This window comes from Vulpes vulpes, chromosome 1 (genome assembly GCF_048418805.1).
Source record: "Vulpes vulpes isolate BD-2025 chromosome 1, VulVul3, whole genome shotgun sequence".
NCBI classification, from domain to species: Eukaryota; Metazoa; Chordata; class Mammalia; order Carnivora; family Canidae; genus Vulpes; species Vulpes vulpes.
Window position 1 is genome coordinate 101262572 of NC_132780.1, and position 1141554 is coordinate 102404125.

Below are 1141554 nucleotides of genomic sequence, written 5' to 3' on the forward strand. Positions count from 1 at the left end.
GTCTAGAAGCACATTTTAAAAGTGATTATCCATTAATTTAGCTTTTATGAGTGTTGAAACTAGAAAAAAATTAAAAACAAGCAAAATTGTTGCTGTAGACAGTTGTTGATTCTTCCCTGACATATGTTTCTCTCCTCTCCCACCACTGATACTCGAATTTCCTGTTGACAAACTCACTTTTTCATACTCAGCTACCAGGTTTGAAAGATTGTCCTGACCTTCAACTCCAGAGAGTGGAGAGAATGAGGTTCTGGAGTGACTTTAACCTATATCAGTGGGTCAAGCTAGTAATGCAAGCAAGGAAATCTTTACTGATGCTTCTAGGAGAGAAAAGGTTTCTTCTTTTTAGGAAGTCATTGGAATCAACTCTCACTACATGGAAAAAAAGTATATGGCCTGGAGTGTTCCTTTGTGATCCCAGGATAAACCTGCATCAAAATAGAATGATCCCAGAGAAAACAGCCAAGAAGTTGAGAAGAAGAGACTGAGCCCTGATTGTATCTCTTGAATCTGTTCTGGTCTTACCTGAAATCAGAGGTTTCCCTGGACTTTTAAGTTTTCTAAGCCAATAAATCTGAGGCTTGTTTTCTGTATCTTGCCACATAAAGGATACTGACTGATTTTTTTGAATGAAGCAACATTTTTATTTCTTAAATTGTTAAGTAAGCTTTTTTTGGTGGTCATTTTTAGGAACTCAGCATAACATATGAATCTTGGTTTATGGAATCTTTTCTGTGTGTGAATTCTGCTTTTGGTGTTTAAAGGTTGACCTTGGATAAATATCTCAATTGAGATGCTATACCAAAATATACAGCCCGAATGGCTTAGAAACAAGAAAAATTTGTTTCTCACATTATTTCTAAAGGCTGGAAATGGAGATCAGGGTACTAGCACAGTCAGGTTCTGATGAAGGTCTTCTTCTAGACTGCAGACTGCTGACCTTTGGTTGTATCCTCAGGTGGTAGAAAGAGAGCAAGTTAGCTCTCTGGCCTCTTCTTATAAAGGCACTGATCACTTTCATGAGAGATCTGCCCTCATGATATGATTAACTTCCAAAGACTCTACCTCTAATAGCTCTAATACTTTTACACTAGGGATTAGATTTCAAGATATGAATTTTGGGGGAACACAAATATTCAGTACATAACAGTAAGTAAATGAATATTTGTGGTTCTCAGTTTCCCCATGTATATCATAGAGGTAATAGTACCTATATCACAGACAGAGTTAAATGAGCTAGTATATGTAAAGCACTAATAGAATTTGGCACATAGCATATTCAATAAATGATAGCTATTATGATTATCATTGCTTTTAATTAATCAGAAAAATTTTATGCCATATATATTGAGAATCTTTGATCCCACTTTTACACAATATAAGCATAAGATATCCCCTCTAAATAATATAAAATGTTAAAATAGATATCAATCCAAATAATATTCAAAAATTTCAACTATAAAAATTCAGTGAGCCACCCAAGGGATTTAATAAAGTTTTCTTGGCTTAATTACTGTATCACAGTATGTTAACAATAAATTGGAAGAAACAATGAACTTTACTGGGTTGCACACATATAAATCTCAATATAAGGAAAAAGTGAATTCCTGAAAGGTTATTAGTGATTCTATATATTGCATTGACTTACATATTAGTAAAAGGTAGGCTAGGGTATATTGAAACAATTTCAAAATATCATGGGATAAAGCAAACGAAAGTTAGATTCTTGAATTTTCAGCTAGTTTTTACTGGCCCACACAACTCTTGAGGTCAATTGTCCTCTATTAGGAGACTCAGCAAATTAGTTTGTTATGATATAATAGCTTGAGAATTTCAATGAAAGTCTAACACAGAGTGAGGAAAAAGAAAAATTGGGGAAATCTTACTTCCACTTTTGTATGTGTTTCATAACCAAGCACATGATCCTACCTAATAGCAATAGAAATTCAGTCTCCTTTATGCCATAGAAAGAAGGGAAACTGAGATAGTTTCAAGTACTAATTAACATTTATAAATTAAAAAGTAAAAATGAAATTATTTATAATCTCTAGTGGAAACATGTTTTATACATTTAAAAAAGTTCATAATTTTAAAATTACAAATTAAACATTATCAATATAAATATGAATAAATATTACTATATGAGCTTAGTTGTCTAAACTGTACTCAATATTGTTTAGACATTTGCTATCATCTTTCCACCCTTAATCTTTTTTGATTAACCATTGCATAATCCCTTTCACAATTATCTAATTTCTTATAAGAGGCTTCCTTCAAAACCTTTGAGCCAAGATATCTGATAAAATTGATTTAATTTTTTTATTAGAACCTCTCTGGGAAGGTATCAGCACTACAGATTAAATCAGTAAATTCTAAGACACAGTAAAAAATGTTTAGCTCATTATCATAACCGAGAAACAAGAACAAGAATTGTTGGATTGGCCTGGAGCAAAAGTGGTCATGCTCAGAACTCCTTGGAATCTAAGTCTTTATAGGAACAAGTACTTGTTCTGTTGGTCTCAAACATACAATTAGCAACAATCACAATCAAGGAGGTTTATTGCTTCTGACCATGGCTCCAACTTCTAATTTGGCCTAGAACAAGTCGATAAGAAGGCTAAAGACTCTTAGCTAGAGGTTTCCATTTCCATTTCATATTCATTATTTACTCAGAATCCCTTTAAAAACATTTATTTGAGTGCCAAAATGATTGAGTCCCAAAATGGGACAAAGTCACTGAAAAGTCTACTAACTTTGATTATAGGCAACAGATTTAAAAATCTACTTATGAATTCACATGTTCAACAACAATGAAATTACACATGTTATTTTATAATAATTGAAACATCTATAATGTCATTTCAGTTCAAAGAATAAAAAGTACACCAGAATAATGTCTTTAATTTTCTTTTTAAGATCCATACTCAAAAATATATATTTTTTTACCCTACGGCTTTCTAGAAGAGACAATTATGACACAATTATTTTCCTTTTTATTTACTTATTTATTTTTTAAATAGAATGAATACATAATCTAAATTTGTCCTCAGACAAATGTAGGACAGAGTCAATGTTTGAATGATGAAATCTTCCTTCATCAATTGACAGTGTGACTCCAAAAAACTAAAGCAGAGACGGGAACATTGACTCTGTATAGTTATTGTTACCTGGCAATGACAGGAAGGTATATAATACAAAGTCACTGAAAAGTCTACTAACTTTGATTATAGGCAACAGATTTAATATATATTTTTATATTTAAAGGAATAAAACACTAGAATTTTTTTCAGAAAGATGGAGGCTTGAATTTGACATGAATGAGCAATCCTCCCTCTGTAACATAAAACAGTAGCCAGAGGAGGAAAGCTAATAAAACAGGAATGCTTTTTTATAATAATAAAAAATTATTGCAAATGACAGAAAATCAACATTTTAAAAGTCTTTAATGAAAATACCAGTGTTAGCAAAACTGGGAAAGAAACAGAATGCTAATCTATTGCTGCTAAAAGAGTGGAATGTTACAACCATTAGAGAAAATTGTCAGCATCTACTAAAACTGAATATGTATCTATCTGTTGATTTGTGAGGCTATACATGATGTGAAGAGGACTTTCAGTCATTCTAGGTCTTTCCTATCAAATCTAAACTCAGTGGCAAAATAAATTTCTCATTCCACAAATGCCTTGTGCCTAAACAGACTGTACTCAGCTGTGTGACCATTCTATAAGCCAATAAATAGTTACCCTGGGGGTCTGGGTAGCTCAGTCAGTTACTTGGCCTGCTTAGGTCATGATCTCAGGGTTGTGAGATCAAGCCCCCATGTGGGGCTGTGCCCTGGGTGTGGAGCCTGCTCAAGATTTTCTCTCTCTCTCTCCTACTTCCCTGCCCCCCACCAAAATAGAGCTACCCCAAATAGAATGTGCTGATAACTATTGTTTTAGTCAAATACCTACCAAAGTTTGGTGTGGGGTTATTTTTTTCCAAATTACTTGGACTCAAAAGTGGAAAAGAGATTTTTCTATCTGTAAAAACAAACAAATGCATTTCTGATTTCTTACCAGAAATAGAGTGGATGCTGTGCATCAGAAGTCAAGATAATTATCAAACAATACAGAGGTTTGGTTTGGTTTGGTTTGGTCTGACCTTGAGGAACTGGAAGAACCATGAATAGCTGCTCCGGTGGGCTGAGTTATTCCCAATTCCAGTGGTGGCTGACGAAAGCTAGCAAGGATGATTGTTGCCTCTGATGGTCACTGTGTTTGAAAGCATGAGCAAGCAAAGAAACCAGTGAGAAAATTAAAAACAAAACAAAACAAAACACAGGAGGAAACAAAAAAGAGCCATCTCACAAGAAGTGGAACTAATGGAAGTGTCAAATGAGATAAATAAAGTAATAGAGTCTGTTAAGGATACCAAGTATAAAACAATTTGCAGAGAAACAAAAACAAAACAAAATGGATTTTTTTTTTCAAAATGGATTTTTGATTTAAATTTTTCAATAAACTAAAAAAAATAGTTATGGTTGGAAGTTAATTTGACCAGAAAGGTCTGCTGAAAGAAATACAAAATATAGAAAGAGTATAAATGATGAAAATCAGTAATGAAAAGATGAGTTATTAAGGGAATAGATAAGAGAATTCTCACCTATATAAAAAGAGTCCTGAATTTTTTTTAAAAAAAAGGATGTTATAGAAGAGAGGCAATATTTAAACAAATCAAGAAATTTTCTTTTATTTAAAGAAAGATTTATGCCTGAAGATTGACAAGACTCCCTAGATCCCAGGTAGGATTTATTAAAAAGGTCATTTACTTAGGTATAACCTAGCGAAAATTTTGAATTCCAACAGTAAATACAAAATCTTATAAGCTTCTAGAAGAACAAGTAACTTTTAAAGGAAAGAGAATCTGACTAAATCTGACTTATTTATAACATTAAAACTTAGCAGTCAATGAAATATAATCTACAGAGACCAAAGCAGTTATACTCAACTTACTATTCACCTGTCAGGGAAAAGGAATGACATTTTCAGATATAATAGGATCCAGAATATATATCACATATGTGTTGTGAAGAAAATAATTATGAAAATACAACAACCAAACAACAATTAAATCAGAACAAAGATATTATAAAAGATGAGGATCATGTTGAGGAAAGAGTGGTAAGTAATGACTTGCAATTTACATAATTGACTCTAAATGGATAATGTTATGATGATTGGGAAATTGTAATTGTGCTGTAAAATAAGGTTTCTTAAAGAAATGAGACAAATTGTGAGGGGAAACCCTAAAACTAAATCGACAAAATCCAGGACCTTGAAGCTATAAAGAATGGAAAAGGAATAAAAGCATTTTAGCTGTCACATCTAGAAAAAGGATATGCGACAGAAACTGTTTGAAGCTACCCAATACCCATTTTACTTCTCTTCCTTAGTAATAGAAATCCAATGTTACTCATGGCATGATGTATCCAAATAAAACCTGAGATTTTCTGCCATGTGTTACAGATAGAAGAGCTCTGTGACCAAGTCCCAAGCAACAGATACATGTGGGGCCCTTGGTATAATGGCTAGAAGGCTGCTGAATGGTGTCTGACTGAACTCAGATGGAGGAAGGCCTAATTTGCCACCTCCCTGGAACATGAATTTAATGGCTATAAGTCCTTGAAACAAAACACTAGAGAGTCAAGTTAAAGATGCACACCCATGAGCACACATGTACGTGTGTGTATAGAAGGAGAAAGAAAATATTAGCAGAAATATGAAAGAGGAACTTATATAAGTTAAGAAAAACTAATGCAGGGGATCCCTGGGTGGCTCAGCGGTTTGGTGCCTGCCTTCGGCCCAGGGCGTGATCCTGGAGTCCTGGGATGGAGTACCGTGTGGGGCTCCCTGCATGGAGCCTGCTTCTCCCTTTGCCTCTGTCTCTGCCTCTCTTTCTCTCTCTCTGTGTCTCCCATGAATAAATAAATAAAATCTTAAAAAAAATAAAGTCAATTTCTATCAAATCATTTGCACACAATATACTTTTTTTAGCAAATCCTAATAATTATTTATATAATTTAAAATATATTATTTATTCAATTGTAATCCAGTGGGAAATTTTCAAAAATCTCATTCAGATGTAATGCATAATAAATTGAATGAACTAACAATTGATATAGCAACACATAGCTGTCAAGGACAAAATGCATACACTGGAATGTATTTGTAAAAGCTTGTCCCTGCAATAAATTCAGATGTACTGTACTTCTTATAAAGTGATCTGAGAAGTGAATCTATCCCGCCCTGCTTTATGGCTCCCTCTCTTTAAGCAATGATTCCTCATTACTATGCCTCCCAAAACTACAGATTTCTGTATCTCTAAAATGAATTGGACAAAAGTCCCTATTTCAGGGGGAGTTATAAAGATTAAATAAGTCATATATATCAAGCACTTAGCATCATATATTATAGCGATGATCTATTTAATAATTCTTTTCTATTTTAATACTTAAGAATAAATTCAGCTCTTTGTATATTTTCTGAGGTTACTAGACATTTGAAATTTCATTAGTCAGTGTAATGATGTGAAAAATATACCCAATTACAACAATGAATAAACATATGTAAACCCATAGATAGATGATTGATGGACAGAAAGAGTTGGGCTTTGTCCAAATGGGCTATGCTATTTCTTATGAGTCTTAGAGATGCTCTATCAAACATAGAAATGGCGTTAGCAACTCAGCATCCATTGATGTAATATAACTCTTTTTCTTACAGTTTATAGGAAATATTTATCTTGTTTTATTGTCCTATTGTAACTTTTTAAGTGAACAACTTTTCATTTTCCTATAGCTTTTTTTATAATGAACTGAAAATAAAACAGGAATAATATAGGAAATTTCTTTACATTTAAATCATTGAGAGCTCAAATGTTTTTTTAAAAAAAGACTTTTATATTCAAATTTATTTTCTAAGGGAATCCCTTTAAATTCAAGAGTATTCTATTAAGTCTGTTGTGTTAGCCTTCTCTTAAGAATACCCCTGAAAGCAAAAATGTTTGAATAATTTTAATAATTGGCATTTATTTCCTTTTAGAAAGCAATGTTAAAAAGACTTATTTCAACTAGAGTTCTCAGGTTTGGGACAATTCAATGCACAGAAAGTGTAACATCTTTGATCTTGAAGGATTCTAAACCCTAAAAGAGTGAATTCAATTTTCAAAAGTTCTTAGCTAATGGTCCTGGGGAGTATTGGGAAGAAATTATATTACTGAAGTTTTATAGCTGGTCAATTTTTAAATAAATATTTTTAGGAACAGTTTTAGATTTATAGAAGAATTGTAAAGATTGTACAGATGGATCTTAAATACCCCACACCCAGTTTTTCCTATTATCAACATCTTCCATTAACATGGTACATTTATTACAATTAAGAAATCAATATTGATAAATAGATATATTATTTATTTATTTTAAAGAAATATTTATTTATTTTAGAGAGAGTGAGGGAGAGAGAACATGAGTGGGAGTAGGGTCAGAGGGAGAGAAACTGAAGCAGATTCTCTACTGAGTATGGAGCCTGACAGAGGGCTCCATCCCAGGACCCTGAGATCATGACCTGAGCCAAAATAGTCAGATGCTTAATCAACTGAGCCACTCAGATACCCCAATAAATAGGGATTTTTTTTAAATAGGGATTTTTTAACCAAAGTCTATATGTTTTCAGATTTCCTTAATTCTTATCTTTTTTTTTTTTTTTTTTTTAATTCCAGGATCCATCCAGGATGCCACACTACATACAGTTAATTGTTTTGTCTCCCCAGGTTCCTCCTAGCTGTGACAGCTCATACTTATTTCTTTAAAAGATTTTATTTATGTATTCATGAGAGACACAGAGAGAGACAGAGACATTGTTAGGTTTTCTTTTTTTTTTTTTTTTATTGTTAGGTTTTCTATTGTTCTTTGTTTTGTGTGAGACTGGGAGAGTTGTAGTCTTCCAGAGCTGAAACCTATGTTCTGCTATGTTCTAGGAATGTAGTTGATATAAATGGAGTAGAAGTTGAGGAAGTAATAAGAGGACCAGATTCTTTGGGAATCAAAAAAGCCTTAGGAGAGCTTTTATCTGGGTCAGGAATAAAGCAACAATTCACATTTCGACTTCACACAAATTTACAGAGAATAATTCTCTTATCAGCGTACTCTGAATAGTGGTCCAAGTAGAGAAGAGCACTCCAAAGACTATCCATGAAAATTGGGAATGGGGATAAAAGTGTTGGTTGGTTGGTTGGTTGGTTGGTTGGTTGGTTTATTAAGTGTCATTTTTTACTATTAAATGTCAAATTTCTCAAATTCGCAGGCAAAACAAGCATAAACTTATAATATTTTAAAAAAGATTTTATTTATTTATTCATGAGAGACAGAGGGAGGCAGAGGGAGAAGCAGACTCCCTGCAGGAGCCTGCTGTGGGACTCAATCCCAGGACCCTGGGGTCATACCTGAGCTGAAGGCAAATGCTCAACTACGAAGCAACCCTGGCTCCCAACTTATGAAATGTTTTGATCTAACTTTCAAAATAGCTTTAAAAAAAAAACATTGAGATATAATTGGCATGTAACATCATATTAGTTTAGGTGCACAGTGTTATGATTTGATATTTTAGAATATTGTGAAATGATCACTAAATAGGTCTCATTAACACCCATCACCACAACACAGTTATAACTTTTTTCTTATGATGAGAACATTTAGAATCTACTCTATTAGCAACTACTGTTTTTTATTTTTGTTTTTAGCCATTACTGCCATTTGACAATTTAAAGCAGATATATCTATTACACTGATAAAGTAAATTAATACAAAATAAAGTTTAAAAGGAAAATCAAATGCCTTTTATGAGGGTCCTTTGTTTTGTTTTAATGTCTTTTCCCTATTTAATTGGCTACTCAGAAACATAAACCAAAAAAGAAGTTAAAGAAAATAATCAGGCTCACAATATTAAGAATATTTTAATTTTTCCCTTATTAACTACACTGAAAAAGTAACGTACACAGACAACTTTTTTTTCCCCAGAAAACTTGTAGTAAGTCCAGCAACTGTTTTTGCACTTCAAAATATTTTTCTAGGGATCCCTGGGTGGTGCAGCGGTTTGGCGCCTGCCTTTGGCCCAGGGCGCGATCCTGGAGACCCGGGATCGAATCCCACATTGGCTCCCGGTGCATGGAGCCTGCTTCTCCCTCTGCCTGTGTCTCTGCCTCTCTCTCTCTCTCTGTGACTATCATAAATAAATTTAAAAAAAAAATTTAAAAAAATATTTTTCTAGGGCAGCCCGCGTGGCTCAACAGCTTAGTGCCACCTTTAGCCCAGGGCCTGATCCTGGAGACCTGGGATGGAGTCCCACATCAGGCTCTCTGCATGGAGCCTACTTCTTCCTCTGCCTGTGTCTGTGCCTCTCTCTCGCCCTTTCTCTCTCTCTCTGTCTCTCATGAATAAATAAATAAATTCTTTAAAAAAATATTTTTCTAGCTAAGTTAACTACACTTTTTGCAACATTTCTGTTTATTTTTTTAGCGATTTGCACGTTACCAATCAACTAGCTCATATGCCATGCCATCTCCTTCCTTTAAGCTTTCCTGGATCTTCCAAATACATAATTAATCACTTGTTTTGTAAACCCCTAAAGAACATTGCTTACACCTATTCTTGGGTGTACGTTGATACTTCAATGTATCATCACAAAGACAATTTAGTCTTTATTCCTTTGCTGAATACTCTCCCTTTGTCCCTGTAGATTCACTGTCTTCCACCCTGAGGTCTGCCCTGAAGACTGCTCCGTCCATGAGGGAAGCGCCCACAGATAAGGAGAGAAGAGAGGTACTATCCCTTCTGGTTTCCTCCATGGGGTGTCGCTTTTAGCTGGCTGTATTCCTTGACCTTAGATCACTGCTCATCTCTAGGTTGTCTCCTTCACAGGACTCTATCCTTCCTTAATTGCTTCTTCTCTTCCTCATTGCAGGGTTACTGGATTACTCACCCTGAGGTTCTCTTATATAAGGCCCACTACTTTCTTTAAAATAGCTTTGCAAAAAAAAAAAATAGCTTTGCAAATTAAACCTCAATGTATCCTAATTTGACTATGTCATCTCTTCTTCCAAGGCAAAATGACTTCAATGTAGTAAATGCTTAATAAATATGAAATCAGTTGTTTTGACTATCATCCTGAGATGAACATATTCCTGAGAATTCCACACATTACCTATAATCTTAACAGAACCACTGATTTAATTTTCATTTAACCTACTTTAGAAATATGGTAAGTTTATTTTGACACTATAGTGCCTCCAAACTGAAAAAATAAGGCAAGCACCTTAAAACATTTAAAAGAGTCACACTTTTAACAACAGATTACACACAATACAAACTATTGAAGGATTATTTTTAATACATTATTTTTAATTACTTAAAATTGAATGTGAGGTGTAATAATTCTAAATAGTACATTAAATGCCAATTATTGTGAAATAAAGTCTATAGAAGTAAGATGAATCAATGCAGGAAAATAGTTTTTATTTTTCATAAAACATTGAAATTCTAAATCCAGAAATCATTACCTGGTATTTTCACTTTAATACATCTTCCTTTTACATTTTCTGCTGATGCTTCTGAAAGACACTTCTGATAATACTAGTCCCTCTAGTGGCATCTGCAGTGAAATTTGTAATATAAGAAAAAAGTCATTTTTCTTAGTGCTTAGAGAATACATTAAGAAATTTAGAAATGGGGATCCCTGGGTGGCGCAGCAGTTTGGCGCCTGCCTTTGGCCCAGGGCGTGATTCTGGAGACCCGGGATCGAATCCCACGTTGGGCTCCCAGTGCATGGAGCCTGCTTCTCCCTCTGCCTGTGTCTCTGCCCCCCTCTCTCTCTCTGTGTGTGACTATCATAAATAAATTTAAAAAATAAAAAAAAAAGAAATTTGGAAATGTATTTATAAAATTGACATTTAGAAGTCAGGGTGCCATTAGTTATTTATTTGTTGCAATGTTCATTAATAATGATATATAATATATGTGCATTCTTTGTATTAATTTTTAAATTGATAAATAAGACAGTCATGTTTTTTCTAACTTCAAAGGGACAGTTTGATATGCAGTGGAAGGGAATGTATTTCTTGAGCAACTAATCTGTGCTAGGCTTTCATTCACTAATTCATCTAATTTGATCATCTAATAGATTTTGTTATTTCTACTTTCAATGTAATACAATAAAATTCAGAAAATAATGGTAGGTGTCTAGTTACTGACAAAACATGGGGTTCAAACATAGGTTTATCTAAAGCTTTTTCTCACTACACCTTCCCTTTAAAATAAAATGGTTTAAAAATGAAGAGAAAGATTGACATGTAACTAAAAAAATTTGACAGCTAATTCTAAACTGACAAGTAGAAGGGCAATACTAAGCTGTGAGAAGGTGAATGGGTCAAAAAGGGGTTTTTAAATCTCTGGAATTCTGATGTAATTACATTGACTCTCTCTGTCACATATATTTCTCTTTAACCAGATCATAATGTCTCACTGAAAAGTAAATTGGTAAATATCTTGTTTCATTTTTAAATGAAAATTTAAATTCTATCACTTAGCTTATTGTATTTATGATGATTATTCCCTCTTTGATTTCTGTTGAAATTATATAAGATACTTCATAGTAAGCAATATCAGTCCATGTCAAGATTGTATACAAAATTTATACAATAGGACATTTCTTACCATAATCTTGATTTTTAGTCTAAGAGGCCAATAGAAAAAAGCATAGTTGCATAGGAGATGGGGAACACCTATTTTGGAACTTTCCCCCAAAATTTTCCCAGAGAAAACGACAAAATATCAAAATGTTGACAATTCTATTTCTATTTTAATTAAGCTGTAATCGCTGAACTGTAATTGTGGTATTATTTCTAATCTGGTTAACATTTTAATATTATGTGTTTATAAAAGCAAATTTAATATTTGCCCATTGCCAGTCATTACCAATATGACCCCAAATTGGCACATTTTTAGGCAATAAAAATAATTCTAGTATTTCCATGTTATTACCTAATTTAATCTATGCTTGTGATGCTAGCTCTTTCTCTATGCTTGGGGTGAAATCTGACAACAGAGTTAGCAACTATGGACAAAAACATTCTCATTTGACTGGAAGAAAGTGACGTAGATTGTCCCTGGAAGTGGCAGATGCTTAAAGCTGACTTTCTCCTTGAGGGTATTTTTCACGGACATAGGGAATATAGAGCATAGAGATCCTGTAGTGCTGGTGATCTCTCCAGAAAGTGTCGTCAATGTGATGTGCATCATCTCTGGCTGTTACCAGGTAATTCCTACCTTCTGCTCTGGACTTTCAGCATTTCTGGACTTCCAGCATTACAAATCCAACGTCTTAGCAGTCATCTCCCAGGCCATCTAGGTGGCCCTTTAATTTCTGTGGGAAATGCTCACCTTTAGCCTGCTCTCCTTGGAAGTGCAGAGATTCTCAAACCCCAGCCTTTTTTTCGGTTGACCCAAACTGCTTCAGCAGGCCTCTCTACCTTTAGATACGAGGCTACTGTTTTCAATAAGACCACAATCAGTCTCTCTATTTGTAAAGCCCACACTTATTTCCTTGAAAGGAAAGGAAAGCATACATTTGACAGAATACAGTGATGACAACCTCCTGTTCCTTACTTTTTCCTCCCTTATATTCCTCAAACTATTTGTGTTAAAAACCACCACTTGTATTGACCAGAAACTGTGTAATCTGGAAAAATAAAGATTATCAGCCTCCAGTTTAAACAAGCCCACACTGGGGGAGAAGGAATACTTTAACTTGAGATGAATTTTGAAGACTTTGAAAATAATTCTAAGCTTATTATTCACTCATATATCTTTTGAGAAGAGTCTGAATGTTTATTCATATTCAATTATTGGATTGTCTTCTTATAACTGAGTTTTTCATATATCCTGGATTCAATTCCTTTGTTCTATATATGACAGTATTTTCTTTCACTTGATGGCTTGCTTACCTTTTCAATCCTTAAGGATGGTTTTCAAAGAACAAAAGTTTTTTTTTTTTTATGATGTCCAATTTATCAGAATTTTTCTCTTTCATGTTGTGTTCATTGTGTCTGCTATACAATTCTTTGTTTTCAAATCTTGTCCCTAGACATAAAATCTTTAGGATGCCAGCCAGAAGCTTTATAAGTTTATTTTTTATTTTCATGCCTGTGACCTATTAAAAATTAAGTTTTGTATGTAAAGTTTAGGACATGGTTTACTTATTTTCATATGAGTATTTGGTTGTTTTTGCACTAATTTTTGAAAAAAAAAAAGTATCTTTTCCATTGAGTTACCTTGGTAACTTTGTCAAAATTCAATTGTTCATATATGTATGGGTCTATTTTTTGATCATTCACCTTATTTCATTAATGTCATTTACACTTATGCCAATATCATACTCTCTTGGCTTAAAGTCACTCTTAGAAATAGACACTATCCCTGCCCATGACTCCAGAGCTTTAGAGCAAAGATTTTGCTCAATGAGAAAGGCAGCCTACATAAACAGAGTTTAAATCTGTCCCCAAAGAAACGGACTTTATTTGGAACATAGTGTGGGGAATTTCAAGCCTAAAGTTGGTCTCAAAAATCAATGTATATTTTGAAAATAAGTAATTATGAGGTGTCTTAGTAGATTCATGAGAGCAACATGGTAAACTGTAGGTAGGCCAGCTAGTTTATCAGAAAAAAAACAGAGAATGAGACATCTAAGAAAATCCTTCCTGATATCAGAACAAACCTCAAAGACTTACTTCTAGAACCACCCTGTCAAAATAACCTATATTTAAATGGATCACATTGTATAATAATGTATGTATGTACCAGGACACTTTTGAAAATAATACATCAATCAGCAACTATTAGTATAGCCAAACAGCTGGGTGTGATAGCAACTGAGGCAGGGAAAGGAACAAAGAGCCCAGCAAAAGCCATTGTCATTTCAGGGTGATAGGGTACATGCCAAGTCTGGGCCTTCTAAGGAGTGACATCAGAAGCTTCATACTAAAGGGAAAATAAACTTCACTATAATAGTCCAGCTAGGGGGATCCCTGGGTGGCGCAGCGGTTTGGCGCCTGCCTTTGGCCCAGGGCACGATCCTGGAGACCCGGAATCGAATCCCACATCAGGCTCCTGGTGCATGGAGCCTGCTTCTCCCTCTGCCTGTGTCTCTGCCTCTCTCTCTCTGTGACTATCATAAAATAAAATAGTCCAGCTAAGTTACTAAAAACAAATCAACAAAGTTCCAAAGTAAGATACTCAGTAGCCAGAGTTGCTACAATATATCAACCATTGATATATAAAATGGTTATATAAAATATATAAAATTTTATATATATATAAAATTTTATATATAATATATATATATATATTATATATATAAAATGTTCATTGTCAACCAAAAATTATGGGCCCAACAAGGAACAGAAAAATATGGCCCCTATACAGGGGGATAAAAACAGGCAACAGAAATCATCTAGGAAAGGGACATGATGTTTGAATTAGAAGATGAGGACTTCAAAGCAGCTATTACAATTGTGTTAAAAAAAAAAACAACTATGCTTAAAGAAGCAAAGGAGGATATGATGGTGCTATCTCATCAATAGAGAATAACAATAAAAATATATAAATTATTTTTTAAAAAGTACTCAATGAAAATTCAGGAGTTGAAAAGTAAAATAATTTAAACAAAAAATTCAGGATGCCTGGGTGGCTCAGTGGTGGAGTGTCTGCTTTTGCTCAGGGAGTGGTCCCAGCTTTTCCCTCTGCCTGTGTCTCTGCCTCTCTCTGTGTCTCCATGAATAGATAAATAAAATCTTTTTAAAAAATCCACTAGGGGAGTGTCTGGATCAGCTGGTGGAGTATGCAGCTCTTGGTGTCATGGGTTTGAGACCCATGTTGGATTTAGAGATTACTTGGAAAAATTCACTGGGAAGATCAACAATAGATTTTAACTGTTTGAAGAAGAATAATCAAACATGCAGATTGACTGATAAAGATGAAGAACAGAGAAAAAAGAATTAAGAAAAATGAAAAAATCCACAGAGAAATGTGGGACCTTATTAAGTACACCACATGAATACTAGGAGAGAGTAGAGAGCAGAAAAAAATGGTCAAAGAAATGACTGACACACCTCAAATCTGATGAAAATCATTAATCGACATACCCAAGATTTTCAACAAATTCTGAGTAGGATAGGTACAAAGAAATCTACACTCAGACAAATCTTAGTAAACATTTTAAAAGACAGAGAAAATCTTGAAAGCAGCAAGAGAAAAATGACTCATTACGTACCAAAGAACTGCAATAAGATTAACAGCTGATTTCTTATCACAAACCCTGGAGATCAGAGATAAGGAATGATACATTTAAAGTGCCCCCCCCCCCAAAAAAAGCCCCTGCCTACCAGCAATCTTATATGCAGCAAAACTATCTTTCAAAAAAATGAAGGCAATATATAGGCATTTCCACAGAAATGAAAACATGGACTATCCATTACTAGCAAACTCTCCTTGCAAGAAATAATAAAGGGAGTTTTTTTGGCTGAAAGAATCATTAGACAGAATTTGAATCCACACACAAAATAGAAAAGCACCTTGAAAAGTAATTAAGTAATTAGAAAAGACAATATTAATGCATAGTTCTTCTTTTTTCTCTAAACTGTTTTAAAAGCGGTTGTTTGAAATAATATGTATTGTTATGTCTATAACACATAAAATGTAATAAATTTGACAATAATAGCAGGCAAGTGTGAGAAAAATTGTATTAGAGTAAGAGGAAGATGCCAGGTTATAATTTGGACCCACAAGAGTATGTGGGAATAATGATGCTGTATTTCACTGTAATTAAATTATGGCAAATATAAAGATTCTAATAAGATTATATGTGGGTCCTAGAGCAACCACTAATAAAATAGCTCAAAAATATTTTTTAAAAAATCATTAAAAGAATAAAAATATTATACTATAAAATATTCATTCCAGGCAAAAGAAGAGCAACAAAGGGATAAAAAAAAGGCATGAGACACGTAGTAAACAAAATATAAATTAGTGGCTGTAAATCCAACTGTATCAATTATAAAATTAAATGTGAGTATATTAAACAATCCAAACAAAACACAGATTGTCATACTGGATAGAAAAGAAAGATCCAACTATATGCTGTTTACCAGAGAGATCCTTTATTTTTCAAATTTTTAAAAAGATTTTATTTATTTACTCATGAGAGATACACAGAAAGAAAGACACAGGCAGAGGGAGAAGCAGGCTCCCCCTGAGCCCAATGTGGCATTCAATCCAGGACCCTGGGTTAATGCCCTGAGCTGAAGGCAGATGCTCAACCACTGAGCCACCCAGGCATCCCCAGAGGGATCCTTTAGATTCAAAGCTACAAACACTTGAAAGTAAAAAGGTATATGCAAACAACTATAACAAAATTGGAGTGTCTATACTAATATCAAACAAAATAAAATTTAAGTTGAAAACTGTTAATATATATAAAAAGGAATATTTCATAATGGTAAAAGTGTCAATCCATTGGGAAGATAAAACAAGAACAAATATATATGCACTAATAACAGAGCCCCAAAATACATGAAGCCAAAAGCAAAACTGACAGATGTGTAGGAAGAAACATACATTTCAACAATAACAGTTAGAGACTTTAGTACACCACTTTCAATAAAAGCCAGAAAAATTATGTAGAAGATCAATAATAACAACTCTATAAACCAATTAGACCTAATAGACATCTAATAACAGCAACAGCAGAATACATAGCTTCTCAAGTTAACATGAAATATTTTCCAGGATAGACAATACACTAGATCATAAAACAAGCCTCAATAAATTTAAAATAATTGAAAACATAAAAAATATGTTCTCTAACCACAGTGAGATTAAATTCAAAACAGTAACAGAAACAATTGGGGAAATTCCAAATATGTGGGAATTAACACACTCCTAAATGTCAAATGCATTAAAGAAAAGAAATCAAAATAGAAATTAGAAGATGCATTGATATGAAGGAAAATGAAGACAACATATCAAAATTTATGGGATGTGGCTAAAATAGTACTTAAAATAAAAATTATAGCTGAAATGCTTGTATTAAAAGACTTTAAAATGTGTTTTACCTCAACATGATGCAAAAGGAATAGCAAACTAAACCTAATGCATCTAGATGAAGGAAATAATAATTTAAGATAAGAGCAGATATTAATATACTAGAAGATAGAAAAATAGTAGATAAAAACAATAAACCCAAAAGTTGGTTCTTTGAAAAGATCACTAAAATTGACAAAGTTTTAAATTTAAAAAAATTGATGAAGTTGTAAATAGACTTACTAAGAGAAAAGGAGAGAAAACTCAAATTACTAAGAACAGGAATAAAAATAGAGGATACTTTAATCAATTTTTACAGAAACAAAAATTATGAAGGATTATATGATCTACTGTATGACAATTTAGATAAATTAAGTAAGCAAATTCCTAGAAAGACTCAAACTGCAGAAAAGGACTCACGAAGAAATAAATTATGTGAATCAACCTAAAATAAGTAAAGATATTGAACGAGTAACTTAAAAAATTTCCCACAAGACAAGCCCAGGCACAGATTGCTTCACTCAAGAATTCTGCCAAAGTTTTAAAGAAGAATTAATAACAGTCCTTCACAAACTCTTCCAGTAAATACAAGTGGGAACACTTCCCAACTCATATACTATGAGACCACTATTTCCCTGAAACCCAAAGCAAACAAAGACAACCCAAGGAAATAAAACTACGAATCAATACCTCTGATGAATATAGATGCAGAATTCCCCAATAAAATATTTGTAAACTAAATCCAACAACATATAAAAAGAATTATACACCATGACTGGTGTGATTTATCCCAGGAATACCAGGTTGATTTAAAAATCTGAAAATCGGTTAGCCCAATCCACTATTTTAGTAGAAGATATAAACCACATGCCATTTTAATAGACTCAAGATGCAAGATCATTTTAGGATTAAAACACTATTGTATAGGGTACCCCTTTCCTTGTGTCAGGGAGAAATCCCAGGATTTCGGCCTAGGATGTCAACTGCCCACAATTTCAGCCTCCACCTATTCTCTTGGCCGGGCACCTTTGGGCGGTGCAAAATCTATACAGAACTAGAAGACTATGACGTCTGTAGTCTGGTTAGAGACCTAAACATGTCGGAAAGATTCAACTGAAGCAAAAGAGGCACGCTTTGCATGGTATACATTCCATGCTGTGTGGAATGCCTAAGGCACTGGCTGAATTGAGATCTCCTTGGAGAATTTTCCATGTCCCAGAGTAGACCTGGAGTAACAGAATGAGTTCCATGCACAAAGGAGTAAAGGAAATGGTTCAGAGAGCCGCCCTTACCTAGAGGACCTTTAGGAAAACAACAGATTGGATTATCTCAAATCATAATGGACAAATGAGAAAACCACGAGATAAAGGGTGCCTCGTCAGAGCTGGCATGAACTGATACTACTGAAAATAGAACCCCTCATCCTAACCCTGAGATTTGACGTCCCTGGCAACTACCAACATTGATAACAAAATCTCTTGACAAGTAAGGGTCACAACCGTGGAGGAAGGTGTGTGGAGATCCCCTAAGTAAAAAATGGGATGCTATTTCTGACAAAATGGAAAGCTGAAATTAAGATTAATTTGAGTTATAAGAAATGATGTATTTCTTGAACTTGAGTTTGTAGACTTGGATGCATATTTGCTAACTTAGAATAACCAATGTCATAAATGCCCTGAAAAGAATTTATGTCATAAGCCAGGCCCTGAAAGAATTCAAAAGCCTCTTGAAAATTACCTTTGCTTAACTTACATTTCTACCTCTCAACAAAGGAATATTTGAGATACTGACATACAGTTGAGTATGATATATCTGAAACTCTTTTATATAGCTCTGTAAAAATTAACAAGATAACACTGGTATTGATTTGAATAAACTTTGAGGGAAAAACTGAATAACTGGATAGGTCTTAACTTTAACGTTTTGAACATTATTGACAATATTTTAACCATCCAGACTTCACAATACATAGGATCATTCTGTTCAACTTTCACTTGATTACCCAGACAGTGGCAAATGCTTACTTCTCTCTATGAAAATTAGAGAACATCATTGCCAGTATTCACTTTCCTAATTCTTTGTAAATCTCTTCCCTAGGGCATACCAGTCTGTTGTTGATGCTTTCACCTCACCTGATCCTAATCTCATCATTCATGAATTATCATTCTTTACAGCCTTATGTCATTCAGTTACCCCTTTTTCAAATGTACCATGAAGACTCCATATTTTCTTCATTCCAGGGACAAATAAGCTAAATCATTATCTTTATGAGTTAAGATTGTCCTAACTTGGTAATATTAATTTAAAAAATCACTGTGGGATCACACGACCTAAAGATTCAAAAGCAAAATGTTGCATTTATGATCCCAGTGGGTTTGTTTTTTCTTCAATTTACCAATAATTAAGCTCCTTATCTGAAATGCAACACAGGGAAAAACAAAACAAAAATATGACCTTTTAAATTTCCACTCATGCTTTTTCATTTTTTTTAAGATTTTATTTATGTATTCATGAGAGACACAGAGACATAAGCAGAGGGAAAAGCAGACTCCTCTCAGGGAGCCTGATGCAGGATTCGATCCCAAGACCCTAGGATCATGACTTGAGCCAAAGGCAGATGCTCAACTGCTGAGCCACCCAGGTGTTCCCCATTCATGCTTTTTCAAGCTGTCTACAATGACCAAGGCTTTAATATTATGAAGTTTTCTATGTGTAAGATCTAATATTTTGTTTACATTCAAACTTGGAGCAACCAGGCACAAAGATAAAGACAAATATACTAATTTCCGTTGTTATTAAAAGTCAATTCTGAAATATTTGGTTTAAATAACAGTATGTATTCTTCTCAAGCCTGAAGAAACTTCCTGACACGTCTGCCTGGTTATATATTCTATACCCATTATCTACAAGAGGGTTGTTTACTCCACTAATGAGCACAGAGAGCCAGCAGATGTCTAGAACCATTTGGCAGCTTCTAAACTTTATATCCATATTCCAAGAATCCATTAGCTGAAAATAATTTTTAGAAACTTAAATGTCAGAATCCTGCCAATGCAACATCCATAGGAAATCTAGAATTGGAGGATCACATTGTTATAAAATATTTCTCCCTGAAAAGCAGCTGAAGAGATTAAGCAACATCTGAAATATTCACATGGCACCGTCAATATCATAGTTAATATCTTTAAATTTTGCCAACATTCTTTAACTTAAAATATTGAATAATTTCACCTGTGCATCAGCTATTTCAGTGACTAGAGGTGGGAGTGACAGAGAGGAAGGGTTGTAGCATATATATCTTTGTAGGCCTTATCATAATTAGGTTTTCTATGGAAGTCACAGTGTGGCAAGCTGTAGCCAATTGATGACATCTATGCTCAATTTTCTGCTCTTGACCCAAACTTATCTTAATCCACTATTTCTTTAAGTGCTTGGGAATGTTTTAAACTATTTGCTAGGAAAATTTCTGTTTCAAGCACTCTTCTGATCCAACTCGATAAAGAAGAAGACAGGCCTCCACTTGAGAGATAATATAGGTTATATGTCAGACTTCTACACTGGTCCGGTAAGATGTGAACTGTGACACCTGAATCTTATTTTAAATCATATTTATAGTCAATTGTGTAAAATATGGCACTCCAATTACTAGTGTTAATTCTTTTTTTTTTTAATTCTTTTGGACTGACTGAAAACTGGTCATTGTCATAAACTCACATGGAATATTCATAATGAAGAAAATGCTCATTAAGGAGCACCTTGTTCTTTGTTTCGTGCTAGGATCTTCATAATACTGTAAGGCCAACACAAAGCTACTTACCTAACTGTATTATCATAGTTATACAGACCTACCTTTCCTAAATTATAACTTAATTATATGGCTTTGGTGTCTTTTATGTGATGAGACAAGAAATATCCATTTGAAGATCAATTCAGTATCTCTTTAGTCTACAAAAACTTATTGAGGGCCTATTGAATGCTTCATACACTGTATAGGGGCTGGGAATAAAAATTCAAACAACTCAAGGTCAGATGCCCCTAAGAAATTTCAGTTTAATTAGACAAATAGATACAGAAATTATTAAAATATGTAAATATACAAGTTGGTGAATGCAGGGATTGTGATATGTCTGTGGTGCTATGGGAGTAGAGAGACAGGTCCCTTAATATGTAACAGAATACAGGTTCAATTATATTACCCAATATCCCATATACATGGGAATCATGTTTATTTCTCCTAGAAGTCAATGAAGAAAACTGAATTTATTTCCACAGAGAAATTTTGTGCTTTATTGTATTATGGGAACTAGATAGCCTGAAATAATTTGTCTTTTCATTCTGACTTCATTGCAGTAACTCATACTAAGTGTCTGATACATTTTTAAAATATCTTGTCCAAATTAGCTTTTGATGTTTACCTCGTAATTACCTTGTATTACATGGTTTTGATTATATAATTTTAAAGCAGCATGGGTAAGTCTTAAAAGGTAATCTATTTTAATCCCCTAAAGTTTCAAAGGGATTAATTTAGGCCTGTAGACTGTGAACCAAGATTACATATCTGGTTACTTGTGGAATTTAGATAGAAACATGATTACCTGAATCCTAGTATCTTGTTTTAGTTATGTCATCTTTCTAGAATGAAATACAAATAGATGGTGATAAATCAGAAAATGAGAAATGGATGAAAGGAGGAGGGAAAGAAACAAAGGAAGGAGGAAAAGAGAAGGTAAGAAATTAGGAAAGGTTTAAAATTTAGTTCTCTTAAATGAGTGAAAACATCAGTGAGGGTGACAGACCATGAGAGACTCCTAACTCTGAGAAATGAACAAGGGGTAGTGGAAGGGGAGGAGGGCGGGGGGTTGGGGTGACTGGGTTATGGGCACTGAGGGGGCCACTTGGCAGGATGAGCACTGGGTGTTTGTTATCTCAAAATTTAGATATAAATTTTCAAAAACGCAATAGTCAAAAATCTCACCATAAAATATCATTCTCTTGGCAATTTTTCTGGGATAACTAAACATAATATTCTCTTGGTAATTTTCCTGGGATAATAAACATAACCCCAAATTCAAATCCATAAAATGAAGCAAAACATTTTTCCTTCTTCAGGATCATTGGTATTTTAAGTTGTAAGCATGAACGAGTCTAATTGGTCAGACTCTTGAGAATCGCTCTTACCGTCTTTGCTATGTTTCCTAAAAGAGATTGGTGTTTTAAGACCCAAACGCTAACAGCGCAGGCCTCCACACTAGCAACCTAACATCCAACTCAGGATGGATTCTTGATTCATGAGGGGAAACAATATATTAATACAATTTTAATTCCTCCCTAAAATATTTATAAACTGAAAAACATATGATTTTGTGTGTTTGTCCCTCTGATTTGTAAAATTAGGAAACTAGCATCATCCATTCACACTTAAATAGGGGCAAACCTGTCATGTATGTCATGATTGTTTGACCAAAATGCTACCTCAATTTTATATCAGTTGGCTAGTGATTGGAAGAAAAATCACATAGCTTGGATACCAAACACTGTGATCATTGAGAATTGTTTCCATTTTCTACTGCAACATAACAAACTGCCAAAGATTAGTGACATGAGATAATTTATCTTTCCACTTATTGAAACAACAATTTTATGGATGGTTATTGTCTATTGTTACCCATGATCTTATGGGTTGACTGGGCTCAGCTGGCAACTTTTCTCTCGGGGTCTCTCATGCAGCTGGGGCTGGAATCTTCTGAGAGACTAGCTGGGGCCAGACAACCAGGATGACTCACCCCCAGGCCGGGCGGTGGGGGCTGCTCTCCGGGAGCTCTGCTGGAGCAACCAGCACACTCTGCAACGGTCTCTCTGGGTGACCAGGGCCTCTTACACAGCCTGGAGGGCCATATTCCAAGAGGCGGAATCCCACGCATTCCAAGAGGCCCAGGTGGGGACCAAAGGGTCTCCACCCCACCAGCCTAGCTTCATGGGGATGGAGAATTAAATTCTACCTTTTGATGTGAGGAAGAATGTGCATATTCCAGGAGGAAGGAATTGATGGCAGCCCTCTTTGGCTATTATGTTCCCAGAGAGGTCTCGCCCAGATGAAGACACCTCCGGTGAGTGCTTGGGATGGGCTACAGGGGACACATGGCACCAAAACATTCTTCAATCAGCAGTTGTAGATCTGTTCAAGTGTGTAAAAAATTTAGGATTCAAATGCACACCTGCCCACACATTTCGCTCTGAAGAATTCAGTAAAATATGAATTTACCCTTTATATTTTAATAATAAATTATAACATGCTGTTTACTTTCTCTTTAAAGTATTACTTTTTTTTAAAATGATGGAAATGAAACCGAAATCAGTTAATCATTAACTTTTTTCTTTGTCATTATATCTTTTTTAACTACCTTGGCATTTTCATTATTGACCACTTATTTTCAATAACAAGAAGATTGTCAAGATAACTATTAGCAGACATAAAACTGTCATTGAGAAAAGATATATTAAGCATATATTCTATACAATGTGGATATTAAAAATAGATTGGTGAACATATGGTTTTTATTTACCATATTCTGCTAAGTTTATCTGGGTGTTTTCTCAGGTACAAAGCTAGAAATAACATGAAGTATAATCATATTGTATATCCCAGAGAGCTTTTGTTACATGAGTATTTTAAGAACAACCTATCATATTTTACAAAGCTGCCCAGCAAACAGTAACATAATAATGCTTCCTTTGCTGCGTTATCTTGAAGATCTGCTGTCCATATTAATATTTTTATCTTTCAAACATTGATGGAAAATCACAATACCTTGTGGTTCACATTATTTGGATCCAAGGGTCTTATCAGTTATTGTTAAGAACAGCATAAGTCTCTGTACAAGAAAATGTTTTTTGGTGAGCAATTCTATTAGAATTCTCTTTCAGAATATTTTCAGCATGCTTCCTGTCTCACACACCTACAAATATTCTCACTTGGACATGCTGATAGTTTCCCTTTTATTAACTATCAGCAAATGTATCTACTCTTAAAATGAAAATTAGCATGGCTATTACTATTAAATTATGAAACTAATTTATGAAATTTTATCTTATTGTTTTATTGGCATATTACCAGGGTTATTGTTTTCCATTAAATGTTTATAACAACAATGATGTCCATCTAAAGATGAATGAATAAGGAAGCTGTGGTCTATGTATACAATGGAATATTACTCAGCCATTAGAAACAACGAATACCCACCATTTGCTTTAACATGGATAGAACTGGAGGGTATTATGCTGAGTGAAGTAAGTCAGTTGGAGAAGGACAAACATTATTTGGTCTCCTTCCTTTGGGGAATATAAAAAATAGTGAAAGGGAATAAAGGGGAAGGAGAGAATGAGTGGGGAATATCAGCGAGGGAGACAGAACATGAGAGACTCCTAACTCTGGGAAACTAACAAGGGGTAGTGGAAGGGGAGGTGGGCAGGGGGTGGGGGTGACCGGGTGATGGGCACTGAGGGGGGCACTTGATGGGATGAGCACTGGGTGTTATGCTATATGTTGGCAAATCGAACTCCAATAAAAATATATACAAAAAAAAAAGAATGCCTAAAAAAAAAAATCAAAGTATTCCCACAAATGCCAAACAACTTACCCCTGAAGTCAGGAATTTTCATTTTGCAAACCATTTGAGTGAATCCCAGAAAGAAGTAACTTTTAGATTGCTTTGGATAGCCTCCTAACGCTTCTGTTGTGGTCAAGTAACCATCTGAGGAATATTGTTCCAGTTCTTCAACAGGATAGTGTCACCCCCATGGACCTGTAACTCAAAAAGCAATGAGTAGGTCATATAACCTCAGTTGCAGCTTCTGGGGCTTATCATGGTCCATTCCATATTTCCTAGATCAACTCTAGTATACAGTGAGGTCTTGAATACATGTAAACCAGTTACCCCTGAAAGAAGTTATTATTTTCCTTCAAGGCATTACCTAACCTGGAAGGAGATGGTGAGGCAAGGATTTCAACAGAAGATCAGCAAGCTCAGAGTGGAAATTCCATTTCTTAAAAAGAAATGACAGGACTTGGAACACATTGGTTGGGAAGTCGGGTGTTCAATACTCTGTATTAATCTGACTGGGTATTTTTGGTTAGGATTGAAGTTTATCTGAGGATGCATATTTTCTGTCCTTGCTAGCAGAAAAGAATAAAAGTGTGTAATTTCACAGAAGTATTATTGTCATACTGTTAACTGGATAGAAATATGGATGGATTTCTGGAAGACTAAGAGGCCAGAAACAAAATAAGCCACACGTAAGTGGTATGTTAAACATATGATTCATGTGCTGCCATCTAAACAAAAATCTACTTTGATTCCCTTCTGTTTCTTTCATTCTTTTTTTCCAGTAGGGAAGGAAATCTTTCCCAGCACTACAAATTTGGACATGTCCCATGAGTATTCTGTTTTAGACAAGGGATGACTGGCTAACCTCGTAATTGTAGACTCCATTCAGAGTAGAGAATATCCATCCAAATACTAATTAAACACTAATTAATTCAAGAGTATGCTTTCTTAAAATATTTTTCTCCTCAAGTCTGCTTTTTTTAAATCCTGAGAGGCTACCGGTTTTTAGGTTGAGTAATATTGTTGATTTTTACTTTCTCTTCATATTCAAGGCTTTCCACATTGGCTATGGTTTGATCTTTGAGGGAAAAGATTTAAAGGGATAGGAAAATTTTTACTTGCATTGGTGATTTCTTTGTTTCTGCCTTAGGCAGGGGTTTAACACTGATTTTTCCCCCTCCATCATGAGCTGTATTGTAAATTTTTAGGATTTTCATATCTGTGGCCATCTTTCTCATGAAGTTCCTTTGAACTGAGAAGGGGCAGCTCTATTCTGTTTGGATCCTTATGACTTAGCATTCTCTATAAACCTAGTGTTGTTTGTCTTCCATTTTTAAAAGACTTTATTATTTTTTTAAGATTTTAATTATTTACTCATGAGAGACATGGAGAGAGTCAGAGACACAGGCAGAAGGAGAAGCAGGCTCCCTGCAGGGGACTCAATCCCAGGACCCTGCGATCACACCCTGAGCCAAAGGCAGACGCTCAACCACTGAGCCACCTAGGTGCCCCCAAGACTTTATGTTTTAAAAGTTTTAGGTTCACAATAAAATTGAAGGGAAGGTTCAGACATTTTCCATATACCTTTCCCCCCACACGTGTATAGTCTCCCCCATGTTATCAACATCCTCTACCAGTGAACCTTTATGGTAATTAGTGAACCTACACTGACATATAATTAACACCCAAAGTTCATATTTTACTCTGTGGTTCGCTCTTGGTGTTGCACATTTTGTGGGTTTGAACAAGTGTACAATGACATGTATCCATTATTACAGTATCAGAAAGAGTATTTTCACTGCTCTAAAAATTCTCTGTGCCCCATCTACATATTCCTTCCCATCCAGTAACCCCTGGTAGCCACTGATCTTGCCACAGTTTTGCCTCTTCCAGAATGTCATGTAGCTGGAATCATACACTATGTAGACTTTTCAGATTGGATCCCATGTCCATATCTGTTTGTGACTTGATGGCTCATTTCTTTTTAGTCTTCAGTAATATTCCATTGTCTGGATATACCAAAATTTATTTATTCATTCATTTACCTAAGGAAATCTTGGTTGCTTCTCAGTTTTGGCACATAAAAATAAAGCTGCTACAAACTGGGTGTAGGTTTTTGTGAGGACATACATTTTCAACTACTCTGAGTAAATATCAAGGAGCAAAATTGCTGGATGATGTCTTAAGAGTTTTCTTAGTTTTGTAAGAAACCACCAAACTATTTCTTCCAAATGTACCATCGCATTGCCACCACCTGTCCTTGTTGTTCCACATCTTTGTCAGTTTTTGGTGTTTTCAATGTTTTGGATTTTGGTGATTCTGACAGGTGTGTAATAGTATCTCATTGTTGTTTTAATTTGCATTTTCTTGATGACATACCTCCTGTATTTTACTGCTGGAGTTCTCTAAGCTTTTACTATCCCTCTGAGACTGAATTCAAAATGACCTGATTGAATATTCATTCTCATATGTCCCATTCATTCCTTGCTCAACAAATTGAGGTTCAGGCTGCTCTCATGATAGCCACCACCCCTATCTTATTTTCACAAATTACTTAGGCTTTCTCAGGCATGGTATATTTTCCAAAATGACCACAAGATCTTCCAGCACACGTGCTCTTCTTCCAATGTTATATTCATATTCCTTCCACTGAGATGTGGGGCCTACATTCTCTGAAGAAGCCGGAACCATGTGGAAAGGTCATATGTAGAAGTTTTGATCAACATTCCCAGCTGAGGTACCAGCCAGCATCAAGTGCCAGATGTGTGAGGAAGATGCCTGAATCACACACAGCCATTGAGTCTCCTGAGCTGAGGCCTTAGACGTTGTGAAACAGAGACTAGCCCTGTTCCCTGCTGTGTCCTATTTGAATTCCTGTCCCACTGAGTTCATGAATGTAATAGAATGATTGTTTTATGCTACTAAGGTACAAGCGATGAAAAAGTAGGACAATAGGAGTGAATTATGCACCAGCTTTCTAAGTCTCCCACATGCAGCAAATACATCATGAGCTGGAAGTGGTCTGATGGATCTCTCTCCACTCATACCACCATTTCATCTTTGCAATAAAACAACAGATATTTTCACAGAAGTTTCTTCATAAGCCCCCTTCTCTAAACCCTAATCTTTTTTCTAGCAGATGGGTTCCAGGGACATGGAGTGGGTTCAAAGTTCCTTTGTAAATGCACATAATAATCTGGCTTTGCTGTATCTTGGTATCTATTCACTGTCAAAATGTCAATTTTAATGTTTATTACACACAGTATAAAGTTTCCATAGAAATTTGAGGCAAAGATGAGAGATGTTCTTCTGTGAGGCTCCTGGGACAGGTTTTATACCATGCCCAAGGATGGCCAACAATAGCAATATATGTCCCAGGACAAACTCAGGGACCCAGCTCTAAAGAAATAGAATTGAATTTCTGGAGAGGAAAAGCGTCCTAAATGTTTTTTGTTTTTTTTTTGTTTTTTGCTTTTGTTTTTTTTTTCCCCCCCTCAGAGTAAAGAGTTAATTATACTGGCATGAGGATGGATTAAAGTCGAAGTAGCCTGACTGCTTCGCCCAAAGTAAATTTTCAGTCAACCCTCCAATACTGAGGAGAGACCTGATTTACAAAGAGATTTGACAGATACCCACACTAGCTAATTTTATTAATTATTCCTTTATTTAGAAATATGAATGAGAGTGAAAATAACTAGATTCTTAAAAAAGTTTTTATTTAAGTTCCAGTAATTTAACATATAGTGTATATTAGTTTCAAAGTGTACAATATAGTGATTCAACACTTCCACGCAACACCTGGTACTCATCACAACAGGTGCCCTCCTTAATCCTCATCACCTATCTAATCCATCTCCCCCCCAAACCCCCCCCCAACCATCAGTTTGCTCTCTGTAGTTAAGATTCTATTTCTTGTTTTGCCTCTCTCTTTTCTTTTCCTTTGTTCCTTTGTTTTGTTTCTTAAATTCAACATATGAAATCATATGGTAATTTGTCTTTTTCTGATTTCTTTTGCTTATCGTACTACTCTCTAGCTCCATCCATGTCATTGCAAATGGCAAGATTTCATTCTTTCTTATGGCTGAGTGATATTCCATTGTGTATATTTACCACATCTTCTTTATCCATTCACCTGTGTTGTTGGACACTTGGGCTGTTTCCATAATTTGGCTATTGGGGACAATGCTGCTATAAACATTGAGGTGCATGTTATCCCTTTGAATTAGTATTTTCATATCCTTTGGGTAAATACCCAGTAGTTCAATTGCTGGATTATAGGGTAGCTCTATTTTTAACTTTTTGAAGAACCTCCAAACTGTTTGTGCAGCTTGCATTCCCACCAACAATGCAGGGTTCCCCTTTCTCCACATCCTCACCAAATCAGGATTTGTTTCTTGTATTGTTGACTTTAGGCATTTTGACAAGTGCGAGGTGATTTCTCTTTCTGAAGATTTTATTTGAGAGAAAGAGTGAGTGAGGAAGCACAAGAGAGAGCACATGAGCAGGGGTAGAAGAGAGGGAAAAGCAGACTCCCCTGTTGAGCAGGGAGCTGGATGTGGGGCTCGATCCCAGGGCCCCAGGATCATGATCGATCCCAACCAAAGGCAGACACTTAACCGACTGAGCCACCCAGGTGCCCCTTATTGTAGTTTTGACTTGCAATTCCCTGATAAGTGATGATGAGTATCTTTTTATGGGTCTGTTGGGCATGTGTATGTCTTCTTTGGAGAAATGTCTATTCATGTCTTCTGCTCATTTTTTAATTGGATTATTTGCTTTTGTCATATTGGGTTTGATAAGTTCTTTATATATTTTGGTATCAACCCTTTATTAGATAAGTCATTTGAAAATATTTTCTCCCAGTCTGTAAGCTGCCTTTTAGTTTTGTTGACTGTTTCCTTTGCTGTGCAGAAGCTTTTTATGTTGATGGAGTCCCAATTGTTTGTTTTTGCTTTTGTTTCCCTTACCTCAAGAGACCTATCTAAAAAGAAGTTGCTACCAACTAGTCTTTTATGGAGAATGAATCTCTACTTCTATACTGTCCTTCTCAAAGAGTAATAAGTTAATTAAACAAACAAAGCTGCTGACCTTGGAAAATGGAGATACTTTAAGATTGTACAATAGTTATTCTTTTTATGAACTGTTCTTGGCGACCAGCATCCATTTTTTTTTTCTTCTTGAAGACCATCTCTCAATTGCTTTCAATTTGCATGATTCTCATAGTGATTAACCTATTCCCTGGTATTAGGAATAGACATGTGACCCAGTTCTGAGCAGTGAGAATTCTGAATTCCTCTGGCAATGTTAATTTGTTAAAATTTGTTCATATGAACAAAGTTGAGCTGGTAATAGCCAAAGAGTGTTCTCCTTTTCTGCTTAAATCAGCTGGAAACAGGTTTCTGTTATTTGAAACCAAAGAGGTCTGATTCATAGATGATTCATCAGTACCAGAGAAAATATTGCTGTATGAAACAAAAAACAAAACTGAACTTTTATTAAACGTTGGTAATCAGATACTTAGAATTTTGAAAATTAAAAATAATATTATTTTTTTAAAGATTTTATTTATTTATTCATGAGAGACGGGGGGGGGGGGGGGCATAGACACAGGCAGAGGGAGAAGCAGGCTCCATGCAGAGAACCCGATGTGGGACTCAATCTCTGGACTCCAGGATCACGCCCTGGGCCGAAGGCAGGCGCCAAACCACTGAGTCACCCAGGGGTCCCTAATTTTTTCAATTAATAGGAAGTACAATCAGTAAGTTCTCCAAAATTTGGCCAACTAGGAAAAGGATTGGAAAACATGAAAGAAAAATTAGTAGACGTAACTAAGCAAACCAGGACGTCCAATATCTATATGACAGCATACTGAAGATAGAAAACACATAAGAGTGTGCCTGAATATAAATAATGAAATAATATTTCCCAAAGACAACATATGTTATTAAAAATAAAATAATAGTTTTTAAAAATAGACTTTATTTTTTAGAGTTTTAAGTTTACAGAAAAATTGTGCAGAAAGTACAGTGTTCCCACCCACTTATCTCCTTCCCCTGGCACACAGTTTCTCCTATTATTAACATCTTGCATTAGTATAATACATCTATTGCAATTGAGCCAATATTGATACATTGCTATTAAATAAAACTCATAGTTCATATTAAAGTTCACCTTTTTGTTGTACAGTTCTATGGGTTTTGACAAATGCATACAGGAGCCATTATTATATTTTTGTATTTTGAAAGTCTCATAAAAGCTGAGGAGGAAGAATAATTAAGAAGAATAATCCAACTCTAAATAGACTATTTTGAATTTAAGCACACCAAATATAAATGGAAGATCTTTAGAGTTTTCAGAAAGACAGAAAAATGGAGGTCAGATTCCTTGAAATGAAAATCGCTAACATCAAATATCTTATTAGCAATTATAGGTGGCAATGGAGCATGATTTCCAAATTCTGCTAAGAAATAATTTTAGATCTAGAATTATACACTCAAAACGTAAGAGAATAATAAACATTTTCTGACATGTTAGAGTATAATAGTTTTTTTAAAAAAACATAGTCTGAGTTTATATCTCATAGGCTCTTTCTAATTTAGCTTACTTCTTTAGAAAGCTAAATTGGTGATGGACTGCAGGAAAAAATATTTTAGGCCAAATGGAAATACTATGATTAAATTTAAATATCAAAACAAAGGATTGAAATATTTTTTAAAAGCCCAACTTAACAATTGTTTTCCTACTCCAGAAAGAGGTCAGTGCTAGATAAATCTTACTGATGATTTAAATAATGATTTAATGAACATGGTTTATTAGCACAACTGACACAGAAAATATGGAAGACTTAATCATAGTTACTAAAAGGAACGTATATGTTTTAATTAAATCTTTGTGTTGTAAAACAATAATAGTAGTGGTAATGATCATCATCATCATCATATTATATTTGACAAGGTTATGGTAGAGAGAGAAATGTGAAGGGATATAGACTGCTCATTTCAAAACCTCAAACTTTGGGAAGCCAAGAGGTACTGTAAATAAAGAAGAATTAAAGCTCAATGAAGAATTAAATAATTTAACAGCATATGGAGACAGAAAAATAGCAAAGAAGTTAGTGTTAATAGCTTAATTCCACATTTTCATAGTGGAGAGTTAGAAGATACTTTTAAAAAAAAATTTATTTATTTGAGACAGAGAAAGAGAGAGAGCACAGAAGAAGGAGAAGCAGACTCCCTACTGAGCAGAGAGCCCAACGTGGGGCTTGATCCCAGGACCCTGGGGTTAGGACCGAAGCAGATGGCAGATGCTTAACTGACTGAGCCACCCAGGCTCCCCGGAAGGTACTTTTTAAAATTTGATAAAAAAATAAAAAGTACTGACATTTTACCTAGAGCTGCACTACCCATTACAGTAGTTACTAAGCTGTGTGTATCCAATAAATTTATTTTTTTAAAAGATTTTATTTATTTATTCATGAGAGACACATACAGAGAGAGGGAGAGAGGCAGAGACAGGCAGAGGGAGAAGGAGGCTCCATGCAGGGAGCCCAACGTGGTACTCGATCCCAGGTCTCCAGGATCACGCCCCGGGCTGAAGGCGGCGCCAAACTGCTGAGCCACCCAGGCTGCCCACCCAATAAGTTTATATTGGTTAAAATTAAATGAAATAAAAATGTATTTCCATATTACATATTTCATGTCTTCAATAGTCAAATATGGCCAGTGGCTACCCTATTTGGGCAATGCAGAAAAGAACATTTTTCTCACTTTGGAAAATTCTATTGGAAAACACTGATCTAGAGTAATGAAATTAAATACTAGAAAACTAAAACAGAAATAGGTGAGTTAATCCCAAGGATTGGGCTTTAGAATGGAAAATTATTAGAGATTTTTAAAATTTTCTGCATAACTGGGAAGTTTAGATTTGTATTTCTATATGGCTATATTACTTTTAAAATAACAAAAGGACTATAATACAAAAATGAATAATCAACACTACAATTCTCACAAAAATGCTTATTAGTTTTTAATAACTTAAATTTCACTTAAAGCCACACAAATAAGTAATAATAGATACAATTTTTCAGGATATACTCAGTTCAGCAAAAAAAAAAAAAAAAAAGTTTGAATTCAAGGAATCGGAGCAAATACTGTGCTACTTATTTCCTGTGTAACTCTGGATAGTTTGTCTTTCAAGCTTCACATTTTCAAATGCATATCATTGGTAGTGCTATTTTTGAATTGTTGCCTGTTGATAAACTAGAACAGCATGGCTCCAATTGCTTCCATTTCACATATCATAAAGAAGATTCTTTTACATTGTTTTTTGTAAGGCAACTAACGTTAAAAATTGAGTTATCAGATTAGTTGTGTGTCTGAAAGGAGGGGTGGTACACAAAGGAAATATTTAAAGACAGGGTAAAAGAAATGGATTCCCTTAAATTATTTTGCATTTTTGCCTAGAATTGACAATTCAGGCAACCATTTACTTATTTCTGTCATTGTAACCTATTAAGACTTTCTTTAGGAAAAGTATTGTACTTCTTTCCCTGCTAGGTAATATTACAAAATAATTTTATTTATTAAAAAGACAGCTCATTTCAACACTTGGAAATTCTGCATCAATATTAAACATGCTAATAATATTAAACGCTTTTCTGAAAATCATGCAACCTACAAAAATCCTATTTGGCTTACAACATTTGCATCATCTATCTCATGTAGCAAGGCCTTCCTTTCCTAGTGATTTTCATACCCTTTTATGTAATCCACATCATAAGACAATTTGTGTATCAATAAATGCTAAATCCTTTAAAATCAAGCAGCCAGTGGAGAGATTGAAATGCAACACAAATTTGAATGAATGACTCAGCTTCAACCATGTCATACATGTTAGAGTTATGTATTTGGGATGTTAGCTTCATACATGTTAGAGTATGTATTTGGGATGGCGAAGGTTAGGACCCTTGAAATATATTAGAACAACAATAGTCATTATATTAGAGTAGTACAATAAAAGTGTTGTTTTTTCTTCTCAATTTCCACATACTCTATTATATTGTTATGCTACTTTAAAAATTTTAAAGGATAAAAAGAAAATATATTCTAAATCTGCAAAAAAGTGTATCAGTCGACTCAAATGTCTTCTCATTTTTGGCATAAGCAGGTAACCGTTTTCGTAATGGCAAGAGGGTAAAATACTCATAGGTACTTTATCCCTGAGGTTTTATTTTTTTTAAAAGCTTCTCAGTCACATATACTACATTTGTGAAATAGTCTTTACACTCACACAGAATATTAGCATTTCATATAATCCTCCTATTTGTTTTCTCTGACTGAAAATTGAGGAATATTTTCAATGAGGATTTGAGTTCCTCATTTTTGGTAGTGTCTAAAGTATATCGAATGTAGATTACTCAGCCCCTGCCTAGTTGATAAACACATGACAAACTCATATCTGGCTTCAGACTTGATAATTCTTTCAGTAAGACAGTTGATGCTGGGCTAAGATAAACACAGTAATATAGACGGTGAATATGTTTTGATGACTCATAAGACATATGACTAATTTATGTAAGATTCAAAGTTAGTTTTTCTAATTTTCATGAAGATAAATGCTGTATTCTAAACTGATTCTTGAATTAACAACTTCATTATGCCTTGTGTCTAGCTTCAGAACATAGACTAAATGATGCATTTTAAATATAAAGATTTGGAGTGATCTGATCTGATTTTCTGGAAGAGGAATGAGGACAGAATTCTAGATAGGATTTGAGAAAAGATAAAATTACTTCTCCAGAAAACATGCAGTTCAAAAGCTAGAAATACTACTCCAAAGCCTTCTTCTATAGCTCAGTTTATGGCTTGAATAGGCTTTTAAAAAATGTAAATTTATTTTTGTCTAATTAGGCTCTTCAGCCATTTCCAGTCACTAACGAGATAGCGTGAACCACCATCCAAATCATTAGGAAGTCCTATCCTTTCTACCTTCAAAGTATATGGGAAATCCATTCACTTCTTCCTCTCTGTCCCATGCTAAGACAAACTGCAATTATCTCACTGCCAAATTACTGCCAAAACCTCCTATTTCTTCTCACCGCTAATGTTCTTGCTGGCATTGCAATTACTTTAAAATGTAATAATTATTGCTCTGCCTCTTATTAGCTTGTAATCTATATGTTTTGGCTTCATAACTTGTAAAATAGGTACATTAAAAGTACCTACCTCATAGGGTTATGAATATTAATGGTCTAGTGTGTATAATGTATTTAGAACAGCACGAAACATATAGGCATTTAGTTCATACTAACCTTAGAATGTAAGCCCTGTGTGAGCAAACCTTTTTGTCCATTTTGTTCATCATTTTAATAATCAGTACCTAGGGGATCCCTGGGTGGCGCAGTGGTTTGGCGCCTGCCTTTGGCCCAGGGCGCGATCCTGGAGACCCGGGATTGAATCCCACATCGGGCTCCCAGTGCATGGAGCCTGCTTCTCCCTCTGCCTGTGTCTCTGCCTCTCTCTCTTTCTCTCTCTGTGACTATCATAAATAAATAAAAATTAAAAAAAATAATAATCAGTACCTAGAGAAAGATACACTTTGTGGAATGCAAAACATAATAGCTGAATATATGTGAATTAGTAGCATTGGGAGACAGGTGTGATTTAAGGGAAGGATTTTAAGAAAAAAAGAAAAATTATCCTGCAAGAGTCAATCAAGTGTAAATGTTGGGTCATGAGAAAGAAGAATGAGGTCACTTGGGAACAGAAAAAATTGGGAAGAAGAATCACTGAAAATACTCCATGACCTGAGCTTAATTTCATAGAATTAGATAAATTTTACATAGATAAATGCAAATGAGTATGTGCATGCTTGTGTATATTTGGGTGAACATGCTAAGATATGAGTAAGGCAGCAGAGCAACAAAAGTCATAGCTTTCAGAGCCAAATTGCTTGGATTCACACCCTTGCTTTACCACTTACTGGCCAGGTGACTATGGGCAAGTTCAGCTTTCCAATTTATAAAATGATCATAATAAAAGCAACAACTTCAGAATGTTGTTTTGAGGATTAATGGAATCCCTATTTATAATTAGGATTTGTAATCATTATCTGAAATTAATATTTGTACTTGGATAGTATCTGGTACATAGTAAATACTATGTAACTACTTTCTATGTAATAGAAAAATTCATACCTTTTATATTTCAAGATTTCTTTAGGAGATAACATTCTTATTGGATTTTTCTTTTTTTAACTTTGAAGCTTATGACAAATTAGTTATAGAAAGACAGCATCAAGTGATAAGCTCTATATGATATAAATGAAACAGTGGTAAACAGATACTCAGGCTTTCCTAAGAATCCTCATATTTTCAAAAATCTACTAACATGAAAATGGGATTCTGCCAATATTTTTACACGCAAACCTAAAATTAAATAGGTGAAAAAAAGACCTAAAACACAAAAACCCACTATGGCATCTAAAGGCAAAAATCTTGCTGTTTCTTGAACAAATCTCTGGGTAAGGTTACTGGTTTTGGAAACTCCACTACTGTTACTGAGTCTCTCGGTCAGGTCACTAATTCTGTGAAACCCTGGCAGTGTAACAGTCACAGTAGGCAGAGCAGGGTTGATGGCAGCTTCTGAGACATTTTTTTTTTTTTTAACAGTAGCATCCAAGATTAGGCACATTGAGCAAGTAATTCTATTCAGAATTGAAATAATTTTAAATAATGTCATGGGTTTCTATCAGGGTGACTATTTTTTTATGTTTTTTTTTTTTAAGATTTATTTATTTATGATAGACATAGAGAGAAAGAGGCAGAGACACAGGAGGAGGGAGAAGCAGGCTCTATGCCAGGAGCCTGACGCGGGACTCGATCCCGGGACTCCAGGATCGCGCCCTGGGCCAAAGGCAGGCGCTAAACCGCTGAGCCACCCAGGGATCCCCAGGGTGACTATTTTTAATGTCTTCTGACCAACTCAATGTAACACAAAAAAAGCACATTGTGTCAGGCTAGCTTCCAAGACAGTATAAACACATGTACCAGCACAGTTATTGTTCAAAGTGTGCTTCATTTTTGTTCATGACAAACATGACTGTGTGTGATAGAATTGCTGTAGGAAGAATAGGGTATTCTTGTAAAAAGGTATACTGTGCGCATTCAATGTTTACATGGTTTTCAAAATCCTTTCTCATTTTTTCCCATCATAAACATGGAAGTATTGAAACAAAACTATATGTAGAGGGAATAAAACTATATTTATATTCATGTGTGTGTGTGTGTGTGTGTGTGTGTGTATATAATATGTGCTACCAAATGTAGCCACTACCACATACGGCTACTTAATTTTAAACTTATTAAGGTCAAGGAAAACTGAAAATTCATTTCCTCAGTCATCCTAGACTACCTTCAAACAAGGAAAACCTATATGTGGATGTGGCTAGCGACTACTGTATTGAATAACACATAATAAATATCACTAATATTGCACTATGTCCTATTTGGCAGCATTAATATAGCATTTGTTCTGGATAACTCACATAAAACCTTCATATTTTATTTGAAAATTGTACATATTCTCAATGAACAAGAAACTTAATTTTTTCCCTTTGGATACAAATACTCAAAAACAAGCATGAATCTGCTTCCAATTTCTTACATATTTTAAACTATGATGTAAAATAAAACAGGAAAAAATAAAGCAAGAATAGTCTTTGACTATATATTAGTAATAATCAAAGTTAACCCGGTGTTTATGCTTCTTCTCATTAATATATAAAATTTTATATTTACTTCTAAAAATAGCAAAGACATTACAATTGAATTCCAAATGCTATGAATATCAATATATTTCTAATACTATGGACTATGAATAGAATTTGACAGTGGGGAAAAAAAAAAGAATTTAACAGTGGGATGCTTGAGGAGTCTCACATGGGCTCATATATTGGGGTTTACTTGCACAAGTCCATTTTCATAACAACTCAGAATGGGCACATCATACATGTAATACAAAGATTAATAAAGATGGTAAATTTGACTAAAAATTTAATTAATTTTTAAATATAGTTATTCACTTTTATTTATTTTTTTGGTAGAGCTATAAAAGAAACATCCTCTGCTTTAAAAACTTCTCGAGGTTCTTGGAAAGGTTGTATATGTGTATCAAAGTTTGGCAAAAATGTGAAGAACCATCCATTGTCAAATCGTTGATATAAGTGTGTTGCATAGAATTTTTAATCATATAATATTATAAGGTGATACTGAAAAATGCTCATAGTCCATGTAAACATTGACAGCCACACTAAAAAAAACACACTATGATTAAAATGATGTGGAACCCCTGACATAAAAGGTAAATATTAGGCACATTAAGGTTTCATTGTTATAGGTCCCTTGGAAACATAATGAGACATCAGTCAAGAATTATTGTTTTACTTTTTAAAAAATCAAATTTAATATATACCAAAAAATACCAAATTTCAAAAATGCAAACATGGTATCTAGCTTCAAACTAAACTGGAATATTAAAGAAACATCTGTATAAAAAGAACTTTACTTACTTAATCCAGTTTGAGATGCATCGATCACTTCTTTTCATAGGACACTTTTAATTTACCCCTAATTTTTAGTTAAGAAAAGATGTTTTGAATTATTTGTATTAAGATTATTAAAATGTTTAGTTGATAATGATTATTAATATGGATAATATTATTAATAAATTTAACATTTAACTATTTGACTACCCAAGAATTTGTATTGCTAAAACTAGCTTTGTCTTTTCCTGAAGCAGGGCCTGAAGTGTCTTAATGTATGTATAATACAAGGCAAAATAGTCCAAGTCTATTTTGGGAGACTAATTTGAATACCTGAATAGAAATTAATAACAGTATTCCTGTGATATCGTTATCTTATTTGTTATGATGTAGATAGGTGTATTTCAATATATAAAGATATTTTAAAGGTAGTTTTACGGCTATCATTAGTTGTCCTCTATTTGATATTACAATATGCTCTTTAATGATAATTCAATAAAAATGAAGTTTTTCATTCAACTGCGCAAGATAAATTGAATTAGTATGTCACGAATTAAACTGAAATGAATTAACTATATGATTTTAAAAATTCTCCACATAATGCTAAAATTTATTTTTGTGAATACCTGATGCCACACAGACCATTAAGTACATCTCATTAAAAAGGCAAGCTAAGTTGAATCTGGCTGACTCGTTTGGCCATTCTGTATAACCTCCAGCATTGTATTTGACAATAGTACAAGTTCTTGCATTAGCTTTCAGAGGGTGAACCAATCCTTGCCAAAAGTTTAAGCAAAAGTAGTAATGGTAGAGATCCATGTCTTGGAGGGTGAGGGTATGATTCCTTTCCTCTTGCTTAACTACAATAATTTGAAACTCCACAATGGGATAATAGAATACTTTGTATTGGAATTATTCATGTCTGTGACATCAATATAATATAAACTTCTGATGGTTAGGAACTGAATCCAATAATCTTTGTACCCTCTCCATAATGCTTATCACAGATACACATGGAAATCTCACTTGATAAATATTGCTAAATTAGAAAAGTACTAGAGGGAAGCTTTTCATTGAATTACAAACACACACACATATATTTAATATGTACATGACATATATATATTTGTACATATATTTTATTATAAAGCACCTTACAACACAAAAATAAGCACAATATTACAACAGAATAAACCATTGTTCATCTAGCCTCAGGTTGATTCTTTTTTTCTGTGACGTTTTTAAGACGGGATATACTAACTATAAAGTAAAATACTCAGCACTGTTTGGGATGTCTTCTTTCAGAAAAATATTAACTACCTCCTAATATCAAAGAAAAAATTCTAAAGTGTTTTCCTTCTGATTGCATATTTTCCTAAAGCAAAGAGCCTCAAATTAACTATATTTGACTTTGGGATTTTTTAAAACTTCATTTTAGTGGTCCACATGGTAAAAAGCTTAAGCGTTTAATGAATATGTACTTTAAAGTTGATGACATGACAGCAGTAATTCTGTTTGCAACATATCTCTAAATTTTATATTAACAAAAAAGACTTAGACAATTATATCTATTCAAAGTACTAAACTAATATTTTAAGACCTGATGTTTTGACATACCTGAGAATCAACACTTTTTATTTATGTTGCTTCTACGTTGACCTTAGAAAATGCAAATTACAGATATAAATGGATTAATTTACTCTTCTACCAGAATAAAATGCCTAAGACTTTCTCAAGCCTTGAAACATGCTGAGTATTAAACATTATAATCCTTATTTTCTCAAAGGGATTAATTGCGGGTTAAGTCTTTTCTTTCATCATTTTTAAAAAGCAAATAGCATTTGTGAATACTATTATTTCTACTATAAATGAAAACTTAGACTAATTTTAGCATTATACATATTTTTAATTGAACTTTGGTTGACATACAATATTATTTTAGTTCTAAGTGCACACTATCGTGATTTGACATTTTATATACATTGCAAAATGTTTGCCACGATAAGTGTAGTTACCATCCATCACCACACAAAGTTACTACCATATTATTGACTTTATTCCCTATGGTGTACTTTTTCCATCCCTGTGATCTATTTATTTTATAACTGGAAGTTTGTACCTCTTAATCCCCTTTACCTCATATATTCTTTATTTAATGAAAATTTAATCATTCTTACCTGAATCCAGACCAGGTATATGTACCATATATCATGAAGAACAGCAGTCTGAGAGAATACAAAAGAATTCTGAATATAGCACTGAAAAATGAGACATGAATGCTTTTCTGAATATGGGTATGATTCAAACAGACAAGTGCAGATAAATCTACATGAATATTGCATCTGGTTCACTGAGTGGCTTATAATTTTGAAACTGTCACATGTCAGCAAATATATCAACACTGCTAGAAAAATCAAAAAGGAAGTACATTACTGTTAAGTGAATTGCTTCTACCTCACATAAGATAACCGTGACTATATTTTAAATAAAAAGTTAGCTTTTAAATACAAATTATTTTTTCTTACATTATCAACTCTTCTCTAAGTGAAGAGAACTGAGCACATAAAGGAGCTCAACAAATATTTGGGGATGAATATCCATATTTACATTGTGAGTGTGTATGTGTGTACATAAATATGTTTATATGTACATATAACGTATAACCATGGTCAACTAGTTATGGTAGTTCTTTTGGAATCTCACTACAAAGGTGATGATAATTATATTTTCATTTATATTCTTTGAGATGAGTTTTTCCCTAAGAGGTCATTATCTTCTAGACATGCAATTGACAAACTAAATACATAAAGCTTATCTTCTTTTAATATTCATAAAAATCTTGAAATTTTTTTTCCTTAAAAATCAAACCCAGAATAGGACTGTCCATTACCTGACCGACCAGGTAAGTAATAGATTATGTCATGCTTCACTATGACTTATTTAAACAAACAGACATTGTGAATTGTCGATGAATTGTAGGCAGGGGTAAAGATTGAAATCCAACTTAAAAATTGAAATCTGACTTTAAAAAAGTTCACAGAAATCTATTCTTTGACGATAAACAATATTGCTCGAACAAAATATCAGTATAATGAACCCTGAACATTTCTAAGATCGTTTAGCCCTAACGACTTATATTATACCGCAGCCTTTTTAATTTTACAGTTTGCAAATCATACGCGGAGCCTGCCGCTGCCCACGTGATCATCAGCCCCAGCTGAGCCTGGTAAAATCAGGAGCTACATGAAATCTTGCCCCTCCAAGTACCAACGCAGAAACTCCACACTCGGTGATCTTCGCAGGAGTGTGATCTGCCTGCATTTAAATTGCGTGGACACCTTTAAAGAGAGGCAGTGCTGGGATTCGCAGGGAGGCCGCGTACAGTCACCAATCGGAAACCTCCCTTAGTTCTCAGGACCCCTTGCATGTCCCGGTTCTCTCCACGCAGCTGCGTTACACAGACGTGGGGCCTCTCGCTGTCCTCTCTCTGCCTCCAGATGATCTGAGGCCAACAATCGAACTTCTACTAGCAGCCACCACGCAGCCACCGCGGCGCGCGGCGCGGCGCACCGAGGATCCTGCAAGCGGCCGGGGCTCGGCTGCTCGCTGCCGGGCTGGGCGGCCTAGTAGGCGCCCCGCGGAGCCCCGCTGAGCCCGGCTGAGCCCCGCGCCCCTGAGCCCCGCGCCCCTCTGAGCCCCCGAGCCCTGCGCCCCTGAGCCCCGCGCCCCTCTGAGCCCCTGAGCCCTGCGCCCCTGAGCCCCGCGCCCCTCTGAGCCCCTGAGCCCTGCGCCCCTGCGCCCCTGAGCCCCGCGCCCCTGAGCCCCTCTGAGCCCCGCGCCCCCGCGCTCCTGAGCCCCGCTGAGCCCCGCGCCCCGCTGAGCCCCGCGCCCCTGAGCCCCGCGCGCCCCGCGCCCGCCCTGTGCAACCCCGCTCCCCGCCGCGCGTCCTGCCGTCTCCGCGGCCACACGCTCCTTCCCAGCCTTCTGGGTGGGGGCGGGCTTTTCAGCCTCACGCGGCGGTGGCACAAAGCGCGAGGATGCTAACGATAATGCCAGCTGATAAACGGTCACGGAACCCGCACACTGGCGATAGGTGTGGTTCGGCGCCGCCCTAAAAATACAACATATTAAAAAAAAATTCCAAAAACCCGCATTAAGTTCGGCGTGAGCGCCTCGCCCCTTCCTGTTTCCCGTAGACGAGGAGCCGTCTCCACCTGCCGGCCGCGGAGGCCTTTCCGTTGTCGACTAACCCCCTCTAGCGCCGAGCCGGCGGCCCGAGCGCAGGGCTCCGCGGGGCTCCGGGCCCCGGGCCTCCGCGCCGCCTCGCCCGCCGGGGCGCCCCCGTGCCGCCCAGGACGCGCCCGCAGCCCCGGGGCCCCCGACCCGCCGGGAGCCAGGCGGGCGGGGGGGCGGCCCGGGGGCAGCGCTCGGCTGGCCGCCGACCTCGGGCTCCCCGCCGGCTGCTCGCAGCGCGCTCCGACGGGGCTGGCGGGGGCCGGGGGGGCTCGGCCGGGGCCGGCGGGGTTTGCGGGGGGTCGCGGGGGTCTGGCGGGGGTTCGCGGGGCCCCCGAAGGCCCGCGCCCTCCCCGCCGAGTCAGCGCCGCGCGGCCGCGCCCCGACCTCGGCAGCCCCGCGCCGGGCAGCCGCCTCTGCAGCCTGCTGGGACCCTCCCGGCTGTCGCTCGCCCTCTCCGGTGTCCTGGGACCCGGAGCAGCGGAGGCGGCACAAAGTTGAGGCGCTCGCCCTCGTGGGCAAGTTCGGGGGACCGCGCCAGAGGGGGGGTGGGCGGCCGCGCCAGGCTCCCGCCCCCGGCGCACGGAGAAGCCCGACCGGCCCGACACGCCGGGCGCCGCCGCGGGGGGCGGGGCGCGGGGCGCTCGGGGCACTGAGTGCGGCCCCGAGATGCCCGCACAGCGGCCGCCCAGGCCGGGGCGCGTCGCGCGAGCGGCGGAGGTGGCGGAGTCCGCGCCGCGAGCCGCCGCCGTCGCCTCCTAGGCGGGGGCCGGGCCGCGGCTGGGGGCTGGCCCGGCGGGCTCGCCGGCTCGGGCCCCAGCGTCCAGGGCAGCGCCTCCCCCGCGGCTCGGCTCGCGCGCCCGCACCGGCCGCCGCACCTGCTCGGCCCGCCCCGCCCCGCGCCCCCGCCCCCGCCCGCGCCCTCCCCCTCCCCCGCGCGCCCCTCCCCCGCGCAGCCCGGGCTCGCTCCTGCGCGCGCGCTCTCCCGGGCCCGAGTGAATAGTCCTCGCGCGAGCGGGACGCGGCGGTGGATGCGATTCCACCCGCTCGCAGCCGCCGGGAGCTCCCTGGCGCCGCGGGCCGCGTCCTCCCCCGGCACCGCTGCGCCGGCTCCCGGGGCAGCCTGGACCTTCGCGCCCTGCCCCCGGGGCCTCGCGCGGGGGGCGCCCCGGGACACCCCCTGCGGGCCGGGCGGCGGCGGCGGCGGCGGACGAGGAGCGGGACCCGCACCCTGCGCACCGCACCTGGCCGCGCTGCTGTCACTTGCCTTCAAGTGGGAGAAGCCGAGAGCCCGGGAGAGTCATGGGGGGCTGCGAAGTCCGGGAATTTCTTTGGCAATTTGGCTTCTTCTTGCCTTTGCTGACAGCTCGGCCGGGCGGCTGCAGCCACGTCTCCAGCAACCAAGGTAAGGGTCGGGCCGGGGCGGCGGGCCGGGGCCGGGGGCGGCGGGGGTTCGGGCCCGCGCGCTGCTCGCCTCCCGCGGGGAACGCGGGCCGGGCGCCGGGAGGGCGGGGGTCCCGTCTCGGGCGCGGGCAGCGGCGACCTCCCGAGGTGCGGCCCCTTCGGCTCCCCGGCGGCTGTCGCGGCGCGGCCCGGGCCCCCCGGGCCCCCCGGGCTCCCCGGGCTCCCCGGGCCCCCCCGAGCTCCCCGGGCCCCCGGGCGGCGGGCCGGTCCTCACCCGCCTTCGGGGCAGCGCGCCGCGCCCGCGCGGGGCCCGGACCGCAGCCCTTGGCGGCGGGGGTTGCTGCGCTCGCAGCCGCGCGCCCTGCCCCGTCCGCGGCCAACGTCCGCCGGTCCCCACTATTCCTGGAGCAGGTCCCCAGGCTTCCGTGGGGTCCCTTTTGGAGATGGCGGGGTGGGGTGGGGCGCGGGGGCGCCCACGGCAGGTGTGCATTTCCAAGTTGGGGGATATCCGATTCATAAAGTCGAGTCACTGACAGATTGTTTTTTTTAGGAAAAAGACTTTGTTTCAGTAGGTAGAGTGAAACTGAAGAGTGTGTGCAAAGTGAAAGTCAGGCTTACCAAATGGAAAGCGCAGGGAATTCTTGAACACTTCCTGTCCTTGTATTCAACAATCTCCGTGAGACCTAGCTCCTTGGATTTCTGCTGGGAAATGCTTAAGGATCTGTAAGAACATCACCTCCTTAGTCCAAATGCCTTGAACTAAGAGGCGAACAATCGTAAAAGTTTTGCAGCATGTACCTGGCCGGATGCTCTCATTGGTGCTGTGATGACCATCAATATGTCACCTGTTATGTCACACTTTTCTAAAGACCTCAAATGTAAAACTCCGGTTAGAGTTACCATTTAACTCTATATAAGGCCTCGAAATAATTTGCAAATATAAAAATGGAGGTTAGATGTCATGAAAGTCTGCATTTGCCTTGTGAGCATGAGAAGGTTAAAGGAGAAGGCAGGTAAAACAACACAGCCTTCTTTTTTGTCACAGGCGTATGATCATTTTATTTTACTTGGAAACATTATTCAGAAGCGATATCCAGTTCGTTTTATACAGCTGGTACTTTTGACATGTTTTCCTAATTATTTCTGTTTTGTTTTGTTCTTTTTTTTTTTTTACCTGCCAGATTGCAAATGCATATGTAAATTTGGAAATCATACATAACTGTCATGCCTTTGAAGATATATCACATAAGTGCCACCTACAGTGCCATACTTGCTTATGGAGGTGTTTACCTTCACACATGTTTCTCATTTGTTTTCAAAGGCTATTGGCATTACATATTGAAGGGGTAGTTACTTAATATACCTCTGTGAAAATAAAAGATTGTAAAAAACGTAAAATTATTTACTTGGACCTTTGTTTGCAGGGAGAGAAAAACAATTTTTAATAACCAGAAAGTCAGACATTTATGTTCTACTGTATCTAGTATTTAGTATGTTAATATACATCTCTTTAGTGGCCACATTCAAAAGAGAGTCATTTCCTAGAAACCTTTAACAGACAGTTATCGCCATGCAACAATTTCCCTAAATCAACAATTTAGTTTTTCATTAAGTATCTATGATACACCAGTTACCATCCAAGACCCTGGGGAAATTAACATAAATAAAACACATATCAGAATCTCCAAATGACTAAAGAGCCATTCTACCAAAATGTGTCATATGTTAAAGTATGACCTTTCACACAGTCATATTGAATTTAAGGGTGTAGAGGAGTTATTTGTTAACCTCTTGCAATAATTTTTGTTTATTGTAATGACTTTCCTATACTTTAAAAAGACATCTTACCTAAAATATCTACCAAATAAATGTAATTTACATGTGTTTTTATCAGTTAGCTTATCTTAATGTTTATGAATGAATATTACTCAGTTTTCCCATCTGTTAAGTAGGATCATTAAAGGTAGACTACAAAAACTCTTAATTTGAATTTTCATCATTATAATATAAACACAGGCCATGCATAAGATTATGCTTGGATAATATAGTACCTAAAGGCTAAGTTGGGTAAAATTTAGAGCTCTTCAACGTAAGATTATAGAGAAAATGTGCTCAGATGTTTTTATCAGACACAAATGATTGCTTATAAAATGCTTTATACAGCCTAAACTCATAGTGATTAGAAATTATACCTTGTGTTACTTTGGGATAAATTTTGACTACTGAAATCATCACACTAATGGTTAACAAAGTGTCAAACTTCAGAACGTTATCCTGACTAACATTTTGGAGATAATTTCTTAATTTGTAGTTTCATAAATGACATGATAGGGTATTACAGTGTGTATACAATATAAAAATAAAATGTAAATTAGATTTGGTATACACATGATAGTAAATATTAGTAATAAGATTCCTATTTAAGGAGATAGCATTTATCTTCCTCATAACTTGTCTTAAGAGGTAATGGGGTTTATATTTTATATTTTAAAGGTGTTATAGAAGGTAAAATTTCATTTTTGTGTGACTTCTTTTCTGATGAAGAGTATTCACAAAGTAAAATTTTAAATGTTGCCCGTCTATTTTTACAAAATTATATAAAATCCTTCATAGTTAAAATGAGTAGAATCACTTTCTTCTCCTTTCTTATTTTCCCATACTTAGGGTGAAATGATGATAATGACAAAAAAAGTGAACTACCTCATTTTTAACATGGTGCTTAACAAGGCACTGAGATAAGTTGACCATAGGAAGCATCTCTTGTCCTTTAACTGGCTCTGAAGCTCTGCACTATAAAGACAAAATAAATCAATTTGACTCTCTCTTCCTATTACCTAAACCTCCTTGAATCGATCAGAAAGTAGAGTTGCTTCCTAGATCACTTCATCTGATTAAGTAAGTGAAAACATGATTTGTGTTCAAATTTCTCTTATTCCATTAATTTTCCCTGTTTAAAACCACAACATTTATGAGGCGTTGTCAATTTTTATTAAAAAATTACAGATTTTACCTTCTCTCTGTATGGGCTTTTATTTCTGTACTGGACATTTAGGTGAATATAAAGCATAATCTTGTTTCATATGTAAGTAACCATGTATATCAATTACAGTGGTTAGTAGCCACCAGGGGTCCATTTATTCAAAGATTACTCTGCTTTAGCAAATAGTACTGTATAGCCTAAAAGAATTAATTTATTTCTCAGGTCATGTTTCCAAAAATAATCAGAAACTAAAATAATTCATTCAAGCCAAATATGGTTTGCATTCAAGAGTCTAGTGAACTCATTTTACTACTAAGATTGTGTGAATTGGTCTTCTATATTTTTCCAGGGAACTCAGGACAAATTAAGTAAATAAGCAAAACAGTAATCTGAATTGTTACTCTCATTGAATTTATTAATTTGAATGAATTGAATGTAAAATCCACTGAGTTGTATGTGAATACAGGTGAGTATACCTGAGCAGAAAAAATATCTGCCTAATAAAGTTCATAGACTAAAATTAATTGTACTTCCATAAGTATTATTCACAAACTAAATATAGTTCTCATAGAAATGGATGAGTTGAAATAATTTCACAAAGTTCGAGTGAACTTTACTGGAAATATTAAAAACTTTGTTAAATGAGAGAAACTGGATGATTTGCAAAGTGGTGTATTTCTAAAAGACCTTTCACCTAGATAACATTTTAGGGATAAACTATTCATAGTTGTAAAGGTAAAAGATATTATAATCACATGCCTTCTCATTAAGTGTCAGTGTAAAAACAACCAACAATATAATTTTATCATAAAATTACAAATTAGAGTAAGTCATTGTGTAACTAGTCATTATGATTAGTACTCAAAGTAGAAAGATAAAATGTCATTGGTATGCACTGATCATGTAAGTGGTGTTTGCTCTGGGTTTAAAACTATTATCTAAAACCTTTTTAATCTGCAAAAATTATAGTGTTCCCTAAGGACCTCTTCTAAGCAAAAGTAATGTGAACAAAGTGGCTTTATTTGGACTTTCTTAAGAGGAAAAATATATATCTAAGGTATAGGACAAAATTAATATTTACATCTTTTAATTTTTAATATTTTCAAATTTTTCTGTATGATTTTGCATTACCTTTCTATTACAAAATTAAACACTAAGAAAAAATTAGAGTAGAAATACTTCTGTTTCTTTATTCATCGTTGCCAGTATAAACTAGGACAGAAAGCATTATAGGTTTCTTGTATTTCCTTCTCCCAACCTCCTTTCCCCATCGCAGGGACACATACCTGAGTACTTCTCACTGCAAACTGCCCTTGTCCCAAATGGTGAAAGAATAGATTGTATTGTACATGGTACATCAACCAGACCCCAGCAGTAATTAGAAGTTTCTTCCTTCTCTTTGACTCCACATTTTCTTGGAAGTATAAATATGGTGGAGATCAGTACATATAGTTAAGTAATCAAAACGAGATGACTTTGCCCAAAGTACAATTATAATGAAACTAAACTTATACATTAAGTTTAATTAAATTATTCATATATCGCTTTCTTTTTTAAAATAAAAAATAATGCATATTTGAAGTGTGCAACATACTTTGACATACTGTGTTTATAGCGTTTTGATCAATTTGTAATTTCATTAGAATGGGAGGTGGCATTTGAACCACATTCTAGGGAGGAGAAAGCTAATCCTTAGAGTCAGAAGAATTGCATTCTGGGTACAGGGAACTGCCTAGGCAGTGATCTTGAAAGGAAATGGGCTTGACACATTTGGAGAACTGTGTGTTCAGTGTGACTGGAGCTTACTGAATACAGAAGAGAGTTACACAATGTAAGGTTTGAAAGATGATTAGGGACCACATCCCACAGAGAAGAAAAGAAGTCATAGTAAGGAGTTGTGTCTTAGAATTATTCTAGGTAAAATGGGAAGCTATTGAGAGATTTTAACCATTTTCATTTTAAGAGCATTAAGGCTAGTGAGTAAAGAGATGGTTGGAAGATGGTAAGAGTAGAGTTAGGAGGCTGTTGTAGTTGTTCAGGAGGGGGGTTATATGGTAGCCTGGCCTAGAGTGGTGGTGGCAGAGATGGAGAAGGAAAGATGGATTTGAGGTATATTTGGGAAGTAGAATTTATGGGACCATCTTATCTTTGCATAAAACTAAATGTAGATGTTCAACATTTATATCACTTTTTCCCCAAGGGTCCCAGACAAATTTTTGATTACTCTCCATAAAAATTACTTTGCTATAAAATTAGTGATAATTGACAGGGGATATGAGGGATGGGGTGAAATACCCATTTTCTACTTTATTCAGCTCAAACTGGGATTTGAAATATAAACTTAATAGCACAGTCTTGCTATTTCAAGTGGTCATACATACGTATTGGCTCAACAAATGCCATTTGTTATTGCATTTCTCACATAACTTTCCATATATAGTTTTTTTTTTTCCCAGAAGGGATAACGGTGCAAGTGAGTGGGGACATCTTCACAAAGCAGTATACTAGTCCAACAGAATCTAGTTTTTAGCTAAAAAGTGCAATATTTAGAAGTTTGGCTTATGTGCCAGTTTTTTTCCATCTCTGTTATAATCAGATAACTGTTACTGAAAACAAAAAATCTAAATGATACTAGATATAAAATGGGTATGTTTTCAGATATTTTCCATTAGTCTTTCTTTCTTTGTATTTGGTAAAATGAAACCAATGTTCAGAAAATTTCTAAGAAACTCAGAAAATGAGATTTTAGGTTATATATTATTCTTAGGGGCAGGGGTGAGGGAAGAAACAGGGTTTCCACTAAACAATAGTAAATTGTGTGTTGTTTAAGAAATTTCCTTGAGTAATTATCTATTACTTTGAGTTTGTCTTTTAATGTTATATGAGTTCCATTATTAAATACGCAGAAGCATAAAAAATCCTAACTCAATAGTCATATATACTTAGTGTATATTTAGAAAATTCATACTCGGGGGAGGCTTCATTTAAACATTTCCAAATATTCTTAAATATACATTCAAAATTACATTTTACTTTAGTGCTGAGAAATGTTCTGAAAATGCTATTTTTATAGTTATTTCCATTTGATAAACATTTTGACTTCTTATGGATTATACAACTTCACTTTTCAATGGTAGATATTCTAAAACTGCACGGAAACATTCACTCTTTAAACAGATATTTATTGAAGGCCTACTATTTGATAGGTAGTACACTTACCATATATAAGGGGTCAAGGAGAAGTTTCTCTCCCAGAAGATATGATCCAATGATCATAGTTTCCAGGCTCTTTCCAGATCTAGCAAGAAAAATCCGTTTTCTTAAAAATAGATACAAAATCAATTAGAAAAACTTTAAAATACATTTGTTATGTGATAATATATAGCAGTACTGGTGATAAGCCCTCATAATATAGAACATCTATGTACCAGCAAAGTAGTATCTAATATTACATTTTATTTCAAAGTTAAATCACTCAACAATCGCATAGTAAGCATCTCAGAAATTAGGTTCTGAGGCTACAACCGTGATTATCCTATAGCCTCTGTTCTTTACTAACTCAGTCTGCTCTGTTGATGTTGCATATCTTTGAATCATCTTTAATTGCTTGATGATTTTTATGGGTTGAAGAATTTTGCAGTACATGAGATTATGAGGGAGAGAGAGAAAAGAGTAAAGAAATACTACCAATCATTTTATGCATTTTACTTGTGAAATTGTTACACAAGAATCTTCCAAGGTTTTATGATGGGTATATATTTAATTATATGAAGAGGAAACATAAATGTGCATCTTAAAAATATCTTCATGGTACAGAAACATATTTCACATATGTAATGGCTTTCCATGGACTGGCATGTAGCGTGAGTTTTTGTTCAAAGGATATTAGACTAGCATATTTTGATGTGTGTAAGGGGAATTAATGATCAAAAACTATAATTTAAAAACAAAACAAAAATCCTATGATTTATGTTGAAGATGCAAGTTTCCAGTTTGAAACAAGCCTACCTTAATTGAACTTTGTAGTGAGAATTGAAGTTAAAGTGTGTATTTTCAGTCTACGTCCAGAAAAATACATTCAGCTACTTTCTTAGGATATTGCTGAGTCCTCCAGCTGTTGGCCTGTTTGATGACCTGTACTTGAATATGAATGAGAAGTCATCGCTCTTCCTCCTATTTCATTTCATAACTTCAAGTGTAAAAGTCATACTTTTTGATCATAGGAGATAGCAGATAACAGCTCCTTAAAAACTGGGTGTCCAGGAGGTGGAAATAATTAATGTTATTTTTCTCTTGTAATGTTAGATATCTTTGTGGATATCTGGAGCTGATAGAAAGTAAGCAAACATGTAAATACATAACTTATTCATGTGTTAATTTACAAGTAACAATAGGATAATTATATTTTCTTTCAGGTTGGCTGTACTGTATTATGATGCTTCTATTTTGTGGTACATGGGCATTGCAATGAAAAACACATTCCTGGAGAGTACATAAAGTGTAATATCTAGAGTAAGGAAAAACATTTGCCCCAGATTAAAAAAAATCAACATATCAAAATTTACCTACCTATGATGATTATTAATAGGTATATCTTAAGCAAGTTAATAAAGGTAAATATTTTGTGTACTAAGAAATGAAAAGACATTATGTTTATGTACTCCAGATAAAAATTATCAAAAACTAATAAACGATTGCCCCTAAATTCGAGTTATATCATAATCTCACCTTAACATTTACTTTAAAAGGCAGAAATTTGTTCCTTATGTTGCTGATAGATGATACTTCAATGTTCCTGAAGATAATAGAAATTAAATGTATAGAGAATTAAAATGTGCAGAGACCGATATATGTTATTCTAAAAATTGACAGTTTACACAACTGAAATTTACTTTTAAATATGCAGTAGCAAAGTAGCTATACAGATACCAAAATGAAAGAAAAATAGAGATCGAAGAGAGAGCTGAATTATGGTACTATTTAAAAATTGAACCTGTTTGCTAAAGGAGTCTCTCATTAGTATCTTGCATAAAATTCTTAGATTCCTTAATCTCTACAAGTTTGGAAGTGTCCAGTGATGAGAATCTTAGGTAAAGCCTAAACCCAACACAGGAAACTTCTTTCCATACTCCCTTTGGATTTAAAGAATAGATAATGTTTAGATAATGTTTATCTTGTGAATGCAAGTGAAAATAATTAGTAGTTGCCATTAAGTGTGACAAGAAATAGTTGAGCAAACTAGTTGCATTTTACAAAATCATAGGAGCATTTTACAAAATCATAGGAGTTTTGTCAGTTTCCAAAATTAAATAAAATCTATACATTGGTCCACTTATTAACAATTAGTATATCTCAACAACAACAAAAAAAACCTGAGAATATAATAGGACAATTTTAGGATACTAGAACATTTAGTGAGGAAAATTCACCCTTACCTTGGCTGTTTTATATGTACTGTTAAGTACATATAAAGAGAGCAGTTAGAAAGAGATCTCAATTTTTATCTGGAAAAGAAACCCAAAATTTCAGAAATATATATTGTTGGTATAATATATTGCTTAATATAGCTCACAATAAGTAAAAATTAACATGTTCCAATTTTATTGCTATATTTATGATACTGTATTAGAGTAAAAGGCACTTATAGTAGGTACAATAACTTACTGTCTTACATTGTTATAGTATAATAACTTCATTTTATAGGTTAGAAACACTGTAGTCCACTCAGGTTATTAAAAACATCAGTTTGGTTCTTTGTTTAAAAAAATTAGATGTGTAAGAATTTTTTAATATTTACTAGTTTTATGAGCAGAAATCTATGTAAATTAGAAATAAAATTTAAGAATTAATTTTGAAGGTTAGTATTCTAAAGTTTCAATATGGATGTGAAGCTAAGTGAAGTTTCTTTTTTTCTTAAAGATGTAACCAAGCCTTAAATCAGTTAAAGTTGTTCGCCTGTTTCTATAATACAGTTCTCAAATACTTTTTCATTGCAATATAGCCATAGTTATCTTTGGGTTTTTTGTTTGTTTTCATTTTTATTACTTAGATATGAACACATCATTTCTTAATCTATATGGTGTGTTTATATATTTTTCCTAGAATTCTCAAACTAGTTCAACAGTAAGTGTACATTCATCTAATTTTTACATGAAATATATTGATACCTACTATGTTTTTTTCACTTTTGGCCCAGGAAACATAAAGGCCACCGCCCAGAAGCTCCAAGAGCCTAAGGTTTAACTAATTAGGCTCTTGATACATCGTGAATAATTAAAATGTTAATTTATATGTCAAAGTAATATGGATTGCTTGTTGCATAGATAAGTTCACATCTGTGAACGATTGTTTACAGAAATGAAAAGATAAAAGTGCTGTTCTTAAGGATCTGTGGAGACCATAATATAAGGAGACACTGAGAATAAATATTCATTCAATATATTGGCCATGACTTTGTGTGACTGCTAGAAGTGAGATAAGAAAGAGCTGCCTCCTGACCCAAAGGGCAGTGTTGTGAAATGGAAGAGATATACCTGACAGTTAAACACCAGCAATATATGATTCCAAAGATAAAATGAAGGGAAAGAACATAAAATTTTACAAACAAATAATCTTGAATTACACATGGGAAATGAAAATGAGCCTCACATTTATCAGGATTCATTGTCATGAACATGTGAAACTAATAAGAGAATTAAAATGAATAGCTCCTTCAGAGACCTCAATTTTTAAGTTACTTTGAATAGTTACTCTGCACTAAAAGATTAAAATTTATTCTGCATATAAATGCAAAGTAAATATTCAAGTGAGTAATGTCTTACATTGAACATAGAACTTTCAAGTAAGCAAACTTTCAAGTAAGCGGTACAACTTGGCTTTTTCATTAAAAGTTTTATCAGGTTTTTTAAGAAATATATTTAATGATGGTGCTTTTACAAAAAAAACACAAAATCTAAATTTTAATAGATTGTGATTTTGTCTACTCAATATTTTGCCTTTAGATGAAGGTGTAATTGGCAATACCCATACCGTTTACATTATATTTAATTTAAAGATTAAAATCTGTAGCTTCTTGCTGTCTCCTACCATGTTAATTTCTTGTTTTATTATAATTCTCTTTCCTGTCTGTCTTAAATGTTTTTTAGCAGTGTTTCATAACTTTGAACTTGCTGGTATTCCTTAATATCTATCTTGAGAAATTAGGTAAATTGCTGTTTGATCGACCCTGTATTTTATATTTGAAAAATGTGTCTGTAGAAACACGCAGAGATAGAAATTGCTGCTGGAACTTGGTATTTTTAAACAGAGAGAAATCAATGGCAGATTATCCGTGATTAGCTGTTGACATTTAGATTTGCACATTTAGAATGTCAAAAGCTCTGAAAACTATCAATTTAGTTCCTAAATTACAATAATGTTCTTATTTTCAAATCTAACATTTTATGGTTCTCATCCTCCCTCCAGTGTAAAGATGTACTTTAAGAAAAACAATTAATTGAAATAATTACAGATCTCTTTACAAACTAGATTTTAATTGATTCATTGAAAAAAATTAGTTATCTGCCCATAAACCTAATGGATTACTTATACCTTTGCATGTATCTGGTTTGTTGTTGTTATTACAAAATGCTGGTACAAGCATTATTTCTGTCTTACGAAAATAAGTATCTTTATAAGGCATATTATCGTTTGTTTAATATATTTCTTCTCCTTTAATCATATGATAACTGGAATATGGTTGCTGCTATGTCAGAAAAATTATTTTAATTCTATATCAGGGTATATATCATTAAATCTTTAAAGTATTTTCTTCCAGAAGACATGACTAACCTAGACTGTTGGAATCTGACTTGCTGCCAGACTCTACTAGATTGATGATATTTATCAAGGCTTAATATCTTAATTGTGAAAGATTACGACTCTATATACACCATGCCACACACACATAATGCTTATAACATGGAATCCCATTCTCCAAATGCACCACTAGCTTGGTGGAAAGTTCTATTCCTGAGATGGTGCCAGAATTTACAAAGATTTTATGATACCTATAAAACTAAGGAAAAAACCCCACAAATTTCTCCATTCACATATAATGTGTCACTAATATATTAATTCCCTAAGTCCAGGATTGCTCTCAACTTCCAATTCAAACATTTTACTTGATTCTATTTCAATGTAAAAATAGAGAGTATTCCATGCGAACTGGCTATTTTTAATTTATCTCTTTCAGCTCTTAAACTGGAATGATTATGATTTTTGCTTTTGTTGTGTCTACGTTCTTTACATACTGTTTACATGTGTGATGTTGACTCCCAAGTATTTCCTGTAAGTCGTCTTTAAATAAGTTTCTTCCTGTTTGGATATCAAGATTGGCTTCAAGCACCCAAACTTCCCCCCTCACCATTCCTTTCCCTCTAAGATTTGCTTCTGAGGAGTCATGCACACATTGATCAGTCTTACATGCACGTGCAAGAATGGCTGGTAGTTACCTAGCTGTAGCTGGAAAAGAGGGTGAGAGGCTGAAGTGGAGGACTGTTAGTTGCATGGGGTGAGGTTGACACAAAAGCAGGTTCGTGTGGCTTTCCTGCAAGTGTGACTTTAGCTGGAATCCACACGTGCATATACCGTCCCCTAACATTGTCTAACTCTGAAAAAATTTCCTTGGGTGGAAAGGGCTGGAAAAAAAGTGAAAGGGGGCTAGGAATTTGAGCAAGAGCTAAGGCTAAATCTTCAGTTAAAAGCAAGGAAATTTCCTTCCCCAGCTCTCATTTCTCAGTGCTTAATATTTTTGAAGGAGTTTACAGTTTTATGGAATTATGTCTATTGATCTTTTTTTCTCAGTTAATTTTCTGAGTTTTCGTGTGTGGAGAATCTTTGCACATCCTATTTAGCTAATTTTTTTAGATATGTTATGGCCTCAGGTTAGTATATCTTGCCTCCAAGGATGCTATGACAACAAACATTTCTTTTGAAGATATGAAATGTTCTAGAAAGCAATTAAGCAGACTATTGAAACATATTCGTACACTTGGATCCATTAATTCTACTTTCATGAATTTAAGTTCTAGGGAAAAGCATAAAGAGGCTAACAGTTTTCTACAAGGGTTTTTGTCTCAGTCTTATTTATAGAACTGAAAAATTGGAATCAGAGTAAATGCCCCCAAATAGAAGAATTTTTATGGAGGCATAACTTCCGTTATCTGGAAAAACTTCTTGAACAAGGGCCTCAGAATCAACAGGTGTCCCAAATTCCTCTGCGTGGGACACTACTGAGGGACATGGGAAAGGTGGTAGGAGAACCAGAGAAGACTTGCAAGAGAAACAGTCTGATGGAGATTCTGGGGTCCGTTTAGAGTAGCCAGGAGGACAGTTTAAAAATGATGGTGATGGCCCTCAATCTGAAGTTTGCATGACTGAGATGTGAACGGATCCCCACCCCCCGCTGCCTTCACCTGTCCAGTTTTATCATGATCTGTTATACTCCAGAAAAGAGAGGATAGAAACTATAAGTAAAAATTCTCTGAAGAGAGCAGGACAGGTGGGTTACCACCCTACCCCCAAAAATAAATTCCGGAGGATAGAAGGTTTAGCTATTGGGCTGAATGGGGTTCCCTGGGGACTTGGCCCTGTCCCTGTGGGTTGTTAAGAACAGCAGCCTGGTCAGGTATTTTCTTCTCATTTAGCCCTAAAAGGAGTCTCTAATCCCTTCAGAGGAGGCAGCACGGATCCATCTAACAGACAGCATCCCCACAGACAATTTATGGAGGGCAAAGAATTTAAGAAAGAAAAGAAACAACACTTCCTGTGTGTTCACTATGTGTGTGGTTTCCCTTATCAGGAAATACAGGTCAAATGTATAAGAAATGGATTTTAGGGAAGTGAAAGGGAAGGTGGTAACTTTAACAGTAGGGAATCTTGTTTTACAGGCTTTCGACCCCTTCGCTTCCCTTCCCCTTTTGTGAATGCACACAGTAGATTGGCCGCCTGTTCTCTGCTCCTGGGAATGGGCCGGGAAGTCAGGGGTTTGGTTGTGGCTTCTAGCCAAGTGAAAATGGGGGGACTGTCTTAGCAAAGCTGAAGGAACAGAACTCTCTATGCCTCCATCCCCTCTTTTTCTGGATGAAAAGCCGTGTATCATTTCCTAATGCTCCTCTAGCTCCATCATGCTGAGCTTTCAAACAAATTTTGCAGTGACATCCACCAATCCTCTTCTCTCCTTGCTGCCTGATACCCGACCAAGAGCTGACTCTACATCCTTCTGATTTTTAGCGACCAGAGGATTAATTGGATCACATGCTATCACTGACAAATGGCTCTCTAGCAAGGGTGTATTTTGAATTACACCATCTCCAGATTTGGAGAAATTGTAAAAAAAAAAAAAAAAAAAAAAGTTATTCATACAAACTGGTTGGGATGACCAGGGTCAGGAGATATATCCCTGTATCATCTCAAGCAAAGCTTCAGATTCAGATTATATTTTTGGCTGTGTTTTGGAGGTTGCAAGCTATTGCAAACAGCCCAACTTTATAATGGTTGTAAAAGAGGGCACCCTGTGGCATGCAGACCACTTTCTCATAGGCTAATAAGTGTCATTTGTTTATCAAGAATACTGTTGCTTAAAAGTTTTACATGTTCCTTTTTTAAAACATTTGATGGAGGGGTGGAATCATTGCTTTCACTTTGGGCAGAATAAATTATGAAGGGAAAAAGGAGCCCACACAGTGCAAAAAGAAAGGAATACAGTTAAATATGGTTATTTCCTTTTACTCCAGGAAGTTTGATTCCTGTCAATAATCTGTGCTCTCACGAACTGTGTGATGCTCCCTTTCCAATAAAGCCCTGATAGAAATAGCTGGATTAGAAGGAGTATGTGTTGTTCAGATGTACTCAAAGAGATTGTGGTCATTTACTTCTCTCTTGTTCTTGGAAACTGTTGATAATTTTTGAGCATGTTGGCAATTAATGTGAATTTCTTCTTAAAACTAAGTATATGGCAATCCATACCAGTGTGGGAGCTACCTTCTAATTTCATGGGGAAATAGAAATAGTGTCTGTTTCCTGTCCCCTTATTCTTTTCAACATGCTGATTTGATTATTGAAATCCTGTATGGATGGGCATCTGGGTGGCTGAGATGGTTGAGCATCTGACTCTTGGTTTGGTTCAGGTCCTGATCCCAGGGTCACAAGATTAAGCTCTGCCTGGGGCTCCATGCTCAGTGGGGAGTCCGCTTGAAGATTTTCTTCCTCTGCCCCTCCCCCTACATGCTCTCTCTAAAATAAATAAATCTTAAAAAAAAAGAGAAATCTTATATTAAATGCTTATGACTATCATATATAGGAAATGGAATATATTTGAAATAAATACACGTTAAGCTTGAGTTACTATATTTTGTGTAAAAGCTCAAAAATAGCTTACTTAGCTATTACTGTAGCTCTTATAACCTGTTAGCAGTTATTTCCACTCTGTCTACATACACACACACTCTGAAACACTATGCTATTTGCTCTATCAACTTTTTTTCCACTTAGCGTGCAATGGTTCACATAACTCCAAGTATCTCATTTTAGTGCTATAATGAAAAGAACTATAAATTTAAAATGCGTGTACATTTTTATCTTTTTGACTGTATTTCAGGTCATATTACATTAAGTACTCCAAATATAACCTGCTTGAGCCTGTAGTTATTAGGAAAATCAGTTCTAATTTAAGTCCAAAATAAATGGATAGCATCTTTGTGCTTAAAGAGGATATTTCTCTGAAAAAAACTCCAACATGTTTTACACTCAGCAGTCTCTCCCACTAATGTACATATAAAAATGTATCTCCAGTTGATGGAGGATTTCACATACTAGGAAAAATAAAGAAAAAGACCAAATGCTTTTCAACTATGTATATTAATTTAATTCTACTGCTTTATCTTTTTTATTCCACCTCTCTAAGGTGAGTAAGCAGCATAAATTACTGCACTTATTTTACTAATGGAATTTATATGGACATTAAATTACTTAGCAAAGCTGATAGACCAAATTAGTAACCACAAAGGAAAAAGAAAGCAGATCTTAAGCCTGTTAGATCAGTGTACTTTCTAAATGGGAAAAATAAAAAATTCAAAGATACTAAATTTAAATATTATTTCTTAATATTAATGTCTTGAAAGTGTTTAAAATCACTGAACCTATATATCTTATGAAATAATGATAATCTGTTTTAAAAGAATAGAAGAATTATTTGGAAAAAAAGTCTGGATGGGGGCCTGGCTGATTCAGTACAGCATGTGACTCTTAATCTCAGGGTCCTGAATTTAAGCCCTACGTTAGACATGGAGCCTACTTAAAAAAAAAGTCCTTGGATTATAGAACCTTTATATATATATATATATATATAAAGCAGTTAATAGTATGCTATATATATATAGCAGTTAATAGTATGACTAAGTGATGTTATTTTTGCTCTCATTTTCTTTATATATTTTATTGCTTTTTGTTTGTTATTTATATTTACTTCTCACCTGTTTGCTTACTAATTTGTCTTGGTATGTGTAGGCTGTCTGTATAAGCAGTCTTGATTAATGAGCAATGATGACAGCTCAAGTACCAAATGAGAAGCTGTATAGTTTAAGTCTTCAGTTCTTCATGCTCCTCCACATGGGTTACTTTTGATTTTCTGTCAAATCAGATCTAGCATAGCAGCTATTGAGTCATAGGATCTGTAAGAGTTGCTGCAGAACTTGTTAAAGTGACAGATTGCTGAGCCCACTACCAAAGAATTGGATTTAGTGTTTGAATTCATTTTTAAGAAGCACTCTACAAAATTCAGATGGAAAGGGTTTGAGAAACCCCAACTTAGAGATTCCCATTTGTATTGGTTCTAGTTCATTGTCTGCAAGCAGTAGGAACTAAAGCTAGCTAAAATAAATAGAAAAGGGGTAAAGATATTGTATAATCCACCGAATCAGAGAATCCTGGATAAGAGACTTTAGAAGAAGTTGGGAACCAAGGTAGCACCTGGAATCTAGGCGTCAGGAATGATTAGCCTCCTTGGGCTGAATTGATTTCAGCCCTTTTCCTCCTATAATTTTATTACTCAACTAAAAACTTATCTCTGCAAGAGTGAGTCTGATTGGCATAGATCATGTCATGAACCAGCATCATTGTAAGAACAGAACCCCTTGATTGACAACCTTAACATGACGCTATCCATTATCCGTTCCACTTCTTTTAGGGACAGCATTTTTAAGAAATTACTTTCCCACATAGTATCCAGTCAGACATGCAGCATATGTCTGATCATTGATCATGTAATGTAATTATCCAAGTAACTTTTTAAAAGAATTTTAGCCCTTACGCTAAAAACTCAAATATGGAGTAAAAATACAAGTTTGTATAATTAGAATCTATAGAGTTTCCAGGTTCAAACCAAGGAAATTAGGCATCATTTTTGCTATTACCCTCCATAGAATATTACTAATTTAGGGGGAATATTTTAATAGAATCATGAAGCCAATCTCCCAAAAGGATAGTATATATTTGCTTTTACCTAAGTACAATTCAGAACATCCCTTGTTATGAAAACTCTCTGCAGTATTGAAGACCAAGAAATGTACAGGTGACCTGAACCAACCTTTGCTTTTCAAGAAATTTGATTTTTTAGTCAATGGCTTGGTGCCTTGTCCAAACTTTCAGTGCATTAAAATATTGTACAATATTTTGATCATCATCATTGGCCTGATCAACATGAGAAAATTTATAACACAAAATATTGATCCAACTTCCACATACAACTATTGTACTTTAAGCTCATTTCTAAACTGTAGAACAAAACAGTTTCTAAGCCTTGTATTTTTAAATAACATTTAAGGAGCTTGGATTTTATTTTTTTTAAGATTTTATTTATTTATTCATGAGAGACACAGAGGGAGAGAGAGAGACAGAGAGGCAGAGACACAGGCAGAAGAAGAAGGCTCCATGCAGGGAGTCTGACGTGGGACTCGATCCTGGGTCTCTAGGATCAGTCCCTGGGCCAAAGGCAGAGCTAAAGCACTGAGCCACCCAGGCTGCGCTGGAGCTTAGATTTTAAAACTGTCAGTGTTTGATTTTAAAACAATTACTTTTCTATAAACCGTTTTCTCAGAAATAGCTGCTCAGTGTTATAAACTGAATTTTTGAGTGCTCCCTCCTTGCTAGGACCATACTGAGTAACATAGTTATGTAATCCTTACAACAATCCATAAAGTAGACATTATCATTAACATCCCCATTTTACAGGTAAGAAAATCAGGACAAAGAAGAGGTTGGGTAACTTAGCAGAGTGTTAATGGGTGTTAGTTACAGAGTGTTAATGGTTCATATGTGTCCCCCTCCCTGCCCTAAATTCATATGTTTAAGTCTTAATCCCTAGAGCCTCAGAATATGACCTTTCTTTTGGAAATAGGATTCTTGCAGACATAAGCAGTTAAAATGAGGTCACACTGGTGTAGGGTGGGCTCCCTAATCCAATGTAACTTTTGTCTTAATAAAAAAGAGAAAATTTGGATATGGACATGTACACAGGGAGAGACTATGTAAAGATGAAGGCAGATATTGGAGTTACACATCTACAAGTCAAGGGACACCACAGGTTACCAGAAAATTACTAGAAGCTGGGAAAGGACCATGAAACAGATGCTTTCTGGAAGCTCTCCCAAGGAACCAACCTTGCTGACTTCTCCATTTCAGAATTCTAGTTTCCAGAACTAAGACAATACATTTCTGTTATTCTAAGCTACCCAGTTTGTGACACTTTGTTCTGGTAGCCCCAGGAAACTAACAGAGTAAAGGATTTGGGTTTAGACACCATGGCTCCATAGTTTACATTCTTCATCAACATACTATATTTTCTTAAGAGAATTGAATACATCATCTCTTAGCAAATAAAAGAGATCGAGACTAAGAAAGCTAGACTAAAAGAACTGGTAGTATTTTTTTGGAGCTTAATGTGCCTCTTTGCAAAGATGTTTGATGACTATCGAGTACTGACTAAAGTGCTATTTTCCTTTAAAACTGATAACAAAAAAGAAACAGAATAACTGACTAACTATGGTTGGAAAAGAACATGATTTGAGAATTTCATTATAAATTATAAATTTATATAAATTAAGCTTATTTAAATACATAGAAAAATATCCCCCTTACTAAATGCCTAGGGAGAGAGAGAAAATCTTCAAGAAGATCTCAGTTGTTGCTCTTTGGCTGATAATTGTTTATATATATCTCAGCTCATGTGGAGTATGACTTTTGCATAAGCCCAGCATGATTACTAGTGAATTAAACAGGAAAAAATGTAGAAGAAAAATATGATTCTTATTCTACAAACCATAATGGAGAATATGCATGGCCTTCTGCCCATAACTTTTTCTAATTAAAACTGACAGCTGTGGAATAAAGGAAAAGTCATGCATAACCTAGGTTTCTTCTGTTCAGAAATAAATGCAATGAAAGGCAAAGTGAGAAAGAAGTAGGAGGTACTTAGAAGGTGCATTGATACCTCAACTCTGAAATAGTAGAAGCAATAATGAAAAGCTCAATATGTCCAAATACTCTGAGTTGCCAAGAATAGAAAGATAAAGGTCTAGAAAACTTGATATTTTATGCCTTCCAATTTTGAGAGATTAAAGATGAGATAAGGTGAGTTTTCTGCTTGTATTTAGTAGAGGAAATGGTAATGTATAGAGCAGAGATAGCCTATTACTCAAATTTGATCAGTGAGGTGCTTGATTTGTATCTCCTTATATTTATTTTTTACTTTGTTCAGAGTTGTACAATCAAATAAGCCTGAGATTGAATCCTAGTCCTATGTTTTATTAAGAATTAGTTTCTTGGGGGATCCCTGGGTGGCGCAGCGGTTTGGCGCCTGCCTTTGGCCAGGGCGTGATCCTGGAGACCCGAGATCGAATCCCACATCAGGCTCCCGGTGCATCGAGCCTGCTTCTCCCTCCGCCTGTGTCTCTGCCTCTCTCTCTCTCTCTCTGTGACTATCATAAATAAATAAAAATTAAAAAAAAAAAAGAATTAGTTTCTTGGGTTGGGGGGCACCCGAGTGGCTGTCAGTTAAGTATCCAACTTGTAATTACTGCTCAGGTCATGATCTCAGAGTTATGAGATTGAGCCTTGTACTGGGCTCCACATTGGGCATGGAGCCTGTTTAAGAATCTCTATCTCTCCCTCTGCCCCTCTTCCCAACAACCTTTTAAAAATATTAGTTTCTTTGAAACTGGCCTAATAATTTGGCCTTGCTTTAATCGTTTATAAAATAGTAAAAAGAACACCTAATCAGTTTTGAGAATTTATAGTTGCCCCTGATTACACAATCACAAATATATAATAGCTAATATAAATCAAGTTATTAGCATGTTTTAAGGACTTGAGGGCATTATTTCATAACATCCCCTCATCTGGATTAGGAAGTAGGCCATTTTGTTTATTCACATTCAACATCTGAAGAAACTGAGAGTTTGAGGAATTTGGTCAGGGTCACAAGCTAATAATCTGGATATTTTGGAATCAAATCTATATCATTACCTTTGAAATAACACACACAAAGTTATTACTAGTGCCCCTATATCAAGATTACTATCAGTAAATTTAGTTCTTTGTGATTTTACTAATAGGAGGAGACAAATAGGTGGAGACAACTTGCTGTGGATTTGGTGATGGAAATATGTGCAGGTTACCAGTTGCTTCAAAGGAAGAGATAGTCACATCTACTTTCAGGCATTAAGAAGAACTTTATATGAGCAGTGAAGCTCAAGCTGAGTATTAAAATATTAGTTGCTGTTCATCAGGTGATTAGTGACTTCAATCATTCCAGACAGTAAGTAACAAGTACAAGAGCATGGAAAACACATATGAGCATTTTGGGGGGGGGGGGCAGTAAACAGGAATAGGTAGATATTATGAAAAAGAATGAGGCAAGAGACAAAGAGAGAAAAATAGGAATCTGGACATGAAGAGCCTTGAATGATGTGCTAAGTGGTTTGTACTTTATCAGAGGTTCTTAAGCCTGATTGTACATCAAAATCATGTTGGGGGATTTTGGAAAAATATCTGAAATGTAATGAATTTTGAACATCTTTCTTCCTGCTCTTGTGAAGACTCATTAAGCATGTAGTAGACTCTTAATAAATATTGGCTGCTTGATCTCAGCAGTTAGCTTTTATTAGCTATTATAGCCACTTCAGAAATATTTTTAGAGTGATGTAAAGAAATTTTTCATTATTAAAAAGTTATATTTTATAGAGATGTTCAAGAAAAAAAAAGAAGATATTAAGTTAATTATGGCCCAGTAGCAGTCAGCATTATATGTTGATATGTGTATTGATGATTTAATGATAAATAGCCAAAGGCTACATTATTTTGTGAGCAACACATTCATGTATTCTTACCCTACTGATACCATGTTAGCATGATATAAGGCACACTGACTGCTTTTTACCATGATCTTAAAGCTGACAAACTAGTTATTTCCCTATTTTAAATTCTAATATAGAATGGGTGGGGTTTTTTAAAATTAATGCTACATGAAGCTTTAGTTTGTCATTAGTGCTTCAATCAGAAAAAAATGAAACTGAAAAATCTAGGAATAAAAAGAAAAACTATTCAGTTTCACATTTAAGGAGATTGTAATAAGTCACTGAGTCCTAACAATATTTAAAAAGCTAAACAGACTGAAAAATGAACTCCTTTTGGATCTATAAGAGAGGGGATGGATACAGAGCAAGTTGCTGCCTCCAAGATAGGAGAAATAGGCTTCTCAGAGCATAGAATCACAAACAGAAACAACCACAGGAACCAGTGCTAGGTACATCATGTCTGGCTATCAGGAAAAAAAATTATGAGGTATACCAAAAGGCAAAAAACACAATTTGAAGAGACATAGCAAACATCAGAAGCAGATATGGTTGGAATTACCAAATCAAGATTTTTTCTTTCAAGTTTTTACTTAAATTCCAGTTAACATACAGTGTGATATTAGTATCAGGAGTAGAATTTAGTGATTCATGACTTACATACAACACACAGTGTTTATCACAAGTGCCCTCCTTAATACCCGTCACCCATTTAACCCATCCCCCCACTCCAACAACCATCAATTTGTTCTCTAAAAACTACATTTTATGGTTTGCCTCTCTTTTTTTCCTCCTCTATGTTCATCAGTTTTGTTTCTTAAATTCAAATCAAGAATTTAAAATAATTATGATTAATATACCTAAAGGTTTTTTTTTCTTAAGATTTTATTTGTTCATGAGAGAGAGAGAGAGGCAGAGACACAGGCAGAGGGAAAAACAGGCTTCATACAGGGAGCCCAATGTGTGACTTGATCCCGGGGCCTCCACATCAGGCCCTGGGCCGAAGGCGGCACTCAAACCACTGAGCCACCTGGGCTTCCCTATACTAAAGTTTTTTTTTTTTTTTTAAGATTTTATTTATTTATTCATGAGAGAGAGAGAGAGAGGCAGAGACACAGGCAGAGGGAGAAGCAGGCTCCATGAAGGGAGCCCGATGTGGGACTCAATCCCGGGTCTCCAGGGTCAGGCTCTGGGCTGAAGGCGGCGCTAAACTGCTGAGTTACCCGGGCTGCCCACGAAAGGGTTTTTAAAAATATTTTATTTATTTATTCACTAAAGAAACACAGAGAGAGGCAGAGACACAGGCAGAGGGAGAAGCAGGCTCCCCATGAATAACCCGATATGGGACTCAATCCCAGGACCCTGGGATCATGACTTGAGCCAAAGGCAGATGCTCAACCACTGAGCCACCCAGGCACCCAATATGCTAGAGCTTCTAATGGATTAATTATACATTGTTTAAGAATAAATAGGCAATATAAGCAGGGAGGTGGAAATTCTAAGAATGATAAAAAAAGATATGCTAGAGAAAAACAATAACAAACACAAACAAGATAAAGAATGCCTTTAAAGGGCTTGTTATTAGACTGGACACAGAAGAAGACATCTCTGAACTAGAGGCTCTATCAATAGAATCCTGAAAAAAAAAAACCAATATCTAAGAACCATGGAACAACTACAAAAGGTGTGACATACACATAATGAGAATGCCATAAAGAGAAGAGAAAAAGGAACAGATGGAATTTCTTGGAGTAATAGTGTATAAGAATTTCCTCCAAATTAATGTCAGATATCAAGCTGTAGATCCAGGAAGCTTGAAGAATACCATGTAGGATAAATGCTAAAATAATAATAACCAAACAACAACAACAATGCTGAGACCTATTACTTTCAAACTATAGAAAACCTAAGAGAAAGAAATAATCTGCAAGAATCCAGAGGCAAAAAAATAACTCACCCTAATGGAGCAAAGGTAAGAGTTATATCTGTCTTTTTCTCAGAATAAATGAGAGCAGGATGAAATATTTAAAGTGTTAAAAGAAAAACACTACCAACTTAAAATTTTGTACCCTGTGAAATTTTCTTTTTTTTTAAATTATTCTTTAAAGGTGAAAGAAAAAGACATCCTTAGACAAAAATTGAGAGAATTTGTTGTCAGTAAACCTGCCTTGCAAGAAATTTTAAAAGAAGTTCTTTAAAGAGAAGAAAAATACTATACATGAGAAACTTGGATTTACGTAAAGTAATGTAAAGCACCAAAGAAGGAATAAGTGAAGGTAAAATAAAAACTTAAAAATTATTAAAATTATAGGGTATTTTACTACAAAGAGATACAGTTTAATTTGAAAGTGGACTTGCATTAGTTGTAGATGTATATTTCAAACGCAAGGGCAACCACTAAGAAAAGTAAAAGAAAAGTAGCTGATAACTAATAAAGGAGAGAAAATGGAATGATACAAACAAGCTTAATTGAAATTACAGTATAAAATGAGTGGGGAAAAAACAGAGAGGGTGACAAAACATGAGAAAATCCTAACTCTGGGAAGTGAACAAGAGGTAGTGGAAGGGGAGGGTGGGCTGGGGCATGGGGTAACTGGGAGATGGGCATTGAAGGGGGCACTTGATGGGATAAGCATTGGGTGTTATACTATATGTTGGCAAATCGAACTCCAGTAAAATATATATATATATATATATATATATATATATAAATCACGATAGAAAAAGAGTAAAGACAAAAATCAGAACAAAGAGCCAGAGCAACAAATAGAAGACAGTAATGAGCATTTGATATTAATCTGACTAAATCAATGATCATCTTGAATATCAGTCATCTAAATGGAGCAGCTAAAAGAGATTGCTGCAGTGGATCAAAAAACAAGAACAACCATATGTCCTCTTCAAGAAAACCACTTTGAATATAAAAAAACAATGGACTAAAAGTAAATGAATGGAGAAAAAGATACCATTCTAACATTAATACAAAAAATATGAATAGCTATGCCAACTTCAGACAGAACGGACTTTACAGAAAAGGAAGTTAGGGATAAAGAAGAGCATTACATTATGATAAGGGGATCAGTTCTCCAAGAAACTGTGTCCAAGAAATCCTGAACAAGTACGTGCCTACCAACAGAGCATCAAACTTCATAAGGCAAAAACTGATGCAACTGCTGGGAGAAATAGGTGAGTGTACTACCATAGCTGGAGTCTTCAGTATACCTCTATCAGGAATGGACAGGTGCAGCGGGCAGAAAGTCAGTAAGGACGTAGCTGAACTCAACAGAACTATCAATCAACTAGATACATGTGACATCAATAGACTGCTTCATCCAACAGCAGCAGAGTACATATTTTCAGCTCCACATGGGACATTCAACAAGATAGACCCAATTCTGGACCATGACATACTTTGAAAAATTTAAAAGAATAGAAATCATACAATTTCTTTTTAGACAATGGTATCAACCTAGAAATTGATAACAGAAATATACCTGGAAAATCCCAAAATACATGCTATAAATAACACACTAAACCTATGCTGAATCATAAAGAAATAGAAATTCTGAACAGAGCAGTTGCTATGAAGGAAACCGAATTCAGTAATCAAAAACCTCCCAACAGAGAAAAGTCCAGGACCAAATGGCTTCACTGGTGAATTCTGCAAATATTTATTAAAGAATAACAGTCTTTCTCAAACTCGTCTGAAAAAAAAATAGGAGGGAATACTTCCAAACTCAATTTATGAGGCCAGTATTACCCTGATGCCAAAACCAGACAAGGACACTATAAGGAAAGAAGTCAATATTTCTGGTGAACATAGATGCAAAAATTCTTTTAAAAAAAGATTTCATTTATTTATTCGTGAGAGACACACACACACACACGCACAGAGAGAGAGAGAGAGAGAGAGAGAGAGAGAGAGAGGCAGAGACGCAGGCAGAGGGAGAAGCAGGCTCCATGCAGGGAGCCCGATGTGGGACTCCATCCATGTCTGCAGGATCAAGCCCTGGGCTGAAGGCAGGCACTAAACTGCTGAGCCACCAGGTTACCCAGATGCAAAAATTCTTAACAAAATATTAGCAAAATAAATTCAGCAGTACATTTAAAAGAACATTCACCATGATCAAGAGGGATTTATTCCAGAGATATAAAGATGGTTCAACATTTAGAATTTAATTAGTATGATGCACATTAACAAAGTAAAGGATAAAAATCAAATTGATCATCTCAATAGATGCAGAAAAAGTACTTGACAAAAAGTCAACATCCATCTGTGATAAAAACTCTGAACAAATTGGGTATAGAGGGAGCATATATCACCATAGCAAATACCATATATGATAAGCCCACAGCTAACATTGTACTCAATGGTGAAAAGTTGATATCTCTGTTCCTTTAAGATCAGAAGCAAAACAAGGATGCCCACTCTCGCCATTGTATTCAAAATAGTAGTGGAAATTCTAGTCAGAGCAGTTAGTCAAGAAAAAAAAAGACATTAAAATCAGAAAAGGAGTAAAATTATCTTAATTTGCAGATTACATGGTATTATATAGAGAACAGTTTAAAGGCCCCACCAAAAATTGTTAGAACTACTAAACAAATACAGTAAAATCATAGGATACAAAACCAATATGCAAAACTCGGATGCATTTTTATTTTATTTTTATTTTTAAGGGAATTTGCTTATTATATGAGAAAGAGAGTGAGAGAGGGCATAAATGGTGGGGAGGGGCAGAGGGAAAGGGAGAAGGAGACTCCTACCAAGTGGGAGTCCAATATGGGGCTTGATCCCAGGACCTTGAGATCATGACCTGAACCAAAAGGTAGACACTTAACCGACTGAGCCAGCCAGGTACCCCCGGATGCATTTTTATACATTGACAACAGGAACTGAAGAAACATTTGTCCAGAGTGGAAGTATAAATGGCTAACAAGTATATATATATTTTCTTTGTATTATTTATATTTGTATTGATTTATTTGGGCAATTGGGTATATAAAATAAGAATTTGGAGGTAGATGGAAAGCCAGAAATCACACGCAAAACTCAGTAATTTTGATTTGAGTGAAATGAGACTGAAAAATATTAAAAGACTGACCTGTCCATGGTCATTTAGCAGTTATTGGCAAAACGAATACTAGAACCTCTACAACACACTGAAACTTCCATATAAGATATAAAATGGATTTTCATTGATTTTCCTAACAAGCGTGATGGGCTAAACCCTGTCATTTCTAAATGGAGATACACAACTTTGGAGATGACAATTATACAAAAAAAATGTTGCCAAGAATTTCGCAGTATTAAGGGGGAAATATGTGTTGGTGATTATCATACTGTTTGTTTTAAAATTTATCTCATTCTGTATTATGGGGGTAGACTCTATAGGAAGAAACTCAATCTAGAGATTGTAATTAAAATAACAAACGTTGTGCTATTTGAGCTGTGCAGCAATTGTCTCTTTTTCCAAAAACAGAATAGTCATATATTCCCTCTCTTAGTCACTAAAGTCGTGCAATCACTTTTCATACTTATGGTTCTGGTGCATGAACAACTTTCAGGAAAAACTCTTCAGGCAATTATATTTAACCCATATTTGGCTAATTTATTGAAATCGTGGGAAAACCTACAAATAGTTTAAGGAAGTAAAAACCCTTTCCCAGGCACCACGCAAACAAATTAGGTCGGGTGGTTGGTATTGGCCTTTTTGTGGTCATGGGCAATTATTTCGATCCCTTGGAGGAACAGTTTTCTCCTTGGTAAAGTTCTGATAATCCTCAAAGTTTCCTTTTACCATGTTATTGTAATGGAATATGGTTTGTCAAAGTGTTTTTAAAAACTGTGAAGTGCTACACAGTTGTGTTATTTCATTAGTGCTTATCAGCAGTGTCGGAGCACCTTTAAGCAGTGCCGGTCAAGTCATTCAATCATTCATCCCATGTTTGCCGAGCAAACACTAATTGAATTCCAGAAACTGTGATTCACATTGGCATTAAAAAGATGAACCATCTTGCCCCCCTTTTAAGTCAAGAAGAAGAATGGTGGGAGAGGAAGGGCAGGTGAGCCAGTTGTGTTCAGGGACCATCACTGAGAGTGTGCCTGGGCATAGCCAGCCTAAGGGCTGCAGCACCTGGCAGTGTGCATGGCCTGCGCTCCCCCGGTGATTGGCTGGTCCTGGGTAATAAATTGACATAGAGCAAAAAGGGGAAAGGACATTTAAGCTTCTGCATGGTTATACACACTAACTTTCCTTCCAATCCTGGGAGGTAGGTACTATTACTGGGCCCTTTTTTATCAATGAGGAAACTGAGGTACAGAGAGAAGTAATTTATCAAAGACCAGTTAGGATGGGAATGTAAAAGGCAAGCGTCTAGATCGGGCGATATAAGATGAGAAGGTCAAGAGGAATTCGTTGATGCTGAGGCTCAAGGGAGTTGTGACTTTTCACATCTGCCGTTGTATGGCAAGTACAAGCAAGAGGCCTTAGATCTTCAGGTTGTATTCTAGAAGCAGATGGAAATAGCGTCTCTCTTAAGAAGCTCAGATTTCTTGAACACAGTATGGAGAAATATTAAACTAGTTATTGTAATTAACTATGGTAACTATTTTCTAGTAGAAAAATGCACAGGGGCAGCCCGGGTGGCTCAGTGGTTTAGCGCTGCCTTCAGCCCAGGGTGTGATCCTGGAGACCCGGGATCGAGTCCTGTGTCGGGCTCCCTGCATGGAGCCTGCTTCTCCCTCTGTCTGTGTCTCTGCCTCTCTCTCTCTCTCTCTCTCTCTCTCTCTCTCTCTGTGTGTGTGTGTGTGTGTGTGTGTGTCATGAATAAATAAATAAAATCTTTAAAAACAAATGCACAGGATTTCCTAAAGGATGAGGAAGGCTGGTGTGACTTACTCTGCATGGAGCAATCAACAGAGACTTTTCACAGGAGATAATGCTTGCGTAGATTGTGTGTGTGTGTGTGTGTGGGGGGGGGTAAGATACATATAGCAAAACTATATTAGCCTTTTTTTGTTGTTCTTTTTTTATATTAACCATTTTTAAGGTCGGTGGTATTAAGCGCATTCACATTATGTGCAACCGTCAAAACACTTATTTCCAGAAATTTTCACCTTAAAAAACTGAAGCTTTGTATCCATAGAAGAGTAACTTCTCATTCCCCATCCCCGTTACCCCTGGCAGCTCCTGAAAACCATCAGTAACACCTCAAATACTGTGTTATTGCCCTGATTATCTGTGGGTTTGAGAACTGTTTTTCATGAGGAGTTTGCAATTAACAGAGGCTCCTTTTTTACTGGTTTTTTTTTTTTTTTCCTATATGGAAGCAGAGAGGGAGCTTAGAATTCAATTTGTCTAGGGAAGTAGTGTGACTTACAAGGTCAGTCATTTCAAGACATTTTCAACAATCTGTCATTTGTAGCATTGAATACAATGTTTATCATAAAATACACACCTAAGTTTATAGTTTTCTGCCAGAAAGTATCTTTCTTTTTCCTTTTTTTAAATCTCCCCTTTCCCCCATACCCCAGCCTTTGGTAGCCATTGTTTTACTTGATTGCTACTATGTGTTCAGTTCCCCTCACACACATGTAAGTGGGATTATGCAGTTATTTGCCTGGTTTACTTCACTTAGCATAATGTCCTCCAAGTTCATCCATGTCATCACAACTGGTGGATCTTCTTTCTTAAAGCTGAGTAATATTCCATTGTTTATATATTCCAGCATTTTTTAAACCAACATCTTCTTTATCCATTTACCCATTGACAGACATTTAAGCTCTTTCCATATCTTGGTCATTGTGAATGATGCTGCAGTGAGCAGGGGGGGTCAACATCTCTTCAAGACAGTGATTTTATTTTCTTGGATTGTATACCCAGAAGGGCAATTACTGGATGATATGGTAAATCTGTTTTTATTTTTTTAAAGATTTTATTTATTTATTGGACAGAGAGGGAGAGCACAAGCAGGGGAAAGGCAGAGGCAAAGGGAGAAGCAGGCTTCCTACTCAGCAGGGAGCGTGATGTGGGGCTCGATCCCAGGACCCCAGGATCATGACCAAAGCCAAAGGTATGGGTTTAACCAACTGAGTCACCCAGTGCCCCTGTTTTTAAATTTTTAACAACACTCTATTCCATTTTCCGTAATGACTATCTCACCAACAGTGTACAGAGGGTATCTTTTCTCCACATCCTTTCCAACACTTATCTTTTGACTTTTTGATTACAGCCATCTTAACAGATATGAGGTGATCTCATTGTGGTTTTGATTTGCATTTTTTCATGATTAGTGATGTTGAGCATCTTTTCTAATGCCTGCTGCCATTTGTCTTTAGAAAAATGCTTTTCAGGTCCTTTGCCTGTTTGTTTGTTTGTTTGTTTTCACTGAATATTTTGGTTTTTCTTTGCTATTGAGTTCTAAGAGTTCCATACGTATTTTGGATATTATCTCCTCATCTATAGTTTGCAGATGTTTTCTTCCATTCCAAAGGTTGCCTTTCATTATGTTGATGGTTTCCTTTGCTGTGCAGAAACTTTAGTTTGATGTAGTCCCACTTGTTTGTTTTTTCTATTGTTTGTGCTTTAGATTTTATATTCCAAAAAGTATTGCCATGACCAACATCAGGAGCTTTCCTTCTGTTTTCTTCTTCTGGTTTTACAGTTTCAGGTGTTATGTTTAAGACTTTAGTCTCTGAGTTGATTTTATTTATAGTTAAGATAGGGGTCCAGTTTTATTCTTTTGCATGTGGGTATCCGGTTTTCCAACACCATTTACTGAAGAGATTATCCTTTCCTATTATGTATTCTTGGCACCTTTGTTGAAAACCAGTTAACTGTGTATGTGTGGGTTTATTTGTAGGGTCTCTATTCTGTTCTATTGATCTATGTGTCTGTTTTTATGTACAGAATCTTGAATGACATTGTTTACGATAAGGGAGAGTCAGCAGAGAAGGGCTTTTCCAAAAGATCAAAGAGGCCATTCCAAGACACAGAGCTAAGGAACTTGGCATTTGTGTGGAAAAGCAACTAATTGGGTACAGTTGACTTGGGGGGGAGGTGCAGGATTGAAGATAGAGGACAAATTCAAAAATGAGGTGATCCTGAACTGTTTCTTAGGTCAGCATGCTTCAATAATATTTCTACTTTTTTTTTTACCCTTTTTATTATGTTATGGTGTCTTTAATACCTATAAATAATAGCTCATTTGATAATTTTTAGTGTAAAATGACTTTGAATAAAGACATTTTATTTTGATTATTATAAAAGTAAAGTTAATTTATAATTAAATAAAAATATAAGAATTTCACTTTTTTTTTAAAAAAACTACAGTATAGTTGGTGTATAATGTTGTTAGTTTCAAGTCTATAACAGTGATTTGATGGTTTTATACTTTATTTTCTCCACAATAAGTGTTGTTATCATGTCACCTATAACATTATTACAATATTGTTAACTCTATTTCATATTTTTGTTTGATAATTAATATATACTTTCAAATTGATTATTTAAGAAATAACTATGACTTTTATATAATTTAAAAGTATATTTTAGTATATCAGTTAAAATGCTTGATATAGTATAAAAATCTCTTAATATTTTGATATTTGAAATTTATCAGATTTTCACTAAAATTCTCAGTGGCTCATTTTCATAACATTCATATCCTAGTTCTTCATGATGAAATAAATAAGAGGTCAAATTGCAGGTTTACATACTTATCTGTAAGTTACACATCTTGTATGTTGAAAGCCTCCCTCAAAAAAATAAATAGTTAATTACATACAATTTTTACCACATTTTATCTTTTTATTGTAACTTTACATCAGTATTTTTCATTGTTCCTGCTTTAGTTGGTTGTCATTTATGGGCAGATATTTAAAATACATGACTGAGAACGAACGATTTCATATAGCAAGTGGAGCCTAAGAGAAAGGCTGATTGTTTGCTTTATCTCTATAAACTACCATTAGTTTGCATTCTGGTGCCTTTCGTTTTAAAGGGGAAAATTTGAATAATTTTATCTATTAACTTTTAAAAAAAGCAACTAGAAAGCCAAAATTAAAAGTTTTCAATTGTATATTTAATATTTAATATTAGAGATGCAAGGAGGGTTTTAGTTAGAAAAATGCCGTAATTGACTAGAAACCATAGTAGATTTTAAGAAATAAGGAGTCTATAATGAAATCGATATTTTAGAATGCTCTTTCTGGAAGTGACTGTAGTGTTGTGGAGACTAGAGCCAGTGGTGTCAGTTAAAAAATAGTTGCAATAAACTAGGTAAGAGGAATCAATGCTTTCTAAGAACTTGTAAGCTTAAGCATTTGATATCTTTCTTGGTCCTAATTGTTGGGTTGGGTTGTATTGTTAATTTTGTAAGCACTTGCTAGGCAGTGGCTGGCATAGCAGTGAAATGATTGACAGGTGTTAGGGGGAGAAGGGTGAAATCATCCAGCTTCTTTTTAAAAATGACTATTCTGGTCCCTAGATGAACAGTGTTTGGAGAAGGCAAGGCTTGATAATGGGGACACCAGTTAGGACACTATTGCTATTATTCAGGGGAAAATGATGGTGATTTGGACTAGAGCAGTAGCAGTGAGAGTTGAGAGTAGATGGATGTGAGAGGATCTTACACCAGCCAGTGAGTCCTCCAGTTCAGAAGTAATGTGTGACTTCACTTACAACTGATTGGCCAGAGCTCATCATGTTGTCAGGGCCCAACCATAAAGAGAAAAACAAATGTTCCTGGAAGTTGAGTCTATATATATTTTGTGAGCAGCAATAATGATTTCCTTAGTCTGTCCTTCTGGTAACTGAATATTTGGCTCATTATGTCCCTTGTCAACCAAACACAGACTCACCTTATGGTGTTTGGAAAATTTATTTTTTCTCTACTTCTAATCTGTTCAGAAATTTTCCTTTCTCCTGACCTATACATCAAGGGAGAGTCCCCAAAGGTGCTGTTATTTTCATCTTTATTAACAAGTGTGTCAGTAGTCCAAACTTTTCTTGCATGAAGTTTAAAATGCCTTTATTATTCTAGACATTGGACCCATTGTTGTGAGCAGTAGTGAAAGCAACATTGTTTTATAGATCTGACTAGAAGTTGAAGATCATGGACTTGGTGGTAGAGGGATGAGTAGGGGACTGAACTGTTTGCTGGCTGCCTGCTGCCTGTGAATGAGATGGTGGTAATGATTTCTCTCCCTAACTTGGACTTCACCCATTCTTGTGGGTGAAGGTATAGTATTGAGGAGAGCAAGAAAAGTAACAATTCAAAAGAAAAGAACCCTGATTACTGGGTAGTGTTTTGAGGTGGGGGAAGTCGTAATTTTTTCAAGTTGAGTCATTAGAATGACTGTTTAGAGGAGAAAGAAGAAAATGTACTTCTTTTGGTGTCCTGTGGCACTCAAGTAAGTCAACAATACTGAATTTTAAAAAAATCGATTTTTATTTCCAAGTTTCAGGGAAAATTGTATGTCATTTGCATAATATTCCTGCTTTTCATTTTCCAGGCATATAGTAGGATGGTATTTCCTAGCCACCTTTGGATTAGACGAGGCCATGTGGCCAGTTCTGTCTAATGAGTTTAGATCAGGAGTGATGTGCGTGTTATACTATGTGCCAGTGTAACATCTCTAGAGGCTCGTTTTCCCTCTTCGATGTCAATGATCATGTTGATGGCTTCTCATTCAACCTTGTGTTCTAACTACCATAAGCAGAGCCTCCCTCCAAGACAGCAGTGGAGCTTATTGAACTTTTGGAGTTTTCTTCCCTACAACATAACCTCTTTTAGCCTATTTTTAAATATACCTAACGATAGTATAATATTGGCATACTTTTTTGATCTTTCTAATATGTGAAAGTTAGCATCACAGGGTTTTTTTTTTAAGATTTTATTTATTTATTCATGAGAGACAGAGAGAGAGGCAGAGACACAGGCAGAGGGAAAAGCAGGCCCCATGCAGGGAGCCTGATGCAGGACTCCATCCCGGGACTCCAGGATCATGCCCTGGGCCGAAGGCAGATGCTCAACTGCTGAACCACCCAGATGCTCCATCATTACAGTTTCATTTGTATTTATGAGGAATATTTAATATCAGATTCTGGCATCAGTGCCATGAGAACACAGAACCTGCTATTGCCACCACCACTGAAATTAATTATATGTTTCCTACCATCACTCACTCCAGGTTAAAAATCTTGGGCTGGAACATTCCACTGAATGCTCTTAGGTCACGGTGGCTGTGATACAGGTGCCACGAAGCCATGTATCTGCCCTCCTTCTGATTCTCTGGGAAGGGGCAAACTCCCATCTAGCCTGAGATTTCCCCCAGAGGAAGTTAAGATTCAGGCAAAGGCACTATTCCAGGTCTGAGAGCACACACATGAAAATGTCATCTCAGGAAATCTGAAAGCATGAAGGAGCCGGAAGTGCTATTGGTGTCATGCAGGAAAATGGGGAGCCTTATCCCAGGCCTCAGCATGAATTAGTGTTTACACCAGCAAGAAGTAAGATGAGTCTGGTAAACCAAGAATAGACGCTAGCTGACCTTTCCTTGGTGTGTTCCATTCTCATAATCTATGTGGAAAGACAAGGGAGAGAGAAGGAAATAAAAGGTGATATAGCTGCTCTCTAGATGATTATATCTGGGAGGTTACACATTCTGTGAAGTGTGGTTCCCCTCCCTCACCTCTAATTGTTTCTTTAGCACTTCATTTTAGCTCTAATCTCATAAATAGTCTCAGATTATTATCTTATTCCTTTAAAACATGTCGTAACTTTCAGCTTTATGCTAACATTCTCTCAGTAATTAATCCACTGCACAGGGTGATGGTATTAAGACCCTTAAGGTTTTATTGCACCTTAATTGGCTTTGCTTTCCCATTTAGAAAATCTTTAATTTTATTCAAGATGTACTTTCTTAATATCTTACTGTTTTTCGATATAACTGGAGAGAATTCCCTAGAAAATAAAATCAGCAGTATCAGTTTGTTCAGGTTGGAGTGTTATGGCGCCAACATTATTTATTTAACATCTTGGTTCGGGGGTGGTTTGGTTTACATATGATAGCCATTTACTCTTGATATATATTTTTGAATGTTTATGTCAGCCAGTTCTCAACTCAATTATCTTTAAAATTTGGTGCAATCATAAAATGTAAAGTGGTCTTCTCTGTTAAAACCCTAAAAAATAGGTAGGAGTGCTTTCATCATAGCAGAATTAATACATAGCTTCTACTAAGCATCTCTGTGGATGTGTAGGGATTTCCTCTGTGTAAGTCAATACACGTTCTCTGTCATTTTCAGCTTGTCATTGTGGAGCTGTGAGCACCTCGGATTGTCATGGATCTTGTATTTTGGTTAATGAGAATATACTGTGGAGAGGTTGAATTAGACAACATATTTTTGACCGAGCTGTTACCCTTACCTATTAACCTGAAAGGGTTTTCTGTTTTGTTTTGTTTTTATTTTAATCTAGCAAGAATAAAGATTCAGTGCTTAGTTTTCAGCTAAAAATGAACACTAATGAAAATACTTGGGGATGGGATAGCTGAGAGCGTGCGTGAAAGCACATGAATGTCTGTGTGATGTGTTGTTTGAAACACATGTTCATTCCAGTAATACTCTTCAGTAATAGATTGGGGATATTTATAGAACTCTTTATTTAGTAAAGTCAGACTTAGTTTGGGTTTGTTAGGAAGAGAAGGATGTTTGTCAATTTGGGGGGTGATTCTATCAGTGAGCAAGTAGAAACGGTAGTAATGAAGTCGCGTTTCAGAAATCATGAACTCCTTTTTCTAGTGAGGGAAATTTGGCTGTGAGTGTTCAGAGGAAAGGGATTGCACTGGAGAGGAACGAAGGATGTGTATGAGTATAACCATCACTCGGATTGACAACTGGCCAAAACAGGCTGTCTTGAGGGTAAACGAAGTCCCACTCTGCACATACCTTGGCATGGCCTTTGTTTATATGACACATTGATAAAAATGTACACTTTCGAATAACAATACTTATTCTTTGTTAAATTTTTTAACAAATCATCTTTAACACTGCAGCAATGATTACTGCATTAGGTTAATCTTGGATATTTGTACGAATCTCTAGGTTTCTCTATTTTCCCTAAGGTCACATTTTGATCTAGTTGATGGAAGCTCTGTGCTTAAGTCCTTACTTGTATCTATAAGCTTGATCCTCAGCTAGTGTTTGTGGTCTGCCCTCAACACCTATAGTGAGACTTACAATGACTGACTCTGTGATTGGACACAAAAATGTATGTCATGCATTATTCCTCTGACCTTCTCAGTTAATTCATATTTAAATTGCGACTAGCCTCTGGATATGTATTACACTCTATAATTATGCTCTGACATTCACTGTTTTTACCTCCTAAAGATATAGGTCTTGCTTTATCTGGTTTATCATATGGAGACATCAAATATGATGAAGCGCTTATGAGAAATCACACACTGAGTAAATGTAGGTATAATGAAAAATATCTGGAAGATTGGGATATTTGGAAAATAATTTTTACTTAAAGGATTAATTTAAAAAATCTGATTCTGAGCGATCCTAAAGTATCTTTATATATGAGGCCATGGTTATTGCTATACAAAAAGCATTTTGTTATTATTGGTTTACTTTTTTTTTAAGAGTTATTAATTTATGTTAGAGAAGGTGTGCATGTGAACGGGAGGCAGGAGGGGTGGAGGAAGAGAGAGAAAAATCCTTACGCAGACTCACACTGAGTGTGGAGCCCCATGTGGGGCTCGTTCCCAGGACTCTGAGATCATGACCTGAGCCAAAATCCAGAGTCAGACACCTAAATGACTGAGCCACCCAGGCACCCCAGTCTGTCTACTTTTTCATGGGCAAGTTTATTGAATATCTGAGTTGTGATTAGCCAGGTCAGAGTTGTAGCACAGGTTTTATCAAAAGATAATAAAATTTTGATGGAATGTATGTCAGATCAACCCATGAGGAATAAATAAAGGTGAGTAATTTCTCTAAGTCACTGTGGGATACGTCTGATAATCCAACAGAACTTGACCTGTGAAAAAGTGAGAGACAAATATAAAATAGTATGTGGAGGGAAGACGTATGGAATGTGAAAGAGATCAAGAGTGGTAGTAAGAAAGGAGGAACACCAGTTAAAATAAAATCAACTGAGTCGATTCTGGTTGACCTTTGATTCATCTGATCTATGTGAGACCAAAAATTAAATGAGATATAAAGCATAGGCTAATTAAGATAAAAGAAATTATATGTATTGTACATTCACTGAAGGTGCATTTGTTTTTTTCTCTACTATCTCCCAAGCACTTAGCACAAAAACTGGTATAAAGGCGAGACAGAAACTTTTGAATAAATGAGTGAAAGTTTTTTAAATGAGGTAAGTCTGACTTTAAGAAAGTAGCTTTTGTGATCAAAAAAGAAAACTAATTTCCACATCTTAGTGGATTTCTCCTTTTTAGATGGTATGATTAAATGGCAACATGTGAAAAATATATTTATCCAAATATAACTAACCTGTAAGAATTCAAGGTGGGGCGTAAAGGCAATTTATTAATTTGGTAAGCAGTTGTGTTAGGATTAGTCTCACGCTGTGTCCAATTCACTTTCATTCAGCAGGGTGGTTCATGTGCTATAATACAAAGACCTAGTATCAGGCTGAAAATGAAAATGAACCCCTCATGTCTGTAATGTTGATGATGCCTCTCTGCCAATGTTGATTTAGATGTTTTGGTGATTGCTCTCTGTGGATTACTAAGATAGTTTTGTCTTATTTCCCTATTTGTTTTGCCTGCTCTAACTTTCTGACCACCATCAATGGATTCTCATAGTGAATTTCTTCTAATCTTTATCCACACTGAAAACTGATTATCTCATTGTTTTATAAGGTTTTATTTGATCTGAGTTAACCAGGAAAGAAACTTAGCACATTTCTATATAACCTTCACAGATCCTAGATTAGGGAATTTGTTGGTGTGAATGGTAAGGTTCTACTGGACACACTGAATTTTGTAGCATCTGTTGTGTTCTGCTGATTCAGAACTGGCTCTACGTTTTGGAGTTCCAGTTCCAACATACGTTGTGAATTACAGGGATAGCTAAACTTGTTAGCTAATTCCAGAGCTACCTACACTTGTGCTATTATGCAAAATACAGAATTGCTTCTCTTAAGAAAAAGCATACTCTTTTAGAACTGAGTGAACATGTCCTTAAATAAATAGGCATGGAAGTATGAATTATAATCCATGACATGATGATCCTTGAACTCTAGGATTATAGTCTTTAAGAAAAGAAATTATATAAGAACTTCTTGCTAAGTTGATTAGGTGGAAAATTATATAAGAAAATGCAATATTTGTATATTTTTGGATATCTTAGAACTGTATTATATCATAGGAACCAAAATATAGTTTTACTCCAAAATATACACAATAAAGTTATTGCAAGCCACTTACAACCTGATTTGATTCGGTAGTTCAGGGGCAAGTGTAGTAGAGTCATGTTTATTCATTTAATACACATTATCAGTTGTTTCTTAGATAGTCACTATATCAACTGCCATTGTTAAGAAGATGGGAAGGGGCACCTGGGTGGCTCAGTCGGTTAAGCATCTGCCTTCAACTCAGGTTATGATCTCAGAGTCCTGGGATCAAGCCCCTCATCAAGCTCCCTGCTCAGTGGAGAGTCTGCTTCTCTGTCTCCCTCTGCCTCCCCAACCCTGCTCATGCTCTCTCTCTCTCTCTCTCTCACTTTCTCAAATAAATAAATAAATAAATAAATCATCCATCCATCCATCCATCCATACATACATACCATACTTTTTTAAAACGATGGGAAATTTAGTTGAGATATGTTTCATAATGTGGTTTTCTTGGTTGTAACAAATAAAGGAAACTTTGGAGTACCATTAGTCACAGGAAATGTAGTTCTTCATTCCCCATGATTATGGAATTAAAAAAAAAAAACATCTTTCAGGTTGGTTTTATGCTTACATGTGTATGGGTGAACATTTTTTTTAAGATTTTTATTTATTTATTCATGAGAGACACAAAGAGGCAGAGACACAGGCAGAGGGAGAAGCAGGCTCCCTGCAGGGAGCTGGATGGGGGAGTAGATCCCAGGACCCCAGGGTCACAACCTGAGCCAACGGCAGATGTTCAACCACTGAGCCACCCAGGCGCCCATGGGTGAACATTCTTATGTGTACATACATATATTTCATTAAATTTGTGTTGCAAGTCAGATTTTACTATTAGTTTTTAATATTCTTAGCTTTTTACCATTGAAATTTTACAAATGTGTATTAAAATTCTAAACAGATGATAATGATCATAGATTGTTTTAAATTATTATTATTATTATTATTATTTTAAAAGATTTTATATATTCATGAGGACACACATAGAGAGGCAGAAACACAGGCAGAGGGAGAAGCAGGCTCCATGCAGGGAGCCTGATGTGGGACTCGATGCTAGGACTCTGGGGCCAATACCCTGAGCCAAAGGCAGACACTCAACTGCTGAGCCAACCAGGCGTCCCTGTTTTAATTTATTTTTCATATTTCTACTTTAATAAAAATGTGGTTGGTCCTAATTTTTTCTAAGAATACCCACAAAAATATATTGAAATAAAGATTTATGAAAATGATTAATGACCACATTAAATTTTATCTGAAAATTCAAGTGACACACTTTACTATGTATATAATACTTACTGGTCTTAAAAAGTGTTTTCCTTTTTTAAAAGATTTTATTTATTTATTCATAAGAGACAGAGAGATAGAGACAGGCAGAGACACAGGCATAGGAAGAAGCAGGCTCCATGCAGGGAGCCTGATGTAGGATTCGATCCGGGGTCTCCAGGATCACACTCTGGGCCAAAGGCAGGCACTAGACCACTGAGCCACCCAGGGTCTGAGCCATCCCGGGTCTCCAGGACAATGCCCTGGGCCAAAGGTGGTGCTAAACCTTTGAGCCACCTGGGCTATCCAATCACTCCAATTTTAAATAAGCACTTACAAGGGAAATAAAATGCAAAGTTGAGTTTACAACTGCCCTCATTGTAGTTCTAATTTTCATTTCCCTGATGATGAGTGATGTTGAGCATCTTTTCATGTCTGTTAGCCATCTGGATGTTTTCTGTGGAAAAATGTCTATTCATGTCTTCTGCCCATTTCTTGATTTTTTTTTTTTTTTGGTTGTTTTGGTTTTGTTTTTGAGTGTTTTGATAAGTTCTTTATAGATTTTGGATACTAACCCTTTATTACAAATGTCATTTGCAAATATCTCCCATTCCATAGTCAGCCTTTAAGTTTTGTTGATTATTTCCTTCTCTGGAAAGAAACGGGTTTTCTGTGAAGCGTTTTATCTTGAAGTCCCAACGGTTCATTTTTGCTTCTATCCTTGTCTCTGGTGATAAATCCAAAAAGTTGCTATGGCCAAGGTCAAAGAGGTTACTGCCTGTATTCTCCTCTGGGATTTTGATGGTTTCTTGTCTCACATTTAGGTCTTTCATGTATTTTGATTTTTTGTGTATGGTGTAAGAAAATGGTCCAGTTTCATTCTTCTGTATGTTGCTGTCCAGTTTTCCCGACACCATTTTTTGAAGAGACTGTAAAAAAAAAAAAAAAAAAAAAAGGCCCTAAAAAGTGTTTCCTTGAGATGGGATAAGTTGGTAATTTTTATAACCTTAAAAAATAAGATGTGTTTTAAGCCAGACTAGACTACATTTGTTATTATTCTTAGATCATCTGAATGGCTTTGTGCCTATGTTTCTTATAAAAATTTCCAAGATTTGTAATCCTATTTAGACACATATGAAAATAGTGGTGTTCAATTTTATTTTATTTTATTTTATTTTTTAAAGACTATTTATTTATTTATTTATTTATTTATTTATTTATTTTTAGGGAGAGATACAGCGCATGCACAAGTGGGAGGAGGGGAGAGGGAGAAGGAGAGAGAGAGAGAATCTCAAGCCAACTCCATGCTGATCATGGAGCCTGACCTGAGCCAAAACCAAGAGTCAGACACCTAACGAAGCCATCCACTCATTCCAGTGACTTTAAATGATATAATTATAATTTTGTTTTTTGGACCAGACAACACACACTAGCTGCTGCTTTTCCCAGAACAATTTGGAAACATGGAAATTTTCTAGCAGAAAATATATGCTTATCAAAAGTTAGATCTGTTTTCTTGAGCAGCCTTCAGAGCTGAAGTAAATAAGACATGAAGTTTAGCTTCCCAGCAGACTTTAATCCAGAAATTACTGGCCAGATATTAATGTCCATTGCCTTCTGACATAAGATTTGTTTATTATCTTGGCCCAGTTGCTTAGATTTGGTGTGAAGTATTATAAAAATCAAAGGGAAATGCTTTAAAATGGCCAGCTTAAGTATTTTATTGTTCATTGGGAATGTGAATGACTCTGAGTAGTTATTCATTTCACACTGTGGAAGATTGGACTCCTTATAAAATCAATTAAAGTTAAATTCAAAGTTTCATGATATTTATTTCCAAAATTTTAAATAAATATAAAGGTAATTATTTTGTTGGTTTTATCTTTGGAAAGACCCACATAAAATAATGTAAACTATTACATCCTGCTGTGTTAATTTTTTAAATAATTGCTTATTAGAGTCATCACATCAGAAAACCAAGAGTGCAGGATCCTTCTAAAATCTGTTTTAAATATCACATTCTCCCTTTCACTTATCTTGCATGGTAGGCTGCTCTGTTTCCCTTTCTTTTAAACTTTCCTATTCTCTTGCCCTTGATAAAACCCCAGAAGCCTTAGTGTGGTGGTTAGGTCCTTGAGCTTTAAAAAAGCAAGACCAGTTGCCATTAAATTCAAATGCTTGTGCCTCTTACTACCTTTACTTTTTGGAGTACATTTATTTCTTTACTTCTTCAGGACTTTGCTTTCTTAGCTGGTAAAATAATAATAGGAACTTAAAAAAAAAGTTTGAAATAAATAGAAAATAAAGTGATACATGTGCAACACACTTAGCCAAACGTTCGGCTCATAGGAGTCATTCAACAAATATCAGCTAAAATCATTATATTACAATACAAGATTTTAAAAGGAGACTCATAAATGCAGCTGAAATTCCAAAGCCAAGAACAATGTATAGCTACCAATACCTATATTTATGAAAGTGAAGGAGTAGACCATCCCTTTTGAATCTCATGGCTAAAAGTTTAAAGAACCTGTTTTTCCAGCATTGGAGTTGGCCAGTTTCAACTATTATAAGTGATTCCATTTGAGGAGATTAGGAGGAACTGCATTTGGAGGTTACAGAGGGGATGCTTTAGTGCAGGGGACGTTAAAGGGACCACCTAAAGGCTAACACATGTTCAGTGTAATGTAAGGGTGAGGATAGGATGGTGGAAGAGACCATGGCCAGATGGCCTGAGACAGGAGAGCAGAGGCAGAGACTGGGCTGCACCAGGTAGGAGCCACATAAACTAGTGGGTACGGGTCAGATGTGTGGACCGTTAAGAAAAGAACTGTTCAGGAACCTTTTAGAAAGGGTGTTGCCCGGTGGTTTCTGGCTAGGAGGATGATACAAGCTAGGAGCTGAGGATGAAGTTGAAAATAATTAAGTGGAAGACACCATGTTTTCATCAGAATTGGAATTTCCTAGCAGGAGAATTTCCATAGAATGGTCATCTAAGGTAGAATCACCTTTGACCATCTTCTAGTCCCAGGGAGCACCAAAGCCAGATCAAGACTGAACTGAACCAGTCATGAAAACCTGTAACGCTTCTCTGCTTCATCACTCGGCATGACCTTGGTGAGTCTGAAATAGCAGCCAGGGAGTGGAGATTATGAAGGGGATCTTTCTCTGTTGCAGGCTTCTGGCATTTAAGCAAAATCAGATTGTTGGAGAAGTGCAGAATGATGTGAATTTTGAATTTGAATATCTTCTTGAACCAAATATTTAAAAATGTTGAAATACAACATATTAGGACTAAAAAGGCATGGCAAAATAATGTCACCTGCCTGAGATTTCACCGGAGGATGGGATCAAACTAGCTCACGGAAATGTGTTTTTTTTTTTCTAAGATTTTATTTTTTTTAGATTAAAAGACTTTTTAAAAAGATTTTATTTATTTCAGAAAGAGTGAGAGTGAGAGGGGCAGGAGGAGAAACAGACCCTCTGCTGAGCAGGGATCTGTACCTGGGGTTCGATCCCAGGACCCCGGGGTCATGACCTGAGCTGAAGGCAGACCCTTAACTGACTGAGCCTCCCAGGCTCCCCCACAGAAATGTTTTTGAAGGATGGGTGGCAGAAAATTAAAATCAAATACACACATACATAAAATAAATATAATGAATAAAAACATAAACTAAAATAAAAATATAAATACAATTCAGGTTTTTTTTTAAGATTTTATTTATTTATTCATGAGAGACAGAGACCCCGGCAGAGGGAGAAGCAGGCTCCTTGTGGGGAGCCTGGTGTGGGACTTGATCTCAGGACCCTGGGATCACACCCTGAACTGAAGGGAGAGGCTCAGCCATGGAGCCACCCACGCATCCCAATTCAGTTCTTTTGATAAAATCATCTCTAAATATAAGTAAGTATGCCCTTTAGCATATGTAGTTACAGGAGATGCATATCTTGCTGCCCTTTGGAAGCATGAATGCTAGTTATGGGATTGTAATTTCATGGTGTAGCAGGAAAAAGAGTATACCTGGTGAGAGATAAAGATTTTTTTTTATTGAAGTATAGTTGGCATAGAGCATATTAGTTTCACCTGTACCACACAATGGTCAGTGTTTACCATACATAGCCAAATGATCCCACCAATCAGTGTAGCTACCATCTGTTACTGTACAAAGTTATTAAAATATTTTTGAGTATATTCCCTGTGCTTTACTTTACATTCCTGTGACCCATTTATTTTATAACTGGAAGTTTATACTTCTTAATCTCCCTCGCTCATTTCACCCTTCCCCCCCCAACCCCTCCTTCCGGTAACCACCAGTTCTCTGTATTTATGAGTCTTGTTTTATTTATTTATTTTGTCTTTAGATTCCACATATAAGTGAAATCCTACAGTGTCTTTCTCTGTCTGACTTATTTCACTTAGGTTACTATCCTATCAAGGTCCCTCCTTATTTACAGAAATGGCAAATGGTTTAAGTAGTAGTATCTAGTGTATATATACTGTATCTTCCTTATCTCTTCATCTATTGATGGACACTTAGGTTGATTTCTTATAGTGGGTGTTGTAAATAATGCTGCAGTGGACATGAGGGTGCATATATCTTTTCAAATTAGTAGTTTGTTTTTTCCATTGGATAAATACCCAGACATGAAATTGCCAGATATTATGACAGGTTTTTAAAATTTTTTGAGGAACCTTCATACTCTTTTCCACAGTGGCTACATCAGTTTACATTCCCAACATAAGTGCATGATGGTTTCGTTTTCTCTACATTCTTACCAGCACTTGTTATTTCTTGTCTTTTTATACTAGCCATCATGACAGGTGGGAATTGATATCTCATTGTGGTTTTGATTTTCATTTCCCTGATGGTTAGTGATGTTGCATATCTTTTCAGGTGTTTGTTGGTCATCTATATGTATTATTTGGAAAAATGTCTACTCAGCCTATTTTTTAATTAACTTGTTTTTGGTGGGTTTGTGTGTGTGTGTGTGTGTGTGTGTGTGTGTGGAGTTTTGTGAGCTCTTATATATTTTTTGTATTAATCCCTTGTCAGGGGATATTAACCCATTATATCATTTGCAAATATCTTCTCTTCAGTAGGTCACCTTTTCATTTTGTTGATGGTTTTCTTCACTACGCAAAAGCTTTTTATTTTGATATTTAATTTGTTGTTTATTTTTGCTTTTATTTCCCTTGCCTGAGGAGACAGAGCTAAAAAAATTTGGGGTTGCCTGGGTGGCTCAGTTGATTAAGCATCTGCCTTTGGCTCAGGTCATGATCCCAGGGTCCTGGGATTGAGCCTTGTATTTGGCTCCTTACTCAAGGGGGAATCTGCTTCTCCCTCTCCTTCTGCCCCCGCCTGCCCCACTTGTGTGTGCACTCTCTCTGTGTATTAAATAAATAAATGAAATCTTTAAAAAAGTTAAAAAGTTTTAAAAAATTGGTAAGACTGATATCCAAGTGTTTCTTGCATTTAAAAAAAAAAGGAATGCTGTGGCTTCAGGTCTCCCATTTAAGTCTTTTTTTTTTTTTTAAGATTTTATTTATTTATTCATGACACAGAGAGAGAGAGAGAGAGAGAGAGAGAGAGAGAGAGAGAGGCACAGAGACACAGCAAGAGGGAGAAGCAGGGGTTCCAGGATCCTGGGTCTCTAGGATCATGCCCTGGGCTGTAGGCCATGCTAAACTGCTGAGCCACCCAGGCTGCCCCCATTTAGGTCTTTAAACATTTTGAGTTTATGTTTGTGCATGTTGTAAGAAAGTGGTGTAGTTTCACTTTTTCACATATAGCTGTTCAGTTTTCTCAATGCAATTTATTGAGGACTTTTCCTCATTGTGTATTCTTTCCCTTGTCAGAGATTAATAGACCATGTAAGTGTGGGATTATCCCAGGGCTTTCTATCCTATTCCTTTTATCTATGTGTCTGTTTTGGGCCAGTACTGTACTTCTTTGATTACTATAGCTTTGTAGTATAGTTCAAAATTAGGGAGCATGATGCTTCCAGCTTTTCTCTTCTTTCTCAAGATTGCTTTGACTATTTGGGGGTCTTCTGTTGTTCCCTACAAATTTTAGAATTCTTTAGTTTTGTGAAAAATGCCATTGGTATTTTGATAGAGATTGCATTCAGTCTGCAGATATTTGTGGGTAGTATGGATATTTTAACAATATTTAACATTTCTTTCCAATCCATGAACATGGTATATCTTTCCATTTATTTGTTTATTCCTCAGTTTCTTCAGTATTTTGTAGTTTTCAGGGTTACAGATCTTTCACCTCTTTGGTTAAGTTTATTTCAAGGTATTTTATTTTTTTTAATCTAATTGTAATTGACATTGCTTTCTTAATTTTTCTTGCTGATAGTTCTTTTTTAGTATATAGAAATGCAGCTGACTTCTATGTGTTTTGTGTTCTGCAAAATTACTGAATTATTTTAATGGTTTGAATGTCTTTTAATGGGGTCTCTATTTTTTTAAATGTTATTTCATCTGAAAATAGGGATAGTTTTAATTCTTCCTTACCAATGTGAGTACCCTTCCTTCCTTCCTTCCTTCCTTTCTTTTTTTTCTTTTTTTTTTTTTTTTTTTTGGTCTGATTGCTGATTCCATCTACTGAATAAAAGTGGTGGGAATGGGCATTCTCGTTTTGTTCCTGATCTTAGCAGTAAAGCCTTCAGCTTTTTATTATTAAATATGTTTTAGTTGTGGGTTTGTCATATATAGCCTTTATTATGTTGAGATATGTTCCCCTCTGTAGCTACTTTGTTGAGAGTTTATGGATATTGAAATTTGTCAAATGTTTTTTCTGCATGTTGTGATGATCATATAATTTTATCCTTCATTGTGTTAATGTGGTACATTATATTGGTTGATTTGCAGATATTGAACCATCATTGTTTCTTGGAATAAATCCCATGTGATCATGGTGTATGATTCATTAAAAGTTCATGGTGTTGAAGTTGGTGTGCTGATATTTTGTTGAGAATTTTTGCATTTATGTTCATCAGAGATACCGGGCTGTAATTTGTTTTTTTTTTTGTGATGTCTTTGTCTGATTTTGGTATGAGAGTAATGCTGGCCTCATAGAATATATTTGGAAGCATTCCTTCATCTTCAATTTTTTTGACATTTTTTGAAGGATATGTGTTAACTCGTCTTTTAATGTCTGGTAGAATTCTCCTGTGAAAATGTTTTGTTTATTGGGAGTCTTTTGATTGCCAATTTAATTATATAACTAGTAATCAATATGTTTAGATTTTCTATTTCTTCCTGGCTTATCTTAGAATATCATATGTTTATAAGAATTTTTCTACTTATTCTAGAGTACCCAATTCATTGGCTTGTAATTATTCATAGTAGCTTCATATCTTTATTTCTGTGATACCAGTTATAACTTCTCTTTCATTTATGATTTTATTCATTTGGGCTCTCTTTTTTTTCCCCTTGAAAAGTCTGGCTCAAGGTTTATCAAGTTTGTTACATCTTTTTAAAGAACCAGTTCTTAGTTTCACTGATCATTTCTATTTTCTCAGTCTCTATTTCAACCATGATCTTTATTATTTCCTTACTTCTACTAACTTTTGGGCTTTTTGTTGTTGTTGCTGTCCTGATTCTTTTAGGTATAAGATTAGAATGTTTGAAATTTAAGGTGGGCCTATATTACTATAAACTTCCTCTCTTAGAACTGCTTTTGCTGCATCTCATCAATTTTAGAACACTGTGCATTTGCCTTAAGGTATTTTTCATTTCCTTTTTTATTTCTTTGTTGACCCACTGGCTGTTTAGTAGCATGTTATTTATCCTCCACATCTTTGTGCTTTTCCTTTTTAAAAATTGATTTCTAGTTTTATATTGTTGTAGTTAGAAAAGATTCTTGTAATTTCAGTCTTCTTACATTTATTGTGAATTGTTTTGTGGCCTAACATGTGATCTATCCTAGAGAATGTTCCAGGTGCACTGGAGAAGAATATGTATTCTATTTTTGGATGGAATATTTTGTATGTATCTGTTAAGTCCACATGGTCTCAAGTCATTTAGGACACTGCTTCTGTATCGATACTCTGTCTGGATGATCTATGATGTTAAGTGGAGTGTTAAAGCCTTTCACTGTTATTGCATTACTGTCAGTTTCTGCTTTTATGTCTGTTAATGTTTATTTGATATATTTAGGTACCCCTGTGTTGGGTACATAGATATTTAAAAAGATATAACTATCTTCTTGTTGGATTGACCCCTTTATGTTATGTAATGTCCTCTTCATCTCTTGTTACAGTCTTTGTTTTAAAACCTGTTTCTTCTGGTATAAATATTGCTACACCAGCTTTCTTTTTGTTTTTATTTGCATGGAACATCTTTTTCTGTCTCTTTACTTTCAGTCTATATGTGTCTTTAGGTTTGAAGTAAGACTCTTGTAGGCAGCATATCAGTGGATCTTCATGTTCCTTTTTTTTTAAATCCATTCATCCAGCCTATATCTTTTGATTGTAGTACTTAGTCTATTTTAATTTAAAGTAATTATTCATAGGTAGACACTTAACTGCCATTTTATTGTTTTCTAGCTGTTTTGTAGTTCTCTGTTCCTTTCTTCTCTTTCTAACTTATGGTTTGATGACTTCTTCAGTGTTACATTTGGCTTTGTTTCTTGTTATATTTTGTGTATATGCTACAGATTTTTGCTTTGTGGTCATCATGAGTTCCTATGTAACACCCTATCTATACATATGTATACATTTTAAGTTGATAGTCACTTAAATTTAAACACACTTTCTAAAAGTACACTTTTACACCATATTTTATATTTTTGACATCATTTTTGATATTTTTTTGGTGTATCCCTTATGTGGTTATTGTAGATATATTTGATTTTATTATTTTTGTACTTCAACTTTAATACTAGCATTTTAAGTAATTGATCCACTACTTTTATTGTATGTTTGATTTTACCAGTAAGATTTATTTTCTTTCATAATTTACTCTGGTTATAGCCATTTATTTATTTATATATTTTATTGAAATATAATTAAAATACAGTGTTATATTATTTTCAGGTGTATAATATGATAATTCAACAGTTTTATATATTGCCAAGTACTCATCAAGATAAATGTACTCTAGATCCTCTTTATTTCATATACACACACATATGCATACATACCACATCTTCTTTGTACATTCATTTATTGCTGGACACTTGGGTTGCTTCCATATTTTGGCTATAGTAACTACTGCAATAAACATAAGGGGGGCATATATCTTTTCAAATGATTGTTTTCATTTTTGGTAGGTAGATACCCAGTAATAGAATTACTGTGTCATAATTCTATTTTGAATTTTTTGAGAAATCTCCATACTATTTTCCACAGTGGCTGCACCGATTTGTATTCCCACCAGCAGTGCATAAGGGCTCCTTTTTCTGCATATCCTTGTCAATGTTTATTATTGTGATTTTAATTTTCACCATTCTTACAGATGTGAGATGATACCTTTTTAAAATATTTTATTTATTTATTCATAAGAGACAGAGAGAGAGAGAGACAGAGACAGAGACATAGGCAGAGGGAAAAGAAGACTTCCTGTGGGGAGCCCAGTTCAGGACTCCATCTGAGGACCTCAGGATCACCACCTGAGCCAAAGGCCGATGCTCAACCACTGAGCCACCCAGATGTCCCAGGTGTGAGATGATATCTTATTATAGTTTGGATTTGCATTTCCCTGATTATGAGTGATGTGGAGCATCTTTTTGTCTGTCTGTTGGCCACTTGTATGTCTTCTTTGGAAAAATGTCTATTCAGGTGCTCTGCCCATTTTTTAGAAAATTTATTTTAGGGACACGTGGGTGGCATCATTTACAAATATCTTCTCCCATTCAGTAGGCTGCCTTTTCATTTTGTTGATGGTTTCCTTCACTTTGCAAAACCTTTTTAATTTTGGTTTAGTCTAGATGCTTAGTTTTGCTTTTATTTCCTTGCCTGAGGAGATAAACCTAGAAAAATGTTTCTACAGCTTATGTCCATGGGATTACTGCCTATGTTTTCTTCTATGAATTTCATGGTTTCAGCTCTCACATTTAGGGCCTTAATTTATTTGGGTTTATTTTTGTGTATGGTCTAAGAAAGTTGTTCTGTTTCATTCTTTTGCATGTAGCTATCCAGTTTTTCCAGCACCATTTATTGAAGAAACTATCTTTTCCCCACTGTATATTCTTGCTTCTTTTGTTGTAGATTAATTGATCATATACACATGGGTTTATTTCTGGGCCTTCTGTTCTGTTCCATTGATCTATGTATCTGTTTTGGGGCCAGTATCATACTGTTTTGATTACTATAGCTTTGTAGTATATTTTGAAATATGCAATTGTGATACCTCTAGCTTTGTTATTCTTTTTAAAGATTATTTTGGCGTTTGTAGTTCTACACAAATTTTAGTAGTATTTGTCCTCATTCTGTAAAAAATGTTGTGATTTTGATATGAATTGCATTAAATTTGTAGATTACTTTTGGCAGTATAGATATTTTATCAGTAATGGTTCTTCCAATCCATAAGCATGGAATATCTTTCTTTTTGTATCATCTTCAATTTTTTCCATCAATGTTTATTGTTTTCAGAGTATGAGTTTCTTACCTCCTTGGTTAAATTTATTCCTAGGTATTTTATTTTGGGCTTTTTAATTTTGGTTTAAAGAAGACACTTTACCATTTCTTATAAGGCTGTTTTAGTGATGATGATGAACTCCTTTAACTTTTGTTTATCTTGCCAGATGGAGAATTTTTGGTTAAAGTTTTTATATTTTTATTTTTTTCTTTTAGCACTTTGAATGTATTGTACCATTCCTTTCTGGCTGCAAAACTTCTGCTAAAAAATCAGCTAGATTGTCTTATGGGGGTTCTCTTATAAGTAACTAGTTGCTGTTTTCTTGTTGATTTTAAGATTCTCTTTAAATTTCACCATTTTAATTGTTATGTGTCTTGGTGTGGACCTCTTTGGGTTCATCTTGTTATGACTTTGTTTCCTTCCCTAAGGTAGGGAAGTTTTCAGCTATTATTTCTTCAAATAAGTTTTCTGCCCCATTTCTCTACTTATTTTTCTTCTGGAATCCTTATAGTGTGAATGTTCCTATGCTTGATGTTACTTCGATTTCCCTTAAACTCTCCTCATTTTAAAAAATTATTTTTCCTTTTTGCTGTTCAGCTTGGGTTATTTTCACTACCCTGTCTTTCAGATCAGGGATCCATTCTCCTTCATCTTCTAAAACATGCTTGATTTCCTCTAGTATATTTTTATTTCAGTTACTGTATTCCTTAGCTCTGATTGTTTTTAAATATTTTCTATGTTTTTGTCGATGTGTCAATGTACTGACTGCATTCATCTATTCTTCTCCCAAGTTTGATGAGCATCGTTATGACTATTGCTGTGAACTCTTTATCAGGTAGATTGCCTATCTCCATTTTATTTAGTTATTTTTCTGAGATTTTTGTCTCATTCTTTCCTTTGGAAGATATTTTTCCAAAGCCTCATTTTGCTGGATTCTGTTTCTGTGTGTGAAGTATGTCAGTTTTATCTCCTAATCCTGAAGAAGTAGCTTTATGTAGAAGGTGTCCTGTGAAACCTAGGAGCACAATCCCCTCTCCTGGTCACCAGAACTAGGTGCTCCCGAGTGTCCCCTATGTGGGCTCTGTGAGCCCTCTTGTTGTGGTTAGACTGCAGCTTCTCTAGGTGCACTAGTGAGTGGAGGCTGGTCTGCCACATTTAGAGTCTCTTTGGAGAGGTGTTGGTCCAGGGTGAGGTGCCTACTGGGTATATCAGGGTAGAATTTGCTGAGTGGGGGTGGTGGTGGTGCTGATTCCAGTCATGGTCATGCTATGGGGGTTTGGCAGGGTGAGAGCCACTTGGGGTAGCACCAGATCCAGACAAAACTGCCTACCAGATAGGTGGTTCAGGACCCAGTTGTAGGGGGAAGGTGCTAGATCTGCATGAGGCTGCCTACTGGGTGTGGTGGGATGGAAATTGCTTTTGTGTTATAGTCCTTGCTGAGGTCATCCATTGGTTATGACAGGGTGGGAGATATTTCGGAGGGGTAGCTGTTGGGTGGGTGTATTAGGAGGGGCTGGTCTGCAGGAGAACAATGAGGAGGGATGAGTAGAGGTGGCAAGATAGATGGAGAGTGTCAGAAATGGCATCTACCAGTGCTGGGCCAGCTAAGGAGAAGGAGAGTAAGAAAAAATAGGGTGTTGCAGCACTTCCATTTCTGGAGAAAGTTCCTATAGATCCTTACTTCTCTGACATATGCCCTAAAATTGGTCAGTCAGTCTCCTTCCTATATGGCCCAGGGCCTTTTCAAACTGCTGCCTCTGTGCTGGGTCTTGGAGTGAGTGAGTTTGTAGGTAGGCCCTTTAAGAATGGAGTTTCAGTTTATCGTAGCCCTCTGCTTCTCCTGGAATTAAGCCTTGCTGATTTTCAGAGCCAGATATGATGAGGTCTTGTCTTCCCTGTGCAGATCCCCAGGGTCGAGTTGCCCAGTGTGAGGCTTAAACTCCTTGCTTCTCAAGGGGCACCTTCAGTTTCTGAGGTGCCTCCCACTTTTGGGTTGCTGTGTGAAGGGTGTGGGTTCTGACTAGATTATATCTTTGCCCTTCCTACTCATTTCAGTGTGGATTTTTTTTATATTTTTAGTTGTGAAAGAGCTGCTCTTCTAGTCTTCAGGTTCATTCTGAGTTTTTCTGTATGCAATTGTATGCAGTTTTAGTGTCTCTGTGGAAAGAAGTTAGCTCAGGATCTTCCTACTCTGATATCTTGATCTTCACCTCAGATATGGATTTTAATCTGGTGATAACACTAAGTACCTGAGTGACCTTTAGTAAGTCTTCTCATATTTCTGAATCTTATATTCCTCATCCATGGTATGAAATTATATATAAATAACATAGACTGACATATGGTAAGTTTTGAATGAGAAGCAAAAAATAGCTGGGCATATTAAGTATATTTAGAGGGAGTAGAGTTCATCATGGCCTTGATCAGTTGGGAGAATTTTTTATGCTAAGGCTATTATTATTTCTTATTTGAACTCTTAATGACAACCTTCTGATAGGTCGTTCTACTTGGTCCTAGAAAAAGGGTGCTGAACATGATGAACATGATGACTTCTTGACCATAGTCAGAAGAGAATTGTTACTCTCTTCTTGGAAATAAATTATTGAATACTTACAATAAATAGTTACATGCTTTTCAGCTATAAAATATGCATTAGTCTAAGGAGACCCATTAAACATGACACTTCCCCATCATTTAGTAAGAGATCAGGAGAGCCTCCAACAAGAACTGCTATGTAAACTGAGACCAAAGGTGAGTAGGTAGTTATCAAGCTCAGATGATATTAGTTTGTGAGAGGGCCCAAAGAATTTGAGGTTTTTGAGAACATGATGTAAATTCATAAGGCCTGGAGTTTGGGTTTGAGGGATAGAATGCTAATAAACAAACAAATTTATATATATATATATATATATATATATATATATATATATATATATATGACGTATATATATATGACATGTTGGTCACTTGGGTGTTGCTCAGAATTTTTGTTGAATTCAGGGAATATTGGAGAAAATATCATCTTAAAGAGGAACATAGTGAAGAAGTACTTTCAAATGGTATTTTGTTTTTTAAATTGACTAAATGTTTTAGCTTAATCCCATTATTTATGATGGTGTGGTGGGAACATTTCCTTATAATGTGTGACATTTTAGAGTTGGCCTGGAACAACTAGGGTATTAATCTTCTAGTAAAACTAGAAATTCCAGTTCTTATTGATATGGATCCAATAGCTATATCAAGAGAATGTTCATCAAAGTTTAATCTTTTGGATAGGAGGAATTCAAAATTGTTTCCTTATCACTCAGTTTCATGAGTTTGGGTCAGTTTACAAAATGTCCTCAGGCACTCTATTTTTAAGAATTTTATGTGGTACAGTATATTTCTTAGTTTTGAAGTATTTGGTTCATTTCCTAAAACATTTCCTAATGCAAATGGTTTACTTTCCTCTGACCTGTTCCACTCCACTCCATATATACTTGAGTCCCTTGCACAGTTCTTGGATTCACTAGGTACTCAATAGATGGTTGATGAAAGTGATGATGAAGAGGTGAATGAATAGGTCTGGTGTTTCTCAGATCAGTAGCTTGCTTATCTGGGATTGAAGTCTGAGGCAAACCTATTCATTTAATAGGTTTCTCTTACAGTTGTTTTATGGAATTTCTTTGAGTATGTCATCTATTTCTCTGTAAATAAGATGACTAGGGATTATTGCTCTTATAATAGAGGGTATTTGAGATAATTGCCACTGCCTCCAGAGTCAGAGTAATCTACTCTGATTATTGTCAGTTTGGCTCCCCTGTTTAAAAAAGAAAGAACCCTTTCCCCGGTAATAATGTGAAATCTTATAGGGGCTTCCATACTTCCTTATGTCCACAGTTTGCTCCTCTAAGACACAAAGGTATGTCATTAAAATTTATAACTATATATTAGACCATATTAAGTATGGAGATTTGTTAATACTCTGTCTTATTTTCTGGGATTTCAATATATCTAGTCTCTAATAAAAATAAATTTACTGGAAGTTTGAATTTACCTGAAAACCCAACCAAATAGGGGCTCTATAAAGTTGTAGTGTCATTCTGGCCACTTCAAGATGAAAGTGTTAAATCACTAGGATTCTTATATTTAACTTCAGAGATGTTGTAACAACACCTGTACCTTTAAAAATGCTTTTTAATGCCATCTGATGTTCCTTTCTTAGCCATTCTTCAATTCCAATGGCCATAATACATCCACTTTTCTTTATCAAGCTCAGAACTACCTCAAGTCACTTTGAGATGTGTGTGTGTGTGTGTGTGTGTGTGTGTGTGTGTGTGTAATCCCTCTTGGTTTCCATTGAAATTTCTTTTGCTTAAGTAATTGAGCATTGAATCAGTATGATTTCATTTCAGTAGTAATTTTTATTCTTTCTCATATGATCAGGTTTTCAGGATTATTGTTATGACTTTGCCAGTGCTTTAACTCTGCTCTAGTAATTTCTTTTCTAACAATCTGATAGAAAAGCACAGAGTTCTTTTATTATTCATTCCTTTTGGACCATTGGATTTATAATCATAGGACTTTAGCTACTCTCTCTCCAATATACTCCAATGTATTTTGTAAAGCTACTGAAAGTATACTGTATTTTTTCTGTGCTCTAAGTTGTCCATTTTTATTGACATTTTGAACCATTTACTAACTGTAGCATAATATTTGTCTAGTTATTCTAAATTTCTTATTTACTTATTCTCATTTTACAATCCATTTCATTATTCATTTTAAAAATAATCAATATTCAGGAAGACTGTGGGGGTTAAAGTATATGGTTTTGGCCTTTAAGGATTTTAGATTATGTGGAAGAACAGTTACACAAAGAAATGCTTATGTTGTAGTAAAATAAAGTAAATTACTGTTTGTGTACAAATTTCAATGGCCCAGAAGAATAGGAGCATCTGCATCTTTTGAGGATGAATTTAGGAAGATTCTATGAGAAATTATATTTAGGCTAAGCCATGAGTGATGACTAGGAGTCTTTTTCCAGGACCGAAAAAGTGAGAGAATTCTAGTAAGAAAGGACTAGCATGGAATGTGGAGAAGTGAGAGGATGAAGTGAGTTTGAGCATTACCAGTATATCAGAGTACTGTGGAGTAGGGATGGGTTACTGCAGAAGAAGTAGAACAGATTGATGAGATCAAGCCAGGAAGTGTCTTGCATGCAGTGAAAAGGATACCTTGAAAGGCAGCAGTTACTTTACCATGTTTTCTTGAACATTATACCAAAGAATGTTAGCATATCTTCAGTGACAAAGAGGTTCTAGCACCAAAAAAGTGGGAGAAATATTGGGTTAGAAATAATTTAGCAATACCTTATTTTAAAAAAAAATTTTTAGCAATACCTTATTTCATGTGTTCTCCAATTTGCTGTTATATACTTCATATCATGAATCTAAAAGGAATATAGAGAATAGTTCCACTCTATAATAATGGCTCTCCTTTTAGACGCTTTCCATGAACCTAAAATCTACATTAGATTCATAGCACTTCTCATAACATAGTTATATATTTATTTTATATTGTGTTTATTTTCTGTTTTTCATATGGGATTATACTACCCTGAAAACATGGGCTTTTTATTTTGATTCACCTTTGTACTCAGAATCTAGTAGAATGTTAATGTATATATTATGGGGAAATAAGTGCACATTTATAGTAAATATTTTGGTAAATTTTCTTTTTTTAAAGATTTTATTTATCTAATTGAAAAAGAGGGAATGAGCAGGGAGGAGGGTCAGAGAGAAAGAGAGAGAGAGAGAGAGAAGCATACTCCCTGCTGAGCAGGGAACCAGACACTGGGCTCGATCCCAGGACTTGGAGATCACGACCTGAGCCAAAGGGAGATGCTTAACCCACCGAACCCCCCAGGGTCCCTTGGGAGAATTTCCTAAGTGATAAGGTGAACCACTGAGGAATTTTGAGCAAAGAATGGAAAAATCAGATTTGTACTCTATTCTCTATTGTTCTCTATTGGTTCTCTATTGTTGTATCAAGTTACCTTCAACTTAGTGGCTTAAAAAGCAAAAATGTATTCTTACCATTTTGTAAGCTAGAAATGGGATGTGGATTTCTTTTTTTTTTTAATTTTTACTTATTTATGATAGTCACACACAGAGAGAGAGAGAGAGAGGCAGAGATACAGGCAGAGGGAGAAGCAGGCTCCATGCACTGGGAGCCCGACGTGGGATTCGATCCCGGGTCTCCAGGATCGCGCCCTGGGCCAAAGGCAGGTGCCAAACCGTTGTGCTACCCAGGGATCCCAGGATGTGGATTTCTTTAGGCTAAAATCAAGGTGTCAGTGGGACTGTGTTCCTTTCTGGATGCTGTAGAGAAGAATCCATTCACTTGCCCTTTCCAGCCCCTGAAGGCTGCTCACATTCCTTGGCTCATGGCTGCTTTCTTCCATCTTTAAGGCAGCAAGTTGTATTTCTCTGTGCCTTTCTTCTGTACTCACAACTCCCTCTGATTTTCTCTTCTACTTTTAAGGACCTTTATTAATTATTACATTGGGCCCACTGGGTAATCTAGGATCGTCTCCCTCTTTTAAGGTCAGATGATTAGCAACCTAATTCCATCTGTGACCTTAATTTCCTTTGCTATGTAACATAGCATAATCACACATTCCTGGGATTAGGACTTGAACACCTTTGGAGAAGGGGGCCATTATTCTGCCTACAACATAGTTTGCAAAATGATAGATGAGACGTGAGGGATGAGTCAAGGATTGGATACAGATTCCTAATTGGTGTCCTTGGGCAGATGCTGGATGCCAGTAACTCAAATGGGGAAATGAGGAGGTGGTATCCATTCATGGGAAAATAAGTCAAATGTGGAGTTAAGTTTGAGTGGTATTAGAAGAGGTAATCAAGAAAATATGGCTACTATGTGACCGGTGAGCTGGCCCTGGATAACAGAGGCTTCTCACCCCGTCCCCTGTCCTTTGAATGTACATTTTTGCCCACTATTCTCACATTAGGAGCTGTCCCATAGACATAGCCTGGAGAGAGGAAGATGTTGAGACCACCTGAATGGTACACGTGCAGGGACCCAGTTAAGGCTTCTACAAACTAACATCTGGCAGGCAGGTGTGGTGGTGCCCTCATCTTGTGGCTGCCTAAGACATACCTTTTAAGCAAGTTCCCTTGTTTATTAAAACCTGCCACCTGCCAATCTGAAGTGTTTTCCTTCTCTTTCTTTGATTTCTTCTTGCTATGTACAGGGGCCAGTTTGTGAACAGGTAAAGGATCTCTGAATTGTTTCTGATGCCTAAAAGAGATTTATGCTGGAGATACTGTTTTTGAATATTGATAACATTGAAATAATAGTTGAAACCCTCAAACTAATGTTTTTTTTTCTTCTTAAAATCATGAAGAAAGAGAAAACATGAAGTAACAGATTCCTGAAGAACATACAATTGTGCATTATTCAGAATGTGGTTGTTATAGAGCATACCATCAAATAATGTCATTGAGGAGTAATTGGTTAAGTTTCTCAGAAACTGTCTACATTGACAGATCAATGGTTTTAAGTTTTTAAACTCTTCTCATTCTTGGTGAATAAGAATAAGGACTGCAGTAAAGAGTGAGCTGAGACCAAAATAATCTGTCCAACCAATTGTGGACTCTATGCCTACAAATTTAGATTCTTTCCAAAATCATGTGGCATGGTCACAAATATTATTTTCTGTCCAGTAATTGGGATTTATTTTATTCACATGTAAGAATCTTTCTTGAGAAAAAAATACATACTACTTTGTAATTAATGTGAGTCTACACATAGAACCATTTTTTTTCCAAAAAATAAAAATTAGTCCTTCCAAAATTTAGCCAGTAATAAATATGCTATAACTATGGAGACTCTGATATGCCTTGTAAATAGTGTTTGAAATAGTGGCTTAAAAAAAACAAAAAATTATTCTTCTCATTTTATAAGTAAGAAATAGGACATAGATCTCTTTAGGCTAATGAAATGCCAAAGTTAGAAGTTGGTAGTATGTATATTTGAAAAACCATTTTTTGGAAGTAGAACACTTCTTATTGTATCTTCAGCACTATTCAAAGTTAAGAGCTTTAAAATGAGTAGGTAAAATTGTTAATTCCTTACATGGAAATAGACCTAGAGGATTGTAAAGAGTGAAACGGGGTTATTCCTTTCCAGTCATTTAGTACTTTCCTAGAAATCTTTTATCTATAATTTAGTCTCTTGAATGTGTTTACCTGAAAGAAGGAGATTCCCTAGGGATTCAAATCATCAGTGAATAAATATTCCTTCTTATTTATACATTAGTCTCCCGTATGTCTGATTAGCAGGAATCAGTTTCCTAAAATATGATCACTCCTCCCTGGAAGGATAAAAATTGAGCTGCTCAGTCATGGCAGGTGAGGATGGAGTTTGTCACCCAAAGAATTTCTCAACATTTTATATTTCTTACCATAATCCATGTCTTGACGCATCAATAAATTAAAATTGACCAATGCCTTATGAAAGCCTGTATCTGCTTTCTTATGCTGAATTGTTCTTGGGAAGCTTGTGTTGGATAAAATAGTCTCCATTTGCCTAAATGTTAAACTTCTATTATCATCTTTATCACATTTATTTTATTGCACAAGATCTTGATGGTAAACACTTTTACAATAGCACTTAATGATTTGCCTTCCCTACGGGATAATGATAATGTCTATTTTGTTGTTGTTGTTGTTTTATTATTTTTTTTCTGCGAACAGTAAAGTGTCCATCTGTCATTCTTTTCTATAATACTGAAGCCATGCTGCTCTTGGCATGGGTCACATTTGTAAATGTTTCATTTATGAACCATTCCTCCTCCTGATTCGTCTGTGGTGCAGAAATATGCCACAAAAGATCAGCTGTCTTACAGTTCATGTGCCTCTAAATCTGGCCTCATATTTGCTCTGTCATTTCCTCAGTACTTTCAGTCAGAAGTTGTCCTACACAATTCTCATAACTTTATCAAATGATTATGTTAAAAGCTGTTTTATGTGTAAATGATATGGCAACTAGTTGTCTTTATATTTTGTCTTCATATTTTTCCTGCCCATTTCTCTCATTACAGACTATTCTCTTCCACAGGCGATATTACTTACTAAAACTACAATTCAATGTAGAGATTCAGGAGCCAACACACATTTCTTAGACAACTGAGGATAATGCAATTATGGTAAAAGGGTTAAAAATTACATTTAAGTTATTCTTTTGCAGCATCTCTCCCAAAATATATATCATTGTCTGAACAGAGTATCAGGTTTTATGACGTGACAATCATGTTTCATAAGCAACTGACTGTTAAATCTGAGTGTTCATGGACAGTTTAGTTAGCTGCTGTAGAGAAGAGTCGTCAATTGGCAATTTGGCTGTTACCTTTTTTAGAGACTAAAGCTAGAGTGTGGATGATATTTCTGGAAGTAACTGGAGAGAGTGGATGGGGAAATCTAAGGGGAAAAAAACTGCTCTTAGCTTTCTCTTAGGAGACTCTTGGAGTCGATCAATTAACAAGAGAAACTCAAAGGGCAAAGTAGAGACAATCATGACCCATGACGCAATATGCAAAATTCTGTTTGTTACTCTTGTTTTAAATGCTAAGTCATGCATGCCCTGGAAGTGTAAAAAGATCAGAGTCTAGGATGCCTGGGTGGCTCAGCAGTTGGGTGCCAGCCTTCGGCTCAGGTCGTGATCCCGGGATCTGGGATTGAGTCCCACATCAGGCTCCCTGTGAGGAGCCTGCTTCTCCCTCTGCCTGTGTCTCTGCCTCTCTCTCTCTCTGTCTCTGTCTCTCATGAATAAATAAATAAATCTTAAAAAAAATCAGAGTCCACTGAGAGCTCCAGATTGGGATGGATAATTAAAATTAGACAATTACTTGGTTAATGGCAGAGCAATTCCCAATAATTGGTAGAATAAGAATTATGACTTGGCTAAGTTTACAAGCACACAATATAATCTATCAGAGGGTCATTTCTTTGCATGTGATAGAAGTCGGAGTTTTAGGAGTTCTTTTTCAAAATAGTTCTATGAGGAATTGCTTATGTGGTTTTAGCTATGCCATGAAAGAGCCCCAATTCACTGTCATCCAAAGGGTGGTGTAATCAATTCAAATCTAAGTTGGATAAATAATGCAGGAAGGGATGGATAAAGGGAAATAAATGAGTATTCATAAGCACATTTGTGTGCTATGTTAGTGAAGATTTTTTTTTTTTATATGATGAGTGTTTTCATTCAGGGCAGTGGATAAGAAGGGATCATGTGAACACCATGCACTGTGACAGGTGGGGATAGAGTTTGGAGTGAAAGGCAGCAATCTAAGGGCACTCTGATGACAGTGTCGGGGCTGGGTGGAGAAGAGAGAAGGACTCCCAAAGTTGTGGGAAATGTTTGTCTTCTAACAATCCATTCTGTGCTTGAAACAAATGCCTACTTTAATTTTATTTTTTCCAAAGACCACTTTGTCCCTTAACCACATCTTAGTGGGATCATGTGTGAGTAGCCTTTGACGTCTTCCCTCATAAAGTAAGCATAGTGGCCGCTTAAATTTTGTCGACTGCCTGCCTTCCCGCTAATCTTGCACTGCTTTTTCAGTAGTTGGTTAAGAATGTTTTTTCCCCAACCTCTCCAAATTTGTTGTCTCCTGTCTTGTTAATTTTCACCATTCTCACTGGTGTGAGGTGGTATCATTTGTGGTTTTGATTTGTATTTCCCTGATGGCAAGTGATGTGGAGCATTTTCTCATGTCCTTGTTGGCCATGTCTATGTCCTCTTTGGTGAAATTTCTGTTCATGTCTTTTGCCCATTTCATGATTGGATTGTTTGTTTCTTTGCTGTTGAGTTTGATAAATTCTTTATGGATCTTAGATATTAGCCCTTTATCTGATGTCATTTGCAAATATCTTCTCCCATTCTATAGCAATGGGTGTTATACTATATGTTGGCAAATCAAACTTCAATAAAAAAAAAAAAGAATGTTTTTTCCCACGGCATGAATTTTTTGCCCATGCTCCCTTCTATTGAATTGTTTGTTCATTCATTTATTCATTCATGCATGCAGGCATGCCTTCATTCATTCATTTTTTTTCAATAAATACACACACACACAGACCCTGCCCTTGAGGAGCTCACACTGTATTGGTAGAACTAACTTTTAAATTAAATATGAATGATTGTATCTTTTTAAAAAATATTTTATTAATTTAGAGAAAGAGAGCATGTAAGCTGGGGGAAAGGGCAAGGGAAAAGTGGGGGAGAATCTCCAGCAGACTCCACGCTGAGCACAGAGCCAATGTGGCTGGATCCCAAGACCTTGAGATCATGACCTGAGCAGAAACCAAGAGTTGGATGCTCAGCTGACGAAACACCCAAGTGTCCCAATTTCTTGATTTCGCTATAATTTCAATGAACAAAAGGAAGGGATTGTCCTTTCAAAGTTGTTTAATATATATGTTTTTAAAAATTTTAATGATATTATTTTTTTTACTTGATATTTTTTTATGGCCGGTGACTAAACTTGGATTAGTAAATGCTTAAATCTAGTAACGTGTACTTCAGTTTCTTTCTTACTCTAAATAAAACACTGTCTCTTCTAACTAATTAAGCAGACATTTCTTATATTTAGGATTATTTTGAAAAGTATTCTTCAGGTAGAAGATTATTATTTCCCTTACTGTTGACTAATGATATATATTTCTAAAATCTATTCATCTTTGGCACTTCTGTAGCAACTGAGATAAATGGGCCAATTACTGACAGTTTTATGGAGATGTTGATATGCTATTGGATGTTTGCCCTTTTGAAACAGCAGTTTAATTCTTCCCAGTCTACTAAATAGCTGCAGCCTTTCTGCACCTTCTGAATAAAGGCATTTTAAGCTTTTTCACTATTTACATGTTTGAATAAACTATGGCATGTGAGCTGACACAAAAATCCTAACAGTGGGAGTGAAAAAAAATGACATCAGTTACTCCTTGAGGCTACACATAGTATCTTGTAAACTTTCTATATCCTGCAATAGCTAATACAGCATCTTAAATATAACAGACTCAATAAATGTTGAAATAATGTCAAAGTGTCTTAAAATCAAGTAACATTTTTGTGACTACCTATGTCCTAACAAAGGAAGTTAAAAATGATTTCTGTTGTGTCCATGTAAGTGTAAAGGAGAATAAAAATAATATTGGAAAGGGGAAAAAAATCCCTTCCATTTTCCAGGAGGGAAAAAAGAAGACTATTTTACTCATATAAGTTTTTTCTTAAATTCTATTAAAACTTATTTTTAATTTTTAGTGCAAAGTCACTACTTTTTCTCCTTAGAGTAATGGTTTCAATAATTTTTTAGACTGTTCTTCCATTATGTAGAAATGGTTTTACCTTGAGATGGCTAATATAATGTAGATAAGATTTTTCAAAAAGTAATCATAATATGTTTTTACCAGAGCTATAAAAACAATATTTAAGTGAATTTCTAACCTTGAATTTTATAATATTCTTAAAAAAAATAGTGTCCAAAACCCTAGGATACAAGTAAGAAATATAAAGAAAAGAAAGCACTAGAAAGGCAAGAAGCATCTCTGATAAGTAATGGGGAGAAGGTTCTATGGTTTTGGCTAATTGGGGTGAGATTCTGTGACAGATGAAAAATCATAACATTTATTAAATGTATGACTACCAAATCTAAAACCAAGGCCAAATAGTCTTTCCTACCTATTTAATCTGTATAATTGAAATAAATGAAAATAATTTAGGTTCTATGCAAAATTACTATTTATGTATAGATCAAAGGGTTGACAATGTCAAAATGAAAGAATTGTATTTGCTCTTACTTAGGAACATGACAAATTTCTTTCCTTTTTTTAAAATCTATACCAATAACTGAACAATTTTATGGAGAAAGCATGACTTATGAGGTGACTCATTGATAAGTCTTACCGACCTTGCTCAGGAGTCTAGGGGTAGACCTGTCATTTGATGACTTTATCATGGATCAGATTCACATCTGGGTCCTCCTTGGGTCTGTCTATGGGGTAAACTTACCCCCTTTAGGTTTAAGACTGAAGCAAATATAGCTGTATCAAGCAGGATAACAATATAGAGATTGTTTTGAGCAAGATAGGAAGATACACAAGTGGGGATGAACACTCCTAGTATATTTTTAATGAACTACTATAATTAATTAGTTATTTTTAAAAATTCAGTTAGCCATTATTAGTTTCAGATGTAGTGTTCAGTAATTTATCAGTTGTGTATAACACCCAGTGCTCATCACATCAGGTGTCCTCCTTAATGCCCAACACCCAGGTACCCCACCCCCCCCACCCTCTTCCCCTCCAGTAACCTTTAGTTTGTTTCCAAAAACCACTGTTTCTCCAATAACTTCCCATTCAGTTTTCCCTCCCTTCCCCTATGATCTTCTATACTGTTTATTATATTCCATATATGAGTGAAACCATATGATAATTGTCTTTCTCTGATTAACTTACTTCACTCAGTATAATACCCTCCAGTTCCATCCATGTTGATGTAAATGCTAAGGATTCGTCCTTTTTGATGCCTGAGTAATATTCTATAGTATATGTATATCATACACACACACGTACACCACATCTTCTTTCTGTGTTCATCTGTCGATGGACATCTTGGATCTTTCCATAGTTTGGCTGTTGTGGACATTGCTGCTATAAAAATTGGGGTGCAGGTGCTCCTTTGGATCACTATCTTCATATCTTTTGGGAAATACCCAGTAGTGCAATTGCTGGGTCATAGGGTAGCTCTATTTTTAACTTCTTGAGGAACTTCCATACTGTTCTCCAGAATGGCTGCACCAGCTCAGCAGCCAAGGTCAGAGAGGTTGCTACCTGTGTTCTCTTCTAGGATTTTGATGTATTCCTGTCTCACATTTAGGTCTTTCATCCATATTGAGTTTATCTTTGTGTATGGTATAAGAAAATGATGCAGTTTCATTCTTTAGCATGTGGCTATCCAATTTTCCCAGTACCATTTGTTGAAGAAACTGTCCTTTTCCCAGTGGATATTCTGTCCGCTTTGTCGAATATTAGTTGACCATAGAGTTGAGGGCCCATTTCTGGGTTCTCTATTCTGTTCCATTGATCTATGTGTCTGCTTTTGTGCCCGTACCACACTGATGACCACAGCTTTGTAGTAAAATTTGAAATCCAGCATTGTGATGCCCCTGGCTCTGGTTTTCTTTTTCAACATTCCTCTGGCTGCTTGGGGTCTTTTCTGGTTCCATACAAACTTTAGGATTATTCGCTCCAGCTCTGTGAAAAACGTTGGTGGTGTTTTGATAGATTGCATTGAATGTGCAGATTGCTCTGGGTAGTATAGACATTATAAAAATATTTATTCTTCCAATCCAGAAGCATGGAATGTTTTTCCATCTCTTTGTGTCTTCCTCAATTTCTTTCAGAAGTGTTCTGTAGTTTTTAGGGTATAGATACTTTACCTCTTTGGTTAGGTTTATTCCTAGGTATCTTATGGTTTTTTTGGTGCAGTTGTAAATGGGATTGACTCCTTAATTTCTCTTTCTTCTGTCTCATTGTTAGTGTATAGAAATGTCACTGATTTCTGGGCATTGATTTTGTATCCTGCCACACTGCCAAATTGCTGTATGAGTTCTAACAATCTTGGGGGGGGGGGGAGTCTTTTGGGTTTTCTATGTACAGTATCATGTCATCTGCAAAGGGGGAGAGCTTGACTTCTTTGCCAATTTGAATTCCTGTTATTTCCTTTTGTTGTCTGATTGCTGAGGCTAGGACCTCTAGTGCTATGTTGAATAGCAGTGGTGAGAGTGCACGTCCCTGTCATGTTCCTGACTTCAGGGGAAAAGCTCTCAGTCTTTCTCCATTGAGGATGATATTCACTGTGGGCTTTTTGTAGATGGCTTTTATGATATCGAGATATGTTCCCTCTATTTCTATACTGTGGAGAGTTTTAATCAGGAAAGAATGCTGTATTTTGTCAAATGTTTTTTCTGCATCTATTGAGAGCATGGTTCTTCTCCTTTCTTTTATTAATGTAATGTATCATGTTGATTGATTTGACAATGTCGAACCACCCTTGTAGCCCCAGAATAAATTCCACATGGTTGTGATGAATAATTCTCTTAATGTACTGTTAAATCCTGTTGGCTAGTATCTTGGTGAGAATTTTGGCATCTATGTTCATCAGGAATATTGGTCTGTAATTCTCCTTTTTGGTGGGGTCTTATCTGGTTTTAGGATCAAGGTCATGCTGGCCTCATACAATGAGTTTGGAAGTTTTCCTTCCATTTCTATTTTTGAAATAGTTTCAGAAGAATAGGTCTTAGCTCTTCTTTATGTATTTCGTAGAATTCCTCTGGGAAGCCATCTGGCCCTGGACTCTTGTTTTTTGGGAGGGTTTTGATTATCGATTCAATTCCTTTGCTAGTTATGGGTCTGTTCAGGTTTTCTCTTTATTCCTGTTTAAGTTCTGATAGTTTATAAGTTTCCAGGAATTCATCCATTTCTTCCAGATTGCCAAATTTGTTGGCATAGAGCTCATTATATTTTCTTAAAATTGTTTGTATTTCCTTGGTGTTGATTTCGATTCCTCCTCTTTCATTCATGCTTTTATTAATTTGGGTCCTTTCTCTTTTCTTTTTGACAAATCTGGCTAGAGGTTTATCAATCTTATTAATTCTTTCAAAGAACCAGCTCCTGGTTTCATTGATCTGTTCTACTGTTCTTCTTCATTGATTTCTGCTCTAATCTTTATTTTTTATCTTCTCCTGCTTGGTTTGGGCTTTATTTGTTCTTCTTTCTCCAGCTCTCTTAGGTATAAATTTAGCTTGTGGATTTGAGACTTTTCTAATTTTTTGAGAAAGGCTTGTATTGCTATGTGCTTCCCTCTAAGGACTGCCTTTGCTGTATTCCAAAGGTTTTGAACAGCTGCCTGTTTTCGTGAATTTTTAAAATTGTTCTTTAATTTCCTAATTGACTAATTCATTCTTTAGTAGGATGCTCTTTAACCTCCAAGTGTTTGAGTTCCTTCCAAATTTCCTCTTATAATTGAGTTCAAGTTTCAAAGCATTTTGGTCTGAATACATGCTGGGAAAAATCCCAGTATTTTGGTATTGGTTGAGACCTGATTTGTGACCCAGTATGTGATCTGTTCTGGTGAATGTGCTGTGCGTATTCCGTTGATTTAGGATGGAATGCTCTGTATATATCTGTGAAGTCTGTCTGGTCCAGTGTGTCATTCAAAGCCCTTGTTTCCTGTTGATCTTCTGCTTAGATGACCTGTACATTGCTGTCAGGGACATGTTGAAGTTTCCTATTATTGTGTTATTATCACTCTGTTTCTTTTTGGTTTATGTGATTGGCTGCTCCCAAGTTAGGAGCATAAATATTTATAATTGTTAGATCTTGTTGGATAGACCTTTAGGTATGATATAGTGTCCCTCTTCATCCCTTACTATAGTCTTTGCTTTAAAATCTAATTTGACTGATATGAGGATTGCTACCCCAGCTTTCTTTTGATGTCCACTAGCATGATAAATGGCTCTGCACCCCTTCACTTTCAATCTGGAGGTGTCTTTGTGTCTAAAATGAGTAGACAGCATATGCATGGGTCTTGCTTTTTACTCAGTCTGATATCTTGTGTCTTTTGATTGGAGCATTTAGCCCATTTACATTTAGAGTAACTTTTTAAATATATGAATTTAGTGCCTGTAAATTGTCTCTGTTTCTTTCTGGTCTGTGTTACTTTTGGACTCTCTATTCTCTCATAGGATCCCCTTTAATATCTCTTGTAGTAGGACTATTTTAGTGGTCACAAATTCTTTTATTTTCTGTTTGTCCTGGAAACTCTTTATCTCTCCTTTCATTCTAAATGACAGCCTTGCTGGATAAAGTATTCTTGGCTGAATGTTCCTCTCATTTAGTACCCTGAATATATCATGCCAGCCCTTTGTGGCCTGCCAGGTCTCTGTGGAGAGGTCTCCTGCCAGCCTAATGTTTCTACCTCTATAGATTAAGAACCTCTTGTCTTGAGCTGCTTTCAGGAATTTCTCTTTATCTCTCAAATTTGCATGCTTCGCTTCACTATTATATATTTGGCTGTTGATCTATTTTTTTTTTTTTTGTTGATCTATTTTTATTGATTTTGAGAAGGGTCCTTTCTTCTTGGTTGAATGCCTGTTTCCTTCTCCAGATTGGGTTAGTTCTCATCTACGATTTGCCCAGATATACCTTTGTCCCTAGCTTTCTTTCTTCTTCCTCAGGGACCCCAATAATTTTAATATTGTTTTGCTTTATAGTATTGCTGATTTCCCCATGCCTCCCCTTATGGTCCATTAGTTGTTCTTCTCTGTTTTCCTCAGCTCCTTGCTTGTCATAAACTTGTCTTCAATGTCACTTACTCTCTCTTCTGCTTCCTTTACCCAGCTGTCAGAGCATCCAGTTTAGACTGCATCTCAATTAAAGCATTTTTAATTTCAACCAGGTTAGATTGTATTTCTGCACTAAGAGATTCTCTAGTGTCTTTTAGACTTTTCTCAAGCCGACTAGTAACTTTATAATGGTTATACTGAATTCCAGTTCTGATATTTTACTTATATCTGTAGCAATTAAATCTGTGGCAGAGAGCATTACTTCTGGTTCTTTCTTTTTGAGAATTCCTCCTTCTAGTCATTTTGCCCAGGGAAGAACGGATGAATGAAGAACAAAATAAAAAATATCAACCACAACTGAAGCAAAATACACACTAGACAAATCAGAAGAGATCAGAAACCAAAAAAGAAAAGAAAAAGGAAAAAAAAATGTTTGAGGGAGAGAATATAACCTCTGTGGACAAAACAGGATGATCCACTTTGTCCTGGTGTATTTTGGTCTGTTTGTTAGAAGATGCTAAATCCCAAAATTGTGAAGAAAGCAAAACTTTATATATATATATATATATATATATATACACACACACACATATATAATAAATTATTTATATTTTATGAATAAATTATATATAATCTAATTTATATATAAATTATAAATACATATGTATAAACATAAATAATAAATCATATATATAATTTATATATATAAATTGAATACAGTGAAAGGAAGGCAAAGATGAAGGATATGTATAAAATGTAAATATAAAAAATGAAAGTTAAAAGGGACTTAAAAACAAAGAATTGAAAAATAAGAAACTAGTTGAAAAAGACAAAAAGAAAAAAAACACGAAAGATAAATCATGAGAAAAAAACTTAAATTCTCTGTATTATTTCCGCCTAGCTCTGGAGTTTTGCAGTCCTGTGTCTTCCATAAATTTGATGGAAGACAAATTTTTCACCTGTTGTTCCAGCTGGTCTTCCAGGGGAGGGGCCAGCTGCACTGACTCTCAGGTGTGTTTACTTGGGTTGAGTGGCACCGCCCCTTTCCTGGGGGTGGGGCTCAGTGTCAGCTGCTTCTGGTTGCTCTCCATTGCTTTTATTTATTTATTTATTTATTTATTTTAATTAATTTTTATTGGTGTTCAATTTACCAACATACAGAAAAACACCCAGTGCTCATCCCGTCAAGTGTCCACCTCAGTGCCCGTCACCCATTCCCCTCCAGCACCCGCCCTCCTCCCCTTCCACCACCCCTAGTTCGTTTCCCCGAGTTAGGAGTCTTTATGTTCTGTCTCCCTTCCTGATATTTCCCAACATTTCTTTTCCCTTCCTTTATATTCCCTTTCACTATTATTCATATTCCCCAAATGAATGAGAACATACACTATTTGTCCTTCTCCGATTGACTTATTTCACTCAGCATAATACCCTCCAGTTCCATCCACGTTGAAGCAAATGGTGGGTATTTGTCGTTTCTAATTGCTGAGTAATATTCCATTGTATACATAAACCACATCTTCTTTATCCATTCATCTTTCGATGGACACCGAGGCTCCTTCCACAGTTTGGCTATTGTGGCCATTGCTGATAGAAACATCGGGGTGCAGGTGTCCCGACGTTTCATTGCATCTGAATCTTTGGGGTAAATCCCCAACAGTGCAATTGCTGGGTCGTAGGGCAGGTCTATTTTTAACTCTTTGAGGAACCTCCACACAGTTTTCCAGAGTGGCTGCACCAGTTCCATTGCTTTTGTTTCCTGAAGGCTTTCTATGTCTCTTTAGAAGAAGAAATGAGGGACGCCTGGGTGGCTTGGAGGTTTGGGGCCTGCCTTCCACCCAGGGCATGATCCTGGAGTCCCAGGATTGAGTCCTGCATTGGGCTCCCTGCGTGGGGCCTGCTTCTCCCTCTGCCTGTGTCTCTGTCTCTGTCTGTCTCTCTCTCTCTCATAAATCAATCAATCAGTCAATCAGCTTTAAAAAAATAGAAGAGGAAATGAAAATGGCCACGTCTGATCTGCAGCCCCGGAGTTGAAAGGTGGTGGTCCCTTCCCTTTAGTAAACCCTCAGGGACCAGTGGCCATCACTTTTGTGTGTGCCAGACTCTGTAGAGTCTGCTATGCTTGCCCCCAGGGATCCTCTCATGGGAAGGTGGAGGGTCATCACATTTCTGCCCTCTGCAGGACCCCCACAGGGGGCCATTTGGTCTGTGCCCTCTGGAGCCACCGCTCCTGGGAGAAGGAGCAGAGTTGCCATTTTTCTGTCCTTTGCAGGCCCTTGCAGGGAGAGCTGCTGCAGAATCCTTCTGCCCTTTGAGGTTGATGGTGAACCGAGCTGAAAGCCCCTCCCAGGCTTGCTGACCATAACTGGTTTCCCCACTCCAGTGCTTGGGATCTCTGCAGGCTTAGGCACCCGGTTCTTTCTGTGACCCTGGGGATCCTGGGATTATACTGTCCCACCTAGGATTCCGCCCTGCTTTACCACCTGAGGATCTTTCCGGCAGGGACGTCTCTCACAGGAACACATTTCTTGAAGTTTCCGATTTTGCACTTTGGGTTTATACCATTTTCCCACAGCTGGCCTGTGAAGGCTCCCTCCCTCCTCCACCATTTATCTTTCAATATATCCCCTCGGATTCACTTCTCCACACCTCCTACCTTGCAAAAAGTGGTCGCTTTTCTATTTATCGAATTCCAGCAATTCTTTTCTTCCACCTTGGGTTGCATTCATAGGTGTTCAGAATGATCTGATGGTTCCCTAACCAAAGTCAAGGGAGTGGATAAAACAGGTTTCCTACTCTTTTGCCATCTTGCCTCCCTCCCTCAACTCTTATTATAAGGTTTTTCAGTGGCAGCTCTTAACTCTAACTTGTCTTCTAAATAGCAAACTAGCTTGAGTTTGTTTTTTTCTCTAAGGTGATAATGAAGGAAAATAATTTGTGGTTGTTATAGGTTATTTTTCCATCACAACTAAAAAAGAGTGATCTGTTTTCCAGAAGGGACAGAGGCAGAAAGGTTTGAACGTGCTCTGAAACAAGTATCATTTTCTAGTGAAGTAGAAAGCTGAAGGGTACGAATTCAAAAGTTCTTGTCTTTTGTTCTCTAAATTTGAGAAAGCTGTTTAGTATCACTGTGTTCATGTTATTTTGTCTTTCAATTAGGATTTTCAAACTCTCGTATGGGTAGAAAAATTAATCATGAACACCACCTATATTAAAAATAGGCAAGCAACCCCAGAATTAAGGAAGGCATGACAAAACAAAATGCTGTAAGTATACCTAATGAACAAATACTGATCTCAGTTTCTAGATAAAAGTAGTTTTGGTATTTTTAAGAAGCAATGATTTTCTTTGGAAAATGTTGGTATTATTTTAAAATACCAGTACACATAGGGGCATATTGGGGGTAAACATAATAATCCTATGTTTATTTAAAGCAATCCGTGTTTGATCTTTTTGGAATTAAATATTGATTCTGACTTTGTGTGTGGGTAGATGCCCATAGTATATAGATCTGGAAGTTGCAGCTGTGATTTTTGTCAATCAAAAATAAGCACCTATGTCAAAACGAGATCAATGTAGTAATGTGAATGTCAGTTTAAAGCAGGATCTAAACAGGATGACATTCAAATAGACTAGTGCTAAATATATCTATATATCTATGTATATTTGCATGTTTATAATTTGAAGTATTTTCTGACTATATTATATCTGATCACAATGTCAGTATTCCCTTTGTTTATTTACTAGTTTGTTTGGAGCTATAGGGGGTGATAGGATGTGTTTCAGTCAGCAGAACATGACTGGCAATAACTGTCAAAAGCCTCTACTACTGTGTTGTTACTAAGTAACTAGGAACTTTACCTTTCTGGGATTTATTTGCAAAATAAAGACTCTAAATTGAATGATTATAAGAAGAAAAGCCTTGCTCTTTTTCACATGAAGTCTCTTGGAGAATATTGGTAAATCTTTGGACTCAATTCACATGCCACTAACTCTAATTTTTACAACAAAATTATCCTGAAAGAATAACTACCTCCTTAGTGGGATGATCAATTTCTTTTCCTTAATTTGTCAGAATAATATACAAATAAAATCGTATCCTTTTTTAATTGTGCAGTTGGAGTAAAGATGATATATTATATACTATAAACTTTAAAACAAATATCTCTTAAGCTTATTAAAAGGGGTGTAGGCAAAGACTTGGTAAATTATTCAAGGGCAAGAAATTAACATTGAGTTTTTTAATCTTAGGTACTAATTAATCTCATTTAATCCAGTAATACCAACCTTGTCTTTATCATTTGATACAGTCTTTTAGAACACAATGAAATTTTCTGATAATTTCCAAAAGGATGAGTAAAGGGAGTACTAAAAATTTAAGAGATATTTTCAAGGAGAAATACAATATGCTGGGAATTTATTTCTAAAAGTTAATAGGAAAATTGTATGTGGTTTAGCAAAAATATTCTATGTATTACATTGCTTATTAAACAAAATAAACATATTTTTAAAACTTTATTTTGATATCACCAACCTACTACTACTTCCATTTATTTTTGATTTATCTAATTTCCTTATTATATGAATAAATATATTTTCATATGTACTTCTTACATAAATAATAAGTATTAATCATTCTGTGTTTAAAAGCTTGCCATTAAATTAAAAAGGAAAAAGTATTGACTTTTTACTGAAGTTTATGTTGATGTAGTGACTTTTTCCTCTTTAAGTTTACAGTATTTTTGCACTCGGCCAGGGTTTAGATAACTCTTGTTCAAAGCCAGCAGGAGGAGCTCTCACCTTGCTGGGTTCAATGCAATTAGTGTGCCTGAAAAACCTGGATTCGTGGGGGTTTTATATATGAAGCAAATAGTAAAATTTAAACATTTATCACATATAATGGTATTAAAAATCCCAAATTCCTTAGTTTTATTTTGATACCAGTTTATCATTCACTTGTCAGGAATGCCAGTTTGAAATTTTACTGTTCTTAGGAAGTTTTAAAAGGTATGTTTACAGTTTAGAGAGGAAAATAAAGCAAGTTTATCAATCTTGTTTCTTGAGGATAATAAGCAATAAAAAATTCTAAGGATCTACACTTTTATAGTTATATACATAGTGTCCTTTTTTGTTTGTTTTGAAGTGAATATACTTCACAGTTTATAAATACTAAATATTGAGAACCAAGCAGCCTAACAGTGTTTCAGAAAAAATATTTGTATCAACCAATTAATTAATTTGCCAATCTATGAAAAATGAATCCCTGCTGGTAAAATTCAATATTAGAGATTTTTGAACACTCAGCTCCAATAAATCCCTTGAATTAAGTGGCATGATTTGTTGTATGTAGTACTGGTAAATTTTCTGTAGAAAGCATTGATGAGAAAACTAGTATAAAAACTTATGAAGATTTTTGATCAGCAAAAGAAATAGTGTTGTTTCTCTGTATCTACAATAATGAGAACAAGGGAGACAAACCAAGAAACAGACTGTTAACTAGAGAGAACAAACTGGTGGGTACCAAAAGGGAGGTGGATGGGGGATGAGTTAAATAGGTGATGGGAATGGAGACGTGCCCTTGTGATGAGTTCCAAGTATTGTGGAAGTGTTGAATCACTATATTATATATCTGAAACTAATATTATTGTGTATGTAAACTAACTGGAATTTAAAGAAAAAATTTAAAACAGGAGAAGAAAAAAAAAACAGCTAAAATGTTTAAAGGTTTTAAATGTTTTACAAAGGGCATTCTAGCATCAGTGTCCTTGGTTGGAATCCAAATCTATTTCTGATCTCAAGGAAAACTACTTAACCTTTCTGAGGCTCAGTTTTCTCTTCTGTAAATTAGGTATTAAGAAAAAGAAACAACTTATAGGACAATGTGGAGATTACTTGAGGAATAAAATATGTAGAAAACTTTTCCTACAGTGACTGTGAATTAGTATAACTATTTTGCCAACCTGCAGGGAAATAATGATGTATTTCAAAAATGTAAATATACTCAATGAGTAACATTGAGCTTTTGAGTACCCAAAGGTACATAGTAGTATTAATACTTCTGAATTCTTTTCAATGGCATATACCAAAAATGCAAATGACTTTCATTTGATAGTGAGATAAGCCAATAGCTTTGAATATTTATTATATTGATATCTTCAGCTTTTTATCTAATATGTGAACTTATTTTTGTCACCCGGAATGAACCCAAATGCCATCAAGTGTTTTTGTATCATCTGTGTGCATGTATGAGAATGAATGTGTGTATATATATATGTGTGTGTGTGTGTGTGTGTGTGTTTTTGCACATAGGAGATATATATATATATATGGATATATATATCTATCTATCCATATAGATATATATATCCATGTGATCCATGTGATGATTATATATACCATCCTTATTGTACTTTCTTCCAGACTTGTTAGAAATGTATGTTAGTAGGGAGTAAATGAAACTATATAGAAACTTTTAAAAAGCTCTAGCCGTTTATGTGTCCTTTTTTCTCTTTAGGTGATGTTAGCAGCCATTGAAAACCATTAGCTAAATCTATTAATTCATTAGGAGTAGAAAATGAGATAGTCTAATTCAGTCATTCCTTCTTCTAAACTATTTTAATAAAAGAAATCTTCCTTCATAACTCTTTATTTATTCGTATTTTGTATAGAAAAAGTAAAATAAATGTTTTACTGTTTCCAAATTATTTACCAGTTTTTAAAATAATGCTTTCCTAGTATTTTGCAAAGTTATCAGTAGGTGTATTTTATCATTATAAATGAAGGGATTTGAACATAATTGAAGTGTTTCACTTCCTTATATCATTAATCTTGTGTATATGATCAGATTATCCATTTTTGGCCAGTGGGAGCCTATGGAAGTTGGTTCTCAAGTCTTTTTGACATGACCCTAGTAGACATTGGTATGTTCCTTTTAATTTTATAAAAAATAAAAATAAATGAACCTTGAATATGATCAAGCTACTAAATAGATTTACTAATTTAAAGAAAATAAAGGGAATGGGGAGTATGTTCCATTATATCTAACAATTAGAAAAACCTAGAATGTGGAACAAAATAACATAGTTTTTCCAGGAAATTTGATTTCAAGTAGTGAGAGAGATAACTGGCTAGTCATTAAGGAATATTTTAAAACAACAATGAGATACCATTGTACAACTCTTGAAATGCCTTAAAAATTTGGTATTTAGACAACACCAAATCCTGCTGAAGATGTGAAGCAACTGGAAAACAATATTCCGATAATGCTATTTTTGGAAAACAGTTGAACAGTTTCTTAAAAACTAGCATTCTCCCTATAATCCAGGAATCCCTATTTACCATGGAGAAGTGAAGGCATAGGGTCATATAAAAAATCTATGCTTGAGGGGGATCCCTGGGTGGTGCAGCGGTTTGGCACCTGCCTTTGGCCCAGGGCCCGATCCCGGAGACTCGGGATTGAATCCCATGTCGGGCTCCCGGTGCATGGAGCCTGCTTCTCCCTCTGCCTATGTCTCTGCCTCTCTCTCTCTCTCTCTGTGTGACTATCATTAAAAAAAAAAATCTATGCTTGAAAGTTTTTACTGGCTTTATTTATAACATCCCGAACTGGAAATTGCTCACATTTCCATCAATGAGGGAATTACAGGTAATAGAATACTTCTCAACAATAAAAAGTAACTGATGATTGATAAATGCAACAACATAGATGAATCTCAGATATGTTATGCTATATGAAAGAACCAAGCTCAAAAGGCTTCATGCTATATAATTTCATTCCTTGGACATTTTGGGAAAGGCAAAAATCATAAGGACAGAAATTAGATTAGTGGTTGCCAGGGGATGGGCTGTAGAAGGAATTCAGCATGAAGGATCACAAGGGGAATTTTGAGGGTGATGGAAATATTCCATAGCTTTATTGTTGCAGTGGTTACCTGGTTGTGGGAGTTTGCCACAATTCATACAAATATACATTCAAAAAGGGTGATTTTTTTTGGTAAATACATCATATCTCAGTAGATCTGACTTTTTAAAAAGTTATTGGGGGAAATTATGTATTAAAAAACAAAGAGTAATGTCAATTCACTGTAATGAATAGCACTTACTTGGAATTTGATTTTTCTGTTCAAATAGGTTGAAACAATAGGGACGTTAAACACTGATTGGATATTTGATGACATTAAGGAATTACTACTTATAGTAATACATTACGATATTGTATTAAAATATCTATATTAAAAGAAGTCTTTATCTTAGATATATATACTGAAATTTTTATGGGTGATATTACTGAAATTTGCTTCAAAGAAACTTTGCAGTGAAATAGAGTGGGTAAAGATGTACAGGTGAAGTAAGGTGGACTATAAGTTGGTTCATTTTACTGTTTTCTGTACATTGTAAAATATGAGAATTTTCCACAGTAAAATTTAAAGAATTACAACTCAGATTTACAAGTGTATATTTATTAAATTGAGTTTAACAGTACTGAAAGAATATTCTACAGTGAGTAATTAGAGTTCATGTCAAATCACACATGATACATGGTTTCATACTTAAAAATTGACATAACCTGTGATTCAAATAAGAAAAACCACAGAATCCGTACAATAGACTCCAGTGTGTCTGGTGTCTCATTACCCTCTGTGGAAATTTTAAAAACTACAAATGGAAAACTTCACTTTCTTAACTATGTGAAGATCTAAAACTCATGATGAAATACCAAAGCCTTGTTTTTTAGAGTATGATCCATGACATACGGCGTTTAGGGGACTTGGAGGTAGTAGTTAAAAATAAAATTAAAAATTAACATTTGAATCATGGGCCCTGCACATTTTACCTACTGGAAACACCACAAAAATCCTCCCCATTTGATCTGATTTAGTTATGGCTCAGCTACTTTATTCTGAAAGTAAACCATTTGTTCCTTATCACATCGGACTGAAGGACCCCTTTGTCCTAGGTCAGCTCACATTGCATCTTCTTTGTGAAATTTTCCCAGACCTCCCTACTAGCTTTAACATTAGTAACTTAATTGCTAGGCTATTATATAATCTTCCATTTAGAAATTCAACAGAATATTTTCTAACCATTTGTTTTTATGTCTGCCTTCTGACCAGATGATGAGTAACTTTTGGTCAGGGAAAAAGACACATGGTTTTTTATTTTCACTTTGGCCTCCCTTAGCTGTCAGTCTACCCTCACATATAATAATAATATAATCTATGCTTTAAAGATAGGTTTATTAAAAATAGGTAGTTTTCATACTTTGCAAATCATATATAAGGCTGTTTAATAACATTAAAAGAAGCTACAGAAGCCTGCGTTAATACAGGTTTTCTTTACTGTAGTCTCAAAAGACTATGTATGAATGTGGTGGGGAAAGCAAAGGTGATGATTTCAATTGTTGGCTCACAAACTGCTCCCCTACTCATGCAGGCCAAGAGAGACTGCAGAAAGAGGCAGACTACTCCAAATTGGTAGGTGGGAGGGCTCATATGCCAGGGAACTTACTTGTCTTGGGCAGCTGCAAGATTTCCATATTCACCCACCAGAATCTTCAAGTTTGCACAGAAGCCTTAACTGGGTTGAGTCATGTGTACTATCCAGGTGGTCTCAACAACGTGTTACCCTTTCAAGGCTCTGTCCTTGGAAGAGCTCCCGCTGTGGGCAGAGTTTACATTCTGAGGATGGGGGAAGGGAGTGAGGAGCCTCCTGTTGCCTGGGTCCAGTTCAAGGGTCAACTGGCAATCATGTCATCTCAATTACTTCTATCAACATTCATCAGTTTTAAAAGCCAGCTATTAAAAACGACTGTTAAGGGGCACCTGAGTGGCTCAGTTAAGTGCCTTTGGCTCAGGTCATGATCTCAGGGTCCTGGAATTGAGCCCTGCATTGGGGTCGCTGCTCAGCAGGGAATCTGCTTCTTCCTCTTCCTCTACCCCTCCCCTCTGCTTGTATGTGTGCATGCTCTCTCTCTCTCTCAAATAAATAAAACCTTTAAAAAAAATGACTGTTAATTCTATTTCTCAATTATCTATTTCATTTAGTATTGTTAAACACAAATTATATATTTTGAAAATAAGCTGTAACTACATCACATATTTAATATTATTTAATAATATATTAATATCTGGTATACACAGTTGTAAAGTAAGTAATTCAACATATTAAAGCTAATGCAATGGATAATAGTAAAGGTAGTTGACATTAATGATTTAAATAACATTTTTGCATCATTTGAGAAATTCATGTAATTTTTTTTTATTCCAGTTGTGTTGCTTGATACAACAACTGTACTGGGAGAGCTAGGATGGAAAACATATCCATTAAATGGGGTAAGTTTAATTATGTTTTTAAAATTTTCATCCTTGCTAGGTTTTTAGGATCTGTTATGAAAAAGGAACAATGCATTTGGGGCTCTAGTTAGTATGAATTTTAGCAATTACCAAAATTCCATAGAAAAGGTTAAAGTACAATTAGAACTTGTAATCAATGAGAATGATGTATAAAAATCTTTGCTTTCTTTTAAATTAGTCATTCTTTCATATAGTGTTCTTCTATATACAAAGCCCCACCCCCCCCACCCCCCCCCACCCCCCCCACCCCCGCCCTGGCCCAGGCTTATTCTAAAGGACAGGAGAAAGTCAGCACAAGACTAAAGAGCCCCAGGAGAAATCCCAAGGTGGAGGGCAAAATGACATTCAAGGGGTGCAGAAGGTGTTGGCTTTAGTTGTTAAGTGGAACCAGGGTTCCCCACTCATCCATCCCACATAGCGCAGATGCCACCCTGTCGGCCTGAGCTCCTCTATAGAAGCTGAGCACAGGGGTCAGCCACCCCTGCCCATGGCTCCCAGGTCCTGCTCCAGCTGCGTTCTGGAACCAGAAGAGCTCGAATGTCAGCAGGCTCCATCGCTGACCTCACGGGAGGGCAGCTGCTGCACCAGGCCCCTTCTAGTATATGTTCTTTAATATAGTGACATATTAGACTGTCTCTTGTATGTTTTCTCATAGAATTTCTGTGTGTAAGTTCAAGAGAGTTTTTTTGTAATATAGGTTCATTATATTTGGTAACCTTAGTGAGTATTTGTCCATAAACAAACTCTAGATTATCAGAAGTGGATTTTACAGATATTAATGATTTGTTTTTATTAGAAAATATGAGTATACTAAAGTAGTATGTGTTTTTTGAACTTGACAAAAAGAAACATTCTGATTAGGTTTTTGTTAGCTGAGAGTATTTGCTTTTGAAAGGCATGTGTAATTTAAGGGTGCATAATTTACAAACACTGATTTTTCAAGTCCTGATATGTTAGCCGTGGTTTTAATTGGTTTTTAATATGGTTTAATGTATTTTGCATCATTCTGACATTGTAATATATTTCTACTTCTTTTTTTAATTTCAAGTTAAAATAAAAGAGTGGTTCGTGAAGTTTACTTAGGTTTTGTCTTATTAAGCAAAATTTTCAGTAATGGAGCTAGTCAACCGTTATTCAAGTATACTTGGGTTAGCTTTTCTTCCTTTTTTAAGAAATTATATTTTTCTCAATCATCAGATTCTTGGTTCATATTTTTACATTGCTTTTTCCATTACATCTGCAAATTTAAATCTAAATGAAGTTGACCAAAAACTATTTTATTTTTTAGAATCATTCAAATATTATTGCTTGAATTTGACCTTTTATATCAATAGTTACTCATTTAACATGTGTTTTCATCTGTAAATTTCTATGAAGAGTTACATCTTCCTGTCTTTTTTCAACAGGCTATTTGTTTCTTTAGATTTGTTTGTTTTATAGACTGATTTTATTTTTTCTGAAATTCTCATTTTATTCTCATAGAGCTCTCATCAAACCATTTCTGAAAATACTTCTTTGAACTGAGATTATACTTGTACATTCATCATCTTATTTTCATTAAACATTAATATTTATTATTTATTGACTGTATTAAGCATGCCAAATTTATTAATTACTTTCAAGAAGAGAATGAAACTTTTTTTTAAAATTCCCTTCCAAGATATATACATGTTTCCTTTCTCAGTATACAAAGTAATTTATAAGAACTTATAAATTTATAACTTGAAACTTTATAAGCACTACTTTTCCAGTGTTTGAAAAAAATGACAAAAACATATTGGTGATTGTATTATCACTGGCCTCCTGTAATCATGGCCAAAGAATCATGTGAGGAACAGAAGGAATTACATCCCTGCCCCAGTGATTGTATTTGTCTTGATCAAACTGAATTTCAAAGCAAACTGGTAAGGAGGAGACACAAGGACTTACAGACTTAGAAATAACCTTACTGTTCTATTTCCCAGTTGGAGAAACCTTGTCTTAAAGAGAGTAAGGAACAAAAAATACCAAGTTATAGGCTGCTAAATAGTGAGTGATGGGATTTAATTCAAACAAAATTATTTCTAGTAAAGCCTGCATCTTTATCTCATCAGTGATAACAGAGAGGGGCATTGGAAACTCCATGAAAGGCCAATTACTTTTGTTTACATTTGCATAATTGATTCAGATTTCTTTTCTCCCTTTGATAAACATAGTACTTGATTGAGATGGATGTATTGGACACCAGCCACGGATTTGCAGGAGGAAAGAGAGAAACGAGAGGAAGGAGAATATGGGGGGGGGGGGCGGGGTGGGGAAGTATGATAGAATAAAGTGGAAAAGGAAGAGATGGTTAATACTTGTCAAGCATTTACCATATGCTAAGCTTTGTTCAAAGCAGTTTACTTGTATGAGTCCTAGAAATCAATAATAATTTTACTTTATTGAAAGATATAGAAATTGAGACTCAGGTACATTAAGTAACCTTTACAAAGTCACAGAGCTAGGAATTAGTGCAGCAAAAATTCAAAGCCAAGCAGAAACTAATCTACACAAATGTGTGTTGTTGTTGTTGTTGTTGTTGTTTTTTCCCTGTAAAATTCTACCATGGAAATATAGAGGCCAGTGACCAATATGTATAAAATACAGAGGGAAGTCACATGAGGATTCAGACATTAAGACGTAAATTGAATACTCAGTTACCTTGGAATGTCAATGTAGGAATGAGCTATATTACTTTTAGATTATCCTCCAATAATAGTGCATACATAGCAAGTGAAAGCAGTAAAAATACTTGAAAATGAGAGCTGATGGACATAGTTTGTAATAGATACAGATTGAAGCTACATGGATTAGATGAAACAAAGTTGAATCCAGGGAAACAATAAAATGGATAGATGACCTATGTAAGTTCTAAAGAAAATGTATAACTTCAATTTCTCTTTTAGTGAAGCAGGTATATTACTGAGGAAAATGAGTTTATTTAATGCTCTTTATAGGTTAAAACAAATAAGGAGATAATCAGTGAGGATGAAAAACTTTGAAAAAGGCTACTGAAAATGGTGAGAATGAAAATCATCTCGACATCAGTATTAAATTATTTAAAATCTATAGAAACTGTTAATTTATAACATTTCTAAAAAGAATATGTATTCAGCACTTTTAAAGAGTACAGAAATTCTGAGAATGATTTTCCCCATTTACAAAAGATGAAGCAGAGATTCATAGTGTTTAAGTAATATGTCCAAATTTACATAGCTACCTAATGAAAAAATTGGTTCCACCTATATCTGAGAAATGCTGCAATGTTCATGAAATCCTTCACATATGCAAAGATAAGGCAAGGCTATGACTGTTTTGGTTTCTTCCACTTAAGCCTTATGCTTTAGAAATATTTTCTATTATACAAACTATACTGTTGTTGATCACAAATATCTCAGAAATTATTCAACACTTTCAATGTACATAATGTTCCTAATAATCAAGTGAAATGGAATTTAATGTCTATATTATATCTGTACTAAACATTTATATTCCTACTACTATTATAAATAACAGTATTTTGATATCTTAGAAATAGCTTTTGGGGGTGCCTGACTGGTACATTCGGTTGTGTCCAACTCTTGATTTCGACTCAAGTTATGATCTCAAGGTTGTGAGATCAAGCCCTGCATCCGACTCCTCAGTCAGCATCGAATCTGCTCAAGACTCTCTCTTCTTTTCTCTTCCGCATACCCACACTGTTTCTCTCTTTCTCTCTTAAATAAATAAATCTTTAAACAATTTATGTTTCAGTTTACAGTATTTAAACTACCATTTATTTCTGTATATTAAAATTGTACTTTTATCCATTTGAAATTGTATGACTTTTTCCAGGTTGTCAGGTTTATTGAGCCATGCTAATATGAATGGCCATTTTTAACTAAAATGGACTTTTCTTTAGAGACTCTACTTCAGTTTTTACAAATATGCCATGGGTAGAAAAGACCATCAGATGATAAATGTGGCAACTTTATGGGGCACCTGGGTGGCTTGGTGGTTGAGTGTCTGCCTTTGGCTCAGGTTGTGATCCCGGGGTCCTGGGATCAAGTCCCACATCGGGCTCCCTGCAGGGAGCCTGCTTATCCCTCTGCCTGTGTCTCTACCTCTTTCTGTGTGTCTCTCATGAATAAATAAATATATTCTTAAAAAAATTGGCACTTTGTGATATCAAGTATACTTGGTATTTCTCTGAATGAAGGATTTTTTAGGAATAACTTTTTAATTGATAATTTTTTATAAATACTTGAACTAAGATATTTTTGAAATTATATACTGTATAAAATATATGATTCGATAAATGACTTCATAGAATTTTTTTTACACCTAAAATAACCAGACCGCCAGTAGTATCATGCTAATATAGTTACAGTAGACATTTAAATGTCTGTGAACAAAACCATTACTGGTTATTTGAGTAGGAGGTAAATACCTCTGGTTAGAGAATGTAGAAAATATATGAGTGAGTAGTCTTGAACAAAGGACTTCTTAAGTTTGTAAGAATGAAAAAAATATATGTATATATTTACTGAAATGCTTGCTTATCAAATCACTTGTACTTTAAAACGTGTAGTGTCTAGAATTCAATCTAAAAGACTTCAATTTTATATTCTTAGTGCCAGGTACCCTGTTAGAGTATTTAATAGCTCCAGAAGCCTCATAGTATAGAAATCATTCTGCACAATCATAAGGCCAGGGAGAGTCTTCAGGTAGTTTTGAGTAATGATTTGTGAAAGAATAACGTGAAGCGGGATTAATTCTGGTCAGGGAAAATTGATGGTAGGATGTGACATTAACTCTTTCCAATCAACTGTGAAGGAATCCCATATGAGCTGGACAAGAGGGTAGAAAGCTTCTGTAAGGCAAAGAGAATAACTTGAGGAAAGACACAGAATTCTTAAATGTGCACACTAAGTTTTGGGAATATTGAGAATAATTTGTATGGTTGGAGATAAGACTGATTATGGGCTAATCATACTGTAGAAGACTTAGAATTTCAGTGTCTTATTTGACTTAGATAATGTATATCTCATTCCCAGTAAATAGAAGTTAAAAGTAAAAACTATCTGGATTCAGTTAAACAAACAAAAATTATTAACACTTTGTTTTGTTTTAGATAATAATGTAGACCCTTGGAAATGAAAGGCACCTTAGAAAATTGTTAAGAAAGGATGTTCAAAATATAGGTAATATTCAAAATATAGGTAATATATCATTGATATATTGAAAATGGAGTGAAATTGAATAATTGCATTTGTATATGTAATGAAGCTTGGTGTTAGAAAAGAATGAGTACATCAAAAATTTTGGTAACCAGTGGTTGTAATTCATAAGACTGTGCTCTCACAGTCTAATGTCAAGAATTTTATGTCTGCATAATTTAAAACTCTTAAGAGCTTTATCCTATAAGTGTCCCTTCTATCCTTGATCTGTCAATGTACTATACTAACATAATAAAATTGTGATGATATAGCAGAGTAGCTAATAGTGCCATGAAATCAATGAAAGAATGCTGCATGAATGAAAATTTTCACATAACACTATGGAAGTTATTAGTGGATAATATTTTTATAAATATGGAGTATAGGCATATGCCCTAGATTTTTCATTTGCTATAAATAACTAATAACTGGTTAATACTGAATCTTACTCCTTTGCAAAGCTTAAAGACCTATTTAATTTTGGAAATTTCCTGGGAAGGAGATAGTCCTTAAGAAGTCATGACAGTTTAATGCTAATGAGAAAAGAAACATGAAAGATACTGCTCATGCAATAACTTTGTACAAAAGAAGAGATTTAAATGAGTTTGTTCTCATAGTCTGAAAAGGTGTTAAAGGAGAATCATATCAATTCTCTTGAAACATTTACTCATGTTTACTGCTTTCCTTTGATATTTTTTATTTATTCCAATTTGGTTTTAGCCAATATATAACATTGTAGATTAAAGAAAATAATACAGTAATGCCACATAGCAGTGGGGTATGTCACAGTGGAGCACCCTAGCTCAATATTAATTCTGACTAATAAAAAGTAACTGCTAGATACCATAAAAATGAAGGACTTCACAAAATAAAAAAGGAATTTCATGATTAAAGACTTACATTGTTTTCTTTGAGCTTTATTACTTATATTTGATACTACTTAAAATTTAATAGGCCATGTGGCTTTTTTAGTTTTGATACAGTAACTGAAAAGATAAATGATTTGGGTAGCCACATACTGATGATTAACTTAGACTTGAATAAAATCTGATAGTTAAAAGATAACATTTCATAATAATAATAACTCCATAATTCCATAAGGTATTATTTGATTTATACTTAATATTACAAATACTTCATGTTGTTGCAAAGAACTTGATTTTTAAGCACTCCCATCAACTCACCTGAAAGATTTTAATTATTTTTTTATTTCTTATAGTGTTTTTATTTTTTTTTATTTTTATTTTTTTCTTATAGTGTTTTTAACAAGAAAATGAAGTTTGCATGTCCCAGATTTTTTGTTCCCCACTCTCCTGTTTTGGCTACTTATATACATAGTAGATCAGATCTTTGTTACGAAGCTATAGAGGACATAGATACAGGCACTCTAGTACTCAAAATAAAATTTCCTTTTCAACAGTGAAGTACATTTTAGCAGAAAGAATTAAGAGAAAACTGAATGCCAGTACGAAAAAAAAAAGTGCTATTGGCTATCAAGCTGCATTTTATATTAATTACGACAATTAGAGATTAGAAAACTTTGTTTTTCAGGTGGCAAATATTGATTTCAAATATAATATATGTGTTTTTTGCATGCTGTGACTTAGATGATCTTCCAGGTTTGAATAATGCAAGATGATGCAAGTTGTTTAACATAGTAAATTGGTATTTGGAAATTTAGCCTATAGCAGTTAGGAGAATAGTGAGATGGGTCATTCATGTCTAAATAAAACTATAAGCGAACATGGTAACTCAGTTGCTAATGATTTTTATAATGAAATAATGATTTTAATAATAAAGAGTCTTATATTACAATTAAACTGTGTGCAAAGGTGCTGTGTTCCATTTAACAGAACTGATCATTTCCTAATATCATTGTTCCAAAGTTGAAAAATCAAAGATAGAATGTTTTAATGACAGAAAATGGAATACCTGCTAATAATTACTACTTTTATTTATAATCTCTATATTTCATATAGTAGGAACCAATTTATCATAGCACCAGACTTAAGTATTGCATTTTGATTCATTTTTTAATAAATTGAAATTATACAACACTTAAATGTATGCATTTGAATTCTGAAAATACAAGTTTCTGTTAAAATTTCTGTTAAAAATGGATTGTCTTAGTTACTGCCTTCAAAATTGGTATCTAACTAGTTTTTCTTCTGAGAAACTTTTCAACATATGTAGAACTTTCCAAATATCCATCATATTAATTACAGTCATATTGTTTCACTTTTGAAAGAAAATGCTCTTCAGTTTTGCAAGTTTTTATTCTCATATCCTCAAATTCAGAGATTTCTTTCTTTTTTTTTTTTTTTTTTTTTTTTTTTTTTTATAGAGAGAGAGCACGTGTGAGCGGTGTGGAGGGACAGAGGGAGCGCAAGAGAATGCTAGAATGCTAAGCATGCTCCACACCCAGTGTGGAGCTGACATGGGACTTGATCTCATGACCCTGAGATTGTGACCTGAGCCAAAACTAAGAGTCAGACACTTAACTGACTGAGGCACACAGGCATCCTGAGAGATTATTTTCTGTTATGCCCAGCCTGCTAATGAGCCCATCAGAAGCATTCCTTATTTTTATTACATTGTACTTGATCTCTTCTATTTCTTTTTGATTCATTTTAGCGTTTCAATTTCCCAACTACATTACCCATCTGTTCTTGCAGGTTGTCTTCTTTATTCAAGCCCTTAGCTTATTAACACTTACTTTTAAAAATTCCTGGTCTGATAATTCTGACATTCCTGCTGTATCTGACTCTGGTTCTAATGCTTCTTCAGTCTCCTCAACCAGTATTTTTATTTTTATCTTTAGGACAGCTGGTAATTTGTTATCGAAAGGTAGACGTGATGTCTGGGTAAAAGAAACTGAAATCAGTAGGCCTTTGTAGTGTAGTAGTAAGGTGTAGGGGGTAGGGGAAGTATTTTCTAATCCTATAATTGGGCTTCTTTCTTTTGCTGAGTCTGTGCCCCTGGACTCTGAACTTCATCAGTGTCTTCTTGCTTTTCTCCACCATTAGGTGGGATAGGATTGCCACAGGGAACTGGGGTTGGATATTTTCCTCTTCCTACATGGAAGGCTGGAGCCTGCTGGAGCTGAGTATTTTTCTTCCATTAACTAGGTTAGGCTCTGATAAAATAGTTTCCCCCAAGGGCGGGCCTTGTTAAGAAGAACTGAATGCTCTGGCTATTTGAAGTGGTTTCTTACATTTTCAACTGTCATAGACATTATATAATTGGCTGAAACATTTCCTTATACAGTTTTGCATATTATAATTTTACTCAGTTTTCCCTACCTTCTGTTTTTATGCAATGAACAATCTGAATTTTTCATTCTTCATAATCAGGAGTGGTTGGCTTTATCTCCCAAATTCATTTAATCTAAAAACAAATTAAGCTTTTATGCCTTTGTTTATCTGACGTTATTGCTATTATTCTTTACAAATCAATAAAGGAAGACTTCAGAGCTTTCCTGTGCTGTGCAGGTTGAGTAGTAGACCATGACACTCCTGGGAGCTCTTAGAAATTTAGTTGCATGATCTTGGCTTCACAGGAGACCCAAGGTAAATTTCTGCTTCAGAACATTCAAATTATTAATGTGATGAGTCTGCAATAAGAACTGTGCTTAAGCATTTTATATACTTTTTAATTTGGGCCTTATAATATCTATGTGAAGTAAATATCATTAGTACCATTTTATACATGAGAAAAACTAGAGAGAAATCATATAATCTGCCTATGTTTGTGGGGATATTGACTGAAGGACCTGGTATTAAAGCCAAGGTCAAAAAAATAAATAAATAAAGCCAAGGTCATCTCGGTCCCAAAGCAAGAATTATTACCCATTCAGTGTGCCTATAACCATAGATTGGTTTTCAACATTGCGATTGACACCCTGGAAGGTTTAAAATAACCTATGAGGTTGTTCAAGTGCAGTCTTCATCTTGTTGCAGTGTTGTTAGAATGACACAGATATTGTATAAAAGGAGACATAGTTATTGAAAAGTGCTGATAAAAAGATTAATTCCTCTTTGAAGACCAAAGGATATCCCAAAGCAAAGTATGGTTAATTATTAAGTATAGTCCTTTAGTTAGTAGATTGTTTTGATATTTTTTCTCTTGGAAAAGAACTAAAGAAATTTTCCTTTAGTGTATTTATTTTGGGTTTATTCCTTCCTGTCTCATATCTTTACACATGTCTGTTATTGACTATAAGCTAACTAGGTGTAAAATACTGGGTAATCTAATCCAAAAATAAACAACCTCACAGAAATGAGTTTATTTATAAATAGAGTAATTAGAGAAATAAATAAGGGAAGTGTTAAGAGTTTGTCATTCTCACATCATGTTCTAAGTAAATTGACCCAGAAACCTACTGAGGGTTATCCATGTAGTTAGTGCTAAGATGCCCTATTTCCTCAACCATATCTTATTGGGACAAAAGTGTCATCAAAAGACATCCAAGTCATTGGTAACCAGCTACTTGTCACTTCGTATGTGTAATTTCCATAAATGACTCTTTAGATCCCTTTTTAGGAATTTAGGAATTTCCTTGCAGGAAGATAGCAATCTGAAACTTCTTCCATAAGGACACACAGAAAAATACACTGAAAAGGATTAGAGCAGAGGGGCTATAATAAATCAATGTCACATATGAGTAGAAGTTCTCAGAGAGTAGAAGATAGCTGCCGTTAAAGGAGAGTTAAAGGGGTAGAAGAGAACATAGCACACACCGAGGAAAAGCCATGAGAAAAAGAGTGGGGTAGTTAGCATTTCTGGAGCTGACCAGGTTTCTGCTAAATCTCCAGAACCAGTTCTGAGATATTCTTCAAATGAATTCCCTTACTTGAGCCATTGAATTGTAAGGGCAGATTGTAGACCTGATGGTGATGATGATGGTGGTGGTGGTTGACGGCAGCAGCAGTGGCAAAAAAAAAAAAAAAAAAGAAGGTAGTGGAACACTGGCACTGTAATAAGATGGGCCTGGAAACATAAAATTCATGGAAGGAAGAATTTCTTTGAAGAGAGCACAGCAGCATGAATCATCCAGAGCTACAGGTCTCCTGTTTTATTAACACATGCATGGATGAATGACCTGCCTTGCACATAGGCAACGTGAGGAAACAGGTGACTGAATACACACACCTGACTACAGTGCATAAATTTTAAAATATTTAATATCTGAGTAACTATAATTTCTTTCTTTTTCTTCCAAGTTTTGATTTAAATTCCAGTTAGTTAATATACAGTGTAGTGTTAGTTTCAGGTGTAGAATTTAGCGATCCATCACTTACAACACCCAGTGCTCATCACAGGTGCCCTCCTTAACACCCATCACCTGTTTAAGCCATCATCTTGCCCACCTCCTCTCCAGCAACCCTCAGTTTGTTCTCTGTAGTTGACAGTCTGTTTCTTGGTTTGCCTCTCTTACCTTCCATGTTCATTTGTTTCTTAAATTCCACATATGAGTGAAATCATACAGTATTTGTCTCTCTCTGACTTATTTCGCTTAGCATAATACTCTCCAGTTCCATCCACATCCTAGCAAGGGGCAGTATTTCATCTTTGTTACAGCTGAGTAATATTCCATTATTTGTCTGTCTATCTATCTATCTATCTATCTATCTATCTATCTATCTATCTATCTATCCATCTATCATCTATCTCACATCTTCCTTTATCCAGTCATTAGCCAGACATTTGGGCTCTTTCCACATTTTGGCTATTGCTGATAATGCTGAGCAGTTGTGATTTGTGGCACTTTTCTCTGTCCTGCCTCAGAATATTCCTTCCTGTATAGCATCCTCTGCAAAATAAATAAATAAATGGATTGCTTCCTCATTTTCCACCAGTTGAAAGAACATGTATTAGATAATGAAGAAATTAGATAATGAAGGAAGAAAAGTAAAAGAAAAGCAGGTAGCAAGGATTTAGGAAATCAGATGTGAAGTATTTTCTGATCTATGAATACCTAATTAGTTTCATATTCTCTGGGCAGCTGAAAAATAAGTATATTTGCAATTCATTTGTTCAGTATATCTGCCTTTTTTTTTCTGTGTGCTCTTGATGGTGTCTTCTCCTAAGTAGAATTCTGAAAGGGATGGGTCTTTTTAAGCCAATTACCCTTGATTTACATAATATAGTCTTTCCTTTATTATCTTTGCTTTTTACATTGTTACTTCTAAAGCTTTAACTCTAGTCTCCTACTTCCAAAAGAAGTTTACAGTTGTTTTTTAATGTGAATTCCCATATTGTATAATCTAAATTCAGTTTCTGGTTTTATCAAAAATTTCTAATAATTTTAACCAGAATCATTCAGGATATTTATAAACCATTTCATTTACAAACAAAAAGTCTACATATAAATCCAAATCAAGCACAAAACACATGCTAAATTCTCTCATGAACTCTGAGGGATTTTTAGTAAAATACTTAACTAGATGAAATATAATAATAGGCCAGATATTCTTATAAATGTAATTGTTTGTATTTTAAGTGATTGACATTTTTAATACAGCCAGTCACCAAATCCTTAAAACTCTTTCAAATCATTATCATTACTGCATCAGTTTGGCTCCTTATCATTTCTTTCCAAACCACCATGGATGTGTTTTAAAATATCCCTTTGCTTTGGGTTTTTCTCTAGCCCCTTCCACCAACCATTCCAACCCATCCTTCATCCTGTGGCCAGAACCAATCTGAAGACTGAATAGGTAATCGTGTGTCTATTTAATTCTTGCTCCCCTTACTTATCATTTACCCCATGGCCTGCAGCTGCTTCTCCATTTTCACCTTCTGATATTTTCTGCCCCTCAACCAGCTTTTTCTAAAGACACTGTTGTAGTTTCTTCTATGTAATTTACTCTCTGTTTCTGGATATAAGATCATGCTGTTGATTTTATCAGGAAAGTTCTCTGGCCAACCATTATTTTCTCTAGCTTTTTCCTGTTGGTCATTGAAAGGAAAAAGGATTTTTCATCTTTTCTGGGGAGACTTATACTGCGGAAAGTTGAATTAGGAAATTCCTTTTTTTTTCTTTTGCAATATCTAGAACTCAGTGCATATCACAGCATTTATTTCACAATATTTAGGTATCTGTTTCCTACCAGATTGTGAACTCTCAAAGGGATTGGGTGTGTCATCTATATCTGAATTAGGAATTAGGCAATACAATGATTGCCATATGACAGATGTTCAATAGAAGTTGGTTGAATAGTTAAGTATATATACAAGTAGCAAATTATTTCAGATAAGATATTGGTTAAAGACTATATTTTGCAACTTTTACTGGAGCTGGAACAGTTTGATACTATCTTTGGGCCAAATCGGCTGTGAAGAAAAGACTAAATGGTTGTGAAAATTGAAATGAGTCCTTATTCAGCATTGGATTGAATGCAGGTAGAAAAGTTTATACAGTTACTCCCATTTTTGTATTTTAGATAGTCCAATCCATTTTCTCATTATCAACTTTTTTTCACTAAAATTAAGGTTGAAAGGTGGGTGGGAAAGATACTTACCTATGAAATAAAAGCAATAAAAGAGCTTATAAGCTATTTAAGCAACTCCAATCAAGACATAATACACTTTCAAAGAATTAATGACTGGTTTAGAACAGTTGATGATCTGAATCACATCTGGGAAGTATTAACCCCAGATGATTATTAATCCTTCACTTTGTTATTAAAGATGAGAATAAAAAATAGAACATATGGATTTTTAATGGTTGATAGATAGACTGCAAATTTTAGAAAATTTATGTTAACCACTCAAGCTTTAAAAAGCATAGGTCAGCATTAAATGTTAAATAGGTTTTTGTAATCTGTATTCCATGCAATTAGTATTTTGAACTAATGTACCATAGTAAGCAAAATAGGTGCTTAAAATGATTTGGTTTTGTTTTATTTTAGCAAAGCAAAATCTGTTGTGCTCATAAATGTAGTACTTAGTCTTTATCTCCCCCATAATTAGGTAGCAATGTATACCAAAATATTTCAGTGTAATTTAAAAAGTCTTTCGAATAAAAACATGAAATTAGGATTTAAAAATATATGCACACACACATTTTTTCCTTTGAATGTTTGTGAATTCTATAGACCACATTTGGAGATGTAAAATTAATCTGTATTGTTAATTTAGATTGCCCAATTTAATAATTTTATTCATTTAATCCAATTATATGCCTTCCTTAAATTCAATGCTTTCTGATGCACATTAGAAGGGATTTCTTCATGGTTGCTGTTGAGAATTGCTCTAAGAAATCCTCACATTTGAGGCCCCTGAAAGGCTCAGTTGGTTAAGCATCTGCCTTCAGCTCAGGTCATGGAGTCCTGAAATCAAACCCCACGTTGGGCTCCCTGCTCAGTAGGGAATCTGCTTCTCTCTTTGCCTCTCCTCCCCCATGCTTTTTTTTTTATCTTATTATTATTGTATATTATTATTATATTAATTGCTTGGATGACCAGCCTTGGTTTGCCTGGAATGTCTTGGTTTATTTTGTTGTCCTAGACTCATTAATTGTACTGTATTCATTTTTAAAAGTGTTCTTGTTTGGATTATAAATTGTATGCCTAATGTTAGGTAATGCCAACTATATTACAAATAAACCCCAAATGTATAATTTAAACATGAAAAATGTTATTCTCAGTGTTGTAGTAGTCTGAGTATTTCCAATTGTCAGGAGTTCCTCCTTTTCTCCATGGAGAGGATAGTCTTCCTTCTTAAAAATTCAGAAGTGGCACATAGTATGTCTCCTCATATTTCAATGGCTGCAACCCATTCACATTATTATAGCCAACCGGGGAAGCAGAAAATGTAAGTTGGCCTGGGAAGAAAAGAAAATGGACTTTAGTTGGATGGAGTAAACTACTGGTTGTAATGTAATACCTATTCTTTTTTCTCTCCCATTAACAGAACCTTTATTTTTGAGCCATCAGTCTGTCCAACTAAAAAACCCCAATGTTTCTAGTGTATTTTGCAGCCCGTTGTGAACCAAAACATTATGTTTCAGCCAATGAGATGTAAGTGGAGGTGTTTTGTGATATTTCTAGGAAGACTGCTTAAAATGAGTTCTGTCAACTTGAGTCAAACCTTTTTGACTGATGTATCCCCCTTTTACTATCTAGAATGCAAATATGATATCTAGAGCTTTATAGCCATCTTGAACTTCAGGGTGAACTTGAGGATGAGATCACATTCCAGGATGATGGAGTTGCATATTATATAACCATTAAAATTATATTCATTTTGTAGACATAAATAACATTGGAATATTGTCTTATATAATACTAAGGGAAATAAGGAACAAAAATTTTCTTTTTTTTTTTTTGGAACAAAAATTTTCTAATCTTATAACTGTGCTAGAACAAAAAAACATGAAAGGAAATAAAAGCACTAGTTAAGGTTTTTCTCTAGGTCATGAGAATATGAGTGGTTTGGTTTTTTGTTCATATTTCCTTTTTTTTTTCAAAATTCTCTACATAGTTATACATTTCTTTTTTAAAAAAATAAAACATTATTAAAAATATATTTATGTTTTAATGTACATTTTATTAATTTGTAATTTAAAAGTATTTAGTGTGACTTGATATTTTCCCAACAATCATAAATGTTAGCAGGAAATGACTTTGTTACCCCTGGAATCCAGAGTTAATATGGAAAATTAATATATATGTAGAAAAATATCTTAAAAATTTACTGTATGCTTCCTGAGATTAGAAAGAGGAAGAATAAGCAGAGTCTGGCTTAATTAGATATTTAAGAGATGTTACCTATAATTAATGTAAAAAATAAAGAACACTGTTGATACAAATGATAGAAATTATGATTCAAAAAATTGTGATTTAGGGAGAAAAGAATTGCCAGTGTTTATTCAACTGAGTCATTAATTTGTCTTTTTATCTGTCTGTCCATTCATTTAGCAGCTATTTATTATAAGCTATGTTCTTGTCTATAAGACTAAAATAGTAAGCAAAGATGCTGTCTTTGTCCTTAAAACCAATGGTGGGAGATAGACATTAATCAAATAATCACAAAGCATGGTAAGTGTAATTTAAAATATGATAAGTATAAATGTTATAAAGGAGAGATGTCACTGGAGTTTATAATAAGAGATCTAGATGATCAGGAAAATCAGAAAAGGGCTTTCCTAAGTGACAGTGGAGGAGAGACGGTAAGTATGCTGGCAGGGGAAAGAAGGAGAGAAAGCACTTCTCAGAAGATGGGAACAGAATTTGCAAGTCACATGAGATTAAGTGAATGGAGATCTTTGTGAGTAGATATCAGAGATAGAGATACAGAGAGAGAGAGGGAAGGAAGGAAACAGGTTAAGTAAAAAGGTTGAAGCAAAAGGTAAGTCAAGTAAGAGAGGGTGAAAGAGGCTATGAACACTATTTACAAATAAGGCCTTGAAGGCCATGGCAAGGCATGTTATCATTATTCTAATCTCAATGTAGATTTATTGGTGTGTAGTAAGCAGACTTATGTTTTGAAAAGATCACTCTTGTTGAATGTAGGCCAAGTAGTTAGAGAGTTTCAACCCAGGGACAGGGACTTAGCAGGCTAGTTTTAGGATAGTAATACTGTACATATGGCTGAGAAGCTATCATGATCGAATGCCATGAAATATCATCCCATGTATGCTGGCTATGATTTGTCTGTCTAGATATAGAAAAAGTTTATATCATTCCAATAATGGTTTCTCCCTTACATAATATTATGAAATTATGGTTTCCAATAGCTTTTAGTATTTGATATCTCTTAGCATCAATCAGTTATAATCCTTTTCCAAAGTTTAGGAATAAAATTTTGAATGGTGAAAAACATAAAAAAATAAACCTTCACAAACATTGTCTACCTTGTTACTAGTTAATCCTCAGGATCTAACATTAGTTTCTAGTACAGAGTGACAGAAAATATTAATTTAAGATAAAACCTAAATAAACTGATTTATTATGTTATAATATGGAGTATATATTAGTATTATTACAGAAAATCAAACTTAATATATTTTCACTTGCAAAGCAGTTAATATTTGATTAGCATTGGGCTTATTTTATTCTGAGGTATTATCTGTCCTAGTGTTTAAGGCCTTATTAGACTGTTTTCATTATTTTAGTGAAAAATCTAAAAAGCAGATTAAACTTTCCTTAGATGAAAACTAAAAATATTGCACTTAAAAGTGTGCTGTTCATAATTCCTTATTTCATTAAAGATCCATTTGTAAAAGAAATGGGGATAAAAATCAATGAATATAATACTGGATACAAGGTCAATATACAAAAAACAATTTTATTTCTGTATACTATCAACAAAAAATAAATATTCTTGAAGTATCATATTAATAACATCAAAAAATGAAAATACTTAGAAATAAATCTAAGAAAATATGTGCAAGAACCCTTTGTTTTAGAAACCACAAATCGTCCCCAGAGAAAATAAAAACTTACAGAAATGGAAAGTATATATGTTCATGGATTGAAAGAATCAGTATTATATATTAATGAATTCTCTCAAAATACCCTATAGATTCAATGAGTTCAATCCAGATAAATACTTCATGTAGTTTTGTTTTTCCCTTTTAAAAAATGAGGTGAAATAGACACAAAATTAACCACCTTAGAGTGAATTATTCAGTGCAACCACCACAACAATATCATGCAACCATCACTTCTATCTAGTTCCAAAACATTTTCCTCACCCCAAAAGGAAGCCCCATATCAATTTAGAAGTTCCTCCCTCTTCTTCCTTTCCTCCAGCACCTGCCAATAAGCAATCTGCTTTTGGCCTCTATGGATTTACCTGTTTTGGATACTCATATAAATGGTATCATACCCTATGTGACCCTTTGTGTCTAGCTTCTTTAACAATGATTCTGAGTTTCCTCATGAGCTTCCTATATGTAGCATGTGCCAGTACTTCATTCCTTGTTATGGCAGAATAATATTTCATTGTACGTGTATACTACAGTTGTTTATTCATTCACCCACTGATGGGCATTTAGGCAGTTTCTACCTTTTAGTTGTTGTTGATAGTTCTCCTGTGCATATGCAAATATGTGAGCATCTGTTTTCAAGTCTGTGGGGTATGTACTTAGCAATGCAGTTGTTAGGTCACATGGTAATTTTATGTCTAACTTTTGGTGGAACTGCCGAACTGTTTCCCACAGTGACTGAATGATTTTTGCATTCCCATCTGTGATGTTACAAGGGTTCTAGTTCCTCCATGTCCTCACCAACACTTATTATTTTGCCATTTAGTGTTCCTTTTTTGTGTAAATATGGTAATTGATAAGCCAATTCTAAATTTTTTTAGAAAATCAAAGATTCGCCAAGGAAATCTGGGTGATAAAAGAAAACATTGAGACGTTTGTAGCACAAAACATCAACACTGATGATAATGTGTAGTAATTAATACAATATTATATTAGTTCAAGTACAGACAAATTGGACTAATAGTACAGACTGGAAAATTTATAAATAGATTCACCATGTATTAGGATACCTGATTAATAATCAGGTTACGTTGCACTAACATGAGTAAAATATTTTTTTCAGTAAATGGTTCTGGGGTTAATGGAATATCTGTATGGGAAAAAAAATATATCTTCACCCTTTACCCTGTGTACTGAAATGGGTTGGAGCTCTAGATGTGAAAGATAAAATTAAAGCTTTCGAAAGAAAATCTTTATGAGCTTTAGTAGCTAGATATTTCCTAAACATGACATCAGATTTGATGAACAAACAAAAATGTAAACTGAATATATTAAGAGCTTTCATTATAGAAAGAAACTATTAAAAATGGGAAGGAGTTGGGATGCCTGGGTGGCTCAGTCGATTAAGCATCCAACACTTGATTTCAGCTCAGGTCGTGATCTCAGGATTGTGAGATCAAGCTTTGTGTTGAGCTCTGTAATCAGCAGGAAGTATGCTTGGGATTCTCTCTCTCCCTCTGTCTCTAGATCCACCCCCTGCATACACTCTCTCTCTTTTTTTCCAAGTGATTAAGTCTTTTTAAAAAATGGGAAAAAGGCAACAACATTTTCTTTTAAACACTTAGGCTTGGGTCAGTTTTTGTTTGTGTGGCTACAGCCAGTAACCTAAAATATATGGTATATCACAGAAGGGGGAGAGTTCATATCCACACACTCCTCTGTCTCAGACCATTGGCCTAAATGTGGCATATCCCTTCTTCTAGTGCATCCATGGTCCTCAGCTACTGGGAGTCAGGTTCGTGGGGAAGCTCATGGAATGATTGCTGAGCATTATGGCTCTGTAACATCCTCTAATTCTCAGAATTTACTTGTAATTTGAGGACTCATGAGGGGTTTTATTAGGGTTTCTAAAATCCTCTTCAAGAAATTCACTATTGTCTTCTCAGGTATTCTATTTTCTTGTCATAGGGCTAATACTAGAACCTTTCGATCTGTTTTCTGTATTTCTTAGCAGATCTTTCATAATTCTAAATTCTTCTCTCTCCTTTTAGGTAAATCAGGATAAGGTTTTAGTAATATATTTAAATGTCTATTCCAATATATTAATCATTTTCCCAGTCTGTTTCATACCCATTAAGATATGTGTGAGTCTGTGCATATTTACAATTGTTTCTTTTTTAATCCTCTCCTTTTATGTCATTTCACTCTGTTTTTGTCTACCCCCATATTTATTTTTATTCTTCTTATAATGAAAGTTATTCCATCCTTTATATCATTGGCATTTAAATATATTAATAGTTCTTTTTAGACTATGCTGTGAATCTGTTTTCATCCATGTTTACTTTGTGTCATCGTGGTTTTATTGGCTCATCCCTAGCATTTTATTTCTTCAGTTTGGTTCCATTTTTTGTTGCCAAACTAGGCCTGCATATTGCTCAGAAACCATGTTTCTTTGTTTTTAGTTTCATTTCCTGTGTTGAAATGGGCACTGAAATAGTATAAAAAGTTAGGCTTCCGGCCATAAGCCTGGCCTCTGTCTTCATCTTAGTGTGAACGATGTTCAGTTCTTGGCCCTACCTGAAGAGTTAAAACCACCAGCCACTAGCACTTGTTTCACACCAAGGTCTCAGCAGCCTCTTGGCATCAGGTCTCCTTCTTGCTTTGCACCGTTCACTTTTTCTTCCAAGGAGTTACTACCTTGTTTTTACCTGGGCTATGTAATTTTGGTTGTCTAGTTTTATATTTTATTTATGATCTCTCCATGTTGAACAGAGATGGGTCATCAAAGCAAGAGATTATGACATCATCTTGACCAGAAATTAACATAACAAAAGTTAAGACTCTTCACTTACCTGTTGAATAAAGGATCTTTTATATACCTGTTAGTGTTTTGTAAGCTTTTCATTTCTCTATTAAGATTGAATAGCTCTTAAGCGCAGTCATCTATTTAAAATTTTAGAACCAAAAAAAAAAAATAAAAATAAAATAAAAATAAATAAATAAATAAATAAAAAATAAATAAATAAAATAAAATAAAATAAAATAAAATAAAATAAAATTTTAGAACCAGCCTTTTTTTCCAAAGGCATTCACAATTGTATTTTTTAAAAACTGTGAAAATTTCTGTCCTTTGTCTTGTTAGTCGTTAGAAAACTAACACAAAATTAAAATAGCTGTTTCCCCCAGTATCATTCATTCATAGCATTTCAAGGAGAAGAAGTCCCATAGAAATAGTTGTTACAGTTTTATTGGAATAACAAGGTAGTATGATTTTTAGAAGTATATTTTACTGTCATTCCCCAAGAAGATTGCTACAAATACCAAAACAAAGTTTTTGTGCAAAAATCAATTCCTTCCAATGCCAATTACCTCTTTTGTTTTATGTGTTTTATACTAAGCTTCAGGTGAATTCTCCCTATGTTTTTCAAGCATTCTTGACACTGAGTAGCGATTTTGGTATGTGTTTGTTAGCAGACCAAATTTCTTTTACGGTGGCTCTTGACCCATTAAGCAGCTCTCTTTTAAACAGATCTTGGAGTAGTCTGGGTGGCTCAGTGGTTTAAGCACCTGCCTTTAGCCCAGGGTGTGATCCTGGAGTTACAGGATCAAGTTCCGTGTTGGGCTCCCTGCATGGAGCCTGTTTCTCCCTCTGCCTGTGTCTCTGCCTCTCTCTCTTTCTCTCTCTGTCTCATGAATAAATAAAATATTAAAAAAAAAGGCAGATCTTGGTAGGTACTAGGACCAGATCACACTGGATAAAGAAAGAGGACAAGCTATTCTTTGCTTCTCGTTCTTCAGGTTTATACCCAGGGAGTAGAGAGGATGTTATTCAACCAGAAGTGCATGTCTCTTTATTCTCAGTCCTCAGTCCTGGACTATCTCTTCTGGCCACAGACTCACTTTCTGTTTAGAGAAGCAGTTTTTACTCAGTGTCTTCAAAATATACCCTTTTGCGCTGCCTTTTCCTTCTATATAAAACTAAATGTATCATTTGCCCCTGAGCAGATGTTAAGAAGCATAATTGTAAATTCTAATATAGCTACATAAATAGAAAGAACAGCAAAGTAAAGGAGGAGGATGCCAATTAAAATTAAACCATAGTTCAGTGACTTCCTTTATGTAAGAATTTTCCCAAATAGGTTCCAAAATTCACAAATCTTTTTGGTGGGGTGCTGACATTGTGAAAGATGTAATAGAAGTCTTTGCAACACATTTTGGCATCTCCTTATATATAATTTGGTAATTTCTCCCTTTGCCCATAGAAGGTATAGAATGGGGAAATGAACTAGTCTTCTTGGTAAACTAGCCAGTGCTTTCCCCTAGTGCTAGGCAGTTCTCAATGCAAAACATTCTTCTTCCAATCCATAATTTTTTAACCTCAAAAACTTAAGGCTTCAAAACCTAAAGTGAATGAAAACTAAAACTATCAACTTTATAAACTTTAACATTGCTTGGGTTTTAAGAAATCAATCTTGTTGTGGTTACTTGTTTGGAAGTAAATATTGATAAAGAAGGAAAACATCTGTTGAATCTAATGGTATGTAACTGATCTTTAACTCTTAACTAGGATAGGGCCTAGAAACAAAGTGCTGGCTTTGCATGTTTTATTGTTTTATATTCATTATGCAAACTGTTTTTAATATTAAAGCAATGAAATGTGCCTACATAATTAATTAATTAATATTTATAATGTGACTTAAATATTTTAAATACTTTGGGAGCCATGCTAAGAATAAGACATAGATTTATCTTGAAATGGGAAAGACATAGCTGATAGAAGAAATCTGCCATTGCATGAACAGTAGAGAATGATAGTTCCCCAACCTCAGTAATACCTTCCTGCCTTCATCTCCTGACCCCTTCTTACCACCTCACTTACCATCTGGGGATTCAGAGTAATCACTCTAAGTTTCTTCTATTGCCAGGATTTCCCCATTAACAGATTATTCAAATAATATGTATGAACAATGAATCTTCGTTTTTACATATAAGAAACATAATTTATTAGACAATTTCAGTACCCGGTTATGACTAGTTAAAAATACAGCCTAATCAGGAATTACTGCTATATATCATAGCATACATTATATCATGTATTAGTTCATTAAGGGTTTCTGTGACAAATTTCCACCAACTGTTGGCTTAAGACAACAGGAACTGGGGGAGCCCTGGTGGCCCAGTGGTTTGGTGCTGCCTTCAGCTTGGGGCGTGATCCTGGAGACCCTGGATCAAGTCCCACATCCTGCTCCCTGCATGGAGCCTGCTTCTCCCTCTTCCTCTCTCTCTCTCTCTCTCTCTCTCTCTCTCTCTCTCTCTATTTCTCTCATGAATAAATAAATAAAATCTTAAAAAAAAAAAAACAAAACAAAACAGGAATTTATTTTATTTTCTCATGGTTCTAGCGACCAGAAGTCTGAAATCAAGGTACTGGCGATGCCACATTCCCTCTGAAGACTCTGCTTGTGTCTTCCAAGTTTCTGGTGTTTGCCAGGTAGTCTTTGGCCTCCCTGTGCTTGTCGCTCCATCTCTGCACTTTTTGCCTCTGTCTTTGCATGGCTGTCTTCCCTCTGTATGTGTCTGTGTCTTCTGACAAGGATGCCGTCATTGGATTTGGGGTCTACTCTAAGACATTATGACCTTGACTTGATTACATCTACAAAATTACATCTCAGTTTCAAAATGAGGTCATATTTACAGGTTCCAGATGGACATAGAGTTCAGTAGGGAAGAGGCACTTTTCAACCCATTACATGTCAGCATATTAATTTACATAGTGGTATAAAGGGTATACTCATGATTTAAAGTAGAGCAGTATGACAAATACAGAGACTGATTCAATATGAAGTCAATACTGTTGTTCAGTGTCTGTCTCTTTCTTTGAGGTTAACATCTGACATCTTGAATAAGCTCATTCTCATTGAGTAGTAGTTGGAATGCTAAAAATATTTGATAGTTATGTGCTGGTAGAGTCCTATGTCTTCTGTCTTTTAGTATTTCTTTATAATAGATATACTTATAAGTAGAGCTACTTATAAGTAGAGCCCTGATGCCATGGAGTATTTCTTTATAAGTAGAGCACTGATGCCATGGAGAATTCTGTTTTTAATAAAATCCAAAGAAACACTGTTAACAGACAAAAAAGGAACAAAGGGATTTGAGAAATTTGCACATTTTTGTGTGTGTAATTTCAGAAATAATCTTAATTCAGAACTTAGATATGGCTTCCAACTATATATATATATATATATATATATATATATATATATATATCTTGAAGAAGTTTCTGGAATGATAGAAATATGTAATCATTTTCTATTAACTTGTAGTGATTTTTATAGGTCCCTCACATTGTCAGACTTTGGTCTGCTCTCTACTATGAATCACTAGCAATTAAAGTAAATTAGCATCCAAATTGTCTTTTTTTTAAAATGAAGTGAGCGGTATTAATAATTACTCTAGGACAATAGTTACAAACAGTGCACTCAGTTCTGCTAGCTATTTACCAACCTACTGATCTATTGGTAATTGGAATAATTGTGTCTCTCACATGCTCAACATAGAAAGAAGTGATGATCAAACATAGCTTCTCTCAGTTATAGTTAATATTTCACAGTCATTGAACTAAGGAGGAAGAAGGTATTAATTTAGCAAGACTGTACAAATTGGTGTTACCTGTTTTGCATAACTCCACCAAGGGGAAAAACTACACGTGTAATTTGAAGGAAAACGTAAAAGCTACTGTGTTTAATTTAAAATTTCACATGTAACATACGACATATTCTTGTATACAGGTCTTTTTTATCCCAGGTGGTTGGATTACTGCAAATGAAACTAAATGGTATTGAATATCATTAGATTATCATTGTAAATATTCTGAAGGAGACTTTTTAAAGCACCTTAGTCTTGGTGATGACTTTTTTAGGAAGAAGGATCAGAATTTTCTTTTTAGGGTCCTCAATTTTAAATAACTTCAAATTCAGTCATGTAAATGCATCTGTTGAGTCTTACCTATAATACAGATATGTAGAAAGATAGATACTTCAGGGATATGCGTTTCAGTGTTTAGTTACTAGAAAAAGCAAAAAAAAAAAAAAAGGAAGAAGGAAGAAGATAGTGAATACAGTGAACATAAGAATATAGGAATTGGGGAAGGAAAGAGATGGAGCTTTTGAGGAATAGAGTATACGGCTGTAATAGCAAGCATGGAAAGAGATGTTTGGTTTTTGGAGTTGTTTATTATCTACAGAATGTTACTAAGAAGCTTTACATGGTGTGCTTTTGCCACAGGAATAGGCTCTGGCATGTGCCAGTGCGATTAAGCATCCTATTCTTCTCTGTCAGTCGTGGCACTTCAAAGACTGATTTCAAAGAATTGCCTGTTATGAGAGGGAGGACATGAGGAAACATTTGAAAGAACAAGTGATTAATGGCATCATTACTGAGTCCTGTAGCTATTATGCAAAACCTACAGTCTTTGTGTGAGCAAAATGGAAAAAACTGGAATATCCTTGGATTTTCACATTCTGAATCTTTGACCCCAAATGCATTAATATAACAGGCTACAGGTTGAAGATAAACTTGGCTGCCTGGCTAAATAGGAAGTGGTGATGAATGTTGACTCCAACTACACATTTGACTGGAAGTAAAAAAAAGAACTAATATTGTTTCTTTTGCATGAATTATGACATTTGTTGGCAAGAGGCAGCATATTAGGGGAGGCTGAAACTCATGGAGAGTGAGAACTTATCAATTCATGAGATTCTCGTCAGCCAAGAGATTCTGAAGCTCTCTGCCATGGATGGACACCATAGGGTAACCCAGCATATTCGTGGGACTTGCAGCAGGCCTAAATATTTGAGTATGCTAATGAAGAAGCAGCACCTATAATTGTTGTCAAAGAAGAAAATATATATCTACAGACTTGTGAGGATAGTTGTGATGTATATGTGATTAAAGGAAAAAAGCTACTAAAGGACTATGTATATAACACAACCTTATTTTTAATCTTAAAAGAGTGCCTAAAAGGGTGCCTTGGTGGTCAGTTGGTTACACATTTGACTTCAGCTCAGGTCATGATCTCTCAGGGTCCTGGGATTGAGTTCTGCATCATGCTCCATACTGGGCTCCCTGCTCTTTTTTTTTTTTTTTTTAAATAAAACTTCGCTATTTTTTATAATAAAGGTAGTGTGATGGTTGTTATGGAAAGGCTAACTGTTGAGGAGATGGATGCCGGGAGAGTGAAAGTCCCCCAGAGCTCAGCTGTGCTGGTAACAAGCACTGTTAGCAGTTTAGGATACGTATACTAGGGTTTTAGTCAACCAGTTATTTATACAGCAAGGGCACGTGTTTGAAGTTGCCTTTGAGCTGTCCCTGTCTGGGGAGCACCTTGCCAGGGTTCTCAAAGCACCTGTCCACCTGGTGGCACCACCTGCTTTTCCCTCTTCCTCTGCCCCTCCTCTGCTCATGCACATAAGCGCTCTCTCTTTCTCTGTCAAATAAGTAAAAAATATTAAAAAAAAAAAACAGCTACAAAAATTATTAGCATCATATATGTATGCACAATATACATACAGTCATAGAAAAATATTTGGCAGGTGACTTCTAATTGGTTATATTGTGGTAATCCTAACCTCACAGATTCAGAATTGGATTGAGAGGACTCTGGGAGAAGATGACTTTTATTTTTTTACTTTATATCCTTTGGTAAAAAAGTAGAATTATACATGATACTTGCATACATTTATTTTTATAATATTTCATTTTTTTTTTAATTTATGATAGTCACACAGAGAGAGCGAGAGAGGCAGAGACACAGGCAGAGGGAGAAGCAGGCTCCATGCACCGGGAGCCCGACGTGGGATTCGATCCCGGGTCTTCAGGATCGCGCCCTGGGCCAAAGGCAGGCGCTAAACCGCTGCGCCACCCAGGGATCCCAATATTTCATTTTTTTTATATCACATTCATTTTTTAAGCTTTTATATGAAGCAGGGAAAATGAGTTTCTAAAAAGGGACTTGGGGTTCGACTTGATTTTCGCTCAGGTCATGATCTCAGAGTCATGAGATGGAGCCCCACATTAGGCTCTGTGCTAGCAGAGTCAGCTTAAGGTTCTCTCCCTCTCCTGCCCTTCCGCTCACTCTTCCATAAATAAATAAATAAATAAATAAATAAATGGAACAATTATTATTAAAATTTTGGTTGTCATAACAGATAAAATAAAATCACATGATTTATAACTAAAACTCACATTGAAGGAACCACAGTAGCCTTCCTGTATTACCAGTGGATGAGAATAGTATCTTGGTCCCTTATGGAAAAAAGCAGAGGCAGATGATATTAGTTTCAGATGTATGATATACTGATTCAATAATTCCATACATCACCCAGTGCTTATCACAGTAAGTGCACCCCTTAGCCCCATCACTTATTTAACCAATTCCTCTGCCCACCTTGCCTCTGGTAACTACCAGTTCTCTGTAGTTAAGGGTCTGTTTCTTGTTTGTCTCTCGCTCTGTCTCTGTTTCCCTTGTGTATTTTGTTTCTTAACTTCCACATATGAGTGAAATTATATGGTGTTTGCCTTTCTTCGATTGACTTATTTCACTTAGCATAATGCTATCTAGCTCCATTTATGTTGTTGCAAATGGCAAGATTTCATTCTTTTTTATGGCTGAATAATATTCCATTGTATGTATATACCACTCTTTATCCAATTTTCAATTGAATGACACTTGGACTGCTTTCATATCTTAACTATTGTAGCTAATGCTGTTATAAACATAGGGGTGCATGTATGCCTTTGAATTCTTGTTTTTATATTCTTTGCATGATTACCCAGTAGTGCAATTGCTAGATTATAGGGTAGTCCTATTTTTAACTTTTTAGGGAAACTCCATATGGTTTTCCATGGTGGCTGCAGCAATTTGCATTCCCACCAAAAGTGCATAAGGGCTCCCCTTTTTCCACATCCTTACCAACACCTGTTGTTTCTTGTGTTGTTGATTTTAGCCGTTCTGACAAGTGTGACATGATAGTGCACTTTAGTTTTTGATTCGTATTTCTATGATGATGATTGATGTTGACCATCTTTCTTTTCATGTGTTTATTGGCTATCTGGATGTCTTCTTTGGAGAAATCTCTGTTCATGTTGTTTGCCCATTTTAAATTGGATTATTTGGTTTTTGGATGTTGAATTATCTAACCCTTTATCTAATATGTCATTTGCAAATATCTTCTTCCATTCCATAGGTTGCATTTAAGTTTTGTTGTTTCCTTCACTGTACAGAAGCTTTTTATTTTTATGCAGTCCCAACAGTTTATTTTTTCTTTGGTTTCTCTTACTTCAGGGGACCTATCTATAAAAAAAGTTGCTATAGCTGATGTCAGAGAAGTTACTACTTGTACTTTCTTCTAAGATTATTATGGTTTCAGGTTTCACATTTAGGTCTTTAATCCATTTTGAATTTATTTTTGTGTATGGTGTAAGAAAGTGGTCCAGTTTCATTCTTTTGCATGTTGCTGCCTAGTTTTCCCAACACCATTTGTTGGAGAGACTCTTTTTCCCATTAGATATCCTTCCTGCTTTGTTAAAGATTAAGTGACTGTATAATTGTGGATTTATTTCTGGGTTTTCTATCCTGTTTTATTGATGTATGTGTCTATTTTTGTCTAACACTATAACACCATACTGTTTTGATTGCTACAACTTTGTAGTATAATTTGAAGTCCAGAGTTGCGATGTCTCCAGCTTTGCTTTTCTGTTTCAAGATTGCTTTAATTATTTGGCATCTTTTGTGGTTCCATACACATTTTAAGATTTAAAAATGCTGTTGGTATTTTGATAGAGATTGCATCAAATGGGTAGATTACTTTAGATGGTATAGGCATTTTAATAATGTTTATTCTTAAATCCAGGGCGTGGGATATCTTTCCATATTTTTGCATCTTCAGGTTCTTTCATCAGTGTTTTATAGTTTTCAGAGTACAAATCTTTCACCCCTTTGGTTAGCTTTATTACTAGGTATCTTATTATTTGGGGCGCAATTTTAAATGGTATTGTTTTGTTAATTTCTCTTTCTGCTGCTTCATTATTGTTGAATAGAAATGCAACAGATTTCTGTATGTTGATTTTGTATCCTGCGACTTTACTGAATTCATTTATCTGTTCTAGCAGTTTTTTATGGAATCTTTGGGTTTTCTATATATAGTATGTCATCTGAAAATAGTGAAAGATTTACTTCTTCTTGCTGATTTGGATGCCTTCTGTTTCTTTAGCTGTCTGATTGCTGTGGCTAGGACTTCCAGTACTGTTTTGAATAGAAGTGATAAGAGTAGACATCCTTGTTTTGTTCCCGATCTTAAAGGATAGCTATGTTTTTCCCCATTAAGGATGATTGATGTTAGCTACAGCTTTTTTCACATATGGCCTTTGTTATGTTGAGCTGGGTTCCCTCTAAACTTACCTTGTTGAAGGTTTTTATCATAAATGGATGTTGTACTTTATCAAATGCTTTTTCTGTGTCTCTTGATATGGCCATATGGTTATTGTACATTCTGTTATTGATGTGATGTATCACATTGATTGATTTGCAAATATTGACCCAACCTTGCAACCCAGAAATAAATCCCACTTCATCTTGGTGAATGATTTTTTAAAATGTATTATTGGATTGGGTCTGCTAGTATTTTGTTGAGGATTTTTACATCTGTGTTCATCAGGGATATTGGCCTGTAGTTTTTTTTTAGTGGTACCTTTACCTGGTTTTGGTATCAAGGTAATGCTGGCCTCGTAGAATGAATCTGAAAGTTTTCCTTCCTTTTCAATTTTTTTGGAATAGTTAGAGAAGAGTTGGTTCCTTAAATGAATCATAAAACTCACCTGTGAAGCCATCTGGTCCTGGATGTTTTTTGGAAATGTTTTGACTACTAATGCAGTTTCTTTGTTGGTGATTTGTCTGTTCAAATTTCCTATTTCTTCCAGTTTCCATTTTGGTAGGTTATTGGTTTCTAGTAACTTATCCATTTCTTCTAGGTCATCCAATTCATTGGCATATACTTTTTCATAATATTCTCTTATGATTGTATTTCTGTAGTGTTGGTTGTTATTTTTGCCCTCTCATTTGTGATTTTATTTATTTGAGTCCTTTCTCTCTATTTTTTATTGATAAATCTGCTAGAAGTTTATAAATACTATTGATTTTTTTAAAGAACCAGCCCCTGGTTTCATTGATCTGTTTTATCGTGTTTTTAGTTTCTATACCATTTATTACTGCTGTAATCTTTATTGTTTCCTTCCTTCTGCTGATTTTAGGGGTTTTTTTTCTTCTTTTTATAGTTCCTTTACATGTAGGTGTCCTGGAAGGTATTTTTTATTTGTTGTACTTACAAGTAAATATGTATGAAGACTTAAAGACATCACTGTTATTTCCTACAGAGAGTGGTATGATTATGCTAATACCACAAAACGTATTGCTTATTTAATATATCAGAGTATTATATTACCAATAGGACAAGATGAGAAAAGATCATGGAAAGGGCTAGAGCAGTGGAAACCTCTTGGCATTGTTTAGCACCTTATAGGATTGCTACATTGGAAGAGTGAACATATTTACCATTAAATTGAACAGATATTTGGCTGGAAATTGTTTTTAAAGCAAAGGGTTAGTCTTGTCTAGTGGGAACAAAAACCTCTCTAATGAATTCCAGCACAGGAATTCCTGTCAGAACTGTCTGAAGCTCCGTGCTGGAAGCACTACAGCGATCTGGACCCTCTGTTTCCTAATGGGCAGGGGCTTGGAGCTCGTGGTCTGGGCAGCAGAACTAACCCCTGTTTCTTTTAATAATAGTTAAGCCATATCATCTAAGGTTTTCAGCTTATTGGAGATGTGAATTTGTTTTATAGATTATAAATATACATATACAGTGTATGTATAAAGCAGAATGCCTGTCCTTCCTGATTATTTTTTGTACCATATTGTAAATTATATTATTTATTCTTTACCAATTTTGGGAATAAAAGGTGTTTTAGTTATTTAATATAATAAACAAAAGCTGTTAAACTTATGTTAAAATTTCCAGTTCAACTTGTAAATCCGTTTTTATTACTGTGCATAAATACATACTAATACTTGATCTAATAAAAAAAAAAAAGAGGGATCCCTGGGTGACTCAGTGGTCTGGTGCCTGCCTGTGGCCCAGGGCATGGTCCTGTAGTCCTGGGATCAAGTCCCACATCGGGCTCCCTGCATGGAGCCTGCTTCTCCCTCTGCCTGTGTCTCTGCCTCTCTCTTTCTATGTCTATCATGAATAAATAAAATCTTTAAAAAAATAGCAAATTGTTTACAAACATGTTAGAAGGACTGCTGGAGTAAAAGGTGCAAGTAAATACACTTAAAGATCAGTTATTGCAGCAAACTACCTCTAGGGCTGGATGGCAAAAAATAATAATTATCCAGAGTCCCATTATGCAGTGCTGCTGTGGCCACTTCTGTTGTTGAAAATACATACTCCTCATCTTTCATCAAGCCAGGAGTCACACATCTACTGATACTGCTGGAATTTTGGAGAGTATGATCTAGCCGAAGCTCCTGGGTTCATCTACAATGTGGCTTCTGTCCACATTTAAGTTGCTGCTGCTGCAGTGCCCGTTGCCAGAACCAGTGGGGTTGTGCTGCTGAGGACTGCTGAACTACCCTTCCTCTGCTACCAGGGCTAGAAGCAGATTTAGAACCAGGAGCAAAAATAGCTTTTCTCCTGCTCTTAATCTCCTACCGTGTCTCTCACTGACAGGATCCAACTGGAAGTTAGGCAGCAACTGATTCTGGGAAATTGCCAGTACTTGTGCTAATTATATTAATTCATTTAACAAATACGTATCGAACATTTGCTGTCAAGTATGTTATAAACACTGGGGACTCAGAAATAAACAAAACAGACAAAACTCCTGCCTCTGTGGTGCTTACATTTAAGCAGAGAGAAAGGAAATAATTGCGTATGTAAGTAAGTATGATGTAAAGTGGTGATTAGTGCCAAGAAGAAATAAAGTCCTAGGAGTGACAGACCAATGGTGAAATGGTACTGGAGTTGAAGATCTCACTGATAATATTTGAGAAAAAACCCTGGAAAAAAAAAAAGGATGGTGAGCCATGTAGATATTAGAAGGAATACTCTTCTTGGGAGATGTATCGTGTAGTGCAGAGCTTTGCAAGTTTGGATAATTCACAAGTATAAAGAAAAACATAGGAGCAGGGCAAGAGTTGTAGGAGTTGAGAACAAAGAGATAGTTTTCCCATCTCCCCTGCATTAATAACAGTTAGCTCATTTGGCTCAGATGTTCTGTGGCATTCTCTTTGAAGGGCTCCATTCAGAAGGTATGGCAAAAATTTGTAGATATTTGTCAGGATTCTAGCACTGGCAATACTTCTAAATTTGATATACAGGATGATGATATTCATGAAGTTCCTGCCAAATAGCTCTCAAAAACTGAAAACCATAATATTTTACTTGTCAAATTAAAATTGTAAGCATACAATAACACTGACAAAAGAGCATTAAAACTAGTGTTCTTGTTCGTGCTAATAGCACTGTGTATATCGGAAAGCAGATGTGTACTACAAACCATAAAACCAGTAACGTTCTTACCTAGTATTACCATTTATGAGAATCTTGACTAGAGAATTCTCAAAGTACATGTGATATGTGCTTGAAGATGTTAATTGCCTAGTTATTTAATATTTCTAAAAGAACAAAGAAAAATGGCTTTAGAATCCAAAGCAGATTAATATTTATGAGAGTACAGATAGTTTCACTAAATCATAGATGTTTTATGGTGACTTGGGTCTATTAAGAACTCCGAGGTCTTAAGATCTTTCCTGTTCTATGAATAATTTTATAGGAATATTTTGTTTTAAAATTCTTTGAAAATTATTTTAAAAAGGATATAGAATGTTTAAAATTCTTAATTACAAGTTTAATGTTCAGAATTATTAGTCTGAGCATAGAGGCCTAAATTCACAAAAATATGGATTTAAAAAAATCATATAAGATATTATCATATCTTTCTGCAGAGAAAATGAAATACAAAATTAAGTTTAAAGTTATTAATGTTATCTAAACTAAACTAAGTATTTTACAGTTCTCTGAACTCTGGATTCTACAATCGTAAATGTACTTGAACTGAAATACCTCATGTGTTTTGTCACTTGTAGAAAAACTTGTAGCTTATAGAAAAGCTTGTAGTATGTAAGAAAGAAGACTATTAATTATTTTCATCAGGTTTTACTCACTATTATAGGAATCACCAAGAGTGGCAGTCTCTATAGATACTACAGAAGTGAAATTGGTTTTAATATACCATATGGATCTTTTAAATATAGTAAATTTTTGGTCTACAAGAGTTATGACTTTTATCATAGATTACTTACACTTTGTAGACTCTCATATTCAAAATGTTTTAATTATAATAATTTTGTAAATGCATAGTTAACCTATGTAGAAATGTGTGTGTTCATACTGACTTAGAGATTAGTAGTAGTTCAAGACTCAAAATTACATCTTGTAAAATCTAAGTACAATAGATATTCTGAGTACAGGTCATACTGAGAAACCATTGAGAAACCCCAGTGAATGACCCCCTCTCCCATATTATTTTTTTCCTTTTTTTTTTTTCAAAAAAGGTAAATTGTCCAGATTCATTTATCAAGTGATTGCTAAGCCTAGCTGCAATAGAGAGGTGGCAGGCAATATAAAACTTCCATTCCCCCTACTCTCTCTCTCTCTCTCTCTCTCTCTCTCTCTTTGTTCTTACTTTTATTTCTGCAGATCCTGCAGTCTCAGATTTCCACTCTGTTCTGACAAACACTGTATGTGAAGTGGGTCAAATATCAGCCATCTTTGGTAAGTTCCACTGAAGCCCAGACATTTGTTTTCCCTGGTTCTGTTTCTTTATTCCTGGACCCCTATTCCTCATGCTCTAACACCTCTAACATGCTCCTTCACACTGCATCAAGACCCTCTTGCCTCACTTGTTTACCCATTGAGGATCTTGAATATTCTGATGACAAGGGCACTCATATAGAAGCTGTTTACACATTCCGACATGCCAAGTGCCCTTGTGCCTTGTCATCTCTCTCTCTCTTTAGAATATCTTTGTATCTTTGTACCTTTGTCTTAACAATTTCTGGTTACTGTTCTTTGTCATCATTTTCTATGCTGCTTTTTGTGGTCTCCAAGACTACATAGCAGCAGCAAAATTCTACAGTCGTTGGCTTAGGACAACCATAGAATTAGGAGGTAAGGAGATTTCAAGATATATTTTCTAGACTAGACTAGAATACAGAAAGGTAGCGCAGAATTTGGATCACTGGAAATAAATAGAGAAACCAGGACATGGGAAAGATGGTGATAAGAGAAAGGACGTATGATTTGTTCAAGGATAAGATTATCAGGTCTAGGTATGCAGGACACTGAGGTGCCAAATAAATGACTCTGGATTCCTGGTAGGAGTGGTAAGCAGAAAAGGAGGAAGGAATTGGGTACTGAGGAAATGGGCTTATAAATATGACTTCTTGCCACTTGTCTTACTCTTGATGAAATATCATGGAAGGTGATAAAAGATCTGTAGAAGGAAAATAGAAATATTAATAAAATTACAAATGATTTATGTGTCTCTGATTTCTATCATGTATCATTCATTAAAATATGTTTAGCACTTTCTTGATAATTTTTCTATAGATACCCTAAATGCAAATATTTCAGGTGTGACCACTTGAATAATCCAAGTTATCTCCTTATTGATATTGCTCGTGCACCTTTTGTGTTCAAGGGACTGTTACAGATGTTATTTATTATATATTTTACTAAAAATATTTCCTTTTATTTCTTTTTATTGTTCTAATTATCTGTTCATTATGAATATGGAATAGTTGCAAATAAGATCTATTAGCTTCTGATGTCTTGAAGCTATTTCTAGACCTTTACCTATTTTTGATAATAAGGGGAAAATATTTTGATATTTTTCTCCTGTTGTTTAACAATTGACTAAGTTTTTAAAAATTTTTGTTTGCATTGATATAGAATATTTTGTTTGCATTGATACTCAATATTGGTATCTTTTATATTCAATAAAATATGTCAGGTTCAAGAGAATATACAGGGATATTTCATATTTTTTACTTTCTGTAATTAATGATTATTTTATTATTAATGTAAGATATCCAAGAGTGCCTCCCTAAAGTCGTATATTTGGTATAATTTAACAAAATAATTTACAGTATATCCTGAGATATATACAACCTTGAGAAAATGTCAAAATTCAGTACCTTTCAAAAAATTTAAGTTACTTTTTTTTAGCTTTGTCTTCTATTGATCTGTATTGCATGTTAATGTATAATTTCATTCCAAAGGCCAATTTACTTAATACTTTTTGATTTCTTCTACAAACACAGGAATAAAATTGAATCACCACAGAATTTTGTAAAATGTTTCAGATACTTCACCAGAGGTTGTCCATATCCGATCACTGATGACAGAGTGTGATAAAATGAAATACTGATTTGTATAGCTTTTTTATAAGACTGAATTTTCTGTTGCATGTTTCTCATTGTATACTGGGACAGCTTATTTTTAGTTCTTAGATGAGGTCAATAGGTAGGGTAAAAGTTCTATTTCTTCATTCTTTTTATTCATATTTTAGCAATTTCATTTCATATTATGAGATAATATGTATTATTAACTGAGTGAGTCAGTGAAATACAATGGAATATAGGGGCAGCTGGGTGGAGGAGTTGGTTGGATATGAGAAGATTGTAGAGAGAGAGAAGGAAGCATTTAAGTAGTTTTTTTAATTTTACAATAAAGAAAACATTTTTTTCTATATTTTTATTGTTGTAAACTGTTGATGACTTAGAAAGCAAAAGCTATTTGAGTTTATTTGGAGGCACTAAAATGAAAGGATCATCTTAATCCAGCCTTAAGGGAATGGCTTTGTTGACATTAATCTACCATGAGCCAGAAATAAAGTTTTCAGAGATTTATAAAGTAATTGAAACACTGGGAAAGATGAAAAACAGGAGCCAAAGGTTTCTTTTGCTTTATATTGATTCAGTTAGTGAGCAGTACAGCCTTCAAGATTTCAGCAATAGATGTAGAAAGAGATAGGCAGACTTTTGATGGCAGATAGGATATTTTTTCATGTTCTTTTAACTGATTATTTTTTGTTCTGTCCTTAAATAGTTTAGAGAGATTTTTCAGGATAAAGCAAAATGCTGTATTAACTTCCTAAAGAATTAGTTTTAAAACTGATATAGGTTAGTGTAGATGAGAATTATTTGGGTATGTCTCTCAGATTATTTTTTTAAAAACCCAACAATTATTTTAAAATCTCTTAGTCTGGCCCACCGGGTTCATAATTTTGAATTAGTTTTAAAAAATAAATACAAATGAAAAGTTCTGGCATAAAGAAAAATATATGAATTTTCACAAATATCTTTACTTGTTTGATATAAATCTTTTCTGCTATCTTCCTCCCATTGATATTTGGGAATGGCTGATAGCCACACGTAGCTAAGTGTACAATATATGTATGTTTGTAATAAAAATAACCATTGATCTGTGGTTTCGCTTACTAAATTTATTTATATTTTACCTTTTTCTAGAAACAGTATGATGCAACTGATTATATAACACCATGCTTTTTATGTAAATGAATTTATAACTTTGAAAATAAATATGGAATAGCTTTTTAATACATTAGAATTTTTTAGATATATTCTCAATATTGCATCTTAAGCTTTCACAGTAACTTTTAGGTTGAGGGTGATTGATATGTAAATGAACGTAATGAAGTTCAAAGACAGTAGATTTTCAGTGAATTGTGTAATTGGAATATCATGGCCTAAAATCTCATTTTTCATCAACAGGAAACTAGATGGGAATTATGAATGTTGATTTTGCTACAGGTTATGCTTGATCTTGAGCGAAGTCTTGTGTGTTTCTGGGCATATATTTCTTCAACTATACGATGTGGGAATGAATCGGTCTAGACATAATCTAAGTTTCCACCCTTCCATCTGGTGTCCATGAATAGCCCATTTAGGCTTATACCCTCCCATAAATAGTTAGCTTGTTAATTACCAAGTATTCCCAACTCAAATCTGTGTAATTCTAAATGCCAGTAAAGTTTTTCTTTTACTGAGCTAAAATCTGTCTTCCTACGTTTTGTATTGTTCGTAAGTGCTCAGTATATTCATAAAAATTGTTGGTGAAAATGGTATGCAGGACTGGACAGGACATTGTATTGGACAGGATATGGTTGCATTTTTTAACAACAACAAAAATTTGTCAATCCATTTTTAATCAGTACCTTTTGTATACATGGCCATTCAATTAGTAGTAATCAAATAATTGTCCTTGTGGTTTTACCAACATTTTTCCATTGTGCACAGAAGGACATCCCAGGAACTTAACAGATATCTTCACAATTCTAATCCATTTTGATGACTGCATTTTCTAAGAAAAAAGGAAGTATAAAAAGAGGGAGGGAGAGAAGAAAAGCAGAAGAGAGGAATGAAAGAATGAATTCATTTACATAGATAAGACTTGCTATTAAAGAATCCATAGAGTTCTTTATATGCAAGAATTTTGCTTTGCAAATGTGATTCCCTCTACATGTTCAGTTTCTCTGTGTATAGGTCATGAACCAATTGCCAATCAATAGTGGAAATAACAGATATACCCTCATGAAATTTATAGGCTAGCAAGAGATAGAGAAAAGTGAACAGGAAATTCTAATGTGTGATAAATGTGAGATAACTGTGAGATAATGTGAGATAAATGTATCAATGTTGATGAAAAATACTGGGTGCTGTGACGTAATAGAGGAAGCACAAACCTTAGTCATACAGGTTAAAAAAAACCTCTTAGGAAAAGTATCATCTAATTGGAAACCTGAAGAGTGGATGGGATTTAATCAGGCAAAAAGTGGAAAGGCAATTTTTTTTTTTTAGAAATAATCAGAAGTCCTTAAACAAGAGAGAGTACAGTGACTTAAAGAAAGGAAACATGGTTGAGTATTCTAGCAGCAGGGTTTTTGAGAGAGGGAAAGGCAGTATAAGATGGAACTAGAGAAAATATAAGAGGAGTTATTTTAAAATTTTTTTATTGAAGTATGATTAACATACCAAGTTTTAATAATTACAGATGTACAACAACTTATCAATTCAATAATTATATACGTCACTCAGTGCTTACCATACAGTCACTATCTATTACCGTAAAACATAACGATATTATTTACTCTATTCCCTATGCTGTACTTTTTATCTGTGTGACTTATTTTATAACTGAAAGTATGTACCCCTTCATCCTCTTCATCTAAATTCTACCCGTCACCCCACATGCTTCCTCTTTGGCAACCAGGAGTTTATGTGTTTAAGAGTCTAGGTTCTTTTGTCTGCTTCTCCTTTTATTTGTTTTGTTTTCTTTAAATTCCACATATAAATGAAATCAGAAGGTAATTTGTCTTTCTCTGTCTGATTTCTCTTAGCATGGTACCTTCTAAGTCCACCCATATTGTCACAAAGGATAAGATCTTATTGTTTTTAATGGCTGAATAATATTCCATTATTATAGATATATATTCACACCACATCTTTGTCCATTCATCTATCTATCCATCTATCTAATGTGGACTTTTTAAAAAAGATTTTATTTATTTATTCATGAGAGACACAGAGGGGAGGAGGTAGAGACACAGGCAGAGGGAGGAGCAGGCTCCACGCAGGGAGCCCAACTTGGGGCTCTATCCCGGGTCTCCAGGATCAGGTCCTGGGCTGAAGGTGGCGCTAAACTGCTGAGCCACCGGGGCTGCCCCTGACGTGGACATTTTTGATGCTTCCACATGTTGGCTGTTGTAAATAACGCTGCAGTAAAAATAGCTGTGCATGTATTAGTGTTTTTGTTTTCAGATTAGTGTTTTTGTTTTCCTTGGGTAAATACCAGTAGTAGAATTACTGGATCATTTGGTATTTCATTCTGCAATTTTTAAATTCAAGTATAATTTATATACAGTGTTATATTAGTTTCAGGTGTATACCATAATATATATTATAATATATTTTTAATATTTTTAATATTTAATGTATTTTTAATTTTTTGAATAACCTCCATATTGTTTCTCACAGTGGCTGCACTAATTTTATTCCTACCGATGGTGCTCAGGGACTTCTTTCTTTTCTGCATCCTCACCAACACTTATTATTTCTTGTCTTTTTGATTCTAACCATTCTGACAAGTATAAGGTGATATATCATTATGGTTTTGATTTGCATTTTTCTGATGATGAGTGATGCCGAGCATTTTTTCATATGTCTGTTGGCCATTTGTATGTCTTTAGAAAAATGCCTGTGCCCATTTTTAATCAGATTACTTAGTATTTTTTGGTGTTGAGTTGTGTAAGTTCTTTATATATTTTGGCTATTAGCCCTTATGGAATGTATCATTTGCAGATATCTTCTTCTATTCAGTAGGTTGCCTTTTTGTTTTGTTGGTGGTCTCCCTCACTGTGCAAAACTTTTTTTTTTTTATTGTGGTCCCAATAGTTTATTTTATTTTTGTTTTCCTAACCTAACCTAAAAAGGTACATCTAGAAAAATATTGCTATGGCTGATGTCAAAGAAATTACTGCCTATTGTCTTCTAGGAATTTTATAGTTTCAGATTTTACATTTAGTTCTTTAATCTATTTTGAATTTATTTTTATGTATGGTGTGAGAATGTGGTCATGCTTCGTTCTTTTGAATGGCTATCCAATTTTTCTAGCAACCTTTATCAGAGAGAATGTTTCCCATTGTATATTCTTACCTCTTTTGTCATAGAGTAATTGGCAATATAAGGATGGGATCATTTCCGGGCTCTCTCTTGTTTCCCTGATCTGTGTGTCTGTTTTTGTGCTTGTACCATAGTGTTTTGAATATTACAGGTTTGTAGTACATCTTGAAATATAGGACTGTGTTTTGAAAGGCCTTGTATATGTTACATTGAAGAATATGGATTTCATTCTAAGGGAATGACACAGTCCAATTTACATACGGAAGGACACTGTGGCTCCATATCCTGCTCTGTTTTACTGTGTATTGCACACTTTAAAACTTTTAGTAGAAGAGAATTTCCTAACTTCCCAACCTGATCATATGCCCCTTGCATATGCTCTTTAACACTTTCTATTTAACCTGTAGAGTGCATGTTATAATTATAAAGGATAATAAATTGTGAGATTAGATGTTCAGTGTCATAATCTCTGAGATAGTAGAGACCAAATTGGTATATTGTTGAATCATCAGCATCTGTCTCAGGACCTTTTATATAGTAGATGTTCAATAAGTATGTTTTAAATGAATAATCCATAGGGATTTAAGTACCATGAATAAGAATAATTTAGTTAAAGAGAACTAAAAATTGAGATGCCTGGGTGGCTCAGTGGTTGAGCGTCTGCCTTCTGCCCAGGGCGTGATCCTGGGGTCCTGGGATTGAGTCCCACATCGGGCTCCCTGCATGGAGCCTGCTTCTCCCTCTGTCTGTGTCTCTGCCTCTCTATGTCTTTCATGAATAAATAAATAAAATATTTTTTAAAAAAAAGAAAGAACTAAAAATCACTGATGATTTTAATCTCTTTTCTTTTTCATTCTTATCTCCCTGATAAGACAAACATTTGTTGGAGAACTCTCTGTGCCATGTATTGTGTAGAAACTTAAGGAAGATAAGTGATATGCTATGTAAATCATAAATATTTTAAAAATTAATGTTTACAATTTAAGCAAGGTGTATTGTAAAGGTACAATAGGCAATATTAAGCAAACAGCTAAAGGTACAGATTTTTTTCTCTTATTACACCTTAAAAAAAAGTTTTATCTTTTATGGATATCTTATATTTCTAAAGCTGCGTGTTAACTTTCAAACGTTTTTAGACCAAAATAGAAAGATGCCTAAGTAGAGGTTCTTTTAAAGTATGATACAGACTTGCTGTTAGTGATCTGTTAACAAAGATAAAACACTAGTCTAAAAGATTAGGAGATATTGATGAATTGGAAATAGCTACCGTTTTACTCTTCTTAAAAATGTACTTATGTATTTTGATCAATAAGAAGTTAAGTGCCTGTTTATTCAGGAAAGTTTAAATTATGTAAAAATAAAAATTAAAGGGGGATCCCTGGGTGGCTCAGTGGTTTAGTGCCTGCCTTTGGCCGAGGGCGTGATCCTGGAGTCCTAGGATCAAGTCCCACATTGGGCTCCCTGCATGGAGCCTGCTTCTCCCTCTGCCTGTGTCTGTGCCTCTCTCTCTCTCTCTCTCTCTCTCTCTCTCTGTGTGTGTGTGTGTGTGTGTCTCTCGTGAATAAATAAATAAAATCTTTTAAAAAATAAAATAAAAAATAGAATGTATTTTAGCTGCAAAAGTATGACTTGAGATACTGTTTGTAATTATGTTTTTCAAAAAGCCACTCTAATGAAAAGCAGCCACAAATGTACTCATAAAAGTACTTAAATTTGAAAGGATTTATGTAGAATTTTGGCTTCCAAAGCAAATATTAAATTGAAAAATTTGTGTCAAAATTAATTTCACCTCTTAAAGTTATCATTTGTGATTTTAAAAGAATAGGAATTCTGGAGAACTTAACTCAAAAAAATTGTATGCAGTTTATGAAGAAACTACTTCATCATTTTTGGCAGAGTTGAATGGCAATATGGCAGTTTAGTAGAAAAAGTCCCAACAAAGGTCATAGATATTAACCAGAAGGAAAAGAAAGTTGAGAGAATCTTGTCTGCTAGGGAAATAAGACTTACATATATTCTAGAATAAAGTTCTCTATTTTTATTCCCCTGCCCATACTCTTTCTAATATTGAAATAGAAAGTAAAAGTATGTTGAAGAATATTATCTGAATTTATTTGTGAGATTCTGAGAAAGTTGTGAGGTTAAAAAAATCAAATTTCTTTTTTTAAAGATTTTATTTATTTATTCATGAGAGACAGAGAGAGAGAGAGACAGACAGACAGAGGGAGAAGCAGGCTCCATGTAGGTAGCCCAATGTGGGACTCGATCCTCGGACTGCAGGATCATGCCTTGGGCGGGAGGCAGGTGCTGAATCTCTGAGCCACCCAGGGATCCCCCAAATCAAATTTCAATGGACTAAAATTACATATACAAATTAATGAAAAACAGTATTAAGAAATAAAACATTTAGACAGATAATTCAATTAAATAATTTTTGTCAAAAATAAATAAATAAATAAATAATTTTTGTCATTAGTATTTAAACATTAAATATGGGTACTATGGATTGAATCTGAAAGTTTATAAAATTATGGGCACATTAAGGCATCAACTTTTAAAATCTAAAGCATTAAAAAAGATCTAAAGCATTGTGAAGAAATAAGATATGTCTTCTTAAAAGGAAAATAAGGGAAATGGAAAGTAAGCCACAGGGCCAGCCTGGGTGGTGCAGCGGTTTAGCGACGCCTTCAGCCCAGGGCGTGACCCTAGAGACCTGGGATCAAGTCCCACGTCAGGCTCCCTGCATGGAGCCTGCTTCTCCCTCTGCCTGTGTCTCTGCCTCTCTCTGTGTGTCTCTCATGAATAAATAAATAAAACCTTAAAAAAAAAAATAAAGTAAGCCACAGTAACTATCAATGGTACTTTAAGGAAAATGTCACATATATTCAAGTACATGTTTCTTTATATTGCTTTAAATTGAGCCTTCTTTTATTTGTGTGTCTTAATTATTTACATTTTAATGGTAATAAGAAAGTTTTTATCCCCTGTAAGTGGCACATAAGCAATTTAGGCAAATACAGCATATCTATACCTGAAGAAAACCATTATTCCCTAATGAAAGCTATGGAGTTACTGATTTAATGCATAGGAATGGTTAAATTGTTATTGTTTTGCCACAATGGGAAGTCATGAGGGGAATAAATTCCCCTACTATGTACCCAGCAGTTTCCATTTATTTTGAAATTGACTCTCATAAGAGTTCTTTCTTTAATTGCTATCTCATTTTATAGATTAGAAAACTAAAGTTTAGGGACACCTGGTTGGCTCAGCGGTTTAGTGTGTGCCTTCAGCTCAGGGCGTGATTTTGGGTCTGGGGATTGAGTCTCACTTCAGGCTTCTCATGAGGAGCCTGCTTCTCCCTCTGCCTTTGTCTCTGCCTCTCTCTGTCTCTCATGAATAAATAAATATAATCTTTAAAAAAAAAGAAACTTTAAACTTTAGTTTATAAAGTATAAGAATATTTTTTACATAATACCAGCATTTTTTCCAGGGAGTCAAGATTTCAATAAAACTATGTCTCATTCTAATCCATGTTCTTCCTTTATACTGCATAAGCCCTCCCACGTGAGGTTGATAATCGTACAACAATTGCAGCAGCAGTAATAATAATATTAGTGATAGCATACACTTACTGGGCTTGCGGTGTTCTGGACATTGTCCCCAGCACATTGTATACATTAATTCCATTTAATTTGCAAAAGAACTCTATGAGGGATGCCTGGGTGGCTCAGTCAGTTGAGCTTCCAACTTCTGATTTCAGCTCAGGTAATGATCTGCACACAGCAGGGAGTCTGCTTGAGAATCTCTCTCTCCCTCTGTCCCCCACCCCCCCACACACTTGTGTACATGTGCACTCTCTCTCTTTCTCTCTCTCTCTGAAATAAATAAATCTTTTTTTTAAAGGATTCTATGTAATATGCCCTGTTTTTTCCTAGTTTTACAGGTGAGAAGAAGGAAATAGGAAATCCAAATTAGGAAATAGGAGAAACCATCATTGTATGGGTATGTGTAGGTTTATGTGATCCTAGAAATGCAGGTAGTGAAATGCAGGCTGAATAAATTAAATTTTATAAGACTTTGTATTTCAATGTAGTTTTAGATATATGTCATTCATTTAATAATTTATGGTTTAAAAATGCTGATGACTGAGTCCTTGCAAAGGTTATAAAGTATTCAAGTCCTGAGGAAAGAGAAGATGCAGAATAGACCTATTCATATATGTGGCTGGGCAAAAGAATGGTGTTGGCATACTTGAATGTTCGGTCCCAGGGTTGCCTGAAAGGCATAATTAAATTTGCTTTTTGATTTAGGAGTTTGAGAACAGAACTTGAGGGAACCAGTCGACTTTGGTTGCCTGTAAACCGATATTGATGTCTGTAGAGGTGAAAGGAATAAAAGCATAATTGATAATTCTCTTAATTTAAGTGCAGAAAGTAGTTGATACAAGTTTTTCTTGTATCATCTTTACCACTTTTGATAATAGTGGCATGGTAGTGTCATTGGCATTACTTGATAGGTTAAGAAGTGTCCTGAGGTACTTACTAAAGTTCTGAGGGGGGGAAATGTATGCAGTAGTCTTGAAAAGACCATAGAAAAAACAATGAGCTCCAACACGGAATGGTTGAAATTAAGTTGGGTCTACTGTGGCAGAATGCATAGAGGACTGTCCGTTTTAGACTTACTACTTCCTGAGGAGACCGTTATTACTATAGGGCTTTGGAATCAGGGGATCAATGAGCTCAAATACTGGGCAATCAGAAGATGTAAGGACAGACCTCCTCCTAAACTGCAAAGATCCAATAACCTAATAAAATTTGGAAAGTGAGAAATCAGTACATTTTATTAACTAACTAATGTAACCTCATACTTAGTAATCTTCAAAAGTGTGGAAGATTTAGTATTTGTGAATATCTACAGTGGCATTACATCTTCAATTTTATAATTCTAGCTAAAGAATGATTTCCAGTGGGAATTTTTATTCTCTCCTATCTCTTATCTTTCAGTTTTTTGCCATAGATGGTGTCATTGTCACATTGCACCCAGTATTTTATAAAGTTATAAAAATAATACTTAGCCTTTTCTATTTTACTCTTTCTAGTCTCTCTCCCTCTCCCTCTCCCCGTCTCTGTCTCCCATTCCTCTTTTTCTTTTCCCTTGGTAGTCATGACCCACTAAATTATTTTGATGGCTTCCTGGTGATTGAGATTTGCAGTGCTTAGAGATTGGAGCACAAAAATGATTATGAGTTATAGATAATTCTATATCTATATCTAAAAATATAAAATAATTTTTTTTTTTAGTTGTTCAAAAAGATTTTTATTTTGTAATCTGTGTCAAACTGTCTCATTCTCAGTGCAGGTGATCCCTCCTCTCCAGGAAACAAGAATGGGAAGAGGGGAGTCTTTCATGAGGTCTCAGCCCCCACAAGGCCCCAGGGAAACCCCACACAGTTCTGAGAATTGATGGGAATCCCAACAAAGACTAGGTTGGGTGAAAGGCGATGACAAGAGGGGTGGTGGGTCACCAGTCAGGAAGCTGGGGGTTGGAAAACCCTGTCCTTAGCCCTGCTTAGCTTTGGGGCTGCCATGTGCATGATGGAGAAGGAGGGGTGAGAAGATTTCCCTCTTATCTTGAAGCACCCCTTGTCCAGGCATGGCTTTGATTCCGCTCAGGGCTCAGGTGAGAGGAGCAGGAAATTGTTGTGCGCTGGCTACTTCATAAGGTGCTGCTGCTGGTGCCCCGGAGTCCAACACCACAGACAAACTAACTTTGCATACATGCTAGAGGTTAAAATAGGTTTGAAGGGAAAAACAACAAATGGTATAGTTGTCCAAATGGATAAGATTAGATTTTAAATATTAAATATTTTTAGTCAAATATCATTAAAACACACGAAAAATATCCTTTTAACTTCTTACTTTAAGATTTCAAAATTTGTGCTATGATAAATTAAATTGCACTATAATGGATAGTTGATATATAAAAGCATTGCCTGATGGGTACAATTTCTTTTTCCATTCAGTGATGGAAAGCAAAATGTAAGACAGCAAAGAGATATAAGTAGGAAATGTATTAAAGATCATGTAGAGTATGGGTTTATACTTTGGGATCTTACTTTATAAGGCTTTTTGAAATTGTGTTTTAATAGTATTTTAAGTAATTCATAGTTGGCTTTCATGTTGTTTTAGTAAAAATACATAGGCATTTCACATTACAAACGTGGATTGAAGTGTGTGTAAAACATAAAGGAAGAGATCACCCTAATTAATTAGATGTCAGATGCTTGGAGTCTATTTATGGAATCCAGAAATAAGTCAGTCAAAACATGTTCTAGAAACTCTTTTATTTTATTTATCTATGTATTAATATATTTATGTATTTATTTATATATTTATTAGAAACTCTTAGAAGAGATTCTGAAACAGTATTTTGTACAAATTCCCATTAAGAAGGCTAATGTTTGAGCTTATAAAGCAAATGACCAGAATCCTACTGTGAGATGTCAGTTCTACCCTTCGGGGAAGCAATGTTTATGACTATAAAACTTTTTTTTTTAAGATTTTATTTATCTATTCGTGAGAGACACAGAGAGAGAGAGGCAGAGATATAGGCAGAGGGAGAAGCAGGCTCCACACAGGGAGCCCGATGTGGGACTCGATCCCGGGTCCCCGGGGTTATGCCCTGGGCTGAAGGCAGGCGCTAAACCGCTGAGCCATCTGGGCTGCCCAGACTATAAGACTTTTAAATTACTTATTTTCCTATCACTGAGACTATGTGGTATTTTATGCAGTGTTGGTCAGGAAAGGTGGAAAGCTAGTTAACTACTTTTAAATCTTAAAAAAAAAATTGAATATTTTATAGAGTTAGATGTAAGTGGTCTTGATTTTATGAAGTGGTGCTTTCAGAAAATAGCATTTTTAGAGATAGTTTCATTCAATTTGTTATACAGTTTTTATTTTATATAGCAAGTCACTTAGTAATATTGATTTTTTTAGATGTTTAGATTCTAGCTTATATGTGAGGGATAACCAAAACCAATTGTAGTGATATGAAAGCATAGTATATTACTTTTGATTCATTATTCTATTTCACATTCTTATTTACTTAAGTTTATGACTAATAAATAAATTTCGATTGAAGGAGAAAATTTTCTTTAGTTATAATACTACATATTGAATTTAATGTGTTCTTGAATTTTTTAAATGAATCAAATACAGAAACACAGAAATATTACTTTAATAACATATCTATGTCATAATTTCTTAATATCAGCTGGGAATTTTTATAGTTAACATAAAACAAAATCTAAGTTATCTCTCTTCATTCTGCTACATTACTCATAAATAAGATATGGGTAACAATAGAATATGGCCATTTTTAATAACTGTATTTGAAAAATGTCTATTCTTTGTAGGGTTTAAAGTTATGTTCTTTTTTTGCATTCATATCAACAGTAAATAATTACATAATCCATTAGAATACTACTGTGCAAACCAGGGGAAATATGAAGTATCGTGAATTTCAAAGTTAGAGAATCTTTTTGGGAATGACAAAAGCTCATAGATTCAGATTTGAGAACAAGGATTAAATTTATACATCTATATGTAAAATACATAATAAAAGAAGATTTAGAAAGAATTCAATTAAAGTTTGTGACAGGATAATAAATTCCATAGAAATTCATAAAAGTATATTAATATTATCTACAAAGGCACGTTATGTTGTCTCTTGCTTTAAAATGATTCATTTAGGCACTTCATTTAATTTAGCCTTAGGGAATTTTTTATATTTATGTCTATTTCAATAAGAGAAACTATCTTTTTTCAGTCTACTGAGGCACAGTTTTTAATTGACTGTATTGACTTTTAGGTATTGGTTACTATTTAAGGTCTCATAGATGTAAAAACCTACGCCTTTGGCCATAGTAGAAATGTCTGTCCATCTCTAATAATACTTTTCTTAATATTTCTTCATTTGACAAATCACTTTGCTGCAAGCTCTTTGTATTAATAAGTACACTGTGGATTTTTTCCCTTTTATTTTCCATTCTGTGTTGTCTTAGTATTGCACTACTTTATAGAAGAAGAAAAGGAGTGCATATAAATCATAGTACACCTCTGTTTCTAAATCTGTAATTTATAAAGATCTCCTATGGTAATTACCCACTTATTTGATTTAAATACTCATTAAAAAATAAATTTTTAACTAGTAGCATATGTAACAGCTAAAACCATAAAGCTTCTAGGAAACAAAAACAACAGGAGAATACATGACCTAGAAGTAGGCAAAGATTTCTTAAAGACTACTCAAAATACGTGCATTACAAATTAAGGAGACAAGGGAAAAGGCAATAGAAGTTGATTTTATCTTTTGCTTCTCATCATAATAAATGGTTGGTGGAAGAAAATAGTAAAAAAAAAATGCCAGGGGCACCTGGGTTGCTCAGTGGGTTGCATAAGCATCTGCCTTTGACTCAGGTCATGATCTCAGGGTCGTGGGATCAGTCCTGCATCGGGCTCTCTACTCAGTGGGAGAGTCTGCTTTTCCCTCTCTCTCTGGCTTTCCTCTCTACTTGTACTCCCTCTCTCTCTCTCTCTCAAATAAATAAATAAAATCTTTAAAACAATTGCCAGAATAGTTTTGTGTAACATAAATCTTTATCAATAAGTGACATGTTTTCCTATGACAAAAGATGTTTAAACTTAAACTTTAAATGAAAAACAAATTAATTGTGGGAAAAGTGATTAAGTGATGGAAAAATGCACAGGATTTAAGTGTGTAATTTTTATCTACCTATCATAAATTTGAAAGGAATCTCATTACACTACAGTATAGACAAAGTAGCAGAAAATAGTATACAAAATGAGAATATGTTTTCATTCATTCATTCATTCATTCATTCATTCATTCAGGTATATTTAGTGAATGTTTATTTAGTGCCAAAGATCTGCTCCTCAGGGGTTTTTAAGTTTCTCTTTATCAATTATGTTATATTTACGAAGACAAACCAACAAACACATTTCCATTTAGGTAAACTATTCTTGTGTTGATATGTAAACATTTCTTTTTTTAATTTAATTTAAATATTCCAGAAACCTTTGAGGAAGACTTCCTACATGGTTTCCTTTATGATTGTGTGTGTCTATAATATATTTTAGTGTTCATATAAATTAAGTATATATATAGATTTAACATATAAAAAATACATATATTTGTGTTTCCGGGAAGACCTAGTTTTTAAAAATAAAAATAGCTCTATAAAATGGCTTCAACTTAAAAGAAATTTCTTGTTCTCTGTAATGGAAACTTTAATAGTTAAAACTTTCATTGTATAATAAAAATAATTTGTTTCGATTCTGAGTCGAATTTTAAGTCCTAATTTATGTGAGCTTTAAAGGAAAGAAGGTTTTACTTAATTCAAGGTTTTATGGATTACAAGAGGGTGTTAACTTTAGTTGTCTTTAGTTGAGAATTTTTTAAGACCGCTCTCTATATGAGAAAAAGAAGTTAATTCTGAGACAGATATCTAACAACACTGTAATTTGTTTAGATTAATTGTGTTTTACTTTAAGGCTAAGGATTAAACATATAGCCTTAGAAAAACATAAAAATATACATAGTTAAAAGCTCACTGGGGACGGTGTTGTATGTGATTGTAATTTTCATTGTGATTAACACTACAATGAGAACATTACTCTGTATAAGTGTTTAAAAGTATGTAATAATTGAAAATCAGTAAGCACTTATTTTTCTTTTCCAGATCATACATAGTTATAAAAATGTATTAATCAATCATTTACATGCTTATTTTTTGTATTATTATGATTTTTTCAAATACATATGTTTTGTTGTGTTTTAAACCTCAAAAATATCCAGAAAAATTAAATATTTTTATAATCATATATATAAAAATACATATATACTTTAAAGATTTTATTTATTTATTCCTGAAAGACACGGGGGCAGAGACAGAGGCAGAGGGAGAAGCTCCCCCCAGAGAGCCCGATGTGGGACTCAATCCCAGGACCCCAAACTGAACCATGGCCTGGGCCTGGGGTTTTCAATGCAGGTCTTTTAAAATATCTTATTTATTTATTTATTTATTTATTTATTTATTTATTCACGAGAGACACAGAGAGAGAGAGAGGCAGAGGGAGAAGCAGGCTCCATGCAGGAAGTCAGATGTGGGACTCGATCCCAGAACCCCGGGGTCACACCCTGAGTCAAAGGCAGATGCTCATCTGCTGAGCCACCCAGGCATCCCTAAAATCATATATTTTTATGTTGATTGTTTTTCTCCTAATGTAAAATATTCATGAATTTAATGAACTGGCACTGGCTAATCTCTCAATGCCTTCATAAAACTCCTTAATTAGAATAACTAAAGAATACTAAGTAAATTAATTTACAGTGATTATTTTGAAACTTATTGAAAAGTCATAACTGTTAGTGCACTGTGTGTATATTTGTGATAACATAGAAGTAAGATTAATGGAGCTTCTGTTGGTCAAGCAAGACTGAAAAATTTAAGGAGGGAAAAGAATAATGAATGAGTTGATTGAAGCATATTAAGTATATTAAAGTCTACCAGTCTACCTTGATGTGAGAGAGAAAACAGAAAAAAAGTCTTATTATTTGCTAACTATTATACCAAATCCTTACTCTGAAAATATGTAGTTAAAGAAAAATATTGGGGTGCCTGGGTGGTTCAGTCAGTTATGCGTCTGCCTTTGGTTTGAGTGTTGGTCCCAGGTACTGGGATCAAGTTCTGAGTTTGGCTACTTCTTCAGTAGGGAGTCTGCGTCTTCCTTTCCTTCTCTCCCGCTTGTTCTCTCTCTCTCTCTCTCTCTCTCTCTCTCAAATAAAACCTTAAAAAAAAAAAGAGTTAAGCGTTTATGCTCATTTCTTGTAACAACTCTATTTCTGGGTAAGCTAATAGTCTCTGTTTATGAGGGACAGCTTTTCATTACAGAAAATGCTTCCAACTAAATAAAGAAGGAATGATCATATTAGAAAAATCACCATTCTTCAAAACTTAATGGAATATTTAATTCAGCACATAATGCAAAGGATATTAAAATCACTACATAAAATATTTGGGGTAGCAAATTGTTCAGATTAAAAAAACAATCATAATTAAATGCAAGGTGTAGACCTGTACTGAGTATGTTGGTAAATTTGAAAATAGAGTATATTTGTAGATAATATTAAAGAAGCAGTGTTAGTTTTATTAAGTACAATAATCATATGATGGTTATGTAGGAAAATATATCTTTAAAAGAGCCTAGCTAAAATATTTATAGTTTAAATGTTATGATGTCAGAAATCTTCAAAAAATTAAAATGATTAAAAATGATATCTGTAATTAAATCTAAGTGATGTACCTCATACTCCTGTATCTTTTGTATTTTGGTGGAAATTTTTCCAAATTAAATATTTTAAAAACTATTATAGAGTGTACATTAATTATGTAGCCTACCTTTTACATTTTCTTACTTTATCAAGTCTATAAAAAGAAAACTTAAAACTTTTTTCCCTACTATTTAACATATTTCACATTACTTAAAATTACATGAATTAGAAATAATGAAAAAAATGATGAATGTTTAATAGGATTAATCTGCTGTATTTAGAACAAAATTAAATTGCCTTAGTACTTCTGCCTGTACTAATGATATATTTAATTATTGAATCTCCAGGTTTCAATAGTTGTGGACTTTCCTTTATTTATCTATTATTAAATTTCTTTAGCTAAAGACATTTACAAAAACTCTAATTTAAATATTTTCATACTTTTAGAAACCACACTTTGCCACAGACAGATATCTAAATAGCAAATAGTATAGCTTCTTAGGATTCCACTAGCTCTAATTTGGTTTTTAAATTCCTCCAATTGAAATCAGTTATGTTATAAAGTAATTTGTAATTCTACAGTTTCATTAGCACCTTGCAAAAAAGAGAAAATAAGAGATATTCAGGATCAAGACACAGATCATTACAGAAGTACAAATGTATTTAGGACATGGAAGTTTTTTGCAAGAGAAGAATTTAGTATGAATTATAGGGATACAGAGTTTCTGACTATAAATTTTGAATTGAAATTGGAGTAAAGTTAAAAATGTGAAACAACTGTCAATTGATGAGTCAGACAAGGAAGGGAGTATGGATATTTGTTTGTAATTTGGGGTATCATAAATAATACCAAGATGACCATCTTGTTATACAAAAGGAAATTATCAGATAACAATTGTCATTTTTTTTTTCTTTTTCTTTTTCTTTGAGAGAGATAGAGACAGCAGGGAGGGACAGAGGGGGAGAGAGAGAGAGAGAGAGAGAGAGAGAGAGAGAGAGAGAGAAAATCCATGCTTAGCATGGAACTTGATGCAGGGCTCAATCTCAGGACCCTGAGATCATGACCTGAGCTAAAATCAAGAGTTGGACACTTAACCGACTAAGCCACCCAGGTGTCCCCAGTTGTCTTTCTTTATAAGAAATGACTTTATTACTGTAGTGTTTTGTGACAGATTTTTATAATAATTATGAAATAGGTTCTTTAATATTTTAATGTAGAGAACAAACAAGTTTAAGATTTTTTACACTAAAAATCATATTACTAATATTTACAAATGTCTGAATGTTATGGCATTTTCCTTTCCCTTTTTCTTTTTTTAAGATTTTATTTATTTATTCATGAGAGACATGAAAGAGAGAGACAGAGACAGAGACACAGGTAGAGGGAGAAGCAGGTCCATGCAGGAAGCCGGATGTGAGACTCGATCTTGGGTCTCCAGGCTCACACCCTGGACTAAAGGTGGCAGTGCTAAACCGCTGAGCCACCCAGGCTGCCCATGCATTTTCCTTTCCTATATATCCCACATACACGTAAACACACTTGCACAAACAAACCTTGTCTGGCAGTTTGGTTTTCTTGGTGAAGCAGAATTTATGTAAGTAACTTTAAAAAGAAAAATATTTTATTTATTTATTCCTGAGAGACACAGAGAGAGGCAGAGACACAGGCAAAGAAAGGGAGAAGCAGGCTCCTCACAGGGAGCCTAATGCAGGACTCGATCCCCAAACCCCAGGATCACGTCCTGAGCCAAAAGCAGAAGTTCAGTTGCTGAGCCACCCAGGTGTTCCCGCAAGTAATTTTTCCAAGGAAACAACTTTTGCAAAATAAAGGTCTAGGGCCAACTGCTTGAATTCTATAAGGGTCAAACAATAATTTAAAATATTTTCCTCAATAAGCCTTAAAAATGCATTTTAGTTTCACCCATATAATCTGCAAAATTGTAAGGTTTTCGATACCAATGACTGCTAGAATTAATCTGTACGAGGGCAGAGAATTGTGTGTTTTGCCCACAACTATACCAAATGCCCCCAAATTACGTGGCATATAATGAGCATGAAATTAATAATTATATTTCCATAGCATCATATGAGTCTGCTTCACCAAAGCTAATAATTTAAAAAAATTGTGTGAAATCATATTTCTTAAAATAATGAAATAATATCCATATCGATATCCAGATATGGATATTCCACATTTGAAAGTGATTCCCATTAATACAGTTAGCTCACCCTTGTCATTTTATAAACTTGTCAATGATACAACCCAGCATTTTATGTGGGTAGTTTTTTTGAAAATTAACATATAGCATTGAGTTTAATTTATAAGCCAATTTAATAGGCTAAAGAAATTTTGATTTGCAATAATTTCCTTGCTAGTTAATCATTGGAATTAATCATTAGTTTTTCTTTTATGTAAATCATCTGATTACAACTTTTACTACCTTTCAAAACTTCTCCATGGTCCTTATGTTTTTAGATGTTTCCCATGTGTATCTTGGAACTTTAGTATTTCATAAAATTTTTATGATCATTAGCTAAATATTTCATTCTAGGAGCAGATTCCATATCTTTATCCTACTCTTCCATATCAAGAAAAAATAATTATCTATAATCAGTTCTGAAAGAAGATTAGCATAATGCCACCAATGATATATTAAAAGTTCATTTATAAAACATACAAAAGGAAAAAAAAACAGGAGCCATCTCATTAACATCATTTGGTCAATTGTAATATTCAAATTTTCAAGAAATACTTTAATATTGTAATATTTTTTAAAGATTTTATTTATTCATGAGAGACACAGAAAGAGAGAAAGAGAGAGCAGGGACGCAGGCAGAGGGAGAAGCAGGCTCCATGCAGGGAGCCCAATGTGGGATTCCATCCGAACTCCAGGACTACGCCTTGAACGGAAGGCAGATGCTTAACCTCTGAGCCACCCAGGCATTCCTAAGGTTGTAATTTTTTTTTAAGATTTTATTTATTCATAGAGATGCAGAGAGAGAGAGAGAGAGAGAGAGAGAGAGAGAGAGAGAGGCAGACACACAGGCAGAGGGAGAAGCAGACTCCATGCAGGGAGCCTGATGTGGGACTCGATCCAGGGTCTCCAGGATCATGCCCTGGGCTGCAGGCGGCACTAAACCGCTGGGCCACCGGGGCTGCCCTAAGGTTGTAATTTTTAATTCAGTGTCCTATACTTTGAGGTAATTCAAATCACTAATCTTTTCTAGAATTTTTTATTGAAGTAGAACTGACATGCAGTATTATATTAGTTTTAGGTGTACAATGTAGTAATATGATATTTTTCATATCACAGAATGATCCCCATGGTAATTCTAGTTACCATCCATCACCATACAAAGTTACTATATTTTTCTTAAATATTTTATTTATTTATACATGAGCTACATAGAGAGGTAGAGACATAGGCAGAGGGAGAAGCAGGATCCATGTGGGGAGCCTGATGTGGGACTCAATCCCAGGATCCTGGGACCATGACCTGAGCCAAAGGCAGACGCAAAACCAGTGAGGCACCCAGGCATCCCTTTTTTTGTGTGTTTTTACTACAATGTTTAATTTTTTTAATTTAAATTCAATTTGCCAACATATAGTATAACACCCGCTTATCCCATCAAGTGCCCTCCTCAGTGCCTGTCACCCAGTCACCCTATCCCCCAGCCCACCTTTCCTTCTGCAACCCTTTGGTCATTTCCCAGAGTTAGGAGCCTCTCATGGTTTGTCTCCCTCTCTAATTTTTCCACTTAGTTCCCCTCCTTTCCCTTATAATCCCTTTCACTATTTCTTATATTCCCTATATGAGTGAGACCATATGATGATTGTCCTTCTCCGGCTGACTTACTTCACTCAAGCATAATACCCTCTAGTTCCATCCACGTTGAAGCAAATGATGAGTATTTGTCCTTTCTGATGGCTGCGGAATATTCCATTGTATACATAGACCACATCTTCTTTATCCATTTATCTGTCAATGGACACTGAGGCTCCATCCACCGTTTGGCTATTGTGGACATTGCAGCTGCGAACTTCGGGGTGCAGGTGTCCCAGCATTTCACTGCATCTGTATCATTGGGGAAAATAACTAGTAGGGCAATTGCTAGGTTGCAGTGCAGCTCTGTTTTTAACTCTTTGAGGAACCTCCACACAGTTTTCCAGAGTGGCTTCACCAGTTCACATTCCCACCAACAGTGCAAGAGGGTTCCCCTTTCTCCACATCCTCTCCAACATTTGTTGTTTCCTGTCTTGTTAATTTTCACCATTCTCACTGGTATGAGGTGGTATCTCATTGCGGTTTTGATCTGTATTTCCCTGAAGGCAAGTGATGCAGAGCATTTTCTCGTGTGCTCGCTGGCCATGTGTATGTCTTCTTTGGTGAATTATCTGTTCATGTCTTCTGCCCCATTTTATGATTGGATTGTTTGTTTCTTTGCTGCTGAGTTTAATAAGTTCTTTATAGATCTTGGATATTAGCCCTTTATCTGATACGTCATTTGCAAATACCTTCTCCCATTCTGTAGGTTGTCTTTTAGTTTGGTTGACTTTCTTTTGCTGTGCAGAAGCTTTTTATCTTGATGAAGTCCCAACAGTTCATTTTTGTTTTTGTTTCCTTTGCTTTCATAGATGGGTCTTGCAAGAAGTTGCTGTGGCCAAGTTGAAACAGGGTGTTGTCTGTGTTCTCCTCTAGAATTTTGACGGATTCATGTCTCACCTTTAGATCTTTCATCCGTTTTGAGTTTATCTTTGTGTATGTTGTAAAGAATGGTCTAGTTTCATTCTTCTGCACCTAGCTGTCCAATTTTCCCAACACCATTTATGGAAGAAACTGTCCTTTTTCCATTGGATAGCCTTTCCTGCCTTGTCGAATATTAGTTGACCATAGAGTTGAGGGTGCATTTCTGGGTTCTCTATTCTGTTCCAGTGATCTATGTGTCTGTTTTTGTGCCAGTACCACACTGTCTTGATGATCACAGCTTTGTAGTACAACCTGAAATCTGGCATTGTGATGCCCCCGGCTCTGGTTTTCTTAATTTTTTTTAAAGATTATTTATTTATTTATTCATAGAGACACACACAGAGAGAGAGGCAGAGCGAGAAGCAGGCTTCATGCAGGGAGCCTGTCGTGGGACTCAATCCAGGGTCTCCAGGATCACGCCCTGGGCTGCAGGCGGTGCTAAACCACTGTGCCACTGGGGCTGCCCCTAGTTTTCTTTTTCAACATTCTCCTGGCTATTCGGGGGTCTTTTCTGATTCCACACAAATGTCAAGATTATTTTGTTCCAACTCTGTGAAGAAAGTCCCTGGTATTTTTATAGGGATTGTATTAAATGTGTAAATGGCCCTGGGTAGCATAGACAGTTTCACAATATCAGTTATTCGAGTCCATGAGTATGGAATGTTTTTCCATCTCTTTGTGTCTTCCTCAATTTCTGTCAGAAGTGTTTTATAGGTTTTACCTTTACCTCTTTGGTTAGGTTTATTCCTAGGTATCTTATGCTTTTGGGTGCAATTGTAAATGGGATTGACTCCTTAATTTCTCTTTCTTCAGTCTCATTGTTAGTGTATAGAAATGCCACTGATTTCTGGGCATTGATTGTGTATCCCGCCACATTGCTGAATTGCTGTATGAGCTCTAGCAATCTTGGGGTCCAGCCTTTTGGGTTTTCTATGTACGGTATCATGTCATATGCGAAGAGGGAGAGTTTGACTTCTTTGCCAATTTGAATATCTTTTATTTCTTTTTGTTGCCTGATTGCTGAGGCTAGGACTTCTCATACTATTTTGAATAGCAGTGGTGAGAGTGTACATCCCTGTCGTGTTTGTGATCTTTGGGGAAAGGCTCCCAGTATTCGCCCATTAAGAATGATGTTTGCTGTAGGCTTTTCATTAATGCTTTTAAGATATTGAGGAATGTTCCCTCTATACATTCTGAATAGCTTTGATCAGGAATGGATGCTGTATTTTGTCAAATGCTTTCTCTGCATGTTGAGAGGATCATGTTGTTCTTTTTCTTATCTTGTTGATGTGATCTCTATCACGTTGATTATTTACGAGTGTTGAACCACCCTTGCATCCCGAGGATAAATCCCATTTGGTTGTGGTAAATCCACACTGTTGGATCCTATTGGCTAGTATCTTGGTGAGAATTTTTGCATCTGTGATCATCAGTGATATTATTCTAGAACTCTCCTTTTGGTTGGGGTCTTTGGTTTTGGGATCAAAGTAATGCTGGCCTCATAAAATGCGTTTGGAAATATTCCATCCCTGTCTATCCTTCAAAACAGTTTTAGTCAAATAGGTATTATTTCTTCTTTAAATGTTTGGTAGAATTCCCCTGGGAAGCCATCTGGCCCTGGACTTTGGTGTCTTGGGAAGTTTTAAATGACTGCTTCAATTTCCTCGCTGGTTATTGGCCTGTTCAAGTTTTCTACAACTTCCTGTAACTTGTGGGTTTCCAGAAATGCGTCAGTTTCTTTTAGATTGCCTAATTTGTTGGCATATGGGTGCTCATAATACATTTTTTAAATCATTTGTATTTCCTTAGTATTGGTTTTGATGTCTCCTCTTTTGTTCGTGATTTTATTAGAGTCTTTTTTCTTTTTAATAAAGCTTGCTATGGGTTTATCAATCTTATTAATTCTGTCAAAGAACCAGCTCCTGGTTTTGTTGATCTGTTCTCTCAGTTCTTCTGGTCTCTATTTTGTTGAGTTCTACTCTAATTTTACTCTCTTCTGCTTGTTTTAGACTTTGCTCTTCTTTCTCCAATTACTTTAGGTGTGAAGTTAGCTTGTGCATTTGAGTTTTTTCCAATTTTTTGAGGGAGGCTTGTAATTGCAATGTATTTCCGTCTTAAGATTGCTTTTGGTGTATCCGAAAGATTTGAACAGTTGTATTTTCATTTTTATTAGTTTCCATGAATCTTTTTAATTCTTCTCAAATTCCCTGGTTGACTCATTTATTCTTTAGTAGGATGCCTTTTAACTTCCCATGTGTTTGGGTTTCTTCCACATTTCTTCTTGTGATTGAGTTCTAGTTTCAAAACATTGTTGTCTGAAAATTGGGGACAATCCCGATCTTTTGGTATCAGTTAAGACTTGATTTGTGACCCAGTGTGTGGTCTATTCTGGAGAAAGTTTCACGTGCACTTGAGAACAATGTGTATTCAGTTGCATTTGGATGGAATGTTCTAAATGTATGTGTGAAATCCATCTGGTCCAATCTATCATTCAAGGCCCTTGTTTCTTTGGTAATGTTGTGCTTAGAAAATCCGTCATTGGGGATCCCTGGGTGGCGCAGTGGTTTGGCACTTGCCTTTGGCCCAGGGCACGATCCTGAAGACCCGGGATCGAATCCCACATCAGGCTCCCGGTGCATGGAGCCTGTTTCTCCCTCTGCCTATGTCTCTGCCTCTCTCTCTGTGACTATCATAAATAAATAAAAATTTGAAAAAAAAAAAAAAAAAGAAAATCCATCATTTGTGGAAAGGGCCATGTTGAAGTCTCCTACAATTAGTGTATTATTATTTAAGTATCCCTTTACTTTGGTTATTAATTGATTTATATACTTGGCAGCTCCCACATTAGGGGAATAAATATTCATGATTGTTAGGTCGTCTTGTTGGATAGATCCTTTAAGTATGATATAGTGTCCCTCTTCATCTCTTACTAGTCTTTGGTATAAAGTCTAATTGATCTGATATGAGGATTGCTTTCTTTTGAGGACCATTTGAATGGTAAACTGTTCTCCACCCCTTCATTTTCAGGTTGGAGGTGTCCTTAGGTCTAAAATGAGTTCTCTTGTAGACAGCAAATAGAGGGGTCTTGCTTTTTTATCCAGTCCGATACCCTGAGTCTTTTGATGGGATCATTTAGCCCATTCACATCCTGGGTATTCAAAGATATGAATTTAGTGTCATCATAATACCTATTCAGTCCCTGTTTTTGTGGATTGTTTCTTTGGGCCCCCTTTCTTTTACAGGGTTCCCTTTAATATTTCTTGCAGAGCTGATTTGTTGGTTACATATTCTTTCAGTTTCTGCCTATCTTGGAAGCTCTTTATATCTCCTATTCTGAATAACAGCCTTGCTGGATAAAGTATTCTTGGCTGCATGTTCTTCTTATTTAGTCTCCTGAATATATCCTGCCAGCCCTTCTGGCCTGCCAGGTCTCTTTGGAGATGTCTGTTAATCTGATATTTTTCCCCATATAAGTTAAGAATCTATTGTCAGGGATCCCTGGGTGGCTCAGCAGTTTAGCGCCTGTCTTTGGGCCACAGCATGATCCTGGAGTCCTGGGATCAAGTCCCACATCAGGTTCATGGAGCCTGCTTCTCCTCTGCCTGTGTCTCGGCCTCTCTCTCTCTCTCTGTCTCTTATTTATCTCTATGAATAGATAAATAAAATCTTAAAAAAAATCTATTGTTGAGCTGCTTTAGGAATTTTCTTTATCTTCGAAATTTGCAAGTTTCACTATAAAATGTCAAGGTATTGAATGGTTCTTATTGATTTTGGGGGGTCCTCTCTATCTCCTGGATCTGAATGCCTATTTCCTTCCACAGATTAGGGAGGTTCTCAGTTACGATTTGTTCAAATACACTTTGTGGTCCCCCCTCTCTCTCAGCCTCTTCTGGAATCCCAATAAAATGCATATTCTTCCTTTTCAAGCTATCATTTCTCTAAGCCTTTCCTTGTGGGTTCTTTTTCTATTTTTTCCCTCAGCTTCCTTCGTTTCCATCAACTTGTCTTCTCTGTCACTCACTCTCTCCTCCACCTCATTAACTTAGCAGTTAGAGCTTCTCAGTTAAAGTATTTTTAATTTTAGCCTGATTAGAACTCAGTTCTGCAGTAAGAGAATCTCTAGAATGCTTTATGCCTTTTTCCAGAGCCACCAGTAATTTTATAATTGTACTTCTGAACTGTATCTCCGACATGGTCTCTAAATCTACACCTAGAAATTCTTCCAGAGAGTGTTACTTCCAGTTCATTCTTTTGTGGTGAATTCTTCCTTCTATTCATTTTTGTCCAGTGCAGAGTTGCTGTATGAGCAAGCTGAGTCAAGAATATCAACAAAACTGAAGTAAAATACACCCTAGATGGTTCCAAAGAAGTCAGAGACCTGAAAATGAAAGGAAAAAAAAATAGAACAAAATAAAAGGACCACTAAAGTGAAAAACAAAATTTAAAACAAAATAGTAAGAATAAAAAAAACAAAAACAAAAAAGCAAAGAAAAAAATGGGGGGTGGTGAGGAAGTGATGGTGGAGAGAAAATATAGTCTCTGCAAGGGGACCTAGAGGATGGATCCTCTTGGTTCTGAGTGTATTTTGTTCTGTATGTTAGAAATAAGATAATCCCAAATTTATATAAACCAGCAATACTTATATAGAGACCCAACATCTAGGCCAAAAACATAAACAAGATAAAAGGAGGGGGCAGAATGGGAAGGAAGAGTGAATATAGTGTCACAGAATGAACCAACACGGTGTTCCTCTTGGTGCTGGATGTATTTTGGTCAATGTGTTGGAAGGTACTAACTTCCACCATTATAAAACAAAATGAGACAGAAAAAAAAAACATAACTCATATATCTACCAAAATTAAATTGAGTATGTTGAAGGGAATCCAAAAATGAAGAATATATTTAAGGCATGTAATTGTAGAACTATGAACGTCGAAAAGGAAAGAGCTTAAAAATGAAGAGTTGGTAAAATATTAATTAAGGCGGGAAAAGAGAAAAAATATTGGAAATTTTTAGCCTGATACAAAAACGAGTTGCAGTGGGGAAAATAAAAAAAAAGAAAAAAACCCCTCTAGTTGTATGTTCTATTTTCACTCAGTCCTGGAGCTTTCCAGCGCTGCTCGGCTCCTAAACTCGCTCTTCCCCATCCTTGCAGCTGGTCTCCTGGGGGCGGGGCCTGCTGCGCTGGTTCCCAGGTGTGAGCACCTGCGGAGATGCCCTGCCCCGCCCCGCCGGGGGGGGGCGCCGTGAGCTGTGGATCCCGCGACACCTTGTTCCCCGAGGCCCTGCCCCTCCCAGGGGCCAGGGGAGACGCCGCGATGGCAGTGCTGGTTCTCCAGCCCTGGGGCCAGCTGCCCCTGAGTAACTACCCGCCACTCCAGGTCCGCACTGGCCTGGGCGCCCCGGGACAGGTGGGGGATCTGGAGGCTTCCCTGCGATCCCAGTTCTGCCGACTTCCCCGCGGAGCCCTCTGCCCTCTGGGAAACTCTGGCGGAGTGTTAAGGTCCCGCTACGTGCGGAGCTGCGCTTTCAGCCTAGGGCTGCGCTTCCGGCCGAGGCTGCACTTCCGGCTTGGGGCTGCGCTTCCGGCCGAGACTCTTCCCCTTCTGCTGGAGCCGGGCGCCTCGCGGGCCGCCCCCACTTCAGTTCCCTCCCACTTTCTCCGCCGTCCTACCCCGTTAGGAGCGGAGGCCCTCCTCTCGGTGGCGTCCCACTGTTCTTACGTCTCAGGTCCAGTTCGTCCGTGCTCAGGATGCTGCGGAAGCCCCGAGGATGAGTTAGCGGCGCGGGGGTAGGGCCCCAGGGTTAGGGCCGCACGCCGCCATCTTGCTCCGCCCAGAGTCGCCGCCCGGTAGGGGCCGCGCCCCCTGCGGTTGGTGCAGCCTCAACGACCGCTCCCTGCAGCTGTTCCTCCGCGCTCCGCGGCCCGTTTCGCTCCTTCCCCTACACTTCCCTCTCTGGGGCTGCTCGCTTATTTCTAGTAGTCTGTTTCCCTTTTGTTTATTAGATTCTACTTCTGAGTGAGCTGGTATGATAGGGTCTCTCTCCCCCACCTCTTTTGCTCGGCCTTACGTCTCTCAAACTGCATTGTCGCCAGCGGCCAGATTTCGTTCCTGTCTGTGGCTGCTAATACCCCGTCGCGTGCACCTGCCCGTCCTCCTCGTCCATTCAGCCCTCAGTGGCTGCGCAGGTTGTTCCTTATCCTGGCGATTGTCAGCAGCGCTGCAGTGAACATAAGTCCTCAAATTAGTATTTTAGCTTTCTTTCGATAAACACCCAGAAGTAGAATTGCAAGGTCATAGGGTAGCTCTATTTTTAATTTTTTGGGGAACCTCCATGCTGTTTTCCACAGTGACTGAGCCAACTTACATCCCCGTGCATGGTGTACAGGGTTTCTTCTCTCCGCATAATTGCCAGCATTGGTATTTTGTGTGGTTTTTTTTTTTGTTTGTGTTTTTTTGTTGTTGTTTTTGATGATAGCTGATTTGACAGGTGTGAGGTGATACCTCATTGCAACTTTGATTTGCGTTTACCTGATGTTAAGTGACGTTGAACATCTTTTCATGTGCCTGTGGCCCATCTGAATGTCTACCTTGGAAAAATACCTGCTCAAGTCCTCTGCCCCTTTTATTTGTGGGCTTCTCTGGTGTTGAATGGTATCAGTTCTTTGTGTATTTTACATATTTTAACGACTTACATAAGTCATTTATATATTTTAATCTCTGATCTGATTGGGTATAAGATTTGCAGCTATCTTCACCCATTCAGGAGATTGCCTTTTCACTTTGTTGATGGTCTCCTTTGCTGTGCAGAGCTTTTTAGTTTGATGAAATAACATTTGGTTATTTTAGCTTTTATTATGCTTGCCAGAGGAGACAGTCCAAAAAAAAAAAAAAATATATATATATATATATATATATATATATATATATATTGCTGAAGCTGATGTCAAAGAACTTGCTGCCTATGTTTTCTTCAGGGAGTTTTATGGTTTCAGATCTTACATGCAAGTCTTTAATCCATTTCGTACATTTTCTAGAATTTAATGTTCTCGTTAATTCAGCAACAAGCTACTCTTCCGACAAGTTCAGTACTTTTGTAACTGTTTATAAAATGATTTATGTATTCATTTTCAGTTTGGATTCCTAGCAAACAAATGATGTCTGTAATTAAAATCTCCCAAGTTCATAATTAAAAAAAGAACCAATCGTTTTTATTTATCCTGCTTGGAATTTGCTGAGCTTCCTGAACCTGTGGGTTTTTCTGTGATGAAACTTACAAAAAATTTTGTAATAATTTTTTTCAGATATTTCTGCCCCAGTCTCTCTGTACTCTCTGTCTGGGACTCCAAAAACATGTATGCAGGGAATCTTCATATTGGCTCTCAGGTTGTTGAGGTTGTATTCCCTTTTCTTCTTTTCAATCTTTCTTTCCTCTGTATACTTTAGTGTGGATTATTTTTATTAACTGGCATTTCACTGATTCTTTTTCTGTTTTTTTCCAGTGTGTTTTTAATCTCAATAAATGGATTTTTAATTTCAGTTATTGTATTATTCAATTCCAGAATTTCTTCTTAGTTTCCTTCTAGTCTATTTATTTCAATGGACAGATTTTTCTCTTGATACTGGGGCTTGTTTTCTTGTTTTTTTTTTCACATATTTAATAAGATTTATTATATATTATATATTTTAGAGGCTCTGGATATTGCAATTTTCTTCTGAAAACTTATGAATTTTCTTCTAGTAGGCAGTTTAAATTACATGAAGATCACCTTGATTTTTAAAGACATGATTTTAGGCTTTGTTAGGGCTATTTCCATCTATTAATGGTTTTGCACTTAGTCTGCTGATAAGGGGAGCTGGAATATTTACAAAGCCTGAATTTGTTGAGACTTAACTGTGAACTTACCTCCCTTGGGCTGGGCAGCTGCTAAAACCTCTACTAAGCTCTTTCAAGGCTTTCAGTTTTTTTCCTCTGGGCTGCTTTTAGCCTTGCATGGAACACAGGCAGTTTGAGTGGTGTCCACGTGCAGTTTTTGGACTCCCCCTTCTTTGACTCTCCACAGTCACACTCCTAGCCCTGATTTCCAGCTGCTCTGGAAGCCGGAAGTCTGTCTTCTTTTTCCTCCATAGCGATTCAATGACTGCAGCCAGCTTTCTACTTGAGCTCTTGCTATCCCCTTCCAGCTGCCCCACCTCCTATCTTAGAGATGGAGGATGCTCCTCTCAGTATCAATGCGGTGTCTAAAATCTGACATAGCCAAGGTAATACTTTTCCTTCAAGGATCTCATCTCCTTTAGTTTCTGCCTGCCTTAAGTCTCTTCCAGTTCTCTCCCTGGAGTTTATTCTTATTTTTAGCACAGGACAATTTATCATAAGCTAGCCTGTCTGTATCAGAGGCTGAAAATAGCCCCTTGTAGTTTTTTTTTTTAAGGTTTTATTTATTTATTTGTGAGAAAGAAAGCCCAGCGGGGAGCAGGGGGAAGTAGGGGTCAAGGGACAGAGCGAGAAGCAGACAGCCTGACATGGGGTTGTATCCCAGGACCCTGAGATCCTGATGTGAGTCGAAGAGAGATACTCAACTGACTGAGCTACCCATGTCCGCCCCCCACGTTGTAGTTTTCTCAAGTCTTTCTAAATAACTCATATCTAGTAGTAACAGTTAAAACAATGGACCTGTCAAATTTTATCTTTTCAGATTTGTTTTATGACTCTCATGAGGCTTACTTTTGAGGTGTCTCCTTTGCCCCACTTGCCATTCTGTCATAGCTTCATGTTATTTTTACCTTCTGCCAATGTATATAGCTATTGATCTATCTATCATCTATCTATCTAATTTCCTCTTTTCTGGACAACTCTGGATATCTTTAATATCATGCTATATAAGCAAATAAAATATAATCTTGGAACATTTTTTTTGCCTTATTTTTAGACCAGAAAATCAGTTCACCGAGAGTATACTGGAGTTATTCTAGGATGGTATATTTAGAGTAGAAGGTTCTAGAGTTCTGGGGATTTTGCTGCACCTTAATCAGTATCCTACTGGGGACAAAAGGTGGGGATGGATTAGTGTCCTTTAATACCTTATACTTGAGGACCTAGCTATGTGTACACATGAAAGCATCAAAACCAGTGTCCTTTAATACCTTATACTTGAGGACCTAGCTATGTGTACACATGAAAGCATCAAAACCAGCAAGCACGTTTATAATCTCTTACCCCTAACCATGACTAAACTTTGAATCTGTTCCTTGAGTTAGATTTGGAAATGTACTGAGGGACTCCCAGTACTTGCAATGGCAACTCAACAGAAAACTTTGTAGTCTTTCTACCCTAAGCCTCTCCCATTGCCACATATTATATTGTTCACTGCAGGCCAGCGTTATCTAAAAATACTTTGGAGAGAAATGTCCCATGACACGTTTCACCAAAAATGGAAACATAGAGTGTACTATTCCCGGTAGGTATTCCTAAGTTAAAATAGCATTTTAAAGACTGAAATATTTTTATTTTTATCTATTTTTTTTAAGATTTTATTATTCATGAGAGACACAGAGAGAGAGAGAGAGAGAGAGAGAGAGAGAGAGAGAAAGGCAGAGGGAGAAGCAGGCTCAGTGCAGGGAGCCTGATGTGGGACTTGATCCTGGGACTCCAGGATCACACCCAGGGCTAAAGGCAGGCGCTAAACTGCTGAGCCACCCAGGGATCCCTGAAATATTTTTAATTATAAAAATACATAATCCAACACAAGCATGTGCATAACATTTAAATTTGATCCTTAGGTTTCCCAAAATTTGTTTCACCAAGGAATTATTATTATCATTTTCTCATTTCTACCCACTGCTGTGCAGAATTATTTTGTGTGTCTTTATTCATTCAGGTTGGTCTCAGTCCCTCCGTGTAACCTGACTAGTTGTCTTCTCTTCACTCTTCATCGCTCTCTAAGCTAACTAGATGCTGACTGGGAACTTTTAAAGCCCTGTATATAATAACCAGATAATTATATTTATTTATCTTGTTATGAAGTTTATAACTAATGGTGTTCATGAACTTGCTACCATTCTTTTGCTTTATTTGCATATTCATTTTAATACTTTGAGGATCCATATACTTAGAAAACTTCACCTTTTTTCCTTTAACCTTGAATCCTATACTCCATTTCTTATAAGGTATTATGTTAAACCTCTTAAACAATTTGATATTTAATAATTTAAAACTTAGCTAATATCAGTGTGTGTGTGTGTGTGTGTGTGTGAGAGAGAGAGAGAGAGAGAGAGAGAGAGAGATGTAATAATCTTCCAAGAAAGAAACAAGAACTTGCCATTTTTCTCCTCTTATAACATTCATGGCTTGTGAACGCTGTATTTCATTACTAAATCATGGAAAATGAAGTCTTTACAATTTCACCTCTAATAATATGCCTAGTTTATCTGTGATACCTTTGAAAAGATTTCTCTTAGGCTGTACTTTTTTTCAGCAGCAAACTTTTCCCTGGTTCATTTTTTTTTTTCTTTCATAGTTCGCTCTTTTCAATTTTGAATTCTGCTTGCTTATGCAAAGTGACAACCTATTGGCCGGAAATTTGGGAAAATTAAATTAATTTTACTATAATTTTAACTTAGACACTTCCATATTTAAGAGGGATATTTAATATTGAATACTTTATGAACACTTGGGAATTCTGATGAACTCATTTTTGTAGATATCTTGGAAGGATTTGCTTATGTTACAGCTGATCTTGAAGAAATGCATCGTTTATTTTGTAGGCTTTTTGTCACAGCAGGGTCTCTGAGCACATTTTCAGTTTCATAGGCTTTGTTGTTCATAATCAGATGTTCTGATTGTATATGATTTTCCTTAAGCTTCTGCAATATCATATTGGTGAATATCTTCAACTCAGAAATTTGTCATTAAATCACAGGTTCCCCCCCACTTAATTGTACTGCTCATTCTAAAATAGTTATTAATAGAGTTTCTCTATCAAAGTCTGAAGTATATTTTCCTGTTTTAATGAGTTTTTATTTCCATAGAGATAAATAAATTTGTACATATTTGAGCCACAAAGAGAGTTGTTTGTGAATAGAGTACCGCCCTTTGACTGACTAGACTATTTTGATTTGTAACTTAAATTTAAGTCACAGAGGTCAGTGTTAATTACTATCAGATTTTTCTGCCTTGAACCTTTGGTTTTCATTTTTGTTTTTAGGGTTTATTCTCAAAGATTAATTCTAATTCTATTCTACTATTTTATTAAAGAAATTACATTAGTATATTTGGGTGTTTTAATCTTAATTATAAATTATTTGTTTTTTAGAATCAATTTTTTAAGCACACCATATTATTTTTTAACTATGGTTTTGAAATAACCAAATATAGATTTCTAGAAAAATACAATAAAATATATCAAACAGGAATATATATTTCTATTGGTTTTGTGTCTCATTAAGGAAATTACATATTGTATAACTATAATTTCACTATGTGTATATATCATAGTCATGGTAATTGGGTATAAGAATATTTGTAAAAATAGTTTATAGTATTTATATTATTTCATAGTACTTTAAGTATTAGTGAAGTTTAGATAAAGTTATAAGAGTGAGCAATTGGGAAGGCAAATGACATTGAAATGAGCATTAACAAATTGAAGACCATGAAACAATCAGATCATTCAAATGTCTTTTTCCTAAAGGACTGTCAATCATAAATATGAAAACATGGGTTAGAAAAAAAAGTCCTTTAAATATATAAAAGCTTTAAATATTATCTTTAGTCTTAGCACTATAAAAGTCTTCTCCAATACTTGTTTTTTTTTTTTTTAATATTCTGGCACCATAAAAATGGTGATATTGTTTGTCCATTTTCAGTTGTACAGAAATTCAAATAATATTGGTTCTCTAATGTCCATCAAGTCTTGTAAAGTTAAATCTAGTAACACTGAGTATTTAGATTCATGGTTACTGTTTTAGCAACCTCTCTTCTTTAAATATTTATTGCTACATTCGTTTTCACTAAACCAAAAGATAATACTCATAAAAATTTTTTTTATGGATTTTAGAAAAAAACTATAATTAAAATCATCAATAGTTTCACTACATGTCAGGTAGTCAATACTGGGGAAGAATTATATCAAAATATATTTCTCATGTTATAACTAATTAGGCTGAGCACTTCAACAAATTAAAGGTGATATATATCTGCCAACATACAATCTTATCTTTCTCATTCACAATTAGAAGTGTAATTAGTGATATTTTTATTTTTGGTAAACACAAATGTATAACTATTTCATATATATGTGACATATATATGCAAAACTATTCTATGAGTACACATGGAAAGAATTCTCACTTATACTCATTAAACAATGCATTTCATTTTTCTGGACTGTATAAGAGCATATTATATTTAAATATTTTTTTTAAATCTAGCATATGAAGATAGCATATCAAAAGACATATTGTCCTAAAGCATCATATTTCATTTTGTATAATGGATACCATCCTAAATAGTTCAGTGTTTCTTAGAAATAATTTTTATGTTTGTGTAGTTCTAAGGCTGCTTCTGATCTGATGCACACAAGCATATTTTTAAATATAGCTTGACTTGAATTAATACAGTGTAATTATATTTTTCTTGAGGATATTGTTAACTTTACATGGAAGGACTCATTAGTGAAAATGAATACGTATGTCATACCATATAACACCTTCACCATGCAAAGTTGCTAAAACAGTATGGAAAAAACCTCCTCAGGAAAATTTGATATAGCTTTCCTATGCTTTTCCAGACCTATTTTCAACACTGCTAAAAGGGGGGAAAATTCAAGAAGGCACTGAAGAGACCACCTCACCAGACCCTGATGTTACTTCTCCTCTGGATGTACATGCTGCAGCTCCATAGGAGCCAGGTTGGAAAAGTTTCTAGGAAAACGACATTTAATAACATCTTTTTAAGTAGAAAGATTTTTTTTTCTTGCTATGGCAATTTGTCTTTTTAGACCCCAGAGTACATGAAAAAGTCTATACTTTTATTTTGAACTTAACATCTATTTCTTAATTGCTGTTTAAAAAAATATATCAGTGACAAACATCTGGCTTCTCAAAAATATTTTTGAAATGTCGTAGTTTTAAAGTATGCAAAATTAGCTAATTAAAAACATCATGGTTCTGTTTTATACATACTCTAAAATATAGCAAGCTGTTATTAATCCATTATACTAGAGTTTGAAGTTAAATTATTATAAAAAGGTATATCAACTTTGTCAAGCATTTCTGTATATACTATATAAATGGCAGTAGGTAGTTTCTATAAGTTCCCTTTTCTGTATCTCAAGCTCTATATTATTGCTCTTGACTCTTACTGAAAGTTTAAGAGTAACTAAATATTCATTAATGTCATTAATGTTGTCCTATACCTGGGAGGACTCCGAAGATACAGGTCAGTGAATTTGCAAAATGACCTTAAAAGGACATTTAAAAAAAAACTAACCTCAAAACCTTAATTTCAGATTTTGCATATTTTGAAATATAATGAATCTCCACTCAGATTATTAAAATGCATTGCAGTAGAGAAGCATGGCAGTAATTCCATGAATACAAGTTGCACATTGTAATTGTAACTGGTATATTTAAAAAAAAAAATAGTTGCTTTGTAGCCTTTTGGCTGAATCAAATGTAGTACTGTTCTTATCAGCTTAATATCTGGTATGTCCCCTATCTGAGGATAAATATATAAATGGATTTTTGGAGCAGGGAGAAGAAATTAGTAGCTTGCTCCATCCACTGTCATCCATCGACCTGGTTATTTCAGTACTTCCGGGAATGATACACCTCTACACCACAGACACACAAACCATAGTCATGACTTTTAAAAGGTTATCACTTAGCAATAGTCAAAATATATGTAAATGAAGAACAAAAAACATCATTTAACTGGGGGACTAAGTTAATTTGTCAATGAAAGATATAAGAAAATCAAGTTATACCGTTGACAGTTTAATTCTGAAATGATAAGTGCACAAAATATAGGAATTATCTTTGCATATGTATAAGAGCTAATGTTATAATAGTATATATTTACATGTCTGCTTAATCCAAGCGTGATACATTTGAAGTTTAAGACATATTTCTATTTGTGTATAATTCTCTCGCCAACTTATTCACAGAAAAATGTACAGTAATCTATACTTGGTTTACAGGCTTTATCATATTTGCCTTGTATTACAAAAATTATTTCAGGAAATTATGTTTTGCTGCTCTTATTCTTCTTTCCCTAGTATTTAGTTGTGAACTCCTTGATAGAAGTGATTGTACCTCAGTATATCATTGCTTCTGTCTCCTATGAGGTCTGATAAATTGATTTTAAAATATTAGTTACATAGGAAATTTATTGATAGAACTAAATGTACAGAGTCAGACATTAAAAAAAAAAATACTTGGGTAGGGTACCTGGGTGACACAGTTGGTTAAGTGTCTGGCTCTTGATTTTGGCTCAGGTCATAATCTCAGGGGTTGTTAGATTGAGCCCCATATTGGGCTCCTCACTGGGCTGGCCATAGAGCCTGCTTAAGATTCTCTCTCCTCTTCCCCTTTCCCTTACTTAAAAAAAAAAATGGCAAAAAAAAAAAAATTCTTGATAGATAAATAGGCATTGGTCCTAACACTGTATTTATTAATTTCAGATGCATTTATAAGTCCATCTGCCTAGTAACTATAAAGCGACTTTGGCATATGTGGCTACTGTCTTTTCTTAATGGCCTAGCATATTGTTAGTTTGGACAGACTAGAATGGTGGTCCAGGTAGCATTTTTTCAAAATTCTAACTTTTTCATGTTGCATTGAGTAAACACTCAATGAGAATGAACTATTTAATTATCAGCCTACATAAAATAAGCAGCAATAAACATAACTCTACATCTGAAACTAATAATGTACTATATGTTAGCCAGTTGAATACAAATGAAAAAATAAATATAACCCTAAAGTAAGGATAACATGGGGTTCCTTATTTCTTGTAAATGAGAGCATTGTTGACAAATTTAGCTGCTCCAAGTTCTTTACAGTATGGATCAGCAAAACTGAAAAGAGGCAGCAATTATTAAGATAAAAATGGACCAAGACAAAATTTTCTAACAGATTGAGATAGAGAAAAAACAACTTCATTAATCCTGTTAATAAATAATTTTAGCTGAAGTGTTAAACATATTTTTTTCAGTCAAGAAGAAAGGGTCATAAATAGATCAGATTTAGGCATTCATAGTGACGAGTGAAGTTGAGCAATAGCTCTGTGAATAACTGCTCCCAATAAATGAAGCAAATCTCTGGAGAGACTAAGAAAGGATTATAGTCCTTTAAAAACAGTCTGGAGAGTAAGAGATAATTTAGTTCAAAGGTCTCATTTTGTCTCATAGTAGAGACTATCTGTGGGCATACATATATATGTGTGTATATGTGTGCATACACGTATACGTATGCATACATACATCATATTAAAAATTGTAGAGGAGAGATAGGCTAAGCAGCCTATATTTTCCTGGGGAATAAACTGTAAAAATTAACTATTAAATGAAAATAAAGGAGATAATAAAAAAAAAGAGATAATGACAAAAGTGAATTTCAGGTTTTGGAAATTATCATTGAAATGTAAGAAAGTGAGTTATGCAATTCATGATATGTATTCTCTAATATTAATAATGTTAATCTAATGCATCATCAGTTGCATTATATACATCAGCATATAAATATGCTGCCATATGTTCATCCCCCTTTAGGTACTACACATTTCTCTAAAAACAATTCATTTAAAAATTATCTATATGTTGTCTTCATAATTTTTCTATGAAAGAGCTGTCTGCATTCCCCATGTTTTCTCACAAAATCATTCCAGTTAGACTAGTTGGACTTCTATCTAACTGTTTGCCAAAACAGCCCAACTCAATATCACCCATAATGCTCACATTGTCAAATCTAGAAGTCCATTTTCAGCCTTCATCATATTTGAGTTATCAATAGCATTAATCATGTATAATAGCTACCCGTTTTTTGAAGCAGTTATGTTGGTTGGTTTCTAAAACATCCCTCTGTTCTGCTTCTTTTCTTGCCTTTTCTATTTCCTTGGTTGATTTCTCCTCCAAGGATCAGTCATTTTATTTTTTTATTGCCATTTACTCTCCATGTGGTTTTATTCAGCCTCAAGACTTTATATTAACTGAATCCTGAATATATATTCCAGCCTAGATTTCTCTTCTGAACTCAGACTTCTATATCCAGAATTGTACATGCTCAACTTGGATGTTTATCAGGCATCTTATATAACATTTCCGAATCTGAACTCCTTATTAACCTACCTCAACCTGTTCCTTCCACAGTAATCTCTGTTTGACAAAAGGGAGATTCCAGTATTCCAATAACTCTAGACAGAAACTTGGAGTTCTTTTTGACCTCACTTTTTCTCAAATTTTATAATATGTTCAATAGCAAATTTCTGTGGCTTTCCTTTAAAAGTATATTTAGAAATTTTTCTTTTAAAACAAATGTTTAATTTTATTTAAGTTTTTATTTAAATTTCAGTTGGTTAACATACAGTATAATATTAGTTTCTAGTATATAATATATTGATTCAACACTTCACACAACACCCAGTGCTCATCACAACAAGTGCACTCATTTATCTCCATCACCTATTTAACCCATCATCCAATTCACCTCCCTTCTGGTAACCATTAGTTTGTTTTTTTGTAGTTAAGAGTCTGTTTCTTGATTGCCTTTTTAAACTGTTACTATTACCACTCTGGTCCTTGATAGCATCACCTATCCCTTGGATTAATTCAATAGCCCTAAATAGATTTTGTGATTCCATATTTACCATATGCCCCAAGAGTCTGTTTTGCTTTATAGACCTGTGTTGTCCAGTATGGAGCCCCAGAGCTGATGCATTCCCTGAAATGAAATAATTTTCACTTAACCTATATTTTCTGAATTGCACATCTGGACAAATTAAATGAGCAGCTAACTCCTATATAACCAAAGATTACAAAAGTTGTGTAAGTCAGATACTGGAGTTAGGATAGGTTCTCAATTTATTTCTAATAAGAAGCCTACATTCCTAGCCTGAAAAAATAAAAATATAGATCTGTAAGATTTCGGTCAGAGCACTTAACAATTCCATATTTAGTTCTCATCTCTAAAATAACTAAAATAATATTACCTACTTTATAGATTTTTGAGGGTTAAGTAAAACAAAAAAAGATAAATCACTTAGTGTAGCACAAAAATACTTACAGATTTGTATTTATAATCAAATGATAAAAATATATTAATCTATAATTAATAAAATTGAGAGATTGACGTTGAGAACTTTAAGCGTATCTTAAAGGCTACAGAAAAGTGAAGGAGGGTAAATTTGCAGTTATTAAAACCATTATGATTCTGATCCACAGGAAATAATATCAACCCTCAAAATGTATATAGAGAAAAGGAAATATGGCAAAACAGTAAATCAACATTTTCACGGGAAAATTCTTCATGTGATTTTAATAAATGAAAATCTATACATGTATTGGATAGAAGAATATTTTTCCATTTAAAACCATTTGAAAATAAGTACAAGAGCAAAACCTGGGATTTTCATTTGTACTTTGGTAAAATATACTTCATATGTTTCTTAAAATAGACATACTCATTTAAAAATTAGGTTATTTTATGGAACAGTTGTTTTCATATGTACTTTATGTGCTTTGTATGTCCTATAAGTTATGAAGGACATTTTTTATTATTGCTTGTTAAAAAAAATAAATGTCACTATAACTACCACACCAAAGAAACTAAAACCTTTTTGTGGCTTTTCAGTCCATATTCTGTTATAGCTCATATTTAACGCTGTAATTTTGGATATTTTGGATATTTTAAAATATACTTCAAATATTAGGGATCAGTGCATTCTTTAAGATTTGGAAAATGTAATAAATCTTATTGATGTTAGTTTGCTTCCCTGAAAGAAGAGATATCTTAAAAATAAATTAGTTTTATGTAAAAAGCAAACAAGCATTTAATATGTAATTATATTTTAATAAAGATCAATTAAATGAAATAATTTGATTTTCTAACATATATCTATGGTGGAAGGAAAGTATTAATAACTGGTTAGTCATCTTTTCTCTATCTTCAGACAGTCTCCTTGTACTACAAATTCAAGTTGTTTATAGGTATATACCAGATCCAAGGTAAATGAAAATCTGGCCAGGTTACTTTTTTTAAAATTTCATTTATTTATTCATGAGAGACAGAGAGAGAGAGAGAGAGACAGGCAGAGGGAGAAGCAGGCTCCATGCAGGGTACCTGATGTGGGACTCGATCCCTGGTCTCTTTCCTTCCTTTTTAATGCTTTTAAGTCATTAAAATTGTTACCAAAAATAAAAAATAAAAAAAAAATAAAAAATAAAATTGTTACCTATTTTAGCCTATGTCATTTATAATTAAACCCTATTAATTATAGAGATTTAATTCATATACTAGCCTGAAGGCAGTGCTAAACCGGGCTGCCCAAGGTTACTTTTCATTAAGCCAAATACCTGTACCTACTTGTTGAGACGGCTTACTGGATGATAACTAACTATATTGATAGATCAGAGAATCAGCACGAGGTGTAATAGCTTAAGGGACCCCAGTGCTGATTGGTTTCCTGAAATGAGGTTGTCTTCACACACCCTGTATTGTCTTTTTTGATTCCCTGTCCTGAATCCTGAGTGAGTGGGATCTTTGGAAGCCCTGCCTTTGAGTCTTGTGCTGGCTGTTGCCTATTTCTGTGTATAGAATTTGGTTGTGTTCCCTATATCCTTTCATAACACTAAAGAAACATGGTGTTAGATGAAACTTTGGTGTTGGATTATTATTATATGTGTTGCACTTGATTATTAATTCAAAACCAAGAACACTGAGGTTTATTTATAGATATATACCAGGTCCAAGATAAATGAGAATCTGTATTCATTACTGATTGATATAGAAGGATCATAGGTGGTTTTTCATGTCTTTTAAATTTAATTATAATACAAAATTTAATTAAAATCATTTAAGTGAAAATGATAACATAAAACAAAAGTAACTACTGGTAATAAAAAATGAAGTATATAGAAGTAATGTAGTTGATGAGAAGGTGGGCTTTATTTTCAAAGTTCTGCTCCATTATTTATTAGTTATGTCACTCTGGGTAGATTACCCAACCACTCTATGTGTCAGTTTCTTTATTAGTAAGATTTGGTTAAAAATAATTGATGACTTCATGGGATTGTTTGAGAATTTAATGAGATACTTAATAAAGTGCATATAACATGCTAAATATATTATCTATTAGCATAGTATATGAATTAAACCTCTATAATTAATAGGGTTTAATTATAAATGACATAGGCTAAAATAGGTAACAATTTTATTTTTTATTTTTTTTTATTTTTTATTTTTGGTAACAATTTTAATGACTTAAAAGCATTAAAAAGGAAGGAAAGAGAATTAACTTCTGAAATGTTTGGCTTAATGCAAATACAATTTTAAATTCTTTTTTTTCCTTTCCCTGCTGTGTAAATAGCGTTTTCAATGCTGTCTCCTCATTTTTCCTCTACTGTTAAAACTTATTCCCTCTGGGACACCTCATCTGTGGCTACCATAATCATTAGAAGGCCAGATGTTATTCAAAATATTTTCTAAAGTCCTGAACTTTTATCTGACCTCCAGCACCATAATCCATATTGACTACTAGAATTCAGGTCTTAACATTAAATGCTTTATGTCTACAAACTTAATAGTCTTAACATTGAACTCTTTGTGTCCTTAACTTCCTAAGATAATGTCCTTTTCATTCAGTGTCTTCTAACTTAATTAAGTTCTACCTAGGCCAATGTCAGTTTTAAAGCCTTTGATGACTTGCATTATCTGAAGTTACTGTGTTTAGTAGGCTCTGTAGGTTCTTGGAAATCTAGTGTGCCCCTGATTTTCCAGCTTCATATTCTTTCTTTCCAACAGCCTTATGTTCGAACCACAATTTCCATCTTACGATGCTCTATGAACATAATTTCTCATGTGCTTCTCTCTACATACTAGGGATTCTTTTATTTTCTAGTTCTTGGTCTAGCTAAAACTGCTTATTCTCCAATTCAAATACTGATGCCATGTCTGGTCTGTGAAGCCTAGATTCTCTTAAGCAAGCGTTAGTTACTGCTGACCCTAGGATCCCATAGCATCTTGTTCAGAATCACGGTGTAACCCCTATTGCCCTTGGTATTCTAAGGTGTACTGACTGTGGCTCATTCCCTAATGAACTTGAAATTCTGTGAAGTCAAGGACTGTGTCTTTTTCTTAATTGTAATTTACTACCTCATGAAAAAAATAACTTTGGTAATTGGATTTTTAAAATTGAAAAAACTGAACAATGGAAATTAAACAGAAGCAACTAATCATCATTGTTCAAAAGAGAGAATCTTCAAAAACACCCTTACTCCTTAAAGCTAATTATTTGTCAATTCTCAAGTCCCCTGATTCTGTGTCATAATTTTGAGTATTATTTTAGTGTATATATCTAAATTCAATGTTATTCACTTTTCATTATTTTTTAAAAGATTTATTCATGAGAGAGAGAGAGAGCCTGCTCATGCCCATGTACAAGCAGGGGGAGAGGAGGAGGGAGAGGGAGACCAGCAGACTCCCAGCTGAGTGGGGAGCTCAAGGCAGGACTGGATCCCAGCGCCCTGAGACAATGACCTGAACTATAATCAAGAGTTGGGTACTTAACTTACTGAGCCAGCCAGGAACTCCACATTTCATTACTTTGTGTGTGTATATTTCTGTACACATCACAATTGTCATTCTCCATTGTGATATATTATTTTTACCAATATCTGTAATTTCTACCTAGTTCTATATCATTAAACATTGAAATATTTCCTATTAGAATTAGTGATTTAAGAGACATGGTATTGACTAATTATAATTCTCTTATATTGAGCCTGTATTTATTTTTTTTCTTTTTATCGTTCCTTGATTATGAAATGTATTTTAGTTTTGACTTGGCTTTTTATTTAGTTAAGATCTGATATTCAGTGTTGGCAGTGACATCATAATAGTGAAAAACGATTCATTTCTTTAATTGCTTTACTGTTTCAAATTTCATTTTCAAGAAAAAAAATTCTCTGGTAGAAGACAGTTTTTCTTTAGCATCTCTAATATTTGTCTTATAATTGGATGCTGCTTCCATACCATCTATTTTTGTATCCTGCATTACTTTTTGCCTATCATTTGATTTAATTTCTTGTTCTAATATACTTTATCTCATATTTGTGATATAAAAAATTGAAATTTGCTTTCTTTAGTTTTATTATCTCATTTTAATGAAGATGAACTTACTTGATAAAGCAATAGTATTTACAAAATACTCATTACTAACTACTCAGTTATTATTCCTAGTTAAAAAGTAAATAATTTTTAGCTGAAAGAATTCAGGTATTTAATAGAATCCTTGACATCAAGGGATTCTTATGATATAATAGATTATAAATGTAATAGATCATCATCATTATCATAATTCTGTTTTACATCATATCTCAGAGTTTATCAAATGTCTAAAGTTATGGAGATATAAGATCCTCATATCAACTTTGTAAAGTCAATTTTTTATTGTATAGAAATAGAATTTGAAGATTAAGTAATTAAATATATTTTTAAAAGTTTGCTAAAATCATAGGTTAAAATCACATTTTTTGATTGAAATTTCTAAGTTATATCATAGATTCACTCCTTTATAAAGACAGAAAAGTGTGTGCTGAATACATTATAAATGCAAACTTGGTTTCATAGTCCATACATTGATAGTAATTTAGAAAAAGAAGAGATCTGTATAATGAGTGGTCCTGAAAAAGGAGCATGGTCTCTGGTGAGGAAGGAAGAAAGGAATTAAGAGTTGACTTGCTATTTCTCAGTAACCTAGTTATCTGTGGCTTACATGGTTTGAGCTAAACGTAGAAAAGGTTGGTAGCCCTAATCCTGACAGCCAGAGCTCTTGGAAAACTTAATCATTTTTTATTACCCAAGCTAAGTGCTTATCCAGTTCTTCCATGCTGTACTAAAACCCATTAGTTAGCATCCCCTCACACCCACATCCAGACAAGGTGAGCTAGTTATGATTGGAACCTTGTGTTGAGTGGCCTGATAAGCATCACTGAGCACAGTGACACATAATAAATATATTTTCTAAACTTTCTATTTAGTGTCAGTATTTGAATTCAGGATTTTCTGCATTTTCCAAAGCCTATATATTTTTTTTTACCATACCATATTATTTAGGTTTGCCATGCTTTGTTGTATGCCAACCAAGTACTAATTTTTTTAATGAGAAATTGCATTTGGAAATCCAACTTAGTATTTATATCATTGAAAAATAAAGTACAAGGTTTACATTTCAAATTTTTAAGCCACTGTCTATTGAGAAGTTGATTTATAAATCATTTTGTATTGATATTGAAAATTACAAGTGAATTATCAGAGCTATCAGAGCTAGTCACCTCTAATTTAGAGACTCATGTTATTGTCTCTCCTTTCTTTCACTAAAAAACAATTTTAAGTTCCCCCCCTTTTTTTTTTACATATTTACAACTTTATTTTATAATGTAGTATTTCATAAAGTGGCTGTATTAATTTATATTTTACCAGCAATGGATAAGAATTCCTGATACTTCACATTTTTCTACACATCTTTGTATCTTCACATCACATACAATGATAATAATTTTAGACTACCTAACTTGTACCAGGCCAGTGAATGTAAAAAAATAATCTCAGAATGGTTTTAATTTGCATTTCATGTTCATTTATGAGAGAGAGCTTCTTTTCATGTTTATTTGCTACTCTTTCTTCCTTTTTTGTTCATATATTTGGCTCCTCTTTTATTTTACATTTTCTTTTTCTTTTGATTTTTGAGAATTCATTATATATGTTCTGAATGTATGTTCTGAACATATTTATTACTTACATATGTTGCAAGTATTTAAAGTTTATATTTTATCTTGTCACTTTGTAGTATCTTCAAAATTTAGAAGCTTTATATTTTAATGTAATCATAAATGCATTTTTCTACTTCAGTATTTATGTTTCTTACAGAAGTTATACATGTTAGCAATAAAATACTCAAATAATAACAAAGTCCATGAAGTGTGAAGTTTTTATCTGCCATTTCCTTTCTTAGAGTTAACTACTAATTAAAACGTGGTGTTGTTGACACAAAATAAACAAACCCTTCAGAATTAAAAAAAAAAGAGAGAGAGCGCTTTATTCCAGCCCAAGTTAGGACAACTACCCAAGATATATAATTTTCACAAATAAGTGAGCAGTCCAGGGAGTATTTTCTGTAGGGTTATTTATTTATTTACACAAAAAGTTACAAATTATTAGCCAAAGAACTTTTCAGAAAGTTGCCTACCTTAAGTTTCTAGTATATGTAGGACTGTATGACTGTATGGCTTATGGGAACCAGGAAAATTTTTTACTTTTTCTTACCTTTTGTGTTCAGAATGCTCCTTTTGGTTACTTTCTTTAAGCAGATTTACAGTGTCTGCTTGGGGCAGAAATAGAGCCCATGCTTTGAGGCTTCATGGAGTCATTTTGACCTTGCTAAATAAATACTCAAGTATAGCTTCCCTGGGAACCCAGGAGCAGGGCCCACATACATTAAAAGTAGAAAATTTCCTTATCAGTATCTATCTTTCCAGACATTTTTTTAGAGAATAAAAGCGGTCCAGTTGTACACATTTTGATGCAGGTTTCTTTGGTATCACTTGATAATATATCATGGGCAACCTTCTATATCAGCCTATGCTGATCCATCTCATACTTGCCATTCCCTCTTTATTTTATACCCCATATCCAAATCATGCAAGTCCTATCAGGTCAGCCTTAAAATATACCTAGTATCATTACATTTACTGGTGCTATTTAAGTCTAGATGTAATCTCCTCTCACTTATACTATTTTAATAGGATATTAACTTAAGTTCCTCCCTCACTTGCCTTCTGCAGCCTATTATCCAGATAGCAACCAGAATGACCCACTTAAAACGTAAGCCAGATCTCGTCATTCCTCATGATAAAACCTTCCAGTCATTCGAAATCTTATTAAGAGCAAAAGTCAAAATCCTCACTTTAGTCTGCTTAAGTCTTAGTGATCTTTCTTCTCAGCTGTCTCTTTTTTTTTTTTTTTTAAAGATTTTATTTATTTATGATAGTCACACAGAGAGAGAGAGAGAGGCAGAGACACAGGCAGAGGGAGAAGCAGGCTCCATGCACCGGGAGCCCGACGTGGGATTCGATCCCGGGTCTCCAGGATGGCGCCCCGGGCCAAAGGCAGGCGCCAAACCGCTGCGCCACCCAGGGATCCCTCAGCTGTCTCTTTGAGCTCATTTCTTGCCACTGCTACCCTTGCACACTGAACTCTAGTCACACTGGCCCCTTGCTGTTTCTCAAGTTGCACTTGCTCCCAAATCATGCCGTTTTGATCTATTTCTTCTTCCTTTAATGCTCTTCCCCCGTGTTTCTTCTTGTCTTACCCCTTAGTTAAGTTTCCAATATCAGGTGGTTATCTTCTATAAAAGAACACCTGTCTCATTCACTCAGAGCTCCCTTACCTTACTTTTTCTCTGTAGTACTTTTACCAATGATATTTCATATATTTCTTCTTAATTTTCTTATAACAAGCTATCATGTAATAAATATTCTTTGAAAGCAGAGAGTTTGTCTTACATTTTCACTGGTGTGTGTCCTAAGTAGAACACTATCTGCCACATAGATTCTTAATAAATATTGAATGAATTATTGAATTATTTGAATGATTAATGAGCTATATTAACAACTCTATGTAAAGTACAGATCAACCATAATTTATCCGTTGACTTATTGTAGATATTTCATTTGTCTCTAATTTTTCACCAATAGAAGAGCTTTTCAGTGAACATTCTTGTATTTCAATAGCATATTTCTAAAAGTAGACATACTGTATCAAGGGGTATAAAAATTTAAATCTGATGTGTGCCGTCAGGGTGACCTTCAAAAAGATGGATTATATGTATCTTTATAATACTGTTTTTATCCATGAGCATGCTATATCTGTTACATTTATTCAGGTTCCCATGTATTTTAATGAGTTTTATTCATACATGTGAATAGACTTGGAATTTATTCATACTGTTTATGATTTTTCAGTGTCTATGCAAGAAATATTTAAGTTATTTAGTAGTGCATATTTTCCAAGAAGGCAGAAGAAAAGCAGCTTTTGTATGTGAGGAATTCCCACTCATGTTGTGGAAATTAAGATTTGTTCTTTTTAAATACTTGTATCAATATTCCCAGTCTTTTTTTTTTTTTAACTCACTTTTGGTAAACTTTAAGATTAATGGCAAAAGGAATTTGTGACCTAAGAAAAAGACATTATGATGTACATTTATAGAAGCAGGCAGAAATTTTAAGAAAATAAGGGTCAGTGTGGTACTTTTTATTGAATAATCTTTATTTTAACCATTACAGACAATTCAATTATTTAAAAGGATATATAATGAACAACATTCATTTTATTGTCCATGTTAGTAAATCTAGTATTTCCCACCTTCTTACACATTATGCTAATGAATTTTCAGATGGATGCACTTTAATTAAAATATAAGAGTCACTTTAAAAATGTTATAGGTAAGAGCATATACAAACTGTGTTTGTGTGATATGAAAAATGCTTTGAAGAAATCAGCTGAAGAATCATTTGCTGGTCACTCTAAGGGATAAAAATGTTTAAAACACATGCTTGTCTCATATGAATCAGTATTCAGTAGGAAATGGAGTAAACATGCCCTCTACATTTCTGAGCAAATGTTTTAGCAGGTTCGTGTCAAAGGTTGCTAAATGGAAAAATGTTCCATGCTGTAAGAAGAACATGAAAATAAATTTTAGAGCATTATTCAGTACATACACATTTCTTTACAAGTGTCTTCCTTAGCCTTCTGAAGAAATAACAATTCAAATACACAGAAATGGCTTAGAGATTAGTAATTAGAAGTAAAATTTCTCTCCTCAAAGATTATTAAGAAACTGCTAATAAGAGGTTACATAGGTGATAGTAACTAATCCTGATGAGTGAGTCAGAAAATTTAAGCATATCCAGATAGCTATGACCCACTGAACTGACTAGATAGCTTCTAACCCAGCATAACTTAAATGAATACAAATAATGCACTTAACCCAAAGGCTGGAAATCAGCTATTAGGTTTTTGAGGTTCTGGGAAGAAATCTGATGGCCTCTGTTGCCTTTTTTTTTATTCCTTCTAGCTGAAGGTTATAACTTTGGAATGAAAAGATATGTTAAGTAAACAGCAGGTTACAGAGCTTAGAGTTCCATACAGAGCGGTTCCTAGCAAGCTAGAGGACACATTTTGCAAAGACCTGAATTTATTAATTTGGCAGGAGAATGGTCTCTGTGATCAGGAAGGCATTAAAATAAAATTTGATAAAAAGTAAGAAAAAGCTGTTCAGATAATTCCACATGCCCAGTATAAGAGAGAAAATAAAAGGTGTAGAAAATCTGAATCACAGTGATGAGAGAAGTAAAAACTGAATGAAATAAAATACAGACTCAGCTGTATTTATATTGAACAGAGCTGGAATAATGTGCAAAGTGATTCTGAAAACAAGGAATCATTAAAAGGAATTTGGATAACAGCAAACCAGTGGCATTGGTGGGTCAAAATTTACAACCCAAAAGGGTGGAGAAATCTGTGCAGTTGTAGAGTATTTAGAGAATATAAAAAAGAGCAAAATAAGTGTTGGCAATGTTGAATGGCTAAGGACATTACTATAGTATACACAGAGGTTCTCAATTTAATTTTGAAAATTTGAACCAAATAAGGATACAAAATGGGACCTCTGTTTTCTGGACCTTATCATATATGCAGAACCCTGATTTACTTAATTAAGCTCTCCTATTTCACAATGTAAATAAAGAATCTATAATTGGGACTGCATCATGGACTTGAGAATCTTGTAACTACAAAGAATAATAGAAGTTATTAAATTTCAATCCCTTAAGTTCCTGTCAGCATAGCACTAAAAAATGTGAAAATAATGGAATCCTTGGGAGTAAATAATGAGGTTACATTGGAATTTTCATTAGTTGAGTAAAACAAAGGGGTTTGGGAAAAGTATTTATTTATTTATGTTAATTTTTACTGAAAGAAAACTCTTGATGCACATGCATGGGATATTCTCTACTATTGTTTCCTTTAAGATTTTGATTTTTAAGTTTGACTATTTGCTAGTTCACTGACTTTAGAATATGTGAATCAACTTCTAGAAGACTTTATTTTACCTCCTTTTATGTAAAATATAGATAATATTACCTACCTCGTAAGATTTTTGTGAGGACTACAGGTATTTATTGCAAGTGAAGTCTTAACACAATGCTTGTGCTCATTCAATAATTACTAGTAATAATATTGAGCAATACTTTAATAATGTTGGTAATGATATTGAATGATTTAGTTTTTTCTTGTACTGGCATTTGGCATGACATTCTTACTATATGTTTATTAGAAGGAGAGATGGATGATAATGGACCATTAACATGAAGTATACATTGTTATTTTTCTTATTAAAATCTGCAGTCTTCATACTCATATTGGTGAGTCTTCCCCAGTAATTGTTTTATATTTTTAAAGGGTCATTTTTGCTCTACTATGATTACCAAATGGATCATGAAGGGGCAAAAGACTAGTTGGATGGCAATTGCAGTATCATCGGTAAGAGATGAGGATGGTTTGTACTAAGTTGTTGGTAACACAGATGGAGGAAAAAAAAAAATGGTGTATATCAGATGTATATCAGATATGTTTGGAAAGTAAATCTAATGTGAATAGTTGTCAATTTGTGTATCAGATATGAGGGGAAAAAATAACTGAAGGATCTCTCCTAAACTTTTGACTACCAGTAGATTGTGGTTACATTTGCTAAGATGGGTGAGACTAGCACAGGAACAGAAGGGTAGAAGGGTAGAACCAAGAGGTTTGTTTCAACCATGTTTTATGATGTCTATTAGATATTCAAGTTACTGTGTCAAAAAGGCTACTTTATATATGAGTGTGAAATTTAGTAGAGAGGTCAGGGTTCTCGATATAAATTTGGAAATTATTGGCATGCAAATGATAGTCATCAGACTGAGATTACCTAGTGAGAGAGTATAGACTTAAAAATGTAGTGGGAATAACTCATGGTTTCAATTACACCCAGTATCTGATTCCTTCATAAACTACACTTTCACATTATTCTCATAGTCTTTATAATCATTCTGTATAATAAACTTTCAGATTTAGATCCAAATGCTAACTGGTCCTCCCACCCACAGCCCACCCTTAATTCCATGTTTCTTAATTCAAATTTCTAAAAAAGAAGATCTGATTAACCTACATCAACATAATAGGTCATGACCATTAAGTTAAGGGCTTACTTTCCTTCACTAACCTGGATGACTTTCCTCTAAACTAGGAACCAGTGTTTTCAATATATACCACATATTAAACATTATGCTATATGTTGTACATGTGTTATCTCATTAAATAATTGAAATAAGCTAATTGATAAATACCTATAATTTTATTACATTAAGAAAAAAGGATCAAAATGTTTCTGCCCAGTCACAAAGCTTGTAAATTATGGAGTTGGGATGTGGAAAAAAAAAAAAAAAAAAAAAAACCTAACATAACCCCCAAACAAGCATAACTCCAAAGTCTAAAAGAAAAAAGTTACAAGGATTTTAGTCCTGAGTTGTTTTTAGCTATGTCTATCTGTTGGTGAACAAACTCCATGTACTATAAGATGGACAAAAGCCAATAATCAAACACTATAGAATAGGGCTAAAAATTCTAACACTTGAGTGTTGGAATCCATTCGTCTATTCATCCCTGCCTTTTCTGTGGTCCTATAGAAACCAACCAGTTCCACCTTGTTACTTAAGATTGTTCAGTTGGACTGTATTAACTAATATAGACATGATGTATAACAGAGAAAGGGATGAATATTATTAAACATTTATAAAATATGCTATTAATAAAGACATAATTAACATATTGTAAAACTCATCCATTTTAAGTGTACAACTCAGTGACTTTGGTATATTCACAGAGCTGTGCAAACCATCACTACAAAGCTTAGGACACATTCATCACCCCAAAAGAAACCCTCTTACTCATTAGTAATCCCTCCTCATGCCCTTCTCAGCTCATCTCACCATAACTTCCACCACTAGGCAAACGTTAATCCACTTTGTTTTTCTATAGATTTGCCTATTCTGGACATTTCACATAAATGGAATCATAACAATAGATACACTGTTTTGTGACTGGTTTCTTTTTCTTAGCATAATGTTTTCAAGATTCATCCATCTTATAGCATGTTTTTTTAAATTCTTTGGAATTTATTTACTCATTTTTATTCTCAAATACTATTCAATTATATATATATGTATATATATGTATATATATATATACACAGATATATTGGTAGGTATTTGTTTCCTTCACTTTTGATTAGTATGGTAATGCTGCTATGAGCATTCATTTGTAAGTTTTTATGTGGAATTATGTTTTCATTTCTCTTGGTTATGTTTTTGGAATAGAATTGCTGGGTCACATGATAACTCTAATACTTGAAAAACTGCCAAACTGTTTTCTGAAGTGTCCATGCTACTTTATATTCTTACCACCAATATATGAGGCTTTCAATTTCTCCACATTTTCGCCAGCATTGATTATTGTCTGTTCTTTTCACATTTTTTGATTTGTGTTTCCCTAGTGATTAATGATTTGAGAGCTTTTCATGTGTTTACTAGCCTATGTCTGTTTCCTTTGAGAGATTTATATTACCTTTTTCATATATTATTTGTAGTATACAAGTTATTAATTTTGAAATCCAAATTATCTTGATTTTCTTTTGTAGCTTGTTCCTTCAGTTTCATATCTAAGAAACAACTGATAAATCCAAAGTCACAGAGATTTACTCCTACATTTTCTTTTAAGTTTCTTATAGCTTTAGCTCTTATATAGGCCTATGAGTCATTTTGCATTAGTTTTTGGGTACAGTGTAAGGAAGAGATCCAGCTTCATTCTTTTGCATATAGGTATACAGTTGGCCTGAATATTATGTTTTTTTCAGTAATAAATATGTTGCTTATGAAACAGGGGGCAGAACTCTGCTGAGAGTGACTGGAGAAGCTTTATTTAATATGTTTTTTTAATTTCCTGAAGTATAAGTAGAATTTGGATGAGTAGAGATATAGTAGGGGAGAGATTGACAGGCATAGGTTGACAAGAGAAAGGAAAAAAAGTTTAACTATTTCATTTTAGCAAGTTTTGCAGAGATCTTGGAACCCAAACATCAACAATCCCTGAGATGATAGTTCAAGTACAAGAAATGTCTTCGAGAGAGGTTCCTTGGCATTATTTGCAAGTGAATTGTATTTGTAAGTGACTTTTGTAGAATCCTTTGGCTAAGGACTGCTTGGAGTGTATGTTAATTCCCCAGAACTTGTAGTAACCCTTTCGTATTCTAGATACTTTTCTCAAGGAACTTGGCCTATACATATTAGCCCTTAATAGTTCTTTTGATCAGTAATCCCTTCCTTCCCAGTAAAGGGAGAGTACTTCTACAGTTGGGTCATAGTGAGAATTGACTGTACTTGTTGGCCTAGAAGCCTTGAGATCTTGAAGAAGGCTGGCCAGATACCTGCCTGAGACAAGGCCACTGCATGTCCCTCGGGCAAAGGGAGGCTATTGTCCTTTAGCAAAGGTGAATGAGCCATTTCTTCAGGCCCACACATTTTAGGGAAATCTGGGGATTCAGGTTCTCAAATATTTCCATTCCTTTCCATTTCTGAGTCTTAGATCCTCCCATGTACTTGCCTAACTTTATGCAAAAGACACAGTGAGTCTGTGAATTCATTATTGTCTACAGCTTGGTTTCTTGCAAAGTTAGGTCCTAAGCTCGGTTTGCAGCCCTAACTGCTTTTCCATTGCAGGAGACTAGTGTCTCTATAAATGCTATTTAAAAAAAAAAAAAAAGTCTTCTTATTTCACTCTGTGCTGAGTTGGGTGTTGGCTGAGTTGTGTATATCATTTTTTTTTCAGTGCATTGATAGTGTTTAACAATAACCACTCATTTTATAATTACCTTTGCTACTGTAGTGTCGCTCAAATCTTGGAGATATTACATAAGCTGTGCAACTCCTCCACCTTATGATATCTCCATTCACCACAGGTAAGAATGTTAGCAATTTAGATTCTCTAGAATTTCAGGAGTTATCACTGTCCCACTTACTGCCAGTAGTGGAATCCTTGTTGCCATTTGGCCAGTGAGTAATCCATTTACGGAATCATTTTTTTATACCAACTAACTTAGTTGCTGTTCCTCTATAAGTTAATGCTGAGAGAAGAATTCAGGTAGTTTATTTGGGAGCTGAATTAGGAAGGAAAAGTGATACAGAAAAAGGATGGTAGCAATAAAGGATACTTTATTAAGCTAGTTAATACCATGGATAACTGGAACTAAATACTACTGGGACATTCAGGGAAATGGTATAAAACACATCTCAAAGCCTAAATTCGATCAGTTATTTGCTGAGGGCTTTTCCCTTAGGGATGTTAATTTGTCAGCACTTCTGACCTAGTGTGTACACAGACAGAGCTTCTGTAGTTTGGGGGAATAGAAAAACAACCCTCATTCACAGAGTTGATGTCAGAACATTCTGAAAGGTCGGAGGAAATGGGCAGAGCACTGGTAGCATCTGCTGCACGGAAAAAAAAAAAAAAACCTAAGGTTAATTAATGTCAGGGTTCAAGATAGTGGCTTAGGAAGATTTTGAACTTACTTCCTCCCACAGACACAGAAAATATATAGCTACATGTGGACTAATAACCTCTGGAAAGAACCTGAGAACTAGCTGAACACCTGCTCTATAACAAAAGATAAAAGGGATCATACCAAGATGGGGAGGAGAGTCAGAGACATACTCTCACCTGAAACCCCATGCTCAGTGTGGATGTCCACAATGTGAAGGGATCTCAAAAAACAAAAACAAGCAAATACAAATGGAGCTTCTCTCTAAGGGGAAAAAGACTTAGGCCCTATACCTGGTACCTCAACCCTTGAGTCCTGAATCAGAGGCATAAGCCCTTGAAATGTCTTATTTTGGAAGCCAATGATGATATGCTGGCAAATTGAATTTGAATTATATATGATATATATAACATATATATATATATATATATATATATATATATAACATATATATAAAGTCAATGAAGATTATGTTCAAGAAAAATGTAGTGCTGTAGAGGACAAAGATTTTGCTTTTAAAGGGCTCATATGCAGACCTGCTCACCATGGGACTCAGCACAAAAAGCAGCACTGTGGAAAGAGCCTAGACCATAGGTGAAGGAGATTTACTTGCTAAACCTAAAGCATCTGCCAGAGGGGCACAAATCTATTGGAAGTTTCTCTGAGGATGGAACACTGGAAGTTGCTGTCTTTCTTTTTTTTTAAGATTTTATTTATGAATGAGAGATAGAGAGAGAGAGGGAGAGAGGCAGAGACACAGGCAGAGGGGGAAGCAGGCTCCATGCAGGGAACCCGACGCAGGACTCAATCCTGCGGGTCTCCAGGATCAGGCCCTGGGCTGAAGGCAGTGCTGAACCGCTGAGCCACCTGGGCTGCCCAGGTGCTGTCTTTATAGTCTCTCCCTCCCTTGCTGATACCAGCACTGGCAGGCATCAGTTTTTTATCCTCCTAACTGCCTCGTAGCACTGGATGAACAGCCCCACCCCTAACTCCACCCCACTTGAACTACCGTGATAGACACATAGGCCTACCCCTAACGTCTCCACATCACTTTCACAGCCTTGACAGATATAGTAGATAAACAGTCCTGCCTCCCACCCCCACTCTTACAACCCTGCCAGAGCTAGTGGACATGTGCAGCAACACAGGGAATATCCTTTGAGGGGATCCCTGGGTGGCTCAGCGGTTTGGCGCCTGATCCTGGAGTCCAGGATTGAGTCCCACATCGGGCTCCCTGCATGGAGCCTGCTTCTCTCTCCTCCTGTGTCTCTGCCTCTCTCTCTCTCTCTCTCTCTCTCTCTATCATAAAATAAATAAATCTTAAAAAAAAAAAAAGGAATGTCCTTTGAATGCCAGGCTCAGGTTGCCAAGGGGGATTGTGATTTTGGACTCTATGGGACTGAAATAATTGGGGAGACAGCTCAAGAGACAATCAAGAACTAAAGTGAGGTTAAATGATAAAGTGCATGTTACATAGATCCACTCCTTCAGGAAGGGAGAGAAATAGCTGTTGCACATAATACATGGAAGCATGGAGAATCAAGCAAAATGAGGGAACTAATGAACATGTTGCAGATGAAGGAAGAAGATAATACTGCACACACACACACACACACACACACACAAATAGCTTAAACAGAGATGAGTCCTAATAAAGAGTTCAAAGTAATTGTTATAAAGATGCTCACTGAAGTTGAGAGAAGATTGGATGAACACACTAAACACTTCATCAGAGAGAAAGAAAATTAAAAGAAAATAAAAATAAAATAAAAGTACCAAACAGCTCACAAAGTTGAAGAATACAGTAACTAAAATATACACTAGAGAGTTTGAACAGCAGACTAGATGATGAACAGCAGACCAGTTACTTGGAAGACAGGATAGTGGAAATCACTCAAATAGAAAAGAAAAAAAAAAAGAATTTAAAAAATGAAGATAGCTTAGGAATCTTTGGGACTAATATTTGCATTATAAGGGACCCAGAAGAAGAGAGGGAGGGATAAAGGGATAGAAAACATAGAAGAAGGACTAATAGCTGAAAACTTCCCTAACCTTTGGAAGGAAACAGATATCCAGGTCCAGGAACTAAAGAGTGTCCCAAACAAGATGAACCCAAAGAGATCCAACTAAGTCATATTATAATTAAAATGCCAAAAGTTATAGAGAGGATCTTTAAAAAGCAGCAAAGGAAAAAAACTAGTTATATACAAGGAAAATCCCATAAGATCATGATCTGATTTTTCAGCAGAAACTTTGAAAGCCAGAAGAAAGCGGTATTATATAATCAAAGTGCTGAAAGGAAAATAAAATTCTGATCAGAATACTCTACCTGGCAAGATTATCATTCAGAAATGAAGGAAAGATAAAGTGTTCCTTAGACAAGTAAAAACTAATGGAGTTTGTTACCACTGAATTGACATTTTAAGAATTATTATTGACCTTAAGATAAAAAGAAGAGGCCCTAACTAGAAATAAAAAAATTATGAGAGAAAAAAAAATCTCACTGGAAAAGGTAAAAAGTGAAGGCAGTAGACTAACCACTTACAAACCTAATATGAGGCTTAAAAGACAAAACTAGTAAAATCAACTCTAACTACAATAATTTGGTAAGGGGGACACAAAAAGATGTAAAAGATGATATAAAAACAAAAAAATCATGGAAGGGGATGGAATAAAAATGTAGTGCTTTCAGAATGAGGTTGAACTTAGGTGACTATTAAAATAGACTACTATATATATAGGTTATTATATAGGAATCTCATGGTAACCACAAACCAAAAACCTTTAATAGATATACACAAAAAATGAGAGAGGATTCTAAACATAATACTAAAAAGAGTCATTAAACCACGAAGGAAGAGACGAAAGAAGAAAAAAGGAACCGAGGAAAACTAAAAATACAACCAGAAAACAGTTAACAAAATGATAGTAAGTACATGCCCGTTAATAATTACCTAAAATATAAATGGACTAAATGCTCTAATGAAATGACATAAGGTTGCTGAATGGATGAAGAAAACAAAACCCATCATTTGCTTCCTACATTTACTTACTCTAGATCTTAAAGATAGATGGAAAATGATATTTTTATACAAATGGAAGCAAAAAGAATAGGGTAGCAATAAATATATCAGGCAAAATAGGTTTTAAAACAAAGATTATAACACTAGACAAAAAAGAACATTACATAATGATAAAGGCATCAATTCAACAAGAGGATATAAGATTTGAAAATAGTTATGTACTCAACACAGGAGTACCTAAATGCATAAAACAATTATTAACAGACCTTCAAGGAAAATTGACAGCAACACAATAATAGGTGACTTTAATACCCTACTGACATCAATGGATAATTTATCTAGACAGAAGATCATAAGGAAATACCAGCCTTATTCAATGTATTAGACCAGATGGATTTAATAGGTATATACAGAACTTTTTGTCCAAAAGCATCAGATGCCAACACATTGGAAAACCTAAAAAAGAATAAATACTGAAAACACACAGTCTTCTAAAACTGAATCATAATGAAATATAAATCTAAATAGACCAAGTACTAGTAATGAAACTGAATCAGTAATAAAAAATTTCTAACAAACGAAAGTCCAGGATCACATGGCCTCACAGGTGAATTCTACCAAAAATTCAAGGTGTAATACCTATCTTTCTTAAATTGCTCTAAAAAAAAATAATAAAGAGGAAGGGACATTTCCAGACTCATTTTTCAGGGCCAGCATTATGCTTACACCAAAACCAGACAAAGATACCACAGAAAAAGAAACTTGTGAGCCAATATCTGCAACCGAAATGATACACCACATAAACAAATGAAGGGTAAAAATCATATGATTTTCTAAACAGATGCAGAAAAAGCATTGAGAAAATTCAACAGCCATTTATGATAGAAACCCTCAATAAAATGGGTATGGACAGAAGGTACCACAACATAATAAAGACCATATATGACACACCCACAGCTAATACATCAAGCTCAAAAACGAAAGCTGAAAATTTTTTCTCTAAGATCAAGATATGGATGCCTACTCTTACTACTTTTATTTAGCATAATATTGGAAATTCTGTCCACAAAGAGAAAGAAAGAAAAGGCATCCAAATAGGGAAGGAAGAAATAAAACTCACTATTTGCAGGTGATTTGATAGTATATATGGAAAACTCTAAAGACTTCACCAGAAAATATTGAACTAATAAAATGAATTCAATAAAGTTGTAGCATATACAATTAACATACACAAATCTATCATGTTTCCATAAACTAATAATGACCTATTGGGAAGAGAAATTAAGTAAACTGTCCCACTTACAATAACAAAAAAAGAAATACCTTGGAATAAATTTAATCAAAGAGGCAAAAGACCTGTACTAGGAAACTGTAAGACATTGATGAAAGAAAATGAAGGTGACCCAAAGAAAGGGAGAGAAAAGTGGCACTTATGGATTGGAAAAATTAATACTGTTAAAATGTTCATGCTACATAAATCAACCTACTCAGTGCAATCCCTGTCAAAATATCAATAGTATTTTTCACTGACTGGAACAAATAATCCTGAAATTTGTATGGAACCACAAAAGACAATAGTCAAAGCAGTCTGAGAAAGAAGAACAAAGCAGGAGGGGTTATCCTCACTGATCTCAAACTATACTACAAAGCAGGAGTAATGAAACCATATGATACTGGAACAAAAGCAGACCTATTGATCAGTGGAACATAATGGGGAGCTTAGAAGGAAACTCACACTTATATGATCTATGTATATATGTCTACAACAAAGGAGGCAGGAATATATGACATATATAAGAAAAGACAATGTAGTCAATAAATGGTATTGGGAAAGTGGGACAGCTTCATACAAAAAAATGAAAATTTGTAAACTGTGTTTTACTATATACAGAAATTAACTCAAAATGGATTAAAGAAGAAAAAAATGGATTAAAGATTTGAAAGTAAGACCTGAAAATTTATAAAATTTATAGGAGAAAACAAAGGCAGTAAGCATTTTGACATGGGTCTTCCTGATACTTTCTGGACCAGACTCTCCAGGCAAAGTTGTGAAAAGCAAAGTAAACAAACAGGACTTCAATAGCGAATTGAAAAGCCTTTGCAGAACGAAGGACTAGCAACAAAACTACCAATAAAACTAAAAGGCAGCCACATGAATGGGATAAAATATCTGAAAACTATATATTTGATAAGGGGCTAAAATCCAATATATAAAAAAAACTCCTATAACTCAAAAGCAAAAAAAAAAAAAACTGATTTAAAAAACAGGCAGAATATTGAATAGACATTTTTCCAGGGAAGGCAGATGACCAACAGGCAGTTGAGAAGATGCTCAGCGTCACTAATCATTGGGGAAATGCAAATCAAAACTACAGTGAGCTATCACCTCACACCTGTCAGAATAGTTAGTATTAAAACAAAAAATCCAACAAGAAATAACAAATTGGTGAAGATGTGGTAACCCTTGTGCACTGTTGGGAACTGATGTAGGCACTATGGAAAGCAGTATGGAAGTTGCTCAGAAACTTAAAAATAAAACTACAGATGATCTAGCAATTCTACTTCTAGGTATTCAATGAAAATGAAAACAAATTTGAAAAGATATATGCACTCTGATGTTTATTGTAGCGTTTTTTATAATAGCTAAGATATGGGAACCACCTAAGTGTCATATAGATGAGGAGATAAAGATGTGAGCACATGCATGTGCACCAGTTATCTCTCTCTCTCTCTCTCTCCATATATATATATATATATATATATATATATATATATAGTGGAATATTAGTCATAAAAGGAACAAAATCTCGCCATTTGCAGCAACATGGATGGACCTCGTAGGCATTACATTAAGTGAACTAGATCATAGACGGAAAACAAATGCTGTTTGAGTTTACTTATATGTAGCACCTAAAAAAACAAACGAATAAGCAAAACCAAATCAAACTGGACCCGATATGGAGAACAGATGATGGTTGCTAGAGGAGATTGGGGATGGGGTTGGGCAGAATGGGAGAAGGAAATCAAGAGGTATAAACTTCTAGTTGTAAGATCAACAAGTCATGGGGATGGAATGTATGGCATGGGAAATATGGACAATGATACTGTTAACTTTGGTGACAGATGATAACTAGACTTATGGTGATCACTTTGTAATGTCTATAAATGTTGAATTACTGTGTTATACACCTAAAACCAATGTAATAATGGATGCCAATTATACCTCAAAAGAAAGAAAATTGAGGTCAGATTTAAAAGACATCAAATTGTGGTCAGATCTAAAAGGCATCAAAGGCCTTTTAATAAGGTACTTAAGCTTGGCTATCTTGAGTGAAAATGTTGCACATAGGTAGATTGGGGACAGAGCCTCGGTTGGGTTGTGCAATGGAGGGGGAGTGTGGCATGATGATATTCCTCCCACTTTCAGTTCCGATCAGGACTTACACTCAGTTTTAATCCTAAAGTCACATTTAGAAGGCATCACTAGATAGAGCCGCATTCTGATTGCATTTCAGCAGCGATATTTCCGGATAAAAGGAGATTCCATTCTTAAAAAAAAAAAAAAAAGGAAAGAAAGAAAGAAAGAAAGAAAGAAAGAAAGAAAGAAAGAAAGAAAGAAAGAAAGAAAGAAAGAAAGAAAAAAGGGAATTTAGAATGCAGACACACATTCCAAGAGTTACTTTTCTGTATTCCATTGTGAAGATCCATAGAAAATTTTACCCTTACTTTTAAGCTTCAACAGCTTGTTTTAGCTAAAGCAAATAAGCCTCATTCCAGCAGACTTAACTTCATGTAGAGAGAGAGGCAACATAGTTGAAATCTGTGTTTTCTAGTCTACTGCACTTTTGCCAAAGACAAGGGACAGAAATTATATCATAAGAAAAAAACCCAATGACAAAGAAGGAAGCACCGAGTAGCACTTTTTGGAATAATCTGAAACCCACTTAGAAAAAAGAGTAAAGAGTAAATGTTTTCATACGTTAATCACTAGTCTAGTAATACTTGCATTCATTTGTCATCTCCACATAGACCAGTAGGCAGAATCCAAGTAGGCTAATAACTCAGGTGTCCACCCGCTCATACAAACTCCTACAAATCCTTGGCCACGCCAGCTATTTCAGGGACTTATTACTTGGAAACTCTCCTTTATAACTAAACTTGAGGATTTTGTTACTGAATCTACTGTAGTTTGGCTTTCTCTTTCTTTTGGAGGAATTCTCTACTGATTTTCACAGGTTATTGCAACAAACCTTGTGAAAATACTTCTGTCGGTTGTCAGACATATTTGAATATTACTGTGTCTACAATGGAAGCAATTTAAGTTCGTGTCCAGTAAACTCATCATCTGTCACATGACAGGATTCTTTCCTCCTTGTCAAACAAAAATGAAGAGATGGGTAAAAACATCAAGTAATGGGAAAAAAAATTCTATACACAGTGATCTTTCCTACACATGTTTATGTAAAGTGAAGAACAACATTTGTGGTAGTCAGTATATATAAACCTCTAGCTTTGGGTAAAATAACACTGTCATATTTCCAAGATACTATAACCCCATGGATCAGTTTGCCAAGATTTGAAAGAATCATTCTTTTCATGTGTCTCTTTCCCATGTTTCTCTCCCAGATCTCCAAATTTTTATAATGGTTTGTTCACATATAATAAATGATATTTAGTTAAATCTTTTCACTTTCTGGAAGAGAGGAGACTCTTGGAAGAACCAAATTATGGTGGCCTCTTAATCCTGCCTGCCCAGTTAAATGACATGTTATCATCATTATTCTATGTAAGTCCTCTCTTCCTTTATTTAATCTTGCTTGCTTCTCACATTCCTGTTCTTTTACCATAGACAACCTTTCTGTTGTATTTGAGCTGAAAAACCTCTAATTTGTATATTTTCTTAGACATGTAAATAATCATACAACTATGTTATTTTGGTTTTCATAAATGATAGCATACCATAGATCTCATCGTGATCCTACTTTTTATCAGCCCTATGTTTTAAGATCTTTGTTGCTCGATGTGCACTTACTCTTTCACCACCGACTGCTGTGAATGTATTATGTCGCTGTTTGGTTCCATTACATTTTCCTTATCTCTGGTGATTACCTCTAAGTTCCAGTTACCATAAATCATGCTATGATGAATATACTTATATATTTACAGTTGGGGACCTAATATTTCAGTGAAGATTCTATACCTGTGAGTGTGTGTATGCATGTACATGGCTTAGGGGGTATACATAAAGTGTCAGGAGATTGTCCTTTGTAGTAGCCGCAAGGGTCTACTCCCTCATCAACAATGTATGAAGTTTCTTCCTTGCCTACCTTCGGATAGTACTTGAAAAGAGAGGGCTTTTTTATTTTTGTCAATCTTAATGAATCTAAAATGTTATTCCAGTGCTGTTTCTCAGTCTCTTTAAGTTTTAATGCGTTTGTGAATCTTTTCATATACTTGTCATTATTCTATGTCCACAGGTATTTTTTTTATAGGGGTTGCTGTTTGTCTTTTTATTATTGATTTGCAGGAATTCTTTATGTAGGCTGGGTATTGTAAGTAGTATTCCTACAAAAAATATATCCAAGTCTGTCATCTACCAATTTTGACCCCATATGATGTCCTTTGTTGAGTTGAAATCTTTTTTTTATATGATCAAATTCACCAGTTTTTCACTTTATATTTTGTATCTCGGAAGTCTTTCCTCAGCCCTAGGTCACAAAGATATTTGTTTACACTACATATTAACTTTGAAGTTTTACCTTTCTTTTTTTTTTTTAAGTTTTACCTTTCATATTTAGATTAGTTGCCTTTGGGGATCAACACTTTTATGACGGATTATGTAGAAATCTAGTTTTATTTTTCTTCATATATTGAGTGAGTTTTCTACTGCACAGCCCATCAATTGCACTATGATTGTGCATACTCCCACTGCTTGATATTTATTTCCTGTATGAATATTGTCTTTGAACTCTATTCTGTTTCATGATCCATTGGCCTGTTACTATACTAATACAAATTTATGACTGCAGAATTATATTGTAATATAAATAGGGCAAGTCATCACTCTAGACCTTTTTTTAAAAATAAGTATTCTTGAAAATGTTAACCTTTCCTAAATGTTTTAGAATGTTACTAAGTTTCCTGGAGATAATGAGCTAGTATATTAGAATTCAATTTAATTTATAGATAAACATGAGGAAAATGGACATCTTTACTCCATTAAAGTGTTCCATCACTATTATAGATTATAGTATTCCTTTGAAGAGCATTAGATGCTTTTCACTTATTTATTCAGAACTTCTTTGAGACCTTCACAGGGAGCCACTTGGCAAAGCAGAAACATGATTCCAGCGGTCCAGTCCTAATACCAAAAAGGAGAGTAAGAAGGTTATTTCTGAAGCTGAGAGACAATAATGGCTCAGATAAGAATTAACTGTTCTTCAATTTGGTTGAGTTTATTTAAATCCATTAGACTAGGGATTTTAGGCATTTACATTTCTGCTCTCAAGTTTGAGCCGCATTTCTGTTGTTGCTGTTGCTATTACTTTTTTTAGGAGAGTAATTTGTTGATTTTTTTGTAGCAAATAAGATTGTGATATTTTTATTATCAGAAGCATATGAATTAACTAGAAATAAATAGGCAGACTTTAATTTCCTATGCTTGGAAACTATTTTTAATAATAATTTTGTGCTGACACACAGAGTATAGATTCCATTCCATACATAAGCATAACATTACGGAAAATTTAAAACTTCATAAATCATGAAGAGAAAATTAAAATTAACTGATAATTCCCTCTTTGAGAAATAACTCCTGCACTGTTGTTTCTGTTTTCTTTTTTTTTGTTGTTGTTGTTGTTTCTGTTTTCTAAGAAATGTTTCCTCAGCTCTCTGTGTATCTGTACTTTGTCTGTGAATATGTGTGTGTATGTGTAAATATACACATTATTATCATGCAATATTTTTATAGCATATGGGTTATGTAATATATGATCAGTTATAGATAAATTTGTATATAATGTATTATGTAATGTATGCATATACATTTTCAAAATGGGAACTGTAGTTAACTAATTTTTAAAATTTTACTAGCATATTTTATTTATTTTAATTTCTGTTAGTTAACATAGTGTTATGTTAGTTTCAGATGTACACTATAGTGAATGAACAATTCCATATATCATATTCCTAACTACTAGTGCACTTCTTAATTATCATCACCTGTTTGACCTCCCCTGCTTCCATCTGGTAACCATCAATTTGTTCTCAATAATTAAGTCTGTTTCTTGATTTATCTTCCTTTTTTTCCCTTTGCTCATTTGTTTTGGTCTTAAATTACATATGAGTGAAATCATATCTCTGACTGACTTATTTCACTTAGGATTATACTTTCTAGCTTCATTTGTGTCATAGCAAATGGCAAGATTTCATTCCTTTTTATGGCTGAATAATATTCCATTGTATATTATTTATTGTATTTCCCATACTCTTTTTCCATTCATCAATTGATGGACACTTGGGCTACTTCTATAATTCAGCTGTTGTAAATAATGCTACTATAAACATAGGGGTGAATGTATTCCTTTGAATTGCAGTTTTTGTGTTCTTTGGGTAAATGCCCTGTATTGTGATTGCTGGATCATAGGATAGTTCCATTTTTAACTTTTTGAGGAACCTCATACTATTTTACGAAGTGGCTGCACCAATTTGCATTCCCACCAACAGTGCAGGCAAGTTCTGCTTTCTCCACGTCCTTACCTACACCTGTTGTTTCTTGTGTTGTTGATTTTAGTCATTCTGACAAGTGTGAGGTAATATTTCAATGTAGTTGTAATTTGCATTTCCCTGATGGTAAGTGATGATGAGCATCTTTCATGTGTCTGTTGGCCATCTGGATGTCTTCTTGGGAGAAATATCTGTTCATGTCTTCTGCCCATTTTTTAATTAGATTATTTGGTTTTTGGGTGTTAGGTATTATAAATTATTTGTAGATTTTGAATACTAACCCTTTATGGTCTCTAATTTGCAGTAATCTTCTCCCATTCCTTAGGTTGCCTTTTATTTTGTTGATTGTTTCCTTCACTGTGCAGAAGCTTTTTATTTTTTATTATTTTTTTTAATTGGAGCTCAATTTGCCAATATATAGCATAACACCCAGTGAAGCTTTTTATTTTTATGTAGTCCCAATCTTGTATTTTTTTGCTTTTGTTTCCCTTGTCTCAGGAGACTTGTCTAGAAAAAAGTTGCTATGACTGATGTCAAAGAGGTTACTGTCTGTGTTCTCTTCTAAGATTGTAATGGTTAGCTCTTAAATTTAGGTTTTTCAATCCATTTTGAATGTATTTTTGTGCACGGTATAAGAAAGCAGTCCAGTTTCATTCTTTTGCAAGTAGCTGCTCAGTTTTCCCAGCACCACTTCTTGAAGAAAATACTTTTTCCCATTGTATATTCTCTCCTGCTTTGTCGAAGATTAGTTAACCATATACATTGTGGGGGGTTTTTTCTGGGTTTTGATTCTATTACAGAATTGTGATGCCTGCAGCTTTGCTTTTAAGATTGCTTTTGCTTTTCTTTTTTTTTTAAAGATTTTTTATTTATTCATGAGAGACAGAGAGAGAGAGAGAGAGAGAGAGAGAGAAATGCAGAGACAGAGGCCGAGCGAGAAGCAGGCCCCATGCAGGGAGCTCGATGTGGGACTCGATCCCGGGACTCCAGGATCACGCCCTGGGCCGAAGGCAGGTGCCAAATCGCTGAGCCACCCAAAAATCCCCCAATTGCTTTGGCTTTTCAAGATCTTTTGTGGTTTCATATAAATTGTAGAATTGTTTATTCTAGTTCTGTGAGAAATGCTGTTTTATAGGGATTGCATTAAATATGTAGATTGTTTGGGATAATATAGACATTTTAATAAAATTTATTTTTCCAGTCCATGAGCATAGAATGTCTTTCCATTTCTTTGAATCTTCAATTTCTTTCATCAGTGTTTTATAGTTTTCAGAGTATAAGTCTTTTACCTCTTTGGTCAGCTTTATTCCTAGGTATCTTATTATTTTAGGGGCAATTTTATATGGGGTTGTTTTGTTAATTTATCTTTCTGCTGCTTCATTATTGGTGTATGGAAATGCAAGGGATTTCTGTTGTTGATTTTATATCCTGTGACTTTACTGAACTCATTTATCAGTTCTAGCAGTTTTATTGTAGACTATTTTGAGTTTTCTATATGATCGTATGGTTCTTATCCTTTCTCTTATGTATCATGTTGATTGATTTGTAAATATTCAACCACCATTGCAATCCAGAAATAAGTCCTACTTAATCTTGGTGAATGATTTTTAAAAATATATTATTGGATTCAGTTTCCTCATATTTTGTTGAGGATTTTTGCATCTGTGTTCACCAGACATGTTGGCCTTTAGTTCTTTTTTTAGTGGTGTCTTTCTGGTTTTGGTATCAGGTTAATGGTAGCCTCATAGAATGAATTTACAAGTTTTCCTCCCATTTCTATTTTTTGAAATGGATTGAGAAGAATACATATTAACACTTTATAAATTATTGGTAGAATTTGCCAGTGAAGCCGTCTGGTCATGGACTTTTGTTTTTTTGGGAGTTTTTTTGATAGCTGATTCAATCTCCTTGCTGATTGGTTGGTCTATTTAAATTTTCTGTTTCATTCTGTTTCCGTTTTGGTAGTTTATATGTCTCTAGGAATTTATCTGTTTCTTCTAGGTTGTCCAATTTGTTGGAATATAGTGTTTCATAATATTTGTTTATAATTGTATTTTTGTGGTGCTGTTACTTCATCTCCTTTTTTTTCTTGATAAGTCATGGATAGAGGTTTATCAATTTTATTGATTTTTTTCAGATACTCAGCTTCTGGTTTCATTATCTGTTCTATTGGGGTTTCTTTCTTACTTGCTTGCTTTCTTTTGTTCCTATATAATTTATTTCTGTTCTAATCTTTATTACTTCCTTCTGCTAATTTTAAGCTTTGATTGTTGTTCCTCTTCTAGCTCCTTTAGGTGTAAGGTTAGGTTATTTGAGATTTTTCTTGCTTCTTGAGGCAGATCTGTATTGCTAATAACATCCCTCTTAGCACTGCTTTTGCTGCATCTCAGAGATTTTGGACCATTGTGTTTTCATTTTTGATTGTTTCTATGTACTTTTTTTAACTTTCTGGTTGACCTGTTAATCGTTTTGTAACTTGTTATGTAATCTCCATTTATTTTTGTCCTTTCCAGATTTTTTTTCTTGTGATTGACTACTTGTGGTCAGAAAAGATATATGGTATGATTTCAATCTTGAATTGTTAGGACTTGTTTGCAGGCTAATATGTGACCTATTTTGGAAAATGTTCCATGTGCACATTAGAAGAATTCTACTCTTTTAGGATGGAATTTTCTGAATATATCTGTTAAATCCATCTGTTCCAGTGTGTCCTTCAAGGCATTGTTTCCTTGTTGATATTCTGTTTAGATGATCTATCTATTGATATAAGTGGTTAAAATCTCCTACTATTATTGTATTATTATTATTGCTTATTACCTTTTTGTTTATTATTGACAGTTTTATATATTTAGATGTTCCCATGTTGAGTGTATAATTATAATTATTATATCTTCTTGTTGGATTGTTCCCTTTATTATTATATAGTATCCTTCTTTGTTTTTTATTACAGCCTTTGTTTTAAAGTTTATTTGTCTGATACAAGTATTGCTACTCCAGCTTTCTTTTGACAGCCATTTGCATAATACATCATTCTCCATCCCCTCAATTTCAATCTTTAGGTATCTTTAGGTATAAAATGATTCTTCTGGAGGCAGCATGAAGAGGAGTCATGTTTTCTACCCATTTGGTCACTCTGTGTCTTTTGATTGGAGCATTTAGTCCATTTACATTCAAAGTAATTATTGGTAGATATGTATTTATTGCCATTTTATTGTTTTGTGGTCATTCTTTTTTTTAAATTTTTATTTATTTATGATAGTCACACACAGAGAGAGAGAGAGAGAGAGAGAGAGAGAGAGAGAGAGAGAGGCAGGCAGAGACATAGGCAGAGGGAGAAGCAGGCTCCATGCACCGGGAGCCCGACATGGGATTCGATCCTGGGTCTCCAGGATCGCACCCTGGGCCAAAGGCAGGCGCTAAACTGCTGCGCCACCCAGGGATCCCTGTGGTCATTCTTGAATATATTCTCTGATCCTTTGTTGTCTTTCTCTCTTTCACTGTTTGCTGATTTTCCTTAATGATATATTTGGATTTCTTTCTCTTTATTCTTTGTATTATATTTATTAGTGATTTTTTTTATGTATGGTTATCATTAGGTTTGTGTATAACCTGTTCTGCAGATAGCAGTCTATATTGAGTTGATGATCATTTAAATTTGAGCCCATTCTTTACTCATGTCTTCCTTACATTTTAGGTATGTGTAGTTATATTTTACATCATTTTATTTTGTGAAATTCCTTTACTAATTTTTTAATAGAAATATTCATTTTTATTGCTTTTGTGTTTCCTACCTTTATACTGTCACTATCGGTCTCTCCTTTCCACTTAAAGAGTCTCCTTTAATATTTCTTGTATTTCTTGCAGGGAAGATTTAGTGGTCATTAACTTCTTTAGTTTTTATTTGTCTGGGAAACTTCGTTTCTCCTTTTTATTTTTAAAGATTTTATTTTATTTATTCATGACAGATACACAGAGAGAAAGGCAGAGACATAGGCAGAAGGAGAAGCAGGCTCCATGCAGGAGCCCGATGTGGGACTCAATCCCAAGTCTCCAGGATCACGCCCTGGGCTGAAGGCGGTGCTAAACCGCTGGGCTACTGGGGCTGCCCTCTCCTTTTTTTTTTTTTTAAGATTTTATTTATTTATTGATGAGAGACGCAGACACAGAGAGAGGCAGAGACATAGGCAGAGGGAGAAGCACGCCCAATGCAGGGAGCCTGATGTGGGACTCAATCCCGAGTCTCCAGGATCACACCCTGGACTGAAGGCAGCACTAAACCACTGAGCTACCCGGGCTGCCCTTCATTTCTCCTCCTATTCTGAATGATAGTTTTGATGGGTAGAGTATTCTTGGCTGCATATTTTTCTCATTCAGCACATTGAAGACATCATGCCACTCCCTTCTGCTGAAAAATCTGCTAGTCTCATAAGTTTTCTTATGTAAATTATTGTCTTCTTTTGTCTTGCTACTTTAAAATTTTTTTCTCACTATGTTTTGCCAATTTAATTAAAATATGTCTTAGTGTAGATCTGCTTTTATTGATTTTGATAAGAATTATCTGTGCCTCCTGTTTTGGATATCTGTTTCCTTTCCCAGATTAGGGAAGTTTCAGCCATTATTTCTTCAAATAAATTTTCTTTTTTTTTTAAGGACAGAGAGAGACAGAGAGGCAGAGACAAAGGCAGAAGGAGAAGCAGGCTCCACGGAGGGAGCCCGACCTGGGACTCGATCCCGGGTCTCCAGGATCACACTCTGGGCTGAAGACAGCGCTAAACCACTGAGCCACCCGGGATGCCCCATCTTCAAATAAATTTTCTACCCCCTTTTTTCTTCTTGTTCTTCTTCTGAGACCCCTATAATATGAATACTTGATGGAGTCACTGAGTTGCCTAAGTCTATTCTCATTTTGCATATTTCTTTTTTTCTCTCTCTTGTTTAGTTTGATTCCCTTCCATTACTCTGTCCTCTGGGTCATTAATCCATTCCTCTACTTCTTCCAGACTGCTGTTCATCACATCAGGTGTGTTTCTTATTTCATTTTTGAGCCCTTTATGCTATATTATATTGTTCCTGATCTCTGTGTTAAGGGTCTCACTGATAACTTCTACTATTTTCTCAAGTTCTGTGAGTTCATTATGATTGTTGCTTTCAATACTCCCATCAGGGATGTAACTTACATCTCTTTCACTTAGATCTCTGGCCTTATTCCATTCATTCATTTGGAATAAATTTTCCTGTCTCCTCATTTTTTCAAAGTCACTCTGCCTTTTGTGTGTGTTAGGAAAGTCAGCTACATCTCCTGTTCTTGAGGGTAATGGCCTTATGAAGAAGAGGTTCTGTAGTGCTCTGCTGTGTAGAGTCCCTGTTTTTCAGAGCCTGGCACTTCCGAGTGTCTCCAGTGTGTGTCGCTTGTCCACTGCTGTTTGTCCTAGATGTTTTATCCTTCAGGCCAGTCATCTATAGAGGCTGTCTTTGCCTGTTGTATAGAATGTCTGTTCCCTGGTCTGAATGTGACATGTTTTTTGTTTGTTTTTTAAGATTTATTTATTTATTTATTCATTTTAGAGGGAGAGTGAGAGAGCAGGAGGGAGACAAGAAAAGGAAGAGGGGGAGAGAATCCCAAGCAGACACCATGCTGAGTGTGAGCCCAATGTGGGGTTTGATCTCATGACCATGATACCGTGCCCTGAGCCAAAACCAAAAGTCAGAGACTTAACCGAATGAGCCACTCAGGTGCATCTGAATGTGACATGTTTTAACCAGGTGTACTCTGATCTGTTTGTGAAATAAGACCTATCAGCTTTGCCACTGGGATGGAAACTGCAATCCTCCCAGGTGGGGAGACAGTGTGAGCAGGGGTTTGGTCAGGTCTTCTGCTGGAGGGTACCTGCCATGCTGGGACTGAGGCAGGCATGACTGGGAGGGGAAGTTCTTCAGATTGTGGGGGAGTGTTGCTTAGTGTAAGCAAGTTAGGTGGGAAATGTCATTGCTGGGCTGGTGACTATATGCTTATGTAGAGCAGTAGGGGAGGCTAATGGCATGGGCCAGTCTCTCTGTTCCTTGAGACGTCTCTCAGTGGACCTGTTTCTCTGGGATGCTATCTGAAAAGAGTGAATAACGTACTCACTCTGGGCCCCAGGTGCACTTCAGATCACCATTTCTGTGCACTATGTCCGTGGAGTATTTGTCTGCCTTTTCTTCAAGAGCAGTACAACGTGCTCCAGGCTGGATCCCAGTCAACTCACTGACCTTTAAAACTCCAGGCTGTGGGACGCCTGGGTGGCTCAGTGGTTGAGCACCTGCCTTCCGCCCAGGGTTTGACCCTGGAGTTCTGGGTTCCAGTCCTACATCAGGCTCCCTGCATGGAGCCTGCTTCTCCCTCTGCCTGGGTCTCTGCCTCTCTCTCTGAATTACTTGTGAATAAATAAATAAAACCTTTAAAAACAAAACAAAACAAAACACTCCAGGCTGTAAGCCCTGCGAGTCCCCAGAACTTAGGAAATTTGGTCCTTCTCATTTTGCAAGCCAGTTGTTACGGGGATTCATTTTCCCTGCATGTTCACCTGATGTGTGTTTCCTCCCCACCACAGTGGCTTTCTCTCCCAAATTGCTTCCACACTTCCTATGTTCTTGGATATGGCTTCTTTTCTGCCTTTAGTTGTGGAGTTTGTTCTGCCAGTCATGAAGTCTATTTCTGGGTTATTTAGGATGATTTGATATTTATCTACTTGTATTCATGGATCAGGGTGAGTCTACTGACCTGCTCCACCCCCATCTTCCAGCCTAGTTAACTTGTTTTATTATTCAACTTTTCCACTTAATATATCATGGATATTTTTCTAAGTCATTAAGTGTTCTTTTCAAAATGAGTCTTAATGATTAAGTGGCATTCTTTCATTTTACTATTTCACAGTTATTTTTTAAGCCTTATGATAAAATCCTAGAAGTGGAATTGCTAGTCCTTACCTTCTTAGGATTCTTAAATACATTACCAAGTTTTTCATGATTGGTACCCATCAGGCCAGTATTTTTTTTTAGGAAGTCCTTACTTTTTTTTAGGAAGACCCTAACTTTTTGGAGTTATTTTATATTAGTTGTTACTCTTATTAGCAACATGCAGTTGTGTGACAGTTATTCTTTCCTGTGCGTGTCTTTGTGTTTTACTTACTGGAGGATTCTTTGTTTTGCCAAGCACTTTTACAGATTTTTGCATATAAGTTTGGAAACAGAGGTGACAGAGTAGGGCTGAACACTCTAAACAGTCAAAGAAATTAATTAAATTAATTAATTCAAATTTTCAAAGAAGGAAATTTGAAAGTGTGACTGTAGATTGCAGTTAGATTTTGTTTATTATAAAATCCAGGGGTCTTTATTTTTTAAAAGTGGATATTTAACAATTACTGTTTGATAATTGACATGTATATTTTGTCTTCTATCGGGAGCTATCATATGCCTTCTATTTATATGTTGGTTTATGATTTTTTTCTTTTCACTCCCCTTATGACTCCTTTTCCTGGATTTTTTTTCTTGTACTTTAGTATATTTCTATTTTCTCAGACAAATATGTTCCTTGATTATTTTCTATTGACTTATAAACTGTTGCATTTACTTTAGATTGTTACTCTAAATATTAACTATCTTTAGTATATGTTAGATCCTAAAGGATTTGAAAATAAATGTTAGAGATTATATCAACTTTGTTTTTGTTTGTTTTTTGAGAGTATAGTAACTTTGAATGTAAGCTTTTAACTGCGGAAATCATATATACTTAAGTAATTGTAGTACCTAGTTTAGTTCTATGTATTTTTGATTTTTATCTACGTAGGAAATATGCAGTGTTTTGCTTATTGAGTTTATGATTTATATATTTTCACAAAGAAAATATAAAATGTGCAAACACACAGAGATGTGTATATTTAAATGTGTTTTAAGAGTGTAATTATATATAATATTTCAGAAATATTTACTGATAATACTCTAATGTTCTTCTGTTTCTTAAAAATATTGGATTAATCAGAAATATACATGATAATTAACATCCAATTATTTTTGTCTTTTACAAAGTAACTAAGTACAGAAGTACCTGCCTTCATTAGGTCCATATAATATATTTTTCAGAGCTGAAAGATTTATGTTCCCAACATGACCTTAAAATTCTATGTGATGCATCATAAGTTTTATTACTATGCTAACAGCAATTTTAGTTTATTGTTCTGTAGAATATAATATGTAATATTCAGGGATAGTTTTTTCCTTAAGTTTGCAAGGTGAATGGTTATTAAACATGGTTATTTAGTTAGTTTTAAATAATAATTGACTTTTTAAAATTTTTCCTAAGAAAAGATTAATGGAACTTTTTCTAAAGTTTGTTTGAAATAACAGGGTAAGTTTATTACATTGTCTGGCTTATTGCACAGTAATGATTGTGTCAGATCCTATATAAAAGCATGAAGTTCTTTTAAATAGTTTTACAGAAAGAATATAATACATCTAAACTATACTGTACATCATTAATAATTTGGGAAATTAAAAATAAGTTAGGGGAAAATTCTCAACTTGACTCAGCAGTGTAAAACTTTCCTTCTAGTTACCACTAATTTGTTATTCTAAAATAATTTTTTAATAACTGAAAACCAGTCCCACAGAGTTATTTGAAAAGAATAGTGCCTGTGCTTTCATACTTTTCCCACTGTATATGTACTTATATGCTATGTTTAAGAATCATTGAATATAAATATGCAAAATTAATGATGTAATCTATTATAATTTATTCAAGTCAGACATTCATATATGGCAGATGTAATTTATATCTTTAAGTCAATTAATTAGTGGAAAGAAATATGTTTAAGGCCATTGGAATGGCTGATGATTATTAGACATAGTTTTGTATGTATGATTTTGATGTCAAGTTTTGACCTACCAGGAACCATTCCCATGGAAATGTAGTCCTGGGTAGAGTCATAGTTTTAATTGAATTGTGGAGATCTAATGTATTTTGACAAAACAAGTCAAAATCGATATTTTTATGAAGTGTTAAACAACATATGGGCTAGAACATAAACTAAGAAGATATGTACAGAATCATCATCTTACTTTGGAATAATCTCTACAAATATATTTTGCACATTACATGTCTATAATAAGAAAGCACTCTTCTCCAGATTTCTTCATGAAGATTGTGCTTCTGCCCACATTGGCATTACACCAAACCTTTTCTTGTCATAGCTGCCATAACTTCTCTGTTAACAAATCCAGTAGATATTGGGCTCTCTTTATTGTCCTGGACCTTTCAGCAGCGTTTGATATGCTTAAATACTTTTCTTTCACTAGTCATTTTCTTCTTTAATGTGTATAGAACACCACTCTCTTGGAAGTTTCTTCTCCCAAGTTGCATTAACATGTACAATTTGAATATTCATTTATTTCATACTTTATGTTTGTAAAAACTACCAATTTATAATTTAACATACTTAAATACTATACCTTTTACTTAAAGTAGAATGTTAATCAAAATCAGGGCTCTAAGACTTTATTAGTAATTAGAGCAATGATAGATGATCTGACTGTTTCAGTAAGTAATCCTTTTTATATAACAATCTTTCTCTATTGAAGAATACCTTCCAAGCAGCCTCAGTATTATTTCACCTGCTGAGTTCATTCTCTCTTCTTTTGTAGACATATATCCCTGATACCATTTCTTCATCCTAACTTAAAATCTCGTTCACTAGCATAATTCTGGCTGTGTCATCTGATGTTTGCAGGCTTCAGTTAAGTCATCTGATATTTTTATGTTCAGCTAAGTCATTATGAAAGCTCTAAAATAAGATGACTAGTTTAGGAGATTGCTCAAAGTGTATAAATTTCTGAACAATGTGTGATATTTAGAATTCTGATTTAAGAAGTAATCTCCCATTAGTGGAAGCATTCAGAATTGGTTTAGAATTAAAGCCTTCTAATATTCATGTGTGTATTCAACAAATACATAGAACCTACTGTGATCCTGGTGTTGTATCCCCCTGGTACTAAGGATAGAGTGATGAATAAAACAAAGTGCCTCCCCTGATGGACATTACAAGCTACTTAAATTTATTTTAGTTCAAAGACTATAGGGACCAATAGGTCTTTTCAGATACTTGTGGTATTGACACTTCTGTCAAGAAATCAACTCCCACCTTTAAGTCAGTATCCTCATCCATAAACCAGGATTTTCTATATTTACAAAGTTCTCTAGAAACAATGTATTCATGTATTATTGAACATAAGACAGAGTAATTAAGATGAATATTTACCATATCTTTATTGTAGAAATCCTACTAATAGCATCTTCATTGTTCAAAGGAAAAAAATCTCAACTTTTTATACCAATTAAGGCTTTCAGACATTCAGAAGATAGACTGTAAGAATTTTTAATCTTCATATGAAAATTTTTTATGGGAAGAATAATTTCTTCTTAATGGAAATTATCCTTTTTCCTATAATATTTTGATCCTGTTAATAGGACAAATGCACCAAAAGTAATAAATTTATTTATAAAACTTACTTAGTCTCAGCAGTTGTCTTCTAGACATGCCATTGAGTTTGTACTTTTTTTTTTATTAAATATCTTTGTAGTGCTAATAAAAAAAGTTTTATGTTTGCCCAAAGTGAAATAGAAATGTATCTGCACATGATACATTTTGCTTCTTGTTTTATTCTCTGAATGTAGTTATCATTTAAATGCAGAGCCTTCACTTTTCTGCTGCAAAAACAGATTTATGTTATTAACTACATGCCTAGCAGCAGAATTCAGGGCACTAATTTTCTAAGTTTATGTCAGTATATTGACTCAAAGTGAATATTTAAGTGGTTTTGAGGAAAATATCACATTAGAATAAGAAGGCCCCTTTAACAAGCTTTTCTTTGAGAATTTTAGATGCTTATGATTTAAAAATTAAGCCACGACAACATTACATAATGAGATGCCTATGTGCATTCAGCAACTTTAGTTTATTTGGATTACCTAAGGTAAGAAGTAGAATGCTTGGAACAAATCAAATATGTGCCATTTTACCAAATGAAAGCTTTTCTTCATTCTCAGTTCTCCTATTTTTATCATTCTTAGAATGATGCTGAAGGTTCTCTTCCCTTGTATCCCTTTCTCATTTAAATTTAGTTCAATCCTGAGATAATTAGTTACAGCCACATACTACAAAATGCTTGGTAACGAGGCATACATGAAAGTAAGAATTATAGGTTTATCATTATTTTATTTTGTTTTTTTTTTTACTTTAATCTATCTTTAGATTATTTTTTTTACCTTTGGAAAAAGTCTGAATAATAGGCTATCTCATTGCTTTATTAATTAATCAATTAATTAATGATAGCTAACTTTAAAAGGCCTTTGCATTTTTGACTCTATATCTTTGAAATGATATTTTTTTAATAAATTTATTTTTTATTGGTGTTCAATTTACCAACATACAAAATAACACCCAGTGCTCATCCCCTCAAGTGCCCCCCTCAGTGCCTGTCACCCATTCACCCCCACGCCCTGCCCTCCTCCGCTTCCACCACCCCTAGTTCGTTTCTCAGAGTTAGGAGTCTTTATGTTCTGTCTCCCTTTCTGATATTTCCCACACATTTCTTCTCCCTTCCCTTATATTCCCTTTCACTATTATTTATATTCCCCAAATGAATGAGACCATACAATGTTTGTCCTTCTCCGATTGACTTACTTCACTCAGCATAATACCCTCCAGTTCCATCCACGTTGAAGCAAATGGTATTTGTCGTTTCTAATGGCTAAGTAATATTCCATTGTATGCATAAACCACATCTTCTTTATCCATTCATCTTTCGATGGACACCTAGGCTCCTTCCACAGTTTGGCTATTGTGGACATTGCTGCTAGAAACATCGGGGTGCAGGTGTCCCGGCGTTTCATTGCATCTGAATCTTTGGGGTAAATCCCCAGCAGTGCAATTGCTGGGTCGTAGGGCAGGTCTATTTTTGACTCTTTGAGGAACCTCCACCCACTTTTCCAGAGTGGCTGCACCAGTTCACATTCCCACCAACAGTGTAAGAGGGTTCCCTTTTCTCTGCATCCTCTCAAACATTTGTGGTTTCCTGCCTTGTTAATTTTCCCCATTCTCACTGGTGTGAGGTGGTATCTCATTGTGGTTTTGATTTGTATTTCCCTGATGGCAAGTGATGAAGAGCATTTTCTCATGTGCATGTTGGCCATGTCTGTGTCTTCCTCTGTGAGATTTCTCTTCATGTCTTTTGCCCATTTCATGATTGGATTGTTTGTTTCTTTGGTGTTGAGTTTAAGAAGTTCTTTATAGATCTTGGAAACTAGCCCTTTATCTGATAGGTCATTTGCAAATATCTTCTCCCATTCTGTAGGTTGTCTTTTAGTTTTGTTGACTGTATCCTTTGCTGTGCAAAAGCTTCTTATCTTGATGAAGTCCCAATAGTTCATTTTTGCTTTTGTTTCTTTTGCCTTCGTGGATGTATCTTGCAAGAAGTTACTGTGGCTGAGTTCAAAAGGGTGTTGTGTTCTCCTCTAGGATTTTGAGGGCATCTTGTCTCACATTTAGATCTTTCATCCATTTTGAGTTTATCTTTGTGTATGGTGAAAGAGAGTGGTCTAGTTTCATTCTTCTGCATGTGGATGTCCAATTTTCCCAGCACCATTTATTGAAGAGACTGTCTTTCTTCGAATGGATAGTCTTTCCTCCTTTATCGAATATTAGTTGACCATAAAGTTGAGGGTCCACTTCTGGGTTCTCTATTCTGTTCCATTGATCTATGTGTCAGTTTTTGTGCCAGTACCACACTGTCTTGATGACCACAGCTTTGTAGTACAACCTGAAATCTGGCATTGTGATGCCCCCAGCTATGGTTTTCTTTTTAAAAATTCCCCTGGCTATTCGGAGTCTTTTCTGATGCCACACAAATCTTAAAATAATTTGTTCTAACTCTCTGAAGAAAGTCCATGGTATTTTGATAGGGATTGCATTAAACGTGTAAATTGCCCTGGGTAACACTGACATTTTCACAATATTAATTGTGCCAATCCATGAGCATGGAATATTTTTCCATCTCTTTGTGTCTTCCTCAATTTCTTTCAGAAGTGTTCTATAGTTTTTAGGGTAAAGATCCTTTACCTCTTTGGATAGGTTTATTCCTAGATATCTTATACTTTTGGGTGCAATTGTAAATGGGATTGACTCCTTAATTTCTCTTTCTTCAGTCTCATTGTTAGTGTATAGAAATGCCACTGATTTCTGGGCATTGATTTTGTATCCTGCCACGCTCCCAAATTGCTATATGAGTTCTAGCAATCTTGGGGTGAGGCTTTTGGGTTTTCTAAGTAGAGTATCATGTCATCGGCGAAGAGGGAGAGTTTGACTTCTTCTTTGCCAATTTGAATGCCTTTAATGTCTTTTTGTTGTCTGATGGCTGAGGCTAGGACTTCCAGTGCTATGTTGAATAGCAGTGGTGAGAGTGGACATCCCTGTCTTGTTCCTGATCTTAGGGGAAAGGCTCCCAGTGCTTCCCCATTGAGAATGATATTTGCTGTGGGCTTTTCGTAGATGGCTTTTAAGATGTTGAGGAATGTTCCCTCTATCCCGACACTCTGAAGAGTTTTGATCAGGAATGGATGCTGTATTTTGTCAGATGCTTTCTCTGCATCTAATGAGAGGATCATATGGTTCTTGGTTTTTCTCTTGCTGATATGATGAATCACATTGTTTTACGAGTGTTGGACCAGCCTTGTGTCCCGGGGATAAATCCTACTTGGTCATGGTGAATAGTTTTCTTAATGTACTGTTGGATCCTATTGGCTACTATCTTGTTGAGAATTTTTGCATCCATGTTCATCAGGGATATTGGTCTGTAATTCTCCTTTTTGGTGGGGTCTTTGTCTGGTTTTGGAATTAAGGTGATGCTGGCCTCACAGAACGAAATTGGAAGTACTCCATATCTTTCTATCTTTCCAAACAGCCTTAGTAGAATAGGTATGGTTTCTCTTTAAACGTTTGATAGAATTCCCCTGGGAAGCCATCTGGCCCTGGACTTTTGGGTCTTGGAAGGTTTTTGATGACTGCTTCAATTTCCTCCCTGGTTATTGGCCTGTTTAGGTTTTCTATTTCTTCCTGTTCCAGTTTTGGTAGTTTGTGGCTTTCCAGGAATGCGTCCATTTCTTCTAGATTGCCTAGTTTATTGGCATTTAGCTGTTCATAGTATGTTTTTAAAATCGTTTGTATTTTCTTGGTGTTGGTAGTGATTTCTCCTTTCTCATTCATGATTTTATTAATTTGAGTCTTCTCTCTCTTCTTTTTAATAAGGCTGGCTAATGGTTTATCTATCTTATTAATTCTTTCAAAGAACCAACTCCTGGTTCTGTTGATCTGTTTCACAGTTCTTCTGGTCTCGATTTCGTTGAGTTCTCAAATCTTTGGTAACTCTCTTCTTCTGCTGGGTGTAGGATCTATTTGCTGTTTTTTCTCCCCCTCCTTTACGTGTAAGGTTAGCTTTTGTATTTGAGTTCTTTCCACTTTTTGAATGGATGCTTGTATTGCGTTGTATTTCCCCCTTAGGACTGCTTTTGCTGCATCCCAAAGATTTTGAGCAGTTGTATCTTCAATCTCATTAGTTTCCATGAATTTTTTTTAACTCTTCCTTAATTTCCTGGTTGACCCTTTCATCTTTTAGCAGGATGGTCCTTAACCTCCACGTGTTTGAGGTCCTTCCAAACTTCCTGTTGTGATTTAGTTCCAATTTCAAGGCATTATGGTCTGAGAATATGCAGGGGACAATCCCAATCTTTTGGTATCGGTTCAGACCCAATTTGTGACCCAGTATGTGGTCTATTCTGGAGAAACTTCCATGTGCACTTGAGAAGAATGTGTATTCAGTTGAGTTTGGATGTAAAGTTCTGTAGATATCTGTGAAATCCACCTGGTCCAGTGTATCATTTAAAGCCTCATTTCTTTGGAGATGTTGTCCTTAGAAGACCTATCGAGTATAGAAAGAGCTAGATTGAAGTCACCAAGTATAAGTGTATTATTATCTAAGTATTTCTTCACTTTGGTTATTAATTTGTTTAAATATTTGGCAGCTCCCACATTTGGGGCATATATATTGGGGATTGTTAAGTCCTCTTGTTAGATAGATCCTTTAAGTATGAGATAGTGTCCCTCTTCATGTCTCACTACAGTCTTCGGGGTAAATTTTAATTTATCTGATATAAGGATGGCTACCCCTGCTTTCTTTTGAGTACCATTCGAATGGTAAATGGTTCTCCAACCTTTTATTTTCAGGCTGTAGGTGTCCTTCTGTCTAAAACGAGTCTCTTGTAGACAGCAAATAGATGGGTCCTGCTTTTTTATCCAGTCTGAAACCCTGCGCCTTTTGATGGGGTCATTAAGCCTGTTCACATTCAGAGTTACTATTGAGAGATATGAGTTTAGTGTCACCATGATATCTATTCAGCCCTTGTTTTTGTGGAGTGTTCCACTGAACTTCTTTTTAAAGGGGAATTTTAAGAGTCCCCATTAAAATTTCTTGCAGAGCTGGTTTGGAGGTCACATATTCTTTCAGTTCCTGCCTGTCTTGGAAGCTCTTTATCTCTCCTTCCATTTTGAATGAGAGCCTTGCTGGATAAAGTATTCTTGGTTGCATGTTCTTCTCATTTAGGACCCTGAATATATCCTGCCAGCCCTTTCTGGCCTGCCAGGTCTCTGTGGAGAGGTCTGCTGTTACCCTAATACTCCTCCCCATAAAAGTCAGGGATTTCTTGTCTCTTGCTGCTTTAAGGATCTTCTCTTTATCTTTGGAATTTGCAAGCTTCACTATTAAATGTTGAGGTGTTGAACGGTTTTTATTGATTTTAGGGGTGGTCTCTCTATTTCCTGGATCTGAATGCCTGTTTCCCTTCCCAGATTAGGAAAGTTTTCAGCTAGGATTTGTTCAAATACATATTCTGACCCTTTGTCCCTTTCGGCGCCCTTGGGAACCCCAATTAAATGTAGGTTCTTCTTCCTCAGGCTGTTGTTTACTTCCCTTAATCTATCTTCATGGTCTTTTAATTGTCTCTTTTTTCCTCAGTTTCCCTCTTTGCCATCAGTTTGTCTTCTATGTCACTCACCCATTCTTCCACCTCGTTAACCCTCAGTGCTAGGACTTCTAGCTTGGATTGCATCTCATTCAATTGATTTTTAATTTCTGCCTGATTGGATCTAAATTCTGCAGTCATGAAGTCTCTTGAGTCCTTTATGGTTTTTTCTAGAGGCACCAGTAGCTGTAAAATAGTGCTTCTGAATTGGATTTCTGACATTGAATTGTAATCCAGATTTTGTAACTCTGTGGGAGAGAGGACTGCTTCTGATTCTTTCTTTTGAGGTGAGGTTTTCCTTGTAGTCATTTTGCTCAGTGCAGAGTGGCCAAAAACAAGTTGTATTGGTAAAAGGAGAAAAAGAGAGAGAAGGAAAGAAAAGAGAAAAAGAAAAAAGAGAAAGAATAAAAAAAAGGGGGAAAAGAGAAGAAAAAGAGAAAGAAGAAGAAAGAAAGGGAAAAAAATCGGGGTGGGGTGGGGGAAGCAATCAGTAATCAAGAAGAAAGAAAGAAAAAAAAGCACAAAACAAAAACAAAAAAAAACAAAAACAAACAAAACACGGGGGAGTATCTTCCGATTCTGTATACTTTGAGTCCCTTGACTTCCCCTGGAACTGGTCCGTCTCGCTCGCTGGTCTTCTGGGGGAGGGGCCTGCTGTGCTGATTTTCAGGTGTGAGCACTTGGGGGAGCTGCTCTGCCCCTGCCTGGTGCAGGGCTCAGTGGGGGGTGTTCACCCCGTGAGGCCCCGGGAGGAAGCCACAGTGGCGGGGGCAGCTCTGGGACCCTGGAGTCAGCTCCCGCAGTAGCTCCGGGGCTCTCCGTCTGCAGGGCCTGGGGGCTCCGGGGCGGGGCCGCTGATCTGCTCAGTTCCAGGCAGGAGCGTCCTTGCCGTCCTGGGCCCTCCCGGCCTCTGCCTGTCCTTGGGGGAGGTCGGATCCTGGGCTGTGTCCCGGCGCCCTGTGCTTCGGAGCCTGCGCTGTTGGATTCGGCTCCCGCCCCGCAGCCCCCTCCGCGGAGCCGCCGTCCGAGTCCCTCCGAGCTGTTCCCGGAGCCGCGCCACCCCCTCCGCGCGGAGCTTCTTCCTCCGCCCGAGCCGCCGCCGCTGAGCTGCTCCCGGAGCCCCACAGCCCCCTCCGCGGAGCCGCCGCCCGAGCCCCTCCGAGCTGCTCCGGTCCCGCCGAGCGCTGCAGCCCTTAGGGAGCTCGGCGCATCTCCCGGGGCGCAGGTGCCTGTTACTGTCCCCGGAGCCCGAGGGTGTCCCCGCCTTTCTGGGGATCCTGCTCCAAGTCCCCGGGAGGCCTTTCCGCGGGGAAGGTCGGTGCAGCTCCTGCTCCTCCGGGACGGGGCTCTCCTGTCCTGGGGACACTCGCCCCGGCCTCAGCCCGGCTCCTCGCGGGGCCCCTCCCCCTCGGAGGCCTTTTGTGTCTTTATTTCTTTTTCCCCGTCTTCCTACCTGATAGAAGCGCGAACACTTCTCACTGGAGCGTTCCAGCTGGTCTCTCTTTAAATCTCAGGCAGAATTCGTAGATTTTCAGGATAAGTTGAAGGTTATCGAGGTAATTTGGTGGGGACAGTTGATTTGGGGACCCTACTCTCCCGCCATCTTGCCCCTCCTCCTCAAATGATTTTTTGTTATTTTCTATTTTTTGTATATCTTCTCTTTATATATTTATTAAAAGCACATTTTAAAGAAATAGAAGAAAAAATATTTTTCACCATGTTTATTTTCCTTTTAGTTTATAGCTGTGATCTATTGTAAATGGAGACAAAAATAAATTTAAGACTTACTAATTTTTAATATTAGAATATCTAGTGGTATTGTATGTGATTTTTTTTAAAGGCAGAGAGAGAAGGGAAGGGAGAAAAACAGTTTCACATGCATATAAATAAGTACTTACTCATTTAGGAAACACAGGCTGAAGGTGAAACCCCCAATTTTTTTTTATAGCTATCTCATTCTTCAATGTTATTAGAGTGCTTACTTCCCTCGTCCCTACTGTCAGCATATTTAACTTTGGTTTTTACTGATTTTTTTCTTTTTTCCATAAAGCAGACCAGCCCTGAAGCTGTCTAGGGTCCTAAGTTATCTAGGGGGATATGATTCCCCCCTCTCCTTTCTCAGTCTGGAGATTAAAGATGAGCATGTTAGTATGAGGTAATTCTGTTTTTTTCCTACAAGTTTCCTTGAACTGTGGTTTTTGAGTAAGTAATCAGAATTTATTACTGCTATTTGAAATTATAATTCACTTACCAACAGCCCTTTCTATGCTGAGAAACAGACTGTTTTTATTAAAAAATTTTAACATTTATTTTTGCAATAAACGTTTATATTCCTGATGAATTCCAAAGATTTTCAGAGAGAAGAAAGTATAAATTTGAAAGATTTACATCTGCAGTTTAGAAGTTTGGGTCAATTTACCAGCAAATTGTTTGAATATTCTTGCCTAGAAAGACTATTTGATTGCCTTATTTTGTTCTCCGAAAAAAGAAAGAAATCTGATTCACAATGACTGCTGGTTGCATTAAGAATTAATTTCCCTGTTCTAATTTTCTATGCCCAAAAGGAATCCAGCTTTTTGGCCTATTTTTTTAGTTTGCTATTGTAACAAAAATTCTCGCTGTGTGGGTGGAGACGAGTTTTTAGAGAACCTCAGGCATAAATGGATTAAGTACTGCTCATAGCTCTTTAGATTTCCTGTCACTTCTAAGAAGCATTCACTTTAAATGGGGCTGCCTAAGACATTCATCAGTGGAGAAATATTCTTAGGTGCCGTAAAGCATTCAGTCATATGCACAAACTTTTGGTAACTTTAATTCTGTACCACGTGTTTCCAGGGTGTAAAAGTTCCTTTAAAACAAACACACGCATAGCATTCTGTAGTGTAAAATATTTAGATGTACACAATACTTGTAACTGGAGAAATTGTACAATGAAATAATCAAAACCATCTTTAGTTCTGCAATTGAAATTAAGTTGGTCAAGCCTAAATACCTGGGTGGGTCAGTCAGTTTAGCGTCTGCCTTCGGCTCAGGTCATGATCCCTGGGTCCTGATACTATGCTGTACATGGGGCTCCCTGCTCAGTCAGGAACCTGCTTCTCCCTCTGCACCTCCCCAGCACTTGCATGCATCCAGGAGTTCATAGGCTCCTTCTCTCAAATAAATAAATAAAATCTTAAAAAAGAGAGATTAAGTTGGTCAGTTCTATCAGCTACTTGCTTTTATTTATTTATTTTTTAAGATTTTATTTGTTTATTCATGAGAGACAGAGAGAGAGAGAGAGAGGCAGAGACACAGGCAGACAGAGAAGCAGGCTCCATGCAGTGAGCCCGATGTGGGGCTCGATCTCAGATCTCCAGGATCACACCCTGGGCTGAAGGGGGCACTAAACTGCTGAGCCACCCAGGCTGCCCAGCCACTTGCTTTTATATAATAGGAACTGAACTCAAAATATCCTAACTCCTTGCTTAATTTTTTTCATATTATTTATATGACTTAAAATACTAATATTATAAAACAACTCACAAATAATGTAGAAAAGAGCCCAGTAGAGCAAAACTCAAATTGTATGTGTATTAAAAGGTAAACTGAGGCATACTAAAATTTCTAAGAGTGTATTTGAATTAGCATCAATTTGAATCAGAGTTAAACCCATAGGGGTTAGGGGTCACTCTCCACAAACAGGAGCTAGGGAAATGGCTTTTATAGAGCAGATGTACAAGCAAAGCAAGGAAATTATTTGATTATAGTTTAAGTGGGTGTCTTATTTGGGAAAGCCTGGTTGGGCTTCTTGTGATTGATTGTACATAGGTTTTGTTTTTTTTTAACGTTGGAGCATTTATTTTTTTTTTTTAATTTTTTATTTATTTATGATAGTCACAGAGAGAGAGGCAGAGATATAGGCAGAGAGAGAAGCAGGCTCCATGCACCAGGAGCCCGACGTGGGATTCGATCCCGGGTCTCCAGGATCGCGCCCTGGGCCAAAGGAAGGCGCTAAACCGCTGCGCCACCCAGGGTTCCCAATGTTGGAGCGTTTATAGGAATTTACCATAGTTTAGGTTTCAGTTTGCTTAAGTAGTCTTGCAAAGGCATTAAAGCTGCCTCAATCTAATGCCATCTTTGTTTAATTATTGTAATACATACTTCTGTGTGGGAGAGTATCTTACACCCGTATCTGCTCTTACTGCCTGGATGAATAGAACAGAGAGAGCTTGTTATACGGTCATTTTATGAATCTTTTTTTTTAGACCAAGGAGTAGATATATGAATTAATATGGGATGCATAGAAAAAAACTTGGCCACATAAAGTGTCTGGCTCAGGGAAAGCTTTTGGTTAGGCAAGAATCGGTTGTCTTCTGAGGGGTTGTCAGAAAGACCGTCTCATGACCCCCAAGCTATTTGTTCTAAGAAGGTTAATGTTGGGTATGTTATGGGAAGGTCCACGTAGCCCCTGGAGGAAACAAGAACTAGACTTGGAAAAACAAAGGTTACTCTATTCACAGGACTCAATAAAGAAATAACCCTGTGCCACTCAGGGCCACAGAGGAGGTGACAAGTTTTGGTCAAGTGACAGTAGTCAAGGAAGGGAAAGCCTGAGCCAGAGCCTTTACTGGGTTTTCTGTGGGAGAGACAAGGAAGGGCAGAGTAAAGAGTTGGGAATGAGCTAGTGGGAGTAACTCCTGCAGCCTTTAGACTACAGAGGTGGTCTTTTAGATCTTATACCAATTTTGATATTATATTCTTGTTCTAAGTAGCCAGATTCAAATTTAAAAATCTAATTTCAGTGACTTTCAGTGTTTTTGGATATGACAAAATAAATCTAAATGTTGATCTGTTTTAACTGTTTTGGTATCCAAATCTAATTCTGATTTCTCTTTTAAAAATTAAAGAGAGAAGAAACACTACATAGACCATTGGATATCACAAATTTAACCCAGAAAGTGATGCACCATTTTGTTAGAATCTTTATGCAGTATCTTGGAGAAGAACCACATTTCTCATTCTCTGTGTATATTTTGACATTTCCTCATCCCTTGGTTCAAATGACCCTTGTTCAGTGAATGTATATTTTTCCCATTCCTGACCCTTCCTTCTTTATAAATATTTTTCTGCCAAACCCAACATATTTTTAAATAAAGATATGAAATGATTTCAGATTTTTTTTAATCACAAGAGGCTATTTTTGACATTTTAATTAAATCTCATTTTGGGAGAATTGATTGTAATGAGCATGGTTAATACTTTTTATTGGTATGAAGAGGTATAGTGTGACAATGTTAAAATGTAATTATTCAAACAGAATTTATTGAGAATATAGCTCTGTACTTCAATATGGGAGAGTAGAGGATGCAGTTAGATCATAATTACATACATTTCCTGAGAAATAAGATCAGTTCTGATTAGAAAATTCTCTAAAATCGTATAAAAAAAAAAAAGGAAAATTTTCTAAAAACGGAATAATCCTTAGCTGAGTACCTCAGAGGCTCTAATGGGTTAAGTCCTTAGAATTTTAGATACTGATTTTGGTAGTTCATAGACTTTATTATTTGCATCTTGTTTCACTGCTTATATTCTAAATGGTTAATTTGCCTTTAAAATGAGCTATGGGCAACCCCGGGTGGCTCAGCTGATTAGCGCCGCCTTCGGTCCAGGTCCGGGTCATGATCCTGGGGACCCGGGATCAAGTCACATGTCGGGCTCCCTGTGAGGAGCCTGCTTCTCCCTCTGCCTGTGTCTCTGCCTCTCTCTCTCTCTGTCTCTCATGAATAAATAAATAAAATCTTATATTTATAATGAGCTATGATAGTGCTGGTATGCCTTAAATTCAGTGTAAGAGATAAGACCCGTGATCACTAAGATGGAAAACATTGAGACGGGTAATTGCATGCATCTTCATGAGATTATTGGATAACTACTGTGTTTATCAGCGGTGTTTTGCAAGATTATACCCACAATTCCAAGGGAACTTAGTATTTCTCCTGGAAAATATGCTCTGAATTTCAAGTTAGCAACTTATAAACAAAAAAATTTTTAGATGCAGATTGTTTTTAAGGTTGCTTGACAACATAAATCTATAGAAATATACAGTAGATATTGGAAGTGGTTGATGTCATAACTGTCCTGTAAACTGAAGAAAGTAGCCATTGTATTTGAAACCGCTAATTGAAATTCAACCAGTCTTGATTAAGTGACTCTCTACAGCCATTGAAAGTAAGAAACTGCATACAGGATGTGTTAAATAATCTTATTATAAATCACTGAAGTATGGTATTAGGAAATAAAATACTTAATCACTATAGAAAACAGTTTATTATTTCCATTTTACTTTGGTAAAAATGAGAAACTATGATGACTAACATGTTTTCCCAAAAAGGCTATAAATTGACCAGAATGTTTTTTCAAATCTGTTGAAAATTATCACTATTACTATGCAAATAAAATACAATTACACTTTGAAATTATAATTTGGAATTACCCGTATTAGATGTGTAAATACTGACAATGCCAATTTCTTTCGATACTTAAAGATTTTTATTAAAATTTAAAAAAAAGGATAAGCAGAATTTTTCAATGCAAATAAATGGAATATGCTCAATGTCAACACGTAGAAGTGAAGATAATCCAATGATGAAGCTCAGGATAAAAGCTAAAATGCTTAAAATGCTTATAGAGTGCTTTATTTTTTTTAAGATTTTATTTATTTATTCATGAGAGACACAGAGAGAGACACACAGGCAGAGGGAGAAGTAGGCTCGCTGCAGGGAACCCGACATGGGACTCGATTCTAGGACCTGGGATCATACCTGAGTCAAAGGCAGACGCTCAACCACTGAGCCACCCAGGCGTCCCTAGAGTGCTTTAAAATGCTTATTTTTGTCCTTTTTTCTTTCTATCCTGTTACCTATGTGCTTCTCGTGCCCATTCATACTGTTCCTAAGATATATCTCTATACTCCTGAGTAAGGGTATTTGAACTGTTTCCTCTTGGCAAGGTTCATTCACTCTCTCACTGCCACGACATTGCTTAAATGTCACCATCTCAGTAAGGCTTTTTCTGGGCACCCTATTTAAAATCACAACCCTCTTTTCCATCTTCCTGCCTTAATTTTTCCCATTGTATTTTCTACCATATTTTTCAGTTTACTCATTTACAATTTTTATTGTCTCTCCTCACTCTAAGCTTCACAAAAGCAGGGTTCAGCTAGTCACTGCTGTATTCCCAGAGTCTAGAATAGTGCCTCATAAGTATTTCTTGAATAAGTCTGTGGCCTTATTTATGTCTGTTTTCTGTCAGATATGTAAATATTTAATTGAATACTGCTAAATATATCTCAATTTGTGGCAAATTGGATATGAAGGCAGGTGGGTAACCACAGTGTATTTGTCATCAGTCTGTTTATTGTGATCATATAATGGATGTTATTTTACATTCTTACTGTGTACCAAGAACTATTCACATTGCTTTACGTCTATTAAGTAACTTATGCCTTGTAACAACCATAGGAAACATGTACTATTATTAGCACCATTTTACAGTTTAGGAAACAAGAGGTGAAATTAAGTAGCTCTTGATCTAATATGTAGGAAAGCAAGCTTCATACCAGGATAGTTGGTATGTCCAGAACCTACACTTTTAGCCAGAGGTCCATGGTTAAAATCCTGCTGCTTTGGTGCTTTGCATTGCTTCATTTGTATCCTTTCTATTTATATTTCTTTGCTAAAATAGAAAATTTTGGAAGTAATCATATCTCTTTAAACCACTGTTGTTTTACAATCATTTAATTTTTTTCTTCTTCTTGCAGTGGGATGCTATCACTGAAATGGATGAACACAATAGGCCCATTCACACGTACCAGGTCTGCAATGTAATGGAACCAAACCAAAACAACTGGCTTCGAACAAACTGGATCTCCCGTGATGCAGCACAGAAAATTTATGTGGAAATGAAGTTTACATTGAGGGATTGTAACAGCATTCCCTGGGTTTTGGGAACTTGCAAAGAAACATTTAATCTGTATTATGTGGAATCAGATGAGTCCCATGGAATCAAATTCAAGCCAAGCCAATATACAAAGATTGACACAATTGCTGCTGATGAAAGCTTTACCCAGATGGATTTGGGTGATCGTATCCTGAAACTTAACACAGAAATTCGTGAGGTGGGGCCTATAGAAAGGAAAGGATTTTATCTGGCTTTCCAAGACATTGGGGCATGCATTGCCCTGGTCTCAGTTCGTGTTTTCTACAAAAAGTGCCCCTTCACTGTTCGTAACTTGGCTATGTTTCCTGACACCATCCCAAGGGTTGATTCTTCTTCTTTGGTTGAAGTAAGGGGCTCTTGTGTGAAGAGTGCAGAAGAGCGCGATACTCCTAAACTCTATTGTGGAGCTGATGGAGATTGGCTGGTTCCTCTTGGAAGGTGTATCTGCAGTACAGGATATGAAGAAATCGATGGTTCTTGTCACGGTAAGAAAGATGCACTCAAATAATTTATCATGCATTTAAATGATGTTTTAAAGAGGCAAATTTGTTTTACATTCATTTTCAAGTAATACATTTTCAAATGAAATTACTGGCAGAATTGATTGTGGAAGAAATTATTAACTATAACATAGTTTCTTATTATTTTTTTCTCCTAGGAAGTGTGTATAAACATGTAAAATAAATTCTATACCATGACCAGCGATTCTTCCATATTGACTTCATAAAGTAGTTAAGCCATATGAATGGCTGTATTCACCTAGCTTTTATAAAGTAAAGCAAAATTAATAACAGCAACAAAAAACAAGGGATTCAAAATGGATGTTTGCTCAACTTTCATGTTTGATAACTTAGAATGTGGCATTTAAAGATAGTTTGAAAATAATTCTCCTTCATGTTGAAATGTAGTAATTGAATAGTTCCTAGGTAAGATAAAGTTATATTTGAATAAGTGAGGAATTCCACATATATGTTTCAAAAACATACAGGATAATTTATGCAGGTGTTATATGTTTGGTGATTGAATACTGACTATGTCAGAGCTTAATTTATCTTTTGCTACTATTTTTAAGACTTATTTTTTGAGGGAGAGAGTGCACACGTGTGCACACACCCACACACACCCACACATGCATGCGTGCACGCCCTGGCAGGGAGGGGCAAAGTGAGAGGGGAAACAGTTAGGAGCCTGAGCTAATGACCTGACCTGACGGGAAACTAAGAGTAGATCAGGAAACTAAGGGTAGATCTCTTCACAGACTGTGCCACCCAGGCACCCCTATCTTTTGCTACTATTTAATACAATTTCTCACCACGTAACAAATTACCTTTTAGTTGTTGTAATAGTAGTATTTGTGTATGATTTTTTTAGGAAATATTAATACAACACAATGCTAACTAAGTTTAGAACTATCTCTTTCACAATGATATGATAACAATATAATTTTTAAGATGGAAGATTTTTTCTTTATATGTGATGCATTTTGTGAAAGCTTATTAATCTAATCAATTTATACATTTACAAATTTTAGATAGAGATAATATACATCACTTGTGTTTGGATTGGGACTTGTAATCAAAACACAAATATAGAAATAAAATTATGGCTTGATAAATAGTAACATAATACAGATATTTCCTTCTTAATGGTAGTTGATTTATAAGTTTGTTTTCTGTAGCACCATGTTGAATTTATTTACTTCTTTGTTGGTGATATATTCATGTTCTTTAAAAAAGATGAGAATAAACAAGAAAAAACATGCTTGTATACATATAAGGGTCATGGAAAATATATGTGAATTTTTTAAGGTCTTATCTATTTATAAACACTTGCGCTCTTGAATGTTGAAGATTTCACTAGAATTTCCAATGATGATTGTGTTTGTTTAAAAGTATTAATATCTTATATGTGGTATAGTTTTTATAAGCATGAACCAGCTTTCCTCCCCTGATTTTTAAAAGATGTTTCTCTGAAGCTTATCAATAGATTGAATTCTAAATTTTATTCACCCTTAACAAGGATTTAGGATGGAATAGTCAGAAATTATTCTTTGAGGGGGTTTTATAGGATGTATCTACACACTGGAAAATAAACTGAAGAAAAATTAATATATGTGAATAATCAGTGTAATTAAGAGGATAATAAAAGTTAAGGATAAAACATTACACATACTTAACCGTGTAGTTTTAACATGGTTTAATTTAGATAGAAGCTAGGCATTGATTGGTAAAAATAATAAAGATTTTTAAAATATGCAAAGAATAATTCTCAGGACTTGTATGATTAGCTTTTATTAACTATTTGTATTTTTATGATATTAATCATGGAATAAGAGGTAGTGATAGTTATTGATGGCTATATTTTTTTCTTAATTAGTATGTTTACTCTTGAATTGCATTCTTATTTATATGCCTTAAAATTCTTGTATTTGTTGGGTAAGGATGATTTTGGACAAACGGTAATCATTAGCAGCTTATGTAGAGCTACTGGTAGACTCATCTATTTTATGGCTTGTTATCTTTATTTTAATTTATTTGATTCTAGAAATATGAGAGAGTGGATATAATACAAATGTTCATCATCTCCTTGTAGTGGATAGCACAAATTGGAAGAATCAAGCTTGAATTCTAAATCTATGGCTTATTAGCTTTGAAAGCATAGTTTCCTTATCCATAAATAATGTAGTGGTACTAGTCAACTCATGATAAAGTATATGGAGAACTAATAAAAACACGTGAATCTGCTTAGTTCCAATTGAATACAATAAATTACTGTTTACAAACACAGGGGAAGCCAGAGTGAATGTTAGACACCTCATTTTTAGAAAGAGGTATTTTATACTACCACCAGTCTCCATTTCAGAGTACTCACTTAAGTGTCTGCTTTTGACATTTTGTATTATTCCTTTATTTCCTTTGATAATATTTTTTATCAGATTCTATCATCATCCATCAACAGCTTATTTCATAACCAAATCTCTGAATTACATGTAACCTAAATGGCCAATTGATTGGAACTTAAATGAATAAAATCATATGTCAAATAGCATATGGTCACATATATAATGTGAGATATGTGTGTGTATATGTGTGTGTATGTATATATAATATGTATATATTATTATATATATAATTGAAGAAGAAAAAACAGTGTCTTTCTATCATTTATTTTGGTCTGTTTTGTTAGAACATTTCATTTAGTTGAGCTCTTAACATTTTTGAGTACCTATTAATCTGTTAATCACCTTGGTAGGTAGTAGAGATAAATATAAATGAATCTTATGTTTTATTTATCTGTTGTTATTGAAATAAAATAACCCAAACTTACTAGCTTAAAACCACACCAATTTATGATTTCTCAGGGCTCAACTGGGCAGTTCTTTTGCTTTAGGGTAAGCAAAGGTCACTAATGCAGCTGAACTCAGCCGTGAGGCTGGAATGTCAGAATGGCCTCTCATCTTCCAGAGTTTATTTCTATGTGGTGTCTCGTCATTTAAGAATCTGGTCTAAGATTTTTTTATAGTGCAGTGGCTGCCTTAGGAGGGAGTTTTCCACATGGCCAGGTAGAGTGAGTATATGAGGGGGTACTATACAAGGGGGTGAATTCCTGGAAGTATGTTTAGGGGGAGCTGCCAGTGTGACAGTATGCCACAGTCCACTCTGGATTTTCATGATTCAAGTCCCTCCTTCAGGCACAAAATCCCACATCTTCCCAAACATTTATTCCATTATGCATTGTGTTGACGTCCAGAAGAGTACCATTTAAAATTAGCTCAGGATGTAAATGAAGCCTCATAGCTCAAGTCCCTCTTGACCTGGAAAACTAAGAACTAAACAGATAAGTTATCGTTCCTCACACACACCATACACATGGGATACAGACAGGGTAATTGTAAAAGATTCTCCCCTTCCTAAGGGCTGGGAACACAGCAGTGCCTGGTCCATTGTGAGTCTGAAATCCAGCCGGATGTTGTCAGGGTCTCTTATAGTAAGGCAGGGAGTGTGCTTTGCATCCCACATCTACCTTGGATTGTATCTCTGTGGTTATTGGGTGGGTGCTCTGAGTTGTCCCATTTCTTCCTTCCTTCCTTCCCTCCATCTTCCCCCTCCTCTTTCTTTTTCTTTCTTTCTTTCTTTCTTTCTTTTCTTTCTTTTCTTTCTTTTCTTTTTCTTTATCTGTTTTCAGCCTCCTTATTTATAAAATTATGTATATGTCTGTTTCACCAGGGCTGTCAGATAAAGGAGGAGTATTTTAAAAACATATATGTAATTCAGGGTAAAAATTTTATTGATATGAGTCATCATAAGGCACTGAGAGAACCAAGCTCTACTTGTACTTACAGGCGGACACTATTGATATACCTACAGAGTGCTCTGTAGTGCTTTGTTTCTTCTCCTTTCTGTGAAATAGTAAAGTTTTCTTCAGAAAAGATTGCAGTAGATGAGATCTAGTTGCTTTAGATCTCAAAAGCCATAAGAATTATCTTACCTGCGGCACCTCGGTGGCTCAGTTGATGAGCATCTGTCTTCAGCTCAGGTCATGATCCCAGGGGTTCTGGGATTGAGCCCCCATGTGCTCCCTGCTCAGCAGGGAGCCTGCTTCTCCCTCTCCCTCCCCCTGCTTGTGCTCTCTCACTTGCTTTCTCTTTCTCTCTCAAATAAATATATAAAATAGTTTTAAAAATATCTTTCTCCCTCATTTTATAAATCAGGATGCTAAATTACTGAGAACAGAATTTTATTCCCTGAGGCCACTCAGTAATTGATACCAGACCAAGAACTAAAGCCTCAGTATTTCTCAGTCTGGTCTTTGTGTTTTCCTTCCCTATTTCTATCCCCTCCTCTGTTTCTCCATTTTTTCATTCTTCCTGTTTCTCATTCATTTCCTTATCTCACTGCCTATCCACTAGTTCCAAGGAGCACTAAGTTCTTCATCAAATGAATTCATCATTCATTTTGTTCTTCCTTATTCTTTGGAATCTGATATGAACACAATTTACAACAGTATCTACCTATTTGTTCTGAAATTCCAACTAACTGGGAATAATGGAAAAATATATGGACTTTTCTGAACTTTGATGTAAGATATGATAAAAAATATGACGAGGTTTTAGAGATTTTGATAATTTACTTGAATGGATTTGAGAACTCTTGATCTGCTATATAACAAGAACACAATAAACACAATATACAATAAATTCTAGTGAAATAGAATTAAACTATATTTACCCATACTATCAATGTTATGAATATTTATTTGTACTTATTTGTTGTATATTTGTTTGCATTTAAATAATTTATCATTATATTTTATCCTAAAAGTTGTACTACTGGATGTTTGGACATGTGATTCATTTCTCTATAAGACTGTTAAGGCATATCTAGATACAAATTCTAGCGCATATAAGGGGAAAGTTCTCTTGTTCTTGCTATCAATCAGGTTTAAATAGACATAAATATTACATTAAGCAGATATGCTAAAATTTAAAACCAAACAATAGTTTAGGTTTCTGTTATATACAGTAAGCAATATTTTATTCTTGGCTCAAATCTCAACTTATTTTTCGTAACTATTTTAATTTTATCTCATAAGTTTATGATTAAAACTATCATACTTAGGCATTCTGATGTTACAGATTTTATTTTTTTAATTGTCTTAATGTATTCCACAAAGGGTTTGAATTAAAAAATAATGTTAATTCATAAAGCATTGATTTACATCAAATAGTCTTTCACTGAATATATCTAAGAATATTTTCACACTATGGAAGAAGTAATTGGAAACAACATGAAAAATTGAATGCAATTTTAGTTCAGTTGTGAGTTTTGAAGTGACATGAATTTCTAATAAATTCCTCTTGGATATTAATTTAGAATAAATCTCATTAAGACAGTGGCACTTACACTTAGAGATGATAGAGTTTGGGTTTTTAAACCTGCTGGGAATATATATACATATATACATACATACTGCAGGGATATATCCCTTAAGCCTATAAGGATCACATGACATAATTTTACAAAATAACAATAGACTATGGAAATAAAAGTTCTGAAACACGGAGGAATTTTTAAAACCCTTCTTCTGGGATGCCCAGGTGGCTCAGTGGTTGAGCATCTGCCTTTGGCTCAGGGGTGATCCTGGGGTCCTGGGATCGAGTCCCACGTGGGGCTCCCTGCATGGAGCCTGCTTCACCCTCTGTCTGTGTCTCTGCCTCTCTCTCTCTCTGTCTCTCATGAATAAATAAATAAAATCTTTAAAAAAATAAAATCTTTTCTAGGTAGATGCTTTTATTTATTTATTTTTCTCTAGTGTTGCTTTAAAATTCAAGAGGCATGGATGGTGGCAGTTCTCGGACGATTGCGTTACTGTTCGCAGAAGTGAATGGGACACACAGGGCCTTTCAGGACATAGCTATTGATTTGAGCTCCTGAAGGGCGTTGTTATTAAGGCTGCATGGCTCTATCCTCTGCCGCAGTTCAGAAACATTTATGCTCTGTGTTTATGATCTCCTGTCCAATCATGTTATCAGAGAGGACTGTGGAAGCAGAGAGCATAAAGAAATTTTGAGACACCAAGATTTGCCAGCATTAAATAAGGGAGTTTGAGGATATGATGGAAAGCTAAAAGGTGAGATTGGGATCAGAATAAAAGGGCATACTTATTGGCCCAAATGGTATTTTCCCTTTCTAAAGGTTCTCAAAACTAAATATAAACTCTTACAATATAACCTTCAATTCCAAATAAAGCCGCTTTTTTCATGAAGCAATTACCGACTTTCATCTAGCTTGAGGAGAATATGAAATCAAGAGGCTCCAAGGAGTCTAAAAATAGAAGGTATTATTTCCAAGAAAGACAGAGTAAAGTTAAATAATTATATTTTGTCCTTTGTCACAGTTTTAAAAATAGGTTAAAACATAAGCTGGGTTGAAATGATCATTTTTAGTATATTATTTTAACCAAATTTTAACTTCGATTCTAGTACCTTATTTTACTGTCTGCTGACTTGAATGCTAAACTCATATTTCTATAGAGGCTGTCCATAATTTTTAAAAAATCCTTTCTTAACACAAATATTTTAAAAATAAGATAAAATTATTTAGCATCTCTCTTCACTTTTCAAACATGGCATGCCATGCCACTCACTGAAATTGCTACCAGTCTTGAAATTTAGTTCTACCTTTTTTTTTTTTTTTTTCAGAAAAAGGATCTTATTTATTTATTCATGAGAGACACAGAGGCAGAGACATAGGCAGAGGGAGAAGAAGGCTTGCCATGGGCAGTCCGATGTGGGACTCGATTCCAGGACCCCGGGATCACGCCCAGAGCTGAAGGCAGATGCTCAATCACTGGGCCACCTAGGTGCCCCAGTTCTACCTTTTAAAGAAACAAAATTAAGAGGTTTATAAAGTCAACACTTAGATACATCAAGATATATTAAGTTTGTATGCTTGCTATTTTTTCTGTTACTATTTTCTGTTACCTGGGTTCAGTATTCTATTTGCTAAAGTTTATTTTTTGATAGATCTTTTGGCAAGGTACTGTAAGTATTTAAATTCTATTTAGTGGATATCTAAATATATCTTTATTTTAACCTCCTTTTTCAAAGATTGTTTACTTGGGTACAGAATACTAGGTGGCTATTATTTTTCCTCAACGTTCTGAAAATACTATTTCCCTGTCCATGACAATCTATGGAAACTATAGTTGCTAATGTTCTTCTGAGGAATTCTCATTACTTGGGAGATTATAGGTTCCATATGTTGGTCTTCAGTTACATTATGATGTAACTGGTGTGCATTTATTTTTTCCTACTTTGCATTTTTTTTTAAATTAAGAAAGTGTGTGTATTATATTTTTCTTTACTTCTTCTAGATTACCTATTAGATATTTATTAGAGACTTTCCATAGTATCCTCTTTGTCTCTGATTTTTAAAAATATTTCAACTTTAGCACTAATTTCTAGGTTATAAATTTTCACTTTTGACTACACCTAGTTAAATTTACCTCATCTGTTGAGTTATTTTTATCTTCATTAGTTTTTTCTATTCATTTTTTTCATTTCTTGATTTGTTTAAAGATTTTATTTATTTTTTCATGAAAGACACAGGGAGAGAGAGAGAGGCAGAGACACAGGCCGAGGGAGAAGCAGGCTCCATGCAGGGAGCCCGAAGTGGGACTCGATCCTGGGACTCCAGGATCAGGCCCTGGGCTGAAGGTGGCGCTAAACTGCTGAGCCACCCGGGCTGCCCTGGATTGTTTTTGTTTTTGTTTATGTTTTAATTTATACCTGATGTGTTTCATAATTTTTCTCTTTTATAAATGTTATTTTATTCCTTATGAATCTTAATCACACTAAAATAATTTTGAAACCAATTCAGTCTAAATTTATATCCTGATCTTAGTGCATTGGCTCTATTTTTTTTAAAGGTATTAGTGTCAATTGTGTACTTTGGAATTATTACTTGTAGTCGAACTTGTTTTGTTTCGTGTCTTTTTATTTTTTTTTACTTGGAAATTTTGTAGTTGCACTAATTCTGCTCCCTGAGGCTTTATATAGAGCAAATCTAAGAGCACTAATAAATTTACTCCTGGTTGACAGGAGTTCCACCCAATATAATGATTCGGGGATCCAGGCTTCTTGCATTCAGTGGACCAACTATATCTTAAAGAGTTTTGTAGTTCTTTGTGCCCAGTTCAGAAATTGTAAAAGGAGATTGGAGAAGGTACATGTGCTTTTTAACCACCTCAGATATGAAGAGACACATCATTTCTAATCACATACCAGCAGTGAGAACTAGTTATATGGCTAGTTATATGGGTGTTAAATGCTGTCCCTGGCTCAGTAGTGATGTCCCAGCAATGATTCTAGGTTATGGCGGAGGAAGCCCCAGTTTTTGTAGATACTTAATCATCTCTGTAATAGTCTGTCATTTCACCCACAAAACATGTATGCTCATCCTCATGTATCTGGTGATACGGAATTTTCTCCACCAGGTTCAAATATATTGTCTTATTGACTAGTGACCCACAGTCACCAGTAGAGGAATGAAGAGCCCTCTACCCTAACAGAAAATTTGCAATGTTTGAAATAAATAGAACACTCTCATTAAGAAAGGAGGATAAACACAGCTATAGCCATGATGGGCAGGCATTGTGAAGAACCTCAGAGCAGATACCACATTAAATTCACTGAGACACTCTTACCCATTGTTCTCGATGGCCATTGACTTCACTGTCTGTGAACTTCTTTTATCATCCTGACCGTTTCTGAAGTAGCTGTTGGTGGCTGAACAGCTTTCATACATGTTTAATGATAATCTGTTTTGAGAACTTTAGGATCACTTCATAGCTAATAGGTTCTTTTAGACCAGGTTAACGATTTGTCGGCAACAAAATTTCCTAAAACTCAAAGTAGCCTTTTAATCTATATGTCAAATTCCCAATTCTAGAACCTGAACACATAGTTTATTTTTCATTTACATTAGAATCCGAGGTGTTCCTGTTTGTCGACCGCTTTCCTTCATACAGAGAATAGTAGAATCATGCAGTTTCCACTTTAGCATCACGATCACATATGGCCTTATAGTCATCTATATCCAATGAATGGAAGAAGGAGAGTATATAGAATGCATACCCTTTTCCTAAAAGTTTTGGCATAGAAGTGACTTGTAAATTCTACCTACAGATGCCACACTTTCAAAAATTATATACACCATTGAGTAAAAGCTTTTTAGTGTGAACTTTTATATTAAGCTATGTATGTCCAGTATATATAATCAAGTTTTTTTTAAATCAACAGATAAGCAGAAGCTATGTAACAATGTTACATCAACCAAATAAAAATTAAGCTAATTATATCAAATTAAACATTAAAAGAAAAGTTACTCTGGGGTGCCTGGGGGGCTCAGTTGGTTAAGGGTCTGTCTTGGGCTCAGATCTTGATTTCAAAAATCCTGGGATGGAGCCCTGCAACTGGCTCCCTGCTCAACAGGGAGTCTACTTCTCTCTCTGACTCTGCCCCTTCCCCCTACTCTTGCACACTTGCTCTCTCCCTCTAACAAATAAAATCTTAAAAAAAGAAAAGTTACTTATATAAATTCAAACCTGTTTTCTTTTCATGGAAAAGAAAAAGGATTCTACTATTTTGAAGAGGGAGTGATTATTTCTACATGGCATCCTCAAATAGCAGCAGAGAACATTCAGGATAAACCTTACAGTAGAATATTATGTAGTACATTGAAGGCATAATGACAAAATTTTACCAAAAGAAATCTCACTTTTCATTTTATCAAAATACAATAATAAAATATTGTATTTATTAAATCTGTACATATTTCAGATTGAATCATATCCCAAGCATCATAACAACTAAAAATAGTAAAGTTATAATATCATACATCTTAAAATTTGAGAATAATTTCATGTTATAAATTTTTTCATTATATATTCATAGCTGGCATTGGAACTACAGAGATATGATTGACTGTACTCTCCATATGAACAAAAGTGTAATTTGCATTTTCAGATATTTACATATTTAAGCTCTAGGGAAGTATATTTCAAAGGACAACATATTTCTAAGAAAAACAGGCTTCAAAGGAAAAACGATGCAGAAAAAAGAGTGGATGAAACAAGGTAGAAGAATAAGGTATCTGATATAAATACATTTAATATGTTTACTTTGGTTTAAGAAATCTTGTGATCCTTTGGGAGAAAAGTGTTCTTGATTTTGTTTATAATAACAGTTAACTCTAATTTCCTGGGAGTTAGTGATAAACTCAAATATACATTGTGATGACATTGAAGGACATCCTTAATATTTTTTAGTCCTTTGAAATAATGACTTAGAATTAAAGAGATCACTGGTGTTCTCAGTAATGTACATAATTGTTTTAAGAAGTAATTTTTTATTGTACTTTTTTCTTTTTTACATATAATACTATACAGTAGAAAAATTTAGTGATAGTAAATAACTTCCTATCATGATTCTGTATGAATAATAAACTTTGATCACCAATTACTATTTTCAGTCTGAGCTTAAGACAAACTATCTGTTTTCAGAATGAGTCCCAATAAATAAGGAATATAGTATTTAGTCTCACTTTTACAAGGAACTGTAGAGTGGTGATAAATTTAAAAGGATGGAGATTTCCAATTGCCAGTTGCTATATACAAGGTCTATCACCATATAAAGAAGCATGCAGTACCAAAATTGATGGGAACTCTGGGAACATAAAAACAAGCTCTGCTTTATCTTCAGCAGTGGACAAGGAGAATGTGTGATTTACTCCTATTATTTGACAGCATCAAAAGTGACTGCTATAAAAAGTCATGAAAACCTCTTGAATGATGCAAACCCTGTTTCTTTGGACAGAGATAAACAACCATTGTTATGGATGGAAATCTTTAAATAGAATCACTGAATTTTTTTGTCTTTTTATTAAGATGACTATATCCTTATTTCTTAGTTTTATTTCTATTTCTGTTTTAAAGTTAATAACATTTCAGGATGGGTTATTATTTACCCTACCACAGTGAAAAAGCTTATGCTCTTTATTTTGACAAATCAAATATTTTTAGCAAAATTAATTGTAAAGATTTTAATTGGTAAAACTTTGAAATGGCAGTAACTATGAGTTATGTGAGAGCTTTCCTAAAGATTTTTTTTATTAATTTACTAATTGCATTATGACCAAGAGCATACTCTTCTTAAAGTTCAATTATATGTGGCTATATTGACAAGTAATTACATTACTTGATTGCTTAATGTGAACTAATTTGCCATGCATATGAAATACTGTATTTAATTGTGTTCTTCCAAAAATTATTCTGTAAATAGCATACATTAATTAGTTAATAGTTTCATTCATGATGGCTGGTAAATTTTTTAAAAGTTCTTTGTATATATTGAAATGGCCATAAATTTTCTTTGTAAACCTATTTATGAGACATAATCATATATTTCCTTAGATGACCCATCTTTGATTCAGTTAAGTAATGTTCTTTGGTCTTGATGCATTTATTATCTTAATGTTGAATTATACATTTTCCTTAAATTTTTAAAATGTTGGCAAGAGGATATCTAATGCAATGAAGTACAAATGTGTTTTGAGTGATATAAAGAATAGAATAATGCCTGGCTGAGAAACTGTGTTCCTGGATAAGAAACTTAAATATTTGGGAGATATAAATGCTAGCTTAGAATTACAAACAATTCACACTCAAAATTATTATTTATTATTATTTTAGTCACTTTGAACTCAGTAAAAACAATTATAAATTTTTTATGAAATAATACATGGAATGGCATATGGATTATTTGAAAAGAACAGTAAAGGAGAGCAAGATCCCTGGCAGATATTAAAATATATTCAAGGAAAAATATTTAAAATATGTAGTATTAATTCCCAAAGAAAAATATTTGTCAATGGTATGAAGTAGAAAGGGAAAAAATAGACTAAATCACATGAAATAGTTCAATCTGTGGTAAAATAGAGTTTACTAATGGGGAAAATAGATGGGTTATTTAAAATAGTGGTTCTTAATAGAGGTTGAAACTGGGGAGGGGAGAGAGTAATGATTTGGGTGTAGGGCCAACACTATCTATCACCTTTTACTAAGTCCCAGAGGAGTTAACTTAACTGTTGAGCTAATCTATCTTTAGAATGTGTATAATTAACCTCCATTGTACATTAGTGTAGGGAATCTATAGGAACAGCAGTCCCATAGAGACTTCTTGCTGCAATAAAATGAAACCTAAGGCAAAGTTACAACCAAAAGATGCTGATTTGTAAGATACAAATTAGGGATTTTCATTGTAATTCACAATTATGATGAAGCAGTAATTTTTGAAGAATTAAAAGAAGGCAAAAGGAACATTGCTGAAGTATGAAAGTATGAGACTTTATAGCCAAAGTTGATTTTGTTTTTCATCCCATTTTTTTTTAAAAGACATCCTCTAGGTACTAAATATGAAGTTTGGTCTATCAAAGGAAAACCTTAGATTATTTTTGATATTGTTAGAGAAAAAAAATATCAGACACTTGTTAAAGAATTCTAAGACAGATTTTATATAGGGTAACTACTACAAAGGAGTTTTGCAGTTGAGAAGAAATGAGCTCAACTCTGAATTCAGCAAAGAAAAGTGTAAATTTATAGCTAAGGAGTAGGGCAGTGGGAGTCAGAGGGTGGAAAATCACTAAAAGAAAACATCAGAGGTAAGGGATGATCCCCGCTGAACTGACCTGACAGGATTCTTGCCAATGCAAAGGAGGGTGATCAGATACCAGGATATAAGAAACTGCCAAATATCGAGGTTGAGGGATTCTCTCTAAACTTAAGACTTAGCAAGATTCTTGCCAAAACTAGACTCTAGAGGAACAGAATCAAAGTCCATAATTTGGTCTAGTTGAGCAGGGGGCTTAAAGAAGCCTGACTAAAAGTTGGTAAGGAGAGGCTGTCAATATCATGTAATACCCTATAGTAGGGTTGGCAAACCAAAGCCTGCTTGCCACCCCAGCCTGTTTTTGTAAATACAGTTTTTTGGAGAACAGCCAAGGCTGTTCCTTTATATTGTCTGTCACTGCTTTTAAACTATAAGAGGAGAGTTATGTAGTTGCTTCTGATAGTATATGGCCCATAAACCTAAAATATTTTGTTTCTTTTCTACAGATAATGTTTGCAGACCTCTTTCCTATAGGCAGATTAATGTATCCTTGAGAAATAGAAACAAAATTATCAAGATTGTTCTTTCTGTTACCAAAACTAAAGTTCAGCTGCCCATCATTGAAAGGCCAATACTCAAGAGATGAGTTTTGATTGTAATGGAATATGAGTTTTATTCAGGAGGCTGGCCAGCTGAAGAGAAGAGCCAAAGGCCAACTACAGAGGTTTCTGCCTGGCCCGGGTTTTTTTTTTTTTTTTTTTTTTTTTTAGGAGTTTAGAGTAGTTAGTCAATGAAGGTAGTACAGTGGTCTTTAACATTTCATGATTATGTGCAGACTTGATTGTGCCAGCTACAGGTGTTATCTTAGTGCTTGAAGGTTGTGCAAGGGAGTCTGGTTCCTTAGTGCCTGGGGCTTGTGAGGAGGTGCTCTGTTCTTTCAAGGAGAGAATGCATAATCTACAGATATGTGAAGAAAGGTTAATCAATCACGCTGGCTAAGGGTGCTTACTAAAGCTTAAATATTACTAAATTGGCCAGAGGGGCAGAAGCTGCCTCCTTTTGAGCCAATTATTAGGGTGTAACATTTTTGCAGTTAAATATAGAATAAAACTTCTAGTGAAACTGTTTTCCTCCAAAGTTAGCCATCTTTTTATTCAGTTATTTATTGAAGCATCTGTGCTAAGGAATATAATTTTAAAAGTGTTCACAGGGGATTTCATATTGATCTATTTTGGGAAACAGAATTAGATTTTTGCAAAGATCCAGAACTACCTGAGAGAAAAAAAATCAGCAAAATGTAGGGTTTGTGTGTGTGTGTGTGTGTGTGTGTGTGTGTTTTCATCAGAGAAGTATTGGTTCAGTGTTGGCTTTTTGCTTTTAAGCCTTTTCTCAAAGACTCTGATACTAGCTTGTTAATTCTCACTCAGGAATATCTTGACTCATTGCCATAGTAGACACTGAAGATGCATTTGTTAAAAATTGGCGAGTTGATAATTTATGTTCTTTGTGTAAAATAATATGCAGGAACAAATTATAAAATTCAGATTGTCTTTTACCTAGAAATTACAAAGAAACAGATTTTATGTGAACTTATGAGATTCAATTTCCAGTCAGTTCCCATTTTTTTCTCCCTACTTTCAGATTTTATTGAACTTTCAGCAATGTTGGATATGTGTTTATTAAGGTAGTCCATAACCTTAATATTTATTGCATGCCTATTACATCCTGGGAACTGTGAATTGCTGTGAAATACTGAGATCTCTGCTACTCAGTACATGCAGACCTTGCCATACAATACTGTTTAAATAATTTAGCTGTTGCTTTTATACTTATATAGTGTCCACAATTTTATATATTTTGCTTTTTATGTTATAAAATATAGTTAGAATGAGCATTTAAAAAGAAATTCTCTCTAATTTTTGATAATCCTGTATTAGTGGGGTTTTTTTTTTACAGTTCTTTTTCTTTTTTTTTCTTTTTTTTTTTTTTTAAAGATTTCATTCATTCATTCATGAGAGACACAGGGAGAGAGAGAGAGAGAGAGAGAGAGAGAGAGAGAGAGAGAGAGACAGGCAGAGACACAGGCAGAGGGAGAAGCAGGCTCCATGCAGGGAACCTGACGTGGGACTCGATCCCAGGGCTCCAGGATCAGGCCCTGGGCTGAAGGCAGGCGCTAAACTGCTGAGCCACCTAGGGATCCCCCTTGTTTAAGGTTTAATAAAAACCTTTCTCTTGAGCTAAAGTAATCGTTTTAAATTATAAGGTGTGTTTTTTGCGATACTTTTTGTATGCAGATGAGTTTTGGGGATATATATCTTCAATAGTGCCCCCTTGCAAATTTATTATTACTGTAGTTTGTATTCATTTACTTTTATGTTTCTCTTTCTTACTCTCTACCACCTACCCATTTCTCATATTTATGCCTTTGAAGAAATCAACATAAGCTGCGTAATGAATATTTTATCATTATGTTCATTTATATTTGAAATTTCTTATACTATGTACCTATACTAATTTAACTTTTCTATAGATTTTTATTACATTTGTGCCATTCTTATTCTTGTCTTTTAATATAGCTAGATATAGATAGATATTCTAATCATTTATTATAATTCATCACATTTATTATAATTCCAAACTAAGAATTTGGAAAAATAATTTGGCATTTAATCTTCAAATATATTTTCAGTATTTCACAGTATTATCATCTCCTTTTTAAGGAATGTCAGTGCTATTCACTGTTTGAATAGAGTCTTGCTCTTCAAATAGAAGAGCTCTTCCCTTGCTTTCTTTTGCCTTTGTCTTTCTCTTTCCCTCTCTTCTCTATCTCTCCCTACCTCCCTTCTTTTAATAATGTCTAGTAATAAATGCCCAAAAACTTGGTTGGAAGACATGGAGAAATAATTGTGTAATGCATCACTTTCAAACAAGACTCTTTTTGTGTGTGTGTATACCTGACATTTTAAAGGGATTGTGATCTTTAAACTATAGCTATTAGTGATACTTAACATGATTGAATGGCCTGACTGATAAATGTAAAACATATCATACAGTTCCTATGCCTACTAATGAAACATTGAAAAGAATCTAGCATTACTTCTGAAATGTATCTTTAAGTGAATATTACTTCAAAGGCATGATCAAAGTATGTGAGAATTCCTAAAGGAGATAACAATGCTTTTTTGAGAGAATCTCTCTCACCATGATAACAATGAATGTTTATTTATTTACTGTCTGGTAGCCATGGAGTAGTAGTATTTCATGAAAAAAAATTGTAATTTTGCCATGGCAATTTGAATTCCCACGTGGCCAGCATTTCAAAGTTTGTCTTACATATATATTCATAAACGAAGAAAGTGTTAATTCTAGTTAAAATGATGCCTAGTTCATTGGTAGGTCTAATGAAGCCTCCAAGGATAAGTAAATCAAAATTGAAGATTACTGGCAGAAGTTTTATTGGAGAAAAAAAAGTAATTACCAAATCCTTGACGCCGTTGGTTATTTTCACTCCTTTTCATAGAAAATTATAAAAGTTAGGAGTTAAAAAAGAAAATATAAAACATCAAAAGCACTGTGGAAGATAAAGGCTTACTTCTTGATTAAACCTCACATTGTAAGTAAAGCTAAGTGGGAAAAATTAGTGCAAAGATAAAAACTTGAAATGATCTTTCCTAGCTGTCACTAAAGAGGTTCTAAAAAATATCAGTGGAACTTTCCCCCAGAAACATTAGATATATCTATATTCTTTCCCAAAATATCTGAGATGGCTTGGATTACAGCTGATTTCATTTCTTAATATAGGAGGACCATCAAGTTCTATCTGGACCATCTGAAAGCCAAAATAAATATGCTTTTAGAATAAAAGTGTAAGTGTTGTAAGGACAAAAAAGTCATTCAAGCTCTTCTCAACTCCAACTTGTAGCAATTATAATGTTAAAAAGAAATACATATATATAATTATATATACATATAAAATAATTAAAATAAGTGTTTGTGAAAGTCTTTGGGTTCATGATGATAATCAAAAGAGATAAGTTAAAATAACTTCATGTAGAATGGAAGGGACCAGGGAAAAGAGTGGACACCTTCTTTTCAAGTGCACATGAAACATTCTCCTGGATAGAACAAATGCTAGGTCACAAATCAAGTCTCAATAAATTTAAGAAGATTAAAATCATATTCAGCATCTGTTCCAACAATATTATGAGGGTAGAAATCAATCACAAGAAGAAAACTGGAAAGCTCACAAATATGTGGTAATTAAATAACATGCTGCTGAAAAATCAGTGGGTCAACAAAGAAATCAGAGCAGAAATACAAAAAATGCCTTGAACAAATGAAAATGGAAATACAGCATAGTGGGCACTTGGGTGGCTCAGTGGTTGAGCATTTGCTTTCAGCTCAGGTCGTGATCCCAGGGTCCTGGGATCAAGTCCTGCATTGGGCTCCCCACCGGAAGCCTGCTTGTCCCTCTGCCTGTGTCTCTACCTTCCTCTCTGTGTCTCTCATGAATAAATAAATTTAAAAAAAAAAGGAAATACAGCATTCCAAAATCTGTGGGATGCAGCAAAGGTAGTTATAAGAGGGAAGTTTATTGCAATAAAGGACTGAAGAAACAAGAAACAAGACAAATCTTAATCTAAACTTTAAAGGAACTAGAAAAAGAACAAATGAAGCTCAAAGTTGGTAGAAGAAGGGAAATAATAAAGATAAGAGTGGAAATAAATGAAATAGATACTGAAATAAAAAGTAGGAAGGATCAGGGGGGCTTGGGTGGCTCAATGCATTAAGTGTTTGCCTTTGGCTCAGATCATGATCCCAGGGTCTAGAATCCAGCCCCACATGGATCCGTGCTGAGCAGGGAGCCTTCATCTCCCTCACCCTCTGCTTACTGCTCCCCCTGCTTGTGCTTTCTCTCTGTGTGTCAAATGAATAAATAAAATCTTTTTAAAAAGTAGGTAAACAATCAACGAACCTAAGAGCTAGTTCTTTGAAAAGATAAACAAAATTGGCAGATGTTTAGCCAAGAAGAAAAAAAAGGAGGGGGGGAGCCCAAATAAACCAGAAATGAAAGAAAAGTTAGAACTGATATCACAGGAATACAAAGGATCACAAGAGACTAGTATGAAGAATTATATGCCAATAACTTCATCAACCTGTAGGATGAATTCCTAGAAACAATCTTCTGTGATTAAATCATGAAGAAATCGTAAATCTGAATACAATAATTAGTAGGTAAGGCAATTGAATCAATGATCAAAAACATCCCAACAAACAAAAGTCCAGGACAACACAGCTTCACTGGTGAATTCTACCAAACATTCAAGGATTTAATACCCGTTCTCAAACTCTTCCAAAAACTTGAAAAGATGAGAACACTCCCAAACTTATTTTATGAGGCCAGCCTTTCCTTGATATTAAAGCCAGATAAGGACATCACAAAAAAGAAAATTATAGGCTAATAGCCCTGGTGAACACAGATATAAAATTTCTTGATAAGATATTAGCAAACTGAATTCAGAAATACTTTAAAAGTCTCATATACCATGATCAAGTGGGATTTTTTTCTGGGGATATAAGAATGGTTCAACATCTGCAAATCAATCAGCATGATACACTGAATCAACAAATTGAGGGATAAAAATCATGATTTTCTCAACAAAATGAGGGATAAAGATCATGATTTTCTCAATAGATTCAGAAAAAAAAAACATTTTGATAAAATTCAACATTCATTTAGGATAAAAACTCTCAACAAAATAGGTATAGACAGAATGAACCTCAATATAAAAGGCCATATAGGAAAGCCCATAGTTAGAATTGTACTCAACAGTGAAAAGTTGAAACTTTTTCCTTTAAAATCAGGAACAAGAAAAGGATGCCCCTGCTTATCACGTTTATTCAACACAGTATTAGAAGTTCTAGCCAGATCAATAAAGCATAAAAAAGTAATAAAAGGCATCTAAATTGGAAAGGAGGAAGTAAAATTCACTTTTGTGGATGACATGATTTTATATATAGAAAACCCAAAAGACCACCAAAAAGCTGTTAAAACTAAGAAATGAATTAAGTGAAGTTACAGGATACAAACTCAATATACAAAAATCAGTTGCATTCTTATACCCTACCAGTGAACTATCAGAAAGAGAAATTAATAAAATAATTTAGCTTATAATTGCATCAAAAAATAACTAGGAATATATTCAAGGAGGTGAAAGATCTGTATACTGAGAAGTGTGACATTGTTGAAAGAAACTGAGGAAGACTCAAATAAATGGAAAAATACTCCATGCTCAAGATAAATAATATTGTTTAAATGTCCATATTACCCAAAGCAAGCTAAAGTTTTAATGCAATCTCTCTGATAATGCAAGATCAAAATTCTAAAGGCATTTTTTATGAAATTAGAGAAAACAGTTTTAAAATTTGTATGGAATTCTTTTGTGAAAGACCCCAGAGAGCCAAAGCAGTATGAGAACAAATCTGTAGGTATCATACTCCCTGATTTCAAACTATCTTAGTAAGCTATAGCAATCAAAGCAGTGTGGTATTGGCATAAGATCAGACACATAGATCAACAGGACAGAGTAGAAAGCTGAGAGATAAGCCTGTCCAGATATGGTCAATTAATTTTTTTTTTTTGTCAATTTTTGACACAAGAGGTAAGACTGTGTGATGAGGAAAGGACAGTCTCTTCAATAAATGGTGTTGGGAAAATTGGACGACCACATGCAGAAGAATGAAAATGTATCACTATCCCTATACCATACTCAAAAATTAGATTAACATAAATTAAAGACTTGAATGTAAGACCTGAAACCATAAAATTAGAAGAAAACATATGCAGTAAGCTCCTTGACATTGGTCTTAGATTACTAAGATTACTTAGATTACTATTATTTGGATCTTCCTCTAAAGGTAATGGCAACAAAAGCAAAAATAATTAGAATGACATTAACTAAAAAGCTTCTGCACGGTGAAGGAAATCATCAACAAAATGAAAAGGCAGCCTACTAAATGGGAAGAGATATCTGCAAATCATATATCCGGTAAAGGGCTAATATCCAATATATCAGGAACTCAGACAACTCAATAATACCAAACAATCTGATTTAAAAAAAATAGAGGATCTGAACAATTTTTCAAAGAAGGCATACAAATGATCAACATGCACATGAAAAGATGCTCCACATCACTAATCATTAGGAAAATGCACATCAAAATCACAATGAGATATTATGTCATACCTGTCAGAAGGACTTTTATCAAAAGGACAAGAAATAGCAAGTATCATCGAGAATGTGGATGACAAGGAAACTCCTGCGTATGGTTCGTGAGAATGTTAGCTGATGTAGCCACTATGGACAACAGTACGAGAGTTTCTCAGAACACTGAAAATATAATCACTTATGATCCAGCAATTGCACTTCTAGGTGTTTATCTGAAGAAAATGAAAACACTAATTTGAAAAGAAATATTTGCCCCTGTATTTATTGCAGCATTATTTATAGTAGCCATGATATAAAAACAACCTAAATGTCCACTGAAGGCTGAATGGTTAAAGATGTGAAACTACAATACTACCCAGCCATAAAAAAAAAAAAATGGAACCTTGCTATTTGTGACATGTGAAAGGACCATGAGGGTATTATGCTAAGTGAAATATGTCAGACGGAGAAAGATACTGTCGATTTCTCTTGGATGTGGAGTCTAAAAAACAAATGAACAAACCCCAGAATAGATACAAAGAACAGACTGGTGGTTGCCAGATGAGAGAGAAGCTATTGAGGAGATGAAATGGGTGAATGGGGAACAAGAGGCACAATCTTCAAGTTATAAATAAGTCACAAAGATATGATGTACGGCATGGTGACTATAGTCAATGATATTGTATTGCAAACTTGAAAGATGCTAAGGAAGTAAATCATAAATATTGCCATCACAAGAAAAAATACATAACTTTGTGTAACTTCGTCTGTTGAAAGATGGTAACTAGACTTATCGTAGTGGTCGTTTCCCATTGTATGCAAGTGTTGAATCATTATGCTGTACACCTGAAACTAATGTTATAGGTCAGTTATACTTCATCAGAAATAAAGATTTACCATCTTAAAAAAATGACATTAATTGCATTCCAGGGTAAAATCCCTCTGTCATGATTTAATATCCTTTGTTAATATGGTTGCATTTCATTTCCTAAAAATTTTTAGTTTCTGCGTCCATGTACTTTAGGGCTATTGACTTGTAATCGTCTTTTATTATTTCTGTCTGGTTTTGGTATCATAGTAATATTGAATTGATAGAATGAATTGGTTAGTATTTCCTACTTTTCAACATTTTCAAAGTTTTTTTCAGAGTAGGTTTCTTTTTTTTAATATTTGGTAAAGTTCACTAGTGAAGCCATTTGTAGTATATCAATGTTGGTTTTTTTCCTTATATACATGTGCTGATCATCACTCAACTAAGTTCTCAGGGGGGTCCCCCTGTAAACCTTAGAGTTTTGTCTTTTTCATCAGCCCCTCTCTACTTATAAATACGTACCTGTATGTAAAAATGTATGCATGTATATGTATATAAGTACATATATGTATAGATTATGGATCTGGAATATACATGTATTTATTACATTTTCATTTTTTTGTGATAAGTCTGTGTGTCTATCATGATTAGTTATGCAAATCTTTTAAAAGATTTGTTTATTTTTGAGAGAGAGCACACACTTGCATGTAAGCCAGGGGAGGGGCAGACGGAGAGGGAGAGAATCTCTTACAGACTCCCCACTGAGCACAGAGCTCTTCATAGGGTTTGATCTCACAACCCCAAGATCATGACCTGAGCCAAAATAAAGAGTTAGATGCTTAACAGATTGAGCCACCCAGCTGCCCCAATTAGTTACACACTTTTTAAAAAATCTATATAATTAAGAAGGGTAAATACAGGTGTGGTATATGACTATTGGTGTGGCACATTGAATTATTGCCCTCAATTCTAAACTTGTTTTCAAGCTCATTCCTTCATAACAAACTAAGAACCTAAGGTAAAGTTGCCATTTCTAAGTCTACATCTCTCAAGGCCTACCTTGGGTTTTGTTTTCTTGCACCTCAGCCAATACCGTGAAAAGCTAGTATATGCTGGAGTAGACTGAACCCAGACTATAATGAGGAGCCAAACCCAGCCAGATCTACAGATTAAAGCACAGTCTCCCTGCCAAGTCCAGGCTAGATCAGATGATCTCAGCAAACCCCCAGAATACATATTAGGAGATGAATAATACAGATATAGCTATATCTACTGGCAATAATAAAACATGAATAATACATACAAAAAGCTAATAGAGCTGGTCATTATATCAAAATGACAGGATAACACATCCTCTAACCCTGGCCAAGCTAGAAAAATATATCATTTCTAGGACAGTCTGGTTTACAATAACCTGAAACGGGCCTGTGCGATATCTCCATTTGTTGGAACATGGATAAATAGTCAAGGAAATGCAGAAAGGAGAGACAAAGCAATAACAATCAATGCTAACAAGGATAGAAAGAAACTAAAGAATCATATTATTACGATCAGCCATTGGGTCCCGAAGTGAAAAATGCATAGTCGATTATCTAAGCTTAGTGCAGCCTGTAGGAGGGGGTTCACAAGGAGAGAGTAACACTAGTCTAACATACTAACTCCTCCCAGTCATGTGGATAGGAAATTACACTAAAGGAGATCTGATGAAACTATTAAGACCTACCTTTATGTAGTGTTTATTTTTTAATTGTCTTTATGTGACTTGAATATAATATTTATACATATTTGTATTTAAATCATTGTCAACAAAACATTTCATTTTAGTAAATCGCAAGCTATAAGTAACTTTTGGTATAGATGTTTAAATTTTGTAATTCCTGAATGAGTAAACTCACAGCCAGAGTAGGCAAAGCCAGGTCACTGACTTTTTTTTTCTCATTAATTTATCAGCAAGTTTCATAGATCATACCTACAAAATTCACCCCAAATCTCCTCCTTCCTCTTGATCACTGTAAACTCCATAGGTCAGGTGTGGACCGGTTCGGCCTAACAGTTCTGTGTTTGAAGTCCAACAGTCTGTTCTCCTAGGAGCAGCTGGGCTTGTCTTTTGTCTTTCATTATCTTTATGATGTCTTGAAAATAAAATTCCAATTCAAGGTCTGGTCTGGTAGTGTTTCCCTGCCCCCCATCTAGCTTAGCCCCCTGCCTGCCTCTGCAACTTCATCTCCTACATTTGCCACACTTCCCAGGAGAACATTCCTGCCCACATCACTTGATGGGTAGAACTCCACGAGCTGTTTCTTTCTTTAGGGCCTTTGCATTATTTGTTTTCTCTATCTTAACTGTCAGGTTTAATCCGATTGGTAGTGAAATGAAATAGAGAGGGTAGGCAAAAGTTGGTGAAGGCAAACTTTTTATGGGACGCGCTCTCAGGTGAGGTTCCTGGCCCGCGGGGGAGGGAGAGAGTGAGAAGTGCCCAAAGGAAGTAACGTGGGAGCTTTTTATTTTCTATTCTTTTAAAAGATTTTATTTATTTATTCATGAGAAAGAGAGAGAGAGAGGCAGAGACCCAGGCAGAGGGGGAAGCAGGCTCCATGCAAGGAGCCCGAGGTGGGACGCGACCCGGGTCTCCAGGGTCACGCCCAGGCCGAGGCGGCCTGAACTGCAGCGCCCCTTGCGTGGCCCTACATGGGAGCTTTCGGAGGGGGAGAGGCGAGGGGCTGTGTCTGTGTGGGGTGATAATCGCTTATGCCCTTGTATGGGGTTTGGGTAAGGTGCATAGGCCCTGTCTCCCACGGTGGCGGTGCGTGCCCTCGGTGGTCCCTGCTGGCGGGAAGTTCTGAGGTGAGGACCAAGGCGGAGGGGCCCTGCCGTATTATTGGTGCCTCCGGATCCCCCTCGATCCCGCGGGCCCACATTAACTATCTCCCTTTCTATATTCTCCTAAGGCTGCCATAGTAAAATACCACAGCATAGGTGGCTTACACAACAAGCACTTAGTACACAACCAGCACTCTTCTCATGGTTTTAGAAGCCAAAAGTCCAATATCACGTGGCCAAAAGAATTGGTTTCTGGCGGGACAGCTCTTCCTGGCCTGCGGCCCTTTGCTTGCTGTCCTGCTCGGCCTCTCCCCGGTGTGCGCTCCTAATGGCGCTTCCTTTTCTTACAAGGATATTGGTATTATCATGTTACAGGCCTGCCCTTAGGACTTCACGGCACCTTAGTGACCTTCTTGAAGGCTCTGTTTCCAAATACAGTCACATTGGGGATCAGGGCTTCAACTTAGGGAATTTGGAGGACCCAGTTCAGTCTGTCACAACACCTTCTCTCCTTCCCCTGCCATTTAGATCATAACATGGCTGGTGACTTTTAATTCAGATCTTAGTTCCCATATCACGTCTTCAGAGAGTTCCTCCTTGAGTGGTCTATCCACAGGGTAATAGTACAGAAATAGGGGTACGTCAGACTCTGTTCACTCATCACTGAGATCACGATCACCAGAATTTTGCTTGGCACATTCGAGGCATTGAAAAAACGTTTGTGGAATGAATGCATTTTTCCAATGCTCTGGTTTATGGTTCAGCATAATTATTTCTGGGGGTGCTACACACTTGAACAATACATTTATTGTGCCTTTTGTCAGAGATACACACATGAGTTTCAGTGATCTGTTCTGTTATCCAGCAAGATAGAACACAATAATGTTATTCTAAGTATACCATTAAATAGAATAAGTGGGGTTTTTTTGAGGAGTTACAATCTATTATTGCTTAAATAAGATATTGTTATAATTTTTTCCAGTAATTTCCCCTAGCTGTGTTATAATGGAACTTCTCCCTCTCTCTCTCTCTCTCTCTCTCTCTCTTTACTTGGGGGCTCTTCCTTGACTCTTTTTTGGATAGATACTATAACTTTTCAGACTCTTGGGTTATTAGTTTATTCTATTACTTATTCATTTTAAAATGTCAATCTGAAATTCCAATCAAAGCTTTTCTACACATACCATCTGTGCTGACAGCTCTTGCGCTTTGAGAGTACTGGGGTGTGGGTTGGCTTCTAGACACCCCTTTTCTCTCCCACTTCTAGATACCAGCTCCATCTGTGATATGTCAGGAGCAGACAAATGTGTTTTTACAAGACTCAATGAGATTGCAGTCTTCTTTTTGTTGGTTGTTGCTGTTGCTTAGGCTGATTCTCACCGTAGATATCCTCTGTGTACCTGGCTTCCCAGTGCTAGTGCTTCCCTTGTGTGCTCTGTGCTTTCCTCCAAGAGTTATGCAATTGGTGTCCCATTTCTCAGATTATTGAAGAGGCAAATCAAGATTCAGCTTTTTTTTTTTGGTAAAGATTTTGTTTATTTGAGAGTGTGCATTCACACAGGAGAGAGCACTGTAGGGGAGGGGCAGATAGAGAGGGAGAAGCAGACTCCCCACTGAGCAGGGTTCCCTACTCATCCCAGGACCCCAGGACCATGACCTGAGCTGAAGGCAGATGCTTAACCCGCTGAGCCACCCAGGTGCCCTTCATTTTATCTCTCTATTCTTCACTAAACTCCCCCAAAAGACTACTTGTTAGGTGGAATCATTATATTGTACACCTGAAACTAATATTACACTGTATGTTAGCTAACTGAAATTTAAATAAAAACTTAAAAAAAAAAACTACTTGTTAGGGAGACTTACGGCAATTTGCTTGAGTGGGTATTAGCTGATTAGCTGGTCTGCTTAAGTTCAGGAGACATATTCATATGCTTGCCATCCAAGAAAGTCTGTATTCTTGCTTCATCAAAGAATAGGAAGGTGAATCATTAGAGCTTCTTGTTTCAGCACCTCCCTCTCTATTTTGGTCATTCTTTTCATGCGTGGGCAGCATTAAACTCTGTGTGGACCCAAGGGATCACCAATGTTTTAGAAGAGGGAATAGATCTGAAAAAAATAGATTTGAGAGACATTTTATTTTAGGCTATTTAACCTACATTTTAAGGATATTTAGCATTACATTTATGAAGGATTCTTTTGACTGCTTCACTTCACATCACCCCCAAAGACCATTCTCTTTCATCACTCATTATTGCTGTCATGACTAGGGGTACTGAAACTGGTGAATCTTGATAATCCATTTTTTGAAACAGCTGGCCCCAAATGTTAATTTGTGAGCTAAGACTATAGATTCCTAGCAATGATGAAATTCCAGTTGGCTCTTTGTTGGAATTTCTGGCCATGGGAAAATTCCCATTCAACATTACATTACAGTAGCATTTTACAGCTTAATAGGCTTTAAAGTATATATCTTACCTAAAATGTTTATATGTAAAAGTTCTTTACTTTCTTTCATTTTCTATTATTTGACTTGTAGCTATTCATACTGTCACGTTTTGTAAGATTAAGTTATATAAAATGTTTATACTTTCCTAACTTAATTTCTAATTTACATATTAAATATTTTATGTTTTAATTTACACTATAATTTTATTGTTTTGCCTTTACTTCTGTTTTTTTTCAAATTTTCCTTTCTTTCCCACAAGGAATTCCTCATAATCAGAACCCTGTTTAGATTTCAAGGACTTTATTCTTATATTACTTATTTTTATAATTTCACCTTCTAAACCTGTTTTTTGTGTCTTGTATTATTACTATATATATTAATTTAGTGAAATGTTATATATAATAAAGCAGAACTAAAAACTATTGTCAGAGAAAATATATTTTTTAGTTTTAGATTATATATTCTTTGGAAGTAAATTCTTAGGGCTTTTAAGAACTTTTTTATAGTGTTTCTCTTAAAGTTATTTTCTACTTATATTCATTTAGATAAAAATCCTCAAGTAGAGAAATATCTCATTTTCTCTGCTAAAGAGTTATACAATTCAATTATTCATAAAGACAAATATCAACTTGAGTAAAGAATCATCTGTAAGACTAGCAGAATGAATCTATTGCAACATTTACACTTTATACCCTGAAATTGATTTTTTTATGCATTTTAATATAGGCAGTATTTTGCATTTGAGTACATTACATCGGAAAGTAAAATGTCAAAGCATATCCCTCTCAGAGTTCACAGTCTCCACCCTCCCTCACATAGTTAGAGGAATTCTCTTATGAGAGTATCTGCTGGTCAGTTCATTTCTCATTCTTTTAGAATAGAAATTTGCATATCAAAGTTGTGATACAAGTAAAGCTACTCTATCATGGTCCCATCTGGTTTTCTCATTCACCTGAGACCCAGTGTAGGAAACAGGGATTTGATGGGAGAGGACAGCTAATTTTTCAACTGTATGACAATTTCTTTCAAATGGCAAAGTATACATATATTTTCCATATGTTTAAATTCTTACTTCTTTGAAACTGTTAGAGTCAAAATATTGATCTCAGTAGTGGTAGGGGTAGTAAGGTGTAATTAGCAATGTTCTCCAGTACAGCTTGCAATGATTTCATATAAGGAGCATTATCTTTTTTTTTTTACTATGAACTATAAACATTATAAATAAATTAATTTTTAGGCTTTAGAACTAGCACACATATTCTGATACATTTTATTTCTAATTAATCTGAAATAAATTCTAGAATTAAACATTCTGAATTTTCAAACATGAAGAATTTGAACAGAGCCTGAAATGAACACAGGATTGTTTGTGGTTTATCTGTTTTTTTTTTCTTTGAGGATCTAAAACTAAGAAACTAAAATATATGAAAATCTAGTCCAAATTTTCAAAGTTCAAGTTATTGTTTACATGATTCATTTAACTCACGTTTTCTGTGAGCCAAGTGTTATATTCAGAGATACCACACTTAAATAAGACACAGTCTTTGCCAGCAAAGAGTTAACATTTGCAAAGCTGCTCACTAATTGCTTCCTATCTTTTCTTCCAGTTTTAATGTTATATTATTTTCTCACTGACTTGATTCTGATTTATTTGAAAAATTGTCTAAAGAAACTGAAAAACCAAAACCAAACCAGTATTTAATGAGAAGTTTTCTGGTTTCTGAATCACTGCAAAATATATATATATATTTTATTACCATAAGCCTTTGTCAGAAATTGGTTATGACTTAGTTGGAAATGTTGCTTCCAAAGGTATAGTTTTAAGGCAAGGTAATATAATTTAACGATGAGGTATGCAGGCTCTCAAGTGAGTTCAAAGCTCAGTTCTGACACTCTCAGAGTAATGAAGCTGTTCAACCATTACAAGCCAGGGGAGAAAGCAGTGACTGTGTCATGTGGTTTTGTGAGTTTTTTTTTTTTTAAGATTTTATTTATTTATTCATGGGAGACAGAGAGACAGAGAGAGAGAGAAACAGACAGACAGAGACACAGGCAGAGGGAGAAACAGGCTCCTCGCAAGGAGCCTGACCTGAGACTCGATCCTGGGTCTCCAGGGTCACACCCTGGGCCAAAGGCAGCGCTAAACCACTGAGCCACCAGGGCTGCCCAGTTTTGTGAGTTTTAAAAGAGATAATGTACATACAGGACTTAGCATAGCCCCTCTGACAGTATAAATAAGTATTTGCTATGTTAGCTGTTATTGTTATGTAAATTTTCAAAAAAATTTAATAAAAATGATTTAAAACCAAGGAAGAGGGAAAGAGAGAGAGAGATTAAATGAATGCATTGAGACTAAAGAGATAGATGATTGGGGGAAAAATGACTTTAGTGGTCTGAAACGGGCCAAAGAAACTTTATACCTACTTCTTAAAAGTGAAGGTGTTGATGCTGCTTGAAAAATATTGGTCTCAGTAGATTTTAGCTATTTTTGGTCTGTTAAGAATTGGCATGAATAAACATTAACAGGTTAATGAAACCTCTGTCTGAAAATAAGTGATTCCAGTTGCTTGTTTAATGTACCAAAACCCAACCTTCTAATGCTTTATAATGGTCTCAGTTCCTGTTAAAACTGTGAGGAAATAGCTTCTGTCCCAGAGGTATACTGCCTTTAAAGAAAGTCTATTTTTATTAACATCCCTTTGTGGCCATAGCTGCTATTGTGTGGTTAGAGTAAAATATCTAGCTGATGACCCATTTCTGTTTCTAAATTTCTTAATCAAGAATGATATGCAATATAGACACAAATTTCTTTCCTCCATACTTACTCTTAATTCCCATATCCTCATCCCCAAAGTGGAATTAGGTGTCAAGAATTCCTGTTAAAGCTGTCAGTGGCCAAATTTTCCTTGTTACTATCTAGAATTTTTAACATATTTAGAATCCTTTCAGAGTTTTGATGAGTTTTATTTTGGTATTCCAAAAATGGATCATAAAGAATTTAGGGGCACCTGGATGGCTCAGTCGGTTAAGCATCCAGCTCTTGGTCTCAACTCTGGTCTTGATATCAGCTCTGATCTTGATCTCACTGGGCATGGAGCCTACTTGAAAAAAAAAAAAGAATTTAGAGAGGATATGGAGGGTGGGATAAATGATGTTTGATTGTTCTATCAAACAAGGAATGATTGAAGGAACTAGTTTATCTTACATAGAAAAGAAAAAGCTGAAGAACTGATTTAGTGACTAACTCTGTAAAGGCCAGAACTAAATTGTAGCTTTCATTCCTTTGCTGAATTTGTGGAACTTATTTAACCATTTTAAACAACAGTTTCCTAGTTAGCAAAATGAAGATAATACTTTTCCCTTATGCGTGTTGGAAGGCTTATAAATGAGACAATATAAATTATTGAATATAGTGTCTGGTAATAAGGGGAGCTCAGCAAAAATGTCCTTCTTTCTTTGTTTTTTTTTTTTTAATAAGTCACCACAATATCAAAATAGGAAATCATAGTTGTGATTACCCAAACTTTCAGTATTATCTGTGCTGTAATGATTAGCCGTGGAATATTCTCTGTCTCTCTCTTTTATTCTCTAAAGAAAATGAAAAAAATTTTAAAGATTTTATGTATTTATTCATGAGGGACACAGAGAGAGAGGCAGAGACACAGGCAGAGGGAGAACCAGGCTCTGTGCAGGGAGCTGGATGTGGGACTCGATGCCGGGACTCCAGGATCACACCCTGAGCCAAAGGCAGGCACCCAACCGCTAAGCCTCCCAGGCATCCCAAAAAATGAAAAATTGATCTCTTTTCTGGAACAATTACAATGTTGTTTACAATGCAGTTACTTCCAAAAGAACTAAAAAGTGATGATGATTTTCCATTTTATTAAAACTATGTTGTTTGTAGATGTTATTTGATTTTATGTTCCCAAAAAAGATGTTGAACTGAAAACAATATAAGTATCTCATACACAACCAGTTAATAAAATATTTGTATTCTAATAGACCATAATTAAATATAGACTTAATGTCATTTAATAATTTTAATTCTTAAAATGATAAAAAGCTTTTTCCTTAAGTCTGAGCATTTGCCTCAGATCAATGTATGTCTTTTTGTTCTCCTTTAATTGGGTGTTATAGAGTCAAAAATTTATGTATTTTAAATATTTTATTTATTTATTTATTTGACAGAGAGAATGAGAACACAAGCAGGGGGAGTGGGAGAGGGAGAAGCAGGTGAGCAGAGAGCCCTATGCAAGGCTCAATCCCAGGACCCCAGGATTATGACCTGAGCCAAAGGCAGATGCTTAACTGACTGAGCCACTCAGGTGCCCCAGATTAAACATTTAAAAATAACTAAATTAAATATTGCAGTTTTACAAAGTAAAAACAAAAATAAAGACTAGAAAAATTGATTCCCATATGTCACAATTGCAGCTGTATTACACTTCTTGAAACGTAACAACAATAAAACTCCAGTATGCATGGAGCATCATACTTCTCTTTTTGACTGAATGTAAATAGAAGAATGAGTAACTATTTACTTGCCTTAAAATACTGAATTATCTAAATATAATATTTGGAAAATATTTTTATAAAATTATACTATCTAAATATAAATATGATAGTATAATTTTATGAAAATATTTTCCAAATTTCATTCTTATGGTTTCTAACTTAGGATTTAGTTACTGTAAGAGGGAAACTAGTAACATCTTATAGGTTATTTTAAAAGTACTAAAATTTCATCTGATATCATCAATGAAATATAATAACGTTATAGATTGAAAAAGATTTGAAGGAAAATGAGAAAAAGACTCAAAATAATTTATATGAGAAAAATACTGACACTAAATTCTCAAAAAAATAATATTGAATGGAAGAAGTTGGGGGAATACATACTGAAGCACAAAGAATACATATTGAATGATATTTGAATTTTTAGGATGTAAACTATTCTTATTGAAGGGAAGCAGTGGTTAACTTGGGGCTGGGAAGGATGATTTTCAAGAAAGCACAGGAATTGGTAGGGATTAATGGTAAGGTTTTGTAATTCTGTTAAGGTGGTTTCATTAGAATTCATCAAAGCACAAACTTTCATTGGCTTTTCATTGGTTCATTTTACAGAAATCATATATCATTAAACAATTTTTTTTAACAAAAGAACAAGGACAATAGTTTTACTTCACTCGTTTTGAAGTAATATAAGGCACTTTTTTTTTTTTTTGCCAATGTGCTAAAACATAAAAGATAAGCCAAAAAACCATAATGGTATCATTTAAATCCAGCGAAGATGTGATGACCATGGCAGTATTAATTGGTCATACTTTTTTATTTTAAGATTTTATTTATTTATTTGGGGGACAGAGAGAGAGAGAGAGAGCACACAAATCTGGGGAGGAGCAGAGGGAAAAGGAGAAGCAGACTCCTTGCTGAGCAGGGAGCTTCACCTGGGGCTGGATCCCAGGACCCTGAGATCATGACTTGAGCCAAAGGCCAATGCTTAACTGACTGAACTACCCGGGCACCCCTGGTCACACTTTTGAATAGGCAATCTGGTTATGCATTTCCAGGGTCATGAAAAATGTCCCTATCCACTGACATATATCCACTACCATGAAATTGTCAGTGGGATAATCCTGAAAGACAAAGTGATATATAAAAAGGCTTTCCTTTCAGAGTAGGTTATTTAGTGGTTTTGAATCTTAGTCCAAATATTTAGCTCTGTAATAAATCTCTCTTCTTTTTCTCAAGGCAATCTGATTCTATTCTTGAACCACCTTTCTACTGCAGAGGCAGGAATTCAACCTGAGTTGTTATTACTGACATCACCCAGTTGTGCCATATTTCTGAACCCTAACTCAATACCTGTGAATCAGGGACATCCCTCAAATTATCTGCTATTGTTTTGCACTGCTAACAGGGGTTAGGGGGACTAACCCCTAGTCCCTTAGTTTTAGTTCAGGGGACTGCTACGTTCTTGACACTTTCTGTACAAGGCTGTCTTTAGAAGGAATGGGATACTCTCTGCCCAGAAGCTAGCCTCTTTGGCACCCAGATAGCTACCCCTTTGATGTCTTGTCATTATGGAGAGTTAGAGCCATGGAACAAAGCTTATATCCACCCAACACTTCTGCAACTCCTTCTCTTCATCCCCCTTACTACCCCTAAAAGTCCTCCTAACTTCCCTTCCCCTTCCAGAGCTTCTCATACAGTCTTTTCAATGAGTTTGGCTACCTCTTAAAACTTGGGTATTGAGATGTGTGTAGTACCCAATTATTACCTCATAAATTACCATGACAGATTCATTTTACTGATAAACTAAATAATAGTCAAGGAATGAATTAGAAAAGTACCCATTAGATGAAATATTATGGTGGTGTTAAAATTTTAGGAAGAGAAGCCAAATATAAACTTATATAAACTGTAAATATGATTCATAAGAATCGTGTATCTTTATGATAAGATTATGAGAATTTCCCCATCTTTTTAATTATGAAATTGTGTGTGTGATTTATTAAGAAAAGTACGTGTGCATTGTTTAACATAAGCAAAGTGTGACGTGGCCAACTTAAGTCCACGAAGAGTTGGAAAATACTGATGAACTGTAGTTAACTAGGGTTATCCAATATTTTGAAAGTTGTACATAGTAGAAGGAGAGGGACTGAGAAAACTGCAAGAAAAGTTAAGGGGTTCTTAGGAATGTGGCAGTTCTTCCCCCAAGGAACATGGAAAGTCCTAAACTAGCAGTTGTGTGAGGAGCCGTCAGAGACTGCATGTTTTCACCAGGGACACTGAACTGGCTTTAGGAGACAGCAATTTAATTTTTATTATGTACACCGTTTTATTCAGGTTGCATATTTAATTACAATGATTGTAGTTAAAATGTTGTAAGTGTGCAGTCAGGTTAATCAAATTCTAAGTTGAAGAAAAATTAAATGTACAAAATTTAACCTAAGACAAGTTGCAACAGTTAATTTTAATGGAGTATGTAAAAGGTGTGGTCAGTATGTCACCACAAATAACCAGTGAAGTAACATCATGAATTCATTATCACGTATATCATGAACTTTTCTAGAACTTAGTTCTAGAAGTGACATTGAAAACAAATTATTTGAAAATCACTAGTGAGCTAACAAATAAAAAGCATTCTGATTTTAATCATGAAAGGTAGTGACTGTGTGATGGTGCTTGGCTGAATAGAGTATGGTAAGGCTGAACATTTTCTATAGAAAATTGAGCATATTAGGGGATCCCTGGGTGGCTCAGCGGTTTGGTGCCTGCTTTCGGCCCAGGATGTGATCCTGGAGTCCCGGGATCTCCTGCATGGGGCTCCTTTCATGGAGCCTGCATCTCCCTCTGCCTGTGTCTCTGCCTCTTTCTCTCTCTGTGTCTCTCATGAATATAAATGAATAAAATCTTTAAAAAAAGAAAAGAATATTGAGCGTATTATTAATAACTAAAATATAAGATGGTGAGGACTGTCAATACAGACCAAAACAAAACCACATCTTGATTTCTAAAACGGAAGATAAGTGAAAAATTCAAGTTCATTATTATGGAATAGCATTGAGGTTCAATGAATTTGCATTAGAAAAGATCCCCAATCAAAGCTAAGAACACAAACAATTTTGCCTGATTACCCCCCCCCCAAATTATAATACATATTTTTTTGAAACAATGAGATTCTAGGTATAAAAAATATATAAGTGTCTATTGTGGCTTTATAAATCAAATAATATTTTCTAAGAATTATGAGCTAAAACAATTTTTTAAAAACTCTGGATTTCAGAGGGTTTACTTCAGTTGTGCTCTTATATGATTTTTAAACTTCTTATTGACCACAATTATGTCCCATTATATCATAAAATAAAATTGTATGCTAAGTCTCCAGTCTAATCATTCTACGTTGGCATTTTAAAAACAACAAAAAAAATTGGACAAGTTTTAATTTGAGTATTCTTTTCCCAACTACTGTAATCAAATTGCTCCTGCTGTTAAAATGAAAATATAACTCATTTATAAATTATCATTTCATGTTTGCATGAAAAAAATCATCTGATCCTAGTGTTGAGTTTTTACTTCTTGATCCCCAGTAAGACGTTAATGTGAAAAAAGAGAGCAAGCTAAACTCTGTTCCTATTCCTTGGGGAGAATTTTATAATCTTTGTAATGATCAGTACCGTTACTGTACATTATCACAACCTCAGTATTTTCATTTTTTTATGGACTTAATATATGAAGTACTTTGTTGTCCATGAAAACACCATTTAGTATAATGGGAATGGTTCATCTAATTTTCTACATAGAAGTTTCTCTTTGTATTGGCATCGCATTTAATTTCCATGTCAGCAAATGGGTTATTTTAAAGGCATTATCTCTTGCTTGAAGTCACCTTCAGAAACATTTAGAAGTCAGCCTTGTCTGAGCAGATGTTTTTTTGTTTTACTTTTCCTTTACCTGACTGCTTTAAATCTTTCAGATTTAGCTATTACTTTTAGTAGATTACTTACACCAGTTGTTTTCAAAGTGACGTAAACAGTCTACTAAAAATAATATGCACACATACAGAACACTCATTTCTAGTTTCAAATTGAATTGTTCATGGAACTACAGAAACAGTTACATGCAGAGGTCCTCTTTTTCTTCAATTTTGAACTTTTCTGGAACCTCAGCAACTCAGGTTTCTCAAAATACATTTGTAAACTTCCTTGACCATTGTTGTATTGCATGAATGTTAAAAGTCCTTTTGAAAGAAATATAATTGCAGCCATATTTCCACATGAAGTTATATTTTCAGAGTATAATGTTAGATTTCTAAGAAGAGTTTAAAAGTAAATGTAAACTCCATTCTTTCTAACACCCCTATTTCTTGTTTTGCTTTCTATTAAGATTTAGAGTATCTACAAATTCCCTTTAGAAACAAGTGAAATAATTCTTTATACAGTTAATTGCTATAGGTCAAAAGCACTCCAGTTTTCCCCCAAAGAAGAACACAAGCATTCCAACACTTTTCACTGTTATTTTGGGTTATCTCTCCCAGGGTACTTTTCCCCTACCTTCCTCCTTCCTTTTTCTGATGCTAGAGCAAGCACTTTACCTTTTCAGCAATTCCAGTCCCTCAGCGGGATGTTTTGCAGATAAAATTTCTCTTTTGTATAGAATACACAGTGAAGAGGTAAGCTCTAGTGGTACATAACTTTTATAGCCACTAGCACTTTTTACATGATGCCCTTTTATCATCCTTCTCTTTCTTAATACCTCCCCAAGCGTATTTTGAAACAGTGATATGCCTTACTAGTATTGTAAGTATTACTTGTTCTTTGGTATTTAATATTTGATTCATGTATCCAGAAATCTTGTGAAAACAGCCCTTAAGTTTCCATTTTTTAAAAAGGAATGGATTTATTTAAAGGAATGGATTGTGCCTTAATAAAAATCTCTATTTTTAGTTCTATTCTTGGCAATTTAGCCTTCAGAATTACACGATTATTGTAGCAGAATGTTTATTCCAAAATAATTTCTTTGTATTTTTGGGGTGCCTGGATGGCTTAGTTAAGTTAAGCATTTGCCTTTGGCTGGAGTCATGTTCTCAGAGTCCTAGGATGGATCACCACTGGGCTCCCTGCTCGGTGGGGAGTCAGCTTCTCCCTGTCTCTCCCCGCTGCTTTCTCTCTTTCAAATAAATAAATAGAATCTTTAAAACGTAATTGTATATTTTCAACTTCTTATGTATAAAGATGGATGTTTCTTCATTCACTGTCAGAGATTTCTACTTTTATACTTATATCTATTTTTATCTTCTTCAGTCACATGCTATGTGTCTGAACTTTTCACTGGTTATAACATAATATATATTAGTGCTTTGATTTATTCCTTACCGTATTTCAGTAATTGGAGTGATTTTAAAAATAAAGTGTGAATTGTCATTAAGTTTTTATCACTTCCTGAGATATTTTTGTTCTATTTCTCTCATAAGATTTTTGTCCTAGAAATAAAATCATTTTGTTATGTGCAGAATTAGATACATCAATTCATTTTGCCAGGGACATTGATTAGTCACAAAATCTAGCCACTACACAGAATCTACTATCAGGCTGACCTGGGTTCAAGTCCAAAAATGCAACTTCCTGGTTTATGATTTTGAGCAGGATCAAAATTTTACAGCCTACTTTTTCATCTATGTGGTAGGAATAACAGTAGTATATCTCATCGGCTTAGATAGTATTAAGTATGAAAATACCTTCAAAGGTATCAGCATGATTAAAAAAGCATGTAGCAAACACCAAATGGATGCTAGCCAGTACTATCCCCATTATTAGTATGGTTATTCTCCTAACAAAATCATTATTAAAAACTGAGTCATTAGTGTTTTTACATTTTAATTTTGTGTGTGTGTGATTTCCTTACTTAATTTAAAACATTGTCATTGACAAGTAAATCATTGTTTCTGTCCTCCAGCTCTGAGGGTCTTCACTCTTTTAAGGATCTCCTTTGGGTTTGGAAAGCAGGATTTAATGCATAAAGGCTTGGTTTTAGAATGAAAGTCTTAGATTTCATTCTGGGCAGTATTCTGTGCTGGAGTTTTCTCTTGAACTAATCATTTAATATTTTACACTTAATTTTGTGATCATAAAATAGGGATAATAATCTTGTTAGATGAATGTTAAATTGGAAAAAAAAAATATGTGTAATGGCACTCTAGTATTTTGTCCAAATCCCATTTACTAAGCAAATGCAACCATCCTTTAACTGCTGAGTATTGGCTGTTAAAGGCTCACAGCTGCACCTTCTCCAAGAATTGCCCTTGGCTAGGAGCTACCTGGCCAGGTAAGCCTCTGGAAAGGCCCTATAGCAATTCATGGATTGACAAGGGGTTTCAAAAAGCCATACTTCTTCCCTTAAAGTGAGAAAAACTCAAATATATGTGAAATTCCTTGCCGTACTGTCATGATAAACACTTTTTGGAGATAATAGACCATCAGGAGGTTTTTACAGATCACCTCCAATATTGAGATTTCTTAAATAGGCCAAATACTTAGGTTTGTTAAAAAAAAAAAATCAAAACTGCAGTAGAATTAAGAATTGTATTTAAACAAACTAAAAGGTAGATTTCTTAACCAAATCCATTGAAGTGCCTGCAATGTGCCATATCTGTGCTAAGTTACTAAGGAAAAGAAAAGATAAATAAGACAGATGTGGTTGCTGCCTTCAAGAACCTTGTATTTCTGTGAGGGAGTTACACACACACTTACATGGAAATCACAGTAGCTCCTGAAATTTTCAATGAAATATAAAAATAAGGAATAGAGACTAAGTAGGAGATAGTAAACTATTATAGATGTAGGTAGTTTTGTTTGGTTTCAAATACTTCTCAAATTTGAGCATTTTATTTTTAGTTTCACATCCTGAAGAAATAGGAGGGTTTTCAAATGGGGGTTTATGTAAAACTTACATGTAGCAGATAGTGAAGAGTTAAGAGAGAAAGTGGCAGCTGTTTGCTTCAAGTTTATAGCTTTTGATCCTGGCTTTTTTGTTGCAGCCAGGGGACATTTTGAAGTAAGCTGTTAGGCAGTAAGTCCTTGTAATATAATTGGATACGGAGCAAATTGCAGCCTCAGATTGTGCCCCTTGTAACCTTTACACTACTAAGTTCAATAAAACTGCAGAAGACAATGAAGAGGGAACATGACTCAGAAAAGAGAGAACAACAGAACAACCTAAAATTTGATCTATCAGCCTTTTATTTGACCCTGTAGACTCCAGTGGGAAAGAATAGTTAAAAAGAGAACCACAGTTGTTCATTATAATGATGATAATAATGACGCTTTATTACAAATATATACATTTGTCAGTACTTAATTCCTGATGTCCATTTGAAAACAGTGGATCTGGAATTCTCAACTCTTACTTTATTATTAATAATTTTCAGATACTATTCCAGTTGGGTCTCAAGTCTCAAAGACTGAAGATACTAATTAAAATATTCATCATATAAATAAGCTAATATTATATACAATGGGAATTCTGATAAGGACTTTTAAATAACTTTCTAAGTATTGATCATATTTCATAACAAAACAACTTTATTTTGTCTGAGATCTTATATCAAAATAGGTCGTTAAAATAAGAAACAACCAAAAGATAATAGATCTTGATTAAGGTGTGCAAGCCATTTTCAATTTATCATGGCCTTTGCTCTTAAGGATAGAAAAGCTTATTATGAATTCTTCATGTTATGGGAACTTGAATTCCTTGGAGTGTTTCCTATATTATCATTTCAACTCTCTTTCTCTGATCAATCCTAATTGATTTTATTTTATTTTATTTTATTTTATTTTTTTATTAATTTTTATTGGTGTTCAATTTACCAACATACAGAAAAACACCCAGTGCTCATCCCGTCAAGTGTCCACCTCAGTGCCCGTCACCCCTTCCCCTCCAACACCCGCCCTCCTCCCCTTCCACCACCCCTAGTTCGTTTCCCCGAGTTAGGAGTCTTTATGTTCTGTCTCCCTTCCTGATATTTCCCAACATTTCTTCTCCCTTCCTTTATATTCCCTTTCACCATTATTCATATTCCCTAATTGATTTTAACATAGTTATAAAGATCCAAGGATTCTTGTTCTCCCTGGAGATGATTCCTGAAATAAAATAATTTAATTCTTTGGCAACGTCAAATCCTTTGGAGATAATTTATCTTATAATCAGTAACACCAAAGAAGTGCTGCAGTTGTTTACCATGGAGTAGGGAAATTAAATTAACCGTTTGCTCTCTAAGTCTTACGTGTAGTTTACATATGACTATGGATTCAAATTTCATTGGTAAATATGTTGTACTTAGGATATTTAGAATTTAATCCTGACAATTTTGGAAGGGATAAAATACCAAAGGACTATTTACTCAAGAATTCTAATAGCCTTTGTTAAGAGAACTTTCTCATTTTCTTTGCCTCCCTGTCTAATTACTTCTCTTTTCTACTTTTGCTTGTTCGTAAAAAGTGGAGATGATTAATGTACTATCTTTAGTTTCTTTTCTCTGTAACAAGAATTCTTAGGCAATAGCATCCAAATAGATGAACTCATCACTGCTGGGCTGATTCTCTCACTGCTCCTCTGCATTCCTACAGTGTTACATTCACACCTCCTTTAGGGTATTTGTTCTATGTTTTTGTGTTGTAATTGCTACCTGACCATTAATCCTTGAAATCAGGTAACCTCCCTGTTCAGGCCAATCCTTGTTTCTCTGATTTAATGCTTGAGGACTGCAAATGGAACTGAGAATTTTTAGTCTATTGGACATTACTCCTGGAAGCCCGTGATGCTCTCTTGTAATAATGTGAATTAATGGTGTATTGTGAATTGTATCGCTTGGGAGAACTTTGCCTTTATACAGCCCAGATACAAACCTTCTAGGAAGGGATGCCCTTTTCAATGACCACTTCTTCCCAAACCTGCACATATTTATCTGACTCCATTTCAGTCCTGCTCTTTGCCTTTTTTCATTTACTGAATGAGTTGCTGTTACATCTTAAGGAGCACAAATTTTAATGGCCGCAGACATATAAATATGTCAGACTCATCCAGGGTACAATATCAAAGATTTAGGCCCCTCTCCTGAATTGGTCTACCTCTTCTCTCACTTTACCTGAATTCTTGATATTTCATACCACTTCACTCCCACCGTTGGAGAGGTGTATGCCCGTTGCTAACATTTGTTACACATCTCCATGTCTCTGAACTCACTGTAAGACTAGAAAATCAATGCTAAGTGTTTGTCCTTCCGTAGTTTCATCCTTGGGTACAGCTATTAGAGAACTCCCCTGCTTTCAAGCAGGCAAGGTTACTCTGCAGGAGGGACTATGAACTTTTTGAATCTCAGACTAGGCTCTGAGTAGAAAAGCATACACTTGTCTACATCCAAATACAAGCAGTAAGATCAGATGTGCTGCCCTGTGTACAATCAGATCAAACTACAATCTTGACAACCTCTTTACTGCTTACATTCTCTGCAGCAGGCCATCTAGGCCCTGGTGTGATGACTTGGTCTAGCAGTATAGCTCTCTGCCAGCTTGATCTCAGCAGGCAAGCCCTCAGAGCAGACAGTAGGTAGCAGAAAGGTAGCTCTAATAGCAGACTGGCAAAGTGAAGCAACTCCCTGCTGCAACCACTGACTCACATGAATACTGCTTTGATCTTGTATTTCATCCTTTTTTTGTCTAATCCTAAAACTTTTTTTTGGTATAGCAGACTTTTATTCATTGTTTTTGAAATTCCTTAGTATTTGGAATTAACACAAGAATCTCATCTTCTAGAAAATTATGGGGCAAATGCAAGATAGTTCAGGCCTCAGTCCTATGTTAGAATCAGAGGGAGGTTGTAATATCTCAGCAGCAGTTCCACAGACAGGGCAACTCTCCCTTGGCAGGGGCAGCCAGTCAGCTGTGTATACCCAGATCAGAGCTGCTCACTCTCCCTTTTGGAACTTCCTTACCAATATGTCCTGGAGGGATACCCTAATCCTCTGAGCAGGAATATAATAAACCTTTGTAAAGTATAAGTGACTCATTCTGTGTCAAGAACCTGGAAATACCTTTCCAAGAATAGAAGTATTTTCCACGCTGGAACTCTTCAACAAACACTAGGAGAGCTCTAACTGACCTCGTACTCAGCTGCAGGAGCTACAAGGAAATGCCCCTTTTTCAAGCAGGCTCTTCAGCTGGATCACTTCACTTCCACTCCCACCCCCAGGATGGTTATTCTGATTATGACTCTTTCATTTGTCCTAATGTCCATTGCTTTTCCAGTCAAGATAAGAACCATCTAAAATTTGGCAAGTATAAAAATTCAAATCTTGGGCAGCCCGGGTGGCTCAGCGGTTTAGCACCGCCTTGGGCCCAGGGCGTGATCCTGGAGACCCAGGATCGAGTGCCATGTCGGGCTCCCTGCATGGAGCCTGCTTCTCCCTCTGCCTGTGTCTTTGCCTCTCTCTCTCTCTCTCTGTGTGTGTGTCTCTCTCATGAATAAATAAATAAAATCTTTTAAACATTTCAAATCTTTATTATAAAGTCTATATAGATATTTCCAAGCCTTTTGATATCCTGAAACACGAAAATATATGTTTGGCACACTGGAGTCAACATGGATCTGCTTGTTGCTAGAGATGATTGACCCCAAAGGATGCCCCAGGCCCGGCCAAAAGCCTTAATGGCTGAAGGAATCAGTATCAACACTGTTTGGAAATTCCTGGGTTATATACAATACTCAGTTCCTTAGCATAACATTTCATGGACTATTTCCTAACATCATCTCTCACTACTTCTCTAAGGCACCCTACTTTCCACCCCTCTTATAGTCTCCGTATGTTTGTAATAATTTTTAGTTCTATACATTTGCAGATGTTTTAAGCTTTATACATTTACTCTGTGCACATGGAATACCTGCCCAGTCTTTCTTCATCTGGCAAAGGCCTACTTAATCTTTAGAATTCAGCCAAATATTCATAGCCAGTCTCTTACAGAAAGATTTAGTTATTGCTTCATTGTTTTGTTAGCATTTTGCTATTACCAGCATCTTAAAATGTTTCACATTGATTGAAATTATTTCTTTGTTAATCAGACATTCTGAGCAAGAAAATGAAATTAACTTTCAATTAATCAACTTCTTTATGCTAAGTATGTGCTTTGTGCTTTTATATACATGACTGAATTTAACCCTCTAAATTATGGTAAGTTTTGCTGTCGCAAAACTGCTTTGTCTCGAAACAGATATTTAGAATCATTCTACAGTTTTCCTAAGGGGAAGTGTCTACTAAGTGATGAAGAAGGGATTTCTTTGGATATTCTGAGACTTCACTTGGCAGTGCCCTCTTACCAGCACAGTTCTTTACAATCCAATCTAACATGAAGATACCAGTTAAAATGCTTAATGAATAAAAGAGAAAAGGAAGGAAAGAATAAAGGGAGGAAGAGAGTAAAGAATAAAGAAAAGAAAAAAAGGATTAATAAACCAAACATATTACAAACTATCCATTAGAAACCTCTGGATTTCTATGTAATACACAGACTGTTGGAGGGCAGCCCTGATGGCTCAGTGGTTTAGCGCCACCTTCAGTCCAGGTCGTGATCCTGGAGTCCCGAGATCGAGTCCCACATCGGGCTCCCTGCATGGAGCCTGCTTCTCCCTCTGCCTGTGTCTCTGCCTCTCTCTCTCTCTCTGATGAGTAAATAAATAGAATCTTTAAAAAAAATTGTTGGACTATACTTTAGGAATATAAGAAATGTAATGAAAAAGTGGAGTGAACTACAGTTTGATGGGTCTACCTTTTTTTTAAATTAAATTATGTATATTACATTGGCTTCAAGAGTAGAATTTAGTGATTGATCACTTACATACAACACCCATGCTCATCACAAGTGCCCTCCTTAATGCCCATTATCCATCTAGCTCATGCCCCACCCACTTTCCCTCAGTTACCCTCAGTTTGTTTCCTGTAGTTAAAAGTCACTTACAGTTTGCCTCTTTATCTGTTTTTATCTTATTTTATTTTTCCTTCTCTTCCCCTGTGTTCACCTGTTTGGCTTCTTAAATTCCACATATAAATGTGAAATCATATGATATTGTCTTTCTCCGACTATTTCATTTAGCATAATACACTCTGGTTCCATCCACATTTTTGCAAATGGCAAGATTTCATTCTTTCTGATGGCTGAGTAAGATTGCATTGTATATGTATACACCACTTCTTCCTTATCCATTCATCAGTCAGTTTTTTGGGCTCTTACCATAGTTTGGCTATTGTTGATGGTACTGCTATAAATATTAGGGGGCATGTGCCCCTTTGAATAAGCATTTTTGTATCCTTTGGTTAAATATCTAAAAGTAAAATTGCTGGGTCACAGGGTAGCTCTATTTTTAAATTTTTAAAAAAAGATTTTGTTTATTTATTCATGAGAGGCACACAGAGAGGGAGGGGGAGAGAGAGAGAGAGAGAGAGAGAGAGAGAGAGAGAGAGAGAGGCAGAGACACAGGCAGAGGGAAAAGCATGCTCCATGCAGGGAGCCCCATGCGGGACTTGATCCCAGGGTCCTGGGCTGAAGGTGGGCTAAACCACTGAGCCACCCAGGCTGCCACTATTTTTAAATTTTTGAGGAACATCCATACTGTTCTCCAGAGTGGCTGCACCAGCATGAATTCCCACCAGTAGTAAAAAAGGGTTCCCCTTTCTTCTCATCCTCACCATCTGTTGTCTCCTGAGTTCTTAATTTTAGCCATTCGAACAGGTGTGAGGTGGTCTCATTGTGGTTTTGATTTGTATTTCCCTGATGATGAGTTATGTTGAGCAGTTTTTCATGTGCTGTTAGCCGTTTGTATATCTTTTTTTGATAAATGTCTGTTCATGTCTTCTGCCCATTTTTTAGCCATTTATTCTTATATGTTAATTTTGATTAGTTCTTTATAGATTCTGGATACTAGCCCTTTATCTGATATGTCATTTGCAAATATCTTCTCTCTGTCAGTCGCATTTTAGTTTTATTGATTGTTTCCTTTGTTGTGCAGAAGTTGATCTTGATGAAGTCCCAATAGTTCATTTTTGTTTGTGTTTACCTTGCCTCCAGAGATATGTCTAGTAAGAAGTTACTGCAGCTGAAGTCAAAGAGGTTGCTGCCTGTTTTATCCTCTCATATTTTGATGGTTTCTTGTCTTACATTTAGGTCTTTCATCCATTTTGAATTTATTTCTGTGTATGGTATAAGAAAGTGGTCCAGTTTTCCCAACACCATTTGTTGAAGAGACTTGTCTTTTTTCCATTGGATATTCTTTCCTTCTTTGTCAAAGATTAGTTGACAGTATAGTTGTGGGTCCATTTCTGGGTTCTCTGTTCTGTTCCATTGATCTAGGTATCTTTTTTTTGTACCTGTATCATTCTGTCTTGATGATCTCAGTTTTGTAATACAGAGCTTGCAGTCTGGGATTGTGATGCCTCTTGATTTCTTTTTCTTTTTCAACATTACTTTAGCTTTTTGGGGTATTTTCTGGTTCCATACGGATTTTAAAATTGTTTGTTCTAGTTCTGTGAACAGTGTTGCTGTTCTTTTACTCTGAATTGCATTGAATGTGTAGATTGCTTCAGGTAGTATAGACAAAGATAAAGTGAGAATTTTGAAAGCAGCTAGGGACAAAAGGTCTTTAAACTACAAGATTAGACATATAAGGTTACTAGCAGATCTGACCACAGAAATTTGGCAGGCTAGAAAAAAGTACCATGATATATTCAACATACTAAAAGGGAAAAATATGCAGTTAAGAATACTATATCCAGCAAGGTTATCTCACTCAGAATGGAAGGAGAGATGGAGTTTCCAAGATAAGCAGAAACTAAAGGAGTTGGTGAACACTAGCCAACCAAGAAATATTAAAGGGAAACCTTTGAATGGGAAGGAAAGACCAAGAGCAACAAAGACTAGAAAGTAATAGAGACAATTTACAAGAACATTGACTTTACGGGTAATACAGTAGTACTAAGCTTAATATTTATCAGTAATTTCTCTGAAAGTAAATGGACTCAGTGCTCCAATTAAAAGACATAGGGTATCAGATTAGATAAAGAATAAGATCCATCTATATGCTGCTTATAGGAGACTCATTTTAGACCCAAAGACACCTTCAAATTGAAAGTGAGGGGGTGGAGAACCATCTATCATACTAATGGATAGCAAAAGAAAGCTGAAGTAGCCATACTTATATCAGACAAGCTAGATTTTAAACCAAAGACTGTACTAAGAGATGAAAAGGGACACTATATCATAATAAAGGAGTCTATCCAACAAGAAGTAACAATTGTAAATATTTATGCCCCCAACTTGGGAGCAACCAAAATGTAAATCTATTAATAGCAAACTTAAAGAAACTGATCTGTAATAATACAATAATAGTAGGGGACTTAATACCCCATTCACAGCAATGGACAGATCATCCAAGCAGAAAATCAGCAAGGAAAGAATGACTTTGAATGACACACTGGACCAGATGGATTTAACAGATATATTCAGAACATTTCATCCTAGAGATTCTTTTTAAAAATAACTTTTCTTATGTGAATAAACTTATAGAAAAATCCTTTATTGTGAAGTATTTAATCTAATTTGAATATGCTAAAGTTTAAAATGTAGTTATGAATATATTTCAATAACTAGCATTGTATAAATTGCATATAATTTATTCTATAGCTAAATTTGGATGCAAACATTTTAGTAAATACTGCTGTTTTTAAGATTTAATGTGATATCTAAAACATGTGGTGATGATTAAATTCAGTATGCATAGTTTAAAAATGTAGATTCTCTTTCTCAAAAGTACTATTTTAAAGAAAATATCTAATATTGATATTTCATACCCTTGTAGAGTTCAATCAGGATTATTTTCCTGGCAGATGGCTGCATGCAAAGCTTAATTACAATATGATTAAGAAGGGTTGGAATGTCACAAAATGATAAATTATCATAAATAGGATAGAGAAAAAAATCACAGTCAAGATTTTTCTAACATAGCCTTTTTGTGAAGTGTATGAAACATTAGTTTGCTTTATTTCATTTTTTTGTCTTTTTTGGTTTTTCTTCTTCTCAGTTAAAAGATGGATAGTGAGGGGAATCCCTGGGTGGCTCAGCAGTTTAGTGCCTGCCTTTGACCCAGGAGGCGATCCTGGAGTCCCAGGATTGAATCCCACTTTGGGCTCCTGGCATGGAGCCTGCTTCTGTCTCTGTCTGTTTCTCTCTATATCTATCATAAATAAATAAATCTTTAAAAAAATATGTATTAAAAAAAGATGGATAGTCAACTAGTCAAAATAATATTATCATAAGTAACACAGAGAAATAGAGATAAATCTATTATAAAATTCCAAGATACCCAATTTCATTGTTTTCTGATTAAAAAGGAATACAGATGATTTTTTAGAAATTTTATGAATGAGGAATATAGAAAACCAGGTTACCCGTAGTCCCATTACACTAAGACAGTATGTATTGTCCATATATTTTTTGATTAGTTACAATGGAAAATTACCATGTGTTTGTCAGCAGTATTTGACTACTCCTTTTCTTGAAAGAAGATAGGTATAGATGTATTGTTTATGAGTATCTGTGATGATGGAAGTTTGTGGAAAATGTCTTTTGATTTAGTTAATTTCTGAAATAAAAATATCTTAGAGTGATAGGAGATTGAGATGTTAGAGATTTGAAAACAGTGTGAAACTGACATCCAGGAATCTGGAAATGAATGGACTAGGGGAGTGCAATATAATTTCTGGAAAGCATTAAAATCTTCAAGAAAGTAAAATACTATTTTATGAAAATTCCTCCATTGAATGAAAAAAAAAAAAAGAATTCTTCCCAAAGCAAATATAACCTTAATACTAAATCTACACAAGGGTAGTATAAAAAAAGAGAAATGAAGACATTTTCATATTCGAACAAAAACATCACAGCTCTAAAGAAAAATGGAGACTGAGTATAATAATGTGTAAAATGTAGTACAGCATGACCCAGCTGGTTTTATCTCAGGTATTCAAGGATATTTTAACATAAAATCTTTTAATGTAATTCAGTGCCTTAGCAGGTTAAAGGAGAAATATGATCATCTCAGTAGATGCAGGAAAATCCTTTGATAAGATTCAGCACATATTCATGATAAAGACTGGAATATTAACACAAAAAAGAATTTTTGAATCAAAAACATGCTTTATTATCAAACTCTAGATGAAGTCAAAGACTTGACAAGATACCTACTGTCTTTATTTTGTTCTGCATTTTGCTATATCCACTCATTCTAAGGATAGAAAACATTTAAGAGTGGAAAAGAAGAAATAAAGATTGCTATTATTCAGTGATATTATTATTTTAATAGAAAATCCAAGATAATAGAGCAATAATCTATATAAATCAATGAAAGCCCAGCAATATCACTCAACACAATCACTTTACAAAAACAAGTAGTGTTTCTATCTATCAACAAGAAACAATTAGAAACTATAATTGAAAAGAAGATTCTTTATAATATCATCAAAAACTATGGGGATTCTAGGAGAAGATTAATAAGAAAAAGTCCCTGCAAAAATTTTAGAAAATAATTATAAAACTTTATTGAAAGAAAAGCCTTGATGGCTCAGTTTATTAAGCATCTAACTTTTGGGTTGGGTTCAGGTTATGATCTGAGTCATGAGATCCAGCCTCACATCAGGCTCCATGCTGAGGGCAGAGTCTGCTTGAGACTTTCTCCCTCTTCCTCTCCATCCACAGCACCCTGCTTGCACATACATGTACATGCTCTTTCTTTCTTTCTCTATTTATTTAAAATAAATAAAATATTTACTATTGAAGAAAAACAATAAAACTTTATTGAAGATCAAAAAATAAGACCACAGTAGATAAGTATACTATATTCATTGATGAGAACTTTTAGTACTCAGAATATATAAATATATATCATGAGTGTCAATAAACTGATACATAATTTGTTTGAGTAATTCAGTTTAATTTTTTTATTTAAAATTTGTCTTTGCTCAATCTTGTTTATGAAATCCATATATACCCTATGATCTTAGATACTTTATATATTCTTTTAAATGTTTTGACATATTTGATTTTCGTAGTAAGATTCTGTCAACCTGGATTTGAATTTGTGTATGGTGTAATGATAGGATACATAAATATTTCTTAAATAAGACCCATCAAAACAAACTATAAAAGGGGCACCTGGGTGGCTCAGTCAGTTATGTGTCAGACTCTTGATTTCAGCTCAGGTTATGATCTTAGGATTATGAGATCCAGCCCCATGTCAGGCTCCACACTAGGGGTGGAGACTGCTTAAGATTTTCTCTCTCGGGATCCCTGGGTGGCGCAGCAGTTTGGCGCCTGCCTTTGGCCCAGGGCGCGATCCTGGAGACCTGGGATCGAATCCCACGTCAGGCTCCCGGTGCATGGAGCCTGCTTCTCCCTCTGCCTGTGTCTCTGCCTCTCTCTCTCTCTCTGTGACTATCATAAATAAATAAAAAAGTTAAAAAAATTAAAAAAAAAAAAGATTTTCTCTCTCCCCATCACCCTCTTCCCCTACCTGCTCCCACTCAAACACTCATGCAGTCTCTCTCTCTCTCTCTCTCTCTCTAAAACAAAACAAAAAAACTAGAAAGAAAACTATTGAACATAATGATTTAATCATTTATAGCTCTCTAAGAATATAAGAAACCATTTACAAAATAAAAATACTATCTATATTCTAATTAAAGAGGTTTGTAGCTCATATCACATGCCTGAAGTCTAGAGATAGGAAAACTTTGTATTGATTTATAACAAAAAAGCTAAATCTATAGTGCAGTGTGCTTGAATCTATTATTTGTAATATAGTAGGATGGGTCATTAAATAGTTGGTTTGTGTCATGACAGATGTAAGAAAAGAAGCAGTAGTCATCAGGAATATAAATTCACTAAAACAAGGATTATAAAGTTAACTAGATTTTCCTTCTGAAGGAGTTACTGAAGAAATGCTGTAGTTAATGTGAATTTCAGCAAGAGGCTTTACAGTTATTCACAATAGCCTTATAAACAAAAGAAGAAATAATCAAGTTTTAGGATTGCTGAATTAGGGATCAATGTCTACTTTAATGGAATCATCTATGGATGTTACTAAGCTCTGGTCATAGAAATATCATGTTTTAGCTTCATCAATACAGTTGATAAAGATTTAAAACATGTATTTGTTAAAATCAAAAAGAATGGGATGGCGGGGCAAGATGGTGGAGGAGTAGGGTCCCCAAGTCACCTGGTCCCCTCAAATCACCTGGATAACTTTCAAATCATCCTGAACACCTACGAATTTGACCTGGGATTTAAAGAGAGAATGGCTGGAACACTACAGAGAGAGGTTTGTCTTCTAACAAGGTAGGAAGGTGGAAAAAATACAAAAGAATCCAGTGGGGGAGGGGCCCCCTCGAGGAGCCGGGCTAAGGGGGGCAGCGGGAGCCTCTGGGACAGGAGAGCTCCGCCCTGGAGAAGCAGGAACTTTAAAAATCCAAAACCGGATTCTTCCCGGACAGAAAGGTGCTGGCAGGGAACTCAGACAGGATCCCAGGAGGGGCAGTGGAGCCCCCAGGTTCCCGGGGTCACTAACAGAGGAGGGGCACCACACTCTGTGGCCGAGCTCCCTAAAGGGTTGCAGTGCGCAGGGGGGGCCCTCAGGAGCAGCTCGGGCAGCGGCTCGGTGGAGGGGGCTGAGCCCCTGGGAGCGCGATTCCAGCCACGCAGGCCCCAGAGCCCAGGGCGCTGGGGACATAGCCCAGGATCCTGTGCTCCGCACCCCCTGCCCCCCGGGACAGGTGGAGACCGGGAGGGCCCAGGACAGCAAGGATGCTCCTGCCGGGTGGCCCCCAACTGTGTAGGTCAGCACGCTCTGCCCCTGGAGCATCCAGGCCCCTGTGGGGGAGACTGCGGTAGCTACTGTGGAAGCTGACTCCAGGGCTGGGGACCTGGCCGCTGCCAGTCTGTTTGTTCCTCCTGGTGTCACCCTGTACCTGGGGGGGGGGGGGGGGGGCAGGGAACTCATGGGATCAACAGCTCCCACTGAGCTGTGCACCTGGCAGGGGGCAGGGCATCTCCCCCAGGCACACACACCTGAGAGCACGGCAGCCCCTCCCCCAGAGACCAGCTAGAAGGTCAGGGGAAGAGCAAGTTCTAGACTGAGCAGGGATGGAAAGCTCCAGGGGAAGTCGAGGGATTTACAGTACATAGAACTAGAGGGTAACTCTCCTATTTTTCTTCTTCCTTTTTCCAGTACAACTCGTCTTTTTTTTTTTTTTCAACTCGTTTTTATATCAGATGCTGTTTCCTTTTTTTTCCCCTTTTCCCACCTTAACTGCAATATTTTACCACCTTTTCATTTTTAAGATTCTTCCTTTTTGACTTTCATATTTCTACTATTACAGGTCCTAGATATATTTTCCACTTCTAGATTCCCTTCAACATACTCAACTTAATTTTGGGAGATATACAAGATATATTTGCTTGTTTGTTTTGTGTTTTTTGTTTCTCTTCCTCATTTTGTTCTACAATGGCAGAAGTTAATGCTTTCTAAGACATAAGTATACACCCAGAACCAAGTGGTATACCGTGCTGGTTCAGTCTGTGAGATTCCTCATTCCCATTCGTTCCCCCCCTCTTTTATCTCATTTATGTTTTTGTGATCAATGCTGGGGCCCTCTACAAGTATTTCTGGTTTATATAAATTTGGGACTAAGCATCTTCTAACATATATAACTTAATATACTCAGAACCAAGAGGATCACCCTTTAGAACCCCTTAGGTAGTCTACATTCTCCCCCCACTACAATTTCATCACCATCACCATCTCCCAGTCTCCCCCTTTTTTCGCCTCCTTTTCTTTTTTCTTTTTTCCTTTTTTTTTTCTCTCTTCTTCTTTGGGATTCTTGGTCTTTTAGTTTTCACTAATTTATTTTAAAATGTGTTTTTCACTTTAGTGGTCCTTTTGTGTTATTTCGTTCTGATCTTTGTTTTCAGTTTCTTGTCTCTGATCTTGTAAAGAATCATCTAGGGTGAAATTTACTTAGGTCGTGGCTGATATTCTTGACTCAGCCCGATCATACAGCCACTCTGCACTGAACAAAATGATTAGGAAGAAGAACTCACAACAAAAGAGAGAATCAGAAACAGTACTCTCTGCCACAGAGTTACAGATTCTGGATTACAATTTGATGTCAGAAAGCCATTTCAGAAGCACAATTATAAAGCTACTGGTGGCTCTGGAAAAAAAGCATAAAGGAAGCAAGGGACTTCATGACTGCAGAATTTAGATCTAATCAGGCAGAAATTAAAAAATCAATTAAATGAGATGCAATCCAAACTGGAAGTCCTAACGATGAGGGTTAATGAAGTAGAAGAAAGAGTGAGTGACATAGAAGACGAGTTGATGGCAAGGAAGGAAGCTGAGGAAAAAAGAGAAAAACAATTAAAAGACGATGAGGAAAGGTTAAGGGAAATAAATGATAGCCTAAGAAGGAAAAATCTATGTATCATTGTGGTTCCAGAGAGAACAGAGAGGGACAGAGGGCCAGAAAGCATATTTGAACAAATCATAGCTGAGAACTTCCCTAATTTGGGGAGGAAAACAGGCATTCAGAGCCAGAAGATAGGGAGATTCCCCCCCAAATCAATAAAAACTGTTCAGCACCTTGACATTTAATAGTGAAACTTGCAAAGTGCAAAGATAAAGAGAAAATCCTTAAAGCAGCAAGAGACAAGAGATAACTGACTTAAATGGGGAGAAATATTAGATTAACAGCAGACCTCTCCACAGAGACCTGGCAGGCCAGAAGGGGCTGGCAGGACATATTCAGGGTCCTAAAAGAGAAGAACATGCAGCCAAGAATACTCTATCCAGCAAGGCTCTCATTCAGAATAGGAGAGATAAAGAACTTCCAAGATAGGCAGAAACTGAAAGAATATGTGACCACCAAACCAGCTCTGCAAGAAATATTAAGGGGGACCCTGTAAAAGAAAGAGGAAGCCCAAAGAAATAATCCACAAAAACAGGGACTGAATAGGTATTACGATGACACTAAATACATATATTTCAATAGTAACTCTGAACATGAATGAGCTAAATGATCCCGTCAAAAGACACAGGGTTTCAGACTGGATAAAAAAGCAAGACCTATCTATTTGCTGTCTACAAGACACTGATTTTAGACCTAAGGACACCTACAGCCTGAAAATGAAAGGTTTGGAGAACCATTTACCATTCAGATGGTCTTCAAAAGAAAGCTGGGGTAGCAGTCCTCATATCAGGTAAATTAAAGTTTATCCCAAAGACTGTAGTAAGAGATGAAGAGGGACACTATATCATACTTAAAGGGTCTATCCAACAAGAGGACCTAACAGTCATGAATATTTATGCCCCTAATGTGGGAGCTGCTAAGTATATCAATCAATTAATAACCAAAATAAAGACATAGATAATAATACACTAATAGTGGGAGACTTCAACACAGCACTTTCTGCAAATGACATATATTCTAAGCACAACATCACCAAAGAAACAGCTTTAAATGATATACTAGACCAGATGGATTTCACAGATATTTATAGAACTTTACATCCAAATGGAACTGAATACACATTTTTCTCAAGTGCACATGGAACTTTCTCCAGAATAGACCACTTACTGGGTCACAAATCAGGTCTCGACTGATACCAACAGATTGGGATTGTCCTCTGCATATTTTCAGACCATAATGCTTGAAACTAGAATTCAATCACAAGAAAAATTTGGAAGAAACTCAAACAGGTGAAGGTTCAAAAGCATCCTGCTAAAAGATGAATGGATCAACCAGGAAATTAGAGAAGAATTAAAAAGATTCATGGAAACTAATGAAAATGAAGATAAAACTTTTCAAAATCTTTGGGATACAGCAAAAGCAATCCTAACAGGGAAATACATCATAATACAAGCATCCCTCAAAAAATTGGAAAAAAACTCAAATACACAAGCTAAACTCACACTTAAAGGAACTGGAGAAAGAACAGCAAATAAAACCTACACCAAGTGGAAGAAGAGAGATAATAAAGATTCAAGCAGAACTCAATGAAATAGAGACCAGAAGAACTGTGGAACAGATCAACAGAACCAGGAGTTGGTTCATTGAAAGAATTAATAAGATAGATAAACCATTAGCTAGCCTTAGTAAAAAGAAGAAAGACTCAATAAAATCACGAATGAAAAAGGAGAGATCACAACCAATACCAAGGAAATACAAATGATTTTAAAAATGTACTATGAGCAGCTGTATACCAATAAATTAGGCAATCGAGAAGAAATGGACACATTTCTGGAACCACAAACTATCAAAACTGGAACAGGAAGAAATAGAAAAACTGAACAGGCCAATAACCAGGGAGGAAATTGAAGCAATCAAGACACAAAAGTCCAGGGCCAGATGGTTTCCCAGGGGAATTCTATCAAACGTTTAAAGAAGAAACCATACCTATCCTACTAAAGCTGTTTGGAAAGATAGAAAGAGATGGAGTACTTCCAAATTCATTCTATGAGGCCAGCATCACCTTAATTCCAAAACCAGACAAAGACCCCACCAAAAAGGAGAATTATAGACCAATATCCCTGATGAACATGGATGCAAAAATTCTCAACAAGATAATAGCCAACAGGATCCAACAGTACATTAAGAAAATTATTCACCGTGACCAAGTAGGATTTATTCCCGGGACACAAGGCTGGTTCAACACTCGTAAAAGAATCAATGTGATTCATCGTATCAGCAAGAGAAAAACCAAGAACCATATGATCCTCTCATTAGATGCAGAAAAAGCATTTGACAAAATACAGCATCCATTCCTAATCAAAACTCTTCAGAGTGTAGGGATAGAGGGAACATTCCTCAACATCTTAAAAGCCATCTACAAAAAGCCCACAGCAAATATCATTCTCAATGGGGAAGCACTGGGAGCCTTTCCCCTAAGATGAGGAACAAGACAGGGATGTCCACTCTCACCACTGCTATTCAACATAGTACTGGAAGTCCTAGCCTCAGCCATCAGACAACAAAAAGACATTAAAGGCATTCAAATTGGCAAAGAAGAAGCCAAACTCTCCCTCTTCGCCGATGACATGATACTCTACATAGAAAACCCAAAAGCCTCACCCCAAGATTGCTAGAACTCATACAGCAATTTGGCAGTGTGGCAGGATACAAAATCAATGCCCAGAAGTCAGTGGCATTTCTATACACTAACAATGAGACTGAATAAAGAGAAATTAAGGAGTCAGTCCCATTTACAATTCCACCCAAAAGCATAAGATACCTAGGAATAAACCTAACCAAAGAGGTAAAGGATCTATACCCTAAAAACTATAGAACACTTCTGAAAGAAATTGAGGAAGACACAAAGAGATGGAAAAATATTCCATGCTCATAGATTGGCAGAATTAATATTGTGAAAATGTCAATGTAACCCAGGGCAATTTACACGTTTAATGCAATCCCTATCAAAACACCATGGACTTTCTTCAGAGAGTTGGAACAAATTATTTTAAGATTTGTGTGGCATCAGAAAAGACTCCGAATAGCCAGGGGAATTTTAAAAAACAAAACCATAGCTGGGGGCATCACAATGCCAGATTTCAGGTTGTACTACAAAGCTGTGGTCATCAAGACAGTGTGGTACTGGCACAAAAACAGACACATAGATCAATGGAACAGAATAGAGAACCCAGAAGTGGACCATCAACTTTATGGTCAACTAATATCCGATAAAGGAGGAAAGACTATCCACTGAAGAAAGACAGTCTCTTCAATAAATGGTGTTGGGTAAATTGGACATCCACATGCAGAGGAATGAAACTAGACCATTCTCTTACACCATACACAAAGATAAACTTAAAATGGTTGAAAGATCTAAATGTGAGACAAGAATCTGTCAAAATCCTAGAGGAGAATACAGGCAACACCCTGTTTCAACTTGGCCACAGCAACTTCTTGCAAGATACATCTATGAAGGCAAGGGAAACAAAAGCAAAAATGAACTATTGGGGCTTACAATAAAGAGCTTCTGCACAGCAAAAGAAATAGTAAAATACTAGAGGACAACCTACAGAATGGGAGAAGATATTTGCAAATGACATATCAGATAAAGGGCTAGTATGCAAGATCTATAAAGAACTTATGAAACTCAACAGCAAAGAAACAATCCAATCATGAAATGGGCAGAAGACATAAACAGATATTTCACCAAAGAAGACATGCATATGGCCAGCAAGCACATGAGAAAATGCTCTGCATCACTTGCCTTCACGGAAATACAGATCAAAACCACAATGAGAGACCACCTCATATCAGTGAGAATGGTGAAAATTAAGAAGACAGGGAACAACAAATGTTGGAGAGGATGTTGAAAAAGGGGAACCCTCTTGCACTGTTGGTGGGATGGAAAGGGAGGTGGGCGGAGGGTTGGGGTGACTGGATGATGGGTACTGAGTGGGGCACTTGACGGGATGAGCACTGAATGTTATACTATATGTTGGAAAATTGAACTCCAATAAAAGTATACAAAAAAGAATAAAAATATGGAAGATATAAATAATTCAATAAAACAAACATAAGGATTACCTAAGATGAAAATTTACTTTGACATTTTAGGTAAAGAGCATTTAAATTAATAGGAAAGCTAAAACAAACAGATTAGGTGTGGTATAGCCAAATCTCTTGAAAGGAGAAAATTACTTTTGGCTGGGAGAATAAAATACTAAGAATGTAGTAACTGAGTGTAGTGCCTTAGTGGATTCCTTAAGCAAGGACTGGAATGAGAGCTGTCGCAGGCGGAGGAAACTGTCTATGAGCAAACTTATAGAGGTGAGAAATTATGAGATACAGTCACAAATGGCTTGAATATGACATCTAGGGATCAAATAAAAAGAATCTTGAATGCCATATCATGGAACAGGTGCTTTATTTGTTAAACAATAGCAGTTAAGGTCATTGAACATAAAGATTAATCAATCTTACAGCAGGATGGATGTAGGATGTATTGAATCAGTGAGACGTCTTATGAAGAAAACCGTAATTCCAATAATGTAATGTCATTCCGGGCTGTGACATCAGTGGTCGGTGAGATTGATGTAAGAAAACCTGGAGGGGTTAATTCATTTGAACTCTATTTTTTGCATCTGGGAAATTCATTCATTTGACAAATACTTATTGATAGGCAGGTACTGAAAATAAAACAGTGAACAGAATCAGTCAAAAATCTCTACTCTCAAAGAGCTTATTTCTAGGGGGGAGAAACAGAAATGAACAAAAAGAAAACCTCAATGTAATGTATAATAAGTTAGAAAATAAATTCTATTGAGAGATACAAGCAGTGAAGAGGGAATGGGAAATGTAGTGAAGACATGTATGAGAAATTTTATACAAGGTGATCAGAAAAGGCCTCACTGTGTGGGAGATATTTGAGTGAAGGCATGAAAAGGGTGAGGGAAGCAGCCAAAGAGATATCTTGAGGACAGTTTTTCCTGATAGGGGTGGCAAAAGCAGATGCCCTGAGGCAGAAGTATTTTGGAAGAACATGGGGGCTAGTGAGGCTAGGGGGCCTGAATGAATGGGAGATGAAATCTGGAAGGTACCAAGGTGCTGTCTCCTGTGTAATGCCAGGATACAGGCTTTGGTTTTCACTGGGTGGAAGCTAGTAGCCATTGGAGAGCTTTGGTTATGGAAGTGTCATGATCTGACTTGTATGTAAACAGGATTGTACTGGCTACTGTGCTGAAAGTAGATTGAAGGGGACAAATTGGGAGCAGAGAGACCAGTTATGAGGTTACGAGAATAAGCACCTTGGGGCAATTTGAGTTGGAGAAAGTATGGTTGTCAATGGGGGAATCCAACAAAGCAATTAAGAAGAATGCCAGATTTTTGGTAAAGATAATAATGCTGTTGTCAGGTCAGGTTGAATTTTAAGTGCAGATAATACTTTCGAATGGATTTTTTAAGATTTTATTTATTCATGAGAGATACACAGAGAGAGGCAGAGACAGAGGTAGAGAGAGAAGCAGGCTCCATGCATGGAGCCCAACACAGGACTCATCCCAGGTCTTGGGGATCATGCCCTGGGTGGAAGGCAGGCACCAAACCACAGAGCCACCCAGGTGTCCCTCAAATGGATTTTTAAATTAAGATTTAGAAGTCATCTGTGCCCAGGGCTTTTTCATCAGTACAGAAATTTTTGGAAAAATGTGTTTTAGTAAAAAACCATTGAAATTTCAAAGGAATTAAAAGAGGAACATTACAGGTAGGAATAACTATCTTTGAGTCATTTGAAAACTGTCCAATGGAGGTCAAATCAGATCTATTCTTTGGGAAATCTCTCTCTCCTTGACAAGTGATCTAGGGCACTGGACTCAGCCTAGGTCAGGTATGAGTAACAGCATCATTGAGAGGTTGGGATGATAAGTGTTAAATACAAATGACACCAGAAAGTGAGAGACTCTGGATTCAAGATAAATACTATATCCAAGAGATCTTGATTAGTGAGATTTGTAGCAAAGGGTAAGAGACAGACATGCCTGAAGGAATTCATTTATCAATTAGTAAGTAGACTTAGTGACTTTTTAATCTGCTCTTGGGCTACATGGGACTTGGGCTGAGGTGTGTGTTGGACAAGGCTAGTAGTAAGCCTAGAAGAGAATGTAAAAGCTGAAATATGTGGGTTTTTAGTAAATTTCCTTTGCATATCAGGAAGGACGTGTTTCCTCAAAATGGAGTGCATTGCTTTGAGAAGTATTAAAAATTACTGTTAGGCTAAAATGGGGGATCCCACATCGGAGAGGCTTTTTTAAGTGGCAGTTCAGGCCAAGGTAAGGTAATAGTGTTAATGATCTCTATGTTTTTCTCCAGTTCTAAAAACATGCTATACTGATACTTATTTGGAGCACAAAGATTTCATGTGATAGTTGCTGCTTTTTATGATTCTTCCTTTATTTGTCTATTTATAACCTCTCACAGCCTTAGGCAGGAGGAGCTAAATGATTGCTGCTCATTTGTTGGACACTACCCATGCGGAGAACTTTACTACGAAGGCATCAGCATTCTATATTTCAGCCTGACTTTTTAGGAATAAAGTAGACTTAAAAACGTGATTGTCAGTGTAACCTTGGAATTCACTCAATAAATTTATGTACTAATATAGAACTTGAATTTACTTAGCCCTGGTTTGAAGAATCCTTTTGAATGAGGCTCCTATTGATTGAAAATATGGATCTTGTCAGAAAGAATAAGTTTATCCAGGAAACATGTCTTATGATAGTATTTCAGACAGGCTTGTCAGGACCCTCAGAGAATTGTGGAAATTGAGAATGACAATACCCTACTGGAGGCAATCTGTTAAACAATTAATAAGCTATATATCACTCATTCGTTTATCACTAAATAGCCTGAATAATTTTATTTCTGCTGGAAAAATATCTTAAAAATGATTACTGGGGCATGTAGAATTTGGAAAGTATCTCTAGAGAGCTGCTTTTTTTTTTTCCTCTAATAAATTGAAAAAAGAAATACTAAATCTATTCCTTAAAGCACTAAAATATGCATGTTTATGTGTGGCCCAGGATTTCTGGTTTTGAAGGCCTGGCCCCTGCTCTTTGGGAACTGCTGTTTTGTAGAAGAGGTAAAAATGTATGCAATGATTGTAACACAAAGTGTAATACATGTTAGGTGCCATGTGAGTGACTTACAATGTTATGGGAAGTCTGATATACATGTCAGCTACATCAGAATAACCTACAATACATTTAAAAAATAAAGATCCCTTGGTCCTATCTAATATAAAGCTATAAATCCTAAATCTCTGGGGTGAGACTTAGGAATGTATATTTTTAAAGCTCATTTGCTATTAGATATGGTACCCTAATGTTATTCCATAAGTGCCAGTAGTAGTAGTAGCTCCCTGCAAAAAGATCCACTTCCAGTTTTTCTCAATTCAGTCAAGTTCACTAATCCAGTTCATGGCTCTCGGTCTTGGCTTCACATGGAGTGAGTTGGAAAGCCTTGGTGATACTTAGGTCTCACCCACAGAGATTCCGGTATTTTTCCAGTTTGCAGCCTGGATGTTGAGATTACACACCCAAATATACATAGCAGATGATGTATTTTCGAATGTTACAGTATTTTGAATGTTACAGCCTATTTATAAGGCCATTCATTATATATATCTTACATATATATATATATATACACACACACACACACACACATATATATATACACACACATATATATAATCTTATAGTCTATCTGCTAGCCATAGTGAATACCTGCAGACTTCAAAATGATGATGATTATGTTAATAATCAATATGAGTGACAGTCATTATGTGGTTCCACTTATACGGGGAATATCAAAAAAAAATAGTGAATAAGATTATAGGGGAAAGGAGAGAAAATGAATGGGAAAAATCAGAGAGGGTGACAAAACATGAGAGACTCCTAACTCTGGGAAATGAACAAGGGGTAGTGGAAGGGGAGGTGGGCAGGGGGATGGGGTGACTGGGTGACAGGCACTGAGGGCGGCACTGGCTGTTATACTATATGATGGCAAATAGAACTCCAATAGAAAATATCCATATAAAAAAAGAGTGACAGTCAACATTTATTTTTTTGTTATTAGGTACCAAGTATTAATTTGTTTAATCCACATAAAAATAACTAATACTATGAGGTACAATGCTGTAATAAGTCCCATTTTACAGATGAGAAACAAAGCTAATGTGACTTGCCTAAAGCCACACAGTTAGAAAATGACAAAACTGGGTTTTGAGACCACGTAGTCTAAGAGTGCGCACCATTAGTACCATGTCACCTGAATATGTGTTATATGCTACCCCCCATGCCGCTCTCATATCCTTGAGCCACGTCATATGTGTTTACGTTGCCTTGAAATACCTTCCTCCAACCTCTTATATGGTGATGTTTCACCATTTTCAGTTCACAGCACAAATGTCACCTCCTTATAATGTGTTTTCCCTACTTCCCTGCCCTGAGAACTGATATTCCTGGGATAGCTATTGTCAGAGTCTTTTAGTTACGTACTCATTTGGTCTGTCACATTGGTGTGAGCTCCTTAAGAGAAGGGAGTATGCTTTGTTTTTGTTATTCCCTTAACAGTGTCTGGAATATAATAACTACTTAATACATACTGACCAAGTGAATGACTAAATGGAGGAATGCATCACTGAATGTATGGGAAAGCAAAAGTGTGTTTTAATCTCATAAGTAAATTAAGTTAATTGAATTGATTAAGAGGCCAAGCCAAAAATGTGTCAGAAGCCAGTATTAAGCTGCTTGAATTCCTGAATGTGTTTGGATTTCATTTTTAGATCATGGGGGATTATTGAAGATTTTAAGTAAGGAAGTCATGATACATCTTTCCACCAAGAGGACTTAATAAAACTCATGGGGACCAATTGGGAAGTCCTGTAAACAAGTCTTACTCTTACAAATCATCCTGGGTACAATTTTGTCTCTATCCAGGGAGGCCTACCTCCGTCTAGCCAAAGTCAGACACACAATTACTTGTAGTGGGGGATGGAAGTGAGGAAAATGTGAGGAATGAAGGAATGGTGCTAAGCCTGTATCCAAGAGGTGGGATAAGGCCATAAAGTGTAAAGGGAGTTGCAAATGCTGCGGTCAGAGAGGTGGGGCATGTGTTACAAGAGAAATAAAAGTAATTTGGAACAGAAGACAGGAAAACTGCAGGGAAAAGGTCTATTTTTAGCTGATAGCGGGTGAGTGGTAAAGTGGTGAGCCTGGAGGTTTAGGGAACCCAAAATTACTAGTAACGGTGAAAGAAGTGTTTTCTGAAGGTAGACCCAGCAGTAGTGTGCAAAATAGTCTAGAGCAAGGATTGGTAATCTGGAGAGCTAAGAATAATTTTTAGTTTTAAGTGGTTGAAATAAGTTCTTAAAGATTTTCTTTATTTGTTGAGAGAGAGAGAGAGAGAGAGCTGGGGGAAAGGCAGAGAAAGAGAGAGAGAATCTCAAGCAGACTCCCTGTTGAGCACAGAACCTGACATGGGCTCTGTCTCATGACCCTGAGATCATGACCCTGAGTCGAAATCAAGAATTGGACACACAACTGACTGAGCCACTCCAGTAACCTGAAAAAAATTTAAAAAAAAATATTCATGGCATGTGAAAACTACACAAAATTCAAATTTGGTGGAACATAAATACAGTTGTATTGGAATAAATACAGCCATGACCATTCATTTCAGTATGGCTTATGGCTCTTTTGATTGGGCTGCAGTGGCAGAGATGAGAGTTATAGCTGAGGCATATATGGCCCACAAAGCATCACACATTATTTGGGCCTTTGCAGAAAAAGTTTGATGAGACTGGAAAAGTTAAAAGTGAAATCCATTAGGAATCTCACTTAGAGTATTACAATAGCCTGTGAATGTAGTAGTAGAGAGATTTACAGTAGCTCTGAATTAAATAATAAATATATTTTATCATGTGTAGCCTTTTAAAGTTGAACCATGTGTAGCCTTTTAATGTCTCAGGGAATAAATTGGAAGGGTATGGGGCAAAAGAGAAGAGTTAAGAGTGGAGTGTTATGATAAGGGCGGGGGGTTTGGATCCAGTAGACATGTGGGTCCATCTGATCAAGAGAAGGACTAGGAAGCTGAATTTGAGCAGAGCTGAGGGACCAGGAAATACAGAATGCTTGGGAATGGGAAAAAGTATGAAGGGAGAACCAATGAGTGAGCCAGAATTGGCCTTAAAGGAGAGGATAGGAATTAGTGTCTTGACTGTAGTAGGCATTTAATTACTCTGTTGACTAAATGAGAACTGGTAGGGCAGTCAAGCAGCAGGGAGTAGGGGAGTAAGGCACTAAGGTTCAAGAATGGCGATGCAGAAGTGAGCACATGGCGAGGAGCCTGGATTCAGGGCCCAGCAGCAGTCGGCCTTAATACTGAGTTATTGTATCCCGTACAACTTGGATTTGCAAGACACTCAGTGTGCTTCCACACGTGTTACTTTATTTAAACCCTTCACCACTGATCTGGTAATTTATGTTAGACATTTTTCCCTTCCATTTTACATTTATCATAATGGAAAATTATGAATATCTCTCCAGATACCGATTTATCATGGAGCTAACAAAGCTTAAGCTTTAGGGTCCCTTATTTTCATGGGTCCCATCCCAGGCCCTGGCCCTGTCTTTATCTCAAAGAAAATCTCAAATTATCTAATTTCAGGATTAATAAAACCTTGATCTGCCCTTGTGTTTTATTTAACCGAGATGGAATTGATTGGGGCTGAAGCTTCACATGCAGTGTTTTGTTCTGCTACACCTTGCTGCCCACTGGCTGTCTTTTGTATCTTTCATGGCTAGTAGGCAACCAATTCCTGTGGGGCTCACACTACAGATGAAATGACAAAATTCTAAGCAACCAGCAGATGAGAAAAAAAAGCACATAGACAGGGAAAGCAGCAGTTTGTAATATAATGTTTGACAACCAAAAACAGATGAAGAAAACTGCCTGGATCCCTAAAAATAAATATTACACCAAGGCCTGCAAATTTAATATTCCTTTAGAATGATTTGTTACATGAATGGCTAAAATGAGGTTTCCAGATGCCCTCGGTTATTCACAAACATATAATTATTTCGAGGCTACTGAAAATAAACATTAGCATAGAGAAAAGAATGTTTAGGTTAGCTTACAAAAAGACAGCATTTCTATTCCACTTCCATTTATTTTCCCTTTAAAACAATTTAATAACCGAGTCATTACAAAATGTTATAAAATAGGACAGAATAGTCACTGAGCCGATTTAAGCAACTACTTAAATAAAGAGAGGCCTAAGTGTTCGCACCAAAATGAAACTAAAATGTTTGTATTTCACTTTGAAAAAATTCTTGAATGTGAAGGCTATCTGCAATAGAATGGAAATACATCTTCTAATTAGTACTTCAGAAAGGTATTATTCTCAGAAAAATAAAATCCTTTTATGATTTGAACCTGTTAATCATTTCACTTATATGACAGATTTAATTCTAGTTTCTTTGTGATTTGTTCGAGGAAGATATTTCAGTCTCCATAAACATCTATTCACATGTGTCTGTGCATGTGTCTTCTGTCCATGACTGTGTGTGTGTGTGTGTGTGTATTAAAAGTTTCCAGATTTCAGGGCACCTGGATGGCTCAGTCAGTTAAGTGTCTGACTTTTGATTTCTGCTCAGGCCATGGTCTCAGGGTTCGGGGATTGAGCCCTGCTTGGGGCTCTGTGCAGGGTGTAGACCTGCTTGAGATTCTCTCTTTCTCTCTCCCTCTGACACCCCCACACCCGTGCGTGCATGCCAGTGTATATGCGTGTGTACTCTCTTTCTCTAAAAAAAAAAAAAAAAAAAAAAAAAAAAAAAAAAAAAAAATTTCCAGCTTTCCCTGCAACTGAGTAGCTATTGTGGCTATTTTTTCTTCTTTTTTTTTTTCCAGAAATCTTTCAAGGATAATGAGACTTTTACCTCCTCCTCCCGTTTCCCTGTCCACCACTTTCCATTTGTGTTACTCTTTTTCGGGCCTCTTGAGGAAATAATGAGGATGATTCTGCTTAACTGTGTTTCTGAAAAACTGAATCTAAATTGCATATATACCTACGTGATTCTAAGTAGTTGAATGGGAACTGGCTGACACATTTAATTTACTTTCCTTTTACAAAATGTTGTAGAATAACTCTTAACAAGCACCAAATCAGAGGTAAGACTTTAGGGTGCCCTTCATCAGAATGATTTGGGTTTTTGTTAAAAATGGAGTTCCTATGTCCTAGTGCAAACCTCCTAAACCTGAACATTTGAGGTTGTAGACTAGGGATGAAGTGATTCTTATTCACATTAAAGTTTGAGAGTATGGGCTTATATATAGCCTTCTTTATTTAAATCCTAGTGTGTTGCGAATGGATTATGATGTAGTTCCTAAGAATAAAAGAATATTCTTCATCCATAGAGGGAACTTGGGAAATCTTAGTTTTAAAACCTCTAGCTAATTAAGATTCATGAGTAGAAATGGTTTGTTTATAGAAAGACTTTTGCCTGGGTCATTAATTTTTAGAAAAGTTTATAATCTTTCAGGAATTGGAATCATCTGGAAATACACACGGGTTTGCAAACTGACACTAAAATGAACAGCTGAGTGCTTGAATAGAGTAGGAGACATTAAGGAAACAGAATAAGTTGTTAGATAAAATGTAATATTGGGGAAAAACTGTCCTCCGGGCATCTATTTCCTTATAAAATTCTTGAAAATGATTTTTTTCTAATAACAAATCATATATGCAGTTTTTTCAAGACTATAATTATATTCAATAGCATTCTCATATTTTTTCCTTTAGTGTTCCTTTGATTTCTCTATTTTTAAATAAAAATAATGTGTTTCCTAAGGGATGACAATAATGAAAAGTTGTAGTACTTAAAAATATAGCAAAAGTTAAGAATAGAGCACTCTAGTCAGTTTTGCTTTTTTAACTTGGGAAAGTTTTGATATGACATAATAAAATGTGGTTTTTTAATTTGCAAATTTATTTGATTTCCTATGCCACATAAAGCATATTCTGTGCTTACAGTATGATTTTCCTGGTATTATCAACACTTTCTTTTACAAAAGAGATTTGATATTCCTGTAACTAGAACACCACTCTTCTAGCACCTCAATCATTTAGAGAAAATTGAGATCAGTACTTCAGACAAATATTTGGACAGAATATACATCTCATGATATGCATCTCATGAGGACTAATATTACCAGAGTAGACAATCCCAAAACTCTGGGTACTTAAAACTACCATAAATCCATTTTAGCTTTGGGTAATCCAATATGCCTAGAATAGTCAAAATTTACACCTGTTATCCCAGCCTACTTATTAGTAGTGCCCCTTTCACTCCCAGTTAACCAAATTTAGATAACAAATTATATGCTGATTCTAAATTTGACATTTTCATGTACTGGTACTTAAAAGCCCTTTCTCCCATTTAAACATTTTCACAAATTCTTTCTTTTATGACTATCTCATGGTAGGTAATGGAAGCACTGCCAAAAAAGATGAGAGGAAATGGCTCTTCTGGCTTGACCTCCCTCAATTTGGAGATGTTTGTGCTCACAAATCTCATTCCTTGTTGGTTCCTAGCCTCTTGTGTAGTATAGCACCTTCCTAGAAGTGGGAAAAATATCTAGAAAGAAGTGTGCTACTGCTATTTTGATAAAAGGAGAATTTCTTGGACCTGGATCCAATGTTCACAGTTCCCTGTACCAAGACTGTAGATAAATATAAAAAGAGTGAAAGTGTTTTAGCCCAGTGGTTGGAAACTTAGCCTCTGGAGTTAATCAGATCTGAATTTGCAACCCAGCATCCTCATTTACTTGCTGTGTGATCTTGGACAACTCATTACACCTCTCTAAGCTTCACTTTCTCTGTAAATGGGAATATTAAAAGTCCTTTCTTCCTTTCTTGATAGATCTGTTGTTATGTATGATTGAATTAAGATATTTATCACAATGTATTATATATATTATCTCCTATTTTGACTGATACTGCCACCACCACAACTACTGCTATCATCATACTCTTGCTTCCTCTAGATAAATTAAACACTTCTAATAGGGAAATATGAGGAAATATCCTAAAGACAAAAGGGATATACATGATCACTCTCTCTATCTGTTGCTTGCTCAAAGATTGAAAAGGTAAAGGAAGTTACCTAACCCATTCATCTACTCAGTCAACAGATACATACTACTAAGAGCTAGAAACAATAAAAATAAAAAGAATAGTGGCCTAAATGTGATTTTTACTTTAAACAGCCTTCTTTTCAACTGGATGTCCAGGATACTTCATTACAATTATTTTTAACTGTCCCCCCACCTATTTCTTTTCTCATATATATTGATATTCAAAATAGAAAACGGTGATAACTATATCTCATTTTATCCTCCTTAATGGAGGTGGTATTAGGAACGGTCCCTTATATCAGTTATATATTGGTGGCCCCAGCTGGGCTCACTCAGGTAGCTACGTATAGCAGAGAGATCACCTGGGGTCTGGGCTCTGCTGAGGAGGTTGAGATCACTGGGTCTTTTTTCTTCATGTGGTCTTTCTTCCCAAGAAAGCATTTAATGGAAACAGCAGTGTTCCAGGAGAGCAAACCCCAGTGTGAAAGGATATTTTAAGCCTCTTCTTAGGTCATGTTTGATGATGTCACATTGTTCAAAGCAAATCAGATGACCAAGCCCAGAGTCATTGTGTGAGAAAAATACAAAAAGCAGAAGTATCAGGAGGGTTAATAACATTGAGAGTCATTAATACAAGCACCTATCTCAATTATCACATAGTATTTTTTGACAGAATGGGAATACCCCACAATATGTATATAAGGGTAAGATTCTTTCAACTACTGTTATAGCTGAACTAGAAATGAATTCTTTCATCTGCAACCTCCGGCATGAAAGAACTTCTTGCCTTATTTCTTAGAATGGAAGGGAGAATTGAGCATTCTCGTAACACAGCCTTAAATTTAGACTCCAATCCTTTATCCTTGATAAGCATTAATGTTTTTATCTCTGAATAAAAAGCAAGATGGATTATCTAGTTTTACTCTATTCTTGTGCTTATTATATGTTGTACTCTTATTTTTTCCTAAATAATAGTATTGACTTTTCTATGGATTTCCTATTTTAAACAACACTTGAATCACATATTTTAGTTGTAAGAAAATTAGAATAATTCGTAGTATTAAAATGCATTGCAAGAGAAATATTGGTAATGATTTTAACTATAATTCTAAAATTTGATAATCTGCATTTGTTCTTAAAAACATTGCCATATATCTCTACATATACAAAGGTATGTATGTCCTTGTTTTCAATATAATTATTCAAATGATCAAGGAATAATTTTTGAAGTCCTTAATTAAATCGATGGCTTAACTTTTCTTGTATAAAAGACGACCAAACAAATTATATACTGACTTTCTCCTTAATCATTTTTAGCTTGAAACTATATTTTTAAATATCACTTAAAGACCTGTGAATCAATTCTGCTTGTTTAAGAAATGAACTAATAGAGGTGGCTTGAGCAAGTTATCTTAGTGACTTATATCAGTAAGATTGCTTTTATGTTTTCGTATTTGAAATGATTTCTCAAAAATACAAAAACCTTAGAATAATCCTGGAGAGAAAATGTCTGATCTTAACTGAAATCTAACCTCAAGAGCTTGGGTTCTTCATTCTATAAGGGGGTAGGGGATTGGTGGGGAGGAAGAATTATTGCTGTCTGAACAGTAGAGTCTTTAGATCAAATGCTAGGAATAGTAGATAAAAAAGAAAAGCCTTAAGTAAAATATACAAAAGTGAAACAAGCAGAGAAGAAGAAAACTATTGTTTCCATGACTGTAGTGGCAAAGAGAAGGGACCACAAAAGAGAGGCAAGTGAGTAAATGCTCCTATGTGTCTGATTTTCAGAATTGTTGATCTTGATATCTGAGAATCAAAGTTTTCCTCTAAAATAGCTTTTTTTTTATGATAATAGTCTATGCAAGATAAAACCAGCTGTCTCAGAGGGAAAACACATTTCTTTCTCTTACATTCCAAATACTTTTCATTTATAAGCAAACTTCAGACACCTTAGGTCAATCCTGTCTCTTGGGGAGGATAATCATTTTAGGAGTTGATAAAAGTGTAACACCCATTGCAATTACTGCAAGGTGTTTCAGTAGTACAGGGTTTTATTTTTTAAGTCATTAAAATTAATAAATGATTTCAGGTTTATTCTCATCAAAAGTGTTATTATGTTGGGGGGCACAGGAGGATCTCACTTTTTACCTATATTTCTGAAAACTATAAAACAAATTAGGTCATCACAAATTGGCCCATATTTTCACCTTAACAATTTGATTGTTGGAAGTTTTATTCCTAATCCAGAATTTAGAACCAGATGTAACTAAAAATAATTGATAGCATATTTAGATTGTAAAAAATATAATTATTAAAATTCATTTCTCAAGCACAATAAAATAGCCAAGTGTGTTGAATATATTCATGGTAAAATAAGAGCTCATATATATTGAACATTTTCTGTGTTCAGAACACTAAATACAATTATGGTATTATATCATTGAATCTTCTGTTAGGTGTTAATCTCTTATTATAGATGAGAAACTTGGAGGTTAAAAAACCAATATGAAATTGATAGGAATACCTGAATTAATGATCTTAAGCACCTTATACTCTGTGGCTTAGAATTTAAGAAAACTAATGTATAACAGTATACAGAACATAAAGTACTTTCATCATTTCACCAAATAAGCATAACATATTATAGTAAGAACTTATATGTAATTATCCACAGTTGTGTTGGCCTTCTAGAGGGAAAGGATACCCTAGAATAGAGAAGCAGCTAATGATGGCTTGGGAAGATTAGAGATTCCAGTAGAATGAAGAGTTGTGGAAACTTGATTCAGACATTAGAAAATTATATGAAGAAGTAGCTAAAGGTTTTTGTGTAGGACCCAAACAGCAAGAAATGAGATAATAGCAATTAGATGTGCAATGCGGATTTCAGAAGAGGTAGACATAGACAGGAATTAGATGTGGAGCAAGAATTAGTCAAGAATGGGAACTATGTAAGTTTGCTCCTCAGCAATGGGACTAAGATCAGAATGCAGTTAAGAAAGAGATTCAGAGTGGGGAAAAGGAACAGTAGTAACTGGAAAGCTCAATGAAGGTGACTGCCACAGTAAATGGTCTTGTCCAAGTATGCCAAAGACACGGTCTAAACTCGGGGTCCAGAGTCACCTTCCTCTTATTCTTTACCTCAGAGAAGCCCTGAGAAGCTCAACAAGTTGCAAGGAAAGCTGAGTCCTGTGTTTCTGGTTGCTGATAGAGTTGAAAAGCATTCCCAAAGAACAACATGTAATTAATTAAAAATGGAAATAACTCTGCCATTCTGTGTTTATGGTGAGGGGAGGTGGGGAAAGTACCAGGAGATGAGAAGGTAAAAAGAAAGAAAACTGAGCTTTGGATACCCAATCTCTGAAAGTCAGTGCTACCTGGAATGGAGCTAAGTTAAGACAGGAAACAGGAAAGAAAAAAGTAATTCCTTTAAGAGCCTTTCAAATGCTTCCAATATGTACTATGTACTCCACTGGGTCCTATAAACACAGACATGAAAAGGCACATTGTCTACTTTTATAATCCTCCCCATCTAGTTGAGGAGGTAAAGGAGAGCAAAAATCATATGGAATCATGTAGAGGTAGTCACGGGATGAATGGGTCAAGAAAAGGACACTAGTTCAGCCTTAGTCCTTGGGGAGTGGAGAGGAGAAAGGAGATGATGACTCACAGAGAATATACTTTTGGTTGTGTCTTGAAAGTTTGAATAGGAACGACACAGGTGTGTAATGAAGAACAGCTAATCCAGGAAGGCAGAATGACAAACATCCTGCAGGGGCGATGTAACCTAGTATATTTAGGAATTGAAAATATGGCATTAATGGATATGTTAGTCAGGGTCCAATCAGGAGACACAGAAGAAAACTAAAACAATAATTTGGACAGGAAAAGTTTGACATGGAGAATTATTAACTATAACAGGATTTGAATAAGTAGAGATTCTCTAATAAGAAGTAAGCGAACTGTAAAGATAAAGGAATAGCAAATGTAGGGAGTAGCTGCCATTCCTAGAGCTGAGGGAGGGCTCCTAATATAACTAACTCCTCCCCCTCCCTGAAACTTGTAGCCCCAGCGCTGAGATCTGGACCTTGCTAGAGAGGGCATGGCTGTGGATAATTACTGCATGGCAGAGAAGTTGCTGGAATGCTCAGTTGGTGGAATTTGCTGAAAATGTGTCCTTGAAACTTTACCACAAATCGGCCCTCTAAGGAATCAAAGAAAGATATTCACGATATCTCACTAGGCTACCAAACTACCTAGGGGAACACCAGGGAAATGTGGGTCGCTGCTGGCCACTGTGTGCTCTAAGGGCCCAGTGCTGGAAAAGCTCTATGCTGTAAGGAGCTGATGCTGGACAAGGAAACTTCTGGCACTGTATGAGCCTACAGCTGGAGCAGGTGCTGGGCAAGTTGCATTCTTAGAGCAGTCCAGAGCATATACCAGGACCAGGAATGAAAACCCCTTCCTGCTCTAGCGCCCCTGCCTCACCCTGTACTGACGAAGATCAACTTCATCACGGCTGGTAGGAAAACTTATTTAGGAGGCCTGGCTTCATTTTCACAAAGCAAGCAATGAACAGTGAAATTTGGAACCAAAGGGCAATAAATCGATAATGACACAATGGATTACACAGTGCTCAAGGAATTATGGATGGTGCTGGAGAAGGAAGCCAGGGCCAGATAATTATGGATACATGGAGGAGCAAGGGCTTAGAGAAAACTGTAGTCCCTGCTCTATAATGTGTCACAGAATCTTGGCTCTGGATCCAGTACCTTATGAAAATAGGTACCCAAGTTCTTCTTGAGACTGTAGAGAGAAATCCAAAGAAGAAAACTCATACTCTAAGCTTGCCATGAAGTTAGTTCTGTTTTTCTGTGTCAATTCATGTAGAATCCTCAGTTTCTTAGAACCATGTGTGGCATAATGTGAATATCAGATTTTACCATGACTTGGGCCAAGTAGTATAAATAAAATGAGCAATGGCGAAAGGTGTGCTCCTGTCAGATTTTCAGAGAAGCTCACCCCCAGCCAACAATTCTAAACAGATTCCTTTCTAGCAAAATACTGCCCAAAAGCCAGCTTCCCTTCCCCCTGACATTTATCTGAATTTGTAATTATATATTAATGCACAGTGTTTGATTGAACCTGTATTCCCTACCAGCTGTAAGCTTCAAGAGGACAGAGACTGTTTTTGCTCTCTGAGTGGGTTGTGGAGTGCTTGGCATGTGGTAGCACATGCATAGTAAGTGCTTCTTGGATGGGTAGTTGACAGATTATTTTAGATTTGGCTGTGATAGTCTTGATAACCCAGAAAATCTTCTGTCGTTCTTTGCACCTTCAGATAAGAATATCGTTATTAATCTCATTTAGGTCTGGAGTGCTTCTGATACCAAAAAGTGATGCTGGTCAAGGGTTTCACTATTTAGGGTCTTTTTAAAAAGATTTTATTTGTTATTTGTTTATTCGAGAGAGAGAGAGAGAGAGAGGCAGAGAGAGAGAGAGAGAGAGAGAGAGAGAGAAGGCATATGAGCAGGGGAAGAGGTAGAGGGAAAAGGAGAAGCCGACGTCGTGCAGAGTAGGGAGCTGGACCACACCTCGGGTCTCCATCCCAGGACACCGAAGTCAGATGCTTAACCAACTGAGCCACCCAAGGGCCCCCACTATTTAGGTTTTTGAAATTACCCATCAAGCATTTTTACTTCCTCCTCTTATTCTCAGCGTTGCTGTCGTCTCTGCTCCAGCACTGTGCAGCTCCCCTTCCTCCAGCCACCCTTTTTCCACTGTGATTGCTGCATCAGGCTTCCTCCTTTAATGGCCGTTCTCTTCCCAGAAAGCAAAGAAATGGGAAGGAGAAAAGCCTTGATTAAATTCTCTCTCTCTTTTTAAAAAAATTTTCATGGTTGTTTACTGCTATAACCTATTCAAAATATATACAGTCACAATTTAGGTAAAGTATATTTGAGTTTGAAAAATTTACTGCCAATCGAAAATATATATCTGGTATGAAAATTAATACCTTGAGCTGTGACTGTCAAAATTCTTTGAACTAATGGGCCTTTACAGGGAGTGCATTATTCAGAATAGTTTAAAATATGCAAACAATGCACAAGGAGATTCATAAGCTATAAAATTATTCTAAGCCAGAACAAAATTTCCCTGATCTTTAAAGGGATTTAGCTATTAATTTTTAAATGCTGAACATAGTTGACATTTCAAATTGAATTGTTACTGAAATAATCACATTGAATCTCTTGGTTAAATGTTCAAAGTAGAGCCCATGAAATATGCATGTTACCAAATCAAGGCAAAGGGACTTTCTTCTGAATACATGACATTTTGTTGTTGTTGTTAAATGTTAGATGCTTTTTATGTAGAAATAAAATAATCTGTTATGAGTAAGATATGCTTATTCTTTAAAAAAAATTCTAGTGTGTGGAACTCAAGGGGTTTATGCAGTGTTTATGCAGTTACTTTACTGCACATCCACTATTTGCAAGGAAGCGAATTTAAAAACTGATGAAACTCAGTTTCTCATGTCAAGATAATTAGATTCTGATGGTTAATACTGGGAAAATACACTATCTCAAGGCATTGTAAAATATCAGTAATATTTCCCAAGACCAGATTTCTCTAAGTGTGGTATATGTATCTTTGTTATTACATTAAGTAAGTTTATGTGGTACATGAATGAACCTTTTATAATTTCATTCTATTTTTTGTTTTGTATGCCTACTTTCCACTCTATTCATAGAATATTCTAGTTTTTGTTTTAGTAACTATATAAAGTTTACTTCTTATATAAATATAAATTTGTTAAAGTGATAGTTTTTTTTTAAATCATGTGTGAATAATGATACATATGGAACACAGATGTTCACAATCATAAAGTGATTCCCTAGAACTAATGTTTGAGAAACAACTAAAAATTCTCATGGTAGGTGTTTGATAAATAGTTGTTGAATGTATGAATAAATGAATGAGTAATGTGTTATTTTAGAAGTTTATATTTCTAATAAATAGAATCAAGGAGGAAGTATATCTAGTGTATTTTTCTAGATAGTTCTTTATAATGTATTCTTAATCAACAATGTTTCTCCTCCTACCCTTGTCAAAATGCCTCATTTTCTAGGAGCTTCTATGCAGTTTGTTCTGCTGGTGGGATGTCCCTTATAGAACTAAGAATTAAGAAAACATTTATAAAGTAATTACAAAAGTGAAAATTTATTTAACGAAAACTAGATTGATGTAGGGAATTGCTCAATATATGGATTAAATGTACTTTTAAATATATTTGAGTATCAAAAAGTCACTTACACTATTGACTTTAGTTATAAAACAGACTGTATGTCCTGAGATTTCTAGGTTTTAGGAGTATTAGGAAGCCGAAGGATTTTATAAAATATTTCCGGGTGAATCATGCTAGTATTCCAATTGGGATGTGTCCTCTCCTCCTCTCCTCTCCTCTCCTCTCCTCTCCTCTCCTCTCCTCTCCTCTCCTCTCCTCTCCTCTCCTCTCCCCTCCCCTCCCCTCCCCTCCCCTCTCCTCTCCTCTCCTCTCCTTCTTTCTCTTCTCTCCTCTCCTCTCCTTCTTTCTCTTCTCTTCTCTTCTCTTCTCTTCTCTTCTCTTCTCTTCTCTTCTCTTTTCTCTCTCTTCTCTCTCTCCTCTCCTTTTTTACTTTTTTTTGAGAATAGAAAAAATAATTAAAGCATTAAATTGTACAAATTACAAATCTGTTCCAAAATATACTTACATTAAATAAAATACGCATTTCAGTAAGACATCTACAGTGAATGACTATGAGTCTCGGAAGCTTCAGGACATCTAGGCAGGGACAGCATCCATGGGAGGAGCTAAGAGAATGTGCATCCAATCACAGTATGCAGCGGGTTTCTTATGGCCCATCCCGCATGCATGAGCTACACTGAGCACATCATCATCACTTGTGCAGGGAAGGATTTTGTTTGGGAAAAGGGGAAGAAACAAGCATTAGCCTCAATTCTGAGTTCATTACAACTTCTCAGGAATTTCATCAATAGCCTATACAGTACAGTTTCCAAAAAGTAAACCTGTTAAGGTAAGCAGACAACTCTTTAGAACCCCAAACACATTTTCTTGCTGTATTTGTGTGGAACTCTCCATGTACGTTGGGCAGTCATGAAGAGGTTCTTCTTCAGGATAGCATAGTCACAGGATGTGGATGACCCTCTGGGTCTGAGGGGAGCTCAAGGCTCCCTCTTGGTTGAGGTTGGAGACAAGCCTACAACATACAGTCCACAGCCCCACCGTCTCCTCCTCCTGTCATCTGGCATAACACCTAAGGTAGTCTTCCACTTTATTCCCGAAGTCCTCCTTGCCCCTCTGGTGATGTTCCACAGCTTCAATATTCAGTATTCAGCAGATCATCAAAATTCAAAAGATCAGTAAACAAAGAGCTTAATCCCCAAACAACATCCTATAATCTCCCTATGGGAGCCCAGCCATGGAATGTTCTCTCAGTAAACTTAGACATGTGTCACCTGTCTCTGGGATGTAGGGGTGCCAGACCCTGCAGGCATTTCACTTTGGGAGGCCCCATGTTGTAGGCATCAGGAACCTCTGTTTCCAACTGAAATTTTCCACCCAGATAGGAACACAGTTCTGGGGTTGCAATTAGCTGAAAGCAGTGGATCTTGTTTGGATCAGGAAAATGCACCTTACAAGAACACGGTCAATTTGCTTCAAGCTCCACAGCCTCTTTAATGAGCAGCGTGCCCCTTACGGACACCCTCCGAGTGGAGTCAGAGGCTGTGGCTGATGTCCAGGAGACCATCTGCCCAGTTTGCTAGCCAGCGTCAGCATCACTGCTACCTTTACCCTGGGCACCCCGAGACAGGTGCCAGCCGCACCGGCCCCAGCCAGTGGGATGGGTTTCTGTTGATAAGACACAAGAGAAGGACACAGGCTTACCTGATCTAAACAGTTGTCGGTGGCTCCTGCTTTTTCATACATTTCGTGTAAGCTTACTTCTTGGTGTCTTCTCAGCATATGCAGTCAGCTATGCAGGGACCATAGAGATTTTAGGGTGTAGATTCCTTACAAGGATGTGTCTCCATTTTCATTAGTTTTAATGAAACTAATTTGAATATGAAGTTTTTACATATCTGGACTCTAAATGTTTTCTGGAGTATGCTCGAATCAGTGCAGTAGGCAGACTGAGCCAGGGATTACAATAAAAGAATTATCACCAGATAATTCAAATTTGAAAAGAAAGAATATGGAGCAGAGACTTAGTTTAGCAGTTTAATAGGCCAAGAGGGAAAGTTTTGCCTTTGTTTTTGTATCAGGATATCTCAGAATGGCATTTAACACTATAGAGTTCTCTATACTGAAGACATTTCTTCTTTATAGTCCATCTTCATTTTGGAATTCTTTCCTTTTATTTTTCTCAGTTACTTTCAGTAAATAATTATGCTTCTTCCACTTTTCTTCAAATTCAATAAATTTCAAAAGTGTGCATTTAATTTATGCTGACCACCAGTGTCCATCTGATTTAGCAAAAATCCTAGGTAGCAAACTCTACATCATAAATTTACATCATATAATCTCTTGAATGTTAAATTTGTTCAAATATTTATTCAGTGTTTGCTACACATTAGGTAATATCACGTTGCATCATAAATACAAATATAAAGAAGATACAGGTCATAGTTTCTGGAGCTTCAAATTCAGGAAGGGAAGCTAATGTGTTTCATCTTACACATTTTAATTGCAAAATGAGAAAAAAAAGTATGTGCTAATAATGTTTTTTTCTATATATAATAATAATAATGGTGTTTCTAAGGAGTGCATCCTTCTTCTGTTTGTCTAACATCCCTAGTTTTTACAGGCTATGTGGTCTTGTTCCTGCTCTTACCCCTTCCTGCAATGCTCTGCTGCAGATGTAGTGTGATTGGCAATCATCATTCTTATCTAAGACCACATGTCAGTAAAATTTCCTTGACTGTCTGATCTAAAAGAGCTTTTTTCCTACCCCATTACTCACTCCATTATATCTCTTGGTTTTCTTCAGAGCCTTTATCTTTTGCTAAGTTTGCCTTTGTCATATGTGCTTGTTTGTATATTGTGTATATCTCTTGACAACCATATAATTCTAGAAGGGTGGATACGAGGGCCTTGAATAACACACTGAATAAATATCACTTAATAAGAACAAATTAAATAATGTGTATTCAGTATTTTATAACTGGCAGTGTGTTTGGCTAAATGAATTCACAGTATACATCATTTTCCTAAAATGGGGCTGCTGTGTCAGAGAAGAGGACTTGGAATTGGAAGAACTGGGTTTGGAGAAGGTCATGGAGGCTACCAAAGCACTGTCTTCTCTGAAACAGGGGAAATCAACCTTGACCTGTTGGTACACTGGTTTGTCTATATCAGCAGTGTAGTGTTAATAATAAATTATTGTTATTTGTGAATGATTTTCTTGTAAAATATTGTAGTGCTAACAATGTTATCTCTGTAATGTCACTCACATATTCCTGTTGGGAGAAGAAAAGGCATTACAATAATCAGTATAGCATCAGTGACTATTTCTCAGGACATTAATATAGTGATTTTGAATTACTGTGGTGTTTTTTACCCTAAAAATTTTTTGACCTTTTAAAAATAATTTATATACATTTCTGGGACTATTTTGTGCATAGTAGGAGTACCTTGCATGTATGTCATAATAGAAAACAGTTTGAGAGCTACTGCTCCAAGTTACCTTTGTAGGAAAACAGGTATTCTGGATAGGCTCAATAACTCAAGCTGTAATTTTGCTTAGGGGAGAGAAGATGATCAATGTATCTTTGTGTCCACAGTGCCTTATCAATGTCTGGGACACTGAAAATGATCTCAAAATCATCTGTCAAATAATATAATTTATTAATAAAATAAATAAGTGATATGATTTAACTGACATAATGAGACACTATAAGACATTTACCATCAATTGATAGAACTAACTTTGGTAGTCTAGGCTTTTAAAAAGTGATTATGGCAATTATACTTCCCAAGTACCCCATCATTAATTTAGGCATCTCTCACTAGAAAAATGGGATTAGATCTACTCTTTGTTGGTGATTCCAACAAGGTGGGGAGACTTCCCTGAGTAGGTATTGTGATTTATAATAACCTATTCCAGTCTTTACAAACTTCACATGTACACTATTAATGCTTTTTGGCTTATGCTGTTTTCACTCTCTATGATTCTCTATTCCTACAATAAAAATAATTGAAGTAAATGATGTTATTTATAGGAGTTTCTTTCCTCTTTGACCTTTAGGGACTGTTGTGGGTTGAATTGCATCCCACATAAAGATGATGAAGTCCTAACCCCTATTACATGTGAATATGACCTGATTTGGAAATAGGATCTTTGCAAAGGATCAAGTTAAAATGAGATCATTAGGATGGACCTTAGTCAAGTATGACCCATGTTCTTATAGAAAAAGGATTTGGACACAGGGAAGACAATGTGAACATACAAGGAGAACACTGTCTATAAGCCAAATATCTGAGAGGGAGGCATAGAATGGATTGTTCCTTATAGCCCTTAGAAGGAACTAACCCTTCAGACATCTTTATTTTGAATTTCTAGTCTCTAGAACTGTGAGACAATATATTTCTGTTGTTTAAGCCACCCCAGTTTTGGGTACTCTGCTACAGCAGCCATAAGAAACTAACTAGTGAAGGGACAGATATTAATTGAGAATCATGGGTTAGGTAATAAAATAACTGGAATAATTTTAAAATATTTAGTTAGTTATTGGAGTTATAGATAGAAAAGTTTATTAATGATTAAAGTAACTTGCAAATAATTTATTTTTATATAAATTACCATAGGCAATGTGGGAAAAAAATTTAGGAAACAAGTTGCCCACAAGGGGCAGCTTGTTGCCTGAATGTCAACTGTTATCAAACACTAATTAATCTGACCTTAAATTTTTCCATTGGGGAGGGAGCCAATCTGCACTTAAATTAACCATGAATTTTTTTCTTGGGTTCAGGAACCTACTCTGATGTGTGGTTTGCCCACAAAATATGGGTCTTCCACTCCAGGCTTTAGATTAACTTTGACATTAAAAGCCCTGTAACTCCTTGCAAAATAGTAAAGCAATGTGTCCTCTATTATCCTATCTTCTGTTATCTTTTTATGAGGAAAGAGTGCTTTCTCTTTTACATAGGGTGATCCTAACCGCATGTGATATAGACTTGCAACCAAAATAAGAAACTATGCATGTATGATTTTATATCTACTGTATGAGATTACCTTTACCCCCTCAATCAGTACAGAGAATCTTTGGCAACTGAATATGTATCTTTCATCAAACTCATTCATTCGCTCAATTCCAAATTTCTTTTTGCAGATGCCATGTAAACTGAAAAGAATTTCTATATTGAAAATGCTGTAGCTTTTCCCTTAATTTTTCTATAATCGGGTTTCTTCTTGAATATTGCCTATTTTTATATCTCTTTTTTAACCAATCTTTTTAAAAAATATTTTATTTACTTATTTGAGCATGAGAGAGAAAGCACATGAGAGAGAGAGAGAGAGAGAGGGGGGGGGATCACAAGCCAGGGGGATCGAAGGGGTTGAGGTAGAAGCAGACCCCCTGCTGAGTAGGGAGCTGGATGCCAGACTCAATCCCAGGATTTGAGGATCATGACTTAAGCTAAAGGCAGAGACACTTAACTGATTGAGCCACCCACGTACCCCGCCTATTTTTATTTCTGAATATTTAAAATGGCTGTCAAACAGGAGATTTAAAGAAAAGAATATAGAATTATTTCCTGAAATCAAGGCTAACCCAAACGTCTCTAACATTCAAATTGGAATTTATAACCATTAGAATGATCCCTTCATCCCTTCACTTAAAGGCAAATACCACCCAAGAACAGGTGGTATTAGGAAGGAGAAAAGTTAACTTACTTAGTCTTATTATTCAGCTTCCTATAATCACCATATATTTAGATTAAAGACAGGAAGAAATATGATCTAAAGTAATTCTATGGACTGAATGTTTTGTGACTCCTCCAAATTCCTGTGTTGAAGCTCTAATCCCCAATGTGATGGCACTTGGAGGTGGGGACTTCGGGAGGTGGGTAATTATGTCATGAAGCTGGATCCCTTATGTACGAGATTGGTGCTTCTATGAAAAGAGAGAGAGGAGAAATGGTCTCCTCTCTCTCTGAGAAATCTGAGAATTCAGCAGGAAGGTGACTGTCTGTAAACCAGGAGAGGGCCCTCACCAGGAGCCTGACCGTGCTGGCACCTTGATCTCATCCTTCCAGCCTCCAGAACTGTAAGAGATTAAAAAGTCACCCAGTCTATGCTATTCTTTTATAGCTTCCTGAACCAACTAAGGTAGCAAGGGGACCAGGAAAGACAGCGTCCTCTTATTCCTGGAAAGAAACTTTAGAGATTTTGCCACATGGTGGATTCTGCTTTGGGAACATTTATGCCACTGATCTTACTGTGTTAGGAAGATGTTACTTTACTTTGGCCAGGGAGAGCTACATCTAATAATTTCTGTTAATATCATGGCGATTAAACTTTTAGAAAGGAATTTTTTACAGTGTTAGTAATAACACCTCTTTATAAAACAAAATCCAAATAATTCAGAAGGGCATATTGTAAATAAAGGATTTCTCTTTCACTTTCATATGACCCTGTATCTCTTTCATAGAAATAAAAATTGCTCAGATTTTTTTTGACTGTCCTTTGGGATATACTCTATGCACATGTAAGTGTATATAGGAAAGATTACGGCTATTAATAATCCATTTGTGCATAAGCAAACTTGCCTCCTCTTTGGTAAATGTGTAAATTAATATTTTAAAGCAAAATGTATGCCAGATTCAGAAATGGAAAAATCAATATCTATTAGATTAACTTACATTTATTTGAATCCTAGCAAACTGTGTTTTCAACATGTTTATTGGCCATTTATATTTTTCTATAATTGTTTACGTACTTTATTCATTTGCCTGTTCTTAATTTTTATTGATATGTGAAAAATAATCATTTATGTGAATGGAAGCACATTAAATGTATAAATACATACATTTTAAACTTGGATCCCTTTCCATAAATGTACAGTATATTCCATGTTGCATTTTATGAAGGTGTCATTTGTTTTGCCAGTGTCCCTCTTGATGGGCATTTAGATTGTTTCTTTTTTTCTCCTTCCTAGTGCAGATATATAAAAAAAAAAATCAACACACTTGTCTTTGTGCACTTGTTTGATTACATGTGTAGAATATTAGTGAAATTGTAATTGCTATATCAGCGAGTAAATACCTTTTAGCTTTTGATATTTCCAGTTTGTTCTTCCAGAATTTGACAGCAATTTAGACCCTAAGAGCAGTATTAGAGTGCTTGTTTTCCCATACTTTAAGCAACCTTTAGACACTATGTTTATGTCTTATTCTTGAATAACTTGTTAATTTAAAATGGTGGTTTAATTAGTGTTTTCATTTTTAAAAGTAGGAGTGTGATCTTGAGATTTTTTCTGTTAATTTAAATAAAGATTTTCACGCTCCTCATTTGAGTAATGACTCCAGTGGAGTCACAGGATTTATTTTAATTTTATGCAAAAAAGAAGAAAAATCTCAGAGCTTTTATTTCTTTCTTACACTTTTAAGGAAACAGATAAATATGATTGCTGGGATCAACAATTGATGGAAAGCAATAAAGTGGAGTTGCAAACTTTTGGAAATTTCCTTTACGTTACATTACTCACGTCATTCTCTGAATTCTATCTAAAAATGGTTCTCAGATAAAACATCCAAGTTCTGTATAATGATTGGTAACAGAACAGGATTATACATTTTCATACATATTTACATAATGAACTAGAGAGTACAATAGACATTTTGGGGATGTTCTTAATATATCATGTTGTCAGGACATATTTTATGACGTAGAATAGTCTTTTCTGCAGCTTTGGGAGGGAAAAGAGGAAACTTTTTCCTTAATTTTCAGAAAACTATACAAAATATAGGAATTATATTAGTATAGAGAGGGAGGAACTAAACAATTCTGAGGCTTAAATTATACATAATCAAAAAGAGCCAAACAGAATTGTAACATACAGAGTATGAAACATGATGTTTTAAATCTGTGTTGTTCTTCCCTGTTTGAATTTTTTTCTCATTTAAAAATAAAGATAATATTGATATGTATGTTTGGAAAACTTGGTAATTACATGTCACATGTTCCATTTTTTTTCCAAGTTTTCACTTGAACATTCATTTTTGTGGGTTCTATTTTTACTACAGCAGTATTTGAATTTTTTATGTGGTTTCTAGGTTTTGTGCCACAATTTTAAAGGCAATAATAATAGGTCTATATTCCCCAAATGAATGATACCATAATGAGTGGGTGATGAGCACTGAGGGGGGCACTTGATGGGATGAGCACTGGGTGTTATGCTATATGTTGGCAAATTGAACTCCAATAAAAAATAAAAAATAATAATAGGTCTAGCTTTTAGAAAATCGGTAGCACTTTAACTTAATTTTTCTATGCCTGAATGAAGACTAAAGATATTCAATTTGACATTTATTATAAAAAAACATGTAATATGTATAGTGAACAGGTACCTGTATTTCTCCCTTTTTACTATTATTACAAAGGGTAAATTAATTTACCAGTGTGTATTATGTGCCACATTTTACGAATAATACAGCCTTATATATCTATATCTATATATCTAAGAAGCAGAATTCAGAATACTCTTGATCTGATCAGGATTTCAGCAGATATTATTGAATAAATAAACCTTAAACAGTTAAAAATAAATTATATCTTAACAGATGAAGAGTTAAAGATTTAAATATATAAACAACAGCTTTAACAAACTATTTTATTTATTCATTCATTCATGAGACACACACACAGAGGCAGACACAGGCAGAGGGAGAAGCAGGCTCCTTGTGAGGCTCGATCCCAGGACCCCGGGGACACGCCCTGAGCCCAAGGCAGACGCTCAACCGCTGAGCCACCCAGGCATTTCTAGTAAACCATTTTAAAACACTACTTTCCCAATAAAAAATCAGACAAAAGACAAATGCAGGTAGTTCAAACAAACTTAAAAAACATAAAAGCAGCTAGTGTGCATAATAAAAATGCTCAAATTCACTATAATTGAATATAAATTAATCCCTATTGAGATAAGTACTTTTCCTTTTTAAACTAATGCATGTTTTCTAAATGATTCTAGTCTTATTTCTGGGCAGAACTAATAATAACACTTTTACATTTCTAATGAGTAGGCATTGAAATAATGATTTTAGGACAGTGTAGATCTGTGCCAGGATAGCTAGAGATCTTCATTAATTCGTATATTTTGACCATGGGATTCCACTTCTACTCTAAAGATATATGCACACATAGAGTTTAGAACTTAGGCTTACTGTAATATTATTTTTAAAAAGGAAATTATATAGGTGTCCAAAATAGATCATGTATCAAAATTATGAAGTTTGCACGTATCCATTAAAATCATATTTTTAAAATAATATTATTAGAAAACACTGCCTACATCCTGATCAAAGAAAATTTTAGGTAACAAGATTTATATATCAACCTATAATGATATGTTAAAATTTGCCTCAAAAATTCTGGAAAAAAAATCAACACATTAGCTGTTTACCTTTTTGTATTGGGATGTTATGTAATTTATTTCACATTTTATATATTATTTCAACTTTCAAAATGAGCACATATTACCTTTTAATATTTGAAAAATATAAAATATTATAAAAACTTCATATATTAAATATGGGGTTCAACCTATGTAGAAAGCAGAAAATAGTTTACATTATTTATTTCATTTGATTTTTAATAATTATGTATAATTACATATTCATAATTATAATGTACATAATGATAATTACATAATGTGTATAGTCTCATATATATAATACTAAAAATATTCGCTAAATGTAAATTACTTTTTTTTAATATTTAGCTATTACTGTTTTTTCTCTTTCAAGTTTTTGTTTAACTTCTGGTTAGTTTACACACAGTGTAATATTAGTTTCAGGAGTAGAATTTAGTGATTCATCACTTACCTGCAACTCCCAGTGCTCATCAGATGTGCATTCCTTAATCTCCATCACCCATTCAATCCTTCCCCCTTTCTTCCCCCCACATCTCCTTCCCTTCCCGTAAGCCTCAGTTCATCCACTATAGTTAAGAGTCTGTTTTCTGGTACTTTTTACCATCTTTAAACTGTTTGTAGTATCAGTTCATCAGCTATATCCAATTTTTCCCCTGCTTTCATTTATCAGTATTATATATTGTTAGGGTGTTGGCCATGCATAAGTCCTTTTAAAACTTTAATTTAGAAAACCTGTATTCAATTTCAACACAATAAATTTACAACTTGTCACATTAGTATAAAATTCTATTCATGCTTTTTGATTTTTTTCAGAATCTGTCAATTGTTTATGAGAATGGGTGACCATGCATGTAACACATATAAAACAAAAATACTCATGAAAACTTACTTTAATCTTTGGGATGTGGCATGATCAGTAAGCATGTTTATTTTTTCTTTTATCTTCTGTCAAAACTGCCAATACATACCATTAAATTTATTCAGTATTGACCAACAGCTTTTTTCACATTTTTAAAAATGTAGTCAATGTTAAAGTTTATAGTCTTCTATAACTGTATGTTTAGAGCAGTCTGGTAAAATTTAACAGCTCCCACTGCCTCACTTTTCTTCTCATGTTACAAATATTTGAATTATAAAATGCTTTGAAGGGACATGGGTGGCTCAGGGGTTGAGCATCTGCCTTCAGCTCAGAGTGTGATCCCGCGGTCCCAGATCGGGCTCCCTGCATAGAGCCTGCTTCACCCTCTGCCTCTCTCTGTGTCTCTCATGAATAAATAAATAAAATCTTTTTTAAAAAAGAAAATGCTTTGGCTTTATGACCTATAATAAAATATCTCCAAATCCTTTTTTGTCCATTCTAATTTAATATTCCATTCTGTGACTCCAATCTACTACATGAGAGCAAATCATTTCAAGCCCAACTAATTCATGTCATGAGAATTAACAATTATTTTGTGCTTAATCTCCTTTAATTTATTTCAACAAGTGTCTTTTATGAAGATAGATGCTGTGTCAAATCTACTTTCCTCCATTGCCGTACTTTTTTGAAACATGTTTCTACTTCTACTTCTCTATCTCTGCCTGGCCATTCCTGATTTATATTTTCATCATGAGTCTTTATAAAATTATTCCTTAATGTGACAGTGATCTTATGGCTGATTTCAGTATCACCTCCCTCCCAACAGGCACTTCTTTCTAAGAATAAAGACTATTAACTTTTAATAATTGAAGGCCATTATCCAGTTGTCAATTTTGGCTCTCTTTAGAATTTGCTTCCTGGTCACTTATCTTTTTCAAATCACAAACTTATTATATTTATCATTTATACCACTTCTACAAAACTTAAGATAAATGGCATAACAAGATTTATCTTTAACTTCTTACTTTTGAATTTCTGCCTGCCACCTTTCTCTATAGTGCTTTTATTCAGGTATAATTATGTTCATAGGGATCCCTGGGTGGCGCAGCGGTTTGGCGCCTGTCTTTGGCCCAGGGCGCGATCCTGGAGACCCGGGATCGAATCCCACGTCGGGCTCCCGGTGCATGGAGCCTGCTTCTCCCTCTGCCTGTGTCTCTGCCTCTCTCTCTCTCTCTCTCTCCTCTGTGTGTGTGTGTAACTATCATAAATAAATAAAAATTTAAAAAAATTAAAAAAAAAATTATGTTCATAATTCTCAGGTCTTCTTTCTGTTCCTAAATGTTTTCCTTCAACCAAAATCTATACTTATGTTCAGTACTACCCATGAGTGAAAGTTTACCACCACTTTAAATCTTTCTCTCAAATATAAATTTCCAGCTTTTCCACTTTTAAATTTATTCAACAGTCATGCTCACACAAACTTTCAAATATAAATACATAAAGATAATCACAGAATCAATATTTGTGATAGTTAAATGAAAAAAATCTAAGAATTTCTCGAAAGAAAAATAAGTAAACCATTGTACATGCATACACTGAATTCTGTTCAGCCAGTAAAAACAAAAACAAACAACAACAACAAAAAACAAGGTAAATCTGAGGTTGGAAACTGTCCATGATATGGAGCAAAGTGAAAAAACAAGTAACGTAAGTAGTATAAATCCATTTTTGTTCCAAATAGAAATTGTATGTGTGTGTTATGTGTAGTGGGTATAAATGGATATAAAAATGTCTTGACAGATGCATGTCAAACTTTGAAATGCTCTTCAAGGGTTTAGATAGAAATGATGTTTTTCATTAAAGTTCTTAAAAAATATATGGATGTTTTTGACATATATGTATTTAACCTAGACACAAAAGACCTTATTGTATTTATAGTATGGAGAAAGAAATTAATTCATTATAGTAACTCTCTCTTTTTTTTAATCTATAGTACCCCTATGGAAGAAAAAAATTTTTTTAAAGATTTATTTATTTATTCATGAGAGGCACAGAGAGAGAGGCAGAGACATAGGCAGAGGGAGAAGCAGTGTCCTTGCAGGGAGCCTGATGTGGGACTGGATCCCAGATTCTGGGATCAGGACATGAGCTGAAGGCAGATGCCCAACCACTGAGCCACCCAGACTTCCCTATGGAAGAAAGTTTATCCTACTTTTCATCCATTGCAAAACATCAATTGCTAAATTTATTTTCATCATTCACAACAAAAATGGCCGAGCTGAATGTCTGACTTTTTTCAGGGTATCGTTCGTTCTCTGTATAGTTCTTTTCTAAAGATTTTATTTATTTATTCATAAGAGACACCAAGAGAGGCAGAGACATAGGTAGAGGGAGAAGCAGGCTCCCTATGGGGAGCCCAACTCGGGACTTGATCCCAGGATCCCGGGATCATGCCCTGAACCAAAGGCAGATGCTCAACCACTGAGCCCCCAGCCGTCCCTCTCTATAGTTCTTATACAGTGTACAGACTTACACACTCATTCTCACACACTCACTCACTTCTACTTCACTGCCCTTAAATAACACAAATAACTCTTCCAATTTTTCATTAGTATATTAGAAACTAGCTTTTCTGTGGATAGTTCTCTGCCTTTTGCCTTCTGCACAAGCTTGTTTTGTCACTGAGTCTAATGCAACTGAGGGCTACATTTTAAATTTGTCTAGACATCCTTCATTCTTTACAGTTATCATTCTTACTGTCTGAAATTCCTCTCAGTTTGTTTGCCAGTCATTTGCTATTCCAAATAATATTCATTCAGAAAACTTTCCCAACTACTCCTAGTTAGTTCCAGTTATGTGATTTGTGCTTTCTCTGTCCTTATTTATGTGTATTTTGAGAGTTTCTATTTTATAATATAAAACAGTTTTTCTATTTCTGTCTGGAAAACTGTCCTGTCTTCTTTTTTTATTGTAAATTCTTTTATTCTAATTTAAAATTCCATTTCTTAAAAAAATAAAAAATAAAAAAAAAAATTCCATTTCTTAATCCAATTTATGTTGCTCTCTATATAGACAATTTGACAATAGCATTTAAAAAAATCTTTTATTAGTTCAGAAGATGCTCTAGAGCATAGATTTTCTGAAGTAGATGACAGTAACTCCATAGTGTCTAACATAGTTTCATGTGCTCATGACTACTGGATAAATATGTAATAATGATACAGTAAGTGTGGAAATACTGTATATACCGCATTTCTTGGTTCTGATTATTTTTAAAACCTTATTTATCTAAATATCACAAAGACCACTTGTAAATCTAAAGATAGTTAAGAAAGCTCTTAAAGTCATTAGCAAAATAATACATTTCATGATTTGAATAATTACAAAGAAATACTTTTTCACTTTAAAGCTTTATCAATAGTACCAGTTTACCATTAAAATATTTTAAGATCACAAGAGACATGATTGCTATGAAATATTCTACTTTGAATGCCTTCTAATAACACTCTATAACATTCTGGTCCTTAGCATAATATGACCAAATACATCAAAATTTTATAAAGAAATGTTTATTTCACCACACAGCAATTTGCACAAGTTATATGTACAGTCAGAATATGAAAGTTTAATTTTACATAAACTCAGTCTTAGGAAATATATATCCTCTACTTGCCAACTCTCTTTTACTCTCAGAAAGTGATCGTTTGAGTGATGGAGTTAAAGAACTTTGATAAACTGAGTCATAAAATTTGTGTCAAACTTGATGTAATGATGCTGTAAACATCAAGTGACATAGCAAACACATGGCCAACTTGCTCATGCAGAGTGATTCTTTAACAAAATGGCTGCATATGACCTTAAGCAAGTTGCTTTGAGTGTACTAAGGAGTATCCAGTGTTCCTTGATATATGCTTTATATGAGTCAGATGTCATAGTACTTGTTGATAGCTTAATATGTTTCACAGATTTACTTCTCATTTATAGACCATCTGAATATTATCAAAACAAATTTACTATGCAAAACAGATAAAACAGAGTGATAGTATGAGTTGAACATGACCGGATTTGTTGTTTCTGTTACATTTACACTTTACTATTTATTGTAGGATTCAGAAACACAATTGAGCTTTGATTTGATTTTGATTTCTTAAAATATTTTTCATCTCTTTTTAGTTAGCTAGACTGAATATATTTCTTTCATATAAATAAAATAAATCAAGTCTTCTCTTTGAAATTGAGATAAAATTCCCATTTGGCAACTTATTTGTATGATGACATTATAAATTACAATTATTTTAATTCTTTGGAAATTGTTGGATTAATGCAAAATTAATATGTAGTAACTATCTTAAAATCTTGAGCTATAATATTATCTTCTTCATGCTGAAGCTTAATACTTCTATGTGTAACAAAAGGTCTCATCTTTTTCAGTGTTTATATTCAACTCTACTTATGTACCAAACAAGCATTCTTCAAATTATAGTTTTGTCTGTACTGAACTTATTATAAAGAGATTTTGAAATTCATTGATTATAAACAATATTGAGTTTATAGTATTAAACTTTATATATAATTTGTCAAGTTTTTAGTTTAGTTGTACAATATCAAATTTATTGTCCTACGCTCCTTAGTGATACACTTAGAAAATGGAAAAGGTATTAAGTTACACCGGCTTACTAGGAAATATAAATATATGCACGGACACATAGCCATACATATATATACATATACCTACATTGGCAGTTATTTTTTAAAATTCATTGGCTATATTATTGAATATTTTTAACATCCTAAAGATTTAAATATCTATTTAAATAGCAATCATTGAATATATTTATACCATAGAGAAAAATCAAAAGATTTTATACATGAGGAATTTTTTATTATTCTAATGAATACATTTTAATGAATTATTAATTTTCATATCTAAAGAGTATACTATCCTCTTTTTAAAAAGCTTCAATTTTAGCCTGTCATCAAATTGTATGTTTGTAGAATTATTTTAAAAGCAATTAAATACTGTGGAATTATTAATGGAGGAATGGGACTCATGGCTTTTTAGATCACTGCAAAGCAGTGTACATCCAGACTTTTTTGTTTTCCTGTGGGCATGTCACAAGGAGCCTTGCTATCTATGCAGGCACTGCCCTTGCCAAGGGGCAAAAGTTTAATGGCTCTTTCTAGAGATGTCTAATCTTTGGGAAGATAAAGACCTGCATGCTTAAAAGAACAAGAATTGTGCTGGCCCCAGATGAGGTGGATTTTTGAAAATTGAGGATCATGGTGCAGGAGCATCTGTGCACGGAGTGTCTGCAGTAGAGACTGTAGGAGCTTCATGGAGATATTTCTAATAGGGGTATATTTCTGAAAACTGTGCCTCAACTTCAGGAGTTTGGGAATAATAGTAAATTCAGTACATTGACTAAATTTACCCTAGGAAAATGGGCAAGATGATTAGACTAAAAAGACAGGGATAATGAAAATCTCAGTTAAGAAAAAAAAAAAAAAAAGAAAATCTCAGTTGAACTTAAAATCCATCTCTTTTCCCAAGGTTTCTGGACTATGTAAGAAACCAGAGACACTTTATGACCTTAACAAAGGGGAAAGAGCCTGCCAGGTAGTCAGGGTATTCTGAGCTAGGTTTAATTGATTTAGGAAATGGAAAACTAAAAAGTTGAAGTTATTTTTCACCTGAATACCATGGTGCAAATTGATTCTCATTGCAAGGGTCTGTGTATTAAAGTGGAATGTGTTGACTATTTCATCAGAACTTCATCTCAGATAATAGTAACAAGTACTCACTTACCTATGTTCATTCCTGTCAGACCAAAATGGAGTTTTAACTAGCAAGATACCAGAGGATCTGATGATGAAATCTCCTGACTATTCAATGCAATAATTATTGGCATAGCTTTTATTGATTGAGTACTAACCAGTCCAAAGCAATTTAGCAATTCCTGTTGCCTTATTTCCGATTAAAACATTTTTCAGGTCAGGAAATGTGTTCAGAGATGTTATGTCACTTCTGAGGTCATAAATTTGTAAGTGGAAGCCCTAGGATTTGAGTTGAAGTTCATGTGATTTTTAAGTTCATACTGGAATTTCAGTCACTGTAACTTGCTGGACAATTGATTTTTTTAATTGCCTTTTTTTTTTTTTTTTTTTTACATTTTTAAATTTAAATTCAATTTGCCAATATATAGTAAAACACCCAGTGCTCATCCCATCAGGTGCCCTCCTCAGTGCCCATCACCCAGTTACCCCATCCCCCCACCCTGGACAATTGATCTTATCAGCCTTTTTTGGCACGTATTAAGCAAGGATGTTATTCAGCCTTTCTGGGACTCACTCTTGTCTCTATTCTTGGATACCTGGCGCTGTTCTGTTGGCCAGGTCTGTCAGGTCTCGGAGAAGCATGCCTGAACTCTTGCTGCATGGCCAGCATGTACTTTCCCGCTTCATTTCTGCCAGTCTTGTTTTTCACATCTCCTCATCTAATGGGAACAGATTTCCTGGAACACACTTTGGGTTTGTTTTTGTTCTCTCTGCCTTTGTTCTACTTTTAACTTCTCTGTTTTTCTGCTCTTCTGGATAATTCCCCACCTTAGATCTTCATGTCTGCTTGGGAGAGCACCGGGTTTTCTCCATCCCTTTTTGCTTTGATTGTCAGTCCCTAACATCTCTTCCCAGTGTCTGTGTCCCTGGATTCCCCCAAATGCTAAACACCAGCTCATGCTATCAACATTGGTTTGTTCAACATTACATATGGAAACGGTCTTAGCTAAAAGCAACATGTATCTATCTGTAACATGCCAGACACTAAGAAAATTTGGGGAAAGGATTGCTGATGGTTTAGCAAAGCACTTTCCAAGGGTGCATCCAATATGTTTTATAGCCAAAAAAGTATTGAATAGAAGCTGTGTACAGTAGTAGCATCTTGACACCTTCTTCTATGCCAAGGTTATTTGCTGGATCTTGAAGTTAGTAAAAGAGAAACCAGTATAGACACCAGTGTAGCCAAGTGGTAACTTGTAGTGCAGGTATCAGGTATTTAGAGGATACTTCACACTTTACCAACCTGCAATGTTGTACTAGTGGGTACTGGCTGAATATAAACTCTGACTCTTACTCATCTGAGAAACACACAATTTAAAAATTATTATTAGTAAATATCAAACTGTTAATAACATGCTTAGTAGCATGGGGATCCCTGGGTGGCTCAGTGGTTTAGCGCCTGCCTTTGGCCCAGGGCCTGATCCTGGAGTCCCGGGATCGAGTCCCACGTCGGGCTCCCTGCATGGAGCCTGCTTCTCCCTCTGCCTATGTCTCTGCCTCTCTCTCTCTCTCTCTCTCTATCATAAATAAATGAATAAATAAATCTTAAAAAAATAAGATGCTGAGTAGTATATAATCTTTTCACAGTTCACTTTTCTAAGTATTGATGACATAAATTTATTTTTTTACAAATTTAAATAGCACTTGGGTCATTGGTCTATGGACTTATTTTTCTGTAGTAACTTTTATCCACTGATGTTTCTAATGCTGGAATGTCAATAATCTGAAACTCTTGCAAAATAGGTTTCCCTAAGGACAATCTTAGAGTCTCAGCAGTCTATCATTTTCTACTTCTGTATATTGTTTTCAAAGGGAGCTACCCAAGCAAATGGAGATCAGAACTTTTCAGACCTAATGTATGGACCTGAATATCAGTAGTGTCTGAGTATCAGCTTCGAACCATGTAAAGTGCAAATGGTAGTAAAATCTGTCACTATTTACAAGGTCCAGAGCAAGGCTAGCTTCCCTCCTAGGAATTTCTAGAAGTAGAAAAGTGACTTTTCCAGAGCATTTGATAAACCCATCGAACTACCGCCACTTAGAAAGTTCAGTGATTCATAAGTCTTATGACCTCCCTAGCTTCAAAACCTGATATAAAACTGATGTAATGCTGGTTTAATTGAAAACACACAGGGAGATTTTCACCACTTCCTGAGTAAGGAACAGAGCAATATAAATTATATTGAAATTTTGTCTGTGTGTTTAATTGCTGAGTAGAGCACTGCAATTGATAGTTTAAGTACTAATTATTTTAATGTAATTATATTTAATTATTGTAATTGCTATTCATATCTTATGTCCTAATCGGGAGACAGCAAAGGCATTTTTCACAAAATTACTATGTTCTCCTCATGCTAGAAAGCAGAATTAGGACTTTATCTTAGTTTGCTTGAAACCAGCTATTTGCTACTTCATTTATTTCAAAATGAAATAAGTTACTAATTCTTTTGCCTTTTTGGTTAGATTATTTGATGAGGACATTTTGTAACAAGTGCCATAAAACCCTTTTAATTAAAAAAAAAAAAGAAAGTAAGTAATAGTGTGGATTCTTTGTGAATCATGGCTTTGAATATTGTATACATTTACTTGTAGATCACACTATAAATTCACATCTTTTTTTTTTCTCCTGTCAGGCATCAGAGTATAAAGAAAAGGGTGGTTAGACATTGTGGATTTCTTTTTTTGCTCTCAATTTATAATGTGTAGCAATATATTCAGCTCAGTAAGTGTGTAAATTATAGCACATACAAGATTTGAAAATTCTAGAAATGGAAGGGAAAAGGCAATATACGGTAACTAAAAAACAAATTCTAATTTATTGCCTCATATGACCTGAGTTTAATTTGTTTACATTCCATAAGAGAAACACCTATTTACCATGTTCTCTTTAATATAGTACATATAAAGCTGAAATACTGTGTTTCAGCTTGGATAATGGAGTCATTATCTCAATTTTAAACATTCTGTACCTGAAACTGGGATTCATGATGGGCTCATTGGCTAAACTGAACAACCACAAGTAAAAACAATTTCTAGAAATTTAAGGACTTGAGATCTACTTTTAAAATCGCTTTTTTGGATAGTATGGGCAATGGGAATTGGGGAAACTATATATATATTATACTTCTAGAGCCCAGAAAAATACAAAATTATATGTTAAAGAGAATAAAAGAGCTAGATGTTTATAACACCTGGCGATAGCCACTAATAATTATAATAATCTCTAAAATGTATAGTGTACATAGCAGGTGCAGACATTTGCCAAAAACTTCATGCATAGTATTATATTCAATCCTCACAACAGCCCTGTGATTAAAACGTTCCTCTTTTTCCATTTTATTGGGACAATAGGCACAAATAACACTGTCCCCAGAAAATTGAGCTATATAGCTTCCTATTCTGACCAATTTTCAGACAGTGGAATTATTTGCAAAATAGATTGTCCCTTCATTTTCTCAAAATGTGAAAATAGTCTTAGAAGTCTTTGTCATTTTCCACTCGGCACATGGTTTCCAAAGGCAGCTACCCAAACTAATGGAAATCAACAACTTTAAGACTTTTTTTTAAAAAAAACTATGGGTTAGAATATCACAACTATAAGAATGCACAAAAATCTAGGGAAAATTATATATCCTGGATAATGTTTTTTGGATGGGCACAATCAGATGCAGTATTGCCCTCAGAATCTAAGCCACTGAGACTATGCTGAGCAAGAGTACAGCTCTGTGTTCTATTGCATAACGACTCTGTAACTTTGGGAAATGTACTCGATCTCTCTAACCTTCAGTTTTTCATTTTGTAAGATTAGGCTACTATCTATGTTAGAGAATTAAAGATTAAAGGAAAAGAATGGCCGTATTTTGCTTAGTGTGGACTCATTGCATGCTCACAGATTGTTAGCTACTTACTATTTTAACATTTTAGTGGTATGGTCTACATAATGTTGTTTCAGGATGGCTCTCAGTCAGGTTGTCTTAGCATCACTTGTGATACTTTAAGAAAAGCAAGAAATGCAGGGCACCTGGGTCGCTCAGTTGGTGAAGCTTCTGTCTTTGGCCCAGGTCATGATCTCAGGGTTGTGGGATAGAGCCCTCCCTCAGCTCCCTGCTCAGCAGGGAGTCTGCTTCTCCCTCTCCCACTTCCCCTCCCCCAGCTTGTGATCCCCCCCTCTCAAATTAATAAATAAAATATAAAACAACAACAACAAGAAATGTAAACCTTTAAAAAGAGAGTACTGCCCAGGTTCTTTCTCTGTAGCTTCTGAGTTAATGCTGTAGTGTGCAGGGGTTGGGGGAGCTGGGAGGGAGAGAGAGGCCCAGTTCATTATGATGGGAGAAGCAGTATAGTGGGGAATTTGGTATTTCAGAATATTCTGAAAAAAAAAAAAAAGGTTTTTTTCTTCTTTTTAATGTATTATTTGATTAGAAAGATTTTGTGCTTGTTTGGTTTTTAATCATCACCACCACATTTAACTAGATATAGGGCCTCAAGAACTTCCTCACCCAATTAGTAAATGGGGTAAGTGAACATGAAGAAGGCCCACTAGCTTATTAAATATCTTTTTTAACATACACTGATTTACTAGTTTCAGGTATATGAAATAGTGTTTCAGCAATTCCTTACATCATCCACTGCTCATCACAGCAAATGCTCTCCTTCATCCCCATCACCTATTTTAGCCCATCCTTCCACTTACCTCCCCTCTGGTAACCATCAGCCTGTAAAAGTCTGTTTCTTGATCTCTCTCTCTCTCTCTCTGTGTGTGTGTGTGTCTCTTTCTCTCTTTTATTCTTCTTTGATCTTTTGTTTTGCTTCTTAAATTAACATATATGAGTGAAATAATATGGCATTTGTCTTTCTCTGATTGACTTATTTAGCTTAGCATTATGTTCTCTGCTCCATCCATGTCCTGGCAAATGACCCAGTTTCATTCTTTTTTATGGCTAAATGGTATTCCTGTGTGTGTGTGTGTGTGTATTTATGTACACCACCTCTTCCATATCTGTTCATCAGTCGGTAGACATTTGAACTGCCTCTGTAATTTGGCTATTGTAAATAACAGTGCTGTAACACAGAGGGGCATGTATCCCTTTGAATTACTTTTTAAATATTTTTTGGATAAATACCCAAGAGTACAATTCCTAGATTGTAGAGTAGTTCTATTTTTACATTTTTGACAAGCTTCCATACTGTTTTGCACAGTGGCTGCACCAGTTTGCATTCCTACCAATAGTACAAAAGGGTTCCTTTTTCTCCACATCCTCATCAACAACCATTATTTCTTGCATTATTGATTTTAGCCATTCTGACAGGTATGAGGTGATATCTCATTGTAGTTTTGATTTCCCTGAAGGTGAGTAATGACGGGCATCTTTTCATGTTTCTGTTGACCACATCTGGATGTCTTCTTTAGTGAAATTCCTGTTCATGTCTTCTGCCAATTATTAAATTATTCTTTTTTTGATGCTGAGTTTTATAAATTCCTTATAAATTTTGGATCCTAACCCTTTATTGGTCATGTCATTTGCAAATATCTTCGCCCATTCCATAGGTTGCCTTTAGTTTTTTGATTATTTCCTTTGCTCCACAGAAGCTTTTTATTTTGATGTCCCAAAAGTTTATTTTTGCTTTTGTTTCCCTTGCCCTAAGGGATGTGTCTACAAAAAAGTTGCTATAGCTGATGTCAAAAAGGTTACTGCCTGAGTTCTTTTCTAGGACTTTTATGGTTTCAGGTCCCATGTTTAGGTTTTAAAACCATGTTGAATTTTTTTGTGTGTGTATGGTGTAATAGTGAAGTTTCATTCTTTTGCATGGAGCTGCCCAATTTTCCAAACAAAATTTGATGAAGAGACTGTCCTTTTCCCATTAATATTCTTTCCTGCTTTGTTGAAGATTAATTAACCATAGAGTTTTGGGTTTGTTTCTGGGCTTTCTTTTCTGTTCTCTTGGTATGTGTCTATTTCTGCAGCAGTAACATACTACTTTCATCACTACAGCTTTATAATATAACTTGAAGCATGGAATTATGATGCTTCCAGCTTTGCTTTTCTTTTTTAAGGTTGCTTTGGCTATTCAGGGTCTTTTGTAGTTCCACACAGATTTTAGAATTGTTTGTTCTAGTTCTGTGAAAAAATTCTCTGAGTATTTTGATTGGGATTCCATTTTCACCTTGCTTTGGATAGTTTAGATGTTTTAACAATATTTGCCCTTCCAGTCCATGAGCATGGAATGTCTTTCCATTACTTTTTGTCTACTTCAGTTTTGTTCATCAGTGTTTTTTAATTGTCAGAGCACAAGTCTTTCACCTCTTTGGTTAGGTTTATTCCTAGGTATCTTAGTAATTTTAGACCAATTATAGATGGGATTGTTTTGTTTATATCTCTTTCTGCTGTTTCATTATTGGTGTAGAGAAATGCAACAGATTTCTGTACATTAATTTTGTAACCTGCAACTTTACTGAATTTACTTATCAGTTCTAGCAGTCTTTTGGTGAGTCTTTTGGGTTTTCTATTTGTAGTATCATGTCATGTGCAATAGCAAAAGTTTGACTTCTTCCTTGCTAATTTAGATCCCTTTTATTTCTTTTAGTTGTCTGATTGCTGTTGCTAGAACTTCCAGTACTGTTTTGAATAAAGGTAGTGAGAGTGGACATTCTTGTCTTGCTCCTTACTTTGGAAGAAAAGCTCTTAGGTATTTCCTTTTAAGGATGGTGTTAGCTGTGGGTTTTTCATAATATGACTTTTGAAATATGTTCCCTCTACATCTATTTTTTGAGGGTTTTTTTTTTTATCATGAATGGATGTTGTACTTTGTCAAATGCTCTTTCTGTGTCTATTGAAATAATCATATGATTCTTCTCCTTCCTCTTACTGATTTGATGTATCACACTGATTAGCAGATACCCTTGCAACCCAGGAATAAACAGTCACTTCATCATGGTGAATGATTTTTTAATGCATTTTTGGATTTAGTTTGCTAGTATTTTACTGAAGATTTTTTCATCTTTGTTCATCAGGGATAGTGGCCTGTAATCCTCTTTTTTAGTGGTGCCTTTACTTGGTTTTGGTATCAGATAGTGCTGACCTCATAGAATGAATTTGGAACTTTTCTTTCCTTTTCTATTTTTTGGAATAGTTTGAGAAGAATAGATATTAACTCTTCTTTAAATATTCAGTAGAATTCTCCCATGGATTCATCTCGTCCTGGACTTTTGTTTATTGGGCGTTTTTTGATACCTGATTCAGTCATCTTGCTAGTTATTGGTCTGTTCAAATTTGTTGTTTCATCCTGTTTTATTTTTGGCAGTTCATACGTTTCTAGGAATTTATCCATTTCTTTTGAGGTTGCCAGTTTGTTGGCATATAGTTTTTCATAATAATTTCTTATATTTGTATTTCTGTGGTGTTGGTTATTATTTATCCTCTCTTATTTGTGATTTTATTTAAGTCCTTTCCCTTTTTCCTTGCCAAGTCTAGCTAGAGGTTTATCAATTTTATTGATCTTTTCAAAGAACGAGCTCCTGGTTTCATTGTTATTTTTTTAGTTTTAATATCATTTATTTCTGCTCTGATTTTTATTATTTCCAGGTATCTGCTGGTTTGGGTTTTGTTTGTTGTTCTTTCTTTCGCTCCTTTAGGTGTAAAGTTAGGTTGTTTTTTTGAAAATTTTCTTCTTGAGGTAGACTGTATTGCTATAAACACTTCTGCTGCATCCCAAAGATTTCGGACCTTGTTTACATTTTCACTTATTTGCATGAACTTTTCTATTTCTTCTTTTATTTCCTTTTTGACCCATTCATTGTTTAGTAGCATGTTATTTAACCTCCATGTATATGTGGTCTTTCCAGATTTTTTCTTTTTAAATATTTTTATTTTTATTTTTATTTATTTTTAAATTTTTTAAATTAATTTTTATTTATTCATGAAAGACACAGAGAGGAAGAGACACAGGCAGAGGCAGCAGCAGGCTCCCAGAAAAGGAGCCTGATGTGGGACTCGATCCCAGAACTCTGGGATGACGCCCTGAGCCAAAGGCAGATGCTCAACCACTGAGCCACCCAGGCATCCCTCCAGATTTTTTCTTGTGGTTTGCTTCTAGTTTCATAGCATTGTGGTCAGAAAAAGTTGCATGGTATGACTTCAGTCTTTTTAAATTTATTGATACTTGTTTTGTGGGCTAATATTTGATCAATTTTGGAAAACGTTCCACGTGCACTTAAAAAGAATGTTTGGCTCTTTTAGGATGGAATGTTCTGAATGTATCTGTCAAATCCATCTGTTCCAGGGTGTCATTCAAAGCCGTTGTTCCTTTGTTGATTTTCTGTTTAGATGATCTGTCTTTTATATCCTTTTTGATTATTAACTGTTTTATGCATTTGGTTGGCCCCATGTTGGGTGCATAAATGTTTATATTTGTAAATATTTACATCTATTACATGTTCTTGGACTATTCCTTTATCATTATATAGTGCACTTTGTCTCTTATTGCAGTCTTTGTTTTAAGGTTCTTTGTCCAATGTAAATATTGCTACTCTAGCTTTGTGTTGACACCATTTGCTTGATCTTTCTCTATCTCCTTGCTTTCATACTGTAGGTGTCTTTAGTTCTAAAATGAGTCTCTTGCAGGCAACAAATAGATGGGTCTTATTTATTTATTTATCCATTCTGTCCCCTTGTGTCTTTGAGGCATTTATTCCATTTACATTCAGAGTCATTATTGATAGATATGTATTTATTGCCATTTTATTATTTGTTTTGTGGTTGTTACTGAAAATTTTCTTTTTTTTTTTTGTAGTTTCTTTGTTTTTCTTTTTTTAATTTTTTTTATTGGAGTTCAATTTGCCAACATATAGCATAACACCCAGTGCTCATCCCACCAAGTGTCCATTGTGTCTCATTGCCCATCACCCAGTCACCGCAACCCCCCGCCCACTTCCCCTTCCACTACTCCTTGTTCATTTCCCAGAGTTAGGTGTGTCTCATGTTTTGTTAGCCTCCCTGATATTTTCACTCATTTTCTCTCCTTTCCCTTTATTCCCTTTCACTAGTTTTTATATTCCCCAAATGAATGAGACCATATAATGTTTGTCCTTTTCTGATTGACTTACTTCACTCAGCATAATACCCTCCAGGTCCCTCCATATCGAAGCAAATAGTGGGTATTTGTCATTTCTAATGGCTGAGTAATATTCCATTGTATCTTTTATTGTATTTCTCTCTTTCATGGTTTGCTGATTTTATTTAGTGATATATTTGGATTTCTTTCTCTTTATTCATTGTGTGTTTATTAGTGGGTTTTGATGTATAGTTCCATTAGGTTTGTATATAACCTCTTCTGCATATAGCAGTCTATATTAAGTTGATGGTTGCTTAACTTTGAACTGTCCTTTACTCCTCTTCTTCTTTCCACAGTTTAGATATACATTTTTACATTTTACATCCTATTATTTTGTGAAATCCTTGATTTCTTTTTACAGAAATATTCATTTTTACTGCTTTTTTTATTTCCTACCTTCATACTGTCACTTTTGGTCTCTCCTTTCCACTCAAAGTGTCCCTTTTAATATTTCTTGCAGGGTTGGTTTAGTGGTCCTGAACTCCTTTAGTTTTTGTTTGTCTGGGAAGCTCTTTGTCTCTTTGTGTTCTTACAATAGCCTTGCTGGTTACAGTATCCTGGCTGTGGATTTTTCCCATACAGCACTTTGATTATATCATGCCACTCTCTTCTGGCTTGGAAAGTTTCTACTGAAAAATCTGCTGATAGCCTTCTGGGGTTTATCTTTTATGTTACTATCTTCTTTTGCTGCTTCAAAAATTTTTTCTTTATCATTGTATATTGTCATTTTAGTTACAATATGTCTTGGTGTGGATCTGCTTTTATTGATTTTATTGGGGGTTCTCTGTGCCTCCTGGATTTGGATGTCTGCTTCTTTTCCCTCAGATTAAAGAAATTTTCAGCCTTTCCCTAAGGACTTCCCTTAGGGAAGTTTTATTTATTCAAATAAATTATCTGCCTGCTTTTCTCTCTTCTTCTTCTGGAATTCCTATAATACAAATGTTATTACATTTGATGGAGTAACTGTGTTCCCTATGTTCTCATTTTACGTAATTCTTTTTTTTTTTCTTTTTTGTTCAGCTTGATTACTTTTCATTACTATGTCTTCTAGGTCATTAATTCATTCTTCTGCTCTTCCAGCCTTCTTGCTGTTCATCAAGTGTGTTTCTCATTTTGTTTACTGAGCCCTTTGTCTCTACTGTATTATTCCTTACCTTTGTGATAGAGGTCTTACAGATGCCTTCTATTCTTTTTTCAAGTCCAGTGAATATCCTTAAGATAATTATTTTAAATACTCCATCAGGCATGTTGGACAGATTTCTCTGTCATCGTCGTCATTGTCTTCTTCGTCATCTTCTTCTTCTTCTTTTTTTTTTTTTTTTTTGTCTAGGTCTCTTTGCCTGGTTCTCTGTGCCAGGAAAGTCAGCTCTATCTCTTGTTCTGGGTAGTAATGGCCTTTTGAAGAGGGGTCCTGTAGTGTTCTGCCATTTGTATTACCTATTCCCCAAGCCTCCCCCTTTTGCTTCAGGCCAGTCATCTTCAGAGGCTCCTTTTGCATGTTATAGGCATGGTTTGGTCCCTGGCCTGAATGTGGCACATTTTAACTCATTGAATTCTGATCTACTTGTAAAATGAGACTGGTCATCAACACTGCTGGAACTGAGGCTCTGCACAACTCCCCAGTTGGGAGAATCTGTGGGAATAGGGGTTTGACTGTGTCTTCTGAGGGAGGAGGCCCACTGTGCTGGGACTGAGGCAAGGGAGACTGTGAAGGGGGGTTCCAACAGAGCATGGGGGAGTGAAGCTTGGCATAAGCAATTCATGTAGTGAGTATAGGCATGATGCTGGTTCCTGCAGGTGACCCCATGCATATGCTGAGGGGTGGCAGAGAGAAATGGTGCCTGTCAGCTCCTTTGTTCCTGGAGGAGTCTCTCTGTGAATGTATCTCTGGGATACACTGTGAAATGTGCAAGTAACTGCCCTACTGTGTGCCCCCGGAGCTCTTCAGATCAATGCATGCTGTATATCTGCAGGTTGTTTACTTCCCTTCTCTCAAAAAGCAGTGCACTGTCCTCCAGTCTCCATCCCTGCCATGCATACTGACCTTTAAAACTCCCAGCTTTAAACCCTGCTGGTTGTCAGGAGTCATAAAAATCAGCCACTCTCACTTTCCATGTTAATTGCTATGAGCTTTCACTTTCCCCTGTGCCCTTCCCTGTAAGCTAGTCTTTCTCCTGTGCTTCTCTGTGACTGCAGCTCTCTCCCTACCACAGCAGCCATGATACATTTCTCCTCCAAACCATATCTCTTTACTTCTACCTTCTTAGATGAACTTCTCCTCTACCTTTAGTTATGGAGTCATTCTGCCAGTTTTCAAATCAATTTATGGGGGGCGGGTATTGAGGATGATTTGAAAGTTACCAGTTATATTTGTGGGACTGGGTGAGCCTAGAGTCTTCCTACTCTGCCACCATCTTCCAACCTGCCCCATTTGTTAAATACCTTGACCCTAGAAGTGATATAATCACCCCCTACCATTGGCAAGAATCAGTCAACATATCAGTCCCCTTTGTAAAAAGGGGAGCTAAGAAATAAAATCCCTAGTTGTAAAGCTATTTCCTAGCTGCAGTGATACATTTTGAAGGGAGGAGTACAAATTTTGGTGCATATCCAGCCATTTTACCAGGCTAACTGTATGACTTTAAAAAAATGAATTCCTGTAATTTTGATTCATCATGGAAAAAAAGGGAATAATAACCCTAAATGAAGATTAAAAGAGAAAATGTACATAAAGTATTTGACATATGGTCAGGTATAATATGAATGAATTCTCAATATATGATGCATGCTGTAATTATTTTCATCATCATGTGGTCTGTGCTCTATATACATAAGATGGTCACTTACTCCTCCTTCTCTTCCCTCATCTCTATGGTGATGTAATATTTCTATCTCATTTATTATAAATAGTGATTAAATCTCATAATTTTATAAAGCTACAACTATTTGTGTCCTTATTTTATGAGGATTTCTTCCCACAGGCTTAGTAATACCAAGTGCTTTCTTTTATGGCCAGGGCTCTGTCAGAGAAAATCAGCTACTTTTTTGGGAAAGAAAAATGGCTCATTTTGCTCAATAACTATGCAGCTTCAGACAGGACATGTGAGAACCAAAGGTGTGCCCTCTTTGCTTGTGTAGGTTGTGTCCAGACCACCCTCCATGCTGATGACTCTCGCTGGTTGGAAGACCTATGCCAGCCAGAATGTAAGGACTGCTCTCTAGCATCAAATTGATTAAGACTTTCAGTAAAGTTTCTTTTATTCTTGGTTCTAAAATAAATGCTTGCTCTTAACACTGTGCTGCATTGATTATGCTGGATTTATTTTCATATCTCTAAACTGCATAGCATCTTTGTTTTCATAGGGAAGTTTTAAAAAACTGGACCAAATCATCAGATAGTTTCTATTATTAGAGCTCTGGCAATAAATATTTCAAAAACGTTAGAAAAAGGAGTCCGTGATGAACAGAGTTGAATCACAATATCAAAAATAAACAATAAGTTTTAATCACTTCCCACTCTCTTTATAGTTCCTGTCACAACTACCGTTTTTTTAATGGAAGAACAAGCAAGCAATAATTTGATGTCAATTGTCTTGTTCTCTTAAAGATTGCATTGTCACATTAGTTTAACTTCAAATCAAAGTTTAGAAATATTAGTGTGAGGTAGCTACTTATCTTGAGTTATTAACATTTCTCAGTTATTAAAATCCAGTTACTTCTTTTATGTTTCAATGATTGAAATATAAACAAGAAATAGAAGAAAATGTCAAGTGTATCTCATTCTGATTAGTAGTATAATTGTAAAGTTCTTTTGGTCTTGCTACACAAACTATTATTTTAGCCTCTACATTTTAAAAGGCCTCAGCATTTTTATGAGCAAATTTAGCAGAAAGAAAACATTGGGAGGATGCAGGAAAAGAAAGAAGAAAGCTGAGGTATTGAAACATTAAAGATAAAGAGGGTGGCCTTTTAGTAAATAAATGTGACCTAATGTAAAATGTAAAGGACTTTGGGTAATGGAACGTGATTTCTAGGTCTGACTTTTCCTGCCAGTGAGATATGTGAGTTCCTGAGTAAAAATTGTGTAATGTGAAAGTCTCAGTTTTCTTATCTTCCAAATGGGGACAAAAATGATCCCCATTCTTTATAATTCTTTATGATTAGTATTTAATTTAAAATGAAATAAAGAAAAAAGGCTCCTATTAAAATCAATAAATACCCAGTAAAATAGCATTCTTTTTAATCAAAAACATCTTCTTGTCCTAACAAAAGTAGAGTTTTTCATGGGAAAAAAAAAAGCAAACCAAACACAGCTTCCTACTTTCCAATGTTGTGGTTCCCCTCTCCACCTTTCTTTATATAATTATGTGGCACAGGCTGATAATATTTCCCATTATTCTGACTCTCCTTACACTAATGAAATCCCTGGGTTTTAGCTGAGCTTATTGATACTTAAAATAATAATACATTTTGTTGCCTCCATAGCTATATGTGGCCATGTGACTAAACTTCGGCTAACAAAATGTGAGGGAAAATGATGTGCACAACTTCTGGGATGCCTCTTTTGATCTTACTTCAGACTTTAATGTGTATCATCATCACTTGAAGGGCTTGTTAAAAAAACTAACATCTGGGGGGCACTTGAGTGGTTCAGCCAGTTAAGTCTCCAACTCTTGTTTTCAGTTCAGGTCACGATCTCAGGGTCCTGAGGTAAAGTCCCCTGTCCGGCTCCATGCTCAGCAGAGAGTCTGCTTGGGATTCTCTCCCTCTCCCTTTGCCCCTCCCCCTGTTGTGTACTCTCTCTCACTCTCTTTCTCTCTCTCTCAAGTAAATAAATCTTAAAACAAACAAACAAAAAAACAGCTGGGCACCATCTCAGAGTTACAGACTCAGTAAGTCTGTAGAGGAGCTTGAAATTTATATTTCTAGATTGGGGCTTCCTCCTCTCCACAGTGCCCGTGATCCATTTCTCCCCCAAACCATGTCTCCACTTCCTATCTTCTTCAATGTGGCGTCTTCTCTCCCTCTAGTTGAGGTTTTTTTTTTTAACATTTTTTTTAATTTAAATTCAATTAGCCAACATATAGTATCACACACAATGCTCATCCCATCAAGTGTCCTCCTTACTGCCCATCACCCAGTCACCCCATCCCCTGCCCACCTCCCCTTCCTCAACCCTTTGTTCATTTCCCAGAGTTACCAATCTCTCATGGTTTGTCTCCCTCTCTAATTTTACCTACTCAGTTCCCCTCCTTTCCCTTATAATCCTTTTCCCTATTTCTTATATAAATAGTTGAGTTTGTTCTCAGGCCTCTGATTGATTTCTTGGATATTAAGAATGATTTGATAGTTACCTAGTTGTGTTTGAGGGATAAGAAGAGCTTAGGGTCCTCCTACCATGCCACCAACTTAGTCTCCCTCATCAATAATTTTGCATTTCTTTTTTTTTTTAAGATTTTATTTATTTATTCATGAGACAGAGAGAGAGAGAGAGAGAGAGAGAGAGAGAGAGGCAGAGACACAGGCAGAGGGAGAAGAAGCAGGCTCCATGCAGGGAGCCCAACGTGAGACTCGATCCCGGGACTCCAGGATCAGGCCCTGGGCTGAAGGTGGCGCTAAACCGCTGAGCCACCCAGGCTGCCCAATAATTTGCATTTCTAACAAGGTGCTAGATCATGCTGGTGCTGCTAGTGCAAGAGTACACTTTGGTAAACTGCCTTCTTGTCCTTTCTTCCACTGTAATGCTTGGAACATGAATGCAATGGCTAGTGCTGCATCTGGATCCATAAACTTGAGGGTCCTTAATCCTATGGATATAGTTAAGAAAGCTGGAAGCCCTTGTGCAGGACACTACAGAGCTACCGTTATCAACTATGAACTCCCTACATGTGTATTTTTTTTCTGTGAGAGAAAAATAAATTTCTTAATTGTTAATTTGTACTTTCTGTCAAATTCAACCAAACCTAACTCTTCATAATGAAATGTATTAAATCAAATTGGATCATCACTTTCCCCCTTTTCTGCACTTAAGTTTCTGACGGTGGTCAGTGGCAGTCTTTCACCCAGACACTTGTGTATATCAAGGAATTTTAAGCTTAATACCTGTTCAAAAACTGTGGTCTGAGGATCTAATATTAAATTAATTATATAATGACTAGGACATCTTTGAGCTGGTGTAATGGGTTTTGACCTAATTCCCATTATTTCTAACTTTGGCCAAATAAAAGGATTTTGTATGCATCTGACTATATGAAGGAAAGTGTATTTGTAAAATGTGTGTTTGTGTGTGTATATTTAACCTAAGGGGATATAAATATATCCTATACTTGAGTATTGAATTTGTGTGGCAAGGCTATATTTAGAGCGGCTTAAGTATGTTATTATATGCATGTACTTTAAATCTATGAGCATTTCATAGAAGTACATAAACATGTTCAAGGGCAATGATTAATAATGCGATTTACTCACTTTGTTAGTGTTGAGGGTGCTTGACCTTTAATCTCTTGCCTTATGATTTTCTAAACCACTGAATATAACTCAAAAGGAGACTATAACCTGTCATGGGTTATGCTGACCAAGACATTTAAATTCTCAGCGAGACATGTTAGAATAGACAGTATATTAAGGTATTTTTAAGTGCTAAAATGGTTGGTAAACTCTGCTCTTTTTTGCACAGTCTTATATATCTTAAGGTTTGAATAAGCAGGAGTGAGTGGTTTTGATGATAAAAATGTCTACTTTAATTGAAAATTGAAAGGCAGAAGCTGGTACTTAATTCAATATAGGGAACATAGAATAAGCTTTTGCTTTTGCATGCAAATTTAGACCTATATTGAGAAAAGGAAATATGTCAAATAAAGTCTTTATCATGTTAACCAACTTTTTAAATTATAAATAACTCAAGATTAAATTCTCAAAATTTTAACAAAAGAATTCTCAAATCCCCTCATGTTTTTTCTTCAGTGTAGTTCCCTGAGAATCTGTATAGTAGTAAATAATCACTTAAATGAAAATTCACATTCCAACAGAAAAAATTCAACTTTCAAACACTTCATTAATCTTTTTCATTAAAGCAGTTATATTTTAATATTATGAGAACAAATAGAAAAAGAGAAAATATAGTTTAAGAAGCTACAAGAATTCTTTACAAAATAAGTATTGAGTATTCAGAGTTATATATGTGTTTTATGAAGAGTTAGGTGATTTACAAAAGAAACATATAAATAGGGGCACCTGGATGGCTCAGTCTGTTAAGCGTAGGACTCTTGATTTCATCTAAGGTCATGATCTCAGGGTCAGGAGATCAAGCCCTGCATAGGCAGGCTCCACACTCAATGGGGAATCTGCTTGAGATTCTCTCTCTCCCTGCTCCCCCCCTTACCTGCACTGCATGTACTTTCTCTTTCAAATTAAGAAATAATTTTTTTTAAAAAATAACAAAAGTAAATCAATAATAAAAGGCAAATAACAATATATAAAAGGAAAACTACAAAGAAAAGTACAAGCTTTTAAAAAAAATTATGTAAAGAATAATTTAAATGCCCGAACCATCAAGATTGACATCGTTGCTATATTTTGTTCCTTGGTAGTCAAAGCAAACAAGTCATAACCAGTTACATAATTGTCATTCCTTTTTTTCTGGAGGAAGGAGATATACCTTCAAAGAAAAACTGAATTAAAAGTATTGATTTGAAAACCATAAAAGAAATTGCGGGTGTTAAATGTTACTTATAGCTGAGTGACCACTTCAATATAGATAAAATTACATTGGTTCTTTTTTTATAATGAATTACCATGTGATACTTTTAACATATTACTTTATGAAAGAGTTATTTGGTTAAAATTTACATATTTACTTCCAGACTATAAGATCCTAAGTACTGAAGTATGTTTCACATTTTGTGACACATATGTCAAATGTCAAATGTGTATTTAAAATAGATGTTTTTTAGTAATTGATGAATTATCAAGGTTTATGCCAAGAAATACCAATTTTTAAATCACATATCAGATAATTGAAAAGAATGCATGCAACTAACATACCTAAAATGAAAATTCAGGGACACCTGGGTGGCTCAGTGGTTGAATATCTGCCTTTGGCTCAGATTGTGATCCTGGGGTCCTGGGATTGAGTCCTGCATTGGGCTCCCTGCATGTGTCTTCCTCTGCCTGTGTCTGCCTCTTTCTGTGTGTCTCTCATGAATAAATAAATAAATAAAACTTAAAAAAAAAAAAAAAGAAAAAGAAAATCAAATGTAGGCAGTGGTTATTACATTAGATTTGTGGATGTGAATGATATTATTAAGTTTGCCACATTTCCCTTCCTGACAAATTAAAATTTATCAGTAACAATATAAAATATAACTCATGTTACATGTAATATTAACAATGTATATAGGACTTTTCCAAGTGCTTCATATATAGAAACTGGCATACTTCTCACATAATCTTTTGAGACAACATCGTTACTGTCTTTATTTGGTAGATAAAGTCACCAAAGTGCAGAAATACCAAGTTTACATAGCTAGACAGTGGTAGAGCCAAGGATTGAATCAAGTCTGATTCCAGTGTGTATGCTACAGTAGTCTTTTATTCCAGGCCTCTAAAGCATCTAAATAATTCACATAATTTTTTGTATTTATTTCAAATTATTTGGATGTTATTCATTCTCTAGGGACTATTGGAAATTACAAACTTAAATTGCTGACTTAATTTTTGATTTGTAGGAATGCTTAAATTTCCCTGCTTTTTTATATTACCGTTCTTATGCATTATATCTGGGTGCAACACAATTTATGGGAAAAACAAGACAATTCCAGGCAAAGTAGAGTAAGATAAATTAAAACAGGGATCTGAGTAGATTTTAAACATGAATAAGTTGATGTCATATCATTATGGTATATTGACATATGGAATATCTTTGCTTAAGTTATGATGAAAAAGTAGTTGGGCTTCTTAAGACTGTTTTTAGGTCCCTTATGATAAAGAAGTTTGTAAGGTGGGAAAACATAATAATTTGTTATAGATCTACAAAAGAAATGGGTTGTCTGGAACACCTTGGAGGCTACATCATAATTTATAATAGTATCATTTACTATATTTATCAAGAAAATAGAGATATGATTGTTAGGCTGTTCTGTCCACCATTGATAAATGTGTTTGCTGCTGTTTGGTGATTGCTAACAAATTGGTGGCTACTGCTGCCAGCATTACTATCAGAATGCAGTTCTATTATATTCTCATTAACATAATGATAAAATTAACATTAAGAAAACACTTTCAGTAAGAATTTATGAGATTCTGTGCAATTAAGCATGTAACAATATGGACAGAAAATTTGCAGAAGGCTATATGATAATAAAATTTTAAAAAATCTATTTGTAGAAATAGTCAGTGACCTGAGACTTTAGACTGTTGATTGCTGGCTTGTTGATATGTCATGTGAAGTAATTATTCCAGTGAATTGAAGCCGAAAGTCAACATGTATATTCATTAATTTAGTTTAAGCTTTCTTGTTGTTAATCACAGTTGGGGAATCTATTTTCAGCAGACTGATCCACAACTTTCCCATCATGCTTTGCCAACCATAAAATGTAAACATTCTTTCCTGTCAACTTTATAATTTCTAACTAGGAAATGCTATTTTGATCATTTAAAATGTTAAACACTTGTTTATCTTTAAAATTAAGAACTAAGGGTATCTCTGGGTGGCTCAGCAGTTAAGCATCTGCCTTCAGCCTGGAGCTTGACCCGGGATAGAGTCCTGCACTGGGCTCCCAGCATGGAGCCTGCTTCTCCCTCTGCCTATGTCTCTCTGCCTCTGTGTGTGTGTGTGTGTCTCTCATGAATAAATAAATAAAATCTTTAAAAACAATTAAGAACTGATTTTTGTCATAAATCTGCTTAATATTGCATATAATTTGTGTTTTGGTATTTACAAATATTTTAACAATTTTTTTTCTGTAAAGATGTTTATTTATTAAAGCATTAGAAATTCCTTAATAAGTATCTGTTACCAGTCAGATAGTGTATTATGTCAGAAACAATACTGTGTTAATCTAATTCTCTTTTTTCCTCCTCTTTGCCACCCATCTGGATGAAATTTTCCAGCATTCCTTATAACAGGGTGAGGCCATGTAATTTTTCTGGCCACTAAGAAGGTTAAAGCAGTATGTACCACTTCCAGGCCCAGCCCATTAAATGGCTTCCATATTATCTGCCAGGCTCTCTCCTGTCTTTCTTCTCACACCCTAATGACAAAAATCCAGTGGAGAACTCCATGACATTAAGGGTATGGAGAAGCACAAGATGAAAGTAGCTTAAATCCTTGAATGGTCATATGGTACGGAGTCCCTCCGAATACTACACTGAACTGTGAAGTGACTGAGAAATAAACATTTGGGGTTATCAAAGAAACTGGTATAAGAAATGAGTATACAAAATTTACTATCCTTATATCTTTAGATCTACCTTGCTCATTCTAGATACTCAAAAGTTAAGTGAATAGATGAATGAATTACGGCATTACTATCAAATCACACTACTTTTAAGGGTTCTGTATATATTAATAATACATTTTATATAAGTGAATATTGACAACTATATGACAATTTCACTGAGATGTATTTTATGTGTGTGGGTGGGGGCAGGCATGGAATCTGCCTCAAGATCCAAGAAGTTGATAAGAATGAGAAAATCTCCTTGTACAATTTCATTTGGCTTTCTCAAACTGGTTTTCTACCTGGATCCATTTCTGTTTTCTTCTACACCCATTCCTATTTTCTTCCATACCCAAGTCATCTTGGATGACACTGTTGTCTATATTTGTTTTATACCACTTTCCTCATTTGACTCCTTTTTTTCAAGACAGTATGTTGTTTTCCTATTGTCCACTGTATCAAGTCCATACTTCTCTACTTTTGCTGAAAGGCCTTTCATAAATTGACCCTGTTTTCTCTCCAGCTCCCATAAGGTTAGTTCTTTGCAGTTGATTGAACCTCCTGTCTGTTTCCTATACAAAATCTGCTAACTCTGTTTGCATGCTTTTGATTAAGCTGTTTTTGTTTAGGAATGCTCATCTCTGATCTTATCCAATCTTATTTCATGTCCATATAGTCCATGAGGAATTTCCTTGATTCTGACAGATTACAAAGACTGAATTTCTAGACAGTAAATAGAGTCTATACATTATTCATCATTTAATGAATGTTATCCTTGATGTCCCTCATTGTTTTTCTCTATTTTATTCCCTCAAGTAGATTGTAAGTTCTTTAGCGAAGGCATCTCATTTTACTTGTTAGCAGGTCATTCCTTTTAAAGGGAATTATGTATTGTATATTTTAAACTTTTTTCATTTTAAAACTTATGTTCTCAGGTTTTCAAATAAAACTACATGATACTTTTCAAGTGCCAGAACTGTTATTGTACATAAGAGACCTAAGTTTCCCTCACTAAGTTTGGCCTCATTCAAAACATGCAGGATATCTTTTCTTGTCTCTGAAACCGTTATAATTCTAGCTGGTACTTCCCATATCATGTGGTGCAAACCTAGGTAAATTGCATGCTAGGTAAAAGCTGCCATGGTGTTACCCACAACAGGAAGTAATAGAAAAGGAGCGTTAGTGGAAAGTCAGTGGTGCGCTCAGTAGGGAATGGAACACATAAAAACAATATACTTGTTTTTATCAATGGTTAAAACCAATTAGATAGCAAGTGTTCCCATTTAAAATCAATCAATGAAGGCCAAAATAGCTTAGTCAGCATGAACCATTGATATTTGTAGATTTTGTTCCTTCTAACTCTCATTTAGGATTGGACAGGAAACAACAATGAAGGTACTTCAGGAAATGGCACAACTTTATTGCATTTATAGATACCATATGCCTCTTTCTTAAAAATATGGCTATATTGCCACAAAATTAAGGCAGTACATAGGAAAAGACCACAGTGCTTGAACCAAAATACATGTGTGATGCTACATTATATGGAGTTGTAGACTCGTGAGATCTAAGAGTTCAATAAGAGTCTTTTTTCAATAAGCTTACCCTCCCACTCCATATAGCTGGCAAAAATCATTGTTTGGGAGGATACAAGCAGAGAATTTACCATCTTATAAAATAGCCAATCCCATATATGTATTTTTTTTCCACAAACTATCCCAAGAATGGGTGGACAAGGTAAACATTAACAAACCAGTGAATTTCTGGTACTGCTCTTACTTCATTTGGGATTTGACTTCTCCAGATACTCTTAGTTATTTCTGGAAATTTCTAACTGTTCACATGAATATCCTCTGAGGACTCTTCTTTTTTTTTTTAGCAATATTGTAGTCAACATTTTCCTTTGTTGTTCTGGCTTGCAGTGTTGATGTGCTAGGCTCTGATGAACATCAAATATAAAGGCCATTGCAGTGGCAATTATCACATTCCTAGGGCTGAGTATAGAGCAACAGAATGACAGATGACAGGTCAATACTCATAACCACCTCTTTGTCCTATTGCACTTGTATAATAGTTATAAGGAAGTGTAACTATTGATTTATTGTCAACCTTTTTCTCTTAACATGTGAGATCAGTGAGACCAAGAACTATGATTTATCTGATTTAGTTCACAAATATTTGTTGACGGAATGAACAATTCTAAGCTTCTGTCCTCAGCCAAAATTAGGCAATATTCACTTTACTTTGGGTGAGTTCTTTTTCTAGATAAGGCTGCCTAATCAAACATATAAATGGAGCTCTTGCAGTCTAACTTTTTGTGGATGTGCATGACTCAAATTTAGGGTGAAAGCTGTTTAGGCTTAAGGTTAAAGGTAGATTTATAAAGTTAGTTTTGGTGTAAAATAAAACCATCTTCCATGGGCCTAGTTCACTCCAGTGGAGCTAAATATAATAAAGCTTTTACTCCTGCAGAGGAAGAATAGTGTTACTAGGATCGCAAATATATAGCTTCATGAACACTTTCAAATTAAATTCTAAGACCCGGAAAAATAGTTGTCAATAATGCTATTAACTGTAGTTAAGAAAGTGGAGATGTTAGGAGCTATTACTTTTTCAGCTTTTATAAAGTACGGATTTATTTTGTGTGTGTATATGCTCAAAGAAGGAAGCTAGGAGCAAAATCATAAGAAGCAGAGACCTTGGAGATAGGGATGTCAAGAAGATGTGTAGCATTCATTTATTCATTAACTGTAGAATATTTATTGAACAAAAGCAAGGTACTGTGACAGATGCCAACAGCTGTAAATCGGATGGACAAAATCTCCTGATGTTATGATGCATATGGTCTAGTGGAGGACAGACAAAAATTTATAATTATTTCAAATCATTAATGATATAATGACATTAATGACGTGATCATATGCCAACCTAACAATTTAAACCAAAACAATCATTGGCCTTGAACAGGCTATTGTGTAAGGGGGGCATTAATGTGGAAAAACATATTTAGATGTTTAGGGATTAAAAGTGAATAAAATATTTGTGGGTGGGGGTAGATGATGGTGCAGATTACTTATACATGGTAATGGTACTACCTCCATGGGAGTGATTGGCCGCTTATACAAACTGTCTCTTAGGGGAAATGTCAGATAACTGCCCACATTTACACAGCTAAATGGCAGCCGGAAATCAAGCTCAACTCTATTTGATCATTGTGTCTGATTCACTTGCTTTAATTTTTTTTTCCATGTTAAGCCACATTTTTCTAGATTTCACTCATTGCCGTGGTTGATTTAAATGAGAAACCCAGGAATATTAGATCACCCATATACGCCCTTCATTTTACAGACAAGGAAATTGGAATTCAGAAAGATAATGTGACTTGCTCTGACTCTTACTATGATTAGACCAGAGTTGTCATACTTTGTCGGAAGCACTGAAAAATATATGAGTACTATGTATATTTATATTTGAATGGTTTGTATGATAGTAAGAGGGCAACATTTTTTTCCTGGAAATTTTATTATTGGAGATATTTAGGAAAAGGTGAGAAGAGAGCTTTACATATAAAAATGATACCATCTAGTGTGCTTCTATAACTGTTGTGGAAACTCCCCCAAACTCAGGCAGAGATTAAAGGCTCTGAGTTATACACCTAGAGGTTTTCATCATGTACAGACTTAGAGGTTATGTATTACAGCAGCGATGATAATCCACTTATAAATGTGAAATTTTCATGTGAGAAAATTTAATTTTTATTCATGAATTTCTCCTTTGCATGTTATAAAATATATCCTTTGAATTAAGTTTTTAGGACCTATTGTTGCAGTGTTCGTTTGTTGTGAGTGAATTTTTAAAAAATTGTATTTGACATGTACCTAGTTAAGTACTTGTTTTCAGCTTTTAGCATAATAAGCAATATGTGCTATCATAGCTTCAATTTTCCTGCCAAGTAGAGAGTGACAGCTGTGTGGCAATATGTAATGCATATTTTCATCTACAGATAAATTGGAAGGAAGGAAAAACAGCTTCTGGGTGGGCAGGTCACCATCATTTAAATGAATCGTTAAAATTATATTTTTCCCTAGAAACAAAAATGTAATTGCTTTTCTGGTTAGATGCGCACCGAAAGACCTTATTTATATTATTGTAACATATTTTCTTGCAACTTACACTTTCCCAAGATCCTTTGGATTTTTTTCGTTTGTGTTACTGTTTTTCATTCAAGCAATATGCACTTATTTCTTAGTAAAGCTCCATGGTATTTGCTTAAATTTATCCCTGAAGGACAGAATTGCTCAGTACACAGCATTGTGAGACCTGCTTCTTCCACATTCATCTGACTGGCAAGCGAGGGAATTTTAGCTCTAACTAGACTGACACTTAAGGAAGGTTCTCATGCTCACCTTGGCTGAAGAAAGGGTAGAGCCTCAGGCTCAGTATTTTAAATATGCTATATTTTTATTAAACTTAGTTTCAAAGTAAAATAAAAAATACCATTTTTTATTCCTTGTTTCCATTTTGTAATTTTATATTTCATCATTCATTGTAATACCCTTGCCTGCCTCCAAGAAGGCATTAGAGTGCCATAACTGTATTTCCACATCGTGTTTTTAAAATTTCCTCACCAGTATTTCACTTTACAATATGTGATTTCTAAAGACATGATATTCATTTAATGAGTTGCATGCATAGCAAACAATGAGAAAAGTTTAATCTATACCTTTTCCTACTCTCAATTTGCTTGTATATAACTGATTGTTGTTGTTATTTTATGTGTTGGCATGTCTTTGTTTTGAAACTTCTAAAAAGTTAGCTTGGGTTAATAACTTATGTGAAAGCTGTTGCTTACAGAAACAGCACAACTATTCCTGAGTTCTTTGATATTCTGAGTCAGTTTAATTCTACTTTGGACTTGAATGATGTCATTTGCAATTAAAAGAGTATTAGAGAAATAAGTCCATTATCTTTGGTGATCATTTCTACAGTATTTAGGCCTATCAGAGTAATTACATTTGGGGACACTAATCAGATTTGGGGACTTTGGAAAGGAGGAGAAAAGCTAAGTGCTCTTTCTCCAGCTTCAGATTTGAGAATTGTATTGGTTCAAAGTTGATAATAGTTCCGGTCGTCCCCTACATGCATGAAGAAGTTAATTTTGTGTGTGAAACTTAGTCAACGTAGTCTAACTTTCTGGCTGAAACAATACACTATCAGGAGTTTCTTCTACCCTAGTCTAATGCTTTACTAAACATTTAAGGACTTTCTTGCCTAAGCAATATTTCATAGATTTTTATTCAGAAGATTTAGGTATTGATCTGTGTCCTTTTTACATGGGCTTCTTTATGCATTTTCCTTTCATTTTTTTTCCTTCTCTTAATATTTCCATCATAAAGTTAATACTACTGTCCCCAACCATCATTACCAATAACTGACAAGATAGCCTTCATATTTCCTTAATGACTCACATGAAAATCATTGTTTTTCTCTATATCCCTTCATATTTGTGAACCTCCGAGTTCAACATCTTAGCTTATTGTCCTTATACTTCTAATACACTTCACTTGCTTTTCCTCCTTCCAAAACAACTATTAGTTGGAGTCTCCACTATGCATCAAGCCCTTTTCTTGCCTACTTTTGCTTCCCTTAGGCTCAGCAATATTCTATAGATAATGATAATCCAGAATGGTTGTATTTCTATATTATTCTCTGAAAATTACAAACCATTGCTTTGAATTTTGGTGATCTTGTCTGAGGTCATATTTCCTAAAACAGACCTAGAAGCAACCTTTGCATTCAGGACATATACTAAGGAGTCCTCCAAGGAATAGTACCCATGAGGGAATGAGGGCAGTATGATTGGGTGGACGCAGAAGTTGAATTGAGGTGCCTTTGCAAGAGTGGCTTTACCCAGTCAAACAGATTGCTCTGGAACTAAAATAGCCATTCAGAATTTTCTCTAAATGAGGCAAGACGATCCTTGTGGTTCTCCTCATCAACAAACCATTGATAGGAGCTACGCACCACACCTTGTATGAGCAGCTCCTCCTTTTCTCAAGGGCAGTTCCCAGAGAGGTACAGCTGTCTTCCACAGCAGCCAACCCTCTTTGCAGCTGATGTAATGAAAGGCTCAGTCCACAAAGGAGGGTCTGGGTGGCATATTGCAGTATCTACGAAAAACATCTTCTCTGTCTTTTCTCTTTTTTCCATCTGGAAGTAATACCAATCAAGGTTAGCCCTCCCCTTGCCTCCCTGCCCCCCCCCCCCATATTTCTTACTGCCATGCAGTAAGAAAAAAATATCTAGTGGAAAAATGTTCCATGGACTTGTTCTTATAATTATCCTATAAAGACAAAAAAACAAAGAAAATAGTATATGCATATCTAGAGCCATGAGAAGTATGATAGGAGAGTTCATAATTTTTCATTTCATTTATGGACCAAGTCTTGGCATTCTCTACCATAGAATTCTGCAGAAATATTATTGGTTTTGTGTGTGGTATCTTGGGACATATGGCCAGTTCCTGATTGCCACAAGGAGGTGATTACTACTTTCATCATAACATCTGCTGCTATTATGCTATTCATTCAGAATATAAAAGTGAAAACTGGATGTAGCAAAAGCAGTATTGTCACAGAGGAGCTCCTTGATGAGTAAGGCCTCTTAACCTCCATATCTTCAATTACATTTTGTAAACCTGAACCATATTTAGGAGATCTTGTCATATCAACCACTTTTTAATAATGATTAGGTTTAATCTACATCAAAAGGAATCTAAAAATTTTGCTATGGATCTTCAAGTAATAACAAATGGCTGTTTTATAAATTAGTGTGGACAATTCCTTACATTTAAAGATTTTATTTTTACCAGCAAATACAACTGAACTTTAATATGCATTAAAACTGTTGGATTAACTTCAAGTGTCTCTTCTGATAATTACATCACAACAAAATTTTATCATACACTAAGAACATCTGTGTAGATTATTGTCTGCTCTTTTATTATTTTACAATTTCAGAAATGTACTTTGGTGAATCTAGGTTTAGTATAATTTTATTTTCAAATCATCTCTTCTCAGTAAATATAAACAAAGATAATCACTAGTGTCCTGTATCTTCTTATATAAGATATATTTAATATTCTTATAACTCTCTAGTTTATAATTTTCTTCACTGATTAAGATCACAAGAGGAAAAATACCATTTTAAATTGTGAATTCACTTATTTAAAAACCATTTTGGAGCTGTTTTGTGCACATATGGGAATGAAAAGAGGAATAGGATTTTTTTTTCTCAAAATTCTCAAAAGTATGGTGGAAGATGCTTATATACAAATGGATCTAATGCAATTGGTCAATGCTGTTGGGGGCACTGAAAATAGAACTAATTCTTGACAAACTTCCTAGAAAATAAAGTAAATGAAGGAGGTTGTCTTTGAGCTGATCCTTGTCAGAGAAGCCTGATTTCCAATCAGCATAAAGTATACATAAAAAATGTTTCTAGTTTAGCTGGAAAATGAGCTATATGATGGGTAGTAGATCATGTCAGGGGCCAAACTGAGGTCAGATATTAAAGGACCTTAAAATAATTTTAGCTGTATTTAATGGAAAATTATTGAAGGATTTTTTTATTTTGTGTTATTTTTAAAAAAGAGAATGACTTAATCATATCTGTATTTCAGAAAGGAAGGTTGAATTGTGTAAGATAGATTATCAATGGAAGCCTAAATGAGAGACAACTTAAATAATCCAGGGATGAAATTGTTGCACTATGAATGAAGGCAAGGAAAACTGCCTTTATTGTCAGCCAGATGAAGAAAATGTTAAGAGAGGAGAAGCAAGGTATTTACTGGAGTTTCTAAAAGCTTCAATGACAGAGTGAATGGTGATAGAGTCATTAATATAAGGTGTGCAGGAGAAGGAACGGAGAGTGGCAGGAAATATTAATTCACCTTTGAAATGTTGTCATCTTCCATGTGACTTTGGCACAACCAGATCTATTTACTCTATAGCAGGCTGCAAATCTGCACGTGTAACTTAGCATCATGAGTACATATACAGCAGCTGAAGTCACACTAATGAGTGGAAATGCTGAGGGAATGAGGGAGGAGAGAAAAAAGAGAATGAGAATAGAGATTTAAAAAAATAAGTGAGGACTCCTGTCATATTCTTTGTTGGCATAGGTACCTTTTTGCAGTTGCAGTCATCGTGTGCACTAATTTAACATTATTCCCTAAGTACTTTTTCTCATTTTGTTATAGAATGAAAGACCTTTTAGGATGCTGGAGTTAACTGTATTATAGGGGCACTGCCATTATATTTTATCTAAATGTATCAAATAACTACATTTAAAAGGCACTTTTAAACAGAATCACACTATTACCTTACTTCCTGAAAAGGAATCACAGTATATAATGGTCTAGTTTCGAAAGATGATCAATTACATAAAAAGTTTTTGAGTTTTGGCCCAAAGGCAAATAGGAGTCAGCACTGCAACTTTTCTTAATTTCCTTTCATATGTAAGATTTTCTTCTGTAGTGAGAGAATAGAGAGTAAAAGTGGGGAAAAAAACTAGGAAACCTATTATTTGCATGTATCCAATTTAAAAATGCTAGCTAATTTAAAATATTTTAGATTAGAGGATCATGCTCTTTAAATCAAGGTTGCAAGCTTGACTATGTTCTTTTGCAATCAGCTACACATCTATATCTCACAAGATTTAGAAATTAATTGGTCACAAGGAGAAACCGAGAATTAGATGAATGGCATAGCATAATTATTTTGTTTTTAAAGACATTGAAATATATTTTCTACATTTGGTAGTCAAAAAGAACCACATATTATCTAATATTTTATTCATCTCCTTTAGTGTTTGGCACAATGTTAGAACCCAGTGAAAGAAGTATTAATATTATAAACTTCATTTTGATCTCCAAATACTGTATCAAATAAGTAGGATACTAAGAGTTCAAATTCATTAATTTGAATAAAATCATTAAGAGATTATACTGGATTAAGTTTTTAATTTTAAGTTACTGGTCCAGAGCAATTTTATATACAAAGGATTACTTCGAAGTCTTCTGGTTCTTTCAAACCCATTTCAGGGTACCTATCAACTTCTGATTCAGATGCTGTACAGGCTCAGTATGTATATTAATTACTAAAAATAGTAGTATTCTAATATTCTAAGATAAATGAATTTCCAGTGTCATTTATCTTCTTTTCTCATACTTAAGCTTTCTGCTTCAGTTTTGGAAACCTGTCAGTCATAAATATTTTAGAATCAGACATTCTTTCCATTGAAAAATACCCTAAAAACTACCAAGTCTAAATACCTGCCTGCGCATATATTTCACAAAATGTTCATTAGCCTATGCTAAATCTCCCAGAGACTAGTAACTCGCTCACTTTTGAAGTATATAAATATAAAGATCTTGTCTAACGTAAATCTCTTGCCTAGTCTTAACACATTAGTTCCTTTCCTGTTTTGGTGGGGGAGTGGCTTCCAGGATGCACCAGGATGAAATGATATTCATTTCCGTTTGAATACCTGAATCCATTTGTGTGGTGTAAAACCCGTATGTTTTAGATTCATACAGACATGGCTTAAAGTACTGTTTCCAGACTTTAGTACCTGTGATCTTGGGAGATTGAAGTTCTTTGACATTTGATTGTTTCATCTGTAAAATGGCACTAGCAGTGCATATCTTGTAGAGGTTGTGAGAACTCAATATGCAAGTGTCTAAAATATTTCCATACGATACCCTCGTAGTTTAATACATTTTCATTTCCTTTTCTGACTTTTTATGGTCACTGGTAAATCTATACTATCATTTCAAGTATTCTAAATGTGACTAAGTAATACAAAGATTACATTAGCTTTTTGGCAGTTTCATTATGCTATTTACTCACAAGGAGCTGTCAAGGAAAATTGTAAATCCTTTTGGTACAAAAGCTGCTAGCTATCATATCACTCTCGTGTATACATTTTTTCCCTCTTTTTTGCATTATAGTTGGTATAATGCTTCATGTTAGAGTCAGCCTGTGGCTCTCAAACTTGTTAAGCAATCTTTTGGAACCTTATTCAGTTAGCCCATGTATCTATCAGCTTAGGTTCCCAAATTTGTCTTCTGTAGATTTGATAATAATTCTCCCTGAATCAGTGATGAAACATTGAAACTAGGAGGGGAGCACATGCAAGGCAAGCTACCAGGAGACTATGCACTGACCCGTTATTCTACACCTTTCATTCTTGTGCCTACTTCTAATTCATCTTACCTTAGCAGCATCTAACATATTTCCTTAGCTGCATGTTGCCTACAAAGTTACCATGAGGAAAAAATCAGTAAATGCCTTGCTGAAAAAACATAGAATGATTATATCTGTTCATTCCTCTGGGCACAGGTCAGTCAGGACCATCAACTAGAGGAGTAGTGATGATAAGTGGCAGTGTCTCCAAGAAAACCAGGAGCAGGCTCGATACAAAGCTGAGCCCAGAATCACAACCTTTATTGAGGTTTCAAAAGTCAAAGTCAGAGAAACGCTGTACTAACTACAAGACCAGGTCTAAAATCCAGAGGAAAATCATATAGCTACAAAGAAACGAGATGGAATGGGAGAAGATTAGGAGAGAAAAACAGGAGAATTCTGAGTGATTGATGGAGAAAAGGAAGTATTTTTGCTTTGCCTACGTAAGTGGAATTGTCTGAGTTCATGAAAAGGGAAGAAGCAGAGTGAACATGTGTATATAGTGTAGTATATTAGCTATTGGCTCTACTTTGAGGCAGGAGAAAGTGTTTAGCTGTTAAATGGTTTTTGGTAAGACCATGTTGGTTCTTTGTGACCCGTTCCCTGCAGAAGCTCTTAACCATTCCATTTATAGTATGTGATTTCATTCGGAATCAACAGAAAGCTGGTGGAAGGCCGAAGCTCACTTGAGCTCACTGCCAGTGTTGCAGCCTTGTCCCATCTTAGTATTTACCAGGGGTCATTGATGAAATCGTTGACTCACATGTACAACACTGTGATAGAATTAGTCTGTGTAAGAAAACTTCAACTAAATTAGAGTAGTTAGATATCTGCTTAAAATCCCTTACCCGTTTGCAGTTCAAATCCCTTTTTTTGTCAGTATATGGGATATTTCTTTTGGGGTCAAAAATATTCTTTCCATATGAAATAAAATATGAATTTAAATACTTCTTTTGCATTTCATAAAAATTAGTGCCTTGATGAAGTAGGCATCTTGTTTTTAGTTTGTAATTTGTATAATTAAAAAAATCATAGCATAGTTTTCGTTTCCTTAGAAATAGTAATTCTTCTCAGAAACTGGGTACAAATAAGTTTTATAAAACTTGATGTACAAATGTTACATGTTTTTATTTAAAAAGGTTTATAAAAAAATAAATAAAAAGGTTTATAAAACCTGTGTATATATTGCTTGTACTGTTTAGTCTCTCAACTTTGCATGATTAGGAAAGTACATAAGCATGAAAATTAGTAATTGCCCAGGCAGTTTAGACAGGCAAAAAGATAATGTAGTGACTCAAATCTGCTAGACAAACTGCTAACACGTGGAATGGGTTTGTTTATTTTTTTAAAGATTTATTTATTTATTTATTCATTCATTCATTCATTCATTCATTCACTCATGATAGAAATAGAGAGAGAGAGAGAGAGAGAGAGAGAGGCAGAGACACAGGCAGAGGGAGAAGCAGGCTCCATGCCGGGAGCCTAGTGTGGGACTCGATCCGGGGACTCCAGGATCACGCCCTGGGCCAAAGGCAGGCGCCAAACCACTGAGCCACCCAGGGATCCCCATGGAATGGGTTTAAAAAGTAAAATATCTTGGTTCAAATACATAGTTGTTTACTAAAGGAGTAATATTTATTGCCATGTTTATGTTAACAGACAATTCATAGATCATGAGATTTGTTTCATAACTTATCTTAAGCTGACCTAAAAAAAATTTATTTAAAGGAATATTATTTTCTGTACCATAACACCGTGACTCTATGGTCTGGTGGGATTAGTGAATATAATTATTAGTTTTTACCATCACTAACCAAATAGAGTTTTCAGCATTCATGGTGTATTAATTTGTAAGTATAAACATACCACAGTACATTAGCCCCAAATGATTTTATGGTATAAATTAAAAAACACTGGCTTCTAAATAATATATAATATATGAAAGAGAATTATTCTAAATTGAGATGATAAATACCTCTTCTTAAATGCTTATTGGTTTAGAATTTTATAAATGACAAAATACATTTAGAAATGTTATATCCTGCCAAGATCACGTAACTATTGAGAGAGAATATAGTTAAGCCAAAGTCCTTATTCTTTTCAATGTAATAAACTACGACAGACAACGTATCCATTCCCCTCCCCTCGTTGTCAATTCAAAGAGTGAGTCCTGATGATATCACCCAGGTTCACAGTATCCTAAGAAAGTAGTTTCCAATTATTTTGAGATGTAAACACCTTAGCAAACCTGATAAAAAGCTATGTCCCCTTGCTCCAGAAAAAGTTTCAAATGAATCGGGTTTAGTAGTGGCCTGCTGAGCGGTTACCCAAGGTGCTCATCTAAGAGTAGCAGTAACAAGACACAAGTAATATGTTGACCTAGAGAAGAATTGCTTTAGGAGAATTCTTAGGGATCATCCTGTAAAGAGCTGGAAGTATCATTGTCATAATTCTCTTGGGAAAGGAGAGGTAATGTCAAAGATTTGGGGCCACCTGTCACCTCTATGGCACTTTGGCGCATCCTGCTTCCTTTAAGTGGATCCAGATGGACATGTAGGTAAATTCAGGAATCTAAATACAAACTTTTCACATGTATTTGTCCTCTTGGCTGGGTGCCATTGTGATCAGATCTAGAGACCTTGCCCAAGGGCAGAAGCTGAGGTAGCCTCAAAAGGCTTTATAACTACCTTCTCAAGAGGTTGGACGCAGTTAACAGCAACATTCAATATTTACTGAAGGGATTATATACTAGGGTAGGGCTGCAGTCCAGGACAGAAGATAAAGGATGACTGTTGCTGCCAGTGCTTCATTTCTTTACTTTCCCTGAAGCAGAGTAATCTGTTCCAGCTCTACAATAATGCTGGACAGATATATTGAGAATATATTGAAGGACACCAAGTCATCAGGCTACTCCACTTTTCAGACTCTGAGATGTTTGTGCATTGCTCCGACCTGCACATTTATTAAATATTTTCTACTCATTTTCAGGGAGTTTATAACCAATTGATGCTTATAGATGTTTAGATGTTGCTGTGTCTTTCTTCACTAATTGTTTATTCAGTGAGAACATATTATGTGCCAGGAATTAAACCTTCCAGACATGTCTTCAGTAACAAGTGGAATAATTAACATAGTTGATAATGTTAGATTTAGGTTATAAATGTAGAAATTGTTATACAATTCACATGAAGTCGTCATGTCTCATTGAAAAGCGAAAAAAAAAAACAGTGAGTAGAAACATACTTTGGTCCTATCTCATTTTGAGCTATTCTAAAAATTGCTTCTCTAATATTACTAAGCTGTGTGCTTATACGAAGAATCAGCTTGAATTCTGTGTGTCTCTATAGTTAACAGTATCATCTCTTTGACATTTCATCATCAAATAAAATGCCTATGGCTTCCAATTGAATTTACACATTTTTAAAAAATCAGACTGTTTTAATGGATTTCAGAATTACTTGCTGTTATACATCATGTTGATTTGGTAAGCATGGAAATCTATTGATTTTATGTGTTCCAATTTTCTACTGAGTGGTTAATCCTTTTATAAAACAAAATGTATTTCAGTGGGAAGAAAGAAAGCAGTATAAATATCTTTAGGCTTACAAAATTCCAGCATCAAAGAAATTGTGATTCATTATTAGTTTACATACAACATTTCATCACTGGACACCTAGCAATGGTAAAAAGCTGAAAGGACTGTTCATAAGAGATTGTTTCGTCCAGATAGAAGATATGTATTTATGTCACCAAGAACCTTACAAGCCACTTAGTAATGGTGTTAATTGTTTGAAATTATTTGTATAAAAGCCTGTTGAAGTAGAAAGCACATAATAAAATCGTATATATTAAATAAAAATATGTATGTATAAAGTATATATGTTATATATTGTTAAAGCAAATCCTACCATTTGTAATAATAAAAGGCATGAAGATGTTATTTGATGTTGTATTTGGAAAAATATTTATAACTATCTTAATTATATTTCTTTGAATACCAACCATTGTTCTAATGCATATGTAGATTTTTCCTAGACTGTTTTTCTTTTATCTGATTTAGAAATAACTATAAGCTATGCTGCTTTTAAGTTTGATATCAAAAGGAATGCTAATATTTGTGGTTATCATTTCATCATTTATCCAAGAGCAAAAGAAAGTCACAAATTAGGTATAAAGTCACAATATTTTTGACAGTTTAAACATGTAAAATAATAGCATATGTAGCTAATACCACTAGTTAATACTTGGATTGCAATGGAAGAGTCTTCTCTCTATTTAAAAATTCACATGTGCTACCATAATATACTTCCATAGCTAATTATTCATGTGTACAGTGTCCTAGCTTCTCATCTTCTTTTCTCTCCTTGTATGATAGTATTCCAAGAAAGGAGTTCAGTCGGCCTTAAATAGCACTCAGGTTTGGCTTATATGTTGCCCCACTTCATTGCCATCACCACCTCTCCTTTCCTTAAATTTAGCATGACATGAAGTATAGTTTAATCCAATGAGATAACCTCTTGAAATATTTAAATTAGAAGCATAGTCACTGAAATGTTAACTGATGTAGAGATGGGGCTGAGACAGCCACTTTCAGGTATGTGCATAATGGTAAATCAGCATAGAAAGCAGTCTTCAAGGAAAATCAGAAGGATAAACCAAACATACATAAAGGGTCAGTAGACCCAACTAATATAGGCCACTATATTAGTTGTATACTAAAGTCCACTTATTCGATGTCATAGGAACCAATTGCTAAATTTTAGAGTATTTATGCAGGCAGGTTGACTTCAGTTGGTAGTTTGAAATCTGCCATGGTAGTATATTTACACCATGGAACCTGGCAAACACTCCAGATCAGAGCTTCCCTGTCCCTGAGAGCCGATGGTTATACATTTAGCCAACACTGACAACGCCACAAACACTGACAGAGTCAGAGAGAGCGCAGAGGAGAGTAGTTCCCAGTTCTAAATCCTTGCTTTATTGTTGTGAAATGCTTTCATAGCTTTCTAAGAAAACCTACATTTATGTTATGCTCATTTTACCTAGTATGTGCACACACACACTTTGAGCAAGATGCCTTGGAAGAGGAACATCTCAAATAATCATCCAATTGCCATAATTCTATTAAATATAAATGGAGGATATAAGGAACCTGAGGATGCTAATTTATCATATGCATGTGAAATGTCTTATATGTATACATGTTAAAGTTTCTATACTTCTTTATTCACCTCATATAATTTAGATTCAGCCTCAACTAACATTGAATAGCAACTGTTGGCATCATGGTGAGACATTTCTTCACATGCATTTTATTGTTAATGCGATTATCACCAAGATAAAATTTAGGGAGGGAGGAATAAAGATGATAAATGTAGTATCCTAAAAGATAATCAGGTATTTTATTAAGAAGTCTGTTCCTTTTTAATAGAGTACTATAGCCAATTTCTACCATCCCAAGCATAAGGAGAAGTTAGATTTGATAGGCTGGAGTCAGTCTGATTATTTTTAAAAAAGGAAAAAAAGAACAGTGTAAACTTGGATTGCCATTCTGGATTTTTCCAAGTCTTGCTTTCACACTACTTCCTCTAATGTCTTTTAGATTAAGTTTGATAAATATTTTGTCACAAATTACCTTAAAAAGGCTCATACATGGACATTATTTCGAGGAGAGGCCACCACTCTCCCCCCTGTTCTATTATTCCAGCAAAGCTTCTCGGTAGAGATAAAATGTAAAATTCAGAGATACTGGAGCAATACTATTGATCTTGGCAAGACATTTGCAATCTTATGTGTTTGATCCTAGATTACTAAAGCCCGGTAACCACTGCAGGTCCTATCTTTATTGGCCTCAGAAATTTTAAAGTTAAGGTATCAGATGTCAGCAAGGGACATTAGCAGTTCCAGATCTATCTTTTGACTTGCTGGAAGCATCTTTACTAAAATAAAGTGACTGACCCACTTTTTAGAGGCGTTACAAATCTTAATTGAGAGCAGCTTGACCCCTCCAAGTGCCAAAGGAAGAATTTTACCTCATTAGAAGTCCAGCAGTATTGCTTAGAAAAATCTAGGGTGTCATAAAGGACTCTTGGAAAAGGACATGCCTTTAGGCTCTCAGATTTAAAGATAGAAGAAACCAGTGTCTGCCTTGTTTCCTATTTTGTTGTTTTTTTCAAATGCCACCAGAAAAAACTATTATTTTCCTCTTTTAACTTAAAGTCAAATGATGTTTTAGAGCAAGTGTTAACCTTTAGCTGAGAAAATATTTAGTTAGGATATTTATTGAAACATGCTTCTATTGATTGTTTCTGGCAAAATGCATCAAGTACAGAACATGGAAGGATTCCTGTAAAAGAAGTTGACCCAATTCAACAAGGCTGTTTTTTTTTTCCAGTTATATTAGTATGAAATTGTAATGCTCTACTGCTGTATAGATAAGTAGAAATGTTTTTAGAAACTTTAAGATCACATCTGTTATTGGGTTACTTTTTTCCATTACTGCAATAATATGGTTAGATATTTATTAGAAGGCAACTTGGAGCAGTATAATTCATCTTTGGGCTTGTAAGAATTTAAGGCGGGTTACTTTTTGGTATCATAATTATTCTAAATTTAAAATAGGTATCAAGTTATTCTTCTGCCAAGAGAAATAGAAAAACGAATATAAAGATCTTATAGTTGTGTTGATAAATTATTAAAGTGAAAAAAGTATTTTCAGACAGTATTACTTAATTACTGTATTTGTTAATTACTTAGTACCTGGTTAAGATTTAATTATTAGTGGAATCACAAGCTGCTGATCAATTAACTCAGGAAATAGACACACGTACACACCACACATGCACACACACAAACCTTTCACTGAATTTCAGACCCAGATTGTTTTACAGTATTCACTCCGGTTGTAATAAGGACATAAGTAAAGGCTATTGATGTAGTTCATCTTTGTAGAGGACTGAAAATTCAATCGGAGTCACATTTCCCACTGTGCTTTGGTTTAGTGAATGGGCAACAAAATGAGACTTATTCAAGATCAGACAGCAAGCAGGCTTGCATCCCCAGGCTGTGATTATATGACAAAAGCCTATCTGAGTGCAGGCATGGGATTTCCTACTACTTTAGAAGACAACTATTTTTAGCCATCACAGTATTGTTGGTCTCTTAAACTTTTGAAAAGTCACCACAGTTTCTTTCCTTGACTCAGGCTTGAGATTTATTGATTTTGCCCTGATGGCCATGTTAACAAATTATTACCCCCACCTGCTCTAATAGCCAGGGGCTTGCTGTTCTGTTGTTTCTGAGTCTACCACAGAGAACTGGCAGCTTGAAGCACAGTCCAGGAATGCTAACTCCAGGTGTGAGGCTTCATCTGGCATTCCATGTGTGCTGAAGAAAACAGTAATTTTCTTGCTTTTCTGAAAAGCTATCTCAGTCCAAAAACAGGTAAAAAAAATTCTCCAAGATAGCTTTATTTTTGGCATTTAGCACAAGTGACAATACAATTTCATAAGACTATCTCCAAGTATGTAAAGTAACATAGCAAGAAATAATTTATTAGCACCTCACAACTAAACAACTTTCTCCTGGGATTTAAGATGTTGTTAAGAAACAGATACTGTTAGGAAGTATTTCTAAAGAAAGAAAAAAAAAAAACTATGACGCTTGTTAAAGATGGTAAAATAAACTATACAAGGAATGCTATTATGATAGGAATGTTGGGGGTTACTTCAATGGGGTTTTATAATAGAAGAGAGAAATTGGGTTCAACTCCAAATAGCACAAAGAAAAGTGGGAATTCATAGCCTAGGAGAGGAGCAGGAAATTAAGGGGAAATTTCATGGAAGGATTCTGACCAAAGTGGCCTAACAAGATTCTGGTGAAGGCAGGGCCAAGATGATCATATGTCACCTTGGGGGATGAGGGAGGATAAGAAACATGATCAGACATTGAAGATGACCAGATACAGAAAGTGGGGAGTTCTAGTTAAATTACTTAGCAGGATTCTTGCTAAAATTGGAAAATGTGCAGATGATCATGGAAGCCCAAAAGTCAGGGACTAGTTGAGAACTTTGTCGAAATACCCCGTCAGAAGATGGCAGATTACTTCCCATGACACTCAAATCACTGCTACCAGGTTTTTATGTTACATCTGTTTTTGCTTTGTGTACTGTACTAAGGGACAATGGAAATTCAGAGTCCTTTACCTGTGTCAAAAAAAGTATTTGAAGTAATACAGGCTAACCAAATTAAAACACATCAAAACTGAAACTAGGATATGCATTCAGTTCTGGTGTTTAAATGATCAATATTAGTTTATTGAAAATCAGTTCATTAAGAACATAAAGAAGAGGATGAATCAAAGGAGGAAGCATAAGAGAAGGATCAAGAAACTAAGATGTAGTTGAGAAAAAATAAAACTGAAACAATGACAAGCAGCAAATAATAACTTAGGAAAAGTACCATTCCATAATAATCTTGATGAACAGGTATGACATCCTGTAATTCACTTTGCCTCTATGCCACTCTGTTTGGTTATACTACTTGATAAGTAGCTTGTTGGATATAGAAAAAGTCTAAACTCCAAAAACTTTTATTTAGTGTCTTTTCAACTTTCCTTCCTTCCACTAGTCTATTGTGTGCAAAGGCACTGTGCCAAATTATGTGTTAACAACATGCAATGAAACTATAATGGAACTTCAAGGTCTGTCATTTGATCAAAATAATTATTATTTGGTGTCTGTCAAAGTGGATTTTATTAGTGAAATTATTTTCCTTGAGTGGTGGTACATGGAAACTATCACCAATTTCCTGAACCAACCTTTGTTATTTTCTCATCAGGTTATGCATATGTCACAGTATTCTATTTACCCTTCCTGCATTTTTAATTAACATGTCGAGTTTTTTTCTTTTTCTTCATTTGTTCTCTAGTTGCCATCTGTCAAACTGAATTTATAATTCTACATATGGATATCATATCAAATTTGCTTTTATTATAAATTGATTTGGCCATAATTCAGATAAAATTTTTATAGAATCCTATTAACTTTTTTGTGTTAACATCTATGCCATATTGATTATACAGGTATTTCTAATTGACTCAAATTTTCTAACTCTGTCTTAAATACTATTTTTGTCATCTTTCTATTCTAGTTGAAATATACCCATTACCTTAGATAAACTTTACAACATGAATTTCAGAATTTTCACTCACGTATGTCCTAATTTATCAGTATCCTTGCATATTCATGTATCATTCCAGCTTGACAAATTCTTTAGCAATTCTCACGACAATATGCACGTTAATTAATTAATCTGACATTAGGGGAACATTAAAGAATATAGACATGAACAATACTGTGAGTACATACAGCTTCTAATAAAACTATGTCTATTCTAGGCAGTGTGTGTATTCCGAGATCTAACTGTTAAAAGTGAAAGTATTTCAGTTATCCTCCCTGTGATTTGCCCTGGTTTTAGCTGAACTGCCTTTTTTTTTTTTTTCCTACTGAAAAGGGCTAAATTTGTTCCTGAGAGGATATATTGATGCAGAAGTGTATTGTTACCAAGATTATTTTATTATACCTATTCGTATGCCACTTAATTTACACAAAGTGATCTTTAATCATTCAGTAGTTAATTCTTTCATGTTTCCATGGGGGAAAAATCAATATTGCAGTTTATTTACACCTGTGAAACTCTGATACTGTAATGGTGGATTAAAATTACAGTAGCCAAGGAGAAAAAGAACTAGTATTCAAAGAAGTAGTGTTATGTAAATTAATACCCAAATGTGTGCCTTTGCTTAATTTTTAGACATGTATGAAGTAAAATATACAGAACACTCTATTATATTAATGTAATAGTAATAATCATATATGTAGAAATTTAAAAAATACAAATGAAAGTAGTAATGTATATGTAAGTTTATATAAATATGGGTGGACAGTTGAGTGAGAAAAAATAGATAACTAGGTAATACATACTTATTGATATCCCCAAAGAACTATATAAAAATAAAAATAGATTAAGCCTACTTAGAATATTTCTTACTCATAATAATGATTAAATTGAACCACAGCAATAATAACTGTAATACCAAAGTTTTGGTGTCAGTTTCCATAGTAAAATGATAAAGATGAAATAGGAAAAAAATCTCTGAGTTTTTATAAGATTTTTTGCACAGTATTATCACAGAAATATAGTTCCTTTCTTCCTCTGAGAGAGGACAATCATGTACACATGACCTTATTTACAAATGGGAAACTAAAAATGACCCGACTAGATGCCTCTGTATTAATCAGGACACCTGCCATAATATTGGCAGCAAATAGGTAACGGATCAGAAAAGTTCTCATTTCAGTCAAGGCATGTGGAGTAATGAATATTCTCTTGTTATTGTACTCTTATTGCTAAAAATAATAAGCAAGAGAGATGCTTTCTTATCAAAGTGTGTGACAGTCTGCTTATACATTAGTACACGGGCTGTGTGTGTCAGCAAATCAGCCTCTGGAGGTAAACAGCCTGTGGTGGTTTCAATTATAATATAAATGACCTGCCATGTTAGAACTAAATTGCTTTTTCCTACTAAAGATTAAAAAAAAATAGGCAAATTTAAAGTGTATAAAAACTGTACGTTACCTGGGACTAGAACTATGTAATACTACCCATTTATCAAAAATCTGTGAATGCCATTCTATTCAAAGAAACTACCTCTCAAAACTGTTCAATAATAGTGAAAGCAAAAACTATACATAAGTATATATTTAATTAAAGAGCTAGTGAACTAATCAGAGCCTCTCCTTTACAGAACTGCCATCCATTTTGTAATAATCAGTGCCTATATTATTAATTCATAAAACAATTGATAAGCACTTGCCATGTGTCAGGAACTATTTCAGGACCTTGGAATAGATGTACAGTACTTTCCAAGAGAGGCACTCTCTGAAGTATAGGAGGTGGAAATCTGTTAAATCATTCACTCAAGGTATTGTCTTTCTTAATTTGTTACTCTACTCCTATATTAAAAAGCCCTGTGTTTGTCAAAGTAGTTGGTTCCTTTCTTGATGACATTTAAGGATATACTAACATGTTTTCTTGCTCAAAACAATCTTTCACCTGCTTTATTTCCCTGCCTTAAATGGCACACTGAATAAATATTCTCTAAAATCACAGCACACCTTTCAGGTCTTGATACCTCAATCTCTTATCAGTTTTATTCTACAATCTCTAAGATGTTTATCAGATTACTCTTAGCCAATTGAGAATATAAAGTTGAGCAAAGGCACAATTACACAATATGGGGCATCACCAGAAGAATGGGGGTCTGAGTGGAACATTTTCATGTAGAGAAGTAGATAAATGGATGCTCAAAGTAAATTTCCGGAGAGTAATCAATGTATACTTTCTCCCAGGGCTAAGCTTGCTACTGAATTCAATGGATAAAATAGAGAAAATATTATTTGCCCTTGAGAATATTCTTCTATAGACATTCAAGGCAAGTTTTCCCTCTTGTAGCACAATAACATTTTAAAATGACATATACACACACAGAGTTTTAAAGTGGAATATTAGATAATTACACCATAAATACTGATAGCATGGAGAAAAGATTACTGGTGTTCTTAAGCCTTCCAGTGATTGGTAAAGATTGAGATGTGTATTAAATAAGAGAGTAGACATATATTGTAGAGGCCCGACATCCAGCAGGAGTGGGCATCCAGCTTACTGTGATTGAAATAGAGAGGTAGATAAAGTAGGAAAGTAGTTTATGTTGGGCCTAAAATACTGGAATCTGGATTAAGTCATGTATATTTGGTAAAGCCAACTTTCAACAAAGTTGCCCAAATCTTAAGTAACAAATTTTAGAGCACAGCACTTTCAAGTTGAATGGGTAAATCGGTATAGGATAATTCTTACTAAATTTTTCAAATATTATTTGCTTTGTCTTCTGTTTTCCTAGAAAAAAAATTACTAGAATCCTTATTAAGTATATACAAAAAAAGTACATGTAGAACCCTTGTTAAAATTGTAGGAAAAAGGTACAATTGAGAAAAATATTCAGTATGTCTCTGAAGACTCTTAAGTGTTTACATTAAGAGGTTAGAAAATAGAGGTTACAATTATCAGGAAATATTCCTGTCTAATGCTAATTTGCAAACGTAAAATCATAACGTATTTTGTAAAATATCTCTGAATATACAGACTAAGTCTTAGAATGGCGTAATGATGTTCCCTTTTGGAACTTGTAATAAAATGTTTAATATTAATAATTGAGACCTTAATAGTACCAAAGTGATGAGAATGCCATAGAAATGCCTGTACCACCTAGGAAATCAAAGAGGTCTAAAATGTCTTGTCTAAAAGAATAAAATAAAATAAATAAAATAAAATAAAATAAAATAAAATAGAATAAAATAAAATAAAAAGTGTCTTCTCTAATAATGAGTTTAATTTTTTTCCAAGAGGGAATTCTAAACTTTATCCTTTTTAAGTGTATCAATGTAACTGAAGCTGTTAATTCCAAAGTAGATAAATGATACTGAGTATGATATGTAAGATTCTATTAGCAGCATAGAGGGTGTTTTTAGAAAAGTAACCTTATATTTGAACTAAAGAAAATTGCTTTTGCCCTGGTTTGTTTCCACGAAATTAAAACATGCACACACACACTTACATACCCGCACACCTAAATACCAACAACACTGTAGAAAATGACTAGTCAGATATCAGCTAAAAACAAATGAAGAATGATTTCATGTAGGTTTATATTTCATATGCATTATATTCAAATGAGGTTCTTGCACTGGCTAGGAGTCTTATCAACATCAGAAAATAACTTTTAGTAGTAGTATACTGTTTCGGAAACTATATATTTAGACTGTTTCTTGATATTTTTTCAGACAAAATTGTTTTTTTAAACTTCAATGAGTAAGCTAGATCAGTGGTTTCTAACTCTAGGTAATTGTTAAATTTATACAAGGAGTCTGTAAAAAAATACCGACAGCTGTGTCCCACATCCAGGAGATTCTGAAGTAATTGATGATGTGAGTGTGTTGTACATTGGTATATTCACAAATATACCCTGGTGATTCTTGAATGCTAACAGGTCTGTGAACAATTAAGAGAAATCAGGTATCATGTATTCTGATATGGGTAAATATTTGCAAGATATTAATATTGAATTTGATTTTAAAGTAATAAACCAAGTAAAATTATCTATTAAAATTATTTCCCTTAGTAATACTTTTATGCATATTTGTATCATTAAAAACTGAAAATTCAACAAATATATCCTGAGTTACAGAAAAAAAATCACTGCATTATAAGAAAATATATTAATATAATGAAAAAAGAAAACAAAATTTCAAATTTACTCTTTTTTTAAGTATATTTAATTAAGTAAAGAACTAGTCTACAGTAGAACTAGTGTACAACCAGAATAATGGAAGAAAGAAATTTGAAATAATAGTACTGAATAAAATGTATATGTTAAAAAAGAGTATTCAGTATAACTGAGGACATGAATCACAGTTTTAAATATTGAGATTTATTATTTGATACAATGCCAATTTTAAATTATAACTAGACATTTAAGAAAAAAATTGAATAACATGTTTACTGACTTTTCACAGAGCTTACTATTACATTTAAGATGAAATGCATCCGTTTTATAGCTTTTAATTTATGTTACCAAAATACAAATGACTAATTCATTTTAATTTCGTATGTATTAACTTTAGTTGGTACTAAAATTCATTTTTGAACTGTGTAAAAATATGAAAAGGAATGGGAAAAATGAATGTAGAGTTTGTTTTTTGCATTTCATAAGAAATTGGATGTAAAATAAGTACTTCTGTTATTTTCCTAAGGTCAGGAAAGCATGCAATCAGAAAGATAAAACTTATATGGAATATTACTCAGCCATTAGAAATGACAAATACCCACCATTTGCTTCAATGTGGATGGAACTGGAGGGTATTATGCTGAGTGAAATGAGTCAGTCGGAGAGGACAAACATTATATGTTCTCATTCATTTGGGGAATATAAATAATAGTGAAAGGGAATAGAAGGGAAGGGAGAAGAAATGGGTAGGAAATATCAGAAAGGGAGACAGAACATAAAGACTCCTAACTCTGGAAAACAAACTAGGGGTGGTGGAAGGGGAGGAGGGCGGGGAGGGCGGGGGGTGCGGGTGAATGGGTGACGGGCACTAAGGGGGGCACTTGATGGGATGAGCACTGGATGTTACTCTGTATGTTGGCAAATTGAACACCAATAAAAAATAAATTTATTATTAAAAAAATATATGACACTTAAAATCTTGAAAAGGCACATATTTGCATTTATTTGGCCTATGCCCAATACTCAGGAGGATATGACATGCTGACCTTAAAAGAACACTTGCATTCAAAACTTGACTTTTTTATTACTGAGCTGTGTGAAGTTGAGAAAAATTACTTAATCTATGCAAGCCTATACATTTGAGATCCAGTTGAAATTTCTAATCCTAGAACCTAAAACTTTATTGATTTTTATCTCAACATCCACCCCCTCTCATTTCTCTTTGGAACCACCTCCATCAGAAAATTTGAAAAATTATTTCAGAATTTTTGCTGACACACAAATAACATTGGAAGTAAACACTAATTACTAAGTAAAAGTGGAGAAAATTCACCCAAACTTCAATTTGTGTTCATTCATTCTTAAGATATTTAATAAACATAAGGGTCTGTTAGAGTCATGTCTCTTGAACTTTAAAGTGTATTCAAATTACCCAGGAATCTTGTTAAAATTACAGATTTTGATTCAGAATGTCTTGAGTGTGACCTGAGATTCTAATTGCTAACAAACCCACAGGTGATGCCAGTAGTTTTGATTCTTTTACCTTAAGTTAAAAGGTACCTTAACTTATATCCTTAGCAGTCTATAAAAGGAATCACACTTTGGCCGATAGATAAGTAGACACTCTGAGCTAACTTTTGTATAAAACTCAACTAGATCTCAAATGAAATGCAAATATATACACACCAGCAAGCTGAAACCTTAACAGAAAGCTGTGAGTGGTAAGCATAAAAGGCCAGAGCTGGTATCCGTGCTGTATCACATAGGTAAAGCCTTGGATTCCTAACTATGTAGTGCATCTTGACCTGAAATTCTTACACTGAAACAGGAACTCTCAAGAGGAATTAAAATAATCTCAGTTTGGTAGTATTCAGACTCCCTGAAGAATCAATTGTGCATTTTCTATTTAGGAAAGCATTCCCAATTATGCCTTTAGAATTCCCACAGATGACATTTAATGAAATGTGGGCTCCTAAACTAAAAGTATTCAAATTTCATAGAACCAAACTGTTACGAATCAGCAGAAACAAAAATCAGGCAAACCTACATGGACGATGGCCTAGATATTATATAAAATATTTTAAGAACTTAAAGGTGTATTTTTTGAAAGCAACTCAAAAAACCATCAAAATGAGACAATATAAAGAATTTTAAAAAAAAACGATTAAAATAAAAACTCAAGGGATGCCTGCATGGCTTAGTCGGTTAAGCATCTGCCTTTGGTTCAGGTCATGGTCCCAGGGTCCTGGGATCCAGCCCCACATTGGGCTCTCTGCTCAGCAGTCTGTTTCTCTCTCTCTCTCTACCTGCCACTCTGCCTACTTGTGCATGTGCACTCTCTTTCTCTCTCTCTCATGTCAAATAAGTAAATGAAAATCTTAAAAATAGTAAAAACTCAATAAATAAGTTAAATAGCAGAATACATTAGAGAAGTGAATAAGAGATAGATTGGAATAAATTTCTCAGGACGCAACACAGACAGATAAGTAGATGAAAACTACAGAGACATATAGAGTAGAATGAGAAGTTATACTATCTAACTATATAGTGTCAGGAAGTATAGAATGTAGTAATTAAAAGTACTTGAAGTCATAATGGACTAAGTATTTTCCATAATTGATTAAACATACAAATGAACAGATTCAGGAAGTTCCATATATAAAAAGCAAAGTTAGTATACACATAGACACTGAGAAGAAATTTCACACTAAAAAAAAAGATCTTTCCTCCCGTCCAGAGAGGAAAAGGACGTATCACCTACAAAAGAATGACTATGGACAGATAGGAAACATCTAAAAGCTTTAATGTAAGCCAGACATGCACCGAATAGTATATTCAAAGTAGTCAGAGAAAGTAACCATCAGTCCATTATTAATTATCCAACAAAACTATCTTTAAAAATATATAAATTATGATACCAATATTTCTTCATTTATGGAATTTCTTTTCTTTTTTTTTCATTTATGGAATTTCTGATGGTATTCTTCAAGAAGATAAATCATATTGGAAAGGACACACTAAAAAACTCCACAAAATTATACAAATCTCAATCTTAGTCATAATTATATATAATAAAATACCATTAAAAGAATGCCTATATTACATGAAAAGAATTATATCTGGAATATAAATATTCTTTAAAATTAAAACCAATAAAAGTAAAAATATAAAAATATCGATACATGAATGTAAAATTTTATGTGTTACATCAATCACATTTATGAATTCAATGTGGATACAGGTGGCAAAGACTCACCCACTTTTCAGATTAGTCGGAGGGCTGTAATTTAAAATATGTTCCCACCTTTTGTACAAGTTCAGACAGTTCCTGCATCCTGCTGTCTTTTGGATCTTAATTCTTTATTTCTTACACTCTCTGTGCCCTGTGGTTGCTTATTCCACATTTTGTAGAGTTGGCTTTTACGTGTCAAAAATGTAGGCTAGAGTCAGATTGCTTGAATTCAAATCTAGATCTAACCTTTGAACTTGTAACAATTTCGCCTCCCTTTTTCAGTTTACACACCTGTAAGATGGAGATAGTAATTGAACTTACAATATTTAAGTTGTTTTGAGGATTAATTGAGGTGTAATACATGCTAGCACAGAGAACAGTCCCTGAAATATGACAGATGCTCAATATTGTTTTCTTTAAGTCATCATATGATATTTCAATGCCTTTAACATAGAAATTAATTTACCAAAATTTTTATATGGCTGTATTGGTATTTTATCACTAAAAAGGAATTAAAGCTTTTGTCAAGTGCCAATAGTAGAATAGGTCTAGCAATATGTTTTACTGTCTACTTCTGATCTCCATCTTTATGAGTAAGAAAAACTACCTGCATTCTTTATGTTTCAGCAATTACTAAAAATCAAATAATAACTTTCTTAAAATATAAAATAGTTACAAGATCAATTTTATAATACTGTTTAAAGTAGGTTATAGATAGTACCATAACCATATTATTTGATGGGGAGATGTTTTTACTGTGTTTGCTTCAATTCTGTTATGGCCCTTGGAGAAAGTACTAAGATCAGCTGCTCATTTAGCTACCTCATAAGCTTGCCAAATATTAGATAACAAAGTTATTTTTTGAACGGTACAAATTCACCAAAAAGTAGTATGATCAAGAAGTATTATAAAGAAGTATTATAATCTTATAAACGTAGTATTGTTGTTCTACATGATTTAGTCAGTGGTTTATTTTGTGTGATAGAATATTCTTTTCTAAGATCCCAACCAATGAGAAGTGTTAGAGAACTTCCCATTTTTGTCAGCAAAGTGGGGTATAGGTGGTCTCATTCTTGCTTTACTTTAAATTTCTCTGATCAACAGTGAGTTTAAGTATCTTCTCTTTATTTGGAATTATTTTTCTATATTTTCATTTAATATTTATGGGCAAAAATTTAAACTTATTTATTATGCAAAAACTTTAAAATCATATAGGTATATAGGTTTATAACATAAAGAAACCAGCCCCTATACACCTCCACTTCATTTTTCATCCCACTACCCAGAAGCAATCATTCTTTCCCTTTTTAGCATTTTTTCTAGTTTTTTTATCTGCATATATTTAAATAAAATGCATATGCCACAATCTCAATTTTAGGTATTATTTATCTATTATAGTAGATTAACACTTGCAGCTAACTTTCCTTTCCCCTCCTCAAATGTTGCTAAATCCATATTCAGTATTTCTGTTGTTATAATGCTGTAAGTATTGTTCACTGCTGGACCATATAACTAACGTACAAGGAAATAGAATTTTTTCTTCTATGGAATTAACAATCTCTTCATATTTTTTTTAGTGTACCTAATTTTTTGAAAAAATATAAAAGTAATTGGGAGGCCTGGTGGCTCAATCAGTTATGCATCTGCTCAGGTCATGATCCCAGGATCCTGGGATTTAGCTCCATGTTGGGCTCCCTGCTCAGTGGAGAGCCTGCTTCTCCCTCTGCCTGCTGCTCCCCCTGATTGTGCTCATTCTCTCTATCTCTCTCTCTCAAATAAATAAATAAAATCTTTTAAAAACCCGTAAGAATAATTTACCTATATATTCAATGTGCTAATATTTGATAATTTTTTTTCATAAATAGTGCATATATTATATTTCTTTTTCCCCCCTCTGTAAACTTTTCTTCAGTGGATCTCATTTTGGTTTTGCTTTTGTTCAATGTCCTAAGACTACCTTTTGCTCATTTTTGGATTTGCTTTGCCTTGTTTCTTTGCTGAATCCCAGTTTTGAAACCTTATGTAGAGCATTTTCCTGTGTTAATGCTCTTCTATTTTTATGGTCTGTACACTCTCAAAGCTTCTTGATTTCCTGAGAAAAAAAGTTATGAAGAATAAATATTTAGTCTTTGTATATCTGTGTTTATACATAGAATTCTTATTGAATAGGGAATAAAAAACATCCTTTTAAGTTCATGTTATTTTTTCCTTAAACTTTATTTTACTTTGAAAATGTACTCATGGTACATGGTAAATAAAATCAGACAATAGAGACAGATATGAATGAAATGTAACTCTCCCACTTTGAATTTTTAATACATGAGGGAGCATACTCTAATTTTTCTGCATTTGTTTTCCCAATTTAGTTCTATCTAACAGATCTTTATTAGTATGTAAGATACAACCCTCATTCTCATGCACCTTCATACCAAGCCATTGTCCTGAAATTCTCACTCAAAATTAAATTGGTCAGTAATTTCTAGATATTTTATGCTTTTCAGTTTGATTTTCTCCTTGATTCAAATGGGTTTTATTTTTCAGCTTTTTATATTCAGAATGTTTGTTTAGACTTTTGGTTGCCTGTTTTCCTTGCAAATGAATTTTTCTTATCTATTTTTATTTCTCTTGATTTTTGATTTATATCTCTTGATTTTGATTTATATTCAGAATGTTTGTTTAGACTTTTGGTTGCCTGTTTTCCTTGCAAATGAATTTTTCTTATCTATTTTTATTTCTCTTGATTTTTGATTTTGATTTCTCTTGATTTCTTTGATTTTGATTTTTATTTCTCTTTCCTAATTTTAATATTAATATAGCAACTTTAGCTTTGGGAAATAACAACAGTAAATAAAACATTTTAATGCACTATGCTAATGTTCTATTTTGTGGTTATATTACCACTTGTTCTCATTTTTACAAAGGGCATTTATTTTTTAAATAAGTTTAATTGGAAGAATTTGGCAATTTCTAATCAGTCATGGAAATCTACTGCATAGGTCTTTTATTTTGTATCAAACCACATTTATTAAAGGATTTATTTTTTAAATATGAAGATTGTTTTTTTGTTAGCTGAAATCCAGCAAAGTGGTTTTTGTTTTTACAAAGCAGTATTTTGGGCACAAACTGTAGCTTAAAAGAAAATAGCATAATGCAACATATCAAAAGTTGAACACTTTCCAACAATTTCAGGAAGGTGTTGGTTGTAAAATTCTTGTTATCTGCTTTTTACCAAGTTGAAAAATTTATAGTATGCTTTGGTGAATTTCTAGCATTGTTATGGGTCTTTAAATGGAAACTCTCTGGTTTTTTGAAGCATTGCTGTGGAGTACATATTAAAACATAATGGTAAAATGGTGAAGTGTGCAAAAATTAATAAGTACTGTTTTTCCATAATTTTATTCCTCTTAAAGGTTTTTGGATTGGTTCATTCTCATATATTAGCAAATTTGTCCCAAAACATTTAGCTTGAAATATAAAGTCCCATATATTCTTTGATTGCTCATTTAAAATTAACCAGTATAAACATTGTATGAAAAGTTATTTTAGAATAATGTATCTATATTGATTGACATACTTTTAGCTTTGGCTCTGTTTACCTTTTGCTGCTTTTTGAATTCCTGTCCTTGAATATTGAACCTCCTTTCTGATTTCTGTGAAAATTTTTGCTTGGTTTTCCTCTACTCTTCCTTACTATCTTTCTTAGTATCCTTTGCTGGTTAGTCTACTTCTACCCATGCATTAAATACAGGTGTTTTCTGAGAGCTCCAACAACTGCCTCCATTTCTCATCCTATATGCTGCTAGAGAATATCATCTAGTTTTATTATTTTCAATACCATCTATATGGTAATGCCTCCCAAACTATATCCCTAGCCTCTCTCTCTCTCCTTAGCTCCAATAATCACCAGCCTGTTGGGCTTCTCTACATTATGTCCTCAAACTCAGGCATTTTACACTCAGTCTGTTCAAAACCAAAATTTTTTCATATCTCCCTACCCCCAAATTCTTTGCCTCTTATTTTCATATCTAGATAACTCCACCAGTAAGTCACCTGATCAGCTAAGTAGAAATTCAAGTGATACTTCCTGTCCTTATTCTCTTATTTTTCATATTCAATTTTATGTATACCCAGCAGATTCTACCTCTTTTAAAAACTCTTCTTCATTCCTAGTTCATAATCTCATTATTTTGTCTTGATATTATAAAAAAGTTTTATTAACAAGAGGCAGGATATTAACAGTTTTCTGATAATATCCTGCTTCTAGGTCCTTCTACCTCCAGTTTGGTCTCCACATTGCTGCTCAGATATTCTTTCTAAAATGCAAAGAAGTTTAAAAAGAAATGAAAAGGGGGGACCTGGGTGGCTCAGTGGTTGAGCATCTTCCTTTGGCTCAGGTCATGATCGCAGAGTCCTGGGATCAAGTCCCACATCAGGCTCCCTGCAGGAACCCTGCTTCTCCCTCTGCCTGTGTGTCTCTGCCTCTCTCTGTGTCTCTCATGAATGAATGAATGAATGAATGAATGAATGAATGAATAAAATATTTAAAAAAAGAAATGAAAAGAAACAAATGCTAATATGTGGAGTAATGTAAATTGCTCTTTTAATAAATTTAAAAATTCAAATATTATTTCTTAAACTCTTAATATCAATAGGGAAGATAATCCTCTCTTAACATATGCATTTCAGTAAAATCTAAAAGACATTGTCAAAGCATGCTAGTAGCATCATAGGCTCCCGCCACACTAAAATATTTGCTTCCTTACATAGAACTCTTTTTGTCCACTTCTTTCCCTGGTGAAACCCAGTTCATTCTACAAAATTTATCTTGGATATTACCTTTTATGACTGAACAGATATTTTTTTACCTCTTTTTACAATAGAGTGAAATGCAGATGATATTTATAAAGGTGAGGAGATATATTTGAACACATTTGATTATTTTATAGTTGTAGATATCAGTCTTTGTGGGTGTATGGTCTCTCTATCTCTGACATTAACTCCCACCCTGTCCCCTACACTCCCTATGATAATTTTTTATGTAGTTGATTTCCCCCCTTTCTTGACTATGTCCTCCTTGAGGAAAGAAAGTGTGTGTGTTATTTTTATGTTCTCTTGTAGAACACAAGTCCACGCACAAAGAAGGCACTCAGTAAATACTCAATGAATTTATCTCATCCTGATTTAATTTATTATAAAGCTATTGACTAGTAGAGAAAATGGTAATGTCTTTCTGAAAGTACAGCTTCCTTCTTTTTATTAATGAAATAAAATACTCATTCGTTCTTTTGTTCATTCGTTCAAGTGATTAGTTATGCAACAATTACCCTAAGCAAAACTATACAAACATGCATCAAGTTGATAGGGCTGAAAAGCAACTGTGAAAGCCCACACTGGGGACATTCTACGAAATATCAGATCAGTAACTCCCTGAGATTGTCAAGGAAAGTCTGACAAACTGTCACAGACCAGGAGTGACATGACAAACAAATGCAATGTGGCAATCATGATTGGATCCTAGAAAGAAACTGAAAAACTAGTAGAATCCGAATAAAGTCTAATAGTAAATACTAGTGTTCTAACATCAGTTTCTTAGTTTTGACAGATGTACTATGATCATATCATATAAGATCATATAAGATCTTATAAGGTCATATAATATATTTATAACTTTTTATATTTATATTTTATAACTTTTCTATAAATCTAAAATTATTCCAAAATAAGTTTATTTTTAATTATAGCTTAACAGATGGTTTAATTGTTAACACAATATACAGTTTTTCTAAAGAGTATCTGCGCTCAGAGAACACTTGCAATAAAACATATTTCAATTGTTAAAAATGCAATCTTATTCAAAATTTTAGAGAGAAGTTATAATTGTTAAAAATGCAATTTTTCTTTTATCATAAGCTACCTGATATGATTGGTTTTAAATTGAGGTAATCTAAATGCTCTCATAATCACACATTACAGTGTTAATCTATTCTTTATCAATATTTGAAGACATTAGTTATCACCTGCTTTTGTCGAAATTTTTGTGTAAAACTCTGACCTTGAAATCAATGGAAATTCATACTGACTTTTGTCTACCTCACTATTATGGACCATTTTCAATTTTTATATTTTTAAAACCCCTCACAGCAAAATATGTTTGAGTAATTGGTCTTTTCATCTATTACAAAAATAAAACATCCATTTTCTGATATCAGGGGACATATTTGAGGGGCGGGCAAGCATACATTTGTTTTTCCCTTTTATTAATGTTTTGCTGGAGGGCAAATGTCAATGTAGCCACTTTCATATATTTTTTTTTTTACCCCTCTTGCTGAAAGCTCCTGTCGGGAAATTCTGCACATAGGTTTCTTTGATGGTTCTTTTCATTTTATCTCCTGCTGTGACTTTGACAGTCAGACTGGCAGTAGGAGACAGAAATAAAAGAAGAAGCCTTAAAGAAATGTTATAGCCTCATGCTGTGAATTTAGAAGATGACAGGGTTTTTGGCTTGCTTCCTCTGGCCCATGACTAAAAGAAGAACTGTCACCAGGTTACAGTGCTAAGGGGAAGTAATGAGAACATATTTTCTCATGCAGGCTACCTAGAGGACTTTGATGCTCATGGCCCGCCCGCCCAAGTCAATATGAAACCCTGAGGCTAAAAACTGCTGAGGCTGGATCCAAAACCATTACTGGGAAGGAGACTTGACAATTCTCTATGTACAGTTTCTACACAGTAGGCATCTAATAAGCATCCATTCATGACAATGGCATGTAAATTTACCTGTCACACCGTTGTACCAGCAAGAACCTAATTGGTCAGTTTGTCTATCCCTACTGTAGCTGATGTATTCCTAAAAAGAAATAATGAAATCAGTGTGGTGGATTTGACCTTCTCATTTTTCTGTAGAAAGGCACTTCCAACTCTTTGTTAACCAGCAAGATATTACATTTCCATTAATGAGGATCCTTAGGGCTATGCAAGAGCTAATAATATTTCTAATTAGGAAATTCAAGAATTGCTTATGAAGACATTTCAAAATGTGAAATTCTTCAGGTTTATGGTAAATTTTGAGAAATAGAATCAACCTCTGATGGATATGAAATGATCAAATTTATCTTTTTAAGTAAAATGATATGAAGTGATCAAATTTATCATTTTAAACACAGATTTTTTTTAAAGATTTTATTTATTTATTCATGAGACACACACACACACACAGAGAGAGAGAGAGAGAGAGAGAGAGAGAGAGGCAGAGACACAGGCAGAGGGAGAAGCAGGCTCCATTTAGGGAGCCTGATGTGGGACTCGATCCCTGGTCTCCAAGATCATGCTCTGAGCCGAAGGTGGCGCTAAACCGCTGAGCCACCCGGGCTGCCCTTGAACACAGATTTTTAGGTAAAATGTAATTAATTTTTAAAGTATTTGGTCCATAAGAATGACATATATTTATCTTTAATTAGAAGGATTAATATGCTTTCTTTCAGCTGAAATGTACTTGATGTTGTTAATTTTTTAGGAAAGTTTAAAAATGTATTTATAGAACAGATTACAGAATTTCATGAAATTACATATATACATTCATATATATTTAAGTGTATATTGTAAAAAGTAAAGTGGAATGTTGTCCTTTACATATTAAAATATGCAAATCAAAATTTTGAAATTGCAAAAGTGTAAAATATGTTCCATAAAAAGATGAAATATTATTTCCTGAATATAAATTTTTTAGAGTTGGGAGCTATGCAAAGTTAGAGGATACAGTCCACAGAAGACCACCCTTGTAAGTTCAGAGGTTCCCCAAACAACCATCACCTTAAAAAAAAATCACTGGAGAGATTCACAGAACTCCCTAAAAGCTGCTATACTCATGCTCAGAGTTTATTACACCTAAAGGATATAGATTAAAAGCAGACAAGAGAAAAAGGACATAATAGAGTCCAGGAAAGTTCCAAACATGGAGATTCTACTTGTCCTGTCCCCAGGGAGTCAAGACATCATTACCTTCCCAGGATCAGTGGGTTATAGTACACAGAGGGTATTGCCAGTAAAGGATGCTCACCCGAAGTTTGATGTCTAGAGTTTTAATTGGGGGTACATCACATAGGCATGATTGATTTTCAGTGCTATTAATCTCATTCTCCACCCTCTCTGGATGTCAGCTAATACCAGGTGACCAAAAACTCACCCGAAATCACATTGTAACTGGCTGGCTGGCTCAAGGCCCTCACATAAAGATACTCCTGTCAAGCAGGGCATTATAAACTTAGAGGTAACCTCTCAGAGGCCAGGTGCAGAGGCCAGAACTCATTTTGTGTAAGGTAAATTCTTTGCCACAGGACTTAGTAAGTGTGTATTCATGTTGCTGTGCCTCACTTTTTCAAAGCCACTACTATAGTCACAGCTCAAAACAAAACATATTGCCTCTGATTTTTTAGTTTACCTGATAACAGAATTTATTCATCTTTTTTTCTACATAAATGTTTTTAATTCTAATTCATGAAAATATATATATATATGAGTCTGTCAAAGGTGATAGAAACTCTCCTTAGAAAGATTTTAAATTACCTTACTGAATTCTGTGAATTTAACTCCCATCTTTAAAGTTTAGAAGTGTTCAATTCTGACTTACAATTTATTCTTATAAGAAGTCAACATTTCCCTCCTGAGTTATGATGAACTTTGTTATAGAAGCAATAAAATAATTATCTTTTCTACTAGTCTTAAAAAAAAAAAGCAATATAACAAGAAGCAGTCTCTTTCTCTAGTTATAAATTTGATCTGCAGACTAAATAAAAGCACAGGAACCTTCATGAATATGTTGATTATTTGAATGTAATTTTCACTACCACGTCCTAATTCAGGCCTTCACCACTGGGAGACAATTCTCTGTGGGTCTGTCATGTTTCTGCACATCTTTAAGCTGTCTTTATTTTGGGTTACCTTTTCAAGGGCGATTGTGTAGTTAACAGCCTTGGATGAAAAAGAGTGTGTCTCTCCAGAGCAAAGAGTAGCTTTGTTTACTTTCTGGTATAATGAAGTTCATCTAACTCTAGAATAAAGTTTTGTCAGCCTTACTGCTTTATATAAAACATTTAGTTTCCTCTCCTATAATGCAGTCCACTGAGTATGTGTATGCCACCTACCTCCCAATCTCTGTGGGAATTGAGGGTTAATGAAACTACATGTGTACTGGTACTGTATTACCTCTGTAGCTGTTAGCAGTAAAGTCTTTTGTCTCTGACCCAGGAGTCTCTTGTCTTTCCCCAGTGCGGCAGACAAATATGTCAGCTTGCAAGTAGGCTAAATCTCAGCCCCTTTATAGTTCTGACACTGACATCCTCCTATAATTTTTGATCTCTTTAATTCATCATAACGTACCCCTGATCATTGTTTCTAATGTCCCACTGTTGACTCAAATTTCATGGCTACCCAAGGTTTATTGATTAAAGTACAAACTAATTAATTCACTAATTCATTTATCAAAAAATCTTAAAGCATTTATGTCTCACTTTCTAGGCACCCAAGATAAATGATGGGCAAGTTAGTTATGCAACTGACCCCCATATGCTTGAGGATGATTGCTATGCATGAAGCTGGAACTCTCCAGTATTGGCCTTCCTTGTCTTATTTTATACTTTTCTTTAAAAGAATCCAGCAACCTGATTCAACCCAAAATAGATCCTGTGACTTCCAACTCTATGCCTTTGTCCATTCCTGTACCTAAAATACTGTGTTTCCGGATTGGCACCTATTAAAAACCAGTCTATACTCTACTTCCTCTTTTAATAACAATTTCTTTATAAATGTTTCCCTTTTAACTTTACATAGAAGTGATCTTTGCTTTTGTCTCCTTTTATATGATACTCATTTATAGTGATCATTAAATCTGTTCCTTTATCTTGTACTAGATGATGTCTACGTAAGGAAATATAAAATATCCTGTATGTCTTTTATGCCTTAACTTGCTTCCTACTTAGTAGGTACTCAATAAAATTGGAATGGAGAAGACTAAATACACATATGAAAAACACCCAAAAGCCTCACAAGCCAAGCTAAAAGTTTTCTTTAACTACCATCATCTGCCAACCAAATGCAATTTGTTTTTTTTCTTTTTTCTTTTTTTTCCAAATGCAATTTATATATATACTTTCTTCCTTCAGACTTGGACATTTGAGCACCAGCAACACAAAGCATAGGTCTGTTAGTCTGAATTTAACACTGTCTGGGCCTTATTTACATCATTTTTAAGAACGAAATAAAGATTGTAATTAGATTTTTGTGCCTGAGAAGCTTCAGAGCTCCTGACAAGTAATAAATAACTTGAAACATAAATCTAGATAATCATTGCATGACAAGTTCCATGACAGAAAGCGAAATAATTTATTTCCATTTTAATCAATATAATAAACATACCTCTGTGACATAATTATTAAAATTACTATATTCTATAATTAACTTATATTATGATTAATTTACATTAATTGTATAATATATAATATATGATGTATAATATATATCATATGATGGTGTATAATATATATCATATGGTGATATTTGAGTATGTTTATTTACAACAAATAAAACTTACTGCCTATTTATTGTGTGTCAAATATTATTAAATGCTTTATATACTCATAGTATCTCCATTAGGTAGATTCTGTTACTATTTTCACATGTAATGTGGAAAGAGGAATTGAAATCTAGAGACATTAAATAGCTTGCCTGAGGACACAAGTTACCTTTGAAAATTAGTGGCCATAAATATTGAGAAACAAGATACCAAGATTCAAGCTTTATTTGGGGTGTATGATTCTTTACAAAGACTGTGTTTCACTAAGTATAAACAAGAGAAGTAGAGAAGAGTTATGCTAACAGATTGTTTAGGGTTGTTTCTCTGAAAGCTTTTTAAATTAGGGAAGGAAAATAACAGTTTGTATTAGCAGAGTTTGTATTGATAAAATTCACTGCTGTAACAGCTCTACCTCTTTAGCATTTTTTTAAAGTTTTTATTTAAAATCCAGTTAGTTAACATATATATTAGTTTCAGGTATACAATATAGTGATTCAACACTTCCATACATTACCTAGTGTTCATCACAAATGTCCTCCTTAATCCCCATCACCTATTTAACCCATCCCCCATCCACCTCCTTTTTGGTAACCATTAGTTTGTTCTCTATAGTTAAATCTGTTTCTTGGTTTGCCCTCCTCTCTTTTTCTTTCCCCCCTTGGCTCATTTGTTTCTTGAATTCCATTATTATCAGTGAATTCATATGATATTTGTCTGTCTTTGGCTTATTTCACTTAGTGTAATACTCTAGCTTCATCCATGTCATTGTGCAAACAAATGGCAAGATTTCATTCTTTTTTAAGGCTGAGTAATTTCCCACTGTGTGTGAGTGTGTGTGTACACACCACCTCTTTTTTTATCCATTAATCAGTCAGTGGACACTTAGGCTCTTTCCATAATTTGGCTATTGCAGATAATGCACACAAACATCGTGGTTCATGTATCCCTTGAATTAGTACTTTTGTATTCTTTGGGTAAATACCTAGGGGTGCAATTGACCATAGGGTAGCTCTATTTTTAACTTCTTGAGGAACCTCCACACTGTTTTCCGCAGTGGTTGCACCAGTTTCCATTCCCACCAACAGTGCAAGAAGTTTCTATTTTCTCCACGTCCTTGCCAACATCTGTTGTTTCTTATATTGTTGATTTTAGTCATTCTAACAAGTGTGAGGTAATACTGCCTTATAGTTTGGATTAGCATTGCCCTGATAAGTGATGTTGAGCATCTTTCCATGTGTCTGTTGGCCATATGTATGTCTTTGGAGAAGACATCTGGAGAAGACATTTCTTTGGAGAAATGTCTATTCATGTCCTCTGCCCATTTTTAATTGAATTATTCTTCTTTTGGGTGTGAGTTTGGACACTGATCCTTTATCAGATATGTCATTTGCAGATATCTTCTCCCATTCTTGAGGTTCTTTTTTAGTTTTGTTGATTGTTTCCTTTGCTATGCTGATGCATTTTCTCTTGATGATGTCCCAATAGTTTACTCTGGGGTCAGATCTTACATTTAGGTCCTTCAAACACTTTGAGTTTATTTTTGTATATGGTGTAAGAAAGTGGTCCAGTTTCATTCTTTTGCATGTTGCTGTCCAGATTTCCCAACACTATTTGTTGAAGAGACATTCTTTTTTCCAGTTCTTCCCTGCTATGTTAAATATTAGTTAACCATGTAATTATGGGTTCATTTCTGTGTTTTCTATTCTGTTCTCTGGATCTCTGTGTCTATTTTTGTGCCATTACCATACTGTTTTGGTTACTACAGCTTTGTGTAATATTACTTGAATCCCAGAATTGTGATGACTCCAGCTTTGCTTTGCTTTTTGAAATTGCTACAGGTATTCAGAGTCTCTTGTGGTTCCATACAGATTTTAGGATTATTTGTTCTAGTTTTGTGAAAAATGATGCTAGTATTTTGTTAGAGATTGCATTAAATATGTAGATTGCTTTGGGTAATACAGACATTTTAACAATATTTGTGCTTCTGATACATGAGCATGAAACATTTTTCCATTTCTTTGTATCCTCTTCGATTTACTTCATAAGTATTCTACAGTTTCCAGAGTACAGGTTTTTCACCTCCTTGATTACATTTAATTTTAAGTATCTTATTATTTTTGGTGTGATTCCAAGTGGAATTTTTTTTAATTTCTCTTTCTTCAGCTTCATTATTGGTGTATAGAAATGGAACAGATTTCTGTATGTTGGTTCTGTATCCTGTGACTTTATTGAAACTGTTTATTAGTTCAAGCAATTTTTTGGTGGAGTCCTTTGAGTTTTCTACGTAGAATGTCATGTCATCTGCAGATAGGAAAATTTGACTTCTTCTTTGCCTATTTGAATGCCATTTATTTCTTTTTGATGTCTAATTGTTGAGGCTAGGACTTCCAGTACTATGTTGAATAACAGTAGTGAGATTGGACATCCTTGTCTTGTTCCTAACAATAGAGAAAAAGCTGTCAGTTTTTCCCCATTGAAGATGATATTGGCTGTGGGTTTTTTGTATATGTACTTTATTATGTTGAGTTTCTGTTCCTTCTAAACTTACTTTGTTGAGGGTTATCATGAATGGATGTTGTAGTTTGTCAAATGCTTTTTTCTGTTTCTATTAAAATGATCATATGGTTCTTATCCTTTCTTTTATTGATGTGGTGTATCATGTTGATTGATTTGTGAATACTCAACCATCCTTGCATTCAGGAATAAATTCCACTTGATCATAATGAATAATTTTTTAATGTATTGTTGGATTCAGTTTGCAAATATTTTGAGGATTTTTACATTTATGTTCATTAGAGATATTGACCTGTAGTTCCTTTTCTCTCTCTCTCTCTCTTTGGTATCCTTATCTCATTTTGGTATCAGGGTAATCCTAGCCTCATAGAATATATTTGGAAGTTTTCCATCCTTTTCAGATTTTTGGAATAATTTGAGAAGAATAGGTAATAACCCTTCTTTAAATATTTAGTGGAATTCACCTATGAAGCCATCTTATCCTGGACTTTTGCTTGCTGGAAAGTTTTTGATTACTGATTTAATTTCTTTGCTGGTTATTGGTCTGTTCAATTTTTCTTTTTTTTTTTTTCCTGTTTCAGTTTTGGTAATTTATATTTCTAGGAATTTATCCATTTCTTCTAGATTGTTCAATTTGTTGCCATACAATTTTTCATAATAATCCCATAAATGTTTGCATTTCTGTGATGTTCATTATTGGTTTTTTTAATGTTTCAAGTTTTTATTTAAATTCTAGTTAGTTAACATGTAGTGTAATATTAGTTTTAGGAGGAGAATTTAGTGATTCATAATTTACATATGGCACCCAGTGCTCATTGCAACAGTGCCTTCCTTAATACCCATCACCCATTTAGCCCATCCTCCTGCCCACTTTCCCTCCATCAAACCTCAGTTTTTTCTCTATAGTTAAGAATCTCTTATAGTCACCCTCTCTTTTTTTTCTTTTTTCTGTGTTCATGTATTTTGTTTCTTAAACTCTACATATGAAGAAATCATGTTTTTTTTCCTTTCTCTGACTAATTTACTTTGCAAGCTCCATCCATGTCATTGCAAATGGCAAGATATCATTCTTTTTTATGGCTGAATAATAGTCCACTGTGTGTGTGTGTGTGTGTGTGTGTGAGTGTGTGTGTATCTTATTTATTCTTTCATTGATAGAAACTTGGGATCTTTCTATAATTTGGCTGTTGTTGATAATGCTGCTATAAACATTGGGTTTGTATATCCCTTTTAATTAGTATTTTTATATCCTTTGGATATATTTAGTAGTGCATTTGTTGAGTTGTAGAGTAGTTCTATTTTTAACTTTTTGAGGAATCTTTATATTATATTCCAGCGTGGCTGCACCAGTTTGCATTCCTACCAACAGTGGAAAAGGGTTCCCTTTTCTCCACATCTTTGCCAGTCTGTTGTTTAGCCATTCTGACAGATGTGAGGTGATATCTCATCGTGGTTTTAATTTGTATTTCCATGATGAGTGATGTTGAATATCTTTTCATGTGTCTGTTGGCCATCTGTATGTCTTCTTGGGAGGAATGTCTGTTCATTTCTTTTGCCCATTTCTTAACTGAATTATTTATGTTTTGGGTGTAGAGTCTGATAAGTTCTTCAAGGATTTTGAATACTAACTCTTTATCAGATATGTCACTTGCAAATATCTTTTCCCATTCTGAAGGTTGCCTTTTAGTTTTATTGATTGTTTTCTTTGCTGTGCAGAAGTTTTTTATCTTGATGAAGTCCTGATAGTTTTTTTTATTTAAGTCCTGATAGTTTACTTTTACTTTTGTTTCCCTTGCCTCCAGAGGCGTGTCTAGTAAGAAGTTGCCATGCTGAAGGTTGAAGAGGTTGGTACTTTGGTTTTCCTTTAGGATTTTGATGGTTTCTTTAGGTCTTTCATCCATTTTGACTTTATTTTTATGGTGTTGGTTGTTACTTCTCCTGTCTCACTTATAAGAGCAGAGATAAATGGTACAGAAACAAACAAAAAACACAATAGAACAGAACAATGGAAACAGGAGCCGGTTCTTTGAAAAAATTAATAAAATTGATTAACCTCTAGCCAGAGTTATCAAAAAGAAAAGACAGAGGACCCGAATAAATAAAATCACAGCTTCACAAATAAACTTTATTGGGTACCCTCTAGAATGACAGCTCAAGAGACATAATCCTTACATCACATGGGATGAATGATGCCATAGCCATCTGAAGTAGTTTAGGGAACTGAACTAAAATATACTTAATTTACTTAATTCATTCACATTATTAGATCACATATAAATATGTGAAATAGATGACTATACAAGGAAACCAACTTAGTTCTATATAAGATGTAATTGAAATAGAAGTTATACTCCATTGCTTTGTTCTATATATTTCCCAGGAATTTTAATGCTTTGAGGTTTTAATAGTATGGTTAATTTTTTTGAATAACTGAGGGAAATTAGAAGATTTAGTTGTTTCCTTATCTTAAAAATAAGAATCAGCAAACATGAAGTAAAGATTCCTTTAAGGGGTCAAAAGTAGTATTAAGAAAGAACATTCCAACTTCTAACATTGCTCTGCATTTACAATACTGTCAGGTTCTCTTTTTTGTTAGAGTGAAGATCTTAAACCCAAACTTAAGTGACGTGGGTGAGCTCTGTCTGCTCTTTGGCAATATGCCTAAAAGACTCTTTCAGAAGTTATTCAATTTTTCTGAGACTCATCTTACTCATTGAGTAAGCAGCATAATAATGCCCTTTCCAAATAACCTGGATGATTATAAATAAAGTTTGTAATAAATATGAAAACTGCTCAATAAAAATTGTAATACTGTGTATTCATTTTCTATTGCTGCCATAGAAATACAAATTTAGAAACTTTAAACAACACAAATTTTTAATTCCATATTCCTTTTACATCAGAAGTTCAGGTATATTGGACTGTTTTCTTGGCTTTGTGTTGCATAAAGTTAAAGCCAAGATTTTGGCTGGCTTGGGTCTTACTGAAAAGCTCTAAGAAGAACTGGATTCCTTTCAGTTCATTCAGGTTGTGGGCAGAATCCAGTTCCTTGTAGTCGTAGGACTGAGGTTTCATTAACCTACCTAACAAGGTGGGACTGCCCTTAGTTCCTGTCAAACTTAAGTGCTTGTAAGCAGGAGCTGCATCTCAGAGCCAGCAACAGCATGTCAAATCCTTCTTAATGCTTAGAAGCTTTCTGACTGCCCTTGTGCCACCATTCTCCTATGCCTTTCCCATTCTGTATCTCTTATGCTTCTAGCTAGAGAAAGTCCTCTACTTTAAAGGGCTCATAAGATTAGATAGGGCCCACTCAGATGAATGGATAATCCAGAGCAACTCCTTATTTTAAGGTCTGTGGACTTAATTATATCTGCAAAGTCCCTTATACCGTATGACTTTATAACATAATCATAGGTTCCAAGGATTAGGGCATTAACATTTTGGGATGCCACTTTCAGCCTATCATGTACTTTAATACAAATGTGAAGCTCTTCTGTGAATGGAAATAGGAGAATGAAGTTGGAGGATTTAACAATATTGATCAGAGTCAAGGGAGTATTAATGTTAAGACTGAAGTGACTAAACAACTTTTAAACCAACACGAGTTATAAAAAATCTTATCAGAATGCTAGAAGGAAAAGAGACTTATGGGATAAATGGTCACAGCTGAAGCATATTACATGTTAGAGACTAATTCTTAATATTTTTGATACAAAAATAAAAGTACTTAACAAAAATTTCCCCCAAAACGTAATCTAGCAAAACTAATGTTAATTCAGCAGATGAATATAAACATATGTATTGTTTGTAATGATTTACATTTATTAAGAGCTTCTGATCTTAATGTAAAGTCAAAAATGTTAGAACAGAGTATCAGAGGCATAATGAAATGAAATGTTAATAAATTTATTTATTAGCAAATATATATCATAGCTAAAACGACATATATTCACTTGTATGAAGGCAGATTTGCATATATGCAGACAAACTTGCTTCCATATAGGTTTTAGTTACACCGGCATTAACATAAATGCTTTATTTATATTTTAAGTTATGTGATAGGGAGAAGATCATCTGCACTTCTTACAATTTGAGAGTTGCTTGTTTTATATGTTTTTTTTTGTTTGTTTTATCTATTTTTAATGTCAATTTAATACTTTTCTATTAGAGGAAGGGACTGAGTAGGACCATTTCCATTTTGGTATTCCAGTGTTTTAAAATATAGCCCTATTCTCACACACATTTGAAATGTATTCTCTTTTGTTAAAAATGAAGAACTTAAGTGCAAAATTAGTAAAGAAATTAGTAACTGTGTGCTTAATATTTAGCATAGCAATTTAGAGAGTTATCACTACTCTTGCTTAAGACAGTTTCCTTTTGAGGACGGTTAGAACTTATTTTTGAAGTAGAAAAAAAATCGTATTTCTGTTGCAACAGACTCCATGTCTCATCATCTGTTTTGTAACCACACAATTTATAGAGAAAAAATTAAGTTCTAGAATGTTCATCAAGTCCTGCAATCTTATTCAGTCAGTGTAACTTTATATTACCTCAAACATATCACCATGAAGATAGGAAATACTGTCTTATTATAGTAAACATTAATCTTTATAAAATAACATACATTACTACTCAAGTTTCCAAATGCCATATTAGAGAGGGTAATATTCTTTACTCAATCTACTGATTTGGATCTTAACTCATCCAGAAACACTCTCATAGACACACTCGGAGTAATGTTTGACCAAGTGCCCGGGCCTCATAACCCAAGCAAATTGAAACATAACCATCACAGGTCTACCCCTTATTGACTTGGCACCCATACACATTTCCTTAAACTATACTTAATATCCAAATACAGGCAATAATGAGGTCAGGATTTCACCTAACACTCCACATGCATCTCAAAACATACCATCCCCTTTCACAAAAGAGGAAGTAAAGTCCTTGAATGATATTTACTCTTCTTCTTTATATTACATAACTTAAATACTACCATGTCAAGTCAATATATTTTATGCTATGTGATAAGAGAATAAGAGATCTAAGAAACAAAGATACTCACTATACATAAACACACATTCATTACGCAAAATACGATAATTACAGCCCTTGTTTCTGTAACTTTTCCCATGGTCATAACTAGTATTTATTCCTACTCTCTTACACTGCTTACTCTATATTCCTTTTGTTTCAGCAAGTATCTCAGCTGATTGGGATACCTTTACCTGGTAGGATAATTCAAGCCTTCATTCTGGAAGAGTCTGGGCCATTAGTAGTCCTGTCTGGATGGGGTTGTAGCTTTCCATTAACTTTAATCACAAAGCATGGCAATACTAAGGGATCCCCAAGGAATCTCCTGTATTCTAGGCTTTTCTTTCTTACCTCCGTAGTGGAGTAGTAGTCCAATTTCCCCTTGGTAGTCAGTAGCAAACACCCTAGCCAGCACAGTAACTCCCTTTTTTGCCTGCTGTGATAGAGAGGTATGAGGAGCCTGAAGTGGCTGGGCTGTTGTCTTAACTTCTAGTTCAGTGGAATCATTGCTGTATCTCCTGGTGTAAGCATTCCTCCTTTTGGAACTAAGACTTCTAGGCTAGTAGAACATCAGGTTGTGGGAACAGAAAACAAGCATATTTGCTATAGGTCACTGGCCACTCCCATTTTGACCTCTTGATTTCTAGACTTATTTCTAGCTGTGGGAGAAATAACATATTTTGGATGCTGATTCAGAGCATTTACACACTTCTGGAGGGAGAGCCTTACCTCAGCCTGCAAGGTATTACCATCTAGCTGGCACCGTATTTGGGTTTCCAAAAGACCGTTCCCCTGTTCTGTCAAGCCATTCAGAGAGGTCTATCCACCTACCTTTTCCCTAAATTTCCTCATCACTAATTTTCTAATAATGTACCTTCTAAGTCCCTGACCATCCAATCAAAACATTGGCCACAGCCCTTGAATCACACAGCTGGCCATTTCTCCTTCCAAGTGAAGTGAAACCCAAGTACACTGTCCTTCAGGGTTGTGTCCTTTACTCTTCTTCACTGATGTCCTAGAAAGGGTCTATAGTGCTATCACTGTCCACTTTGGGGTGGTGCCCGTGAAAAACAGGCTCTGGTCTTCTCTTCCTCTGTCATCTGATTATACGGAACTCTTGATTGGGCCATCGGTGCAACCTAGGACACAGAAGGCAGTGTATCAGGAGCAGGAACCATGGGCATTTGGGCCACTCCTCATGTAACTAGTACCTTAAGGACCTTCTCAGACCTGGTATATATGTTATCCTTTCTATTTGATGATAGAGTGTTGCTGTCTACATCCAGCTTTATGGCTTGCTAGGTCAGATAACATCCATTTCCTGATTGTCAGCTTAGAGTACATGGTCACACGGTGGTTTCTGTTTAAGCATTCAGTCTCTAATAAGGCCTATCCGACCAAGGCTATTTCTTAAAGGAGGAGTTATATTCAGAGGACGGGTGGACTTTGTTCCAAAATCCTAACTAAGGGCCTGCGCTGTTTTTGTCCTGAAGGGATCTTCCAACAACTCCAAACAGCATCCCTACCTGATGCACCATTTGATAAGCTAGATCATATGGCCCAACCAGCAGAACAACCCACAGTAGTCCAGATGCACTGCAGAGCCTTTTCTTGTCTGGATCTCACTCAAAACAAGCTACTTTTGAGTACTAAGTAAATGAGCTGGAGTAAGACATGCAAATGAAAGAAATGTGGGATGAGATGCAAGAACTTACCCTTCACCCTAAAAGGAAATATCTTAACATTCCCCACAACACTACTAGATCCCTAGAAATTTCACTGAGGGGATCCCTGGGTGGTGCAGCGGTTTGGCGCCTGCCTTTGGCCCAGGGCGCGATCCTGGAGACCCAGGATCGAATCCCACGTCAGGCTCCCGGTGCATGGAGTCTGCTTCTCCCTCTGCCTGTGTCTCTGCCTCTTTCTCTCTCTCTCTTTGTGTGACTATCATAAATAAATTTTTAAAAAAAATTTAAAAAAAAAATTTCACTGAGGTAGAAGGCCCCTGAGCTTTTGTCAGATTTATTTTTTTACCCTTTACCTTTACCAGTAAGTCTAGAGTAGTTGCAACTTTTGGCTCACTAGGTCCAATCAGCATAATACCATCCATGTGATGGCCAGTATGATATCTTGTGGGAGAGAAAAGCTATCAAGACTCCTTCAAACTAAATTATGACTGTGTATTGCTGGCCTTGCCAGATGAAAGCTAACTGCTTCTGATGGACCTTATTGACCAGGATGGAAAAAAAGGTATTTAGCAGATCAATAGCTGCATATCAGGTACTGGGGATGTATCATTTTGCTCAAGCATTAAAACCATGTCTGATACCATAGCTGCCATTGGAGTCATGACCTGGTTAAGCTTAGTCTAATCCATTGTCCTTCTCTAAAATCCATCTGTCTTCTTCACAGGTTAAGTGGGAGAATTTGCACTAGGGTATTATGGGAATCACCTCCTCCCTCATACCTTTCAAGCGTGACCACAGCAGTAATCTATGCAGTTCCTCTAAGAATGCAATATTGTTTTTGTTTAAGATTTTATTTATTCATGAGAGACAGAGAGAGAGAGGCAGAGGCACAGGCAGAGGGAGGTGCAGGCTTCCTGCAGGGATCCTGATGCAGGACCTGATCCCAGGATCCTGCGTTCACGACCTGAGTCAAAGGCAGACACTCAACCATTGAACCACCCAGGTGTCCCACAGTGTTGCTTTTGGTTTACTATTTTCCTGGGTAGTTCTAGTGGCTTCCACTTGGCCTTTCCCACCATAATAGCCTAGCTTCACAGGTCAGGAGTTAATGTGAGAATTCAGCCAATAGCTAAATATATTTATTCCAACTATGCATTTTTGAATTAAGGATATGTTGGATGGGGTTTTGCTGGGCCCACTGTGAGACAGACCTCTTAAAATTCCATTGATCTCTTGACCTACATAAGCCCTTATTCTGATGGATGGGCCACAGTGATATTTTGGGTCTTCTGGTATTAATGTCAGTTCATAGCCAATGTCCGGTAGGTCCCCAGATGTCTGATAATTTGCATTCCTCAATGCAGAGTTATCCTGGTAAAAGGCCACAGATCCCTTTAGGAAAGTCCAGGAGATATATTAATAATATAAATTTTTGGCAGTGCACCAAGGTCTCTCCTGTAGGGGACCTAGCCTCCCCTTCATTGTAAGGGTTCTGGGTCTGTAAAATGGCTCAAGGGTGGGAATTGATGGAGGGTCTGTGACTTTTTTATGATTCAGACTAGACCTTCGTTCATTTGACCTAGAACTTTTCTGTTTCTACAGATCAATTAGAATTTAGTAGGCTTCGTATCTGTTCCTTTCTAGGAACACCATGATCAACTAGTCAAAAAGTCTGTGTGAGTCAAACTTTTCTAATTGCTCCTTTGATCTTACTGTCCATTACAGTAACTATTCCTACCTTGCCTTGGCAGTTGAGTGCTGCCACTTGGCTCTAGTTCTTCGATTGCATTTGTTTCCCAATTCAGTGCATGTAGTTCTCACTGGAAGGTTTGGCCTGCAAAAGAGAGTAATCACAGATCATCACTTCAACAAATTTATTTCTCATAGTCATAATGAAACTATGTTTTCTAGACCTTCCTATTATTGGTATGTAGATCTTAAATAACAAATTCACTCTACCATTCCAGTTTCCTTTGCCTTTGAATTCCTTCTGAGTTAAACCAAGGCAATTCCGACATTTCCAGCTTGCTCACTGTGGGCCCCATGTTGGTCCATGTTTCAGCCAACCTTTGTAACTTCCTGAGCTGTAAATTCAGAATTTTTGAGTATCAATAAAGCTAGCCTAATGACACAACTCTATGTTCCACAGTTATCCCATATTCTTCACATTCTTATAGTGTTTCCCAGATTTCTGTTTGTGTAAATTAGAAAGCTCAAGTAGTTCTTTTGAAGTGTAATATACCTTCTTATGGGTCATATTTTTTCCTCACTTTTGGGGTCCTACTGAGATTTGAATATCTTAGAGATCTAGAAGAAAAGAAAGGTGGTGAGGGGGTTCCTGAGGAGGCTCTGCATTGTCTTGCACAGCAGCTGCCTCAGGGTAAGCCATTATAGTTTCCTCAGGAACTCCCTCAGGCAGTACAGGGTTAATTTCTTTAGGTGCAGGTGGGGAGGGTACTCCTACTGGGGGTACTCCTTTTTCACTGGCAAAGAAGCCATTAGAATTTAGAGGTCCGATGTCCCCAGCTTCGCAGGGCCTTTCTACATATCTCTATTCCAACTTACAGTATCTCAATTTTCCCCCCAATCAATGTCCTAACTTGAATAGAAGATACTCATTGAGGCTAGGACTTCAACTTGCATTGTAATTTAGGCACTCACAGGATAAGATTCTGCCTTTAATTTTCAGTAATCTCAGCATTGCAGGTAGAGTAGTTAAGACTCGGAGGGCTCACCTAGATGCTTTTAGGTCATTTATGAGGTACTAGAGCTGGGAGTTTTATTTATTTACTTGTTTGTTTACTTATTTATTTTAAATATTTATTTATTCATGAGAGACACTGAAAGAGACAGAGAGAGAGAGGCAGAGACACAGGCAGAGGGAGAAGCAGGCTCCATGCAGGGAACCCACTGTGGGTCTCGATCTTGGATCCCAGGGTCACAACCTGAGCCGATGGCAGACACTCAATCACTGAGCCACCCAGGCATCCCTAGAGCTGGGAGTTTTAAATTTCTTAGCCCATTCTTTTCTCTCGCCGTTTTGTCTAATGACATTAGGAACAACTAGCTATTACATTTGTCTGCCAAAAATATTCAAAGTATCCTATACACAGCAACTCAGATCCTTGCTTCTTTTAAATAATTGCTTAGGTGTATCAAGTAGAGATGTTTTTGTGTATTTCCAGATCGTGTCACAATCAATGCTCTCTTTACTCCTGGAAATAGTAATTTTTAAAAGCTAATCAAATTGTTTTCTGTGTCTGTATGTTCCCACAGAAGGCCATCTTGGACATGAATTCAGGCATTAGTAAGTGGTTCAGGTAATGAGTACCTCTTGTGGATCTCATTCCAGTAACTGTACATTTTTTGGTAATCCAAAATTATCATCTTATTGTTTTTTTCTTTATAAACAGTGTCATACTACTTATTTGAAATATTGAAAGTAATATTACAGTAGATACTTGTATCATTTCTGAATTTAACATATTTCTGTTAAAAGGAATTACCCTGCATATGCCTTGTTTTCATGGCAGCTCTTACCTGACATATATATAACACATCAAGGATTTTTTTTAACCAAACATCACTGAAATCCCCATACTGATATTTTTTATATTAGTAAACTAATAAATATATTTACATTAGTTAAGTATTTATCATTTGATGTGAATTTTGCCACTTAAAACATTAATGAGAATAACATAACTCATAAACTCATTTTTAAACACTGAATATGTGCCTACCCACTGTTTTTTTCTAGCATCCTTTTGAGTCTGCCAGTGTCTGAGGCCTTTTCTTAAATAGTAGAGACTACTGCTATAGAGAAGTTGAGATGCCAGGTTCTGGCTTCGCAGGGTTCTCTCTCAGCTAGAGCATGGCATGATGTAGGTTCTGTCCATGAGGTTTGCAGTAGGAACTACCTGTATCCTTTTTTGCAGATAAATAGTGGCAGTGATGGCAGCAACATCTGATTTTTAGAGAAAACATAAGCAGCAATTCTGTTGGCAGTGTCTAGCAACCACTGATGGTGCTGGTGGTTCACACTGTGCCATATCATGTCCAGACCTAGTTAGAAGTTTGGAAGAGGTTCTGTGCCAGGGTATTGGATGTCGCCTCTGAGTCCAGTTCAGTCACCCAAAGATTCTGTGGTCTGCCTAATATACTTTTGTTAAATTCCTGTTCTGCCTGTATCAGCCACATTCTGTCACAGCACAGACTAAGCCTACTCCACACGCATTAATAGAAATTGTGTAAAATGACCTGTATAAATACTGTCATTGTTGCCCATTATTTGGGATGATTTTGTTATGTGTTTTGTGCCAACTCTTAGATTTCTATAAGTTTTACTGCTTTTCTTAGGTTGCTTACTTTTGCTCTCTTCTGTTACTTTTTTAGTGTTAATGTTTTCCTCAAAGTTACAAAAGAGTACAAGTTTGGTTTAAATATTATTTAAAACTGAGAACTGGAAATACCAAGTGCTTGGTGTTGAGAATATATTGCATTCATATGGCATATATTGCTATTTTGGGAGACAATCTTCTCTTCAAAATGAAGTAATTAACTCTACTCTTAGTTTCTTTCCTCTCACAAATAATTAGTTGTCAGATCCTATTGGTTCTGATTTCAGGATGCCATTCGCATATCTTTATTCCAACTACCACCATTCTGTTTGAGAGGCCTTATTAACTCTTTCTGGAACTTTAATGACTCTTTATTTCCTCAATCACTTCTGTCTTCAATCCACTCTGAGAATGACTTAATCTTACAAGAGCGGAACTCTTGCAGTAACCTTTATTTCCCAGCCTTGTCAGCTAACTTGAATATGAAATCCGCAGCTTAACAGGTAAGATACATGGCCTCAGTCCATCTTCTCAAATGTATTGGTTACTGCTCTCCTACATATACAAAGCTAGAGCAAAACTGGCCATTTTACTGTTATTTAAATGGCATCTTTATATTTGTATTTGCATCTTTTTGCTTGGGCTCTTATCACTGGCTCTTACTTTCTTGTACCTGACTTGTAGTCTCTTCATTGGAGATAACCATCTATACACCAAGATCTCCTCAAATGTCTCTTGACTCTCCAATAAAATATAACCTTCCTGTTCTCTGAAATTTCACAAGAGTTTGCCTAAAATCTACTTCAGGGATTTTATAATGGATTATATTTCCAACATCAGATTGCATACATTTTTAATAAATTATCCCCAATAGTGTATCTTCTAAATTTACATATGTATTAAGCTTACAAGGTACTTAATAAGCATATCTTAAATTTTATTCATTGATATAAGTGTTTGGTGAGTTGCAGGTTGCATAATAATCATGGGAAATGGAAATCAGAGCAAATAAATTTATGTTTGGCTTCTAAGGAGGAATAGAAAATGTCTGAGGCTGGTAATGAGCAGAGTCAGGGCATGTGGACTGAAGTGAAAAAGGCAAGAAGTTATTGTTATTGCCTGGGATCATTATGACTCTGCCAGTTAAGTTTTCTGCAGCAGGGAATGAGACTTTCACTAGCATCGATGAGCACCATTGGGTAGAACAAATAATCTAGAAAGTAGTAGGTAAAGAGCTTCATATTGGAAGTTGAAATGGTATTATCTTTTGATGATTGATGATTTCTTTGAAAGTGTATTTTTAAGTACTCAGTAGAAACTACAATGTGTTTTTTGTCTATACAAAGTAAGTTTGCAGTATAGTCTGACAAATACAACACTTTTGGTTTCCATTTAAAAGACGTGACTAGATTTCTTTACACCTATGAAAATATATCTGTCTCTTCCTTCCAAGATTAGTCTTGCCTTCCAAGGGACCTCTGCGTTGCTTTAATATTGAATTTGGGTGATTGTTTTACTGCAGAAAGCAATTACTCTCCCAAAGGAAGTTTTAAATTTAATGGAACAAGCATTTGGTAATACCATCTGTTGTTATTATGTGCAAATATGCAAGTGCTGCTGTGAAGGACAGGAGATGTGGCTCTTAGTGCTGAATACTTACATACTCTAAACAATTAGTTTTATCTTAAACCTTTATAAGTGAAAAAAAAAGTGATAATAATTAGCAAAACATTTATGTTTTGCTTTGTAGTTAGAGTACAAAAGCTAAAAGTATGTACTTTTTTTTTTTTTTAATCAAAAAAACAGACTTGTGGATATTGGTTTCTGTTCATAGAAGAAACCCTTCCTCGGATCATATATATTCCTGAGTATATTGATTATTACATTAGGTCGATTTAAATTAGAATAGAAATTAAAAGTGTTTTCTCATGACTAAAAAGTCACATTTGTTCAGATTTGGCAGATGTTTTAGAATAATTGGTTTTAAAGAATCTTTGGGAAAAATACTGAATTAGAATGCAGTGCAAGGGTTGCTGGGCACAGTTGTTCAGGCTATAGACTGCATAACTCTAAGGGCTGCATATACCTTAGAACAGCTATATGATTTTACAGTACAAATGGTCCCTAAATCAGAGTGGGTTATTAAAAGAAAGTTTTAATCTAGCTTATGCTATATGACCACTGCTAATCAGGTGTTCCTCTGCTGCATGTCATTTTCATGCAGGTCCTAGGCTGAAGGTAGATCTTTTATTATGAATTTCTGGTCATGATGAAAGTGGTGGCAGCGGGGGTAGTAGGGAGGAAGCATAGTAAAGCACATGTAGGTTCCTAAAGTTTCTACCCAGAAATAATGGAGAAAATTCTGTTTATTTATTTATTAATTTATTTTTGGAGTATTCGAGTGACCACAATTCATGCAGGCATAGAGAGGTATAATTTCACAAGATAAGGCAGGGAATTTTGGAGAACAATGATAAATCTCCCAGAGGCTTTTTCATATGAATGAATAATGAGGTCTCTATGTTTTCTCTTTCATTTAGACTCTGAATTTTTTATGTTTGAATTCTCTCTGTACATCAATTTTAGTTTAATTTCTTCAAATACTTGACTATATGTTGAGAAATGGATATTTATATTTTAAATTTTTATTAAAAAATAATCTCTAAATGAACTAGAGAATTGACTTAGACATGTCACTAATTTTGAAGTTCAAATCTGACTACTAATAATGAAGCTAGCCAGCTAATAACTCTTTTTGCTTTGTTATAAGGTGTCATAAAAGATTACTTTTGTTCTTTTTTATGTTATCAAGCTTTAAAGAATAGTGTTCATTGGGATGCTTCTCATGAATAAACAGCCTAATATATCCAAGTCATATTAGTATATAATCTGTTTAAAATCAACATTATTATTTATTAATAATTGATTATAATGGATAATAAGTTTTTCAATATATCATATATTGAGGCCAGAAGCTCTTTTTTAAAAGATCTCTCACAACTCTCATTACTAGTTCCAGAGCATCAGTTTTAATCCTATGAAGCTTTATTTACTTATTTCATTACTATATAAATTAAGATTTTAGACTTTATCTTTCTCCTTGGTTTCAGAAAAGCAATATTTAAATAGTAGTTGTAGGTTATAAAGAATTCCATTTTGGATGGATTTATTCATGAAAATACACTCTAGATTTCATTTTTAAGACAAATAAGATCTATTGATTTCATCATTTTTACATCATGACATAGGCCCTTAAAATATTAATTGTTTATAGTGTTGGTATAGAATTAGAAATGTCATTTGGTATAAAGTCATTAATAATAATTATCACATTCTTTTTACTGTACTCAATGCTGTGTTTATAAATTCTGACATCTGTTTTTTTCATTTCATCACAGATTCTAACATCTCCGCTCTTAGTTCCAAAGCACTTTTTTGTAGTATACATGGAATGACTTCTTAAATTTAGTGTTAGCTTATTAGCTTATTTTATATATATGTATATGTATATAAAGCAACACTTAAGTGCCAAATTGGACACTGCCTTATTCTCTCTAAAAATGTCCCAGCACAGTCAGGTTTTCACCAGCATTCAAACAATTGTTATTTTGTCTTTTGAGCTCCACATAAAGTTGTTTGCTGGTGTTTAGTGTGGCCACAGGAGGTGAAACTTGCACATCTCCAAATGTTGAGTCATACTCAGTGTGGAATTACATTTGCTAAGGCTAGATATATCAGAGGCACCTGGTAGCTTAGCCAATAAGACACATAGATGCAATAGCAGGTTCTCTTCTATTTTTTTTTATTTATTTATTTATGATAGTCACAGAGAGAGAGAGGCAGAGACACAGGCAGAGGGAGAAGCAGGCTCCATGCACCGGGAGCCCGATGTGGGATTCGATCCCGGGTCTCCAGGATCGCGCCCTGGGCCAAAGGCAGGTGCCAAACCGCTGCGCCACCCAGGGATCCCCGGTTCTCTTCTATTTTATGCTCAGTCTAGAATACACATTGATTCGGAGCAACAGCTAGTAGAGTTCCCTTCATTGTTTAAATCTGCCTTCTTCTCTTCCCCTACCCTCTCACCTCCTTCGCTTCTTTCTCTTCCCATCTGGCTTTAATATCATCATATCTTGTATGTTTAATGTGATTTCATTGAATACATGTTTAAAAGCTTATTATGTCTTCTCTTTGATAGATTCACTCCCTGACACATCTTCCCATTTCATTTACAGGTGTATAGAATCATTGTCAAATTAATCTAAGTGTACAGATTTATCTTTAGACACTAGTACTTCATAAAATGCAGTCATTTATATATTAATTTTCTGCTTATCTTTTTTCTTTCAAAATTCAACCTCATCTTAGACCTTTCATTAGAATAAATGAATTGACTTTCCACAATGAAAAATAAAGTTTGTAGACATTTTAACTCTAGAAGTACTTACCTAAAGTAGATTTCAGATGCAATTCAGAATGTAGACATGAACAAAGAGGCTGGAAAGGAGCCAAAGTGGAAGAAAAATGCAGATGTTATTTATAAGAACCTGCTGAATACCCTCGAGACTCAAGAATTAAGTGAGGGGGAGTTGGGAAGAGGGACAGTTTTATAGCTAGCTGAAGGCAATACGCAAGTGAAAATTATTACCATTAAGGTCAACTTCTTTTGTACTTACCACTGAATCAAGAAATACACATTATATTGACTTAGAGGCCACTCTTAAGAAACTTCTTTTAACACCTTAGGTGTAATCTGTATGAATGAGCCCCTGATGAAGCTGTAATTATGGGTAAAGTTACTATTATAAAGCTTATGCTTAGAAGAGACTAGGAAAAATGAGACCAGGTCTAAAAGCAGGTGGGAGAAATAAATTCCAAGAAGTGACACACAGGCACTCTGCATATTGCTGATTGGAAAGTCTGAGAGCCCTTTTATTTTCTTGAGAATACTGTAAAAATGAGTGATAAGCTCACTATTAGGTTTAGAAACTAACTGGGACAAATTCTGTCTTAGTCTGAGAAAAATATATTGGAACACAGGAGTTTGGTTCCAGCTACAGATCTATAAGAAATAGAAGGCATTGATTTTACCTGGTATGGTAGGGAGACAAAGAAATGTTTAATCAGTGTTTGTTGAATGAATGAATGAGTGATGTCAAAAATTAAGTACAAAGACTTATTCGTTTATAGAAATAAATGATCTACCATCTAATGAATTAAAGGTGAGAGACATAGATAAATCTTGAATTTTATTTCAGTCATGGAAGAATTAAGTAATAAGATTAATGTGTAAGAGAGTGTTATCAGTGGGTAGAATCTGGGAGAGAAATAGGTGGCCTGGAATCCAGTCACTGTATTTATAAGAAGTAAGAGATAATGAAAATAGAAAATAACAGGCAGTGGGTTTTTGAGTTGGTTTGATGTGGTTTCTGGGTGAATTTGGAGGCATAGCTAAGATCCAAGATCCAAGTGTTAGTGATTATGAGAGTGGGGGCTCTATTACCAAAATCACAGCAAAGTAGAGGAGGAATGGATTTAACTAGATCAGCATTTAGTTACTGAGGAAAGGGAAAAGAGTGAGTTCAGTTGAGGACACAATGAGTTTTAAATAGCCATTTAGTATGATGACCAAAGATAATTTGTAATAAGGATGTGTGATCTGTGAGAGACTAAAACAATGAAAATCACCAAGAATCAACTCCAGAGGAAACCAAAGAAACTTTGGGGAGCTGGGGATTAAAATTAAGGAGTAGTTATAGAAGAACGAGAAATCCATACTGTCCTATAGGTCAAAGCAGCAAATAGAAGGAAGCAGTTCAACATTTTCCAAGGCAGTCCATTAACTTGTTTGCCCATAATGCAGGTTTTGTGAAATTGTAGGAGACAAATCCAGGTTGTAATGGACTAGGAAGTGGTGGGTGCTGGCATGAACCTGGTATGTATAGACTGCTCTTTTGAAAGTGTGCTGAGTCAATAGTTGGACAAAGTATGCAGTGAGCTAAATGGGAGATACTTTTCAAGAAATGTGAAATATGCAGGAGTAGGATTTATATCTTAGCTATTGTATATCTCCTGTGGAGCTTTGCAGTTCTTGGCACAGAGAAGTGTCTTAATAAATAAGTGTTGAATTAATAAATAAGTGAGCAAGAAGGCCAGCTGGAGAGCTACTTATTTTCCTAGCCAGAATCCTGAAACCTTGTCCTTGCAACTGTTTCAGGAATGGATAGCATATGCAGAATATCTAATTGCACTGTGACTCTCACTTGTTCTAAAATCCCTGACGAATACATACACGTAGAGGAAATGTGAATTCATGCTTAGGCACAACTTTAAGCAAATAAAAATTAGTCATATAGTTAAACACAATACCAAATCTTTTTGTTTTGTTTTGGACTGAATTAGATTCATTTTTACTCATTGCTTCTGACGCATGAATATTTATCACCGGAGGTTTGTATACATCTGCTTTGATCAGAACATTACAAAAATGCCATGTCCTGAAATAAAGGAATTGCTCTAAAATGTAGAGATGTACCTACAGTTACACTATCCATCAATAGCTTAACTAGCTTCCTTTGAATAATAGCATCATTAGTCTACTGCTCTGTTGCTCAAATGACCAGTTACAGAGCACAGCAAACTGTTGTATTTTCAAGGAATCAAGAGTATTTACATTTTTATTGAGCAAATGGTGACCTTGGGTAACTGGTGATCTGAAAAGTGTTTTGTAGTCAGCAACAACAAAATTATTTCGTATACAGATTTCCATAGAAATTTGATATTTTGGTCCAATATGCTAGGTTTTGTCATTATTCTATTACTTCTCATGCCATATGCTGTATGTATATGTTGAGCATGTTTTGAAATGTCTCAGACGTTTTTATTAGACCTAGACTTCAATTTTGAGAAGTTAAACTACTAGTAGTAATAAATGTCAATGTAAAATGCCATAAACTGCTTTTGAAATGTATTAAACTTAAATGTCAAAGGTGACATGCTAGCATATTCTAAAAATAAGATTTATATTAAATGTTTTTAAAACATTATTTTCAAGATATTTAGACAAATGTGAGCATATTAGTTTGGTCAGGCTGCCATAACAAATTACCACAGCCTGGGTAGTTTAAACTACAGAAATTTATTTAGTCATGGTTTTAGATGCTAGAAGTCTAAGATCAAGGTGTCTGCAGGTTTGGTTTCTTCTGAGACCTCTCTATTTGGTTTGCAGATAGACCTCTTCTCTGTGACCTTTCCTCTCTGTGCATCCCTGATGTCTCTCTGTATGGGCTTATCTCCTTTTCTTATAAAGATATCAATCAGATTGGATTAGGGACTACGCTTAGGGCTTCATTTTAACCTAATCATCGCTTTCAAAGCCCAATTCCAAATACAGTTACATTCTGAGATACTGGGGATTAGGGCTACAACATACGAATTCCAGGGGAGCACAATTCCACCCATAAAATACACATCTAGTAAACCCATTGTAGACAAAGAGACCTTGTATAGTAGCGATTTAAGAATTAGACTTATCACTAGATTATTTGGATTCTAGTCCCCAGATATGCCAGGATATCAGAGTCAAAAGATTTTTGGAAAATTAAGTTGAATTACTATTGTATCAGAAACACAACATTGGCTAGAATCTCAATTGTATGAATATTCCGAGCAAGTTTCCTCTTATCATTATAAAAGTATTAGTCTACTACTCGTTCAGATAAATATAGTTCATGATTCAAACAGGAGGTGAAATAAAAGTTCACTAATATAAATGCATAAATTTGGAAATTATTAATTCCTATAAGGGCCACATACAATGCATTTAAATGCAAACATGTACTAAGTCTTTTATTTTTCTGTGTTTTTAGGCAACTTTCTAGATTGCAAAATAAATCATGCAAGTACTATGCACAGTAATTACTGTTTTCAAGTTCTCTTTAATAAATTTGAAGTTATCTAAAATAGCCTATTTATAATCATTAGAATATCTGGTAAACTGATTTTGAAGTATTAGTAGTAGTAGACACGCACACAGTGGTTAATGAGTCTTCTTAAAAAGGCAAATGGGAAAGCTAGAGTTATGGCAGGAACATCCAATATATCTAAGGGACCCAAACTTTCCTCTCTTGAGTATAACCTCCCTTTGGATGGTTCCAGTTCACAGTGGCTACCCCAGACACAGGAACTGTACTTTTGACTCTGATACTGTAAACATAGCGATTTATCAGGAGCAGGCACAGCTGAACCCGTTAGAACCTCCCTTCTTTGAATTAAAACTTGGAATAGAAGAAATGTAATAGCCAAGGGTTGAGGAAGATGAGCCGTGCTGGTGGCCATACCTCAGAGAATAGGCCCGCTGACCTTGGCAAGAGAGGGAGGGGCAAGATGGCAGGAGAGGAGGGTCCCCAAGTCACCTGTCACCACCAAATTACCTCGATAACCTTCCAGTCATCCTGAAAATCTACGAATTCGGCCTGAGATGTAAAGAGAGACCAGCTGGAATGCTACAGAGAGGAGTTCGCGCTTCTATCAAGGTAGGAAGACGGGGAAAAAGAAATAAAGACACAAAAGGCCTCCAATGGGGAGGGGCCCCGCGAGGAGCCGGGCTGAGGCCAGGGCGAGTGTCCCCAGGACAGGAGAGCCCCGTCCCGGAGGAGCAGGAGCTGCACCAACCTTCCCGCGGAAAGGCCTCCCGGGGACTTGGAGCAGGATCCCCAGAAAGGCGGGGATGCCCTCGGGCTCCCGGGGACACTAACAGGCACCTGCGCCCGGGGAGAGTGCGCCGAGCTCCCTAAGGGCTGCAGCGCACGGCGGGACCCGGAGCAGCTCGGAGGGGGCTCGGGCGGAGGAAGAGGCTCTGCGGGGGGCGGGGGGGGGGCTGCAGGGCGGGAGCGCGAATCCAACAGCGCAGGCTCCAGAGCACAGGGCGCCGGGACACAGCCCAGGATCTGGCCTCCCCCGGGACAGGCAGAGGCCGGGAGGGCCCAGGACAGCAAGGACGCTCCTGCCTGGAACTGAGCAGATCAGCGGCCCCGCCCGGGAGCCCCCAGGCCCTGCAGACGGAGAGCCCCGGAGCTACTGCGGGAGCTGACTCCAGGGTCCCAGAGCTGCCCCCGCCACTGCGGCTGTTCGTCCTGGGGCCTCACGGGGTAAACAGCCCCCACTGAGCCCTGCACCAGGCAGGGGGCAGAGCAGCTCCCCCAAGTGCTAACACCTGAGAATCAGCACAGCAGGCCCCAACCCCAGAAGACCAGCTAGACGGACAGTTCCAGGGGAAGTCAAGGGACTTAAAGTATACAGAATCGGAAGATACTCCCCCGTGTTGCTTTTTTCTTTTTTGATTTGTTTCCTTCCCCCACCCTTTTTTTCCCTTTCTTTCTCTTTCTCTTTTTCTTCTCTTTTTTTTCTTCCTTTTTTTCTTTTTTCTTCTCTTTTCTTTCCTTCTTTCTCTCCTCTCTTTTTCTCCTTTTCCCAATACAACTTGCTTTTGGTCACTCTGCACTAAAAAAAATGACTAGAAGGAAAACCACACCTCAAAAGAAAGAATCAGAAACAGTCCTCTCTCCCACAGAGTTACGAAGTCTGGATTACAATTCAATGTCAGAAAGCCAATTCAGAAGCACTATTATACAGCTACTGGTGGCTCTAGAAAAAAGCATAAAGGACTCAAGAGACTCCATGACTGCAGAATTTAGATCCAATCAGGCAGAAATTAAAAATCATTTGAATGAGATGCAATTCAAACTAGAAGTCTTAACAACGAGGGTTAACGAGGTGGAAGAATGCGTGAGTGACATAGAAGACAAGTTGATGGCAAAGAGGGAAACTGAGGAAAAAAGAGACAAACAATTAAAAGACCATGAAGATAGAATAAGGGAAATAAACGACAGCCTGAGGAAGAAAAACCTACGTTTAATTGGGGTTCCCAAGGGCGCGGAAAGGGACAGAGGACCAGAATATGTATTTGAACAAATCCTAGCTGAAAACTTTCCTAATCTGGGAAGGGAAACAGGCATTCAGATCCAGGAAATAGATCCCCCCTAAAATCAATAAAAACTGTTCAACACCTCAACATTTAATAGTGAAGCTTGCAAATTCCAAAGATAAAGAGAAGATCCTTAAAGCAGCAAGAGACAAGAAATCCCTGATTTTTATGGGGAGGAGTATTAGGGTAACAGCAGACCTCTCCAGAGGCCAGAAAGGGCTGGCAGGATATATTCAGGGTCCTAAATCAAAAGAACATGCAACCAAGAATACTTTATCCAGCAAGGCTCTCATTCAAAATGGAAGGAGAGATAAAGAGCTTCCAAGACAGGGAGTAACTGAAAGAATATGTGACCTCCAAACCAGCTCTGCAAGAAATTTTAAGGGGGACTCTTAAAATTCCCCTTTAAAAAGAAGTTCAGTGGAACACTCCACAAAAACAAGGACTGAATAGATACCGTGGTGACACTAAACTCATATCTCTCAATAGTAACTCTGAATGTGAACGGGCTTAATGACCCCATGAAAAGGCACAGGGTTTCAGATTGGTTAAAAAAGCAGGACCCATCTCTTTGCTGTCTACAAGAGACTCATTTTAGACAGAAGGACATCTACAGCCTGAAAATAAAAGGTTGGAAGACCATGTACCATTCGAATGGTCCTCAAAAGAAAGCAGGGGTAGCCATCCTTATATCAGATAAACTAAAATTTACCCCAAAGATTGTAGTGAGAGATGAAGAGGGACACTATCTCATACTTAAAGGATCTATCCAACAAGAGGACTTAACAATCCTCAATATATTGCCCCGAACGTGGGAAGTGCCAAATATATCAATTAATAACCAAACTGAAGAAATACTTAGATAATAATACACTTATACTTGGTGACTTCAATCTAGGTCTTTCCACCCTCGATAGGTCTTCTAAGCACAACATCTCCAAAGAAACGAGAGCTTTAAATGATACACTAGACCAGATGGATTTCACAGATATCTACAGAACTTTACATCCAAACTCAACTGAATACACATTCGTCTCAAGTGCACATGGAAGTTTCTCCAGAATAGACCACATACTGGGTCACAAATCGGGTCTGAACCGATACCAAAGATTGGGATCGTCCCCTGCATATTCTCAGACCATAATGCCTTGAAATTAGAACTAAATCACAAGAAGAAGTTTGGAAGGACCTCAAACACGTGGAGGTTAAGGACCATCCTGCTAAAAGATGAAAAGGTCAACCAGGAAATTAAGGAAGAATTAAAAAGATTCATGGAAACTAATGAGAATGAAGATACAACCGTTCAAAATCTTTGGGATGCGGCAAAAGCAGTCCTAAGGGGGAAGTACATTGCAATACAAGCATCCATTCAAAAACTGGAAAGAACTCAAATACAAAAGCTAACCTTACACATAAAGGAGGTTGAGAATAAAACAGCAAATGGATCCTACACCCAGCAGAAGAAGAGAGTTAATTAAGATTCGAGCAGAACTCAATGAAATCGAGACCAGAAGAACTGTGGAGCTGATCAACAGAACCAGGAGTTGGTTCTTTGAAAGAATTAATAATATAGATAAACCAATAGCCAGCCTTATTAAAAAGAGAGAGAAGACTCAAATTAATAAAATCATGAATGAGAAAGGAGAGAACACTGACAACACCAAGAAAATACAAACGATTTTAAAAACATATTATGAACAGCTGTACGCCAATAAATTAGCCAATCTAGAAGAAATGGACGCATTCCTGGAAAGCCACAAACTACCAAAACTGAAACAGGAAGAAATAGAAAACCTGAACAGGCCAATAACCAGGGAGGAAATTGAAGCAGTCATCAACAACCTCCCAAGACACAAAAGTCCAGGGCCAGATGGCTTCCCAGGGGAATTCTATCAAACGTTTAAAGAAGAAACCATACCTATGCTACTAAAGCTGTTTGGAAAGATAGAAAGAGATGGAGTACTTCCAAATTCGTTCTATGAGGCCAGCATCACCTTAATTCCAAAACCAGACAAAGACCCCAGCAAAAAAGGAGAATTAAAGACGAATATCCCTGATGAACATGGATGCAAAAATTCTCAACAAGATAGTAGCCAATAGGATCCAACAGTACATTAAGAAAATTATTCACCATGATAAGTAGGATTTATCCCTGGGACCAAGGCTGGTTCAACACTCGTAAAACAATCAATGTGATTCATCATATCAGCAAGAGAAAAACCAAGAACCATATGATCCTCTCATTAGATGCAGAGAAAACATTTGACAAAATACAGCATCGATTCCTAATCAAAACTCTTCAGAGTGTCGGGATAGAGGGAACATTCCTCAGCATCCTAAAAGCCATCTACGAAAAGCCCACAGCAAATATCATTCTCAATGGGGAAGCACTGGGAGCCTTTCCCCTAAGATCAGGAACAAGATAGGGACGTCCACTCTCACCACTGCTGTTCAACATAGTACTGGAAGTCCTCGCCTCAGCAATCAGACAACAAAAAGACATTAAAGGCATTCAAATTGGCAAAGAAGAAGCCAAACTCTCCCTCTTCGCCGATGACATGATACTCTACATAGAAAACCCAAAAACCTCACCCCAAGATTGCTAGAACTCACACAGCAATTTGGCAGCATGGCAGGATACAAAATCAATGCCCAGAAATCAATGGCATTTCTATACACTAACAATGAGACTGAAGAAAGAGAAATTAAGGAGTCAATCCCATTTACAATTGTACCCAAAAGCATAAGATACCTAGGAATAAACCTAACCAACGAGGAAAAGGATCTATACCCTAAAAACTATAGAACACTTCTGAAAGAAATTGAGGAAGACACAAAGAGGTGGAAAAATATTCCATGCTCATGGATTGGCAGAATTAATATTGTGAAAATGTCAATGTTACCCAGGGCAATTTACATGTTTAATGCAATCCCTATCAAAATACCATGGACTTTCTTCAGAGAGTTAGAACAAATTATTTTAAGATGTGTGGCATCAGAAAAGACCCCGAATAGCCAGGGGAATTTTAAAAAAGAAAACCATAGCTGGGGGCATAACAGTTCCAGATTTCAGGTTGTACTACAAAGCTGTGGTCATCAAGACAGTGTGGTACTGGCACAAAAACAGACACATAGATCAATGGAACAGAATAGAGAACCCAGAAGTGGACCCTCAACTTTATGGTCAACTAATATTCGATAAAGGAGGAAAGACTATCCATTCGAAGAAAGACAGTCTCTTCAATAAATGGTGCTGGGAAAATTGGACATCCACATGCAGAAGAATGAAACTAGACCACTCTCTTTCACCATACACAAAGATAAACTCAAAAGGGATGAAAGATCTAAATGTGAGACAAGATGCCCTCAAAATCCTAGAGGAGAACACAGGCAACACCCTTTTGAACTCAGCCACAGTAACTTCTTGCAAGATACATCCACGAAGGCAAAAGAAACAAAAGCAAAAATGAACTATTGGGACTTCATCAAGATAAGAAGCTTTTGCACAGCAAAGGATACAGTCAACAAAATTAAAAGACAACCTACAGAATGGGAGAAGATATTTGCAAATGACCTATCAGATAAAGGGCTAGTTTCCAAGATCTATAAAGAACTTCTTAAACTCAACACCAAAGAAACAAACAATCCAATCATGAAATGGGCAAAAGACATGAAGAGAAATCTCACAGAGGAAGACATGGACATGGCCAACATGCACATGAGAAACTGCTCTGCATCACTTGCCATCAGGGAAATACAAATCAAAACCACAATGAGATACCACCTCACACCAGTGAGAATGGGGAAAATTAACAAGGCAGGAAAGCACAAATGTTGGAGAGGATGCTGAGAAAAGGGAATCCTCTTACACTGTTTTTGGGAATGTGAACTGGTGCAGCCAGACTGGAAAACTGTGTGGAGGTTCCTCAAAGAGTTAAAAATAGACCTGCCCTACGACCCCGCAATTGCACTGTTGGGGATTTACCCCAAAAATTCAGATGCAATGAAACACGGGGACACCTGCACCCCGATGTTTCTATCAGCAATGTCCACAATAGCCAAACTGTGGAAGGAGCCTCGGTGTCCATCGAAAGATGAATGGATAAAGAAGATGTGGTTTATGTATACAATTGAATATTACTTAGCCATTAGAAACGACAAAAACCCACCATTTGCGTCAACGTGGATGGAACTGGAGGGTATTATGCTGAGTGAAGTAAGTCAATTGGAGAAGGACAAACAGTGTATGTTCTCATTCATTTGGGGAATATAAATAATAGTGAAAGGAAATATAAGGGAAGGGAGAAGAAATGTGTGGGAGATATCAGAAAAGGCGATAGAACATAAAGACTCCTAACTCTGAGATACTAACTAGGGGTAGTTGAAGGGCAGGAGAGCGGGGGGTGGGGGTGAATGGGTGATGGGCACTGAGGGGCGAACTTGACCGGATGAGCACTGGGTATTATTTTGTATGTTGGTAAATTGAACACCAAAAAAATATAAATTTATTATTAAAAAAAAAGTCCTCAAAAGGTACCCTGCCCTCTCTCTGCCCTTCTGAAAGTCAGTTGTTTTTTTAAAAAATTGCACTTTTTGTTTATTTCTTTTATTTTGCTAGTTTGGCTTATATTTTCTACAACTCAAATAGCATCAGTACATCTTTCTAATATATCCTCATAAAATAACAATCTAACATTTTCCTGTGATAAATAGTTAAGAATACCAATTTTCTCCCAAAATTTATCATTTTAATTCCACATTACAAACTTGCTTATCTAAAGGGGAACAGTATTGAATATAAATTTAAGAAATTCACAGAATTGTCAATTTCGTGTTGCCTTTTTTTATAAATTGGTTGTTACCAATTGTAACTCTCTGTTGAGAGCTATACTTTTTTTTTCTTTAGTTAACATATTGTGGTTTCTCTCCTCGGACATAAACAGCATTGGCCATTATGGAAAATTAATGAAGTCAAAATAGCTACATCTTAATCTTGTCAGAAACAGAAATAAATCAAGAAATCACTCTAGTTTCAACCAACCCTGATGGACTTTGTGTAGAAGAAAGTAGCTCCAGGAAGTCTATTCCAGGAGAATCTACCTTTAAGAGAGTTGGCAACTTGCAAACAGTTACTTCCCACATGGCTTCATATCAGAAAAGACTGACTATAAATCTAATTCAGTGTCTTAAGTGAGAGAGCCTGAATTATGTGAGTGAAGACCTAAGGCCACAGCCTTTGTTTTGCTCTAAAGTGGGACCCAAAGTGCTGGGGACCCAATAGCCAGAGGAAAGAAAAACAAAAATTTGTAATTGGAATGTTAAAATATGATAGTTTCCCCCTTTGTTTTTATGGAGAAACAGTACATATATTTTATTTATTTTTTAAAAAATTTTTAGTCCTTAGAGAGAGAGAGAGAGCTTGCACCTACAAGTAGGAGGGAGAAGCAGAGAGGGAGGGAGAAGAACAAGAAGACTCCACACTTAGTGCAGACCTCCCAGGCAGGAGCTTGAGCCCAGGATAAAAAATCAAATTAAAACAGTGCTATACAACCTTAAGTTATAACTTATTAAGTAATATGAAAATAGGGATACTAAGTGGCAGGAAGAGTATTCCTTTCATATAAAACTATTAGAATCAGCAACACCTTTCTGCTGGCAGTTTAGTAATATATTGAAAAACAATGTAATTTCTTACCATTACTCAATGCCGTTAGGACTTTATCCCAAGAAAATAATCTGAATAAGCATTTGCTATTTCCCGACTAAATTATTTATCTTTTTGTTAAAACTGTTAGAAAATAGAAATGACATAAATTATAATAAGAGGTAATTGACTAATTAAATTATTGTATATCTTATATTTAAAATAACCAACTGTAAAAGTGATTATGTAGAAGTCAACTTAAGAACAAAGAAAGATGTTCATATTTTATTCTATTAAAATAATGGCTTGTAATAGAATTTATGTATATGTTAAATAAAATTGTTTTGTGTTCATATAAACATATTTTAAGGGTATATATTATAATATTAGCAGATGTTTTTATTGATTTAATTTGATGAAAAATTTTTGCTTTTCTGTACCCTGAATTTCCTACCATGTACATAAATCTCCTTTGGTATTACTACCATAACATTCAAGTATTTCACATACGTGTAAATATAGATATTTTTATATATCATTTCATTTGAATGCTGTGAACAGTGATGACTTCATACCTATGGACCATTTCTGTCTACCTAGAACAGGAATAAAAATCTTAATATCAGTAATTAGTATGGCTTTATTTGTGATGAGAATTTGTGATCAGAAAAAAATGAGGTTACACTAAATTTTGCTGTTGTCCAGCTGTATTTTATGTCCTAACTATATGAGTTGGAAGTGTCCTCACTCTAATTCAAAAGTCTCTCAGATGTGGATTTTGAGAGAAAGCAAAAGAATATTTCATGTTACTCATATTCTTTATAAATTCATGTAAAAATAGGTATATTATTCTAGATAGGATTTTCCTTTGTCAATATCTTTTACATTCTTTCATTAAAAGTCATGACCTCACTCTATAATATTAAAAATGTCAGCTATTCTCTGCAGTGTTGGTTGGGTGTGTGGTGTACATGTGTGCACACATATGAACACCTGTGTTTTCTTAAACATAATAACTTCAGGTAAGATCCTGTCAGTCACCATTGTAAATTTCTTCGTACTTCAAACCTTCCTTTTTCATTAAATTAACCAATCGATGTCTGAGGCAATCAATGAATTCTGCAGCAGCTGACAAGCGTTCAGCAACAGCTCTGTATCAGGATTAGTTCAGTTCTATGTTATAGTTTAAGTTGAGTCAGCAGTTTTTCTCAAGGTAATATAATGAAGTCATTATTTGAAAAAAGTTTAATATACTACTAAAAATGATGTTATATATAATTTTATAAATAGAAGTATAAAAATGTATACCTGAAATAGTTTTCTGTATCATTATTTTGGAATAGAAGAGATTTACCTTTGCCATGGTATTTTATTTTACAAACCACCCCTAATACTTTTTTAGTACATCTTGAGATTGAATGTCATTCGTCTGGGGAAAAAAAAAAAAAAGACGGAGATCATCAAAGGTTTATTTTAAAACAGTGAAAATTAATACAGTGTGGTATGTTTTCAAAATTAGGAAATTGTTCTTACTTTCTAGGTTCTACACCCTGGACATAACTCCCCAGTCTGCTGTTTCTATGGCCCATGGTTTTGCTGTCTGGATTGTCGTTTCTGTCCCAAGATGTTCCTTAGCCATATCTTAAAGTGAATGTTTGAAAAATATACCTTCTTCAGGAACTCAGCTGATTTCTTAGTCTGCTTCCTGTCAATATAATTTTGGGCCTAATGGTTGTTCTTAAGTTTTTAGCTTTTCTAATCCAGACTAATAGCTTTTATGGAAGTTTAGCTCATAACTCTTTAACAACTTGGTTATCTTTTCATCCATTAAGTCTAACCTGTTCCATGTGCTAAACTCATAAATCATGTGTCGATAATGTCTATCTCTCAATTTAACTGTCAGTACCTAGATCTTAAGAAACCCATACCTTTAGTATATTTTCCCTTAGCCATTTTGTCTTAAAGGATTTATTGGGGGGCCAAATTAATCAGTTCAAAAGTTTTAATAAAATGTGTGGTAGCCTAACCCTTGAGTTAGTTTTTCAGCCTTGCCACTGAAAACATTTCTCAATGGATAGAGATGAGAAACAGTCAATTCTTTCAACCCTACAAGACATAAATCTTGAGTATTTACTCACTTCCATTGCTCTTTGCAAAACAGTCAATTTTGTGTGTGTTTGAACTTATCTCTTCTTGTGACATTGTCAAATATAGTCAGTAGCATGTAAGATATATAAATAACATTTAATTTCCCAGTCTTTTCATCTATAACTATAAACCATTTTGGTGTGTTATCAATTTACAAGTTTTTCTCCACCATATACCAGTTATCATCTTCCCAGTTCAATAACTATTCTGTAGCCTGGCCTTGGAGATGATACTTATATATTTTAGGGGTATTTTGTTTGTTTAGGTAGGAATACCATATTTACAGAACTAATTCATGTAATAAGTCTTTTACACTAACTAGGTAATGTGATAACAAAAGGCTCAATATCTCAATGGTGGCTTCCAACAGTGGTTTTACCTTTTGTTTATATTATGTTTGCTATAGGGCTGAGCCCTATGGCTTTCCTTCATTCTGTAATGCAAGTTGAGGACCAGCCCTTTTCTGATGTTTGTTGTTGGGAGGCAGAGGGGAAAAGAGGGATGTGATGGCTCTTGAAGCTTCTACTTAGAAATGAGATATGTCATTTGTGCCTCTTTTACGTTGGCAAGACACAGGATCAACATAATGTCAGTGGGTAGGTAGAGTAGGGAGGTGCAATCCTCTTATAGTTAGGGTAGTAAATGATTAGAAATAATTATACAGTCATCCACATCCTCCCCAGAAGTCAAGAGAATGCAAATTAAAATGTATAAGATACCATCTCACACATTCCTAATTGGCAAAAATCCAAAATGTCAATTATACCAACTATGTTGGAAGATGTGGAGAAATAGGAACTCTCACTCACTGCTGTTGAAACTATAAATTGGGGGATCCCTGGGTGGCGCAGTGGTTTGGCGCCTGCCTTTGGCCCAGGGCACGATCCTGGAGACCCGGGATCGAATCCCACGTCGGGCTCCCGGTGCATGGAGTCTGCTTCTCCCTCTGCCTGTGTCTCTGCCTCTCTCTGTGTGTGACTATCATAAATAAATAAAAATTTAAAAAAAAACTATAAAACTATAGTTTTATAAAAACTATAAATTGGTTTAATCATTGTAGAGAAAAATTTGGTAGCATGTCATAAGGCTGAAGAGTATATAGCCTATGATCCAGAAATTCTGTATTTTCCAGTAAATTTTCCTATCCTCATACCTGGTACCACGTGCAATGAGGTTTATCACAGCACTATTTTAAAAAACAAATCATTTTAAATAACTTCATGATCAGCAATATAGAAATGAACACATTATAGAATTTTCATATAATGGGATGCTAAACATTTGTGGTGAATCAAAAAAATAAATAAAAAATAAATAAAAATAAAAAAGACATTTGCGGTGAATCAACTACATCTATGTATTTTAACATGGATAGCTCTTAAAAATGTTATTGTGGGGAAGAAACAAATTTCAATGGAGAAAGTCATCTGCCACCATGACATTATTACATTCTGTTTTGCTAAGGAGACTAGAAACTCTTCTACAGTATGTCTATAAAGTCTGGACATGTGGGATGGCTGGGTGACTCAGTGGTTGATTGTCTTTCTTTGATTCAGGGCGTGGTCGCAGATTCCCTGAATCAAATCCCACATCTGGCTCCCTGTGGGGAGCCTGCTTCTTTCTCTGCCTGTGTCTCTGTGTCTCATGAGTAAATAAATAAAATATTTTTTAAAAAGGTATGGACATGTGAAAATATAACACCACCAAGGACAATTTCTATCTGTAAAAAATAAATAATATTATCTATGTTTCAGACTTTATGGAGATTCTATAGTATGCGATGTATCAACAAGTATGAGTGAAGACTATCAGTATCACAAAATACTTTTTAAATACTGTCTTAAATTGTTTAAGAAATATACCTTGGAAAACACAAGCTTGCTTTCAAAATGCAGAATCATGCAGATCCTACAAAAGTTAGGTCAGGTAAGTTTTGTTGCCTAAAACAGTGCTATTGTTATTTATATAGGGATATATATATAGGGACAGTGAGCAGTGAAATTAAAAACAATCCTGTAATTTTGTGTTGTTATTTTCTCCAAACAAAATTATGCTTTTTAAATGTGTGGGTATTTCCATGTTATGATGTAGGCTAGAAATGGGTAAAGCAGAATAGAATTCTAATTATATCTCTTTAGAAAGATGAATGTAGCCTCAAAAATGTCCTCTATATCTACCTCCACTTTTCACCACAAAGACCTTTTACATTTAACCTTTATGTCCTTTTGACTTTGGAGATGGAAAATTATTATAGGGTTTGCTTCATGAGAACCTTATAACAATCATAGGTCCATTGTTTCCATTTCAAATTTTAGGTCATTGTGTGGTCTCTACATAGTTTAAAAATTTTAGCTTCTACCAAATAAAACCTTTCTCCTTTTACTTAAAAAAAAAAAAAAGTATTCTCAAGATGCCTGTACATTTGCTTAAAAAAAAATTATGTGCTCTTCTAAGAGTTCAGGGTTTTCTAATTTGATAGAACTTTGTTGAACTATGGGTGACAGTATATAATATGTATGTGATGAATAAGGATCCAATTACACCTGAATAGAATTACCAGAATCCCTCATAAATTGACCCAAGAAATAGCAATGGGGCAGGGTCAATAGAGAGTGCCTATGAGAGTACGGTTAATTTGAAAATCCCTAGAGCCTATGAAAATCCCAGAGAGGACATACTATGATTCTGAAAGGAACAGTACTCAACAACCAAATCTACATTTGTAGCGGGTGCTATCATGTCTCATCCTTTTCACTCCTACCACTTCAGAATTCACTGGCCTCTTGGGGCTGGATTTTATTTTCTAGGGAATAAATATGCCCCAGGAGCAGCCTTCAGTGAATGACTGATGAGAATTGGAACCAAATTCCTCACCTCTTTGGTGGGATAATTCTCAGGTGCCTCCTCTGCTCTGGACCCAGCCGGATTAAACTCCAGTATCATCCATACTGGTAGCTGGCTTAAAAATATCTTTTTGAATGTGCTACCTTCCTTCCTTGTCTCATAATCCACCTCCAAACCCACCTGGCCCCCTTCACTTTCCAAGTAAACAACTTAGACTGGATTTTAATTTCAGGGTCAACATTGAAAGGAACCCCAATTAATATAACAGTGTGGCCTTCTATATCCTAGCTCAGCTTCTTGAAACAGTTTTAAAGGGTTTGTTATGTTTCAAAGAGAGAAATAAGGGGACTCTTTAGTTAGAAGACATCTTTAAGATATCCTAGTGTCTGAAAACATTGCTGGAGCTGTAAGAACCCATATAGGAGGGGGAAAAAACGTGTATGTCTGTGACTGTTTAAATTCTCCTAGTGCTATCATCTATATCTGGCATACCTTTGATTTTAGATTCAGTATAGCTAATAGCTCTCATCTGCTTGCTGCTCCAACTTTCGGCTTCTACATTCTAGACCAACAGGTAGAAAACTCTCTACCCCAGGTTCCACTTTTGCCAAGTCTGCATAGGCTATGACAAAAATAGTGTCCTGGATTGCTCAGCTGCATCATAAGAAGACCTAAGGGGATAAGGTGAAACTAGTGAGCACTTCACTTTGGTCCTTTTAATTCCTGAGATTCTCATTTGGCTGAAGGAACCAAAACCAGGTTTACATAGGCATAAAAACCAAACTTGATAGAATGGAGCTTTTTCTTACTCTTATTTCTTTCCTTTGCCTGATGTTGTTTTTAAAATAACCAAGCCAATGATAATGAAAAGTCATTAAGCCAAAGACTTAACGTTAAAAGTGCCAGTGTCTGAATACACTTTGTGTAATAGTGAACTCAAAATTAGGGAAACAAGATAGTTTTCACTGTTTTGGGAGTTGATACTTAGGTGTTTGTAATTTCCTTCAACTTGGATGGTGACTGTGACACAGAAGGGTCTGGTATTTATTCAACTTGCTCTCACTGCTTGCTTTCTCCTCAATTGACCAAGCAAGACTAACACTCTTCTTTTCTAAAACAACAGTTCGATTAAATACACTGTTGAGCCAAGTTCCCTGGTCGAGCAGAACACCAGGCCTCCTGAGGCATTAGAGTTGTTGGTACAGGCACATGTGAGACAAAGAGAAAGTTGGAGGAGAGTTCTCCCAGCAAGTCTTCCACCTTAGCTAGTAGCAAGCATCTTGTCTGAAAACAGTAACATAATAATGAATATGGTTTTTATTATCATTAAACCATTAATGAGCCATGGCTGGAAGTGATGGCTGTTTTTTCATAGAATGCACATATTCTGGGGGTGAAAACAAGGCAATTATCTGGGTATTATTTTTCTTATTTTCATTCAAAAGTTAGAAATGGGTTACAGGGAACACACATGTCATGTCATGGTACTTGTCAACCCTGGCTGTACATTAGAATAATTAGAATAACCTTGGAAACATTGAGAAATGGCCTCATCTATGCTTCCCAGACATTCTGATTTAATTGGCCTGGGGTATGACTAGGCCATCAGTAACTTCCAGAGTTCCTGAGGTGATTTTAATCTGCCTGTGGGGTTGAGAACCACTTGTTAGAGGACTGAATTTAGAACAAGACAGTATGCATTCTGATCTAGCTTTGCCATCTTCATCAGTCTTAACGTCTGTGGAGTTATATTAGTTCTTTAAACAACTAATGTTTAATTTCAGATATCAATATGTTCTTTATAATGTAAAAAATATACATTGGAATCTGGTAATTGTCTCTGACCTCAAGGAATGCCTTAGCTAGTGTAGGGGACTAGGGATGACCACAGGTTAACCTTAATATGAAGCTTAATTGATGGAGATAAATCATGGAGAACAATGGCGGCAACAATTGCCTTTTAAAGAGAAAAGTCTCGATCTCAAGAAGAAACTGTGATTTGAGGTCAACTTTGAATAGGTATTTTAGGTTAAAGAGAAGTATCTGCAAAGGCCCTGGAGGATGCACAGTAGATTTGGGGCACAGAAAGTTTAAGGTGGCCGTGTTGATACAATAGGCAAGGAGTTAGGAGGGCTTCTCAGGACCAAACGGTAAAGCGTCTTAAATACCAGACTGTCATACAACTATAAGACGACTTATATAAAAAGAATTTGATAGTGATGTCAAAGAATGTTGTTTTACATTTTGAGAAATATTTCCCAGTTACCAACTAGGCTTCTACCTGTGTCGGTGCTACAGTGATTTTAATTGGCAAAATCAGGAATCAAGTCTGAAAGCAGAATGCATTAAGTTTAACCATCACACCAAATGGCCTCCAGGTTCTATGTATATTGTAATGAGATAAAATCCTATCTTACAAAGTGACTGTGATCGATTGAACGAGATGGTGCATGTATGGTGTTTTACCGCATGCCTGATACATATTAAGTGCTTGGTAAATTATATATTTCTGTCCTGTAATGCTTTAAATCTGGCAGCTTCTGTGCCTGTGTGCCCTCCAGCAATGCAAGCATGCACACTCAGCGTTTTCCCCTGTACTGCTTAGTTACACAGTGACTGACATTCTCCATTACCCAGATTCTTAGAATAATTTTTCCCATCCAATTCAATAGGTATTTGCTGAAAGTTTACTAGTGCTCAGTAGACCATTCAGGAGGCCCTCTGTTGGGTCTAAGAGGATACACAGATGAATATTGCATATTCTCTGCACACCAGGAGCCTGAGTCTAATGGTTGAAATAGGTATATTCATAAACACCTACTACACGGCCAGCGTGGACATAGCTTTGATCGATGGCTGGAGGCAATGATAGCACATTTGTTGGGAAAATCTGAGAGTTCTGTGCAATGTATTTTTTAATTAGGCCAAAGTATAATGACTGGTGTAAGTTGGAAACATTTGGCAAAAAGCATAAGGTACTGTGGTTCAGAAATTACACATAAATTATAATCAAATTGCATCTTAGGAAATAGAAGAAATCATGTCTAATTGCTCAGTTTGTGAATTTTATCTATTTTTCAATAGCCAAGAAACAAAAGCTAATTTATCAGTTAGATATTTGTCCTGCATTTCAACATGAGTGTGTTCAAGATATCAAGATATATGTTATAGAATTCAGTAAATGAGAATTTTGTTTCCTCCAATAAATTATCAAGCAGTAACCCTTGTCAGTTTTTCTAAAGCCTCTTAACACAAATCACTAAAGTAGTTTACTCCTGAAACACATCTCTAAAAATGATAAGACAGAAAAATTATCTTGGGGAGTCTTTTGATTAGCATTGGCTTTGCTTCTTTAATCTTAAATATTTTATAAAATATTTAAATTATTTTTATAGTTACTATAATCAATATAGGAAAACTGAAATTTACCTAAAACCTAAAATCTATTAATGATATTTACAAAAACTTGAATTTGTAATTCAGGTACTCTTATCCTCTGTACACTATACACTGTATACACTGTGTAAGTCCTGATTCACCTGATTCACATTGGCTTACCTCCTAGTAAAAAATAAAAATATACAACCATTGTAGTATTATTTATTATTAAAGAAAAGTAAACATGTCTAAAAGTATTACTATGTAATTAGGAAATATACTGGAAACACCTACAGAAAGCAAAGAGTAAGTTCTTCTTTTATTAAGTTCTTTTCAATAATTTAATAACCCTTTTTTCAAGTTAAAGGAACAGAGTTATCTTTTTATATAACACTGAGATATTGTAATTAAACTGCTGGCATCTTTCATCATGCTGCACTGCCTCAGTGTTCTCATCTGTAAGGCGATAATACATATTGAGTAAAGCTAATTCTGGCTTCCAATCTTAATTAAGAAAGTGCTGTTATATGCAGCAACACATAGCCCTTGCATTTCCCAACACCCAATACCCAGGGAAGACATAAATTCCTCACCGCCTGAATTAACACTGGCACACAGGCACATAAGGACCAGAATCTTCATCACTAGCTCATAATTTTTGATTGCTCATCGTTGGCAAGTTACTCTAACTAGGCACTCTAATGGGCACACACATAACCAAACATGCTGACAATGTTGCTTTTACATCTGAGGGTTCCAGGAAAGCAAAAGAAGCCTCAAGGAGATGACAGAGTAATGGGGAAAATTGCATTTTATGAAGTAAGGAAAATCAGTGATAGTCTAGAGACATAAATGAATATTGCCCCTCAGATAGAACTCTTACATATACTTTTCATGCAAGACACTCTTTTATGATACTCAACATAGGCTTCCTGTGAACAAAGATCATGTTTATGGTAGAACTAAGAACTGTTGAAATGGATCGAAAATACTCTGAAGAAATCTGAGGTCTAAGCTCTGGTAAGAGCATGCTGAAGGTATGTTGAAGAAAGAATATTAAGGAATATATCTTCTCTAGTAAATAGTGATAACAATTTACTGATAATTGACCTGGAAGGTAGTTGACCCTATATTGACTATAAAAGTCATAGTCACCCATTCATCAAATACTTACTGAGCAAACTTGTATTGCCAAGTTCTGTTCTAGGCACAGGGGATAAGTCATGAACAAGAATGATGTTTCCTGCTCTCAAGAATAGCAGTACAAACTAATAAAAGAACAAAATAAATTCAACTTGCAGTAATATTATGCAGAGCATAAGAACACAGGATGTGATAGAGACTAGAGAATCGATTCTAAAGCACAAATAGCTTGGTATATTCCAGAAGGTGTAACAGGGATAGTATGACTGGAACAAAATGAGGGTGGAGGAGAGGGATTGGAGAGGTAGGCAAGAGCCAGATCTTGCAGAACTGCATTTTAAGCTATGTAAGCAATCTAGGTTTTATTCAGAATGTAATTCTAGCAATCAGAGGGTTTAAGCAGTAAGGTAAAAATATTTTATCTAAAGTCTCTGCCTGTAAATGCTGCCTTACATTTTTAAGAAATCACTCTTACTCTAGTGTCAAAACTTTATTGTAAGGTTCTGGGTGAAAAGTGGAAAGAGTCATTGGAATCATTTATGCAAAAGATGATGGTGATGTGGACTTGGAGATAAAAGGACAGAGCATCCACTTGGGGTTAGGACCACAGGAATGATGTAGTGATTTGCTGGGTGAAGGCAAAATTAGGAGACCAACGTAAGACGTTTGAGGATTATACAGATGGTTCATAAGGGTGGAGAAGTTGCCACAAAGCAAGTCATCCTACCCAGTTTTAAACCAAACCATAGTGTCTCAACTTCAGAAATACTACAGGTGGCTCAAATTATGATACTTCAAGGAGAAGGAGAGATAAGAGAAAGCTAATGAAATATTTAATGTATAGAGATCTGAGGCATGATTGCAGTGTGGAGGAAATCCTTCCTCCAGGAAATCCAATCCAGGGAGTCAGAAGGCTTGATTTCTACATCCAGCTCTGTTATTGTCTCAAGGTAAAATTCTGATGAATGAGTTGCATCTTTATAAAGTTCTGTCTCGTTTGTAAAACAGGAATGCTGTGAAAGATTGTCTTATGGTCACTAATGGCTTCAATATTTCATAGTCCCTATTATATTAGTTTTTTGCTTTGAAAAAGGATGGGTAAGAGATATATATGATAAAAGTTTATATAATTGTGTTTTAAGTAATTTTTAATTAAACTATAGCTATTTTTTAATTATTGCTATTTTAAACTTTGGAAATAGTCTAAAACTTTGGAAAAGAGCAGATTTTATACATATGAAAGATGATACTGTTTTATTTAAGAATTATAAATTATGTGCTTTATGTATCGAATAACTATTTTCCAAATAACAATTCATTTCTTATGTTAGGCTTCAAAAATAAGAAGAACCTTTATGTGGTTAGATAAAATCCTGTATAAGGGAATCATTATACAGTGTGTGAGGTACTCAGTTCTTTAGAAATATTAACTCAATTAATTATGAAGATACTTTTAGAAGATAAATGCTGTTATCACAACTATTTCATAGATAAGAAAATGAGACACAGAGAAATTAACTGACTTTCCTAAGGTTACATAATCAGTGGATGGGTCAAGATTTTCATCCAGTATATCTGACACTAGGATCTCTGCGCCTAAATGTTACATTATATCTGAGGTGGATAAAGGAAGGCCTGTATTCTTGAGAATTTTAACAAAAAAAAAAACCCATTCCTGGATTCCTATGATAAATTATTTTCCATCATCATGAGGAAAAAAGTGAAAACATTCAAATCCCATAAAAGGAATTGTGAAGAAATGAAAAAAAAAAAAAAAGATTTCACAGATCAAAGACTTTTGATGCACTAAGCAGAATTGATTGACTAAATGAGCACACAACATGTTTGTTGAATGGATTCATACTAGGACAAGTTTTAAATGGATCCCCTTATAACAGGTCTGGTTTTCCCTAGTAATATTTAAATGAATTGCTTAGAATGGTTTAGAAGATGTGATCTTCCTAAAGAGTAAGAGGGTAAAGGGAGAAATGTTTGTTGGATATGTTGTAGAGCTATCTACCAGCCTTGTATAAAACTGGGCAATTATATGTGTATAATAACTCTGTTGTGAATCTTAGACTTCAAACAACGAATTTAGTTACCAAAAATTAAATTCACTTGTCTCAAACAAAAACTTTTATTCTGCCAAGTTGAAAGATGTGTCAAGATTTCTTTCTCCTGAATTACGTTTCTGCCACAAAGCAAACCTAATCTACGTTTTAAATTTGGTTTCATTTTTATTTGATTTACTATGAGGAATATAAAAGTCTAAAAATATTGAGTATCAATATTTTGAATAAAATCAGACATTACAAAACATAAGTATGTTAAATCTTAAAGTGCTTTTTTATTGTGTAAGAGAATATATTTATGAAGTATAGCAATATATCATGCGTTTAAAATTCCATTTTTTGAGAAATGGAAGTTCATCCGTAATATACATGACTGGGATATTTGGTTATCCGTCACAGGGGTTTTCCTAATATTTTAGGTACAGTAGAGTTTCTCTCTTGTCACTATTTATGGAATGATTGACCTTAAAACACAGTCTAGCCTTCATCCATTGCTCATGATAGCTAGCTAGCCATTAGCTAAATATGTTACGTACATTGTATTGTGCATCATCCCCACAGGAAGGTTTGGTTTCATCTCTATTTTTACAGTTGAGTAAATTCAGACTTGCAGAGTTAAGTAATTAACCTAAATAAACCTAAGGCAATGTATATCAACCAGTGGGATTTGAATATAAGATATCTGTGTCAAAAGCCCCAAACCCTATCCATAGTGATAGAATCAACATCGCTGAGTATATTAAATGTAATTAATAGGTATTTTTAAAACTATACATAACCCCTACCTTGTTTTTCTTGTTTTGTTTTGTTTTGTTTTGTTTATCCACACCACCTTAAAATGATTTTTTTTCCGTAATGTCACTTTTTCCTCTTTTCACTACCACCATCCTTGATGTTAAGTATTTCTTCTCAGGATCAATTCCTTGGTCTCCTACTTGGTCTGCTCCCTTATCTCGTAGGATAGATTAATAGATTTGTATGCTGTCAGCAGATTCCAGCTTAAATTACACTGTTTCTTCGTTCAAACACTTCTGTGTTCTTTAATGTAAACAGGAAATTCTTTAAGCTATTGTAGAAGACTCTGACTCACCATAACTCACCATAACTACTTTCAATTTTCCTTTCCACTGGCAGCTCTTTATTTTATCCAAGCTGGTTTTCTCTTTTTTTAGGAACTTGTGATATTCATTTTCATCTCCGCATCTTTTTTCTCATTCTTTTTCCCATTTTACTTCTCCATAGAAAAGGACCAGTTAAAATGCCACACTTCTAGGCTGGTTTTAGCTACTGCACTCCTTATTAACATGTTTCTTCTTGAAATTCTAGACATTTATTATCCCTACTATTCATGGGGTATTTAATCATACAATGTCTAATATTATCATATAACTTGAGGTGTATACTCATTACCTCTTCACCATGTCATACACAGTCTCTACCCATGACTTCTCTATTATATGCTGAGTGAAGAGTAACTGCAGTCAATTATACATTTACCAAAGTTGTTCCACTTGAGAATAATCAAAGGTGATTGTACTTGAAAATGCAGTATCAGCTAAGTGATTTTTGCAATAGCGCTGTTATTTTTATATTTTCCTATTTGTAAAGGTGCAAAAAAGGAAAATTACACATGCATTCAAATTAAAATATACAGTCAAACATGGAAGCTGAATATATTTGTCAATACAGCAATTTGAGACAAAAGTTCTAAAATTGCAGGCTTCAAAATAAAAGCATGTATTACAATTTAGGATTAATTTTCCAAATAGTACTTGAATATAATATTTCTTTGATAGCAGATATAGTAAAATTTTATGTTAATTCCTGGTATCTTTTGCAAGTGTTTCTGCTTCCTTAAAGAAACTGTATCAGAATATTTATAATTTAGTAATATTTACTGTATATTTAAAAATTGGTCTTGTACGTCAAAGACTATCAAAGACCACAATTTTTTGGGTTAGTCATTTAGCAAATATTTATTGAGCACCTAATATATGCTAACAATTGTAGTAAGAAATGAGAATTTTAACATAAAGATGATTTCTTCTTACAAGTGCTTGCATACTGGTGTTGAGGTGGCCCTAGAATCAGCACTGCAAAAACAAATGCCTGCTTTAATGGAGGCCTATGTAATATGCACTTGGAACAGACATGAGAGAAAAACTGGATTATGTTGATAATGAATTTTTTTTTGGTTCATAGCCTATTTACCTAAGTATCTGTAGTATGTCCCAATTTAAGACAATCTGATATGCAAATGTGTGAAATAGATTAATTAGAATTTGAAGTTGCATAAAGGAAGATCTAGGAATAATTTACCATATTTAAAATATTTATCATATTTAAAATATTTACATATTCATGGTTATAAAAGACATATAAAAATTTGGTGAATATATGGCTTCTGATTAATGAGATTTATAGCTAAAATAGAAAGCTGCCTCTATAGTTCCAAATTTTCCAACAGAAACACTTAGTTCATGAAATGCCATAACTGGTTTTTCAGAAAAGCTCCTGCTTGTTCTGAAAATTGGATTATCCAAGCACCAGCTTACAGGTGATCTGCCTGGATATAAAATAGTCATTGGGAAATTCAGGCTCAGGCCAATGGCATTAATACATGGAATGGTTGTACATGTTGGAACTAGATATGAATCAAATTAAGACACCATATTTCTGATCAGAAACATCACATCTGTACAACCTTCACATCTTAGTTTCTGCTGATTACACAGCCATAAATACAAAGAGCTATTGAAACAATGTATTGGAGGTTCCGAATCTTGAGTGTCTGCTGTTGTTGCATGCAGCATCCTTGAATGTGTGTTTGTGATCCCTAAGAATCTGTTATACCTAAACCATGCTGGATCCGTGTAGGTACTCTACTTGTACTGGACAGAAGATGCTGTTCTAACATTGAGCTCAATTTAGCATTTAGTTGTTATTCAACATACATTAATTGTGATAATGAACACAAAGTAAAACTCAAAGTATGAAATTCAAGCACTAGAGTTTCACTATAGAGGGCTACTTATGGTGGAAATACATTGAAAACACCCATTCACATTTCAACTATTCATATAAGTAGTCATTTTGGACATGTACAGAAAATAGGAACAGATATTATCTGAATATTTGCTAATATTTACTAATATAATAGGTATCTGAATGTTTACTAATATCGCTAGATGGAGATTTGATAAAAGAGCTTAGAAAATTTAAATGATATTATAATATTTAATCTTTATAGTCTTTAAGAAAAGAAAATGGTAAATATTTTTAATATCTACTCTGCCAAGCTTTCTTCTATAATATTCTTACATATTTTTGACTAATCATTTTAATTATGTATAAAGGTAACCCATACAGCTGATATTTGAGCTTCTGCTAAGTTTATAATATTCCTGGTGCAATAGCATATACAAAAAAACCTTTATTTTTAAGTAATTTACAATGTAGTTCTTAAATGAAATAAATAAAAGATGTCAAAATGTGGAATGCAGATGATAAATGTAATAGTAGATTACTTGGAAGGATAAATATGTGTAAGTATTGCCAGGAATATCTTCATATATCTAACATATTTATATATACACTTATATATGCATATAGGTATAAGTGCATGTTTGTGTATATACATGTATATTCACCTAATGACAAGGTATTATTCCAAGCAAAGTTTGGGCAAAAGAATCAGAGAGACCTGGTTTGAAATCCTGGCTTGCTCATAGAACCCTAAGCAACTGTTAAAGCCTTCATCTCCTCATTTGTAAAATGAAAATGTTAATATCTGCATCATTGGATTTTCGTAAGGCTTAAATAGAATAATATTTATAAAACACTAATTTGTTGTAGACAAGAAATTGTGATGATTATATCAATTATCAATATGCTTAGTAACTATAAAAAAAACATACACTTTTCTTGTTAGTAAAAATTTAGTGTATAATTCAATAATTTTTACATAATTTTCTACACTATTTGGCTACAGAAATGCCACAAATACATGACATTGGGACATTCGCAATTGTCAGATTAAAGAATGGATTATAAATTTGCTCCTAAGCCAGCAGAAGATATGGTTGTCAAACTTTACTGAGGTCTCAGAGTACTTGAGACTTAGTGCAGTGATGAGTAAGTTTGCTCACAATGTTCAAATCATGCATGCATGCAAGCCATTTTGTAATGCATCTATTCTTTAATTCTGGGTTGAAAGATAAAACGTCTTATCTTATTTCCATAAGATGAGGTTGTCACAAAAGCATTTTTTATGAAATAAAAGTTGTAGAAATACATTTTTATTTTTAATGGCCTGAATAAAGATATACTTGTTATGCTTCTTACAAAAAAGATAGTGTCTAAGAAAACATGAAAGCATTAGTAAAAACCGTATCTGTCAATGAAATCCTATAAAAAGAGTATTTTTTTATTATAACAGTTATTCATAATCCAAGTGCCATCACCAATTGTCCTTTAAATGTTGTGGTTCACTCATCAGTGCTCTGGATTATAGAATAGGTGTGTTCAAGATAAATGAGTAACCAGTGTACTCTATGATGAGAACTCAGATTATGAATTTGAAAGGACTTGGGTCTTAACTTTGGGTCTCCTACCATATGACCTTAAGCAAGTGTTCCAGTTACTCAGTGTTTCATAAAAAACACTCCTGCAATTTAATGCCTTAAAATAACAGCTATCATTATTTTGCTTATAAAGGTGAATTTTTAACAAAGCTCAATAACGACAGCTCATGTCTGCTTCATGCAGCATCAGATCAGGGGCCAGAGAATCTACAGTGCAGGTAGCTCACTCACCCAGCTGGGAGGGTGGTGCTGGTTGTCAGATGGGAGCTCAGCCAGCGCTGGGGGCCAAGGGCCTCAGTTCCCCATCTGGGCCTCTCCGTGGCTATGTGGCCTTCCTCCTGGGATGGCAGATAGTTTCTAAACATAGCATCCCAAGAAGAATAGCTCTATCACCTTTTATGACGTGGCCTAGGAAATCATAAAGACTTCCTGTAGTCACAAACACACCCAGATTCAGGAGATGGGGAATATAGACCTGAACTCTTTGTGGAAACAATGTCCATGACACATTGTCAGAAGGGCGGAGAGTAGAAGATACTGTTGAAGCTGTTTTTGGAAAACACGATCTGCCATAGCAGGTTACTCAAGATCATTTAACTTTACCTTCTTCATCTAAGTAATAATGTGCTAGACACCCTTCTGATCACTTTGCACATATTAACTCATTAAATTCTCACAACACTCTCTGAGCTATCATTTATCCCCATTTTCCAGAGAGGGAAAATGATGCACAGAAAAATAAGTTGCCTGAAATGAGAGTTGGTAAAATACAGAACAGAACTCAAAGCCAAGTAATCTAGTTCCAAGGGCCATATAAACTTTATTATCCTTTGTAATTGGTTTTTCTTTGTTTTTTAAAGATTTATTTATGTATTTGAAAAAGAAAGAGAGCATGAGCACAAGCACGTGGAGGGGCACAGGGAGAGAGAAAGAGAAAAGCAGACTCTGAGGGCAGAAGCTTAACCAACTGAGCCACCCAGGCGCCTCCCCCCCCTCCATAACTTGTTTTTATAAGAATAACTAAAAAATTATGTATGAAATATTTTGCACAGTTATTTGGCTCATTGTGAATGTTCAATAGCTATAAATGGTCTTGCTGTCAGTATTAGTACAATATCTTACAGTGAATCACTGGGTGTTTTCTCTTTGGGATAGTTTTTCATAATCATTAAAGTAAATTTAGGTGGGCTTAAGGAGTATTACAAGAAAAGAATATTGAAGACAAAGCTAGAAACTGTCATTACAGTTGGATGTCTAGACAAAATAGTGAAATAAGAATCTCTGATTAGGTAAAAAACTTAAGTGTCAACTAATTTCAGAGTAACTGGAATATGGTGATGGATGCAACAAATAACGTTTTTAAAAGGAGTGCTAAACATGAAGGAAGTAGTCATAATAGTGTGGCTAAGTTTAAGACTAAAATATACCTGGGAGTAACAAATTAGTTAAGAATCACTTTAGAAGATGAATGTTAGAGCACAGAAAAGGTGATCTGTATTTGTTGGAAAAAAAAATATGCTCAACTTTTAATATGGTGCCAGTATTATTACCAGATTGCTTTCAAAATATTAATAAGTGGTAATAAAAATAAAAATGGTGTCTAATCATAAAAACTGCTCTTATAAACCTTTTGGTTTCCATACCTCCACTACTTTACCCTCATGCTAGAAACATCTTTAGAATTTTAATTTTGCATGTCACAAACCCCAGACTACTAAAGTATTTCTGACTTCACTTTCCAAGTAATGCCATGTCCTTGACAATTACCCATCTCTTGAAGGAATGTGCTTTTTTCAAATCATCTTCAACACAGAAGTTAGGAATCTACGAATGAGAAAAATAGTGGAAGATTAAGATCTAACATGTCCACTTTACATGTGTTACCATTAACTTAGGTGGGTTTCTGTATATATCTCTATTATATCAGTTACTATGGCACATAGTAAAAAGAAAAAAAGTAGTATTTAGTTTCTAGGTTCTTCTTTACCTAACCAAAAGTTCAAGACCTCACTGCTAGTCTGAGACCTGAGTGGTGGTCTTTTGGTTCAGTCCTCAAAGTCTTCGGTGCGTTAAATAGAATCAAATCCACATATGTGCAGCTTGGAAGTAAACCCTGGAATTCAAAAACAAGCCTATGAAATTGATTTCTCAAGCTCCTCTCTCTCCATTTTCTTCCCAGTACTCTCTGGTTCACTATGGACTCCTCTTTAAGGTCTCTTAGCTGGAAGGCTGGCTGAATTTTTATGTACTCCACTCTCTGTAAACTGTCATCAACTGGGTAGACATCGAGGGCCAAGTGAGACAAGGGCAGAGAGGAAAAGGAATGCAGCTGGTGGGAGTTGACTCTACCCTCTCAAAACCACAGTGTGAGTGAATAGAGAGGAAGTTTTCCCCTCTTAAGTATTCTGGCACCTGTGAGCTTTCATTCCCAGCTGCCACAGCCCTCACCACTACCGCGTGATCACTTGAGGGACAGGCAGAAGGAAGAGAAGAAAGAGAAGCAAAGGAGGAAGGGATTTTCACATTCTCTCCTGAGCATTAGGAGTTGTATTTCTCACTTCCAGAATATGGATGAGCAGGCTGGTCCTAGAGCTCTCCCTGTGACCTGGTGTCCACTTCCAGCTGTTCAATCTACTCAGTCCAGGCTCCAAGTGTTGGGGGAGACAAGAGGGAGAGAAGACAGAAGATGGGCAGCTCATCCCCAACTCAGTACTGCACATTCTGATCTTCTCCAAGATACTTGCTTCAGCTTACTTTTCAGAGTCCTCAAATATCCGCTGGGTATGCTGTGCTCCGATTTTGTAGATAGGCAGGAAAAAGGACACAGTTTGCCTATTCCATCCTTTTCAGAACCAAATCCCCTTCCTCTGATTCTTTAGGATAAATTTGTATAACCTACAATATATTTTTGTAGGTCTGATGATTTTCCTATTTGTTTATTCAAAAGGAAGTCCACTTTAAACATTTCTTTGATGGAAGTAAGAAATTAGAACTAGTAACAGGACAATTTTATATCATTATCTCATGAGAACTTCATAGTATTCTCCTCCAAGGAAGGTTAGGTTGAATATTTTGAAGCACAACCTACAAGTTCAAGACTTGGATTTGGTCGTGGGTTGTTAGCAATAGATTACTCTGAAGAAACAAAACATTCATGGTTATTTACCCTTACCTTTTAGGTTTTTCTTTTCTTTTTATGTTTTAATTCCCTAATCTTTCCTGCCTTCTCTGTTTACATGACATCAAAACTTAATTTTCGTAACTGTAGAACAGCATCTAAGAAAGCAGTGATAATATTGTCTACCCTAATTTCTTGAATTCATGAATTCTAACATTTTCAGAAATGTTAGAATTCATGAATTCTAACATTTTCAGAAATGTTGCAGAATACATATTTTATTGATAAGTCATTCAGGTTTATCCAAACTTACAGACTATTGAACACTGATGAAAGGGAGTAAATTACATTAATATCAGTTTCTGTCACACAAGACACAATTCAGTGTTTAATCAAATGATGAGAACTGCATGATATGCCAACTAGGATTTCTTGTGGTCCTTTGTCTTAGAGTTCTCTGATAATAAGGATAAACCTCCAAAATACTGCAAGCAATGTATAGCCTAATGCCTATAGCATTCCATTTTTAAAATAAAGTATATATAGAAGAAGTCATATGTTTCTTGATTTTGTTTTAGCAGAGATACTGTATATATTGTGTTTATGTGTGTATATGTGTCTCAGTGTACTTTCAAACTATCAGTAATACCCAGAGACTTCAATTTTCTAGAGAATTAATTTTCAAATATTTATAAGGGAAATTACATTGCAAGGTATGTACTTCATTAGTATTAGTGGTATTTCAGTAACTATACTCATATTGAATGTGTCTTTAATAGATGCTTTGTAAAACTTATCTTGGCCTTATGATATGTATCACATCTCTTACTGTTATTTTAAGCAAACATTTAAAGTTCCTCAAATTAGGATTAGCAGAGCATCCAACTCTTGATCTCAGGGTCATGAATTTAAGCCCCATGTTGGGTGTAGAGCCTACTTTAAAAAAAATAGAGTAAAAAATAATAAAGTTACTAAAATTATAAACATTTTTGAGGTAGATAATTATGTTTTGACTTAGATTATTTTAATTTTATGAGAATATTACATATTTTATATTTTATAGATTATGATCATCAAATTACATTGCATTTGTAGTAGCACTTTTACTACTTTTATCAGCAGGTACATGGAAACGTGAAAACAAATCTTTCACAAATAGTGGCTTGATTGTAATTTGATTATTTCCAACTAAATGTGCTCCAATTATATGATTAGCGATTTAGTAAAGTGTAAACTTTTTTGTTAAGCATAGTTGGTTGAATGTGCCAGTTTACTTCCATTCCCTCAGGATGGCTCACTAAAATAAGTAAGGAAATGTAGAAAGTCTACACGAACAAGGACTAAGCAGGGAGTAAAGGGAGTAGAAAATTCCTCAGGTGAGGAATATCAACATGCCAACAAAAATTACAAAAATTAAAATCAAATGGAAGAGTGTTAACTCACTTAGCAATGGAATTTGGTATGGCTACAGGGAGAGAAGCTACTTTCACTTTGTGCTGTTCTGTTGAGTATATACCTAGGAGTAGATTCGTTATGTCAGAAGATCTAGGTTTATCTATAGTAAATATTGCCAAACATTCCACAAAGTGGCGGCACCGATTAAAACTTCTCCAGTAATGTAAGAGAGCTCATACTGCTCCGTATCCTCACCAACACTTAGTGTTGTGTGCCTTTTTTACCTTAGGCATTCTGGTAGATGGCAGTTGTATTGCACTGTACTTTGAAGTGAGTTTTTAAAGTATGTGAACTCAGATACAAGCAGGACATCATAAAACAGGGAAATATGAAGACAATTAGAAAAATAAGAATTCAAGATCATTAAAGCAGTCTGAATTTTACTTGCAGCCAAGATATATAGTAACATCTGTTGCCTGAAAAAAAAAACAGAAAACACATGCAGGGAGCATCTGGATGGCTCAGTCAGGGTAACATCTGCCTTTGGCCCAGGTCATGATCCCAAGGGCTGGGATGGAGCCCTACTTTGGGCTCCTTGCTCAATGGGGAGCCTGCTTCTCCCTTTCCCTTTACCTACTGCTCTACTTGCTTGTGTTCGCTCTCTGTGTTAAATAAATAAATAAAATACATATTTTTTAAAGAAAACATGCATAATTTAGGAAAAAATCATTTTAATGCAAAACATCAGATAATGAAAGACTGTGATCCCTGAGAGAGTGTAAATAACGGAGGAGAGCCCTACAACTCTTCCCACTTAGTATCTTGAGAGAGTTTCCAGGCCATGGTGCAGGGAGAAAGGACCCTGACAGAAGCTCACAGACACCTTCTGTGGATTGAGAAGACAGTCTGAGAGTCCATGTGGACCCAGACAGCCAGATAGCACAGAACAGAGCATGAGAGAGGAGAGTGTTTCTCTGAAAGAAAACTCCAGAGAGTTATAGAAGTTCTCCATGAGTGTTCACCTGAGTGTTCTCATGAGCAAATAAACTGATAAAGGAGATTAAATTGGATCATAAAAAGGATGCAATTAAAAAAATAGAAAAAGGAAGAAACTGGAACAAAGAACAGATAGGACAAATGGGAAAAGAATAGCACGGTAGACTTAAACCTAACCTTGTCAGTAGCCACATTAAATTAAATAGACTGAACATCCCAATTAAAAGAAAGATGTCATATTGGATATTAAAAAAATAAATTAAAAAGCAAGACTCAGGTATGTACTACCTGCAGCAAATATACTGTATTTTTTATTTTTTATTTTTGGAGAGGGAAAGAAAAAGAGAGGGGTAGAGAGAAACTCTGAGGTCATGACCCAAGCCAGATGAGAGCCAGATGCTTAACTGACTGAGTGCCCTGGAAATGTACCTTAAATATAACAATGCAGGCACCAGGCTGACTCAGTCAGTAGAGCATGTGACTCTTGATCTCAGGGTTGTAAGTTTGAGTCCCATGTTTGGTGTAAGGATTATTGAAAAATAAAATCTTTAAGAAAAATTAAAATAAATAAGATAAATATAAAAATGCTAATAGGTAAAAGTAAAGGGACACAAGGAAATGTTTGGGGTTGATGGATATGTTCACTGTCTTGATTGTGGTTATATATGCATAGTTGCATACATATGTCAAAATTTAACCAACTGTACACTTTACACACACTTATTTTTTCATGCCAGTTACACCTCACTGAAGCTGTTTAAAAAAAATAGTGTGGAGTGTGTGGAGAGTGGTAAGAAGTCTAAAATTTATGTAGCAATGGAAGGTGAGTTTGGAAAAATATGTGTGAACTCAACTGTGAAGCAATTTAAATGCTAAACTGAATTTGGACTTTATGCTAGAGACCAGGTGTTAGCAAACATTTTCTATAAAGGGCCAGATAGTATACATTTTAGGCTTTGCAGGCCAAGAGTCAAAATCAATGTTATCATGTACCTATGTAATCATTTAAAAATCCAAAAGCTATTCTTAGCATACAGAGGCCGTACACAACCCAGTGGTGGACCAGATTTGGCCAAAGCCCAAGAGTTTGCCAACTCCCACACTAGACAATAGACAGTAGCAGGGTCACCTTTACCACTTAGAAATGTAACTAGCAGTAGCTATGGTATAGATTTGAGCCTGGAGAAGGCAGAGGCAAGCGGATGAGATGAGTGCCATAGTACAAAAATGTAGATTTACATAATAAGGTGGTAGTATTATGGATGGAAACTAAAAAATTGAATCATTATAGGTCTTCTTTATCCATTCATTTGGTGACAAGTACTTAGGTTGTTTCTGTCTCTTGGCTATTGTGAATAATACTGCAATGAACATAAGGGTGTGGATATCTTTTGATACCCTGCCTTCATTTCCTTTGGATAAATATTCAGAAGTGGGATTGCTGGGTCATATATTCTATTAATTTTTTGAGGAACCATACTGTTTCCTATAGTGGCTTAGACAATTTATCTTCCCTTTGGCAGTGCAGAAGATTTCTCTTTTCTACACATCCTCACCAACACTTATTTTTCAGTCTCTTTGATAATAGCCATTTTAACAAATGAAATGAAATAATATCTCATTATGGTTTTGGTGTACATTTTTCTGATGGCTAGTGATGTTGAGCATCTTTTCATGTGTCTGTTGGCCATGTGGATGTCTTTTTTTTTTTTTTTTTGAGAAATGTCTATTCAGTTCCTATACCTGTTTTTTATTCAATTACGTTTTTGTTGTTGAATTGGATGAATTCTTTATAAATTTAGAATATTAAATCTAGATCATTTATAAATATGTTCTCCCATTTCATTTCATGGTTTGCCTTTCATTTTGTTGATTTTTTTTTTTTTTTTTTTGCTGTGCAGAATCAGTTAAGTTTCATGAAGTCGTATTTGTTGATTTTTGGTTTTGTTGCTTCTGCTTTTGTTGTCATATCAAAAAAAATTCTCTTCCAAAGCCAATGTCAAGGAGCTTTGCCCTGTGATTTCTTCTAGGAGCTTTATAATTACAAATCTTACGTTTAAATCTTTAATCTATTTCAAGTTAATTTTTGTGAGTTGTTCAAGATAGGGAGCCAATTTCATTCTTCGGTTCGTGGCTCTCTAGTTTCCCTAATAACAATTATTGAAAATGTTTTCCTTTCCTTATTGCATATTCTTAGCTCCCTCCGCCAATATTAGTTGGTCATATATGAAAGAGTTTATTTCTGGGCTTTCTGTTTTGTTCCATTGGTCTGTGTGTGTATTCTTATGCTTTGATGACTTATGTCTTTCAGTATAGTTTGAAATCAGGGAGTTAACGTGATGCCTCCAACTTTGTTCTTTTCTGACTTACTTTGGCTATTTTTTTAATTCTTTAAAATATTTTATTTATTTATTCATGAGAGACACAGAAAGAGAGAGAGGCAGAGACACAGGCAGAGGAAGAAGCAGGCTCCATGCAGGGAGCCTGATGTGGGACTCGATCCTGGGACTCCCCAGATCATGCCCTGGGACAAAGGCAGGTGCTAAACCACTGAGCCTCCCAGGGTTCCCTATTTGAGGTTTTTCTGTGATTCCATACACATTTTAGGAATTTTCTATTTCTGTGAAAAATGTCATGGATTTTGATAGTGATTGCATTGAATCTATAGATGGATTTGGTAGTTTGGACATTTTAACAATTCTTCTGATCCACAAGCAATGGGATATTCATTTGTTTGTGTCTTTGTCAATTCCTTTCATTAAATTTTGTAATTTTCATTATACAGGTCTTTCACTTCTTGGTTGAGTTTATTCCCATGTATTTTATTATTCTTGATGCTATTATGAATGGGATTATTGTCTTTATTTCTTTTTTTGTGCATAAAATCAATATAAGATTTGATAGAAAAATGTGTATAATAAAAGTGATAAATACAACTTTAATACTGCTAATAAACAACTCATATAAATTAATAGAAACAACAAACAAGGATATGAAAGGCAGTGCATAAACGAGTATAAGCAAATGACCAATAAAAATGTAAAACATTACAGGCATCAGGAAACTTCAATGAAAGTAACAATGATATTTAACTTCACGTATTTTCAAAAGGTAAAATATAATTTATATTAATTACTGGGATTAGTAGGGTGCAAGTTTAGGGTGCTGTTTTACATTGTTGTGAGTTTTTAGAAATGTTTAGGAATGAAACATAAAACCCATGAAATTGTTCATGTTCATATAACACATGAAATATGTGTTAAAAAAGTAAAAAACATGCCCTACCCTAGAGTCCCCACTCTTGGGAACTGAAATATAACCATTATAACAAGGATATTTATTGCAGCATAGTTTAGAAAGAGGTTCCCACAACTGGGAGATTGTTGGTAGAAATACTGTAGGCACATTATAAAGAATTAATTCATAACCATGGACCTGGAGATATTTTCATAATATAGTCAGTAATTGAGAACAAAAATGTAAATTATATAGTTATTGTCCCAATGTTGTAGAATTAACAATAATAAATTCTTGTGATCATACATATAAAAGTACATGTATCTTCCCATCGATGTGGTGAAATATAAGGGAAGTCATTTTTGAAGAGGAAAGATGGAAGAAAAGGTAGATATAAGCCAAATTTCTAAATGACATTTTTAAAAAAATGTCCATATAGAGTATACATGTTATGATATCATTTATATAATCATAAATATTTTAATATAGAATTAAATAGATACTTCAAAAATCATTGTAGAAATGAAAGTTTCAACTGAACATTTAAATTCAAATTTTATTTTTTTAAAAACTTTAAAAAAATTTTTTTCTTATTTGGGAGAGAGCAAGCAAGAGAGAGAGAGAGAGAGAACGAGCAAGGGGGAGGGGCGGAGGGAGAGAGAGAAGCAGACTCACTGGTGGGCAAGGAGCCCAGTGTAGACTCAATCCCAGGACCCTTAACTGACTGAGCCACCCAAGTGCCCCTCAAATAACTTTCTAAAAGAAACAAATTAGAAATCACTGCATCATATAATCTTTAGCTTTCTAACAGTATTTTGTGTGGTATTGATATACATCGGAAACTATTCCAATGTATGTCCAAATTATGCAGGGTGGTTTGTTTTTGGAAATGAATTTTACATTCCCTATAAATAGATAAATAAAGAAGTAATTGAAAGGAAAAAGAAAATTAAAAGTTCTCAAGATGTAGGTACTGATATCCCATGTGTAACAGAAATACAAATAAAATCTGAAATCACTAACCAAATAGATAGATAGAATAATTATTACATTGGGAGTTCTAGTAATTTCATACTAGACATTAGTGAATTATTTACTCATTCACTCATTAAATTTTTTTAAGCATGTGTAAAAATGAAATAGATACTTGTAGTAGGCTAAGTATTATGGATATATGCCCATGTCTGACTTGTGGCAGCTCCAAGAAAATGAGGTGATAAATGTGACAAGATAGTTATGATCTAATATGACTAGGCTAAAGGAAATATATGTGGTATACCATTAATGTGTGCTACATTAAGAGAATGTAACTACCTAGAACAATGGCTTTCCAATATTTTTAAGAGAATAATCCTATGTCTTGAAATGAAATATTATACTAAACCTTAATATTAAAATAGGGTAATATTTTAACAATCCAAACATGTTTTATAAGTTCAACATTTTAATATTTTTAAAGGCAATTTCGATGTGTACACAGACATTTCAAATCAGAGATAAGTTTGAGAGTTGCAGTACCAATATCTAAAGTGTATTTGTGTTTTTTGTGGTATGCAAAATATTCTGATTCAAATTCATGTGGACAATTTTACCTAGAAAGATTTTTTTCTAACAGCTAGCTTACCTTGAGATATTAGAATTATTAGTTTTGCATTGCAATTGAATCACTCTTGAAATCTTTACTGAATGTTTCTATCCCTTTCCTATAGTAATTCAGCAAGCCCCAGACAATAACAAAACCCACAAATTTATAGTAAGATGAATTGTGCTATGATAAGAACATACAGGGCAGCCTGGGAGGCTCAGCAGTTTAGTGCTGCCTTCAGCCCAGGGCGTGATCCTGGAGACTTGGGATCAAGTCCCGCATCGGGCTCCCCATGGGGAGCCTGCTTCTCCCTCTGCCTGTGTCTCTGCCTCTCTCTCTCTCTGTGCCTCTCATGAATAAATAAATAAAATCTTTAAAAAAGGGGGAAAAAAGAACATACATGGAGAAGAAATGCATAATCTCCTGCAGGAATTTAATTAGCAGAGTATTCTATTCATACTGTGAAAAAAAATATGTATTGAACACTTACATTATGATAATCACTTGAGGATTCTCATATCTCAAAATGTTATCAGAGCCATCCCTTGAGGGGTTTACAGCCATTAAACACGTGATCACCAAGGTGTTGCTGAACAGGTAACAGAGGATGTGACCACAGCTGGTTGACCCTTCAGCTGGACCTGGCAGTTGGAGGCTCCTCAACCCCTCTCTTGTCTTTGAACTCTATGATTTGTGTATGGTTCCCACCGTGGGAGCCATTTCAAGGACCGAGCTTTGAGAGAGGTGTTGTTGGGACCATCTGAATAGTATAATGACTCAACCCATTTAAGGCCTTTGTATAAACTTTTAAGATTCTGAAGGGCAGGTGCAGGGAGCTATTTATTCTGCAGCTTCCCCCAAACAAGCCTCATATGTGACTTCCCTTGCTCATGAAACCTGCCACCTGCCAATCTGGAGTGATCTACTTCTTTCTTCTGTCTCTCCTTCCATGCACCGTGCTAGTCTATGAACCAATAGGTATACACTGTTGTTGATAAGTCACAGGTGCTTGGAGAAAACTAAAGCAGTCTAGCAAGTCAATAAGAAGGAGGACCTTAAAGAGGATCAGGAGTTACCAGGATGATTGGGTCATGGGGTGGAATGGAGAAAAGAGATTTTCAATGGAAGAAAAGGCCCAAGCAGAAGAAATATCATGATACATTCATAGAAATTAAAGGAGACATTTCGCAAGTCACTCACTCATTCATTTACTGAATACTGAGGGAGGGCCACATAATGTCTGGAGCTGGTTTAGGCCCTGGAGAGACACCTCAGGAAACAAAAGAGACAAAAACCTCTGCCCTAACAGACATTTTAGAAGGAAATAGCTTGAAAAAATTAAATATATCAAGTGTCAGATATTAAGTTCCTTGTAGATAGAAAAAAGCGGAGGATAATATAAAATACTGTGGTAGGAAGTAGCAGGAGGGACAGTTTAAAAAGGGAATCAGGCTTCATTAGTATGATAACACTGCTACAAAAACCCAATATAAGGGAGGGAGCAAACTGTGCAGATGGGAAGTAAGAGCAAGGGTTACAGGCCCAGTAGCAGGAGCATGCTTCCATGCAAGATCCTGGGATGGTAGTGTGGCTGGCGCGGAGCACATGATGGAAAAAGAACTAATGACAAGCAGAGTCGCAGGGAATGGAGAGGGAGCAAAACCAGGCAATGCCAAGGAGACAATTAATAGGGCAATGGCTTTACTCTAGGAGAAACAGAAAGCCACTGGAAGCTTGGAGCCCGGTGACAATGTGACCTCAGGTGCCTCTGAGGAAATCCCTGCCTGCTGGGTGGAGGATGGAGTGTAGAAGGGCCAAGCCTCCATCAAGGGAGCATGAGAGGGGAGCAACTCCATGTGATGTGGTTGGGGCTGTCGGTAGGGTCAAGCCACAGGGGAGCTGGCAATCCAGTCTGTTTTCAACTTTAACATAACGATGTTGGGAAGTCATCACAGTTTTTCCCAACAGGGAGATATAATGAACAGATTTCTGTGATCAAAACTGCACTCTCCAGCGTGGTAGCTACCAGCCACATGAGGTGAGTGAGTGCTGGAAATGGGGCTGGGTGAATTGAGATGGGTAGTGCATAGAAAATGCCTATCGAATGAATTAGTACAAAAAGTGCAAAAAACCCCAAATGATGTAAACTATGTCAAGAGTTAGATTATATGTTGAAATGATAATATTTTGGATATGTTGTGTTTTTTTTTTAAATTTTTAAAAACATTTTATTTATTTATTCATGACAGAGAGAGAGACAGGCAGAGGGAGAGCAGGCTCCGTGCAGGGAGCCCCACGGGGGACTCGATCCCGGGTCTCCAGGGTCACACCTGGGGGTGAAGGCGGCGCTAAACCGCTGGGCCACAGGGGCTGCCTGGATATACTGTGTTAAATAAAATATATTATTGAAATTAATTTCACCTCATTTTCATTTTTTAATGTGGCTCCTACAAGATTTTAAATGATATATAACTAAATATATATGTTTAAAAAATATTTTATTTAAATTCAATTTACCTTTTTTAACACTATTGGAAAGAACAAATTTAGAAGATCCTTTTGTTCACAGAATCAAATAGGCAAGATTGAGTGCTGAGACCAATTGCAGTCTGTCTCTAGAACAATTTGAATATCACTGAGCTATTCTAAGTATTTTAAGAGCTGCTTTAAGCACTTCAAAATTCTGAAAGGACATGACAAATTAGCTGAAAACACTTCAGATAAATCATCTAAATTTTGGTTTTAAGGGTGGCTCAGGGGTTGAGCATCTGCCTTTGGCTCAGGTCATGATCCAGGGTCCTGAGATTGAGTCCCACATCCAGCTCCCTGCATGGAGCCTGCTTCTCCCTTTGCCTGTGTCTCTCATGAATAAATAAATAAAATCTTTAAGTAAATAAATAAACAAATTTTGGGGTTTTAATTACCAAAGAAAATAAAGGTAACTGATTTGTTTGCACAAAATGAAGTGATAGGCAGGCTACTTTATATGCCAGACAGTATTTATGACTGAGATTTGAATCACGGATAACAGAAAGAAAAGCGTTTACAGATCTTGTTTCTATGTCTTGTAGGGTTTGTATCTGGACATACAATAAACTTTAGTATAGTCCTATAGTGTTCACGTCCCTACTTAATTTATATCAAGATGGTCTTATTTCAAAAGGCCCTTATAATAATATTTAAATTCTATTTAAAATAATATTAGAATATGCAGAGTGCAAGCTTCCTACTTAAATGTGCACACTCTCTATAAATTGTGTGGTTTATTAGGTTTATAAATATTGTAATAGAGAAGATAAAGATATGATTAAATTTCTAGTTGGGTTCAACATTTAAAACTATTTTCCAGAGTATTACAAATGTATTCTATGGAATATATTGAGTTATTTTAAACTTCATAATTTAATAGAAAATAATTATTTTATTAAAAATTTATATAAGCTAGATTTATTAAATATCTTACAATACATTGTTTTGTAACTACTATATCAATAAGATTAAATTTAGTAACTAAAATTTTTTTAAAGAATATGTTAGTGAAAATGTTAGGGGTTGAGTACATATTATTGACATACACTGAATTTTGACAGTCTTAGAGAAATATTTTGATGATACAGTGTTTTTATTGATTGCTCATTTGGTTACTAATTAATTTATCAGCCAGTAAGAGAGACTGTGGTTGATATTTGTGTATCACCACTTATAGCTTCATTGATAGTGAATATCCACATTTTTAAAAGTAATTTTACTGTACAGAATTGATCATATTACTTCCCTTGAATTACTATGTTGTTTATATAGTGTTATTATAAAAACAAATTATCAAAAATAGTCGTTCTTGCATATGCGCCCCTGTGTACATTTCTATGTGTCTATGTGTGTGTGTGTGTGTGTGTGTGTGTGCCACTTTTTGTGGTTTACACCTCCTAGAGAAGGAGTCAGTGGTACATAGTATACTCTTGGTATGTATCAAATTGCAGTAATTTAGATCTTCAGGAATAGTCATTAAAATATATATCTCGGGTAAGACAAATAGTTACTGTATTGGGACTCATGTAGGTAGGAATTACTTCAAAAAAAGGCATTTTTTCTTTCTTTCCTGACTTTATAAGCAGAAGCCTAATCAAGGGATTGTCATTCATTATTGTTATTTATTCTGTATTTTTAAATAAGAGCATTTTGTGTATATGTATTGGATTACAATAAGTTTGTTAAAACATTTTTCACATAATACTTGTTACTGGAAGATTGTTCTTCCTTTATTTTGTGTAACAATGTTAATTTAGAAAGTGGTCAGCAGTAGTTTCTTTGAGAAGGAAACAACGACCCCTTCAACATTCAGGACCTTGGATGCATATTTAGCACTGGAATCTTTTTTCTAGATCTTACATTCCTGTGAAAAAGTACCCTGTAAATGACAACATGGGTTTAAGCAAAGAGAAAATGTGGCCTGATAAAACATTTCATCATTTACATTTCGTTTTCATGATTTTTTGTGAAAATTTATTTATTTACAGTTTCCATGGTTCTTGCCATATGTATATAGCACATGTATCTTATTTACTTAATATTTTGTCTATCCACTTTTAAAATGAATTCAAAAATTTTAAATGAATTATCTCAATATAATAAACAAAAATTTGTTTACAGTAAAAAATAAAAATAAACATCTAAAATAAATCAGTGTTAACAAACTATAGGTAGAGCTTGCTAAAGTCTCTGAACTTAAAGCCAGCTTTCATTTTGTCCAAAAAAAAAAATTTCACCAATAGGATAAGTGTTAAGATATACCAGCACCATACTGGGTCTTTCTCCTTTAGTACTCAGAAGGACTAAGGGAAAAATGGAATGCAAATACATTTTACACAGTGTGGTTCAATGTTATTTAATGCTATCTCCTATAACTGCACAAAATCATTTCCCTCACTGCCAGTTAGGGGCATTCCCACACACTGTTATTATTGTTATTTTGTGTATGTGTATTTCAGGTATATTTTTTAAAATTAGCAACCCAAGCCTAAATATGAAGTCACCATTATGTTACTGATTTTGAATAACTAATTTCATTATTAATATTAACATATATTGCCTTTTCTGCATATACGTGACACTGAATTTTTGAGATCAAATGTGTGTTGATTAAAATACATTGTACATGTACAAATAAAATAAGCAGCAATAACAAAAAAATTCTTTTCCCTGTTTTTATAGCTTGCAGACCAGGATTCTATAAAGCATTTGCTGGAAACACAAAATGTTCTAAATGCCCTCCCCACAGTTTAACCTACATGGAAGCAACTTCTGTCTGTCAGTGTGAAAAGGGTTACTTCCGAGCTGAAAAAGATCCACCTTCTATGGCATGTACCAGTAAGTCTATATTTTGCATTTGGAAATCCTGTTTTTAGCCCTTTGGTCTCTTTATTCTAAATTGTTTTAAAAAGTAGATATACAAAATCCTGTGGCAACATATTTGTCTTTGATAACAGTGAAGAAAAAAGTTTTCTCTTTTTTCTCAGCATGGTTAGCTTTCATCTGCTTGCAAAGAAATGCCTTTACTCAAAATTCACATGGATCCATAGCATGCAGATCCAACCACTGGTCTGAGGCCCTGCATATTTTTCCCAACCATAATCTGTCCTCATGAAGTTAAAGCAATTTAAGGCTACCTAGGGATTTATAAACAAAACTTGTTCTTTGCTTCACCCTTGTCCATTTGAAGGTACATAATTTAGGGACAACAAGGTTAGTGAATGGGCCAGCTTCCAGATGGAACTTTAAAAGTCACTGTGCTATTGTTTTGCAGAAAAGTTCTAGTTTTCCTTGACATTAGTCCTTAAAGGAAAGTGTTTTGGAGTTTGTCCACATTTCACCTTACACTTTCTGATTTTTGGGTTGGAACTAATAAAATATTAAATTTAAACATGAAGGTCACTTTAGTGCATGCACTGAGAATTTTAAATTATTTGTACTCTTTTATTATAAAGTGTTATGAAATAGCCATACATTTAAAAAGTAAAAGTGAATCTATTAATGCATTGCTAAGCTATGCAAAAGTAAAATGTCACCTCTTAGGTAGCTGTAAAATTCTTGTTAAATACATAAGTAAGATATTACAGTGAAAATTTGCCCTTCTGTTTGATGAATTGGTGCCAAACTATTGCTTATCTTATGTAATTCCATAAAGGCAAAAATAGATTAAGAATTATGTAATGTTACATATTCCTTAGAGACAATAGTGATATCCTGTTTCTTTTTACTGATCCAGTCTACAGATTTATCTGTGTTACTACAGACTTTAATATAAAAGGTTTTTATAGAACACATTTAATAACAATATAACACTTCATTAGTAAGTGTAATTTTTACTTTCTGATTATAAACGCTGAGTGACCATTTTCTTCAGAAAATTTCAGCCTGGGAAATTACTGCCTGGCATTTTTTTTTAAACTGGCAACATATTTTAAGTAGGTAAATACAAAAAGGAAAATTTGAAATATTACTTCTCACCTAATTATGGAAAGCATTTTTAACAGGAAAACCTTGCTGTTACTATATACATGTAATTCTTCTTTCATGGTTACTGTATATTATTATATTATATTGTGAGCAGCATATTCCAGCTTAGATAAATGGTAGAACTTCATCTGGCTATAGTACTGCTAGGCAAAAAAGGTTTTGCTTCTCAAAACCTTTATCAGAAACTGAGTGGAACTTCTAGGTAAGTGATAGAGGAGAACTTTCCTTTTTACTTTCTTACGAGGCCAGAAATAGACAATTGACAAATTGAAGGAAAGGGAGCAGGGTTGGCTTGCAGCTCTTTGGAGTGAGTGAGAGTCTGGTTAAGAAAATAAATATTGGAGGCAACATGGTCTAAAAACTTGGTAAACTAGTCAGCCATTGAATCAGATATGTGTCCTTATCAGCTTAATGTTTTATGTTTCTTGGATGTTTCTTTCCTTTAAAAGAATTTCCTTTTTTATGCTTGGTATTATAAATTATGTTTTTATTTTTTAATCTTTTATATGTTTCAATTTTATTTTAATCAATAGATATCATTTACCAGGGAACTCTAATGGTCTGTCTGGTGTTTCATCGTCTTTATTAATCTCTTACTCATAGCTGATTTCTTTCATTTCATTTCATTTTTATTTTTATTTTTGTTTAATTCCAGTATAGTTAAGGTACAGTGTTATATTGGTTTCAGGTGTACAATAGGATGATTTAGTATTTCCATACATCATCCCATGCTCATCAGGCCCTGCTAGCCTGCAGCTATACTAAATAGAAGTGGAGAAAGGTTTGATTCTGGCCATTGTTAGGCAGAGTTTTAAACAGAGAACAGCGTGCTGTGTTGCCATCAAAGATTAAAAGAGAAAAAACCCTCCTTAAAAAGGTGAAAACATTAGTGAGATCTCCCTAGGGCAGCCTCAGGAGGTTCCCTTCTCACAGCTTCTCTGTGCTATTTTCTTTTCTGTCTTTCATTAACCACAAGTAAAAGCCAAATTTTAATAGATACATACTCTCTTAACTTCTGGATCATGTATATAAGAATTAGACATTCTTTATCACCTTTGTTCCAATAATGTGTTATTTAAAGGTCAGAATTTCGGTCACTTAGCAGTCAGTGGCACTACTTCCTGGTGTTTTTGTCAGTCTTAGAATTTGAAACTGCTTTCACAGAATCTTCCACGGATTTAAAAGGAGGCAGATTTTTCCTTAGTTTCAGGGGCCTAGAGATTTTGAATGTGTGAGTTTAAAAGAAAGTGAAGGACCAAAATATTGGAAATGACAAACCAGGACATTTGGCGAGTCAGTGGTGTAGTAGGGAAAGATTTTATATGTAGGTATAGCATGTGGTCATATAATTGATATGGTTTTAAGGACTCAAAGAAGTCTTCCCTTGCTCATTAGTGCCATCATCAAAACAATAACAACAATCCTTATAAATGTAACTTCACCAGTACGAGTTTTATGATTTCTTTGGGTTTTCACCATAGAGATATAGGTCTTTTTATTTCATAATCTTGAGATACAACATATATAAGATGTATGAGATTTTAAAACTTTTTTATGTGAATAAAAAGCAGTTTTATTCTCTTAGATTTTATTCTCTTAAAGTAGTTTGAGATTCACAAAAAAATTATGAGAAAATATAGAAAAACGCCCATATGCCTCCCTGCTCCCAGTTATGCACAGCCTCTCCCCTTATCAATGTCCCCCACCAAAGTGCTATATTCATACAACTGATGAACCTACATTTGAATATCACAGTTACCTAACGTCTACAGTTTACATTAGGGGTCACTCTTGGTGTTGTACATTCTGTGGGCTCGTTAGAGCATGCATCCATCATTATAGCATCATACAGAGTATTTTCACTGCCCTAGAACTCCTCTGGGCCCCACTGACGTTTGCCAACCACTGATCTTTTTTACTGTCTCCATACTTTTGCCTTTTCCAGAATGTCACATAGTTGGCATCCTATAGTATGCAGACTCTCAGATTGGCTTCTTTCACTTACTAATGTGCATTTAAGATTCCCCCCCATGCCTTTTCATGGCTGGATAGCTCATTTCTTTTTAGTACCAAATACTATTCCATTGTCTGGATGGACCACAGTTCCCATATCTGTTTACCTACTGAAGGACAACTTGATTGCTTCCCAGTTTTGACAGTTAGGAACAAGCTGCTATAAATGTGTGTGCAGGTTTTGTATGGACGTAAGTTTTCAGTTCCTTTAGGGTACGTACCAAGGAGCATGACTGCTGGTTCATAGGTAAGAGTATGTTTAATTTTGTTAAGAAACTACCAAACTACCATTTTGAATCCCCACCTATAAAGAACAAGAGTTCCTGTTGCTACACATCCTTGCCATCTTTTGGCATCGTCAGTGTTCTGGACTTCGGCCCTTTCCAATAGGTGTGTAGTAGAATCTCATTGTTGTTTTAATTTGTATTTCCCTGATGACATGTGATGTGGAGCATTTTTTCACATGCTCTTTGCGATCTATCTTCTTTGGAGAAGTGTCCACGTTAATATTTTTAGGTGTTTCAAATGGCTACAATTAAAAAAAAAAAAAAAGATGCCTCATATTCAAAGCTAATCCAATGGTGGTGAGCAAGAAGGTGGCCTGATCCTCAGTCTTCTATTGGGCCTGCTCTTGTTAGTTTACTTTTCTCACATTTTGTTTCCACAAACTCCTTACTCAAACTTCTATCATTAAAAGAATACTCCAAGTCAAAAATTTTTTCTCTTCCAAAAAGAAAAAAAAATCTTGAAAAAGCAGTCTTTATTGGCTATGGCTGTTTATTTTTTATTTACTTTTTACTCTACTGTATTCAGATTTTTTTTTCTTCACTCTAGGAAAGTCATCAGATTTTTTTCCCTACCTCTTCAAGTAAACTATGTCAGAAAAATCTACCAATGATCTTTGCCATTTTGTGTTAGAAATATTTTTGTCCTGTTATTCATGATTTCTAACTCTGTTAATCATTCTCTGTTTCTTACAACTATCTGTTCCCTTCTATGCTAGGGCATTGTAATCTCCCTTTTACCCTCTTAATTTTCTCACTGTTGTATTTGTCATCATTGATGGTTTCTCTTCCTTTCCTTACTCATTGAATGTTAGTTTTTCTCACATTCCTTTCTTTCCTTTCTTGTGTTTTCACATTCTCATTCTCATGCCATCAAACATCACCTGTAAATAGAATGGTGCCTATGTTTTTATTCATATCCTGAGCTTTTCTCCTAAGTCCAAAGTTGTCTAGACAATTAATTGTGAGATTTTACAACATAAACGTCCTGTGGAAGTCTGCCCAAATGTCTGACCTTATATCATACCATATTCCCTTTGGTTATTAAACTCGTGGATTTCCAAAATACTGAGCTTGTTCTCATCCTTGGTGCCATTAGTTTCTTCTAGTTGAAATACTCTCCCTCAAGGTCTTCTTATGACTGCTTTCTTTTTGCCCTTCAGCTCAAATGACAGCTTTTAGGACAGGCACTTCCTGATCAATCATTCAAAAACAGAATTGCTTCCAGTATTCTTTTTTTTATAACACTTTTTATTTCTTATGGATTATATCAGTCCTTGAAATATCTGGTTTATTTGACACTTGCTTATTAGTTTATCATCATTCTAGCCATACTAGACTATAAGACCCATGAGATCATGGATGTTCTTTCTCTCCTATCTCCAGCATGAATAATAGTATGTAGGTACTCAATACTCGGCCCTAAATATATTAGATGAATGAGTAGACTAATAATTTCAAGTTCAGCTTGCAAAAGCCCATTTATTGTTTTCTCTCAGCCTGGTCATCCACCCCAGCTTTATTTCCTTATCCTGGTGAATTCTCATCTACCCATGCATCTAAGCCAGAAAGCTTGGAATCGTAATTCCTGCAATGACCTTAATATGTAGTAATCACAAGTCCTATCAGTTCTACCTCTTAGCATTTCTTCTGTCCATTACTTCCTGTCAGTTCCTGGCCTGTCCTTTTTTTTGAGGTCTTCACCTCTCCCTTGGGCTAATTTAATAATATCCTGGAAAATCTCCTTCTTTTGTCTTCCATACCTCCAAATATTACAAACTATTAGAAACAAAAATAAACCTTGATTGTATTACCACTTCCGCCTAAGGTTTTTCAAAGTCCATTCCTATTTGCCAGACTCATTAGAATTAATCCAAGAACATTCAGAGTCCTGCCCTGGCCTGTCTCTCTCTCCCTCTAATTTTAACTCAATTAAGATATCTCCAACAGCCCTATTAACCAGTTATGTCAGCAACGTACTTGAGTTTAGGCCTTTTTGATTTTTAAAACTTCCTTGTGTCCTTTTTGCTTGAGCTGCAAAATATATAAAAGAAATTATGGATAAGAAATTTAAAATGGAATACTGACTCTTTCCTCTAGATTTTTTAATCTACTTCATAAACTCTTACCTTTTTTCCTCAGGTGACTAATTAACGTATATTCACGCTTTAAAGGTTGAGCTGTAGAGGACACTCCTTACTATCAGGTCTTGGTCAATTAGGGCTGCCTCTGAGAGCAGTTGAGAGCACAGAAGACCCCACTGCCTGCCAAGAAATCTGTTATCAAAATAACTATCTAAGGCTTTTCCAAGCCAGAAGGGAAAAGTAATCACTGAGGTTAAAGAAACAAAGGAAAATAAAATTACTAAGAAAGTACTTATCCAGCATGAAAGGCACAGAGCATGAAAGGATCAAAAGAAATAAACTAGGGTCTAACATATGAGTGCATGAAAAGTTAGACAAAATATAATTACACTGTTATAGCATTTTTACTTTGATGTTTCTCATGTGTTTAAATCAATAGGATCTTTTTAAAACTACTGAACAGGTGTTGGAAGATTAACATATTCAACAAACATTTATGTTACCCACTTAGAAAAGTTCAAAACACAAAATGTAAATCATGTATATATACACACATATATTTATTGGTAATTCTAATAGACATCATTAAGGATTTCTCTTTATTTGGTCATCTAATATGAATCAAGTATCTTGAGAGTAAAAATAGTTGTTTCAAACTTCATTCTTAATATAAAGGCAAATATGTTTTTTTATCTTTGTATTTCAAATACAGTGACCAGGATTGACATGAATGTGTAAAAGTTGAATTTACTTTTGCTCTAAAGCTAATATTGTAAAATGGCTTCTTTATTGCTGGAATAATTAGCAACTTAAAAAAGTCATGATTCTCTCATTCTTATTTTGAGTAGAATAAGTAGTGTGTTGAGATGCAGGAAAGAGAGTTCTTCATTTCAGCTTCCCTGCTCAGGTCCCTTACTTCTGGGTGGTTATGGGGATGTTCACTCAAGCACCCATACTGTGCTTGCTGTCTCTTCTTCCCCAACCCCCCATATCTCAGTTTTCTTCTCTCTTTCCTAGGTATGTTTTGCATGGAAAACCATTCTGGTTCCTTGCTTTTCAATCTTATAACTCAAATACAAAAGTACACCTGATTGGTTAGGTGGCTTACTGTAAACACAATGTAGGAACCACAATTTTGCAGACACCAGAATGGGAGAAGTTGCAAAAGTGGATTGTGTTACTTCTAGAAGACTGTGTTATATTCTTGTCTTACTACGAAGATAACTCTAAATATTACTTTGTGCATTGCAATGGTATATATATTTTTTATTTTATAAGTTTATTTTTTACTGGTGTTCAATTTGCCAACATATAGAATAACACCCAGTGCGCATCGAATCAAGTGCCCCCCTCAGTGCCTGTCACCCAGTCACCCCCACCCCCCACCCACCTCCCCTTCCACCACCCCTAGTTCATTTCCCAGAGTTAGGAGTCTCTCATGTATATTTTTAAAATTATTTACATTATGGAATAAATACCTGTATTCAGTGAATCTCAGTTTCCCTAATACTGGTCACTGATGTAAGATGGCATTTGAGCTTCTTAGAGTTTCCTAAATGTAAATACTATAATTTTTATTTCAGTGGAGGAGGATCTTTTACCAAATCATGTGGGAGAAGTTCTTCTATAGGAAGACTTATTAAGCGGTCATTCTGCTGATGCTGGAGAGTTGAGTTACCACTTACTTCCAGGCCTCTACAGTTAGAATTCAGAGAGTATTGTCCCATTCAATATCACCTACTTGTACACAACAAATCAATTACCAAGAAGCATCCATAATTGGAAACATAGCATTCATTATTATCCCCACAGTTTTACTCATTCTGAGAAAGATTATTAATTTGCTTTAATCTATTCATTTATTGTTTTGTTTTCCCTCCCAAATTATGACTGTGCTTAGTCTTTTCATATTTCTCTATTTCTAATGAGTAATTAAAAATAATTGACTCAAACACAGAAAGGGCTGTATGTAGGTGTGTATTTTTTTTTTTCATGGTTATAGGGAACTGGGTGATATTTGACTCAGAAGATCCAAAGTCAGCCTTCTCATTGTTTCATTTGTATTTTAGTATGCTTTTGTCCTACATGTGGTTTTGCCATATAACTCTTGACCTGTATAGCTATAATACATTTCTGTAATTTATAGTTAGTTATTCTATGGGTTTATTTTTTTTTTCTGAATTGATGAGGGCAGCTGATAACCATTTCTTGGGATTTTTCCAAGGTAAAATCTATGTTCTGTATGTTTACTTTTCATGTTTTTAAGTGTCCACAGAAGTGTTTTGGTTTGTTTTTTTTTTGTTTTTGTTTTTGTTTTGTTTTGTTTTGTTTTGTTTTGGGGGTTTTGTTTTTGTTTTTTGTGGGGTTTTTTTTTTTTTTGTACTTTGAGAAGTTTTAGATTCCTTCCTAAGAGGTAGAGAGATGGTGACTACCCTTCTTGCTATGGATCTTTATTCGTTAATCTCAGTTACCATAATATAAACATTCTCTTCAAGTCATCTGAATCTATCCTTAACCAGAAACACCAGGCTCTTGGAAAGGTTATAACCTCAAGCTACCCGTTCTCCAATATTTGTGAAAATTGGCATTATTTGAAAAATAATTCTTGGAGGATTACGTAAAACCATGCATTCTATTTGTTCCCTTAATTAAGGCATATATTACCTCTGGATCAATCTAGACAAGGATAGACTTGTATACAAACAATTCAATATAATGTGTACGCTTATTAATCTTCTATGAAATGGTGATTAATAACTACCTTATGGGTTTATCATGATAACTGAATTAAATACATCACATGAAATATTATGTGCGCTTCTTAGAAAAAAAATATGAGTACTCAAAAATGTTGGCTGTATTTTTAGAAATTCATACCTATAAGGTATAAGAGTGTTCCTTTCTGTCTGAGGACCAATAGAGAAGTATCACAGAGTGGGTAACACTTAAAGTGGAACATGAAGGGATGAGTAGGAATTTTGCACAGAGCAAAAGGACATAAACGAACAGCATGCACAAAGGCATTGAGATGCAGCAAAAGGTAGTAAAAGGTCTGGTTATATAGAACATAGTTATGAAGTTGAGAGGTTTAGATTTTATTCTGGAAGTGAATAGTGTCTATTAGATTTTTGTTTGTTTTATTTAACTGTGAGTCTTAGAAATAATGGAGAATCTAAAAAGAATTATCTAAGATACCATCCATAGTACTATGATAACATTAATGGATAGCAAGTCTTAATTTGGGCATTAATTTAGTTACTAAAGGAGTTGGAAAAATATTGAAGAAAATGAAAGTATGTGGCATGCAAAGATTTGAAGTATACATGCTGCTGTGTTTTGAGCAATATTTATTTTGAAGATTTAATTTTCAATTGCCCTCTGTGTATGAAATTATTTTTAAATGCTCTGAGATAACATTATTAAAAAGAATCTGTCATTGGAAAGCAATAAATTTCTCAACTTGTATGCTTTGAAAATTTGTGTTTGACAATACTCTCTAAGCAAAGCACTATAAAATACTTTAAATATTTATTTACCAGACTTTTTTATTTATAGGAAGAATACATGTAGTAGAGTTAAAAAATCTAAACAGAAAAAGACCTAGATACCATCCAACCATTAATATAGTGCATGACCATGACATAATTCTAGTCCTTTCCTGGGCCTCATTCCTTTATCTGACTAAACTGATCTATCTTTTTTCTGGTGAGGTTGAAGCCCCACTTTTGGGATGATTACTCATCATCCATTTCTAAATACCCAAACATTTTATGAATAAAACTTTGAGCCCAAAGTGGCTTAGAGAAAGAAAATACAAAGTTCTGCTTACAGTTACCACTATTAAATACATTTTTGAAAAGTCATATAGGAAGGACATTAGATTAATAATGTGGCTGGAGATAAAAGTTAAAGGTGGGATCCCTGGGTGGCGCAGCGGTTTGGCGCCTGCCTTTGGCCCAGGGCGCGATCCTGGAGACCCGGGATCGAATCCCACGTCAGGCTCCCGGTGCATGGAGCCTGCTTCTCCCTCTGCCTGTGTCTCTGCCTCTCTCTCTCTCTCTCTGTATGACTATCATAAAAAAAAAAAAAAAAAAAAGTTAAAGGTAACAGTGATAAATCAAAAAATGAGATGAATTTTAGAGTTTTAAAGTATACCATATGCAAATCTGACAACTTAAATTTTTAGTACATTAGTAAAATCTAGAGATGTACTTTTTTACTTATTCTTATGTATTTACCTTTTACATAGGGATTTTACAATTTACTTATTGCAAAAGCATTTACCTAAATATCTCTAGATGGTTCAACAAAGTTTTTAAATGTTCACTTGGGCATAGATCAACATAGAACTATTTTTCTCTCATTTGTAAACTCATAAATATGAAGAAATTTACTTTTTATTAGGAAGCTATGCTATGATATTTATGATAGTCATTAAATTAACAAACACACTTAAATTTTTGCCAAGTAGTAACTTAACTGATAAAATACAGTATAAACAGTAGCCTTCTATGACATGATAATCTCAGTCATATGAATCAAATTTTCCTTGTTCCTAAGGTTAGAAAATGCATCTGCAATCACAATTAGTTATATAGTAGGTGAATTGTCATTCTTGAGTCAGTATGAAAAGGACCCCGGTTATTTGTCAGTTAGATATTTCTACAATTATAATCATGAAATACAAATCTAGGGATCCCTGGGTGGCGCAGCGGTTTGGCGCCTGCCTTTGGCCCAGGGCGCGATCCTGGAGATCCGGGATCGAATCCCACGTCGGGCTCCCGGTGCATGGAGCCTGCTTCTCCCTCTGCCTGTGTCTCTGCCTCTCTCTGTATCTCTCTGTGACTATCATAAATAAATAAAAAAAAATTAAAAAAAAAAAAACAAATCTATAGCAGTTGATGTGGTAACTGAAATATAATCCATAAGCTTGTTCTCCATCTGTGTCAGCCTGTAAGAGTACTTCTGTGGAATGCTAGGACTCCTGTAGATGCTTCTTGGAAAATAAGTTTCTATAAACAAATATTTGGGAATGTTGGATTCAACAAAGAGAAGCAAATTGTGTTACTTTTGTTTCAGTGTCAGTCAGCCAGAGGAATCTTAATTGCGGTACTAAATTCATTTTTTGTGTGATAGCTCATGGGACTATAGATATTCCACAGGATATATTTTCGGAAATACAGTTCTGTTTAGAAACATTTTACATAAAATGAAATAAGGCAAAATAAAAACTGTAGCCCACCTGGCCTCAGCTACTCAGAGGAAGGTAGGGCTCAGAGCTTTTCTGGGCAGAGAAAAGACAGCACTGCCCCAGGCTTTCATAAACTTACTGTTACAGCTTCCTTTATTCTTTAAAGTGGAAAAGGGGAATCCAAATTGAGGCAAAAAAAAAAAAAAAAGAAAAGATTAAAAATATATTTTCTAGATACACTAGTAGAAATAAAACTGTAGTTTTAATGTAAGGTTTATTATATGATGGACTTGAAACACATCTAGTGCAAATCAGAATAATTGCCCTTCTCTTATGAAGTCAATCTGGAGAGTAAAGTGTGGAGATTGCTTTTCTTCTACATGAATTACTTGTTTTCTTTAAAGAAACAAAAAAATCAACATAAGGAACTCCCTAAGAGTTTTCAATACAGATGTCTCCAAAAGGGTTATTGCTGCCAAGTTTTTTTTTTCCCAATGTCACATAATCTTTGTATAATTTATAAATGATAACAAAGTAATCAGGCCACATTCATAAAAGCCCAGTGACACATAATTTAGTTGAATCTGAGGATTAGAATTAATTGTCTCTCTTTGTTCCAAGTTCTAAATCTTAGTAAATGATTCACTGCATGTCATTACAGCTTAATATTTGCATGAAATCACAGTTTAGCTGGCATAATTTAACAGCAATTAAAAAGCTATTTAATCGTCATGCAAATTGGTATGAGGGCCCTTGAGTAAGAAGGGTGTCTGCCTTTTTTTTTTTTTTTAAGTATCTCCAGGCGGACAGTTATATACTTGTAGACACCCATAACATAATTGATAACATTCTTCCTATTCATGAAAATATAAGTGAATAATAATTCATGTTTTCCATTATAAGTAAGAGTAAAGAGCAACAATATGAATATGTCATTCTGTAGGAAGACCTTACTATGATAATGATAATGTATCTTTATCTCCCAGGCATAAGTCGAAGTTGGAGGTAAAAAGCTACATGTGTCCCTGTGCTCCAGCTGAAATGCTTTCCATATTTTCCTTTCTGAGGAAAGACATTTCTGTAACTCTGAAACATGAAATGGATAAAGCAAAGAATGCAGAAACCTTTTAGAAAAGCTTACCATCCCATTTCTAGGTCAGACTTTAGGTGATATACATACAGAGGGCTCAGGTCCCTACCCATCAGGTTGCTGTTATCAGGATCCAGCAAAAGGAAAAAGGAAAATATAAACTAACAACTCTTAATATCTCAAACCCAATTCATAGTCATGTAAATTTCTGAGTAATCTTAGGCTACTCTAACGCCGTATAACAGATCTCACTAATGAGTCCCCTGTACTTACTCTATTTCCTACACTGCAGCCAGAGTGTTCTTTTAAAAACACATTACCTCCGTATATAAAATCTCTAAGTCTGTTCCTGTTGTACAAAGAAAAAACATCCAGACTCATTCCAAAGAGCCTAGGAGTCTTGTACTTTCCAACGCCTTCTTCCTTAAAACTCATTTCTTACTTTTTTTTTTCTTTTTTGCATTTTAGCCACAGTGATTATCTACCAGTTCCGTGACTATTTTAAGATCTTTCTTGACTAAAGAACCTTCTATCCTTAATACTCTTTTCATTCTCTGACATCCTCTTCCTCATCACCTATATGAGGCTTTCTCAGAACATTTCTCAGATTGGTCCTTCTCATAATGTGTGTGTGTTTTTAAAGATTTTATTTATGTATTTTGAGAGAGAAGAAAAGAAGAGCACATGAACATAGGTGGGGAGGGGGAGGAGCAGAGGAAGAGGGACAAGTAGATTCTGTGCTGAGCCTGGAGCCTGATGCAGGCCTTGACCCCATGACCCTGAGATCATGACCTGAGGTGAAACCAAGAGTTGGACACTCAACCAACTAAGCCACCAAGGCTCCCCTGGTCCTCCTGATAATATTTATTTCACATCATTTCCTTTTAATTTTTTCAGTTGTACTTATTATAGTTTGAATTCTATTCTTTTGTTTAATGTGTGTGTGTGTGTTGCCATTCGACTAAAATGTGCATAACAAAGTAGGAATTATGTCTGTTACATTCACACTAAGTCCAGAATCTAGCCAGGTTATCTGGCACACGTAGTAGTCACTTAAAAATAAATATTTATTTCATGAATGAAGGACTGTATCTTGAGATCCAAAAGCAGCCTATACCAAAACTTGAATTTCTTTCTATGGAAATAATGTTGCAGATAATTCCATGCCACCTTCTAAGCAAATTTTCTTGGTAGCAGAAATATAAAGAATTGTTTTACATTTTTTAAAAATGTATGACAGGGGAGTTATTTATTATATTTATACAGGGCACCTGGGTGCCTCCGTTGGTTAAGCATCTACTTTTGGCTCAGGTCATGGTCCTGGGGTCCTGGGATTGAACCCTGCGTCAGGGTCCCTGCTTAATAGGAATCCTGCCTTTCTCCCTCTGCTGTGCTTGCTCTCTCTCTGTGTGTGTCAAATAAATAAAATCTTTAAAAATATTATTTTATTATATTTATGTGATGAATCTGTCAAAAGCATAGTCTCTTATAGAAAGGAATCTGTATTATTTCACACATAATGTAGTGCCTGACACCTAGTAGACCTTCAGTTAATGTTTATGCAACAAATGATACAAAACTGGGCTTTTAAGTACTTGCATAAGTATAAAAGATTATTAACACAATTTTAAGAAAAGATTGAAGTAGTTAAAGGATAATTAAGTACTCTATGCAGTGTGATCTGTATAGAAAAGTAGCAAGAAAGAAACATACTGTGTTTTTATATATGTATGTTGGTATTTTTTCCAAATTTACAAAATGGTGATATAATTATTAAAATATAATTTAAAACACCACATAATTTAAAACGATCTTTGCCTATGATAAATTTCATTAAACAAGTTTTCAAAGTATAATCACCATATCTTTGGCTTTTGATATTAAATATTCATATGCATATACCAGAAAGCTAAGATATAGATCATCTTCACTCCTAAGACTCCTTTCTTACTAGACTTAATCAGATATTTTAAACCATATTTCTTTTTGGTTCCTATCAGAAGGGCTCAAACCAACATACAAGACAAATGTTTATTGATGAAGTTTTCAAGTTAGCACCCTTCTAATTCATTGACCTATACATGTACATTTGTTTTTTAATTGCTTTTCTCTAGGGCCACCCTCAGCTCCTAGGAATGTGGCTTTTAACATCAATGAAACAGCCCTTATTTTGGAGTGGAGCCCACCAAGTGACACAGGAGGGAGAAAAGATCTCACATACAGTGTGATCTGTAAGAAATGTGGCTTAGACACCAGCCAGTGTGAGGACTGTGGTGGAGGACTCCGCTTCATCCCAAGACATTCTGGCCTGATCAACAACTCTGTGATAGTACTTGACTTTGTGTCTCACGTGAATTACACCTTTGAAATAGAAGCCATGAATGGAGTTTCTGAGTTAAGTTTTTCTCCAAAGCCATTCACAGCTATTACAGTGACCACGGATCAAGATGGTAAGTTCCACTGCCATTCTCTCTAAACAAACCCATAATTTGCTTTTGATGCATAATATCCCTGGTGGACCTATATTCACTGAAGTGCACTTGTATTCTCTATACACTAAAGAGGTGATTTTCTGGTTGTTGTTCTTATAGGTTTCTAAGGTCTAGAAAGGTACTTTTCATATTATTTTTTATTAGTAAGGTTACTTAGATATAATGCTTCTCTCTAATGTTTATGCATTGCTTTTGATATAATCCTTTACAAATGCATCTTATTGAACAAGTCCCTATTACTTACCAACAAATGTTCTATATAAAAAAAAAAAACGTTGCTGAAAAGAAGTCACTAGTGAATTTAAATTCAGTTACTTATTTTGCCATTCCTTTTCCATATCAAATAAAACAAATAGTAAGAATTAATGTTAATTATAATTCAAATCTGTGTTCTAAAAACACTGCAGCCAACATGCTTAACTGTGATCCACTCTGAAAAGAAATAGCAAAAAATATCCGGAAATGCATCCGAAAGCTCTTGTTAGGTACCCTTTGTAAAAAGTTGTTAGTTAAACTGTCTTTTTAAAAAATCCAGTTGATTTCAGTTAAATGTTCCCTTCATAACAGTATAGATTTTTACTGCAACATAGTTAAGCACGAATACCCTTATGATTTTTATCAGTATATATTCTCTTTAAGTCCCTTGTAACACAATTTATTGCAGTACATGATACAGGAAAAGCATCAGAGATTTTTAAAACTCCCTTTGGGAAGCATTCATAAATTATGTGGACACATACATGATTGTCTTATAGCAGAAAGTATAGTTGTATATGATCACATGTATATTAGACAAGTTTATAAAAATAAAACTATTCTTAAAAAAAAAACTATTCTTATGCTCTAACAAATGCCACAGTATGTGGCTCACACAATAGGAATTTATTTTCTCACAGTTCTAGAGACTAAAAGTTCAAGAATAAGGTATCAGGATGGTTGGTTTCATTTTTCAGCAATAAAAAGGAACAAATTATTGATACATACAACCGGGTGAACTTTAAGGGCTCTAATGTTGACTGAACAGCCAATTTCAAAGAGATGCATATTGTGTGATTCACTTCTATAATGTTCTTGAAATAACGTAATTATAGACATGAAGAATAGATAAGTGGTGGCCAGAGCTGGGGATTTGGGGAGAGGGAAATGGCCATGAAGGACAAGAGAGAGCCTTGTGGTGACCATAGAGTTATGTATCTTGATTGTTGTGGTAGTTACATGAACCTACATATGTGATCAATTGCATAGAGCTATATACACACACACACACACACATACACAGTGGATTTTACTAATGTCAATTTTCTGATCTTGATTTTGTGCCACAGTTATGCAAATAGTTAACACTAGAGAGTCTGAAACAGTGTACAGGACCTCACCATACATATTTTTGTCAATCTATAATGATTACAAAATAAAAAGTTAAAAATGTTGCCAAAACTGTAAAATGTGCAGGAAAAACCTTAATATTTTATTAAAATATTTTAAATGAATAATACTTTTTTTAAAGTACTACAGATAAATTCACTTTGCTGATAATCTTCAGAAATGCATCTGATAAATAAAGCAAAGTCAAATAGTACTGTACAATCATCATCTTGTATTTACCATGCAGTTTTCCCCTTCATTTAGCAAATAGTTACACACTGTAGAATTTGCTTTATGGCTTTTATAAAGGAATTCCTATTTCCTCTTTATTTTTTCTTCTTTTCCGTAAGATGAACAAAATCTGGTCAAATATATCTTCAGGATAAAATAGATTAGCATCTTCTATTCCTTTCTGCATTAGCAGATTATACCTAAGGCCTTTTGGCTGCCACTGAGCCAAAAAAATACAACCTAGAACTACTATTCTTAACTATGTGGCATAAATAATTATGTTGGGGGAAAAACAATTTATTACTTTAAATAAAATATGTATGTAACTGTTTACATAATTTCATACGTATTGCATTGAACAGTCTTTCTAGGATTAAAAGAGAGTTCATTTAGTCTACTTTTCCACTTAGCAGAGGACAGAATATAAATTGTTTCTCAGTTTTAATATGGGAGAATTCATTAAAACTATATTGCTCTGAAGACAGAAGGTTAATTAGGCACAAAATAAAATATGGTATCCATATATTGAGACTATACATTCTGGAAGGTTAATATTAAGCAGTCCTCCTCAGCAAATTTCACTTTATTGAAGAATATTAAGAAACAATTATTGTTAACTAAATTTAACTGTGTTTTAGATATAAATAGTATGAAAAATCTAAATGTACTTAAATTTTATTTGAAAAGTACATAAAAGACCCAACTCAGCTAAAATACTGCCACAGTATCAATAAAATATTATGACCAGCAGGAATAAGACAAGGATGTCCACTCTTAGCACTTTTATTCAACATAGTACTGTAAAATCTAGCCACAGCAATCAGAAAACAAAAAGAAATAAAAGGCATTCAAATAGGTAAGAAGTCAGACTTTGACTGTTTGCAATGGACATGATATTCTATATAGAAAACCTAAAAGATTTCACCAAAAAAGCTGCTAGAACTGATAAATTCAGTAAAGTTGTAGGATACAAAATCAACATACAGAAATCTGTTGCATTTTTATACACCAATAATGAAGCAGCTAAAAGAGGAATCAAGGAATCAGTCCCGTTAACAATTGTACCAAAACCATAAGATACTGAGGAATAAATTAACTACAGAGGTGAAAGACCTGTACGCTGAAAACTATAAAACACTGATAAAATACATTGTAGATTCCAAAGGGAAAGGAAAGACATTCCGTGCTCATGGATAAGAAGAACAAATATTGTTAAAATGGCCATACTACCCAAAACAATCTACACATTTAATGCAATCCCTATCAAAATACCAACAGCAATTTTCACAGAACTAGAACAATCAATCCTAAAATAGGTATAGAACCACAAAAGACCCTGAATAGCCCATGGAATCTCAAAAAAGAAAAGAAAAGCTGGAGGCATGACAATTCTTGACTTCAAGTTATAATACAAAGCTGTGGTCATTCAAACAGTATGGCACTGGTGCAAAAATTGACATGTAGAGCAATGAAAAAGGATAGAAAATCCAAAAATGAACCCACAACTATATAGTCAATTGATCTTCAACAAACAGAAAAGAATATCCAATGGGAAAAAGACAGTCTCTCCGACTGTTGGGAAAACTGGAGAACAATGTGCAGCAGAATGAAACTGGACTGCTTTCTTACACTATCCACAAAAGTAAACTTAAAATGAATGAAAAGCCTAAATGTGAGATCTGAAACCATAAAAATCCTAGAAGAGAACTTAGGCAGTAACCCCTTTCACATCAGCCATTGCAACTTTTTTCTAGCTATGTCCCCTGAGACAAGGGAAACAAAAGCAAAAATAAACTGTTGGGACTACGTCAAAATAAAAAGCTTCTGCACAGTGAAGGAAATGATCAACAAAATTAAAATATAACCTAAAGAATGGGAGAAGATATTTGCAAATGATATATATGGTAAATAGTTAGGATCAAAATCATATAATCAACTTAAACTCTAACACCCTTGAAACAGATAATCCAATTAAAACCGGGCAAAATACATAAACAGCCATTTCTCCAAAGACGTCCAGATGGCCAACAGACACATGAAAGGATGCTCACCATCACTTACCATCAGGGAAATTCACATCAAAATCACAATGAGATATCATCTCACACCTGTCAGAATGGCTAAAATCAACTGAAAACTAGCAAGTATTGGTGAGGACGTAGAGAAAAAAGAACCCTCTTGCACTGTTGGTGGGAATGCAAACTGGTGCAGCCACTGTGAAAAACAGTGTGGAGGTTCCTCAAAAAGTTGTAAATAGAGCTGCCCTATGATCCAGCAATGGTACTACTGGATATTTACCCAAAGAATACAAAACAGTGATTCAAAGAGATACATGTGAAACAACAACAACAAAGGTTACATGCACCCCTATATTCTAGTAACATTATTTACAGTAGCTGAACTATGGAAACAGCCCCAGTGTCTATATATGAATGGATAAAGATGTGGTGCACATACAATGGGATGTTACTCAGCCATCAGGAAGAATGAAATTGTGCCATTTGCAATAACATGGACGGAGCTAGAGTGTATTATACTAAGCAAAATAAGTCAATCAGAGAAAGACAAATACCATATGATTTCACAAAGTGCAGTGTAAGAAACAAAAGACAAATAAGCAAAGGGGGAAAAAAGAGAAACAAACCAAGAAACAGATTCTTAACTATAGAGAACAAACTGATGATTATGAGAGGGGAGGGCAAGGAAGGGATGGTTTAAATAGGTGGTGGGATTTAAAGGGTAAAGTTTTCGTGGTGAGCATGAGGTGATGTATGGAATTGTTGTACAACTGAAACTAATATAACACTCTATGTTAAGTACTGGAATTCAAGTAAAAACTTAAAAACACAACAAAAATATTCCTGTATACAGATGGCACTGAGCCATTGAATAGTGACATACATTTCCCTGGCACTAATACAAAAAGTATTACAATCACCTTATGAGTATGAGTGACTATCCCCATGTCACAATTTTGAGAGACACTAAGAAGACCTTGTCTCACTGTGCCTGAAATTCTGACATTAGAGAATCACATCTTTAAAAATGCAAATACTTTAAGCAAGGGTAGCAGTATTAAATAGTTCAATCTGCATGTATCAGTTATGCTTTTAATACCATATCCTACTGTTGAGTGAAAAAAAAAAAAGGAGCTTATAGTAATTGGAGTCTCCTAGAACCAGACTTCATCTGTTAGAATGTGTGCCAACCTTAATAAGATAATAGTTTTACTGCTGCAAATTGAGGAAGGCATTTTCCATCATCTCACTTGGGTATCTTTGGAAAATCTCTTTGAAGCACTTGAAAGTCACTTTCCAAAGTTATCTGGTAAGTAACGCATTACAATTTTGTTGGACTGAGAGGACAACAGTCAAAGATTTTTCTCATTATCTGTAGGTTATGTCTCATTGTTTTTAAACCAAAATGGAGAAGTAATACATGCTGTTCACAAGCTTACAAGCTTTTAATTTTTTCAACATATCTACATTGCTGAGTGAGCCTTTATGAACTTACACTCTGGTGTGGAGGCAGATAATAAAAAATAACTTGACAAATATATAATTAGTATGTGATAAGTTCCACAAAAGAGAAGAGCAAAGTGATCTCAGAGCATATAGTCTGTAAGTCTGGTGAATATAGTCTTCCTGAGGAACTGGCATTTAAATTAAATTTTATTCTAAGAGATGAGTACGCAAAATGAGACTGGGACAGGGGAAAGGATTCTGAGCAGAAGGAACCAAGCAGAGGTTAAGCAATTGAGGGATTAGGTACTGATGACTGATATACCAAAGGCATCTAAAGAGTTGACATATTGCAGAGGTATAGCAGAATTTGGGAGAGGAACTGAAGATTTAACTTAAAATTTGAAGAAATGAGTGTCTATAAAATAGCCAAGACAAGTGGGAGAATCATCCACTTAGCAGAAATTGCTGCTATGTTATCAGGGCCGCAGATAGGGGGGAAAATCAGCAAAGTAATATTGTTCATGAGGTGACACTTGTATGAGTAGGGAAATAAACTTAGAGACCAGTAAGTATAGAAAAGTGTATTATATTTTTACTACTTTTTGTGTGCACTGTGTAGAACATGAGGATAAAGAGGACATTTGCATTGAATTGCCTTTTCCTTCATGTAGTTGACTAATATGTATATATTTTCTCATTTTTAAGAAACATTAGGGAAACCATACTAAATAACCCTGACTTAGTTGTTTGCTATCTGTTTACAGTTAAGCAAATATTTAAAAAAAAAAAATCCAAATCACTTACAGCCACTTAGCTGTAGTTAGGAGAAACATTCCTTGATTATTCTGATTCCAGTTGGATAAATAAGATTATAGATTTAAAACTATGACTCTCATAATTAGGGATCTTTGCAATAAACCTTAATTAACTGGCTTCTACAATTCCTCAGAGCTATTTTTGCAATCTTCTATTTTCATAGTTTATTTAAATGGTTTTTAAAGGTGTTTCATTTAGAAAGCAACACCTAGAAAACATTTTATTTTATTCTTTAGTGCATGATAGGAAAACTAAGGTGTGTAGTTCAGTTAAAGGAATTATTCAGGTCATAGACAGTAAAGGAAAATGTTAATTATAGATAGTCAACCTAAAACAAATTGTATTTGTAGATATCCTGACATGTGCAAAAACCTTTAGGGACCATGTTCAAAGTGAAAGAAATGCTAAATTACAAACCAATTCTGCTGATATTTGCTAACAGGTCTTTAAAGCAATTACTGCCAGAACCAGATTGTCTAATTCTTTGGTTTCTTAAAATATACATTTAACACTCCTATTTCTGCCATTGGGTGACTATTCTGTATAGGTCTTGCCTTAGGCTCACATTTTGACTGGAGATTTCATATATTTGCTCAGGTATCAACAATTAATTGAACTAACATTGAAAATAGATTTAAATAAACAGAATTCATATATATTTATAAACTTGAGGTATCTATTTGATTTACAGTTCACTGCATTTTGGAAATACAGTCTATTTCAAAATCCAACCTTTTACACATTGCTGGAGTAGGTAATTAGGGACACTGTAAACATTCATTTGTCTTTACATCTGTATTATAAATTATTTTATCTCTGAATATCTCTCACAGCCCTGTCAAAATTCTTGACAGCAAATACTTATTTTTCCAAAATCTGTACAAGTCTATTCAAGTAAGAAAAAAAAATCAGTATAAAAATTTTATATGCTTACTAAATATACACTGAATACAAAGCAATAAGCTTTTTTAAAAGGCAATAATGATAATTTAAGAGGGATGCTGTATTATTTGTGTTTTTCATATTTCCTAAACACAAGAAAATTACATATTAAAAACTACAAACAGGGGTACCTGGGTGGCTCAGTGGTTGAGTGTCTGCCTTGGATTGGGCTCAGGTCCTGATCCCGGGGTCCTGGAATCAAGTCCCACATTGGGCCCCCCACAGGGAGCCTGCTTCTCCCTCTGCCTGTGTCTCTGCCTCTCTGTGTCTCTTATGAATAAATAAATAAAATCTTTAAAAAATAAAAATAAATAAAAACTACAAACACCTTATATTGAATATAAAATGCTCCTATCCCTTAGGAAGTGTTTCTGCTTTGGAAGTGCCCTGAATATTTTATTTCTAGACGATAATTGAAATGTCGGTATAGTTAATCATAGCTAAGTAACTTTATGGTCCAGCCAAGTGGTAAATTATAATAGAGTCCAGAGGATTGCAAACTTTTTTACTCCTGAGAAATGTCAAATTGCTTCCAGGTCTCGTGTCTTTTTGTGGCATGCATCTTTTGAGTAAATGAATGGTCTAGAAAAGGCCCTTAGACTTGAATAGTTAATCTGGTGAGGATAGTCCTCAGTCAACAAGTGCAGAAATTAAAGTACTCCCAGTCAGTTATGTTTCATAGCACATATGTTTCTATCTCACTGAGCCATAGCCATATATTTTGTAATATTTTGCTTTTCAAACCCATATGTGAGCTTCTTGAGAGCAAAGATGATGTGTTTTGACTAAGAATACTCTCAACCTACTTTGTCTGTAACTTCATAAATCACCATTGACTTGTGTCACAGAAATGGGGGATGGTTTGCGTTATCTTTCATTCATTTATTTATCTATTAATTCATTCAAAAATATTTATTGAACATTTACTGTGTGCTGAGAACTGTTCTGTGTACTAGAGGTATAGCAATTACAGGAGGAAAAACAAACCAAAACCAGCTAAGTGCCCCCTTGCCTTTGTGGATATTATATTCTAATGGCAAGTAGTGATATGTTCCATGACAAAGAACTAAATAGAGTAGGAGATTTGGAAGATAACGAAGCAAGCATTTTTACATAGGGAAAGCCAAAACTACCTCTCTGGATAACCTAAGACTTGAGCAGATCATGAGTTGAGGAGAAAATCTGTGAATATATAAAAGATGATTCCAGGCAGAGGGAATAAAAAGGGCAAAGTCTTAAATTTAAGCAGGCATTTGTCTAGAAAGTAACAAGAAAATATTATTGCGTATATTTTCTTTAGCACATACTAAATTTCATGCTCACTAAATCCTCTGGTGCTGTGCTTACAGAATTTTCAGCAAAAGATTTTAATCAACACTAACCCATCCTTTAATAGCAGTCATGGTTTTTCTTGGTGATCATACATTGCTGTTTAATCCTAAACTTCATTTTAAGCAGTTGGCTCTTAGAGTTATCAGTTGTTTCTCTGAGGAATTCTCATTTGCACATTTTGCAGGAAAGATAACTAAGTATTTTCTTTAGTATAAAGTAATAAGATCTTATTGGTATTATAATGCCTCTACTACTGCATTAACAATGTTAATGGCATTTGTTAATACAAATTGATAAGTAGTGGTGGAAGATTGTTTAGTAAAATATTCTAAATCCTTCAAAAAATGAATGTGGTTATTAGCAGTGAAGATAAATGTATATGATTATATGGTGCATAATCTGTATCTGCCATAGGATATAAGGCTCTACTTTACGGTAGGCATATGTCTAGCCAATTACTTGCTCATTTCCAATACAGTTCTTTGTTTGGAGATGGAAGCCAATTTAATATCATCAACTAAACTCTGCCTGCAAAACAAACTGGGTGATTTGGATAGCTGATTTGTATGAGGTTTTTATAAATATATTTTCCAAATGCTTCCTTTGTTTTAAATTTATAAAAGATTGAAAGAGTGTTAATGTGTAGTATTGAAACTAAAAGATTTTCAAGGTTGACAAATTATCCTGATCATTTTTGAAAATGTGAAATATCTTAATGCTTAAAATACTTTAATTTATAAAGATTAAAAACAAGTTGCCAACCTTTTAATCAGGCTGAAATTCCATATAGAATCTTTAGATTAAATAGCTTTTTCTTTTCTTCCATGTATTCCTCGGCACTTTTCTATTTGGTTTGGATTCTAGTCAGTTCCAGCTACATAATTTGTGATGCCCAGTGAAAAGTGAAACTGCAGGACCCTTTGTTCAAAAAGAAGGAGAAAGGGGTCATTAAAGGTACTAAAATATAAAGCCTTATCCTTCTGCAACTTCTCTCTCAACTTGTCATGGTGCTTTTTAATTGCCATTTAATGTCCTTATAAATAACAACAAAAATGCAATTTCAAATTATTAGCATGAACTTTACCATTCATTTTTATATTGCTCAATGCCACCTTTAAATACAAATAGAAAAACACTTAACTCCTCTGCAGGATCATCAAAATCACAAAATTCTTTCCTGTAGTCCCTCCTTCCCTATCACAGTCCCTAAAGGCATCTCAAGTATACCAGAACAGACACATGTAACCCATACTCACAAAGAGTGGGAGGAGAGAGAGGGGTCTCACCAGGAACTGAGCCAGCCCAGTAAATGGGCACTCCCTCTGCACAGGGATTCTTTTAAGGAGAAGAAGACACCCCCAATGCCCAAGTGGAAGGAAGAACCCCTGAGGTCTTTAAATCACCTTCCCAAAAGCTCCCTGCATGGGGTGGGTGAGGAACTTAGCCCCAGTAAGATGTGACCTCTTCAGAACACAGCCAACACACGCACATACATGCACACATAGCTTTCCACATAGCTGGTGCCTTATGCTACATCCTGCCTGTGCACATGTCCAGACCCCCACTGGGCACAGGACACAACCCAGCAATGTAATCCTGCCTCCTCAGTGGTCAACAGGATCCCCTAACCCAGGAGGAGGGTGTCAGCAATGAAGAGGTGAGGCAGGAATTGGAAGACTATCTGACAGGAACAGGGGGATCTGGCCAGGAAGACACATCTTGGAGATGTGGAATGGTGGCCAGAGGCTGGACTTTGCCTGAAACCAGGGCTCCAAGCTCCCCGTGCATGCTCATTGTCCCCTCACACTTCACTTACAAAACACAGCTTCAAAGATAAAATTGTTAAGAATTTCAAGATGGCAGTAGCTGAGCATTCAAATCCCAACTGAGGGGAGAGAACAGGGCTGATGGTAAGTCAGACATTCATGAAGCAAGCCCTGAGAACATTTTACAAAGTAATAATGTCATTGTTTTTCCCATTTACTGGTATGCATTAGTCCGCAAACAAGTATACTCAGTGACTATGCTGTATGCCAGGTGGTGAAAACAAGATGCATGCTTGAGTGTTTGAGCCCCATGTGCCCATGTGGAGCAGCCTACACTCAGCCTTTCATTCTCTGATTTAGAAGTGAGGGCTTGCCTGAGTAAAGGAAGACTCTGTGATATCTGATTCAATATACATTTTCAAGGACTGAGTGCCTGAAATACTACTTGGAAGACAGGTCCTTAAAATATGCATAAAGTAATAAATGATTAAGTAGTGCTATGACAGGAATGAATGGTGCCATTTCACTTGTCTAGTTTTATGAAAGAGAGCCCTAGTTGTTTGACCACACATTTGTTCTGTTAGGCACTGAGCAAAGCTTTCCGTTAATGAAAGATTAAAATAATTGAAAGTTCCGTAATGTACCCAATACTCTTCTAATTATTTTGACATTCTAATAGACCTAAGGTGAGACTCCATAACTATGATACCTTTATGCTTTGCTCTATATTGTTTTAAATTATTTTTTTAAGACTTATTTATTTATTTATTCATGAGAAACACAGAGAGAGAGAGAGAGAGAGAGAGAGAGAGAGGCAGAGACACAGGCAGAGGGAGAAACAGTCTGTGGAGCAGACTGCAGGGAGCCTGATGTGGGACTCAATCCCGGGTCTCCAGGATCACACCCTGGGCTGCAGGCGGCGCTAAACTGCTGCATCACCGGGGCTGCTCTGCTCTATATTGTTATACTGATCATTTCCAAGGTGTACTCTAAGATGGAAAGGTATTTTTTCCTCAAAACAATTATGATGTGATTTGAATTGTTTATATTCATCTTTTTAAATTGTAATCCAACTTACATATTTCTTAAGTAATCTTTCATTAAAGCCAGTAAATAATATGGCAAGGATGGTAAGTATACCTATATGTGAATATCTATTTGTGAATAGAAGTATACTTTTCATTCCATTTCATTTTGCCTTTTAAAAACTTTTTTTAACTCCTCTGCTCTAAGATATGTATTACCTTTTACTTTAAAATGCTCATGTGAATTAAAGAGCTCTCTATTTCGCTTCCTATTTCAAGGCTTCTTTATACAAATAGTGCACGATTGACTATTTTCTATCTCTGAGTTTAGATTATATTTTGATAAGTTTATTTGATAGTTATGTCCTATCATAATATTGTATTTTAAAGTGTTTAAATTACTTTTCATAAAGATAAGTGTGTTGGTCAGTTGCAGATATGAATTGCACATTCAGACTCCTCTAAAAATTGGGAGTAGGTTCCTCATTCTATTTTTATCAGAAGAAACATTTGATGTGTTGAATAGTTTTGAATATTTAAAAGATTCAACTATTTTCATTTAGCTGTTTTACAAAATGTGAGATACTTGTATTAAGAGCAGAACAATTAAACTCTATTTCAAATGCTACTTAATTATATATTTAAATTTAAACTATAACTGACACACAAAATTGTTTCCTAAAATATTTTCCACCATCTGAATTTTATTAACCTTTCTGCTGCCATGTCATATTAGTTTTATACTTATCCTACAAGGTGACAATTTTCATGTGCCTTAAAGAATCTCAAGAGACTATAGACTTCAACTGTAAGTCATCAGACAGTATGTACATATAAACATTATATAAATAAATATAAGTATTTTTAATTTTATATTATAAATAAATGTTATTTTATCCCATTTCAAAGATTTCTAAGAAAGTTTTCCAATCCTCTGGTATTTTACTGACTCTTTCACATGGTTTCCCATGTATTTTGCCAAAGTTTTTCTTCTGCCTGTTAACCTATTTAAGAAGAAAATAGAAAAAAAGTAAATCGTACTTCAAGAGATGGGAGGTCACCATTCTCTGCATTGTCATTCCCTATAGATGGGAAGACCATCTATAGAAAATTCCAGTTGAGGGCAGCCCGGTGGCTCAGTGGTTTAGCACTGCCTTCAGCCCAGAGCCAGATCCTGGAGACCCAAGATCAAGTCCCATTTCGGGCTCCCTGGATGGAGCCTGCTTCACCCTCTACCTGTGCCTGTGCGTCTCTCCCTCTCTCTCTGTGGATCGATCATGATTAAATAAATAAAATCTTTAAAAAAAAGAAAAAAAGAAAGAAAGAAAATTCCAGTTGGATCATCCCTACTTATTTCATTTGCAAGCTTATCATCCCCAACCCAACTGCTTCTACTCTTCTCTAATTCTGTATGTCTAGGAGATGGAGAAGTTTTATGCATTCATGGTCACAAATCTTAAAGAAGCTACAGGAGAAGTGACAGTATATCAGATTAAGGACTCTTCAAGAGGTCCTCTTGAATGCATTGTCAAGGTAATCTGAGGGCCTTTCTCTTACATCACCAGTAGCAATGTTAGGTTCCAGAGAAGACTCCTCTCGAAAAGGAAAATGAAAGTGATAGAATCATCAAGATGCCTTTTCAAAATCTGAATACTACCACGATGTCATTCTGGCACAGTAATGGTATCTCCAAAGAACATAAAAAACTAAGTAGAGTGCAGCTACTATGATAAGCAATGAGTTTAAATTCACTGTTACAGCTTAAAATCTTAACGTTTTCAACACTGAACCTTAAAACATGAAAGTGTTTGTTCTGTAAAAATTATCCTTTTTTTAAAGTTTACTTTTGTAGAATCAACAATATTCAATTTCATGGTGAAATATTGCAGGGTGCTTGAATCTTGTTTTATATGACTAAGCTGAAACAAACATGGCCACGCTAAAAACATATAACACATTTTGACATACTTAAGTAATTACAACTTTAAATGTAGCTTATTAAAATAAAAGGATTATGCCAAATTTAAACAAAATCTTGGGGAAAAGTCTAGAGTTTCATGTTCAAATCTTTATAAACAGTATTACCTTAGGTTGTAAATGATTTAATAAAGCTATAAGACTATTGTCTTGCAAGTATAATGCCATATAATTTATTGATATTTTAAATGTACATATTAGATATAAATAATGTGCAAACATATTTCTGTGTTGGAAATAAGACTTTTTAAATAAATTGCTAATATAGGATTTTTTCCTAATTTTCTCAATTAAAAAATTCATAATAAATGAAATGCAAAATGTAAATAAATTGCATTAACCTTCTAATAGAACTTTTCTTATGACATATCCTCGGTATATGCTCTTTCTTCACTCATGAAGAATTCGATAAAGTTCTAATGAATTTTGGGAAGCCCGGGTGGCTCAGCGATTTAGTGCCGCCTTTGGCCCAGGGTGTGATCTTGGAGACCCGGGATCAAATACCGCATCAGGCTCCCTGCATGGAGCCTGCTTCTCCCTCTGCCTGTGTCTCTGCCTCTCTCTCTCTCTCTCTTTCTCTCTCTGTCTGTCTCTCATGAATAAATAAATAATAAATAAAATCTTTAAAAAAAGTTATAATGAATTTTAAGGCAGAAGTCCACATTCTTATGCTATGATCTAGAGCTCGGTATCTTTCCCTAAACTGTTTTCTACAAATGTTCCAAAATTTTATTTCTCTTATTAATTTAATTTAATTTTGACTTTAATTTCATATTCTGCTTCCATAATTTTCATTTTCCTCACTGTGGTGCCTCACAGTCTCAGAGGAGGGAATGAGGACACCTGCCTTCATTTGACTTTTAAACTCATTATAGTTTGTCAAGGTGTGAGAAGTGTCATAAGCAGAATATGGGAAAAGTTACCATTATTTGACATAAATTTGGCCAATAAAGACTTGCTCTTGAAGGGAAATACATAATTTTCAAGTCAAAATATGCCGAAATTATTATTGCCTCCTTCCTTATTAGTTTGTTAGGCAGCTGGGAAAGAGTAAATGTTTGACATTTATAGTAACCAGACAAAAACTCAGATTCTATACTGTCTAAACTATAAACATGGCAAACAGGTGGCATTGCTATATAAGATATTGCATAAAACCCCTTTATTTTCGAATTCTTACTTTTCAAAAACTAGGTACTTTTCTCATGATTCTATTTCTTCACTGAAATTTTGCTTTATTTTTTGTGTAAATTTTTTTTAGGAAGTATTCATCACATTCCCGTAATATTTCCAAAAATTTGATGCATTGTGTGTATTAAAAATGTCATCTGTTGCTAAGATAATGGTGTTACTTAAATGCAAAATGTAGTGCTCCTGCATTTGGATATGGCATTTTTAAAATGGATTCTCATCCAAGAATATCCCCTTAAAACATGAAAAGTATATTTAATCAAAATCAACTTATGAAAAATTAGCTTACATTTCAGGTATTAATTTGTTTTACCGAAGAGAAGATAAAAACAGTTTCTGATCAAAGGGAAAGGAAATAGCCTTGAAAAAAAGGTTCTTAATATGCAAAATAGATTTAGCATAGGATGAAGAATACATCTGAAATTAATTGGGAAAATATACATCATTGAATAAAATTTGTCAAAGGAAAATAATTATTTAAAACATTTCCAGGTAATTCTTAACTAAGAAAATACCCTTAAACAGTTCTGAAGAACTAAGCAGGTAAGTGTTAAATACAAAATTTTAAGAAAAAATAAATATAGGTAAGTATTGACTGAGTAGTGAATGGAGAGACAGAAAAGAAATTACAAAGCAAAAGACAGATGAGTTTAATAGGAATTTTATACATCAAAGTCATTATAAATAAAATGAAAAGTAATGCTAAGTTGGGTAAATACTTGTGATGAATGGACCATGGTAAAAATTGGAAAAGGACAAGAACTGTCAGATCTCAGAAGAAAGGCAATTGCCTAAATTGCATAAAACAATAACAAAAACAACAACTTTACTCTTGATAAAAAATCAAAGAAATGAAAATTAAAACAATGATAAGTAATTCTCTTCTAATCAGGTTGGGCTTGTTTTTAATTTTTTTGTGTGTTTTGTGGGTTTTTCTCTGGTAAACAGTAATGCTCCTGTGTTTAGGATGTGATTTGGTCAAAACTCTCATACTTTTATAGGACCACAAGAGTAACTATACAAGTATATATATGGCAGTATATTTCTAACACCTTAAAATTATTATACTCTTTAAATTTGCTATTATATATTAATATCTAGGGAAAAGAAGACATGTAGAAAATTATATGTATGTGAAAACGTGCGTTAGAATAATATGGAAATGTATAAATATCCTAAATGACTAAAGATGTCTAAAGATGAAATGTTAAGTTTAATTAATGAGAATAATGCTAACAATACTGTTTAAGTGCCACAATGGAGGCTTTCTATATATTATCAGCTAATTATATGAATAATTAATATACACACCTGTCATAAGAAAATGAATAGCAAAATTTTCAGATATTGGCACTGTTTCTGTCTGTGTGATTGGATTATGGCTGATGATTTCTCTAAAGTAAGTTTCTTCATGATGCTGACTCAGTTGTCCTTTTATAGGTCCTTATATTTATCCTGCCACAGTACTTACTACCATGCTCTGCATTTTAATTGCATGTCAGTTTTTTCTGTTGGATTGTTGATAAATATTTGTGTCTCCAAGGCTTAACATAGTGCCTTTCATCTAAAATCTATGCATTAAATATTTACTAATAAATTAGTGAATTAATATATACATATTAATTAATGTGTATATATACATTTACACATCTACACACGTGTGCACGCAAACACACAAAAGTCTACAATACTCTCCAAGTGAACCTTTTAAAGCTTTAATACCATGATACTTTTGTTCCTTCATCTCAAAGTGCTCACTAAGGACATCAACAATAAGTGTTCTATTCATAGGCTCATTGTCCTGGAACAGATATTCAGAAGGCATAGTGTTCAGTTGTGTAAACCTAAGCAGGAATGCCCTGAAAATATGCAGGAGAGATTATTGTCCATTTGGTTTTATGGATCTCTAGGGCCTGAAATTTCATATCCTGTGTACATAGTTTAGTCCGCTATTTACCATCTGCATACTTATGAATGTATAGCTCATAATGTCATTAATTTTTTTCTCTTGAAATGTCCAGTAGTTTATTAATATAGAGAGACAGGAAACAGCTGGTCAGAATCTGATCAAGTCTGAGTTCTAGTCCCTAAACTGCTACTATCCAGCTGTGTAAATTTAAGCCAGTTATTTAATCTTTCTGGACCTCAGAATTTTCATCTGCAAAATGAGAATATTGCATTGAATAACATAATGAACATTCTATGCACACAGTCTTTTCATATTTAAAATCAGTTACACATGCAGTCCCAAAGACTTTATGTAATAAAATAAGGAAATAACAGAATTGGTAAAGACGCAAAACTTTTTTTCATACCTCCTTTAAGAAGATACATCCTCCCAAAAGTCTTCTTTTTTTTTTTTTTTTTAGATTTTTATTTACTTATTTATTCATGAGAGACAGAGAGAGAGAGAGAGGCAGAGACACAGGCAGAGGGAGAAGCAGGCTCCATGCAGGGAGCCTGATGCGGGATTTGATCCCCCGGTCTCCAGGATCAAGCCCTGGGCCGAAGGCAGGTGCTAAACCGCTGAGCCACCCAGGGATCCCCAAAAAGTCTTACTATAACTTTCGACACATACAGCTCCTGCTGTATAGGCCTTCCTTTACACAGTAGTACTTTACAGTGTTTTTGAAAGTTCACCATGGTGTTTTCAAGTCATAGTTATTTTTGGAAGGTAAAAAAAAAGGTATCTTGGTAATATTTCCTCCCATGTTCAAGACCATAGCACTGGATATGGTTCCTGGAAACTAAAAATATTTGTCACATTAGAAACCTGAGTATGTAAATAGAAACAATAATAATGGTTTAAGTATAACAGGAGTAGTGCCTCTTCCTCCTCTGCTTTCCTCATGTTTTATTTCACAGTTTTGTTCTCTGTCACTTTCAACCTTACTTTTCGTTTTTTGGCTTTCATTTATTTTGGTTTCTGTTTATTTTCTAAAGATAGTACCTAAGTAACTTTCTTCAAGGTGGCTTGTGTGTGTTTTGTATTCCATCACTTAATTCCATGATATAATAGATTCCAAATATAATTTGGTCTTTCAACAATTGAATTTATGCTCCATGAGGACTGGACTTTTTCACTGTATTTTATTGGTTGGTTCACTTTATTCCTGGAGACTTAAACATACATTTGTAGTGTCCTGAGCCATGAACAAACATTTATTAAGCCATACTATGTGATCAGTACTATAGTCCATCATATAGTGTAAGTAAGAAAGGAAGCTAGTGTGGCTTCTTCAAAAGCTTTGCTTTAATTGGGGAGACAATGTTATCAGACTAAAAAAGGCTCACAAAAAAAAAAGAGAGAGAGAGAGAAAAATTTTTTTAAGTTAAGTGTTTAAGTGATAAGATACAGATTGTGAATGCTTTAGTTCAGAGGAGGAAAGTTAATTGAGCTGGAATACTTCCTGGAGGAGCTTTACCTTAAAGGAAGAACAGCATCCGGATCGGCTATACAAAGAGGCTTGAGTCTTGAGAGGATGAAGCCATGCGGGAGAAAAAGTTTCCACAATTTGTTTCTGGTAGGGTTGTGGAAAATCCTAATTCTTCCTCTACATATCTAAGGAAGCCTGAATCAAGATTTACACCACATGTCAGTCTTTGATTAAGAAAATTATAGAATCATGCTCATTCGATTTAGGAAACAATTTTGTGTGTGGTATTATGGATTAGGTCCATAATAGTAGCAATATTACATTCTGCTTTAAATATGAGCAATGCTGGATAAAACGGTTTGAATATCAAAGATGAGATTATCAGACAGGGAAGCTTACTTTTGGGGGTGGAGGGTTGTTCTTTTAAGAAAGCAGGCTTAGCAAAAAATAGTTTCCATCTGGGAGCAAATTTACGTGGCATTGTTACAAGATGCATGGTTTTGATAATGATTTATAAACAGCCATTATAGTGGGATACTTGTCTTCCCACAGCAATGTCTCTGAGCACTAAGCACTTTTTGGTCAAGCCCCTAGGATTTAACTGCAGGGCATTCGGTTATAAAACCATTTTTCATCGATCTGAGATGTTGAGTTCTTAACTGTAGCTTATTTTCACTTTGATTTTGAAATCCATAAGTGCCAGTCATAGCATTTAGGAGCTAAAAATCATTGGCACAGGAATTTAAATGAAGAGTGATAAATCAAGGCTGCCAGTGGCTATTGCGTCCGCCAGATACAAAACACCACAAACACAGTTTTTAATAGCTTTGCATGCCTAATTTCAAATTAAGTGTGACAAATTAAGCAGGAAGTTAATTACTATCTTGAAACAAATAGTCTGATGTTGATTGGAAAGGGCATCATAAAGCTGTGTTTTACCTTAACAGAATACCCAGAGGAAATATTAGAAAATAAGAGATGTACAAATAACAATTAGTTCAGGTATAAAAAAAAAAAAGTTGCGTGTGATTATTATGCATCTAGGTAGATGAGTCCAGGTATGTGAAAAGGAGACTTCCTCTGAGAATAGCTTTTCTAGCCTAAAACAGGAAGTGAGTTCACAAATGCATCAGAACCTTGCTACCCACAAGGTGGATGAGGGAAGAGGAGGCTTTGCCCCCTGTCAAGTCTTCTCATGGTAGAAGTGCTAAAATGAACAATGGCACTTAAAGTGAATGTGACCCTACAAGCCTGGACATGTTATAAATCACAAAATTCTTAGCTAGTCCCTCATATATCTTTCTGGGCCTGTACTCCATGGCTCTTATTGTATTTAGACACTTATTGGACAACTATTTCTTATGTAAGTGACTTCCTACTTGACTTAATGATTTTTTAAGAGATCTAGCACATGCACGCAAGCGGTGGAGGGTTGGGGATGGGAGAGGCAGAAAGAGAGGAAGAAAGAGAATCTTATGCAGGACCCATGCCCAGTGCGGAGCCCAACATGGGGATCAATCACGATTCTGACTGAGATCATGACTTGAGCAGAAATCAAGAGTCAAAGGCTTAACTGACTGATCCACCCAGGCACCTCTTTACTTAATGATTTTTAATAATGTCTGAGGAAATGTTTTAAGAAAGAAGCTGTTCTTTGGAGTTCAAATGAATTTTAAGAAAGATGAAGTTCAACCTTTTATTGCAATGAAGTTACAGATCGCTTACTACGTCAGACACTCTTTCTAGGACTTAATCTTCATTCATAAAATAAACTAACCCAGTAAGGTATTATTTTGGGTGTTTTCCAGATAAAGAAACTGACACACAGAGACTTAAGTCAAAAAGTCATTATCACCCGCTTGGGCCATTGGACAAACCAGAATTTGTAACCAGGCCATCTTGGTCCAGAAGTCTAAATCCTTAGCCATTAGGACACACTACACTGCCTTTGACACCTGGGCCTGGAGAGAGCAGTGGTAGTTATAGAACTCTATGGCAAATGAGAAACATATGCTCATCAGAAAACTGAGACTAACAAAAGATAAGATAGCTTTTTGTCAGACTCTGTAGACAATGTGGTGAGCTACCACAGTAAATGTATCAACTCCAGGTTACTTTTGAGTCGTCCATGGACTTTGCTAGCCTCTCACTACAACGTCTTGCCTGGATTGAAGGAGGTCATAATGAAAGGAGGATACTGAAAATAAAAATTACTCTCCTTCCTTTAAAAGAAAGTGTTCTTAAGTCTTCTGAAATATTTCATCTTGATTCTGATACTGGTATTTTGCTGCTTCTTAACATCCATATCCTTATAACATTTAATAAATTTTAGAGAAAAAGCAAAATTAAAAGATAGAGTCAATAAGGATGAGTTCAAATTTAAAATGTATATATTCTTGGTATACCTGTACCTAGACATGTATCTTGGCAGTTCAAATTCCATGTAGGGCAGGACTTCTGTAATGTTTATGTGCTATATCCCAGGGAACCTGGCTCTGACTAGGCATCCAAGACATATATTTTAAATGGATGAATGGATAGATAATTGAATAAGTGGATTTTTTAAAAGTTAGATTTATGATGATTTGTTAACCACTTTCTAATTAGTCTTCTATTGCAAAACTAGCTAATATTTATAGTAAAAATATATTTTAATTTGACATTTTAATTCTAGTCAATTATTAAAACACTCTGTATAATCAGCCTTTTTTTTTTTTTTAAGGAAGTGTTAACTGCTAAACAGAATCAATTTATGTTTATTAATGACCATAGTTTACAGATGTGTTTCTGGGGAGCTATAAAAACATATCAAAATTATTTTAAATGTGCCTAGAACATAGAATGCATTCATAAATATTTGGTGAATAAAGGAATACATGATTAAATGAAGGAATGCACGTTTAAGGTAAAATTTTATGATGCTTTACTAAAATGCCTTCTACTTAAAGTGGTTGTATTACCTAGGGGAATAAGATTTACAAAGCAACAGTACAACTTCTTTTCTTCACTTATGATAACATAAAATATGGAAAGATGTAAAACTTGTTGCTATACTTAAGAAATAATTTCAATAATGAATTTAACATTTTAAATGTGTTTGTAAAGGATGTAGAATAAAAATATCTTCAGGTTACAGTTTTGCATGATTATATCAAAGCTGTTTTCTAAGTCATATGATCTTTTGGCATGATTGTGACACACAAAGTTAAAAGAAGAAAAAATAAAAGATAAGGTGTGTGTTGCTAAATAAGAAAATATAATGTGGTAGATAGGGGACTGAGGGCCCACAGTTCCTGGTTCTCATTCGGATTCTGTCCACAAATTTGAGTGAAATTGGAACATCGCTATAGTTTTCTATACCAAAGCTTTTTTCATGACATAAGTGGGATAGTTTATAATAATTATTCTAAATATAAAATGTGAGGATTCTGTGTACGTAGATTCTAGATATGTACATGTATTCCCCTACAATCTAGCTTTTTTTCTGTAAAGGGACAGATAGTAAATACTTTCAGTTGGGCAGGTCATGTTTTTGTCAGACTACTCAACTCTGCCCTTGCAATAGGAAAGCAGCCATGGACGACACATAAATGAAAGAACATGGCTGTGTGCTAATAAAACTTTATTCATAAGAGCAGGCATACATAGTTTGTAAACCCATGCCCTCAGTGATAAAGCTTTTATGTCCTTAGATAAAGTAATTGGGTACTTTTGATTAATATGTGCTTATAACCTAAAAAAAAGTTTTAAAAGGGCAACTGGAAAAAACATTCTCATAACTTAAAATCTGTAGAAAGGAAAAGGAATGATTCTTCAATACTCTAGGATGGCTTTCTTATTTAGAAATAGACATTTTTGGGGCTCCTGGGTGGCTCTCAGCTCAGGTCTCAGTGTTAAAGTTTTAAGTTCAAGCCCCACCAGGAGACTACTTAAAAATATAACAATCATAGTAGTAGACATTTCAGAGTCAAAATAGCTGGTAATTTTATTTAAAAAATTAAAGAGACATAAAAAGGGTATTTGTGGCTTTTAGTTTTCAGGAAATAGTGTGAGGCATTGTTAATTTTAACTAATAAGTAAATGAAACTACAATCAATTTTTGTATAATAAATGTGTACTTATAAAATAATGCAATCTCAAGAAATTTTAATATTACTTAAACATAACCCCCACAGTTAGCATGGGGATTAATAAAATTTTATAATTCTTCAGTTCCTCCAATTCCAGATTCTGTTTAAAGATAAGCAATACAAAGCTAAGTTAAATTTAATAGAGAGAGGTAGAATGGTAATTTCCAAGGTCACAGGAATTATCACATGAATATTATTTACAGAGGTTTTATGTTAAAAACAAAACAAAACACTATCACTAACAAAAACAAATTATTCCAGCTATTTAGCTTTCAATTCATTTGATTATTGCTTAAAACTTTAGTAAATCTAATTTAAGAGCTATTGACAAAAGCCTGGGTAGATTGGTGTAATATGAGGGGACTGTAACATTGAACTGATTTGTGCCAACAAGATAAAACTGACCTTTCTCCATTTAATGTTTTTCTTAACCTTGAGAAACTGCAGAAAATCTCTGGAAAACTAGTAAGAATGAGCCAAAAGTGTGGTACAAATATAATACAGCGAAGGGTAAGAATTAAACATTTGACATTCAGATCTTATTTTTTTAAAGATGAGCCTGTACATAACTGTTTCACTAGAGATTTCCATGAGATTATTTGCATATAGATAAAGTCATTGATGTATAAGGTCGGTTTATATTCCACTCTCCATTAGAAATAAACAGGAATAAAGAGCTGTTGTCATGAAATAGGACCAGAGGCAGAACTACTGAAATCTGTAGCTAATGTTTTGTAACCACAGTAATTTGTTATCCTAATGTTGAAATATGAGTTTAATCTGCTTGTTAAGAGAAAATTAGCTGATTACACTTTTTTGTTGTGTTTGTTTGCTTGTTCAAATTTTGAGTATGGGTTCCTGTACCTGTGAACATTCCATTGACTTAAAAAAGTAATTAAATAACAAATAATCCTACAAGTCAGTTTAAACAAATGTAATATATTTGCCCTCTTTTTCCTCTTATTACTTTTTTTTTCTTCCTAAGGCTCTATCTTGGTAGGAAACCATTTAATGCCCTTTTTTTTTCTGAACACAGATGATTGGTCCTCTGTGATCTCACTTTTTTGTGCCCACTAAAAGAGAGAGCTATAATCCAATTTAGATCCACTTTCATAATGCCTGTCAGAGTTAGCCCCTATTAGAATAATAGTTTAAGATCAATAGAAAGGAAGGAAGGAAATAACATAAAAATATTATTTACCACATCTTTCCTGAGATACATACAGATACAGTATGTGTCATATAATAGACTTTTAAATAAATGTTTGTTGACTGACTAAATGAGTGAATGAATAAATAAGAAAAATAACTTGTATGTGTATCTACTATCTCTTTTCATATTTTAAATGTAAAGTTTACTTACTTTCGCTTAGGAAGTTTTGTTTTTTATTTCCCTCTCTTGACTCAAATTGAAAAAGATAAAGGTATTTAAATATAAAAATTACCAGACATGGTTACAGTGAAGTAAAGCTAAAGGGGGGTATTCTAGGTCTAGAAAGATTTGTGCAGGTGTTCCTCTTCACTCTTTTGAGTAGGACAGATAATCAGTAGTTGTTTTTGTCTTCTGAGCAATAGAGAGGTTCCCAGAAAATCACACCTGAAAATGGAGAACATGAAGATTAATAAATAATTCTACAGTTAGGAATGAATTTGGCTGAGGTAACAGAAAAATTGAGTTTCTTAAAGAAAAAAGAGAATTTTTTGTTTGTTTTTCTTATGTAACAAGAACAGAGGTAGAATCTTGGTGGATGTGGTGGGACTAGTCAGTGATAATGCATGGTTTTAGGATCTTTCTATATTTTTGCTCTATCATATGGCGTTTCCTCCTGCACATGCTGTCAGCATATCTCTTTTCAAAGCAGAAAAAAAAAAAATGTACAACAAAATGACAATAATGGCCCTGCCTGTACCTTTTCATCAAGAAAGAAAAAGCATTTTTAAAAAACCATAACCAGCACACTTTTGTTCAGATTCCATTAGTCAGAATGTGGCCCCATAGCTATCCCTACCTGCAAGGTAAGCTGGAAAATCAAGTTTGGTACATTTCAATCCCTACAAAGAAAAAAGAACATCAGAGAACACCTGAAAATGGGCATTAAGTAGGCTAACCTATAGTGTCTGCCCCAATAATCTTTAGCAAGTTTGTTAATTGAGCAATAGATTCAGAGAAAATCAAACCAATAGGACTACCGAAATGAGTTATAAACAGTATCTAGATCCTAATTTTATTTCTGGGTTTGGAAAAAAAACAACTGGAAGGCTAAATACTAGAACTACTGGAAGTGAGTATTCTGGGAAATCGAATGGCTTTTTTTTTTTCCTTTTTGCTATTGCATTTTAAAAATACTTTGCAATAAGATATTTTTATTAAAAGATTAAAGAATAGATTTCCTAGGAAAATGATTATAGAGAAGTTAGAAGTTCTTTATAATTTAATGTTGACGATACTTAATAGTTCTGCTTTATGAAATATTGGAAGTTTATTAAATCATTGTGTTTTTAGTAGTATAGGTAAGAAAAGAATAAGTTGTGATAGCTTACCTCCAAGATATTACTACTCTACCTTGAGGAGACCTTTACCTTTATTTAATCTACAATACACAGTTGAGTTAAATCTATGTATTGTTGGGGCTGATGATAAGAAAATGTTTTCAAATTCACAAAAGATAGGAATAACTACTTGAATTTGCTTTTTTTTAGACAGGTCTTCTCCATCACATTATCCAATCATGCTTATTTTTATTGTACTTTAGTTGTAGCTAATCATTCCCTCTTTATAATCATGATTTCAACTTCATAGCTGTGTTTTAAAATCATGCTCTAAACTTCACAGGATTAAAAAATAAAAGCACTTTCTCTATCTATGTATATATACCTGTAACATACTTAAGTGTTCACATGAGCCCATTAGCTAATTTTGAAGAATATGTGGGCAACTTTTATCTGATCTAGAGGATGTAAAGTTTTAGTAATGCAAAATTCAGTAGGAAATTTGCAAAAGCTAAGATCAAATGTTACACACAGACACACAGAGATTTAAATTCTCAATATTTTTAAAATAACATAAGCGTTTTAAAAGGTACAATTTGTTTGTAATGAGCATGAAAATGGGTGATTTTTTCCTAAGCTATAAATATATACCAGTCAACATGAGAAGCACTAAAATCATTATTTTAATGGTCCAAAACATAATTAAATAAATTTAAAAAGAAGAAATAAAAGTTCCCTAAAAGTTATTGGGCAATTGCTCTCATTAGTAAGAAGATAGATACAAACATTATAAATGGGAATTTTTACCTATGAAATTAGTAGTGGTTAAAAAAATATATGATATTTGATACTGGTGAGATTATTGCAAGTTAAAACTCTCATACACTGTTGGTGGGAGTTTAAATATGCTTAAACTGCTTGAAAAGCATATTAAAACAAAAAATAGAATAAATTAAAAACCTAAATAACAAAAGAAGAATGGCTTAATAAATTATGAACACTTTTGAAATAAATTACTATGTGCTGTAGAGGAAGAAAAATGTTCCCTTCTTCCTCTCCTAGGTTCTTTGACTGATATAATAGCTAAATTGACATAACACAGATTAACAGGGATAAAAAACAACAATAAATTTTATTTTTTAAGTATGGAAGCCTTTTAAAAATCTGAGATTCGGAGAAGTGACCAAAGCAGGAAGCTTTTATACCTTTTAAATAAAGAAATCATGAATTTTGAAGAATTGGCAAGACAGAGGTTTGGACTTGGAATAGTAAATTGGTAAAGAAGCTTGTTCATATAACCTTCTAGGCCCTACCCTCCATATCTCTGGTGATCAGAATGCATTCTATACCCCCCAGTACAGAGAGGGTACCTTTCATAAATGAGAGAGATTGATCTCCTGCCTCAGCAGGGACAGAGGAGGGTCACAACAGCCTTCTTGCACCAGCTATTTCTCAAGTATCTTTAATTCAAAATAATTGAATTCTCCCTTTCATATCCAAATCCTAAGTTTACCAAGGGATAAGAAACATTATATTTCATATCAATGTCTCCCTCACACATCCTGTCAGATAAAGGGAAAAAAGCATGAATGGTAGATATTTAGTCATGTTGTTCAAATAACAGAAAAGTAAATAAACTAAAGTTGTTAATTCATAAATTTAGCTCTCAGTTTATTTTTGTAATATAATTTTGGACTTCTGTTATTATTGTAATTGTCTTTTATTAAAATGCTTGGCTGTTAAAGTTTGTAGATCATTGCATTCCTTGTTAATTTCACAATCCAATATTACATGGAAATGGGATATGCTTTCTGAATCCATACTTTGAATTTTGGTTTCCTAGGCATTTTCAGTAGGAGTATAATTTTCAGAGAAGGCTAAAAATAATTGTTGAATTAAAAAGCATCAATATTTAGATTGACCTCCCAATTAGAAAAAATAAAACTACTCGAAAATAATTTGAAAAATAATGAAAATATTTAGCAAAAAATCTTTATTCCTATCGATTCTCCTACAAATGCTGCCAAGATTGTTTCTACTTCTTCAGTTCCAGAATATAAAGGAGGGGCCCAATAGTATGTTGGGGAAGACTCCTCAAGGGGATTACCTTTATTATTTTTCCCTTTCAGGTTTAGAAATCTTTTTATCCTCCTGAGACCTCTTTATTTGCTTAAAGCACATTAGCAGTCTTGCCAAAAAATTAATGACATGTGTAATCTTGGCTTTGCTATCGGGTATATTATTGCATTTGTAATTTTTCATGCTAGAAAAGAATAAACTTCCTCTTATAAAGCAAGTCTTATAAAGTTGCCTTGGACAATACAATTCTGAGCAACTCCATTTGCCTTAATGACAGATAGGATTTCAAAGCTTCACTGCATAACTTAATTAGGTCATCTTACTGCAGCCAAAACAAGGCAGAGATGCGTCAAGATGGACTGTTTTGGTCAGTCTTCCCAGCCACTTTTTTCTCCTCCTAAACATCTAAACTCATGGTTGCCAAGTTTGGAGAGTCTTCATGATACTCTTCAGGGCAGTGCCTAAAAAGAAGGTCTCCAGTGCAGACTCAGTATTTTTGCTTCTTCTTTTAACTTCTTTACTCATAGACAAGTACATAATAGTACAAACATATGCACTAAATATCATTGCACAACAGTGAGCTTATAGGTCATTCCTTAAATTCTTAGAGTCAAAAAATAATCTATGGCTAACAGTTTAATTTGCCCAAACCCTGTGGGTATCTAAAAGCAGGGAACATTGAGGATTCAAAAGATATATAAAGCTCTTCCAGAGCATATCTCCTGTTTGGGAATCCAGGCACTCATTAATCCTCTCAACTGTGACAATTAGACAGTAATGGCCAGATGATGGGTGATCAAGGACTAAACTGACTACTATAATTTTTATCCAAACTGAGACATTTCTGAAATGAAAGGAGAAGCTATTTATAATCATATACATACACCAGGCATTATTCTGAATTGTCCTAGGCAACCCTAGATATAAACAGTTTGATATACTGATGAAATGAATGAACTTCTGGATTGACACGTTTCTGAATGTGTAACTGTACCAAATCTGTGGTTTCTCCCCTGAATTTATTCAAAATTTTTGTATGTTTCTGTTTCTAAATTCCTTTAATGGTTTTTAAAGATACAAAAAGTCCTCCAGAGTTTCTCTTAAAATTTATACAATGTTTGTTTTGATACAATTTAAATTAAACCAAATAATGTCATAGATGTGTTCATAAATTTTCATATAGCAGGAAATCAATGGCTACTTCTTATAGGGTGTTCCTTGTTCATTTCATTCCTTTTCTTATTTTGATTTGTCATTAGTTTCTTTAAAGCAAATAGAGTGAAAGTTAAAATCAAAGTTTAGACTCCGTGGCTGCTACTTTCCTTTATCCTATTATATTTTTACAGATCTATTTATATCAAAGAATATAACACTGCCTTGAACTTAGGACTGGTAACTTTTTCCTGAGAGCTACATATATTATAAAATGTTGAACTATTTTTCTAAAGACATGTTTCCATAAACCCAGTCAAGTCCAAATAGATGAATGAAAAATCTTCACAGATTACCAGAAAACAACAGGAGAAAGTCACCAGTGAGTCCCAAGAACTTTTCTAATGCCTTTCAATTCAGGAACCTCTCCTTTTCTGTGGCCTATCATTATGGCCAAACAGGTTTTCAGGCAGCTCAGATCCTAATCTTCAAATGGAGGGCTCTAGTACTCACTAAGCTCATGAGGTATGGATGGAGAAAAGTCTATATTCTTTTTACCTGGAGAAGGGCCTCCACATGATTTTCTGAGTATTCCCACTTGCCAGCTTATCAGCAACTAGGAATATTTGATCATTATCTACAAATGCTGAATAAAGGGGAGGCCTGGGTGGTTCAGTGGGTTAACTGTTGGACTCTTGGTTTCAGCTCAGGTCATGTGAGAGTTGTGAGATCAAGCTGGTGTCAGGCTCTGCACTCAGCTGGGAGTCTCCTTGAGATACTTTCTCCCTCCTTCTCTTTTTCCCACTGCTTCTCCCCCGCTCATGCTCGCTTGTGCTCTCTCTCTTTCCCTATCAAGTATATATAAAATGTTTTTTAAAAAGTGCTGAATGAGGATGGGCATTTGAGGAAGGAAGAAAAGATTTGGGAGAATGGTCACCCACCAGAGGTCATGCAATCATGGATTTCGCAAGGCCTGAGGACTGCCAGAGACTCCTGATGGGGGGGAAATGTGGGTTGAGTCAAAGAACCGGGAAAAGCAACAGAGAATCCTTAGCTTGTTTGGGGTCAAGGGTGTGGTATTTTACTAGGCATTCTCAGAAAACCACTAATTTGTACAGCCATGTCTTAAAGTCTCCTCTACCTTGGAGACCACCTAGTCTTTGGTCCTAGCAGCCAGCCATGGGAATTAGGAATTAGATATTAGATAATCAGATTTGACTCAACAATGCTTTGTTCCCAAAACTAATTGGATATCCTAACACATGGAAAATATGAGTCACTTCCAAGTTAAATTGGTTTCATTCTAACCCCCTAGGAAAGATTAGGATCACTAATTAAACAGTTTAGGTACAAGGGTGCCTGGGTGGCTTGGTGGTTGAGTTCCTTTGTCAGGGTGTGATCGATCCCAGGGTCATAAGATGGAGTCCCACATTGGGCTCCCTGCAGGGAACCTGCTTCTCTCTCTACCTCTCTCTGTCTTATGAATAAGTAAATAAAATCTTTAAAAATAAATAAACAGTTGGGTACAGAAATAGTAAAGTAAGTACAAGTTGCTAGTTTGTTATTCATTCTCCATGAACATATCACCAATAAGCCATTTTTGTTCCTTGATATGGAAATTTGACTGATTCTAAAGTGATTGAGTTTTAAAGCACTATCATGATCTTTATGACATCTATATAACATCTCGGTGGATCTTTTTCAACATTTTAGAATGTCTGTTACATAGTCAAGTCGCAAAATGAGAATACACAAATCACATAGTAAGAAAAAAGAAAATCTACCCTAGTTTTGCTATTTCCTTCAATATATTCTAAAAATATTTGAAAAGAGAAATATGTTATTTTTAATCTGTTGATCTTATTTATGACTTATGAACAGTGTTCTTAGTGTGACTGTTAGAAAAATACTTTATAAACCTCATCTTATTAGAACTCTCTTACCAAAAGTGCTATTTTATAAAAGGAAAATGTCACTGTAACAAGTGTGACTAAGGGGGAAAAATGAGCCATCATAAGCATCTTTTGAGAACTGTCAGATTGCTCAAGTGAGGAGAATAGGAAACCTATAAAGTAAAGCAGGTCAGAGCAGGGAAAGTGCAAATTAAAATCAGGTAAGGCTTAAGCAAAATGAAAGAGCACTTTACAAGAAAGTCCAAATCTAGTTACACAATACATCACAGGCAGGAAGCCAAGCAGAGAATCAATGAAAACTGGTTATGATCAAGGTGGATTCAAGGATGGAAGAAGATAGCAAAGAGTAAATGTTTGACGTTGATTTTTACTGAGGACATGAGTGACATTTTCACTCCTAAATTTTCTTTAGAAGAAAGGTCAGAGATACTAGATCAAACACTATCAAATTCATAGGTGTTGTTAATCCTATTAAAGAGTAATGAATAAATTATATGCTCCCAAGCATTTTGAAGTAAATTTAAAGAAGCAATTGTGAAAGTGTTGGTCTAAATATTAGGAAAGTAGCTTAACTGCTGAATTTTGTTACCTGTAAATTAAGCGTTCATAGTAGTGTCCCCCTTAAAGGATTGTGAGGATTAAATGCAGGAATATAAGTAAAATTCTCAGAACAGTTCCTGACATGTTATAAGTGGTTAAGAAACATTATTATTTTTGTTATTTAGCAAACCAAAAGAATATTAGGTATATATATGGGATTATCAAGAAAACAAGAGGTGAAACACAGTAAACCTGAGAAAACTCACTATCTGGATCACAGCCTTTTCTCTGCCATCTGCATGGCCTTTTCTCAAGACACTTTATTTTGGGGAGCTTCTGTTGTTTATTTATAAAATCAAGAGATTGAACTAGAATATCTCTGTTGCCCCTGCTAGGACATATAATTTTTTAAGGCCTTTCACATCAGTAATCTTACCATTTTTATAGAGCTATGTCCTTAAACTATTTTAGTATTTATATTTTCTTTACGTAGTTCTTCATAAATTGTGAATTTCATAAATTGTACAAACATGAGGGCAAGTTCCAATGCCAAAAAAATTCTGGGTGATAAATGAGCATGTCCCACGAGACAAAAAATCTGAGCTTGCTTCCCCCTCCCAAACAATAAACCTAACAGATGATATAGTCCAGATTTATAGTCCAGTTATTCCTCTAAATACTAGAGAAATTTTGTCTGTTACCAGTGTACTTTTACCTACACTCTTCAGTCACTTGGAAAATTCTGCACCATTTTAAAATTAAGAAAATTTTTCATCAGGGTTGTTTGTAAAGTAACAAAATTGACTGACTTAAGCTGCATGGAGATCTCACAGAAATTAAGAAAGAAAAAATACGAATCTAGGAGAGGATAAGAAGTAAAAGAAGTCTAGGATCTAGGAAACTTAGGTGTTCCTGAGAGCATTATTGATGAAACAACTAAGCTCTCACCATTTTTGTTCTTCATCAGCCCTATCAGATTCAAATTAAAAAATTAAGCCACTGATACTCCCAGGATGTGCATGGGGCACAAGCAGAGGCATTAGGCATACGGCCGCAACAACGCCAAACATAGTGATGGGAAAAGGTCTCCTGAGGGAGAGAGCTGGACTAAAGAAGTTAGATGTCATCAGATGAAATGGCCAGGGGTGGGGGATGGGTGGAGATTTATAAAAAAAGAAGTTTTGTTTTCAGTTTGTAAAGATCTAAATTGCAATCATTCTAAAAGTTCAAGTGTTCAACCGGAACACTTGGCCGGTGTGTCTTTCTCAGGGGTTTGGTCACGAAGGATGGACTCTCCCCTGCCGGAGGACACGGACACACACTGCGGCTTTCTGGTCATTGGATCCCCCTTCCCTAGACAGCTGCCTGGCCTTGCCCTCCCCGCAAACCCTCTCTGCCCTCAAGGACAAAAGCAGGGTCTCGGCGTGAAAGCCCAAGAGCGGGGATGCCCGCAGGTGCTCCAGGGGCCGGGCCTGGGCCAGAGCAGCTTTCCCGGACGGTTCAGTCCCAAAGGCCCCAGGGCAGGCCGCGGGCCGGGCCGCTCTGCCCCCCCCCCGTTCCGTCCACGCGGGCTCCGACCGGGAAGATGTGCTAGCACATGGTAGCCTAGGCGGTGATGAATGCCTCAGGCGTCCTCTTGCAGCAAGTGTCTGTATATGTTGTGGTTATTTTCTATCTTACATGTTCTCGAATGTTTATATCTCAATAAACCTCTACCTCTTCAAAAAAAATAAATAAAAACTAAGTGTGTGTGTTTTAAGGTCATTGCCTTGTTAGAATTGTCCATTTAAATACAATTAAATACAACTTCTCTTGGATCAAGGAAGCATGTCTGCCAAAGAGAAGGGTGAATCACATTTTAATTTTATTTTACATTACTTTTTTTTTTTGCATTTGTCTTTAAGTAAATTTAGACATTTTTCATTCTGTTAAGGGAGAACAAAAATCATTTTCATCCCCATACTATAGAAAATTTCATAGAATACCCAAAAAAGATGCCTGAAGAGACTCAAATTGTAAGCCAAATGAAATAAACTGAGGTTGTAATAATAACATTATCAAGATCATTATTATTGTGAGTTAGATTTACTCAGTGCTTTTCTATGGGCCAGATACTATTCTAAAGGTTTTATGTATATTAATACATGGGATCCTTACAACCTGCCTTAGTGTAGTAATAGTTATTATCCTAATTTTATCACTGAACAAATTGAGGCACAAGGGAGTCCTTAGAGTCTGACAACACTCGAAAGGAGTCAGCTAAAAAGAATTTAATGAAGGAACAGTTTATAGAGGGGTAGGTGAGGTTAAAAGAATAGATGGGGATGGTGAAGTCTGGGGCAGTGGAACTGAAGGAAACTATTGCCTTTGTGAAACTGAAGGAAAAAGAGGAAGAACTCTGCTCCTGCAGGAGCTGTAACCAAAGAGAAATGCAGCCACCAAAAGTCACTGGAGAAGCAAGAACAGAGCAAATGGAAACAGAAACCTCAAACTGACTCTCCTGTTACTTCCTACCCCAGACTTTCATAGGTCAAACCCACTGAAGTCCAGAAGGCAAGGTAGCTCAGATGTTGTAGTTCATATGGGCCAACTTTCTGGGGCCATAGGCATCAAACAGGGCATAGACGAGTGAAGAAAGGACATGGTGAAATCAACCTACCTAGCACATCTTATTGACTTGACCTGAGTCATGTAACTGGTTCGTGTGGATGGAGGGATTAAGCTGGTGCTCTGATAAATTGTCTTCCACATCAGGACTGTTAGGACAGTTTGCTCAAAAAAAGCATCCCATCAACTCCCACTTGTTCCAGGATATGGCCAGCCACAGAAAACCCTCACTTCTAACGTACAACAACCCTTCCTTTTTGGGAATATGCTCAAAGTTGCTTGTTTATACCCTTGCAGCTGAAGGTAACCAAATGTTCCTGAAGACTTACAAAATCTCACCTCAATGAAATGCTTGCCAATCAGAGATTGTCTCAGGGTTTTCTCTTTTTACCTATAGCACTATTCTAATACTTTTGAAGTCTTGTTGAAATACAGCAAATAGGTTCACTTACTGGAAGTTAATGAATAAATAGCCTTTGTTAATTGTGTATTCAACTTAGTTTTGCCTTTGGCAGTTCTTAACTATAATATACTACTTCTCTGGAATACTGCTGCTACCAAACTAATAACTTTATTAGAGCAAAGGATAGAATAAGGTATGGGTATATACTGCACCGGCCATATTGGGATAAAATTAAAAATCAAAACAGATCAGTAATAGATGATCATCTATTGAATAATTGATGAAGCCAGACTGACAATAAAAGTAAACAAACAGGCAAATAAGTGAGTAAAATAAATAAGTAAAAAAATAACGGGGAAAGGAAACTTACATAGTAGAATGTCTTCAAATAGAATATATGAAGGAATTGAAATCACGATTTTTCAATCATCGTAGCAAAAGTATATTCAGACATGAATTATCAATGAATATTAAATCTGTGATTGATGAAAGGAGTGTTTTGATGAAAAACAAGATATTTATTTTCAGACTATTCCCTCAAATTCTCAGTAATTAAAATAGGAAAATTTATAACCATAAACTTGATAAAACAGACAGCACTTCAACAAAGTGATGAAAGTTGTCATCCTCAATCAGGTAAATGGATATTATGTGCCTTGGAATGTGAGAATTCAACACCATCTATGTATTATCTCAGATAGGAATGCGTAAACTAGATGCATAACAAAAGGGAGTGATCAAGTGAAAATTGAGAGCATTAAACTAAAAAAATAGGAAAAAAAAGGAATTCATAAGGACAAAGGTCAAATAATACATTTGAAAACAGAAGAAGCTCTGACATGTATAAATCAATCCATGAAAGATTGTGAAGAAAAAAATACAGACCAGTAACTTGCAAGTGAGTTTTCTTCCCAATAATAGAAGAGAGTAAATTGAAAACTAAAAATTAAATGGAGGAAATTAGCATAGAAAAAGAGGTATTATACATTATCACTAACAGAGCGCATCATAATATATATATATCAAATCTGAAAATCTGGATGAAAATTATGATTTTCTAGGAATACCAAATATCTTTTACAGGAGAAAGACATTAAAAATAGACAAACTTGGATGAACCTGAAAATTTTATTAAAGGCCTGAGCAGTGTCAGAGTTAGATTTTTTTTTTTACCTCAGAAAAAGGTAATACATGTTATTTATAAAGCATACGGAAAAAAGAAAATCTCCCAACCTACTTGAGCCAAACCAGAATTACCCAAGACCTCACAAATGACTTTAAAATATTTTGATGGGGATCCCTGGGTGGCGCAGCAGTTTGGCGCCTGCCTTTGGCCCAGGGCCCGATCCTGGAGACCTGGTATCGAATCCCACATTGGGCTCTCGGTGCATGGAGCCTGCTTCTCCCTCTGCCTGTGTCTCTGCCTCTCTCTCTCTCTCTGTGACTATCATAAATAAATAAAAAAAAATAAAAAATAAAATAAAATAAAATAAAATATTTTGATGAATTATGCTTATGGATGTCAATGCTAATATCATAAGTATGTTTGCTTCATCCAAGAAATGCCAAATTATGCAAGGTTGGATATTCTAGTAATAACTCAAAGAAGAAAAAAAATGACCATCTTAAAGGATGCCTCCAAATCTCCAGACAAAACTCAGTGTCAACTCAGGCTTTAAAAAACAGAATTAGAAACTTTTTAGTAAATTATTGACAACATTTAATATGCCACCCTCTGCCCCAGAACAGTGTAATAATACACAATAATGAATCAAGAAGCCAAGGAAAAGAAAACTGATTTTTAATTTTGTGGTCTTAAATTAGGTTTGAATTTTTTTACAATGTTTCAGATTGTCTTTCAAAAGTAACTTAAAACATATCATGAATGCAGCAGAAAAACTTAAAAAATATGACTTGATACAGTTAGAATGTGGCAAACATAACAAGAGCTCAGTATGTGGCTGGATAGGAATTTCAAGACAGTATATGATTCTATACTGTGATAACCAAAGAATGTTTATCCATGTAGCAGTTCAAAAATTGAACACATTTCCCATTAAAATTACATTCCTTATGATATTTACAGTATCTTCAGAAACTTGTTTCCTTATCAAACCTTTTGCAACAGTTACATTGAAAGACTGACAATTTCAGTAAATAGTCATACATTTAACGTCAGCCATTAAAAAAACAAAGGATGCTACTGAAGGTTAATTTTTAATGAAAAATAAACTAAGGCATACTACCACAATCACAATTCTTTGTGGAACATTTTCTGCATCATTTCCTATTACTGACTTGGAATATGAATTTTCAAGCTAACAAATAACAATATGAAAAAGAAAAAAGAAAAAGCATACCCATAGGTGAGTAGGTGAGTAGGTGTAGGTGAGTCTACATAATGTAAAACAATGATAAGTCAAATTGATTTTGAAAATATTTTAGCCCTATTTTTTAGATTACTATTTGAAGCATAGGATATTATTGTGTGGATGTTGAGACAGATAGGAACAAACATCTCATAAATTATGAAAAATGAAAATACTCATTGAATAATGCAATCATGCCAAATATTTATCTTACATTTACTTTTTTTTTTACCTTTGATTTGCGGTCAAAGTGACAAAGAAAATGGTAGGATGTAGTTCTCTCAAATAGACTACTTTATGTTCAGTATGGTTATGCAATCTAAACTTAATATACTAAAAATATTAATTAAAATAACCATTAAGTAATAACACTTGGGCACAATTTTTATGGCAAATAAAATTTTATGTTATGAGAATATGATTAAGTTCTGAAAATGGCAAAGCATCAGGTTTCAATCCAAACAATCAGCTAGAGACACAAACTAAGTTGAATTTTTAGTTGAATCTAGTTAGAGATATATTACAAACCATAATCTTTATTTAGAAATGTAGTAAATTGTATGATCTCCTAATCCTATTCTTCTAAGCTTAAAGAAGTTATTTTAAGAATTCTTTGTATGTTTCTATTACCCATTGCTTATCTCAGTGCAGAGCATTTAATAGACAATTCATATTAGAATGATAAATCTAAATCAGAAATGAATAGCCCTATACTTTTTAAATGAATCTATTTAATATTTATTCTTCATGACATTGTATACCTACTTTGCATAAAAGTAGAGTTAGTGCATCTCCCAAATACCTACTTAATCCTTATTGTTTTACTTTTAAAATATATGCCTTTTTGTTACTTTTGAATAAAAAAATCATTGTAAGTTTACTTTAAAGTTGATTCTTATTCCATTTTTTAAAGGAGAAACAGTTTGTTCATTTAAGAACAATTTAGGAATTATCATTTTTGGGGGCACTGTGTTGGCTCAGTCAGTTAAGCATCTGCCTTCTGCTCATGTCATGATCCTGGGATCAGGCCCCACAATGACATTGGGCTCCCTGTTTAGCAGGGAGTCTGCTCATGTTCTCTCTCTCTCTCTCTCTTTCTCTCTCGCTCACCTTCTCTCCAGTAAATAAATAAAATCTTAAAAAAAAGAACTCTCATTTTTCTTGTAATCTTTAATCTTATCTTGAGAACATCTTTTCCCCTTAAATCTTTACTTTGTTTTTCTTTACCCATGGGTCAGTCCTATTTTGTATTTCTTCTCTCATTTCTTTTGTTTATACATTTGAATTGTATGCTCCAGTTACCACCTCTACTCCTCTTCTGAATCAGCTTTTCTAAAAACAACATCTTCCAAATACGCGACTGCGGATTCCATACACTAAGAAGGCACTCATTGCGAAGTGCCAGTTCAGCACTAAGGAGTAGAAGTCCTGAATAGCATGACATGAAAAGTAGGGGACCATCCCAGATGGTACCCTCTTGTTATAAGAGTGATTAATGACAGTTGCTTCTAAGTTGGGAAAAACAGATCCCTAAAGGCATTCACCAATAAATATAAATCTTCAAATCCTTAATTTGCATACTAATGCAATAACTAGAGTGCTAGGTATGCAATAATCCTATAATTCATGTCTTTTATTTTAACATTTTTTATAGTTTATGTGTTTTATCATTTAAATGGTATTGAGTATATGTGTTTGCCTTTTCAATTTTTTTTTTTTTTTTTTTTGTTAATTGAAATATAATTAACCCACAGTGTTATATTACTTTCAGGTTAATACAATGATTAAACAATTCTATATATTACTCAGTGCTCATCAAGAAGTGTATATTCTTCATTACCTTCATCTATTTCATTTTGTCCCCCACTCATCTCTCCTCTGGCAGCCACCAATTTATTCTTTGTATTTAAGAGTGTTTTTTGTTTGTCTTTTTTTCTTTGTTAATTTGTTATAATTCTTAAATTCCATGTTTTTTTCTTTTTTTTTTTTAATTTTTATTTATTTATGATAGTCACAGAGAGAGAGAGAGAGAGAGAGGCAGAGACATAGCCAGAGGGAGAAGCAGGCTCCATGCACCAGGAGCCCGACGTGGGATTCGATCCTGGGTCTCCAGGATCGCGCCCTGGGCCAAAGGCAGGCACTAAACCGCTGTGCCACCCAGGGATCCCCTAATTCTTAAATTCCAGATAGGAGTGAAATCATATAGGTATTTCTCTGACTGACTTATTTCACTTACCCCTATATTCTCCAGGTCTGTCCATGTTGTTGCAGTTGGCAAGAGTTCACTCTTTTTATGGCTGAGTATATATAAAGATATGTATATCATATATATTTATCCATTCATCTGTGGAAGGATACATGGGATGCTTCCATATCTTAGTTACTGTAAATAATGCTGCAGTAAACATAGGGGTACATATATCCTTTTGAATTAGCATTTTCATATTGTTTGGGTAAATACCCAGTAGAGGAATTACTAGGTCATATGTTGATTCTATTTTTAATTTTTTGAGGAACTTCCATATTGTTTTCCATGGTGGCTGCACAAATTTGCATTCTCACTAACAGTGCATGAGGGTTTCTTTTTCTCCACATTCTCATCAACACTTACTTCTTGTGTTTTGATTTTAGCCATTCTGACAGGTAGGAGGTGATATCTCATTGTGGTTTTGGTTTGCATTTACTTGATAATTAGTAATGTTGAGCATTTTTTCATGTCTGTTGGTCATCTGTATGTCTTATTTGGAAAAATGTCTCTTCATGTCTCTGCCCACTTTTTAATTGGATTATTTGGTTTGTTATTTTTTTGTTTGTTTGTTTAGTTGTATAAGTTCTTTATATATTTTGGATATTAACCCCTTATTGGATATATTATTTGCAAATATCAATAGTTTGCCTTTTTGTTTTATTGTTGTTTATCTTGACTGTGCAAAAGCTTTTTTTTTAAATGTCATTCTAATAGTTTGATTTTGCTTTTTTTCCACTTACCTAAGGAGACAGTCTAGAAAAATGTTCTTTGGTCCATGTCAAAGAAATTATGGCCTATGTTTTCTTCTTGGAGTTTTATGGATTCAGGTCTCATATTTAGGTCTTTAATCCACCTAGAGTTTAATTTTGTGTATGGTGTAAGAATGAGGGCCAGTTTCATTGTTTAACATGTAGCTATCCAGTTTTCCCAGCACCATTTGTTGAAGAGAGTCTTTTCCTGAATTTTTGACTATGTATCTGTCAAAAATTTGTCTGACCTGTGGGATATTGCCATCCAGTAAACCACTGCTGGTAGTCACTGATTTGGCCACATAGTTGAAATTTAAAACACAACCACTATTCATCTTTTAAAAATAAACTTTAGAGACATCCATGTTGGTTAATATCTCAATATTGTCAAATCTTTAATTGCACTGAAGTATGACTAAAAATAAATGAATGTAAGACATTGGGTATGTAAAATATTTTGTTTAGGATGTTAGGATCTTTTCTTGTTTTTATCATTATTTCAATAGCAAACGAGCAATGTAACTATTTTCATATTGTAACTGTATAAAATAAATGAAGTTTAAAAGCAACAGATAGGAGGGAGGGGCAAGATGGCGGCAGAGTAGGGTCTCCAAGTCACTTGTCCTCAACAAATTACCTAGAAAACATTCAAATCATCCTGAAAATCTACGAATTCAGCCTGAGATTTAAAGAGAGACCAGCTGGAACGCTACAGTGAGAAGAGTCCGCGCTTCTATCAAGGTAGGAAGACGGGGAAAAAGAAATAAAGACACAAAAGACCTCCAAGGGGGAGGGGCCCCGCGAGGAGCCGGGCTGAGGCCGGGGCGAGTGTCCCCAGGACAGGAGAGCCCCGTCCCGGAGGAGCAGGAGCTGCACCAACCTTCCCCACGGAAAGGCCTCCCGGGGACTTGGAGCAGGATCCCCAGAAAGGCGGGGATGCCCTCGGGCTCCCTGGGACAATAACAGAGGAACTGCGCCCCGGAGAGTGCGCCGAGCTCCCTAAGGGCTGCAGCGCTCGGGCGGGACCCAGAGCAGCTCGGGGGGCTCGGGCGGCGGCTCCGCGGAGGGGGCTGCGGGGCTCCGGGAACAGCTCAGCGGCGGCGGCTCGGGCGGAGGAAGAAGCTCCGCGGAGGGGGCGGCGCGGCTCCGGGAACAGCTCGGCAGCGGTGGCTCGGGCAGAGGAAGAAGCTCAGCCCGGAGGGGGCGGCACGACTCCGGGAACAGCTCGGAGGGGCTCGGGCGGCGGCTCCGCGGAGGAGGCTGCACCGCCGGGAGCGCGAACCCAACAGCGCAGGCCGCGGAGCACAGGGCGCCGGGACACAGCCCAGGATCCGGCCTCCCCCGGGACAGGCAGAGGCCGGGAGGGCCCAGGACAGCGAGGACGCTCCTGCCTGGAACTGAGCAGATCAGCGGCCCCGCCTGGGAGCCCCCAGGCCCTGCAGACGGAGAGCCCCGGAGCTACTGCGGGGGCTGACTTCAGGGTCCCAGAGCTGCCCCCGCCACTGTGGCTTCCTCCCGGGGCCTCACGGGGTGAACAACCCCCACTGAGCCCTGCACCATGCAGGGGCAGAGCAGCTCCCCCAAGTGCTAACACCTGAGAATCAGCACAGCAGGCCCCTCCCCCAGAAGACCAGCTAGAGGGACAAGTTCCAAGGGGAGTCAAGGGACTTAAAGAACACAGAATCGGAAGATACTCCCCCGTGTTTTGTTTTGTTTTGTTTTGTGTTTTTTTTTTTTGTTTTGTTTTGTTTTGTTTTGTGCTTTTTTTTTCTTTTCTCTCTTTCTTCTTGATTTCTGATTGCGTCCCCCACCCCCCCTTTTTTTTCTTTTTTCTCCTTTCTCTCTTTTTCTTCTCTTTTCCCCCCTTTTTTTTCTGCTTTCTCTTTTTTCTTTTTCTCTTTTCTTTCCTTCTCTCTCTTTTTCTCCTTTTCCTAATACAACTTGTTTTTGGCCACTCTGCACTGAGCAAAAATGACTAGAAGGAAAACCTCACCTCAAAAAAAAGAATCAGAAACAGCCCTCTCTCCCACAGAGTTACAAAATATGGATTACAATTCAATGTCAGAAAGCCAATTCAGAAGCACTATTATACAGCTACTGGTGGCTCTAGAAAAAACCATAAAGGACTCAAGAGACTTCATGACTGCAGAATTGAGATCCAATCAGGCAGAAATTAAAAATCAATTAAATGAGATACAATCCAAGCTAGAAGTCCTAACGACGAGGCTTGACGAGGTGGAAGAACGAGTGAGTGACATAGAAGACAAGCTGATGGCAAAGAGGGAAACTGAGGAAAAAAGAGACAGGCAATTAAAAGACCATGAGGATAGATTAAGGGAAATAAATGACAGCCTGAGGAAGAAAAACCTACGTTTAATTGGGGTTCCCGAGGGCGCCGAAAGGGACACAGGGCCAGAATATGTATTTGAACAAATCCTAGCTGAAAACTTTCCGAATCTGGGAAGGGAAAGAGGCATTCAGATCCAGGAAATAGAGAGATCCCCCCCTAAAATCAACAAAACCCGATCAACACCTCGACATTTAATAGTGAAGCTTGCAAATTCCAAAGATAAGGAGAAGATCCTTAAAGCAGCAAGAGAAAAAAAGTCCCTGACTTTTATGGGGAGGAATATTAGGGTAACAGCAGACCTCTCCACAGAGACCTGGCAGGCCAGAAAGGGCTGGCAGGATATATTCAGGGTCCTAAATGAGAAGAACATGCAACCAAGAATACTCTATCCAGCAAGGCTTTCATTCAAAATGGAAGGAGAGATAAAGAGCTTCCAAGACAGGCAGGAACTGAAAGAATATGTAACCTCCAAACCAGCTCTGCAAGAAATTTTAAGGGGGACTCTTAAAACTCCCCTTTAAGAAGAAGTTCAGTGGAACAATCCACAAAAACAAGGACTGAATAGATATGATGACACTAAACTCATATCTATCAATAGTAACTCTGAACGTGAACGGGCTTAATGACCCCATCAAAAGGCGCAGGGTTTCAGACTGGATTAAAAAGCAGGACCCATCTATTTGCTGTCTACAAGAGACTCATTTTAGACAGAAGGACACCTACAACCTGAAAATAAAAGGTTGGAGAACCATTTACCATTCAAATGGTCCTCAAAAGAAAGCAGGGGTAGCCATCCTTATATCAGATAAATTAAAATTTACCCTGAAGACTATAGTGAGAGATGAAGAGGGACACTATCTCATACTCAAAGGATCTATCCAACAAGAAGACTTAACAATTCTCAATATATATGCCCCAAATGTGGGAGCTGCCAAATATTTAAACCAATTAATAACCAAACTGAAGAAATACTTTGATAATAATACACTTATACTTGGTGATTTCAATCTAGCTCTTTCTATACTAGATAGGTCTTCTAAGCACAACATATCCAAAGAAACGAGAGCTTTAAATGATACACTGGACCAGATGGATTTCACAGATATCTACAGAACTTTACATCCAAACTCAACTGAATACACATTCTTCTCAAGTGCACATGGAACTTTCTCCAGAATAGACCACATACTGGGTCACAAATCGGGTCTGAACCGATACCAAAAGATCAGGATAGTCCCCTGTATATTCTCAGACCATAATGCCTTGAAATTAGAACTTAATCACAACAAGAAGTTTGGAAGGACCACAAACACATGGAGGTTAAGGACCATCCTGCTAAAAGATGAAAAGGTCAACCAGGAAATTAAGGAAGAATTGAGAAGATTCATGGAAACTAATGAGAATGAAGATACAACCGTTCAAAATCTTTGGGACGCAGCAAAAGCAGTCCTGAGGGGGAAATACATTGCAATACAAGCATCCATTCAAAAACTGGAAAGAACTCAAATTCAAAAGCTCACCTTACACATAAAGGAACTAGAGAAAAAGCAACAAATGGACCCCACCCCCAGCAGAAGAAGACAGTTAATTAAACTTCGAGCAGAACTAAACGATATCGAGACCAAAAGAACTGTGGAACAGATCAACAGAACCAGGAGTTGGTTCTTTGAAAGAATTAATAAGATAGATAAACCATTAGCGAACCTTATTAAAAAGACGAGAGAGAAGACTCAAATTAATAAAATCATGAATGAGAAAGGAGAGATCACTACCAACACCAAGGAAATACAAACGATTCTAAAAACATATTATGAACAGCTGTATGCCAATAAATTAGGAAATCTAGAAGAAATGGATGCATTCCTGGAAAGCCACAAACTACCAAAACTGGAGCAGGAAGAAATAGAAAACCTGAACAGGCCAATAACCAGGGAGGAAATTGAAGCAGTCATCAAAAACCTCCCGAGACACAAGACTCCAGGGCCAGATGGCTTCCCAGGGGAATTCTATCAAACGTTTAAAGAAGAAATCATACCTATTCTACTAAAGCTGTTTGGAAAGATAGAAAGAGATGGAGTACTGCCAAATTCGTTCTATGAGGCCAGCATCACCTTAATTCCGAAACCAGACAAAGACCCCACCAAAAAGGAGAATTACAGACCAATATCCCTGATGAACATGGATGCAAAAATTCTCAACAAGATACTAGCCAATAGGATCCAACAACACATTAAGAAAATTATTCACCATGACCAAGTAGGATTTATCCCTGGGACACAAGGCTGGTTCAACACTCGTAAAACCATCAATGTGATTCATCATATCAGCAAGAGAAAAACCAAGAACCATATGATCCTCTCATTGGATGCAGAGAAAGCATTTGACAAAATACAGCATCCATTCCTGATCAAAACACTTCAGAGTGTTGGGATAGAGGGAACTTTCCTCGACATCTTAAAAGCCATTTACGAAAAGCCCACAGCAAATATCATTCTCAATGGGAAGCACTGGGAGCCTTTCCCCTAAGATCAGGAACAAGACAGGGATGTCCACTCTCACCACTGCTGTTCAACATAGTTCTGGAAGTCCTCGCCTCAGCAATCAGACAACAAAAAGACATTAAAGGCATTCAAATTGGCAAAGAAGAAGTCAAACTCTCCCTCTTCGCCGATGACATGATACTCTACATAGAAAACCCAAAAGCCTCCACCCCAAGATTGCTAGAACTCATACAGCAATTTGGTAGCGTGGCAGGATACAAAATCAATGCCCAGAAATCAATGGCATTTCTATACACTAACAATGAGACTGAAGAAAGAGAAATTAAGGAGTCAATCCCATTTACAATTGCACCCAAAAGCATAAGATACCTAGGAATAAACCTTACCAAAGAGGTGAAGGATCTATACCCTAAAAACTATAGAACACTTCTGAAAGAAATTGAGGAAGACACAAAGAGATGGAAAAATATTCCATGCTCATGGATTGGCAGAATTAATATTGTGAAAATGTCAATGTTACCCAGGGCAATTTACACGTTTAATGCAATCCCTATCAAAATACCATGGACTTTCTTCAGAGAGTTAGAACAAATTATTTTAAGATTTGTGTGGAATCAGAAAAGACCCCGAATAGCCAGGGGAATTTTAAAAAACAAAACCATAGCTGGGGGCATCACAATGCCAGATTTCAGGTTGTACTACAAAGCTGTGGTCATCAAGACAGTGTGGTACTGGCACAAAAATAGACACATAGATCAATGGAACAGAATAGAGAACCCAGAAGTGGACCCTGAAATGTATGGTCATCTAATATTCGATAAAGGAGGAAAGACTATCCATTGGAAGAAAGACAGTCTCTTCAATAAATGGTGTTGGGAAAATTGGACATCCACATGCAGAAGAATGAAACTGGACCACTCTCTTTCACCATACACAAAGATAAACTCAAAATGGATGAGAGATCTAAATGTGAGACAAGAGTCCATCAAAATCCTAGAGGAGAACACAGGCAACACCCTTTTTGAACTTGGCCACAGTAACTTCTTGCAAGATACATCCACAAAGGCAAAAGAAACAAAAGCAAAAATGAACTATTGGGACTTCATCAAGATAAGAAGCTTTTGCACAGCAAAGGATACAGTCAAAAAAACTAAAAGACAACCTACAGAATGGGAGAGGATATTTGCAAACGACATATCAGATAAAGGGCTAGTTTCCAAAATCTATAAAGAACTTATTAAACTCAACACCAAAAAAACAAACAATCCAATCATGAAATGGGCAAAAGACATGAAGAGAAATCTCACAGAGGAAGACATGGACATGGCCAACATGCACATGAGAAAATGCTCTGCATCACTTGCCATCAGGGAAATACAAATCAAAACCACAATGAGATACCACCTCACACCAGTGAGAATGGGGAAAATTAACAAGGCAGGAAACAACAAATGTTGGAGAGGATGCGGAGAAAAGGGAACCCTCTTACACTGTTGGTGGGAATGTGAACTGGTGCAGCCACTCTGGAAAACTGTGTGGAGGTTCCTCAAAGAGTTAAAAATAGACCTGCCCTACGACCCAGCAATTGCACTGTTGGGGATTTACCCCAAAGATTCAGATGCAACGAAACGTCGGGACACCTGCACCCCGATGTTTCTATCAGCAATGGCCACAATAGCCAAACTGTGGAAGGAGCCTCAGTGTCCATCGAAAGATGAATGGATAAAGAAGATGTGGTTTATGTATACAATGGAATATTACTCAGCGATTAGAAACGACAAATACCCACCATTTGCTTCAGCGTGGATGGAACTGGAGGGTATTATGCTGAGTGAAATAAGTCAATCGGAGAAGGACAAGCAGTGTATGTTCTCATTCATTTGGGGAATATAAATAATAGTGAAAGGGAATATAAAGGAAGGGAGAAGAAATGTTGGGAAATATCAGGAAGGGAGACAGAACATAAAGACTCCTAACTCGGGAAAACGAACTAGGGGTGGTGGAAGGGGGGAGGAGGGCGGGTGTTGGAGGGGAATGGGTGACGGGCACTGAGGTGGACACTTGACGGGATGAGCACTGGGTGTTTTTCTGTATGTTGGTAAATTGAACACCAATAAAAATTAATTAAAAAAAATAAAATAAAATAAATAAATAAATAAATAAAAGCAACAGATAACATAATACTGAGGAATAAAGGGAAAAGGAGAAAAAATGAGTGGGAAATATTAGAAAGGGAGACATAACATGAAAGACTCCTAACTCTGGGAAACGAACTAGGGGTGGTAGAAGGGGAGGTGGGCGGGGGGTGGGTGTGACTAGGTGACAGGCACTGAGGTGGGCACTTGACATATTTTATATGTTGGCACATTGAACACCAATAAAAAATTGAACACCAATAAAAAATAAATTTATAAAAATAAAAAAAATACTGAGGCACCCAGGGATCCTCTTGATACCAATTTTTAAGTGATTTTTGTTTAGCTCTATATTTGAAAATGAAAATACTATTTTCATATAGTAACTGTATAAAATAAATGGAGTTTAAAAGCAACAGATCACATAATACTAAGGTGAAGGTAGCAAGAAAATATAGCAAATAGCTGTAGTTTGCTTTCCCTGTCCATATCTTGAGAAGAATTACTGTAAGGTAGCAACTTAGCTTTCTGTATCTTGTCATGACACAACATTTTGGCATATTTATATTTTAGCGTTTTTGCACCCTTTTAAATATCTAATAAATAACTTGAACAATCATTTTAAAATGGTTTTAAACGCAATTATATTCTTTCTTTTTTTTTCATTTCCCAATCCCTTGATAGATTTTCTATCAAACATAATGCCAGATCTGCCTTATCTGATAGTTCAGAGTTTTACCAAAGCTTTTAATTTCCATTCCTGTCATTGTCTCCTGAATTTGCCCTAGTAAATGAGAATTTCAAACCTAGGGGTGGGTTGTGATCAAGTTTTATGGCTAATTTCTATAAGAAGTGACAAGGTTAAGACTTCCACAAATCAATCTTGGTATGACTATGACTGCACTTTTTCATGAGCACAGGCAAGTGTTAGGTAACAATTATCACTGTGCTGAAGGAATCATGGCATTTTGTTTCACTCTTATTTTTCTAGGATATAGAAAGAATCTAGTAAATAATTAATTACAGTGTGAAAGCTACTACCTCACTTGACATTTTTTTTAAAAAAACGAACTATACTCTTGGCTCCTTCTTCAAATAGCTTTCTTATCCTTGACAAGCATCTAAATTGTCTATAATGCAGTAAGAATGCATGATTTAATTCCAGTTACTAAATATATAAAACAGAAACACATTTTCTGTTAATCAAAGATAAAATAAAGATTATTAGTATTAGTATTTGTTATTTAGTAATAAATACAGTTGTTGTTCATAAGCACTTATATACTAAAATATTTTCGGATTGATTTGTTTGTAAACCATATTTTTTTGCTAACGCTCAATAAATACAGTTGTAACCATTAAATTTTTTTCTGAATGTTTAGAAAGAAAAAAAATCATGAATGTACTCCCAATAAATAGATTAAAATCTGATTAGGAATTTGAAATTTAAATTCTGACTTTATTTCAGGCTTCCTGATTAACTTGGGAAAAGCTGCATTTTAGTTTTCTGATTTTGGAGTGGTTAAATGCACTTATTTAATATGCATTTTAAAACACTGCCAACTGATGATCTTATAACATTTTTTCTCAATGCTTGCAGAATAGAACATTTCTTGAAAAAATTTTATAGATTTGGAGTTTATTATTGTTAACATAGAAACTTATTGTCTAATCTATCAAACTTTAGTTTCTCTTAAAATCTTTATAACTATCCTTTGGAAAATTTTTTACTGCTGATGCGTATGTGCGTGCACACATGCATTTTCAATCCCATCATTTTCCTGTTCAAGGAATATCTGGTCAAATGAAAACATATCCTTGCATTATTTAGGTAAACTATCTCTTTGAAAACTCAGTTCAAATCCCTGTTGTTCAAGGGTCAGTTGTGTATGGTTTTATATTTTTTCTACTTAAAAGGGAAGTTTATCTTAGAAGGAACTTTTTCTCTTAATAAACTGCTAAATCACACATGGTTTCCTTGAAACTCAGAATAGCTTGTGCCTAGGTCAGAAAAGAAGTATTTTATTCAACATATTTCATAAGGAACACAGGGCCTTTAGGACATAAGATGGTTGAACTGGACCTAGTAAATAATAGATTGCATAATCTTAGTTAATTTATAAGCCACCTGTTTTATTCTTACAGTATAATAGAAAAATTAGGATTGCATTACTACATATACAACATTTTGCACTCTTGAGTATTCAGAGGAATATTTCAAATAATATAAAGTTTCAAGAGTTGAATTTAATGATAACCAACATACATAACTTTCAAGAAGAGTAGATGCAAATTCGGTCTTTAACATTTTTCTCTATTATTCTCTTTATTATAATAGCTTTTTATTACGAAAATCTAAAATAAATGGAGAAAAATTATACCAAGAATTCCTCAGATCATGGATTGAGTTAACACCAATACAAAAAGAGTTACTGTAGTACTTGAAGCCTTATTATATTTGCCTGGATTAAAAACCACTGTGAATTCCAAAAATAATTATAATTTGAATGAAGACAGAAAGTTTGTGGGTATCCTGGATAAAAGATGGTAACAATCTCAGAAATTACGCTTGACTTTTTTTTTTAAGATTTTATTTATTCATTCATGAGAGGCACACAGAGAGAGGCAGAGACACAGGGCAGAGGAAGAAGCGGGTTCCCCGAGGGAACCCAATGTGGGACTCGATTCCTGGATCCTGGGATGAGGACCCCAGCCAGATGCTCAACCGCTGAGCCACCCAGGCATCCCTGTGCTTGACTTTCTTTCTTTCTTTAAAGATTTTATTTATTTATTCATGAGAGATACAGAGAGAGAGAGGCAGAGACACAGGCAGAGGGAGAAGCAGGCTCCATGCAGGGAGCCCGATGTGGGACTCCATCCTGGGTCTCTAGGGTCACGCCCTAGGCTGAAGGCGGCGCCAAACCGCTGGACCGCCTGGGCTGCCCTTGACTTTAACATAAGACAGTGCTCACACCGTCCTCCAGGAATTGCAAGTTATTCATGTACAGATGACCACTTTCACTTTCCCCTCACAAAACATGCTTCCACACGTACATGTAGTAGGCAGCAGGTCAAACTGATAACTCATGAACATGTTTGAAATATATGTGAAACAAGTATTGGGGATGTGACAAGAGCTTCTGATACTTTATTTTGCAGTTCTGAATACCAGGAGACTTCCCAGAGTCAGAACTGTTCCATGAGATGCACTCTACAGTGATTTTAGATGAGCTTGGGCTATGGCAGGGACAGAGTTTAGGGCAAGAAGGCCAGTATACACTTGGAAATGGTTTTGAATTGAGAGCTACATGACAGTAGGCTTGAGGCATGACCTTGCACACTCGAGACATGCCAACAAGAAAAAAAAAAGAGTAGTGCCATTTCTGCAAATTTACCATGGCATTTAGGATTTGCCTCAGTGACATTTTCACTGAAATTACATCCTATGAGAGCCCTGAAATGATGTGTTCCCTTTTATGAAGCCCCACTGAAAACATACTGCTTCTTGCAGCATTTGATCCCTAACCATCTAGAATCAGTGTCTGTGAGTTAAATCATCCTGCGCATGCTTTGAGATTCTAGTTTCCAGGTTTTGTTGATCCAAACAGCAGTCCTAGAAACAGCCTCCAGTCTTGGCAATGACCTCATGTCCATCCTCTTCCACTACTTTTAGATATTCCAATCTTGGCAAAGTATTTAAAAACAAGAGAAAGACAAATGCTAAGAAGCATGTTTCAACTTACTATTTTCTATTTTCCCTATTTATCCTATCATCTAGAAAGTTTTTCCCTGCTATGTCCCTGCTGCTTATCTTCTACAACTTAGCTTAATGAGTTCAGCATGGTAGCCAACCAGACTTAAGTATTACCTCTTTGATTATTGATTGTCTAATATTAATCAATTTATTTAACAAACACATAGCCCTCACTAAGTGTTAGATAGTGCCCAAATTTGGCTTACAAATATAAATTCATTCATTTCTCACAACAATATGAAATACTATTTTTTCCCATATAATAGAGAAAGGAACTAAGGTGGAAAAAAGAATAAATACTTTATCCATCATGGTAAAGCAGATCATAAGTGTTGGAGCCAGGTTTCAGGCAGTCTGGTTCCAGAGTCTCTTCTGGTAGCCATTTTAATCAGTTGCTCTTACCATACTGTGTTCTGACAATTTGCTCACATTTTTCTCCCTATTAATATTGACATAACCAATCAATATTTATTAAATAAATGAGAGCTCTGATATGCATACTTTTGGTGTATGATGACCTCAGAGTATGCTTTAAAACACCTGGGAAAAAACCACCCTACAAATTATTTAAAGTTTAACTTCTACTATGACCTGAGATTTGTCTGATAACACTTATAGATCATTCACATTTATATTGAGCAATACAGCTGCTTATTTGACTTATATTTGAATTATGTCACTTAGTAGAGAATGAACATAGAAGTTATAACAAATGCCTGTGGCAGAAATAAAAACTACTAACTTACATATGCACAGTATATTTTTACTACCATATTTTATTCCTTTTGCCACTTAACTCACTTTAAAAGGAGAATTACTGATTATTTTTCTTGCTTTCAGTTCATGTTGAATTTGGTGTTTGACCAACTCAACATCTGCCAGTTAATGAGCCTATTTCCTTTTACTACAATATTTCAGAATAAGAGCTATTGATAATTCAGGGCCATTTTTGTCAATGACATGTACAATTTAATGATTCCCTTTGCAAAAAAGGGAATTTAGTATGATGCTGCACTTTTATTTTTGAATTTTATTCTGTTCTGCAAAACCTGTCAGGAAGTAGAAAAAAATGGACAGCTCTTGTCATAATACAATATTAATTTTTAAAAAAATTGTTGCTAAATTGCTGTGTATTATTTTGTCTACTGAGATTTTCCTCAGCATTCATATTTTTTGACAGTGATTTTCCTAAATAATGGTATTTTTAACCATAAGCAATTCTTTTTAGTCACTGTCAAAAATGACAATTACCTTTAAGTAGTATGTATTGTCTCAGCATGGGAAAGTATCCTATCTAATGGTTTATGATATTAATTATAGGTACCAACATTTAAAAAATAAAACGTCATAAATGACATCACATTGCTTACCTCCACAATATTTTTAGATGGCAGACAGTTTGATCTCTGCCTGGAAAAGTAAAGACTCAACAAATTCTATTGCCTTATAATTTTTTCCCCCAGAGAATGTGTTATCTTTATCACTGAAGAGAAGGTATTTTTTTATAATATCTTAGGATTTTCTATATGCAAAGAAATATTGTTAATTTTAGCCTAAGTCATATTGTGGCCTCAGAGAGATTAAGCATTCATGCAATATATATGCCTGAATCTTTTTATTAGCTATGTGCCCAATATTATACAGTCTGCTTTTCCAGGAAATAATTACATAAGGCAAAAATGTTATGATTTTTATGTGATGAAATAAGGATTTCCATATAACTTCATGCTGAACTAAATGGAAACTTCGCTAAAATAGTAAAACCAAGAGATAAAGAGGGACGGGAAAACAGAGGAAGAGAAACATGAGCATTTGTTAATGAAATGACCTATAGAACATTAAAATTTTTTTCTAATGTTAAAAGAATGAAATATTGCCATTTGTAATGACATGGATAGAGCTAGAGTGTATTTTGCTAAGCAAAATAAGTCAGAGAAAGACAAATACCATATGATATCACTCATATGTGGAATTTAAGAAATAAAACAAACAAGGAAGGGGGGAGAAGGGAGGGCAAAACAAGAAAAAAAAATTTTTTTTTTAAGATTTTATTTATTCATGAGAGACACAGAGAGAGAGAGGCAGAAGGGAGAAACAGGTTCCATGCAAGGAACCTGACATGGGACTCTATCCTGGGACTCTGGGATAGAGCCCTGAGCCAAAGGCAGGCGCTCAACCACTGAGCCGCCCAAGCATCTGTCCCCAGGCTCTTAACTATGGAGAATAAACTGATGATTACCACAAGGAGGGAGGTGGGGGGAGGGGTCAAATAGGTGATGAGGATTAAGGAGGATACTTGTGATGAGCACCGGGTGTTGCATGGAAATGTTAAATTACTATATTGTACACCTGAATTGCAAAAAGGGAATTTACGCTGTATGTTAACTAAAATTTAAATTAAAACTCAAATAAAAATAAAAGATTTTAATGATGAAAAGCTAATATCATAAAGACAAATAACTTCAAATTAATTTAGAGTTTTACTGCAATTCCAATGCAAATACAAGGGGAACATTATTTAAAATATAGAAAATTAACGATGAAGTTTATCTGAGATAATACAGGGACAGACGACAAAACAAAACAAGGAGCTTTGAAAAAAATAACTTGCTATTTCAGGTAAGAGATATATCACAAAATAGAGAAACTCAAACAAGATGTTAAATGATTAAAAAATATATTGCTCAATGAGGGGCACCTGGATGGCTCACTCGGTTAAGTGTCTGACTTTTGATTTCAGCTCAGATCATAATCTCAGGATTATCAGATCGAGCCTGGCATCAGGCTCTGCCCTGAGCATGTAGCCTGCCTAAGATTCTTCCTCTCCCTCTCCCACTGCTCCTCTCCCACTTACACACGCACATGTGTGTGCACAGTAAATGTATGTTCTCTCAAAAAAAAATAGATGATAAATAGATAGATGATAGATAGATGATAGATAGATAGATAGATAGATAGATAGATAGATAGATAGAGATAGAAGAAAGAAAAACCTGTAGTTTCCATTAATTATAATTAATGATTAAAAAAAGAACAAATGACCAGGAAGGGTTAATAATAGTCAGAATATGTTGTAACAATTAACAGTTCTGGAAATAATCATGTCAGAGTCTCACCTCATAATTTGTGCTTAAGCAAAGTACAGCTATATAACTGTGATGGTTAATTTTATGTGTCAAGTTGTCTGGGCTGTGGTTCAGTTGCTTGGTCAAACATCAGTCTAGATGTTGCTACAAAGGTATATTGTAGAGATAATAAACATGTAAACCAGTAGACTTTGAATACAACACATTTCCCTCCATAATGTGGATGGGTCTCATTCAATCAGCTGAGAGACTAAGAGCAGAGACTAAAGTGTCCCAAAGAAGGACATCTCTTCGAGACTACGTCAACTCTTTACTGAATGTCTAGTCTACCCTGCTGACCTACCAGTTTCAGACTTGCTAGACCCAAAATCATGTGAGACAACCCCTTAAATTAAATCTCATTCTTCTATTGAAGAGAGAACCAATATGTATCCTGTTGGTTCTCTTTTCTGGAGAACCCTGACTAAAATAACTGCATTTTTATATATATTGAATTATTGAAAATAGAATTAAACACCTGTCAAAATTTCTTGAGGTAGATGAAATTTCTATGATTCAAAAAAAAAAAAAAACAAATAGAAGTGACTACATAAATATTTAACACTTCTTTATGTAAAATATTAGAGTGAAAATAAAATTATTTTATTTATATAAATAAATGAATATATACTTGTAGTCTTATGAGCTCAAATACAAGATAAGATACTTTCTAAGTAAATACCCTTTTCTTTGTTCCTTTTAGCAACACACCCCAAAACTGGGAACTTGGGATTCATTTTCAACTCCTTGTACTTATTCTCACCACCAGCAACCTGCCAGTCTCTACCTCTTTATAGTTTTATAAATTGTGTTTTTCAAATATGTCCCAGCCTTTTTCCTAGGTAAAGCTACTCATTACCTTAGTTTAGTTCTTATATCTATGATCATAATAATAATCTATAATCCCCTTTCCATTCCTGTTCCCCTCAAAACTTACCCTTTCCAAAACCACCAGTGTGAAATGCTGGCCTTTGAATTATGTTTTTAAAAGCCTTTCAGTAGAAACCTATCACCTATAAAAGACAGCAAGCACTCCAAAATATAGTACCTTTCTACTTCTGTGGTCAAATCCTACTGCTTTTCCATCCCTCGTATTTTACAAACCAGTATTAAGAGGAAATTTAACATTACTTCAAATATAATTTATGGCTATTTCACATACCTATTCTTCCCCCCCCCCAAAAAAAAAAATCCCTTCCGCCATCTTATCCCTTGTTAACTTCTATCTTTCAAAACCCAGCTCAAGTTTGACTTTTGTGTTATCATCATTGATCCACATGGAAAGATAATGAACACTCCTCCTATGAACTCTGCTATATTATATACAAACCTCTGCCCCAGAACTAATTTTACTGTTTTATAATTATTAGTTTGAATGTGTAACTCACTGTAATATTTGTAATTTATTAAATAGCATATTTAATATTATAAATAAATATTATTAATTTATTACATTTTTTGAACTCTACAGACTGGCTTATCTTTGTACTAAGTGAATGATTCTTAAATGTGAAGCACGATAGTTTGAAAACCTCAGACCTATGAATTCAGAAAGAATCTCCAGTGAAACAAATTAACTTTGTGATTTGTTTCAAAATATGTGAGCTTAAAATCAGTATGGAAAGTTAGGGGCACCTGGGTGGTTCAGTCAGTTAAGGATCCCACTCATTGCTTTAGTTCAGGTTATGGTCTGATGGGTTGTGGGATTAAGCCCCAGGTCAGGCTTCATACTCAGTGGGGAGTCTGCTTGGGATTCTCTCTCTCTGCCTCTGTCCTTCCTCCCACTTACACACACTTTCTCTCTCTCAAAGAAATAATATTTTTAAAAAATCGGTATGCAAAATTATGTCTACCACTTATTCTTTTTGACATTTCACTTTTGTTATTTTGTATGGCAAAATTAAAAGCAAAACTGTTTGTAATAATGTAAAGTCCTTGGGTAGTTGATTTGTAGGTGATTCTCATTTTATTTTGCGTATAATTTTTGAACATTCAACTTAGAAATAATGAAGAAAACTAGAGGAAATTTTGATTGAATATATAAAATGTTTTACGAAAAATACTCTTAATATTTCTAACAAAAACACAGTGTGTCTATGTCATATAAAAACACATAAATGTTTAAAGTTTTTTTTCAACTAATACTATTATAATTTATTGGAAAGAGTACTGGACAGTTCAGTAATATTCTTGTTTACTTGTTCATAAAAAGTTAAGCAAAGCACTATTAGTCTCCCAATCTGTATGATTGGTACAATATTGTAGAAGAGATTTTCAGTGATAAAATGTACTGTCATTAAAATAATTTAATAATTTGGGGATCCCTGGGTGGCGCAGCGGTTTGGCGCCTGTCTTTGGCCCAGGGCGCGATCCTGAAGACCCGGGATCGAATCCTACATCAGGCTCCCGGTGCATGGAGCCTGCTTCTCTCTCTGCCTGTGTCTCTGCCTCTCTCTCTCTCTCTGTGACTATCGTAAATAAATAAAAATTTATAAAAAAATAATTTAATAATTTTAAAACTAAATACAAAATATTTAATAGTAAATACTAAGTGTTTATATCCAAATACGAGTGTAAAACTCTAATATGAAAATTTCTTATTAAAAAAAAAGAAAATTTCTTATTTTACTTAGAAAACTTTTGTAACTTTTATAACAAATCAAATATCTGTTATCTATATACTAAAAAATAGATGCTGAAGTAATTTAAGAATTGCTATTTTGTTGGAAATATATTCAAGTAGTTCTTATGCATTTAATTATCTCTTTTTATTTCTTTACTCCCAGCACTACTGCACTAATTAGTTGATAAATTTTAGGATAATTTTAATAATAGTATAAGTTCTCAGGAAAAGGTAGAATCAGCACATTTTGACAGAAAGAAACCCTTAGGGAAAATGTCTAATAAAATTTATGATGAACAAACAAAAAGCTTCTAGTAACCACCTTTGTAATTTAGAAACAATACAACAAAATAAAAAGATTAGCATTTTTAAAAAGTCATAGGGTTAACTGTTTACAGTAACCACCATAAGTCACTGAACTATCTAATAATAACTTCACGTTTTACTTTTGAAAACCATTATTTTTTCCAAAGGCCATTAATAAATTTTCAGAAAACAGATTAGTCATGTAATTTTTCTGGTCAAAAGACTTTTCTTTGAGGACTCTATAAAATCTGTTCCTCCCTATCTTTTCAGTACTATATCAGAAGTGTTTATATTGTAAATGTGAGAAAACTCAACTCCAAGTTTATTCAATAAAGAGAGTACTTTCTCACAGTGGGTTTGCTAGGAGGCAGTGAGTATCATGAAAGCTTTTATTAAACATCCATCAACTTGAAAAGGATGAGCTCTCTCAGTCTGGAAAAAGCAAGCCACAACTGACCACCTAATCTCAAATGTGGTAAAATTTATGAGAACCATTGGAAAGTTTGAGAAAGAGGAAGCTGAGATGAAAACAAGCTTCACAAAATATAACCAAGTCTTGGATAACTTTAAGGCTCAATATTATATCTTCCTGTGGGAATTTGAGAACGGCAGGTACAATTTGATAATCATTTGTTGCTCCAAAAATTAATACTCTATTAAAAATATGACTCTGGTCACACTACCTTGGTTGTTACTGCCACTGTTGGTAAATTTGAAGTCATAATCTCAAATGAAAGGTAGAGCATTGACATGCCCTTCAAGCTTAAAGTCCTCAACAAATACTTGTCTTCAACAGATTATTTTTTATGTATTCTCTCTAGACTAGATTACAACTTAGATTTCTATAACCTTTTTGGTCCTATAAAGTGTCCAAGAAGTGTTTTAAACAGGAATCTTCCATAATTATTTATTGTTTTTCTTTGATAGATCAAAGTAGTGACTCTGTTGAACTCTCTCTGAGATCTATCTGTACAGTCCCATGACCATTACAAAGATCTATGTTCCATGCATAGCTAACCCTGGTATTTTTCATGTAAAGTGTCTGCTCCCTCTCCGTTTCTCCCTGGAGACAGCTTGATCAACTTGATGAGCAATTTAGAAGAAAAGAGTGGTGGTATCCAGTGCCACAGCACCAGCTCTCCTCCTAACTGGTGAATGGGGTGCCTTTGCAAGCTTGGATGCTGAAGTACCAAAACTAGAAAAATATTTCTTCTGTTCTTTTTCTCTCTGCTGCAATATGGAAGTATTGACAACATAGTTTCCATTTCTTCAAGATGGGAACTTTGGCAACCAAAATCACTTTTTTTCTGGGATAAAGTGGCTAAAAACAGATGATTCTAAGCAAATTTTCAAATATATTTTGAAACATACTCTATATAAGTTCCCTGTCCCATCTTGTGTGTTTTATCATTAACTCTGGCTGCTCTGATTTCTCTGAAGTCTTAATCATACGCAGCCCCTTGTACTCAATTATCATCTAGATGATGCTTTCACCCAATAAAATGGGTATCTGTTCTGGGTCAATTTGTGTGTGTGTGTGTGTGTGTGTGTGTGTGTGTGTGTGTGTGTGTGTGTGTTTCATACAGGTTTCAAGTTGCTCTAGCACCGTTTAGTGAAAAGCACTTCCTTCCCCTTTTTGATGGCATTGACAACTACCAAGAAATTTAAAAATCCAAATGACTAAATTGCATTTAAACTGTTTCATTGCTTTGTCTTTCCATATGCAAATACCACACTAACTTTATTGCTGTAACTGTATTATAAGTTATGAAATCTGATGGAATGTTTCTACAATCTTTGTTCTTTTTCAAGATTAGCTTGGCTAGTCTAGGCCCTTTGCATTTTTATATCTGTTTTAAATTAAGTTTATTAATTTCTACAAAAATTAAAAGATGTTTACTATGGTTTGGAATGGGAACTCACTGGGCCTACAAGTTAATTTGGGGGAGAATAAACATCTTAATATTGAGTTGTATTAGTCAGTGTTCTTCAGAGAAACTGAAAGCAGTAGGATGTATAGAGAGATATATGAGGAGGAGATTTGTTGTAGAAGCTGGCTCACCTGGTTAAGAAGTTTCACAACCTGCTGTCTACAAGCTGGAGAACCAAGAAAGCCAGTGGTATAATTCAGTCCAAACCAAAGACCAGAGCTTAGGGAGACACTAGTGTAAGTCCTAGAGTCAGAAGGCCTGAGACCAGGAGATTCAATTTCTGACAGCAGGAAAACATGACCTCCGAGCTCAAAAAGAGAGAGGACATTCGTTCTTCCTTCCCCTTTTTCTCTATTAAAGCTCTCAAGGGATTAGGTGATGTTCACCCACAATGGTGAGGACTGATCTCTAGTTGGTCTTCTGAATCAAATGCTAATCTCTTCCAGAAACACTGTGACTGACACACCCAGAATTAATGTTTTACCCACAATGTGCACATTCTCTAGCCCCATCAAGGTGACATGTAGAATTAACCGTTATCAGAGAATTCCAGTGACTTTGGTCTTTCTCCATATATCTAGACTTGAATTTATCTTAGAAATCGTTTGTAGATTCAATGTTGAGGTCTTATACATTTTTCATTTAATTTATTCCTAATTTTTTAAAATTTAATTTTCCAGTTCTTTTTCCCATTATATAGAAATACAAAATTTTTTTAAAGATTTTATTTATTTATTCATGAGAGACACAGAGCGAGAGAGAGAGAGGCAGAGACACAGGCAGAGGGAGAAGCAGGCTCCATGCAGGGAGCCCGACGTGGGACTCGATCCCGGGTCCCCAGGATCATACCCTGGGCCGAAGGCAGGCGCCAAACCGCTAAGCCACCCAGGGATCCCCCAAATGGTTTTTTATACATGGATCTTGTATCCCACCACTTTGGTATAGTCACTTTTAAGTTCCAAAAGTTGCCTACTTTTCCCACCATAGGCACAATCATATTATCTGTAAATAAAGTTAGGTTTACATCTTCCTAATGTTTATGTCTTTCATTTCTTTTTCATGCCATATTACATGGACTAGGACCTCAATAAAATACAGAACAGATGGTGATAATAGACATCCATGTTACGGTCCTGACTTGGGGTAATGGGGAAACCTCACTGCTAGGTATGATATTAGTTGTATAATTTTTGTACTTACCCCTATCAGATTGAAGAAGTGTCTTTCTATGTGTAAGTTGTCTGAAAAAGGTCATTTTTTAAATAAATGATATGAAATTGTATCACTTTCTTTTTCTGCATCTATTACATGTGAGTTTTCTCCTTTATTCTGTTGCCAATTTTGATTGATTTTGAACCTTTACCTTAATAATTACCTTAATTATTACCTTAATAACCCTAATTATTGATTTTTGACTGCTAAGAAAACCTTTCATTTCAGGAATAAACCCCAGTTAGTTCTGATATACTATTGTTTGTATTTATGTTTGGATAATATTTGCCAAAATTTTGTTGAATAACTTTACATTTATATTCAGGCAGAATTTTGGTCTTTAAATTTCTTTTCTTCTAACATCTTGGTCAGATTTTGATAAAATGATTCTACTAGCCACATCAAGCCATTTGGGAAGTGTTTCATCTTTCTTATCTGAAACAAATTTTTGTTCTTGTTGTTGTAATTTGTATTTGATAGGATTCTCCAATGATGCCATATGGTCCTAGAGATTTCTTTGTGGAAATCTTCAAATGACAATTTATTTATATAAACACATATAGAATTAGTCAACCTTTCTATATCTTCTTGAGACTATTTAAAAGGTTATGTTTTTTTTTTCAAGTCATTTTACCATTTCACCAAAATGCCAAATTACTGGCAGAAAGTGTTTAAAATATCTATTTTGCTCTTATTGCTTGGAGTATCTATAATTCAGCAATTAGTAATTTGTGTGGGGGTGGATTGTCCTAGTATGGCTAGGGGATTAGGGTTTTTTTTTTCTTTTTTTAAGTATTACAGTCGTTTGGGCTTTATAAAAATAAAATTATTTGTTTTTTATGTCATTCATATCTGTTTATAGCTATATCCTTTCTCTTTGTTGGCCATAATGTGCTTTTATTTATTGTTGGGTGTTTCTTACATTGAAGCTTAAACCATTTAATGTAATACTACTCTCTTTTCTACTATAAGTACTTAAAGGTAAGTTTTATTCTAAGGACTGCTTTCATTACATATTACAAATTTCCATTACTACTCAGTTCTAAATATTTTCAATAATATTAAGTGCAACTGTGAGTTGTTTTGTTTAAGTTATGTTTTCTGATTATTATGGTAAGAATGATGATCTTTCATGACTTTTTATATGTAACTTGTAGTGGAATATCTATAATGTGCCTCCCAAAGCATGATTTGATATGCCTTAGAGTGGCATTCTTTCTCTTTATTTTCAAAGTGTCCTGTATTTTATATGCTGCTCCTTCTTATTTTCCAAGTCATTATCTACATGATAATTTAATTTTTTTTATTTCAATACCTTAATTAAATTCTTATTTCCTTTATTTTTTAAAAAAGATTTTATTGAGACACCTGGGTGGCTCAGTGGTTGAACGTCTGCCTTTGGCTCAGAGCGTGATCCTGCAGTTTAGGAATCAAGTCCCACATCAGGCTCTCTGCATAGAGCCTGCTTCTGCCTCTGCCTATGTCTCTGCCTCTCTCTGTGTCTCATGAATTTTTTTTTAAAGATTTTATTTCTTTACTCATGAGACACACACACACACACACACACACACACACAAAGAGAGAGAGAGAGAGAGAGGCGGAGGTAGAAGCAGGCTCCACACAGGGAGCCCGACATGGGACTTGATCCAGGGTCCCCAGGATCACACCCTGGGCTGAAGGCAGCACTAAATCACTGAGCCACCTGGGCTGCCCATGAATCTTTTTTTTTTTTTAAGATTTTATTTATATATTTGAAAGAGAGAGGGATAGAGCGAGCAAGAGAGCACAGTGTGGGGAGTGGCAGAGGAAGAAGCTGACTGCCTGCTCAGCAAGAAGCCTGACATGGGGCTCAATCCCAAGACCCTGGGATCATGACCTGAGCATAGAGCAGATGCTTAACCACCCAGGTGCCCTAACATCTAATTTTCGTCATTTAATCACTTCATTATTCTAGGCCTTTTCAGCATTTCTAAGACACTTTCATTACTTTCAAATGTGGAACCAAAAATGTACATACTGCTTTATTATTTTTTAATTTTTAATTTAGTTCCATTTAGTTAACATATTAGTTTCAGGTTTATGATATAGTGACTCAACAATTCCATATATCATCAGGCTGATCACAAATGCACTTCTTAATCCCCATCACCTATTTCCCCCATCCTTCCATCTCTCTCCCTTCTGGTAACCATCAGTTTGTTCTCTACAATTAAAAATCTGTTGTTGTTGTTTTTTTATTTCAATCTCTCTCTCTTTTTCCCCTTTGCTCATTTGTTTTGTTCCTTAAATTCCACATATGAGTGAAATCATGTGGTATTTGTCTTTCTCTGACATACCTCACTCAGCATGATACTCTCTAGCTCTATCCAAGTCATTGCTAATTGCAAAATTTCATTCTTTTCTTTTATGAGAGAATAATATTCTGTTGTATATATTCAAAGTAGTTATTGATAATTATGTATTTGTTGACATTTTATTACTTGTTTTGTGGTTGTTATTGAAGATTTTCTCTGATCTTTTGTTGTCTTTCTCTCTTTCTTTGTTTGCTAGTCTTCTTTAGTGATACATTTGGGTTTCTTTCTCCCTATTCTCTACATATTTATTAGTAGTTTTTGATGATTTGTAGTTACCATTAAGTTTGTATGTAATATCTTCTGCATGAGTAAGTCTGTATTAAGTTGATGGCCATTTAAGTTTGAACTTATTCTTTATTCCTCTTCTTCCCATATTTTAGGTATATGGTATCATATTTTGCATCCTTTTATTGTGTGAGTTCTTTGACTGGAATTTTTTACAGAAATACTCATTTTTACTACTTTTCTGTGTCCTACCTTTATACTATCTCTTTTGTTCTCTCCTTTCCACTCAAAGTGTCCCCTTTAATATTTCTTGCTGGGATGGTTTAATGGTCACGAACTCCTTTATTTTTTGTTTGTCTGGAAAACTTTTTATCTCTCTTTCTGTTCTGAATGGTACCCTGCTGGATGGAGTATTATTGGCTGAAGATTTTTCCCATTTCAGCACTAAGAGTACATCATGCTCCTCCCTTCTGGCTTGGAGAGTTTCTGCTGAGAAATTCACTGATAGTGTCATGGAGTTTCCCTTTTATGTTACTGCCTTCTTTCGTTTTGCTTCTTTTAAAATTTTTTATCACTATATTTTGCCAATTTAAGTACAATATGTCTTGATATGGATCTGCTTTTTTTGATTTTGTTGGGGGTTCTCTTTGCCCCCTGTATTTGGATGTCTGTTTCCTTCCCCAGATTAAGGAACTTTTCAGCTGTTATTTCTTCAAATAAATTTTCTTCCCCCTTTCTCTCTTCTTCTGGGACTTTTTGATGTTAATGTTATTACATCTGATGGTGTCACTGAGTTCCCTACATCTGTTCTCGTTTTGCCTAATTCTTATTTCTCTTTCCTTCAGCTTAATTAATTTAAATTACTCTGTCCTCTAGGTCATTAATTTATTCCTCTGCCTCTTCCAGCCCGCTATTCATTCCATCGAGTGTGTTTCTTATTTCATTTATTGATTCCTTTATCTCTGCCGTGTTATTCCTTAGCTTTGTGTTAAGAGTCTTATTGATTCCTTCCACTCTTTTCTTAAGTTTATTGAGTATCTTTATGATCATTACTTTAAATTCTTTATCAGGCATGTTAATTGTATCTGTTTCATGTAGGGTTCTGGCTGTGATCTTATTCTATTATTTTGTTTGGGACACATTCCTCTGTCTTCTCATTTTCCAAAAGGGCCTATGCCTGCTTCTCTTAGGAAAGTCAGCTATATCTCCTGTTCTTGAGGGTAATGGCCTTGTGAAGAAGAGGTCCTATAGTGCCCTACTCTATAGCACTTCCTGTTCCCTAGAGCCTGGTGGTTTAGGAAGTACTCCAGTGTTGCTGTATGTGCTCTTGTTGTTTTGTCCTGGCCACTTTATCCTTCAGACCAGTCATCTGCAGAGGTTCTCTTTGTTTGTTGTGGGCAGTGTTTGGTCCCTGGCCTGAATTGGTAAGTTTTAACGAGGTATCCTCTGATCTGCTTGTGAAATAGGACCTATTGCCAACACTGCCAAAACCAAGGCCCTACAAAACTCTCAGGCCATAAGCTATGGTGTTTTTAGGGGCTTGGGCCTGTCTTATGGGGGAAAGGGCCCACCACACTGATACTCAGGCAGTTGTGTCTAGGAAAGGCAATTCTTCCAGAACATGGTAGGGTAAGGCTTGGTGTAAACAGGTTTATTGGGAGTGTCAACACTGCCTTGATTCCTGCAGGTAATCCTTTGCTTATGCTGAGCGGTGGGGAAAGGAAATGGCACCTGCCAGTTCCTTTTTTTCCAGAGGGATCTCTCTATGAATGCTGCCTCTCTGGGACACACTCCAAGATGGGTAAATAACCTCTCCACTCTGGTTCCAGGCACTATTCAGATCACTGTTTCCACATTGTATGTCAAAGATTGTTTGCCCTGCCTTCTTTCCAAGAACAGCTCTAATGTCCCCTGGGCTCTATTATAGTCAGGCTCACTAACCTTCAAAACTCTAGGCTTTAAGCCCCACTTGTTGCGAGAAATCACAAACTTCAGTCTCTCTTGCTTTCCAAGCCAGTTGCTATGGGGATTCATCTAATACATGTGCTACCCTGTGTACCAGTCTCTCTCTTTGCCTGCTCCGTAACTACAGCTCCTTCCTACCACAGTGACCCTGATCCATTCCCCTCCAGACTGTGTCTCTACACTTCTACCTTCTTTGATGTGGCCTCTTCTCTACCTTTAGTTATGTGGTTTGTTCTGTCAATCTTCAGGTTGATTTCTGGGATATTTAGGATGATTTGATAGTTATCTCTATTTGATAGCTAAGTTGAGACAAGGCTAGGGGCCACCTACTCCACTACCATCTTCTAAGCCCCCTCATACTGCTTGACTTTTTTAAAACAGGAAATATTTTATATGTAAAGACTATAATTTTTTTTATATCATTTAAAGTTTTTTTTTTTTTATATCCTTAGCTGGACTAAAGGCAAACTACATTTTGTTAGGTAGAGGTAATGAGACGATTAAAACTTTTGAACAAAATACAAAATGTGACACCACTAATTATGTCATGATTTTAGGGGTCGTTTCAATGTTTGAATAAGCACTTAATTATTTGGAAACTTTTAATAACTATGGGACATCAATCCATTTTCACAAAATTTCATTTTAAAAACTTTCTCTAAAATTAAGAAGTGAAGATTTGCTTAGGTCCCCCACCACACACACACACACACACACACACACACACACACACACACACACACATATTCATATCCTTTTCTTTTCTGTTTCTTTTTCTCTACCATTATCATTTTGTTTCAAAATTGGCCTAGGTTTATAATAGTCTTAACCACATACTCTTAGGGAACAAAATGTTATCTAATTTCAGAACAGAGAACACAGAAATATTTAGTGAACAATAAATTTCATGAGTAAACTAAACCTCAGATTAACTAAGAATGGGGCAGTTTTAATGATTTCTACTCTCCATTTAAATGAATGCATTATAAATAATAAAGAAGACTTACACTTGTAATTTTCTTTCCTTGCTTTGTCAAGCATAATAGCAGTTACAAAATAGAAGACAAATCATGAAGAAATAGAATGTGGCCTCTGAAACACACTAAATTACCAATCTTCTGCTGGCCAATTTATTTGGTATTCTCTAGAATAGAATAAAGGTTTGAATCTTTACCCTTAGAAAGACAATGAGTGAAATTATGGTGGAAAGAAACATGTTATCATCCCCCCTTTTTCAAAAACTCAAGAGAGATAAACTTACCCAAAACTTGTCTAAAAGTTAAATTCCTGTTCAACTGCATAGCACCCACTCCCTTCAAGCGCCTATGTTTGTGGGAGGTATGGAAGATCATCCAGCATAGCCTGTGATTTTGCTGACCTATGGCTGAGAATCAGCAAAAAAGAGAGACAAATGCCACTGTTTTGAACCCAAGGGACACCTCCTTTTTTTCTGAGCTTACAAACCTAACATAATTCTGACCTTGAAGGGGCAGCTTATTTACCACATCATTCTGTATTCTCAAGGGAAAAAAGTATGAATTTAATTATATCCCTGTCAAGAGGTAATTCCATCTCAAAAATTAATTTTCAGTGCTTTGGAGTTATTGCACATTAAAAAATATTGTCACACAAAAAACATGGGTGGCCTGTCACAAACATTATGAAACTATTGACCTTACATAGCTTCATCTGCACAACTATTGATTTTTTTCTATCTTTATTTTGACATTTCATATGATTTCATCTAAGATTCATCACTGTGGAAATGTCAGGTTTAAGGGTGTGCTTTTATTGTTTGGGAAGAGCCATCTTAGAAATGGTTTACTACTTATCTATTAGAGGCAGTAGGCTGGATTCATCAATGTTGAAGTGATTCAGCATCAGGTTATCACACTTATTTTTCCAGGAGTTTCCAGATAGCTCTTTTTCCCCTCCTGAGAAGTGAATTGGGTTGTCACTTTGGGTATTAGGTGTCAATAATTCCTAACAGGGCTTTAAAACACTCTTAATTTAAGGACTTATTGGTCTGAGGGATACAGTTGTTAGTATGGTTTCTGTTTGTTGGGAAGCTGATGGAGGCTCTAATACATTTCTAAATACCAATTACTGAGGACATAGCCAGAAATCAGTATTTTAATGCAATTTTATCATAAAAATGTTTTGTCATGTCCAAATTTTCAAACTTAAATCTTCATGTTGTCTTTCCCCTGACCCCAGTGGGAGATGAATAAAGTTTTAAAGGCCTTGAACAGGGTCTGTGACCAGTATATCATCTGAAAATATGTGTCTCCCTTTTGCTTGGCTGGCTTTTTCAAACTGACATTTGCCGCACTTTACAAAATAACTGAGGACTTCAAATCAACAGTGAATAATTTATGTGTAAATAGACTGACTTCTATTAGTATAAAAATTGGAAGAAGAGTCAACAAATTATTTGTGTTACTATAGAAGACTAGTTTTAAACCAGCCAACAGCATGTAAAGATAATATTTTCAGGCAGAACCAGCTACACCATTTGCAAGGCTCAGTGCAAAATGAAAATGTAGAGCAATGTAGAGCACTCTGTTCAAAATTATTAAGAATTTCAACAGTAAACATTAACTCAGTACAAGACCCTTGTAAGCATAAGACCCTGTGTGACTGCACAGGTTTTATGCCTCTGAAGTTAGTCCTGCTTCCAGTTCCTATAATGAAATTTAACTTTTGGATTCTTTTGCTAATGAAGAAGAACTTGACCTTCTTACATTACAGTTTTCCTTCCTAAAGAAAGCAGCCTCAAACTGAGATAATATATAGTCAGATTTACTAACATACCATTAACTAACTAAAGTTTTTTAAAAATAATAATAATGCTAAAGTATACAAAATACCATCTTGCTTAACTATGTTTTTCTTAAAGTCTCTGAATTAGAGATATGTTTTTAATTTTTTCATAACTAGCTAAAATAAAAACAAAATAAAAGTTTTGAAAAAGTAAATTCTACTTAATCAATCTTATGCTAGCATTTCCTTTTTATGGAAGATAATTCCAAAAGGTTCAAGTATCTCTCCATCTGTCAGCAGATTTGCGGAGAAAAGTACTGTTAATGAAAATGACAGTGTAAACAAGGTGACCTTTAAAAGTGATCCACTATTCTCAAAATGACACTGCTTTCCACAGCAAATAAGAAACCATTATTGATGTTCCATGTTCTCAACCACTTGTTATCAAAGCAGTAATAATTGATTTAAAAGGAAAGATTACATTTCATTATGACTATATCTCATTTATTAATGAAAATTTTTCTACTGGCTAGAAAAAAATTGTTACCAGGAGACACATTATACATAGAATACAATGGGAAATGTATTCCATGTTATTCTTGAATTCTAAGTTTTTACAATGATTTAAAACCAAGTCACAGTATTAAAATGCAATTACATTTTTAGTGGCACATGTTTTTTTTTTTTCTTTAATTGAATGGAAAAACTAAGATTTTTTTGAGTCGTTAATGTTTTAATTATAGTATTTGATTCAGTAAATAACAATTCTCCTAATGAGAGCTGGCCTACTTAATGACATTGCTCAGTGTATTATTTAACTAATCAGATTTTTCCTTCAATCCCAGCATTTACTACTTTATTTTACATATTCAGAGCAGACATGCTAGCATGTGTATTAATGTTAATTGAAGTTATTCAGGTGGATGACAAAGAAAATTAGACCCCTCAGGGTGTCATATTCCCTTGTAGTTTAAAAAAAGCTTTCAAGAACTGCATATATAAATTCGAACAAAATACTCTACTCCACATGCCACAGTAGATTTTCTAAGCATTTGATCATGAAGCTGAGAATGTCCCTGGCAAGATATATGTCTCACACAAAGAGATTAAATAATAAAAAAAAATGGATTTATAAAAAAGAAATTCTACATAAATTCTGAAGGGTAATTTTGACTATATAATTATAAGGAAAACATTTTAATAAGTCCATCATTTTTGTTGAGAAATGGCCATGTTTATATCAATCCGTTTTCTGATCTGTTTCTAAATCGTGGGACTTTAAACAAACAAAAACACTATGCCCATGAAACTTGTAAGATATTTAAAATCTTTTTTAAAAAGCTCTAGAAATCTCTCTTCCAAAGCATGTATTTAATTCTATATTCAAATCCCCACGTAAAAAAAGATACCTTAGGAGATCTGATAAAATTGCAAAATGTAAATAGGATCTATTGACTTTAAACAGAATAAAACTAGAAAGAAAATAAAGTCTTTCCCCCAGTAGTACCACAGGGGGAAAGAAACATAGTTTCAAAACACAAGAGAAATAACAGATAACATTATTTTAGTGGAAGTATAAAAAGCCAAAATAGAACTGAGGAACATTGTCGCAACTTCATATTACTTCTTAAAATTCTTAGATTGAGAAAGATTCTGATGGAAATGTAAATCTGAAGTCACTTCTCATTTATTTAGTCTATGAACTGAAGCAGTTTTTCTCTTTAGATTAAAAAAAGAAAATGCAGGTTCTGTTGGTTGAGTGATCCTCCATACCAAGCAGAAAGCTTCAGGGGTTCCCAAGAATTTTTAATCCAGTTCCACTGCCTACCTCACTCTCGTTTTCCTCCTCACAGACCTCTCTCTTTTTTTCTTTCACTGCCGCCTTCTCTCTTTGCACATGCAGATCACTCTTTCTCCATCTTCACAGATTCTGACACTACAGGTATATTCTGAGGGACCATTCAGATGCCACCCTTATTTCCAAGGCTTTCTTGAATCTACCAGAGCAAAGGATACCCCTTCCTCTGAATATTTATAGTCATTTTTCACAGTTTGTAAGCATATTTCATTCCTTCTTCTAACTTGTTTCTTTATGCATGTTTTTCCCCCCCGCTGTTATCAGATTCTAAGTTTTCTGTGGAAAAAGATAGGGTGTATTTACACTCATATGTAAATATGTCATTTGCACATACACATTTAATAAATGTTTAATAGATAAATTAACTATGAACCAGGGAGTTTTTAACATTCCTTCCATTAGTTTCTAAACCACCATGTTCTGAATTACCATTAATCGTGATTAGCCATGTTGCTCTAGAGGCTGACCTGCTGCATGCAATTCCAGGCTTTTATATTCATTGGTATATGATTTTGGGCAAGTCACTTAACATCATTCTGTTTCAACTTCATCACCTGTTATGTAGGAATAGTAATACAGGGATAATTCAAGGAATAAATAGGTTAATGCATTAAATAAAGTGCTACAGACTGAGGGACTTTATTAACAAATTTATTTCTCAACAGTTCTGGGTACTGGGATTCCAACGGTGTTGGCAGGTTTGGTTTTTTCTGCAGTCTCTCCTTGGTTTGCAAAGACTCCTTTCTCCCTGGATCTTCTCAGGGCATTTCCTCTGTGCATGCACACCCATCCCTAGTGGCCAAATTTCCTCTTCTTACAAGGATACCAGATTAGATGAGGACCCACCCTAAAGGCCTCATTTTAACTTAATCCTTTAAAGGCCCTATTTCCAAGTAGTCACATCCTGAGGTAGTGGGAATTAGAGCTTCAACATAGACATGAGGGTGGAGGTGCAATTTAACCTGTTATACTCATGTAAATCATATAAAATAGTACTTGCACCATATTACTCTCTGCCTTCTGATCATTTTGGGTCTCTTTGTCTTAGTCTACCAACGAATATTTTCTTTTACTTGTAATTTAAAGATAATTTCAAATTTGGATTCCTGTGGCCACCTTTCCTATGCCTTTTTACCTTCAAAGCAACTTGCTGTCTGCTAATATAATAATTATAAATATTTCATTATTCCATCATATGTAACTGAAATTTTAGACTTCCAAGAATCTTCTATTTTCTTAGCTCTGCTTATTAAAACTTATTAAAAACTTATAGTGTACGTTCTTTGAAGTTGCAAAGGATTTTCCATTACCGTAGAATAACTGAAGAGAAAAGAATAACTGAAATATAAGAGATTCAAACAGTTTGATAGAAATGGGTATAAAATATCACATTTATATACTATATGAGAAAGACGGTGATCTGAGCTAATAGTGAAATCCTGAAGTTAGTTTATCCAAGAGTCACCATCTTCAGAATAATTTGTTACTCTGGAGAATCCCTATGGCACAAAAATTGAAATAACTCAATTCATAGATACATTGTAATCTAGACATATTTACATTGAGATTTGTTCAGTTTTAACTGTATCCCACGATTGAGTTTTATATAATGTATGGACAAGGAAAGCAACTGCTGCCAGTAGCTTTTTGTAGAATTTTATACAATATTTAGAGTAACTCTGGCTTGGACACCATAAATCAGCCACCCTTTATTTCCGTTTTTGGCATATCACATTAAACAATATAAATCTTACATTTTTATTTTGAATAAATGGTTCTAGCTAGCTTAGTAGTGATCAAAAAGGAGGAAGAAGGAACTAATCAAGAAAATAATCTGACCAACGTGAAAATTACCCCCTCTGCAGAGATTTAACTGCCCACAGCCCATTTCTGAGCAAAAATGAATTAGATACTCCCTTAGCAACCACTTACAAGTTCAAAAGCTTAAACTTTTATAATTTGAGGCAGAAATGTGTGCTCTTTACGGTAGCTTCAGTTTTTTAGTCTTCAGTCAAACAAATGGTATTGGTAGAAATTGAAAGCACACATCATGAAACAGCAAAAACCTTTCCCACAGCAAAGGACAAAAACAATTTTAAACAAACTGTTGAACTGTTGTAATTGTAGAAGAAAGTACTGGAAATCTGATGAGATTTCTAAGAAATATGATTTGCCTCATTGCAGAGCCTCTGAAATTAAATTTGAGAAATGTCTTAATTTGCATTAAAACTGCCTAACCGATCCACTGATGCTCCTTAGCACAATGTTGTGTATCAACGTTTTATGAATTCAAACGAACTTATATCATTAATTTCTGTGTTATGGAGTAGCTTCTCAGTGGCAAGTGTAGAGTTCAGTCTTCCAAATACCGTGAATAACACTCTTGCCATTGAGGCTATCAGACTTTGTTTTAGGAGCAAGTCGGAGCCTGACTGTCACTTTTAAATTCAGCTACTTCACTTTTAAATTTTGAATGAACCAGCAAAGTTCACTGCTAAAAGTAATAAACAATAAATTACATTATTACAATATAAGAATACTGTATAGTGCAAACAACCCTCCTCTATTTTATATTTTTACTAACTGTAAGTTAGTTTATTGCTTTCTTAAGTGCAAGTCTTCTATAACTTCCTAGAAAATAATTCAGCAATTGTCTTCTTTGAAATGCATTTCTAGGCTCACGTTGTACATCTTCACAGAAGTAAAGATTGTCTGTAATAAAAGATATTTTCCTCTTGTTTTGTGAATGTGAAGTGAAAATGAAAATGAAGCGGCATACGAAGCGGCATCTGGGTAGCTCAGTCCATTAAGCATCTACTTTTGGCTCAGGTCCCACATCAGGTCCCACGTCGAGCCCCACATTGGGCTCCCTGCTCTTCAGGGAGCCTGGTACTCCCTCTCCCTCTGCCTGCCACTCCCTGTGCTTGTGCTGGAGCTCATGCTCTCTCCCTCTGTGACAAATAAATAAATAAAATCTTTTTTAAAAATGCATATGAATTACCTTACAATTTACTTGCAATATTCCTTAGAATAAACAGAGAAAGAAGTAAATGATGACTAAGGATTTTCAAGTTTATGTTTTTAATATTTATTAGCCCATTTAGTAATAACAACAAACCTACTTTATGCTATCATAAATAACATCTTTATAAAAACATAATTATATTTTGCAAAACAACAAAAAAGCATTTACTAAGAAGAGTAATCTTTTAATTGATATTTTTATTGAAATATTGTAGATTCACATGTGGCTGTAAGAAATGAGACAGATCTTTGTGCACTCCTTATATACTTTGTCCAGTTTCCTACTCAATGGAAACATTTTGCAAAACTATAGTATAATATCACAATGAGAATATTGGCATTGATATAATACAGTTTTACAATCTTCCCCACTTTTACTTGTCCTCATTTGGGAGTGTGTGCATGTGAATGTGTTGAGTTCTATAAAATTTTATCACCTCTGTAGGCTTGTGTAATAAGATACCAAACAGTACTAACTCCAAAGCATCCCTTCTGTTGCCCTTTTTTTTTTTTTTTGAAAAAATTATTTATCCATGAGAGACACAGAGAGAGAGGCAGAGGCGCAGACAGAGGGAGAAGCAGGCTCCCTGCAGGGAGCCCGATGTGGGACTTGATCCCGGGACCCTGGGATCACGACCTGAGCCAAAGGCAGACGCTCAACCACTGAGCCAATACACTGCTGCTGTATTGCCCTTTTGTAATCATATTTCTTTATCCCCTTTCCTCGGGTAAACAATCTCTCTTCCATTTCTGAAATTTTGTCATTTAAAAAAATATTATATAAATGGAATTATACAGTTTGTAACCTTTTGGGAGTGGCTTTTTTCACTCAGCATAATTCCTGTTAGAGATTCATCCTAGTTGTATCAATATTATAATACTCTTTTTAAATCCCTAAGTAGTGTTCCATGTTCAGTTTGTTTAACCATTTATCTGTTGAAGAACACCTTGACTGATTCCATTTTTTAGTTATTACACATAAAACCACAATGTAAATTTATGTATAGGTTTACATGAGTTTTCACTTCTCTGGGATAAATGCTCAGAGTGGAATTACTGAACCCTATGGTAATTGCATGTTTAGGGACATAAAAAGGTGCCAAACTGATTTCCAAAGTGTTTATGCCATAATACATTCTCCCAAGCAAAATAAGAGTGATCCAGTTCTCTGTATCCTTGCATTTGATGTCACACTATATATATATATATATATATATATATATATATATATATATATTTTTTTTTTTTTTTTTTTTTTACTTTAAGTAGTATATTAAGTGTGGCTACATCTTATTGTAATTCTAATTTGCATAGCTAATGATGTTGAATGTCATCTCATGAACCTATTTGCTGTCTGTATATCCCCTGGTAAAATGTCTTTTGCTGTCCTTTTCCTATTTTTTAATTTGATTGTTTTTTTTTATTGCTGAATTTTGAGAGTTCTTTATATAATCTAAATGCTGTTCCTTCATCCATATGTAGTTTGCAAATAGTTTCCCCCAGTAAGTAGCTTGTCTTTTCATCGTCAGGATGTGGGTCTTCACAGAGCAAAAGTTTTTAGTTTGTAAAGGTATAATTTATTATTTTTCCTTTTCTGGATCATGTTTTGGTGTCAAGTCTTAGAATTCATTGCTAAGTCCTTGATCCTGAATATTTTTCCCTATGCTTTTGTCCTAAAAGTTTTATGCTTTATATTTAAATAAATTTACATGTACATTGTATGTAATTTACTTTGAGTTAGTATTAGGTTTATGCTGAGATTCCTTTTTTTTTTTTTTTTGCCTGTGGACGTCTGGTTCCAGTGCCATTTGTTAAAAAGACTATATATTTCTTCTACTGAATTGCTTTTGAATCTTTGTCAAAAATCACTTGAACATGTTTGTGTGGGTCTATTTCTGGACTCTGTTCTGCTTCATTGATTTATATGTCTGTATTTCCTCTAATACCAAACTGTTTTGATTACTATAGCTACAGGGTAAACCTTTATTAGGCAGAATATTTCCTCCTTCTTTCTTCTTCACCAAGACTATTTTTGGTATTCTAGGGTCTGTACCTTTTCCTCATTTCCAATAAGCTTGTCTGTGTCTTCAAAAAGATTTGCTGAGATTTTGATTGGAACTGTACTAATCCTACAGATAAATTTGGGGAATAATTGACAGCACTACTACATTGAGTCTTCCTGTCCGAGAAAAAAAAAAAAAAAGCCTATCTCTTCATTTATTTAGGTCTTTTTTTATTTCTTTTTTCAACATTCTATAGTTTTACATGCAGATCCTGTACATGTATTGTTAAATGTATGTGTATTTCATTCCATCTGGAGCAACTAGAAATGGCATTTTAAATTTCAGTTTCCACATTTTCATTGGTGCTGTGTAGATATGTAATTGATTTTTATGTGTCGATCTTGTATGCTGCCATGTAGATGAGGTCACCTATAAGGCATAGGAGGGTTTTGTGGGATGTTTTTTGTATGTTCATTAAGATTTCATTACATAGACAAATATGTTATCTGCAACCAGAGATGTTTGTGTTTCTTTCTTTCCATTCTGTTTGCTTTTTGTCTCTTTTTGTTGTTTTGCTGAAAAGACTAGAACATTCAGTACTATGTTGAGTAAGAGTGGTGAGAGTAGATATCCTTGCCTTCCTCCTGATAGTAGAGGGAACACATTCAGTTATTCACCATTAACTATGATGTTATCTATATGTTTTTATAGATGCTTTATATTAAATTGAGGTAATCCCCCTCCATTTCCATGAGTGCTTTTATCATGTGGATATTGGATTTTTGTTAAATACTTTTTCTGTGTTGATTGATCATATGATTTTGATTCTTTAGCTTGTTGCTGTAATGTGTTACATTGATTGATTTTCAAACATCGAATCAGTCTTACATGCATAGAATAAATCCCACTTAGTCATGGTACGTGATTTTATACACTGCTGATGAATTCATTCATTCATTCAATCCAAATGCTATATTGAGGATTTTTGCATGTAAGTTAATAAATAAGAGACAATGAGTATTTGTTTGGTATTGTGTTTGTCACATTGGTCTTAGGGTAATATGGGCCTTATAAAATGAGTTAGGAAGTGTTGTCTCATCTTCTGGAAGAAGAGATATTCTGAAAGAGATTGTATAAAATTGTTAGTTTTTAAAATTTTGGTAGAATTCTCTAGTGAAACTGTCTCAGCCTGAACTTTTATTTTAGCAAGATTTTAAATTATGAAAGCAATCCTTTAATGATTAAAGAGTAATGGTAAGGACCCTCTTTCTGGCCTGTAGATGGCTGCCTTTTCACTGTATCCTCATATGGCAAAAGGGACAGAGGACAGAAAGACAGAGAGAGAGAGAGCAGTCTCTGATCTCTTCTCATAAAGGCATTATCATATTTATCGTGAGGACCTTACCCTCATGACCTTACCTAAACCCTCTTTCCTAAGACTTTATTTCCAAATATCATCATGATGAAGGTTAGGCCCTCAACATATGAATTTGGGAGAAACACAATTCAGCCTTTAGCAGGATACATGAATAAACAGTATTCTGCTGTTGTTAGGTGAAATGTTCTATATATGTCTCCAAGTTTGTTTGTAATCATTGACTTCTATAAAGGAAAATGGTAGAACCAACCAAGAATTCTGTCTTACATTTCATCCGTGTTGGACCTTAGTCCTATATTTGACAAAGGACAAATGTATGATTATATAAATTATTTCATCCTAAGATATCAGGACAGGACAGGGTATTAACTCTTTTATAGGGCTTAATTTTATTTCTTGTGTACTCTTCCTGAAATGCTTCCAAAAGTTTTATTTTTCATTTTTAGAGGGAAAGAAAAAGATCCGGGAATTATAATTCAATTGCATTTTTGTAACTCTTGTCAAAGATAGCGCACTGTCCTAGCGATCTCTTTCTACATGACCTACATGAAATAATAGCTATTTGTAGACAGAGAAAATAGTACACAAAATATAATCCCATCCCTCATTGTCACATATTCAAGAGGCAAGGCCCATATATTTAACTGAGGCCTAGGGAATAGGTTGGTGCTTTTTTGCCCAGATTATCCAGGATGCAACAAAGTCCAACAGTTACTGTGATAGGTCACCAGGACTGCAGGATGAATGGAAGTGGTAAAAATAGACATTTAACAAGCATTCTCATTACATGGTGTTCTCTTCTCATTGCATATAATAATTTAAAATTCCAGAATATCTCAACATCTAAAAAACTTGTATAAAACACAAAGAGAGACACCCATATTATGATGATAGCATGACTTTCTCAGATTGATGGATTTTATTGGCATTGCAGAGGATGAAATAGGCAAATTGTAATGCTTTTACCTGCAGGTGATCTACCTGATCTCTGACTTATTATAAACCCAATTTGCAACTTTTTTGAAATCACTGCTCATTTCAAAGAAAAATTTTCAAATAGTAAATTACATGTTTAAAGACCTAAGTGACCTTAAAAATTCTTATTATTAATCCCAGACACTCATTATTTTGAGGAGTGCTAAACTTTAATTGGTCTGACCCATTTTACTAAGTCATTCTATTTCTCTCCTTAATAATTCTTTTTCCTTTCTCCCCATTTTAGCACACTAAAAGAATGAAAATAAAGTTAATTCTACTTTTTCCATGCTAGGGTCTATCCAGGAGATATTTTCAAGAAATACAACCCAGAGAATATATGACAAGCAGCATTTATTGCCACATGACCTTCGTTGTGCCATATCGGTGTTATAAACTTTTTCCCACCTATGGTAGAAAGTGATGAAGCGTACTTTCAGGAATGCTACATATTTACTACTCTTGAACTATAACTGAAGAAATGAGCCTATCAGCCCAGGAAGCTGTACCAGTTTCAATCTAATAAGAATGAGAAACACAATGTTCAAAATGATGTTTTATTAGAATAAAATAAAATTGAAAGGTTTAGTGATAAACCAGTCGGTATCACAATAATCATGTTTATACCATTTGAATGTATTAACTCACTCTTCGAGACAGTATGAATGTACTCCTTTGCTTGGGGTAACTTGACCATCTAAGAACTAACAGGACTTGATGAATTGGATGAGTGTGAGGAGGTGCATTTAAAGAGGAATCAGGGATGAGTCACATATATTTGACTTGAGCAACTCAGTGGATGGATAGTGTAGCCGTTTTTTGGGACAAGGAAGACAGGGGAATAGACTTATTTTGGCCACGCTAAATTTGAGATAACTCAGATTTCTAAGTGAAGATCAAGATAGGAGTTTGGAGCTCAGTGGAGAGACCAAAACTGAGGAAGTATAAGGAAAGGTCAGATAATAGTTGTTGCTTTTTTTTTTTTTTTTTTTTTTGCCTCACAAACAAGTAAAACCTATTAGCCCTTGAAATCCTATACCCTGGGATCCTCTGCCCACATAGCCTTCCCACATTATACAATTCTACTTATTTATCTCAGACTGGATCTTATGCTTGTCCGACCAAACTTGTATCATAGTCACAATACCTGAGTATAGTAGGCACGCAATTAGAAGTTGGTGGATGAAGCCATGAACTATGTCCATTTTGTTGCAAATTTGATATCTATTATGCCTAAGATAAACTACTTGGCACCTGTGTCATTATCTCTGAAGTTCATCCTTATCCGGATCACATGACTACATTCTTATTTATTTTGTATTGTGTACCCCTTCAGCCCTTGTTTGAGCACTGAACATGTTCCATGTCCATGTCCATGTCCCTGAGGACACTAGACTTCTATTTCAACTCAAATGAATCATTCTCTCAGTCTCAGAAACTAATGCTGCCAGCTCCATTATAGCTGACTCCAAGCATTGCCACAACCTAGAAGTTCCAGCAGCCTTACGGCACATATCATATCAAATATCTGAGATATTATCACTTGTCCAGTTTGCAACTTTATCATAGGAGTTTGGAAACTGTGGTTTGAGATGAGAGTGTTGACTTTATTTCAGCCCCTGGAGTCCACTGTAGTCAATAGTATTTTGGTTGTAAGTAACAGAAATGTAAAATAAAATAAAATAAAATAAAATAAAATAAAATAAAATAAAATAAAAAAATAAAATAAAATAAAATAAAATAAAATAAAATAAAAATAAAATAAAAAAAATAAAATAAAATAAAATAAAATAAAATAAAATAAAATAAAATAAATAAAAATAGTTGAGACTTAATGCAAGGGCACTAGGGCATTTCACATAATCCAAAAGTTTGCCACAGGAAACAAGATTTTTCTAGAGATCTTAGGGATTGAAACCAGGAACTCAACTGCCACTCAAATTGTCTCTCAATTTATGACTTTCTCATCTTTCTCCACCCATTCTTACTACTGTATACAGGTTCTTTCTAAGAATTTAGACACATGATTATCTATGGATCCAGGCTGAAATCATCTCTGCTTAGTAATCTCAACAGAAGGAGAAGGCTGACGTCTCACTGTCTTCAGTGAATAAACAATTGGTGGTTGGCCTGACTTGGTTAACATATCTACTCCTGGACCATTCACATAATTAAGGGAATGGAGTGCTGTGATGCACAATCATATCAGAATCACCAGAGTGGAGGAAGCTAGAGGGTGCCATTATAGGAGGTATGGAAACAGGTATACTGGGAAGATGCAGGGACTTCTCTCCAGTTCCAGCATACTTCATGACTGGATCCCTACAAGGCTCAGTGCTTAGATAGTCAAAGACTTCATAAGCCTAATGTTGATTTTGACCCATTAGGCCATCATCTCTTCTTCACTCCTTCTTCTTTTTTCCTTTAAAGTCCTTTTTATCTGATCAAAGAGAGAAAAGAATAGTATTTCCTCTATTGTGTAACATTTTACAATGGCAATAGATGAAGTATTTAGCAATGCAGGCTTTGGGGTCAGGCTGATCTGAGTTTATATCCTGACTCTGCCACTTACACTCTTGATGACCTCACACAAGTGACTTCATATCTCTGTAAAACAGGAATACCAATACCTACCCTGAGAAATTGTTAGGATTAAAAGATATAAGAAGGGTTTTTCAGAAAACCTAGGATAAAATCAAACCTGTATTACTATGGGACAAGGTACAAAACAGAAGAAAAAACAACACATATTGCAGAGGCAGAAAGTAGCTCACAGTTAGCTCCCAGGCACCCCACAGCTCATGATCTGCCCCAACAGAGGCAGCCCACATCCTGAACTAAGTGACAAAGGCTGTGAGAAGAACAGGTGGCCTTCACTGATGCCACAGAAGGGCATACAATGAGACGGATTCTGATAGCTTAGCTCCCATTGAGCTATTTAAGAACCAAAATCTGGTGCCAAGAAAAGTCACAGGCTGGGCCAGAGCCAGCTGGCTTGTCACAGGGCTTGGGGTCTGTGTGAAAACAGTGATAGTCTAAATGTCTTTTCCAAATGAAATTTTAAAAGAGATAAAGAATTTAGGAGATGGGTGTTTATAGTCTGTTAAGGACAAGTGCTACCAAAGATAAGATTCTTATTCCAAACAAAGTAGCATGAGGGGTTTAGGTCAGACACATTTAGAAGCTTTCCAGTGGTAAAATTGTTTTCAGGCAATTCCTGACCAAAGGGCCTTTGCCTATATAGACAGACCCTGTGGCTCCTCTCCTCCCACATCCACCCATAGTTGGGAGGCATCACTGTCACCATCATTGGAACACTGTCAGTTGGGATATGGGCGGGTAGGAATCCAACTAAGTGACAAGCTGGGTGGGTGAGGAGAGGCAGGTTTGGAATATGAGGAGTTCAATGCAATCATCAAGGACCCATATTCTTTCCCTCCAACTGATATCCTCATCCTGTCAGCTTTTGCCTTCAGGCTTTTTGCTTCATGAACTCAAGATATCTGCACAGCCACATCCAAAACCTGGAAAGAGAAAACGGATGTCTCCCTTAAGTATTAGTCTGCTTGAGCTGCCATAACCGAGTACTGCAGGCCAGGTAGCTTAAACAACAGACATTTATTTTCTCACAGTTTTGGAGAAAACAGAAGTCCACCATCAAAATGCTAGAAAATTTTGCTTCCAGTGGGAGCTCTCTTCCTAGATTATAGATTGCTATCTTCTCACTGCCTTCTCCTGCGGCATTTCCTCTGGACTCCACCTGTGGAGAGAGTGAGCTCTGGTGTCTCTTAGTTTACTTATGAAGACACTGGCCCTCTTAGATTAAGGCCCTACCTTAGCCTTTATAACCTCTTTAAAGGCCATATCTCCAAATACAGGCACATTTGGATCAGGGCTTCAATATATGAATTTTGGGAGGGGGACACAATTCAGTCCATAGCATCTACTCCTGTTCCTTTTAAAGTGTGAGGAATGTCTTTCCCAGAAGCAAAATTGAGTTCTCCTTAATGAAGTCATTCACTGGTAAGGGGAATAAAATCATTGTGGCTATATACCTGACAAAGCCAGAGTGAGCCAGCCTCCCCTTAGACACCTGCACATCCAAGATTCTTTTTTTCCTTTTCTCTTCTTTTTTTTTTTCTATTTTACATTTTTTAAATTTAAATTCAATTTGCCAACATATAGTATCACACCCGGGGCTCATCCCATCAAGTGCCCTCCTCAGTGCCTATCACCCAGTTACCCCAACACCCCACCCACCTCCCCTTCCACAACCCTTTGTTTGTTCCCCAGAGTTAGGGGTCTCTCATGGTTTGTCTCCCTCTCTTTTTCCAAGGAGTAACTGAAATTTGACTTTGTTAGCAAGGCAAAAGGTAAAATGCCCATGTGAAGGTAACCAACAATATTGGGTGTTGTTGGTGACATAAAAACAATTTGGAACCTAAAAAAACAATTTGTACATTTAGACTTAAAAGGAAAGGAGGGCCTGAGAGAAAAGAAAACCATTTAGGAGAGCCAGCTTAACAGCTGGAGATTCTCATCATGCTGTGATGCTGTGTGTTCAGACTAAAATATTAGTGTGTTCTCTCTCACGGATTGATTTTAACATATACTAAGTTTAATATATATTTATTAACATTAAAATTACAAACATATAGATAATTATAAAGTATTTCAATTTCTTTGAATTTCCTCAATGATGTGGCAGTTAAAGACTAATTTTTAAAAGACATAGATTCTCTTGCCCAACGTATCTTCTTGTGTCCCATGCTTTTATGTTTTTGTATTAATTCAACAACATCAATTTCCCCATATACATTATAAGAGAAAAAAATCACTGCTATTTGAGCAGAGTTTGAGACCGTGGGCAATTGTGAAGAATGTAAGGCTGTAGGACAAAAATATAGACATACACAGAGGACACTTGATGCTGAAGACATCAAGATGGTCCAAGATGTTTTGAAAGCTAGAGCAAGGACCAGCAGGGTATAGACAGAAATAAAGAAAAGAAGAAATGACTTTAAAGATAAATGTGGTTCTTTCAAAAGAAATTGCCTATAACTAATCTTAGGCAAAGAGGAGAGAATTTTTTTTCTTCTTTCTACTTCCTAAACCATACAGTGTTACATTCGCAGAATCAGAACTCTGAGCAAATGTAGTAATATAGCAAATGTAGCAAATATAATATATGTTTTTTTTTAATAAATCTTACCTCTGATTCCCATTTTCTAAGATTGAGGCATAATTTACACAGTAAAGTTCATTCATTTTTCATTTTACAGTTTTGTGAGTCTTGACAAAGATATGTAGTTGTGGCACCATTACCAGTCAAGATGCAGAACACTGCGGTCAACTTAGCCATGTTCCCTCATGCCCCTTCGCCATCAACCTCTCACCCCGATTCCCAGCCTTGGCAACCAATCTTCTAATTTTTGCATCTATGCTTTTGCCTTCTCCAGAATGTTACACAAATGGAGTCATACATTGTATAGTCTCTTAGGTTTGGCTACAGTGCCATTGAGATTCATTCATATTGTTGCGATGACCTGTAGTTTGTTTCTTTTTTACTGCCTATCAATATTCCATTGAATGGATATTCATGGAATATTGATTGTTCATCCACTCATTCAATTGCTAATGAGAATTTGGGTTTGTTTTCCCCAATATTTGGTTATTTTGAACAATATGATTTATAATGTGAAAAGTAACATGAATAATAAAACACTCAAGTACAGTGTTTGTACATAAGTTCTCAATTCACTTGGATAAATACCTTGAAGTGGAATTGCTGGACCGTATGGCAAATGTCTGATTAACTTTATGAGAAACTGTCAAATTGTTTTACGGAGTGGCTTTAAAATTTTGCATTCTCGTCAGTCCTCTTTGAGAATTCCAGTTTCTTCATGTGATTATCAGCACTTGGTATTGTTTGTCTTTAAATAGTAACTATTCTAGTAGGTACACAGTGGAATCTCCTTATTGTTTTAATTTGCATTACCTATTAGCTAATGGTGTTACATGGACCTTGTTTTCTTAGCTTGGAAAGAAGATCATGGATTCTATAGGAGAGAGAGAGAGAGAGATTGAAAGGGGAAGGAAGGAAGGAAGGAAGGAAGGAAGGAAGGAAGGAAGGAAGGAAATGATTTGATTTTTGTGTTGAAGCCAATGGTAAGTTTGAAGTAAATGTTTGAAGCTTAACCAATAATATAAATTCTGCATTGTTTACTTTAGGAAAGTCAAATAGAAAAGAGCGGGAGAGTAAGGAAGAATGCTCATTGAAGCAAAAAAGTTGGGACATGAATACTGTTAGTAAAATACTTCACTAGTACAGAATATCAAAGATCTGTCAAAATAGTGAAGCAAACAGAGGTATGCATTATGTAATTACCACAAATTTTGGTACTTTGGCTCTTAGAAACTGGTCAAAGAGAATTACTTAGAAATCGGCATCATGAGTACAGTCAGGACCAGTCATGGAGAAACTCAAATATAAGCCATGTGTAGGAAAGCAGCAAGAATAACTCCAGGCTGATGTGAAATACTTTTTTTTTTAAGATTTTATTTATTTATTCATGAGAGATACAGAGAGAGAAAGAGGAGAAAGAGGCAGAGAGAAAAGCAGGCTCCATGCAGGGAGCCTGACGTGGGATTCAATCCCGGGACCCCAGGATTATGCCCTGGGCTGAAGGTGGCTCTAAACCGCTGAGCCACCTGGGCTGCCCATGAAATACTTTTCTAAAAAGTCTTATTCTTGCCTTTTTTCTTCTCTGGTGCTTTGGTGTAAGGTCTGACACATATAAGGATTCTATAAATGGGTGACAGACTAATGACAAGGCAAGTCTTCTAGTTTGGTGGAAGAAGATCTGGAAATATGAGGGGATTCCAAGGAGTTCACGGACAGTGTATTGATCTCTAATAAGCTACATTATGGTGACTGAAAAGATACTGCCTAGATGGCATTTCAATATCCAAAATCTATGGGATTTGAATATATCCAAAATTATGATATATAAATATGTCACATTAGTAATTTTTAGAAGTAGATATTGGATACCTATCTCATGCTTAGCAATAAATCTTGAGCTCCACAAAAATATACAATACATGGCATAGTCGTTACCCACAAAGTATTTATGACTTAACTGACATTGAAAAAAAATGTAAGCCTTGTTAATCTTAATGGAGCCTTGTCCAGTAGCTACAGCTGCTTGAAATGTTAAGTAATCAAGCAAAAAATGAGAGTATTTTACTTTTCAAAGTATTGGTAGACTTTATTGATGGCCCAGTACCTACTGGGATTGGGACAACAAGTCATAATCTTTCTCAAGACTATCGTGAGAAATGCTTACAAAGATTTTATTATTTAAATCCCGCCTCTTATTACATTAAAATATTTTCCCAATTCTACTCCCTTCTCTCATTAAACAAATCCATGTCTATGTCACCTATGGATAACAAGCGAGGCTTCCCATATTTTTTTCTTTTTTTCCCCTCAGAGAAGATGGGGATTTCTTTTACCTTGCATAATCCACTTCATCAACCAATCAGTTATAATCTCCTTGATGCCCCATGTTTTTTCCCTTCATAGTCTACAACTATATATTTCAAATGCTGAGATCCACAGTTTTTATATATCACACTGAGAAAAATAGAGTTCCTTTCAAGGGAGTCATTAACATTGATAAAATGATTAAATACAGAGAGATATATTCTAAAACACTTAACTAGGACACCAAAAGAAAAAAAGAAGCTTATTTACACAAAATTATTAAAAAGAAATATAGATACAATATAGTGCTATGGAGGTAGTTTATCCCTCTAAGCAGTCCAGGTATGCTATATTGGTTCTAGAGTGTCAAGGACTTGGGCTCCAGTAGGTCACTTCCACATCCTTACATCTTCCATCTCTGGTTACAAAATGTCTGCTTCAGTTCCTACCATTACATCCCTATTCCATCAGTTAGTAAGAGAAAAAAGGAAGGGAAATCCATAGAAGATACTTTTTCATTTTCACACACATGACCTGATTTGCATATATCCTTGCATTTCTTTGGCCAAAACCTACTCACATAGCTATATAGCTTCAAAGGAGGCTGTAACATATAATCTTTAGTTAGGATACTAAATGCCTATCTTACATTTTATTTACTGTCGAAAAGAAGAATGGTAACTAATTACCATTGATTAATTAGTGATCCTTACATTGTACCATCCACCTGCACAAACAAAAATTTTAAGTTGTATTTAACACTTCAACTTCCCTTCTTAAGAGATTCAAACCATCACAAAATCCTGTAGGTTTTACCACCTAAACTCTACTTACCGCTTATCTCTTTGTTTTAGTGCCGATTCTAGTGTCATCTACCAATGACCTGTGCCTAGATCTATAAAATATACCCATGAGACCACTTTGTTTTTTCTGTAACAGTTCTCTGTTTTGAAGTAAACTCTACACCCAGTGTGGGACTCGAACTCATGACCCAGAGATCAAGAATCATATATTCTGCTGACTGAGCCAGGCAGGAGCCCCTAAGGAGTTCTCTGGGTTTTTTTGTTTGTTTGTTTTGTTTTTGTTTGTTTGATTTTTTGTTTTGTTTTTTAAAGATTTTATTTATTTATTCCTGAAAGACACAGAGAGAGAGGCAGAGACACAGGCAGAAGGAGAAGCAGGCTCCATGCAGGGAGTCCGATGTGGGACTCGATCCCAGGCCCCCAGGATCACCACCTGAGCCAAAGGCAAATGCTCAACTGCTGAGCCACCTGGATGTTGCTAAGCAATTCTCTGTTTTTAAGGGAAAATTATCTTTTCAAATTTGGATATGTCCATTATCAATTAATACTAATTTTTCTTAGATGAGATAAAATGTATACTCTCCCCTCAGGTAAGCTAGGATATGTGTTTCTTTTGCTCATTATTAAATCTCAACTGCCTATAATGAAGTGAATGTGTGTGTGGCGGGGAGACTTACTAAATGATATATAGAATCATTGAATGAATATTTTGATTTTTTTCTTTGGGTGTAGGGAAAAATAATGCATTCACACAATAGTTCTGGGAAGGGTAATACATTATATAAAACTGACTGAAAGGAATCACTGGAATTGTTTTTTGAGGCTGCCTCTGCTAAACTCCCATCCTAGAAGCAAATATTTGGAAGGAAAGAGGGTTGTGGTTAGAATCAAGTTTATAGACTAGTAATTCTTAGAGAAAATGTAGCTGACATTGCCATTGACAAGCTTCAGTGGTGTGGCAACTTCCTGGCTAAAACTTTGCATGGTTTTGCGAAGTATTTTATCAATTGAAAACCCTTTCCATAAACTTCAGTATCTCAGAGATGATTTTTTTTTAAGATTTTTATTTATTTATTCATGAGAGACACAGAGAGGCAGAGACATCAGCAGAGGGAGAAGCAGGCTCCGTACAGGGAGCTGATGTGGGACTCATCCGAGGACCCAAGATCATGACCTGAGCCAAAGGCAAACACTCAACCACTCAACCGCCCAAGCGTCCCTCAGAAATAAATGTCTATAGCAAATACATTTATCACATTTAAGAACTGAATTAAAAAATTGAACCTTTTTGAGAGACATATATCAAGACAACATGTTTTTAATTAAAGAAACATCAAGTTACAAAGTATTGCATCACCCTATGGTCTTACCTGATTTTCTAAAATTTTACAGTAACAACAAAACCGCTGCCCTGTGTTTAAGGCACCAATAAACATTTTAAACTTAACTTTTGAACAGTTTTATTTTTGTTTACAAAAGAAATAAAGTTGTTTTATATACATTGCTTTTGTGCTAGTAGAATAAAATAGTATGAAATGACAGTGTAGCATAAAGTAGTATATGATTCCTTATAAAGAATGGAATGTGGGCAGCCTGGGTGGCTCAGCGGTTTAGCGCCACCTTCAGCCCAGGGCCTGATCCTGTAGACCTGGGATGGAGTCCCACGTCGGGCTCCCTGCATGGAGCCTGCTTCTCCCTCTGCCTGTGTCTCTGCCTCTGTGTGTGTGTGTGTGTGTGTGTGTGTGTGTCTCATGAATAAATAAATAAAATTTAAAAAAAAGAATGGAATGCCACAGGCCAAATATTGTTTCTAAAATACTGAGGTGGACACTTGACGGGATGAGCACTGGGTGTTTTTCTGTATGTTGGTAAATTGAACACCAATAAAAATTAATTAAAAAAAATAAAAAAAATAAAATAAAATAAAATAAAATACTAACTTTATTTCTGAAAAAAATAATCTGATGATAAAGATCACCCTGATGTTGCATTGTGCATTTCGTTGATTGTCAAAGAGTGAAAATTCAGTTGAGTGAATTTGAAGGTCTAATTGACTGTATTCGGGGATTCGTGAATGGAGCAGCATTCCGTCTAGGAAGCAGAGAGATGCAAAGAGCAATTGTACAAAACAGAAAGTTTTTATAAGAAAGAATTATTAGCAAAAGAAGAGAAAAAATTATTTCAAGCGAGAACATGTTCTTTTGGCAGGATGGAACCAGCAAAATTTTTATGCAGATTACGTCACTAGTGCTGACCAGCAAATATCAGATTACTGAAAGTTACATTCCTGGGATAGGTTGAAACTGTACGTCTCACTGTCATGCAGGCAAATGAGTCCATTTTGGATTTGTTGTTTCTTTTTTAGCAGTGTGATATCCATATAGTGACTCTCATCTTATTATTTGATTTTATAAATTACCTTTTCTTGTCTACCTTCATAATTTAAGACTCAGTGAATGTGAATGAATATTAAAAATCAGCAGAAATAAATATTGGATCCTTCTAGATTTAATCTTATTTTCTTCCAAGTTATTTAAACATAGGCTTGATTCCACATGTGAAGTAGAGTGATTATTTTTGTTTGTTTGTTTAGTAACTTTTTCAGGTCATTGGAGAATCATTACTATACTTGAGAAGCTAATTTATCATGATCATACTCAAAAAGCATTTATTAAACAACTAATTGTGCATAACTGGGCTAGGTGAGCACAGGGATAGTTACATAAGTGTAATTTTTGAAATTACATAAATACAGGAGAATAAGAGGTAGATTAAATATTAAATATTAAATATCAGGGAGGATTTTCACCCTGTGCTGATCAAAGATATATTTATTAAGTTTATCATAAGGTAGGTCGCATAGTGGGAAGAGTCTGGAAGCATACACGATGTGGATGGGAATCCGATGAGTAGTCATGGGTGTTTTTCTTTGTTGGGAAAAGGAGTAGTACTTCTAGAAGTATTAGAGTGAACCTGAAGATCTTTTCAGGTCTAGTTACAATGGTAATATAATTTTACCAAATGGACAATTATCAGAAATAATTAAAACATAGTAACAAATGAGTTCAACATTTTAGTAGTACTCTTTTTGAGTACTTTCCTAACAACAGTGCTTTTATACTGACTATAAAAATCGTTTATATATCCTAACATTTACTTAGTACTTATCTGAATATTGGAGCATATTTCCCATCACTGCTCATGTAGCTTTAAAATTGATCTTGGTATAAGTTTCCATGCATTATTAAAATCCCCTTCAATTTATTTTATATCAAAATCCCATTTTACTCTTATAGAGGGTTTTAATAAAAGTGAAAATATTACTTTTAGACTTATCTTTGATCAGGATTTTAGTTTTAAAAAGCATCAAACATGTATTATATGAAACGAAACAAATCAAAGTTCAAGCTCATGCTAAACCTTTTGGATAAAGCTAACTTCAAACACATAAGTAATGTTTTGGCATTTATAATCACCCGATATACTTACTTTTCTCTTCAGACTAATCTATAACCCTTCACACATGCCATTGCCAGCATCATCAACCAATATTTATCACAGAAAGGTAGAGCATTATGCAAAACAATAGCAAGACAAAGTGACATTTAATATTTTTCACAAGGTATTTACAGTTTTATATATACATTCACTTTGTAGTTTCAGAGTTTTATAAAAATAAAGGAATGAGCCATGGAGAGAAAGCATAAAAATTGTGGCTTTGGGAGACTAAAAAATAATTTTACCTCTGCCTTTCTAGGTTCCTGGCTGAGATCTTCCTTATAATAAAATACAGAATAACAGGAGAAAAAGCAAACAGAAGTTTAATAATGTGTATACTCCTGGTATACATGGGAGGTACACAGGAAATCTGATTAACTTCCTAAAATGGCCCAAGCCATGACTTTGATTCCATCTCTAGACAAAGACAAAAGATGTTGAGGGTGGAGGAGCCAGTTATGGGAAGTTATCAGCAAAGCACAGTAAACAAGGGTATTCTTTCTTTTTTTTTTTTTTTTCTTAATAGAGAGCATGAGTGGAAGAGGCAGAGAGACAGAGGAATAGAGAATCTCAAGCAGACTCCTCACTGAGCGTGGAGCCTGATAAGGGTTTTGATATCAAGAGATCATGACCTGAGATTCTGACCTGAGCAAAACCAAGAGTTGGACACTTAACCAACTAAGCCACTTAGGCCCCCCCTGTGTTTGCTGATTCTTAAATATAATGAACCTAAAATATCCTTATGCCAAAGAGGCATATTTTGGGGTGAGAAACTTTGTTCCCCTTCATGGCAGACACAATTACTTGCCCATCACAAAGCAAACCTTTTTTTTTTTCTTTTACTTACCTCCATAAATGTAATTTTGTTCAGGCAATTGTGTGTCTAGGTCCAAGGAAAGATATTTTTGTCTAAGCTGGTGCTTCCATTGAGACTTTTGTAGGACAAAATCTTTATTAAGCACAGCTTTTTGCCACCAGCATCATGTTTACTATTCTTAGCTCCTGCAATTCAAATTCACCTTTATGTTCTAGACACAATAAGAATTAAAAAAAAAAAAAAGGCTGTCAAATTTTTCCAAATACTCCTTAGAGAGTAGTACCACTCCTAGTTAAGAAACAGTAGTCTAAATTAATCATGGTAATCCTGTTCTCATTTGCAGTTTTTGATCTAAGAACAGCCATATGACCTAGTTCTCACTGACAGTTCAAGGTGATTCTTATGCTTGCTTCTAGGAAATTTTTTACTTCGCGACAAAGGACCTAAGCACTGGGGAAAGAATTTTGCCTTGTTACATCCAACATCTCAGATTTGGCTACTACTGAGAGAGAATTGGCTTTCTGGAATATTATCAGTTATCTTCTTACTCTGAAGCAAAAAAAAAAAAAAAAAAAAGCCTGACCATAAAAAATCTTTACACTGAGAATGGTGGAGCAGAAAGATAAAAATCCCTAGCCTTGGAAGAGATCATTGAACTGCTGAAACACACTAGGAAGATATGTAAAGGCTTTTATTGTTCAAGGCTTAATTAGCCAAGTAATCAGTTATTGCAGAACAATTTAAAAAACCCAACCAACACATTTGTTGTATCAAATCTTTCCTTATATATTTCATTTTTAGATTAGGTTACAAATATAGGGACCCCAAGAAACATATTTTAGAGAGGCCACAATGAAAAGGGAAATAAACTAAAACTATTTTAATGTGTTACATAAATATTTTTGTGTGCAGCAAGTATACCTTAAAGGACACCTTGGAGGACAACTCAGCACACTTCTAATAATATAATCATCCCCATCTAATAAATAACCCCTATCATTTGCTTCATTTTTTATTATAAAAGGTCCTTCAAATGGTACAGCCTCAGCACCTACATGCCCATGAATATAGACCTTAGCCTCCAAAGCATCCCATTGCATTTTTGGACAGCTGTCATCATTAGAAAATTAGCTTCAGTCCATTCCAAAGTAGGGTATCTATCGTTTCCCCTATGTTGGTTCCAGGCTTAAAGCCTTATAGAAAAAAAAGTCTAATCTCTTCTTTCTTGCTAACGGGTTTTAATTAGGCAAGGTTAACAAGGAAGGCAATGATAACCTGTAGGATGAAACTGAAATATGACATGTCAGAGAATTCCAGACTAGCATACACAAGCCTTGCTAAATGACCTTGTACATCTCCTGCTAAGCATATTGGTCTTCAAGTCACCATCCATTCATTGCCTTTTAGTGCCATTAAACCTGCCATCCTCAAGCTCTAAAAATGAACAACACACTGCATATGTTCATAGCTATTTTAGTAGGGACCAAAAAAGTGGCAGAAGTCCATCCTTCTGTTCATGCCAAAGTGCAATTTGTCGATTGAAAGATGTTAGTTGATGCAGTGAGAATGGGCTGGAAAAAATTCATTTGGCATGCCAGAGTAGCTTTTATACAATGATTTCAAATTTTAAAAATAGAATGGCCAACTTTCAACTCAGAGGTGATCTGGATCTGGTTATTTAATGCTTATAAAATAATGACTATACATATCATCAAACAAATCCTAAATCCTGAGCAATGTTCATGTGGTTTTCAACTAAAAGGAATTCTATTGTTTTTGTTATGTTCTTATTTCTTACAGTAGAAAATTATTAGCAATCCCAGAAAGATATGTTTAACCCTTGCCAATTTGGGAAAGAAAAAATTGAGGGCTCTTGTTTTATCATGTTCAAATTTTTGGAAAAACGTACATTGAGGGAAATATATTAATAAAAATACATCTATTAAGGGATCCCTGGGTGGCGCAGCAGTTTGGCGCCTGCCTTTGGCCCAGGGCGCGATCCTGGAGACCCGGGATCGAATTCCGCATCGGGCTCCCGGTGCATGGAGCCTGCTTCTCCCTCTGCCTATGTCTCTGCCTCTCTCTCTCTCTCTCTCTCTCTCTCTGTGACTATCATAAATAAATAAAAATTTTTAAAAATACATCTATTAAAATGATTTGTTCCATCCCTGAAATGACACATATATTTCAATGATAAAAAGAGGCAACTTACTCTGATGAATTTAAAATTAAAAATAGAGGTGCATCTTTAGCTCAAAGTAATTAAAGTAGCTACTCTGGGATTAAAAAATAATTCAAAATCATTAGAAGATGATTATATATGATACAAGTTGGCTTAGTTTTTCCTAAAAAGAATGTTAACCTGTAAGTAGTAGAAGGAAACTTTTGTTGTTGTTGTTCATGATGTCTGTCAGTCAGGGCAATCAGGTGTGGGAGAATGTAGAATGGGAATAAATTTTAACTATTAGCAATATAGTACTATTATGTCTTATATTGGTTTATAATTATAATTAAAAATAGATCATTACACTTGAAAGAAATATTTAGTAATATGCGTGACTTCCAGTATTACCGCAACTATGTATAGTGTAGGTCACGGAAACACATGGACAAGAAAAGAAATCATATAGACCAATACAAGACTCTAGAATTCTATGCTAGATTTAATTAAGATTCTGCTCAGGTGAAGTCTGTTGGTCAGATATTGAGCAGGTCGATGTAATTGGTCTAAATTTTCTAATACACTACAAATTTGTACACATACTGTTTGTCTTATTCAGTATTTCACACATTTAGCAGAACCATTATGTCCCCTAAAAACATTCTTTGTTTATTGGATGAAGAAAGTAAATGAGTGAGTGAACACATCAATGAATGAATGAGAAAAAAATGCACATTAGTGTTGTGGATTTTGAGTTATCAGTAAAAAATTTCTCCCTTTTTTAAATAGTAGCTGAGTAGGGGTGCCTGGGTGGCTCAGTCAGTTGAGCATCCAGCTTTTGATTTCAGCTCAGGTTATGAGCTCAGTTTCCTGAGATTGAGCCCTGTGTCCAGCTCCATGCTGGGTGTGAAGCCTGCTTAAGATTCTCTCCCTGCTCCCCCCCCTTCTCTAAAAAAAATAATAATAAAATAAATAAATAAAAGATATCTAAAATAAATAAATAAATAAATAAAAGATATCTATCTATCTATTGATCTATCTATCTAATCTATCTATAGAGAGAGCAGATTTCAACAGCCATACTAATTCTGTACTGAGATTTCACAATACCCACAACAAAGAAAAAAGTTTGCAGTTTGAATTCAGCCATTATTTACTTAAAAAAATAAAATAAAAAGAAAGAAAAGTCTGTTCAGAGTGTGGCAGGATATACAGCCTATGATCAATCGTCATGTCCAGAATACAATCCAAAATAAATTGACATAAGAATACCTTAATGCAGCTTAAACTCAGGAGGAAATATAGGTAATAGAGACTTGTCCTAGAATGACCCAGATTTTGAAATTAATACATAAGTCTTTTAAAGCTATTATTATAACTATGATAAAGGGTGTAGAAGGATCCCAATAGAAATTATAGGAGAGAAAAACAAAATATAGGAATTTTAAAATTCACTGGATGGGCTTCGTGGTAGATTGTAAATGATAGGGGAATTGGTGAACTTGAAAACAGATTAATAGATGGTATTCCAATCAGAAGAACAAAGAAAAAAAAAAACTGGTGCCTAAGGGTCCATGGGTAAATATCAAACAGATTTGACCCTCAGGAAAATAGAAGAAAGAAAATCGAAAGGCAAATGAGTGAAAAAATAAATTCCTCATATTTGGTGAAAAACAAATTTATAGATTCAAGATTAACTACAAATCTCAAGCAGATAAATGGAAAGAAAGCCAAATCTTGATATATATTTTTTTTTAAAAAGGAAAATGTTAGAATCATTGGAGAAAATAATCTGTATACTGGGCTATAAAACAAGTGTGAACGTATTTACATAGATTGAAATAATGTTGCAGATATTCTCTGACTAAAATGGAATTAATTTAGAAATCAATAGCAATAAGATACTCAGAAAAAAAATTATGTGAAAACTATACAACACATTCTAAATAATCCAAAGAAAAAATATCAAGAGAATTACAGAATGTGTCAAATGAATAATTAAAACACATCAACCTCTAGTTTGTGAAACACAACTAAATCAACACTTAGAGAAAAATGCAGAGTTTTAAATGCTTACAATATAAAAGAAGAAATGCCTAAATCAATAACTTAAAGTTAAAAAGCTAGAAAAAAGATGGTCAAAATAAAACCCATGCAGAAATAAAGAAGGAACAATAGGATAAGACCAGAAATCAATGAAATACAAAACAGATACTCAGTACAGAAAAAATTACAAAGCCAAAGCTGGTTCTTTGGAAAGGTTAACAAAATTTATATACCACTAACCAGGTGGGGAGTCAGAGAGCAAAGAGAGAGAGAGAGAAGGCACACAGATTACCGACAGCATGAATGGATTTACTGATCTGATTAGCACTAAGGCCTTAATAATAAAGAATGTTATGAACAATGTTATGTCAACAACATCCAACAATTTAGATGTGGGGCAATATATGAAAAATTAGGCGAGTAGCGAGGAAATGAATGTGAAAATATAAAAGAATGAGAGTGAAACATGGTCAATGATCAGGAATTGAAAATTTTAAAAAGAGTGGGGGAAAAAGAATCTTGGCAGCCTAAGTGAGAATATGAGAAAAACTAAAATGTTATTAGCTGTTTTCTATATGTGGGAAAATAAAATTTTAATTCTTGCTGGTAGAATCTACAGCTATAAACAGAAAAGAGGGAGCTATTTTGAGGGAAATTCTCATGGAAAGTAGAGTTCCTATCACCACCTGTCTTTTAGTTAAATAAGAATTTAAATTTAAATAAGAATTTTGATTATGTGCTTCTGATCTGATGTGATTTGCCTGAATTCCATTTAAAAATTAAAAGCTATCAGAAATAAAACTTCCTCAAAAGGACCGGATTTTTTTTTTTTTTTTTACTATTACGAAGCTATGTAAGTACTATATTACATATAATGACCAATTTTACAAAATTCTGCAGTTGTTTCTCTTTAAAAGATCTGTTACTTTTTATAATAAGTATGTTACTTTTCATAATTAGTAGGTTTTTTAAGGCTGTGTGACAACTCACCACAAACTTAGCAGCTTAAAACAATGCTTATTTATTTTCTCAGTGCTACTGTGGTTCAGGAGTCCAAGCATAGCTTACTTGGGTTTTCTACTTACTGTCTCACAAGATTGAAGTCAAAGGGTTGGCTGGCCTGGGCTCTTTTTCGGACTCAAGGTCTTGTTCCAACCTCAAATGGCTGTTGGCTGAATTCAGTTCCTTGTGGTTGTAGGACTAGGGTGCTCATTCATCTGAGGGACCTCTCTCAGCTCCCGGAGTTCCTGAGGTTCTTGGCATTCAGCCCCCTCGTAGGCTCACTCACGTCGTGGCAACTTCTTTGAAACTGAAAGAATGCTCCTTGTTGTCTAGTCAGCCAAGAAAGAGTCTTCTGTAACTCAAAGTGATCACACAAGCAACATTTCATCGTGTTTGCCCTATTCTGTAGGCTAGAGGCAAGTCACAGGTTCTGCCCATGCCTAAAGGTTGGGGGGTTACAGTAGATTGTGAATCCCTGGGGTCATCATGGAGTTCTGCCCATCAGTCCCCAAATGTAAGGCATTGCCATGTTTAATATAGTAAAGGTTAATATTTTTAAGGGTGAAATATACAGTTATATTTGTGTGAGATAATTTTAAATGATTTTTCAGACCACAATAGGCCATTTTCAAATACTAAAGCTAGTTGTGTAAAATTACCCATATTGACTGGTTGTCCTATATTAGACTTGTCTTTCAATTTTATAGATTTTAAGTGGAAAAATTTTTAAGTGAGAAAAAAATCTAAAATATAAGGGCTCTACAGATTTGTTTGAAGTCTTTAATCAACTTTATTTGCTCACATATTATTAAATAATGTCCCTGGAAAATTTTGATAAATCTTTAAATATATTTTTTACAGATTTGATGAAAACAGACTCTGACATTGGTTAGAAGAAGGGATGAGGTCACCTGTCTTTGTTTCACATTGCGAATCTAACATTCTAGTCTTTCACGTCTAATCTAAGATTATGACCACATGAATTTCACTCTGCATTATTAACTCAAACTGCATTTGGTTAATGTAACTTGAGAAAATAAAATTTACTTAAAAGACAATGTATGAAACTCTCAATGAGATTAGAGAAATCAGTGATATAACACATAATCTCAGATGGTATAATTTATAATGTAAGAAGAAATGTGATTATGGAAGCAGGCAGCAGCATTTAATTTGCTCGTCCATCTTTCTATTTCCCCTATACGTGCTCTAACTACTTCGCTGGTGTCTACACTAAAATGCATCTATGTATGCTTATGTTGACCCTCTTAGCTCAATGAAGCACACTGAGTGGCATATCTCTGTAGGAGACATGACTCAGCTCCCTTCCATCAATAAAGTGTGCCCTTTTGAGTTGTTTCCCCAATACTGTAATTCTGATGCACCATACAGAGTCTTCTGTCCAATGGGGAGCAAGGATGGCTTTGTTGTTACACATCTAGCAAGAATCTCATTCTTTGTGTGTGTGAACAGCACCAAAATTTCCTAGGTATGCATCATTTGTGGCACAGACTAGGCAACCTGCCTCATTAATGTGCACATCTAAGGTTGCTGTAACTATCAGTAAGAAACTGTGTTAAATAAATGGCTTTGTTTTTTTCACCTGCTAGGCTCTAATAGCATCCCCAAAGTAATCTTAGTCTAACAGCTTGAGTCTTTTGCAAAAGCGATCAAGTGATCAATTCTTTTTAACACTGAGATGTAAACTTCAGTGCTGTGTGGAATGCCAGGTGCAGGAACAGTTGCCGTGAATAACAGCAGAAATTTAATATGAGTCATACAATTTAGCATGGGACCCCACTAACTGATATTCTTTAAGTCATTACACCATGTCTGAAAGAAGTGAGGCAGGGGGCCTAAAGGAAATCAGGCAGTTGATCTAAAAATATGTTTTTATTCATTCAGAAAATATTTCTTAAACATCTAAGATGTGCCAGGCTGTGCTAGGCATTAATGAGAAAGCAGCAGATTAGGTTGATGTGGTCACTGCTGGCATAGGATGCATATTTTGGTAAAGAAGAGAGATAAATATATGCAAAAATAATATTTTAGTTAAAATTTTATTGGAGTCTCCTGTGATACAATAGGATATTTCAGTGTGTAATGAGAGTAAGTAACTTGAAGATTTTGATGTATCTTATTTTCACAGAAAATAATGGATCCGAAAAACTTATATTTGAGTTGATAAAGATTGATGTATATAATTTTATTATTCAGTATTGCCAATCAACATATCTATTTGGGGGCATGCCCACATATATTTGTAAAAGAATTCTTTTTAAGCCATATATCTAGGACAAAACCACAATATGTTATAACTCCAAAATCTTTATTATGAATAGGCCCATCACATGCAATATTTATAATTAAAATTCAGAAAATGAGGTTTTTATAATATCTGATTATCATTTCATGTTTATTATTTATTTACACATATGTATGCAAACTAGAAATTTAAGAATATAATTCATATATTACATATGTAGGCTAAAAAGATTTCATTTTTATTGTTTCTGATTTTTAATTTAGTTTTATAACTTTAATATACTGCACTAATTTCATTTAAAGGAGTTGTATTTGGGCATTTTTAAATATAAGTGTACCTTGTTTCATACAGCAACAAGAACCCTATGGGTTAATTGAATCCACAGTCAAGTATTCACACATTAATTAACTTGAAGGAAAGTCTATTGAAGTATGCAAACCACCAAGTCAAGGTGTCAATTTAATTTTTATTTTAATCAGATCGTCCAATCTGTGAAGTTGCTTATGGTCCTAGTTCATAGAGAGATGTGTGCAAGTTCATTAATATTGCTATAATGCTTCTGAAAAAAAGAACAAAACCTATATTTAAAATGGAGGTAATTTAATTAATATTTATAGGATTCAAGGAAAATTCACTGTGGTTATACTTCATAGACTTTGCTTTCTGTGTGAGTATAATTTATTTAGTATAGGAATTAATTTGGAGGTGTTGATGCTAAGATTTAAGAATTCTCCAGACAACAGCTATCCTTAAACTGGTGCCAGGTATTTTAGTAGAAGACATCAAAAGCCAAAATAACCCATATTGCCCCTGCAATATATATAAGAAAGTCTCAAGTACTACAAAGCAAAAATAAATTATCTCTAGAGGTTCTCCAAGCTAATGGTTTGTTTGTTTTTTTCTAAAATTGTAACAAAGTTTTAAACACCAAATTAAAGTATAGGTTTGCAGGACCTGGGAGGAATCAGGATACTAGAGTTTTGCACATCTCACAAATTGCCTAGAATCAGGACAGCAGGGTTTTCATATCTTTATAAAATAATGGGGTAGATAAATAATTAACTGCAAGGCTCTTTTAGCCTGAAATTCAACAATCTACAGTGGGCATACAAACTTTTTTTTTTTTCCTTCTTTGGATTTTTATATATTTTAACTTTTTTTAAAGCCTTGAGTTAGCTATTGAAAACAGGATGGCAGTTTTCAAAAACCTAAAAATAGAATTACCATATGATCCAACAATTTTGCTTGTAAATATGCACCCAAAAGAATTAAAAGCAGGGACTGGAACAGATACTTGTACACCCATGTTTATAGCAGCATTATTCACAACAGCCAAAACTTGGAAACAACCGAAGTGTCCGTTGGCAGATGGATGGGAAAAACAAAATGTGATATGTGTATACAATAGAATATTCATCCTTAAAAAGGCAGGAGATTTGGACATAGGCTACAACACGGACAGGCCTCGAGAACATCACACTAAGTGAAGTAAGGCAGCCACCAAAGGACAAACTGAAAAGCTCTACTTGCCTGAGGTGCCTGGAGCAGTCACATCCATAGAGGCAGAAAAGAGGAAGGTGGTTGCCAGAGACTGAGGGAGGGACCTTATGGTCTGATGAGGATGTAGTTTCAGGCAGAGAAGATGTAAAGTTTCTGCAGGTGGATGACCGTACTGGTTGCCCAGCAATGTGAATGGACTTCATGTCGCTGCACATACGTTTAAAAGTAGTTAAAACGGTAAGTCTTACGTTGTGTCCATATTTTACCGGAACAAAAACGTCCTGAATCTATGGGAAATTTTTGAGAAAAATTATTGGGACAATTATGAAAGGATCTAATATCCAATATTAGTGTTTCGGGGTATTGTCTTTTAATATGGTAGATACTTTTAATATGGTGTGAACCAGTGATTGAAATTTTAGTCTTTTTTCTTTCACACTTGACCAAAAGAATAGTTTTCTCCATACTCTGATATAAGGATTTCAGGAAGCACCAAGAAGGCAGGGTGAATTTGAGATATGTAAAGAATAGGATGGAGGACTACTTTTTATCTGATAAGAACTCAGATTTCAAAGAAATTTTCATGATTATTAAGACTGTATTTTTTTAAGATTTTATTTATTTATTCATGAGAGATACAAAGAGAGAGAGAGAAAGAGAGAGAGAGAGGCAGAGACAAAGGCAGAAGGAGAAGCAGGCTTCCTGCGGGGCTCAATCCTGGGACTCCAGGATCACACCCTGGGCAGAAGGCAGATGCTAAACCGCTGAGCCACCCAAACATCCCTAGGACTGTATTTTAAAGGAAAATACAAAACAGCTGCATATAAAAACACAATTTATTTTCCTACTACTCTAGTGCTTTGAATTTATATGAATATTAAATAATTTAACCCAGAAACTGTCATTATTTCCCCTTAGCAGAATTAAGTTATTGATACTTAAAAAAAAAAAAAGAAAGAAAAGAAATTCCTTTCAAATAATGCGTAGTTTCTTTCGAAATTTGTTTGGCATTTACTTTTGAAAGTAAATGGGCCTGATATTCTTGGAAATCACTTCAAAAGATCAATGATCAAATTGAAGACTTGAATTTGGCATGTCCATCCTAAACTAACCTATCACACACAAACTTCCATTTCAAGAAAATACCTTTTTTTTTTTTTTAAAAGAAAATCCCTTTTCTCAGGTTGTAGGCTTCACACAGAAGACAAAATTAACATTTAGGCTTCAAAGGACTCTCTCTACTGAGTATAAAGAAAAAAGGAAAATTTTGTATTAAGCAAGATCATTATCAGTATCTTGAAAACTAGACCTATCTTACAAAAAGCCTTGATTCAGCAAATGTATTTGTGATATTGAGTTTACTTAGAGACAATTTTGAAGACGGTCCTTTATTTGGAATAAAGATATTGTAGAGCAATTGAAGGTTAGCCGTTGACGGGCTTCAGGTTCTATAATGTTCTACTTTATTTTTGCTCAACACTACCCTCGCCTCCAATAACAAAACATTTTTAAATACTATGATAGAAAGAACTGAGATGAGACATTTCAATAGATACGGTTTTCACTCTAGATCTAGGAGGGAACAGGCTTCCCCTTACATTCCTGTGGTTTTTCTTAACAAAGAATCCGTGGCTGAGTTTAAATAAAATATTTTTTTAGGTTTGTTTGGTTTTGTTGCTGGTATGATTTGGTTTGTTTTTCTCTAGTTATATCTGTTCTAATTATCTTTAGTGGAGGGGTTTTGTTTTGTTTTGTTTTGTTTTCAACAACTACATTTTGCAAGATAAAAAGACGTTCACTCTTTGTGGGGAGTAAATTCATTCACTCAATGGAATAAAACTCTTATTTACAATCTGGATTTAAAACCTACCATGGCACCACCAGCATTTCTCTCTCACAGTACTTATGGAAAGATACTGAAAATTCAGCAGACTAACCCTAAATCAGTCTGAAAGAATTCAGTGTGGTATAGCTGTATTGGCCATATTGAAAGGCCATGCTGATTTAAGGCCTTTCCAACTATAGAAACTCCACATTGTGATTTATCAATCCTTCTCCATCTGAATCTAGATATTCTTATTTTCCTGGTCTTGTAGTATTTCCTGGTCTTGTAGGTACTTTAACTTTTGTATATTAATAATGCAGTATGTTGGGCTGAATACTTTTATTAATTAGTTAATTTAGCACATATTTATTTAGCAGCTACTATGTACTAGGCAATATTCACAGTACTGACGTCACTGCACTGAATAAATCCAGTAAACAATAGTTTAAACTTTTCTGGTAGTAGACTGCTCTTTTAAAATTAATAATTAAATTGAATCATTTAGATAAGTAAGGGAGATTGCACTGTGGTCCTATTGAAATGCATGGACGTACTCCTTCGGAGTTGGCTGATTGTTAGTTTTCTCAGACTGGAAGTAATAGCGTACCACCATTGAAGCACCATTATGTTTTCATTACCCTGTGGAAACAGAGTGAAGAGAAGCAATAATTGTACATGGTGACAAGCAAAGCCAACCAAGTGGATGTTTGGGAAAACTAAACAAAAACACCATGACTACGTAATTAGGCATAAAAAGAATTGCAATCCTAAGTCAGAACTTGGATCACATGCTACCTGACACCATATGGCCTTAAAGCCCCTGAATTCATTGGACTTCAGCTCTGTCCCTATGAAATGAGAATCAGAGCTGGCATTTATAAGCACTTACCACACGCTAGGAACTATTTTCAGCTCTTTAAACGTATTGCTTCATCGAATCCTCATAACACCCCAGGAGGAGATACTATTACTATTCCCTTTTTACAGATGATGAGATGGTGGTACATAAATTAGAAAACTGTCCAAAATCACACAGCTTATGAGTGGGAAATGAGATTTGAATCCAGGAAGTATTACTCTAGAATCCATGCTCTTAACCTGTGTTGTTTTTTTTTTTAAGATTTTATTTATTTATTCATGAGAGACACAGAGAGAGGCAGAGACACAGGCTCCCTCCTTCATCCCGCAGGGAGCCCAATGCGGGACTTGATCCCAGGACTAGGATCAGGACCTGAGTTGAAGGCAGGTGCTCAACTGCTGAGACACCCAGGCATCCCTGTGAGTGTTTTTATGAGGCTACACATGGGATAATAAAAATTAAAGAGCTTTGTAATCTATTGTGTCCATAAAGTATAATAGTATTATTATTAAAGTGTGAATGAGGAAACTTACCTATTTTGTGTGTGTGAACTCATTTTTAAAATAAATAGAAAGTAAGTTAACTGCTCAAATCCAGTAAGACCAGGCCATGTGCTCAGATTTGACCCACTAAGACACAGCATGGAGAACACCCCAGGACAGTGAGGTTGCAGTATTTATTTTCCAGCTCTCTTCCTTCAGGGTTATTTCTGGTTGGCTCTGTCCCTGGATGGCAGGTGGCTGCTCCTTTCCCGGCAGCTTCTCTCTCTGACTTCTTTCTTTGGCTTTCCCTAGAACTGCTAGCTCCCTCCTGTTAGACCCAAAGACAGTAGCAGTTGTATTTTGGTTCAGGGTTGTTATTGTTTTTCTGTTTCTTGCTCTGCATTATTCCTGTGGTTTCCCTACACCCTGCACATATCTTTGTAAGCAATCCCTTTTATAAATCCTTCCTAAATTACCCCAATTTGAATGTGGCATCTGCTTCCTGTTGATAACCTAATCGGTATGGTATATTTGCTCTTAGGAGACATTTGGGAGTGGGGGGGGGGGGGAGTTTAGGTACTACTGGTAAGTTAATACAACTGTTAACTTAAACATCTATGTTAAAGAATACTAACAATAAAAATATTCCAGTGAGAAGCCTATCTCCACCTTAGAAATACAATCTCTTAAAATAATTAGTATGTTTAAAACACACAAAAGCAAAGCCAAAAAGCAATATAGCATGCCCATGCATAACCAGAGCCTGTGATATTTTTCCCAACTTACTTTCTTATGTAACTTAGCATTACTTTCACACTTCTTAAATAATTCATACATAGTTTCACAAGTTCAATGGTGCTGACTTCAAAACTCGAAATTTACATATTCTTTGTTTGGCAACATTACCATATGTTGGTAAACACTGAACCCATCTGGAATATTTTAAGCCTTTTCCTAATAATATTGTAAAGAATCAGATGCTAGAAATACTTATTTTTCTGAGACAAATGTCAATTAATCTAAACCAGAGTCTTCTTTATTTTTTTGTCTGTGGGCTTATTTGCAAAAGAAAAATAGACTAGTGTACGTTGACAGATTAAAATGAGAAGCTATATCATTTTTGCCTCTACTAAGATATTGTATGTGGATAATTTTGAAATGTATTTACTTCTTCATAAATACATATACATCAATATGGCAAAAGAAGTCAACAATACTTCATCACATATAAAGCACTAAATTTTAAAATGTAAATGCCTGTGCAAAGATAAGTAGCACTTTCATTTTCATGAAACACATTGCCTAACTAACGCTTTCCTTTTTTTACCTTATAAACCATATATACTGGTCAAAGCAAACAAAATATATTTATTGGATTTATAGTTGCTACACTTTTATGCACTTTATTCAACACATGATAAACAAGTAAATAAATGAAAAAGTGTTTACTCATCATGGTCACAACTGTAAGGGAAATAACCTAGTTGCTATTATGAAAGATAGGTTGACCTATTTTTGGATACAGAGGTCAAAGAAAGTCTCTTTAAGGAGTTGACATCTAAACTTATGTCTGAAGGATGAGTTAACCCAGCCATGTGAACAGCATTGCAGAAGTAGGAGAAAACAGGTGATCCTGAGCTGAGAAAAAAGGTTTCTATGTCTTAACAGAGGGCAGTCGTAGCCAGACTACAGTGAGTGGAGCAAAGTGTCATGATATCATGATCGAATTTGGGGCTCCCTGGAGCCCTAGCACACAAGTGAGAAGTTTGAATCATATGTTCTTTTTGGAAGATACTGAAAGTTTTGGGATAGTAGGTGATGTTAACTAAATTGCCTCTTTAGAAGATGAGCCTAGATATGATGTAAGGAAGGGATTGGATGGAGTCACATGTGAAAGGAAAGCAGTCAGATGAAAGACTATTTCATGAGTTCTATCAAGAGATAAAGGTGGCTTGGTCTGGTTAGTTGGTAATGAAAATGGAGAGAAGCAAGTGGAGTCAAGATATAGCTTGAAAGTGGAGCTGACAAGACTTACAATGGTTTGGGAATGTGGGGACAAGTGACATGGAGGACTCATGGTTGACTCTCAAATTTCAGGCTTTACCAGATGCTAAATGGGGATTCCAGTTGCTGATATCGACAAGACTAGGGGACTACCCAGGAAATGACCAGTCTGGCATCAACTTCTTGCCTTAAGTCTGATATGATTCTTACCGTTATTCCTTGCTCCTTAGACTTCCTTATTTTATGTGATTCACAAGTCCTACTGATTGATACAGTGACACATTTTATGGCTGTTATTTAATTTACCTGTCTCCTTTGTAACATTTATATACTACTAATAAATATGTGTCCTTCCTATATTTTGTAAGTTATAAATAATTTCTAGAGTTACATCTCCTTTTATTTGTCAAATTTGGAGTATGTTACTTTTTTTTCTAGGCTGCTAATATATAACAATTAACCCATACCCAATGAAAACATAATTTTTTTCAATCTTCTATCCTCTCAGTAAAGCAGGGACTTTATGTAACACTTGGGCCCCACACTGCCTAACTGATTAAGAAACAAATAACTTTTTGTTGATTTGGAATTGAAAGCAAAACATTGAAGTGATCCCTCACTCTTCTCCCTCCCTCCCTACCACCTCCATTCCCCTCTACAGCCATGTGGCATTTGCTGCTGGTATGGTGGCAAACTCAAACCAAATTGATGTTTAGAGCTTGAAATTTGCTATTTGTGATGACCAACTGGTACCCAAATAGACTTTAGAACGTTCATTTATGAAGAAAGTGATTTGATTCTACCAAGTAAGGTAGAAATCATCTATCTCACAATTTTCAGTTTCCCTAAAAATTAGCACAAGAAGATGTGCTAATTTTTCCATTTCTTCTTGTTCATAATTCAACAATTATGAAGAAACATAATTGTTTCTTCATTCATCAGAATTCACATTGTACTGTATTCATTCATCTATGATGAATGAAGATGAATACTATGTCACATAGTATTCTATGTGACAATTTTATAAATATAAATATGAGTAAGAGAAAGTTTTTGACCCCAGACAGTTTATAGTATAAAAGGGGGAAAGTATAGTTAGTACTGACATATCTGTCTGCTATATTTTTCTCTGCCACTCTTATGAACAGAATGTATCCAACAAGTTAGCTGAACTTTGTAACTTGTATACCATGTAAAGCCAAAGGGTATCTGGAAGTGAACCTCAGGGTTCTTGTTAGGCAATATTTGTTCAATGTTAACTAATACCATAGTTATTAACAGCATCTGATTTACATCCCTGAAGCAATAGCGTAAGACTGCAATTATATTCTCCTCCTTTTGAAGGAGAAGCTGAGGTTCAGAGAGTGTGAATAAGTTGTGCAAGATCATGTAGCTTGTGAGAGATGGAATTGGGATGTAAGGCAACTGTAACTGGAGCTGTGACATAAGGCAGTTATCTGATTTATTTCCTCTCTTGGGTACTAGAGAATTCTAATTCCTTCTATTTCTGGAATCGTGAGTAAAGGTGAGAGACCAACACTCCAGTCCTGTTTCTCAGCTGAATTGTATATAGCTAAATATGTTTCATCCATGTAAGAAGAACCATAATCATTTGAGGTTCATTTTAAAACCTTTTCATTACAAATATCAAATTCAGCATAGCATCTTGGTTAATATTTTTTATGTTAAAGGAACACTAAGTTCAACTTCCTGTCATTTTTAATACTCACTTCCTTAAAAGTAAGCATATAGACAGAGATGTAGAGAAATGGAAATTTTTATACATCCTGAGGGAGCATATCAATTTGGTACAGTCACATTGGAAAGCAAGATGATATGAAGATATGTATATACTTCCTACTACCCAATGATTCTAAATTCAGATTCAAACTTGAAACAAATTCTCATATGTGTCCAAGGACATGTGGGCAGAGATGTTCAATGTAGCATTGGTTTCAATAACAATAATTTGAAAAGGACCTGTAATTCTATCAATAAAGAAATAAGTAAATAACTTTGGTAAAGTCCTGCCATGAAATATTATATAGTAGTTAAAGAATGAACCAAGTGAACATGCATTAGCATGGATAAATTTAGAAATGTAAAAAGTGAGCCATTATATTAAAAGCATAATACACAAAAAATAATTCATTTTAAGTATAGATTTAAAACACTCCAAAAATATTGTATTACCCTATGTAGTATACTAGAATTCACATTGTACTGTATAATATATAATGAATATTGTATTGTTACATCACACATAACATATTCATTTTTAATTTATATGCACATCTATAGTAAACATGAAAACCTAGTTGAGGGCAGCCCCTGTGGCGCAGCGGTTTAGCGCCGCCTGGAGGTGTGATCCTGGAGACCCGGAATCCAGTCCCACGTCGGGCTCCCTGCATGGAGTCTGCTTCTGTCTCTGCCTCTCTCTCTCTCTCTCTGTGTGTGTCTCTATGAATAAATAAATAAAATCTTAAAAAAAAAAAAAGAAAACCTAGTTGAAAAAGCTATGTAACAACCTCAGGTTGATGGTTACTCTGGGGATACAATTTGATTAAAGAGGTTACAAAAGGGACTCACTTATCTGAAAAGTTGTTTGTAGTTTAAATACACAAAAACAGATGGAAACCACGTCCTTCAAATGTTTCCATTTGTTAAAACAGGGTAGTGATTGATATATGGATATCCACTATAGAATCATAGTTTTATATTTGTGTGTATGAAATTTGATAATAAACAGAAGGCTTGCACTTGAAATGTTCTTCATAAGAACATTCTATTTACTTTATACAATTTGCTTTATTTACATTATAAAGAGATTCATCTCTCCATTTTTTGTAAGTAATTCCTGTTTGTGAAATATAATTTTGGAGTGAAAAGTGTATTTCCAATCCCTATTTGATATGTATGCTTTTATATTAAATAGCTATAACAAAGTTAAGGACAAATATTTTGGCTGACGTACAGTTATTTATCCTTTCTGCAGTTTTAAAACTGTGCCCTGTCTATGATCTCACATTCCTGAAATTCAGCCTTATGATGGCAGCTCAGTCATAAAATATCAGTCACAAAAACAGGCTGTGGAAATAAGCTGGTGACACTCCTCTTTTCCAGTGACTTAAGTACTTGAAAAATTTATAAATTCCCAGCTTGTGATCATATCCATTTCTTTGTTAATAAGGAAAGTAAGTCCGTTTTAAAGATAAGGTAAAATTAGAATATTATTTCACAAGTCATTTACTTTTGAAGTCGGAAAATTGATCCAAGAATGGCTTGTTATTTGAATTCATCAGCCACAAAGTCGGTAACTATTCAGCCTTTTAGGAAGTAGTACTAATAATAAGAAATACTGCTTTTGTGAATTACAACGTGATCTGAAAGATAGAAGTGTGATGATTTTAAAAGGAAATACCATTTGATTCTGAACTTATCTTTTTTTACTATCTTGCTTTATTCACTAAGTCTTCATATAAAACAGTCAATTTAAAAAGCCATACAACCATACGGTTTTATACCCTTAGGCAACACCAACATTTTCTTCTCCACAAAAAAATTCTTTTGCCTATTTTTAAAATAAATTAGTTGTGTTTGTTGTGTAAAATAATTGAGGGGCACCTGGGTGGCTCAGCTGGTTAATTGTCTGCCTTTGGCTCAGGTCATGACCCTGGCGTCCTGGATCAAGCCCTGTGTGGAGCTCCCTGTTTAGGGGAGTGTCTGCTTTTCCCTTTCCCTCTGCCTCTGCCCCTTCATCCAATCGTGCTATCTGTCTCTCTTCCTTTCTCGCTCAAACTAAATAAATAAAATATTTTTAAAAATAATTGAAAAATAACTTATATGAAGTATTTGTTGGATATATAATTCTTAAAACAAAAGAAAAAAAGCTTTAAGTGTTTTACTGTTAGATCCATGGCTTTTATTTTTAACTAGAGGTAAAACTTTTCAACCCTTTTTCAGAGACCAAATATGTTCTCCAATTTTCTTTTCCTTTACTTAGGGAAATAATAGCTATTTCAACTCCTGCTTCTCTCAACATTTCCTATATGCTAAACTCATTTTATATTTTAAAGGGCTCAAGTGAAAGTTTGAAGGCAAAGTTCCAAACTTCATATACCTCTCCACTCCTATTTACAAATTAATTCCTGCTTCCAGCTTCCTGTGCTCATGGGGGCTGTCGTCAATTTCCAGTCACCCAGACTCAAAACCTTTACTGTCCTATGTTTTCGTCTCTTTCACCTTAACGTTCTCACTCTCTTACCTACCAACCAAGAATCAGTTACCAAATTGACCACCCCCTTGTGGTTCCTCTTATTACCTCAAGCCTGAATTACTCCAACAGTCTTCTAAATGTTCTCCTTGATGCCATTCTCTCCTCGTCTTGACAACCCACTCGCATCACTACTTTTTACCCACACTTCACTACTAGATTTAAATATACAGTCTGTTCTCTAATGATATTTACAACTTTTTTCTGGCTTTTGAGACTTCACATAGTCTTGGTCGACACTTATTAGACCTAATGCTGGGACAAATTCTTATTGAGCAGCTACTATGTGTTACTTGTGTTAAGTGCAAGCAGTAGGTACACAGCAGTGACTGAGGCAAAAATGATTCTTAATGTACTGCCCTCTTTAGTCTTTATTTTATTTGTTTCTCCACAAAGTAAATAATATCTCTCATTCCCCAATGAACAAAGCCTGATAACTTTGCGGTTTGGAAAATAGATACTGTGATTTCTGCATACACTGGTCATCCTGTTACATAGGTCTTTATTTTTCTCCTTGAATAATAAAAGGGAGGACAATTTTTGGGTGAAAAAAACCTGCCTTAATCATTAATCTACTGTACCAAATTTTGTTGTTTCTGATTTAAGATCAGTATCTTTCACATCACTGCAAACATCAGGGAATTTCTTCATTATTGGCATATTAAATTATGCTAAATGGTAATTTTATTACATCCTATTCCCATTAACTCAAACAGTATGAATGGAGGGAAGGCTTGAGGAGCCAAAGCTGTTGAGTAACGTGTCTTAGATATACCTTTTCTTCCTCTTTTATTTGTTTAAGCGATTAGCAAATTAGTCATTTTTTCGTAACTTTGACTATAAAGAATTAAGGACATAATTTACAAAACAAAAAAAGGATGATAATTTCCTGAGAAAATTTAAGTATCATGTTAATAAGTAAAATTGTCTTTAAATATGTGAGCCCTTACTGCAGATATAAAATTAATGCTTGGGAAAGTTAATAATGGAATGCTACTCAGCAGCTAAAAGTAAGAAACTATTAGTACAAGTACCAACATAGATGAATCCCAATTTATCATGCTGAAAGAAAGAATCCATACCAAAAAAAAAAGTACATACGTATGATTCATTTATATAAAATCATACAAACTAATTTTATAATGAGAGAAAGCAGATCAGTAGTTGTTGGGACACTGGTGGAGGAAGAATGGGTTGCAGATTATGGAAGATATCTCTTTTGCTGGTAAAAATATCTGATATCTTAATTACAGCTATGCATTCCCAGGTATAAACATATGTCAAAATTCATAAAATTGTACAATTTAAATATATACAGTTAATTATACACATGGTATACTTCAATAAAGAGAAAAATGTAAATATTGGAGGGAGATACCAAGATAAATATGATGTAAGGTTTTATGTTTTTTTTTTCCACAAAAAGGTACTCATTTCAGTAAAATGAAGGTAGAGAAATTACTTTAAAAAGCTAGATTGGGCAGCCCCGGTGGCGCAGCGGTTTAGCGCCGCCTGCAGCCTGGGGTGTGATCCTGGAGACCCGGGATCCAGTCCCACATCGGGCTTCCTGCAGGGAGCCTGCTTCTCTCTCTGCTTCTCCCTCTGCCTGTGTCTCTGGCTCTCTCTGAATGAGTAAATAAATAAATCTTTAAAAAAAAAAAAAAAGCTAGATTGATGGACACCTGGGTGGGTCAGCGGTTAAACATCTGCCTTTGGTTCAGGGTGTGATCCCGGGGTCCTGGGATCAAGTTCCGCGTTAGGCTTCCTGCAGGGACCCTGCTTCTTCTTCTGCCTATGTTTCTGCCTCTCTCTGTGTTTCTCATGAATAAATAAATAAAATCTTAAAAAAAAAAAAAACTAGATTGACCTACCTGTGGAAGTATTCAAAATGAATAAGCAGACTTCTGATTATATATTCTATATATATAATATTCTAATATATATATTCTTCAAAAAATAATTTAAAAGATATGTATCTTGAGAGTTTTGTGATAGAAAAAAAAGTTATTGACGTAGCAGACCTATACTCAGAATAAACTGTACAAAGTGCTACCTACATATGGACTTCTTTATTTTCTGCAATCACTGACTACTTTGAGAAATGCAGATGTACTTGTACTTATGTGCACAAAATTGTGCTCACAGTTAAGGAGACTCACAGTGTACCTGAAGCACACCCATGGAACTTCTTAGCCTTCAACGTAGACTAGGTGTTGAGAGGGAAATATCATGATGGTCTTTTATGGCCAGACCAGTTGCATATATTATGTGGAGGAAATGAAAGAGCTGAGCTATTCAATATTTACCCATATACTCTTAAAGGAAAAAAAGTACTTACTGACACATTTAAGCTATAAAGTGGATCAAATATAAAAAACTCAAATGATTAGTCACAGAATATTTAAGAAGCATAACCTGTCTGAGAATCCATTATAAGGAAATAATTCCAGTTGATTTATGTAGCAAAATATCTATCTTCGCAGTGTCATAATAATGAAAAATTTTAAATTTCCTTTTTAAATGTACTGTCTGAACTTTCCCATCATTGAAACAACATCTACTTCATAACTTATTGTAATTTCAAAGATTACTACCTATAATGTATTCTTTTAGCATAGTTTTATTTTATTCATGATTATACAGGCAAGTTCCTCTTTAATCAATTGTCCTTTCAAGATTGTGGCATTTTCTTTCTGATCTCTCTTACTAATTTTAGACTTTTGCTTTTATAACTAGGAAATCTATTAATTTTCAACACTTTCCAATTCTCTCATAAAATAGATATTTTAGTTAGCTAATATTTGCCAAGTCAAAATAAGCAAAACATTTTTTCTAATGGAAATACACCTAAAAGTATTTGAGGTAAATTAAATACAAAAGATAATTTTATCTCTAAATATAGCTATTTAATATAAAGTTGTCTGAAAAGATTTGTTAGCATAAAAAACAATAGCCTGTTTATTTACTATTGATGCCTATTATATCCCAAGTACTGATCTATGTCACTTTTGTGCAGATTATTTTCTTAAATTCCCCACACCAACCCTATTAGATAGATGCTATTAGTATTAGTTTATAGATGAGAAAATGAGGTGCAGAGAAAAATAAGTGAATTGCTAAGGGTAAGCTGTTGAGCCAGAATTCAAAGTTAAGGAAATCTAACTCCAGACTTGGCTTTTAAGAATTCCACATTATTCATCCCTATTAAGTAGGCCACATCATACTTATGGAATAGCCGAATTAAAGAGACAGACATCCTACATTCACTCAATTCTTATGTCACAATCATGTGAGTACTCAAAAATAATTTGCTTTTCAGCAAGTGAGGATGCTATCAGGTTTAGAAGTTTTGCTGATGTATATATTATATACAAATACATTTTGTTAAGATTTAGAAATGTTAGAAGTATTCTGGAATGTCAAATAATCATGCCTAGTTAAATTAAAGAAACCTGAGTAGGCTATGAACTATGATTATTTTTTTCATTAAACAATTTAAGATCCCTTCACAATGTGGGGCTCAAGAGACTGCTTAACGTGAGCTTAAACATTGGAAGCATTTGTAGAGAAATTCTATCACTTATTGTTTTATTTTTATTTTTCTAGTAGACTCTCAGATTTATATTAAATCAAAAATAATATTTGTGTACAAATACAAGAAAGCAGATATTAGTTTTATATATTATAAAGGTTTATATGTTAACTATTTAGAAATATTTGTTTTAGATGAACTATTGTATGGAAAATAAGCATGTTTTAAATGGGAATCTGATAAGCATCTTAGGAAAATATTTAAATTACAGTAACTGATTTTGACATCCTCAGTAAATGCCAAGAAACATAGCTTTTACAGCAAGTTCATGGAAATGTTCAGATAAAATATTCATGAATTCTCTACTAAAAGAAAAGCCTCTTATGGTTTTGTTTGACAGACGATGACCTTTGCTTCAATAAGTTCCAATCTTTGCTGTAACTTAGTGTTTAGATGCCCTGCTTAGATGAATAAAACATAGCATTTTGTTCTTTGTGTTTTCTAGTATATGTGATAATTAATAGAAAGGGAGACTTTTGAAGTTTTAAAATGAAGTAAATGGGTTAAAAAAAAGGCATTAAGAAATCTTTGAAGATCAATTTTCAGCAGGAAATTTGTCAAAGCAATTAGGATCCACCCTGACTTGGGCAAACATAGTAGTGCTCAATTGATGTGCTCTTTCAAAAAAACTAAAGCATTTTTAACTTTAGTGATCCGTGCTAGTCATACCGTCAACAACCTGATGGTTCATACAAAGATGGATCAACAACTGAGTTGTGTACCAAAAAAACAAACAAACAAAACTTTATGAGGATAAAATCAGTCAAATATACTGTAGTTTTTATTATCATGAAAATAAAACAAATGGAAACATGAACTGGATCATTTTCAACCACATGTCCTACAGATTTAATCTGGTTTCAATTTAGTATTTGTGCTTCTACCTTTAGTTTTTGTATTCCTTGAAGAGATAGACAGTACTGTTTTCTACTGATATATATGCAGAAAGTACTAGCAGTCAAGGTTAACAAGAAGTCACCTACTCATGTCCTGAAGATTTAAAAGTTTGCTAAAACTGTTCCACCACACCTTTTTAGGAAATAAGTTATCACGTGATTCAAAGAGAAGCACAACATTAGTTTTTGTGGTCATAGGGCGCCATTGATGCATTTTTTTAAAAAAGATTTTATTTATGTATTTGTGCATTTATGTATTTATTTCAGAGAGAAAGGCAAGCGTGAGCGTGGGAGCAGGTGGAGGGGCTGAGGAAGAGGGAAAGAAGTAGATGCTCTGGTGAGCAGGGAGCCAGCCCAGTACCTGGGACCATGACCTGAGCAAAACCAAGGGTCGGTCACTTAACTGAATGTGCCACCCAGGCACCCCACCAGTGCTGCATTTAATTTAAATTACTGAATTTACTTCATGGCCTCAATAGGTAGATGTAGGGATTAAAGAGTGGATTCATTAATATTTTTGTGATGATCTATGTCAATGATGTGAATATTTGATTTTAATAGATACATTGACATGACATGTCTCTGGACAAGGGATAATTGTGCCCCTGTTGTGGGAATTATATATATCTTATGCCAAAAATCTCTGACCTTACTGGACACATCCAGAAACACTGGTGAAGAACATTACCCATATTTAGCTAATATGTACTTGCAGAATTAAAACAAGTAAAACGTCAAATTCATATTATTGAACTTGTTCATTGAAAGCACATGCCCTAAAAATAAGATTCCAGCATATTGTCATGATTTCTAGCCTGGTGTTTTCAATTCATCAAGTACCAGTGGGTGACATGAAATTTATGTATGTTCGTTGATATACAATCAAAAATGGAAAATTCCAAGAAGATATGTTAGTTTGAATAAATGTATGAATTTCCTGGACTTACCTTCTAGATCACCTGTCTCCAAACATTTCTACACAAAATTAGCCCTTGACATGCTGCTTTTCAAGAACGTTTCTCCTTGGTCAGATGAGTTAAGGAAAGGTGCATACTATATGAACTTCACTAATTACAAAGCAGAATAACATATTAAAAGCTCTGATAATATCTTTAATAAGGAAACTCTTTTGGCTTTTTAAAAAATGTAATGTCCCAAAAAAGTACTTATCTACAAAACCATTTTACTGTGCAACATTTGTTAACATCTTAAACATAGAATTTTTGTGAAAGGGATTCCCAAGCTAGCATTTACCAAAGACATTCAAATTTAATAAGTATCCTTTGGAAGTCGTTTGCCAAAACTCTCTCATGCATGAAGAAATGAGTTTGTTTCCCTCATGGTTTCTTAGCATGTTGGATATGTAAGGTTCTCCTAGATTTGTGATAGTAACTATTACAGAGTCTTTCATAGGATTTATTGATGAAATTTCTCTTTTCTTTTGTCTACAACAATAATAATAGACAATTCTGAGTTCTTGCGATGTGTCAGGAATTATTGTAAGTACTTGAAATGGAATAACACGTAATCCTCACAACAACCCTCAGTGATGGATATTATTATTTCCAATTTTTAGAAGAAAAAATGAGGAAACACAGAGGTTAAGTAAATTGATCAATAACATGACCAGTGAGTAGCAGAGCTGAGATTCAAAACCAAACAGCGTGGCTCCAGAGTCCATTTTTTTTAATCACAGTGCTGTACTAGCTAGCACTTAGGAAAGCCTGTCCTAAGACTCTCCTGATTCTCCCTCTATCCCTATTCATTTGTAGCTGCAGCTTTCTCAGTGAAGTAGATAACATACCTCAGTGAAAAACCTAGTTTTGCTTTGGAAGCTTAAGACACGTTACAATCTTTCTGATACATGCCAGCAACAGGATAGTAATCAATACAAATTCTTGAGCCAAAATCAAAAGAATAAATTTTTCAAAGATTAGGCTAACCTTGGTTCCAAAAGTAGCTTTCTAGCATTCTGATATTTTATGAACATGGTACCAGTACAAGGTTTTCATTTTATGTGCATAACATAAAATAAAAGACATACCATGCTTTCTCCTCTTTTTTGGATATTTGAAGTACTTTATTTAATCTAGAGTATTCCAAATTTATTTGAAGATAAATAAAATATCTTCTATGGCATATCTATTAACATCTTGAAGAACAGCGTTACAACCACCCTAAGTTTGGTAATCTGAGTTACGACCAGTAATATGCTAGTGTTTAAAAACTGACTTTCCAGGGCAAGAAGGAAAGGAAAGGGGGGGGGGGCAGAGAGAGAAACAGAGAGGGGAAGAGAGAGAGAGAGAGAGAGAGAGAGAGAGGAAGGAAAGGAAAAAGGAAAGGAAAGAAGGAAGGAAGGAAGGAAGGAAGGAAGGAAGGAAGGAAGGAAGGAAGGAACTGATTTACAGTGTTTGAATGTTGAATTGTGAAAAGATAGCAGGATAGGGTCTGGCAAGCAGATGAAAGCTGGTATCAGCATACCATATATTTCTCAATCTTCTCAAAATCTAGAATTACCTCTTATGTCATCATAAAAATTGCCATCTCTTGATGTGGAAGCAACACATAAGAGGCCAAGAGGGGTTTTTAAGGATCAAAATTAAGGACCTTATCTGAATGACTTGGTGTGAACTGTGGACACAGGCACGTGAAAAGTGACATTTGGACTAAATCTCTACCAATATGCTTGTGAAGCCATAGACTTTCTTTCAGAATTTTAACATTAAATGCATATCAATATTGCCTATATCCTAATAATTCTAGATATACCTATTTAAACATACTTCTACTACAAAAAGGTATTATAAAAGAGTCCATAATAAGAGACATAGTATGTATCTAAGTGGGAAAACCCCAAAAGAGCTAACCATAAAAAGTGACGTGAAAAATTTAGACCCAGGTTTATTTCAAAGATCCATGTCTATAGATCTTTGCTTTCTAAACTGCGTGCCCTGTGAGGTTCCCCCTAATGTTTTGCAAATATCCCTTTATCTAAATTTCCCTTATACCATACCATAAAACGGTGCATTGATATGTTGTAAGCATTTCAATCAGGCTCTCTCATGAAAGTTTTTAAGACAAAAATACTATCCACAATTATACTACTAGCTTTGAGGCCACGCCCATTGCATTGAAACCGTCAGGAAGGAAAATCTTTTTCTCTACCCTCTTTTGTTTATTGTTTAGGGGCCTGCACATCAAATTGACAAAAGACAGAATACCAAGAAAAAAGACAGATTTAGTGATGCACACACACAGGAGTTTACAGAAAAATATGTCTCAAGAAGAAGGTTAGAATTTGGGGCTTATGACACATCTCAAAGAAAAGGGGAGGAAGAGAAGGGCACTTGTGGGAAAACAAATGATTTTTTAGAAAAGATAAATGGGCTCTTAGCATAATGAGAGATAGGATAGTTTTGTGACAAGGTCTGTTTAGGTGATTTCTTATTCTGGTACTAACTTCTTCTCTCTGGTGATTCTGGGGGTCTTCTAAATTTGACACCTGAAACCATAAAAGTCCTAGAGGAAAGCATAGGCAATAATTTTTTTGCCATGGTTTGACATCAACCATAGCAACATTTTATAGATATGTTTTCTCAGGCAAGGGAAACAGAAACAAAATGAAACTATTGGGACTACACCAATATATATATATATATATATTTTTTAATCTTTATTTTTTAATTTAATTTTATTAATTTATGATAGTCACACAGAGAGAGAGAGAGAGAGACAGGCAGAGACACAGGCAGAGGGAGAAGCAGGCTCCATGCACGGGGAGCCCGACATGGGATTCGATCCCGGGTCCCCAGGATCGCGCCCTGGGCCAAAGGCAGGCGCCAAACCGCTGCGCCACCCAGGGATCCATATATATATATATTTTTTTTTTTTTTTTTTTTTTTTGCACAGCAAAGGAAACCATCAACAAAATGAAAAGGCAACCTATGGAATAGGAGAAGAGATTTACAAATGACACATCCTGTAAAGGATTAATTTCCAAACATATAAAGAACTTATACAACTCAACACCAAAAAAAAAAAAAAAGAAAAGAAAAAAGAAAGAAAGAAAGAAAGAAAGAAAGAAAGAAAGAAAGAAAGAAAGAAAAAGAGAAAAAGAAAAGAAAGAAAAGAAAAAAAAGAAAAGAAAAACAAAAAGAGTCCCATTAAAAAATGAGCAAAGACCTTAACAGGCATTTTTTTCCAAAGAAGACATACAGATGGCCAACAGACCCATGAAAAGGTGCTCAATATCACTAATCATCAGAGAAATGCAAATCAAAACCACTTGACGGGATGAGCACTGGGTGTTATACTATATGTTGGCAAATCGAACTCCAATAAAAAAAATACATATAAAATAAATATAAAAAAAGTAAAAAAAAAACAAAACCACAGTGATATATAACCTCACACTTTTCAGAATGGCTAAAATTAAAAATATAGAAATAACAAGTGTTGGCAAGGATGTGGAGAAAAAGGAACTCTTGTACACTGCCTGAAGCCGCATATATTCTTTTTTCCTACTTACTTGTGATAAAGTTTACTTTATAAATTGGGCACAGAAAGAAATTTGTGCTAATAAAAATAGAAGGGTTATAATAATTTACTGTAATAAGAGTTACATGAATGTGTGCTCTCTCTCAAAAGATCTTACTGTACTATATTTACCCTTGTGATGATGTGAGATGGTAAGATGGCTATGTGATGAGGTGAAGTGAGGAGAAGGATGTAGGCTGTGACATAGTGTTAGGCTACTACTGACCTTCTGACAACACATGAGGAGGATCATCTGGTTCTGGACCACAGCTGACCACCAGTAACTGAAACCATGGATAAGCAAGCATGGATCATTTCTTAGTGGTTTTATGATAAGGGCCAATTTTTGCCTCTGTGAGAAAAAATTTAGTTTCCCCAAGAAGCAGGGCAAAATTATGTGACTAAAAGCTATAAATATAAATCAAAGAGAAATATGCACAAGTTTTAAAAAAAGCTGCCCATTGATTGAAATTGATCTCTAAGTCAAAGCAGAAGACCATGATAAGAATTATACTAAGTGACATAATTCTAAAACTATTAAAGACAATAGTACACACATTCAGGATGATGTTGAAAATTACTTTAATATTTTATTACAGCATAGGCACCAACCAGAGAGAAGACTGTTGGCTGTAAACCATTGATATGGCCACCATAATGGCATGCGAAATGTCCTGATTTCGACATCAGGTCTTCCTATCTTGTTCTCCTATCATTTTTCCCACACTTACCTAATATAATTTAAATATTCAGGAATTATATGTTGCTAAATGAATTATATGTTGCTGAATGTCATTATCTAGTTTTTGAAATTAATATTACATTTTATGTATGTCTCATATATATTGTGCCATTCATTGCAAGTTAATGCTAAGAAAACAAATTCTATTTGGTTGCATAAACTCACCTTGCAAATGTATAGACTACATTTTTATTGATTTTTATTGACATACTTCTTTCCTTATAAACAGAATTTAGAAAAAACACAGAACAAAGTTATTTAGCATATCATATTATGTTTCAAATGAAGTATAAGAATGCGGCAAAGATTTGCATTATTCATTATGAATAATAATCAATTTCTTTTAGTTTAAAAAAATCTTTGTAATACTGTTAGCTTCTGTAATATATAAGGAACAATGCCATTTGGCTTGTTAAGAAAGTAATCACAAAAATCGAGGCAAAAAGGTATAATCTGCATTGAATGCCTTTGAAGGTACTGTGAGAAAGAACATGAAGTAGAAATTATGAGCTAGGGATCCCTGGGTGGCGCAGCGGTTTAGCGCCTGCCTTTGGCCCAGGGCGCGATCCTGGAGATCCCGGATCGAATCCCACGTCAGGCTCCCGGTGCATGGAGCCTGCTTCTCCCTCTGCCTGTGTCTCTGCCTCTCTCTCTCTCTCTCTCTGTGACTATCATAAATAAATAAAATTAAAAAAAAAAAAAAAAAGAAATTATGAGCTAGCAGCCAGCATGAGAAAACACAGGCTTTTCCTCTTCATGCAGCCAGTGATTTGTAAACAACAATTACTAACTAGAGAAAATGAGAGGAAAACACAGAGCTCAGCCAGGTGTTATTTTACGTCAGTGATTTACTCTGCTATTTGATCAATGATGAGAACAAAATCACCCATATCCTCAGGAAGCCATGAATGTTTCAAAGCAGCTGTGGGAGCACCTGGCTACTTGTCCTAGACAAAGACTACCTCCATCAAGGAAGAATCAAGATTTATTCGTCTCAGCTTCAACCAGAAACAATGCCAATGAATCTGCTGTTGCATCCCATTATTTCTTTAATGAGAGAACAAAAGCAGTTTTACGGTTCCATTTCTGGTAACTTGGCAGGAATACACTTGCATCCTCCTGAATCTGTTGTGACAGGATCATTCAATGTTCTCTCAAGTGGCCAGCAGTATAAGTATTTTCACCCTTTCTATATCTTCTGGAAATACACACACACACACACACACACACACAAATATAGATCTCACTTTCAAAAAGTAAGAGAAAAAAAATTCCCAAACACAACTTTCTAAATTTTTTACATCTAGATTTTATAGAAAACATGAAATCTTCGGATGGATGCCTACAAATCTGTGGAATCCAGCAGAATTTTACTGATCGAGATGTGTTAAACTGTGGCTAGGGAAAGTGGGAGCACCGTATATGGGGTGGAACACATATGACCATGAGGAAAATGCCTTTAGAATTAGTGAAAAAGCAGTTCATCTCGAGAGCACCCTCAAGCAATAACCAAGTAACTCAATATTTTGCTTTTGCTTTTTTTTTTCTCAATCTAAACACTTTTTTTTCAAATAAGATGGTTATATAATGGGAAATGCTGAAAATTTAAGAAACTAGTCCAAGATGAATTTTAATATTATACAAATAAATTATAGCATATCCATTTTGATCAGCACTATAGGTTCAAACTCATATCACTTTCCATCTTATTTTCTGGTGTTTTTATATGTTACATATTATTATTTCCTTACATTAATGTACTCTCATAAAATTGTGGTCATATGCATGGAGTATACGAATCAACTGGGCAGTGCTCCTATGGGATCATAGGGGATTTATAGAATGAAAACTTAAAAGGCAGGATGATTGTCTGTTAAGCCTTGGATCAAGATTTAAACAAGTTTTTTTTTTTTAACAAGTTTTGAATAAAAGAGCTACTCACATAAAAGTTAGATGGTGTGTTTGTGTAACACTGTCCTAGGTCCTATGGAGGGAGGTTCAGATCCTGAAATGCCACAATCACAGGGTACAGTCCATAAGTACCAGACTTAGTCTAGGGCCCATTCCTTCATTTTATGTGGAACTGGGAGTTGCTTCCTGTTTGATTCTATGTCCTCACCTTGAAAATGAGAATAACTGCATCTACAAAGCTACAATGTGTATAGGTGATGTATGTGAAAGAGCATGGGAAGTTGAAAAGTGGAGTATATGATTATATATTCTATAAAGAGGAATATCAAGAGCTTATGATAAAGGCAGTCAATTGCTAGATGTCATGAGGACTAGATAGTAAAGCTTTTAGGAGTTCAGATATCAAAATCAACTCCATTAGAAGTGATTAAAGAAGTCTTAAGCTAGTCCATGGTTCTATCTTAAAGGGAGAAAAAAGGTAATTGCTATGATTTTATCTTACATTTTGAACAATTCCTAAAATGTGAATCTTTCTTCTCAAGTTCCAACGGTTATCTGACAAGTTGTTTCACAGCCCCAAAATGGGACTGAAATGTTCTGGTCTGTTTATGCACCTTAGGTGCCCAACAGCACAGAAAAGGAATTTTTTTTTTGCCTTCTTGAGACATCTAATAAGCATAAGATGTCTCAACCATAACATTTATAAGACTAATTTTCATAAAGCTTCTTGGTTTAAAATACTTTGGAAGCCAATGTTCTTTCATCTAGCTTCCTCTACAATTTTGTATCATCATATAAATTCAAGGATGACAAAAATACAGGGAAAGACTAAAGTTTGATGACTCCTCTGTAAGCTGCATGTATTACTTTATAGCCATAGCTTATAAATCTATTCATATTGGGTTTTAACTTTTTTTGATGTATTAAAATTTTAATTATATAATTTTTAAATATTTTATTTATTTGAGAGAGAGAGAGAGAGAGCACCAGCGGAGGGAGGGAGGGAGAGGGAAAAGCAGACTCCCTCACTGAGCAGGGAGCCCCACACAGGGCTCAGTACCAGGACCCTGAAATCATGACCTGAGATGACTGCAGATGCTTAACCAACTGAGCTTTTCAGTTGTCCCAACTTTTGAATTATATTTCTGAAAACAACTTCACAATATCACATTAGTTACAATTAAGATTAATCTGGCTTTTTGAAATAAAATCATAACCTTTTCAAGTAGTTTCAAAGTTATAGATAATATATGTATTTGTTAATGTAATTTAGGCCTCATTAACTATTGATCAATTGTTAGATTTATTTCTGTTTTTCTCTGTTACATCTAGTTCTTCTAGGCTAGCATGAGAAACCACTATTAATAGCTTGATGTGATCCCATTTAAAAGTGTATATATGCATATATATTATGCATATGTATGCATATATATTCATTATATTTTTAATAGACAGCCCACAGTTCAATTTTATTCAGAGCAAAGGGAAAAAAAAAAAAGCTTTTGATCTAGAAGAAACTCAGCCACAGGTTTGAAATCTATGCTCAAGAATTCTTAGTCCCAAATGGGGATATCACCTATTTGCTTGTCTCTGTTCTCATCATCATGCTCAGAATGAGGGTCAGTCATCTTTATGGTAGATGCACCATCAAATGACCTCTTTAAATATTGCGGAATATTGGATAGGGAAACTAGGTCGTCCTTTACCTTCTCATTCATCCCCAAATCTTCCAACATGGCCTTGATACTTTGCAATTTAGTTATATTATATATAACTTATATTATATTTAGTTATATTATATATAACTTATATTATAAGGTAGTTATACAATTTAGTCATACACTTTATAGGTATCTGCTATTTATAAAAATCTTTTTGAATCATAGCATGAGTGTTGATATACAACTTGTGTTTGTCACCTTATGTATTGACCTTATTTTCTCGTGTCCTCAGATCCACATCATTTTTAAAACAGCTTCGTTAAAATCTATTGTACAGAGTTCTTTCTAGTGTCCAAACTTTTTGTCTTTAAATGTAGCAACAAAATTTGTAGAACTTTATCCATTCATTATATTATTTTAAAGATTTATGATTTGAAAGTGTTATCACTTAGGTACTTCCTTTCCACAATATTAGTTAAAATTATTTTAGTTGTTTATGAATAAATTACTTTCCTGGTCATTTTTTCTTTTCTTTTCTTTTTTTTTTTTTGATGGTATTTAAGTGGGCTTATTTTTTTTTCATATACCTGGAACATGATACAAATTTTGTAAAAGATTTTTATGTATTTATTTATTTATTTGAGAGAAAGAGTATGTGTGTGTGTGTGTGTGTGTGTGTGTGTGTGTGTGTGTGTGTGAGTGAGGGGAGGGCCAGAGGAGAGAGAATATCAAGCGGACTTCACTGATCATGGAGCCTAAGGGAGAGCTCAGTCTCAGGACAATGAAATAATGATGTGAGCCAAACTCAAGAGCCAACTTACTCAACTGACTGAGCCACCCAGGAGCCCATGATACAAACTTTTGATGAATCATCTGAGGCCCAGAAGTTACAAAGCATATTCAAATATGACTATAATATTATATTTTCAATCTATTTATATAATTTTCATATATACTGTATATAATACAGCTCAAATAATAGTACTTTTACCTAGAATAATTTCTAGAAACCAGTTTTCCTGAATTCCTGATTTTAATATATTGAGATGTTATGAATAAGGGAATTGTTTGAAGTTATGCTGAGAAGAGGCACATTCCTGATTTTTCTATAGAGCCAGGCTAACTTTCTGAGATTCTAGTGAATAGCATATGTTAAATTCCTAGAAAATACTGGTACAACATATATCCTTTTACTGAAAATTGGTAGTTAATAATAAGTTCAGCAGAATCTCAGACCGGTCTAATTTGTTGATATTTTTTTCCTTTGTAGTTCAGGGAAATTATTTTCTAGCATCTGTCATATAAACAATTTCGCAAACATCCTGGAATGATATAATAGTCAATAGGAGTGTTTGGCATAAATTACTATAAACAGCAGCCTAAGGACAAGCTTAACAGTGAGCATATTAAATCAGCCAGTCATAAGACTAATAAAATAGAAATTAAAAAGGCACAGATAATGCTGAGAAGAGTTTAAAGATAATGCTTCAGGTCTTACTCTGTATAATTAAGTGCTAACAGTGCTGTACCACTTTGAATTATTACTAATAAAGTGATTTTTTTCACCGTGGCTCCACAGGTAGTGAGAGTTTTCAGTGCACCTATTTCCATAATTTTTAAAACAAAAAAAATCTTTTTTGAAATGACAGACAAAAAATAGTACTAATCACTTTTGTGACAATACACAATTACTCAAATTAACTCGTACTGAGAGAGGGAAAGGGGGACCATACTGATGGGCCTTGCCTCACCAAGTGCGTGTGGATGGGTGCAGGGCATTTGTCATTATTGCAAAAACTAATTTTAATCTTTAGTTTGATTCAATGTTGCTTTTAGTATGATGCTGACACCAGCTGTGTGGAAAGGGCCCTGGAGGGATGTTCAGAGCAGCACACACCTGCGGCTCTTCCTCAGTTCGGGAGGCTCCAGGGCAGCCAATATTGCTTCTTCAAATAACATATTTAGGCCTCGCTGTGTAAGCAGAACACTCCACATACTTGATGGCCTTCAGGTGACGAGCCAGCTTTTCAGCAGTCTCTAGAGTGGTAGGCTTCTGTGTGGCAAGTTTCTCAATCATAGAGGGGTCATCTCGGAGATCAATTTGGGTCCCAACAAGCAAGAAGGGAGTCCTTGGATGGTGGTGAGTTATCTCAGGCACCCACTTCTCCTTCACATCTTCAAAGGAGGACAGAGACACCATTGAAAAACACTAGAAATACATCCGTTTGTGGATCACTTAGTGGTCATTATCTGTCATAATCCTCTTGCCCCGCAGTATCCAAAAGTCCAGGAGTATGTGGCTCTCCGCCAAGTAACTGTGACTGCCTAGTTGTCAAAAACAGTCGGCACATATTCAGATGGCAATTTGCTGTAGGATGTCAGGAGAGCTGTTTTAGCAGCCGCACCTCTGCCCCCAGTGACACACTTAATTGTCTGCCTTGCAAATCAGTTGTGTATTCACTTTAAATATTTCAAATTCTATGATGACCTCAGCTTCTCCACCAGAACGTTCTATTTCCATAGTTTTTCACTTGGTGTTTCAAGCTATCTACCAGCATCACGTTGACATGGGAGGAAAAAGTAGAGTGAGCAAGCTTTGTGTTACCTGATATTAGTATTTCTTTGGGAAAGACTCTTCAAATTCAAAGCTAAGGGCTTTTTGAAATATAGAAGAACCTTAACTTTGGGGGAAAACCGGAAAAAAAATGGTTCTATCTCACCAATTACTTATGGTGGGATAATCAGAAAGAGGAACATCTCTCCCCTTTTTAACAAGAAAGGCAGAGAAGCGAGAAACCTGAAAAATTGTACGTTAAGGAAGGAAAATCTTTAGGACCAGAGTACCCAAAATATTTTTTTCAAAGTATTTTTAAAAGAAACAGATTGAATACTTTTATAAGTAGTAAATATAACAAAATGAATTAGGTAAGTAATAGATAGATGTCTTTTTAGCACTGTTTTGGAAACTTTTTTTTTTCTTAGAAATTTGTTTTTTAAAACCTACTCACAGGCAGCCCAGGTGGCTCAGCGGTTTAGCGCCGCCTTCAGCCCAGGGCCTGATCCTGGAGACCCGGGATCGAGTCTGCATCAGGCTCCCTGCATGGAGCCTGCTTCTCCCTCTGCCTGTGTCTCTGCCCCGCCCTTCTGTCTCTCATGAATAAATAAATAAATAAAATCTTTATAAAATAAAAAAAATAAAGCCTACTCACTTTCCCTACAGAACCATAAATGTATCCCAAATTAAGGCCTTTAAAGTGAATCAGTTGAACCATTTTAAGTTCCTTATTGCTACTATAACAAATTACCATAAATTTATTGTCTCAGGAACAGATATTAATTATCTTATAGTCTGGGTGTCAGAAGTCCAAAATGAGTCCTACAGGTAGAAGACAAATGTGTCAGAAGGGCTGGTTCCTTCTGGGGGCTCTGGCAAGAATTCATTCCTTCCCTCTTCTAGTTTCTCCTGGTTGCCTGCATATTTTGGCTCACAGCCTTCTCCTCTGTAGACAAGTCACCTCCTGCCTCCTTCTTATTACACTTGTGGTTATATCGGGCCCACCTGGATAATAATAATTTTGAGATGGATAACCTTTCCATCTCAAAATCCTTAGCTTAATCAAAAGTGCACAGTCTCTTTTACCAGAGAGGAATATTCACAGGGTCTGGGGATTAGACATGAATATATTTCTGAGCCAGTATTCATCTTATCACAGCTGTCACATGGCTTAGTATACCAGAGTTGTTATTTCCAGGTACAGGAAAAAGACAGAACTTAGAAAGAAAACAAAGCATCAGTTCTGCCATAAGTATGACATGCATATTTCAAACTCATAACCACATTTCAACCACATGGGGCAAGCAGGTAATAATATATATTACCATTGAACTCTGATTCAGGGAAACATCAAGAGAAAAGCACATGAGGCAGATACTGCTAGGATATATTATGTTGTATAAAGCACAGCGTGTTTAATCAACATTTCCAAAACAAGATGTAGATCAAAAATAGTTTTATGCATGCTCTCAGGTTTCAAAAATGTCAATTCACATGATAAACATCACATTGACAAAACTTCATACGTAAAATCATGGTATTGATCACAGCATATCCCTCTCTCTGGCATCTACAGAATGAAGCACTCCTATCTGTTCTTGCTTTGCAACCAAACCCATCAGTTCATTAGCAAAGGAAAAGGGAAAATCAGTCTTAAAAGTCTGTCCTGATTTGCACCTTCTGGTGTATATCATTTACTCATTATGTTATTGTTCTTTGTTTACATTTCGTGATGCCATTGACTATATTTTCCCTAACACACACACTCACATACACACATACACAAGCACACACATCTCTCTGAGAAGGAGCACAGGGAAGAAAAGAAAGGAAAATAATTTTTAAAAAGAGAATGAAAAGGGCTAAAAAAAGGACATGAAGAAGGAAGAGAGGAAGGAAGGAAAAGGGAAGGAAAGGGGATAGGAAGAAGAGAGAGAAAAAAAAGGAGAGAAGAAAGAGTATAATAGATGAGCAAAAGTGAAGACTTAATTCTGTTAATGCTAAACTTTAAGAACCAGGCCCTCGGTTGAAGTTACAGGAAGAAAGCAATGACTCTATGGAAGAATATTTTAGCAATTAGAGATTTTCCAAAGGAAATAGGTGACCTTATGAAGTAGTATACTCTTTACAGCAACCACTGAAGCAAGAAGTGGATAATCAGCTAACAAGGACATGTTGAGAGATTTTCTAGATTGCTGAAAAAAATGTATGGAATGACTTACAAGGTCTATCCTCGTCCTAAGATTCACTTTTAGGATTTTCAGTGTCACAAACATATGTGCGTAGGAGTGTGCTCTTGCTCTCCCTCTATCTCTCTTTTTCACCTAACCACATACACAATTGAATCTTAATTGGAAGCAATATAATTAACTGGAATAATTTACTGTTCTTTCAGATATTTCCATGCAAGCATTAGAAAATACCACTCATTGTAATGTGAATAAAATCTCCTTTGTTCACTAACTCCACTATGTACTTTTCTTCTTTTGCCACATAGTTCTTGGTAAACTACTTGAGATTCAGAAAATGTAGTAATCAGAAAGGTTTGTATTAAAACCATTTTCAAAACTGTGGTAATCTATTCAATAATCATTTATTTTGAAGGTCAAAGCTAAGGTTTTGAAGGCTTAAGAAAGGAGGTATATCAGAAATACAATTCTACTGAAAACTATACTGAATACACAATTCTGTACTCAGGAAACACTGCTTGAGCCTTCAAATTTTTCAGTTAGTCTCTGATCTGTCAGACTCCAGAAGATATTATTTCCCTATTTCCTTCTCTGACTTTTTAGAATCAGAAGTAAAAATCAATAGTTGCCCTTGGTGTTCCAAAATTAGTTTTCCTCATGTGGAGGAATAAATGTGTTTTCCCCTTTAATTTTGTTGGTACTACTGTGTTGTCACAATATGTCAAATTCAGATGTTACATAAACTCGGGTTATTAAAAAAACAAATTTATTAAATATATTCAAAACAAATTTTTGAGGTTTCATGTATTAAAGCCATATTTTAAAATAAAATTCCATATGATGCTAGCCCTCTCAGAAAATAGAAAATGCAGCATTTGGGGTGTATATTGACCTATAAATTGTTTCCCACATCCTGTGCTTTAACTCATTAACTGTTTAAAATGTGTGCCTAGTGTATATTGTGCAGCTCCTTCCAAAAGCAATATATTAATACACAGTATGGCTCAGAAAATCCAAATTACATAAAGCACTTTTCTCTGTAAAATAATTGAACAAAATAAAAAATGTGTGCATAAAGTTTGAGAACTCAAACAGGATAATATTGGATACTTCAACATTAGGGGGATGATCTGATAAAGTATAAACATAATTGAATATTTTATCCATTAAAGTAATAATTATGGAGACAACAAAAATATGAAACAGGATTTTGAATATATGGTTAAAAATATAATTATCTAAAATTATGTATATTTTATGACTATATAAAATATGGATATTTACAAATGGTGTGCAAAAGTGAAAAAATTTTAGAGTTTATATAGTTCTTCCACCCTGAAGTCCATCTATAAGTGAAGAATCTATAACTAGAGTAGTTAGAGAATGGTATAGTTAATAGTACTTCCCAGAGTAGTTAGGGAATAGATTTTCATTATTTCTATTTTATGGAAGTATAGGAAAGGACTCATAAAATCTAGGTGATGTACCTTTACTCTTAATTAACCAGTAGAGAATTGGAAATAGAAAAGATAGTACCTATGTATAAATCAATAGTCATTCTAATATGCTGACATAATTGAATTTATTATCAGTTTTGCAAAGATTATACCATTTGACCTTGAGTGCTAAATAATTATGTGGCAAAATGTAGTATACTGGTAGTATTAGTACTTATGACATTGTACATTAAACTGAAAATTAACCATAAGATGGTATACATGAAAAAGAGATTTTCAAAATTTGTAATGAACTGATATATTTAAGTCAATTTCTAATTTGTATAATTGACCTTAAAGTTATAATTTTTCTATATAGCTTCATTTAATACATTATTATATTACAATTCAAAAACATTAATGCAATTTCCAACAGGAATAAATTTATTAATGGTAGCTTATTAGTAATGAATATGACTCAATGTAAATAGTAAATTATCTGAGCCTTCTTTCATACTCACCATGCTATCCATATCTGTTTTAGGTTATAGCACAAACTTCCATTTTTAGAAATATTTAGTAATTATCACTCATTATTTAGGACATATTGTAGTGCAACAATAATGCTTTCATTGAACAGCTAGAAAGAGTTCTAAATATAATTTCTAGAATAGTTATTTCCTTAGGAGAATCAGACTTGTCATTTTCAAAAGTTTATCCTTAAAAAACAAAGGCAGCATTCAGAAAAAAAAATACTGGAGTCTTTCTTAGAAACTTAATCATAGAGAATCAGTTTTTCAAGTTCTATTCTCACTTCCAATTGGTTCATTTGAATAGATTTCTGGATATTAGCTGGAAAGACACTATGAGTTTACCATTATAGAGTTTTTATGTACCTTCCTTGGTCTGACATCTGTATTTCCATTTCCCATAGGAAAAACAAACTGACCTACTCCTCAATAACATCAAAATAATTATTCATTTGCTTTAACCTTCAACATAAACACATAGATTCAATTTTTTAAATGTTAATTTGCTTTTTAAGCTTTTAACCATTTACAGGGTTCCAAAGTAAATCTTCAAGGGAAGGCAGATTTGGAGACTTTTATCTTCTAACCTTATAGTTTCCATCCTATTGTCTCCCACCCCTGAGGGTATCCAGTGTTATCATTTTTTTATTATTCTTGGGTTTAGCCTTACTTTGCTTTTTATACATTTTTCCCACCTTACTTTATATCCTGAAAAAAACTTCTTTATAGTATTTATGGTCATAGTTCTCTGGTGGATGTAGAATAGTTTATAGTTCTCTGGTGGATGTAGAATAGTTTTTCAATCAGTCCCTTTTTGATGGACAGTTCAATTGTTCCCAATATTTACAAATAAACCTCAGTGAGTAGTCTTGTAAATATGTCACTTTATGTTTCTTCATTGTATCTTTGGGATAGATTCCAAAAAGCCCAACTGTAAATGAACATATAATTTGCCTTAAATTGTTGAATTTCCCTTCATAAAAGTTGTACCATTTTGCATTCCCACTGACAATATATTAAAGAGCTTTTCCCCATAGCCTAGTCAACAGAGATTGGTGTCAAATTTTTGGATTTTTGCCAGTCTGTTTGGTAAGAAATGGAACCTCAGTATATTTCATTTATATTTCTCTTTTTATGAATGAATTTTAACTTCTATGTAAAAACATACTGTTTTTAAAAATTAGAATACTTTAAAATGACTATTTTATTAGAGGAAAGAATGTATGATATATACATGCAAGGGCAATTTCGGAAATTTAATGCAAGTTTAGGTTAGGAGGGATGCCTGAAAGGCTCAGCAATTGGGCTCTGCTTGATTGGGCATGATCCTGGAGCTCAGGAATGGAGTCCTGCTTTGGGCTCCCTAAGGGGAGCCTGCTTCTTCCTCTCCCTCTGTCTATGTCTCTGCCTCTGTGTGTGTGTGTGTGTGTGTGTGTCTGTCATGAATAAATAAATAAATAATCTTTAAAAAAATTAGGTTAGGATTGGGTTGTTAAAACAATGTTATAAAGTGGGGGGGGGAAGGACATGATTCTGAAAATAAACTTCAGAAATTAATTGTTACAATTTTATTCAACTGTCACAGAAATCATGCAGAAGAAATAATTCTCCTGTTGGATGCAATAATTTATGGTTAAGAAGTTTGTGACATAAACATTTATAAAGTACTAAGACTTTATAAAGTACCAAGTCTTGAGGAGAAAGAAAAGCCTATAAATGATCTTGTAATTGCAGAGTATTTTTCTATAGCAGACTTAAATTTTATAATATATGTATGATCCAAGTGTATTATACTTCATGTCATAGCCTAAATCAAAGCCAGTTTATAGGGAAATGCCCTCCTCTAACAAAGACTATGATGAGGAGCTCTGGCTCTCATTCCTGGGCTATTTGAGTTTTCCTGTTCCCTAGTAACGTTTCTAAATATATTTTAATACTCTATTTGGATTAAATAGAGTAGATCCTAAGGCTTTCTTTTTAATCTGACATCAATAATTACTGTCCTCTTCAACAAGAGTTCTGTTTTCCTTGGAAGACAAAATATTAAATAAAGGATTATGGAGAATGATTCCTGCCAATTAATTCTTAGTTATTTTCTTTCCTTTCAGCACCTTCCCTGATAGGTGTGGTAAGGAAGGACTGGGCATCCCAAAATAGCATTGCCCTATCATGGCAAGCACCTGCTTTTTCCAATGGAGCCATTCTGGACTACGAGATCAAGTACTATGAGAAAGTAGGTCTTATTTGGAGCTTCCTAAAAAAACTACATATACATATATGTGTATATATGTATATATTGAGCATGTTGTTATATTATTTTACTTTAAAATCTGTTCTTTGACCTAACCTCATACCTACTATGTCTTTGAAAACCCTCTAATTTACTATTATGCTTATACTTTCTTAATTTGTTTTACATCAGATTATAAAGTAGAAGACACAATATGTTCATTTCTGTCATGACTTACAATAGGGATTTTTTTAATATAGTAAGATGTAGTAACTCCTTCAACATACAGTTTAGTTGACATAACATTGTTTTTGAATTCATTTGGAAGACGTGGTAAAATGGAATTGCTATAACCTAGAAAGAGTTTGTGTAACACATACTGTTTGCTAATGAGTTTAAAGGTATAGTTCACTATAATTTGGAAAGGATGATTTAAAGGATAAGTGGAAATAGCTGATGGATTAAAATTTTTCTTTACATTTAGTTCGGCTGTTTCACTTTTTAAAGAATCTAGCAAGATAAATCTGGTGAATAAATCAACTTAATCTTAATTTTCATTTTTGTCATAAAATTATTCTCAACTACAATATTTTCCCAAGTTATATACTTCCTTACCTTTATTGTATTCACATTCCTCTTTCTGTTTCTCTCCCTTTTTCCTCACCATTATGATATTGTGACTATAGACACACAGCAGACCACAAAGCAATTCTGATATGTCTCATTCTGCTAATACTGCTTTGGAATATTGATAAAGGGAACATTAAATTTAAAAATAAAAATTATATATAATTTCTACTTATATGCTACAGTAAGAAGGAACTTCTTTTATACCAGATGCAAAGGGACATCACAAATAAATTTTTATTTCCTTTGAAGAGATACAGGACAAGAACAGAAATAGAAGTCTCCCTTCTATTCTATTGCTTCTGAGCAAATATAAGTTTGAAAAGGGAGAGGTAACTCAGTAGCCTGCTGTATCTATTTTTGACACTCTAATAATTTCCACATTATGTCGTCAATGAAAACTGTCATTATCATGAACTCCCGGGAATAACTCCATAGTCTAAGAAAGGAGAAATTTACTGAGTTTTAATTGGATTACAGATTCGTACATTAGCCAGGCCAGCATGTGTTCAGAAATCCTGTTGAGCTACCCTTTCAAATGTTATAACCTCTAGCATGCTGTCACAAAATATACATATTTTCTACTAGTTTAAATAGATCTCTGGTATGCAAAAATTCTCATTATTTAAAAAAGCAATGGGCACATATATAAGCAACTTTCCAGAATCAGAATACTCTTCTATATTTTTTGAAGGCTGCATTTTATACATAGAAAATAATTCTCATTTTATAGTCATTTACACTTCATATGTTTGACGATGAAAATAACTTACAATTTCCCATAAGGACAAATCTTACAGATTCTGTAAGATTAAAAAAAGGAACCATATTCATCCAATCGGAATTTCAGAAATCAATAATATTCTGACAGATGGTAATTGACATAATTTCCATGTTTTAATCATAGAATAGGTAGTTATGAAGGAGTCTATTTTGTAAGAAAATGGCAATTATCTACTGCTAATGGAGTTACTAAACATGTAGTAAACATAGAGTTGGAATCCAAGGATTCCTAGTTCATGCCTGTGGCAAAGAAAACTCAGTTACTCTCCCTGTTTCACACTTCACATTTACAAAACGGAAAGGAAAGTATCAACTCTTCCAGTGGGTTGAAAAAGTCAATTTTATAAACAAACCTCCAGATGAAAGGCACACTAAATCAGTATTAGAAATCATTTAATTTAAGGAAGAATTAAGGAAATATTTGACACATAATACAACATTGAACCAGTATACAATAGCATGAGAATTGTATACAAACTAAATAAAAAACATTATCTTTTCATACAAATACACAGTGTATAGACAACTAATCCAAGATATTAGACTATGAAGCCTTTCAGAGAGAACATAAAATGACTGATAGGATTAAAACTCTTCCCAACTATGGCTTCATATTGTTAACTGTGCATTTTACCTATATGCATCTATAAAATGATTTCTACTTCTAAGCAAATATTTTTATAAAACTTATAACTAGAACAACTCTTAAAGTGCTAATTTCCTTTTTTATTAGGAGCCAACCTAAATATTCGGTAAGAAAAGATACAAAGAAATATATGTTCAAATCATCCTAATTTTAGAACATAAATATCCCCCAGGTGTGTATATGTATACATGATTATACAGATACAGAGAAGTGTAGAATGAACAGAGTGTGCCCCATGCTGTCTTGAATGTCGCCTGTTCACTTGAGTGGGATGGGGGACAGAAGTACCTGATGGAGGTGAGAAAGAGGGGGACGTAGCAAGCATAGATAAATATGAATGGGTGGGTGAGTGGATGGATTCAAAATAGATTTGCTTTTTGTCTTAGACCTAGTTGCCCAAAAGCAGACCTGAGACAGGATTTTGTAAGCAAGTGATTAATTAAGAAAGCTCCCAGGATAACTGATATAGAATCGGGAAGCAGGAATGAAAAAAATGCCAGTCAAACTCAGAGTGACCAAAGGGAGCTCCGGAGTATAAATTATATATCAGAGTTTATCCTGTGAAGATAAAGACACTGAGCTGCCATAATCTGGCTCCAGGCAATCATTGGCTACAAATCTTAATGAGATGTGCAGGAAAAACAACAAGAACAACAACAACAACATTGGCACTTCCGGTTCTCTGTATTGACTTTCATAACCCACATTTAGGTCTATAAAGAAAGTGCCAGTTACAAGCCTTTACAGTAAAAAAACAAAACAAAAAAAAAAAAAAAAAAAAACTATAGACACTAGGTGAGACGGGAGAGCAGGAACAGATAAAGGTGATCCATAGGGGTGGTTGCACCAACTATTAGCTAAGGTACTTCTGTGCTCAGGGAACTGTGAAAGAATATTTTATTTAAAGGATTTTATTTATCCATGAGAGACACAGAGAGAGAGAGAAGCAGAAACACAGGCAGAGGGAGAAGCAGGCTCCATGCAGGGAACCCAATGGGGGACTCGATCCCGGGGCTCCAGGATTATGCCCTGGGCCGAAGGCAGATGCTCAGCCACTGAGCCACTAAGTGTCCTGGAACTGTGAAAGAATATTAAGCCTCAGCTCTTTATAATCTTCATGTTCTCTTCAGTCTTTAATATTGGTGCCTCAGTCTTTAACTTACGGCATTTTAAACTTTCTATTTATTTTTTACCGAAGTTTCTCTGTATTGCTAACTCATAATTAATCCACAAACATTTAAGCCATTAATTTACATCATTCTTTCAGGAACTCATGCTATTTTATTAAATTGTCCTGAAGAGCATTGTTCTGTAAAATAGGAAAGAAGTTAAGCTGCTCAGAATGTGAAGTGTCTACAGACACCTGAGGTCAAACAGCATACTGTTGTCACCAGTGACCTTTTCTCGGGGAATGTAGACTATTGGAAAAGGGCCCTGGCCTGAGTGTTCAAAAATTTGAGTTTGGCTCAGATCTTAACTTTCTTAGTCCTGTTTTTTCATTTTTGTCTACTGAAATTAAATGCACACACACATTAAAAAATACTACAGGGAACAGTGTTTTTCACATTATAATTAATATATAAAAATTAAGACTCTATATTGTCTTCATTCTGTGATGAGAGGGATATGGAGAAGAAAACATGTTGTTTGTCGATTATAACTAATTATATATTGTCTCTTGCGTCTCTCCCATTCTTAGTTACTTTTTCCATACTCACAAAGTGTGTCGTTTTTTTAAATTCAAGTGAATATACTTTGAACATGAAAAGGCATTACAATAATGAAGAAAGTCAAATATGTTGCCAAAAAATTCTATTTCATATTTACTTACTAACAAAACAGAGCCCACATAATGAGGGAATTGTTTAAAAAAAAAAAAAAAGACAATTTAGGTGTTACAAACATTTTATTTAATACTTCATGAGGTGGATGGTCTCAGAGAACTGTAAAATGGGGCAGAAGGCAGGAAGCTTTTATAGGTTAAAGAATAAGAACAGAGAAGAGAAAAATTGAAAATAGCTGATTGGCTGAGGCCACATATTTAATCTTATTTGGGACAAGAAGGAAGGAAAGAAGTATAGAGTTGGCTTGGCGTTTGGGGACTGGCTGACTGGATATACTGTATTTTTGGCCCAACAGAGTTTACGTCAACAGGGATACAGAAGTCGTATTGGGTTTGCTGATGTGACACTTCAGGTAGGAGCCACTCCATCTTGGGCCTAGAAAGTTATTTAAGCAAAACTAAGACATTATCTGCTTCCACACCCTCAGTCCCCACCTCAAAAATCTGCAAAGCCTCTTGCAGTCACAAGATACCAGAAATCCCATTGAATATCAAAGATGCCCTTTCCTCATCTCTACTCCTCCCTTCTCTCTTTACCCTTTTTGTTCACATCCTTAATTTTTTCTCTCCCTTTGTCATCTGCCCAAGGCACTTCTCTTTCACCTCTTCCTTGTTCTTTTACTGTATCTCTCAAAGTTAGTCTTTTTTTTTAAAGATTTTATTTTATTTATTTATGAGAAATAGTGTGAGACAGAGACATAGGCAGAGAGAGAAACTGGCTCATCACAGGGAGCCTGATGTGGGACTCGATTCTGGGTCCCTAGATCTCACCCTGAGCCAAAGGCAGACGCTCAACCACTGAGCCACCCAGGCATCCCGGTTAGCCTGGTTAGTCTTTTTTTTTTTTTTTTTTTTTAAGATGTATTTATTTATCTGGGAGAGAAAGAGCACAAGCAGGAGGGACAGAGAGAATCTCCAGCAGACTCCATGCAAGTGTGGAGAATGACCCAGGGGGCGATCTCACGACCTCAAGATCAGGACCCAAGCCGAAACCAAGAGTCAGATGCTTGACCGACTGAGCCAAAGTCAGTCTTGATTAGACTCATTCATGTATGTGTCTGACTCTTGCACAATTCTGTGAGCCCCTCAAGAGAGGAGGCCATTTCTTGCTTGGCTTTGTCACCCAATGCTCAGTCAGTGCCTAACATGGAAACAGCTTGCTCTCAGTCATATTCTGAAGAGGTTAGTAAAAATCTTCTCCTTCAGAACTCATATGTAGGAAATTGAGAAAAGACACGCAGCCACTGTGAGATTACTCTAGCAATTTAAAAAAACACAAAGAAAGCAACCCTCCAGAACTCCCTGTTTCTACCTATTCATTACAAAGACCCATACACATACCTCCATCAGCTAAAAGGATGTTCTGTTAATAAGTAGAATGTAAGCCCTGGAGGGCAAGAATTTCCTCTCTCCTTTCACATCCCCAGCACTCCGAAAGGCACACAGTTAATAATTCATGGACAACAATATTTGGCTAGTTACATTCTAGGTACTTTTAAAAGTGTTTCGTGGATTGAATAATTCAATCCAAATAACAGTGCTTTGAGATAAATACTATTAGTCTTCCCATTCTACAGATGAGGGAACGAAAGCACAGCGGCGGTCTGTAACTTCATCAAAATCACACAGCCAGTAAGTGGTTGTTAATGCTGGCCTTGGTATGTGCATCACAATTGGATGTCTCAAAAAAGTCAATGCTTTCTGCTGATGCTGATTTTCTGGGCTCCTGGAGGCCAAACACTTCATTACTCTCCAATGCCCATTTTGCATCTGTAAAATGGCAGCGATAAAACATACCTATCTCACCAGGGTGCTGTACAACTCCACTAATTACCAACTGGTAGCTCATTTTGCAAACATGAATCCCCCATAACATTTCATTATTCTCACATCCAGTATTTAAAGACACTGGCAACTGGTAAAGTCTTTTCCTTAAAGTTCTCTTCTTAATTTTTATCACAGTCAGCACTTTTTAGATTTTTGTTCAAGAGGACTCATCATGAGAAAGGAAGCATTTCTTATATCTACATGGTCAGTAATTATCTACATAAAATACTGGATTAATATCCTGCCATTATTTCACCTAGTTTACCCCTGAAGTACCTATTAGTTTTGTACAGAATTATATAATTTTGTGTAATGAGAACAGTGTATTTAAGACAAAAAAAGGGTGAGGAGAATGGTAGGAAACTTTGGATTATGTTATTTTCATCTCTCAGGAGTGATTTAAGGCAGCCTCTTTTGAGAGAAGTTTGCATTCATGATGTCCTTTGTGAAGTCACATACTTAATACCAAACTTAATAGAAGCCTCTTTCTTTCCCCTCTCTTATTCTACTTTCTCAAGATAGTTTTTTCCCAGATAACAATTCAATAAATATTGCTCTTTTTCCCTAAAGATATATAATCAGTAAATCTGTGTCTTTATTTGATTAAAAATACATGAGGAAATTATTGAAGAAATAGTCAACTGAAGAAAGAAAACAAAATCGTCCTTTTTTTATGAAATGCTCAGTATACATTCCTCATTTTCTTTTGTTATATTTCCTTCACGTTGGTATTTGCCCAAGGGAAAAAGAGAATTTCCTCTTCACTCCCATGAATACTACTCTTACCTTAATGTACTCATCAGACACAGAAACATATCACCTTCATTCTTTGCAGCCTCCTTCCCTGGTGGCATTCTCTAACTTGTACATTTTGCAATCTAAATGTGAACTTGCGTGTTAAACCTAAATGTGGTTATTATATAGGAACTAAGAAAAGTGTGATTGAGGAGGGCATTGCAGGTTATGGTTCTTTTGATTGAAGGTGGGTTGTTGGTATGGGGAGTGGGACAAGGATTCACATTGGAAACAAGCTCCCAGGGAATGCTAGCAGTACTGCTCCAAGGACCATGCTTTGAGTTGTACGTCTCTGGAAGCCCTGACTCTCCATTACCCCACTTTATCCAGTGTGGAGAGAGGGAAGATGATCACAAACCTCTAAACATACTCGTGGACTTAAACACTGCACCATCGTTAGAGGCTAAGACCTCTATAGATGCTGTATGATGCGTATGATGTTAGAACCTTGGGGAGCTGAAGTGGCTCAGCGGTTTAGCGCTGCCTTCAGTCTAGGGCGTGATCCTGGAGACCTAGGAGACCCAGGGAACCACCTCAGGTTCCCTGCATGGAGCCTGCTTCTCCCTCTGCCTGTGTCTCTGCCTCTCTCTCTCTCTCTCTGTGTGTGTCTCTCATGAATAAATAAATTAAAAAAAAAAAAGAGCCTAGTATATTAGTTTGAAGCAAAATGCAATAAATAAGGGACCAAATCAGTTTTCAGATAAAATTGAGTGCTTCTACTGGAATCAGCAAATTCCTGAGCTGTTAAAGTTGTGGGTTCTTTTTTCTTCCTTTCTTTTTCATAACCCTTGTTTGTTGTGATGTCCACCACAGAGAAATTGGATATGAGCATTTGGTACTAATTAAAACAACATTACCTGATAGAAAATGGACAACAAGGGAATTTCCTGATACAAACACTCATTATGGAGATTTCATAGCCAATATCCATGTTATGTAGCAAACACTACACTGCATAGAAGCCTGTCTAGCTGAGTGAGCCCAGGGAGTCCCACTGTGCCTGGAGCATAGATTCTCGTGATAGCGAACCTGGGACTGGTGCCAGCACTGCATCAAAAGCAGCATCTGTATGGTTTACACACATCAAAATAGAAAGAAATTTAAAGAATATTTACGCTCTTTCATCAAGCATGGAGTCTGCATGCACATGAAAATTACAAGTGTCTACTAACTATTCTAGCTTTAAGTTCTCTCCATCTTCATAAATGTTATACTATCGTTATCTTTTGTTTGCTTTGGAAAAATGAATTCATTTGAAATGATAGAAGCTGAGCTTAGTATGTCAAAGGCTTGGTACATCCAAAAAAAAAGAAAAAATTAAGTGGGGAGAACTAAGAAGTCTATACTTCATTCAAAACTTCATAATACACCTCAATCTATAGACTTAAATGAAGGTTATAAACATAATGAGTGTCAAAATTTACATTCTGTTTCCCAGAACAATTAAGCAATACTCCCTCCATCTTACTCAAAGGGCCTTAGATTTTTTTTTTTTTTTTTTTTTTTTTTTTGTGAAATACAGTTGCCAGAAGTGCAACCCCAGCCCTGATGTTCTATGTAGGACCAGGTAAGGCTGCACATTCATTAACCATGCTTCTGTCAACCTGCTATATTATATTTCAATCAGCTCTTAGTCCCACAACATTTTAATTCAATTTCATGTCCTAACATCAGAGTCAGTTGCTTTGACATTCCTGGTTGTCCTTTTCTTAAACTGCTTCCTCCTCACTTTCCTGAATTCCCTTTCTTTTTTTTTTTTTTAAATTTTTATTTATTTATGATAGTCACAGAGAGAGAGAGAGGCAGAGACACAGGCGGAGGGAGAAGCAGGCTCCATGCACCGGGAGCCCGATGTGGGATTTGATCCCGGGTCTCCAGGATCGCGCCCTGGGCCAAAGGCAGGCGCCAAACCGCTGCGCCACCCAGGGATCCCTCCCTTTCTTTTTTGATGAGGTTAGGGTAAAGTAAGTTGTTTTCCAATTCAGAAATCCCATGACTACATAAGCTTATTATTTTTATTGTGTCTTGTCTTGCTAGGTGATAGTAGATAAGCAAGTAAGAGTAATGGAAGAATGAGAGATTCGACGCCCCCAAGAAAAATATGAAATATTTTTTAAAATTACAGAAATGTATAAAAAAAATTACAGAAATGTATGTCAAAACCTTAAAGATGAAAAAAAAATCACCCAATCTCTTCAACAATCTCTATATTTTACAACTAAGTTTTTGCATTTCTAAGAAAAGAAAAACATGGCTATTTTAAAATGATTAATTACATAAATTTCTACCTCCTCTTAAAAGTTATTGTTAAGAGAGAAGAAATAATGCGGTATAATATATGGCTTGGAGTAGAGGTTATAGAACCCACCATAATATCAAATTATCAGAGGATCACAAATGTCCCTTTGAGTGGGGAGGGGAGGTAGTGAGAAGGAATACTAGCAACTATTCTGGGTAAAATATTTGGTCTAATGTCTACCAAGAATCAGCATAGTCTTGGAGTATGCAAAATTAGTATTTTTCTATTATCTTTTCATTCGTTGAGAAAATTCCTTCTGGGGAATGACAAGGACACAAATTCAAACTTCCTCTAAATTTTTGATATGGTTTGATGAAAATCAGACAAAAATCTCACTGACAGACACCAATTTTTCTAATGTAATGTCGCCTTGAATTCATATTTCATTCAGCTTTCAAAGAACTACTCTTCCATTAGTGGAAAATGTAAATATAATGTTACTACTCTTAAAAGTTAAATATACAAGTCAGACATCTAACTTTCCATCCTAAAATGATGAAAGAGTAAATACTGTTATATAATGCCTGTAGGTAAATCTTGCCTGGTTTCCTAATATAAATTTCAAGCTAAGAGCTGCAATTATATTGTGTTATCTAATCCTTAGCAAGTTTTTCCTTGATCACTGGCCTTATTAAGATGTTGACTGAATCATATTCCCTGGGGAAGAATGTAAGATTTGCTTATTTTAAATGCAGTTAAAAATACAACCATATTTTTGCCTATTCTTTAAACAATTACAGCGTGGAGCTAGAAGTACAAACATAATTACCAATTCATAAATTTATCCTTTTTCTTCTGATACTCTACTGCTACTCTCTTTCATCCAGAACTTTATATAAGAAAATCTATGTTGAATAGATGCATTTATTTCTTCTGAGGTTTTTGAAACCTGTAATTATGTGAAAAATCAAGTTATCTTGAGACATTTCCTATAAAAGATGGGATGGTAGTTTACAGAGTTCATTGTTTGGCCCCATTTTCCCTGAAGGGTTTATTTAGGAAATGCTACTAGAGGAAAATATGTACCATACAGAGGGTAAAGAATAGCAACTTTTCTTGGTAGCCAGTCAGGAATTTGGTAGGGTTTTCTCCCTAACAATGGATCACTTCAATGAATACTTTTGTGAAAGGCATGCATGTGTTTTCAAACTGTGTATTTTTAAGCATCATTTTTTTAGGCTCTGTAGGTTTCAAAAGATTGTAATATTATATGGAAAATTCAACCTTCTTATAAAAATTTTCTGTAAGAAATATGTGAGCTGCTCTGTGCCTCTGCTGCCTGACTTGATTTGCAGATTTTTTTTTATTGCCAGAGGGTAAGTCTAACATTCAAGATTTGTTTGTTTTCCTAGAGTTAGAAAACCAGCCCTTATTTACTGCAAGACCCACATTTGATTTCTGTTGGATAAATTAGAAAAATCAAAAAGAGTTGAAAGCTAAAATGTTTGTGCATTTCTGATCTTTGAAACTGCTTTTCCAATCTTGACTAAGGTAGAGAACAAAGTCTTGGTGTTAATAACTAAACTGGATTATTAAAAAAACAAAAATAGTACTTACATTTACTGAATACACTACCTATATTAACTCATTTTATGACCTGTTTATTAGCTGCTAGCTAATGAGAAATACCCACCTACTTCATGAGTACAACTTAGGTTTTAGCCTCCAATTGCAAACTTAGTAAGAAACTGTAATAAAAATATATTTAGATATTGATAAAACATTAAAAGTGACTAGACTCTTGTTTATCTAATTTTTCTTCGATTCCTTATTTAATTTTGGTGTCTCTTTGGTCAATTAATCCTGATATTTGTGACATAAAATATTTGACTCACAAAAGCAAAAATGCACTGTAATTTAAAATCATAAAGCAATTGAAATGAAACTGAACTGGGTATTTCTACTACAACTCTGCCTCTAACTAGTTGTAGACCTTGGGTAAGCCCTTAAACTCCTCAATTTCCCTCAGCCAAATTAAAAATGGCCTTAAATTATTATTTTAAAGCTCCCGGGGTGCTGGATGGCTCAGTCAGTTAAGCATCTGCCTTTGGCTTAGGTCAGGATCTCTGAGTCCTGGAATCAGGTCCTGCATGGGGTTCCCTGCTCAGTGAGGAGTCTGCTTCTCCCTCTCCGTCTACTGCTCTCCCTGTTGTGCTCTTTCTATCAAATAAGGAAATAAAATATTTTTTTTGGAAATAAAATATTTTTTAAAAGAAAAATAAAACTCCCTTTCAGCTCTTGACAGTCAAAGGATACAATGCTCTATCTACCCATAGTGGTTTTTGAGACACCTGCGTTAGAATTCAGGCTTTGACACTAATTAACTGTATGACCATAGCAATTATTATTTCCCTAAACTTGAATTTCCTCATCTGCTGGGAGACAAATGGTAACAACAAATAAGCTATTATTAGGAATAGATTAAATGATACTTTTAAATTATAAACAATCTTACTACTCAGAAAGAACAAGCATTCAACCTTATTATGTATAGTAGCATAACCTACTAACATTGGCATTAGTTAAAATATTGGAACCAGTTTGGGTTTTATATGGTTCCAGTCCCTGCTCTAAGGTCCTTTACATTTTTGTCATCCAAACAGAATGACATCTTATCCAAACTGCACCAAAAGGATTATTCTATTCTATAGATGATATGGTAATAAGCCAAACAGGTATAAAGAGGGTAACTAATACACTATGTAGTAAACTACAGAGCAGAACCAGTTCCTACACTTAAAAAATACCATCCACATTAATGTTAACCAGTTCATGCTATCCCATAATATTATTGTATTGTTACTGAAGAAGTTTTAATATAAGCATATGATAACATTTTAATTTGGAAATCACAAAATAAATTTCTTAACGTGAATTTACATAGTTTTGAACTGTAAAACATTTAACATTAAATAAGAAACAAAAAAATTTCTTACAAATTACATATAAATGTACAGTAATATGGCCATAAACATAGAAAAATAGTTTTATTATTATTGTGCTTTCCCAATATATATTAAATATATTGATGACAACATAAGCTATATTTAGCTTTGATATAGGATTTTTGTTCTTCTGGTTAAGGTAAATTTTTTACATATGAGGACAGTTCTTTAAGCATAAAGTTCTGCTTATTTTGGCAGATTTTATTATTCCATTACTATCTCATTGGGGTAAATTATTCTATTGTGCCCACCTTTTCATGTCTTCCCTCCTGGTTCTCATTTCTTCCTTGTCTTTCTTCTTACTCCATAAAGGCCAAAGTAGGTAATGCAGAGGATACATCACAGCCAAACAGTCTCTTTCCCTCGTCTACCATCCTTGCAAAAGCAGTCTTCTCTATTTATTAATCACTTAGGAAAATAGACATATATCAAAAAGTAAGCAATATTGTGGTAAAAAGATTTCATTTGCAAAGGGATTTCCAAACTGAAAGTGTGAAAATCATCTTCTTAGAATTATAGAATTTAAAAATATGCATGGTCATTAGGGCAAATTTAATCTAACTCTGATGTATATTAGCACGCTAGACCCAGAATGATTATGGCTCCCGTGACATTGGCCAAGACCACATTACAGGTATCCTGAATGCATGGCCAGCTCTTTTCTGATAATTTATATTGTCTCTTCTTAGAAAACACCCCCACTTGAAGATGCTACTAAATAGGCTACCCTTATTGGGATGGATACTGAACATTAACCTCATCTAAAGATCAATTGTATTAGTTTTCTGCTACTGTATAACAAATTACCCAAACACTTAGCAGCTTGAAATAATGAATGTGTGTTATCTCACAAAGTATCCAAGAATCAGAAATCCAGGAGTGGCTCTGCTGCCTGTTCTGGCCCAAGGTCTTCCATGAGGTTGTAGTCAAGCTATTTTGGGCTGCAGTCAGTGAAACTGAGGCTAGGGATCCTTTTTTCAAGTTCGCTTTTGTGAGAGGAAACTTCATCTTCCCATCAAGTGGGCTTGGTCACAAATAAAAAAGTGTACAAATCTTTTATAACCTAATCTTAGCAGTTACTGTCTTCTCTGTCATATTCTACCAGTCAAACAGACCAACCCTGGGATTGCATTATGGTATAAATACTAGAAGGAAGGGGATCGTTAGGGTCAGTCTTAGTAGTTGGCCACTATAGGTCTTCTTGGAGGGAACTCTGGTGCTTTAATTTGGCTTCAACAGAAAATTGTCTGTGAGGAAATGCTATGTAACTATTCTGAAATACCCATGGTTTTAAAACATATTATGGATAGTTCAATGATATGGCCATTTCATTTTTTAGAATTTTCTTAGAATATTGCACTATATGCTGTCCAAAATTCAACATACAATAGCTTTGTACATAGAACAGATCTCTCTTTTTTTTTTCAAATAACTCAGTTGTGTCATTTAAATAGCCCATGTAGTTATTTTTCTTTCTCTAAAATAAAAGTAAAATAAAAAGCCTAACTACATTTCCAAGATTTTTTATTTATCCTCTGCATAAGCCTCATGATGAAGCTTAAGCAGAACAACTTATGCCTGCAGCTTTACATTCAGCTATAATTAAGGACTTATGTTGCTTTGACTCTTGTAAGACCTTAACAATTTCTGATAGTTCAAGTAGACCAGATCCCATGAAAGCACAATTCCCCAGCCTTACAAAAGAATAAAGCTGCCCTTAGAAACAACAGAGGTCTTCTCTCACTATATAAATACTCCTGGGTAGTAAAGATGTATAAGAAAGTAATTAATATTTTGTGAATAATTAAAAATTTAATTTATGAAAGAGATCTCTAAACTTGATTTTATGAACCAACACAGTGACTTCTCAGGTCATTAGATATAATAAAATATTTGAACTTTTCCCCCATCAGTATTAATTAAAATATCAAAAAATATTTCAAGTCCTGTGCCATATAGTTTTATAAGGGGCCACAGAAAGATTAATAGTTCAACTCATAGTATAGAAAAGCCTAGGCAAAAGAATTATAGGAATCTATGTGTTTGTATGTGTGTGTGTGTGTGTGTGTGTGTGTAAATATAAAAGTAAATCAAGAAAGGTCATTTCCCAAGAAATTTATATCTAGATATGTATTACCCAATATAGTCAAATAAGTGTCTTAATAAAGGCAAGGCTGAAAACTGAGGCACTTCTCTGCTTCAAACAATCCTCTAAACTCTGATATTTGGCTAATCTTTTCTAATTGTTAATCAGTACATCTTTTTCCAAAGAAATTGTGAGAAAATGCCATACTTTCTTAATTTAGAAAGATACTTAACATCCTCAAGAAATGCATCAGACCTCTAAAATTTAGAGAAAAAAAATAATTACTACAAAACTGCTCTGGGAGTTAAACTATTACGCAAAATTCTTTTAGCTTATTCCCGCATAGTAAGCGATGTGTAGTAAGCTGCTTCATTTCCCGGCTCTGCTATTATTATCCTGATTCCTCAGGGGAAGGCTTAAGTGTCTTAGATTCTCAAATGAGGGGGAAAAAACCTAAGTCTGTTATCTGCTTCAAATAAGTAGAAATAATTATGAGGCTTCTCTGACCAGATATAATTTTTTCCTTGGAGAATAAAGCAAGGCCCCTTGCAACAGCCATTATTAATGACACTGATATAATTACTATTTGAAAAAAAGGAAATCTGCCCAGAAAAATCAATTATAAACCACCAAATGTTCCTTGGACTTTTTCAGAGAGGTTCTCTGCCTATTGTCCCTCATGACCTCTCCATTAAGAGAATGGTTGGCTCTACTCCTAATGGTTGCCTTCAATTATTTACAGGGGATTTCTAAGCTTTTGTATTTCATATTAAAATGGAGAGCATGTCCTGATTGTCTTTCTTGCAGAACAGAAGAGTCACTCTGGGAAAAGCAGTAATCCAGGTGGCTTTACTCTAAAAAGGTGACTCAGAACCCTCTCCAATTAGCACTGTTTGTCGTATGAACATCAGTTCTCATAAAGTGAAGCAAACAATGTGTGATGAAGTAATTGAAAAGTCACAGAAAAAAAATGGTTAAAATAGTCATAAGGAGAAGTTATCTGTAATCTAAGGAAAACCTGGGTTTGTGTGTCAGTGTTTATCAACTCCTTTGTTTTTAACTAGTCACATTCTACTTCCCTCAGTGTCAGCCCAGGGTGTCCTATGACCATCATCCAGTATTAATGAGTCCCCCGATGTGACCAGTGTGTTGTGACTCTGTCTTATCCATTCCTTGACACCTTGAAGTTTATAAAATTTTCAAGAAGAAAATAAAGCTGAAGGCACAATTTGAAATAGACAAATTGTAGAAAATGATATGGAATATACCCCAGGCATGATACATGTGAGGTCAGGATATGACTTTGTGAAAGAGCCAAAGAAACTCAAACTTGTTCCTCTGTAATGGTCACCAACTTGATCATATACATCTTTTAGTTACAGAATCCTACTATGTTCTTCCACAAAGGCTATAGCAGGAAGTATTTGTTTGTTTTACCAGATGAATTTATTTAGGAAGTGGTCTTTGGATTGAATAAGATTGGGACTTGTAGGAAATTCATTTAAGGTGTTCATTTGTAGTGGACCACAAAAAGACACTTTAAAACATATTCACATTCTCTGGTCACTATCCCTTATTAAATTAGATAACTGGAAACAAAGTGTCTGCAGTGCGATGACATGATACTGTACATAGAAAACCCAAAAGACTCCACCCCAAGATTGCTAGAACTCATACAGCAAATCAGCAATATGGCAGGATACAAAATCAAAGTGCAGAATTCAGTGGCATTTCTATACACTAACAGTGAGACTGAAGAAAGAGAAATTAAGGAGTCAATCCCATTTACAATTGTACCCAAAAGCATAAGATCCCTAGGAATAAACCTAACCAAAGAGGATAAGGATCTATATACCCTAAAAACAACAGAATACTTCTGAAAGAAATTGAGGAAGACACAAAAAGATGGAAAAATATTCCATGCTCATGGATTGGAAGAATTAATATTGTGAAAATATCCATGATACCCAGGGTAATTTACACATTCGATGCAATCCCTATCAAAATACTATGGACTTTCTTCACAGAGATGGAACAAATAATCTTAAGATTTCTGTAGAATCAGACAAGACCTCGAATAGCTAGGGGAATGTTGAAGAAGAAAACAGAGCCGGGGGGCATCACAATGCCAGATTTCAAGTTGTACTACAAGGCTGTGATCATCAAGACAGTGTGGTCCTGGCACCAAAACAGACACATAGATCAATGGAACAGGAGAACCCAGAAATGGGCTCTCAACTCTATGGTCAACTAATATTCGACAAAGCAGGAAAGACTATTGCACTGGAAAAAGGACAGTCTCTTCAATAAATGGTGCTGGGTAAATTGGACAGCCACATGCAGAAGAATGAAACTAGACCATTCACTTACACCATACACAAAGATAAAATGGTTGAAAGATCTAAATGTGAGACAAGAATCCACCAAAATCCTAGAGGAGAACACAGGCAACACCCTTTTTGAACTTGGCCACAGCAACTTCTTGCAAGATACATCTATGAAGGCAAGGGAAACAAAAGCAAAAATGAACTATTGGGGCTTCATCAAGATAAAAAGCTTCTGCACAGCAAAACAAACAGTCCAAAAAACTAAAAGGCAACCTACAGAGTGGGAGAAGATATTTTGCAAATGACCTATCTGATAAAGGCTAGTATGCACTTATTAAACTTAATTAAACTTATTAAACTTAACACCCAAGGAACAAACAGTCCAATCATGAAATGGGTAGAAGACACGAACAGACATTCCTCCAAAAAAAACATAGACATGGCCAACAAGCACATGAGAAAATGCTCCGCATCACTGGCCATCAGGGAAATACAAATCAAAACCACAATGAGATCCCACCTCACACCAGTGAGAATGGGGAAAATTAACAAGACAGGAAACAACAGATGTTGGAGAGGATGTGGAGAAAGGGGAACCTGCTTGCACTGTTGGTGGGAATGTGAACTGGTGCAGCCACTTTGGAAAACTGTGTGGAGGTTCCTCAAAGAGTTAAAAATACACCTGCCCTACGACCCAGCAATTGCACTGCTGGGGATTTACCCCAAAAATACAGATGCAGTGAAACGGCAGGACACCTGCACCCCGATGTTTCTAGCAGCAATGTCCACAATAGCCAAACTGTGGAAGGAGCCTCGGTGTCCATCGAAAGATGATGGATGAAGAAGCTGTGGTCTATGTATACAATGGAATATTACTCATCCATTTGAAACGACAAATACCCACCATTTGCTTTGACGTGGATGGAACTGGAGGGTATTATGCTGCGTGCAATAAGTCAATCGGAGAAGGACAAACATTACATGGCCTCATCATTTGGAGAATATAAAAAATAGTAAAAGGGAATAAAGGGGAAAGGAGAGAAAATGAGTGGGAAATATCAGAGATAGTGATAGAACATGAAAGACTCCTAACTCTGGGAAACGAACAAGGGGTGGTGGAAAGGAGGTTGGCAGGGGAATAAGGTGACTGGGTGACGGACATTGAGGGGGGCACTTGACAGGATGAGCACTGGGTGACATGCTATATGTTGGCAAATTGAACTCCAATAAAAAATATACAAAAAACAAAACAAAGTGTCTGCAGTGCAATATATAAACCCATGTTCTGCCTTCAAAACAACGTTGGTTGACATTATTGTCTACTGATTTATTCAATAGTCTTTATTTTTAAAAGCACTCATATTTTGCTACTGGAGTGATATTTGAGGAAAAAAACTAATTTGGTAACTTTAGTGTCATATAGTATTGTCAAAAAATAAAATATATTTCTCAATGCTATTTAATTGCCAGAACTTTTGAACCCAACTTTTGGCCCAAGTATTGTAATCTGCAGAATACAGATATCTAAAATATCTACTCCTTTTTATTCTTACAAATGAACACTTTACCTTGTATTAATATTTTTTTAATATAGGACAAAGGGAAGAACAAAGGAATGGAAAGAAGAAACTAAAATATATTTAATGCCCCTGAGCTATATGTTTTTCCCTTCCAGAAAATCCAGAATCCCTTCCTTCACACCACGCTGTACTCTGATCATTAAATCTAAGACTCTTTTGCAGTTTAAAGTTATATTAGAGTTTAGAATTAAGTGAATTTCTGTAATAAAAGTCCCTTGTGGATATAACTTTAAATAATTAAAGAGATAAAACATTTTCATTTTTGGCTTAGGTACTGGCCCACAACAAGGAGACACTTAATATTAGCAGTTGTGGCAAAATGGGAGGACAAAAGCATTCTAGGAAAAGAGAACACTTTTGTGAAAACCCAAGACAGAAAAGAAACCCAAGGAAGTTGTCAAATTCAAGGAAGAGACAGTTTACTAGGCTTGAATACAGTAAGGGGGGAAGAGGAGAGAGGCTGCAACAGTACAGAAGCAATGCAAGTCCCCGTCCCCCTCCACCTGCTTCTCCTTCCTTCTTCGCTTCCTTCCTTCCCTCACTCAACAGATAGCTATCAAATATTGACATGTGGCACTGTTTAGCAATGTAGATTCAGGCTAAGGATGATATTGAATATTTTCAGTAGTGCTTTATTATATTTGGCTAAATATGCTTAAGATATAATTAGCTGTCATTAGAAATTTCATGTCTTTCACGATTATAGAATATCTTTATGTCTTTCATTAATCCCATTTAAACTTTCAATTATTTTTACCCAATCCATCATTCCAGAAATTAATTAATTTTATATCTCTCATCCACTTATTTTCCCTTCATGCCCAAGTGAAGAAAGGTGTTTATAAATGTCTTTCTTTAAGATGTTTGCAATCATCACAATGCATTTGATTCATAAATTTTATTTCCCAAAATATTTAGTTTGGGATGAATCCAAGCAAAATATTACATTGTTTCAAAACATTTCAGGAAATGTAGATCTATGATCACATGTGTATCTTAAAACATTATAGTTCCAAAAAAACCAATTATAGTTCCCATATATCTTCCATTGTAATTTTATTTTATTTTAAACATATATGTCAGTTACTAACTAAAGAAGATTTTGTAGGGACAAAAGGGAATTGCAAGTTCCTGTGGACCTTTCTGTGACCATGCTTGACTCCATGTGGCAGACTGTGAGTTGTGTTGAAATCACACACATCAGTCTGATGTCTGATGCAGCTTTGCATCTCTAGCATTTAGTACTTGGCCAGATATAATGTAACAATTCAGTAAAAAAAGAAATAGATGATTGCATGAATGAATGATTTGTTCCTCCTAAATTTCCACTTTTTTTTCTCCTATGTTTTTCAGGATTTTATTAAAAAAAAAAAAAAGGCTCTATGTCACTTAGCCTTGATAGAAAGTGGCTTATTGTTTTCTAGAATGATGGCCAACTAAGTGTTCCTAGAGGCTCTTCTTTGGAAAAATAAATAGGTATATATAAAGCACATTCTTTTTTTTTAATAAATTAATTTTTTATTGGTGTTCAATTAACCAACATACAGAATAATATAAAGCACATTCTTGATAGTTATTTTGATCTCACAAAAGATAAAGGAGAATCTTAAGTATTTGTTTTTGCCTGTCCAAAATAATAATAATCATAGTCTGAGTGTAGAGGAGAAACACACTATCAGTCTGATATGATGGGCTTTCTCAGAGAGCAGATTTCTCAGTATTCTGAAGGCACCAGTATAAAAATCAGAGTATTAGGCCCCCAGCTAGGAGGGGGAACTGAGCCTGGGTTTCCTGCGCTGAGCCAAGATGCTCGAGGAAAACTGAAGTGGTACCAAATTATCAGCAGCCTCCTGCTACTCACAGACATACAAGTAAATGCTCTCTGGAGAAAATGTAAGACTCAGTGGTACCACAGATTATGATGAGGCAATAATATCGTAATCAAAGAACACCAAGCACAAGAAAAAGTAAAAAGACATTAATGAGTCATCAGAAACAGCAACAGATTTAGAATCCCATGGACTAAATATGTCAAACCATACATAGAATGGTTATATATAGAATGTTAAAAAAATAGCAAGTGTGATCATAAAAATGAGAGAGAGATATGAGAAGAATAGGCAGATTAGGGGGAAAATGAACTTATAAAATGAAAATATGTGATTATTGTAAGAAAAAACTCATCTGATAGATTAAACATGTATTCATTTATGATAAAAGAAGATGTTTAGTAAACTTGAAGGTGTATCTGAAATGTTACCCAGAACTCAGCCCAAAGAGACAAATTAAAACAAATTTTATAAAAGAGGAGTAAAGAGATGTGAAAAATAGACTAATAAAATCTAATATACACTGAACTGGATTCTAAGGAAAAAAAACAAGAGGAATGGAAAGCATGCAATACTTACATGAATAACGACTATGAATTTTCTAGAACCATGAATGCACAAAGTATAACATGTTTAAAATAGGAAAAATAACTCATGTCTAGAAACTTTTTAGTAGGACTGCAGAGTATAAAGAAATAGACAAAAGGGACAATTTTTAAATTAGTTAGACTTATTTGTCATCCTGTTGACAAAGGAATGACAATTAGAATTAAAATAGACTTCTTAACACAGAAGCAGAAAGCAGAAGACTGAAGAATATTACCTTCAAATTTTTGATAGAGAACATTTGTCAACCCAGAATCATCTATGAACAAGGGTAAAATAAAGACATTGAGAGATAAACAGACAGAGTTTGTCATCAAAAGACCTACCATGAAGGAACGCCTAAAGAATGGCTTCAGTAAGAAGGAAAATTATTCCAAAAGGAGAATATAAGGGATCCCTGGGTGGCTCAGCGGTTTAGCGCTGCCTTCAGCCCAGGGTGGGATTCTGGGGTCCCGGGATTGAGTCCCACATTGGGCTCCCTGCATGGAGCCTGCTTCTCCCTCTGCCTGTGTCTCTGCCTCTCTCTCTCTCTCTCTCTCTCTCTCTCTCTGTGTCTCTCATGAATAAATAAATAAAACTTTTTTAAAAAGAATATAAGAAGCCAAAAGTGAATAAATTAAATAGTAAATATACACATAAATCTTAACAAACTTTACATGTATAATAAAGTAGTAATATTTTGAGAAGAAAACTCAAATATTGGGTAAAAATAGCATTTATGGATCAAAGAAAAATCATTAAAGAAATTAATGTACTTCTAATGGAATGATAATGAAAATATTACATACTATAAAGCTTGCCATGCAGTATAAGCAGTCCAGAAATGGAAATGCATGACAAGTTTCCATATTATAAAATAATATATTCCCAAAGTTAATGAACTAAGTATTCTACTTATGAATTTAGCAGAAAAAAAAAAGGAATAAACCCAGGGAAAGTGAAAAGAAGGAAAAAATAACAAATAACTAGGAAAATGCCAGCAAAAAGATATAGAAGAGAAGATCAACAAACCAAAAGCTAAAAAGATGAATCAATTGTATAAAACTTGAAATAGACTGCCAGAGTAAAAGATACAAGAAACTTAAAACTAATATGAATAATAGTACAGATAAAATGAATATTATAGGGATTGAAGGGATAATCAGTTTACCAAGATCAACTTTATACAAATAAATGTGAAAACTTGTATAAGCTAAACAAAAGTTGCATAAAAGGACTATTTACTAAATATAATTGAAGATGTCAATAACTTGAATAGTTATTCAACTAATTACTTAATAAGTATAATAGTTATTTGAATAATAATTTGAATCAGTGGATAAAATGGATTTAAAATTCAGAGCTTCTGGGATCCCTGGGTGGCGCAGCGGTTTGGCGCCTGCCTTTGGCCCAGGGCGCGATCCTGGAGACCCGGGATCGAATCCCACATCGGGCTCCCGGTGCATGGAGCCTGCTTCTCCCTCCGCCTGTGTCTCTGCCTCTCTCTCTCTCTGTGACTATCATAAATAAATTTAAAAAATTAAAATAAAATAAAATAAAATCATTAAAAAAAAATTCAGAGCTTCTGTTTAAAAAGTTTTAGAAGCTATTTTACCAAACTTTCAAGGAATACATTATTCCAAACATATGCAAACACTTCCTAAGAAAAGAACAAAAAGGGAATTCTGTGAAATGCTTTCTGTATGACCAGAGTAACCCTAACAAAGAGAACTGCAGGAGAAATCATTAGAAGCAAATCTCAGAAACGTAATTACAAAATTCTAAATACTAGCCAACTAGTCAAGCAGATTATAAAAAAAAAAGGAAACAAACAAAAAAAGATTTATTTCAAGAATGCATGAGGATTTTAGCAAAAAATAATTTATAAATATAATTTATATTAGCAGATTAAAGGAGGAAGTTCTCAATAGATGCAGAAAAGGCATTTAATATCTAATACCTATTCTTGAGTGTAATTGTTAGAAAACTAGGAACTAAGATAACTTCTTAAGGTAATTAAAATTGAACATATCCTTCTTAGTGAGGAGATATTTAAGTAAATCTCCTAAAAACGGGAACTATATGAAAATATCTTTTATCATTGTTTCTACTAAATATTATAGGTTCTAGCCATTTCAATTAAATAAAATAATATAATCAATCATGAGTCATAAATGGAAAACTCACATTATCTCAAATTATATGATTTTCTACATAGGAATTTTCACCCAGTTTATACACAAGTTGTTTAAATAAGTAGACTCTATCTAGGTGGCTGGCTATAAAAATTCAGTTGCATTTCTATATACCAGCAGCAAACTGCAAACATAATTTTCAAAGGAATTATATTTTAATAGCAACATCATCTGTGAAGTATTTGGGAATAAATCTAAAATATATCTCAATATATGCAAAACAATTGTAAACGTTTATAGAAAGACATTTTAAAACACTCAAGCAAATGGAGAGTCTGCATTCATGGATCAGTGAGACTGTCATAGAGAGGTCATTTTTCAGACTCAATCCAATTCTAACAAAAACTCTCTCATGTCTTTTTGTGGAAATTGACAAACTGACTCGTAAATTAATGTGGCAATGAAAATAAAGGAGGACTAATGAGGGACTCCTGAGTGGCTCAGTCAGTTGAGTGACTTTTGATTTCAGCTCAGGTCTTAATCTAAGGGTGGTGATTCTGAGACCCATGTTGGGCATCAGGCTAGACATGGAGCTTACTTAACAGAACAAACAAACAAAAAACAAGAGAGACAATAAATGAGCAAGACATTTCTGATGAAAATAAGTCAGGATTACAAGCCTTAACAGATATGAAGACCTACTCTCAAGTTTAGTCATTAATGCTAAGTGATGATGCTATAGAGTGAGACACTATGATGAGTATATCCTAACAGAACCTAGACTTACACATGTATGGACCTTAAGCACATGACAGAGGCGTCACTGCATATCATTAGGAAAAGAATGGCTTATTCATCATATGATGCTAGGCAATCTGTATTGAAAGAAAAAAGAAAAAAAGAAACTGAATTCATACAACAAACCACTTATAAAAACTAATCTTTCAAAATATTCTATTAAGATTGTAAAAAGATAAGCCCAAAGTAGAAAATATACACCATATAGATAACTAGCAAAGGGATTATTATCTGAAATACATAAAGGGGCACCTAGGTGGCTCAGTCAGTTAAGTGAGGGACTCTTGATTTGAACTCAGGTCTTGATCTCAGAGTCAAGAGTTCAGGCCCTGCATTGGCCACCATACTGAGCATGGAGCCTATTTTTTAAAAATTACATATAGAAATCCGATAAAACTATAAGCAAAAGTACAGCCTAAGAAAACATATCAACCTATAAAACTTGAAACTAAATTAATAAGATGGGTATTTTGAGTAAAAAAAAAAAACTCAACCTACATAAAAAACATGCTCAATTTCATTAATAATAAGGAAAATGTAAATTGAAACCACAGCGAGATAGCATTTTATACACAGTAGATTGACAAAATTAAGAAATCTGATATTTTAAAAATTGTAGATTATGTAGAATGGGTGTAAATTAATAAATCATTTGGGGAAGTAATTTTATAAATTTCTACATTTTCATATCCAATGATTCAGCAATTTCATCCTGTATATACTGTAAAAATCTTACATGTGTGATTAAAACAATATCCCAGAATGTTTAAGGAAGCATTTTTTTGGTTGGTTGGTTTTTTTAGGTTTCTATTTAAATTCCAGTTAGTTGATACACAATGTAATATTAGTTTCCAGTGTACAACACTGGAACAACAATCACTTGTTGAATCAAGTGATTCAACAATTCCATACAACACCCAGTCTTATATGTAGGTGTGTGTGTGTGTGTGCGTGCGTGTGTGTGTGTGTGTGTGTGTGTGTGTGTACACCATATCTTCTTTATCCACTCATCATTCAATAAACATTTGGGCTGTTTCCATGATTTGGCTACTGTAGACAATGCTGCTATAAACTTCAGGGTTCATGTATCCCTTCAAATTAGTATTTTTGTATTTTTTGACTAAGTACCTAGTAGTGCAATTGCTGGATGGTAGGGTAGCTCTATTTTTAACTTTTTGAGGCACCTCCATACTGTTCTCCAGAGTGACTACAGCAGTTTGCATTCCCACCAACAGTACAAGGGGGTTCCCCTTTCTTGTTTTAGGAAACATTGTTTAAAAAAATCAATTTCAGCAAGAAAGTGACTAAATTATAGGTGGGCCATGAGTAATGCATATTATTGAAAATGAATGAATACTCTGTATAAATGTGCTTGACCAGCAGTGTAATGTCCCAATATGATATACTTAGAAACATAATGCAGTCTCAGAAGACTATATACAGTATAACAGTATTTGTAGAAATCGCAAAGATATTCAAAACTAAATAATGTGCCATTTATGCACTCATGCAGATGTGATAATACCTACTTTTTAAGCAAGGATGTGCTCAACACAAAATTCTCACTAGCAAAGACCTCTGTGAAAGACGTGGAGGGTTGGATAGGGAAGGAGCACAGAGCCCTAAGTTAATTATACCATTGCAATAGAAAATAGTTTGTATAATATGATTCGTGGTATCTCAGAATTTCTCTTAATTTAGTATATCTTATACTAATGTTTCCCAAAGTGTGTACTGTAAAGCTAGTCTCAGTGGATGTTTTTATCACCAGGGGTCGCATGGTCAAATCAATTTGGAATATGTAGCACGTAGTTTCCAGCTCTGGAGTTCAGCAGATCACGTGGGCATATTAAATAATGCTCAGGGAAAACCAGCAACCAAGTATTTAGCCTAGTGTTTTCCAAAGTAATTTGACCTCAGTGATTGTTATGGAAAGTGTACAACGTAGATCTCCTCTCACAAGATCAATTTCAAGCTGCTGCAAGGGGAGTTCAAAAACAGGATTCTCTTACTGTCAGAGAAGCTGCTGCACCTTTAGGATCCACTAGGCATTCTTATCAAAGCCTCATTCCTCCTGGCTTCTCGTCCTACAATCGGGCCTTTCTTGACAATTGCAGACCTCTTCTAACACACGCTGTTCTCTCTAGGGCCCCCGAATGCCTGGTCACAATTTTCAGAGTTGCACTGCCATCTGACACATTTTCTACCCGGTCCTGTTTCTTCACCTCTTTTTTCCAGAGGAATCAGACTTGCATTGTGCATTGTGTTCTGAAAGCTTTCCTTGTCTACATGATGTCTTTCCCATTTTACCCATGCTTGTATTTCTGTCCATAAATGTCTTCAGTTTCAACTTCATTTTGAAATAACGTTGGAATGATTTGTAATCTGCTCACCAGAAGGCCCAAACTTACACAATCAATACAACTTGAAAAAAAATTTACCTTCACAACATATATTCTTTGGAAATAATGTTCATGGAAAACCCTTTGGGAAATGCTATTTTAAGCCAAACTTTATTGCTGCCAAGTGTAGAAATTATAAAAACATAAATGTTTATTTTATCTCATTCATACATTTACAGTCGGAAAGTGTTATTTAAAATACATGTATCCTTTTTCCTCTGAATTTTTTCCTTTATTTTCAGAATGAGGGCTATGGAAAAATAATACTCGTTGACACAGGAAATTACTCCCAATATTTTTATTAAATAATTGCTATTCTAAAAAAAAATTTGCTATTCCGACGTGTAGAATTATTTCAATAAAGCACAAATTTGAAGCAAGAGCTTATAGGAAGGAAAAATAAAAGTAAGTATTTTGTTCTATTTTTATTAAATTTTAAATATGACATGTTTTTATAGTTAAATCAAATAAAATACTTTATTATGTATATCTTTTTCAAACTGCTAAAAATCCAACAAAGTAATTATAGCTCACTGAGCATCACCAAATATTCTATGCCTCACGAATAAACTATAACCAGAAACATTTTGACAGCCTTGTTTTTATTAATTCTGTGGAGGAAAATAGTGCCAAAAAACTAATAAAACCAAAACTCCTTTGGCTTTTTTTTTTTTGTAAAGGTCATTCTATATAAAGATTGTACCACCCTTATAATCCTAGTTATTTTTTTTAAATGGAAATAGTTCAAAGACCTAATAAAAATATCATATTAGATAATCAAGCAATGAATCCCATATGATGAAATTCTGGAATTCAAATGTGGAAAACTATCACAGCATTAGAAAAATGTATGTGGAGCAATAAGTAAAATTATAGAAATAGTTTAGAACTAAAATAGCTTACAGCTGTATAAAGTATAACAAATGAATCATATATCTAGAGGTGATCTCATGGAAATTAAATCACAAATAATTCTTACAAAGTGAGCAACTGAAATGTCAACAATATACAAAATATCTTAGGAAATCACTCATTCATTTATTAAAACAGGCTTATTAAACTCTCAGGTGGCAAGACACTTGTATTAAGTATTATAAATTTTTGTTAGAATAAACCTCAAATTCTGGAACTTGCAAAAGAATAATCTAACTTAGAATTCATTTTTCAAGTACTTACCATGACTGGAACATATTTGGTTTCAAAATTATGATTTTATTTTTATTCAGAGTAATTAAATAATTCTTTCGGATAGGCATATTCAAATCAAGATGGCTACATTCATTACTTTAATGACATAAAGTTTAAATGAACCTCTCTTCATAAAGCATTCATACTGGACACTTTTTAAAATGCATTTGTCTTAATGGTTTCAAATGTCCTTCCTTGGTACTCTTGTAAGGGAGGCTGAGTTAACAGCCTATTATTATGTACTCCTTACTGGGCTGTTAATAGCTTTACAATCTTTCAAAGAATACACCTGCTGCTCATAAAAACATTTATGTTGCTACAGAATTTGGCTGTGTTTTAATATCATGTATTTGCAGTGACCTTGTAGAATCCATACTGATCTGATTTTTTAGGGGAACAAACAAAAATAGAAATCTGTCCATTTACTTGGGTATCTCAATGGGAAAATCAGAAAATAATTTAATGTAAGGGCTTTAATCTTTGAAAAGTTTTTCCTTAGTGGTTTTAACTTTCTTAGTAACTTTATATACTGAGTTCATTTAGGTTTTTATTCTTGAGATTTTGTTGTCTCAATTTGTATATGTTAAAAAAGACAGGTTTATAATCATATATGTATGTATATTTTAATTAGAAACTGGCGACTTAAATACTATCAGAAATACCAACAATTCCACAGATTGAAGAAAGTATTATAATTTAGATCTTCTTTAAACCTTTAGTAATAGAAAATCATAAGTCTATAATGAGAAAATGTAAAGTTTTAGCTGAGGAAATATTCTGCAGTTCTTCACGGTTGAATGCAATATAAATTAATTGTTTTTGGCCAAGTTTCAGTTGGCAAAGGCAAATTGCTCCCAGAACCTGTGTTTGATCCTTCTATTTCACACAAGGACATTTAAGGAAGACAATCAGTGCAGTCATTATTTCCATATGTCCCTTGATTCTTGTGATTTCATGGGTAAATCACAGCAGGTAGATGGATGAAATCCTTCTGTTCTAATTTAGCTATGCCTGAATGTGTCTAGTTATTACAACTGCTATCATAAACAACTCCTTGGTAATTTTCTTCCTATTTAGTGAATTATGCATCATAACAGTTTTTAACTTAGCGTGTTTAGCAACTTTCTATTTTAGCAAAAAGACCGTGTGTAGACTTTGTTCAATTTTTGGTTAGCATAGTAATGAAGGTATTTTGTTGCTGTCCAGCAGCAACATAGCAAATAAATGGATGTAGCTGGAAGACATAGAGTCCCTCTCAGCTTCTGAAACATGTCATATTCAAAGATTATTACAATCTTTGTAATGTTTAAATATTATTTAAATATTATTTAAATATTATTTAAATCTCAGATTGGTGTCATTGTACCAGTGTAATATTTAAATATTATTTAAATCTCAGATTGGTGTCACTGTACCAGTGTAATATTTAAATATTTAAATCTCAGATTGGTGTCATTGTACCAGTGAAGGCAACATTAACTAGTCACTGGTCATGTCCTCAGATGTAACTAACTGACTTGAGGCCCAAGTAACTGATTCTTTTTTTTCTTTTCAAGTAACTGATTCTAAGAGAGGATCTGTCATTTGAAGAAACCTGTAGACATTAGTGTTATTCTCACACGTAGATCTCAACTGTGTACCTAATCACCTAAGGCATCAATCACCTGGGCACTTGGCTGACTTACCTTACTAACTTTCTTGACATTGAATTAAAAAAATGAAAGTGTCTGTGGTTCTGAGTGATTAATTAACCAATGCAATTTCCATCCATTAACTCAGAATATAGTTCATTATTATACTTATTTTATTCTAAGTGGCAGATATTTCCAGAAACTACATGGGCACCTATTTAATAACATTAACAGCAACATTAATCCTTCTGTCTTACATTTGAAAAGGACATTACAGTTTAGAAAACACTTTCATATACACTCTTATTTGGTCCATCACAACAAATATGTGTGGTGGATGGAGCTGGGGTTTTTATGTTCATTTTTTCGTCTTATTATGCTGTGGCTCAGTAATGTTATAACATCTGAAGGTCATCTGTCCTGTGAGTCACAGAAAGATGGCTTTGTGTCTCTGCATTCCGATCCAGTGCTTTAATCAGTAAGGTCACTCAGTGTATCAGTAAATATAGAAGATCCTGTTGAAACTGTAACAGAATTAGAAATCCCCATTTAAAACGTAGAAAAGCTTTTGTCTTCTGATTTGTAGGATAGGTCCTCCTAAACTCACTATGGTGAAGAAATTGAAATGAGAGTGCAAATAAAAGAAGTTAGTTTGGCTAATTCTTTCTAGGTTGCCTTCATAGGTGAGCTTGCATATGCAATTTAATTGTTGTGATAGAAATAACAATTTCATTCTTCCAAATGATCTTCTTGACTTATGTCAAAAAAGAGAGTGAATATGTGTCTTGAGCCCACTGGCATACAGTATTAAATGCTGTAAAACAATAACAAAATGTAATGTATCTCAACTTTTGTTAGACTGAGTACTTTGAATTTCAGAGGTTCATATACTATGGTTAGGACTGAGGATTACTTATGATATATGGAATCTAGATGAACTGTTTTCTTTGCATTTATGTTTATCAATATATTGATAAAAAGGGATTAAAAAGGAATATAATATATAATAATAATATATTTGTTTTGACTAATTTAACCTGTCATTTCAGGCTAAAAATTCATTAATCCTTCCAAAGAATCAGATAATAGGGACGTTTAAGTTGAGTAAATTTTTTATATTATCATGGAATCTTCAAAATGCCATAAGCAAATCTAGTGAAAAAAAGGGGATCAATGAACCAGTCATATAAAATGAGAGACTACAAAGTGCAGATTAATGTTCAGTCTACTTGTCCAGTTACCCATTACTGCATAACAAACTGCTCCCAAACTGCGGTGACTTTAAAAATAACCCTGTGTAAGTGTGATAGCCCGTGCATCTGCGGAGCTGGAATTTGAACCAAACACAGCAGGGGAGCCCATCTCTGCTTCTGGACCCTCAGCTGAGAGAATAGAAAATAGGCTAGGGACTGGGGCTGGAACACCTGGGGGCTGGCCTTGCATCATCCTCTCTTCATCATCTCCTCTCCCTCATCCTCTCTCTTCCTTTGCAGTCTTCTCTCTTTCTCTTCCTCCTCTCACTTCATGACCTCTCTCTAAAAGGGCCCTCCCTCCACATGGCTTTCTTGGGATTCCCTGAAGTTCAGGAGTCTCAGCCTAATCCTACTTTCTAGATTGCAATGCAGAGTTCCAAGACAAAGTTGAAAACCCAGTTTTCTCAGAGACCGAACCAGTAACTGGCAGTTGATCACTTCTCCTTTATGGGTCAAATCAGTCACAGGCTAGACCTGATTCAAGAGGAGAGGATAGAGTCCTGACTCTTCAGTGAGAAGAGTGTGAAAGAGTTTGCAACCATCCTTAATTTGCCATACTATTTGTTTTTAGACCTGCATAATATTACATTATGAAGTCTGCTTCTAATTTATACTAATTTAGGGCAGCCCGGGTGGGTCAGTGGTTTAGCACTGCCTTCAGCCCAGGGCCTGATCCTGGTGTCCTGGGATCAAGTCCCACATCAGGCTCCCTGCATGGAGCCTGCTTCTCCCTCTGCCTGTGTTTCTGCCCCGCCCCCCGTGTCTCTCATGAATAAATAAATAAAATCTTTAAAAAAAATCTATACTAATTTAAAAATAAGTATTTTTTAGTACTAGGCTAAAGCAAATTTGTTAATTTTGTGTATGTATGAAATACTAAAAATTCAAAGTCTATTTAAATACTTATGTCTGAAAATATTTCAGAGCAAAAAAAAAAAATCATTCATCAAAGTAAAGGAAAAAAAGAAAGAAAACTTCCACAAATAATTTTTTCCATTTCTTTGAAACTGGACTGGATGTTGTGTTGTGCCAATGTATTTATGACAAATAAAATAGTTATACAGATCAAATTATCCAAACTTGGAAATAAGAAAAAGCATCCATGAATAGCACCACCAGCCCTCCCAAGTACAAACTGCATGAATATTTAAAAGGCAGAACATCTGTGGCCAAAGAACAGTGACTGCTGTACTAAGGTGGGGTTATTTTTTTCCTTTAACCCTCAATTTAACTTACTGCTTCATCATAGGTAGTTTTCTCTCATCCTAACTTGATTTCAAAGCTAGTTTATGTTTATTAATAAGTAAATAATATTAATCAACTTTTGATAATGATAGAGATTAAAAATAATGTTACTAGGAAATGAGTTTGCTTTGCCTTCAATTCGTCTACATTCATTTAACACCATCTGTGGTCATCGACAAATTTACAAGGTCCTTTGGTTTCAAATATCCACATTGGAACTAGAACGTGTGTGTGTGTGTGTGTGTGTGTGTGTGTGTGTGTTCTGTGGGAAACTGTCAATTACAACAATCTGTTTCTTACTATTATATTACTTCTTTTCTCTCAGTGACGAAATACTACTTAGTTTCCAGTCACAGTACCTAGATAAACTTACATTTTATTATAAATCTTGAGGCATTCATTTGATGTACATTTTAATATTACCAGTCCTCCAAGGAAATTCAAAATCAATGACTGCGTTATATCATTAACTGAGAATATTGCGTTATTTAGAACATAATGTGATACTTTTCAAGTGAGGATATCACTTCTAAAGAAAGTTGAAAATCTTTTGGGGCGGGGGAACTATATTCCTTGAACTTAAATTACACTTTGTAGCTTTGTAGATCAATCTTAACAGATATCTTTGTTTTAATTTTGAACAAAACAAATATATCTGTCATCAGATCACAATTAAGACCGTAAACAAATATAAAAAAAATTAAAGTTTCATCATGGTGACAAAACATATTTAAGTAAAAAGATAAAAATGAAAAATAAATCAGACAGAAACTATTTCTGTCTTATTCCAAATGAGGTTAAGGAATTCTAATGCTTGTATATTTAAATGACTTTCCACTTTCTTTTCAATGCACGAAGCAGCTCTTATATCACATTTCGTGGCCGATTTGGAAAATGTAAGACTTTAACAGTTATTCACAAATGATACTGTTTTCCAGTAAAAAAAAACAAAATTTTTTTTTCTTATTCGACAAGCATACTCACTCTAGTGAAATTCTACCCATCTTAACTCCCTGATTACTTACTTCCATTCTGTTGGAAAATCTGGCAACCATGAGACAGTTTTAGAGGCCAGTCACCTACATTTACTCTAGTTATCTCATTTTCAAAGATTTGTCTTTTGCTATCCTTTATTTATCTTAACTTTTATGTATTTTAATTAACCCTATTGTGAAAAATAACTGCTTTATATTTTTGCTTTTTAAAAAACAGTCTCTTTTCTAGCTTTATTATTTTTCAAATCCACATTGCACAGTTAGGTAGAATGAATCACGGCACCATGCATCCGTGCCTTTCCTTTCAGCCATATCTTTCTAAAAATTTAACTTGAACACATTCAGTTTGACAGTTGGAATACCATTTATATTTGAAGAAGTCAACATGTGTGTATTGATGTTTCCAAAAATATTTAGTGTTTTTTTTCTCTGTAGATGGCCTTTATTACTAACTTATCCTAATTTCATCTTCAAACTTATCCTAATTTCATCTTCAAAGTTGTTTTATCTAGCTTTTAGGTAGCTGTTTCAATACTTGATGCAAACTATAGAGATGAACAGGGATTTGTAAATTTTTCCAAAATTATTAAAGGATAATCCTTGGGCAGCCCCGGTGGCCCAGCAGTTTAGCGCCACCTTCAGCCCAGGGTGTGATCCTGGAGACCCAGGAGGGAGTCCCACATCCGGCTCCCTACAGAGAAAGAGCCTGCTTCTCTCTCTGCTTGTGTCTCTGCCTCTCTCTGTGTGTGTCTCTCATGAATAAATAAATAAAATCTTTAAAAATAAAAAACATATAAATAAATAAAAAATAAAGGATAATCCTTAAATATTCTTATGATTATGCTTCTTCCTTCTCATTTCCTCTCTTTAGGTAAAACAATTTACCAATCTTCAATACTCTAAGAAATGTGATTTTTAATATTTTATTCTGTTACATATATTTTCTCCTTTTTCTATCTGTATGTCTATTATTATGACCAAATTTACACTTGCCTTTAAAACTCATACAAAATTATCAAAAACATTAAGAAGTAATTATAAATTTAAAATTATCTATGATACATTTTTACAAAAATCATTAAGAACTTTCGGAGGCACTTTCTTCAGGGACAGCTATCAGGCTTTAAACATTTAATTGTTGCTTGAACAGCATTATAAATATTTATAGAGTAATAGAGCACAGACGAAAAGCCTATATCCCATCTGTATGAAGGTAGGTTACATGAAGACAGATGGGAACATTAAAACTGAATAAATATTAAGAGGTATGTATTAAAAGATATTTCAACATGAATCTTAGTTTTTTATAAGCATACAGTTTAGCAAAATATTTTTTGGCAAGTAGAATCTTGGATATTTTCCACAGTGTTCCCAAAAACCAAGCCAGTTATACTGATGCAATATTATTGCATTTTGATTGTGGAAGTGCTGTAAGCCTGCAAAATAATTTTTCTCATATCTCATTTGAGTTGTCATTAATTTGTTTTTTCATCTCTCATTTGAACTGTCATTAATTCGTGTAGACTGATATTAAATTGCTATAACAATAAATAGAATGTAAAATCCAAACTTATAGAGCAATTAATTCATTAATTTCTCTATTCAATCATTTTGCTAATATATTATGAGAGCCTGTAATATTTTAGTTAAACTGCATTAAGCAGTGGGAATATAAAGGTTAAAAGGTAAACAAAATACATACAAAATTTTTTAAAAGACCTCTCACAACATCTGCAGAATTACCTCAAAGCACAAGCCTATCATTGCCCCGGATTAAATGTACCACCTACCAATAATAGTCTTAAAATAAAGAAATTGTGTTATACTACACATCTGCTGGAACCTGTTAAACGGTTCTACGCATTATTTTGCTTTATCCTTACAACAAGCTTGACCCTTCAAGGGGATATAACTTTCCCAGTTTTCATAGATGAACTGACTACAACTAGGATCCTAATGGTCTCACCCTAGCACTAGTATTTTCTAAAGATCACACAATAATAATTTAGCCTTTCTCCTAATAGTAAATTTAACCTTTCTTTCAAGCAGTTAATTATCTACATATAAGTTATCTGTTTTCTGAAAATCAATTATGAATGTTTAATTCCAGATCAATATTCTTCTATTATCAGGTGTCCATTTGTGTGATCTCCTACTATTGCTTAACATTTAATGTTCAAGGAATGAATTTAGTTTTCATTTGAGGTGAAATATGATACATATTGAAAGGAATATGAGAAAAAATGAGTGCATTTCAAAGTGATTTGGGGTTACCTCCTATTTTGGATCACTGGGGCTAATCAAGAGTTGATTGTTGTAAATTATAGCTGTGGTATGCTAAATGATACTTTTCCAAAAGTGCCATCAGAAAGTAGTCATGTACTTAGAATACCTACTTCTACATTTTTCTTACTTATGCACAATTTGTAATTTTGTTTTAGCAGTGGCCAGTTTTTACCTAAGGAAACAATTCAGTATACCCAATCCACTAGTGTAGAATCCCGTATCAACTAGCTTGTTAACCCCTTTTTTTCCCCAAATTAGAAACTCTGTCTTATGTATGTCCACAAATATGAGAAAATGATAATCATTCTAGCCTGTCTCTGGAGCAGTCACCTTTGTTGGGCATCAGGCCCATCTCCCCCAGCTAGTGGGGCTAACTTCAATCTCCTCACAGAATAATCTGTGTGAGCTGTATCCCTTGTTGCACTCCTTCTTGGAAGCAACAGTTTCAGAATCCAGTTCTCAATGATATGTGAGCAGAACTATATCAGATACCCACTCTGTTAAATTATTTAGGTATTCTTTGATGGATATCAATGACTAGATGTATATTAAACCCTAGCTATTCATCCACCCCTCATTTGCTTTTTTGTTTGTTTATTGTTGAGGGAAATATAGACCACATGTGTGAAGAAATTGCAATCTGCTTGGGGATATATATAGAGAGAGGAAATAACTGAAATAACTAGAGGAAGGGGCTAGATGATATAAAATTATTCTTTGAAAATTATGCAATAAAATTTAATTTTTTAAAACCCTCCCTAACTCACCATCCAAATTTATTCATTTGAAAATTTAAAATATTACTTAAATATCACCTGTTAAAGGGCAATAAACTTAAATTATAAATTATTGTAAAATGAAAGACATTGAGATACACATATATCCAAACCTGTGTATACCAATGCAGGAAAAAAATATAGTGTAGAAAGAAGGAATTAACAACTATAAAATTGTTAAAAATTAATGAAATTGAAATAACAAAAGAATCTGTAAAAAATCAAAAGCAAGTTCTTAAAAGACTGACAAAATAAACAAGCTTGCCAAGAAGGTGGGAAAATGTTACTTATGGAAGAGATTTTTAATGATAGGACAAGACTAGACATAAATTTATAACCATAAATGTAAAATTTATAATAATTGTAAAACATAAATTTAATGGATGATTTTCTCTCAATTACCAAAATTAAATTAGAAGATAATCCAAATATAGGATAAAATAATTATAAATGATAGTTAATATCTAGTCCCAAAATGGCCCATTTCAATTAAGTTTTCAAGAAATAGATAATTCCCATGTTATATAAATTATTCCAGAAAATTAATAAGTGGAAAGTTTCATAATATATTCTCTAAATACAATCTAATCCAAATATCACAACCAGAGATTGATAATGAAAATGGAAAAATATAAGAAAACACTAGGCCAAGATCTCCTATAAACATAGGTTTAAAGATTCTAGTTGAAATATTATCAAGTTGAATCCAAAATTGCAATAAAAATTATAATACTATATTGTGAACAAGAATTAATTAGTAGAGTTTATCTTAGGAATGCAAAGACAGTTCTTCATAAGTATACACATTAAGGTGAAAAAGACATATAATAAATTTGGAGGGATCCCTGGGTGGCGCAGCGGTTTGGCGCCTGCCTTTGGCCCAGGGCGCGATCCTGGAGACCCGGGATTGAATCCCACGTCGGGCTCCCGGTGCATGGAGCCTGCTTCTCCCTCTGCCTATGTCTCTGCCTCTCTCTCTCTCTCTCTCTCTCTCTCTCTCTCTCTCTCTCTGTGTGTGACTATCATAAATAAATAAATAAATTAATTTAAAAAAATAAATTTGGAAAATACAGATAAGTTGTTTTATAACATTTAGAATGCACTTCACATTTTAAAAACACAAGACAAAATAATTACAGTATAAGAAAACAGAAAAGTCTTTAACTGGTCATCTACCAAAAACCTAAGTCAAATGTGATTACATTTAACAATTTCACATTAATAGCCATTCCATTAAAGAACATGGGCAAATAAAGTTCTTGCTTTTAATTCTACTAGGGAATATTCTACTCAAGGTCTTAACATTGCAATAAGAGAAGAAAAGTAAGAGATTTTCCTTTTGGTTTCTACAGTAAAATGTTATAGATTTATTCAAATAGGTTTTGCACAATTTTTTGTCATATACTCAAGTATTATTAGGTTTCTGTTGATATAGTAACTGGAATATTTTATTTTTTTTATTTTTTTTAATTTTTATTTATTTATGATAGTCACACACACAGAGAGAGAGAGAGAGAGAGAGAGGGGCAGAGACACAGGCAGAGGGAGAAGCAGGCTCCATGCACCGGGAGCCCAACGTGGGATTCGATCCCGGATCTCCAGGATCGCGCCCTGGGCCAAAGGCAGGCGCCAAACCGCTGCGCCACCCAGGGATCCCGTAACTGGAATATTTTAAAGTAGAATTTTAATCAGTCATTGCTAGTATATAGGAAAACCACTGATAATTGTATGTTGGCTAACTGACCTCACTTATTATTTCTAAATCTTTTCAGTTAATTCTCTGGAGATTTCTGGGTAGAAAATTACAAATAGCAGATAGAAATCAATGGTTTATTATTTCAATCATTAGAAGAGATAGTTCCTACATTTTAAGCAAAAAAAAAAAAATACTGTTTTAGGTTTCAGTAAGATAATTAAGCTATGTTTTAGGAAGAACCTTTCTGTATACCTTATGACTTGCCTATAGTAGAATAAGATTCTTTCTCTTTAAAATTTCTCTTAAAAAAGAATAGATCAATGCTTCAGTGACATGAATTAAAGCAACTAATAAAAGAATGGAAATGGATGACTTTATAGTACTATGAGCTCTTTTATGATTATGCCTATTTTGCAGGTATGCTATAACTTCAATTCTTGAGTTCACACAGCTCATTCTTTTTTTTTTTTTTTTTTTTTTTTTTTTTTTGATAGTCACAGAGAGAGAGAGAGAGAGAGGCAGAGACACAGGCAGAGGGAGAAGCAGGCTCCATGCACCGGGAGCCCGATGTGGGATTCGATCCCGGGTCTCCAGGATCGCGCCCTGGGCCAAAGGCAGGCGCCAAACCGCTGCGCCACCCAGGGATCCCACACACAGCTCATTCTGATGCTATATTTTGCACATCCTGCAACTGCAGTGTATTAGGAGTTGATAATTTTCTCAGAGATTGATTCATTCCAATTAAATCCAAAAAAAAAAAAAAAAAAAAAACTGAAGAACCAATGAGAATGTCTAGGTATTAATTTTATGGAAGCCTGTTCTTCCCATGAACAAATATATTTATGTTTACTTCTATAGCACTTGGGAATCCACATCAGCAATCAGATTACATCACTAAAGTAAAGATGTGAAAATCTTTAAAAAAAATCTTTCAGCCAGAGTATGATCTAGAAGTACCTGCTTCCTGTAGGGCTCATTCTTATAGGGACCTGTGAGATAAAATCCACCAGATTTGGTGTCTCTCTTCTTTGGGAAGCAATCTTTACACTCTGAGCAGATCTAGTACTCAAGTTTTCCTTTTTCTAAGGTCATGTGAAATAACTTTCTTTTAATCAAATAAAATATTTTCAGGATTGGCTAATATCATCGTTTAGGCAACAAGATTCTTTGATAACCATTCAAGCTTTGTTTCTAGGCCATGCAATTCTTGATTTTTCAGGAAAAAATATCTTTCTGCAGACAGTAAGTCATGTTCTAAATGTGCTTTTAATTTGTTGAGTTTTGAGAGGATTATTGTGGAGATGTCTCCCACAGACTCCCATCATATGTTGTGGAACGTGTGTGTGTGTGTGTTTGCATCTGGTACTGAGAGGCAGGGTGAGAAAGACACAGAAATGGAGAAAGACACGGGATTAAAAAATGACTTAGGCAACTTCTAACAGAGCCATTAATGATCACTTGCAATACTTTTTATTTTCTCAGGAATATATAGTTCCAGTCTGCTAGTCAATAGAACAAGAACTTTACCTTTGGCTTCATTAGAACGTTGCTAAAAGAATAATGCTAGTAGTGAATAGTAATAATAATAATGATTGTGATAGGGCAGCCCAGGTGGCTCAGCAGTTTAGTGCAGCCTGCAGCCCAGGGTATGATCCTGGAGACCTGGGATCGAGTCCCACTTCGGGCTCCCTGCATGGGGCCTGCTTCTCCCTCTGTCTGTGTCTCTGCCTCTCTCTCTCTCTCTCTCCTCTCTGTGTATTCTCATGAATAAATAAATAAAATCTTTAAAAAATGATTGTGATAGTAAAGTGCTAATTTTTTGGCCTACTTCTGATCATTTTAACTTGGTATGACTTGAAAGAGTAAAAGAAAATCCAGCAGTTCTTTAATCTGTCCTCTTCATACTGTTCTATGAATAGAGTCATTCAGGTACCTTCACATACATCAAAAATTCTAGAAGAATCTCCTGGACCTTATCAAATAAATTGTATTCCCAGCCCTGAACAAGAATAGTTTATGTTCTATGCAAGATCAGGTGAGTTATAAGCCCCTGTATTTTCTGGAATCTGTCTATATGACATGCTATAAAAAACAGAATGAAAATTAAGACAGGCTGCATAAATGTGTTAACCATAATAGAAAATAATTTTATATTTGTAACAACTAGTTAAAATGTTTAATGTTGAGAATTGTCTCTGTCATTGAGGAGGTATTCCTATAAAAATATTCTGATGCCATCAAATCATTGCTATCTGGCTTACAGGATGTCTTAAAGTTATTTCTAGTGAATAGATGATCAAAAATGTAAATGTAAAATATAGAGACATGACCTTGGCTCAAAGTCTAATCTATAAACATATTTGTCCTGGACATATCTACATTAATTGGATATAGTAAAAAGGCAATTTGAATGGAAACTACTAAGTAGTTGTGTGACTCTCTTTGGTTAAGTGGCTTATTTTTTCTTGACCAGTTTCATTGTATGTTAGGTGAGAATAAATTTTTCTTGCTTCACAAGATTATTAAGAGTATTATATAAAGAATGTGTATTGTAAGGCATTGCACAAATCATGATTGTCTTATGATTGCTGCTATATCTTTAGATATAAATGCAGAAAAAGCCTGCAACATTTTTAATCACACATATAATCCAATTAATTTAAAATTAAATAAAACAAAGAGGAAACATCTTACAGAAGTCTCACTAGACCCAAAGATTTTAACAGAAAGCAAACCAGCTAAATGATGACCACTTTGTGGGCCTATTGAATCTATTTCAATAGATTCAGTGGGAGTGGTAAATCAAGAGTAAGTTAAGAGGTGACAAGAATGAGTCACAACAGAAAAGAGGGGACTTGTATTTCTGGCATAAAAATACAGAATTCAATTGCTTAGTTAGAACATTGGTGATTATGTATCACACATCTGTTAGACTGCCCGAGAACCTTCCTTAGATGTAGTGGGCACTCAGTGTCTCTGGAAGGCATGAATTTGCTATATGAGTAAATCAAAGCCTTCAAGGTTACTTACCAAGATACATTATGTAAGTAGTACCGAGACCAAGCCCAAGACAAGCAAATTCCAAGCCAGAGTTCTCTACATGCTGCCTTTTGTTGATAAAGGCCATGCTGCCAATGATTTTAGAAAGATGTGGCCATATGAACTGGGCACATTAGCCCATTTCTTTTCACTAAGTTATAGTCTTTAGATTAAATGATAATAAGATCCAGGATGTGGTAAGAACATTCCTTTTAGTTACCATGAAGAGTCGACATCTACAAAGTTAAAGCGAGATTCAGTATTTTAATTAAAAGGTTGAATGTGATAGTAAGACTAGACTTCCCCAAAAGCCTATTTTCTCAGCAGCTGGGAAGGAGCAGTGTATGAGTCTAAGCTGTAGGATGGACACATGGGAAGAGAACAATAAGCACAGGTCAACATGTCTAGAAATCAGTACACGCACATTCTGTTGGACAATATCTGATGCTCACACTGTTCAGTTCTGAGCTATTTTTAAAATATATACAGATACGATTATATAAAATGGAAATTTTATATATGTGTGTGTTTTTAAAAATGATATACATAACATATTAAAGTACATCATTAATAATTTTTTCTCATTGGTGCTATTACTCATGCTTATCCAAGGATAAAGAGTCCAACAAACTGTTTTACTTTCAGCGGCAAACATTAATGCAGACTGCCCATGTGCTCAGCAACAAGCATTCACTGTTTTATCCGTAGTCCAGTGCAACCAGTGGAGTTATGCTTCAGTTTATGCTATTTATTTACTGCCTGACAACCTATCTTGAGCCATAAAAGTATGAAAGTGACAATCCTAGATCCGTCTACCACAAAGAGATAAAAAATAATATAGTTTTGGAAATCAGTAAATACTTAGAACTCATTAATAATATGTTATATGAAAATGGGTGGAGTATAGATAGTGTAGATTTAGAGTGAAACTTACGTAGTATATTTGAAAAGATATACTGACAATTAGTAAGCATGAGATGCAAGAAGTTAGAAGATTGCATAATTAACACAAAGAAAGTAGAAAGCAAAAAGAAAATGTGTGGTAAGAGCAGATATTAAACATAATAGAAAACATAGATGCAATTATATTAACAAAGTCAAAAGTTAGTTCAAACCTCTGGAAAGGTTGAACAAGAGAAGAAAATACAAAAATAAATAAATTTTGAATGCAAAAAGCGTTTCACAATGGATTTAGTGAGGATGAAAAGCATATTTAAGAGTTATGAGGGGGGAGGGGCAAGATGGCGGCAGAGTAGGGTCTCCAGGTCACCTGTCCTCAACAAATTACCTCGATAACCTTCCAATCATCCTGAAATACTACGAATTCGGCCTGAGATTTAAAGAGAGACCAGCTGGAACGCGACAGTGAGAAGAGTTCGCGCTTCTATCAGGTAGGAAGACGGGGAAAAAGAAATAAAGACACAAAAGGCCTCCGAGGGGGAGGGGCCCGAGGAGCCGGGCTGAGGCCGGGGCGAGTGTCCCCAGGACAGGAGAGCCCCGTCCCGGAGGAGCAGGAGCTGCACCGACCTTCCCCGCGGAAAGGCCTCCCGGGGACTTGGAGCAGGATCCCCAGAAAGGCGGGGACGCCCTCGGGCTCCCTGGGACAGTAACAGAGGAACCGCGCCCCGGAGAGTGCGCCGAGCTCCCTAAGGGCTGCAGCGCTCGGCGGGACCCGGAGCAGCTCGGAGGGGCTCGGGCGGCGGCTCCGCGGAGGGGACTGCGGGGCGGGAGCGCGAATCCAACAGCGCAGGCGCCGGAGCACAGGGCGCTGGGACACAGCCCAGGATCCGGCCTCCCCCAAGGACAGGCAGAGGGCGGGAGGGCCCAGGACGGCAAGGACGCTCCTGCCTGGAACTGAGCAGATCAGCGGCCCCGCCCGGGAGCCCCCAGGCGCTGCAGACGGAGAGCCCCGGAGCTACTGCGGGGGCTGACTCCAGGGTCCCAGAGCTGCCCCCGCCACTGGGGCTTCCTCCCGGGCCTCACGGGGTGAACAACCCCCACTGACTGAGCCCTGCACCAGGCAGGGGCAGAGCAGCTCCCCCAAGTGCTAACACCTGAGAATCAGCACAGCAGGCCCCGCCCCCAGAAGACCAGCGACGCGGACCAGTTCCAAGGGAAGTCAAGGGACTTAAAGTACACAGAATCGGAAGATACTCCCCGTGTTTTTTGTTTTGTTTTTTTGTTGTTGTTTTTGTTTTTTTTTTTGTTTTGTTTTGTGCTTTTTTTTTTCTTTCTTTCTTCTTGATATCTGATTGCTTCCCCCACCCCACCCTTTTTTTTTTCTTTTTTCTCCTTTCTTTCTTTTTCTTCTCTTTTTCCCCTTTTTTTCTTACTTCTCTTTTTTCTTTTTTCTTTCCGTCTCTCTTTTTCTCCTTTTCCAATACAACTTGTTTTTGGCCACTCTGCACTGAGCAAAATGACTAGAAGGAAAACCTCACCTCAAAAAACAGAATCAGAAACAGCCCCCTCTCCCACAGAGTTACAAAATATAGATTACAATTCAATGTCAGAAAGCCAATTCAGAAGCACTATTCTACAGCTACTGGTGGCTCTAGAAAAAACCATAAAGGACTCAAGAGACTTCATGACTGCAGAATTTAGATCCAATCAGGCAGAAATTAAAAATCAATTAAATGAGATGCAATCCAAGCTAGAAGTCCTAACGACGAGGGTTAACGAGGTGGAAGAACGAGTGACATAGAAGACAAGTTGATGGCAAAGAGGGAAACTGAGGAAAAAAGAGACAAGCAATTAAAAGATCATGAGGATAGATTAAGGGAAATAAATGACAGCCTGAGGAAGAAAAACCTACATTTAATTGGGGTTCCTGAGGGCGCCGAAAGGGCCAGAGGGCCAGAATATGTATTTGAACAAATCCTAGCTGAAAACTTTCCTAATCTGGGAAGGGAAACAGGCATACAGATCCAGGAAATAGAGAGATCCCCCCCTAAAATCAACAAAAACCGTTCAACACCTCGACATTTAATAGTGAAGCTTGCAAATTCCAAAGATAAGGAGAAGATCCTTAAAGCAGCAAGAGAAAAAAAGTCCCTGACTTTTATGGGGAGGAATATTAGGGTAACAGCAGACCTCTCCACAGAGACCTGGCAGGCCAGAAAGGGCTGGCAGGATATATTCAGGGTCCTAAATGAAAAGAACATGCAACCAAGAATACTTTACCCAGCAAGGCTTTCATTCAAAATGGAAGGAGAGATAAAGAGCTTCCAAGACAGGCAGGAACTGAAAGAATATGTAACCTCCAAACCAGCTCTGCAAGAAATTTTAAGGGGGACTCTTAAAATTCCCCTTTAAGAAGAAGTTCAGTGGAACAATCCACAAAAACAAGGACTGAATAGATATGATGACACTAAACTCATATCTATCAATAGTAACTCTGAACGTGAATGGGCTTAATGACCCCATCAAAAGGCGCAGGGTTTCAGACTGGATAAAAAAGCAGGACCCATCTATTTGCTGTCTACAAGAGACTCATTTTAGACAGAAGGACACCTACAACCTGAAAATAAAAGGTTGGAGAACCATTTACCATTCGAATGGTACTCAAAAGAAAGCAGGGGTTGCCATCCTTATATCAGATAAATTAAAATTTACCCCAAAGACTATAGTGAGAGATGAAGAGGGACACTATCTCATGCTCAAAGGATCTATCCAACAAGAGGACTTAACAGTCCTCAATATATATGCCCCGAATGTGGGAGCTGCCAAATATTTAAACCAATTAATAACCAAACTCAAGAAATACCTTGATAATAATACACTTATACTTGGTGACTTCAATCTAGCTCTTTCTACCTGGATAGGTCTTCTAAGCACAACATCTCCAAAGAAACGAGAGCTTTAAATGATACACTGGACCAGATGGATTTCACAGATATCTACAGAACTTTACATCCAAACTCAACTGAATACACATTATTCTCAAGTGCACATGGAACTTTCTCCAGAATAGACCACATACTGGGTCACAAATCGGGTCTGAACCGATACCAAAAGATCAGGATAGTCCCCTGTATATTCTCAGACCATAATGCCTTGAAATTAGAACTTAATCACAACAAGAAGTATGGAAGGACCACAAACACGTGGAGGTTAAGGACCATCCTGCTAAAAGATGAAAAGGTCAACCAGGAAATTAAGGAAGAATTAAAAAGATTCATGGAAACTAATGAGAATGAAGATACAACCGTTCAAAATCTTTGGGATGCAGCAAAAGCAGTCCTGAGGGGGAAATACATCGCAATACAAGCATCCATTCAAAAACTGGAAAGATCTCAAATTCAAAAGCTCACCTTACACATAAAGGAACTAGAGAAAAAGCAACAAATAGACCCCACCCCCAGCAGAAGAAGACAGTTAATTAAAATTCGAGCAGAACTCAATGATATCGAGACCAAAAGAACTGTGGAACAGATCAACAGAACCAGGAGTTGGTTCTTTGAAAGAATTAATAAGATAGATAAACCATTAGCCAACCTTATTAAAAAGAAGAGAGAGAAGACTCAAATTAATAAAATCATGAATGAGAAAGGAGAGATCACTACCAACACCAAGGAAATACAAACGATTTTAAAAACATATTATGAACAGCTGTACGCCAATAAATTAGGAAATCTAGAAGAAATGGACGCATTCATGGAAAGCCACAAACTACCAAAACTGGAGCAGGAAGAAATAGAAAACCTGAACAGGCCAATAACCAGGGAGGAAATTGAAGCAGTCATCAAAAACCTCCCAAGACACAAGAGTCCAGGGCCAGATGGCTTCCCAGGGGAATTCTATCAAACGTTTAAAGAAGAAATCATACCTATTCTACTAAAGCTGTTTGGAAAGATAGAAAGAGATGGAGTACTTCCAAATTCATTCTATGAGGCCAGCATCACCTTAATTCCGAACCAGACAAAGACCCCACCAAAAAGGAGAATTACAGACCAATATCCCTGATGAACATGGATGCAAAAATTCTCAACAAGATACTAGCCAATAGGATCCAACAACACATTAAGAAAATTATTCACCATGACTAAGTAGGATTTATCCCTGGGACACAAGGCTGGTTCAACACTCGTAAAACCATCAATGTGATTCATCATATCAGCAAGAGAAAAACCAAGAACCATATGATCCTCTCATTAGATGCAGAGAAAGCATTTGACAAAATACAGCATCCATTCCTGATCAAAACCCTTCAGAGTGTTGGGATAGAGTGAACTTTCCTCGACATCTTAAAAGCCATCTACGAAAAGCCCACAGCAAATATCATTCTCAATGGGGAAGCACTGGGAGCCTTTCCCCTAAGATCAGGAACAAGACAGGGATGTCCACTCTCACCACTGCTGTTCAACATAGTTCTGGAAGTCCTCGCCTCAGCAATCAGACAACAAAAAGACATTAAAGGCATTCAAATTGGCAAAGAAGAAGTCAAACTCTCCCTCTTCGCCGATGACATGATACTCTACATAGAAAACCCAAAAGCCTCCACCCCAAGATTGCTAGAACTCATACAGCAATTTGGTAGCGTGGCAGGATACAAAATCAATGCCCAGAAATCAATGGCATTTCTATACACTAACAATGAGACTGAAGAAAGAGAAATTAAGGAGTCAATCCCATTTACAATTGCACCCAAAAGCATAAGATACCTAGGAATAAACCTAACCAAAGAGGTAAAAGATCTATACCCTAAAAACTATAGAACACTTCTGAAAGAAATTGAGGAAGACACAAAGAGATGGAAAAATATTCCATGCTCATGGATTGGCAGAATTAATATTGTAAAAATGTCAATGTTACCCAGGGCAATTTATACGTTTAATGCAATCCCTATCAAAATACCATGGACTTTCTTCAGAGAGTTAGAACAAATTATTTTAAGATTTGTGTGGAATCAGAAAAGACCCCGAATAGCCAGGGGAATTTTAAAAAAGAAAACCATAGCTGGGGGCATCACAATGCCAGATTTCAGGTTGTACTACAACGCTGTGGTCATCAAGACAGTGTGGTACTGGCACAAAAACAGACACATAGATCAATGGAACAGAATAGAGAACCCAGAAGTGGACCCTGAAATGTACGGTCATCTAATATTCGATAAAGGAGGAAAGACTATCCATTGGAAGAAAGACAGTCTCTTCAATAAATGGTGCTGGGAAAATTGGACATCCACATGCAGAAGAATGAAACTGGACCACTCTCTTTCACCATACACAAAGATAAACTCAAAATGGATGAGAGATCTAAATGTGAGACAAGAGTCCATCAAAATCCTAGAGGAGAACACAGGCAACACCCTTTTTTGAACTTGGCCACAGTAACTTCTTGCAAGATACATCCACAAAGGCAAAAGAAACAAAAGCAAAAATGAACTATTGGGACTTCATCAAGATAAGAAGCTTTTGCACAGCAAAGGATACAGTCAACAAAACTAACAGACAACCTACAGAATGGGAGAAGATATTTGCAAATGACGTATCAGATAAAGGGCTAGTTTCCAAAATCTATAAAGAACTTATTAAACTCAACACCAAAGAAACAAACAATCCAATCATGAAATGGGCAAAAGACATGAAGAGAAATCTCACAGAGAAAGACATGGACATGGCCAACAAGCACATGAGAAAATGCTCTGCATCACTTGCCATCAGAGAAATACAAATCAAAACCACAATGAGATCCCACCTCACACCAGTGAGAATGGGGAAAATTAACAAGGCAGGAAACAACAAATGTTGGAGAGGATGCGGAGAAAAGGGAATCCTCTTACACTGTTGGTGGGAATGTGAACTGGTGCAGCCACTCTGGAAAACTGTGTGGAGGTTCCTCAAAGAGTTAAAAATAGACCTGCCCTACGACCCAGCAATTGCACTGCTGGGGATTTACCCCAAAGATTCAGATGCAATGAAACGTCGGGACACCTGCACCCCGATGTTTCTATCAGCAATGGCCACAATAGCCAAACTGTGGAAGGAGCCTCGGTGTCCATCGAAAGATGAATGGATAAAGAAGCTGTGGTTTATGTATAGAATGGAATATTCCTCAGCCATTAGAAACGACAAATACCCACCATTTGCTTCAACGTGGATGGAACTGGAGGGTATTATGCTGAGTGAAATAAGTCAATCGGAGAAGGACAAACAGTGTATGTTCTCATTCATTTGGGGAATATGAATAATAGTGAAAGGGAATATAAAGGAAGGGAAAAGAATTGTTGGGAAATATCAGGAAGGGAGACAGAACATAAAGACTCCTAACTCGGGGAAACGAACTAGGGGTGGTGGAAGGGGAGGAGGACGGGGGGTGGGGGTGAATGGGTGACGGGCACTGAGGTGGACACTTGACGAGATGAGCACTGGGTGTTTTTCTGTATGTTGGTATATTGAACACCAATAAAAATTAATTAAAAATAAAAAAAATAAATTAAAAAAAAGAGTTATGACCAACGGGATGTATTACCTAGGAAATTGAATACATACATGTCATCTAACCAGCAATTCCTCTGTGGCGCAAACTCCAGGAAAACTTGCACACATACCCTACTCAAACACGTCCAGAATTTAGCCTGTGAGGATGAATAAAAAGGTCTAGATGGTTCTGTAGCTAAGAATGGTCTCTCCTGGATGACAGCTACTTAGAATTGGAGTTGCCACGTCAGCAGAGAAGCAATTAGCCCAAGTTCTGAGACAATAGGGCCCTGTGCTTGTAATGTATAAGTGTTAACTTGATTTCCCAAAAGCTTCAAATACCAGGAGGGAGGACTGCTGTTCAATGGAACGAGGAAACCCTCATTACTGCTGTTTCCTGAGTCCTTCTCTTGGCCTGCTGAGAGGTGGCAAGATGTTAAGACAACAGTCACCACACTGCTATGATTTAGGCTGAGGAAACGTGTAAGCACATTTCCTACCTGAGGATTTATATTCCAGAGATGTAGCAGCTACAGATACACTTTTGTGTATAACAGCAGAAGTGGCTAAAAACTATTTGGAAAAGGTGTCCTTTTCTCACTAACTTTACTGAGTAGGAAATTACTATTTAGCTACATTTTAATGAACTGACAAAAACATGGTGTGTCATTAGTGTGCTGCCATTCTAAGAGTAGGTTTTAAAAATCTGTATCTTTTCTCTTTAAGGATGAGACCGAGTTTATTTTTTTCAGGGCTTTATTATTTTTTTTCTCAGTCATCATTTCCTATTGTGAACTACCATTCAAAATACACCGTAACTCTTACATCGCAAGAAATTCCATCAAAGGTGGAATATTCTTTTGTAAGTGAGATTGAAATCCAAAAAGTTCTTCAAATTTCTACAAGAAACAACATCATCTCTTCTATTAGTGCACAAGGAATTTTTTTTAAGATTTTATTTATTTATTCTTGAGAGACACGGAGAGAGAGAGAGAGAGAGAGAGAGAGAGAAGCAGGCTCCATGCAGGGAGCTCGACGTGGGACTCGAACGCCGGGTCTTCAGGAGGACGCCCTGGGCTGAAGGCAGTGCTAAACCTCTGAGCCACCTGGGCTGCCCACAAGCAATTTTTTTTCTCTATTCTACAATATGGGTGTCAAACTGCCTAATCGTAAAGTCCTTGATCTTAGCTCCTTTTTTTAGCCCTTAATTGATTACTACCCTCAATAGTTTTATAGATTTTATGTCTGGTTTTTATCCTAGGTAGGTACTTATTTACTTCCTAAATTCAAAATTACTTAGAGATAAATATAAACTGCAGTTTGTCAGTTTTGTCTTTTTTAGTTAAAATGTTGCTATTGTTAATTCATTTTTTTCTTTGTATTTTGTGTTCAATAAATAGTTCTATTTGGGGTGTAGATGGCAAATTCAATTCCTCACTAGACTCAGAATAACCATGTAGCATATAAAGTTCTGACAAATAGGGCCATAAAATTTAAAAATGATCTTTAAGATTAGTATATTTTTCTCAAAAGTAGCTTTAGGGAAATGATTTTCATAGTTCTAAATCTTAAAGCATCCCCAGCAAATAAATGGAGTTTGACACAAACTACACATGTGTAGATTTGTATAACTTCATTTGTTAATCTGGAAGATCTCCTGAACAACACAGATTTTCAGGCAAAGGCTACGTGAAATTTCGATGGGAATATTAGAGATAGTGTTTAGGCATCAAATGAGTGATTCAATTAATGATCTTGAAAGTCACTTCTATCCCTACGACTCTCCATCATTAGATTTATGAGAATAGTGGGGAATGAATTTAAGGACCTGGTGACCTATTTTGACTTGTGAATTTAGAGGAGTTATTCATACAAATACAGTTTTTTTAGATACCCTATTAAAATATCATTATAAAGTTATTGAACAGTAACACTGTACAAAAACAGTATTAAGTTTAATTTGTCTCCACCAGCAGCATATTGTGGACAGTCTCCTATATGTTCTGAGCTGGTGGGCAAGAGACCCCCCTCGGAAGACCCTGGCCGGGTCATTCAGTCAGCAGAGGTGAGCCTTTCCCATTGGCGAGGAGAGGGAGTAGCCGGGCAGTTACCTGCAGGTGACTGGGAACCTAGCCTCCCTCCCTGCCTCTGCTTCTGCAGGTGTGGCTAGACCTTTCTCACCTTGCTGTGTCTCTGATGCACCTTTGCGGGCAGACTGTCTTAAAACCTACCTCACAGTGGCTGTGCGACTTGTACCTCTTTGCAAAGGTAACTGTGATATCTGGGGGAGGAGCCAGTTCTCCCTTCAGGGAAAATTGTCATAGTTTTCTGTTTCAAGCTGCATTCAGCTTGAGTCGTCAACCACTGCGGCATCACTGAGTTTTGGAACAAAGCGACTGAGTCAGGATAAAATATATCCAATTTTAAAAAACAATTAATTTATGTTTCCTTTCACCCACAGGCCTACCCACGGATAGCGCCGGCATTTTGGCACTACCTGCGGGTAGAAGTGAGTAGCCGTACTTGCCGCCCCCCCTTGCTCCTTGCACTCTGCTCGTGTGCTCTGATCGGACATGCGCATTTTGCTCCCTGTGCAGCTGCCATTCTGTGTACACGTGCTCTCACGCCACCACCATTTCTTAGAGTTGGAGCAGAAATCCGAATCACCAACACTCCCAGTGCAAGTTTATATAAGATAATCATCTCTCTTAATAAATTTCCAAGTCCAGGCCATATCATGTGCATCATAACGATAAATAACTCAATGCTGAATGATGGAAAACCATGCTTACACCTCTCTTTAATCAGTATTTTTGATATTCAGAGCATAATTCCTCAGCTTAACACAGCCATGTTTCTAGGAAACAGTGGAATAACTCTACTTCATTTCCTCTCTCCTCTTTTCTGTCCCCAGGAGCATGAGCAGCTCACCTACTCCTCCACGAGGTCCAAGGCACCCAGCGTCATCATCACAGGCCTCAAGCCAGCCACCAAGTACATATTTCATATCCGAGTGAGGACTGCAACAGGATACAGTGGCTACAGTCAGAAGTTCGAATTTGAAACAGGAGATGAGAGTAAGTTTTACATGAACATATAAAATAAGACATTAATTTAGTACTATTCCAATCTGACCTGATAGTTAAAAATCTAATGTCCCCAAATGTGAATAGTCTCATCAGACAGGATTCTGTTCATGGAAATACTCATACAGACATTTCGGTTAATGTTTTGGTGCTATCATTAAATGCCTCCATGAAATGCCTTGCTCTCCCACATTGTAATGTGGCCCAAATACATCTCTTTATGCAGAATTCATCACTCATGCTATAACATAGAGTCTCAGTGGGTGGTGTCAGCCTAATTGTTTACCAGTCTTGGCATCATAATGTGATACTAATGAAAACTTGGGAGAGAATAAAGCCATGAGCAAATGATTTTAGCAGTTAGTTCAACATTGTGCAGCTTTGGCTTGTTATCTCAAATCAATAAAAACAGTGGTCAGGAGAAAAACTCCACTGAAATGTACTTTATAAGTTTAAATATAGACACATGGGCTTAATTAGAAACTCAAATTAGTTTCATAGCCTCCGCGTGTTGGAAATCAAAATGGGAGACAAAAGTGAGTGAGGTGTTCCAGTGTCATGTAACATAGGCTTTGAGATGTTTTATTTAGTCTAAATCCTCCTCTACCACTGAATTCATTTTTTTTTTTTTACTTTTAGAAATCTATCTTACTGTTACCTTTGTAAAGATAATGTGGGTGGCTTTTGCAATGTTCCTTTATGGAAAAATGTTCAAATATCTAATTATAAAAAAAATCTCTTCCCATCATTACTAAAATACCTGTATTTATATAAGAATTCAAGAATAGCAAAAATAGTATAAAAATTCTTTATAAATAACAATAGTAATAGCTACTATTCATTGAGCTTTTAATAAGTGCCAGAAATTATGTATTTTATATGTATTATTCCACTTAAACCTTTCCACATCCAATGAGACCAGTATTATTTTCCTAATTTTACTCATGAGAAAACAGAAGTCTAGAGAAATAGAGCAGTTTGCCCAGATATAGGCAGCTGGTTAGAAGAGAAGCTAAAATTTGAAACTGAGGGCTCTCTTATTCCAAGGTCTGTGCTCTGAACTACTCCACCATCCTGTCAAGTTCTTTCATTTGAATTACTAAAAAGTGATAATGGTAAGATCATTAAACAGGCCCCAATTCCTCCAGTTTGTTACTCCCTCAAAATGAAGCTGTTTGGATTTCAAATTCTGTGACAGAAAGAGTGTTGTTTTTACATTGATGAACATCACTTCACAAGAACTTCCTCATTGTAACTATATCTAGCTAAAAAGTGCAAAAGCACCAACATAATAAGAAAGAACAGCTTAGGGAGAGAGAGTGAACTAATGAATAAAAAGAACACTCATGACCTGAATGTGTCTTATCAGTGATCATCATTTATAATCATACTGGAGACTACTAACTCTCAAGCTAGAGATGATATTGGAAGTAGCATGTAATTATCACAAAACATAGTTCCATAATTTAACAGTATAAAAATATTCAAAGTGCCATCTGTGCTATGTCCTGTTGACTATTTTTCCCCTACTCAAGACTTATTCTAGGTGCAGAGCCAGAGGATGCAATTCAAGGAAAGTTTGGTTGGTCCTGGAAAGAGTCCTGTCACTGTGTTGTTCAGGCTGTGTGTACTGCATCCTTTCATCTCAATTCTCTTACTTTCTTTCACAGATGAAGAAATTTATCTTTTTTACAAGTATGACATTTTTGAGGATTGCATCATTATGTCAAAAATATTTCTCAGACAGACCTATAAGGCTAAATCTAGATAAGTCATTTGTGTTTATCTGGGACTTCTAGAGAAAACAATCTAGTCTAATTTAAAAAAAAGCCCTGATCTAAGTATAAAAAATTAAATTTGGCTTAACTTGAAATTTCAACTCATTGTACTTTCAGGACTGGAATTCTTTCAGATGTTATATAAAAATAAGTACTTTGAAATTTCGTATCAGAAAAGGTCTTGTACTCACTAGTGACTCAGTGTAATGTTTATTCATCCAACAAAAATGCACAAGACACTAAATATATAATACTCTATGTGAGGCTCTGGGGATAAAAAAAAAGGTAATAATAAGACCAACAACCTTCACACAATTTATCGTCTAGATTTGTGGGAAGAAAATGAAAATTTAAATAAAAATACAAGGTTGGTGACATATACTATCATAAAAATGTGCAGAGGATGCTTTGAGAGCATAGAGAAGAAACCCTAGCTGGGCATGAATGGCTCATGAAGGGATCGATTGGAAGGTGAGAAGCTAGGGCTCATTTTGGAAAGAGAAGTAGTAAAGGAATAGCAAAGACATTGAGGCCTGAAGTAGCATGAAAATTTTAAAGAAGAGCAAATAATTTGGTGTGGCTGCACTAAGGAGACATATAGGTGAAATGGTGGGAGCTAAAGGCAGGAGGTTAAGCAAGAGCAACATGAAGATGCTCTTTGGCCATGTGAAGGATATCGAGCCTTCTGGTGATGCTGAAGACCTGTGAGAGTCTTAATTATGGAGTACCATGACCAGTCACATGTGCAAGACCCTCTACCAAGTAACATGTGCAAGACCCTATACTGAGAAGTTTACACAAATTATCTTCTTAATTCTGACAAGATGATTTCTCCTTTTAGAAACATAAGTAGCTTTACCAGAATCTGATAATCAATGAGTGGAGGTGCAAGATTAGAACCATAGAACCATCTGACAACGGCCACAACAGACAGCAGAAGACATGTTCCGAATCACTGATTTGTAAATCACATGAAAGTTACTTTTATTAGATCCTTGAAGAGATAGGATGTCTGAGAAGAATCTGAAAAATGTGTTTGTCTAAACCTGGAATTTGGGTAAATAGAATGGTTCAGTTAAGCCTAGGGGAAAACCATTTAAAGAATCATTTTTTTATCTGGTTAGTTTTAAATTGCATTTTCAAAGCATGCTGTTTATATCCAGAAGAGAATTTCAGTGAATAATGTCATAGTAGGATACGGGCAGGTTTACTATAAATTCAGGTATATAATGATATGAATCCCAATCTACAGCATCAGTCTTTTTCTCTTCATACCCTCCTAGCTCATCTTTTAATTTCTATAGCTTTTGTTTCCTGAGTAGTGACTGAACTAAGTTCTCTCTTGTGTATTCTATTTAATTAACTAACTTTACAATACATGCATAGAGTTGGGGGTGGGTTGGGGAAGGGAGATGAAGTTCTTGCATTTGATGGCCAGGTTCAAATTTTTTTTTTAAGTAAGGAAAGTGAATTAGTTTACAATTTAATTCTCTTCAACCATATCTGTTTTACATGGTTCAACTCTTCGTTTGCCAGTAAGATAGTGATATAAAATATGAAAGAACTCCTTTACAAAATTATAGTATTCTTAACTGAATAGTGTTCTACAAATATAGTGGCATCTGAATAACAATCACAGTCATCACTGTTGCTCTTTCAGACCAGCAACAGGATTTTTTTTTCCAGAATCAAATGTGGTGGAAACTGGCTAACCAAGTGTAAAGATCACTATGACTGCTATGAAAAGAGCCTAATGACCTAGACCAGTGGGTTTCTTCTCCCCCCACGTCTACAGAATAACCTCATTATATAAATGTATATGGAGAGGTAAACAGATGACAGGTAGATGAATATATATTGATAATTAATTGATAGATATATAAAGAAAGAGGTAGATAATCACTCCTATATAGTCACAAAAGGACGTTTCTGGTTTAATGCTAGTATTTCATATGTCTGCTAACATCTCTTTGACAAAAAAAATGTACAACTAAATGTTATGTCCACTAACGGAATTTATTGAGTACCTATTGTGTATTGGTCTTCTTAGGAGGTACTGTTTTAGAATAGATATAACAAAATTACAATAAACTACAGAATCAGTAATAAGAAAGTAGGACTATATAAACATTCCTTGTGTATCTTCTTGGGAGATAGGTGAAAGATCAGTGTCAGAAGCAAATATGAGAATTTTCTCAATATTAAAATGAAATTCATATTAGGCCCCAAGCTATCAAACACACACACACACACACACACACACACACACACACACACAGATTAAATACAGACCTTTTTGGCTTATATGAATGAAACAACAGGAAATTTTAACCGCCTTATAATTATTATAATTTCTGTCGTTATTTTCTGGAGAAAACGTGCTTTTCAATGGAGAAAAAAATGACAATTAAAATTTTAAAGTTATCTACATAACCAGTAATATCCATATTTTTACAGACTTCTCAGAAAAAAAGATATTTTATTTAATTCTTAACAATAATCTGTTTAAAATTACACCTACCTTTTCTAGAAAAAGAAATAAAAATAATTTAAAGGAAGTCAAACATTTGGTTATTTAAAATACCAAGACTTTAAAAAAAATAAAGATTTATTTATCTGAGAGAGAGAGAGACAGAGAGAGAGAGAGAGAAACAAGGGGAGGAGGAGAGGGAGGGAGAATCCCAAGCAGTTCAGGGGATTTCAGACCTGAGCTGAAATCAAGAATCAGATGCTTATCTGGTTAAGCCAACCAGGGCTCCTGAAACACCAAGATGTATCTAATATTCAAATGTATTTTAGAGTAGCAGAACATAGTTTCATGTGTACACTTTTAAAACCCAAATAAAGTATATCTTGCTATATTGCAGTCAACTTGAACATTTTACTTTATACTGAAAGAAAACTTGTGAAACTATCAAGAGAGTGCAGAATCCATAGTTTAAAGCCAATTTTTGAAAGAAAGCTGGAAATTTACACAAAGTATTTAGCAGTTTACCTCTCCCATTGTTTTAATGGTTATCCAATGACCCGGGAGAAGTAATACATAGCCAACATGTAAGCAGTGCATTCTTTTCCCCTGAAAGGATTAATTATACCTTAAATTTTAGCAACAACCAAACTTAGATTTTTATCTAGAAGCTACATAAAGCACTTTTGTTGCACAAAAGCTGCATCTGTCAACATTTTAAAATGTATTATTTACCAAAAGTAGTAATAATGAACTAGATGTATATCACATAAAATTACCACACAAAAATCATCATGATCAACATTAACTAACCAAAAAATAAATTACTAAATTTATGGGTATTTCAAATACCCATTAGATTACTGAATTCATTGGCATTTCAAAATAAAATCATATATCGTGTCTTACATATGTATACAAAAAGTGTTACTGTAGATACAAATGAATGAATTTAATCACTTAATTAGTTTGAAATATCCATAAGTTAGCTATTTTTAGTATGGTTTCATATTTGAGCAATTTGATTAATTTTAACAATTTACAAATAGGAAATGATCTTGGGATTATGGTTCAATATTATGTCTCTTATTCCTTCCCTAATTTGTTCTTCTTGTCTCCATTGGACCAATTTTTCTATATCCCACTCTGTACACTTAAAAACTCCAAGTCACTGAGTATTTTCTGCCACATAAAATGTGAATTTCTCAACAAATATTCAAATCTGCCTCCAATCCCAATACAGACTGACATCATTCTAGTCCCATATCCCCCCAGTTAACACAAACTCTGAGAAAATGTATGGGTGCTTTACACATGAAATTTTCTGGATCATCATAATTCTCAGCTTCTTCTATGACTTCCAACTGTTAGATTCAGAAACCTATCACATCACAAATAGTTGGTTCAGCTCATCTGCTACTCCTCCTGAAAGGTTCTGGCTCAGTCTAGTGAAAAATTCACTCTTTCCTCAGACTTTCTATACTTTATTATGTAAGCACTTAACTATTTCTTAGTTTTTACTTCTTTGAGGCTAAGGACTATAGCCAGTGTATCTGTGTGTCTCATGAAATGTCTTGCTAATAGTTTTTAATGCCTATTTAATCAAATAAATGAATAACATACAATTTTTATTTTATTTTTTTAAGATTTTATTTATTTATTCATGAGAGAGAGAGAGAGAGAAGCAGAGACACAGGCAGAGGGAGAAACAGGCTCCATGCAGGGAGCCTGATGTGGGACTCGATCCCAGGACCCTGGGGTCACAACCTGAGCCGAAGACAGACGCCCAACCACTGAGCATCCTGGTATCCCAACATACAAATTTTTAAAGGCTAAAAATGAGAGAATAGCAGGTTGCCTACCAGTCTAAACAGAAGGATCAAATGTTTTTATTTGCCACAGATAAACATTTTTTCTTGCTTCATTTTCGGCATCAGGCTGTAACTGGCCTGAGTTGTATAGAAACATGATATGTGGAACTTTAATTACAAATTAATTCTTAATTCTAAAATTGAGGACATGTTATGTAGCATTAAGTGATATTTTTGTTGCCGTGTAACATATTTTCTTCCTTAAACTTCCTTTTTTAAAAATCGCTATTATGTTTTTAAAAAAAAGTCTCTATTATTTTTTATCTGGTCTATTGGTTGAAGCCCAATCTGTACTGCTTCAATTACTTAGGATGAAATTAGCTACATCATTATTAACAGCAGCCAGAAATTTGGGGACGGTTATTAATGGTGAAGCGTGAAGCAGAAAGAGGACCAGCTGACCCTGGTGGAGTAATAAAAAAAGTTAATTAATCAAGCAGGAGGCAGATTTCATTTTTATGAGTCTAGCAGAGGAGGACGAATTCCAGTATGTAAGATTTTAATTTGAAATAATCTTCAATCAATAGCACACTTTTCCCCCCAATCAATAAGCACACTTTCGGTGCTGGCAACCATAGCTATCTAAAGGCAAACATCAGTAGGAAAGAATTCTCTAGTATTTAGGTTGTCCGTATATAAATTGGCCTACCTTATGAGGTAATGAATGTCCCTCAGGATAAGAATTTGTGCTGAAGCTTGCTGGATAATTATTCAGCATATCTCAGAGGAAACCATGCTTTGTTTAGGAGACAGTGATATACGTTCAATGTAACTTCTAACATTGAGATTCTATCAGATAATATTGAATTCTAATTATGTTCCAAGCACTATTCCATCTTTGTGGACTTTCAACTATTATTATGTCCATTTTATGGATCAGGAAACTGAAGCACAAACGAGTTTAGTGACTTACCACACTCCCACAGCTAGTAAGTGTTGGAATGGGCATATTATGGGTATATTATATTATTCGGGGGTAGTATTTTTCATACTAATGCTCAGAACTGGAACTGAATTCCCTTTATACCCATTCAGTGTTTTTACTTTTCTAATTCGCTTGGTCATTACTTCTGATTTTCTACCTGATTATTTTTTATTCTTGCCTCCAAGTCTTCACCCTCCCTTAACCAATTATATTTTTCCCTAACAAAATGTGTGTTTTAATATAAACAGGGATCTTCAGAAGACTGTAATTATTTATAAATCACCATGCATCACGTTCAGAGAGCTGTGTGTGTGTGTTAAAGTACAGATTTTTAGACTAACACACGCATGATAGACCAAGTATAACTCTGAAGGGACAAAATAATGCACTTAGTCTGACTACCTTACACGATCAGGGACTTGATGAAGAATAACTATTTGCAGAGAAAATGGAAGTCTCCTTTTAAGAAGACTCTGTTGATAAAAAAAGGATAGTTTGCTTCAGTTTGGGGTGGGTCAAATAAAGATTTTAAATGATGGGAACCAGGCTCATGTACTATAAGACCGATTGAAGGTTCAAATATGAAGAATATTAAAGATCAAGATCATAACTTTGTTAAATGGCCTGGAAAAATCATTAACTATTAACAAGTACTTAGGAGCTAGAAAATGTTCATATTAACATGCAATGTTACACTTTATCTCATATTAAAAAAGGGAACTATCAAATAATAGTGGATCTATTTATAAAAACAGAATATAGGTTTATTTTAAGCCGATAGCCACAGCAACATATACAAAAATATGAACTCTGGGAATCCCTGGGTGGCTCAGCAGTTTGATGCCTGCCTTTGGCCCAGGGTGTGACCCTGGAGTCCCAGGATCGAGTCCCATGTCGGGTTCCCTGCATGGAGCCTGCTTCTCCCTCTGCCTGTGTCTCTGCCACAGTGTCAGTTATTCAGGATGAATAAATTCTGGAGATCTAATAGGTAGCATCGTGACTATAGTTAATAGTACTGTATTGTGTATTTGAATTTTCTAAGACAGTAGATCTTAAATGATCTCACCATACACATACAAACACACACATACACACACACATACACACACACCCATAATAACAATGTGAGGTGTTGGATCTATTAATTAGCTTAATTGTGGTTATAATTTCGCAATGTATATGTATATCCAAACATCACATTGTGCACCATTAGTATATGCAATTTTTGTCAGTTACACCTCAGTAAAGCTGGAGGGAAAAAACAAAAATAAATAATATACATTTTCTGTTTTCAGGAAGCTCACCACTAAGCCACACTAGAGACTCTCCTAACAGTTTCCTATTTATGTCATTCTTGAAGTCTAATTTTAATTTGACTTGATTTGAGAGGAGATAAGATTTTTTTCTATCAGCTATCATATAAATTGCCTGAATTTTTCTGTCAAGTTACTTGACTCTACAACCTTGAATTCTTCTAGAGAGCAAAAATATTCCTTAGACACTTCAAATTGCTTCAAATTTAGTGAAAAATATATTCCCTATATAATACAATGAAGATTTACAGCCATTCTTCAGGCTACACAAATCAGCTTTATTGATTTGTATCTTGAAGTGGCTTCTTTAAATGTCATAGTCCAGTGGTTAGGAAAGCATTAAGGACAAAGTGAAGAAAACCTAATCTCTTAATATAACTGTATTTAGCCTATCTGGAACTGCTGGTGTGATTCTTAATTATGGTTGACCTCCTACCTAGTCTTTTGCATGGTTATGTACTCTGCCCAAGAAAGGATAAGGAGTATTGTGTTATTTGGTAGCTACTTCCAGAATGATATTGTAAGCATGAGGGGAGTTCTAGCTAGCTGAGGAGTTATGCATAGTGGTGATACATTGCTGTGATTCTTACAGGGAGAGGGCACAAACACCTGATTCTAGGATGAAATTGCCCTCTAGGAAATCCCAGACCACAAGGATGACGCAGCATAGGGCTTGGGTTCCTTTTACAGCTTGCTTTCCTACTTCCGAATGGAATTCTATCCCTAGGGTAATCCATCATTTTTAGAGCTGAAAAACTTGAGAGTTGAGTGAAAGAGTTGTCAAAATGTCCAAGGTGGGTGAAAAGTATATTATATAAAATATATAAATAATAAATATTATCTGCCTGTGTCAAAACATAAAGACATATTTTGAATTTTTCTATTTGTACAGTACCAGGATGCAATAAAAATAAGTTTGAGTTATCTAATGTAACATCTTTTAAATTTGTATTCACTCAATGCAAAACATCTGTTTTTGCTGTACCTCGCCATGAAGTCACAATACGGAATAGACAGATGTTTGTAAAACAAACCCATCCAGCTCTACCAAACCTTGTTTGAATAATTAGGAAACAGCTCAAGTATTTGCATTATACTTTACTTTTTCAAGGGAAAGAGTAGTTCAGTGAATTTAAGTTAAATAACAGGGATTCTTGGCAAAATAGCAGGAGCCCTTTAAAAGATTGGGCTGTGTGTGCATAAACCCAAGCATGACATGCATGAGGATATTACCGCCTATAAAGATAGGCGAAGTAGCAGAATATGGTACCTTTGCCGCCAGATATAAAATAGCTGATTCACAGCAAACTGAATCTCGTATTCTCTTATGCTTTTGGAAAACTGAGCATCCTTTAAAAAATGTTTTTGCACTATAGTTATTTTTAAAATAAGTAGTTGTGTTAAATTTGCTGGTTACAAAACCAGAAAGCAGACTAAATGGTTTTTTCAACAATCATTTTCAGCATTTCTGTAAACAGTAAACATTGCAATATTACTTATTGAATTTAGCATACATATTTACACACATATATACACACACACATACAGGTAATACGTATATTCTGCATGTACACACTCTTCCTATTTCATTTTGAGGTGAAGAAATGAAATTGACAATGTCTTCCCTAACATTGCTTAAGTTCTTATCCTTGGAAGTAAAAGAGTTTATTTCTAAATTTGATACAAAATTTGTTTCTAAATTTGACATAATGAGAGAGAAAGTGAAGGGCATCTAAAAAAAGTAGCAAAAGCTAAAGCAAGCAGAATGTTTAATTGTTCAGTTTATCCATTCACTCTCATTTGGTCTGACCGTACTAACCCATGGGCCAGATACAGAAGTAGGCGCTGTGGATTCAAAGATAAAAAGAATAGACTTGTTCTTCGTTTTCACAAAAGCTTGTGAGAGGTTCAGAAAATTAAGCAACATTATAAGGTTGTATGAGACATTTGGGGGAACACAAGGAGAACTCAAACCAACTTCTGTCAAGGAAGGCTTCCAAAAAGAAGTGATATCGTAAAGGAAACTCTAAGGTCAAATAAAACTTGACCATGACAATGAAAGGGATGGAGAGTGAGGTAGGGGATAAGAGGATTGGGAAACTTCTGTTCTCTCGTGTATGCAGGCCTACATATGAAAGTGGAACCTTCTAGTAACTGAGAAAATTTTAGTGTGGCCAGAACCATGGTTTTCAAAATGTGGGCCCCATGCCATGATCAGCAGCAACACTTAGGAGAATGTTAAAAATGCAAATTTTCAGACTTCACCATATACCTACTGAATCAGAAACTCTGGGGTGAACCCAGCATTCTGTTTTAACGAGCCCTCCAAGTGATTCTGAGGCACGTTCCAGTTAGAGAATCAGCAGCTTCAACAGAGAGAGGGGTAAGGAGTGTTGGGGGTGATGATCTTGGTACAGAAAGTACAAGACATGTGGCTGGAGTCATAGATAAGCAGAGGCCATGCAATGCCATCTGATCTTGCCATGGAGCTGAAACCTTCCTGGGTTTTTATTTTTCTTCCCTTTGTCTGTAGTTTGGAGACAGGCAAGCCAATCAGAATGAGTTTCCCATGACTGACTCCTCTGGTGCCATTGCTAACACATCTAATTTTCTCACCTTCATTTTATCCACACTAAAAATAAAGCCTTTCCAAATATCTTTTCATTGTCACTCTTAGAGCTGTCGTAACTTCCAGATTCCCTAGAGACTATTTTGGCTTTAGAATTCACCTACCAAAGGTGCTGGAACCTTGAGAATTATCAATTTAAATTCTAACACATGCTTGCACTCTGCCAGCGTGTAAGCCTGCATATTTCTCCTTGACAGTTCATATTTGGTGTCTGGACTTTCAAGACATGGTGAATTATGACTTGCTCACCAGAGCCTCCTGAGAAAACTGGAGCTGAGCCATCCCATACCAAACTTTCAATGAAAGTTGGTCAGTTGCAGATTTCTGGAAATTAAGTTATTTGGAAAACTTCGTGGAACTAGTTATCTCAAAGGCAAAGTTAGACACCAAGACTAATATGCTACACAAGATGGTCACAGGCTTGTCTCAGGCTAGGTTACTTGGTTGTATGGTCTAATTGGCAAAGACAATGTAAGACTTGGTATTTTGGTTCATGACCATTACCCACTCTAGACACTAGTTTCTCATAAATAAGATAAAGGGGATGTGCTAGACGAGCTATACTTGCTCTAAAAATAGAGAACTCCTGAGTGAAGTGGTTAAGGATTTGGGCCAGACCAAGCTCTGCCACTCTCTAGGTATTAGGACATAAGGAAGGCCATTCAGTCTATGTAAGCTTTATCAGAAAACTATAAATTTACTTATTTGTTTGTACACTGATTTATTCAACAAGTATCTGTGAAAACACACTCTGTACGCCATACTAATTGCTGTTCTACATGCTGTGGTTGTAACAGGAATAAACAAAGATCCTCGGCATCCTGTCCTAGAGCTTGCATTTCAGAGAGGAGGGAGACAAGTGAACAATGATAAAATATTTAGAATGTTAAGTGAAGCAGAGCTCTGTGTGTTGCCTAGACCTCCACTTCAGGACCAGGCACTTACTTGTTTTCTTAGCTAGTGGGAGTGCTGCCTGCCAAAGGCTCCTCCCGGCTGAATTCCTTTCCAGACATCGCCTCTGTCCAAAAGAAGTCGCATTCCCCAGGGTCATTTCCATTCCCCAGAGGTGGGAAGAATCCAAGTCTGGTCATCATGAGGTACAAAGTTGAGTCCCAGTGTTCAATTCAAGACAACTGTGAAGGGTCATCTTGGCCCTTGAGATCTGTAGAGGTCTTTGTAGCTACGACATGGCAGTTCAGCTGCTCCATTGTCCCATTTCTGCCCCCTAACTTCCCAGCCTGTCCGTGCTGAGGTCACTCTTTGATAAACCTGCTACGTGTAAAGCTGCACTGCAGAATCCGTGCCCCAGGAAACCTCCTCTAAGACAGGTGATGAGAGATGCTCTAGAGAAGAGTAAAGCTGAGAAGCAAGACAGGGAGTGCCTATCTCCTAATGTGATCATTAAATGTTAACTATCACTATAATTTGAATTATTGCTGTGAGCTAGGCAGCTGGCAAACACTTTGTGGAGGAGGGTCTTAACCTTGGCCTTGAAGAAAAGGAAGGATATAAATAAGCAGAAAGAACAAGGAAATTTTTCATGATAGCAGTTGATTCATGCAATTCAATTTGACAGATACATCACAGATAAATAGACAGCTAAAAAAATTAGTGAATTTTGGTTAAAAATTCAAGCTTTGGACTTAACCCTGGATTTATTTTTATTTTTTTAAAATATTTTATTCATTTATTCATGAGAGATGGAGAGAGAGAGAGACAGGCAGAGGGAAAAGCAGACTCCACGCAGGAGCCCATCTTAGGACTCGATCCTGGGACCCTGGGATCACACCCGGAGCCAAAGGCAGACACTCAACCATTGAGCTCCTCAGGCCCTAACCCTGGATTTAGATCTTGACCCTGTCACTACTTTGTTCAAGTCAGCTAACCACTCTATGCCTCAGTTTCCACATCAGGAAAAATATGGGTAAGAATACCGCCTACTTTCTAGTGTTCTTGTGAGTATGCACATTGAGTTCATGCATTGAACATTGAGTTCAATGCATGTGAAGTACTTAGCAGAATACCTAGTGCATGGGCGGTTAGGGCTCAAGAAGTGTTGAGTATTAATACTGACATTATTGGTATTATTCTTCAGCCCTAAAATTCCATTCTAGCAATTTCGAAATTGTATTTTAAAAATGAAACAATATGTTTGTCTTCTTGCATCTAGACCTCCCGCTAGAGCAATCAAGTCATGCTCTGAATCTTCCCTTTGACATTTATTTTTCAGGCCTATTAGCTTACCCCTGAGACAGGTGGCTAGTCTTGGTGTTCGTTTTTGTTTAATTTTTATAGGATGAGTGGGATTCCCCAGATGAGTTGTCCTCCCAGGACCTAAGCACATGGACATGTGGACAAGGAAGCTCTACACTTGAACTTCTGAGATACCAGATCTTAACCAGCACAGTTTGCAGGTCAGGGATCCTCCATCAGTCCTATTCCCAGCAACATCACCTTGCAGACCCAGAACCACTGTCCTTCCTGTTTCTAGGGAATCAAATTATTTATAAGTGGGGCCACTTTTCTTTTAAATACTTAAACCATGAAAGATTTCAGCACCAGCAGACAATATAACATCATGGTTCAAGACTGCAACTCTGGCACCAAGCTACGTGTACCTAAAATTTTGTTTTTTGTGTTTTTTTTTAAAGATTTTACTTACTTTTTCATGATTTTACTTATTTATTCATGACAGACGCACAGAGAGAGAGAGGCAGAAACACAGGCAGAGGAAGAAGCAAGCCCCATGCAGGGAGCCTGACATGGGACTCGATCTCAGGACTCCAGGATCACGCCCTGGGCTGAAGGCAGGCGCTAAACCACTAAGCCACCCAGGGATCCCCTGAAATTTTGGTTTTGCCACTTCTGTATGGGTGACCATGGCAAGCTAATTAACGTTTCTGTAACTCAGTTTCTCCATCTATAAAGTAGAGCCTAAAATACATGTGAAGGCTTTAGAACGGCGGATGGCACATGTAAGCAGCGTAGAAGTGTTTGTTATAATAGTGACTGTCCTTGTTTTGAGAGAGACTCAATCATGTATTTGGTCTATTATGATATTTTTTTGTATGAGCCTATGCTGTAAATCAGCTGGCACTTATTTCATAAGGAAGAACGGAAATATAAAAAAAAAAAAAAGTGTAATTCTGGAAAGAAAACTTCCTTAGGTACAATCTGTGGAATTCTCAGTTGTCAAGTAGAAATGACCCAGAGCCACCTATCCCACAATTTTTTTTTTTTATTTACAATAGAGAGAGAGAGAGAGAGAGAGGCAGAGACACAGGCAGAGGGAGAAACAGGCTCCATGCAGGGAGCCCGACGCGGGACTCGATCCCAGGACTCCAGGATCGCGCCCTGGGCCAAAGGCAGGCGCGAAACCGCTGAGCCACCCAGGGATACCTCCCACAATTTTTTTTTAATTAAATAAGTAACTAACTGATACACAGGAATAAGCAATCCAGAGAAAATGAAATTTAGCTGTATATTGAAATTTATATTTTGGCTCAGAATAGATATATAACTAACTGCAAATTCTATAAGTAATAAGCACGGAATATCTTGTTTAAGGAAGGATTTTACTTTTTCAAATTATGGAAGAGAATATTTGAACTTTTACAGAGACACATTTTTGCCTTGCATCATGACTGGAAAGAGGGCTGTTCCATTCTTTCTTAAATTAATCCAAGTTGCCCGGCAGACAAACAAGTGAGAACAAGAGTTTGAGTTATCTAATTGCCTTTAGCACATTCTTTTTTCTGTCATGTTCTGTACTGTAGCATTCAAAATGCTTTTGGAATCCTTCTAAATCACTTCTCACTGTGCGTATTTATCCATCGTAGGAGCTGCACCATTTTAAAACCAGCTAGCTTTTTTAAAACCAGCTAGCTTTTTGTCATTTTTCTTGAGAACCTCATCCTGCTCAAATGCCCACTGGGATGATAGATTTCAAATTGAGGTAAACAAACACATGTAAAGATACCCAATTAATACCCATGGAAGTTTTTTTTTTTTTTTTTAATTTTATTTATGTATTTACTTGAGAGAGAGCACACAAGTGGGCAGAGAAGTAGAGGGGGAGGGACAAGAAGACTCTGAGCTGAGCGCAAAGCCCAATGCAGGCCTCAATGTCACGACCCTTGAGATCATGACCCAGAGCTGACTGAGCCACCCAGGCACCCCACCCTCCACGGAGATTTTTTTAAGTTATATACCTTTACAATAACTGTTAGCTTGATTTTAGCAATATTTGTAAGCATGGTAAAAGTATATCATTCATGATTATACTCTACCATTACCCTTGAGGTACAGTCAATTTAATGAGTTTTCATAAAAAAACAAACTTCTGCACATGAGACTATGTCTCTGTCATCATTTTCTCAGTGCTCTTACCACTTAAGATGGAAGGAGAAATAGTTTACTGAAAAGGAAGGTGAAAAGTGAGTACATAAAAGATTGATGGGGTAATTCTTACCTTTGCATGGATCAGTGACCTATGCCTCTAAGACGCAAGGACTTAACATATCAGAGGAGAGATCGAGGCATTCCTTACTTGGTCCATGACTGTGAAGATAGTTGAAGGAGTCGTATATGCACCCTTAGCTTAAGACTTCCAAGAGCTTATACTGTGGAAATTGGGGCATCAGAACTGGTGAAAAATAATAGAGCTCAGTTTGGAAAACAAGAACAATTAGAAAAATACATTTTGTTAATATTCAGAGGAAAATCAGTATAGAAAACTTCACTTAAAGCTAGATACAAAAAAAAAAAAAAAAAGCTAGATACATGCACTTCCATTACCCCCAAACCCACCAAAAAAGGAATGTAATACATGAATTAGTCAAGCTAATAAATATGTGGGATTTGGAAATTCTTCTCATGATTTAAAAGGAGATAGAAATGACCTCTATTACACTTTTTGTTAATCATCCAGAATTATTTAATCAAACATTTTGTTTAACAGAACATGCCCAAACATGCATGTAGCTAATCTAAGTCATTAATACCTATTACTAGAGATGAGAGAAAATTCAAGTATAGTCGAATTTCATGTTCTAGGAAAAAAAACTGAATGCTTTAAGCAGTAAGTAGCATGACTTTTCCATATATATGCTAACTTATCTAAATTGCCCTTAATTTTTATGGGGATGCCTTCTCAGAAAGTCTGATTGACTAAAGAGAGGAATGTCAACTTTTATTTGTATTTCTTTTCTCCCTAAGAACAGTTGAGGCCGTCTAAAACAAATATACAAAGATACAGAGTGTTTACTAAATTAGAGCTAGAAGTAGAAAATTCAATCCATAAAAACAAGAGGGAAAGGAATCTCATTTTGAGGATTATTATTAGAAGTGCACCACACGTACACCATCTCTGCCTTTGAGATTTCCGGAAGCAGCCAGAGAATAGAGAAGTCCTCATGCTCTTATGGCATGAAGCACAAATACTGGAGGAAAGATAGATGATAAATTTGAGAATAATGGCCTCAAGCAGAGTTTTTTTTTAAACAAATTCTAAGGTTTATTTTTATAATGTGGTGTTTTGTACCACCACCTTTGATAGAAGCAGATCCAAGGTAAAGTGTCACTGATTGAAGGTGATTTCCATGCTGGGAATGAGATGAGGGAGGAAGGTGACTTAATACAGTTCCATGAATACAGACTTCAAAAGAGTTAATCTACCTGGGAAGTGAATGTAAAAGAATCACTCTTTAAATTTATTTTCTAAATATTTGTTCTTTGGTCAGAAACTAAAAATCAGAATATAACTAAGGTTCTTGATTGCAACTATTAAATATGCCATGAGCTATGTTAAGGAAAAAGATACAAGAATGACCCAGGGAGGGCCACGGTAGAAACATGGAGAGCAAGCATGGCTGTGCTTTAAAGAGCCAACTAGATGGCTCTTGAAGTGAAAAACAACCAGTCTTTTTCTTGGTCCACACAGCCACTTGTTTCTGTTTCTCTCTCCTAGGACTAGTTTTACCTGTGTATATGCTCCTTTAGAAAAATATATCTGCTTCAAGTCTTGCAAATTCACATCTCCTATTCATTCTAATCATGCACCAAAATCACCAAACTGACTGGATCCTAATTCCAAATTCCTGGAATAGAGATCATGTTCAGGTCCAGTATGAATCACATGCCCATCCCTAATCTAATTCACCTGAGTAGGGACCAGAGACAGAGAAAGTAATCTTGAAGACCCTGCTATGGAGGCGGAGGCAGTTGTCAAAGACCCAGCTGAACAGATACCTCTGAAGATACTTACTAAGAATTTTGAGGTTAGTCTCTAATGAGTTAGAATGTCATTTCTCTATTTTCATACGGACCAATGGCGCAAATGCTTTTTAAAATAAGGTGAACAAACACAGAACTCCTTCCACTATTAAAGTTGAGACAGGGCAGCCCCGGTGGCCTAGCGGTTTAGCGCCGCCTGCAGCCCGGGGTGTGATCCTGGAGACCCAGGATCGAGTCCCACATCAGGCTTCCTGCATGGAGCCTGCTTCTCCCTCTGCCTGTGTCTCTGCCTCTCTCTTCGCTCTCTCTGAATGAATAAATAAATAAATCTTTAAAAAAATAAAAAATAGAGACACCAAATCAATATTTTTGCCCATCCTTTACATTTGTACTGAAATGGTCTGGAAGCAAAGCAAAGATCATCTTTATGAAGTGGAGTTGAATCTGCTCCAACAATTAGGCATACTCTAGATTGAAATCCCAGAGTTCTACATCACTGGATACTGTGAAGAAAGATGATTCTGGCCTGGAAAATTTTCAAAGCAGGTGTTCTAAGTCATCAAGAAGTAACCCAAAGAGTAATGCTCCCATGGAAAAAGTTATATTAAACTGCATGGTTTTGCAGCATACTTTCTGGAATAAGCTGTGGGTTCTGTATGTTTGTACAAAATGGAATAGTCTTATTTTGTAGAGTTTTGATCAATCGCCCTTTGTGTGCCAAAGAAAATGATAAAGTTGATGACGTGCAATCCCTTCTTGCAGCAGTAGGATGAGGGAATTATTTGTAACCAGAAATCAGTTCTAGTTGTTGAAAATTAAATTCACGCCATCAGCATATAGGAAGAGGCATATCTTCCTAAAAAGATGGCACATGTCCAGTTTGTATATAATCAATATCCTATCATGAAGATATTAGTATGAAAGATGAATAAATAAAACACGATACTGTTTTCTATAACGTGAAATTGTGAATGGGTATGCTGGAAATATATCCTCTTTAGTTCATTTCTAGAGGGGTATTTACATCACAGCCTCAGAATCACAATACCAAGTAAGCCTCACTTTGAGTTAACCTGATTCCCTGGGCGATGAAGCACAAATTTAAAAAAGTTGAGTGAAAGCTCAACAGGCAAAGCAAACAATCTTATTTTCTTGAAAATAATAGCACAAATTTAAAAAAGTTGAGTGAAAGCTCAACAGGCAAAGCAAACAATCTTATTTTCTTGAAAATAATAGCAGTAAGCTATAGGGTAATACTATGCCTAAAACCCTCTTGCTTCTCATACAAAATGTTTAACTTGGAGACATCACACATAGTTCAAGGGAAGGTATAACATAAATAATGGAGAGAATACTAGGAAAACTGATGGAGCCATAGTTTTGTGGGACAAGAAGGTTGGCTGTCTTTGACTCTCTCCAGACTTGATTGCAGTGATTGGTTAGAAATTGAGGTAAATAGTTTGCTGCTATTCAGGGCTGGCTTCAAACAGTTTCAAACAATGATCCGAAAACATCCTTTAGAACTGACTCACTTTCAGGGGATAATCAAATGAGTTTTGGCGTAGGGAAGAGCAGGTCCCTGTTGAATGCCTAATGATCTAAATTATTTGGAGCGGGGCAGCCCCAGTGGTTCAGCAGTTTAGCGTTTAGCGCTGCCTTCAGCCCAGGGCCTGATCCTGGAGACCCGGGATCGAGTCCCATGTTGGGCTCCCTGCGTGGAGCCTGCTTCTCCCGCTGCCTGTGTCTCTGCCTCTCTCTCTCTGTGTCTCTCATGAATAAATGAATAAAATCTTGAAAAAAATAAATAAAATAAATTATTTGGAGCACTGTGCTTGGGTCCATAAAGCTAAGAGAAACTGCCCGCCACCATGGACTTTGTTGGTTTTGGTGTTTCTGGAAAGACTTCTGCTGAAGCCAGATAAGAGACCACCATAGCCCCAAATCTACTTTATCATGAACCCATGAAGATTAAATAAGGATCTTCACAGGAATTTGTTTAGCTCCAAATCTGGTGGCAATGGGTTTATAATTTGTTGGGCTTAAATTGGGCAGATTCTTCCACAATTTGATTTTAACATGCCATCTCACTAAAGTTGTCAGAAATGTCTGTTCATTTGTTTTTATTTTGGTCTGTTTGTTTTTACATCCATGCAGTTTTTAGTAAATCAATACATAAGGTCCATTAAATATGGGATACACAGGACTGATTCCCCCTCCCCTGAACAAATCAGTTAATTAAAGAAGAAGAAAATGGGGTCTCTCCAAGCAGAACATTTGGTATTCTTTGTATAGAAAAAGGTTGTTTTATAAAGGTAACCCCCACATTTCATTTTGCTTTATCCTTCCAACTCATCCATCCAGTCATTGGGGCAAATGGACACAGAAGGCTATGTTCAACATAGAAAAAATATTTAAATACTAAATGGAGATTAAAAACATCTAATTCAAATAACATGATGAACAATGAGATGTTATTAGTAGCTAACTTGGAAATATAAGACCCATTTACCACCACCACCCCCCATTATAAGATATGCATATGGACAAGCACAGCCAAACTATCTCCTCTTTGTTTCACTTTATTAAGTAGGACTCTTAATTTCAGGCAACAAAAAACTCCGCTGGTTTGATGGAAAGTGGGGCTTTATTACCTGACCTAACTGTAAACTCAAGGAACAGTGTGAGATTCAGGCCAAATCTGAGCCCTCCAACCATGACCTTAATACTTTCTTACTCTCAGTCCTGCTTTTTGTCTTCTCAATTGGGTTTATCTTTCCAATCTGGCATTTTCTTCCTATATATTTGCAAGAGTTTGTATCTCCAGTAAAAATTGCAATTTTGAGTAAACTCACATCTCCATCTACTCTACTCCTGAGAAAGGTGTAAGTGTGCTAAGGTCACTAAATTTTCATGATTCATCCTCTCTACCTTCCTACTCTGCAGCCTCTTGTTCCTAGTCAGCCTCAAAGTGCATGTGAAGACCTCCAGAAGGTGTTGTGCTGTTTCATGTCTCTCTGTATACGTAATATTATTTCTTCACACTAGAATGTCCTACTTTCTAGTCATCACTGGTTACTTGCAAATTTCCTCTGATCCTATGAGATATAACTTAAAAATCACTTGCTTTTTGAACCTTCCTTTCTGTCTTCCTTCCAAGAGTTTCACATTCCTACTCTTCCCTCAGGACCCTCATATGCATTCTTCATTTTATTTTTTTATTCTTTTTAAGATTTTATTTATTTATTCAAGAGAGACACAGAGAGAGAGGCAGAGACATAGGCAGATGGAGAAGCAGGCTCCATTTTAGCAACGATTTCGCTATATTACAGGTAAGGTCTGAGTACCACCCTTGCTAAAGAGAAATTACTATGAGGATAGGAAACCAGACTTAAGTTTTCTTTGTCTCCCCAGTCCTATATCACAGTGTTTAGCACATTCTAAATGATTAACGTTTCTGTTGTTTTTGATGAATGAGAATTCACTCGTTCTAATTTTCTAGAAGTTTTTCTAAATGATCAATGTGTGCTTTTAATCAGGGTTATTTTCTTTACACATTTTTTCTATGCAAAATGTATTCTAAAAAAACTTTTGAGTTTATAAGCTTTATGAAATTTTTGATCTCTAGTGACTATACATTTAATTACAAACCTGTTTACCTGAAGCCACACTGTTATATAGAGAAGCTATCACCTCAAGTGCATATATATGCTTGCCAATATGCAAATAAATACTCTTAATATTGTGGAACGAACGTGTTGAATAGTCTTTTGAAATTGAACATCATTGGTTCCAGGGAATTTGTGAAATTTTTAAGGAAATAATTCTATTTTGCACTGGATCAAAAAAAAAGATGAAATATATACATATGTTATATATCATAATATATATAAAGGCATAAGTATTTCAATTGCAAAATGTTATTAAAGACCTATCTCAAATGCAAGTAACAATATCAAATATACACAATTAAAAATTAAATCCTTGACATATAGAATGTTAACAGTAGTTCCAAGTGTTTAAATGCCTCAATCATTTTTCTTTGTTCTTTGATATTTGTCACGTGAAGCCTGTCAAGGCATCTTGACCATTTATTAATGCACACAGGAATCTTTAAGACAGCAAACAAAAGACAAAAAGGGTTTCATCATGCTGCACTACCTGCCTCTGCTTCTGCCTCTCCATCAAGTTGTACCAAACTCACATTTTCCAATTATCCCTGTGTCATTTGGCATTTTTGTCTGACAAGTAAATTAAGGGCGTCAAGAAGAGTGAATCTGGAGGGCATCAAGATGAGTGAATCTGGAAATCTTCCGTGTCCCAGTGCAGCCACAGTTTGATGTACTGAATTGCATTGTTTCTGGAGAACTGCAGACCAGAGGAGGAAAGCACAGCAGCGAAATCACTTTCTGAAAAAGTATAATACCAGCTAAGCGTCCCTACTTCAGACGTGATCCATGAGGCTTTTTTTTTTCTTTTTCCATCCAGTTGAGAAGCTAGTAACTGGCTTACTTGAGTGGAATAGAGAACCTCATGCACCTCTTTCTCTCTCTCTCTCATCTTAGTATTTTTCCTGTTGGTAAATGGCATCAAATATTGAATGAATGTAAAAGAAACGTGCCAATTCAATACCATGCCAGTACTCTTCCTCTAAATATTTACTCCATTCAAAGCCTAAGCAGGGGTATTTGAATTAAAAAGTCCTAACTCACACTATTTTCTATTAATTTATCTCTGAACATATTAAATACCAAAATACAAATGTGTAAGGGGTCATTGACGTAACTAGAACATTTTTAAGCAGGATGTATCAAATACATCATATATAAAAACTCTTAAAAAAAAAAAAAAACTCTTTTAGCCAGGGACATATAATCCTTATAACTAGTGTAGTTCTTTATCTCTTCTTCATGAATATTTACTAATCCCTAGATTGTGTAAGGCATTCTACTAATCCCTTGTGACGTAGAAAGTTGAAAGATATTTCTGGCCCTCAAGAAGCTTATAGTATAGTTGAAATGAGCCAAAGCCTTGAAATCCTCAGAAATTGAATCTTATTTTGAGAGATGAAATTTTTGTACAAGAGTTTGGTCTTAAAAGTATTATTTTTACTATTTTAAAATATTTTGCAGAGGCATATTTTTCTAATCACCCATCCACAGACTCTTGCCCTTTTAAGTAAAATATCTTGGACATAAGTCAGCATTTTTTAAAATTGATCTTATATAATCATGTTAATGTTTTGGGTTATAACATAGTGAGTCCTCTGTGCTCCCTGAATTTTACAGGGATGTTTGATCCTAAATTCCTAGCTCCTGAGTAGTGTATATTTTGGAACCTTACATCAGATTTTCAGTTTTCTCAGTTTTCTGTCAGCCAGCCTAGCAACATGCACTTCCATTCCATTCTCTCTCTTTAGGTATGTCACCCTGACCTCAATTTACTTAATTTACTGTTACTATACTGTTTTGTGAACTTGGAAATCAATAAGCACATCTGAAGTAAGAGTGTGAGGCATCAAAGCTCTTTTATGGAGGAAAGTATGCATTCTTTCATATGTGAACACCTGTCAGATGTCTCTTCAGAGGCTCTTTTTGTCCATCTTGTTATTGTTCTACTGCATTCCATGTAAACGGAGTTGCCCTTTTGTGGAATTCAAATACACGAGATGAGTATCTGAATAGTTGTGGGAACAGGAGAGGCTGGGGTTGAATCTAAGAAATACTTAAAATGTGGGCACGGAGGACCCTTTGGTGGCTCAGTGGTTTAGCGCCGCCTTCAGCCCAGGGTGTGATCCTGGAGACCTGGGATCAAGTCCCACATCGGGCTCCCTGCATGGAGCCTGCTTCTCCCTCTGCCTGTGTCTCTGCTTCTCTCTCTTTTATCTCTCACGAATAAATAAATAAAATCTTTAAAAAAAAAATGTGGGCACGACAGACTTGATGATCATCCTGAAGGCAAAGGAGAGAATTATGGGAGGGCTGAGTCCAAGGTGTCAGGCCTGGACATCTCTAAGAATGGTGTACCCACTGTGGTGGGATGATTTTACCCTCTAGGCATTGGGGAAGGCTCTGAATATTTTTTAAATATGATTTTGCAGAACAATTACGTGGCCATATAATGTGAGATGGATTGGGAAGAAATACTATAGAAAGCCAACTAAATAGAAAAACATAAACGTAGCCTAATCATGTGAGGCTGAAGCCTGAAATGAGGCTGTGCCAGTGGTAATAAACACAAGGTGATGTAAGACGTGGTAAAGATTTGATTCTGGACATAAGGTCATAGGGAAAGGTGGAAACAAAGATGACTGCACATTTCAAGTCCAGGTTGCCAAGAGAATAACAGCATCGACTACAAAATCACAAGATGATGTTTATCTAGGAAAAAAATAGATCTTTAGCTTTCATTCATCTACCATACTCACATGTCTATGTAACCGTATAGTGCTGAGATTCTACAGATTGATTAGTCTCCATTATCTATTGCTAAATCTTTATATTTATGTGGAATCCAAATACTTTCAAAAAATAGATTTAAAAATGAATTTCATGTCTTTAGGAAAGTATGAGAGAAGCAATTGGCTATTTGGCAATCTTTATATTTCATAAGATTTTTTTTTAATTCATTTTATTTACTCATGAGAGATACAGAGCAAGAGAGAGGCAGAGGAAGAAGCGGGCTCCATGCAGGGAGCCCGACATGAGACTTGATCCCAGGACTCCAGGATCACACCCTGGGCAGCAGGCGGCGCTAAACCGCTGCGCCACTGGGGCTGCCCTATATTTCATAAGGTTAAACTAATCTTGGTTACAGTATATGACCTAAGAGGGGAATTTTTTTTCCTGAAAATTAAAAACAATAATAATACTAAGGATTTCCTGCATGGTTTGTCAGTAAACCTTAAGATTAATTTACTGGGTACTGTCAATCCATTACATTGTTGAGATTTCTGCTGTGCTTTAAAAAATCATTTTGGTGAAATGATGAGGTAATATCATTTGAAATTTTGACACTTCATCAAGAATTGGCAGTAGTAAATAAAGCATGTAAATTTGAAACAATATATACCACCATTTGTTTCCCTAGGCAGCATTTTAAGAAATACTTTATTCAAAAAGAAAAGTAACTGCTGTCTTCAATAACTTTAAAAAGATGTTCATAACAGAAAAGAGTTAACTTTAAAAGCTATTCCACAGAAAATGACACAGCATACAAATAACAGATTTTACTTTGAAATGTAAATATAAACTAGAATAATCTTGATTACAGGGAGACAAAATCATCTCTCAGTAGAAGAAAATTCTTTGGTTAAAAATAGCCAAATTGCTTTTCTCTCCATACTTTCCTAAAGACATGAGATTTATTTTTTTTAATCTATTTTTTGAAAGTATTTGGATTCCAAGTAAAGAACCTCACTTATTTTTTTTTTCTTCTTTAAATAGAAACAACTGAAGTAAACCTTACTTATAATGGCATCCTGACTTATGCCAACCATTGGCTAGGTCCTAAGCTCTTCAGTAACAATTTTGCATCTCTCTTGGATAATTGCTTCCTCGTAAGGAAGTATACCTCTTTCGAAACCATACAATGAAATAATTATTTTAATATACTTGTTTTTTTCCAAGACTACAACCTCATTCCATTAAGCAAAGGGACATTTCCAATCATTGAATCCCAAATAAATTTCATTTCTTACCTGGATATCATTGTTTCTTTTTAAGGACAGGTTTGCTCTCTCAGGTGTTCCTTACCTGAGTAAATGATATACATTTTCTCCTACAAAGCTTATTAGAAATAATTTTTGAAGAATTGAAAAATAAATAGGTGGTGCTAATAGATAAGTTTTCATGCATGACAAGGGAATTTGTGGCTACAGCGTACTTTTCTGGAAGCCGTTTGGTAGATGATTTTATGGTTTCTTTGTCTAAGTGTCTACTCAAATTAATCAGGTCCTTGAGGCCTCTAACCAAGGAAAAACTCTTCCTTCTCTTCCTTATCCTCCTCCTCCTCCTAACGCATGTAGTTGACCCTTGAACAACACAGGTTTGAATTGTGCAGGTCCACTTACACAGAGATTTTATTCTATTTTAATTTTTTTTCTGTAAAAAGTTGTATTGACTTCATTTGCTCCAAGGCTTGGGACAAGGCTCCAGAGTGGTTAAAAAGGTGCCTTGTAGCTGCAGGGAGAGGCACCAGGACCCCTGGGCTCCAGAGGCTTGTAGTTGTGCATGAAGGTGAACCTTTTGAAGAGACCGTCGCTCAGCACTGCCGGGAAATTGGCCAGCCTGTGGAGGTTAGTCAGGTGATTGCCATCTTCTTGATGAGTTTCACTTCCTCATCCAGGAAGTCGTTCTACAGGAAGTCACAGAGATCCGGGGCATACAGATCCCAAATGGCCTGGTTCAGGTTCTTTCTAGAGCCACATTATTGAGGTGGAAATAGAAGCCTAAAGAGAGGTAGGTGCAGGAGGCCTGCAGATACATATTGACTGGGTGTTTGGTTGACAGCAGCCTCCACTGCAGTGGAATAATTCTGATGAATCTGGGAGCTTGTGGTAGGAATAAGGAATATAAGGAATCAGCCCAATAAGGACATAAGCTCAAAAAATGGTGTTGACTAGTCCTAGAGGCAGATGATGGCTAAGATTATGGTTCCGAAGTTATGACTAGAAGAGTTTGGAGGGTGGCTAGAGGCTGGAAGAATAGGTGTCCGGGTCTCTTCTGTCCAAATATTGTTAAAGCGAGACAGATCCACAGGACTACTGGGAGCACTGCCCTTATACAGATTTTTTATGGTACTGTAAATGTGTCTTCTCTTCCTTATGATTTTCTGAGTACATACTTTTTCTCTAGCTTATTTATTATAAGGACATAGTATATAATACATATAACACACACAATATATGTCAACCAACTGTTTATGTTATTGGCAAAGGCTTCCAGTCAACAAGGGGCTATTGCTATTTAACAGTAGTTAAGTTTTGGGGGAATCAAGAGCTGTCTAGTGATTTTAGACTGTAAGGTTTGGCACTTTAATTTTCACATTGTCCAATAATCAACTGTATTTCCTCACTGCCACTCTGCTGACTAATTGCTCGGGGCTGCTTATTCTTTTTACGGAGCAATTCCCACATATCCCTGTTGTAACGGTTCTTGTAATTATTTCTTCATTGTCTGTCCTTCCCATAAACTTAAATCCAGGAGGGAATTATGAATCTTTTTTGTTCATCACTGAATCTTCAGTGTTTATCTCAGTGTCTACCATGTAATAGGTGCTCATTAAAATTTGTTGAATGAACTGATGCATTCTTAACCTTTGATTCACATTTCTAAGCTTAATCAACTTAATTTGATTAATTATAGAAGCCTGTATTTCCTAGCAACTCCTGCCTTCTGGAAAGTATCATGTCCAAGCATACAGAATAATTGGATTCTTCTGATTAAAATTATGTTGGGTAGACTTACTTCACATACATATAGCTACTTACAGGATAAATCTTTACATATCTCAAGTGGAAAGTGAGGGTATGGACTATGCTAGGTTAATCTGACTTTTTATTTTTTTTTTAACCAAAATCACTCAATGCAATCATTCAATCCAGTCCCTCAGATATTTATTGAGCTACTACTATGTATCAGGCGCTATAGGCTGAATATTGTATTAATTTCTGAGAGCTGCTGTATTAAATGACACTCATGAAAGAAATGTATTCTTTGTTATGGAGGCCAGAAGCACACCCCCTCCTAAGGCTCTAGGAGAGAATCCTTCCCTGCCACTTCTAGGTTCTGGTGGCTCCAGGCATTCTTTGTCTCTTTGTCTTGTGGCTACATAACTTCACAGCCTCTGCCTCTGTCTTCACATGGACTTCTTTATCTAATAAAGCTAATACAGGATGACTGATATCTTTAACTTACTTGTACCTACAAATTCTCTCTCTCTTTCTCTCTCTTTCTCTCTGTAGATAGGGGCAGGTAGAGGGGTAGTAGAGATGTCATCATTCGACTTACTACAGATACAACAGTGAATAAAATCCCTGCCCACATGGAATTTGTAGTCTAATTGGGAAAAAATTATGAAAGAAGTCATTTCAATAAAATATGATGAAAATTTATAGGTAGAAGTAGTACAAGGGTCTGTGGGAACATAAGTCTGGGGACCTAATCAAATCTAAACCATCAGAAAAAAAAATTTAAAAACTTTCCAAATGATGTGATATTTATGTAGGAGGAGTGAATAGGAATTGACCATGAAAGAGAATTTGGCACTCTTGAGCCACTGGAGGAAATTCAGCTTGGTTAGAGAATGATAAGATATTAATCTGGAGATACACACATAGAGCCATTTAAAGAGAGCCTTGTGAATGAAGTTAGGGACTATAGCCTTCATCCTGAGTAGTCATAGTTTTGTAATTGGCTAACACTAATATGATGAGGCAGAAATTATCCCCATTAAGGACCAAGAGCTGCAGCACAGATCATGAGTGTTCCTCTTATTTTCATATGGAAAATCTTATTCTTCCCAATATTTGTAGGCTTTACAGATAACTCAGTATCATCATAAAATTGATCTGAAAGATTGTGACAAAGACATTTAATTCAACATTCTCATCTTACAGACATGAAAATAAGGTCAAGCAAAATGGATTGAGGACCCACAAAAGAGCTGGATCCAGCCATTTGTTCTGTTATTAAAAACGATAGTGTAAAATACTGGCAGTAGCATGGGCCTGGCGCCTGGCAAATCAGGGTTGAATTGGCAGCTTTCCTGTGTACAAGAAGGGTGACCTTAGGCAAATAAATATAACCACTTAAACTAGGAATAATAATAGTTCCTACCTATTTTTTAAAGATTTTATTTATTTATTCATGAGACAGAGAGAGAGAGAGAGAGAGACAGAGACAGAGACAGAGACACAGGAAGAGGGAGAAGCAGGCTCCGTGCAGGGAGCCCAACATGGGACTCCATCCCGGGTCTCCACGATCAGGCCCTGGACTGAAGGTGGCGCTAAACCGCTGAGCCACCAGGGCTGCCCCTAGTTCCTACCTATTAAGACCATTGTGCAGAATACTTTGATACTGAATTTGAAGCACTAAGCATAGTGCTAGAGGATAGTTTAGTATGAAACAAATAATGGGTGCTATTGATTATAATGATGTCCCTAATTTGTTCACAATCATCCCAGCCCCATAATCCATGGCATTTTACTCCTGGTATAATAGTGCATCATATTATATGCTCTTGTTTTCAAATGACTTATATATTTTTATACAGTGGGTCTTAAACAACATGAGGGTTAGGGACACCAATCCACCCCCCCTGCCCCATGCAGTCAAAAATCCACATATAACTTTGACTCCCCAAAAACTTAACTACTAGCCTACTGTTGACTTTACCAATAACATAGTCAACACATATTATGTATATGAATTATATACTGTATTCTTTTTTATATAATAAATTTATTTTTTATTGGTGTTCAATTTACCAACATACAGAATAACACCCAGTGCTCATCCTTCAAGTGCCCCCCTCAGTGCCCGTCACACAGTCACCCCCACCCCCCACCCTCCTCCCCTTCCACCACCCCTAGTTCATTTCCCAGAGTGAGGAGTCTTTATGTTCTGTCTCCCTTTCTGATATTTCCCACACATTTCTTCTCCCTTCCCTTATATTCCCTTTCACTATTATTTATATTCCCCAAATGAATGAGAACATATAATGTTTGTCCTTCTCCGATTGACTTACTTCACTCAGGATAATACCCTCCAGTTCCATCCACGTCGAAGCAAATGGTGGGTATTTGTCATTTCTTATGGCTAATATTCCATTGTATACATAGACCACAGCTTCTTTATCCATTCATCTTTCGATACTGTATTCTTACAGTAAAGTAAGCTAGAGAAAAGAAAATGTTAAAATCATAATAGAGAGACACCTGGGTGGCTTAGTGGTTAAGCATCTGCCCTTGGTTCAGGGCGTGATCCTGGAGTCCCGGGATCGAGTCCTGCATCGGGAACCCTGCAGGGAGCCTGCTTCTCCCTCTGCCTGTGTCTCTGCCTCTCTCTGTGTGTTTCTCACGAATAAATAAATACAATATTTTTAAAAAATTATAATAGAAAATACGATTATAATACTGTAGTGTATTATCAAAAAATTTTTTCATATAAGTGGACCCATGCAGTTCAAACTTGTGTTGTTCAAGGGTCAACTATATGTTAATCTCCAAAGAAAAGTGTTTAGGATTTCTGGTATAGAAGTTAAGAAACAATTATACAGGCATATGCATTTTTCAAAGTGTCACAACTTAATATTCTGTTATTTAATTAAAAATTTAACTGAAGCAAAGTTCATAAATATGTAATTGCAAATGTGAAAAAGGAGATATATTAGTAAAACTGACAGTTTGCTAAGCAGTCATTGAAGTTAAACAACAGTGTTTTATAACAAAGTAATCTGATTTTCAAAAGACCCAAGTACATAATCTTCTCCTCTATCTGAGCTTTGTATATATGGTCTTAATAAATCACTTGCTACCTGGCTATTATGAAAATACAGGCTCTAGTTTTAGAACTCTTGAATTATATATTTTACAAATACAGCTATCGCTAAGTAAATGTTTTCTTTTTAAATGCCATCTTCTTTATCTTCAAAAATTTAATGTTGTTTTCTGTAACATCTTTTCCTTATAATTTGTTATTCAATAATTTTCAATGTGAAAATGTGACATTTAAGAGCACACATTAATTCCCACAATATCAGTGCTATTTTGAAGATTAAGAAATTCATCGAGGACCTAATAAAAAATCTTCAGCACGTTATTTCTTGGATAAAGTGCAACTCTTTGCCTTGAATCTGCACAGACTATGAGCTAAAGGAAATAGATGCTTGAAAATATCTTAATTAAATCATAGTGACTAAAATCTAATTCCAAGGTTTAATAAATTTCTTACTGTAAACTGAACATAAATGATTTTTTTTTATTTACCTTTAGATTTCCCAAAAATCTTCTTAAGGGCTGTGACTGGTTTCTTATTCAACAATAGCTTTTAATGTTCAGATATTTTCTTGTAGATATGTCATTTTTATTGAGGAAGTTATTACCCTGGATATAAATTTGCACATAGTATACCGAGTACTTGATGCCCAAAAGATCTACTTCTGTGAAAGTCTTAAAGTGCCCAAGTTTAATAAATTTTTATGAGAATTAAACGGTTTGTTTCTCAGTTATATTCTTTCTTTGATTCAGTTTTCTGTGTATAAACGATTTGATTAACAGATTTTTATAGTAACCAAAATAAAAATCAAGCTTTATTCTATTTAAAAGGTAGTAAAGGGACTGATTGATTCAATACTTTAGAATATTTATAATTAAGTTTATTATTTAAGTTATAGCATAAGAAAGAGAAATGAACCATAAATCTAAAGATTGAATTCTGGTGATTGGTATGAATTCACACACCAATTCTGTGTGAAGTTGGGCAAGTTCTTTACCTTCTCTGGGCTTTGGTTTTCTTACCTCTGTTATTAAGCAATTGTACCTATCCCATCCAATAAAAAATATAACTGATTAAAACCTCTCTAATACACAAATAAGAATGTCTAATGAATCAATTGAACTAATATATTTTAAAAGATTCCTGGAAAGTAGTAAACATGCATCCAATACAGTGTTGGACACAGTTTTGTTAATTAGAAATAATATGTTGGTACCATATGTTATCTAGTCTTTTCTTCAAAAAAGGAAGCTTTCAAATGTCATTTTTTTAAAATTACTGCTAAATATCTAAGAATTTGCTGTGTACATCCTTGTGCTGTAGAGTGCAAATTCTTAACTTTAGTGTTTGAATTAAGCTCCATTAAATACAAAAAAAAAAAAAGCTTATTCTTAAATGAATTATGCAACAGTCTTTCTACTTTGTGGAAAAAAACACCAAAACAGTAGGTAAAGCCTATAGTCTGTTGATTAAAGTGTTTAAGGAAATAGCAATTACATAAACAAAATCCTTTAAGTCCATCTGTTGATTTAGATTTGCAACAAATACTTAATCCTAAAATGTGGGATATTAAGAATCCATCTACCCTATTGATATTTTTGTGAAAAAAAAAGAAGAAAGGGTTATGACCTCAATCTTCAGACCCTTATTTTAGGTTTGCATCCTATCTGCCAAATAAAGGCAAACATCGTAGGGATTTTTGGTATCCAGTAACATATTTTCAAGCATATACCAAGTTGTAAAATAATTTTGGTAGTGAAATGTCACCCAGGGAAATTTTAATATTGTATTTGTGTTTCAGCTTCTGACATGGCGGCAGAACAGGGACAGATTCTCGTCATAGCCACCGCAGCTGTTGGGGGCTTTACTCTCCTCGTCATTCTAACTTTGTTCTTCTTAATCACTGGGAGGTAACTAAAGCATACTAGATTATTTCCAAGATTTGTGACTAACCATTCTCTGATATACTTTGTATTCATACACTTTTAAATGTGACAAACCATGTTTGAGAGAGAAGATTCAGGGCAGATTCTACTCTGACTGAAGTTTATATGATAAGAGAACCACCAAGGCTAGTTGTCTGTATCAAGGCTTGTGAATGTGAAAGCAACTGAAGACTTGATAAAAACACTTTGAAAGCTATGAATGATAAATTCTTACTCTGTTACTTCAGAGTTTTTCCTTTGCTACATTCAAATTTTACCATGAAAGGGATTTTTCCTCGGAAAAAAAATAATTCAACAGAGAATTTATATAAAAGCTCCTTATAAAGCTTCTATAAACTTATGTATTATATTTATTTATTAAATATTGAAAGGAACTATATTAGAATCATATTCTGATTTTATAGACCCAGTGTTTCTCCATTTTAGTGTAATAAGGATGAAAATTTAGAGTAACAAATTTAACATAGCAAAAGATCTAGATATGAATCCTGACTAGCTGGTTGAAGTGCTTCACCCATCTAAATCTTGTATTTCTATTTTTGCACCACATTTGGTATAACAATGAATTAAAACAATTTATTGATTTTTAGATATATTGGTTTGTTACCAGGAGGCAGGTATTGACAATACAGAGATGTGAATAAAGATATTATGTACGAAATCATATAAAAGAACAAGTATTATTTCTTATTTAAGCCTTGATATTAGGCTTCAACTCTTTGTCAATATTGTCAAGATATAAGATCACAGTTTTATTCCTACAAGGGGAAAAATTATTCTTTGTAGATTATTAGTAGGGGCACAAAGAATACCTCGGGAGTTTTCTTGATAATCTGAAAAACACACATACTGCAGAAAACCAATGTCATGATTTAAAAGTGCAATAAGCATGCTAGCCAAAAAAATACACATCCATGATTACACCAGCTAAAGTATAACATCTCAACTGGAAAATGTTGATATCTGATAATGAGCAGAAATAACAAATAGCTACCTTTGGGACAATAGTTAGTGAACCATCAACACTCTTTTTGTTTTGTTCATTTTAAAATTCTACTTACATATCAACATTTTATTAAAATTAATTTTAATTAATTATAGACATGCATGCATGGAGAATTACTATCTACAATTTTAGAGCAGGCTAAAGGTACAAATCAATAAATTCACAAATACTTAGAAGGCACTTACCAAAGGTGGGTCCCTGTCTGACGGTAACTGAATAATTAGAACAATTATAATAATAATAACAATAATAATTTCAATTCTGCTAAAGGTGTCAGAGTTTGTTGTAACAAACCCACTTTTACAGAACTTATCAGGGAACAAAGAAACATGAATATTATAATGTGGTTGAGTAGAAATGGTGACTTCTTTATGAAATTAATTGTAAAAGGTGCACATTTACCCCATGTTTACTTAAAATTTTTATGTATAAATAGGCCCAGTATTGCTCTTGTAATAAACAGAGAATATCTCTCAGAGTGTCCTGTTTTGTGAGGCTGATTAGCTGAAAGAAGAGTCATAGCTATAGTAATAAGAAAAAAGAAAAATATATATATGAAAGAATGCAGGAAATACCAATAAATTAATCCTAATAAAAAGTACTAGTTTGGGCATGCCCTGGTGCCACCATCTCAGCACTTTTGCCCAGCACTTTGTTTCTCTCTCCCTTTATACCTCATGCTAACCTCTGATAATTCCTTTTGTCATCACAGTCTTGGTACCACCATCTTTAATAGTGGGCAAATCACAAATTTTTGATTCTCTAAACCAACTAACCCATTTGGTTGAAAACAAAATATTCCATATAATATTCTACAAATACCAAACATGACCTACAAAATCCTTAATGACTGGCAGGGGAGAACTGGTTATGAAAACAACCAAACAAAACCCTATGGATCCCGGTGGAGGTCTAAGCTTGTTTGAAAAAAGAAAGGCGGGGGCGGGGGGGGGGGGGGGCGGGGGGGAAGGGGGGTAGAGTTCTTCTGATCCTATCTAAGTCTGTCTTGCAAGAAGAGGAATTAAGTACAATTTTGGTGCATAGAAAGTCACAATGACAACTAGGTTAAAAAAAATAAACATGTCAACACTTTATGTGTTGCTATATGTTTAGCAAACCTTTAGCCTTTAGGCTAAATCAGTTTGCCCTAATAAACTTGAGAGATGGGCTCAAATGTTATCTTTATTTGGGATTTCTGAAGCAGAATTTGAATACCACTTAGATAATTTAATGATAAAGAAAAATTTGTACTGAATTATTTTGAGCTCTTACTTTCCATATTTGCCAATTTATATGATATTACAAACTTCTTTAATGTTCTACATCCTGGGGAAGATAATTTCAATTACACAAGATAAAAAAAAATTCATTCTGAAGTATCCCTTAAGCACTGTGATGGGGGGGAGAGGTATTCATTGGAAATTATTCTACAAAAGCTATAAAACATTTCTGAATAAATACTCAATTTGCCATAGGGTTTGAGGATAAATTCACATTGAAAGATTGGATTGTATACCACAGATGTATTCTGTTTAACCATTTGGAATTAGAAATTTGATGAACTGTCAAATCATATGGATGCTGATGAATTTATTCATGTTGAAGAAGTCATGCAAAATAAGCATCTCCTCTTTCTTAGAGCACAATTATCCCAAGAGAGAACAGAACATACCTCTACCAAATTTCTGACATTAAAAGAAAAACCTTCCCCTTAGCAATGAAACTAGAAGATAGTTGTCTAAATGTCTGAGATTCTGACTCAAAAACACTTTCTCATTTTGACTTTTAATGCTTTTTATCAACTCAGCTTTTAGAGGTTATATAAGGAAGGACATGATGGTTATTATTGATTATAGAATATTCTCTAAGATTCCTATCATTTGGATCAATCAATCTAGCTGAGAGTACTTTATTCTAATCTGGACTTAATTTTGATGTATAGGAAAAGCCTTGTATAGAGTGTTTTCACGTGTTCTAAAGATGTTCTTTAAAAATAGCCTTTATGATAAGAACTTTGCCCCTGGGTGGTAGGTATTTTAATTGGTTTTGACTCTCATCCAGTTCTAAAAACAAGATTCTGTTTACCCTTTTAAAAGGTGCCAATGGTACATAAAGGCCAAAATGAAGTCAGAAGAGAAGAGAAGAAACCACTTACAGCAGAATGGGCATTGTAAGTAGTACAGTGACTCTCCATTGTTCTACATTCTTCTAGCCCTCAGGAGTTCGTTTTAAAGTCATATCCACTGAGTTGGGAAAAATCTCAAAAGAAACCAAAAAAAAGTACTTCCAGGATTAAGAATTTTCATCTGGTTTCCAGGTTTGTTTGTGGAAATTGCACCTGCTTCCCATTAAATGCTAGTACATTTTTACTAATTCTGCTTGCTGGAGAACACGAAGACTGAATATGCTAAAAATACAGGATGACTGCTTTTATCTAGTTATTTACCATTCACAGTGGCTTCTGAATGTGAGTTGGTTTTATTTAGTAGAGCATTAGCCATAGAAACATTAAGGAATTTTTATTCCTTCTTGTAGGGATTGTCATTTAAACATATAACAAATCAATTTACAATTCATTAACACTAAAAAAGAAAATCAGCTCTTTAACTTTTAGAATATGTATGAAATCCTTGAGCTGACTACAAGGTTATATTCATTTGTAGAATCTCTTCCCAAGCAAGCTATAATTACCACTAAAGTTGGTTTGGTAATTGCCACCCTCTCCTCCCCAACGCCCACTTCCACCTCCACCTCCAAATGGCAAACTGCTTTGTCAAGCCAGCTTCTTGGTCGTGAGCCTCTGAATTAACAAGAAAGGGATGTTCTCTAATTAACCACGATATAGAGATAATGTGTGAAGCACGTTGTTTAACTATTTAAATTCATCTTTACTTCAAGTTGACCAAAAGGAATAAGGGACTTATCAATCTATGTCACGCTCTCAAGGGAGCAGAAAGGGTTTAAGTGAGTATATTATAAACTAAGAGGGAAGTTTAGGGCTATTTCTCCAAGGCTCACAAGATTTTTCAGTGGTCTGTGGACTCTGCATTAGAATGTTCCATCCTCACTCACCAAAGTTCTGACTCAGAAGGTCCAGGTTAGGGCCAAGATATATGCATTTTTAGCAAGGTTCCCTAGTTGCTTTTTTTTTTTTTTTTATAATACGTTTGAGGCTCACTACACTGGCAGAGAGTAGAAAGCTGAGACAGCCACTACAAGCCATGGGATGAGCTATAAACACTGTGAACAGTTGCGGAGAACTGGATCCAAACACCTGGACAGATGACATATGCTGAGCCTTCTTAAGATGCACTGCAGGGTATTTAGTACTGAAATACAGAGGAAAAAGATCCTCCTGAGGTGTTATTATCTGTTTTCCGACTAATGGTTTAGCTTTAACTAAACCAGATGTGCTCAGCAAGAAAAAGTAACCTAAGGTAGCCGAAGAAGTAAAAGAAAGATAACAAACTGATGTTTAAGATGCCATGGATAAGTTAAATAAGTAACCACATAGTCAAAATGGGAACTAAGTTTTTCCCCTATACTACCTATATTGTGTTGACAAAAAAAAAGTGATATTAACACCATAAATCTAATTGGATACCATGAGTTATGTAATAGTAGCCACTAGATTGCATTTAGATTGTTCAATCTAACACCAAAACTCCCAGTAAGTTACAAAGTATTGTGAGGAATACGGACTAGAAGCTAAGATTATCTGATCTCTTTTCCCTCAAGTCTAAACTCTAGGAAGTCAAGAAAAGCACAGTATTCAGAATCGTTGTCAGGTTTAAGTATACCTAGAATGCTTCACCGGCAATATTTCAGGAAGTCCTAATCTTCTCACAGGTGCGTTATCTAGTAGCAGAAGACCGTAGGCAAAAAGTAATGAAAGAAAGCAACAGGCAAAGCAGAACCCATGAAGTAAATTCTGCTAATCATGGGCATTTTATCACCTCCTCTAAACTCACTCTATTTTTCTTTGTCTGATTTTGAGATTTTCTTGCAAGAGCATGTTTCTACGGAAACCCAGCCAACACTCCAGATATCATATGGTTTTCAAAATCAAAAGTAACAAAATCAAGTATCATCCATCCACTATGCCATGCATGTATATTTATTTTTTAATCCCTACTAATTCATGTTCAACAAAAGCTTTCTGTGTGGTTATTACCCATAAAAGCATACCTAAGGTATTTGGGAAGATACACAGATGTATAAGAGATGATCTCCTGTCCCCCAGGAGCCAGATATCTAACCTGGAAAACAAGAAACCAACCAGCAAAACCGAGGAATATCCACAGGGAGTCTGTTACTTCTTCAGATGCTGGAAGAAGTTGCAAATGACTATGTATTCAGACATTCAAGTTGTCCGGCCATCCCTATTCATCATCCTAACTGCCAGTGGGCCCTGAGCCCTCCACCCCTTTCAGAGAGAGTAGCAGCTACACAGCCAGTGATAAGATTTGGGCCTTCGATTCCCACGCTTTCCTCCAGGATAGATGGGGGTCCTTTCCAGGATCATGTGCAGTCTGGCTATGGAAGCAACTGCAAGAACAGGAAAGGCTGTTGTCCACTGTCATCTTCCATCACTCTGCCATGGGGTCTGTTCTTTATTGCCTGAGAGTTTCTGGACTGAGGCATGAGTTTAGAAAACCCAGTGCCCAGTGCTAGTACAAAGGGTCCAGGAGGGGCCTGACAGGCTTGCTTGTTTTGGAGGAAAGGAGCCTTCCTTTCTCCTCCATGTCCTGAACCAGATCAGATATGAAGTGTATGTGTTATCAGTGAATAGGTGAACTGATGAAACATTTTACAGAGATATAATCAATATGTTTTCTGGGACCTGTCAGCTCACTTTCTATTAAAGCACCAGGTCGTTTTACATTAACAGGTAAATAATTTTTTTTTATTCCAAGCACTCAAAGCTATAATGGGGGGTAAGGAGGAGTGGGACAAAAAGAGAAAAGACAATTGAATTCAAGTAATTAACAAGAATGACTACTTTAGTATGTCAGTCCTTGTTTTAAATATACACAAGATGTGTAATGACTAAAATACTTTACTAAATCAATCTTTTATTTGTTGCAGTGCATTTCCCAGGAATTAAAACTTACATAGATCCAGATACATATGAAGACCCATCCCTAGCAGTTCATGAATTCGCAAAGGAGATTGATCCCTCAAGAATTCGCATTGAGAGAGTCATTGGAGCAGGTAAACATAAAATCATATTTTTGAAGATAAGATTCTATGACGATTTTATAACTGTTTACCAACATAATACTTTAAATCTTAGCCATTTTAGTCATTGAAAAATTTTAAGAAATGAGAAGTAAAATAATCTTACATATGTTATTTTTTAAAAGTATTTTAAGCACCTAAATTCATTTTATAAGCAATGAGAGAATTCACAAATGTTATTTCTAACTCCTGTCATCTTCTTTCAGTATGGAGATAACTTATACTGAAACTAGAGTGATGCAGGAATTTATTTTGAAGATACAACTTGAGGAAATTTTCATAAATTATTATAGATTTACTCACACCCCAACATACCCTATAATTGGTATTCATATTGATAACCCTGAGGCCTTGCAAGATCCAGAAGTGTTCTGAAAACCATTGAGGATAAAATTAGCTTCTATATAGTTTTATATCATTTCGATGCTAATTAGTGATTTTCCCTATGCAGAATGTTCAAATAACACTGTTTTATTCAACTATTCAGGATAAATACAAACTTATTGTGAATTAGCTCCCAAGAGTTCACTCTATACATTACTTATGGTCAAAGCCTTCCAGTCTATGAGAAGGAGAAGGAAAGAGTTCAGTCTTCTTTTCTTTACGGGGTGGAGGGTTGTCTTTAAGGCAGTAACATGGAAATTGCAAATATGTCTATTAACATCTCAGTGGTCCAAATGCACCTACCTGGGCACAGAGAGGGAGAATTTGAAATATACTCTCTGACTAGAAAGCCATGCATGCAGCTCAGAAGAGATGGGAGAAGTGTAAGTAGAGAAGGGACATGGGATCGTGAATCGGGGTATTGGTGCTCTCTAGGTGCTGAATATCTGTGTGATCCTTTGGCCAGAGCAGAACATTCCAAAGCGTGATCATTCCAGCCAAGTATTATGTCTTCACGAGGGCCAAAGAAAGCAGCTGATTATCCTTTGTCTCTTTCCAAAGCCCTTCTTTGTCGGAGCACCAGCTGCATAGTCTGCAGGGACCAATGCAAAACTGACAATGTAGAGTCTCTTGTTAACATTATTAAGAATTTCAAGACAGTGATATCAGAGCTTCTAGCAAATGACAGGCCACTTCTAAACTCAAGATTCTGCATGATGACTCCTATTAAATGGACTCTGTTGCCCAGTTACACAGAAAATCTAGCACCATACAAGAATTCCAGAGACATTTAGAGAGTCCTTCCATGTATCACTTTATTCCCTAAGCAAAGCGGACCATCTCATCTCTTGCAAGGCCAGATCTCCCTTTGAAAGCTGACACAAGGGGCCTATACACTTAATCCTAATGCTCACAGCTGAAGAGGTTGTCTTATCAGAAAGATTAAGAACCTGGAATGAAACCAGATTCTGTATTCTCTTATGTTGAACATAAAGCACATCAATGGGCATTAAAGGTATAATTGAAAGAGTGATTGCATTATATGCATTTAGTTTGGGGATTCTTTTACTTAAGACAGCAAAGAGAGGAGAGAGGAGGCCAAATAATTCCATTGCACCTACATTTGGCTTTCTTCCTCGGGTCCCCAAGAAAAAGTGGCATGTCCTTTTATACTGCAGTGTTCAGTCCTCGCATAGATAACTAGAAGCCTTTTCCATTTACAGTCCTTTGTGCATAAATTAAATGCCAGTGTCTGAAATCATAATGTTGAGAAATAAAATCAAATATCTAAGTATTAACAAATAAATTACTTTCATTTTTAGTTTTTAGGTTTCCTTCAACCAACATGTAAATTTTGTCCTGAAAAAGTGTAATATATTTCCAAAGCAAACAGTTAACTGTTAGAGACTATTTTATAGCATATTCCTTCTACTCTTGTCTCACCTCTACTAAGTCGTATTGGGACTCCTCTCATTTGGCAAACAAAATAGCTAAACCATGTAGTAAGCCCTATACATCAGTATCTCTTTTTTATATTTATTTACCTTTGATTATGTCAACTTTCAAAAATAACCTTTTTATTGTCCATCTTCAGAAAAATCATAAAAATGCCTTATGAGGCACAGTTGTAACATACCTTCCTCTTTGCATTTCTGGCCAGTACTACTTTGTTAATTAAACCCATTGTGTCATGTTCTTAAAACTCTATTTGAATGTGGAAAAAAATTAATGAATGTGTGGACATTTCTCATAGCAGCAGTGTGAAAAAGGCACTGTTTGGTCAAACTAAAGAAGAATTAATACAATTATGTTAACATCTGTGACATAATTACACAACTGGTTACTTACCCAACATTTTACTGTAAATACTTAGGTTGTTCATATCCTTTATTTTTCCCCACCTATTTGTTTCTTCTCAGACTCCTACTTTCTCATTATCTGTGTGCATTAGGTATTCCTCTTGGAAATGTAAATTAAATGACTTAATGGCAGTGTAGACACTGGACAGAGGTGTGTTAGAATGGAGGAGATGGGAGAGAGGCAAGGTATGAGGTCTTAGTAATTGTCAAGGGAAAGATATTTAGGTCTAATTAAAGCACTCAGAGTAGAGAGTAGCCATAGAGAGGATACCTAGATTCACAATTCATTACTGAGGAAAAATCTTTTTTGGTGAAGAAATAGTTAAAAATGTTGTCCTGGGCTCTGTCCAACAGTAGTGAAATGAATGTTCCAACTTTATGCAGAGAAGAGCCTACATAGTCAGGCTGTGGGTAGGCAGCAGGTATAGTTAGTAGGCCTCTGAGTTTTGGGGTTCCTTCAGTGGGATTAGATTCTAAATGAAAGTGAGTAAAAAAGCTGAGGGTTAATAAAGCCTGTGTTCTCTACAGGCTCATGCTTTTGATTCAGATCAGGTCTGGATAAGGATGAGTGGCCCAGTTTAAATAGTTTCCAAAATTGACTTCAGTTTGAAAGTTAAGTTGAAACAGAGCTTTAGAGTCAAACAGAATAGAGTTGAGTGGTGATTCTGCAATTTAACAGTTGCATGATTTGAGTCAAATTCTGGGTGTAAATTTCCTTATCTGTAAAATGGGCATATACTACCTATACTACCTTCTGGGGTTGTTGTTAGGCTTAATTCAGATATATATGTATAAACACCTGGCATTAAGCACAAGGTATGCAATAAATCATCTTCACCCGTCTCCCCTGGTGTGTTTTATCATTGAAGCCTTAATATAAATAGAAATTGAATTTTAAACTTTGATAATGATAATGCTTACACTGGCTACTTCCCTTTGGAGATTCTTTAATTCTGATAATGAATAAAATTTGTTTTTTATTAAAACAAATGATTAAAACTTGTTTTTTATTCAGCACCTGCTCAAGGCCTGGCCCTGTCTTAAGTACTTTTCATATATTTTCTTGTAAAATTGTCACCGTAACCCCGTGAAGCAGATAGTATTATTCTTATTTATAGATGAAGAATGAGGTCAAGGAAGATTAAGTGACTTGTTCAACATTATAAGTCTGGGTAGTAGAAGACCTGGGGTTTAAACCCAGATAAGACGGACTTCTAAGACTACCTGCCATTCTTAACCAACATGTTATATTGTATCTGTATTACTAGTTCACTTTATTCTTCCTCAAACCAAAAACACTTGCGTCCATAAAAGGTATCAAATGTGCTTTAAAAAGAAACCGTTCCTAATTATTAAAATCTCAGTTAGTTTAAAGATATTTAATATCTTATTGAAACAGAAATTTTAATCTTCTGAGAGACAATCAGGAAATCATTTTGATGAAAGAATATTGAATTTCTTACTCTGTACAGATATTTAGAGAATAAATATGTTTTGTGGAGAAAAGAAAATAAATTACATTTAAATCAAATTCTGAAAGAACCAATTATAGAAATATTCACAATCTGGAAATCACTGCAATCCTTAAAATTTTATTATTAATATTTTATCATTCATGAAAATGTTTGAGAATTTGTAGACATCAAAGGCTTGTTTGTATTCTTTTAAAATTTCAAGTATCACATTAATTTGTGTATAAGTGCTCAAAAATTATGTAATACTCACATGCTCCCATATCACAAAATATGGGAATGGATAAATATGAGAAATTTGAGAATATGGAAAATGAAAGACAATCTGGAAATAGACAAAATTATTTCTGAGGCCAAAGAAAATAATGCTTCAAATAAATAAAGAGGCAAGCGAGCATTTTCATGGTGGGTGGGGCTGAGGAGGCACTTTTATTGCAAGACTGTTATTTGCTGTTGGCCGGTGGGTCCTATTAGAATTCTTTTCCTTGTGTTTTGCTCTAAAGAACAAATGTCATTCTAATGCCAGCATTATCAAATGCCATTTATTGCTTATTTTTACATTTCTGAAATTTGCCTTCTCCTTCTTAAATAAAGGTATGTCTTTCTAGAATATTAAAAGCCCTAATTTAACTAATGATAAGATTATTCAGAGTTAAGTAAAGCATCTTTGAGCATTTGACTTATCAATGTAATTCAAATGAACTGTCTCAGAGAAAAATTAGCAAAATCTCCTGTTTGTGCTGTAAATAGCATCTTTTCTGTTTTGCTTTTTTTTTTTTTTTTTTTTTTTAAGAATGCTTTCCAGGTTTCCAGGCTTCTAATTGGGAGACACAATATATAATAATTAAATATTTTCTAAATTAGTTGTTAGAAATGAACCCCAAAATAGCTACATTAAAGTTTTAAGAAAGAAAGGTGTGGAAATTATATCACACTTAATCTGTAATATTTCTTAACATGTTCACTGAGAAATGTTTGTTAGATGGCTAATATCTACTTATAAAAGGCACTGGGCTAATTGATGGTTTGTTTGTTTGTTCATATTAAGTCACTATGCTTATCAAAAGCATATGGAATCAACCTGTCTTCCACAACCTTTGTCCTGGGATTTTCAACTTTATAACTACCCAAATATTATGTGACAAATTCTTAGAAAATGTATTCTATATCTAGACTGAATACACACACACGTATATGTATATATACATACTTAAAACTCCTTATCTTTCACTAAATTTTACTTTTTTTTTAATGAGTTTTCTAGGACACTTTTTTTTCTCATATATCACTATTCTGTTTAGTAGTGGCAGCTTATCTTTGTTCATCAATACAGGCCTGAATTTCCATGAAAATGCACATTTCCATTTAAATGAAGTGAGTAGCTCTGTTGCATAGAAGACTATCAAGATCATCTATCTTCTTTGACTTTTTGCATCATAAAATGAAATACTGTGGCCAGAGGACTGTAAAACAGAAATTCCCAGGTTAACAGAACCAAGTCAGATTAGGATAGAATCATTATTTTACACATATCTTGAGAGATAATGAGAAAACTGGTAAACTGAATTTTAATCACGGGCTGGGAAAGGTCATTGAAAGGCTTTCTGTTTTTTAGGGCAGTACCGAACCTAAACCATTATAAGAAAAACTTACCTTGCTGAGTATAATTTTGAGACATTATTCCATTGAAAAAATCATTCTTGTGTCTCTAAGTCCGTAGGGCACCCTCTTATATTTGACCTTCCCTCTTTCCCTAGTCTCGGTGGAAATGCATAATATCGCTCCGTCATTCATATTCTATTCCTTTATCTATACAGAACTCATAATTGCCTCTGCTATCAGCCTTCTCTTCTCTTGGCTTAGTGTCACCATATTTTTCTCTTCCTGGAATAGTCCAGGAAGTTTTAACTATTGGTTTCTCAGCAACCATCTGCAGGTAAAAGAAAAGTCAAAAGGACAACAAAAAAGATGTAAAAAGGGAATGACAAAATCAGTGACTTATTCAGCCTAATATTTGGTTCTAATATTGCCACCTCCTTTGAGGTCATAGTTGTACTTGCTAATGTGCAGGCAAAATGCCACTTTCTTTGCCACTCCTAATTCTCTCCTGCAGTCCCCCAAATAGCCTTTCTGGAATCTACTCTTTTTTTTTTTTTTTTTTTTTTTTTAGTTATCATAAAGGAACTCTTAGCCCCTCTATTATTTTTGTTCCTCTTCTATAGCTATATTGTATTTTTTTGCAACATGACAAAAGGAGCGTAGGCAGTATTCCAGATGCAGTTTCACAATTCACTTTTTATAAGAAGAAACTTGTGTTTATGGCCTGTTTGCCTCTGTATTGGATGAAATGATCTTCTCAAATGCAAATGTTGTTCTTGTCCATCAATTTAAAGGATTTATGGTAGAGGTCAGATTAATTTTCTTTTCTATTCTTAGAAACTCCTTTGCCCATCCAATTAGACTGAAAATAAGATCAACAGTAGGTTCTGGCAAGACTTTTGTGCCTTTTACTCATGAATTTCATAGCATTCTAAATCAAATGATGTAATGAAAGATGGGCTTTTATCCATTCTCCCTAGACATTATAATATGAATAAAAAGAACAAATAGGAGCCAGACAGACCCAGGCTTGAATCACAGTTTTACTATTCACTCCATAACCTTCATCAATTTACTAATTACTCAGAAATTTGGTCTGTTCAACTATAAAATGGAATAATAATAATAATAATAGCTATCTTGTAAGATTAATATAAAATTTAGAGATGATACATCCTGAGGCCATGTCATACAGTAGACACTCAATTAAAGGGAAGAAACATGACTATCAGGTTAAAAATAGTTTCTATATTCAGTTAAATGACTAAGAAAAATGGTACTCTATACTCCCAAAACACTTTTGATATAAATATCTGCCCATACAGAATTCTACTGTAGATGGAATGATATACATGATTTTTAGAGTTAGTTGAAAATTAATAATTAAAAAATAAGTTTTATTTTTGTCAATACATTAAGAGTTTTATTTTTGTCGATACTTTAAGAGGCATGCCCATATGAATAAATTCTTTCCTTTTTTGTTTTTCTTTCTTTTTAACATTTAATTCATATTTTAATTTTTATTTATTTTTTAAAAATATTTTATTTATTTATTCATGATAGACATAGAGAGAGAGAGAGAGAGAGAGGCAGAGACACAGGCAGAGGGAGAAGCAGGCTCCATGCAGGAAGCCCAACATGGGACTCTATCCTGGGACTCCAGGATCCCGCCCTGGGCCAAAGGCAGGTGCTAAACCACTGAGCCACCCAGGGATCCCCCTTTTGTTTTTCTTTTTAATTAAACTCAAAACTTAATTCCCTCTGTATCTTGTAAGGCTATATTATATGTGTGTTTGTGTGTGTATGTTTATTTTTAAACTTAACAAGACATATGATGAAATGACTTTAACAAAAGAAAATTTACTTTAATATCTTAATGTAAAGCCAATGTAAACTGGACTTATAAATTTATTCCTGGTACATCTAAAAATTAATAGGTTGACTTATCATCAAAGATAGGACTATATATCAATTTCATAGGCTTTCAGTTAATTCTATTTACTTCTATTTCAACACTCCACATCTTACATAGGAGACCATTTAGGGTGCATCTGCTATCTTACATATGCACTTCCCAGTCGTGCAAGATGCCTCATCATAGTAGTTGTTGGAGAAATACTTGTAAATAAATAAAGAGTAAATAAGTAAATGACTAGAAAAATATAGAATTATACCTAAGTAATTATGTTAAATGACTATACCTATCTGGTAATCAGCAAAAATCCTAATATATTTGGAGGGTAAGTTAAAGCACAACACAATATAATATAAAATTAAACACAATATATATATATATAAAGTAAAAGTAAGAGGGAAGAACAAATATATAGAAGACAATTGTGAATTATAATAATCGCAGTACTTTGTGTTAATAGTTACCTTGACAAGTCAGACCAAAATCATAGAACTTATTATATGCCTTTGTATTTGTATAGTGAAATACAGAATCTTAAGAAAAGATTACATTGTAATTTTACTTTCTGTTGAGGTTGTGTAACAGATGAGGTATTACTAAGAACTTAGTAAGTTTCCAAGCTTGGATAAATATTTGGATAATTATTGATAAAATATTTGCGAAAATGCAGAAAACTTGGCATCTGTTTTCAATACAGGACTCCAAGGAGATAGGGAAACTCTGGGCATATTTTGTATAGAAAGAAAAAAAAAAAAAAGATCCATTCCCTTAAGGCTAAGAGCCACAAGAAAACCTACACATCATCAATTTTTGCCCCTTATATGTCATTAGTCATCTCTTGCTCCAGAACAAATCACCCTAAAACTTAAAACAAGAATACGTATTATCTTACAGTTCCTGTGGGTCAGGAATCCAGGCACAGCTCAGTTCCTATAGGATGGCTGCAAGGTTGCTGTGAAGGTGCCAGCTAGGGCTGTTGTCTCATCAGAAGCTCAAATAGGCAACGATATACTCCCAAGTATATGTATATGACTGCTGTCAGGATACAGTTCCTTGAGGGTCGTTGCCCTGAAGGCCTTAATTTCTCACTGCCTGTTGGTTGGAGAACACCTTCGGATTCCTGCTATGTGGGCCTCTCCAGCATGGTAGCTTATTTCATTAAAGCCCTCAAAGAAAGTCTGCTGGCAGGATAGCGTTCTACATTGGTGAATAATGAAATGTGAATTAAGACCATAAATCTTATTACATGATTTGCTTATGTCCTACTGTAGTTCATTTAGCATGAGATAATTAGTTCATTGTTCCCATAGTGATACTTGTGTTCTGAGTCTATGTATTTAACTAATGACTTCAATCTTTGTAGTCTGTCCAAGTTATCTTTTGCTATGTGAGCAAACCATCCCAAAACTAAATGGTTCAAATAATAATCATTTCTTTCACTCATAATTCTCTGTATCAGCATTTTGGTTTAGGGCCCTGCTAGAGCTGGAGGTTTTTGTCTTCTGGTTTCACCTAGGGTCACTCCTATGCATGATAGCTCAACTGGACAGTGTTGCTATTAGGTAGTTGGTCTAGGGGGATCTGGTTCCATAGGGCTTCTCCTTCTCCCTAGGGCTACGTGTGACAGTCTCAAGGCAGTGTTGTAAGCAGATAAGAATGAAAGGAGTTGTAAAATCTCTTTAGACTTTGGCCCTAGGGATCCCTGGGTGGCACAGCAGTTTAGCGCCTGCCTTTGGCCCAGGGCGCGATCCTGGAGACCCGGGATCGAATCCCATGTTGGGCTCCTGGTGCATGGAGCCTGCTTCTCCCTCTGCCTCTCTCTCTCTCTCTCTCTCTCTCTCTATGTGTGTGTGTGTGACTATCATAAATAAATAAAAATTTAAAAAAAAAAAAGACTTTGGCTCTGAACTCCTCCAACCTAATTCTGACACTTGATGTTGGTCAAAGCAAGTCACAAGGCCAGTCCAGATAAACAGGTCCTACTTTTTGATGAGAGAAACAGCAAAATCACATCACAAAGGACATGCACACAAAGTTGGGATGAATTTGTAGTCGTGTTTATAATTATATATAGATGATTATCTGAAAAAAATGAATCATTATTTGTTAAGCCTAGCATGGATAACAGGTTATGAATTTATTTGCTATTTTCTTTCTATGGCCATTTTTACTTTGCACTCCTAATGAATGATACTCATGTTTTCCTTATTTAGTGACTACTAGGTAATCTGCCTTGGGTTAGGGACTATGAGGTTTATGAAAATGAATAACAAAGGAGCTCAGGCTTAGGAAGGACATGGAGTCAGTCCATTAGGCATATAACCCTTGATTTTGACTCAGGTCATGATCTCAGAGTCATGAGATTGAGCCTCGGGTCAGGCTCCACACTGGGCATGGAGCCACTTAAGATTCATTCTCTCTCTCTCTCTCTCCCTCAACCCCCTCAGCCCATCCCTACCCTTTTTACTCTTTCCTAAAAAAAGAGAGAGAGAGAGAGAGAAAGGATGTGAAAGAAAGTATAATATGTAAGGTAGAGAAGTAGAAAAGAGAAAGAAGCATTGCAAGTGGACAGAATGTGTGTATAAGACACTATTGACATTCAAAGACTCTAGAGATCACCTCAGACTTAGCAGTTAGATTGCATTAGATAGCACTTGAAAGGTAAGAAATGCCAAGATGAGGGAATCAGTTTAGTCTGGGAAAGAGGGAAATGGTAGAAGGAGAGGTGTGGAGATCGCAAGGAGGAATTTTGGACAATTTCAAGAGATTTTAGAATTAGATGTCACTGGCTGTTTCCTATATCTAATTTCTCTTCAAAGTGCAGGCTCTTCCTTTTTCTTGAAACAAATATAACTCTAGGCCTGTTTCATGGCCGTTAATTGAAATGGCCTTTTTAGTTTGGTGACTTTTTAGTTTTAATGACATACTTTAAAATGATTAAAGAAAAGAGGAATTATTGCTTTTATTGGGCAAATAATAAAAATAAAATAAAAGGCCTTTGCTTCATCATGACTGAAGTTTGTGAGAAGCAAATGAGATAAAGTGGATTCTAACTGACCATCCAACCTTTATCAAGACATGACCAGTGACTGTGTTCACTGCCTTACCAGGCAGCACACTCCCTTGGGAAGAGTACTAATAAACAGAGAATCTCTGCAAGTAAAAATGTGTATTTAATCTTAGAACACGACCCACTGGTACTTGTTCTGCCAAATTTATACAAAGTAACTCCTCCAATCCTTCCACACACACACACCCATGACCCCTCAGATGTTTGAAGATAACATGTGAATCTCATAAATCTTTCTTTTCCAGTCTATGTTGTCTATACCTTCCAGCCATTTCCATCTGACTGTGATGTCCAGATACTGCATCACTCTCATAATCTTCTCTGGGGAGCTAGAGTTCTTCTCTGAGTCTTTTTAGAATTGAACCCAATCATCCAAATATTTCTCTGATTAATGCCGAAAACATAGGGCTAGCACCTCTCCTGCTGTGCCTCAGTTAATGCAGCCTGAGTTTGCATTTTGCTTTTTGAACAGCTGCCACACACGGTTGGCATAGGGAGTGCTTGCTGCCAGCTTATCCCCAGTGGCCTTTCTCGGATGAGTTGCTCCTACACAAGACTTGTTGCTATACGTGACCCACTGATGGTAGGATGGTGAGTCCAAGGCTATGTTTCATTTATACACTCACACTGTGTATCTATATAAATCCTAGATCTTCTCTAGCTATTCACACTGACATATATTTTCTCATATTTCCATTTAATAAATATTCCAATTAAATTTTATCATGTTTGTGTAGCTGGATCTTCTTAAACTCTCTGGGTCTTCTTTCATTGCAGTTCAGCCTGCATAATTCTGGTCCTTTCCAGCATCATCTGAGTTTGTTCTTCCTTGAAGTTTAGCTATGTATCCCTCTCATGACTGAGCTCAGAGCTCCCCGCATGGCAATTGTTAATACACTCTGTAGTTTCCTGCTTTAGGAGGATAACTGCGTCTGCGTTGTTGGAATTTGGTACTTTAGGGACACCTATCCCTCCCTTATTATAGAATCTCTGATCGTGGAATCCACCCAATCCATGTGCAGGTTTTTTAAACTTCCCCCCTGAGGTTGAATGGCTATAGTCCTGGCTAGGGCCTGTTTCCTAGGCTTTTAGATATCTTGGAATGAAAATGGCCAGTTTGGGGGCACTTGGCTGGTGCGATTGGTTGAGCACCTGACTCTTCCTTTGGGCTCAACTCATGATCTCAGGTTGTGAGACTGAGCCCCACATCGGGCTCCACGCTCAATGAGGAGCGTGCTTGAAAATTTTCTCTCTCCCCCCACCTCTGCATCTCCCACTACACTCCCTTTTTCTCTTTCTCTCTCTCTCTCACTGAAATAAATAAATAAATATTTTTAAAAAATACTTATTTATTCACGAGAGACACACGGAGAGAGGCAGAGACACAGGCAGAGGGAGAAGCGGCTCCGTGCAGGGAGCTCGACCTGGGACTCGATCCTGGGACTCCAGGATCAGGCCCTGGGCTGAAGCGGTGCTCAACTGCTGAGCCACCCAGGCATCCCAATAAATAAATCTTAAAAAAAAAAAAAAGTTTAAAAGAAAATGGTCAGTTTTTCCAAGTTTCCAGCCCTTACATTCCATACGTCTTCATTCAGAATGAGATCCAAATCATGACTCCTTGACTTTTTGAAAGATGGAAACGGCGACAAGGCAGGTCTTTGTGGTCCTTGTGGCCTCTCGTGTGTTTCTTCTCTCATGCAGGGAACACTCAAGGATGAGCAGGTATGTTCTGGAAGGACCGTTTGGAACCTGGGGTACCTGGGCGGCTGTTGTCTGGAGGGAAATGCCTGGTCCAGCCCTGCCAGGGTCCTGCCCTCCCTGACTTCGCCCACTCGGGAAGGGCAGCCTGTCTTGGGTATTAACGGCGGGGAGGGGCCTAAGTGTCTGCACGACTGAACAAGCTGTCTGCGTCCTGGCATTGCTCTCGGTGCCCACGACGGCCAGACCCCGGGTCCCCACGGGTACGCTTTGCAGGCAAAGACCCTGAGCCCTCGGAGGACCCTCTGCGCTCCTGGGACTCAGCTCTGGGGTAGCTGGCTTCAGAGCCCCCCCTTCACTGACTGTATCACAAGGAGGCTTTGGTGTTAGTGAACCCACACCCTTTGCATGAGGACAGCCCCCCCCCCCCCGTGGCCCCTCTGAGCTGTGAGCTGCACACCTACACAGGATGCATACAAAGGTAACTGGGACGGTGTCACTTTCTGCTCACAAGCCTCCAGTCATTGCTTGACCCATTCAGAGTGGAAGCCTCTTCACCTACTAGCTACCCCTTCAACTTCCCCTCGCACAACCTCTCCCTCGCCCCCTGCTCTTTGGAAACAGTGAATTCCTTGCTCATTTTCAAACGTGGCTCATGCACTCCCCTCTCAAGACCTTTGTACTTGATGTTCCATCTGACTCCGAAGCACTAGCTCCAGGAACACCGTGGCTTTTCCTCATTCTCCTGCTTCTTCCAGCTTCTGGGACAGTGTTACTTTATCAGAGACACCTGTACGGATGTTTATAAAGTAGCACCCTTCCTCCCACACTATTTCCCCCTTACCCTGCTTTTTCTCTAAAGCAATCATCACCGAGCACCGTGTATTTGTTTTGTTTTTCCTATTACCTGTCTTCCTCTGTCTCTCTTATTCACTGCTGTTTCCTTAGCCCTTTAAACAATACATGGCACGTAGTGGGTGCTGTGTAGCCTTCATGTCAAGATCGAGAATTTATAATGCACAAAAATGATGAAAGTATTCACCCATAGATGACTTTTATCCTCAAAAAGGGTTATATCCCAGTGTATGGTTGGAGTGAGGGGAATGTAATTCACCCTATACATTCCTAGGGTTAAGGGTTGTGATGGAGGTATGATAAGGAAGTCTCAGCCTCTCAGAGGAAAGGCATACGCGCTAAATTGAGAGATCAAACAGGGTGACCCAAGAGGTGACTTCATTCTGCAGGTGACGAATGTTAGAATTATGCAATCAGATTTACAATGAACATGATCACTCAGATGTCTTGCGGAGGAAGAATTTCAATGCTCAGCGATTGGCAGGAGAGTAACCAGTAAGAATGCAGGGGTTCGTGGGAGCAAGGCACACAGAACTGGTCTCAGTTTTCTGACTAGAATGACTAAGATAAAGAACACAGGAAAAGACAACCAAAGAAAGAAACAGAGGGATCTTTAGAGATTTAAAGGTGACCTGTTGAAGTATATGTAGAAGAATCCAGTAATTTTCAAGCCAAGAATGAAAGTCTGGGCTCTTTTGGTGTTGTCTTTTTGTTTATGAATGTAATCAGAATCTCCTATTTTAGAGTTTTCGGTTCTGAATATGTACATTGTCTTTAGATGTTATGGCAATGACTTCTACAAAAAGGTGCAAGTCACTATGCTCTTCTGTAGTAAATAACATTTCTTTACCCCATTATCTATACTTCCTATGATGACAAGAAATAACGGGATGTGATAAGAACATTAATTGCAACGTAGAACCCACCCCACGGATAGCAGATCCTCAAAACACAATGCCTATTTTCTAAATACTCACAACCACGTTAGTGACAGGAGAGTGAAAAGTGAAGTTCTTCCTAAAGTGGCCAGCATGTCTTGCTTGACAAAGTTGTACACAAAGTCCAGAAGGCGTCTGCTCAGCTCCTGGTTGGGGAGTGGGCCCAGATACTGCAGAAGCTAGTCCCTGGCTGAGGATAGAAAACTTAAGAGGAAGGGAGGAGAGTTAGATACTATTTTTTTAAGTATTAAATATGAAAAAGAATAAGTGTGGGTTGTTGTCTTCACATTTGATGCTTTAGTTAATATCAAGATTCACTTGCTGATTGATGGAACAAATGCCGTGGTACATTCACTACATAGAACACAATGGCACCTTTTACTTTGCTCCATAAAGTTTAACAGCACTCTCCACAAAAGCAATAGTCAACAACTTAATTTTTAAAACCTAAGTGACTGGGACACCTGGGTGGCTCAGTGATTGAGTGTCCGCCTTCAGGTCAGGTCGTGACCCCGGGGTCCTGGGATCGAGTCCCGTATCAGGTTCCCTGCATGGAGCCTGCTTCTCCCTCTGCCTGTGTCTCTGCCTCTCTCTGTCTGTCTCTCATGAATAAATAAAATCTTTTTAAAAAAGATTTAATTTCCTTATACACCTACCTCTCCTCTCACTTTAGTTACCTTTGTAACTGTTGTTACCTTTATAACTTTCAGTACTATTTTTTAAGTCTTTTATATATTATTCCCACAAATATAAGTACTTAATTTCCATACCTAAAATTTTTACCAATAATCAAAATGCAGATATAAAAATAGCTTATTTTCAAAGCGCTGTACTAACGTTGTAAATGTTTTGGCCCTTTCTGCTAAGATTTCAGATATGGGAGCTCCTGGTAATCAGATGTTAGTTTTTGCTAAGCTGGGAAGAGAAAAAGGGTTAGCCTTCCTTAACCCGACTGCTGAATCGTGTAGGTTCTTTTAAATCAGGCCATCTTCTCCACAAGTAGGATTGTTCTTCTATCTCCTACTGGTAACGCTGCCAGAAACTCATGGCTGAGCTTCTCTAGAGCAGAACTCCGCACACTCTGGCCCGCAGGCCCAACTGCCCATTTTCCTGGGACTCAGCCACACCCATTAGTCTACTTACTGCCTGTGGCTGGTCTGGTGCCACAACTGCAGAATTAAGTCATTGCAAGGGAGTCAGAATCCTCCACAAGCCTAAAATAGTTATTAACTGACTACAAAGTTGCCAACCCCTGCTCTGATTGCTGTAGACTTGAGCATCATTCAGTGGAGCCTCATTCGGCCACTATAGTCCTGTGAAACCCGCCTCCCTGCTTCCATGTGGACCGATGCCTGAGTCTCAGCCTTTGTTCCGGTCACCTACCTGCGCTGGGTCCATTATTCCCGTATCCCGACGGTCGTTCTGTCTCTCTCTCTCTCAATTAACTATCTTCACTTTGTCACTATCTTTACTTTGTCCCTGACTTCCTAATCAATAGTGGAAAGTTTGCAGAGGAATTACATTTTCTGGATTCTTTTATATCTGAAAAATGTCTTTTCAAATAAACACAGTAAATAATTAGTCTGAGCATGGGATTGTAAATTTAAAAATATTTTCCCCTCTGAATGTTAAAGGTACTGCTGTCCCGTCTTTTAGCTGACAACACGGCAGCTGACCAGTTCCGTGCCTGGAGGCTTCTACCTCGGAATTACATATTAGTGTGCAGCACACATACAGGTTCCTCCGAGCCAGAGATGCTAGCTTTCTGAAACTGTTTAGTATTATTTTTCTTTTTTTGTCTAGAATAAATTATGTTCCATCTCTCCTATTTGAGAGGGCAGGAAAATGTGTCTTCCGTTTAGAGATATTTCCATCAAAATCTCTTTTTTATTATTACGGTCAACACCCAGTGTTACATTAATTTCAGGTGTACACATAGTGATCAATGACTCTATGCATTATGCTGTATTCATCACAAGTGTAGCTAGTACAGTTCCACTGACTATATTCCCTATGCTGTGCCTTTCATCCTCATGACTTATTCATCCCTTCGCTGGAAGCCTGTATCTCCCACTATTGCCTCATGCAGTTTTTCTCACCTGAGCTCTATTAATCTGTTAGTCATTTGCAAAACCCCTGGTTTGAGGTTTTTGCCATCTTAAACATTTAACTCATACATTTGGTGTTTGGGTTTGTCCTGTGTAGGTGCAGATTTGTTCTGTTTTCTAGCAGACTTCTTCAATGATATCTCCATAATTCCATCTTCCAAAACTTCTATGGAGTATTTGTTTCTATCATTGAAATTTCCAGAGATTTCTTTTCTTTTTTTTTTTATTACTTCTTTCCTTCAACATCCAGATCTTTCTTGATGGATGAAATATCTTATAACATGTCATCACTGCTTTTTTTAGTTTTCTTGTCTCTCCCTTATGTCAGAAACTCTTCTTTTATGTCCCATGATTCTTGGCTTTCCATTCACATTCATGAATAAGGCAGTTTGGTGGCTTTCTATGAGAATGCAAATGTGTCTGCAGTAGGTGTCATTTTGTATGGTTAGGAGATTATTTTATTGTAGATACTCAAACGCCAATATGTGGTATGTGTGTTGGAGATATTCATGTGGTTGAGGAGTATTAATGGGTACTGTGGGTTGTTGACAGGGAGACAGGAGGTTGCTTTGCAGAGAGGATAGAATTTTACCTGGTGGAAACACAGATGAACTCCTGGCTTAGATGCACTCATTAGGGCAAAGGGCAGGGGTAAGATGTAGGGCCCCAAACAGGCCAGGGTATAGATTGGAAGTTTTATAAGGAAGAATTGACCACTAGTTCCCACAAAATACCAGAAGATTCTTTCCCAGAAAAAAAAATAAAAGATTTATTTATTTATTCATGAGAGACAGAGAGAGAGAAAGAGAGAGAGAGAGAGGCAGAAACATAAGCAGAGGGAGATACAGATTCTCTGAGAAGAGCCTGATGCGAAACTCAATCCCAGGACTTAGGGATCACACCCTGAGCTGAAGGCAGATGCTCAACTATTAAGCGACCCAGGCATCCCTCCTTTTCTGTTATTAGAGAGGCCTCACAGAGGGAAAGGAGATAAGCATATAGCACACTACTATCTTTAACCAGAATCCTGCTCTACTATATTTTCAGTGCTCTAAAAAATTAGATGAGTACTGGAAATAACTCAAAAATAAATGTTGATTCCTACATATATTATTTTCTGACTTTCTTCCTTATTTTTAACCCTGAAACCCTTCCCATGTCATTTTTCACAAATGAAGTAGGACTATTGGAATTGCTTTCCATGTAGCTTCCTAGATACACTTTAAACATTTAACATAAAAAATCAATAAATAATATCTATTATTCAAAATCTTTTATTTAAAGAACATGTTGTGCTTACTTTTGATTAATAAAAAGCAAGCGATGGATTGAGAAATAGGCTGATGTTTTTCTCTCAAGATAGCAGCTACTGTATGGAAATACCAGTTTCATAATACATCAAATTAAAGTTTCTCTATGTATGCAGACTAAATGCAATATATTCTTCTCTTTAGTTGTTTTTTTTTTCTGATTGTTGTTCTTTTCTAATCAGAAGAAACATAGCATCCATGACAAATAGCTTTCATTTTTTCCACTAACATGAACACTCACATTCACGGTTTTCCGTGCCATGAATTCCAAAGCAACCATTTGACCTCTCATTATTTAAAAAAATCAAAGAACAAAGAAAAATAAACAACAAAAACATTTAGCATCTTTCTTTTTTCTGCTTGCAGTTTTATACACCTTCACAAAATGCTTTACAGAAGTTTCTGAAAATTCTACTGTTTATTAATCTCAACTTCAAAGAGTTATGTGATATATATTCACACTATTACAAGTGTATTTCTCTTTACTTCTGTCTTCCACTGACCTAAATTTAATGCTTGAAAAACAAAAACAGAAGCCTCTTTTCCAAATACTATGTGGTTAAACTTAGGAAATACTTAAAACATGGTAATATTGCAGCTGTCAGTCATACCTTGAGCTTTTAATCTAGTAAATAAGGCTAGGTGTTGCTTATGTGGCTTTAGCAGATGCCGTTGCAGAGCTCAAGGAGTAGAGTTGAACCCAAGCAATTCCCTCTAATCTAATCTCGGGTGGCTCCTGATATTCATGACTGATTTGGAGACCTTGAAAATAATATAGTCTTGAATTTGGAGTTGTAGTTATCATACCAAAGGTATAGATGTTAAGTGGATTAAAAATCTAAGGATCTGCTCAAGAATTATGTTCCAAGAATGCCAGATTGGTAAGAACTTTCAAGGTCTATATTCCATGTACTATTTATATTCTTAAGGACAACAGGGTGATCATGCTGGATGGAGCAGGAACCACCCCAGCAATGTTGTAATGGAGAAGCATGTGTTTGTCTCTCACTAAGATTCCAGAAAGTATGGATTTTTATGGACATCTCTGAATTAACTAATCCTATTATTATCAGTGGCTCATTTAAACAAGCTTGAAGGTCCTTTAAAAAGGACCTTCAATTTTTAAAAAGTACTTTAACTTTTTAAAAATTTCATAATTAGTAATGTGTGAATTAATCTATATGAAGTACTTAAAATCATGTCTAGTAACTACTTAGGTATTATTACTTTCACATAATTGGAAGCAATTAGTAAAAATGTATTAGAAAACAGAAGTTTTTCCTAGTTTTAAAAGGGCCAGATTGAAGCTGACGTTTTACCTATTCTAATACATTTTAGGCAATATTTTCATAATTTCTAAGGTACCATTCAGTATTAGAGATAACAGGTCTGGACTTTAACTTTTTACATCTCTTGACAATGAGGTGTATGAAAACATATTCTAAACAAAGAAAGCAAAACTTGACAGTAGTAATACAATCAGAAACTGAAAAAAAAAAAACTCTGTCAAAGTCGTAGGAGTTTTTAATACACTTCTTTTAATAATTGCTAGCTAACAAGAAAAAAAATCAATGAGGGTAGAGGATGTGAGCAATACAATTAACAAATTCCATCTGATGAATATAGAGAAAGAATAATAAACTTAAATTTGAAGCATCCCATTCTCTTCAAGTACACAAAATATTCATGAAAATTGACTATGTACTAGGCCACAAAGCAATTTGCAACAAATCAGGTTTTATGAAATACATTTGTAACCAAAATACAATTAAGTTAGAAATAAATAATAGAAAAATAACTTTGAAAATAAGAGTTTAAAACATACTTTAAAATAACTCAGATGATTTTAATTTGATTAAAGAACATTTAATACCTCATGAGTTATTTTAATATACATTTAAAAATCTCTAGAACTAAATAATAATGATAAAAACTACATCTTAAAACTTATGGAGTACAACTAAATCACCTTTAATCCACACCAAAGATGAATATATGCCTTTAAAATGCTTAGTTTAGAAACGAAGAGTACTAAAAATTAATGAGCCAAATAAGCATCCATCTTAACAATTTAGAAAAAGAGAAACACAATAATCACAAAGAAAGTAGAAAGGAAATAGTAAAGAGAAAAATCAGTAAAATATAAAACAAAATAGCGACAAAATTAAAAGTTTCCTTAAAAACATTAATAAAATTATTAAGCTCTGAAAAAATAGATCAAAATATAAGGTATAAGTAAACAATATTACAGATAAAAAAGATAACACTACTGATAAAACAAATATTTAGAAAGCCATAGGAAAATAAAGCTTCATGATAGTAAATGCAAAAAGTAGATAGACAAGTTTCTAGAAAATCGTATATTACCAAAAACTCAAGAGTAGTAGAACCTAAATTGTCCTATATATATTACTTAAATTGTTTCAGTCATTAACAATTTTTCCCCCACAAAAGAAAATTTAGATCTAAATTTTGAGGTTTTAGAATGTTTTACCAAACAAATTCAAAAAATAGATAAATCCAATTTTGCACAAACTCATTCATAGAATATTCAGATTTTACGTATCAGACAAAACAGATGTAAAAAGTGTGTTTGATTTGTATTTTGGGATTAATGAAATATGTGTTGGGCATTTTTTTTGGTTGAATGTATCATTGAACTAAAAATATTTCTTCACTTCTTTTGACTTTGCTTCACTAAGAATATTTTTAAAGGCTGGGGCACCAGGGTGACTCAGTCCCTTAGGCATCTGACTCTTGACTTCAACTCAGGTGATGATATCAGGGTCGTGGGATGGAGCCCCGCATCAGGCTCTGCCCTGGTTGTGTCCTGGGCATGCAGCCTGCTTAAGATTTTCTCTCTTCTCCCTTTGCTCCTCCCCACACTCTCTCCAAAAAAAAAAAAAAAAAAAGGAATATTTTAAGTGTTTATTGTTCAGTTTGTGTGATAGAGTGAAATTAAATTTTAAATTGCAAAAATGTTGCTCTATAATGCTTATAATCAAACAATTGATAGTAAGAGCTGTTTTAAAAACAATAATAGAAAAAAATGGGAATGATTTTAAAGCTCTTTAAAAAGGCATTTGTTTAAATGATATATAATAGCATGGAAACTACATACATCACCGAGCCATGAACAACACGAGTTTGAATTGCACTTAAAAGCATATTTTTTACAGTACAGTAGTATAAATATATTCTATATTCCTTATTTTTAATAACATTTTATATTATCTAGCATACTTCATTGTAGACCTACAGTATTTAAGACATAATATACAAAAATACATTTTAATCAGCCATTTATGTTGTTGGTAAGGCTTTCAGTCAATAGCAGGCTATGAATAGTTAAGTTCTGGGGAGTCAGAAGTTGCATGTGGATTTTTGACTCTGTGAGGTTGGTACCCCTAAGCCCCACATTATTCAAGGGTCAACTGTATTGTAATAGTAAGTGAATATAAGAGTCTTAAATATATACAGAAAAATAATATATGTTATGACTACAACTTTATGAAAATTTAAACTTTATGCTTAGAAAATAGAAAATAGAAGGATATACACCAAAATGAGATAGCATTCCAGTTATTTGACCAATGAACTTCTTCTCTTCTTTCAAGTTTTTGATCAAGTAAATTTCCTCATTTTAATATCATTGAATTTGGGTTGCTTCTTACATTTGATAGCATCCGTAGTTTAATTAGCAGCAGTATTTCCTTCCTAGATTGTACATACAATAATGGCACATTCTGCAATATAGGACTCAGTGAAAACTGTCTTTTGAATAAGTAAAATAATGAAGCATAAATTTTTTAATGATAAATAAGATGAATTTTTTGTCTTCTGAAAGACAAAAGTGATTGAATATAACTTTACCTATAACAATATGGTTTATAATAGTGAAAATAGTAGTACTTTAACATGAAAACAAACTTTCTAAATGTTCACTGTTGTATTAGAACATCTGCCTATTATTATCCCTTGAGAGTAAATAAAATCACATTAAAACGTCTGGAGTCCTGAATCATGGTTTAATTTACAGAGGTATAAGTGATTATCTATGTATCTTTTCTTTAGCTTAAGAAAAAAATGACCTAATATCCTAATTTTATTTATAAACATTTGGTATATTAAATCTGTTCTTTTATTGCTATTAAAAACATATATAATATTATTTTTAATAATAATTCAGGACACTTACTGGCTGTTTTAGTCAAAATAATTACTTATGAATATTTTAAAAGATGCTTTTTCTCTCATTTGTGAAAACATCTTGACCAGTACAGTTGACAATCCACTAGCTTCTCTTAGTCATGCTTGCCTAAACACAAGCCCTCCACTGTGAATACTGATCACTTCTATTGCTTGACTGCATTCCAAAATGTCTTATTTGTGCTAGTGCAGGAATTCACACAAACTGGGGAAAATTATATTCTCTCATGGTTGCGCTCTCAAAAAACAGTTAAAAACGTTTAGTACATATTTTCACAAAGAGAGTTAAATACTGATGCACATAAGGATATTGGCTCATGCGTCAGTGACTGTTGGTTACTTATGGTGTTCTGTAGTTTAGACCCCCGAGATTGAAAAGAAGACAAAACCTCTGTAAGGGTATGAGAGAAGTGATGTTAATAGAACAGTGTAAAAGGGTGCACTGGAGCATAATAAGAAATTATACTTAAAAGCAGGATATTATTCGGGTTAAGTGGAAGCTAATATTTAAGAACACACTCTATGCCAGGCCCTGTGCTAAAAGCCATCCTATATCATCACAAATTAGGAGCTTAAAAACACACACAGATTATTTCTCTGACAGAAGTTCAAAATCAGCATCACTGGGTTGAAGTTCGGGTGCTGACAGATTCATTTGGGGAGCTTACCTGTGTCCTTGACTTCCAGCTTCTAAAGGTTGCCTGTGTTCCTTGACCTGTGTCCCCTTCTCCATCTTCAAAGCCAGCAACATAGTCTCTCCAGATACCCCTCTGACATTCTCACCTCTGTTTTTTATCATCCCATGTCCTTCCCTGACTGTTCCTCCTGCCTCCCTCTTCTAAAGACCCCTTGTGATTATGTAGGCCTCACCTGGCTCACCTAGAATAATCACATCTCAAGATCATTAACTCAATATATCTGCAGAGTCCCTTTTGCTATATAAGGTAACATGTTCACAGATCTGTAGATTAGAAAGTAGAAATCTGTGAGGAGCCTCACAACCATGGCTAGTCAATGAATCAAAGGAAGAAGATAGAAAAATGGGTTTTAAACGGTGCTTTTGATTTGAATCGTGTCCCTCCAAAATTCATACGTTGAAGCCCTGACTCCAGTTGTGACTGTATGTGAAAATAGGTTTTAATTAAGGATACATGAGGTCCTAAGGATGGAGTCCTAATCTAAAAGTACTGGTGGCTTTAGAGGAAGAGGAAGAGAAAGAGCTCTCTGGCCTCATCAAGGAATGGTGATATGATGGCACAGAGCAAAGATGGCTATCTGTGAGCCTGGAAAAGAGCTATAACCAGGAACTGAATCAGCAGGCCCCATGCTCTGAGACTTGTCAGTTTTCAGAACTGTGAAAAAATAAATTTCTGTTGTTTAAGCCACCATGGCTGTGGTACTTTTTTTATAGCAGCCCAAGCAGACTAATACAGAAGATGATGATAAGGTGGTCCCTGGGAAACTTCCAAGTGGTTATAGAAACCTAGGGTTCAAGGGAGAAATCTGAGCTACAAGTTTAGATTTGGAACTTCACTGCCAAGAGATAATAGTTGGTGACAGTGAAGATATTACTCTGTGATAGAGAGTGTGTATACTGAAAAGAAACTATGGCTACATAAAGAACTGTTTGTTTCTCGGAACAGCTATCCAATGCAGAGTGCTCAGCAGCCTGGTTGTGGGAGGAGGGCCTGGCAAGTGGTGGAATTGGTCCTTTGGCAGGGCGGGAGGGGGGCGGAGCAGGTAGCTAGAGGGCAAGTGGAAGTGCTAGATACCTTTACTTCCCATAACTCTGCAAAACATATATGTTTTATAGATAAGGAAACCAAAACTTTATTCCTTTTTTTTTTTTTTTTTTTCATTTGAGAGAATGAGAGCAAGTGAGAGCATGAGCAGGGGAAAGGCTCAAGAGGGAGAGGGAAAAAAAGCAGGCTTCCTTCTGAGCAGGGAGCTTGATGTAGGGAGCAATCCCAGGACCCCGGGATCATGACCTGAGCAGAAAGGAGACACTTAAGAACTGGCCACACAGAGATGCCCCAATGTCATTCTTTTGATGCCAAAACGGAGAATCAATTTTGATAGGTCATCACACGGAGTTTTAAAACGCAATTTTTTTTTTTTTTACTCTAAAAAGGACCTGTTTCAATATCCTTTCAGGCAAGAAAGGAGGTGGTGTGAGAGACCATCTGCTAGAGGCTCATAAACTGGATTTAAAAAGGTGTTCTAGGGTAGAGGGATCAGTGAGCTTGAAAAGTGAAAATATTGTGAATTAAGAGTATTTGATAGGTAAGTAATATCCTGGACTTATGATGTCAGAAGTAGAGAAAAATTGTAATCACCTTGAGGGCAGTATTGCATTTGGGAAGCATGTTTCAGCAGAAAATAATAAAAAGTGGGAAGTACAGATTTCTGGTTATGGGACGAATAAATCACAGGAATAAAAGGTAGAGCATAGAGAATACAGTCAGTGGTATCGTAGTAGCATAGTGTGGTGACAGATGGGAGCCACACTCGTGGTGAGCACAGCATGACACAGAAACTTGTTGAATCACTGCTGCATACCTGAAATGGATGTAATGTCATGTGTCCAGTTTACCTCAATGAAAAGGAAAGAATTAAAATAATAATAAGTTATCTTGTGCCTGAATCACGCAGTTAAATCCTCAACTCCTCCCTCCGCCCCACTTGATGATGCACACGTGACCTTCAAGCATGTGGCAGATTCATCCATTCAGCAAATTACTGAGTTCCTATCCGATGCTAGGAATCCTGCTAGGCACTGAGATAGAAGGATCGATGAGGTCTCTATTTTTTGGATGTTTAAAGTTAGTAAGGAGAAACATAATGAGTTAATATTTGACACCAAGAGGCACCGGCACTAGAATAATAGTTGATGCAGGGTGTGGAGAAGCATAAAGCAAGGATCAGTCAACTCAGCCTTTCGAAGTTCTGTTTCTAGAACAAGCAACTTCAAATTATTATTAATGAATCAATCAGGTCATCTTTTTGTTTCAGTCTCTTGACTCACTCCCATGTGTCCTAAGAGTAAAGGCAGAATTTTATTGAAAAGCAAGCCCCGTAACACAATGAGAGGCTCCCTTTTGCCTCAAGTAAATAAAAAAAACACACATTTTTGTTACAGAGCTTTGTTTAGCAGCAAGAGATGTATTTGCTAGTAGACAGTGTGCATGCATGAACAACAAATACCGTTTTGAAAGTATGTCGAGAAGCAGCACTGCAGGCAAGCCTGTGATCATGGGGTCCGGCCACCCCTGACAGCTGACCAGGGTATGAAATGGGCAGCTGACTATGAGCAAAGGGACACATCAACTGGGAAGTTGGTGTAGAGAAACACATCAGTGCACAACCAAAGCATTAAACTACAATGTAGCTCTCCAAATATTGCAGAGATAAGTGCTCTGAAGCCATGAGTCAACTTTTCAGGCATCTGGAATGATAACATGCACGTTGCTATCACTTAACCATCATTTCTTCGTGCTTCTGGATTACTGTCTCGCGTGCTCTTATTACATTCAAATCACAAAAATTGGAATTACATCATTAAAAAAAAACTTGTCTAGAAAGAAAAAGATGCTGTTTAATTTTTGGAATGTGGTGTAGGAAAAAATGGGTAATATGGGATCATGTGTTACTGAATTCATTCACTGAAAAAAATCCTTACCCATTATTTGATAAGGAAGTTGAAAAATTCCTTTTCAGGTCTTAAAGAAATCCTTTTTTTGACCTAGACATTAAGAGCCTAGCCATGAAGGATACTTAGAATAACATATTTAACATAGCTTCTGTGGTGTCTGTGTTATTTGAAAAGATTCGGGGTTACATGGAACCTTCTTAGGATCCAAAAAGCTTTGTTAAGTATTTACACATTAATTTTTATTTCTAAAAAATGTAGGTAGGTGGTAGGTATTTAACCCCTTTCTCCCCCAGTGACACTAAAGCAGGAAAAAATAATGTGATTTCCTCTGATACCACAGAAAAAATTAGCGGTAAAGGTAGACATAGAAGCCCTAATTTCTGAGAACCTGCTCTCTCCCATGTCTTAATCAACTCTTCCTACTGACAAGTCTTGTTAAATGTGAGAAATCTTGCATCATGTTGAATCCTTCCATGAAGTTGAATCAGAAGTATTCAATATCAAATATCATTTCAACTAGTATGAAATTATAAATTCTCTTAAAAATGTAGTTCTCTTTCACATGTAAAAGGTGTGCTATGTATTGGGAAGAAATCCAAGAGAATAGTCATAAGTCCTTGAATACAATTGGGTAGGTGACCCTTCTGATAACATTACTAATAATGGAATTTAAGACCTCAAGAGACTAATGCATTCCTCAGGAACTAAATTAAAATTTGCCTATATGTTTTTCTTTTATGCCTCTTCTTTTTTTTTTTAACACTTTCTTTATATGTCTCTTAAAAATATTCTTCCTGTTGCCTTCACACTCAGGAAGGAAAGTGGATTGTGTACAGTTAAATAAATAAAAAAAAACCTGAATACAGAAGATGTTGAGGTATCTCTTAACTATACACAGTGAAAATAAAGCAGAGGAGACTGTAATTAAAAAAAAAAAAGTTACTATATTGGAAAATCCCTGTCCTCTAACGACATCCCAACTTTGGGCCTAGAATTTTTACACCCCCCCCATTCATTTCATTCATTCAATGAATATTGAAGAGTTATTTATTATGTCCTAGGCTGTGCAGATACAACAAAGAATAGAGATGCCAAGGCCCATGCCTTCATGACTTAGATGACAGTTGATTTGGTCAGGAGGAGATTCTGAAGTGGAGCAATATGTACCAAATGTATACGATTGTTAAGAATGAATTTCAAAGAAATTTCAAGTAGTCAAAGCGCTATACAGTAAATATGTATAAGTATGTGTAATACTTGCAAGCCAAAGATCCCAGGAGCACACTATAGTTAAAAAGTTGGGTTTATCATTCCCTTCAGCAAGGGAAAAACTCTCAGCATGTGGAAATGTAGTGTGTGTCAGTAAGAGAATGTTAGATGACGTCGCCTACGGGACTTGGGTTTTGACTGGGTGATTTGGGCTATCTAAGGAAGCAGGAGTTTGCTCGAAGATTAGATGCTGTCAGAAAGCAGCAGCAGTTCTGTTATTGAGTATGTGTTGGTTGGTTTTTTTTATTAAGCATTTTTTATTCTATTTATTTTTATTGACACACATACAGTTGACACACAATGTTACATTAGTTTCAGTTGTGCAACATAGTGATTCAACAACTGTATGCATTATGCTATATTTCCCACAAATGTGGCTACCACCTGTCACCATGCAGCACTATTATAATACCATTGGCTAGAGTCCCTGTGCTGCACCTTCATCCCCGTGATGTGTGCATTCCATAACTGGAAGCCTGAACCTCCCACTCCCCTTTACCCCTTTTTGCCAATCTCCCCACCCGCCCCCCGTTGGCAATCACCAGTTCTCTGAATTTATAGGTCTTTTTCTGCTTTTTTTCTCCTTTATTCATTTTGCTTTTTAGATTTCACACATAGGTTTTTCTGTCTGACTCATTTCACTTAGCCAAATACACTGTAGGTTCATCCATGTTGTTGCAAATGGCAAGATCTTGTTCTTTTTGTTGGCTCAGTAATAACTGTGTGTGTATACATACCACTTCTTCTTTACCTATTTGTCTGTCGATGGACACTTAGGTTGCTTCCATATCTTGGTTGTTATGAATAATGCTGCAGTGAACCTGGAAATGTAGATATGTCTTTAATATCCTGTTTTCATTTTGGTAGAAGGTGTAAATACCCAGTAGTAGAATTACTGCATCATATGGTATTTCTGTCTTTAACATTTTTGAAGGACCTCCACACTGTTTTCCATGGTGGCTGCCCTAATTTACATTCTGACCAACAATGCTTCATCCTGTTGATGAGGTAGGAATTCTCATCCTAGGGTCATGGGATGCCAAGGACACAACACCCTACATGAGACAGATGAGATTGGTAGATATTATTTATTATATGTACTCATAGCCCAGCGGGGAAAAGGACATCACACACAGGGGCACCTAGAGGTTGGCCAGCGTTGTAGTACCAAGAAGTCAAGGAGCCCCTGGTTTCCTTTGAAGGATATGATTGGCTTGTTCAAGTCATTCCACAGACTGGCAGGAAAGTGAACCCTACTGCAAAGCAAAAAGAAGAACTAGATCTGCTCCATTTGATAAAGAGGAATGTTTGGCTAGAGGACCTTGCATATAGGAGCAGAGTGGGAGGGAGAGCCTTTAGGAAGGCTAGTTGAGCCCTTCCCAGTTTGCCTCACATATAAAAGCAGCACATAATATTGGGCCTTAATTTTAGGACTTACACTTCCATCTTAATGGATTTTATCTACACGGAGGAGAGACTAGAACAAGGATAAGGTTTTAATTGGTAAAGAAGTAGCAGTCACCCATTTTAGCCAGGAGAGGAGGGCATATTTAGCATTTTGGCATGTGACCTTGCCTTTGTCTGTGCTTAGGCAAAATTATGCAGTGACCTTGCTCTATCTCAGAGTGACCTTGTCGAGGCTGGTATAGCATGTGATAGGAGAACAACATAGCCCAGCTCTGGGAGTAAAGCCAGCGTCTGATTGTAGTGCTGCTAAGTTTTTTCTTCCCATTTGGGAGGAACTGATGGTAGCAGGGGATTAAATTAGGTGGATTGACCAGAGAAAATTTTCTGAAGGAGGGACTTCAAATCTTGGCCTTCACTGCTAATAAGAAGCCATCCGTACAGAAGACTGAGGAGGATGGAAACAAGGGAGGAAGGGGAACAATTTGTGGAAACCTTCCTGTCAGATGGAAATAGTAAACAGGAAGAATGAAATACCTCATTAAACCTGAGAGATATGTTCTAAAAAGCCATTGGGAGTGTGGCTCTTTGCTTCAGTGACTCACAAGGGGTTGGAAAAGGGAGAACCAGAATCTTCGAACATGGGGAAGAAAATTTTGGAAGGCCTCTAGGAGATTGTGAGACGATAATCCTCCAAGATGGCTGGTCCCTCATCACCTCCACCATTCCTCCACAGTTTTAATCTGGTTATATAGATTTTATACAGAAAATCCATGCTAATTATTTTTATGGTATAATAATAAAATTTATTAATAATAAACATCCCAGACAGCAGAGAATGGTGTTTTATAAGCATGGACCCTGGAGCCACACTTGCTGGGTCTGAATTACAGTTTTGCCATTTTCTACCTGTGTCACCATGGAAAGTTACATAGCTCATGTATCTCAGCTTCTTCATCTATAAAGTGGAGATAATCATGGTACCTACTGCAAAGGTTTGTTGTAAAAATTTTAAAAAAGCATATTTAGTTTTAGACATGGCTTATGGTAAGCACTGTATAAGGGCTACCTATGGAATAATGATGATGACAATGACTGGTAAAGAAAAAAATCTGTGGTTAATATTATATTCCTATAGTTACAAGTTAATGATGGACTAACCAGGATACATAAATGTCCACACATATTATTGAAGCATAATTTATCTTACTTATGGTTATGTACAGAGCCTCTACTCTTGCTTCAAGGACAGCAATATAATGGATCAATCTTTGGCAATATCTTAAACTATGCATTTAATTTAAAATATTTTTTTTCTTCACTATCTAATATGTCTGATACATCCAGGCTGACCACAGATAAGGGGTGTAATACTTTCTGTGACTGAATTTTTTGGACTTTGCCTAAAGAATGCACTAGGAGTATCAAATCCTTAATTGAGGCAACTATATTTAGTGTCACTGAAATAAGTGTGATAACAGCTTGATCGTGCAAAGTTTGACATGAAGAAAACACCTGCCTGGTGATAATAGGATACATGAATTTCAGACAAGAGAAAACCAAAGAAAATTACGACTCTGCCTGCCTTGATCAAATAACAACAGAGTTTTCTGTTCATTTCACTATATTCAAAAGTTTGTTTGGATTACTATGAAGTGTTAACAGAAAATCACTTGGATTATGGGTTTATGGCAGGTGAGGAGTTTTAAAGTAATACTTTAAAAAGATTTTTTTATATTTACTAGCAGACTTATTAAGGCAAAGTAAAGGGAAAAAAGAGAAAAATACTTTCCTTGCTCTGCATAGTCATACAACAAACCACAGTGATCTAAGAAGAAATTTCAAGAATCTCAGTAGGCCTGGGTGTATCAGACATTAACTTAAATATATGTACATAGCTTTTCTCTAAAGGTTCAGAGCCTCAATAGAAAAATGTTAAACATCTCTATCAATTGCCATTTTTTATATATGAGAGAAAAGCTTTTGAAAAATAAAAGAAACATTACAAACAAAACTGAAAACCTGTGGCTTCTTTTCCCTGTGAGCATAAGAACATTTAACCCTCAATAGGTTGAGAGCATCATTAAGTAAAAAGGATTTTTATTGTTTTGATGTCAAATTAAATAAGATTCGTGAAAAATAAATAAATAAATAAATAAATAAATAAATAAGATTCGTGAAACTCCAATATTATATGCACTGAACTTAGGGATTCCATCCTAGTCTGTGTTTTTTGTTTATTAACTTGTTGGTTTAATATAGAGAGAGCAAACCCTCTTGTTAGCCGGCTTTCTATTTCTAATGGACATGTTTACACATAATTTAGGAAACAACATTTTGGCTTTTTTCCTTTCCAGGTTTGCTTTTTATTCACTTAAACAATATCTTAGCATTTACACCAAAAGGTAGTCAATATTCCTGCAAAGTCAACGTTTAGTTGACTGTAATGAATTGCTCCAAAGAAAATACAGATAACTGAAATATATTGTACTGCAAAAATTTAATTTGGACCTCTACACTTTAATACATCACACTGAACTATTAGACAGACCTGCTAGCTAATAAACCAATTGAGGATATTTTAATTCTCATTTCTTTGCCCCTTCCAAAGATTCATATAACTTAAAGCACACGAATAGCATTTTACAGTTGATAAGGACTTTTACATGTATCATCTGGATCTTCCCAATATCCTTATGAGGAAGGGACATTATAGAATTTTGGAAGGTTTTATTATTATCTTTATAGATTAATAAATTGGTGGTCAAGCATCATGCTCTTAAGTAAATGCAGCTAATTAGCCTCACAAAGTTAAGTCTGGAATTTTAAGCTTTAATTGAACTTATTGCATTGCACTGAGAAAATATCCAACTTCTTTTCCACATTAACCCATCTAGTCATCCTTGTGTCTGTATGGCTTCTGAGCTTTGAAGCTCTGTCACTACTTTTCTTGAATCACTACTTTTCTTGAATATCCAAACTGTACCCATTGCTTGAAGTCCAACAAAAGTTTACCTGTTCCAGGAAGTCTTCCATATCCCACTGTTCTTACTTAACTAATATAGCATTTGTCGAGACGGGTTCTTATGTTCTTAAATATTTTATTTATGTTCAGCTAAATTCTTCTACTAGACTATAATAAGCTCCTAAGAACACAGACCAACTCTTAGACTTCTTTGAAACTCACAGCACACTAATAGCTGGATATATAAATATAAATATAAATATAAATATAAATATAAATATAAATATAAATATTATATAATATATAATATATAATAATAAATATATAAAACTGTATTTATTAATATATAAATATATAATTTGTATTACATAAATATGTAAATATTTATTAATTTAAATAGCCAAACATTTATCATGAATTTAATATATATTAAGTATATCTAATTTAGATATACTTAATATATATTAAATTCATGATAAATGTTTGGCTATTGTACATTACTGCCCAGTAAAGCCATTGCTGAGCCATAGATCATCTTACTATATCTGCATTCCAACCATGTGACTTGTAATTTAGTCTGCATAATCACTTCTTATAGTTGAGTTCAATGTAGTCATTTCAATACGTTCATATACCAATTGACCCTAGCATTGATTTCTGATGGTAGTGAAGCTCGAGCACATGACCTGGAAGGTTCAAACCCACTACACATGCCTGATGGATTCCCTGAATAGAGAGACATTTGGCCCATATATCAGTATTAAGAACAGGAACAGGAAATGCTATGCAGTGATTGCTTTTCTATAGAATTGCATTAGCCTAACCCATTCTGCTAGTCATAATTTCTGTGCAGGTCAGGGAGATCTATCAGTGGTAGTTCCTGTGCTACACCATATGAAAATGCATTCCGTTATTTATTATAAATGATGCTGATCAAACATTGTCATTCCAAATTTAACTTGTAGGACAGAAATCTCCATGTGAAAATGACACACTTGATGGCCATTATGGTAAAAAGCAAAAAGATAGTACCATATGACAATTCAGTTCTTCTGGAATGTAAGTATTCTGTTTTTAAACAAGCCATTTTTGTTCATATTTTAAGGAGAATTTGGAGAAGTCTGTAGTGGGCGTTTGAAGACACCCGGGAAAAGAGAGATCCCCGTTGCCATCAAAACTTTGAAAGGTGGCCACATGGATCGACAAAGAAGAGATTTTCTAAGAGAAGCTAGTATCATGGGTCAGTTTGACCACCCAAATATCATTCGACTAGAAGGTGTTGTCACAAAAAGTAAGTACTGATTTTCTTCATTGCTTCTTTTATGTATCTCTAACTCATTTCCTTAAGAAACAAACAAACAAAACCTTAATAGCAATACCACAGCCATTAAGGGGATAATTTAGTTTGGATATCATCTTCTGATATCACCCCTCGGTCTTGATATTAAGCTATGACATTATCAGAGTTTGCATTGGTCACCAACAGCTTTGAAATGGTATTTATTACATATAAATTATTTGCTAATCTAACTTGAAGTAATTAATCAAAAGTAAAGAAGTATATATTTTTTCTAATCTCTATAATATATTCACTTCTATGTTCACTATATTCACTTCTAAAGCTGCCAAAATTTCAATATTAATAGAAAAAGCAGTTTAAATATTTTGAGTCATTAAGGTAAAATACTTCTGTTTGAAAATAAATCTCTTATACAAATATAGCTACTTGATCTGAAATAAAACTTCTAAACGTGAATCCCATCTACATAAATGCCATTAGAATTAAATTACTTTTAATTTATATAAAATGGAGAAAAGAATTACAACTTAGAGAAAGAAATCCTGTTTTTACCTAAATAGTGGGATCAAAGCCATTCCTTTGAAGTTTCTTAAAAATACAAAATAACCTTATACTCTAAGAAACAGATTGCCATATAATCACTTTTATTTGAATAATGATAGGACATAGACATAAACCTAAGTATAGTTCTCCTTATTTTATTCACAAATGAATTATAACATACAAAACCCAATAGAGAATAGCATTGAAAAAACTCAAAAATAATTTAGATTTTTGAGAAGCATTTTTTCCATAAAACTGAAATTTCTTCTAAAAATGTTTATGGGAAATTAAAACATCATGTCATATTTGAAAGCAGAAAAGGATAAAAGCTTACCAAAACATTTATTGACTATGTGTTTCTCAGTCCTTCTCACAAGGCATTGATCAACATGATGCCCTGATAGTTTGAAAAACACAAGAATGCTTTTTCTTTTTATGATTATCCATTTTTAATTTCAAGTTTTTATTTAAATTCTAGTTAGTTAACATATATAGTAAAAATTGGTTTCTGGTGGAGAATTTAGTGATCCATCACTTATATACAACAACTATTGCTCATGACAACAGGTGCCCTCCTTAATACTCATCACCTATTTAGCCATCCCCCACCCACCTCCCTCCATCAACCCTCAGTTTGTTCTCTATCATTGAGAGTTTCTTATGGATTGCTTCCCTCTCTCTTGATGGGAGAGAGCTGTTGGACTTGTCTGTTACTATAGTGACCTTAATGGAGCCTTCCAGTACTTATGCCCTTGTGTTGTTCTTTCCATTGATTCTGGGTTTGTCCATATGACTGGCCTTGGCTAATGGACATTAGCAAGTGTGATGCAAGTAGAAACATCTTACATGTCTGCACTTTGGAGCTTGTCCTCTTGCCACACTCCTTCCTGTAGCCCAGCCTGTGCTGAGCAAAGCTGGTCCATATGGTGAGGCTTCAAGCAGTATTGCAAAGAGGAGGACAGCTAGAATGTCTGGTTAACAGCTCTAAGTGAGCTCCCTGCAGATAGCCTGAATGCCAGGCTTGTGATAAACAGCCTCAGACGTTGCAGCCTCTCCCCACTACCACCACCACCACCAAAACCAGATGGCTGTAGCTGCAGTTGACACCTTGTAAAGAAGTCACCTCGCTCATCCCATAAAATCATGAGAGAAGATAAAATGATTGTTGTTTGATGCTCAAAGTTTTGAAAAGTTAGAATTCTACTCCTGCCAATTAAGAGTAGTGCAGCTTTAGGTAGATTATTTACCATCCCTGTCCTTTACTTCAGCATCTATAAAAGTAGGGCCAAAATTACTCCTACTCCATAGGAATACTATACTAATTAAATTTGTAAATGTATAAGGCATTTAGCATAGTATGCAAGTATGCATCGTAATAAGCCACATGAGATGGTAGCCATTGTTGGCGTTCTGTGTCAGGCACCTTTACACATAGAGTTTACCATTTTGTTGTCATGGCAACTACTGTGAGTATCACTATCCCCTGAAGCTCAGACAAGTTAATTAACCTGCAGAAAGACCTCTAACCCATATCAAGTGGCATGGCTGGTATTCAAGCTAAGGTCTTTTTGACTCTAAAACCCAAGGTGCATGCGTGTGTGCGTGTATATGTGTATTATTGTGTTTTTTTCTTTTCTTCTATATTACAGTGAATGAATCAGTTTTATACTTTAATTATCTTATCCGGATTAAATAGTATTAAATTAAAGAGAATCTGAATAAATAAAATAAAACACTACTTTTTCAAATAAAGAAAATATTTAGGTTAGTGAAATAGGTTATTTCTAAAATGTAAGACTTGGAAAGATCCAGCTATGCCACAATAGCTAGCAAAGAGTGTAATCTAAAAGACAGAAAGAAAAGAAATAACACGTTATTTCATTTATATTTTCTGACTTCCTTGTCATTAGTTTAGTATGAAGTTTTCAAGTCATTCCTACTGTCTTATATCTCTCTGGAAGGAAAAACATAATTTTAAAATCGGGTTATGAATCTTGGCAAAGTATTTAAAATAACAATTTACATATAATGTTGAAGTCTTCTTATGTGTATTTTGCATGTAATATCCAGAAATAAGTGTCAAACAATAAATTTAGAGGTTGAAAAGCATTAGACCCTTTTTTCTCCCTTTGATTAATACCTTTATATGACTTTGTCAAGTATTCCTGTGTGTTTTACTCACATATTGTCATATATTTTATGTGCATGTATATATGCATAAAAGTATATGAAAAGGAAAAAGATTTATAGCCCTATGAAGCAGTAAGATTTATTTAGCCTAAATCAACTGAGTAAGTTTAATGAGATAGCCTGTGGCACTTGTCTGCCAGTTTGAAATACACCGTTTATGTCATGTAAACATCCAAACAACCAACACAGTGATTGTTTCACATCTGTGACAATCTTATCTAAAAGTGGGAACAGTGGCCTCCCCATAGCCAGATTTATATGCTCCCTAAGTCAAGGTCCTTGTTCCATTTCAAGAAAAAGAAAGAAGTGGGGGCAGGAGGGAAAGAAGGAAAAGATAAAAAGATAGTTGAGAAAAGACAGACTCAATATGCTTTTGAGTGGCAATCATCATTACAAGGGCGTTGTGTGGTTGCTGAGGTGCGTGGTAAAGATAGAGAAAGAAGTATTCCCACAAAGATAAGTGGCCATATTTATACTGTTATCTTCTTGACTCAAGTGCTATGAGATTTTTAAGAGAAAGGCAATAAATAAATGAATGCCTCATTCCCATAAATACATGGTAATTGTTCCAAGATTGCCCTTAAGTAGCTAAAAGATAGCTAGCAATTAATGCTCCCTAAGGACTACCATATTGCATAAAAGATAATACGGACAAAGATAAAGATGCAGGATAGGTTTATGCAGTCATGTTAGTAGAGTATCCTGGGGTTCTGAGAAATAAGCACATAGACTCTCAATTGAAAGTAATGCAAAAGTATAGATAAAAATCTTCATCAGATCCTTTTATAAATTCTTAATATGCATACTTTTTATCTTATGTGCACATTTTATCTCTGAGAGATACATATTGCAAAGTCCCTGGGAACACTTGCTCTTTCATATTCAGGCATATAACTACTTTTATTTTAAACTTGAAAGTTAAATGATGAAAATCTGAATTATATAAAAAGTATGTGTGATAAAAGTTGAACCTATTTATTTGATACACATCACAATTTCATTAACCTATTAAGATAAAACTGATATAAAAAGAGATTACTCAAGCTAAACCATATGTTTAGCACATACTTTTTCTCCAAGAAGCAAATAGAACCCATTAGCAAGAGAACAGACTTGGAGCCATTAGTAACAAGGATAGTCTAGCAATTTGTAACTGGTGAGGTGTACACCTGTGTCATTAATTACATGACCAAAAGAGAAAGTGCTACCCTCCTATAAAAAAGATAAGAATTGTGGTTAAATGATGGAACAAAATAGTGTAGTAACTGTACTCCAGGAGACCAAGTCCAGCAGTTTGAATCATGATAACAGAAGAAACAAGAGAGAGAATTAATGACGTGTCCACTGCCCAGCTTAGTAGCTGATAATTAAATTTAGATATACCAACGATATCTCAAAAAAACATAGATCTAGTAAGAAATAATAGAAGCCAGTCAGGATACCAAACGAACCCTCAAATGTAACTTTATTTCATTGTGGGACATTCCTAAAGACTCTGTGGGACAGCACAGAAGCTGTAACAGAAAGTGCTGGGCCTGCACAAACCTGCCTTAATGTTGTGGGTTCCTTCCAGACAGTTTCAATGGGTCCACATAGGCTTGAAGTCAAAGAGAAGATTCAAGTCAGGCAAATACATTGTACAGTAAATGCACAAGAACTTCCTCTCCAGTCCCAGAATTACATTCTTGTCAAGTAATACCTTGTCCAAGATTTTAACCATTACTGTTGCCACCAATATGTTACCTGCCTCTCCACCAGGTTGCATATCCTACTGCCAGTTACAAGGTATTGGGCAAGCCATTCAATGTCTTTAGATCTCAGTGTTTATCCTCTGCACAAAAGATTGAAAATGCAAATTGGACTAGAAAACACTAAAGGTCACATTTAACCTTAATATTTTGTGTTCCATTTTTTTGCCAAAGGAAGAGAGTCACAAGATGTTGGTGAGGAAAATTCATGCCAGTGATGTTACCCCACTTCTAACTTTTATTTTAAGATTTTATTTGTTTATTCATGAGAGGCAGAGACAAAGGCAGACGGAGAAGCAGGCTCCCTACAGGGAGCCTGATGTGGGACTTGATATCAGGACCCCGGAACCACAACCTGAGCCGAAGGGAGACACTCAACCACTGAGCCACCCAAGTGCCCTGTAACTATTTATATAACTTCAGGTTTGTGTCAGTGAGCTCAAGGGAAGATAAAGAGGTGCAGGAAGAAACAAATTATGCCTTCAATAAAGTTTTATCTTTAGCAACCTGTGAAGAGAAAAATATAGGTAAAATTTTCCTATAGGCAAAATCAAGATTTGGATATTAGAATACACACTGAAGGGGTATTCTCCAAATCTGATTCTAATCACATAAATTAGATGGTTATTACCCCCACCTCTGGAGTTCAGCTGCTCTGCTAGCTGAGATAGGTTGAAAGCTTTATTTTGTTTTGTTTTCCAAGAAACAGTTACTGTGGCCTACCCAGTGTTAGACATTATTGCTGATTAAAACCTAGAACTACAGGAAAGAAGCCTTCAGTGCTCTTGAGAAGCTCACTTGTTGGCGTCAATCCACTGGGAGCAACAAACAAGTAAGCCAGTATTTCCCAGTATTGTGTGTGTTATTCTGGGCACAGTTATTATTAAGTTATTCATTGGTTTGTTCAGTGAATATTTATTGTGCCCACCCTTCTAGGCACTGGTAGTACAATATTGAAGAAGAGCTTCTGTCTACTGGAGGAAACCAAAAGAAATTAAATATATGAATATAATTTTAGGTAAAGAGAAAAAAAAAAAGCTTGAATGAAGTGAAAAGATGAGGCCATGCCAGGATTTGGTAGGAAAGTTTTCCAGGCAGAGGAAACAGCTTCTCAAACCCTCCTGGCTAAGAAGTCAAGATATTGCAGGCATCCAAAACACCTGGAGCAAAGTGATAACGGTATGGATTACAAATTGAAAAAAAAAAAAAAAAACCTATTGGCAGGCAAAAACAGTAAGGGGGCTAGCATAGGAATCCAAGTGAAAAAATAATGAGAAAACAGATTAGATAAGTAAAGATAAGAAGGGGATAGAACCAAGAGCAGTTTCCAAAGTTAAATTGGGAGACTTTCATGACTGATTATATATGAGGAATAAAGGAATGGGGATAGTTTCAGATGTCATACAAGTTTCTGGTTTAATGTAAGTAGGGAAATGGAGAGCAAATTCTGGAGAAATACAGATTTGGAGAGAAAAATCATGAATTCGAGTTTGGATATGCTGTGTTTGAGGCGCCTGGGACATGTAAAGATGTCCAGGAAGCCTCTGGAACCTGGCGGATGCCTGGGCTGCAGGCACAAGTTAAAGAGCGCTCCCCAGCTGAGCGGTGGGTGGTAGTTGAGGCTCGGGAGGGAGCGCCCACCCGGAAGGTTGAGAGCAGCCCCAACAGGTGAACCGAAGAGCAAAAGCTTACAAGACAGAAGCAACGACCCAGAGGAAAGCAGGTTCCTAAGAATGGGAGAGAGGGCAGTAGAATGAAATGAACTGGGAGACCAAGGAGATAAGGAGGAGAATCACCTACTGGCTGAGGCAGTAGGGCTGCAAGCCCGTTAGGGCTCCCGCGGGGAGCCGAGCGCCCTGGACGACCCGCGGGCGCAGGCGGCGGTCGATGACAGGTTAAAGATGCACGTTACATGGTGTCGATTTCTTACTTGCCTTCCACGTGGTTAGCATTCTGTGCCGTTCATTCATTCACGCAGTATCTATTCTGCGCTTGGCCACTGTGTGCCGGGCACTGCGGTAGCACGAGGTGTCAGGTGTCTGGCGTGGAGAAGGCCCAGCGCCTGTCCTGCCGGTCCCGCCTGTGCGTCTCCCCCTCTGCTTCCATTCGTCAGTCTCCTGCACCCTAGAATGCCTTCGTGCTAAATGGCAAAGGCACCTGAAAGTATATTCTCAGTTCCCCCATGTGTCTCTTCCTCTCCCAAACCCCTGAGGAGCTGGATGAAAATGTACCAAGGGGAGTCTAAATGGGAACACAGAGAACTATGAGATGTGCAGGCCGCGGTGGGCAGAAGGCCCAGAGCCTCTGGGGTTACCAGCTCCCCTTTCCTCAGCCATGGAAGAAGGAAGATCATATGCCCACGTGGGAGGGGAGAGGGCTTGGGGTGTTGGTGAATGTTTGAGGTAGCCCCTGAGAAAAGCATGAAGGAAAACTGGGAAAAATTAGAAAGACTGTGAGTATGACTGGAGACCCAGGGGCCCCCGAGGGTACGGTGAAGGACGCGGGCGAAAGTGCCCCTGGCAGTGTGGAAGTGCCCGGAGGTGCAACCAGGGAAAGGAAGGGCATGAGGCAGCAAAAAGAGAAGAGATTGTGAGTTTTTATATTTTCTCTCTTCTCCTAAAGGCCTTCAAATTTACTATTTGCTGTTACCAAGAACAGAGATGAATTATTCTTGTGCAGTTTCTGGACTCTCACTGGATTCTCAGGATATTTACTGCACAGCATTTGCCACTGGGAATTATAACGTATACATATTGATGAATAGAGAATGAACCAAGTGTGACCATAACAAATAGGAACAAGATGACATAATCGGGTAGCCCTGTGTATCTCCGTCTGTTCAGGCAGCACTGGGGCTAATTGGGATCACCAGTTTATATTCTTCTGGAGTGTACGTCCCTATTTACAACAGAGAATACACTTCTTCTGTATTCAGGAGAAATTTGTTCTTCCTCTCAGGTTATCTGGTCTCCTCAAGGTCATCCAGTCTAATCACCTTCCTAGATCTGCCTCTAACTTATGGTCTCTTTCCCATGGTTCTCTCCTCTCCCTAACCAGCCTGCTAATTATTGGGTAGACTGTAATAAGATGGAACAGGTTAAAAAATCCTAGTAACAAGTTGCTCAAGGTGATGATAACACTGTAAGCTGGAAGAACTAGGAGAGAAAAAGGAATATAAATGCAATTTTATACATACATAATGTTGCCTTTTCATACTTTGAAATCAAGTTGAATAGAATCATCGAGACGGTGAAATCTTACTCATTTCCAAAAATAAAAATTCCTTTGAAATCATTCATGGTGTAAATTTTTTTCTGGTAAGCGGTTGATGATATTAAATTTGAGAAGGGCTGTGGATAATTCTATACAATCAACATGGATTTGCATTCATGAACTCAGGAGAATAAGAACCATCCTGCCAGACAGGAGGTTCAGGCAGTCAGTCATCACTCAGGAACTTTTACCAGGTTCCCGATGGTCTTACGTAGGCCTGGATAAAGACCAGTAGAAGTCTTAATCACTGAAAATGGTTATGGGCTCCTTGCATATGTGATGTGTAATAAAAAAATTATCCATAAACTTAATGCATAGAAATCTGGCAAGCTTCTGATTTCATCTCATGATGAGTGTTTAATGCTCATTTTGTTGTTGTTGGAATATGTTCCGATGACTTTTCTCCAGTTTTCATTTTGATATAATTTCAGACTTACAAAGTCATGAAAATAATATAGTTCCCATATAGACTTCACTCAGTTGCCCTTGATGCTAATATTTTACATAACCATGGGACTATCATCAAAGACAAGAAATAATTATCAGTATGAAACTAGTTACCAAACTACAGAATTATATTCAGATTCTATCAGCCTTTCCACTACTGTCCTCCATCTGTTCCAGGATCTCACCCAAGCTCCCATATTGCAGTTAAGTATTGTGTCTCCTCAGTATCTTCCAATCTGTGACAATTCTTCAGTATTACGTTGTGTCTTACAACCTGGACATTTTTCAAGAGCACTCGTCAGTTGCTTTGTAGAATGTCCCTCAGTCTGGGTATGTCTGTTGTTTCTCTATCACTTGATTTGCAGTTATGCATTTTTGGCAGGAGTATCACAGAAGTTACGTGCCTTTCTGAGTGCATTATATCGGGGGGAACGTGGTGTCCATATGTCTTATTCCTGGCATGTCAATGTGGATCACTTGGTTAAGGTGATGTCTTCTAGATTATCTGTTGTAAAGTTACTTTTCCCCTTTTGTAATTAATATAGATTTGGGGGGAGATAATCTAGGCTATACAAATACCCTGTTTCTCAAACTTTTCCCTACTAATTTTATCATCCATAGTGTAGATCTTACCTGTACAAATTACTACCATTGCATTCTAAGGGTGGTTATTCTGTTTCCCTATTTTTTCTACATTTATTACTCAGAATACTTCTTTAAGGAAGAGTTATACTTCAGAATGTTCTATAAATGGAATTATATGATAGGAAGCCTGTTGAGTTTTTTTTTTTTAACAGGATGCACTTGAGATTCATTCACATTTGTTTTTATCGTTGAGCAGTATTTCATTGTATGGTTGTACCATAGTTTGGATATGCATTCAGTGGTTGAGGGATGTCTGGTTTGTTTCCAGTTTAGGTGATTACTAATAAAACTGCTCTGAACATCAATGCATAGGTAATGCATTTGATATATGTATCAAATTTCTCTTGGGTGAATGCTTAGGTATGAAATGACTGGCTCAAATAATAAATATGTGTTAAAATTTTGTAAGAAACTGTCAAAATGTTTTACAAATTGGCTATACCATTTTACATTCCCACAAATAATTTTGGGTTTTGATTCTGTGCTATCAACAATACTTGGTTGTGTAACTTTTTTAAAACATTAGGCCATTCTAGTGAATCTAAATTGATATCTAATTGCCATTTTAATTTGCATTCCCTAATGACTATTAATTTTGATCATCTTTTCATATATTTATTTGCTATCCATATATATCTTCTTGGTGAAGTGTGTCTGGATTTTTGCCCATTTTTTGCATTGGGTTAGTTTTTTCTTAATATTGAGTTTTTGAAGTATTATTTATTTTTTAAGATTTTATTTATTTAGTCATGAGAGACACAGAAAGAGAGGCAGAGACATAGACAAGGAAGAAGCAGGCTCCGTCTGGGGAGGCTGATGCAGGACTTGATCCCAGGACCCCAGGGTCCAAAGGCAGACGCTCAACCACTAAGTCACCCAGGCATTCCTTGAGTTTTTGAAGTTGTAAAAAATATTTTCTACATACAGTTCTTTGTCATAAATATGACTTGTAGATATTTTTCCAGATCATAGCTTGTTTGTTGTTGTTGTTTTTAATTCTATGAAAAGTGTCTTTAACAGAGTAACCTTTTTTAAGATTTTGGTAATATCTAATTTATAATTTTTTTTCTTTATGGATTATGCTTCCTGGTTTGATATCTAAAAACTTTAGTTAGGAGCACCTCAGTGGGTTAGTCGGGAAAGCATCAGGTCACCCATGATCTCAGGGTCCTGGGATTGAGCCCTGGTTTGGCTCTGCTCTCAACAGGGAGTCTGCTTGTCCCTCTCCCTCTCCTTCTGTCCCTCCAACTACTCGCTCACACTCTCTCTCTCATATAAATAAAATCTTTTTAAATTTTTAAAAACTAAAAACTTGATCTAATGCCAAAATCACAAGGGTTTTCTCTTCTGTCCTCTAGAAGTTTTATAGCTTTGTACTTTACATGTAAGTCTATGATCCATTTTGAGTCAATTTTGTGTAAAATGTGAGGTATGGGCCAAAGTTCTGTTTTTTTGTTTTTGTTTTTGTTTTTTTTTTTAATATTGACCATTTCATCACCATTTGTTGAATTAGTTTTGTTTGTTTGTTTGTTTGTTTGATGAAGCTGTTTTTACTTCTTTTTTAGTTTCCTTCTTTGCCTGAAATCCTTCAATGAAAAAAAAAAAAAAAAAGGAAATCCTTCAATGGCTTTCCTCTACCCACAGGACAGAAGTCCTACTGCTGAATACAGAAATTAAAGGTTCTGTCTGATTGACTCCCACTTATAACATATCTTTAACCTTATCTCCTCCCTTTTGTACCTTTTAGTTTATATTCTATTAACAGTGAACCATTAGTAATTTCCCCCAAACAAACCATGCTGTTTCTTATTTCACATGTTTGATCATCCTTGGCCCTCTATATGGAAAATTCTCCCTCTACTTACAAGGGGATGACTTAGCTTATATGAAACATCCTTTCTTATCTCTGTAGTGGGTTAGAATCTGCACTACACTTATCATGTTGTCCTGTAATCACCATTTACATGCATGGCCCAGAAGTCTGCTGTTTTCTTAGCCCTTACAATATAGCATTGGGCCCTAGCACCCTTTTCCAATGCCGCTGAGGTTTTTTCTGGGACAGTCCCACCAGTCTGCTAGCTGTTACTTGTTGGGGCTTACTCTTACCTACACACTACCAGCCCAGCCACTGCACATCAGGAGAACAAAACTAGCCTGTCATTTATGAATTTATCTGGGGTCATTTTTCTGGGCCCTGTGCTGAGTGAAGCAAGGAAATAGGCTTTCTCTGTCTCCTTGGTACCTCAGTTTTTCATTTGGGTACCAAAGATGCACTCATATACTCTGAACAGCCAGAAACTCTCTGGACCAGTTTCATTTGGTTATGACGACCCTTAATTTCCTGATAATAAAAGGTTAGGCTCTGTACTGGCTACCTCATTGTCTCCACTTAATCTTAATTTTCTATCCTAGCTCTACTTCATTCTCCCCTCAATCTATCTCTATCCTTCCAAATTTCTGATATACATCTCCTCTTATGTATTTTAAATCTATTTGCTTTTGAATGGAAGAGGAATGGGAATTTAGGGGAAGCCATGATCTGTTGAGGACAGTCTTTATCGTATTGTGGCGCCTAGCATGGTGCTGAGCATAGAGCAAACAGTACGTTATAGGTGGATGAAAGAAAATAATAAGAAAAGAGGAAAAGGAGGGAAAGGACATAGAATAAAAAGAAGAGAAAGAAGAAAGAGATAAAGAAGGAACGTACTTTTTCAGTCATCAAACCCAGTTCTAAATCTGAACAATCTCTAATATCGTTCACATTTATTTATATGAAATTGGCAGCTTTTGTCATGATTGTGCTTCTGTGTACTTTGGCAGTTTCTCTTTCCTCTGAACAGCAATCATATTTTAGCTGTTCTTGTCCTCTGAAATTTTAGCTACGTACTACATTGCATTATCATCATTTAGGTGCATGTCTTTTTCTGCTGTAGACCGGAATCAACTTGAAAGTAGGAGCTCAACTAACTCACCTTTATGTACCTCTACGTTACCTAGTCTGGGTCGTCTGTGTTGTAGCACTCAGTCCCAACTTCAGAACGGATGAAGAAATATGGTAGTGTGTTTCCTATGCCTGAGAAATAAAAGTAGACATGACTTAGTCCACTTGTGATTAAGATACAACAACCGAATGATGTGAATTTATTGACATTTTTATTAGGTTACATCAATCACTACGAGTGAATTTATTCATTTTCTACTCATCACAAATGTCAACCAAAGACATCAGTGATTTTTTTTCCTCCTTTTCATTCAGATGCAATGGCTATTTCAGGATCCTTAGCCCTGAAAATAATGCATTAACCTTTCCCCTAAACATTAATGGCATGATTTTCTTGAAATAAGTTCAGTATTCATTTTGGCATAGCCATATATTATATGAGACATGCTATTGTATTTGATACAGCAATCCATAAATATAAAAAGCGATAGCACCTCCACGACTTTATCACCATTTCGTGAACCTAATCACTGAAGTATTCTATTACACTGGAATGAAGTATACAAAAATGCCTTCCATTAGCCACAGTTTCTGTGATTTAATGATTTCTTTAATATAGGTTATATATCACTGCAAGAAATCCCAGGATATTCCCAGCGGAAAACAGGTCTAGAAAGGAAGTACAAGCTGCTAGAGAAATTCAAGCACGGAGAGGGGCCTCTTAAAGAAAGGAAGAATCAAGGCTGAACCTAGGAAGATTTCTTTGCTTATTCCAAAAATTGGAGAAAGTAGTTATTTCCCTAAAAGAGAATTTGTAGCCTTGAACCTAGGAAGATTTCTTTGCTTATTCCAAAAATTGGAGAAAGTAGTTATTTCCCTAAAAGAGAATTTGTAATTAATATACTTACTTCTTCCCTTTTAGCTGAATAGATTTACTAAAACAAAAACAAAAGATTCCCTTATGTCAATTTCAATGTTCCAGATTTGTCTGCCTAATTGAATCAATATTCCTAGGTCGTAGAGTTGATTGGTAACAGATTCAGAAAATAGTTCATACTACCTCCAAGTAAAACATTTGGAAGACTACATTTATCACATGATCAAAGTTTTAATTCTACAACATGGAAAGCTTAAAATTATTATTTTTTAACAAGATGGTACAAATGAAACAGTTCCTATAGTTAAAATAATGCTACCAGTCATTTGTTATATTCCCCAGGTTTTAGCTACAGGAAGGTCCTCAGTTGCTAAAGAAACCCACCCTTCAGTCCAATGATCGATGCCTACCTTTCTCACTAATAAGAAATTGAGAACTGGCCAGGAAAGCAGGAAAAAAAAAAGGTTGGTAAGGAAGCTTGTATGAATGGAGCAAACCCCTTTCTAAATCCAAATCCAATTTGAATTCCTTCAAAAGCTTAAGAAGAACCTAGTTGTAAATTTAATGGTTGAAGGGCATGTTATTGCTTGTGTTTAAGATGTCTCCTTTAAAATAGGGGGAAAAAAACTTATTTTAAAAAATAATATGTTATTCAAAGACATTATGTAGAAAACCACCAATTAGAATCTTGATGTCAATCATAGGAAGACGAAGTAAACCTACGTCAAACATTAACTTCAATGGGGAACATTAGAGTAGGTACGGCAGTAAATAGTTCTGTAGTTTCTAAATTTTGTCCAGAAGGCACTTCCTCATTGATGCAGAAATAACAATACATTAATTATCTAGTTATAAACACTACATGCTGGTACCACAGAAATATAGATCTTTCATAAAAACAGTGCTCTATCGTGAACTTTTGGAAAGTAGGGAACATTCTTTGCTTTATCCCATTTCAGCTTTCAAAAATTTTCATAGGGAGCCTCTAGTTTCTGTTAGTGAGGGAAACCTGTATTCTGATTTTCAAAAGCTATAACTTTCTTTTGTGTTTGTAAATGTCTCAGAACTTTTTTATTTGCCCAAATTGAACTCTGTCTTACAAAAACATTGCTCTCAGCGGTCAAGTTGGATATAATTAAGTGAACACATTAGGGAACATGTTAATGTCTGTCTACTTTGTGACTCATACCTTTCATACCTTAAAGAAATCTTTCCTAAACCTAATCCAATGGCCTTGTAACTCCTCTTCTTGATTTGTTTGCCCTTATCACAACCCATCTTTCATACTCAGAGTATGAAAAATCACTCTGAGTAATTTTTAAAAAAACAAACAATGTGCAAACTGCACTTAGAAAAAAAAAATTTGAAGTCTTTACTTTGGCTTGGAATGCCTTTAATGATCTAGACCCTACTTACTTCTTAAATGTTATCTTCCATGTGCCTCCCTTCTTACCACTCTGTATGTAGACCATCTAAGCCGTCGTAGGACCATCCAGACCATCTGTGTGCCTTGAACACACCCAGCTTACTGCTGCCTCAGGGCCCCACATGTTCTTGTTCACTGCTATGACCTTCCAAGAAACCGTCTCCACATTGGCATCTGAAAACTTGAAGTCCCTACCTCCTCATCCCAGACACTCATTACCCTTTATCTTTATTGTCTTCCCTTCTACATATAATTTTATGAAATTATATAGGCTTTATTTTGATGTGCTCAGACTATTCTGCACCAGGGAAAGTTCTGGAGCATATACAGATGTTAACACTCAAAGTAGAGTAGCTTTATAAATTAACAAACTATTTTAAGAATGATATCATTAAAACAGTACTGTACTAGCATTTCTGGAATTCCCAGTTTTACTCATGTCATTATTTTGGCACATTACCCAACACAGATTGTTTGATAGATTATTCAATCTAAAACTTAAAATGTAGACTAAAGCATATTCCGTTAAATATTTTTATAATATATAAAATTACATGTAATAGGATTCTTATTTGTTTATAATTATTTATAAAACAGGCATATAATTGATATAAATACTCTGGAATTGGGATTATGTAGTAAATAATGGAATTATCAAACACTGCATATGTTGAGAATTATGTAGGGAAGTCTTTCCAGTTTAGATGGATTAGCCTGTTTGCAATTTAGTTAATAAAAATGAACCTCAAAGAAAAGCTTAAAGCAGGACATTTTTAAAAGTAAATTAATTTTACAAAGTATATTTGCTGGAAAGCAAGGTGAATTTTTTTAATTAAATGGTTTCCCAAAATAGCAAACTTACTATTAACTTAATAGTTTTTTGGTCCAATAAAATTATTTTCTAAACCAAGTGTATTATGTGGGAGAGAATGTACCAAAAATATAATAGTGCTTATTTTTGGATTACAGCTTTAAAAAATTTTGTTTGTTTGTTTTCATCTTTGTATTTTGCATATTGTCTGTGCTTCCTAAAATAAATGAATATCATGTTGGTATTTTGTTTCTAAGCCGTAATGTAAAGTATCTTTATATTAAATTGAATAGTCTTATTAAATTGCCACTTTTATAGGTGAGAAATTGTTAAATGTAGGGAATTTCATATGGCTCTACCTAAGAGTTGGGTTCCATTTCTAATAAACTCAATTTGCAAGTGAGTTGGCCAAGTTATAAATGGAATGTTATGTGAATGCATAATTTTTAATAAATGAACCCTTGAAACAATTGAGGGAAACCAAATAAAATAGTAAATTAACCCATTACATAAGCCCAACTCATCCTAATTTAAGGATATTTTGTTTTTATTAAAACAAAAATAATTTATTGAGCCTCATAACTGAAAAATGTAGTAATCCAAGAATAGCTAGATGCAGGAGCTAAACAACAGTGAAATTACTGATAGATGATAGATAGATGGATAGATAGACAGATAGATAGCCAACCTCTAACTTTTCTCTGCATGCTCCTTTTGACTTCCTTTTTAAGCAAATTCTTTCTACTTGTTAGAAAGATGACTCACTGCAGATCTATTGACTAAATTGTCCCTAGTTGGGGCACATGCCCATCTTTGGTGTAATTGTATCCAGGTGGATGGGATGCTCTGTCCAGACTGTGTGACATACCTCCCCCTCTAGAAGGAGACACTGGCAGGAATAGCTTGGAACCAGCAAAGAACATTTGCCAAAAGGAAAGACAACAAAGAAGTAATGGTGTTCACTCTATGGACTTTTTGTAAAAATCTCTAGAAAATTAATTTGTTTCATTTTGATAGTTATAGGCATGACTATGTTTATATGTATAATCTATATATCACAATAGTAGACACTATCAGATTTGCAGGGTGGCTCATAAAGTAAAAGACCGGGAAGAAAGGCAAATATTTTAGGAAAACAAATACATTGTTAACAGCAACAGTTCAAGGTAACTATGATTACATTGTTCATTAACTACAATTTTATGTTTTCTTTCAATAGCTGCTTATAAGAGGAGCTAAGGAAATAAGTAGATCTTTTTACTATTTAAAGTTATACTTAAAAAAATATAGAGTGAAAATAAGTCATAACCTGCCATTTAAAAAATTATTGTTAAACATAAAATGTGATTATTCTTCTCCCATCCAATTCCATCCCCTAGAGTTAATCACTATTAATCCAGAGATAAGCTTCCTAAATCTTCTATACATGTATATGCCTGCATCTCTAGCTGTTCCTGTCTATACATTGTTTTGTGCACAAAACCAGAATCATGCTATAAAAGTTAGTTTCAGTATCTTTTAATTGGCCGTTATGTTACTTAGTATTATGCTGGACGATGAGTAACAGAACAACTATGATCATGGTGCCATAAATTAAGATAGAAATTTACTTCTTCCTCACATCGAGGTCTGGGTAGACAGTACAGAGGTTTGTGACAGTTCCACGATCATTAGTGAGCCAGTTTCTTTCCACCGCACTTGTCCATTCTCCTCAGTTTAGAACCTCAGCCTCCGAGCCCAGGATGGTGCCCTACCTCTGGCTGTTCTGTCTACCTCCAGCCAGCAGGAGGGAGGAGGCTGCTTGCTGGTAACATTAAAGATATTCCGTGAAAGTTGTGTGGACCGCAGGGGGGGCCTGGAAATTCAGTCCTCCTGTTAGTGATCGTGTTGTCCAAATTAGTCATGCCTTTTTATTTTTCTATATTTTCTGCTGTTTTGACATCTGAGACTTGTTGATCCTAAAGAGACTGCCCCTCCAGGGCAGCCAATTCCTGGAGATGGTGGAGGACTCACTTGCAAGTGGGACTGTCATACGCAAGCCGATCAATACAAAGCCAATACCTCCACAAAGCCAATACCCCCAACCACCTCCTATATTCAACTCTCCCATCCCAGACTATTATCCCCCTATCCTCGTCACCCCAGAGCCAAGTATCAGACAACTGGGGGCAGCCCCTACATCCTGAAGCCCCTAGACATCATTTCAGCTAGCCAAGTGTAAGCTTGCTTGGCTATTTACATTGCCTCGCCCATTTCTTCCTGCTAAAACCCCAGCAGAGGCTCTGGTCCACATCTTCCCATCACTCTTGTTCCCTCCTGACCAACCCTGGTGCTTCTCATGGGGCTCTATGTGGTTTGCTGTGTCTCCTGTTTCTAGGAATCTTGGAGTATAAAGATGTATTCCTGCATGATTAACATTTTTAGACTATCATTTGACCTCACCTGGTCAAGCAAATCCTGAATAGGATTTATTTTAAAACATCACCAGATAGTATTGAATGCTGCACACCACTAAGATCACAGAATCAAAACCCTTTGAAAAGGTGAATTTTATGGTATGTGAATTACATCTCAATTAAAAAAATAAAAAAAACAAGTGGGCCCTTTTGCAGTAGAAAAATGAAATAATAGGTATTGGGGGATGATAGCCATGCTACAACAATATTGTGTTCCAGATTCATATGTATAAATATCCCTCTTTTTCATGTCTGCCCTAACTTACATGGTTATATTTTATTTAATCTTTCATTTAACAGTAAACATTTAGGTGGCTTCCCTTTTTTCTTCTTATACACCATGCTATATGCCACATTGCACTTTTATTATCACATGATAGATTCCTAGAAGTATAATTCTTAAATCAAAAGATGAGTGATACTCTTTTAAAATAGATATTGCAAATTACTTTCCAAAATATTGTGGACACTTGACGGGATGAGCACTGGGTGTTTTTCTGTATGTTGGTAAATTGAACACCAATAAAAATTAATTTAAAAAAAAGAAAAAAAAAAAAAAAGAAAAAAAAATATTGTACCAATTTAGGATCCTTTTAAAAGACTGAATGCTCATTGATTTTTACTTAGTTCTACGTGTCACTCCTCTTTTTAATAATTTTTACCCATTCCATTGGTTATAAAAACACCTCAGTGTTGTTTTAACTTGCATACCTTTGACCATATATGTTAATCTAGCATTATTGTTTATGTATATTGGCCATTTTCATCTCTTTCCCTGGCAATTGCCTATTTGTGCCCCTCTTTATTAACCTGTGTTATATAACTCATTATCAACTAGAGACATTGATATTAACCTACTATCTCTGTTTGGAAGTGTATGAGATAGTCTCTTCATCTTCTGTGACCCCAAGTATGTCCAAGAATATGTCTTCTCTGCGTTAATCCCGACTGGCTCTCATGTGCCCTTGAGAACCAAAAATTCATTTTTTCTCCACTTCAGGGTAGTTCTTTTCAGTTCTTTCTTTGAAAATTGCTTCTCCTCAATTTTTTTTTTCACTCCTGCTGGAACTCACAGAGTATGCACACTAGATAACCTGAATCTGGCCTCTTTTATATTTTGTATCTTAACTCGAGATTTTGCATTCTCATGTGATTTTAGGATAGTTCTTCCTGAGGCACCTGGGTGGCTCGATCAATTAAATGTCTGACTTGTTTCAGCTCAGGTTGTGATCCCCTCGGTCATGATCTCATGGATGATAAGATTGAGCCCCACCTCGGGCTCCATGCTCAGAGGGGAGTCTGCTTGAGATTCTTTCCATCTGCCCCTCCCCCTACTCTCTCTCTCTCTCAAATAAATAATCTTTAAAAAATAGTTCTTCCAAAAAAAATAGGTCTTCCATATTTTTAAAAATGAATATTGAATTTTCAGTAGTGTCCTTTTTTAAAAAAAAACAAATTTCTTTGGTGCACTTTCCTTTTTCCTTTACAAGATCTCATTGTATTCTCTTAAGAATTCTCAGCACACTTTTTAAATGACTCTTCTGTGTCATCAACTATAGCTGCTTTAGAAGAGCCTTCTGCTGTTGTTCAGAATGGTATCTGTTGTTCAACGCCACTTACCTCTTCTTTCCTGATTCATGCCAGAGGATGGGCTCCCTCAACAAGTATAGGGTGAGAAGTAATAGATTTGGCAATTAATGAGATGTTAATCAGACTTTCTTTTCTGGGGTAGAACTTATCTGCTGAATCAGAGGGGACAGAAAAAGAGACCACTTGATTTATCAGAGGTTCTGCAGCTGAGCTGAGAGGCTTTTTTCCCAGGTGGCTGAAGGCTCCTCAAGGAAGAGCAACACCACAGGCAGCAAACGGCAGCAGAACTTCCTATCTTATGATAAGAGCATCCACTCAGCTCCTGGCTTCCACAGACAGTCTCAGAACTGGGAGTCCTCACCTCAGGTTCTGCAGGGAGCTGAGCCTTTACTGGGCCACCGGCTACTTTTCATTCATTCATTCATTCATTCATTCAGTAAATCTCAGACATTACTGACTTTTTCCCCCTCATGTATTTATTGCCTATCTCTCCCAATGCCACGGCTGTCTGTCTCTTGTCCTCTTTCCTGCTTCTGCAGCACTTCTGTCTTCTACATGCATGAGTATATATTGCCCGCATATGCATATGTAAGGCAATGTTACTGTATCTTAGAAAAAAAAGATGGAAGTAAGGAACTCAAATACAAAAGCTAACCTTACACCTAAAGGAGCTAGAGAAAAAACAGCAAATAGATCCTATCCCAGCAGAAGAAGAGAGTTAATAAAGATTTGAGCAGAACTCAACAAAATCGAGACCAGAAGAACTGTGGAACAGATCAACAAAACCAGGAGTTGGTTCTTTGAAAGAATTAATAAGATAGATAAGCCATTAGCCAGCCTTATTAAAAAGAAGAGAGAGAAGACTCAAATTAATAAAATCATGAATGAGAAAGGAGAGATCACTACCAACACCAAGGAAATACAAACAATTTTAAAAACATATTATGAACAGCTGTACGCCAATAAATTAGCCAATCTAGAAGAAATGGACACATTTCTGGAAAGCCACAAACTACCAAAACTGGAGCAGGAAGAAATAGGAAACCTGAACAGGCCAATAATCAGGGAGGAAATTGAAGCAGTCATCAACAACCTCCCAAGACACAAAAGTCCAGGGCCAGATGGCTTCCCAGGGGAATTCTATCAAACGTTTAAAGAAGAAACCATACCTATTCTACTAAAGCTGTTTGGAAAGATAGAAAGAGATGGAGTACTTCCAAATTCGTTCTATGAGGCCAGCATCACCTTAATTTCCTAAACCAGACAAAGACCCCACTAAAAAGGAGAATTACAGACGAATATCCCTGATGAACATGGATGCAAAAATTCTCAACAAGATACTAGCCAATAGGATCCAACAATACATTAAGAAAATTATTCACCATGACCAAGTAGGATTTATCCCCGGGCACAAGGCTGGTTCAACACTCGTAAAACAATCAATGTGATTCATCATATCAGCAAGAGAAAAACCAAGAACCATATGATCCTCTCATTAGATGCAGAGAAAGCATTTGACAAAATACAGCATCCATTCCTGATCAAAACTCTTCAGAGTGTAGGGATAGAGGGAACATTCCTCAACATCTTAAAAGCCATCTACGAAAAGCCCACAGCAAATATCATTCTCAATGGGGAAGCACTGGGAGCCTTTCCCCTAAGATCAGGAACAAGACAGGGATGTCCACTCTCACCACTGCTATTCAACACAGTACTGGAAGTCCTCGCCTCAGCCATCAGACAACAAAAAGACATTAAAGGCATTCAAATTGGCAAAGAAGAAGTCAAACTCTCCCTCTTCACCGATGACATGATACTCTACATAGAAAACCCAAAAGCCTCCACCCCAAGATTACTAGAACTCATACAGCAATTTGGTAGCGTGGCAGGATACAAAATCAATGCCCAGAAGTCAGTGGAATTTCTATACACTAACAATGAGACTGAAGAAAGAGAAATTAAGGAGTCAATCCCATTTACAATTGCACCCAAAAGCATAAGATACCTAGGAATAAACCTAGGTAAAGGATCTCTACCCTAAAAACTATAGAACACTTCTGAAAGGATCTATACCTTAAAAACTATAGAACACTTCTGAAAGAAATTGAGGAAGATGCAAAGAGATGGAAAAATATTCCATGCTCATGGATTGGCAGAATTAACATTGTGAAAATGTCAGTGTTATCCAGGGTAATTTACACGTTTAATGCAATCCCTATCAAAATACCATGGACTTTCTTCAGAGAGTTAGAACAAATTATTTTAAGATTTGTGTGGAATCAGAAAAGACCCCAAATTGCCAGGGGAATTTTAAAAAAGAAAACCATAGCTGGGGGCATCACAATACCAGATTTCAGGTTGTACTACAAAGCTGTGGTCACCAAGACAGTGTGGTACTGGCACAAAAACAGACACATAGATCAATGGAACAGAATAGAGAACCCAGAAGTGGACCCTGAACTTTAAAAGGCTTTGATAGGGGCATCTGGGTGGCTTGGTGGTTGAGCATCTGTCTTCAGCTCAGGTCATGATCTTGGAGTCCGGGATCAAGTCCCACATCGGGCTCCCTACAGGGAGCCTGCTTCTCCCTCTGCTTGTGTCTCTGCCTCTCTCTCTTGGGTCTCTCATGAATAAATAAAAATAAAATATTAAAAAATTAAAAATAAAAAAATAAAAGGCTTTGATAAAATATATCTAAGCCTTTTATCAGAAATGTATAAAAAAGTTACCTCTGAGGAGCAGGAGGGTTACATGGACTGCTAGACTGTTTTTGTTATTTAATACCATTTTGAAGTATTTGTAGTTTTAACTTTATGCTTGTTATGCTTCATAATAATATTTACAATTCTATTATGTAGGCTTTATAAAATATTATATTGTTAAATAGTGTATTAAATATAGAATTAAATATTATATTAAATATATTGTATTTATGTTATAAATTATTAGATTGTGTATAAAATATTATAGTTAAATTTTTTCACAGTAAAATGTAAATTGGCAGAATTATACATTTTCAATGCTGACTATATGGTCCAGTTATTTTTTTTATGGACACTTTGCCTTAAGTAAACAGAGCAAACGTTAAAAATAGCATATTCACAAAAATGGGCCATGAAGCCAGTTCAGCTAAAATAAAGGCAAATTTTTCAAATTCTCAGAACCTCTAGGTGCAGGATATTGCTGCACGATGCACGGTTGACATTTAAAGAAAGAATCAATAGATGAAAATTGCAATTCATGTTAAGTATTAAAAACCATGATACGTAAGTCATGACAAAAATTGCCATCCAACATTTTCTTTTCCCAGAAGGTGAATAGTTCATACTTAATGGATTATGCAAAAGAAAAAAAAAGGAAGAAGAAAACAGTAACATTTTGTTGAATTTTATCAATATACAGAATTACTATTAAATGTTGAAAGATCTCTGAAGCTAATGTCAAATGTAAAGAAGTTGTCAGCAGCTATTATACCCTTTATGATCAGTTGTTGCATAATCAGAGGCCATAGAAGAATGGAAGCTTAGGCATGGTCCATGTAAATGCCTGGCATATGCAGCACCTAGAGGTAGGGGGAAATATCATTTGCAATGTCAGAAAAGAGAGTAGAAAGAGAAGGATAGAGGTGACTTGCATCAGCATGAGGTGATATCCATGATAGTCAAGCCATCTACTGAGAGAGAAGTGGTTTGTAGACAGTAATGAAGACCAGAAGAGCCTCCAGAGTCTCCTGCCAAAATTCACTTTTTTTTGAAGATATAATTTTGTTTCACTAGTGCATAAATAAATCAATTGAATAAGTATCAAGAATAATCTGAGCAATCAAGAACACTGCTTGAAGTCCACTATGTTAATCAGATGCCATGATTTATAAAGTTCATTAAAGGTATCCAAGGAAAATTAGCATAAGGAAAAAAATCAAGTAATTCTGCATTTGTAGAAATATTAACAATATCATTCTTACAGATGATTATTATAACCTGTATTACAGCTTTACAAGAGAGAGGAATATATATAATGAAATAGCTATGTGTGTGATTTATAAATTCTGAAGGAAAGTTTTCAAATTCTGCTTTCTAAATAATTGACTTCTTTAAATCATAATACATAAGCTCTGATGGTAACTAAATATCGGAATATAACTTTAATGTAATAAAATATAAGAATTTATAAATTATGAATACAAATATACAGTCCTACATGTTTATTAAAATTTTTAAATTTTCAGGATGACTGGGTGGCTCAGTGGCTGAGCATCTGCCTTCAGTTCAGGTCGTGATCCTGGAATTCCAGGATCAAGTCCCACATCGGGCTCTCTATGGGGAGCCTGCTTCTCTTTCTGCCTCTCTCTCTGTGTCTCTCTGAACAAATAAATAAAATCTTAATTTTTTTAAATTTTCAAGTTCTTGTCACTGGAAAACATCATAAAGATAGAAAGAGCCTTTATAGAATTTGTCAAGTAAATACTAGAAACAATTTCAGTGCTAAAACTATCTAGCCAGCCCCCTCAATTCCAACGAAACACCTGAGAGTCTTAAGGAATGATTCTGCTAAAAATCATATACTTAGTTATTACTAAGTTTAGGATTATATTGGACAGTGATGACTTGAAGTCAATTTTATATTTTGATTTTTCAAGTTTATTTGCAAAATCAAGGCAGTTTTTGTAAGAAGTCACAGAAATCCAAGTCACATTGTCTTAATCCAAAGAGATTGTGTTGACTCTTCTAACTAGAAAACTAGGATTATTTAGCTGCAGATATGGCTGGATCTAGGAATAAAAACACAAATTGCTCTCAATCTCTTGTCTATGCCTTATTCTAAAATGACTTCACTCTCAGGGTGAACTGTTGTTATGTGGCAGCCCCTTGTATTTTAAAGTTAGTCCCCTACAATTCCAATAAATAGTTGCCTTTATTACCTAATCATTGTAACAAAGTCCTGGAATGAGCTTCCCTGATCTAACATGCTATAGCCTCATCTCTGGAGCTCAACAGGAGGGGAGGGGTGGATTAAAACCCCACCACTACCAAAGAGAAGCTGCATGAAATAAGAGAACAGAAAGATTGCTTTTAAGGAAAGTCAATGTGCTCTTCTAGGACCCAAAGAAAATGGATTGCAGGCAAGCAAAAGCAGATGTCTACTATATGCAGTTGGGTTCATTTTTTATTCTTAAGATGACATCACATCTGGCACACTTAATATTGTAGTGTTGTGGAAAGAGCGTTGGAAATGAAGGCAGAAAGATCTAACTATGACCTTGAGTAGGTTGCCAAGCCTGAGTTTACTTTTTTCATATGTAAATTGTTAAAAATAAATTCATCATTGGAATTCTATGAATGATTTGATGAAGAAAAAAAAACTTGGTAGAAACAGGCTCATGTGCCAAAAATAAATTCAGGCCTGCTATATCACGCAGCTTCCAAGGACATTATTCACACCGAATACAACAGAAGAAATGTAGTCTATTAAATGTTGTCTATTAAATGGGCCTAGCAATATTTTCTTCAGAGAGTGCTGTGAAGATTTAATATGATAATGTGTGAAAGTATCCAGCATAATGCTACCCACTGTTGTGGATTGAATTGTGTCCCTCAAACAGACATGTTAGACGTCCTCTTTGCCAGGACTACAGAATGAGACCTTATTGGGAAATAGAAGGATGACAATGTAAAATTAATCAAGATGAGGTCATATTGGAGTAAGGTGGGCCCTTAATCTAATAGGAGTGGTGTCCTTATAAGAGTAGAGGAAGACCTACAGGGAGAATGCCATGTGAAGACACGGAGACACATAGGGAGAAGACAGCCACAGGAAGGTAGAAGTAGAGAGTGGACTGATGTATTTACAGCCGAGGAACACCAAGCATTGACAGCTGCCTCCAGAAGCTAAGATAGAGGCGTAGAAGAATCCTTCCTAAGAGCTCTCAGGAGGCGTCAGTAGTCCCAACAACCTGATTTCAAGCGTCTAGCCTCCAGAACTGTGAGAGAATAAACTCCTGTTGTTTTCAACCACCTAGCTCACAGTACTCCTTATCTCATCTTGTAGGAAACTAAAGCAGCCACTTTGGAGTCAGGCATGGTTGGTTAAACTTGAAAGTATTTTATTTTAATATTTTTGAAAGATAATATTATATATTTTAAGTCTATTGACATTTAAAAAATAATTAGGAACCATTTTATTGGTATTGGTCATTTCATTAAATTTCTATGACACTTGCCACTTTTACGTATTCCTTCTTAGAAAGCCTGTCTTGTCCTACTTGATACCCTTCTCTCCCAGCTCTCCTCCTCCTCATTTGACTATTTCCTGCCTTTATCATGTCCTTCTCTTCCTCTACCCTTCAGTGTTTGTTGAGTCCGATATTTGACCCCTGACCTTCTTTTGACTGTAGCCATCATTGACCATTCATGCATTACCAAATCTGGTTATAGCCAGCACCAGCCCCTGGACCTTCAAATATGCAATGGCTGGTTGCTCTTCTCCATCTGAATATCAAATACATAACTCTGAGTGTGTCCAACACAGAGTCCTGATCTTTCCTTGGAAGGCTTCTCCCTCACCATAAACCCAGGAGGCATCAGAGATTGTCCCTTTCCCTCGCTCTTCACATCTATTACAGATCCACACTCCCTTGCTTCTACCTTCACTCCTGTCTGTCTCCCGTTGTTTATCTCCATTACTGACTTGGTTAAATCTCTCATCATCTCTTCTCTGAATTCAAAGGAGTCACATAACTTGGATCCCTGGCCACCAATTTTTGCCACTCTGAAACTCATTCTACCCAGTGCTGCAGAAGTGATCTTTATAAAATGCAAAACAGATAAAATTGGTCCCCTGCTTAAAATTTTTCAAGTTCCCCCACAGTTTAATGGAGAAAGTTCAAAATTTTTAGCAGAATATTCAGGGCCCCCATTGAGCTGGCACTTGCCTCCTCTCTAGGATCATTTCGCTAATTGCTGTGCCTGCTTCAGTTCTATTCAACCACTTAAAGCTCCCAGAGAACAGCATGCTCCCTAGAGCAGCTCCGTCTGCCCAGAATGTTCTTCTCTTCTTAGTACCATTTTCCTTTTCAGGTTCAAACCATGGCTTCCCTACTTCATATAGAGTCATGACTTCTTTTTTCCCACCGTACCCTACTCAAGTATCAAGTATAGCATCTAAAAATGCTGTGTTACCCTTATTTTTTTTATGTATGTTTGTTTCTCCAAACACCTCATAAATCAGGGATTCTCCATGATACACCTCAACATATGGCATATAATAAGTGCTCAATAAATATCTGCCAAATTAATGAACAAAAAAGAAAAAAAATAAAGTAATGAATGAACAAATGTTAAGAGTCGATATTGAAGAGCAGTCCCCCTGGTGAAATAATTCAGTTGAACATAAACAAATGCTTGGTTCTGTATATGTTGAAAATGGTTAAAAGCACAGACCCCATTGTCAAGTTGTTTAGATTCCTGTTCTGTTACTCATTTAGGTGACTTTGAGCAAGTTACATTTTTTTTCTCTACAAAAACAAAACAAAGGGATGTAATAGTTCTTTCTTTATTGGATTATTAGGAAAATTAACTGAATATTTGTATTACTAAGAATGTACTTATGAAGATTAAGTAATAATATAGTAAATGTTACACATATTGTTAAAAATACGCTTCATGACAAAAGACTAGAGCAAGACTTTTGTTTTAGTTGGAAAGAATTCTAATCTTGCTATCAGTATATACTGAAGATAGTGAACATATATTATTATAAATAGTAACTCTCTAGCTACTGGTACTTTCCAATATGCGTGTAAAACTATACCCACTTATTTAAAATAACAAAGTTCTTTCTTTCCTGTTGCATGTTGAGCAAATGCTTGCTGTGATCAGCGTTACTCCCTAATGGCTTTTCTCTGCACAGGGATGCAGAACCAGAGGGGAGTTATGTAAGTCACCATGGTTTTGTTGAATTAAGCCTTCTTGAATTCTATATGAAAAAACTTATTTTGGTGTGTAGCATGCATGGGCACCATTACTGGGTTGCACGGCTTTTATTTTATCCAGCTGCCACCAGCAATTTTGCAGTTGAAGTCCACATAAGTAGGATAAAAAATAAATTAAACTTGTGATGCAAATACAAATGTGAAGGAGTCAGACCCATGAGTGGTCGGGAAAAAGCTATGAAGAAAAAGGGCCATGAATTGGGAAGTAAATGGTGTCTGGCATTCGAACAAGCAAATAGATGGTATGGCAGGAATTCTAGTTGGGGGAGCAGCATAAGCAATGGCACAAAGACAAGAGCATTTCTGTATTTTGGAAGTGGGCAGCACCTCAGTATGCCTCAAGTATTAGGTGTATGTGATGAGGAATCAAGATATAAACTCAAAAGGTGCATTAAACCATATTTAGAAAGCCTTAAATGCTAAACCATGATATTTTAACCCTACCCAAAGTGCCATGGAAAGTTTTTAACAGTAGGAAGGTTTATTTGAAGGTTAGGAAGTTTTGAAGAATAGAAAGATGCCAAGTCTTCCTGAAGGGGATGGTGTACAAAATTGCTAGAATAAGCTAGAGGTTAAATTCCAGCCAGACTGCAAAGAAATAATATCCTTCCAGAAGCAATTGTAGAGTCTAGAAGCCAGAATGTGGCTGCAAAGAAGTCATCTTGAGATTCTGTTAAGAACTAAAGAAGGGTCAGCAAGAGAAAGGTCAGACTGAAATAGTTCACATATAGAGTCAGGGAAAAACAGTTTGAAACTGAAAGCCCAAATACAAGGGTAGAGTCTGGGATGAACGGAATTGACGCACAGTAGGCAGAGCCCGGGTCAGATTATGTTATCACATATAAACATATCACATATGTCATGGTAGGGAGTTGTCATCTGGGGCAACTGTCTCAGTTGTTACAAAATATTGCTGCCAGGGCAGCCCGGGCCCTTAATAAACCCTAATAGGGAAAGAGTAGAAGCAGAGGGACCAATTAGCAGCCTATTGCAGTCATCAAAATTAAGAGTAGGAAGGACCAGAGGTAAAATGGTAGAAATGGGATTATAGGGGTTGACAAAAAGAAGATTCAAGAGAGAAACAGAAACACTCCTTTTCAAAAAAAGTTCTAAAGTTAAAATATCATCTTTTGAAACAATTCCTTATGTCAGGTAATTTCTCTAAAATATAAGTGCTAATTGATAGATTCTAAAGCTGAGTTGCAAGCTAAATTCTTGCACTTTTGGAAAAGTCACTCTCTCCGTGACCTGGCTACTGCATTATCATCTCAAATGCCATTTTTTCTTATTATTTCATTATGATGTAACCTTCAAAGGACAAAAATTACATGTAAGCCATAAATCGTATTTCCCTAAGACCAAAAGAAAGTCTGCCTTGAAACTCAAAAATCTTTTCTCTGTTTCACAACACACAACAGACACCCCTTAGACCCCAATTTTTCTGTTACTCTGACTCACCATGAATTTACTGTTAAGTAGCTTTTAATTGAGATCTAACATTCAGAACCTAAAAAGAAGTGAATTCTCAGTTCACAAAAAGAAAAAAAAAAAAAAAAACTAATTGCCAACCCCTGCAGCATTTATAAGCATCAAGGTCAATGTGAAATGTAGAAGGTCAATGAATGAAACTTGCTTGCAAAAGAGCTCCGGACTCAAAACTGATATTGCAAGGTATAACACAGCAGCAGCTTTTCCGTATACCTCTCCTGCCACTTTCTGTTCATAAAACCATGAGGATATTTTAATCCAGTTTTACTTTTTTTCCTTTAGTCAGCATTTTATCCATATATGCAAGCTATCTTTTTAATCTTGGCAATTTGTTTGAAGTGGAAGCTTTCTTGGACCAAAAATCTATATGGTTCTGATTAATGCCTATGTGACTTCAAACACTAATCCCTTAGTTGCTCCTCTTTCCTGTTTTGTGTTTTATACTGATATTTTAACATGCTTATTGGGTTGTAAGGCACTCGTAATATCAGACCTTAGCCAGGAAACACAATCATAGTAAATGATACTCCACATGGTTGTCAGCTTTCTGGTTCCCACATTTTAAATCTGAGGACAGTATGAATGTGTAGGTTTTGGGGTTTTTTGGGTATTGTTTTGTTTTGTTTTGTTTTTTGTTGGTGGTGGCAGTGGTTGTTTTATTTGTTTTTGTTTTTTGTTTTTTAAATTTCAGATATCCTTCGTGTTGTTGAATAGCTGACTCATGAGGGACCAACTTTCCTAATAGGGTCTCCTTCTTATTTGACTGTTATTTGCCTTTTATGTGCTGGATACTGTGCTATGCATTTCTAGACACAGTTTTACAAATCCTCACAAACAAAGCTAATTATTATTATTTTCCCCATTTCACACATAAAAAACCTAATTCAAGGATGTTAAATAACTTCTGCAATATCACCCAGCTTGCAGATGGCAAAGTCAGGCTGTGATCTATGTCTGTCATGACTTCTTTTTTCCCACTGTACCCTACTCAAGCATCTAACATAGCATCTGAAATGCTCCAAAGCTTATGCTTTTCAATTAGGTTAGGTTAAATCTTCTACTTTCATCCCACATTGTCATAACAAAATCCATATGTATTATACTGCACCCCCAAATATAGGACACTGCTGAATTAAGTATAAGGCAAGAAAACAGCTGAGTTTCTTAGTAAAGAATAATTCCAAACTCACAGCTTTTTAGTAATAGCTGTGTCTATATTGAATAACTGTGCCTCCCAATAACATGGTTTGGAAATTTTAGGGCCATTTAAAGGGTAGAGAATGTTGATGAGGTTCTTAATCTTCTTACTTGTGTACAAGGAGTTCATCGTGCCTGACAAGGGCCAAAGCAAGCAAGAACTTAAGGAATAAATATAAAACAACGTGCTTTCAGATTATATTAAATAGAGTAGAGCTTTAATGCTGATCAACTGAAAAATGCCAGTGGATTTTTGTTGGCCACATTTCAGTAATAGATGGCAGTGTGGCATGGCTATTACAAAAAAACTAATTACATGTTAGGTTCCATTGATAAAAGAAAAGGACCATTTGAAGGAATGAAAGACTCCTTTAATAATCTGTATCTGGTATACGGTGATCAGTTCCAGATAACACATTTTAAAGGTATTCTTGACAGAGTATAATTTTTCCAACAATAGGATAACTAAGATTGTGAGATTTTAAAATAGGTGTCTAATAAATGAAGGTATGTTTATCCTACAATCAAAACTGTAGGGAGAAAATGGAAGGGAAAATAATAGGTCTTCCCAGATATAGTATGTGTCATTACATACAACTGTTAAGACCAATAGGTGGAAATTACATGAAGGCATATTTTGTATTGATTTATATTAGTTCAGAAAGACCAGCAATGAAACAGACTGACACAGAGCATAGTCACAGAGATGCAAATAAAGCAGTAAAAGAAGTTTCACAGTGTACAGGCTCTTTTCAATTCTAAGATACTTTCCCTGAATGACAGCCATAATTATTTTATTTATCAAGCTATCATGTAGTCTGCATCAACTCACTTTCACCCTCTTTTTATTTAAACAACTTAGAAGAAAGTATTTATTTAATCGCTCTGAGAAGAACTGTGGGTTTTTCTCAGAGAAATCCAAGTTGCATTATCAAATAGAAGAATGGTTTTAATAATTTATCCTAAAGGCTGAATTTATAGAGTCATTCAATCAACAAACATATATTGAGCAGTTAATAGGATTCTAATACAAATAAGGCTTAGTCTGTATTCCCAGAGAGTATATAAGTCTAGTAGAAGTGACAGAGATGTGGAGGATTAATACTTGAATGCAATAATAGGTAATGAATGAGTGAAGAGGTTCAGGCTCAGCACATTATGTCCATCTAAAGAAGAATGAGAATAAAGGAAACTTTCTTAGATGAAGTAACACTTAAGCAGAGTCTCAAAGAATGGGTAAGAATTAACTTGGTTAGAAAGATCAAGAAAATATATATATTATTAGAAGAAAAAGCATGTAGGAAGAAGCTATAGAAGTGTGAAACAGGTTAATAGGTTTACAAACGTAACAAGCATTTTCTTATTGTGGGAACAAAGTATTATTAGATTAAAGCAATTTTGGGAGATGTGGCCAGAGGTATTGACAAGTTGAAAAGTAACTGATAAGGAGAAAAATTGCGATATTTATTAAACAAATGATTAATATGGAAACTGATGATGAATTCCTACAAATCATTTTTAAAAGACCCCATTAAATAAGATGGAGCAAAAATATGAATAGGCAATTTTCATAAAAACAAATATGATCAATAAAATTAAGAAAATACATTCAGTCTCACTATTACCCAAAGTAGGAAAATTAAAACCTAAATTAAATCTTTTGTACTTAATTAGCAAAAATTAAAAAGATGGATAATACCAGTGCTAGGGAGGGGTGTAGGAAAATGAGAACCTACTTGTCATACAGTATTCATAGGACTGTAAATTGACAGAGACTTCTGGTGGACTATCTGAAAGTATTTATCATATTTTTAAAATAACATATTGTTCAGCTCAGAAACTCTGCAATCATGTAACTATTCTAGATATACACACAATAACCTAAATATTCACCTGGAAGAAGATGGTTAGATGAATTACTGGGTTTGTGCTCGTGAATATTATGATGCCGTTAAAAAGGAGAAGGTAGATCGGTGTCATGCACGGTCTCCAAAGCATGTAATCAAGTTTAAACATAAAAAAGCATATCTGTATATGTATGTATATAAACATACATAGCATACAAAAACACCTGAGAGGGCACACATCAAAATGATAGCAGTAGAAAGCTGGGATTAGATAAATGAAAAAAGGGAATTTTCACTGTTCTGAATTGCTTAAATTTTAATAAGAATATCTTTGTGCATTACAGTGTAATTTAAATTGTAAGCATTATTCTCAAAGCTGTGGGGAGCTTTCAAAAGGTTTATGCCGGGAAATCACATAAACACACTTTCATTTTAGTAATATCTTCCCACCAGCTGATATAAGAAGGATTGGAGGGAAGCTAACCTGGAGATAGGGAAGTCAATTAAAAAAGTGATGGCAATAATACACAGTAAAAGAAATGGTGGACTTAAATAAGCTGTATAGTTGCAGTGAAGATGCAAAAATGCGATGACTGAGAAAAATATTTTCTACATGAAATCCATTGGGCATGCCCTGAGGGTCAGAAGAGAAATGTGAGAAAGGTCTAAATGATCTGCAAATTTCCAATTTAGCAATTAGCTGAATGGTCAAGTCCATTCACTAAGTGAAGAGACAGAAGAGTGTGTTTGTGTGTGTGTGTGTGTGTGTATGTGTGTGTGTGTTTGGGGCATTAATTATAATAAATATGATAGTTAGAGACACCTGGGTGGCTCAGCAGTTGAGCGCCTGCCTTTTGGCTCAGGATGTGATCCCAGAGTTCAGGGATGGAGTCCCACATAGGGCTGCCCGCAGGGAGCCTGCTTCTCCCTCTGCCTGTGTCTCTGCCTCTTTCTGTGTCTCTCATGAATAAACAAACAAATATGATACTTAGATTCTTGCCATCCTGAGGAATTGGGGGGCAGTTTGCATAGGAAGGCTATTTCAAAAGAGACTTTCTGTGTAACCTTTTTTTTTTTTCCAAGAAAAAGTACCCACCTTCTCTAGAGGGTGTCAATGGCAAATAACTTCTGTCAAAATATACTTGATTGTTTCCAGAGTCCACAAAAGTTGTTGAGGGAATGTTTCCCTTGAGTGATCCAAGGAGCAGCCACATCTACCTTTGATATGTATAGTAACGTTGGGAGGAGAAGTGTAGTGATCTCATCCACTAGAGCTGTACCCATCCCACGTGGCCTCCATTCTGCTCAGCAGCCAGCCTGACCAGCTGACATTCAGGTGGAAGCACAAACTTTGGGGACTGTCTTCTGTCAGAATGGCCTGAGTATACACTGACATATAAATCTTGACAAGCTTGGTTTCTTGAGGTCAGCAATATTTTTTGCCCTCAGGTTGATCCCAAGGTTAACAGAAGTGAAGTAGAAAAAGAATTCTATTCCACTAGACTACTTGTTTTTCTAAATTCAAACCATACCACCTTTATCTAATCTATACACTTTGTTTCACTGTTGAAAGATAAAAATAGAAAAGTATTCATGTCCAAAACTGTGACATTGAAATTAGAAGTGACCCATGGGATGTTTACATTTATTAATCAGAAGTCATTCTTGTAAAAAGTAAAAGGGTTATATCTAAAAATGGTAGAAAATAGAAGAAAGATTCATTCAATCATTTATCAGTTTTTAAGTACTAGAGGTATAATGAAAAGATCACATGACATTGGCCTCATAGAAGTTATCTAATGGTGGAGAGGTACGAGGATAGTCTTGAAAAGCCTAAATGATAAATATGAAGGCTATTTCAAAGTATGAGATAAACTAATCATAGGATATTAATGCAGTAATTCAGGGACCAGGCATGTGAAGAGAGGCAAAATTAAAAATCAGTTTAAGGTTAGATAATGTTGAGGATAACGGAAAATCCTGGAATAGAATAGAAATTATTCCTCTCATACACAAGCAACATCCAGAGGTAAGCAATCTATGGCTAATAGGAGGGCTTCATGGTTATCAAAGACCCAGGGGTTCTGAAAGTAGGAAAATGAAGGAAAGAGATATTTATGGGCCACTGCCCGTCTTTGCCAGCATGAGGTCAAATCATGACTGGAGATGGAGGATCCTCCTCCATCATCAAGAATGAACCCAGGTAGTTCCTTTTGTGGAATGCCCAGCATATGATGTAAGGGGCTGATTTAGTTTTGAAAAGTTGGTTCACTTGAGATGTCTTCATGTAATGGAGATTATTCTTATGTTTCATTGTTGTTGTTTTTTTTTCGTGATACACATATGATAAAGAAAAAAAATCTCAGGAAAATGAAGTTTTTTTGGCCTCATTCAAGACTGAATATTTGAAAAAGTCTCACATTTGTTGCCTATATGAGATTGTGATTAAAGTTTGGCAAATCAGTACTTTATAAACACCACATATGGACGCAGGCATACAACTTTATCCTTATGCAGCCATTTTTCTTTGATCTCTATCTGTCATTTACCCAGAAATCTATCTCCTCTTCCTTGTTTATTTCTTGACAAGCCTATTCCACTTTCCATTATTTATCTCTGCCAGCACTTCTTTTCTATAAATACAGTTTTGCTGGATTATACCTAAATCTATACTTAAGTACGAACTTTCTGGGACTCTCTCCAAACTAAGAGTTTGTGATTACAGTTAAGGAATGATACTGTCACTTGCTTTTTCCTTTCCTGAAAGGACTCCATCTTCTTAGGTCACTGCCATTCGGTGTTGTGAAAATGTGATGTGAAGAGCAAGTTTAAATGGAGCTTTCTAATGAGGCTGCACTCATTTATATTTTCCCAACCCTGTACCCAGATTACCCTAAAGTGATATGCACCCAATTAAAGAGCATTCAATTTGAGATCTATATGCCTTTGAGTATGAATGGGTAACTCCTGATGATTGAGTTTGATCCAGCTGCTCATTCAGCTGAAGTGAATTAAGTCTTTGAGGGCACCAGGGTGCCATTTAGGAAATTACCTCTGCCAGCATACTGAATTTCCCTCACATGGGTGAGCAGCATTCTTCCAGGGAGTGGTTTCATCACCCCACTTCTGCACTGGCCCGACCTTATTGACGCGAAAGGGGGATTCAGATGACACAATATCTACCCACAGCTCAGACGATAAGCGCACACAATGTTTGGCTCCATTTAGGAGCACATGTGCCAGTATTTAAAGGGTAAATGAGAGCCGTTTTGTTTGGATTTTTTTAAAATAAATCAGACATAAACAAAAGCGCATCATTGTTCCCTAAACTCTGAAACTGTAAAATCTGGTGATAAATTCACCACCGTATAATTATTTGGCCCCTAAAAGTATCAATAAACAAGCATCTTTTTCTTTAACTATTAACACAACATGTACACAAAATGAGTCTATCTAAATAGCAATAAAATCGAGTGTAATACTTTGAAAGCAGGAAGTTTTTATTGTTTCATTTACAAATATAAATGTCTTTTTAATTTTAACTCAGTCCAGTACTTCTCTTAGATAGTAATGCCAGACATTTATTGGTTCCTCTTTTGAAAACTAACACCCAGAGCATAAAATACTTCTTGTGGTGCAATAATTTGTTAAATAATGCTTTGAAAGTGGCTGGGTGCCCAAAGAGTCCATGCAGAAATAAAATGCACTCAAACTGCTTCCAAATGTTTTCCTCTCCAGATACATCATGTCAGAAACTGCCATTCCTCTCACACTGTCACTATGTCCGAGAAGCTATAATCACGCACCACCACTAGAATATCTTAGCAAACTACCCAAATTTACATCCAAGCCAATATTTAAAATGTAATAAAAAGCATGTATGTTAAGTGAACCAGTAATCTAATAATACAAGGGTCTGAAATTGCTTTGGAATTGGCTCTGAAAAATACATTAATAGGGGTGTTTCAACAGTGAACAACACCTGCTAGCTCTCTCTTTCTCATTTTTCTCTCTATTCAATCCATGAATCTCCTTCAGTAATCCTCATAGAAAAGGATGTACCTGGACCCTTAGTTTGAACTCAGCTCAATAGCCTGCCAAGGATAGCCTAATGGTAAGCAGTAGTGAAATGGCAGCCCAGCAAGGGGCTGGGGAGGGTTGTCAGTGGAGCTAATGATTTTAAGCAGTAGGAACATGCCCAGTTCATGTGACTTAAGAATGATAAAATCAGGCTTCTTTGAGCTGGCTTCTCTTTTTCTCCCTTATTATCAGCAGTGAGTGTTACCTCAGATCTGGAAGTTAATATCATTCCCAGAGGCATCCCATTAAAATATAGGAGTAGCCTCAGGGCACCTAGGTGGCTCAGTGGTTGAGCGCCTGCCTTTGGCTCAGGGAGCGATCCCAGGGTCTTGGGATCGAGTCTCACATTGGGCTTCCCGCAGAGAGCCTGCCCTTGGCCTATGCCTCTACCCCCTCTCTGTGTCTCTCATGAATAAATAAATAGAATCTTAAAAAAAAAAAAAGGAATAGCCTCAATAAAAATTAAGAGATACATGAAACTGAACAAGGCCTGACTCTTTTCAAGCCCATTTCACACTAACAGTCATGTTTAGAGATAGATACCCAACACACTGTTATTAGTTTGCTTCAGGCTGTGGTCAAATTTGCTGGCTCATAGCCGGGAGAATTCAGCCCGCAAAGAACAAATGGTGAGTCAGTGTCTCCTCCAGAGAATATCATCTGTAGTTCTATGTCACACTGTTCTCTTGGGCTTGAACAGTCAAGATTGTTCTGCTCTTGAGATTTTCTCTCTTTGTCCCTTAAACACAGGAATGAGAGGGCATATAGAAACATATAGAAAACCCAAAATAAATGAAGTAGAGGGTTATGTATAGAGGCCGTGTGGCTGGCTGGCTGTGTCATTATCCATCTGTCTGTCTGAGAGTAAAGAACATCTGAGCCAGAGAGAATGGCTTTACAGGTCATGACATTTTTATGACTCATTTTGACTAACTTGTTAAAGCACTTGCATGGATTTTGTCCTTCCAGCCTTAGAAGTTGCTGTTAAAACCATCCGTAGCATTGTCATGAGTCAAGGAGACATGCTTATGCTTCATACTTCGTGTGTTTAAACTACCTTCACAATTGGCCCCTCTACACAGCAACCAGGCCGAGTTCTGTTGGAAATACAAAAATGAGAAGCTCTTTGAGGAGCTCATTGTAAGCAATGTCACCACAGAAAAAATTGTACTACAAGGAAAAATGCCATAGTATATAACCAAAGAGGGAAAAGAGTCAAGAATATTAGGTAGGGAGGCCTTATGGGAGTGAATGCTTGGTGCCAGACATTTTTAAAAGCACCATATTGTAGGGGTGCCCGGGGAGCTTAGTCAGTTAAGCCTCCAACTTTGGGTTTCAGCTCAGATCATGGTATCAGGGTCCTGGGATGGAGCCCTGCCCTGTGTCAGGCTCTGAACTCAGGGGGAGTCTGCTGAGGATTTTCCCTCCCTCTTTTTTCCCTCTGCCCCTCCCCATGCTCGCTCTCTCTCTCTCTCTCTCTTTCTTTCTCTCTCTCTCTCAAATAAATAAATCTTTTTTAAAAATTAAAATAAAAACACCATCTTGTATAATTGTCCTCATAACAGACTGTTTCCCACACATTACCAAAATGGGAAATGATGCTCAGGGATTTGAAATGAGTTGCATTAGAGGCACATCAAACTCTTGAGACTGAGTCCCACTGACTTGAGTACCTATGTTCTTTCCATGGCAGCTGTATAGCCCTCCTCCTGAGGGAGCACTGATGAGTGCAAGGTTATTCCAGCCATGAGAAAACAGAATGCCTATTAAAAGGGGTGGCACTTAAGCTGGGCCTTTAGAATGCTGAGGCCAAGATGGGGGCATTCTGAGTTGGTGCTGGAAGGAGTGAGCAATGCATTTAAATAACAATGAAAATTCTGCATTTGTAGTAAAAAGTCAAGAATTTTTGTAAGGATTTTTTTAACAAAAAATATTTTAATGTCATCAACATGTGAACAGTAAAAATCAGGTTCCAAATATAAGATAGATATCGAATAATATACTTTCAGTTTAATAGAAAGCATGACAGTTACAATAATCATGCGTATCTTTTTGGTTAAGAGAGAAATGGCCAGGGCTGTCATAGAGCTATGCATAGATTTAACAGTTCAAAAACCCCTTAGCCCTTTGAAAATATAAGTGGGAACTATGTGGCAAATATTTCTCTAATGGGGTTTCAGTCCATTAGTGATCATCATACTTTTAAAATAACTGCAGTTATTCTGAACATGGAAAACTAGATTCAAGTAAGTCCTTGCTCAACAAGCTAGTGATAGTATGAATCTTTTATATTTAAAAATATAGTTTAAATTTGGAAAATTGGGTTGCCTGGATGGCTCAGTGGTTAAGCGTCTGCCTTTGGCTCAGGGCATGATCCCGGGGTCCTGAGATGGAGTCCCACATCAGGGTCCCTCCATGGAGCTTGCTTCTCCCTCTGCCTATGACTCTGCCTCTCTGTGTGTCTCTCATAAATAAATAAATAAAATCTCAAAAAAAAAAAAAAACTTAAAATTAAAAATAAATAAATAAATAAATAAATAAATAAATAAATAAATAAATTTGGAAAACTTAAGGTAAAGCATTTTTGTTTTTACAATTACTTTAAGAAATAATGGACACGATGCTACATAGATAGGTATACTGCTGTGCAATCAATTCCAGTTATTATTGTATTTTTATATCTGTTAGTCATCATCAGCACTAATTTTATGCTTTCAAAGAAATAGATCAAACCAACAAAATGGTTACATTTAATTTTCTTTTAAAGACAAAATAACCGGGCAGCCTGGGTGGCTCAGTGGTTTAGTGCTACCTTCAGCCCAGGGTGTCATCCTAGAGACCTGGGATCGAGTCCCACATCAGGCTCCCTGCATGGGGCCTGCTTCTCCCTCTGCCTGTGTCTCTGCCTCTCTCTCTCTCTCTCTGGGTCTCTCATGAATAAATAAATAAAATATTTTTAAAAATTAAAAAATAAAGACAAAATAACCAAACTTAAGGAAGAATTGATATCTCATTTTCAAATTACTAATACAAAATTACCAGAGAATATTTATATATTTTGCCCAACATCAGATAATGTACAAAAAGTTTCCATGATAGATGATAGATTATTTCCTGTTTGATTTCCAAGACTAAATAAATGCTTTTTAACTGAAAGCATTTACATTCCTGGCTCTCTAAAGTAAACATTAGAAAACAAAATACAAAAAAAAAAAAAAAAAAAGAATGATCTATCATAAGCTTCTGAATAGCCTACTTAGTTACATAAAGTATTTTGTCCCAATACTTTCTCAGATTCAAAAGATATTTACTGTCTAAGCATATGACAAACAGTCTTTTCCAGTCATTCTGTCTATTTCCAAGGCAACATTGTGGGATCCCTCGGCTGCCATAAGTCACATTTGTTGACTATAGAATTTCTCAATTTTCCTTGTATCTTGAGCTTGGTCTGTTCTAAACACCAAACAAATGAAATCATTTGTTATTTAATATACAAACTCCCATTAGAATGTCTATATTTGAGAAGACACATGACTTCATAGGACTGACAAGGTAGAGTTTCTTGGCCAAGAAACTGGTTTCCTCCCGACTCTGGTACTGCAGCATCATGAGTCCATGATAGAACAGGAAGCGAGTCATGGCCTAGACTAGAGGCAGTGCAACCAGGCCCATGTACCTCTGAATCCACATTTATTCCTTGGGTTTGTATTTGGCAGTGGTGAGGTTGTAAACTTTTTAATGAGGAGTAACATGATCTGAACAAGAAGGACTCAGGAAGGTGTCCACCTCAGTGTTTACACTATGCATTTGGGGACAAGGAAGGAAATCCCACCCATTTACCTCAAGCACAAAGTGGCTACCTGGGAAGGTGGACAGATTTTTGCCATGACAACTATCATCACAGTGCTATGCCAATCATACATTTATGGTATCAGAATTGATGTAAAGTCATTAGGGTCTTGATTAGTTTGTTCTCTATTGGCTACTCTCAATTATTTTCAAGACTTACTGTATTCCTTGATTATTTTCAGACCAAATTCTCAAAATGATAATTGCTAAAATAAATTGTCCTGCCATCTAATCCATACCATATAGATGCCAAATAAGTACCATTCTTTTTTTTCTTAAACTTTTTCTCTAGATTCCAGTCAGTTAGCATACAATGTAATATTAATTTCAAGTGTACAATGTAGTGATTCACCATGACCTTACAATACCCAGTACTCAACCCCAGTGCCCTTCTTAATCCATCACCTATTTTACCTGTCCCCCCATGCACCTCCCTGTGCTAACCATAATTTTGTTTTCTATACTTAAAAGTCTGTTTCTTGGTTTGCCTTCTTCTGAATCAGTACCATCCTAACCTTAAAAAGCTAAAAAAAAAAAAAAAAAAAAAATCTTTGAAAGGAATTTAAATATCTCAACCTTAAGTAAGATATGTTTGGTATGTTTTGATACATTTGTTTATAGATTAAAGACTACCAATGATGTTGTCATCAATATCTGGATGTGAAACTAAATCCAGAACATTCTCTTTCATACTTGGTGCGTGAGAGACAACAATGTGATATACCCAACAGCAGGGTATATGCTAGCAACCAACGGCTAGTCCCAACTGAAGACCACCATGGAAAATCACAAGTAGGCAAAGGCAGCCTGCCTCATGACCTCTTTACCAAGTATACTAAAGATACAAACTTCCCTTTAATAATGTGACAGATACACCCATAGTTCATAAATATTAAATACATAGCACACTTTGGTTGTGAAGCTAAATAGATCTAGCTCTCATATGCATTGATAACTGCTGCTTAACAGCTTCTTAGCTTACACCTTGGCACCTGAGGTGTAAAAGCATTTTTTTAAAATACATATCATTTCAAAGTCTGACCCCAGAAAGAAAAGCCTGAGAAGCAGTCTGCCAACCAAGGCCCTGTGCAGTGACTCAGGAAGGCATACCTTTCAAGTTCAGGTCACCCCTTCACCATTTCCTAGATAAAAGAACTCTAGAATTAATTTTTTTTAATTTTATATATTTTTTAGAATTTTAGTTGTCCCTGGTTCCTAACTATTGGCTCTTCATAAGTATTAAAAGTGGAAAGCCATAAATCTCATTGAACTTTAATAATTATACACAGTTTGGGGGATATTTATACTATTAGAGTGTACATGGTTTTAAAATCTCTGACATCAAGAGAATTCAGTCTATTATATGTCCAGATAATGTCAAACTGCCTTTGAGCTATTCATATAAATATGATCTTAATTCAACTCAATAAATATTACATTGAGCTCCTACTATGTACAAGCTCTGGGATTGGACATATAGAGGAGAATAAGACATGCATGACTTGTCCCTGTTCTTAAGAGATCAAATCCTAATAAAGGAGACAAGCACATAAACCGGAAGTCACTTGATAGCAGCCCACAGGCTGAAGTCAGCTAAGAGCTGTATTTTATTTGATTTCCACAAGTGTTCCTTTTTTTTTTTTTTTAAGATTTTCTTTATTTATCCATGAGAAACCCAGAGAGAGAGACAGAGACATAGGCAGAGGGAGAAGCAGACTCCCTGTGGGGAGTCCCATGCAGGACTTGATCCCAGGACCCCGGGATCATGACCTGAGCCAAAGGCAGATTGAGCTACCCAGGTGCCCCTACAAGTGTTCTTTAAAACACCTGAATTTGTTGCCCTTAGCCAGAGTTTTCATCCTTTGACTCAATGTCTTTCTCATCAATTTGATATAATAATTAATTGATAGAGCCTGATGGGCCCTAAGGGCATTTGCATTTGGTATTGCAAAATTGTAAACAAATAAATACTGTACCTACGATGGTGTTGTACCTTTATTCTAGTAGCTAAGATTATATAGAAGCACAGAGGAAAGACCAGTGAGTTCTCCGTGGGTATGTCGGGCATGTTTTGACAGGGACCAGGGGGGCAGAAGGGCCTTCCAAGAGACAGGAGATATCATGGAGGATGGAGACATGTAATGGTAGGTCAAGTTTAGGGAATTAAGGAAGATAATATTTATCCCCTATTTATTGAACATTTACTGTTAGCCACTAATAGGCACTTTCCGTATGGTCTTCATTAAACCAATAAAAGCAATATGTTTATTATCAGCTACATTTTTCAAATGAAGAAATCAAATAGCAGAGAAACTAGAAAACTTACCCATGATGGATCAGCTAATGAATGGTAGGATCAAAATTCTGGTCTCAATCCTAGGCATTTTCACTATTAAAACTGATGGATGTATTGGCGTATTGCAGATTTAGTCAGAAAACTTTTTTGGTAATTAAGACTCCGAGTCCCACCACATACATAGGTAAGACCACTGAACATAATCCATATGTGGTAGAAACACATGCTTAATTCAATATAACAAATGGAATAAAAATTATATAAATAGACTTTTAGAACTTAAAGGAAATTTAGAGAAGTTCTAGTGCAAGATTATCATTTTACAAATGAGGAAATTCAGATGTTTAAAATATTTATTTTTAAAAAGTCAAAGAATGTCTATTTTAAGTACAAATTAAAATGTATTTTTAATAAATATCTTATTTTGATCGGCTTCAAAATATCTTAATTCTCTTAGTTAATGCAGTAGTTTTTAAAAAATTGCAGCAACCATAATTTTATCATACATATCCTATAAGTTTAAAAATAACTCAGGAAAGCTGAAATTTTCTTTTTAAAAGCACTGCAGAAATAACTCATAAAAATCTAGCCGTGAAGCTGCCCTTTTTGCTTCAATAGTTTTATAGTGACCTATTGAACAACAACAAGATGAGAAATCTATAAAATTCATATTGCAGTGACGTGAAGGATTTAAAAAAGTAAAAAACAAAACAGTAATGGTTGCATGATCTTTAATTGTATTTGGTGCTGAAATATCTTCATGGAGATTAGCTGTGTAGTTAGCTAAACAGGAAAATACTAATATAATTGTAGGCATATTTCCATTTATAATAATTTAGGAAATGGAAAAAATTCTGTAATTATAAGTTTGGCTTAGCTTAGTTAGAATCACTTCCTGTGGGGAAAAAAAAGAATCATTTCCTGAAAATAATAGTGTCCTATCAAAAATTGATTTCCTCTTTTTGTACTAGAAATGTGTGTTATAGTGCCAAGTTAAAAAAAAATAGGTGCAAAAAAAATAGGTGCTTCAATAAACGTTTACCAAACAAATGAATAAGTCTATGAATGAGTTATTTATTAATGTAAATGGTTCTCCTTCACATGTTAAGCCTAATTGAAAATTAGCTCTCATCTAGTCATTAGAAGGTTACTATTGGCCTAGGAAGCAACTGAGCAGCCTGAATATTTCCTTAGATCCTAGCAAGATATTTGCCTAAGGAGCAATCTGTCACTTTTCATTTGATCATTTTTCAATCCACATATTCATATTGCCTTTATTGAAACCCTACTCTGTGCTGCGTCTGATCAAGTTAGAGCAGGGTAGGTTGGGGTCCCAACCAGCCCACCTCATTCATCAAAATAAGGCAGGAATCTTTTCCCTGCTAAATTAGGCATAACAGCTTAGTTTTTTTTCCTAGACTGCATGTTATTAAATAAGGAGATCTAAATAAAGGTTTCTGTGGAATAAAAATTCATTCGTTTAATGCCTTGCATGAAAAGGACTCTTTTTACTGCTACTGGTCTTCCTTCAGTGGTGATGTAACTCAGAGTCTGAGAAAATTAGGAAGCATGTGTTCAAACAAACAAGAGGCCTATGGTTTTCTTTTACTTCTCTCAGTGGAGGAGAGAAATGTGTAATCTATAAATCATGGTAACAGAAATAGAAGAGAGGCACACAGGAGAGAAAACGTGAGATGCACAAGGAGTGAAAGGAAACACACTGACAAAGGATAAGTGAAATTGATAGATGATAGATAGATAGATAAATAGATAGATAGATAGATAGATAGATAGATAGATAGATAGATAGATAGATAAATAGACGGACACATATATAAATAGAGAAAGAGTAGAGAATCTTTGAAGGTTCTGAAGTGCGCATTCCTCAGGAAAAACAGCCCTTGACGTAGCATTTGCTTTAACAGACTACGTTATCACTAACTCTGAAGTTATTCACACTATAGCTCAGAGGTACCATCATTAATCTAAGCCACGCAGTCATGGAGTAGCTGCTGTGTGCCAGTTCCAGAACTGAATACTGGATTCTTAAGGCTGAAGAAAGGCTCTCTACTGCTCTGAATGCATTCATACTCAACTCTTAGCTCCCTGAAATTGTCACGCCCCTCTCAGTAAACATGTTTGAATCCCAACTCCATTATATGAATATTAATTAATTTATGTTATATATATCTTCTGCTTTACTCTGATATGTTTTTTATATTTATTTTAAAAGCTCAAATATAAAAAGATTAAGATTAGAATTTTTTGAAAAAATATTCACTTTTATACTAATAGTATAAAGTATATCAATTTAGGATCTGATTACAAGTTTAGATTACTTTGGTACTTGATTTCAAATAATAATCATACCATACATGCACAATATACATAAAGCACTATATATTTAGGACTTTTTGTGCTCTTTTTATATCAGATTAGATCACCCTTGCATTTCACATTGTACTTGAGGGAGAACTCATTTTAGGAGTAGAAAACACGGATTTCCCATTTTCTGTGTGTTCTGTGTGTTTGCCTGGACCTTTAATACCTATTCCCTAATGGGTATCCCAGGTTGAGAACCACCGTATAAGGTGCAGCTTGGATTCCAGGATCACTGCCTTGGGCCAGGTGAAATCAAGGCCCTGCCCTAAATGTTCAAGCTCAGAGAGGTAATTGTTTTACTTCATGAATGCTTTAGCATTTTTCTCACTGTTTTATTGTTTAAACAAGCATTCTACAAAATTCTCTGATCCCACACCTCAATGAAAATGTTTGAGCATCTTCCACAGGGAGTATTATGAGTATATTTTATTCATAATGTATTTGATACACATGTGTGCATGTATTTAAGTTTACAATCCTAAACTGTCTTTAACTGAATCTAGATATTCTTTATCTACACATAGATCAGATTGGATATCTGCAAAAATAAAACCAGATGGAAATAATTTGAAGGAGCCACATCTCAAAAAATTCATATTATAGGGATGTTGCCTCTATTTCAGAAAAAATTAAATTATTGATATGTCATTTTCAAAGAAGGAATTTCGTCTGTTAGGTTTTTGTCTGTGTATGTGGGCAGAGGCAGATAGTTCTTCATTAGAAAAACTTCATCAGTTTGCCTCAATTTCTCACCCAGAGGTTTTTCTTTTTAAAACAATAGGACTATTGGGGCATGTCGGGGGCTCAGTCGGTTAAGTGTCTGGCTCTTGATTTCAGCTCAGGTCATGATCTCAGAGTTGTGAGATTGCTCTGTACTGGGTGTGGAGCCTACTTAGGATTCCTTCTCTTCCCTGCCCCTCCCCTGCTCACTCTCTCTTAAAAGATAATTAGGACTATTTAATAATATCGTCTTGGGGATGCCTGGGTGGCTCAGCGATTGAGCGTCTACCTTCGGCTCAGGTTGTGAATTCCAGGGTCTTGAGATAGAGTCCCGCATCAAGCTCCCTGCATGGAGCCTGCTTCTCCCTCTGCCTGTGTCTCTGCCTTTCTCTGTGTCTCTCGTGCATGAATAAATAAAATATTTAAAATGATAATAATAACAATAATAGTAATATTGTCTTATATTTATGATTATTTACTTTTATTTAATCCTTACATACAGCCCCATTAGGTAGGGTCAGTTGTTATTTTCATTTTGTGTATGAAGAAATTAAGGCATGAAGAGTTCAAAGTCATAGTCCTCTTTTTACACAAATTCCTAACGATATCTAATTTCCAAAGGTAAAGTTATTTCAAAGAGGCTACTGCAAATCAAATTGAAAATGAGATTTTTGTCTCTGAGTTTAAGTGTTAAATATATTTTATTATAACGCTTTAAAAACTGGTTACTCTATAGGCCCGATTACTTTCAAAAATATAGGTAATCAGAATCCTCCACTAATTGATCAAACCAGATGTCAAAATTCAGGTCATGTCAACTTTTGCTTTTTTTACATTGTGGTCAGTAGCAAACATGATTTTTTAGGATGTCCTCTCATACAGTGTTTCCCAGTGGTACTGCTAGCATTTGAGAGAAATTCTCCTTTGTGCAGGGAATATACCAGTTATTGCAATGCCTTTCACATACATCCTGACCCTCACTCACTAAAATAATGTCTTCCCCAGTCATCATTTGCAGAACTCCCTATGGGACATCGACAACCACCAAACTACTCAAGGATAGAAAAATCACCAACTCCTGTAGCCAGTGACTTAAGCTAATTCACCATTTGCAAGTAGTTAAGAGTGCCTTTTGTTAGTCTGATAATCAAAAGTGTACGAATAAGGATCCGTGGGTGGCTCAGTGGCGCCTGCCTTTGGCCCAGGGTGTGATCCTGGAGTTCCGGGATCAAGTCCCACATCTGGCTCCCTGCATGGAGCCTGCTTCTCCCTCTGCCTGTGTCTCTGCCTCTCTCTCTCTCTCTCTCTCTCTCTCTCTCTGTCTCTCTCTGTCTCTCATGAATAAATAAAATCTTTAAAAAAAAAAGTGTGCAAAATTATATTTGAGTTAGGGTTGTGAGATTTCGCAAATAAAAATACAGGATGCCCGACTATCTGACAACTCTGATTAGAGACAATATAATGCTAATATCCAATATGGTGTCTCTTTAGCCCACTGACTGATAATCACTAACAAACTGGAAAGTCACTGATTTGAGGTTTACAAAAGCATGCATGAAGTGACACATCTTATATTTCAAACTTGTAATGAAAGGGAAGGATACTCTCATCAACAAAAAGCCTAATTCATACTGACAAATACTTAGTCTGCTGAACGCAACTAAAAACAAAATACTGATGGACATTTACATTTATCCCGCTACAGATATTAGCTGTTGTTTGTTCTTTGGCTACAATGTAATTAATTAATAAGTTCTATACTTGCTTATTTATTTTGTCATTTTCTTACTTGTTTTCATTCCAGTACAGTGTAATGTTAGTCACTATAGTGATTCAGCACTTCCATATATCACCTGGGTGCTCATCACAAGTGCCTCCTTAATCCTCATCCCCTATCTCACCATCCCCCCACCTACCTGCCCTCTGGTAACCCATCAGTTTGTTCACTTTAGTTAAGAGTCTGTTTCTTGGTTTGTGTGTGTCTCTCTTTTATTTTGTTACAATTACTGATTTTAAAAAAGAAGAAGAAACATCAAGAGCCAGCAAGTTAAACAATACAGCAACCAGACTAAAATTATTTGATATCAAATCCCAAAAGGTTCCTGAACTTAATTCCTTGTAGATTATGAGATAAGAGAATTATAATAAAGAATAAATTCACCTTCATTATTGAGTTGTGAAAACAGAGCTGTAGTGTTTCGTGCAATCACTACTGACATGACTGACCCAAAGGAGAATCATGATAAGACATTATTAGCATATAATATGATATTTCAACTGAATATGTCAACCAGCTTTTCTGTTTGTTTTTTTCATATATATATATAAAAAAAATGACAGTTCCTTAAGGAAGAGATGCCACAATAAATGAAAGACCTTTTAACCCACAGTAAAGAAACATAACAAAGCCATTATGAATGATGCAGCAAGTTTAGGAAAATGAAAGCTGTTATTAAATGTGACAGGCTGTCATAACCAGAAAAATAGTAATCAGTGTAATCATAGCAATAAAATAATATTTGTATTTTGTTTCTTTCAAGGAGTTGAAATAATGGACATCTTTTCTAAGTTAACAGTTTCAAGTAATATGGCAAAAATAGCAAAAACAAAAATAAAAACCTCTAAATGTGAAGCATATTAACATTAAAGTCCCTTCTAAATGCTTTTGTTTTTCTTCAAATTTCCTTTAAGATAATTATATTCATATTCCTTTTTTCTTTCCTGTGCATGATTATGTTATTCTTTTTCTTTACAATCTAGTAGTCTTGAACCAAGCTTCCTGTCACTTGGCTCCAATAAATTCATAATCAGCTACAATTGGAATATTTCTGCTTTTCACAGCCTGTAATAAAAATCTAAATTTCTTATAATTTATTACTTTCTCTGAAGTAAAATCACCATTTCTTTTGTAACTTTAAGAATGCAGTATAAATATATAATTATCTCTACCTGGTATTCAGTGATGCTCCTCAGACAACGTTGAAACACTGCAGCATGGGACATGTGTACCTGGGGGCGTATTTGTGCTCAGTGTTAGATACCCCCCCGTAATAGAAATTAGATTCACTATTCAGCAGAAGTTACCTCAGAACACTTTCTGGCCCACTACTTGGCCCTTTAGCCATATCTCCTAATGTTTAAGGGACTCAAACCCTGCTGGACCTTTTTACTAAAGCCTCATAGAATCAACAGCAAAATGAGTTTATTTACAGTATATGACTCTTTCTATCCTTTCTTTAATCCAATGTCCAAGGAATAGGCCTCACCCGTTAAAACATCTCTGAAAATCTAAGAAATGCTGTTTTTTCTTTAGTAACAACTCTCTGCATAGAAGCAAGTTGTATGCAGTATGGTATACCAGGTCCCTGTAATCCTGATCAGAGTCCAAAGAGGCTTTAAATTTTAATGTATTTTAGGTAGAAAATTTGTGTCAAGGAACAGAATGAAGTCTATTCACAAATTCATGACTTGCTAAAACGGAGTGTGGGAGGATTGATCCCAAATCTCTGTCTGGAAACTGCTGGGCCTGGTTGGGGTTTCAGAGGCCCCGAATGATCTGCATTTGTTACCACCATCAGTGGTACTTTGCTTGTAGGGTATGATTGTGATTAAACGTAGATACACCGTATCAATTACCAGTGCTTACCAGTACTGAGAGTACATGGATATGAAATTTTCTTCAGAATGACTTCAGTGTCTTGCAGGTCATCGAGGCACCACACTGCAATGCCATTATTCCAAACTGCAGGGTTTCTAATGCCTATTCAGAGAATAGCAATCTCCCACACGGGAAGTAGCTCATTATTTATTTTTAATCTGTAGTGGAAAGATTTTGTCCCTGGAGTCTGCCAGCTAAGCAACATCACTTCCCCTTTGCACGCCTCCGTTTGCAAGTCTGTGAAATGAGGATCTTTTGACGGGATGATCGCCGATGTCCTTTCCAGCTCTGATGTTCCTTTTATTCTACAATCCATGTAGAATCTTATGGATAAACTTCCAAGTAGTTTACTTTTGGTGGTTTTGCTTCCTAATAGTCTTCTCTAAAGTGAAAAAGCATGTGCTTTTCAAAAAAGGTTTCAAAAAAAAACCTTTGCAAACTCTCATGTCTTCTCCCAAAGAGAAAAGGATAACAAATTAAGAGTCATACATATTGATGTCCTTGCTACTATTTCAGAAACATGTGTAATTGCTGTACGGTATAAAAGTTATACTCGTTTTAAGCACCACTACTGACATACCTAAAGCAAAGCACCATTCCTTCCGGTGCAGCTTAGATGTCAGGTCCCGCTGTGGCTGTCTTCTGCGTGTCTGTAACTCATGCGGATGTGGACTCTGCAAATAGACAACCTCAATGACTTATTTATATCCACTTTGTCAAATGGAGGTTTAGAAATTTTATCTTAGCATTCTAATGCTTTTAAAATCGTTTTTGATTGTGACTAGTTAAGAGCAGCTTTCTTTTCAAAAGCTAGATTGATTTTTTTAAGATTTATGAATAAAATGCATTTTATTCCCTTTAATTTTATAGCTTCTTTTAAGGTTTGATGTGTGTATTAATTATTAGGTTTTTTTTTTTCCCAGTTAAATGATCAACAACTTTTCCACAAAGATTTTGATTAATGTCCGTTTTTATCTCTTAAAAGGATCCTTTCCGGCCATTGGGGTGGAGGCGTTTTGTCCCAGCTTCCTGAGGGCAGGGTTTTTAAATAGCATCCAGGCCCCGCATCCAGTGCCAGGGGGAGGATCTCTGCCCCCCAGGATTCCTGCTGGTAGGTATTTCAGGTGAAGTTTTCCACCACCTTATACAGCAATAGGAATGTGTTTGCAATGGAGAGATGCACAAGACAAAAATAAATATTTCTGAAATATATTGTTGAAAGGAAATGCAAGTGACTTTTCTCTAATGCAGGACCACATTTATGATATCTAATGCTGTGGAAGTAGTAAGAGGAAGTAGAAGAAGGATCTGTAACCTGAGCACCCAATTAGCATAATGCTGCTGCTTCTTCTAGAATAATTTTTACATAAATAAGAACAAGAGCTTTAAATCCCAAATTTCATAACTCAAGAATAAAAATAAAGATAAATTTGAGCTACTTTGCCACTTGCAGTTGGCTACCAGAGAGAATAAAAAACAGCGTTATTAACAGAAAGAGTAATTCCATATTTGGACAAGTTTATAGAGATTTAATTAAAATTTCACTTCACTAAAGAGAATTGATTGGAAGAAATGCCAAAAAATAGCAAATTTGGAAGAACCTTTTGAAAAAGAAAAGTAATACATTCATTGTTTCCCCTAAAAATATCAATCTGACCAAAGCTGATTTTATTAATGAGAGAAACAAAAGTTAGGAGCTTGAGCATTTTAAAGTGCACTTTCAAAGTTTAGTAAATCAGTTTCTGAATTATCCATGTTATGGTATTATTTCAGTCACAAATTGCTTTTTCCCTCTAATTCTCTAAGATATCCAGCTGCCTTCTTCCATTGTATGAAGGATACAAACCTGCTTTATATTTTATCTGTGTTTTAACCAAATAGAATTAGGATATTGATTCTTGGAGTTTTATTTATCATGATTCTTGTGTTTTTTTTATCATAAGTAATAATTATGCCACAAATTATAGTAATGACAGCAATGTATTCAAGAGGGTCTGGCCCAGCCAACCAATACTGGGAACATTTGAAGACACTAGGAAAGCCAATAAAAACAAAATTCCAATGTGCACGTTTCTTACTTTTCTTGACAGAATTATACCAACAAAGCCTAAGATTATTATGCTTATATTTTTCTGTTGCTTTTCAATTACCCTTGCCTATTTAATTAAAACATACAAAATAACAAACCATAAATAGGCTTTGCTGTCATTTGGTTTTATCATTGGGTAAGTCCTGATTGATAACAGTTGGAGGCTTTGTGGCCAACAATGCCACTGATTGAGTAGGAACCAAAATCATGTGAATTAAAAATTAGCAATTTTAATTCTAATGAGTGCCACTTTTTTTCCTCTTTTGAAACAAAACTGGTATCAATTGCACAAAACTGTTGTCATTGTTGGTGGTGATTGTGGTGTTGTTGCAAAAGACTAGAAATAAAAATCTATATAAGCTAAGCTCTCAGTTACCTGCAAATATAAAAAGACAGTTTTCACATATGTTATTAACATCTCAGTGATCGGAATTGAGGAATGGGTGATTTGTAGTTTAATGGCTTAATCCTTAACTCTGGATGACAGATCTTGGTGGATTTGGGTATGTTTGGCAGAAATGACATTGCAGAGTTCAGGAGTGACTTGAATTATTCAGCATCACCAGTAAAAAATAAATAAGTAGCCCTTGTCACTTAGCCACTGAGAATGATAGAAGAAAGGTGATGTTTCTATAACACATACACAGAAACAACTTTCTAGAGAGAGATCTAAAAGAACACTCTAGCACTCCAGTCTTCTCGGCTTTAAGCCAAATTTGCCTCCAGCTTTCATAGGAGAGAAAACTCAGTTCAGTTTTCATGACTTACATACAAATCAGGTGTGACAAAATTGCTTCATAAAAAATTTATAGATCTGAACTCGTTCCGGTTCCCTCAAACTGAAATTAACTCAACTCACTTTTCCTGGCTTATATCACTTTGATAAGTGATCCCTGTACACTTCCTCTGGCACTTTTCAGTAATGACTGCTACAATTGCAAAGGTAATTTTTATCCTCTTCCATTCATCGACAGTTTATTTCCCAAGAATTTCCTTTATAATTTTGTGTAAAGAGAAATGAAGCAGTAATCATGATAAGTGTTTATTCTTTCCTATTTTTAAAAAGCATCTCTTTGCCATCTAATAGATGAACTCATAACCCTTCAGGTCGAGGACATCATCGAGAAAGCAGCTCCTCCCTTGACCTGTACCATGGTATTTTAAATGGTTAGCCAAAGGCTGATGGCCACCAGGCAGCAATTAATTTGCTTTCTCCCAATTGATTATATTTCACCATATTTCGAGGGTCTCAAAAGGTATTAGCTATGTCATTCAAAGAATCACAAAACTTTTTCTGATGATGGTGCTAATTTAGTTCCTGGTTACTTATCTTAATCAAATTTAAATGAGATATGCGATGCTGTCTTGTGTAAATAGCTTCTTCGCATTCATGTCACACTGCTCTCAAGGAGCAATGTTTTTATAGTCGTTATTTTTACACTGACTGCAATAATGAATCATTGACTCATGAGACCCAGGAAGAAGATAAGCCTGAAGTAGGTATTTATGTAACTGTTGTCAATTGTTTAGACTATTTATATGACCTTTCTCATTTCTAGAAAGCTCATAAGAAAGAGTTATTATTCTTAGTTTCAAATAGAGAAGAACACCAGAAAGTAATTGGCTGAAAACTGAATAGCAAGTACAGTCATATATTTAATGCAATGCCTTTCATATAGTAGCTACCCAATCAAGTAAGAAAAGTCACAGGAAAGAGGAGAGGAAAGAAGATAGGAGAAGAGGGAAGCTGAAGGAGGTGAAGCTGGAATGACATAACTGCTATTATATTTTTAAATCAAAGTCTTCCCTGCTGTATTCTTTGCTATTAAAATCAAATTCTACCTCCCTGAAAAGAATTGATGTCCTTCTTCTAAATGTGTAATCAGACATATATTCTAAGATGATAATACATTGCCCTCTTTGCTCCATCTAGTTATTTCTTTGATTTAATTCTGTAGCCAAACAGTATCTGAACGTGGGAAAGAACATTTTTATATGCCACAGAGTACTGATTACGCATAGGGCCTTAGACTCACAGCTTACCTTATGACAGACTCTGCCTCTACCCAAACCCTTTATGTTTTTGGCCATTTCATTTCACATACCATGTACAAATAAAATCAGCATAATAAAGTCACTGAGAGATAAAATTATGCAGTTATAGTGATGAGGTACTATATGGAAGATTCCTGATTCGGTCTTTTCTCTCACTGAACAGCAATAACTCTCTGACATCATGTAGTATCTTAAATTTATACTAAGATCCAAACATTACAATGTGTCTTAAAAACTAGACTTATTAGTAAAATATAAAGGCATGTTCATTACCTAATGATCACTCAGAAAATAGTGTCCTTAGATGGTATGATTAGATCAACAAATTCTAGGCTGCCTTTTTCTAGCAGTTTTCTGTCCTTGTAGATGTATTTTTCACTAAGGAAGTAAATATAAGTCTTATGTGATGATTATTTTATATGTGTATATATATATATGCAAACTCAAACATATACTTCAAACTAACACATTTTGTCAATTACCATCCAAGTCTGTGAAAGAGAAAACAGAGGAACAGGCAGCAGTGGGATTTAGAAACAGATAAATTCTGAAAGTAATCAATGTACAAGATTTCCCTGATACTTCCTTTGTGGCTAATCATGGAAGCTCTTTAGCTGTTGAGGGACTATTCTTCTGAAACACCATCACAGTTTGTCTGCCTGTGCTTTAGATACAATGCTATATATAAAATGCCTCTTTTGACATTTTTACCTGAGCTTCTCTCTATTGCATTCCATGTGTTAGGGTCAAAGGAAATGGCAAAAATGGAGTGAATCAATCCCATGAGACTCCCTGTCTGCTTACACTGAATCAGATAACAAGAGAAATGTGAACACATGGGGACTCAAAGACCAGAGCAATCATTAAATATATAATTAATAATAATATTTACTTTTATTTATTTTTTTACCATTTGAAAAAAATTTGGATGAGCTTTATACTCAAATAGCCAGACTTCTTCATATCTATATATAAGCATCCCCTGACTAGCAAAGTCAGGGAGTGAATTCACAATCCAGTTTTCTATAGGCTGATAACAGATCCAACTAGACCATCTCTATAGCAAAGGACTTACTGAGCTGAGCCAATATTAAAATGTCTTCAAAGTCCATTCGCCATGATTATCAGTATTTTCCTTTCTATATTTCATGTGAAATCCTATCTGATATGGAGTCAGGACAAATATTACGTGCATTATTATTCAGGCAAAACCTTTTCTTATTCATAAGGCATATAGTTTAGATGGGAGAAATAAGTAAGGAATGATAAGGTAAGGTTGAAGCTGCAGAGAATCTCAGACCTAAGAATATAATCTTATCAGATTTTGATGCATTCAGAGGTCTGCAGAAAAGCAATAGCCCAAATATATTAGACTAAGTGGCAGACTTTGAAGGAATATATGATAAGTTAAGGAAAATTGGCATTAACTCAGTATGCCAAGGGAACTCAACAGTGGAAAAGTATATAACTTTTAAATACAATCAAACTGCGGTTCAGAAAAATCAAAGTAAACCATTTCATTTTTTATGTGTTTAGGCATTCTAAAAAAGGTCAGTAACTTTGCTTGAGATCTATAATTTGACATTTCAAAATTAATCATTTCGACAAAATAATTTCTATAGTTTGGCTTTAGTTCTGAGGATGGTTATCCTTTTGTATGTAGTATATACGACAGTTGGCCTTATTTTATCTTTAACAATATACTGTTGCAATCAACATACATAAAGTTTAAGAGATGGTGGTTTACTTTTTAAGTAAGAGATCCTCAAGGGGAAAAACGCTCTTTAATTGAAGGATTTCTATTTTATACATTTCTACGGTTGAGAATGTTGCCAATTACCCCAAACAAGTTGTGTGTTAATGAGTGTTTGTGAGTGTAGTTACTTAAACCAAAAGCTAATTTTAAAAGATATAGGGAAAACTGGATTAAATGTGCAAAATAAAATCCTGAATAAATATTCACAATGTGAACTATGGCAAAAAAAAAAAAAAAAAAAGGAAAAACCTTCATTTGGACTCCTCACTCCTTACCATTTGTGTGATCCCAAATAGGACCCAGTAGGCCCTAATCAATACTCATTTGTACAGTTCTCCCTAGAGAACTCTCCTCCTTGAAAGTCTGTGCATCTGCAGGCTTCAAAAGGAAACTCTGCAGAACTGCAACTATTACAAAAGACTAGAATGGAGAATCTGGGGCAGGAGTGGGCAGATGACCAATATTATTCTATTTCAGGACTGAGGAGTGGCATAGAGAAGAGAGGGTGGCTGATAAAACAGCAAAGAGACCACACCCAACCAACAGAAGCACAAGGAAGGTGACATAAGTGATTGTATTTGTAGTCATACACCAATAAATAAGCCCTTTAAAACATTTCATTATTGCTACGTTAGAGGGTTAGTTAAAAACACTTATTTGGGATATACTGATGGTTTCCAAAACCTGTGCAAGAGGAGCTGGCCAGATACTGTCAAGGTTGTGTTCAGTCTGCTTCCTCAATTGCTTGAAGTCATTAGTTCCAAAGAGCAGGGTTCTTTGGCTTACCTGAGGAGAAATAACACAAAAGATTAGAAAATCATTGCAAACTTAAGGAAGACAACTTGAAGATACCACTTGGGGTAAGAAAAGTCAGGATGGGAGCAAACACAAACTTGAAGGCATAATTCCAACTTTCAAATAACATTCATTTTGTAAAAACTTTAATCTATTGACATCTATTAGTTTAAGGACTCTTATAAAGAGTCCTGAAGTTGTAGCACAGGTCATAGATTCAGTTTCCTTATGGATAATACTTTGTTTCTTGGCCGAAAATAAGAGATGCTTCACCAAGAAAATTGGCATATGATCACATATGTAAAGATTTGCATACAATTTCAGGAGGTCTCCAAATGAAGAATCTCAGGTTCTTAGAAACTCCATGTCTTTTACATAAAGTTATGTGTAGTTGACATACATGAGCACCATTATCTTTATGTAAGTTTGATAGTGCATTTAAAAGAAAAATTGTAAAAACAGAGCTGTAGGATGCATTCGCTATCAAACTCTTGAATGTTTGCAAAGAGAATTTCTATTTTTTTTCTTCCAGAATATGAAAAATATTAAAAGAATCTTTAAGTGACCTCCAGATTTTTTACTGGTTCTTTTTTACTTCTTCTTTACTAGTACTTTTTACTAGTTTCAGATTCTTTGAATGGTTCTAGCCTTTGATCTTAGCTATGCATTCTTAATAGTATACATACTTCTTTTTCTTAATATCATTTGTAGAAGTTTGAATCTTAAAAATCTGAACCTTATTTATGTGGCTGTTTAAATTCTCCATTGAAACTATAGATCTATTCCCTAGAGATCCTCCTGTTTTATTATTACAAATTGTGTCATCTATTTTTGATGCTATTCAAAGAAACTGTCAACACTTTCAAAAGATTCATTTCAGAATCATTTTCTTTTCACAAAGAAAAATTCTAAAAAAAAAAAAAAAAAAACTTTGTACAGCTTGCTAAATGAGCTAAGTCTCCATGTGAATCAGGATTTAATCTTTGTGTGGGTTGAAGTTGCTGTGTCTGTGTTTGTTCACCTTCATTGGAAACATGATGAGCAACTGAGCTACTCAAATGCCTTTTCCTCTCCCACAGGGCCTCATATATGCCCTCATGGGCTGCTGGGCCACTTAAGAACATAAATAAGTGGGGATAGACCAATCTTGTTAGAAAACATGTAACATCTCAGCATTCACTCTTTTGGCTTGCAGGACAAAGCACAGTGGAAGTTGCCTGGTGGCACAATGTTAGCTTTTCATAGTTCTATGCATAGAGAGGTCTTAAAGAAAGTTTAATTAGCCAAACAGAACTTCCTTTCTTTTTTTCCTTTTTAATTAAACCCCTTCTAAGAATTGCAGAAAAGACTCAAAAATAAGTAGTAACTTTTCTATGAGGAACAAAGGAAAGTAGTTGGTACTTTATATTGTGTATATATGCTTCATTGAACAAATGTTTTCTCCCTTATAATTAAAATTTCACCATAAGTAACCTATGTAGTTGATATTAAATATATCCTCTCTAGATATTTGCTTTATTTTTAAATTTTGTGTTGATTTTCTTTTGATTAGTGAATGATATAAAAGACAAAAAAAAAAAAACCCTGATTAATTGATTGGTTATGTAACCATAAGGCCAGAAATGAAGCATTTGAAACAATACAGGGAAAAAATGTTACCTTTTCTCAAAAGCTTCAAGACTCTCTCTCGAAGTTTTTCTATGTAAAGGAACCTCCGACTCATTATCATAAATTGATGTGTGAGAATGGGGATAGCAAAATCTAAAGGTTTTTCCAGCAAGTTTCCTTAGCATGTATTTCCTGTTTGTATAGAATATGATAGAGCTTTATGAGACTTTAAAATCCTAGAACTTCTCAAGGACAAAACATCTTTAGGAGCAACTGAGTATCCTGTCCATAATAACTTTATACGATGTGTTCCTAAGATGAGGCACAGACATTTAGGATAATACTTTATGTCTCCGAATTACTAATGGAGGCCCAAGTATCATTTGGGGATATAGCAAGATGGTTAAGCACTCAGAATCTGGAGCCAGATCTCTTGGTTTCAAGCCTTGGCTCTGTCAGTTGCTCACTGTGCATCCTTGGAAAAATTACTTTACCTTTTAGTGCATCTATAATCTGAGCTGTTAAATTGAACTAGTAATTACACTTACCACTAGAGTTGATATAAGGATTAAATGAGTTAACACATGTAAAACCCTTACAACAGTGCCTAGCATATTGAGAAACTTATTTTTTAAAGTTAATCATTACATATGTGCTGATTTAAATGTAGTATATATTGTTAAATCATCTACACAAAAGGTTTTCACAGCAAATAAAACAACAAAGACAGCATAAAATCATTTATTTGATGCATGATTTAATCTTTTGAAAGATTTGATTATTTGGGGGCAGAGGGAGAGAGAGAGAGAGAATCTTCAGATTCTCTCCTGAGTGTGGAGCCCAACTCAGGGATCCATCTCACAATCGGCGAAATCATGATCTGAACCAAAACCAAGAGTCAGATGTTTAACCAGCTGAGCCACCCAGGCATCCCTCGTTTAATTTGGTTTTGAATTTAGATATTATACAACATTTCAAGTCATGAGAATTGTCTGATGCATTTTGTTCATTGCTACCTAGTGGCAATTAAATAATTGATTATTATATCATCAGTTGCTTATTGTATAGTCATGTCTTTCAACAATGGTCGAAAGCAAAAAGTCATAAATCAGATAATTTCAAAACATGTACAGTTAATTTGATCATTGTTGTTATGATACTTTTGTAAATATGGATGCACTACAAAATCAAGAAAAGCCATTCTTAAAAATTTATATGTTATTAAAATTTTGCAGTATGGTTAGTGTCATATAGTAGAAACAATATCAAACATTAGGCATCTTTGGCAGTAACTTTCATTGTCAACAAGACACTTCTAATTAAGGAGAAGTCTTTCTGCCCATCTGGTAATTTTCAGTAGAAAGAATAGAACAGAATATTACTGAAGTTAATTGATGCAGATGGTGTGCCGCTGCTTCCTGGAACTGGCAGGAAAATTGTGTTTCATTTCTTTAGCCTCACACCTTTCATTTATACTGAAACAAATCTAGATTGAGAAATGCCACAGTTTTCATAAATGCAATCCCTCCTTCTAATTTCTGCTCAGCTGTTTCATCATTGGATGAAATAATTTATTCTTCAGCATTTCTCTCAGGGCATTTGGATCACATCTAAATTTAAAAAACAAAATTAAAAAAATTAAGACAAAGCATGGAACCAAATCAACATAGTTATAATAGAGATTTGGGAGTTTCAAGTAGCTTTAAGGTTAAAATCAATTCCAAATTAACCATAAAACATATTGTTACAGGTACAAATATGTTGAGTACAAAAGATGCAGTATAACTTGTTAGATAGGAATAAGAATCTATTTCCTACACTAGCTATTCCAAAGGAACTATATATTATAGTATACCATTTAAAATTTTTAAAATACCCATTTTGATTATTTTACTCTAGGAGAAACCATCTTTTTCTTTAAAGCAACTTCAAACCTGTCGATTTCAGGTGCATAGAATCTAAATAGACGTTTGGGACCATCAAGAAAGCTCCTAAATATACTGATCATAGTCAATTTTAGTTATGAATCTTTTTAACTCTGAAAGCCACTTCTTAGTTTAGGATTCAACATCTAGCCACGGGGGTAAGTTGTGATATTTGTGTTTATCCGTTCATTCTTTAAGCTGTTATTAGGTGATTGAGTATTTAGTATAATGTACGATTCTCTGTATTGTAAACACATTAGCTCATTTAATCTCACATATCACACAATGGAGCAAATATTATTATATGATAATATGTAATATACAAATATACAAATATATACAAATAAGGAGGTGAGTTAATATAACATAGGTGAATTATGAAAGGTCATTTCTCCAAAGTGGAAGTCTTCAATATCACATTATCTGACTCTAATCCTACAACTTCTCATCACACTGTGATGAGCACACAAGGTATAAAGTAACCAACCATCCCAATTTGCCTGAGACATGAGAATTTCAGTGCAAAAACTGGGAATTTACTATATTATATAAAATATGTAAACTACTCATTTTTACTTTGCCATAGGATAATAAAAGAATTTCTATGTCAATGCCAAATTACAATAAAATATGGAAATGATCCATTTTTATAAAACTAGTTTTTGCTACATGGTGAACAAATACTACTAAGAAGAGGGAAACGGGCAGCCCCGGTGGCTGAGTGGTTTAGCACCGCCTTCACCCCGGGGCCAGATCCTGGAGACCCTGGATCGAGTCCCACGTCGGGCTCCCTGCATGGAATCTGCTTCACTCTCTGCCTGTGTCTCTGCCTCTCTCTCTCCCTCTCTGTCTGTCATAAATAAATAAAATCTTAAAAAAAAAAGAGGGAAACAGATAATTGCACAAAAATGAAGGAAAGCCAATGTATGCCAACATTTTTAAGTGCCAACAATTGCCAGACACTGTGCTAACTATACATATTCTCATCTAATTCTTTGAAATCCAGGTGTAGTAAGTTAATATTATCCTCATTTTATAAATGTAAAAACTGAGAAAGTGAAAATAATTTCCCCAAGATCATGTAGCTAGTAGGTAGCAGGGCTAAAATTTGAAGTTTTGTCTTTGGATCCATGTGTTTTACAATGCGAGGAATTTAGGATTTACTGATTTGCTATTCCATTATTTCAGTAACTCTTTTCTTGGTCTAGAATTCACTACAGAATGGTATTCCATTAAAAAGAAAAAGAAATTTAGTAGCTATTCTTTACCTAGTTCTGTGCTCAACAGTGAATTTGCTGAGAAGAACTATACACGATTTTTTACCTCCAGGGCATTTGAGAGTAGGAGGCAGACACCTCCATAGTAAACACCAATACCACACCATAAGTGTGTCATGATTGTTTGATTAAGATGTAAAGAGAGGAGAAAGGAAACAATCAGATCTTCCTAAAAGCAAAAGTGATTCATAGAATTGACAATGGAGACAGTATTTAAGCTCTGCTTTTTCTTTTCTATGTATATGATTTTACTGGAAGAAGGCAATCTTCCAGGGAAGAGAGGAGGTACAAGTGAAGTCATACTTCATGAATTATAAATCCCCTAGAGAATTTGAAAAACAGGAAATCGGGGACTAGGAGGAGATAAAAATGACACCAGAACAAAGGTAGAGGAGAGATTGTGAAAGAATTTATCGCCAAGAAGTTTAGACTTTAATCCTGGAGCTAACAACAGTAAGTAAAACAGGTTTTTAAAGGAGGCATTAGCCCTTCATGGTAATTGACTGTTTACCTATTTCGGTTCCCCATTCCACTCTACACTCCATGGAGCAAGGATCAGGTATCGATTGAGGATTGGATTTGTTTTGTTTTAGAGAGAGTGGGTGTGTGCTTATGAACAGGTGCAAGGCGGGGGAGGGGGGGTGAGGGAGAGCAAGAGACTCTTAAGCGGACTCCACGCTGAGCACAGAGCCTGATGCAGGGTTCAGTCTCATGATGCTGAGATCCTGACCGGAGCTGAAATCAAGGATCGGACACTTGACCAACTGAATCACGTAGGCACCCCTGATTGAGCATGATTCTTTGAAAGCCGGAGGAGTACTTGATGTGTAGTAGGCACTAAAAAAATGTTTGATGCATCACTGAATGTCTGAAATAATGGTTACATAAGCCTTAGCAAGTATAATTAGTAACTGATTATTTTAATAAATGAAGGAAGAGAAAACAAATTCAGAGTATGGGCAGCAATAACAGATTTTATATCGTCAGCACAGCGTAATGACTTACAGACTAACAGGGATTTGATAAAGTGAGAAGTCTAATATTACAGTAGGATTTCAAACCTGAGTAACTAGATAGATGGCAATGTTTTAAAGAAAGTTCAGGGGAAATGTTAAAAGATTTGATTTGAATTCAGTCGAGGATAAGATTCATTTGGGACACGATCTGATAGTAACTAGGCAACAGTATAAGGAAAAAATCATTCCCCAATTTTAGTACTTATTTTATGAATAAAAATAATTAATATAACTTTGTTCAAATTTATGTCATCCATATTTTTAATGCCTTAGAGGGATAGGAAAATTATTTATTCTCAAATCCATTTGAGATTATAATTATAATTCACTATCTCTATAACAGAAATGGGGGAGGTAGAAATAGATTAAAAATAACTGGCTTTAAAAGTCTAGAATTGTAACCGGGGGGGAAATAAAGCAGGCAACCTGTCATCCAAGTTATCGCCACAAATTTTATTACATGGTAGACAAAATATAGACATGATATAATGTTAAATAAGCTAGAATTGATTTAAATCTGTAATAGAGTTTGGAGGTCATTGCGATTTGTTTAGATTCTTGATATTACTGACAGCATATTAGAAATGGCCAAGCTGATACAAAATACTACATTCAGCAAAAACTCATTACTCATATGAAAATGTTAAATCTCTGTAATCCCCTTCTTTCACAGATCTTCTTGAGGCAAACAAACAACAAATATACTGTTTCACTCATGAAATATTTTCCCCACGTATCCTTAGAACATTTAAAGAACGCTTTCCTTCTGTTTTCTTTAATAACATTTTTATCATCATGTGGTTTCTCAACATCAACCATATCAAAATCATCTTGAGTATTGGGCAACTGAGAATTTGGAAGAAAAAAAACGTATTAGTCAATTGTTCACTAAAGTCTCAATTACAGAAATTTTTTTTCCTTATAATAGAAAAAAGATGATCTGGGATTTTGTGATTCATTGAGTTCAGGATATAAACAAGTGATTTCTTCCAAAGTTTTTATTCCAATGCAGTTTAAGATATACATAACCATTTCCAGGCTATTTTTTGAAGGATAAAAAAGTGAATGAAATTCACTTTTTGTATGACTTGTAGAAGTACTTTTCAAAAATCTCTTAACCTGATGAGACTTCTATAAAAGGATTTTGAGACTTGACTAACATTCAAGAATGTTGGAGTTTGTTGACTTCAGTACATTGAAAATACTAAGTTAATTCTGTGACATGAGGCCTTTGGGAAACTGGCTAAAATTGTAGAAAATAGAGAGAGAAGCTGAAATATTTTGAAAATATAAAAAGAGAATTAATCACCTCCAAATATATTTTCCAAGAACAGTAATGTATAGTTTTTACGTATTTGAAAATAGGACTGTTACCCTTATACTCATCTATTTTGTTGATTATAAAATGTGACCATAGACTGTAAAGTTGCTTGTAATCTTCACAGTGTAGCTAACCTCCCTATAGAAAACCACTAGGAAACAAATTACAGGTTAGATGCCAGCAGTCTTCTAATAAAACAGCTCCTTAGTTTAATAATAGCAGCTCTAAACTGATGTTACTGCACAAAATACAAAAGATGCAGAGCTCAGGTGTGAAACTTCTAATTCACAAGAAACTGGGGGAGTCTTCATTTGACTCTTTATTATCTTTAATGAGAAGATGAAACTTGTCACTGATGAATGTTAAGATCGCATCAAGTATCTCCCAAAGAGTTATAGATAGAAATAATTTCAAAGTACTTGGTATTCACATAGATTAGAATCTTGCTCAAACACTTCAGTGCTACTCTCTGAGGAATTATGAAAATTGTTGAGAATTTTGAAGTCAACTTGCTCCTATAAAGCACCTACTCTGCTCAGCTTTACAGAAACATCATTTTGAGAAACCTCGTGAGTGGGGATACATAGAAGTAATATATAGGGAATTTAGGAGAGAAAAAGAACCTAACAGAATCAGACACAACGTTTTATAGTGTAGACAATAGATGTGATGGGAATGCCACTATGGGAAATATCGCTGTGGGAGACTTTCAAGGAATAAGTGCAGCATATACATTCTGGGAGATGTGGGGTGAGATTAGGGAGAGAAACAAATCGGTGGGTAATCCTGGCAGGGGAATGCCAGAAGGAATAGCAGAGGAGACAGGACTAAGCAATACAGCTAATGGAACAGGAGATGGTAGGGCTGGCTAGGAGAGAGGAGGTCCAGCACGGGATGAACCTTTCTGCTTTAATCTATAAATTATGTCTGAGACGCACCTATGGCATAAAAATTAAGAGCTTAAGCTCTGAGACTCTCTACCTGACACTGCCACTTACCAGCTGTTTAACTCTGGGCAAGTACTTTAATTTTCTATCCCTCAATTTCCTTATCTGTGTAATAGGGCTAATCATAATTTGTATCAATACAAGTGAAGTGCTTGCAAGCTCTTTTTATTGTATCAAGACTGACATTCTTAGGGAGAGGATTTTTATCTTATTTTATTTTATTTTGTTTTATTTTATTTTATTTTATTTTATTTATACTAAATATGTTTCCCTGGCAGCGATGGTCAAGGTAGATGAAAAAGGTATGACTCTAGGCAGGTGAATTTAGTGGTAACCCAATGTTTTCCCCTTAACTTCCATGATCCATTATAATTGAAACTGAAATATTGGTCTCAGAATTTTCATATTTAGTATCAAAAATGATCTTTTATGTTTGCATCAGACTCCTGTTTCCAAGTTCTCTGAAACCAGTAGCCAAATAAAAGATTTCATGACAAGTGGTCAGATTTAAAACCTGGATCTTGGGCAGCCAGGGTGGCTCAGCGGCTTAGCGCTGCCTTGTAGCCCAGGGCATGATCCTGGAGACCCTGGATCGAGTCCCACGTCTGGCTCTCTGTATATGCCTGCTTCTCCCTCTGCCTGTGTCTCTGCCTCTCTCTCTCTGTCTTTATGAATAAATAAATAAAATCTTTTAAAAAATAAATAAATAAATAAATAAATAAATAAATAAATAAATAAAACCTGGATCTTCTAGATCCTTGCTACAATAGTGCTGACAGTTCACTTGACCTCCATATTTTCTGATAAAGTTCTGTATCTGTATTTGAGTGAAATTAATGACTTTGAGGAACATTATGGAAATCCACCAAGATGGAAAATTTCTTTGGATCCTCATACTATGCATGATAAAAAGGGAGTTTTATTACTACATTTAACCTTTAGCACATCTTTCTTGAAAATATAGATTCAAATGTAAAATCTAGCATTTGCAGACATTGTACTAATTTGTTACAGTCACCCTTTTTAACCCATAAGGCTTTGAGTTCATAAAAGGGACATGAATTACAATATGAGATCTAATATTTCCGTCATTAGCACACATAATTTCTTTCCAGATCTTTTGTACTTATGAGGAAAAACTCTGTGCACAGTGCAGATTCAATTGCTAAAAATCTCAATGAGAAGCAAGAAATAAAGATGTAAAAAGTAGATATGTCATATATGTTTATTTCAGGTAAATATCATTTTCCCTTCATCTGAAATGAGTTTATCTTTTAAACTTGAGTGATTTGGCAGAACAAATAGATTCTTTTCTTTGAAACAATCTAAGTTATTTATGCTACATATTCTACCTAATAGAGGTATTGGGAACTGGTAACAGTTGCAAATAGATATGATAGAGAAGAGATAAATGATGTTCAGTTTCCGATTTTAGCTTGTTACTAGACTACAAAATCAGAGTTACTTATTTTTCATGTACTGCCATCATTGTTACGTTGATCTAATCTTTGTCCAATAAAGACATGATCAAGAACTATTGCAAAGCCCACCAACTTTGTAGCATCCATCAATCTACTGACATTTTTCCACTTAGAAGCCCTTAAAAGCAGACTATGACTAATGGTTTTTATAATTTCTTAAATTTATAGAAATTTCTCCTTTCTGCTTTGCCTTAGGAATAGTTCAGAAGTGTCTGGTCTAACGTAATTCAGCCGAGGGTACCACACCACTATGGGAGAAATTGTACCACAACTGCCAGAGCAGCTACAGTAACTGCATAAACCCTGACTTTAGCTTGTTGATTGTCCTTTAAGGAGAAATCAGGTCCAAAAGAACGTAATCTAAACAAGCGATTGCAGGGCTCTAGAAAAAGAAATGCTTAATTCCTTTGTAATTAAGGAATTACAAAGGAATTACAAAGGAATTCCTGAATTCCTTTGTAATTCAGTTCTTTTTACAAGCTCAACATAAACAAGGCTGTAAAAAATGGAGAGATCTCTATGTGTAATAGTAAGACTTTTGTAGAAGCATGTTGGAAAATGAAGTTCTTATTAATAAAATACAAATGATTTAGCTGCCACAGCTGGAAATCTCTAACTGCAGCACATTTTTTTGTAATTGCTCTAATCTTGTGTGTTCTCTTGCTCTTTTTGCAGGCAGACCAGTAATGATTGTGGTGGAATATATGGAGAATGGATCCCTAGACTCCTTTTTGCGGGTGAGGTGTTCTTTTCTGATAGCATTTAAATAAGCTATTCTGAGTTCTAGATTTAAATCATTTATCGTAAATTAATTTTTGCATAATGTTATTCATGGATTTTTCCATGAAGAATAGCAGCGTTTTCTCTAGGGTGCATTTCTCTGATACTGTGATACATTAGTGTGTTACTAACGGGAGGAGTATATACACATAATAATATAATTGATTTCTCCTATAAATTCACATGCCATATAAATATATATATATTTCAAATGATGTTATAAAGAGATTAAGTGAAACTCAGTTGCTTTGCACAAACATTCGTTTTGCTTTATCACATTTAACTATTCAGCATGATATTTAATGCATAATCTATAATACTGAAACCCTTAAATTGATATATATTTACTAATAATGACTCAAGTTCATATCAGAAAACTGGTATTAGCCCTCTTAAGTTCATTTGCCTGACTTTCAGAAGACAAAAGGAATCATGCAAAACTCTAGCAGAGATCTGTTTCAGAACAAAACTTTTTAAAGTACTCTTTTTAAAATGACTTATCCTAGTGCTCGCTTTGGCTGCACATATACTAAGGTGACTTATCCTTGAGGGAATGGTGTGTACAGAAATCATTTGTCTTATATAGTAGTAGAGAATAACAGAGCTGAGAAGGCACCATGAAGTTATATTTCAAATGTATTTATAATGTCTTTAATATTTAAAAAGCCATAATGTGCTACAAAAATATTCATTGATAAAAAAATACCCATAAATATAAAAAATAATCACTACAGTAAATATTTTTCATCCCCAGGAGAGGTTACATATTTGAGTGTCACTGTATTCTTATTTATCTGTATACAAAGACATGGCCATTTTTCTTATAGCATGACTGGACTCTTGCTCTTTGGAATGTGTTACACTATTTTTTATCTTTTCATATGATAAAAACAGTCTCGAGCATTCTTTCTTCACTTTATTTTTTTGCTTTACATCACTTGGTTGGGTTCTGCATCTCATTTTTCTCTTTTGATATCATTTTCATTTATTTTTCTTGAGTTCATGCCCTCTTCTTCCAACTTCTCTATTAGCGGTGATAATATATTTACCCTGCGACTGGACTTGATGTCCAGATTCAATGCCAGAAGCTGAATTCAGCAAAATCATCAAGTTATTACAGAGCAATATGCCTTGTACAATGCAGACTCTCAAACAAGTATGCTCTTTAAGGCAAAATGAAATTCATAGGTGTTTGGGGACATGAACTCTTTGTTGTTTGTTTTATTTTTCTATAGCCATTCTCAGAATGTTTATAGCTTATATTCATTTCTCCTGTAAATGTGCTAAATTATTTTAGAATAATTTATCAGGACCACCTATGGTACTTTGAAATGCATGTATAGTTAGGCCCTTCCATTATGTTTATTCCAAAGCTCATTTCTATCAGACACGTACCAAAATGACTTATCCTTTAATGATGCTTAAGATAAGTTTTGGGAGTTTTTTTGTATCAACTTTATCCTAGAGCTGAACATAATGGCAAATAATGTAGCACATTCTCAATCTAAATTGCTGCTGAAAATTGGATCAAATGACTACCACAGCAAATTAGGAGAGAATTGTTAGCTTCAGATATACTTCTTATCCTGCTGAATCCTGAATTAATTAAATACATTACAAAGAAATGCTAATATATCTAAAATATTTATTTTTAAAAAATAAATAAAATAAAATATTTATTTATAAACACCCTACTACATGTTTAAAAGTGGTATATTTCATGATTTAAATTTTTTAAATTCATATTTTTCAGCTCTTATGAATTATGTAGGTAAGACACCATACAATCTGGGAAAGAGTAGACATTCAGTTGATGGTCACGAACATTACCACTGCTATGAGAATCTTAATATATGTTATTCATCTTGGCTCTGTCACTTCCCAGCTGTGTGACCCTGTGACTTGGGCAAGTGACTGCCTTCTCTGTGCCTGTTTATTTAACTATAAAATGGGAATGTAAAAAAAATAAAAATAAAAAATAAAATAAAATGGGAATGTAGACAGCATCTACTTCATACAAGTGTCATAAGGATTCATCTGGTCAATTATTGTAAAGCTTACAGAATAATACATGACATAGTGTAAGTGGTAGAATAAAGATTCAAACTCGGGTCTCTGACTCAAAAAGTCACGTTCTCATACACTTTTTTTAAATGAAATTACTTATTACTTCTTTTTATAAGTCCACTGCCATCTCCCCATGTGAACTTGTGTCCCGTCTGCACGTAGAATTTCTATTAAAATAAGAATCACATGCACGGGGAAAAAAAGCCACAGGGCCAAATACTCCCTTCTTACCCTTTTTTAAATATTCTTAACTTTCTTTGTAATCATATCTCTTTTATCCCAGAAGCTCAAAGTGCTATATAAACTTTATGTCAATAGCAGATACTCAACTCCCCATGGCAAGTGGAAATAAAATTTATAAAGATATATATCCCACAGATTCCCAAAAACGAAGTCATTTTTCAAACTACTGCTTTAGAATTTGATAATCACAGCTTCTGTGAGCACAGAAAGAGGAAGTGGCTAAGTGCATTGCATTGTAGGGAAGCTATCCATGGCTCATTAATAGCATTCTGTGCTTACTAGAAGAAGAAAAGATTTCCCTTTGGTCTCCCACATATTTGAAAATCACTTCAGTTTACTGTTTTATGTGAAAGAGTGGTAGCAAAACTAAGTACAAAATTACAGTCTAGTGCTAGTGGTGGTGGCTGGCTGGCTGTGATATTGCACTGGATTAATAAATCTTACACTGTTCAGGATCTTTATGGACATTCCTCCGGATAATATATTAGTAAGAGGAGGTGTGGTTAAGTACTTGTGTTTGTTTGTGTGTAAATGTGCGTGTGTGAGCACATGCAGAAGGGGTGTAGGTAGGTATGTAACTATATGTGTGTTTTTATTTTTTTAAGATTTTATTTATTTATTCATGAGAGACACAGGCAGAGGAAGAAGCAGGCTCCATGCAGAGAGCCCAATGTGGTACTTAATCCCAGGACCCCAAAGGCTCAACCACTGAGCCACCAAGGTACCCTATGTGTGTTTTTAATTTTAAAATTAAATGCAGCCTGGGCAGCCCCGATGGCTCAGCTTGGTGCCACCTTTGACCTGGGGTATGATCCTGGAGACCCAGGATCGAGTCCCACGTCGGGCTCCCTGCATGGAGCCTGCTTCTCCCTCTGCCTACGTCTCTGCCTCTGTGTGTGTGTGTGTGTGTGTGTGTGTGTCTGTCATGAATAAATAAATAAAATCTCAAAAGAAATGAAATGCAACCTTACTTAGCAAGCAGACCATCAGCCCTGCTGCCAGAATGTATGACCTCACTGATGTGCAAATATTCCTAACTTTTCCAAAAAAATACACTAGTGCAAATTAAGTGTAATCTTGACCATCATCCCTGCATGGTCTCTCTCAAACTATGCGTATGGATTTCATAGTTTTTGTGACACATACTTACCTAACAACTGCTTGCCCCTAAATCTTTGGTCTTCCATTTTTATAACATTAAGTAACAATTCAAATAAAAATGGTTATAAAATACTTAAAAGCTTTGAGATACCATATTCCAACCACAAAAACTCATCCCTAGGCAGCCTGGGTGGCTCAGTGGTTTAGCGCTGCCTTCATCCCAGGACTTCAGGATCGCCTGGAGACCTGGAATCAAGTCCCATGTCGGGCTTCCTGCATGGAGCCTGCTTCTCCCTCTGCCTGTGTCTCTGCCTCTGTGTGTGTGTCCCTCTCTAATGAATAAATAAATAAAATCTTTAAAAAAAATTCATTCCTATTTTATGACATTTGTTGAATGGATTTGTTTATCAAATCACACAATTCAGTTATACAAAAATATAATACCACTGGTTTCAGTAAGGTGTTATATTGTGTGTTCATGTGACAGCCTCTTGCAGCCACCTCACACTCTTTGATATGAGAGAAAAGATACAGATAATACTGTTTGCAAAACACAGTCACATTAGCAAGCAAGGAGTGTCATCTATATACAACAAAATAGATGGGGCAGGGGAATTAATAAAAACAAAAGCAAATAAGATCAGATTAAGTCAGGAAACCATAATTCAAAATATAATCTGGAAAAGATGCTTAGTAGTAAGAAGAATGTGTGGAAGGTGGTGCTACCAACTGATCTAAAGATACAGAGTAGAAATAAAATGGGCTGGTCACTGGCAGATGATGAGTTTCATTTGGGTTGTATTCCATTTGAGATGTCTATGGAACATGCAGTGAAAATGTCCAGACAGCAATTAGAAATACAAATCTAAAGATTGGGAGAAAAATATTGACTAAAGTCAAGATCTTATAGTCGGTAGCATAAAAAGTGGTTATGAAACCCAGACCATGATATTTTTTTCTATGAAGAACTTTTAGAGAAAAGCAAGGAGTTGAACAAGGTTGCAACTCTATGGTATGCCAACTAAGGAAGCAGCAGGGTGGAGTCTCCAAAGGTAACTAAGAATAAGTGGTCAAAGAGCAACAAGAAGGGAGATAAGAATCCTGCATGCCAGCCAGGAGCAAATAGGCAACTATATCAAAAATAGAGAAGTTTGAGAAAACAAAGACTGAAATGCATCTGTGGGACTTACTACTTATGAGGTCCTCAGTGACTCAACAAGAGCATATTTAATGGGTTGGTCTCCAGCAGAAGTCAGAATGCAAAATGAGAATGAAAAATAAGTAGGAATTGGTAATGGAGATGGAGACCTTTTTTAAAAAATATTTATTTAGTAAAAATTAGGGTAGATAGCAAGGCAAGAGAAAAATCAGATACAAGTAGACAAAAAGAAAAATGAAGGATATTTTTTAATAGAAAGGAATTTAGACAATTTATACACTGGGAGAGAGGAAATTGAAGAGAGTACATTGGTAAGACAAACTGTCTCAGGAGATGGGAAGGTTCAAAATCAAGGACCCAGGTGGAGGGTTGACTGTGTATAGTCAATAGCAGCCTCCACACCGTCCTTGTTTCATGGGAGGACTGTTTCATCCCAGGACTGTGTGTTGTGGATCTAGAGAGACCGACGGGAGGCACTGGATTGAAGGAAGTGATACCTGGTGTTGTTGCCTTTCTGTGTGAAGTAGGAGGAGAGTTTATTTGGAAGTTTGAGAACAAGCCTTCATTAAAGGTGAATGTTTAGAATAACTTCTGAAGTTAAAAAAAAAAATATGTAGCCAATCACTGATCAGACCGAAGAAGGAAGGGGAAGGGAGGACCATCAAGAGCAGGTTCTGCACCAGGAACAGTTTTTCTCTGGGTCCCAGCAAGGGCAACCAGTTAAAAATTGTTTACCAAGGTGTCTCATGATAATGCGACCCGCATGGCCAGAAGTGGGTCCTGAGCACTATTGGCCCAGTAATTGAAACTGGATACATGTATCTTCCTCTTCTCCTGCCAGACCATATCTTTTGTGTTAGAGAAGGTAACATAGTTTACTGATGCTGACATCCAGCTGATTCTGGAGGGGATGGATGTGTTTCGGCAATGGCATGCATGTTTCCGTGACTTTCTGCAAGGATGCTCGACAGTGCATCCCCCAGTGCAAGACTGGAGATAATAGAGGCTAGCGTGTGTGTAGAACAGGTGCAACAGAAACACACCGGTATTAAAAGGAAATCAGGATAGTGGAAAAAGATCTCTTGGCTAAGCAGCTGGTGAATCCAGGCTAGATAAAGAAGGAAATAAAAAGGCTTGAAAGACTAGAGGTAAATAGAGATATCATCTGCTGGGAGCTGTTACGGTGTAGAGGAGGAAGTAGGAGGTATAGCTGTACGATGAGGGTGAGAGAGCTGAAGGAGTGTGCCCGAAGTAGGATATTGGCAGTGGCTTATTAGAGCCAGATCATACCAGCATGTGAGAGATGATTATTAAATGGTCAGGAATTGAGGGAGCTGGTTGTTAAACTGTTAGTAACTTGAAGTTGGCCATAATGGAAATATTTACACCACAGACATGGGCAAACAGCACAGCTCAGGGCTTGCTTGTTTTTTCTCCAGAGGGCCAGTTTACCAACACAGTGTATTGATACTTATGATTTCTGAAGTGAGGCAGGCTTAGGGGTGATGGTTTCCAGGTGTGGACCTATAAGCCAGTGGCTAGAGCAAAAAATGAGGATGAATGTGTTTAATTAACTACTGTAGATGGCATTTACACATGCGTTCTCTGAGTCAGGCATTATCCCAATCCCATGCACCAGGTGCTTACACCAACATTATGAGGTAGGTGTTAATATTGTCCCCGTTTATCAATGAGGAAAATGAGGCAAAGCATAATAGGTAACTTGCCCAATGTGAAACAGCTGAAAAATCATTCACTTATTTTATTTTTTTTTTGCACAAATATGTATTCACTGACTATAGTGGCCCAGGTACTGTTCTGGAACCTAGAATACAGAAGTGAACAAAACAGAAATAAAAAAACCTAGTGGCAAGAGAAATAAAGATTTAAGCAAAATATACAGTACATCAGACAGGGAGAAAAAATAAGAGAGTGGAAGTGAGATTAGGTTTCAGTATTAAATTGAATGAACAGGTGAGCTCTTACTGGAAAGTGACATATGAGTAAAGATGGAAGAAGGTGAGGGAGCAAGCCAAGTGGCAATCTGGAGGGAAATAGTCCGGAGTAAGAACAGCAGGGGCCAAAGGCCTGAGGTCGGAACATTTTATGCCCAAAGAACTACAAATTAGATCTTTATTTTTATGACCAAATGCCTGTTTTGCCTAGGACAGTGCTAATCCATGCCTAGTACCTCTTCATAATTGTTAATATTGACCCTTTTACCCTGCAGTTGGGTTAATAAAATAGGTGGTCACCCTATGGTTATGGCTAACATAGCGTATGTAAGGGGAAAGGTGGTAGAAGATGAAGTTAGAGGTGATGGAGGCAGAAAGGGACTCAAAGGTTGAAGAGAAATGATTCTCAACCTTGGTTACACATTATAATGATTTAATTTAGAGAGCTCTTAACAATCCCAAATTCCAGCCTGCATCCCAGGTGAATTAACTCACAATCTCTTGGTGAGACAGCTGCATTAATATTTGTTCAAAGTTCCCCCATGAGTGTAATATGCAACCAAGTTGTAAAAACAGTGAATTGGGGCATTGTAGGACGCTGTAATGTGTCTGCATTTTCTCTGGATAAGACATGAAGCTATTGTAGGGTTTGGAGTAGAGAGAACATAATCTGACTGTGTTTTTACAACATCACTCCGGTTGCTAGATTCAGAGACTATAGTGAAGTATAGATAGACGGAGGGAAATTTGGAAGCTTTTGCAATAAAAATCCAGGTAAGGAGATGACAGTGTCTTGGATGAGGATTGTTGTAGTTGAGTTGATGGAAAATACTAGAGTCTATGGTGTATTCTGAACACAGAGCTGATGGAATTTGTTGTTAGATTGGATAAAGTGTACGGGCAAAAGGAAAGATTCAAGGACATCTCTTATCCATAAAATAAGGTCAATAATAGGCAATAACTACTTCCTACAGTTATTGTGATTTTGTTATGGTGTTAAATGCCTAATAGACCTACACTCCTAGAACATGTGTCTGGGCACTTATTAAAGTCTCCATAATGTTATCTATTATTATAATGTATTTCAGAAGATGTCACTAAGAGTTTTAAAGTTGTTTTTCTGTTACTTCCCTGTCTGTTTTTCTCTAAAGGCTAAAAATAGTTTTAATTTTCACCATTTAAAAAAAATCTAGATATATGTCAAGAATATGAGTATTTAAATAATACATATCAGTGCATATCAGCATTCCAAAAGCAATGTGAGTCATTTGAAGACTTTCCTTGAACAAATGCAAAGCAAATATTAATTTAAAAAATTAAAGGGATCTTTTAAATATTTATGTAGTCAAATTATAAATCTACTAAAGATGGCATTTTACCTTATGCTTTTTATATATTAATAATGAGAGCTGTATTTTATTAGCCCACTTTTCTTGTAAATTGTGTTGTGTAGAATTATATTTGTGCTGGGGTATGAGAGCAAAATTAATCTACATTGCATTCATTTGATATTCAACAGTGAAAAAAATGAAGTCACATTTCCCTACCAATACCCTTTTTTTAAAACTGTAAAAGTTATAGCTGGATTAATCCCCTTAGTTGCTTTTTTCAGAAAAAAAATACAAAACTTCATGTAGACGAATGTTATTATTTATCCTGCATGTGCCAGCTTAATGCCATACCATTCTAAAAATAATGTGACAGTAAGCATCAAAATATATGAAAGCAGGGTGTACTTGGAACCAAACATATGGCTGGCTGAACTTCTTATTTTTAAATTAGAAGTTAGAGCATCAACTTCCAAAAGCCTGAATTTATCTCTTTAAACATCATAGTACTGTAAATATGTTGTGTCATTTGTAGTACCTGGTACCATGAAATTGTACTATAATTTTCCTTACTAATTCTTCTTTTGCCTACAAGTGTTTATGCTGATTGTTTAAACTGAGGTGTAATTCATAATTACAGTGATGTATAGAGATGTTCCATGCACTTTCCTGAATTCCTCTGTGGTCAATCTCACATCCCCATTTGGACCATATAAAAAATTTTAGAGAACTTAAATATTAGACTCAAAATCTTGTAGTTCCCAACCATGCCTGCAAATCAGAATTGCCCTTCTACATTTTATAAAGTGTATTTGCAGACTCAAGCAGATATATTTTTCAAAAACTTCTTTGAGTAATTTTAATGCTCATTATTACTTTTGAGTAATAGCAATGCTTCATCAAGATTTTAGCATTCTGTGACACCCTTCCCCAGATGTCAAACAAACAAACAAAAAATTTAAAGTTTCTTGGTTTTACTTAAATGATGCACACAGTGGCTAGTATAGATTGCATTCACATAAACCTAACGAAAGGAAAGGGAAAGGAAAGGAAAGGAAAGGAAAGGAAAGGAAAGGAAAGGAAAGGAAAGGAAAGGAAAGGGAAAGGAAGGAAAGGAAAGGAAAGGGGGAAGGGAAGGGAAGGGAAGGGAAGGGAAGGGAAGGGAAGGGAAGGGAAGGGAAGGGAAGGGAAGGGAAGGGAAGGAAGGAAGAAAGAAGAAAGAAAGAAATCAAATTCAGTTGTAAGCTTTGTAAACTAAAGCTATATTATATTCACATTAACTTTAAGTTCTTAAAATGTAATTCCAAAATCGAACTACCATGTTTCACAAATCTATATCTACTTTTCTTCCTAGATTTTTTAGGCATGTTAGAAATGACATTTTTAGTTTCCTTGTGATTGAAATTTCTGTTATTGGTGGCCTCTCCCTTTCTATAACTAAAAATATAGCTCTGCCTAATTTAAGTGCAAATACACAATAACTACAAAAAATAAAAGCCTCTAAGGATTTAGTAAATATTCAACAGGAAATTACAATGAGATTTTCAATGGAGAAGGCCATAAGAGCCAAGACTTTGGTAAAAATGAGATACTGACTCTTCTTTGTTTGGTGGTTATTTTAAAACAAAAATGACTTCGTCTTTCCAAATCTATAAATAATCTTAGCCACTTTTTTTTTCAAATTCAGGAGCATTTTTCAAAGTCACAGCATGGTCGTCTTTCTGATTTTGAAACATAAAAACTGAATGTTAACTTTAAACTTAAGTTATAGAAGTAACCCTCCAAGGTCTGTTTTCTGCAAAGTCACTTATAAATCGATTGTTGAAAACTCAAATGCATTTTCCCATAAATATTTCTTTTAAAGATAGTGCTTAAGTCCTAGGCAGATCCATAAAGCCTCTTTAACTCAGACCACAGCTAAAGGATGTAACTTCCAATAAGGAAGAGGGTCAGGAGTTTCTCTCAAAAACCAAAAAAGAGAGTTTTCCTCCCTTCTACAAGACTTGCCTTGGGCAACATTTTTTAAAGACCATTCTTCTGTGGCATCTGTCCCTGTCTTCATGTCCTCTTCCTAGGTCCTCAGATATTCAACTTTAATGGTTTTAAATCCCTTGTGGTGGCACATACTCCCCATCTCCTCTTATCCATGGGCTAGGTCTCTTCTACATCACAGAATCACCCATAACGGTCCCTACCTCCCTCCCAACACTGTCCCCTAATCTAAGTTCTCATTCTCTTATCACACAGGCCTTGGCTGGATATAAGATGAAACTAACTCATTCTATCATCTGTGATCCACAAATACTATTTTAATTCTTCCAGGGGACTCTGCATCTTTTACATGGACTTATAAACCCAAATAGATTTTTTTATTTTATTCTGGAAATAACACAAAATAAGATTGACTCTCTTAGCAAAATGTTAAGCGTACAAAATAGTATTATTGACTGTACAGTGTTGTACAGCAGATCCATAGAGTGTATTCATCTTGCTTAAATGAAACTTTATGCTTGTTGATTAGTAGCTCTCTACATCCCCCTGCTCCAGCCCCTGGCAACGCTGAAGTTGGATGACTAGAGGCTTAACAAAGTCCATTGTTTACATACCTCAGTCTTTTGTAAACCACTTTGTGGGGTACATTTTTTGCATTGCCATTTGATACCAGCATTTTAGAAGTAATCATTTTACAAGGCCTTGGCTAACCCTTCTCTTTGTGTCATTCTGTTCTGAAAGGCTGGTGCCATCCCTTATAACTTGTGGTTAGTGAACCAAAACTGTCTTTTGACATTCATATGAATCAAACTTTCATTACCTCATTTTAGGGCATAAATTGTCATTATTCAATAGTGTTTATTATACCAGATTTGTGAGGAATCTTTGAAGTTGATTTATTTACTGAAGGTAACCGAGACACTGCATAGTGAATTGGATTCTCTGTAAATGTTTGCTAAATGATGACATGCAATTTTTATTAATTCTACTCTATAATAGCCTATCATCTACCAGCTATAATACTGTTTATCACTCATACTTATTTCAGAAAACTGAATCACTATAATTATTTGCTGTATGCAAAGGACTATAATGCACTTTCAACAACAGAATTTTAGGACAATGATTTATATTGTTTCCACAGACCTTTGATAGTTTATAAGGCTATTCTGTTGATGGGCTCAACATCACTATTCTTCAGTGAATACCTACAAAGAAATAAAGTAGGAATCTGTATAACACATTTAGCCCCCTTTTCCTCATTCTTTAGTGAAATGTAAGAGTCTGATGGTCATAATCCGTCAAACCAGAGTCTTATCCTCAGAAGTAAAGGTGGTTTGCAAGTGTTGCTAATACTTCTATTTACACATGATTTTCTCAGAGAATCTCTTATAGTAATTCTAACTTTCCATGAAAAATAATTTAAGAAAATATCCTACTACTGACTAGAAGCCTCTTCATTCCATTAAGAGAAGAATAAATAAATTTAGTTCAGTTCAGTCCAGTGAATATCTATGGACTATCTATGCCAGGCATGGTGCCAGGCCCTGAAATTTCAAAGATGACCAAGACAGTTGCCCTAGATGAGAGTATGTTCAAGCCAGTGGGAGAGAAAGACATATACACATATGGTTTTAGCCAGTGTTGGTGTAGACAGGATGCTTTGAGGGCAATAAAGAAAGGGAACTTGGTCCAACTTTATTCCTTCACTCTCCTACCAGTCCCAACCTCCTTCCAACCTGTGATAGGTACTGCGAGCTAGGCCTTGAAAATAGATCTCCAGTGTGATTCAAGCCACCAGTTTCTTTTTTCTGTGTTATCCTAATAGCTTCCAAATTAATCTGTCTGCTGAATCTTCCTATGCAAGTCAGAGTATATTAGCCCTCAATTAAAATGCTCCTCTAACTTGTCATTACTTTTAGAATAGATTTCAGACTATTTGTGTACCTGATTCAGCCTATGCCTACCTCTCCAGTATCCCTCTTACTCAACAAGTTCCAGCCTCACTGGCTTTTAGTCATTAAGCATGCCAAACTCATTCTTGACTTAAGACATTTGTACCTGCTAGGAACTATTCACAGCCTCTATCATATCCCCTTTTTTTTTCATATTACTCCAGTTTATTTATTTTCTAGTTCTTTATTACTGAAAAGTATCTCATTTATTTCTTAACCTATTGATGTTCTGTCTCTGTGCCCCCAATACAATGTTGGTGCAACTGGAACAGGCACCTTTCTCATTTGCTTCCCACTCTGACTCCAGCAATTAGAGCAACAAGTGACCCATAGTGGATGCTCCTTGAGTATGATTTGGAAGAATGAACTTGGAGATTCAGCCAGAACCTCCTAGAGGACATAGTGCTTCTCATGAAAAATTCAGGTGACCAAAGACTAGAAGGGCAGTCCTGGAAGAGGGAACCGTATAAGCACAGCATATCAGACATGAAATAACATGTTGTAGGAGTGAATTGAAGACACACAACAAAACGAATCCAAATAAGTTACATGAAACTAGAGATAGAAGCAAGGGTCATGTTTTTGTATTGAATACTACACTTTACTCTCCACTGAAGGTCATCAGTCTTAAGGAAAGGGGTGACATTCTGAGGTTTGTGTCTTCATAGAATTTGAATATATATGTATATATATATTTGTGTGTGTGTATGTGTATTTTTTTTTAATAGAAGATAATGACTTCCAGACAGCAGAGCACTCAAATCCTACATTTGTCCTCAGTGCAGGCTAAGGACTTGAGCTTAAGATACTGGATTGAACTCTGAAAGGCTTAAAGTATTCCTGCACAATCTATGAGGCAAGGCCTTGAAAAACATCATCAGGAGCTTGCATTACTTGCATCACGAAGACAGTGTGAGATGCCAACAACTGCTCAGATCTGTTGGATGTTTTGCTCCAAGGTTCCAGAGAAAGTCTAGGGGCGCTCTGCAATTTTCCTCAGAAGTAGCAGGCATTAGTGTGTCTAGCTTTCAGAAACCACTTTCCTGTGGGACTTACCCTCTCTGGCATGTAGAGGTTAAGCTCCATGTTTCTCAGCAATCAGGCTGAGAGAGCAAGGAGAAAGAAGGATGAAGACAAACTGAATTCTAGCTACTAAGCTCGGAGATGCAGTGTGTAAATATGCCACATTCGCTCTCTTTCATTTGAATCTGCCTTACTGGGGAAAAAAAAAAAAACATGTGTCATAAAAAAATTCATAGTTTCTTTTTTATTAATCTCTAGCAAGAAGCCCAAAGATATTAAATCTCAGCGCTCTCACATTTCTCTCCTCCCCTCATAAACAATTCAATTCAGTTTGAATTAATATTTATTGAGTGCTGACACAAGGCATGGCAGTGTAGTGGATGCTGTGATAGAACCGCTACATTAAAGGGAGAAAAACCTGTGTCCTATCTTAAGAAAAGAAAACAGCCTTTTTTATATAAGACGATGAGAATAATACAGCAACTAGTGCACTACAAGATGGTATGAAAGGTTGTTGAACTCAGTCACCATTTATTAACCATCCACTATATTCAAGAAAAACAGAATGTCCTAACCCACACTGGAGGAGGCTATGTTGACAAGGACTAGAAAAAGGAGTATAGATTTTTGTGTGAAGAATAGAGTCGCATCATTTGTAGAGAAAGAGATTTGTGCTGTACCTCAGGTGGGAATAAATGGGACTGTTCCACTCAGCGACATAGATAAATAGATTCTCATTTGTTGGGTTATCTGGAGTGTTCCTGTTTGTTTGTTTTTGGCTTATTGGTCCCAGAACTCCTTTAGACCTTGCTTTTTTAAGCCAAATTATGCTTCCCAAACTAGGCCAGACTGGGTCATTATGGCAAAATTGGAGTCAGCTCTTTTCTAGACAACTCCGATTAAAAAGGATACTGGCTCTGGAATTAGACTACCTGGATTCAAATCCTGACTGCACCATGTAGTAGGTTATTAAATATCTTTGTCCTTCAGTTTGACCATCTATAAGATGGAGATAATAACTACACTTATATCACAGAGTTGTTACAACTATTGACTAAGATGGTAATACAAAGCTTATAACTGTAACCGGTTTGTAGTGTTTAAGGAATGTTAGCATTTTCCCTCCCTAAAATAATATGGCAACAATAGCAATGAGTTCCTAAAAGTGTATAAAACTATGTTTGAAGCCTCTTTTTCATCAAGCGCACATTTTATAAATGAGAGAGAGAGAGAGAGAGAGAGAGAGAGAGAGAGAGATTGTCACAGATAGGGCACCCAGGGAAGCAGATTCTAAAAGGAGATACACGCAAAGAAACTTCACTGAGAAGAAGCATTAGGATCATCATCTTTAGCCCTATGAGTTTTAGAGTTATGGCAACTGATAATCCTTAACTGAGTCCCGCTCTGGCGAATGGGCTTGGCTAGAGAAAGTCCATCATACCCAAGATCATGGCACCTTTGCAGAAGCATCTTACAGCCAATGATTGATTGATGTAGGAGTAAAAAGAACCCAGCCCCTTTTCCACAATTTGAACCAACTCTGAAAAGTTTTTCCAGGTCCAGAACATTCCATGGGATATAGTAAGGCCTTTGTTGTGAATGCACTGCACTTTAAGTTCTCCTACTACTCGATCTTTCTTTTTTCTATCACCTCACAGATGTCGATCCTAAGAGTATGTAATCAGGGATCAAAATTTAGCAAAATTAAGAAGTTTTACTGCTTCATCAAATATGTTCCCATTCTTATACAAAACTGTCTTCTTTTTGTTTTGTTCATGTGGCATAGAAGAATATGAGGATAGAGGATGCACGTACAGTTTGTGCTACTACCTTGATCCTTGATTTGTGTTAAGGTCTCTGCAACTTTACCCATCAGAGTTTTGTACCATTGTTACAAATATCAATGTAGTGAAAAAGGCAGATATATATCTTAGTGGTATTATGAAAATAGTTTTGACCTCATGGACCCCTGAAAATATCTTGGCCATGGGCATTAGAAATAAATACTCTGCATTATATAGTCCCGTGACAGAACATGGAGAAAGTGGTTTATCTTCTTTCCAAACACCAAAATCTCATTTTTAATGAGGCCAATTATTCTTCTTGGAACTGTGACTACTATGATGCTGAAAGAAAGCATTTAATTTAAGTCTTTCCAAATGTTGATGATAAGAATAGATAAAATAATTTTGAAATAATTTGCATGAAATGAAAGAGGAGGGAACACTCCCAAACACATTTACAAGATCAGTATTACCTTGGATAACAAAGCCAGACAGAGATGCTGAGGAAAAAAAAAAAAAAAAGAAGTATGTGAGATATCACCTCACACCTGGTGGCAACACGGAGAAAGAATTCTCTTACACTATTGGTGGAAATGCAAACCGGTGCAGCTACTATGGAAAACAATGTGGAGTTTCCTCAGAAAGTTAAAAATAGAATTACTCTATGATCCAACAATCATACTACCAGGTATTTACCCAAAAAATTTAAAAAAAAACCACTAATTCAAAGGGATACATGCACCCCAATGTTTGCAGCTACATTATCTACAATAGCCAATTTATGGAAGCAACCTAAGTGTCCACTGATTGATGAATGGATAAAGAACATATGGTATATATACACAGCAGAATATTACTTAGCCATAAAAAGAGTGAAATCTTGCCATTGGCAACAATGTAGATGGACCTGAAGAGTAATAATGCTACATGAAGTAAGTCAGTCAGAGAAAGACCATTACCATATGATTTCACTTGCATGTGGACTTTAAGAAACAAATGAGCAAAGCAAGGTGGGGAATGAGAAAGAAAGATGGAGTGAACCAAGAAATAGACCCTTAACTATAGAGAACAAACTGATGGTTACCAGAGGGGAGGTGGATAGGGGATGGGTGAGATAGGAGATGGGGATTAAAGAGTGCACTTGGCTGTGATGAGCCCCGGGTCTTACATGGAAGTGTTGAATCAGTATATTGTGCACTTCAAACTAATATTACACTGTATGTTAACTAAATGGAATTTAAATTAAAACTTAAAAAAAAAAACAGAGCAAAACACAAGAGCATGGCAGCTCAAAGGGTACATGTGCTCATTTATTCATTTATTCATTCATTCCATTGATACTTGTTGAGCACCTGCTATGCACCAGGCATTGCTCAAGGCATTAGAGATGAGAAGTGGACAAGATTAATAGATCTCAGCCCTTGCAGTGCTTACATTCTAGAAGAAATAACAATAAAAAAATAAAAATAAAATACAAAGAATGGCATTTTTCAGTACTTGATACAAAATTCTTCTTGCTATTAATGAATTGTAGTGCAGGAGTGGTGAGCTATGTGGGTATTAGCATAACTTTTTTTCTGAAAAGCAGTTGGGCAACCAACATTAAGAATTTTAATAATGTTTATGTCTTTCATGTATACATTCTTCTGGAATTTATCCTTATTCAAGGATGAGTATATGTGGATGTTTACTGAAGTTTTATCAACAATAAAAAATTAAAAATAAATAAAACTTATAATACAGGAATAAGGTACATTTATATATTAGAAACTATATTATCTTTATAAACAGTATTTTATAGTCTTTAATAATACATGTTATTAGTCTTTAATAATACATATTATTATAATATACTATTAACAATATGAGATTAATTTTAATAACAGAAAAAATTAGACTACCAAATGATGGGTCTTACATATGAATGAATTTTATCTGTTCTTTATAGTTTTCTATTGTATTTCAGAATGTTTACTATGGGTTCACATTACATTCATAATCATAAAAGTATGTTTTATTGTTGTTTGTTATTTGTATTTGCTTTTATTTTGTTTTGTTTTGGTTTTGTTTGGTATGTGAGCTCAGTTTGAAGCAAGAGCAGCTGATGTGTTCAGCAGTCAAGTCCTGTTTTGGGAGACTTCAATGCCTAAGCTCAGGTTAATAATTAGAATAAAATATACAGATAATAGATGCCCCACACCCTATGAAGCTGAATCTGAGGTAATCAATTAACAAATACTTGGTGACCACTCAGAAGTCATCATACCTGCATTCTAAACCCGACTCTCTCATTTACTTATCTTGGATGAATTGCATAACTATACTGGGACTCAGTCTCTGTTAAATTGGAAAAGAGGAGATATTACTCAATTAATGGCTCCTTTGCTTTTTAAAGTCAGAGACCTATTTAAGAATTTGATAAAAATTATGAATCTACTGCGTATAAACCTGCACCAGCATAAAAAAAGAATAAAATAATTACATTTAGTAAAAGAAGAGCAAGATTTATATACTGGAAACTACAAAGTGTAGTTTGAAGTGATGCCATACCAGTTTCTGAACCAGTATCCAGCTTAAGAAATTGGCAGCTTCCACCTTTTATGTCTTGGAACACTTATTCTTAGAACCTATGTACCATGCTGTGAGAAAGCACAACTTATCCCACAGAGAAGTCCACTTGAAGAGCTAAGGGCTCCCAGCTACAGTCTCATTTGAGCTTCCTGTCAATGGCCAGCCCAAACTTAATATATTTACGAATGAGCCATCTTGCAAACTGGATCCAGGCCCAGCTGAGCTGTCCCCGTTGATGACACTTGAACACACATGAACTATCAGAGCCAACCCCTAACCAAGTTGCACACTTGTGACCCAAATAGATGATTGTTACTATTTTAAGTTGCTAAATTTGGGGGATAATTTGTTACACAGCAAGAGATAACTAGAGCCCTTAATAAATGTTGGTTTAAATATATTGAGCTAAATAAAAGATTTACCTTAACCCCAAAAGGTTTCAAGTAAAACATTTGTATTGGCTTTAGGCATATTTGGGTTTTGACAAATTTTGGACTTTCCTGAACTTGGATATGGATGGTTATCTGAAAACCATTCTTTTGGCAAAGGAAAGTTTCACCTGTTGGTGAAAAATTAAACCCTTTGTTTGTGACAATTAGATAGCCTATATTGGGTTTATGAGAAAAGGGATCAAGAAACAAGTTTAGCAACCATTTTCTACACATTTTCTTTCATTAATAATATTAATTGTACAAACATTTCAAGAAAATATATGTGGAAAGTGACTTTTGCTATATTTAATCGGTTTTTGCTGAGGATATGAAAATGCTGTTTCAAAACACAGATGGCTCCCTCACAGCATTTTATCTTGTCAGAAAGAAGAAGCACAATTCTTGCCAAATAGAAGTATTGTTTCCTCAGTCTGCCTTTTCCGTTTGTGGCTTTCTAGGATTCTAATTTGACTCCCCCATACAATAGAAATACGTAGTCTAGAAATTGAGGAGTCACTGGCTTACTCAGTCTTGTGAAATATATGGGATAAAATCCATCTTTTTCCTCCTTTACAAAAAAAAGTCTGTAAATTTCATCAGCAACATTACAAATAGTCACTCAGATGAGTGAATATTAAGCCTACTGGTTGTCTTAAGCAAAAAGCAGACTGGTCAGAATTACCAGGAATAGCTTTAAACCAGACTAACCAGAGCCAGTCAGAATACTGATTGAAAACCTGTTTTCACTAGAGTTTGTTTATTTCCTTTTTATCCTCCTGACCTGGTAATAGCACTGAAAACCTACTATGCTGATTACTTCTGCTTGTAACAGAAGTTGTGGGGTAGCTCATCAGACTCTTGCTCTATTTGTCTTAAATTATCTCCAATAACAATGCTTTGTGATGAACATAAATGCAAAAATCTTCAACAAAATACTAGCTAGCTGAATTCAACAGCACATTAAAAGGATCATACAATGTCATCAGGTGGGATGCAAGGATTATTCAACAAAATAAATGATAAAAATCATGATCATATCAATAGATGCAGAAAAAACATATGACAAAATTCAATGTCTATTTATGATAAGAACTCTCAACAAAGTGTGTAGAGAGGGAACATACCTCAATATTATAAAAACCATATATGAGAAAACCACAGTGTACATGATACATAATGGTAAACAAGTAAAAAAATAAGACCAAGATGTCCATTCTTGCACTCTCATTCAACATAGCATTCAAAGTCCTAGCTAGAGCAGTTAGTCAAAAGAGAGAGAGAGAAAAAAGAGAGAAAAGGCACCCAAACAAAATAAGTAAAACTGTTTCTATTTACACATAACATGATATTATATATGGAAAACTCTAAAGAGTCCACCAAAAATCTGTTAGAAATAAATAAATTCAGTAAAGTTGCAGGATACAAAATCAATATACAAAAATCAGTTGCATTTCTATACACTAACAACAAACTGTCAGAAAGGAAAATGAAGGAAACAACCCCATTTACAATTTTATTGAAGAGTGATAAAACACTTCAATAATAATCCTAAAAATTGTATGGGACCATAAAAGACCCAAAATAGCCAAAGCAATCTTGAGAAAAAGAACAAAGCTAGAAGATAACATTTCCTAATTTCAAACTACATTACAAAGCTATAGTAATAAAAATAGTATGGTACCGGCATAAAAACAGACACATAGATCAATGGAACAGAATTGGGAGCCCATAAATAAACCCATAGGTATATGACAAAAAAAGCCAAGAATATACAATGGTAAATAATAGTCTTTTCAACAAATGCTACTGGGAACACTGGATAGCCACATTCAAAAGAATGAAACCCCCTATTTTTTACCATACACAAAAGTTAACTCAAAATGGACTAAATACTTGAACATAAGACCTGAAACCAAAAACTCCTAGAAGAAAACATAGAGGGTAAGCTCCTTGACTTTAGTCTTGGCAATATTTATTGAATTCACACTTAACGCAACGACAACAAAAGTAAAATAAACAAATGGGACTACATCAAACTAAAAAGCTTCTATGTAGCAATAAAAGCCATCAATAAAATGAAAAGTTAATCTATGGAATGGGAGAGAGCATTTGTCAATCATATATTTAGTAAGGGGTTAATGTCCAAAGTATACAAGGAACTCATACAAATCAATAGTAAAAATAATAATAATAATAATAAATTAATATATTTTTTTTTCAAAGAAGACATACAAATGGCCACCAGGTAGATGAAAAGATGGTTAACATCACTAATTATCAAGGAAATGCAACTCAAAACCACAATGAGATATTACCTCACACCTGTAATGTAAGGATGGCTATTATCAAGAAGTAAGAATAAAAACACTGGCAAGGATATGAAGAAAGAGGAGTACTTGTATACTGTTGGCAATAATATAGATTGGTGCAGTAAATATGAAAACAGTATGCAGGATTCTCAAGAAATTAGAAATTGAACTATCACATGATCCAGCGATCCCACTTTTGGTATATATCCAAAAGAAATTAAACCATTATCTCAAAGAGATATCTGTACTCCCGTGTTCATTGCAGCATTATTTACAACAGCCAGGATACGAAAATAACCTAAGTGTCTGTTGATGAATGAGTGAATAAAGAAAACTGGGAAAATATATAATGGAATATTAATTAACCTTTAAATAAAAGGAAATTCTGCCATTTACCACAACATGGATAAACCTGGAGGACATTATACTAAGCGAAATAAGTCAGACAAAGACAGATACTGCATGGTATCACTTATATGTGAAAACTGAAAAAAAAGTAGGTAGAACTCAGAAACAGAGAGTACAAAAGAGGTTTCTAAGCGTCGGGGAAGTAGGAGAAGAGAGGGGTTTGTAAAAGGATGCATACATTCTAAGATGAATAAGTGGGAACTATCATTGGTATCACTGCATTTAAAATTGATATTTAATCAATTCAATTCAATTTAATTTTTGTAGATATACGAAATGGGTATTTTTTGTTTTGTTCTGTCTCATTTTGTTTCACAATGGTGGAAGTTAGTACCTTCTAAAACACGACCAACATACACCCGGAACCAAGTGGAATACTGTGCTGGTTCATTCTGAGATTATACTCTCTTCCTTCCCACAATGCCCCCCTCTTTTATCTTGTTTATGTTTTTGTAGACAGTGTAGAGTCTTTCTATAAGTATCGTTGGTTTATATAAATTTTGGATAGAGCATTTTCTAACATACAGAACAAAATACACTCAGAAACAAGAGGATCACCCTCTAGGACCCCTCAGGTAGATTATATTCTCCACTACCACTTCCTCACCACCATGATCCTGTTTTTTTTTTTTTCTCTCTCTTTTTTTTTTTTTTTTTTTGTTTCTGGTTTTTTATTTCTACTACTTTATTTTACAATTTGTTTTTCACTTTAGTGGTCATTTTGTCTTATTTTGCTCTGTTCTTTTATTTTCTGGTCTCTGACCTCTTTGGAATCATCTAGGGTGTATGATTGTGGTTGGTATTTTTGACTCAGCTCGCTCATACAGCCACTCTGCGCTGGACAAAATGACTAGAAGGAAGAATTCACCACAAAAGAAAGAACCAGAAGCGGTACTCTCTGCCACAGTTACAGAATTTGGATTTAAATACGATGTCAGAAATTCAATTCAGAAGTATAATTATAAAGCTACTGGGGGCTCTGGAAAAAAGCATAAAGTACTCTAGAGACGTTGTTACTACAGAATTGAAATCTAATCAGGCCAAGATTAAAAACAGATTAACTGAGTTGCAATCCAAACTGGATGGTCTAACTGCAAGAGTTAATGAGGTGGAAGAGAGAGTGAGTGACATAGAAGACAAGTTGATGGAAAGGAAGGAAGCTGAGGAAAACAAACAATGCAGAGCCCACGAGGAAAGGCTTAGGGAAATAAATGGTAGCTTGAGAAGGAAGAGCATATGTTTTATTGGAATTCCAGAAGAGGCTGAGAGACATAGGACCACAAAGTATATTTGAACAAATCATAGCTGAGAACTTCCCTAATCTGGGGAAGAAAATAGGCATTCAGATCCAGGAGATAGAGAGGTACCACCCCCCCCAATAAATAAAAACCATTCAACACCTCGACATTTAATAGTGAAACTTGCAAATTTCAAAGATAAAGAGAAAATCTGTAAAGCAGCGAGAGACAAGAGATTCTTAACTTATAAGGAAAGAAATATCAGAATAACAGCACACCTCTCCACAGAGACCTGGCAGGCCAGAAAGGGCTAGCAGGATATATTCAGGGTATAAATGAGAAGAACATGCAGCCAAGAATACTTTATCTAGGTTCTCATTCAGAATAGGAGAGAGAAGGAGCTTCCAGCATAGGAAGAAACTGAGAGAATATGTGATCACCAAACTGGCTCTGTAAGAAATATTAAGGGGGACACTAAAAGAAAAAGGACGCCCAAAGAAACAATCCAGAAAAACAAGGACTGAATAGGTAATACGATGACTCTAAATTCATATTTTTCAAACGTGAATGGGCTAAATGATCCCATGAAAAGACACAGGTTATCGGACTGGATAAAAAAGCAAGACCCATGTATTTGCTGTCTACAAGAGACTTATTTTAGACCTAAGGACACCTCTAGACTGAAAATGAAGGGAAGGAGAACAATTTACCATTCAAATTGTCCTCAAAAGAAAGCTGGGGTAGCAATCCTTGCATCAGATAAATTAGAGTTTATACCAAAGACTGTACTAAAAGATGAAGAGGGACACTGTATCATACTTAAAGGGTCTATCCAACAAGAAGTCCTACCAATTATGAATATTTATTCCCCTAATGTGGGAGCCGCCAAGGATATCAATAACCAAAGTAAAGAGATACTTAGATAATAATACACTAATAGTAGGAGATTTCAACACAGCACTCTCATCAAATGGCAGAACTTCTAAGCAGAACATCACCAAAGAAACAAGGGCTTTGAATGATACACTGGACCAAATAGATTTCACACATATATATAGAACATTCCATCTGAATGCAACTGAAAACACATTGTGACTGCATACTGGGTCACAAATCAGGTCTCAACTGATACCAAAAGATTGGGATCCTCCCCTGCATATATTCAATGCTTTGAAACTTGAACTCAATCACAAGAAAAATTTGGAAGAAATTCAAACACATGGAGGTTAAAGAGCACCTTACTAAACAGCGAATGGGTCAACCGGGAAGTTAGAGAAGAATTAAAAAGATTTATGGAAACTAATGAAAATGAAAATACAACCATTCAAAATCTGTGGGATACAACAAAAGTGGTCCTCAGAGGGAAATACATCGCAATACAAGCCTCCCTCAAAAAATTTGGAAAAAGGTCCAATACAGAAGCTAACCTCAAACCTAAAGGAATTGGAGAAAGAACAGCAAATAAAGCCTAAACCAAGCAGAAGAAGAAAGATAATAAGATTAGAGCAGAACTCAAATAGAGACCAGAAGAACTACAGAACAGATCAACAAAACCAGGAGCTGGTTCTTTGAAAGAATTAATAAGCAGGTAAACCTCTACCCAGCCTTATTAAAAAGAAAGAAGACTCAAGTTAATAAAATCATGAATGAAAGAGATCACAACCAAGAAAAGAAAAACGATTTTAAAAACATATGAGCAGCTATATGCCAACAAATTAGGCAAACTAGAAGAAATGGATGCATTTCTGGAAACCCGCAAATTACCAAAACTGGAACAGGAAGAAATAGAAAACCCAATCAGGCCAATAACCAGGGAGGAAATTGAAGCAGTCATCAAAAACCTCCCAAGACACAAAAGTCCAGGGCCAGATGGCTTCCCAGGGGAATTCTACCAAACGTTTAAAGAAGAAATAATACCTATTCTACTAAAGCTGTTTTGAAGGATAGAAACAGAGGGAATACTTTCAAACTCATTTTATGAGGCCAGCATCATCTTGATTCCAAAAGACCCCACCAAAAAGGAGAATTATAGACCAATATCCCTGATGAACATGGATGCAAAAATTCTCACCAAGACACTAGCCAATTGGATCCAACAGTGCAGTAAGAGAATTATTCACTATGACCAAGTGGGTTTTATCCCCAGGATGCAAGGTTGGTTCATCACTCATAAAACAATCAATGTGACAGATCACATCAAGAGAAAAAGCAAGAACCATATGATCCACTCAATAGACGCAGAGAAAGCATTTGACAAAATACAGCATACATTCCTGATCAAAACTCTGACATGATACTGTACGTAGGAAACCCAAAAGACTCCACCCCAAGATTGCTAGAACTCCTACAACAATTCGGCAGTGTGGCAGGATACAAAACCAATGCCCAGAAATCAGGATACAAAACCAATGCCCAGTGGCATTTCTATACACTAACACAGAGACTGAACAAAGAGAAATTAAGGAGTCAATCCCATTTACAATTTCACCCAAAAGCATAACATACCTAGGGATACACCTAACCAAAGAGATAAAGGATCTATACCCTAAAAATTACACAACACTTCTGAAAGAAATTAAGGAAGACACAACGATGGAAAAATATTCCATGCTCCTGGATTGGAAGAATTAATATTGTGAAAATTTCTATGCTACCTAGGGCAATTTACATGTTCAATGCAATCCCTATCAAAATACCGTGGACTTTCTTCAGAGAGTTGGAACAAATCATCTTAAGTCAGAAAATAATCAGAAAAGATCCCGAATAGCCAGGGGAATATTGAAAAAGAAAACCAGAACTGGGGGCATCACAATGCCAGATTTCAGGTTGTACTACAAAGCTGTGGTCATCAAGACAGTGTGGTCCTGGCACAAAAACAGACACATGGATCAATGGAACAGAATAGAGAACCCAGAAATAGGCTCTCAACTCTATGGTCAACTAATACTTGACAAAGCAGGAAAGACTATCCACTGGAAAAAGGACAGTCTCTTCAATAAATGGTGCTGGGTAAAATTGGACAGCCACGTGCAGAAGAATGAAAATAGACCATTCTCTTATACCATACACAAAGATAAAATGGTTGAAAGATCTAAATGTGAGACAAGAATCCATCAAAATCCTAGAGGAGAACACAGGCAACACCCTGTTTCAACTTGGCCACAGCAACTTCCTGCAAGGTACATCTATGAAGGCAAGGGAAACAAAGGCAAAAATGAACTATTGGATCTTCATCAGGATAAATAGCTTCTGCACAGCAAAAGAAACAGTCAACAAAACTAAAAGGCAACCTACAGAATGGGAGAAGGTATTTGCAAATGACCTATCAGATAAAGGGCTAGTATCCAAGATCTATAAAGAACTTCTTAAATGCAACAGCAAAGAAACAAACAATCCAATCATGAAATGGGCAGAGACATGAACAGACCTTTCTCCACAGAAGACACAGACATGCCCAACAAGCACATGAGAAAATGCTCCACGTCACTGGCCATCAGGGAAATACAAACCAAAACCGCAATGAGATCCCAACTCACACCAGTGAGAATGATGAAAATTAACAAGACAGGAAACAACAAATGTTGGAGAGGATGTGGAGAAAGGGGAACCCTCTTGCACTGTTGGTGGGAATGTGAACTGGTGAAGCCACTCTGGAAAACTGTGTGGAGGTTCCTCAAAGAGTTAAAAATAGATCTTCCCTAGGACCCAGCAATTGCACTACTGAGGATTTACCCCAAAGATACAGATGCAGTGAAACGCTGGGACACCTGCACCCCGATGTTCACAGCAGCAATGTCCACAATAGCCAAACTGTGGAAGGAGCCTCGGTGTCCATTGGCAGATGAGTGGATAAAGAAGCTGGGGTCTATGTATACAATGCAATATTACTCAGCCATTAGAAAGGATGAATAATCACCATTTGCTTCAAATGGATAGAACTGGAGGGTAATATGCTGAGTAAAGTGAAGAAAGAGGGGGAAAATATACAAATTAGTAAGGAAAAAATAAAACTATCCTTAGCCACAGATAACATGTTATCTATGTAGAAAATCGGAAAGAATTGACCAAAAATAGAATACCAAGCAATTACAGCAAGGTTGCAGAATAGAAAGTTAATATACAATATACAAAAGTCAATTGCTTTCCTACATTTCAGCAATGAGCAAGTGGAATTGGAAATTAAAAACACAATATGTTTATATTAGCACAAAATGAAATACTTAGGTATAAATCTAACAAAATATGTACAAGACCAAATGAGGAAAACCTCAATTCTAATAAAATCTAAGAAGAATTAAATAAATGGAGATATTATCCATGTTCTTGTTTAAGGAAACCCTATTATTAAAACATCAGGTCTTTCCTATTTGGTATATATTTTCAATGCAATCCCAGTTAAAATCCTAGTAAGTTATTTTGTGGATATCAACAAACTGACTCTAAAGTTTATATGTAGAGGCAAAAGACCTATAATGGCTAATACAGTATTGAAAAAGAACATCGTTGAAAGACTGATACCACCTGACTTCCAGATGTAAACAGGAATCAAGACAGTGTACTATGGGTGCGAGAATAGACCAACAGGTCAATGGAACAGAATAGAAAGTCTATAATAAACATAGTCAACTAGTCTTTGATCAAGAGCAAAGGCAATGCCTTGGAGCAAAAATTATCTTTCCAGCAAATGGTGCTAGAAAAACCAGATATCCACATGCAAAAAATAAAAACAAAAACAAAAACAAAAAACTAGACACAGTACATTACACCCTTCACAAAAATCAGGTCAAAATGGATCACAGACTTCAATTTAAGTTTTATAATTTTGTGTTTTACATTGAGGTCTGTGATCCATTCATTTTGACCTGATTTTAAGAGGAAAAACTTAGATGACATTGGAAATGTCACAGATTTTTTTAGATACAACTACAAAGACCAATCCAAGAAAGAAAGAAAAAACCTGATAAGCTGGATTTCATTAAAATTTAAAACTTCGGCTCTGCAAAAGACAATGTCAAGAGAATGAGAAGACAAGCCACAGATTGAGGGCGGGGGGGAATGTTTGCTAAAAACACATCTGATAAAGGAGTTACCTGAAATATACAAAGAACTCTTAAAGTTCAACAGTAAGAAAACAAGCCGATTTATAAATGGGCCTTAACGGGCACTCCACGAAATATACAGAGATGACAAATAAAGACATGAAGGGGTGCTTCACACTATATGTCATCAACAAAATGCAAACTGAAGTAATGAGATGCCACCTTACTTGAATGACCAAAACTGGTAATACTGATGACACTAAATGTTGGTGAAGATGCGAAGCCACAGGAACTCTCTTTCATTTCTGGTAGGAATGCCAAAAAAAAAAAAAAAAAAAAAAAAAATGGTACAGCCACTTTGGAAGATGGTTTGGGGGTTTCGTACAAAACTAAACATACTCTCCTTATGTGATCCAGCTCTTGCCCTCCCTGGCACTTACCCGAGGGAGTTGAAAACTTAAATCCCCATAAAAGCCTGCAGCTAGGGATCCCTGGGTGGCGCAGTGGTTTGGCGCCTGCCTTTGGCCCAGGGCACGATCCTGGAGACCCGGGATCGAATCCCACATCAGGCTCCCGGTGCATGGAGCCTGCTTCTCCCTCTGCCTATGTCTCTGCCTCTCTCTCTCTCTGTATGACTATCATAAATAAATAATAATAAAAAAAATAATAATAAATTAAAAAAAAAAAAAAAGCCTGCAGCTATAAACACGCAAAAGACATTTTAATTATCATTGCCCAAACTTGGAAGCAACCAAGATATCTTTCAGTAGGAGAATGGATAAACAAAACTGTTGTGCATGCAGACAAAGGAATTTTATTCGACACGAAAAAGAATTGAACCATCAAGCCATGAAAAGACATAAGGGAATCTTAAATGCATGTTAGGAAGTGAAAGAAACCAATGTGAAAAGACTGGTTTCACATCTACTGTGGGATTCCACTCTCTGGCATTCTGGAAAAGGCAAAACTATGAAAGTAAAAAGATGAGGGGTCGCCAAGGTTTGGGGAGGTGAGGATGAATAGGTGAAGTGCAGAGGATTTTTAAGACAGTGAAAATATGTACTATATGGTACTATAATGGGTTTATGTAATTATAAATTGCCCAAACCCATAGAATGTAGACTACCAAGAACCCTAATGTAAATCACGGACTGTGGGTGATCATGATGTACCAGTGTAGGTTCATCAATTGTATCAAATGTACTCTAGTGAGGGAATGATAATGGGGGGGGGGGGGCTCTGTATGTGTGGGGGCAGAGGGTATATGGGAAATCTCTGTACCTTCTTCTTAATTTTGCTGTGGACCTAAAAGGGCTCAGTAAAAGTAGTCCTTTAAAAAAAAAAAAGAAAAAGAAATAAAGAACTTGGTGCTTTGTGACACTCTCATAATAGATAGGAAATTAAATTTCAACCTGGTATTAAATAATGATTTCTTTTTATGATATGAGTTTATGTTGCTCATGTAATTTTTTCAGGAAAGTGAGAGGAGACTTTTCTGACTCATATTAAAATTACAAGAAAAGCTGAAGCATTCCTTGGTTTTCAGATGGTCTATTGACATTTCCTACTATGCAGAAATTCTGTATTGATGAGCATTGTGACACCACACCCCTTCCTTTCTAATAGGTAAATGGCCACCTCTTTAAATTTAGTGAAATCCTTTCTAGACCAAAAGAATTTATGCTTTGAATTCTACTCAAGGGCTATGAGAGTCCTAATAAAGGAGAGGTGGGTAGGGCACATGATAGAAGAGGCCGATTTCATCTCACAGCGCCCTGTCCAAGAAGATGGATTGGAAACACAACGCGCTAATAACACTAAAGATTCTCTTTGCTAGGTTATCTTTTGTACATTAATTATACAGAAGAGCCTGCTTAAATGGATACCCTTGCTGTAGAATGTTTCTTTTACGGGAGGATTCTTTTCCTTACTCTGCACTTGAATTGGGAGATATTATCAGAGAGCTATCGGGGAGATAAGTGGATATAAAGACAAAGTTTATTTCATTTGTAGTATAAGCTTACTCATTAAACTGACCAATGAATCATCATTGTAAAGGGGACTGTGTCACTGTGATGTGGTCACATCACCCTTGTATTCAATGCAGCTATAGTTTTAGATCAGATATCCATGAAAACTGCGATAACTTTGCACATTTTAAGACAGTGAAAATATGTATTATATAGTACTATGCTAAACTTTTACTTATCTTACACGATATGAGGTAATATAGCCCAATAGTCTTTTGCTCGATGTTCATTTTAATAACACTCATAAAGAAGTGTTACCTAATGTCTAAAACCAACTTGAGAATCTTCATGTTTCTCTATAATGCCTTTCAAGACAACTATCTCCAAACAACGATGTAGAGCTTATGTGCATTATTTTCCAAACCTAAAATATTTTTATGTTATCGGTCTCTAATTTCTAGGTACTGTTTGTATCTGGTCTTTTGGTGCATACATCCTACATGGATGACAACTGAACTTTTTCCTTTTAAAAGAAAAAAAATGTGTTATTTTTGAACCAAGATCAGAATAATAAGCAATCAGGGGATTGCCTGCTGTATATTAGTGCTGTGCCTGGCTTGTAATTCATATGATTTCATTTAATTTTCCCAAAAGTTGTCAAGAACTTCCTTCCTATTCACTCTATATAATGAAACAATAGGAAAATCTAGTTCTTTTCTGTTTGCATGTATTTTTTTTTCTATCGTTCCTATGGCTGCCCTAAACTTGTTTCTTGTTTATGCAAACAAGTCCTATTTTTCCTAAATAATCAGTCTTCACTGCATTTTAAGTTATCACACAGCTTTTACCCAATCCCAGGTGTTGTTTTGAATTCATAGGCTATGTATTTATTCCTTTTTTAAAACATTTTTTATTTAAATTCAATTTGCCAATATATAACATCCAGTGCATAGCCCATCAAGTGCCCTCCTCAGTGCCTGTCACCCAGTCACCATATACCCCTGTCCACCCCCGCTTCCATTTCGCTTTGTTCATTTCCCAGAGTTAGGAGCCTCTCATGGTTTGTCACCCTCTCCAATGTTTCCCACTCAGATCCTCTCTATCCCTTATAATCACTTTCACTATTTCTTATATTCAAAGTATGGTGAAACCATATGACGATTGTCCTCCGATTGACATACTTCACTCAGCACAATAGCCTCTAGTTCCAATAATGTCGAAGAAAATGGTGGGTATTCGTCCTTTCTAATGGCTGAGTAATATTGCATTGTATACATAGACCCCAGCTTCTTTATCCACTCATCTGCCAATGGACACCGAGGCTCCTTCCACAGTTTGGCTATTGTGGACATTGCTGCTGTGAACATCGGGGTGCAGGTGTCCCAGCGTTTCACTGCATCTGTATCTTTGGGGTAAATCCTCAGTAGTGCAATTGCTGGGTCCTAGGGAAGATCTATTTTTAACTCTTTGAGGAACCTCCACACAGTTTTCCAGAGTGGCTTCACCAGTTCACATTCCCACCAACAGTGCAAGAGGGTTCCCCTTTCTCCACATCCTCTCCAACATTTGTTGTTTCCTGTCTTGTTAATTTTCATCATTCTCACTGGTGTGAGTTGGGATCTCATTGCGGTTTTGGTTTGTATTTCCCTGATGGCCAGTGACGTGGAGCATTTTCTCATGTGCTTGTTGGGCATGTCTGTGTCTTCTGTGGAGAAAGGTCTGTTCATGTCTCTGCCCATTTCATGATTGGATTGTTTGTTTCTTTGCTGTTGCATTTAAGAAGTTCTTTATAGATCTTGGATACTAGCCCTTTATCTGATAGGTCATTTGCAAATACCTTCTCCCATTCTGTAGGTTGCCTTTTAGTTTTGTTGACTGTTTCTTTTGCTGTGCAGAAGCTATTTATCCTGATGAAGATCCAATAGTTCATTTTTGCCTTTGTTTCCCTTGCCTTCATAGATGTACCTTGCAGGAAGTTGCTGTGGCCAAGTTGAAACAGGGTGTTGCCTGTGTTCTCCTCTAGGATTTTGATGGATTCTTGTCTCACATTTAGATCTTTCAACCATTTTATCTTTGTGTATGGTATAAGAGAATGGTCTATTTTCATTCTTCTGCACGTGGCTGTCCAATTTTACCCAGCACCATTTATTGAAGAGACTGTCCTTTTTCCAGTGGATAGTCTTTCCTGCTTTGTCAAGTATTAGTTGACCATAGAGTTGAGAGCCTATTTCTGGGTTCTCTATTCTGTTCCATTGATCCATGTGTCTGTTTTTGTGCCAGGACCACACTGTCTTGATGACCACAGCTTTGTAGTACAACCTGAAATCTGGCATTGTGATGCCCCCAGTTCTGGTTTTCTTTTTCAATATTCCCCTGGCTATTCGGGATCTTTTCTGATTATTTTCTGACTTAAGATGATTTGTTCCAACTCTCTGAAGAAAGTCCACGGTATTTTGATAGGGATTGCATTGAACATGTAAATTGCCCTAGGTAGCATAGAAATTTTCACAATATTAATTCTTCCAATCCAGGAGCATGGAATATTTTTCCATCGTTGTGTCTTCCTTAATTTCTTTCAGAAGTGTTGTGTAATTTTTAGGGTATAGATCCTTTATCTCTTTGGTTAGGTGTATCCCTAGGTATGTTATGCTTTTGGGTGAAATTGTAAATGGGATTGACTCCTTAATTTCTCTTTGTTCAGTCTCTGTGTTAGTGTATAGAAATGCCACTGGGCATTGGTTTTGTATCCTGATTTCTGGGCATTGGTTTTGTATCCTGCCACACTGCCGAATTGTTGTAGGAGTTCTAGCAATCTTGGGGTGGAGTCTTTTGGGTTTCCTACGTACAGTATCATGTCAGAGTTTTGATCAGGAATGTATGCTGTATTTTGTCAAATGCTTTCTCTGCGTCTATTGAGTGGATCATATGGTTCTTGCTTTTTCTCTTGATGTGATCTGTCACATTGATTGTTTTATGAGTGATGAACCAACCTTGCATCCTGGGGATAAAACCCACTTGGTCATAGTGAATAATTCTCTTACTGCACTGTTGGATCCAATTGGCTAGTGTCTTGGTGAGAATTTTTGCATCCATGTTCATCAGGGATATTGGTCTATAATTCTCCTTTTTGGTGGGGTCTTTTGGAATCAAGATGATGCTGGCCTCATAAAATGAGTTTGAAAGTATTCCCTCTGTTTCTATCCTTCAAAACAGCTTTAGTAGAATAGGTATTATTTCTTCTTTAAACGTTTGGTAGAATTCCCCTGGGAAGCCATCTGGCCCTGGACTTTTGTGTCTTGGGAGGTTTTTGATGACTGCTTCAATTTCCTCCCTGGTTATTGGCCTGATTGGGTTTTCTATTTCTTCCTGTTCCAGTTTTGGTAATTTGCGGGTTTCCAGAAATGCATCCATTTCTTCTAGTTTGCCTAATTTGTTGGCATATAGCTGCTCATATGTTTTTAAAATCGTTTTTCTTTTCTTGGTTGTGATCTCTTTCATTCATGATTTTATTAACTTGAGTCTTCTTTCTTTTTAATAAGGCTGGGTAGAGGTTTACCTGCTTATTAATTCTTTCAAAGAACCAGCTCCTGGTTTTGTTGATCTGTTCTGTAGTTCTTCTGGTCTCTATTTGAGTTCTGCTCTAATCTTATTATCTTTCTTCTTCTGCTTGGTTTAGGCTTTATTTGCTGTTCTTTCTCCAATTCCTTTAGGTTTGAGGTTAGCTTCTGTATTGGACCTTTTTCCAAATTTTTTGAGGGAGGCTTGTATTGCGATGTATTTCCCTCTGAGGACCACTTTTGTTGTATCCCACAGATTTTGAATGGTTGTATTTTCATTTTCATTAGTTTCCATAAATCTTTTTAATTCTTCTCTAACTTCCCGGTTGACCCATTCGCTGTTTAGTAAGGTGCTCTTTAACCTCCATGTGTTTGAATTTCTTCCAAATTTTTCTTGTGATTGAGTTCAAGTTTCAAAGCATTGAATATATGCAGGGGAGGATCCCAATCTTTTGGTATCAGTTGAGACCTGATTTGTGACCCAGTATGCAGTCACAATGTGTTTTCAGTTGCATTCAGATGGAATGTTCTATATATATGTGTGAAATCTATTTGGTCCAGTGTATCATTCAAAGCCCTTGTTTCTTTGGTGATGTTCTGCTTAGAAGTTCTGCCATTTGATGAGAGTGCTGTGTTGAAATCTCCTACTATTAGTGTATTATTATCTAAGTATCTCTTTACTTTGGTTATTGATATCCTTGGCGGCTCCCACATTAGGGGAATAAATATTCATAATTGGTAGGACTTCTTGTTGGATAGACCCTTTAAGTATGATACAGTGTCCCTCTTCATCTTTTAGTACAGTCTTTGGTATAAACTCTAATTTATCTGATGCAAGGATTGCTACCCCAGCTTTCTTTTGAGGACAATTTGAATGGTAAATTGTTCTCCTTCCCTTCATTTTCAGTCTAGAGGTGTCCTTAGGTCTAAAATAAGTCTCTTGTAGACAGCAAATACATGGGTCTTGCTTTTTTATCCAGTCCGATAACCTGTGTCTTTTCATGGGATCATTTAGCCCATTCACGTTTGAAAAATATGAATTTAGAGTCATCGTATTACCTATTCAGTCCTTGTTTTTCTGGATTGTTTCTTTGGGCGTCCTTTTTCTTTTAGTGTCCCCCTTAATATTTCTTACAGAGCCAGTTTGGTGATCACATATTCTCTCAGTTTCTTCCTATGCTGGAAGCTCCTTCTCTCTCCTATTCTGAATGAGAACCTAGATAAAGTATTCTTGGCTGCATGTTCTTCTCATTTATACCCTGAATATATCCTGCTAGCCCTTTCTGGCCTGCCAGGTCTCTGTGGAGAGGTGTGCTGTTATTCTGATATTTCTTTCCTTATAAGTTAAGAATCTCTTGTCTCTCGCTGCTTTACAGATTTTCTCTTTATCTTTGAAATTTGCAAGTTTCACTATTAAATGTCGAGGTGTTGAATGGTTTTTATTTATTGGGGGGGGTGGTACCTCTCTATCTCCTGGATCTGAATGCCTATTTTCTTCCCCAGATTAGGGAAGTTCTCAGCTATGATTTGTTCAAATATACTTTGTGGTCCTATGTCTCTCAGCCTCTTCTGGAATTCCAATAAAACATATGCTCTTCCTTCTCAAGCTACCATTTATTTCCCTAAGCCTTTCCTCGTGGGCTCTGCATTGTTTGTTTTCCTCAGCTTCCTTCCTTTCCATCAACTTGTCTTCTATGTCACTCACTCTCTCTTCCACCTCATTAACTCTTGCAGTTAGACCATCCAGTTTGGATTGCAACTCAGTTAATCTGTTTTTAATCTTGGCCTGATTAGATTTCAATTCTGTAGTAACAACGTCTCTAGAGTACTTTATGCTTTTTTCCAGAGCCCCCAGTAGCTTTATAATTATACTTCTGAATTGAATTTCTGACATCGTATTTAAATCCAAATTCTGTAACTGTGGCAGAGAGTACCGCTTCTGGTTCTTTCTTTTGTGGTGAATTCTTCCTTCTAGTCATTTTGTCCAGCGCAGAGTGGCTGTATGAGCGAGCTGAGTCAAAAATACCAACCACAATCATACACCCTAGATGATTCCAAAGAGGTCAGAGACCAGAAAATAAAAGAACAGAGCAAAATAAGACAAAATGACCACTAAAGTGAAAAACAAATTGTAAAATAAAGTAGTAGAAATAAAAAACCAGAAACAAAAAAAAAAAAAAAAAAAGAGAGAGAGAAAAAAAAAAAACAGGATCATGGTGGTGAGGAAGTGGTAGTGGAGAATATAATCTACCTGAGGGGTCCTAGAGGGTGATCCTCTTGTTTCTGAGTGTATTTTGTTCTGTATGTTAGAAAATGCTCTATCCAAAATTTATATAAACCAACGATACTTATAGAAAGACTCTACACTGTCTACAAAAACATAAACAAGATAAAAGAGGGGGGCATTGTGGGAAGGAAGAGAGTATAATCTCAGAATGAACCAGCACAGTATTCCACTTGGTTCCGGGTGTATGTTGGTCGTGTTTTAGAAGGTACTAACTTCCACCATTGTGAAACAAAATGAGACAGAACAAAACAAAAAATACCCATTTCGTATATCTACAAAAATTAAATTGAATACGTTGAAGGGAATCCAGAAGTGAAAAATATGTATCTTTCACATGTAAATGTAGAAATATGAATCTCAAAACAAAAAAAGTTTAAAAACAAAGAGTCGGTAAAATATTGTAGTTAAGGTGGGAAAAGAGAAATAATTGGAAATTTTTAGCCTGATATAAAAACGAGCTGCAATGATAAAAAACAAAACAAAAAAAAAAACCCTCTAGTTGTATGTTCTATTTTCTCTCAGTCCTGGAGCTTTCCAGCACTGCTCAGGCGGTAAACTCGCTCTTCCTCGTCCTTGCAGCTGGTCTCCTGGGGGCGGGGCCTGCTGCGCTGGTTCCCAGGTGTGAGCACCTGCGGAGATGCCCTGCTCCGCCCTGCCGGGGGGAGGGCGCCGTGAGCTGTGGATCCCGCGAGACCTTTATCCCCGAGGCCCTGCCCCTCCCAGGGGCAGGGGAGACGCCTCGATGGTGGTGCCAGTTCTCCAGCCCTGGGGCCAGCTGCCCCTGAGTAACTACCCGTCGCTCTAGGTCCGCACTGGCCTGGCGCCCCGGGGCAGGCGGGGGCCCTGACCTGCACCGCAGGAGCGTCCCCACCATCCTGGGCCCTCCCGGCCTCCGCGGGCGCCGGGCTCTGGGCGGAACCCGCCAGCCCTCCTCCGAGGTCCGCCGTGGTTGGCCGTGCGCTTCCCGCAGGGGCTGTTGCTCTTGTAGTGACGCCCAGGCCTGGAGGGTTCCCTGTGATCCCGGCTCGGGCGACTTCCCCGCGAAGCCCTCTTCCGACCGGAAACTCCAGGGACTGGTAAGGACCGGGCGCGTCAGGGGCTGCACTTCCGGCTTGGGGCTGCGCTTCCGGCCGAGGCTCTTCTCTTCCGCTGGAGCCGGGCACCTCGCGGGCCGCCCCCACTTTAGTTCCCTCCCACTTTCTCCGCCCTCCTACCCGGATAGGAGCGGAGGCCCTCCTCTCTGTGGCGTCCGACTGTTCTCCCCTTACGTCTCAGGTCCAGTTGGTCCGTGCTCAGGATGGTGTGGAAGCCCCGAGGGTGAGTTAGCGGCCCGGGTTTAGGGCCGCGCGCCGCCATCTTGCCCCGCCCCCATCCAGTCCCGGGCTTGTCGTCCTTCTGCCCACTTATACGGCGGGTGCTCATAGGTCGCAGCTACCAGACGTGAATTCTCTTCTCGCGGTGGTCATGGCTGCTCCGTAATTTGACTTAGGTCCCCCTTGATGTTTAAAGTTTTTGAAATCAGATTTTCTCGAAGTTAATTTGATTGGTTCTCTTGTATCCTTTGTTCTTCAGCTCGCCCACGGTTTTACTTGATGCTGCACACACGCACACGTCCTACGTTAAAATAAATCAATGTAAACAACTGTGATTCTCTTTCAGAAACACGATGGCCATTTCACAGTCATCCAGTTGGTCGGTATGCTCCGAGGCATCGCCTCAGGGATGAAGTATCTCTCCGATATGGGCTATGTCCATCGAGATCTGGCAGCTAGGAATATATTGGTCAACAGCAACTTAGTATGCAAAGTGTCAGATTTTGGTCTCTCCCGGGTGCTGGAAGATGACCCAGAAGCTGCTTACACAACAACTGTAAGTTTACATGTCCTTTTCCAGCATAAGTTGCTTACTTGCGTCGTTTTCAATATTATTAGAATAATTCTGTTTTTTTCTAATTTTCTGCTCGCACGTGTTCTAAATTTAACATCATCACTTAACGGAAAAGTATTTGCTTTACTCTGAGTGCCTTGTCAAAAAAACAAAACAACAACAAAAAACTTCCGTCTGTTTGACTGTTTTCTTTCTCCCATTGTACTGGGACTTTAATATCATGCTTGAGGCCCATGTTTTCACTGCCCTCACAACAAAGCTGCCTTTGCTTGACGTATTCTTGATGCTTAACAATTATCTCCTTTAAATGGGGTTCTGTATAGGCCAGTGGTGAATCAGTTGCATCAGTGCTAGTGAAGAAGCAATGGTTATAAAATCACTTTTTCCCCCTCACAGCAAATGTTATGGAATGATCTGATCCTACTTCCAGATGAACAAATGGGTTTCCCTGGGTACATATTAGTATACTCTAAACTTTTTTTTGAATGATACTTGGGGAGAATACGAACAAGAGTAAGAGGCTAAAACTTAAAACTTTAGAACCAAACTGTCATCTGTAGATTATACAATCCCAACTTAACTCATGAAGACTTTAAGCATTTCTGAATGCCCCAAAACCAGTGCATTCCACTGACCTTTTTGGTTATTGTTTCAAGGATTTCAGTCTCAGAGTCTTTCTTCAGTTGTCTGAAAGCTAATAATTTGTACAACTATCCTCTCTCCTGTTATTTTTGAAACAAAACCTTCACCATCAGTTCATTTGACAGTCACCTTCAGTGAAAAGTGAGTGAAATTATTGAAGATGTTTTTACCCTCTCCTCTTTCTCCAACCTTATACATTATTGTAAAAGAGGCAAATCCGTTATTTAGTTCCCTTTTATTTCATTTTCTATGAGATTGTTTTGAAACCTCACCATATTCAATTACTCCAGAAGAGATGCAAGTTTAACATTATGAATGAAACGTATTATGCTCTCACTATGCTTGCACTGTAGAAATGCTCTGTATTACTTTATTGTTATTTTCACTAATTTTTTCCAACAAAGAATTATAGTGATAAGGAAAATAAAGTAATCTCTGAGAGCCTGACACATAAGGTAGCAGCATCTTTTAATTTGACCAAAAACCTTCATAAAAATAAAAATCTAGCATGTCTGAAAATAAATTGTTCATTTCAGGGAAAGCACTATTTCCAACTCCATTTTCTAATTGGAAAATGTCATTTTTTTCCATTTTTTTCAAGGCTTTTCTTTTTATAAATGTGTAACTTGAAGCAACTTTTCAAGTTACAGAACAACGTAGATAAGATTTTTCTATTACACATTTTATTTCCAACCTTGAAGAATAGTGTTTAAAATTATTGTATAAATTTTATACAGTATAATATTTATAAAAATTCCAACAAATATGGTCTAAAAGAGCAAAATCATATGGAATAAAGAGTAGAAATACGATGTAACTATTATACTCTATGTATGCCTATATGATATACATGAAATTCCTATTAAATAATATTTTAACTGCTATTTAAAATGGGAAGCTCATACCTAAACTTGATACTAATAAAATTGGCAGAGTAACCCAAATTTTGAAGCATATGTAAGTTTTATTGTGTCATATTTGAAATCCAGCTTCCAGGCATGTTCTTCTGTCTTACATGATGATAGAGACTGAGAGGCCTCGAACGGTGCTATTTTAATTTAAATCTGACTACAAAATTAAACATCAGGTTAGGTAACCGGAATATTAATGCTCTAAAAGTGCCTCTTAAAAGCTATAAATTATGTCTCAATTAAGAAATAACATTCTGAATTTAAGAAGCATCAGTTGAATGGTAAATAATATGAGTACTTTTTGAAAATTATTTTTATTTTTTTTATTCCTGTGTAAGTAATGTACAGTGTTATATTGGGTTTAGGTGTATAATACAGTGATTCATTGATTCTATACATTTCTCAGTGTTCATCACAGTGAGTATACTCTTGGGCAGCCCTGGTGGCGCAGTGGTTTAGTGCCGCCTGCAGCCCAGGGTGTGATCCTGGAGACCCGGGATCGAGTCCCTCGTCGGGCTCCCTGCATGGAGCCTGCTTCTCTCTCTGCCTGTGTCTCTGCCTCAGTCTCTCTCTCTCTCTCTCTCTCTCTCTCTCTGTGTTTCTCATGAATAAATAAATAAATCTTAAAAAAAAAAAAACCAATAAGTATACTCTTAATTCCCTTCACCTATTTCACTCATCCCCCCATCCAACCCCCCTCTGGTAACCACCAATTTGTTTTCTGTATTTGTCTGGGTTTTTTGTCTCTTCTTTTTGTTTCTTAAATTCCACATATGAATGAAATCATATGGCACTTATCTTTCTCAGACTGACTTATTTTACTTAAGAGTATACCTTCTAGATCCATCATGCTGTTGCAAATGGCAAGATTTCATTATTTTTCTTATGACTGAGTACCACACCTTCTTTATCCATTCATCTACCATCAGACACTTCAGTTGCTTCTTGGCTATTTTAATTAATGCTGCAATGAACACAAGGGTGCATATATCTTTTCCAATTAGTGTTTTCATATTTTTTGGGTAAATACCTAGTACTGAAATTACTGGATCATGTGGTATTTCTGTTTTTAAATGACTATACCACTCTGCATTCCCACCAACAGTGCACAAGGGTTCCTTTTTCTCCACATCCTCACCAACACCTGTTGTTTTTTGTGTTTCTGATTTTAGCCATTCCGACAAATGTGAGATGATATCTTATTGTGGCATTGATTTGCATTTACCTTATAATGAGTGATATTGAGCATCTCTTCATGTGTCTATCGGCCATTTGTATGTCTTCTTTAGAGAAATGTCTGTTCATGTCTTCTGCCTATTATTTGGCTTTTTTTTTTTTTTGGTGTTGAGTCATATTAAGTTCTTTATATATTTTGAGAATTAACCCTATATGAGATATATCATTTGCAGATATCTTCTCCCATTTGGTACATTGTCTTTTTGTTTTGTTGGTTATTTCCTTTACTGTGCAAAAACTTTTTATTTTTATATAGTCCTGATAGTTTAAATTTGCTTTTATTTCCCTTGCCTTGGGAGACATATCTAGAAAAATGTTGCTATGGCCAATGCCAAAGAATTATAACCTGTGCTCTCTTCTAGGATTTTTATGGTTTCAGGTCTCACATTTAATTCTTTCATCCATTTTGAGTTTATTTTGTACATGGTTTAAGAAAGTGGTCCAGTTTCACTTTCGCATATAGTTCAGTTTTCCCAACACTCATTGTTGAAGAGACTGTAATTAAGAACTTAGAAAAAAAAAATCTCAGAAATACCTGTTTAAAGGCTCCTAGGGTACAAGATACCATACTTGGCTTTATACTGAATATGACAATTTAATACTTGAAACAGCAGCATTCTTACCTTCAAAGAGCTTACACTTTTATAGAATGCCCTCATACTTTTTAGCTGTTCAGTGCATTAAATGTTGACATAGAGGTCTGAAAAAAGAAATATGGAAGTACCAAAAAGAAGAGGCCTGGAGAAGACTTTACAAAAAGCTAAAATTTGAACCAAATATTTAAAAAATTTTGTTAGGGATCCCTGGGTGGCGCAGCGGTTTGGCACCTGCCTTTGGCCCAGGGCGCGATCCTGGAGACCCGGGATCGAATCCCACATCGGGCTCCCGGTGCATGGAGCCTGCTACTCCCTCTGCCTGTGTCTCTGCCTCTCTCTCTCTCTCTCTGTGACTATCATAAATAAAAAAATAAAAATAAAAAATTTTGTTAGACTGTTGGGAAATTCACATATAGGAAACAGAAAAAAGAAAAAGATTTGGAAATTTGGGGAAGTGAATAGACAGGTTGATGGAAATGTGGAAAGTTTAGAATGGGGGAGAATAGTAGTGGACAACCCAGATTTCTAAGGTATAATGGCAAAGTTAGTTGGGTGGTACTTCAAGAAATTTGAAGGTTTGCTATAGAAATTAAAAGACAGACATTGATTTATTTGAATAGAAGAATGACAAAAACACATGCATGTCTTAGAAGATACTATTGACAACAGTATGAAGGAGCGAAGGATTGAAGGACAGGAGGACTGGCTATAGGAAACCAGTTAAGGAATTATTGCTATAGGCCAGAAAGGCCATGTGGCTTTAATTAGAGCAGTGGCAATTGGAATAAAGAAGAAGGCAGAGAAATGAAAAACATATTATGAATATACAATTTACAAGAATCAGTAACTAATTAGATATGAATTATAAAAAGGAAGAAGGGTTTAAAGATGACACCAATATTTTTAGATTAAACAACTCGTTGAATGAGATACTATTCATCAGTTCAGAGAATCCCTGTTAGAGATGGCCTGGCTAATGGCATTAGATTTCAAAGCAAAATTATAACAAAGGGTCATAGGCACAGTGTTTCAAAGTCATCAAGATAATGGCAGATTGAGCATTGGCATTCTGTTGCAATTGTGTGTAAAATGTTTAGTTTATATATACTTAGGCTCCAAATTCTTTTTGTATTTCCTTTTTAAAAAGGAGTGAGATGCTTAGAAAACTTTACTGCCTAGTGAAGGTATATTATAATTCAAACAAACTCTGTATAACAAAATACAGGAGAATAGTCATTTATATGAAATTATTCTTCGTTTTATAAAACCATTTACACGAAAATAACTTTAAAGAGTAAGCTCCCTTGATATATTTTTAAAGTATAATTTTATTTTTTAAGGTGTTATCTATATTTAACTTTCGTAGAATATATCTTCTACCTTAAACAATTTTGATTTTTTTTCACTTACTAGATAGCTGTAATAGTTGTTACTTCTTCATTATTTATGTGTGTTTTTATAATCTGCATTAGGAAGGGTCTGGAGAAAAGGGGGGCTTGTGAAGGGTTTTAAAAACAGGAAGACATCATGGATAAAGATCTTTTTGTAGTCTTCAAGAAAATAATTCTTTTTTCCAGTTTGTATTTTTTTTAAAGATTTTATTTATTTATATTTGAGAGATACAGAGAGAGAGGCAGAGACATAGGCTGAGGGAGAAGTAGGCTCCATGCAGGAAGCCTGATGTGGGACTTGATCCCAGGATCCCGGGGTCACGACCCAAGCTGAAGGCAGATGCTCAACTACTGAGCAACCTAGGAGCCCCAAGAAAATAATTCTTAGAATAAAAGTATGCCTCATGGAAACAGTACCTTCCTAATCAAAACAGGAGCAGAATAAATAGATATTTTCCTTTAAGATGACTTTGCCAATTTACAGAGCCACATACCACAGCAAAGAGCAATAAGGACTGCTAAAAAGACAGTCTGTAAAGTTAGAGTGACCAGTGTGAATCCGGTACTGGGTATATAGCATTGGACTGCTCAGCAGATGAGCAGAATGCCCATTGGAGCCAGAGTGACCAGACCAGAAAGAGATGTGACAAGAGAGATTACTTTGCCAACAATTAGTAAGTCCTTTGTGCCTTATTTAGAAGATATATATATGTATATGTAATACATAAGAACATATTATTTACATTATAAAATATGCTAAATAAATAGAAGAATGAGATTTACAACAAATATAAGTAGAAATTCTAGTAAGTCTTCCTATAACTTAAGAGCATATTACATGTTCTGCTTCAGATGTAAGACCTGTTCATTCAGCATGTACTCAACAGGGTTTATTATGGAGTTGCCATACTTAAGGCCCATATTGGTCTCCTTGGAGAGCCAAAAACTAAACATAAAGGGATTCTTTAGAATGGATAAATCACTACACAGAGGGTGGATCAAGAGTAACCAAATACAGTAAAACATAAGAGGTGTGCAGATACCTGACTTCCTGAAGTGAATGTTTAAATCTTGAGACATGTCTAGCTTTAAAAACAAATATTTTTGATAAAGGTGAGACAAAAATTATTTCAGATCATTCACTATTCTGCTTTAATATGAGTAATTAAGATTTGCCTGGAGAGTATGTTTAACCTGATAAAACATACTCAGAGTTTTCACTCGTTTTTGTATATTTTAAATAAAAGAGTTACTGTAAAAAGTTATACAGTTAAAAAAAATTTAAATGCTTTTACCTAAAATCGTATAATATCTGATGCAGTGACTAAAAGAACTTGTACTGAGAAATGTTTCTAGTTTCTTATGTTGAAAAATAAAACTTTACCTTTAGAAATCTACTCCATCAGGTCATGGGTAGTATAGGTGATGTGCTAAGATAAAGCTTTTGGTAAAATTTATCTTACACTAAGTCTACCCTCAATGAACCAGGGCCAACTTGAAGAATGATTTTTATTTCAATTGGTCCTTCAGATTTAGCCAAGCTGAAAATGGAGGGGGTATGATTGCTTCAGGCACAAAGGCAGACCACTTAGGTAGATTATTTTGAAGCTGCTAGCCCCCAGAGAAGCAACATACAGTAGCATAAATAGAATATAAGAAGAGGATCCAGCACAGGATTCACTGAAAAATTAAAGCAAAGGAAATGACAGTTTCTTCTAGGTAAATGTAAATTCAGCAGTCTGAGTATAAAGGAAAAAAGTGAGAAAAATAGCAATGTTATCAGAATGCTGTAATGTGAAGATTTGGATAAGTTTTTTTTTTTTTTTTCAATAAAATGGTGATGAACAAATAAACCTTGGAAGAATGAAAAACAATAAAATCCTGGTGAGAAGAACCAAATTCATCACTAAGAAAAGAATTATGCCATTTGGGAAAAACAACTAAAGGACTCTTCACAAAAAAATAGTTCTCGCATGGCAGATACTATGATAGCACTCAGTCAAAATCAGTCTAACACAGAGGCCATTACAATTAGCTGAAGAGGAAGAAATCAATGTGCCAATATTAGGTTTCCTAATTTCAAAGGAAAAAACGTTCCCTTGAGCCAGCAAGAGTTTGATAGATTAATTCATGAGAAGAAAGTCTGACAGTTTTTATTTACTTTTGTCAATATAAGCTTTTTGTAAAGGAAATTCTAATGATCTGATATGTAGTAGCTATATTCTCAGAAATGAGTGTCTCTACACTTTGAGCCCAAATGCCAGAAAGCAAATCCCCAACTGTGGGGATGAAAGGGCAACAAAGCTTTATACTAAACCAAAGAGAACGTTTGTTAAATGCAAAGCAAGAATCTTCCTCATTAACTGTTCAGGAGGTGAATGGCACACACACAGGCTGAGAGACCCAAAATCTTAAGGTAGTGTCTGCAGTGGTGATATTGAAGGACACAAAACTTCTTTGAAATATACTGCTTGAGTGAATTGACAGTGGCAGATCTTGAGCAAAATATGGAAGTGGGAATCAACAATACCAGAGGAAATTAATATTTAAAGAATCGTTTCCTGAAAAAGCCTCATCTCTGAAGCTTAGGAAACAACAGTTTGTGATCATTACAGAGCTGTTTATAGTAAAACAAATGAAAAAGATTTGAAGATTAGGGGACACAGGAGAAAAGTACTGAACGAACAGATAGCTCTATCAGAAATCCAGAAGACAGAGGGGACCATCTAGCTAAATCGTGCATCCTGTTAAGCCAAGCCATGCTTTGGGGAAATCTCCATTTGCCATTTGTGCAGAGCATCTACAAAATCAAGCACTCCATCTTTCCAATATGCATTTTAAAGAAAAGTCCCTTAAACCTGGAAAGGCATTTTTTTTTTTGACCTGGAAAGACATTATTGAAGATAAGAGACCACTGAGAAACTTTTTGTTTAGCACTCAAAGTTTGGTGTATGACTTTCGAGTAATTTGTTTTGTTAAAGTAATGAGTTCCTTTAGATTTGTGTAAAGCCCTGGAGAACAGGAGAGTTACCATTTACATTTTTGTAAGGCTTTCTAGCACCTAAAATAATATGCTATTTAATGACTGCTTCATTAATTGCTGATAATTAAACCAATAAGAAAAGGGTAGGAAGTGACTGAAACTCAACAATTTTTTTCAGTAAAATTATATTTATTTCTTCTCTGATATCACTGTTAATCACAAACCATCAACTAAGTGAGCCTAAAATAATCCTTAATGCATCAGAAAGAGGTGAAAAAATTGCAGTGGAAAGCAACAAATGTAACAGACATTGAAGCACTTACAACAAAGAGTCACAGAGGGGAAAATTCTGTTTTGAAGTCTCTGAACACATCTGGTTGAAAGTTTTGAGCACAAAAGGATGCTTACAGCAGAGATAAGATACAAGACAAATGGCTCATAAAATCACATAATACATAAAATTCTAATACCTACAAACATCTGAAATACATCCAGTCCTTCTAACCTAAATGCTAATCGATGAGGAATAATCAAATGCCAGTCACAGTTCTCAGAGTATTCAACCTACACCTGATGATTAACCAAGAACCACAGGAAACACCAGGCATTGTTGGTGTTTGTGTTAGTAACATCCAAAACTGTCTCATTCAGAGTTAGTCTCCCTGCTCCCAGTGATTTTAGGACAAATCCAGGCTAAGTGGATTTACCGAGAAAGATCAATCAGCAGATGTTCAGTAAGCAGAAAGTACAGTGCTCACTGGCCCGTCTTGTGTGTGTAGAAAAAAGACAAAGTAAGACAATGAACACAGAGCTGCTGACTTTAAATCTAGAGTTCCAAAGATACCACCTGGAGAAATAAAGTCATTACTAATGCTTAATTATGAGTTTCATCTCTGATGTTGTAAGAATGCTTTCTTTTGTTGTTGACCATAAAATCTAGAAAGAAAAACATAATAAATGCCAAATAAATCACATGAAAGCTCTGGAGAAAAGCCTACTTATTCCCAGTGTAAAAAGCTTCCCATCAATAGCAAATAAATTGATAAAGGGTTCCAGTTATTTATACTGTTCCTAGTTGACCCTGTTAGCTGCTGACTCAACCTCTTGTGTCATCTCTTCCTTGCTAATAAAATCGGGGTGCTTGCAATGAGCTCAGGTCTCAGAAATAAACCATGATGTATATAAACCAGCTATATTTATACCATTCCCCTTTGACAGCTAAATTTTACACGCTGGTCACTTAAAAGCAAAGTGAGAATGACAACTCCTGAAAAAATTTCTGGTTGAGGTCTCCCAGAAATAATATTGAATAAAGGCAGCAAGCCTAAGGAGACAAACCCAAAGCTGAGGATGGCCAAGAAGGAAAATAAAAAGAACTTAGTTCATGATGCGAGGATATATGAGCATTTGACCACAAAGAGCCTAGTTCTCCAATGAAATTGTGCTTCTGTGTCAATACAACCATTTGTGGTGTACAAGCGGAAACCACTTACTCCAATTATTTTCTTATAATTTAATGAAATGTCTTATTTGCTTGGGTTCCTGAGAATTGGGCATCTATAATTCTGTAAATGGTAATTCAAAGACATTCTGATACAGTAGCCAATAGATAGAAAAACCTCCATATTGATAGAGTATGTAAATAGAAAAATGACAAAGTGAATGTTTAAATATCACGTCCATCATACAAACTGAACAGACTAAGCAGGCTGTAAGTATACAGTTAGTTTGAAGGTGCAGTTATCATGATTTATTCATTTAACACATATTTATTAATATTATTAGACAACAAGTTGGATAATGGAGCTAAAAGTACTTAGAATCTGGGGAGAAAACAGATATTAAAATTCACGTTATTGAATGTATACCTAAAATCTGAGACTTATACAGCACACGTGTACTGAGTGCCTACTGTGTGCCAGATACTGTTCTGGGCATTGGAGATACTGCAATAAACAAGTTTTTCTCATGGAGTTTACAATCTTGAGCATGGTGGGAATGAAAATAATAAAGTAGTTTTTTAAAAAGGGAATCTCATCTCAGTGATAGGTACCTCATATATAATTTTTTAATTATTTTTTAAATAATTCTTTAAAAATAAAAGTAACTACCTTAGAAGGCATGTTCAGAGAATACCTCATTAATGAGGTGGTATTTGAAATGAGACCTGAAAATTATAAGGGTATCAGCCAAGGGAAGATCTGAAGCCAGATGTTCTAGAAAACAAATATAGATCCTAAAGTGAGGACAAACTTAGCATATGTTAGGACTAGGAATAAGGCCAGGATGGTTGACATTGAAAGAGAAGTAGGAAATGAGGACAGATCTGATAGAAACTCAAAGGTCATAGACAAAAGTAGATATTGTATTCAAATTGCAAAGGGAACCCACTGGTATGATTTTAAGCAGGTGATGACATAACAGAATTTGTGTTTTTAAGAGCTCACTCTGGCTATATGTTGAGAATGAATTAATTGTAGAGGGTCAAGGAGAGAGAGAGAGCAAAGAGACTTGTTTACCATACCATAGACAGGAAATGATGGTAGTTTGATATATACTAGCAATAGGAAAAGTGAAGAGTGGTGGGGAGACTTGGGAGATCTTGTGTCAATAGCTTTGCCTAGATCTCTCTCTCTCTCTCTGTGTGTGTGTGTGTGTTAAACAGATATCAAGGCCCAAAGAAATTAAGTGGTATCAAGTCATAGGGCTCTTAATTGGAAACGATGTCAATTAACCATCACAGTAATGACGGTGTTAAGGGAAGATGTTTGTCCTACAGTTGAACCTTCCTCCTCTTCCTCTTCCAATACTTCCCATTACAAATTCTCTTCTATTATTTACAAACTCCCCTCTATCTCTTACCTCTGAGACCCATGCAGAAGGTGGTGGATAGTAGTAGTTGGAGGTCTTTGAAGATTGAGAAATAAAGAGATTGATGTTTTAGTCTTTGGTGATCCATCTTTTGCTTATCGAACTTTTTATTTTTTGTTTTTTTATGTTTTTAATATTTTATTTATTTATTCATGAGAGACACAGAGAGAGAGAGAGAGAGAGAGAGAGAGAGAGGCAGAGACACAGGCAGAGGAAGAAGCAGGCTCCCCGGAGGGAGCCTGACGTGGGACTCAATCCCAGGACCTCCACGTCACGCCCTGGGTAGAAGGCAGGTGCTAAACCGCTGAGCCGCTCAGGCATCCCAGCTTATTGAACTTTTTAAATTATTTTGAATATTTTACTTTTAGATAAAAGAAAATATATGTTATACAAATAGAGAAATAGCTCCTGACAGAGTATCAAGAGATCTCTCTGACCCATATATTTAAAGTTTTTCCTCAGTATTAGTCAGTGACTAGACAACATGTTTGTGTAGTTGTTTGAATACACTTCTCAGATCAAAAAGATGACTGAAGGCCCTTTCACTGGGCTACATTTATCTTTAAATGAAAGATTAAGGAAATGAAAAGTACAATTACTGATTTTTAAAATGGAATTCTGGGCAATATTCCAAGAAACTTCAGATTCTGCCTCAGAATTTCAAATTCAGTACCCATCCCTCATTTTCACTCCAGGGCCTACCATCAAGACCCACAGTCATCAACTTTTCCAAGCCTATAAACAATCATTAAGAGATCAAAAGCTAGGGATGCCTGGGTGGCTCAGCAGTTTAGTGCCTGCCTTCAGCCCAGGGCATGATCCTGGGGTCCTGGGATGAGTCCCACATTGGGCTCCCTGCGTGGAGCCTGCTCTCTCTCTGTCTCTCATGAATAAATAAATAAAATCTTTAAGAAAAAGAGATAGAGATCAAAACTAGAGAAAGCACTACAGAACCTTAGAGTCTGCTTTGTAAAGATGTAAAATTGAATTTCAGACTTTACAAAAAGATTCAGACTTTACAAAAAGATATTAGTACCCTTATTAAGAAATAAATACTTTTTCTCCCATTTATTCATTTTCTCCCCTGGCTATCCCATGCTTGGTTCATGCTGGCTTACTTACGAATCAGGTATCCATAGGATAAACATATGCAGCCATGGCTCATTACAAGGAAAGCAAACAAGGGACACTGAAAAGGTGGCTGCAAAGAGTTTTCCCCAAACTCTCCCTTGGGCTTCCCTCTGCAAAGAATAGCTCTGAGTGCATCCACGATCAATCAATATTTTCATATATTCAGATCATGACTTGTTCAAATTAACATAAACACAGAAAGTTTCACTGTACCTAGTTTTGCCTCTTTAAACTTGCAATAAGAACAGAGTGTTATTATATGAAGCATGCACATTATTCAGTTGTTTAACCATGCTCTTAATCAGTGTATAATATGTGTCACAAATAGGCAGCTGCTAGATGAATTATACATAAAGATAATGTTTTCTAGATTACTCTTGCCTGTATATGTTGCATAATTTAGGTCCCAACACATTCTGGTCCTTAATTCTCTTCTTTTTATGGAAACCGAATCATTACCTTATTCTTTTTAGTGGTTCAAAAGTTTATTCCTCATATATGCTATGCAAGTAAAATCTCTTTAAGGGAAGGCAACATTTTTTTTTAAGATTTTATTTATTTATTTGAGAGAAGGTGAAAGAGAGATCACAAGCAGGGGGGAAGGGCAGAGGGAGAAGCAGACTCCTCGCTGAGCAGGGAGCCTGATGTGGGACTCCATCACAGGACCCTGGGATCATGGCCTGAGCCAAAGACAGATGCTTAACTTAGTCACCCAGGTGCCCCAGGAAGGCAACATTTCTAATGTGTTTATACCATTTATTTTTTTTTATAAAAGCTGAGATTTCTTCTTTCTCTTTAACAGAGTTTTTTTTACTGTAGTTCTTAAGTTGCAAATACATTGGCTTTTAAAGATAATTGCTACTTAAAAGAAAAACACAGATTCTTTAGAACAACGTTGTACTCTAATACAAGGTAGTAACTAACCAGGTCAAGGGTAAGCTGTGTACCCTCATCTTCATGCCACCCTCCATGGAGTTTCGTAATCAAGGCATTTCAGTACCAGAATATGTATATGGAATCATTAAGCATGGAGAAAACACTAGAGACATAATACAGATAGAAAACCAGTGGATTATGAACTCGGAGCTGTAACTTTAATCTCAGTTTGACCACTAACTCATTGAATAAATATGGATCATTAATTTAAAATCCTTGTGCCTCGGGAAACCTGGATGGCTCAGTGGTTGAGCATCTGCCTTCCGCTCAGGGAGTGATCCCGGAGTCCCAGGATCGAGTCCCACATTGGGCTCCCCCCATGGAGCCAGCTTCTCCCTCTGCCTGTGTCTGTGCCTCTCTCTCTGTATCTCTCATGAATAAATAAAAGAAAATCGAAAGAGGAAAGAAAGGAAAGAAAAGAAAAGAAATCCTTGTGCCTCAACTTCCACATCTTGAATAGAATCAAAAAAGCCATCCACTCTCCACTTTACAGAAATGTAACAACTAACAAGATAATTAATAAGCTAAAATGGGGCTCCTGGGTGGCTCAGTAAGTTAGGCATCTGCTTTGAGTTCAGGTCATGGTCTGGAGATCCTGGGGTCAGGCTCCCTCCTCAGCTGGGAGGGTCTGCTTCTCCCATTCCCCCTGTACCTCCCCCACCCACTCCACTCATGCTCTCTCCCTCTCTCAAATAGATAAATAAAATCTGAATAATAAATAAATTAAAAGTAAGAAATAAAAATAAAGTACGGAGCATAGCCTCTTTGGAGGATTAACGACATACAAATCCCAAGACACTTATTTAAAATGCAGATTCCCAGTTTCAAGCTTCGGAGATTCATTTTCATTCTGTAGGTCTGGGGGAGGAGTAGCAAGGTGTGATTTGCAAATCTAGAGTTTTAATAAACACCCAGGTAATTGCGAAACCAGTAATTTAAAAGCTCCATCTTGATTAAATGCTGTAATACAATCTAGACACATGTTCAGTTATTTCTTCTTCCAGCCTTACTGAAGTCTCAGGCAGGTACAAGATTAAGATTTGTCCATACAGTTAGGGAGGGGAGGCGAGGCTTAGTGGGGGGAAAAGCTGTGGGTGATGGGAAGTTAAAGTTGTGGTCACACTAAGAAGAGAACATACCATAGGACAAAAATCAACAGCTCCTCTGACATTATTCTTTGCCTAGGTATTCCATGCAGCACAAGTATTTTGTCTATAGTTTCTCATATAAGATAGTTTCCAGTGTAAAACATGCCCAGTAATGAAAAGTGGAATTGTTATCTCCAGGGTTAATTTTTCTTTCTGACGTGATGTTGGTTTGATGGATTCGGGGTTCTCCATTTTGCTCCACTGTTGCAGTATCTTCTCTTTAAGATATCTGTGAGGCTCATTCCTCTTCAGTATTGACTGTGGAAATGTATGCCCCTTCTGGGAAGTTACTGAAGACCTGTAACATTTTGTGAATATACTTTAAACTGTGACATATAATAACTTGTGGCCAAAACAGGAAGAATTTTTTTCAGATAGCAGAGTCACTTTGGTTGTGCCAGGTGCTGAATTTTATCTCAGGCTTAAAACAATTGTGCATTTTTCAAACTATGCCATTGATTGTTTAGTATGCCTAGAGTTGATGGGGTTTGAGTGTACTTGGCAATGGTTAGGTGTTACTTGAACTCCAGTGTACCTTCTGGGAAATAGAAGAAATTGCTGGAATGCAGTTTCTAGATTTTGACCTAGAATGCTTCTTCTGGTTCTGAAGTGAAATTCACTCTCTACACTCAACATTAGAAACTACACTATTCTTAGGATGACTTTATAAAACTACACATGCTAAGAAACATGAAAGACATAAAAGCATAATGAAACAAAACCTTCATGAAGTCCTTTATGAACGATGCGACCACAGAGGAATGATGCGTTTGTATCAACATGCCCCCTTGTGGTGGTGAGTGGGACACAGACCATTTGAAAAGCAGTTTTCTGTTTCTTGGTTTATTATTGTCTGAGAGAAGATGGACATTTTCATGAGCTCTGATATGGAATGGTTACTTACGTGTTCTCTATTAAACTTTTATAACTCTGGACCATTTACTTATAAGAACAGAGGAAGGATCAGAGAACACTGATTGAATCCTAATAATCAACTGAGAACTTTGTTAGATTTAGGTTGAGACAAAAATGGAGACTTTAAAATGATTTATCATTGTTCTCCTCTATAAAAACCTAAGGTGTAAGTGGGAACATACAGTGAAAAAAAATCAAGTGTGAAATCAGAAAAAGGAGTTGTCAAAGTAAGCAACAGCAGTGCATGTTTAAAATAAATCAGGTGGGGCAGCCTGGGTGGCTCAGCAGTTGCTAGCGCCTGCCTTCGGCCCAGGGCGTGATCCTGGAGCCCCGGGATCGAGTCCCACATTGTGCTCCCTGCATGGAGCCTGCTTCTCCCTCTGCCTGTGTCTCTGCCTCCCTTTTCTCTGTATCTTCCATGAATAAATAAATAAAATCTTAAAAAAAAAAATCAGGTGGAGGACAGAAAGGAGTAGAGAAAAGCTTAATGAAAAAGAAACAAAGACATGCAGGCTTTTCATTAACATTTGTAAATGCCAATGCTAAGTTTTCTTGCATAGGCATGAAATCCGTAGTTTTGAGAATATTTAAGAGGCCACGAAGAGGCTATTTAATTAAGGGCAAGAGAGCAATGCAGGATGATTTTAGGAGATTTAAAGCGATGAGAGATTCTACAGGTTTGGGCTCAGTAGCTTATATCTAATTGATACATATAAGAGAAAAATGCAGATAAAAACCCAACAACTTGATCAAACTCTTATTATGAAGAGAGGAAACAGTCAAGGGTTAAACTTGAAAAGAATAATAAAATATAAAATAGTCCAGTGTATTTTCTATTGTATCAGGAATTACCAGAAATAATAATAGGAGTTGTGGACACTACTTCGAAAAAATAGTACTTATTTTATGAATATGTTTTTCCAAATCTATTTTTAATATGATGGTAGTAATAATTCATTGTTAATAAAACAGTTCTAAATTATTTTCCTGCATTACTTCAGCTTATACTTCAGGTTATATAACCCAAGAATTTAGACAGCATTTATTCAAGTGAGAATTTCCCCATCCTACCAACACTACTACGGTTTATTCAAGTGTTAGAAATACCCCCCAAAATATAAGGCATTTTAACATCTAGTAGGCTCATAGGCTCATAGGCTCATCTAGTAGGCTCATCATGCCAGGAGGAATGCCTGGAGGCTTTCCTGGTGGTGGAGCTCCTCCCTCTGGTGGTGCCTCCTCTGGGCCTACCATTGAAGAGGTTGATTAAGCCAACCTGATGACAGGTCTAGCATTGTTCCACACATTTGAAGGACCCAAATTTGTAGCAAATTCCATGGCAGTTTTAAAGTCAAGCTGCTATAGTAAATATACTGGGCATTCTTGATACTTGAATATGGAATATGTGCACAGGGAAAGGAAATAAACATTGCACTTTATAAGCACTGTATTGTTAAGTGGAAAATGCAATGTCTTAAATAAAACTGTATTTAAAATTGGCACCAAAAAAAAAATGTTTACCTGTATACCATTTATTGGATATAATATTCTTAACAATGACTTTATCTACGGAAATAGGTTGTTACCTGTAGAACCCCAAGATGAGAAACGTGCACAAAAGTAACAGGCTGTAACATAAAGGTATGTGAAAAGAAATGAGCAAACTGAAGCATTATAAATGGATGAAGCTCTGTGAACTTGACGAAATGGTTTGTTTAGTAGCTGTAACTGTACTGTGCTGTATGGCCCGTAGCCAAGTGTTCTGAGAGTTTAACAGTTGCCACACACGTTTAAACCATGGGTCTTCCCTACAACCTCCCAATTTGACCTGATAGAAGGTAAAAGAGAACCATCAGCTCTGCTATTACTCATCCCGCCTTGGACTCTTAGAGGATTTTCTAATTTGATACATTTTTTTCTATCACTGCCCTCCTTATGTACTTGCTTATAGGCCATGAACATAAGTTTCTGTAAACATTTATTTTTCTTATCCCTTATCCTGAAATGAGAGAATATAAGGAAGTCTCAAAATCAAAGGCAGCCCATTTTCTATAATATTTTGAATTACGTTTTGGGCTATTTATATATATATATATATATATATATATATATATATATGTGTGTGTGTGTGTGTTTCACACACTCTTGAAAACATGTAAAATATTGACTAAAGGAGGATTATAACAACAATCTTAAGATCTAGTACCGTTTATTATACTCCTTTTCGTATTTTGCACTGTTCTCTGGATTTTTAAAAAATATCACTTTAGGGCAGCCCCGGTGGCTCAGCAGTTTAGCACCGCCTTCGGCCCAGGGAGTGATCCTGGAGGCCCGAGATTGAGTCCCATGTCAGGTGCCCTGCATGGAGCCTGCTTCTCCCTCTGCCTGTGTCTCTGCCTCTGTGTGTGTGTGTGTCTCTCATGAATAAATAAATAAAATCTTTTTAAAAATCACTATATAGGGATCCCTGGGTGGCGCAGTGGTTTGGCGCTTGCCTTTGGCCCAGGGCGCGATCCTGGAGACCCGGGATCGAATCCCACATCAGGCTCCCGGTGCATGGAGCCTGCTTCTCCCTCTGCCTATGTCTCTGCCTCTCTCTCTCTCTCTCTGTGACTATCATAAATAAATAAAAAAATTAAAAAAAAATCACTATATATTCTTTTTTTTTTTTTTACTAGTTTTCTAACTTTGAATATTTAATGTTAATCTAGGTCACATTTCCCATACAGTCTCTAATAAAAGTTTGTAAAGACTCCTCATGTCCCTCTTGTTCTCCAAATTGTAGCCATCCTTCCGTTCACATTAGCAAGAAATGCACCACAAGTGAATCTGAACCTTGGAATTTCAAGGGTGCTGGCACTAGACTGTGAAGCCCCTTGTCCCTCACTGTACGTGCCTTGAATTCAGTTTGCCTAGAACGGTGTAAGACAGAAGAGAGGATAAGCCAAATAAGCCACAATTTACAAGAGGCAGACAAACAGGACTGAGAAAAACAAAAATGTGAAATACAAGTGTGGTATGGTGTGACATAAATGCACCCCATCAAAACAGGATTGCCTGATTTTGCCTGCACTGTCCTCGAATCTCAGTTGTCACAGCTGAAGAGGGTCGCCAGTGAAGATATCCACAGTTGCCAGGATCTGGAGAGTATTCTTCAATTCTGGATTCATTGGGATGACAAAAGGAAGACTTAGACTATCCTGGGTCCAGGTTGTGAAAATAAAACAATACATTTAGTTGTATATTAAATGAACCATAGATCTACTCAGCATCTAAGAAAAATGACGTCCTACTATTAAATCCCATGTCTTTCTTAGTAAAAGTACATGTGAAACAGTAGTTCCATTTTGGTCTCATCTGAATCTTTCCAGTTTTCAATGACTCCTTCTTGTATCTTGTTTCTATCAATATATTTGCTCAGAGTTTACTTTAGATACAGGCTGTTTCACTGCATTTCTAAGATGAGTTACTTCTGATAATAAAGGGGAAACATTAGCTTCCTGCTGTTTTTATAAATCCAGAAATAACACCTCTTTGTGTGGTGCCATAGCACTGCCAGTCTTTCTAGTCCTCATACCTACGCACTGCATTTTTCATATAAATGGAAAATATTGATAAAGAGGGTTTTTTTTTTTATGTGTACCATTATCAGGAAAAGCTCAGAAGGGAAAGAACTGTCATTAAGACTGGGCACCCTAAAGTTGGCCCACTCACCTGGGGGCGCCTCAAGCCCCTACATTCATTTTAAGAAAAATACTAATAGGGACACCTGGTGGCTCAGAGGTTGACCGTCTGCCTTTGGCTCAGGGCATGATCCTAGATTCCTGGGATGGAGTTCCACAACAGGCTCCTTTCATGGAGCCTGCTTCTCCCTCTGCCTATGTTTCTGCCTCTCTCTGGGTCTGTCATGAATAAATAAATAAAATCTTAAAGAAAGAGAGAGAGAGAGAGAGAAAGAAAGAAAGAAGAAAAGGAAAAAAGAAAAGAAAAGAAAAAAGAAAAGAAAAGAAAAGAAAGATACTAACAGTGCAAGTGCTCCTCCACTGGCTTCAAACACTCAAGAAACTTTATAGAACACTGGAGTTTATGATGGATGGGGCACTATTCCTGAGACAGTTTATAGTTCATAAAACTCCAGTATTCAAGCAGCAAATTCTACAGTTTTTAAGTAGTATAATAAGGTTTGCAGACATCCGTCTAAAATACCTATTTAGGAATTTTCTCAACCTGAAACTTGGACCACTATCACAAAACACCATAGAGACTGAGTAGCTTAAGTGGCGGGGGTTTATTTCTCACAGTTCTAGAAGGCTGGAATTTCAACACCCGGGGCCAGCCTATTCATTTCCTCAGTGAGGGCTGTTTTCCTGCCTTGCAGACAGTTGCTGCCTCCGTGTGTCCTCAGTGATGGAAAGAGAGAGAGAGAGAGAGCTCAGACCTCTCTTCTTCTTAGGGGGACACTAATTCCATCATGGGAACACTGGTGTCCACCCTTATGACCTCATCTAAACCTCATTACCTCTGAAAGGCCCCACCTCTGAATACATCAAATTGGGGGTGAATACTTCAATTTCTGGAGGGACACAGTCAATTCATCATACCACCTCCTTAAGAGCTGAAAACTGGGAGAAGTGGAAAATTCTCCCTTGGAAGGTGATCAGTTTGTGTCTTCTGTGGTGGCAATTGTATATTAGTTGGTTATTTTTAAGTCAAGCCAGTAAAAGGGAAATTCTGATACTTGAGTAAAAGAATCCCAGAATTAAGTAGTAAAGATGTTTGCTCTTATTTCAGGGATTCTCCTCAAGCATTACTACCCCTTCACATCTTTCAAAATGTCTCAAATATGCACAAGTTGGAGGGTTTCACAGTTGGATTTCCTCTCATGGATGTCTTCATAATCTTTATGTACGCAGCACGTGAGCTGTGTGGACAAGATATATACTGTTCTGATACTGCTTCTCAGCAAATTTGTGAAAAGTACTTTGCTCTTTGGGTGGAAAATTATGCTTCTCCCCTTCATATATGTCAAGATGTCAAAAGCATTGTTTATGTATGATTTAGGATGTCATCCTATCCCACATGGGCCTTCCATTTAGGTCTTGAGCTCGAATAGAAGATAGAACTATCTTTTCAGTATGTCAGAATCTAAGATTGGGGGCAGGGGTGGGGAACTATCTTTTCAGTATTTCAAAATCTAAGATTGGGGGCAGGGGTGGGGGGTTAGATGAGAAAGGAGGAACACATATCAAGCCTCCTTGTCTTGGGCAATCAGACTACCCCTTTTACAGATATCTCCTAATCCCCCCCCCAAAAATAAAATAACTTTAAAAGTAAATAATTTAAAAAGTGAGGAAAAAGACAAGGTGAAACTTATCTTTCAAAGCATTAAACAAAAGAGCCAACAATTAAGCAAGCTTAAAAAAAAAAAAAAAAAAACAATTAAGCAGGCTACAAATTGGGAAGTTAAAAAAGGGTTGGAAGCACCCTGAGAACAGAGCATTCTTCTTTGACAAGGCCCTGACATGAACCCTGTCCCCACTTGCAGTGAGGATCCTTTGCCTGCAGAACCCAGGCCAAAGACATCAAAGCAAGCTGCTCTCTGTGAGAAGGAATTCTAACTCCTCTCCTAGTTCGCTTCATCACTGACAATCCAGAATAAACAGTCTCCCTCCCTTCACCTGATTCCTCATACAGAAGAACTGTATGAGAGATTTATATCATTTCTTAAATTGAAAAATAAATCTTAAAAATCTTTAGAGAATGTTTGAAATGCCTATATTTTATGGTGTACTTTTAGCATCTTCTGTTAAAAACTAGCATGGGACACATGGCTGGCTCAGTTGGTAGGGCACACTACTCTTGATCTTGGGTTTGTAAGTTCGAGCCACACATTGGGTGTAGAAATTACTTAAAAATAAAATCTCACCAAAAAAAATGGAATAAAGATCTACTTATATTAAATGGCCACCAACAAGAAAATAAAGTGTGATATATCCACGTGATGGAAACCCATGTACCTGATGCTGGCCACATGCTTCTCCTGTTTCTTATCTCCCTAGGCTCCTGGGATGCATTTACTCCACCAATCAGCACCTGGGGCTTGGTCAGAAGGCTGCTCTAGAGACGCTGCTGGCACCCACTGTGCTTGCAGGTGAAAAGAATTGGGAAGCAATTTGGAATTAACATCCTGTCAGGCATATCCTTGGACTAATAACTGGCAGGGGCAACTTTACTAGTATAAAGACTCCAGTCTTCTTGCCTCTGATCTGGATGATTTAGAGAGCGAATATGAAAAAGTGCATGTAAACGATAAACACCCAAGTAGGAGGTAGGAGTCAGGGGCAGAAATGAGAACTGGAAGAGGAACCCCAGGGACTTAAAACTATATTAGAAATGCTATATTTTTAAAGCCAACCAGCATCTATAGGGATGGTCACTTTACAAATTTGTATGTGGATTTTATGGGTCTAAAATATTTTTATAATATATTTTTAAGAATTTTTAGAAATATTCACAAGGTAGCAACTCTATGCTTTCCAGTAGAATTCAGAAATGTATAGACATTTAAAATGTAAAAAAAAAAAAAAAAAAAAAAAAAAGTCTTCACATTTGTCCTTCAAAGATAGTACACTTAAACCAAATCCAGAGCTAAAAGAGTAGGAATCTTTAAAGCAAAATTCTATAGCCACCTTGTCTTCCACTACTCCCATTGACCCCACTTTTCCTGTGCTAGATGCAGCTCATCAATACATATCTTTCCTACATTGTTTTCCCTCACTTGTCTTCCCAGCTTTGACCTCATGGTCAGCCATTTAAAGACATCGGTGCCTCTCCCCTTCAACTTCAACCTTGTCGGAATTCGGGTATAACATACCTGTATAACATACATTTTCCTTTTACCTATTTCTCTTTTTTTAATATTTTATTTATTCATGAGACACACAGAGAGAGGCAGAGACATAGGCAGAGGGAGAAGCAGAATCCCTGCAAGGAGCCCAGTGTGGGACTGGATCCCAGGACCGTGGGCTCACATCCTGAACCGAAGGCAGATGCTCAACCACTGAGCCATCCAGGCATCTTGCCTTTTACCTATTTCTATTTCCAGGCTCCTGATGTTGCTTTTTAAGTGACAAAACTCTACCAGTGGGATTCTCTACTTTAACAGTAGAACAACTGATGGTAGCACTTTGAGGATAGAGACTCTGTTTTCAGTGTTGTTTCTACCCCTGTATTAATTAGCTAGGGCTGCCATAATAAAGTACTGCAAACTAGGTGGCTTAAGAATGGCTTAAGTACTGCAAACTAGGTAGCTATTCTCTGAGGAATACATGTACCTCAATGTTTATAGCAGGATTATCAACAATAGCCAAACTATGGGAGGAGCCCAAATGCCCATGGGCTCTAATGAGTGGATAAAGAAGATGTGATACATATTTACAATGGAATGCTACTCAGCCATCAGAACTGACGAAATCTTGCCCTTTGCCATGATATGGATGGAGCTAGCGTGTATCAAGCTAAGAGAAATAAGTCAATCACAGAAAGACAAATACCATATGATTTTTGTTCATATGTGGAATGTAAGAAACATCAGATGAACATTCAGGAGGGGAGAAAAGAGAGAGAGAGACAAATCATGAGAGACTCTTAACTATAGAGAATAAACTGAGGTTTGATGGAGGGAGGTCAGTGGGAGATGGGATAAATGGATGATGGGTATTAAGGAAGACTCTTATTATGATGAGCTCTAGTTGTTATATGTAAATGATGGACCCACTGAACTCTACTCCTGAACCAATATTGAACTGTAGATTAACTAGAATTTAATTTTTAAAAAAAAAAGAATTTATTCTCTCACAGTTCTGGAAGCTAAAAGTCTGAGACCAAGGTCTATACGGGATTAGTTTCTTCTGAGGGCTGAGAGAAAAAATGTGTTTCATGCCTCTCTCCTAGCTTCTTTGGTTTACTGTCAATCTTTGATGTTACCGTGGCTTGTAGAAGCATTATCGCTCTGTCTGCCTTCATGCTCAGAAAGCATTCTCCTAGTGTGACTCTCTATGTCCAAATCTCCTCTTTTTATATGGGTACCAGCCATATTGTATCAGGAACCCACACAATCCCATTATGGACCTCATCTTAATTATTTTTTTAAATATTTTATTTATTTATTCATGAGAGACACAGAGAGAGGCAGAGACATAAGCAGAGGGAGAAGCAGGCTCCATGCAGAGAGCCCGACGTGAGACTCGATCCCTGAATTTGGATCACGCCCTGAGCCCAAGGCAGACGCTCAACTGCTGAGCCACCCAGGCGTCCCGTCATCTTAATTATTTATGTATGCAACAGTCTTATTTCCAAATAAGTTTATATTCTGAAGTACTGAGTGTTAGGACTTTAACATAGAAATTTGGAGGCGGTACAATTCAACCCATAAAACTCTCTAGTCCTGAGATTTGAAGCAATGAAAGGTGGTCTTTCCTTGTACTGAGAACAGCCATCTGGAGAAGAGGCTTTAGTTTGTTACCCAAGAAATATTCCTTGAACTCCATTGAAAAGAATTGAAGACATTGTCATTTCTCTTTTGAAGTAAGTCCTTTACTTCAGTGTCCTGTTGTAATATGCAAAATTCCAAGTTTGTCTTTTAAGTTATTACCTACCTCTTTCCATTAAACAGGAGAGCAGGGGATCCCTGGGTGGCTCAGTGGTTTAGCGCCTGCCTTCAGCTCAGGGCGTGATTCTGGAGTCCCAGGATCAAGTCTCATGTCAGGCTCCCTGCATGGAGCCTGCTTCTCCCTCTGCCTGTGTCTCTGCCTCTCTCTCTCTCTCTCTCTTTCTCTCTCTCTCTCTCTCTCTCTTTCTCATGAATAGGTGAATAAAATCTTTAAAAAATAAATAAACAGGAGAGCACTATTTTCCACCCAGTGTAGCCTTGGAACACTACCATATTAGTTTCCTTAGGGAAATTATTCTTATTTTGGAAATTTATTATTTGGAAATTTAGGGAAATTATTCTTATTCTGACTTACAAATGTCGGGTTTACTTTGGCTTACTTATGAAGTTTGATTGCATGCATTCATAATTGAGTTTCCCTTTTGGTTTATTAATCAGAAACATCATATCATATCTCAAAGTGATAATTAGCTGGCAAGTTGTGGCAAACATATACAAAGTTATTTATAGGTGTCTCCCACTTTCTCTCTGCATGTTAACATTGTTTAACATTGTCTAATAAATCACATAACTGTAAAAGGGAGAGAATACCCAGACTAAATCTCCTGCTTTTATTGAAAGTGTGCCATTTAGAGTAACATCCTTAAACATTCATATCTATAGCATGATTAATCTACTGCTCCATAGTTTGACTCTTTAATATGTTGAAATGATCTCATAGGTATGGTTACCATTCAACATGAGATGGTTATTGGGTTACATGTTCTGAATTTATTTTATGCAATATCACCTCTGAAAAGATGTTGCTATAGATATTTAGATATAGATATAACATTTCCCTTTTCCTATTTACAGTTTCACTTACACTGTAGAAAACTAAATTATCATGTCACATGTTTGAACATTTTCATATCTGAGTGCCTACAGATAAATAAATGTGAATGGTATTAACTGATATAACTTCTTCTCTAGACAGATATACTGAAAGCATCTGATTACTTTAAAATATTAAGCAGGGAAAATTGGAGAACATACAACTAGAACTTTCCTGATTAGCTTTAACTCTTTTTTTTTTTTTCTTTAAACCAGCCATTACTTGGGGGGAGAGGAAAGGTTGATACACTCAGAATAAGAAAAAGGAAAAAAAAGTATCTCTTTTAGAGGATAGCTGGGCAAGATCTAAAATAACGTGGAGGGGCGCCTGGGTGGCTCAGCGGTTTAGTGCCTGCCTTCAGCCCAGGGCATGATCCTGGAGTCTCAGGATCAAGTCCCACATCAGGCTCCCTGTATGGAGCCTGCTTCTCCCTCTGCCTGTGTCTCTGCCTCTCTCTGTGTGTGTCTCATGAATAAATAAAAAAATTATTTAAAAAAATATAAATAAATAAAATAATATGAAGATCTTGGCCCAATAGAGAGCACAGTGGACAAGTGTTTGAACTTAGGCAAAAACTTGATAGGCAAAACTCTATCCTTGCTTCTCACATTTGCTCTTTGTCATGGAGTGAATGACCCAGTAGAAGCCGTATGCCCTTGGATGTCATTTTGACCAAACCTTTGTCGACCCTTTCATACTTTCTTGGGTCCAAAAGAGCAAGACAATGAATAGAGAAAGCATAAAAACAAGGTTGCTTTATCAGTTCTCACTAGAGAAAGATCACCAAAAGAAGGTTCACCAAATTTCTCTCACAATTAAGGTTTTTACTTTTCCACATTTGTGTAAGAACTGGTCTCTGCCAAGTGTGTCATGGCAGCTAACTCATAAAGTCTTCTTAGTAGATAACTGTACCAACCTAAACATCGGAGGTGACTGAGAATGAGCAACCATCCTCACAAACTTGCTTCAAGTTAAAATTAGAGCAAGTAAGAACAAGTCTGCCTCATGTTTCAACATTTAACATACAAATATTTATTAACAAACTGGTACAAGACATTCATACAATTTGTTCTTTAAGATCAATGAAGTTTCAACTCTCCATTCTTATAAGGGATCCCTAAACATCTTGCCTGGAAAACTAACAGTTAAGGAAGTCTAGACAATATCCCAAGACCAAGATTCTGTAGCCTTGTAGGCCCAGCAGTCAGACTCAGATTCGCTGTCTGAACCATTTAGAGATTATTGGGAGATTAGAATTGATCCCTCAGGTCATAGGTGAGCTACAGGTCTGTCTGCATTTCTATGCCCCAATTATCCAGAGGGAAGAAATGAATTACCAAATTATTTTAGCCAGTCTACATATCTTGAAGGCCACTAATTTAGCCACTTTTGACACCCACTGTGCTGGTTAAAAATCCACCAATTTAACCAATCAAATTTCCTTTCTGACATTCATTATACTATTTATTGAAGCTTGTGGTATTGCTCCAGTACAAATAGCTGCATCTGTTGTATGAGCCCCTTTTCTGGAGCCTTGGGCTTCCTTTTATGATGCTCCTGAGCCATGAGTGAGCTATGAGATGGCAAAGCTGCTCATATCTGAGGTGTAACTTCCATGAACTGTAAGTAATTTGGAGTAAATTCAAGATATCATAGCATTTTAGCAAATCTCTAAGACACTGAGATTTTTTATAATACCATTATTTAATTATCTATCCTCCTCTTTTTTTTTTTTCATTTTCTTTATTGCCCATGCGCTTCTTTTTGCAAATATGCATTCTCTTTTGGCTTCTTCTCTTTCTTCAAGTATAGCTTCAGTATAGCTCTGATTTCTAATCTTGTGCCTTCCAGTAGATAACCTTTTTCCTGTCACTATCTACATCGATAATTTCTCTAAGAGAAGACTCTAGACTACCTGCTTCAGAATCATCGGGAGTAAATTGTTAAAAATAGAGATTCCTGAGGAATACCTCTGAGGTTCACCTAGAAATCTGCAATATTAACAGACACGGACACGGTCCTGCTTGTGATTCTTATACACACTGAAGTTTGGAAACACGCTCTATTTTGTGTGTTCCAGTCAAATAGTAAGATCTGTATTAAACATAACCTGTGTTCAGGTTGGTTTTATTTGACATTTTTATTTGGCACATCTAGTTTCCAGCACATTGTAGAACCTTCGTAAATATTCAATTACCAGATAGCAAACTCTCAATTATTCAGGTATGAATTAACTAGCTGATAGATTAGCTCAGCTCTCCACTTCTTCTGCCTTCTCCTTAATGCATTTTTGGCTATTTCTCTGGGGAGCAAATCACTCATATGTTGCAACTTGTTAGTAAGTTTGATGAAAAGCCCACTTCTAGGTATATTAAAATGTAGTTGAGGGATTTTCCATGCAATAAACATCCTACCTAAGAGCATCATCCCTTCCACAGATAATGAGGAGTTAGCTATAATATACACCAATCAAACAAGAGCAGAAAAGACTGACCTTACCCATTTCCTGGAAATAAAATGCTTCATAATTAGCTTTACAAATTACAGTACATATTGCTAAACATCCACATAAAACATAAATCCAGCGAGATTATTGGGTAATCAAACACAAGATAAAAAATGCTTCCCACAAGGGTCTGAATATGCCATTGACTGGTATCCTTAGCAAAAACTGGGAGGAAGCTAGATGAAAAAGGACAAAGGCAACCCTTTCTTCTTAGATAGACCCACACAAATATAGTATAGGACAGAATATTTGGTCATCTGTAGTACTTCTTACAAAAAGACTTAACTACTTCACCACTTTTTCCATCTCTTAGGCCATTTTTCTTTCCATAGGGTTTTCTCAGGTCTCCTGAAATGTTATTGCAAAACCCAGGCTGACTTGTTAATTAAAGGCATATCAAGTTTTAGGACCTTTCTTACTTGATGGCAGTTTCTTATCTATCTGAACTGTCTGGTCCTGCAGCACACAGAGCATGGATCACTCACTCCCAAGTAATTTATGGACAGCTCAATACAGGGATTCATCATGTCTTTATACAGGAGGAAAAAAAAAACTCTCTCTGATTTGAACAGTGTCTAATATCTTAGTGAATTTTTAGCGTGTGGCACACTCACTCCATTCTAGTATATTCCGTGTCCACAGAGATCCTTTTAAGTTATCAACATCACCACATGCACACTTCTGTTTCTTTCTTCAAAACAGGTTTTATGATGGCATGTCTAATTTTTTTCACTAGCCTACTGCTGTTCATTTTCTCTGGATTCATAGGCCTTTCACAATGAGGGTTTCACTCGTAAGATCTGGAAGCTGTGGGGTGGTTAAAGAACCTCTAGGAACACCTAAGCTTAAGTTATCATAGAAGATCTTCTAGAAAGTCTACATTAGTTTCTTTCAGGATACTCGGTGGCCCATACATGGTGTCAACTCAGTTACTGGCCATACACATTTTAGTGGATCACCCAGAGTCTGTTTTCCATCTCTAAAAATGTAAATGAAACCACTTATGTGGCTCATTCTACACTTGGCCTGTCTGTATCACAAACGGCCTCTTCTGAGCAGAAAGCTGGCTGAGACCAGAAGACATGGGGTTTAACAAGTTTATAAATAGCCACTTTGTTCAATCACTGCCTGCTTCTCTCTCTTCATTCAATTATCCCAGAAGGTTGGGGCAAGGTAGAGTTGAGGGAAAATGGGAATAATGACAGATGACAAAACATATAGACTTCTATAATAATGTTCATAAGGAAGAAGCAGGTGAGATAAATTCTTATCCAGTCAGTCTAATACTTGCTAAAAAGCTGGCTTCTGTCTGTTGCTTGATTGCAGAGTAGCATGTGAGACCTATGTACTGGAAGGTATGGGTTTATGAATGAATATTCAATTGAATTATGCAAGTTGCCTTGTCCTTGATAGAAGTCAAGTATAATATACTCAGTTCACACATTGCTTTATTATTCTTTAATATCAAGTCTCCTTGCTGTAGTGTTGGTATTGTTTGCATGGAAGGTAGTACTTTAAAATACCTCTAACTTTGGATAGACTCAGTCCAAAATGATTTAATGCTTTTTTTTTTAAGTGCCCTATGGAAGCAGAAATATTTAAGAAACTGCTTTAAGAAACTGCTGCAGAAAAAAAAAAAAAGAAAGAAAGAAAGAAAGAAACTGCTGCAGGAGTCTTAGGGCAAAAGATGTAATCCTAGCATAGATTTTCAATGTCCAAAAAGAAAACAAAAAACAAAACCACAAAACAAAACAAAAACAAAAACACGTAGGAATAGAAGCTGTGATTCAGATCTTTTTCTGCCCAAATGGTTTAACCTTCTTCCCCTGCACACTGAGAAGTTGTTTAGATTCTAATTTCAGTTGGAATACCTCTGACTGCACAACTGTGGCTTCTCAGAACTTGTTTTAGGATATACTATGAGCTATTGGATTATGCAGTCTATCACTGTTTCTGAAAGGATGAACATTTTGTGCTTTTTAGATGAAAAATGGAGAAGTTTCAAAGAATCTAGTTAAATCCCAATTAAATTTAGATTCAGAATTGTATTGCTCCTTTCCTGACCAAAGGGACTAAATTATATAATAAGTCTTTTTCAATTCCAATTTCAAGTTCTGGTTCTTACCTATTAAATCACCCCAAGTGCTATTACAGGTCTACCAAATAATACTCTAACTTCCAACTCTGAAGAATGCTACTTTCTGTTGCCTTTAAAATGATAGCTCCAGAGCTTTTCCTCTCCGAACACTGTTTTTGCTATGACCAGTCCTTTTCCAAACTATTCTTATTTCTGCAAGTTTGGAAGTTTTGTTAGCTTTCAGGACCAGGGGTTTATTTATTGTAATTCTTTTTACATGTTATTGTTGGAGGATGGGAGGTAGTTTGGGGCAGTTTATATAGAAAAGAAGAATTTCACTATTAATAAAAACAACTGTGTGAGTCACATGGAGGTAAAATAGCCTACAGGCTTACTGCTGCATTTCCAGCCTACTGTTCTTTAGTTGTAAAAGAAAGACAGAAAGGAGAGAAGAAGAAAAAAAGGAAAGAAAAAAGAAAGAAAAAGAGATAAGGAACAAGGAAAAAGAAGGGATAGGAGGGAGGGTAGAAGGAAGGGCAAAATAATACCTTTGACTATGTCAAAATAACTCCTCCTTAAACTATGCTAAGACTGATTTTATTGTCACCATTTTGCATAAGTGACCACTCTCAGGATCATGTGAGAACAGAAACTTATTCCTTACTGTAAAATAGTAAACGATATATTTTTCCTTAAAATAAATTTTCTTAAATGGATTTTTCATACTGCAACCTCAGCTCTGATGCATTTGTATTCCAAAGTGAAAATGATCTGGGTAGAAGGAAATGGAAACTTCACCTGGTAACACCTCCTCATGCCTCACAGAATTATAAAGAACCAAGTCTCTGTAGATCTCATACTTGTACACTCAGCCCTAAGGAAAGGCCCTAGGGAGACTGACTATTAACAGAGTCTGGTAGAGAATTCCCTTTAAATGAAGAGACCTCTTTAAAGATAGGTTACACTCACACCACTTCCCCATTTCTAGTTTCTGTTTCTCTGAAGTTAGGATTGCATGTATTTGGTTTACAAAAATCCTTTCTGAGCTATCATTTCAATAACTTCAGTGTGCAAAAGCTTAAGGGAAGAAGGGAAACACAGAAAGAAGGAGACAGAGAAAAAAAGAGGAAGAAACAATTGATGTTACCCAGGACAGGGAGTGGCATTAATATTTCTGCAAATTCCAGATAAAGGACAGGAGAGGAGGGGAGATGAGACTGTTGCCTTGAGTGGATAATATACATAGCCACCTTTCACTGGTGGCAGACAAGATGAATTAGCAGTTATTGGAACATTACTTCTTCTGTGATTATCTAGCTGAGTTCTGAGATGTCTTGCCAGCAGCCTCACATGATCTGGTGCAAGATAGGTTAGTATCAGGTTGAGGCTCTTGGCCCTATTCCAGGTCATATGTAAGGAGAGATTTATGACAATTTGAGGCCCTCAAAAACAAGCTTTCCCAAGAAAAGGCCCTCCAGTTAGGGTGAACCTCGTTCCATGGGCATCTATAAATTGGGCCCATTGACCTAGTACGTGTTTTTCAAAATCTGTTTGCTCAGGACTTGTATTTCTGAGTTCAAATGGAGTGAAAGGCTAATGCCTCATTGCAGCAGGCCAGAGCTGTCTTAATCAACTTTAGCCTGAAATAAGTCTGACTGATGTAACAAAAACCTCCTCTTGCTTCCCCTGCAACAATTTTTAATGATTGTTTCATCTACTATTAACAAGAATATATTTCACCTTTGACTTAAATAATATAAGTAGTCGTAGTAGTAGAGTGTAAAAGATTTTCCAGAAATTTCTGTTTTAAAACATTCCAAAGGCAAATAAATAAATGAGACCACATCAAACTAAAAAGCACAGTGAAAGGAACTGTCAACAAAAATGCAAAGGCAACCTACAGAATGGGAGAAGATATTTGCAAATGATATAACTGATAAGGGGTTAATATCTGAAATGTATAAAGAAATTATACAACTCAACATCAAAAAATAATAATAATCCAATTAAAAAACATGCAGATGACTGGAATAGATGTTTCTCCACAGTAGACATACAGATGGCCAACAAATGTGAAAAGGTGCTCAACATCACTAATCATCAGGAAGATGCAAATCAAAACTACAATGAATTATTCCCTCATACCAGTCAGAGTGGCTAATATCAAAAAGACAAATAACAAGTGTCGGCAAGCATGTGAAGAAAGGGGGAACCCTTGTGCACTGTTTATGTGAATGCAGAGTGGTACAGCCACTATGGAAAACAGTATGGAGAGTCCTCCAAAAATTAAAAATAGAACTACCATACAACCCAGCAATTCCACCTCTGGGTATTTTTTTTTTTAATTTTTATTTATTTATGATAGTCACACACACACACACACAGAGAGAGAGAGAGAGGCAGAGACACAGGTAGAGGGAGAAGCAGGCTCCATGCACCGGGAGCCCGACGTAGGATTCAATCCCGGGTCTCTAGGATCGCGCCCTGGGCCAAAGGCAGACGCTAAACCACTGCGCCACCCAGGGATCCCCACCTCTGGGTATTTATTCAAAGAAAACAAAAACACTAGTTTGAAAAGATATATGCACTACCTTTGTTCATCGCTGCATTATTTACAAGTGTCAAGATATGGAAGCCACCAAAGTGTCCATCAATACATGAAACAATAAAGAGGATGTGGTATATTTGTACAATGGAATACCACTCAGCCACAACAAAGAATGAAATACTGCCACAAATGACAATATGGATGGACCTTGGGGGTATTGTGCTAAGTGACATAAGTCACAGAGAAAGATGAATGTGGCATGATCTCACTTCTATGTGGAATTGAAAAAAAAAAAAAGACAACAAAACAGAAACAGACTCACAGATACAGAGAACAGTCTGGTGGTTGCCAGAGGGGTAGGGGTAGGGAATTGGGTGCAACAGGGAGAAGGGGATTAAAAGTCACAAATTTCCAGTTATAAAATAACTGAGATCAGGAATGTAATGTACAACATAGAGGATATAATCAATAATATTGTAATGACTTTGCGTGGTGACCGATGATGGCTAGATTTATCATGGTGATCACTTCACAAAGTGCATAAATGTCAAATTCCTGTATTGTACACCTGAAACTGGTATTGTATATCAACTACACTTCAATTATATATATACATATATATATATATTCATATTCCATGGAAAAAAGCATCATTTTCTAAGAAAGACCGATACTTGAAATGATGTGTATGCAGAAAAACAGAAGGAAACCTACAAGCTAAGCACAACACTATACCAAGAAAAATAACCTAGATGATTAGGTAGCGACTCATTGCCCAGGAAATAATGTCTGTGTGGATGGTAATGGAAGCATATTAACAATGCTGTGCTTCTTTCTAAGTACCAGGAACTGCATTCCAACCAAGTGCACATACATATTGTCTCAATTCTGCTACTCACCTAAGGATTTTAATAAAGCTACATTGATCCACACCGGCTCTCTTACTAAGGCTTCATAACATGCTCATGTAAGAAATAGTTACAGCATATTTCCTTTCAGCAATTCAGTGTTATCCATTTGAGCATGCGGTTTTTAAGAATATCTGGGGACTTCTTGCTCTAAGAAAGTCACTTTCCTTTTGTAGGCAGTAAGATAATTTATCTGATCGTTAATCTATTAATTAGTAGACCCATATTCTGCATCTTCAGCTGAAAGAGGATGAAAACAAATTTCCATTAGACAGGACCACCTTCTGCTGGTTTCTGCAAGTGTTGTAGCCCTTGTGACTTAAAGGAATCAGGAAAATCCAATTACGGAGTTTGAATCAAGTCTTTGAAAAGTACAGTACAATGGCTTCTGCTTATTGCAACCACTTTAAGAAGCTAGGTTATTTGGGTCTAATAACTGACTGATTCAATTAAAAGGAGACAAGGAAACCATTTGCTGAAGCAAGCCACTGTGTTTGTTGTTCAGCACTGTCATCTAAAGCACATCTCTGAAACCATGGCCTTGTAAGCCGATGGGTCTCCTTCTTTTCCCATCTATTAGAAGACTACTGGCAGGCTAGGGCACAACCATTTCCTACTTACTCCATCAGTTCTCAGCCAGGAGGCAGGGGTGTGCATCAGAATTTGGGGGAGCAATTACATGAGCAATTAGAACTTTGCAGGATTCTAATATATCAAGACATACAGCCATATGGGGATTCATGCTCCCAACCAAGGAAAATCACATTTCTGGGGCCTCTGCTTGGCAGGAGACAAACTAAGCAATAGCAGTACATTGTTATTCATTTAATTCACAAGAACAGCAGAAAGCAATCAGAGACCTGCTTCAGTTCTGGTTTTATGGTTAAACAAAATCCGCAGGCCTTGGATGGAAAGTTTAGGGAGCAACCAAAATCCAACATTAAGTGACATCCCAAAGAATGTACATGGAGTCTAGTGACCAAAACCTAACTTCAGCATAAGTTCAGAATTCCTTTTATGTCGCTTACAGTGATAACTTTATCTGAAACATTTGTTCTCTAGAATCTTTGAATATGTATTTATATATCTGTCAAAAACAAAAAGTAATTTATTCCATCAAATCTTTTTTTTTTAATTGAACTTCAGGAATGTGTAGATACATAGAGAAATTGAACCTTACATCAAAAGTGCTCTATTGTTATGATGGATGTCAGTCTGTGGTCTTTCAACTGAAAAGGCAAAAGGGAGACTACCTTCTCCACGTTCTAAAACATTTGACGGAGTTTAAAAGAAAAATGCAGGTGACTACAAGTGAGCCAATTCTAGGTGTATTCTTAGTATAGAGCCAACAGCATCGCTGCAGCACAGATGTGAGGGGGAAAAAATAGAGGTGTAAAGGAAAAGTTCCAGAGCTTTCTGGGCAACTTTTAAAAAGGAAGAGTGCAGAGAGGAGCCGTGACAGAGGGAAAGAGTGCTTGATATATGGGAAGTGCATTCTGTGGCACTGGTGGGCATGATCAACAAGGTCGCAGAAAACTGTTTAAAAGTAATGCCAAGTATCTCACGCCTGATTAATGTACTATAATATGGCACATGCTTAATGAAAGAATCATTAACTGGAGTATAATTAGATGTTTAATTCAGTCCCTAGTCAATCACTTGCCCTTAAATACACCTAAGAGTAAATAACCTCAGCTATTTTGGTTTTTACCTTCATCTTGTTTTGAGTGTGAACAGAGGGGAATCTGTGGCACGTACACAGAGGTACCAGAACCCTGAATAGGCCAAAACATCTTTCTTTGAGAAATGCTTCCCCAGGAACCCAAAAGAGGGTCTGTTTTTAAGTTATTTTAGTTGCCTATTCTCTGTTGCCGATTCACCAAGGTGCGTTAACTTATTAAAGGCCCTCAGGAGGCTCAACATGAAGACATCTGTCTAAACCTTTGTGACCAAAACTTATTTGACTGTGGGCTCACTTGCCTTACTTATTACACCAGCAATTTATTTTCAGGGGCCTCTGTTGCGGGAAATCGGTGCTGCATGATCTTCTGTTGTGAAATGGTTGGAGGAGTTACTTTGACTTCTTCAGAGTTACACTGGATTGCGCAGCTACCAAAGTACTCGCATCCTTGTATCTTTGACGTCTTGTAGAGTTTTGATGAAATAGCTCTGTCATTTTGACTTTTAGCCCCCCTTCCTCCATCCCTGCTCAAGTCTACCAAAACTCAAATATAAACCCAATGGTGGGAATGGACCAAGAAATTACAGCCACAGGCACAATATACGCAGACTCCCCTCCATTCTCTGATGGCTGAGAATTCATTTAGCACATCAGTCTCATAATGCTCACTTCCTTACCCTGTATTGTGCTTTCTCTGAGAGAGATCCCCATGTAGAAACAGACTTCTGGCAGGCTGGGCCCTCTAGTGTACCACGTGGGCACACTGAACCTGGCCCATGTTCACTGGGACCTCTATACGAGTGTGTACATGGCTGTCTCTCTGGTTAGACTCCCAGTTCCTTGAAGGAGACATCTAATAACATGCATATTTTTATATATCTCCTGTTTGCCGCAGAGGTACTTGAGTGTGGCTGGGTGACAAGTGTGAAAGTGAAAAATGGTTGGGTTCCCCAACTTCTCAGCGATTTTAGTAATTTCGGATAAAGGCACTGAACCTAAAAATAAAGAGACCATGACTTTAATTACATTGTCATGGTTTGTTTACATTTCAATGTACAAATATTTGCACACTGAAGTGGGTTTTTTATATTGCACATTGAAGGGTTTAAATGAAAGGAGACATGAAATTAAAAGTACTTTATACAAAAATGAGGAAGTAAAAAGTCTTTGTAGTTTCACTTTTGTAATGAAAATCTGCTAAACATCTTTTTAAAAGATTTTATTTATTTGAGAGAGAGAGAAAGAGAGCCAGAGAGAGAGTACAAGTGGGCAAGGGGCAGAGGGAGAGGGAGACGCGGACTCTCCACTGAGTAGGGAACCCTGTAGCAGGGCTGGATCCCAGACAGATGCTTAACCAGCTGAGCCACCCATGCTTAATATGACCAGCAGGTGCCATATTAAGCATTTTTTATAACTGCTTTACCACACACATGCACGGGAAAATATACAGAATCAGCATCAGAATTAACAAAAGGCAAATTAAGTAGGTAAAGACAAAAGCAATGAGACATTTGGTTCATGGGTCAAAAGAAAAAAGCAAATAGCCAAATAGAAAAAATTGGGAAAAGAAAGAACAATTCGTGGAAGATAAAATACAAATGACAGTAAATATGAAAACTTGTTCAGCCTCACCAGTGATCAGAAAAATGCAAACTAAAACAACAAGATTGTATCTTCAACCACGGTACTGGCAGAAATTTAAAAGATTTATAATATTCAGAGCTGGCAGTGATAAATGGAAATAGGCACTTTCATACACTATTGGTGGGAGTATAAATTGATAAATCTGTTTTGAAGAGCATTTGGCAGTATCTCAAAATTTCAATTTGCAACTCTTAGCTAACAAGGACTCTGCAGAAATACTTTCATATGAGAACAAAGAATTGCATATGGGGTATGGAGAGTAGCATTGTTTGTAATAGAGGAAAAATTGAAACTAAATTAAATATCCCTCAACACAGGAATTTTAAATTAATGAGTGTATTCAACACTTCCATACAACACCCAGTGCTCGTCACAAGTGCCCTCCTTAATCCTCATTACCTATCTCACCCATCCCTTCAACCGACTTCCCCTCTGCTAGCATCAGTTTCTTCTCTATGGTTAAGAGTCTGTTTCTAGGTTTGCCTCTCTTCCTTTTTTTTTTTTCTCCTTTGTTCATTTTGCTTCTTAAATTCCACATATGAGTGAAATCATATGGTATTTGTCTTTCTCCGACTTACTTCGCTTAGCATAATACTCTCTAGCTTCCATCCATGGTGCTGTGAATGGCAATAATTATACATTCATACTTGAAGTACTATGCTGACATTAAGAATAATGAAGCAGACTTTAATGGATTGACTTGGAAAGATCTCCAAAACATATTGTTAAAAGAAGAAAATTAAAAGCATATTGAAAATTTTAGATTTGAGTATAATACTATATATATATTTGCATATGTTTATGGAATGAATGAATCTGTGACTTGCAAAGGCTTTTGAAGCTACTCAGATATCAGATGCACTGATCTGTTTTGAATGAAATACTACATTTGAAATGAAGAAGCAAAATACGCTGGAGCAGAGTTGGTATGATGCTCACCAAGCTCAACAGTTGTGACTTCTTTTTTTTAGTAGTTGTTACTGATGGGAGAGGAGCTAACTTGTTTTATTCTGTACAGTTCTGTAAAACTTGAATCATCTGTAACAAAAAAATTACATATGTCATTTAAAAAATCTATTTGGCCTCTAGTAATCAAAAGACTTGTTATAGCCATCATATAAACCTTCTCAGCTTCACAAATATGCCTGGCAGTTGAAAGTTTCTAATAGCTAATTGTGCAGGTGTGAGGAGCATCACCCACGGACTCTTCAGAGCAAAAAGCAGCCAAAATGTTTCTTAATAATGATCAGTACATCTAATTCAATGATTTAAATTAATCATCTGTTTGTTTCCTTCTAACATAGATTACTTCTCAGATTACCTGGTAGGCTGTGTGTTGGTACCCAACTATCATATCCAACTCTGATCTATCAGAGGGAGAGGAATGATGTGATGAAAGACATCATGACTTGAAACAGGTCGAAGGAGCGCAGATAATGGTGAAACATCTCAACTCTGATCCCTCAATAGATCATTTTGCAGAGCACCATTGGAAGCTACAACCAAAATGATTTCAGGAAAGTAAATAATCCCCAGGGATTAATAAGGATATCTAGCAGTGTTAGTATTTACAACCCACCTAAAGCATGCTTTTTTTTTATTGACCCTTCTACTTATTGACATAAAGGACAATCAATATCTATCTATACTGCCATACAATTTTATAATGCCAAGCGAGTAATGTCTCAATTTCCTCTGTCGACTCTGATTCCTCACTGCTTATCTTGAAAATCCTTTTGCCAAGGTAATGATCTCCCTATTAAGTTGTGGTTGAATCATTTGTGCTCAATAGAGGGTGCATTCAGTTCAAGCAATACATTTTCCAGCAGCATGAACACTAACACAGAAGCCCACTGTGCACACCACACATGTCACATGGCTCTTTTTTCCAGTGAAGGACACTGAAAAACTATGTAAGAGCTCATTTTCCTCTTGACTTATCATCTGTATACTCGGTGGACAGTTTGTCTGTCACTACTAGTTGTTCAAAACAAAAATCCGTTCTCTCGTATTGGACTGTTAGAATTTATAAACATGGAGCTGACCCACCTATGTATAATTAAATTTAGTTACAATGGAAGATGTAACAAATGTCAGCAACTGGCTATAACCTGACTACATCTTAATAACAAACAGCAAAATCTCCCCTTCCATTTTAAGTGCATTTTTACAAGATTTATTTTTTTTAATTTTTACAAGATTTATATAAACTTATTATAGCACCCTCCCAGATACCATTATTATTGGCTGTACCTGCATTTTTCAGTCAGAACCCTTTAAAAAAATCCCTTTCCCTTTTGAGAAAAAAGAAGTCTTAGAATATTTTTAAAATACAATTTTTAATTAAGCTAAATTCTCCTACTATCAGAGAAGCCAGCCTTTATTGACACAGTGCTCTTGTGAATATGTACAATTTTAATTGAATTCAGGTGATATTTCAGTGCCTGACCATTGTATAAAACAGCTTTTCTGTAGTCATCTGCCTTATGTCACTACATGTTCTCTGATGTATGCAGTAACATTCATTCAGCAAAGATAGCTCCTGGTAATAACTGTTAATTGGGAAAAATTATAGAAAATAAACAGCATAATAACCCCCAAAACATTAGTGCAGATGTAGTAACTATAAAAAGGATAATCAAATCACCCTCTGAGGCATTCCGTTGCTTTTCATATTTGGACCAGAATTAAAGTAATGAAAAATGAAACTTTACCAATTTACAGAGAGAGGAGTAGCTGGCAAAAAAAAAAAAAAAAAAAAAAAAAAGCTTGTCACGGTTTAATTTGAAGTTTTCTAGCTTATTAAAATTTTTCTTTTTGAATTCTAAATTCCCTGAAGCATTGTCAGTCCAGGGGCAGGGTAGCTTGAAGGTTGACTAATTGGGCGGCTCACCAGTGCCACAAAATGCCTTATGTACCTCTTTCCACATTACTGCTCTGCCCCTCTGTGTTCTGCTTAGCTTTCTTTCTGGTTGCAAGTGGCTGCGGCTATTTTAGCCAGAGGAAGAGGAATTGTTCACTAAGCATTCCCAGAAGCCTTCAGCTGATTTTACCTCACATCACATTGGCCCATGCCCATTCCTAAATCAATAGCAGGAAGAGAATAGAATTCCCAACCAATGGTTTTGTGAACATGATTTTGTGGAATAGGGTGAATCACCCAACATAATTCTGGTTCAGCTCAAAGAGAATAAATAGTTTGGTGAATGTTTATTGGATAGATATTAAACAGTATCTGCTACTTCCCAAATTTACTGCTCATTATACACATGGCCACCTCTCCATGAAAGTGTGTGCCCACTGGGGATGGATGCTAGTTCATACATTTGTATGTTCAGTGCATGTTAGATAATCGGTAACTATTTTTCAATTAATGAACAGACGAATGAATGAATATAAGAATATTCAATCCATAAGAATTGAAAAGCATTTATGAGATGTTAACAAAGCTTTAGCTTTAGGGGTTCCTTATAAGAAGAACCTAAGAAGAGCTATAGAAATGTGTTCTTATGATCATCTATCATAAAACTTGCAAAACTAAGTTATATTAACTGGAGTTGGTTAAAATCGCTGACTTGACTCTGACTGGCCTACCTTCCATAACATTTCTCCTAGTGCTTGGAGTAACCATGAGTATTTTGGGAATTCAGTTACTGAAAGTTGAGTTGGGGATACATTTGTTTTTAATTCAATGGGATATATTCATGTGTTTCTCAGTCATTTCCACATATGGTGATGTTATTGCTAGCCACCTGGGTTAGGAATGGTTTCCAGAAATACCCCTCCACCCACCCCATACTGAATCACTGCAAGATGATACAAAGGTGCAGGGCCAGAAGCATTGTCATGAGTAAACATGCCTTACAGTACCTAGCCCTGAAAGAATGTTAATAGCAAAAGAGAAAAATTGAAAGGGAAGAAGCCAGAAACCACTCTGTACTATATTTAAAAAATTCTTCAATTTTTTTCAATCACCAGATATGTAAACTTTTTAAACATTCAGTTCTAATCAAAGTCCAATCAGAATAGAAATTATCTCCTGTCAAAAATATATTTGAGGGGTGCCTGGCTGGCTCAGTCGGTAGAGCATGGAACTCTTGATCTCAGGGCAATGAGCTTGAGGCCACACTGGGAGGAGAGTTTACTTAAAAAAAAGTAATTATATATATATATATATATATATATATATATATGTGTGTATATATATATATATATATACACATACAGACACACACAGACACACACAACAGATACCTTTCTTTCACTTTTAATGGATGTTTCACAAAACAGAGTTTATCAGAATTCCTTTTTTATAGGATATAATTCTATTGCATGTACTGCTAAGAACAAGTTTTCCTATAATAGTTAATATATTAGAGAAACTTGATAGGTTTTCTTAAGTTTAGCAGCCATCACAAAACTTTACATGATACCACCCATAGAGAGTTATGGAACTGAAAGAAATGTTTTCTAAACTACTACTGAGGCCAAATTTCAACAACCATGCTAGGGAAAATAAATTTCCTTTTTATTCTCTTTATAGAATTATAAAACCATTGCCAAAAGAAGAGGTGAGGAGGTTATGTAGCCAAACATGCAGCTAATGGATAATGGGTATGCCATTCCAATGCGGCAACAGCCTAAGATGAGGATAATAGCTAATTCCTATGGAATGCTTTTAAAAGACATTGCATGTGTTTTTACTTATTTAAATGTATTTACAGTAACTCAGTGAAGTTCTGTATCGGAGCAGAATGGGCTTTATAATGCAGCAGTGACCTATAACCCTCCAAATCTCAGTGGCCTTAATACAATGAAAGTTCACTTCTCTCTCCCCTTTTCATATGCTGTGGTTAGAAATTGTGCTCCTTTTTTTTTTTTTTTTTTTTTTTTGTCACATGGAGACTTAGTATAACAGGGCCTCCACCACCTGGAATATCTCCAGTCACTATAACAATGAGGAAGAAAATGTCAAATAGCATATAGATTCTTAAAATCTTTGACTGGGAGTAACACCCATCACTACTACTTAAATTTTGTTGACCGAAGCAAGTCACGTGGCCATACCTGACTTAAAAGAAATGGGCAAAAACAGTCTCTCTCTCCATTTACCTAGAAGAAGAAAGGTATTTGCAAATAGCCGATAATGATTACCGCAGGTACTATTCTCACTAAGTCGACAGAGGAAAACTGAAGCATGGAGAAAACTAAATAACTAGCCAAAAACTATACAAATAGTAAAATGCAAGGTTATGATTCAAATACAGGCTCCGGAGCCCACAAGCTTAACCACTGTGCTTCCATCTCCTTGGATGAACATTCTTGGGTAAATCCTTAAGCTCTGGAATAGAAAATGGTATTATCCCAAGATTTATATTCTTGCTAAAAAATTATGACAAGTAATACAAGCAAGATCTACACATTCTCTAGTTTAATGAGCAATATAGCCTATATACTCTCAATCATTACATTTATTCAGCAGTTCTAAAGCACATTCAGAAGTTAAACATGAATGTAGTTATTCATTTATGATGTGTCATCACATCAGTTTCATGGAGAAAGATCAGGGGAGGAAACTCCTCTCACACTGACTGGAGGAAGGAATTATCTGCAGATTAAGGGCTATCTGTTGGGCATCTAATAGCTGTGAGGACTCAATGCTAATGATCAGTATCTGCCTTTCCAACCTGCCCTTCCTTTTTTTCCCCCTTCCTTTCGTCTCCCGTCTCCCATCTCTCCTCTTTCCCCAGTACTTCCATATTCTCTTTCACCTAAATATTTTGTGTTCCTGGTAGATGGCAGGTATTCGGAATTGGAGCGATAAACAGAAATGAGATCTGTCCTCTGTCTCCAGGAAACTCACCATCACAGCCGTCAATGATATGCACAAATGCAATATAAGATTCAGTGAGACATACTGGAAGTCTTTTGAAATTCAAACTCCAAACACATGCCTGACTTTATAGGGGCAGGACCAGACTATAATTTGCCAGGATGTGTTTATTACAGCTCTCCGCCTGTGAATTTATTAACATCTCTCTAAAGCACAAGGCCTTTTGGTTTCATTCACTGTTATGTTTACCACTGACACACACTATCTTTCCTGGCTTTTGTACCCACATTTGTTTATACTGATACATGGTGCCTATCGCCTTATGCCTAGATAAGATTTCAAGTGTTTTCCCTGAAATCACTCAAAATTATAGTAAAGAGATACATTTATAAACCATCCGGGAACACTGGATCTTGGATTCCATGTTCTTTGGCATCTGTTAGTAAATATCTTCCTACCTTCATTGGCTTTAGGGTATACATTGTTTACCTGTGGCACAGCAAAACAAAAACAAAAACAAAATCTCCCATATTTTGTGGAGAAAATTCTGTGTCTGACTCTTCTGGTTCTGAGAGTTGTTTACAGCCATCTGGCAGAAACTCTTACTTGTACTTCACCTGCAATGATTTGTGTGTCAGGCATTTTGTCTCTTATGGTGCATGAAGAGGACAAATGAAAGTCCTTTCCCCTGCAATGTCTCTCCTGCTCATAAAAAGTGATTTTTCCAAACTTTAATTATGGCCGTGATATCCTGTCTCCATTCTTAATGTCAGAGGCCTTATTTTGCTTTCTTCTTCAATTACATCTTTTTCAAGTGCTTCATGTGTTTAAGTCTGCTAGGTCCTTCACTGTAAAGAACAAAGGTAACATTTGTGCTGCATTTACAATGGTCTTATCTCAATCTGTGCCTTCAGTTTTCTGTGTAGAAGTGTACAGGTGGTTCTGGAGTTACTAAAATATTAGTGGACACAGTGGCTATGATGAGGTCTGCCAAAGTGTTAGCATTTTCAAGAAGTTCAAACTGGAAGCAAGTATTTTGTTTCATCTTTTAAGTTTTCAGAGATCATAATATAATGCAGTATAATGAGCATATTCCCTGTTTCAGAATGAGACTCTGAGGACAGTTGAGGAAGGATCCTGAATTCAGTTATTCTGTACTGTATTTTCTTTCCGGGCTTGAGGTACATCTTTCCACATAGTTTCTTTTAAAGCAGATGCTGTATAATTCTTTTGAAATATTAACAGGATTTCTGCAGTTTTCAGGATTCTGGAAAGCTCAGGAAAAAAAAGAAAGCTGGTTTTACAGTAATGGTGCATAATAAGCAATCCTCTCCCTCCACCCACACTGAAAAAACAATTTCAGCGGTTTAAAACAAGCCTTTATTTCTCACTCATGAGGCTGCAGGCCAGCTGTGGCAGCTCTGCTTAAAATGTTCAGTAGGTTCAGGGTTGCTCCACATCTCTCATTCCTGGTCCCAGGCTGAAGGGGCAGCTGTCTTGGGCATGTTCTTCTCGTGGTGTGGGCAGGGGTGCCCGAGGGCACAGTGAGAGGGAGAGAGAAGCTGGGGCTCACTTCCGCTGAGCATGGAGCCCGACCCAAGGACACTGAGATCAGGCCCCTAAGATCAGGCCCTGAGCAGAAACCAAGAGTCAGACACTTAACCGACTGAGGCACCCGGGTGCCCCTACCTTCTATTTATCTTTCGTGACTTCCATTTAGATCAAAGGATAGTATGTGTTTCTACCATAATTTATTTATATTCTTATAAACCACCTAATAATATGGTTCTTTTCCAGATGACATTATCACTTTATTTTTTTAATATTTTATTTATTTATTCATGAGAGACTCAGAGAGAGAGAGGCAGAGACACAGGCAGAGAGAGAGAGAAGAAGTCTCCATGCAGGGAGCCCAGTGTGGCACTTGATCCCAGGACCCCAGGATCACGCCCTGAGCTAAGGCAGACGCTCAACCGCTGAGCCACCCAGGCATCCCAACATTATCACTTAAAAAAAAAAAAAAAAAAAGTATACTTCTTCTAAGTGAGATTCTAACTTTTTAGAAAGTTATACAAAGTTTACAAAGTTGTGTTTTGGCCTACTTCTAAATATGAGAAAGAAATAATTATTTCTTTAAATTTTTTCATTAAAATAAATATAATAAAGCTCCTTTTTGTTGTTCTGAGCTTTTATTTAAAATCTAGTTAGTTAACATATAGTGTAATATTAGTTTCAGGACTGGAATTTAGTGATTCATCACTTATCTACTGACACCAGTGCTCATCACAAGTGCCCTCCTTAATACCCATCAGCCATCCCCCTGCCCACCTCCACTCCAGCAACCCTTAGTTTTTTCTCTATAGTTGAGTCTTTTTTCTGATTTGCCTCTGTCTTTTTTTTCCCTTGTTCATCTGTTTTGTTTCTTAAATTTCACATATGAGTGAAATCATACATTGTCTCCTTTAATCCAAAACAGAACCCTACTTTCTATCCTAACTGAAGATGTTAAAATATTTTCTGTATATTTAAATTTGTTATTATTCATTGAGTAAACCAAACATAGATTAAATCAAGTTTTAAATGCTATATATAGTTTTACTTTTAGTTTTTCAAAGTTCTCTTTCCTGGTGAAATTTGACATACCATATATTTGCTGTAATAGTTTGTAACTTTAAATAATCAAAAGATTTAAAAATTGTTGGTTTAGTTTGAATGCATTAAACTCATAACAACAAATATCCTTTGAAGTAAATATAATTTGCCAAATAGTACCATCTGCAGATAATGTGGCCTTATGAAGTCATATGAAAGTACACAGAATGAATAGTAAACTTTGATGTTTGTATTAGAGATTGGCCAAATGGTATGTGTTCACTCTTAACATCTGTGATGTCTGACTTATTCACAAGTCCCAGAAAATATGGTACAGCCAACAGTTGGTCCTTCCAGTGCCATAGTAAGATGTATGTTCAATTTCATGAAAATGAATGATGGGCTGAAAAACATTTGTGATTTTGGCTAGACATACAAAAATTAATTTTCTTCTGGAGGCTAGGATTATTATTATTATTTTTTTGGTTCTGGATTTGGCTTTGGTTTGTTTTTGCTTTTGTTTTTTGCATACCAGCTTTGAGAGGTGGGACCTGTGAGAAAGGTAACCAGGTATCTTCACAGCAATGACTCTAGGTAAAAGTTGGGCCTCCAACCTAGCATTCCACTCTGGGCTGCAAATGAGCAACTGGAAACTCAGTGCCTCATTCCAGGAGCCGAGTGAGTCAGCCTTCATATTGTAGTGTTCTGTTTAACAACTTTAATGAGATATAATTTATATACCACAAAGATCATGCATTAAAATATACAAGTCAGTAATTTTTCATACATTGACAGAGTTGTGCAACAATCACCATAATCTAATTTTAGAACATCTTCATCATCCCCAAGAGAAATCCCCCTAATCCATTAGCATTCCCCATCCCATCGCCACTTACCCACAGCCCTAGACAGCCATAAGTCTGCTTTCTATCTCTGTATATTTGCTAGTTTTGGACATTTCATACTAATGAAAGCATACAGTATGTGGCTTTTGTTACTGGCTTCTTTAGTGAAGCATGTGTTCCAATTGCACCTATGTTGTAGCATATATCAATACTTCACTTCTTATTACTGACTAATAATATTCCATTGTATGGATATACCACATTGGTAGCCAATCATCAGTAATGGACATTTGAGTTGTTTCCACCCTTTGGCTATTATGAATAATGCTGCTCTGAACTTTTGTATACAGGTTTAAGAGTTCTTTATATTTTCTGCATAAAATTACCTTAGCAGATATGTCATTTGCAAACATTCTATAAGTGGTCTTATCACTAAACCTGATGGTGGTACTTGAAACACAAAGCTTCAGGGTGCCTCAGTGGCTCAATCGGTTGAGCATGACTCTTGACTTTGACTCAACTCATGATCTCAGGGTCATGAGATCAAGCCCCACTCAGTGGGAAGTTTGCTTGAGATTCTCTTGCTTTCTCTGCCCCTCCCCCTGTCCATACTCTCTCTTTCTCTCTCTCTCTCTCTCTCTCTCTCTCTTTCGCTCAAAAAGTAAATAAATAGATCTTTAAAAAAAAGAGAAAGGTTTCAACTATTCTGAAGTTAAACATATCTCTTTTTCTTCAAGCACTTCTGCTTTTTGTATTGTGTTTAAGAAATCATTGCCTAACCCAAGGTCACAAAGATATGTTGTTGTGTTTGTTTTCTTTTAAGATTTTTATAGGTATGGGGGATCCCTGGGTGGCGCAGCGGTTTGGTGCCTGTCTTTGGCCCAGGGTGCGATCCTGAAGACCCAGGATCGAATCCCACGTCGGGCTCCCGGTGCATGGAGCCTGCTTCTCCTTCTGCCTGTGTCTCTGCCTCTCTCTCTCTTTCTCTCTCTCTCTCTGTGACTATCATAAGTAAATAAAAATTAAAAAAAAATTTTTTTAAAAGATTTTTATAGGTATGGCTCTTACATTTGGTTCTGTGATCCACTTTGCATTAATTTCTGTATGTGGTGTAAGATAGATGTCTAACTTCATTCTTGTAAATGTGGATATTTAGTTGTCCCACACTATTGAAAAACTATTTTTCCTCATTGAGTCTCAACCCCTTTGTTGAAAATCAACTAAACATAAATACTTATTCATGATAATTTATTTTTGATCTCTCAATTCTATTCCATTGATGGATGTATCTTACTTTTATGATAGTATCATAGTGTCTTAATTATTGTAGCTTTATAATAAGTTTTAAAATCTAGTAGTGTGAGTCCACTTTGTTCTTTTTCAAGATTGTTTAGGATATTGTGGGTCCCTTGCAGCATGGCTTAATTTTTAGAGTCAAAATGGAATACTCTTTTAGTCTATTTTATTTTTTTGTTGGTTTATTTTCTGCCTGAATTACACATAAAAAGCCTGGTAAATTATCTCATAAATTAAATCATATGGGTGTGATTAAGGGAAGGGTGGTGACTTTTATACAAATACATATGTTCAAAACTAAAATACCTCCAAGCGTCAGATATTATAAAATTCTTGGTTAAGGAAAAGTATATATTTGAATTTTGTACTCTAATAACTCTGATACCCAATTCATATAACAATTTATCTTCTTGCACTAAAATATCCACTGAAGCAATAGTGGTAAATTAACATTGATATGATTGTGACTAGGTTGGGAAGGGCACAAACCACATGACATCCTGAGCAAAAAAAAAAGGAGAAAATTCACTTTTAGCCCTTTCTTATATACTTACTTTGAACTGTTAACCGTACAAACTTGTTTTGAAAAAAAAAAAAAAAAAAAGACCATGTCCTTAAAACCAGAGAAGAGCAGTCATAGAAATAATTCATAGAATTGAGGAAATGATTTCTGGTTTCGTGCTTTGTCCAACAATCATGATCTTTGCTTGGGTTGGAGTTTATTTTGGTGGCAAAGGTGTTATGGAGAGACTTCCACAGTGGGAATAGCCGTAAGAATTTTATACACCCCCCCTCTCCATTCCCAAGTTGAGAGAATTGATACTATAAAACATTGAATCCATTGTCAGCACATTTTCCTTGTGTGGGAATTTCCTTTTTATTTAGATTGTGTTCTAGTAAATTTGTTAAATTATTTTCATCTGTCTTTCCTTCTCTTGTTCTTAATAATTATGCAAAAGTTTGCTGGCTGAATAGAATGAACTCCCCTATTCTTTATGTGTTTTTTTCAATGATAGATTATTAAGAAGTACTTCTGGTATATGTAGTAAACCTTTTGCAAATGATCAGTATTTGATCAGAATTTTTGAAAGAATGTTTGGAGGGCATTTCACAAACAAGATTTTGGTGCTGGGTTTTTTGTTTTTTGTTTTTAATTTTTAGTTTTGTTTTGTTTTTCCTGACACTAGTCTTTTTATGGTAGAGTTGCCAGATATGCCATAAATTTCAAAAAGGCCATTCTTGTCCTAAACCAATTGACCCTTCAGTGCTGAATCCTCAGTTAGCTCAGGCATTCTACTAGACCTCACTGCCATTTTCTGAATAATTTATGTGATTTACAATGCCTTTAAAAAGCACGGAAACATCTGTGTGTGTGACTTGTTTGCTTTTGATTTACAGTGACATCTTTTCATACTAGCCCAAAGTTGCTGAAAAACTTTTCTGAAACATTATGCTTTTCCATTCATACTCAGATTACTATAGTTCCGTTATCAGTGACCTCAATTTTCTACCCTGTTGTTTTTCAAATTAAAAAAATACGTGCGGGCAGTTTCTTCATAAAATCACATATAAAAGTGCTTTTACCCAATAGATCATTATCCTCTGTGCACTCCACCATTACCAGTGGTTACCTGACCTTTAGAAATAAGGAAAGCATTATGAGCATTTATTGAGATATTAAAAGCTGTAATATTTATGTTTCTTAGGGTCAGCTGGAATATTTTACATTGCAGCTCTGATGGTGACTCAGAGACTGACATGTGTGGTTGGTAAGTGGCCCTTGTCAGGGCTCTCTGATGACCTGATAATAATAAAGAAGGCAAATGAGGAAAATTCTGTCTGGTTCAGTGAGATAGGCATTTGTAAAGAAGATTGAGCACATATGAAGTGCTCTGCCCTACACAGAACATAAGGAGATACAGAGGATCTGCCAGTGTGGGTGCCTTATCATTTAAATTAGGCATCCCGGGAAGATGCTAAACAGCATCAGCTAAACAAGGAGTCACATAAATTGTTGGCAGGAAAATACAGAGGTCGGGATCAGCAGCAACAGTATATGATTAAATAAAGCCATTTTTCTAAAATACATAAAACAAGATCACCCCTTGTCTTCTGGGGAACAATTGTTTCTACTGTTTAGAAAATATAACTCGGATGATTTCATGGACATGATTATCAGCAACAGTGATTGCATCAAGGACATATGAGCCTTGTGTTTTTTACTGTTGAACAAGGATTTTGTGGAGAAGAAAAATGATGTTGGTAAGGTTTAAGATCGTGTGATGTAAGACCATTGTTTTCTGGAATCCATGTTTCATAGCAAGGGTTTAGATAAACTGAAAAGGCAAAATAAGGTAATAGTTGCAAAATGACTATCAGAGTCGAGTCAGTGCTCACTAAGTGTTAGCTATTCTCCCTCACCATCATCGTCATCATTTTTTTCTAGTGGTTGGTTATAGTTGTGCTTGGTCAAGTAGATATTGTTTTGATGAAGGCCTTCTGTTTTACTTCTGATGAAGTAAAGAACTTTGTGCTCAGCATATAAGCCCCAAGCTTGTACCCTATTTTAGCTCTTTAAATTGTAAATGGTCCACAGTTAACTTTGATTGTCTTATATTAATCACTGAAACAGTTATATAAGTTTAAAAAACAAACCTTGTTTCTAGTCTTACTCTACCACTCATTTTCATGTGTCCTAGAGTTAAGTCTTATTCTCTCTAGGTCACAGGATAGATGATACCTATGAGCCCCTTTCATATCTAATATTCTGTGGGGTAGCTCAAGGGGGCAAAATTTCAGGAAAAGTATTGTAATATATTGCATTCACTTTTAATCTGTCCTTGGAAGTCACTTCACTTCTGCCCCGAGCAAGCTCCACATCTTGTTTAAGAGTGTCATTTCCCTGAGTAGTACTGCAGGCTGCAGAAACTTCCATTGCGCAGTGTGGATGCTGTGGATATTAAATATTTACTAGGGATAAAAACCTGCTTGAACCTACTTGGAACCAAAAATTGAACTTTCTGTTTCATAACAGAGAGATAGATACCTGTTGTCTTCAAACTATCTTTTACCATTTGTATTGCCTTTGACCTTCATGCAGAATTCTATAGCAAATGAAGTCAAACTTTTTTTCAACTGTTTATCCCTGGGCAGTACCATCTGATAGGAATAGTATTCCATCAAAATGCATTTTTTTTTCATGAGGAAGTCTCGCTGCAATACATCATTAGAGTGACAGCCAGTGTATTATACATTACAATAAAACATCCCCAGAGCAAAGGTACATGTGATGATGAATTATGCTAATATGTTATTGTCATTTTGTTATCAGCACTCAGAGAGTGATTTAGTGAGATACATCATCAGTGAGAGATTATCTGATTCCATATTACTCAAAAAATGACACCATCATGGAAAACCACAAGGAGATTCAGTTGATTAATAGGGTTGGTGATATTCTAGTGCCAGAACTCATGTACAGTGGTATATTAAAATGTCCTTTGAAACTGAAAACAAGCTAAAGAAAGATGAGTCCATGAGGTGAGGTTGTAAAAGCACTGTCAATTTAAATACTATTACTGTAGACAGAGTGGATGGTTAAGTATAAACCAGAAGTCATCCTTTGTCCTTTATTCAAACATGTGACAGAGATTTAGTTCTACTTACTTTAAGAAAGCTGAGAACTTCTTATAAGAAGCTGTCTGTTATAAGACCACTGGTTATCCTAGATGTCTACAATCTACAGGTGACACTATAATGATATATGTGTTATATCCCAGTCACTGAACCCACCAAACATATCATGATCCTCTTGCCGATTGACAGCTTATTCAGGACATAAGTGGACCACTTTTGTTATAGCATCTTCTTTTGCACAGGACCTTGTAACATTAAACACTCAAAAGGTACTTGCCAAGTTGAGTTGATGATTCTCTTAAAGCTTTCTGTATTCAAAGCCACAAAATAACATCTGACACCAAATTGTCTGATGAAAAGAACCAGACACCATTGGTTGCAAATTTAACAACAACAACAACAACAAAACAAACCTTCATTTTTCCTGTCTCTGCTTGTTCTATTGCAATTGCAAAAGCTAATGCTTTTTCCTCACAGCTTTCATGCTCAGGTCTCTAACCCATCCATGGTCAGAACAGGTTTGGGAAAAGAATAGGTTAGCAGCAGGGTAGATTTCACTTAATTGGTATGTTCTTGATCTCATATCAAGATCTGAGCTTGCTGGGTAATTGAAACTAACACGTTTTTTCTCATGAAATACGTTCATGGGTTATTTGGGGACTTCCTCTCAATTATTTTATGTCTCTTGCCTGAAGATGTCCTCATAGTCTGTGCCTTTTAGAGTTTACGGTCATTTCATCAGTCTCTCTTTTCCAGCTATTCACCTCTTTATTGTCATGTTACATTTTTGGATAAAGTCCCTTTAAAAAAAAAAAAAAGCTGGCCCCATTCCACAAGATCCCATATCTGATCCACAGGAAATATACTCCTCTGCCTGTTGTCAATGAAAGAAAGCATAGCTGGATACTAATAATAATGACAATAACTAAGTTTTGCTGAGTGCATACTATGGTCAGGCTCTGCTGCATGTATTAACTTATTAAACTTTCCCAAAAAGAAAAGGGTGGTATTATTATCCTTGGCTTACAGTTGAAGAAACCGAAGCACAGGGAGATGGATTTGCCTAATGTTACAAGACCCAGAGATGAGAGCCAAAACTCAAGCCTTGGCGGTCACAGCTTTACTGTGCATACTTTTGACTATGATGTTAAATTGCAGACTTAGTATTAGCACCAAATACTAAATTCAGCTTTAGAAATGCATACCAGTGTTCTCTCATTAAAACAGACACCAACCGAACAGTGTCTCATCTTTAATCTTTTCCTGACATGGACTCAAAGCGAGTGCCTCGTATCCCCCCAAACTCCCAACGGCAAATAAGGATTCTCTCGGTGTTCCTATGAAGGTCCCTTGCTAGGTTGACAAGAGGGTTGCTGCAACACACCAATTACATTCTCCAAAAGTAATTATTTCCATACCAGCCTGTTCTACCTCAGTAATCTAGGTACTGAGCAACAAGTCGTAAAACCATTGATTTTGGGGTTTTTTTTGCTTCTAATCTCCCTTTCAAAGCTTATAATAATGGAGGAGGAGAGTCTTGAAATGTAGAATACTTATTATGTACTTTTTTTTTTCCTCCTTGGCCTTTTTGGGTCTCAGCTAAAATGAAAACAGAGACAGAAATTACAATATTCTTTTACAAAAATAAGGGCCATTTCCTATCACCTAAAAGACAAGGATCCGAAAGTGTATGGCTTCTAGGGATAAGTGAGTACATCTCCCGTGTCAGTAGTAAAAACCTGAAAAGATGAATGTGTTCCAGACCTCAAGAAATGTTTCAGGGTCATGAAAGGAGTTTTTACTTCAGCTGATTTATTTGTGCAGTTTCCATAGGGTGACCTGTTCTAGACTGCTTCCAGGGATCCACTGGTTAGGCCATGATGAAGTCAGTATCAGCCTGTCAGTGTGCAATTTGGTTTGGAGGTGTGTGATCAATTTCCAAGGTGTCTAATATCCTCGACTGAGCCGACAGGATGTGGGGCACTCTGCATCCCAGCCATCATTGTGTCAATCTCTCCCACACATTAGGGGGCTGCTAGCCCTCCTTCCCAAGCTGCTTCCACTTAAGACTTCCCACAAACACTTCCAAAACAGGTTCAAAGAGTATTCTCATGTCTTATACACTGCACCTGGCCTTAGTTTTATTGGCATGCCAATTGAAAGAAATTATCAATGAATTTTTAAAATAAAAACCAAGCATTAAGAATAGCTGGTATAAATTTGTTTTATTCATCTATCTACTAATAAATAGTCATTGTCTTAAGGAGAAACCAACAACGACAACAACAAAAATTAGTGACAAGCCAGAAGCTTCATAGTCTAATTCTTGACATAAAGGTTTTTTTTGTAAAACTGTTTTGCCACCTGAAGACTCCTCTTCCATTTCCCACTTGTCTTTTGCCTCCAAAAGTTGAAAGAGAAAATTCTAGTGCCCAAAAAAGTGAAATAGTAAATTTCAAGCTAATAACATAATAAAATTAATATAGAGAGCTCTTTACATTTATGGAATATTTTATCCTTAGGATTTCATTGAATTTTGACAGAAGTAGAGCAGTATTTACTATATACTAGGAAAAGCACTGGTTTGAAGGCAGAGACCTGGGTCCAAGTCTCCGATCTGGCACTGTCACTGGCCATGTCACCCTGGACAGTTTTCACACCTTTGCTGACTTCTCTTTGTCTGAAAACAGTGGCAACTGTTTTCACTTATGATAAGTAAATGAGTATAGGATCTAGGCCTTATTCATCTGTGTGGCCACTGGTCCTGAGGGCCCAGTGGCTGGCAATAACTGCTTCATGGTAAGTAAATAAGTCTGCAGAGATTATCATCTTCCATTTATAGATGGGCAGAGTAAGTCTCAAGAAGTTTCAGTGGCCTAGTGTTACACAGCCAGTAAGGAAAATGCCATGATAGGTTGTAAAACAGGATCCAATTCTCAGACTTCTGACGTATGTGGAGCCCAAAACAGAAACATTAGTCACCGAGGAGGAGAACATCCACATGTACATAGGAAAGTAGATTTCAGGAGTGTATACTTGAGGGTGTTCCAGTGGCGAACAAGTTTATCCCCCCTGCTCCCAGCAGATTCTTACAATGGGGAACAAATGCAACGACACCATCCCTACTGATACAGATAAATACATAGCAGGGATCACACATTGCTTCCCATTTTTAAATAACAGTTTTGTCACAAGTATATTCTGTAATGCTTAGCACAGAGACTAAATATAAAAAGAAATAACACTAATGACGACTCTCATATGAGCTTAGCCCTGTTGCACACATTGTAGATGCATTATCTTCTTTAATGCACAAACAGCCCCGTAAAATGCTGAGATTATCTCCTCTTCCCAGGTAAGAAAGTGGAGGTGACGTGAGGTAAGCAAAATTGCCAGAAGGTACAGAGCTCCTAGGAACAGAGGCAGGATGTGGACCTATGCAGTGTGACCAAGGGCCTGTGCTTTTAACCTCTCTGCACTTTACTGCCCCAGATAGTAAATAGAGAAATATAGGATACGCAAAAAAAAGATCCTGGTATGCAATTTCCAAATCCAACACAGAAGTTAAAACTTAACTCAGCAAGAATACAAGGCCTAGAAGGAAAAAAAAAAAAAAAAGGTATCTCACAAAAAGATGAAAAATTATCTAGAAAACATATGGAAATTAATTCCTTTTTGCCTCTATTTCTCTTATGCAACCATTTTCTAGAACACGTGTTGGGATAAGCATTTAACTAAATATATTTTGTCTAAAACTTGCATATGACTAGAATAAATACCCTCAATTTTCAAGGGAGGCAGAAATATTGATTCTGTGACAACTGTCTCAGAAAACAGAGTCTCAGAAAAGAATTTCAAATGGTGAAACTTTATTTGGGAGGCACAAAAGCAGGGCATCTAGGCCAGGGGGGAATGGAAGCGAGGCAAGGAGGAATGGATAGCGATGCCAACAACTTGTTACTGTCCTCGCCGCCTCCTTGCGGGCCGCCACGCGGCACCGGGACGTGGGCCCAGGAACCCTGCCATCCTCTCTGGGTGGGCCGTGGGCAACCCGTGCCCTGTGCCCCAGGGGCCAGTGTGCGCTGGATTGTGAGCTGATTCCCCTGCTTCCCAGCCGAGTGGGCCCCCCCACGGCCACATGAGAGGCCGAGCCTCCCGTTCCCAGCGCGAGCCCCAAGTCCGGGAGCGACGGGCGTCACCGCTGAGCCCGCAGCGGGTGGACCTTCACGAGTGGAGGCGAGCTCAGCCCTCCCAGGGCCAGGGCCGGTCAGCACCCCAGGAGGACACTCCAGGAGGCTGGCAAGGCCAGTAGAAACCGACACCTTCTTTAACGTTTGTGTGATGTCCAGGAAGTGAACGTTAGCTTAGATGAGCAGAGTCGCAGGTCAAGGCCACGGAGAGAGAGCCTCTCCTGTTTAAGGCATGGCAGCATCTAGGGTGTAGGCTACCGAGGGCAGAAGAGGGGTGTATGCACACATACACACACAATAACACACAGACATATGTATATTATATATATAAAATGTCCTTCCATATCACAAATATTCAATACTGCATATTATAATCCAACCACAACCATTGCATTTTTAGAAATATGATTCTGAAAACAGGTGGTACTCAGAGCCAGCATTCTGTCAGCGGTAGGCCAGAGCAGGCCTGACAGGGCAGGAAGACGAGTGGAAAAGGCACGAGGAAGGAGTAAGATATTAGGAAACCTTACATAGACTATGTCACAGGCCAAAGACCAGGAAGCAGGTGGGTTGCGTCAGATGGTGAAGAAGAGGATCTCCCTGCTGGTGGGTGAAACATAGCCTCCCAATATTTGGCAGCAGATAGTGAGTGGAAGGCCAAGAAGGTAAACAGTCTGTGCTAGACATAATTCTAGACTTTAGGATAAAAAAATCCCAGTATTACTTTATTCTGATGAGACCTATGAGCTAGAATGGTGCTGGACAAATCTACACATGACAAGTGGACAGGGATTGATCTCAACGATCCACAAGGCTTATTCAGTTTTGAGCCTTGCAGTGTTACAGGCTTCCTGTTGAGGGGTAGCGGCAGCCCCGGAGCCTAAGAAACCGCCTAGTAGACCTGTGATGGCTGGGTATTCCTTCTTGGGGTGATCAGAGGACTGTGGAGGGCAGAGAGTCACATTAAGTGGCCAGGCCACTTTCCTGAATTAAAGCACACTAACGGGCAACTATATTCTTTCAGCAAACATACACTAAGCATTTATATCTGAGATTTAATACATATTTCAGACTAGCAAGACACAAACATTCTATAATTTGTTGACTTCAGTAGTCTAACATATCTCTACTTGAAAATGTTTCTCATGATCATGGAATGTATATGTGTGTGTACATATATGTATGCATATATATAACTTTCATTCTGATTTAACATTACTATTTGATTTATCCAATAATGGTTACCTACCTTCTAGACTGTTGTACAGCATCATTTGTATTTTTTGACATTCACATTCACGTGGAATCTTTCCTTCTCCCTTTCTATCCTCCATCTAGTGTAATGCAATCAGTTTCTTAAACCGTAGGCAATAGAAATAATGTATAGAGACACCTACCTATCTTCCCAAATTTATAAATTGGGTGCCAAGTTGAAAATAATGTCAGCCATCTGCATTTCTAATTCAGTGTTCTCAAAGGTAGCCCTCTGACAACCGGCAAAAGTATCCTGCTCTGACAGTCTGACCCTGACACTCCAATTAAATATAAAAACAGATCTGAATCTTTTTCACCCGGTTGTACTGTCAAGGCTAGTATAACTTGACTGTCACATGGAGCTCTTTAAATCAGGCTGCCAGGAAAATATGATTGTAGTACAGATTTTAGCATTCAGAAATATTCACTCCCCTTTCACTTACACAGATTTTAAGGGTCAAAGCTATGCATTTTTATCAGATATTTTATTATCTTTCAACCTTTGTGAAGATCAGTGAATTAGAACAGAGGAAGAACTTTTTCTCCTTTACTGCTGAGGTGATTTGGTACAAGGCAAATACTAATGAAGATTTTTTTTTATTATTATTATTACTTACTAGAAGTTCCCAATGGACAAAATAAGAAAGTTTTATTTAAAAAAAAAAATGGATGCAATGTTTAAATTCCATAATACTTTTGGAAACTATTGCATCAAAAGGGATGAGCATTTAGAAAAAGGGATAAAAGTGTGGAGTTTTGAATTTTCTTAGGAATACAATGCTTCCAAGTATTAAGGAAAGAGAGACACTTTAAGAAGTAGGCTTTTGCCATTTATTTTAAATGCGATAGTTTATTATATGCCTAAAAATGATTAATTTTTAGCATTTTTCTGTCCTATAATGGACACAACAAGTTAATCCTGGGCAGCCCTGGTGGCTCAGCGGTTTAGCAGGTGCTAACCGTGCTAACCGCTTCGGCCCAGGGCATGATCCTGGAGACCCAGGATTGAGTCCCACATTGGGCTCCCTGCATGGAGCCTGCTTCTCCCTCTGCCTGTGTCTCTGCCTCTGTTTCTCTCTCTCTCTCTCTCTCTCTCTCTCTCTCTCTGTCTCTCATGAATAAATAAGATCTTTAAAAATAAAAAACCAAGTTAATCCTTATTTTTCTTATCATCGCAGTAGTTATACTTTTAGGAGGTGGCATCTAAGTTATTCTAGCTTCAACTCCCATGGATGGGTTGCTTGAATCACATTATTTTAGAGGTTCTATCGTGAACTTCATCATTTAACGGAGTGAACTGTTAAAGTGTCTAGGATTTTCTATTCAAACAAAAATCCTAAGTGAAGAAATCCAAGTTTAATACAGTTTAGGCTAGCATCCTAATTTCGTCATCCACAACATGAGCACTCACTGTACTAAGTATGTCTCTTTTCCTTAAATTATGAGAGTTAATCTTTCCTTGAAAAGAGATACAGGAGAGGGAGGGTGGGATCATTTTAGGGTTCATGAAAGTGAAAGATTGACAGCACTGGCTGAAGTCAGGCAGAAAGCAGTTGGCCCTGGGGAAGCGTTGCTGACAGCCACGCTAATGCACTACAACGCTGACATGAAACTTCCTCTAGATTCCAGAAAAAAAAAAAAAAGCCATTTGGGGAGAGCCTGTCAATAATGTAAAACTGGGCCAAATGGTTCTGGTTGTGGACGGTTAGCAAATGTCTACCCAAGACTAATTGGAAATGACCAAACTCATGTTGTAAATGAAAAATATAAGCATACATAGCCATCCTCAAACGAAAAGGAGCTTTCCTGAAAATTAGAATGTTATTTGTTAAATAGTATGTTGGGTTTAACATCTCAGGTATTTTTCTTCAAATAGATTTTTTTTTCATCCTGAATTCTCTGGGCTCTGCTTTAAGTTCAGTTTTGTTTACCAGAAAGATATGAGAACAAGTTTAATGCTGTGAAAGTTGTTTTACTTAGAGCTATAATATGACAAGCAGAACCGAATACATAGCAACTTGCACATCATATAAAGCTTTCCAGCCAACACTGGCTTTAAAATCACCAGTGAACCAAAAAAACAAAACAAAATATAATAAATGTCAGACTCGAGATGTAGATGAAAAGCACCATCTCAAAAACGCAATTAAATAAATTATCTTCTTTTGTGTTTAAGTAATGGATGAAGCTTATGGCAAGCAGAACTGCTGTTTTTGTTGCCCTGAATTGCTTCAATAACTTGACCTTGGGTTGAATACTCTGAGTTATAATATTGAGCCCATATGAAGTCCTTTTTCCTGAGCAAAATTGTTTTCGGGGGGCGGGGGGACAACAAAAAATTGATCTTATAGAATTTCATAAATGACAATAGTAAAAAAAAACTTTCTGAGTGAATTTTCCTTCTACCCACTACACATATATATGTGAGAAAGCAAGAGAGAAAAAAAAAAGAATTGAACTCTTGTCTTTCCCCTCTAGGTAAACTACTTAAACTATAAATTTAATATGTAATAAATCACAAAAATTATTATGGATTAAATGGGAGAAGGTATAAAGGTAAATTGTTTTTTAAACATAGCATTATTAATTTTAAATATTATAAGAAATATTTCTAGTCTAATTAGAAGCTCCTTAAAGGATATGTTCTAATACATAAATGTAACATGTATGTAAATTATGCTTCCATACTGCATGAAAGTTCTTGAGAAGAGAATTTTCCAAAATTAGTTCTTGAATATTCCTCCTTTAACTTTGTTTACGTGATTGATTTGAACTGTCCATGCTAGATAGGTTGAGCAGAATAAATGTCATCCCATTCTTCTCTGGAATATGGCAAATCTGTAATCAGAGGAATTGAAATGTTTTTAGTGTATAAAATGTACCATGTGTGACTATTACAGAATTATTAAATATTACTAACTCCCTAGATGTAAGGAGATTTTCCTGCTGCTCCTCTTCCCTCTTTTTGTCTCCTAGTCCCCTGTCAGCAGCCTACAATGCAGCCAAAGTGATTCTTAAAAACATAGGAAACCCCCTGACTTTATCAATTGCTTGAAGCCTTTCAGTGGTTTTCCATTGCCATTTCTATTCGGGGAAAACGTCCGAATAGGTCTGAATTCTGTACAGGCATTAGGAAGCCCTTCATGATCCTGCCTGCCCTCTTTGTTTCTCTAGCCTGTCTCTCCCACCCTATTCTTCAATTGCAACTTCTGTTGATACCTCTAAATCTGTGGTGCTCTCTTTTGTACCTGTTCTTTCCACCTAGACCAGCTTTTCCTACCCCCCATCCCTGATCTCTTCCTTCCTCACACCTCTTTTATTTGCTTAACTCCAATCTCCTGTAAGGTCGAAGCCTAGACGTCATATTTTCTCTTGGAAGCCTTCCCTGACTCTCCTCTCTCTTGGCACCTATCACATTTCAGAGCATCATTTATTACATGTCGTTATCATCCATTAGATGGTAAGTACTGTCATGATCTTACGCCACATCTCCAACACTCCTGTGACTAATATTGAGTACCTGTAATGCTCAGACTCATTTCTAAGCTCTGAGAAAACAGCAAAGAACCAAGCACACAAATCCCTCCCTTGGGGAACTTACATTCTGTACATACAGCAAATGCTTATGAGCAAGAACAGAGGAAGAGAAAACAGAATAGTAATGAACAAAAGACAAAGAACAGATTGAGAACAATGCACTGAGTAACATAAGAAAGAGCCAGAAGACATCCAAGGTAAAAATGGAAAGGACTCATAGAAATGCAGGTTGATCTCTTAAAAGACCCCACCCCATAACTAGATAGGCCCTCTTTTATTTAAAACTTTGCCATTGGCTTGTGATATTTGAAGATGATAGAGATCGTGCCTTTCTTCATTCTATCTGCAGCCAAATACATCCAGATTCCGTCACTCAGCATTTCAGATATGTCCTCCAGAGCCATCTGCTGTCCGCAATGAACAAGGCTTCAGAACCGAAGTGATACACTTAAAGTCTGAGCAAAACAAGCTGGAAGCTTATTTTACAAGCATTGCTTCTCCAAAATTTATTCACTGGGAAAATCTGCTGTAAAACAGTGAATATGTTATGCAAGTAAAATTAGACCTTTCAACCTGCCTGGTATGATGCACAATTGCACACTCTCATTGCAGGTGATTCTGCAAGAAATAAAATTAATTTAATGTTTTTATTAGACATCCAATATAAAAGGTCAAAAGAGAGGTTTAGGATCCCTGGCATCCCCTTATATTTATAAAATTAAAAGAACTTATTTACACCATTTTTACCACGTGATTCAGAGCTTTAAGCCACAACAAAATTGGAGTGAAAAAAAAAAAATCTGTCAAACCCAAGTGTATACAATTTTGCATACAGAAATTGTGACAGATGCATCCCAAATTATAAAATCATGTACCTTTGAACTCTGTTCTCTCTGAAGAGATGCCCTGGCCTTTCTGTCTCACTGGTCAAACTCCTACATTTCTTTTAAACTCTCCCTATAACCTACCTCTGTTGTGTCCTCTTTCTGCTTCTTCCCATGGCCATCCCAAACAGCTGATCCTCCTCTGCTTTGGTGTCAGGTGTATCTAGTTAGATAGAGACTTCTGTTAGAGCCCTGACCCACTGTACTCCCATTATTTGTTTACATCAATGTCTCTCCTGTAACATTATCCCCCTTAGGACAAGGAGGATGTCTTTGTGACTCAAGTATCTGGCACATGAGATGTGTTTAAAATAAGATGTTTGACTGAAAAAAAGAATAAGAAAATGAAAAAATGAGTAAAGGAAAGCCCACCAGTGACCTTCAGTGCCTTTCTGGAGAAGGCCTTTTTTAAACTGAAGATTCAGATTGGGAAATTTCCCTTTCATCTTTTCCTTATCATTAACTAAGTCCATAATGATGACTAAGAAGAAGCTAAAAAGTGAGATTTGAATTCCACTTAAACAGTATGGTTCTGAGACGGAGCTTTTTCATTTTATATCATTTGTCTAATTCATCTCATCCAGTCATCCCCTCAGCAAATAATTGTTAAATTCTGTTATACTCATAGCACCATGCTAAATGCCGTAAAGTAGATTACAAAGAAGAATCAAAGGCCTCCAAGACCTTTATAACCTTTATGGGGAGACAGTACATCCACATTTTAAAGAGCTAGGTAATAGTACATAGAAGGTACATGATCCTAGGTGCCAAACGAGCGAGGCCAACAGTGGGTATCATGGGCAGGCGTAAGAGGAGCAATCAGTTTAGTCCTGAACCAAAAAGGAGCTAAAGAAAACGTTAACAAGACAGCATCCCATGCTGGAATAATGAACAGAGGTTTGACGGTGCAGATTTCCTCAACTAAGATGCTGAGGATAGAAGAAAACTGTCCTCTATATGGTACTCAGTTTATCACAAATTTCAAACTTATTCAGAATACTAACATTTTAATAATTCTTTCCAACTAAGTCTAGTTTCTAAATAGATTGATCTGTATAAACCTTTTTTTTTTTTTTTTGGTATTTCCAAGTCCAGGTACTTCTAGACTCTTCTCAAGTTCTTACCGGCCTTTGGATGTGAGCTCCTGAGCCCCGTCCTTTCCTCAGTTTTTTGGAAGATTGTGCCTCTCCTCTGTTGAGTGGCTGGCCCCAAACAGGCTGCCTCTAAAGATGTCATTATGTCATCTTGTCTCCCCTCCGTACACTCAGAGCTCGCCTTTTTGACAATGGGTAATTTGAGGTCACAGTGCTGCTCTGACTGATGTATCACAGCCCTTGATGAGACAGCTGCAAGAGAGGACATGCTTCTCAGATACATCTGGTCACAGCACTGTGGGTCTGTCACAGAGTCTGATTTAATGTATAAAGTGCCTGTGGGTGTAATAATGATGGAGGAGGCAACTTGAGCTCAGCATTGACCCTTTTGGTCTGTGTTTCCTAAGACAGAAGTGGTGGTTGTTCCTTCTGCTTTAACTCACTAGGGTGTTGGCGTCCTAACGAAACATAGAATGTTAAACCTTCACAGGAGCTGCAAGATCGTACCATCTAACCATTACCCCTCAGTTTACAGAGACTGTAATTTGTCCAAGATAACACACACACACACAATAGGGATTAGCAGCCACACATTGGGTTGCACAGTCGCTTTCTCTCCCAATAGTGCACATTCTTCTTCCAAGGTAAACACCCTCAGGTTTATGAAAATCACTCTGTATGCCCCTGAGTCCTGTACACTTTCTCTGTCCTTTTTGAATATTTGTTTTCAAACAAGAGTTTTAAATAATACTCATAAAAAGACATACCTGGGATGCCTGGTATCTCAGTCGGCTGAGGTCGTGATCCTGGAATTGAGCCCCTCATCATTCTCCCTGCTCACTGGGGAGTCTGCTTCTCCCTCTCCCTCTGCCACACCCCTGCTTGTGCTAGCTCTATCTTTCTGTCAAATAAGTAAATGAAATCTTTTTTTAAAAGTAGACATTTCTCATTTTATGTAGTCTCCTTCCCTAATGACGACAGGATCTGAATTTTTCCGCAAATACATAGCATTGGATTATGGAAGTAGATAGATGGCATAAGGATTAATGCTTGTTGTTAGTATTATTCTTACAGGGCAACCTGATAAGAGAGCAAAGTATTCACTCTTTAGTGGTATACATTTGAGGCCATTCAGATAAAAATGCCTTGTAGACATTTGTGTTGTGTTATATATCATATTAGCATTTAATGATCAAATATCTCAGTATCAATGGCCCCTAGTGATCTTTTACTACCCATGGTGCATTTTTTAGAACTGTTTCTTCTGTGTTCATAGGTCTTTGCCATAAAAAGTATAGGTGAGAAGCTTAAGAAAGTTTTGTTAAAATGCACTTAGGAGAGAGCAGAGCTGTAGCTAGTCTTCCGTATAGCGGGATTAAAAAGAAAAAATTAAGAGTCGGGGACAAGTGGAGAAAGATATAGGGTAAAGTGCTACCCTATACCTACCCCAGGAAGGGTAGGAATAGGATTTTTCACTCAATTAATATCCACTCTCCCCTTTGGACCTCACCGTACAGTGTATTCACAAAACTATAATGAATGATAGCTTGTTTTGAAGAAAAAAAAATAATTACCTCTACAGTCAGTGGTGTTTAAGTTGTCTGCACTCAGACACAATGGCAATCCTCATAATAATGTATATGTTTGATTCTAGCTCGTTACAGTAACATTGTATCCTACTTCATCCTGCCGTGTAGGATGGCATAGAAAATCTAATTTAACAAATGTCCCCCAGAACCGTGTTATTCACTTAATGATGTAGCACCTAGGTTCCCATCGAAAGGAAGCACTGAGAAATAGGTGGCAATGAATTATTTTCAGGAGCAATTTAAGAGGAAGCAGGTGAAAAAGGATTCTAATTCTTGAGGCTTTGAATAGCACGATAAGCACCGTTTTATTACAGGAACAAAAAATTAGCATTCACGGAGCCGTTGATGCATTTAGACAATGAATAAAAATGTAGTGTATTTCCAGGTAGATAATGTGAGGAGACAAGAACCAGAAAGTCTTTCCTCCCGTGGTCAGGGATGTTTTTTAGAGAGTAGAAAACAAAGCTGGTGAGTTAGCTCTTCATGTTTATTTGGAATCGTTTCTCATCTGGTTCTGTTCTTTATGAAAAATAGAGTCTAAGTAAATTTCCAAAGTAGATCACTGTTCATTTCATAATCAGAACAGGGAGGTTGGGTTGAAGTTCAAGTCGGGGAAGGGAACAGCAATGCCCACAGGAGCCAGGAGGAAAATGGAAATAGGGCAAGTGTGTTTGAGGAAGATTCAGCGAGATAGTGGAGTGGAGCAATGCTACTCTGGAGAGCCCACACCCTGTTTCATGGCATTTAGAGACACGAGGGAAAAAAGAAAACAAAAAACAACAAACTTAGCCATGGAAAGCTTTACCTGTAGGCCCAGTTCAGCCCAAAGCTAAACAGCTGGTCAGCTATGGAGTCAGTAACATCCAAAACCCTGCGAGACCTCAGGGAACACCTACACAAAGGTCCTTGGCACAAGAAGTGAAAGCCTGGAATGAGAAACAACTGTGAGGACACCTTTGTCTTATATAAAGGTGTAAACGTGGTTGTTTCATGTTAGTGGCCTAAGACAATGCTACTGACCATAAATTTCTACAGCCCCTATCAGCCTATAAAAATTGGTTAAGAACCAGTGACTTATATTGTTAGAGTACTATGCAAAAAGAATCTTCTGCTTGCAGCCATAGTGTCTCAACCTGGCATCTACAAATCACATGATGCTGGTGCAAACGTGTGTGTGTGTGTTTCTATGGGTGCATTATTAGTGAGGAGGGGAAGTTTGTAACTTACCACTGTATCAAACCCCACCAACGAAGAGAAGAGAAACACTCAGGGAAAGGCAGGATTTACTTGGAGAATCATTATCAGGCAGATCCAGCTGTAGGCAGAAATCTGGCTGCCAACATCTAACCACAGATAATGTTCTTGGATGACAGACGAACATTCTTCATTCTTCTTTCATACTCACGAAAGAAGCAGATGTGTGAAATAATGTCTTCGGTCTCGGGAGGGCGCTGGTCGTGCCATGGCAGGAAGGTAGGCATAGAACAGAACTCGCTGCACCAAAGCAGACAGATTTCCTCAACCTGGATAAGACGAGTCTGAATTATAGGAACTGACTCAGAGCTTGTCTACCGACAATCCATTTGTTGCCTCTGGCTCCTCAAAGCTCTTCTGTGAGAAGATCACTATAGGGGGTGGGCTAGTGACTCTAGGAGAAAACTGGGATGCTGATATGGGCTGGAGTTGCCAAGCGGGTCTGAAAAAAAAAGAGACATTTTAAGGGCGTAAATTGAGACAAGCAACATTTCCTGAGTGCCTCCCATATGGTGGCAGCTAAGTAGCACTTCATGTATACAATCTCATTTAATCCACCTACTAATGTTATCTAGGGATCTAGAAGCAGATTTCTCCCATGTGACTACAGAATGAATTCGTTCTGTCATCTGTAACTAGCGTGTGTGTGAGAATCTCTGAGACTCACTCTGACTTGACAGGGCCCAGGCTGAATTAGGGCAGATCTCAGAGTGCTGATTCCTCCACCAGCCACACCAGCACTGCCACACATCATCCCACCGACGAGAAATCTTACTGTAAAATGATCTCTCAGTAAACCTAACACCTCTTTCATCAGACATCAGTAAGTGTCCACATAAGGAGTTTTCCAAATAACCAGTGGTTGTTCGTTAGGTGTATTTTAACCCATTAAGAGTCAAAAGCAAAAAAAGGAGAAAAAGTCAACGTGCTGGGTTCATATCTTTTTTTTTTTTAATTTTTTCATTTAGATTCAGTTTATCAGCATACATAGTACATCATTAGTTTCAGATGTGGTTTTCAACCCTCCACCAGTTGCATACAACACCAGGTGCCCATCACATTGTGTGTCTTCCTTCACCCCCGCCCCCCCCTCCCCTCCAGCGACCCTTGGTTTGTTTCCTAGAGTTGAGTCTCTCACAGTTTCATGTCTTTCTAATACATATTTTCATACCGTTGCCTTCTTAAACTAAAAGGGATGAAGTCGTTTTAACTCTTCCTTACTGCTCAAGATGATTACTGTGACCATTTCTTATTAGCCTGGGATGTGAAACAAGAGCGTGCTTGTCTTCCCTACTGTTGGTCACCAAGCCACCTATTTACATGGACCAGGCACCAACTCCTATGGCCTGTCTACTCAATTTAATGGGAGCCAAGAAACTGTAGGCAAATATTAAAACTCACTGTAGTTTATTATTTTATGATCCTTAATTCAAATCCCTCATTTTTCAGATCTGAAATAGACTCAAGAGTTCAGACTAGGCCAGGTCACACAAGGGATTGTAGAAGAATTTCACTCCATTTAGAATTTGCAGCTCATAAAGAAAAAATATTTAGTTAAAATTGTCACTAGAAACTTCTTAAATTGATCTTTATGCATGGTATATACATTTTCTGTAGTGCAATTCTTCTATCCCTTGAAGTCTGGGTACCACAGAGATAAATCAGGGAAAAAAGAAAAAGTCCGAAGGCAGATGGTTGTCTTTTCAAACCATTTGCCTGTAAGATAACCATCGAATCCAGTGAACGAGAAATGGAGAAAGACTTGTGTTCTTATTTCTCAGTGGAAGTTTTCTTTTTTGTTTCAGTATTAAGCCTCTGTAACCTTAGTGTGTTTCAATTGATTGTCTCCCCCACTGAAGATTAGAGGCTCAGGTTCTAAACCTCAGATGTTAAATATGACAATAATGCACCTCCCCTCAGGGGCTGGAGGGTTTCTAGGTACACAGGGTTCCTGGGGGCTTCTTCAGCACTTTTTCTGCTGTGACCCCACTTTAGACAAGCTCTGAGTAGGACTTAAAAACAGGAAAAAGAGGCTGCTAACATTCTTTTCAGTAGCCATCCAGATGCAGCTGGCTTCCTTACTGGTTGTTCCCCCTTTGTTGCCGCACAAGAGAAGTGCCAAGAAGCAAGAAGTCTTTTGAGTTACTTTCAGTCATTTTGATTAGCATCATTGGTAACTTTTTTTTTTCCTCATAAACATATGGTAAAGCAACATGTAATGTTCCGGGGATTGTGATTTGAAACCTAAAGTACTCTTTTTATTCCTGAAACCTAAAACACACATCTGGTAATTAATGCTTTGAGAAAAAAGTCACTAAGTGCACCACCTCTATGATTCAGGATCACAGGCAAAATAAGTAGCTGAGATTAAGCCACAAATGATTGTTGGTCCATTCAATTTAAAAAAAAAAAAAAAAAAGGAAAAAGACTAAGCATCTTTGTTTCCTCTAAAACAGGAAGGGGGATAGAGACCGTGTGGAGATCATAAGGACCTCTTTCTTTCAGCCTAATCTTGCACTTAAGAGATCAACTATAATTCAGTCTATATCTTCCCACTAAAAAAAAAAAAAAAAAAAATCAAAAGCTTCCTTATCTCCATCCCATATATGCTCAGAATTATCGAAGTCTGTTCATACGGTCAAGTTCGTATTACCATTCATTTTTATTAATTAGAATTATATCTCCTACATTAAAACTACTGTGACAGTTTTTCGTCTTTAAGATTTATTCTAGCTCACACTTCCCATTTCAAGATGATACTTGGAATAGAATTTGAAATAAAGATTTACGGTCCATTTTGCAATGTGGCACATCCTAGGAAAAACTTTTTTTTTTTTTTTTTATAACGGTGGTGCTAGGGTGGTGCTAGTCTGCTAGGGCTGCCATAACAAAATACCAGAGACTGGGTGGCTCCAGCAATAAAAACTTGTCTTTCACAGTTCTGTAGACTGGACATCTGAAATCTGAGTGCTGGCAGTGTTGGCTTCTCCTGACCAGCCTCTCCTTGGCTTGCAGATGTCCATCTTCTCGCTGCATCCTCACATATGCCTTTACTCTGTACCTGTACACGTCTGGTGTCTCTTCATTTTACAAGGACAGCAGCCTTATTGGAGTAGGGCCCGCCATTATGACCTCATGTAACTTTGATGACCTCTTAAAAAGGCCCTATCACCAAATACAGTCACACTGGGGCTTAGGGCCTCAAAATACGAATTTTGAGGAAACACAAATCGGTCTGTAACAGATAGCAATGCTATTAATCAAATTTTCTGTAATATCTTCTCGAAGGAAAAAAAAATTGAATCTTAGAAAGGAAAGGGAAAAAGTTATTGTTTACATGTGGTATCAACTTATGTGAAATACAAATTTACATGTGAATCATTTATATGGTATATCATTGATAAGTGAATGCACCTTCGCTACATGTTTTAGCCTGTCTTGATAGAACTCACAAAGATCTAGCAAAGGCGCAGTTCCAGCAGATTAGCAGTTCACACTCATATGCATTGTTTGCCAGAGAGACAGAGAAAGATTTGACAGAGAAAGATTTGACAGAATCTTTCTGAAGAAAGATTGAAATGTCAAAGGAGACTGCTGCTCTTGGATCTGTTCTGAAGTCAACTCTACAGATTTGGTCTGTATTCTCTGGAAGTGTGGCTTCCATATTTGGAACAAACCTGAGCCTGGTTTAGGGACTTCAAAATGCAGAGCCACAAGACCAAGGTGCTTTAGCCACAAACATGCCCTAAAAGAGAGGCTGTTAAAAAAAAAAAAAAAAGAGGCTGTTGTAGTCCTGGTGCACAGAAACAAGTTAGAGTGTCCTTGTCCCTTCCGGAAATGAATACCAACTAGTTGTTGTTGTTGTTTTTCAGAATACTAGTTTAATGTTGTGTTGGATTATTTATAATATTTCCATTTGTGATTTTTTTAAATGTTATGTGATAGAGTTGCTTGGTTTAGTAAATATAGAGGATGCCCAATTAAATTTGAATTGCAGATAAACAGTGAATTTCTTTTTAGTGTAAGTGTCTCATGCAATATTTGGGACATACTGACACACACACATACACAAAGTATATTCCTTTATGGGGATATACTTAGACTTAAAAAAAAAAAAGTATGTCATTTACCTGAAATCCTAACCTAAGCGTGGGTCCTATATTTTATCTGGCCACTCTACTCTGGGCTTAGAAATGAATCCTCCTCTTGCAACACCCTTCCCCCACCCATCACCTTCTTAAACTACTATCACCAACTTCGTAAATTTAAATTTCCTGGCCTTAATTTGGTACTGTCATGAAGCGTGAACGCCCCAGACGTCAGGCTTCTGGCTTCCTTCCACGATACTGCTATGATATATGGCCATACATGCTCAGTGTCAAAATATTAAACTTCGTTGGGCCCAGCTTTTCCCCCACGGTGAAGTATTTGCAGCTTTATATCAATAATTATAACATTAGTAGACATAATGTATTTAATAATGTGGAGAGGAATCCCTAAACCTCTAAACCCTGGATTCAGTCGCTCGCCTGTAAAATCGGGATTGAATTCAAGGTATTTATCCCCAAGGTTCTTGCCACAGGTCCTTAAAATGAAGATTCCATTAATGCTCTCATTTGCCTCCTGAAACCCAATTATTCCCAGTTCGGATGAGTCGGTTTTCTCTTCAAGTAAATGCTTAGATTACTTAAAAAAAAAAAAGAAAAAAGAAAAGTTGTGTTTACTCGATTAATGGCTTGACCTTTAAGACAGGGCCGCAGGGGCTCAGTGGTTCTCCGGGCATGACCCCGGGTCCCCGCAGGAGCCTGCTGCTCCCTTGTCTTGGCCTCTGTCTCTCTCTCTCTCTCTGTCTCTCGTGAATAAACAAATAAAATTTAAAAAATAATAAAATAAACAGAGGTGTCAGGCCCCACTTCCTCAAGGGCCAAAGAACGCGCGTCGGCGCCGTGGGGGGGGGGGGGGGGCGGGAGCCGAGGGGCGGGGCGGGTCCGAGGACACACCCGGCGGGAGTCGCGGCTTGGAGACGGGCGGCGGCTGCCCCTGCGCGGAGCGGAGCGCGGCTGCGCGGAGCGGAGCGCGGCGGGCGCCCTGTCCTCGGCCGCCCCCTGGTGGCGCCGCGCGGGCCTGCCCTCCGGCTGCGCTCGCCCGGCCCCGCCGCCGAGATCCGAGACTGTAAATCCAATGGACGGATGGTTTCATTCTTGTCATTACCGTATAAAAGGGACTTCTGCAGTGTTTCGGGACATACAATGTAATGAATGTTGATTAAAAAAAATAAGTGCGACACAATAAGCGGACTTAAATGCCTGAGCAATCTAAATTCACGCAGGTTCATCTCTCTAGTCCGCTCGAATGTGAACTTGAACACTGAAGAGCAAGAATATAAACCAGCCTCAAGGGTTCTGAAAAAAAATTAATCCTTCTCAGGTGCTCTTATATAATGTGAAAGGATTTTTAAGTTCAAAATGAATGTGATCATAGATAAAAAGGAAAGAAGGAAAGCTTTGATAAACATTGAATGGCAGGGAATGTCTCAGTTCTGTATTTAACCATTTATCTTCAATTAAGTGAGAACTTATTATCGTTATTATTTACACACAATACAATGTTTAATGAATGTTGAATGGTATTTAATGTTCTATAACCCAGAACTTTCTTCAAATGACGTGATAGTGAGTTTAATTGTGTGAATCTAAAGTGAAAATAAATTTCTCCAGTGAATGAAATAAAGTAGTCCTGAAGTGTGACTTATTTCCCATTAAAGTTGTTTACACTGAATGATTATTATAGGAAAAAATATCTGACATTTAACATTACTCTGGTTCTCTTAGTTTTATTTAAAATGCCCATGCTATTGTGCAGTGTTTAGAGCCTAACAAAAGTTATTTAACCGGACTGCCGCTTCATTTTTTAATACACTTGTGAGCCAGCTGAGAAATCTCCCAATTTGTTTTCCAGGGTGGAAAAATCCCCATAAGGTGGACAGCCCCAGAAGCTATTGCCTACAGAAAATTCTCCTCAGCAAGCGACGCTTGGAGCTATGGCATTGTCATGTGGGAGGTCATGTCCTATGGAGAGAGACCTTATTGGGAAATGTCTAACCAAGATGTAAGTGCCACCAATAGTCAAATTGCCATTTTTGTGAGTAGAAACACATTAGCACTGAGGAGTAAATACGTCTTTGGTCTCACCCAGATTAGCCCTTATCTCCCTGAGAGCTGTTGAGGGTCTGTGGCTGAGTTAGAGAAGCTAACTAACCTTTCACTCTGAGCTATCCTGGGTGTCCTAGGGCTGCCAGCTGATGGGCTTTGTCATGTGAATACCTGATGCACCCCTTACATCTGAGACTCCTACCCGCATTGCTCTAATGCAGCATGGCTGTGCTATTGCAAGTCTTGACCTACAAGTAACAAAAAGCCAAGCATAATGTTTACCTTTCCTTTCTTCCTGAGGGCAGTGTAATGCGCCACTGTAAAGAGCAAATTAATTTAAACTAAATATTACTTAGAAGAAAAAAAAGCAAGTGCTCTTAGGTACTTATGACATTCGGTATGGTTCTTTGGAGATATGGGATCCTTTATGCAATTTCTTTCATTTCTGTTTTACCTATAAAAATTACTTTGGTGATTAATAACATTATACGACAGGAAAGTTAACAACCATTTGATCTCCATGACCTCCAAAAGATAAAGAACAAGTAGCCAGAAAATGTAAGTACCCTGACAGTGCAAATCCGTATGCTGGCAGAACTGAAACTGTGTTTTAATTTCATGCTTTCTCATCTCAGAACTTGGACTTTGTCCACTCATGTGTCTTCCTCAAAGTACGTAATGGTTTCGGAAACAATGTTAATGGGAAATCACCTCTAATGTGATTCTGCATGTTCACAGGTTTAAAACAAAACAAAACAAAACAAAAAAGATAATGTAACTATAGAAAATCCCTAACCACACTCAGAGTAAAACTATTTTCAAATTTCTTTTTGCTTTTTTCCAGTCCATTGCCTGGGCAGTCTCTCCGTACCTCACACCTCATTCATTATTCCATCCCAGCCTCAAGCTGTCCAAGTATCTAAAGGACTTCAAGTAGCAAATAAAATTTATAACCAGGAATAGAGAAGACTGGGCTTTGGTTAGTTCACCATGGCTATTGTTTCTCCCTGGCACACAGTGTTACCTTTGAAGCTGAGTCCCACTCAGTTGTGTGGGGGCCTGTTGAGAATTCTGTGGAGAATGCCCGGTCTAGAAACCTATGTGGTGGCAGGTTTGAGGTCATAAACACTATTCAATCATTGTTCTCCAAAGCACATCATCAAAACACAGATCCCATGTGGCTAGGTCCTGCGGAGCATCTGCCCTTAAGTATAGAGTACTCCATAACCTGAAACCTCTACATCTAATTCCAAAACTTAGACTTCTGGATCCAGCTCATTTGCCTAGATTCTACTATTCTTCAGGGAAGTTTATTTGAAGGACCTCATTGCTCTTTCCTTCCATGGGGCCTTGTTTGGGACAACTTGTGACTGCCTCTCCAGCCCCTTTTAAAGTTGAATCTCAGAAACAGAAATTTTCCCCATTAATCCCTAAAGGGGATTATTTTTTTAAACCTGTTATCCAAGGTAATGGAAGCCCTGGGTTCAGTCACCATAGTTCCTGCTCTACTATAAGCCCAAAATAATGCCTTTCTACTTGTCCTACTTTCTCTTGACTAAAATAGGCCATTCAAACAAATCTCCAAAATAAAAAATCCTTTTCCCAATGAGTTACAGACTTCACTGCACAGAAGAGCCTTCACTTCAAGTGCCCTCCTTCGTTAGTACCCCATTTAACCCTTTAACCAGTTCCCCTGGTGGACTTCAAATATAAAATGCCTAACTTATAGGCTCCAAACATTATAAATAATATACCCTTACCAGTAAAAAGTCCTTGAGCATCCACAGCTATGTCAGAAATATATGCATATTTCTTTGCACGTTATGTACCAGTACTAATGTACTAACATATTCATTTATTCATTTAAAAATATTTATTGGGTGCCTTCTCTGTTCTAGGAACTAAATAGAACAGAGAACAAATGTTATACCTGGAAAGAACCAAAAGATTGTCTAGTCCAGCGCAAGTCCAACTTGCTTGTGAAGCTGAGGCATACAAAAGCAATATGATTTCCATAGAATCATATAGTAAGTGATTTGACAGTGATCTTAGAAGACGCGCTAATAGGCTTCTAAAATAAGATACGGGCAAGGAAGAGAGAAGAGGAAATAACTGCTTCTTTCTTGGTGGTTTGGTTTACAGTCCATGTAGCTCCCCACTTAGGGCCATGATGTCTTGCCCTCATGGAGCTCACACTCCAGCAGAGGGGAGACAGACTATAACAAAGTAAAGAAGTAAAAGATATAGTATGCAACATGATAATCACTGCTTTGGGTGACAAGAGGGCGAAAAATGGTAGGGGGTTGATTTTGAGTACATCATAGATGTGTATTTGGCTGTATACACATTCATAAAAGTCATTTCTACGTGGTCATAAAAGTCATAATGGGTTATCTTATTAAACATTTATAAATATTTTTTAAAGATTTTATTTATTTATTTGTTAGAGAGCATGAGCAAAGGGAGCAGCAGGCAGAAGGAGAGGGGGAAGCAGGCTGCTCCCTGAGCAGGGAGCCCACGGTGGGACCTTATCCCATGACCAATCCCAGGACCCTAAGATCATGACCTGAGGCAAAGGCAGGTGCTCAACTGACTAAGCCACCCAGGTGCCCCTATAAATAATCTTTCTTATTGTAGGATGAGATACATATAAAGAGAAGTTCCATTATTTCCCCTGCCCCCTGGGTTCTCATCTTACCAGCGAGGGTACACTGTACCACCAGTTTAGTAACCACGGCCATCATGATGTAGACTATAATTCAACCATGAAAGTCACTTAATTTTAATAGTGCCTCATCCTCATGACCAATAAAAATAATAAAAGGACTAGGTTAGATGATTTTTAATATCCCTTTCGACAATAATAAGCTAAGATTTTTATCACCTCTGGAGAAATGATCATGCTTGTGTCAGCAGAGGAATGATTCCAGTTCTTTTCTGAAATCTAGGGGACTCCCGAGTCTCTCTGGAGGTGACAAAAAGGAGATAGGACTTCCATAGAGCAGAGCAGATAGCACACCACAAGACAGATTTTTTTTTTTTTGAGGAGAGCAGCGTCTGAGGGCAGCGTGTCCAAGTGTGTGATTTCCAACATAGACTACCATGTAAATCGTACCTAATTGTTGCCCAGAGAGTTCCAGAATCTGTTGCCAACCCCTTCCCTTCCCGGATCTTGCCCAACAGCTTACCCAGCCATTCTGGCCACGTATATTGATGATCTGTGGCCAAGATGACCATTTAGAGAATGATTCTGTCTATTAAACCTCATTTGGCCACATAGACTATATCTGGGACCAGAAGAAGCTGCTGTAGCCGGGAACAGACTCCCGGCATGGAAGCCATTCTCCTTTGTTCAGGATTGCCAGTGCCAATAGCACAGGGCTGACCCTGAATGCCCCCTCCATCCAGAGCTTGAATTTTTTTTTTTTTTTTTTTTTTTTTTTTGAGGACCAGGTAGAAACGAAGCTGGTGATTTTCATAGTCTTTAGGTGGTTACCAAATGGTATTCAAGCAAGGATCCAAAAATAGGAAAACAAAAAGTCCTGGATGGGGGAGGCATTCAAGCTCTTTGAGGTCCTCAGATCAATACAAGACCAGAGGAAAGTGGTAAGAGCTAAAATCCTCCATGTATCTTGTGACTATTTTTACTGCTGCTGTAAAGAGTTGAAATTCTGTTTAGCTTAACACATTGGAAGCTAGCATATCTGTGACAGATCCTGTAACCAGAATTTCTGTTTGGAAGCGGAAATAGCTTAATCAAAACTTTCCCAGCTGCTCCTCTTCAAATACTGGTTATTCCCTATTTGTTCTGCATTTCTCATTCGTATGGCCAAAGTAAAGTCTTTTGTTTGCCAAGGTGCATTTTAAATAAGGAAACTAATATTTTGGACAATAAAAATCTGACTATGTTCTGTTTGAATATATTTTTACTACATTTTGGTGAGTTTGACTTAGCTGTGGGCTTAAACACAGAATGTTAACATGTTTGATGATGAGTTTAGGAAATTTCAGATCATTTTTTATGAAATAGTCCCTCTCTCTTCTGTAGACCATGGCGTATTTTATTACAATGAACAATTCTGAGTTTGTAGACTCTGTTTTAGTGAATAATATAATGAGTTTCCCAAAGGTCGGTGGTATTGTACATTTGAGGAAAGAGTATACAAGACTAGTCCATGAAAGGCCTAACACACATAAGAGCGGGTGCCATCTGCTTAGCTATTGAGCGGTAACTTATTAAACATGTGCCAGTCACTGGGCCAGTTGTGCATGTGGGCCAGGATAGAGACCTAGAAAACCCAGTTCCTGCTCCCAAGGAGGCCACTGTGTAGATGAGGAGATGAAGTTCTGATATTCCAAGTGCTGGTCCTGCCCCCAAGTAGCATAGGTCATTCCTCAAGGATAGTCCTCACGCCTTCTTTTTTTAAAAAAATAGAAACAATACTGTGAATGGAACATATTTTTTAAATATATTACAAAAAAAAAGCATGCATACTGTATTACACAGTGCTTTTTTTATTAGAAATGACAGAAACTCAAACCAAACAAGTAAAAATTAAAAAAAAAAAAAATTCGTTCATGGGACTAAGAAGGTAGCAATGCTGAATCCCAGGGAGCCTGCAGGGTTTTCAGAGTGCTTCCCTAGGTCCATTGATCTCATTTTCTCCTACTGCAGATGTCTTCTTTCTTGTATTCTTTATGCTCCAGGGCTCAGCAACCTCAGGAGAATGAAAGCATTCTCCTCTGTGAAAATTCACATACCCGTCCCAGAGAAGACTCCCGTTGGCTCTTTCAGGGTCCTCCCTAAACCTGAACCAAAACCAGGCCAGGAAAATAAATACTGGGATTGGCCCAGCTAGCCATGTGTGCCGGCCTGTGCCTTCAGAGGCAGGTGGTGCACTGTGATCGGCAGTTTCCCCTTAACCACAGACAATGTGGAGAGAAATCCCCAAAGGAAAGCAGCTGTATTGCCAGAGGTATAATATTTTGTCCTTTTCTTGGTATAAAATGATTTTCAAGATCAGCTTTATTTATGGCAGTATCACAGGGCACCAAAGCATTAACATCGTGCATCACTGTACTCCAGTGAGGCACTGGTATAGTGGCAAGATCATGAGAGCTTTGGAGCAAGATTTCTCAACCTCAGAACTACTGACAAAATTGACATATTCGGCTGAGTGATTCTTTGTTGGGGGGGGGTAGGATGGGGGGGGCTGTCCTGTGCATTGTAGGATGTTTTGAGGTATCCCCAGCCTCTACCTGCTACAGGTCAGTACCACCTTCCCAGACATGACAACCTAAAATGTCCCCAGACGTTGCCCAGTCAGAGATGGGGTACAAAAATCACTGCCAGTGAAGAGCCACTGCTTTAGGCTAGAAAGAACTAGGTTCAAATCCCAGCTCTGCAATTCACTGGCTGTGTTATCTTAGGTGGGTGGTTTAAGCTTTCTGAGATGTTGCCTATTAAAGAATTCGAAATATTCAACTGCATGATTCAAAAGAATTAAAGATAATGTATGTAAAACACCTGCCATAGGGGCACCTCAGTGGCTCAGTGGTGGAGCCTCTGCCTTTGGCTCAGATCGTGATCCTGAGATCCAGTCCCACATCAGGATCCCTGTGGGGAAACTGCTTCTCCCTCTGCCTGTGTCTCTACCTCTCTCTGTGTGTCTCTCAGGAATAAATAATTAAAATCTTAAAAAAAAAAAAAAAGAAAAACACGTGGTATATAGAAGGTATTTAATCAAATGTAATAATCACAGTTTGAATTTTCTGAGCTTAATATGAACCCGGTATTTTAGATTATTAGCTCATTTAATCTTCAAAATAATTATCAAAAATAAATACTATTATTACCCATTTCTAGATAAGAGAGCTGAGGCTTTCCAGAAAGTTTAAATAACTTACCCAAGGTTACTAGCTAGTTAATAGTAGAACCAAAGTTCAAGCCCCCTGCTTACTGCAAAGTGCATGCCTTTACCCTCGAAGCTATACTGCAGAAGTCTAATTTTCAAAGGAATGTCTATACCACAGAGGTTCTACATAATGAAATGAAAGCATCTTTAATTATGTATGCCGCTCTGTCACAAGAGAAGTGTTTTTGTTGTTCTCTATTAGCAAAAGAATGCAGATTGACTCACTGTTGTTTAGAACTATAAATCTTTTTTTGTAGTGTTCTGTGTCTTGGTATTAAAGATTTATAAAATGTACCATATTTATTACATTTCTCAAAAGTATATAAGCAGTAGTTTAAAATCAAACTCTAATGATGGACAAATTTAGCCTACTACCAGAAACATATCACAGATAAGTGGAAGGGGTGCAGCTCCTTGCTGTTCCTTAGCGTTCTTTCTTCTTTTTTTAAGGTACTGCTGGGTAATGTTTTATGTTATTTTCATTCAAGTTTAAAATAATCGTTGCTTATTGTACAATGTGAGTGTAATGTAATGCTAGGAGCCGTGCAAGTTCCAAAGATGACACCAAGGGCACTGCGGTTCTCCCAACACTTACACTGTATAATGTGCTTAGCAGAAGAAAATGGAAGCAAAACATGAACAGCAGGCAACATCAAATAACCCAATCCCCACAGAGCTAATATGTAGGGAAAAAAACTAACACCACATAAATGAGAGGTGACTTGACTCGAACTAATGATCAGAACACAAGATCAGAGGCTTGGCTTTTGTTTTGTTTCATTTTGTTGTTCCCTCGACATGCTGCTGTTTAAAAACGAAACAAAACAAAACAAAAAGAAAAACACAAACAACAACAACAACAAAAAAAAACCCTTGAAGCAATTTGAAGCCCAAATGTCTCCTGGGTGTGGTATCATTCAGGCATATGCTACTAAGCCAGTTCATTTCCCCAATAAGAGAAGCAGTAATAGGGAGCATCTCGTTGGAGGCTTACTAGGAAACATAATGCTGCCTCAGTGTTTCCATAGGATTTAGTCTCCTTAGTTTTCAAAAGCTTCTTAATGAATAGTAAGTTTTGCTTTAGATTGCTTTCTGAAGCTTACCTGAAGAAAAAATTGGAGTTTATCTTCAGAGGTTTCTTTTGTTAGGTCATGTGGTTGAAAAGAACCTCTTGACCTTATCTGGATTGATTCCTTTTTTCAAAATTTATAAAGGAAGAAAATATATATAACCTTTTACCCTATTTCTTGTTTGTCCTCATAATTCTATAACCTTGACAATTATAGGTCAGTATTTCAGCCAACAACGGTGGATGTGTAGAATCCACTTACCTTAGAAATGTAGTATGATTTTATGACTCAGAGAGTCCAGTCATTTCCAATTTTTGTCTCTGATTAGATTTTCCAAACTCTTCTTTATTATGTAATGGTCCTGGTGTAATGATCTGTGTAAGATACAGGAAATTGCTAAAGGCCCATTCCCATTATTTCAACCTTTCCATATTACTGAGGGAATTTTTGCATTTATTTGAATATGTACTATACCAAAGCAATTGTCAAAATGGCCTTCCTTTTCTCAATTTTTCAATAACTCCAACTAATGGTAAATAGGCAATAGCAGCATTTTAATTAAATGCATACTAATTACACTAGCATGATGCATGTCTGCTACGGAGTCCAGAGTAATAGAGATTATTACAAAAGGTAATCGATCATCATTGTAAATAATTCAAATGGTAACATTCCAAGTAGAGGAAACCAATAACCAATATGCTACTACCACAGGGTAATTTTTGAGGGAATTTTTTTTGTAACTAAACGACCACAAAGCTAGAAAATGTACACATGCCAGTAATGTTTTCATAAAAAATTAATTATACTTTCAATATATTTACATGTTGAAATATATTTACAATCTTGAGCTCTTAACTCATTTTTATTCCATCTTTGCTCTCTTTGAAGCATGTACAAAGAGGACATTTTAAAATCCCCCACTTCTTTGTACTCATAAACTTTATTTCCATAGCTTCTTAGTCGTAGTGCCTGACCCTGTCTGGATTGGTGAAGGCCAAATCTAGACCTGGAGGTTATGGAAACCCAAGATGTAGAGATGTTACCAAAGCTCCTGCAGAGTAAGACTTCAGTTTCAGGGACTCTAGAAACTCAGCTTTTTGAGCTACAAGGTACGAGCTCACGCACTGAGTCCAGTTCTCTGTTCTTCGTTAATGAGGAGACTGAGATCTGCCCAACTCATGAGTTTATTAGTGACTGTTTAGGACTTTGATGTGGTTCAGGTGACTCCTTTCTGAAGGTTTTTTCCATGACTTACAAACTGAAGCATTGTTACATAGAGTGTTAGTCATCTATCTCAACAAGTATGACTTTCACCTGTTTGGGGTAAAAGATTTTCCAAATGACAGATCTTATCATCAACAACCTTTGACCTCTGGGAATCCTCTACTTCATACTGTTCCCCATTTTATCCACACATTCAGCAGTCTCAGAGATGGTAACCTACTGAAGACGAGCACTCTTCATTTTAAGTAGGTCCTTGACATTCTATGGTGAGTTCCAAAAAGTGAGCTTTGGGAACTGCTTAGCTGCAGACTTTTAAGAAGTCTTTTATATTAAAGTTTAAAAGGAAATCTTAGGTTTTCACACCCTAATGATCTACAAATTACAAACAAGCCTCTGAAAAAATGTTTTCTGCCTGTACCACCTTCTTTGATTGCTCTGTACTCTTTTTTCTTACCATACACTGAACTTCCTTTGGGTTTTGATTGCCTTTCACTGAATTTTAAATCCTGGATGTTGAAAATATTGAATAAGAAAATCAGTATAGGATTATAAATGTTATTTACATATAGCCAGGTCTTTCCTACCTTTTTTTTTCCTCTCCCATGTAGACACAACCTTTATATTGCATGTCAGGAAAATAGATTACCAGTGTTTTCAGAATTATTGTATTATGAATCAAATATCCTAATATACATACACACTCACACACACACACACACACACACACATAAGTAATCAATATTCCAAAAAGAAAGTGTATACAGGGGCCCTTTGCTTCATCATCCCCATTCTACCTGAGATTATAGGTTTTCTATAAACCCATGATTAATATTTAGAAGATAAAAATAAAACCATTTCACATTCTACTTACTAATGTATGTTTTAATAGAACAAAATTTTGACAGTTTCTTTGAAAAGAAAGTATGAATAACTAAATTCAGTGTGCTTCCTTTTGGAGATAGTTAGTACTCTTATAACAAAAATGTGATTCCCTGCACAGCCCAAGCAGTCCTTGTTCAATGGTATTGTTCAGGGATGTCTCAGCGTCTTCATATTGACTGTCCACTTCTTTCTTGTTTGCCTGGTTTAATAAAGGTGCACATTGCCTGCTTTGATTCAGAAACTGTCAACACAATTGGAAAACTCATCAGATTCAGCAAGAGCAGAACAGTCTGCTACGTGCCCCAACTGAGCCTTATGTTGATTGTAGGCTGCTAAAAATTGCGGTGTCAATGACAGGCAACCAGTACGATCTATTTAGAATAACCAGCCAAGTTTTAGATAATAAATTCTGACAGAATCTAATTCCTTCTACCTCTGCATGGAAATTATTACTGTAGTCATTTTCATATTTTTTCACTTTAATTTTCTTCTTGCATTTTTAAATAAGGGTTTAACCTTGTATAACTCTTCTCCAAAGGATGACAGCCTACAACTATCATAAACCAAACTGTTACCAAACTCTCTCTAGTTAATTATCACCCCTTCATATCCTAAAACAACAAACCTCAATTAGTCTTTTAGACAAAGCACCCCATATGCTTCTGGCTCCTTGTCAGTTCTTGACTAAGGAATCAGAAAATACCTATAAAACAAAGCTGCTCACAAAAAAACATGTTTATGAAGATAAAGGTTAATATAGGTTTTCTCAAGCTGCTGTAAAATACAGCTTTCCTAGATCACATATATGACCATTGAAGCTCTGGGGTTTTTTTGGGAGGGGCGGTGGGGGGACTTTGACTTGACAAGGCATTGTGCTAGATTGCTGGGAACATATGGGAGAAAGAAACAGTTGCTGCTCTTGAGGGGCCACTCACCCAGCTGAAAGAGTACAAGTGTTTTGTCGTGGCCAGAGCAAAGGCCTGGATGAAGCCAGAGGTGAGGACTGAGAGCCGGGCTCATGGCGAGCCACTGCAGATTTTCAGATGTGGGAGGAATGGGATCACAGTTCCCCATCATGATTGCTTCAGGTGCCCTGTGGGATATGATTGAAGAAGGGAAAGGAAAACAAGTAGACTAGTTAGGAGACTGTTATCAAAATGGGAAATAAATTATTTGGAGGGAGGGATAATTTTAAATGGAGCAGATTTAAAATATATGAAGGTGGTAGAATCAGCACAACTTCAGTTACTTTTGAGCATCAGAGAAGAGAGAAACCCAAATGGCTTCTTGATCTCTGCCTTGAGTCACTGGAAGAAGAGTGGTACCCTTTGCAAAGGACAGGAATCCCAAATGAAGAATGGGGTAAGTTTTGAACAAAACAAACAAAAAAAAAATTTAAGGCATCTGCATGACAACCTCATGAAGTTCTATGTCCTGTAGGTGATAAATCTAAAAACCTGCAGAGAAGGCTGAGCATAAGGTGAGAGTGCAGCCCGGCGTGTACAAGAGGGTAAACGAGGCTCAGGATCTAATTATGGTGGAATAAGTCACAGATCTGGCTTGAGACTCAGGACAGATGTTCCCAACCATTACCATGATCCAGGCACTATCAAGATGATAATATCTGTCCGTTTTTCAGGGAATTATTAGCTATGCAATACTGACCCAACCTATTTATCAGTTTGAGCTTTGACTTTCTTACCTATAAAATATGCATAACCATACTCACATAATAAGGTAATTTGATACATAAACAAAGTGAGCTACGTTAAACACCTAGGCCAGAGCTTGGCACATAATAAGCTCTCAAAGTTACATATGTGACTTGAATCTGAAACCTGAAAGCTCACAGGGAATTGAACTCATCATCACTCCAACCCCAAAATTGTTTCCTCTCTTGTGGCCTCTGTCTTTACTGGTTGGCCAACTTAAAAACCTGTCCTGCCACATCTAACAGGATAGGGTTAATCCTATCCTGTGTTTCTGCCAAATCGGTCCACTTCTTGTATACCACAGCCGCTATCTCCACTAAGGCCGTCCTGCTCTCTCCTTCCTGACCTCCCGCTCCCTCCAACGTACTCTCCACAGTGAAGCCAGAGTGAGCTTCCCAAAGGCAAATGTAATGTCATTTACTTGCTAAAACCCTTTCCCTTTGCAAAAAGTCATTTGTAGCATACAAAATCATTCAAGGTCCCGAGAAATATGATTTTTATTTAACCTTCCAGCCTCAAATCTCACCATCCTTCTCTCTGAAGACTCTATTCTAGCTGCACAAATCTACTTTTGTTCCCTGATCAGGTCACATCTCCTCTCTTCACCCTGTCCAATTGACCCTCCTACCTTGTACATTTTCTGTAAGATGCAGCTCACCTCCTCTGAGAAGCCTTCCCAAGGCAGGGTTAGGCACTCCTTCTAGATACTCTCATAACTCCCTGTTCTACCTGGCGTTTACCGTATTTAAACTCCCTTGGCTTCTTCACTAAATTATATGTTTCCCAAAGACAGATATTTCTTGCCCATTTGTTATCTCTTATACATACTATGCTCAACAGTACATGTTAAATGGTTAATATATATCTCTTTGGATGAATAAATTTAAAAATCAATTTGAAAGATGTTTTCTATTAACCATTTTGTGGATATCACTTAAATCTCTTCTTTTGGCTCCCTCGAAGCCAGACTTCTTAGGGGTATGATCTTGGACAAGTTAAATCACTCTGTGTTTACATTCCTTCTCTGTAAAATTGGGATAACAAGGGTATCTACCTCATAGGGTTATTATAAGGATTAAAAGAGTTGATACATGTAAATCATTTAGAACTGGTACCTGGAAGTATCCAAGAGCTCTCAGAAATTGTTAGCTGTTATTGTCACTGTTGTTATTGTTGTTGCTATTATTCTACAAGGACCCTTCATGTGTGACACCTGACATGGTATAGGGCTCAACAAATTTTACAAGGTCACGTGTTAAAGAATTGAGGAAATGTAAAAGTCGGAGGTCGACAAGAAGAAAAGGCCACTGTCCCCACAGAAAAAGCATGCTAGGACCAGAAACACTGCTGAATTCATTATGGGTAAAGGTTCCAGACAAGAGACCACACTGTCTTGTCATTCTCTCCTTTTAGAGGACAATTATGAGAGCCCTTTTGCCAAAAGAGAATATGAACAACTCACTTCGCACCAAGTGGTCTGCTTTGGGTGTTAATTATTTGCAAGAATTGTCTAGGAAAGTCAGCTAAGGACCATGAAGGCACTGGGAAAGAGGAACCCCTCTCAACAGGAGGAAGACGCCACTAGGCGTACAGAAAGCTGAGTTTGAGTCCAGTGCTTCTCTCCTGGAGAATAGCAAGCCCCAGTCCCACAGGCTCATTGTCCAAGCAAGCCAAAGACAGAGATCATTTTGGAGAATGCTGCTGGATGCACCAAGTTTTGACTAATACTTCCTTCAGAGGGGACTTCAAATGCTGCCATGCTCATTCTTTGAATCCATCTTGGGTAGCTTAAAACTTGAGGTTTTCTAAGAATCTGCTGCTCTATCAAAACAAATTGAAAAATTTCTTAATAACTTTGATTTTGTTCAATAATACTTATTAATGGGTCAGGCACCATATTAAATGATGAGAATATAAAATCTACAGACACAATTCCTGCTTTCAAGCAGAAAAGCAGATGAAGAGTTACAATACAATGTAATAGATGCAATAATAGAAATGTGTACAAGACTCAGAAGCATTCAGAAATGACTCTGTTCAGTCTGAGATACCATTTTGCAAACTGTGAAGTTAATAGGTGTTTGACTTACCCAGAATATAAAATTTAAGATCCAAATAAAAACAAGTCCAATTACTAGGTGCTATGACAAAAGGTAACATGAAAATCACTCCTACAGTCACGTTAATTGATAAAAAATTGGAAAGGAAGTTTTATTATGAGAACTGAAATATGTTTCTGGAGAATGGTCAGAGGAAAACTTTAGAAGTTAATGGAAGTTAATTGAAATGGTAGCTCTGCCATCCATGCTGTGTAAATTTAGGCAACTTTCCTAACCTTTCCAAGTCCAATTTTTTTCCCTTAAGAACAAGGACAATGAAGGGATACGTGGGTGGCTTAGTCAGTTAAGCATCCAACTCTTAATCTCAGCTCAGTCTTGATCTTAGGTCGTGAGTTCAAGTCCCATGTTGGGCTCTACACAAATAATAATAAAAAAGAATAGGGATAATAACTATCATATTGAGTTACTTTAAGCATTCAGTGAAAAAAAAAAGTGCGAATCACCTAGAACATGATAGATACTCAATAAAAGAAGCTAATATTTTTTTTCTCAAAACATAACTTCACTTGTCATCTGTTTTATTCTATGCACTTATAAGTAGGTAACTGTGGTAATTCAACGAGAGAGCTCTCCTGGGGTAGGATTTTGCAGTCTTTTTATATGGAATTCTATCCTATTTTTCTTAGTTGCTTTCCAAAACAGTACTTCTGATGTTATACAAGCATTTCACATGCATCCTGTTTTACTAAAATGTGTTGGAAAAGGTCTTATAAGATGCAAAACTAGTTAATAGCAAAAATAATCAGAGAACAGATAAGAAAAAATCCTGTTCAATAATGAGATGAAATGAATACAAAAATGCTAGTATCGTGACAGGTTAGAGTGTTCTGGTCACAAAGACACTGATGGGATTATGAGAAATTCCCTATAACAAAAAAGCTAACACTTAGCAGTTAAGAGGTTCTTGCAGGCATATTATTGCTCCTTTTTGCAGACTGCCTCTAGCATAAATTATGGATATTTCAGAGTCCTGTCAAAAAGTGTCCATTGAAAGAGAAATTCAGATATGTTTTTATAAACCACTGAAAGTGTGTAGCTGATGCTACAATAAAAAGAGGTCTCCACTTAACAGTATCACCACTTGCGTTTTGTTATCTCTGTTGTTGATGGAGGGCAGGGATGAGGTTGGGCTGTGCCTATTTTTAACTATTGGTCTGTTCCTAGGCTCCCACCTCCTTTTCCTTTCTCCTAGGGATGACATAAGAATAGAAGTTCACATGATGGAGCCCCTGGGTGGCTCAGTTCAGCATCTGACTCTCAGTTTTGGCTCAAGTCATGATCTTGAGGTTGTGAGATTGAGCCCCATGTCGGGCTCCACCCTTAGCACAGAGTCTGCTTCAGATTCTCTCTCCCTGTCCCTCTGCTTCTATCCCTGCTCATGCTCTCACTCTCTCTTTCAAATAAATAAAATCTTTAAAAAATGGATAAAGGGTCACATGAATATTTTGAACACATCACAAAAAAATAAGTTCTATAAATTTAGAATCAATTATATTGCATTATTAGGAAATTCCCAGGTGGGCCACATATGAAATAGATAACTCTCCTGCTTATTTTATATGCGATTTCCTAACTACAAAAATAAATGATAGGTAGATAGATAGATAGATCCCATCTTATTGTCATTGTGTTGTAACTTTGGCTTCTTTTAGACAATCCTTTTCCTAGGGCTTCCCTGTCCTATATAGTAGCCACTGGCCACACGTGGCTATTTCAATTTAAATTTTAATGAAATAAAATGAACTGAAACACAAAATTCAGTTCCCTGGTTCTATTAGTCACATTTCAAGCACTCAACAGCCGCATGTGACTACCTGCTATCATGCTGGACAGAGAGAACAAAACATTCTACGCAGAGCCCTGGCCCCGAAGATACTCACGCTGAGTGATCCTGTTGCTGTGTGCCCTTAAACTAGCCACTGATAGCATTTGGAGGATTGAATGACCTTAGAAGTTCTGTGAGGACTTCATAATCATATCAGTGTCAGACTCAGGGAAAGCCAGAAGTAAGCAAAGAGAAACTAAGCAAGCAATAAAGAAGAAAGAAGGAACAAAAGCCACCAAAAGAATACACACTGACATTATTATAAGAGGATAAAAAATGGCTCAGGAGTTCATTGCTTCAGCAGAGGTACAATTTTACTTGACGCATTTGTCACATGTGGTTTGCACAAAAATGCATCAATCTTATGCTAACTTTCTGATGTCCTAATTGGGTTTTGAGATGTTCCAGCTAAATCGCACAGGAAATATTTCTCGAAATTGTGATGAAGCTTAACCTCCCTTCTGAATACTACATGTTTAAAAACATATTTTCCTCAAAGAGGTGTCAGCAGCTATTAACGTAGATACTTGCAACTTTTGTATTTATCTTTGTTTGGACTGCTTGTACCCACAAGTTTTCATGCTTACTGATATTTTGGCTTCTACTTCCTGTATAGAAAGGAATTCTAATGTAGCATATATTGTGTTATTTGTCCCAAAAAGTGAGAGACTAACTTGTGTATGTTTGCATTTAGGTCATTCTGTCCATTGAAGAAGGTTATAGACTTCCGGCTCCCATGGGCTGTCCAGCATCCCTACACCAGCTGATGCTCCATTGCTGGCAGAAGGAGAGAAATCACAGACCAAAATTTACTGACATTGTCAGCTTCCTTGACAAACTGATCCGCAATCCCAGTGCCCTTCACACGCTGGTGGAGGACATCCTTGTGTAAGATGCATAGTGTTGATTTTCCCCCCTCGACAATCATTTCTTTCAGGCTGTAGACAAGACTAACAGGTAGAGAGCAGAAAGTTTACCATGATAACTGTCTAGTTATACACCTTTTAGAATATTTTATACAAACCATATTCTATTTATCAGCTGTGAAAAAAAAAACATTTTTAAATGGATTTTTTTGTCTTCAGAAAACAGGTTCTCCTTTTGTCTTCTGCAAATCTAATTTTTCTGAGTTAAATTTTTTTGCGGGAGTCTTTGGTGTTTGTATGTCCTTTCTTTGTTGAATGGTCTTTCCTTACCTCCGTGAGTAGAATTTGTGTGTATCTGAAGCCTTTTTAATTTTCTTGTCCATTCTATGTTCTGTCTCTCTATTTGAAATGGCAGGCAAGACAGGGGCAATTTGTGAATCAGCCAGGAGTGAGGATGTTTCCCGCTGATAGGATCACACCCAGCTGTTGTTACTTTCCATTCCTAAACCCAGAAAGAGATAGATGACAAGACAAGAAAATGAAGGCACTCATATACCATTTTATAAAAGTTAGAGTTGAGAAGACCTACTCACTTCCCTCTAAAAAACAATTATAAGAAGGGGAGAGTAAAAGAAAAAAAAACACTATTACCCATTTCTGAAAAGATTACATTTAAAATATTATCAAATTGAGAGTATATGTCTTTATTTAGGACAAATCAGAAGAGAAATAACCAAAGCATTTTCAAAGCTCACTTTCCTAAGTCAGGGGACGGCCAACAGGATATACAGATGTTCAGCTTTAGGTTACAGGTTCAAGTCAGTGCAGGTTTTTTGTGATAATAAGGCCAAAGGCTCTTCAAGGACGACTTGAGCAGGCCTCAGTTCACTGCAGAGCACATAAGAGTTCACCTCTAAATCACTAATTGGCATCCTCAGTAAAGTGAAGCCAAGCATGAAATAGCTAGAGATTAAACTATTACTCTAGCCCATCTTCCCTAAAGCAGTCCAACAGAGGAAGCAGTAAAGGGCGGGAGTGAGGAGGGATGACTTAGGATTTTATCATAAAAGGGCACTCAGTGAGGGATTTTAAGCAAGCGAATGGCATGATCACATTTACATTCCTAAAAGATCACTCTAGAGCCAATTTAGACTGAGTGTGAAACAAGGAACAAGACTGGAAACAGAGTCGGTTATGTGTTTACAGAAACGCAAGCTACAGAAGATTAGGGCTGAACTCAGGAAATGGGAATAAGTTTGGGGGCAGGAGGTAAGAGGAGAGAAAAGAGTCAAGGATTCTGTCAAGTGACCTTCTTAAACGAGCTTTCTTAACTGTCCTTGGCCGGTAGTGTTACCACTAAAAGAGAGAAGAAGGAGGATATGGTTTTGGAATCAAAATGAGACCATTTCAAGTAAGCTGAATTGAAGATGCCTGTGGGCCATGGAGGTGGAGGTGTCCAATAAGCAGTTATACTTGTAGGTTGACCCTCAGATGAAAAGGTCTGGGCTGAAGATTTGAAGCTCATCAACATAGAGACTATAGCTGAAGATTCATGCATAGTTGAGTTGAGCCATGCAGACTGTGAGGTATGCAAATTAATAGAGGGAAAAAGTGTAACCCTCCTGAACACCAAGATTTAAGAAATAGCCGCAGGGAGAGTACCCAAAGGAGCCCGAGAAAGAAGAGCCGGACCAGTAATAACGAAAGCAAGGAAAGAGCAGTATCACAGAAGCCAAAAAAAATGGGGAGAGTTTCAAGGAGTTTAACGTCCAAGTCTTCACAAAGCTCCAGCACGATAAAAAGTTGAAGTGGGTCCACTGATTTTAGCATCTTAGTGGCCAGGTATTTATGGGCAGCCTTAGCAAGAGCATTTGAATAAAATCGTGTAAGACAGATTGCAGGGGAGCAGGAGTAAATATGAGGTCGGAGAGAAAAGCAATATAAAGTACTAAGTAACCTGTCTCTGAAGGGAAAGCAAAGTAGTTAGAGAAAATGTTTCTTGGGTTTTTTTGCGTAAGTTTTATTGAAGAGATGGGTGCGTGTTGACATTGAAGAGAATGAGCTAATGCAGTGAGTGATGCGTTAATGGAAAAGAACTTTGGTTATCTATAAAATGAACTCATTTAATCCGGGCCTCTCATTGTGGTATAGGGTTAACGGACCCCACAGCCAGTGCCCATCAACAGAGCTCTCTAACTGTTCTATGGCTGTAGAAGCAGGCAGGTAAGAGCCTTCTTTTTGAAGAAAAGCAGATAAAATAATTTCTTCCCTGCTTTTTCAAGATTATGAATGTTTATCATAGTTGGAAAATACCGATGAATGCATTAAGATGAGAAAATGCCAAAAAGTCAAAATGATCCCAAGGTAAAGTCAACATGAGGGCTTGTGTCCTAGGGCCAGAAGTTTATGGTTTCATGGGATGTGCAGTCATCCTGCAGACAGGTCAGCAATTGGCAAGTGAGATGGTGCCCCCATACACGGGCAGGAGTTGGGTACTTTGTATAAAGTTGGCAGTTTGATTCGCCTCTAAAGTCTAATATCTGGGAGACCAAATGGAAAGTTTCTATGATGGATTTGCTATCCTTGTTTCTGACAGAGATCTCTGTGCTAGTGTTTTCTGCCTTTAATACACTTTTCTTGGAGAAACAAAGGGAAACAGAGTTCTTACTGGTACCATTCCTGAACCATTATCACCATTCTTATCTTCATAGCAGCCTGAGCAGGTTACCCTTGTCCACCCCTTTGGCCTCCAATGCCATCCACCCACCCTGTCCCTGATCCCAGAGAACTGAGACCGTTTAAGGGGAAGAGACATGGTATGAAGGATAGCGATGTTAGCTGAAGAACGTGTGGCTTGTTTTATGCATATAAGACTGGCACTGTCCTTCCCCTGAATCCTACAGCCCAGTCATCTGTCTTAGTGTGATGTTGGATTAAGAAAACATGACAGAGTAGAATTTCTATCTCTCTGCCTATTTATCTCTCAAACAGGTAAAAGGGTATAAATGTATAATCCACAGCAACTCTGATTAAACTCACCTGTACTCTTATTAGACTCTCAAGTATCCCCAGACTGCCAGGCTTCTCTCACACTTCTATACTGACATAACTCTCTCATCCACTAGGTCCCCATGGTTTTTATTCCACTCTAATTGCTTTTTTTCTCAACAATTCACCTGAGAAGCTTTTATCCTTCCTCTTGACAGAATAGTAAGAGGTGAAGAAATTAAGGCAACCAAGGTGGGGGGGCGGGGATGATGAGAAAAGCTGTGCAACCCACAGCTCAATAATTTTATAATAGCATATCAGAGATCTTATAAATCTTGTGTCTGCAATTTTTCCTCTCAAAAGACGGGACACCCAATAGAAAAAGATACTGGTCAGAGAAAGCTTTCATTGGAATGGTCGTCCCAAATAATGCTGATATTCTTGTGCCTGGCACAGTCCCATGGAAATATTCAGAGCTCTGTACAGTTGCCAACACTCTTACCTTCTCTCCTACTTTCTTAAGTATGCGGATGTGTAAATGTACATGGCCATATTATGAGTATAATTTTAAATCCAGTTGATCCAAAAAAATAGTTTGCACAAGTGCCTCTTTAGTATATGTAGTCATCCTTTTGTCAATGCGAGTTTCAAACTAGCCTCACTTTTGAATAAAAGTGTTGAAGTGTATAACCTCCTTTTAAAGAAGTGTCTGTGGCTGTCACATGGTGCACAGCCCCTGGGAGAAAAGGCCCAGTTGAAGGCCAAAGCTATGTAGAGAATGGCCTCAGGAGCAGTGCCTGGCCATGACCTTTGACACACCTCTTGCTCCCTTTCCCCTGACCTTTATGATAAATGCTATGGCCACTCTCCACCCCAAGTCGAGCATCCTCCCATGGAGTCCAGAGTTACCTCTGAGATCCAGTGGTTTAATAGCATAAAGTAGACTGATGACATATTAATATGAGTGTTCCTTCACCCGGCCCAATCTTCCCTACCTCATCCACATTCTACCACACATTCATTCTCCAGCTTCTTCAACTCTCACCCCTGATTCCTCCATACGCCACAGCACTAAGGTTGAAGTCGGCTGGCCAGTGCCTTTTTGGACAGTGCTGCCATGTAATGAGAAGATAACATTTTTCTCCCGTCCCTGCTCTAGATCCCCAGCACTGACAAAATTTTTTTTACAGATTATGGGCTCTTTGATGACATCAGCTAAAACAGTGGCATCCAGGGATGGGCAGCAGTTGACTACTAGATGGACCGGTCCATGATAGAGTCATGTTATGCTCAGGCCAAGACACTGAGGAATATTCTCACTACCCACTGGGCCACAGTCAGGGATCTTAAAATACTTTAGCTTTTAAGAACTGGAGCCTCCACTTTCCTTAGTGCACATAAATCTATTATTGAACTTCCAAGTACTTGGCTACCAGTGATGTGTGAATCATGAATGTTGGGGAAAGTTCAAGCCAGTATCATAATTAAGAGCCTCTGCTTTAGAGATCCACAAGTAAAATATAAGAGTAAATGGTACCACCTCCTCTGTCCAATGCATACAGCACCTCTAATGCTGCCTTCTGAGGGCAATAACTTTCAACAATTGGATGTGAATTTTTCCATTCATTTTGAAAAGATCTTGCTCAAAGCTGTCTAGGCTATACATAATCAGCACTTGCCTGGTTGTTTATCTCTATATACCAAGTCATAGACAACTTGTCTTAATTTCTATAACTAGAACTTTTGATGATATTTTCCATGAGAAGTGAATGGCTAGCCAAAACCAGTGTTGTAATTGAGTGATTAGCAAAGCTCTGTGGAAGGAAGACAGAATGTTAAACATGAATCGGGAAGTGTGAAACTTCCACCTGTTATAAAATCTGAATTTAATTCACATGAACTGTTGGCACAAGCTAATGATAATACTGATGTTAAGACCAACACCAATACTGATCAAAATTCCAATATAGATCATCAATAACAACTATTACTGCCATTTGTTGAAGGCCTATTATGTGTCAGTTATTGTACTAGGCAGTTTTATATATAAGGTTATTTAATCCACTATTATTAGCTAACCCTATCCCTCAGGTAAGGAAAGAAAGACTCAAAGAGTAAAGCAGGTAATTAGTGGACTGGGCATTTAACAAGCTCCACCAACTGCAAAGCCCTTGTTCTTCCCAACATACAGTATACAGTCATGCAAAATGGCAAGATTCTTCCCAATACGGTACTGTTTTCAGAAATACGATTATAGGAAAGTACACTTTTTTACATTTCCACATAGATTTTCTGTGGACTAATCAGACTTCATATATGGGGTATATTAAAATCCCAAAAAGAATTTGTAGTGGGGCACAGCCTGTTATTTTATGTTCTACTAAGCAAATACAAGGATGTAGAGTATATGTCCTCATTCATGGGAATAAGTAGCAAACACATAGTCAATATATCCCCTCAACATCCTCCTATAATATTCAGCCACTTGAAGAACGTTACTTGAAAAAAAAGAAAGTAGTAACTACAACAAAATAGAGAAATGAGGAAAATATGGCAGCAACGCAGTTCGAGAATTACCTCCTCAGGCATTTTGTAGATTGAATTTTTCCAGTCTTGGCAAATATATGCTTTCCTTCTTTTCCTCGTTATGGCAGACATTACTAATCATCACAACACTCTTTCCCACTGAGCCCAGATGCTGCTATAGCCTCCTTTTTAAGACCATATTTTGACAACTACTGCCAATGAATTGTAGTTAGCATGTGATAAGAAATCCATTTCTGTTCCTATATTATTTTCTCACAAAAATTGCCTTTCCATGAGGTTCAGTGATCTGTCACTCTAGCTATAGGGACAATGTGCTGGGTACTCAGAATTATAGGAGATTTTTAAGCAGTATTATTCCTACTCCACGTCTATCCCTCCTAACGTTCAAACACAGCTACAATTTTAAAATTTTCATCCCCCCCAAAAAAAAATAAAATAAAATAAAATTTTCATCCCTTCCTACTTTCTGCTAGTTATCATCATTATGAGAATTAAATCATCGTATCGTATCAATTAAAAAAAAACTTGAAGGCTTACTGAAAATAAAAGGCATTCTTCCAGTTTAACACTTTGGAGAAGCAGATTGTTTGGAACCATGAGATATTGCCCACAAGTATGAAATAGTCACAAAATATATGGCATGGTTCTATGCGTTTTAGATTTTATAACATTTTGAGTAAAATTATACTTAAAAATTTTTTAAGTATATCAAAATTCATTTATTATTTTGTGTTCAAGTTTGCTATTCAGCCTATTTGCAGAGAGGGCAATGTATTCATTTTTATCTGATTAAATTCTTCCTTCAAAGTTTAGGTAGTTTGTATATGAGAAGATTATTTTATGGATTAACTATATAGAGTGAAGTGTAATACTTGAGTTTTGAGATCATAAACACGTGTGAAAGCAGTTACATTAAGTTGGATACTGCTGATGTGGTTCTGAGTCCCTTTGCCCTGGGCCACCTCACCCCCACCTATGGCTGCCTCTCTCTCCACTCTGAAACCTACAGACAGAGATCAGCAAACACCAACAAGAGGCCCTTAACTCTTCAATTTGAGGGAACTAAATGAAAATAGATGGTCATGAGTCACCATTATGTCATGGACCAAACTTTTCCACAGAGAATATTCAAATCTAAATCATCACATATTTAATAAATTCCTGTAATACTTTCAGCATTGTGCTAAGGCCAACAGAAAATAGAAAGATAGAAAGATATGTGAGATATGGTCCCTGCCATCAGGGAATTTTAACTTACTCTTTAAAAAAAAAAAAATTCTTCTATCTTATGGATTGTTCCCAAAGGAAGTCATTCAACTGAAGCAAAAAGATAACATGCTGTAAAACTGCATAGTCATCTGTAATAATAATAAAAAAAAATGTTGCTAGCCACCTAGGAGCCTAACTTAAGGGAATTAAATTATAAAGCATCAACATGTAGAATATTATACACTCATTTGATTAATAGTTATGAATACTACTGAAACATGCAAAGATTAATAAATAACTGAAATAAAGGCAATATCAAACAGAATGGACCTAATATGTACAGTTCTGCTAACCATATATAAATGTAAGAGCTAGGGGGGAAAAGTTTTGTTAGAATAGGAACAAGAGAGGGATGCCTGGCGGCTCAGTGGTTTAGCATCTGCCTTTGGCTCAGGTCGTGATCCTGGGATCGAGTCCCGTATCGGGCTCCCAGCAGGGAGCCTGCTTCTCCTTCTGCCTGTGTCTCTGCCTGTCTCTCTGTGTCTCTCATTAATTAATAAATAAAATCTTTAAAAAAAATAGTAAGAAGAGAAAAGCTGCTAAGCATGTGATGACTTCATATTAAAATAAGATCTTATTTTGCAGTAGTGTTTCTCAAAGTATAACCTTTCTTGAATCATTCTTAATAAATCTATTACCATTTTATTTGCATGATAAATATAAAACATGGAAAACTTTTAAGGATTAAAAACCTTCTTGCTTTTTGCTGGCAGTTTTGATACCTATTGATTATCTATATAAGAACTTTCTAAATTAAAATACTAGTACTGAGGCACCTAGGGCACCAACTCAGTTTCAGCTCAGGTCATGATCTCTGGGTCCTGAGATCAAGACCCACGTGGGGCTCCATGCTCCATGGAAAGTCTGCTGGAGATTTTTTCTCTCTCTCTCTCTGCCCCTCCCCTGCAGTCATGCTCTCTTTCTCTAAAGTAAATAAATCAATCTTTTTTTTTTTTTAAAGGTTACTACTATTATGAACTCAAAGGGCTCATTAGAGTAAAAAATTATTGGCTCTATCAGTGCTACTCATTTTTACATATTTAGATGTATTACAAGTATATATTTATTGAACCTTAAGCTGTGTCATTACCTATTCTACCTACACTCCAGTCCTCTCTCTAATCTAAATGGACCATCATTTATACATTTAGAATTTCCTAACTTTACCCCTTCCTCAGTTTTCTGAGAAAAGTGATAGACCTTTGACCTTCTGTTCTACAATATATACTTTTTTCAGTGTGAGCTGCTGATTTTGCTGTAAAGACATTTCTCAGGTGGGCAGCTCCCACTAATCACCAAATAGCACAAATTTCTATGTGCTCAGCAAATAGTGCACTGAATTTATCATTGTACATGGTTGATAAGAAAGGGCATTTATTGTTTATTAGGTAATATTCCAGAGAATTCATGTGAGGGTGATGGAACCCAGCCTTCAAAGCCAGAAAATAGCAGCATTTTTCAACTTCGTTATAAGATAAGGTGAAAGAAAAGTTATTGCACGGTGGCTATGAACAATGAGGGGGCCCTGACCTTACTAAATCAACTGCCAATGCCATCGTAGAAAGGCCAAAGAGTAACTAGGTTACTAAAGACGTGTGGAGAGAAAGGGAATTACGGTATTGAAACGTTCTGGGAACAAACAGTGAATGCTTTTCAACAAAGAAATAGGCTGGTTAAGTCGTTTGGTATACAGAATGTCCTTTCATGACCTTTCTATACTAAGGACATAAAATTAGCGAATTACATTTCTACTCCAATTTTATGAAATTGTGAAAGCTCAAGAGTTATTCCAGAGTTATCTCAGGAGAGAGAAGTGGATGTCATATGACACTCTCTGTGCATCAAGAATGGCATTGGAGTATGAAGGGAAGTCACTTAAATACATTCTTTTAATTTTGTCCAGTCTCAACAAACTTCCCTGAGAAGTAATTAAAAGATGTGGGAGCCACATTGCTTTAAAATAGGACATTCAGTTTTCGAGCATGTGCGGCTTTATGTTAATAAGCAGTAAGGGTGCCCTGGTCATTTTGATATTTAAACTTAGTGAACTTACCACAGCAGTATTTCTTAAACTGTGTTTTATAGAAACTGGTCAGATCATTTAGGAAAATAATGCAGAAGCTATTGCTAATCCTCTTATATGTTCACATTGTACGTTAGAATAGTGAAGACTTGGAGAAACACTATAGTTAAAAATCCTATTTAACTCTTTGCAGTAGATACCTTGATTATTTTGTATTTTATATGAATTTTTGCTTATTTTACAATTCCTATCGATATGAATGCCTCTAGGAAACAACAAATATAGCAATAATAAAGGATTTATTGGTAGATGCTATGAAATGTTCTCAACCCTTGGATATAACTAATCTTTGTTTAGGGTCAAATCATGCATCATTCTGATATGAATTTGAATGAATTAGGCCACAATCAAAATAGCATTGCAACTTGTGCAAAAGAAGAGCATGTAGCTTTTAACAGCCTCCCAAATTGGAAATACAGTAACAGGATTGAGTACTAGTAAAAAGGATAGGAGTCATTGTTCAGGATTACCAGACTCAGTGTGGACCACAATGTGGTCACAAGATAAATGCATATAATTTATGCAAATTCAAATTATATATTAAAAGCAAAACCCCCCGGGGATCCCTGGGTGGCGCAACGGTTTGGCGCCTGCCTTTGGCCCAGGGTGCGATCCTGGAGACCCGGGATCGAATCCCACGTCGGGCTCCCGGTGCATGGAGCCTGCTTCTCCCTCTGCCTAGGTCTCTGCGCCTCTCTCTCTCTGTGTGTGACTATCATAAATAAAATAAATAAATAAATAAAAATAAATTTAAAAAAAGGAAAAACCCCTGTTTTCCACATTGTCTCTTCACCTTCATCCTCATCTTCAACCAGACCCCAGTTTAGAAAAAGGGAAGCCAATGTAGCAATCAAAGAAAAACCAAAGACATGAACTTGAGGCCTCTGGAGGGGACTCTGTCCTGAAAAATCCCAAGGGCCCCCTTTCAGAATCTGCAAGAGTTGTACAGTGTACAACTTGTATGGCCATGCAGAATGTCTCTGACTTGCGTGTTCCTAAAGACCCAAGCCCTGGTGATTTCAGGGTTAAAGGACTTTTTTTTTTTTTTTTTTTTTTTTTTTTGGTTAAAGGACTTTTATGGGTAACTTTGATTATTAGAGATTTTTATGTTTTATGTTTTTACCTTAGGCACTAACCTTAAAACCTAACTCCTATTCTCATATATTTTTAACAGAACAATACCAGTTATATAGCATGTGTACTCCATTCTACTTCCCAGTGGAGGAATTCTTATTTCATGTGGTTTCATCATATGTGTTCATATACTATTGGTGTCTAGTTAAAGCTGGAATAGTTCAAATATGAATGATAAAAACTATTATGATGAAGTATTTCAAATATGAATGTTAAAACTATGGATCTAGTGAAGTCTCTGGATTCTTTCATTCTTTAATTTTATAAAAACTTAAAAGCATAGTAAATGAAATTTGGATTAACCTTCAGTATTCTAATAAAAATAATTCAGTGATTCACTTCTAATGGGAATATTTTTCATTGCTTAGAAAATAGATTTGACTCAAATACCAAACTTAAAAAAAAAATAGGTTCCTGCTCCACTATTTAATATAAACTCTCAACCTAGTAATTTTTAAATGATATATTTATTACCCTAGAGGGCTAATAACATGCCTATAAAAGCACTTTTACTGCTGGGTATTTTGTAAAACCATATAAAATATTTTTAACTATTTTCATGTATTTCTAGAAGGAGAAATAGAATATAGTTTATTGCCAGAATCAGTTGAATACACAAATTTTAGTTAATTTTACTATAATTTCTAAGGTTACTTACATGTTTATTCTGTCTTTAGTTTATATGAAACTATCCTGTATAAATATGTATATGTATGAACATGTATACACATACAAAAATACGTATTTATGTATGTATACACACACATCTGCTAGCCTTTCCAGAGTAATGCCTTTATATTATTTTTATTATAAAACTATAAAAATACGGGACTCCTAGGTGGCTCAGTTGGTTGAGCGTCCAACTCCTTGACTTTGGCTTAGGTCATGACCTCAGGGTTGTGAGATCAAGTTCTGTTTAGGATTCTGTCTCTCCTTCTGCCCCTCTCCCGACCCCCACCCTCATTATCCTCTCAAAAAACAAAACGAAACAAAACAAAAACTACAAAAATATCCCCAACTGCAATGCCCTTTGCATTAGATATTAGGAACAAATATAGAGATGTCTGTATCACTTATTCTAAGATCTATCAATGCTGGATTCCTTTTTCTCGTCAACCCAAACTTGCGTTGATTTTACTTTGTTTTATGCTATATTAACATCCATGCCTTGGGCTCTCCTACCCTAGGCTTGGATGTATGTAAGTCTTACTCATGCAACTGAACTCTGTAACAGCAGAAATTGCTTTTTAATAAATAATAAATCCTTGTTGAATGTTTGAGAATAAATCAATGGAAGCTTGATCAGTGAATTCACTGTGAAAGAGAGAAGGGATTATCAGAGCAAACATTTAAAAAAAAAAGGCAAAAGGGCAAGAATTCAGTGGCAGATTAGAAAGTATAAGAGTGAACAACCCAAGACTACTTACTGTCCTTTATGAGGACTGGACTTTTCCTAGATTTGAAAGCACAATTTTATGCAAGAGGAAAAAAGTAAATAGCAGTTAGCAAGATGTGCGTTTTTCTCAAAAGATACATCTAGTATAAAACCCGGTTAATGGCAAAAAGCAGAAAAAGACAAACTGACAAGTGAAACTGACCAGATAAAAGTGGCTGATGTGAATATGATGGAAAAATAGAGATTTGTTTTAATGGACTATGAAAAAACATCAGAGGTAAAAGTACTGAAAAGAGGTTAAAAAAAAAAAGTTTATTTTTTCCTTTATGTGACTTTAAAAATCTCCATGGATTTTTTTTTTTTTTTTTTTCTTGTAGAATGCCAGAGTCCCCTGGTGAAGTTCCTGAATATCCTTTGTTTGTCACAGTTGGTGACTGGCTGGATTCTATCAAGATGGGGCAATATAAGAATAACTTCATGGCTGCGGGGTTTACGACGTTCGACATGATTTCAAGAATGAGCATTGAGTAAGTGGTGCTATAGGTTTATTACCATGTTTAGACAATCCACTCAGGAAGTTACATATCCAAATACTGTATCAGGAACACTGTGATGCAACCACATTTCCTAATGCTAGCCTGGCATTTCCACATCTTTCCTCACCATTGCTAATTACCATTCTAGTGGAAATTAGACATTACACTTTTAACTATTTCCCTTTGGAAGAATATGTTTGATTCCAATAGCCATTTTAAAAATTTGTAAATGCTTTCTGAGATGCATATTACTCTCATTCACATCCAGACTTTACATCAGCATAGTGACTCACATATACTAATCTTGCATAATCAATTCTGTTACTTTCATCAAATGTAGTAATTGTAGTAATACGTTACCATCACGTAAATTCAGAGGTCCTCCTCTATATTAAAAAAGCTGGACATTTTTCTGTTGTCTCAAAAATTATTCTTTGCCTGGGTACAGTAAAATGTTCAACATATGCTTAAAAGGTAGATACTAAAACTAGTTGGTTGAACCAACTATGAAATCGCCATTATTTTGAAATAGTAATGGCAATTTTATTTAGTTCAACATAATACAACAGCATTTTTTCCAGTTTGTTGAATGACCACAGGGCTCAGATGAAGCCCCCATTATACCGTCCACCCCATATATTAGTTTTGCTGACACTGTTGAAAATTTGTATCATTATCTAAATTGTATACCTGGGGCGCCTGGGTGGCTCAGTTGGTTAAGCATCCAGCTCTCGGTTTCAGCTCAGGTCATAATCTCGGGGTTGTAAGATCAAGCCCCACATTGGGCTCCATGCTCAGCAAGGAGTCTGCTTAAGATTCTCTCCCTTTGGGGGATCCCTGGGTGGCAGAGCGGTTTAGCGCCTGCCTTTGGCCCAGGGCGTGATCCTGGGGACCCGGGATCGAGTCCCACGTCGGGCTCCCGATGCATGGAGCCTGCTTCTCCCTCTGCCTGTGTCTCTGCCTCTCTCTCTCTCACTGTGTGCCTATCATAAATAAAAAAAAATTAAAAAAAAAAAAAAAGATTCTCTCCCTTTGCCACTCCGTTCTCTTTCTTCCTCTCTCTCAAATAAGTAAATAAATCTTTTTAAAAACTGCATGCCCTTTAGATCTGTGAAATGTCTGAACATTGTGTTGGTACCTGAATTTGAAATTTTTCTTTGTATCCTTAAATTGAGGTAGACTGGATATATTATCTGGCACCGGGGAGAAGAAAAATGTAACAAAGTCTTAATGTTCACTGATATCTCTGTTTAAACTCTCATTTTACCAACTATACAATTTTTGTTAAGTTCACAAAGCAAATCTGACATGATACATATTTACCATATGTAAGTCTTCATTTCTTATCTCCTTGTACTTACCAGATCTAAATGTCCATATTCTCTCTCCTCCCCTCACTCCTATCTCTGTCTCTTTTTCTCTCTCACAGTGATATTAGAAGAATTGGAGTCCTACTCATTGGACACCAGAGACGGATAGTCAGCAGTATACAGACTTTACGCTTACACATGATGCACATACAGGAGAAAGGATTTCATGTATGAAAGTACTACAAGCACTTGTGTTTTGTGCCTCAGCATTTCTAAAATGAACGATATCCTCTCTACCACCCCCTCTTCTGATTCTCCAAACATCACTTCACGAACTGCAGTCTCCTGTTCAAACTACGGGCACACACCTTTTGTTTATTCTTCTAACCTGGATTTTAAAATTATGCCTCATAGCTCCTCTCTGAATAACCTGCAGATAAAACCCTGGCCCGCTGCAGATTATCACTGACAAAATGGTAAATAACTCAGCATGGATGTGTAACTTTGTACAACAGTATTTGGGAAGTGTTAACGAACTTAACCCAAAGGAATTTGGCCAGGTGTGGCTTCCTTAATGATGTATTTAGAGTTTGACAGTAGATAAAAAAGAAATAGTTGACCTTTCTTTCATGTTTGTGATCAAGTAGCTTCCAAACTGACGTGAATACTTTTAGATAATTATATTCAACTCTATGGATCATATTGTTACTTTATTTTATAATAGTTTAACTGTTGATGCCTGATGTTGTTAGAAGTATTTGCAGAAATAACCAATGATATCATTTGGTGAATTCTTGTCAGGTGTGACTACACTAAGAAAGGGGTTATCAGGGAGGGAGAGGGAGAAACATACTATGCTTTTCAATCTTCTAAGGCTGGTTTGTCTGTTTTTTTTTTAATTAACTTCATAGTGTCCTAAATATTTCATAGTAAGTGATTGCTTAGAGGCTTTTCCCCTCTAAGTTTTATTAGCAATAGTATATTTCTCTCCTACCTTATGAAGATCACCCCAGAAAGATCAAGAGTGAAGCTTGAAATAAAACTGTGTCTATTCCCTTGGTTCAGCTTTACAAGTTTGCAAAAGCAATTATCAAAGCACTGAGAAAATTAGTTATTTTCAGTAGACTTGCTTTGAATAAAAGATCTAAGAATATAGCCTTAGATTTAATCTAAAAGTAATTAAACACAATTTTATGATAGCTATATGGTGGCCCAAAAAATAAACACATCTTAGTTGGCTGATGTTGGTGCATTTTGCAAGTTAAAGAATTTTTGTATTTTGTTCCTAAAAAATAAGTTACATGAACGTGCTGAGCTGTTTTCTAAACCTTTCAGGAGACAAGTATACCACTGCATGTTCCAAAGAGGATATGAACAGACCTGACCCATGAGCATATATAAATCGATAAATCATGTGTCAACCTGGGCCCAAAACACAGTAACTGAAAATGTGAACACAGCTAGAATGTGTTGTCATAATCATCTCAGAGGCTGCAAAAAAAAAAAAAGAAAATGTATTTTTCAGTGAATTATGCTGAGCAAATTATCAAAAAAGTGCTGCTTTATGAGTAAGTTCAATTGTAAAATCAGCTGTTGCCTGTGAATGTACAGAATGGCTTCTGTGCTGGGTGTGGAAGAGTAGGCAGGATGTGTTGAGAGAGAGATTTTAAAAGGAACAGGTTGTCTAAAGATGCTTATTTAATAAATCAGTTTTTCTCTGATCTAAGACCCAAAGGTGCCCAATCCACTTCTCCAGTTCCTACCTAAATCACATTTTTTTTTTTTTTTTTTTTTTTGGTAATAGCAGCTGTCTTGCTATTAAAGGAGACTCACTTTCTTTTATTCTTTTAAGATTTGTTTATTGTCCCATTAGACTAGACCCTTTAACATACATTATTATGCTGATTTATCTCCTGATTTTTGTCTACCACAGCTCAATTTTTCTCATTTCAAAAAAAAAAATTCTATAGAGCTAGAAGGAAGAGTCTTTAAAGTATTTCTTAAAGTATACTAAAAAGAAAAAAAAGTGAGAAATTCATCACTTTTTAAGTAAGTGTGTCAGAAATAGCTAGCAACATTTTCTAGCCACTACCTGCATGGTCATGCATCACTCATACACTAACTGCAGTTTGCTTGATACATTTACACAAATCTGGATACATGTAGAGGAAATATAAAATTTCCATATTTACCTGTCTTCAAATATATATTAAATAAGAACAGATGTAAAACAGATTAAATTTATTAATCATATATATTTATTTTTATAATACAACAAAAAAGGTATTTAGAAAAATAAGGAATAGAATAATTATGGTCTTCCATAGGACTCTGTCAGCAACATCTGTATAGTTTGATGAAATAAATTCTATAAAGTATTTAAACTTCTATGAGATGGGCATTCAGTACTTACAAGATTAAAGTTCACTGTTAAGAATTTTTTTCTTAAAAGGTACAGAGATCTTTTTCTATATGTGAGTAACTTCTATTTCTTTTTTTCCTTCCCCAACATCTTCCTCTAGTATTATAAAACTGCCTTTCTACTCTGTCTCTTTCCCCAAATGCTCTTTAAAATTTCTTTAGAATTACATTCATATTTTTCAGAACTGTAAGCATGATAATCTTACGTGTAATTTTGAACCTCATTATGGTCAGAAACACATGGTTGAAATATTTGTGCACGATTAAACAGATATATTAAAAAAATAAGGATATCTATTTCTTAATTGCCTACCCACAGACCCCTGATCCCAAGGATATTATAAGATTTAGGAATATTAACAGTTAGGTTGCCAAATTTATTTGGAAATTTTACATGAAATATTTTGAGAATTACTAGTGCACATACTTAGTAATTAAAACTGTTTAATATGCATAAGTATAGAACCTAATTATAGAAAGAAAATTAGTAACTTACATAAATCACAGCCTTCAGTAATGATTTTTGATAACTTCAGTATGCATATACATTCATGTACCTGCTTTATTTTACATTTTCTGATCTATACTACTGAGGAGCTTTTTGGATTTTGTAAATCGAGACAGTTGAAGAAACCACTTTTATTTCCTGGGTGGTCAGTTTCCAGTCTATAAACAACTCATTATCTCATAGTATAAGGCATATGTGGGGGAAAAATATAAAAACAATGTACAATCGAGAAGAGAGATTAGGTATATAAATCATTAAAAAAGCAATCAGAAATTGCAAAGCTCTTGGCTTACCGAGAATCAAAATGTACAGCACTTTTGCACTGAGTTATCTTATAGCTGCTGACAAATAAGTTATGCATGCCGTAATCTAAAAAAAAAAAAAAAAAGATTTGTATTCTTTAATACCCTGCATTACTCTTTAAAACCTATCCAGATATCAGCTGAATAAAAAACAGCCTTGTAGCTACAGTTCTAAGGCCTGCTTCAGTCCTCAAAAGAAAAACAAATCCAAAGTCAACTCTTGAAAAGCAAAGTCTTTACAGAAGTCCTTCTGAAGTGGTGGTGAAGAATGAATCTCAACCACATTTCATGTAAAAAGTCCATTTTTTTTATCTTTCCCTACCAAAGTTCTACTTTATAAATCAGTCGGTTAAATCTCTTATCCCAAAATTTTCACCAATATTAGGTCTCTTTTTTCTGTTCCTTCATTAAATTTCCTAAAATCTCTTGCTCAGTCAGCTCCCCGTCTCCTCTCTTTATTACTCCATCTCCTCTCTTTTCCTTTCTCAGCTTCTACTACTCAACCCCTGATCCCTATCAGCAGACGAAAGCTCGGAAAATCTAAAATGATCTTACCATCTCTTTACAAGAGGCTGAAGACGGAGGGAAGGGACTGTTGCAGGAGCCATACATTAGTATTTTGGGTCCCACCACATAAACGAGAGCATTTGCACTCACAGAGAGGGAATGAACTTTTTATTAACTGGAAATTAAGTGCTTTGGAAAGTAATTTAAAAATGGATGATGATGATCCTTTTCTATAGCTTTAGATAAGGAAATTATTAATTTAAAAATCTGTATTTTTAGAATAAAAAATCATTATCCATTCACAGTTGGTGGACTTGTGTTTATACAACAAAGAGGCTAGAAGCAGATATATCTCTTCTTTTAATATTCTCACTTTAACTTTTCCAAGCTCAGATTCCATTTAGTAGAAAAAGACTTTACTACTTCATGTTCAATCCAAAAATATTTTGATACTTTTTACATGAGGACTCCGAAAGAGGGGCACCTGGGTGGCTCAGTCAGTTAACCATCTGCCTTGGGCTCAGGTCATGATCCTGGGGTCCTGGGATGGAGCCCCTGCTCAGTGGGGAGCCTGCTCCCCTCTGCCTTTCTCCCCTCTGCCTGCCACTCCTCGTGCTTGTGCTTTCTCTCCCTCTCTCTCTGTCAAATCAATAAATAAAATCTTGAAGAAGAAAAAAAAAAAAGACTCCAAAAGATAGAGTAGTACACTGAGTCAAATTGATGTTATTCTTCCATTAGGACACCAGGCACTGAAGTCGCCTTTTAGGTTTAATGATCAACATTTTCAACAACTTTCAATCTTTAATTATAAAGGTTCAGTAAGGACAGTATAAACTTCATTAGTTCAATTTAACAAATATCTATGAAGTGTCTCCTATACACATAAGGTTTTATGGCAAAGATGATTTTGGCTGTACTGTCCTTACCTTCAAAATAACTCTTGAGATTAAAACTTAGAGGTTGGAGCCTATTTGCTATGTTTGCTGTGATTTCCAAGTCACTAAGGGCCAGCTCTTTCCATAGGAAAAAAAAAATACATAAATCAATAAAGCCTTGTCCAGTGTGAATTGGATTTACAATCCTTATGGAGAAATTTATTTTGCACTGTAGATTCTCATAAAACACTCCACACTTCCTATAGCGGAGAGGAACAATCTTGCAGGATTCTCTTAAGACAATCTCTCCTTAGAAGTTATAGATTTTTCTTGTCCAGTGGCAAACTTTTCAGTTCATGTGTGGTAGAGTCACTACCTCAAAGGTGCCTCCAATTAGAAAATATTAGCCTTTTTTAAAAACAACCCTGGAGTAATCTCTTTTCCAAGCCAATTCACTGGTATTAGTGAATGTAAAAATAAGTATGAACCTGCAATAGTTGCACAAAATTCTTTCAAATATGCCTAGATCTAACATGGTACTAGATGAAGTAAAGGAAATGAAAAATCTTAAGTTGCAGAGGCATAAATACCCCTTTCTCTTACTGTTTCCTTAAAAAAGCAAAATATTAGGCAGGTATTTCAAAGATTTCTTTGGATAAAAATAAATTTTGTATATTATAAGGGGGATGAGAGACTTCTGAGAAAAAAAAGGTCAACAGATAGATACAAGTCATCAAAATGTAATTTTTATCTTCTTTCTTCTGACTAGTAATTAGATTTGAACTTCAGATTAATGATATATTATTCAAATGTGTAAAAAAAAGGATGTTTACATCTTAATTGAAAACTTGGGGGGGTGGTGCCTAGGTGGCTCAGTCGGTTAAGTGCCCAACTCTTGATCTCAAAAAAATAATGTGAAGAAAACTTCATTTACTAAGGGTAGCAAAGCACTACTAAAATAATATAAACTTCATCTTTTAAAAACACCTGGCAAATACAAAGTTTTATGTATCTCTTAAGGATATCAACTCATTTCCACTTTATTAGATTTTTTTGCTCTTTCCCATTGAAAGCAGTTTCTTTCTAAACAAAACAAAGAAAGATTCTCACTTGGGTTTCCACGCTCGTTAACTATAGTACCAAATCTCTGTATCATTAAGAGAACTTTTGATTTGTTTCATTTAAAAGGAAAAACCTCAAAGAAGAATTCCACTATCCTTAGACATACCTAATTCATCCTCAAGAATAACAAAGGCATTACAGAAAAATTACCTGACAGATGAGGATGAAAGATAGCTCTTGCTCTTAAATGTAATATAAAGAAGTGGTTTCTACTTTTGATTAGAAAATGAAGTACAGATTAACAACACAATTCCCTGGGAGTTGTAAATTAGAAAGGTATCAAACTCAGTGAAAAATCTTCTCTCAAGTGAAGCTCTTTCCTTACCTATATTTCTCCATTCTTTTTAACCCCTGGATGTCTTTGTTTTGTTATAATAAACTCACTTTTGGTTAAGATAATAAGCTATCAACTCAAATAATAAATCAGAACTGAGATATGACTTTAAAATGTTCTACAAAATAATGAAAGAACAACCTACTTCAGGATTCCTATTCATTTAGCCCAGCCATTAACCTTCCTTTATTCCAAATGATGTACTATTATAAAGAAAAATTCAAGGTATGAGAACCTTCATTTTACCTAAATCCAAATTTTATATTTAGGCATTATTAACTTTGAAGATAGATGTTCTTGTTTTCATAACTTAAATATGAGCTTAAGTTTGCAAGCAATTTTGATGTAAACATTTCTATGAGTTTTGCCATATTTATAGATCATCATCCTCAGAACAGTCTTCATTTGCCTGTGTTCTACAAAACCAAATATCACTTAACTTTTTGAAATCATGATAGATGGAGGGAATACTGCTAAATCATAAAGATAAGTAAACATGCACTTTCATGATTTTTACCTAATTTAAAATCTCCTCTTCTATTGTCTTTGTAATAAATTAAATCTCTCTTCTACATTTAGTAATTTGTAGAATGAAATATATGCATTTAGCTAGAAATTACTTTTGTTAGATTTTTCATTTAAACACATCTTCACTCACTTAGGAACTAGAATATAATTCATTCTATTAGCTCATTTCTCATGCAAAGTAGTAACTTCTGCTCTCTTTAGAATAATTTACCCAGAAATATCATTATTTAAGCTGTAATAAATTTTTTCTTTGACTGTACATGCTTTATTTATTGCCACGTATTTTTTATCTTTAAAATAAATCTGCTTACAACTGTGGTCTTTAGAAGCTCTATGACAAAATCAATGGCTACTCATTTGCTAACAAATCTGTAACTGAATGAGCTAGTTTTTCTGTCAATATGATTAATGCGAGTATTGTTAAATCTGATTTGAATATTCATTGGTATTTTATCTAGTTCAATATCTTTAAAAGTATCTTTAAAACAATACTGAATTTCATAGACACTATGACAGTGATGGGAGATTTTTTAAATTCCTGTACTGCTTGAAAAATAAGGTTTAATGTGCATAAATGTTTATCATTGAAGTTTTTAATTTGCTTTTAATGTGTTGTTTCTTCCTATGCCATGTATATGCGTTCAAAGAAGATTGTATTAATAGATCTATACTATGCAAAAATCTCATCTTCTTCTTACAAATTTAGAGTTTTGATATAATGTTGGTCTTTTAAGACCTCCAAGACAAAAAAATGTGAAATGGGAGGTTTTTGTTTTTTTTTTTTTTTTTGGGTGGGGTATAATACTTTTTTTGGTGAGCAGTCCTAACAAATATCAATGAATAACATTTGATTTTAAAGATACTATATGTGCTTTATTTCTGATACATTAATAATTTCTTAATTACATTACATCTTAGATTGTGTCATTGAAAATCTGAATAATTACAGGATATAAATGTTTTTGGACATTTTTCATAAACTATACTTGGGTTTTTATTTTGTATTCAGTACAATCTTTGACAGCTTAATAATGCTTCTTAAAATGGTGGTTATGTTATATCTTCTATAATAACCTTATTTTTTTAAAAATCAGAGGCATTAACACAGAACATGAAAACAGACGAAGTTCTATTAAAATTTAGGAAAAGGCGAAAAGAATACAAAAAGAGTTCTTTGTTAAAACTATTACCACATTAAAAGAAAATTATTAAAAAAGAGTGACTAAAAATTATGTCCTATTACTCTTCTGGTAATTTTGAAACTAAAATTCATTTCAAGGATGAGAATCTCTAATATAAGTGAGTCTTAATATTTGTTAAGATATATATATATATAAAATTAGAAATTTTGCCAAGATATCAAAAATAGAAATTTATTTTTAAAAAATTTATTAATAAACTAAATGATCACAATTACTAACATTTCCATATTACTAGTTCTTTTGATTTCTAAAACCTATATATAATAAATGAATTTGTCAAAAAATACATTGAGTATTGAACTATCAAAGCATTTTATATGTATCAATGAATCAATCTCATTCATGAGTCTTTTTCCTCAGTTATTAAATGCAGAAAGTTTATATAAAATTCAGATAAAAAGATCTGAGTTGAAAGGTAATCTTTTAAAATCAATTCATGCTTTTATGTACCATATAAATTTTACATAGCTCCAAATGTATAAAAAATGTGGTATTTGCATATTAATTTTGTTATTTGTGATGATCCCTACTTAGTGCTTTCAAGAAGATTGCCTTCTTTTTTCAGGTATTTTAAGTATAAAAAAAGAGCCATTTTAGATCTTATGTTTCCATTCAGTATCAGAATGCTTATAACTTTCCAGTTCTCAAAGATGTTGAAGCCAAATACCAAAACAGTATCTAGAAATTATTATTTTTGAAGTTACCCTTTTGTTTGTTTTTGTTTTTTATCTAATCTGGCTCAAATGTCTCATAATGTGCTGGAGAAAACAAACTCTTATTTTCTCATGAATGGAAATACAGTAAGAAAAATCCAATATTGGACTTGGTGTATTCAAAATAGTGAACAGATCTTTTTATAGTTACTTTTCACTACTTACCATTTATTCAATTTTTAAAATTTCACCAGGTGGGATATCTTCAACAAAAGTGAAAGGTGATCCCATTTTTGTATAAACTTCTTTTTTTTTTCAGAGTCTTCAAAAATCCCTTTGAGGAAGCAAAACATTCCCTTATCCCACCTTATAACTTCTCTCTACCATTAAATGAAATAATTAGGTATCTATAATTTAATGCAGAGAACAAAAACCCAGCATGATTTCTCCAGTCAAAGCTCTGACACTATGGGGAACAGATATAACAAACAAACAAAAAATTGAAGTTCTGTTTGCTGATCCAAAATTGTATAATTCCTAAGTTTCAAAATTAGCATATACATACCTATACCGTATGTATATATACATACATATACTGATTTACTTTAAATATATTTATCTGTAAGTTCATTTGTCCCAGTAACTAATGTCTATTGAACACTGTCATATACCAGTGTCCTGTTCTAAGCACTGAAAAAGAGTGACCAAGATAAGAAAAAAGCCTCTGCCTCATGGCATTGATTTTCTAGTAGTAAAGGTACACAATAAAGAAATGTTATGCTGATAATTAAAAGCAATAAAGTTACATAGTATGACTGTGGTTTTTATATAAAATGGTAAAAGAAACTTTCTCTGAGGATGTGACATTTCAAATGCCTGAAAAGCATGAAGGAACCAGTCATAAGAAGATCGGAGGCAAGAACATTGCAGTCAGAAAGACCAATTTAATGCATGGGGGTTTGGAGTGTTTGAGGGTAGAGAGAATGGTGTGCTTAGTACACAATAGAAGAATTAAGGAGACAAAAATGAGACAAGAGTGAAAGAACATTTATGAGGCTACAGCAATAGTTTAGGCAGACAAAAATGTTGGCTTTTGTTACAGAGGAAGTAAAAGAGAGAAGTAGGTGAATTCGGGCTCTGAACACAGGGCTTCCTAATGAATTGGGTATGAAGGGTGAAAAAGAAAATCAAAAATAAATTCTATTATTTAGGAAATGAGAGACTAAGTCAGCAGTGGTGGGGAGAAGCAGGTTTGGAGGGAAAATTAAGGACTGGTTTTAGCTACATGATGCCTGTCAGATATTCAAATGGAGAGAACGAATAGACAGTCCTATATGAGAATTCCAAGGAGCAATCAGGGACAGACATCAAGATTTGGAAGTTGTCAGCACATAAACAGTGTTTAAAATTTTGAAATCACCTGGGAAAAGGCTATAAGATAGTAGGCTGGAGTTGAGGTCTAGGGCATTCCCACATGTAGAAGTTAGGCAGAGAATTGGAAGCCAACATAGGACACTAAGGAGAACAAGGTAAGATCAAAAAGAAATGCGATGGGTCATCTGGATTAAATGCTTCTAAGAAGCCAAGCTGAGAACCAAGAAATGGCTGCTGGATTTGGCAACATTGAAGTTATGGGTGACCTTGACAAAGACAGTCTCTGAAGTAGGGTAGTCAAAGCCTGATTAAGAAGAGATTGTAGGAAAGCTGGTGGAGTCAATATCTGTAAACAAGTCTTTCAAGAAGTTTTACTGTTTAAGCAAGAGAAATAGGGCGATATATGGAGGGAAACATGGGGTCAAGAGATTTTTGGTTGTGTGTGTGTGTTTAGAGAAAAGGTGCTAGAGTATATTTATATGCTAATGGGAACAATCTGGTAGAAAGGGGAAAACTGATTATTGCAAGAGAGGCTATAATTAGAGAAAAGGCCCTGGGAGGTTAGAAGGGTTCAGGATTCATATTATAGGGAGGTTAGTTTCTGATAGGACGGGACACAGAACCGCAATGGGAGGGAAGGCAGAGTTGCGGGCAAGCTGGTAGATTGGAGGAAGAAAGGTAAGGATGTTACTATGTAATTCTATTTACCAAGATGAGCTAAAAGTCAATATGGAGAGTGGAAAGGGCGTATAGATTGGAAGGGAGGGGTACAAGTCGTCGGAAGGGGGAAAGCAAACCATGCACATGCACGCACACACACGTGCATATTATATACATAAACATGGTCCATGGGTATTTGTGTGTATGTAATATGCCACGGTTTGAAAAAGACCTGTTGTGTAAAATATTTTAAAGCCATTCTTACTGGATATTTTTGAGACATCGTGTCTGAAGGATCTGAAACAATTCTGTGCTTTCCAATGACCCTAATAACAGTGTTCTCTTTTCCATAATGTAGAGATTAAGTGAGGACTTCTCAATGCCATAGATACTTCTCATATTTTGTTCTTTATTTTTGTCCATTAACAGAGTAAACAAATATTCTGTAACTATTATGTTATCATTTAAACCCTATGAAAATTAAAATTAGTTTAATCTTAAAAGATGTGTATTGTATATACTCAAGCTGGCAGTTTTCTCAAAATAGTATTTTGGAGGGTTTTGAGTCCCCAGCGGAATTAAAAAAAAAAAAAGGCAAACAGGATCTAATCATTTAGTAAAGCAATACTTTTACTTTCTTTTGTTTTCATATGAGAGACATCAGTACCATCTGCCATTTAGGAGAAACACATGGGAAATATGGTTGTTTTGTTCACTGTGACCTCCCTATCCTTTTGGAGGATGTGATCTTTTAATTGTGCTTGGATCTTTATTTCTGGATAGACCGCGTGGAATTCAATGTGTTGAATTTATAGGTGAATATAAACTTGTGTAAAATTAGATTGTGAATAAAAGAATAAGATTGCTCTCCATTTTTTTGCTGTTTTATCATATACAAAAATATAAAGATGTATATGTACATATAAGTATGTATTTGATTAAACACTGAATATTTAAATGGCCATGTCAAATATTAAATGGTAGATGTCGACAGTTGCAGTGCATTCAAAATAAAATAGTTATAAAAATCTTTGTAGCACAAATCCTAAAACGTTTAATACTAAATAGTATGTTCATATAAAATACCTAGATAACATCTGTCTAGGTTGAGACATTTAATCCTTCATAGAAAAATATTTGACTAAGGAAAACATGCAGCTGAAAACATTTCTCCTTCCTATAAGTATGAATATGGTTTTTAAAATGTATCTCTCTGAAACCTGCCATAAAGTTAGTTACCATTAACTATGGATTTAGCAGTGTACCCATCTTCTCTTACAAAAGGAGGAAAAGATCTGCTTGTGAGAATAAGGAAGTGCAGCACTGTATTTTTTTTTTTATTACTGTTTATCTTTGGTATCTATTTAGAGCTTCAGTATATGCCTTCCACTCAGGTTCCTTACACAGACTATGTTCTCTTTTCTGGTTGTATAACAAGATTGTAGAGAGATAAACACAGTAAAAGGATGTTAACGATTGAACTGCAACCCTACCTACTGTCTACTTTGCTGTAGCAGTGAAGTAGTCCAGATTTACTTAAAGGTGGTATTGTTTTCATCTTATAAAAATCTGTAGTATTATGATGTTCCATGTAAATTTTCGTGTGCTGGCATGCTTACAAGTTAATAGTGTTATAGAATGCTCAGCTCTCAATGAGGGATTGTTTGTGGTTAATTGCATTACATGTGTCATCTATCTGTTTGCTGAAAGAATATGGTGTTTAGCAAAACTACCTGCTGAGCAACATAATAAGATTTTTGTACAAAGTACAAATTACTAATTATTGTATTTTATTTTTCTATGATTTCCTAAGAGGCATTATCAGGGTCTTACAGATGGAGTAATCCTGTTTATTAAAATATCTATTAGCAAATAAAAGTTACAGTTCTGGTGGTTAAATCTGTGACATTTTTGTACTGTTGTACTGATGCATATTTGATATAATTTAGTCTGTTAAATCTAGATGCTCTTTAGATACATAATTCTGGATGCAAAATCATAGGTGTAATTTTTCAAAATAATGTCATTAGCATCAAGGCATAAAATCACATAAATCACTATAAAGAGATAGATTTTTGTAGTGATTTCATATTGGGAAACTATTCTGTGAGCTTCAGTAAGTTGAGTTGTTCATTGCAGAGGTAATTCTGTACACATAAGTTGCAGATGACCAAAAGATATACATAATGTCCAACTATTCAAATGGCTTAGACCATCAGCATTCATTCAAAAAACGTGCAATAAATTAGGAATCAGGGATTGTCTATATTCTTTTTAAAGGTTGCTAGTAAGAAAATACATAAAAAGTATCCTCAATTAATCAGAATAGTGTTGTAGTCATCATATCTTACACTTAACTCTTTTGTAATTCTTCTACTACAGTCCAAAAGCCAGTATGGAATTAAACTGTTTATAAAATACCTGAAACTTTCTTCCCTTATACAGATATCTTAAGTAGCCTAGAGAAAATCACATGCCATTTTTAAAGCTTCTTACTCTCATAATAAGATGAAGATAACCAAACTACCTTATTAATCCAGTGGAACAATTTTTATGGGTCTGTCAGTACTCGAATGTACCAAAATGAAGATTTTGGCAAAGTAGCAAAACACAGATTCAACCATATGCAATATGTATGTTTTTAAACTTCTACATATTTTCAACACTGGCATTTTCCAGGTTATTGAGAGCACTGTGAGTTTCATAACCACTATAAAATCTCTAATGAGAAGCCATCACATCAACTACACTTACCTACAATAACGTTGTACTTAGCGGTTTTTTCGACAATTATATATATGCCTAATTTACTGAAAAGTTGAGTATCCAGTCTCCCCGTCATATTTCCAGTTTTCACCAAATGTTTTGTACAAAAACAGAACTAAACCTAAGGACAGAAAATGCCAACTCCAAACAGGAAAAAATATGTCTGTGCACTAATATTTTCTGAAACTAAGATTTCTGCTTAACTCTAAGGGAAAAAAAATCATATTCAGGCTATAAGGAAATTAGCTTCTATGTCTCATCAAAATGAGTCGCTTAGACGGAAAGAAACCTAATCAATACCGCCCTGTAAATGTATTTACAGTCAGAAGTTAATGAACCAGAATATTTAGGAACTGAATCAAATCCTATCCCTGTAAGAGAAATTTCAGGACAAAGGAAGACAGGATTTATTTACTGAACACCTACTATGTGTCAAACAATATACTTTAAATCAATTCAATCCTCGTAACTATCAGAGGAGATAGTGTATTTTTGAAAGTGAGGAAACTAAAGCCTGAAGAAGGTTAATGGCCTAAGGCCACATGATTAGGAAGAAGATATCCATACTCCATGTTTTTCAAGGATATCTGTGAATATTTTGGAATATACCACTATTGGGCTTCTGTTGTTAGTTTCAGCCTTTCAAGAGTCACTCTCCAGAACCACATTTTTTCATTGTAAAACAACCACATCTGCATTTAGAAATTGAGCAAAACGGCACCGTGTAATCATTCACATAAACACCCCCATCATGAATTTCATATAATTTTTCTCGTCTCTTTTCACCCTCCCACTCTGCTTAATAGGCAAAATTAATTAGTAGGCCAAAGATGGGGCAGAGGGGTAAAGGTGACACTAACTAGGGTAGGGGAGGAGTGGGGGGGGGCCCCCAGGGGAGAGTCCCATACTCAGGGCCTAAGAGGAAACTAGAGAGAAAATGTGTCTGAGGAAGGGCTTCAATCTCCAAAACCATTCATTGGGGTGGGGGGGTGGGGGGTTGGAGGTGAGGCTGAAACATTCATGGCGGGGGGAGTTGGAGGTGAGGCTAGGTAGGTCGCAGGATCGGTAAACTGACTCACGACCTTGGTCGGTCCTTTGGGAAGCGTGGCTCTAACAAGGCGGAGAGCTGCGCGTACCTAAACCCCGTCACTGTAATTCCAGGGCCGGTTTAAGACGCGGCCCCCGCGAGGCGGCCCCCTTCCTTTCCGGGGCCAGCTAGCCCATCCGAGGAGGCGGGACAGCCAAGGAGGCAGGGTGAGGCCTCGGGCCTCCCCCGTCGGGCCTCCCCGTCCGGCCTCCCCCAGTCCGGCCTCCCCGTTCGGCCTGCCGTAGGGCCTCCTCTGTCCGGCCTCCCCGTTCGGCCTCCCCCAGTTCGGCCTCCCCGTCGGGCCTCCGCGTCCTGCCTCCCCCGCCGCCCTCCCCTCCGCGGGGCTCCCTCCGCGGCGCCCCTGCAGGCTCGGAGGCCTCGGGAGCCCAGAACGCCCGGCGCGCGCCTGGCCACGGAGGCCACAGCAGGTTCCGCGGCGGCATCGCCCGACGGGGCGGGAAGACGCGGGCGGACAGGAGCGCGCCGCGGCCGCGCCGCCAGGCACTTCCCGGCAGGCTGTGCGCACGCCTACAGCCGCCGTCAGGCGCCCTCCGGGAACGCGCGGCTCCTCGCGGGCGGCGGCAGTCCTCCCGCCCCCGACCTTCACACCTTCTTCAACGCTCGTCGCTGCGCCTCTGCCATTTCCCGGGGCCCTTCGGCCCCATAAACAGGGGCGCCAGGCCCGGCTCCCCGGGACCCCGGGGGGCGTGGCCTCGGAACCGGAAGCACTCCCTGTTGCCAGGGGAACGCCGCGCACCCGGGCGCCGGCCGGGCCGCTGCTCCGGCTGAGGCGCGCGCTGCCGTCGTCTCACCTTGTGGCGGCGGCTGTGCCCGGGGCCGGGCTTCGTGCGATGGAGGCGTAGGGAGGAAGGCCGGGAGGCGCCCGAGACTTCTCCCGGGACGGACGGCCGAGCGGCCCGGGCCCAGGCCGACTCCGAGGACCAGGTACCGCCCCCCCCCCCCCCCCCCGCCCGCGACGCGCCCGCCGCCACTTCCTAGGATTTTTCACTCCGAACCGTTGTTTGTAAAGTGTAAAAGGTGGACAAGTTGAGGCGGCGTGTGCGGTCAGGACCAGGCATCCCAGGAGAGAGACGGCGTGGGCGACGTGTTCGGTCGGCCTTGACACCGCCGCTTCAGTGTGTGGGAAACGCAGTTGACGGCCGTGCTCCGGGGATCCCGGGGGCCCAGCGGCCGCTCCCTCGGCCTGGGTCTCTGCCTCTGTCTCTCCGTGTCTCTCAGGAATAAATGAATAAAATCTTTAAAAAAAGAAAGGAAGAAAGAAAGTCCATCTCCAAAAACCGAAAGCCGAATAAAAATGTTTGGAGTGCTGAAAGTGTGCCTCAATTCACCCTAGGAACATTTTCTTTCTTTTTTTTTTTTTTTTTAAGTTGACAAAGTACCATTGGTGGTGTGTTTCTCCGCCCCATCCCCGTCTGCGACTTACCACCTTCCAAGCTCCGCTGTGGATGAACATCCTAATATAACACTTCGAGACTCTTCTGGCCGCAGGTAATCCTTTAGAAAGAGGTTTCCCACGTATCAGCCAAGGGAATTTGGTTGGCTGGTGCACGGCAAAGCAGTAAGGTAAGAAACTGGAAAGGTACCTCAGAGCCAGACAGAGGGAGCCTTAAAAGCTAAGCCTGGAAGCTTCGGCTTTACTCTGAAAGCCAGTAGTTCTCACTAGTCACCGTACATCATCAGAAACACTGTGTGGCTTTTTGGCTTTTTAGATGTTTTATTTATTTATTCCTGAGAGACACAGAGAGGAAGAGACACAGGCAGAGGGAGAAGCAGGCTCCTGCCGGGAGCCCGATGTGGGACTCGATCCCCGGATCCTGGGGTCGCATCCTGGGCCGAAGGCAGACACTCAACTCACGAGCCACCCAGGCGTCCCTTCTGTGTAGCTTTTTAATATACTGGTACCCTAATGCCATCGTCAGAAATACGAATTCAGTAGTTGATTCCAGTGTGCAGCCAGAGTTGAGAATCATGGCCTTTAGGCATAGCAAGCTACAGGAAGCTTCATCTCCCACTGTGCACATAGGGCACGGTCAGTAAATTATCTTTCCTGCTTTCCTACGTGGAAAAAGTAAACTTACAGAAACGTATGATTGCTAAGAAATAGAGACATATATGTATAAGGCCATGATTACATATTTTAGAACAACTGTCTTCTACATTGTACATCCCAAAATATTTCATTGGCAAGTATTAGTTCTGATAATCTATGGAAAAGGGTTGGAAAATCACAATCCAGGGTTCTATGGATAAGGAATATTCAAGTATCAAGTTTTTGACAGTTGAGGCTTTATAGTGCATGCCCAGAGCATGATGATGTGAGAAGTGGTCATATCTTTTTTTTAATCTGTTCAAAATTGTATGGAAGATGGAAAACAAGATAATTGTCTTAATATGTTTAGTACAATAAATAACAAAGTGACTGATAGAAAATCGACTTTGAATTATTCATGATGTCAGAAGGCGAACTTAAAGTAGATTCTGCAAATGCTCCTTAAGCTGAGACTTAAAGGAATGGATGGAGTGAGATTTGAATCTCCAAATGAGGGAAAAAGTGGCACAAATGGTGTAATCTGACATCAAACTCATCCCTTGGATAAGATAACTGTGGCTCTCTTGTAGGCCCCATGCTCTGGTGGGGCACTGTTTCTGCTCCTTTCTACACATCATTGGAATTCGGTTTTGAAATTCCTGTCAGTATGATCTCTCAAGGGGCCTAAGCAAAATCAATGAAGCCTCCTTTTGGATGCAGTTGTCTTGGAAACCTCTCATTTAAATTGTTGCAGCCTCACATCCTTCAGGGTATGGCCTTGCCTAGGATAGTGTGGGATAAAAAATACCGAAGGAGTTGAGGGGATGATAAGCTTTTTGAACCTTAGATGGAGATGAGAATAAATCACTTAAATGAGATGAATATTTAGAGAACTTTGAAAATGATGGTTGGGAGAGTAATAGGTAACATTTAGGACACAGACAGATTATAGTTACTGCCATAGCAATCCTTGTAGCAGTTGAAGGCTGGCACCAGGGATAGCTCTCTTCTCCCAAGATAATGTATTAATGGACCCAAGGGGAGCACCTTTGGAAAGTTTCATTTTGAAAATTCATAGCAGGTTATGAACAAGCAGTATGTCTAGCAGTATATGTCTAGCAATATATTATATATTAAAGTAAGTATATCTGTTATTCTTCCACTTGATAGAAGATACAATGTAAACTGTATATAATCAAACAAAAAGATTTAATTTTATTGTTATGACTTCAGATTAATGCATACAAAACTGAGGCTGGCTTCAGAGAAAGATTTAGCTACTGGCTCAAGTAATGTAGCCGAAACCTGTTTTTCTCTTTTTTGATCTGCCTTCTATCTTCTAAGCTTCAGCATTAGGCTCTATATGAACTCATTTGCCCATAGATTCTACCAAATTTCCAGAAAAGGCAGCAGATGTTCCCAAGATTATAAGTGGCCGATTCCACATAATACTGAGTTTCACCACATTTTCTTCTTAAATATTATAATTTACTAGAAGAAATATACACTTATTTCCAGGGCATTATTCTGTGTGTTGCCTAGGGTTATAAGCTGCCAATCTGCATTTCAAATAAGACTCCTTTGTGCTAATCAGCTTAAATTTTATTTACCAAATCCAGAGCTGCATTGACATGGTTTTTATCATTGTGTCTTTAAATTATTAAAGTTTTTGATGCACAGGTTCATATTTTCCATACCTAAGCTGCCTGTTATTGATACGTCTCTTTTACTTTCTGACTTGCAGCTGGTTTGTAAATATTTGAATCACATTATGGGATTGCTAGACAGACTTTCAGGCTTGCTTGGCCTGAAGAAGAAGGAGGTTCATGTTTTGTGCCTTGGGCTGGATAATAGCGGGAAAACGACAATCATTAACAAACTTAAACCTTCAAATGTAAGTATCTTTGTTACATGCTTTATGTATTTTCTGCTAGAGAAACTTAATATAAAGAATTTTTTTGTTTGCCCTCATTTCATATAATTGTGTTATGAAATCCTGCTTCTAGTACCTTTAAGTAATAAATGCCAGTCAGCCATAATTTACAGTGTATTTTATGTAAGTCTTGATTATTTAAACTGGAGTATTTTCCAGATGTGTTTTATTCTAAAAAGATCCTCACAAATTTGCTGAGTTTACTTTTAGGTAGCATTGCCTTCTTTTTTGTTCCCTCTTCACAAGAAAAAACAAACAAAGGGAATGGTGAATCATTTTTATGGGTTCAGTGGATAATTAGACAGATTCCCAGGAGTGTGGTATGCATATCACTAGTAATAAGCAGAATGACTTTGAGTCATTTAACTATATGAACATATAATTTTAAAAACTGAAAAAAAAATATGTAAAGCTAGCACATTTAACACGTGGTGTGTAAGTTAAAGTTAAGTTCTGCTACATATAAAGAAAACCCACATAACAGTGGACTAAAAAAGATAGAGGTTTCTTTTTGCATCATCTAAGTCCAGAGGAGGTATTCCAGGGCTGGTAGGGCAGCTATGTGGTCAGGCATGAGACAGGCAGGCATCTTCCATCTTTCTGTTCTGCTATTCTCAGTGCCTGTTCACCTTGGTTAACTGCATTCTAAGTCACAGAGAGGAGAAAAGAGCAAGGTAAAAGAATAGGCCTTCTTGCTAAATAAGCCCTCTTTAAAGAGCTTACCCAGGAACACCAGCTAATGTGTAACCCTAGGCAACACACAGAATAATGCCCTGGAAATAAGTGTATATTTCTTCTAGTAAATTATAATATTTAAGAAGAAAATGTGGTTAAACTCAGTATTATGTGGAATTGGCCACTTGTAATCTTGGAAATATCTGCTACCTTTTCTGGAAATTTGGTAGAATCTATGGGCAAAGGAGTTCATATAGAGCCTAATGCTGAAGCTTAGAAGGTAGAAGGCAGATCCTAACTTACATCTCATTGGCTACCCCATCTGTAAATAAAGCTTGATATTTTTTAAAGTAAGGCATACTGCTGCTTCCAAAAATAATAGGGGTCCTATAAGTATGGAAGAAGAGGAGAATGGATATTGGGTAGACAACTAACATTTACAGTTGTAAATACACTTATTTAGGTAAAAACCATTAGTGAATTAATGAAAAATGTAGAGTGAATAAGTAATATAGACGGAGCAAAAAATAAGCCGCTGACATTTTTAATGACATAATGGCTAGAAAATGGGAAATATTGCTCCTAAATCTGATAGTTGCCTGCAAACAGTGTTATAGTTTGGGCAGAATAAGCAGCCCTACTACTCCATTTTCTCAGGCAGTAGCTTCGGTTTAGTTGGACATGGGTTGGAAATTGCAAAAACCCCATTATTTTTTTTCTTGCCATTATTCCCTTCTACATGGATGAGTTTACCAAATAAGAACAACTAACTGCTGGTGTATTTTCAGTTGGGAATTAGTGTGAGGCAGCCAGGATTAGAAGCCCAAGATGGATTTGGAAGGCAATTTAGGTGTTTTAAGGAGTTCCCCAGCTGAGTTGGGAGTCACTAGGTATACATGCTGAAGTCGAGCAGAGATCAAAAATAAGAGCTTTATTTAAAATATTGATTTTGGAGGGCAAGACTTAGGTCTGTTCAGAGGAGTTGCTAGCACTCTATTGTATTGAGATTGACCTCCCAAAATTTTGGGGTTTCTTCCTTGGGGAAAGACACTACTCTTCCAGGTTTATTGCATTGCTAAGGTCAGATGAGATTGCATGCTTTCAATAAGCATGTGGCACTGAAAGGAGAGAAAGAGTTGAGAGAGGCAGAACCAAGAAAGCTCACTTCCATTTCACAAACTGAACAAAGGAATAATTCTTTACCCATGGAAAGGAATAAATTGGAGGAGGGGAGATAGAGAAATATGGAGTATCATTTAATGAAGGTTTCTGTATATCAAGATAGAGAAAAAGAAGATAGTAATTCCCCAGTAAGGAAAAAGACTAGGCTAAAAATCCCGCTTAGAATCTGTCTCCTGATCTAGGTGATCATAAGAAATTTCTTTATCAGTCCTTAAGAGAAAGATAAAGCATCCTACCCAGTTGGAGGGGGTCCAGAATTGAACTTAGAGAACAGTGAGTATATGTTAAAAGTAGAACCAAACTCAGTTGTGCCTGCATCTATAATCAGTATTGTGGATCAGCTGTCAGCAGATGAGTCTAGGCTAATGTTTAAGAAACTCAGTGACTGGGACACCTGGGTGGCTCAGTGGTTGAGTGCTTGCCTTCAGTCCAGAGCATGATCCTGGAGTCCCAGGATTGAGTCCCGCATCGGGCTTCCTGCATGGAGCCTGCTTCTCCCTCTGCCTATGTCTCTGCCTCTATCTCTGTGTCTCTCATGAGTAAATAAATAAAATCTTAAAAAAAAAAAAAAAGAAACTCTGACTAGTGACCTGAATTTCCATAGGTAAAGCTATCAGCAGTAAGTGAGCAAGATTATAAGGAAGGTTCTTTTTAGGTAAGGGCCTGTAACAGAGGTGTTTACATTTTTCTCTACTTCAAAGAATTGCCTCAAAAGTAAAAATTTTTTGGTTTAACTAGTTTTGAGCCACCAGGGGAGGCTGTTGATTAAGTGTCTCGATGCTTGATTTCGACTCAGGTCATGATTTCAGGGTCATCCTCAGTGTGGAGCCTGATCCAGATTCTCTCCCTCTCTTTCTCCCTCTCCCTCAATACACACTTTCTCATAAATAAATGAATGAATGAATGAATGAATGAATGAATGAATGAATAAATAAAATCTTAAAAAAAAAACTAGCCTCAAATAAGTACAAAATGATTGAAGTCAGAGCCACCATTAATAGTCACAAAACAAGTGCCCCATGCTTAGTTGGTTAAGCATCCATCCAACTCTTGATTTCATCTCAGATATTGATCTCAGTCATGGTCCCATGTCATAGTCTGTGATGAGCATGGAGCCTGCTTGGGATTCTCTCCCCCCCCGCCCTTCCCCCACCTCTTCCTCTCTTAACAAAAAGTAGCCACAAAATGGACCAGTCCCCCAGTGTTTCCTATTCTCAAATTGGCAGAAATAACAGCCAAGAAACAAAATAGAAATTACAGTCTCTTCTTCCATCATCCCCAATAGTATAGTGATCTGTTCCAAGACCTGGTTATCACCATAGGAATAATCTTTGATATGGATGGAAATAGCTTTCTTCCCTGTAGGAGGATGTACTTTTGAAGACACCTTATTTTTTAACCTACTTACAGATTTCTTTTTTGGATAATTTCTTTTGTCATTTCTAGGGATTTGGGGCAGAAAGGGAAGGAGACAGCATGTGCTTAGTCTGTGATCTTAAAATACTCTAATAACCCCCTTTCAGAGTGATCTTGTGACCTATTAACCCTGTCTAACATACCATATTAGTCAGGGAAAGCCCCCAGGAAAACCTGGGTACACAGCCAATAACTAAAGTTTTTTTAAATTAACCTTCCATTGCCTTCCAACATCCCTGTCTCTCTGTTACCTCTGGTGAATTGTGGAACTAGCCTAGACTTGATATAGGTCTATTTTAAGGGGATCACCTACTTTCTGACACGACTTCCTGAGACTTAATCTTTAGGCATCCTGTCTCCACAGAACAGTTGACCTCTAGATCCTGAGAGCACAGTAAGTTGCTTTGCCTTTTTTTTTTCTTTTTTTCTTTTTTCTTTTTAAATTTGGGGCTAGTAGCCAAAATACCACTTGAAATAGAATTTCTTAAAGACCCTTAAACCTCTGTTACACAGGACAGCTATAACAGTTATTTCCTGCATGTATCTGAACTTGTGAGCTTACATCTATTATTAGTAACATTATTTTTAGTAAATTAAGTGAATTATAGAAATCTACAATGCAAAAAAATAAGTCCATTTTATAGTTATGTCTCTTATTTTCTGTGGATAAAAATCAGTTTCTAGATCACTAGATACTTCCTGGTCCCAAACTTGCTTTATGCTATCCTAACACTTGTTTATTGTCTATTGTCAATGTATTGAGGTTGCTGATGTTTTCTACACTGATGAGTGAGGATGGGAAGGCGTTTTAATCTGATCACTTAAGAATCTGGTCTTAACTCTTAACTGTATTTTCTTAGAGATACACTCTGTAAGTACCTTTTTTTCCCAATTTCTGTTACCCCCCTTTCCCAACATGAATGCTGTTGTACTACCATATCATCCAGATTCATATTATTTAAAATAGTCTAAAATTATCCTGCATATTTAATCGGTAGCTTATTTATTAATTTTTTCCCATAATAAATTTAAATTCCTTAAGGGCATAGATCTGATATTGTTCGACATTAAATCCTAAAAACCTATAATATTTCGTGGTATATAAGTACATTTTGGGATGAATGCACTGTTGGTGATTTTTTAAATTTTCATTCTGGGGCAGGGAATGATGACTGATGGTATATCAAGGATATCATTTTTAGCTGACTTATTGAAACTAACCAAATAGGATCTTCTCTCAGAAATCCTGTTCTATTCTTGTTTATGTTAGTCTGTCCTTGGGCTATCTTAGATAGGCTGTTCCACTTAGGTAACAATTCCTACATTCTTTGCTTGCTTTGTACCATTCCCTGACCAATTTAGAGAGGGAGCAAATGTATTTGTTCCTAGATAGAGCAGAGGAAGATTAATGTTGGAGATCATCTTTTGGAATTCTCTAGAGGAAAATGAATCCGACTTGAATGTAGAAGTACCAGCTCACATTCCTTGGTTTATTCCTTCTTTCTAATTGTTCCATTAGAACTTTAGAAGAAAGGGGCACCTGAGAGGCTTAGTCACTTAAGCATCTGACTCTAGATTTCGGCTCAGGTCATGATCTTAGGATCATGCCCCATGCTTGCCCTGGGCGTGGAGTCTGCTTGAGATTCTCTCTTTCCTTCTCCTCCTCCCACTCACATGTGTATGCTTATGCATTCTCTCTCTCTCAAAAAAAAAGACAAAGTCATGGAAAGAAAAGAAAGTTAATTTTATCTTTAGTAAGTAAAACAGCAAGTTAAAACAGAGTTTGTGAAGAAGCTGGGTGATTATGAAGAGGCTATGCAAATGTTCTAATTACAGTTCAGTGATGATAGGGCTACTATTTTGAGGTATATTTTCTGAGATTTATTTAAACATTTTAACTTCCTCACTTTTTTATTACTCATATTTTTTCCTAATAGCAATAGTTGATGACTTTATCACAATTGTGATCAAAATAAAAAATCAAAACAGTAGGGTATTTTGGGACAATAAAAATTAAGAGACTATTTCAAAGTTTGTTGTGCAATGTAGAAACCCTAAGGACTGAGGCAGGAATCTGAATGGCAGGAAATAAATTGTAACATAAAAAGAAAGATATTTTGGGAAGAATATAGGTAGCTCATAGGATGGAAAGAAAACTACATAAACAAACTTCAGAAAGGCAAAACCAGGCATCTCTAGGGAGATCTTTTCACTACTACATTGCTACTGAGGTAACTAAGCTCCAGAGACTTTTCAGCTTGTTTCTTTTCATTTGAATTTTAAAGTTTCACAAGTAGAGTTTCAAATTGAACATAATGGTGTGAGACTATTTCCTTTCTACTCTTGTTTTCACACAAAAGCAACATGATGAACTCAGGGATTTTTGTTTTGTTTTTTAAGTTACACATTTGCTATATGGAGAAAATTGGAAAGAGACTGAAATCAATGAAAGTATACTTAGGATATTTGTTGAGTATCTCCTATGGACCAGACACTGTGTTGAGTATTTTGCATGCGTTAACTTGTTTAATTCTCATGATAACTTTGTAAGTTAAAGATAATAATAGATTTCACATTTGAGAAAACTAAAGTTTGAAGTTGAGTAACTCATCTAAGGTAGCACATTAACAATTAGGAGTAATTAGAAGGCTTTTGTAATAAAGCAAGAAATTTTAAGGACCTGAACTAAGTAAGATAGGACCAATAAAGTTTAGAGAATGTTTATATTAAAAAAATGTAAAAAAAAGGAGGAGGCAGGAATAACTTGTAGGTTATCAGAAAGTAGATGATGTTTTTTTATTCAAAAGGAGGAATAGTTTTTTTATCTTTTTTTTTTTATTTTTATTTATTTATGATAGTCACACAGAGAGAGAGAGAGAGAGGCAGAGACACAGACAGAGGGAGAAGCAGGCTCCATGCACCGGGAGCCCAACGTGGTATTCGATCCCGGGTCTCCAGGATCGCGCCCTGGGCCAAAGGCAGGCGCCAAACCGCTGCGCCACCCAGGGATCCCAAGGAGGAATAGTTTTGATGGTGGAAGTGTTAGGAGACATTGGATACTTGTCAGTTTAAGGCATTTTAATTGTCCTTGGGACTTGCTCACAGGTATCTTGCTGTACTCTTGCCCCCTTGTAATCTCCCCACACATAATTCCCCACCTCCGCCTTCAAGGCTCTCCTGCTCTTGGTTACATGTAGCTCTCTGCCTCCTCGATACATTGTACACACACAGGCCTTCTACTTTTCCTGAGTGACAAATTGCTTCTTACATTGGGGTCATACTGGCTAATTCCTGTGACTAGAATGTTCTTTGCCAACATCTTTTCATGGTATTTCTCCTTTTTGATATTCACTCTTGCGTCAGATGTCAACTTCTCAGAGAGGCTTTTTTGCAGCATCTCTCTTCCATGGCCCATACCAGCCCTCCTCCTCTGTAACCTCCCATCCCCAAATCACCTTTCACTGTACTTATCACTTTCTGAAACCATGTTCATTTGCAGTTTACTTGATTATTGCTGTTTACTTTCACTAGATACAAAGCTCCTTGAAAGCAGGGGCCATATATATTCTCCATCTAGACATGAGAACAGTCCCCAGTAGCATATGTAAACTCAGTGCATAGTGTGAAGTCCTGCGTGACTCATCAAACCACTTCAAGGTTGTGGTAACTTGCAGCAAGCCACAAAATGTGAATTACGACATATACATCATACAGGTCCATAATTAGTAAACCTTAGAGTTCCATGAAGAATTCACATCCAGTGATCTCACTGCAGAAATTATAATTTTGTTTAATTCTGTCATCCCTTTGGTGACAAATTTCAGAATGGCAATTTGGATGCTTTTTTTTAACCTGAGGAAAAATTCATCTTCGGTAATTGCAAAATTCTCAATGTATCTTTTCTCTTAAAGGCTCAATCACAAGATATAGTTCCAACCATAGGATTCAGCATTGAGAAATTCAAATCCTCCAGGTAATTCACTTTATTACACTTGTGACTAAGAAATTATGGGCGAAAGATGATGATAATATTAGATCTACCTAGTTATGCCTTCTACTCTTAGAAAAAGTAATTTGTTGTTTCAGAAGTCCATAGATGTTAAAATATTTGTACCACTACCTTTGGATTATTTTTCAGAATTTAGAGGTTAGACAAATTTGTATAAATATCACTAGCAAGGAAAACATCTTTTTATATATGTTATTCATTACAAAATCATATTTATATTCCAAAAATTTATTTTATGGGACTTGTACTTGAAAAATTGGCTCAAGTTGAATATTATATATTCAAGGGTGGTTTCTTTGAAAACAATTTAAAATTTTAAGTAAAAGTAACACCTTAAGTTAGTAGATTATAATGTAGTCATGGTTTGTTTTGTTTTGTGGTTTTTTTTCTGTAGTTTGTCTTTTACAGTGTTTGACATGTCAGGTCAAGGAAGATACAGAAATCTCTGGGAACACTATTATAAGTAAGTATGTTTATAAATGTTGGTTAACTAGAGGATTATATTTTAAAAACAATAATGATTAACAAATAAATCCAAAGGATTACATGGGCTAGGTTGTAATACTTATTTTTTATATCATTTAAGCTCATTTCCTAATTTTAAAAAAGTATAATCATACTTCATATTATTTCTTAAATGCTTCAGGCCCTTTATGACCTTGTATCTTTGCATATGCTTTTGTTTGTTTTTAATGCTCTGTTCTGTTTTGTTGCAGTTTAAGGTTAATATAGTCATGCTTTAAGATTAACTCAAAAGTCACCTCCTCTGTGAAATTTCACCATTTTACCCAGGTGTTTTGTCCTCAGTATTCACATAGTACTTGACCATACTTCTTATGTCTTAAAGTCATGTACCATAGCTGCCTGCCTAATAAAGGTGTGAATTCTTCAAGAGCAGAAATTATTTCTTAGATTATTTCTTCAAGACCAAGTACAATGCTAGACATATAGATCAGTAAATATTTATAGAATAAATTTAGTTAAAATAGCAGTACTAACAGTTGATCCATTTGTTCTACAAGCAATTCTAAACAAGATATTTTTCAGCATATGCAAACAAAAGTGCTCACTAATTACTTCAGAGTAAGAACTGTCAAGTTACTAGAACCCAAATTATAATACCCTCTCAAGGTTTGCATCTGTAATTAAAATGAATTCATTAACTTTTAATATTACTAGGACTCCATCATATAAAAGCAATGTAACTTACTTTTGGAGTCTGAAACTTATGAGTATCCCTTGACAAAATGCCCTTTTGTCATTATGAACTCCCGCCTTGAATGGCAGTGCGGTGACTGCCAGATCAGATTTTAATTTTTATTGAATAACTGTTTCCTGCTAATGTGGAAACAAACATTGTATTCCTTAGATATGACCAAAGGAGATTTTTTTCAGATATTTTTTTCAATGAGTGTTTTAATAGACTGAAGTCCTATTTAAATCGTATAAATCCAGAAGACTTCTGAGGTACAGAAAAAAAGAGTTCTTCAGATTTGAGAGTCAGTTTGGTAAAGGAAAAGTGGCATGTTTATGGGCTTGCATTAAATTCTCTGGGGAAATGTGAAGTTTTTGTTTTTGTTTTTTAAGGAAATGTGAGTTTTCAGTATAGAATTTTTTTATTTTTTTATTTTATAAATAAAATTTATTTTATTTTTATTTTTATATTTTATAAATTTTTTTATTTTTCCTCCAGTTAGTTGATAATTCTTTTTTTTTAATGCATTTATTTTAGCTACTTTTTTTAAAATGACATTTATTTTGGGACGCCTGTGGCTCAGCAGTTGGGCATCTGCCTTTGGCTCAGGGTGTGATCCCAGGATCCGGGATCGAGTCCCACATCCTCCATCCCTGCATGGAGCCTGCTTCTCTCTCTGCCTGTGTCCCTGCCTCTTTCTCTCTCTGTCTTTCATGAACAAATAAATTTAAAACTCTAAAAAAATAAAATAAATAAACTGACATTTACTTTAATTACAGATAACAAAAATGTATAGAAAATAGCACTTTTAAAAAAGGAAACATCTCTGATTTTAAATCTTTTTTCTTCAAAATCTTTTTGGAAAAAGTTATGTAGGAAAACTATAGTTAAATTGCAGGTTGAAGAGTGAATAAAGTTACAATGGAGAAGTCTACAATCATAGTAAATTTGTATCCTGTATCTATATTTTTCTAATTATGAAAGAACAGGTGCATTTTAATGCATTAGACTGAAAGAGGCTAAAAAAGATCAAGTGTGCTATTGGCAAGATAAGTCACTCTTATGGTGAGAATATGTATAACATCTTTCTCAGGGAAATTTACCACTATCTTTTAAAATGAAAAATGTTCATGCTCTCTAGCCGTCATTTTGCTTCTTGAAAAGCATCCTATGACTAGCACTAATGGGCAAAGATATACATAGAAGAATGTGTGTTGAACACTGTTTACAATAACATATCTCAATTATAAAAAGAATACTACTCTTAACACAAATATGTGCTTAGTATATACAGAGAAGAAAAAAATTTAGTGGAATGTGCACCAAACCATTAGTAGCATTTGTTTTTGGAACAATAAGATTATAAGAGAAGTTTACTTTGCATTGGATATGATTCTGTAATGTTGACTATGATGTGATTATTGCATATTATCTTTATGATATAGAAAAGTACTAAAGTATAAAATATAAGGAGTACACATTTTTTAATATTTGGAAAATATAGAAAAGAATAAAAAATCTTTTCTATAAATCTCACTACAATAAATTTACCATTGTTAATCTTTTTTATGTTTTATTTTGAAATATAAAATATACATGTTACATAATTGAGAAAGGCGTCTTCTAAATTATGTACCATATATAGTTTCATATCCTGCTTTTTCAGTTTACATACTATGATAAGAGTAAATTAGGAAAACATACAGAGAATATAACTAATGACTGCTTATTATTTTTTCATATGCCTGTGCCTATTTTTTAATCATTCTGTTTTTGGACAAAAAGGCTATTTTCAGTTTTTGAAGATTATAAATTCCTTCAGTTAACACATCTTGCTGCATAAATCTTTGAATCTTTGTTATAGTTCATGCTTTCTTAGAATAATTCCGGAAATAAAATTACTGGCTCAAAGAGATTGAACATTTTTAAAACTGTTGGTAGATATTTCCAATCAGATCACTTTCTATGGCTACTAGTAATGTATGGTGATAATCTATGTTCATTTCTTTTTTTAAATGATAGAAGGAAACAGTACTAAAAAGTTGTTTTATTTTTATATTCATGTGATTACTAATGATATTGAACTTCTAAAATCTTAATTTATGACTGGAATAAGTGATTCCCAAAAATAAGGTGAAATGTCCAATAAATATATGAAAAGATATTGAACTTTACTAGCAATTAATGAAATACAGTGTAAAATAGTATGCTGTTGGAGTGGCAAAAGTGGAAAAAATGTTAAGAGTCCTGCTGAAGAGCAGGTAGGAAAAGTGCTTGTAGTGTAGTATAAATTGATAAAGCATTTCTGGAATACAGTTTGTCAATGTTTATCTAAAACTTTAAGTTTTGTATGTATTCCTAGAAATTCTATTCCTAAGAACAAGTCTTGGGGCATCAGAAAATTTTAAAAATGTATTTAGGAGGATGCTTGTTCCAAAGTTTTTTACAATAGTGAAGATTAAAAATCTCTTAAGGCTATAGTATTTGGATATGCATGATGACATGCATATCCATGCAATGGAATACTTTATAATCATTAAAAGAAAAGTTCAGAGAAAATCTGATTTTTTTAAGTGCCACTGTGATGTCTGAGTATTTAAGCCAATTCAGTGGCTGGTTATCAGCTTTAAAAAAATCAAATAGAATAAAATAAAAGCTATTTGTAACTATTATTATTATTTCCAGAAACTTATTTCAAATACAGTTAACGTATACTTGTGTGTCTACTGCATCTTAATGTAAAATAGTATTTCTCACTATGGTTATGGTAAAAAAAAAACAATATTTGAGGAACACTGATGTAGAGCTTTAATGTTTCGTATAAAAGTAGTTCAAACTATTCTGCAGAAAATGATCAAGGAAATGTATATATATCAGAAAGGCAGGGTGTAAAACAGCAAGATTCTATTTAAATACAAATGTAAGTACTCATATATGAATATATATGAATATATATGTCAAAATTTATTTACTCCAAAATATTAATAGTGATTGTATAATAAGATTATGGTTTTACTCATAATTTTTAAAAAATTATGAAATAAGTCATTAATGATGAAATAAGTCAATTACTATATTATCAACCGAGAAAAATTATTTTATATGAAATATGACTAATGGTAATATATCAATTACTCATATAAACTAATATGAAATGAAGAGATAATATACACTTTAGGAAATACAGGTGAGGGATCCCTGGGTGGCGCAGTGGTTTGGCGCCTGCCTTTGGCCCAGGGCTCGATCCTGGAGACCCGGGATCGAATCCCACATCGGGATCCCGGTGCATGGAGCCTGCTTCTCCCTCCGCCCGTGTCTCTGCCTCTCTCTCTCTCTCTCTCTCTCTCTGTGTGTGTGACTATCATAAATAAATAAAAATTTTTAAAAAAAAGTTTAAAAAAAAAAGGAAATACAGATGAATACTAAACATGGAAAAATGTATGAATTTATCTCTCATTTTCTCATTCCTTATACAGAGAAGGACAAGCCATTATTTTTGTCATTGATAGTAGTGATAGATTAAGAATGGTTGTGGCCAAAGAAGAACTTGATACTCTGCTGAATCATCCAGGTATGTGTGTGTCTGTAATATCTGTGCTTTAAATTTACATAAGATAAGTTACATAAGATGTTTTGTTCTTTGGTGTTGGCAGAGCGTTACTTATATATGTAATTATCTCTTATTTTAAATTTTTGAACTCTTTAATTGAAATATAATTAACTTACAGTGTTATATTAGTTTCAGGTGTACAATATAGATGGTGTAGTTACCATCTATACATTAATGACTACATACTCCCCTTTGTTTTTGACTATTAAAATATAGTAATTATGCAGAATTTACATTTTTACCTATAGTACTGTGTATTTTTTAAATTTCAAAGCTTTTTGCAGTGTTTTCCAGGTCCCCAACCTTTATTCCCCCCAAAACAAAAATGTTCTTCTGATTGCATATATGTGATTACGCAGCATTTCTTACATATTTATTCTGAGAATTCTTCTAAAATAGATCTTTTCTATTTTTAAATTTTAACTAGCAGCCCTACCTCTTCAAGATACCAGTATTAACAATTAGGTATTTTTTCCACATTATTATATACTAAAATGGGATCATATTGTCTGCAGTCTTCTACATCTACCTATTCTTAGAGAATGCTAAATGAGGGAAATCCTTTCAAGTCAAATTGCATATATGTAATTATTGTTTTTAATGGTACTTAATATGCCATACTATGAGTGTACCACCATTTATTCTGTCATTCACCTATTAATAGATACTCTTTTTTTCCTCCACAATACAATTCTCCGTAAGTATTGTGGAACTCTGCATTTCTCTTTTTTTTTTTTTTTTTTAAGATAAGGAGCAGTGATATACAGGTTTGTTTGTTTGTTTAAGATTTTATTTATTTATGAGAGAGACAGAGAGAGGCAGAGACACAGGCAGGGGGAGAGACACAGGCAGAGGGAGAAGCAGGCTCCATGCAGGGAGCCCAATGTGGAACTCGATCCCGGGACTCCAGGATCAAGTCCTGGGCTGAAGGCAGGCGCTAAACCGCTGAGCCACCCCGGCTGCCCGTCTAACTCTACTCATCAGAAGTGATTTAAGTGGTCTTTGTGCTATGACTTTTAGGAAGAGGTAATGGTTTGAAAGATTTGTTAGGAGTAGAATAGAAATAGTGTCAGGCTTTCTAAAAGCTCTTCCTATTTAATCACAATAACCGGTATTTTTATTGGACACTCGTAAGCTTATTCAAGTATTTGGGGTAATAATTATCTAGTCTGTACTTTTTATGTGACTTTTTCACTAATCTGGGTTATCTAGGTTGAGAATACATTTTTGATTATGCATTCCCTTTGTGTTAATCCACTCTCTCCTCAAAAACTGTTATAATGTTGATCAATAAAATTAAATGATTCCTACAAAATCAGCTTCAAATACAATGGAAACCTTGGTTTTTTCCTCAATTGAAGCCTTGTCCAAGTAAGTTATCTTTATGTATTGATGCATTTATTTTGGGGAATAGATTCCCAAAAGAGGATATTTCAGCTGAAGTGTGCATGAACTTTAAATTTTTTTTCATTTAATTTTACTTTTTTACTGAAGTATAGTTGGCACACAATGTTATATTAGTTTCAGGTGTGTAATACATGACTTCACAGTTCTGTGCATCCTGAGGTGCTCACCATGATTAGTGTAGTTACCATCTGTCACCATACAGAGTTATTACAATATTGTATTCCATATGCTGTACTTCTTATCTCAGTGATTTATTCATTTTATTACTGGAAGTTTATACCTCTTAATCCCCTTCACCTATTTCATCCATCCTCCCCATTCCATCTCCTCTGGCAACCACCAATACTCTCTATGAATTTTTGTTTTTCTGTTCATTTGTTTTGCTTTTTAGACTCCACATATAAGTGAAATCATGGTATTTGTCTTTCTCTGACTTATTTCACTTAATAATAATACTCTCTAGACCTATCTACGTTGTCACAAATGGCAAGATCTCATCCCTTATGGCTGAGTAATAATCAGTTCCTTAACGCATCTTATCTATTCATCTAATGATGGATAAGTTCCATATTTTGCTACTGTAAATAATGCTGCAGTACACATAGGGGTGCATATATCTTCAAATTAGTGTTTTTGTTTTCTTGGAATGAATACGCAGTGCTGGAATTACCAGTGTGTATGGTATTTCTAAAAATTTTAACTTTTTGAGTGACCTCCATACTGTTTTCCATAGTGACTACACCAGTTTGCATTCCCACCAGTAGTGCATGAGGAGTCCTTTTCCTTTATATTTTCCTCAGCACTTGATATTTTTTTTTTATTCTGGGCATTTTTGACTAGTATGAGGTGATATCTCACTGTGATTTTGGTTTGTGTTTCCCTGATGATTGATACTGAATATCTTTTCACGTATCTGTTTGCCATCGATATGTATTTTTCAGAGAAATGTCTATTCAGAACCTCTGCCCATCTTTATTTATTTTATTTAAAAAAATTTTTTATTGGAGTTCAATTTGCCAACATATAGTATAACACCCAGTGCTCATCCCGTCAAGTGCCCCCCTCAGTGCCCATCACCCAGTCCCCCAGCCCCCCCCACCTCCCTTTCCACCGCCCCTTGTTCATTTCCCAGAGTTAGGAGTCTCTCATGGTCTGTCACCCTCACTGATATTTCCCACTCATTTTCTCTGCTTTCCTCTTTATTCCCTTTCACTATTTTTTATATTCTCCTAATGAATGAGACCATATAATGTTTGTCCTTCTCCAATTGACTTACTTTACTCAGCATAATACCCTCCATTTCCATCCACGTTGAAGCAAATGGTGGGTATTTGTTGTTTCTAATGGCTGAGGAATATTCCATTGTATACATAGACCACAGCTTCTCTATCCATCATCTTTTGATGGACACCAATGCTCCTTCCACAGTTTGGCTATTGTGGACATTGCTGCTGTGAACATCGGGGTGCAGGTGTCCTGCCGTTTCACTGCATCTGTATCTTTGGGGTAAATCCTCAGCAGTTCTGCCCATTTTTAAATTGGATTATTAATATTTGTTGGTGTTGAATTGTATGAGATCTTTAAATATTTTGGATATTAACCTCCTATCAGATATATGATTTGGAAATATCTCCTCCCATTCAGTAGATTGGTTTTGTTGATGGTTTCCATTTTGTTGATGGTTTCCATTTTGTTGATGGTTTCCTTCACTGTGTAAAAGCTTTTTAGGTTAATGTAGTATCGGTAGTTTATTTTTGTTCTTGTTTTGCTTGCCTGAGGAGACATATCTAGAAAAACATTGATACAGCTGATGTTTAAGAGGTTACTCTGTCTTCTTATAGGAGTTTCATGGATTTGGGTCTTAGAGTTGGCTCTTTAATCCATTTTGAGTTTATTTTTGCAGTGGTGGAAGAAAGTAGTTCAGTTTAATTCTTTTGCATGGTCTAGCACCATTCATTGAAGAGACTGTCTTTTCCCATTGTATTTTCTTGCCTACTTTATTGCAGATGAATTGATCATATAAGCATGGATTTATTTCTGGGGTCTCTCTCTCTCTGTTTCATTCTATATGTCTATTTTTATACCAGTACAATACTGTTTTGATTACTATAGCTTTGTGCTTAGCTTCAAATGGGGGATTGTGATACTTTCACCTTTATTCTTCTCAAGATTACTTTAGCTGTTTGGAGTCTTTTGTGGTTCAATGCAAATTTTAGACTTATTTGTTCTATTTCAGTGAAAAATACTATTGGTATTTTGGTGCGAATTGCATTAAATCTGTAGGTTGCTTTGGATAGTATGGACATTTCAACAATATTAATTCTTCCAATCTGTTTGCATAGTACATTTTTCTATTTGTTTGTGTTGTCTTCAGTTTCTTTTTTATCAGTGCCTTACAGTTTTCAGAGTACAAGTCTTTCACCTCCTTGGTTAAGGTTATGCCTAGGTACTTTATTCTTTTTGATGCAGTTGTAAATAGGATTGTTTTTTAAATTTATCTTTCTCCTGCGTCATTGTTGGTATATAGAAATACAACAGATTTCTGTATAACAATTTTGTATCCTGCAACTTTACTGAGTTCATTTATTAGTCATCTTTGTCTTGTTCCTAATTTTAGAAGAAGAACATTGTTTTTCACCACTGAGTATTATATTACTGTGGGTAATATATGTGGCCTTATTATGTTGAGTTATGTTCTCTCTAACCTCTCTTGGTTGAGAGTTTTTATAAGTTGATGTCGTATTTTGTCAAATGCTTTTTTGCTTTTATCTTTATCCTTCATTCTGTTAATGGGGTGTGTCATGCTGATTGATTTGCTAATATTGAACAGTCTCCACATCCCTGGAATAAATCCAACTTGACTGTGGCATTTGATCCTTTTAATATATTATTGAGTTTGTTTGGCTGGTATTTTGTTGGGGATATTTGCATTTATATTTATCAAGAATATTGGCCTATAACGTTTTTTAGAGTGTTTTTGTCTGGTTTTGGTATCAGAGTAATGCTGGCCTGTTAGAATGAATTTGGAAGATTTCCTTCCTCTTCTATTTTATGGAATAGTTTGAGAAGGATAGGTATTAACTCTTCTTTAAATGTTTGGTAGGATTCACCTGTGAAGCCCACTGGTCCTGGACTTTTGTTTATTGGTAGTCTTTTGATTTTCCATTGAATTTTGTTACTAGCAATCAATCTGTTCAAATTTTCTATTTCTTCGTGTCAGTCTTAGAAGGTTGTATGTTTCTAGAAATTTACCCACTTATTCTAGATTGTCTAGTTTATTGGCATATAATTTTTCATAGCAGTCTATTATAATCCTTGGTATTTCTGTGGTATCAGTTCTTCTTCTCTTTCATCTCTGATTGTATTTGCTTGGGTCCTTTCCGTCTTTTTTTCTTGATGAGGCTGGCTAAGATTTATCAATTTTTTATCTTGGTTTTATTGATCTTTTTCTGTTGGCTTTTCTGTTTCATTTATTTCCACCTGGAACTTTATTTCCTCCCTTCTAGTAACTTTGGGCTTTGTTTGTTGTTGTTTTTCTTTTTCTTTCAGGTAACAGATCACATTATCTGAGGGTTTTTTGTTGTTGTTTCTTGATGTAGGCCTATATTGCTATAAATTTCCTTCTTAGAACTGCTTTTATGAGGGGCACACTTGATTGGCTCAGTTGGTTAAGCGTCAGACTCTTGATTTTGGTTCAGGTCATGGTCTTGTGGATTGTGGGAAGTGAGCCCTGTGCTGGGCTCCACACTCAGCGGGAGTCTGCTTCTTTCCTTCTCCCTCTCCCTGTGCCCCTCTGTGCACACTCACTCTTTTTCTCAAATAAATCTTAAAGAAGAAGTCTTTAAAAAAACAAACAAACTGCTTTTGCAGGGTGCCTAGATGGCTCAGTTGGTGAGGTGTCTTAACTCTTGATATCATTTCAGGTCATGATCTCAGGGTTATAAGGTCAAGCTCTGCATCAGGCTCTGTGCTCACCACAGCCTGTTTGAAATTCTCTCTCTCCCTTTCCCTTTGCCTCTCTCCTGACTCATACTCTCTATCTCTGTCTCTCTAAAAAATAAACAAAACTCTTTAAAAAAGTGCTTTTGCTATTTCCCTAAAATTTTGAATCACTGTGTTTTTATTTTTGTCTCTAGTTATTTTTTACTTCCTTTTTTATTTTTTTCATTGACACATTGGTTGTTTAGCCTCCATATATTTGTGGTTTTTTTCTATTCACTTTCTTGTAACTGATTTTTTTGTTTCATACTGTTGTGGTCAGAAAGGATGCTTGATATGATTTGAGTCTCTTTAAATTTATTGAGACTTGTTTTGTGGCCTAACAAGTGGTCTGTCTTGGGGAATATTCAATGTATACTTGAAAAGAATATGTATTCTGCTGTTTGGGGATGGAATGGGCTGTATAAATCTGTTAAATCCATCAGGTTAAATGTGTTCATTCAAAGCCATGGATCAAAGTTCCTTATTGATTTTTTGTCTAAAATATCTATCCATTGATGTAATGGGGCCTTAAAGCCCCCTACTATTCTTGTACTAGTATTACTTTCTCCCTTTTTCTCTGTTAATACCCACTTTATATATTCAGATGTTCCTATGTTGGGTACATAAATATTTACAATTATTATAGCCTCTTTTTGGATCGATTTCTTTATCATTATGTAATGCTTTTTTCTTTGTCTTTTGTTACAATCTTTATTTTAAAATGTATTTTATCTGGTATAAGTACTGCTACCCCAGCTTTCTTTTGTGTCTATTTGCATGGAATATCTTGTGTCATACTCTCATTTTCAGTTTGTGTCTTTAGGTTCTGAAGTAGTCTCTTGTAGGCAGTAGTATATAGATGGGTCTCATTGTTTTTAATCCGTTTGGTCACCCTACATATTAACTTTTTAAAATTGATGTATAAGCTGTTTACAGTCAAATGCTTAGATCTTAAGTATATAGTTCAGTAATTTTGACAAACGCATTCACTCATGTAACTACACTGCCTATCAAGGAACAAAATTTTCATTACATCAGAAAGTTCTTTCACTCCCTATCCAAATCAACACTCCACACCTCGTACCAGAGAACTAATCTGATTTCTATCACCAGATTAATTTTGCCTATTCTACAGTTTCATGTAAATGAGGGGGAAAGCACATATATTTTTGTGCATAAGTTTTTTTATTTGACATAATGTTTTGGGGAGTCCCTGTACTGTTGTGTGTATCATTTGTTTATTCCTTTTATTACTATGTAACATTATATTGTGTATATATACCACAGTTTGTTTATCCAGAATCCTGTTGATTGTTTCTAGTTTAGGGCCATTATGAATAGACCTGATGTGAACATTCTTTTAAAAGGATTTTTTTAAAGGATTTTATCTATTTATTCATGAGAGACACAGAGAGAGAGAGAGAGAGAGAGAGAGGCAGAGGGAGAAGCAGACTCCATGCAGGGAGCCCAATGTGGGACTCGATCCCGGGTCTCCAGAATCAGGCCCTGGGCTGAAGGTGGCGCTAAACTGCTCAGCTACCCATGCTGCCCTCTTTTAAAAGGATTTTGTGGACATGTTTTCATTTCCCTTCAAAAAATTCCTAGAAGTGATACTTCTGGGTCATAGGATAGATGTATGGGTGATAGGTATTTAAGGAAACTGCCACTTAATTTTTCTAAGTGGTCATACTACTTTACATTCTTAATAGCATAAATGAGAGTTCCAGTTTTCCGCATCCTCTCCAGTGATTGATGCTGGGTTTTTTGGTGTTTTTTTGTTTTTTCATTTTAGCTTTACTACTGAGTATATAATAGGATCTCATTGTGCTTTTAATTTGTATTTTACTCTTGATTATTAATGTTGAATACTTTGCATATTCTATTAGCCAGTCTTGTACATTCTCTTATAAAATGATATCTTTTTAAATCTTTTGCCTATTCATTTAATTTGTTTTGTCTTCCTATTGAAATTTAACATTTCTTTATAAGTTCTAGATAGAAGACCTTTGTCAAATATATGTGTTTTGAAGATTTCTCATCAGTTTGTGGCTTGCCTGTTTATTTTCTTCACAATATCTTTTAGTGAACAAATGTATCCAATTCTGATGAAGTATAATTTATCAATTTTTTTCTTTTAATACAAACTTCCTATGTACTCTCTAAAAAAATCTTTTCCTACCCTAGGAATACTAACATATTCTATTTATGTGTGTGTATATATATATATATGTTATATATATTCTATATATAACATATTCTATGTTTTCTTTTGGAAGCTTCATAGTTCTAGATTTTGCGTTTAGGCCTGAATTAATTTTTGCCCTTTTTTCTTACAGATATCCAATTATCCCAAAGTGCATTTATTGGAAAAAAATTTTTTCACTGAATTACAAAATCACTTGTTTTCACAGTTATTAAATTTAATTTGGCTGTTTGTTGTACCTATTTCTGGACTCTGTTCTATTCCATTGATCTCTGTTATGTCCTTTAACATTTGTCTTGATTACAATGGATTTATAATAAATCTTGAGGTCATATAGGATAAATTGTCCAACCTTGGTCTGCTTTTTCAAGATGATTTTGGTAGTTCTAGGTGTTCCATATTTCAAATAACTTTCAAAATTGGCTTATTAAGTTTTTTTTTAAAACCTGAGATTTTATTTTGATCGTATTTGGGGATGGTTGACATCTTAACAATGGATTTAACACTGAATGTTTCAACTCATGAGCATGGTATGTCAATTCATATGTTTATGCTTTTCTCAATTTCACTGTCTTTTATGGTTTTCTGTAGAGGTTTTATACATCATTCATTCAACTTATCTATAAGTTTTTTATTTTTGAAGCTACTATAAATAGTATATTTTATTTTATATTCTAGTGGTTCATTGCTGGTATGTGAAAATATTGACTCTGTATTCTTGGAGGTTGTTAAATGCATTTATTCCATTAGTTTTTCTGTAGATTTCTTAGAATTTTCCATGTATAAAGTCAACAACAAAAATTCTATTTCCTTTTTAGTCTTAATTCCTTTTATTCTTTTTCTTGTCTAATTGCACTGGCTAGGACCTTCAGTACAATATTGAATAGAAATGATTAATTTTGTCTTGTTTCTACTTTCTTCCTGCCCTAAATCCTGGTGCTTGCTTCTCTTCCTTACTATTAAGTGTCCTTTGTGGCATTTTTTTTTCCCAGAATAAGGTGGTTTTTACTGCATTAAAAACCTGCTCAGGTGGATATCCTTTATCCCCAGGAATTTTCTTAATGGCATCTGGAAACTGCTGTCTTTTGGTTGGCAGAAGTGTTTCTCCTGCTGTCTAGACAATTTTTAAGCCAGACCTTTTTCTAAAATTACCAAGCATCTTTTATAAGCATTAAATTCTCCATGTTCTTATTCCTTATGTTCATATAATAATTTCACTTTCTCCTGAATCATGTTAGAACCTATAGGTATACCTTTCTTAAGCAATCCTGCACCCACATAAAAGTTATTTTCAGTACAAGATAAAAAGGTATTTCCTGAGAAGTGCAAGATTTTCACGCCTGCTGATGTAACTGCAATAATAGCTTCGTGAATTTCCTTTTATTTTTTCATAATGGTCCTTACATTGGGTTCATTTATCTTGAAATAGTGGGCATCCACAGCTGCAAACTTCAATCTATGGTACATATCAAGCAATTTAAGTTTGTCGTATAATGTCATGACTTTTCTCCAGTTCTTAGGAACACTTCCAGCATAACTGATGGCACTTTGTATGGGTCCCATGGTGTAATTCAGGATTTGCAGTGTTACACAAAATAAGATGAAAAAATATGTGAGACCTTTGAGAGAGAACTTTTACTGTGATGCATGATTTATTGGGGAGAACTGCCCACCTAGCGATGATTAGTATCACATAGCATTTTAAGCAGATACTTCTAACACTTGAGCTCACTGCAATAGCTATAGGAGATGACAATGAAATTATTATAGTGGCACAGTATTACTACAGTTAATTTTATGCAGTTATGATTTAATACTGCATATTTACATTTGTTTATATTTCTCTCAGCTGTGAATGCTGCCATATTTGGTCTATATGTGCATAAGTATTGATAAATTTTAACTTTTTATAATTCGTGTATTTTTTATCATAGTAAATGATGAAATCGTCTCATATCTATATGTATTTTATACATTCATGAGATGCCTAACTCTTAGTTTTTCTTCAATGTTTCTTGGCTTCATGATTAGTTTACAGGTTTCTATCATTATCATTCATCCACTGATAGACACTTATATATGTGTCTGTATCTTATTCCCATTCTTTTCATTTCATATTTTACCACTAAGTATGCTGCTCACAAGGGTTTGCTTATATCTTTATTGGGTCAAGGAAATTTTCTGTTATTCCTAATTTTCCAAAAGGTTCCATTATAACCTAGGGTTATAATCTACCAAATGCTTTTTCTACCTCTATTACAATGATAATATTGTACTGTATTCACATATATTAAACCAAACCTACATTTCTGGGTTAAACCTCATTTGACCACTGATTATTAACCTTTTTATATATCATTGAATTGGATATGCTAACATTTTTCATTAAAATTTTTTTGTTTTTGGTCTCAAGGTTTTCGGTTTGTAACTTTTTTTAAAATGCTTTAGTCATCAAGGTTGTAGAGGCTTCATAAAATGAGTTGGAAAGTATTTACTCTTTCTCTTTTTATTTAATTTTTTGGATTGGAGAGAATTGGTATTATTTTGTCCTTAAATGTTAGATAGAATATATGAATGAAGCCATTGGGTTGGGATTTTGTATGTGTGTGGGAGTTAGAGGGACTGAGAATCATGAGTTAAATTTCCTTCAATGATAAGTATTGTATTTCTCCTTGCATTACTTTTGGTAATTTCTGACCAGATTTTTAAATTTATGTTGTCAAGTTTATTTACAATATCCTCTCACTATCCTTTAAGGTCTATAAGATCTGTGTATCTTCTTACATTTCTAATGTTGATCATTTATGTTTCCTCCATTTTTTCCTGCTCAATCTTCTAAATTGTTTATTGGTTTTATTAACTTTTTAAGAACTCTGGCTTTGTTCATTTTTTCTGTTGGTTTCTCTTTTTAAAATTGTTGATTTTCATTGTTTTATTATGAATTTTCTATACTTACATTGTGTTTCATTGTAAGTATAGAAAATTTTTAGACGGAAGTGGAAATCATTGATTTTAAATATGAGCATTTAAAGAAGTACATATTCTCTAAGGATTTAGTTACATGTCACAAATTTTGATATGATTGTTTCCTTCATTATTTAGTTTGAGGTATTTTCTAACTTGTGAATTCTTTTTTGATCCTTAGGTTATTTAGTAGTGTGATTTAATTTTCCAAATATATGAGAATTTTCTAGGTTTCTTTTTGTTATTGCTTTATAACTTAATTCCATTTGATGGAATAACATATTCTGTTTGATTTCACCCTAAGAAATATTGGGCCATCACATATGGTCTGGCTTGGTGAATGGTCCATCTGCAGTTAAGTAAAATATGTATTTTGCTGCTGTTGGATGAAGGATCTATAAATGTCAGTTGATAGTATTCACCTCTTCAGCATTCTTACTGATTGTTTCCTGTTGTATCAATTTCTGAGCAAGGAACCTTGAAGATCTACCTATTTGTGGATTTCTTTATATTTCCCTTTAATACTGTCAAAATTTGCTATCTCTATTTGGAAGCTTATTAGATGCATATACAGTTTAAGTTGTTTTGTCTTCTTGAGTGAGTGACACTTTCATAATTTTTGAATGTCTATATTTTTCAGAGAGGCAAACCAAGAGACTGACTCTTAACTTATAAAGAAAGAACTAATGGTTTCCAGAGAGGATCTGGGTCAGGGGGATGGGTTAAGTAGGTGATGAGGATTAAGGAAGGAACTTGTGATAAGCATTGGGTATTGTACGGAAGTGTTGAATCACTATATTGTACACCTGAAACTAATATTGCAATGTATATTAACTGGAACTTAAATAAAAACTTTTTTTTAAAAAAGCGCTGACATATAATAAACTGTACAGAGAACAACAAGAAATGCCTTTTTCCCTTCCTCTTGAATGCTACTTTATCTGATAATAGTGTAGCCATGCTCTAACTTTCTTACATTTAAATGTATGTGTAATACATTCCACCCTTTTCCTCTCAGCTTGTTTGTGTCCTTATGTTCAAAGTATGTTTCTTGTAAACCTCATATGGTTGTGTCTAGCTTTTTTATCCATTCTGACATTCTCTGTTCCAGGGTAAATTCTAGCTGGACTAAATATTTAAATGTAAAAATCACACATTACAGCAGTAGAAGAAACTATGGGCGAAGTTTAAAATAATGCTGGGGCAAGAGAAGGTCTTTCCAACTATAACACAGAACCCAGAATCCTAAAGGAAAAGATAAATTTGACTGTGTGAGAAGTTTTTAATTACAAAACAAACCATGAGCGGTCAAAGGCAATGACAAACAAGGGGGGAAATATTTGCAGTTTATATCATTGCTGTAGGACTTTCTTCCTTACTGCTGTGGTGTTCCTACAAATCAATAAGAAAATAAAAAACTTAACTGGATAATGGGGGGAAAGCCTGGGTGGTTCAGTGAGTTAAGCATCTATCTGCCATCTGCTCAGGTCATGATCCTAGGGGCCTCTCCTGTTGCCCATCGCCCCATTTGTGCTTTCTCTCTCTCTTAAAAAAATAAAATCTTAAAAAAAAAGAAAAATGGGAAAAGAATAGGATAAGATAGTTCATAAAAAAAGAAATAGAAGCATCTTTTGAATATGTAGATAAATTCTTGATCTTTCTCAAAACAGAGTAAACACATTCTGATAGTAATTTTTACCTATCACAGGAAAGATCAGCAAGTTTGATAACAGTCTTTGGGCAAGGGTACTGGAAACATTCGTTCTTACACATTGTTGTTGGTGTAGATTAACATAATTTTTATGCATTAACCATCAACTCCTCGAATTTATCCTACAAACATACTGAGCATGTACAAAATTTGCTTTGTACACTTTTATTCATTTCAGCCTTGTTTATAGTTTTAAATATTGGCAACCATACAAATATATCTCCCTGGGTACTGACTAAACAAATTATGGTACCTAGTACTAAAAGGCAGAATATTCTACAACTTTTAAAATAGTGAAGAAACTGCTCTTTATGTACTGGTATGGGACAGTCTCCAAGATACAAAATTACGTGAAAAGCAAAAGATATGACACTGAATAGCCTGCTACTATTTGTATAAAAAATAATGTATAATAAGTGTTTGCACATATTTCTAAAAAGATGTCAAGAAATAGGTGATGCAAATTAAAACTCTTCTAGAGAAGAGGACAAGTGGTTGGACTGGGACAAAAAGGAGGGAGATTCTTTTACTATATACCATTTTGTGTCTTCTGAATTTTGAACTATTATGTATTCAGAACAATGAAAAATGTTTCCAAAATTGTAACAAGGTAAAAATATCTTGTTAAAATATCTAGCCTGTTAGTTCTAAACTGTCACTAAAATCTGAAATTAAGATCTATTTTGTCTCCCTTCTACTTCATTTGAAGTTTGCCTTGTTTCTATTGACAGTAAAAACAAAATGAAATAGTTGAGCCCTTTGTACTAAGTAACTACTTACTGAGTCCCATCTCCCACCTCACTGTTTTAAACTCCAACTAGAGGGTAGATAGTCTTAAGAAGTATTTTTTAAATTCTCATATCTTTCAAACACATGCTTGACAATGTGTGTCTTTAAATGTTTGCATATATGTGACACAAGAAAGAGGTGGTGGGAAAACAGTTTTAGTGAAATACAATTTGTAAGAATTTGAGGAAATGACCAAAAACCTGGAAATGTGATGATAGTCTTATTTTCTCTTTTAGATATTAAGCACCGCCGAATACCAATCTTATTCTTTGCAAACAAAATGGATCTTAGAGATGCAGTGACATCTGTAAAAGTGTCTCAGCTGCTGTGTTTAGAGAACATCAAAGATAAACCATGGCATATTTGGTAAAGTTTTATATTTACTTCTCATTATGTCATGCTGAAAAAAATCTCTGAGCTTGTGTTCTTTGCTAAGCTCACTGTGTAAGTCACCTAACTTGATAGGATGTGAGTTAAGGATTTAATTGTATACAATTGTAGCAGTGCAGGTATTCATGAATACATTGTTGCTAAAACTTTTTCCAATCTTGGGGTACCTGCCCGTGGCTCAGTCAGAGCATGTAGCTCTTGATCTTGGAGTCCTCAGTTTCAGCCCCACATTGGATGTAGGGATTACTTAAATAAATAAATCTTAAAACAACAACAACAAAATACCTTTTCAAATCTTTCTGAGGATGTAAAATACAAACAACTCTTTTAACCCACTTACTCAGTTTGAATCACACTGATTTCCTTCTGCACATTGAATCATCCAACCACAATCCCATGTCAGAACTCCCTTTGTCTGAATCAGTCTCCAAAATAATTTTCCTGGCTTGCTATTTTACTTTCTTCAGGAGAGAGACCTCTCATAATAACCCTCCAAAATAATGTTATATCTTATCCCCTATGTCTCATTTTTTTTTCTTCATATTTTGCTGTATATTTCTATTGCCACGTCTTCTTTGGGTTTTGCTTGTTTTATAGTATATCTTCCTATACTAGTGCATAAGCAACATGAGAGCTGGAATTTTATCTGTTTTGTTTACTCTGTAACCCCTAAAATAACAATAGTACCAGGTACTTAGTATGTGCACAACAAATATTGGTTTGAGTATATAGAAATATAAGTATTAATTTTATTTAGATATGCTAATAAGATCAGACTCTTCAGCAATTAGTATCTGAAATTATACATTGTTTATTTGGAAAGCAACTTCTTATGGATATATTTAACTCTGGTGTGCCTTTATGCAAAACTTTCCAATAAGGATAACCAGAAATTATATATTAGATAGTATTTTAGTGCCTGCCTTATATTAATTTGAACTTCCTTCTATCCACCTACTTACTTCCCTTTGCTGCAAGATGTCCTCTTGTCAATTTTCCCATTTTTCAAAGGGAAAGTCGTAACACAGAAGCATAGAAATGTACCATGTCTAGAAAGAGAAACAGAATATGAAACAAGGAGATACTACAGCTCAGTAAAGAACTTGTAGAGCTGATTTTGGTGCTGAAAAAGAAATCTCCTAGAAGAAAGCTTGAAAAAGCCCCTGAAAGGCTTCCGTGCTCAGGGCTACCACCACTTCTACGAAGGATTGAAACACTGCATATCTTGAGTAAAACTTTCCTTACTTTGCAATCAGAAGAAGAGTCAGTTTTACTGTCTCTTGACTTAGAATTTGAGGTTCTATGATATTTGGTCAGTAAAGAAAGGAGGGATTTTAGGTAGAGAAGTATCTTAAGATAGAACCTTTGTATTTCTCTAAATTATGCCTAAATTAATAATATCTAAACCAGAATAATTTTAATTTTTGCACTGTATTAAGCATTGTGAATTTTGATAGAAAGTACAACATTAAGAAATATGGGCCTAAAGAAAAAAAAAGAAATATGGGCCTAATTAATAAAAGATGCAGTCCTACTCTTAATTTTGAAATATAAATTAATTTTGCAAGTGGAAAAAATATCTTTCTACTTAAAATAATCAGCAACTGAATTTTTACAGATTTCTTTATTCAACTGTGATACCTAAATACTTCTCTAGGTGAAAGAAAAGGTAATGTTCTGATGCTATAAGGATGTAGAGTATTATATTGCCAGGTTCTGTATTTTCTGAATAACTTACAGAAGAATGCCAAGTATTTCTTTGAAAGTTGTCTATAATTTTGATTCAATTCAAAGAATATCTCACTAAGAACTAATAGTGTTTGTTAAACTTGTTTTTTTTATTTTTTGCTAAGTTCATTAAATCATGTATAATATTGAAAATACGTGGGGCACCTGGGTGGCTCAGTCAGTTAAGCATCTGCCTTCAGCTTGGGTCATGATCCCAGAGTCCTGGGATCCACATCAGGCTCCCTGCTCGGAGAGGGGACTTTGCTTCTCCCTCTCCCTCTTCCTCTGCTGGCACCCCTGCTTGTGCTCTTTCTCTCTTTGTATGTCAAATAATAAAATCTTTGAAAAAAAAAATTTTAAATACACTTTTCTGGGCAGCCCAGGTGGCTCAGCAGGTTAGCGCCACCTTCAGTCCAGGGCGTGATCTTGGGGACCCAGGATCAAGTCCCACCTTGGGCTGCCTGCATGGAGCCTGCTTCTCCCTCTGCCTCTCTCTCTCTCTCTGTATGTGTGTCTCATGAATAAATAAATAAAATCTTTAAAAATAATAAATAAATAAATAAATAAATAAATAAATAAATAAATAAATGCACCATGATACAGAGATAAAATATGCTATCTCTCTTGCCTTAAGTATAAGCAAATTTAGCAGCAAATAGAGAAAAGATTATAGAGAAATGCAGCCTGGAAAATGTTTGTGGTTTATTTTTACTCATTGTACTAAACATACAGCCAACGCTGATTTTTAGGGTCTGATTTTAATAATGTTCTTTTAAAAAAGTTCTTTGACAGAGTCCCATATACAATATGTATATGTATTTACCAATTTACCCTCTTGTGAGGGCAACAGATAACAAAATAGGTAAATAGATGTTAAAATACCAGCTGGCAGGATGAAGAAAAGTAAAGTAGGACAAGAAGAGAAAGAATAATGATAGGTGTTCTCTCTGTGAAATCTAATTATTGTTAGGGAGAAATTTACGCAAAAGTTTGGAGAAATAGCTTTCCAGACAGAGATGCCTGCCAAGTTAAAAAGCTCTTAGATGAGAATGTGCCTGGTTTGTTCCCGGAAAAGCAAGAAGTCCAAGCTGGCTTGAATAGGGGGATCTAGAGGGAAATTGTAGGAGATGAGGCCATTGAGAAATAGCCAGGGACCATATCACATTGGTTCTGGTAGGACATGGTAAAAAGACTTTGGCTTTTATTCTAGTTACAGGTCTGATGATATATTTAAAAGGAAAGATAGAACATAAACATTCAGGACCTATTAGGAAAAAATGGAAGGTTTTTAGTATGGTACTGATGCCCCCAGTAAAGGGGATGCCCCCAGTAGTTGGATTACTTGTTTGGGACTATAAGTGTGTAATAAAAATCAAGACATCGATCTTTCTTGATTTAAGCATTTCAGTTACTGATGTTTTGCTACTGATACGGATAATCTGTAATATGCTTTGGATAATTATGTATCATATGCTGTTGGTTTCTGTCTATTTTAAAATAATTTTATGATAAAGTCATATTTGTAATCTAATAAGTAATTCTTTGGAAGTAATTTCTGTTTTGATTAGAATCAAATTATTTTAGATAATTAGGTACATTTTTAAATCATGCACAGCACACTTAAAAGGAACTTCAAACATTCAGAAAATCTGTTTATTTATACTAATTACTATCAGTCTATAACTGATAAAGATTATCTGATACTATCAAAATCATCTGCATTTTATTATTTTAGTTTCATTAGCATTATCTTATATAGATGCTAAACTGAAGACAGAGAGTTAAATAACCTCTAGTTTCCTGAAGCCCATGGATATGAGTATGATTGAAATCTGAGATTTTTTTTTATTGTATAACCAGTTTACCAAAGTTATAATTACAGGTTTATACCTTATGGATATCAAATTCCATCTCAAATAAAGTCACTCCATCATGTGGCTAAATTACAACCTAAGACAACCATTTCTAATAAATAAATGTTATTGAGTCACTGGGGCTGGGCAAAGTAGAATAACTTTTTAGTGATAACACTTTTCCAAATGTCTGTTATAAATCATGAATAAATTTCTCATGTCTCCTTTCTGAGCACTCAGACTTTTATTTCCTATGTATATTCAGTTTCAGGGCTTAACCACTTTTACTCAGATATATGTTACTAGACTATTAATTTGCCATCTAGCAAAATTGTAATTATTTATTTGTATGGTTCTATGAAGTAATGAAATGGATATGTTTCTTATGGATTTTATTTCAGTGCTAGTGATGCCATAAAAGGAGAAGGATTGCAAGAAGGTGTAGACTGGCTTCAAGGTACATCACAAAATACTATGCATCTGCAGTCTTTATTTCCATTCTATTCACATTTTTCTTTCCCTTTTTGCATTTCATTTTTATTATATCATTGCCTCTCTCCCTCTTGTTTCCATTTATTTCTGCTATCAGAAAAAACAATCCAGTAAGTATCTAATACCTTGCTACCTTTACTTCTATTACATTTTTCTGATGGGTTTATTTTTAAATAAATAAAGTATTTGCATCTTTATAATCAATACACATGACAACTCTAGAAAATAATTTTATGACAACAAATTTCTGTCAGATCTAGTAAATAGAAGCACATTTGAAGTTTGGGATAATTTCAGGGCTTCCTGTCAATAATTAAAAATAAGTTTGCTTGGCATATATCTTTTAAAAATCATGTTAAACTCTATGGCTCCATTTATACATGTTTACACAACTTTTAATACTCATTTAGTATTATAAATACTGGCATTGATGTTTTGTATATTGCAGTTTTGTTACTCATCAAAATAGTTATCATTAGTTGGTACAGGCTTATTATATCAAAGAATAAATTAAGGAATATCCTTTCCTCTAAGATTCCATTGTTTACTGACCGTAGGAATGGCCTGAAGCAGTGACCTACACAGCAATAGACGTGAATGAAACCAAGTTCTGTAGGTCCTTTTTATTACAGGACCCTGAGAGTCAGGCTGAAAAATGTCCATTTGTGAGCAGAACTGGGGATTATTCCTATCAGGAATCTGTCTGCCCTGAACTAGGGTAATTAACAAAATATTATGAATTCTAGCTGTAATCTTACAGCTATGGATTTATTTTTTCTCTACTAACCCTTTAATGTCAGTTATGTGTAATTTTGTTTTATGCATATCCTGTTCAATCTAAAAATAGCCTGCTTGCCCATACATAAAAAGACTTGATACTTCATTGGTTCAGAATATTAAATCTCCACCTGATAAATATTTTAATGTGTTATTAGTAAAATATGGTATTTTAATAAACTGCACAGACTGTTGTAGTATTTCTTTTGTTTTTGTGTAGACATCATAACATTTACCATTAAACTGCAAAAAATATAATAGTCATATTTTTCAATTAAGTAAAACATAATTGAGAACCTCTAATAGTTCTCAGAAGAACTGTTGGAATTTTTCTGAACTCACATAGTTCTTAGATTGTGATAAAGAAGTGGTTTACACTTCTGATGATTTAATGGGACTTATTTCCACATAAAACAGATTAAGGAGCAGTGTTCTACAGAAGACCCCAGAAGCATATGTTAAGCCTTGATTTCTTATTTTACCAGTGCTTATTGCTCACAGTGAAGACACTGCACTGCATGGATAGAAACCCTACTATTGCTCATAAAAGCATAGTACCTATGAAAATAGGTTGACAAATTGTAGTTCTCCCTTCCTTTGTTGGATATATTTTGTCTGTAATAATGAGGCCACTAGGTGTCAGTAACGATCCAACATCACAGTGCCACTTGCCAACTCTGGTCTTCTTACCTAATTTTTGTGTCTTTGATCTTTCTGATTCATTATCTTTGTATCTTCCTTTTTTGTAAGGAGGATACACTATTAGAAATGTTTTTGTGTCGTTGCATTATCATGTTATTTTATGTAACCTTTAGAGCAGTTTTCTATGACCGGTTTCCCTATTTAAATAGAGAACACAATAATAATAAGCATTTGAGATTTTGAGTCTAGCAGATTTATTCTACACTTATTAACTAATTATTAACAATTATCTGTTTCTTATGAAAATAATTTTCATCATCTGTACAACTAAATGTCAAAAATTGTACAGATTAAATAAACACTGTTAAAGTGCCTAGTATAAGAAAAAAAAAAGCCCCAATAAGTGTCAAATTTACCATCTTACATAACTGCTCTCTATTTAGGAAAGGAGGAAACTTAGTACACCAATTAAAAAATGTTATTAGCTTGATTTTGAATAAGAAATACTTTCTTCATCTTTCCTATGTAATAGTAAATAGTTTACATTTTAATTCTCCAGACTATCTCTCTGGATTTAAAAAGAGGTAAAAAACCTATTTTGCAAATTAGGTAGCAGTAAATAGGGAGACTAGTCCATGCCTATAATTATTAACTTATTACCCAGAGGTTTTTATGTAAATTTAACTGTGAAAGATATTCTAAATGTATCTCTTCATTTTGCTTCCAGAATTCTGAAATTTCCTAGCATGCTAAACAACAAAGCTTCTGGTTCATTTTGGACCAATTTAGTCTTACTATTTTAAGGTTGAAAAATTTTGAGTAAAATGTTAAATGACATTTTTTTGCCGTGATTCCATTCTCTTTTGGAAGGATTCTCAATAATTACCTATATATTATTACCCAAAGATAAGAACTCCTGAGTAGACTTTGAAATATTTTTTAAAGTCACCAAAGAAGCCATTGCAGAGGTATAAGTTGTTTTCCAGGTCTGAAACTTTCAAATCAGATATTTATAAAAAGAAATCTTTCCACATGACTAATGAAACATACTCATTTTATCACTTTCTCTATATGGGAAAAGTTAATAATCCTCCCAAAGTTTTAACATAAGGCTTCTATAAACTACGTATATGGGTATTCTAATGAAAGATAGAGGACTGAACACTTAATTCCATCCCCTTGTCGAATTTCACTAAGAGGACTTTTATTTAAAGACATTATCCCACAAGGGAAAAAAAATAGTAGTGACAAAAATGGCAACCAAATTTAGAAGCTGAATGTCTGATGAATGTTGAATGACTTAAGAGATCTGAGAAAGGTGAATTCTGAACTAGCACTGAGGAAAGCTGGAAAGCATCCCACTTTATGTTGCAGATCCCCTCGAAGGCTCGGATATTGATGAAAAGTGGAAAGAAGGATGAAGTGGGCCTGAAAAGAGAAGATAGTTATACTTTCTTGACCCCCCTAAAAGATTGAAGGTTCATTCTTGCAGAAAATCAGAGTATCTCTGGACTGGGGAACACCCAAGCACAGCTGTGTGGTAGTGCTGGTCTGAAAATGAGGAGTAACTGAAAGTTTTTATACCAAATAGTGTACTCCTCTTCTGCCTTCTACTTCTCCCAGAAGACACTGGCAGTAGGCAAGATATATAAAGTAATCTTAGAGGAACCAGACCAGTGAGAGAAAAGACCTAAAGGTATTAACATCAAAGATTCCCAAGAAGATGGCATAGCTGTCTACACTAGAATAAAGACCACATTTGACAAGTCTCACACACACATACTGAAATTTCAGTCAGCTTTATAGTGTTCATTCATACTTATGAAAAGATGGCAAAGGCATTTGAGGATCAAAACATTATAAATTATGGAACATCAGCAAACCAAAAGAGCTGGTTAGAGGAAGTAGAATTCATTTAGGGAGAACATTTCAAAAAACCGTTAGAGTATCCTCAAAGAGATAAGATTACTTTCATGAATATGACCAGGCATATACTTGTAAAGGACCAAAGGAAAAAAAAGTTCATAGAAAATAATAGAACAGATGAAATGGAAAATTCAATAAAAAGAAGATAAAATAGAAGCATTCACTCAGAAAGTAGAGCAAAAAGATAAAATTGGAAAGAAAAGAAAGTAGGAGGTCCAATATCCAAATAATAGGAATTTTAGATGGGCAAAGAGAGAAAATAGAGGGGAGAAATTCCTCAAATAAATCAGTAAACAGTATTTTCCAGAACTGAAAGATGAGTTTTTAGTTGAAAGGTCTCTTGAAAGCCCAGTACAGCAAATGAAAATATTCCCACACCAAGGGTCACCATTACTTAATTTAAACATTTAAGACAATGGAAGATTCTACAAGCTTTCTGGGAAGAAAATAAGTTTCATGTAAGGATAAGGAAGCAAAAATAGCATCAGACTTGTAAACATCAACATTTGGAACCTGTAAGATACTGGTCATTGCCTGGAAAAGTTCAAGGAGAAAACAATGGAATTATATGCTCAGGCAGTATCAGTGTATTTTGACTGTAGAATAAAGACATCTTCATCTATGTAACAGTCTCAAGAATGTACTTTCTATACCTTCTACTGAGGTAGCCATTGAGAGGTATACTCTTCAAAGACAAGGTAATAAGCCAAGAAGATAAAATAATAGACCATGAAACAGGAAAACCAGTATAAGAGCATGTGGGAAGGATCCTAAGGACGATAATGAAAGATAATGAGTTCCTAGCATGATAATGAAAGATCTCATACGAAGATAGCTGGGCAAGCATAGGGAACAACTGGTCAGATTAGAGAGTTTTGGAAGACTCTAAGGGAGAGTTCTTCAGGAAAGTGAAATTCATAGGCTGTGTAATGTGCTTCATCATAATAAAGGTTTTCCCAGTGTGGGAGTAGTGAGATTGAATTAGTGTTAAGTATTTAAAATAATAATAATAAGCAGACAGGCAGGGTTGGAGAATGAGGCACAATTATTAAAAAAGGGAAAGCAAAATGCAGAGGAGAGGGATACAACCGATCTCTGTGAATAGCATGTATGCAGTCATCATATCGATGACAAGATTACTATGGTAGAAGAATGAGAGGGCAGCCCCAGTGGCACAGCGGTTTAGCGCCGCCTCCAGCCTGGGGTGTGATCCTGGAGACCCTGGATCGAGTCCCACATCAGGCTTCCTGCATGGAGACTGCTCCTCCCTCTGCCTGTGTCTGCCTCTCTCTTCGCTCTCTCTGAATGAATAAATAAGTAAATCTTTAAAAAAAAAAAAAAAAGAAGAAGAAGAAGAATGAGAGCGCTGGAAGCATAATGGGGGTGTCCGGGCAGCAGCGAAGGAACTAATAATTCAAAAAGTAATAATAAAAGTGTATTATTTAGAGATACAGAGGTAAATCTCCTAAGAGAGGTTAAAAGTGGTTGCCTCTGAAAGATTAAAGAAGATGAGACAAGGGCCTGCTAGTAGACTAGTTGACTTAACTTTGTGCATGTACCATGATAAAAACAAAAACTACAGTGTGTTTGTGCTTTAAACAAAAACAGGTATGTGCATAGGCGTCTACTGTGTTTTTATAGATTTATCATGGATTACTTTAGAAAATGGATTTTGTCTGTGGAGACTGATAGTTTTTTGTTCGTTTTTTGTTATCAGATCAGATCCAGGCTGTGAAGACATGAAAAGATAGTATTTGGAAACTTCAACAGTTTTCAATTCAAGGAATGTATCTTAAGGCAAACTGAATACTTCAAATTTTTTAAAAGATGTTTGTGCATCTGCGAATACTTAATAATCTTCTGCTTGCATTTATGGACACTGAATGAGCTTTTTAAGAACATAGGACTTCAGGTATGCTAATGTGACCATTAATTATATTAAAACTAAATATTTCCTCAGAAGGGCTCCTTCTCCAGAATTATCAACTTCTCGGTAGAAGTCTACATTTGATTGTAATTAGAATATTTAAAGTCAGAGTTATAAGCCATCTCAATATCGCATCATGATTTCTAATACCTTTAATGTATTTTATTTTTTAAATTATCTTCTAAAATTTAGTTAATGGTATGACTTTGCAGTATGATTGTGCTTGGAAAAAGAACTTTAAATATTTATAAGGGACCATGGATAATATATATACATAAAATTTTTACTATGTGTGATTATCAATAAAACATGCAGTGTACCAACTAGTGTACTTTGTTTACACTGAAAAGAATAATGCTATGTCAATGTAATATTTAGTGTTTTACAGTCAAGCATTTGTAAACTATCTGAGACCAAGTTAAGCTGAATTTATTTATCCAGTGAATGTGTATTAAAACTCTCTGTACCTATACTACTCTGGCATTGTCCTAGTCAATGGTGATACAAGGTAAATAAGATATATTCTTTATCCTTAGAGGACTTAAAATGTAATGAGAGTTAATTTAAGAACCTTTTCATACATAGCATCTAATTTTATTTCATTGGCTAAATGATTATCTTGCATTTTAAAATTAAGAGGTATAAAAATGAATTAATGTGATTCTTCAATAATTATTTTAACTGACTTCTTGTTTCTTTCTTTAAAATGTCTCCAATACTATAGCACTTTGTTAAAATAGATTGTGACTCACCAAAATATGTTTTCCCTGAGCATAAATTGCTACAAAAATGTCCTTTAGAATTTTAGACACATCTCAGGCATCTACTCTGTGCAAATTGTGTTAGTTCTCAAAACTTAATTAGAAGGATCCCTGGGTGGCGCAGCGGTTTGGTGCCTGCCTTTGACCCAGGGCGCGATCCTGGAGACCCGGGATCAAATCCCACGTCGGGCTCCCGGTGCATGGAGCCTGCTTCTCCCTCTGCCTATGTCTCTGCCTCTCTCTCTCTCTCTCTCTGTGACTATCATAAATAAATAAAAATTAAAAAAAAACTTAATTAGAGGCCACTTTTAATTGTGAACTCTGAATAGAAGATTTCATTTTAAATTAACCACTAGAAAAGAGTATACAGAGCAATGGTGTCAATCCTGAAAAACATTGCATATAAAGAACAACTGTAGTGTACAATATATAACATTTTAAACGTCCTTAGCTGTGAAAATGAAAAAAACAGGAGGCAAAGGGCACCTGGGTGACTCAGTCTGTTGAGCATATGCCTTTGGCTTGGGTCATAGTCCCAGAATCCTGGGATGGAGCCCTGCATCAGGCTCCCTGCTTCTCCCTCTCCTCCCTACTCATGCTCTCTCGCTATGTCTCTCTCTCAAATAAATAAACTATTTAAAAAAATTTTTTAAACAGGAGGCAAAAGGTAAGTGAGTAATAGGGGTGTGTTATGGTAACTGTGGTACTGGTACATGTCCTAGAGATTTGAATAAAATCATTTTAAAACTACAGTAAAATTCTATAAATCAGTTTCTCTCAGTCCAGGAATCCCAATGGTTTAGAATTGGGGAAATTAAAAGTTATCCAGAATATCTTAATAGTCCAGCATTTTATTTTAGCTAGCTTGCAAGCCTCTCGTAAATTGTTTCGATGAGGGGTCCACCTGGGTGGCTCAGTTGTTGAGCATCTGCCTTTGGCTCAGGTCATGATCCTGGGGTCCTGGGATCGAGTCCCACATCAGGCTCCCTACAAGGAGCCTGCTTCTCCCTCTTCCTATGTCTCTGCCTCTCTGTGTGTCTCTCATGAATGAATAACTTAGATAGAAAAAAATTGTTTTGATGAGGATACAAAGTGAGATTCTTATTAGGGTTGCTTCGAATATAAAAAGGACATAAAAACACTGTAGTTTAACAAAATACTTATATGCTGTAGTTTAGGAAGATAGGATAGTTTAGGAGGATGGAGAAAGGGTATATTAGAATTCAAATCTTCATCTACCATCATCATCATCATCATCATAATAGCTGTCGCTATATGAACACTGTATTTTGAGCTAGATATTTTCACACGTACTAGATTTTGCATTATTTAATTCTCATATTAACCTTGTGTGATAAAGGTAGGTTTTATTATTTGTTTTATAGACAAGGAAACAGAGATTTAAAAAAGTCATTTGCAGAATGTCACTGCTAAATACTGGTGCTGGGATTTAGAACCAAACCATCTGTTTAGGATAGATGGATTCAAGAGAAAAGAGTATTATAATATTAGAAATACAGAGCTACCTGCCATAAGGATAACTAAAAGGACTGAAAAGGCTCTCACTGGGGTGGGAGACCAGGATGGGGTAGGAAAGTCAGAAAAGTGACTACCTTTTTGTTTTGTTTTTAATTTTTACTTGTTTTCAGTCTCTGAACACTTCAGATTTTCAACTCTGGGCATAAATGACTAATAAAAATAACTATTAAAACTATGTTGATACTAAATATTCCACAAACTACAGTAATTCACACCTATGCAAACATTTAAAAGAAAGCAAAGTACTGACTTTTTCCTTGGTTTCTGTGATCTCCAAGTCTAGTTTATACTCCATAAATATCTATTCTGTTTTACATTTTCACGTGAAGATTATTACGTAGAAGCACATTGGGCTACAGGATGCCATAAAAGCGTGTATAAGCTGAGTTTATTGCATTTGTATTTAACGTAGTATACAATTAAAATTTATTGCATTAAAGCTCAAGCAAATGTTTTTTCATGTTTAGACATCACTCTGTTAGAAAGTTCAATTCATTAAGCTCTACATTTCAATATAAACACTTCGTAAAGTCTCAAAACTTATTGTATGTATTGTGTTTAAATATTTATATTTGGCCCTATTCAGCCTGTGTCTTGTAAATCACAAAAGAGCAGAGTTTTAATATTTGTTTTTCATTTATTGGTTGTCTGTTAAAAATTGTGAATTATTTTTTGATTGCTAACGTCATTTTTTCCCTTTGGAATTTTTGGCATAACACGTGATTTCCATAAATATATGAAATTACTCTTGAGAATACTTAAGGCAAATACATCCTACTTATAACTCTGGTACATTAAAATGCTATAGCATTTTAACTGTGCATATTTTCTGCTGCTTATTCTCTTAGTTCTTAGTTTAAAAAATAAATAAAACTGATTAAATGTTCACTTAAATGGATTTAAAATAGGTTTGTCCATTTCTGTGACTGGAAAAGAATACTATAATAATAGAAAATTAGTGACTGTGTTTATTTTTATTTTTATTTTTATTTGTGATTGTGTTTAATTGAATGTTTCAGGTAACTCAGTTATTTTATTTTCATAGTGAATCTTTCTCATTAAGGATGCTCCTGCTGGGATTTACAAGGGACTGCCTCAGAACCGTTACTGATTCTTCCTTCTGATCACTCGATTTTAATGCCACACATGGAGTTTCATCAAACATATAGTGCTAAACCTTTTCTGGTGATTTAGAATAAACCAAGAGGGACAAATTAAATCCTTTTCGAAATTTGAAGTCACCAAGTAATGCTACTGGTCATAGAGAAATAGTAGGTATTTTGAAAACGAAATTTGGTTAGATATGAGTAGTAATAAACATTTTTGTAGCTTTTACTGTGTGCCAGGAACTTTCTAAGCACCTTACATATATTAATTCATTTAATCATCTTGACTTCCTACCTCTCTTGTATAGTTCATTTGTCAGCAAACTACCAATCTAGCTCTAGATGTCCCTTGAGCTAATAATTTTATATTTTTAATGGATTAATTAAGGAAAAAAAAAGGAGCAACATATACTGTAATGTGGTCCACAATAGTGTTTACTGTCTGGGGCTGCACATAAAAACTGTCAACTCCTGTTAGGATGCAAATAAACAGAGGACCCTGGATTTTAAGCCTAAACTATCTGGTTCCAGAACCTATGTTCTTAACATCTATGAGGTCTGTCAAAAAACTAAAGATTTTCTAAAATGGAATAGATTCAAATGCCTATAAAGTAATACTCTTTGAAATCTTTTTTTCTCCCTTGGTAAGATTGATGCCCTGGCCTTCTGAAGTCTTTTTCCTTCCTTTTCTTTAAATGAGTAGCAACACACTGGACAGATTCTGAAACATCAGACATGTTAATATTTTAAAGATGTATGTATTCATTTGAGAGAGAGAGGGAAAGAGAGAGCGTGCACATCAATTGGGGAGGAGAAAAAGGAGAGGGGGAGAGAGTCCTAAATGGACTCCATGCTGAGCATGGAGGCCAATGCAGGGCTCAGTCTCACCACCCTGAGATCACAACCTGAGCTAACCCAAGAGTCAGACGCTTAAACCACTGAGCCACCCAAGTGCCCCTGGGCATGTTGGTATTTTAAAGTAAAACCACACACACAGGTTATCCCCAAGCATGGCTTCAACCTCCAGATTTCCCAGTGACTTTTGCTGATATTTTGACATAAAGGATAACTAATGTTGATGGTCTTAAAATATATATGGTAAAATGTGGAAATATTTATAATTCAATTTGTGGATATGTGGGTTATTTTTTTTTTTAAGATTTATTTATTTTTAGAGCATGAGTCAGGCGATAGGCAAAGGGAGAGGTAGGGAAAGAATCTCAAGCAGACTCCTACCAAGCAGGGAGCCCAACATGGTGCTCAGTCCCCATGACCCATGAGATCATGACCTGAGCTGAAGTCAGGAGTTGGACACTTAACTGATTAAGCCACCCAGGCTACCGATGGATATACATTTCAAGTTAAGTGACCACAATTAACAACTATAGCTAAAAATATTTTGTTATAAACTTCATGGTTATGCCTCCATGTGCTAAATTTTCACCGTGTGACTGGTGATATGGCATATATCCACAAAGGATGAGGCCCCAAATTAGTTTCTTTCTCTCTCTCTCTCTCTCTCTCTCTCTCTCTCTCACACACACACACACACACACACACACACACACACACATTCTCATTTTCTAATCATAGAAAGATTGAGAAATACCCACTTACTATGGAGAGGAAGTGTCAGGCTTGTTCTAGTCTCAAGAAAGAACTGTAGTCTATTTCTTAAGTTTATGCTCATTTCCCATGTAGAAAAGTTCTGTGTTGAGTCCTGAGTATTTCTGCTTGTTATATCTCTTTTGGAAAAGCTTATAAATTCTTCCAAGTATTTTATGAAATACCTTAATGTAGTAAACTATTAGTCTTTCTATCAATAGGTCCCAACAGTAAAATAGTATTCAAACAGCAACTATGGTTAGGAACCCTGCAATTATATTTCTTTTTAATGTATCAGCAGAATTACTAGCACTGTAAAGAAGACCTTATTTTAGGCTTAAAGATTATATGGTACTCTGTGTTTAACTTAATTACATTCTTATTTTTATTAAATATATTTATATATATTTATATGTCTTATGTATTTTACCTCCCAGAAACAAACTGAAAAAAAGTAGCTACATCATAGGGTGGCTTTATAATAAAATGAAAAACCATAACACTAGAGTGTCTTATTCTAAGGAAACCTTGAGATTATTCAATTAATTGATTTTCTTTTCATCTTTTTTTCTTTTAGCCCTACTTCAAATTGTTTTTCAAGAGACCTGAATATCAGTATACATGCATTTACTGAGATAATCCTCTAATCAACTCCAAGCAGAAAAAATGTGTAGTGTATCTACAAGCGTAAACTTTAATTATAAAGAAAGGACCCAAATCTCTGATTTCTTACAGAGAATAGTATGGAGTGGGAGGGGGCAGTGGTGCCCTGGATAAAAGTCTGATCTGGGCTAACTTTCAGAAAAATGATTTCAGATTGCTTCCAAATCTGTGTAGACATCAATGGATAGATGGCTTATGGTACAGTTGCTTGCTCCATAAGCTCAGGCCATAGCCTGGAAGCCAGAAAATGAACACATAATGAATTGATAGGTTCTGCATAGTAAGAAGGGTCTTTACAGCCTATATTATATTTTTAAAAATGATTTTGTTTTCCTCAAAATTATTCTAGACTTTTATATTTTTAAAAATGATTTTGTTTTCCTCAAAATTATTCTAGACTTTGGCTCTATTCATTTACTTTAGGGAGGTGTGCATGAGCTTCATTTGGAAGGGCAGCAATTGTGCTTTGAATGTTTGATCTTTAATTGAGGAAGCTCAATAAATCCTTTATTTCATCTTTTTTGCATATCTTGGTCACTCTTGTTTTAAATATCCACTCACCATCCAAGATCCTGTTCTCTGATTTCTATCTTAAATGTTTTCTAAACAGATATATTAGTTTTTAGGGTTCTCTGTGGAAAGTCTTAACATATTCTATTAAACTGAACCATATGACATTGCCATTTTGTAGGCACAGAGCAGGTGAATGATAGCACTTTCACATGGTTCAGTTGAGACCACCTGGAAACTTCCAAATGGTACATTTGTTCAGTAAGGGCCAAAGAAATTCACTGGGAATAACTAGGTAGATAGAACCCAGCCTACTACAGAAAGAACCCATGGTGAAAAATATGACACTTTGTAGTTCCATGTCTAAAACTATGCAAGTAATCTGACAGATTTTTTTTAAAGGTTTTTACTTATTTGAGAGAGTGTGCGAGAGAGAGCATGGTTGGGGAGAGGGGCAGAGGGAGAGGAAGAAGCAGACTCCATGCTGAGCAGAGAGCCTGAAGCAGGGCTCCATCCCAGGACTCTGAGATCATGACCCAACCCTGAGGCAGAAGTGTAACTGAGCCACCCGGGCATCACAACCTGACAGATTTCTTAACTTTTTTAAGGTATTGTTTCAGACGTGTTTTAGACATTTAGACATTTAGACATTTCAGATTCTTTTCAGGCTCACTCTCTTGTTCCTGCCTCTGCTTACAGGTTCCAGTCATCATATGTAGGTACAATTTGACAGTGCCCCACATCCCTCATTTCCTGTTCCAGAGCTTCCTATTTTTGCGCCCATTCCCTCGCCACTACCATTCCAAAACATACATAACCCAGCAGGGAAACCACCGGCCTCTTTCCATATTCCCTGTTCATCACGGACAGTCCTGTGACACTCTGTACAGCTTCTAGGATGATTGCTCCAAATCTAATAATTAGTCACATTTAGTGGTCGGCTCACTAACACCTCAGATCGCTTCTCCTTACCTGCTTCATTATTCTTTTCCCATAACTTTACTCCCCGATAAAGTAATAGCACACCACTCCTCTGCCTCGACAATTCTTTCTGAGGAACCCAGACTATGTCCAATACTGTTCTCAAGTTTTGATCAGAGTCACCTTTGGTAAAATACATGGACTGAAGTTTGAGAAGCACTACACTTTTAAAATAGACTTTATTTTTAGAGTGGATTTAAGTTTACAGCAAACGGAGTAGAAAATCAGAGATTTCTCACCTACTCCCACCTCCACATAGTCTCCCCCACTATCCACATCCCACAGCCCTAGCCTTTGAAGAACATAAAAGCCAATCTCAAATAAGCATAGTGATAGGTGATTAAAAGCAACATTGGAAGGGAATGCCTGGGGTGGCTCAATCAACTGAGTGTCCAACTCTTGATTTTAGATTAGGTAATGATCCTCGGAGTCATGAGAGCATCTGCGCTCAGTGAGGAGTCTCCTTGAGATTCTCTCTTCCTCCCTCTCTGTCCCTATGCCTGCTGACAAGTGCATGCGTTTTCTCTCTCTCTCTATCTCTAAAATGAATAAATAAATCTTAAAAAAAATAAAGCTACCTTGGAAGTTCTACTTCTGGGTAAGTTGAAGTAAGCATACTCCACCCTATCTCCCCTCTGAATACAATGGTAAAACCTGCATAGACCAGCTATTTGAATGCATGGACAGCTACTTGAGGCCTGAGAAGTAAATAGGAAGATTGAAGAAGACTAATATTTTAATGTGCCACCAGCCAGCAGTGACTGTTCCTTTTTTTTTTTTTTCCTAAGGTGTCCCCACTACCTGGGCTTAAAGCTGCTTAAAACCCAGAATTGAGCATCTGTTCAGACAGAGCTCCAGGAGAAATTCCAGCTCAAAGAGTGGGAAGGAGTTTGCTAATGATCAGCAAAACACAAGGAAATACTGCATTCTTTTCTATACTTTGTTGTGCATGAACCCTTAACCAATCTCAAGTATTCAACAGCAACAACAATAGCAACAGTGGCAGTGGGGCACTCACAGCTAAAATTCTGAAGAAGGGGACCCGCCTTCTACAGAATCCTCATGGTCCCCAAAAGTTGTGGTAAATGCTCATTCCTTTTGTTCTATTTTCCCACCCCTTGGCCCCAGGCAAGGGCACACTCAAAGGAAGAGTATGACAGAGTAGAGTACATAAAGCATCAGCTTTCTAGCTGGCAGATCAAAAAAGGGAGCCCCAGAGAACTGGAAAGTACAAGGGAGATTGGGAGAGGTAGGAGATGGGCAACACAACTCCATAAAGTTGTTTGTGGACTCTCAGCCTTAACCTCCGTGTGGATGGTGGGTCTGAGTGTGGGTCTGAGGATAAATAATGTGTAGACTTTGAGAACCAAACTATAGGATAGACTATGACCCAAATTCTAGATTGGCCACTGGGTAGCATATACTTGGACTACACCTAAATAAAAACCACAAAAGTTTTCGAAAACAGAAATAACTAATTGATTGCTATGAGGCTAGTTAAAACTTTTGGCCTGAATGCAACCAGCTTGAATGCCTGTTTAAAACAAAATGATTAACAGTCTCCTTGGAATTTAAGTAATGCTCAGACTCTCATAATATATGAAATGTCCAGTACACAATGCAAAATTACTAAGTATACAAAAGCCAGGAAAACATTCACCTGGAAAGAGATAAAGCAGCTGATGCCAATACCGAAGTAACACAGTCATTGGAGTTATCCAACATATTTATCTAACTTCAAAACAGCTATTATAAAAATGCCCAAAGTTGAGATGAACATTCTTGAAACAAATGGGTAAATAAAAAGTCTCAGTATAGAACCAGAGGATATAAGGGATCCCTGGGTGGCGCAGCGGTTTGGCGCCTGTCTTTGGCCCAGGGCGCGATCCTGGAGACCTGGGATGAATCCCACGTCGGGCTCCCGGTGCATGGAGCCTGCTTCTCCCTCTGCCTATGTCTCTGCCTCTCTCTCTTTCTCTGTGTGTGACTATCATAAATAAATAAAAATTTTAAAAAAATTTAAAAAAAAAGAACCAGAGGATATAACAACAAAGATGAGTGAACATTTTAAAATTGAGACATAACTGAAATAAAAACTCACTGGATAGATTCAATTAAAGAATAAAAATTATATTGATTTCTTTTTGTTGTCTGGTTGCCGTGGCCTAGACTTCCAATACTCTGTTAAATTGAAATGGTGCAAGTGCACATCCTTGCCTTGTTCCTGACCTTCGGGGAAAAGCTCTCAGTTTTTCTCCATTGAAGATGATATCAGCTGTGGGTTTTCCACATCAATAAAGGCCATACCTTTATTATGTTTATTATGTAAACCCACTTTGTTGAGGGTTTTTTCATGAATGGATGTTGTACTTTGTCAAATGCTTTTTCTGATTTTATTGAAATGATCATGTTTATTATTATCTTACTGATGTGATGTGTGCATTTGATTTGCAAATATTGAGGATCCTTGCAACCCAGGAATAAATCCCACTTGATCATGGTGAATGATTTTTTTTTACTGTATTATTAAATTCAGTGTGCTAGTATTTTGAGGATTTTTGCATCTATGTTCATCAGGGAGATGGTCCTGTAGTTCTTTTTTTTTTTTTTTTAACTTTTATTTATTTATGATAGTCACAGAGAGAGAGAGAGAGGCAGGCAGAGACACAGGCAGAGGGTGCAGGCTCCATGCACTGGGAGCCCGACGTGGGATTCGATCCCGGGTCTCCAGGATCGCACCCTGGGCCAAAGGCAGGCACCAAACCGCTGCGCCACCCAGGGATCCCCGCTGTAGTTCTTTTTAGTGGTATCTTTATCCAGTTTTGGTATCAGGATAATGCTGGCCTCATAGAATGAATTTGGAAGTTTTCCTTCTTTTTCAACTTTTTTTGACTACTTTGAGAAGAATCAGTATTTATTCTTTAAATATTTGGTACAGTTCCCCTAGGAAGCCATCTGTTCTTATACTTTTCTTTGTTGGGAGTTGATTACTGATTCAATTTCTTGACTGGTTATCAGTCTGTTCAAATTTTCTGTTTTTTCATGTTTCAGTTTGGTAGTTTATATGTTCCTGAGAATTTATCCATTTCTTCTAGGCTGTCCAATTTGTTACCATGTAGTTTTTAATAATATTCTCTTAAAATTGTATTTCTGTGGTATTGGTTGTTATTTCTCCTCTCTCCTTTGTGACTTTATTTATTTGAGTCCTTTCTCTTTTGTTCTTGATAAATGTGGCTAGAGGTTTATCAATTTTACAGGCTCTTTTAAACCAGCTCCTGATTTCGTTGATCTGTTCTATTGGATTTTTTTAGTTTGTATATTATTGGTTCCTGTGCTAATCTCTATTACTTCCTTCCTTTTGCTCATTTTAGGTTTTATTTGTTCTTTTCCTAGCTCCTTTAGATATTACGTTAGGTTTGACATTTTTCTTGCTTCTTCAGATAGGCCTGTATTGCTATAAATTTTCCTCAAAACTGCTTTTGTGCAGTGCCTGGGTGGCTCAGTGAGTTAAGCATTTCACTCTTGATTTTAGTTCATGTCATGATCTTAGAGTAGTAAGATCAAGCCCTGAGTCAGGCTCCATGCTGGTTGTGGAGCCTTTTTAGTATTCTCTCCCTCTCTTCCTCTATCTAGCCCCTTCTGTACCAGCTCTCTCTCTCTTAAAAAAAAGAACGAACAACGAATGAATAAATGAACTGCTTTTACTGCATCTCAGAGGTTTGAACCATTGTGTTTTCATTTTCATTTGTTTCCATGTACTCTATATATGTGTGGTCTTTCCAGATTTTTTCTTGGGGTTGACTTCTAGTTTTATAGCATGTGGTCAGAAAAGATACATGGTATGACTTTGATCTTGAATTTGTTGAGGCTGGTTTTGTGGAATACTGTGTGATCTATTCAGGAGAATGTTCCATGTGCACTTGAAAAGAATGTGTATTCTATTTTAGGATGGAATATTCTGAAGATATCTGTTAAATTCATCTGTTCTGTGTGTCATTCAAAGCCAGTATTTCCTTGTTGATTTTCTGCTTAGATGATCTGTCCATTGATATAAGTGGAATAATACAGATAAGGGAGGAAGTAAGGATAAGGAGAAAAAAACTTTTACTATTTGCAGATGTCATGATAACTAGAAAACCCAATAGATTCCACCAGAAAACTGTTGGAACTGATAACCAAATTCAGTAAAGTTGCAGGATATAAAATGAGTGTGGATAAATCTGTTGCATTTCTACACACCAATAATGAAATATCAGAAAGAGAAATTAACGAAACAATCCCATTTACAATTGTATCAAAAATAATAAGATACCTAGGAATAAACCTAACCAAAGAGGTGAAAGAGGTGTACTCTGGAAACTTAAAACACTGATGAAAAAATGGAAGATGACACATAGAAGTGGAAAGGTATCTCATGCCCATGGACTGAAAGAACAAATATTGTTAAAATATCTATACTATCCAAAGCAGTCTACACATTTAATGCAATCCCTGTCAAAATACCAACAGCATTTTTCACAAAACTAGAATAAATAATTCTAAAATTTGTATGGAACCAGAAGAGACCCTGAATAGCGAAAGCAGTCTTGAAAAAGAAAAACAAAACTGGAGGCATCACAATTCTGGACTTCAAATTATACTACAAAGTTATAGTCATCAGCATAATATGGTACTGGCACAAAAATAGACACATAGATCAGTGGAACAGAATAGAAAATCCCGATATAAACCCATAACTATATGGTCAATTAATCTTCAAAAAAGAATATATAATGGGAAAAAGGCAGTCTCTTCAACAAATGGTAGGGAAACTGGACAGCATAAAGCAAAAGAAAGAAAAATGGACCACTTTCCTATACCATACACAAAAGCACATTCAAAATGGATTAAAAACCTAAAAGTGAGACCTGAAATTAAATTAAATCCTGGAACACAAGCAGTAAGTTCTTTGACATAAGCTGTAGCAACTTCTTTCTAGATATGTCTCCAGATGCAAGGGAAACAAAAGCAAAAATAAACTATTGGGACTATATCAAAATACAAAGCTTCTGCACAGTGAAGGAAACCATCAACAAAACTAAAAAGGCAACCTATGGAATGGGAGAAAATACTTGCAAATAATATGCCCAATAATGCATTAGACACATGAGAAATGCTCATCATCACTTACCATCAGGGGAGTGCAAATAAAATTACAATGACATATCACCTCACACCTTTCAGAAAAGCTAAAATCAACACAAGGAACAATTAGTGTTGGCAAGAATGTGGAGAAAAAGGAGCCCTTTTACACTGTTAATGGGAATGCAAACTGGTACAGCCATGGTGGAAAACAGTATGGAGTTTCCTCAAAAAGTTAAAAATAGAGCTACCCTATAATCAGCAGTTGCACTACTGAGTACCAAAGAATACAAGAACACTAATTCAAAAGAGAACATGCACCCCTATGTTTATAACATCATTGTTTATAATAGCCAAGATATGGAAGCAGCCCAAGTGTCCCATCAGTAAAGATGTGGTGTATGTGTGTATATATATATGTGTGTATATATATATATACATACACATATATATGTGTATATATATATAATGAAATACTATTCAGCCATAAATGAATGAAATCTTGTCATTTACAGCAATACAGATGGAGCCAGAGAGTATTATGCTAAGTGAAATAAGTCAGTCAGAGAAAGACATAGCATACAGTTTCACCCATATGTGGAATTTAAGAAACAAAACAAATGAGCAAAGGGAAATAGAGAGCAATGAAAAAACAGACTCTTAATTATAGAAAACAAACTGGTGGTTACTAGAGGGGAAGAGTATAGAGGGTAGGGTTAAATAGGTGATGGGGATTAAGGAGTCACTTATGATGAGCACTGGGTGATATATGGAACTGTTGAATCACTGTATTGTACACCTGAAACTAATACAACACTGTCAACTATAGTGGAATGTAAATAAAAACTTAAGGGGTGCCTTGGTGTTTCAGTCAGTTAAGCATCTGCCTTCAGCTCAGGTCATGATCTCAAGGTCCTGGGATCAAGCCCTGAGTCAGGCTCCCTATTCAGAGGGGAGTCTACTTCTCCCTCTCCCTCTGCTCCCCCCTACCCTGTCTCATGCTTGCTCTCAAATAAAATTTTAAATTAATAAACAAAAAAGAAAAACATATCAAAAGGACAGAGGAAAGATGCTAAGAATGTGAAGGTAGATTAATAGATATCATCCAATTTGAATAACGGGGAAAGAAGATTGAATTAAAAAAAAAAAATGAAGAGAACCTTATGGACCTATAGAACATCATCAAAAAGTCCACTGTCAAGTAAGTATTATCAGAAGTCAAAAAGTAGGGATCCCTGGGTGGCTCAGCGGTTTAGTGCCTACCTTCAGCCCACAGTGTAATCCTGGAGTCCCAGGATTGAGTCCCACATGGGGCTCGCTGCATGGAGCCTGCTTCTCCCTCTGCCTGTGTCTCTGCCCCTCTCTCTCTCTCTCTGTGTCTCTCTCTCATGAATAAATAAATAAAGTCTTTAAAAAAAAAGTCAAAAAGTAAAAAGCATAAAAAGTATTTTAAGTATTAATAGCCAGAAACTTTCCAAATTTGATGAAGGGCATAGCATACAGATTTCAGAAGCTCAATTTAAAAGCATCGAGAGAAAATGACACATAATTTATAGGGAAATATCATTTCAAATGACTGCTGATTTCTCATCAGAAATCGAGACCATAAGAAAACTACACATCATTTTTAAAACCTTTTTTTTTAAGTATCAGCATGGAATAATAATATTCAGCAAAACAATCTTTTAAGAATAAAGGCGAAATAAAGACATTCTCAGCATTAAGGAAAGCAAAAGTATTTATTGCCACCTAACTTGCTCTAAAAGAATTGCTAAAGGAAGTTCTTTAAACAGAAGGGAAATGATACCAGAAGGAAACTTAACATCCTGTGTTCTTCGAAACATATTTGACAGTAAAAAAAATGTGTTAATGGAGATTTCAATTTATGTAGATGTAATATCCAATACAACTACAAAATAAAGGGTTGGGGATACAGGGTCATATATGATTCTTTCTATGTAATTCTTGAAGTGAAAAATTATTTTTTCTAAGTGGACTGTGAAAAATATGGATGTTACAGCTTTTAAAGATTTTTTAAAGTAATTTCCACATCCGACATGGGGTTCAAGCTCATAACCCTGAAATCAAGAGCCACATACTCTATTGTCTGAGCCAGTCAGGTGCCCCTGGTTATTGTAATATCTAAACAAGGCACAAAAAAAAAACTATACAAAGAAATATAGTAAAAAATAAATGTTAAAATGAAATACTGAAATATGTTTAAATGATACAAAAGAAAGCATAGAAGAAGCAGAGTAACAACAAATAGGGAGAACAAATAGAAAACATAATAGAATGTAGGCCTAACCTAAATCCAAACATATCAATAATTCATTAAATATAAATGGTGTAAACATACCAATTAAAGGTATGGAATGGATAAAAGCATTATGGAACTATAGGTTCTCTATAATTAATTCACTGCAAATATAGTGATTATAGATAAGTAAAAAGATGAGAAAAGATTTACTATAAAAATGCTACTCAAAAGAAAGCTGGAGTAGCAATATTAACATCAGACCAACTTGATTTCCAGAGCAAAGAAAATTACCAGGAATAAAGATGGACATTTTGTAATAATAAAAGGGTCAAATCACCAAGAAGACAATTTTAAATGTGCAGTCACTTAAAAACCTCTTCAGAATACATAAAGAAAAACTGACAGAACTGAAGGAAATACATCCATGATTATAGTTGGGTAAATACTTTTCTCTTAATAATGGATAGACCCTGGTAGACAGATAATCAGCAAGGATATAAAAGAACTGAAAATACCATCAACCTGCTAGATCTAAATGACATTCATAGAACAGTCAATCCAGCAACATCAGAATAGAACTTTTTTTTAGGTGTGTATAGAATATTTACCAAGACCATACTCTAAGTCACAAAACAAACATTAATAGATTTAAAACACTTCAAACCATTCAAAATATGTTCTCTAACCATGGAAGAATTAAATTAGAAACCAATAACACGTTAAAAAATCACCACTTAGAAATTAACATACTTATAAATAATCCATAAGTCAAAAAGGATGATTAAGGGGAATTTAGGAAATATTTATAACTAAACAAAAATTAAAATGCACTATATCAATATTTGGGGGATCAGCTGACAGCATTGTATATGGGAAATATATAGCATTAAATTAGAAAAAAAATGAAAGATATCAAATTAATAATCTATGTTTCTGTGTTAAATAGAAAAAGAGCAAACCTAAAATAAAGCAGATTGAAAGAAGTATTAAAGATTAGAATAGAAACCAATGATACTGAATATTGATACACAATAGAGAAAAATCAATAAAACCAAAAGCTGGTTCTTTTAAAACAAAACAAAAAAACTTCCATAGCTTTGAAATGGATTCTAGGCTTTGAGTGGACCTTGCTTTGCTTTACATATTCTCTTATCTCCTGATCCTAATTGAATTATTAGGTAATTCTTGCTACTAGACTTAGAAGACACTCTATATTGTAAAACTAACTTTTTGTGGCAACCAGTCAGTATTTGGGAGATTGGGGTTAGGGCCTTGACCAGCCCTGGTAAAATGAACTATTTAGAAGTTAGACCTAAGAAACTGAAAACAAGTAGTACACCATAGTATTGTATTCTTATTCTCCTACTGTTTTGACAACATAGCTCTGTGTAACACAAATGTATGTGTATATGTTTGAGTCAAGACAGATTTAGGATGCTGAAAAAATAGATGATTTTTTACAAAATAAATTTAACAGATTTTTGTTTGTATTTCTACTTAGAAATTATAATTTAATACAAGTGATATCCTAATATAGAACACTCATTGTCTGAGAATACCAAGATAATATATTTAAAACTGTTAGTGAGGGGGATCCCTGGGTGGCGCAGTGGTTTGGCGCTTGCCTTTGGCCCAGGGCGCGATCCTGGAGACCTGGGATCGAATCCCACATCAGGCTCCCGGTGCATGGAGCCTGCTTCTCCCTCTGCCTATGTCTCTGCCTCTCTCTCTCTCTCTGTCTCTCTGTGACTATCATAAATAAATAAAAATTTAAAAAAAAAAAAAAAAAACTGTTAGTGAGGGATCCCTGGGTGGCGCAGTGGTTTGGCGCCTGCCTTTGGCCCAGGGCACGATCCTGGAGATCCGGGATCGAGTCCCACGTCAGGCTCCCGGTGCATGGAGCCTGCTTCTCCCTCTGCCTGTGTCTCTGCCTCTCTCTCACTGTATTCCTATCATAAGTAAATAAAAAATTAAAAAAAAAATCTTTAAAAAAAAAAAACTGTTAGTGAGGTTTACATAATCTTTTTAATTTTGTGCTTTTTATTTCACATATGCACATTTTGAAAACCTGGAATAGCTGTATTTCAATAGTACAGATAATTTCTTCATTTCTTGCTGTTAAGGCAAAATGCATGTTGTATTTGATTATAAAATTTACAGTAAAGTATATAAACAAAAGTGGGAAAATTGAGTAATCACAGTATTAAGCTATATAAACATGCCAAAATCAGAACTTATCCATTATAATCAACATTCCATTCAATTTGCAGATGAATGTAGTAAGACTGTCCTCTATGTACCAACTTGCATTAGTGCATTATCAGCAAGTAAAAATAGGTTCATTGATAGCATAGTAAAGTAAGACAAATGACCCTGAATGCAAATTATCCATTATGCCAAAAATCAATAATCAAATTCATAATAATTAAAATAAGAGATCTAATTTCTTCTTTCATGTCTCTCGCAGTATATCAGCAAATTCTGTTTTGAAAAAAAAAATATATATATATATATATCCAGAATCTGACTTCACATCCCTTCCATTAGTAATTGCCCTGGTCCAAGCTACCATAACTCCTGTCTGGACCTCTAAACTCCCTTCCTAGTTAGTTCCTCTGCTTCCCTTCTACCCCAACAACAATGTTCTCCCTACATAGCAACTAGTGCCATTTTTTTTTTGCCATTTTTGTTTTTAAAGAATAAAATCTATCACTCTATCCTTAACCTTTCAATAGCTTCCATCAGATAAAATCCAAAATACTACCAGAGCCTACTGGAGTTCGTACCTAATATGTTCTAGCTATATCTTTAACCTCCTTCCTAATACCTAGTTGCTCTCACTTATTGCACTCCAGCTTACTATTTCTCAAATGAGCCAAATTCTTCATCATCTAAGGACCATTATATTCTTTCTATCTGGAATGGCTTTCCTTGGATCCTTGCATGCCTCACTCCCTGAGAGATGTCATCTCTATTATATTCAAACCAGTGAATCCATCCCTCTCCCCTATTCTATTCTGCTGTATTTTTTCTTATTCCATTTTATCACGACTTGGTATTATTACATATACTTATATATATTCATTGTTGGTCTTTCACACTAGAATATAAACCTCATGAGTACAGACATTTGTTCAAACACTGCATTCCAAGTGCCTAAGGACACTGCATGGTACCTATTAAGCCCATATTTATTGAATTAATAGGTAAGCCAATATTACGTGTTAATTTTTGCCATGGTTCACATATTTCGGGAGCATGATAAGGAAATAAAATTGGAATGTTAGTGAAGGTTAATACTGTGTTAATTTAAGCAAAATATACTATTCAGTGCTTAACTATTTTTATATGTTCATTTCTATTCCTGAAGATATTCTTCAGCTTCCAACCATGAGAAGCAAGCTAGTGATCTTCTACATATGATCTTTTTCATTGTCTTAAGAATAGGTTGGGACTGAATTATGCTTCTGGTAGAGTGGAATAAGTTTCTGATAGACAAACCTTCCTACAGATAACTAAAAATGCTGGGCAGCGACAAAAAAAATCCACAAATCTGAAGGTTCTTGAGAATGAACAGGAGTAGGTGTATTTTGGAGAGGAGTTGGAACTTAGAAGGTGGCACTGCATGGGGTGAGTTTTCCATTACCCCATGGGTGATGGGATAAAAAGAAAAAATCCCTAAGGGTTTTTGTTTTTGTTTGTTTTTGTTTTTGTTTTTGTTTTGTAAGTCAGCTCTATGCCTAACGTGGAGCTTGAACTCAAAACCCTGGGATCAAGAGTTACATGTTCTACCAACTGAAAGAGCCAAGTGCCTCCCTATTTTGAGACTTTTAGTATGAGAACAGGCTGCAGTCCATAACTAAAACCCTGGGCTGCTAAGCTTCTGATGGAATGCCAGCCATATTTTTGCCCTAAAGAAAAGAGGACAGAGCTTGGGACAACCAAAGCCACTGCAAAGTGAAGGGAAGAACATTCAGTAAAGGATATATCCAGACAATTGGAGGCTAAAATTCTAGGTATAAATGTTCCCAAGTGTCTGTCTGAGTCCCAAACCAGGAACAAGCAAGGCAGATTCAAAGCAGATTATAACTAGACTAAAATGATGAACTGAGATTTGGTCTGCTGTCTACAATCAGCAAGGCCAAGTTTGCAGTGTGAGTTTTAACAACTTAATGTCTCTATAAAGTAAAAATGGAATTACATAATAAAATCTACAGTCTCTACAGCACAGCATTCAAAATATCTAAGAGACAATCCAAATTTACTTGATATGTGAAGAACCAGAAAACTACGACCCGTTTTCAAAGGAAAAGATAATAGAGGTCAACACTGAGATGACGCAAATGAAATGAACAGATAAGGACTCTAAGGCAGTTGTAGTAAATTATTTCAATGAGATAAAGGGGAAAATGCTTATAAATAGAAATTTTCCGCAGAAAAATAGAAAATATAAAAGAAAACTAAATGAAATTCTAGAACTGAAAAATATTCAGATAAAATCTGAAAAATTTTAAAAATCACTGCATAGACTAACCATAGAATGAAAATGACAGAGGAAATAATCAGCAAACTTGAAGATCTAGATCAATAGAAATTTTCCCATATGGAGAAGAGAAAAAGAAAAATATGGGAAAAAAACAAACAGAGCCTCAGGATCCTGTAGAATAATATCAAAAGTATTTTTTGCATATATGTAGTTGGGAGTCCCACAGGGAAAGGAAAGAGAATGGAGCAGGATAAATTTTTGAGGAAATAATGGCTGAGATTTTCTGAAACTGAACGAAAGACGTAATTTATAGATTCAAAAAGCTCAGCAAATCCCCAACAGAGTTAATACAGAACAAACCCCCTAGGTACATGATAGCAAGTTGTTGAAAACCAGAGAAAATTCCAGAAATATCCAGGGTTGGATAGAGAGAATCAACCTTGTATACTGAGTAATACAAACTACTGTGGATTTCTTATCAGAAATGATCTATGCCAGAGACTGTAGTAAGTGTTGAAAGAAAAAAAAATCCAGAATGATAAGATAGAACACTAAGAAAAAATTTTACCAGCAGCTCTGCACTACCATAAGAAAGTTCTTCAGGCTGAAGGGAAATGGTACTAAAGGAAAACTAATTTTCAGGAAACAATAAAAATCAATGAGATGGCAAATATTTGGGTCAATAAGAAAGGTTTTTTTTTTTTTTGCCTTAATGTCCTTAAAATACATGTAAATGTCTAAAGCAAAAGGTGTAGCATATTCTTCTGGGGTTTATAATATATGTATATGTCATACAAATGACATGGCAACTGCAGTATAACTAATAGGGTGGATCATGAAGGATCTAAACAGTTGTAAAACTGCATTATACATGAAGTGATAGAATATTCTAGTAGACAGTGTAAATTAAGAATGTATATTATAATCCCTATAGCAACTATTTTAAAAATATAAAGAGGTATATTAAAATGCCAGTAAATAAAAATGGAATTCATCAACTGATCTAAGTAAACATCATCCGTAATAGGACAAATGAAAATCATGTACCACCAGCCACAAGAAGAACATAACATTACTTTTGTGGTATTTTTGCCAAAAATCATAGCTTGAACTTAACCATAAGGAAACACCAGATATACCAGATGGAGAAATGTCTCCATTATCCACAACCAACAAACCAAACAAACAAAAAATTTTCCCTTAACATTCAAAAGTGTCACATCCTTGAAAATCAAGAAGAGATGAGGAACCTTTCTCGAATGAAGGAAACTACAAAGACATGACAAATAAATGTGATATGTGATCCTGGATTGGATCACTTTGCTATGAAAGACATTAATAAGAAAACTGGCAAAACACAAACGGGGTCTGAGGATAAGATGGTAGCACTTATTAACACTAACTTCTTGATTTTGAGGGTTATAGTTTGGTTATTTAGGATTTTAGGACAACGGTCATGTTTATTAAGAAACATATCAAACTAGGGGTGATAGGACGTCATTTTGACAACATACTTTCAAATGGTTCATTAAATGAAAGGTTCTTTGTACTCTTGTAATTTTTCAATAAGTATGAAATAATTTCAAATAAAAATTATCTGTAGATAAAAATAATTTTATATGAAATAGCAGTATAAAGCAAATGGCATTCTCCATGAGAATAACCAGAACAGAATACAGTAGATAAATAATTTATTTTCAAAAAAGAAAGTCTGGAATTGCTTCACTCATATAAAAATTGACTAGCTGAATATGTTGATAATTGCAAACCTTAGGGGAATGTGGATATATTTATTATAGGAGTTACAGAATTCTTCAAATTTATAGATATAATATTAGAAAATACAGTACTGCTACCAGTTTTTAGAGGAGGAAAAGCATTTTAACCACTAATCGTAAAGTTGGACCAGGTAACTTTCTGGATTTCACGATAGTTAATAACAGACTTGACAACTTTTAGAGTGAATCCAAGGTAATAGCTATGAGAAAGACAATTTTTATAAGAATGTCAGACAAGTCAAACTAATTTTTGCATACACTTGATTTTCGTCCTAAATTAGGTATTTGGTTAGTAGTAAGACTTCTCCTGCCTGAATTACTGGTCTGACCTGCCTTGGGCAAAAATTGGCAGCTGTAAACTCCAATTATATAGGTCATGCTAGAAACAGTGTACCAGTTTCTCTACCTGCATATTTCTCATACCTTATGTTTGACTCTAAAGAATGCAGCAGAGTTCACTTAAAGGTAGTTTCATATAGTTTCATATTAGCATACCAAAGCCCTTGAATATTCTTATGTTACACATAGTATTTGATGATTCATAATGTAGTAGCACCCATTTACTGCAATATTTTCTCACTAAATCACACAATATATATGTTAATGATACATCTATCGCTGGCCCAGTATTCTGTGCACTCCTATTGGGCTTTGATGTTGCTTTTTATCTAATATAGACTTCATCTAATTATAAATTTGATTGATTACAAATTTCTCTAATTTTATCTAATATAGATTTCTAATATGAATATGTGTCAGTAGGTGTTTTAACTGGTTGTCCTTGCAGGACTTTGTGATCTGTACTTCTGGAGCTGTGACTGGTGAACTCTGTCCTGGACCCCAAGTACAGCCTGCCCAAGTGACACCGTTAGGCGCTGTCTTCTCCCTTTGCCCACGTACATGTTTTCCTTATCACGCTGTCGTACACTCTGTAAACTTTTGGTTAGTTCTGTTTCCTTCTCTGAGACGAAGCTTCTTGATGGTAGGTTATAGTGTCATAATCCAGTCACCAAACACAGGACCTGGAAGTATTCAGTAAGAGATAATTGAGTGGGAAGAAGACCATAAAATGACTTTTTGTAAATGAGATATTATTTTTCTTTCTTTTATTTTTTTAGTATGTATCTCTCCCACCAAATCTAATAAAGTTTGAAGCAGAGTAATGAGTAATGGGTATCAGATTAATGATCTTTAGATTCTATTTACAAATTTCAGAATTTTCCAATTTCCTGCTTTTTGTTTTGTTTTTCCAAAATGTAGGCTGGTTAATAGATTTTTTAGTAAATATGTAAATTTTTTAAAGTTTTCTCATTACCTTCCTAGACAACTAAGGAGGAGTTTTGCCAACAAATAGGTACTTGTTAAATTTTATTTAAAGATTTTTTTTTTCTAAGCTAGATTGTGTTTTATTTAAGCTATCCAGACTGGGGCACCTGGGTTTGGCTTGGGTCATGACCCAGGGGTCCTGGGATCAAGTCCCACATCAGGCTCCCTGTGAGGAGCCTTCTTCTCCCTCTGCCTGTGTCTCTGCCTCTCTCTCTCTCTCTCTGTGTCCCTCATGAAAATAAATAAAATCTTAAAAAAAAAAAAAAAAACTATCCAGACCAAGTATACCTACAAAATGTACGTAAGTGGTAGGAAGACCTGGAATGAAAATTGCAGAATTTAAAATGAGTAAGTTAATTTCTGTTCCCCTCAGGCTGCATGTGGTTGATAGTTTTATAGAGACCAATTCTACACTGTGGTGTGGTTAGCTACTTCATTTGATGATATACATGATTGATCATTTGAAGTGGAGTTCCTGTTGAACCAGGTGGAAATGGAATCATTTTTTTGAGTTACTTAAATTAATACCAGCTGTGAGGTTCAAAAAAACCATTTGTACATTTAATTGTCTTCCTAGACTTGATAATTCAAAGTATGTGAATTTACTTACCTGTATGAGAGGTAAATCAAATGACTTATAAGGAAACAGACTACATAGAAGTGCTTAAGAAGTGCTTATTTGAGAAGCTGAAAGAAAAATAAAGTAGAAGATAGACTATAGACATGTTAATATTTAAGAATGATTAATAATATGAGATCAATTATGAGAATTATTTTTTTACTTCAATATTTGAGTCAAAATATTCCATTGTAACATCTTGACTTCTGTTTTACCTTTGTTGAAGGTCACTCCTTTTTCTCTTTACCGGTAAAAAGTTAGCTGGAAGAGATGAGAAAGGAAACCAGTTGCAAAGATGGACTGATGGAAATATTTGGTGTAGGATGCTTTTGTCCATTATTTGCAAAGCCACTTAAATTATAGTTTGATGAATTTATACAAATCTTTCAAAATGGAGATATTGAGAAATTATATCCACTACAGTAACACTTGCTTTTATAAACTCCATACAGATTTTTTGTTACTACATTGAGCAGTATAGCAGTATTTTTAAATGAAATTTTTGAAAGATTGTCAATGATATTATTTCATAATAGATCATGTAAGATTTCCATAAATAAGTATGTCAAATTTATATTCAGTGCTACGTTCAATACTTCATCACCTCAGATTATAAATGAAGCAATAGACTTCTATTCTATACAAAGAAAACTCATGTAAATGAAATAATCTCAATTATGAGTGAGGTAAAGTCAGAATGTGAAAAATGGTTCATCTTATATGACAGCATGTATCATTTCCAGCTGCTTTCTCTCTCTAATCAAAACACTTGCTCACAATGACAGCTGCCTCTATACCTTGTTTTTTAAACCATTTGCAACAAATTAAAATGGGACCAACGCGTCCATAGTAAGAGAACTCAGGATTCTGGGACATGTATGTTCCTAATAAGAAGAAAGCCAATTCATAAGCCAATCACCCGTTTTACTTTTAGGCTTTGTTTCATGAAGCCCTAATAAAATTTGCGATCAACACTAATATAGTGCAGTTCAGAAATTTATAAATAATTTTTACAGAATAGCTCCATTTAAAATTGTATATCAGATATGCACAATATAGAACCTAGCTTATGTGTTCAGAAGAAATATTTTAGGGAAAGCAATATAGGAATTCTCTCATACCATAGTAAATTCTTATTCTGAGCCATTATGTGTGTCATGTTTATAAAGCTGCATTAATAAAAGTTAATATTCTACATATGACTTTATATTTTAGATAGCATTTGACCCCAAAGACACATTGAAATGAATTGGTATAAGTAACTTTTTTGGAATACATCTCATAATCTGTTTGCCAAAGAAATCCTTCTTCTATTCATATACTTTTTAGAATATAATGATTTAGTATTACCAACTTTTGCACTGTTTGAGAAATAAATATTGAATTGTTAATGTATTTTTATAATTGTTAATGTATTTTCTCTTTGCAATTATCAAATTAGGAGAAGAAAAGAGTAAATGTAATTTAGGTCAGACTAACACATCTTAATTTAAACATTGAAAGATGTGTGTTTGAAAGATCTCAATCTCCACATGTTCTAGAAATAAAAGCCAGGCAATACAATAAAACTTCATGCATCCCATAGAAGTCTGAATAACCAATTACTTAAAAATTTTACCATCTGCTCTCATTGAAGCAATAAGACTGAGGCATTTTCCCATGTTACAAACCATGATAATCAGAATATAACAGAATAAAAAATTCTAACATTTTCCCCCCTTTCTTATTTGCTGTTGTGGTTCTTAATGAAAACTTGAGCTATGCAAACAAAGGAAAGGGGAGGATATTCCCCCGCCCCGTCTCCTAATTGAGCGTTTACATCCAGTAATAGCTTTTTGCTGCCCTGGGCAGCATGACATTGCCTCATTTGGCTGTGCACAGCTATTATTCTAGGAGGCAGCTCTTGAAGTGCCCCAACCCATCTGCTTGCTTTTCATGGGCTGGTGCTCTCCTTGATGTTGACAGCTGTCTTAATATTCCTGGGCCACCTGCCACATAGTAAATACTGTGCTCTAAGATATATACAGAGGCTTATCCCTTTGGTGGACTTTTCAGAACAAGAAGCTTAGCATTTCTAAACACTTGCATCCTTGTTTAAATGGTTCAGAAATCAGCACTTTTAGTCTATTCTCATGCCTTTGAGGAGTTTGTTGCTTATGCTTTGGGAACCACACTGTAATGAACTTCAGGTTTTCTCATGTATCGAATAAGCTATTGAATTGCGGTCTGTTTGTGGAAGTCACAGTGGTCACAGGAGGTGGAGAGAAGAGAGTATACTGGCAGTTATTTCCTCTATGAACCTTCCTGGAACCTTCTAGGGGTGTCCATCCTATATGCATGCTCCAAGAAAGATATCCCTATTACACCCCTTTGCTCATCTGTTTCCCCTATCAAACTTGCCCCTTATGGGAAAGTATCTTACTCATCCCTGTGTCTCTAAGAATGAGCATGCATCTGACACATTAGCTGGCACTCAGGGACAGATCCAGGTTTGGAGGTATCTCAAGGTTTTTACAACTTCAGGGTCCTTTTTAAAGAAAAAATGATTTAAAAATAAGAAAAATTAAATCAATGAGTGAAAAAAAATCATGCAAATTACCAATTTTAAAAAGTTGAGGGTGTTCAGTGTGGTTCAGTTGATTAGACGTCTGCCTTTGCCTAAGGTCATGATCCCAGGGTCCTGGGACAGAGCCCCACATCAGGCTCCTTGCTCTGTGAAGAGTCTGCTTCTCCGTCTGCCCCTCCCCACAACTCATTCTCTCTCTCTCTCTTTGACAAAAGTAAAATCTTTAAAAGAAACTCAACTAACAATACAGACATCACAAAATCTAGAAAACCAATATATTTTCCATTAACTCCTTAGCATACCTCTACTTTTTCTTTTAATTTTGATAGTATACTCTCTTGTAGCCTTTCATATGACAATGATTTTAAATTTTTTAAAGTAATTTCTGTACTCAGCATGGAGCTCAAACTCCTGATCCCAAGATCAAGAGTCACATGCTTTACCGACCAAGCCAGCCAAGCACCCTAATGATGATTTTCTAATATCATTTTCTATACGTTTGGTTGAGGATATTGTTGATGGAAGGGCCGTGTAAACATGCAACACTCCCACCCATATACTCACTGTAGTGCTGCTACAGGTTTGTGCCCTACAAAAAATTCTGATGAATTCTATGTTACATGATTTTCATATAAAAAATTTGATGCATTTACAGTTATAAAAATTGTATACATTGCACTATTTTTTAAAGATTTTATTTATTCAAGAGAGCACGAGCGAGCAGGAGCAGGTTGGGGTGTGGGGGAGGGCAGGAGGAGAGGAAGAAACAGACTCCTGGGCTGAACAGGGATCCCTGTGACCGCAGGATCAACCTACTGAGCCACCCAAGAACCCCTGTACTGCATTATTGAATGTATTACTGCTATGAGAAAAATTACATCAATTAGAAGGGATTCTTCCTCTTGTGTTTTGTCTTTGGATGCCTGGAATAATTTTCCACAGTCCCCTTTTGCTATTGTACATTTTAAATCTTGTTTCTCTTCTGCTATCCGCATATTTTCAGTGTCAGGGGTCTTGGGATCTGTTTATATCTTAATAGGACCTCTGGTCTTGCATCTTTGATATAATGCTTAATGAGCTGCACAATAGACAAACTGGAATTTAAGCAATAACTAAATTTTGAAGATACGACCATATAAATATACCTCACTAAATCTAAACTAAATATATTTCTTACTCAAATTCCCCAGAAGATGCCAAAATGTCCCCCAATAAATCCAACAACTACTAAGTTGAGAAGTATGATACTGGGGGATGGGGTGGGAATCAAATGGAAAGAAATTGTGATCTTTATCCATTGCACTTAAAACATTTCCTTGTATAAATTTCACAGAAACACATGACCATGTGATCACATTTCCAGGTTCATACTGGAAGAGACTGTGCCCGTGAGGGGCCTTGAGACTTCAGCTTCATCAGCTTCACAGTAGATAGTTTCTACCTTAGGCCTTCGCCAATGTCTGTGGAACAAATGAGTGAGCAAATGAGGACAACTGTGCTACATTGTCATCTCTGACATCCTCACAACTCTAAAACTCATTTTTACAGACTTCTTAATGCAAGGAATACTAATAACTTAGTATTCAGAAGTTACTATGTGTCAGAACATAAGGATGTAGGATATCTAGAAACTGATAAAGACTAGAAAAGTAAATTGATAAAAAAAATTCAGGGGTCATTGTTTTATGGCTTTAAACTAATCTTTCATAGAGTTTGCCTTAATGGAAGCAGGGCATAATTCGTATTTACAATTCATTCAAAGTACTGCTTTGTTCTACCACAGAGTGGAGATTTGAGTATCCTTAGACATTGCTTCCTTCATGAAGTAGTTGTTTTAGAGGGAAAAAAAATCTATCATAGATCTCTATTGGCCCAACTGTTAACTTTGGGACCTTTAATAACATCTGTAATATCTTAGACCTTTACAAGCTGTTCATCAATAGAAGGGATTCTAGCTAGAGGAGCACTACTTGTATTATCCTCAGCAACACTGTAGAAAGTTTTTATTAAAGACTTTACACATGACGATTCTAATGCCTTCTCACTTATCCAGGATAGTGGCTATGGAAGAAACATGGCTATCATAGCATTTTCCTTGAGAGCTGTTTTTCAGAGAAATTCTATTCTTAGAAAGCTATTATTATTAGTTAAAATCATAATTCAGTACTAAATCTTGCTGGATCCCACCCACTTTTATCCCCAGGAAGACTTCCCAAACAATCCACCTGCTGGGTGGGCATTAGGGTATAGGGCCCGCTTTTCACAGTACAACTGGGGACACATCTGGTAGTCACTTAACATTCCTTTGGGGAGATAATTATTCTCTGGGCCTTCTAGCTGGACGGAACAGTTTGCTTCCTAATCTCTTTGTTCTCATGTTCTCTGGGCTTTCTAGTAAGTTGGTATTTAAGGGAGATTCTCCCCTGAAAGAAGGCAAGAATTGGGAACTTTACTTGTCCTATGTATTATTCCAGCTTTTCCCTATTTTCTCAGACTCACAGAAAAGGAGGAAATATTTCTAAATGAGAAAGCACTGATAAGTCTTGAATCCAAGCTGAAGGGAACTGGGCTGATTTCACTTTGGTGAGTTGAATCAAAGCCAGAACAAATTAGGGTGAGTGTCTTGGGTTCTGCAGCAGTTAGTAGGGGCTGGAGTGCTTCTAGGAGGCAGCTATGGGATGGCAGGGAAGCTCAGCTGCCACCAGCTGATGCTGAAAGAACTGGGGCTTAGAGATGTCCATTTTACTCAGAGCAACCTTCTCTTCTCCAGCACCCCAAAGCTGGGGGAGGGATGCCCCCCAAGGTGCCTTCCTCCCCTAGCCAAAACTGCCTTGGACATTTTATTTACTTGTAGACAATTTTTATACAAGAAAATGTCTGAGATCTCTGTAAGTATCTCTGATTTCTACATGGTCTCCTGAGCAATTTCGTTTTAAAACAATCAAACAAACAAACAAACAAAAAAACCACCTGGAGTGGAGGGGCCTCCACAGTGTTTTCTGTGCTAGCCACTAGGGTATATTAAAAAACAAACAAAACCTTTAAAAATCCATAGTACTGTATTAGTGAAATAAGTCAGACACAGAAGAACAAATGCCACACGCTACCACTTATACAATCAGTCTAATATAGCCAAATTCATAGTAGAGTGGAATGAAGGTTCCCTGGGGCTGGGGGAGAGGGAAACAGGGAGCTCCTAGTCAAAGGGGATGAAGTTCCAGTTACGAAAACTGAGTTCTCCCTAGAGTTGTGCTGTGCGGCCTCGTGCCTACGGTTAACGATACTGTATCGTACCCTTAATTTCCCAAGAAGGCAGTAAGTGTTCTCAAATAATAAAGGGGCAGGAGGAAACTTCTGAAGGTTTCCGGCATAGATGGTGATGGTGGTTTCCCAGGTGCACGTTTATCGCCAAACTCGCGAAGATGCAGGCAGGAATCCTGTAGGCTCGCTGTGCCGAGGCGCGGAGGGAGACCCGGGATGCTCCGTGCAGCAGCCTGAGACGCGGCTTTCCAGATTCCAGTTAGTCCGTGTAACTAAGAAGTATGTCTCGACAAATCACTTGTGTTTTGTCAGGGTCGTTTTTGCAACACGGAGTGTGAGAAACGTAAAGCCCCTCTGGGTTAGGACGAGAGGCGAGCGGACAGGCCTACCGCGCCCTGGGGCGCGCCCCTGGCCCCGGGGGGCGGCTGAAAGGCCGCGGGCACTGACGCCCTGGGCCGGCTCCGCTCTCGAGCCTGGGTTGGCAGCGTCACTCACAAGTCCGAGCGCTGTTCTCGCTCCCTGGCTGCAGGGAGAGCGGAAGGCAAGTCAGTAACGAGTAAGGGCGGCGCGCAGGGCCCAGGGGGCTGCGGCCCGAGCTCCTCTGCGCGGGAAACCCCAGGCCCCGCGGCCCTCGTGCGCCTCCCCCGGGGACCCCTCCCGGGGACGGGGACGTCCTCCCGGGACGGGGGGCGGGGCCTGGGGGCGGGGCGGGGCCCGGGCGCGGGGGCGGGGCCGGCGCGCAGGGAAAGGCGCCGCCGCACCCGCGCCGCTCCCGCCGGGGCCGGGCTGAGCCGCGCTGGCGGTCGGCGCCGCGTCCGTCCTGCCGTCGCCGGGCTCCGGGCGCCGCACCGCGCCGCGCCTCGCTTCGCCTCGCCTCGCCCGCTGCCCGCGGAGCGCCCCGGGCCGGCTGCCGCGCCGGGGACATGTCCGGCGGCCGGAGGAGGGGCGGCGCCCCCTGGCACACCTTCTCCCGCTTCTTCGCTCCCCGAAGCCCTTCCCGGGACAAGGCAGAGGACGAGGACGAGAGGCCGGGGACGAGCCCGCCGCCCGCCGCAGGCCGGGGCGCTGCCAGGTGGGAGCCGCGGGGACGTCGGGGGCGCCCGCCGGCCCGGCCGCCCCCGCCCCGCCGCGCGCCGCTTTCTGTTCTCCTTTCTTCCTCGCCGTCCCGCCGTCCCGCCCCCGCTCTCCGGCCAGGTCGGGGTGAAGCGCTGCCCCGCGGCCGGGCGCCCCCCCCCCCCCGGACGTGGTCGGGTCCCGGCTCCGCGCGTCCTGCCGGCGGGAACCGGACCCCGCTCGGGAGCCGACGGAAGGCGCCGCCGCAGCGCCTGTTTGGCCGGCGTCCGGTTTAAATTTACTCAAAATGATTTTTTTTTTTTTTTTGAATTTAAAGAATCGTGACAGTGAGCTCCAAAGCTTGGCCAGCACACAGAAGCCCCGCTAGTTGTGTTTCGCGCCGCCCGCACCGGCTGCCCCGCGCCCCTGTGGGACCCTCTGCCTCGACTTCCCCAGCGGGTCCCGGGCTGCCGGGGAAGCGCGCTCGCCCCACAGCCCGGGCGCCTCCCTCACCGGCTGCGGAAGTGGACGTGCTTTTACACGGTCTTCCCGAGCCTTCTCGCCCGCTCCGGGGGCGAGAGGGGCCGCGGGGAGCGCCGCTCCTTGCTTTAGCTCCTGATGGGGAGAGGCTTGTCCTCGCTGCCCTCCCAGGCTGCCCCGGAGTTGTGCAATCCGGGTTGATGGGAAGGACGCCTCTCTAGAAAATCGTGTTTACCTCAGGTTTGAAAGACTTGGTGGAGGACTTCAGAGGAAGCCGCTGGGAGGCGGAGCCGCGTCGGTGAGCGGGGCTCATTAGCACTCAGGTCTCGAGGTTTGATTCTAGTCGCCGAAGTGTCCCTCAGTTTCCCTGCGTGCGAAACATTCCCTCTCTGACGGCCCGGAAAGAGCACAGCTTTCCCAGAAAGCGCCTGTCGTGGGTCAGCTTTCCAGAGGCTTCAGCTATTGTTGCCCTGTTTCGGGAGAAGGTACAATTCGGCGCTACACACACAGTAGTTAAAAATAGTTTTTGAAGCCTGACCGGGCTCACCCAGAGTGTCGGAGGGGCCGGTGTGGGCGGTCGGCCTGAGGCGCCTGCGGGCGCTAGGGCGCTGCCCATCTAGTGTGAGGTGGAAGCGGCTTTGAGAGGAATCCCAAGTAGACTCAGCAGAAGTCGGAGACTTGGAGTCGCTGCTAGGAGCAGGCCGGCCAATTTCGGGTTCCGAACAGAATTGTGCTGAAAACGCCGCTTGCCTTGCTGCCCTAATTGGGCTTTTAGACCCCGCTCTGATCTCCTCTGTCTCTGGTCCTGGCCAACCACTCTGGCAGCTAGCCCCCTGCCTACCTAGCACCTCTCCCTCGTCACATCTCCAGGTAGGCACCGCCGAGGTTTGTAACTCTGCTTCTGTGAACACTAATCTTGTCCTCAGCTTTTTAGAACTCTCCAGGTGTTAAGGGGGCAGCAGATAATCCTTCCGTGGGTGTTTTACGTTTAATTGAGCTTGAATCTTTCTTTTTTCAAGAACGTAAATTACAAAGCCTTTATTGAAAGTTTAATGAAACAAATGGAAAGTCTTCTTAGTACCCAGTGTCCTAGTAACACAACACCCTGGTGTTAACAAGATTGGAAACAGAATTGCGATATTAGATCTAAGAACTGTGCTCTTATTTCAAAATGAAAGGGTATATTGGCTGTGTAATTTGCAGTTTTAATAGGAGCCCAGTTTGCCTTTTATACTGATGACCCCAACAGCAGACATGCAGTGCTTGGAGTGAGTGGTAGGGATGTTAAGATGACTGAAAAAAAGAACCTTTCTCACGAGAAAGTAGAAGACACTGAAAATAGTAATATTAGTACATTTCATGTATCTAGCACTGAATTTATCAAAATAGTTTTAACAGTATTACAGTTGAGGTTGGACGAATCTTTGTGATCAGTGTCCCCATTTTACTGTAAAAAGTTAAAGAAATTTGCCCAAAGTTACTTTTCAGTTAATGAACAAGTATTTAAGTCCAATGCTATACCTACAACTCTAACACCCTGTAAAAAACATTAAGGGTTAATATCTGCTTTCTGATTTTTCAGTGTACTTGAAATGCATTCTCAGACCTTAAGCTTGTGTTGTACAGTCTCCTTATTTGCACTCCCAGTGTTGCTTATGTGAATTTTACTATAAAACTTACTCATGTACAAATACAAAACTGAACTTAACAGAATTCCTTAAGAACAGAATGAAAAATTAAGCATAACCATATGACCAGTAAAAGGCTCCATGCAGGGAGCCTGATGTGGGGCTTGATCCCGGGACTCCAGGGTCACGCCCTGGGCCAAAGGCAGGCACTGAGCCACCCATGGATCCCCTAAAAGTCAGTTTTTACACATTATCTTAAAAACTCTTTTTTGGCTCTTCACAAAACGAATATAATACCAGTTGGGACAAGCACAAGGTCTTTGGTGGTTGCTGTGACTGGACAACTATGCTCTGCCATGACTCAGGTTTTCCAATATTCCCTTATTTGAGCCATAGGAAAGCCTTTGCTTCTATGGAGTGCTCTAAGTTATTTGGGCTTCATCTGGTGTGAACACCTCATTTATGTATTGAGTTTGCTGCTATCCTATTCTCATTAACCCTTGGCAACTAAAAAAGGTCTGTTAACATCAACACTGTTATATATGCAGATTCAGGTATGGACACTTGAATTGCTCGTTAGTATTCTTCTTGGGTGACTGACCAGGTCTACGAGGTGCTTATATTTATTTTAGACTATGTAGAAAATAAAAAAACCTGAAGTTTTCATAGGAAACTTGAGAACTCCGAGTTCTGTGGATCCCAATTTGAGAATCACTGCTATAATTTTAAGATTTCATTTATTTATTCATGAGAGACACACAGAGAGAGAGGCAGAGACACAAGCAGAGGAAGAAGAAGGGTCCACGTAGGGAACCCAATGTGGGACTCGATCCCAGGACTCCAGGATCACACCCTGGGCCAAAGGCAGATGCTCAACCACTGAGCCACCAAGGCGTCCCTGCTATAATGTTTAACCCAGTTTATGAGCACACAAGTAAAGGACTCATTAGAAGTTGTAGGGGAGAGCAGGAAGCAGGCTTCATGGTCGAGGGAGTTTTACCTGGTTCTTCAGGACATTGGTAGTGTTGTATTAGAGAACTTAGCTAGGAAGACCGAATTAGGGAACAGGTGTTCTACGTTGAGCAGAGGCCTATAGGAGGTTATGATCTGTTGGAAACTATATACATCAGTGGGACAGAGAGAAAGAAAGGTTGGATCTAGGTCACAGAGGTCTCTAAACAGTATTTGGCTCTTAAAGTTCAGACTACTTTTGTGGGAGCCTGTTAGACACTTGCTAGAATATGAAATTTGGAGGATACCTGCCTATTAACGTTCTCCACTTTGAGAAAATGATTGCTTATTTTTGTTTCCTTGCATCACACATGATGGGCCTGTTTAAAAGGAACTCTGTGTGATATTTTAACTCATAGTTAAAATTTATGATGGACTAACTGTACACATTGCTGGGCTAGGTACTTTTTTTAAAATTTTATTTATGATAGTCACAGAGAGAGAGAGAGAGAGAGAGAGAGAGAGAGAGGTAGAGACATAGGCAGAGGGAGAAGCAGGCTCCATGCACCAGGAGCCCGATGTGGGATTCGATCCCGGGTCTCCAGGATCGCGCCCTGGGCCAAAGGCAGGCGCCAAACCGCTGCACCACCCAGGGATCCCTGGGCTAGGTACTTTTACTAGCAGCTTCTCATTTAAACCTCAGTCTTGAAGGTTGGTATGCTTATCACTGTTCTGACAATTGAGGAAACTGAGGTTGGAGAGTTCTTAATGGTGAACACTGTTGGCATCTTGGGTGGAACAATGCTTTGTGGAACTGGACTCTGCTGTCCTTTGTGGGACATTTGGCATCCATGACCCCGCCCATAATTGCCAGTAGCATCCTCCAGTAATTGGGATAATTCAAACACCTCCACCCAGGTGGATGGGAGGTAGGATACCACTCCCATGGAGAATGATTTACCCCAAATCATGAGAGTAGTAAGTTTCAGGGGTGAGATTTAACCTAGGTTTCTCTGACTCTAAAGCTATGGTTCTTTTTTCCATACCATCTTGCTCACCACCCTTCAGAACTTTGCTCATTCAGAACACAGTTGAATATATAAGTCAATTGGAATTGTTCATACTTTATTCCAGAATGGGTGGCAGAAATGTGGCCCATTTCAGATTGACTCTTCTTGGCTGTTTTTTTCAGTGTTATAGAATATTGTTATTGAGAGAAAGAAGGTAAGATGCTCTCTAGCCCAAGGACAGGGGTTGTCTTATTCATCTTGGTGACCCCTTTACCTAGCTCAGGTGAGAAGTGTATCACTGTTGATAGAGCATGAAGGCACTTATTAGTGGTTTTCAACCAGAGGTAGTACCCCCCATATTAGGCATTTAGAGACATGGGGGATCTCAACACAGTGTTTGGCTCTCTCTTTAAAGTTCAGAGAATTTTTGCCTGACACCTGATGTTGAATGGGTCAAGCCAGCATGCTAATGGTTCGCTGTGCAGGCGATATTCTCAGAAAAAATGGCCGTAGCGCCTCTGATGCATGAGAGCTACTGACCTTCAAGTTAAAGAACGAGTGTTGACCACAGCATCAGGTATGTGAGGAAAGGGAGCTTTGTTCTCTGAATTTCTATGGTGATTGTGTTTTCATTGATTTGAAAGCACTATGGAAAATAATTGGTAATTAGTTGAATAGGAGATATCTGTGTGGTCTTGAAGGACCACATCAGTTCATGCCATTCGTAATAAAGATGACTGGGAACGTCCAGAAGTCCTCAGCAGTGTGTATTTTCTGAGAATCTTGAACTCCCAGGTTGACCGAACGCTCAGAAGCTACTTTTGGCAGTAGAGTAGAAATAGAGACTCTTTTAGGGTGTTGAAACCATATATCATCTTTCAAGTGAGATATCTATCTTTGGGGTTTAACAGGGTGTCTGCCAGATGCCTAATTTAGGGACTCTGTTTCTTGGTTGAAGCTCAGTTGTACACTCCAAGTGTTAAAGTCGCAAGTACCTCACATTGTCCTACAATAAATTTATGTCCTCAGAATTTCTAATTATTAAAACAATGATAGCCTTTTTTTTCTGTCTTAGAGGAAAATATGTAAGGGGATATTAACAAATTTTGTAAAGAAGAAAATAATGTTCTCTTCAAGATAAGATATTTCATTTTTTTAACCAGAGTTCTGGTGAAACACACAGCAGCCTAGGTATTGCCAGAAATGCTAATACAACGGCAGTCGTAAGAAAACATAGGCTGGTGTAAATTTAAGCTGAGGAAAATAATCTGGGATATCTTCTGTGAAGTTCAGCATGAAATAAAAGTTTACAATGTCATTTGTTTGAAGTCTGTTCATTCCCTAAATTTAAATGGCTGCTGTGTGTCAAATATGGTACAAAGCAGTGGGGATAGAGATGAGTGAATGACTAAAAGTGCCCTCAAAGAGGTCATAAATTAACAGAGGAGATACACATGTACATCTCTGCTCTCAAGATGAGCTCATCATAAGCCAAAAATGTGTTTGGCATTTGTGACTTGTTTGGTTCAGAACATGCTTACTGCTTGCTTCATGGCTGTCAGCTATCGTATGAGAGCTTTATTGGGGCTTTCAAAATATTTTCCCACATTATTAGCTTTTCTGTGAGCATGGTTTGATTAACATCCTTTGCCAACCAGAATATTAGGGAGATGTGAATAGAAAGTGCTTTTCTTCTGTTCTTGCTCTTCTTAGGCTCTACAGGTGTGGCAAGTTCTAGATGGAGGCAGAGAAGCACATCCTCTTGGGAATTAACATTTCATATGAGTGGAGATCCTTACACAAAATAGCTTGGTGCTGACAGAGAAAGAAATTGAAGCTTTGTAAACAGAAAGAGCTCATTCTTAATGTTTGGTCGGCAGTTGTGATGGCTGATGGTAGAACTCCATCCAGCAGGACTGTCCTTCCATGTATAATCCCTGGGGGTATTTAATTGCAGTAAATTAATTTTAATTGCAGTAAATACCCCAAAGCAGTAAAATAACTATTTTCTTAGTCCTGTGTTTTGGGTTTTTTTTTTTTTTTTTTGCTGTTGTTGTGGTTTTGTGTGTGTGTGTGTGTGTGTGTGTGTGTGTGTTTTGCCTAACAGATTAGTGACGACAAAACTAAATTGTCGTTTATTAAGGCCCTAATCAGACCCAAGCCCTGTGCTTGGGACTTTGAAAATATACATTCACTTAATCCTTAACAGACTTTGTGAGAGGTATGTTTACACCGTCTTACAGAACTATAATTTAAGGTTTGGAGAGGTCCGATAATTAATCAGAAGTTTCACAGCTTCTGTGGTAGAGTCAGAGTGAAATTCTCCCTCCTGAATTCAGAGTCTACTACAGCGTTTATGTGATTGCTTCCTCTGCTTGACTTAGGAGGACCCATAAAAGAAAGCTTGCTCTAGAAAATGGTTTGGAATGGAAATAAAAGACAATGGCATGCAGCTGGACGTCTGCCCAGATGGCTTGGGTCAGCACTCTGTACGATAAAGAGTTTGTGGTCCTGACAACTGGGAAAAGGAAAACAAATGTATATATCAAATTATAAATTTGTATTTAATCCCATGAAAACGGTCAACCTCCTTCAAAAGACGTGCAGATGGAAAGTACAGCAAGATGCCGTATTCCACCTACTAAGCAAAAATTGTAGTTTACCCATATCTAACTCAAGTAGTGACTGGTGGGAGAATAAACTGGTACACAGCCTTAGACAGGTTCTCTCAGTAGCACGGATTCACATATTCTGATTCGGCACTTCTGGTAGGAATTCCATCAGGTGTAAACAGTTTGCCGACAGGCCCAACATTGCCTATGCAAGGCTAGCTGTGGCATGTTGCTTTAATAGCAAAAGAAATAGTTGTGTCCTATCAAGTGGACTAAGTGATAAATCATGGTCCAGTCATAGAATATTACACAGCTGCCAGAATGACAAAACTTCTTATGTGCCATTAAGGAAATATCTCCAAGTTTCTTTAAGAATGATAGCAAGCTGGAAATCGTTAAGTGTAGTATGCTCCCTTTCCCATATAAATGGGGGGAGTGTGAAATAAATCTGTTTCTGTGCTGTGTTAACGGGGTGGCAGGGGGGGATAGGAGACTGGCTTAAGAAAGGAACAAGCGAGAGAGACTTCATTTTATATCTTTTTATATATTAAAATGAATTACCTATTTCAGGGGAAGAGAGACTAAGACCTGGTGACTATCTGTGCATAAAGAGTGAAAATCAAGAGAATTTGTATTGATCCTGACTTGGCAGAGATCTTCCAAAGGATGAATGAACTGCATTAACTTGTTTGAATGAGAAGAGTTACAATTAAAGCTATAAATAAATAGAAGTAATATTTATAATGCAGAGAAATTTGATTATTTTGACTGTCACTTAACTGACAGTTTGAATTCTGAAAGGTGATGACAAAATTAAGATTTTTTTTAAAGAACTAATTTTAAAATTATTTTTATAATTTGTATAAACCTATATACCATTATAGAAGACCATAAAGCATCACGGTTGAGTGAAAAAAAGTTCAAAATCCTGAAGAGAACTACTTTTTCATAAAAATATGTATATATGAGGAAATGCACATAGGAAATAATCTGAAAGAATAGTATTTGGGTAGGGATACGAGTTGTACTTTTTTCTTTCTGATTATTTCATATCTGTTTTACAAAAGCATCTGTTCCTTATTAAAAGGACAAAAAAATGCAAAGTATTGTCGATTTAAAAAAGCAAACAAATGCAGTTTGAATGTCTAAATGTGCTCTGCTTGTATAGGGTTTGCATTCGATTGTGAGCAGGTACAAAATTAACAAATTCTAGAATATGTACTCTGAAGTACGGTAAAGCAGGATGAGGGGATGGGACATGATGGAGGCGGTGACTCCAGAGTAAGATGTAGATGGGATGGTCATGGAAGGCCGGCCCCTTGGGTAACATGTGAGCAAAGACCTGGATGACACTTGGCAGTGAGACAGAAATATGAGGAAAGAACTTTCCAGGCGGAGAGGACAGGCAGCTTCAGGGCCCTGGGGCAGGATCGTGTTGGCACAGAAGCCACAGTGAGCAGAGACAACAGAATGGAAGGGACAGTGACTGTCAATGATGTGGGGGAGGGAGTCAGGGCCAGAGGAGGTAGGCCGCGGTAGGGAGTTGAGATGTTTACTTTTTGAAAGTGTCATTTGGTCATGTGTGTGTATGTTTATATATTGATGCTAGGAGAATTTGCCTTGAGAAAGAATTTGAGTTGGAGGCTGGAGGTGAAGCCAGCCTTGGTCAGGCTCTGGGAAGGCACAGTCTCACCTGTCCTTGGATCTCCAGCAGCCCTTCCTTAGGACAATTGCATGACTACTACTATATGAATGAGTGCCTGTTTTTAGAGTATTGAGTTCATGTCACAAAAAAAAGATTGAGGGTGTTGATTCATGTGAGGTAGGTCCTAAATGTTCAGAATCTGAAGGGTATAAGAGAGGGGACTTTGGGCGAGGAGAGCAGTTACTGGTGTCGCATAATGACAGCTCAGGTACACATCAGACATACCAACATTCTCTCTAGCCTGTGATTGAACTGCAATTATGGGTCTGATTTTGGGGGCACGACATGGGACAGGAAGTAAACCAGCTTCCATGTGGATATGTAAATTACAGGAGAAGGCTGACATAACAAGCGAAGGACTGTCAGAAGAGCCTAAGATTGCAAAGCAGCGGAGCTTCATCGCCGTGTCTATTACCCTCCCTCTTTTCTCCCAGTTTTTCTCCAAAGAGTTATGAAATGCAAATGCCAGATGTTTGAGCTAAAATACAAGCTATTCGACTGCCTTAAAATTGCAGCTTTTAGTTACCTTTTAATTTGAAGCCTAGAAATAGTGCCATAACCACCCGTTTTATATTCTGTTAATGGTCATTTAAAAAATACAAGTACTCTTCAACTGTTGGCAGTCAGTGTTTATGAATGGACAGTTTTCCAGATGACTGTAAATTGTCAGTGTGGAACTCTTTGTCCCCACAGAAGCAGGTTTGGAAATGCTGATGGTGGCTCCAGGCCAGTGCACTAAAGTCACTTTAATCCATAATATGCCTGCAGCATTATATTGAACAAAGAGAACCTCCAGGCTTGCTGTGTGAAGCTGTGTTTGTAAGGAAAAACTTCCAAGGTGGTGTAGATGCCCCCAAGGCAGCAGCAGAAGACCCTTCGAGAGTCTGTGGGGACAAAAGGCCGTACTGTGTTTTAAAGACCCCAGGGAGGGCTAAGAGGGTGGAGCCTAAGGGAGTACAGGACAGGCCTTGAGGTGGTCTCAGTAGGTTGGAAACAAGGACTATACATGTTTCTGCCTCTTTCTCAGAATGTCCTGCTATTAATTTTGATACTGAGTTTGGTTCTTGGTTGGTCTCTCTATTCCTTTGAAACTTCAAGGTTAGTCCACCTGTTTCTTTTTCCATCCTCCCTACCACCGGGGGATCATATGGGATTTTAGATCTGGCAAAGAGCTGGTCTGACGCACATTTCATTTCTGTTTCAAAAATCAGATCTGGAAAGGTGCATTTTGACTGAAGTGACTTTTGTCCTTAAGGTCTATCCCTGAGACAGACATCTAAGTCCGTTTTGCAAAGCATTTTGCTTACTAATGACAAGAGGAAAGGGTGTGGATAGGTAAAAGACCCCTTCTTGTTCCACGTTATTTGTTCATTTAGTTCTTAGAGGTAAAGTCGCACCTGGAGGACTATGAGTTGATCACATTTCAAAGGAAGGCCTGATTCTGGCTGCTTCTAGAGTTTCACCTGAGGAATGGTGTCAAGTGGGCCCTAAGGTAAGGAACAACATGCCAGGCAGGAGGCCGATGGAGTTGTGGTGGAGAGGGTGCCACTGTGTAGGGGACCAGAGAGCTTTATGTTCGTGGGGGGTGGGGGGGGAACGAGATATTTTCCTTGACTCTCTTTCTTTGTCCTCAGCCCCGTGGGTTCCTCTATCGCACACCGGACCTCATACGATGGAAGTGAAAATCGGAGTGGGAAGATCATTTCAGGCCCCGTCAGGCTGAGTGGGATGGAGAGGAAGGAGAGAAGGGAAATCCTCATTTCCTTACGGAAAGTCCCTGTGGACGGTGAATCCGGGGGACTGTGTACATGTATAGGGCGTTCCCAAATTGGGGACTGCATTTAATTAAGTGGCTTTGTGTTTAGAGATGCTCGGAATTACTGCCAGTGATGTCTTCACCAAACATTGCCTCCTTTCTAAAAATGGCAAGAAGTAATAGACTTCTGCTTCCGTAGAGAAGTGGGCAAGCCTCCAGAAGACAGTTATGAAAGCTGTATTCAGTTCTTTAACACCTCTAGATTTTTCTGGTACAACCACAGGAATGATGTGTGAGAGAAAAGGCGGAGTAGGAGGCAATGCCCAGGCTGTGCTCCAGGAGCGGCGAGGAGTGGAGAGCCTTTCTCCCTCACCGCGTCTCCACCCTGTCCTCCTCCAAGTCTGCATGCTTCCGTGTGTGTGTGTGTGTGTGTGTGTGTGTGTGTGTGTTGACTAGGAAGTTGCCTTCCTGCCTTTGGAGGAACTGAGTTTGGGAGAGACCCAGCAGCATCCCTTGTGCTTCAGGCTGTGCTGTATGCTGAAAGGGGATACTCTCTTGTTGGTCTCACTCTGTACACGTGATATTCAGTGTGCTTGTTAGGGCCATAGCTCTTTGCTGGGGCCAGGAGCTCTGCAGGGCATGGGCGTCAGAAAATGGGTTATGTCCTACGTGACTGAGTTCTCTCCGTAATTGTCTACCTACCCTTTATTAACACTTAACGCATTTAAATAATATTAAGTGGAGATCTCTCAGACTAGATCATTCTCTTCCCTATACAACTTTCAGTTGTTGGCTTCTGATGAACATAGAAAGGCTCCCCGACCATTGTTTCTCAGTGATGTGGTCAGAGAGCCATCTGCTTCAGGTCTGCCCTGGGAAGGGGGAGTCAGTTATTGAGCATGCGCATTCTGGGCCCCTCTAACTGGAGTCCTTGACAATTGGGCACATGAATTTGCTTTATAAATATGATTTTCCATGATTGTAGTGCATCCAGGTAGGGATTCTGAAAGAGTGAGGGGAAGGATTCTGTGTGGTGTGTTGACTGCTCAACCCCTAGCACCAGGAACAGAGCCTGGTACTTAAAAGGATCTTAAAAACAGAGGGGACAATACTTATCTGGTGAGTGAGTGACTGAGTGAGTTCTTGTGCCCCGGTTTTTGCTTCTTATTTGCTATAGGTTAGGGAAGCTTGTTAAAATTTAGTTAAAAAAAAACAAAAAACAAAACAAAACTAGAGAATAAGACACATTAACAGGATAGGGGTTTTCCTCCACATAAATTATTTGAACTCTAGAATGTTGATGTGCTCCATTTTTTTCTTGGCCCAGAGGTTTGTATTCATTTGTCTGGAAAGTAAATGGTTAATGGCTGCACGTTGGATTACTGGTTAATAGGTATGGTCTAAAGAAGTTGCTTCAAAAATGAGCAATTTCTGTGTTACTTTGACCTTGATAATTTCTCTGGGCTGTTTTGAAGGATTAATTTCCAGAGTTCTGTTAGCTAAGTAAGATGAGGCTGTTTGGAAATGCAAGATAATCTTATTTGAGCCTATGTGTGGTTATGATTCCTGCCACTCACCCCTTGCCATGAGCAAAATGTGTGCTTTCTAAAAATACTGCTATTGAACTATTCCCAGGTCCGAGAGGGGAGGGGGGTTAAGCTGTGAAAAAACAGTAACGGATTGTCAACTTTCATAAGGTTTGGAATCATCTGAATTTGAACATGTTTCTCTTTCCCTCATATATTTAAGAGTCTGAGAATACTGTTCCAAGCCTTTTGAGTCCTTTGTGTTAATTTTATTTAAGCAGACATCTAAGTCCAGTGTATTCAGTATTTTGTGTGTGTGTGTGTGTGTTTTGCTTTTAAATGATCTCAGAATAATTTTGGTTCTGTTGAGTGATTTTTCTGCTCCCAGCCCTACTCTTCTCTTTATACCTTTATATTCTTTCAAGAGACTTGCATACTACTTAATTTTTTTAAAAAAGCATGTATTATTATATCGTTCCCAATGGAACACTTTTTTGAGTAAGCAAGCACAAATGGGAGAACCTGATCGATAGCATTTTTTAAATTAAATATTTGAGCATCAGGAACAGTGTTAGGCTCTGTATGAAACAATTTCTGAATTTAATGAGTTCAAATTCTAGTTAGATAGCTTGGCGTCATGGTGAAAAGTGGAAACTTGTGAGTGGGGTCACTGGGTTCAATAAGAACCTCCAAAAATAAAGATGACGCTAGAACTAAGTTGTAAAGGATTGAGAGTTGGACAAGGTGTCGAAGAATGTTGCAGACAGGAGAAGAAAGTAATTTACTGGCATATTCTGAAAATGTGAACTGGTTCTATGTGACAGGTGTATCTGGGGCCACATGAATAACTGCATCCTAAGGACTCTTCATTTTATTTATCAGCTGATAGAGATTTCCTGAAGGGATTTTTAAACTGGAAGATGTGATGATCTGATTAACAATCATTTTGACAGGAAGGAAGAGCTGAAATAGAGCAATCTCAGAGGTGCCCGAGATCAGTTAAGGACTCTTCCTTAGTAAACTAGAAAAGAGGTGGGGAAGGCTTTAATTGAAACAACAATTTTTATAGCTAACCCAGGATTTTAAAATGTGTTGTTTACTTTAGACCTCAAGAGATTTTGAAATTTTGGTTTAGCTGTAAGATTCATGAGACTTACACATAGGCTTAAGTTTTAGAGAGTTTTATATGAAGTGTCAAGTATTTTGTTTTCAGCTTTAAATTCTTCAGTTGTTTGCTCAATACAGAATACTTTCATGCTGACGTACAACTATATTTTTCTGGTATTTCGTGTTTGTAAAGTGAATATAATTATAGCTACTTGAAATTATGAATGTCTGTGTTAATCCCATGAACCTGAACCTACATTGTTTACACAGGTTTTGTATTGGAAAGGAAACTTTTACCATTTTCATTAACAATTTCACTAAGGCAGTAAGTTTACAGAATGCGCTGTTAACACTCTTATGCAGAATTTCAGTTTCAGAACAAGATTCTTGTTCAGAATCTTGAACAAGAATTAGTAGACTGAAATACTTGAATGCTTAGTTTTTAGGTAGGTCATTTAAAATTGGTTGTAGTTAGAGAATATACTTATAAAATCATTAAGCTCATTATTACCCTCGATTATACTCCAAATCCTTATAATATGCCCTTTCTACATATATTTTGCCAGTCTCTTTTTTTAATTGTGCTTAAATAGACCAGTCTAACATTTAATTTAAAAGAATAAACAAACTTGTGACAAAAAATAAAGCTAAAATGGAAGAAAATGGAGATGAGAACCCACTCACATTTAAAGTAGCAGTGTTAGAGACATTCTTATTTTATAGAAAGATAGATGTATTTAGTTATGGTTCTGAATTGTACAATATTATTTTCCATTTCTGTCCCTGGTTTTTAGCATGGAATTTTCATGTGTGAAGCACACAGCTCACATATTCATCTTCTTTACTGGGTTCCTTTCCTGTTGACATTTAAAGGCTTGGGAGTATGACTGTGTCTTGTTCTGTGTATTTCTGTACAGAGTTGAGACTTAATGAAATTTTAATCCATTATGTTTTCCATGTGTTCATGATCTTTCTTTTTGTCATTACCATATGTTCCACAGATAGTCTACATAATTGCACTGGGCTTTGTGGAATGAAGACCTGAGTAGCCCAAATTGTGTCTTCTCTTCCTGTCCTGTCTAATCTGAGCTCTTGAGACCACCTCTTTTTCACCCCCTCTACCGCCAGTCACCATGATTCCCTGTGTTTTTCCCCACTCTCAGAGTCATCGGTCTGCTTTATGCTTGTCCCCTGGTTAAGGACTTCCCAGTGCTTAGTGGGACAAAGATTGAGTTCTGAAACGGGTCAGGCAGGTTCTTCATAGTCTGGCAGGCAATACTTCTGGTGTCATTCTCCTATCTAGCAGAGTTAACCTCAGCCAACTTGCTGTGCTCCAGTCCTTTATTAAAATACACAAACAAAGCATGGTTTCCTGAAAATGTGTGTTCTGTGTTACCATCTCCATCCTACCTCTCCGCTGTGGACACTTTAAGGAGGCAGAAGTGCCCTCCCTTGCTCCCTTGTGCTCTCTAGCATTGTGTTCATTTAGCAGTTATAACTTTTACCAAATGCATTATTATTATTTTGCTTGTGTATCTGTCTCCTCTACTGGACTGAGTTTTACGAAGACCCTGACCTACTTGTTCTTAACATCCTCAAGGCCCAGCACGATTCCTGAGGCTTGGCAGACAGTCACGATAATCTTTAGAGGGGAGCTGTTCACTGCGTCTAGCATTAGAAAAGTATGAAAACCAGATAATGTATAAACATGGAAATAAAAAATTTTGTATTTGAAATCTTTACGTGCCTAATAGGAAGCGTAGTTTATTATGACATCTCCTAAGGCATCTGCAAAGGTATTCTAGACAGGACAATTAGAGGTGACAGTTTGGGAACTCAGCTTCCTAAATTGCCGTCTGAGACACATTGGGGGCTGGATGAACCTGCATCCATGTTCAAGTATTCCCAAAATTCACTAGGTTACCCTATATGTGTAGAAAGACTTGCTGAGTAGAAATATTTCTATTCCGTATAGTACTCAGTATGGGCAATAAAAAAAAAAAAAAAAAAAAAAAAGACCGGGCTGCAGAAAACCTTAATATAAATAAAACTGGAGAGTGTTAATCCTTTCCAAGATTGTGATAGGTACACACTGTTGCTGCTATGTTCAGGTGCGTCGTTACTGAGATGCTGGTTATCAACATAAAATGTAGTGTGTGCAATAGGTTCATGAAAATTTCTGAGGCCTGGATGAGTATTTTTGAATGTGTTCTCAAGTGTAGAGATTCAAATCAATGTATTCTTTTACATTTTGTACATGAATCTTTTGAGCATTGCACATAAAAGACCTTTCAATTTTTGCTTTAAACTCAGGAACTATGACTCTAGTAATTCTCTTTTAATTTCAAAGAAACTGTGGTTTTTATTTTTCAGTGTTGAAAATGAGCCCATGAGCACAAGTCAGAAAAAGGAAAATGTACTTTCATCAGAAGCAGTAAAGGTACAGTTTTAAATTAATATTTTATATTGAGCAAATGTTTCTCTTAATTTCTGTTCCTCCTTTTAGATTTGTCATCTCATTTTACATTTCCAAAAGAGCACTGTATTATTTATGTGGAAATCCAGCCCAGCTCTGTTGAACATAGTATTTGGATGGGGTGGAGTGAGGGGGAGGGGCCCTGAGCAGAGTTGTAGAGTGGTGTTCTTACCCTGGCTTTGCCATTAACCAGTTGTGGGGCTTTCAGCTGAGGCACTGAATGGCTTTGTCCTTAGTTTTCTAATCTGTGAATTGGATTGCCTGACCTCCATAGTTTCTTTTTCCTAGGATGTTCTTTGATTTATGTTGTGTTTTCTCAAATGCTGCTGACATTTAATAGTGCTTTTGGTGGGTAGAAGTTAATAACATGTTTTTACATCTTCAGTATGTGGTAGATGTTTTTGGTCAGTTCACATATGAACCAGCTTTCTTTGCTTCTGCAGGACAAGCATGAAAAGTGTATAAGCTACATACCTCCCTTGGTAGTTACTGAGAAGTGTGGTTAAACATCCTTGAAAATCGGGCTGCCTCTAGCTCGGTCAGTTGAGCATCTGACTCTTGATTTTGGCTTAGGTCATGATCTCAGGGTCATGATTCAAGCCCATGTTCAGCTCCCTGATCAGTGGGGAGTCTGCTTGAGGATATTCATTCTCTCTCTCTCTCTCTCTCTCTCTCCCTCCCTCCCTCCCTCCCTCCCTCCCTCCCCTCACTTGCTTTCTCTCTCTTTCCCTCTAAAATAAATAGATCTTTAAAAAAAATCCTTGAAAATCACTTAACCTTGTAGCATTTCTTTTTATTCGTAAGTAATTTTCTAGAAACTGGGTGTTTGTGTTGTTAGGTGATGTGATGACAGGTATGTGATCAGGTTTTTAGTAGCTGTCCAGGCATGGAGTTTTGGTCACAGCAATTTTATTTTTATGTGATTTGTGACAGTCTGTAAAGGAGAATGCTTATGCTTTCCATGAATTTCAGAGTAAATTAGCTTGGTCAGTGGAAGGAGCATAAAGTCCGCTGAATTCTTCATCAGTGATAGGGAGCTTTTAAACGTTATGTAGGGTTCAAAGGCATTAGATATGGTCAAGATAAAGCTGTTTTCATTCTTCCTCTATAATAATAAACAATATAAGTATATTTTTGAGAGAAAAATAGGGTCTGATTTTTTTTTTTTTACCTTTATTGATAGAAAAAAAATCAGGATCACATTGTTCTCCTTATCTCTCTTCATTCCATTGTGAGTTTGGATATTAAATCCTGCTTTCGGGGGCACCTGGGCCACTCACTTGATTAAGCATCTGCCTTAGTTCAGCTCAGGTCATGATCTCCGGGTCTTGGGATCAAGCCCTATGTCCTGTGTCCTACTCAGCAGGGAATCTGCTTCTCTCTCTCTCTCTCTCTCTCTCTCTCTCTCTCTCCCCCCTCCCCTTGTGCATTCTTTCTCGGAAGTAAATAAATCTTAAAAAAAAAAAAAAAAGAAAGAAAATACTGCTTTCAGGTTTTGTAACCTGTCTGCCTACTCTTTTCCTACCAATTGAGCCAACTGTTGGCCAGCCTGCTGGTTTACCATGGCATGAGCTCTATAGCTTTCTTCTCCTCCTTCACTTTTTGCATGTCTTGAGTTCCCTCACTTCAAGAATTTTACTTCTAATGGTGTATATGCATGCAGCCTTGCCCTCAAGTTGTTTTACAGGAAATACTTTCTTTTGAGCTCTCCTAACTTCAAGGTTTCTTTGGCTGATAACTCCTGACACTCCATCTCTTAATCCCTATTGCCTCCATACCAGTCTTGACTTTCTCTAAACACTGCTGCTCTCTTTGCTGCCTTCCCCTCTCCCAGGCTCTAGTTGTCTCCGCACTCAGCCTGTAATTGATACTGCACTACTTCAGCTACGATCTCACTAAAACAACGAAAAAAAGGCCTTCAACTTTGGCCTGTGCTGTCGTCCAACTTTGTACCTGCAAAGATTTGTTCCAGAAAGTCACACCTCTGTAGGTGCAGTAAATAGACATGTTGGGCTGTTATTGTGGTTGGGCCTCCATGATTACAGTGTTTTCCATCCATTCTTAATATCTTGGCTTGAGTGCCCAGGAAAATTCCAATTTGGGCTCTGGGTCCCCACGTAAATATTAAATATGGCTCATAGTCATGAGACTCTTTCTCTTATGATCTGAGGCCCATTGGACTAGACAGTACAGTTAGCTCACAATAGGGTACCACAGCACTCTCACCGCAGTGGCCTGAGCGTTTTGGCCCTTGTAACTGTTGGGTTTACCATCCAGAAACTACCAGTAAGATTCCTTCAGCCTAGCCACACAGGCCCAATGGTTTAGATATACTACTGCCAGACATCAGAAATATATAGTTTAATAACACCAATAGTCAGCACCATACTTTGTGGGGAGGGAAACCAGTTAGAACAATATTTATGGTCTTGTTCTTTTAAATAGTCTCAATTTAAGTATTTCATTAGCAAGTAGAATAAATAACATGCATTTATTTTCTTTCTAATGAATAGTTTTCTGACACAGCACTCAAGCAAATGTAATGTGACATTTGTTACCATGCTTCCATCTTGTTAATCTGAATTTTATGATAATGCCCTCTGTGATAATAAAAAATACACGGGATTTTTCCTGTTGAGTCTGAAACATAACAGATTTATGAACAATAGATGTTCTTATACATTTCTTTTTGTATTTGACTTTGAGATGCCAAATCAAGATGTTGACAGTTGTTTGGTTGTAGGTTTAAGCTACAAAATTAATGGTATTTTTCAAACAACTAAAGACTATAGAAGCTCTATTTTATTTTTTATATATTCTTAGTTATCACTTACATGCTATGCAGCATTTGCTGTTTTGCTAACGTTGGTAGCCATTTCTAATGCTAGAATTTATCATCCCAATTTAAATTTCTTGTATATGAATTAGGTATTTATATCCAGCTGGCAAAACTTTCAGATATTTAGTTTATAGTCTACCTTTGTTTTTCTGTGGGGTCTACAATCTAGTCTTGTAGCCTTGCATACTTAGTTCTGCTACATTCACATATGCTGTAATTAAAAGAATGGAAAAAAATAATAAATAAATAAATAAAAGAGTGGGAAGATGTGTTCTAATTCCCTGCTGCCATCTGCTACTTCAGAGGAATTTTCAGGAATTGTTACCTTCCAAGGATAAACTCCTAAAGCCTCCCTGCTTTTGGTTTTGGTCTGGTTTTGGTCTCTTCGTGCCTTCTCTTGGACCTTGCCTTGATTGTCCATCCCTCCATCATCACTGTCTTCTATTTCTTTTCTGAAACACAGTTGCTTTGGGGGTGCCTGGGTCACTCAGTCTGCTAAGCATCCAACTCTTGATTTTGGCTCAGGTCATGGTCTCAGGGTTGTGAGATTGAGCTCCACATCAGGCTCCATGCTGGATATGGAGCCTGCTTAAGATTCTTTCTCTCCCTCTACCCCTCCCTTCTTCCTCTTTCTCCCATTCTAAAAGATAAACAAAATACAGTTGTTTTTTCCCTTTGGTGGGTCTCGTTTCCTTTCAGACGATCATTTCACATCGCTCCCAGTTTTTACCCCAACATTTCTTATGAAAGTCTGTTTCAATCACTATTTAATTCTTAATCCTTTCTCATTGACTCCTTTGTCTTCTCTACTCCCTCATTCATGGAAAACTTAGTACTGTGGCTGGTACACATGTCGTAAGTACTCAGTAAGTAGTTAAATGAGTGAAAGTCATTACATGAAACCAGTGATCTGTTGCTGACCACCGTCAGTCAGTAAGTAGTCTTTTCTTAGTTCTTATTTTATTTAACCAGTTGAGGCATGATTTTCCAGATCTTGTCTTCCAAAGATTTTCTTTTTAATCTTTGCTTCCATTAATACTGTTTCATTTCAATTACTACCTGTGCCGTTACCTTCTGTTTTCTTCTCACTTTCTGGCTGAACTGCTTTCCATATAGGTGTTTCTCAAAGTCCTCAGACCTCCTCAGTGTCAGTCTTCCAAAGTAATAGCTTTCAGTCTTATTGCTTCGTTCTTCTGCTCTCAGATTTCTATTTGACATCCCTCCTGGACTCTAAGCTTGATTGTTGGGGTTCTAGATATTTCTGTATGGATGGCCTTTGATACCTCAGATTCAGTCTGCCCAAAAGTCTCAACATCTTCAGAGATGTCTTCTCTATCTATATTTGGTTGGGATGTGGAGGTGGTGGCAGGTAGGGAAGATTGTTTAACTGCTTGGGACAGGGAAGAGCCCTGGGCTCAGGTATGCCATCTAGAGATTTTTTCAGCCAAACTCTTTACTTTTTAATCCTGTGACTCACACTGTCCTAAGTGGTACCTAGTGTTTTTTAAAACCTGAGCTTTTTTGGGTTGTCCATGGAATAGATTGTTTCCTTCATGATCAGAGTTCCTTGCAGACACTTGGGTAAAAGCTTCCTGTGGTCAGTTACTCTGCCTACATCTACCTTTGCCTTTCTGTTCTTTTTTTTTTTTTTTTTTTTTTTAAATCTCTTATCTGCTTGTATCTACTCTCTTCCTCCCTTTGTATTTATAACTGAAATACTTCCTTCAGCATCGTTTAAAATGTTTTGTACAAGAGAAGCAATCAGTATGTGTGGCTCATTGACAATGTTAATAAAAAATTTTACCTCTTTTTGTAGTTGAAGAGGGTGAATCTCAGAGATTGTCACTTAACAAAACCCACATTGCTAGTGAGAGGAGACAAAAGAATTCAGATGCAGTTCTGTATAAGTTCAGATGCTTCTATTTATGAACTTAATTTATAAGATATATTCATAAACTAAATTGACCAAAGAGAAATCTTATTTAAAAAAATTAAAAGAGCTATGGCAGTAAGTCTGTTTCCAGAAATGAGTCATGAGCTAAATAAAATGAATTAAACCTGAACCATAGATTATGGATTTTCCAACCCAGGCCTAAATAAATTGATGACTATTAGGCTTGTTCTCAGTAGCTTGACATCTGCTTTATATAAAATTTAACTTTTGTACCATTTTATAATTGTTGCTTATAACTAACCTACCACTTTGGTGAAGGTTCTGGAGTGGTTTTCAAGAGGCAGTAGTTGATAGATGCCTATGATGTTCCTATGAATAATCAAGGAGTATCAATCTAGTGCATATTACTTTTATTTATAACACTTATTTTTAATATTAAAATTAAATCATTTACATCAAAGACCCACACTTTTTTTTAACTACTGTTTATCAATAGGTAAAGATGGAAAAATTGCAGCTCAAGAATATCTTACTGAAGAAAAATAGTCACTCATTGTTTTTTAATCCTATATTGAATGTACAGTGCTGTTTAGTAAGATGAATGCATGTGTTCATATTTTGATAACTCTACTTTCCTTATTGGTCTTTTTCAACTTTTCCTTGGCCAAAAGTGAGATGAGGGTCAAATTTAAATGCATTAAATGTTTTTTTGGTTAGGTTAGGGGAAAATTGATTACTGAATTAATTTTTAAATAAATTACAGCATTAGTAAATGCTTACTATCCTTTCTCAGTGACACAGATAATCACAGCAATTTGACATCAATTTAACATGAAGATTTTCAAATTTTTCTTTTTCAAATACAGGAGTTCATTTCTTTTTAAAAATTTCAACTGTAATTGCATTTGGAACCCATGTATAAGTAGATTAAAGCAAAGTTTTAATTGATGGGAATGTTGATGATGGAAATGAGTTGTGTCTCATAGTGCCACTATTTCTCTGCGTCTGCCAACTATGGGCCCAGCCCCCTTGGCAAAGTTTTAAAACTACATATGCAGTGGATGGAAAGAACAGTCTTTGGAATCAGACAAATCTGGGCTTAAATCCCAGCTTTCCATGTGGTAGTTTGTAATCTTGGAAAATTTATTCAACCTCTTTGAGCTTTGGTTTGCTGATATATATGGGATGGGGGGGTGTTCAAATCCTGTTTCATAGAAGTGTTTTGGAATTAACTGAGGTAACACATATAGCACTACACGATGCCAGACACAAAATAGGTACTTAGGGAAAGAGCTGCCTCCTTTACCATATAAAGTCTGGCTAAAACTCAGAAATAACTCTTCGTTTGAGACTGGTGCTGATTTTTTCTGGGTGAATAGTATAGAAACAGCCACTAGAAACATTGATTCTTTATCACATTTGAAAAGAAGGCATACATGTATGTATGTATATGTGTGTGTATATATATATATATATATATATACACACACTGTTATATATAACTGTTATTTAGATAACAGTTTTATATATATATATAGATAGATAGAGAGATTTAGCTAGAAGTTGAAAATTCTCACTCCCTGATTGCTTCTGTAAAGACTCAGTGCTGTCAGGGTGCCTGAAGTAGAGATTGCACTGTATCACTCTGGTCCACATGACCGAAGGAATTGGTACGACTAAAGCCCGTCAGTATGGCTGGTACTGGTCTGAGGCCTTGATATCTTAGAGTTCCTGGGTGTTGAATGTGTTGCAGGGTACCTGGTTTGATTTGCAGCAGCTCCATTTTATCGTAGACCTATAGTGGTCCTACTTTGTGGTATGGTGGAGTACTTTATCAAAATGGAAACTGACTATGAAAGATTATGTCCATAACTCTTTTTGTGAGTACATTATCTTTATGGGTGCCAGATTTTGATTCAAGAACATTGGGGGGGGGGGTTCCCAAAAAGGCTTTCAGGAATAAAAACATTTATTATTCTGGCCCAGTGTGTTCATTGGAGAACTCTTTATACTGTAACAGAAAGGAGTGACTTTTCCCCTATCTTATATCATTTTGTTCCTTTATAATTCTGTACCTACATATTTGCCCTAGTTGGTTTGATTTCTATCTCCGTCTTAGCCTGTGACAAAGCTCACACCTGTCCCTCCAGCCCAGCATGTTCTTCAGAGCTTCAGGGTAATAGAGCCAATTCTCTGATGCACCTTTCCTGCCAGTGTTGCTGGGTATAAGATTTGACACACTCGCAGTTGAACTCAGTCTATTTTATTCTCTACATTTCCTTTCCTGCTGAAAGTGCCACCAATTACCAAATCTTGATGTCTGAAAATGATTCTATCATTTTGTCTCCAATCCCCATTGTTCCAGGGACCAGCAACAGCCTTTACTTCCTGTCCATACCGATTGCTACTCTATAGCTCAGACTTCTCTTATTTAGATAACAGTTTTTACTCCTATGTCTTTTCTCTGACACACATGATAGCTGCCTGTCTTGGGTCACTTATGGTAAGGGCACTTATTTGGTACACCATATATGACCACATCCACTTCTCAGAAGTTACATGGAAATGAAACACTGAAAGTTAGCATCTCAGCTAAAACCTTGATGCCATTCTAGAGCATTTTAAAAAGTGAAATTTCAACTTTTTAACTAATTTTAGTAGCAAATTATTTGTGACATTTCAGCACTGATGAGTCATGACATAAAAGTTGCAGGTAATTTGTGACCAACTTAGTGCAAAATAGTTGATGGCCAACCTGCTGGCCTATTCTAATTTTTTAGTGGAAAAATAATGCTGTGATATAAATGTAATGTTGTCTTTCAAGCAAAATCACTCTAACATTTGGGGTAAAAGTCACTCATCTTTGCACCTTACCATTGGTTGTAAAATCCATTTATTGAAAAATTTTGTTCATGCGAATATGTATCAGTAATTTATATGGAAATAATCAAGCATCCCACCACAAATTAAATCCATTATGATGAAGGTAAATAATGACTATGATTTAAAATTTAGCACCACTTAAGCTGTAGCTTACTCAAGATACAATAATAACCTGATAATAATTATTTTCCTCAAAATTGAGGAAATTTCAACTATTGGTGGTAGAATTTCAAATATTGACAAATTTTCCAAGTAATGTGTTACAACCACATGTCTTAGAAAACTAACTAGAATACTCAAGCAGCTGGTTTTAGTTTGAGTGCCAGATTTTAGCACCTGTTAATAATTGAGGTGATCATCATATTCACAATGAAAGTATATAAAATTGTTTGCCTTTACCTTGTGGTGACGGGGAAAACAGAATATTAAGGAATGTTTATTGGAAGAACATAGACATAAGCAATTTCCATTCTGAAAAGCCTTGGTCTTAATAGAAATTTTCCAAAGATGATAAGAAAGAAGTGGTCTCAGCAGTGGGAATAGCATTACTGCAAAGACATTCTTTAGGAAGAGGGAGGGGAGAAGAGAGATGGGGAGAGAATGAATGAGGAGGAATATGGTGACATTAGGTATTTGCGAGCATTGTGAGTGGCAATAGATGAAATCAGAGAAAGACATTGGGGAGCTAGACCCACCAACACCTTGAATTCCATGCTTGAGAGTTTGGATTTATCCTGACAGCAGTGCAGTGATAGAGATTAAAGGTCTTTAAGGATGATCAGATTTGAATTCTAAAAGTTTGCTCAAGTTTTGTCTAGAGAATGGACTGGGGACGGTGCAAGCAAGTAAACAGGGTAAGCCACTGCTGGTGGTATTCAAGGGGGCAGGGCATGGTGTCCTGATGTTGTGTCTGATTTTTTAACAAGTGGAAATGTTAAGATTTGTGGAAAATGAAAGAATGGAGACAAAATGAAAGAATAGTCACATTCCATTTTGGAACCATTGAACTTGAGATTACAGTGAAGTATCCAGGTGGAAATGGATGCCTGATTGATAGCTGAACATATGGTCTGAGCTGCAAATAAAAATCTGTGAATCATCAGATGAATCTGTGGGAAATGAAACCTTGTAAAAAGAGCCTGAAGATAAAGCAGGCCCAGGTAGATATTGGAAAAATATGTTCTGAAAGGAGTGGCTAGAATGATTTGAATTTGGAGAAGATGGGGAAAGTGTTGAGAGAGGAAGAAGGAAAATCTCAGAGTAATGTTACGGAAGCAAAAGGAAGGTTGGTCATCAGGAAGAAATTCAGTCTCACCTTCTATAGTTGCACCATGTAAGAAGTATGTTTTAATTAGCAAGTGGGACACTGTTTCTTAGAGACTGTGGTCCACACAGCTATGGAGGACGCCAGATTGTAAGCGCTTAGGGAGTGATTGGGAGGAAAGAGAGAGAAGATGGTGAGGGTTGGGAACCCTTTTTTTGAGGTGATTGGTAGGAAAGAGAGGGCTATCCTTGTGCATTTATGTGTGAATGGTGGGCTTCTAGAAGGGGCATGTGAGGATCTGTGGTTCCCGAGGAGATATGAAGGAGAGGAGTTATGAGGGACTCTGCACTGGTGCCCCTGTGGAGGTATTGGCCTTGTGGGGAGGGGTCCTTCCTTCATGGTGAACATGTCAGTGAGTGAAAAAAGTGTGCTGACGCTGCTGACGTCACGGCTGTAAGGGAACATCTGCCTGAAATAGACAGTAGGAACCTCAGCAAGGGCTGGGGTTGTGGAGTACGGGTGGGAAGGGTAAAGTAGCTGCTGTGGAAAATGAGGAAAAATTGCAGACAGTTTTTCAGCTGGGACTATAAATTGTGAATTATTGGGAACCCAAATCCGCATAGTATGGCATATGTTTGTGGTGTTTTAAAGCAAACCTCACTCAGATAGAAAAGATAAAACTGCAGTTTTTCTGAGCTGGGATGACCAAGAAATAAAACAGAGACTTTGAGGTATTGGTTACATGTGATGGCCAGCCAGATCGGAAGCTTCGTGGGAACCGAGAAGGCCAGTGTAAGAGAAGACAGCAGCTGTGATGAGGCAGGAGAAGCAGTGTGGGGGTATTCCTGGGACGGTGGGGTAAGACAGCTGGAAGGATGGGAGGGTGTGAACACTGGGGAATGCCTGAGGTTGGGTTTCAGAGGTGACACAGTTCTGGGTGACTAACAAGGGTCGGAGTTAATGAAAAGAGGCAAGAGGAGTCGAAGAGGTCATCACCAGAGTCAAGGGTGTTAAGGACCTGGGACTCCAGGATTATCCTCTCTATGCGCAGTGAAGGCAGAGTCTGAGGCAGGAAGGCATGACCGAGCCAGGTGCTTGAGACAGTAAGAGAAGAGTCACCTGGCTCTTCATTATTTTTCACTCAGCAGCCTCTTTGGTGACAGTCTTTATCCTGTGACCTTTTTGGCTTTATTCCCTGTGCCAGTTACCACGTTGGCACAGCACCTGCCACAGGCTACTCAAGGAGGTGACAAACTAATACCGGTTTGTCCTGCAAAGAAATTCTTACATCATTGGAACGTGGGCTCTGTGAAAGCAGGCCTCTTGGTGTATGTATGTATGTATATATTTATTTATACATACATACTGTCGCATCTAAACACCTGGAATGGTACCTTGCTGTTCGTTATTTACTGAATGATTGAATGCTTTCAAGCTTACTACTGGTATGCCCTTTTCAGCCTACTGTTGCATCCCCCAGAGACACTATTCCAAGTCCTCTCTATGTCCCTCCTTTGGCTTGTCATCTCTCCTCTCACTGTACTGGGTCAGAGCCACTTGTTGGACCTTGCTCTTCGTCTTCTCCATTTACAGAATTGCTCAGGCCTCACCCACTTCCTTACCTTTTTACTTGGAAGAGGACACGTCCTTATGCCTCTTGAAGGCTAATATAGTCCCTTTATTATTAGAAGTATTAGAGACTCTACTGGTCTCTTTATCTCACTTTATCCTTTTCATTCTGGGACTTATCCTTCTCTTTTATACAGCAGTTACTCTTTCCAGTCTGTGTAGAGCTGATCCACAATACAAGAACAAAAAGCCATTTATTCTATCTTACACCTTAAACTGTCCTGTTCTGTCTTTCCTTCTTTTTTTTTTTTTTAAGGTTAAAAAATTTCTCAACATGTTCCCTTCTATTTACCTACCAACGGTTCCTACTCACAGTTTGACCCCTTGAGTTTGGAGCTGTACTCACAAATTCCTGAGCTCTTTAGACTATTTCTCCTGTATTCCTAGGGCTTCTGTGTAGTCCTCATTCCTCGTTTACTAATCTAGCAACTATTAGAGCACCTCTTACTGTCAGGTACATTTCAAAGTGCTAGAGATACTGCACTGAATAGACCAAAATCCCTGTACTTGTGGCTTTTACTTTCTAGAAGAAGAAACAGATATTAAATAATGTGTGTATGTGTGCATGTGTTTTATACTACCAAGTACAAAGGAGAAAAATAAGGCAGAGAGAGGATATTGGCACTTTCACAGTGGAGGAATTGACAGTTTTAGAGTGACTGGGGAAGCCTTCAATGAAGAGATGACTTGCAAGTAAAGGTCTGATGGAGGTGAGGGGGAGTGAGTCGTGGAGCTCTGTGGCAGAAGAAAATTCTAAACAGAGAGAAGAGTAGATGCACAATTCACAAGGTGCCTGATGTTTTTGAAAAACAGTGGGGAAGGATAGTCCTCTTTCTAGACCTTACAATGGCGTTTGGCATTTGCTCCCCATTTGCCTTTGGAAATACTCTTTGTTCTTTGCCTTTGGAGACCAGTATTCTGGAGGGATGACCTGGTCTGGTTTTTGTGTTCTCCATCTCTCACAGATTTCTTCATGTCTTTTTAATCTTTTTTTTCCCCCTAGGGCTCTTTTGTTGGTCCTGCATACACTGTGTCTGACCAGATTGCATCTTTAAACTGTGCTTCTGCCTTCCAGACATCTCTTTTTGTACATCAGCAGGGGACCAAAAATTTAACATGTTTGACATCTGAGTAATTTGTTGCCTTACCTCCGCTCCTCCCCACAGAGGCCCTGATCTCACCTCTCCTATTTCCCATATCCATTTTTTACTTAAATAGTTGCCCAGCTTAGGAAACTTAGTTATCTATAACTTTATTATCCCCTCAGCCTCTGCTTCTGTGAAGTCATCTTGCCCACCTCATTCTTTATTCTCTGTACCACAGCCCTCTTCAGCCACACCTCTGCCATGATGAACAGAGCTCATAATTCTGTCTTTGCATGTATTACACTGTGTGTCTAGGATGCTCTTCTCACCCTTCAGGAGCAAGCTCAAGTGTTAGCTCCTCTGTGCAGTGGATTCACTTCTAAGGCTCCACAGAGTGATACAGCCATGAGTATTTTGCTAGACTGTAAGTAAGCTCCTTGAAGCTGAAACTGTGTCTTATTAATCAGCGTCCTTGAAGCAGAAACTGTGTCTTACTAATCGGTGTCCCTGAGTAGACACATAGCAAAGTGTAGATAGATGGATGGAATTGACCTGAGGGCATTACCTTATAGCAAATTGAGTGAGAAGGGAAAAAATTTCAAATTCCCAGTTACATATGCCTTCATCAGTAGCCTTTGTTGTTATATGTAGAATACCAACATCTTTGAGAGCAACTGGAATTGATGTTTTGTTTGCTTGAATCCTGACTGCTTTCATTCTACTCGTTGGAACATTGGCAGGCAGTCCTGCTGGCAGGCAGCATTGGCCCTCGCTTGTGGCAGGCTGACTTTTATTGTTGTTTAGGCTGAGGGGAAGGAGCAGCTGTTTTAGATCAGACTTAAAATTTTAATTATATAAATACAGAATTTATTGTGTTTACTTCAACTAGCAGTGTTCTTTTCTGCTAGTTTTTGTTCCTGGATTTAGATGCTTTTTTTTTTTCTTGTTGAGGGTATTTCACTGATACAAATGTCTCACAAGATTATTAGGGAAAAATTAAGCAGTGATCTAAGGACAAAATGCTCTTCAGTAAGCTAAAGATACAGAGATTCTAGAATAGCAAAGAAACTGAAAATTGAGGGAAAGGAAGAACAAGTGATTTTTTAAAAAATCATATGTATAATTCTAAAAAGGTTAAATGTAGGGGCACCTCGGTGGCTTAGTCGGTTAAGCCTCTAACTCTTGATTTCGGCTCTAGTCATGATCTCAGGGTTGTGAGACTGAGCCCTGCTTGTCCTTCTTCCTCTGCTCCTTCCCTGCTTGCTCACTCCCCTTTCTCTCAAATAAATACATAAATAAAATCTTTTTATAAAATAAAAACATTAAGTGTAAAGCTTTTTAATTGTTGAGAAAATATCTTTTTTGTTTAGAAATCAGTTTATTGTATTTTGGAAGGAACTGTCAAGTAAAAAATAATTGATAATTGAGGCAGTGAAATAGTATTTTGACAGAAATCATCTTGAGATTTTTATCAGTGTCAAAAAGTGTTATCTCTATTAATTAAGTTGTTAATTTCCCTCACCTTTTTTAAACCATTGACCCAATTTTATGACTCTTGTGAATCTCTGAACCATTTTAAGAATATTTATGATATTCTAATGAATAGCCTGGAGTTTACTTCCTTTAGATAGCTACCCAGGAAGACCAGTTATTCTATTAGCAAAAAAAAAAAAAAAAAATCACTGTTCTGTTCATGTTATAGTCTTAGTTCATTTTGACTCAGGAAGAAATATTGTGGCTGATAATTAAAACAAATTAAATGCATAGTCAAAGGACAACAAATGTGTATCTTCATACACATGAGCATTTTCAAAATGTCAACTAGCATTTCTGTTGCCAAAGTGAGCAGCCCTTTATGTGAAGAGAGGACACAGCTGATTTATCGCACATTCTCCCACAATGAGCGCAAGGTTGGAGGGATGAGGTGAGGACGAGTGGGAGCAAGTTGCAGTTGAAACCAGTGAAAGATGAGACTTTCGCCTTGAAGGTTGGTGATGATCTAAATGTAGGGACTCACATGTTTTATGAAGCTCCTGACACATAGGAAAATGCTCTCTGTGTGTTTCCTCAAAAATGCCCTCTGCCTCCGAAGGTGGGAACAAGCTTAAAGTATTGTTTGCTTGAAATTAACTAATAGGTTCTGCACCTGTTCTCAGGCTTTCCTATGCTTAATTGTATTAGTGGCTAGTGGAACATACTTCATTAAATGATTTCGAATTTGGATCAAAATGTGGAACGAGGTAAACAAACAACATTAAGAATATGATGCTCCTGGCTGCTGGAGGGTCAGCCTCTTATAGAACATCAGCATGTGAACTGACAGCACCTGAGGTGGTTTTCCCTTGCTGTCCTGATTTTTCTGACTCACACTGGAGCTTTCCTTTTATAAGGACCAGTGAGCATGACCTCTGACAGATACTGTGCAGCAGGCATTCCTTCTGCAAGTGGGTGAGCAGGTGTGTTGAGCAGGCAGGCTGGGTGGGCACATGGGCGTCAAGCTAACGAAGCATCAGGGAAGTGTGACAGGGAATGGCAGCAAGTGCTTGGATCCCGCAGCTCAGTCTTTTCCTCCCAGAGTACACGTGACTGAGTTTGCTTTGCCAGTAACCTCATTATGAGCAGGTAAAACACGCCCGTGCAAGTGTTTTTAACATCTGCAGGAATTGCCAGGGCTGCTGGTGGTACTCTTCTCATTTTGTACCCTCACCTTCGTTCATCTTTAACTTCTTAGAAGCTGACACATCACTAAACAGAGCGGGGGAGGAGGAGGGAAGAGAGCTCGGGGAAGGAGTGGGTGTACAAGCGTCAGATGGTCATGGGTTAGGTCTCCTTCCAAGGGCACTTCTAGGAATCCTCCTCTGAGCTACCTCCTGTGCTGTCACTGCCACCAAACCTGGACTGGTTACTCCTGTTCTGACTTCGCACAGGTGCCGTACTTCTCCCTACGTGATGTGTACTCTGTGGCTTTAAGTTGTGCTGTGTCCTTCACTGAACATAAGCAGCTGATGAGTCTGAAACCCTCAGTCTTAGTCACAGATGTATCCCTGACATCTGGTGCAAAGTGTGTCGTAGAACAGGTTCTTAGTCTGTGTTATTTTTTTGAATGATAATGTTTGTTATTCTCTATTTTTATTTCAGATTCCCCAAACTGAGGACAAAAGGAACCATGCTGAGAAGCTGATCACTCTTCCCACGCAGGAAGATTTGAAAAAGCCAAATGACCTTTCCCGTTCCACCTCCGATAGCAAAATAGGAGAAAATGATAGACAGCCAAAAGAAAGCTTTTTTCAGTTTCTTGGTAACTTATTCAATATCTCAGGAAAATCATCTCTTAGTGATGCCAAGCAATCTTCTTTCAAAGATGACCAGGACAAAACTGAGAAAGATTCACAGAATCCCAGTGACCATCCTGAGGAAGGGGTCAGAAGGGAAAGGGAGATTCTCCATGGCTCCGTGGGAACCCAGGTGCTTGCAATAGAAGAACCAGAGTTCAACTCAGCTGAACCCTCAGACGCCTTTTCTTTGGATACAACACAAGACAGTGAACAGGAAACCAGTGATTTACTAAAGTAAGTTTACAGTTTACATAGCCAAAAGAGTGAGCTTTTGGATCTAGCTCTTAAGCCTTAGTTCTGCTCTTATTAATGAAGAGGATTAGAAAAAGCATTCCGTAATGTCCTTGCTACTAGGTAAAAAAAAAAAAAAAAAATTATATGATTCAGTGGATCATATATATAATCTAGGGCCTTTTGAGATATTTTAATGGTCAGTACTGATACCTTTTAGGTGCCAACTTTGTTATAGTATAAGACTTATTTGTAATTTAAGACTTCCTTGAATGAGAGTGTTCTCTGTTGTCTGAGTTCTTCCTGTATTAGGGCAGGCAGTGAGTTCAGAATCTGCACTTGGGGAACAAAAATGGTTCTAAGGTTTGTATTCACATTCTATTAATATTTTTTCTTTGTGGAATGAAATTAAAGGGGTTAAGAAGTTAAATTGACTCTACTTGTAAAACTGGCCTTGTGATCCATTTCCACAGCTCTGAGAAACTGAAATATTGCGCAGATGTGAAGATTATTTCACCATCTCTTTTTTTCTTTCCTTGACTAACAAACAGGCACCAACTTGCTTTTCTTTTACTCAAATGGGCTTAGGACTTATTTTCTACCCAGAAAATGTATGTGACAATGCTTAATCCATTAGCCATTTTGTGTAACACAGAAGTATTCATTCATAACTAATAAGGATCTATTTTATTGATTTTAATTTAACTTCTACCTGTGAATTGTATTATTTGAAGAGGTCATGAATAATTATAGAGTCAGATGTAGATGATAGCATAGAGCTGTGTAGTTCTTTATAGTTTCAGAGTGTCTTCATGTGCATATTTGAGCTAATTCCTCCTCATAGCAAGCTCCAGAAGTAGATACAGACCCCACTTAGCAGTTGTCAGAAACTGAGACCCAGACAGATTTGAGTTTGCCCATCAAGACTGATGTGGTAGGGCTTGCCCTACCAGATGTCAGCATACTGATAAAGCTGCAAATTTGAAATAGTGTCATACTGATATAATATTTACTAAACACTTAAGTGGAAAGAAGTGGAAAGAATGGATTGTCCTGAGGTAGACCTTGGTATATATGTGATTTGAAACCTTGAATGTGATGGCATTTTTACATACTCCCCCTGCCCCCATATTATAGAAAGGACGACTTTAGGAAATTAGAGAAAAAAATAAAAGCTAGATCCTTAACTTGTTATATTAAAACCAAATAGAATAACAAATGTTTTTTAAAAAACAAAACTAAAAGTAGCTAAATAGGAATTATTTTATGTTAGTGAGAAAGTGCTTTCTAAGCATGATAGCAATGGAAAGTGTTAGGAAAGAGATCACTAGATTGGATTACTTCTAATTTTCAAGCTCCCTATGTCAAAGTAAACAATGATACGTTATATGGGCAAGTGAGAAAGTTAGATACAAAAAAATGTCAGAAAATGCTTTAACTGATATAAGCATTTTAGACACTTAATAAAAAACAGCAACTAATATAAACTGCTAATACATAAGTGGAAAAAAGGCTTATTATAACTGGCAATCAAGGATATTCGAACTAAAATGGAATAACCTTTCTCCAGTTAAATTGATAACAACAATAGTAAATAGTAAATGCTGTTCTGTATTACTCAGAGTAATAGAGCTGATGCCCCCTATACAATGCTAGGAGTGGAGGTCCTATATTAGAGCAATATGTATTCAAAAACCTTAAAAAGCTTGTAGGTTATGTCTAATGATATACAAAGGTGTTTACTGAAACATTACTTACAGGAATGTATCATTAGAAACAAATGTCTGAAGCAGAAAAATGGTTAGAGTACCTCTGCAATAGAGGATTGTTTAAAGTAGTGGTATTTTACAATGTGGTGTTTGGATTAGCAGCATTAGCATCACCTGGGAATCATTAGAAATACAAATTATCTGATTCAGACCCACTGAATCAGAATCTCTGGGAACAGGGTGCAGCAATCTTCTAACAACCTCTCCAGATGGCTTTTTGTGCCAGAGTACTTAAAGTGGTGGGGATTTTGAGGCTGTTATATGGGAATTTGGTGGATTGGAAAGTTTATGTTTTTCTTTTTTTTTTTTTTTAAATCCCACTTTGGTTTTGATTAGTAGGTCAGCTTAATTTCTTTGGTCCTGGACAGAAGAAAATGGAAGATGATACTGTGCCTCTTATTTCTTGTTGATAAAGCCCTCCTTATTAATAGAATAATTGCTTAGGGTATTATCAGAACCAGCTCCACAAAGCTTTTATCTGGACTAAGATACAGGCTTCCTCTGGCCCAGCTTCAGAGTCCTACAAATTATCAGGTGTAGAATTGCAGTTAAGTAATTTCCTATTGACAAATGTCAGGTTGCTTAGGAATTATAATAAAAGTTGAATACCATTTTGGTTAATAGTTTATTTTGACAGTATGGTTAAGGACTACTTATAACCAATTTTAGATATTTAGTATAACTGAAGAAAATATTTACTAATAATTTTAAGACTGAATTATAAATATATTAACGTTGTTTTAGTTCTGACATGAATTTATTAAAAAGCAGGGATATATTTTTATCAAGATCATGAGGGTATTCCAAATATGAAATGTTGTTTAGAATTAAGAGTTGTTGGGCCACCTGAGTGGCTCAGTTGGTTGGGCATCTGCCTTCGACTCAGGTTGTGATCCCGAAGTCCTGGGATCTGCATCGAACCTCACATCAGGCCCCCTGCTCAGTGGGAAGTTTGCTTTTCCTTCTCCTCACCTTTCTCGTGCTTTCTCTCTCTCTCAAATAAATAAATCTTAAAAAAAATAAATTAAAAGCTGTTGATGCAAAATTAACCTTGTAGAACCTCTGAAGGCAAGAGAGTTTTATTCAAGCCCAAGTTAGAATAGCTGGCGGAAAACATGCACTTCAAAGGAAAGAGTAGTACTCTGGGGGAATGAAGAGTTTTTATAGGATTATATACTTTTTAAACATCTAGTAAAGCTCCAAAGATTATAGATAAGGGCAGCCCGGGTGGCTCAGCAGTTTAGTGCTGCCTTTGGCCCAGGGCTTGATCCTGGAGACCCGGGATCAAGTCCCACGTGGGGCTCCCTGCATGGAGCCTGCTTCTCTCTCTGTCCCCCCCTCTCTCTGCCCACCCCCCTGTCTCTAATAAATAAATTTAGAAAGAAAAAAAAAGATTATAGATAAGCGTATAGGTGGCAATCACAAGTTTTAAGGTCAAGGAATACAGAGAGTAGGAGCATTGATCAATATTGTAAGCACATGATGGTTTTCTGTTAGGCTACTCATTTATAAAGCAAGTGTACAGGATATGCTTGGCGAGCCATAAATCAGGCTTTTGGATTAAACAAAGTTAACATACAGTCATGCTGACTTAGAAAGAAATCTGAAATGGCCTCTCTTATATCTCAGGCCTTTAGAATTTTTTCTCCCATCAGAGTCTGTTTCTGAAATTAGGAGATTTCAGTGTCACTTAAAAATATCAATTTTTTAATATAAGGAAGAGTGAATTAACTGGAGGCATTGTGTCATCTTTCTCATGTAAAAATGCGCCTGCTTTTTTTCCTCTATAGGTCTTTTATAATCAGAGTGTTTTATTTTTTTATTATTTTTTAAGGATTTTATTTATTCATGAGAGAGAGAGAGAGGCAGAAACACAAGCAGAGGGAGAAGCAGGCTCCATGCAGGGAGCCTGACGTGGGACTCGATCCAGGGTCTCCAGGATCAGGCCCTGGGCTGAAGGCGACGCTAAACCACTGAGGCACCTGGGTTGCCCTAATCAGAGTTTTTAAAAAAGGATTAATAATCAGCTTACTTTAGACAAGTTTATAAAATATGCTGTACTACATAGCTGTCCATTACTAATATCAGACATACATCTGAAATCACTGTTACAGTTTTCAAAATTTAGACCTATGACTTATAATTTGAAGTAGTTTTTAAAAAACCTCCTCAAATGTCATTGTAAATAATTTCATCTTCACTTAATTAAAGATAATAAACAGCTTTGTAATTGTTTTTATGCATAGTTCACTGTGTAAAACTCATTTTTAATATCTATAAAACCTTTAATTAAACCTTTTTTGGTAACAACTTTTAGATTGTTTTCCATACATCAACCTACACTTCCAGAGTAATTTATTAGGAAGCTACTTCATTGTTGGGTTGAAATCTTTAAAAAGTTCTATGATTTTTATGTTTTCAACAGATTCATATCTATCAAGAAAATGTTTTGTCAAAGCTTTATTGTGATTTAAAAAAAATTGCTGGGGGCACCTGGGTGGCTCAGTCTGTTAAGTGTCCAACTCTTGGTTTCAGCTCAGGTGAGATCAAGCCTCTCATCGCCTGCTCTCTGCTGGGCACTGAGGTCTGCCTAAAATTCTCTCTTTTCCTCTCCCTCTCCCCCTGAGAAAATAAATTAATAAAATAAAAATTTAAAAATTACTGGATTTGTACTTTACATGGAAAAGTTAAAAGCTTTCCCTATTGTGAGAGAAGATTATGTAATTTGAGAGGAAATATATCTTAATGCTGAAAAGGTAGCTTAATCATACTTTCCTAAAAATGAGGTAGATATTTTGCTCTAAGGCTGTATTTATAGGCTGTTATTTAGATTTTTCTTTGAAGAATGACATGTCTTTGGTTGACCTTTGAAATATCAGTATACCAAATATATACAGAAAAAAGTACAGCCATGTGAAGTATCTGAAGGCTTAATCTTCACATGATAGGTAGGCTGGGCTAAAATGCATAAAACCTTTTCAGATATCCAATATGTACATATATCTACTTAAATATTTGAAATGTATAGGTATATTACTTTATTCTCCCCCTCCCTATTTTTTTGTCTGGGTACAATGTTTTTTATTGATGCATTATGACAAAGTAGGGCTTGCTAAACCCCTCCTGTTCTTTTGGAGGCCTGGAATGGAAACATCGATATCTAGGTTGGAACAATCTCTGTATGTTGGGAATAAAGTGGGGCAAGGACTCCCCATTAGGTGATGGCTTCTCTCCTCTTGTGCTTTTACTAGAGCTGATAGTCCAGAGGGCTGTTACTCATAGGCTATGTGGGCAATAAGGTCCACCACTCGGTTTCTATAGCTAAATTCATTGTTATAACCAGGAAATGAGCTTGACAAAATGGTATTTGAGGTCAGTCCCAGGATCAAAGATGAAAGAGTGGGGGGTTATTATTAAAGTTTCAGGAGACAACCCTCTACTGCCTGCTTCACTACCTTCTTGATGTCCTCGTATCTGGCAGCTTTCACCAGGTATCAGGTCAGATCAACAACTAACATGTTGAGGGTGAGGACATGGAATGATATGCTGGTTAGCTTCCCATTAGTCTCAGAGATGACCTTACCCACAACCTTGGCAACACTGGTAGAGGCAGAAATGATGTTCTGGGCTGCCCTTTGGCCAAAACACCACAGCTTCACAGAAGGGCCATCGCAGTCTTCTGGGTGGGATTGATGGCATGGACTGTGATCATGAGTCCCTCCACAATGCCAAAGTTGTCATGGAGGACAATGGCCAGAGAAGCGGCTAGTGGTATAGGAAGTGTTGCTGACCGTCTTGAGGGGGGGGAGTTATACTTCTCAGAGTTCACACTCATCACAAACGTGGCATGAGCAGAAGGCACAGAGATGATGACCCTCTTGGCTCTACCCTTCAAGAGCATTTCAGCCTTCTCCATGGTAGTGAAGATGCTAGTGGACTCCACAACATATTCAGCACCAGCATCACTCCATTTGATATTGGCAGGATCTTGCTCCTGAGAGATGGATTGATGACAGGTTTCCCATTTTCAGCTTCAACTGTGCCATGGAGTTTGACATGGGTGGAATCATACTGGAATATGTAGACCATACAATTGAGGTTAGTGAAGGGGTCATTGGTGACAATGATACCCACTTTGCCAGAGTTAAAAGCAGCCCTGGAGATCAGACACCAGTCCATTTGAGACATGACCTTTATCATCGTGTCTCAGAGATGGAGCTAGACTGCACAAGAAGATGTGCTATCAAAGGGGGAGGAGTAGAGAGCCAGTTTCACTTTGTTCTGTTAGAATCACATACCTTTGGTTATATAGGTTATATAGGGTGAACTGTAGCTCCCATATACAATTTACATAATATGTGAAATTAATACTCCCTTTTCTCTATGCAGCTTATGAAAATTCTTTTTAATTTTCCATCTTCAGTTTATTTTTAAAGTTACATGTTTTTGACATTTCTACTTTATTTACTAGGGAAAAATTAGCAATTAAAGGATAGTTTTATATTCTTAATACTACTCAATTATGGAGACTCAGCTGCGTCCTGGGGCAGAATGATGTAGAAAATAGATGACATTGGCATGACTAATCTTTTAAAAAGAGGGACTGTAGCTCATCAGAACCTAACAGAAATAATTATAGTACATGAAGCTAAGCTTGAAACTTTGATGTTCTTTACTTTAAACATGATAATATAGCTGTTCAGTACAAACAATGCATATTTTAGTTACAAGTATATAACATTTCCATCCAGGTGCTGCAGGAGATTATTTAGAAATCTAAATTAGTTTGTATAAATCAGTTTAATCATTTTAGTTGAAAGTACCCAGAAAGCGCAAAAAAAAAAAAATTATTCCCCCGACCCCCAAAAGGACTCTAAAACTACTAAAAGGCATTATTAGAGGGAGTTGAAATTTAATGTTTTTTTCTGTATGATTTATTTTATTAGAAGACCTTTTAGATCAAAAGGTGCATTATTGGACTGATGCAGGATAAAATGTCTTGAGGTCTCTTTAGGATGGAGTCTGTAGTAAGAGCACTGGACTTACTATACTTGAATAAAATTCTGATTCGTATCTCATTTGCTATACCTGTGGACATAATGTGTATTTCTTTGTGTAGCCATTTCTTCAGAATTATTTTATCGATCTTTTGAGGGAAAAATATTACAGCCTGTTGAAAGTTGGTTTTAAGTATAAAACATTAAAGCTTTGAAAGACCAACCAAACAGTAAAATTTCTAGTCATTTATTCAGACTTCTGGATCTTCATATGTTGCTCTGAAGACACTTCTGTTTTCTGAATAAATAACATATTTTGATATCAGGTTTCACCAATAACATTAGTTTACCTATATGCATTTTTCTCTCTGTGCATGATTTCATAGACATTTACCTTTCACTTTGGAGTTTGTTTCATAATAGTCCTTGATCTAGCCTGACACTCATGATGGAGCCAAAAACCACTTTTCTAAGGCCTTTCTCTGTACTTCTTCAGGTGTTTTATAGTGGACAGTAAAAACATACATGTAACCAATACAAGGCTTTACAGTTGTGGGGTGATAAGAGTTGAGAGGTCAGCAATTACATAGATTGAAATACTTTATTTCAGCTACAGTACACGAAATATGTAAAGGACATAGTTGATGAAAATATGACATTGTCTCAAAGGAGATTTACTTTCTCTTTTATCATATAGACAAGTCTAGCGTTCTTAATGTTGCTACTTTAACCTTGGGAAGAAAATGTATTATTTTAGATACTGGGATAGCAGTAACTGGATTTCTTAATTATTCATGTGGACTCTATAATGTTTTGTTAATTATATGTTTAACCTGAAGAAATTAGAACATCAAATTTTTCTCCATCTTTAGCTTCAAGACCCTAAAATGAAACTAGTTTAGAATTTAAAATATTTTTCTATTGTCTGTGAGAAAGGCAATCTGGAATACATTACACACTAAGCATTTACTATCATTGCTTTATTTAATCATTCACAAAAAATTGCTAAACATGTACCATTTGCCAAATTTTGTGGGGAGCATTTAAAAATGATGATTAAGAAACCCTGCCTTCCTTCAAATAGCCATCAGGTGAGCAGGGAAGATAAGTGCCTAGATCTTTATAATTTAATATGGCAAATGCTGTGCTCAGGGTTCTTTGTACCCCACAGATCAGAGGCTAATTAATTGCCCTGTTAGCAGGAAAGGGGCCTTGGGATAGGTTTGCTCTGGAGATAGCTTGTGAACTGAGTCTTAGAAGGTGCTGGAGTTTCTCTCTGGGGCCAGAATTGAAGGGGGAGAGAATGGTACGTGTAAAGGGCTAGTAGGCAGCATCAGATAGCATGAGAACTCCCAGAGATAGATTCTTCAAAGGAATTTGGATGTGGAGACCTGAGGAACTTTGTGCTGGGGCACAGAAGAAGTAGAGAACTTTTTCTAGAAGTCCCTTTTGATTCCTATACTTACCCAAGCAGTGTAATACTTACTACACTAATTGAATATTTGAAGACCTTAACATGAGAGATTTTTAAGGCAATTCTGTCATTGAATTAACTAATATTTAGTGAGTGCTTGATGTGGGCTTGACATCTTACCGGTTTTAAAAGGTCTCCCCCTTTGTGCTCAAAGGGGCTGCTTAAATTCACGTCTAAGACTAAAGGAAAAGAAACTTACTATGATGCTCTGATATGTTGGAAAAATCAATGATGTATCCATGGACTTGCCAGTATGAGCCATAAAGGCAGTATGGTTCCTTCCAGCCAGCACTCCTTTGAGATTATAACTAAAACTCAAGCCTTGGACTTGTCAGCCCACATTCTCTCCGTTAACCACAGTGAGAGAGATGCACATAATCAGGTAAGAGGGCAAGGTTCTGAGGAGCTCAAACGTTCATGCCGCCTTGACCTTCACATGCTACTTGTCAAATCTTTATTTTTTAAAATAAAGACAAATTCAACTAAAACATTTTAGGATTTCCTTATTCAATTAATATATAGTAAAAGTGGGAGTAATTTGAAAGATATACTTTACCACAATCTAGGATTGCTACTAAGTGTTAGTAACTATATTTCATGATACTACTGTACTGTTTCTTTTTATAGACAACTAGATGGTAAACCAGAGAAGCCTTCAGTAACATACGCAACCTATCGAGGCCCCAGACAAATTAGGAAATATTTGAAGCACCAGACTGCCTTGGAAACTGTGAATCCCTCGGACAGAGAAAATGAAAGTTCTGACTCTAGTATCCATGTTGGCTCTGGAAGCGAGACAGAGGCTAGGATGATATCGTCATTGCCATCAGCTAGCACAGATATATCTATGAAAGGGCATGTGCCCAAAGACCTATTAGAAGCCACTGACTGTAGCAAAATAAAACTTAACACAGAAAGCCATCTGACCAACAACCCAGAATTGCCCAATACAGCTTCTTCTAAGGAAGTTTTAAATAAAAATGATCCTGGGGGACCTGTGAGAAGTAGGTCATCCCCTTCCTCTGTGACTAACTCCAGCTCCACTGTTAGGGAATCTGACTCACAGCATCATTTAAGTTGTGCACCAGTTTCTCAGGCTGACAGAAATTTGGTATGTTTAGCATCCTTTACAGGAAGTAACAGTGGCAAAGTTCTTTGCAGTCTGGATTTTCAAGGGATAACTACAACAGAAACTACAATAAAGGAAGTCAGCTCAGTGATGAGTGATGAGACCTTGGTGCAGAGCGAAGAACATGTTGAGCCTATGAGCACTGCTGTTTCTGACTTCTCTTGTAATAAATCTAATGGGAGCAACACAACCACATGGGGAAGTACAGATTTGCCGAGTCCAAATGAATCAATTAGGCTTGAAGATCCGCAGTTGCCAGAGAGTAAATGTTGTGACATGCAAACCGCAGATAACTCAGCAAAGCAGGCTGCCAATCACACCAGCATCCCTGCTCTTCAGAGACATGCTGTGACAGACACAGAACCTGTAAATGAAGGATGTAGATTGTTTTCCCAAGACTCACAGAAAAATTTGGCTGCTAGAAAAATCAAACAAGAAACAGAAAGCACCTTGGTTGGCAAACCCACAACTTCAAGTCTCATAAAAGCTCCGGAAGATAGAATTGAGCCATTACCCAAAGATACTGACCAGTTGTTTGTAACAGAAGCCAAAAAGCCTGATTTTAGGCCACGTGGCAAAATTCCTCCCGTGGTTAGAATAAATCAAAACAACTCTGTCTCTGTAAAACACATCAGTGAATCCGCCATTGTAGCATGCTTAGAAAATAAAATAGCACCTGAACTGAATTTTGAACCTAACAAAAATCATATTTCAGAATCTCTTGACTCTGAGAGTCTTCAGCAAGCCAAAGCATCACCTGATGTCAGAACATCTCTTACCCCTGACTGTAAAAAATCAGATTTCAGTATTTCATCTCCTACCTTTGTTTCCAGAGTTGGTATGCCAAACAAGTTAGATATTCCTGTTTTAAAGGATGCATGTTCCTCTGTGCCCACTGAACCTGGAGATGTCAACATTGTTGGTATTTCCAGTCAGCCTAGTAAGTGTCAAGAAGAAAATGTGGCAAAGCACATTGAGGCAACAGATTGGAAGAATCCTCCTGCTTGCCTTCATCTTGAGCACGCATCTGCAATTCTTGAGTCCAAGGAGCTTCTTCCTGAAGGCGAAAAAAGCCAGGTTCCACTAGACCTTAAAGCCAGAGACGTTCGTGTAACTGGAATGGATTTGAGATTGGAGTCTGAAAGGCTGTCTGAGGACTACAGTTCCATTTCATCTCAAGACCCTACTAAAGCAGAACTCATGCTTTCAAGCACTAGAGCAAGTAAGAGCACTATAGAGAAGTCAGATTCTCTTTCTTTGAAAACCATACCTGGCACTGCCAAAATTTTATCAAAAGTGAAAGGTGATGGTCAGAACAGTGTTCCTGCTGAGTTGCATTCTGGAGGAAGAAAAACTATATCCCTTTCCAAGATAGCTGTTTCCCAAACAGAGCCCAGAGACATTTCTCAGAATAAAATTTATTCTCCATTTGAAGTTACAGATGTGCCAGGAAATCTTATTTTATCAGAATTAACTTCCCAAGAGATTGAACAGGACAAAAGTTTTCAGTCGTTAGATCATAAGGAGATAAGAGAGAAATACTCAACTTCTGGCCTTAAAGAGAATTGTCAAACTGAAGGTTCTCCTCCTGCCTCCAAATATCAAGGTATTCAGAAAACAGAGGCAGAAGCCTTAGTTTATCTTCCTGCCTTTCCCAAAGGTAATATATCTGAGACTTTACTTTCTGTACATAATGAAAAAGTCACTGGGCAAATGGCACAGAATTATGAAGCCAGTGCCTGTGTAATTCATCAACCCTCAGATACTTGTGGGACTAGAAAGATTTCTGGTTTCTCAGAAATGGCAAAACTCAGCTTAACTAGTGCTCCTGCACAATTCCAAGAAACTGACAGCACAAAAGTAAATTCACCTTTTCTGGATTCTGATAAGAAAAGTTTAGAAAACAATGCTTTTGCATCTGAGGATTCACAATTTCACAATGTTCCTATGCTGAAATCAGAAAAGAAAGCCTTATCTCATAGAAAGAAAGAGAATGCTCCTTTCCTAAGTGGGGGTATTGACAGCATGTCTTCTTCCAGTAACTCTGAAGAAGCTAATGTGGTTTTAAATTCACAAAATCCCCCAAATAATTTGAATTCTGTAAAAGTTACCAGAGATGCCACACGTGAAGGTGCCTCTTTAACTAACTTGCTGTACCCTAAGTGCTCTTGTTTGGAATTGGAAACATCTATCCCAACAGGGTCAGAAGTGACCCCATTTCAGGAACATTTTGGGAATCCTACTGGGATGGTATCTCTTGGTTTCCCAACTGCTGCCCAGTGTTACAATCCCATGGAAGCAGAGACTGGAGCAGTTGCTGGGGCTCCGACGTCAGTTAACAGCTCAAGCCAGCAGTGTTCTGAAGCATCTGCTGAACACATAGAAGCAAGGAGGAGAGCACATGACCAACTTTTGGACCTCAAAAGTGCTTTACTGAAAAAAGCTGATACATTGACTAGTGAAATTTTTAACTCTGTCAGGGAAGAATTAAAATCCAAAAACATAGTTGCTCCCTGCCAGGAGCATATAGCCATAGATGACATAATGAATCCAGGTACTCTGAAGGAAGACGTCCCTGAGAAAAACCCACCAGAAGTGACACTGACAGGGATCCAACTGACAGAGCATTTCGAAGAGCAGGGCATGGAAAACAGGTCAGCTGTCCGGGGGGAAGAAAAGGTCTGTGTGTCACCTACATTTGGTGAGAAGAGCCTCCTTTCTGATTCTGATAGAATGAGTTTATCTTGTTTGTTAGAAGATCAAGCTAGGGAGTTAGTCAATGAGGTCATTTATTCAGCCCAAGAAAATTTGATGAATGATGCTTTTGAAGATACTGAGGATACCTGGGATTCTGAACTTCAGGCTAATACTTCAGAAATTCTGACCAGTGATAGTGTTAGGCCACATGATACATTGAGGGAGTTCTTGGTGTCTGAACAGGCAGTAAATCAAAGCACATGTGAAATAAGTGAAAATAAAGTATTAGGTAGATTCTTCTCTGTAAGTAACTTAGTTAATGACACAGAGTCGATTAAAGGAAGAGAAATTGTTCTCTACCAGAAATCCCCATTTTCTGGAAATGGAGCTGGACAGTCTGATAGTATAAGTCTGCAGGAATCAGATGCTGTTTTATTAGCCAAAGACACACATAAAGGGTTAGATAATGAGGTAGAAACACATTTATTTCTAAAAGAGGACTCCAAAGAGAAAGTGGAAATAGAGCATGTGGATAATCACAAAACTGGGTCAGAGGACACAAGAACCCTTATATTAAATTTCAAGTGGCCTCCATTTTTAAGTGATGACCTCCATGTACCTGGGACATCCAAAAGCAGTTTTTCTGATAGTCTTGTGCGTATATCTGAAAAAAGCTTGCCAGGACAGAGTAATAAAAGCACACTCCTTACAGCATCAGAAGTAGGAAATGTACACCAAAAAGATACTGAAGTAAATGTGGGGAAAATGGAGCTTAGGCCTTCCCTGTTAGAACTGGGAAAAACAAACAAAAAGGATGCTGAATTGAATATTATGAAATATGAGGCAGTCCCTCCTAGGTCAGAAATGGGAAGAGCACATCAAAAGGAGGCCGAATTGAATATTGCAAAAACTGAGCCAACAGCTGACATTCTTAAAGTGGGAGAAGTATACCAAGTAGATGCTGAGAGATGTATTGAAAAAACAGAGAGACTACCTGCCATCTTAGAAATGAAAAAAGCTTATAAAATGAGGGATACTGAAGGAGAGCTTGGCAAAACCGATATGCTGCCGGTTATTTCAGAAGTGAAAAATTTCTACCAAAGAGATGCTGAGGTAATTACTGGGAAGACCGAAATGATACCTCCCACATTAGAAATGGAAAATATTTACCAAAAGCATGCTGAAGGTGATGTCGGCAGGACTGGGATGACAGCGGTCATGTCAGAAATGGAAGATGTCTACCAGAAAGACTTTGAGGGGATTACTGAAAAGACTGAATTGGTACCTACCACATTAGAAATGGAAGATATTTACCCAGAGGATGCTGAAGGAGATCTTGAGGAGACTGAGGTGATACCTGTCGAGTCAGAAATGGAAGATACTTACATAAGGGATGCTGAAGGGGACCTGGACCAAACCGAGGTTATGCCCATTATGTTAGAAGTGGTAAATATCTATGAAGAAGATGTTGAGGACATCACTGGGAAGACTGTAAGACCTGTGTTGGAAATACCGTACCCAGAGGATGCCGGAGAGGGTACTAGGAAAACTGAAATGGTAGAAGTGGAAGAAGCATGCAAGGTGGCAGTCCCTGACTCCTCAGAAATGGGAAAATCACGTAAGAGAGAGGCTAAAGAGATGATTGGAATGATTGTGTCCGTGCCCTTCCCAAGAGAAGTAGAAAGAAGATCTCCAGAAGACTCTGATGAGGCTATCAGGAAACACAGAGTGTCATCCACAGTGGTAAGCATTCAGAAAACATGTGGAGCAGATCTGGAATTGCCTGTTACACAAGCAGAAGCCATGCCTCCCATATATAAGGCTGAAAAAAAACCCCAAGAGCCTGGTGGAGAGGGTGTTGGAGAAATGGAGAAAGATCCCCCTGAAGGAAAGGAAGGCTTGATAACGTGTGACAACAGACTTGCCTCCTATTTCAGGGGATATGAATCACCGACCTTGAGTAAGGACTATGAAGGCTACCCAGCTTTAGCAATGCCAGATGTCCAACCTGGGGGTACCATAGGGGGGAAGCCACCCAGGAGAACGTCTGTTACTGCAGTGGCTAGCCAAATACAAGATGATAATTACAGCGATGAAAAAGAAGACTCTAGCTTAGCCTTCGTTTCTCAGGATGAACAAGAAAATTCTTCCTTTACTATACTATATGAAGAACCCCTTCAAGATGAGGACAGATACACTACCGCGGACGTAAGGAGAACACACTCTCTCTTGTTTCCGGACACCTCTGCTGACAGCATGCCTGTTCTCGCATGCGAGAGGTCTGAGAGCAGAACTGACCTTGTCCATCACTTTGAAAAGGATGCCAAATTAGCTGAGACATTTGATAGCGATAGTTCAGAATTGTTCCTATCAGTGGAGGCCAAAAGGTACAAAATTTATCCCTTAGCTTTGTCTCCCATTTATGAGGATGACAGCTCTCAGGAAGACATTCTGTCCAGTGAGGTCTCGCCTGGTCACCATGGCTCCACAAAGTCAAGAGAGAGTGCAAGCCAGCCCTCTTCCGTGTTATCCCTTCTCCAGTCAGTATCAGAGCGTTTAAGGATGAATTTTGATGAAGACAGACAGGGGGGAGAGGAAGAGGAGGAGGAAGACGAGGAGGAGGAGGAACCGTTACATAAAGGAAGCCTGAGGGCTAGGAGAAGGGAAACCTTCAAGCGGCCAGACCCTTCCATCACATTTTACCCTGATGATGACCAGGAAAGGACTGGAATGTCTAAGAATTCGTATGTAATGTCAAGTGAACCTACTACCTCCAATCTGCAAGTTGGTCTGTGGCCAGAAAAGGCTTCATTTCTACAGAAATCTGACCTTACTTCTAAACTGCATTCTTCTTTAAAGAGTGCTTATCATCAGTATTTGCAGACTTCCAAAACCCATTCCTCAGAAAAAGGAGCCCGATTTGGTGGGATATCTCAGGAACCGGTGTCAAAATATTTCCGTGCTCAGGACATCTCAGGCAGATTAAGCCCGTTCACAGAGGTAAGTTATTTTGATTACTGACTAGTGAGGTGCTGCTTTGGGTCATGAAATGATCTGAAAGCTGATTAAGAAAATAGGTGTTTTGAGGTTATGTAAAGATTATTTTAAAAATATATCAGAAGTTACTTTATCCTTTAGCTGAAGTGTATTGTAACTCCTGTATTTTAACTAGACTTAAATTGAAAAAACAATTGCCTAGTCAGAATTTAAAAGGCCTAAGGGAGAAGCAGTTTGTTTCTAAGATTTTAGCTGATACTTGGTTCTCAAGCTAAATTAAGTGACAGCATTCTGAATTTCTGCAGATACTGTCAACGGGGAATTTATTTTCCATTGAGCCTACGTGTCTCAGTAAAATATTTCATAATATTTTAAACTATTTTAAGTGATCGCCTGACAGTATCCTCTCACTATAGTTGTTCATATTGTTCATACAAAGCAGGGCAATGAACAGCCTAATTCAAGGAAAAAGCTGAAAACATTATAGCTGGAAAATGCCTTGAAATTCAGTGAGGTGTGTTCTTTGCCTCATAAGTATTAAAATGTCTAACTTTATAGAATATTTATTTAACATGCAACTTTTCCTTTCTGGCATTCCCAAGATCATGAAATTTCCTCAAGGATTCCCAAGACCTATATCTCCACCTTGAATACCCATAGTTATATACTTGAATTACCATCAAAGAAAGAGTGAGATTTGGAGAAATGTTTCTTTATGATTCCCCATCCCCTGCCAAGTCAAGTGGAACATGTTCACTGCAGTACAGCACCCCCAAGTCCTGTTTGCCCAGCCTTGTCTCCTCTTACTCTGGTCATATACCCTGTGTTTCCTACGACTACTACTTTCTCAATGTGTTCTCACCATGAAAGTCTTTTTCCTCTATACCCTGACCCCAGCCTGCCACATTGTTTTACTTATTGAAATCCTGTTTTTCAAGGTCTTTTCCATATCATTTGCTCGGACAAGCCTTTGGGCACCTCCCTGTGCCATCATCACCTGACCTCTATGTTGGTGTCATTTCCCTTGGTGGCCATAACTTGGCATTTTCTTTGTGTTTTACCTGTAGTTTAACTTAGTCCTTCACTTAGAAGAGTCATGTGAGTGTGATCTCTCTTGTTTCCCCCTTCGTAGCTATAAGCTTCTTTGGAGGTCACAAACAATACATTATTTCCCTTTTTTTTAAAAAATTTTATTTTATTTATTTATGATAGGCACACAGTGAGAGAGAGAGAGGCAGAGACATAGGCAGAGGGAGAAGCAGGCTCCATGCACCGGGAGCCTGACGTGGGATTCGATCCCGAGTCTCCAGGACCGCGCCCTGGGCCAAAGGCAGGCCCCAAACCGCTGCGCCACCCAGAGATCCCCTACATTATTTCCCTTTGTATTTGCCCTTATATCCCTTGTAGTACCTAGAAGTGCACTTTGCATATAATGGTCCCTGAGTAAATATGTGATAAATTAGATTTGTGACTGCTAAGGAAGTGAACTATTTATCTTTCTATTGATGTTTCCTAAGGCTTCCTTCTTACACTTTTATTATTTCAGAATATTAACAAACAGATTTTGAGGTGTAACCCAAGACCTGGGAAGGTAAGCCTACGTTTCTTTTGTTTGTTTGGTTTTATTTTTAAAGATTTTATTAGCGAGCGAGAGGGAAGTGCGGGGAAGGAGAGAGAGAACCAGACCCCCAGCTGAGCAGGGAGCCTGATTCCGGGTTGTATCCCAGGACCCTGAGATTATGACCTGAGCTGAAGACAGATGCTTAGCTGACTAAGCCATCCAGGTGCCCCAGGAAGCATAAATTTCTTAGAGACTAAGATAAAATATGAAAGGTAAGGTCATTTTAGGAGCACCTGGCTGGCTCAGTTGGAGGGCATAGAATTCTTGATATCAGGGTTGTGAGTTCAAGCCCCACATTGAGTGTAGAGCTTACTTAAAAAAAAAAAAGTAAGATTACTTTCATGTTTGGGGAGTTTAAAATTAATACTTCTCACTAACTTTAAAAGGGATTATTTTACTCAAAGATTGAGCATCTAAAGTAATAATCACTTTTATACATTTAGGATATTTTATTTTCTGCATTCTAGGACATTTTGGAATTTTAAATGCATTCTTAAAATTAGTTATTGTGCCTACTTATTGTATGTTGCAGATGGTTATCTATGATCTCCATGGAAGTAAATATAAGCAAGAGATCTACTGTAATATTCCTGATGCTACATCATGGTCCTTTCCGAATGGGGTACTGATAAAAGTTGTAAGGGGCTGGTAAGAGACCTCTTAAAATTTTGTAGCAATTCTCCCCACCACAACTAAATGTGTTGTCTTACTGTTTATGCTTTTTATATTTTTTATTAAAGTCACATTCCTTTTCCCTTAGTTTTTGACAGAATATTTTGAAACATTGTTAGTGTTTTATAATTTAATTGTTCCCTTTATGTCCTGTAACAGAAAATATAGGCTGTTTTTAGTGCTTAAGACCAGACATAAGTAGCAGGGCCTAATATATGTATTATATATGATCTGTACAATTCTAAAACTACACTATTAGTAAGACAGATTTAGCAAATTATGTTGAAGGCAGAAGTTGAATGAAGCATAGCTTTGAAAGTGAATTCAGACTTTGTAGGATGCTAAGGAATGTGAAGGCCACACACATAAAGTCATTTGTATAGCTGACATGGTCAAGAAGTGAAAGATTCTTTGTATGATGTAAAAATGAGGGAAAACTTCATTATCAGCTGTTTCCCTCCTACATGCTGCAGCCAGAATTTCTTTGTCCCGTGAGTGTCTTAGTTCCCCGCTGGTCAGTATTCATGATGTAAGTGCTATGGGGTGGTGTTGTCTTCATGTAACAAAAAGGGACGCATGTGTTCCCATTTTATTTAAAATTTGGAATTGTTAAGCTGCTGTTTTAATAGAAATGGACAACTTTGTTTATACACCGTCTAGAAAGTACATGCATACATAAATATAGGCACAGGCATAGATTATGTCCAGGAATATTTCCAAGTTGTATGTACTTTTATTCTTACTATTCTTATGCTATTTGTCTAGACTTAAATTAGCATATATCAGTGTTTCAAAAATAGAATCATAGGCTAATGGTGTCAAATAGCTCAGGTTTTAAAAGGTAGGTGAGATGCTCTGTGGACTTACTAAGTATCATTTGTTTTATGCCTCATTTCTTAGAAAATTAATTATAACTGATCATGCTTTTATATTTGTTCAGCTGGATTTTGTATGAGAAGCCACATTTCCAAGGTCAGAAATGTGTGTTGGAAGAAGGGGAAAAGGTGTTAAATCGTGACTGGATCCTTCAGAACAGGAAGCATCCACAGAGAGACTTTGTATTGGGTTCTATCAAACGTGTCTTAAAGGTAACACAACCAGAGGGAGGTCTCCCGGTCTAATGGAACATGTCATGAAAAGTGCTGTGGTGATTTAGAGGAGAGGTGAATTAGTGATTAGGAGAAATATCAGATAAGGACAGAGTTTTCCCAGTGTATTCTTAAGAGTTTCTTCAGCACTAAAATAGTACATTATTTATTACAGTTATGCATATGACAGTCATGGATATATTTTTTCTTTAAGATATTTATTTACTTGAGAGAGAGAAAGAGTACATGTGTGAGAGAGAATGAGAGAGCAAGCACAAGCAGGGAGAAGGGTGGAGGGAGAGACAAAAGCAGACTCCCCACTGAGCAGGGAGCCCAAAGCTGGGCTCCATCCCAGGACCCTGGGATCATGACCTAAGCCAAAGACAGACACTTCACCGACTGAGTGCCCCTATATTTTTTCAAGTTATGGAGCTTTTGTTTATGTGCTTAAAAATATAAATTAAGATGGACCCTGTCATGATGATTTGGGTTGATTATTAAATTCTTATTAGCTGCAAATGGCATCCAAAAAAAACCCTCATGAAAGGAGTATCTGCATGTAGTTTATGTGAATTAATACTTCCTGGAAAACTGCTAACAAGCCTGAGTCTTAACAAATATGTGTTCTGCTTTTAGACCTAATACTGTGATAGGCACAGGGAATGGAAATACAATCGAGATATGATCTCATACTTCAGATGGCTTAAAGTCTAGGGGGGAGAGACAGCTGAGTCACATAACCATGTGAAGTGAGAATGCTCTGTAGGGCTTGGGAGTGCACAAAGAAGGGGCACCTCACCTGGAGGAGGCAGCACCTGATTGGAATCTTGAGAGAATAAATAGGTTAGGTGGGTGGGAAATGTGAGGAAGTTCTTAGCAGAGCCACTTGCATCAGATGCAGAGGTGAATGTTGGTGGTACTATGAGAACATTGATGGCTACAGCACTGAGGGCAGTGTTTGTTTTCTATTTTTTTTAAAGATTTGATTTATTCATGAGAGACACAGAGAGAGAGAGAGAGGCAGGCAGAGACACAGGCAGGGGGAGAAGCAAGCTCCATGCAGGGAACCCGACATGGGACTCCATCCCAGGTCTCCAGGATCAGGCCCTGGACTGCAGGTGGCACTAAATTGCTGGGCCACCCGGGCTGCCCCAGCAGTGTTCATTTTCATTGCAAAATTTAACTGCAAGCAGTTCAGCTCAGCAAGCAGCAGTTGAGTGCTCATTTAATTAGCTAGCTCACTAGTAATTGAGATGAATAGTTGGTAGGTGGAATCTTCTAAGATTTAAGTAAGTTATGGTTTTGTGCTTTCCTTGTGAATGTCAGGCATCATGCCAAGCCCAGTGGGGAAAAAAGAGAAGTTGTTGAAAACATGAACCTTCTCACCACCCAAAAATCCAGCCATGATAAAATCAAGCAAAAAACTCAATTTGTTGAATAGGGATATATAAATGGCTATTTGCACACCTGCCATTTGCTTAGACTATATTAAAAGAAAGAATAAGTGCTGCTTGCATTTTTTCCTTCTTCCAGTGTTTGTTCTTGGGGTCATTTTTTAAATTGCAGTGTAAGTGCCCTCATGTCTTGAACATGCTAGCAACTTTCAGTGAGGAAGGAAAAAACTATTGAGCATCGAATGGAAAAAGCATTAGCATTGTTCTAAATATTTTACAAAGTAAGAGTCAAGCATTGAACTGCTTCCTTTCTCCAACCTTGTTATAATTCTACCAATTGATAGCTTCATTTTCTTGGGGATTGTTACCATTCCAAATTCACCTAGAACTAACTTTATCTTGCTTCATCATCTTTTATTCTAATCTGAGTAGTCAAAACTTCAGCATTCTTTAAAGATAATACTTTCATGAAGTCTTCACTTCACTGTGAATAGATGCAAAGGATGTCATCAGTTAGCGGCAGTTGTACCTTCTGCTCAAGGGCCATCTTAGGTCCCAGAAATAATTGAGGGTGAAGTAGCATTGCAGTAATGGTTGAGTCAGGTGATTCTTTTCTCAAATACTAGAAATGACTATTGCAAATTACCGTTTACTGTGATTTAATATATATATTTTTAAGGAATGACTTTTTTTTTTTTTATGGTCAGATGTTACTTTGGTTTTGTCCTCCAAACTTGCCAAGAAGAAAAAGACCTTTTGTTAGATAAAGGCTAAAAGTATTTTATATGAGGTGGAGTCAATTAGATTTCTTGTTGTTTTTGTTAACTGTAATCCATTCTTGCCTGTTTCTCCCCTATAGTTTTTCCTCCATTCCTACAAATGCTTTAATAGTGTAAGCTTGTAAGTTTTATATGAATATTTGTAAAGTATATTATGACTATAAAAGTTGGAGAAGAAGCCATACAACTTTTACTAAGAGTAAACTGTTCATTGTTGCCAGGTTATTATAAAGCACCCTTGTGTTGTTAGGGTTTACTGCCTCGGTCCTAGTGTTACTGCCTCGGTCCATCAAGAATTATGCAAGAGACATTATTCCTGTGAGAATAGCCACCATGAAGGAGATAAAACTTAACTAGTGAAATCTTTTTACAGTTACCTGGAGAAAAAAAAAAACTGATCCTCTGCCTGAGGACATAAGCATTCTTATTTTTGTTTATTTTCCATTTTGTAGCCCTCATTATGCTTTTTCCATTATGCTGTTTCCTTCTGTTTGTGGCTGACTCGAATGCCTTTTAGCTTTTTCCCTTTTAAAGTACACCACCCATGCATTGTTTGTATAACACAATGCAGAGGAAACTTACTTGTGGGAGACACTTAGTTATGTATTCTGTTACTGTACCTTACATCCCTGGGGGACCATTAATACGGCAGCATTTTAAATAATGTTACTAGAACTCTATTATTAATAGCAAACAAAAGCCTTCAAGACTGGCAGGTGACTGTTGTGGACATTTAGGCTATTTTTGAAATGAAATTTTAAGCAAAAATATTTTATACTTTAAAGGATATCTCAGGTTATGCCTCTTCACTGCATTGCATTTTAGAGCTGGCTTTCCGCAAATAAGATGTATTAACTTACTTGCACATATTAATAAGAGTGATTAAGAATGAATGATACAGCTCAGTTCCGAAGAAGGTAAAAAATCAGAAAATTGCTGTTATAAATTGCAAAAATGATTATAACAAAAAAATACAATTGTTCAGCCTGATAAATGTCACCCTCTGATTGTTATTGCATTTACCTGTTTCACTAAAGCATGGTCACTTGAATTTCACAATGTCCTAGATGAGAATTATGCTGCTGAAAGTTGGAGCCGTATAATTAGACACTCATGATTACTGAGTTAGTGTGCTCAGACAGAAGTACGTCTGCAATTTCAGAGGAGGGAAAAATAATTGTAGCTTTGATTCCCTAAGAAAACGATAAGGTTTTTTTGCGTTAGAAATTTGACTCTTTAAAGGTTTTCATAGATGAGAATACAGAAAATTGTCTCTTTAGTTGCAATGGGGGAAACATTTACAAAGCTTAGGCCATATAAAAAGGGAAGTGGGGAGAGCATGGATACCAGTATGACTGAAGAGTTACCTGGAGTTCCAGTGGGTCACGGGGTTGGTGCCATGTTGTAAAAAGGCAAATAAATGTAAATTTAGTGTGCTTGGGTTTCGAGCCAAGGAGCATCATGAGGAAAGCGGTGTTCTCTAACAATCCCAACTGTATAAAGTGTGGCTAGTACTTGACTACTGATAAGGCTTATAATTGAAGTCTTAGCCTTGATGAAAGGTCTTGACAGTGGGAATAGAAAAGAAAGATACGTAAGTGAAATTTTAAAGGAAGGTGTGACGAGACCTGGTGGCAGTGGATATGTGATGGGAGGGGAGAGTCAAATTTCATAATGCCTTTCTTAAACCAACTTGTGCTAAAATAAATAGAATCCCACAAGTAGGAAAACAGATTTCCGTTACCCTCACCTCCTAATTCCTATTTCTTTTGTCAATGTAAATTAGATAACACACTGAGGGAGTAGTGTGCCTCTCTGTTATTTATTTTTTATATCCCCCATGAGATCAGCTTTTATAACTCCCTTCCTCCTCATGGCTTTGTTATGCTCCTGAGAAGGAAGGCTTAAAGACTTTTGGCACTCACATAGTTTGGTAACTGAACACTGATTGCTTAAAAGAACAAGGCTTTTAAAAACAAAAGCAGAAAAAAATTGAGTAATACTTCTTCCATCAACAGTATTTGTAATTTTCATGTTATCAATGTAACTTCTTAGAAGAAATTTGTTTTAAAAAAACTGGTAAAGTGAAATAGTATTGCCTTTATGTTGTCTTTGTGAAGAAATTCAACTGAACAATGAGAATAATTGTAATTACATGTCCAGAGTATTGAGAATACTGAATTGTGTGTGTCTCCAGATAATATTAAAGCCATTTTTTTTTCCAGGATTGCAGCATTCCAGAGATAGAACTTTGCCCACGGTCTGACCCAGCGTGTTGTCCTATCCATATACAGCGAGCAGTCCCCAATTTGGAAGAGCTGAATATCCCCAAATCTGTGTCCTTCACTGTGAAGTCAGGAGTGTACGTATCAGTTTCTCCTTATTACCAGGATCAATGGCCACCAAAGTTAACTTTTTACTTCAAATTTCAGTAGGTGACATACATGTATGTGAAGTTTTAGTTAATTTTATTTATGCTCCTGGATACTCAGGAAAGACAATGGCAGGAATTAAAACATATTCTCTTTTGCTTTGGATCCAATTAAGTGTTTGATGAAGGACCCAAAGCAGCAGATAGAGATTCTTAGACACAGTGCTTGATAGATGCATCCATCATGTCCTCATCTACTAGATTTTGGGACTGAGAAATAAAAACATGTCCCTGACCTAAAAATCTGGAGCTTGAACTATTTCAAGAGTGTGTCAGTGCCAGTAGTTGAGTGCTTCCGCAGTACCGGACACATGGTACTTTTTTGTTTATTACTGCAATCTGCAAGGTGGGTGGAGTTAACTCGATTTATAAGTGAGGAAAATGATATGATTTGTCTCAGGCTACCAGTTTGTAAGTATGGGTCTGATACCAAGCCTTTCTGATTCCAAAGCTACCTTTCAGACTGTGGTGTGACTTGAGTGGAGTGTTAATTTAGTTCCAGATTAGCTTGAATCACGACGTTCAACGTGGTTTCCTTTTCTGTCTTTCCCTCCTTTTTATCTGCTCTGATGATTGTTGGGGTATATATTTGGGGGTCACCATAGGGGATCTTTCTTCATCTCTCCCAACCGCAGATTAGAACTCTTGGGCAGACCTAGTAATTGACCCCATCCATGAGGTATGTCTGTAATTACCAAGTTTAGTTACAAGGTAGGTGGGTCTTTTGGGAATCTCATTTCAAATACTTTTCTTGAGGCAGCCAATTAAACTGATAACTGATTCTAAAAATGTGGGTCAAAGATGTAAAAATGCCTTGATGCGGGGGTGTGAAATGCTTTGTAGAATCCCACCTCTGATTGCCCCACTTTTTTTTTTTATTTTTAAGATTTTTATTTATTCATGAGAGAGACAGAGAGAGAAAGAGGCACAGATACAGGCAGAGGGAGAAGCAGGCTCCATTCAGGGAACCCGACATGGGACTTGATCCCGGTACTCCAGGATCATGCCTTGGGTCAAAGGCAGGCGCTGAACTGCTGAGCCACCCAGGGATCCCTGATTGCCCCCCTTTTAAAATAAAAGAATGTAGTGCAATTTTTTCTCTCCCCAATTATATTCTGTTTGAATCAAAGGTGTCACACCTTCTAAATATTAGAAAAATCTAAGAAAAGTAATATGTAGTGCTTAGAAAACATAATAGACTTATAAGATAGTGTTTGAATATGAGTACTGAATAGCACATGAATTCTTGTTATACACTCTCTAGTGAAGTCATTTCAAATGTGTTTTACTGGTTGTAATTTTGCCACAAAGGTTTTCTGTTTTTTGTTTTGCTTGGGTTTTTTTGTTTGATAGCTTTTTTTACTTTTAACTCTTACAGGACCAGATAAAGTATTCCAATTATTCTTTAACAAACCATTCATTTCTTATTTAGCTGGCTTGCCTACCCAGATATTAATTTTAAAGGGCAAGCTACAGTTTTAGAGGAAGACCATGGACTCTTTGAGATTTCTGCAACAGAAATGAAATCATTGCATCCGCTTAAAATGGTAAGCAAATTTGAAATAAGCATTTTCCAAAATGCCCATGAATCTAAAATAACCATGGTGATTGCTTATGCATCTCTATCCTGAGAAATGAGTATCTATAGTAGTGGATCAACAACGTATACATTATTTTTCTGTGCCTATATATTATAGAGAATATCTGTGTGAAAACACTTTGTTTTTTAGAAGACAAATGTCTGAATATCCTTTTTATAGTTTATTGCAGTGCATGCAGTTTCCTTATAAATACAAGTACTGTGAAAATTTTGAATACAGTTCTGAATTTTGGGTTTTTTTGGTGTTTATTAAAAAATATTTTTCTAATTATGCTTTTTCTTCACAGTAATGCATGATAAGCTTAGCATTAATAATAAATGGACAGTTCTGTCAGTGGCTGCTTTCTTAGAGATAATAAGTACATACAGTATTTTTGTTGCAGACATTTTTTTTTTTTGAGGGCAAACTCTTCAAATGAATATTATCAGCTATGTGGTAAACCCTTTTTGGTTGTTCTGTGCCTTTAAAAAATAAAAACTGGGAAAAAACTAAGAAATCTTAAGAAATACCACAATGTGGAGTTGCATTAAAAACAGGAAATTATGGAATTATTTTGCATGAGGAAGGGGGTTTACCTTTTATGCTCTACAACCTTGAGGTCACAAAGATAGTTAAGTATGATAAACAGTGTTGATGGAAGTTGGAAAGGAAAGTAATCACGTTCAGAAAGCCTGAGCAGTTGTTGGGAGGAAAGTGTCAGTGGTTTGGAAATCTACTCTGCCAAATGAGATTTTTTAAAATCTAGCAACTCTATTTCTTGGGACACTGCAGTGGCATTAAATCTGTATTCAATTATGTGTCCTTAAAGACTAAAAAGCTCGGATTCCTTGTACTGGTTTTAATCCGAAAGTATACTTTAAAGATGTTTTTTTTCCCCCACATACATTGATGAGCAGTCTGACTTGGTTTTGAAGTGTTCTGTATTTAAATTTTAAAATTCACCACAACTTAAAGTTGGCTGGTATATAACCTTTACCAATCAGATTTTTTTGTATAACCTACATATATCACTTAATTACTTTCAAATATTCTAAATATTTCTGTATCTAATATTAAAATTTTTTATCTTAAGGGTGGACTAAAAGTGGAAATGCCTATGAACTTAAAGGTAAGTCTTAAAACAGACTTCTATAGCAGGCTAAAAAGTTTGAGTTTAATCCTCATGTATCTTGAACTATTAAATTAAAAAAATAATTACCAGAATATGTGCTGATAATATTAACCTAGCTGGTGGATTTTGGAGTGGAGGGAAGTGACTGTACAGAATGGCCATTGAGAACCTATGCTGCTGCGATGGAGAGTTGAGTCAGTATGCAAGGATAGTGGAGGTGCTGACAACCCAGTCTGACCCAATAAACACGTTCTACAGGATGGAAAGGGGATAGGTTTGATTTTTGATTTGGTGGGGAGGGGACAGTTGAGGTGGCAGCCTAACATTCAAGTGGAGATACCGAGTAGCTCATATCAGAGACATGTCAGTAAGTGTAAGTATCTGAAGGGAACAGTAGAGGGAACGAGAACTGGAGTAGTGGTGGCACCAGGATTAAGCACATTTTGGGAAAGAAAAGGAAATGGAATTATAAAACGTGTGTGAAAAGAGATAGGAAGAAAACCAGTGTGGTGATCAAAGCTGTGAAGTGAACAGACCTCTGCTTAATTAGGTGATAGCACTTCCAGAGGCAGGCATGGAAAGAAGGATTCATCCATCCTTCTCCTGTCCTGCCAAACAAGACACAGGTACTCCAACCCTCCCATTAGGGGATTCCGAATTTATGGAGCTGACCATATAGGTGGAATCTTTTAAAACTTAGTATCTGAATGTATGTAATACATCTTGGCTCTTTGTTGGAATCCTACATACCCACATTAAAAAAAAAAAAAAAACAACTTGTATTCCACTCACAGAGATACTGTTTGGGGTTGGGGTATGGTCAGAAGTCTTCAGAGCTCCCCAGGTGATTCTAATAACACACAGCCAAGGTTTTCGAACCTTGAAAGTTGCAGAATTAGCTCTGACACTTTGAGTGACTCCTGTCTCAGTCTCTTCAAGTGGGACAGGTTGGGTCTTCCTTGGACATTGGCAGTTTGACAGGCAGTAGAGGTATATGAAATAACTGTCATAAACAGTCACAATTTTCAAGTTTTTTAGATGTTAGTTAATGGCTTGCTCCTCATCAAAGAATTATTGCTTCTTAGTCTGATTGTGTTCAGCACAAGTAGAAAGTATTAAACCCAAATAAAGCTTCATCACTTCAAATACAGCACCCTGTAAAAATGTGATATGTGGAAAGCAGAAGCAGTACTATGTATTTTTTTCAGTTCGTATAATGTTACCAATTTCTGGAAACAGGGGAGCTATAACTTGTTCAGTGTATTTGACTATGGGGCCTTATTTTGCCAGTTGTACATTGAGTATGCCATCAGCCACAAATAGGCCCAGGTAATAGAGGGTGGATAGATGAGAGCCTTCTCACCATTATCACTCCACATACCAAGGGTGTGCAGATCATACTTGGGAAGTAAAGAACACCAAAGTGGCGGAAGAGAAATACTTGTAAGAATCCAAATTTGAAGTAAATGAAATGGCCAGAATGGGCATCCTACTATACTTACCCTACCCCACTCATGTGAATCCAGTATCCAAAAAAAACACCATAATGTTTTCAATCATTTCTTCTTATTAGGAAGTTTTGTATTTAAATTCAGGAATATGCATATTTGTATCTTATCAGTGAATAGCAACTGCCATAGAAGCAGTTAGCATTATAAGAAGCAACTGTGTTTTCTCAAGCCAGTAGATAATTTATTATTATGCCCTAGAACCTTTAGAAAGTTATTTCTAATAGGGAAAATTCAGTAAATATAAGGCGGGTCTGTATTAACTTCCAAACAGAGGTAAACTTAGATAATTTAAGAGTTCTTTTTTAAAAAATATATATATTTTATTTATTTATTCATGAGAGACAGAGACATAGGCAGAGAAGCAGGCTCCCTGTGGGTCTCCTGGATTACACCCTGGGCTGAAGGCAGTTGCTTAACTGCTGAACCACCTGGATGTCCCAAGAATTCTTTTAAGACTGTTTACCCTGTGAGATAGTCCTAGGATTTGGGTAACCAGAACAGTGTTACCATATTTGACTATATTATTATGAAAGAAACATGTTATTAAGATATTTTATCTTTATGATAATAACTCTATACATACTCTTTGTGAATACCAGTTTTCTATATTGTAAATAAATATTAATGAAAAAAATGGACTGTGCTCCCTATTCATGTTGGGGTCTTTAGTCTCACTTAACTAAATGAGTTTTGTATCTATTCTAAAATACGTGTTAAGTAATTTTCTGTCCTATCTTTCAGGTCATTATTTATGAAAAACCTCACTTTCATGGACAGGCCAAGGAGTTTAGTGAACACATAGATTCTGTCCCTAAGTTTTTAAAAAACAATGGGGACTTTCATGGAATTGGATCAATTCGTGTCATCGGTGGAGTGTGAGTATTACATTTTCAATATTTGATTTAATACTCTATTTTTTGAAGATCAGCACAAAAAAATGTGCTAAGCCAAGCAAAAACAATGTGTCTTAATCTAAAAATAATACATCCCTTCTGTAAGGTACTATAAACTAAAAAGTATTAGTCACTACTGGCTTTTCTGTGAACTCTTGTTTGTATTAGAGATTTCGAGATAGATTAAATGTTGAAAAGAGTTTCTAAAATTTACTTTGTGTTCTGAACACAACATAGAAGATAAAAATTGCAAAATAAAATTTTTGTTTATTTTACGAATTTTGAACATGGATGAGAACCCCATGTTCTGTTTATTTTTTTCTTCTCTATTCTGTGGATTTTAGTTGACTTTCTGTGCTGAGGATCTTGGCAGTGAATCCTTCATTAAAGAAGTAGTCTGGGTTGTGTTTCCCACATCAAGGATTTTTAACATTGGTTACCCTCTGGCCCTGTACAGTTTTTGAGGAAGCCCCCCCCCCCCGCCAAGAACCTCTAAGTATAAACCCATGTGTAACCAACCACTGCTAGGATCCTAGTCTCAGTCAGCAGTTCCTGGGGCAGGTACCCCAGAAAATCTGACTGCCCTGGGATGTGCCTTTGTATCTGTATCCTGGCAGATAAAATCAGAAGGAGCTTTCTTCATAGCTTAGTTGCCATTGTCAACCCTGTGCTAGAATTCCTCTAGAAACACTGTTGGTCTCTTTGTTGATATGATGGTTTACTTGGAATATATTTGTTCCTTTTACTTTGAGTATCAATGTCTCAGTATTTGCAGTAACATCATAAAACTTGTTTATGCTATTCTAGTAAAAGGTGCTACTAAAATATTTTATTCATAGGCGTTAAATGACTGGTAATATTACTGAAGAATCTACATTTAGAGACTTAGACTTTGCAATTTCTGGCAGTAAATCAAGTGATGGCTATGCTAGCCAAAATGGAAATAAAAGAGAATATGCCATCTATTAGAAATGTTGGACATATCCAAAATTGGTCTCCCATATTCATAATTACTTAAGTTTTTATCCTTATATTTAAAAAAATTATTAGGCACTCGATGAACAAATGTTTTGGATAAACACATTTTTATTGTGTCATATTTATGTCCAGCCTTCCCTAATCTGTGAACACACATTTCTTGTTAACCCTGCTAAATATTTTTGCCTTTTCTTTCCCTTTGAGATCTGAATGTTTTTCCCATTAACTAGATTCTGATTTACATTGTTTTCTGAGTTTTTTGTAATTATTTTATAAAAATTTCAAGAAAATATTATCACTTGTAATATAACATACACACTTCCCTTTTTTTATATGACAACTGCGGGAGAAAAATATCATATCCCCATTTAAAAGTGAACAGTTGATGGGATCCCTGGGTGGCACAGCGGTTTGGTGCCTGCCTTTGGCCCAGGGCACGATCCTGGAGACCCGGGATCGAATCCCATGTTGGGCTCCCGGTGCATGGAGCCTGCTTCTCCCTCTGCCTGTGTCTCTGCCTCTCTCTCTCTCTCTGTATGACTATCATAAATAAAGAATTAAAAAAAAAAAAGTATAAAAAAAAAAAAGTGAACAGTTGAAAGGTGCCTGGATGGCTTAGTCGGTTCAATATCTGCCTCTTGGTTTCTGTTCAGGTCATGATCCCAGGGTCATGGGATCAAGCCCCACGTCAGGCTCTGCTTAACGCTGAGTCTGTCATTCTCTCTGTTCACCCACCTCTGGCTCAAACACTCTCAAATAAGTAAATAAATTAAATCTAAAAAAATTAATACATAAAACCAGACAGTTTAACTTCTTTTTTTTTTTTTTTTTTTTTTTACTATTTCTACCATTTTTCACTTGTTAACTGTTTATCTACAAATAGTGGGAACTCATCTCTGTCCCATCTTGAGGAATCTAGGAAAAATGAAGTTGACTTTTCTTCATTTCTCTTAAATAACATGTTTTTATATATCCCACATGGATATATAAATTGATTCTTCGATAAAAGTTAATATGTTATAAAAAACTGAGCAAAAGATTTTTGAACTGTTATCATGTAATAATTTATTAATCTGTCTTTAATATTAAGGTCTTCTACATATTTAATTCTTTTCCCATTCAAGTATATTAAAAGCATGTTCTGAATAGCCATACTTATATAAATGAAAGGCACATTTAGAATTTCAAAGTTTTCCTGTGCAACTTATTTTCACATAATAGTTTAAGAATAAAAGTGTTAGTTTTTTTACATATTACAGACAAACTAAGATCTATAAATTATGTTTATTCCATTTCATGTGGCCCCCTCTTTCCCATCATACACATACCTACATGCAGAAGGCAAGGAGACATTCATGATTGCTGAGTAGCTACTATTCTTTTGTGCCCTACAGAAACTATTTTTGCAGTAGTTTTTATTTTCCCAAAACAATATTAGTCAGCCCTACCCAACTTCATCTATCAAGCCCCAAAACAGAAGTCCCCAACCCCAGGACCTCAAAATAGTCATCCTGGAATCTATCCCATTGGAGGGGATACCAGGTCTAACAACACATTTCCTCAAAAGGCAGATTTAAGCAGGTCAGTGTGTGTTATGAATCATCTGTGTCCACATTACAGTCGTTAACTACTCTGAATTATTCATTAAAAAGGTAAGTTTCATGGAGGAGCTTAGTGACTAAGGGTGTCTATCAGTATTCTGTACTGATAGTTTTAGATAAGTCAAGAAACCTGTGTCCCAGGGGGCACCTGGGTGGCTCAGCCAGTTAAGCATCCAGCTCTTGATCTTAGCTCAGGTCTAGATTTCAGGGTTGCTTGAGTTCAAGCCCTGCTTTGGGCTCCATGCTGGGTATGGAGCCTACTTAAGAAAAGAAAAAAACCTGGAAAGTACTCGGCCACAGTGATTCCTGTTGCCATTATCACCACTGGTAAAATGGTGGAAGCAACACTGGCCACCTGTAAATATTTATAAAGGTCTTCCTAAATGTATGGGCTACCAGGGCTAATGTCAGCCCATTTGCATTTCTCTTTGCTAAACCCACCAGTAATGTGTTTTAGATCTGAAACCTAGTGAGAGGTTCCTTTGATTTAAAACCTAAATAAGTATTCAATATAGAAATCATTCTTGGGGCAGCCCAGGTGGCTCAGTGGTTTAGCGCCACCTTTGGCCTAGGGTGTGATCCTGGAGACCCAGGATCGAGTCCCATGTCAGACTCCCTGCATGGAGCCTGCTTCTCCCTCTGCCTCTCTCTCTCTCTCTTTCTCTCTCTCTCTCTCTCCCCCTCCCTCCCTTCCTCCCTGTCTCTCATAAATAAATAAAATCTAAAAAAAAAAAATCATTCTCTGATTCTAGAATGGCTTTGTTAGTGAAATAAGAGTAATTATCTTTGAATCTCAAAATGGGTTTATAACTTTTCTCATTGGCTGCTTGTGCTTTCCAATTATTTCTTATTTGGCAGACTGTCTTCTGACCATGTTGAGATGTGGTATCAGGTCATACCATAAACATTTAGTGAGCATTGCTCTATTGCAATCCTGTTAACAGTTAACCTTTAGTTGGGAAAAGACTCCGAACTATAAAAGCTATTGGCCCATGAAGCATAGAATATTTGCTTGTCTTTATATAAATGGTAACAAAGCAAGTATGTTGTTTTTAAAATATGGTAATATACAACTAGGTGCTTTATCATGATTTTCTGTTTGGGGTTTTTTATTAGTCTCATTAACTGCTCAATCGGATGTCCTTTGTATTTCTAGATGGGTTGCCTATGAAAAAGAACATTTTAAAGGCCAGCAGTTCTTGCTTGAAGAAGGAGATTTTGAAGACAGTAATGCCTGTGGGGCATTAAGTGGCCCCATCTTGTCTTTCCGGTTCTTACAAGCTGTGAGTTAGCATTGTTATTCTTCATTTTCTATTGGTTTTCTATCCATGAAAATCATACATGAGTTGTGATATACAGTACGAGACTATAAAATGTTTCAGATACTTGAAGGCATTACACCGAACTGCGTATGTGGCTTGCCTACTTTTCTTAACTGCTAAAATGATTGTAGAATGCTTATGTTAACTTTTCATCCATCGATTCCGTATTTGTTGAGCACCTGCTTCGTGAGCTCTGCTGTGTCAGATGCTGGCGATACAGTGGCCAGAGACTCCGTCCTTGCTTTCACAGGGCTGGCAGTCCAATCAGGAAAATAGTATTTTTATAAATGCTTGATAATGTTTGACTATGATTGGATTAGGCACAAAGTACTCACCACAGAAAGATAACAGTTGAACAAAATTTTAGGTTCAGGAGTTAGCCATGTGGAGAGGTTCCAGGACTAGGTGACAGGGGTAGGGGTAGGTGCTGTTTCAGCAAGAGATTAACCTTTTAAAAAGCAAAGATGTGAGCCAGTGGCTCTCAGCTGGAGGTGACTTTACTGCACTGCACTTGGCAGTGTCTGGAGACATTTTGGGTTCTTGAGACTTGGGAGAGGTGGTGGGAGCTGGAAGGGAGGTTGTGGTAGTGACATCTAGCAGGTAGAGGCCAGGGATACCGCCAGACCTCCGCAGCTCACAGGACAGCCTTCTCCCAAGATGTCATAAGGTCTGGGGGTGCCTGGGTGGCACAGTTGGTTAAGCCTTGGACTCTTGGTTTCTCTCGGCTCAGGTCATGATCTCAGGGTCACGAGATTGAGCCCTGCATGGGGCTCTGCGCTGAACAAGGTGGGATCTGCTTGAGATTCTCCTTTTCCCTCTGCTCCTCCCTTTTGTGCGCACTCGTTCGCTAGCTCTCCACCTCTCTCTCTCTCTCTCTCTCTCTCTGTAAAAATGGGATCCTTTAAATAAACCTTTTAAACAACGTGATCAGGCCCAAAACGTTAATAGTACAGAGGTTGAGAAAACCTCATATAAGTGAAATTGGTATGTTTGGGAAATTCAGTTAAGTAAGGATATTAGGCAGAACTTTGGGAAGATGAGGCCAAGAGCCAGATAATGAAGGGCCTTATATGCCTGTTGAGGAGTTGAGGATTTTTTTTTTTTTAATTTGACCTTGAGTGCCCAATGGATTTTTTTTTAATGTGTTCAGATGGGGCATGCTTTCTTAGGGTTCAGGGTTTACCACTGTGGTCTCTTCCCAGAGTAATCTGTATCCATATAAACTCTAAACTATCTGGCATGGTCTCCAAAGCCCTCTTTGAAGGAACTGGTCGTGAGGTGAAGGCTGGTTATGGGGTCTGTATGGACTCTGAGCTCAGGGAGGTTGTCTGCTCTGGCCCTTCAGATTTCTGTCTTTTTGGGGCCCTTCACCTGGTTAGAAGAACCAGAATGGGAGAGGCAGCACAGGGAACAAGGGAGAATTTTTTTTCCCCTCTGAATGATCCTTGTTAGTTAAGAAAGTGAGTTGGAAACCATTTCTACCCAAAAGAACATATAGGACAGTCCACTGAAGACTGGGCACTGAGTTTGCTTCAGCAATGGATAGATAACTTTTGAGGTATTTAGTCCTCAATTCTATTATACATGGGCCATGGGTTTTTCTCCACCTAGCCATTCCTTACTTGACCACTAAAAGGCAAGCAAGACAAAACAAGATAGAACTTTTTTTTTTTTTTTTTAAATTTAGGTCTTCATGACCACATGCATTCTGGGAACTATGGGTCAAGATTCAAAGCATCTTCCACCTAGTAGTGAATAATTTTTAATTTTTTCCCTCCTTATTAAAAAAATAGCCGAATGGAAGCATTACTGATCCTAGAAATGTTTAACAGTGAATGTGATGGCACCTTCCCAGGATGGCTGTGACGAAAACAAGCAAACAAGTCATAAAACCCCAGATCACTCATTGAAATCTCCCAACAGTAGAAGATATGAAGAGATATAAATACCATAACTATATAGCTAAATAATTAGAGGGTATTTGATATAGACAGTATGATAATATACCTTAGAAAAATTGGCAGGAATTGGCATGTTGATTCCTGCTGCACACAGAAGTTTTGGGTATTTACAGAAATATGATACTATTTTTTTAAAGGTTATTTATTTATTTATTTATTTATGATAGTCACAGAGAGAGAGAGAGAGAGGGGGGGGGGGGCAGAGACACAGGCAGTGGGAGAAGCAGGCTCCATGCACCGGGAGCCCGACATGGGATTCGATTCCGGGTCTCCAGGATTGCGCCCTGGGCCAAAGGCAGGTGCTAAACCGCTGCACCACCCAGGGATCCCATATGATACTATTTTTATGTGAATAAATGAAAGTGCCCTTTGCAGAAAATCTTCTATTCTCTTAAAATAAGATTTTTTAACAATTAAAAGACTAACTCTTAGCTTATAAATATATTCTCATAACCCCATTAGAATCTTGACATTTTTCAAGTACTTTTTAATGGCCCTACGTGTGTACTTGTACTTAATCTTCACAAAGACTATGAGATAGAGACTCTTAGGATCTTCATCTTACAGGTACAGAAACTGAGGATCTGAGAGGCTAGGTACCATGCCCAAGTGTAGAGCTTTGAATCGAGGGCAAGTCTGTCATACTCTAGAGCCCATGTCAAATTACCCTTTTTTGGTTACAGAATGATTAGACTAAAAAAAGCACCTTAATAGTGAAAAAAACGATCTCTTTCAACCAAAGGCTTACTAGCATTTTATTTGTAGCTATAAATATATAGTCACACTTCAGACCAATATACATGTATAGTAAATAATTACATGACTTTCAGACAGTTTATAATTTAAATTTGTGTTCATTAAAATATTTTCAGATGAAATATTTTATATTCAGACATGGCATATAATTGAGTAGGAGTTTTGGTGGGTTTTTTTTTTACTTTATTGGAATATTGATACATAAAAATCTGTACATATTTAACATATACAACTCAGTGAGTTTATGGATAAATGTGCACCTGTGAAACCAATACCACCATCAAGGCCAGAGACCTATCCATATTCTCTCAAAGTTTCCTCCTGCCCTCTTTATCATTAATTTTTTGTGATAAGACATAAGATGTACCTCTGAAAATTTTAAGCTTGTGATATAGTATTGTTAGATATAGGATTTAAAAAGCTCCTGTGATTGTTGGGGCATCTTGGTGGCTCACTAAGTTGAGCATCTATCTTCAGCTCAAGTCATGATCTTGGTGTCTTGGGGTCCTAAGATCAAGCCCCACCCCGGGCTCCCTGCTCAGTGGGGAATCCTCTTCTCCCTCTCCCCACCCCTACTCATTCTCTCTCAAATAAATAAATAAAATCTTAAAAATAAAAAGCTCTTGTAGTTGTCACAGCCTATGTAAGGTAACACGTAGAGTTGACATGAGACATCTTTTCCCCATATAGACCCTCCTAGGTGTCCCTCACCTAGTTAGGAAAGAAGCACTACATGTAAGATCTAAGTTGAAATAATATAAACAAGAGGAGAGACAGAAAAACTGCATAATACAGTGCAGTTTTCTGATGTTCTGGCTTCAGTATGCAGGATACAGTGGATCTCTTAAGGTCAAATTCTGGACATGTTCCTTAGGGATAATGTAATCTGTGTCATAGAGTACTTGGAGACGACAATGGGAAATATGTTTCTAATTCCAAATGAGTCAGGCAGATATATATACTGACTTTGAGTTAACTTTTTTTTTTTTTTTCGTGAAAAAAGAAGAGGCCCAGAAGAATATAGGAATATTTAGACTCTGGGGATGCTAAAAGGAATTTTTATTCCTTGGCATGCTTATTTTTCCTCAGTTTTATATTAGCTTAACTTTTGGATCTGCTTTTATTAAGATTTAAGATTTGGGGGTCTCTTTTCAGATCTTTGAAACCAGGTTGTATGAAGACAATTATTTTTTCTAAATTAATGGGTACATTGCATCTCCACTGGTGTATCATATTACTTTGTCCACCAGAGAGTGGACAGCACAAGAGCTCCACGGCAGAGTAGCTGTAGGGTTTTAGGGGATTTAAAAACACCCAAATTACTAAAAGGCCCAAAGATGTATCTTTGGTCCTGAAGCATCAGCTCATTGGTTTTTTTTCTGATATTGGGGAGTACTGTACCAAAGACGTATCTATAGTAAGCTATCCAGATTTTCCCTTAGATATAAGTGTTTTAAAAATATAAAATGGAGTACATATTTGAGGTCATTCAGTCATAGTTCATTCTCAAGCAGCAGAGCTCCACTTAAATTTGTGTGACTTTCAAAATTATTTAATTGTGCCTGGTAAAGCAAGGATGCTAGCAACTCAGAAACCTTGCTATGCTTGCTGTGAACATGACTGCAGTCACCTCCTGAACCAAGGCAGTTAGAAGTTTTGGTTTTTGGTTTTTGTAGTTTTTTGCATGTTTTATATTGCACTTCATACATGTGATCCCTGGGGATTTAGCCCCAGGTGATTGGATTTGGCTCAGAATTGGAGCTCTGCCCAAAAGGGACACTGTGTTGATGGTGACTAGTCAACTAGATAAGACACTGTATATTTAGTAGGTTTGAGTAAAAAAACCATAGAGAGTGCAACCCAGGAGAATGGCTCAGAAAGGTACTTAGAGGGATGCCTGGGTAGGTCAGTAGTTGAGCGTCTGCCTTTGGCTCAGGGTGTGATCCTGGGACCTGGGATCAAGTCCTGCATTGGGCTTCCTGCAAGGAGCCTGCGGAGCCTGCTTCTTCCTCTGCCTATGTCTCTGCCTCTCCCTCTCTGTCTCTCTCATGAATAAATAAATACAATCTTTAAAAAAAAAATAAAGAAGAAGAAGAAGGTACTTAGAAAAAGACGGCTAAAGCTATAAGGCAAGAAAAGCCATGAATAAACCAGAGAGTGATGCCACTTAAGAGGCCCCTGTGGCCTTTGGCCAGGTCTCTGGGACTAGCAGGCAGAGTAGTAGAAAGGACACAGTCACGTGAGTAAATGTTTGTGAAATCACAGGCTGCCAGCTCTTGTACTTGGCATTGGGCCCCATGACAGTGGATCCCTCCTCCTCTGCTCACCTCCAGGCTGCATTGTTGCCATATAGCGCCCCCAGCCTGCTTCCCAGCTCACTCTCCCACAACCCACACAACAGGACTTGTGCAAATCGTTGTTCAAGTAAAATACATTACATCATAATGCAAGTTATTTCTTAATGAAAGGGCACAAACACAGCACAGCTGCACATTATCTTTTTATGCCTTTGTCCTGTTTTATTCCAACATAAGGTAATGACCCATGGCATTTCAGCTTATCCTTGCTCCCCTATTCCAGCAACCCTAGTCAGGAAGAGCAAGCAGAGATGAAGCGTTCCAGAATCTCCAAAGTAGGGGAGGAGAGGTCCATACAATTGAGAACTGCTAAAGACCCTCCCATTATAGTTGGGCCTGACTGCTTAGTGCCTATTGATAGGAGTTCCTGCCCAGGATCCTGGCAAGGACCCATTTCAGCTCATTCTCACATTGTATGCTCATAGCCACCTTGAACTAGTTATGTACTTTCAATTTACAAGAAACAGGCATGTTCAGAGTCTTCGGTTAATGGAAGTTTATGTTTATGTCGGGATAACCAGGTTTGCTGGTGTAGTACCCAGGCTGTAAACATATTTCAGTTGGAAGGCTTGTCCTGGCAACTTTAAGGCAGATTACTTATGGGCTATTAAAGCCTTGATTTAAGATATATGTATGTATATTTGTATAATTTATCTGGAAAATAGCAGATTGATATTAAGATACATAAGATATGTATATATGTGTGCATGTATATGCATGTGTATCACATGTATATATGTAAAATCAGGGTTTGGAGAGCTCTATAATGCTAACAAGTGTTTTGAGAATTAAGTATATGTTGATACAAGGGATGGTAACAATGATATAAAAGAAATTCACCCAGCTCTCATTTTTTTTTTTTTTTAAGAACCATGTGAAAAAAAAAAAAAAAAAAGAACCATGTGAAGGTAATGAAGGTAAGGGATGCCTGGGTGGCTCAGTGGTTGAGCCTCTGCCTTCGGCACCAGGGTGTGATCCTGAAGTCCTGGGATCACATCAGGCTCCCTGCATGGAGCCTGCTTCTCCCTCTGCCTGTATCTCTGCCTCTCTCTGTCTGTCTCATGAATAAATAAATAAAATCTTAAAAAAAAAAAAGTAATGAAGGTAACACATATCTCAGATTCCAAAGGCTTACTGTCAAGGAGAAATTAAAAACATGATATAAGTTATGAATTATAACAAAGATCTCAGGTAAAAATCCTTTTGTATCTTTTTTGTTAAGTCTCAAATTTGATCTAGTTTTATGAACCATTTTTAAATCCTTGGAAGTTGACAAGTAAGTAGTAAATGAGAGAATTATTTTAAGTATATTTTCTCTTCTCCTATGGATGCTTTGGGTTTTGTTTTTGACACAGTTTTGCTTGTTCATATAAAATGAATGTTTATCCTAGAAATTTGCTTTTCTTAGATTAAATTTATAATATATTTAAAGGAGGGGATAAACTTGATAATGTTGAGACTTACAGAAGTTGATAGCATTTTTCATAGACCTAAAACTTATTTATAAACTATGGAGTGCTTGGGACAAAGGAAGAGATTAAAAAAAAAAAAAAAAGATTTGATTTAAGAAGAGAGCACAGGTGGGGGCGGGGGGCAGAGGGAGAAGGAGAAGCAGGCTTCCCACTTAACCAGGATCCCAAAATGGGTGCTCAGTCCCCACCCTGAGGTCACAACCTGAGCCGAAGTCAGACACTTAATCAGCTGAGCCACCCATTCTTTTACAAAAAATAATGTGTTTCCCAATTTAAAAGTATACCTATTAGAAAGAGTTGAAAAAATGTAGGTTAAAGTTGTCTAACTTGCCTGGATCCAAAGATAGCCACCCTTGGGTTTTTTTCCTAGTAGTCTTCTTTTATGAAAAGTTGGGCTTTTTTGCATGCTTATAATCTTACTAGATTTATAAGTTTGAGTTTTTGTCCTGTTCTTTGATCCCTTCTAACAGTTATCATTAAGAGCTTAGGGTAGGTAGAAAAATAGATAACTTTGGACTCAAATTCAATCTCTGCCCCTCAGTAGCTATGTTAACCTCAGGCAAATTACTCATTTTCCTTAGCTGGAAAATGAGAATGATAGTAATATAATCTCATGTGGTAGTTTTTTTGGAAATAACGCACACAAAACTCTTGACTGTTATAAGTATAGAATGTACTGTTAGCTTCTTCTTAATTATATTCCATCAAGTGATAGGTAGGATGCATAAAGAGTTATGTTTATCATCATTTAGGCATTTATATTGGTTACAGCTTTTCAGTATAATAAACAAAAATGCATCTTTGCATATAAGATACCCACCATTTAGTTTTAGAATTTTTTTTCTATCTTTAAAAAAAACAGAAGAGTGTTAAACAATATCTCCATAAATGTGTTTCTACATTATTTTCTAAAATAATTATCCAATTTATATTTCTACCATCAGTGTTTCCAGACAAAACTGGATTTTTAGATCCTTCTTATTTTAAAAGATGAAAATTTTATCTAATGGTTTTATTTTGAATTTCTTTATTTTTACTGGTGAAATTGAACATTTGCTTATATGTTTTTAATGCTAATCTTTTTTTGTGAATTGTCTTTTGCTGACGTATCAAGTTGGGTCTTAAAAGTTTTCTGATATTTTTGTTTTAAATATATTATCTAACTATAAAAACTTTAAAATTTTCCTCTCATTTTAATTTTTTAATATTTTGTCAAGGAAGTTTCATTTTTTTCTTTTACATTTAAGGTTATAAAATCATCTCCCACAAAATGCCCCATCACACATTTTATATTTACTCTTTATTTCATGTTGTGGGCTCTCACTCTTTTAGGCATAAGTAAAGCTTTATAGTTTCCTTCATAATTAGTATAACATATAATTAATCACCCGTAAGTCTCAGCAACTTACCAACTCTTGATTACTTTCCACTTATATAAGAATGTTGTTTTCCTGATTAAAGTAAACTCAGACTTATTTTTTCCTTTAAACTATCGGAGAGTAGTAACTATTTAAATTGTTTCCAGTCCCACTTAAAATTCCTCCTGAACTTACTTGTGTGAAATTATCCCAAGTATGAGAAAATCGTGCTAAGATACAACAATCTGTAGAACAGAATCCATATGTTTTCCTTACCTTTCCTCTTCCTCTTCCTCTATTTAGAATTTTATAGAATCTTCTATCACACTCTTTGAATCTGACCTAGAAAATGGGAAGTTTATTGACATTACAAATCAGGAAATTTCTGACTTGGAAGAAGTCGGCTTTGGCAGTGAAACAAGATCCATTCATGTTAAAAGCGGCGTGTAAGTTGTCTCTTCTGGGAATCTTGAGAAGTTATTTGGTTTTAAAATTGTTGGTTGCAAAAAAAAAAAAAAAAGATGTTGGCTGTTTGATTCTCTATCACCTCTTGTTCTTTTTCTTTTTTTTTTTTTCCCCTACTAGATGGGTTGCCTACCAACAGAAGTTCTTTTGTGGAGAACAGTACATTTTAGAGAAAGGAAAATACAAATGCTTTTTTGACTGGGGAGGATCAAATAATATAATCATGTCAATACGACCTATCCAACTGGTGAGTTAAGAATGACTGTCATTAATTCCAGAGCATGTAATGTCATACAATTGAATTATGTGTAACGGGCTCTTTAAAAGTGAAACTGCTGGATTATGTTATGTGAATATACAGAGAAAATGGAATAGCCTATGAATTTCCTTAGACTCTATAGGGGGCTGGTAGTAGGTAGTATTAGCACATCAATGAGATAACTGTAGTTCGCTATCTTTCTGATAGACTTTGAGGCACATATTTTTTTTCCCAGCTACATTACTCAAAGGAATTAGTAAGTAATAAGTACTAAAATTATTATAATATAATCCAGGAAGTTATTTGAGGGATAACCAGTTCCAGAAATCTTGTAAATTAGACCTTTTTTTTTTTCATTTTTCAAATGATATTTTCAAAACCTTCAAAACAAGATTATATGATTACAATTTTTTTAAATGTTTTAATATATGTTTCAGGAACCGCTTGGAATAAATGAGCCTCCACATTTGGTATGTTTCGAAATTTTCTTAACTTACTGTTTACTAAAAGCATTTGTGCCCTTTGTCTCAATTCTTTCTCTTTCCCTCAGATAAATTTCTTGTGTCTCCAAAGCAGGGGACTTTATATTTTGCTCGGTACTTACAGGTACTCACTCATCTGCCTGTAAGTACCTTACTCATAAGGATGGGTACTCTTGGCCTGCCCTTGTCACATTTCCTTTTGTTTCCTCCCCGTAGAGCTTTAGCTCTGACCACTTGGGGTTCATTTTGAACCTTTGTCACTCCTTTCCCATTGCCTGTCTGTTCTTCAGTGTCACATTCTTGTTGAGCCCAGTATTTCCTGCTGTCTTTGAAGGAGAAAATGTAACATGAAGAAACAGGCATGCTTATTATGTAAATGTATTTCTAATACCTAAATCAAGTATTTCTTAAAAGCACTGTAAAATTACAGCCCTGCTTATTTCTAATGTGTTAGTGGTTTGAAGGATTCGGTAATACTCTGGATCCTGACATTTATTATTCATTGAGAGCTGCAAATTGTGCTTATTTTATGCTTCGAACAACTCTGTGAGGTCAGGGGCACCTGGGTGGCTCGGCTAAATATGTCTACCTTTGGCTCAGGTCATGATCCTGGGGTCCAGGATCAAGCCCTAGATCGGGCTCCCTGGTTAGTGGGAAGCCTGCTTCTCCCTCTCCCTGTTCGTTCTCGTTCTCTCTCATATCTCTCAAATAAGTAAGTAAAATATTGGTTAAAAAAAAAAACAAAAAAAACTCTGTGAGGTCAAAATCACTCCCATTTATTGATAAGAAAACAAAGGTTTAGAATTTAAGTGTCTGCGGGGAAAAAAAAAGAATTTAAGTGTCATTTCACAGAGCTAGAAGTAGTAAAATAGGCATTTTTAAATATCTGACTCCACTCAAACCATTTTCAGGATTTTACCTCAGAGAAGACGTAACATAATCAGTACATCCATAGAAGGAGGAGATGATGAGTGACATTGCTATCCCTGTCTCATTTTAAATAACAAATTTGGAAAAGTTTCTGTCAAAAACCAATTGAGTGATTAATTTTAAATATTTGCTGGCTTTAGATAATGCTGAATCTTCTTTTCTGAGTGTGTATATTTTTCAGGTTCATGTCAGTGTTTATCTCTCCAGTCAGCTTAGTTGTACCATGTTTCTATTCATAGTATTTTCAGGTTTTCTTATTTTCTAATTAGCTCAGGCCTATTAGGAACATTTCCTTTTTGAATATTAATTGGGTGGTTATATTTGGAGACACTTCCTGCGAGGTCTTTATTTCAAGTTGTTGAAAACTCCAGCAATGAACTTTTACAGCGCTTGTATGTGAATCAACATGACATGAGTAATTAAAGAGTTAAGCAGGGATAATCCCAAACTGCACATTTTCTGAGTTTGAAGTCCAGATAAAAGTCACATTCTTTTAGGTTCTGTTTTTTCCCTCCTACATTCCTGTTCTTTTTTATGGGCTTCCTTGTTTGGGGCAGATTGCTTGGAGGATTTTCTTTATAGTATTTCCAGTCCAACTTGAAGAGAAAGGAAACAGCAAAAAACACCCAGTGAATCAGCCCCACTTCATATTTCTGGATATGGCTCAGCTATCACCTTGTGAAATAAGTGTTCCTGACAGGTACATGATAGCCAGCTATTTGGTAACATGCAGACAAAGCCTCCTTAGTTTACCCAGAATCAGAGCTCTTACTATTTCCATTGGACCAAATTTTCAGAATGTTTTATTTGTTTTTACTTAGGAGGGAAAAAAGATCTTGGCTCACACTCTGGTTCCATTCAGTAACTAGAAAGTATTTTCTTCACAAATAGCTGTGATAGATTGACTATTCAAATGCTGTGTTCAGATGGGATAATTATTTTCCCGAGGGACTAAGGAGGAAATGACATCTCAGAGCTAAAGTCAAAGGAAAAAAAAAATTTTTTTTAATGCTGGTGATTTTAAAGAGAACCTCCAGCAACCTAAGAAGGGAAAAGCCAGAATGTATATGTATATAGAGATAAATATATACCATGAGTGCTACTCTAATAAATATATTATTTCTGATGTGTCACCATATTATGATGATACAGGTCTTATTTGGACACAAAACACTTTTAATTAAGAAGATTATTGTTTTTTCTGTGGCTGAAGATCAATCACCAAGTCTAATTGCTAATTATACAGCATCATTGTATAGTTTTTCATATTAGCACCTGGCATTTAATTTTGTTTTTGTTTCCCCCCCCCCCAAAGAAAACAAAAACAAACAGAATATTGGTTATGTTCATAATGTCATCACCTCTTTATCTTAGTGGATCAGACATCTCACTTACATTTTATAAAAGTGAGTTTAGTTTTCAGGGAAGTTGTAGTCAGGCACCTTTCTCTAGAAATTCCAACCAGTTATACCCTTTGATACAACTAAGGACCTTTTTTTCCCCTAGAATATTTTTCAGGTCTATTTGCAAATATTATTAGAAGTGTTAATTTCTTTGAATATTGAGCATCTCTTTCATTTTATACATGATCCTAGCTGAGAAAAAAGAGTGAATATTTTCTTGTATTGGATAATTTGGCCACATGGAATTTTGTAGTAGACACAGAATCTTTCACAGTTAACATGTGGGGGGGACAAGAAAGTCACAGTTTTAGGTTTTAGGAAAATATCCATAAGATTCAGGAGTATTTGAGGAAAACACTTGTGGTGTTTTTTTATAGAATCATTTTTATAGATCATTTTTATAGAATTTAAAGACCAGAAATAGGAAAGAGCCACTTTTCTAAGTAGCTCTATGAGTAATCAGAGAAGTAAAGTTATTGTGTAGTATTTGATGTGAGGAGTACATAACACTACATTATGAGAACTTGTGATATAATAGGAGAATAGAAGCTGATATAAACAAGACTATTCTTTGTTTAACAATAAGCACGTTTGTGTGAGGGAGGCCCAAGGGCTGCAGAAGGTCTTGTCTAGGTAGGATAGAAAGTTTCTCATAGAAATTATTTTAGCATTGGAATACATAAAATTACATTAAAAATTATTCTTATATTGTAAAATAAATTGAGCACAACTTATGTGTTTTTGGTCAGTAATTAAAATTTTGAGTTCTCAGATTGTCAGATTAGAGACCTATTGCATTTATTCATGTATATCATAAATGAAAAGTACATAATAAATAGTATTTCTGCAGAAAGTTCATCATAAAGTAGTGATGGTTTCTGTCTGAAACAGTAGTTCAAAGAAGTAAGATAATGTGACAAGGCAGTTGGCACTGCAGTACAGTGGTACACTGTGTGTGGGGGTGTGTGTATCCATATAATTCCATTTGGGAGGCTGGTGGAAACTGGAAAGGAAACCAGAGTAGTGATTTTATCCACCTCGCTTTTTCCAGGGCTGAGATTTACCAAGGCACTGTTACTTAATTTCACTAAAAGTAGAAATCACAATTTAATTATTATTAATTATTATAATTAACAAGCACAGAACTGGTTTCTGCATGGACCATTCTCAGAACGTTATGGGAATTCTAAAGCATTTATAGGGTAATCAAAATGAGACATTACTTTTCTGAGTAAACTTGGGGTGAACCATATGGTACTTACTATATCTTACTTGGGGAGTAAAAATTTTAAAAAGCTCAGAACAACATTAAGCCTGGTTTTTCAGTTTGGGCAAAGCCTCAACCCATTAAATCCAAAAGGTACTTTATGACAAGTGTATGTTTGCGTGTATTTGTCTGTGTGTATTTTAATCAATACTCCTCAGTATGAAGACAGACTAACCACCAAAGTTGGCTACTATATATACTGTCCAAAATGTGCTTAGCTTGCATTGTCAGTTGTTCAGGATTTCATGGTGAAATAATGAAGTATAAATCTCAAGCTCAGCAACATAACAGTATAACAGACTGGGTGTATGCAGGGTAAACAAGAAAGCTGTGACCTCTGTTCTCATGTGGCTTTTCCAGCTCTTAATTGTGAATTAAGATAACATTTGCACATAAAAGAAATTACCCTGCATTTTTGGAAGTTAAATTGTGATTTATTTCTGTCTCCTTTTTAAAAGCGTTTAAATTAGGACTTTTAGTCTGAAAAATGACCAACCAGACTGTGTGTTCTTACCAAGGAAATTAGAGGCAGTTTCCCTGGACCCATAGAGCTGTTCGTATGTGAGGAATTGTTTTAGAAGTCTATATCATTTTGGACTCCTTTTTGTTGCTACCCCCTGTATCCACCAGAAGGATGGTGATAGAAACTTGCTGGGTCATACCTCGTTAAGGCAGGGAGTCCCTTAGTGTTTTTAATGCTTCAAATGCAGACTGGTTTCACAATAGGAAGTCACGTTGTACAAGCCATAGTTGGTCCAGGGGAGTTGGTTCTCCCCTGATTTTTTTTCTCCCCTGATTTTTTTTCTCCCCTGATTTTTGCTGGTGTTTGATGGAAGAACAGAAGGAGATAGTCAAGAAGCAGTTCCTCAGAACTCAGAGGCTATCACCCCCTAAGAGGACTCTCGGGAAGATGAAGGAGGCAAACATCAGTGGCTCAAAGAAGCCTTGTTCTTGATACAGCATGAGCGAGGAAAAGGACAATGCTGCCCAGTGCTCAGTGTGTGATGCATTTGTTACAATGAGGGCCTGTCAGTGCATGGCGAACCTGTGGGCTGTGTTATTTCAAGGCTCCAATGTATTTTGAAATATTTATAGGGCTCATTAATTTTTTCTTCCCTATTGTATAGATCCAAGGCCGCTAGAGTTGCAGATTATTGTGTCTCTGCTCTGAAGCAAATCACAGTTTGAGATTTCTTGGATTTTTTTGACAAAAAGGACTAAAGTATAAATGTGGTTGTCCATAACTATAAGCTCTATATTTAAGATGTTCTTAATAGTGAACAGGAGTCCGTTAGCTGAAATACATGCTGTGGATATCTTTCTTTGTTCACCATGAATCTTCTGCTAATCTTGTCGTCATTATCTTCTCTGCCATCTGTTCCTGTGTTCTCTCAGGCCCACTTACTGGCATACACTCGTGCTCTCTTCTTCAACCTTTTATTAACTGGATCAGCAAGACTTGGGAAGAGAAAAGGCTTATACTAACTGAAATGGCCTTCATATTTAGCACTAAATTGTTTCTTATTGTATACATGTAGTCTCAGCACGGGGGATAATAATTGTTTGATACAGTGGGCGGGGACCACATTTTAATGGAGAAGGGATCCTGATTAATCTTACAGAGTTGTTTTGTGGGCCTCTGTGCCCAGAATCCGGTGCAAAAGATGGTTGAAAATGGTAATTAAATAGTGACATTCCTGGAAATGGGTAAGAAAACAAAAAATGGGAGTTTAAAGAGAATATCATCCTTAATAAAAATTCATTGGTAGTAGATAAAAACACTAACATTTTGCTGAATTTTTTTAAATATTTATTTTAGAGAGTGTGAGGGTAGGGAGGGCAGAGGGAGGGGGAGAGAAATCCCTAAGCAGACTCCCCGCTGAGCACAGAGCCCAATATCCACTCAATCCCAGGACCCTGAGGTCATGACCTGGGCTGGAATCAAGAGTTGGACACTTAACTGACTGAGCCTCCCAAGCTCCCCAATTTTGCTGAATTTTTTACAAATACAGGAGGAAATAAAAGATTTTCATTTGCTTTTGTGATCATTGTCAATTGTCTTCCATTAAATTGTGTTATTGTTTTCCTAGCTCAAAGCATTCAGTAAACCAGGATTCCAAGGTGAATGTGTAGATTTTACAGAAGAAACTTCAGATTTGACTTCATTCACACCATATTCTTTTAAAGTTCTTCGGGGTTGGTAAGTATGCTTGTTGAGTGTTTTCTGTTGTTTAATAATTAAATTTCCTTTAAGTTGCAGAGATTTAACTTTTTTTTATTTGTATTCACAGTGAATTAAAAAAAGTCTTTTAGTCATTGGTCAACTGCTAATTAGCCTAGAGTAATTTTGCCTCACTTGGACTATGAGCCATTGTGTAATACAGAGGAAAAAAATGCTGACTGGCTAACTTTGGGAGCATTGTGGTCATTTTATTTTCTCACTGTTATCTTACATTATTTCCTAAATATTTTGAATACATATATTGTATGTTTATTGGATAGCATAATAGAATGCTATATAAAACTAGTGTTGCTCTCCAGATGAGACCTATTATTCCTAATTTTTAAAAAATTTTGTTTAAAGTATGTATCAATCTCATTTCATAGATGAAGACTGCTGATTTCAGAGTTAGGGCTTCCCAACATCACACACCAATGTCAGACCCAGGATTTCTTTAGTCATTTTTTTAAAACTTTAAACTAATTTTAATAGATTTATTTATTTATTTTTATTTATATTTATTCATGAGAGACACAGAGAGAGAGAGAGAGAGAGAGAGAGAGAGAGGCAGAGACACAGGCAGAGGGAGAAGCAGGCTCCATGCAGGGAGCCTGATGTGGGACTTGATCCTGGGACTCCAAGACCACGCCCTAGGCCAAAGGCAGGCACCAAACCGCTGAGCCACCCAGGGATCCCCAAATTTTAATAAATTTAAATTAAATCTTTTGTTCTTTGAGTTATAGCCGTATACTGAATCTTTTTCAGATGTAAATGAACTGTATGTGATTCCCAAGGCTAATACATATTTTCACAATTTTTTTATTGTGGTAAAATACACATAAAATACAGTTTACCATTTTAGCCATTTTAAAGTGTGCAGTTCAGTGGTAGGTCTGCTTCAAGTATCCAGAACCTCTGTGTTCATTCTTCAAGATAACTTGCATTGTCAGTTCTCCTTTTCCTCTTGAATCTGTTCTCCACTTGAGGACCTTCAGTCTCTGTATTCACTCCACTCCAGTATTATCTTACTGCCACCATTTAGCACAAACCAGTCATAGCCCAGTTATTTGTTCCCAAATCCAGTTTACTATTTATATTACTCTGCTGTGAATTCCACAGTCATCCTCTAGTACCAGTCAGATCAAGTTTAAATGCCTCTTTTTCCAGGATTTACCACCAGCTAGTGTCCTTTGTTCCACCCATTCCCCATTCTACCCTTAACACTGTCTCCCTACTTTCCCCGTCTCACGTTTTACTCCGCTGAGTATTTTCTGCCTCACTCTCTGTACCAGGGGTCAGTCAGCACACCTGACTGTAAGGGCCAGGTAGTAAGGATTTTTGGCTTTGTGAGCCATACAGGCTCTATTCCCAGCTACTCAACACTGCCCTTAGGAGCACAAAAGCCGCCCATAAATCAATGGGCATGACTGTGTTTCAGTGGAAACTGTTCATGGACATTGAAATTTGAATCACATAGCATATGCACATATCACAAGCTCTTCTTCTAATTTTTAAACATCCTTTAAGCATGTGAAAAGCAGTCTCAGCTTGTGATCTGTATAAAAACTGGAGGTGGAACAGATGGCGCACAGGCTGTATTTTGCTAACCCCCTGCTCTATATGAAAGGCTCTAGGGTTCAGGTAAAGCTTGCCAGCAGATGTTATTTGTTAGGCCTACACACTGTGTTAAAAAATGTATGCATTAATATTTTCATTCAGGGGAATATGAAAATATTCATATTTTCATTAATATTTTTCACCTCTTAAGGAAAATCAGAAGATTTGAAAACTTTGAGAAGCACCTTTGGCAGTAATTAGCTAGTGTTGAGTAAATGGCATATATGATCCCAGTGTACCTTCGGATATATTCCCAGTTTTGTTTTGTTTTGTTTTTTCTTTTAACCTGGTATACTGCTCACATATATTACCTGCCTGGCCTCCTGTAGGTATGTAGGCTCACAGCCCCATTTAATACTAAACCATGTATATCTTTAAGGACCAGTCCATCTCCCTTCCCTCTGTCAACCTTCTTGATTAACCACAATTCCACCAGTCTTTCCCTCCTGGATTTTCTATAGCTCTTACTAGTTTGAACTTAGCTGTGTATATTATTATTTTTATACTTTTGAAAAGGATACAAGGGTTTTATAATATTAAAACACATAAAATAGGACCCAATAAGTTAAATTTTCTGCAAACCTTTTGTGGGAGAGAAATGTATACCGGGCACCTGAAATAATTTTGTTACTAGTATTTGGCTCTGACTTTCTTCTCCACTAAGATAAAAGAAATTATTTTGTAAAATATATTTTCATTTCTCATAAAGGGAAGTATTGAAGGTTTTCTGGAGGAAAGTGTTTTTTCTTGACACTGAAATCCAGGACAAATTAGTCATATGTTCACTTTATGTAGGGAACATACATGATATATATATATATATACACATATATATATACACACACATATATATGTATGTATATATACATATACATACATATATATGTGTGTGTGTGTGTGTGTGTGTAGTTTATTATACTGCAGTTTAATAAAAGAATACAGGAACCCTGGCACTTGATTAAGTACCTGGAGTGCTTGGCAGACCTGGATTTCAGCCCAGTTCCACCACTTCATAGATGCATAACCCTAAACAAATTGGATTACTATCAGAATCAGTTTTTTCATCTGTAAAGAGGGACAATAATGGTACCTACCTCAAAGGATTTTAATAAGGACTAAATAAATGATGCATATGACACACTGAAAACGTGATAAAGTACCTAATTACATAGAAGATTTGGCAGTAAATTATAATGTCACAAAGCCTTGGTGTGCTTACCCAGAGTTAACCTGGTTGAGCAAGAGTACAGTTCTGGTGGTCTTGAGTGTAGGGACTGGAAGTGATGTCCTAATACCTGGTTAATTTCTCCCCTGGGCTTCTCCTATCTGAAAGGACATTTCCTAACCAAACTTTTGATGAGTGATATATCTAAGATAATCACCATCAAAGTTTCTAGTGGGCTTATTTCTTTTTAAAAAAAATCTTTGATGCCTGGGTAGTTCAGCGGTTTAGGGCCGCCTTCAGCCCAGGGCCTGGGCCTGGAGTCCGGGGATCGAGTCCCACATCAGGCTCCCTGCATGGATCCTGCTTCTCCCTCTGCCTGTGTCTCTGCCTCTGTATGTGTGTCTCTCATGAATAAATAAATAAAATCTAAATAAATAAATAAATAAATAATAAATAAATAAATAAATAAATAAAAATCTCCATTAGCAGGTGTACAGGTGGCAGATTTTACATACTGTGGTGTGATTTCAAGAGTCTAGTTTCTGCCCTCCCCTACCTAGACTGATGGCAAGCCCATCATTAAATAAGGATTCAAGTGATTTTTTTTTTCCTAAAAGAATTTCTCATCTGTTCAAGTGCTTAATAATCATTATAATCTGATCCCAGGGTTTTGTACTGGAAGGCAGGAAATGAAGCAAATGTCTTAAGCCTAAAGTAGGTATCTTGTTTCAGATTTTAGCTCCCTTACTTAACAGTTGAGGAGACCTTGGGCAAATCACCTTTCTAGTCCTTCATTTTGTTGCCTGTAAAAATAAGGATACATTAGGTAAAGTACCTAACCTATGTCTAGCACATGGTAAGCAGTCGGTAAATGATAGTGGTAGCTGTGGCTTGAGACTGATGCTGCGAATTTGCTGCTGGTCAGAACCATGACTTTCATGTCCTACTCTTCCCCCAGTTCCCACAGCATGATGATGAGCCCACACTGCCAACCAATGCAATCTGACTAATGTCTCACTGCTTGTTTTTAAGCTGGATCCTGTACTACCAAGAGGACAATTCTTGTAATCAGTGTGTGTTAGAAGAAGGCCTCTATGCTGATCTTACTTCCTGTGGCTGCCCAACATCTAGAGTTAAATCTCTCAAGCCCATTGACTATGTAAGTACTTTGTTTGAATGCATAATTACAAGACTTTTTCTTCTCTAGTTTAATTACCATGAAAGGTGTGATGTTGGAAGAAGTGATACTGGGTAAATATAAAAATATGAATCATTTATTCACATACTGTAAAATTGGGATTCACCATGAAATTGAACCAAAAATGTAGGGTTTTTTTTTTTTTTAAAGATTTTATTTTTATTTATTCATGAGAGACCCACAGAGAGAGAGGCAGAGACACAGGCAGAAGGAAAAGTAGGCTCCATGCAGGGAGCCTGATGTGGGACTTGATCCCAGAACTCCAGGATTATGCCCTGGGCTGAAGGCAGGCACTAAACCACTGAGCCACCCAGGTGTCCAGTGATTTTTTTTTTCTTTTTTTCTTTTTTTTTTTTAAGCAAGAATTCCGAACGCAGGAGCTAGAATACATATAGACCTGGCTTTAAATCCCAGGTTGGTACTTTAACCATTTTGGAGACATTAGTAAAGTTACTCAGTTTCCTCATCTATGAAAAATAATACTACTTTATAAGACCATTGAAATATCGAATGAGGTAATGGTTATAAAATGCCCAGCACATGATGAGCATGTTAGCAGTTAATTAGCTTAAAATGGTGGCTATAATTGTTGCAGCTGCTTGATAAAAATAATAACCTGATCATCTTACTATTCTACAAAATAAATCACATGACAATTTGCTACTCAGGTGTACAGTGTTAACTTTATGGTATGCGTCTTGATATGACCGCTGGTACTGATTTCAAACCTTTGGGGGAACTAGGGATTTCCTGCCTGGTGTGTGCAGAGTTACCTGGGTCACCTTAGAGACCCACATTTATAGAGTAAGTAGTTTCTCCTTTCTGCCATATTTACTCAGGATTTTAAATTGGAGCAAAACAGGATCAGTATTTTACAGCATCAGTGCTCCATGTTTATAAGATGCAGAGGAAGCAATGAGGATCTGGGATATTTTCAAAATATCTAATTATGATCATTCCCTTGGAGCATTTGGTCAAAGCAGAAGTTTACACAGAGATGATTTGAAGCTCTGCATAATGGTATGAGTAAGACCTTTTCAACCAGGGCACACCCCAAAGATGATGATCAACTCAGAAACTTTGATCCCAACCTAAGCAATGTAGTCTTATTTCACAAGACATTCCTGGATAGAGTATTCTTGGTATCAAGCTAAGAATAGAGTCTTGGGTGAGGAACGAGAATAGAAACAGTCTGTGGTCTCTCACAGTGGCCCTTTAGACACCAACTGGGAAAGACTAAGTGACTACTGATACTTCCTGTCTCTTGGACAAAAACCAGTGGAGGAAAAAAAAAAAAAAAGACTGTGGTCCAGTCAGTCTCTCCCAAGTATTGACTGAAGCAGTCCACATTTCCTAGGAAAGGAATTTTCTTAGCAATTTTTGAGGTCAGACCAGCAGACAGATACTGATTTGGTGTTAACTGAAAGCAAAATACATAGTTCTAAATATGAAAGTACCATCTTGAAAAGATTTTGCAGGACTTCTATCTAATTCAAAAAGCTAAACCAACTAAATTTCTAGGGAGGGTGTTTTAGAAACAGAATTAATAGAGTATTACTATTTTTTTCTTTGAAGAATTAAATTTATACATTCACGAAAAAAGTCAATAATTAAGAATGGAAATAGAAAAAATGTTTTTATATTTTACTGTGCAGTCGCTGGTCACTATTTTGTTCTATGGAACCATGGCAGTGTAAGTGAAGATGTCTCTTGGGAAGGACCAGTCCCCAGATGATAGATAAGATTAGATTAGATTAGATTAATCTCCTTTTCACTCCAAGAACTGATTAAAGAATATATTGTTTCTTAAGGGCACACATTTGTCTTCATAATACCTTCACATGGTGTGTTTTAAATCTTTGAAAAGCCTTTGTCAAAGGTACATTTAGGCAGTAGGTTTGGGTTTGAAATGGAGGAAATGTGTGGTGAGGGTGGGCATCCCAGCAGAGATACCCAGATTGACCATGAAGAGGCCTTAACAAGTAGCATTTTCTTGGTGAGTTGATCAGACCTAGGAGATAGATATGTGAACTAGGTCAATACAGTAATCTGTAACAGGTGGATTCTCATGGCTGGAATGCTTGAGAATTCTGTCCTGAGCATTTCTCTCTTTCTCCCTCTCTCCCTCTCTCTAGAAGAACAGGGGAAACTGAATTAGTCTTCAGAAGGTTATTTGTTGAGCATAAGTAAGCTTTAGGTAAAATAAAGTTAGGTATCTTGAAATTACTTTACTCAGCTAACATTCCCCACAAAAGAGACTTGTGAGGGTCACAGTTGCATTCTCCAAATTCTGTGTCATCTTTCCCTGGAAAATGTTTGACACACTCCACCTATTCTGCTTCTCTGATTCAATCACCTTTCCCCTGGCTTTTTTCTCTGGATTTGTTAATACTACCGTGTAAGCCATAGTCCATTGGGATCCTGGATTAGTTCTGGGAAATGTTTCTGTCAGGTTGACTTTACATATGTATAGGAGCTAACCCCTTGATTTTGCTTTAATTAGTGACAACTGAAGAATTCTAAAGGTGTTGCCTGTAGTTGGCATTTCCAGACATACTGTGACTTACTGTTAGTCTTAATGGTATAATATTGAGGAGTCTTAAAGACTTCATTTTCATACAAAATCAGTAGGTTTTGCAAATGACAGCTTGCTTCAGGCTGATTTCTATTTGTCTAGACATACGTTACATTCTAGAGGTCCATGGATAATTGCAGTCATATTGCAGCGCAAGGACCTCGGGAGCATAGTTTATAGATCTGCTTCCCACTAATGTGACATTGGGTAAACCACTTCATTTATTTGTACCTCAGTTAACTCATCTGTAAAGAAACTGTTAGAACAGGTATTTTCAAATCTTTGACAGCCTTTAGTTCTGTTACAAATAAACATCCTGGGTCTATTTCTAATTGGACCTGAAAAACAGGATATCTAGTATTAGGACTCATATGATCTGAGGGAATAACATAGTACATTAGCTCTCAGGAAGGCTATGCCATGTAACAGTCCCCAGAACTGTTGGTTAGGAGCTGGAGGTGAGTGGGGAGCCCACGTAAATGCTGCAAGCATTGGCCCAGTAGTGTGTGGGGTAACCTGCTTTTATTGTGTTTCCATGGGAGCAGCATTCTGCTCCTTGCTTCTTTAGTGTCTCCATGGTGGCCTGGCATGGAAGTTGGCCTCCTTTGAAGTAATAATCCAATCCTGGCAGCTATCAGCAGGCAAAGCAAAAGAAACATTGTAACAAGAGGCTGCAGGAAAAGTTTCAAATGAAATTATAACCTTGATGACATAAATGATATGACGAGGTAGGGTAAGAATTGGCAGGTCAGTGCAAGGGTGCTGAATAAGGGACACAGCTATAAATAGTAGAAGACTGTAAATCCAGCTGCAGAATGAAAGGAAGTAATGAATTCATAAAGTGTAGAAGAGTTTGGTTACTATTAAACTTTCCAGCTGAATCTGTATTTAGTTAATAGTATTAACACTTGTGTAAATTTTAATAATAAAGGCCAGCAAAGCCCTGCAGAGTAAACATCACACTTCCTAGTGAGACCTTTGAAGCATTTCCCTTCAGGCAGAAGACAAAGATCTCTACTATCACCATTTCTATTCAGTATTATTCTGGAGTCCTTGCCACTTGAATAAGATTAAAACCAAAGGGGGAAAAAATAACGTGTAAAGGAAGAACAAAATTGTCAAAGTATGTACAGAAAATTGTAAGAGTTAATACGAAGTTTTAAAAAGTTTCTGGATATAAGGTAAATACCAGTTAAACTGCAGGGTACTTAAGAATCTAACACAATGCAAGTAAGTCCTTATGGGGGAAATTATTTAAAAAACTTTTTTGAAGGGCATAAAAGATGAAGAGATATAATAACCTTTCATATGTTGAGAACTCAATATTGTGAAGCTGTGGTCCTCTCCAAATTGATACAATTTCAGGCAAAATGCTCATGGAATCTTTTGTCTTTCTAGGAGAGTGTCTTTTTAGGGTGGGATGGACAAGCTTATTCTAGATTTGGAAAAGACAGGGATCGAAAGTTAGCCAAGATAATTTTTACATGACCAGCTTATTCTAGATTTGGAATTCTAGATCGAAAGTTAGCCAAGATAATTTTTAAGAACAACAGGCAGGATCACTTGTCCTACCAATAGATATTGCACTAGACAGCAATAATAATTAAGATTGTGAGTATTGGTGCAAGGAGAGACAACGGAACAGGGGAACCGGATTGTATGGAGACTAACGTATGTGAATAATGAATGGAATTGGAAGGTGACCAAAGTAGCATGATAGTTGGGATAATTATGACCTTGTAATTATGAACTAGTCGGGACAGTTGGCTCTTTATGTGGAAAAAGACAAGAGTTAGAATCTTGCTTTACTCTAAACACAAAAATAAGTCCCAGGTGGACCATGGTGACCTAAATGGGAAAAGCAAACTCGGAAGAAAATAGGGAAACTCACCTAACGATGCTGGAGTAGGATGGATTTAAAACCGGATGTGCTCATCAGCAAGAGAAACGTAAAAGGCAAGGACGTTCATTTCCTGTTGCTGCTGTTAACAAATGACTGCAAACTTTGATGCTTAAAACAACAAACTGGCTTACATTTCTAGAGGTCAGGTCTGCGTGCTCTCAGTGTGGTGAAATTAAGAGGCTGGCAGGGCTGCATCCCTTTTGGAAAGTGCTAAGGGGAGAATCTGTTTCCTTAAGTTTTCAAGCATCTCCGGGGGCTTCAGCATTCCTTGGCTCATGGCCACTGTCTGTCCTCAAAGAGTATCACCCCCAGTTCTCTCTGTCCCCTATCTCGGACCCTCCTGCCTCCCACTTATAAGGACCCCTGTGATTATATTAGACCTTGTTGGATAATCAAGCCTAATATCCCCACCTCAAGATTCTTAATTCTTTATCACATCTGCAAAGTCCCTTTTACCACATCAGGTAATTTATTTACAGGTTCCAGGGGTTAGGATGTGAATGGGGAATCGGGTATAGAGGTTGGGGAATATTAATTATCTTGCAGCCCTTATACAACCTGTGAAGATTTAGTGTACAGAATCAAAAAAAGAATTCTTTCAAATCAATAGAGAAAAGAGAACAACCTATTTCAGAACTTAGCAAGAGGACACAAATAGGCAATTCACAGAAGAGAGAAAAATGGCTAAGGATACGCAAAAAGTGTTAAACCTCACTAGTGATCAAGTAAATGCACAATAAAACAACAATTAGGTAATAATACCTTACTTTAGATACAAACATTTGAATGTCTGACATCACTAAGGTTTGATTGGGTGGCAAAGAAATGGGATTATTCCTACACAGCTTTTGGAAGGAATATCAGTTACATGGGGCAGGGTAGTAGAGTCAGAGTGTTCGTTGCAGCATTGATGGATGAAAAAGGGAGATCCATGTATTGCTAAAGGATGTTACTGCAAGATACATGTCAGTGATATTTAAAAACAAAGGTTGGGGAGCGGGGCATCTGGGTGGCTCAGTCAGTTAAGCGTCTGCCTTTGGCTCAGGTCATGATTCCAGGGTCCTGGGATCCAGCCCCGCATGGGGCTCTCTGCTCAGTGGGGAGTCTGCATCTCCCTCTCCTCCTCCTGTTGCTCTTCCTGCTTGTGCTCTCTCAATGTCAAATAAATAAAACCTTTAAAAAATAAAATAAAAACAAAGGATGCATAACCATTAGTGAAGCCTTCCAGTTCGTAGTTTCATATTTTACATCTTCACAGTGGTGACCTTTATGGAGAAGGAGAGGTTCAGATTCAACTGTACCTGTTACCTTTTATGGACTTATAAAATTTAATGCAAATATAATAAAATATATTCCTTTTGGGTATTGGGTACATAGTTATCTATACATTATTCTTTCTAAAATATGTCATAAAATTTTTTTAAAGAGAAAAAGAATTAGAAAGGTGGATCTATAATGAAACCGATTTTCTAAGCCAAATGAAAGCCGTTCTCTGAGGAGGATTATAATTCACTGGTGAGGAATTTGGTCCAGGAGCCTGACAGACCCTTACTTACTAGCTGAGTGGCCCTGGTTTTCTGATTTCTGATTACCCGGAGCCTCAACTTTCTCATCTAATAAAATGTGAGGTTTAAGCATGCCAATACATGTGTAGCCATGAGCTGATGATAAGCACTGAGTAATTGAGCAGCTCACAGACAATAGTACTTGTTATTGCAAGATCAAGGCTACTGTGAACCTGATAGGGTGAAGGAATTTTTATGTTTCTGTTTTTAATAGGTTGAACTTAAAAGATTCTAGGTTAGAGTCTAATGAGAAGTTAATGAGCCTTCTGTTAAATTTGTTTCATTTCACATAACTTTTTTGCCAGCACATTGTTTGGTATTGCTCTGCAGTGGAATTAGAGGTATGCATTATGGTTATTTTTTTTTAAATCCGTTTCCGTTGTACTTAGTGTTTTAGCCACGGTTCATTCAGCAAAGATTGAGATGAAGCATGCTTATCAGGCCGTACAGATAAGGCTGTTTTCAGTGGCTGATTGCTGAATATTTTGAAAGGTGTATGTTATATTTAGAATCTAACCAATTAATGTAATCCTGAGGTACTATCAATACCTTTCCCATTTAAATGATGATTTGAAACTCAAAGGACTATACAGTTGCCAAAATAAAGGTCTACAGTTTTTTTTTAATTTTTAATTTAATTTTATTTTTTATTTATAGAGACACAGAGAGAGAGAGAGAGAGGGAGGCAGAGACACAGGCAGAGGGAGAAGCAGGCTCCATGCAGGGAGCCTGACGTGGGACTCGATCCTGGGTCTCCAGGATCACGCCCTGGGCTGCAGGTGGTGCTAAACCGCTGCACCACACTGCTGCGCCACCCGTGCTGCCCTACAGTTGTTGTTTTTTTTTTTTTAAGTAAAAAATCAGTGACATTTAAAAAATCATCCAATTATATTAAAAATATGGTGACATAAATGTGGGCCTTCTAGCAGAGTACTCGCACCAGGATCTCGGAACTTTAAACTCAGATGGCGGACACACTGTTTAAGCCAAAAGGGGAGGTAATAAGGGTCATATATATTCCCCAGTTGAGCAAATTGGAGTCAAGCGCTCCAGACAGCATCACATATGCCAATTAGAAATATTCTACATTAAAATTACTGGTTATTTAGAATATGTTAGTGCCACAGTGTAGGGGTTAAGAACACAGCCTCCGAGGTCATACGGTCTCGATTCAAATGCCTGCTCTTCCACTTACTGTCCCCTGTGCCTTTATTCTTCATCTGTAAAGTGGAGATAAAAATAGCACCCACCTCAATGGGAAGTTGTATGGATTAAATAATGAATAAAATCACAATCCCCTGATCTGAATGTATCTTGGAATTTGGGGTTTTTCCCCTTTTAAACAGTGGTATGCTTTACATATAGCCTTTAAGGAAACACTCCCAAAGGCTTCTAGGTAGCACCTTCATAGTTAAACACATTCCCGTTACTGTACAAAATCTGTATCTACACATATTGGAGAAATATAGGTAACCTTCCACTTAGATCAGGTTCTGTTGCCAATTGAATTAGGGGGAAAGGGGGTTTTAGAGCTTTTGGGATTTCAGAACTATGGATAGTGGGTTGTAGGTGGATATATGTATCTATAATGCCTGACACATAAGAAGGTGCTATACATCTTAGCTATTACTAGTATTGTCATTTAAAATGTTGTCAGGCTCCCTGCATGGAGCCTGCTTCTCCCTCTGCCTATGTCTCTGTGCCTCTCTTTCTCTCTCTCTTTCTCTCTTTGTGTCTCTCATGAATAAATAAATAAAATTTTTTAAAAATACTGTTTAAAATGAATAAATTAAATGTATTTTAGCTGATGAGATTAAGAGGGATGACAGAGGGTTTTTATTCTTATCAAAAGTTCTTTTAATACAATTTGTTCAAGCTTTCCTTTTCTTTCTTAACTACGTCTTCCTTTTAGAAACTGTCTGATCTTTGCCTGGCTTAGACTTGACCCAGCAGGAATGTCCTGTTACTGCTGACACCTAAGAAGAGCCTGTGGCCCCACATGGTTGGCCATCTCCTAAGTTAACATGGACTGAGGCCAAGACATTTGTAGAGTTCAAATTGTAGTTAAATTCTTGTGTTTTCTGTTATCTTTGCAAAGTTCAGCTTATTCTATTGTGTGCAGTTTTGAAGACTATTAATAGTTTATATTCCTACTTTCATGCCTGCAGAATATATCAGAAAAAATAAATTTAAAGTAATTTTTTCAGTGTTCTTTCTGACTGATTACCTATCCACCACCCTGCACCATCCTGTCCACATTAGCACTTATGTTGACCTTCCTAACCTTTAAATACATTTATAAATCAAGTGCATTTATACATTTAAGTTTATAAATTAAAACCATTTAAATTTAAACAGTTTAAGTAGAGAAAGATCCAGTTAAATATATATATCAAACTTCTAGAGGGTAGATGACTTTAAGCTTGGAAGTAATAGATGTTCTCAGATGAAAAGTCTGATAGATTGGACCACATGATGATATCCTGTTGTTAATGAAGCACTGGGGTATTTTTACTGATTTATATAAACTCATAAAAAAATGCTGTCTCAGTCATTTTCTGTAATTTTATTCTCCATCTCCTTGCCTCACCATTTTTAAAACCTGTCTTCTGCCATCCCAGACATCAAATTTTACATTGTTTCCTAAAGATACATTTCTAGATACAGAATTGCTAGATTGTCTTTAAATTCTGGAGTGAGGGATGCCTGGGTGGCTCAGTGGTTAAGCATCTGCCTTTGGATCAGGGCGTGATCCTGGAGTCTCAGGATCGAGTCCAACATTATACCTCCTGCATGGATCCTGCTTCTCCCTCTATGTCTCTGCCTCCCTCTCACTGTGTCTCTTGTGAATAAATAAATATTTTTTAAAAATAAAAAATAAATTCTGGAGTGAATTTGATGCAGTTTGAGTGATAATAGCAGTCTTAAAACAATGTCTTTGTGGACATGTTGCAAGAGGAGGAAGAAAAATGTACACAGGCTCTGTTTTTCTCAGAATAATTGTTTAGCATTCAAATTATATTCTCATAGTATGCTTTTAATTTTTTCTCTCTTGAGTTTAAAACAGTTACATCATGTGAGTCTTAAGCGCAGCAAACTCTTTCCTGGAGAGAACGTGGCTCGTGCTGATTGTGAGCCCTGTGTGGCCTTCTTGCCTGTCTGCCTAATTAGTAACTAATTAGTAATTAGTTACTAATTACTAATTAGTAACTCAGCCAGAAGATGTGTAAAGCGGTGAGCTGAAACTTAATCTAAAGCTTAAGGGTGAAGATGTTGGAGAAAGTCCAACAATAAAGTCAGGGGCTTATCTGTGAATTTTGATGGTCTGCCTTGAGTCACTGGTGGTAATTTAGAGTCTGCCATTGGCTACATCTCTGACCTGTGGTTCTGCTCTTCTCCTTTAAGGACATTTCCTCCATCAGTCCTTGGGACGCTTCCAGTTTTTATTTTGCAGATAACAGAAGAGGTGCCGCCTCTTGCCTGTGGTCATTCGGTGTCTAGAGATGAATTTCTGTTCCTGACCCAGTTTATGGTGTTTACTGAAGGAAAATCAGTGCTCCAGGGCAGCCCATTCATGCTTTACCTTATGGTCTCACTGCACACAGTGCTTGTTAGTCTTTTCAAGTGTCTTCGGATCCCTGAATCTGTACCAGCCATTACCATAGCACGAGCCACATGTGGTTATTTAATTTTATACTATAGTTAATATTTACTTAAATTCAGTCCCTTTGTCACACAAGCCACGTTTGAAATGATCAGTGGTCTCTTGGCTGATAGCTACCATGCGGAAGGGTACAGAGATAGAAATTTCTTTGGCGTTCCTTGTCTGTCTTTCCTTGTGTTTCATCCTTTCGAAGTGATCTTTTCCCTCGTGGACCGATTGCAGTCAGAGGTTCTAACCTGTTGGGAAACAGTGGGTTGGACTGCTCACCTCATCCCTAGAGCCATCCCTCTCGTCCTGCAGCCAGGGTCAGCTTCCTTCTATCCCACCCCACTGTCCCCTTCCACCGTGCCTGCGAACCTTGTCACGGGCCGCTAGCCCATTACCTTCCTTCCCTTCACCAAAATTCTCTGAAAAATGGCCCAGGAACCCAGTCTACAATTTCTCGTCATTCATTCCTCAGTCCTCACACCCTCCTCTCCTCCCTGCCACCCAGAGAGTTTTCTTCCAGGCTTCCAGCAGCCTCCTGGCGGCCAGACGGCAGCAGCCTTGGCCCGGCCACCCTCTTCCTTAGCACGGAGCCAGTATTTGATACTGCGAACAACTCTTTCTTATCCTTTCTTTTCCCTTTTCCTTCTGTAGTGTTTTCCCCTTGGGCTCCCGTCTCCTGGTAGCCTTCTTTCGCCTGCACACTTCTGTCCTCCATTTCCCCACCCTGACTGGCTCGTGTTGCAGATGCTGGGAGTTCCCACACTTACTCTGCTGACTCTGGATTTGTTCCCTGGGCCCCAGGTCACACAGTCCCATGTTTGGTGGACTATCCTGTGTGTCTACCTCAGCATTAAAATGTTCATTCCTAAATAGAAATTCTTAGTTTCTAGGCACATCTTGCCTTCAAGTTTCCTTATATATAATGAATCATACCACCATGCCCCCAGCCACATCTTTTTCTGTATATAGTCATTCCATTTGTTTGCCTTATCATACCCTTTTCTACCCCAGAAATGTATTTCAGCATCTGTGCAATTCTCCTAATTTAGTTATTAATGCCGTGAACATCAGGTTGGCACCTTGCTTTGTCTTCCCATCCCTGAAGTGTCTTCTAGCATGGTGTCTTGCGTATACCAAGGCATTAAAAAGGACAAAATCGATTCTGTTCTTCTCTTAACGCAGGGAGTTGAAGAATGTAGATCTCTAATGTAGAGATCACCACTCCTGTCCCTGTGCATTCTGGCTTTTTGTTGCTGTTTAATTAAAAAGGCCGTTTTCTTCCTCCTAGGAATGTTTCTAAGAGCCTAGAGCCATCGAGTGTCAAGTTCTCCGTGACTTCCCCTATGGCTTTCTGGGGAAGTAAGGGAGCCATTCCCTCCCACGTTTATTGTTAGCAGCCGAAAGCATTGGCAGGACCCTCATGTCCGTATCACAGCACAACCAGACCTGGATTGGAACCAAATGTCCGTTTCCATGATGAGATTGATTGCGATTCTGAAACTTCGATTCTAATTTACAAAAAAAAAAGTGGACAAAAGTCACACATAGGATGTAACATCACTGGGGTGGTTTTGACTATACCATTGCTAGAGGGTAGAGTGGTAAACACCGTGCGTCCAAGAATACAGGGGGTCCAGAGCAGCCGGCATTCTGAGCGGGAGGTCACTGAAGGATGGTCACCGCATAGGGTGATGCTTTTGCTTTTCTATGCTCTTAGGTTTTTGAAGAACCCTCCATCAGCCTCTTTGCCCTGGAACACTGTGAGGGCAGAGAGCTGCACCTAGAGGAGGCCGTGAACTCCGTTCTGAACAAGGACCTGCACTTCTACACCCAGTCCGTGTGGGTGAAGAGTGGACTGTAAGTATGGGCCGGGGGCTTGGCCGGCTTCAGTTCTGCTGTAGGAGACAGCTGCATGGTTGGTTTTTATTTCCCCGCTGTTGCTGCTGTTGTATGATCAGAGATACTATTACTCCTTTACTCTCTCACTGTAATAATGGTAGCTCCTGTTTAAGACCAGAACCTTGGACCAGGCCAGTATATTCTTGTGTGCGGCGGGTTGGGAGGAAAGGGCTGCCATGCATGTAGAGCATGTGTCCCTGAGGAGGTGACCAGGTGGCCATAACCAGGCGCGCCCAGTTCCCGATCGGGAGCTGTCTAATGAAACCAGCCGCTGCGGTTGACACTGTGGCCAGCTGCAGACAACTGACTGTAAGACGGATAGTGCTGTGTTTTATTTTGATTTGATGTCCTCTTGGCAGTAGAGCTCCTTGTTCCAGGGCACTTTCCATGCTGAGCATCCGGGCTGTCCTGGCCCCCCACCACTGTTGCTGTTCACTGAGGTTGGCAGAGTGGGTCCGCAGTACGTGGGCCTGCGTTACACAGTTGGGGAGACTACTTTACAATATGAGATACACAAGTTAGGTAGGAACTTGCATATTTATTTAGAACAAAAATGGTAACAGGCCTTGCCCGGGAGGTTAAGATGCGAAGACTTCCTGGGAGATCTGCCTGTCAGGACGTTTCTGGAGCACGGGCACGTACGCCTGCCCCTTCTCCTGCCTGTTGCTGTTTTGGTACCAAAACTCAACTAAAAGAGCATGCACAGCCCTCGATGATTCATATAAACATGATTGTTTTTATTTCTTAGGACTTTTAAATCGTGTGATAATCAACTCTGCTTGTATAAATATCTGGAGATAAGAGAAAGCCAAGAATATAAATTGATTTGAAAATTAAGTCAACTATGATAATACATGGCTTTTGAATTATTCACATGTATAGCAATTTAATTTTTTTTCTTCAACACATTTGACTTTGGTGCTTCTTAAACATAAATTACTTGCAGCATCCTAATCCCCATACTATATACCAGTATTATTTACCACCTAAGTCTGTTAGAATTGAATTCTGTGTCCCTGTGATACAGGACCTTCATGGCATTTTTTTTTTTTTTTTACTAGTTTCTTTACATTTCTTTGTGGAACTGATAATTATTGACTCGCTTGTTAAAATTTCTTACCAGATTTATTTCAGTCTTTTGTAGGAAACTGGTACTGTTTTACAGTAACATTCTTTCTTCTCTTGACCTTAATCCACCTTCTCTTCCTGTTCTGGATTCTCTGTAAGAGAACTGGAACACAGAGTAAGGAATAGGGAAGGCTGTCTAAAGATATTCCTAGGCTTCAGAATATGCCTTCATGCACAGGCAGCTCCCTTCAGTGACTAGTTTTGTTTAATCCCCATATTATCTGGTATCTCTGATTTGTGATTCTAATGAGGGTTGAGCTTTAAGCCTTTTCAACTGTGGAATTCATTGAAATTAATATATAGAGAGGTGTGGTATATTAAAGTCTCGCCTAGATTTTATACTGCTATTTCCCTGCTGATTTAAAAAGTCTGCACAGCTGAGAGGTAGAGAATCATCTCCATGGTCATGCTGTCCTGACTCTGCACCAACCTGGTGGCTTAGATTTGTGTAGGCAGGAGGGGTTGGAGGGAAGATCATCTGTGCTGCCATTGATCATGTTGATTGTGGGGAGCAGGGTGTCCTGACCCAGGCAAGGTCACCTTGTCGTCTTCCCCACCTAACTTTCTGAAAGCACTGTTTGTGGTGACCTGGAGTCCTGATCATTTCAGATCCTCTTGGCAATCCCAGCCTAGTCCCCCTTAGCTATTCAGCGTGATAACCACTTAAAGCAGGGCTCAGCAAACTTTTTCTGTGAAGGACCAGATGGCAATTTCAGTTTGTTGGCCATCGTATCACTGTCACAACTCTTCACCATTGCCATTTGGAGTGAGAGCAGCTAGTGTCAGTCAGTGAAGGGATGGATGTGACTGTGGGCCACTCAGGTCTTAGGACTCCCCTCTAAGCCCTGCAGGCTTCCACATGCTTTACCTTGGCCCAGAGGGTATTGAAAGGATTTGCAAAAGAGCTTGGGCCTTGAGGCAAGACAGGGAATTTCTGAGGATAATTTGAAGCTGTCCTTGGTGGCCTTAGAGAAATTCTAGAAGGAGGTGTGTCTGAGAGGTCACTGGAGCCACCTAGAGAGGCTCTGAAGGAGCATGTGAGGATGAGCCCAGGAGTGGGAGAGGAAACTAGTGTTGTGTAACTGGAAATAGTGAGACGTTATGGTCCATCTTTGTATGCTCAATTGTTATGAAAAAGACAGTATTATCAAAGAAACACAGAATTTTAGATCTGGCAGGAACTTTGTTTTACCAGCTTAGAAACCAGAATCCTTACTGGATTGCAAATCCAAGCCCCAGTGCCATGGGCTTTCACCTAGTCTTTCCTGCCTTTTCTGTTAAAAAATAAAATTACACTTTTTTTTCCTTAAAAAGAATCTGTAAGCCTAAAAGTTTTAAGGAACGAGCCTAGCATAAAAGAAGGTATTTTTTTTATAAGATTCTATTTTCTTATATATTTTTTAAGATTTTATTTATTTATTCATAAACACAGAGAGAGAGGCATAGACACAGAGACAGAGGGAGAAGCAGGCTCCATGCAGGGAGCCCGACATGGGACTCGATCCCGGGTCTCCAGGATCACACCGCAGGCTGCAGGCAGCGCCAAACCGCTGGGCCACTGGGGCTGCTCCTGTTTTCTTATTTTTAAGTACTCTTTTTTCCTGTTCTTATATAGGTGGATAGCTTATGAAGGATCCAATTTCTTAGGAAGACAAATCTTACTCGAGCCTAATGAGATCCCAAATTGGACAGCATTCAGTGGCTGGAAAACAATTGGTTCCCTCCGTCCTATGAAACAGGTAAGGAGGCAGGGGGTGGGGGGGAAACCTAGAAGATGCTTGATTTTCTAGTAGAAATGTCATGAACCAAAGCATCTGAAATACTGACCACTTAGTTTGACGTGCATATTACAGGGGGATCAGATTAGGACAAAGAATCTTAGAGATGTTCATCAGCTCGTTAAGTTGTATGTAAGGTCAGTGTTGGATTTTAGCTTTTGAGTCCAGGGTCTTCTTGACCTTACTTTTATTTTTTTTTATTTTTTTTTATTTTATTTTTTTTCTTACTGACTTTTAATGGAAAAATGAGTGTCATAAGGTCTGTGGGAAGCAGAGAAAACAATGTACTCTGAGTCTGCCCTAGTTGTACTTTCTAAGTATTTGGATTTTTTTTTTTCTACTTACATAAAACTCAGGATAGACTGTGGTATTCATGACAACATCCTGCTTGTCAGTCTCCTTGAGAAGCTCCCTGTATCCTTGGGAGTAGGCTCTGGTCTCATCGATGTGCCTGTGTGATGTGGCCCCCGTGCGGGCCCCTGGAGGCCTGCATCCTCTTCTCACAGTTCTCCTCCTCACTCAAATGGGGCTGTGGCACAACCCAGCGTGCAAAGTGCTTTCCTACTTGAGCCCCTAACACAGACTGTACTCTCTGTCTAGGAGTTTCTTCCCTCATTCTTTGCCTGGCTAATTCCACTCATCCCCCTAAATTTAAGTGTCCGGTCTTCCATGATGCCTCTTTAACCCTTTCTCCCAGTCTAAATTAAATCTTTTCCTACAAGACACTGCATGCGGTTTATAACCGTGCAGTCGTGGAGGGCAGGGGCGGTGCAAATTTTGCTTCTTGCTCTACCCCTGCTCTACAGCGCGCCAGGCACAACGTCTGGCGTGCTGTAAAAATTCAGAGACTGTCTAGTGGAGAAATGAATGTGTAAATGGATGAATAGATGTTTGACATTGTGCTAAGAATTGTGGAAGATTTGGGCCCCTGGGTGGCTCAGCGGTTGAGCGTCTGCCCGTGATCCTGGGGTCAAGTCCCACATCGGGCTCCCTTCAGGGATCCTGCTTCTCCCTCTGTCTCTGTCTCTGCCTCTCTGTCTCTCTCATGAATAAATAAATAAAATCTTAAAAAAAAAATTGTGGAAGATTTAAGGGATAGACCTGATCTCTGCTTTATCAGAGCTTACATGTTTGTTGGGTGAAATAAGTTGGACTCAAAACAGTACCAAAAAATGCAAAACAGTGTATAACCATCAAAAAGCCACAGGCCACTCCCGGTTTGCAGGAAGGAAGTATGAGTACGTACTGAGTGGTAGACTGTCTCACAGAAGGTGAGAACCCCATGTCGAGCTGTCTGTGTGGTGCACAGAAAGAAACACTTCTCACTTGATTTCAGCAACAGCCCTATGGTAGGAGTTGTTACTCCGTTTTCCAGGCGGGAAAACAAGGGTCGAGAGGTAAAGCCAATTGGCAAAAGTCATCCATCCAAGTGTCAGAACGAAGATTTGAACCCAGATTTATTTTCTAAAATTTGTGTTGAGCAAATGATACCCTACTTTCCTCCAAAATAAGATCAACCTGTACAGAGCACCAGGCACTGAGCTGAGGGTAGCACAGGGGATACAGGTGCTGAGGCTCTGATGTCCACAGTGGACATGTGAAGTGCCAAACAGTAGCCAATAAAGCATTAACCTCCGTGGTCCTGCTGCCCCTCCCTCCTTCCCTCCCTCCCTCCCTCTCAAATGGGGCTGTGCCAAAGCCCAGCCTGCAAAGTGCTTTCCTACTCCCTCTCCCACACACTTGCACACCACGCCCATTCTCTTTGGTTCTGTTGGTTCAGATCCTAGTTCTGCCTCTGGGAGGCAGTGTGACTTGGGGTGAGCCACTTGACCTCCAGGGACGACAGTGATCACACTGCTTACCTCTCCGTATTACTCCAAGGACTTAATAAGAAAATAGAGTTTGGCACATCTGGCTTCTCTTACTGTGGCAACACATTTATTTTGAAAGTTCATTATTCGTAGTGTCCCTTTAGAGATCAGAGATGCTCTTCTGAGGGATACTCAACCTCAGCAGGCTTTCCTGGCAGTTTGTGCTGCAGGATTTCATGACCTTCACCTCTTGCCAAGGCCTCACTCCCGTCATGTGGGAAGATGGGGAATCGCACCGAAAAGCCATGGGCAAGGTAGCTTTTACCAATCATATAATAATGCTTAATCCTCATCAGTAGGAACTTCAGAAGCTAAGCTGGATGCTGGGAGTATTTTCCTCAGTTTTGAAAGGTTCTGGGTTTCTCAAACGGTACTGTGGGTCCTCTCCTTTTCAGTAAGGCTGCTGGTACTGCTGTAGTTCACGTTCTTGCTTGGAAATGCAGTAATTAAAATGCGATCCTCTTTGAGTTTGGGAATTAGGGAGTCACCAAGGCACTTATAAATGCATATCAGTATTTTAAAGTATAATTACAGAAGAGTCAGACTACAAGTGTGTAATAAGGGCAATTAGTACTTCACTTGAGTTAATTGATTAAAACTGTGATGTTTGGTCCTAACATAATTGGAATTCTGTCCTCTGTGAAGGTCACGCCTGTTTTCTTCTACGTACAAGATAAGGAAACTAATAAAGATGTACTGAAGCCTCAAATTAATACTTGCAGCGGGAGACTTATAGAATTACATACACTTATTGTCAGTCAGATATTTAGGTACCTTACTGTCACATTATGAACGTGGAAGTAGTGCTTTGAAACCTTTCAGACATTTTGCCTAGTAGAGGTCTTTTTTACCTGCTTTAAATTATCAGATAAGCACGTGTCCTATTTGCTTATTTAAGTTCTCACAATGTTTATTTCCTTAGAAAGGCCACACATGGCAGCACCAAAATACGTTGTTGTATTACCTGGCACTTCCGTTTCTCAGAGTGCAAGGGCTTCCGTAGTAAATAGCTTGGTCAATGCCAACAATAGGGCCCCAGGTGGGGATGCTGGATGTCCTGTATTTTATTTCATGAAGACTGGAGGCCTACGGCTGAAAGAATGGTTTTGGGGGAGTTTCCATCATGTACGGTGTCCTTTCATCAGCTGACTTGATTCACACCTTCACTGCTGCAGTTGGGCTCTCACTCCCTGTGTCCGAGGGTGACTGGTACATGTCAGCAAACCCTAGAGCATCCTGGTTAAGAAGGACAGTTCTGGTGCAGGCCAGCCTGGCTTCTCCACATCTGTGTTAACTTTGTAAACTTCAGGTCACCATTGTACCTTCTTAGAGGGCTCCTCCGGTTATTAACCTGGACAGATAACACCGTGACCCAGCAAGCACAAGCACACGGCCTGTGACAGACACTGAGCTCTCAGTAAATACTGTTCCCCTTAGAGGCAAGTCCTAGATTTAATATTTTATTTGAAAACTTCATGTATGTATTCCAGGGCCAGGGGATAAAGTTCTTTGTTACCCAATTTTGGAATGCCTATGCAGTGATTAGACATACGTGGCCTCTTCCCTGGAAGAAGTGTAAAGATCCACGGGGTTGAATGTAAACAGACACTACCACAGCTGCGCAGGCGCTCAGCCTACCTGGGTCCTCCGAGACCTCCCATCGTGGGCACTGGCCACGTAAGCATAGCTCAGCGTGTCTGGTTTCTGCCGTTTGCTGAGTTGTGTCTGTGGGTCAGCAGCGTCCTGCCCTCCTGCTCTTCCCCGTCTTCCCCCAGCACAGCGAGGACACGTGGTTCCTGAACGAAAACTCAGCAAGTCAGGAATGCTTCAACTGCGCCATGCCATGTGGCATTCCCGTGGAGGAAAGTTACCTTTCACCCTCACAAAAGGGCGTTTTTCAGAAAAGCACAATAGAGATTATTGTACAATGTAACGTTTGTGTTCAGTGATCTCAGGTCTGTCTGTAGAAAAACAGTAATTCACACATTCTGGCTAAAGGGAGGAAAGTGAAGGTGCCTGCATAAGCTACGTCCCGTCCCCTTTGCCTCTGAGCCTGCCTCTTTGGAAAGCTCAATTTTCTTTGGAAAGCTTGATTTCCAGATGCATAAGTCCCTTTTCCTAAATGGCTGTTTCTCGGCTGTCCCAGCCCGCAGTATACATCAGAATCAAGAACCGGGCCCAGGACGAGTATCTGACGGTCACTGGCAATGTTGCTGACACACGAGCCACATCGGTGTGCATTTCTCCCTACAGCGGGAAGACTACTCAGATCTGGCACTACTGTCGGGGACTCTTTAAATCCAAGGTAAGCGCCCCACTGACACTGTGTGCCCCACCTTTTGGACTTTTTTTCTTCTTTTGGAAACTAGAATCTTGCCAGATCAAATGGCACCAGAAAATAATGCAACACCCTAAAAACAGTATGATGCATGATTATATAAATACTGCCATGCATAATACTAAAGCTTTTAACTGAAATGGACTCGGGATTTTATCATGTAGGAAGTTCAGTTTCCTGTTTGGAAGTAAACACTGAGCTCATGGACATCCTAAGTGCTGTTTTAAGACCAGAGACCACTCCCTGGATCCAATTAGACATCATGCTGTTGTGACACATTCCTTACCTTGTGGCCCAGGTGCAATCAGCTGTGTCTGATTCTAAACATCTTGAAACTTTCACTTTTGGGGCACCTGGGTGGTCAATTGGTTAAGTGTCTGACTCCTGATTTCAGCTCCAGTCTTGATCTCAGGGTGGTAAGTTCAAGCCCCCTTGGGTGTGGAGCCTACTTGAAAACAAAGAAAGAATACCAAGCCCCATCTGATACATTTATGCTAACGGAGACTTAACATTCAGCTGTAACTCAGCAAACCTTCCGTTGACCTTCTGTGGTCAGGTGCAGGTGTCCTTTTAACAGACGTGCCTCTCCTTGGGTAGGTCTGTGTCTGGCCATCTCCTCCCCTCAGCCATAAAGACAACTTAAACAGCTGAAGTGATAGGCGTGCTGTGTAGTCTTCCTTTCCTAGACCAGAATCATGTTAAGAAGAGGGCCTCCATTCCCTTCAGTGCCGCTGACACAGAACTGCCAATTTGCTTCCTGACCTTTAGGCCAGTGACACTTGCCTGGACGTGATTGGCGGCCGGGACACCCCAGGAGCCAAAGTGGCTCTGTGGACGGAACACGGACAGTTCCAGCAGAAGTGGAGGCTGAACAGAAACGGAACCATCAGCTCCTATCTCAGTGATCAGCTGGTCCTCGATGTTAAAGGTGGGCCTCCGAAGAAACCCAGTGCTTTGTGTCCCTGGATAGACTTTTAAATTTCAAACCTCTCCCTCTTCCTCCTGGGTAAAAGAAATCCTGATTTATAAAAGAAATATTAAGTCATTTCTACTTACTCTTTTAATGAACAAAACAATTAGCTACTCGGATCAAGGAGGGAAGGCCTCAGGACACTGAGAAGGTTTTTGTTTATCGGTACAGTTGTAAAATTCTCATTTGCTACATAAACTTGGAGGACAATTCTAAATGTAAAGCTTTACTAGCCATGAAGTGTCCCATTTCTTAGAAACTTCTTTTTGCTATTAACTGTTATAGTCCTTTAAGAGCCCTCACAAACTTTGTGGCAGATATTGTTCGAGCTTGTTTTGAATTGAGCAAAAACATTGGCTTAGTCACAGCCATGGTCAGTGGTCAGTGCGCAAACAGCACCCGACATCCTGCCCACGCTCTCCCAAGCACTGTGCTTCTCAGCGTCGCTTTGCAGGTGCACACTGCTTTTGCAGTTAACTACCCTGCCCCCTGGGTCATCAGTCTGAGTCGTTCTAAGGTCTGATTTGAGGTCAGAGCAAAAGCTTATTTAAGCTCAGCTTCCCACTGGAAATGAAGTGTTAATCCACCACACGGTGGGCTGAACATTGTCAAGCACCCGTGTGAACAAATCTTTTCTTTTGGAATTTCCATTTTAGGAGGAAATTATTATGACAAGACTCATGTAATTGTAAATCAGCCTCTGGAGGGAGAAGAAACACAGAAATGGGACATTGAAATATTGTGAGAGCGTCTGCAACATCTCCAGAAAGAGCAGAGGAAGGAGGAACCCCACGCCCCAAGGAGAGGAAGCTACACTGCTGCATCACTGAGCAGAATGAAGTTTTCCCCCAGCTTCCACAACCATTTCTCTTAACCATGAAAACACAAGTATTCTTGCCAGTTGTTTAGTGTTCCTGTGAAAAACACGTTCTGATTTCTGCAAAAGGTTCTGTTCCTGCTTGATCAGCTTTTGGTGAGCAAGTTCCAAGTGTGTTTTCTCTCCTGTCCACCAGGCCCCCGTCCTATCGCTGATGGCCCTTGTGGGACACTGGTGACTGTCATACCGCATTAGGTGTTCACATCCTAGGAGGTGGGGGTGTGGGTGCTAAGCACAGGGAGACGTTCCTTTAGGTCAAGTCATACTGTTGCAGGAAGAAGAATAAATTTTATAGCAATGCCTGAACACACATTTAATAGGGCCTCCTATAAGCTGCTGTATTCTGTTAAAGCCTCAGTGAAGAACCCTTTAAGGCATACCTAACCGACGCACCGTTAAGTATTATACTTGGAACTGACCCCAGGGAAGGACCTCGGCTTCGTTGGGGAAAAAGGCTCAAGTGTTGGCATGTTATCTGTGGCCAAACTAAAGCACAAATAACCTTGTGACATCCTTGCTCTCCTTAACTGATGCCCTCCTGGGTGACTCACCTGCCCTGGTGCCGAGACCTCCTCCTAGACGTTGCCAGATGTGCCCTCATAGAGTATTTAGTCAAATTTTTCTTTGTCTGCCCGAAGTAGTAAAGGGAAGTTTCAAATGTTTAATCAAAACCAAGCAGTATTTGAGCTCTGACTATATACCATTTTATTTAATGAAATGGCTGAAAACTCAGTTATTCATTTCCATTTGTAGGATATCACATAATCATTACCACCTTTAAAATTTATACAGTTCTTAAGTATTTTTCCCTCCTGAGTTGGTTTTAAACTTACATTGAGATAACTGTTCCCTTCATCCTGAACTTTTGCCAGAAAGCAGAAAACTTAATCTATTTTTATATAGAAAGATTAAATACTCCAGTGATATTTTTAAATATCAACCTATAAGCACTTTAGAATGTAAAATAACAGTGAATTGTTTAAACACAAAGACCCACTATTTTGAGCATTTTTTATAGAGACTTGGTCTTTCCCTGTAAATACTGAAATTTTTTCCTTCAATCTCAGGCTCTTTGTCATCTCTGAAGCAGCATCTGTAAAAGTCCTGTATGCCCTAGATGTGAGCGCCCCTCACAGTGTGGCAGTATTTAATGAAACTTATGGGGGTAACTTTATTTTCAGGGGGGAGGGTTGTGTATACACAAAGGTATGTATGTATATTTTCATTGTAAAAAACCAATTTAAAAATTTTTCTTTGTGTTAATTGAAAGATTTTTGTAGAGCCAATGAAGCTCTTTAAAGTTGTTTCTTCCAAAGAACAAAGCCAGGTAACAACATTTAAATTTCAGTGATACATTTATTGGAGCTGTGCCTTTTCTATCACACTGGATTAAAGGAGTTTGTCGAGAGTACGGTTTTGTTGGTCTCATCTTTCTTCTGTGCGCCTGCCTCCCAGAACCAGGCAGGTCTCACGTAAGGAAAGCTGTCATAGAACCATTCCCAGCTGCGGGCTCCAAGCACCAGGAGCTCCCTGGCACATAAATGTTTGTTCTTCTTTCCGCATGTGCGGCTGAGACGGTCACCGTGGTTCTGGGAAGGCCCTAGACTACCTGGATTAAGCATTCTGTCCAGAGGGATAACACCAGGTTTTCCTTTTCCTCATCTGTAGTTAGTTTCAGGTCCTTGACACAGATAGTCGAGTGGCCCCAGATTTGCTTCAGAGCATCCATATGTGATAAAGGAAAGCGGAGTCCGTGAGACTGAAAGAGGAGAAACTATTTAGTCAGGTGAGAAATGTTAAAGTGATATTTTCATAAAAACTTAGCCGGGTCTCAGTATATCAGTTTTTTATATCCTTACAAACCAGATGACTTACTAACTTTAACTTTGCCAATTCCCATATCCTAGTTTATATAATACGAAGCATTCCAAACCACTGATGCCTCATCTATTACACATTTCCTACAAGGCTACAGGTCCCAGCTTGTATCTTTTTAAAGCCGGCAGACGTGTGTGTCTGTCACAGAACCGACTGGCGGATCATCGCTGTGCAGGGGCAGGGGCTCTGTCGAGTGTGTGAAACGTCAGCCCCCGCTGCAGGCCCTAGCCATAACTCCCCAGGAAAGACCGGGTAGGTTGGAACAGACCTCTGTTTCCTCATTCCCCATCATGTGCAGCTCTCTCCTGTTCTTCAAGGAATGATAAATGTAAACCATCGTTTCCTGAGTTTCATCCTTAAAAAAACACACACACACACACTATTGAGGTCAATACTAGGAGAGTTTTCCCAAAATACACTTCAACACCAAGAATCTTTTTGGCACCGAGTTCGGATATATGGCACGAACTATGTAGACGGTGTACACACTCCTCAGGTCACTATTTGTATGTAAAACTGCTGGAACATCAGCAGAAACCTGGTTTGATGCAAAAGCAACCACTTAACAGATCGTCAGTGACTTGTTTCATTTAATCTACCAGCACTGGTTTCTTACGTCCTGAGTAGGACATTCCCAGTTACGCACAGGTTGGCAATTTGTGAGCACCATGGGGTGAAGATTACCTGAGAAATACCAGCTGTGGGATCTATCAAAACCTCCTAGAATGGCTGCCCCAATAACATCTGCTTCCCCGTCCGTCTGTCCTGCACAGGGCGGTTTGGCATTCTGTGCAGGGCCCTCACCCGGTCCTTGTCACCACTTAGATAAGGTCAGAGGCAAATACACGAGTGTATGTGCAGCATTAACGCTGTGACAGTCGGGTGGTGGACACATCTAGCTGCCCCCGCTCTCGTCCCCTCGAGTCCTTCATGGACTTCCTCCCAGGACAGTTCCCAGAGTCCTTGGGACGATACAGGGAACTTCAGTAACAAACAGGGGAGCTGCAACCCAGACCAGAGGAAGCCCAGGAATGGATGATTGCTGGCAGTTTTCCCATGAGCCCAGGATCGGATCAGGAAGCCAGCCTTGAGCAGCAGGGGGCTAGGGGACAAGGTCACAGAATACAAATGGGAAACAACTGTTCTCCTCCATGATCTAGAAGACAGAGTTTTTGAGAAGGAGCATCAACAAAACCACAAGTCATGACAGACTGGGCAGCATAGAGGATGGGAGGGGTGTGAGCGAGCGAGAGCAGTGCGGCCGGGGCCGGAGGCTCACCACGGGGGAGGCGGGGCGGGAATCTGGGATGAAGCCAGCCCTGGGGGCCGGCAGCTCCAGCAGAGATCCGGGCACCGTGGCCTGCAGTCCGGGCGCTAGGTTAGGAGAATGGATGGCTGCGGGGTGGGGGGAGCCGCCTCCGCTCCGGATACTCACAGACTGATTCTGATCCGGTCCCACTGTGAGGACGCTGTAGTCTTTGAACTGCAGCCTCACCGTGCTGTCCAGCCTTGGCACCCGTCCACCTGGGAGACCCAGAGAGCTGGGCTCAAACTTGTGTGCGGGTGAACCCCACGTGGGGTGCCCTCCAACTCAGGCGTCAGCTCCCCCGTATCTATGCTCCTACAGCACAGCTTAGGTGCTGCGGCACTCACTGTGATCGTGCAGACGTGTGACAAAGCACAGGTGCAGTCCGTGCATCAGGTAGGACATGCGCCCGGGGAGCCCACAGCTGTGCCTGCAGCTGTGCCCGCCGCCGCGCCCTCTGCGCCCAGCACTCCCTCCCTCTAGCCGCCAGCTGACCCCAGCTCTACACGCAGACCCTGGACGCACCGACCACCTGACTTCAAACCGCACCCTCTACCCAGGACTAGTGTGATCACAGCAACCCCATCCGTGCAGGTCAAGCGTTGTGTCACAAAAGCCACCTAATAAAGTTCCCAAGAAGAAGTCTTTTGCAAGGTGGATTTAACTTTGTAGAAAAGCAGCCAGTAACGGCGGACCCCCTCACAGGGTCAGCGCTGAGGGGACGCGGCACCGCTGACTACAGGACACCCGAACACTGTCCTCACGATCGCGGTACGTGCTGGGGAGGGTCTGCTATTCGGAAACAAATCCGAACCTTCCCCCGACGGTCACACTGAGACCAACTGGAATCAGTGCTGGATGGAGGGGACCCGACCGTCCGTGGCACTCCCCCACCGGAAGTACGGCTTCCACGAACGTGAGTAAAAAAGACACTCGGCGCCGGGCTGGCGCGGCCGCGTCTCACTGTCCTGAGCAGATGATTCCGCAGAAAGCCAGAGGGACACACAGCCACCCCGTAAGCACGTCAGGACTGCGGCAAAGGCGAGAACGTTGTCCGAACGTCAGAAACGGCCAGCTGGCCCCGCCTGCAGGTCTCTGCCTGCTCCGGCCTTCCTAACCGCACACTCAGCCCGCCGCGCTCCTCCTGCCCACGGGAGACCCAGCCACACTCCCCATTTTCTGCCCGCGTCCATGCCGGATGCCGGTGCAGAGACCTGCTTTCTCAAGCTTCCTGAAAAATCCCCTATTCAGGCCTGACCCCTCCAAATGCTTCCAACACTGTCACTGAGCTGGCCCAGGATCCCCCACGCCGCGTGGTCCTCCCCGCTGCAGCAAGTCCCACTGCAGGGCACTGCGCTGACGGTCCGCCGTCACCACTGTCCAGAAGGGTTAGGCCGTGGGCAGCCTACCTACACAGGTCACAGAGTGTTCGCGGGGACTTGGGGAAGCTTGGTGACAACCTGGGCGTTTTTACATGTCACCTGCTGATGGCAAAGGCTGGCCCATCCCTCCAGTACTCAGTGTGCCCGTGACACACCCACGATGCAGGGCGCCTGGAGCTGCAGCAGGTGCCACCCGGGCACGCCACACACACGCAGGTGCACGTGCTTCCCGCCTTCCACCTGCCCAACAGGAGCCCACCCAGGAAAGCCCCCGACTGCCTAGAAGAAAAGCACGAGCCCCACCTGGCGTTGAAAGGTCTGCTCCGTCTCCCACGTGGTAGGGGGGGAGCCTGTGGGTAACAAAGTCCTTCTTCATGCCCCCTGCCAGCAGCGCTCCGGTGCCCTCCAGCCGGTCGGCCAGCGTCCTCAGGAGGCCGCCTAACCTCCTCCTCGCCGCAGCCGTGCCTTCCACCTGCTGGAAACATGGACCTGAGCGCTTCCTGCCCAGGCCGGGCCCAGCAGGGCCGGAGCGACCACCAGGTCTCCAGGGGCGCCCCCTCCCCAGCCACATGGCTCCTCCATTCAGCCAGCGTTCCCACTGGCCCTGCCACCGGGACATCTGGAAGGGGGCGACACCTGGAAGGGGGTGCTGCACCGGCTCTGGGTCCACACCCCCCAGCCCTGCACTCAGCCCGGGCAGACCCGCGAGACTCACAGGAGGGACCACCCTGGGGGCACCCAGGCAGGCGCTGCTGGCGCTGGCCCTGGCCCCACGGCCCCCCCACCCGGACCCTCACCAGGATGACCCCTTACCAGGAGCAGCTGCCGGGGGATGCCGGCCCGGAGCGCCACATCTTCCTTCACGGCATCAAACACAAGCCCCGAAACCGTGTCCAAAAGGCAGTCTCCCCAGGAACTGGAAGGGGCAGGAGGAAGGGGCAGGAGAAAGGGGCCCAGGAAATCCCGGGGGATTTTGTGCCCCCACCGCTCCCCCGCCCCCGAACATGCAGCTCGGGGGGCGCCCCCACACGTCCCCCGGGCTGTCAGGGAGGAAGGTCAGGGCCTAACTTAGGGTTTATGATGGAAGGTGGGCTTTGTGGGTGGTGCTCGCGCCTTGGTCTGCAGCAGGTCGCCGCTCAGAGCCGCTCCGGGGAACGCGGGGTCCTGGGCACCGCCCCTTGGGGGTTGGTGACGCCTTCCCTGTGCCCCAGTCCCCCCAGCAGGGCAGTGCCCCCGGGGAACGACCCAACGGCTGTAAGTTCCAAGCCTCCCCACATGCGCTTGTCCAGCTTGGCGGCAGCTGCTGGGAGGACCCCAGTCTGCGTTGGGGGGGGGGGGGTCCGAGTCCCCGGCGCTACTACTGGGGTCTGCCTTCCCTGTGCCACGTGCAGCGGGTGATGGCCCCTGCCCTCCCGTCGCCCTCTGGACGCGTGGAAACCCGCCCTGGGCGGCAGGTCAGCCAACACCTGTGCCCCCCCATCCCTGCAGAAGCCACACCCACCTTGCAGGTGTGGTCCCCTGGGGGGACCAGGACCAGGACCTGCCCGGGCCTGGCTGGCAGCCCGATCCTGGGGCCTCCCGCTGGCCAGCGTGAGCCTCTGCCACCGGACCCGCTTCGTCCCATGGCTGCTGCCCCAGGCGCCTCCCCTCCTACCGCCAGGGGCACAGGGCACGTCCCCCAGAGCCCGGGGCCCCTGCCTGCAGGCCCAGCACCCACACGGGCTCTGGCGCCTTCCCAACGGGCAGCCCCAGGGGACCCGGCGAGGTCGCTGCCAGGGGGAAGTCTCGGGGAGGTGCCACCGCCCAGGCCTGCAGGCCGCCCCCCTCCCCGATGCGGAACCGGGTTCCAGCACCTGCGCTCTCAGGGCCCGCGGCTCCAGACTTCCTTTCCCACGTCATTTCATGAACTTGTAATAAAAAGTGGAAACCGGGATGCCTGGGTCGCTCAGGGCGTGATCCCGGGTTCTGGGATGGAGTCCCACAGGGAGCCTGCCTCTCCCTCTGCCTCTGTGTGTCTCTCATGAATAAATAAAATTAAAAAAAATTTTTTTACAGTGGAAACCTTAACAAAGATCCAGAGGTCGCGGGGGAGACAGGTCCTGCGTGGGGTGATGAAACTGCTGGAACACACAGTGCTGGCGGCTGCCCAGCGGTATGAACACAACTAGTGTCACCAAACTGTGGACTTAAAAATGGTGAAAGTGGAATATTCTCTTAAGTCTTTGACTGCAATTAAAAAAAAACACCTTTAGAGAGCGAGCGAGCACAGGCGCAGGCGGACTCACTAAGGCACAGCTGTGGTCCCTCGGCCCAGGCTGGGGGAGCCTCGCTGGGCCACCCCCAAGGCTCCCGATGTTCCCGCAGGTGTCCCTGCAGGGTGTCCCGGGGGGGCGCGGGCACGACCCGGAGGGCTCCAAGGCTGCCAGGGGCCTGAGAGAAGAACCCCGAGGGGGATCGGGAATCTGGGGGGCGGGCGGCTTACCTGTTCTGGTAGGTGCTGATGGTCACGTGGGTAGAGTGCGCCAGCCCCGGAGGGACGTCCGCCTGGTGAACCGTCCCCCTGGGGAAGTACAGGACATCTCCCGGCTGAGGGGGGACACACGGGGTTGGGGTGAGCGGGGAAGGCACCTGCTCAGCCCTCACAGTCTTCTGGAGACCGAAGCAGGCTCCGAGGGTCGGGCCGCATCTAGAACCTGCCGCCACGCAACCCTGGGGGGCTGGTCACTGCAAGCCCCCAGTCTGCACGGGGTCGGGGACCCGAAGTCACTTGCTTGCCTCACTGGCTGAGACCAGGTGCAGGTGAATCTGGGCCCCCACCCACGGATCGGGGTGACAACCCCGACGCCCTGCGCCCCCTCCGGCAGCACCCGGGTGCTGCCACCGGCTGGCTAGGGGCCCCAGGAAATCAGGGAGCCCCTGAAGCCTCAGTCCCCTCCCCCCCCTCCCCTGCGAAACAGAGGCCAGGGCCTGACACAGGATCACGGGCCAGGCCACGTGCAGAGGCCAGTGCAGAGGTCCAGACCGCGCCCGCAGGTGGTCTCCCGGACAGACGGATGGACGAACCATGTGACCCTGCGTGGGCCATCAGTCGCACCCTTGGGCGGGTGAACCTCCTCCACCCGTCCTCGTGTCGCCCCAGCCATGAGGCGACACAAACCTCACCCCTCAACCACTCCTGAAGCTGCCACCTCCCTGTCCCCCAGTGCAAAACACCAACGGCGGCACCGCGAGCACGGGTCCCCCGCACAGCTCAACGCGTAGATTGAGAACAAAACAAACCACCTTGGGACCCCTGGGCGGCTCAGCGGTTGGGCGCCTGCCTTCCATTCAGGTCGTGACCCCGAGATCCAGGATCGAGTCCCAGGTCAGGCTCCCTGCAGGGGAGGGCGCTGGGTCTGTCTACCTGTGCCTCTGCCTCTCTCGGTCTCATGAATAAATAAATAAATCTTTGAAAAAAAAAAAAAAAACGCACCTTTTCTCAACGTTAAGATTTTCCTTAAACCAGGATTAAGTATATTCTTGAGCACTCTCCGGGGGCTCCCTCATCCTGGACCCCTGGACGGCGCCAGACTGACAGGGACGGAGCTTCAGGGAAATGCTCTGCCCCCAGTTATGCCCACTAAGCCTTGGGCGCCACCCGCTAAAGGGAGCTTCATGCACTCATGGGTTCCTACGGCACAATCGGATCAGCCCCCCACCCCCGCCAGGCACAGGCACCCGTGCTGGGCACAGAGCCCCCAGGAAGAAGCAAAGGCCTATCTGTGGTTTATGGGAGACGAGAGCAAACAGGAGGAGACGCCAGTCGAGGCAGACACAGCGTGAATGAGTAAGGTCAGGTGGTGGGAAATGCACGAGGGCAAAAGAAAAAGGAGGAGGAGAGGAAAGGAGCACGGGAAGGTGTGGGGGGCAGGGTGTGCCTGGGGCAGGAGGGCGACACTCAAATCACACTGGGCTACACTCCCCTGAGCTGAGGCCTCAGGCAGGAGCTCCCAGCCCTGCGACCAACCCCCAACCCGGCAGCAAGGATTCCAGGCAGAGGGAAGAGCGTGCAAAGGCCCTGAGGTGGGAAACAGGCTGACACACTTGAGAAGCCTCGGTCAGTGCGAAGGAGGGGGAGGCGGGAAGGCAGCGGAGGGGCCACAGGACGGGCCTCTGCGCTGTTTGAAGGCCTTTGGCTTTTATTCTGGATTTCAGGGACCGCCACCGGGGATCCAGGTGGAGGGACAGGGCACAGCTGCGTCGCAGTGTGCAGCGGGGGAACCACCGGGAGGCTCGGGCACAGACCCACATCCAAGGGCTCTGTCCCCAACAGGAGGAGATGGTGACACATTTACAGGGCAGGAGGCTGGGGCAGGAAATGGCAGTTTCGGAATATTCCACTTGCAGTTCCCTGTACCTTGTTCCTGGAGACATTAAGTCAGCAGCCGGACCTGAGTTTCGGGTGTAGAGGCGCAGGGGGAGACCAGGCACAGCACTGAGACCACGTCAGGGACAGGGAACTAACCCCCATGGGTGGGGGGGGGGGGTGGCTGGGGACACCAAGCTGCTGGGAGGGAACCCAGGGAGTGTTCTGGGGGGGGGGTAGGAGGGGGAGGAAGCTGCTGGGCCTGGAGCCAAGGGCAGGAGAGAAGCGTAGCCACCGTGGCAGGTGCCCGGAGATGTGGGAAGCCGGAGCGTCCTCACCGGGGGCCCCTGTGAATCTTCAGGACACTGGACACGGCAAGGAAGGCGAGGCCTCCGGACCATCGGCGGGTACAGTGGGATCAGGGGGCCCCTAGTGGAGAGGGGACCAGTGGAGGGAAGCGGACCGGGCGGCGGGAGGCAGCTTGGGCACAGGGCACAGGCCTTGCAGCTGAAAGAAGGGCCCGAGCGCAGCCGGAGGCAGGTCCCCTGCGCCTGGGAGGAGCCACCCAGTCACCTGGGCCGTGTCCGGGCACCCCGTGTCCTGCCCACCTGGGGGGCCCCGCTGCCTGTGCCCGCCCAGGCCCTAAATCTGTGGGCCACTGAGCCCAGCAGGAAGTAGGCCGCCTGGAGCCCCCTCCTCCCGCATTTAACTTTTCTTGAAAGATCTTCCCCAGGGGGGAGGGAGCCCTTAGGAGCACGCGGGGTGGGGGGGGGTGGTGGTGAGGAGAAGCGCCCCTGGACCCCAGGGCCCGCTCACAGCCTAGGCGGGGGCACCTTCAGCACCAGCCTGTACCCCTCAGCACGGCCTTTTGGACTCTCGCAGCCCACAGGGACCACGACCCTGGTCCACACGGGGGACACAAAGATGAATAAGCTGCGGACAACAGCAGCGGTGAGGGGGCAGCAGTAGCGGCGTCCCAGGCCACTTGGTGCGGCCGCCGCAGGAGCCTGGGGCCCTGACCCCATGCCCTGACCCCGCGCTCTGACCCGGTGCCCTGACCCTGCGTCCTGACCCCGTGCCCTGATCCCGGTGCCCTGGATCCTGGTGCCCTGACCCGAGGCCTTGACCTGGTGCCCTGCCCGTCATGGTGGCCTCTGTGCCCACCGTGCCCACCCTGCCATAAGGCCTGGGGCCTGAGCTCCCCTGACTTACACCCCGGGGTCCACACAGGGGCCAGGTGGGGCAGAGGTGACAGGCCGCGGCCTATCCTCCTCCGGGGAACCCAGGGCTGCTGGAATGTGGTGAGATGAGGATGGGCGTCGCCCCCCCCCAGCTGTCCCCGCACCCCTGGCAGAAGCACAGCACCCACACCTGCAGGTCACCCCCCTCCCAGACCAAGACCAACCCCGAAGGAGGCAGGAGGCCAGGCCCCGGCGAGGGACAGCCATGGCCCCGGGCACCACGGATGCCTCAGCTCTGGCCTGAAAAATCAACCGAGGGCCTAGGGATGGCGCTGCCCCAAGGCCGCGGGCTGCTGAGACCCTTCTGAGGCCCCGGGTCAACAGCTGCGGTCCCCGGTCATCCTAGGACAGGGCGTGTGGCCTGGGCGCACGCAGGCAGACAGGGACACAGGCGGCTGTGGATCACGGACAAACCGGCGGCCACGGCATGTAGTTTCGGCCCACGAGCTGTAGTTTGCTGACCGCTGACCAAGACCTTAAAAACCGCGAGGGCTACCTTGACCCCATTTATTCAGACATCCTGTAACATGAACGAACACACGTCCTCAAGTAGGAGAGAGTTTGTCCCAGTCACAGGCAAGCAGGCAAAGTCCTTAAAGTCCAGAAAGTGCCTCACGACACCGAGTAACGTAACCAAGACGCAAGAAATGCAAAAATCGCTATTCGCAAGTACATCAGGTTGGAAGACTGCGTGGAATGGTGTCAGCTATTAGGTCTTAACATAAGGACCTGAATTCCAGGCCTGTTATCCCCACAGGGCGTTGTCCTCAGCACCCTCGCCTGCGCGGACGGCCACCCGACCCCCTGCACCATCGCTGCGAGCCAGCAAACCCAGCACGCTCGAGCTCCCGGCTTCCCAGAGGAAGATTCCTTAACACCCAGCGCGATTACTGTTCTTTCCGGGGCCACCCTCGGGGCGGATGGGGGGCTGCAGACTGAGTCTATGGTCTAATCAGGAGAATTTTACCAACGGAACAAGGGGGGTCCCTGGCTGTGCTCGGCCTACGCAAGCAGCAGCCCAGCCCTGACGGCCGACTTGGACTTGGTGCAGCTGCCCGAGCCAACCCTTCCGCTTCTTCTCCAGAGAAGCCAGTGGTCAGTGTATTCAGAATCCACTCCTGTTGAACCCGGATTATACTTAGAGACGGGTTGCCTGGAAAACGCATCTCCCGTTTCCGCAGCTCCATTCTACAAGCACGGACACCAACTGCACTTCGGAAGCTGCAGGTGCTAAGGAGTGAGCGCCACGCTGCCCCGCACGTGCAGGCCCGCCCGCAGGGGCCACGGCCCAAGCACTGCACCCCAAGCCCCAGCCGGGCCCGGGAGCACCAGCCGAGAGGAAGTTGCGTACCTTCAACGTGAACTCGTGGGCCGGCCTCCCGATCCGCTCCTCGGCCTCCACACTGTACTCCCGTGCCAGGGGCACGGTGGGGTGGTAGAGACGCCAGTGCTTCTGTCCCTCCAGCTGCAGGATGAAGACCTACGGGGAGCCGCGGGCCCGAGTGTCAGAGAACTTCCCGACAACCACCGGGCACGGCGGTTCTAGAGGCCAACCCTCCCAGGGCTGAGGGGAATCCCAAATTTCAGATAAAAAATAAAAATGAGATCAGGGAGGGATGCATGTCACTCTACACTTAAATAAAAGTTGCCACGGCTGGTGTCCACTTTTAAAAACAGGTAATCGTGACCCCTGCTCCTGGGAGGAAATTCTCTCTCTTCAGTGTAATAAAACCTCATGGGGTTCCTTTGTCCCACCACCTCCTTCCATCGGACAGCTGACAGCCCAGAATCTCTGACGGAAAGGCCAAGTTTCAGATATTCCTCAGGGTCTAAAATCCCTAATATTGGCCTTGGCAGACAGGAAAACGTCAAGTTTTTTACTCTTAGTTCAGCCAAAGAGATTTTAAAGCTCTGTTTAAAATATTAAAAACAAAAACAAAAGGTTTTGGCAACATATTGGTATCAAGTTGCTTTCAAAGGGGGAAAAAGGGGCTTTTGACTAATAACTGTGTTTGTGACCTTTTATTAGCATAAACATAAAATGATGAAACACCCGAGCCAAAGAGTTAACTTGCTTGGCAGCCACACGAGGCTGAATCCACAGCTGTCAAGGTGCCCGCGCTCAAGTACACCGTGACCTTCATTCAAGCTGCCCCAAGATATTCACAAACGGAAAAAATTATCTATTTTTGGCAGCTCCAGAAAAAAGGACCAAGTGAAAGCAGATGTAAAGATTACTTGTGACCTCACTTTCCTAAAGCCCTTACGTTACGACTTCAAGAAAAAGCCAATCATGGCCTTCTGCAGACCAAGTCAATCAACACCTGCTTCGTGGGAATGTGTAGCTCTCCAGGGAAGGCTGGAAACCAGGTCTCCCCTTTGAGGATGAGCAGGAAACCACCTGGCGGGACTAATCAGTCCCAACACCTGGGTGAGGTCAGGATCTCCGGGACCACACAGCAGGGACAGGGCGTCGAACTGAACCCCGATCTATCCAGAGGGGCGCAGCGCCTCCCTCCTCTTACCTCGACGTCATCGTAATGGGGCGGGAGGCCCTGGGACCCGGCAGGGGTTATGTACACATTGGAGCCAACCAAGGAGCCGAAGTAGCATTCCAGCTTCTCCTGGATCCTCCAAAGCTCATCCTGAAAGAGAAAGAACAGAAAGAAGTAGGGAGAGGACATGAAAGACACCTCAGAAACCAGGGGAAGCGCGTGCTGCCTTGGAGCGAGCCTTCGCTGCACAGCAGCCATGTTCCAGGCCACATTCCAGGCCCCGGGAACTCTGCGGCAGAGCCGGAACCTCTGCCCTCAGGAAGCTTCCAGCCCAGCGCCGAGCACCACAGAAAACCCAGGGATCAGCCGCGTAGGGTGTGAAGCAAGGCAACGACCCGAGCGAATTCACGTTTCTGAATGCTCACTGGGGCTCAGGCATGGAGAAGGGGCCTGGAGCAAAGCGAGGGATCAGTGGGAGGCCGGGAGCCCAGGTGAGGGGTGGCCAGGGCGGTGGGGGAACAGGGCTCAGCCAAGCAGCCTGAGTACATGGCGGGGTTGGAGTGTCGACAGGGGCAGGGACACTTGGCCTGGGCGGTTGGTCCAGGCCTGGTTCACTTACTGAAATGGGGGGGCCTTGTTAGAGAACAAGTTGTTTACAGGGTGAGGGGTGCAGGGGGAGCTCTAGAGTAGTTCCTCAGGTTGGGGGAGGTAGGATCGCAGGGGAGGGGAGGGGCACAGGCCGCAGGCCCATGAGCACCCCTTCCCTGCCAGGCCGCACCTCTGGTTGCTGGTTATATGCCCTGGTCACAGGGCGCAGGGTCACAACGTCTGCTGTCTGGACGAGGAACCCGAAGCAGGGGAGCACGCGGCTAACCGGGCTCTCTGTGGCCTCTTTGGGAATCATGTTAAAGAAAATGCGAGTCACCCACGAGGACACTAACGGGTTTTATAGACGCTCAGTCTGCAGTACAGGAACGCACGGCACCTGCCACACACAAGTACGGAAGCAGATCTTTAAAAATGTGCCCAGGAGGGACGCCTGGGTGACTCAGTGGTTGAGCGTCTGCCTTCGGCTCAGGGCCTGATCCTGGGGTCCTGGGATGGAGTCCCACATCGGGCTCCCCGCAGGAGCCTGCTTCTCCCTCTGCCTGTGACCCTGCCTCACTCTGTGTGTCTCTCAGGAATAAATAAAATCTTTAAAAAATAAAAATAAACAAATTAAATAAATAAATAGATAAATAGATAAATAGATAAATAAATAAATAAATAAATAAATAAATAAATAAATAAATAAATAGACAAAATGTGCCGAGGAAACCGATGACCAACGAGCCTGGGACTCAGTCGTTCCATTTAACTGGAGAAGGGTCTACGGTCTTCAAGGTATTATCAGGGGGCAGGATGGGGGGGAGAAGGCAGCGCTGGGAGACACGCTGGGGGGACTCCGGGGCTACTCCAGCGGCAGGTCGCGGCCTGCTTGCGCTTCACAGGGGAAGAACATTCCCTGGCTTCCAAGCAGCCGCACGGGGTCGGGCACGCCCCCAGGGAGGGACCGCGGTGCCATAGGCGGTGCCACCGGCGGCGCCCTCGCGTGTGCTGTGGGACCCGGGCCAGCAGCGGCGCAGGGCTTCTCCTGCTGGGGCCGAGGTGCCCCGGGGCTCCCAGCTCAGGCCTCCGGGGCCGCCGCTACCCGTCCAGCTTCTCGTCCGTCCGACCCCGGGCTTCCGAGGCTGCCGCGCACAGCCGGGCGGGAAGAGCAGAGGTCGGCCCACCCCGCCCCAAGCCGGTGGCAGACAGAATGACTTCAGCTCTTTCTTTGTGAGATGAGGCCTGGGCCAGGGACCCGTGGGGCGCAGTGCAGAGCGACCTCCGTGAAGCGCACGGGGACCCCGGGCTCAGGCCCGCGCGGGGCTCCTAGGGCCGCTGCCCACAGTGCGGGGTGCCAAGGAGCCCCCAGGGCAGTGCCCCGGCGCAGCCTCCCTCCTGCCCCGCCACTGAAATCAGACCTGGCCCGACTGCCAGGACCCGAAGCCGGGGGCAGCTACGGAGAGGCCGAAACTGGCCGAGGCTGCGCTACGTTTCCATCACTGTCTTTAAGAGTCGGTAGGAAAACACCTCGAATTTGGAGTCGGAAGTCCTTACTTGGCGGCAGGGACAAGTCACAGCTCCAACCTCCAGCTTGTTCACCTGTGACACCGAGACCGCAAGGAGCGCCCTCCTTCACGTGTCTCTGGGAAGGTTCCAAAGTGGGGCACCCGCAGTTCGTGGGCTCAGGTCACGACCTCCGGCTCCGGATGAAGCTCTGTGCTCCGTGGGGGGCCTGCGGGGGGGGACCCTCCCCCTGCTCAGGGGCCCCCCTACCCCTGTTCCAGGGCCCCCTTCCCCTGCTCAGCCCCCCTCCCCCTGCTCATGCTCTCAAATACATAATAATAATAAAAAGAAGGTTCAAAAGTGAGCACAGGTGTATTTGGTAAATTCACCCAGACCTGATGTATGGCCTATCCCGAGGTGGGGAGCAGCTTCCGGCTCCCTGATCACCTCCTTATTTGCTTCCAGACCAACCAGAACAGGCTGTGCCATTCTGAGTCCCAGTAAACAAGGCACCCCGTACTCTGGCCCTGGCGAACTGCCTCAAGGCTTCTTCCATCGTGATGCTGATATGCACCTTCCTTTAAAAAAAAAAAAATTTCTTTATTCATGAGAGACACAGAGAGAGAGGCAGAGACACAGACAGAGGGAGTGTGCCTCTCCCTGTGGGGAGCCAGATCCGGACCGATCCCTGGGCCCAGGATCAGGACCTGAGCCAAAGGCAGATGCTCAACCCCTGAGCCCCCCAGGTGTCCTGATATGCACGTTCCTAAACACACACACAGACACCACAAAACCTCCTAATAAAAGATTTAGAGCCCAGCACCCCCTGTGAGGGGGGTGAGCCCCTACAGCTGTTCCAGGTCTCTCAAGTGGTGAAAGAAAACAAGCAGGGTGCATCCCAGTCTACCGGGGGGCTGTGTTTAGACTGAGAAAGCTCTCCCTTCCCTTTCACAAACCCCGCCAGAGAGCGGAGTCAACAGGGCAAAGGAAATACATTTTTGTCCACCGGGAATCAGAGAGGAGAAGTGCGCGGCACTTAGAGGCGTACAGGGAGAGGCCCAAGATGATGCCAAAGCCCAGAGACGACAGCCACCAAGGACAGCACACATAAGCCAAATAACTTTCTACTGCTTTGTGACCAAATTACATATAATTAACTTCCCTGACCTTTTCTGCTCATAGTTACTAGGTGCCTAACACCCACTTTTTAAAAAAGTGCTGCTTCACATCAAGGACTGGCTCAGAGACAAGCACTGTGGTGTCCGTAGTTCCCGAGTTCAAATCATGACTTGGTCTGGCAAGTTATTTATAAATTCCTTTTGGGTGTTTGGGCCAAATGGTTGGCATTCCCGAGACATTTCAGCTTCTTGTGACTGCATGAGGGGAACTGTGTGGCATCGGGACTTGTCCCGAGACATCTAGGAGTACTTCCACTGTATCCAGAGGACAAATGGGTTTGAGATCCCTTAGACCAGAGAGGAAAAGGCATTCGCCAGATTTGGCCAATGGCTCTAACAAAGTAACATTACTGGTGACCGACTGATGGCCAAGTCCCAGGCGCCCCCACACAGCCAGAATCGGCACCAGAGAAGCCCATGAGCCGCTGTTCCCCCTCATGTGCCGCCACCCTGGCTCATGACAGGGGATTTCTGAACTCACAACAGGCCCTCAGCTGTTCCGGGCCACCCGTCAGGTGGAGCTCTCAGACCTCTACAGAAGCAAACAAGCGAAGATTGCATTTTACGAAGCAGGAACTGAGCACAGAGGAGGCCAATTATTTCTTGAGTGCTAAGCTCTGATGTAGAAAAAATACAAAGGTAGCCAGTCTCCCAGACCTGCACGTGGAGGCCGCCTGCCACCTGCGACCGCCCCCCCAGAGCAGGCCCAGGGCCCCATCATGCTACCCCGGGCTGTTCACAGGGGTGGCCGCTCTTTCTGGGGCCTCATCTGATCACCCTCTGACGCCTCTACTTAGCTCGATGTAAGTAGTAAAGGGAAGCAGCTTCAAGAAAATGAGCACCTGACGCTGCCAGGCCTTAAATCGTAGTAACAGGACAAACCAAACAGAAACGTCCACTGCACAGCGAGGCATCACCGCCCCACAGGACACGCTCCCCGAGGGCTGCTGTTACTCTGTAAACCTGCCACGTAGTTTTTGTCGCGTGAGGACTCCCAGCCATGTCCCCGAGTTGCTGGGTGATCCAAAGGGCGCAGCCGAGACCGCACAGGGCGTCCTAGCTTGGAACCGTCTCCAGAGCGAACAGGCAGGGGAACCATCAGGCCGGCGGCCTCACCCCCACGGGCCCGGCGGCCTCACCCCCACGGCCCGGCGGCCTCACCCCCACGGGCCCCGGCCCACTGCCCTCGCCCAGCCACGCGGCGACCCCGAGCCGTTACCTTAAATCTCTGAGGTTGGTGAAACTGAATCGTCGCCCTTCTCTGATCCAGATCTTTCCTCAGCTGGAGGAAGTGCACTCTGCCGTCTTTATTGAAGACCTTCTTCTTCCCCTTGACGCACCGGCAGACGTTGACGTCTCGTCCGTAGAGCAGGCCGCGGCCGCACAGACTCTTGAGGTCCGACAGCCTGAACAGCGCCTGGTAGTAGGCCGCCACCGCCGGGTCGTCCCTCCGCAGGACAAGGGGCTGCTTCTCCCAGAACTCCCTGAAAAAGGCCTCGGGCTCCACGGGCGCGATCAGGCTTCCAAACAGAAGGCTGGGGCTGGCGAAGTTCAGGGGGCAGGCGGGTCCGCCGGCCGCAGCCTTCGCCCGCTTACAGGGCCCGGGCCCCTGGTCCGACCCACGCCCCGGGGGCTCGGCTGCCTTCGGCATCGCTGGGGGGTACGCTGGCGGGGACGCTGGGGGGGACGCTGCGGGGGACGCTGGCGGGGACGCTGGCCGGGACGCTGCGGGGGAGGCTGGCGGGGAGGCTGGCGGGGAGGCTGGGGGGGAGGCTGGCGGGGACGCTGGGGGGGACGCTGGCGGGGACGCTGGCCGGGACGCTGGCGGGGACGCTGGCCGGGACACACGGGCTGCGGGGGGGCAGACGCAGCGTGAGGCTCCCGGGGGCCGGGGGGCAGCGCACTGCGGTCCCCGCCCCTCCCCCGAGGCCCCCACCCCTCCCCCGGGTCCCCGAGGCCCCCCCCAGGCCCCCACCCCTCCCCCCGGTCCCCGAGGCCCTCCCCCTCCCCCCGCCCCCGGTCCCCGAGGCCCCCACCCCTCCCCCGGGTCCCCGAGGCCCCCCCCAGGCCCCCACCCCTCCCCCCGGTCCCCGAGGCCCTCCCCCTCCCCCCGCCCCCGGTCCCCGAGGCCCCCACCCCTCCCCCGGGTCCCCGAGGCCCCCCCCAGGCCCCCACCCCTCCCCCCGGTCCCCGAGGCCCTCCCCCTCCCCCCGCCCCCGGTCCCCGAGGCCCCCACCCCTCCCCCGGGTCCCCGAGGCCCCCCCCAGGCCCCCACCCCTGCCCCGGGTCCCCGAGGCCCTCCCCTTCCCCCCGCCCCTGGTCCCCCAGGCCCCCACCCCTCCCCCGGGTCCCCGAGGCCCTCCCCTTCCCCCCGCCCCCGGTTCCCAAGGCCCCCCCCCCCCGTCCCCGAGGCCCCCACTTCCCCCCGAGGTCCGTGCCCCCCCCCCCCCCCCAGGACGTGACATCTCCCGAGGCAGGATTCGGGCCCCACGGGCACTCGGATCACGTCCTCCCCCAGCTCCCGACAGCACAGCACGGGGACTCGCAGTTATCGGGGTACGCGGAGCCCAAAGGCACGGGCCCCGCCGCCTCGGCAGGTCCTACTGAGGTTTAGGCGGCGGCCGCTGCCACAGCCTGGGATGTCCGGCCTCGGGCTTCAGGCGGCACTGCCCGAATCCACGGGGATGCCCCGAGGGCTACGAGCGCGGCGGGGACGGCCCGCACCCCGGCCGCCCTCGGGGTCACCGGCAGGCCCAGCGGCCTCGCCCCAGCCAACCTCCGGGCCGCCCACAGCTGCTCGCTGCCGAAACCTGCCGCCTCATGGGGAGCCCCCGTTTACCGGCCCAAGGAGCGGCCGCAAAGTAAAAGCTGAAGATCCGGATGCCGCATCTCTAGGAAGCTTGACCTTCGAACCGAGGGGAAGGCGCAATAAAGCACCAGCCTCGGGGCCTCGGACAGGCGCCCACCGGGTTCAGGGCGCACACGCGTCCCCTGGTGTCCCCCGGCGGCCCCCGGGCGGCCCGATCCCAGGCAGGGCCGAGGGTCCGCAGACCCCCTGAGCGACGCCCTCCAGCCTCGCGGCACCTCTCTCACCCCCAAACCACAACTCCTGTCACACAAACGCAGGAGTCCCTCACCTGGGGTTCAAGAATGGCGTTTCAAATTGCATGAACTTCCTGAACTGCAAGGTTCTATTTCAAAGTGTGTGTATATCTATATATTTGGGGGCAGGAGGCATATTCCTCTCACCCGATTCTTCAAGGAGCCTGGTCCCCCTCCCCCAAAAAAGAGGCTAAAAACCATTATGATTAAAAAAAAAAAAACTTTCCCCCAGAGATATGAGTACCTTATAGCTGTTAGGGTTTTCTATTTCCTAGGGCTAGCACACTGGAGGAACTCTGCTTTCTGTTTTTAAAATTTTTATTTATTTATGATAGAGAGAGAGAGAGGCAGAGACATAGGCAGAGGGAGAAGCAGGCTCCATGCACCAGGAGCCCGACGTGGGATTCGATCTCAGGTCCCCAGGGCACCCTGGGCCAAAGGCAGGCGCTAAACCACTGCACCACCCAGGGATCCCTCTGCTCTTTTGTTAAGGTAACTAAGCTGTATTTCAGCCACACTGTCGACTACAGTGGCCTGACCTGGCAAGAAAGTACCCTGAAAATCCGTGTTACGTACTGCAACAACTAATGTATAAACGAATGCAACCCAAATGTAAATTGAACAATACAGGAAGTGGAAACATGGCAATATACAACCCTAGTGGCCTCATTTTAGCTTCTAAACTTTCTAGCCCTGTAAACAGCTCAGATCAAGTGCCTTGCATAGGACCAAGGTGGACAACATGCCCAAATTGACACTAAAAGCTTGCACTGGAGGAGTAGAGGCTTAAGCTTAGAAAAAACACAAACTTTGGTGTTTTAGGATACGTCATCCGTGAGACATGTATTTTCTGAAAATACTCGTTATTCAAGCTTCCCAGACCAGTTTGATTTCTCAACTGAAGAATCAAGGCTTCAGAGAGACAAAGTATTGCTAGTACTTGGAACTCAGATGTGGTGAGAAACACGAGGAGATAAGAAGACAGATTCAGTAAAGAGCTTGGCTAGGCCGGGAGAGTCACTGCCTGTCCTTCGCAGGGCCCCGGGCGCGGCTAGTGTCTGAGAACCGAGAATGCAGGGGCATTCCCACCACCTTCAACTGCGAAGAGTGACTCACTGTACCTGAATTGCTCGTGCCATGTGGTTTATAGTGAACACCTGTTTTCCTTCTGCAAGTGTGGAATTTTGGTTGGTGCTCGGTGCCAGGCAGAGGAGGCCTACGTGGCCGGTCCCCAGTAAAAGCCATCAGTTCTGAAGTGTCCGAGGAGCTTCCCTGGTTGGCAACATTTCACACCTATTGTCACAGATTAAGCACCTGGTTTTTTGCTATGATACATCAGCTACAAGTCCCTGCAAAATCACTGAATCTACAGACGGTCTTAGAGACCCCCAACACATTGCTCCCAATTTTTAAAAAAGTGTTAATTTGGTTCAGAAGGTTTGTATCATTAAGGTACCCTATAAAGAAAAAGTAATTGCAGATTCAGCCATACATCTCTTACCTCAATTGGTCAGTTTAAAATTTATGTAAGGGGTGTAGACAGCAGGAAGATACCAATGAAAGGCTTTTCCTTAAGCACAACGTACGACTACAGTAGAGCATTTTCACCAGGAAGTGTGGTTACACAAAGTGCACAAAATCCTTAAGCTGAAAATAAAATCACTTGAAGTATTCTTCCCATCTACAATCACAAATAAAATAAACCCAGCACTGCATAACAAATGCTTTGCTAGAATATAAATTTCACTACTTACACTGCCAAAAGTTACATCATTTCTTGTGTCTCTATGTCCATATTGAAATGATTTGAGGCTCAGTTAATTGGAAACTGGCTTAGAGGTTACTGGGCAAATGTACTATTTCTGATTCTCACACTACCCATACAGTAAGACAACCACTGTTTTTAACAGCTTTTGGGGGTAGAGGGGAGAACAGATGACATTCCCTACTACGTCAAACATGTAAAAATCTTAAGATGCATCACAATTTCAGAAAAAGTAAAAAAGCATCTTAGAATCTAAAAAATTGAGTAAACACGAAAAACCTTTGTCTAGAAAAGTAAAGCCAACACAAGCCTACCCATAAACCTCACAGACCACCCAAAAAAAAAGTTACAGTAAATATTTTTATAAAGCTACAGGGAAAAACACAAGCTGGAAAAAGGCAATTGACATCACTTAAGAATGGCTACAAATAGCAAAGCATGTTAAACACCTGAAAGTAATATGTTTATAAATCCATTTGCATTTCAATTTTTAAAAACAAATGTTTCCAATCTGAGTTGACTGTAAGCAAGTGTAAAAAGATTAAATCAAAACTCAGTTCATATTTTACTAGCTGTCCAGAGATTTTTAAAAAACCCCAACTAAACACCTTAAAAAATGAACTCAACAAAACCAACACTGATACCCATTCCACGGCCGATAAATACAAACAGAGCCTTGTATTTGTAAGTGTCCTAACCTCATTTTCTGTAGTTAACTTTCACTGACACGGAGTCCACACAGCTTCTAGAGCCCAGCACAGAACAGGGCACACAGGTCCCCACAAGAAATAGTTGAATGAAATTTCCTTTATCACCTTTGGCATAATCCTCAACAGCCTTACACAAAACAGAGTTGGGGGACAACAGTTGATTCCGTGGGGATTATTCTGATGGCAGCTGTAACTCGGGCATTTAACTGCACCAGCTGACGGCAACTTAGCCCTCGGTGCTTATCACCCACCAGGGGAGGGAGGTGCACAGTCCTCACCTTCAGGGCAGGGCTTTGCAGCAGTCACCCTGGAACACTTGCTCGCGTGCAAATTTCTGGGCCCCGTATCAAGCCCAGCGGACCGGCACCTCTGCTGGCGGGGGCCCGGAAACCTGCATCCACCCAGGAAATTCCCCACAGGAGTTTTAGATCCAGCCACGTAGAGGACAAACGTGCCTCCAAATTTGCACACACACCTGACAAACATTACCTGTAAGGAGGCTGCCTAGGCCGAATGGAAACTTTTTTTTTTCACCCAACCGAGGGAAGCCTGTCCTCCTGTTGACCTAAAACTGGTGCTTAACTTTTTAGTTCTGCTTTAAAGAGAACATGGACTGTACCACATGAGTGTATTCTGGTGACCACAAGGCTACAAGGGATGTGGCCAGGGAGGCCCGGCCATCCGTGTCCTGGGTGGCACTCAGGCCCCTTCCTTTTAACGTCAGTCCAATGAAATAGTTGGGCCAGGCACCCCCCCGGGGACCCCCAGCCCACCCCTGGGACCCCCAGGCCCCTCTGGAGACCCCCAGGGCCCCCTCGTGACCCCAAGGCCTACCCCATGGCCCCAGTTCCCTGGGGGCCCCCAGGCACCCCCGAGACTCCTAGGGCCCCCCTGGTGACCCCCAAGCCCTCCCACCCGGGACTCCCAGTCCCGTTCCCATGACCCCAAGCCCACCTCATGACCCAGTCCCCCATAAATCCCCAGGCCACTCCATGACCCCCACTTCCCCCAGGACTCGCAGGCCCCTCCTGGGACCCCTAGGGCCCACCCCATGACCCCCAGGCATCCTTGAGACCCCCAGGACCCCTGGTCCACCCCATGACCCCCAGGCACCCCCGGGACTCCCAGGACCCTCCCACAACCCCTAGGGCTCCTGACTCCTAGGGACCCCAGGGACCCCCAGTCCCACCCCTGCAACCCCAGGCCCACCCCATGACCCAGTGCTCCCTAGACTCCCAGGCCCACCCCATGACCCAGTGCCCCCTGGACCCCCAAGCCCACCCCATGACCCCCAGTTCCCCTGGGGGCCCCAGGCACCCCTGGGACTCCCTGGCCCCTCCTGGGACCCCAGGCCCATCCGTCACCCAGTGCCCCCTAGATCCCCAGGCCCACCCCCGTGATCCAGGGCCCCCTAGACCCCCAGCCCCACTCCCGTGACCCCAGGCCCACCCCATGACCCCCAGTTCCCTGGGGGCCCCCAGGCACCCCCAAGCCCACCCCATGACCCCCAGACCCTCCCGGGACTCCCAGGCCCCTCCCGCGACCCCTAGGGCCCCTCTCGTGACTCCCAAGGACCCCTGGTGACTCCTGGGACCCCCAGTCCCACTCCCGTGACCCCAGGCCCACCCCATGACCCAGGGCCCCCTGGACCCCCAAGCCCACCCCATGACCCCCACGCCCCCGTGACCCAGGGCCGCCGCTCCCCACCCCCCGTGACCCCCAGGCTGTGCCCCCGGACACGCGGTGACACCCCACTAACGTGCGGACAACCCGCCGCGCCGGGGAGCCGGGGGAGCCGCCATCCGGGGCTGCGAGCGGCGGCGGGGCTCGGGGTGCAGCCGGTCCGCAGGCGCCGCCGACGCCCGAGCAGCGCCCACGTGGAGGCCCCGGGGCCGGGCGCGCCGCCCCCCCCGCCCCACAGTCCCCGCGCCCGGCTCCTCCCGACCCCCGGCCCGCGGGGGCCACGCTCGGCGTCCAGGGCCCCGTGACCCAGCCCGCGGCGCGGCGGCACCGACCCGGCGTGCGCCCCCCGCCCCGCCCCGCCCCGCCCCGGGTCACCGAGCGCGTCAGCGCGGCCCCGGCCCGGAAGGCACCAGCGCCCGCCAGGCCGCCCGCCCCGGCCAGGCCGTCCCGGGGCTCCCGGCCCTCGGCTCCCCCCGCGCCCCCGCGCCCCCCGCGCCCCCGCGCCCCCGCGCCCCCGCGCCCCGCCGCCCGGAGGACGCGCACCACCCCGCACGCGCGGGACCGCGGCGGACTCCGCTCCACTCACCCGGCTCGGCCTGTTGCGCGCGGCCGCGGAGGGGCGGGGCGGGGCGAGGCGGGGGGAGGGGCGGGGCCGCGGGGGGGCGGGGCGCGGAGGGGCGGGACGGGGCGGTGGGGAGGGGCGGGGCGCGGAGGGGCGGGGCCGCGGAGGGGAGGGAGGGGGCGGGAGCCGGAGCGGGCCGCCCCCCAGCGTGCGCATGCCCCCCCGCCCCGACCCTCCCGGGTCCCCACCCCGCCCCTGCCCCGCCCTCGCCCCCCCGGGTCTCCGCCCCCGCCCCCCCGTCCCCGCCCCCGCCCCCGCCCCTCCCCTGTCCCCGCCCCGCCCCCGCCCCTGTCCCCGGTCCCCGCCCCGCCCCTGTCCCCGCCCCGCCCCCGCCCCGCCCCCGCCCCGCCGGGGCCGCGCGGTGCTGGCTGCACGTGGTTCCCGGTGCCTGCCGGCGGGTGTTCGGCGTTCACGCCCGCACGCTTTTCCCTACTTAGCAATAGAGGAGAAGAACAAAAGCCATTATTTAATTCCTCTAAAGCTCTGTCCTTTTGACTCACCGTTGGAAACGTTTGGATGGGGAGCCAGGACCACCTGGGCCCGGGGGTCAGCGAACACCTCTGCTCTGGCCTGTGTCCTTTGCTCCGGGGGCAGCCAAAGGGGACCCAAAGGACTGAGGCCAAAGCCTGTTTCCGATCACCAGGCTGACAGGTGAGCAAGTGGAAACAAAGCAGGGCCTCGTCGGACACTCCTCCCAAACCCGCAGTAACTGCAAGCCCGGGATTGCGCTCTTGCTGTCAGGCAGCTCGCTAAGTGTCTCGTGGGCTCCTCACGTCATCCTCCCACAACCTCAGGCTCACCTCCATTGTACAGTTGAGGAAACTGAGCTCGGAGAGGTTAACTTCCACGAGATCACATTTAGATCTGGAAGACCTAAGTCTTTCAGGAAAGACTTTCTCAGGAAGATCTGTCTTTAAGAAAAAGACTACAAACAACCCGTCTAATCCACTGACATATTGGTAATGTACCCTGCTCTTTACTTTGACTACAAGACTTCTACTCAAGATAATGTAAGTACAGGATGGATGTTACAAGGATTCAGAAAATGGTGAATTCTTACCCATGTCCATTACACGAAAAAGCAGGTCTTTATGTTTGTCATAAATAAAAGTTTCAATAACAGAAACCCTGAAATCGACTTGTCTACGATTCTTACAAAAAATAAACTGCACTTCTGTGGGGGTGCGTTATGTGTATGCCCCTTGTGTTGCCTCAAAAGGCTCCTTTCCAAGCCAAGTCTGTCATCCTCCTGCGATCTCCTAAGCCATCTGTCCTGCAGAGCTTTAGGTTTGAGCCACCTGACTGTGGCTCCCCACCTGGGCCTGCCCCACCTAGGCCCACCTGCCCTGCGCATCACGCTCCTTCCCCCACCTCGCATCAGAATGAGGCTGGGCATGAAGACTCTTGGGATCACCACGGGGGGAGTGTACTTTTTAAATTCTTTTTTTTTTTAATTTTTTTTTATTTTTATTATTTTTTATTTTTATGATAGTCACAAAGAGAGAGAGAGGCAGAGACACAGGCAGAGGGAGAAGCAGGCTCCATGCACCGGGAGCCCGACGTGGGATTCGATCCCGGGTCTCCAGGATCGTGCCCTGGGCCAAAGGCAGGCGCTAAACCGCTGCGCCACCCAGGGATCCCGGGAGTGTACTTTTTAAGGTGACTGGGTCTAACGGGGCGGATGCCAAGTGTACGGACTTAGCTTTCTCTTTTTGCTGATGTGCAGTTTCCCCATTTATAAAGTGAGACTGAACCAGATCATTCCCTACCACCTCTCAAACTCCCAAAGCCTAAGGGTCTGTGCACCAATTTCCACAGGGCATTAGGAAAAAATCAGTCTGATTTGAATTGCTCATTCAATCTATAAACATGGAGGAACTTATAAAGTGACTAATATTTGTATTAGGAATTTTTGGTGGTTTTTTTTTTTTTTTTGGAATTTTTGTTTTCAAAGGTCCTTTGGTTTTATGAGGCTTTCACACTGCAGAATTTCAAGGAGCACACATATTATTTTAAGCTGTGTGAATAGTGCCCCCTATGTAGTTCAATTTGCTCCAGAAAAGATCTAAGTAATTTCTTTCTTATGTATGATTTTACTTAATAACTATTCCATTATTGTTATCATACTAACTTTTGCAAACAATATATATAAGGAAACTGAGGCACAGCAAGGCTGAATAACTTGTTCAAAATTGTATTGACCATTAGATAGTAAATCCAGAATTTAAATTCCCACGCTGTCTATCGACTAATCCTCTTTTTGGACCTCATTTTCTGCATCTGCATCTGGTTAATTTTGCTTTGTTTGTCTAATTCACAAAGCTACTGTGAGTCTTGGGTAAAATAGGGTAAGCAGGAGAGGAGTTAAACTGTAAAATGTCATTCACCTAAGGGGCATTATTGTTAAATCCACTACAACATCTTTAACATGATCCATAAAATGAATTAAATACAACTGAGCGTTTTATCTGAGCCTATGTTTCACTTCATTGACTAAAGTCATCCAGTAAGTCCCCTTCTAACTGATGTAGTCATATCGCCATGGAATAATCTTGGTTGGACTTATGGCAATTTCAGAAGCACCACATTGTGCTGTGGTTTTTTTAATGACCCAGGCTGAGGTCTTCCAAAGTTATATTGTGATACATCTCACTGAAATCAATCTAGCTAACCTGAAAAAAGTATACAATTACTGTTTGAAATAATATTTTACACATTTCTGTAACTATGTTTTAAACATTTTGGAGCCATAGGGTACCGGTGTGGCTCAGTCAGTTGAGCATCTGACTCTTGGTTTTGACCCAGGTCATAATCTCAGGTTCAAGAGATCAAGCCCCATATTGGACTCCATGCTCAGCAGGGAGTCTGCTAAAGATTCTCTTTCCCCTGCTAAAGAATCTCTCTCCCTCTCCCTCTCCCTCTCCCTCTGCCCCTGCCTCCACTCACGTGTGCACACTCGCTTGCTCAATCAATCTCGCTCTCTTTCTCTCTCTCTAAAAATAAGTAAGCAAATCTTAAATAAATAAATAAATTGTTTGGAGCCAGGAAATTGCTTTCATTTGTTCTAAGAACTAAGCAGAACTTTGCACAGCGTAGTTACTCAATGTTTACAAATTGGACTTGGTTAGTGTTCCCATTTTCTTGTCTTGCTTACAGCCTAATGTCTTTTACAGCCCACACCTGTAAGGTCAGTGATGGGCTGTTTAACTTTTTAAATTAAATGATACTCCAGACCTGCCTCCTTCAACTGCCAAAGTACTTGCAAATTAAAATACACTCTGGGTTTGGGCCGTGACTCTTCCTCAAAGAAAAGTTTTGTCGCTGAATATGTCACCCACAAACCCTGAAACCAGCTTGCCCATGATTCTTATAAAAATAAGATATACTCCTGCACGGGTGCTTTATGTTCGTCCGCCTTGGATTGCTTGGTTAAAGAGTAGACAGGCTCCTACTGGAGACGTTTCCTGGGAGACTAGCACAGCATGCACGGCTGGGGAGAGAAGCTCACATTGCCATGGCACACTCATTACTTATCTTCCTTTAAAATTCTTATCATAATGACCTAATAATGACCAATGGATTGATCGCTAAGGCGGTGGTAATTGGGAACAGACAGATCTATTAATGAATCTTTTTAAACTTGCAAGGAAAAGTATACCACACAAGAACTGCTTCTGAATATAGAAAAGGAAAATAACCCTTTTAAAAAAGAAAATTAGGGATGCCTGGGTGGTTCAGGGGTTTGGTGCCTGCCTTTGGCCCAGGGCGTGATCTTGGAGTCCCAGGATCGAGTCCCACGTTGGGCTCCCTGCATGGGGCCTGCTTCTCCCTCTGCCTGTGTCTCTTCCTCTGTGTGTGTGTGTGTGTGTGTGTGTGTGTCTCATGAATAAATAAAATCTTAAAAAAAAGAAAAAAGAAAATTAGGGACTACTGTTATTTACAAAAACAGATGCATAAACCTTGGCAGGGACAAAGGAGCATGACCTCAGGTGAGGTCAGTGAGACAAGGCGGGGCTAACGGGAGCAACCAGGGTGTAGACCTGCACAGAACCTTCACCGTCTCCCTTGAACACCTGCCAGCAGCAGGCCGGGCTGCATAATGGGGGGGGGGGGGGGGTGCGGGGGTGGCTACATAAACTCCCTGTTCCCCAAGTGGGGGAAGCACCATTAAGGCGCTGGAGTATAGACCGGTTTCCTTCCTTCGCAGCTCCCCTCTTCTCTCCAGGGCGGTGGTTTTTCCTTTGCCCTTCAGGGTCCTGTTCCAGGCATCACTGGAAGCCTGCAGGGGGGCGCGGAGGTCTCTTCACACACCGGGCACGGCCGGGCCAGGGCAGGGCAAGGCCGTGGGAGACGTGGGTCTGCGTGGAGGCCCCCAGCGTGCTGGGAGGGGGGGTGGGAGGCGGGAAAGCAAGGCCCAGAACCCACCCCACGGCCGAAGCAGAACTGCGGGCGCCAAGGCCTGCTACAAGCGTCGTTGTTCCAACAGCCTTGGCTTACAAAGCAGATGCAAAGGCTGCATTATTAAGGATTTCTAGATGGCCGGGCCCCTGGGTGACCCGGTCAGTTGAGCTGTTGCCTTTGGCTCAGGTCATGATCTCGGGGTCCTGGGAGCGAGCCCCACATCGGGCTCCCTGCTCAGCAGGGAGTCTGCTTCTCCCCTGCTCCTCACCACTTCTCATGCTGTGTCTCTCTCTGTCAAATAAATGAAATCTTAAAATTATACATATATATATATAGTTTTTCAAAATGGCAACTGCAGAGCATTAACCCCCAACGGTGAGGCCTTGTGTGAGGATACTGATTTCACGCCCACGAAACCAGGCCTACCTGCCACCCAGAGGACATCAACCAACCAAAAGAACTAAAATCCATATCATTTAAGCTAAAAGACTTTTGCCAGTTCTTTCCCTAATCCTCCCCATCCATTCTTTGTCCATGAACCTGGTGGACTGGAGAAGGGTAGGAGGGAGGCCTGTACTAGAGCAGATTTTACATTCTTCCCAGGACAATTTCCACAGTTCAGAGTTTAAGCCTGAGGTGGGAAAAGAGAAAACACACTTAAATCAGTATAGGCTTGATACCTGAAAATGAATCTCCATCAAAGTGAGTTCATGTGTGTGTGTGTGTGTGTGTGTGTGTGTGTCTCTATGCACTTGCTGATTGACTGACTAATAACTCCAAGTATCCAAAAAGCTGTGGGAACTACCGGAGATGCCAACAAGGGGCAGAGAAGTAATAGCCAATAAAGCATATTAATCATTGATTAAAAATAAGGCTATATTCTAACTATACCCCCAACAAGTTCAGGTTGTTTCATATAAATATGGTTCAGCTATATAATACTGGCTAATACACATCAATCAAGTAGAATTCACCAGAAACTCCACCCCTAAATTAACTGCACAAAAGGGGTAAGAGGTAACATCGTGAGAGAATTAAATGATCCTAATAACTTGAATAATTTGATTATTTCGGTCAAGATGGCGTATTATATTGATTACTTGGTGACCAACATGCAATTAATTACTTTGATTGCCTAGAGACACACCATCTTTGTACAAATGAGCAATAATAATCTGATTACATTAATCTAGACCATGATATTTTCCCAAACAATAAAATATAATTAAACACGAAAGGCCTCTCAGTTCATTTTGTGAATCAACCACCTTTTTAGCTCCTACCCTTCTTTCTTTTGCCTTATTTTTCTCTCCTGCTTCAAATTCACATTATCTCTATAAGTCACATTAAATTATTCGAGCTCATTTTCACAAAACCTTCTCTTTCTTCACTGTGTACCTGAGCTGGATATTCATTCTAAAAATATCTTTAGCCGGTCCTGAGGTTTCTTTCGCATTGATTCATCATTTAATTTAAATATGGCTTCACCTACAATGCAACTTAATTAACAAAACCCATTTTAAGTTATTCTTGGGTGGTATGATTGCACTAAAAATTCATTTGTTGTGTGGGTTTGTGTTCATAACACTTCTTTAAAGTGTAAAACACTTGAAACACCTGCATTAATGTTCTTAAGAGAAGAAATGAATGGCATAAGCACTTCCCTTCTTAGGGGGCCTGGTTCAGGTAGCTAGTCCTGCTGACCGATTGGGTAATTGAATTAATAACTCCAAGAATCCAAAAAGCTATGGGAGCTACCTGAGATCTCTCTGTCACTTTTAAGGGACTCAGGCTTGTATATCAAACTTCAGAAAGTGTTATTGCTTCCCAATAGTAAGAAGATCTACTAATGATATTATAACTTCATTTCCTTTTGATTTCCTTGCCTCAGGCAAGGAGTGAGCAAGGGGCAGCACAATTGTGTAGAAAGCCTTTGAAGCACTCTTGTAGAAAATACGTTTTTATAATGAACTGTATTGATCCTGGGATCAAAAGTAATAGCTCATCCATCAAGTGACTTAATTGGTAATAAAATGTAGTTCGATGTTTCCTGCATCACATTGAGTATCAATGTATTGAAAAGAAAACTATGGTAATTTTTCTCACTGACTGAAATCTCTTTTCCACACTTGGCCCCATTATTGATCAGAAAACATTATGATTTAGCAGTAGATTGAAATGGAAAAACAAGGGACAGTGTTGAACTTTATCTGAAGCCCCTGTGTTCCTGCAAAGTAGCGAGGGTCGAAAATTATGCCCACCCCATGCCCCCCCATCCTGTCTTCTGAGAAATGACTACTTTGCTGTCATATATTCTGAGAGAAGAGCCACCTCTACCTCTACTCCACTTCTGAATAGGACTCCCTTGTTTCTCTTTTTTTGGATTTCTGGGCCACCTTCCTTTATTTTAAGATGTTCCTCATGAATAAACATCCTTCCTATTGCAATAACCTGATAAAATCATCTCAATTATCCAGTGCATTTTGTCTTCCACAGTTTCTTTACAAGAGAAAACAAAATGTTCAAGTTCTTTGTTAAATTCAGGGAAGTCAAACGGCAGCTGGAAAGCGATAGGACTTTAAAATGAAGCAGGACTTTACAGTTTGACTGTTTTAAAGCAATGTTTACAAGGAAAGAATAGGTGGCTCTATTCCACAAATGAGGTAGTTGGAACGAAACATCCACTGTGTTGCCTAAGGCCCTGCCAGGAAATAACAGCAGCACCAGGTGTACAATTGTAGTTGAAATAGCAATTTCCTTACCACCTTTTTCTCTTTTTTCTTTGAGGGTGTTGTTAACCTCATTGGAATTTTGACCTTAATAATGACTATAGAATTTGTATAATTCCTTTCCTCATTAATCTCCATGTTAAAAAATTGTGTGTGTGTGTGTGTGTGTGTGATTTGAACAGGCTTATGAGAGGCACAATACAAAATGATAGACCTTATTCATGAAAACTAATCCGCCTGCAAGGATTAAGATAATGTAACCATAAATTAAGATTGTGTAGCAAATCATATGCAAATATTTGCGATCCCAGTTACTCTCCTACCTACAAAAAGGGCTCCTGATGGCAATCACAGTCACGGAAGGAAGCAGAATTTCAAAAAAAATAGGATCGTATAGGTATTTTATACAATGTCTAAACTTCTTTTATCAAGGGAATGCCAATGGTGATATGTCCATATAAATGGAGAGGTAAGTGAGTCTGACAAGGCAAATTCTAGTGGCAGTTAGAAATTCTAATGGAAATAAGTGCTGAACTTTGGATATAGCTAAAAATTGTTTCTAAAACAATTCTACTTCTAAATATTCTTTATGGTGCCAATTGCAGCCCATTATAATCGCATGCAATAGGAAATAAAGCAAATGTCCCACAAGAGGAGATGGGTTAAGTAAACTATGGTACACTAATTCCATGGCCTGCTCTGCAGCATATAAAAATGATTTTGCAGGGCAAAAATGGCATAGACAGTTGTTTATGAAAAACAATTTTTAACATAAAAAATGTTGCTTATGACCCAGAGAAGAAAATCTGACTACAAATTGCATGAGTTAGACACATTCCCAATTAGAATGTAAACTCAATAAAATAGGGAGTGTCCATCTTTACTGTGTCCCCAAGAGTGTTTAGTATGATATAAGTGTTTGAATTAATAAATGCAAGTATATTCATAATCATTCCATTAGAAAAATATATGTTATGCTTGAAAAACTCTAGGAATATGCATTAAATTTAATTCTGAATGAATTTTTTTGCCAATTGGTTTTTTTTAATTTTTTGTTTATTTCAAAGTATTTATTTATTTCACAGAGAAAAAGAGAGAGAGAAAAGCAGGAGGAGAGGGAGAGAGAGAAGCAGGCTCCCTGCTTGGGAGCCAGACAAGGGAGCTCAGTGCCAGGCCCTTGGGATCATGACGTGAGCCAAAGGCAGATGCTTAACCAACTGAGCCACCCAGGCACCCCAGTATTTTTAATCTTTATAATGAAATTGTATTTCTTTTGTAATCAGAACACAATAAAAATGAGTTGAAAATTTATCTTTCCATAGATTTTTCCATAGCAGTCCCTATAAAATATCCTGTTTCTATATTTAGACAGTTTAGAGAGCTGGCTGCTTTTTCTTAAATCTTAAAAAGCAGCTTATTTTCTGAAATCCTCACATTTTATCCAAGCTTATCACTCAGTGAACAATCACATGCAGTCCATTCTGGATTGTGATCGGTAAATGAAGTGAAAATCAAAACAAGGTAACTATCACACGCTGTCACTCATACATTTTGCCGGTAACTGTGATTTCATTCCTTCTGAAATAACAGAACCAGAAGCCTTGGTGGTCCCTGGTAGAAATGAAGTCCACAGCAACAGTTATGTCCTCGCAGTCTTCACAAGCCACTGATGTGAGATGAAAACTGGCCGAAATCCCAGGGGCTCATTCTGAATGCTCTGGTACTTCTCTTGAGCAACAAACATATTTCAGACATTTATGACTGAAGAATGAATGCAAAGACCATTTCTAGACGTTAACAAAAGTTACGTTTGGTTGGCCAACAATTGTGCATTAGCGCACTCCTCAAGAGGAATGCTGGATATATGAGTAGTGTGGTGGAGACCCATTCTTCTAGCCTAGACCACCAAATGTATTCAGGGATACATTTGATTTGAAATTGTGAAGTGAATATGTCCAGGGGAAGCTTTGGACATCCTGAATGGTATAGTTCCAAGTAGAGAAAAACAGTCAGTTCTGAAGACCAGAGAGTTAGAAGTAGGGAATGATGTTCTGTTCATTTGTAGATTTGTCTTTTTTTTTTTAACATCAGTTATATACCAGGTATGTCAGAGTCAAAAGTGTTAATCCAACTGTAGTACTCTACTTAAATAATAGCTTGCAAATTCCCAAAGAGCCATCTAGGATATTAGTCTATTCTGTATTTTGAAAATATAATCCTATGAAATGACTGTTCCTTTGAAGTCAAGCTTAAAAACTATTAAATACATACTTTTAAAATGTATTTATGGTCTATCTACAATTATATGGAGAGGGGTTTTACTAAATTATATTAGCTCTATTTTCGACAGTTTCCTAGAAAAATATAATCCTTAAAAATTTTGAAATAGCTGCAGAACTTGTGTGAAGGAAATAGAATGAAGTATCCCAGAATTAGCCTGCCAGTGTGGAAAGTTATGATAGAGATGGAATTTGCCTTTAAACCTTTTGCACCCAAGAGGAAAAGAAGTTTCTAGAACCCTATGTCATTCACAGCAGAGAACCAAAATCAATGTTATTGGTAAGTAAGCAGGAAGCTGCTTGTTTCTCCACCTGGCACGAAGTAATTGAAATCATTTTGACTCATTTTATGGTGAAATAAATGGCAATACACTGAAAGTAACACATCATTTAATTTATTTCCCTTAATTCAATGCCAGAAATCAAAATAGGAAGGGCAATATCTCATACTTCTTATTGTGGCTGGTCTCTAAATGAAATCTTTTTCACAAAATACTTAACACAAAAGCATGCACACTGCCAGTCTACAAAATGAATGCTGATCATTGGAGGTTTTTCTCCATAACAAACATTTATTTAATACCCACTTGACCTGATTTACTTGGTTCAACCACGTTACTACAGGATTACTATGGGATACACAGATTTCTTTTCTTTCTTTTTTTTTTTTTTAAGTTTATTTATTTACTCATGAGAGACACAGAGAGAAGGCAGAGGCAGAGGGAGAAGCAGGCTCTTCACAGGGAGCCCAACGTGGGACTTGATCCTGGGACTCCAGGATCACGCCCTGAGCTGAAGGCAGACGCTCAACCACTGAGCCACCCAGATATCCCAAGATACACATATTTCATTCAATTTTTCACTCAATGCCATGTCTGGAAACATGTTCAGTTGTTTATAAGTTTAGAGTCCACATCCCTTCATGGATGTTCTTTCTTCCTTTTGGTAGCCCCTTTCCAGAATGCAGACAGCACAGTATACAAGTCCTATTGTTACCTCTATTGCATTTATTATTTATGATTGCTACCAGTTCACTGTTCACTGACAGCAGGAATGTCGTTTTGTATTTTTTTAAAGTACATAACACCTAATAAAGCGCCTGGCACACGTAGGAGGTCAATAACATTTGATAAATATAGTAACTAATTAATTAAATGTCTCTTAAAAGCTATAAAGGCTCTAACTCAACTACAAAATACAAGATTCCATTATTGAAGATTGATGGATTAATTTAACATTAGGATAAGAGCAGTTTAGATTTTCTGCTCTTAGATTCAATAAGATGTGGAACCTAATAGTGAAAAAGAATAGACTTGGTTGGAGAGAGATGGGAAAGCTCTTCTTGCACGTCTCTGCTGCGAGTGTCCACGGGGCCACCCTGATGCTGGTGTTCTTCCTTGTAAGGGTCCCACTCTGTTAGTGAGCTGGCACTTGACTAGCACTAAGGACTAAATGTTTCTTGAATTATTGTCAGAGCTTTATTCCTTGGGTAAATGCAAAAAGTTTAGGTTCAGAAAGCAAGGAGGGTTCAAGGGAAGTGGTTACCAAGCTCATCCCTATGGAAATCGTTTTTCTGTCATATGCTTGCCTGCGACTCTTACGTATGGAGTCAAATTCTCCCGGGACCTTAAACTCTTCCCTAGATGTAAAACAGTCAACTTTTAAATCTTCTGTGGGCCAGGAGAGGTGACTGGCTGACTTCCAGTTTAGTCTAGTACCGTCCAACCGATAGTCAAGGGTTGTTTGGTGCTGTTGCAGTTTTTAACATAATCTGATTCCAAACCCAGTATTATACTCTGGGAATTCCCCCTCACACATATATACCCCAGTAAAACAAGTTAAATATGATACACACAATGGGGAAGAAAATCCTTGAGTAGGTGTCAATGACGTGGTCGTTCTCCAGAACTATTCTAGCAACATGCCCTCCTAAGGACTGCCTTCCCTTTATCTGAGACGAATCTGTGCTAGAGCTGCCTGTGCATCTTTCTCGCACTGAGTCCTCTTCTGAGTGTAGATAAGAGGAAGTCTGGTCCATTTCAGTCTTGCTGTCATGGTAACAGCCATCCAAGGCCATGGCTTGAACTGTATCAGTATTATATGTTCCAGAAAGCTGACAAGAAGACTTTTGTTAGTTAGTCATGAATACGGTACTATATGTAGGAATTACAGTAAAAGTCTAAACAATCAGATTTTTAAAATAGATCATTTCAAGAAATGCTAAGGATTTTTTGCTTATTTTAAAAAATAGAATTCTGGGTTTTTTTTAATGGTATCTGATTAAAAGTCATTTCAATCATAAATGGAAAATATCAGAGAGATCTGTTTTTAGTAGGGGTTTAGCAAGGTTTATTATCATCTCTGTAGAGATGTCTGAACATTATACAAATAAATGGTTCACAATTACAAGGTCAATGTCTTCTAATTTAGTTCTGGCCTGATAGACTGTGACACTCACAGCATGTTTCCCAAGAAGGGAACACAGTTTCAGGTTTCCCCTTTGTTTCTGAATAGAATGAATTGTTTGTCCTAAATTTGAGTTGAAATTGAATAGGATTTATCAGATGAGCGATATAAGCCAATTGGATTTGCTTTTCAATATATTTTCCCCTTTAGAGAAAATACAGCAATATACCCAATCAGTGTAGGGCTTTTATTTTTATTTTTATTTTTATGTTTATTTTTTATTTTTATCTAAAACCAGAACAATATCATCTGGTGATCCATTTATGCTTAAATTTGACGTTGGGGTAGGAAATGATTTTAGCTGCTCTTTTTCCATGCAAATTGGCCAAGCCTTCTCATTTTTGCTGGGAAGTATCTATAAATGATACTGACATAGCCTAATTAAACAACTTGAAATTGGCTTATTTTTCAGAAGGACAGAATTATCGATGTTTTCTGGCTCCAGTGCCTGATTGCATCTAAACTACCATTTTTCTTTAAGGTTTCACTTTGAGGGAGAGAGTGGTTCTCGCTGATACAGAGCCATGTCTAGGAAGCGGCTGTTACTAACTGCTTTCTGAGAAAACAAAATCACTTCTTCATCTATAGTGAAGTTAAAAAACAAACAAATATGAACAGGCTACCACTGGATGAAACTGTTCACAATTCAAATTGGAGGCTACAGAGTAAATTCTGCCAAAACATGTATTTGGTTCATAGCCACTTAAAAAACCAATATTTTACTGAATTGAACACAGAAACTATTTTGTGTAGTCAGCAAACTAACCAACGACCCATACTCAAGTTATATGTTGACCTTTTTTGTTTTAGCCATAGAAACTTCACAGTAAAATGAAAATGGATCATATAAACATGAAATAGATCAAGACTCAAAAACTGACCTCAGGTAGCCAAAACAACATCAATAATATGTTCAACTCTGGATCTGAGGCTAGCACAACTAACACAGTCTCTTCCGTGGTTTACTGCAGCTACCCACAACACCGCTGGCTTATCCTACTGGACATTATGATTATTTAGAACCATTTATATAACTGATTAAATCTTGCAGCATACGATTTACCAGTAAGGTGCTAATTTGCACAATTTTATAAGTTGGTTGTTTTCATAGAAACACTTTTAAAATGGGTCTTTAATTTTTTATCCCAGCCTATAAATAAGCACACACCCAAGGCATATTATATCTAAAATATAGATTTGACTGTTTTCTATTAAGTTCTAAGTCCTGGAAGTAAGAAAACATTTGGATAAAGGGATAGAAAGGAAAGTAAGGTCCCTTCTCCATTCTGTGCAGAGGTCAACACCGGGGATGATTTTTCCATGGCCCTTGATGTTCTCCAGGCCCTTGGCATCGGGGTGAGGTTGGACCAGGGGTTCGTGATGGTGGTAGCATAGGAAATGAGCTTTGCTTAACTTCATGATTTCATAGGGAGGAACTGCATACCCTAACATTCCTGGCCTTTCTCCCTATCCCTTCATTCCTCCACCCTAGAGCTTTGGGAGGATAAACTGGCATGTATAGTTCAGTTCCTTTTGAGTCCTCACTCTGGGATCTGCATTGGTATCCAAGCTTGTTTTCTGAAACGAGGTAAAAGGAGGCTGTCTTCACAGGGAGAGTCCCGAATTGTCCAGCTTCACCAGTGACCAAAAGAGCAAGTGTGTTGAGTACAGTGATGAAGTACTAGTGAGACCTGCTGCTCACACACCTAAGGCACCCACTCCCAGCTGCTTTATCACCAGCAGAGGTGACATCATCCTGTCTGTCTGGTGCCCACATCTTTCTCTCTCTAAACCCAGGTATAGAGGAAAGAGGTATCACTGATTATCCCCCAAAACCTATAGACATGGCCTTCCACCCTGCCCCTCACCAGGGCATCATCCTCCCCCTTCAACAATTTCTCATCTTAGACAGCCCATCCAATCCTTCTTGACAAAACTGCTATTCTCTCAGAGCCTGTGCTCTGGGCACTAATCACAATAAGATCTTAACATTTGTGCAGCAAAAGTTTCAGACTACACCGTTTACACTGTGAGATAAATAGGAGAGAAATGCCAACACTTGGAAAAATTAAGACTGTTTAGGAGACAACCTAATGAGCAGAGCGATGAAGGGTAAGGTTAGGTTTGGTATCACTTCTTGGAGCTCCAAATCTTGTGCTCCTTTATTTCGCCCTGCAACTACAGGAATGGGAGGTAGGACATTTCTCTGAGATAATTGCGCCTTTGAAGGAAGATGCTCAGAATGGCAATTCTCAGCGGCTGGGGGAAAAGGAAGATGGGGAGTTGTATGATGGGCACAGTGTTTCAGTTTTGTAAGATGAAGAAGTTCTGGAGATGACTAGCACAACTCGGTGATTGTTCTCAATACTACTGACCTGTACACTTAAAAACAGATAAGATGGTAAGTTCTATGCTATATGGATTGTACCACAATTTTAAAAAAATGTTTTTAATGTATGATGAGCACTCACTAGATGCTCTCCTTCGTGGTACCCAAGGGGTACAACCCCATCTAGTGAAAAAGAAAATTCAGGAGCGGGAACACATGTGTTGTGTGGCTGGTGGGGGTGGGGAGATAATGACAAGTTTCGAATCAAGAGGCTGGATAGAGGTGGGCCCAGATTACTATAGTGCCTCTTTCTTGGGTTAACCATTTCCCATATAAAAACAGAACAGGGGCGCCTGGGGGGCTCAGCTGGTTAAGCATCTGCCTTTGGCTCAGGTCATGATCCCAGGGTCCATGGATCCCAGGGATCCAGCCCCACATGGGACTCTGCTCTGTGGGGAGTCTGCTTCTCCCTCTCCCTCTACTGCTCTCCACACTTGTGTTCTCTGGCTCTCTCTCTCTGTGTCAAATAAATAAAATAGAAATCTTAAAAAAAAAAAAAACAGAACAACAAAATTTTTTTCCTCATCACACATTTTTGTCTCTGCAATCTTTCACTTCACAGATTACCTAAAGCGTTACCATTCACAGTGTGGGCAACTGACCAACAGCATCTGGGCCTTGTTAGAAATGCAGACTCAACGGTCCCCCACCCCAGATCTACTGAATGAAAATCTGAGCTAACCCCAGGTGACGGGTGCACACCCATTACTGCATACTTGTCTAAAAGCTCCTGGTTTCTTCCCACCTGCCTGGCAGTCACGGTGGGTCTGGATGCGGCAGGGGCACCTACTCACACATTGTCAACAAAAGAAATGGAAGCATCAGCAACAAAGCAAAATCAGCAACTACTATAGCTTTGACTCGGAGGATATATAACAGAAGGATAAAGTTGCATTACAGGGGACCCGAACTGCAACTGTGTCTCTGCTGGCCGTGAATCTTTTGGCAAGTCACTTTACTTCACTAAAACTCTGTTGCTTCATTTTAAAAATAGAGATAGTAATCTCTGTAAGGCCTACCTCCTGGAGCTGACGTGGAGCTTCCATTTGAAAAGAGGATATAAAACTCTGCAAAGTAGGAGATGCTCTCACTACAAGTGTAACAAATATTAAATAATGTTTGGGGCATGCATTGGGGTGCGTATAAGAATTTCTTAAACCAATATGGATCTATTACGGTCAAATTATGTGCATATCTATGCATGTACAGGTATCTAGACACACACACACACACGGCCTCAAGTGTAGGCCAGCAAACAAGTTAATATGATCAGTGAGGCTTCCAAAGTACGCTACCTCAGGTCAGTTCTCACAATAACAGGGAACTGGAGCCCCCGTCCTTTGTGGAACGAAGCAGGCCGATATCTGTCCATATTTATTAAACACTGGCACGAGGAACAGGCGATGACATTTAGGACTCAGAAGGCAACTTTTACCCCCCCAAGTATCCTTTGAAAAGAAGAACCTCTCTTTCTGTTCTATCACTGCCCCAAGGGACAGGGGCATAAATCCTAGGATTTATAGGAACCATAAATCCTAGCTCTGGTGGACAGAAATATCATTTGTGGATTGAGAGCCCACTGGAGTCAGGGAGGCCCCCAAACAAATCATGATTCCTCTTGGGCCATGTGACCTTGGCTAAGCCACTCCTAACTGCTCCTACCTCGCCTCTGGCAAATGAAGGTGAGGATGGGTGGGCCGACCTCGTGGGGTGACTCAGAGTAGAGAACACAATGCCCTTAAGTGGTTAGTGTCCTACCAACACATGCTACAGGTCTTAAATGTCGCCTGTCTCCTCATTGTCACCATCACCACCACCACTTTGAAAGAACGGAGTGTGCACAGCAAACGAAGGACAGAGTCAATGGAGAGGGGCATAAAGAGGAATTGTCGCCCCAGAAGTCCCCTGGCAAGGAAACCAGCCAGCACCCACCGATAAGGTCGGAGAGCAGAGGCCACAGACGTGCACAGGCCAGGCGCATGCAGGGAACACTGGACGGGGCACCTGGGGCTCGGAGGTGCTCAGGCCTGAAACGAAGGCCTGGTGGGGTGCTGTGGTGATGAGCTTGGGGGGGGGGCACTGCTCCCTTCCTGGCCAGTGGGGTTCCTCCTGTGGATGGAGGTGCTCAGGGTACCTGGTAAGCAGAGCTGGGTGGGGGGAGATCTGGGACCTGGTGAGTAGAACTGAGGGGGGGGGAGTTGTTCGGGATTTGACCTGGTGAGCAGAGCTGAGAAGGTAGGAGGAATCTGGGACCTAGTGAGCAGAGCTGGGAGGGGAGGGGGGATCTAGGACCTGGTGAGCAGGGCTGGGAGGGGAGGAGAAATCCTGGGCCTGAGAGGACTGCACATCCTTTTCTTTAAAAAAAGATCTGATTTACTGGAGAACGAGAGAGCGGGTGCACGGGCGAGTGGAGGAGGGCAGGAGGAGGGCCCCGCAGACTCCAGGCAGAGTCGCAGGATGGGGTCAGGACCCCAGGCCCCCAGGCCCCAGGGATCAGGGCCTGAGCGGAAGGCAGAGGCCCAGCCTCGGAGCACCCACGCAGGGAGCTCTCCTTGGGTTGGTCTTTCCACATTTCCCCTCCCTCTGCCCACCTGGCCTCAGCCTTTCCTTGCCTCCACCCGAAGGCGTTGGGGACTCCCAGGTAGCTTTTCGGGCTCACCCCTCCACCCCCGGTGGGCCTCCTTGAACCTCCCAGGAGGGAAAAAATACGTGGTCAATTTTAAAAATCCTCTGGGAAACGGGTTCTAAAACCATTCCCACTGCCCTTCCCCATCATTTTGCAACTTTTACAGTTAAAACATTGTCTTTGAGTCCATCTTTGAGCTTCCAGTGGTCGGGGGTGAGGGTGGCATGGCCCACGTCCCCTATGCGACACCTGCGAGCCCTCAGCGATGCCCGTCCCTCCTCCCTCGTTAGGGAAACCACAGTTGGGTTGAGATTTATTTATTTTTTTAATTTTTATTTTTTTTCGGTTGAGATTCAGACGCAGGAGTGTGCGGTGGCGGCTCAGCAGGGGCAGAAGGTCAGTGCCTGTGAAATGCCACTTACTGTCCCCTTCCCTCCCCGTCCCTCTCTTCCTTTCCCTTCCTTATTCTCCAGCATCAGAGGGGATGAGATCAGGGATGGGGGCCAATGGGGAGAGACGAGATTCCTGAGTAAGAGGCAGGCCCGGAGGCGGGTGCGCCCTGCCAGGGTGCCGCCTGGAGGAAGGGCCAGGAGCGTCAATATTTGAAATGTGCCCTAGCTGGCGTGGCTTGCTTTCCTACCTTCCCACCAGGGAGGCGCAAATGGAGCCCTTAATGATTTTTATAAGTTGTGAGGACATTTTAATGTCAAGGGACAGCCAGGAACAGCAGGAGGAGCACCATGCCGCGCCCCGGGGTGCACAGCTGCAGCTTCCAGACCTTTCCTCCCCCTTCTGCCCCAACTCCTCAGGTTCTCGCAGGGGAGCCCCTATCACAGACTATGACAGAGCCACCCACAGCTGGTCAACCTCAGATTCAGTGTTTCCATTTGTACGATCAAGACCCCCATGACCTGGCAATCTGGCAGTCACCCTGGGGTCCCACCTTCACCCAGATCTGAACTCCAGGAGAAGGCACCTAGAATGAGCGCCATTCTAGCTCTTACCATTAGTGCAGGCCACGCCCCAGAGCCCCCCACACCCCCCAACGCCCGAAGACCAACAGTCTGCACACCAGCGCCTGCTATTTGCAGTCCTTGCTACGGAAACGTGGACAGGTGAATTTTTGATTCCCTTTACAGGTGGCCGTGCAGCTGAAGCCAAGATGATTAAGCAGAGCTGGCTGGCCCTTCCTGAATGTTTACCCACCGCAAGCCACAGTAAATATTATCAGCCACATGTTGCAGAAAAGAAATACGAGCTGAGAGTGGCCAAGGAACTGGCCTGATGTTTGTCAGGAGCGGGATTGGAAGCTTTCTGTTCAAATGTGGAACCCATCCTTTTTTTTTTTTTTTAAGATTTTATTTATTTATTCATGAGAGACACAGAGGATAGGGAGAGAGAGAGGCAGAGACACAGGCAGAGGGAGAAGCAGGCTCCATGCAGGGAGCCTGACATGGGACTCCATCCCTGGGCTCCAGGATCACGCCCTGGGCTGAAGACAAAGACAGGCGCTAAACCGCTGAGCCACCGGGGGATCCCCTACATAACCCATGCTTTTTACATGCAAATTTGCCGCCTCTCATTCTAGATCTGTCAAGGGAATTTCCTTTGTTCTTAAGATTATAAACCAATCTCAGGACACCTGGGTGGCTCACCAGTTGGTTGAGCACCCCTCTCTTGATGTCTGCTGGGATCATGATGGCAGGGCTTTGGGATCCAGCCCAATGTTGGGCTCCTTGCTCCCTACAGAGTCTGTTTGAGATTCTCCCCTTCTTCCTCTGTCCCTCTGCCCTCATTCTTTCTTTAAAATAGATTTTTTAAATCTTAAAAAAAAGATTATAAATCAATCTCTATACATGAAGCATCTCTGAGAGAAGACACTACAAAACTGAGGGTGGAGGGGAGCCTGGCTCAGTCCATTATGTGTCCAACACTCGCTTTTGGCTTAACTCATGATCTCAGGGTCATGAGATGGAGCTCTGCATTGTTGGGCTTTGTGCTCAGTGTGGATTCTTTCCCTCTGCCCCTGTCCCTGTTCATGTTCTCTCTCTCTCTCTCTCTCAAAATAAATATATTTTTTAAAAAAACCCTGAGGGTAGAATTGTGTCAGGGAACATGAAGGTACTTTGTGCTTTCCAAAAAGCTAAAAGTCTCATTCCTTTCGGGACTTCACGAGTAAAACTGAATGAATCCTACACTAACATTCATATTTTGTAGCTTCCCTTGTTCAAAATTTTTTAAATGTCTTTTCTTATTGGCCTTCTAAGTTAGAACTTAATTTTTTTCAATGGACAGTAACATGGGGCTTAATGGACAAAATAAGGATTTAGAAGAAACACTTGAGTATGTATACCAGGCAGGTCTTGTCGTTCATTTTAAATTGATGACTATGGGGCCAGTAAAGGAAACTGCATTATCCAGTTTTTTGCCAGATAGCAATAAACTATCAGTCATTTTCCTTAAAACGGTACTTAATGCAGCTAATTTACTATAGCTTTATTTCTTTTGAAACTAGCATTTTAGATTTTCCTTGTTTAAAATGAGCAGTAAAAAAAATAGAGAGTGGGGAGGAGGGATTATTTGAGTCTGAGAGTAAAGGATGGGAAAACTGATACATAAATTCCGAAAGCAATAGAACTTGAGTCAGGAGTATTACAGCTACTAATTAAACACACTTATGTCTTGAGCCACTCCTTAGAAATACATTAATCTTGACAAATTGTATTCCTTTCAAACCCATTAAAGTTAACATCCCAAAAAAGACATTTTAAATATATGAAGTGACCATTTAGTCAAAGAAAGGCTCTTCTGGGATTAGAAAATCATCTCCTCACCTACCAATACTGCTATGTATGGTCAAGGAAAGTGTTAGGACACAATATCTAGTCTGGTGCCTTGGACTCAACACCCCTGAGCTCAGGCAGTTTCACTATATTAACCCTTAAGGATACATACAGGGCCTTAAGAAACCCTTTGGTCTGGGGAGAGTTACTCATCTTTGTGTTTCATTGGCCTTTTTGGGCCATATGTGAAGGAGAGGTTTGTTGACTGGTGTGATGACAGTAGGGCATGTAGACGTCACTTACAGAACTACTGAGTCAGTTCATCCTTCCAGTAGCTGTGTTGTGGGCAGGTCTTTTGAAGGGATAAGTATCTACATTTGCCTTTAAATGAGTAAAAATACTTTCCCTGTAGGCCTAAGCAGAAAGAAAATATTAAGTGATGTGAGGGAAAGAAAGGTAGGCTGGATATCCAAACACCACTACTCTGTGGCCAGAAACCAACTACCATTATCCCATGAAGCTGATGCCAGAGTCCAGTGCCTAGAAGTTCTGGTAGCTTCTATGGTGGTTAAATGCATTGGTCTTAAGTACTTACTTTTTCAGTTATGTGTCATATCCTCTGTTAGGAGACATTTTTCTTTAGGAGTGACACATGCCTGAAAACTTGAGTTGTCTTTCTCTGCCATGACCCCATGACTTAAAATGTTGTACATGAATGGCACACCCCATGAAGAGGAGTCAAATGAGAAAGATGGAGGCAAGGAAAGGAGGGACATAGAAGGAAGAGATAAAAGTATAATACTACTCATCCTCCTATGAGGGTAAGGATACCCTTGAACAGCTTAGGAATAGTCTTAATTCTTCTCCATACCAAACCAAATGGAAAGATAGATTAGTATTTTTAACCCATCCCACATTCCAAGTGATGGTAGCTATTATGTGTTATGGGAATTGCCTAGTCACAATCGATACTTCCATGCTGTTCAGCCTCTGTTGTCTTTCATTTGAAACATGACAAATGTGAAAGGATCCTAACCAGCAAATGATTCATCCTTAATTAGCAAATGAATCCAAATGTGGAAAGGTCTTAGCCAGCAATGAATCATCATTGTTTTCAGTTAGTAACTAAAATATGGTCATTAAAAACATGGTGGGTTAATCACTGGCAATTTAACAACCATGTACTGAGCACAAAATATGTGAAGTAGGTACTGTGTAGTTACTACAGGAACAAAAAAGGGGGTTAGTAATGATCTTTGTCCTTAAGGAACTCACATTCTAATAGAAGAGACCAGATAAGCTGCCAAGGCACCCCATAGCTACTACAAAATAGAGGAAGTAAGGTAGAAGAGATGAAGCACCATGTGGCTCAAATATAGGAGAGACTGTCTGCCTGGAGCCATTAGTAAAAGCTTGTGGTCAGTGAGAAATGGCCAAGCTCTGACAGAGAAGTAGAGGAGGAGAGGGCACTGTAGGTAGAGTGAGAACAAGAACAAAGGTACAGACGTACTGTGGAGAAGATAAGCAGTTAGGACGCGTGGCTGTTGAGAATGCTGAATATTCTAATTGGTTAAAGCTTAGGGCAACCATATGGGGGCAGGAGTATGGTTGAAGATTCAGCAAATAAAAATATAAGACACTCAGTTATGTCTGAATATCAGAGAAACAATAAGTAAATGTTTTAGTATATGTATATCCCATGCAGTATTTAGGATATATTTATACTAAAACACTATTTGGTGTTTATCTAAAACTTA

At 36.7% G+C, this 1141554-nt stretch overlaps 4 protein-coding genes, 2 long non-coding RNA genes, 1 other non-coding gene and 3 pseudogenes across 12 annotated transcripts; 4 read left to right on the top strand and 6 right to left on the bottom strand.

The window, feature by feature from the left end:
* Window positions 1–23250: 23250 nt before the first annotated feature.
* Window positions 23251–25132, bottom strand: LOC140593951 (uncharacterized). Its single transcript, XR_011994442.1, has 3 exons — window positions 24805–25132; window positions 23976–24039; window positions 23251–23342 (listed from the first exon to the last, which is right to left on the bottom strand). It is a non-coding gene; the product is annotated as an uncharacterized lncRNA (long non-coding RNA).
* Window positions 25133–43520: 18388 nt separating this feature from the next.
* Window positions 43521–913933, top strand: EPHA6 (EPH receptor A6). The gene is given in 21 exon segments (XM_072721173.1): window positions 43521–43655; window positions 43657–43948; window positions 120267–120331; window positions 241482–242145; window positions 448597–448752; window positions 462678–463013; window positions 590884–591008; window positions 640501–640548; window positions 640954–641116; window positions 672638–672746; window positions 675885–675958; window positions 678877–679002; window positions 710842–711027; window positions 760476–760601; window positions 776436–776497; window positions 812617–812826; window positions 882476–882625; window positions 898115–898308; window positions 900438–900509; window positions 910081–910230; window positions 911669–913933. Coding segments are annotated over 21 exon segments (3504 nt in total). The 5' UTR covers window positions 43521–43574; the 3' UTR covers window positions 911784–913933.
* Window positions 188574–188765, top strand: LOC112913846 (U2 spliceosomal RNA). Its single transcript, XR_003233761.1, has one exon. It is a non-coding gene; the product is annotated as a U2 spliceosomal RNA (small nuclear RNA).
* On the bottom strand, window positions 315702–316270 carry LOC112913363 (NEDD8-conjugating enzyme UBE2F pseudogene; annotated as a pseudogene).
* LOC112913649 (cell division control protein 42 homolog pseudogene) lies at window positions 583948–589170 on the bottom strand (annotated as a pseudogene).
* LOC112913650 (signal recognition particle 9 kDa protein-like) lies at window positions 749900–750191 on the bottom strand (annotated as a pseudogene).
* A 12402-nt stretch (window positions 913934–926335) lies between the features above and the next one.
* Window positions 926336–967942, top strand: ARL6 (ARF like GTPase 6). 2 transcript variants are annotated; one of them, XM_072721182.1, is made up of 9 exons: window positions 926389–926833; window positions 927277–927397; window positions 929683–929832; window positions 937056–937117; window positions 937548–937616; window positions 941825–941919; window positions 955250–955379; window positions 959386–959441; window positions 964539–967942. In XM_072721182.1, the coding sequence occupies exons 3-9, from the start codon at window positions 929710–929712 to the stop codon at window positions 964562–964564; spliced, it is 561 nt and encodes a 186-aa protein (XP_072577283.1). In that variant the 5' UTR covers window positions 926389–926833; window positions 927277–927397; window positions 929683–929709; the 3' UTR covers window positions 964565–967942. The 2 variants fall into 2 exon arrangements, with proteins under 2 accessions (XP_072577289.1, XP_072577283.1); XM_072721188.1 differs by lacking the exon at window positions 927277–927397 and having other exon boundaries at window positions 926336–926833.
* Window positions 967943–994125: 26183 nt separating this feature from the next.
* CRYBG3 (crystallin beta-gamma domain containing 3) lies at window positions 994126–1097737 on the top strand. Its single transcript, XM_072721223.1, has 22 exons — window positions 994126–994402; window positions 1009532–1009598; window positions 1024367–1024797; window positions 1033662–1039860; window positions 1041404–1041448; window positions 1042011–1042126; window positions 1043091–1043238; window positions 1047637–1047773; window positions 1049275–1049389; window positions 1050516–1050551; window positions 1052807–1052940; window positions 1056694–1056820; window positions 1065067–1065209; window positions 1065349–1065475; window positions 1065925–1065957; window positions 1071660–1071769; window positions 1075605–1075731; window positions 1087183–1087322; window positions 1090108–1090231; window positions 1094288–1094446; window positions 1095248–1095407; window positions 1096106–1097737. The coding sequence occupies exons 1-22, from the start codon at window positions 994254–994256 to the stop codon at window positions 1096192–1096194; spliced, it is 8916 nt and encodes a 2971-aa protein (XP_072577324.1). The 5' UTR covers window positions 994126–994253; the 3' UTR covers window positions 1096195–1097737.
* Window positions 1080699–1093937, bottom strand: LOC140593954 (uncharacterized). Its single transcript, XR_011994448.1, has 3 exons — window positions 1093780–1093937; window positions 1088485–1088595; window positions 1080699–1081421 (listed from the first exon to the last, which is right to left on the bottom strand). It is a non-coding gene; the product is annotated as an uncharacterized lncRNA (long non-coding RNA).
* Window positions 1097663–1120110, bottom strand: RIOX2 (ribosomal oxygenase 2). 5 transcript variants are annotated; one of them, XM_072721255.1, is made up of 10 exons: window positions 1120089–1120110; window positions 1113462–1114093; window positions 1109004–1109123; window positions 1107830–1107958; window positions 1103375–1103478; window positions 1101706–1101808; window positions 1101196–1101367; window positions 1099640–1099728; window positions 1098473–1098559; window positions 1097663–1098085 (listed from the first exon to the last, which is right to left on the bottom strand). In XM_072721255.1, exons 2-10 carry the CDS (start codon window positions 1113891–1113893, stop codon window positions 1097927–1097929), a joined length of 1395 nt encoding a protein of 464 aa, XP_072577356.1. In that variant the 5' UTR covers window positions 1113894–1114093; window positions 1120089–1120110; the 3' UTR covers window positions 1097663–1097926. The 5 variants fall into 5 exon arrangements, with proteins under 5 accessions (XP_072577356.1, XP_072577361.1, XP_025845692.2 ...); XM_072721260.1 differs by lacking the exon at window positions 1120089–1120110 and adding an exon at window positions 1119579–1119767; XM_025989907.2 differs by lacking the exon at window positions 1120089–1120110 and adding an exon at window positions 1118098–1118428 and having other exon boundaries at window positions 1101196–1101364.
* Between the last annotated feature and the right edge of the window lie 21444 nt (window positions 1120111–1141554).

Coding starts and splice junctions, on each gene's coding strand:
- CRYBG3 (XM_072721223.1), top strand. CDS start 994,254: ATGTCCGGCGGCCGGAGGAGGGGCGGCGCCCCCTGGCACACCTTCTCC. Junction 1,024,798..1,033,661: donor GAAACCAGTGATTTACTAAA/GTAAGTTTACAG, acceptor TTCTTTTTATAG/ACAACTAGATGGTAAACCAG. Junction 1,039,861..1,041,403: donor GATTAAGCCCGTTCACAGAG/GTAAGTTATTTT, acceptor TTATTATTTCAG/AATATTAACAAACAGATTTT.
- RIOX2 (XM_072721238.1), bottom strand. CDS start 1,118,305: ATGTTTGTCAGGTGTGTGTGCAAATTTGGAGGCACGTTTGTCCTCTAC. Junction 1,098,560..1,099,639: donor GACCGGATCAGAATCAGTCT/GTGAGTATCCGG, acceptor TGTTTTTTTAAG/GATGAAACTCAGGAAACGAT. Junction 1,098,086..1,098,472: donor TGGGGAATGAGGAAACAGAG/GTCTGTTCCAAC, acceptor CTCCTCTTTCAG/TCTCACGGACTCCGCTTTCC.
- ARL6 (XM_072721188.1), top strand. CDS start 929,710: ATGGGATTGCTAGACAGACTTTCAGGCTTGCTTGGCCTGAAGAAGAAG. Junction 941,920..955,249: donor TACTCTGCTGAATCATCCAG/GTATGTGTGTGT, acceptor TTTCTCTTTTAG/ATATTAAGCACCGCCGAATA. Junction 955,380..959,385: donor GATAAACCATGGCATATTTG/GTAAAGTTTTAT, acceptor ATTTTATTTCAG/TGCTAGTGATGCCATAAAAG.